General features: G+C 47.5%; 12 protein-coding genes and 2 pseudogenes across 31 annotated transcripts in view; 9 read left to right on the forward strand and 5 right to left on the reverse strand.

Annotated features, from left to right (window-relative positions):
• Positions 1-24950: 24950 nt before the first annotated feature.
• On the forward strand, positions 24951-419460 carry gbe1b (glucan (1,4-alpha-), branching enzyme 1b). Of its 4 annotated transcripts, none has more exons than XM_052014127.1 (17): positions 24951-25068; positions 83510-83679; positions 149335-149450; positions 226209-226334; positions 266279-266414; positions 281483-281573; positions 291134-291343; positions 309075-309190; positions 309339-309466; positions 312632-312730; positions 336915-337025; positions 338753-338924; positions 371429-371613; positions 390480-390610; positions 399977-400094; positions 415333-415383; positions 419290-419460. In XM_052014127.1, the coding sequence occupies exons 1-17, from the start codon at positions 24974-24976 to the stop codon at positions 419344-419346; spliced, it is 2112 nt and encodes a 703-aa protein (XP_051870087.1). In that variant the 5' UTR covers positions 24951-24973; the 3' UTR covers positions 419347-419460. The 4 variants fall into 4 exon arrangements, with proteins under 4 accessions (XP_051870087.1, XP_051870088.1, XP_051870085.1 ...); XM_052014128.1 differs by lacking the exon at positions 419290-419460 and adding an exon at positions 417296-417325; XM_052014125.1 differs by lacking the exon at positions 419290-419460 and adding an exon at positions 416500-416634.
• LOC127570094 (uncharacterized) lies at positions 418530-418702 on the forward strand (annotated as a pseudogene).
• A 14506-nt stretch (positions 419461-433966) lies between the features above and the next one.
• On the forward strand, positions 433967-465589 carry LOC127569700 (ubiquitin-associated and SH3 domain-containing protein A-like). The gene is made up of 14 exons (XM_052014501.1): positions 433967-434079; positions 438192-438245; positions 444515-444701; positions 446868-447066; positions 449798-449967; positions 452670-452878; positions 453931-454051; positions 454825-454933; positions 456144-456266; positions 457238-457330; positions 459541-459685; positions 461179-461285; positions 462509-462619; positions 465443-465589. Exons 1-14 carry the CDS (start codon positions 433967-433969, stop codon positions 465469-465471), a joined length of 1770 nt encoding a protein of 589 aa, XP_051870461.1. The 3' UTR covers positions 465472-465589.
• Positions 465590-468682: 3093 nt separating this feature from the next.
• LOC127570007 (basic proline-rich protein-like) lies at positions 468683-470623 on the forward strand (annotated as a pseudogene).
• A 53-nt stretch (positions 470624-470676) lies between these two features.
• On the forward strand, positions 470677-538625 carry hsf2bp (heat shock transcription factor 2 binding protein). The gene is made up of 9 exons (XM_052014502.1): positions 470677-470721; positions 473027-473189; positions 477696-477704; positions 487015-487109; positions 494168-494317; positions 501799-501940; positions 510244-510361; positions 515600-515703; positions 538423-538625. The coding sequence occupies exons 1-9, from the start codon at positions 470677-470679 to the stop codon at positions 538623-538625; spliced, it is 1029 nt and encodes a 342-aa protein (XP_051870462.1).
• An 18813-nt stretch (positions 538626-557438) lies between these two features.
• sik1 (salt-inducible kinase 1) lies at positions 557439-570270 on the forward strand. Of its 6 annotated transcripts, none has more exons than XM_052014674.1 (15): positions 557442-557625; positions 557683-557874; positions 558173-558289; positions 561358-561421; positions 562107-562268; positions 562645-562769; positions 562845-562968; positions 563089-563306; positions 563491-563643; positions 563770-563868; positions 566435-566654; positions 567112-567336; positions 568527-568669; positions 569465-569550; positions 569869-570270. In XM_052014674.1, the coding sequence occupies exons 1-15, from the start codon at positions 557557-557559 to the stop codon at positions 570170-570172; spliced, it is 2301 nt and encodes a 766-aa protein (XP_051870634.1). In that variant the 5' UTR covers positions 557442-557556; the 3' UTR covers positions 570173-570270. The 6 variants fall into 6 exon arrangements, with proteins under 6 accessions (XP_051870637.1, XP_051870634.1, XP_051870632.1 ...); XM_052014676.1 differs by having other exon boundaries at positions 557445-557574; XM_052014675.1 differs by having other exon boundaries at positions 557499-557541; positions 557644-557874.
• Positions 570271-571158: 888 nt separating this feature from the next.
• Positions 571159-582484, reverse strand: cryaa (crystallin, alpha A). The gene is made up of 3 exons (XM_052014368.1): positions 581745-582484; positions 580488-580610; positions 571159-572336 (listed from the first exon to the last, which is right to left on the reverse strand). Exons 1-3 carry the CDS (start codon positions 581931-581933, stop codon positions 572118-572120), a joined length of 531 nt encoding a protein of 176 aa, XP_051870328.1. The 5' UTR covers positions 581934-582484; the 3' UTR covers positions 571159-572117.
• A 44908-nt stretch (positions 582485-627392) lies between these two features.
• u2af1 (U2 small nuclear RNA auxiliary factor 1) lies at positions 627393-722488 on the forward strand. Its single transcript, XM_052013877.1, is given in 9 exon segments — positions 627393-627520; positions 646932-647019; positions 667196-667262; positions 692981-693030; positions 702912-703010; positions 706319-706452; positions 713501-713593; positions 722162-722223; positions 722226-722488. Coding segments are annotated over 9 exon segments (705 nt in total). The 5' UTR covers positions 627393-627476; the 3' UTR covers positions 722294-722488.
• A 31607-nt stretch (positions 722489-754095) lies between these two features.
• On the forward strand, positions 754096-789176 carry cbsb (cystathionine beta-synthase b). Of its 3 annotated transcripts, XR_007956177.1 has the most exons (17): positions 754096-754188; positions 755662-755785; positions 756034-756140; positions 760705-760839; positions 761516-761595; positions 761927-762061; positions 766945-767014; positions 767642-767733; positions 778240-778365; positions 778760-778844; positions 779062-779167; positions 779254-779331; positions 779460-779594; positions 782165-782273; positions 782967-783027; positions 787304-787382; positions 788665-789176. XR_007956177.1 is itself a non-coding variant. In XM_052013863.1 (16 exons), the coding sequence occupies exons 2-16, from the start codon at positions 755664-755666 to the stop codon at positions 788769-788771; spliced, it is 1566 nt and encodes a 521-aa protein (XP_051869823.1). In that variant the 5' UTR covers positions 754097-754188; positions 755662-755663; the 3' UTR covers positions 788772-789176. The 3 variants fall into 3 exon arrangements, 2 of the variants coding, with proteins under 2 accessions (XP_051869823.1, XP_051869824.1); XM_052013863.1 differs by lacking the exon at positions 782967-783027 and having other exon boundaries at positions 754097-754188; XM_052013864.1 differs by lacking the exons at positions 756034-756140; positions 782967-783027 and having other exon boundaries at positions 754179-754188.
• On the reverse strand, positions 754166-755665 carry LOC127569703 (basic proline-rich protein-like). Its single transcript, XM_052014503.1, has one exon. The coding sequence runs from the start codon at positions 755663-755665 to the stop codon at positions 754166-754168; it is 1500 nt and encodes a 499-aa protein (XP_051870463.1).
• Positions 789177-825331: 36155 nt separating the features above from the next.
• On the reverse strand, positions 825332-963050 carry LOC127569332 (homeobox protein PKNOX1-like). Of its 8 annotated transcripts, none has more exons than XM_052013872.1 (11): positions 962980-963050; positions 935299-935404; positions 922907-923040; positions 894280-894451; positions 884529-884699; positions 864604-864736; positions 863769-863860; positions 860796-860927; positions 854952-855028; positions 841601-841776; positions 825332-827219 (listed from the first exon to the last, which is right to left on the reverse strand). In XM_052013872.1, exons 2-11 carry the CDS (start codon positions 935347-935349, stop codon positions 827008-827010), a joined length of 1350 nt encoding a protein of 449 aa, XP_051869832.1. In that variant the 5' UTR covers positions 935350-935404; positions 962980-963050; the 3' UTR covers positions 825332-827007. The 8 variants fall into 8 exon arrangements, with proteins under 8 accessions (XP_051869832.1, XP_051869826.1, XP_051869831.1 ...); XM_052013866.1 differs by having other exon boundaries at positions 825348-827219; positions 864604-864739; XM_052013871.1 differs by lacking the exon at positions 962980-963050 and adding an exon at positions 962830-962850 and having other exon boundaries at positions 825348-827219; positions 864604-864739.
• Positions 963051-974155: 11105 nt separating this feature from the next.
• On the reverse strand, positions 974156-1019636 carry ndufv3 (NADH:ubiquinone oxidoreductase subunit V3). The gene is made up of 5 exons (XM_052014504.1): positions 1019361-1019636; positions 986640-986846; positions 984321-984402; positions 979315-980070; positions 974156-974388 (listed from the first exon to the last, which is right to left on the reverse strand). Exons 1-5 carry the CDS (start codon positions 1019634-1019636, stop codon positions 974228-974230), a joined length of 1482 nt encoding a protein of 493 aa, XP_051870464.1. The 3' UTR covers positions 974156-974227.
• Positions 986766-1027614, forward strand: wdr4 (WD repeat domain 4). 3 transcript variants are annotated; one of them, XR_007956178.1, is made up of 12 exons: positions 986766-986860; positions 988474-988509; positions 988937-989071; positions 989186-989342; positions 989652-989764; positions 992617-992677; positions 993508-993597; positions 993730-993797; positions 1000637-1000811; positions 1002413-1002482; positions 1023229-1023516; positions 1024157-1027614. XR_007956178.1 is itself a non-coding variant. In XM_052013874.1 (11 exons), exons 1-11 carry the CDS (start codon positions 986766-986768, stop codon positions 1023387-1023389), a joined length of 1161 nt encoding a protein of 386 aa, XP_051869834.1. In that variant the 3' UTR covers positions 1023390-1024124. The 3 variants fall into 3 exon arrangements, 2 of the variants coding, with proteins under 2 accessions (XP_051869834.1, XP_051869836.1); XM_052013874.1 differs by lacking the exon at positions 1024157-1027614 and having other exon boundaries at positions 1023229-1024124; XM_052013876.1 differs by lacking the exons at positions 988474-988509; positions 1024157-1027614 and having other exon boundaries at positions 1023229-1024124.
• Positions 1027615-1047408: 19794 nt separating this feature from the next.
• pde9aa (phosphodiesterase 9aa) overlaps positions 1047409-1153433 on the reverse strand; it is a 170378-nt gene continuing 64353 nt past the window's right edge. The window contains exons 2-19 of the mRNA XM_052014506.1: positions 1142357-1142427; positions 1133324-1133401; positions 1133102-1133145; positions 1126259-1126313; positions 1126100-1126170; positions 1113075-1113159; positions 1111133-1111138; positions 1110058-1110112; positions 1085081-1085155; positions 1084320-1084406; positions 1081552-1081656; positions 1081127-1081209; positions 1078235-1078391; positions 1077909-1078022; positions 1057148-1057252; positions 1055470-1055598; positions 1054656-1054751; positions 1047409-1047459 (exon numbers count right to left, since the gene is read on the reverse strand). Of these exons, the coding sequence (XP_051870466.1) occupies positions 1047409-1047459; positions 1054656-1054751; positions 1055470-1055598; positions 1057148-1057252; positions 1077909-1078022; positions 1078235-1078391; positions 1081127-1081209; positions 1081552-1081656; positions 1084320-1084406; positions 1085081-1085155; positions 1110058-1110112; positions 1111133-1111138; positions 1113075-1113159; positions 1126100-1126170; positions 1126259-1126313; positions 1133102-1133145; positions 1133324-1133401; positions 1142357-1142427 (1467 nt within the window). The remainder of the gene's footprint in view (positions 1047460-1054655; positions 1054752-1055469; positions 1055599-1057147; positions 1057253-1077908; positions 1078023-1078234; positions 1078392-1081126; positions 1081210-1081551; positions 1081657-1084319; positions 1084407-1085080; positions 1085156-1110057; positions 1110113-1111132; positions 1111139-1113074; positions 1113160-1126099; positions 1126171-1126258; positions 1126314-1133101; positions 1133146-1133323; positions 1133402-1142356; positions 1142428-1153433) is intronic.

Genomic DNA, 1153433 nt, shown 5'->3' on the forward strand with positions numbered 1-1153433 from the left:
CAAAGTACAGCGGCACGCCGTCCAGGCGCACGGTGAGGTGGAGCAGGCGGCTGGGAACAACATCCTGAACTGTCACAATTTCTGGCTGGAAACCAGGGGCTAACAAGTCACTGCCCCATGAGAGGTGGAGTTGAAGTGACTCATGTAGACCCCTCCCTGCCACTCCAGGAGACAGGTGGACTCATCTCCAGGGATGGTGTGGGTTTCCTGCAGGAGACTCACTGCATATCTCCCTCCCCTAAGAGAGTATTGAACCTGAGGAGAGAACCCCCGCTACTGCTCACATTAAGGCTAGCTATGGTGAATCTCATGTCACAATGACACTAGACCTCAGCACCCTTATCCTTCCCGGTGAGAGCGGAGCCGCTCTTTACCTTGCAACCACCAGAAAGATTGCGACCGCTCTTTGTCCTGCAGGCTCGAGAGGTGCCAGATCCACCTGATGAACCCCTACCCTCCGAAGGAGTGAGGCCACTACTTGCCCTGATGTCCCTCACCAGGTCATCCAGGAAGCTCTTAAGCTGGCGCCTATTGTTCTCAGTCACAGCCTTCCCTTCCCCCCTCCGTCCGAGGACGGCACACAGTGACCTTACCAGCCTAGGTATGCTATCCCAGCGTAGGGAGGCTAATCTAGGCCGATGCTTTGCACCTTCAGAGGTCAGAATGAACTCCTGTATCTCCTCTATAGATATTAACGGGGACCTATCAGGAGAGGTGAGGATATCCACTGTCTCACTATCAAAATAATCCCCTTCCAACCCCTCACTGCAGGCAGAGTCCTCAGTGTCCTCCCTGCGTGAACCAGCAAACACCAGCTCACCTGTCCCACACTGTGCAGCGGGAACCTCAGCCCCACCTGCCGACTCTACCTCTGCCTCAGTCTTATTGCTAGGAACAGCTGCAGAGGGGCTGTTCCCCCAAAACATCCGGGAAACCACCGTGCAATAATGCCGGCACGATGGGGACATCCCTCGCCTCAGGAGCCGGGCTCGAGGAGGACCCCGATGACTTGAGTTCTAGGGGTCCGCCCGGAGCCAGATCCTGAGAGAGGGAGGGGCTGGTCTCTGCCGCACCACTCTCTCCATTTATTCCCACCCCTCAGGAGGCGCGAACTACCAAGTCCTGGGTGGGTGGTTCCAGGGCTGTCTCAGCTGCCATGCTCGGGGCAACACCACCACCGGCAGTGGAGACGTCCTCCCACACGATATCACTGGGGCTGTCCCCTTCCCCACTCACCACGGGGGGATCACCAGGGCACGAGGCCGCAGCTGGGGATTCAGGCTGGGAGCTAACCTCCACAGTGCGTCCCACCCCTCTGACTCCCGCACATCTGCGCCCTCCACCCTATCAGGAGAAAGATTCCTCCTTCTCTTCAGGCCGGAGGAACACACAGACGTAGGGACCACCAGTTCTCCAGCAGCCCTGATTTCCATCACCCCGTCCACCCACACACTCCCCACAGACTCTGCTGATCTTCAGGGCAAGTGGGATCCCCGGTATGAGGTGCAGGAGCAGGTGTGAACTCTGCATCCCCGGGCGTTCGCTTCCTGAGGTGCTTCCTCTCCTTCCACACCTTCCTGTCCTGCGTCAGCTCCTCCCCGTCCCTCCCCGCACTACGTGCGGCCTCAGATTCTCCCACCTGATCCTCGGAGAGGGGACTGTGGTGCCAGAGGTGGAAACCTCGGGCCAGGAGTTGGGACAGTCCCTCCGAAAGTGCCCCACTTCCCCGCACGCATGGCATCATGGGCGCTCAGAGCTCCAGTACACCTGGTAGTTTCCCCCTTCGTACCGCACAGTAAATCGACCCTCAACATCCTCCTCCCGGGCCAACTGCATAAACAGCTGGCGCCGGAAAAAGATAACGTTGCAGAGGGTGCGACACTTGAATTTGTGCCGGATGGCAGTGATCTCGGACCTTACTTGTCTGAAGAGGGCAAGATGGGGAAGGAGAACATCATTGGGAATGAAGGGCTTGACGTGTCTGAGGACAATCCGCTGTGTGGGAGCGGTCACTAGCTCCAGCTGCAGGAAAGTCTTGTCCACCGTGAGCCTCCTACTGAGGCCCTGATGCACCAGGTTGTTGGTCCTCAGTAAAACACCACCTTTCTGAACTTCTTTTCAGAGGCCAACATGTCACTTCCACCAACCAAGTCCTTCATGGCCTCCAAACACGTTTCTAGGGTTAGTCCAGGGGGGCAAAATACATTGCACCCTGCTTTTAATCTCCACTGTCCGAAACAGGGTGCTATCCGAGGGTGTAGAGGCAGCTACCAGGGGAAAGCCACAGCAGTCAGGTCTTGGACACTGAGTCTGGCTCTGTGGCTCAGAAGGGAAGAGGGGAGAAGAGGCAAGTGGTAGTGATAGGGGCTTCATTGGTTAGGGGAACAGACAGAGGAGATTCTGTGGGTGAGAACGGGACTCCCGTATGGTATGTTGCCTCCCCGGTGCCAGGGTCAGGGACGTCTCAGATCGGGTCCACAGCATTCTTAAGGGGGAGGGTGAGCAGCCAGAGGATGTGGCATGTCGGTACCAATGACATAAGCAGGAAGGGTGACGAGGTCCTGCAGTGAATTCAGGGAATTAGGTGCTAGGTTAAAAGACAGGACCTTCAGTGTATCCTCGTACCTGGACACTATCCTGTCTCCCAGTCCAATCCCTTCCCACCTATGTCCGTGACACATCACATGCTCTCCAACCCTTCCATAGCTTTAAGTTCTCCGGCACGCACAACCTCATCTTCACCATGGGCGTCCAGTCCCTCTGTACCTCCATTCCCCATCATGGTGGCCTCATCGCCCTCCGTTTCTTTCTTGACCAGACACAGAACCAGTCCCCTTCCACTAACACTCTCCTCCGCCTGGCTGAACTTGTCCTCACCCTTAACAACTTCACTTTCGATTCCTCTCACTTTCCACAGACCAAGGACGTTGCTATGGGCACTCGCATGGGTCTCAGCTATGCCTGCCTCTTCGTTGGCTACGTTGAACAGTCCCTGTTCCTTTCGCAGAAGCTGCTCTCTCCGTCTCCCTAGTTCACTCTTCCTCCTCCCCCCTTCCCCATCCTCTACAAACCCACTGATGCCCACGGCTACCTCGATTACAGCTCCTCCCACCCTGTCACTTGCAAGGATGTGATCCCTTCTTCTCAATTTCTCCGCCTCCGCTGCATCTGCTCCCATGCTGAGGCTTTCCACTCCAGGGCATCTAAGATGTCCAACTTCCTCTCTAACTGGGGCTTCCTCTCAACTGCGGTCGAGAGAGCTCGCACCAGTGTCTCTGCCATTTCCCGCACCTCTGCTCTAACCCCGACCCCTCCCAGACCCCAGGGATAGGGTCCCCTTGTCCTCACATTTCATCCCACCAGCTTATGTATCCAACACATCATTCTCCGCCACTTCCGCCATCTCCAACGGGACCCCACCACCAAGCATATCTTCCCCTCCCCACCCCTTTCTGCCTTTCACAGGGACCGCTCTCTCCGCGACTCCCTAGTTCACTCCTCCCACCCCCCACCCATTCCGCTCCCACCCCAGGAACTTTCCACTGCCCCCGCCACAGCTGCAACACCTGCCCCTACACCACCTCCATCACCTCCATCCAGGGACCCAAACAGTCCTTTCAGGTGAGACAGAGATTCACCTGCACCTCCCTTACTATCATCTACTGCAGTCGGTGCTCCAAGTGTGGCCTCCTCTACATTGGTGAGACCAAACGCAGACTAGGTGACCATTTCGCAGAACACCTGCGCTCTGTCCGTAACCACGATCTGCATCTCCCTGTTGCCAGTCACTTCAACTCCCCCTCCCACACTATCACTGATATGTCAGTCCTCGGCCTCCACTGCCAGGAGAATTCCAAGCGCAAACTGGAGGAACAGCTCCTCACTTTCCATCTTGGAACCTCGCAGCCTAACGGCCTGAACATTGAATCCTCCCACTTTAGGTAGTTCCCACCCCCCTTCCCCACAACCCCCACACCCCCCACCACCCCCCCAACCCCACCACCACCCCCCCCACCCCCCCACCCTGCTTCTTCTCTTCTTCCCTTTCCCAGCCTATCTCTCATTTTCTATCCCCACTTTTTTCCCCTCTCTCTCCTTACCTTTGGCCCAACCCCCAGTGGATCTGCTCTCCCCTCCTCCCCCACACCTGCCCATCACTATCCCTTACCTGCGTCTACCTATCACCACCCTGTGCCCACCCCACCTCCCCTCTTTTGTCCACCCATCACTGCTCTGCTTTTCCCTCCTATATATCGGGCTTCCCCTTTTCCTATCTTCAGTCCTGAAGAAGGGTCCTGACCCGAAACGTTGACCGCCTGCTATCCTCCATGGATGCTGCCTGGCCTGCTGAGTTCCTCCAGCATCATCGTGTTTTTCATCAGGACCTCCAGGGTGATGATCTCAGGATTGCTACCTGTGCCACATGCTAGTGCAGCAAGAAATAGGAAGATAGTGCAGTTTAACACGTGGCTAAGGAGATGGTGTAGTGGGGTGGGCTTCAGATTTCTGGATCATTGGGCTCTCTTCCAGGAACCTGTACAAATGGGATGACACCTGAACTGGAGGGGGACCAATATACTTGCAGGAAGGTTTGCCAGTGCTGCTCAGGGGGGGTTTAAACCAGAGTGGCAGGGGGTGGGAACCAGAGTGGCAGGGCAGCAAGTGGCGAGGATGTGGGGAAAGTAGATGTTAAGACTACAAGCAAAGATGGAAACCAAAAGGTTGAACATGGTGAGACTAATGTTCTGAGTTGCATCTATTCCAATGCAAGTGTTGTAGGTAATGCCGATGAACCTAGAGCATGGATCTGTACATGGAATTACGATGTTGTAGCCATTAGTGAGACCTGGTTGCAGGAGGGGCAGGGCTGGCAGTTCAATGTTCCAGGGTTCCATTGTTTTAGACATGATAGAGGGGGAGGTATTAAAGGGGGAGGGGTGGCATTACTCATCAGGGAAAATGTCACAGCAGTGCTTCAGAAGGTCAGAGGCCAAGGGATCCAAGGAAGCTTGGCTGTGTGGATTAGGAATTGGCTTGCCTGTAGAAAGCAGAGGGTTGTGGTGGAAGGAGTGCCCTCGGATTGGAGGGCAGTGACTAGTGATGTCCCACAGGGATCGGTTCTGGGACCTCTACTTTTTGTCATATTTATAGATGACTTAGATGAGGGGGTGGAGGGCTGGGTTAGTAAGTTTGCGGACGACACTAAGATCGGTGGTGTTGTGGATAGTGTGGAGGGCTGTTGGAACTTACAGAGGGATATTGATAGGATGCAGAGCTGGGCTGACAAGTGGCAGATGGAGTTCAATCCGGAGAAGTGTGAGGTGGTACACTTTGGAAGGACAAACTCCAGGGCAGAGTACAGGGTAAATGGCAAGGTACTTGGCAGTGTAGAGGAGCAGAGGGATCTGGGGATTCATATTCACAGTTCATTGAAAGTTGCCTCACAGGTGGAAAGAGCAGTTAAGGAGGCCAATGGGATGTTGGCTTTCATAAATCGTGGGATTGAGTTTAAGAGCCGCGAGGTGATGATGCAGCTTTACAAAACTCTAGTTAGGCCACACTTAGAGTACTGTGTTCAGTTCTGGTTGCCTCATTACAGGAAGGATGTGGAGGCATTGGAGAGGGTGCAGAGGAGATTTACCAGGATGCTGCCTGGATTGGAGAGTATTGAATATGAGGAGAGGCTTAAGGTGCTAGGGCTTTATTCACTGGAAAGGAGGAGGATGAGGGGAGACATGATAGAGGTATATAAAATATTGAGAGGAATAGATACAGTCAGCACCTCCTTCCCAGGGCACCAATACTCAAGACGAGAGGTCATGGCTTTAAGGTTATGGGTGGGAGGTTCAGGGGAGATGTCAGGGGGAGGTTTTTCACCCAGAGAGTGGTTGGTGCATGGAATGCACTGCCTGGGGTGGTGGTGGAGGCAGATACATTGAACAGGTTCAAGAGCTTGTTGGATAAGCATATGGAGGAACGTGAGATAGAGGGATATGAGGGAGGAAGGGGTTAGGTAGTGTGAGGGTGGTCTGATGGACGGCACGACACGGTGGGCCGAAGGGCCTGTTTTGTGCTGTATGGTTCTATGGTTCTATGGTTCTAGGACATACTGGAGGGCTCGACTACCGAGGCAATTTGCGTGGAACTGAGGTATAAGAAAGGGATGACCACATTAATGGGACTATATTATAGAGCTCCCTATAGTCAGCGGGATTTAGAGGAACAAATTTGTAGAGAGATAGCAGACAGTTGCAGGAAATATAAAGTTCTGATACTAGGTGATTTTTAACTTTCCACATTAACTGGGACCCCCATACTGTAAAGGGACTGGATGGGATTGAGTTTGTCAAATGTGTTCAGGAAAGTTTCCTTAGTCAATATGTAGAGGACCCAAACAGAGAGAGCACAAAACTGGATCTCCTCTTAGGGAATGAGACAGGGCAGGTGACAGATGTGAGTGTTGGGGAACACTTTGGATCTAGAGACAAGATAATTATGGAGAAAGATAGGACTGGTCCTCGGGTTGAGATTCTAAACTTGGGTTGAGAAAGGCCAATTCTGAGGGCATCAGAAGGGATCTGGCAGGTGTGGATTGGAATAGGTTGTCTTCCGGCAAAGAGATGCTTGGTAAGTGGGAGACCTTCAAAAGTGAAAGTCAAAACTGAGAGTACTGAATCTGTATGTTCCTGTTAGAATAAAAGGCAAGGCTAACAGGATTAGGGACCCTTGGTTATCGAGGGATATTGAGGCCCTGGTAAAGAAAAAGGAGGTGTATATCAGGTATCAGCAGTTAGGATCAAATGAGGCACTTGAGGAGTATAAGAAATGCAAGAGAACACTTAAGAGAGGAATCAGGAGGGCTAAAGGAGGACATGAGGTTGCTCTGGCAGACAGGGTGAAAGAGAATCCCAAGGGTTTTTATAGCTATATTAAGAGCAAAAGAATAGCAAGAGACAAAATTGGTCCTCTTGCAGATCAGTGTGGTCATCTACGCATGGAGCTGAAAGAGATGGGGGAGATTTTAAATTGATTTTTTGCATCTATGTTTACTCGGGAGAAAGACACAGAGTCTGTTGAACTGAGGAAAAAAAGTAGTGAGATCATGAACTGTATCTGGATTACAGAATAGGAGGTGCTGGTTGCCTTGAGGCGAATTAAGTTGGATAAATCCCCAGAACTTGACAAGGTGTCCCCTTGGTCCTCGTGAGAGGCTACTACAGAAATTGCAGGGGCCCTGGCAGAGATATTTAAAACGTCCTTAGCACGGGTGAGGTGCCGGAGGACTGGAGGATAGCTAATGTTCTGTTGTTTAAGAAAGGCTCTAAGAATAAGCCGGGAAATTATAGGCCAGTGAGCCTGATGTCAGTTGTGGGTAAATTATTGGAAGGTATTCTAAGGGACAGGATATATCAGTATTTGGATAGACAGGGTCTGATTAGGGATGGTCAACATGGCTTTGTGCATGGTTGGTCATGTCTAACCAATCTTAGAGTTCTTCGAGGAGGTTACCAGGAAAGTTGATGAAGGAAAGGCGGTGAATGTCGTCTATGTGGATTTTAGCAAGGCCTTTGACAAAGTCCTGCATGGGACGCCGCTCCAGAAGGTTAAGTCGCTTGGTATTCAGGACGAAGGAGTCAATTGGATTCAACATTGGCTTAGCGGGAGAAGCCAGAGAGTGGTAGTAGATGGTTGTCTCTTTGATTGGAGGCCTGTGACTAGTGGTGTGTCGCAGGGATCGGTGCTGGGTCCGTTGTTGTTTATCATCTATGTTAATGATTTGGATGATAATGTGGTAAACTGGATCAGCAAATCTGCGGATGACACCAAGACTGGGGGCGTAGTGGACAGCGAGGAAGGCTATCAAAGCTTGCAGCGTGATCTTGACCAGCTGGGAAAATCAGCTGAAAATTGGCAGATGGAATTTAATGCAGACAAGTGTGAGGTGATGCACTTTGGGAGGACAAACCAGGGTAAGACTCACACAGTGAATGGTAGGGCACTGAGGTGCGCAGTAGAACAAAGGGACCTGGGAATACAGATCCATAATTCTGTGAAAGTGGCGTCACAGGTAGATAGGGTCGTAAAAAGAACTTTTGGCACTTTGGCCTTCATAACTCAGGGCACTGAGTACAGGAGTTGGGACGTTATGTTGAAGTTGTACAAGACATTGGTGAGGCTGAGTTTGGAGTACTGTGTGCAGTTCTGGTCACCTACCTACAGGAAAGATATGAATAAGCTTGAAAGAGTGCAGAGAAAATTTACACAGATGTTGCCGGGACTTGAGGACCTGGGTTATAGGGAAAGGTTGAATAGGTTAGGACTTTATTCCCTGGATCACAGGAGAATGAGGGGAGATCTTATAGAGGTCTACAAAATTATGAGGGGTATAGATAGCCCCAACCTGAGGGCTTTTTCCCCTCAGGTTGGCTGAGACTGAAAGGTGAAATATATAATGAGAATCCGAGGGGGAACTACTTCACTCAGAGGGTGGTGTGAGTGTGGAACGAGCTGCCAGCGGAAGCGGTAGATGTGGGTTCAATTGTAACATTTAAAAGTTTTGGATAGGTACATGGATGGGAGGGGATTGGAGGGATATGGTCCGGCTGCAGGTAGATGGGACTAGGCAGAAGATCAGGTCGGTGTGGACTAGATGGGCCAAAGGGCCTGTCTCTGTGCTGTAGTGCTCTGTGACTCTGAATCCGTGACACCCGATCTGGCCTGGTGGCACTACAGTCTGAAACGGAACGAAAGTAGTGGAATAAACACTGCTAAAGTCTGGGTAGCAGTGTCTGCTGATGAAGTCACAGAGCAAGTGAGGTTCCTGGATGGAACAGTTTGGAACTTCTCACTGTCCCCTTCGTCCTACTGCGTCAGCAGATCCCGTTGGTCCGGCTGCCTTGGTCGTGGGGCCCCACAGAAAGCTGGAAAACATCGCTGACAGCCCCGGATTAGCCTTTACTAACTGGACAGCGAGATGGAAAGGAATCTTTCATTGTTGTGGCAGTAGGAACCACCCCACACTTGACGGCCCTTTCTTGGCAAGATGCCAGCTACTTCCAACACCAGGAAGGATTCCGCTGGTCCCAAAAAATTCCAAGGCCGCAAAAGATGGAGACGTCTAAAGAATACTCCTACACCCACACCAGGGAGACACGACGAGGCAGGAGGGAAGGGAGTTTCCTCCAATGTCGGTGGGAAATAAACGATGATTCCCTCCCTTCCGCAAGAGTAAAACAGCTTCCTGGCAAACTGCCAGTCACTGCGGCGAGAGAACTGCGCAGTAAGCAGCCGCCAACAAACACAGTCCAAACAGTGAAAAAACTTCAAACATAAGTGAAAAACTTCAAAAGAAACCCCCGTACTGGGACAACAACTCACTCAGGTCATCAGGAATCCTGATGCACCTCCTCCAATGGTTCAGGACAACTTTATCTAATGGCTTTCTTTCGGTTTCTCCCAGCTCGATCAGAACAGCTCCACTCTGTGTCTGACCTATGCTGTCCCTGCCCAGGGAGTGAGTGATGGGACGGTGCGGAGGGAGCTTCACTCTGTGTCTGACCCCGGGAGTGTGTGATGGGACGGTGTCAAGGGAGCTTCACTCTGTATCTGACCCCGGGAGTGTGTGATGGGACGGTGCGGAGGGAGCTTCACTCTGTGTCTGACCCCGGGAGTGTGGGATGGGACGGTGCGGAGGGAACTTCACTCTGTGTCTGACCCCGGGAGTGTGTGATGGGACGGTGCGGAGGGAGCTTCACTCTGTCCCTGCCCAGGGAGTGTGTGACGGGACGGTGCGGAGGGAGCTTCACTCTGTGTCAGACCCCGGGAGTGTGTGACGGGACGGTGCGGGGGGATCTTCACTCTGTGTCTGACCCCGGGAGTGTGTGACGGGACGGTGCGGAGGGAGCTTCACTCTGTGTCTGACCCCGGGAGTGTGTGACGGGACGGTGCGGAGGGAGCTTCACTCTGTGTCTGACCCCGGGAGTGTGTGATGGGACGGTGCGGAGGGAACTTCACTCTGTCCCTGCCCAGGGAGTGTGTGATGGGACGGTGTGGGGGGAGCTTCACTCTGTGTCTGACCCCGGGAGTGTGTGACGGGACGGTGCGGAGGGAGCTTCACTCTGTGTCTGACCCCGGGAGTGTGTGACGGGACGGTGCGGGGGGAGCTTCACTCTGTGTCAGACCCCGGGAGTGTGTGATGGGACGGTGCAGAGGGAGCTTCACTCTGTCCCTGCCCAGGGAGTGTGTGATGGGACGGTGCGGGGGGAGCTTCACTCTGTGTCAGACCCTGTGCTGTCCCTGTTCTGGGAGAGTGCTGTGAGTGCTGGGTATCTGAACTGGAGAGACATCCATTCTGCAGCACCAACATCCCTCATTTTGACAAGTACAAGACTTGCTGAAAAAAGTAATTGAAGGTGATTTATAAGCCTGTCCCTGTGGCATCGTAGTTGAGAGTGTCAGTGAAGATTGTAGATGAGCAGAGAGACCTTGGTGTCCACACTCACAAACCTTAAAGGTGGCAGTGCACACTGATGAGAGCTTCAGGAAGCTGAGAGTGGCTTGGTCTGTAAACCGGGGAGCAGATTGAAGGTAAACTCGCCCAGGCTGAACTTCACAAATCATTGGTGGGGCACAGCTGGCAGGTCACATCCTATTCTGGGGCACATCTGGTGCACCATCCTGTCTGGGCACACACTTCAGGAAGGACGTAAACACCTCCATGTGGGTATCCCTGGGTTTCGGCAGGGCTGGGAGATATCCCTGGAAAAGCTCAAACTGTTGGGGATTGGATGAGGGAGGTGTTCCACAGGGGACTGATCCTCTCTTGGTCCGAGAATGAGAAATGATCCCGCTGAGGTACCAAGGTTCTGAGAGGGCTTGACTGTATGGGTGGAGCAGGCTGGAGACCCCCTCCCCACCTCCGGAGGCCAGTGCTGGGGCTCGAGGTCTCAGGATAATGGGTCAGCCATTCAGGATGGAGACGAGGCAGAATCTCTTCAGAGTCCCCCTGAGATGTGGAGAACCTTCGACCACTGGGTATGTCCAAGGTTGAAGGTGTTGACTGACATGCTCCAAACCCAGAGTGACTTGGTCAAACCTCACCTTCTGCTCCCTCGTCTCAGCCAAGACCCCAGTCCCTGTGAACAAGACCCCAGTGAACTCGTGGCCTGGTCGTGTGGAATGGATGCTGTGTCAGGGTGAGTGCAGTGTACAATCTGTCAGTGCACGTGCCTTGTGAGTTTCAATTAGATCCCCTTCCATTCTCCTAAACTCCAGTAAATACGATGCTACTCCACACAGTGTCTCCTCTACAGCAGTCCAGCTATTCCAGGAGTCAGTCTCTCCTCCACTCCCTCTGTGGCAGGTTTATCCTTTCTTCGGTAAGGAAACTAAAACTGCACACAGTACTCCAGGTGTGGTCTTGTCCTGCCCCTGAATAAACGTAGCAAGACACCTGTACTCAAAACCTCTTGCAATGAAGGCCAAGTTTTCCCAAACCGGAAGCCCTGGATGAACCAGTTGATTCGCAGTCTGCCGAGGCCTCGAACTGTGGCATTCATGATCTGCGATCCAGAATCCTACAAGAGGTCCAGGTACAACCTACGCAAGGCCATTGTGAGAGCGAAAAGACAATTCCGTGTGAAGTTAGAGACACAATCGGACACACAACAGCTGTGGCAGGGTTTGTATGCCATTATTTCAAAGAAGGCAAAACCTAACAACATAAATTGCAGTGATGCTTCACTCCCCAATGAACTCAACACCTTTTATGTACACTTTGAAAGGGAGGACAACACGACACTACACCCCACAGCATCCGGCAACACTGTGATCTCTGTCTCGGAGCCTGATGTCAGAATATCCTTCAAGAAGGTGAATCCTCACAAGGTGTCAGGCCCCGAGGGTACTGATGGTACCGAACCTGGCCGGGTACTGAAAACTTGTGTTGACCAACTGGCTGGAGTGTTCAAGGACATCTTCAACCTCTCACTGCTGTGGTCTGAGGTTCCCATCTGCTTCTAAAGGGTATCAATCATACCTGTGCCCAAGAAGAGCAGGGTGAGCTGCCTCAATGACTATCACCCGGTAGCACTCACATCCACTGTGATGACGTGCTTCGAGAGGTTGGTCATGACTAGAATTAACTCCTGCCTGAGCAAGGACCTGGACCCATTGCAATTCACCTGCTGCCACAACAGGTCTACAGCAGACGCAATCTCAATGGTTCTCCACTCTGCTTTGGAGCACCTGGACAACAGCAAGACATATGTCAAGCTGCTGTTTATCGATTACAGCTCAGTGTTCAACACCATCACCCCCTCAGTACTAATCAACAAGCCTCAAAACCTGGACCTCCGTACCTCTCTCTGCAACTGGATCCTCGATTTCTTTATTTGGAGACCACAGTCAGTACAGATCGGTGGTAACGTCTCCTCCTCGCTGACAATCAACACAGGCACATCTCAAGGGTGTGTGCTTAGCTAACTGCTCTACTCTCTCTACACTCATGGCTGTGTGGCTAAACACAGCTCAAACACAATCTATAACTTCACAGATGACACCACTGTTGGCAGAATCTCAGATGGCGATGAGACGGTGTACAGGAGTGAGGTAGATCAGCTGTTGAGTGGTGTCACAACAACAACCTCGCACTCAACGTCAGCAAGACCAAGGAATTGAATGTGGACTTCAGGAAGGGGAAGTCGGGAGAACACACACCAGTCCTCATTGAGGGGTCAGCAGTGGAAAGGATGAGCAGCTTCAAGTTCGTGGGTGTCAACATCTCAGAGGATCTGTCCTGGGCCCAACACATTGATGCAATCATGAAGAAGGCACACCAGCAGCTCTTTCATTAGGAGTTTGAGAAGATTTGGTGTGTCACCAAAGACTTGCAAATTTCTGCAGATGTACGGTGGAGAGCATTCTGACTGGTTGCATCACTGCCTGGTACAGAGGCTCCAATGTGCAGGATTGAAAGAGGCTGCAGTGGGTTGTAGACTCAGCCAGCTCCATCATGGGCACAACCCTCCTCGCCATTGAAGACATCTTCAAGAGGCGGTGCCTCAAGAAGGCGGCATCCATCACTGAGGACCCTCACCACCCAGGACATGCCCTCTTCACGTTACTACCATCGGGGAGGAGGTACAGGAGCCTAAAGACCCACACTCAACGATTCAGGAACAGCTTCTTCCCCTCCGCCATCAGATTTCTGAATGGTCCATGAACCCATGAACAACCACCTTGTTATTCCGTCACGTTTTACAGCACCAGTGGCCTGGGTTCAATTCCGGCTGCTGTCTGTAAAGAGTTTGTACATTCTCCCAGTATCCGCGTGGGTTTCCTCCGGGTGCTCCGGTTTCTTCCCACATTCCAAAGACGTACGGGTTAGGAAGTTGTGGGCGTGCTATGTTGGTGCAGGAAGCGTGGCGACATTTGCAGGCTGTCCCCCCAGAACACACTATGCAAAAGGTGTATTTCACTGTGTGTTTCGACGTACGTGTGACTAATAAAGATCTTATTTATTTTTGTGACTTTTAGTAATTTTTATGTCTTCATGTTTTGCACTGCACGGCTGCCGCAGAACAACACATCTCACGGCATCTGTCAGTGATAATAAACCTGATTCTGACCTTCTGCTTGCTGCACCTTCACCTAATCTTTTGCTTTTCAGTGACTGGTGTACATGGACACCCCGATCCCTTTGTACAGCAACACTTCCTTGTCCATCACCATTTATCTAAAACTGTGCCTTTGTTTTCTCCTGTTGAAGTAGATGATTCACATCCATGTTACACTGCATCTGCCGTGCTTTTGTCTGTTGACACAGAACACAGAACAGTACAGCACAGGAACAGGCCCTTCGGCCCACTGTGTCTGCGTTGACCGTGATGCCAATTTAAACTAACCCCATCTGCCTGCACACGGTCCGTATCCCTCCGTCCCTGCCTGTTCGTGTGCCTGTCTAAATGCCTCTTAAACATTGCCGTTGTATCTGCCTCCACCACCTCCCCTGGCAGCCCATTCCAGGCACCCAACACTCTCTGTGTTTCAGAAAAGTCTTTGTAAATTTCCTTTAAACTTTCCCCCTCTCACCTTAAACCTCTGCCTTCTGGTATTTGACGTTTCCGCCCTGGGGAACAGACTCGGATTACCTACCCTATCGATGCCTCTCATTATTTTATATAGTTCTACCTGCTGCTTCAATCTGTCGAAATCACCTCGAGGCCTCCTCATCACTCAAAATCCCACCCAGTTTAATGCCACAACAAGGTTCAAAATGTTATATTCTGTCTCCTCATCCAAATCACTGATGCAGTCACATTGAGGGCCCAGTGCTGATCCCTGTGGTAGCTCACTCGTCACTGCCTGGCCCCTGCTACTCACTTCCCCTGTGTGTCAACCATTCTCCAGTTGATGCCGACATATTAGCCCCAATACTGTTCGCTTTAATTGTACACATTAATCTGTTATGTTAGACTTTACTAAAGGCTTTCTGAAAATCCAAATAGACCACATCTACTCTCCCACTACACCCTCAGAAAACTCCCGGTGGTTTTTAAAACACAATCTCCCTTCCAGAAATCCATGCTGTTTAATCCTGTTGATATTTTCGAAGTGTCCTGTAATTTCATATTTTTAAAGCCTCCAGCATTCCCTGTTGTTGATGTTCAGCTCTCCGGTCTGTGGCCGACCTTTGTTTAAATCACTGTGTGACACTTGTTACCCTTCAGCCTGCAGGAAGTGCTCCATATCCTACACAATTTTGGAAAATGACAACTGTTGAATCCAGTATTTCCCTGTGTTACTTTCTCCAGTACTGTGTCTGATGCGCACGAATCCTTTTGTTCTTTCAATGGATTTCCCCGTCCCTAATGTTTTGGGAAGCTACTGGTGTCTTCCATGAGATTAGAACTGTGGGATTTGTTTCAATACTCTGTCCATCCCTCTTCCCTTTCATGAATTCTCCCATTTCTGACCTGGGGGTGGGGGCACCGGGGAGGGAACCTACATTTTACTTCATGAACCTTTTTTTATTATATATTTCTAATAGCTTTCGCAGCCCATGTTCACGTCTCCTGCAGGTTTATTGTTGGGCTCATTGGAACAATGATAAGATATCTTCATTAGTCACATGTACATCGAAACACACATCGAAATGCATCTTTTGCATAGCGTGTTCTGGGAGCAGCCCGCAAGTGTCGCCACGCTTCCAGCACCAACATAGCACGCCCACAACTTCCTAACCCATACGTCTTTGGAATGTGGGAGGAAACTGGAGCACCCGGGGGAAACCCACGCAGACATGGGGAGAACGTACAAACTCCTTGCAGACAGTGGCTGGAATTGAACCCAGGTCGCTGGCACTATAATAGCGTTAAGCTAACCACTGCACTATCGTGCTGTGCAATGCAGGAGGCCACAGAGATAGGTCAGAGTGGGAGTGGGGTGAAGAATTAAAGTGACAACCAACTGGAATCTCAGGGTCACCCTTGTGAGCTGAATGCAGGTGCTCTGCAGAGCAGCCACCCCATCTGGGTTGGCTTCTCCAATGCAGAGAACTGATTGTGAGCACTACATTAATTGGAAGAAGTATAAGTAATCTGCAGTTTGACCTGGAAATGTTGTCTGGTTCCCCGAATGGTGGGAAGGGACGAGGTGAAGGGAAGGTGTCTCTAGAAGGATAGAGGTCGGTGGAAATGGACCGGGGGTCATGGAGGGAATGTGCTGGTGACGAGACAGAGTCATAGTGTCATACGACACAGAAACAGGCCCCTCGGCTCGACTCTTCCGTGCTGACTAAGACACATCTCTACACTAATCCCATTTTCCTGCATTTGGCCCATATCCCTCGATTCATTTCCTATCCATGTACCTGTCCAAATGCTTTTTAAATGTTGTAGCTGTACCCCCTTCTCCCACCTTCTCCGGCAGCTCATTCCACATACCCAGCATGATCCGTGTGGAAAACCTGCCCCTCAAATCTTCTTTAAATATTTCCTCACTTACCTTAAACCTGTCATCTAGTTACTGGACAAGATAAGATATCTTTATAAGATATCTTTATTAGTCACATGTACATCGAAACACACAGTGAAATGCATCTTTTGCATAGAGTGTTCTGGGGGCAGCCGGCAAGTGCCGCCACGCTTCCAGCACCAACATAGCATGCCCACAACTTCCTAACCCGTACGCCTTTGGAATGTGGGAGGAAACTGGAGCACCTGGAGGAAACCCACGCAGACACGGGGAGAACATACAGCGGCAGGAATTGAACCCGGGTCGCTGTTGCTGTAATAGTGTTACGCTAACCGCTACGCTACCATGCCTACCCTGTACACTATCGTTATTCTGCTACCCTTGGAAAAAGATTATGACTATCTGCCCTATCTATGACTCTCATAATTTTATAAACCTCTATCAGGTGTCCTCTCAGTGTCTCCAGAAAAAACAACACAAGTTTGTCCACCCTCTCCTTATAGCTAATTCTCTAATTCAGGCAGCATCCCGATGAACCTCTTCTGCACCCTCTCCAAAGCCTCCACATCCTTCCTGTAATAGGGCGACCAAAACCGCGCACAATACTCCAAATGTGGCCCAACCAAAGTTTTATACAGCTGCAACATGACTTCCTGACTCTTGTACTCACTGCCCCAACCAGTGAAGGCAAGTATGCCACACACCTTCTTTACCAGCATATCGATTAATGTGGCCACTTTCAGGGAGCTGTGGACTTGCACCCTAAGATCCCTCTGTACATCGAGACTCTTAAGGGTCCTGCCATTAACTGTACACTTTCTCCTTTCATTTGGCCTCCCAAAGAACAACACCTCACACTTGCCCGATTAAACTCCATCTGCCGTTTCTCCCCCCATATCTGCAGCTGATCTTAATCCTGCTGTATCCTTGGACAAACTTCTTCACTGTCCACAGCTCCACCAACTTTTGTCATACGCAAGCTTACTAATCAGCCCAGCTACATTTTTATCCGTCATTTATAGATAAAACGCAAAATTGGCCTGGTGGAAGGAGGCAGAGGGTGGTGTTGGAGGGTAGTTTTTCAGACTGGAGGCCTGTGACCAGTGGTGTGTCGCAGGGATCGGTGCTGGGTCCACTGTTGTTCGTCATCGATATTAACGATTTGGATGAGGATGTAGATGGCATGCTTCTAACTTTGGAGAGGACACCAAAATTGGTAGTGTGGTGAACAGTGAAGAAGGTTGTCTCAGGTTACAACAGCTGAGAAAGTGGGCAAGGGAGTGGCAGATGGAATTTAACTCAGACAAGTGGAAAGTGATGCATTTTGGTAAGTTAAACCAGGGCAGGACTTACACAGTGGGCGACAGGGCTCTGCGGCATGTTGTAGAACAGAGAGACCAAGGAATTCAGGTCCATAGTTCCCTGAAGGTGGTGACACAGGTAGACAGGGTGGTGAAGAAGGCGTGTGGCACGCTGGCCTTCATCGGTCGGGGCACTGAGTACAGGAGTTGGGACGTCATGTCACAGCTGCAGATGTTGGTGAGACCACACCTGGAATACTGTGTGCAGTTCTGGTCACCACACTACAGGAAGGATGTGACTAAGCTGGAGGGGTGCAGAAAATATTCACAAGGATGTTTCCAGGACCAAAGGGCTTGAGTTTTAGGGAGAGACTGGACAGGCTGGGATTATTTTCCTTGAAAGTAAGGAGGCTGAGGGGTGACATTTACAAAATCATGAGGGGCGTATATAAGGTGGATAATCACAGTTCTTTTCTTAGGGTAGGAGGGGCTAAAACCAGAGGGCCCATGTTTATGGTGAAAGGGACAAGTTTTTGGGCAGCTCGGTAGCATAGCGGTTAGCATAATGCTATTACAGCACCAGCGATTGGGGTTCAATTCCTGCCTCTGTATGTAAGGAGTTTGTACGTTCTCCCCGTGACTGCGTGGGTTTCCTCCCTGTGCTCCGGTTTCCTCCCACATTCCAAAGACATACGGGTTAGTAGATTAACATGGGTGTAATTGGGCAGCATGGGATCATTGGGCCAGAAGGGCCTGTTACCGTGTTGGATAAATAAAGTTAAAGTTTTTTCACAAAGTGGGTGGTGGGTGTATGGAACGAGCTGCTAGAGGCAGTGGTAGAGGTGGGCACAATTACAACATTTAAAAGACATTTGGACAGGTACACGGATAGGAAAGGTTTAGAGGGAAATGGGCTGAACACATAGATGGGCATCCTGGTCAACAAGGACGAGTTGGGCTGAGTCGGGGTAGGAAGTCACTGGTGGGTGCAGTACATGGGCCCCTTACACTAGCTATCCTGCAGGACATGGTGTAAATCAGGAAATAATGAGGGCTTGTCAGAAAGGGACTGCAGTAGTCAGGGGCAATTTTAATCATTACATAGATTGGACTAATCAAATTTGTGATGGTAACCTTCAGGATGAGTTAATAGAGTGTATTAGGAATGTTTTTTTTAAAGCAATACATTGAAGAATCAACCAGGGAGCAGGCTATTTTAAATCCGGTTCTTTGTGTTGAGACAGGATTAATTAATGACCTCAGAGTAAAGGATCCCTTTGGAAAAAGTGATCATAGCATGGTAGAATTTCAAGTTCAGTTTGAGGGTGAGAAACTTGGGTCTGAAACCAGTGTCCTAAATTTAAAATATACACTCTGTTCTAGGGGATTGAACCTGGTCGTTTTAAGAGCTGTTCATAATCCAACCTTGAAACCCTGCCATATCTGTGCAACGCCTGAGGGCAATATCCCCTTTCTAAAGTCCAAACATAGCACACAGCTGGTAGAGTGGTGCAGTTAGTGGAGCCGCTAGATAGAGTAGACAGCCAGCGCCTCCTCCCCAGGGCACCAATGCTCAGGACGAGGGGGCATGGCTTTAAGGTTATGGGTGGGAGGTTCAGGGGAGATGTCAGGGGGAGGTTTTTCACCCAGAGAGTGGTTGGCGCATGGAATGCACTGCCTGGGGTGGTGGTGGAGGCAGATACATTGGACAGGTTCAAGAGTTTGTCGGATGGGCACATGGAGGAATGTGAGATAGAGGGATATGCAGGAGGAAAGGGTTATATAGTGTGAGGGTGGTTTGATGGACGGCACAACATGGTGGGCCAAAGGGCCTGTTTTGTGCTGTATGGTTCTATGGTTCACAGCTCCTGTGACCTGGGTTAATCTTGGCCTTGGGTGCTGTCTGTGTGGAGTTTGCACGTTCTCCCTGTCACTGCACCTGGATTCTCTACTTTCCTCCCGCATCTCAAAGACATGCCCCTAGTGTGTGGCTGAGTGGCAAGAATCCATGGGGAGATGACGAAAATGTGGGGAGAATACAACGGGTTAGGGTAGCATTGATGGTTGGCACGGACTTGGTGGGCTGAAGGGCCTGTTTCCATGCTGTATCTCTCTGTGATTCAGTGATCTAACCAAAGCTCTCTGCTCATCTAAGCAGCACCATGGGATCTTTTGCATTCATCTGAGAGGCTAGCCAGGGTCTGAAAGGTGGCACATCCCTGTGCTGCAGGTCCTCAGGAACAGAGACCAAGCTGCCGCAAACAGCGGGGGTTCAGTCATTGTACGCAGATCCCTGGGGCAGACTGCAGAGCCCAACCTTCGAACTCAGTGGGCTATCCTGCGATCAGCGCAGACAGCACCGGTTCCTCTTTCAGGCATGTTCAAGATGGCACAGAGCTGTTGTTGGGGGGAATGTCTTCCCTCAGTGACCAGTATCCGTAGAAAGAAATGAAATGTGACCTTGTTGATTTTTTTTACTTATTCATGTATCAGCACCTGGGTGTTGCCAGCAAGGTGAACATTTGGTGACCATCCTTAATCATCCTTGAGTGGGCCTGAAGTAATGGTGGATGAGAGATACTCTGGGCCACGGGTTTACAGATCCTGCACTCTGTTATTGACTTCCTTTTGTACTACCTTGATGTACTTATGTGTGGGATGATCTACCTGGAAGGCATGGAAACAAAATCTTTTCACTGTATCTCGATACACATGACAATAATAAACTAATGACCAGATTGGAGTGGTGGGCATCTCTGCTGCTGTTGATGGCCCAGTTGTAGGCTGCTGGCTCCATTCACATTTAGCATGACTGTAGAGCCACACATAGTCGAGTGTATCCTTGGTGTGAAGACAGGACCTTGTCTCCACAAGGACTGCAGAGGTTACTTCTACAAACACTCTCACGGGCAGTGCATCACCACAGGCAGGTCGGTAAGGAAGTGGTTATTGTTTATCCCTGGTGCTGGTTCATTCACGACCTGCTGCCAACCCAGTCTGGTTGCTGGGACTTCAGGACTTGGCTAGCTCAGTCTGTGGTGCTGCCATCAGGCCACTCCTGGTGATGGACAGCCAAGTCCCAACCCAGAGGACAATCTCTGCCCTCACCACTCTATGCTGCCCAGAGTGTTCAACATGGAGGAGCACAGAGTCATCAGCTGAGGGAGGGCAGGAGGTGGGGATCAGGAGGAGGTTTCCTTGTCTGGGGTCTGGATTCAATGTTGAGGACCACGAGGGCTAATCCCCCCTATCTGTTGCTGCCCCCTGTGGAGGGTCTGTCCTGCAGGTGGGACTGGTCGTGCCCCGGGACGGGGAGTCTGGCACATTGTCTGTGAGGTGAGTACAGCTGTGTCAGCCTGGTTTCTGACCAGTCTGTGGGACAGCTCTGTGGATCTAGCCACCAGTCCCCTGATAGTTGTGGGGAAGACTGAGCTGGGAGTGACTCTGCCGTGCTCCAGTTAGTGCCCCGGTTAGTGCCGGGGTCTGTCTTGTTTCCCCCTTTCGCTGTTTCAGCTCAGCACTACCAGTAGTACTGAGGGGTTTCAGAGTCAGCCATGTGGGGTGGGTGTGGTGATACACACAGGCCAGATCCGGTAGGGATGGCAGATTTCCTTCCCTGGAGAATGTCAGTGAACCAGATGGCTTCTTGTGACAATCCAAAGTCTCTGTGGTCATTGCCAAGACATCTTTTTCTCCTAATTTCAGAGTATTAACCAAATTTACATATCTCAGCTGCCATGTTGAGGCTTGAACTTGTGTCTTGGGGTTGTTGCTACAGGTCACTGGTTAAGAGTCCAGTGATTTACTGGTGAGCCATCACCATACCCAGCATTGTGTTGTTGTCTGTTGTCACATTTAATTTTATTCCAGCTCCTGTGAAGTAACTTGGAGGCTTCATCATGTTAATGCAGACAGTGTATCACACATACGTTACAAGGACATGCAGTGTGAGTGTGTGAGGGCAGGAGTTCATGGAGAAGGTGACGCCACAAGGCTATCTGTCAGCAGAGCCTGTCGAAGCTGGGACATGGACTGCTGGGGGGGGGGTTGCAGTTCTGGTCTTGCCTTGTGAGTGAAGGGAAGCTCTCTCAATGTGAACACGGCAGCAGTGACCTTGACCTTTGGATCCTATTTTCAGACTGTGTGAAATTCTAAACAAGTGGTGGGTAATTATGTTTTCCCAGAGATGTCTGGTGACTGTCAGACACCTCCTGACCTCTCCAAGGGCACACCCGAGGGCTAGCTTCCTTCACCTGCACTCTCCTGCCTCTCCCCACCTCCGCCATTCCCAGTTCAGTCCTTCCTTTGGCTCCAGTGACCAACCTTGCCCATCCCACGCCGAGCCCTGCTCTCCCAGCTCTCCCCCCTTTGCTGCTTTCCCAACACCAGCCCCATCCCTCCCGTCTCTCCCCATCCCCCTGTCCCTCCCCATCCCTCCCGTCTCTCCCCATCCCCCTGTCCCTCCCTGTCCCTCCCCATCCCCCTGTCCCTCCCTGTCCCTCCCCATCCCTCCCCTGCCCCTCCCCATCCCCCTGTCCCTCCCTGTCCCTCCCCTGCCCCTCCCCATCCCCGTCCCTCCCTGTCCCTCCCCATCCCTCCCCTGCCCCTCCCCATCCCCCTGTCCCTCCCTGTCCCTCCCCATCCCTCCCCTGCCCCTCCCCATCCCCCTGTCCCTCCCTGTCCATCCCCATCCCTCCCCTGCCCCTCCCCATCCCCGTCCCTCCCTGTCCCTCCCCTGCCCCTCCCCATCCCCCTGTCCCTCCCTGTCCCTCCCCATCCCTCCCCTGCCCCTCCCCATCCCCCTGTCCCTCCCTGTCCCTCCCCATCCCTCCCCTGCCCCTCCCCATCCCCCTGTCCCTCCCTGTCCCTCCCCATCCCTCCCCTGCCCCTCCCCATCCCCCTGCCCCCCCTGTCCCTCCCCATCCCTCCCCTGCCCCTCCCCATCCCCCTGCCCCCCCTGGTCCCTCCCCATCCCTCCCCCAAGACCCCCACCCCCACCGGCCTGGATTATTTGCAGGATTCAGGCAGCTACTCGTCCACCGCCAGATGCTCCTAGAAACATAGAAAAACATAGAAAAACTACAGCACAATTCGGGCCCTTCGGCCCACAAAGCTGTGCCGAACATGTCCCTACCCTAGAAATTACGAGGCTTACCCATAGCCCTCTGTTTTACTCAGCTCCATGTACCAATCTAACAGTCTCTTGAAAGACCCTATTGTATCCGCTTCCACCACCGTTGCCGGCAGCACATTCCATGCACTCACCACTCTCTGAGTAAAAAACTTACCCCTGACATCTCCTCTACATCTACTCCCCAGCAGCTTAAACCTATGTCCTCTTGTGGCCACCATTTCAGCCCTGGGGAAAAGCCTCTGACTATCTAACCGATCAATGCCTCTCATCATCTTATATGCCACTATCAGGTCCCCCCTCATCCTCCGTCGCTCCAAGGAGAAAAGGCCGAGTTCCCTCAACCTGCTTTCATAAGGCATGCTCCGCATTCCAGGCAACATCCTTGTAAATCTCCTCTGCACCCTCTCTATGGCTTCCACATCCTTCCTGCAGTGTGGTGACCAGAACTGAACACATTACTCCAAGTGGGGTCTGACCAGGGTCCTATATAGCTGCAACAATACCTCTCGGCTCCTAAATTCAATTCCACGATTAATGAAGGACAATACACCATGTGCCTTCTTAACCATGGAGTCAACCTGTGCGGCCACTTTGAGCGTCCTATGGACTCGGACCCTAAGATCCCTCTGATCCTCCACACTGCCAAGAGTCCTACCATTAATACTATATTCTACCATCATATTTGACCTACCAAAATGAACCACTTCACACTTATCTGGGTTGAACTGCTTCTGCCACTTCTCACCCCAACTCTGCGTCCTATCTATGTCCCCCTGTAACCTCTGACAGCCCTCCAAACTATCCACAACACCCCCAACCTTCGTGTCATCCGCAAACTTACTAACCCACCCCTCCACTTCCTCATCCAGGTCGTTTATAAAAATCACAAAGACCAAGGGTCCCAGAACAAATCCCTGAGGTACACCACTGGTCACTGACCTCCACGCAGAATACGACCCTTCAACAACCACTCTTTGCCTTCTGTGGGCCAGCCAGTTCTGGATCCACATTGCAATGTCCCCTTGGATCCCATGGCTCCTTACTTTCTCAATAAGCCTTGCATGGGGTACCTTATCAAACACCTTGCTGAAATCCATATACACTACATCTACTGCTCTCCCTTCATCGATGTGTTTAGTCACATCCTCAAAAAATTCAATCAGTCTCGTAAGGCAGGACCTGCCCTTGACAAAGCCATGCTGACTATTCCTAATCATATTATACCTCTCCAAATGTTCATAAATCCTGCCCCTCAGGAGCTTCTCCATCAGCTTACCAACCACTGAGGTGAGACTCACTGGTCTATCATTCCCTGGGCTATCTCTACTCCCTTTCTTGAATAAGGGAACAACATCCGCAACCCTCCAATCTTCTGGAACCTCTCCCGTCTCCATCGATGATGCAAAGATCATCGTCAGAGGCTCCACAATCTCCTCCCTCGCCTCCCACAGCAGCCTAGAGTACATCCCATTTAGTCCCGGCGACTTATTCAACTTGACGCTTTCCTGACCTGCTCCTCCGAGCCGACCGCACTGGGGTGTCCCAGACAAATCTGGGCCAGGAGGCCTGGGGCAGCTGCTTCCTTCAGTAAATCAAGGAGGTTTTCAACAACAAATTGGTGGTTCTGGTAACCAGTACTGACTCCAGACTTTTATTCCTAATTAGTTAATACCCTCAGACCCTCCTCCACCACACCACCAAGCCCTCCCCCACCACCCCCTCCTCTACCTTCCCTCCTCCAACCCCATCCCCATGAGCCCTCCACCAAACCCTCCCCCACTGCCCCCTCCTTCAACCCCTGCCCCACCAATCCCCTCCAACCTCCCACCAACTCCCTCCAACCCCACCCCATCACCCCTCTCCCAACCCATCCACTACCACCCCTCCCCAAACCCTCCCCAGCACACCACCAACACTTCCCCACCACCACCCGCTCTAACACCTCCCCAACCCCTCCCTCACCAACCCCCCTCCAACCCCTCACCCACCAACCCCACCACCCCTCCTCCAAGCCCTCCCTCTCCTCCATCACGTCCTCAACCCCTCCCTCACCAACTCCCCTCCTACACCTCACCCACCAACCCCACCACCCCTCCTCCAAGCCCTCCCCCTCCAACCCCACCCCCTCTACCCCGCCTCCTCCAACTCTGCCCTCAGCCCCCGCACCCATCACTTCTTCTGTGGCCCCGCCCCGTCTGTCCCCGAGGCCCCGCCCCGTCATCCCCGAGGCCCCGCCCCTGTCTGTCCCCGAGGCCCCGCCCCTGTCATCCCCGAGGCCCCGCCCCTGTCATCCCCGAGGCCCCGCCCTGTCTGTCCCCGAGGCCCCGCCCCTGTCATCCCCGAGGCCCCGCCCCTGTCATCCCCGAGGCCCCGCCCTGTCTGTCCCCGAGGCCCCGCCCCTGTCTGTCCCCGAGGCCCCGCCCCCGTCATCCCCGAGGCCCCGCCCCTGTCTGTCCCCGAGGCCCCGCCCCTGTCTGTCCCCGAGGCCCCGCCCCTGTCATCCCCGAGGCCCCGCCCCTGTCATCCCCGAGGCCCCGCCCCCGCCGCACGCCCGGCTGCCAAGATGGCGGAGGTGGAACTGCCGAGTGAGGCCCGGGTGGCCGAGCTGCTGCGGACCGACCCGTACCTGGAGCCGCACGTCGGGGAGCTGCGGAGGAGGTAGGGGAGGCCGCCCCGGCGTTGCCCCGTCCGGCCGGCCCGGCTCGGCCCGCCATCCCCTCCCACCGGGCCGGGCGCCGGACCTTCACTGCGGCCCTGCTACCCGACCGGTTCCCCTGGCAACCCATGGTGGGCGGGCGGGCGGGAAGTGGGGCACCCAGGGGTGGGGGGATCCCGGGGCACCCAGGGGTGGTGGATAGATCGGGGCACCCAGAAGTGGGGGGATCCCGGGGCACCCAGGGGTGGTGGATAGATCGGGGCACCCAGGGGTGGTGGATAGATTGGGGGCACCCAGGGGTGGAGGATTCCGGGCACCCAGGGGTGGGGGGGATCCTGGGGCACCCAGGGGTGGTGGATAGATCAGGGCACCCAGGAGTGGGGGGATCCTGGGGCACCCGGGGGGGGGGGAGTTAAACTGCTGCAGCACATTGAGTGGATGAGGGGCTGCCCCTGGGTGTAAGCTGTACTGCTGCTGCTCACTGCATCTGACAGGAGATGACTGTCAGTCCCGCAGAGGTAACTGCTGGGAACACAAGAATGTGAAAAGTTGTCAGTGTGCAAGGGAACTTGATGCAGTGGGTGAGGGCAGTGCGGCTCAGATCGTTTATTGGGCTTTCAAATTGTGGCACAGGCTTGTTTGTAGCAGGTGAGATGGACGGCAGTCTGGGGGGTGGTGAAGCTACGGTCGATGAAACTCATTTAACTGATACACTTGACATAAGGCGTGAGGAGACACCCCATGCAGAGAGGAGCTGGTCTTTGAGCAAGTATTTAAATGTGTCAGGAGGAGTTAACAAAGTAGTTAAAGTAGGGGTGGAGTAAAATGGTCAGGAAGTTAAACTCTTCCTGGGATGCAGTTGTCTTGCATGGAAGGATTGAGTGGATTGGGCCAGTGTTGTTTGGAGTTCAGAATGAGAATTGTTCTTATTGAAGGGAGTGAGATTGTGCGAGCCTTGTTCGGAGATTGTGGAAGGTTCTTTCCCTGTCAAACTAGATTGGACAGTGTGTCCCTTTTTCTGAGCATCACTGCATTTAAACTCTAATTTCTGTGACCCTCAAAACCAAGCAGGTAACTTGGGTGGCATTTCATGAACACACAATACCTGTCAGGTGCCTTAGAACATAGAACAGTACAGCACGTGGACAGGCCCTTCGGCCCACCATATTTGTGCAGACCATGATGCCATTTCAAACTAATCCCATCTACCCGCACATGGTTTATATTCCTCCATTCTCTGACTGTTCATGTGCCTGTCTAAATTATATCTGCTTCCACCACTTCCCCTGGCAGTGTTTTCCAAGCACCTACTGCTCTCTGTATTTAAAAAAAAGACTTGGAAATGTCCTTTAAACTTACCCCCTTTCACATTAAAGCGATGTCCTCTAGTAATTGACATTACCACCCTGGGAAAAAGACCAACTATCTACCTTGCCTATGCTGTTCATAATTTTATAATTTTATGAATTTCTATGAGGTCTCCCCTCAGCCTTTGACACTCCAGAGAAAGCAACCCAAGTTTGTCTAACCTCTCTTTATACCAAATACCCTCTAATCCAGGCAACATCCTGGTAAATCTCCTCTGCACCCTCTCCAAGGTCTTCAAATCCTTCCTGTAATGGGGCGACCAGAACTGGACACGATACTCCAAATGTGGCCTGACCAAAGTTTTCATACAGCTGCAATATGACTTCCCCACTTTTATACCCAACACTTGTTTATTTTTACCTTTGTGTCTCAGATTCCATTCAGGCCCCAAGGTTGGGAACTGCTGGGATAAGCTATAGCCCACTTTGTACTGAGATGAATGTTTTGAACGTCTTGCTGCTGCTGCGTCATTAAGTATGTAGAAGACTGAGATAGACATTTGGACTATGGGGAGTTGAGAGTCATGGGAACTGGACAAGAAAGTGGAGTTGATGACAATGATCAGATCAGCCATGAGCTTTGTGAGTGACAGAGCAGCTTGGGAGGTCAGCTCAAACACTTTTCTGTGTTCAGATCTATATGTCAAGTACAGATTTGCCAAGTGCAGTTTTGTGTCTGAGTCAGACTTTTGAGAGGAGGTGAAGGTCTTGGAGGGTGTGCATAGGATTTAATACAGGAGCTGCAGGGATGAGGGATTGCAGTTATACGGCTAGACTGTGGAAGCTGAGACATCTCCCATTAGTGTGGATGAGGAGCAGACGTGAGAGGGGTGTTTAAAAGGAAGGAGAATGGTATCCAGTGGGCACAGATTTGAGGTAAAAGGATCAGAGGCAAGATAAGGAACAAGTCGTGTGAAGAATGGTTAGGACTTTAAATGTTCTGATTGGGTGATGGATACAATAGTTGCTTTCAAAAGCGATTTGAAGAAACTGGTGTTTTGACAGGGTGAAAGTGTATGGAGTGGAACTAACTGAATTTTTAATGAGCCAACATAATGTTGCTGGGATAAATGGCCTCTTGACTGGATTGGACTGAATTTGTATTCACTGAAGCTCGGCCTCATGTTGGAGGTGGGGAAAGGGGCAACCGACAACCAACTAGCAGGGGTAAATGCAATCAATACCAGTCATAGTCATAGATTCATACAGCATGGAAACAGGCCCTTTGGCCCAACTCATTCATGCTGACCAAGTTGCCTACCTCAGCTAGATGCATTGCCTGCATTTGGCCCCTATCCCATTAATCCTTCCTTATCCACATACCTGTCCAAATGTCTATTAAACACTGTAATTGTACCCACCTCTACCACTTCCTCTGGCAGCTCGTTCCACATGCCCACCACCCTCTGTGTGAAATATTTGCCCCTCAGGTCTCCTTTAAGTCTTTCCCCTCTCACCTTAAACCTATGTCGCCTAGGTTTAGACTCCCCCACCCTGGGAAAATGACCATTCACCTTATCTATAACCCTCATGATTTTGTATATTTTTACAAAGTCACCACTCAGCTTCCTCTGCTCCAGGGAAAAAAAGCCACAGCCTCTCTCTATATCTCAAGCTCTCCAGTCCTGGTAACATCCCTGTGAATCCTTTCTGCACCCTTTCCAGCTCAGTGACATCCTTCCTATAGTTGGGTGACCAGAACTGCACACAACACTCCAAGTGTGGTCTCTCCAACGTCTTGTACAGCTGTAATGTGACATCCCGACTCTTGTACTAAATGACCTGACCAATGAAGGCAAGCATTTCAAATGTATTCTTCACTACCTGTCTACCTGCGTGGTCACTTTCAGGGAACTATGTACATGTATCCCTTGGTCTCTCTGTTCTATAACATCACCCAGGGCCCTACAATTTACTGTGCAGGTCTTGCCTTGGTTTAACTTCCCAAAGTGGAAGACCTTGCACTTGCCCAAGTTATATTCTATCTGTCATTCTTTGGCCTACTTCCCCAATTGATCTAGATCCCATTGTAATCTTAGATAACCCTCTTCATTGTCCACTATACCACCAATTTTGGTGTCATCCGTAAATTTACTAACCATGCCAACTATGTTCTAATCCCAATCGTTGATGTCGATGACAAATAACAGTGGACCTGGCACCAACCCCTGTGGCACACCAGTGGTCACAGGCCTCCAATCTGAGAAACAACCCTCCACAGCCACCCTCTGACTCCTTCCACCAAGCTAATTTTGTATCCAATTGGCGAGCTCACCCTGGATCCAAAGAGGGCAGAAGAGATCCATGTCCCTGAGTGAAGCATAAAAATCTAGTGCAGTACTGAGGGAGTGCTGCACTATCTGAAAATAATATTAAACCAAGGTGCTGCCTGCTCCTTGAGGTGAATGGAAAACATCCCATGGCGTTTTCAAAGGAGAGCAGTAGAGTAGTGTCTAATATGCCAACTCAACATTCATTATCTGGTCATTGTCCCTGCTGCTGTGTGCAGTTTGTCTGTCGCATGTCTTACAATGGGGAGTACCCTTCCGTATTTCATTGGCATTGTTTCTTTTGTAAGATGGGCCTTAAAACTAGCTCCTTGACCAAGCTTTTTGGTCACCTGTCCTTTGTGTCAAATTTTGCAATTCCCTTCCACTGAAGCACCTTGAGACTGTTAGTGTGCAAGTACTGGTTGTTGATGTTGATGGGGAGAAGCTCTCTGGGTGTTTGGAATAACAAGGCAAGGTGTTGAAGCTGGAGGCAACCATTCAGGGATGGTGCCAGCAATGGTCATGGAAGTGGCGCTCAGAAAGCTGCTGAGGCTGGAATGGATCAATAACAATTTCAAAAAGGAGACAGTTTGTTTTGGTTAAGGTGTTAAAGGTTCTGAAACAGAGTGCATGGATGGTTTAGATTAAGTTTAATTGAATGATTACATGATCTAATAGGGTGGCAGAAGGCTTGAAGGAGTGAACAGCTTAATATTGATGGTGACCTTGTGAAGGTCTCTCCCTGGGCATTTGAATGCCCGGCAGCACAGTTATATAGATTTGACCTTTTGAATTTGAGTAGTGTTTGGAGTTGGCACTTTGAGTTATACAGTGGAATGGTAAAGGGCTGGTGGTTAAGGGTCTGTCGCTGGTGATAGAACCAATTTGAGGTGATGAATGGTTGAATTAAGAACTCTCATAAATTGAAGTATCTCAGCAAAAAAAAGGTTTCACACAACATTAAATTATACTGGCTTAATTCTTAAGAGATAGTCATAAAGGTTTCCTGGTAAGTAATTATTGCTTAAGACATTAAGCAGGTTTTATGCCACCCATTACTAAATTTTTATAAAAGGAGAATTGGAGATTCGAGTTGGAGAGCATATGCAAGTTAAAAGAAGCCTTTAATCACCGTGTAGTTGGCTTACTGGCAATAAGGACAAAATCAACGGGTTAATTGAATTGTCAGCTTCCTTCACTGTGCTGCCACTGGTGGGCACAGTTCAGGCTGTCTCGTGGACTGAAGCCAACTGGATTATCAATTATCCTGACCTTGGGCCATGGAGATGCCAGTGGTAGATGTACTGTAATAACTCTTCATGGCCTTGTTATTGCTGGAGTTTGCGAAAGGAGCTGCTTTGGTCAAATGAAGGGTGTATATTCAAAAAGTACACTTCCTGTTACACAGAATTTAAGCAGAGAAATGAGTCACTTGGTTTCCCAAGTATTTCTGCAGTATGCAAGCCTCTTCCCATCTTCTTTTCGTCATACCCTTCTGCCTCTTTCTCTTATGTGCTCTTCGAGTCTCCCTGTAAACACATTAAAGACAAGTTTTTCACTGTACCTCGGTACGAGTGACAATAATAAACCAATACCAATACTAATACTGTTGGTGGCCTCATCTATTGTGCGTGGGTCAAATTCCCCATTTCACCACTCTTCTCCCTTCATTATTTGATTCATTAGTGACTGTTACTTCTAGCCCTGAGGTCAGAGGGGATGTTTTCTCTGTGTCCACTATCCGTTCTGTTAGCAGGCATGGTAGTATTGGCTTATTGGGAGTATAGTGAGAGCAGAATTGTCAGTCAGGTAGACTCCGAGGGCTGTGGTGTAGATGTAACTTTAAAGGCCTTTTTACACAACATAGCCTCAGTTTTCTTCTGTCCTGAGAGCTCACTTTTCCCAACAGTTCTGTTATCTATTTGGTGTCTGAACAATGTGCGTGGTCTGCTACCAATGTGATTTCGAGTTGTACAGCGTAGAGACAGGCCCTTCGGTCCATCACATCTATGCCCATCTATACTAACCCCAGTTGCCTGCATTAATTCCTTTCCCTCTGTGCTCTGCTTGTTCAAGTACCTATTGAGATGCCTCTTAAATGTTATTCCTGTCCCTGCCTGCACCACCCCCTTCGGCAGCTCATTCCAGATACCAGCTACTCTATGTGGAAACATTTACCCCTCAGATCCCCTTTAAACTTCCTCCCTCTCACCTTAAACCTATGCCCTCTAGTTTTAGACACCCCTTCCATGGGAAATGGACACTGGCTCTGTCCCTATCTATGCCTCTCATAACTTTATACACCTTTATAAGGATGCCCCTCAGTCTCCTTCGCTCCAGGAGAAACAGTCCCAGTCTATTCAATCTCTCCTTGTAACTCGATCTTTTCCCCACCCCCTCTCACTTGATCGCATCCTTCCTGTAGTGTGGTGACCAGAACTACACAAAATGCTCCAAGTGTGGCCTAACCAACATTATATACAACTGTAACATGTCATCCCAACTCTTATACTCAGTGGCTTGGCTGATGAAGGCAGGCATACCATATGCCTTCCTCACTACCCGTCTACCTGTGTTCCCATTTTCAGGGAAGCATGTTCTATGTCAAACACTAGAGGGCAAAGATTAGAGGAGATATGCAGGGTAAGTTGTTTGTGCAAAGAGTGGTAGGTGCCTAGAACACACTGCTAGGGGTGGTGGTGGAAGCAGATACCATGGTGGTGTGTAAGAGGCATTTAGACAGACGTGAATAGGAAGGGAGTGGAGGGATGTGGATCAGATGCAAGCAGTTGGGATTGGTTTTAATTTGGCATCATGGTTGTACAGACATCGTGGGCCAAAGGGCCTGTTCCCGTGCTGTACTGTTCTATGTTCTCTGTTCATCAACACTCCCCAATGTCCTGCCCTGGTTTAGCTTCCCAAAATTTTATTAAATTTAAATTTTAAGCACATTTTATTTGTTTGAGTTTAATTCCATCTGCCATTCCTTTGCCCACTTTCCCAGTTGACTAGATCCTGTTGTAAGACCATAACATATAGCAGCAGAATTAGGCCATTCAGTGCATCAAGTCTGCTCCACCATTCAATAATGGCTGATTTTTTTCAACCCTATTCTCCCGCCTTCTCCCTGTAACCCTTAACCCCTTTACTAATCCATCAATCTCTGCCTTAAATACACCCTCCGCATCCATCTGTGGCAACAAATTCCACACATTCACCACCCTCTGGCTGAAGAAATTCCTCCTTATCTCAGTTTTAAAGGGATGTCCCTTTATTCTGAGGTTGTGCCCTCATATCCTAGACTCCCACTGATGGAAACATCCTCTCCACATCCGCTCTATCCAGGCCTTTCAGTAGCCAGTAGGTTTCAGTGAGATCTCCCCTCATCCTGAACGCCATTGAGTACAGGTCCAGGGCCATCAAACGCTCTTGTAAACTGTAGACAACCTTTCTCACTGTCCACTACACCACCAGTTTTTGGTCTTTGGGGATGATTATTGAGTTTAATATCATTTGAAACTGGATTGTGATTGGTTAAGCTCATTGCACCTATTACATTCTTGGCAGTATGATAGTTGCTACATCAAGTAAGACAAAGCGTCTTTGATTTTGTCTTCCACCATTCTGGTCCTCGTGATCCAACGATATGGGTGCTATTAAATCACAGCAATCAATTAATCCAGAACAGGCCCTGCAAGAGGTGAGGAACCTTTCGCTGAACATTTTTGGGATCCAAAGTCACCTGTTCATCTGCACTTGTGACACCTCTCATTGCTCATAGCCTGTCTCCCAATGCAGGGGTTTCTGAAGAGAGCTGTGAATGTTCAATTGAGAGTGAATTCAATATGTTGAACACTAAGGATCATAATGAAAGAATGGAAAAGTGGAGTTGTACGGCAGACGTAGGTCAAAGGCTTAATGGTCTGTTCTTGTCATTAGTCTTGTGTCTTTGCTCCTTAATTCATCTTTTGCAAGAGCTTTCTTCATAGATTGACAACTTGTATACTGAAAGTAGCATTTTCATGGATAAATTCAAACATAGGCTGTGTCCTCAGATTCTGGGCAAAATGAGTAATCTCTCATGGTTTCCTTTAAACCAGTCACTTCAAATTCGAATCCAGGTCTTGCTGTTGAAACCCGTTTTGTTACCCGGTGCACCTTCAGCACTGAAAGGATCTGCAGAGTAAGTTTGTCTCTTGCCTGCATGTTTTTGGCAGTTTCAAGCAACAGCATCCGCTCTTTGGCAGCTGCCTGACATAGAGGATAAAATGCCAGTGCTGGTCTGTTACCCCAGATGCACAGCAATATATTTAGTATCTCGCTGGTGTTAATGCTAATGTGGCAGTGTGTGCAGCCGTGGTGGAAAAAGGTTGGAATGTGGTGGTTCATCTGTTCAGGGGGATTTCAGATGTGTCATGGTCTAATGTTCTGTTTGTATCTGAGTTTGAAATATAATCTGGGATTGGTATAAAATTGTGAATTAGTGTCAATCATTGCACAGTTGTGGCCTTTGTAAGGAATGTGTCTTGCATATCTAGATGTCAAAGTCCTGGCTGTGGACCAACTCGTACCCTGTGAGATAGTCCAGGCAGTCTGTCCTAAACTGCTGATATTTAGAGAGGGCTTGAAAGTCATTCAGTTCAATGGAACTGGTTGGATTTTCCTCTTTCTTTTCAATTACTTTTTTTTCTCTACTTTTAGCACAGATTTAAAGTGCATGTATCTTGGAAAATCTCCCCCCAGAGGACTCAATAAAAATAGAATGAGTGAACATAGAACAGTACAGCACAGGAAAGGCCCTTCGCCCACAATGTTGTGCCGAACTAATTAAACCAATGGCTCCTGTTTAATCTAATCCTTCTTCCCCACACATTGATCATATCCCTCCCTTCTCTGCACATTCATGTGCCTTTCCAAGAGTCTCTTAATTGCTCCTGTGCTATCTGCCTCTACCACCACCCCTGGCAGTGCATTCCAGGCCCCCACCACGTTCTGTGTAAAATAAAACTTGCCTCACGCATCTCCTTTGTACTTTCCCCCTCTCACCTTAAATACATGTCCTCTAGTACTAGATGTTTCAATCCTGGGAAAAAGATACTGGCTGTCTACTCTATCTATGCCTCATATAATTTTATAAATTACTGTCAAATCTCCCCTCAGTCTCCACTGCTCTAGAGAAAACAGCCACAGCTTGTCAAACCTCTGCACGTAGCACATGTCCTCCAAACCAGGCAGCATCCTGGTAAATCTCCTCTGCACTCTCTCAAAGCCTCCACATCCTTCCTATGAGGCAATCAGAATTGAATGCAATACTCTAACTGTTGCTTAACCAGAGTTTTATAAAGCTTTAGCATAACTTCCTGGCTTTTAAACTCAGTGCCTTGACTAATGAAGGCAAGCATGCCATATGCCTTCTTTACCAACCCCCCCCCCCCACCCCCCACCCCCCACCCCCCATCAACCTGTGCGGCCACTTTTAGGGTGCCATGTACCTGGAGCACAAGATCCCTCTGTTCATCAACGCTGTTAAGGACCCTGCCATTAATTGTGTACTCTCCCTTTATGTTGGATATCCCAAAGTGCAGCACCTCACACTTGCCTGGATTAAACTCCATCTGCCACTTCTCCATCATATATGCCATTGATCCCACTGTATCCATTTGCCAATCTTTCATGCAATCTACAATGCCACCAGTCTTTGTGTCATCTGCAAAGTTACTCACCCACCCTACCACATTTTCATCCAAATCAATTATAAAAATGACAAACAACAGAGGTCTCAGTACAGGTCCCTGAGGAACGCCACTAGTATCACGAACCAGCAACAAAAGAAACACACTGAGCATAATTCAGTGTTAAAAACTATTTTATTAATCACTACTTATGATAATACGTAAAATAAAAGTAAAAATGTTAGTATGTTAGAATTCAAAAATGTTAAACCTCGAACGTTAACCCCAAAACGAAACTCTTCGTGTGTGTGTGGGTGTGGCAAAGTCCAAAACTCCCAGTTCCGGAATGGTTCTTAAAGTTCAGTTCCACAAGCCATAAGGTGAAACATGAGCAAGGGCTTCTTCAACAACCACCGTTGTCTGAAGATAAGACGTAGATGTAGAGAAACAGAGAGAGAGTACATACGAAATCCAAATGTTCCACGATGGAACCCAAACGACACTTCAGTGTTTACTCGGTAGTGACTTCCTCACCCCGAAAAGCATCCGAACCGTGGTCGTCCACACATAAATACCTGTTTCCTTCTACAGGTCAGCAACAAAGTGAACTCCACCGGATTACTTCCAACTTCCATACATGGATTTCTATGGCAAACACAGTTATTGTTTCTTATCCATCGATAGAGAAAACAAGCAGGCTGGTGTCTCTCTCCCTTCTCTCTCTCTCTCCTTCTTCTTCTTCTTCTGACTTCTTCAATGTCATTACGTCCTTTATCTTCTATTGACGTAAGCACGCCCCACACACACATACACACACACTCTCTATCTTAAAGGGACTTTCACTGAGTCCGTAACACCTCCCACCTAAAAAAAAATTTTCCCAAGAAAATTTTAACCGCGCATACAGTTAGTAATGTTAATAATTATCATGCTACACAACTACAGACTATCAGATTAGTACAGATACATGTTTCCCATTTAACATTGGGAAAGACAATCAGCAATCACATTATCTTTGCCTTTAATGTGAGTTATCATGAGATCAAACTCTTGCAAAATTAAACTCCAGTTTAACAGCCTTCTGTTCTTGTTTTTGACTCAGCTCAGAAACACCAATGGGTTATGATCTGTATACACAGTCAATGGTTTCTGAGCGGTGCAAACATATACACTGAAATATTGCAAGGCTAAAACAAGCGACAGTAATTCTTTCTCTATGGTGGAATAATTCTTTTGATGCTCATTAAATTTCTTTGAAAAGTAAGCTACAGGATGGTCAATATCATCAAGGTCACCCTTCTGCAACAACACAGCTCCTGCAGCTTCATCACTGGCATCTACTGCTAATGAAAATGGCTTTTCAAAGTCAGGTGTTTTGAGCACAGGATGGTAGCATAAAATGGCTTTCAGCTTCTCAAATGCTTCTTGACAAGAATCTGTCCAAACAAACTTTACTCCCTTCTTCAGAAGATTAGTTAGGGGAAGAGCAATATCAGCAAAATTTTTACAAAATTTTCGGTAATATCCAACCATTCCCAAAAATCTTCTAACAGTCCTCGTACCTGTGGGAATAGGGAACTCAGATATTGCTTGAACTTTTGCCTGAACAGGAGCTTGCTTGCCTTGACCTACAACATAACCAAGATATGTCACAGTGGCATGGCCAAATTCACTTTTAGCCAAGTTAACTGTAAGGTTAGCCTCAGAAAGTCTTTCAAACAACCTTTCTAACGCGGAGATGTGATCTTCCCAAGTATCATTCCCAGTCACTAAGTCGTCAATGTAGGCATCTGTATGTTTTAACCCATGAATCACTGAATTAATCATTCTTTGAAATGTTGCCGGAGCATTTTTCATTCCAAATGGCAAAACATTGTATTCATACAATCCAGAAGGGGTTACAAAGGCTGAAATCTCCCTTCCTCTATCTGTTAATGGAACACACCAGTACCCTTTTAATAGGTCAATCTTTGTAAGAAATTTTGCCTTTCCCACTCTATCTATGCAATCATCCACCCTAGGAATAGGGTAAGCATCTGACTTTGTTACAGCATTCACTTTCCTGTAATCTGTGCAAAATCTAACAGTTCCATCAGGTTTAGGTACAATAACACAGGGCGAACTCCAATTTGAAGTAGAATGTCTAATAATATCATTTTCCAACATGTATTTGATTTCCTGATCAACAAGTTTACTTTTTTCCACATTCATTCGATATGGGTGTTGTTTGATTGGTTTTGCATCCCCAACATCAACATCATGGGTAATTATCGATGTTCTGTTTGGAACATCTGGGAACAGATTTTTAAATTTTAAAATTAATTCTCTCATCTGTTGTTTTTGTGAAACTTGTAAATGGTCCAACTTTGTTTCAAGGTTCTCCAGGATATTTTGGTTTTTTAGTTTCGATGGAACAATATTTGGTCTAAATTGGCCTTCCTCAACATCAACATCAGGCATTCTAGAAACAACCTTTACATCATCTACCAAGGCCACAATTGAATCCCTCTCATAATAAGGTTTTAGCATGTTTACATGACAGAGTTGTGTTTTCTTGCATCTATCTGGTGTTTTGATTATATATGTTAAATCAGTCACTTGAGATTCAATAACATAGGGTCCAGAAAAACGAGATTGCAATGGATTATTTTGGCTAGGGAAAAATACCAACACCTTTTGCCCCACTGCAAATGTCCTAGGCCGAGCACGTCTATCAAAATATGTCTTCATTCTTATCTGGCTGGTTTTCAAATTCTCTCTCGCTAGCTGGCAGACTCTCCAACCGAGTTTTAAATTTTTGGACATAGTCCAACAGACTCAAGTGCACTTCCTCATTAACCCATTGCTCTCTCAACAACTCCAAAGGTCCTCTCACCCTATGTCCAAATACAAACTCAAACGGACTAAATCCTATTGACTCCTGGATTGATTCTCTAACGGCAAACAAAAGTAAATGGATACCTTTGTCCCAATCCTTGGTGTTTTCAAAGCAATAAGTCTTCAGCATATTTTTGAGAGTAGAATGAAATCTCTCCAGAGCTCCTTGAGATTCTGGGTGATATGCAGATGATACAATCTGCTTTGCTCCCAGCTCATAGACTATTTGTTGAAAAAAATTTGACATAAAATTACTACCTTGATCAGATTGGATTTCTTTTGGCAAACCAAACAAGGTAAAAAATTTTAAAAGAGCCTTTGACACCGTCTTGGCCTTAATATTTCTAAGGGGTATTGCCTCTGGAAATCTAGAAGTGGCACACATGATGGTTAACAAATACTGATTTCCAGTCTTAGACTTTGGTAATGGGCCAACACAGTCCACAATCACCTTCGAAAAGGGCTCACCAAAAGCAGGAATTGGTTTCAATGGATCCACAGGGGGTTTTTGATTTGGTTTACCTACCATCTGACATGTGTGGCAGGTTCGACAAAACATCACCACATCTTTTCTCAAACCAGGCCAATAGAATTGTTTCAAGATCTTCCCTACAGTTTTATTCACACCAAAATGACCACCCAAAGGCATACTATGGGCCAGGTTTAAAATTTCATTCCTATAAACTTTTGGAACAACAACCTGATGAATAACTTCCCATTCCTCATTAACAGGGACATGAGGAGGTCTCCATTTCCTCATTAACACTCCATTTTTGACATAGTATCCAATTGGCACTTTTTCAATCTCCTCACATGAGAGAGCTTTTTCTTTCAATTCTGTCAACTCAGGGTCCTTTGTCTGTTCCACCATAAAATCCTTCCTCGACAAAGACAAATCTTTAAATTCAGGCTCACTATAAGGATGTTGATCCTCCAATGAAGACAGAAAAGTCTCAGATAAGGCATCATAATTTTCTTCCTGTATAGGACTGTCACAAGGAACTACATCAGACTGCATCGGACTGTCTGTCTTGGCTAATTCTTTAGCTCTAGCTCGAGTCACTGCACATGATGGGTAAACATCTGGATCATTCTCAGACTCATCAATCCTTGGTTTGGTTGTTAACCGTACCACAAGAACAATTTCTCCACCTGCAAGGTCATTTCCCAATAACAAAGAAACTCCTTCCACTGGCAACCTAGGTCTTATCCCTATCTCGACTGGTCCTTCTACGAACTTTGACTTTAAAATCACCCTGTGTAAAGGGACAGACATGCTGTCATCTGTAACGCCTCGTACTAGATTTACTTCACCAGTGTCACTTTCTTCACCAAAATTTAAAACACTGTCCAGCAAGAGAGATTGACTAGCCCCAGTATCTCTAAGAATTTTCACTGGCACCTGGGGTGACTCATCATTCAGTGAAACAAAACCCTCTGATACATACGAACGGAATTCCTTTCTCACCTCCTCCAACTTTTCCGCTTTTCCCTCTTGCAAGGACTGATCTTTAACAGCATCTCCTAAACCTTTTTGATTTTTAATTGCCTGAAAGCAAGCATTGGGCACAGCTTCCTTCCTTTTCTTCAAAAGGGCACAATTAGATATCACATGGCCAGGTTTCTTACAGTAATAACAAGTACGCTCAACAGGTTTCTCCAGCCCTGGCTTCTTTTCATCTTTTCCTTTTTGATTACCTCCCAATTTAATCTCCGGTTTACCTGGATTGTCCTTGTAACTCTTTGAAAGGTTTTAGGTTGTCCCCATTTGGATTTATGGGTTAAAGCATAATCATCTGCCAACCTAGCAGTTTCTTGTAAAGTTTCCACTGCCTTTTCATTTAAATATGTTGTTAATTCAGCTGGAACACATCTTTTAAAGTCCTCCACCAGTATCAATTCTTTCAATTTATCAAAATCCCCATCTACATTTTTAGCCATGTACCATCGTTCAAAACATATTCTCTTTCCATTGGCAAATTCCATATAAGTCTGATCTGCAGATTTCCTCAAGTCTCTAAATTTTTGTCTATAAGCTTCAGGTACCAATTCATAGGCCTTCAATATAGCTTGTTTTACCTTGGTATAATCAGCTGCATCCTCAGCAGACAAAGCAGAATAAGCTTTTTGAGCTTTACTTTTAATCACACTCTGTACCATAAGAGCCCATCCTTTCCTTGGCCAGTTTGAACTCACAGCAACCTTTTCAAAATGTTGGAAATACTGATCAACCTGATCTTCTTCAAAAGGAGGGACTAATCGAACCTCCCTGCTGGCTGAAAAACCATCATCAGAATCAGATTCCAAACTCCTATGCTTCATTTGTAACTCATGCTGCCTCTTTTTCTCCTCGTTATCCAGCTCCATCCTCCTCAATTCCATCTGCTTCATTGCTAGATCAGCCTCTATCTTCATCCGAGTTAGCTCTCGTTCCCGTTCAGCGTCTAACTTCATCTGAGTTATCTTTTGTTCGGCCTCTAACTTCAACTGGGTTTGCTCTCGTTCAGCCTCTAATCTCTTTTGCCCCAACTCCACCTTCAGTCGTGTTTGTTCTAACTCCATCTTTGCTATCTGCACCTGTCTAACAGGTCTCTCTGACTCACCCCCAGAAAACTCTTCTAACTGTTCTAATTCTTCCTCCTCCAGATCCTCCAACTCCACTGGTTGAAAAGTCGCATCAGAAATCACTGGTTTACTCTCAGGAAACTCAACTACCTCACTCAACTCAAACACTTGCTTCTCCAAATAATAGTCAACTATCATTCTATGAATAACTGCTTTTGTCATAGACTGCTTTACTTCTGTAAGGTTTAGCTTTGTAGCAATCTTTATCAAATCATCCTTTTTCGCCATCTCCAATCCCTGTAGGGTTGGTGACTCCAAAAATGCCTTAATATCCATTGCTGCTGGTTTCCACACACACAAGCCAATTAAAAAGAATTTATCAGACCTCCCTCAAAAATCTTTGGATTGAATCCCGAACAAATCTTGTCAATCTGGGGAACTATCCCGGACGAGCCCCCAATTTTGTCACGAACCAGCAACAAAAGAAACACACTGAGCATAATTCAGTGTTAAAAACTATTTTATTAATCACTACTTATGATAATACGTAAAATAAAAGTAAAAATGTTAGTATGTTAGAATTCAAAAATGTTAAACCTCGAACGTTAACCCCAAAACTAAACTCTTCGTGTGTGTGTGGGTGTGGCAAAGTCCAAAACTCCCAGTTCCGGAATGGTTCTTAAAGTTCAGTTCCACAAGCCATAAGGTGAAACATGAGCAAGGGCTTCTTCAACAACCACCGTTGTCTGAAGATAAGACGTAGATATAGAGAAACAGAGAGAGAGTACATACGAAATCCAAATGTTCCACGATGGAACCCAAACGACACTTCAGTGTTTACTCGGTAGTGACTTCCTCACCCCGAAAAGCATCCGAACCGTGGTCGTCCACACATAAATACCTGTTTCCTTCTACAGGTCAGCAACAAAGTGAACTCCACCGGATTACTTCCAACTTCCATACATGGATTTCTATGGCAAACACAGTTATTGTTTCTTATCCATCGATAGAGAAAACAAGCAGACTGGTGTCTCTCTCCCTTCTCTCTCTCTCTCCTTCTTCTTCTTCTTCTGACTTCTTCAACGTCATTACGTCTTTTATCTTCTATTGACGTAAGCACGCCCCACACACACATACACACACACTCTCTATCTTAAAGGGACTTTCACTGAGTCCGTAACACTAGTCACAGAGCTCCATCCATCACTACCCTCTGTCTTCTGTGGGCAAACCAATTCTGAAACCAAATGGCCAAGTCACTGTGGATCCTGTGCATTCCAATTTTCTGGATGAGCCTCCCATGAGTGACCTTGTAGAATGGGAAAGCTCACCAGCGCCTCTACTTCCTCAGGAGGCTAAAGAAATTTGGTTTGTCCCCTTTGATACTCACCAACTTATATCAATGCACCATAGAGAGCATCCTATCTGGATGCATCATAGCTTGGTACAGCAACTGCTCTGCCCATGACCGCAAGAAACTGCAGAGAGTTGTAGACACAGCCCAACGCGTCACGGACACCAGCCTCCGCCCCCCCCCCCCCCCTTCTCCTTTACCTCTCGCTGTCTTGGTGTAGCAGCCAGCATAATCAAAGACCCCACCCACCCGGGTCATTCTCTCTTCTCTCCTCTTCCGTCAGGTAGAAGATACAGGAGCCTGAGGGCACGTACCACCAGGCTCAAGGACAGCTTCTACCCTGCTGTGATAAGACTATTGAACAGTTCCCTTATACAATGAGATGGACTATGACCTCACAAACTACCTTGTTGTGACCTTGCTCTGCCCGAGACCGCAAGAAACTGCAGACGGAGAGCTGTGGACACAGCCCAGCACATCACGGAAATCAGCCTCCCCACCATGGACTCTGTCTATACTTCTCACTGCCTCAGTAAAGCAGCCAACATAATCAAAGACCTCACCCACAACCTGGACATTCTCTCTTCCCCCTCCCATCAGGCAGAAGATACAAAAGCCTGAAAGCACGTACCACCAGGCTCACGGACAGCTTCTACCCCACTGTTATAAGACTATTGAACAGTCCCTTAGTACAACAAGATGGACTCTTGACCTCACAATCTACCTCATTATGACCTTGCACCTTATTGTCTGCCTGCCTGCACTTTCTCTGTAACTGTAACACTTTATTCTGCATTCTGTTGTTGTTTTCCCTTGTACTACCTCAATGCACTGATGTGATGAAATAATCTGTATGGATTGCATGCAAAAACTAAGTTTTTCACTGTACCTCAGTACATATAACAATAATAAAACAATTTACCAATTTACCTCTTTATATTGGCTGTCTTCCCTAAGTCCTGATGCTGGGTCTCAACCCGAAATGGCAGCAACACCTCCGGCACGATTATTCTCAACTCTGATGCCCCACAAGGCTGCATCCTTTAGTCCTCTACTCTACTCCCTATATACTTATGACTGTGTGGCCAGATTCTGCTCTAACTACATCTACAAGTTTGCAGATGATGCCACCATAGTGGGCCGTATCTCAAATAATGATGAGTCGGAGTACAGGAAGGAGATAGAGAGCTTAGTGGAATGGTGTCATGACAACAACCTTTCCCTCAATGTCAGAAAAACAAAAGAGTTGGCCATTGACTTCAGGAAAGGGGGCGGTGTACATGCACCTTTCTACATCAACTATGCTGAGGTCGAGAGGGTGGAAACCTCAAGTTCCTAGGAGTGAACATCAACAATAGCTTGTCCTGGTCTTTGTTTTATTGTTACATGTACTGAGGTACAGTGAAAAACTTAGTTTTTGCATGCCACATACCACCAGGCTCAAGGACAGCTTCTATCCTGCTGTGATAAGACTATTGAACGGTTCCCTTATATGATGAGGTGGACTCTTGACCTCACAATCTACCTTGTTTGACCTTGCACCTTATCGTCTACCTGCAGTGTACTTCCCTACAGCTGTGACACTTTACTCTGTATTCTGTTATTGTTTTTACCGTGTACTACCTCAATGCACTGTGTACTGAATTGACCTGTATGAATGGTATGCAAGACAAGATTTTCACTGCGTCTTGGTACAAGTGACAATAATAAACCAATACCAAAATGTCGACAGTCCCTTTTCCTCCCCAGATGCTGCTCAACCTGCTGAGTTCCAACAGATTGTTTGTTACTCTGTGAAAAGATCCTCTGGCACAATGTTGAAGAAGAGTAGGGGAGTTTCCACCAGGTCCTGGCCACTATCATCTCAATTATCACGAAAAGTCATCTGTCCAACATCAATTTGTTCCTTGTGGAACTTTGCATGTGAGTTTGTTGCTGTGATTCCCTTCCTCTCAACAGCAACTCTACCTCACGTACTTTGTAGGTTGTAAAGGACTTGTGGCCGAGCTGGGGTCATGAAAGGAGCAGGCTAAATACAAAGTACTTCCTTCCACATGAACGATTGAGGATAGAGTGATTTTTGTTTTCTCCCATTGTAGCAGGAAAAGCTGATTCCCTACAGGAATTCCCCAGGACAGTGGCATGACTTAACTATCCTCAGCTGTTTCATCAATGACTTCCATCTTGAGGTCAGAATTGAGATATTGGAGATTGCACAATGTTGATTTCTATTCATAACCTCAGCAGGTGAAGCAGTGCATATTTGCGGCAAGACCTGGACAGCATTTGTACATGGCATCAGGTAGCAAGTAATATTTGCACCATATGTGTCGGGTAATGACCTCCTCCAACGAGAGAGAGATACTATCTGCTGTTGGCATTCAGAGACATTACTATCGCTGAGTTCCCCACCATCAACATCCTGTTGTCACCATCCTCCAGAAACTCAGTGGACCAACTGTGTAAATAGTGTGGCTGTGGGAAGGGGCTGGGTATCCTCCTGACACTCTAAAACCTTTCCACCATCCGCAAGGCACAGATCGGGAGTGTGATGGCATACTGTCTACTTGCCTGAATGAGTGTGATTAGAAGGTATTGGTTAGTAATCAGGTATGCAATAGCCACATCTGGATTCCCAGTTCTCTGCAGGTGGTAATGGCAGCTGTGTAAAGCTGTCTGTTTCCAGCTCATGGTTCCATGATTGCCTGCTACCAGAGAGCAAGAGCCGGGGAAGTACTCGCTTTCTGTTAGCTGATCATCTGCAGTGTGCTCAAGGGATATCAAGAGATTTAACCAGCAGTGGTTTCCAAAGCAATAGGGATTTTGTGCTTAAAATGCTTTTTCGGTAGATTTTGCATTTTGAAGGGAGAGAAAATGTCAATGTGGAAATGCTGTTCTTCTGAAAAGACTTTTAACTGGAATGTACAATTGCAAAAATCCTCCTGAACTTAATGAAACAAATCACTTCAGAAAGCTGGCTATTAAACTGAAGACCCTTGAGTCTGCTTTGGAGAGTTTTGATCAATTTCCATGTGCCCAATGCTGACGATATTGTGGCTGATCTGTTATCTGCTTGTTTTGTTTCTGCATCACAAAATATCTTTGCCTGGCAAAAATATAGAAAGTTCAGACTTAAGTTGCTAATTGAACTCTCAGCCTGCTGAATTCTGAAAGCTTTGCACTTGTATGTTGTGTGTAGGTTTGCTCACCTCTCCTGAGTGGCCTTGCTCAGATTTCTAATCCCTTGTCCTATTTCCCACCTTTCTTCCATTTAAAAATAAGCTCGACCCAGTCCTTCAGTGCACAAAATGGATGACCTTACATCGTTCGCACTGAAATACACTTGTTGCCTTTTTTTGCCCCGGTGGCATTCTATTGATTTGTCATTCCTTTAGATCCAGTGACACGACTTCAGTGTGGAGCCAGCGTTTTCAGATTCTGTCGGTTGTTGATATTTTATGCCTTCAAGAGTATGGTTGATAGTTTTAGTGTGGTAATGATTTTGAGGGATATAGATACACGGGTAGACAGGGTTGTAAAGAAGGTTTTTGGCATCCTGGCATTCATAAATCAAAGTAATGAGTACAGGAATTGGGATGTTATGGTGAGGTTGTATAAGACATTGGTGAGGCCAAATTTGGAGTATTGTGTGCAGTTCTGGTCACCTAACTGTAGGAAGGATATTTGTAAGATTGAAAGAGTGCAGAGGAGATTTACTAGAATGTTGCCGGGTTTTCAGGAGTTGAGTTACAGGGAGAGATTGAACAGGTTAGGACTTTATTCTTTGGAGCATAGAAGAATGAGGAGAGATTTAATAGACGTTTACAAAATTATGAGGGGTATAGACAGAGTTAATGCGAGCAGGCTCTTTCCACCTAGATTAGGTGAGATAAGTACAAGAGGACATGGCTTTAGGGTGAAAGGGGAAAAGTTTAGGGGGAACATTAGGAGGAACTTCTTCACTCAAAGAGTGGTGGGAGTATGGAACGGGCTGCCATCTGATGCAGTAAATGAGGGCTCACTCTTGAGTTTTAAGAATAAATTGGATAGATACATGGACGGGAGAGGTCTGGAGGGTTATGGACTGGGTGCAGGTAAATGGGACTAGTGGAATACCGTTTTGGCACAGACTAGAAGGGCCGAATGGCCTGTTTTCTGTGCTGTAGTGTTCTGTGGTTCTATGGTTCAATGGATAGAGGAGGTACAACTCAGCCAAAGTGGATTGGAATGGCTGAGTGAACTTGAGAGAGGAGCTTACTCCTGTTCCTGTGCTACACTGGTGCCATTGAAAAGTTTGGGTTCTGAGTAAAAGAAAACAAAATCTATCCATTGTGGGCACCTTAGATTGTGATCTTCTAGGCTCCTACCCCCACGAACAAGTTCAGAATCTTCCAAGTGATGACAGAAAGGCAAAATGCTGGTGATGGGAAAATAACGCTGAGATCAGGCTGCATCAGTCGCCTCCGATACATCGAGGTGAATCATCAACTAGAGTTGTATCGCATGCAAACAGGCCCCTTGGCCCAACTCATCCATGACAACCAAGATGTCTATATGAGCTAATCCCATTTGACTGTGTTTGGCCCATTTTCCTCTGAACCATTTCTCTCTGTGGACCTGTCCAAGTGTCTTTTAAAAGTTGTTAATGTTCCTGCTTCAATCACTTTCTCTGGCAGCTCGTTCCATGTATTGGCCACGAACATAGCATGAGCATGAATGTAACACACTAAATCCACAGCAGCACCTTTAAGATGGAGAATGATACAGCATGGCCTTCGGCTCCCTGAGTCCTTCCTGGAGTAGGTGAGGGGAGAATCTGGGGGTGGTTGATGGGACTGTGGGGAGAATAAAACTGGATTTGTGTATGATTAGTGTAAATGGTGCTTGATGGTTGGTGCAGACTTGCTGGGCTGAAGGGCTGTTTCCATGATAGATGACTCTGTGACCTCTGATGTTGTTCCAACAGAGCCCAATGTAAGCTCAAAGGACAGCGCCCAGTCTGCTCCCTTGGGCATGTTGAAGCCCTCGGAACTTGATGTTGGATTGAACAATTTCGGGTAACCACTTTCTTCTCTCTCCACAGTTGTGGCTGTGCCTTGTGTTTTAGTTTATTTCTCTATCCCCAACTGCTGTGTTTTACGGTAATTATTACCTTAACAACTTTGGTCTGCACCTGATTGCAGGCATTCTATCGGTTCTCTCCACCTTTCTCTCTCTGCTACTTAAACACTTGTTTACCTTCTCAGTTCTAGTGAAGAGTCCTTGACCTAAATGTCAACTCTGTTTCTCTCTCCTGTGGTGCTGCTTGGCCTGCTGAGTGCTTCCTGTGTTCTCTGATTTTGTTCAGTTCAAGGTAGTGATGGAATGAAGAAAAGAGTGTTTAACCAATAAAAGGGATAATGGTACAAGGCAAAGGGAATGGCAAAGAAACAAGATAGAACCAGAGATGCTGCAAATGTCTATAGCAGAAATATCACCAGCTTTTGCTGTCTGAGGAACTGGGAGCAATGGTTGTGATATAAAGCTGTTAGACTGAGTGCTGAGTCTGGAAGGCTGGCGTGTGCTCGGGTGAAAAGTGAGGAGCTGTGCATTTTACTCACTAAGGTCAGTGTTGAAGCCCAAGGATAGAGGTTTGAATGGGAATGACAACTAAAGTGTTTTGTTCTATCATGTTAATAACCAGATATGATATTTTTAGATTTGTATATAAATATGTGAGAGTTTATTCCCAGCTATCAAGGAAACGAGAAAGTAAGAATGATTTCTTATTTGTAGTATGGGGAATTTTGACAGAGTGGTTTGATAGTTTAATTCGCTGCAAATGATTTCACAGGCCCTAACAGTCCTGTGCATTCCATAATAGGCATGGCCCCGGGATTTTGCTATCATTTGATTACAGTCTATTGTGAGTATTCAATCTGTGCCAGAGTGATTCTCCTTGCTGCAGGTCTCCTCGTGGCCCAGGCCCTGATGTACCTCATGATGAGCAGCATAAACATAAGATGTGAATCAGGAGCAGAAAGCCACTGAGATCCTGCTTCACTATTTAATGAGATCATGGATCTGACCTCAACATCAACCTGCAGCAAACTTTCACCCTTGGATTTACTAAATATCTATCTACCTCTGCCTTAAAAATATTCAAAGACTCGGCTTCCATTGCCCATTGACAGACTCCCAAGAACTCTCAACCCTCTAAAAATAAAAAAAATCACCTCATCAGCCTTGAATGAGGGACCCCTTATTTGTAAACAATGACCTTCCAGTTTTAGATTATTCTATAAGAAGAATCATCTTCTCCACATCCACCCTGTCAAAACTTCTCAGGATCTCTCTTATTTGTTTCTTTCAAGTTGACCCTCTTAAGCAGATACAAGACTAGCGTGTCCAACCTTTCTTGTCCAGTTATTAGTGAAGTAAGCCTTCTCTGCATTGCTTCTAATGCATTACCATCTTCAGATGAGACCTAGGTCTCCAGATACGGTCTCACCTGTTCCCTTTATAACGGAAGCATAACTCCCTACCTTTGTATTTATTCTGTTAGCTTTCCTAATTAGTTGCTGTAAATTACTAATTTCCAAATTAATTACTTTAGCTTTAATGCAAATCATGCACTAGGACACCCAGATCCCTCCATACCTCAAGCTCTGCAGTCTCTCATCATTTAGATAAGCTGCTTCTTCCTTTGATAATTGTTGCTTCTTTGAGAGCCATTTGGCTGAGAGTCATGTCCAGAAACCATCACCTGCACTGTCCCATCACTCACCAAACCCCACTCCACGGGCTTCTGAGAAAGGATTGCCAGCAAATGCACTGTTATTGCTCGTTCAACATTAATGTATTTATATTTTGCACAACAAATAATGACTTTAGTGTTGTCTGCCTCCAGCACCTTAAGCTAGGTAGCAGCATCATGCTGGGTGAATAATGATTGTCATGGAAATAATTCATTGTACACATGAGGTGTGAGCTTTCCCAGGTGGAGTGAACCAGGGGTATGCGGGGGCTGTGACTCTGCCTTTGATAGATCCTGTTAGTTTGCCGATGACGTGAGAATAGGTGGGAGGGTGTTGCAATGAGGATATTGGGCTCTGCAGCAGGATGTAGATGAGCAAAAACCTGGTAAATGGGGTTGAACGTGGTGGGGAAATTGCAGTGTGGATCCAGAACTGGCTGGCCCACAGAAGGCAAAGAGTGTTGTTGAAGGGTTGTATTCTGCATGGAGGTCAGTGACCAGTGGTGTACCTCAGGGATCTGTACTGGGACCCTTGCTCTTTGTGATTTTTATAAACGACCTGGATGAGGAAGTGGAGGGGTGGGTTAGTAAGTTTGCGGATGACACAAAGGTTGGGGGTGTTGTGGATAGCTTGGAGGGCTGTCAGAGGTTACAGAGGGACATAGATAGGATGCAGAATTGGGCTGAGAAGTAGCAGATGCAGTTCAACCCAGATAAGTGTGAAGTGATTCATTTTGGTAGGTCAAATATGATGGCAGAGTGTAGTATTAATGGTAGGACCCTTGGCAGTGTAGAGGATCAGAGGGATCTTGGGGTCCGAGCTCAAAGTGGCTGCACAGGTTGACTCCATGGTTAAGAAGGCAAATGGTGTATTGTCCTTCATTAATTGTGGAATTGAATTTAGGAGCCGAGAGGTAATGTTGCAGCTATATTAGGACCCTGGTCAGACCCCACCTGGAGTATTGTGTTCAGTTCTGGTCGCCTCACTGCAGGAAGGATATGGAAGCCATAGAGAGGGTGCAGAGGAGATTTACAAGGATGCTGCCTGGAATGCGGAGCATGCCTTATGAAAGCAGGTTGAGGGAACTCGGCCTTTTCTCCTTGGAGAGACGGAGGACGAGGGGGGACCTGATAGAGGTATACAAGATGATGAGAGGTATCGATCGGGTAGATAGTCAGAGGCTTTTCCCCAGGGCTGAAATGGTGGCCACAAGACGACATAGCTTTAAGCTGCTGGGGAGTAGGTATAGAGGAGATGTCAGGGGTAAGTTTTTTACTCAGAGAGTGGTGAGTGCATGGAATGGGCTGCCGGCAACATTGGTAGAGGCGGATACGATAGGGTCTTTTAAGAGACTTTTGGATAGGTACATGGAGCTGAGAAAAATAGAGGGCTATGGGTAAGCCTCGTAATTTCTAGGGTAGGGACATGTTCGGCACAGCTTTGTGGGCTGAAGGGTCTGAATTGTGCTGTAGTTTTTCTATGTTCTCTATGAAATGTGAGGTCTTGCACTTCAGTGAGAGGAATGTAAAAGTCGAATGTTAACTCAATGGAAAAAGATTGCAGATGAGCAATGTACAGAGGGACTGAGGTGTTCTTGGGCACAAATCGCCAAAAGCTCTCAGGCAGCTGTAGCAAGTGGTTAGGAAGGTAAATGGCATCTTGGCATTTATTGCAAGGGGGTTGGATTTAAAAATAGGGAAGTTTTATTACAATTGTGTGGGGTACTGGTGAGGCCACAGCTGGAGTACTGTGCAGTTTTGTTTCCCTTATTTAAGGAAGGATATACTGGCATTAGAGGCAGTCCAAAATGAATTCAATCAGCTAATTCCTGGGATGAGAGGGTTGACCTGTCAAGAGCAACTAAAGAAATTAGATCCATATTCTATTTTACATGGTTAAATAAAATCACTGTTTTCTACAATGGGTGATCTTATTGAAAGATGTAAGGGCCGGAGGGTGCACGGCAGTGCAGATGTTGAGGTGCTTCTACTCGTGGGAGAATCTCAAACGAGGGACATAGCTACCAGATAAGGGGATGATCATTTAAACTAAGGTGGTGAATCTCTGGAATTCTCCACCCTGGAGGGTTGATACGTCATTGGGATATGTAAAAATTAGACGGGTAAATTTTTCAAAGATCAAGGAATTGAGGGCTGTGGGGACCCTAGCACAGAAGAGATGAGGCCTGGTACAGGTCAGCTACAATCGTAGTGAATGTTGGGCCAGGTTTGAGGGGCTGAGTGGCCTACTCCTATTTTCCTATGTTGTTGAATTCTGTTAGCTGTGCTTGACTTGTGGGTGGGGTTGTTTTGTTGTACTGTGTTAAGTTTTAATATGTTGGCGATTTGAGTCTGAGTGGATGTTGCTGTGATTGAACGTTGCACTCGAGATTGTGCAGAGGGGATTCCCCAGGACGTTGCCTGGGACGGCGCGTTGCAGCTGAAGGAGACCCTGTGTAGGCTGGGTTTGTTTTCCTTGGAACCGAAGAAGCTGGAGGGGGGGGGGGGAATCTGTTGAGGGGTGCAGATAGTGAGAAACCATCTCCCATTGCACGTGTGTCTGTAATGAGAGGGCATAGTTTAAGGTAAGGGGGAGGAGGTTCAGGGGGATCTTTGGAAGAATTCTTTTCACCTAGAGGGTGGCTGATATCTAGAACACACTGCCTGAGGGGGTAGTTTTTAGCTGAGCAAATTAAATGCCACAGCATAGAAGGCTATGGCCTGAGTGCTAAAAATTAGGATTGGTGCAGTTACATACTGTGGGAGCTGACACAGATCTGGAGGGCTGAAGGGCCTGTTTGTGTGCTGTATGATTCTGTGACTCTATTCTAGTGTGTCCTGATGTAGGATTTGTGAACTTTTGTGAACGATTGAAAGTCAGTCATACCCGAAGCTCCTGGTGGAGGCTGGAGAAAGAATTCCAATGGACTGGTTGTTGAGTGCCACATACTCCTGGCTTGTCTTAAGGCTTTGGTGACAGGAGAGTCACTCACAGAGGTCATCCAAAATCTGATCTGCACTTGTTGAGCTGTACAAATCAAACCTACCATCAGGGGAAGACTTCATTAAAATTAGAAACCTTTGTTTGCAGGTCACTTGTGAAAGTCACAGAACACAATAAATAGGGTGGGAAAGGCAGCAAACAGCATTCTTGCCTTCATTGGTCAAAACATGGAGTACAAACGTTGGTAACATTGGTTTAGGCCACATTTGGAGTACTGTGTGCAGTTCTGGGCACCCCATTACGTGAAGGGTGTGGAGGCTTTGGAGAGGGTGCATAGGAGAACAGAACACAGAACAGTACAGCACAGGAACAGGCCCTTCGGCCCACCATGTCTCTGCCAACCATGATGCCAAGTTAAACTAATCCCATCTGCCTGCACAAGGTCCATATTCCTCCATTCCCTGCCTGTTCATTTTCTTGCCTTGATGCCTCTTAAATGTCACGATCGTATCTGCTTCCACCACCTCCCCTGGCAGCGGGTTCCGGGCACCCACCGCTCTCTGTGTGTAAAAAAAAAACAACTTGCCTCCCTAGTCTCCTTTAAACTTCCCCCTCTCACCATAAAGCTCTGTCCTCTGTTATTTGACATTTCCACCCTGGGGAAAAAGACTTTGACTATCTATATTATCTATGCCTCTCATAATTTTATAGTCCTACCATAGAACCATACGGAATAATACAGGCCCTTTGGCCCACCATGTTGTGCTGCCCTTCAAACCACACCTATAACTATCTAACCCCTTCCTCCCCCATATCCCTCTAACTTAACTTCCTCCATATGCTTATCTAACAATCTCTTGAACTTGACCAACGTATCAGCCTCCACCACCACCCCAGGCAGTGCATTCCATGGACCGACCACTCTCTGGGTGAAAAACCTCCCCCTGACATCACCCTTGAACTTCCCACCCATTACCTTAAAGCCATGTCCTCTTGTATTGAGCATTGGCGCCCTGGGAAAGAGGCGCTGGCTGTCCACTCTATCTATTCCTCTCAATATCTTGTATACCTCTATCATGTCTCCCCTCATGCTCCTTCTCTCCAATGAGTAAAGCCCTAGCTCCCTTAGTCTCTCCTCATAATCCATACTCTCCAATCCAGGCAGCATCCTGGTAAATCTCCTCTGTACCCTTTCCAACGCTTCCACATCCCTCCTATAATGAGGTGACCAGAAATGGACACAGTACTCTAAGTGTGGCCTAACCAGAGTTTTGTAAAGCTGCATCATCACTTCGCAGCTCTTAAACTTGATCCCCCGACTTATGAAAGCTAACATCCCATAAGCTTTCTTAACTACCCTATCCACCTGCAAGGCAACTTTCAGTGATCTGTGGATATGAACCCCCAGATCCCTCTGCTCCTCTACACTGCCCAGAATCCTGCCATTTACCTTGTACTCCTCCTTGGTGTTCATCCTTCCAAAGTGTACCACCTCACACTTCTCTGGACTGAACTCCATCTGTCACTTGTCAGCCCAGCTCTGCATCCTATTAGTATCCCTCTGCAAGCTTCTACAGCCCTCCACACTATCCACAACACCACCAATCTTTGTGTCGTCTGCAAACTTGCTAACCCACCCTTCCACCCCCCTCATCTTAGTCATTAATATCACAAAAAGCAGAGGTCCCAGAACCGATCCCTGCGGGACACCACTAGTCACAGCCCTCCAATCTAAATGCACTCCCTCCACCACAACCCTCTGCTTTCTACAGGCTAGCCAATTTTGAATCCACACTGCCAAGCTTCCCTGGATCCCTTGGCCTCTGACCTTCTGAAGAAGCCTGCCATGTGGAACCTTATCAAACGCCTTACTAAAATCCATGTAGACCACATCCACTGCACTACCCTCATCAATCTTCCTGGTCACCTCCTCAAAGAACCCTATCAGGCTTGTGAGGCAAGATCTTCCCTTCACAAAACCATGCTGGCTGTCCCTAATCAGTTCATGATTCTCCAAGTGCTTATAGATCCTATCTCTTAGAATTCTTTCCAACAGCTTACCCACCACAGACGTAAGGCTCACCGGTCTGTAATTCCCTGGACCATCCCTACTACCTTTTTTGAATAAGGGGACAACATTTGCCACCCTCCAATCCTCCGGTACGATCCCCGTTGACAACGAGGACTCAAAGATCCTTACCAACGGTTCAGCAATCTCCTCCCTCGCCTCACGAAGCAGCCTGGGGAATATTCTGTCAGGGCCCGGGGACTTATCCATCCTAATATTTTCTAATAACTCCATCACGTCCTCTCTCTTAATATCTACATACTCCAGAACATTACCCTCTCCAACACTGTCCTCAGCATCATCAAGACCCCTCTCCTTGGTGAATACTGAAGAGAAGTATTCATTGAGAACCTCACCCACTTCCACAGCTTCCAGGCACATCCTCCCTCCTTTGTCTTTAATCGGACCTACCTTTAGTCTAGCCACCCTTCTGCTCTTTATGTACAAGAAATAAGCCTTGGGATTCTCCTTAACCCTGTTTGCCAAAGCCTTTTCATGTCCCCTTCTCACTCTCCTCAGCCCTTTCTTAAGCTCCTTCCTTGCTACTCTATATTCCTCACGAGCCCTGTCACATCCTTTCTGCTTACACCTTATGTATGCTGCCCTCTTCTTCCTAACTAGTTGTTCCACCTCTCTCGTCACCCACGGTTCCTTCACCCTGCCATTCCTTCTCTGTCTCACCGGGACAAATTTATCCCTAACATCCTGCAAAAGATCCCTGAACATCGACCACATCTCCATAGTACATTTCCCTTCAAAAATGTCATCCCAATTTACCCTCCCAAGTTCTCACCTTATAGCCTCATAATTCGCCATCACCCAATTAAATGTCTTCCCGTCCTCTTTGCTCCTATCCCTGTCCATGACAATTCTAAAGGTTATGGAGCAATGGTCACTGCCCCCCAAATGCTCACCCACCGATAGATCTGTCACCTGACCCGGTTCATTACCTAAAAACTAGGTCTAAAATGGCATTCCCTCTAGTCGGCCTGTCAACATACTACGTCAGGAATCCATCCTGGACACAATTAACAAACTGCGCCCTGTCTAAACCCTTGGCACTAAGTAGGTGCCAATCAATATTTGGATAGTTGAAGTCTTCCATTATAATAACCCTGGTATTTTCGCATCTCTCCAAAAACTGCCTCCCAATCTGCTCCTCAGTATCCCTACTGCTATGGGGGAGGGGGGCCTATAGAATACTCCCAGGAGGGTAACTGCCCCTTTCTTATTCCTAACTTCCACCCATATTGACTCTGGAGAGGATCCTTCTACATTATCTACCCTTTCTGCAGCTGTAACTGTGTCCCTGACCAGTATCGCCACCCTTCCTCCTCTTCTTCCCACCTCCTTATCCCTTTTAAAACACTGAAAACCAGGAATATTCAATATCCATTCCTGCCCTGATGTCAGCCTTGTCTCTGTAATAGCCACAATATCATAGTCCCATGTACTTATCCAAGCTCTCAGTTCATCTCCCTTATTCCTGATGCTTCTCGCATTCAAGTAAATGCACTTTAGCCCATCCACCTTACTACTTTTGTAGCCTGGACTCTGCTTCTCCTTCCTCAAAGCCTCTCTACCTGTCAGATCTGACTTTTCCCCATCCTCTTCTTCCTCTGACCTACTCCTCCGGTTCCCTTCCCCCTCGCAATCTAGTTTAAACCCTCCTGAACCACCCTTGCAAACCTGGCTGCAAGGATATTGGCCCCCCTCAGGTTCGGGTGTAACCCATCCTCTCTGTACAGGTCCCACCTTCCCCAGAAGAGATCCCAATGATCCAAAAATCGAAAACCCTCCCTCCTGCACCAACTTCTCAGCCACGCATTTATCTGCCATCTCCTCCTATTCCTGCCTTCACTATCGTGTGGCACTGGCAGCAATCCCAAGATCGCTACCCTCGAGGTCCTGTCCTTCAGCCTTCTGCCTAGCTTGCTAAACTCCCTTTTCAGGACCTCATCCCTCTTCCCACCTATGTCATTGGTACCAACATGTACCACGACTTCTGGCTGTTCTCCCTCCCGCTCTAGAACCCTGTAGACCCAATCAGTGACATTCTGGACCCTGGCACCTGGGAGGCACATACCATCTGTGATTCATGCTCACTGCCACAGAACCTCCTATCTGTTTCCCTGACTATCGAGTCCCCTATCACTACCACCTTCCTCTTCTCCCTTCCCTTCTGAGCAGCAGGACTGGTCCCAGTGCCGCAGAGCTGGCTACTGCTGCTAGGCCCCGCCAGGTCATCTCCCTCAACAATCTCCAAAGCGGAAAACCTGTTATTGAGGGGAACAGCCTCCGGGGTCCTGTGCTCTATCTGCCTGTACATTTTCTTTTTCCTTTTCCCTCCCCTGACAGTCACCATTCTATCTACTTCCTGGACTCCAGAAGTGCCTGCTCTAAGAGGGGTGACTGTCCCCTGATGAACAGAATCTACAAAACTCTCCCCCTCCCTGATGCTGCACAGTGTTTGAAGCTGCAACTCCAGCTCATCGATTGTGAGCCGAAGTTCCTCCAGCCTCAAGCACTTACTGCAGATGTGGCCATCGTGGACCACAGCAAGGTCCACGAGTTCCCACATCAAGCAGCTGCAGCACACCACCATGTCCTCCATCTGAATTAACACCTTGTTTTTTTCCTAGTTTTTCTACTTAAATATTTATCACAGATAAATAACCTTACCTTTGCCAACCTACCAGCTACTCACCTGTCTTACCCCTTTACGCCGAAGCCCCTTGAGCCAAAGCCCAGAACACTCTGCTCCCACTCACTCCGCTGCCCGCTCCGATCCTGCCCGCTGTATAGGCGGTTTGCTTTTTAAACTGCCCGTGCCGCGCCTGCGCATTCCAGCCCCCACTCGACCACTAAAAACTTTTAGAACACTTATAATAGTCCTCTATTAGGTCTGCCCTCAGCCTCTGACACTCCAGGTAAAACAATCCAAATTTGTCCAACCTCTGCTTATAAGCAATTACCCTCTCATCCAGCCAACCTTCTGGTGAACCTCCTCTGTACCCTCTCCAAAGCTTCCACACCCTTTACGTAATGGGGTGCCCAGAACTGCACACAGTACTCCAAATGTGGCCTAAACCAATGTTACCAACGTTTATACTCCATGTTTTGACCAATGAAGGCAAGAATGCTGTTTGCTGCCTTTCCCACCGAATTTACTTACGTTGTCATGTTCAGGGAGCTGTGGACTTGCACCCCAAGATCTCTCTGTGCCTGTAATTTGCTAGATTATTCCCATTACCCTTAAACGAAGGAAGTTTCCAATCCTCAGGGAACTTGCCTGTGGCTAGAGAGGATGCAAAGATCTTTGTCAGCACCCCAGCAATCTCCTCTCTTGCGTCTATCAGTAACCTGGGATAGATCCCAACAGGCCCTGGGGAATTATCCACCTTAATGTTGTTGAAGAGACCCAATACCACCACCTCTTTGATATTAACATACCCTAGAATGTTAGCAGACCCTTCCCTGATCTCACTATCATTTATGTTCTAACAAATCCATTAAACAAATACATGTGCATGAACCACAAAAGGTTGGTTTGCAGGTGCAACAGGTTATCAAGAAGGCAAATGGAATGTTGGCCTTCATTGCTGGAGGGATTGAATTTAAGAGCAGGGAGGTTATGCTGCAACTGTACAGGGTACGGGTAAGGCCGCACCTGGAGTACTGCATGCAGTTCTGGTCTCCTTACTTGAGTAAAGATGTACTGGCTTTGGAGGCTGTGCAGAGGAGGTTCACCAGGTTGATTCCAGAGATGAGGGGGTTAGCCTATTAGGAGAGAGAGTCCTAGGTGACTCAACTCCCTGGAGTTCAGAAGAATGAGAGAGCATCTTATTGAAACATATAAAATTATGAAAGGGATAGATACAATAGAGGCAGGAAGGTTGTTTCCACTGTAGGTGAGACTAGAATTAGGGGACATAGCCTCAAGATTCTGGGGAGTAGATTGAGGATGAAGATGAGGAGAAACTGCTTTTCCCAGAGAGCAGTGAATCTGTGGGATTCTCTGCTCAGGGAAGCAGAAGAGGCGACCTCATTAAATATATTTAAGACACAGTTAGGTAGATTTTTGCACAGTAGGGGAATTAGGGGTTATGGGGAAAAGGCAGGTAGGTGGATCTGAGTCCACTGCCAGATCAGCCATGATCTTATTGAATGGCAGAGCAGGCTCGATGGGCCAGATGGCTGACTCTTGCTCCTATTTCTTATGTTCTTATGTAAATGTAACTAATAGTGATTTTTTAAAAAATCCCGAGTATTAACAGAACTTAAATTCCACATACATGATTGGAGTTCAGATTTGCAGATTGTCAATACAGACCTGTGGTTAATAACTGGAGTAAAAACTGCAGGTACTGGGAAGAGAACGCTGGAAGTGTTCATCTGGTCATGCAGCATCAGTGGGGCCAGAGCTAAGTGTTGGGTCAGTGACCCTTCATCTGAGGTGAAAGTGTTTTCTCTCTCCTAGCACTTTTTGTATTTGTTCAAGCCACTGAGTAATAGAATGAAAATTTAACCACTGTAACTCCACTCCCACACTCCTGTCTTAACTTAGTTAGCTTCTTAACTAGCATATGCCTCAGAGTGTGCAAGGTTCATGTCAAGGTTCACCATCCACAGATACTTTGCAAGTTCCAATTGTCCCTGGCAGAAGATGTGTGGTGATTTTTTTTTATCCCCTTGCTCCCAATACCTGCAGTCCATTGTGGGCAAAGCGTAGCCCTCTAAAAGAAAGGGGTTTTGTTTGTACAGCACCCTTCAATGCCTTGACCCTTCTCTGCACAGCACCCTCAGTGCCCCGGCTGAGGAAACACTTTCAAGTGTGGTCACTGTAGTAGTGTCGAGAGGGTCACCAGCTGCAAAACAACTACTGGGCAAAAGAAATCAATGCACTGGTGGGACAAGTCCATTTGGGGATAGCAGCTGAAACCAGTTGACGTGTGGTTTACTGGAGCCTTTCCCTTGAAATGCAGACAAACCGAGTTGGTTCACTTGCAATTTTAAAATCTTTAGTTGCAAAACTCTTTCTAGGTTTTGATCACCACTGTTAAATGGTGTTGTGTTGTAGTTTTATCAATGGAATGCCAGGGAAGCAGACTGTGGGGATGTCATGATGCTGCCGCATTCACTCAGTGGAGGCAGTCTGATGCCCCTTTTGCAATACTAAAACCTGGCTTCCTGCACAGCACACTCAGGAAGGGAAGCGACCCATTTAAAGCCAATGTAAATAAGGTGAGATTATATTAAATGGCTTACTGCTGTGATTGTGGGTTGAAATGGAGGGTTTGATGAGGACGAGCACCGATAGAAGTAAGTGTGTCTGGTGTGCAATGCAAATCCTGCTTGCTTTGTTTATACTGCTGTAGGCATGGCTTCAAATCATCCATCATTTACACAGTGGGTGTAATCATATTTGCTGCTGAAACAACAGGCCTTCAGTAGATGCATTATGGCTTCAAAACAAAACAACACGTGAACTTTCTTTTGTTGTCACGGGCTGCAGGGATGTAGTAACATATGTATATATACTGAATCCACTTAGACTGTGCAAAGGGCCAGAATGTAATTAGAAATTCTCTTCTGTCAATCTTAGACTGTAGTTGGTGAGAATACTTTGAGCTGAATGATGTTAATAGTCATTTACATTTATATAGTGCCTCTAAGCAGTAAATCCATCTAAGACACTTCATAGGAGCTTTTGTTGAACAGAACTTTGCACTGAACATACATTAGCAGGTTTTAACAGTGACAAGCCAGATCAGAGTGAGATATTAAGGTGAATCAGAAGGAAATTGAGGTTTAGGGAAGGAATTCCAGGCATTTCACGCCAGTGGTTTTTCATTAGAACTGGCAAAAGCTGAAATAAAATGCATGTGAAATGTAATCCTTGTACTAAGTATGTCATTGTTAGTAAGTGTTCAATCCCTGGATAGTTCCATTTTGCTCTTGCTCCAGATGGTCTGATGGTCCACCTTCCTCCGTGAATGGTGGCCACGCCCCCTATGTCCACTAGCCACTGCCTCCACCCTCCACACCAGACCCCCCTCCTGCACACCACCCCCCCCCCCCCCCCCAACCACCTGTTCAGCTTCCTCTCACAATGGGCAGTTTCTCCTTTGGCTCCACTCACTCACCCCAAGCTACAAGAGCCCTGTGGATCAAAACTATGGCTTTTCCCTGTATATGTAAAAATTCTTTGCTTCCTTTCCACTGTGTCCTCTCCCTCACCTTGGTGTTAGATTGGTGATTCCATTATTTCCTGTTCTGCCCCCATTGACCCTGCTGTTTATTGCCATCCATTTGCTTTCCTCAGTCTTGGCCTCCTGAACCACTCCCCCGGCTGCCTGAGCTATACTTCCTCCCACCCTGCCTTCTGTCAGGGCTTTCTTCCATTCTCCTGGTTTCTCCAACTCTCAACTGCTCCGACAATATCACCTGCACCAGTGCTTTCATCTGTCGTCACTTTTCCTCGTGTACTTTCCTTAACCGGAGTTGGCAGACATCCTGTTTCCATCACTCCTGCTCTCATTCCTTTTCTTTGCTCCCTGAATCAGGATCGAGAAACCCTTGTCCTCACCTTATCCCCAATCCCACCAACCTCCACATTGAGCAGATTGTCTCCACGATTTCCCACACCTCCCACAGGATGCCACCATGATTTACCTCCTTACCCCTTTCAGCATTCTGAAGGGACTGTTCCTCTGGCACTCTCTGGTTTACTCTTTCCCTTCTCTTGGCACCGTCCTGTGCAGGATTCCAGCACATTTTCCGAGTGAAACAGTGATGCCCACCCATTAGGACTATATTTGTTGTCCTTTGAGAAATACAGACTTTATGACACCTTCACAGAATGCTTCAGCTTTGTCTGCAGATGTGACCCTGAGCTTCCAGTCACCTGCCCCTGAACTCTCCTCTCCACTGCTCTGATCTTTGTCCTTAACCTCCTGAAAGTAGCAGCTCATCCTTTGGCTGGGCACATCCTGTGGACGAGTTCAGATGGTACCATTACTACTTCCATTCACAGCTCCTTTACCTGTTCCATCATTGCCTCTCTTTTGTCATTCCATCTATCCTGCTTTTCATCTTGGTCTACCATCTTAGACCATCCCTGTTCTTTCCTCTCCTGCACCTCAGCCCCAGCCAACTCCTTCGCCTGGCTGCTTCAGAATCGAGTTCGGCCTGCTTCCACTCAGCTCTGTGCATTCTGAAGCATCTGTGAGATCTGTATGGGATCCACAGACGGTACTTGATGGGATGGGCAGGTGGGTTGTTTGGGAAGTGATGCGCTCCTTCCACAGTTAGTGAGGTGCTCAGAACCCCAGCAGATGTCCTCCATTTTGAGTGCTCGACGTTCAGTGCTTCAGTTTTTAAGCAGACTTTTAGAACGCACTTGAATTATTTTCACTTTCCTGCTGGAAATCTCTTGCCATGAAAGGCCAGCTGTTTCTGCACAGATGTTGCCTGACCTGAGTATTTCAAGCTTTCCTGTTTCTCTTGCCAGCTTGTGTTAGGCTGGCCAGTCCTTGGATAGCTCGCTGCCAGAAGGTTGAAGAGTGAGGGCCGGGGAAATTACCCATTGCCTGTAAGCCAGTCACGTAGTCACATGGCATATCACTTTTAAATAAGATTTTAAATAAGAGGATTTGAGGAAAGTCATATGAGCAAATGTCTTGTGTGTTTCCAGATTTAAAGATTTGGATAAACCAGCAGTGGCATCAAAAGTAAATGGGATTTTTGGCTAAAAATGCTTTTCCTGTAGACTTTCTGTAGTGAAGGGAAAGAAAAGGACAGTGTGGAAATGTCACTGTCTTGACAAGAGTTTAACGTAGTGTAGAATTCTGAAAGCATGTTGGAACTGAATCGAAACTAATCATTTCAGAAAGCTGGCTGTTAAAAGAAAGACCTTGAAGCTATTGTAGACAGTTCATGAATCTATTTTCTGCCATTTATGATATCATATCTGAACTGTATTGAAACTCCAGCAAACAATAGACTGCTAGAAGAACTCAGTGGGTCAAGCAGCATCTATGGAGGCAAAAGGGATGTGTCAGTTTTGGGTCAAAACCTTCTAGATTTTTTTTGCTTCAGATTCCAGCATCTGGTTTCTCTTTATTGAAGCTCCACCTGCCCATCTATTGCTTCGGGCAGATGGTCCCAGAATGGTTAAATTGGAGAGCTGCTCAACTATATCGTTAGAGCTTGACCCAAGTCAGAGGACCAGTAAAGTTTTGTTAATGTATCCAATCCAAAACTGACAAACAAAGTCAAGTTTCATAGGGCTCAGTAGGTAATAGGTTAAATTACTGGACTAGTAATCTAGAAGGCTAATGATCCGATGACAATTCTGACATGGACACTGAGGAATCTGAATATAATTAATTAAACATGTCTGGATGGAGATGCTGGTCTCAGTAATGGGACCGTGAAACCTCCAGTTAGTAAAAACCTGCTAGTTCACTAATCCCCTTCAGAAAGTAAAGTCTCTGTCCTTAACCCACTCGGGGTATCTGTGGTGCCTAATATCCTCTGTCTGAAAAAATCCAGCAAGCAGCGGAAATAACTGTGGTAATACCAGAAAAAGTGCTGGAGGAAGTCAGCAGGTCAGGCAGCATCCCTGGAGGGAAATAAATAGTCGACGTTTCGGGCCGAGACCCTTCATCAGGATGCAGAATTTCTTGTGTCTCCAAAATAACCATGGTCTTGGTGACTACATCACTCCCTCTGGGGGTGGGGCAGGGGTGGGGTGTGGGAAGAAGTGGAAATCTGTGGAGACAAGACACTGCTTGACCTGTTGAGTTCTTCCAGCTTTCTGTTTTTTTATTATTAATTCCAGGTTCTAGCATCTGCAGTCTCTTCTGCCCTCAAAAATCAAGCCATTTCTGTTTTAAAGTAATTATTCACCTTACTGCTTGAGAATTCAGTGATAACTAGTTGGGTGGGAAGGGACGAGGCCATGGACTGATTTGAAAAAGCAGAGAATTTTGCAGTTGAGCTATTTCAGGACTGGGCGGTGACGTAGGTCAACGAGCAGGGTGACGAGGAAACCTATGAAGTGGGACCATGGCATAACTGCGAGGTTGTACAGTTTGATGGGAGGGAAGAGGGTGGGGGGTAGTGTGGAAGGTGAGATCCTGGATAGCAGAGAGGAGCAGGGGGATTTCAGAGAATAAATACACCAATCATCAACAGCTGCTCTGAAATAAAATGCTGGGAGCACTCAGCAGGTCAGGCAGTTAATATTTTAAGGTTGAAGATCCTTCATCAAAATTGAAGAACAGTTCTGATAAATGCCTTTAACCTGAAGCTGCCCGACCTGCTGAGTGTTTCAAGCATTTTCCAGCATTTATTTCAGATTTCCAGCAGTTTGGTTTTCATTTACCAAAAGTTACATCACAGGTTAGTGAGGATATAAAGAAAGTATGCCAAGCACCAGAGTTTATTTCTAGAGGGATAGAACTTGAATAACAGGGCATTATGCTCATCCTCTGAACTTTGGTTGGCCTACATTTAAAACATTGTCCACAGTTCTGGGTACCGTGTTACATAAAGGGTTTAACGGGACTGGAGAGCGTGCGGAAATGATTTACCAGGATGAGAGCGGAAATGTGAAGGTGTACATATCAGGAAAGGATGAACTGACTGGGTCTTGGGCCTGTTGACAAGAGGTGCCTGAGGGGTGACCTGTTGGGGGTCTCTACAGTGATGCAGGGTTTGATCGTGAGGATGGAGAGAGAATGTTCTCACAGTGGGGAAGAGAATAACCAGAGGCCGTCAATATCAGATCTTCACCCAGAAATCCAACGGGGAACTCGGAACAACGTTTATTTTCCCAAGGACGGTGAGAATGTGGAAGTGGGTGAGGAGGGTAGTACAGATGCACTTAAAGGCAGCCTGGACCAGCATTGGAAGGGGAAGGGAATAGGGAGCTGCACTGACAGAGTTAGAGACGTTTGAGTGGAATGTAAATACCAGCATGGACTGGCGGGCCAAATTACCTGTTTCTGTGCAGTATACCCTATGTAATGTAGACCCTCGAGCCTGCCCTGCCATTGATTTTGATTATGGAAGATCTGATCATTGCCCTTGTCTACTTTCCTGCCTGATCCCCACATCCTTGATTCTTCTATACTCCAACCAGCTTTCTCATCCATCCTTGAATGTTCTTAATGCCTCCGTATCCACAACTCCCCAGGCTAGCAAATTCCAAAGATTCACAGTCCACTGAGAGAAGAAATTCCTCCGCACTTTATGCCCTTTTCTTGAGGTTCTGCCCCTTAGTTCTGGACTCCACCATGAAGAGAAACACCCTCTCCCCTTCCACCTCTGAAGTTCTCTCAAAACTTCCATGTTTCAATATGATCACCTATCATTCTTTTAAACAGCAGAGTGCATAGGACCATTGTACTTAAAGTTTACTTAACTCAACTCCTTCATCCTTGGAATCAATGTAGTGAATTTTTTCTGCACTGTTTTCAAAGCAATTATAACCTTTCTTGTACAATGGGACCAATCTATGAGTGGTACTCATGCCTGGATCATCAAAGCTCCGTGCAGTTGTTGCTAGCTTTCCCTATTTTGTATACTCTATTCCTATTGCAACAGAGGCCAACATTCCATTTGCCTTTCAATGACTTGTATTTGCTTGTTGGCTTGCAGTATTTCTTGCGTGGGATCTTGCTCTCGTCTCTAGATATGCAAGCGTTCATTAGTGTCTCACCATGTAAATAATGTTCTGCTATTTTATTCTTCCCGCCAAAGTGATAACCTCACATTAGACCACACTATATTCTACCTCCCATTTTTATCCACTTAATTTGACCCATTTAAATCCTTTTGCACATTCTGTATCCTCCTCACAACTTGCTACCATCAGGACATTTGGCTAAATCATGTGGTCATTTCGTCCATTGCTTGTATTTATGATCATAATTGGGACCCCAGAACCGATGCCTGTGGCACCCCAGTAATTGCAGCTCAGTAACTCAGAAATAACCCACTTGCCCTGATTCTGTATTCGGTCAGTTAGCAGATTCTCTCTCCACAGGGTAATATGTTACCCTGAATACTCTGAACCGTTCTGGATGAGCTGATGTTTCTGGAGGGTGGGTGGGTGGTGGACCAGGTGAGAGAACACTGGAATAAACAGCTCCAGAGGTATGGATTGGGGTGGGGGTGGGTTTGGAAGCAGGGCAGCGTTTGGGAAGTGGAACTGGACTGTCTGGGTCGAGGAGAAGTGCCCTGGATGGAAGCATGGCGGCAAGGTCACTGGGATGCTCTGGCTGAGGCAGCAGTGGGTCACCTCAGCAATACTAGATTGAATTGTATCATATAAGGAACACATACAATGTTCACAACCCAGATGAAACTACTTTGCCTGTTTTCCATGGGCTAGCACAAAGCAGATTTTAATTGTTTGAATAATCAATGGTTAGAGCGTAAACCTCATAAACACCAGAATCATTGTGCAGAGGAGCAGAGGGAATAAACTGGAAGATGCAGGTAAAGCTCGGTGCTGTGTTTGGACCATTTGCCCTCGTGTGTTGCATTTAAATGATTTGAAATTACATCCCACAGAATTATATCTTGAGATAATATAATGCTTGCAGTATTTTACAATGCTTATAAAGCAATAAATCCTGCTACAAAAGCTTTTAAAATCACTTGTTGTACCTCTCTGAACTGCTACATCACCCACTTCCTTCAGAGATCCATTTATAAAATGCAGAGGAGAATGCATCAAGGTCTTGCACAGATGACATCTCAGTATCTTTGGAGAAGCAGTGGCATAAGTCAGGCAAGGCCCGAAATCAGGCTTTGGACAAGTTGAGAATCCAGATTGGTTTTTATAAAAATAGTGGTCCCAATTTGGTTAACCAAGAGTTTCACACAGGGTGTGCACCACCGGAATGAAATGGTGCAGATTAACTCCTTTGTCAATTGGAATTTGACTTGAAGCATTCTGAGACTCTATTTGTGACTTGAGCGGCTGTGCGGGATGCATGAGTAAGTGTGCTCAGTCGCTCTTGGAGGCATCAAGTTATGAGTTCAAGTCGCTAGGATTTGAGGGTGGTGCGTCTATGGAACGAGCTGCCAGAGAAAGTTGGTTGAGGCAGGTATAGTAACATTTAAAAGGCATTTGGACAGGTACATGGATAGGAAAGGTTTGGGAAATTAGCACTAGCTTAGATGGGCATCTTGGTCACCATGGACAAGTTGGGCTGAAGGGCCTGTTTCCATGCTGTGCGACTCTATGACATTATTCAAGAGTTTTGTCATACATTCCAGGCCAATGTGCCCAGTGCAGTATTGTTGGAGATTCTGTGTTTCAACTGAGGCCCCTTCTGCCCTACAATTGGAAATAAAGGTGGTCTCTGTGATTGGCTTGATGTTGGATCAGAAGCTACTGTTGAAGTGCACCATTGATGTCTGTTTTATTGAGATATGAAATGTTTGCTTTGCTTTGCCTGAGCAACAGTGAGAAAATTCAGTCATTCCTCATGTTGTTTTCATTTTTTGGTGGTTTAGACACTGTATGGATTGGATTAAAATACTTTGGTGGCCCAGTGAATGTTGATGAGTCTGAGAAACAGCTTAGCACCTAACAGCTACGAATCATAGAAACATGGAAACATAGGAAAAACTACAGCACAGTTCAGACCCTTCGGCCCACAAAGCTGTGCTGAAAATGCCCCTACCTTTAGAAATTATTAGGCTTACCCATAGCCCTCCATTTTTCTCAGCTCCATGTACCTATCCAAAAGTCTCTTAAAAGACCCTATCGTATCCGTCTCCACCACCGTTGCTGTCAGCCCATTCCACGCACTCACCACTCTCTGAGTAAAAAAACTTACCCCTGACATCTCCTCTATACCTACTCCCCAGCACCTTAGACCTATGTCCTCTTGTGGCAACCATTTCAGCCCTGGGAAAAAGCCTCTGACTGTTTACCCAATCAATGCCTCTCATCATCTTATACACCTCTATCAGGCTCCCCCTCATCCTCCGTTGCTCCAAAGAGAAAAGGCCTAGTTCCCTCAACCTGCTTTCGTGAGGCATGCTCTCCAATCCAGGCAGCATCCTTGTAAATCTCCTCTGCACCCTTTCTATGGCTTCCACATCCTTCCTGTAGTGAGGTGACGAGAACTGAGCACAGTACTCCAAGTGGGGTCTGACCAGGGTGCTATATAGCTGCAACATTACCTCTCGGCTCCTAAATTCAATTTCCCGATTGATGAAGAACAATACACCATATGCCTTCTTCACTACAGAGTCAACCTGTGCAGCCGCTTTGAGCGTCCTATGGACTCGGACCCCAAGATCCCTCTGATCCTCCACATGGCCAAGAGTCCTACCATTAAGACTATACTCTGCCATCATATTTGACCTATCAATCAAAAAGCAAAATCTTCAGTTGCTGGAAATAAGGAATGAAAAGAAGAAATGTTGGAAATACTCAGGTGGACAGAGGAACAGAGTTGATCTTTCAGGTTGATTAGCTTTCATTAGTTTTCAGAACATGATGAAAGGTGATTAACCAGAAATGTTAATTTTTCTCTCCCCAGAAGCTGCCTGATCTGCTGAGTATTTCCAGCATTTCCTGCTTTTATCACCAACAGCTGTTACCAATGCTGATAGCTAATGTGTTCAAGTATTCCCAGGAAGTTTAATCCAATGAAATCAATTGAGATTGGCCTAGTTTCCCACCACCTCACCTTTTCACTCCTACGTACCTTCCCCGTCCACATCGTACCACCGACATTTTGTCAAATGCTAATTGATGTAACTGACACACAATGCAAGCGATGTGATTTAGATTTCTGTTTTATGGTTGTTTGATGAATGTATGTTTTCAGTACATGGATCAGAATTTAGTTGTTGAACGTGCTGTTTTACCTTTCCCTTATTGGTCTTGTCAAGAAGCAGATCATTGTACCTACTTTTCAGCAAGAGGTCCAGTGGCATGTGATGGCTTAGCAGATGCTGATAGCCACATCACAAGTCAATGTGCCGTGTTCTTGCTGCACTCTCTGCTTATTAGTCGTCAGGCTACTTCTGTAACAGAGAATGACCTTTGATGTTATTTTCTCTCGAGTAATGGTGCTATGTGCACTGTAGGTCATAGGACGCGTCAGGTGGATTTCTGATGGGGTTTGAAGAGGTATACAATGTTCCTTTCTCCAATTTTTCGAATAGATTTGATCAGTCAGTAATTCAGATTTTAATTGAGGTAGACCTGGTCTTTACTAATCTGTCTGGGTTTAAAAATGATTATTAATAATATTGTAAGTTTCCAATCATTGCCAGCAAATCCTCTTTGAACAATTCTGTTGAAATTTTCATTTAGGCATCCTGTAAATCCATACTCCTTTTGATGTCTGCTTGTTGGAAGAATGTATCAATAATACAAAGTGTTTTGGCCTATTCAATGTCTCATAGACAATGTAGGTTTGAAAGGTTGAAGCAACTAGTATTAGTGTTGGTTTTAAAGTTCCCTTGGGTTACAAAACTCTCCTTGTGGTTCTGTGGCTGACAGTATTGTTTCTTGGTTGGCTTTGGGGAGGGTGGGGTGGGGAAAGTGGGTGGTTTAGGGAGGAGGGTCAGGGAGGGGGTCGTGGGTGGTTTGGGGAGGAGGGTGGGGAGTGCTGCCTTATCAGTGATAGGTTTGGGGATTTTTTATTCTCTTTATTTATACCAGAGACCAAGGGGACGTTGTGTGGATGACCCTGCTGTTTCAGTCAAGAGCCTCGGGTGTTCCAGTGTGAGATTATTATCAACGTCCAGTTCACAACTTGCCCTGAAATTTCTCAATGTCATGGCTTCAATTTGGATTAATGCCCAGTTTTAAAAAAAAGTCATTCAAAGATAACATTTCTGGAATTGATGTATGTTTGAGGGAAGGAAAACAAATTGCCTGAAACTCCTTAGTAGAAAGTTAAAATATTTGCAAATGCTTTCTTAATGTGCTGCTGAAATGTCCTCGGCTAAAGAGCTTCAAATGACATTTGGAAGAACTTTGCTTAAGGTAAATTTTCAGGAGGCCATTGTGTTCCCCTGAAAACTCTGAGCTGAACATTCCACACTGAGGTCCCTCACAACTCCTGCATGAACAAAATCTTCGAGGACACTTTCCCAGTTTCCATTTTGTAATTAGTTCACCACACCCATTGGGACAGCTTCATTAATCTACAGTGGGGCTTGAGGTCAGCTGAGTTGTACAAATTCTGACACACTGACTTGACTGTAGAGAATGAAGGAGAAAGCTCCACGTATTGCAGCTCCGTCATCTTAATGACCCAAAGAGCTTTACATGGAATTGACAAGGACAAGGATGTTGGTCTAACTGCTCCATTCTAGCACTTCTGCTGCACACACTATTCAAGTGACCGTACAAAGCAATTTTACTTTTGAAGTGTGGACATCTTTGAAATGTAGGAAATATAGCAGCTAGTTCTGCAAGGCAAGGTCCCATCTCTGGCAGTGTGATATTGACCCTATGAGTAGTTGTAGTGTTGTTGGGTGAGGAATCATTATTACCCAGTGCACTGGGGCAAACACCCCTACAACCCTTTGAGATTGTGCTTTGGGACCTTTAACATCCATCTGAGAAAACAGATGGAGCCTTGTTCAACATCTCTGCTGAGAAATAGCACCTCTGATGCTGCAGAATTCCCTTAATATTTCAGTGGTACATTGGCCATATTCTTGTGCTCAGGAATGTGCCTCAAGACTTGCAGCCTTCTGACCTGGGTAGGAGTGGTATCTGCTGAAACAGAAGCCAGTGCTGAGAAAAGACCTTTGTTGGGATGGTCTCCCCTCTGACCTGGGGTGGTAGTTTGCGACCTGATCTCTGTCACATACCAGCAAAAGCAGAATGATGAGTTTGGCAGTTGTCAGTTTATCTTGCTGCACCCCGTCTACTGATTTGTCTTCCTGGCAGAGTGTGGGGAATTAGTACTGAGGTTATGACCTTCACTATATGGTGCGGTGCAGAGACACACGAACAACAACAACTTTCATTTATATAGGGCTGTTAGCAGAATAAATCCTCCCAATGTACCTCTCAGGAGTGTTAATGAATAAATCACACTACACTTCAGTATTCCCTTGATACTGTGCATTATTTTAAATGGTGTTTCAAAACTGGTCAGCATTGCCTTTATTTTTGTTTCTAAGTTTAATTTAAAAAATTATGCAGGTTCCTTTGATCCCTGTTTTGGTTAAATTGCTAAGGGCCTCATTAATCTAAAGTGCTGCAATTTTCTCTGTTTTGAGAAAGAATTACTGGTTCTTTGTTCATTTGTGAATTCATTTTGTCTGGTACCTTGTTAATTTAGGTGTACCTCTGCACACATAAACGAAAGAATGTTTGCATCTGTCAGGTACACATTTGTGTTCTTGCTGATCAGATCATGAGAGATGTGGCACTCCTTGAGTTAGAATGACCATTAATAATTGTCCTTCTAGATGTGGTCCACTTTCAGAATGTTTGCTTTAAAGAATTAAAAGATTAAAGGCCCTGAATTCAGTAGTGTCCTCCTGAGATCTGATAAGCAGTGAATGACTCTGTGATGCAGGGTTAACCTTTGTACGCCACGCATCAGCAATGAGCAAGTCACTAACGCTGAACGCGGAGAGCAACAAAACACTCCCTCTTGCTGGTCAACAGGAGTTTGTTTTTCCAAGGGAAAAGTCTAGTTTGTGATTTTTTTCATGATTGGTTAACCTATTTTAAAATGTTTTCCATTGATACTGGTGGGTATTTACCAGCCTTGTGCCAGTTGTGCTCACTTAGTTGTACTCCTGCTTCTGAAGTAGTGGTCAAAAGTACACATTGTACGCCAGAGACTTGAGAGTGGAGCTGACACTCCGAAGGAGTACTGAGGGTGTGCTGCACTGTTAGGCGGTTATTTGTTTATTCATTTCACAGGATATGGGTGTTGCTGGCAGCAACCATCACCCCATCTGCAGGCTCACTCATGGCACTGAACTGAGCCATGGGGAAGTAAATGTTTAGTGTGAGCATGCAGAGCCTCAGTTGGAGGATTAAGAAATGCACTCACCTTTCCATGGCTCAGCTTGGACTTGGGATCCCTGCTGTTCACTGACAAGGGCTAAAACCCTGGATTGTCACTTGCCTCATACTGAGTGATTGTCTTTCTTTGGGGGCAGGATGGTGTTTGAAGATTATTCCAAGATACTGATAGTCACGGTCTTCTTCCTCAGGTAGGGGAGTCTAAAACTAAAGGGCACAGGCTTAAAGTAGAGGGGAAAGATTTAAAGGGGTCATGAGGGGCAAGTTTTCCATACAGACGGTGGTGGGCATGTGGAATGAGCTGCCAGAGGAACTGGTACAGGTGGGTACAACTACATGGTCCAAAATGTACATGGATAGGAAAGGTTTAGAAGGATATGGACCAAGTGGAGGCAAAGGAACTAGCCCAGGTAGGCACCTTGGTTGGCATGCACCAGATGGGCTGAAGGGCCTGTCTCCGTGCTGTACAGTTCCATGACTCCATGAATTGATGATGAAAATTCAGAATAAAGCAAGTTTTTGGTGTTTGACTTAGCAATCCAATAGCTGAGCCAGGAACATTTCCAATACTGCAATGCACAGTTGAACATTACCCAGCCATTCGGGCTCAGTGGAATGTGTAGACTTATCAGTCAGAGCTGGAAGCCGACTCATTTGCTGCTTTGTGTTTTCAGTTGTGTGCAGTTTCCTCTGCCAAGGAATTAAAGGATCTGGTAGAATCTCCATTACCAGAACATCTCTAATACAGGCCCTCCAAGTACTATCAGTCCTACCCTTCCATGAAATACCAAACACCTTTACCTGCCCGTCCACCTAGAACCCCAATAACCAATCCCTCCCCAACCATTGAACTGACCCTTCATGTGACACCTTGAAACTATCTGCCCTTACTGCACCTGCCATGGAATCTCTCCCACACCCTCTCATAAGAGCCTCATTCAACCCAGCCCACCTAACCTGGTGTAACCCTTCTGTTCCCATGTAAATCTATGGCTTCCAATCTTTGTCCTTCCAAACCAAGTTTGCTGCAATCTTTGCACCATTCAGGTGGACCACCACCCCCCCACCCTGACTGCTCCCCTTAGGACCCCTCCAATCTGTTCTCAGACCCTTTAAATTTCTCCCTTCCTGAATTCTTCTTTCTTCTTCCTGCACTTCCCCAGGATCCCTTCTCTCCCTCAGCCCCATACCTTATTTCTTTGTATCTGTTCCCTTCATTAAAAAAAGCCTTTATTCTTCTGGCTATTTTCTGAACTACGAATATAGCCTGGTCCCTGCTCCTATGTTGCCTTCATCTATGAAGTGCCTGCAGTGTTTATTGCTTTCAAATGCTATATAAATCCAAGTTGTTAAATGTGATTTTCATTTTCTGTATAATGTGTTGGTACTAGTGATTTAAATTGCGCGTTAACAGTACTGTTGTCTCCTCCATGCATTACCATAAGCCAATGCCATTGTGTCACTCATTAAACCTTTTAAAATTCTTACCATCCAGGTCTAATGTATTTTGTGTATCTGCTCCAAGGACAGTGTTACAGAGTTGATCTTTATTTGAATTTAAACAGCCTTCCAAAAAAAAATTCTGGCATTTAAGTAAGCATCCTAAAGATTGATCAACAGTGGCTTGTCCTTGAAAATAGGTTCTTTCCAGTTATAGTCCTACACTAGCTTTCACATCATTGTAAAGATTTTTGTAGCTACAAATCCTACTACTGCTGCAAAATATTTTCACCTGGTTCTGAATATAGCTTCAAATTTTAGGGATGTTCACTACAGTAAGCAGGAAACATCCACAAAGCTGCGGAAGACTATAATGCCCTGCTTTTTCTGTGGTTTTCACGGACACCTGACAATTATGAATCTGAGATGGAGCTGATAGCACCAAATTGATGTTTCAGTATCTCGCCCTTTGTATCAGTGTTCTGGAACTTGAAGCAAATCCAGAAGTCTGCTGCCCGAATCTTAATGTGGCAACACCAGTAGTTAGAGTGGTAAAGGTGGTGTCTGGCATGTTTGCCTTCATGGGGTGTTGAGTATAAACGTTTGAAAGTACACATTGCAGCTGTACAAAGCTTTGGTCAGGCCACATTTGGAGTACTGTGTGCAATTCTAGTTGCTACATTACAAGAAGAATGTGGAGGCTGTAGAGAGAATGCCGAAAAGGTCACCAGGATGTTGACTGAATTGGAGAGTATTAGCTATAAGGAGAAGTTTGACATGCTTGAGTTGTTTTCTCTGGAGTGTCAAAGGCTGAGGGGAGACCTGTAGTTTATAAAATTATGAGAGGCAGAGATAGGGTAGATATTCAGAGTCTTTGTCCCCAGGGTGAAAATGCCAATTCCCAGACGACAGAGCTTCAAAGTGCGAGGGGAAAAGTTTAAAGGAGATTTACAAGACAAGTTTTATTACACAGAGAGTATTGGGTGCTTGGAACAGGCTGCCAGGGGTGGTGGTGGAAGCAGATACAACAGCAACATTTAAGAGGCATTTAGATAGGCACATGAACAGGCAGGGATTAGTTTAACGTGAGAGGAAGGGATGTGCAGACAGATAGGATTAGTTTAAATTGGCATGATGGTTGACACCGACATGGTGGGCCGAAGGGCCTGTTCCTGTGCTGTACTGTTGTATGTAACGCACACAATGTTCTGTTCAACCACTCTCGAAGATCTCTTTGGCTTCTGTAATAAAAATGGAAAATACTGGAAGCATTCAACAGATCAGGCAGCATCAGTGGAAGGAGAAACAGAGTTAATGTCTGAGGTCAAAGACCCTTCATCAGAACTGGGAAACAGAAGTATGTTTTAACTTGGTGGGGGGCTGGGGGGGGTGATGGGGTGGTAAGACCGGCCCACCACGTCCACACCAACCTTTTTGTCCATCTACACTAATCCCACTTGCCCGCGTTAGGACCATATCCTCCTTCGCCTTGCCTATTTAATCTGTCTAAATGCCTCTTAAACTTTGTATTTGTATCTGATACCATCACCTCCTCTGTGAGCACGTTACATATATCAACCAGTCTCTGTGTTTAGAAAAAAACTTGCCCCTCAGATCTCCTTTAAAATCCCTTCCTCTCACCTTAAACCTTTGTCATCTTTGACATCCCTACCATAGGGTAGATATACAGAATCTCTTTCCTATCTATGCACCTCAGTGCCTCTCATAATCTTATATACTTTATCACGTTGCTCCTCAGCCTCCTTCACTGCAGGGAAAACAAGCCCACCCTCTCCAATCTCTCCCTATAAAAAATGTCCTCCAATCCAGGCAACATCCTGGTGAATCTCCTCTGCGCTGTCTCCAGTGCAACCACATTCTTCCTGTAGTGTGGTGAGCAGGACTGCACATAGTGCTCCAAGTGTGGTCTAACGGCTGTTTTGTAAAGTAACATCCCAACTCTTCTATGCCCCAAATTATGAAGGCAGGCATGCCTTGCATCTTCTTCATCACCCTGTCGGCCTGTGTTGCCACTTTTGGGGACATGGACCCCTAGGTCTCTGTTTAACGACATTCGTTAGTGCCCTACCATTTATTGTATATGTCCCACTTCCCAAAGTGCATCATCTTCCACTTGTCCTAATAAATTTCACCTGCTATTTCTCCATCCAGATTTCCAACTGGTCTGTATCCCACTGTATCCTTTGACAACCTCTCTCACTATCCACAGCTGCACCAGTTTTCACGATGAAGAACTTGCTAATCAGTCCACCTTCATTTTCATCCAAATCTGTATGACGGTAAAACAAAGAACGCCACTGGTCACAGACCTCCAGTCAGAGAAACACCCCTCCACTAGTAAATTCTGTCTTCTATGGCCAAGCCAATTTACCAACTCACTGTAGATCCCATGTGTCTTAATCTTCTAGACCAGATGACCATGAGGGATCTTGTCAAATGCTTTACCATAGTCTGTGTAGCTAACATCCACTATCTAGCCTCATCAATCATTTTTGTCACCTCAAAAAAAATAAATTAAGTTTGCGATCCAGGACCTGCCCCCAACAAAGCCATGCTGACTATCCCTAATAAGCCAATGATTTTCTAAATGCAAGTAAATCCTATCCCAGAGGATCTTCTTCAATAATTTCAAAGCCACTGATGTAAAATTCACCAGCCTATAATTTCGTAGATTATCCCTGTTGCCCTTCTTAAAGAAAGGAACAACATTGGCCAGTCTTCTGAGACCTTGCCCATGGCTAACGAGGATACTAAGATCTGTCAAGGCCCCAGCAATCTCCTCGCTTGCTTCCCTCAGTTTCCTGGGATAGATCCCACCAGGCCCTGGAGTCTTAGCCACCTTGATGTTTTTTCAAGAGATTCAGCACCTCTTCCTTCTGAATAACAACATGCCCCAGAATATCAACACACTCCTCCATGATTTCACCATCATCTTGGTAAATACTAGTGCAAGGTACTCATTAAGGACCTTTCCCACTTCCTTGGCTCCATGCACAGATCCTTTGTCCATGAGTGGACCTACCCTTTCCTAGCTACCCTTTTGCTCCTAATGTAAATATAAAATGCTTTGAGATTCTCCTTAATCTTACTTGCCAAGTACACTTCATGGCCCCTTTTAGCCCTCCTAATTCCATGTTTAAATTCTTACCTGTTTCCTTTATATTCCTCAATGCTATGTTGGTGCGGAAGTGTGGTGACACTTGCGGGCTGCCCCCAGAACGCTACGCAAAAAAATATATTTCACTGTGTGTTTTGATGTATATGTGACTAATAAAGGTCTTATCTTATCAATGGTCCTTTCTGATTTCAGCTGCCTACACTTTAGATATTCTTCCTTTTTTTTGACTAAACTTTCAATATCTCGTCATCCAATGTTCCCAAACCTTGCCATCTTATCCTTTATTCTCACTGAAATATAATGGTCCTGAACTTCAGTCAACTGGCCTCCTACATGTCAGATGTAGATTTACCTCCAAACAGCTGCTTCCAATATACTTTCCCCAGTTCCTACCTAATAATGTTGTAATTAGCTTTTCCTCAATTTAGCACTTTCCCCCAAGAGTCTATCTTATCCTTTTCTATAACTACCTTAAAACTTATGAGATTATGTTTATTGCTCACTTATAGGAAGGATTTGATTATATTGGAAAGAGTGCAAAGAAGATTTACAAGGATGTTGCAAGGACTCGAGGGACTGAGTTATGGAGAGATGTTAGACAGTTCTTTGCCCCTTCTACCTATCACCTCTCAGCTTATTACACCTTCCCCGCCCCCCCCCCACCCACCTACCATCCCCCTCTGAACTCACCTATCCCCTGCCTGCCTGTGTTGTTCCTGCTCTCCCCATCTTCTTATTCTGGCTTCTGTCCTCTTCCTTTCCAGTCCTGATGAAGGGTCTCAACCCAAAACGTCGACTCTTTATTTCCCTCCATAGATGCTGCCTGACCTGCTGAGTTCCTCCAGCACTTTTTGTGAATTGCTCCAGATACCAGCATCTGCAGAATTTCTTGTTGTCTTCATTAGCTTGAATATGCATCTAGGTGGGCATGGACACGTATGGGCTGAAGGGCCTTTTTCTGTGATGTACAACTCTGACTCCATGTTCCCGGTGCTCCCTCACTGAAAGTTCAATCACCTGGCCAGGCTCATTCCTCAGTACAAGATCTAGTTAGGTTTCACCCTGCTTGGACTACCTACATATTGTTTCCAGAAACCCTCCTTCATCAATCTCCTTTGTTACCTCCTCAAAAAATAACAATTAGTGAGTCAGGATTTGCCCCTCAGACAGCCATGCTGATCACCCCTAATCAGTCCCTGCCTTTTTAAATATACGGAAATCTCGTCCCTTAGAATTTTTTCTGCAGTAATTTCTTTACCACTGATAGAAGGCTCACCAGCCTGTGGTTACCTGGCTCACGAGTGGAGGAACTGGTGAAAGAAATGGAGTCTTTGAAGGAAGCAAGGTGGGCAGAAGTGTAGTTGAGATATCTGAGGAAAAATATAGGCTGAAGCTCCCAGCATCTGCAGTTGCCTAGATTTTCAATTATATTGGCTCCCAGTTCAGCAACACCTCCAATTATAAATTTACCATCTTTATTGTCATCAAACCTGCCAAGGCCTCCGTTCCCTCCTCATCTACGCAGCCTAAAGCTCCCTGATCCCGTGCAGCACCCCCCTGCCGCGATTGGCCTTTGGTACAGCCCATTTCCATTAGCCCATCGCTGGAAGCCATGCAGAATCTGTGTGCAGGAATTCCCTGCCCAAACCTCTCAGCTATGAGCTCCTTTAAGATCCATCGCATTGCCAAGCTTTTGCTTGCATGTGCCGATTCTGGGGCGCTATTTATTTTCTTCGTCTTTCGCCTCCTGCAGGTACTTGGGATATCTTTCTCTGCCATTTGCTATATAAATGAAGGGTATCAAAGCAGGTTTTCTACTGGGAGTTCTTGTGATTGTGAATTTCTCTGACCTGATAATGGCTTTGATTATGGAGGAAAATGAATGAAGAATCTTGCTTTGCTGTAATTTGGATTTATTTATTTTTAAATTGGTGTCATTTTAATTCAAATGTGCTTAATTCAAGTGATTAGATTCCTTATTTAGTACTACTTCTGCTATTTATGTTGACAAATTCAAATTACAGGACAATTTATCTTTCAAAGTCAAAGAAGTGCTTTGAATTATCAGCAGTAGACAGCACGCTGCACTTGGAATGAAGGCTGCAGTTGTTCAGCCAGATCAGTGGAGGAGCAACGTAGCTCAGCATCCTGTGAGCTGCAGTCCGGTTACCTACCAGTGGCTGTATGGAAATGTTAGCTAATCGGTCCCGTTCCTGTGTGTTTTTGCACCATAGCCTTTCAGCTTTCTTGTTTCTTGTGTATTTTACCATCAGGGTATTGCTGTAGTCTTAGGCTTTTGACTCCGAAGAAGTAAAGAGTGATACTTCCCAGGAGGAGGCCATTCAGCCCATTGGTCAGCATGGTTGTGCTGTACTTCCAGCAGATCTGTCTGTCTGTGGAGATAGTGAATCAGAGGACATACTGTTTTTTTTAAATTGTTAATTACAGGTGCTGTCAAGGTGTACTCCATTTTATCCATCTAATAATTCTTTTAATTAATGTTGACATGGTAGCCAATAATTCAGGAATGAAATTAGTAAGCAATTCTTTCCACAAAGGAAAATAGAAATTGAATGTTCTCTGCCCTACAGAGTGTGGCTGCTGAGGGTTGGTTGACCTTTTGAGCACAGATTGGGCGAAGGTATCCAGGGATGAAGCAAAGGAATGTAAATGGCGCTGAGGTGCAAATCAACCACGATTGAATTAAATACCAGAACAGGTCTAAGGGGCTTAGTGGCCTATACCTGCTCCCATTGTTCCAATGAAATGGTATTCAAATTTTAGATCTTGATCCATTATTCCTTGAACCCTGCCCTTTTTTTTATTAAGATCTATTCTGTATAGTTTCTCAAGCAAGGAAAAACATTAAGATGTGAGAGACAAGCGAGGTGCAGTTTGATATTTTGCAGTACAGAAAGCAAGCGAGTTTTAATTCTACAGAAGGTGATCCTGAGCTTTCATAGAAGTGATTATGGTCTGCTGGCTCTGGATTTTTCTTTCTCTGCGTAAAGTTGTCACCTGTTGTCTTGAGGAGGTGGTTGATTTGCTGCAGACTTGGCTGAAGGTTCTCCTGCAGTCAGGAGTTCCATGATGTAGGTGGTAGAGTCCCCATGCTCCTGCTGCCCTTATCCAGTTGGCAACTATCGTAGACTTGCAAGGGGCTGCTGAAGAAGGCTGGGTAAGCCTGCAGTGCATCCTGTGGATGGTACATGGTGCAATCATGATCTGCCATTGGTGGAGAGAATAAATGCTTCAATCAGCAGGGTGTGTGAGGTGGAAAGAGACCAGGATATAGCGGTGCTGTTGGTTTACCTTTGTCCCTCTATGTGCTGGAGGTTGTTGGGTTTGGGTGGGCCACACACCTGACACTGGGACGTTTTACAATACTGAAAGTACTTCCATCTTGATGTATGGCCAATCTTATGGGTTTTGACACCAACCAACTTTCTCAAGGGACGCATTGTGGGACAATGCTTGTTTGAATCAACGACACTTTAGCACTGATAGCAGAGCAAAAATGCATGCCCTTTTGAAGCAACAAGGTTTGTTGTTAACTTTGATTACGAAATAAGATGCGAGTTCTTGTACAAGTTGAAGAAGAATAAAAGGGCCACAAAATGACAATGAAATTCTATGCACTGAAAGTTTGAAATTGCATTGTGTGAAGATTTATTCAAGCAGAGCAGCAGGTATAAGCCAGGTAATTATAGGCTAGTGAGTCTGTCGTCAGTGGAAGGTCTGAGGAACAGGATTAATCTATACTTGAAGAGGCAGGGATTGTTAGTATGGCTTTGTTTCTGCGAGATCCTGCCTGACCAATTGAACTTTTCTATAGTTGTCACCAAAGTATGCGAATGAAGGCAGTGTGGTTGATGCAGTCCATGTGGACTTCAGTGAGGCCTGTGACAAGGTTCCACGTGGGGAATTGGTCCAAAAGGTTAGACCCCATGGGATCCAGGGCAAATTAGTCGAGGGTTGCTTTGAGACTGAAATCTTTGCGCCGTGGTGTACCTCGGGGACTGGAACCTATGCTGTTTGTTAGATATAGTAATGATCTGGATGTGAGTATAGGAGGTATGATTTATAAGTTCATTGATGCTACAAAGATTGGTAGTGCTCTTGATAGTGAGGAGGGCAGTTGTTGGTAATAGAGAGAAATTGATCAGTTGGTAAGATGGCAGATCAGAGCAATGGCAGATAAAGTTTAATCCTGCTGTGTGAGGTGATGCATTTTGGGAGGATTAATAAGGCTAGAGTATACACAGTGAATGATAGTACCCTAGGAAGTATCAAAGAGCAGAGGGACCTTGGTGGACATGTCCAAGGATCCCTGAATGTGTCCATAAGACCATTAGACAAAGGAGCAGAATTAGGCCATTCGGCCCATCAAGTCTGGTCTGCCATTCAATCATGGATGATTTATTTTCCCCTCTCAACCCCATTCTCCTGCCTTCTCCCTGTAACCTTTGATGCCCTTACTAATCAAGAACCTATCAACCTCCACTTTAAATATACTCGATGACTTGGCAATGAATTCCACAGATTCACGAGCCTCTGGCTAAAGAAATTCCTCCTCATCTCAGTTCTAAAGGGACGTCCTTCTATTCTGAGGCTGTGCCCTCTGGTCCTAGACTCTCCCACTACTGGAAACATCCTCTCCACGTCCACTCTATCCAGGCCTTTCAATATTCAGTAGGTTTCAATGAGATCCCCCCTCATTCTTCTAAACTCCAGCAAGTACAGGCCCAGAGCCATCAAACACTCCTCATCCATCCTCCACTCCTCTTCCATTGGGTAGAAGATACAGGAGCCTGAGGGCATGTAACTCCAGACTTAAGGACAGCTTCTACCCCACTGTGATAAGACTATTAAGCGGTTCCCTTATACGATAAGATGGACTCTGACCTCACAATCTACCTTGTTGAGACCTTGCACCTTATTGCACTGCACTTTCTCTGTAGCTGTAACACTTTACTCTGTACTGTTATTGTTTTTACCTGTACTACATCAATGCACTCTGTACGAACCCAATGTAACTGCACTGTGTATTGAATTGATCTGTATGATCGGTATAGAACCATAGAACAATACAGCACAATACAGGCCTTCGGCCCACCATGTTGTGCCAACCTTCAAACCACTCCTAAGACTATCTAACCCCTTCCTCCCACATATCCCTCTATCTTAAATTCCTCCATATGCTTATCTAACAATCTCTTGAAGTTGACCAACGTATCAGCCTCCACCACCACCCCAGTGCAGTGCACCACTGTCTGGGTGAAAAATCTGCCTCTGACGTCTCCCTTGAACTTCCCCCCCCATTACCTTAAAACCATGCCCTCTTGTATTGAGCATTGGTGCCCTGGAAAAGAGGCGCTGGCTGTCCACTCTATCTATTCCTCTTAATATTTTGTGTACCTCTATCATGTCTCCCCTCATCCTCTTTCTCTCCAATGAGTAAAGCCCTAGCTCCTTTAGTCTCTCCTCATAATCCATACTGTCTAATCCAGGCAGCATCCTGGTAAATCTCCTCTGCACCCTTTCCAATGCCTCCACATCCTTCATATAATGAGGTGACCAGAACTGGACACAGTATTCTAAGTGTGGCCTAACCAGAGTTCTGTAAAGCTGCATCATTACTTTGCGGCTCTTAAACTCGATCCCCCAACTTATGAAAGCTAACATCCCATAAGCTTTCTTAACTGCTCTATCCACCTGTGAGGCAACTTTCAGTGATCTGTGGATATGAACCCCCAGATCCCTCTGCTCCTCTACACTGCCCAGAATCCTGCCATTTACCTTTTATTCTGCCTTGGAGTTTGTCCTCCCAAAGTGTACCACTTCACACTTCTCTGGATTGAACTCCATCTACCACTTGTCAGATATGCAAGACAAGTTTTTCCACTGTACCTCGGTACAAGTGACAATAATAAACCAATATCAATACGTTAACCCTTTCATTCCTGGGATCATTCTTGTAAACCTCCTCTGGACCCTTTCCAATGCCAACACATCCTTGCTTAGATATGGAGCCCAAAACTGCTCTCAATACTCCAAATGTGGTCTGACCAACACCTTATAAAGCCACAGCATTACATCCTGCTTTTATATTATAGTCCTCTTGAAATGAATGCTAGCATTGCATTTGCCTTCATTACTATCGACTCATCCTGCAAGTTAACCAAGTCATTGTGGGTAGATATGGTGACCTATGGGACATTTGCCTTCATCAGCCAGGGCATAGAATGTAGGAGCAGGGAGGTCACGGTACAACTTTAGAAAACACCGGTTAGGTCACGGAGTACTGCATGCAGTTCTGGTCACCACACCATAGGAAGATTGGTTGTGCAGGAGAGGGTGGAGGGAGGGATTCACCAGGATGCTGCCTAAGATGTAACATTTCAGTTTTGTAGAGAGACTCCAAGGACAGGCCAGGAACCACAGGCCAGTGAGCTGATATCAGTGGTGGGAAAGTTACTGGAGGGGATTTTGAGGGACAAGATCACCAGCATTTGGAAAGGCAAGGACTGATTACGGACAGTCAGCATGGCTTTGTGCATGGGAAATCATGTCTTACGTATTTGATTGAGTTTTTGAGAGGGCAGCCAAGAGGATTGATGAGGGCAGGGCAGTAGACATTGTTGACATGAATCTTAGCAAGGCTTTGACAAGGTCCTGCATGGTAGGCTGGTGCAGAAGGTGAGATCACATGGGAGGCAGGGTGAGCTAGCCAATTTAGATTGGATACCTGTGTCCAGTGGTGTGCCGCAGGGATCGGTGCTGGGCCCACTGTTGCTTGTCATATATGTTAATGATTTGGATGAGAATATAGTTAGCATGGTTAGTAAGTTTGCAGATGACTCCAAAATTGGTGGTATTGTGGACAGTGCAGAAAGTTATCTAACATTACAACAGGATCTTTGTCCATTAGGAAAATGGGCCAAGGAATGGCAGGTAGAACTTAATTTTGACAAATGCACAGTTTTGCATTTTGGGAAGTTAAACCAGGATAGGACTAGCCCAGTAAATGGCAGGGCCCTGGAGAGTGTTGTAGAACAGAGAAACCAAGCGGTACAGGCACATGGTTCCCTGAAAGTGGCATCACAGGTAGACAGGGTGGTGAAGAAGGTGTTTGGCACACTAGCCTTCATCAGTCAGGGCATTGAGTACAGAGATTGGGGCATCATGTTGGTGAGACTGCACTTGGAGTATTGTGTGCTTTTCTGGTCACCTAGCTAAAGGAAGGATGTCATTAACCTGGAAATGGTGCCGAAAAGGTTTGTGAGGATGTTACTGGGACTGGAGGGCTTGAGTTATAAGGAGAGGCTGGGACTGTTTTCCCTGGAGCGTAGGGGGCTCAGGATGGTCACAGTCTTTTTCCAGAGTAGAGGAGTCTAAAACTAAGGGGCATAGATTTAAGGTAAGAGGGAAGAAATTTTAAGGGGAACTGAGATGCAACTTTTTTCCACACAGAGGATGGTGGGTGTGTGGAATGGGCTGCCAGAGGAAGTGGTAGAGGCGGGTACAATGTTTAAAAGGCATTTGGACAGGTGGGTGGATAGGAATGGCTTAGAAGGATTTGAGCCAAACACAGGCAAATGGGACTAACATAGGTGGGCAACTTAGTTGACACAGACATTTGGGCCAAAGGGTCTGTTTCCATGCTCTGAAATTGTATGACTGGATAGGCTGGGCTTGATCTCATTGGAGTAGGGTAGGCTAAAGGGGGGCCTGATAGAGTTGTACGTAGTTGTGAGGGGCATAGACAGGCTGGATGGTGAGAAATATTTTCCCTTAGCAAACATGTCTGTGACTGGAGCCCATAAGTTTACGGTGAGGAGTAAGAGATTTGGAGGGGGATTTGAGAGGATGGTTAAACCCTGGAACTCTGTGGCTGTGGGGTTGTTGGAGGCAGCTGCTCTCTCAACATTTTTTTTAGATGAGCCCCTAAAATGCTTGATGCAGAGAGCTGGGTGCTGGGAAATGGGATTAGTTATAGATAGATAATGGTCAGTATGGACATGATGGGCCAAAGGACCTGTTTCTATACTCTGTCTGAAAGTGACTTGCCTGTGTCATCTTGGGATATTCCAAAGCAATGAGGAATGGTCATTGTATCAGAAAGATCTCACACAGTCAGCACCTGGTGGGAGTGCAGCACTCCTTCAGTGCTGATCAGCATTGCTGGAGTCTGTAGTGGGCCGCAAACCTGACCTGAAGATGGGAGAGTGGAACCCACTGAGATGTTGCTGAATCAAGTGTGAAATCTGGCAAGCATGTTGTGCGAAGCCATTTCACTGCCATAAGCTGTTGCTGCTCCTGGTGTGAGTTGGCACCCCAGCATTCTTTTTGCCATTGCTGCCATCAATCTATTTCAATGCTGGTTAACCTGTTGCTTATAGAAAGCCTGTTGTACTGGTGGCTGGTTGCAACCAAAAGTGGCATGAAATGTGCTTTTTGCCAGGGATCCTGAGAAACCAGACTAAATCTGAGCACGTCAAACAGTGCTGTCAGTTCAAAACAACAACAGGAACTGTATAATGTCGGTCGTTTCACAGCAGCATGGGTACTGAGTCTAAGCATGATTGGTGGCCTTCACTCAGAACGAGCTGCCTCTTGTCCAATGAGTTGTGAGTGCCCTTTGCTAAGGTGTTACCTGTTGGGAAACTTGGAGATGTTCCCTGAATCAGTGGGAAGTGTGCTGGAAGTTGTGCAGGTCTGCCTATATGTTGTTTAAGGCTTTCTCCCCTTTTAAATGAGAGATCCGTCTGGTGTTGACTTCCCAGGCTCCAGATCTGACCCTCTCTGTGCCAACCCACTCTGCATTTTTCAGACCAAGCCCTGATATCCATAGAGTAAAAACACTCCCATCTCCTCCTTTTAATTTTCCTTTGCTATTCTACCTGTGCTTTTGTTGACATATGTCGGAGATAACAAGTAATTTACCCTTTTTTTCCTTCTGTAAAGGTACAATAATTTCAACAGTTTGGTCAAAAGTATCGTTGCAAATGAAGGAAGTCTTGATAAGTTTTCTCGTGGCTACGAATCTTTTGGTGTCAACCAACAGGCTAATGGTGGAATTTATTGCAAGGAATGGGCCCCAGGAGCAAAGTCTATATCTCTTGTTGGAGAATTCAGTGAGTATTCATCTTCTATGTAAATGTGATATTGCTTGATCAGCAGAATAAATATTCCTACAAGTGGTGAGTACCTTGAATGTTGGAGATCTGAAATGTAATCCAAAAAATGCTGCTAATTCTCAGCTTTTCTCCATGTTAATGTAAAGCTTTTTTGATGAAGAAGGTTTCTAGGCCCAGAAATTTTTACGCACAATTGATATTTGTTGTGAATAAGAGGCATTGTGTGATGCAGCTATATTTCAATCAAAGTAGGTGAATGGATCACCAGCAATCTAATAGAATACAGGAGTAGATCAAGGGCTGAATGGCTTGTTTATGGTTTAAAAAAAGTGAGTAATTATAGGTTGACTAGAAGTAGACTTACTGCTGTGATTTAGGTCACAGGATGTTATGAGGCAAGGTATTGGGCCATAGACAAAGTATTGAGGCTTTGGAGAAGAAAAATGGTCAGGCATAACGAGACCATCAAACTTCAGAGTGTTATGATGTATAGTAATTCTGTATTTAATCATAAAACCGTTCATGATAGATTGGAGGTATTTCGTTCTTTGAGCAGTAGATTATTAATGTTTCCAGCAAAACTGTTTACTTGATACCTTTCATCCAGTGTTATAAGTATGGGGACGACGTTCGGATGTTAGCTTATTCATTTGTATATGATGTAGCATTGAGAGGGAATACTTAATGTTCTCCTCTCCTAACCTTCGTAAACAAAACCTTGCAAACCTGCTGCTCCCATCTGAACTTGCTTCAGGTCCTGTTCACTTTTCACCCTTGTGTTCTCAAACTATAACAGCTCCTGCCCCAAATGATGGTGTTGGTCGAGATTATAGGGGGCTTGCCATTGACTTTCTTGGCAATCTCCTTTGGTACCACAACCATTCGAAAGACCCATTTTCCTCCAATTCTATATTTTTTCTCATCACTGATTTTACACACTTCAGTTGTCAAGGTTCTCAGCATTAGACTTCTCCCCTAAACCTCTGTGCCTTTTGACCTTGCTCTCAAAAACGTCTTTAGTCATCTGCCCTGATATTTGACAATGCCCTTCTGAAATGCCTTGAGATGTGTCACTGTGTTAAAGGTGCTATATAAATGTTTATAGAGGTCTATAGGCTGTGTGATCCACTGCCAGGCATAGTACTTGAGACAGATTAGATTTGAAAAGCAGAAAGCTGCAGATGCTGGAAATCTGAAATAAGAATGAGAAATGTTGGAAATGCTCAGCAGGTCAGGCAGTATCTGTGGAGAGAGTTCTGAACTGTGATACCAGTGGTGCCTGCATCCTGAAAAGTCAATTGTTGAGGCAGGTAGATTGCTTTGGTAGATGAAGTGAAAGGATAAAGAGTGATGTGAACTCTTGCTCAGGTAGAAATACTGTACATCTCGATCAGTGACTCCTGCTGCTTGCAGAGTACTCAGTCACTCTGCAGCCCTACCCCCTCAAAAAAATACATTTGCTGAGATTATTCCAATTCTTAGCTCGATGAATGGGTTTGATACGGCTGACCAGTGCTAGTGGCGGTAATTATATTCATTGCTGGAGCTAAGGTGCATGCATTCGTCTGATATTGTAAATCTGTGTGCTTTTTTTTAATTTGACTTGAATTGTATTGATCTTAGCCTGTTTAAGAATAGATCTGTATTTGACTAATAGTGGAAATGAGTGCAATATCTCATTCCATTGAATACTGGTTACGGTAGTTGAATTATTTAACCTCCTTCCTCTCATTTCCAAACACTCTAATGTTCCTCAGAAACAGTCGTTGGCCAGCTTCATCCTCCTTCCTCCAGCTCTCACCTTCCTGTATCTTGGGCAGTCAAACTTGCTCATCTGCTGAAATAAGTTACAGCCATACATGGTCAAGTTCTGCCAGTCGAGCATACAAATTCTAGATACAGAAAACGCCCCATTTTCATCAATATCTATACTTGGCGCATTCTCATTGTAATAGTGTCTCTGTACTGGTCAGTTCCTTCTGCTTCCATTGAGGTAGATCCCAGAGCAGATACTTAGGGCATTTATAGGACTCATAAAACAATCAAGTGCTTCACGATTGCCTCACAGCCAGCCACTGGAAGGGTGTTAGTGTGAGCGTGCAGGCAGATGTTTTTAGGGCAGGGAGTGAGATGCAAGGGCTTCCTGGAAGATTTAAGGGAAGGGTGGGCAGAAGGTGCTAATTTGGAGGGTGGGGGTGGATGAAACAGAATTAGATGTGGGCAAGCAAGGGCAGGGGATTGGTCAAAGTTACATGAAGCAAGATTGCAATGTCTTGAGTCTCCACTGCTGGAAGGAAAAAAAGGTGAAATATTGCAGCAATGGAGACAGGTGGTGGAGAATCTGCAAAGGAGAGCAACAAGGATAACACTACAACTGTGAGAACAGGTCAAACAGGCTAGGGGTCTGAAGAAATAGAGGTAGGGAGATGTGAGGCTGGCCTGTTGAGGTTGGGTAGGCACTGAAGTGACCTGATAGTTCTTGAAGATGATGCAAAGTGTTGATAAGGTAATGTGGAGAAAATGTTTCTATGAGAAAATGTTTTCATTTAGGAGGATTGCCAGAACTAGAAGCAATAAATAGAGTTGCTCATAAACCCGCGACCTCCTCACCACCAAGGACGAGAGCAGCAGGTAGTAGGGGAACACCACCTGCAGGTTCTCCTCCAAGTCACACACCATCCTGATTTGAAAATGTGTCACTGTTTCTTCATGGTTGCTGGTCTATATCCTTGACACTGTCCGCAACAATATTAGGGGAGCACCTTCACCAGAATCACCACCACCTTCTCAGGACCAGTAAGGGAGGGGCAATGAATTCTGGCCAGACGAACAATGCCTCCATCCTAAAAAATCAACAGAAGTCAGCAGAGAATTCAAAAGAAGAGAAACTTCTTTCCAGAGACTGATTGTAGAGATGTGCTGTAATGAATGTGAAGACGTTACATGGAGATCATGAATCTTGCACGCACACATGGAGTGCTTGGGCTGATTAGCATTGATACATTTAAGATGAAGCAGGATAGACAAAGTGAGGAAAAAAAGAGTAAAACATTAAGATAGAGGGGTGGAGAAGGCTTGTGCCGACCATAAACAGCGTCGTTCTGTGGGCTCAGTGCCTGTCTCCCTGCTGTAGTTTCTGTGTAACTGATTGCAGTGGAGTATTTCAGAATGGGTGGTGATGGCTTAGAGATGGGAGATGCCCATATAGAGAAAATTCGCAGTGCCCATAGAATAGGAAAGGAAGCTGAGTGGCTCAGAATCAGGTTTATTACCACTGACATATGTCGTGAAATTTGTTGTTTTCTGGCAGCAGTACAGTGCAAGACATAAAGACATAAAAATTACTATGTTACAAGAATAAATAAATAGTGCAGAAGAGGAATGATGTGGTGGATTTTGTGGATGAAATGAGCCCAAAAGAGCTGGGAAGAGAGACTGAGGTGGTACTCACTCCACCCCTGATCAATATTATATCCTGATCGGGGTGGAGTGAGAAAACTGTCAGTGAGCACTCTCTCTTAGTTTCACAATTCTAAAACATCCCAGTAGTTCCAATAGGTGTGCTGCCAAGATGACCAGGCTAGTTGAGAAGACTGTTCAGAGAAAGCAAACAGAATTCAAGGGTCTCTAAATGAGTAGATATTGGCTGCTCTAAAACTAATGACATTGTGATCGCTGTTTTGTAAATCATGTCTCACTGAGACACACTCATCTCACTTCATTTTCTACTCTCGATCAAGTCCTCTCTCCTTCCTCGGACTGGAAGTACAATTGATCAAGAAAGTCTTAAGTGCATTTCTTCTTCTTCGATTTACAATATTTCTTCCAGTCAATTTTAGCATTACTGAAGTTCCACATTATCACCACTATAAAGTCCTTGCATCTTTTTCTCATTTTCTGCAAATTTCTTTCAATCTTCTCCCAAGTATTTAGTGGCCTGGACCCAGAAGGGTGACCACTCCTCCACTGCTCCTTAATTCTGATCAGGTAGGTTCTGCCTTTAAATTGCTCTATTCCCTTCATCAGTGCTGTGAGCCTACCTCTTTATATTCAGGAAAGATACTATGCTCATTCCTTCATTTAAGTGAAATCTGTTTTTGCCATAATATCAGAATCCCGTGGTGATTAGTGCTTGCCTCTCATCAACCTTATTTTCCAGACACTTGACATTTTACACACATGTACACCAAGCCTGTCTTGATCTACCACAGATTTTGCTGCCCACCACAACCTCACCTTGGATCCTACCCTTCAACTGAGTGCTGTTTGTCTTCATGTAGTTCTCTGCGTACCTTGTATTTCGGCCATCATGCTTCATACTGGTGCCTCTCTGACAGACTAACCCGATGTTAAAAACATTTTCCTATTCATTATGTCCTCCACTCACCAACTTTACTGAATGATAAAAATTTTCCTGATTCCCTTGTATATGGGAACATGTACTTCTGCTCTGAAGGAATGAGTTCCATGGTCTCAACTACAGCTTCTTGTGTCGGGTGCCATCTTAGAAAAGTGCCTCCTGTGACCCCTTGTATGAATGGAGAACTTCCTGTCACCTACTTGGATGTGTTTGAACCCAAGCCTCTGTCCTTATGAGCTCTGATCCTGTTGAAAGCAACATAATCTCCAATAAAACACCTTTGCTTTTACACCAAATCCCTGATGTCCTGATTGAATTGAGCTGAATTTGCATGTTCAATCTGCTGATTCTCCTGATCTAAGCAGCAGTTGAAACCCTCCTGAGGGATTTTTTTCAGATAAGATCGCTGACCATGTCAAAAATAAAACACCCTGGGAATTGGAGTACTTCATTAGTTGGTATTCATTATCTTTCACTTTTGTGTTGCTTTTCATTCACTTCTTTTGGAAACGAGCCAGATTCTTGGTGCCTTTTTAATTTGCGAGTATTGTTTGTATAGTTTAAGTCACATTGGTTCTCCCTGGTTATGCAGATTTTGCACGTAACAAGGTACCTACTTATTGTTTTACTGAGTTTGCAAATAGATTTTCCTCTCTCCTTGCCACTGTTTTGTGGCCTGTTTGAAAGGGACTGTATTATCTGAATCTGACCCAAAACTGGTGCCGTGTTCGGCTCTGGACGCCATATCTGTGTCATCCCAGAGACCCCCTCCGTCACATTGTCCACTTCGTGCCAGGGACCCCCTCTGTCACATTGTCCACTCCGTGCCAGGGACCCCCTCCGTCACATTGTCCACTCCGTGCCAGAGACCCCCTCCGTCACATTGTCCACTCCGTGCCAGGGCTCCTCTGCTGAAGCCCTCCTCCATGCATTTGTTACCTTTAGGCTTGACAATTCCAACACACTTCTGACCCATCTCCCTCATTCAAGTCTCTGTGGCCTTTTCCTAACCAAGTCCCATTCATCTACCATAAGCAGTAGGCCATTCAACCCCTGTGCTTCATCATTCAGTAGTTCATGGCTTATCTGTTCGCTCACCCCTGTGCATTGTGTCCAATAATGACTCACAGTTACACAATGCCTAATTTTTTAAAATTCTCAACCTTTTTCAATCCACCACAACCTTGCTTTGCATTATTTCTACATTGACTTCGAGCCTTGTGAATCCATCGAGATATCTGCACTGCTAATTCTGAACTCTTGACCATTTCTAACTGCAGTCTCTTCATCTACACTGGCTGTGTATTCAGCTGCTGACGTTCTCAACTGCAGAATTCATAGAACCATAGAACAATACAGCACAATACAGGTCCTTCCGCCCACCATGTTGTGCCGACCTTTAAACCTCGCTTAAGACTATCTAACCTTTTCCTCCCACATATCCCCCTATTTTAAATTCCTCCATATGCTTATCTAACAATCTCTTGAACTTGACCAACGTATCAGCCTCCACCACCACCCCAGGCAGCACATTCCATGCACCAACCACTCTCTGGGTGAAAAACCTCCCTCTGATATCTCCCTTGAACCTCCCACCCACTACTTTAAAGCCATGCCCTCTTGTATTGAGCATTGGTGCCCTGGGAAAGAGGCGCTGGATGTCCACTCTATCTATTCCTCTTAATATCTTGTACACCTCTATCATGTCTCCCCTCATCCTCCTCCTCTCCAATGAGAACAGCCCTAGCTCCTTTAGTCTCTCCTCATAATGCATACTCTCCAAACCAGGCAACATCCTGGTAAATCTCCTCTGCACCCTTTCCAACGCTTCCACATCCTTCCTATAATGAGGCGACCAGAACTGGACACAGAGAGTACTGTGGTCTAACCAGACTTTTGTAGAGCTGCATCATTACCTTGCGGCTCTTAAACTCGATCCCCTGACTTATGAAAGCTAACATCCCATAAGCTTTCTTAACTACCCTATCCACCTGCGAGGCAACTTTCAATGATCTGTGGATATGAACCTCCACACTACCCAGAATCCTGCCATTAACCTTGTACTCCACCTTGGAGTTTGTCATTCCAAAGTGTACCACCTCTCACTTCTCCAGACTGAACTCCATCTGCCACTTCTCAGCCCAGCTCTGCATCCCATCAATATTCCTCTGCAATCTCCTACAGTCCTCCACACTATCCACAACACCTTTGACCTTTGTGTTGTCTGCAAACTTGCTAACCCACCCTTCTACCCCCTCATCCAAGTCATTAATAAATATCACGAAAAGTAGAGGTCCCAGAACCGACCCTTGTGGGACACCACTAGTCACAGCCCTCCAATCTGAATGCATCCCCTCCACCACAACCCTTTGCTTTCTACAGGCAAGCCAATTCTGAATCCACTCACCCAAGTGTCCCTGGATCCCATGCCCTCTGACCTTCTGAAGAAGCCTACCATGTGAAACCTTGTCAAACGCCTTACTAACATCCATGTAGACCACATCTACTGCACTACCCTCATCAATCTTCCTGGTCACCTCCTCAAAGAATCCTATCAGGCTTGTGAGACATGATCTTTCCTTCACAAATCCATGCTGGCTGTCCCTAATCAGTCCATGATTCTCTAAATGCTCATAGATCCTATCTCTAAGATTTGCCACCCTCCAATGCTCCGGTACCATCCCCATGGACAACGAGGACTCAAAGATCTGAGCCAACGGTTCAGCAATCTCCTCCCTCACCTCGCGGAGCAGCCTGGGGAATATCCTGTCGGGCTCTGGGGACTTATCTGTCCTAATATTTTCTAACAATTACAACACATCCCCTCCATAGAACCATAGAACCATACAGCACAAAACAGGCCCTTTGGCCCACCATGTTGTGCTGTCCATCAAACCACCCTCACACTATCTAACCCTTTCCTCCTGCATATCCCTCTATCTCACATTCCTCCATGTGCCTATCCAACAAACTCTTGAACCTGTCCAATGTATCTGCCTCCACCACCACCCCAGGCAGTGCATTCCATGCGCCAACCACGCTCTGGGTGAAAAACCTCCCTCTGACATCTCCCCTGAACCTCCCACCCATAACCTCTCGTCTTGAGCATTTGTGCCCTGGGAAGGAGGCGCTGGCTGTCTACTCTATCTATTCCTCTCAATATTTTATATACCTCTATCATGTCTCCTCTCATCCTCCTCCTTCCCAGTGAATAAAGCCCTAGCACCTTAAGCCTCTCCTCATATTCTATACGCTCTAATCCAGGCAGCATCCTGGTAAATCTCCTCTGCACCCTCTCCAATGCCTGCACATCCTTCCTATAATGAGGCGACCAGAACTGAACACAGTACTCTAAGTGTGGTCTAACTAGAGTTTTGTAAAGCTGCATCATCACTTCGCGGCTCAAACTCAATCCCACGATTTATGAAAGCTAACATCCCATAGGCCTTCTTAACTGCTCTATCCACCTGTGAGGCAACTTTCAGTGAACTGTGAATATGAACCCCCAGATCCCTCTGCTCCTCTACACTGCCAAGTACCTTGCCATTTACCCTGTACTCTGCCCTGTACTCTCTCTTGATATCTACATGCTCTAGAACATTAACCTTACCAACACTGTCCTCTGCGTCATCAAGGACCCTCTCCTTGGTGAATACTGAAGAGAAGTATTCATTGAGAACCTCACCCACTTCCACAGCTTCCAGGCACATCCTCCCACCTTTGTCTCTAATTGGTCCTACCTCTGCTCTCGTCATCCTTTTGCTCTTCACGTACGTGAAAAAAGCCTTGGGATTCTCCTTAACCCTACTCACCAAGGCCTTTTCATGTCCCCTTCTTGCTCTCCTCAGCCCTTTCTTAAGCTCCTTCCTTGCTGCCCTATATTGCTCCTGAGCCCTTTCTGATCCTTGCTGCCTAGACCTTATGTATGCTGCCTTCTTCCTCCTAACTAGTTGTTCCACCTCTCTTGTCACCCATGGTTACTTCACCCTGCCATTCTTTATCTGCCTCACCGGGACAAATTTATCCCTAATTCAACTCCTAAACTTCACTGTTTTTGTACTTCTCTTTCAGTAGGTTCCTTAAAACCTTGCCCTTTGATTAAACTTTGGATCACCTGACCTTGTATCTCTATCCCTTTCCCTGGCAGCTACTTTGGACATGCACAGTTGGCATTTGTTGAGCTTCCGGCAAGTATCCACTCCCAAGACTGCCTTGTCCTATTGTTACATTGCCTGACCTCTTCCTTGGTTTAAATTATCTGCTGAAGTATTCATCCATACCCTTGTTATTCACAAACTTGACTATTCCAATATGCCTGTCAACTTAAGCTCACTAAAAACTTTGCTTCTGACATCTTGACTCACATTCAATTCCATTCAGCCATCACTGATGTTCTCGCTGGCCTTTCCAAATCCCTCATGCTCAAATCCCTCCATGGCTTTGCCTCTTATCTTTGTAATCTCCTAAAGCGAGATCCCAGAACTTCAGTTTTTGGTCTCTTGCATTTCCTGACTCTGAGACTATGCATTTTGGGATGTCAGATACTAACAGGACGTGCAGGTCCTCCCAGGATATCACAGCAAACCCAGTTCACAAATCAGAAATGCGGCCATAAATAGAGTTTCCACATGGCAGGAGATGCCTCTAGCCCTGCTGCAGCCGGCAAAAGCATCCCGCCGGTTTCCCAAACGCTCATTCGTATCTAGGGGCTGGCCATTAGTAGGGTGTTGGTAACCTGGGGAGGTCCTGTGTATAGTAAATGGCAGGGACCTCAGGCTGTTGGTGTACAGAGGAACCTTGGGGTTCAGGTTTGTAGCTCCCTGTAAATGGCAACACAGGCGGATAGTGTAGTGAAGGCATCGGCAGGCTTGCCTTCACAAGCTGAAGCACTGAGCTGGGATGTCGTGTTGCAGCTGTACAGAACCGGTGGCCGGGTCACACTTGGACAATTGTGGATAGTTGTATCAGCACACTTCAGGAAGGATGTGGTGGCATCAGGAAGAGCACAGAAAAGGTTCACCAGGATGTTGCCTGAACTGGAGGGCTTTAGTTACAAGGAGAGATTAGATAGGCTGCGATTGTTGTCACTGGAACACAGGAGACTGAAGGGTTGCCTTAGTGAGGTTTATAAAATTGAGGGACATAGATAGGGTAGATAGAGTACTTTTTCGAGGGTTAGGCAGTTTTAAACCAGCGGCACAGGTTTAAGGTGAGAGGGAGGAATTTAAAGGAGATCTGAGGGGTACGTTTTTCACACAGAGAGTGGTGGGTGTGTGGAATGAGCTGCCAGAGGAAGTGGTAGATGTGGGTACAATTACACCACGTAAGAGGTATTTAGACAGGGTACTTTGATAGGAAAGGCGCAAAAGAATGTGGGCAAATGAGATTAGCATAGATAGACATCATGGCCGGCATGGATGAGTCAGGCCAAAGAGCCTGTTTCTGTGCCAGACACTTAATGAACTGCTCAACCATTTGTGACTTCAGCCCTGGAATTTCCTCCTTAATCCCCTCATTAAGAAACTGGATAAAATCTCTTTGACTAAGAAACTGGACACATTCACCTATCTCATAGCTCAGTATAAAATATAATTTCGTGTGCTTCAGTGAAGCACCTTGGGCTCTTTGTAGCTGAGTTCAGAATGCCCACAAGTGAATTGAGGAAACTGAGGGTGGGTAACTGTCTCCCTCTCTCTGTACACTTGTGCTTTAGTGGTGGGAGATGGAGAGGGTGGGGAGGCATGGATTACATTGACTATTCTGAGTTTTAATAATATTGTAGATAACTTTGTAAATTTTGTTGTTATCTTTGGATATAACAGGATCAATATTAATTGAATGGTTTAGTTAATGAATAATCATTGTGAAATAGCAGAATAAGCAAGGCCAAACATCTGTTGCAACAAATATTCCACAGGCCAAGTTGTTCAACGTTAACTCAACAAATTTGGCTTTAGCAGTTTGGATCAGCATCTTGGAATTCATTCACTTGTCTGTCTTTTTGTAAGTTTTTTGGTGATGAGCATTTTGTGCCAAATTTTTCATGGAAGAGAATGGAATGAGTCATTTCCTCTACAGTGCTGCTGAGCATGAGCACCTTGTCTTAAGTTAGAAGGTCATGAATTCAAGTCTCTGTTTGGAGATGATGAAGTAATGTGGACTACCATTCTAGAGCAGAACTTGTTGAGTGCTGCATCCTCAGATGTGATTTTAAACTGAGGTTCCTCTACCCTCTCAGATCGTCGTCAAACATTCCCTGGCCCCACGTTAATCTCTTATCTAACGTGGCACAATAAACAAACTTTGTGGTCATTATCACGTTGCTATTTATGAAGTTCGCTGATGAAAATTGATTGTCATGTTTCCTACATAATAGCATGACTACACTTCAGAAAGATTTTTGAGGCTCAGGGAATGAAACAGTGACCAGCAGCATGGACAGGAGATTGGCTTAAAGGTAAAGAGGGGAGGACAATGGTAGGTGGGGGCTGGTAGACATTGGGGCTCCCAGGGCTCATTGCTGGGACATATTACTGACATAGACATGAGTGTGTGAGGTAACTTTTCTCAACTTGTGGAAGACACAAAGTTCGGAACAGTGGTAAATGTTGAGAAGAATTGTCATAGACTGCAGGAGGACATTGATTGGCTGGCTGAATGAGCAGACAAGTGGCAGAAGAAATTCAGTACAAGGAAGTGTGAAGGACTGCACCTTGGCAGAAAGGCTGAGAGACAAAACAGACTAAATGGTACAATTCTCAGTGGAAGGACAGGGCATTTGACAACCCTACAACTGGTGTGTATTTAGGGGGAATGGACTCTTGCACAGTAAATTCTCCCATCTTCTGAAGTAGGCCATACGCTATGAATGATGACAGTTCTGCACTAATTTCAAGCTTGGCTTGGCAGTGGATTGTGCTTGTTATCATGCCCACTCTTCGTATCATAACTACGTGGAATGTACAGCACAGAAACGGTTCTTTGCCCACAGGAGCATCTTCCCACCTCACCATCTCACCCTTGTTCTTGCTCTGTTTTCGTGTTGCTTTAGTTACTTCCCTTCAAATTCCAGACTACTTAATTACTGAATTTTTATTTGGTTAGTTCTCTGGATTGTTAGTCAAGGTCTCTGGATTACTAGTACGGTAATTTCAGTAATACCCCATCACTGTTCCCCAGATTTTAGAGGCCAGATCTGATACATCTGCCCAGCTGATGGTGTTAGTTGTGAAGGCAGCTCCAGTTTAACGGTGGCACCAGTGACCTATTGGCCCGAATGACCTCAAACGCCCAGTCAGCCTTCCGTCGAATTTCCCCTTTATAACCAAATTGTGCTTGCAGATTAAGTTACAGGTTGAATTTCTGCTCAAACTAATAATTATAATCACAGATGTAAAATCCTCTGTGAACCAGTGCAATCAGGCAGCGTAATAGAACATAATTGAATTTTTTTCAATTAAAAAGTATTCCTCAATGTATTTAAGAACAGAGATTTCATGGAGGTTTGTTAATAGAACTGAAAGTGGGTTCATTGGGAAAGATAAGCATACTTAAGTGGGGTGTCCATGAGGCCACCTGTGAGCAACATTGTTTAAAATTATTGGGATAAAACTAAACTGAGTCACTTAGTCATTTCATTGATGTACACTGCTCAGATTTATAGCAGAGGACATCTATTTTACTGACTTACCTTTTAAAATATGCCACATGACAACCGCGCACTGCAGGAAATGAGTGCAAATTGGTCCTGTGTTGTCAGCAGAATCCTACAGCTTCACCCGGGGATGAGGTTTGAATCAGTGCTGAACCGTGTGCTGGGGTACAGATGGCAGAAAACGTGAACATAAGTGATGGTATGTGTGGCGAATTTCCACTGGTTTGTCTGTGTCTGTGCTGATTTCCCTCATGGGTCCTCTGCCTTCACACTACTGATCAGCCCACCCACACTGAGTCCTGTGTTGTTGTGCGATCAATGATGTCTATGGCCGACCCTGTGTTAGTTTCCTTGCACTTTGCATCAATGTCATCTGGGCAATGTAGTAACTGAGTTCCAGTGGCTGTTGGTCAGGAGAGAGGCTTGGTAAAGGTACACGTCTGTGACCCATCAGCAGTGCTTTAGGGATTAGTCCAGACACTCCAAGTAAAGGTACACATCTGTGACCCATCAGCAGTGCCTTAGGGATCAGTCCGGACACTCCAGGAATCAAAACTGCTGGAGAGAAATTAGACAAATCAATAAGAACACATTTGATTGAATGTGAACGTGACTGTGAATGAGGAGGCACAGGCGGCGGTGTTTGCGTCACAATTAACTCATCGTGGTGCACAGTCTCGGTCCTGCTCCCCTGACCTGGAACATCTGGCAGTCAAGTGTTATCCGTTCTATCTGCCGAGGGAGTTCTCTGCCATCATCCTGGTAGCGGTGTACATTCCATCCCTGGCAGATGTCAAGCAGCACTGGGAGAGCTGAGCACTGTGATCGGCAGACACGAGACAGCGCACCCTGATGCCTTCCCAATCATCGCAGGGGACTTCAACCAGGCCAGCTTGAAGAAGTCTCTGACCAACTGCCACCAACATGTCACCTGCGGAACCAGAGGAGCCAACACACTCGATCACTGTTACACCACCATCAAGAACGCTTGCTGTGCCTGGCTGTACTACTCCTGACATATAGGCAGACACTGAGGACCGCAGCACCAGTGGTGAGGACCATGAAGGTCTGGTCAAGGGAGGCCGAGGAGCATTTACAAGACTGCTTTGAATCAGTGGACTGGTCCCTATTCAGGGATTCATCTTCAGATCTGAATGAATATGCCACAGCCATCACCATCTTAATCAAGATCTACGTGGATGGGTGTATGCCTTCGAGAACATACAGTGTTTTCCCAAACCAGAAGCCCTGGATGAACCAGGAGATGCACGATGTGCTGAGGGCTAGATCTGTTGTAGCAAAGACCGGCGATCGAGAATCCTACAAGAAGTCCAGGTATGACCTACGGAAGGCCATCGTGAGAGAGAAAAGGCAATTCCGTGTGACGTTAGAGACACAAATGGACGCATGGCAGCTGTGGCAGGGTTTGCATGCCATTACTTCCTATAAGGTGAAACCTAACAGCACAAATAGCAGTGATGCCTCACTCCTGATGAGCTCAACACCTTTTATGTATGCTTTGAAAGGGAGAATAACACTACATCTGTGTGAATGCCCACATTATCTGGCGACCCTGTGATCTCTGACTCGGAGGCCGACGTCAGAACATCCTTCTATGTTGGCATTCATTTCGAGAGGTATAGTGTATAAAAGTAAGGAAGTGTTGATGAGGCTGTACGGGGCACTAGTGAGGCCTCATTTGGAATACTGTGCACAGTTTTGGGCCCCATATCTTAGGAAGGATGTGCTGATGTTGGAGAGGGTTCAGAGGAGATTTACGAGGATGATTCCTGGAATGAAAGGGCTTACATATGATGAGCGTTTGTTGGCTCTTGGACTGTACTCACTGGAGCACAGAAGAGTGAGAGGGGACCTCATAGAAACATTTAAAATGTTGAAAGGACTGGACAGAGTAGATGTGGCCAAGCTGTTTCCCTTGGTGGGTGAGTCCAGGACCAGAGGGCACAATCTTAGAATTAGAGGATACAGGTTTAAAACAGAGATAAGGAGAAGTTTCTTTAGCCAGAGGGTGGTGAATTTGTGGAATTCCTTGCCACGTACAGTAGTGGAGGCCAGATCATTGGAGGTGTTTAAAGAAGAGATAGATAGATATCTAATTAGTCGGGGTATCAAAGGATATGGGGATAAGGCCGGAAATTGGGGTTAGAATAGTTTTGTTTTGCCCCCCCCCCCCAATTTCTCATTTTTTTTTCTTTTTTTCCTTTTATTGGAGCAGACTCAATGGGCTGAATGGCCTACTTCTGCTCCCTGGTCTTATGATCTTGTGTTCTAGAGGGTGAACCCTTGCAAGGCGTCAGGCCCCGATGGTGTACCTGGCAGGGTATCAGGGTACTGAAAACCTGTGGTGACCAACTGGCTGGCATGTTCAAGGACATCTTCAACCTCTCACTGCTACAGTCAGAGGTTCCCATCTGCTTCAAAAGGGCATCAATCATCATACTAGTGCCCAAGAAGAGCAGGGTGAGCTGCCTCATCGACTACTACCTTTGAGAGGTTGGTCATGGCTAGAATTGACTCCTGCCTGAGCAAGGACCTGGACCCGCTGCAATTCACCCACCGCCACGCAGGTCTACATTGGACGCAATCTCACTGGCTCTCCACTTGGCTCAGCGTTCAAAACTATCATCCCCTCAGTACTAATCAACAAGCTTAAAAACCAGGACCTCTGTACCTTCCTCTGCAATTGGATCCTCAACTTCCTATCAGGAGACCACGGTCAGTGCAGATCAGTAGTAACATCTCCTCTTTGCTGACAATCCAACAGAGGCGACCTCAAGGATGTGTGCTTAGCCCACTGCTCTACTCTCTCTACACTCCTGACTGTGTGGCTGGGCACAGCTCAAATGTCATCTATAAATGTCATCTCAGATGGCAACGAGGAGGTGTACAGGAGTGAGATAGTTTGGCTGGTTGAGTGGTGTCACAACAACAACCTCACACTCAACGTCAGCAAGACCAAGGAACTGATTGTGGACTTCAGGAAGGGGAAGTCGGGAGAACACACACCAGTCCTCATTGAGGGGTCAGCGGTGGAAAGAATGAGCAGCTTCAAGTTCCTGGATGTCAACACCTCAGAGGATCTATCGGGCCCAACACATTGATGCAATCACAAAGAAGGCATGCCAACGGCTCTACTTCATTAGGAGATTGAGGGGATTTGGTGTGTCATCAAAGACTCTTGCAAATTTCTATTGATGTACAGTGGAGAGCATTCTGACTGGTTTTAGCACAGCCTAGTATGGAGGCTCCAATGCACAGGATCTAAAGAGACTGTAGAGGGTTGCAGACTCAGCCAGCTCCATCACGGGCACAACCCTCCCCGTCATCGAGCACATCTCAAAGGGGGTGCCTCAAGAAGGCAGTACCCATCATTAAGGACCCTCACCATCCAGGACATGCCTTCTTTTCGTTCAATACCCGGGTTCAACTCCCGCTGCTGTCTGTAAGGAGTATGTACGTTCTCCCCGTGTCTGTGTCAGTTTCCTCCGGGTGCTTCAGTTTCCTCCCACGTTCCAAAGACATACGGGTTAGGAAGTTGTGAGCATGCTATGTTGGCGCCGGAAGCGTGGTGACACTTGTGGGCTGCCCCCAGAATACTCTGCGCAAAGATGTGTTTCGATGTACATGTGACTATTAAATAAATATGTATCTATCTATCTATATCTATCAATACCACCATTGGGCAGGAGGTACAGGAGCCTGAACACCTGCATTCAACATTTCAGAAACAGCTTTTTTCCCTCCACCATCAAATTTCTGAACGGTCCATGAACACCAGCTCATTATTCCTCTTTTTCACTAATTATTTATTTTGTAACTTACAGGTTTTTATGTCTTTGTACTGTACTGCTGCCACGAAACAACAAATTTCACGACATATGTAGGTGACACTAAACCTGATTCTGAATATCTCGATGCAACGTGTTCACTGACCAGTTTGCTTGGGCTGACTTATACTGCTCACTTAATGAATATAAAATAAAGAGCAGGGCTTGTTGTCCTTTGAGCAGAGAGGATTGATAATTGCTGCCGTAGAGGTGTTTAATGTTATGAAGGGGTTACATTGATGAAATAAAAAGCTGCTGCTTCTGGAGACTGAAAAGTCAGTGCCCAGAAGACACAGAATTAAAGTGATTGGCAACAGACCCAAAGGTAACAGGAAAATGTTTTTATGCAATGGGATGGAGAGAATTGGAATGCACTGGCTAATAAGGAGGCAAATACACATGTCCTTCAGAAAGAAATTTAATATTTCCCTAAAGGAGGCAAAATTACAGGGATATGGAGAAAGAGTGGGTCAAAACAGATTCACAAGAGACTGCAGATGCCGGAATCTGGAGCAACAAACAATCTGCTGAAGGAACTCAGTGGGTTGAGCGTCATCTGTAGGAGGAAAGGAAATGTCGATGTTTCGGGTTGGAACCCTGCATCAGATCAAATTGGATTGTTTGTTGAAAGCAGACAGACTAGTGCTGTGCAGTTAAATGATTCTGTTTCTGAGATGTTCAAGGCGTTTGACAAAATGAGGTGGTCTCTTTATTCCTCCAACTTAAGATAAGATCCTTATTAGTCATATGTACATCGAAACACACAGTGAAGCACATCTTTTGTGTAGTGATTTTGGGGGGCAGCCCGCAAGTGTCGCCACACTTCCAGCGCCAACATAGCATGCCCACAACTTCCTAACCCGTACGTCTTTGGAATGTGGGAGGAAACCGGAGCACCTGGAGGAAACCCACACAGACACGGGGAGAACGTACAAACTCCTTACAGACAGTGGCCGGATTTGAAAGGGACGATGGGGCAGGACACACAGTGATCAGCGGGTGGGGAGGGACGATGGGGCAGGACGCGCAGTGATCAGCGGGTGGGGAGGGACGATGGGGCAGGACGCGCAGTGATCAGTTGATTTACTCATCACACAGATTCAATTGCAAGAATCCCTGCAAACAGGGAAACAAAACTTATCATGGAAACTAAAGCAAATCTCCCAGTAAATGTAGGATTATTTCACCTGCAAAATGCAGTCAGTGGAGGGAAGTTGCAGAATGTGAATTGAGTGTGCATAATCAATTGTATTGGAGCAGCATTGAACGAAGGTTTGATTAAGCTGTCATCTTCATTCTGGTTGGAGGTAGTGATGCATGCAGCCATTTTTTAAAAAAAGGTAACAATATCTGGAGTGTGATTATTTATATTTCCTCTGTTCATCCATACACCTTTAAGTTATCCGAGCAATTAGAACATAGAACAGTACAGCAGAGTACGGGTCCTTCGGCCCACGATGTTGTGCCGACCTATATAAACCTACTACACAATCAATCTAAACCTTCCCTCCTGCACGGCCCATAACCCCCCATTTTTCTTACATCCATGTGCCTATCTAAGAGCCTTTTAAATGTCCCTATTGTATTAGCCTCTACCACCACTCCCGGCAGTGCGTTCTAGGCACCCACCACTCTCTGCGTGAAGAATCTACTTCTGACATCTCCCCGGAATATTCCTCCTCTGACCTTAAATGAATGTCCTCTGATGTTGGCTATTGCCACACTGGGGAGAAGGTGCTGGCTGTCCACTCTATCCATGCCCCTCATAATCTTATACACCTTTATCAAATCGCCTCTCATCCTCCGTTGCTCCAAAGAGAAAAGTCCTAGCTTGCTCAACCTTTCCTCATAAGACATGCTCTCCAATCCAGGCAGCATCCTGGTAAATCTCCTCTCTCAAGCTTCCGCATCCATCCTATAATGAGGCGACCAGAACCGAACACAATACTCCAAGTGTGGTCTGACCAGGGTTTTATAGAGCTGCAACATCACCTCGCTGCACTTGAACTCAATACCCTGACTAATGAAGGCCAACACTCCATACGCCTTCTTAACAACCCTATCAACTTGCGTGGCAACCTTGAGAGATCGATGGACTTGGACCTCAAGATCCCTCTGTTCCCCAATTCTCCAACTGTGGTCAGTTTTCTCACCATTGCCCATCCTAGAGAAGCTGGATGAAAAAGCAAAAGAAACAAAAGTAAGCATGATTTTCGTGGTTGTAACTACAAACAATTGGACATGGATTAAAATGTACAATATAAGTAATATCGACTCTCAGTTCAGCTCATTGGATGTACCGAAGGCCAACGAGGCATTGAGCTAGAAAAAAAAATAGTGCAAAAGAGAAATAATAAGGTAGTGTTCATGGACCGTTCAGAAATCTGATGGCAGAGGTGAAGAAGCTGTTCCTGAAATGTTGAGTATGGGTCTTCAGGCTCCTGTACCTCCTCCCCGATGGTTGTAATGAGAAGAGGGCATGTCCCAGGTGGTGAGGGTCCTTAATGATGGATGCTGCCTTCTTGAGGTACCGTCTCTTGAAGATGTCCTCGATGTGGTGGAGGGTTGTGCCTGTAATGAAGCTGGCTGAGTCTACAACCCTCTTCAGCCCCTTTAGATCCTGTGCATTGGAGCCTCCGTACCAGGCAGTGACGCAACCAGTCAGGATGCTCTCCACCGTACATCTGTAGAAATTTGTAAGAGTCTTTGGTGACAGACCAAATCTCCTCAAACTCCGAATAAGGTAGAGCCGCTGGCGTGCCTCCTTTGTGATTGCATCAATGTGTTGATTCTTCAGTTTTATGATACTCTGTTTTTACTTTTATATAGGAATTTATCAAGTACTTCCTGAAAATTCATGTATACACCATCTACTGCACTGCCCTCATCAGCATTCTGTTACCTTATTTTGACAAAAGATTCAATTTAAAGCAGTTGTCAAGGTCTGTCATGGTAGGCTGGTCCAGAGGAGTAAGTTGCATGGGATCCATGGTGACATAGTAAACTAGTTACAGAATTGACTTTATCATAAATGATAGAGGGTAGTGGTGGGTGGGGGTTTGTCTGACTGGAAGTCTGTGACCACTGATGTTCTGTAGGGATCAGTGCCGGGACCTCTGTTTGTAATATACATAAATGATTTGGACTGATTAGTAAATCTGCACATGACGTGAAAATTGATGGAGTTGCGGATAGAGAAGAAGATTGCCGAAGGATATAGTGGGATATAGATCAAATTAAATTTGGGTGGAGCAACGGCAGATGGAGTTTAATTCAGGTATGTATGAAGTGATGTATTTTGGGAGATCAAGTACAAGAGGGAAATGTGCAGTAAGTGGCAGGACCCTTCGGAGCAGTGATGTTGAAAAGGATCTTGGGGTACGAGTACACAGCTCCCTGAAAGTTGAAAAACAAGAGGATAGGGTGGTAAAGAAGACGTATCTCATGCTTGCCTTCATTGGTCGAGGCATTGAGTCTAAAAGTCATGTTGCACCTCTATAAAACTTCGGTTAGGCCACATTTATGGTACTGTGTGCAGTTCTGGTTGCCACACTATAGGCAGGATGTGAAGGCTTTGGAGAAGGTACAGAAGAGTTCACCTGAATGTTGCCTGGATTAGAATGTGTATTAGCTATGAGGAGAAGTTGGACAAACTTGGATTGTATTTTCTAGTGCGTCGGAGGCTGTGGGGTAACCTGATAGAAGTGTATAAAATTATGAGAGGCATAGATTGGGTAGATAGGTTGGAAATGTCAAATACCAGAGGGCATAGTTTAAGGTGAGAGGGAGCAAATTTAAAGGAGATTTGTGAGACAAGTTTTTTTATACAGAGTGGTGGGTGCCTGGAACATGCTGTGAAGGGAGGTGGTAGAAGTGAATATGACAGCAACGTTTAAGAGGCACTTAGACAGACACACGGACAGGCAGGGAATGGAGGGATGTGGACCACGTGCAGGCTGATGGGGTTAATTAGATTAGCATCATGGTTGGGACAGACATGGTGGGTGGAAGTGCCTGTTCCTGTGCTGTATGGTTCTGTGTTTATGTTCATAGTCTTTGCCACCTCAAAATAAAACTCAGTCAAATTTGTAGGACAGGACTTCCCCCACACAAAGCCATGCTGCCTATCCCTAGTAAGTCCATGCTTTTCCTTATGTGAGTAATCTTGTCCCTAAGTTATTAGAAAAGATCTCCCTACCATTGATGTAAGTTTCGCTGGCCTGTAATTTCCTGGATTATCCCTGTGACCATTAAACAAGTGAACGACATTGGCTATTTTCCATTCTTTTGGGACCTTGCCTATGGCTGAGGAGGAGACAAAGATCTCTGTGAAGACCCCATGTGAAAGGTTCCATGGTACTATTTAGCTCTGAGAAGTTGGACAAACTTGGATTGTTTTTTCCAGTGTGTCAGAGACTGTGGGGTAACCTGATAATCAGGTATGGTAGTGTAGCAGTTAGCGTAACACTATTACAGCAGCCACTGTTTGTAAGGAGTTTGTACATTCTCCCTGTATCTGTGTGGGTTTCCTCCGGGTGCTCCGGTTTCCTCCCACATTCCAAAGACGTACGGGTTAGGAAGTTGTGGGCATGCTATGTTGGCACCGGAAGCATGGTGACACTTGCAGGCTGCCGCCAGAACACTCTATGCAAAAGATGCATTTCACTGTGTGTTTCGATGTACACGTCACTAATAAAGATATCTTATAAGACCTGGGGTGATCTCCTTGGTAGCCTGGCCCATACTTGCCCTGCAATCAACGTAACTAAAATATGCTATCTGTTCATGACTGAATTGCTATTCTGGGATCTTTCTGCGCTCAGGTAACATAGGAAATTTGCTAGCTCATTTCTTATGTTACACTAATTTTCACTGCTTATAAAGCACATGGAAACATTCTGAGATTGTGTAAGGTTCTTCTTCAATGAACAGTCAGGACTTCAGCTTCAGGTCTGCAAACTTGTAGCTGGAGAGGTGGGCTTGAGGGAAGAGAGCAGCACAGTGCACATCTTTTAAATTCCCATTATGTTTGACCAGCTGGATATGCTCAATGCATTAACAATTGTGGTGACTTATAAACCTGCAGCCTAACGGTTAATTATTTGGCTGGGGCTGAAAGTTTTTATTTCCTCGATTTCCATTTTAACTCCTTACTTGTGACCTTAACAGCAAATCTGTTACCAGGAACAAAAATCTTTATAAATCGACAGCAGACTATACAGCGCCTTAAGTAGAATGGATGCATTAATATTTCTGGTGCTGTGGTTTATGTGAGAGCACTTAGTGCTGGGGAAGGAGAGGTGGATAGCATTTCCAATTGCAAACTGGAATCTGCACCCACACTGTCATGGATTGAAAGAATTGTACAGCACAGGAGGAGGCCACTTGGCCCAAAGTACCTGTACCAGCTTCAAGAAAGACCAAGCCATTCCCCCGGTTCTTCCTCATAACAGTGCATGATGCTGAGCATGGTTAAATCTCACAGTCTTTGTTCTTAAACTACTGCTCCCACCTTTTTTCGTAACAGATCCCCAGTCTCGTTCCAGTAAATCTCTTTCCCTCTCTGAGGCTGTGACATTCTTCCTAGTGTCTGATGTCAGGGCACAATTGGCTAATGTTCAAGGTGGGTTTGTGAGGATTTGCTATAACTTGTGTTCTGTAATCTCTGTGGATACAACAGTCATCCACAGGTGCTTCCTTTAACTACTCTGCTTTTGTTCTCGCCCAGTGTGCATTGGTCTGAACTGGGAGTAACTCTGGGTGCTAGGCAAGTTTTTAGTTACCTGTCTTAATCTTAACTAACTTTACAAGAGCCTTTATCAAGCAAAAACTGACATTGAATCATGGCACTATTTAGAATAAGACCGGGGGAGATTTCCTCAGTATCCTGGCCAGTTCTTGGCTCACAATCAACATAACTGAAATACGTGATCTGGTCATGACCAAATTGCTTTTTCTGGGAGGGAGGTGAGCGGAGGGATCTGCTGACGGCTGAGGGGAGGGGAGGGAGGTGAGCAGAGAGATCTGCTGAGGGGAGGGGAGGGAGGTGAGCGGAGAGATCTGCTGACGGCTGAGGCGAGGGGAGGGAGGTGAGCGGAGAGATCTGCTGACGGCTGAGGGGAGGGGAGGGAGGTGAGCGGAAAGATCTGCTGAGGGGAGGGGAGGGAGGTGAGCGGAGAGATCTGCTGACGGCTGAGGCAAGGGGAGGGAGGTGAGCGGAGGGATCTGCTGACGGCTGAGGGGAGGGGAGGATGCTCCTGTGGTAGGGAGGGGGGTGAGAGAACTGCCCACCATTTGTTGAAGTTTTCCTGTGAGACACCAATGAAATGTCGTGATGTTTGTGCTTATTTGGACTTTCCTTTTGGAAACAAGATGAGTAATTTGCACTCTGCAGTCGCTTGTTCTTGAATTTTTTGTTGGTTAATGTGATCTAATATCACTACAAATTAATCCTCAAGGTGACTAGTTAATTTAAGATTTGTTGTAATCCTCTCCAGTAAGTCCTTAGCTTCACTTGGATAATTAGAGTTTGGTAACATTATTTATTGAATTAAATTAAACTGCACCTGGACAGTATGAGGTTTTTGTTCATGTTATGGATTCAAGGTCTGAATATTGGAAATGGCTTATTGTGCTCAGCCTGGCATTGTCTAATTTGGATTCTTCATAAACTCAGAAGCATGTCTTTGGAAATCACTGCATTTTCCTGATTGTTCTCTGTTGCTCTGTAGAATAGTTCTTCCAAATGTTGGCCAGCATCAAGACTGGCAGCTGCTTGTAGCACGTTCAGGCAGCCAGTTTCAGAGGACCTGGTTCACTGAAAGTTTGCAGAGGCTATTTTATGCTGAGATTAATTTATGAGATGGCTCTTCAAAGTTACACATTTATTAATTTAACTTGGAATAATATGATCTTTTTTAATAAGCCACCAATGCAATATTAAAGGTCTGATGAGCAATCACTACACAGTATTTCAGAGAGGGTAGGTTATAGATTTGTGATCTCTACAGGGGTTCTGGGGTTCCACAGACCCCCCCAATTGCAGTAGAAACACTGAGGAACAGATCGGGAGGCAGATTTTGGAGAGGCGCAAAAATAATAGGGTTGTTGTTTTGGGTGATTTCAACTTCCCTGATATTGATTGGCACCTCCTTAGTGTAAAGGGGATAGATGGGGCAGAGTTTGTTAGGTGTGTCCAGGAAGGATTCCTGACACAGTATGTGGACAGGCCGACTAGAGGAGAGGCCGTATTGGACCTGATACTAGGCAATAAGCCTGATCAGGTTTCAGATCTCTTGGTGGGAGAGCATTTTGGAGATGGTGACCATAACTCCTTGACCTTTACCACAGCCTTGGAGAGGGGTAGGAGCAAACGATATGGGAAAGTATTTAACTGGGGGAGGGGGAATTATGATGCTATTAGGCAGGACCTTGGGAGTGTAAGTTGGGAACAGATGTTCTTGGGGAAGTGCACGATGGAAATGTGGAGATTGTTTAGGGAGTACTTGCAGGGGTTCTGGATAGGTTTGTCCCATTGAGGCAGGGGAAGGATGGTAGAGTGAAGGAACCATGGATGACGAGAGACATCGAATATCTTGTCAAGAGGAAGAAAAAAGCGTACCTGTTTCGAAAGCAAGGATTAGACAGGGCTCTGGAGAGTTACAAGGTAGCCAGGAGGGAGCTTAAGAATGGACTTAGGAGAACTAGAAGGGGGCATGAGATGTCCTTGGTGAGTAGGATTAAGGAAAACCCCAAGGCGTTCTACATGTATGTGAAGAATAGGATGACTAGAGTGAGGGTAGGACCGATCCGGGATAAAAGAGGAAATGTGCCTGGAGTTGGAAGAAGTAGGGGAGGTGCTTAATGAATACTTTGCTTCAGTATTCACCAGAGAGAGAGAGAGAAAGACCTTGACATTTGTGAGGATGGCATACAACAGGCTGATATACTAGGGCATGTTGACGTGAAGAGGATGTACTGGAACTTTTGAAAAACATTCGGATAGATAAGTCACTGAGGCCAGAGGGGATATATCCAAGATTATTACGGGAAGCGAAGGAAGAGATTGCTGCGCCTTTGGCGATGATCCTTGCATCCTCACTGACAACAAGAGTAATGCCAGATGATTGGAGGGTGGCAAATATTGTTCCTTTGTTCAAGAAAGGGAGTAGGGATAACCCTGGGAATTACAGACCAGTGAATCTTACTTCAGTGGTGGGCAAATTACTGGAGAAGATTCTTAGAGGCAGGATTTATGGACATTTGGGGAAGCATAGGCTGATTAGGGACAGTCAGCATGGCTTTGTGAGGGGCAGGTTGTGCCTCATGAACCTGATTGAGTACTTTGAGGATGTGAAAAAGCACATTGATGAAGATAGAGCAGTGGATATGGTGTACATGGATTTTAGTGAGGCGTTTGATAAGGTTCCTCGTGGAAGGCTCATTCAGAAAGGTAGGAGGCATGGGATCCGGGGAAACTTGGCTGTGTTGATTCAGAACTGGCTTGCCCATGGAAGACAGAAGGTGGTTTTAGATGGAGCATATTCTGCCTGGAGGTCAGTGACCAGTGGTGTTCTGCAGGGATCTGTTCTGGGACCCCTGCGCTTTGTGATTTTTATAAATGACTTGGATGAGGACGTAGTAGGGTGCATTAGTAAGTTTGCAGATGACACAAAGGTTGGTGGTGTTGTGGACAGTGTAGAAGGTTGCTGTAGACTACAACAGGACATTGATAGGATGCAGCGCTGGGCTGAGAAGTGGCAGATGGAGTTCAACCTAGAAAAGTGTGAAGTGATTCAGTTCGGGAGATCGAATTTGAAGGCAGAATACAAGGTTAATGGCAGGACTCTTAGCAGTGTGGAGGAACAGAGAGATCTTGGGGTTCACATCCCTCAAAGTTGCCACACAGGTCAATAGGGTTGTAAAGAAGGTGTATGGAATGTTGGCCTTCATTAGTCAGGGTATTGAGTTCAAGAGCCACAAGGTGATGTTGCTCCTCTATAAAACTCTGGTTAGACCACACTTAGAGCATTGTGTTCATTTCTGGTCGCCTCAATATTGGAAGGATGTGGAAGCTTTAGAGAGGGTGCAGAGGAGATTTACCAGGATGTTGCCTGGATTGGAGAGCATGTCTTATGAGGATAGTCTGAGTGAGCTAGCGCTTTTCTCTTTGGAGTGGAGCAGGATGAGAGGTGACAATAGAGGTGTACAAGATGATAAGAGGCATTGATCTAGTGGGCATTCAGAGACTTTTTCCCAGGATGACAATGGCTAACACGAGGAGGCATAATTTTAAGGTGATTGGAGAGAGGTATAGGGGGGATGTCAGGGGTAAGTTTTTTACACAGTGGTGGGTGTGTGGAACACACTGCCTGCAGAGGGGAGGCAAACACATTAGGGACATTTAAGAGACTCTCAGACACATGAATGATAGAGAACTGGAGGGCTATGTGGGAGGAAAGGGTTAGATAGATATTAGAGCAAGATAAAATGTCAGCTCAACATCATGGGCAGAAGGGCCTGTACTGTGCTGCAATGTTCTTTGTTCTATGTTCTTAGTCGGATACTACTCACTGCAAGAAATCCATGACAAAAACACAAGTGGCATTAAAAGCGTGTGTTTTTTAAAAAAAGCCTGCAATACTTCTATTTACTTGTTGTGAAATCTCAGTCATGTGGAGAAAAAGCCTGTATGATTGCTTAGGCTCATCTGACCAGCCAAGTCTTCCCCCTCTCTGGTTTTGGGAAGGAGGGGCAGTGTGACGATGAACGTGTGTGGAAGCCCTCGGCAGGAGTGCTGGGACAGGCCAGTGATGGGCAATCATATACTCAGCAGTCTCTCAGGATCAAGGATGATCACTCCAGTGTTGTAGGGGTTCTGGGGTGGCTAGTGAAGCCAATGTGGGAACTGCAGACTTATTCACAGATGCAGCCGATGGTGGTCAACTGGGCGGGCATGTGGGTAGTTTGTAAAGTGCTGTACTGTTTCTGCTGCTTACGCAGGGCTTCTGTGTATCTCTAATGCTTTGGCATGAGCTTCTAATAGTCATGGACCAGAGCTTATGAGTCCTACACTTTATATAGTTATGCCGAAAAGTAAATAATTCAAAGAGAAACTAGTTCTGATATTGGTCATTGACCTAAAATGTTAATTCTTTTCCTCTCAGGAGGTGTAACAACAATAATACAATAACCTTAGGAGACTTCCGTCTTGGAGGTTGGACAACCCAAATGAGCAGTCATACTACGGGGGATGAAATGATTTTCTAGTGGGTTAACAACGGTCGGTGGTGTTGTGGATAGTGTGGAGGGCTGTCGAAGATTGCAGAGGGATATTGATAGGATGCAGAGCTGGGCTGACAAGTGGCAGATGGAGTTCAATCCAGAGAAGTGTAAGGTAGTACACTTTGGGAGGACAAACTCCAAGGCTGAATACAAGGTAAATGGCAGGATTCTGGGCAGAGTAGAGGAGCAGAGGGATCTGGGGGTTCATATCCACAGATCACTGAAAGTTGCCACACAGGTGGATAGGGTAGTTAAGAAAGCTTATGGGATGTTAGCTTTCATAAATCATGGGATTGAGTCTAAGAGCCGCGAAGTAATGATGCTGCTTTACAAAACTCTGGTTAGACCACACTTAGAGTACTGTGTCCAGTTCTGGTCGCCCCATTATAGGAAGGATGTGGAGGCGTTGGAGAGCGTGCAGAGAGATTTACCAGGATGCTGCCTGGATTAGAGAGTATGGATTATGAGGAGAGACTAAGGGAGCTAGGGCTTTAAGAGAGTGGACAGCCCGTGCCTCATTCCCAGGGCACCAGTGCTCAATACAAGAGGGCATGGCTTTAAGGTAATGGGGAGGAAGTTCAAAGGAGACGTCAGAGGGAGGTTTTTCACCCAGAGAGTGGTTGGTGCATGGAATGCGCTGCCTGGGGTGGTGGTGGAAGCTGATACATTGGGTAAGTTCAAGAGATTGTTAGATAAGCATATGGAGGAACTTAAGATAGAGGGATATGTGGGAGGAAGGGGTTAGATAGTCTTAGGAGTGGTTTGAAGGTTGGCACAACATGGTGGGCCGAAGATTGTATGTTGGAGAGCCTATTAGTCTGACATCGGTGATGGGAAAGATATTGGAATCTATCTTCAAGGATGAGGTATGGAATACCTAGAGGTGCAAGGCAAGATAGGTCCAAGCCAGCATGGTTTCATGAAGGGAAGATCCTGCCTGACCAACCTATTGGAGTTTTTTGAGGAAATCTCAGGTAGGGTGGATAAGGGAGAGGTTGTAGATGCTGTGTATTTAGACTTTCAAAAGGCCTTCGACAAGGTGCCGCACAAGAGGCTAATTAATAAGATGAGAGGTCATGGAATTACAGGTAGGATAGTAGAATGGGTGGAGCATTGGCTGATAGGCAGAAAGCAAAGGGTGGGAATAAAAGGATCCTGTTCTGGTTGGCTACCGGTTACTAGTGGTGTTCTGCAGGGGTCGGTGTTGGGGCCACTTCTTTTTACTTTGTACATTAACGATTTGGATGATGGAGTAAATGGTTTTGTGGCTAAGTTTGCAGACGACACCAAGATAGGTGGAGGAGTAGGGAGTATTGAAGAAACAGGAAGGTTGCGGAGAGACTTAGATAGTTTAGGAGAATGGGCAAAGAAATGGCAGATGAGATTCAATGTTGAGAAATGTGCCGTTGTACACTTTGGAAACAGAAATAAACGGGCAGATTATTATCTAGAAGGGGAGAAAATTGAAAGTACAGAAGTACAAAGGGACTTGGAGGCACTCATGCAGGATACCATAAAGGTTAACCACCAGGTCGGATCGGCGATAAAGAAAGCAAATGCTATGTTGGCATTCATTTCGAGAGGTATAGTGTATAAAAGTAAGGAAGTGTTGATGGGGCACTGGTGAGGCCTCATTTGGAATACTGTGTGCAGTTTTGGGTCCCATATCTTAGGAAGGATGTACTGATGTTGGAGAGGGTTCAGAGGAGATTTACGAGGATGATTCCTGGAATGAAAGGGCTTATGTACGATGAGCGTTTGTCGGCTCTTGGACTGTACTCACTGGAGTACAGAAGAATGAGAGGGGACCTCATAGAAACATTTAGAATGTTGAAAGGACTGGACAGAGTAGATGTGGCCAAGCTGTTTTCCTTGGTGGGTGAGTCCAGGACCAGAGGGCACTATCTTAGAATTGGAGGGTACAGGTTTAAAACAGAGATGAGCAATTTCTTTAGCCAGAAGGTAGTGAAATTATGGAATTCTTTGCAACGTACAGCTGTGGAGGCCCAATCATTGGAGGCGTTTAAGGGGGAGATAGATAGATATCTAATTAGTCAAGGTATCAAGGGATATGGGGATAAGGCTGGAAATTGGGCCTAGATAGGAATAGTATTAGTTTAGCTCATGGAGCAGACTCGATGGGCCGAATGGCCTACTTCTGCTCCCTTGTCTTGTGATCTTGTGAACAAGTGAACAGGTTACTTTAGGCCTGGTATTAGTCATGGAGTCATACAGCACAGAAACAGGCCCTTTGTCCCAACTGGTCCATGCCAACCAAGGCTCCCAGCTAAGCGAGTCCCATTTGCCCACATTTGACACATATCCATCTGAACTTTTCCTATCCTTGTACTTGTCCAAGTACTTTTTAAATGTTGTTAATGTACCTGCCTCAACCACTACCTCTGGCAGCTTGTTCCATATACTGACCCCTCTCTGGGTGAAAAAGTTGCCCCTTAGGTTCCAGCCAAATCTCTCCCCTCTCACCTTAAACCTATGCCCTCTGGTTCTTGATTCCCCAAAGCTGGGAAAAAGACTGTGCACATTCACCCTTTCATGATTTTATAGACCTCTATAGGATCAGCCCTCATTCTCCCACACTCCAATGAAAAAAGTCCCAACCTGTTCAACCTCCCTCCAGGCCTCAGTCCCTTGAGTCCCGGTAACATCCTCATAAATCTCTTCTGCGCTCGTTCCAAGCTCATCTACTATTGTGTAGTGAGAAAACATTAATTTGATCTTGTAGTTCAGGTAGTTTTTAGTAGTTTTAGAGAAGAGTGATAATAATATAGCAGGATTTTACATAAACATTGAAAATAATTTGGTTTATTCTGGATCCAGAGACTTGAATCTTAGCAAAGCAAGCAGTGAAGGTACGAGATGTAAGTCGATTTTGATAGATTGGGAAACTGCATCAAAACATGTGACAACCAGCAAAGGCTAACTTTTAAAGGGTTAGACAAAGTTTATATGTAACAAATGCACTTCTGAGGCACTAAAACCCAGTAGGAAAGTGGTCCAGAATATCAGATCAAAGGGAAGGCTGATAACGTGGTGAAAGCCGTGAGCCTGAGGACTGAAGAAACATTCAAAATTCAGCAAAGAAAAACCAAGCTATTGATAGGGAATGGAAAATGGAATTTCAGAGTAGGATAGTGAGAAATATAAAGCAGACTGCAGGGATTTCTATTGGTATCTGAAAAAGAAAAAAAATAGCAAAGCTTACAAGTCGTCCCTGGGTAATAAATGGGTTCCTTTTTTATAGACATCCATAAGTTGATTTTGCAAAGAACAGTACAACACAGGAACAGGCCCTTCAGCCCACGATATTGTGCCGAACTAATTAAACCAGTAATTAAACCTAACTAAGCTAATCCCTTCTGCCTGCACAATGTCGATATCCCTCCATTCTCTGCACATTCATGGGCCTATCTAAGAGTCTCTTAAATGCCTCTATCGTACTTGCCTGCACCACCACCCCTGGCAGTACATTCCAGGCACCCACCACTCTTTAAAACACAGAGCTATATTAAAAACTTGCTCCCCACATCCCCTTTGAACTTTCCCCCTCTCACCTTAAATGCATGTCTTCTAGTATTAGACATTTCGACCCTGGGAAAAAGATACTAGCTGTCTATCTATGCCTCTTGTAATTTTATAAACTTCTATCAGGTCTCCCCTCAGCCTCCGTCACTCCAGAGAAAACAACCCAAGTCTGTCCAACAACTCCTTGTGGCACATGCCCTGTAATTCAGGCAGCATCCTGGTAAACCTCTCCTGCGCCCTCTCCAAAGCTTCCACATCCTTCCTATAATGGGGTGACCAGAACTGAATGCAATACTCCAGATGCTGCCTAAAGCTGCAACATTTTGTCCATTAGTCAGAAAATACACAAAAATCACTCGATATGGTAACCACACCTCCACAGTGTTGTCATGAATGGCATCAAAAACACAAGATTTGAAAGAATAATTACTAAATGTAGAGAGGAAGCTAGTCCTGCTGTTGGTAGAAATGAATGCATATACGTACATTGAATTTTTGAATGTTCTAATTATGGGTTCTCATTTGTATGTATGGGTATCCATAAGTCAGGTGTTCTTAACCTGGGTATGGCCTGTACTGTGGGTTGTCATGTTACAGCTGTACAAGACATTGGTGAGACCACAGCTGGACTACTGTGTGCAGCTCTGGTCGCCCAGCTATAGGACGGATGTGATTAAGCAAGGAAGGGTGCAGAGAAGATTCACAAACATGTTGCCGGGACTGGAGGATTGAGTTATCAGGAGAGACTGGATGGGCTGGGACAGTTTTCCCCGGAGCGTAGGAGACTGAGGGCCAGGGTAGAGGAATCCAAAACTAGAGGGCATGGATTTAAGGTGAGAGGGGTAAGATTTAAAGGGAATCTGATGGGAGGTTTCTCACACTGTGGGTCTATGGAACGAGCTGCCAGAGGAAGTGGTGGAGGTGGATACAATGACAACGTTTAAAGAAAACATTTGGACTGGTGCATGGATAGGAAGGGTTTTGAGGGATATGGGCCAAACACAGACAAATGGGATTACTTGGAAATGCACCTTGGCCAGCATGGTCAAGTTGGGCTTAAGGGCCTGTATCCACTCTGTATAACTCTGTGGGCCCCTAAAAACTTGAAACAGGAAAAATGATATCAGGGAATAAGGAAATGGCAAAAAATATAATCATAGTTTGTCTGTCTTCACAGATGAAGATACAGAAGACCTGCTGTAAATAGTAGACAACAGGTTGAGTGTGAACGAGGAGCTCAGACAGTATTGGAGAAATTGAAGGGATTGAAAGCTGATTACTCCCCAGTATCTGTTGACCTGTTTCCAAAGGTTTGAAGGAGCTGGCATTGGAGACACTGGATACACTGCATGTTATCCCAAAATTCCACAGATTGCAGGATGGTTCCCACAGATTGGAGGACAGCAAATGTAATCTATCTTCCAATCTGTGGGTAGCAAGTGGAGGGAGAGAGGAAACTAAAGGAAACTGCAGACCAGTTAGCCTGACATCAGTTGGAAAAATGCTGGAATCTATTATTATGCTAACAGGATATATACTAGAATTATGGAAGGGAAATCAAGTTTGACAAATCCTTTGAAATTTTTTGAGATTGCAAGTAGCAGACAATGGCTCATTCATGCCATGAATTTGGACTTTAACTGGGTCTTCTATAAAGTGCCAATCCCGTGATTATTCAAGAAATTTGGAGTGCATAGTATTGGGGTAGATATTGGTGTGGTTTGAGGATTGGTTAACAGACAGAAAACAGTAGGAATAAACCGGTCCCCTTTCTGTTTGATGGCCTGTGACCAGTTGGGTGCTGCAGGATGTGGTGCTGGGGTCCGATCTTTAAAATCTACATCATTGAATAAAGCATGCTGGTAATAGAAAGCTAGGGACAGCTGGTCTATGAGGAGCATTCAGAGGACTTTGGGAGACATAGACAGGCTAAGTGTCTGGGCAGGGAGACTATTATGAACATGATGAGAGATCATCCACTTTGGTGGAAAAAAAACAGGCAGAGAAAGGAGAGTAGGCAGACTCAGAAGTAAATCAGAATCAGGTTTATTATCACCAACATACGTCGCGAAATGTGTTGTTTTGCGGAAGCATTAGAGTGCAGTGCAAAGGCATAAAAAAAAGTCCCCTTCTTGCTCTCCTCAGCCCCTTCTTAAGTTCCTTCTTTGCTACCCTATATTCCTCATGAGCCCTGTCTGATCCTTGCTGCCTACACCTTATGTATGCTGCCTTCTTCCTCCTAACTAGATGTTCCACCTCTCTTGTCACCCATGGTTCCTTCACCCTGCCATTCCTTCTCTGCCTCACCGGGACAAATTTATCCCTAACCTGCAAGAGATCCCTGATGAATGGAAAGTGCTGCCTGGGGTGGTGGTGGAGGCAGGTACATTGGTCAAGTTCAAGAGATTGCTAGATAAGCATATGGAGGAATTTAAAATAGAGGGATATGGGGGAGGTAGAGGTTAGATAGTCTTAGGCGAGGTTTATAGGTTGGCACAACATTGTGGGCTGAAGGGCCTGTATTGTGCTGTATTGTTCTATGATTCTAAGAAAAATTACTATAAGTTACAAAAATAAGTAAATAGTGCAAAAGAGGAATAACGAGGTAGTGTTCATAGATTCATGGACCGTTCAGAATTATGATGGTGGAGGGGAAGAAGCTGTTCCTGAATCATTGATTGTGGGTCTTCAGGCTCCTGTACCTCCTCCCCGATGGTAGTAATGTTAAGAGGGCATGTCCCTTCTTGAGGCACCGACTCTTGAAGATGCCCTGAATGGCGGGGAGGGTTGAGTCCCTGATGTCCCTCTGGTACTGCAGTCTTGCTCTGAGGTCTTCAACTTTATTTTCCAGAGACTGTGCATTAGCCAGGAGGATAATAGGAATGGGGGCCTTAGGGCCCTGTGTTTCAGTTTTACCTGCAGCCCTGCCCTGCAGTCTCCTTTTCTGAGACAAAGGAGACCTTCCCTGAGCTTCCAGCTACTGCACTCACTTCCTGGGTGGTCTGGGGTCCTAAGTCTGTCAGGTCTGAAGATCGCTAGTGTTTTTAAATGACTTGAAACAATGCTGCTTACTGCAGTCTCTGTGGCAAACAGAAACAAATGGAAACCTTTAGGCAGTGACTGTGGAGAGTGAAACAGAGGTAACATTTCAGCTTGAAGATCTTCATCAGAACCATTAATTTCAGCTTTCAGGCCACTGCAGTTTTTGTTTTACATTGGCCTGTGCTCTCGTGTTTAGAAGGGTGAGAAATGATTTCACTGCAATGTAAAAATTCCTCCAGGGTTTGACAAGGCAGATACATGGTTGATATCTCCCAAAGTCCTTCTGCATGCTCCTCACAGCCCAACTGTCCCCGAGATTTGGCTGGGTTGTTTAGAACTGGGCACCGCAGGGATCAACTATTGGGAACAGAGGTGAGAGGGAATTGCGTCACCCAGTGGGAGGTGGATCTCTGGAACAGGGCTGTGGAGGCTCACTCACTAATTACATTCAGGGGGAGAGGGATAGATGTTTTGATATTGAGGAATTAACAGATATTGATTAGTGCAGGAAAGTGGTGCTGAGGTAGAAGATGAACTGATTGTACTGAATGGCTGAGCAGGACTGAGGGGCCGAATGGCCTACTCCTCCTATTGCTTTTGTTTCTGTTCTCATCACACTTGCTGCCTGACTTGCTGAGTATCTCCAGCACTCTGTTGTATTACAAAGTGAAAGTAATAAGTAAGGCTATCTATAGTGCAGTTAACGAGCTGCTGCAGGTGAATGAATAGGTGTGGATTTATCTTCAGCTCAGATCAGTACAATTCTTTATTCCTGCTACCTTATCACACAGCATTTGTCCCTGCACTAAGTGACTGTCCAACCATGTGATGAACTTACTCCAGCTGCTAACACTTCCAAGTTCCTTCTGTGCTCTCCGGTGTTAAATCTACCTCTTGCTGCATTTATTCTTTTGTCCAAACTACCTCAGACATTCCCCCCCACAACTTAATGCTCTCTCTTCCACACCCCCCCACCATCCAGCAGCCTGAGCATCCAAACAAAATCTCCTCGTCTTCAAAAAGCTAAATAAACTGTGGATATCAGCAATCTGATAGAATTTACAGTAGTGCAGTAGTGCAGCAGTTAGCATAACGCTTTACAGTGTCAGTGACCTGGGTTAATTCCGGCCACTGTCTGTAAGGAGTTTGTACGTTCTCCCCGTGTCTGCATGGTTTTCCTCTGGGTGCTCCGGTTTCCTCCCACATTCCAAAGTATCAGTAAGACCCTGCTCATTGGCTGACCACGGATAGTGCTCTTCCGATCCAAGGGGCTTCACGAGGAAGTGAGGGCAGTCACCCACTGTGTCCCTTACTGCTAGATGGATCCCTTCCAGTGAGACCCTGAAGCTCTCTGGCAGAATTAAAATTTAGGAAGATAATTTATTGACTCATGCTGCATTTGCAACAGTTTCTTTGTGGGATGTGAATCTTGTGGTCAAAGCCAACATTTATTGCCTGTCAAAGTTTGTGAAGATTTGTATTGAATTAATGATTCCAAAAGGCTGAAGTTTCTTATCCCTTAATTCACAGGAAATGAATTTAAATCAGAGACTCCATTATTCCCAACAAAAGAATCAAGTAGCTTGGATTTTTCTCTCACTCTGCCCTGTTGGATTCTTCAGCACCTTTCTATACCTCGGGTAGAATTAAGGGTTGTCATCTGGAGCCCGAAGATGGGACTCAGCCTCTGGGAAATGTAGCTTGGAGCTGATCTCTCCATACTTACCCATGCAGTGACCTCATTTGTTCTTTATCTTTGAGATTATTGCCTGTTCTCTGAACTTGAAAATTTGCTTACTTAAGGTGTACCTTCTTCTGAAGCGTATTATGAAGCCCAGCTTCTGTATTGAAGCTAAAGCAACAGAATTCTTTGTGAAATCAGTCCCTTCATCATTGGTCCAATTGGTCAGAAATAGTGTTTCAATTTCTTTGCCCACCACAGCCCAGGGCATCCATAACTCAGGGCCCTTAAAGGCCTTTCTGGAAGGAGGCATTGCCTTGTTATTACTAACATGTGCTACGTTGGAAATTTAGGGGGACTTGTTAGTCAGTTCTCCACCAACTGCAGTGCGTTAACATTAGGGTTCTACCTTTTCTGCCATTGGAATGGAATTTGTATGAATTTGGTGGAAATGGATCTTTCAGCTCGTCCTGTGCATCACCTGTTCGAATTGGAAATGTCCATTTCTCACACTGTTACTGGTGGATTTATTTTCTCTGCACCATTGAGAAAACTATGCTGAGAAATAGCTTTTCTAATGTGTATGTATGTGTGAAGCAAATTAATGACAAGCGCATTTATAACCAGAAGTAAGATTCTGAGGGACTGGGAAAAGTGCAGAAATCAGTCCTTCCAGCGATGGTACTTGGACTGAGATATTATGTCTGGCAGGAGAGGTTGGACAGAGAGTCTGTGTTCTAGGAAGGAGCAAAAGAGAGATGACTTTCTGGAGCAAAAAACATGCATTTGTAGGAACTCAGTGCATTGAATAGATTTTGTGGAAGCAAAGGAGTGGTCGACGTCTTGGGTCATGACCCTGCATCAGGACTCAGATTGTAGAGGGAAGGTAGCCAGTATATAGAAGTGAGTGGGAGCAGTGAGACAGGCTGGAAGGTGATAGGTGGACCAGGTGAGGTGCTGGATGCTGAGCAGATGGAGCCAGGTGGGGGAAGGGATGGGGAGGCTAGGGGCCAAGGCTGGTAGGTGATAGGTGGACCAGGTATTCAATTCAAATGATATGCAACCAGAAAGTCAAGATGGCTTTAGTGGACAGAGTGCAGGTGCTCCACAAAGGGTCACTGAGTCTGTGCTTGGTCTCGCGGATGTAGAGGAGGCCACTTCAGGAGCACTGAATGCAGTAGATGAGGTTGGAGGAGGTGGAGGTGAATCTCTGCCTCACCTGGAAGGGCTGTTTATGTCCCTGGATGGTGGTGAGGGAGGAGGTGTAGGGATAGGTGTTACATCTATGGTGTAGGGGAGAGTGCCTGGAGTCAGGGAGGGTTGGGTGGTGAGGGATGAGCAGACCAGGAAGTCATGGAGAGAGTGGTCCCTGTGAAAAGCAGAAAGGGGGTGGGCGGGGAGAGAGAGGAAGATGTGACTGGTGGTGGGATCCCCTTGCAGCTGGTAGTAGTGACAACGGATGAGGCTAGTGGGTGAAAGGTGAGGACCAAGGGAACTCCAGAGCAACACACAAAGTGCTGGCGGAACACAGCAGGTCAGGCAGCATCTGTGGAGGGAAATGAATAGTTGATGTTTCAGGCTGACACCCTTAATCAGGACCCTTCATGAAGGGTCTTGGCTCGAGATGTTGACTGTTCGTTTCCCTCCATAGATGCTGCCTGACCTGCTGTGTTCCACCAGCACTTTGTGTGTGTTGCTCTAGAATTCCAGCATCTTGTGTCTCTAAGAGAACATCTCTGTTCTGTCTGGGGGGAGAGTGGAGGGTGAGAGCTGATATCCTGGAAATGGGGGAGAAGCAAGTGAGAGATCCATCAACTACAGCAGAGGGGAAGCCACGATTCCGAATAAAATGAAGACATTTCAGTAGTCCTGGAATGAAAAGCTTGATTTGGAGAACAGATGCAGTGTAGGTGGACAAACTGAGAGAAAGGGATGACATCCTTACAGGAAATGGGGTAAGAGGATTTCTGTCACGCTCTTGTAATCTCAGCTCATTGCAGAATGCTTTGAGTGCAATGAAACTAGACAGTGTTGGAACATCAAATTTTGGTGATCACTTTGTGCACAGTTAGCAGAGCTGCTACCTCACAGCACCAGTGGCCTGGGTTTAATCCTGACTCCAACGCTGTCTGTGTGGAGTTTTCACGTTTTCCCTGTGACTGCATGGGTTTCCCCCGGGTGCTCCAGTTTCCTCCCACATCCCAAAGACGTGCAGGTTGATGGGTTAATTGGCCCTTGTGTGTAGGTGAGAGGTAGAATCTGGGGGAGAGTTGGTGAGAAGTTGGGAGAATAATTTGGGATTACTGCAAATGGGCGATCGATGGTCGGTGTGGACTCGGTTGTTCAATAGCCCTGTTTCTGTGCAATATCTTCTTCCACAAGCAACAACTTGATCATGACAAGATGATCAGTTATTAGATGTTGGTAGGGATAGGTATTGTCCAGGACACTGGGGAGAAATGTCCTGCTGTACTTCGGAATAGTGCCTTTGGCTATTTCATATCCAGCTGAGAGGGCAGCTGGGGTCTTGGTTTAATGTCTCATCCCAAAGGTATAGTTCCCACAGTGCAGATCTCTCTCAGTACTGCAATGGTAGTATCAAACGTGCTTTTACTGCGCACAGTACACCAAGTGTGGTCTCACCAACGACTTGTACAGTTGCAAAATAACATCCGAACTCCTGTACTCAGTGCCCTGACTGATGAAGGCAACAATGCCAACTTTCAGGCAACTATGTGCCTGTACCCCTCCCTTGGCTTCCATCAGTTGCGCAGAGGTCCCAGTGATCCTGAATTTGTTTCCAGCCCCTGTAACTCCTGTACCTTCCCCATCACAACTTGAGGTCTGTGGCAGGACACACAGAGAAGATTCAGCCAGCAAGCTCAATAAAACTGCTCTTTAATGGTCCTTGAGCAGTGATGGATTCTTTGCATTTTCAATTATGTAGAGTGCTAATCTTTGCAGGAGTGATGTGGATGGTGTAAATGTCATTTTAAATCCTGAATTAGTAGACAGATTGTTGAACTTTGTATGTGATCTTGATGTAGCAGCGCTCTGCAGAATTAGCCCAATCTGCACTTTTCACTGCTGCCAGCTGGAATCGTAAAGTTGCAGCCAATTTCCTAACTGTTGGCCTTTTCACTTTTCCTTTCCTGTCATCATCTCCCACACTCCTCTTCCCCTCCTGTCACCCGGTCTACTTTCTCGTCATCCCCCCAACCCCAGGCTCCCGTTCATCCCCACTGGTTCCCCTCCCAGCCTCTCTTTCTCCTCCCTTCCCCCCTCCCACCACCCTCACTCTACCACCCCCGGCCACCCTTTCTCTTCCATCCCTTCTCCCTCTCTCTCCCGCTCTGCCATTCCCCTTCCCCCACATCCCTTATCAAGTACCTTCCCCAGCTTGCACTCCCTCATCTAAACATTTTAAAAAAAACATGTGCCATTTGGAGTTTGTGCTGAGATTACGGAATTAAATACCCTCATCAGCTTGAGCTTTTCACAACTTGCTGTGTCATTTTTATTCTTAAACAAGTCAGAATACGGACTAATTGATGCAAACAGAATGGACCATTGACTGAAATAAGGTAGATTTTGGGATCATTGTTGATTAGGAAGGCAATGCATTACGCACACATTGGTTCAATGGAGGTAGTGATCTGTGGTAGTTGCTTTCATCAGTAAAGCACGAAAGGTGTGACCCTTCCACCTTCACCCTATGTCCTCAGTGGCCTGGCTAATCCATGCTGTCCTAGCTGCTCCCTTCCTCATCTTGAAGGTCGCCGTGCATTCCACCCCCTGCCCTCCTGCCAGTATTCCGACAGTTAATCAAATCGTTTCTGAATGGTCAGCAAAACAAAAGAGCTGGTCATTGACCTCAGGAAGCGGGGAGGAGTAAATTTTGTATTAATGTTTGTATTAATGGTACTGAGGCAGAGATGGTTGAGCATTCTTAAGTGTAAAAATCACCAATAGCTTGCCTTGTCCAACATGTAGCTGCTATGGCCAAGAAAGCTCACCAGGGCCTCTATTCCCTCAGAAGGCCAGGGAAATTTGGCATGTCCCCGTTGATCCTCACCAATTTTTATAGAGTCAGCATAGAAAGCATCCCATCCAGATGCATCACAGCTTAGTACGGCAACTGTTCTGCCCAAGACCACAAGAAATTGCAGAGTTGTGAATATAGTCTAATCTATCACAAAAGCCAGCCACCCCTCCATTGACACTGTCTACTCTTCCTGCTGCCTCGGGAAAGTAGCCAACACAATCAAAGACCCCTCCCACCCCAGTCATCTCTCTCCTACCCCTTCCATTGGGCAGAAGATACAAAAATTTGAGAACATGTACCAACAGGCTCAAGGACAGCTTCTATTCGCTGTTATAAGACTCTTGAACAGACTTCTTATACACTGAAGATCAACTCTTGATCTTTCAGTCTACCTGGTCATGGCCCTTGCACTTTGATGTCCACCTGCACTGCACTTTCTCTATTACTAACACTATATTCTGCATTCTGTTATTGCTTTTCCTTGGTACTATCTCGATGTTTGGAATGATCTGTCTAGATGTTATGCGAAACAAATTTTTCACCTTATCTCGGTGCACGTGACAATGATAAACCAATTACCAATCTAAAGTCCAGCTCTGGCTATACTCACATGCACATTACTGTGTATGACACTGGGCGGCGGATGTACTGGCCTTGGAAGGAGCGCAGTACAGTGTCACTGGAAGTTTATCAGGGTTCACGGTTGAATTGCGACATGAGGTTACATTTCAACTTGCATTTCCAGAAATATCATAATAGATAAGTAACCTGGGCCGGACGGGATATATCCAAGGTTATTAAGGGAAGTGAGGGAAGAGATTGTTGCACCTTTGGTGATGATCTTTGCGTCCTCACTGGCCACGGGAGTAGTGCCAGATGATTGGAGGGTGGCAAATGTTGTTCCTTTGTTCAAGAAAGGGAGTAGGGATAACCCTGGGAATTACAGACCAGAGAGTCAGAGGGTGGTGGTAGATGGAGTGTGTTCTGCCTGGAGGTCAGTGACCAGTGGTGTTCTGCAGGGATCTGTTCTGGGACCCCTGCTCTTTGTGACTTTTATAAATGACTTGGATGAGGATGTGGAAGGGTGAGTTAGTAAGTTTGCTGATGATACAAAGGTTGGTGGTGTTGTGGATAGTGTATAAGGTTGCTGTACATTACAGGACATTGATAGGATGCAAACCTGGGCTGAGAAGTGGCAGATGGATTTCAACCCAGAAAAGTGTGAAGTGATACACTTTGGAAGATTAAATTTGAAGGCAGAATACAAGGTTAATAGCAGGACTCTTGGCAATGTGGAGGAACAGAAGGATGTTGGGGTCCATGTCCATAGGTCCCTCAAGGTTGCCGCACAGGTTGATCGGGTTGTTAAGAAGGTGTATGGTGTGTTGGCCTTCATTAGTCGGAGTATTGGGTTGAAGAGCTGTGAGGTCAAGTTGCAGCTCTATAAAACTCTGGTCAGACCACACTTGGAGTATTATGTTTAGTTCTAGTCACCTCATTATAGAAAGGACGTGGAAGCTTTAGAGAGGGTGCAGAGGAGATTTACCAGGATGTTGCCTGGATTGGAGAGCATGTCTTATGAGGATAGGTTGAGTGAGATAGGGCTTTTCTCTTTGGAGAGGAGGATGAGAGGTGACAATAGAGGTGTACAAGATGATAAGAGACATAGATCGAGTGGACAGTCAGAGACTTTTTCCCAGGGCAACAATGGCTAACACGAGGGGACGTAATTTTAAGGTGCTGGAGAAAGGTATAGGGGGGATGTCAGAGGTTAAGTTTTTTACACAGAGAGTGGTGGGTGCATGGAACACACTGCCAGCAGAGGCTGTGGAGGCTGATGCATTAGGGACATTTAAGAGACGCTTAGATAGACACATGAATGATAGAAAAATGGAGGGCTATGTGGGAGGTGAGTGTTAGATAGATCTTAGAGCAGGATAAAATGTTGGCATAATATTGTCAGCCGAAGGGCCTGTACCGTGCTGTAATGTTCTATGTACTATGTTTATCCTGCATGCTTCAATTTTCCCAACAAATTCCCCATGGAATACTTTATCAAACACTTGAAACCATGTACATTTGTCAACCACGTACTCAGCAGTTTACAGTAAGAATTGTTTAAGAATGGCAACGTGGACTATTAGAATAAGTTGGAGGTGGAGTACAAGGTTATTGGCAGGATTCTGAGCAGTGTGGAGGAACAGAGAGATCTTTGGGTCCACATCCACGGATCCCTCAAGGTTGCCACACAATTTGATAGGGTGGTTAAGAAAGCGTATGGTGTGTTGGCCTTCATTTGTTGGGGGATTGAGTTCAAGAGCCACGAGGTAATGTTGCAGCTCTATAGAACTCTGGTTAGAGCACACCTGGAGTAATGTGTTCAGTTCTGGTCGCATCATTATAGGAAGGATGTGGAAGCTTTAGAGAGGGTGCAGAGGAGATTTACCAGGATGCTGCCTGGATTGGAGAGCATGTCTTATGAGGATAGTTTGAGTGAGCTCGGGCCTTTCTCTTTGGAGAGAAGGAGAATGTGAGGTGACTTGTCAGAGGTATATAAGATTATGATGGGCATAGATAGAGTGGACAGCCAGCACCTTTCCCCAGGGCGGCAATGGCCAATACCAGAGGACATCCGTTTAAGGTCAGAGGAGGAATGTTCAGGGGAGATGTCAGAGGTAGGTTTTTTACACAGAGGGTGGTGGGTGCCTGGAATGCACTGCCGGGGGTGGTGGTAGAGGCTGATACAATAGGGACATTTAAAAGACTCTTAGATAGGGTCATGGGTGTAAGAAAAATGGAGGGTTACCGGCGGTGCAGGAGAGAAAGGTTAGATTGATCTTGGAGTAGGTGTTCATATAGGTCGGCACAACATCGTGGGCTGAAGGGCCTATACTGTGCTGTGCTGTTCTATGTTCTAATAATCTGGAAAGAAACAAAAATGGGCTGCAAAAGCTTCTATAATTACGTAAAAAGAAAAAGATAAGTGAGGGCACATGTGGTTCCTTTACAGAGACAGGCGAATTTGTAATGGGGAATAAGGAAATGGCAGAGGAATTAAACAACTACTGAAAAAGTCAGAAAAAACTTGCCAGAAGTAAGTATTAGTGAAATAAATAGTACTGGAGCTGCTGCTGAGACTAAGAGGTGATAAATCCTGATGGTCTACATCCCAGAATTTTGAGAGAGGCGAGTATAGAGGTAATGAACACTGAGGTTATCATCATCCCAGAAGTCTATAGATACGGGAACTGTTCCTGTGAGTTGGAGCAGAGAAATGCAACACCATTTTGGGAAATCAGACCACCAGGCTGTGCTCCTTCTCCCTGCATATAAACAGAAACTGAAACGGGAGGATCCGGTACGGAGGGTCGTGCAGTGCTGGTCTGAGGAAGCAGATGAGCTCCTACGCGACTGCTTTGAGACAGTGGACTGGTCCATGTTCAAAGACTCAGCTGCCAGCCTTGATGAGTATGCCACCACCATCACAGACTTTATCAGCAAGTGTGTGGAGGACTGTGTACCAAAGAGGACAATACAGGTGTTCCCAAACAGGAAACCATGGATGAACCCAGGAGATCCACTCCCTACTGAAGGTGAGGACTGCTGCACACAAATCTGGTGATACTGATCTGTGCAAGATATCAAGGTACGACCTTCGGAAGGCTATCTGGGATGCCAAGAGGCAATACTGACTCAAAATAGAGTCCCTGTCCAGCCGTCAGTTATGGCAGGGCTTACATGCCATAACAGGCTACAAGACGAAGTCGGGCTGCATAGTTAACAACAGCACATCCCTTCCTGATGAGTTTAACGCATTCTATGCACGTTTTGAACAGAAGGGAAGTGGATTGTCACCACCCACCCTGACAGCCACTAATGCAGCTGAACCTGTGATCACAGTGGAGGACGTAAGGTCAGTCTTCTGAAGAGTGAACACGAGGAAAACACCTGGCCCAGATGGTGTCCCTGGCCGTGTGCTCAAATCTTGTGCTAATCAGCTGGCAGAAGTATTTGCAGACATATTCAACCTCTCCCTGCTTCGATCTCAGGTTCCCACCTGTTTTAAGAAGACCACTATCATCCCGGTACCAAAGAAAAGCAAGGTAACATGCCTCAATGACTACCGACCAGTGGCTCTAACATCCACCGTCATGAAGTGCTTTGAGAGGTTGGTCATGGCACGCATCAACTCCAGCCTACCAGACAACCTGGACCCAATGCAATTCGCCTATCACCGAAACAGGTCTACAGCAGATGCCATCTCCCTGGCCCTACACTCAGCTCTGGAGCATCTGGATAGTAAAGACACCTACGTTAGACTATTGTTTATTGACTACAGCTCCGCCTTCAATACAATAATCCCAAGCAAGCTTGTCACCAAACTCCGAGACCTAGGACTCAACACCTCCCTCTGTAACTGGATCCTTGACTTTCTAACAAACAGACCGCAATCAGTGAGGATAGGCAGCAATACCTCCGGCATGATTATTCTCGACACTGGTGCCCCACAAGGCTGCGTCCTCAGCCCTCTACTCTACTGCCTATACACTCACGACTGTGTGGCCAGATTCTGCTCTAACTCCATCTACAAGTTTGCAGGTGATACCACCGTTGTAGGCCGTATCTCAAACAGCGATGAGTCGGAGTACAGGAAGGAGATAGAGAGCTTAGTGGAATGGTGTCATGACAACAACCTTTCCCTCAATGTCAACTAAACAAAAGAGCTGGTCATTGACTTCAGGAAAGGGGGCGGTGTACATGCACCTGTCTACATCAATGGTGCTGAGGTTGAGAGGGTTAAGAGCTTCAAGTTCCTGGGAGTGAACATCACCAACAGCCTGTCCTGGTCAAATCAGGTCGATGCCACAGCCAGGAAAGCTCACCAGTGTCTCTACTTCCTCAGAAGGCTAAAGAAGTTCGGTTTGTCCCCTTTGACTCTCACCAACTTTTACCGATGCACCATAGAAAGCATCCTATCTGGATGTATCACGGCTTGGTATGGCAACTGCTCTGCCCAGGACCACAAGAAACTGCAGAGAGTTGTGGACACAGCCCAGAGCATCACGGACACCAGCCTCCCCTCCTTGGACTCTGTCTTTACCTCTTTCTGTCATGGTGTAGCAGCCAGCATAATCAAAGACCCCACCCACCCGGGTCATTCTCTCTTCCATCAGGCCGAAGATACAGGAGCCTGAGGGCACGTACCATGAGACTTAAGGACAGCTTCTACCCCACTGTGATAATACTATTGAACGGTTCCCTTATACAATGAGATGGACTATGACCTCATGATCTACATTGTGACCTTGCAACTTATTGCACTGCACTTTCTCTGTAGCTGTGACACTTTACTCTGTAATGTTACTGTTTTTACCTGTACTACATCAATGCACTCTGTACTAACTTAATGTAACTGCACTGTGTAAAGAATTGACCTGTACGATCGGTGTGCAAGACAAGCTTTTCAATGTACCTCGGTACAAGTGACAATAATAAACCAATACCAATACCCACTGTTTAAGAGGGAGTTAGAGAACCTGAGCAGCCTACTTGATAGTGACATCAGTGGCAGGAGATATGCTGGAATCCATAATGAGGAATGTAATAACACAACAGCTTGAAAAGAATAATGGGATCGAGAAGAGTCAGTATGGACGTATGAAAGGAAGAGCATGCTTGATTAATCTGCAGGAATTGTTAGAGGATTTGACCAGTGGAATGGATAAGGGGAACCAGTGGATGTGGTGTATTTGGATTTTCAGAAGACTTCCCATCGGGTCCACACAGGAGGTTGTCCAGCAAGTTAAGAGCACGTGGGGGTAATGTACTGGCAGGGTTTGAGAGTTGGGTGTTGCACAGAAGGCAGAGTGTGGGCATGAACACTCCTCAGGGTGGCAGTCTGTTACTCGTGGAGCACTGGGGATTGAGCCTGCTCTCACAATTGGAGCAATGATTTGGCTGAAGGGGCGGAATGTCATCCTTGCAAGTTTGCTGCTGATACAAAACTCAGTTGGTCAGATTGTGAGTATGAAGAAGGGTATAAAGAGGATTCGAAAGTTTATCGACAAACTGAGTAGTGGGAAAGGATAGGGTCGATGGAATACAACGTGGAAAAATGTGAAGTCATCCACTTCGGTGCACAAAGCAGAAGAGCGGAGTATTTTTTAATTGGTGAATGGGTGATGTTCACGTTCAAAGGGACCCAGATGTGTTTAGACAGAAGTGATTAGAAAGGCAAATGGTAATTTACTAGTAACTACATGAGGACTTGAGTACATGAGTAATGTCTCTTTAATGCAGTTATATAGGACCTTGATAACACTGATCCTGGAGTTTTGTGCTCCTTGCTTAAGAGCATTTGATTGTCAGCTGACTGTCCCGAATATGCCCATGCATTTCCAAATGTGAGGTAATCAGACACTAGATCTCTCTGCCTGTACCAGTTGTCCACCTGATATGTTGGCTCAACCTGTTTGTTTCTCTCCTCTTTTACCTCTGGGAGTGGAGATCATGCAGAGCCTAACCTGCCGGGCATGTCTTCCTGCTCTGCATTTTGTGTTCCCATGTTCTGCGTTCTACGTTCTCACTCTCTCACTGACCAGATAACCCTGTTTACACCATGGTTACCCTGGTTTTACCCCATCAGAATCATCCCCCTTCCCCACTCTCCCTGCAGCTGTACGAGTTTCTTTTGTCTCCTTTCCAGTTCTGACAAAGGGTCTCTGACCAGAAACATTGACTCCGTTCTCTTTCCACAGATGCGGCCTGACCTGCCGAGTATTTCCAGTGTTTCCTGTTTTTATCATGAGTAGTGACCTTTGGCAGGCAACTGATGTGGGCTATTCATTTTAAATTGATGTACAGGTCAAACCCAATATTTATTATCCATGCCCAGTTAATCTTGGACAGGGAGCAGTGAGCCACCATCTTGTGTGGCTGCAGTACGTGTGGTGAAGGTACTTCTACAGCTTTGTAGAATGAGATATTGCCCAAGTGATGATTTCATCTCTACATCGGGGTGGTTTGTGACTTGATGAGGGAGTGGTGTTCCCGTCTCGGTGGTAAACTTGAGAGATTGTGAGTTTGGGAAATGCTGTTGAAGAAACCTTGGCACATTACTGCTGTGCATCTGGTGAATTATCCTTCAGTAGTGGAAGGGTGGATATTTAATGTGGCAGGTTTGTTGCCAATCAAGTGGCTGTTTTGTCTTGGATGATACTGAGATACTTGAGTGCCATTGTTGTACCTGTGCAGACCAGTCCACAGTATTCCATCGTGTTCCTGAAGTGTGGTTGCAGATGGTGGAAAGGATTTGGGAAGTCAGTGGGTGGGTTTCACCACAGGATACTCGTTCTTGCTCTTCTATCCACACTATTTATTGGTGGTTAAGTTTCCCTAGGATACCAATGGGAAGTTCAGAGGTGGTAAGCTGTTGAATATTAAGGTCAGATGGTCAGACTTGTATTTGCCTGCACAATTGTTACTTGTCATTTATTGGCCAATGCCTGAATGTTGTCTAATCTTGCACGCAGACAGGAACTGCATCATTATCTGAGGAGTTGTAAATGGAGTTGATGAGGGTACAGTCATTAGGGGACATCTCACTTCTGACCTGGTGATGAAGCAGCTGTCGATGATCGAGCAGAGGAACCACCCAGAGGAACTCCTGCAGTGATGTTCTGACATTGTAATAACACCTTCAGCACTTTGACGATTGAGAGGGGAGTGGATGATTGTTCGTTACACTGCCCACCCTTATCCTCCTTTTCATGGGCAGGAAATCTGGGCAACTTTCCACATTGTTGAATAGATGCCAGTGTTGTAACTATTCTGAAAGAGTTTTGTCAAGTTTCGGAGCACCACTTCAGTACTCAGCTGGGTTGTTGTCTGGAGCCATAGCCTTTGCTGTTTCCAGTGTTCTGAGCCTTTTCTTTCATGAATCAATTTGCCTGAAGACTAGTTTCTGTAATGGTGGGGATTTATGGAAGAGGCCTGGATGGACCATCTATTTGTTCTTCTGGCAGATACTTCATGTTGTCTTTCTGGGCTCTGCCTTCATTAAGGATGAGGCTGGTTTTGGGAGCCACCTATTCCTGTCCACCTCAATTCATGGAGTCAAACCAGTGTAGGGGTTATACTATGAATGGTAGGGCACTGGGAAGTGTAATGGAACAGAGGGACCCAGGAGGACAAGTGCATAGTTCATTGAAAGCTGCATCACAGGTAGACAGGGTGGTGAAAAAGGCATTCAGCACTCTGGCCTTCATTAGTCAGGGCATTGAGTATAGAAGTTGGGACATCATGTTGCAGTTGTATAAGTCGTTGGTGAGGCCGCACTTGGAGCACTGTGTACAGATTTGGTCACCCTGTTATAGGAAAGCTGTGGTTAAACTGGGAAAAGTGCAGAAAAAATTTACGAGGATGTTGCCAGCACTAGAGGGCCTGAATTATAGGGAGAGGTTCGCCAGGCTGGGTCTTTATTCCTTGAAACGTAGGAGAATAAGGGGTGACCTTTTAGAAGGGTTTAAAATTATGAGAGGCATAGATAAGGTGGACAGGAACAGTCTTTTCCCCAGGGTAGGGGAGTCCAAAACTAGGGGGCATAGATTTAGAGTGAGAGTGGAAGGATTTAAAAGGGACCTGAGGGGCAACTTTTTCAGCCAGAGGGTGATGAGTGTATGGAACGAGCTGCCAAAGGAAGTGGGTGAGGCAGGTACAACAGTGTCATTTAAGAAGCACTTGGATAGGTACATGGAGGGGCGGGGCTTGGAGGGATATGGGCCGAATGCAGGAAATTGGGACTAGCTGGGTGGACAACATGTAGGCATGGAGTGGTTGGGCAGAAGGTCCTGTATCTGTGCTGTATTTCTCTGTGACTCTGAGTCATACAGCATGGAAACAGGCCATTCAGCCCACAAGGTCCATGCCGATCAGTGGGCACCCACTCATATTAATCCCATCTTCCAGCACTTGACCCACAGCCCTCTATGTGCTCGTCTGGACTCTCCTTAAATGTTGTCAGTGACTCTGCTTCTACCACTGTCCGGCAGTGTATTCCAGGTACTTGCTGCAGGTAAAGGTTCCCCTCAGATCCCCTCTCAATCTCTTCCCCTTTACTCTGAATCTGTGTCCTCTAGTTTGTCTGCCTCACATGGCGGCAAAGCTCCCTGCAGTCTATCCTATCTAAATACTTTAGACAATACAAAAACTGATGGAGTTGTGAACAGTAAGGAAGTTAGTCAAAAGATATTGCAAGATGTCGTCCAGTTGGAAATGTGGGCAGAGAAACGGCAGATGCAGTTTAATCTGGACAAGTGTGAAGTGTTGCACTTTGGGAGGTCAAATGTAAGGGGTGCAAGTCCATAGCTCACTGAAAGTGGCAACACAAGTAGGTAGAGCAGTAAAGAAAATATACAGCATACTTGCCTTCATCAGTTGGGGTTTTGAATATAAAAGCCAAGAAGTCATGTTACAGCTATGTAAAGCTTTGTTAAGCTGCATTTGGAGTATTGTGCACAGTTCTGGTCACCCCATTATGGAAGGATGTGGAGGCTTTGGAGAAGGTGCAGAAGAGGTTCACCAGGATGATGCCTGGGTTGGAGAGTATTAGCTATAAAAAGATTGGGCAATCTTGGTTTGTTTTCTCTGGAGTGTCAGAGGCTGAGGGGCAACTTGATGGAAGTTTATAAGATTACAAGAGGCATAGATCGGGTGACAGTCTTTTTTCCCGAGGGTGAAACTTTCAAATACTCGAGGGCATAGCTTTAAGGTGAGAGGAGGAAAGTTTGAAGGAGTTGTGCATGCCAAGATTTTTACACAGCGGGTGGTGGGTGCCTGGAACGCACTGCCAGGGGAGGTGGTGGAAGCAGATATGATAGTGACATTCAAGGGGCATTTAAACAGGCGCATGAACAGACAGGGAATGGAGGGATACAGATCACGTGCAGGCAGGTCACTGTGGTCAGCACAGATATTGTGGGCTGAAGGGCCTGTTCCTGTGCTGTACTGTTCAATATGCTATGTTCATTCATGTCTCCCTTAACCTCCTCTTCTCCAGGGAGACCAGATCTACCTCTCCAGTCTCTCCTCATACCTGAAATGCTCCGTATCTAGCAACATTCTGGTGAATCTCCTCTGCACCATCTCCAGCACTATCTCATCTTTCCAGAACAGCACACAGTACTCCAGCTGAGGTCTGACCAATGTTTTATAAGGTTGGAGTGTAACCTCCCTGCTCTTGTACTCTTAATGCCCTGACTAATGAAGGCCAGCATCCTATATGCCTTCTTAACCACGTTAGCTATCTGAGCTGTGAAGTTCTCATCTTTGGGCTTGTACGCTAAGTACCCTCTGTTCCTCAGTACTCCCTGATACCTTACCATTCCTGGTGTATCTCCTAGCCTCATTAATACGTCCAAAACATATCACTTCAATTTTATCTGGATTAAACTCCATCTGCCATTTCTCAGCCCATTTCACCCACACATCGATATCCTGTAGCTTTGGACTACCCTTCTCACTATCAACAACTCCAACGATCTTTGTGTCATCTGCAAACTTATGGATTGTGCATTCAACATCCACATCCAAATCATTCATGAATATTACAAATAACCCAGCACCAATCCCTGTGGGACACCTCCAGCTGCAGGCATCCAATCACAAAAACAATCCTCTGTCTTCTACTACCCTGCCAATTTTGTACCAATTTACTAACTTGTCCTGGACCCCATGGGCCCTAATGTTTTGGACTAGTTTTCCAGGTGGGTTCTTGTCAAAGGTCTTACTGAAGTCCATGCAAAGTGCATCTACTGCACTGCGTTCATCAATACACTTTGTTACCTCTTCAAGAAATTCAATCAGATCAGTCAGACAGGATCTGCCCTTGACAAAGCCCTGACTGGATTTGATATACCCGCAGATCTAAAATCAGGGCACAGTTCTGTTCAAGGGTCTTTAGTCTGAAATATTAACTGTTTCTCTCCTCATAGACGCTGTCCGACTTGTTGAGTGCTTCCAGTTTTTATATTGGATTTCTTACATCTGCAGTTTTTAATTTTTTTTACTACAGAATTGAAAGCTGTTTTTGGGTTTGCAGTGCTCTCTCTCTCTTTCTTGCTACAGCTACTGTTACATATGTTATTGCTTCACCAGGCGGACATCTCGTTTTTAACTATATCTGGTACTGCCCTTGTACATCAGTGTTATGTTAGAGTAGGAAGAGGAAGCCAGCACCAGCACCAGCACTTTGGGCTGAATGGCTATCTTTGCTTTCTTCTTATATTTTCTCTCCTCACCATTCCTCCTCCCCTGAAGATACCTCATGGCATCTGTAGCATTCCTTGCAATTGTATCAGCAAAGGGAGCCAGCTTCAGAGAGAGGTATCAAGCTTGGATACTTACCCTTGCATCCATCTTGAGGAGAGGTGGGCCATCCGCCAGTGGCAGGAGATACCCCTATCTGATTACAAACGGCAAGCTTTCATGCTTTTTTTCAAAAAGAAAACTCTTCAGTCACAAGTGTCTGAAAAATCATGTCACACATGTCCCTGGAGATTTGAAGTGCTGTCTCCTTCAAGACCAATGTACTCATTCCACACTGGCTGTGTTTATATCGATTTAATGTAAGTAACATTCTTTTCTTCAGTACTGATGAGTGCTATGTTTTTTTATGAATCCATCTTCATCCTGGGAACATTTTCTGCTGCACAATTGCTGTAATTTTGGAAAGTTGCTGCAGCAGCTTAAATTGCGGTCAGAGCTGGTGGTACTTTTTTTGGGAGTTAGCACAGCTGGGACTGACTGGGTTTCTGAGTTGAGCTCTCATTACAGTGATCTTCCCTCAGTGGACAGAGCTGGTTATTGCATTGGAAATGGTTGTTATATTCCTAGTTGCACAAGAAGGTAGACTTGCTGTACTGTAAGTAGTGGTATAAAGCATATGGTACAGAGCAGGGCTGTTCCAGTGTCTGTGACTCCCTACCTGATCGATGTATACAATACTCATTCAGATGAGGCAATTGATTTACAGCAAAGGATGAGATTGGAGTTGATAGTTAGCCAAATGTGTTAAATACTGTGCTGTTACAGGAGTACAATGTGAACTTGATTCCCCTCCCCTCTGTGGTTCTATGTATGGTGTTAACGTTGGTTTTCAGAGGCACTCCGCATCATTTCTGTGGAGACAAAAGGGTTAAGCTATCCTTCTCCCCGAGGGCCACAGATCCATGTAGCTTGAGGCTATTTGGCCTTTTGCAGGAGCTGACCAATCAATGCTATCCTTTGCTCTTATCCAATAACCCGATAACTTTCCTCTTGAAGTATTCATCACATTGACAACTGACTGCTTCAAAGTTTGTTTCCTTATGCTGGCTTTTGTTCTTTTGCCAGTTATCTTTAACTGTGTCCACTTTTGCCACAGGAAAGCTTCTCCCTTTTACTTCATCAAAACCTTTTTTGATTTTTATGCCTCTGTTTAATCTGCTTCTGACCTTAAGGGCTCAGAGGGATGAGGTTGCCAACACATTACGAAATTTCAAAAGGGATTGACAGATTAATGGCCAACAACAGGGCAATTCAGGATCTTTATCTGGGGTTACATGAGTCAGACTGGGTAAGGACAATGGATTTCTCTCCCTAAAGACCATGAGTGAACCGGGTGGATTGGTGAAAAAGCCAGTGTTACTGAGGATGCTCTTCAGTCAGATTTGCTTTTCCAAATGAAATGATGTTCTCCATTTACTGCAGTGGGACTTGAGACTTGTTCATTTGCTGATCTCTGTTCATTTATGACTGATTCAGTAATAACCATTGCTTCCTAATGACAATAAACTTACATAGATGCAGGTCGGAGGAGACTGCTTCACTCTTCATTAAGACTGGGGCTGATCCTCTACCCCAACACTATTTCCTTGTGTTATCACCATATCCCCTGGTTCCCTCGATGTCCAGAACTCCATCGTCTCTATTTTAAATGAAGACCATGACTGACCCTAGAAGACCCTCCAGGGGCAAAAGTGATAACCCTCTGTCTCGGCTCTCATTTCAGTCCTAAGTGCCTACCCCTCATTCTGAAACTGCACTCCCTGGGTCTGGACACCTCAGTCAAGGGAAGTATCCAGCTTTACGAATTGTGGATGCTTCCATGAGGTTTCCTCTGATTTTTCTTACTCTGGAGAATTCAATCCCAGACTGCTCAACCTCGTTCCATACTCACCATCTCTGGTGCCAGTCTCTCTGTGGCTAGTACTCTCTGTTAGATAAGGAGACCAAAACTATACACAATCTTCCCATTGTGGTCTCACCAATGCCCTATATGATTCCTTACTGTTGTATTCAAATCCGCCCATCGTAAAGAATAAAATGCTGGTTGCCCTCTGAACCACTTGCTGTGCCTGCATGTTAGTCTTCAATGAGGTGTACATGTGCCCCAAGATCCCTACAAACATCAGCACTACCCAATGTCTCATTGTTTAACAAATACTCTGCTTTCATGATATGTATATTAAGTTGGATAACATTACATTTTTCCACATGATATTCCACCTACCATGTTCTAACCCACTCACTCAGCTTGTCCACATCCACCATGAGCCCTCTTCATATCCTCCTCTGTACTCACACACCCACCTAGTTCAGAGACACAAGTGACTATCGATGCAGGGTTTTGACCTGAAATGTTGATAATTCCTTTCCTCCCACAGATGCTGCTCAGCCCACTGAGTTCCTTCAGCAGATTGTCTGTTGCTCTCGCCAAATTTAGTGTCATCAGCAAACTTGGAAATATGACAATTGGTCGCCTCAACCAGATTGTTGGCTGGGGCCCAAGCACTGAGTGTGGTACCCCACTAGTCATAGCCTGCCGGTCTGAGATGGATCCATTGATTTCTACGTTTGGCTTTCTGTCTGATGATCAATTCTCATTCCATGTCATATATTACTTTCAATTCCATGTGCTCTAACCTTGTTGAACATATTCTGAAAATCTAAATGCACAATGTCCACTGGTTCCCCTTTATCTATTCTACTGGTCACTTGCTCAAAGAACACCAGCTAATTAGCCAAACTTGGCAGACTGAAGGGCCAGTCACTGTGCTGTACGACTCCATGACTTTTCCTTTGTATCTCCATGCTGACTCTGCTCCATCCTGTTATTCCAAATCTGAATCAGGTTTATTATCACTAATTGATGACATGAAATTTGTTGTTTTGCAGCAACAGTACAAAAGACACAAAAATCTATAAATTACAAAGGTAGTGTTCATGGATTCCTTTTTTCGTGGAGATATAGATTCCTGCTATTCCTTCGTTATAGATTCCTGCTGTTTCCTTAATTTTTTTGGTTGACACTTGGCAACCACTGGATCAATGCAGGACACAAAACAGTGAGTGTGTGCAGCGTTGGTGTGAGACAGAGTTCAGCAAGAAGAGAAAGAACATGGCAGATAGAACATAATTGGGGGAAATGTTATTTACTCGCTTGAGAAAAGAATTTTTTTAGGTGATCAGTGCTGGTATCATTGTGATTTGTGCACCATGAAATTCCCTGGGGACCATGTCTTTTTATTAACACTTGTTAACAGCGTGTACAGTACATCATTCTCAGACATAATTTCAAAGGCTGCACATGACACAAATCTTGGGCAGTAACCCATTTCAGGACATAGGGTGTGAAGCAAACCAGATGAACTTAAAACCCTATCAAGGTCATGGAGCGTGTTCAGGAGAGATTATAAAGGCCAGGATGAAAGAGACGAGATCCTGGTGGTCAGGGCTGAGAGATTAAGGGGAAATTTGGTAGTGGTGCTGAGAGTTTTGAAGAATCGATGTAGGAAGACTGTTTCCAGGAGCCGAAGTGTTCGCACCCAGAGGACTTAAGGCGATGGGAAGTTGACCAGGGATGCCGTATTTACTCTGCCTTGTTGTGGTTTGGCATGCAATGCCTAAAAAGCTGTTGGAGACAGATTCAGCATTAACTTTTAAAAGAAGATTACTTGAAGGACTGAAGTTTGCAGGGATCTGGGGCAACATGCTACTTGGATCCTTCCTTCAACCATCTTCTTAAACTAGGAGTGGAGAGAAGAGTTACGGGGATGTTGCCTGGACTTGGGGGCCTGAGATACAAGGAGAGGTTGCGTAGATGAGGACTTTATTCCCTGGAATGGATGAGATTGAGGGGTGACCTGATAGAGATGCACAAGATCATGAGGGGCATAGACTGGGTGAAAGCACATAGTCTTTTTCCCAGGGAGGGGGTGCTAAAAACAAGAGGGCAGAGGTTTAAGATCAGAGGTGAGAGATTTAAAAGGAACATCAGGGCAGCTTCTTCATGCAAATAATCAGGATCAGATTTGTCACTGGACATATGATGTAAAATTTGTTGTTTTGTGGCAGCAGTACAGTGCAAAGACATGAAAATCTATAAATTACAGAAATAAATAAATAGTGCAAAAAAAAGACATAAAGTAGTGTTCATGGGTTCATGGACTGTTCAGGAATCTGATGGCGGAGGGGAAGAAGCTGTTCCTAAAATGTTGAGTGTGGGTTGAGCAGGGCACCAATGCTCAAGACGAGAGGGCATGGCTTTAAGGTTATGGGTGGGACGTTCAGGGGAGATGACAGGGGGAGGTTTTTCACCCAGAGAGTGGTTGGGCATGGAATGCACTACCTGGGGTGGTGGTGGAGGCAGATACATTGGACAGGTTCAAGAGTTTGTTGGATAGGCACATGGAGGAATGTGAGATAAAGGGATATACGGGAGGAAAGGGTTAGATAGTGTGAGGGTGGTTTGATGGACAGCACAACATGGTGGGTCGAAGGGCCTGTTTTATGCTGTATGGTTCTATGGTCTTCAGGCTCCTGTACCTCCTCCCCGATGGTAGTAACAAGAAGAGGGCATGTCCCGGATGGTGAGGGTCCTTAATGATGGATGCTGCCTTCTTGAGGCACTGCCTTGTGAAGATGTCCTCGACGGCGGGGAGGATTGTGCCCGTGTGGAGCTGGCTGAGTCTACAATCCTCTGTAGCTTCTCGCTTCTTGCAATCCTGTGCATTAAGAGGCTCCGTACCAGGCTGTGATGCAACCAGTCAGAATGCTCTCCACTGTACATCTTTGTAAGAGTCTTTGGTGACATACTGAGTCTCCTCAAACTCCTAATGAAGTAGAGCCGCTGCCATGCCTTCTTCGTGATTGCATCAATGTGCTGGGCCCAGGATAGATCCTCTGAGATGTTGACGCCCAGGAACTTGAAGCTGCTCATCCTTTCCAGCACTGACCCCTCAATGTGGACTGGTGTGTGTTCTCCCGACTTCCCCTTCCTGAAGTCCACGTTGAGTAGTGTATATTTGGAATGAGCTGCCAGAAATAGAGAATGAGGCGGGCACATTAGCAGCATTTTAAAGCCATCTAGGTAAGTACATTGGATGGGAGAGGTTTAGAGGGCTATGGGCCAAACGCGGGCAGATGGGACTAGCTCGCTGGCAACACAGTCGGCATGGACTGGTTGGGCCAAAGGGCCTGTTTCCATGCTGTATGACTCTATGACTCCAAAGGTCCAGTCCTGGTGTGATGGGCCACAAGGCGCTCTGTAATTCAGTGTTAGTTTGGTGATCAGTTTCCACAAGAGCCAGCGCTATTAAGGAAAGAACGAACCAATTTGTAAAGATCTGGGGTAAGAAGGGGAGGGAAAAGTATCAGACAAGGCAGTAATTGGGCAGCTCAGCTTTGGAGCCCTGGCTGCCAAACCCTCAGGAGCTTGACACTCACTTGAGCTTCCCAACAATCCTTGCCGGTGTGAATAATAACCCATCATTTGTTAGACGCCTTCAAGAAATTACAAATACCCTCTGTTCCAGAGAATCCAGATAAGAGCAATAAAGACCATTGCTGTCCTGATGTCACCATCTGGCAGTGGGGAGGGGAGTGGGAAACAGGTAAATATGCCTTTGTCGTTAGAACTACAACTGCAGGGGGGCAGGGGTGAGGATGGAGGGGAAATGCAAGCTTCAGGAGCTAAAATCATTGTTGTGCTTTAGTTACTTGTCCGAGCTCCTCTGACAGCACTTCCCAAACCTATGGGACGAGGGCAGCAGGCACATGGGAACACTTCCACTGGCAGGTTCCCCTCAAAGTCGCAAACCCTCCTGACTTGAAATATATCACCATTCCTTCACTGTCACTGGGTCTAAACCCTGGAACTCCCTCCCCAACAGCACTGTGGGAGCACATTCACCAGAAGGACTGCAGTGGTTCAAGAAGCTGTCTCAGCACCAGCTCATCATGGACAAAATGTGTAACGGTTAGCGTAACGCCATTACAGCGCCAGAGACCTGGGTTCAATTCCGGCCGCTGTCTGTAAGGAGTTTGTACGTTCTCCCCGTGTCTGCGTGGGTTTCCTCCGGGTGCTCTGGTTTCCTCCCACATTCCAAAGATGTACGGGTTAGGAAGTTGTGGGCATGCTGTGTTGGCGCCGGAAGTGTGGCAACACTTGCGGGCTGCCCCCAGAACACTCTACGCAAAAGATGTATTTCACTATGTGTTTCGATGTACGTGTGGCTAATAAAGATCTTATCTTATGCCTAGGTCCTGAAACATGAATAAATAATAAACAAGCAGTTTTTCCAGCACAGGTGGTGGTTATTGGCCCTTTGGTGTTGGTGTTGGTGTTGGCTTTGTCCCCCCTGTGTCAGTAATGTCCTTATGGCTGAGTGGGTAGCAGTTTGTCACCACAACAGCCAGAAGCTCATGGTTCAGACTCTCCTGTATGGTACTGAGGGAGTGCCATCTCTCAGGGGATGGAAAACACGATGATGCTGGAGGAACTCAGCAGGCCAGGCAGCCTCCGTGGGAAAAAGCAGGCGGTCAATGTTGCGGGTCAGGACCCTTCTTCAGGACTGAAGATAGGAAAAGGAGAAGCCCAATATATAGGAGGGAAAAGCAGAGCAGTGATAGGTGGACAAAAGAGGGGAGGCAGGGTGGGCACAAGGTAGATGCAGGTAAGAGATAGTGATAGGCAGGTGCGGGGAAGTAGGGAGAGCAGATCCACCGGGGGATGGGTCACAGGTAAGGAGAGACAGAAAAGGGGGGGGGGGGTAGAAAAAAGAGATAGAGGCTAGGCAAGGGAAGAAAAGAGGCATGGTTGTGGGGAGGGGGGAAGGGGGGGTTACTTAAAGTGGGAGTATTCAATGTTCAGGCCATTAGGCTGCAAGGTTCCAAGACGGAAAATAAGGTGCTGTTCCTCCAGTTTGCGCTTGGAATTCTCCTGGCAGTGGAGGCCGAGGACTGACATATCAGTGATAGTGTGGGAGGGGGACTTGAAGTGAATGGCAACAGGGAGATGCAATCACAGTTACGGACAGAGCGCAGGTGTTCTGTGAAACGGTCACCTAGTCTGCGTTTGGTCTCACCAATGTAGAGGAGGCCACACTTGGAGCATCGAATGCAGTCGATGATATTAAGGGAGGTGCAGGTGACTCTCTGTCTCACCTGAAAGGACTGTTTGGGTCCCTGGATGGAGGTGATGGAGGTGGTGTAGGGGCAGGTGTTGCACCGATGGCGGGGGCAGTGGAAAGTTCCCAGGATGGGAGCAGGATGGGTGGTGGGAGGAGTGAACTCGGGAGTTGCGGAGAGAGTGGTCCCTGCGAAAGGCAGAAAGGGGTGGGGAGGGGAAGATATGCTTGGTGGTGGGGTCCTGTTGGAGATGGTGGAAGTGGCGGAGAAGTGTGTTGGATATGTAGGCGGGTGGGATGAAATGTGAGGACAAGGGGGACCCTATCCCTGTTGGGTCTGGGAGGGGTGGGGGTGAGAGCAGAGGTGCAGGAAATGGCAGAGACACTGATGCGAGCTCTCTCGACCACATTTGGAGGGAAGCCCCAGTTAGAGAGGAAGTTGGACATCTCAGATGTCCTGGAGCGGAAAGCCTCACCATGGGAGCAGATGCGGCAGAGACAGAGAAATTGAGAAGGGATAGCATCCTTGCAAGAGACGGGGTGGGAGGAGCTGTAATCGAGGTAGCTGTGGGCATCAGTGGGTTTGTAGAAGATGTCAGTGGATAACGAATCTCCTGAGATGGAGATGGAAAGACTGAGGAAGGAGAGAGAAGTGTCAGAGATAGTCCATGAATTGGAGAGCAGGGTGAGACCAAACGCAGACTAGGTGACTGTTTCGCAGAACACCTGTGCTCTGTCCGTAACCGTGATCTGCATCTCCCTGTTGCCCGTCACTTCAACTCCCCCTCCCACACTATCACTGATATGTCAGTCCTCGGCCGCCTCCACTGCCAGGAGAATTCCGACCGCAAACTGGAGGAACAGCACCTCATTTTCCGTCTTGGAACCTTGAAGCCTAACGGCACAAACAATGAATTCTCCCACTGTGAGTAATCCCCTCAACCCACAACCCCCCCTTACCCCCATCCATGCCTCTTCTTCCCTTTCCTAGCCTCTTTTTTTTTCTATCCCCCTTTTTCCCTCTCTCTCCTTACCTTTGACCCATCCCCCGGTGGATCTGCTCTCCCCCCCTCCCCCACACCTGCCTATCACTATCCCTTACCGGCATCTACCTATCACCACCCTGTGCCCACCCCACCTCCCCTCTCTTGTCCACCTATCACTGCTCTGCTTTTCCCTCCTATATATTGGGCTTCCCCTTTTCCTATCTTCAGTTCTGAAGAAGGGTCCTGACCCGAAACGTTGACCGCCTGCTTTTCTCCACGGATGCTGCCTGGCCTGCTGAGTTCCTCCAGTATCATAGTGTTTTTCATCTAGATTCCAGCATCTGCAATCCTTTGTTTCTCTCGGGTGGATGCAACTGATCGCAGTTGCCTGAAGCCCTGGCTAATATTATGTTTTAATCCATGTCACTGAGATATATTATCTATTATTAATTAATTGGTATCTGTGTGAGCTTGCAGTGAGTTGGCTTCTGTGTTTCCCAAAGCCTCAGTAGTGTTTCACTGGCTGTAAGCTGCTTTGCAACATCCTGAAGAGGGTGTGAAGGGTGTGAACACAAATAACTTATCCCATCTGTCCAGTCCTGTGATCCCTACACTCCCTCACCTTTAGCAAGTGCCTTTCCCTCCAGGAAGTGCATGGAGTTGGTCATTGGGTTGGTGCCAAGGGTTGAAACTGCTGGATGTCCCCACCTACTGACTCCACTCCCACCTGGTATCTGTCTCAAACTGAGCCAGTCTATTTGCCATCTTAGTGCTGCTTCATCCAAAGAGCTTCTGACCACATATCTGCATCGCCACAAGTACTGTCGGTTTCACTGTCACCTCGCCTGCCGCAGAAGTCCCCATCCCTGCCATTGTCCCCTGCAGTTGGTTCCACACAATCCTGGCCAGCCCTTCTTCTCATACTCTCCATCTCGGTGGGACCTCATAATTTTTTAGTGGCAGGCATGGTAGTGTAACGGTTAGCGTAACACTATTACAGTGCCAGCGACCCGGGTTCAATTCCCACCGCTGTCTGTAAGGAGTTTGTACCTTCTCCCCATGTCTGCGTGGATTTCCTCCGGGTGCTCCGGTTTCCTCCCACATTCCAAAGACGTACGGGTTAGGAAGCTGTGGGCATGCTATGTTGGTGCCGGAAGCGTGGTGACACTTGCGGGCTGCCCCCAGAACACTCTACGTAAAGATGTATTTCACTGTGTGTTTCGATGTACATGTGACCAATAGAGAAATCTTATTTTGTAAAGCCGAGGTTATTTAATCTCTGTTGCCCAGGTCCTATTCACCATCGGCCCTGCCCTCTTCCTTTCCCGTCCTGATGAAAGGTCTCGACCCGAAACGTCGACTGTTTATTTCTCTCCATAGATGCTGCCTGACCTGCTGAGTTCCTCCAGCAGTTTGTGTGTGTTGAAAAAACACTTACACTTACATCCAGATTGGAGAGACCAGAGACTGCAGATGTTGGAATCTGAAGCAAGAAGCAATCTGCTGGAGGAACTCAGTGGGTCGAGCAGCATCTGTGGGGGGTGGTGGTGGGGGGGGGGGGGGGGGTGGTGGTGAAGGAATTGTTGACGTTTTGGGTTGAAATCCTGCATCGGGACCTGTGATGCAGCCCTGATGCAGGGACTCAACAATTCCTTTCCCCCACAGATGCTGCTCGACCTGTTGAGTTCCTCCAGCAGACTGTGTGTTGCATTTATATCCAGATTCTTGGTTTAAATCTAGAACATAGAACAGTACAGCACAGTACAGGCCCTTCAGCCCATGATGTTGTGCCAACCTATTATAAACACCTACTCCCTGACTAATCTAACCCATAACCCTCCATTTTTCTTACGCCCATGTGCCTATCTCAGAGCCTTTTAAATGTCCCTATTGTATCAGCCTCTACCACCACCCCCGGCAGTGCGTTCCAGGCACCCACCACTCTGTGTAAAAAAAAAACCTACCTCTGACATCTCCCCTGAACTTTACTCCTTTGACGATGTCCTCTGGTACTGGCCATTGCCGCCCTGGGGAAAAGGTGCTGGCTGTCCACTCTGTCTATGCCTCTCATAATCTTATGCACCTCTATCAAGTTGCCTGTCATCCTGTGTCACTCCAAAGAGAAAAGCCCTAGCTTGCTCAACCTTTCCTCATAAGACATACTCTCCAATACAGGCAGCATCCTGGTGAATCTCTTCTGCACCCTCTCTAAAGCTTCCACATCCTTCTTATAATGAGGTGACCAGAACTGAACACAATACTCTAAGTGTGGTCTAACCAGAGTTCTGTAGAGCTGCAACATCACCCTGTGGCTCTTGAACTCAATCCCCCGACTAATGAAGGCCAACACACCATTACACCTTCTTAATAACCCTGTCGACTTGTTTGGCAACTTTGAGGGATCTATGGACTTGGACCCCAAAACCCCTCTGTTCCTGCACACTCTAAGAATCTGGTGAAGATGTATGGAAACGCTGTCTGTCTCCACAGATCTTGTGTGAAATTGTAATTGGGTCTAAATCCTGATCATTTTAGCCACATACTGTGGGAGCTCACTGGCAGGACCAGCGTGGTTGAAGAGGAGATTCACTATTCCCTTCTCAAGGGACAGTTGGGGATGGGCAATAAACCCTGACCTTGCTGGTGCTGTTGGCATGGGTTAACCCAGTGTGGCAGGCGTGGGGGCCTGAGGGTAGAAGCTGAGAGAAGCTGAGCTGAAACAGGTGGGGGTTCAGGTGAGGGGTAATCAGGAGGGAAGAGGCAACAGTGCAGGGTGATGGCGGCCTGAGTGTGTCAGGAAAGGGCGAGAGTACGGGTGTGAGTGCTGCAGCAAACAGAATGTAGAGCCTTACACCACAGGAACAGGCCCTTCGGCCCATCATGTCTGTGCTGACCATGAGCCAATCTAAACCAATGCTATCTGCCTGCACGTGGTCCATATCCCTCCATTCCCTACCTGTTCATGGGTCTGTCTAAATGCCTTTTAAATGCCACTGTGATATCTGCTTCCACCACCTCCCAGACAGCATGTCCCAGGCTCCTTAAGCTCACTCGAGGAAGAGTCAGGAAAAATAAGAAGCTAAAATTAAAGGGTCGAGTTTGAGCAGGGGAGCACTTTGGCAGAGTGATCATAACATCACAAGATTTAAGCTCGCTGAGGGGAAGGAGAAGTACAAAGCGAAAACAACCCATTGGAGGAGGATGGGTTTCACATGGGATAGGAGTGGATCAGAACCAGAATTTGATGGGTAAAACTGCAGCATAGCTGTGCACTGCCTTTAGGAAGAGATGGTTCAGGTACGGCTCAGCCACGTTCCCATCAGCAACAAAGGACAAACAGACAAAGCCGGAGCTCGCCGGTCATGACGGGAGGTAGGGCAAAGAAAAAGGCTGCTCATGATTTGTCAGGTTGTAAATACCAACAAAGTGAAAATCAGTTGGAAGAAAGCCAACACAATTACCACCTGAACGCTCCCCTACTGAAACCTTGTGCACTTGACCCACTTCATTCCCCAGAACAGATCCAGCAATGCCTCCTTCCTCACAGGACACAATTTAGAAACTTCACTCTCTCAGCGAGAATCAGGCTGATTACAAAAGAATCAGAGGGGAAGTGAAAATTAAAATAAAGAGAAGCAAAGTGTATGAGGAAAGATTAGCTGCCAAAATAAATGGGAGTCCAAAAGTGTTCCATTGGCATTTGTACAGTAAGAGGGAAGTACATGGAGGTGTAGAGCCCACTGAGGACAAGAAGCGCAGCCTTGCAGAGGACAGTGTTCAGGCACTTGGTGAGTTCTTGGTCCCTGCCTTCACCAGGGAAGAGGGTGCTCCCACAGTGATGGTGAAGGAAGAGGTAGCTGAGAGACTGGATCTGCATAATACTGGCAGCACATTGGAAAAGTTGCCTGAACATCGGTAAAGCCATCAGGGCTGGATGTGATGCATCCTATGAATCTGAGGGAAGTTTGGGAGGAAATTGTGGGGACACAGACCGTCACCTTTGGATACAGGGGTGGTGTCGGGGGAGTGGAGAGTGGTGAATGTTACTCCCTTGTTCAAAAGGGGAGTAAGGATAAACTCTGCAACTGCAGGCTGGGCCAGTGGTGGGAAAGATTTAAAAGGTACTTGGATAGGAAATGTATCGATGGGTATGGGCCAAACATGGCCAAAGGGGACTAGCTTGGTGGGCATCTTGGTTGGCATGGTCGAGATGGGCAGGAGGACCTGCTTCTGTGCTGCATTACTCTACGGCTCGATGACTTGGGGGTGCACGCTACATTTTCCAGATTTACAGATGATAAAAAACTTATCAGTATTGTCAACTGCAAAGAGGCTGGTGATAAATTGAAGCAGGATACAGACAGGCTGGTGGAATGGGCAGATGTTTGGCAGATGAAGTTTAATGTGGTGATTTATTTAATGCGAGGTGATGCATTTTGATAGGAAGAATAGGAGAAGTGGTCTAGAATAACAAGGTTCTAAAAGAGCTGCAGGAGGCGAGAAATGTGGGGGTATGGGTGCATAGGTCATTGGAAGTAGCAGGGCAGGTTGAGAGAATGGTTATTTGGTCACACAGAGTTCTGGGCTTTATCAGTGGAGGAACAGAGAATTAAAGCAGGGAACTCACGCTGAACCTGATTAAAACACTGCTCTGGCCTGGTGGAGTTTGTGTTCAATTCTGGTCACCTCATTACAGGGAGGATCTGAGAGCATTGGAGAAAATCCACAAAAAATGAGGCAAATGGCTCTTGAAATGAAGGAATACAATTACAAGGACAGAGAGGGGAAGCTGGGGCTGATTTTTTGAGAAGTCTGAGGGGAGATCTGACAGAAGTATATGAAATGATGAGGGTCTGGATAGAGTGGATGGTGGTTGTCTGTTCCCGTTGGTGGGGGAGGTTGAGGACATGATTTAAAGGGGAAGAGAGCTAAAAGTGACATGAGGAAACAAATTTTTATGCAGCAGGAGGTTGGAATCTGGAGTGCACTGTCTCTAGATGTGGTGTGGGCACAATCCACTATGCCTTCAAGAGGGAATTGATAAATATATGGTGGACACAAATTTGCAAGGCAATGGAGAAGGGGCCATGGTGGAATCAGTGAGTTTTTCTTGCAGAGGGCTTGCACAGACATGATGGGCCAAATGGTATCTTGTGTTGGACCCAATATATGGTTCTGGGAGTAAATAGAAATGATTTTGTGACCATTTTCACAGACGACTTAGGCCTCGTGTAAATGCCCACACAATATTGGATTAGTCATTATGCGCTTGCTCAAACTGAAGTCACAGAGAATGTTGAAATAAGGTAGCACCTTTTACATTCAGAAATTTTCTGTTGAGGTTGTGGTTAATATGTATGACAATGTAGAGGTTTCTTTGTGTGGTCTCTATCTGAAGAGACGGTTCTAAATTTTTGTTACTTTGCAACGATTGCAAACTGCCACTTGCATGATTTCTGCCTCCATCTTCAGCTTGAGTCCTAAGTGTGAGCTGCTCGTGAGGTTGTTTGTGCAAATAGTCTGGTTTCACCTCAACCTCTTCTCCTGCTTTGGCCTTCCCAAGACCTCCCACCTTACCTTCCATTGTGCATTTCCTCTTCCATGTCAGCCACATGTTCCCTGAACTGCTTTTAACCCAGCTCTTGAATGTTCACTCCATCCTCGCCCCACACCATCTCTGTTCTTTTATCAATCCACTTTTGTTCTTTCATCGCACTGAGCATTGATTTCCCAAACCCAGCAGCTGCTGGCCGCAGTACTTTACCTCCCTCCGTTCCTGCTTGCTCCCTTCCAAGCACACCTGCTTCACAGAGCACATGGGCATTCGGTCTTTCCTAGGTAGATCCAGACCTCCTCCTGATCTTCAAGTTCCAGTGTCAGTCGATCCATAAGTGAATCTCTTCTATCCCCAATCCCCACTCTGTTCCTTGTTTCTTCCATTCTGCCCTGCTCTCTGTTGCCCATGTTCATCTTCAAGAGCTTCCATATAAACTCAAACATGGTTCCTGTCTCCTCCTCCTCCCCAGACGTTCTGTTGGAGAGCTGCCACCTGCGTTTGGCCACTATCTCTGTGTGCGACACAGCGGTGCAGCAGGTAGTGCTGCTGCCTCACAGCTCCAGGGACCCGGCTTCAATCCTCACCTCGGTTGCTGCCTGTGTGGAGCTGCACATTGTCCCTGTGACCGCGTGGGTTTCCTCCCATGGCCCTGTGATGTGTTGGCTGATGGGTTAGTTGCCCCTTGTGTAGTGGGTGGTCGGAGAATGGCAGGGTTGGGGTTTGATGGTCAGCATGGAGCAGTGGGCCAAAGGGCCTCTTGTGTGCTGTATGAGTCTGTATAATTGGAAAAGTGTTCAATCATTGAACGTTTGGCATCTTGGTCAGTTCTGGTATGGATGTTGTTTTATCTCTACCCTTCTGGCATTGGACTTTAACTCACTGCCATCTGACAGGACAAAGAGCTCCTCTCAAAATGAGGTTGGGGAAAATCAGCTGCAATTCTCAGTGGTAGATTTATATATGGTGTGATTATTCCATTCCTTTTTAAGTGATTTTAATTTGATAGCACCAAATGTGTTAGTTGACTTAACCTACAGCTGTGACAAGTAATATTCTTCATTGTACAAACTTCAATGTGAAAATAATGTTTTAAAATGCAATGTCAGAATCTTTCTTTGAGTATTTGTGAAATCCGACAGCACTGAAGGAGGCCAGTCTGCCCATCCCTTCAGCTGCTAACTCCTGGAGAGAGCCCTCTGCTCATTCCCTGTACTCCAACATTCTCCCACCTTCGGTAGATTACAACAGATCCTGTTTCTGTCACAAAGAAACACAAGTGTTTCCTCGATTGTCCCGGCCAGCTGAGCTGGGCTCTGTGTCCTTCGGGCAAGCCCTTGCTGATGGTGTTTGGGCTGAGTGGGCAGCCCTGGGGTGGGCTGCCCTGGGGTGGGCTTCCCTTGGGTGGGCTGCCCTGAGGTGAGCTTCCCTGGGGTGGGCTGCCCTGGGGTGGGCAGCACTGGGGTGGGCTGCACAGGTAAGAACCAGCTGGGGGGAAAGGGGAGGGGGGGGCAGGTGGAGGAAAATCAGACCAGCAGAGGCAGGGTACAATAATAGAAGGCAGTTAACAGAAGGGGGAAACAAAGGATTGGTAAGCAAGTAACAGAAGGAGAGGTGGGGCCAGTTAGGGATAAAGAAGGTGAAATGTGCATGGAAGCAGAAGGTACAGCTGGAATACTGAACAAGGACTTCATCAAGGAAGTGGATGCTGCCAAATTCTCAGCAGAGGGCGAAGTGATAGAGAATAATTGATGGGGTGAAAGGTGATGAGGTACTGGAAAGTCTGCTGTGATTGGAATGGAAATGGGATCCATGCCAGGTTACTGAGGAAGGTGAGGTGGTGGTTGCAAAGATGAAGCATCTTCATCCTGAGATGAAGAGGCTGTGCTCGAGGACTTGTTCACAGAGCGTTCAAGGACAGGCTTGGCAGCTTCAGGTCCTTCAGTTTAACCTTGGCTTTGGGCAAGCCTCGATCTTTTCATGCTTAAATTTCTACAGTGGGTCTTGAAGCAAAGTACAGTCTTTGAGCCATGGGTTACAAGCAAGGTCCTGGCATTTCACAGTCACAGTTATTGTCACCCTCCCTGCCACATCACCTCAACCCCTTTGCCCCCCCCCCCCCCCCCCCCTCACTTGATTGCAGTTGCACTGTGGATTTGGGCCAGTTTAAGTTGGGTGAGATTGTACTAATGCTGTCTTTTTCCTCCAGATGACTGGAATGTTTCTTCCCATCATTACAAATCATTGCCATTTGGAAAATGGGAGCTGTACATTCCCCCCAAAGCTGATGGTTCATCCCCTATACCGCACGGATCCAAGCTTAAGGTGAGCTTCTCACATTATTTTTGCATTTGTGACGATTCATGGCAAAGGGTCTGGTGACTTCAGGACTTTGGTTGTTTTACTGATTAGAACATTACAGCACAGTACAGGCCCTTCGGCCCACGATGTTGTGCCGAACTTTTAGCCGACTCTAAGATCAATCTAACCCTTCCCTCCCGAATAGCCCCCCATTTTTCTATCATTCATGTGCCCATCTAAGAGTCTCTTAAATGTCCCTAATGTCCCTCTGCCAGCACCCCTGGCAGTGCATTCCATGCACCCACCTCTCTCTATGTAAAAAAAACTTACCTCTGGCATCCCCCTTATACCTTCCTCCAATCACCTTAAAATTGTGTCCCCTTGTGTTAGCCATTGTCGCCCTGGGAAGAAGTCTCTGACTGTCCATTTGATCTATGCCTCTTATCATCTTGTACACATCTATCAGGTCACCTCTCATCCTCCTTCGCTCCAAAGAGAAAAGCCCTAGCTCACTCAACCTATCCTCATAAGTCATGCTCTCCAATCCAGGCAGCATCCTGGTAAATCTCCTCTGCACCCTCCCTAAAGCTTCCACGTCCTTCCTATAATGAGGTGACCAGAACGGAACACAATACTCCAAGTGTGGTCTAACCAGAGTTCTATAGAGCTGCAACATTACCTGGTGGCTCTTGAACTCAATACCCCGACTAATGAAGGCCAACACACCATACGCCTTCCTAACAACCCTATCGACCTGCGGAGCAACCCAGAGTCCCCAAGATCCCTCTGTTCCTCCACATTGCTAAGAGTCCTGCCATAAACCTTGTATTCTGCTTTCAAAATTCGACCTTTCAAAGTGAATCGCTTCACAATTATCCAGGTTGAACTCCATCTGCCACTTCTCAGCCCAGCTCTGCATCCTATCAATGTCTCGTGGTAACCCTCAATAACTGTCTACACTATCCACAACACCACCAACCTTTGTGTCATCTACAAACTTACTAACCCACCCTTCCACATCATCATCCAAGTCATTTATGAAAATCACAAAGAGCAGGGGTTCCAGAACAGATCCCTGCAGAACACCACTGGTTACCGACCTCCAGGCAGAATATGCTCCATCTATAACCACCCTCTGCCTTCTATTGGCAAGCCAATTCCAAACCCACACAGCCAAGTTTCCCTGGATCCCATTCCTCTCGACCTTCTAAATGACCCTATCATGCGATAACTTATCAAACGCCTTACTAAAGTCCATATACACCACATCCACTGCTCTACCTTCATCAATGTGCTTTGTCACATCCTCAAAGAATTCAGTCAGGCTCATGAGGCATGACCTGCCCCTCACAAAGCCATGCTGACTGTCCCTAATCAGACTATACTTCTCCAAATGCTCATAAATCCTGTCGTAAGAATCTTTTCCAATAATTTGCCCACCACTGAAGTAAGAGTCACTGGTCTATATTTCCCAGGGTTATCTCTACTCCCTTTCTTGAACAAAGGAATAACATTTGCCACCCTCCAATCATCTGGCACTACTCATGTGGCCAGTGAGGATGCAAATATCATTGCCAAGGGCTCAGAAATCTCTTCCCTCGCTTCCCCTAGTATCCTGGGATATAGCCTGTCTGGCCTGGGGGACTTATCTATCCTAATGTTTTTCAAAAGTTCCAGCACATCCTCCTCCTTAACACTGACATATTCTAGCTCATCAGCCTGTTTTACGCTGTCCTCACAAATATCAAGGTGTCTCTCACAGGTGAATACTGAAGCAAAGTATTCTTAAGGACCTCCCCTACCTTGTCTAACTCCAGGCAGATGTTTCCTCCTCTATCCCGAATCAGTCCTACCCTCCTGTTCTTCACATATGAGAAGAACATCTTAGGGTTTTCCTTAATCCTACTCACCAAGGCCTTCTCATGGCCCCTTCTCACTCTCCTAAGTCCATTCTAAAGCTCCTTCCTGGCTACCCTGTAATTCTCTAGAGCCCTGTCTGATCCTTGCTTCCTAAACCTTAAGTAAGCTTGTTTCTTCCTCCTCACTAGGTATTCCACATCTCTTATCAACTATGGTTCCTTCACTCTACCATCCTCTTCCTGCCGCAATGGGACAAACCTATCCAGAACCCCTGCAAGTGATCTCTGAACAACCTCCACATTTCCATTGTGCATTTCCCTGAGTACATCTGCTCCCAGTTTACACTCCCAAGTTCCTGCCTAATAGCATCACAATTCCCGCTCCCCTAGTTAAATACTTTCCCATATCGTCTGCTCCTATCCCTCTCCAAGGCTATGGTAAAGGTCAAAGAGTTATGGTCACTGTCTCCAAAATGCTCTCCCACCGAGAGATCTGAAACCTGATCAGGTTCATTGCCTAGCACCAGGTCCAGTATGGCCTCTCTTCTAGTCGGCCTGTCCACATACTGTGTCAGGAATCCTTCCTGGACACACCTAACAAATTCCGCCCCATCCAAACCTTTTGCACTAAAGGAGGTGCCAATCATTATCAGGGAAGTTGAAATCACCCATGACAACAACCCTGTTATTTTTGCACCTTACCAAAATCTGCCTCCTGATCTGCTCCTCGGTGTCTCTGTTACTATTAGACCAACCTTTCCTGAAAAAAGTGCCGTTGTCTTTTTCCTGCCAATTGCTTGGGCAGCAAGCTCAGTAAAATGACAGGTGTATAATCAATTTCATTTTTTGGAAGAAGTCTGTGATCAATTCTGTGTTTGATTTACGTATAAAAGTCAAGAAGTCATGCAGCAGTTGGTTGAAACTTTGCTAAGGCCACATTTGGAGTACTGTGTGCAGCTCTGATCACTGCATTACAGGAAGGATGCAGAAGAGGTTCCCTGGATTAGAGAGTATTGCTATAAAGAGAGGTGGACTTCAGAGTATTGGAGGCTGAGGGGCAACCTGATATATAAAATAATGAGAGGCACTGTCCCTTCCTGACAGACACTGGTTAACATTACCCTGCTTCATCTCGACCTTTCTCTTTACATTTCTAAAATTTCCTTCATTGGACCCGCGCCATGCATCACATCCTCCTATACCTCACTATATTTTGAAGCCTTATCTGTTTTAGTTGTTGATTTACTAAGACTTTGGGTCCTTGCTTGATTCAATAGAAGCTTATCCCAAGAACAGCAGGCTCTATCTCTACTAATGCCTGAGCCCCATGAATTGAGACCCATTTTTCTCGCAATAGTCTCTGAGCTATGAATTCAGCACCGTGATCTTATTGAAGCAAAGTCAGTTTGTGGTTCTGACTCTTAAATTGGGCTGCAATGCTTACACTCCTTCAGCAGGACCTCCTTTGCGCGATCTACATGGTTGGTTCCCATATTGGATCAGGACAGTTGGGTATTTCACTTTCCCGTCACAAGGAGATGTCGATAACCCTGGCAGTTGGCTGGCAGGACAGCGTCTGGGGCTTGGACTCAGCCACAGAGAACGTTCTCCTCACCTTCCCAGTTTCCTAACTTCACTGCTCGTCTTCAGCCTCACTGCGTAGGAAGTGATCACTGCCACAAACTGGCCTGATGCTTCCCTGAAGGGATTCAAAGGTTCAGCCTCCGCCTCACGATCTCACAGCTTGATCCATTGTTCCCTGGGAGAAGACTCAGCTGCTGACAGCTTTACCACTGCTAGGCTACAGTCATTCATAAACTCTGGTCTCCTCTGACCCACTTAATTGAAACAAACCAGAACGCAATCTATTCCCTTCGCTAAGTTGAAGCGAAAGAAATTTGGTTTGTCCCTTTGACTCTCACCAACTTTTATTGATGCCCCATAGAAAGCATCCTATCTGGATTTATCACGGCTTGGTATGGCAACTGCTCTGCCCAGGGCTGCAAGAAGCTGCAGAGAGTTGTGGACACAGCCCAGCGCATCACGGACACCAGCCTCCCCTCCTTGGACTCTGTCTTTACCTCTCGTTGTCTTGGTGTAGCAGCCAGCATAATCAAAGACCCCACCCACCCGGGACATTCTCTCTTCTCTCCTTTTCCATTGGGTAGAAGATACAGGAGGCTGAGGGCACGTACCACCAGACTTAAGGACAGCTTCTACCCCACTGTGATAAGACTATTGAACGGTTCCCTTATACACTGAGATGGACTATGACCTCACGATCTACCTTGTTGTGACCTTGCACCTTATTGCACTGCACTTTCTCTGTAGCTGTGACACTTTACTCTGTACTGTTATTGTTTTTACCTGTACTACATCAATGCACTCTGTACTAACCCAATGTAACTGCACTGTGTAATGAATTGACCTGTATGATCGGTTTGTAAGACAAGCTTTTCACTGTACCTCGGTACAAGTGACAATAATAATAAACCAATACCAAAACCAAGTTGCCAACCCCATCCGATCATCCCAAGGTCTCAGCTGCTCAGAAGTGCAGAGTCCACACTGTCCCGTGAGTGCAGCCCTGCACTCCATTCACTCTACTGATTGCTTACGGTTCTCCTTGTGAACCTTTTGAGTTCCGAGCACCAGAATTCTCACCTTCAATACTTTTCCTTGAAGAGTGTATGCATGCTGAATATTTGATTGCTACAGCAAAACACTTTTCCAACTTATCACCTGTCAATCATGAACCAAATACTCTCATACTAAAATCTGCCCAAAAACAGTCAAGCAACATTCACAATGCCAACATAGAACATAGAACACTACAGCATAGTACAGGCCCGTCGGCCCACAATGTTGTGCTGACATTTTATCCTGCTCTAAGATCTATCTAACCCTTCCCTCCCACATAGCCCCCTATTTTTCTATCATTCATGTGTCTATCTAAGGGTCTCTTAAATGTCCCTAATGTATCTGCCCCCACAACCTCTGCAGGCAGTGCGTTCCACGCACCCTCCACTCTCTGTGTAAAAGAACTTGCCCCTGATATCCCCCTTACACAGGATCTTCCTCCAATCACCTCAAAATTATGTTCCCTCGTGTTAGCCATTGTCACCCTGGGAAAAAGTCTCTGACTGTCTACTCGATCTATGCCTCTTATCATCTTGTACACCTCTATCAAGTCACCTCTCATCCTCCTTCTCTCCAAAGAGAAAAGCCCCAGCTTACTCAACCTATCCTCATAAGACATACACATGTTGCGGCCATAACATTAAATAATTTATAAAACAAAAGCTTCGTGGCCCCTGCACGGATCTCCATACTTCACTGCCAGCAGCTACTCTCCAAACAGAATGGAATCCATCTTGCTCTCCTTTCTGCCTTTGTCTCCCTTCATCCTCTATCCAGTCCAAGATCTGACCATCTAAAATCAGAGGTTTAACTGGAGTGAAATCTATCGCGCTACATGTAATCAAAGCATTCTGGGAGTTTTATTCCTCCGTGACTGTGGGCTGTCCCTCAGCCAGTCTCTCAGTGGCTTCAAAATCCGATCAGATTTGTAAGATGTGACTTTGTGGTGAAGGATGACACGTGAAACGGAGCAGGAATAAACCGTTTGGCCTCTCGAACTGTTCTGCCACTGACCATTTAGCTCAGCACTATTTTCCTGCACACTCCTCATTTTCCTAATGACCCAGAAATCAATCAACCGCTCTTTGAATGAACACAACGCCGGAGCCTCCGCAGCCCTGTGGGGTAGAGAAGCCCAAAGATTCGCCATCTTGTAGCTGAAGCAATCTCTCATCTCAATTCTAAATTTTCTGTGCCTTGCTCTGAGACTTGACCCTGGTTCTTGGGTCCTCTACCAGGGGAAGTATCTTCTCTGCATCCACCCTGCTGAGCCCTTAGGTTTCAATGAGATCTCCTCTCATTCTTCTAAACCCCAGAGAATACAGTCCTGGTCTACTCAACCACTCATGGCCAACCCACCATCCCAGGACTCAGTCCAGTGAACCTTTGCTGCACTCCCTCTATAGCGTGAACATCCCCTTTTAGAAGAGGCTGACTCTGTACTCCTGGTAAAGTCTCCTATAAAATTTACTGCCGCTGGTATATTTTTATGGACAATGCAGCAAATATCTTGCCAAATGAAGCCCCATGATGGCCTGACTCTTTAATTTTGGTGTTGTAACTTGACTTGGTGAGCCTGTTGCTCTGCTGATTTTGCCAGCTCATAGTTTTCCCCGCCTCGAGCTCTGCACAGCAAAACAAACAAACTAAAAGGCAGCATATGTTTTGCTTCAGCTGGTGAAATTGTTCTGTGTTTGTGTAGCACCCACCTCATCATCTCCACACCCCTGCTCCCCTCCACACCAAATCCCCTGTGCCGTCAGTTGTCTGCTCCTCCTCTTCAGATTCTGCTTTGAGCATCATTGGGTGATTGTTATTAAATGTGACTGGACAGAAGCAATTTGTTGAGTTGCTCCAGGTGAGATTTGAAATCCCTGCCAATTTCAGATTGAAAAGTAACTGAACGCTCATTCTGTTTTGATGCCCACATTCAGACTTGACACTTGCCCCACACTTTCAGTGGAACAAGAATGGTAAATTTTCCTTCAGTTAACCATTGTTTGACCTTTGCAGAGATCTGTGCAGAACTGAGGTCTCCATGAACCTTGTTCAGAGCACTGCAAGGGCATTGTACATTTCTGATCTTCTGTAATGTGAAGGACTGGATCTGGAGGCATTGGGAAAGGTGCAAATGTAAATTCATTGCAGTGATTCCAGAGCACATTCCACAGGAGATCTAGTTTCCTCAGAACATAAGAAATAGAAGCAGTAGTAGGTGGTTTGACCCAAACTGCTTGCTTTGCCTAGCAGTTAATTCATGGCTGATCTCTCACCTCACTACTGCTTTCTGTACCAATCCTAGATCTCTTGATTTCGTTAATACCCAAAAATCTATTGACCTCTGTCCAGAAAATCTGTTATTGAGCATCTAAAGCTTTCTTGGTAGAGATTTCCGAAGATTCCCCATCCTCTGAGTGATTAAATTTCTCCTCATCTCTTCCGGAATGTCCACCTTTTGAGACTCTGCTGCCTGGTTCTAGACTCTTAGCCAGAGGCAACATCACCCCTGTGTCTACCCTGTCAATCCCTGAAGAATTTTGTATGTTTCAATCAGATCACCCCCCAATCTTCCAAACTGACAGGAGTATCGTGGAGACACGTTCCCTAAATCTTCACCTTTCACCCTGTGAGCCTCGACATCCAACATATCATCCTTCATCATTTTCGCCAGCTGCAACAAGATCCTACCACCAGCCACATCTACTCTTCCCCACCCCTTTCCGCCTTCTGCAGGGACCACTCCCTCCGTGACTCTCTGGTCCGCTCAACCCTCCCCATTCCTGTCTCCCTCACCCCTGGCACTTGCTCCTGCAGCTGTAGGAGGTGTACAACCTGTCCCTACACCACCTCCCTCACCACCATCCAGGGACCTGAACAGCCCCTCCAGGTGAGGCAAAGGTCCACGTGCACCTCCTCCACCCTCGTCTCCTGCATCCGCTGCTCCCGATGTGGCCTCATCTACATCGGCGAGACCAAGCGCAGACTGGGTGACGGTTTTGCAGAGCACCTTTGCTTGGTCTGCAATGGCCAGCCTGAGCCTCCAGATACATGCCATTTCAATTCCCCTTCGTGTTCCACACTGACCTGTCCATCCTTGGCCTTCTCTACTGCCAGGGTGAGGCCTAACACAAACTGGAGGACCAACCCCTCATGTTCCAGCTAGGTACAACCCAATGGCATATACATTGAGTTTTCCGATTTTAGGTACCCCTCCCCTTCAGTGGTTCTTTCCCTCCTTCCCTCCCCCCTCCAATCCTCGTCCTACCATTTCAGTCCCCTTTCCTTCAACCCCTCCCTCCCCTCTCTGCCCCCCCCCCCCCCATTACCCATCTTCATCCCCCTCCCCTCCTTGTTCCATCCACCTACTATACACACAGTTAACCCACAGGTTCCCTGCCACCTCCCCACCCCCCCGACCTCCCCCCCCATTTGGTTCTGGTTCCACCTGCCATACACCTCTCCCCTAATGGTTCCCGTTCTCAACTCCTTCTGACCAGGGTCCAGCACTGGCAGCCCCTTGTGTTCCTGCTGATCCCCCACCAGCAGCTGCCTCCAACTTTCACACACCCCTCCTGCCACTGTCTCTCAACTGTACCCCCGCTCCCCTCCCCTCCCCTACCTGGTTCTACCTGCCCATCATCTTACACCCCTCCTCAGTCCACCACCCACCTGTCTCACCCCTCCCCCTCTCCTCTTTAAACTGGCCACCTCCCCTCTCCACTCTCAGCCCTGATTGCAGGGTTTCAACCCGAAATGTCGACAATTCCTTTCCTCCCACAGATGATGCCTCATCCACTGAGTTCCTCCGGCAGATCGTTTGTTGCTGACCAGTGTATAGTTCCATTCTGCTTAATCTCTCCTCATAGGACAAGTTCCTATCCCAGGAATTAAAGTAATTGAACTTTTTCCATCACAAGTATAACACTGATCAGGTAGAAAGACTGGGATAAACTCAGTATTCCAGGTACAGTCTCTCTGGGGCTCTGTATGCTGCATTAAGGTGACTATTCTTACACTCAGACCTTCTTGCCATAAAGGTCAATGTACTGTTTGCCTTGCTAATTGCCTGTTACACCAGCATGTTCCCTTATGCTGGTTCATCTACAAAGATGCCCTGGTCCCTCTGAACACCGAAACCTTTCATCTCTCACCATTTAACAATTACTCTGTCATTTTAAGTTTTTCTATCAGTAGATGATCTCACTTTTCACATTATTCCATCTGCTTTATTTTTGCTCGTTCACCACCCCCCCCCCCCCCCCCCCCCACCCTTCCGTCTCCATCCCTTGGAACCTCCCCTGCATCCTCCTCACAACCCACACTTCCTTCCAGCTTGGTACCATGCCCAAATTGGGTACATGGCAGTTAGTGGCCACATCTGAGTCACTGATCTATATTGTGAACAGCTGGAGCCCAGTGTGGATCCCCATGGCACGCCATCTGAAAACTTTCTGTAACCAATCCTCAGTCCCCACCAGTACATTCCCCCAACTCTCTGCTCTGATTTTTATTTAATAAAATCCAGTGCAGTACCTTATCAAACTTAAAATGCACCATGCCTGCTGCTTCTCCATACCTATTCTGAGTTACAACCTTAACTCTTAACCGATTTTCTCTCTCACAAATCCATGTTAACTCTACCCAATCCTATTACAAGTTCCTACTTCCAGCATTTTCCCTCCTGTTGGTGTCAGGCTGTTTGGTCTGTAGTTCACTGCTTTCTCCACCCTTTCTTGAATGGTTGCTACCTTCCAATCTGTGGGAACTATCCTAGACTCTGGAATTTTGGGAGATGACATCCACTGTCTCCACAGCCGCCGCCTCCAAAACTTTGGGATACAGGTCGTCAGGTCCTGGAGACTTATCCACTCTTAGTCCTGTTTGTTTCTTAGTTATGTTTTTTTGATCGATGCTAAATGCATCCAGCGTTTTACTTGCTCTGGAGTTGTGCTTCACCATTTCTACGTTTTCTGCGTCTCCCGTGACGATAGGTGCCGAGTATTTGTTTACTTTCTCTGCCATTTCCTTATTCCCCAGTATAACTTCACTTGCCTTTATTATTCTCTTTAACCTTCTTGGGAAATGCTCCCCAATGACTTAGTTTAATCCTTGTCCCCTGCCCTGGTTATCCAGTTATGCCAGTACATTAGGTCCCAGCCTGATTCAGGTGCAGCCTCTCCCATCGGAACAGCTCACTTTTTCCCCCGTCATGAGCCCAAGTTTTTGGAGTTGCAGAGACGACAAATGTGGTCACAACGGATCCCAGTGGTTTCCATTCGCTCCCATGTACTACAGCTGAAGCACATCACCTGCCCTGCCATGCCTGCCTTAATTAAATGAATGCAGTTGATTTAAATTTGGTTATGGAGCACATTGTTTTAACCTTACTCACCCAAGTCTACAGTGCCTACATACTGCATTCAGTCAGCCCTGAACACTGCTAAAACTGAGACAGGTGACAATATGCAACTTGCAGCCTCAGGGTTTACGATGCAGCAAGCAGCATCAATGTATGGGGGGGGGGGGGAATGCACTTAAGGGCACACTGCTTGGGTAAAAAGATGTGTGAGAAATGCAGGCACAAATCTGTGGCTGAATGGACTGTCATGTGTTAATCACGTGTGCTGCTAATCACTTTCCACAGTAGTTCACAAGGACACTGAAAGCCGACTGTTAAAGCTGTGAATATTTAAGGAGACATTCACTGAGCTGTGACTGCTGAAATAGTTGAAAACGTATATTAACAGTGAAAATGCTAACTCAGGGAAATGTCAACTGGCAAGGGGAGCACCTGCACCGGTTGGGGGTGTCTGCTCATCAGTGAGGACTTCTCGTTGACAGAGATGAGGCTCTGTCAGTTGCTGGCTCCATTGCCCTTCATGTGCTGGCTCAGTTTCAGCAGAGGACCTATGGGGTTGGCTCTTCAGGAAATACCCAAATTGTAGCTTTCTGCATTCTCTTAATGTGAAGTGATTGTAATTTCTTATCTGTGCTGTCTCTGTAACTCCAGCAGTGCACATCCCTGGAGTGTGGTAACCTAGTAACTAAGTCACTGGAGGAGTAGTGAGGGTTCTGGGCTTTGGAGTTTGATTTCTTCTGTGGCAGCTGGGGAATTTAAATTCAAGGAATGAAATAAGTTTGAAATTAAATTTCATCAGTTACAGCTCCCATCTCTTGGGTGGTTGTTAAGAAGCAAGGAGTGGTACCAATGGGAGAAGTGATGGCAGAAGGTGTAGAGTTCAGAAAGGAGCTGGATAAACGTGTGAAGGGAAGGAAGTTGCGGGTCTCTGGGGGGAGGGCAAGGGGCTGGAATAAGCTGGATTGCTCTTCCACAGAGCCTGTACTGACTCAATGGACAGAATGGCCTCATTCCGTGCTGTCACCATTCTGTGAATCATTTTACCACTGGAGCCTCCAGCTGCCAAACCTCAGCAGCTCCCTCCCTGAACCTCCCATGCCTGCACCTGGCCTTTGACAGAGGCACACTGGCCCCGCTGGTAGAGCTGCTGCCTCACAGCTCCAGTCACCAGGTCCGCTCCTGGCCTCCAGCGCTGTCTGTGTGGAGTTTGCACGTTCTCCCTGTGACCAGTGTGTTTCCCTGGTGCTCCTGTTTCCGCCCACATGCCAAGCTGTGTGTGTTGGTGGGTGGATCAGCTGCGATGGATTGCTCCAACCCCATTACCCTTGGGGCATTGGGGGGAGGGAGGGTTGGTGGCATGTGAAAGGGAGTAGGTTACTGAGAAATGGGGCTCTTGGGATTGCTCTCAGAGCTGGCATTGACTTGATGAGCCAAATGGCCTCCGTCTTTGTCACAGGGAAATATGGCACTGAAATGCAGGGCTAGCTTTTCCTGTAGGAGCTGGGCAGCAATCCTCAGGACAGCTCCAAAGGAGCAGCAGAGACCTTATCCCAGTCCATCTGAAGCCCTTTGCCGTGTGGTGACGGTGAGGAGTGTGGGGGCTGCCACTGAAGTCCAGCACTGAGAACCCATTCCCCCCTTGATGTCCATCCAGTTCCGGGGCCTGGGGCCTGGACACTGGGCTCCATCCTTGGCCTGGGCTGGTCTCACACGGACACCACCGGTAACATCGTTTAAGGAGCTAGCACTGGCTGAATGGGAACTAGGGGTCTTTGAATGACCGTCCCTCCCCTGGAATCCCCGAGTGACCATCCCTTCCCTGGACTCCCTGAGTGACCGTCCCTCCCTAGGACTCTTCACAGTATCCATGGTGACAGGAGATAGTTGAGTCTTGCTGTTCTTGGGGTCTTGCAATACAATGTTGGCACCCATGTCCCAACTTGAAACAGCTTTGGACTCTGTAAATTGCAGATATTGAAAATCTGAACTAACAACCGAAAATGCTGGGAGCATTCACCTGGTCAGGCAGCATCTGTGGAGAGAGATGAATCAATGCCGCTCCACATTGGACAACACTGGGAAGCACTGAGGACACAGAATGTCCGTCACCTTGGTGGCAGCTCCACAGACTGAGCTGGCTAAGTCCCGAAGGACAAAGCTGCCAAACTGAGTCTGTGGCAGGTTGTGTGTGAACCAGCATCAGGGATAAACCTGTGGCCCAAACTCGTTTGTCCAGGAGAGTGTTGGTAGAAATAATCTCCTCACAGTCCTCGTGCAGGCAAAGTCCATCTTCACACTGAGGACATTTGTGGAGGCAGATATGATAGAGGTGTTTAAGAGGCTCTTAGATAGGCGCATGAATGTGCAGAGAATGGAGGGATATGGACATTGTGCAGGCAGACGGGATTAGTGTAGTTGGGGGTTTAGTTAGTTTGGCACAACATGGTGGGCCGAAGGGCCAGTTCCTGTACTGTTCTACGTTCTGTCACGTTGTGTGGCACTCCAGTGTGGAACACACGACCTGAGGGGGTGGCAGAAGCAGAGGCCATCGCAGCTTTCAATCATCAAGGCACAGAAGGCTAGGTACCAAATGCCAGCGAATGAGACTAGTGTCGATAGGTACTTGCTGGTCGGCATGGTCACGGTGGGCCAAAGAGCTTGTTTATGATCCTACAATAATTAAGAACAGACTTGGCAGTTCAAACTGGGATCCCTTCAGCAGCGGAAATGTGCACCGGCACAGTGTATAACCTTGTACACCTCAGCTAGGTCTGTTCTCCTTGGAGTGCAGGAGGTCAAGAGGGGACGTGCTTGAGGTTTATGAAATTGAAGGGTACAGCTAGGGTAGACTGCAGGAAACGTTTCTCCATATCAGAGGTAGGTTAAGCTGGAGGACATAGGATTAGGGGAAGGGATCTGAGAGGGACCTTCTTCACCCAGAGAGTGGTGAGTACCTGGAACATACTGCCCGAGAGATTGGTTGAAGCTGGATTAGAACATAGAACAGTCCAGCACTGAACAGGCCATTCGGCCCTTGATATTGTGCCGATCTTGATGCCAATTTATACTAAACGCCCTCCTCCTGTGTATCATCCACATCCCTCCATTCCCTTCGTATTCATGTGTCTATCTAATCGCCTCTTAAACTCCACCAAACTGCCTGCTTCCACCACTAGCCCTAGTACCCCATTCCAGGCACCTACCACTCTCTGTGTGAAAAAAACATTGCCCCCACCCCCAATGTAGCCTTTAAACATTCCCCCTCTATCCTTAAAAGCATGTCCTCTGGAGGTTGACATTTCTACCTTTTTGTTTACGGCGTGGTAACAGGCCCTTCCGGCCCAACGAGTCCGCGCCGCCCATTTTAAACCCATATTAACCTACCCGTACGTCTTTAGAATGTGGGAGGGAACCGGAGCATCCGGAGGAAACCCACGCAGACACGGGAGAACGTACAAACTCCTTACAGACAGCGACGGGAATTGAACCCCGATCGCTGGCGCCGTAATAGCATCGCGCTAACTGCTACGCTACCATGCCGCCCATGGAATTGTGATCTTTCCATTCTCCATCACAAGTGGCTTGATAGAATCCTGCCTGTCAACCTGTGACCCAGTATTAATGGGAACTTGTCAAAGCACTTTAGGAATACTTGATGAGTTTGTTGGCATTTGAAGAAAGAAAAGGTAACAGTGGGATTTGGGAAAGAGGTTTGTCTTGGACTCCAGATTTCCATCATTTGCTCTTCTATCACCTTGAATTTCTACCCTGGGGAACAGGTTCTGACTGTCTACCCTGTCTATGCCTCTCATAATTTTAAAAACTCTACCAGGTCTCCCCTCAGCCTCCAATGCTCCAGGGAGAACAACGCAAGTTTGTCCAACCTCTCCTTATAGCTCATACCCTCTAATCCAGGCAGCATCCTGGTAAACCTCTTCTGCACCCTTTCCACGGTCTCCATGTCCTTCCTATAATGGGCCGACCAGAACTGCACGCAATACTTCAAGTGTGGTCTGACTAAAATTTTATATAGCTGCAGCATGACTTCCTTACTCTTCTACTCAAACCCCCTACCAATGAAGGCAAGCATGCCATACACTGTCTTTACCACCTTATCCACTTGTGTAGCCACTTTCAGTCAACTATGGATCTGAACCCAAGATCCCTCTGTACCTCAATGCTACTAAGGGGTCTACCTTTAACTGTATAGTTTCACCTTTCATTTGACTTCCCAAAGTACAACACCTCACACTCGCCCAGAGTAAATGCCATCTGCCACTTCTCTGCCCATATCTGTAGCTGATCTATATTCCACTGCATTCTTTGTTAGTCCTTTACACTGTCTGCAACTCCACCAATCTTGGTGTCACCTGAAATGTTGCTAATCCACCGATCCACATTTTCACCCAGATCATTGATATACAGTATGTCACAAACAACAGAGGTCCAAGCACCGATCCTTGCGGAACACCACTGGTCACGGACCTCCAGCCAGAATAACAGCCTTCCACCCTTCTCTCTGTCGCCTATGGGCAAGCCAGTTCTGAATCCAAACTTGCAATTCACCCTGGATCAAATGCCTTACTAAACTCCATGTAGATAAGATCCACTGCCTTACCCTCATAAAGCTCCTTTATCACCTCCTCAAAAATCCCAATCAAGTTTCTAAAGCATGGCCTGCCCCGCACAAAGCCATGCTGACTGTCCAAATGGGCATAAATCCTATCCCTCAGTATTCTCTCCAATAGCTTTGCTACCACTGAGGCTCACTGGCCTATAGTTACCTGGATTATCCCTATTTCCCTTCTTGAACAAAGGCACAACATTTGCTACTCTCCAGTCCTCTGGGACCTCACTAACAACATTTAAGAAGTGTTCAGATGAGCACTTGAATCAACCTAGTATAGAGGGCTCTGGACCAAGCACTGAGCGATGAGGTTACTATGGGAGGGTGCCTACTGATTGGACTGAATGGCCTGTTTCATGCAATATGATTCTGAACCTTGGGTAGGCCACAGCTGCAGTACTATCTGCATTTCTGGTTGCACATATGATGTGATGGTGCTGGAGAGGGGGCACAGGAGATTCACCAGAACAAGCCTTGAAGTGGAGAGGTGGAGGAGGGATCTGATAGCAGTGTACAAAATGATGAGGGGGGATCAATAGGGCAGATAGTCAGAAACTTTTCCCTGAGCAGAAGTGTAGAGGGTATAGAGTTAAGGTAAGAGGTTCAGAGGGGTTTAGGGAAGAATTTTTTCCCCTGATGGTATTGAAAACCCTGAATGTACTGTCACTTCACTTTCACACTTTGACAGGTACGTGGATAGGAAATGTTTAGAGGGATATGGGCCAAAGGCAGGCAAATGGGTCTAGCTTAGATGGGCATCTTGGTTGGTATGGACGAGTTGGGCCGAAGGGCCTGTTTCTATGACTCTAGTGGATAGTGGGTGCCTTTGCTGCTTTCCAGGTTTGGGTATCTTCAGGACATTTTGAAAACACAAATTTATATTCTCTGCAAACCTGCTTCAGAAAAGGCAGACTTCAACCAACAGCTGGCAACCTTCATCCGAACCGGAGCGCTGGGAATGTGTGCCATCCAGCTCTGTGTCCGGCCACTTACTCATCCACGGCCCACTGGATACCTTGGCATTGCTCTTGGCTTCAGTTTAGTGGCAACACCTCTAGAATGTTGGAGTGAAGGTCAAGATGAGTGTGAACCTCATGGAGACAAGCAGGATCCACTTGCAGCTCCAGAGCCAACGTTCTGTGTGCTGCTTGTCCCTGCCAGCCCAACAACAGAGCCCTGCTGCTCCATCTAGCTCAGACTATTGTAGCTGTCCATCTCCGGGAAGATGGGCTTCATCCTTGGAGCCCTCACACCAGTGTAGTTGGAGTGGCTTTCTGCACCAGCCCACAGAGAACACCTCCTCCTTAACAAAGCCCACCAGCTGCCAACCTATGAAGCACACCCATAAATTAGTTCCTTAAATGCCTCCATACACCAGTGTGAAACCCTGCAGTCCCTACCAGAGCACGCTCTAAGCCCTGGGAAACTAATGACAACCCCAGCTATCCATAGTATACCAGTTGGTTGCCTGCAGACTTCACCAGCAGCAACCTGGCAACTGATCCCAACGTTGAGCTTTAACCTCGGGGAAGATGTGGCCACCTCTCCCGGGAGAAACATGAGGAATGGCCCAGATTGGTCACTCACACCAGACCATCACTCAGTCCTGAACTGCTGCTCTGGGAGATCCATTTCTGGTGGTACCACAACTGTTCACACTGCCCTGCCTCGAACCCTTGAGTGAGTTGCTCACCTTGAAATCGAAGCGTGACTGTTTGCCCATCGTTCAGAGGTGAACCCCACTCTACCTCCCATCTCTGTAACATCCCTGCAGGTTTGACCCTGGATCTCTCTTCAGCATTTGGGCTAATGTGTGCAGTTCTGGTCACCACACTGCAGGAACAGTGTGATAAAGCTCGAGAGGGTACAGAAAAGATTCACAAGGATATTGCCAAGGGCAAAGGGCTTGAGTTACAAGCAGAACTTGGACAGGCTGGGTCTGTTTTCCTGGAGCGAAGGAGGCTGAGAGGTGATATGACAGAGGTAGATAACATAATGAGCGGCATAGATAGGGTAAATAGCCAGAGTCTGTTTCCCATGGTAGGGATGTCTAAAACTGGAGGGCATAGGATTAAGGTGAGAGAGAGGAGGTTTAAAGGGGATCTGAGGGGTAAATGTTTCACACACAGAGTAGCTGGTATCTGGAACGAGCTGCCAGAGGGGGTGGTGGAGGTAGGGACAGGAACAACATTTAAGAGGCATCTGAACCGGTAGTTGAACAAGCAGAGCACAGAGGGACATGCAATTAATGCAGGCAAGTGGGGTTAGTGTAGATAGGCATGGTGGTTGGCATGGACACGGTGGGCCGAAGGGCCTGTTTCATGCTGTACAACTCTATCTCTAATAATCAGTACCACCACCTCACCACTGCAGCTGGGGAATTTAAGTTCTCATAATTAGATGAAGAAAATTCAAGAATGAAAAGCTGCTTTCCGCTATTGTGATCATTAAGCTCCTGATTTTTATAGAAACCTATGTGGTTCACTAATGCTCTCCATGGGCAGAATTCCTGTCCCATTCTGGACTGGTCTCGAGCTGAGACCCAAGAAGCCCTCAGTCCATGAGCCAAGCAGGTGCAGGTGCTGCCCTTGCTACTGACACCACATCCAGTCAAAGAATCATTACCAATATCTTTCTGTGCATCTTGTATGTCAGGCAGCCTCCTGGCTGGGTTTGTGCTGAGCCAACGGTTGGTAGTGGAGTGGTCTGGAATGGAAACAGCCCATGTCTTGGAGGGATAATTCACATTCCTTGGTCTGCCAGTTGCTGAGTAGTGATTGCCGTTGGAAAAACCGCTCCCAGGCACTCTGGTGAGCTCAGGATTGGCTTCAGCCATGTTAGGCACCTTGTGAGTTCTCGCATTGAGTGGCCAGTAAGGTGTGGTGCCAGCTGGTGACCAGTGCCAGCCAAGCAGTCTCCCAGTTATTGCCAGTTTTAGATGGGGTGAGAAACAGAGAAAAATTCCAGCAGAAAGTCGTGCTTGCTCTCTCACTGCCTCCTTCTCCCAAGCCTAATTAACCTTTGGGTAAACTTACATAAATTAACACAGCAGCTGAAGATTGTACTGTCTCGTCCTGGGGATGCAGTCTAATTGTATTCGGGGTTCACTGACGCAGATTTGCGTGTGTGCTGGTCTGATTGTGTTTGCTTCCAGTCTCACACTGGGAGGCTGAGAGCAGAGCTCCCACTTATTATCAAACCACCCACGTCAGTGCACCCAGTGTTGTGGCGATGACCCTACATCTATGAAGCCTGCTCTCTACCAGTTAACGTTACATTTTTAATCTATTAATTGCAATGCCATTGTGTAGGAAACAAAGAGGTGAAGCATGTGCTCTGTGTGTCGCTTTTGTTTTTAAAGTATATGTCTCAGCCGCACAATCAGGCAGTGGTTTGATGCTAAGAGTTCAGCTTAAGGAGTGTCTAACAGACTGTGAAAACCCCGTTGTGTTTATGAACTATCCCAACCATTTTTGAGAAGCTTCTGGTCTCATTAACTTCTCACAGGTGCTCGTGATGCATTGCCCAGTGAACAAGGAGCCTGCAGTTCATGGAGGGCTCGCCCTGCGTTGTCTTGATTGGCGTCCTACAAATACTTCAAATGTGGTGCATTTTCGTTTTGTTGGCAAAACTGACAGCAGGAAGCTGAGTGACTTGCTAATCTGTTAAGAAGATGCCTTCTAAAATCAGGCAATAGCTAGAACAAACTTTTTAGTCATTTGGGTATCAGTCTGTGAAATGGTAATGATGCCTCCAGTTTTAGGGTGCTTGGGGGGATTGTGATTGTAAATACCAAGCAACGCAGCTTCATTCTCGGTGCTTGGAGACCAAGTGTTTAACTGGCTTTAGAGAAGGAAAGGTAGTGAACATCCTGGTGTCCTGCTGGTGACTGCAGGAGAAGTCAATGGTTTAGGAGCATCACCACAGAAATATATTGGCATTGGTGCTTGGCTCATCGGTAACCAATTTGCCGAAACACCCTGCTGATGTTGTTGAATATTTTGGATTGAAAAGTTGTCCAGAAAGTCTTGCTTGAGAGTGTCTAGTTGTAACAAGTAGTGGGTCACTTCAGCCACACAGCACAGGAGGAGGCCCTTCAGCCCATCAGGCCCATGCCACCTATTGTACCTATCTACATAAGCAGAGGTGAAAGAGTGAACATGCAGCTGATCATGATTGAATGGGCTTTGGATTAGATGAAACCATGAGTGAGCACACAGTAATCCAACAAAATCAATGCCTTCGATAAAATTTCCATATTTATGAGAGAATCTTTCTGAATCATTGCAAGCATCTCTGAAACCCAGCGGCTTGGCGAGCACCTGTAACTCTGCCAATGTTCCCAATAAAGGTGAGTGTGCAGGAAGGACAGGGTGCTGAAGCAGCACCTCCCCCACATGCTGTGGTCCAGATCACTGCACCTCAAACAGGACACTCCTCACAGCCGTTATAAAACCAAATATCTCAGACCTCCATGCATGCTATGATTCAAACCCTTGAATATTAAATATTAAAATATTAAATATTAAAATATTAAATATTTAGATCCTTTACACATTTAAAATCAGACCCCTAACACTAAGAATTCAGACCCCTACCTATTAAAATTCCTGTCCCTGTACATGAAAATGCAGACTGCTAACTCACCAAGAAGACAACCTTCTTGTCTCTGATTCAGCTTGCTGGCGTTTGGAACTGACAGCTGGTGCTCCTGTAACTGCAGCTCTCTGCTGCCACCATGCCTCTTCTGCTGCTCCCAACGTTGCTGGCTTTGGACGCTTCTCTGCCATCTGCTCTGTAAAAAGTGTCGAGCTCTGAACTTTGGTGGCTTGGAGGGATCCTATGCATACACCGACTATATAAGTATAGTAGTTAGTAACAAAAAGTATGAAGGGCATGGTGGTGCAGTGGTTAGGGCTGCTGCCTCAGAGCTCCAGTTTGCACATTCTCTGTGACCGATTGGGTTTCCTCCCACCTCCCAAAGATGTGCTGGTAGGTAATTTGGCCACTGTAAACTACCCCTTGGTGTAGGTGAGTGGCAAAGGGCATGGGCATGTGAAAGGTCGGCACAACATTGTGGGCCGAAGGGCCTGTATTGTGCTGTACTGTTCTGTGTTCTAAAGAGAATATGTTACTAGACTATAGGAAAATAAGAGAGTGGATGGGACTAATGAGCCTGGTCTGCTGGGAGCTGGCATCAACCTAATGGACCAAATGGCAGCCTCCTGTATTGTAATGTCAGGAAGGAGGCTTTGCTACAGTTTAGCAAATTGCAGGTGAAATTGTTCCTAGAATGCACCGTGTAGCATGGAGCACTGTGGGCTAGGAAAGGTAATTATCCTTGGAAAGAATGCTGCATACATTCCTGAAATATTAGCGGGGCTGGAATATGTGGAGACATTATATAAGTGTGCATGTATTCCTGTGATTTGCCTACATATTTGCCCTATCTCCTGCTGACTGTTGGGAGGCCTGTAGTACAATCCCCCTCAGCCAAGTGATTCACCCTCTTTTAAATTCAAGAAACTGCAGATGCTGGAAATCTGAAACGGAAACAGAAAATGCTAGACGTACACAGCAGGCCAGGCAGCATCTGTGGAGAGAGTAATTGTTAACGTTTCAGGTTTAAGACCCTCAGAACCCTTCATCAGGTCCTTTCTTTTTCTTTCTCAGCCCCTAATATTTCTATGCACCTCAATTAAGTTTCCACTGAGCCTCATCTGTTCCAGGGAAGGAATCTTTCCTCACTGCCTCTCCCGGCAAATCCTCATAAATCACTGACCTGCAGAAAGTGGGAAAACAAGGAGATGACAGGTGGAATATGCAGGTATTTTGCATCAGTCTTCACTTGAAAGGCTACAGGTACATCCCAGAAGTAGCTGTAAATCAGGAATTGAAAGGTAGGAAGGAACTTGGGGAAAGTAACAGTCACCAGGTCAGTGGTACTGAGCTGCAGGCTGACAAGTGTCCCGGTCCTGATGGACTTTATCGTGGAATCTTAAAAGAAGTGGCTGGTGGGAGAATTGAAAATTGCTGGAAGGTTTGGTTGGATTAAAAAATAGCATTTTTTTCAAGCTGGAGGAGACCAAAAGCAGGAAACTGTAGGTCAGTCAGCTTAATATTTATCCTCGGGAAAAATGTTCAAAGCTATTCTTAAAGATGTTGTAACAAGACACTTAAATAAAATTTAAGGTAATCTGGTGAAGTCAACATGATTTTGTGAAATGTTTGACCAGTTGAAGATGTAACGTGAGCTGCAGGTGCAGGGATCCAGTGGATGTACTGAGATCTGCGGAAGGCATTTGCTAAGGAGCTGCATCAAAGGTAATTGTGGAAACTAAAAGTTACTGTTGAAGGAGGTAATATGACAGGAGGGTAGAAGGTTGGCTGGCAGGAAGCAGAGAGTAGGCACAAAAGGGTCTTTTTCTGGTTGGCAAGATTTACTGTGTGGTGTGCCAATGTTTCAGTGAGTGGGCAAAGCTGGCAAGAGGATTCTGATGTGGGATAGTGTGAAATTGTCTGTTTTGGCAGGAAGAGTGAAAAGGTTTTATCAAAAGGGCAAGAGATAACAGAGCTCCGAGATTGAAGAGGGGTCTCGGGTCCCCAGTGTGTGATTCACAAAAGGCTAGTGCATGTACACCAGCTAATTCAGAAAGCTAATAGAATCTAATTGTTTATTCCAAGAGGAACTGAATACCAAGGTAGGGAGGTGATTCTTCAGTTATATAAGGTAAGATATCTTTATTGGTCATATGTACATCGAAACACACAGTGAAAAGCACTGGTGAGACCATATCTGGAGCACCGTGTACAGCATTGGTCACCCTCGAAGCTGGGTGATTACCTGGGATGGGTGGTGTGTCTTGAGGAAAGGTTGTAAGGTTGTACAGGCAAGGTCAAAGGGTATTACAACACAGAAACAAGCCCTTCATGTTTAGGGTTTACACAGCCATAGTACCTTATCCCTCCTGCCACATGCTCACTCGATCAGAGACATCTTCTTGGTTTCACCCACATTTTCTGTTTACCTAGACTAACTTACTTCTCTTTCTTTCGATGGGCCGAATGGCCTACTTCTGCTTCTTTGTCTTGTGATCTTTCTCAGTTCATATGATGTTGGCTCAGTTTTTCTTATCCTGCGCACGCTCACACGCACACACCCCCCCCCCCCACACACACACCCCCCCACACACACCCCCCCCACACACACACACGCACACCCCCCCCCACACACACACCCCCACACACCCCCCCCACACACACACCCCCACACACACACACACACCCCCACACACACACACACCCCCACACACACCCCCCCCCCCCACACACACACACACCCCCCACACACACCCCCCCCCCCACACACACACACACCCCCACACTCCCACACACACACACTCTCTGATGGGCAGGTCCCTTCACCTGAGCATTAACAACTCATTACACAGATCGGGAAGCTTCACGAGCTGATAACTGTCTCCGTGAAGCCATTGTGACTCATCCTATTGCAGACACTTTGCACTGCCGCGATCAGGTTTCCCATGAACCCAAGAACACTGCCACATCATTCCTCTTATTTATTTATTTTTGTAACTTATAACTAATTTTTTATGTCTTTATGTCTTTCACTGTACTGCTGTAGCAAAGCCACAAGTTTCACAACATATGTCATAGAGTCATAGAACACTACAGCACAGATACAGGGGTTTCGGCCCATCTAGTCCATGCCAGCGTGGTTTTCTGCCTAGTTCCATCTACCTGCACCTGGACCATGTCCCTCCAAACCCCTCCCATCCATGTACCTACCCAAACTTCTCTTAAATGTTACAATTGAACCTGCATCCTCACTTCCGCTGGCAGCTCGTCCCACACTCGCACCACCCTCTGACTGAAGTAGTTAATCATAGAATCATAGAACAGTACACCCCAATACAGGCCTTCGGCCCACCATGTTGTGCCAACCTTTAAACCTCACCTAAGACTATCTAACCCCTTCCTCCCACATATCCCTCTATCTTAAATTCCTCCATATGCTTATCTAGCAATCTCTTGAATTTGACCAATGTACCTGCCTCCACCACCACCCCAGGCAGTGCATTCTATGCCCTAACCACTCTCTGGGTAAAAAACCTTCCTCTGATATCTCCCTTGAACTTCCCACCCATTACTTTAAAGCCATGCCCTCTTGTATTGAGCATTGGTGCCCTGGGAAAGAGGTGCTGGCTGTCTACTCTATCTATTCCTCTTAATATTTTGTATACCTCTATCATGTCTCCCCTCATCCTCCTCCTCTCCAAAGAGTAAAGCCCTAGCTCCCTTAGTCTCTTCTCATAATCCATACTCTCCAAACCAGGCAGCATCCTGGTAAATCTCCTCTGCACCCTTTCCAACGCTTCCACATCCTCCTTATAATGAGGGAACCAGAAATGGACACAGTACTCTAAGTGTGGTCTAACCAGAGTTTTGTAGAGCTGCATCATTACCTCGTGGCTCTTAAACTCGATCCCACGACTTATGAAAGCTAACGTCCCATAAGCTTTCTTAACTACCCTATCCACCTGTGAGGCAACTTCCCCCTCAGATTCCCCTTAAATATTTCACCTTTCACCCTAAACCTATGACCTCTAGTTCCAGTCTCACCCAACCTGAGAGGAAAAGCCTGTATGCATTCACCCTATCTATATCCCTTATAATTTTCTATACCTCTATAAGATCTCCCCTCATTCTCCTGCACTCCAGGGAATAAAGTTCTAGCATATTCAGTCTTTCCCTATAACTCAGGTCCTCAAGTCCCAGCAAAATCCTTGTAAATTTTCACTGTACTTGTTGAAGCTTATTGATGTCTTTCCTGTAGGTAGGTGACCAGAACTGCACACAGTACTCCAAATTCAGCCTCACCAACGTCTTGTACAACTTCAACATAACATCCCAATTCCTGTATTCAGTACCCTGATTTATGAAGGCCAATGTGCCAAAAGCTCCCTTTACAACCCTATCTACCTATGATGCCACTTTCACGGAATTATGGATCTGTATTCCTTGGGTCCCTTTGTTCTACTGCACACCTCAGTGCCCAACCATTCATGTGTAAGTCTTACCCTGGTTTGCCCTCCCAAGGTGCATCACCTCACACTTGTCTGCATTAAGTTCCATCTGCCATTTTTCAGCCCATTTCATAGCTGGTCCAGATCACTTTGCAAGCTTTGATAGCCTTCCTCGCTGTCCAGTCTTGGTGTCATCTGCAAATATGCTGATCCAGTTTGCCACATTATCATCTAGATCATTAATATAGATGATAAACAACAACGGACCCAGCACCAATCCCTGCGGCACACCACTAGTCACAGGCCTCTGGTCAGAGAGACAGCCATCTACTACCACTCCCTGGCTTCTCCCGCTAAGCCAATATTGAATCCAATTGACTACTTCATCCTGAATGCCAAGTGACGTAACCTTCTGGAGCAGCGTCCCATGCGGGACCTTGTCAAAGGCCTTGCTAAAGTCCATGCAGACAATGTCCACTGCCTTCCCTTGATCAACCTTTCTGGTAACCTCCTCAAGGAACTCTTTGATTGGTTAGACATGATCAACCACGCACAAAGCCATGTTGACTATCCCTGATCAGGCCCTGTCTATCCAAATACTTATATATCCTGTCCCTTGGAATGCCTTTCAGTAATTTATCCATGACTGACGTCGGGCTCACCAGCCTATAATTTCCCGGCTTATTCTTAGAGCCTTTCTTAAACAATGGATCATTGTTAGCTATCCTCCAGTCCTCTGGCACCTCACCCCTGGCTAAGGACATTCTAAGAATCTCTGCCAGGGCCCCTGCAATTTCTGGACTAGCCTCCCATAGGGTCTGATGGGACACCTTGTCAGGCTCTGGGGATTTATCCACCTGAATTCGCCTCAAGACAGCCAGCACCTCCTCTTCCGTAATCCAGATAAGGTCTATGACCTCACTACACTTTTGCCTCTGTTCTATAGACTCTGTGTCTGTCTCTCGAGTAAATACAGATGCAAAAACTTCACTTAAGACCTCCTCTATCCCTTTCGGCTCCATGCGTAGATGACCGTGCTGAGGACCAGTTTTGTCTCTTGCTATCCTTTTGTTCTTAATATAGCTGTAGAAACCCTTGGGATCCTCCTTCACCTTGTCTGCCAGAGCAACTTCATGTCCTCCTTTAGCCCTCCTGATTTCTCTCTTAAGTGTTCTCTTACATTTCTTATACTCCTCAAGCACCTCATTTGATCCCATCTGCCTATACCTGATATGCGCCCCCTTTTTCTTTGCCAGATCCTCAATATCCCTCAATAACCAAGGGTCCCTAAACCTGTTAGCCTTGCCTTTTATTCTAACAGGAACATACAGATTCAGTACTCTCAGTTTTGACTTTCACTTTTGAAGGTCTCCCACTTACCAAGCATCTCTTTGCCGGAAGACAACCTATTCCAATCCACACCTGCCAGATCCCTTCTGATGCCCTCAAAATTGGCCTTTCTCAACCCAAGTTTAGAATCTCAACCCGAGGACCAGTCCTATTTTTCTCCATAATTATCTTGTCACTAGATCCAAAGTGTTCCCCGACACTCACATCTGTCACCTGCCCTGTCTCGTTCCCTAGTTGGGACCTCTACATATTGATTAAGGAAACTTTCCTGAACACATCTGACAAACTCGATCCCATCCAGTCCCTTTACAGTATGGGGGTCCCAGTCAATGTGGAAAGTTAAAAATCACCTAGTATGAGAAACTTCATATTTCCTGCAACTGTCTGCTATCTCTCTACAAATTTGTTCCTCTAAATCCCGCTGACTATATGGAGCTCTATAATATAGTCCCATTAATGTGGTCATCCCTTTCTTATTCCTCAGTTCCACTCAAATTGCCTCGGTAGTCAAGTCCTCCAGTTTGTCCTCTCTGATCACTGCCGTGACGTTTTCCCTGATGAGTAATGCCACCTCTCCCCCTTTAATACCCCCCACTCTATTCATGTCTAAAACATCGGACCCCAGAACATTGAGTTGCCAGTCCTGCCCCTCCTGCAACCAAGTCTCACTAATGGCTACAGCATCATAATTCCACGTGCTGATCCATGCTCTTAAGTTTACCTGCCTTACCTACAATATTTGCATTGAAATAGACGCAACTCAGAACATTAGTCCCACCACGCTCATCAACCTGTCGATTTCCATCTTTGCTTGTAGACTTACCACCTACTCTCCCCACAGTCTCTCCACTTGCTGCCCTGCCACTGGTTCCCCCCCCCCGCAACTCCAGTTTAAACTCTCACCAACCCCCCCCACCCCTCCCACCGCCACCGAGCTGCACTAGCAAACCTTACCCCAGTATCAGTGATAATAAATACGATTCTGATTCAGAAGTGTTCTTTTTAATCAAGTTAATCAACAGAACCTAGCTTTAACAGGTTTATGTTGACTGACTCAGATTAATCCATGTCTTTCCAAATCGAGCTTTTCATGGTTGCTCAGGACTGACTCTAATACCTTGCCCACTGCCAAAGTACTTAGGTATCCTGTAATAACGTGGTTTGACCCTTGTCCTTTTTTAAACACGCTACAACATTACCAGCTCTCTGATCCTCTGGCATCACTTCTGTCATCGGGGTGACTGAAAAATGATGGTCAAAATCCTCTGCAATTACCTTCCTTGTGTACTGGTATATACTTCACCCAGACCTGGCAATTGATCAGTTTTCAAAGAACACTTCCTCTCTTGCCATGTTTCTCCCATTCAATATTTCACTCACTTCTTCTATAACTACGACACCAGCACTGTTTCCTCCAGCTACAGAGTGTAACCACATCCTTCACCTCCACTGTGAATGAAAATTGAAAAAAACACAGATATGAGAAACGTGAAATAAAATAGAAAGTGTTGGAAACACTCAGCAGGTCAGGCAGCATCTGTGGAGAGAGGAAAATGGTTAATGCTTCATTCCACAGACCCTTTCCCATAACTGGGATTACAGATGACCTGAAATGTTAACTCCTGTTTCTCTGTTCACAGATTTACTGCCTGACCTGATGAGTGTTTCCAGTACTTTCTGTTTTTACTGCATCTCCAAATATGCATCAGTTTTTTTGGTTCTCACTCAACTGTGTGGTTTCCTTGGTTATCCTCTTGTTGTTTATCTATTTATCAACTATCTTTGCTCATGCCTTCATCAGAGTGCAAGAGCCGTGAGGTGATGTTGCAGCTGTAGCGAACTCTGGTCAGACCACACTTGGAGTATTGTGTTCAGTTCCGGTTGCCTCATTATAGGAAGGATGTGGAAGCTTTAGAGATGGTGCAGAAAAGATTTACCAGGATGTTGCCTGGATTGGAGAGCATGTCTTATGAGGATAGGTTGAGTGAGCTGGGGCTTTTCTCTTTGGAGAGGAGGATGAGAGGTGACTTGATCGAGGTGTACAAGATGATAAGAGGCATAGATCAAGTGGACAGTCAGAGACTTTTTGCCAGGGCGACAATGGTTAACATGAGGGGGCATAATTTTAAGGCGATTGGAGGAAGGTATGAGGGGGATGTCAGAGGTAAGTTTTTTTACACAGAGAGTGGTGGGTGCGTGGAACGCACTGCCGGCAGAGGCTGTGGGGGCAGATACATTAGAGACATTTAAGAGACTCTTAGGTAGACACATGAATGATAGAGGAATGGAGGGCTATGTGGGAGGGAAGGGTTAGATAGATTTTAGAGCAGGATAAAATGTTGGCACAACATTGTGGGCTGAAGGGTCTGTACTGTGCTGTAGTGTTCTATGTTCTCTTTGCTTTTCTGTACACAGCATTGTGACTGGTTCAGATAAGGTATTTAGAAGGAAAACAGCCTCTTAGCATCCACCCTGTCAACTCGCCTCTGAATCTTTATTGTCAGAACATAGAACTCTATCTGCACTTCTCGCTGCCTCAGTACAGCAGCCAATCTAATGAAAGATCCCACCCACCCCGGACATTCTCTCTTCTCCCCCCTCCCATTGGGCAGAAAATACAAAAGCCTGAAAGCACATGTCAAGGTCAGTCTCAAGGACAGCCTCTATCCCGCTGTGAAAAGACTATTGAACAATCCCCTAGTATGATAAGATGGACTCTTGACCTCACGATCTACCTTATGACCTTGTACCTTATTGTCTGCCTGCACTGCACTTTCTCTGTAGCTGTAACATGTTATTCTGCATTCTGTTATTGTTTTACCTTGTACTACCTCAATGTACTGTGTAATGAGTTGATCTGTATGGATGGCATGCAAAACAAAGTTTTTCACTGGACCTGTACAATTTACCAATTTACACAGAACAGTACAGCACAGGACTTTCAGCCCACCATGTCTCATACCACTCCAATCTTACCCCATCTGCCTTCATGTGGTCCGTATCCCTCCATCCCTGCCTGATCATGTGCTTGTCTAAAATGCCTCTTAAACATTGCTGTTGTATCTGTTCCTTCCACCAGCACCCCAGGAACCCACCGCTCTCTGTAGATCGAAAAAAAGTGCCTCATAAATCTCCTTTAAACTTTCCCCCTCTCATAGAGAACCATCGCACAGAAACAGGCCCTTCGGCCCACCTAGTTCCTGCTGACCTGATCATCTGTCTAGTCCCATCTACCTGCACCCAAACCATATCCCTCCAATCCCCTCCCATCCATGTACCTATCCAAATTTCTCATAAATGTCACAATAGAACCCACACTTACAACTTCCGCTGGCAGCTCGTTCCACACTCACACCACCCTCTGAATGAAGAAGTTTCCCCTCAGATTACCCTTATATATTTCACCTTTCACCCTAAACTTATGACCTCTAGTTCTAGTCTCACCCAACCCGAGGGGAAAAAGCCTTCATGCATTCACCCTATCTATACCCCTCATAATTTCCCCTCATTTTCCTGCGGTCCAGGGAATTAAAGTCCCAACCTTTCCCCATAACTCAGGTCCTCAAGTCCCAGTAACATCCTTGTAAATTTTCTCTGCACTCCTTCAATCTTATTGATGTCTTTTCTGTAGGTAGGTGACCAGAACTACACACAATACTCTAAACTCAGCCTCACCAACGTCTTGTACAACTTCAACATAACATCCCAACTCCTGTACTTAATCCCCTGATTTATGAAGGCCAATGTGCCAAAAGCTCCCTTTATGACCCTATCTACCTGTGACACCACTTCCAAGGTCCCTGTCTTCTACCTCACACCTCAGTGCCCTACCATTCACTGTGTAAGTCTTACCCTGGTTTGTCCTCCCAAAGTGCATCACCTCACACTTGTCTGCATTAAGTTCCATCTGCCATTTTTCAGCCCATTTCATAGCTGGTCCAGATCACTTTGCAAGCTTTGATAGCCTTCCTCGCTGTCCAGTCTTGGTGTCATCTGCAAATATGCTGATCCAGTTTACCACATTATCATCTAAATCATTAATATAGATGATAAACAACAATGGGCCCAGCACCAATCCCTGCGGCACATCACTAGTCACAGGCCTCCAGTCAGTCAGACAACCATCCACTACCACTCTCTGACTTTTCCCGCTAAGCCAATATTGAATCGAATTGACTACTTTATCCTGAATACCAAACGACTTAAGCTTCTGGACCAGCTTCCCATGCAGGACTTTGTCAAAGGCCTTGCTAAAGTCCACGTAGACATCTACCACCTTCCCTTCATCAACCTTCCTGGTAACCTCCTTGAAAATCTCTATAAGATTGGTTAGACATGACCTGCCACGCACAAAGCCATGTTGACTATCCCTGTCTATCCAAATACTTATATATCCTGTCCCTCAGAATAAGATATCCTTATTAGCCACAGGTACATCGAAACACACAGTGAAATGCATCTTTTGCCACACAAGTGTCGCCACGCTTCCAGCGCCAGCATAGCATGCCCACAACTTCCTAACCCGTACATCTTTGGAACGTGGGAGGAAACCGGAGCACCCAGAGGAAACCCACGCAGACACGGGGAGAACATATAAACTCCTTACAGACAGCGGCTGGAATTGAACCCGGGTCACTGGTGCTGTAATAGTGTTGCGCTAATACCTTCCAATGATTTGCCCACGACTGACCTCAGGCTTACTGGCCTATAATTTCCTGGCTTATTCTTTCTTGAGAATAACTAACAGCCTTTCTTAAATAACGGAACAACATGAGCTATCCTCCAGTCCTCTGGCACCTCACCCGTGGGTAAGGACATTCTAAATATCTCTCTCAGGGAAACTGCAATTTCTGCCCTAGCCTCCCACAAGGTCCGAGGGGACACCTTGTCTGTCCCTGAGAATTTATCCACCTTAATTCGCCTCAAGACAGCTAGCACCTCCTCTTCCATGATCCGGGTGCGGTCCATGACCTCACTACTCTTTTGCATCAGTTCTGTAGACTCTGTGTCTGTCTCTAGGGTAAATACAGATGCGAAAAAATCATTTAAGATACCCCCTATCTCTTTTGGCTTCATGCATAGATGACCACGCTGATCTTCAAGAGGACCAATTTTGTCCCTTGCTATCCTTTTGCTCTTAATATAGCTATAGAAACCCTTGGGATTCTCTTTCACCCTGTTTGCCAGAGCAACCTCGTCCTCTTTTAGCCCTCCTGATTTCTCCCTTAAGTGTTCTCTTGCATTTCTTATACTCAAGTGCCTCATTTGGTCCCATCTGCCTATACCTGATATGCGCCACTTTCTTTCTCTCTACCAGGGCCTCGACATCCCTCGATAACCAAGGTTCCCTAAACCTGTCAGCCTTGCCTTTTATCCTAACAGGAACATACAGATTCTATACTTTCACTATTTCACCTTTGAAAGCCTCCCACTTATGAAGCATCTCATTGCTGGAAAATAGCCTATCCCAATCCACCCCTGCCAGATCCCTTCTGATGCCATCAAAATTGGCCTTCCTCCAATTTAGAATCTCAACCCGAGGACCAGTCCTATCCTTCTCCATAATTATCTTGTCACTAGATCCAAAGTGTTCCCCTACACACACTTCTGTCATCTGCCCTGTCTCATTCCTTAAGAGGAGATCCAGTTTCGCACTCTGTCTGGTTGGGACATCTACATATTGATTGAGGAAACTTTCCTGAACACATTTGACAAACTCGATCCCATCCAATCCCTTTACAGTATGGGAGTCGCAGTCAATAATGTGGAAAGTTAAAATTGCCTACTATGACAATCTTATATTTCTTGCAACTGTCTGCTATCTCTCTACAAACTTGGTCCTCTAAATCCCGCTGACTATTGGGAGCTTTATAATATAGTCCCATGAACATGGTCATCCCTTTTTTATTCCTCAATTCCAGCCATATTGCCTCTGTAGACGAGCCCTCCAGTTTGTCCTCTCCGAGCACTGCCGTGACATTTTCCCTGATGAGTAATGCCACCCCTCCCCCTTTAATACCTCTCTCTCTATCATGTCTAAAACATCGGACCACCAGAACATTGAGCTGTCAGTCCTGCCTCTCCTGCAACCAAATTTCACTAATGGCTACAGCATCATAATTCCATGTGTTGATCTATGCTCTAAGTTTACCTGCCTTACCTACAATACTCCTCGCATTGAAATAGACACATCTCAGAACATTAGTCCCACCACGCTCATCAACCTGTCGATTTCTGTCTTTGCCTGTAGGTTTAACATCTACTTGCCCCACAGCCCCTCCACTTGCTGCCCTGCCACTCTGGTTCCCCCCCTCCCCCCCCCAAGCAGCACAAGCAAACCTTCCTGCAAGGATATTAGTCCCCCTCCAATTCTGGTGCAAACTGTCCTGTTTTTACAGGTCCCATCTGCCCTGGAAGAGAGTCTAGTGATCCAAAAATCTGAAGTCCTCCCCCTTAAACCATCTTAAAGCTCTGTCCTCTGGTATTTGACACTTCCACCCTGGGAATAAGACACTGACTACCTACCCCATCTATGCCTCTCATCATTTTACATGTTTCTATCAGGTCCCCCCCCCCCCCCCCCCCCAGCCGCTGACATTCCAGAGAAAACAATCCAAATTTGTACAAACTGTTTATAATGAATACTCTCTTGTCCAGACAACATCCTGGTGAACCTTTTCTGTGCCCTTTCCAGAGCCTCCACTTGTTCCTGTAATGCAGCAACCAGAATTGCACATGTGTGGCCTAACCAAAGTTTTATTCAGCTGAAGCATGACTTACTGAATTTTCTGTTCAATACCCCGAATGATGAAGGCAAGCATGCCGAGCACCTTCTTTACCACCCAGTCTACTGTGCTACTACTTCTAGAGAACTGTGGACTTGCAGCCCAAGATCCCTCTGAACATCAGTGCTCCTAAGGGCCCTGCCAGTTACTGTATACTTTCCTCTTACATTTGACCTCCCACTTGCCCAGATTCCATCTGCCATATCTTTGCCCATATTTTCAACTGACCTACGTCCTGCTGTATCCTTTGACAACCTTTCTCACTATCCACAACTCTGCCATGTCTTGTGTCATCTGCAAACTTAAAACAGGATTTTAATAAGATCATCTCTCAATCTTCTGAACCCCAAAGAGTGATGGCCCAACCTACTGAACCTTTTGTTATGGGATAAAACCCCTTCATCTCACAACCAATCTTTCGAACCTCTACCTGCCTACAGTGCAAGTGTTATTGCTGACAGTGTTCCAGGTGTGATCTCACCAATGCTCTGTGGAGCTGTAGGAAGTATTCCCAACATTTATACTCCATCCCTTCTGCAGTTCCTTCCTGATTACTCTCAGTACCTGCATGCTAACTTTGTTTCTTGTAGAAGGACCCCTGATCCCCTATCCCAGCTGCATCTGGTATCTCTCTCCATTTAAACATTGGTAATTGGTTTATTATTGTCACATGTACCGAGACATAGTGAAAAGCTTTTGTTTGCATGCATGCCCGCCAGACAGATCATTCCACACGAGTACATCAAGGAAGCACAGGAGGATAAACAATAACACAATACACATGCTTCTGCTTTTCCATTCTTCCAACCAAAATGTTTAGTTATGCATTGTGTCCTCATAACTTGCTTCCCCATCATAGTATTGTCATCAAATTTGGCTAAATCCTTGATATGAATTGGAAATAGTTGAAGTCCTGCACTGACCCTTGTGGCACCTTGCTGGTCACAGCTTGCCAGTCTGAAAATGGTGTCCTAACCCAACTGTGTTTCCTGCTAGTTAGCCTCTATTCATGCTTCCGTATGATCTCCAGAACCACAGACTCTTCCGTGGGCTGTAAACATTTATCTGGCACCTTATTGAATGTGTGCTGCAAATCCAAACCGCACATCTCCCAGTATCCACCCTGCTCATTACATACTCTGAGCTCTAATGAATGAGAGAAATGATGATAGAAAAATGGGGAGCTATGTGGGAGGGAAGGGTTAGGTAGATCTTTGAGCAGGATAAAATGTCGGCACAACATTGTGGGCCGAAGGGCCTGTACTGTGCTGTAGTGTTCTATGTTCTATTTTCCAAAAGCCATGCTGACTCTTTGATTGTACGATGATTTTCTAAATGTTCTGACATTCCTTCCTTTGTAATGGATTCCAGCATTTTCCCAGTGATGGATGTCAGGCTAACTGGCCCATGGGCCCCTGCTGTCTGACTCCCGCTTTTCTTCTATGGGCTCATGCTGTGGTTTTCTCATCTGCTGGGCAATCAGGTCCACAGGATCTGTTGGCTTTTACCCCAGCAGCTTTTCTCTGGTGTTTTCCTGGTTTCAGATTTCACATTCCCTTTTCTCCCTGCATTTCCCACTGTTAGCATAGAACAGTACAGCACAGGAACAGGCCTTCAGCCCACCATGTTGTGCCAAACTAATTAAACGAGTAATTAAATGCCTAACTAAACTAATCCCAGCTGCCTGCACAATGTCGATATCCCTCCATTCTCTGCACATCCATGTGCCTATCTAAGAGCCTCTTAAATGACTCTGTCGTATCTGCCTCCACCACCACCCCTGGCAGCGCATTCCAGGCACCCACAACTCTGTGTAAAAAAAACCTTGCTCCCCACATCTCCTTTAAACTTACCCCCTCTCACTTTAAATACATGCCCTCTAGTATTAGAAATTTCGGCCCTGGGAAAAAGATACCGGCTGTCTACTCCATCTATGCCTCTCAGAATCTTGTAAACTTATATCAGGTCTCCCCTCACCATCCGCCGCTCCAGACAAAATAACCCAAATTTATCGAACCTCTCCTTATAGCATATGCCCTCTAATCCAGGCAGCATCCTGGTAAACCTCTTCTGCACCCTCTCCAAAGCCTCCACATCCTTCCCATAGAGGTGACCAGAATTAAATGCAATACTCCAGATACAGTCTAACTAGGGTTTTATAAAGCTGCAACATAACTTCCCGACTCTTGAACTCAGTGCCTCAACTAATAAAGGCAAGCATGCCGTACACCTTCTTTACCACCCTATCAACCTGTGTTGCCACTTCAGGGAGCTATGGACTTGGATCCCAAGATCCCTCCGTACATCAATACTGTTAAGGGTTTTCACATTAATAATGTACTGTCCCTTTATATTTGATCTCCCAAAGAGCAACAGCTTACATTGGCCAGATTAACCTCCATCTGCCATTTCTCTGCCCATACAATATCTGCAACTGATCTATATCCCGCTGTACCCTTTGGCAATCTTCTACATGATCCACAACACCACCAATCTTCGTATCGTCTGCGAACTTACTAACCCACTCATCCACATTTTCATCCAGGTCATTTATGTATATCACACACAGCAGAGGTCTCAGTACAGATCCCTGTGGGACACCATTAGTCACGTCACAGACCTCCAGCCAGAATAAGTCCCATTGACCACTACCTTCTGTTTTCTATGGGCAAGCCAGTTCTGAATCCAAATGGCCAACTCACCGTGGATCCCATGCATCTTAATCTTCTGGATGAGCCTCCCATGAAAGACTTTATCCAACACCTTACTAAAATCCATGTAGGCAACATCCACTGCCCTACCTTCGTCAATCACCTTCATCACCTCCTTATAAAACTCAATCTTTAAGTTAGTAAGGCATGACTTGCCCTGCACAAAACCATGCTGACTGTCCCTAATTAGGCCATGGTTTTCCAAATGCTCATAAATCTTATTCCTGAGAATCCTCTCCAGTAGTTTCCCCATCACTGACTCACCAGTCTATAGTTTCCAGGATTATCCCTATTTCCTTTCTTGAATAATGGAACAACATTAGCTACCTGCCAGTCCTCTGGGACCTCACCTGTGGCCAGAGAGGGCACGAAGATATTGGTCAAGGCCCCAGCAATGTCATCTCTTGCATCTCTCAATAACCTGGGGTATGTCCCATCAGGCCCTGGGCACTTCCATGTTAATGCTCTTTAAGAGACCCACCACTACCTCTTTCTTTATGTCAAAATGCCCTAGCATGTTAGCACACTCCACACTGATCTCCCTCTCCTCCACATCCTCTCCTTGGTAAATACCGATGCAAAGTTCTCATTTAGGACCTCGTCCACATCCTCCACCTCCAAGCACATGTTCCCTCCTTTATCCTTGAGTAGTCCTACCCTCACCCTAGTTATCCTCTTGCTCTTGATGTCTGTATAGAATGCCTTGGGATTCTCTTTAATCCTACTTGCCAAGGAGTTTTCATGGCCCCTGGTTCCACTCTCAATTTTCTAGCTTCTTTATAATTCTCAAGGGCTCCATTTGATTTTAGCTTCCTAAACCTTGCGTACACTTCCTTTTTCTTCTTGACTAAATTCACCGCCTCTCTTGACATCCAAGGTTCCCTTCCCCTGCCGTCCTTGTCCTTCCTTCTTACTGGAACATCCCTGTCCTGTACTCTGTGCAGTTGGTCTTTAAACACCCTCCACATGTCAGATGTGGACTTGCCCAAAAACAGCTGTTCCCAATTAACTCTCCCTAGTTCCTGCTGAATGCTGCAGTAATTTGCCCTGCTCCAATTTAATACTCTCCCACAAGGTCCATACTTATCCTTATCTATGTCTATCTTAAAACCGAAGGAATTATAGTCACTGTTTCCTATCTATTCTCCTACTGAAATGTTATTATTGAGATGCTTTTGAGGTTTCTACAAGGAAGAAAGATATTTACACAAATTTTCTGCAATTCCATTATTTCCCATTATGAATTCCTAATCTCACCTACTGAGGGACCAGTGTTTACCTTGGCTACAGTCTTTTTATCTGTCAAACCGCTTGCTGTTTTTGTATTTCTTACTTGCTTACTTTATAATCTTTTTGTTTCCTCTTTTTATTTAGTTGTCCTTTGCTGGTTTATAAAATTTTTCCAATCTTTTATCTCAGTAATAATCTTCACAACATTGCATGCCTTTTAATTCAATTTGGGGGTCTCACCTGTAACTTCCTTAGTTTGTCACAAATTGTTCATTCTTCTTGTAAAATCTTTATTTTTGTAAGTAATTGGTATTTATTGAGGTTTGTGAAATATCTCACAAACCTCAATAAATACCAATTACTTACAAATGATTGCTACCACTTTACTGTATTGGTTTGATTTGAATTTTCTTCGAGTTATAGAAAGATACAGCACAGAAACGGCCCTTCAGCCCACTGAGTCTATCCCAACCCTCAACCACCATTTGTACTAAATTTACATTAATCCCATTTTTTTTATTTTCCCACATTCTCATCAACTCCACCCGCCCCCCCCCCCCCCCCCCATATTCTACCACTCACCTGCACACTAGGGGCAATTTATAGTGGCCAATTAATCTACTGACCTGCATGTCTTTGGGATGTGGGAGGAAACCAGAGCATTTGCAGGAAACCCATGCAGTTTTAGGGAGAATGTGCAAACTCCACACAGACAGAACCCAAGATCAGGATTGAACCTGTGTCTCTGGTGCTGTGAGGCAGCGGCTTTGCCCACTGTGCTACCCTAGTCCATTTCAGCCAACTCTGTTCTCATACCTCTGCAGTTGCCTTTACTTAGGCTTAGGACTCTAATTTCCCCCCAAAGTTTCTCGCTCTGAAAGTGTATGTGATATTCTACCTTCTTAAGATCACTCTTCCTCAAAGGTTCCTTTTCTGTGAAGTCAGTAATCATTCCTTCTCCTTCCACCTGAACAGACTTAAAATAGTTTGTTCCTTGGTTGGTTCCCCAATGTATTATTCTCAGAAACTGTCCTCATTAGTCCCAATGGGCTTATCCTCAAGGCTACCTTGGCCAATTTGATTTGTTCAATCCATAGAAAAATCACCTGTGGTTATTGCAGTATCTTCTGCAGGCCACCAGTGTTTCTCGACTTATACTCTCTCCTTTAGTCGAGTTATTGTCAGGGGACCTCTAGGCTACACTTGGCAATGACTTTCCTCTGCTCTTTGTTAGCTCCACCCAAATTGATTCTACATCCTGATGCTTTAAACTAAGATCATTTCTCACTTTGTAATTTAATGTTTTCAATCTGCACTGCCTACAGTGCTACCTGTCTTTGTGTCTTTGGCAAACTTGGGTACTTGGCTTTCTATTCCAGCACCCTAATCATTTGTAAATGTTGGCTGCATTGAACGGCCCATGATGGATAAAGGCTGCTGACTGAGTTCAATAAGCTGCTGTCAGTGGATGAAACTTGAGCCTGTGGATCAGTACAGATTCACCCTGGGTTTTGAGGGCCAGATGATGGGATCCTCACAGGATGTGCCTCGTGCCTTGCACCTCTCTATCAGTGGTGTCTCATGGGTCAGGGACAGTATGAGCATATCACTGGGTAATTCAGCACTGGACTGAGTCCCCTCGATATTTGCCCTTGGTGGTGTTACTTCTGAAGAACCCAGCAATCTTGTCAGAGAGCTGTACTGCACAGAAACAGGTCGTACTGCCCAACCCAACCATGCTGACCAAGTTGCCTAACTTTGCCTGCGTTAGGCCCACATAAACCATCCAACCAAGTATTATAAACTCAGGTTGGAGCAGCACTCAGCATTGAATCACCTGCCACAGCTTCATTACAGAGTTTGGAGATTAGAAGTAACTTAGACAGGTTTGTAGATGGGAAAGGTTTCGAGGGATATGGGCCAAATGCAGGCAAATGGGACTATCTCAAGTGGGTAACTTGGTCGGCATGGACGAGTTGGGCCGAAGGGCCTGTTGCCCTGCTGCATAACTCTATGACCCCGTGTCCTCCGGGTGCTCCGGTTTCCTCCTGCATTCCAGAGACGTACGGGTTAGGAAGTTGTGGGCATGCTATGTTGGCGCCGGAAGAAAGGTGACACTTGCGGGCTGCCCCCAGAACACTCTACGCAAAAGATGCATTTCACTGTGTGTTTCGATGTACATGTGACTAATAAAGAAATCTTGTCTTGTCTTGTTCATGTCCATGAAGGTAAACGTTGTGATCAGTGGACGTACAATGTGTTGTACCCCCAGTTGCAGTCAGTGGATGTACAATGTGTTGTATCCCAGTTGCGGTCAGTGGATGTACAATGTGCTGTACCCCAGTTGTGGTCAGTGGATGTACAATGTGTTGTACCCCAGTTGCGGTCAGTAGATGTACAATGTATTGTACTCCAGTTGTGGTCAGTGGATGTACAATGTGTTGTACCCCAGTTGTGGTCAGTAGATGTACAATGTGCTGTACCCCAGTTGTGGTCAGTGGATGTACAATGTACTGTACCCCCAGTTGTGGTCAGTAGATGTACAATGTGCTGTACCCCAGTTGTGGTCAGTGGATGTACAATGTACTGTACCCCCAGTTGTGGTCAGTGGATGTACAATGTACTGTACCCCCAGTTGTGGTCAGTGGATGTACAATGTACTGTACCCCCAGTTGTGGTCAGTGGATGTACAATGTACTGTACCCCCAGTTGCGGTCACTGGATGTACGATGTATTGGACGATGCTTTGCATATATTTCATAATATCCTTGTGACACAGGGAGAGGCCATTCAGCCCATTGAGTCTGTGTCATCTCTCAGAGCAATCCAATCCCCACTTTATTCCTTGTGACCTATTCTCTATCTCATGGCCGTTAACACCACACACACTCCACCTACACCCATGTACACTAGGGGCAAGTACCAACACACCTGTCTTCATTCCCTCGCCATCCATTTCATTTCCTTTCAGCTCTGTCACCAACATTGTGCATCATCCACACCTTTACCTCCAAGCTGTTTAATGCTGTCCAATGTTGTCCTCAGCACCTCCCACCCTCCAGAAACAAACTCTGCTGCCAGTTCAATTCATCCTTCATCTCAGTGCCCCTGACCTGCCTTGGGGCCCATTTTAAAATTCCCTTCCTCCTTAGTGCTCGCTTCCTGATGTCTCTGTCTCTTCTCAGTCTGAGAATCAGCTGCCATCTGATTGAACAGACGTTGGTGAGTGGGGATTGGAGAAGGCTGCCTTGTGAATTGGATTGGACCTGGCAGAATAGAACAAAGATAGCTGGTCAGGATTGGATTCTCACTGCTCTCTGCATTCAGCTTAAAGGGAGGTACAGATCGGGGCACGCGTTCAGTTTGATGATGCAGTCAGACTGGGCTCTTCCAGCAGACAGCATGGAGTGTACTCCAGCATCCAGTATGTAGGGTGGATCAGACCAGTGTGCAGAGCTCTTGTTTATTTCACCTGCTTATGTTCCTCCTCTTGCCTCATTCTTTTGTTGACATCAAAGTAGAGGCTCATACAATTAAATCGTTAGTATTAATTTTCCATTGCTAGTCTTTCACTACTTGAGTATTCACAAATCCGTCATGATTTATAAAACATTAAAAGATTCCTTAAAATTCACAATTTGTCACTTGAATGGTTCTGTGAAGATTTTGAAAATTCAAGTTTATCTTTGAATAATTGATTCCTCTGACATTGTCATTGTTTTATATCAATTCGGTGCACGTATCGAATTGGTGCAACAAAGCTTCTGGCCGGGAAAGGCGGCATGGTAAGACAAGATAAGATCTTTATTAGTCACATGTACATCGAAACACACAGTGAAATACATCTTTTGCGTAGTGATTTTTGGGGGGTAGCCCGCAAGTGTCACCACGCTTCCGGCGCCAGCATAGCATGCCCACAATTTCCTGATCTGTACGTCTTTGGAATGTGGGAGGAAACCGGAGCACCCGGAGGAAACCCACACAGACACGGGGAGAACGTACAAACTCCTTACAGACAGCGGCCGGAATTGAACCCAGGTCACTGGCGCTGAAAGTCATTATGCTAACCACTATGCTACCGTGCCTGGTTCCACAGAACTGCCTCTGAAATAGCTCCCTTCTTCCTGAGCTGTGGCTTCTCCACTGTCATGGCTGATGCAGCCCTTGACCTCTTCTTGTCCATCTCCTACTGTTCTGCTCTCACCCCTCTGCTCCTGGTCAGGGTAGAGTTTTCCTGGCTCTCACCTTTGATCGCCAGATCATCCTTCATTTCCTCCCAGCTTCAGCAAGGTTCCACCGCCAGGAACATCTTCCCTCTCCCTTCCTCTTTCAGGATTTTGCAGGGATCACTCCCTTCCCAACTGGCTGGCCTGCTCCTCTGATCCCAGCAACCATTCCCCTTCTTGTGGCACTTTCCCATGCAACACATCCTTTCAGCTCTGGTTGCAAATGCTTCAGCCTTATCTTTAGCTGGGCTCTGTTGCTGAGGATGGGGGTGTTCTAGGATCCTCGTCCCATTAGCTGTTTCGTTGTCTGCCACCATTCACGACGAGATGTGGTACACCAGCAGAGCTTCTGTCCACTGGGTATGAGCTCACTTGCTCTGCCCATTGCAAGCTGTTTAGCACACCTGTAGTTTTTGTTGCAGATTCACCAGGCTGCCACCTGGTCATTGGTGCTGCTCCCAGTTTCCCCGTCCACACTGCTCCTTGAGGCAGTTTTGACAGTATGGGTGTGTGAGGGAGATGCTGGGATGTGAGGTTACAGTTGGGTGTGTACCTCTCTGCTGCAGCTCATGGTCCACAGGGCCTCGGGGATGTCCAGCTTTGAGCTGTGAGATCTGTCCTCAGTCACTTCCTTCTGGCAGGAGTGTTCTTCCACACAACTCGATGGAGGGCGTCCTTGGTGTGAAGGTGGGACTTGTATCTCCACAAGGACTATGCAGTCTTCAATCTACCAGTGCTCTCGTGGACAGAAACGTCTGCCACAGGTACATTGGTGAAGTTTCGAGGGGTTTATCCCTGGTACTGGTTCAGTCACGACCTGCCGCCAACCCAGTCTGGTCGCTGGGACTTCAGGACTTGGCCAGCTCAGTCTGTGGTGCTGCTATCGGGCCACTCGTGGTGATGGACAGCCAAGTCCCGACCCAGAGGACATTCTCTGCCCTCACCACTCTGTGCTGCTTCGAGAATCATTCTCAGTTGAATAATTCACCTGACCTGTTTCTGTTTTGTCTTGTTCTGTAACTGCCTCGTTACACAAGGAGTCCTGGCACTGGTTTCCTTCTTCTCCCTTGTGGTGATGTTTCTTGTCTGTGTTTGAAATATCTGCTCCATTTAAAAAAAAATCTCCCACTGTTCTGTTTGTTGTTGCTGTTAACCTTTGCCTCCATTGTTACTGTGGTTGGTTTGTTCTGTACAGCTCAGCACCAGGCCGTTGAGCCCCACCGGTTGATGCCGGTGTTTGTGTGTCACTTGAGCTCCGTCCTGCCTTTCCTTATCTGAAGGAGCCCCCTTCCAGTTTCAGGTTGTTCCTGCCCCTTCTTCACTACTAGTCAAAGCAGGGTGATTGCTCTTCCCCTTTGGTACCTGCTCCACTTGTCCACCTCATTCCTCAGCACCAGATCAGGCCATGCTTCCTTCCTGTTGGGCTGAGAACATACTGGTCAAGGAATCTGTCCTGAACAGGAATTCCTCCCCTGCACATCCTTTTAAAGTTATCCCAATCTTTAGATAGGTAATCACCACTATCACCACTGTTTATTTCCGTATGTGTAATTTCTCAGGATTTGCTCCTCTATCTCTCATTATTTTGAGGTCTGTAGAGCACCCCCAGTAGTGTCGTCATATCCTTGTTGTTTCGCAGCTCTAAATGGCTTCTCTCCTTGCCAACTCATGGACACCCCAACACTGTGGTCTTCCCTTATCAACAGGGAATTGAATAAATATATGGTGAGAAAAAAATCACAAGGTTACAGAGCAAGGGCTGGGGGCAGAAGTAGAGAATACTTCAGGTAGAGAAGCAACACAGACACGATGGGCCTGCTCCGGTGCTGTAACCATTCTATGATGCTCTGCTGGTGGTGTTGGCTAAAATTAGCAGGCCTGATATAGAGACAGTTGGTGAACAATCAGATAGGAACCCAGGAGATAAGGTGAGCAGGGAGGTAAGGAGTTTGTTCACACAGGGCATGGTTGAGTGGGTAGACTCGAGGCATGTGTGAAGCAGAAGCACAAGGGGAAAGGGAAGGGTTGTCCTGTTCTCTAACTCCCTCGTTACACAAGGGGTCCTGGCATTGCAAGAGTTAGCAATTCGATTGCAGCTCTCATTCTGAATGATTGCCGTTCTGAGAGCCCCTGAATCTCGCAGCAAGAAGTGAAGGAATGCTGGTGTGTGTTGAAGGTCCATATCCACTGTGGTCACTGATGTAATGTAGGGAGTGTGGCAGCCAATTTGTGCACAGAGAATCCCAAGGCAGGCACGGTAGTGTAGTGGTTAGCGCAATGCTTTACAGCGCCAGCGACCCGGGTTCAATTCCGGCCACTGTCTGTAAGGAGTCTGTACATTCTCCCAGTGTCTGCGTGGGTTTCCTCCGGGTGCTTCCGGTTTGCTCCCACATTCCAAAGACGTACAGGTTAGGAAGTTGTGGGCGTGCTATGTTGGCGCCGGAAGTGTGGCGACACTTGCGGGCTGCCCCCAGAACACTCTATGCAAAAGCTACATTTCACTGTGTGTTTTGATGTACATGTGACTAATAAAGATATCTTATCTTATAAAGCAAGATGGACCAGAGGGCCTACTCCTGCTCCTCTTTCTTATGTAAGAGGGTATCTAGGGAGAGGGTAGGAGCACTTAAGGAGAAAGGATGGAATTTATGCCAGGAGTGAGAGGATGTGGATGAGGTGTTCCCCAAGGAGAAGGACATGGAGGATAGTGAGATTACGAAGGAATATACTGATATTCTAGGGCATGTTGATATCAAGAAGGTGGAGCTGTTGGGTCTCTTGAAGAGCATTAAGGTAGATAAGTCCCCAGAGCCTGATTGGATCGATCCCAGGTTATCGAGAGAGGCAAGAGAGGAGATTACTGGGGCCTTGACAGATCTTTAGCCATAGGTGAGATTCCAGAGGACTAGTGAGTAATTAACATTGTTCCTCATTTTAATAAGGGCAGTAGGGATAATCCAGGAAATTATAGGCTGGTGAACCTTGCATCACTAATAGGGGAATTACTGGAGAACATTTTTAGGGGTAGGATTTAGACATCTGGAAAAGCATAGACCTATTAACGACAGTCAGCATGGCTTTGTGGAGGGTAGGTCATGTCCTACAAACTTGAATGAGTTTTTTGAGGAGGTGACAAACATGATTGATGAGGGTAGGGCAGTGGATGTTGTCTACACGGACTTTAGTAAAGCATTTGACAAGGTCCCTCATGGCAAACTAATCCAGAAGATGTAAGGAGACTTGGTAGATTATATTCAAAATTAACTTGGCCATAGAAGACAGAGTAGTGGTGGAGGGGTATTATTATTTTTTTTAAAACCAGTCCAGACGCAAATAAGGCCAGGTCTGCATTGGGTTGCCATGTCCCCAACGTTATCACGACTGCCGGCCAAGACTAACACAAGCTTCGTGTTATTCTGACTGGAGGTTTGTGGCCAGTGGTGTTCTACAAGGGTCAGTGCTGGGACCTCAGTTGTTTGTGATTATGTATAAATGATTCAGACAAAAATGTAGGTGGGATGATTAATAAGTTTGCAGATGACACAAATATTGGCAGAGTTGTAGACAGTGAGGAAGGTTGTCAAAGGATGCGTCAGGATGTAGATCAGTTGGAAGTGTCGGTAGAAAAATGGCAGATGGAGTTTTATCTGCAGAAGTGTGAGATGTTGTATTTTGGGAGGTCTAATGCAAGAGGAAAGTACACAGTAAATGGCAGGGCCCTGAGGAGCATTGATGTGCAAGTCCATAGTTCCCTGAAAGTGCCAAAATTGGGTGGTAAAAGAAGCATACGGCATACTTGCCTTCATTGGTTGGGGCATTGAGTATAAAAGTTGGGAAGTCACATTGCATCTGTATAAAATTTTGGTTCAGCCACATTTGGAGTACTGTGTGCAGTTCTGGTCGCTGCATTACAAGGAAGGATGGGGAGGCTTCAGAGAGGGTGCAGAAGAGTTCACCAGGATGCTGCCTGGATTAGAGAGTATTCACTTTAAGGAGAGGTTGGACAAACTTGTGTTGTTTTCTCAGGGGTTTTGGAGGCTGACGAACAACCTGATAGAAGTTTATAAAATTATGCGAGATGTAGGTTTACTGCTAGAGCCTTCGACAACTTTCTTCACTATCCACAGCACCGCAAATGTTCAAGTCATCCACAAAGTTATTAATCACACCTCCTAATTCACATCCATGTCAGTGATGTATATCACAAACAATCAGGGTCCCAGCACCAACCCCTGCAGTACATGACTGGTGACAGACTGTCAATCAGAAAAGTATCCTTCCTCCACTACCCGTGGTCTCCCTATTATTAAATAATTTTGGATCCCGTTAGCCAGCTTGCCTTGGATCCCACGTGCCTTCACCTTACCATAGAACAATACAGGCCCTTCGGCCCACCATGTTGTGCCGACCTTCAAACCACTCTCAAGACTATCTAACCCCTTCCTCCCACATATCCCTCGACCTTAAATTCCTCCGTATGCTTATCTAACAATCTCTTGAACTTCACCAACGTATCAGCCTCCACCACCACCCCAGGCAGCGCATTTCATGCACCAACCACTCTCTGGGTGAAAAACCTCTCTCTAACGTCTCCCTTGAACTTCCCACCCATTACCTTAAAGCCATGCCCTCTTGTATTGAGCATTGGTGCCCTGGGAAAGAGGCGCTGGCTGTCCACTCTATCTATTCCTCTTAATATTTTGTACAGCTTTATCATGTCTTCCCTCATCCTCCTTCTCTCCCAAGAGTAAAGCCCTAGCTCCCTTAGTCTCTCCTCATAATCCAAACCTTCTGGACAAACCTACCATGTGTGTCCTTGTCTAATGCCTTAACGCTTATAACGACAACTTCTACCGCCCTGCTTTTATCGATCTTCTTAGTTACTTCCCTCAACTAAGTTAGTGAAGCAGAATTTCCCCTGCACAAGGCCATGCTGATTATCCCCTCTTTTCCAAATGTTTATAAATTTGTGTCAATTTTCACTGCTGCAGGACATAGGAGTAATGAAAATAGATGCAATTCTTGAGGGGTGGGATTTTGTTGAATTATTGAGCTTTTACTTGAGATTTATGACTTGCAAACTTGTGAATCATCAGCTTGATCCTTGGTTCACACGGCACAGGCAGCAGTAAACGTGGTGGAGCAGAGTTCTGGTTGGAAGCTTACCTCTGCCTAAGAAGATGAACTGCCTCCTTGCACCTCCATTCTATTTCCTGCCTTCAGCCCATCGGCCTGAGGGACTTGCCTTGCACTGATGTTGTCTCTGCCTGTGTCTCCTCCAGTCCCAGCTCTCCTGGTGCTCCATCCCCATTACAAACCTACTCACTGAGCGTCTGTATGCTCTCGCACTGCAGTTCATGCTCCCTCTTCATCTCTGTGTTGTTTAAGGGTCTTCAGCTTTGCTCAGGACTCCAAGCCTTGGTTACTTCTACTGGTGCTATTTGCGATCTACAGTGTGAGACATTCTTTTTTTGCTCTGGTGTTTGTACCCTTTAAGTTTTTATCAGCAGACTCCTTAACCTTTATTTCTTAGCATGTGGTGTGTTATTACTGCTCCTTTGATTCTTTTTGCATTTTTACTGACGGGTTTCTTGATAAAAGTGTGGTGTGGATGAGAGCCAGTCTGTTAACGACTGGTTGAGCAGAGCCAGGCCCGAGCTGGTTGTGGAGATGCAGTTTGTCAATAACACCTTGTGACAGCTCATCTGATGATTTGGATATCTGTGCCTTTCCTTATTTGTTTCAGCTGATTTCTGTATTTCCTTGCATACAGAAATCTATGGTTTGTTGCACTCTGTTTTAAAGAGACAGAACAGCTCAGAAAGGTAGAAAGATGTTATCAAATCATAGAAATACATGGTACACATAGAAGACCTTCAGCACAGTTCCAGATTCATGATTTCCTCCAGGGCAAACAGATCTCTGCTGGTGCTTTTGATTTTTTTCAGCAGAGTACTCTTGACATTTTGGGCTTTACACTGGGGTATTCTCATCTTGGGGAGCCTGATGTAGTTGGAGGTCTTCCACCTTTCCCTGTGGCCACTGCAACAATCAGCATCAGCTTTACAGAATCATCAACAAAAGCCTAACAGCACACACCACCAGGCTCAAGGACAGCTTTTATCCTGTTATAGGACTATTGAACAGTTCTCTACTATGGTAAGAGGGACTCTTGACCTCAATCTACCTTGTTATGGCCTTGTACCTTATTGTCTGACTGTACTTTCTCTAACTGTAACAGTATTCTGTATTCTCTTACTGTTTTCTCTTGTACTACCTCAAAGCACTGTGTAATGAATTGACCTGTATGATCGGTATGCAAGACAAGTTTTTCCACTGTACCTCAGTAAATGTGACAATAATAAACCAATTTACCAGATTTCAATACCATGTCTAAACATTGTGCTCTGTAAAATAGAAAATGGTGGAACTATTCAGCAGAAAATGCCACATCTGTGGGAAGTGAAACAGCGTCAGTGTTTTAGGTCAAACACAAGAACATAAAATAGGAGCAGGAATAGACCACTCAGCCCCTCAGGTCTGTGCCAGCATTCAATATCAACATGGGTGATCTATGCTGACCTCTGCCATTTGTCCATACCCCTCTATTCCTCAATAGAGGAACAGAACACTACAGCACAGAAAACAGGCCATTTGGCCTTTCTAGTCTGTGCTGAAACTTTATTCCACTCGTCCCATTTACCTGCACCCAATCCATAACTCTCTAGACCTCTCCCGTCCATGTATCTATCCAACTTATTCTTAAAACTCAAGAGTGAGCCCACATTTACCATGTCAGATGGCAGTTCATTCCACACTCCCACCACTGAGTGAAGTTCCCCCTAAACCTTTTCCCCTTCCACCATAAAGCCATGTCCTCTCGTACTTATCTCTCCTAATATAGGTGGAAAGCCTACTCACATTAACTGTCTATACCACTCAATTTTATAAACCTCTATCAAATCTCCCCTCATTCTTCTACACTGAGGAATAAAGTCTTCACCTGTTCAATCTTTCCCTGTAACTCAACTCCTGAAGACCCGGCAACATTCTAGTAAATCTCCTCTGCACTCTTTCAATCTTACAAATATCCTTCCTACAGTTAGGTGACCAGAACTGCACACAATACTCCAAATTTGGCCTCACCAATGTCTTATACAACCTCACCATAACATCCCAACTCTTATACTCAATACTTTGATTTAAGAATGCCAGGATGCCAAAAGCCTTCTTTACAACCCTGTCTACCTGCAACATCACTTTCAGGGAATTATGTATCTGAACTGCCAGATCCCTTTGTTCCTCTGCACTCTTCAGTGCCCTACCATTTACTGTGTATGTCCTACCTTGATTTGTCCTTCCAAAATGCAACACCTCACTTGTCTGCATTAAATTCCATCTGCCATTTTCTGGCCCATTTTTTTTTCCAGATCCCCCTGCAAGCTTTGAAAGCCTTCCTCACTGTCCACTATGCCTCCAATCTTAGGATCATCAAGAAACTTGCTGATCCAATTTACCACATCATCTAGATCATTGATATAGACCAACAACCAACAATGGTCCCAGCACAGATCCCTGAGGCACACTACTAGTCATAGGCCTCCAGTCTGAGAAACAATCATCCACTACCACCGTCTTCTCCCACACAGCCAATTTCAAATCCAGTTTACAACCTTACCATGGATACCTAGTATCTGAACCTTCTGAACTAACCTCCCATATGGAACCTTGTCAAAGGCCTTACTAAAGTCCATGTAGACAACATCCACAGCCTTCCCTTCCATCTACTTTTTTGGTAACCTCATGTTTAATGAATCTTGTAGAGTTTTTCCTGATCTACCACATACAAAGCTATGCTGACTATCCTTAATCAGCCCTTGGCTGTCCAAATACTTGTACATCCAATCTCTCAGAACACCTTCCAATAATTTACCCACTACTGATGTCAGGCTCACTGGCCTGTAATTAACTAGTTTACTTTTAGCCTTTAATAAAGGATGGATCAACATGAGCTACCCTCCAGTCCTCTGGCACCACACCCATGGCTAAGGACATTTTAAAATATATCTGCCAGGGCCCCTGCAATTTCTGTACTAGTCTCTCAAGGTCCGAGGAAATACCATGTCAGGCCCAGTGATTTATCTACTTTTATTCACTGTAAGGCAGTAAACACCTCCTCCTCTTTAACCTCTATATGTTCCATGACACTATTGCTTGTTTCCCTTCCTTCCGTATCCAATATGCCAGTTTCTTGAGTAAATACTGATGCAAAACACTGTTTAAGATCTCCCCCGTCTCCCGAGGCTCCACACAGACAACCACTCCGATCTTCTAGGGGACCAATTTTGTCCCTTACTATCCTTTTATTCTTCATATACTTGTAGAAACCCTTCGGGTTTACCTTCACATTATCTGCCAAAGCAACCTCATGTCTCCTTTTTACCTTCCTGATTTCCTTTTTTAGTATTTTCTTATTTTTTCTATACTCTTCAAGTACCTCGTTTGTTCCTAGTTGCCTATACCTGCTATACACCTCTTTCTTAACCAGATCGCCAATATCCCTTGAAAACTAAGGTTCCCTATGCTTGTTAACTTTACCTTTAATCCTGGCAGGAACATGCAAACTCTGCATTCTCAAAATTTTGCCTTTGAAGGCCTTCCACTTACTGAGGACATCCTTGCCAGAAAACAACTTATCCCAATCCACTCTTCCTAGATCCTTTCTCATTTCCACAAAATTGGCCTTTCTCCCATTTAGAACCTCAACTTGAGGATCAGACCTGTCCTCATCCATAATTAACTTGAAACTAATGACATTATGGTCACTGGACCCAAAATGCTCACCTACACATACTTCTGTCACCTGACCTGCCTGGTTCCCTAATAGGAGATCAAGTATTGCATTCTCTCTTGTTGGTACCTCCATATATTGATTTAGAAAACTTCCCTGAACACATTTGACAAATTCCAAGCCATCCAGCCCTTTCAGTGTGGGAGTCCCAGTCAATATGTGGAAAGTTAAAATCCCCTACTATTACAGCTTTCTGTTTCTTACATCAGTCTGCTATTTTTCTACAGATTTGCTCCTCCAATTCTCTGACTATTGGGTAGTCTATAATACAACCCTATTAGTGTGGTCACACCTTTTCTGTTCCTCAGCTCCACCCATATGGAGTCTGTAGACGAGCCCTCCGGGCTGTCTTGTCTACACACAGCTGTATTTTTCCCTGACTAGTAATGCCACTCCTCCCCCTTTCATCCCTCCCCCCCATCACATCTGAAACAGAACCCCAGAACATTAAGGTGCCAGTCCTGCCCCTCCTACAACCAAGTCTCACACATAGCAATAACGTCATAATCCCATGTGCCAATCCACACCCTAAACTCATCTGCCTTACCTACAATACTTCTTGCATTGAAATAGATGCACCTGAGAACATTTCTATCATATGCAAACCTTTGATTTCTGTCTATACCTGCAGTCCTTGCATAACATTTTCCCTCCTCCACTATCTGCTCTAACACTGGTTTGCCTCCCCCCGCAAATCTAGTTTAAACCCCCTGGAGCAGCACAAGCAAACCTACCCGCAAGTAGGTTAGTCCCCCTCCAGTTCAGGTGCAAACCGTCCCATCAGAACAGGTCCCACCTTCCCTAGAAGGAAGCCCGGTTGTCTAGAAACATGAAGCCCTCCCTCCTGCACCATCTCCTTAGCTACGTATTTAGCTGCTTTATCTTACTATTTCTAGCCTCACTAGCTCGTGGCACCAGTAGCAATCCTGAAATTGCAACCTTGGAGGTCCTGTCCTTCAACTTCATACCTAACTCTAAACTCTTTGTAGGACCTCCTCATCCCTATCCACATCATTGGTCCCCACACAGACCACAACATCTGGCTGTTCACCCACCTTCCTGAGAATACTGTGAACTCGATCTGAGATATCACAGACCCTGGCACCAGGGAGGCAACAGACCATCCGGGATTCTTAATCTCTCCCACAGAACCTCTTATCTGTCCCCCTATCAAATCCCCTATCACTACTGCTCTCCTCTTTTCCCTCCTTCCTTTCTGAGCTCTTTCTGAGCTGAGGGTCCCATTTCAGTGCCAGAGACGCAACCACTACAACTTGTCCCTGGTAAGTTGTCCCCACCAATAGTATACTTTTTGTTGATGGGAACAGCCACAGAGGTGCTCTGCTCTTTCTGTCTCTACCCCTTCCCTCTCCTGACAGTCACCTAGCTACCTACCTACCTCATGACTTTTGGGGGTGACTATCTCCCTGAAACTCCTGTCTATTTCTGCCTCTGCTTCAAATGATCTAAAGTTTATCCAGCTTCCTCACTTGGTTTATCAAGAGCTGCAGCGGGATGCACCTTTTACAGGTGTAGTCATCAGGGACAGGTGTGCTGTCCCTGACTTCCCACATACTGCATACAGAGCACACGACTACCCTAACTGCTGCCTTAATTACCTCTGCCTCTCACACACTGGCTGCTCCTTTTCAGTTACCCCTCCTTATATTTGTCCCTGCCAATTATCTCAAGTACTTTCTCCCTCTAATCAACCAATCAACACTATGTTTAACCCTTCAGTTGCCCTCCACACTCCTGTTAAAGCACGCTCACCTCAGCTGCTTCCCAGCAATCAGCGCACTCCCGAGCCCCTCGCTCCTCCTCCTGCTGCGATGGTCCCTGTCTATCAAATATTTATCCACCTCCACTTTAAGTACTCTAATGATCCATCTTCCACCACCCTCCGGGCAGAGAATTCCAGAGATTCACCACTCTCTATGAGAAGAAATCTATAGCTCAGTTTCAATTGACCGGCCCCCTTACCTTGCAGTTATGCTGCCTTCTTCGAGAGTCTCCCACTGGTAAAAACAACCCAACATCTGCCCCTGAGCATATTATATGTTTGAATGTCATCCTTCATTCTTCTAAACTCCAAGGAATGCAGACCCATACTGTCTCACCTCCCTTGAAAGGACAACCCTCTCATCCCAGGAAGTGGCCTGACCAACTCCTTGTGTAAGGGGACCACAACTGGCTGCGGTATCCCAGCCCTCACCAATCCCCTCTACGATTGCAACAAAACCTCTGCTTCTAAACCCCTTTGCAAAAAAAGAAGGCTACACTGCCATTTGCCTTCCTAACTGCTTGTTGGAGCTGCCTGCTAACTTTTTGTGCTTTACGCACTGGAACACTAGAGCCCTCAGGACTTCAATCATTTGCAGTTTGTCTCCGCTGAGATAACCTACCTTTTGGTTTCTTTTACCGAAGTACATGACCTTGCACTAAATTCCATTAGCCAGGTTTATCAAGTCATACAGCATGGAAACAGGCCATTTGGCCCATCATGTCCACACTAATCAGTGGGCACCTATCCATATTAATCCCATTTTCCAACACTTGGGGCAATTCTTAAATGGTGTCAGAGACGCCACTTCTACCACTATCTCGAGTAGTGCGTTCCAGGTACACACCATTCTCTGGGTAAAAAAGGTACATCTCAAATTCCCTCTTACCTCTGTCTTACCCCTTACACTAAATCTATGTCCTCTAGTTTTAGTCATCTCTGATATGGGGAAAAGTTTCCTGCAGTCTACCCTATCTACACCCCCCAAAACTCTATGTATCTCAGTCATGTCTCGTCTTAACCTCTTCCACTCCAGGAGAAACAGACCCTGCCTCTCCTCAGAATTGAACCACCCCATCCCAGGCAACATCCTGGTGAATCTCCTCTGCACCCTCTCCAGTGCAGGCACATCCTTCCTATAGTGTGGTGACCAGAACTGCACACAGGGCTCCAACTGAGATCTGACCCATGTTTTATAAAGTTGGAACATAACCTCCCCGCTCTTGTACTCACTGCCCTGACTAACAAAGGCCAGCATCACATTTGCCGTATCCTAGGACATTGTGGGAGCGAAGGAAGAAACTGCTGGTTCTGTGGCAGAGATATTTGTATCACTGTCAGCCACAGGTGAGGAACTGAAAGACTGGAAGGTTAACGTTGCAAGGGCTGCAAGGACAAGCCAGAGAACTACAGGCCGGTGAGCCTAATGTCAGTGGTGGGAAAGTTACTGGAGGGGATTCTGAGGGACAGGATCTACTTGCATTTGGAAAGGCAAGATTGTATTTACCTGTGCTGCCACTTTCAAGGACCTTTAGACTTGCACGCCACAGTCCCTCTGTTCCTCAATGCTCCCTAAGATCATACCTTTCACATTATATGTACCAGTCTCAATCCTCCACCCCCTCCCGACTCCATCTGTCCATCAACCCCTCCCCATCTGGCTCCACCAATCACCTCATGGCCTCTATCCCACCCCCTATGTACTGTTATACACTGGCAATCTCTCACGTTCCCTCTCTCTCCCGATGCAGGCTTACATCTGTTACCTCCACAGATGCTGCCTGACCCACTGAGTTCTTGCAGCATCTGCAATCTCTTTTGTCTCTGAGGAATGAGGAGCTGTTCCCTGAGCTTGCACTGGGTTTCATTGTAACAGTGGAAGGCCTCAGACAGAGAGGTCAGAGTGGGAGTGGCTGGTGAATTAGAGGGAGCGGTGGAAACAGTCACCGACGGCATTTGAGAAGCTTGGACACAGCGAGCTGGTTCCTGCACTGTGCAGCTCCCTAAGTGTCTCAACAGGCAGTCAAATTGCCTCATTGTTGAAGGCCACAGCCAAATGCTGGAAGCTGGGATAAATACAGATGGGTGCCCACTGGTGTGATGGGCAGAACGGCCTGTTTCCCTACAGTATGAGGCAAACACTGGAATCTCAGGGTCACTCCTGAGGACTGAGCACAGGTGCTCCGCCAAGCAGTCACCCAGCCTGCATTTTGTTTGTCCAATACAGAGGAGCCCACATTGTGAACTGATGTCATTGAGCCCTGGCTTTGGCAACAGGATTTGGGGTGTTGCAGACTTCAGCTGCCCGGAAGGACTGAGGAAAGGCTTCCTGGCATCACTTTGAACAGCCTGCTCAAATGTTGAGGATCTGCTTCAGTGTTTCCTGTTACCTCCTTTTATCAGTTTCACCTCAATGTGACAATCACTGCCCACCCACCCCTCACCAAATACGAGCCGCTGCCCTTGAGCATCAGCATCTCTGCCTCCATCGCACTGGTGACAGGCCAGAGTCTTCATTTTCAATTGCAGGGAGCCTGAAGCCATCTGCCTTCCCCTCTCACCCCTCAGCAGCGAGCTGTCGGATTTTTCACTGACCCTTTATTGCAGTGCAGGAGAGTTCACCAGTCCTTCAGATTGGAAGGACACTGGCTGGGCTGTGGCACCTCAGAAAGTAGCAGCTCAGCCTTGAAGGTTGTGATTCATCAGAATGACAGGGGAGTTAACAGGGTTAAATGATGAGCTGTTGCACAGAGTGGTCTGTTTACTCACTCACTCCCTTAGCCTGTTGTACGGAGCGCACTGTATCCCTGGATTCTGCCTTTCAGAGTCACGTCACTGTGCCCGGTACTGAAATGGGCAAATAACTTGGACACTGAATGTCACTGGGCTTGTAAGGAAGTGCCATTCCTTGTCACAGTGAAAGTGCAGCATCTGGTGATGGCGTTCAGCACAAGGTTGAAGCACTGGCCAGGAACAGTTTGAGCTGTAACACGGTGTTTGTACTGGCTCTGTGTGAAATGCATTAACTGAATGGTATGCCCAACTGTGTGCTGCCAGTCATCTGCCGATGAATAGAGGAGTAAAATGCAGCATTGTGAAGAAGCTGATGATGGCAGTTTGAGTGTGTGTCCAAGCCCTGCCTGAGCTCACACCAGACATTGGAAGGGATTACACGGTCACCGTCAGCACTTATTATAAATTAAGCCATGCTAATAACAATGATTAAACCTTTCCTTTGTTCGGTTTAAATTTGTTTGAACATTGTGTGCTGGTGGCCTTTGTTTGTACAATGGAACTGGAGTTGTTGAGCAGAATGTTGTGACAAAGCTGGAGTAAAGTCTCAGGAGGGCTGTGGCAGTGCTGTCAAGTGGAAACACGTGGCCACAAGAAGTCTACGTTCTTGAATTCAGAAGTGGCACAATATCTGTGTTGGTTCCCCACTATCCGTTTGCTCCATTGGTTTCGGAAGTGTGGGCACCATTGACAAGGCCACGATCATTGCCCATCCCTGACCACCCTGAGCATCCTCCCCTCTCCCCTCCCCAGACATGTTGGCCTGCTTTGTGTTTGTCGCCTGATGATCTAATGTGCGCTTCCCACGCCGCCTCTTTTCTCTCAGTAGACACGGCCCTTGCAAGTCAAACCATTCAGAGTTTTGGAGACGTGAGACTGCAGGTGTTGGAATCTGAAGCAGCAATGCAAAATGCTGCAGGAGCTCAGCGGGTCAGGCAGCATCTGTGTCCAGATGAAAGGTCTCAACCCAAAATGTTGACCGTCCATTTTTCTCCATAGATGCTGCCTGACCCGCTGGGTTCCTCCAGCATTTTGTGTGTTATGTTCAGTCGTATTGACCTCTTCATTGTTTTGGAGTCATTGATTGCTGATGTTCAAACCTGGGTTACGTTTGGAGTGAATTGGCGCTCTGATTGAAGATCCAACCTCGGTGACTGCTTGCTGAAAGTTGGTTCCTACAGTCACCCAAGACTAAAGAAGGATGCCTGCATGCTCGATCACATAGAGTAGTGTCGGGCAGCCTGTTCTAAACTCTGAAGTAAGGTCTGTTATCAACACTCAAGGCCACTTTGAAGCTGCACAGAGGCTACATTATCCTGCACTAACCTCAGAGGATCTTCCTTCCAACTTCTGTTGAAACCTTTGCCCAGACTGCATTCCTCTGATTACCTGGCTGGCTTCCCACTTCATACCCGAAGAATCACAAAAGCAACAGCGCACAGGAGATTGTCCAGTGCGGTTGCACCAATTCCATCGCCCTGCCTCCTGTCGCTCTGATCTACATTGTAAGGGCAGGCACGGTAGTGTAGCAGTTAGCGTAACACTTTTAGAATGCCAGTGACCCGGGTTCAATTCTGGCCGCTATCTGTAAGGAGTTTGTATGTTCTCCCCTTGTCTGCATGGGTTTCCTCCGGGTGCTCCGGTTTCCTCCCACATTCCAAAGCTGTACAGGTTAGGAAGTTGTGGGCATGCTGTGTTGCCGCCGGAAGCGTGGCGACACTTGCGGGCTGTCCCCAGAACACTCTACGCAAAAGATGCATTTCACTGTATGTTTCGATGTACATGTGACTAATAAAGAAATCTATCTATCTACATTGGCTTCCCACTCCAGCAGCAACTTGATTTTTAACTATCCTCATTTTCAAATCTGTCCTTAGCTGTCTTTGTTCTGAATCCCTGAGATATCTTTATACTCTGGTGCTGGCCCGTTGGAAATTCCTGACTGTGATCACTTCACCATTAGTCAACCCAAATCCTGGAATTCTCAATTAGAAGTTCCTGCCTAACTTTTCTTTTGAGATGCTCGTTTACACCAGTCTGTCTTATTATCCCTTCAGGTGGCTGGCTGTGAAATGTTCATTGATGATTGCCTCAGAGCACTTTAAATGCAAATTACTACGGAACAGTGATGCTTCTGTATCTCATTGGAGCCATCGGTAGGCTGTGCAATGGGCAGACAGGTGGCAGATGAAGTTTAATGCTAAGAACAGCTCAATGTCCTAATCCATGCTCTAATTTTGCCCAGGACCGCTCTCCTCAGTACCGCACTGTCCCAGGACTGCATTCCTCAGTACCGTTCAGTTACAGGACTACATTCCTCAGTACCGCACCGTCCTGGGACTGTGTTCCTCAGTACCGCACCATCCTGGGATGCGTTCCTCAGTACCGCACCTTCCCGGGACCACATTCCTCCATACCCCATAGTAACAGGACTGTGTTCCTCAGTACCGCACAGTCCCGGTACACATTCCTCTGTACCCCATAGTCACAGGTCTGCGTTCCTCAGTACCACGCTCTCCCAGGAACGCATTCCTCAGTACCGCAATTTACCGGGACTGCATTCGTCAGTATCGCACTGTCCTGGGACCACACTCCTCAGTACCGCACTCTCCCGGGACTGCATTCCTCAGTACCGCACTCTCCCGGGACTGCATTCCTCAGTACCGCACTGTCCCGGGACTGTGCTCCCTCAGTACTGCACTGTCCCGGGACTGCGGTCTTCAGTACTGGGCTCCTCCAGGATCAGTTTCTCTCAGTACAGCTCCCTTCTGTGGACTGGCTCCGGTAATGCTGTGGTGTGACAGGGAGATACAGCACACTACTGATTCTGCACCAACCCTCGACCACTCAGTAACACTAATCCTGTCCTCTGATGTATATTTTATTCTCCCCACATTCCCATCAACCCCGCCAGATTCTACCCCTCACTCACATGCTGGGGACAATTTACTGCAGCCAGTTAACCCACTGACCTGCACGTCTTTGGGATGTGGGAGGAAAACGGAGCACCCAGAGGAAACCCGCCTGGTCACAGAGAGAACGTGCAAACCCCACACAGACGGTGCCCGGGGTCAGGATTGATGCCGCGTCCCTGGAGCTGTGAGGCAGTGGCTCCACTTCCTGTACTACTGTGCTGCCCCTGAGCTGTGTGCCTGCCTACTTACTGCGTTAAGCTGAAATATCAGCCAAAGCTGTTCCTCAGTCGGTCGGATGACTTGTCTGGTAATGTGAACTAATTGCCAATCCACACAAAGCCAGGGAGAGTGCCGGGCTTGTGGTTACTGCGCCTCACATGCCTGCGAGCTCATGGGCAAGGCCATCCACGGAGCTGGGAGCTGAGTAATAAACCCCTGGCTGCTGAGAGAGTTGATGCATTCGTTCTAACTTTCCACAATTCCCAAAGTTTGAGAATGTTCTGTTAGATTGGAAAGTATCAAATCTGGCCCCTTTATCCACGAGGAGGTGGCGGAGGGGGGGAGACAGATAGCAGAGTGTTACAAGTCAGCTGGCTTAACGTCTGTCGTTTCAAAGCTGTTATGAAAGATTTTCTACCAGGTCGTTGAGAAAAATTGAAGGTAATCAGGCAGTCAACATGGTTTTGTTAAAAGGAAAACATTTTAGTCTAATTTATTGGAGTTAGAACATAGAACATAGAACAGTACAGCACAATACAGGTCCTTCGGCCCACAATGTTGTGCCGACCTTTAAACCTCACCTAAGACTATCTAACCCCTTCCTCCCACATATCCCTCTATTTTAAATTCTTCCATATGCTTATCTAATAATCTCTTGAATTTGGCCAATGTACCTGCCTCCACCACCGCCCCAGGCAGCGCATTCCATGCCCACTCTCTGGGTAAAAAACCTTCCTCTGATATCTCCCTTGAACTTCCCACCCATTACTTTAAAGCCATGCCCTCTTGTATTGAGCATTGGTGCCCTGGGAAAGAAGTGCTGGCTGTCTACTCTATCTATTCCTCTTAATATTTTATACACCTCTATCATGTCTCCCCTCATCCTCCTTCTCTCTAAAGGAGCTAGGGCTTTACTCTATGGTCTCTGCTCATAATCCATACTCTCTAAACCAGGCAGCATCCTGGTAAATCTCCTCTGCACCCTTTCCAACGCTTCCACATCCTTCCTATAATAAGGCAACCAGAACTGGACATAGTACTCTTAAGTTCTTTGAAGAAGTAAAATGTTCTGTATCTAATGATGAACTGGTGGACCATCTGTACTTAGATTTTGAGAAGACATCAAAAATTGCCGAGAAATTAAAAGCTCTTGGTGTAGACGGTAATGTTGGCATGGATGGCGATTGGCTGCCTGACAGGAGGAAGAAATGCTCAGTGCTGAGTGTTTCCAGTATCTGCAGATTTTTGCTTTTCCCCATCTCTGTGACACTGCAGGATTTTCCGATGGCTTTATTACTACAAATCCTTTCTCAATGTAACCGTGTAGTAATATCAGGAAACACAGCAAGTGATTTACACACAAGATCTCACAAACTGTACTGTGACAAGCATGGGAGGATCTGTGTCAATGATGGTTAAATAATAAATATTGCCAGGACTCCAGCAAGAACGTTCCTGCTACTGTTCAATATATTGCCCTGTGATTGTAAGTTCTTGTGAGGGAGCAGCAGTTTAATGTCTCGTCTGAAAGGTGGCACCTCGCTGGAGCCCGAATTGTTGCTCTAGATGCGGTGCTGAAGCCACTGGCAAGGGACTTGAACCCAGGACAGTCTGACTGGGACAAGAGTGCGACACACTGAGCCACAGCTGACTCCTAGCCCAGCATGAAAAGGGCCTCTCTTGTTTTAGTCTGCTGATCTGCTTACAGTAATCAGCACACTTTAATTATGTATAATTGCCTGAAACTATCTGCTCAAGATGAGTAATGCTTTGACGCTTCAGTTCCTCAAGCTTACCTTAATTTTAAGTCATAAAATTAGCTTTCTCCATTATTGCATTACTTTGCTGTAATTGATTTCTGTATGAAGGATGAGAAAGTTTTAGATAACAATATTTGCTGTGGCGTGTCTTAGTATTTGAATGTAATTCATCTTCCCGGCTGCTCCACTGAGACCCAGAGTCTTTGAAGCTCTTACAGATATACTTGCTTTGCTGTGTCAGTTTCTCCTCTCCTGCACTGTCCCTGAGAGTAGGTTTTACCATCAGTGGTGAGCGTGACTGTGGCAGCCTTGATGGTCATTTCTCGCTCTTTTAACATACTCTTCAGTGACTCTGAGGAAGAAATTCGGAACGAGAGCCTTGGGAGTCAGTTAACGCTGTAGCAAACTGTTGCTTTAGAGTTAGGTGGTCTTGGACTCGAGACTTGTTCCTGAGATTGGAACACAGTCCTTGCTGGTGCCTCTGTGGTGCTGCAGGAGTACTGCACTATCAGCAATGTTGTCCTGTGGACGAGATATTAAAGCAAAGCCTCACAGCCTTCTCAGGTGGATGGGACATTTCCCTGCCATTTTTCCAAATAAGAGTGTTAGTGCCCTGCTCGACCTCCACCTTTCAATCAACATCATAAAAGTGAAGGTAACTGCCCTTCCCTCAAGGGGCATCAACATCTACTATCCATTCCACCTGCTATGGAGAAGATGGTGCTGGGTTGTCTTCTAGAACTTCTGCAGTCCGTGTGATTAAAATCCTCCCAGTGGATAGGGTTCAAAGCCAACAGCAATGAAGGAACATTTGATCAAGTAATGCATCAAGAAACCCTGGCAACTGGAGTCAGTGGGAATCAAGGGGACACCTTCTGCTGGTTGGAGTCATTCCAAGCACAAAGGAAGATGGTTGTGGTGGTTGGAGGTCAATCATCGCAGCCCAGGACATCCCTGCTGGGGTTTCTCAGGGTAGTGTCCTGGGCCCAGTCATCTTCAGCTGCTTCACCAATTACCTTCCCTCAGTCAGAAGGTCAGAAGTAGGAATGTTCACTGACTGCACAATGTTCAGCACCATTCACGACTCCTCAGATAATGAAGCAGTCCACAATGGATGCTGCAGGACTTGGACAAATATCCAGGCCTGGGCTGATTGGTGACATTCACATCACACAAGTGCCAGGGAATGACAATATCCAACAGGAGAAAATCCAGCAATCCTGACCTTCAATGACATTACCATCACTGAATCCCTCACTGTCAATGTCCTGGGGGTTCCCACTGACCAGAAACTGACCTGGGGTAACCATATACACAATGTGGCCACAAGGGCAGGTCAGAGGCTGGGAACCCTGTGGTGAGTAACTCACCTCCTAACTCCCCACGGCCTGTCTATAAGGCTCAGGTCAGGAGTGTGAGGGAACACTCTCCACTGGCCTGACTGAGTGCAGTTTCAACACTCAGGAAGCTTGACACCACACAGGACACAGCAGCCCCCTTGATAGGCTCCCCATCCACACCCACTCACTTAATCCACCACCCACACACAGAGCAGCAGTGTGGACCATCTACAGGATGCACTGCAGCAACTCACCAAGACTTCTCAGATAGCACCTTCCAAACCCACCCCCCTACCAGCTAGAAGGACAAGGGCAGTAAAAGCACGGGGAACACCCCCTGGAAGTTGCCCTCCAAACCACACCCCATCCTGACCTGGAAATATATCGCCGTTCCTTCACCGTCACTGGGTCAGAATCCTGGAACTCCCTCCCTAATAACATTGTGGCTACACCCACACCTCAAGAACCGAAGCAGTTCAAGGCGGCAGCTCACCACCACCTTCTCAGGGGCAGCTAGGGACGGGCAATTAAATGCTGGCTCAGGCTGTGAAGTCCACATTCAAGGAATTGAAAAGATTATTTCATAACATTTATGGGATCTTTCTGCAGTCACACTGGCTGTTCTGTTCTCCTGCCTTATAATATCAAGTACAGTTCAAATAGAGGAACTTCCATTATAAAGAGCTTTCTATGTAGTGAAAATATCCCAGTATGTTTCACAGGAGCACAGACGGTTATAAAGCACTTTGGATTATTCGAGTAGTGCTTGGTACTATGTCAATGTAAGCTTGTTCTTTATTGATGCCCATGACAGGCCACTGAGGTGGTGTGGTTTCTGCAGGAGGTAGGACTTGAAGTTCATGCTCTTCTTGGTTCTGAGCTATGAATGAACAAGCAGTCCCCAGATTACAACAGGGTTGCGTTTCTGAGAACTGTTCATAACTTGGGAGGAGCTATATACAAGCTCTCTGTCCCTGGCTGTAAGATGATGTGCCTGCCAATGAGAAGGTGGAGATGAGTAGGCTGACTGCATCACATCCATGAGCTGGGCAGGACTGTGCTACTCCAGAGTACTGCTGAGACTGACTGGCTCACCCTTCAGACCCAAGGTTCGGGCTTCAGAGAATGCCTCAGACCTCTGGGTACCATGGTCCCAGTGAGAAAACAACAGGCACTTTCCCAGGCACTCTGTACTTGTAGGCAGTGGATTTCAATCCCTTTCTCAAACCCTTCATGGCCACTCTTGTAATATCTATCTCAGCCTCCCCCTCCCCCATTTCTTGATCACCGAGCTGTGTCCTTGCAGGCATGAACTGGGCACCAGACCTGGTGAAGAGCAGCAGGTTTGCACAAGGTCTGTTTAAGCAGAGTGATGAGTTTCTGCAAAGGCCAGACATCTGGTTGACCAGAGCCTCTCTCGCTGCCTCGACCTGGAACTATGTCACGTCCTTTCATTGCTGTTGGCTCGACATCAATTCCAGAGGACAACTCAACACCACCTTCTCAGGGGCAGGTGGAATGGACAGTAAATGTTGACACTGCAAGAGGGAATTAAATGATGCCCCATGCTTTTAACTTCATTTGGTGCTTCCTCATTCTTTAACTGCTTTTAAGAAGTGAAGACTGTCCATGTTGCAGCAAACAGCCCCTCCTGCCTTGGGAATACAGTGGCTGAGGAAGAGGGAGGTGTTGGCCCTGTGACCGACTGGTGACAGGTTTCACATCATTTGCAGCATGAACGGTCCATTTAGCCCAGCTGGTGTTAATGCTGAATAACGCCTCCCTTCACTGCAGCCGATCCACGTCGTATTTCACAGCCGGTCCCTGGGCCCTGCCCTGATCATCTGCTCTTTCACTGACGCAGGCCTGGTTTAGTGTGTGGCAGGTAGACTGGTGGAAGACGTTCCTTAGATTCCTGATCCTCTGCATCCAGTTCATCCCTCCTTCTATCAGAAAACAAACTTTGATCCGGTGCACACACCCCGGTTTCTCCACCCTCCCTGAAGGAGAACAGATTGAACTCGTTTGCCTGACGTCTATCTTCTCAGCTCACTGATCTAAGACCTAGATCTGTCTTCATTGTTCATCAAATCCTTCCCACTGCCCCGTCTCTTTGGAAAGCTTCCCCTTGACTGACTGCACCGTTCTCAGCATCATTAGTTTTCACAATTACTGTACATTCACATGGAAAGTGAAAAAGTCCCTCCCTACTGCAGTATCTTTAATGTTATCTAATAGCTTCTTTACAAAGACAGACGTTCTGGAAACTTCCCCCAAGTGTGGGATTCAAGCAGGGACAACTGTGCCTTCCTTCACAGAGCACCCCACAGGAGCATTATCCCATGGAATTTGTCACCAGTCCCCGTGTGTAGTTGTGTGGGGCAGGCAATCAAAAGCTGTCCCAAGAAGGAAGGTTGCAAGGTGTGGGACTATTAGAGGACAAGAAAAGTTTGGGAAGCTGAGGACGCAGCCACCTGTGCTGGAGCAGTTAAAGTGGAGTTTGCAGAAGAGACCAGAATTGAAGGAGTGGAGATCTCAGAGGTTGTTGAGTTGGTTAAGGCACGATGCCCATAATATCGGGTTTACTCGCACTACACATTAACACCGTCTTTTGAGTTCAGTTACTGTTGAAATGTTATGTTCAGTAGAAATTATGTAATATAAAAGAATTGTGGAAGGTCTCCATTCAGCCGCCGACCTGCTGGTCTCAACTGTCCAGTGAAGCTCAACATAAACTCATTCCCCAGCACTTCGTCAAACCTGACACATTGTGCACTTCCAGATTTAATGCTGAATTGGATCATTTCAGGGAATGAGCCTTTCCAGCATTTTCCGTGTTTGTTTCAGATTTCATATGTCCTGGGGTGCAGAACTGTAGGAGGAGAGATACATTAGAACACAGAACAGTACAGCACAGGACAGGCCCTTCAGCCCACCATGTTGTGTCGAACTACTTAAACCAATGACTCCTAATCAAATTGATGACTCCCAATTAACTTAATCCCTCCTCCCCGCACATTGACCATATCCTCCCTTCTCTGCACATTCATGTGCCTATCTAAGAGTCTCTTAAACACTCCACTGCTGTCTGCCTCCACCACCACCCCTAGCAGTGCACCCACTGCCTTGTGTAAAAAAAAACTTGCCTCGCACATCTCCTTAGTACTATTCCCCCTCTCACATTAATCCCTCTAGTACTGGACATTTAAATCCTAGGGAGAAGATACCGGCTGTCTACTCTATCTGCCTCTCATAATTTGATAAACCTCCATCGGATCTCCCCTGAGTCTCTGCCCATATCTGGAATTAATCCATATCCTGCTGTATCCTTTGGCAATCTTCTATGCTATCCACAACACCAATCTTTGTGTTGTCTGCAAACTTACTTCATTTCAGATTTCTAGCACCTGCAGTTTCTTCCTCTTGGCTTTCCAGATGGAGTCTCCCAGATCTGTGTTCACCAGAGTTAAGAATAAGAAGCCATCTCATTGAAACATAAAATCTTGACAGAGCTGAACAGGCAGGGTACGGGAGGGTGATTCTCCTGGCTGTGGGGTGTAGAACCAGGTGCCACAGAATACACCATCAGGAGTTTAGCACTGAGGTGAGGAGAAGTTCCTTCCCTCAGGGGGTGAGGAAGCAGTGGAGGCAAGGTTGCTGAATGTATTTCAGGAGGTAGATTTCTGGGCACAAGGTGTCAAGTGAGATGGGAAAGCCGGGGAAGTGATTCTGAGATGGATGATTGGCCATGGTCGTATCCAATGGGAAGCAGGTCAAGGGGCTGAGCTGCTGATCCTGCTGTTTTTGAATGTCTCCATATGGTAAATACAGCGTGATTCTCCGTTCACACTGACCAGTGTCCCATTACCACCTCGTTCACCTCACACCATTGTCCCTTGTGTCATTAATCTCTCTCCCCTCCCCTTTGGTTCTCCTCCTCCCCTCTCACTTTCTCTGCATCTTAAGGACTTTTTATTTCTAATCTTTCCATTCCTGATGAATTAATTGAAACATTAACTCTGTTTCCCTCTCCATACATGCGTCTGACCTGCTGAGGACTTCCAGCATTTCCTGATCTTACTTCAGATTTCCAGCACCTGTAGTTTCTTCCTCCTGGCTCTGCAGATCAGAGCAGGGTTACACTGTTCTGTTGTGGGCAGCCGGTCAATTAATGTCTCAGCTGCAGCCTCCTTTACACAGCACCCCACTGCCCCCTCCCGCCAACGCCCCCTCCCTCCATCACCCCTCTGCCCCTACCGCCCCCTCCCTCCAACGTCTCTCTCCTTCTGCCACCCCTCTCCTTCCACCGCACCCTCCTTCCACCATCCCCTCCTTCCACTGCCCCCTCCCTCCACCGCCCCTCTCCCTCCCTCCACTCCCCCCTCGACCCTCCCTCCACTCCCTCTGACCCATCCCTACACTGCCCCTGACCCTCCCTACAGTGACTCCCTCGACCCTCCCTACACTCCCCCCGACCCTCCCTACACTCCCCTCGACCCTCTCCACACTGGCCCCTCCGACCCCACAATGTCCCTCTCAGCGCCTCCCTATACTGCCCCTTTCCCCACCAGTCCTCCCTACCCATCCCCCTCTCTCTGCTAATTTGTGACAGGTTGCTTGAGGTACTTTCTAATTCCTTAACGAAGAGTTCAAGCTGTTTCCCTGCCTGTTCCTGGCTGTCCTCCTGCCCCAGGTAGCGGCTCTGCCGTCCTTGGGACAGTGCCTGTTCTTTAACAGCAAGGCCCTGGTGTCAGTGACAGCTCCTCATGAGGTGGAGCAGGCCACTGTCCTCCTGAAGGCTGCTGGAAAATCCAAGTGTGGTTCATCTGTGACAGTCGTATAGACAACAAAGGGAGGATTTAAGACATTTCTGCATTGACAGCTCTTTGATTTTACATTCCACATTCTTTTTTGTTGACCTCTAATGTAGCACCAAGCAGCAGAATGTGTGTGGCCACGATATGGCACTTAGTCATTGTTTCCCTTCATCTCCTTGTTACTCTGGCTTCATGCTGCGTGTGAAATGGCCAATAAGTACAGTGAACCTTGCAAATGTGCTGCTGCCTCACCACATGTGTTCAGCTGCCTCATAAGTGGCTGTTTTTGTGCTGTAACTTGTATCTGGAGGGAGGAGAGACGAAAGCAAATGGGTGCTGCTCCACCCGAGCGCTAAAGAGAATACCTGTGGAGAAGGGGCACCGTTTCAGAACACTCCCGGCGTGTGTCGACCAGCATCGACCGTCTCTGCGCTGAGCTTCAACTGACTGATTTGAGTGACAACCAAGAACGGCAAATGCCACTGAGCTCAGTCAGCGGAGCTGTGTGGTGATTGAATCCATCCCTCAAACCAGCCAAGTGCTCTGCCTACCCTTTGTCTCCATGTGTCTGTTGGGATGTAATTTACAGTGTCATACAGCACAGAAACAGGACCTTCAGCCCATCACTTCCATGCTGACCTTGTTGCCCGTCTACACTAATCCCACATGAGGTCTGCATCCTTCGATACCTTTTCTATTCAAGTACCTGTCTAAATGTCTCTTCAACATAATAATTGTGTCTGATTCCACCACCTCCTCTGGCGGTGAGTTCCAGACATCACCCACGCTCTGTGTACAAACAAAAAAATTCTCTTCAAATCCACCTTTAAATTCCTTCCTCTCATCTTAAACATATGCCCTCTTGTTTTGATAACCCCACCATGGGAAAAATATTCTGACTATCTACTCTATCTATGCATCTTATAATTCCATAAACCCTCAGTCTCCCTCTGATGAAATCCTGTTGAAGGGTCTTGGTCCAAAATGTTTCCTGTTCATTCCCCTCCATGGATGCTGCCTGACCTGCTGTTCCTTCAGCACTTTGTGTATTGCTCCAGGTTCCAGCGTCTGCAGAATTTCTTCTCTCTCCACTGGGAGATCTTGAGTGTTGAAGTAGAGTCTCTCTATCCAATGTGAAGAAGTTCTACCGTTGGAGACTGGGTCCTGTACAGACAGTAGACAACAATGTTTGTTGCGGTTACAACACAAGATTAGACAGTATTGGGGGATGTCTGTTAGCATGGATTGAAGATTGGTTATCACATCGAAGAAATTTGGGAAGTATCACCAACACAGAGAAGGCCACGGACCAAGTGCTGGTAAATAGGACAAATCCAGATAGGCACTTGATGGTCAACATGGACAGGGTGGGACAAATTACTCTATTACTCTGAGACGACAGAATAAACGGAAGCATGTAACTGTGCCCCAATGATCAGTTCTTGGCCTCAATTGTTAGCCATCTGTAGGAATGACCTGGAGCACGGGGCAGAATGTTTGGTATCCAACTTTGCTGATGACGTGAAAATAGGTGGAGGGATTTTGCGATGAGGATACTTGGATTCTGGAACAGGACGTATGCAAGTTGAGTGAGTGGAAGCAGATAATGGAATTGACTGTGGGGAAAGGCGTAAGGTCGTTCACCATTTAAATGCAGAGACTACAGCTGAAGGAAGTACAGAGGGATCGAGGTGTCCTGGTGCATGAATCAGGCAGTTGTAGCACCGAGCTGGAAAGGCAAATGCATGCTGGCCTTTAGTGCAAGGTTTGGATTTAGAAACAGGGAAGTATTGTTGCAGTTGTACGGGGTAGTGGTGAGGCCACACCTGCAGTTTTGGACCCCTCACAAAGGACATGCGATCCAAAAGAGAGCCATTAGGCCAAGTCCTGGGGCGAGAGGGTTGTCTTACCACAAGGATCTGTATTCTGTGGAGTTTGGAAGGAAGTGTGATCTTCTTGAAGCATATACTACCCAAGGGCACATGAATGAGTGGACGTTGAGAGGCTTCCAATAGTGGGAGAACGTAAGCATTATCAGAAGATCAGAGCAGGAGGTCCCTCAGCCCCTCCCTGCCATTCAGTGTCATCATGGCTAGGGTTCATCTCATCTTCCACACCAGTTCCCCAGTTCCCCAATCTCTCAAGTTAATTTTCCTCTTTGAATACCTCCAATGATCTAATTTCCATAGTGTTCCAGGGCAGAGAATTCCAGAGATTCACCACCTTCTGTGAGAAGGAATTCCTGCACACCTCCAGTTTAAATGACCACTTCCCTAATCTTGTAATAAAGTCTCCTCTTTGGAGACTCTTCCACTAGAGGAAACATCTCCCCTGTCCTGCTGCCTCAGGACCTTGTATCTTTCAATATGATCACCCCTCTTCTCCTAACTCCCACAATAAAGGTCTAATTTCTTTAGCAGCTCGTGATGGCCTCAAATGAGGAGATAGTTACAGGGTAAGGGGCAGTTATTTCAAACTTAGGTCTGTGGGAGTTACTCAGTAAGGGGGGTGAATCTCAGTAATATCTTCTCAGAGGGCTGTGGGGGCCAGGTCAGTGGATGTGTGTAAAGAGGAGGCTGATCAATTTTTGATAATTTGCAATGGGGAACTGGCGCAGGAGAGGAGAGGAGCCGGAAGCAGGTCAGCTGTGGTCAGGTTGAATGACGGAACCATTTGAGAGGCCAGGTGACCCACTCCCGCTCCCGCTCCCGCTCCCACTCCCGCTCCTGCTCCTGGTTCCACTCCCGCTCCCGCTCCTGCTCCTGGTTCCACTCCCACTCCCGCTCCCGGTTCCACTCCCGCTCCCGCTCCCGGTTCCACTCCCGCTCCTGCTCCTGGTTCCACTCCCACTCCCGCTCCCGGTTCCACTCCCGCTCCTGCTCCTGGTTCCACTCCCACTCCCGCTCCCGGTTCCACTCCCGCTCCCGCTCCCGCTCCCGGTTCCACTCCTGCTCCTGCTCCTGGTTCCACTCCCGCTCCTGGTTCCACTCCTGCTCCTGCTCCCACTCCCGCTCCCGCTCCCGGTTCCACTCCCACTCCTGCTCCTGGTTCCACTCCCACTCCCACTCCCGCTCCTGCTCCCGCTCCCGGTTCCACTCCCTCTCCTGCTCCCGGTTCCACTCCTGCTCCTGGTCCCACTCCCGCTCCCACTCCTGCTCCCGCTCCCAGTTCCACTCCCGCTCCCGGTTCCACTCCCACTCCCGCTCCCGGTTCCACTCCCTCTCCCGCTCCCGGTTCCACTCCCTCTCCCGCTCCCGGTTCCACTCCCGCTCCCGGTCCCACTCCCACTCCCGCTCCCGGTTCCACTCCCACTCCTGCTCCTGGTTCCACTCCCACTCCCGCTCCCGGTTCCACTCCCTCTCCCGCTCCCGGTTCCACTCCCGCTCCCGGTTCCACTCCCACTCCCACTCCTGCTCCTGGTTCCACTCCCCCTCCCACTCCCAGTTCCACTCCCCCTCTGACTCCCACTTTCTTGTCCACAGGGATCCTATTTCTAGAGTGTATAGCTCCCACGGTATCCCCAGGAATTGCAGCAAGCTCGTATGCTAAACAGATCAGGCGGTTGTGCGTTCCTGTGGTCTGATGAACGGGACGGTACAGAAGGAGGTGAATGGAGATGATGATAGCAAAGTCTCTTGATCAGAGCGGTGTTTGTTCAGATTGCTGCAGCACGTGGGTGAGTTAGGTATCACGAATGGCGTGCATAAACTCAGCTGTACTCCTCAACCCACATCCTCTACCAACTCACAGGCAAACAGGAACCACCAGCTGCAGGTTCCCCTCCTGGATGTACACCCCCACGGACTTGGGAATATATCACTGCAGGGTCTCAATCCTGGCACTTGCTACCCAGCAGTTCTTGGAGCACCTTCACCTGAAGGACACACCGGTTCAACGAGCTGACACTCCTCCACCACTGGCAGTCATTAGTAATGGCCAATAGAGATGGGATATGGAGTTAGGGAAGTCTTGCTGCAACTGTACGGGGCATTGGTCAAACGGCACCTGGAGTCATGCGTCCAGTGTGGTCATTTTATTCAAGGGAGACGTTTGTCAGAGAGCCCCTTTCTGTGCTGCTGGAACTCTTTGGCCCATCCAGTCTATGCCGCTCACCCTCTTCTCCATGGACTCCAGTCTACATTTCTCGCTGCCTTGGTAAAGCAGCCAGCATAATCAAAGACCTCACCCACCTGGGATATTCCCTCTTCTCCCCTCTCCCATTGGGCAGAAGATACAAAAGCCTGAAAGCACGTACCACCAGGCTCAAGGAAAGCTTCTACCCCGCTGTTATAAGACTATTGTACGGTTCCCTAGTACGGTAAGATGGAATCTTGACCTCACAATCTACCTTGTTACAGCCTTGCACCTTATTGTCTACCCGCACTGCACTTTCTCTGTAGCTATGACACTTTACTCTGCATTCTGTTATTTTACTTTGTACTACCTCAATGCACTGTGTAATGAATTGATCTGTGTGAACAGTATGCAAGACACGTTTTTCCCTGTACCTCGGTACACGTGACAATAATATTCCGATTCCAATTCCACCTTTTTACCCATCTACATGAATCCTACTTGCCCATATTAGGTGTGTATCCTTCCCTGCCTTGCCTGTTCAAGTACCTGTCTAAATGTATGTTAAACTAGTGAACTGACTCCACCACCTCCTCTGGCAGCACGTTCCAGGTATCAACCACTCTCTGGGTAAAACAAAACATACCCCTCAGATTCCCTTCAGCACTCCTCCCCCTCACCTTAAACCTGTGCCTTCTTGGTTTTGATATCCCTACCATGGGAACAAGATTTTGACTATCTGCCCTGTCTATGCCTCTCAATCTTGTACACCTCTCTCTGGTCACCCCTCAGCCACCTTCGTTCCAGGGGATACAAGCCCAGCCTGTCCAGTCCCTCCCCATAACTAAAGTCCTCCAATCCTGGTGAACCTCCTCTGCACTCTGTCCAGCAGTTCACAGAAGGTTCACTGGGATGAGAGGGTTGTCTGATGAGGAATAACTGAATGTTTGAGTCTACACTGGAGTTTGGAAGAATAAGAGGTGATCTCACTGAAACCTGTAGAATTCTGGACGGATTTGATGAGGTATTTGCTGAGAGAACAATTCCCCTTGAGGTGGATTCTTGGATGAAAGGGCAAAGCTCTGAAGTAAAGGTGAGGAAGAATTTCTTCTCCGAGAGCTGTGCAAGCAGTAACATCAGATATATTCATTGCTGAGATAGGTCTTTGGTCTCTGGGAGAGTTATAGGAACAGACAGGAAAGTGGAGCTGAGGCCAAAGGCAGGAGAGATCTCTAATCATTACTGCTAATTGTCAACGACTGAACAAACCCCAGAACAGCACAGTCTCTCAGGCCAGTTGGCGTTCTGGGGCATTTGGGAACAGGGAATCGTTGTCTCCCTGGCTGCTGGGAGCTGCAGTGTTGGGACTTGCAGGGATGTGGCTCCCTCTCTTGGAAGCAGGGGGACTCCCATGTTATCGACTCTGCAGCTGTGCTCACACTAACCTGCCTGTACTGTGGTACCAGGTACTCAGTGTTCGAATGTCCGCTTCCTCCTGCACCCCACAACAAACACACAAACCCAGAGCCTGGCCCAGGCTCGTGAGGCAGACAGCTGGGGACGGATAGCAGTAAACATTGTCACAGGAGACGGGGGGGGGGGGGGGGGGGTGAGGGGAAGGGGGAGGGAGGGTAGGGGAGGGAGAGAGGGGGAGGGGGAGAGGGGAAGGGGAGAGATGGGGAAGAAGGAGGGAGGGGAAGGGAGGGAGGGGAAGAGGGGGGCAGGTGGGTGGAGAGGGAAGGAAGGAGGGGGGAGTGTGGTAGAAGGGGACAGGGGAAAGAGGGGGGAGGGACAGGAGGGGGAGTGAGAGGAGGGACGGGGAGATGAGAGAGGGGGACGGAGGGAGGTGAGAGGGGGATGGGGAGGTGAGAGGGGGACGGGGGAGGTGAGAGATGGGGACGGAGGGAGGTGAGAGGGGGACGGGGAGGTGAGAGGGGGACGGGGAGGTGAGAGAGGGGGACAGTGGGGAGGGTAGAAGGAGAGATAGGGATAATACAGAGAGGGAAGTGGGTGCGGGTGAGAGGGGGATACTGAGCCTCCATTCTGACTGGAAGGTGAATGGCAGCTGATCTGCTCCTCAATCCCATCCACCCGCCTTGGTTCGACAGCTCTCAGGTTGTTAGTGGGCAGCCATCTCACCCCGAGTGCTCTCATTCCAAGCCCTGTGCTGTCAGGTGGAGGTGTGTGTAGATCTGCACGCGCCTCACTGTGAGGAATGCTTCTGACATCAGCCCTCGGGCATGGCTTTGAGGTTCTGCTCCTTATTCTGAACTCCCTCCAGAGGAAATCTCTTCCCTCTATCCTCTCAAGTCCTTAAATCACTTGACGCAGCAGAGTACTGCTCTTCACGTATGTGTATGAACTTCGGACAGGCGTGTTGTGTACGGCCCTTCATGCCTCTCCATCAGAACCATTGCTGACTGATGTATCCTCACCTCTGCACCAGCCCATCGCTTATAGAGAACTGTAGCCGCTGCCTGAACAATATTCACACTCTGCTTCTACCGTCCTCCGAGGAAGAGTTCCAAAGACTCGAGGCCCTCTGAGAAAAAAATTCAGATTTCTTTATGACATAGAAGGCCATTCAGCCCCTCAATCTATGTTGACTCTTGGACTAAAGCCACCAGTCCCACTCCCCAGAAGTCTATTCCCTCTGATGTGCCATCAACTGCACCTCCTGCACACCAGGAGTAATCCACAGCAGCCAACCAACCGGCACATCTTTGGGACATGGGATGAAACCAGAGAATGGGGGTGGGTGAGGTAGCCCACACCCACACCCACACCCCACACCCACACCCACACCCACACCCCACACCTACACCCACACCCACACCATCACAGGGGAACGTTCAAACTGCACACAGACCATCTTGATTATATTTCCGAGGTAGAACAAGGAAGGTCAATAAGGGATTCCGGTTGGGCAGTCTACACGGATTTCAGCTGGGGTTCTGAGGTCCCATCTGGTAGGCTGGTCGCTAAGGTAGAGGCACATGGGATCCCAGGGAGAAGGGCAGGGAGGGTGGAAGCAGAGGGGAGTGATGGAGCACTGTGACTGGGAGGCTGTTAGCTGTGGGATTCCACAAGGTGCACAGCGTCCCTGCTTGTTTTCCAGACCGTTGGTGCTTTGGATTTACATCTGTGGGAACGAGAAAGGAATTTGCAATAAGGGGCTGTGGGGAAAGGTGGAAGAGTGACACAGCAGGAGCCCTGACCACTCCCCTCTCCGATACAGGAGGTCCTGTACAACACTGGACTGCTGACAATCCTACTGTGGGGCAGGCGACCAGAAACTTGTCAGCAGGATAGGTTTTTGTAGATTATCAAGTCATACAGCCCTTCGGCCCACTGAGTCCATGCTGACCATCAAACTCCCATCGATTTCACCCCCTCCTGATCTCACCACTCACCCACACACTGGGGGCAATTCTCCACTGTGCTGCCCCTCTGGCAGGGTGAGAGGTAGAGGCTGTTCCCACTCCCCCCTCACCCAGATCCACCCATCTCTGCCAGCTCTTGCTCTCCCCCTTCCCCTACTTCTCCGTACCGACTGTCTCCTTCCATCCCTCAGCCCCGATGGAGGGTCTCGACCCGATACATTGACCGTCCACTTCTCTCCACAGAAGCTGCCCAACCCACTGTTCCTCCAGTGCTCTGTGTTTTCACCCCTAGATCCAGAATCTCCCAGAAGAGACGTTCCCCAGCCCCACCCTGCCCCCCGACGTCCCCCCTCCCCCTACTCCGCCCCCCAACGTCCCCCCTCCCCGACCCCCCCCACTAACTCCCCCCCACCGACGTCCCCCCCACCGACGTCCACCCGCCGACGTCCCCCCCACCGACGTCCACCCGCCGACATCCACCCCCTCCGAATTCCCCCCCCTTCCCCCCACCGCTGTCCTCCTTCCCCCCCACCTCCTGCCAACACCCCCCGGATCTTGGTTGTTTCAATTGGTTGTGTGGATCCTGTCCCTTGAAGTCCAACCCTGGACCGTACGGTGCCCATCAGTTCATTCATCACAGTTCGGAACCGGTTCCCCACCCTCCAAACCCTCCACATCTTTGCTGAGGGGCTGTGACCAGAAATGCAGATGGTGATCTCTGTGGAGAAACCGTCCTCATTGTGGGGGGGGTGGTAGTAACCAGCCCAGGTCCCTGAGTGTGAAGGTGATTGGCAAAAGAAGCAAAGGTGAAGTGAACAAACGGTTCAGACGTCGAGTGGTTGGTCTGCGAGATGGAGTCATGGAAGCAGACACTTGTGGTGTTCAGCAGGGAGTTGGACGCAGGTGGGGAGAGGATGGTGGGTGGCAGTAGCTGGATTGCCCTGCCCTAGAGTTGGCATGGTCCCCATCCATCACCATCCTGTGATTTGTGGGCCCAACCAGAGCCCTGGATTAAAGGAATGCAACTTTCAACCCTTTTGTGTTTCTGTCTCCTGAGATAAATGTACAGATGTCTAACACATTCATGTGAAATTTGCTGTCAGCTAGTTTAGCAGGCTGTCAACATGGTTATTTCAAGCTGGCGGAAGAGGGATTTGATACACGTTGTGCTGGCATTTATACAACAATATTGCACTGTGAATTATTGGCTCTAATTCCTTCAGTATTGAATTTTCCACATCGCTGACACTCGTCACCAAACGGAAGCTGCTGAAGGTCAGGTGGCAGTGTCTCAACCTGCTGCCATTTCACCGAGCTTCAACATTCTCCTCCTGCCTTTCCCCTCAGCAAACTTCCCAACAACCGGACTGTTGAGACATGATAGGGAGGAAGTAAAAGAGGGGGCATTGCAGTATTGTTTAAGGAGACCGTCCCTGCTGTAACGGGGGAGGATGTCCAAGAAGGCTTTTCAAATGAGGCCAACTGGGTACAAACAAAAGGGGACGATCACTGTGCTGGGATTGAATCACAGGCCTCACAGCCGTCAGCAGGAGACAGAGGAACAGACAGAGGTGAGAAGAGGTCTGTAGTAGTAGGGGATTCCAATTTCCCAATATTACCTCAGATCGCCTTGGAGGGCAAGCCAAGAGGGGACGAAATGTTGAATCCAGGGGATGTAGATAATCCTACTGGAGAAGGGGCAGTACTGGACCTAATGTTAGGGAATGTCACCTGGAGTTGGCTCCCAAAGTCTGTAGGAGAGCATTTTGGAGACAGTGACCACAGTTCTATCAGGTAATTATGGAAAGAGATAAGGGTAGTCTGGAAGCTAATCTGCAGACTTCAATACCTGGCAAACGTGGGCCAAGAGCAGCTACTTCCGGGTACGTCTCCATCCAACAAGTGGGAATCTTCTAAAAGTGAAATAGTGAGAGTTCAGGGCTGGCATATTGCTGTAAGTTTGGAAGGTGGGGAAGGAAATCTGGGAGGACAGTGGATCTCAAGGGTTTGAAGAAGATAAAAAAGGAAGCATGTGGCAGGTAAAGAGAAGTGAGAATAGGGCAGCCCTTCAGGGGTACAGAATGTGTCAGCGGCATTTAACACAAATTAGGAGGGCAGAGAGGGGCCACAAAATATAATTGGCAAGATAAGATTAAAGAAAATTCCAAGGTAGCTTATAAACAAACTAAGAGCAAGAAGGTGACCAGGGAAAGTGTAGAACCCATTAGAGAATAAAGGGGCGACCTGTGTGTGGAGCCGGAGGATGCGGGTCACATCTGCACTCAGTAAGGGAGAAAGACAGAAGCTGGAGATTTCAGAGAGGGGCGTGGGGATATTCTAGAGCATGTGAACATTTCTGACATACCTTAGAGGGCATAAAGGTGGTTGTCCTTGGTCCTGACGAGGTATCCCTGGCCCTGACGAGGTATCCCTGGCCCTGATGAGGTGTCCCTGGTCCTGACGGTTTAAGCCTCATCTCGCCATTAGTCAATGTTTCAGCTTGAGTGTACTGGTTAGCATAATGCTTTACAGCACCAGCAACCCGGGTTCAATTCCAGCCACTGTCTGTAAGGAGTTTGTACGTTCTCCCTGTGTCTGCGTGGGTTTCCTCCGGGTGCTCCGGTTTCCTACCACATTCCAAAGGCATACAGGTTAGGAAGTTGTGGGCATGCTATGTTGGCACCAGAAGCGTGGTGACACTTGCGGGCTGCACTCAGAACATTCTCAGTAATGCAAAAAGACCCATTTCGCTGTGTGTTTTGATGTGCACATGACTTATAAATAAATATCTTAAATCTTAATCTTAAATCTTCATCAGAATAGACTTTTGTTTCAGATTTGTTTTACATTATTCACCACTAAGCTTTTCTCTCCATCACATAATTTTCTGCAAGGATACTGTCCCTTTTAATTCCATTAGCTTTAGCTTTTCCAGCAGATGTGTGCTCTCACCTCAGGTCTGTGTCCTTTCACTCACTCTCAATCGTGTCCTCTGTCTCCATAGTTGAAGTCCTCTTATCCTGGCAAATCTCCTCTGCGCTCTCTCCAGCACACCACACCCTTCCTGGAGTATGGTGACTAACACAACACAATACACCAGCTGTGGTCTTACCAGTGTTTTGTCAAGTTGCCACATAATATCACAACCTGTATCTCCTGTGCCCCAGTCTATGAAGACAGGAGTGTCATCTGCCCTCTTCTCCACCCTGTCTACTTATGTTGCCACTTTCAAGGACTTGAGCCACGAGGTCCCTCTGTACATCAACGATCCTTGGTGCCCCACCATTTACTGTGTATGTCCTATCCCTATTTGACTTCCCAAAATGCATTACCTCACACTATCTCCTCACACCATTCCTGATGCAGGTTTTCAACCCAAAACATCAACAATTCCTTTCCCCCACAGATGCTGCTCGACCCGCTGAGTTCCTCCAGCAGATTGTGTGTTGCGCCAGATTCCAGCATCTGCCATTTCTGGTGTCACCTCACACTATCTTCCATCCCCTCAGAGTTGTGTACATGTCAGGTCACTGCTTGTGTGAGTGGTAGAACCCCCGGGGAGTTAATGGGAATGTGGGGATGGTGAAATGGAATTAACGTAGGATGATTGCAGATAATTGTTGATGGTTGCTGCAGACTTCATGGATGTTTTTGTGCTGTGGGACTCTATGCTAGTGCGGTGTTATATTTGAACTTCAGGCTTGTATTCTTCTGATTAGTTAGGTACACATGATACCAATATCAACCCTTGGTGGGCTGTAATCTCGCCTCTCCCGTCAATGGTTCCACTCCAGAGATTATGTAAAACCCAGGCACACTGTCCCAATGCAGTACCGTGTAGGTGTTGCTCAGATGAAACATTAAATTATCCACAGACAATGGGTCCTTAATATTCCAGAGCAGAGCAGGAAGCTTCTCCCCCACGTACTTAACCCTGATCCAAAATCAGTACCGCCTCGTACGGTTGCTGTTGGTATCTTGTGCTGAAATCAGCTGCTGTGTTTGCACAAATCTTTATGATGCTTTGCCTCAAATACGTCAACAGCTACTTCTGTGTGACGACTTTTTAAATGCTGAGAAATTGAAATTTAACAGACTTTATTAAGGGAAGATTTACAGGCAGAAGATAATGTAGGCCATTTGGCCCTTTGCCCCTGCTTGCCACCCAGTTGATCATGGCTGTTCCCCTCCCTCTTGGTATTGGTATTGGTTTAGTATTGTCACTTGTACTGAGGTACAGTGAAAAGCTTGTCTTACAAACCAATCGTACAGGTCAATTCATTACACAGTGCAGTTAAATTGAGTTAGTATAGAGTGCATTGATGTAGTACAGGTAAAAACAGTAACAGTACAGAATAAAGTGTCACAGCTACAGAGAAAGTGCAGTGCAATAAGGTGCAAGGTCACAACAAGGTAGATCATGAGGTCATAGTCCATCTCGTTGTATAAGGGAACCATTCAATAGTCTTATTACAGTGGGGTAGAAGCTGTCCTTAAGTCTACTCTCCCCATACCTCTTAATGTCTGTTGTGTCTAGGAATCTCAGAATCAGAATCAGGTTTATTATCACTAACTTACATGATGTTAAATTTGTTGTTTTGGGGCAGTGGTACAGTGCAAAGACATAAAATTAATATTAATTACAAAATAAATAAATAGTGCAAGAAACAGGAATAACGAGGTAGTGTTCATGGGTTCATGGACCGTTCAGAAATCTGATGGCAGAGGGGAAGACGCTGTTCCTGAAACATTGAGTGTGGGTCTGTACCTCCTCCCCGATGGTAGTAACGAGAAGAGGGCGTGTCCCGGATGGTGAGGGTCCTTAGTGATGGATGCCGCCTTCTTGAGGCACCGCCTCTTGAAGATGTCCTCGATGGTGGTGAAGCGCCAGTGTCAGCCAGTGAGCTTCAGGTGTTACTTGGATTTAATATTCACTGCTTAACTTATTGGGATACATCGATGAATTCAGTTGTGCCAACTCAGCTGAAAGCAAACAACTGTTTTGTTCCGAAGGTGGTGATTGGGGATGATACTGGAAGGCAGCTATACCGCATCTCCCCGTGGGCACGGTACGTCACCCGGCAGGTGGCTGCCCAGACCTATGACTGGCTGCACTGGGATCCACCCCACCGATACCTGGTAAGCAGTTTGTTTGTATTCATTCTTTATTGATACCTTTGAAGGAAACACTGTCATGGGCGGTACTTTTAAGCAGTTGTTCTCAGTTTTCATCTTCTGACTGAAGTACTTTGACCTACATTTTGACACATCAGTGTTCTAAAACTTTCCACAAAGCAAAACAAAATGTCAGGATGAATTTTGCTTTGGAATTTTGGAGATCCGAGAGGCAAGTTTTTCACACGGAGGGTGGTGGGTGTGTGGAACGAGCTGCCAGAGGGAATGGTAGAGGTGGGTACAGTTACAGCGTTTAAAAGACGTTTGGACAGGTCCATGGATGGAAAAGGTTTAAGGAGATATGGGCCAAAGGCGGGCAAATGGGCCTGGAAACGCATCAGGAGCGGCGAGGACGATGTGGGCTGGAAGGGCCCGTTTCTGTGCTGTATGATTCTATGATTCCATGAAATAAAGTAAGGCTCGCAGCATTTGAAGTTATTTTTGTACAAATCAGACAGCCACTTACTACACGACTGATTATGGAGCTTGGTGCCTGAGGCGACCAGCCCCTGTGGGAACAGCAACACCAGAGATACACTGGTTCTGCTTCACTCATGGAATCAAACTGATTCAAAGCCAGAGCTTGTCCATTCCAATCCAGCAGCCACTGTCAGACATTGCTACAGCAATGCACATTAACTATTGTTGTTGGCGACCTTTGACAGCAGGGACAGAGGAAGTCAGAGGGCAGGTGTGGCATTTCCTGTGGATGTTGACCCGTCTCACCCAGCCTGAACCCAGCAAGGTGTTCCCCACCCTGGGGCTGGTCACAAACCTGGCCCACCTCCCCACCCACACACACCTATCCCACTCACCCACCTCCCCACCCACACACACCTACCCCACTCACCCACCTCCCCCCTCCACACCCCCACATTCCCCACCCACACACACCTACCCACCCCCCTCCCACACCCCCCACATTCCCCACCCTCACAACCTACCCACACACCCACCCAATCTACCCCATCTGCACCCAACCCCCACCCACACTCCCCACATTCTCCATCCATGCACCTACCCCATTCCCCACCCCCACACACACCTGGCCCACGTACCCAATCCCCACCCACACACCTGGCCCACATACCTGATCCCCATCCCCACACACACCTGGCCCACGTACCCAATCCCCACCCTCCCACACACACCTGGCCCACGTACCCAATCCCCACCCTCCCCCACACACCTGGCCCACGTACCTGATCCCACCCTCCCCCACACACCTGGCCCACGTACCTGATCCCCATCCACCCTCACACACCTGGCCCACGTACCTGATCTCCATCCACCCTCACACACCTGGCCCACGTACCTGATCTCCACCCACCCTCACACATGGCCCATGTACCTGATCCCCACCCTTCCCCACGCACCTGATCCCCACCCATACACCTGGCCCACGTACCTGATCCCCACCCACCTCGCTACATGCTGACCCACCATCTCCAGCCATATATACATCAGGAGGGACTGTGGAATACCGTAAATCCGGCTGACGTGACCAATGACGTGCACACCCTGATGCTCCGTTTTGTCCAGTGATACCAGTCTCAGTGAAATCAGTGTCAAGCAAGGCTGCATCATCACCCAGCACCTTCTCAGTCTATGTTACCGCAGTGTTGCACCTTTTCTCCAACAAACCACCCATGGGAGCAGAGCTCCAGAATAAAGTTCGGGCAGGCACTGTAGTGTAACGGTTAGCGTAACACTATTACAGCACCAGTGACCTGGGTTGAATTCCCACAGCTGTCTGTAAAGAGTTTGTATGTTCTCCCCATTTCCTCCCAGTGCTCCAGTTTCCTCCCACATTCCAAAGGTGTACAGGTTCCAGTTCTGGTCGCCTCATTATAGGAAGGATGTGGAGGCGTTGGAAAGGGTGCAGAGGAGATGTACCAGGATGTTGCCTGGATTGGAGAGTATGGGTTATGAGGAGAGACTAAGGGAGCTGGGGCTTTACTCATTGAAGAGAAGGAAGATGAGGGGAGACATGAGAGAGGTATACAAAATATTAAGAGGAATAGATAGAGTGGACAGCCAGCACCTCTTTCCCAGGGCACCAGTGCTCAATACAAGAGGACATGGCTTTAAGGTAATGGGTGGGAAGTTCAAGGGAGACGTCAGAGGAAGGTTTTTCACCCAGAGAGTGTTTGGTGCATGGAATGCGCTGCCTGGGGTGGTGGTGGAGGCTGATATGTTGGTCAAGTTCAAGAGATTGTTAGATAAGCATATGGAGGAATTTAAGATAGAGGGATATGTGGGAGGAAGGGGTTAGATAGTCTTAGGTGTGTTTTAAAGGTCAGCACAACATGGTGGGCCGAAGGGCCTGTGTTGTGCTGTGTTGTTCTATGGTTCTATGGTTCTGTGAGTTAGGAAGTTGTGGGTGTGCTATGTCAGCGCCAGAAGCGTGGCAACACTTGCGGGCTGCCCCCAGAACATTCTGCGCAAAAGGTGCATTTCACTGTGTGTTGCGATGTACGTGACTCATAAAGAGATCTTACAAGTTCTCCTGAACTTCAGTGGCAGGGGTCCAGTGTGTAGGTGACGTGGGTCGCTTGCCCCAAGGACGATCTGCAAGCGACTGTCATCCCATTGAGGAGGCGCGGAGTCAGAGGAGGCTTGCTGAGACTGCTGGTCTTCTACATCGTTCCCCAGCACTGTCCCCACATTCCTCCGTTCCCTGAACATCTGGAGATCTTTGGACTTCTGTTGTGAATGTACTCGGTGAGCTTCGGGGTGAAGAACCCTTTCCTCACCTCAGTCCCAGGCAGCCGACTCTGGTCCCACACTCCTCAGTTAAGGAAAACATTCTGTACAAGAGACAGAAAGCTGCGAAGCCAGTGCTGATTATGGGATTTGTTTAGATAGCTACTTGTGGTTGGAATTTTTCGAAGCTGTTATCCTGTGACTCTATCCTCTCTACATTTAGCCTGTCAAGTCCTTAAACAATTTTGTAAGTATCAGTGAGATCTCTTCTCATTATTCTATTCAACATCTCTTCCTACGGATCCTGTGGATTCAAAGTCATCAAAACCAAAGTGGAAGCAAAATTATCCTCGATCATGAGGGAGTGTCAAACAAGGAGAAGGGTAGGATATTGGTGGAGGTGGGAAATGAACCAGAACATGGAGTCATAGAGCAGTACAGCACAGATACAGGCCCTTCGGCCCAACCAGTCCATGCTGACCAACTTGTCCATCGAGCTAGTCCCAATTTCCTGCGTTCAGCCCATATCCCTCCAAGCTCCTCCCCTCCATGTTCCTATGCCCCATCCCTGGAACCAATGAAGTTCATCTTCATCACACTCTCTCTATGGCAAGTACATACTGAGATAAGGGAACCAAGACTTACTGCAGTTACCGTTTCACCAAGGCCCAAGGACAACTGCAATCAGGTTTGCTTACTCCTGTAATCGAACCCTCTCATCATAAAGGCAAACATACTACTTGCCCTCCTAGTTGCTTGCTGAAACCCATGCATTGGCCTTAAGTGATGTGTACAAGCAGATCCTTTTGAACATGGACACTATCTAATCTCTCACCATTTAACAAATCTTCTGTTTTTCCTGTTTATCTGCACAAAGTGGATGGCCCGACAATTTCACATCATAATCCATCTGCAACTTTCTGACCAGCTCGCACAGTTTGTCTGTATCCCCAAAGCCTCTTCACATCCTCCTTCGTTCTCATGATCCTGCTGAGTTTGGTATAATCTGAAAACTTGGAAATATGACATTCCATCCTGTTAGATATGGATTGTGAACAGCTAGATCCCAAGCACCAATTCCTGTGGTGTCCACCATTCACAGCCTACCACACTTTGCTTTCCATCCGATCACCAATTCTCAGTCTCTGTCAGTACATTACCCCCAACGCTATATGCTCCGATCTTGTTGATCAACCTGGAGACAGGAGACTGCAGATGCTGGAACATGGAGCAACAATCTGCTGGAGGAACTCAGCGGGTTGAGCAGTGTCTGTGGGGGGGAAAGGAATTGTCAATGTTTCAGTTTGAAACCCTGCACCATTCCTTCCCCCCCCACAGATGCTGCTTCCTCCAGCTGATAGTTTGTTGTTGATCAACCTGGTGGGTCAGATGACAGTTAATGTCTTCTGAAAGTCCAAATGCAACTCATCCACTGATTTCCCCATCATCTATTCTACACGTCACGTCCTTAAAGAGCTCCAGCAGTTTCCTGTTTTTCTCTCCCTCCTTAAATGGTGGGATCACGTTTGCTACCCTCCAATCCACAGGAACAATTCCAGAATCTCCAGAACCTTACCAAATGACAACCAGAGCATCCACCATTGTAAAGCCACCTCCTTCAGAACTTGGGGATGAGATCATCAGGTCTTTAGGTATTTATCAGCTTTGACACTTAACTTCTTTGACTAACAGTCATTTCCTTCATTTCCTCCTTCTTGCGAGACCCATGATTCTCGAACATATCTGGCAGGTTTTGGATTTCTTCTTTGTGAAGACGATCCCCCATTATAAATCCTCCAGCCTCTGTCTGCAAGGGCCCTCGTTTGCCCTTGTTGGTATTTTCCCTCTGGCACACCTATGAAAGTTGTCCAGTTGGCTGGCATGTACTGTGATGAATTTCTTTATGAATTTCTTGGTTGTTCTATGCTAAGGTGTAAAATGCTCCCAATCCTCAAGTCTTACTGCTATTTCTGGCAACTTTATAAGCCTTTTCATTGGATTGAATACCAGTTTTAATTTCTTCTGTCAGCCATGGATGAACCATTTCTCTTGTTGGGTTTTTGTGCCTGAAAGGATTATATTTCTTTTGCAACATGTGTTATTTTGTTATATGCTAACCATAGCCTGTCCACCCTCTTATCCTTCTCCCAAACAACCACAGGCAATTCTCCCAGACCCCAGGTTTTCATTGAACTATATCACTTTTAGACTCAGTTTAAGATTCTGTCGTCACTCTTGTCCAAAGGCCACAAGATCATCGATCAACCCTGACTCATCACACAAAATGAGATGCAAATAATCGTTGCTCCAGCTCTAACTCCTGGGACTCAAAGTGAAGGAGCATCACTTGAGAATGTGCTGAGAACCAGGAGTCCATGCATCGGGAGTACATGGAAGCCCTGTGTAGGGACACAGCACCTCACAGTCTGGCCCACGGCCCTCCGTCTCCCACACCTGCCCCACCTGTGGACGAGTATGTGGCCCCCACATTGATCTCATCAGCCACCTCAGAACCCACAAAACCAGAGTGGAAGCAAAGTCATCCTTGATCCTGAGGGAGTGTCCAACAAGGAGGATAGGATAGGATATTGGTGGACATGGGAAATGAACCAGAACATGGAGTCATAGGTACAGATACAGGCCCTTCGGCCCAATCCACAAGAAGGACAGTCCCGGCAGACCTATTGTCACCACATGCTCTTGCACGACAGAGCTCGTATCCTCGTGCCTAGACACCATTCTGTTCCCCCGCTCCAGTCCCTTCCCACCTACGTCTGTGACACATCATACGCTCTCTGACTCTTCTATAGCTTTGAGTTCTCCGGCACGCACAACCTCATCTTCACCATGGACGTCCAGTCCCCCTGTACCTCCATTCCCCATCATGACAGCCTCACCACCCTCCGTTTCTTTCTTGACCAGACACAGAACCAGTCCCCTTCCACTAACCCTCTCCTCCGCCTGGCTGAACTTGTCCTTACCCTTAACAACTTCACTTTCGATTCCTCTCACTTTCTACAGACCAAGGACGTTGCTATAGGCACTCGCATGGGTCTCAGCTATGCCTGCCTCTTCTTTGGCTACGTTGAACAGTCTCTGTTCCAAGCTTACTCCGGACCCATTCCTCAAGTCTTTCTCCGCTATATCGATGACTGAATTGGTGCCACCTCTTGTACCCATGCGGAACTCAACAGTTTCATAAATTTCACCACTAATTTTCACCCTGCTCTCCAATTCACTTGGACTATCTCTGACACCTCTCCACCCTTCCTCGATCTTTCCATCTCCATCTCAGGAGATTCCTCATCCACCGACATCTACAAACCCACTGACGCCCACAGCTACCTCGATTACAGCTCCTCCCACCCTGTCACTTGCAAGGATGCTATCCCTTCTCAATTTCTCTGCCTCCGCTGCATCTGCTCCCATGGTGAGGCTTTCCACTCCAGGGCATCCGAGGTGTCCAACTTCTTTACTAACTGGGGCTTCCCTCCTACTGTGGTCGAGAGAGCTCACACCCGTATCTCTGCCATTTCCCGCACCTCCGCTCTCTCCTCCACCCCTCCCAGACCCAACAGGGATAGGGTCCCCCTTATCCTCACATTTCATCCCACCAGCCCACGTATACAACACATCATTCTCCGCCACTTCCGCCATCTCCAACGGGACCCCACCACCAAGCATATCTTCCCCTCCCCACCCCTTTCTGCCTTTCTCAGGGACCGCTCTTTCTGTGACTCCCTGGTTCACTCCTGCCCCCCACCCATCCCGCTCCCACCCCGGGAACTTTCCACTGCCCCCGCCACAGCTGCAACACCTGCCCCTACACCACCTCCATCACCTCCATCCAGGGACCCAAACCATCCTTTCAGGTGAGACAGAGAGTCACCTGCACCTCCCTTAATATCATCGACTGCATTCGATGCTCCAAGTGTGGCCTCCTCCACACTGGTGAGACCAAACGCAGACTAGGCGACCGTTTCACAGAACACCTGCGCTCTGTCCGTAACCGCGATCTGCATCTCCCCGTCGCCAGTCACTTCCAACTCTCCCTCCCACACTATCACTGATATGTCAGTCCTCGGCCTCCTCCACTGCCAGGAGAATTGCAAGCGCAAACTGGAGGAACAGCTCCTCATCTTCCGTCTTGGAACCTTGCAGCCTAACGGCCTGAACATTGAATTCTCCTACTAAGTAACACCCCCCCACCACCAGGCTTCTTCTCTTCTTCCCTTTCCCAGCCTCTCTCTTTTTTCTCCCCCTTTTTCTCTCTCTCTCCTTACCTTAGACCCATCCGCTGGTGGATCTGCTCTCCCCTCCTCCCCCGCACCTGCCCATCACTATCCCTTACCTGCATCTCCCTATCACCACCCTGTGCCCACCCCACCTCCCCTCTTTTATCGACCTATCACTGCTCTGCTTTTCCCTCCTATATATCGGGCTTCCCCTTTTCCTATCTTCAGTTCTGAAGAAGGGTCCTGACCCGAAACATTGACTGCCTGCTTTTCCCCACGGATGCTGCCTGGCCTGCTGAGTTCCTCCAGCATCATCGTGATTTTCGTCTTGATTCCAGCATCTGCGGTCCTTTGTTTTTCTATCTGTATTGAAATCTTTTAGTTCCTCTTCAAAAAAAACACTCAAAAAGGTTTGTCAAGCACACAAAGCCATGCTGACTCCTCCTGATCAGACCCTAAACATCCAGCAGGAAGAATGCCTTTGCGATGCTGAGAAGGGAGAGGGAGTGAAGGCATCGCTTGTAGTGCTGTCACCTGGCAAGTGTGTGAAATTGTGGAAGATGATGTGTGGAATGTAAAGGCTGGCAGGATGGAAGGTGGTGTGGTTCTGTGGGAGGTGTGGGGAATGAAGCGGGCAGGTCGGAGGACCTGTCGACACTGTTGGAGGAGATGCTGGAGTGAGGAGAAGGGGGTCTTGTTGCAAGCACTGGCGTGGAAGTTGGAGTCATTGGGACAGAGGCTGTGCTCTCTGGTTTCCTCTTTCACTGAGTTCCAGGGTTTAAGATTCTGCAGGAGCCCACTGCCCAGTGTTCCTGTGCCAGCTATCTGAGGGGCTCTCCAATCAGCCCCACTCCTCGTTTTTTCCTGTATTTATCCTTTTCATCCCATTCCCTATTGGAGGGTCCAGTCAGGCGATACAGATCCCAGTAAATCACTGCATATCCCTACAGCTTCCTTTGCCAGTAACCTTCATCTGTGCCCTCTGCTCACTGACCCTTTGCCACTGGAAACAGTCCTTCACTCACTGCAGGATTTCTTCGTACAGGAATGTCTCATATGGATTTACAGTTTAATCATTTGTTAAATGCAGCGGCTGTTGTTATTTAGGCAATTAAATCAAGAATTGTACATCACCAGCATCTCACAAACTGTGTCTGGCACCAATCTGTTGCTGGAACAACTGCACTGAGCCCAATCCATTTGTGGTTGTGCCAATTGGATTCATAATTCATTGTCAAGGACTGGTCCCAGTGCCACTGTCCCCATCAGTCTTGCACTCTCCAGTCACAGTGCATGACCTACTGTCAGCTGTGTGGGGTTTGTTCTCAATGCCCCAGCAAGCAGTTACACAGCACCCATCACCATTCACTGCAGTTCCAGTGACGACTCAATGCCCCAAACAGCTCTAGACTAACACTGCGATGACCACCCTCCCTCCCTGTCTGTGCCAATGTATGCAATACACACAGAGTGCTGGAGGAACTCAGCAGGTCAGGCAGCATCTATGGAGAGGAATGAACAGTTGACGTTTCAAGTCAAGACCCTTCATTAGATGCTAATGTATGTTCTTGCTGACTGATCCCAGGTTTGGTTGGACGAGGCCAAGAGAGCATCACCTGCTTAAACAAGTGATTCTTTTGTGTGATTGCAACATACGAGGAGGGCGTTTGGCCCATTAAGTACATACCAGTTCTAAATACGAGCTGGAGAAACAAAGTCTGACCCGATACGTTGACCGCCTGCTTTTCTCCACGGATGCTGCCTGGCCTGCCGAGTTCCTCCAGCATCGTGTTTTTCATCTACATACAAGGTGCACCCACTCCCCTGCCTACTCTCCATTGCCCTGGATACTCATCCAGCTCCCCATTGAACACTGCAGCTGGAACTGCCTCCACTTCTCCTGGCCGTGCATGGCAGGCATGGACCCCTTGCTGCATGTGGGTGGGTGGGAGAATTTTGGATCCTTTTACACATGAAATATTTTCACCAATCTAATTGCTGCTGTCTCTGTGGAGTCATCAAGGCTGGGTATATTGAACGTGGAATGTGTGTGGATTGACTTGCTATTGAACCCAGAGCAAGTGATCAGGTGCCTTGCCTTAGCTTTGCACTTGGCAAAGGAAGGATTTTTAATTGAAGTGGCTTCAGTGTCATGTTTTTCCTTAACACAGAAGAATGGAAGTCTTATTATCAAATGCTCTCTTGCTGCCCAAGTCATTGGGTAACCATGGCAATTGAATATTTCTCGATATTTAAACTCAGGCAATTTTTTGTCACTTCTCACTTGGCAAATGATTATCTCAACAAACTGAATTGTGCTGGCTCAATGTAACATGTAATTTGTTCGTGCCTCGTTATTAGGGATCAATGTGCATTCTTCTTGATTTCAGACAGCTTGGAAGATTGGGAACCGTGGGATTACTGACAACAGAAACTTCCACTACCTAGATAAGGAATCTCAGGAAATTCCTAATCTACTGACATCTTCTACTAACCCACCAACGTCCACAGCTACCTCGATTACAGCTACTTCCACCCTGTCTCTTGCAAGGACATGTTCCCTTTTTCTCAATTTCTCCGCCTCTGCTCCCATGATGAGGCTTTCCACTCCAGGACATCTGAGATGTCCAACTTCTTTTCTAACCGGGGCTTCCCCCCTACTGCGGTCGAGAGAGATCGCACCTATATCTCTGCCATTTCCCGCACCTCTGCTCTCATCTCCACCCCTCCCAGACCCCTCCCCCTTGTCCTCACATTTCATCCCACCAGCCCACGTATACAACACATCATTCTCCGCCACTTCCACCATCTCCAACGGGACCCCACCACCAAGCATATCTTCCCCTCCCCACCCCTTTCTGCCTTTTGCAGGGACCGCTCTCTCTGTGACTCCCTAGTTCACTCCTGCCCCCCCACCCATCCCACTCCCACCCTGGGAACTTTCCACTGCCCCCGCCATAGGTGCAACACCTGCCCCTACACCACCCCCATCACCTCCATCCAGGGACCCAAACAGTCCTTTCAGGTGAGACAGAGATTCACCTGCACCTCCCTTAATATCATCTACTGCATTCGGCGTGACCGCCTGCTTTTCTCCACGGATGCTGCCTGGGCTGAGTTCCTCCAGCATTGTCGTGTTCTTCATCAAGATTCCAGCATCTGCAGTCCTTTGTTTACTAGAACATAGAACATTACAGCACAGTACAGGCCCTTTGGACCATGATGTTGTGCCAACATTTTATCCTGTTCTAAGATCTATCTAACCCTTCCCTCCCACATAACTCCCCATTTTTCTCTCATTCATGTGCTAACTAAGAGTTTCTTATATGTCCCCAATGTATCTGCCCCCAAAACCTCAGCCGGCAGTGCGTTCCACACACCCACCACTCTGTGTATAAAGCTTACCTCTGACATTCCCCCTTCTCCCTTCCCTTCAATCACCTTAAGATTATGTCTCCTCATGTTAGCCATTGTCGCCCCGGGAAAAAGTCTGATTGTCCACTCGATCAATTTCTCTTTTCATCTTGTACACCTCTATCAAGTCACCTCTCATCCTCCTTCTCTCCAAAGAGAAAAGCCCTAGCTCACGCAACCTATCCTCATAAGACATGCTCTCCAATCCAGGAAACATCCTGGTAAATCTCCTCTGCACCCTCTCTAAAGCTTCCACATCCTTTCTATAAAGAGGCAACCAGAACTGAACACAATACTCCAAGCGTGGAGTAACCAGAGTTCTATAGAGCTGCAACATTACCTTGCGGCTCTTGAACTCAATACCTCGACTAATGAAGGCCAACACACCATACGTCTTCTTAACAACCCAATCAACCTGTGCGGCAACCTTGAGGGATCTATGGATGTGGACCCCAAAATCCCTCTGTTCCTCCACACTGCTGTCAATCAACCTGTGCAGCAACCTTGAGGGATCTATGGATGTGGACCCCAAAATCCCTCTGTTCCTCCACACTGCTAAGAGTCCTATCATTAACCTTGTATTCTGCCTTCAAATTTGATCTCCCAAAGTGTATCACTTCACACTTGTCCGGGTTGAACTCCATCTGCCACTTCTTAACCCAGGTCTGCATCCTATCAATATCCTGTTGTAACCTACAACAACTTTTGTGTCATCTGCAAACTTACAAACCCACCCTTCCACATCCTCATCCAAGTCATTTATAAAAATCACAAAGAGCAGGGGTCCCAGAACAGATCCCTGTGGAACATCACTGGTCACCGACCTCCAGGCAGAATAAGCTCCATCCACCACCACCCTCTGTCTTCTATGGGTGAGCCAATTCTGAATCCACACAGCCAAGTTTCCCCGGATCCCATGCCTCCTGACTTTCTGAATGAGCCTTCCATGAGGAACCTTATCAAACATCTTACTAAAATCCATGTACACCACATCCACTGCTCTACCTTCATCAATGTGCTTTGTCACATCTTCAAAAAATTCATTCAGGCTTGTGAGGCACGACCTGCCCCTCACAAAGCCATGCTGACTGTCCCTAATCAGCCTATACTTCTCCAAATGCCCATAAATCCTGTCTCTAAGAATCTTCTCCAATAATTTGCCCACCACTGAAGTAAGACTCACTGGTCTGTAATTCCCAGGGTTATCCCTATTCCCTTTCTTAAACACAGGAAAAACATTTGCCACCCTCCAATCATCTGGCACCACTCCTGTGGCCAGTGAGGATGCAAAGATCATCGCCAAAGGCGCAGCAATCTCTTCCCTCGCTTTCCATAATAACCTTGGATGTATCCCGTTCGGCCCCAGTGACTTATCTGTTGTAATGTTTTTCAAAAGTTCCAGCACATCCTCTTTCCTCACGTCGACATGCCCCAGCATATCAGCCTGTTGTACGCCATCCTCAAAAATGTCAAGGTCTCTCTCACTGGTGAATACTGAAGCAAAGTATTCATTAAGGACCTCCCCTACCTCTTCCGACTCCAGGCACAGGTTTCCTCTTTTATCCCTGATCGGTCCTACCCTCACTCTAGTCATCGTTCTATTCTTCACATACGTGTAGAACACCCTGGGGTTTTCTCTAATCCTACTTGCCAAGGCCTTTGCATGCCCCCTTCTAGCTCTCCTAAGTCCATTCTTAAGTTCCCTCCTGGTTACCTTGTAACTCTCCAGAGGCCTGTCTGATCCATGCTTTCTAAACCTCAGGTATGATTCTTTCTTCCTCTTGAGAGGATATTCCTTACTGTCAAGGCCATCCTTACCCTGCCTCAATGGGACAAACCTATCCAGAGCCCCATGCAACTGTTCCTTAAACAACCTCCACATTTCCACTGTGCACTTCCCCAAGGACATCTGTTTCCAATTTACACTGTCAAGTTCCTGCCTAATAGCATCTTAATTCCCCCTCCCCCAATTAAATACTTTCCCATATCGTCTGCTCCTATCCCTCTCCAAGGCTACGGTAAAGGTCAAGGAGTTATGGTCACTGTCTCCAAAATGCTCTCCCACCCAGAGATCTGAAACCTGATCAGGCTCATTGTCTAGTACCAGGATGGCCTCTCCTCTAGTCGGCCTGTCCACACACTGTGTCAGGAATCCTTCCTGGACACACCTGACAAACTCTGCCCCATCTATCCCCTTTACACTAAGGAGGTGCCAATCAATATTAGGCAAGTTGAAATCACCCATGGCAACAACCCTGTTATTTTTGCACCTCTCCAAAATCTGCCTCCGGATCAGCTCCTCGGTGTCTCTGCAGTTGGGGGGTCTGTAGAATACTCCCAATAGAGTGATCACTCCCTTCCTGTTTCTGACTTCCACCCACACTGACTCAGTAGACGATCCCTCCAGGACATCCTCCCTTTCTGCAGCTGTGACACTGTCCCTGATCAGCAAAGCCACTCCCTAACCTCTTTTACCTCCGTCCCTGTCCCTTTTGAAACATCTAAACCCCAGAATATCCAGCACCCATTCCTGCCCTTGTGACAGCCAAGTCTCTGTAATGGCCACCATGTCATAGTTCCACGTACTTACCCACACTCTAAGTTCACTACCCTTTTTCCTGATGCTTCTCGCATTAGAGCAGACACACGTCAGCCCATCCAACTGCCTGCAATTTTGCCCTTTCAACTGCCTGTCCTTCCTCACAGTCTTTCCACACTCTGCATCTACTTGGACACTAAATGCACCAACCTCTGACCTATCACTTGGGTTTCCATCTCACTGCCAAACTAGTTTAAACCTTCCCCAACAGTTCCAGCAAACCTGCCCAGAAGAATATTGGTCCCCTTCAGTTCAGGTGTAACCCTTCCCTTTTGTACAGGTCATACCTTCCCCAGAAGAGATCCCAATGATCAACAAATCTGAAACCCTGCCCCCTGCACCAATTTCTCAGCCACGCATTCATCTGCCAAATTATTCTATTCTTACCCTCACTGACATGTGGCACGGCAGCAATCCAGAGATTACTACCCTTGAGGTCCTGCTTTTCAGCTTCCTACCTAGCTCCCTATATTCCCTCTTCAGGACCTCATCTCTTTTCCTGCACATGTCGTTGGTACCAATATGTACCGCGACCTCTGGTTGTTCACCCTCCCCCTTCAGAATGCTGTGGACCTGATCCGAGATGTCCCTGACCCTGGCACCCTGGAGGCAATGTACCATCCAGGAGTCTCTTTCACACCCACAGAATCTCCTGTCTGCCCCCCTTACTATGGAATCCCCTGTCACTACCACCCTCCTCTTCCCCACCCCCACCCCCACCCCCACCCCCCTTCCCTTCTGCACCACACAACCAGGCGCAGTGCCAGAGACCTGGTCACTGCAGCTTTCCCCTGGCAGGTTCCCCCCCAACAGTATCCAGAGCGGTGTACCTATTATTGAGGGGAACAGCCACAGGGGTGCTCTGCACTACCTGCCTATTCTCCGTCCTTCTCCTGACAGTCACCCAGCTACCTGCCTCCTGCAGCTTCGGAGTGACTGCCTCCCTGTTGCTCTTGTCTATGAACCCTTCGTTCTCCTGTAGGAGCCGAAGGTCATCCAGCTGCACCTCCAGTTCCCTAACCCAGTCTGTAAGGAGCTGCAGCTGGATGCACCTTGTGCAGATGTAGTTATCAGGGAGCATGGATGTCTCCCAGAACTCCCACATTTCACAAGCTGAACACACCACTGACCCTGGAGCCAGTCTCACTACTCTGCCTGGCACTAAAGGACACGCCAAAGCGAAAAAGAAGGAAGGAAGGAAGGAAACTTACCTTCGCCTCATCTCATTGAAGCCTCTTGGGCCAAAGCCTCAGTCCCCCACTCTAACACCAGCCCACTCACACAACGGTCACTCCACTTATACCTACCTTCCCATTATTTGCTGCTGTTAATCAGCCAATCAACTGGTAACAATTTGCACATGTGCCTCGTTTAGACTCTTGCAAGGTGAAACTCACAAGCACACGCATGGAGACTTGCCTCTTTTCAAAGGTCCTGCTCCAAATCTGGCTCCAACTCCTGACTCTAGATATTAGGGCAGGTGGCCAAAGCTTAGGCAAAGGAGTGGGATTTAAAGGTGAGGCAGGTTTTCAGAGGGAGTTTGAAAGCTTGGGTCCTGGTCATACAAGACGTGGCGATGGTGGAGTGATTAAAACCAGGGAGGGCACGAGGCCAGACCTGGAGATGAAGAATCAGAGGAGCTTTAGACGTTGGAGGGATTTGAAATGAGGACTGATCTTAGTGAAGGGAGTGATGCACAAGCCTGTGTCTTAGCTTGTAACCCAGTCACCTGCACCTCCAGTTTGGTTGTGCGGGTGTCCATGGGCTCTTGCTTCCAATGGCATGCAGCTGCCGATCCTCTCGTTGCCTTGCTGGGTGCAGCCTTTAACTTCCAGGTGCCAGATGGCTGTGTTCAGCTCTCTTCTCCCACTGTCAGTGTCAGATCCATTTCTGTCAACTCTCCTTCCTGAGAAAAGAGATTGTGCTGTCTTCTTCAGTCTGTTGGGTTTGAGACTTATGTAACACCTGCACATACTTCCATGTCCTTCAGGGATTGTGGCATATGCCAAAATCAGCTTTGAATCGTTGCATGCTGTTTGCTCACATTGCTGGTTCTGTGCCAGGGAGCTGAGGTGGGGCGGGGGATGTGTAGCACAGGAAGAGGATAGGGTGCGATGTGATGATAATTGTAGTTCCCTTCAAACAGGCCCAAGATAGGTCCCCATTTATGCTCTGCCGTCTCATGAGGCACAATCCTAGGGCCTGTAGACAATTACCTCTCACATCATCTTTCCACTGCTATTCCTGATTTCAATCCAAATAAATTCTACGTCACTATCCCACTGCCTCTATATCGTGACTATAGTATATCTGTACCACAATAACAACATTCAAACCACATTTGGATAAGTACATGGATGGGAGGGGTTTGGGGAGATCTGGGCCAAACACAGGATTAACTTGCTGGGCACCAAGGTCGGCATGGACCAGTTGGGCTGAAAGGCCTGTTTCCGTGCTCTGTTACTCAATGGCTCTGTGACTCAACACTGCTCCAACACCTTCCTTGATTAGCAATGCTACCCCGCCTCCTTCCCCTTTTGGCTGTTCATTTGGAACATCGTATAACCTGGAATATTGAACACCCAGTTCTGGTCACCCTGCAACCACATCTCTGTAGTAGCTCATAGATCATATTCATGTTGCTGTCTGTGCTGTCAACTCATCTATCTTACTGCAAATGCTATGTGCATTCAAATAAAGGACATTGAGCTTAGATTGCTTTTTACAGTTTTACTACCTCCGGATTTTCATTGTGCTGCATGCAGTGGCTTCCATTTTCTGTCCCAGCCACGCACGCACACAGGCGCGCACACGCACACACATGGGTACACACATGCACACACATGGGTACGCACACGGGCATGCACACGTACAGACACCGCTACCACTTGCTTCACTCAGTCTCTCAGAATCTGGTGCATTTTTGTCCATCAACCCTTTCAACTTGTGGGAAATGTCAATAAAGGAGACAGACGGAGAGAGAGAGGAGAAAACCAGTGCTGGAACTGAGGAGGGCAAAAACTTACAAATACTGGAAATCTGAAATAAAACCAAATACTGAAATATCAGGTCAGCAGACGGTCACCGTCAATGTTTCAGGTCGACAGCATTTCAATTCGAGTGCAGACTGGGAAGTCTGGTTATGTGAGGTTGATGTTAACTCCGAAAAGCTGTTGCGGACCGGATCAGGTGATGAGGTGCTGAGCCGGAGTTTGCACTGGTTTTTGGGAACAGCATGAGAGAACTGAGTGAGATGCAGACAACTGGAAGCTCGGGGTTACTCTTGCAGACTAAATGAGTGCAGTGTGTAGAGCGGTCACCCAATCTGTGTTTGGTTTCTGCAGTGTAGAGACCACATTGTGAGCACAGAATGCAGCGCAGTCAATTGGCAGAATTGCAAGTGAATCACTGCTTCACCTGGAAAGACTGGATGGTAGGAAGGGATGAGGTGAAAGGGAGGTGCAACATCTGGGGTTGCAGGAACTGGTGCTGTGAGATGGAAGTGGATGTTGGGAGAGATGGAAGAGTGGACCAGGATATTGCAGAAGGGACAGTTCTTTTGGAATGTAGAAAGAGAAGAGGTGTATCTGATGGTGGCATTGTGTTGAAGGTGGTGTACCTTACAGATGAGGCAGGTGGGGAAAGGGGAAACCTCTCTGTGTTCTGAGTGGGAGAGGAGGAGATTAGAGTCCGGTGTGGAAAAGGGAATAGATGTAGTGGAGAGCTCTGTCAACAATGGTGGAGGGGGATGTCTGGTTGAGTAACAAAGAAGCGTGGAGTTGGCAGGTATCATCATCAGAACTGATCAGAAAGTGGCATTGAATCCTTAAAGGAAGCAGATGGGGAGGAGGTGTGATCCAGACAGCTGTAGAAAATGATGGGCTTGTCATGGACACTGGTCACAAACCCATTCCCTAAGATGGAGATAATGAAATTGAGAAAGAGACGGGAAGAATCAGATAAAGCCGATGTGACATTGAAAGCAGAGATTTTAACTCCTACATGTCACACCCTCAGCCTTCACATAACTGAGGAGAAAAAAGACCCAGCCTGCACCTCTCTCATCTGCAATCTCCTCGGAAATCTTTTTAACCCTCTTCCCCATCTCAGTCCTTTGTGTATGACAAGAGCTGTGCACGGAGCTCCATCCAAGGTTTGATATATGAGGTATGTATAATCCATCCCTCGCAAAATAAAGCCCAGTGTATTGTTTGCTTTTCGTCACTACTTTTGGTGCATTTTGTTCCAGCCTTTCACATCCCTTGACTCCTTGCCCCACTTCAATCTTGACTTTCAAAGCAATTGGTAACCTCCTTATTTTTCTTGCCGAAGTGTAATTTCCCTCACAGATAAGACAAGATATTTATTTATTAGTCACATGTACATCATAATACACAGTGAAATGGGTCTTTTTGCGTTACTGAGAATATGCTGGGGGCAGCCCACAAGTGTCGCCACGCTTCCGGCGCCAACATAGCACGCCCACAACTTCCTAACCCGTACGTCTTTGGAATGTGGGAGGAAACCGGAGCACCCGGAGGAAACCCACGCAGACATGGGGAGAACATACAAACTCATTACAGACAGCGGTGTTGCAACTCATTTTCCTATCCTGCAAGTTAATTAGCTTATTTGCTGTTTGCAATATAAAGTCACAGTTTGCATTCTCAGAGCGACTTTGCAGACTCCTGCGGTGCCCAGTGTTGTGGATTGTCTGAATTCATGCTCTGGGCTGCCCCACGTGCAACGTGCAACTGATTGTCCTAATGGTGTTGATGGTAATTCAGTGTTTCTGCCAGAGGAGAGTCTGGGAGAGGGGAGGGCCAGATCTGTGATCACACTGTAGTTCAGTTCATCTCAAACCACTGCCCACTCCATTCTCTCCTGAAGGTTCACAGCATTCATTCATTATCCCCACCCCCAATGTAATCATCTTGGAGTATTGTGTTCAGTTCTGGTCACCCTGCCATTGGGGTATTGTGTTCCATTCTGGTCACCCTGCTATTGGAATATTGTGTTCAGTTCTGGTTGCCCTGCTGTGGGAGTATTGTGTTCAGTTCTGGTCACCCTGCTGTAGGAGTATTGTGTCCAGTTCTGGTCGTCCTGCTGTAGGAGTATTGTGTTCAGGTTGAGTGAACTTGGCCTTTCCTCCTTGGAGCGACAGAGGATGAGAGGTGAACTGATAGAGGTGTATAAGATGATGAGAGGCATTGATCATGTGGATAGCCAGAAGCTTTTTCCACCAGGGCTGAAATGGTTGCCACAAGAGGACACAGGTTTAAGGTGCTGGGGAGTAGGTATAGAGGAGATGTCAGGGGTAAGTTTTTTACTCAGAGTGCATGGAATGGGCTGCCGGCAACGGTGGTGGAGGCGGATACAATAGGGTCTTTTCAGAGACCTTTGGATAGGTACATGGAGCTGAGAAAAATAGAGGGCTACGGGTAAGCCTAGTAATTTCTAAGGTAGGGACATGTTCAGCATAACTTTGTGGGCCGAAGGGCCTGTATGTGCTGTAGGTTTTCTATGTTTCTATGTTATGGACCAAACACTGGCAAATGGGACTAGCTTGGATGGGAATCTTAGTCAGCATGGACCAGTTGGGCCGAAGGGCCTGTTTCCGTGCTGTATGACTCTATGACTCTGATCTACGAACATTTAAAGCATCTACAATCTTCACTTTTAGAAACCGTGTTTGGATTCCCAAGCCTGACCCATTACTGTAAATTGTGAACCCAATAACCAGAGCAGAGTTTGTGGGATCCCACCTCCACAGCCTGACACTGTTTACCCTTCACCCCTTCTCTCTGCATTCCATCTGCTGCCTCTGACCATCCATGGTCCTCCTACACCATGTGCTCTGGCCTCATTTATTGGTCTGTTAGATGCTGCCTTTTGGAAATCTAGGTTTATTACATATTCTGCATTATCTTCACTACTGTCACTGTAATCCCTTCAAAGGACTCATTGAAGTTGATCAAGCCAGACTTTCCCTTTTGAAATCCCTGCTGACTGTTATTATATTTTTGTTCTTGAATAGTTTTCTGCTTTCTCTTTTTTTGGAAGGAACTTTACTCTGAGTATTAAGGTAGTTGGTGTGTTGTTTCCTGCACAAGCTCTTTCTTCTTCCATAACCTTAGGACACTCAGTAGTTCACTGAAGCCTGTGCAGAAAGCACTGTGTCCACCCCACCCTCACTCGATCGATTGCTGAGACGAAGGGTTTGTCTCATACAAAAGGTTGGGTAGGTTGGGCTGATGTTCTCCAGAGTTGTCAGGTGAGCATACTGAAAGGTAACGTTCTCAGAGTGGTACAGGATGATTCCCCTGGAGGGGCTCCTTCACCTAGGGTGCAGTCTCAGCTTAACTTAATGCCCATTGGCCCAAGGGTTTTATCCTTCAGTATGATTGGTTTCTTTAAGTTTTATTTTTCTTTTGACTATGTGATATCATTTCTGATCTCATCACATCTGCCTGATTTGTCTCCCTGGTAATGAAAGTATAATGTAATTCTTTAATATTTCTGAATTATGATAGCACTAGAGTTGATTTTATCTGCTCAGTCCTCCCTGATCCATTCCCATTTCCACCTTGTGTGCTTTGCTTCACTGTTGCCTGCCAATTTAATTTCCTAGTTCTTCTCTGCTGTCCTAATAGTAGATGGGAGCTCTCTCCGGCTTCTGCACTCGCACTGTCAGACTTCCCCAGTGTACAACCTTTCCTTGCCTCTGGATTTCCCTTTTTTTTTTAACTCATTTGTACTTGTTTTTTAATCATTAGCCATGCTGACCAACAGTTTCCATTTTGTTTTCCCTCTGTTATATTCACAGTTTCCCAGAACCCCACTTCTCTCCAGTCTTTCAACCTGTTCTTTATCTGATGTCCTGCTCAGTTATCTGACACTGTGTTGTATTCAAGTTGTTTTGGCCTGGAGTTATTAATCTTCGTTCCAATGTGCTGTTGGTTGGCCTCCCATGGACCAGCCTGTGTATACGTGAGGTCAGCCAGACATCAGCAGATTCTGTTCACCCACAACCGCTGCTCTGTACCCACTTCCGGACGAGCTCTGCCTCAACCGTAAAACTCTGTCTTATTCTCAAATCTCCCCATGGGCTCTGTGAACTCCTCACAACTCTCCAAATATCTACGCTCTTTAAATTCTGGCCTTTGTATAATGCCTGTATTAATCTCGCTGCTATTGGCAGCTGTACCTAGTCTGCCAAGACTCTAAGACGAACTAACTAGTGAATCTATCTCCCTCTTTCTTCTTCTAGGAACCTCCTGTCAATCCACCCCTTTTGGGCACCTCTCCTTGTTTCTTCAGGTTGCCCAATGTCAATTTTGCCATCATCAAAGAATCAAACATGGTGACCAAATGGAAGATGGCCATTTGGCCCATCAAGCCCATGCTGACTTTCTGCGGAGGAATCTGCTCAGTGTTATTTCCCCGCTCTTGCCCTGTTGCCCCGTGTTATTGTCCCTCAATACCCATAGTATTTTTTCGATAATTCTTCTGTGAGGTGCCCTGTGTTGTTTCACAATGTTAGAATTACTTTGTGAATGTGAATGGCGGCTGCTGCTGCTGTTGGTAATCATGGCCTTAAGATCGCTTGCGAGCAAGTTTGTTGGTTACTTCCCGAGAGGAACTGAAGAGGGCAGCTTGCAGGGCTGTGGGGGGAGGTAAGGGGGGTAAACGGATTGGGTTGTCTCAGCAAGAGGCAGAGCTGGTTCCGTGGCCAATGGCATCTGCGATGGTAGGTGGTAGACTTGGTATGTAGTGTTTATACAACGCCTTTGTTAGATGAGGTGCAGAATGTAAGAGCAGGGAAGTTCTGGTACAGCTTCACAAAATGTTGGCTGGGCCACAGATGGACTTCTGTGTGCAGTTCTGGTCACCACACTATGGGAAGGTTGTGGTTACAATGGAGAGGTGCAGAAGGTGTTTCCTGACCACAACCCCACACCCTCCACTCCCCCTGGGTCACTGAGACCATCCCCTGCACTCCCCCCACACCCAGGTCACTGAGACCACCCTGAACCCCACCCCATTACTGCCCCAAATAATAGGCCAGTGAGCTTTATACCAGTGGTGGGGTTATGGGAGAAGATTCCAGGGACAGGATTTACTTTAATCTGCAAACGCATGGACAAGTGCGAGGTGTTGCATTTTGGAAAGTCAAACCAGGGTCGGACTTTCACAGTGAATGGTCAGGCCCTGGGGAGTGATGTGGAACAGAGGGACCTAGGAGTACAAGTACATGGTTCCCTGAAAATGGCATCACGTAGATGGTGGTGAAGAAGGCTTTTGGCAAGCTGGCCTTCATCAGTCAACGCACTGAGTATAGAAGCTGGGACATTATGTTGCAGTTGTACAGGACGTTGGTGAGGCCACACTTGGAGTGTTGTGTTCAGTTTTGTTCACCCTGTTATAGGAAGGATGTCATAAAGCTGGAAAGGATGCAGAGGAGATTTACGAAATTCAAGGACCTGAGTTATTGGGAGAGGTTGACCAGGCTAGGACTTTATTCCGTGGAGTGTAGGAGACTGAGAGGTGACCTTATAGAGGGGTATAAAATCATGTGGGGCCTAGATTGGATGAAAGCACACAGTCTTTATCCCAGAGAAAGGGAACCAAAAACTAAAGGGCTTAGGTTTGTGAGAGGGGAAGGATTTAAGAGGGACCTGAGGGACAACTTCTTCACGTAAATGGTGGTCACTATATGGAATGAGCTGCCAGAGTAAGTGGTTGAGGCAAGAACAATAACAACATTTAAAAGACACTTGGACAGGTACATGGATAGGAAAGGTTTAGAGGGATACAGGCCAAACACAGGCAAACAGGACTAGCTTAGATGAGCGCTTTGGTCAGCATGGACAAGTTGGGCCGAAGGGTCTGTTTACTTGCTGTAATACTCTATGACTCTATGACTTGTTAGGGACAGTCAGCATGGTTTTGTGCAGGTAAGTTCATGTCTTACAAACTTGATTGAGTTTTTTGAGGAGGTGACAGGTGATTGATGAGGGAGGGCAGTGGATGTTGACAATGTGGACTTTAGTAAAGCATTTGACATGGTCGCTCAGGGTAGGTTGATCAGGTAGATTGAGATGCCTGGCATCCATGGTGAGTTGACAAATTGGATACAGAATTGACCTCCCAGAGAAGACAAGGGTAGTGGTGGAGGTGTGTTATTCTGATTGGAGGTCTGTGACCAGTGGTGTTCTTTAAGGATGTATTTAAATGAGTTGGATGAAAGTGTAGGTGGTCTGATTAGTAAGTTTGCAGATGACATAAAAATGAATAGTGAGGAAGGTTGTCAAAGGATACAGCAGGGTACAGACCAGTTGGAAATGTGGGCAGAGAAATGGCAGATGGAGTTCAATCCAGGCAAGTGTAAGCTGTTGCACTTTGGGAGGTCAAATGGAAGGGGAAAGTCTACAGTAAATGGCAGGACCCTTAGGAGTATTGATGTAGAGGGGACCAAGTCCATAGCTCCCTGAAAGTGGCAACACAAGTGGTGAAGAAGGCGTACGGCACGCTTGCCTTTATCAGTCGGGGCATTGGATATAAAAGTCAGCAAGTCATGTTGCAGCTGTATAAAACTTTGGTTAGGCCACATTTGCAGTTCTGTTTGCCGTGTTACAGGAAGGATGTGGAGGCCTTGGAGAGGGTTCAGGAGAGGTTCACAGGATGCTGCCTGGATTAGAGGGCATGAGCTATAAGGAGAGGTTGGACAAACTTGGGTTGTTTTCTCTGGCGTGACAGAGGCTGAGGGAAGATCTGATAGAGGTTTGTAAAATGATGAGAGGTGTAAGTAGTCAGTATGCGATTGTCAAGTACTAGAGGGCATGGCTTTAAGGTGAGGGGCAGAAAATTTGATGGAGTTTTGCGGGTCAAGTTTTTTGAACAGAGGGAGGTAGGTACCTGGAACGGGCTGCCAGGGGAGGTGGTGGAAGCAGGTACAACAACAAAGTATAAGAGGCATTTAGACAGACACGTGAACAGGCAGGGGACGGAGGGAGATGGACAATGTGCAGACAGATGGGGTTAGTTTAGATTGAGCCAAGGGCCTGTTCCTGTGCTGCACTGTTCTGTGTTCACTAGGGTAGGTTTTAAGGAGAAGTGTAAATTGAGAGAAGGAAGCAGAGAGGTTTTGGGAGGAACTGCAGCGTTTGGGACCCAAGCTGCAGAGGTACAGCAGCATGTGAGGGAGCAGCACCGCAGCAGGACGGCACAGCAAAGGTTGAAGCAGCGATTTGTTTTCCTTCATTCACAGGATATGTGGGTAGCCACATACAGCTGGCGTTTGTCGGTCACACCCAGGAGCCTTGAGCCCATCCTGGTGAGTGACTTCCTCACACCTGCAGTCCTTGTGGTGCAGGTCCTTCCACCTTCCTGTTACAGAGCGATACAGCATGGAAGCAGGTCCTTTGCATCTTCCCGTAACAATGAAGCAGGAGTGATGTGCTTCTGTGAGGATGGTGTATGACTTGGAACAGATGCTCTTGGACCTGCTATCCTGTGTCGGTGAATTCGGTGTCCTGATAGTCAGAGAACTGCCCATTTTGCTGCTGCCTTTGCTGCATGACCCTGCAGAGCCCTCGCTGGTTACAGCAGTGACAGGTTGGGAGTCCTCGCTGGTTACAGCAATGACTGCAGGTTGGGGATACCTCATGGTGCAGAGCCCTCGCTGGTTACAGCAGTGACTGTAGGTTGGGGATACCTCATGGTGCAGAGCCCTCGCTGGTTACAGCAGTGACAGGTTGGGGAATACCTCATGGTGCAGAGCCCTCACTGGTTACAACAGTGATTGCAGCTTGGGGATACCTCATGGTGCAGAGTCCCCGCTGGTTACAGCAGTGACTGCAGGTTGGGGATACCTCATGGTGCAGAGCCCTCGCTGGTCACAGCAGTGACAGGTTGGGGATACCTCATGGTGCAGAGCCCTCGCTGGTTACAGCAGTGACAGCTTGGGGATACCTCATGGTGCAGAGCCCTCGCTGGTTACAGCAGTGACAGGTTGGGGATACCTCATGGTGCAGAGCCCTCACTGGTTACAGCAGTGACAGGTTGGGCATACGTCATGGTGCATAGCCCTGACTTTACAAGGTGTTTTTGAAATGCAGCTTATTAGCTGCAACCTTTTGGGGGAAGAGTTTTTCAGCACACTGTGTTGTGTTTCATGGTGTAAAGCTCTAGGTTCTCACGGGCTGCAGTTCACATCTGTCGGAAGGTTGTGGGAAAACTCGGATTTCACTGACAGTTTGACTCTTCGTGCTCTGTCAGTCATTCAAAATCAGGAACAAAGCCAGTAATGTGATTCACCTCACAGCGTTTGTGTCCCAGTGACTTGTCTGCTCTGACTTTGTAAGTAATCTGCATAATTTTCAAACCCTGAATGTGGCTTGTGTCCCCACAGAGTGACTGATACCATTTTGAAAATTGGTTCGGAAAAACAGTTTCTGGTTAATCATGGCTGTTTCAAATATAGAAATCATTTGATTTCAGGATACAGCCTGTGATTCTTTCTGTGTACCCAGTGGTGGCTCATCTGTCCCTCAACAACAAGGCCTGGAGTGAGGTTCAACTGCATCGTCCTGGCCACACTGGTAACACACTGCCAACTCTCCACCTGAAAATCTGGAGATGCCTTTTAAATTATTGCTCAGAGATGGGAAGACCAGATTGAGGTGGTCAGCACCTTATTCTGTGTTCAAGGGCAGGTACCAATGCAAATCATGGCTGTTGTTACAAAGAGAGGTGGCACCTTTTTCAGTTTGACGCCAGGACCATTGTTACTGAGCACAGCGACAAGGCGAAGCTTCTTTAATGCTGTTTTACAATGTTTGTTAACCTGAGCATCAGAAACGCAAGCCCTACTGAATCACTGTGACGTTTCCATTTCCAACATCAATTGTCCTTGTGTCCTATTTGAACAAGACTGCCAACTAGTGCTGAATTATGAGCAGCATTGTGCTGTTGATCGAGGTGCAAACAAATCAGAGCTTAGACTTCCCGACTCATCTCATTAATGCTGCTGCAGTAGATCAATGCCGGGCTCTGATCTGTCAGTCTGTACTCCGAGAGGAGACCAGGAACCTGTTGTACCACATGTCCCCCAAGTCCCTTCAGTACAGCAAATATTTTGGGCTGAGAAGCATTTCTTGAAGGCAGTCATAGCCCATCATTTGATATTTCAATATCACCTTTCTTGTCTGAAGTACGTTTCAAAGGGCACCTTTATATTTGCTTATCGAACTCCTATTAATCCACTCCTTGGAGATCTCTTGTGTTGGCTTAATGTCATGAGCCTTTGCCAGACTAAAATGTAAACTGATATGTCATCCAGCAAAGAAACCCACTACAACATCACATCTTGGATACACTGCTATGTTCAAAACGCAGAGATGGGAGTGCGATGTTTCAGTTGTACTGGCTGGCTCAGGCCCGCTCTGAGCAGTGAGAAGACTGATTCAATTCCATCCAGAACTAGCAATTGGAGCTGCACCTTAAAGGGGGAGCCTGAAGTCCTAGTAGAAGCTCTTCAATTAGTCTAATTAGTCTAATTCTAACTTAACCTAAAGGTCATTCGTCTAGGGGAAGGGGTAAGAGGTTTGGAGGGGATCTGGGGAAGAATTTTTTCATCCAGAGAGCGGTTGGAATCTGGAACTCGAGGCCTGAGTGGCTGGTGGAGACTGGTACACTCTCAATAGTTTAACAAGTATTTGGAGGTTGCCAAGGCACAGAAGGGTATGGGCCAAGTGCTGGTAGGTGGGATCAGTATAGACAGCATATACATGGTGGGCTGAAGGCCAGAAGCGTGGCAACACTTGTGGGCTGCCCCCAGAACACACTACACAAAAGATGCATTTCACTGTGTTTTGATGTACATGTGACTATTAAAGAAATCTTATCTAGTTATGCCTTTACCCCCTAGCCTTCAATCTTTGCTCTGGAACTATTTATTCAAATTCCTTTAATTAGGTTCCACATCCTTGCCAGCAATTTGAGGATTGCTGAGAATTGGTAAATGGTGTTCAATTCAGATAAGTGCAAAGTATCACATTCTGGGTAGTTAAACCAGGGTAGGACTTGTACAGTGAACAGCAGGGCCCTGGGGAGTGTTGTGGAACAGAGGGACCTTGGAGTACGAGTACATAGTTCGCTGAAAGTGGCATCACAGGTAGACAGGTGGTGAAGGTGGCTTTTGGTACGCTGGCCTTCCATTAATCAGGACATTGAGTACAGAAGTTGGGACATTATGTTGCAGTTGTACATGACGGTGAGACTGCAATTGGAGTAGTGTGTTCAGTTCTGGCCACCCTGTTATAAGAAAGACTACATTAAACTGGAGATCTATGTTGCCAGGACTCGAGGGCCTGAGATAGGGAGAGATTGGGGAGACTAGGACTTTATTCCTTGGAACGTAGGAAATTGAGGGGTGACCTTATACGGGTGTATGAAATCGTGAGGGGTGTATTGGTATTAGTATAGATAGGGTGAATGCACAGTCTTTTTCCCAGGGAAGGGGAACTAAAAAACTAGAGGGGATTGCTTTAAGGTGAGAGGTGAAAGATTGAAAAGGAACCTGAGGGGCAACTTCTTCACCGAGGGTAGTTGGCATATGGAATGAGCTGCCAGAGGAAGTGGTTGAGGCAGGTTCAATAACAACATTCAACAGACATTTAGATAAGTAAATGGTAGGAGGGGTTCGGAGGGGCATGGGCCAAACATGGGCTAATGGGACTAGCTGGGTGGGCACCATGGTTGGCATAGACAGGTTGGGCCGAAGTGTCTGTTTCCATGCTGTATTACTCTGAGTCTATGACAGTACATTCCAGATCACAGCTTCTGGCATCCAAAATGTTGCCTTTACAGTCAGAGTTACTTCTGATGTAGTTGTAGTTTTATTGCAGCAAATCTGAACTCGGCGAAGTCCCAAAAGCAACAACAGGCAAATGCTATTTAGTGCTAAGCTTGCAGTGGCTGAGCCTGCAGTGGCTGAGCCAGCGGTGGCTGAGCCAGCAGAAGTATCGAGCACTGGAGGGGGTGGTTTTCAGAAGCAGCGGGTCGCTCAGCATTCTGTTGGAGAGGCAGGGCACTGACTGGAGTTGCAGCATGCAGTTGCTTGTAGGACAGAGGTTGGGTCGCTCATAGGACTGGTATCTAAAGGTCAGACACAGCAGCAACTTTCCCAATAAAGACAGGTTACTTTCTCCAGGTGAATGCGGTGTGGAGGGCAGTTACCGATCCCAGCACATTTATAAACAATGGGCTGAGCCATGTTGCAGTGTCTTTTACCGATCCCGGTCCTTTATCAAAAGTGAATGTCGTCTCTGGGGCCTCGACAAGAAGACCTTTGGCATTTCCTGCTGTGTTTGCGCCACTCACCAGGTGACACTTTTGCCACTCAAGAGTACAAGGGAAGGAATGGTTCAGGCCCAGGATCTGAGCTCCCCTGAGGCTGAGACTTCAGATTCATTCACTGGGTTTTGTCTCAGCTCCTCCACTTCCCGACCAACTATTGTCTTCTTTAATTAAGCTGCTTCTGTACAATGATTCACCTTGACTCTTATTTTGTGAGGGTGAAGTAGTGGCTTGTATCAAAGTATCCCCACTGGACCTTATGACTTCTGTAACACTTTTTGTCATAAATGAATTAAATCTGTAAAGGTGCACAAAATGATTTTGTTTTGACTGTCAGGTCAGGGAAAGAATGATAAATGCTGGAGCAACAAGATCTTCTGTAAAGTGGCAGGGGGTGAAAAGAATTAAACATACATTGCAAGGAATTGCACATGCTGTCTTGTCGCTGTGGGAACTGGAATCCTTTGTAGAGTGAGGAATCAGTGGTTTTGTGCCTGATGCGGTACTGGTTTCTGGTGTGAAATATCTGGTGTATCACAGTCCAGCTAGTGACACGTAACTGCCCTGAGTGTGAAAAGCCAGAGAAGGATTTCAGTTGCCACACAAGTTCATACATATGTCCACTGCTGGTCCACTGGGGTTGCTTTGACTGCCCCTCCCAAATGATACAGGGTTGGGTGCCGCACTGGGCAATTCTGGGAGCCTTCCACATCCTTCTGCCTGGATCCACACACCAGCCATTCGAGTAGGAATGGCAGATTTCCTTCCTTGCACGGTACAAGGGAAAGAGCTGGGTTTACCACAGACCTGTAGTTTTTACAGTGAGTAACAGAAACTACAGAGGCAGGAGAGATGAGCTGGCCAGAGGTGATTGGAAAGGGGCCTGAGCAGGGAAGACAGTGGAGCAGCAGCAGCTTCTGGGAGTAGTTCAGGACACAGCAGAATTCCATCCCAAGGAAGAAGAATCACACTAAGGGGAGGACAAGGCAACCATGGCTGACAAGGGAATCAGGGACTGCATAACAGCAGAAGAGAAGGCATACAATGTGGCAAAGATTAGTGGGAAGCCAGAGGATTGGGAAGCCTTTGAAAGCCAACAGGTGACAACTATAAAAGTGTAAGGGAGGAGAAGATGAAATACAGGGGTAAGCTAGTCAATAATATAAAAGAAAATTCCAAAAGTTTTTTTTAAAGATACCTAAAGGGTACAGGGGGTTAGAGTGAACATTAGACTGCTGGAAAATGACACTGAACAAGTAGTGGTGGGGAACAAGGAAATGGCAGAGGAGCTAGCAAAGTATTTTGCATCAATCTTCACAGTGGGAGACGCCAGTAATATGCTGCAAATTCAAGAGAGTCAGGGGGCAGTGGTGAGTGCAGTGGCCTTTACTGAGAAGGTGCTGGGGAAGCTGAAAGGTCTGAAGGTGGATAAGTCACCTGGACCAGATGGACTACACTCCAGGATTCTGAAGGAGGCAGCTGAAGAGATTGTGGGGACATTAGTAGTGATCTTTCAATAATTACTGGAGTCAGGGAGGGTCCCCAAGGACTGGAAAGTTGCAAATGTGACACTGCTGTTTAAGGGAGGGAGGCAAAAGACAGGAAATTATAGGTCAGTTCACCTGACCTCAGTGGTTGGTAAGGTTTTAGAGTCCATTATTAAGGATGAAGCTTCAGAGTACCTGGAAGTACATGATAAAATAGAGCAAAGTCAGTATGGTTTTGTTAATGGGAGATCTTGCCTGACAAATCTGTTTAGAATTCTTTGAGGTGGTATCAAGCAGGTTAGACAAAAGACGTCAGTGGATGTTATTTACTTGGATTTTCAGAAGGCCTTTGACAAGGTGCAGCACATCAGGCTGCTAAACAAGACGAGACCACAGTGTTAGAGGCAAGGTACCTTTGCCCACTTTCCCAGTTGATCATGATCCTGTTGTAACCTTAGACAGGATTCTTCACTGTACCACCAATTCTGGCATCATCTGCAAATTTATTAACCATGCCACCTTCATTCTCATCCAAATCATTAATGTAAATAACAAACAGAGGACCCAGCACCGATCCCTGCAGCACACCACTGGTCACAGGCCTCCAGTCTGAAAAACTACCCTCTACCACCTTCTGCCTCCTGAGCCAATTTTATATCCAATTGGCTGTCTCACCCTGGATCCCATGTGATCTAACCTTCTAGACCAGCTGACCATACAGGACCTTGTCAAAGGCCTTGCAAAAGTCCACGTGGACAACATCTACCACCCTGCCCTCATCATCCTCTTGGTCACCTCTTCAAATAACCCAATCAAATTTGAGGGACACGATTTTCCACACAAAGCCATGCTGACTGTCCCTAATCAGTCCATGCCTTCCCAAATGCTGGTAGATCCCATCTCAGAATCCCCTCCAGTAACTTTCCCACCACTGATGTCAGGCTCACCAGCCTGTAGTTCCCTGCATGGTCATTGTTGCCTTCCTTAAGGATCACCATTAGTCACTCTCACGATGCAGCACGAGGCCATTCAGCTCATTGTTTCACTGCCAGTTGGAAGAGTTTTCTGGTTCATCACTACCCTGTGCATTCACCAAATACTCACCATAACATCCCAACTCTGTACTCAATACTTTGATTTATAAATGCCATTTTTAGAACCCTGTCTACCTATGGCACCACTTTCAGGGAATTATGTATCTGAACTCCCAGATCCCTTTGTTCCTCTGCACTCCTCAGTGCCCTACCATTTACTGTGTATGTCCTCCCTTGATTTGTCCTTCCAAAATGCAATACCTCACATCTGTATTAAATTCCATCTGTCATTTTCTGGCCCATTCTTCCAGTTGGTTCAGATCTCTCTGCAAGCTTTGAAAGCCTTCCTCACTGTCCACAACACCTCCAATCTTAGTGTCATCAGCAAACTTGCTGATCCAATTTACCACATCTAGATCATTGATATAGACAACAAACAACAATGGTCCCAGCACAGATCCCTGAGGCACACCACTAGTCACAGGCCTCCAGTCTGAGAAACAATCATCCACTACCACTGTCTTCTCCCACACAGCCAATTGCGAATCCAGTTTACAACTTTTCCATGGATACCTAGTGTCTGAACCTTCTGAGCTAACCTCCCATGTGGGACCTTGTCAGGGCCTTAAAGTCCATGTAGATAACATCCACTGCCTTTCCTTCATCTACTTTCTTGGTAACTTCCTTGAAAAACTCTACAAGATTCATTAAACATGATCTACCATGCACAAAGCCATGCTGACTATCCTTAATCAGCCCTTGGCTGTCCAAATACCTGATCTCTCAGAACACCTTCCAATAATTTACCTACTACTGATGTCAGGCTCATCAGCCTGTAATTACCTGGTTTACTTTTAGATCCTTTAATAAAGCATGGAACAACGAGCTACCTTCCAGTCCTCCAGCACTGCACCTGTGGCTAAGGACATTTTAAATATAGAAAAATACAGGCCCTTCAGCCCACCATGTTGTGCCACCCTTCAAACCACTCAAGACTATCTAACCTCTTCTACCAACATATCCCTCTATCTTAAATTCCTCCATATGCTTATCTAACAATCTCTTGAACTTGTCCAAGATATCAGCCTCTACCACCACCCCAGGCAGCGCATTCCATGCACCAACCACTCTAGGTGAAAAACCTCCCTCTGATATCTCCCTTGAACTTCCCACCCATTACCTTAAAGCCATGTCCTCTTGTATTGAGCATTGGTGCCCTGGGAAAGAATTGCTGGCTGTCCACTATCTATTCCTCTTAATATTTTGTATACCTCTATCATGTCTCCCCTCATCCTCCTCTCCAATGAGAACAGCCCTAGCTCCTTTAGTCTCTCCTCATAATCCATTACTCTAATTCAGGCAGCATTCTGGTAAATGTCCTCTGCACCCTTTCCAACACCTCCATATCCTTCCTATATGGAGGCGACCAGAACTGGACACAGTACTCCAAGTGTGGCCTAACCAGAGTTGTGTAAAGCTGCATCATCACTTCGCAGCTCTTAAACTCAATCCCCCGCCTTATGAAAGCTAACATCCCATAAGCTTTAACTATCCTATCTACCTGCGAGATGACTTTCAGTGATCTGTGGATATGAACCCCCAGATCCCTTTGCTCCTCTACACTGTCCAGAATCATGCCATTTACCTTGTACTCCACCTTGGAGTTCATCCTTCCAAAGTGTACCACCTCACACTTCTCTGGATTGAACTCCATCTGCCACTTGTCAGCCTAGCTCTGCATCCTATCAATATCCCTCTGCAAGCTTCAACAGCCCTCCACACTACCCACAACACCACCGATCTTTATGTCATCTGCAAACTTGCTAACCCAGCCTTCCACCCCCTCATCTAGGTCATTAATAAATATCACAAAAAGTAGAAGTCCTAGAACTGATCCCTGTGGGACATCACTAGTCACAGCCCTCCAATCCAAATGCACTCCCTCCACCACAACCCTCTGCTTTCTACAGGCAAGCCAATTCTGAATCCACACGGCCAAGCCTCCTTGGATCCCTTGCCTTCTGAAGAAGCCTACCATGTGGAACTTTATCAAAGGCCTTAAGAAAATCCATGTAGACCACATCCACTGCTCTACCCTCAATCTTCCTGGTCACCACCTCAAAGATCTGCCAGGGCCCCTGCAATTTCTACACTAGTCTCTCTCAAGGTCTGAGGAAATATCATGTCAGGCCCTGGGGATTTATCTACCTTTATTTACTAAGGCAGCAAGCACCTCCTCCTCTTTAATCTCTATATGTTCCATGACACTATTGCTTGTTACCCTTCCTTCCATATCCACGATGCCAGTTTCCTGAGTAAATACTGATGCAAAAAAGCTGTTTAAGATCTTCCCCATCTCCTGAGGCTCCACACATATGACCACTCTGACCTTCTAGGGGAAGAATTTTGTCCTTTACCATCCTTTTACTCTTAATATACTTGTAGAAATCCTTGGGTTTACCCTCACATTGTCTGCCAGAGCAACCTCATGTCTTCTTTTTGCTTTCCTGATTTCCTTTTTTAGTATTTTCCTCATTTTTTTCTACTCTTCAAGTACCTCATTTGTTCCTAGTTGCCTATACCTGCTATACACCTCTCTTCCTTAACCAGATCACCAATATCCCTTGAAAACCAAGGTTCCCTATGCTTGTTAGCTTTGCCTTTAATCCTGGCAGGAACATGCAAACTGCACTCTCAAAATTTCACCTTTGAAGGCCTTCTACTTACTGAGCACATCCTTGCCAGAAAACAACTTATCCCAATCCACTCTTCCTAGATCCTCATTTCCACAAAATTGGCCTTTCTCCAATTTAGAACCTCAACTCAAGGACCAGACCTGTCCTTATCCATAAGGAACATGAAACTAATGACATTATGGTCACTGGACCCAAAATGCTCACCTATACATACTTCTGTCACCTGACCTGCCTGGTTCCCCAATAGGAGATCAAGTATTGCATTCTCTCATTGGTACCTCTATATATTGATTTAGAAAACTTTCCTGAACACATGACAAATTCCAAGCCATCCAGCCCTTTCACAGTGTGGGAGTCCCAGTCAATATGTGGAAAGTTAAGACCCCCTACTATTACAACTTTGTTTCTCACATCGGTCTATCTCACTACAGATTTGCTCCTCCAATTCTGACTATTGGGCAGTCTATAATACAACCCTATTAGTGTGGCCACACCTTTCCCGTTCCTCAGCTCCACCCATATGGCCTCAGTAGACGAGCCCTCCGGGCTGTCCTGTCTATGCACAGCTGTGATATTTTCCCTGACCAGTAATGCCACTCCTCCCCCTTTCATCCCTCCCCCTCTATCACGTCTGAAACAACAGAACCCCAGAACATTAAGCTGCCAGTCCTGTCCCTCCTGCATCAAAGTCTCACTCATAGCAATAATGTCATAATCCCACGTGCCAATCCACACCCTAAGCTCATCTGCCTTACCTACAACACTTCGTGCATTGAAATAGATGCACCTGAGAACATTTCTATCATGTACAAACCTTTGATTTCTGTCTATACCTGCAGTCCTCACATGACCTTTTTCATCCTCTACCTCACTATCTGCTCTAACACTCTGGTTCCCCTCCCCCTGTAGATCTAGTTTAAACCCCCCCGGAGCAGCACTAGCAAACTTACCCACAAGAATGTTAGTCTCCCTCCAGTTCAGGTGCAAACCATCCCATTGGAACAGGTCCCACCTTCCCTGGAAGGAAACCCAATTGTCTAGAAACATGAAGCCCTCCCTCCTGCACCATCTCCTTAGCCACATATTTAGCTGCATTATCTTACTATTTTGAGCATCACTAGCACATGGAACAGTAGCAATCCTGAGATTACAACCTTGGAGGTCCTGTCCTTCAACTTTGTACCTAACTCTGTACTCTTTGCAGGACCTCCTCCTCCTTATCCACATCATTGGTCCCTACATGAACCATGACATCTGGCTGCTCACTCTCCCTCCTGAGAATATCAGGAACTCAACCTGAGATATCACAGACCCTGGCACCAGGGAGGCAACAGACCATCCGGGGTTCTCAATCTCTCCCACAGAACCTCCTGTCTGTCCCCCTAACTATCAAATCCCCTATCACTACTGTTTTTCTCTTTCCTTTCTGAGCTGAGGGTCTAGTCTCAGTGTCAGAGACACAACCACTACAACTTGTCCCTAGTAGGTCATCCCCACCAGCAGTATCCAAAACAGTATACTTATTGTTGGCAGGAACAGCCACAGGGGTGGTCTGCTCTTTCAGTCTATACCTCTTCCCTCTCTTGATACTGACCCAGCTACTTACCTCATGACTTTTAGGGGTGACCATCTCCCTGATACTCCTGTCTATTTCTGCCTCACAAATGCTCCAAAGTTCATCCTACTCCAGTTCTCTAACTCAGTTTGTCAGGAACTGCAATTGGATGCACCTTTTACAGGTGGTGTCATCAGGAACAAGTGTTCTGTCCCTGACTTCCCACATACAGAGCACTCAACTGTCCTAACTGCTGCCTTCAGTACCTCTTCCTATGTGAATTCCAGCCCCCAGCCACTCACACACTGACCACTCTGCTTCAGTTATCCCTCCTTATATTTGTCCTTGCCAATTACCTCAGGTACACACTCCCTCTGATCAACCACTCAACACTCTGTTTAACCCTTCAGTTGCCCTCCACATTAAACTTTTTAAGGCTTAGTTTTTAATAGCGTTGTAAGTTATTAGGGTTAGTGTTTTTATAAGGTACTTTTATAAGGGTTGTAAAAGTTTTAAGTGGTAGAGTGGGGGCTGGACTGCGCAGGCGCAGCACGGGCAGTTTAAAAAGCCAACAACCATATCCAGCGGGCAGCGTCGGAGCGGGCAGTGGAGTGAGTGGGAGCAGAGTGTTCTGGGCTTTGGCTCAAGGGGCTTCGGCGTAAAGGAGCAAGGAAAGGTAGGTGACTTGAGTTAAGGAAGGGGTATGAATGCGGTTTCCTGTACTCAGTGTCAGATGTGGGAGTTCCTGGAGTCTCCCTGCCTCCGGGAGGGCTACATCTGCATCCGGTGTGTCGAGCTGCAGCTCCTGACGGACCGTGTTAGGGAACTGGAGAGGCAGCTCGATGACCTTCGTCCGGTCAGGGAGAGTGAGGAGGTGATAGAGAGGAGTTATAGGCAGGTGGTCACACCGGGGCCATCGGAATCACGCAATTGGGTCACAGTCAGGAGGGGGAAGGGGAAGAGTCAGGTACTAGAGAGTACCCCTGTGGCTGTACCCCTTGACAATAAGTACTCCTGCTTGAGTACTGTTGGGAGAGACAGCCTACCTGGGGGAAGCAACAGTGGCAGTGTCTCTGGCACAGAGCCCGGCCCTGTGGCTCAGATGGGTAGGGAAGGAGAGAGGAGGGCACTAGTGATAGAGGAGTCTATAGTTAGCCAGGCAGACAAGCGATTCTGTGGATGCAGGAAAGAAACTCGGAAGGTAGTTTGCCTCCCAGGTGCCAGGGTCCGGGATGTTTCTGATCACGTCCAAGATATCCTGAAGGGGGAGGGAGAGCAGCCAGAGGTCGTGGTACATATTGGTACCACCAACGTAGATAGGGAAAGGAATGAGGTCCTGAAAAGAGACTATAGAGAATTAGGAAGGAAGTTGAGAAGCAGGATCTCAAAGGTAGTAATTTCCAGATTACTGCCTGTGCTAAGCGACAGTGGGTATAGGAACAGAATGAGGAGGAGGTTAAATGCGTGGTTGAGGGATTAGAGTAAGGAGCAGGGATTCAGTTTTCTGGATCATTGGGGCCTTTTTTGGGGCAGGTATGACCGGTTCAAAGAGGACAGGTTGCACTTGAATCCCAGGGGGACCAATATCCTGGCGGGGAGGTTTGCTAAGGCTACTGGGGAGAGTTTAAACTAGAATTGTTGGGGGGTGGGATCCATACTGGAGAGACTGGGGAAGTGGTGTCTGGCTCTCAAATAGAGGAGGCTAGGAGTAAGTACCATAGGCAGGTGATAGAGAAGGGACGTGTTCAGACAGGCTTGAGATGTGTCTATTTTAATGCAAGGAGTGTTGTGAACAAGGCGGATGAGCTTAGAGCTTGGATTGATACTTGGAGCTATGATGTGGTGGCCATTACGGAGACTTGGATGATTCTGGGGCTGGAATGGTTGATTCGAGTGCCGGGTTTTAGATGTTTCAGGAAGGACAGGGAGGGAGGCAAGAGAGGTGGGGGAGTGGCACTGTTGATCAGAGATAGTGTCACAGCTGCGGAAAAGGTGGACGTCGTGGAGGGATTGTCTACGGAGTCTCTGTGGGTGGAGGTTAGGAACAGGAAGGGGTCGATAACTTCGCTGGGTGTTTTTTATAGGCCGCCTAATAGTGACAGGGTTATTGAGGAGCAGATAGGGAAGGAGATCCTAGAAAGGTGTGAGAATAACAGAGTTGTTGTGATGGGGGATTTTAATTTCCCAAACATCGATTGGCATCTCCAGACAGTGAGAGGTATAGATAGGGTGGAGTTTGTTAGGTGTGTTCAGGAAGGGTTCTTGACACAGTATGTAGATAGACCTACAAGAGGAGAGGCTGTTCCTTGATTTGATATTGGGAAATGAACCTGGTCAGGTGTCAGATCTCTCGGTGGGCGAACATTTTGGTGATAGTGATCATAATTCTATCTCCTTTACGTTAGCACTGGAGAGGGTTAGGAACAGACAGGCTAGAAAGGTGTTTACTTGGAGTAAAGGGAATTATGAGGCTCTCAGGCAGGAAATTGGAAGATTAAATTGGGAACAGATGTTCTGTGGGAAAAGTACGGAAGATATGTGGCAAATATTCAGGGGGTATTTGTGTGGAGCTCTGCATAGACATGTTCCGATGAGACAGGGGAATCATGATAGGATACAGGAACCGTGGTGTACGAAGGCCATAATAAATCTAGTCGAAAGGAAAAGAAAAGCATTCGAAAGGTACAGAGAGCTACGTAATGTTAGAGATCTGGAGGAGTACAAGGCTAAAAGGAAGGAACTTAAGAAAGAGATTAGGAGAGCCAGAAGGGGACATGAGAAGGCCCTGGCGGGCAGGATTAAGGAAAACCCCAAGGCATCCTACAAGTATGTGAAGAGTAAGAGGATGAGATGCGAAAGGATAGGGCCTATCAAGTGCAGCAGTGGGAAAGTGTGTATGGATCCGGAAGAAATAGCGGAGGTACTTAATGAATACTTTACGTCAGTATTCACCACAAAAAAAGATCTGGGGGATTGTAGTGGGGACTTGCAGCGGCCTGAAAAGCTTGAGCATGTAGATATTAGAAAAGAGGTGGTGCTGAAACTTTTGGAAAGGATCAAGTTAGATAAGTCGCCAGGACCGGATGAGATGTACCCCAGGTTGCTGTGGGAGGTGAGGGAGGAGATTGCAGAGCCTCTGACAATGATTTTGTGTCGTCGATGGAGACAGGAGATGTTCCGGAAGATTGGAGTGTTGCGGATGTTGTTCCCTTATTCAAGAAGAGGAGTAGGGATATCCCAGGAAATTATAGGCCAGTGAGTCTTACCTCAGTGGTTGGTAAGCTGATGGAGAACATCCTGAGAGGCAAGATTTATTTGGAGAGGTATAATATGATTAGGAATAGTCAGCATGGCTTTGTCAAGGGCAGGTCCTGTCTTACGAGCCTGATTGAATTTTTTGAGGATGTGACTAAGCAAGGCGTTTGATAAGGTACCCCATGCAAGGCTTATGGAGAAGGTGAGGAGACATGGGATCCAAGGGGACATTGCAGTGTGGATCCAGAACTGGCTGGCCCACAGAAGGCAAAGAGTGGTTGTTGAAGGGTCGTATTCTGAGTGGAGGTCGGTGACCAGTGGTGGACCTCAGGGATCTGTACTGGGACCCTTACTCTTTGTGATTTTTATAAATGACCTGGATGAGGAAGTGGAGGGGTGGGTGAGTAAGTTTGCAGATGACACGAAGGTTGGGGGTGTTGTGGATAGTTTGGAGGGCTGTCAGAGGTTACAGAGGGACATAGATAGGATGCAGAGTTGGGGTGAGAAGTGGCAGATGCAGTTCAACCCAGGTAAGTGTGAAGTGGTTCATTTTGGTAGGTCAAATATGTTGGCGGAATATAGTCTTAATGGTAGGACTCTTGGCAGTGTGGAGGATCAGAGGGATCTTGGGGTCTGAGTCCATAGGACACTCAAAGTGGCTGCGCAGGTTGACTCCGTGGTTGAGAAGGCATATGGTGTATTGTCCTTCATCAATCAGGGAATTGAATTTAGGAGCCGGGAGGTATTGTTGCAGCTATATAGGACCCTGGTCAGACCCCACTTGGAGTATTGTGCTCAGTTCTGGTCGCCTCACTACTGGAAAGATGTGGAAGCCCTAGAAAGGGTGCAGAGGAGATTTACAAGGATGCTGCCTGGAATGCGGAGCATGCCTTATGAAAGTAGGTTGAGGGAACTCGGCCTTTTCTCCTTAGAGAGATGGAGGATGAGGGGGGACCTGATAGAGGTGTATAAGATGATGAGAGGTATTGATAGGGTAGATAGTCAGAGGCTTTTCCCCAGGGCTGAATTGGTGGCCACAAGAGGACATAGATTTATGGTGCTGGGGAGTAGGTATAGAGGAGATGTCAGGACAATGTTATTTACTCAGAGAGTGGTGAGTGCATGGAATGGGCTACCGGAAACGGTGGTGGAGGCGGATACAATAGGGTCTTTCAAGAGACTGTTAGATAGGTACATGGAGCTGAGTAAAATAGAGGGCTATGGGTAAGCCCAGTAATTTCTAGGGTAGGGACATGTTCGGCACAGCTTTGTGGGCCAAAGGGCCTGAATTGTGCTGTAGTTTTTCTATGTTTCTATGTTTCTAAATACACTCACCGTACCTGAAAGGGAACTGTTGCTCCTACGGCTCCCAGGCTGCTTCTGTTAAAAATAAACCCTTACCCTAAACCTTTGTGTTCTCCATCAAAACCTGTTCTTGTGTGTGAAAACCTCCATCAAATCTCCTCCGCCTCTGTTACAGGAGAGTGAGCCTCAGCTTGTTGTACCTGCCCATACCCTCATCCCTCAGACCCTTTCTCTGCAGCCTCTGCAGCATCTTCCTGAAACACAGTGTCAGAGGTGAACACATCCCAGCTCAGGTTTAACGTGTTTGGGAAGGGTTTGCTGTAACCTTTCGTGCTGTGTATGAAGCCAGATGTATCACTCACCAAATGTTATCACTCACCAACTTTTATTGATGCACCATAGAAAGCATCCTATCTGGATGTATCACGGCTTGGTACGGCAACTGCTCTGCCCAGGACCACAAGAAACTGCAGAGAGTTGTGGACACAGCCCAGCGCATCACAGACACCAGCCTCCCTTCCTTGGACTCTGTCTTTACCTCTCGCTGCCTTGGTGTAGCAGCCAGCATAATCAAAGACCCCACCCACCCAGGTCATTCTCTCTTCTCTCCTCTCCCATCAGGTAGAAAATACAGGTGCCTGAGGGCACGTACCACCAGACTGAAGGACAGCTTCTACCCCACTGTGATAAGACTATTGAATGGTTCCTTTGTACGATGAGATGGACTCTGACCTCACGATCTACCCTGTTGTGACCTCGCACCTTATTGCACTGCACTTTCCCTGTAGCTGTGACACTTTGTGCTGTTATTGTTTTTACCTGTACTACATCAATGCACTCTGTACTAACTCAATGTAACTGCACTGTGTAATGAATTGACCTGTACGATCGGTATGCAAGACAAGTTTGTCAGCTCGGTACAAGTGACAATAATAAAGCAATACCAATACCAATGTTGCATCTGCTTTCTAAGCAGTCTCAGCACTTGTCCTGCACTTTGAGGGGTTTGTACATGTGAGACCTTCACCACCGCTCATCCTGCACTCTGGTCCTGAGTCCTGGTTTAAAACTGTTCTATTTGGCTTATATCACCTCTTCTAATTCTTCCTTCGAAAATGCATGACTTCACACTTCAGGGTATACACTGTTGGGATGTCAGTGCGGAGGCAGGGGATGTGGTTAAAATCCTCTCTGCCTGAGCAATTTACAAGTCTCAGTGTCGATGTGTTGCTGACAAAGGAACTGCTGTTATTTGTTGCAGCGCAGGCATCCTCATCCCCCGAGACCAAAGAGTGTAAGGATCTACGAAGCTCATGTCGGGATAGCTTCTCCTGAAGGAACTATCGCCACATACAAGAACTTCACACACAACGTGCTGGCCCGCATCAAGAATCTGGGTAAGATGCAGCAGAGAGCTGAGCCATTTCCCTGTCGCTCCATCGGTTTCAGCTTGGAATAGGACAGATGTCCACGTGGACTGGACGGATGAGGGAGAGACTGTCCAGTGAGGAAGCAGAGGTGGATGATAACAAGGGTAGAGTGCGTGGTTTGAAGTGTGGGAAGAAATTGAACGCAGGTTGGAGGCAGAGGGAGGTGTCTGATCAGTCCTAGGGCTCCACATCTCTGCAGAAGTAATGACGCCTGGTCCAATACCCTCCTGTCACAAGGGAATCAGAGCCTTGGCCCACCAGCAGCTGGAAACAATCCAGCTGAGAAGCATCACGTACCTGAGGGATGAAGCTTGGGAATTGCCAGCCAAGGAAAGGCTGTGCCCAGGGGTTTCAGGTGTAGCGACTTGGGTGTGAATGTAGGAGGGATGATCAGTAAGTTTAAGGATGACTTGAAAGTTCTACAGTAAATGGCAGGACCCTTAAGAGCATTGATGTACAGAGATATCTTGGGCTCCAAGTCCATGGCTCCCTGAAAGTGGCTGCACAAGTAGATAAGGTGGTGAAGAAGGCGTACAGCACGCTTTCCTTCATTGGTTGAGGCATTGAGTATAAAAGTTGGGAAATCACGTTGCACTTTGGTTAGGCCACATTTGGAACATTGTGTGCAATTCTGGTTGCCCCATTACAGGAAGGATGTGGAGGCTTTTGAGAGGGTGCCGAAGAGGTTCACCAGGATATTGCCCAGTTTAGAAAGTATTAGCAGTACGGAGAGGTTGGACAAACTTGGGTTGCTTTCTCTGGAGAGTTGGAGGCTGAGGAGAGAGCTGATAGAAGTGTACAAAATATGAGAGGCATCGATAGAGTAGGTGGTGAGAGTCTGTTTCCCAGGGTGGAAATGTGAAATACTGGAGTGTGTAGGTTCAAGCTGTGAGGGGGAAAGTCTGAAGGAGATTTGTGAGACAAGTTTTTTACACAGAGAGCAGTGGGTGCCCAGAACACACTGCCGGGGAGGTGGTAAAACAGCTACAACAGCAACATCAAGAGGCATTTAGACAGACACATGAACAGGCCGGGACTGGAGGGATACGGACCGTGTGCAGGCAGATAGGGTTAGTTTAATGTGACATCACGGTCAACACAGACATGGTGGGCCGAAGGGCCTGTTCCTGTGCTGTACTGTCCCATTTCTTGGTGGTGTTGTGGATAGCGAGGAAGGTTGTCTAAGGCTACAGCAGGACATAGATCAGATGAAAAGTTGGGCGGAGTGTTGTCTGATGGAACTTAATCACGACAAATGTGAGGTGATGCATTTTAGGAATTCAAACAGGGGTCAGACATATACAGTAAACGGTAGGGCGCTGAGGAATGTTGGGGAACAGAGAGACCTTAGGGTTCGAGTCCATTGTTTCCTGAAAGAGGCAACAAAGCGGATAGGGTGGTGAAGAAGGCATGTGGCACACTTGCCTTATAGGTCAGGGCATGGAATATAAAAGTTAGGATGTTAAGCTGCATACAAAACACTGGTTAGGCTGCACAGTGCACTGTGTGCTGTTCTGGTTGTCCTACTACAGGAAGGATGTAGATACACTGTGGGGAGTGAAGAGGAGGTTCTCCAGGACGGTGCCTGGATTGAAAAACTTTAGTTATGGGGAGAGATTGGACAGGCTGGGCTTGTCTTCCCTGGAGTGAAGGAGGCTGAGGGGTGACCTGAAAGAGGTGTCTAAAGTTATAAAGGGCACAGATGGGGTGGGGTGTCAGAGTCTTTTCCTCATTGTAGGAGCATCAGAAACAAGAGGGCACAGGTTTAAGGTGAGTGGAGATTCAAAGGGGATTTAAGAGGAAATTTATTTTTACACAGAATGGTTGATATCTGGAACACGCTGACAGATGCTCAGATAGGCAAGGCACAGAAGGATACGGACAGAGTGTAGATGGGTAAAGGGTCAACATGGCGTGACAGGCTGAAGGGCCCGTTTCTGTGGCCGAGGGTGAGGAAGCATTTCCTGATGCAGTTGTTATCACTGGAAGTCTCCACTTTGGAGAATCCTTTGTGTGGAGACGTGTGATGCTGCGACACAGCACGGTAGGTGAGTGCTGTTGGGGTGCTCACTGGGTGCAGGTGACACATCAGACGCAGTTGTTAAAGTTCAGTCCATCAGTCCCACGGCTCGGGGCCTTGTATACTAACGTCTGTGCATCCCAGACAAGCTTGGCATGTATTCCCATCCCTAACTGCTCCTGGGAAGGTGGTGGTGAGCCCCAGCACTGTGCACCAGGGAGGAACCTGCACGTGCTGGTGTTCCCAGGAGTGGCAAATGGATTCTAATACCCCCCCCCCACCCCCACCACCACCATCACCACCCACACCACCCCCACTACCCCCAACCCCACCCCACACCCCAACCCCAACCACCACCCCCACCCCCCCATCACCCCCATCACCCCCACCCATCACAGCCACCCCCCACCCCCAACCACACCCCCACCACCGCTGCAGTTTGGGACGCGAGCTGTTGAGGACCACAGTGGAACAGAGGTGTGACAGCTGGGAGATGAGCAGGTTGAAGGGACTGAGCGGTGTGTTGGTTTGATAAAGTAGAATAATGCCTCATGCAAGTTTCATGAGCAACAACCAAAGTGGCTGAGGAGTTAAGCACTGTTTACGTCCTTTAACTTCCGCTTGTTTGGAACTGCGGTGGATTCCTTGTGGTTTAATTCTTGTGCATCTGGACAATTGCAGTATTTTATTTGAAGTTAGTGCTTCAGCATATGGTTCAGCATAATGAAGTTGCTCATTATTCAGACAATCACGCTCATCTTCGTACCTTCCCAGAGACAATATCATGCTGATAGATTGCTTGGCAACTGCATAAAAGATTTTTATGAATAGATTTGTTGGCTTGGAGTAAAAAAAATCCTGTAGTTTGCAGAGCAATTACTGTAGTTTTAAAATCACGCTAAAGTCTGTTTTGATCAAAGCAAAATGCATTATATTTGTTTAAAATTCATAGAGCTGTTGGATCAAGGAAATATTTTTGTCTTAATTGCTATTTGAGACGATTGCTATTGTTTTCTCTTTTATTATGTAAATACTGAATGCAGCCAGATTCCCCGAGGTGCTCCTTGGTATTGCAGCTCCGTACTGCCAGTCCTGCGAGACCTGTGTCCCAGGGATCAGAACCCTCACACCCACACTTCCCCAGCCAAGCAGTTAGCTTTCATAACTTTGCAGTTCCTCCACGGGCTCATGCACACACGTGTGTGACCAGGGCTTCAGAGCCTTTCATGATAAAACAACAAAAGTGCCAGAAACACTCAGTGGGTCAGACATCATCTGTGGAGACACAGAGTTAACATTTCAGGCCAAAGAACATCCAGAACTGGGGAAGGGAGTCAATTGATCCGGGCGGAGAGGTGACACCTGACTCTGTGGAATGATCTGGGGTGGGGTGGGTGGGTGGAAATCGACTGTAAAGCTCCGAGTCTTCAGGAGTGGTTTATCCCAGGGGGAATAATTTTTGCAGTTTATTTTGAGAGGTACCACACCTATTGCACCAGTTTTGCTCACCTCAGTGAATGGTTATGGTAACATGGAGGCATTTCAGGCAAGGTTCACCAGGTGCCTCCTGGGATGGAGGGGTGGACAGATGTAGAAAGTTTGAAGAACAAGAGGTCATCTTATTGAAGTGTGTAACAGCCTGAAGGGTTGACAGCATGGATGGTGAGAGGTAGGGCTATCTAGAACCGGGGAGCGTAGTTTCACAGTAAGTGGTTGCCCATCTAAGGAGCGGGAGTCGTGAACCGTATGAATTCCCTGCCTGAGAGGACTGCAGAGCAGAGTCGGTGTGGACACTCTGCTCCTTGGTCTGCAGGAGATCTGAGACTTGTGGGAAAATGCATGACGACAGCTTCAGATCTGCCATGTTCTGCTGGCCAGCAGGAGATGACATCTGTAGGTGGGAGCAAACGGCTGTCGTCTACAGGTGGGGGCGCACGGCTGTTGTCTGTAGGTGGGGGCGCACGGCTGTCGTCTGTAGGTGGGGGCGCACGGCTGTCATCTGTAGGTGGGTGCACACGGCTGTCGTTTGTAGGTGGGAGCGCACGGCTGTCGTCTACAGGTGGGGGCGCACGGCTGTCGTCTGTAGGTGGGGGCGCACGGCTGTCGTCTGTAGGTGGGAGCACGCGGCTGTCGTCTACAGGTGGGGGCGCACGGCTGTCATCTGTAGGTGGGGGCGCACGGCTGTCGTCTGTAGGTGGGAGCGCGCGGCTGTCGTCTACAGGTGGGGGCGCACGGCTGTCGTCTGTAGGTGGGGGCACACGGCTGTCGTCTGTAGGTGGGGGCGCACGGCTGTCGTCTGTAGGTGTGGGCGCACAGCTGACGTCTGTAGATGGGTGCACACGGCTGTCGTCTGTAGGTGGGGGCGCACGGCTGTCGTCTGTAGGTGGGAGCACACGGCTGTCGTCTGTAGGTGGGAGCACACGGCTGACGTCTGTAGGTGGGGGCGCACGGCTGTCGTCTGTAGGTGGGAGCACGCAGCTGTCGTCTACAGGTGGGGGCGCACGGCTGTCGTCTGTAGGTGGGGGCGCACGGCTGTCGTCTGTAGGTGGGAGCGCGTGGCTGTCGTCTACAGGTGGGGGCGCGCGGCTGTCGTCTGTAGGTGGGGGCACGCGGCTGTCGTCTGTAGGTGGGGGCGCACGGCTGCCGTCTGTAGATGGGGGCACACGGCTGTCGTCTGTAGGTGTGGGCGCACGGCTGACGTCTGTAGATGGGTGCGCACGGCTGTTGTCTGTAGGTGGGGGCGCACGGCTGTTGTCTGTAGGTGGGGGTGCACGGCTGTTGTCTGTAGGTGGGGACGCACGACTTGTCTGTAGGTGGGTGCACACGGCTGACGTCTGTAGATGGGTGCACACGGCTGTCGTCTGTAGATGGGGGCGCACGGCTGTCGTCTTTAGGTGGGGACGCACGGCTGTTGTCTGTAGGTGGGTGCACACGGCTGACGTCTGTAGATGGGTGCACACGGCTGTCGTCTGTAGGTGTGGGCGTGCGGCTGACGTCTGTAGGTGGGAGAGTGTCAGAGTTCTGGTGTACAGCCACGGCCTGTATCCTTCCGTCTGCGACACTAAAACCCAGGAACCTGACCAATGAAAATCACAACCACTGGTGCTGCAAATCTGAAATAAAAGCAGGAAATGCTGGAACACTCAGTGGGTCAGGCAGCGTCTGTGGAAAATAAATCTAATGTGTGAAGGCAAAGATCTTTCATCAGAACTGGCAAAGGGAAAGTAAGTTTGCTTTAAGCTGCCGAGTAGCTGGGGGAGTGGTGGGTAGGGCAAAGGGGATACCTGTGATGGGGTGAGGTCAGGGTTACCACTGGGATAAGTAGTGGAGTCGCCTGATTAATGGAGATGGTCTCAGAGAGAGAAAGTGAAGTAAAAATCTATAGAACGAGGGCAGTTTGAGAGTGAGGACACAAAGGAGTGTAAAGCAGGGCTGTAGGACATGGTGAGCAGGGAAGGCTGGCCAATGGAGAGAGACCGTCTGAGCCAGGATCACAGGTGGATGACCCACAGCAGAAGAGTTTCCTGAAGTTGGGATCAGCCCCTCAATACCGACTCAATGTCTCTGAATGTTCCAGGGGAGAGGTTGAAGTCCTCTCAGGTTACAGTCAGATCAGCCATGAACCTATCACCTGGCAGAGCGCTGGAGGAGCTGGAGGTTTCACATCAGTGACAGTCGGTGGTGTTGCTGCAAGTTCCAGTGCCATCGTCACGCGTTTCAGTGCGAAGTCACGGCTGCACCAGTGAGTAGAGGTTAGCTGTAGGTGGAGGGTGAGGTTCCCTTCACTCAGCCCCAGACCCAGCACCACGACGATGGCTGCCCTCTCACTTCCCCAGCCGTGGATTTGGTCCCAGTTTGTGAACCGTTCCTGAAGATTTCATTCCACGTCAGGGTGCAGTAGGAGCACGGAAAGGATTGTTTTAAATGATGAACCGGCATTTATCCATGCCCTTCAACTGAGAACATCCAAAAGTTCAGTTACCGCTGTAATGGTGGAAGCAAGGCTGATAATTCATACACAGCAAGATCCCACAACTGATAATGACCAGTAATCTGTTCTTAATCAGATTGGTTGAGGGGTAAACATTGGCCAGTGTTCCAGGAAAAATTCCCCTGTTATTAAATAATCCCTGGGAACGATTGGGGAACTGCAGGGATGGCTGGGACATCCAAATTAACAACAGGAAGTGCTGGCAACACTCAGTGGGTCAGGCCGTGTCTGTGGGAGGAGAAACGGGGGAAAGGTTCAGGTTGGAGAGCCCTCACCAGAACTGGGAGAGAAGCAAAGCTGCAGGGAGGGTAGGGCGGGTGTGTCTCTGATGGGGTAAAACCGGGTGACCATGGGGATAGATGTAGACATGGTGATCTGGTCAGTGAGTGAATGGGAACAGTCAGAGCGGGAGAACATGGACAAGAGAATGTGGCAGTTGTGAAGTGCAGAGCAGGAGGATGTGTCCGGCAGCTCAAGTCTTGGGTGTGTCCTCCACTCCAGGGAGAGAAACCATCCAGCTGAGCCAATGTCACAGATGGACCAACATGCAGTGTTCTGGAGGAACTCAGTGGATTGAGCAGCATCTGTGGGGGGGAAGGAATTGTCAACGTTTCGGTCAAAGCCCTGCATCAGGACATCGTAACAGTGCAGGAGCCACAGACCAATTGGTCAGAGTGGGATTGGGAATTGCAGCAACGGGAAGCTCGGAGTCACCCCTGCAGACCCAACGCCAGTGCTCTGTAGAACGGTCACTGTCTGGTCACCCCAGTGTAGAGGAGACCGCAGTGTGAACACTGCAGTTCACGAGAGTGGGAGAGGTGCCCGTGAATCTCTGCTTCACCTGGACAGACTGGGTCCCTGGATAGTGGCCACTGTCTGCTGTTATTTCGGATTCCCAGCATCCAGCTTTGACTGACGGCTGGTGGAGGAAGGAAACCTGCCACATACCCAATTGTTTGTTCCAATTGTCTACTCAATAGCGGCACCAGACTTGCTGTTGAAGGCTAAGAACTGCACGTCACTCCTCCAGGCAGCTTTACAGCAGCACTCTCCACTCCAACCTCATCTGCAACAAACAGAAAAGGCTTCTTCCCTGCCACTTTACTCCTCACTATCCTTCCACTAGCTGGTGACCTATGGAATACTTGCGGTAGTGTAATGACACCAATGTTGTGTGGGATTACAGCACTGCCACCCACCCTCCTTTCTTCCCCTCTTTCCAGGAATGTTTGGTACCCAATCCTGTACTTTGTGGAAGCACTGAGCAGGTCTGTGGGCAGACAGAGTTAATGGTTCAGGTGGGAGACCCTTCGTCAGAACCGGGGGGAGAGAAGAGAAGCTGCAGGGAGGGTGTGGGGAAGGGGTTCTGACAGGTGAGACAGACTTAACTCTGCTGAGTACAGGTTTATTAACACTGACGTATGTTGTAAAATGTGTTGTTCTGTGGCAGCAGTACAGTGCAAGACATAAAGACATAAAAATTACTGTAAGTTACAAAAATAAATAAATAATGCCAAAGTGGAACAACAAGGTAGTGTTTATAGGTTCATGGACCGTTCAGAAATCTGATGGAACATTGACTTTGTTTCTCCTTCTGCAGCTGCTGCCTGACCTGCTGAGTTATTTCTCACAGAAGGTGTCTGCTTCCTCTCTACGTTACTGCCTCTCTATATTCATCTCCTCCCTTTTTCACCTCGCACTCTGGTTGTCTTTGGAACGTATCACACATCACTTGTTCCATCATCTTCCCTGCCTCCTTCATCATTCAGGGAGCCCACACGTTGGTTCTCTTGCCTTCCCTCTTGTGACAATGTACCTGAAATATCTGTTCTTCAGAGATCTTCCATTGCTGTGAGAGTCCCTTCCCAATATTCAGGTCCTCTTTCCCCAGCAGAGTCCCTTCTCATCCTCTTGAAGTCCAGCCTCCAGTCAGATTGTACTTCAAATCTCTCCATCTCCCGCTCCATTGTTGTGATCCAAGGTCCCCCATCCACAGGGGTTGTGCTTCTCACTCGGTCCCCAGAACCAGATCTAGCACTGCCTCTTTGGATCGGAAGCATTCAGGTCAAGGAAGTTCTCAGAGCACGTTCCAGAAAGTCCTCTCCTTTCTTCGCTCTGACATGAATCCAGTCAATATTGGGGTGATTGGAACCCTCCCAATATCACCACCCAGCAGCTGGTGGATCTACCTACCCGAGAAGTGTGAGTACTCCTTACTCATATTGCCGTATGACACGAAGGAGGCCTTTTGGTCCATCAGGCCAATACTGGCTCTCAGAGCAATCCCATCACTCCCACTCCCACTTATTTCCCTGTGACCTATTCTCCCACACGACCCCTCAGTCCCCTCTCAGCCACCTACACCAGAGGTGATGTACAGTCGCCAATCAACCAGCATATCTTTGGGATGTGGAAGGAAACTGGAGAGCTGTTCCCCTCCAGCATGTTTTCTTCCTTTATCGGCACTGCCTCTCCACCTCCGTTCAACACCTTGTATCCGGGAAGGTTCAGCATCCAGCTCCTGCCCTTTATGAGCCACTCCACCATGATCCCATGCAACTGTTTATACTCACAAATCCACCTTGCCACCCCATAGTGTGCTCCAAAGCTGCCTCTGTCACTTCATCTCTCTCTGAGACAGCCCTTCCGAAAGGCTGTTCGACTCCTGACTCTGACTACCTTCTACGGTGCACCTTAGTGTCCTTTTCTTTTGCAATGCTGGTGTCCACCTCCCTGCCAGCTACGTTTGTGAAGCCCCTGCCAGGAACATGGTCCCAGCCTTGCTATGGTGCAACCATCCATCCATTGCTGGTCCTCTCCCTGCCCCAGAAGCATTCCCGATGACCCAGCCCTTCCTCCTGCACCCTGTCCTGAGCTCCACGTTAATCTGCCGATGTTCCTGTTTCTGTTCTCACCAGCGTGTGGCACTGGGAGCATCCAGAGACTGGTAATTGCAGGGTTCAGCTGTTTGAAGCTCCTGGCACTGAGTGGAGGATGTCTGTTTCTGCCCCCTGTATTGGTGCCAACATGTGCACAAGCCCTGGCTCTCTCCCTTCGCCTGCAGCATATTCTGCATCATCCATTAGCCTGACCCCAGGGAGTACAGACCATGCAAGACATGCACTGACTGGGGGAATGCCTGCTTGCTCCTCTACAATTGAACAATGGCTTCACTTTAACAGCATGGCGCTGTTCAGTTCCGAGTGGTGTCTGAAAATTATACTGATGGGAAAAATGCAAAGTATAACTGCCTGGAGAGGATTTATTGATTAAATAAAAAGCAAGAGGGGAGAGTTCATTTCACATTTAACAGCCTACTTCATCTTGATGCTTCTGAATGGTTACAAATTGCGACCCTGCCTCAGAAGACTCTCAAGCAAGCTCTTGTTTTAACCACTTTCTCCAAGGCACTGTGCTGGCACTGTCGAGGGGTGAACCTGGTGTGGCAGTGCTCTGTGGAGATGCTTGCGTTTACTCTAGTTACCAGTAGACCATCCAGCTCAGTCCATTCAGCAAATACGTAAATTTGTAAAACTTCAGGAGTGCAGCTCCAGGGGAATCTGCTCACCGTGAGTACATAAAGAGCACGTCTGAACTTGCTGAATACTAAAGGCACACTTCAGCCAGCATAAATTACAGCAGAGTGCTGTAAATGGGCTCCCAGGATATCTTACACTTCGGAGCTCCCGATCATGGAACTTACGCCACATTTAATATTTATTCTTCTCTCACTGGTTCATCTTAGAAGGTAAGGTCTCAGAACATTACTGCACACTGTGGGCCATTCAGGTCTGTGCCTGCTCCTTGAGCAGGCTCTCCGGTCAGTGCCAGTCCTTGCTGTTTCCTAGACCTCAGCAAATTTTTCTGCTCCAGTGTTTGGAAGGATCTGGGTGCCCAAGGGCACGATTCAGACTAGAGTGCAAGCAGTCAGGAATGTGGAAATCTCAATGTTACTGCGAGAAATGCTCAGCAGGTCAGGCCCAAGGAAGGGTCGCCCCAAAACATCAGCCGTGTTTCACTTCCCACAGGTGAGGCCTGATCCAGTGAGCGTTTCCAGAATTTTCTGTTGTCATTTCAGATTTCCAGCTTCTGTAGTTCTTTCTGTCTTTCACTGTTTTTGTCATCTGTATTGACGACTTAGATCAGAATGCAGTTGGCATGGTTAGTAAGTCTGTGGATAACACCAAAGTCAGTGGATAGTGGACAGTGAGGAAGGTTGTCTAAGCTTCAGTCTGGCCTGTTGAATGTGACGTTGCTTTGCGCTATTTAACACTTCACTGTGCTGGTACCTCATCATATTTGGGTATTCCTGGTGCTGATCCCAGCACTTCCCAACTTTCATACTCAACGCCCCAGCTGATGAAGGCAAGGATGCCGTACGCTACCTCTACCACCCTTTGCTTTTCTGATTGAAGGTCTGTGACCAGTGGTTACCACAGAGATCGGTCCTGGGACCCTTGTTTGTTATGTACCTTAAAGACTTGGATATGAAGGTGGGTGCACTGAGGGCAGTGAAAAAGGTTGTCAAAGGATACAGCAGGACACAGATCAGTTACAGACATGGGCGGAGAAGTGGCAGATGGAGTTTAATCCAGACAAGTGTGAGGTGTTGCACTTTGGGAGGAGAAATGCAAGAGAAAAATACACAGTAAATGGCAGGACCCTCAGGAGCACCCCAGATGGATCTTGGGGTGCAAAAGCCCATAGATCCCTGAAAGTGGCAACACAAGTAGCTAGGGTGGTGAAGAAGGTATGCGGCACACTTGCCTTCAGCATTGAGTGTAAAGGTTGGGAAGTCACATTACAGCTGCTTAAAGCTTTGGTCTGGCCACATTTGGAGTATTGTGTGCAGTTCTGGTCTCCACATCACAGGAAGGATGTGGAGGCCTTGGAGAGGGTGCAGAAGAGGTTCACCAGGATGCTGCTTGGATTGGAGAGTATTTGCGGTAAGAAGAGGTTGGACAAACTTGTGTTGTTTTCTCTGGAGAGTTGGAGGCTGAGGAGAGAGCTGATAGGAGTGTACAAAATTATGAGAGGCATCGATAGGATAGGTGGTCAGAGTCTGTTTCCCAGGGAGGAAATGTCAGATACTGGAGTGCACGGGTTCAAGGTGTGAGGGGGAAAGTCTGAAGGAGATTTGTGAGACAAGTTTTTTACACAGAGGGTGGTGGGTGCCTGAAACACACTGCCGGGGAGATGATGGAAGCAGCTACAACAGCAACATTTAAAAGACATTTAGACAGGCACATGAACAGGGAGTGGATGGAGGGATACGGACTGTGTGCAGGCAGATGGGGTTAGTTGATCAGCATCGTGGTCAGTGCAGAACGAAAGGGCCTGCTCCTGTGCTGTACTGTTCCATGTAATGGTTATGCCTGATGCTCCTTATTACCTGATCTGTCTTTATCTGTGTCCATAGAGACCTCTGTCTCACTCACTGCTCCCCCCAGCTCTCATTAGAAAACTGACACCCCTTCGCTCACTGCCCAGTTCTGAGGCAGGGTTACTGACCCTCAACGTTAACTGGTTTCTCCTGCTCGACTGGCTGAGTTCTTCCAGCATTTCTGATTTTGTTTACTTGCCACATAGTTTGTCAACGTTGGAAGCAGTCTGAAAGGGCTAAATCTGCAGGACGTTTCCACCATGGTTCCAGCCACTGAAAACGGAAACCAATGGGGCCTTTTAAGGTGAATTATAATTTCTGTTGCGACCTGTCCTTCTGCATAACACGGACTGTGCTTACACACAACATGCTTGGTCTCTGCAAGGCTGAACAGTAAATGCTGTTGGATGGTAATATCCATCATAAACTCACCCCCTCAGCCATTGACACTGTCAGTCCCACCGAGGGATCGGTGGCTCAGCAGCATGCGATTGTGCTGGAGAGAGTGCTGAGGAAACTCATCAGGGTGTTCCCTGGGATGGAGGTCTTTAGTTATGGGGAGAGATGGATAGACTGGGTTGTTTTCCCTGGAGCATCGGAGGCTGAGGGCCAAACTGATGTATAACATCAGACATGGATGGGGTAACCTCTTAACCTCCCCCTGCTCCAGGGAAGACACAACCAGCCTCTCCAGTATCTCCTCAGAACTGCAGAGGAGGGTAAGAGGGACATGATTGACGTGTATAAGTTGATGAGGGTAGACTGCAGAGGGAGAAAACCGGAGGACGTAGGGTTAGGGTAAGGTGGGAGAGATTGAGAGGGGATGTGAGGAGGACCTTTCTCACCCAGAGAGAGGTGAGTAACTGGAGGACACCGTCCGAGAGAGAGGTGGAAGCAGTGGGGTCACTGACAGCATTTAAGAAACGTCTGGGTGAGCACTTGAACCGCCCAGGTATAGAAGGCAAAGGGCCGGGTGCTGGAAGATGAATCAGAATCAGGTTTATTACCACAGACATATGGTGTGAAGTTTGTTGTTCTCCGGCAGCGGTACAGTGCAGAGACATACAATTACAATAAATTACAAAATAGTGCAAAATAAAAGCAATAACGAGGTAGTGTTCATGGACCTTTCAGGAATCTGATGGCGGAGGGGAAGAAGCTGTTCCTGAAACATTGAGTGTGGGTCTTCAGGCTCCTGTACCTCCTCCCCGACGGTAGTCACGTGAAGAGGGCATGTCTTGGGTGGTGAGGGTCCTCAGTGATGGCTACCACCACCTTGAGGCAACGCCTCTTGAAGATATCCTTGATGGTGGGGAGGTTTGTGCCTGTGATGGAGCTGGCTGCGTCTACAACCCTCTGCAGCCTCTTCCGATCCTGCACATTGGAGCCTCCATAGCAGGTGGTGATGCAACCAGTCAGAATGTTCTCCACTGTACATCTGCAGTAAGAAGTGCTAATTTTCTGATGAGATGAAACCAATGCCCTCCTGGGGACACAAAGGGCAAGTGTTTTGGCCAGTGGTTGACCCTTGCCTCGTTTCACTGGGTCAGTGTCATTTTGCTGTTGTGGGATCTTGCTGTGCACACATGGGCTGTTACATTACAATGGTGCCGGTATTTCAAAGTGATTGTGGAGTGCTTTGGGACTGCATGAGGTGGCAGCAGGTATGGTAGAGATGGTGTTTGTAGTATGCTGAGAAGGTTGCAGGGCTGGACGTTGGCTCTGGGAGGGCAGGGTTGTACGTCAGGCATGGTGTCTCCATCAGGGATGGTGAAAGCACAGACAGGGACCAAAGGCTGGGAGGGGAGAGATGAAAGGCGAGTCAGACAGGCTGAATCCCATCATGCAGATACAGTTAATTGGTTTAATAAAGTGGAGATTTTTTTTATTAAAAAGCTGCAAATTTGTAGAACACTGCAGGCTCATTATCAAAGCCTTGGGGACAACAGTACAGTCAAACAGAGTGCAAGTGTCTGCAAATAAAGAACCATTGACTCAATGCTCCTCCGACACAGGCCATTCAGCTCACTGGATCCACACCAAATATGCTTGAGGCACACACAGCCCATCGCAGGTTACTGCAGCTTCCCATGCAGGCCCATTGCAGGTTACTGCAGCTTCCCATGCACGGCCGATCGCAGGTTACTGCAGCTTCCCGTGCATGGACCCATCGCAGGTTAGTGCAGCTTCCCGTGCACACCCATCGCAGGTTACTGCAGCTTCCCGTGCAGACCCATAGCAGGTTACTGCAGCTCCCCGTGCACGGACCCATCTCAGGTTACTGCAGCTTCCCGTGCAGACCCATCGCAGGTTACTGCAGCTTCCCATGCATGGCCCATCGCAGGTTACTGCAGCTCCCTGTGCACGGACCCATCGCAGGTTACTGCAGCTCCCCGTGCAGACGGGCTCAGCCTGCAGTTTTCCCTTGTATTGTTTGGTTTAGAATCTGACACAGTTCGGCACCTCTGTGGGGCAATGATCCTGGGGTTTTCTGACAACTGAATTCGAGGGCGAGAAGGAGCAGGGTCCAGGTGGTGAGGAGGTGGGCCACACTGGTGACAACAGACACAGTCTCATCGTGGGAGTACAGGGCAGGGCATTGTCGGAGCAGTGGGTGGGGGTTGTGGGATACCTGGGGTGGTGGGATACCAGGGGTGATGGTGGACGGAACGGAGAGCGCGGGGCAGTGGGGGAGCGTGGTGAATGCAGTGGGGGGGGGGGGGAATACCTCGGCCCAGCTGGTGGGTGGGCGGAGGAGGAGGAACTTGGTCGGGATGTCTGTGTGCACACGTCAACCTATCCCAGTCCCAGGGCCACACACCCTCACAGTGGGAGGGGGCGTCCTCCAGATCCACTCTGGCAGCCTTGCTGTGATTTGTGGGGGGGGGGGTGGGGTTTGGAGGGTGCTTCTCTAGGTTCAGGACTTCTCTTCCTCTGCCTGGGGTTGGGGGTGGGGTGGGGGGTCCCTGCCAGAATTCTGCAGTATAATGCATTCTCACTCCCCCCTCCCCCACTCCCCCTCCCCACCCCTCCTCTGCCTTACCCCTCCCCCACTCCCCCTCCCCACCCCTCCTCTGCCTTACCCCTTCCCCACTCCCCCACTCCCCCAGCCCCACCTCACCCCTACCCCGTCCCCCATTCCTCCTACCACACCTGCTCCCCCTCCCCCCACTCCCCATTTCCCCACTCCCCTCCCCACCCCCCATGCCCCCCTCCCCCACTCCCCCCTCCTCCCCTCCCACCACGGTCCCTCCACGTTGCTCCACTCCGCTGGTTGTGAGGATTGCCACTGCCATGCCCTTCACTTCCTGCTGCCAGAATTGGTGCTCCCCTCCATTCACCTGGAATCCCGAAGGAATATGTTCCATGTGTGGGATCCCTTCTCTTTGGATCAAGGTACGAGAGGTTTTGGGGACCTTGGCTCTTTATAGTGTGATATTGTTGGGTCCCTGAGCAGGGCTGCCTAGGGTTGGTGGGATCGTCCATCAAGCCAGCATGAGATGGTTGGGCCGAATGGTGGGTCTCTGAGGGCAGAGTGCAGCGTGAGAGGGACATCTAATGACGAGCGGTGATCTGAGGGGAGCTGTACAAGGAGCAGGCTGGTGTACCATGTGCCACGTTATCTCTCTGCTTCTCTGCAGGTTACAACTGCATCCAGCTGATGGCCATCATGGAACATGCCTACTATGCCAGCTTTGGCTATCAAGTGACCAGCTTCTTTGCTGCATCGAGGTATGACCAATGCACAGAGTCTTTCCTTGAAATTTTCTACTGCGCTGTTTGGTTCAGATTCTTACACAGTTGGCCAACACGTTCCAGCTGAAGCGAAGGGCAAGGCTGGCAGGGTCAGGGAACCCCGGCTGATGAGGGATAACGAGGCTCTGGTCAGGAAGAAGGAGGCAGTATATGTCAGGTACAGGCAGCTGGGATCAAGCGAGTCCCTTGAGGACGATAGACGGTGCAGGAGAGAACTTAAAGAAATTAGGAGGGCAAAGAGGGGTCATGAAATGTCATTGCGGGTGAGATTAAGGAGAATCCCAAGACATTCCCTATCAGGAGCAAGAAGGTAGCTAGGAAAAGAGTGGGAAAGAAATTTCTCATCTGTATTCAGCAAGGAGAAGGGAATGGGAGACAGTGAGTTCAGGAAGGGGTACGTGGATAGTCTGGAGCAGGTTGGTATTGGGAGGGGGGTTTAGATGTCATGGAACACATAAGGGGTTGAAAGTCCCCACAGCAGGTGGGACCTGTCTCAGAATGCCATCGGAAGCAAGGGAGGAGACAGCTGGGTCCCTGATAGAGATTTTTGCGTCTTCGTTACCCATGGGTGAGGTTCCAGAGGACTGGAGGACAGCTGATGTCATTCCTTCACCTAAGAAGGGCAGCAGGGATAAGCCAGGTAACTACAGGCAGGCGAGCCTTGCGTCAGTGGGAGGGAAATTACCGGAGAAAATTCTAAAAGCTAAGATTTCTGTACCTTTGGAAAGACGGGCTGATCAGGAATAGTCAGCATGGCTTTGTGCAGGGGAAATCCTGTCTCACTAATCTGATTGAGTTTTTTGAGGCGGTGACTGAGACAATTGATGAAGACTGGGTTGTAGGTATTGTCTCCACGTCTTTCGTGAGACATTTGACAAAGTCCCGCATAGTCGGGAGACCTGTACAGTAAATAACAGGGTGCTGAGGCACATTGGTGAACGGAGAGACCTTGGTGTTCAAGTCCCTAAGGCTTTGATAAGGTGAATAGGAGGTATGATTAGTAAGTTTAAGGATGACCCGAAAGTTATACATTAAATGGCAGGAGCCTTCGGAGCATTGATGTACAGAAACAATTCTGGGCAGCACACTGCAGCACGTGGTTGTGCTGGAGATCAGCAGAGGAGATCTCCAGGATGTTGTCTGGACTGGAGGACTTCAGTTATGGGGAGGGATCAGACAGGCTGGGCTTTTATTCCCTGGAGCGAACGAGGCTGAGGGGTGACCTGATAGGAGTGTATAAAATTATAAGAGATACAGATAGGGCAGATTGAATCTCTTTCCCATAATGGGGGTACCAAAAACAAGGGGGCACAGGTTTACAATGACAGGAAGGAGATTTAAAAGGGTTCTGAGGGGATAGTTTTTACACAGAGTGGGTGATATCTGAACGCGCTGCCAGAGGAGGTGGAGGGATCAGATACACGCACTGCATTTCAGAGGCATTGGTGCAGGCACTTCAGTAGGCAAGGTGTAGATGGATACGGTCCACATGTGGGCAAGTGGATTGGTGTAGATGGCAGAAAGGGTCAGCATGGATGTGTTGGGCTGAAGGGCCTGTCTCTGTGCTGTACCACTCTGTGACTAACTGGCATCAACAGTGGTTTAATAGGAACATTTATCTTCAGTGAGATTTTCAACGCCACTGGTCTGAAAAATGACAGTTTTCACAGAACGACCACTTTTTACTAACGCAATTTCCCCCAATCTGTGCTATTCAAAGTGCTCAAAAGACATTTTTGTCCTCATTGAGATCTGTTACCTCTTGCGATCTCGGTTACAGGCTGACATGTGTCTTGATTGCTTAGTCCATGGAGGTTAGGGTCTTGTCACTCACAGGTACCGAGCCTCAGGACCATTCCTAGCTGCTGCCGCACCGCACCGTCTGCTGCTCCCTTCATTAGGGAGGTCTCCCGGGCTCCAGACTCCATCAGCTTTGACTTCAGCCCACAGAAGTGGGTGGAGTGGGAATGGACATTTGCCTCCACCAAGGCTTCCCTAGAGGCAGACGTTCGTACCGCCACACAGGACAGGAACAGGCGCTTCAGCCCTACATGTCCAGGCTGACCATCTGTATCAATGGTGTTAACCAGCACTTGGTCTGCAGTGTTGTCTGCCCAATGATTCAAGTGTTTGTCCTGATGCTTATATGTGTGAGAGTATCTGTCTCTGCCACCCAGTCAGGCAGTCCGCTCCAGATTCCAACCACCCTCAGGAGAAAAAGTTCTTCCTCAATTCCCCTCTACATTGAGTCACAGAGTCATAGAGCAGTACAGCACGGATCCAGGCCCTTCAGCCCAACCAGTCCATGCTGACCACAGTGCCCACCCAGCTAGTCCCAATTTCCTGTGTTCGGCCCATATCCCTCCAAGCCCCGCCCCTCCATGTACCTATCCAAGTGCTTCTTAAATGATACTATTGCACCTGCCTCACCCACTTCCTCTGGCAGCTCGTTCCACACACTCACCACCCTCTGCGTGCAAAAGTTGCCCCTCAGGTCCCTTTTAAATCTTTCCCCTCTCACCCTAAACCTATGCCCCTAGTTTTGGACTCCCCTACCCTGGGGAAAAGACTGTTACTGTCCACCTTATCTATGCCTCTTCTATAAGGTTGCTCCTCATTCTTCTACATTCCAAGGAATAAAGACCCAGCCTGGCCAACATCTCCCTGTAGCTCAGGCCCTCTAGTCCTGGCAACATCCTCGTAAATCTTCTCTGTACTCTTTCCCATTTAACCACAACTTTCCAATAACAAGGTGACCAAACCTGTCCTCAGTACACTTCTTACTCCTTACCTTGAACCTGAGGGGCTGACTCCCGAAGGGCCTGTTTCCGTGCTGTGTAGCTCGATGACTATGTTCTCCGTCAGTTTGTCCAGCTTCAAGTGAGAAACTTAAAAACAGAGCTTGAATGCTTCTGTAGACATGTACAAAGAAAAACATTAACTGGGGCCCTTACACACAGACAGGTGAAATTATATTGGTGGGCAAGGAAGTGGCAGAGAAATTAAAGAAATATTTAGTGTCGGTCTCCTTGTGAGTTGATGATAAATCAAAAACTGCAGATGATAGAAATCTGAAGTACAAACAAGTGCTGGGGGAGAGCTGGAGTGAACAAAGGGAATATCTGTGATAGGGTGAGACCAGGATGGCCAGGGATCAACTGTTCGTGGGGACACGCGGATGAAAGATTAATGACCGGCAGTAGAGAGGGAGAAAACAGGCCCTTGTAAAAACTGTGGAATGCAGCTCAGAGCTGCAGGAAGTGGACTGCAGAAGAGGCAATGCCAGTGGGGAGCAAAAGTAAGTTAATATCACAGATGGATAATATGAAGCAGAACCAGCCAATTATGATAGAAATAAGAAAAATGAGTTATCTGAAATTGTCAAATTCGATACCAATTCCAGAGGGCTGCAGCCTGCCCTGAAGCTGTTCCTCAACTTCCAATGTTAGAAACATATGTTAGACTATTGGTTATTGACTACAGCTCTGCCTTCAATACAATAATTCCAAGCAAGCTTGTCACCAGACTCCGAGACCCAGGACTCAACACCTCCCTCTGTAACTGGATCCTTGACTTTCTAACAAACAGACTGCAATCAGTGAGGATAGGCAGCAATACCTCTGGCATGATTATTCTCAACACTGGTGCCCCACAATGCTGCGTCCTCAGCCCTCTACTCTACTCCCTATACACTCACGACTGTGTGGCCAGATTCTGCTCTAACTCTATCTACAAGTTTGCAGATAATACCACCATTGTAGGCCGTATCTCAAACAGCGATGAGTCAGAGCGATGACTCTCACCAACTTTTATTGATGCACCATAGAAAGCATCCTATCTTGATGTATCACAGCTTGGTATGGCAACTGCTCTGCCCAGGACCGCAAGAAGCTGCAGAGAGTTGTGGACACATCCCAGCGCATCACAGACACCAGCCTCCCCTCCTTGGACTCTGTCTTTACCTCTCGTTGTCTTGGTGAAGTAGCCAACATAATCAAAGACCCCACCCACCTGGGTCATTCCCTCTTCTCTCCTCTTCCATCGGGTAGAAGATACAGGAGCCTGAGGGCACGTACCACCAGACTTAAGGACAGCTTCTACCCCACTGTGATAAGACTATTGAACGGTTCCCTTATACAATGAGATGGACTATGACCTCACATCACTTGTTGTGACCTTGCACCTTATTGCACTGCACTTTCTCTGTAGCTGTGACACTTTACTCTGTACTGTTATTGTTTTTACCTGTACTACATCAATGCACTCTGTACTGACTCAATGTAACTGCACTGTGTAATGAATTGACCTGTACGATCGGTATGCAAGACAAGTTTTTCACTGTACCTCGGTACAAGTGACAATAATGAACCAATACCAATACCAATGATGTCTCCTCCACACTGAGGAACCTACGTGCAGATTGGGTGACCATTTTGTGCAGGAGCTACATGGTGACCCCAAACTTCCAGTCATCTGTCAGCTTGGATTCTTCATCCCTCTCCCACTCCGACCTCTCTGTCTGTTCCTCCCGCACTGTTGTATCGAGACCCAACAGAACCATGCAGAAACATTGGAGAACAACAGAGCGAGGTGCTAAAAGGAATTAGCATTATTGGTAGGAAGTACAAAAAAAGTCCTGCTAGGTGATAGATTCTGCGGACCTGGTACCTGCACCCTGGGGGGGGGGGGGGTTGGGGGGGGGCACGGTTGAAGGAGCTGACGCATTGGTTGTCATCTATTGTGCTGTATGGTTCTATGGTTGGTTCTATTAAGATTCCATGGACCCCAGAACAGATCCCACAGATCGGAAGGCAGCAGACGAAAGGCACTGTTGAAGAGTGTCAGGGATGGAGGCAGCCCACCTCTGTAAACATCACTGGACAGTAACTGCCCTTCCAACCTGCTCCTAGTCAGAGCATTAGAGAGAGCGCGGATCAGTGGGAGAGGACACAGCCGGTGCGGGGACAACAGGGACAGTGGTGGAGGAGAGCACCGATGTGCCCGGGACACTGGCACACAGCAAAGCACTGACGCTGATGCTGGGGTGGTCAGTCTATCATTATTGTCACATGTACCAAGGTACAATGAAAACTAACTGTCCCTCATATATTCTCATCCAAATCGTGTCCAAATTGACAAATAACAATGGACCCAGCACCAACCCCGGGGCACACCACTGGTCACGGGCCTCCGGTCTGAGAAAATCCTTCCACCATCCCCTCTGTTTCCTACCATCCAGTCAATTCTGTATCCAGTTTGCTCGCTCTCCTTGGATACCATGCAATCTAACCTTCCAGAGCAGCCTACCATGTGGAACCTTATCAAAAACCCTACTGAAATCCATATATATAGAGTCTACCACCCTCCCCTTGTCAACCTTTCTCATCACTTCATCAAAAAACTCTATCAAATTCGTAAGACACGATCTCCCACGCACGAAGCCATGCTGACTACCCTTAATCCATCCCTGTCTTTCCAAATGTGAGTACATCGTATCCCTCAGAACACTTTCCAGCATCTTACCTACCACAGATGTTAGGCTAACGGGTCTATTCTTACAGCCCTTCTTAAATAAAGGCACAACATTTCTTAACTTCCATTCTTCCGGCACCTTGCCAGAGGATAGCGATGTTGCAAATATCTCAGCGAGAGCTCCCACAACTTCTTCTCTAGCTTCCCATAGTGTTCTTGGATATACCTCATCTGGACCTGGAGATTTGTTTACCTTCATACATCTGAACACATGCAAAATCTCTTCTGCTGCGATATGGACTGCTCCTAAAAACACCTCCATTAACTTTGCCAGGTTCCCAGGTCTTCACATCTTTCTCCCTGGTAAAAGCAGGAGAAATAATCACTGAGAACTCTGCCCACCTGCAGTGGCTCCACACATAGGTTTCCGTCTTGGTCTTTAAGGGTCCTATCTTCTCCCTAGTCCTTCTCTCAGATTTAAGGAGAATCTCTTAGGATTCTCCTTAAATTTTCTCTGTCAAAGCCATCTTACGCCCCCTCTTGGCCCACCTAATTTCCTACTTGAGTGTATTCCAGCATCCTCTGTATATCTCCAGTGATTCACTTGATCCCAGTTGCCTGTATCTGACCCAAGCCGTTCTCCCTTCTCGTGATCAGGGTTACTATATCCCTTGATAGCCAGGGTTCCCAACTCCCAGCAGTTTTGCCTTTTACTTTAACAGGAACATGTACTCCTTGAACTTTTGCTATCTCAATTTTAAAAACTTCCCACTTACCAGAGTTCCCTTTGCATTCAGACAACCTAGCCTAATCAACCTTTACAAGCTCCTGTCTAATACCATCAAATTAGCCTTGCCCAATTTAGAACTTGAACCTGCGGACCAGTTTCTTTCCCTTTCCAACCTATTTTAATGGAACTATGGTCACTGGTCCCAAAGTGCTCCCCTACCGTGACCTCAGTCAATTGCCCTTCCTTATTTCCCAGGGGTAGATCAAGCTTTGCCCTCTCCCTGGTAGGGCCCTTTATATATTGCCTGAGGAAACTTTCCTGAACATACTGATGAGGTGACAAGAAAGCTGATGAGGACAGGGCAGTAGACATGGTTTTATGGACTTCATTGAGGCCTTTGATAAGGTTCCACATGGTAGGCTGCTCTGGATGGTTAGGTAGCATGGGATCCAAGGAGAGCTGGCTAATTGGATGCACAATTGGCTTGATGCGGTAGAAGCAGAGGCTGATGGTGGAAGGTTGTTTCTCAGACCGGAGGCCCGTGACCAGTGGTGTGTCTCAGGGGTCGGTGCTGGACCCATTGTTGTTTGTCATCCATATCAACGATTTGGATGAGATTGTGCAAGGTGTGGTCAGTAAGTTTGCAGATGGCACTAAAGTAGGTGATATAGTGGGCAATGAAGAAGGTTATCAACAGGGGGATGTTGATCAGCTAAAGTAAGTGCAATTTAATCGAACCAACTTCCTTCGCTCTTCGCCATGCTCCTTCCTGTGCTGCCTGGTTCAATTCGCTGCCTTCTCTGCCACTATCTAGTCACCCAATTGCCTCATGAGATTCCCCCCCCCCCCCCACCCCTGGCGAATCTAGTTTAAATCCTCCCTAGTCGCACTAACCTGCCCTCTGGATATTGCTCCCCTTCCAGTTCTGGGGCAACCTGACCCTCTTGGACAGGTCGCCCCTGCCCCAGAAGAGATCCCAATGATCCAAAATTCAGAATCCCTGCCCCCTGCACCAACTCCTCAGCCACACATTCATCTGCCATCTTCCTCCTGTCCCTGCCCTCACTATCACGTGGCACTGGGAGTGATCCAGATATTACTACCCTGGAGGTCCTGCTTCTTAATTTCTTCCCTAACTCCCTCTGTTCACGCTGCAGGACCTCATCCCTTTCTCTACCCATGTCAGTTGTGCCAAACGTGCACACTTCTGGCTGCTCACCCTGCCCTTTGAGAATGTTCTGCAGCCGCTCTGAGACATCCCCAACCCTGGCACCAGGAGGCAACACACCATCCTGGAGTCTCACTCGCGGCCACAGAACCTCCTGTCTGCCCTGCTGACTATTGAGAACCCGATCACTGAAGTCCTGTCTGCCTTCATCCTTCCCTGCTGTGTCGCAGGGCCAGTCATGGTGACTACTGCTGCTTTCTCCTGAAAGGACATCTGCCCCAACAACCCTATCGAAAATGGTACGCTTGTTTTTGAGGGGAAAGGCCACAGGAGTTGCTGCACTCTCTGCCTACTCCCCTTGCTCTTCCTGGTGGTCACCCAACTACCCACAGCCTGCACCTGCACTGTGACCACCTCACTAATGCTCTTGTCTATGATGCTCTTGGCACCCTGGATGGTCCTAAGTACATCCAGCTCCAGCTCCTTTCTTGACCCTGTCCTCCCTGGCTCACCTCCCACAGGTGTAGACCTCAGGGACACTGCAAGTCTCTCTGATCTCCACATCCTGCAGGAGGAGCGTGTCACTGCCCCGACCACCATCCTGCCTGCTTCAAAGTACAAAAAGTTAAAAGTAATGGACCTTGCCTGTTCTTACCTGTCACTCTTCTCACTGAGCCAAAGCCACAAATACTGGCCACTCCATCAATGGGTGCTCCACTTTACCTTGCCTCCTTTTTATTAGAGTCACAGAGCACTACTGCACAGAAACAGGCCCTTCAGCCCATCTGGTCCATGCCGACCCGTCTACCTGCTCAAGGACCATATCCCTCCAATCCCCCCCAATCCATGGACCTATCCAAACTTCTCTCAAATGTTACAATTGGCTGCCATGTGTCTCAATCAGCCAATCAGGACTGCCTCTCTACTGGCTCCTCCCATCACTCACTCACCTCGGTAATGGACTTTTCACATCATGGACACCTGTATTGTGTTCATTTCCTGGCCCTCCCCCTCAACCTACGCCCCCTCACCCTACCCCCTCGCCCTCCCCCTCGCTCTACCCGCCTCACCCTAACCCCTTCCCCCTCGCCCTTCCCCCTCACCCTACCCCCCTCGCCCTACCCCATCGCACTCCCTCCTTGCCCCAACCCCTCACCCTACCCCCTCGCCCTTCCCCCTCACCCTACCCCCTTGCCCTCCCCTCCCCCTCGCCCTACCCCACTCGCCCTACCCCCCGCCCTCACCCTTCCCCCTCACCCACCCCATCACACTCCCCCTTGCCCCACCCCCTCACCCTCACCCTACCCCCTTCGCCCTCACCCTCGCCCTCACCCTACCCTTTTGCCCTCCCCCTCACCCTACCCCACCTCACCCTCCCCCTTGCCCTATCCCCCTCACCCTACCCCCTTGCCCTATCCCCTCACCCCTCCCCCTCGCCCTACCCACCTCACCCTACCCCCCTCGCCCTTCCCCTCGCCCTCCCCCTCACCCTACTCCACCTCGTCCTACCCCACCTCCCCTTACCCCACCCTCACACTACCCCCTCACCCTAACCCCTCACTATCCCCCTCGCCCTACTTCCCCTTGCTCTACCCCCCTCAGCCCTCACCCTACCCCTCCACCTCTTGCTCCGCTCCACCTGCCCTCTTCCCCCAAGCCCTCCCTTTCCTCTATGCCCTTCTCTCCCTTCCTGTCTCTGATTTTCTCCTTCTCTCTCTCCCTTCACCTTTCCCCCTCTCTCCCTCTATCTATCGATCTCTCTCTCTGACACACAATCTCTCTCTCTCTCTCTATCTCTCTCTCTCCCTCCATTCAGCCTCGCCACCGTCTTGTTATTCTGTATTGATTTTCCTCAACAACAAAAATAAAAGATGACAGCCTGTTTGTGAGGAAGTTTATGTAAAGACCCAGAGAGCAGCACAGATCATCAGCTTTAAAGAGCAAAACAAAAGATGACAAGAAAAAGCTAACGGTTGCTCTGTGTGTGTGTGTGTGTGTGTGTGTGTGTGTGTGTGTGTGTGTGTGTGTGTCTGTCTGTCTGTCTGTCTGTGTCTCTGTGTGTGTGTGTGTGTGTGTGTGTGTCTCTGTCTGTGTGTGTGTGTGTGTGTGTGTGTGTGTGTGTGTGTGTGTGTGTGTGTGTGTGTGTGTGTGTGTGTGTGTTCACAGCCGCTATGGGACCCCGGATGAGCTGAAGGAACTGGTTGACACGGCCCACTCGATGGGATTGCTGGTGCTCCTTGATGTTGTCCACAGTCACGCATCGAAAAACACGGAAGACGGGCTGAATCTCTTTGACGGCACTGATTCCTGCTTCTTCCACTCAGGCAGCCGTGGCACACACAGCCTGTGGGACAGCAGGATCTTCAACTATTCAAAGTAAGTGCTTTCCCTACATGTCCTTCTCCGCCTATTAGTGCCGCCGTTTCATTCCTTCCACTCCCCCTCCCTTCTGCCCATTTATATGTCCCAAGGTAACAGGGGACTGTTAAGATTTTCTTTCAGACAGCATCCTGCTGTTGAAGCTGAACAAATTCTTTGTAACTCTCTCTAATTAATTCTCCAAGGGCTCTTTCAGATGGATATTTTAGAAAGTTTTGCCAGAAGGCTCTGAAATCAGAATTGCTTTGTTTGAATTATAATCTCTTTTTTTATTCCTTTTTTTTACTCAGACGTTGATGATCAGTTCTTGCTGTACATGGTTCATGCCTGAATGAGTTGTGTGCAGGGGGGAAGCTGGGGAGAAGGAGGGTTGCTCAGTGAGGCCACCAGGTAGGAATGTTGGGCACAAATGGTCACATCGGTCTGCCCAGCAGTCAGCTCCTGGTTCTGAAGGCTCCAGCCCAAGGAGTCTTCCTCAGGCTGCTCAGGCCTCTCTGTCTGTGTATCTCCCTCCTGATGCCCTCCTCTCCCACCGTCCCCCTGACTCTAGCCTCTGCCCAGTGGGAGGTGACGCTGCAGAGGTAGGTTGTCTGGAGTTGAAAGGAACCATTGGCTGAAGCATGTAGAATTCACAAGGCAGATGGACACCTGTGGCCTAGGCTGGACAGTCTAGACTTGGAGGTATCACGTCAGGATAGGGGATCGGCCACAGCGGACTGAGGAGGAGGTTCTTCTCTGAGACAGATGTTGAATCATTGGAATGATCTGCCCCAAGGCTGCATTCTGAGGGTCATTGAATGCACTGGATACAGGGGGCAGAGAGTGTTCTAGACAGGAGCTTCAGCGAGATGGTGACACCAAAGGTGGGTGACCACCAGGAGGAACAGGTGTTGCAGGAGTCTCCTGCGGCTGTTCCCCTCTCTCACAGCTGTACTGTATTGGACACTGCTGGGGGGGTGGGGTGGTAATGATCATGGGGGAAAGTGTACAGCAGCATAGGTCAAGGACTAGGTGGGCAATAGTGATAGGGGACTCTTTAGTCAGAGGCAGAGCCAGGTATTTCTGTGGCCGCGAGTGAGACCCCAGGACGGTGCGTTTCCTCCCTGGTGCCAGGGTTGAGCGGCTGCAGAACATTCCCAAGGGGAAGGTGAGCAGCCAGAAGTTACTATGCACATTTGCACAAACAACATGGGTAGAAAAGGGATGGGGTCCTGCGGTGTCAATATAGGGAGATAGGCACGAGATTGAAAATCAGGACCTCAGGGGTAGCGATCTCTGGATTACTCCCAGTGTCATGTGCTAGTAAGGGTAAGAATAGGAGGACAGTGCAGATGAATGCATGGCTGAGGAGCTGATGCAAGAGGGAGGGATTCAGGTTCTTGGACCATTGGGATCTCTTCTGGGGCAGGGATGAAATGTACTGGAGGAAGGGGTTGCACCTGAACTAGAGGGGAACCAATAGCCTGGTAGGGAGATTTGCTAGAGCTACTCAGAAGGGTTTATACTAGTCTAGCAGGGGATTGGACCTAAAGCAGTAGTGTGGCAGATGAGAAAGTTGAGGCAAATGTGGAAGTTAAAGTGAGCAGATTCAGTAGGCAGGACAGGCAGGAGCAAGACAGGCAGTGAGGAAGGTCTGGTCAACAGAAATGCATTTATTTTAATGCAAGAAGCCTAACTCCTGACATGGACAGCTACATGGGGCCTGGATATGGGGCCTGCAGAAACATAGTTGAGGGATGGGCAGGACTGGCAGCTCAATGTTCTGGGTTACGGATGCTTCAGATGTGATGGAGGTGGGGTAAGGAAGGAGGGGCAGTTGTGCTTTTAATTGGGGAGAACACCGTGGCTGTAGTCCGAGATGAAGTGACTGAGGTTGAATTACTGAAGTCCAGTGAGGCTTTATGGGTGGAGCTGAGAAATAAGAAGGGGATGGTCACCTTGATGGGTTTGTACAACAGGCCCCCCAATAATGAGTGGGAATTAGAGGGACCAATATGTCGGGAGATCGTAGACAGCTGTCGGAATAATAAGGTTGTAATAACAGGGTTTTTTAACTTCCTTCATGTTGGCTGGCACTGACATGGTGCTGAGATATTAGATTGGGCAGAATGTGTCGTGAGTGCAGGAAAGTTTTCCAAGCAATGTGTAGATGGTCCTGACAGAGAGGGGCAACACTGGACCTCCAAAGTCAAAAAAAGTTAAAGTTGAGTTTATGAATGTACAGCTGCATTGAAAAACTTACTAGCAGGAGTATCACAGGCACACAGCATTAAATACACAACATTCACAAGCAAAACATAAACTAAACATAAATTTCCACAGTCTTTACAAGTATTAGGAAATGAGGCAGGGCAAGTGACTGAGGTGTCAGTGGGGGAGCACTCTGGGACCAGTGATCATAATTTTGTTAGTTTTAAAATAGTTATGGAACAGGCTGGGACTGGTCCACAAGTTAAAGTCCTACATTGGGGCAGGGCTAATTTTAAAGGCATTTGACAGCAAAGGTTGATTGGGAGAGGCTGTTTGCAGCTGAAAGGATGTCTGGCAAGTGGGATGTTTTTAAAAGTGAGATCAGGAGAATTCAATGCCTTACCAAAATCCATGTAGACAACATCCACTGCTCTACCTTCATTGATCAACTTCGTCACATGCTCAAAAAACTCAGTCAAGTTTGTAACTCTTCAGCCCTGCCCCAGGTAGGGAGAATTCAAGGTCAGCATGTTCCTGTTGGAAAGGCAAGGCTGGCAGGGGTAGGTTATGAGGAATATTGAGGGTCTGGTCAGGAAAAACAGGAAAAACAAGGCATATGTCAGGTATAGACAGCTGGGATCAAGAGAATCCCTTGAGGAGTATAATGGATGTAGGAGTACACAAGAAGAAAATCAGGAGGTCAAAAAGGGGACACGAGATATCCTTGGCAGATAATTAAAGGAGAACCCTGAGAGATTCTACAAGTATATTAAGAGCAAAGGGGTAACTAGGGAGAGAATAAGTCCCCTGAAGAATCAATGTGGTCGTCTGTGTGGAGCCACAGGAGATGGGCGCTCATAAATGAATATTTATTTTCTGTGTTTACCGTGGACAAGGTTGTGGAAGCTAGGGAGTTCAGGGAAGGGAACAGTGATGTCTTAAAGCTATCCACATTACAACAGGAGAGTGCTGGCTGTCTTGGGATAAATCCCTGGGGCCTGACCAAGTGTATCCTAGGACTTTGCGGGGAGTCAGGAAAGAACCTGCTGGGGCCCCGGCAGAGATATTGGTATCATGTTTAGCCACAGGTGAGGCACTGGAGGACCGGAGGGTGGGGAATGGTGTGCAATGGGAAATGGACAGGTGACATGTTGGCTCGAGTTCCTTCATCCTGAATGCAGGAGAACTCGCAGAGTGGGAACAGGGAGAGACGGTTTCGACCCCAAACCTCGACTGGCCATTTCCCTCCGCAGATGCTGCCTGACCCACTGTTCCTCCAGCACCTTTTTGGTTCAGATTTTTTAAATCAAAAATAAACTTTATTCATAATAAAATATATTTCCAGAAAGAGACAATCTGCAGTCTCTTGTGTCTGAGGTTTAGAGGAATACGGTCCAAATGCAGGCAATTGGGACTGGCTCAGTTAAGTATCTTGGTCAGCATGGACGCACTGGGCCAAAGGGCCCGTCTCCTTTTGTAGAATTCTCCGACACCAAGTGTTTATGTGAGTTTATGCAGCAGGACCCACTGTTGTGGCAGGTTTCCTGAGCCCTCACTGGAGCCCAGAGCAGCTGTTTAATGCTGCAAGCCATTCGTACTGCGGTGTGTCACTGGCACACCCCGCTCTGTGTGTCACTGGCACACCGTGCTCTGTGTGTCACTGACACACCCCGCTCTGTGTGTCACTGGCACACCGTGCTCTGCGTGTCACTGGCACATCCTGCTCTGTGTGTCACTGGCACACCCAGCTCTCTGTGTCACTGGCACACCCTGCTCTCTGTGCCACTGGCACATCCCACTCTGTGTGTCACTGGCACAACCCGCTCTGTGTGTCATTGGCACACCTTGCTCTGTGTGTCACTGACACACCCCACTCTGTGTGCTGAGTTAATGGTCTCTGCTGCAATGGGCCATAACCTCGGGATGTTAACACACCGGTGCCCCTCCCAGTGGGACAACACACCTGTGGGGCTGCGATGTTGGGGACAAAAAGAATTCATCACTCCCACCCCCCACACACGTAACTGGTGGGTGAAGCTTGTCTTCACAGCAGCCTGTGACGGTGATGGATGTGTGTATAGGCACAGCCCCACCCCCGATTGGTGGTGGAATTGCAACTATTTCACATATCCATGAAGAAGTTTCACTGAAAATGGGGAAAAGGCCTCGTCTGCCACCCTGAAGGAGAAATCCCACCAAACCTGGTGCAGGGCTGAAGAGTTACTGACTTGATTATTTTGAGGAGGTGACAAGGGTGGTGATGGAGGAAGGCAGAGCTGTGGATGTTGTCTACATGGGTTTTAGTAAGGCATTCAACATGGTTCCTCATGGGAGGCTCATCCAGAAGATGCACAAGATCCACAGAGACTTGGCTGTTTGGATTCAGAATTGGCTTGCCCGTAGAAGACAGAGGGTAGTGGTGGAGGGGTATTATTCTGGCTGTAGGTCTGTGACCAGTGGTGTTCTGCAGGGCTCTGTACTGGGACCTCTGTTTGTGATATGTAGATGAGGGGGTAGTAAGTTTGCAGATGACACAAAGATTGATGATATTGTGGACAGTGTAGAAGGTTGCCAAAGGACGCAGCGGGATATCGATCTGCTGCAGCTATACGAGGGAGAAATGGCAGATGGGGTCTAATCCGGGCCAGTGTGAGCTGTTGCACTTTGGGAGGTCAAATGTAAGGGGAAAGTTTACAGTTAATGGCAGGACTCTTAACAGCACTGATGTACAGAGGGACCTTGGGGTCCAAGTCCATAGCTCCCTAACAGTGGCCATGCAAGTAGATAGGGTGGTAAAGAAGACGTCTGGCACGCTTGCCTTCATTGGTTGGGGCGTTGAGTATGGGAGTCTGAAGTCATGTTGCAGCTGTGTAAAACTTTGGTTAGTTGGAGCAGTGTGTGCAGATCTGGTCGCCCCATTACAGGAAGGGTGTGGAGACTGTGGAGAGGGTGCAGAAGAGGTTTATCAGGACGCTGCCTGGATCAGAGGGCATGAGCTATAAGGAGAGTTTGGACACACTTGGGTTGTTCTCCCTGGAGTGTCAGAGGCTGAGGGGAGACCTGGTAGGAAGTTTATAAATGATGAGAGGCGTGGATAGAGCAGACAGTCAGTGTTCCCAGGGTAGAAACATCCAAATACTAGAGGACCTGCATTTAAGGTGAGAGAGGGAAAGTTTAAAGGAGCTGTGCGGGGCAGGTTTTTACACAGAGAGCGGTGGGTGCCTGGAATGCGCTGCCGGGGGTGGGGGTGGGGGTGGAGGCAGATACGATAGAGGGGTTTAAGAGACTTTAAGCAGGCCCGTGAATGTGCAGGGAATGGAGGGGAATGGTCCATGTACAGGAAGAAGAGATGTAGTTTGATTTGGCCTCATGGTCGGCACAGACATGGTGGGCCGAAGGGCCTGTTCCTGTGCTGCACTGTTGTATGGGAGTGGTAGGAGGCTGACGGGTGATCTTACAGAGTTTTATAAAATCCTGAAGGGTATAGATAGGGTGAAAGGTCACTCGTTTCCCTAGGGTGGGAGAGTCTAACACGAGAGGGCACAGGTTTAGGGTGAGAGGGGAAAGGTTTAAAGGGGAGCTGAGGGTCAGGTTTTCCCCACAGTGGGCGGTAGGTGTGTGGAACAAGCTGCAGGAGGATGTGGTCGAAGCAGGTACAGTTTACAAGGCTTTAAGGACATTTGACCAGCACCTGGACGGGAAAGGTTCAGAGGGAGAGGGGCCAAACACGGGCAAATGGGACCAGCTCAGGTAAGCACTTGGTCAGCATGGACGAGTGGGCCGAAGGGCCTGCTTCTGTGCTGTGTAACTCTGTGACACTGTCTCAGCACACAATCCATTCCACACTCCCACTGCCCTGTGTGTGGGGAGAGGGGAACAGACCCAGCCTGTCCGGAGGGGAGGGGAGGGGAGGGGAGAGTCCCCCACCTGTGGGGGAAGCAGGAGGGAATATCCCAGGCCTGGCCCCCCCTTCCCCATCCTGCAGTCTCCACAGCCCTCTCTGGCCCTGCCCCGCGCTGTCCTGCGTTGTGACGTTCTCCCGGCCCGCGCTGTCCTGAGTTGTGACAGTGTTCTCTTGGCCCGCGCTGTCCTGCGGCTTGTGACAATGTTCTCTCAGCCCGTGCTGTCCTGCATGTGACATTGTTCTCCCAGCCCACGCTTGCCCTGCGTGTGACAGTGTTCTCTCAGCCCGCGCTGTCCTGCGTGTGACATTGTTCTCCCGCCCGCGCTGTCCTGCGTTGTGACGTTCTCCCAGCCCGCGCTGTCCTGCGTGTGACAGTGTTCTCTTGGCCCGTGCTGTCCTGCGTGTGACAGTGTTCTCTCAGCCCGCGCTGTCCTGCGTGTGGACATTCTCCCAGCCCGCGCTGTTCTGCGTGTGGACATTGTTCTCCCGGTCCGCGCTGTTCTGCGTGTGACATTGTTCTCCCGGTCCGCGCTGTCCTGCGTGTGACAGTGTTCTCCTGGCCCCGCGCTGTCCTGCGTTGTGACATTGTTCTCCCGTCCCACGCTGTCCTGCGTGTGGACATTCTCCCAGCCCGCGCTGTCCTGCGTGTGACATTCTCCCAGCCCGCGCTGTCCTGCATGTGACGTTCTCCCGGCCCGCGCTGTCCTGCGTGTGACCAGTGTTCTCCCGGTCTGCAGTTATAAGGAGAGGTTGAATAGCTGAGTTTGTTCTCACTGGAGTGTAGGAGACTGAGGGGTGGCCTTTCAGAGGTTTATAAAGTTATGAGGGGCATCGATAGGGTAGACAGTCAGAGTGTTTCCACAGGGCAGAACCAGAGGGCACAGGTTAACATGAGGGGGAGAGATTTACAGGAGATGGAGGTGTAGTGAACAGCGAGGAAGGCTTTCAAAGCTTGCAGAAGGATCTGGACCAGATGGAAAAATGGGCCAGAAAATGGCTGATGGAATTTAATGCAGACAAGTGTGAGGTGTTGCATTTTTGGAAGGACAAATCAAGTTAGGACACACACAGTAAATGGTAGGGCACTGGGGAGTGCGGAGGAACAAAGGGATCTGGGAGTTCAGATACATAATTCCCTGAAAGTTGGCGTCACAGGTAGACAAGGGTTGTAAAGAAGGCTTTTGGCATCCTGGCATTCATAATCAAAGTATTGAGTATAGGAGTTGGGATGTTTTGGTGAAGTTGTATAAGTCATTGGTGAGACCAAATTTAGGAATATTGTGTGCAGTTCTGGTCGCCGAACTACAGGAAGGATATCAGTAAGATTGAAAGACTGCAGAGGAGATTTACAAGAATGTTGTCGGGTCTTCAGGAGTTGAGTTACAGGAAAGATTGAGCATGTTAGGACTTTATTCCTTGGAGCGGAGAAGATTGAGGGGAGATATGATAGAGTTTTACAAAATGATGAGGGGCATAGACAGAGTTAATGCAGGTACGGTCTTTCCACCTAGATTAGGAGAGATAAGTATGAGAGGACATGGCTTTAGGGTGAAAGGGGAAAGGTTTAGGGGGAACATTAGAGGGAACTCTTCACTCAAAGAGTGGTGGGAATGTGGAATGGGCTGCCATCTGATGTGGTAAATGCGGGCTTGCTTTTAACTTTTAAGAGTAATTGGATAGATACATGGACGGGAGAGGTCTGGAGGGGTATGTGCTGGGGGCAGGTAAATGGGACTAGCAGAATAATGTTTCGGCACAGACTAGAAGAGCCAAATGGCCTGGTTTTCTGTGCTGTAGTTTTCTTTGGTTCTATGAGGATCTGAGGAGCAGGTTTTTTCAAGCGGAGGGTGGTGAATACCTTGAGAAGGCATGTACTCTCACCACATTTTTAAACGGCACTTGGACAGGTGCGTAGGAATGGTGTGGAGGGAGACAGAGCTACTGTAGCCAATGGGACTCGCATCGATGGCATCACGTTCAGCGGGTGGATGGGTGAAGGGCCTGTTCCTGTGCTGTATAATTCTATCATCAAAGAGTAGCTGTTCCTCACAACACATTGAACAGAAGAGCATTACATTTCAGTGTGTAGGGTAATAATTTTCCCTTACTTGTGATGTCGGTTTCAAGGCTTGACTTTCTGGTTCAGCCAGGGAAACACTTCTCCTGTTTCTACAAAACTGCACTTTTTTTGCTTACCTCTCCAACATTTTGAACAGTGTTGGTGCTGTGAACTAATTGGTCTCCTTCCTGCTCAACAATGACAGGCACTGCTAAATTATGAAAAAGGAACCTTTTTAAAAGTCACCAGAGATTGGAAAAGTGCAGTGTTTGTGACTATCCTGAAATAATGAAATGAATATCTAACAGAACACGTACTGCTCACTGAGTGTATCAGCACTGTCCGAGCCGTGAGTTGCCCAACCCAGCGTCTAGTGTGGGAGCACATCCTCCCTCGGCTGGCCCAACCCAGAGAGCCTCGATTCAAATCCCCAGCCTCCCACAGACGGCTCATCGAAGCCGGACCCTGACGTCAGAAGAGGCGGTTTCCTGGAATTCTGACTCCGAATCCTTGCCCACCTCCTGCCGGTGACACTAGCTGTGGCTCGGGAGGGACTGACCCTGAGTGCTGTAGGTGAGATGTGATCCACAAGTCTCATCTGCTTCACACTGAAGACCCTCTGCCACAGTCCTGAGAAAAGCAGTGTCCTGGCCAATATTTGTCCCCAAACAGTGACATAAATGGATCGCCTCATTTTCCCAATGTTGCTGGTGGGAGCTGGCGACACAACTTGGCTGCCAAGTGTTTGGATGTTTAAAGAAGACCTGGTATTTATCTATTGCATTCCACAACCTCAGGACAACCCAAGTGCTTTCTGGCCAGTGAGATATCTTCTGAAGGGCGGTCACCGTTGTGTTGCAGGAAACTTGGCAGCTGATTTGTGTATTGCAAGCAGAAAGCTGATTGGTAAGAATAGAGGGAGGGTTGAGGAAAATGGTTTTCACCCCACGTTGGGGTGGGGTGTGGAACTCACTGAGAGGGTGCTGCAGGCAGAGAGCCCCAGCACATGTACACAGGTTCTGGGCAAGCAGGGACCAACTCCTCTGGGCAGACAGTTTATGATCCCTGCAACAGCCAGCTTGGTGTTTGTCAGGAGGGAGAAGGCAGGCAAACATGTCAGTAGGTCTCTGAGGACAAAAACAATAGGGTGATAATAGTCAGAGATCTAACCGGGACAGGAGCAGAGGAAGAGGTGAGACCTGCGTTTGGTGCACGGAGAGGCTGGTGCTTGGTTCACAGGCAGCTCCTGAGAGTGCTGCGTTCGTGCTCTTTGTTTTCCCTTTGTGCTGCGTCCTGCAGCCAGGCCGGGATCAGCAGGCTGCCAGGTGACTCGACGTCTCAGGGAGGAGGGGCTCGGAGCAGAGTCCTGCAGCCTGGCGCCGCACAGGTCGAGGACTGCCCTCTGCAGTGTGAGACAGACGTTGCCTCTCACAGTAAACAGTGCCACAAATGGCTTTATAACTCAGTGAATTTGAAACAAGTCAGTGTAACAAAGGACGTGTTCCTAATGCCTTTCATTGCTAGAAATATTCAGAAAATCTTATAGAAATGCAATGGGTTTTTTTTTGTGGACTTACTGAAGATTAAGAGATTGTTATTGATTTGAATTTTTCTTTAAACAGCAGTCGACGCAATCCTCTGCTCTTTGTGGTTCTGTCACAAACCCAATACATCTGTGCAGATGTAAAAGCTGATTGAGAGCACTGCCATTTATTTCAGTGATGCTTTTCCAGGCTGTAGCCTTGTGCAAGTGCAAAGGATTACAGTACTGCGGGCACAGGATTATCCCTGACACTTCTGTGTTCCGATCAAAGAAATCTCCCCTATTATTCAGCTCTTTAGTGATATAAATTTGACAGAAAGTGGAGGGCAGGAGATATTTAAATGACTAGATGTGATAATGGCACAAGACAAAATGAAGAAGTAATGAAAGGAATTAGAGAACCCAAAGATATGCATCAGCCCCAGCGGCTGTGCAGTTCAAAGAGCAGAGGAGGGAAGTGTGTGGAACCCTGGCAAAGTCACAAAGCAGGCAATGTGTGCTGGAGGGAGGCAGCGAGGCCAAGGGCTGTAGACTGGGGCCATCTCCAACCCCAGTGTTGGATGCCTGTACCCACGGAACGGGTTCATGAGGCTATAACTGACAAACTGTGAATCTTAAACAGCTGTCCACAGTCAGAGAGTCGCACAGCACAGAAACGGGCCCTTCAGCCCAACTCGTCCATTCTGCCCAAGGTGTCTACCTGAGCCACTCCCATTGCCCATGTTTGGCCCACATCCCTCTCAACCTTTCCCGTCCACGTACCTGTCCAAGTGTCTTTTAAGTGTTGTTGTACCTGCCTCAACACTTCATCACGGGCACCCGCCCACCCCCCACCCGCCATTGAAGACATCTTCAAGAGGCAATGCCTCAAGAAGGCAGCATCCATCACTAAGGACCCTCAGCACCCGGGACATGCCCTCTTCTCGTTACTACCACCAGGGAGGAGGTACAGGAGCCTGAAGACCCACACTCAATGTTTCAGGAATAGCTTCTTCCCCTCCACCATCAGATTTATGAACGGTTCATGAACCCATGAACACTGCCTCGTTATTCCTCTTTTGCATTATTTATTTATTTTTGTAACTTGCAGTAATTTTTATGTCTTGCACTGTACAGCTTCCGCAAAACAACACATTTCACGACATCTGTCAGTGATAATAAACCTGGTTCTGATTCCTCTGGCAGCTCATTCCATTTACATCCCACCCTCTGCGGGAAGAAGTTGCCCCTCAGGTCCCTCTCACCTTAAACTTATGCCCTTAGTTTTTAGTTCCCCTACCCTGGGAAAGTCACTATGTGAGTTCACCCTATCTATACCCCTCAAGAGTTTATACACTTTTATAAGGTCGCCCCCTCAGTCTCCTACATTCCCTGCCCAACCTTTTCCTATTACTCAGGCCCCCAGTCCTGGCAGCATCCTTGTAAATCGAGATACATCAGCCTTGCTCAGGTGTGTGGACCTTACTGAGGACCTATCAGGGTGGCTCCTCCACCAGCTCTCGAAGGAAGCAGTGGCTCTATCTCCCTTTCTAATGAAGTAAGAGCATGAAATGTCTTCCTCTTGTTCCTCTTGTCCTGTAGACGTAGCATTGTGCAGAGTTTGCCTGAGCAGGTCGTGTTCACACCAGGCAGGGCTGGGGGCTCCGTGCCCTTTGTACCCTACTGCAACCTCCCATTGTTATGTTCCTCAACCATCGCCATAGCAACTCAAAATCTTCCTTACTGCTGTGCGGGAAACATTGCGCTGTCTCCCCCGATCTGGTGGTGGAAGAGTTGATGCTCTGTCCTCTCCCTGGCCTGTGGCTTGGGACTGGCGTTCTCGTCTCACTGCACAGGTCATGGGTTCAAGTCCCAGGCCAGAGCCTGGATAAGTGATGCAGGGTCAGTGGGACAGCGCTGCCCCTGACCGTCGTCGGTGCAGACTCAAGCGAATGTGCTGCCCCCTCAACCCCTTGGGTGGATGACAGCGCGTACCACCAGGCTCAAGGACAGCTTCTACCCCGCTGTTATAAGACTATTGAACTACAATCTACCTCGTTATGACCTTGCACCTTATTGTCTACCTGCACTGCACTTCCTCTGTAGCTGTGACACTTTACTCTGCACTCTGTATTGTTTTACCCTGTACTACCTCAATGCACTGTGTAATGAATTGATCTGTATGGACGGTATGCAAGACCTCGGTACATGTGACAATAATATTCCAATTCCAAAGTACCATGTCCGCCTTCACAGAGGAGCAATGGGGGAGGGAGGGGTTCTCCTCATCTCCAACCAAGTGATGCCCTGAACCCAAGCAACAAACCTTGTCTGCTGCTTGGAAATCTGCTTCCTCAGCCCCAGCAGCACCTGTGTCTGTCAAAGCATTTCCTTGGCTGTTGGATGTCCTGAGGTTTTGAAAAGTCCTCCCTTTATGAATGTAAGGGAACTTCAGTCTCATTCCTTATCAGGTAATGATTCAGCTCCTTAGTTTGTGTAAGAATTAAATCAATGCAGCACAAATTGCTTTTCCTGGCAATCTGATCTACATGCTGACGAGCACGAAGCAAGTGCATTCTAATTCCAGTTTCAAGGATGGGGGTTAGTTAGTCTGGTTACATAATGGCACAGAGACAACTTAACTTTGTTCCACAACTTTCTCTCTCCTGAGGCACTTCACAGGAACATTATCAAACGGATTTGATATCGAGCCACATATAAAGAGACGATGCAGCCCCTGTGATGCAGGAACACCATGCTGAGTTTACTGGACTGGTATCCAGAGGCATGAGTTGGAATCTCATTGTGGGGAATTTAAATTCAGCTCATTAAATACATCTCAAATAAAAGCAAACAGGTGAACCATGAAGCTTGATGTTCTGGTTCACTGATGTCCTTCAGACAAACATGTCTACCTCCATTTGCCAGTCTGGCCCAAGTGTGACTGTCGACCCACTACAATGTCATGAACTCTCAACCGGCCTCTGAGGTGGCTCGCTGACCATTCAGGGCAAGGGTAGGTTGGGCTGGGTTGTAAACGCTGGCATTTCAGACACTCCCACCTGTTGTGAATGGATAAGGTGGAAAACCAGAGCAGGTGGTCTACAGCTTGATGGATGGTTAGTTTTTGGGGTGAGTTGCTCCGCTGCCAAGGGTGGAGGAATTACATGTAGGGTGCACAAGCGGCCAGAATGTTAGGAGTGCATTGGGTGCTCGGCTTGAGGCTGTGGAAGGATCAGAGAACCTGGAGACCGACTCTACAGCTCAATGTGGCCTCTCGGGTTTGCCTGCTGTTGTCTGAACTTGCAAGGTTGGGTTGTAAATATTCCTGATAACACAAGACTTCATCTGTCCTAACACAGAGGAAACAGTCTTCTGTTTCAGGAAGGTCACTTCTGTCCCCAACCTGTTCCATGCTCCTTCATACATTAACCCCTTCTCCCAGGAACCGAGGCATTGAACTACCTCTGCGCTGCCTTCAATGAAAGCACATCCTTTAGAGTCTTAGAGCAACACAGCACAGACACAGGCCCTTTGGCCCAACCAGTCCATGCCAACCATGGTGCCCACCCAGCTAGTCCCAATTTCCTGCATTCGGCCCATATCCCTCCAAACCCCGCCCCTCCGTGTACCGATCCAAGTGCTTCTTAAATGATCCTGTTGTACCTGCCTCCCCCACTTCCTCTGGCAGCTCGTTCCACACACTCACCACCCTCTGCGTGAAAAAGTTGGCCCTCGGGTCCCCTTTAAATCTTTCCCCTCTTGCCCTAAACCCATGCCCCCTAGTTTTGGACTCCCCTACCCTGGGGAAAAGACTGTTACCGTCCACCTTATCTATGCCTCTCATAATTTTAAACCCTTCTATAAGGTCACCCCTCATTCACCTGCCCTCCAAGGAACAAAGACCTCGCCTGGCCAACCTCTCCCTGTAATTTCCTTAAATATGGAAATCAGAACTGTACACCATTGGTGCTGTCACCAGTGCCCTGTGCAGCTGCTTCAGATGTTCACAAGATCACAAGACAAGGGAGCAGAAGCAGGCCATTCGGCCCATCGAGTCTTCCCTCCTCTTGTTCCCTCCTCTCGTACGACAGCCCTTGCAATCAATGCCAGCGTTCCATGCGTCTTCCTGATTCTCTGCTGTAGCTGTGTGCCAAGCTTGGGTGTTCCTCACACCACGACCCCAGATCCCTTTGGACCACGTTTCATTAGTTTGCTCCATTCAAACAATAACTGGCTCTTTCATTCTTCCTTCCAATGTGGGATAACAACAAGGTCAGGGACAAAGGGGTGAATTTTTGATGGTATGTTTTCAGCCCAGTGAGGCCATTTGTTGGGCTTGGTCCTGAGGAATGTGGGGTGGGGGGGGGGGGGGGGGGAGGGGAGTGTGTATCGGGGGGGCACAACAGCTGTCCTGGGATGTAAGGTTTGGGATCCAGCTCACTCCAGGGATGGAGAGGGGCACTTTCAGTGGGAAGGGAACAGATGGGTGAATTGGCAGGTGACGCTGTAACTCAACAACAGGAGAGGGAAGGGCACAGAACTTAAAGCTGAGGAGGCAACGTGATGGTTAAATGGAGCAAGAAAAAGTGTCCAACAGGAGCCGGATCAATAACGCGTGAGAACCAGGCCGATTACGGAGGGTCGGAGGGGAAGTGAGAAAGCAAGTAAGGGAGAGTGGGAGGAAAGGGTGGCAGCAAGCACTACTCCCACCTCTACAGGAAATGGGTTGGCTGCAAGAAGAGGGCATGCAATCACAGACCAAAAGGGACCAAAAGTGTACTTGTGGAGGCAGGGGCATGTTGAGAACACCAGTCGTCTCAGCTCAGTGGAGGGAAACTGCCAGAAATGTTAATCAGGTACAGAAGTAGCCATGACTGGGACAGGAATGGATTGAATAGATAAAGCCATTATGGATTTGTTAACTGAAATCAAAACTAACTGCAGTCACTGGTCATGTGAGGTGGCTGATCAGGCAGCATCTGTGGAGAGAAGTTAACGTTTCCTGTCCCAGATCCTTTGTCAGAAGTAGGAAAGGGAGAGAGTTAGTTTCCAGGTACAGAGGGGGTGGGTAGAGCAGGAATATCTGATGAGGGGGACCAGATGACAATGTGGTAGAACACCATTGTGCTGCTCTATCAGTGTAATGTTGCTGACAGTGAGGCTGTGGGGCATGCCCAGGGGAGAGATTGTACCACTGGAGACAGGACTGAGCCAAAGTAATGTCAGACAGAAGTGGCCGGTTCTGTACCCACAGAACGAAAGAGCGAGTTACCTAAAGTTGTAGGGTTGGGTATTGAACCTGAAGGCTGCACCGTGCCCAGACACAAGGTGAGGTGTGGTCATCAAGTCACTGTAACAGTACAGGAGGTCACAGACAGAGTGTGGGAGGGTGAATTAAGGAGGCAGGGTGCTCAGGGTCACCCCTGTGACTGAACACGGGTGCTCTACAAAGTGGTCACCCAATCTACTGCGTTCAGTGTTCACAATGGGATCTCCCGTATAGAGGGGACCACAGTGTGAACATGGGGTGCACAAGATAGGAAGAGGTAAAAGAGTCGATGGTGGGAAGGGAGCAAGTGGTAGGTGTTGTGTCTCCTGGACGTGTGGGAAAGTCCATGAGATGGAGAAGTGACAGAGGGGTGGCTACAGACAAGCACTCGATGTGGCAAAATTTGGATTTGAGGAAGACATTTGTGAAGGTGTCACAGAATAGTTCTCATTAAAAGTGAAGCTGATGGAATAAGTGAGACTGTAGCAGCATGGCTAGCAACAGGAGACCAGGGGTGAAGGGTTGTTCCTCAGACCAAGGGTTGCTGCTGGGTCGATCTGAGGACCACTGCATGTTCGTCACTGATGGATCTGGGGCCACGTGACGCGGTTTCCAACTTTACAGAGGACACATGAGGCTGGTGGAATGGCAGATACTGGCAGAGAAAATGTGACACAAGAACACATAATGTTACATTTCAGGATGGAGGAGGAGAAGATGCGATATGGAAAGGAGGGCACACTTCTAAAAGGCACAAAGACAGAGGTCTGAGGGTGCATGTATAGAGTTTAGTGAAAGTACTTCAGAAGCAGGCAGCATTATAAAAGCAGAGAGTACAGAGCAATGGACTTTATAAACACCATTTCGCCCTTGAGAAACCGATTATACAGCTGTTATGCAGTGGTGTCTGTTCAGATTTGTTGTGTGTAAATCGGCGTCTGTGCCACCAGACCCTTCATTTCATCAGCTGAAAGCACTTGGGACATCTCGAAGAGTTGAAAGGCCCCAGTGTTCCTCCCTTCCAGATGCACAGAAATGCAAACCACTGCTGAATGCAGTTGCAAGTCTGGGCCTAATTGTGTGCACAGAGTTAGCAGGGAATCTGTAGCTTTCTGTAATTGGGTTGAGACTATCACAGCTCATTTTGTGTCTGAAAATTTTCTCACCTGGGGCTGCGATTATTTTTATTCGGATCTGGTTGATGAATGGGAGACCATTGATTAAACTCCTGCTTTATGTCTTGGCAACGGGATAAGGAGGAAGTTACCACACATTAACAAGTTTCAAAGAATGCCAGTAAAATAGATGGCATCAAATTGTTTATGTTGGCAGATATTTCACTTTAAAAACATTGAAAGTACAGTGCAGGTTATTTGCTGTCTGACATAATGTTCACAGGATGAGGCAACAATTCTTGGAGAACCAGTGAGCACAGAGCTTGCAGAGATAAATTTGACTTTGGTTAACAACTCTGTGTAACTGTCTGTGTGTGGGATTGGTCATTGGGTGTACTCTGTGTAACTGTGTGTGTAGGGATTGGTCACTGGGTGTACTCTGTGTAACTGTGTGTGGGGGGATTGGTCACTGGGTGTACTCTGTGTAACTGTGTGTGTAGGGATTGGTCACTGGGTGTACTCTGTGTAACTGTGTGTGTGGGGGATTGGTCACTGGGTGTACTCTGTGTAACTGGGTATGGGGGAGATTGGTCACTGGAAATACTCTGTGTAAACGTGTGTGGGGGCTTGGCCACTGTGTGTACTCTGTGTAACTCTGTGTGTGTGTGTGTGTGTGGGGATTGGACACTTGGTATACTCTGTGTAACTGTGTGGGGGGATTGGTCACTGGGTGTACTTTGTGTAACTGTGTGGGAGGGGATTGGTCAGTGGGTGTACTCTGTGTAACTGTGTGTGTGTGGGGATTCATCACTGCGTGTACTCTGTGTAACTGTGTGTGGGGGGATTGGTCACTGGGTTTACTCTGTGTAACTGTGTGGGGGATTAGTCACTGGCTGTACTCCGTGTAACTGGGTGTACTCTGTGTAACTGTATGTGGGGGGATTGGTAACTGGGTGTTCCTGGAAATCTCAACCAAGAACAGAAAATGCTGGAAACTCTCAGCAGGTCAGGCAGCGTCTGTGGGAAGAAAACCGGAGTTATAGTCCGGCCGCAGTCTGTGTTGAAGGAAGGTTGGGAGACCATGGCTTCACTTTCCTCAGCATCTCAATATTTCCCATCGGATACCGGTCCCACATCCCGGACCCCCCACTCCCTGTCCCTGCCCTGGACCACCCGGTCCCGGTCCCTGCCCCGGACCACCCAGTCCCTGCCCTGGACTCCCCGGTCCCTGTCCCCGTCCCTGCCCCGGACCCACTGGTCCCACGTCCCAGACCACCCGGTCCCTGCCCCGGACCACCCGGTCCCTGTCCTGGACCGCCCAGTCCCTGCCCCGGACCACCCGGTCCCTGCCCCGGACCCCCCGGTCCCTGCCCCGGACCACCCAGTCCCTATCCCTGCCCCGGACCACCCGGTCCCGGTCTCTGCCCCAGACCACCCGGTCCCTGCCCCAGACCACCCGGTCCCTGCCCCAGACCCCCCAGTCCCTGTCCCTGCCCCAGACCACCCGGTCCCTGCCCCGGACCCCCCCCCGGTCCCTGTCCCAGGTGCAGGGTTGAGACAACCATTGGAGCAGGACTGTAGCCTGTCCCTGCTGGGATATGTGCTTCTGTGCACTGGACATCTTGTTACCTCAGCTGTTGTGAACTTTAAGTTGCTTCCTTCTCAGCTGGGAAGTCATACGGTTCCTGCTGTCCAATCTCCGGTGGTGGGTCGAGGAGTATTACTTCGATGGCTTTCGCTTTGACGGGGTGACGTCCATGTTATACCATCACCACGGCATCGGTAAGCACCAGTCTTGCTGTGGTTTGTGGAAGCTCTACGTCCACTGTTGACAAGTTACAGTGTCAGCCTGCCGTCTGTTCATAGGACCCTGTGTGTCACCACCTCGGCACTTGGTTACACCCACCTTTTTGTTCACATCTGTCTGCAGCTGTCAGTTTCTCTGGTGACTACAATGAATATTTCGGTCTTCAAGTTGACGAGGAATCCTTGGCCTACCTAGCCCTGTCAAACTACATGCTGCACACCTTCTACCCAAACTTCATCAGCATCGCAGAGGTAATGGCCTTTCCTGCATTCCTTTGTGGTTACACAGTTAAGCACATTTGAGATGTTTCTTGAATATAATGACCAGATTTCTGAAGTGCTTTCTTCAATGGGGAAAATGTGTGGATTGGGGAATGAATCCATTGATATTCCAAGCAGCTGGTTTTAAGTAAAAAACAGAATGAAGTGTCCTGTCACACACTCCCAAGGCACAGGTTAGACACAGAGTGAAGCTCCCTCCGCACCATCCCATCACACATTCCTGGGGTCAGACACAGAGTGAAGCTCCCTCCGCACCGTCCCATCACACACTCCCGGGGTCAGACACAGAGTGAAGTTCTCTACACTGTACACTCTACACCCGATCCCTCACCCTTGATCCCCCAACCCCCATTTCCATAGAACCATAGAACAATACAGCACAATACAGGCCCTTTGGCCCACCATGTTGTGCCAACCTTCAAACCACTCCTAAGACTATCTAACCCCTTCCTCCCATATATCCCTCTATCTTAAATTCCTCCATATGCTTATCTAACAATCTCTTGAACTTGACCAACATATCAGCCTCCACCACCACCCCAGGCAGCGCATTCCATGCACCAAACACTCTCTGGGTGAAAAATCTCCCTCTGACATCTCCCATGAACTTCCCACCCATTACCTTAAAGCCATGCCCTCTTGTATTGAGCATTGGTGCCCTGGGAAAGAGGCGCTGGCTGTCCACTCTATTCCTCAATATTTTGTACACCTCTATCATGTCTCCCCTCATCCTCCTTCTCTCCAATGAGAACAGCCCTGGCTCCTTTAGTCTCTCCTCATAATCCATACTCTCCAATCCAGGCAGCATCCTGGTAAATCTCCTCTGCACCCTTTCCAACGCCTCCACATCCTTCCTATAATGAGGCGACCAGAACTGGACACGGTACTCTAAGTGTGGTCTAAACAGGGTTTTGTAAAGCAGCATCATTACTTTGCGGCTCTTAAACTCGATCCCACGACTTATGAAAGCTAACATCCCATAAGCTTTCTTAACTACACTATCTACCTGTGTGGCAACTTTCAGTGACCTGTGGATATGAACCCACTTCCACAGCTTCCAGGCACCACCCATGTCCCTCCCCGATTCCCTCACACCCGAACCCCCACATTCCCCATCCCCGATCCCCCACATCCCCCCCAGTGTGTCACAGGGTGTGGGGCAGGGTGTGTCAGGCTGTGGAACTGTTTCACAAAGAGGGTGGTGAGTATATGGAACAAGCTGCCAGAGGGAGTGGTAGAACACAGAACAGTACAGCACAGTACAGGCCCTTCAGCCCACCATGTTGTGCCGACCTATATAAACCTACTCCATGATCAATCTAACCCTTCTCTCCTACACAGCCCATAACCCTCCATTTTTCTTACTTCCATGTGCCTATCCAAGAGCTTTTAAATGTCCCTAATGTATCAGCATCTACCACCACCCCCAACAGTGCGTTCCAGGCACCCACCACTCTCTGTGTAAAAAACCTTCCTCTGACATCTCCCCTAAACTTTCCTCCACTCAGCTTAAACAGATGTCCTCTGGTAATGGCTATTACTGCCCTGGGGAAAGGTGCTGGCTGTCCACTCTATCTATGCCCCTCATAATCTTATACACCTCTGTCAAGTCGCCTCTCATCCTACGTCACTCCAAAGAGAAAAGCCCTAGCTCACTCAACCCATCCTCATAAGACATGCTCTCCAATCCAGGCAACATCCTGGTAAATCTCCTCTGCACCCTCTCTAAAGCTTCCACATCCTTTCTATAATGAGGCAACCAGAACTGAATACTCCAAGTGTGGTCTGACCAGAGTTTTATAGAGCTGGAACATCACTTCGCAGCTCTTGAACTCAATACCCTGACTAATGAAGGCCAGCACACCATACGCCTTCTTAACAACCCTATCAACTTGCGCAGCAACTTTGAGGGATCTGTGGACTGAACCCCAAGATCCCTCTGTTCCTCCACACTGCTAAGAGTCCTACCATTAACCTTGTACTCCGCCTTCAAGTTCATTCTTCCAAAGTGAATCACTTCACACTTTTCTGCATTGAACTCCATCTGCCACTTCTCAGCCCACCTCTGCATCCTGTCTATATCCTGTTGTAACCTACGACAACCTTCCACACTGGTAGAGGCGGGTACAATTACAACATTAACAGACATTTGGACAGGTTCATGGATAGGAAAGGTTTAGAGGGATATGGGCCAAATGCAGGCAAATGGGAGTAGCAGATAGGCATGTTGGTCGGCATGGACGTGTTGGGCTGAAGGGCCTATTTCCGTGCTGTATAACTCTATGACTCTGTGACTCGGTTTGCATGTGGCCTCAGGATAGCAGTGGGAAGGCCAAGGACAGACAGGCTGTGTGGGAATGGGAAGGAGAGGTACAGTGACATTCGTACGTCAGGTCCTCCACCAGACCATCGCCCGGTCCACAAGTGGTCTCGCCGGTGTAAGGGAGGCCACATCAGGAGCACCGAATGCAGTAGGTTGGAGGAAGTGCAGTGAACCTCTCCCTCACCTGGAAGGGCAGTTTAAGGCCCTGGAGGTGAAGGATGGGTACACTGCCCACGGTTGTAGGGGACAGTGCCTGGGGAGGGGGAGGGATGGGCCGACTAGGGGCAGCAAACTTTTCCCCGTGGCTAAGGCATCCGAAAACCAAGCGCAGGGGTTTTTGAGGAGTGAGAGGTTTGGAGCGGATCTGAGGAAGAATGTTTTCACCCAGAGGATGGTGGGAATCTGAACCTCGCTGCCTGAGCAGATGGTTCAGTCAGAGACTCGCAACCTTTGAACAGATACCTGGACGAGCACGTGAATCGCTCGGGTGTGGAAAGCTGCTGTGCAAGGGCTGGTGTGTGGGGCTAGTATAGATTGGCTGTCAGTGGTCAGCATGGACATGATGGGCCAAAGGGCCTGTGTCTCTGCTCGGTCAGTTGTTGGTTCACAGAGATACGAAGGGTGAGAGGAGTCCCTGTAGACCACTGACAGATCCAGCACAGAGCTGGACCCCGGACACTGCAGACACTTCCCCATTCCACTGTTGTAGCACACCTTCGGGCAGGGAAAGGCACCATGTAAATGCAGGTGGAGCCTGGGAGAGTGCTGTGGGATCGGTGGAAATTACTGAGTGAGGTGACCATGTTTTCCAGGATGTGTCAGGAATGCCCACACTCTGCCGACCAGTGACGGAGGGAGGCGGAGGATTCGACTTCCGACTGGCCATGGCGATTCCCGACAAGTGGATCCAGGTGAGCTCCAGGTGTTCCTGTTGGGTCAGGTGCCTCACGGGGCACTCGGTGTGGGTCAGGGCTCGCTGTGGGTCAGGGGAACGGATCAGTGTGGGTCAGGGGTCAGTGTCAGGACGGTGTGGGTCAGGGGTCGGGATCAGGTCGGGTCGGTGCCCAGTGTCGGGGGTCAGGAAAGGGACAGTGCAGGACACTACCTGGGGATGGAGGAGGAGATCCAGCCAGCCCACACACCAGTGTACCCTGTCACCTCTCTCCCCTCTCAGCGGTGGAAGAGCTGGTGCGGGAGAGCAGTGCGAGAGGCGGCGGGGCAGGTTTCTGCAGTGGGTGCCCATCTGTGGAAGAGTTGGTGCGGGAGAGCAGTGCGAGAGGCGGCGGGGCAGGTTCTGCAGTGGGTGCCCATCTGTGTGGCATTATCCTGTGGTCGTGTCTGGTGAGTGCTTGTTGTTGAGTGCCACACCGACACTCTCAGCCTTTGCCTCCATATCATGAATATTCAGGTAATTGGGATGCCTTCCTGTTCATTAGGGGAATATCAGATTTTGTATGCACAACACTCTCGCAGGCTGAAAATAGACAAGCAATTCACACTGTTGCAAATTGAGCATTATTAGAACAGGTTGTGAGCCTTGAAGAAATTGTTCACCCCTTTATAACCGAGGCAATCATCTATTTATAAACTGCATCGGCAAATTAAAGTTCCTCTGCAGCTCCTGGAGGAGACAGTTGAACCCTATCACTCCACATGGAACAGTACAGCACGGGAACAGGCCCTTCGGCCCACAATGTCTGTGCCGACCATGGTACCAAACTAAACTAAATCCCTTCTGCCTGCACATGATCCAGATCCCTCAATTCCCTGCACATTCATATGCTAAAAGTTTCTTAAATGCCAGTATCATACCTGCCTCCACCACCACCCCAGGCAGTGCATTCCAGGCACCCACCACTCTCTGTGTAAAAAAATAACCCCACATGTCTCCTTTAAACTTTCTCCCTCTCACCTTAAATGTATATCCTCCAGAGCTTGACGATTCTACCCTGGGAAAAAGATTCTGACTGTCCATCCTGTCTCTGCCTTTCATGAGTAAGACATGACCTGCCCTGCACAAAGCCATGCTGACTGTCCCTAATAAAGCCATGGTTTTCCAAATGCTCATAAATCCTATCCCCAAGAATCCGCTCCAATACTCTCCCTACCACTGACATGAGACGACAGTCTATAATTTCCAGGATAATCCCTATTTTCCTTCTGGAATATTGGAACAACATTAGCTACTTGCCAGTCCTCCGGGACCTCACCTGTGGCCAGACAGGACACAGAGATCTTGGTCAAGGCCTCAGCAATCTCATCTTGCCTCTCTCTATAACTTGGGGTATATCCCATCTGACCCTAGGTATTTATCCACCTTAACATTCTTTAAGAGACAACAATACCTCTTTCTTGTACAGCACAGAAAAAGGCCCATTGGCCCACACATGTCCCTGCCAACCAAGATGTATATTCAAGCTAATCCCATTTCCCAGCATTTGGCCCAAATCCCTCTAAACCCTTGTCATCCCTACACCTGTCCATGTATCTAATGTACCTGCCTCACCCACTTCCTCTGGCAGCTGGTTCCATATATCTACCACCCGCTGTGTAAACAGCTGCCCCTCAGGCTGTTATTAAACCTTTCACCTCAACCTTAAAACTACATCCTCTAGTTTTCAATTCCCTAACCCTGGAAGAAGCACCACTCACCCTATCTATGCCTCCCATGATTTTATATACCTCTGTGAGATCACCCCTCAGTCTCCTATGCTCCAAAGAATAAGGGCCCACCCTGTCTAACCTCTCCCTGTAACTCTGTCCCTCAAGTCCTGGCAACATCCTTGTAAATTTTTTTTGTGGTCTTTCCAGTTTAGTCACATCCTTCCTATAACAGGGTGACCAGAACTAAACACAATACTCCAAGTGTGGCCTCACCAACATTTTGTTCGATCGCAACATAATCTCCCAGCCTCTATATTCAGAGCCCTGACTGACGAAGGCCAGTGTGCCAAAAGCTTCCTTCACTGCCCTGTCTACCTGGGACTCCACTACATGGGAACTATGTACCTGTTTCTCCAAGGTCCCATTGTTCTACAACAGTACCCAGGGCCCTTCCGTTCAATGTAATAGATGGAGGGGAACCTGTAAATAGGATGTATTTGGACCACCAAGGGCATTTGACAAGGTGCTGGGGCACGTGACGAGATCGTGGTACTGGAGGGAGTATGTTAGGTAGATACAAAACTGGCTGTCACATAGAAAACGGAGGGTTGGAACTAATGTGTCTTTCTCAGGCTGGAGAGATGTGATGGCTGGAGTACCCCACGGATTGCTTCTTGCTCTGCACTTATTTACAATTTTCATAAAGGCCCAGAGGAGGGAACAAAATGTAAAGTTTCCAAGTTTTCCAGTCAGTTGAAACTAAGTGGAAGGGCCTGTTGTGATGAGGACATTGTGACTGCAGCAGATACAGAGATTGGGTGAGTGGGAAAAACCTGGCAAATGCAGTTTAATGTGGAAAAGCGTGAGGCCGTGCACTTTGGCAAGGGGAATCAAAAGGTGGATTCGTATCAAAATGGAGAGACTGCAAATGAGTGAAGTTTAGCAGGATCTTGGTGTTCTTCTGCACAAATCTCAAAGTTACCAGGCAGAAGTGAGAAGACAACTGGCATGTTGGCTTTTATTGAGAAGGGGTTGGAGTTCAGAAATAGGAAGATGCTAGCAAGATGGTGCCTGGAATGGAGGGGCTGCAGTTATGGGGAGAGATTGGACAGGCTGGGTTTGTTCTCACCGGAATGTAGGAGGCTGAGGGGTGACCTGATCGAGGTTTATACAATTAAGGGGGGCACAGATAGGACAGATAGCCTTTTCCCCAGGGCAGGGGAGTCTCAAACTACAGGGCACAGGTTTAAGGTGAGAGGGGAGGAATTTAGAGGAGATGTGAGGGGTAAGTTTCTCACAGCGAGGGTGGTGGGTGTGTGGGGCGAGGTGGTAGAGGCGGGTGTGATTACAGTGTTTAGATGGGAAGGGTATCAACAGGAGGGGCCTAATGCTGCCATGGGATTTGTGCAGGTAGGCATCAGGGTCAGCATGGATGAGGAGGGCCGAAGGGCCTGTTTCTGTGCTGTGTAGCTCAGTGACTCCATGAAACCATGTCACATGCCCAATAACCACACACTGATCTCTCCCACTACCTTGAAGGATCTGTGGACACACACTCCAAGGTCCCTCTGTTCCTAACCTGAGATATTTAACAGCAACGTGAAACAGTACCGCACCTGAAGGAGCTGTTAGGGCAGACGGCCCAAAGCTCAGTCAGCTCAGCTGGGCTCTGGAGACTGATGGTGGGGCCACCGACAGTGGAGGAATTAAACTCTGGGCTGCTCCAGAGACCAGGATTCAGAGAGTCTGCACATCTGGGAGTCCAGAGGCTGATGGAGGTCACAGAAGTGGCGATGAGCAAGAGCAGGCAAGCACGTGAACATTTGAAACAGGGTCGGTAATTAGCGGTGAGCCTGTGAATGTCAGCAAGCACTGGAGTGGTGGGGGGTGTTTTGAATGACCATGTTTATTGGGAATAATGTCAAGGGTAGTTCAGATAGACTGTGCTCACCAGCTGACTGCTCTTTGTGTCTGTATGTGGAGGGGTGTGTGTGTGGGTGTGTGCGTGCGCGTGCGTGCGCGTGTGTGCACCTGTGTGTGTGTGCGCGTGTGTGTGCACCTGCATACGTGTGTGTGTGCGTGTGTGCTTGCATGTGTTTGTGTGTGTGTGTGTGTGTGCGCGTGCGTGTGTGTGTGCGCGCACCTGCGTGCGTGTGTGTGTGTGCATGCGTGTGTGCGTGCATGTGTTTGTGTGTGTGTGTGTGTGTGTGTGTGCGCGCGTGCGAGAGACAATATCCTGTAATCCTTTGTTGAAGCTGACGTCATTTTGTTCTCATTCAGCACTCTGTCCCATTATTGAATCTGCTTGCATTGCTTTCTCTTCTCTTCTATTTTAAAGCGCTCTCCCTGTGACTGTCCTTCCTCCCAAACACCCTCCCCATCACACAGTCCTTTCTGTGCTGTAAATCAGCTCATCTCCGGCAGATCGTTCTTGTCCTTTGAGGCTCAACATAGAACATTACAGCACAGTACAGGCCCTTTGGCCCACAATGTTGTGCCAACATTTTCTCCTGCTCTAAGATCTATCTAACCCTTCCGTCCCACATAGCCCCCTATTTTTCTATCATTCATGTGTCTATCTAAGAGTCTCTTAAATGTCCCTAATGTATCTGCCCACACAACCTCTGCAGGCAGTGCGTTCCACGCACCCACCACTCTCTGTGTAAAAAACTTAACTCTGACATCCCCCTTATACCTTCCTCCAATCACCTTAAAATTATGTCCCCTCGTGTTAGCCATTGTCCCCTGGGAAAAAGTCTCTGACTGTCCACTCGATCTATGCCTCTTATCATCTTGTACACCTCTATCAAATCACCTCTCATCCTCCTTCTCTCCAAAGAGAAAAGCCCTAGCTCACTCAACCTATCCTCATAAGACATGCTCTCCAATCCAGGCAGCATCCTGGTAAATCTCCTCTGCGCCCTTTCTAAAGCTTCCACATCCTTCCTATAATGAGGCGACCAGAACTGAACACAATACTCTAAGTGTGGTCTGACCAGAGTTCTATAGAGCTGCAACATCACCTCGCAGCTCTTGAACCCAATACCCCAATTAATGAAGGCCAACACTCCATACGCCTTCTTAACAACCCTATCGACCTGTGTGGCAACCTTGACGGATCTCTGAATGTGGACCCCAAGATCCCTCTGTTCCTCCACACTGCTCAGAGTCCTGCCTTTAACCTTGTATTTTGCCTTCAAATTCGATCTCCTGAAGTGTATCACTTCACACCTTTCCAGGTTGAACTCCATCTGCCACTTCTCAACCCTGCTCTGCATTCTATCAATGTCCCGTGTAACCTACAGCAACCTTCTACACTCCCCACAACATCACCAACCTTGTCTGAGATGTCTCTCTGAAGCTGAGTTGACCATCATTGTGCAGGATGTTCTGCACATTCCAGAAGTGAATCAGAGCTCAGAGACGCCCCTCCACTTCCTGAGCAGAAAGGCCCAGGAGGAGCCTCTGTAGCGGGACTCACGAGCAGCCTCTCTCCCTCCTGCACCATCTCCCAGCAGTCTGAGCCAGAACCTTTGCCCCAGCTCCTTCAGAGGGTTAGATGGGGCAGAACTTGTTCGGTGAATCCAGGAGGGTTGCTTGACACAGTGTAGATAGTCCAACCAGGGAAGGGGCCATTCTGGACCTTGTATTGGGAAATGAGCGTGGCCAGGTGAACAGAGTTTCAGTGCAGAGCATTGTGGGAACAGTAATCATAACTCCCCAATAAGTTTTCAGATAGTTTTGGGAAAGGTTAAGGCTGGACCTTGGAGGAAGGTGCTGAATTTGAGAAAGTCTAGTTACAACAGTATTAGGCAGGAGCTGGGGAGAATGGATTGGGAGTGGCTGTTACTGGGTAAGTCCACATCTGACATGTGGGAGCCATTAAGGCCCAGCTGGTCAGAATATGGGACCAATGTGTTCCGGTGAGGAAGAGACAAGAATGGCAAAGTTCGGGAAAGTTGTCTACCCGACCTACTCCTATTTAGCCCATATCTCACTCAACCTTTCCTGTCCCTGTACCTGTCCAAATGCCTTTTAAACATTGTAACTGTACCCACCTCAAACACTTCCTCTGGCAGCTTGTTCCACACACACACCACCCTCTGTGTGAAAAGGTTGCCCCTCAGGTCTCCTATAAATCTTTCCCCTCTCACCTTAAGTCTAAACATTCCAGATTTAGACTCCTCTACCCTGGGAAAAGGACTGTGATCATCCACCCTATCTATACCCCTCATTATTTCTGTAAACCTCTGCAAGGTCACCCCTCAGTCTCCATCACTCCAGAGGTAAAAGTCCCAGCCTATCCAGACTCTCCTTATAACTCAAGCCCTCCAGTCCCAGTAACATCCTTGTGAATCTTTTCCACACCCTTTCCAGCTCAATGACATCCTCTGTACACCCCGGTGACCAGAACTACACACAACATTCCAAGTGTGGTCTCACTGACAACTTGTACAGTTGTAACATTACACCCCAACTCCTGTACTCTGTGCCCTGACTGATGAAGGCAAGCATACCAAACACCCTTTTCACCACCCTGACTACCTGTGTCACCACTTTCAGGGAATTATGTACCTGTACCCCTAATTGTGTCTGTCCTACAACAATCTCCAGAGCCCTGCCATTTACTGCCCTGGTTTACTTGTAGATAGGGTGGTAAAGAAGGTATATGGCATAGTTGCCTTCTTCGGTCAGGGGACCACCAGGATGTCACCTGGATTGGAGAGTATTAGCTTTGTTGGACAAACTTGGGTTGTTTTCTCTAGAGCATTGGAGGCTGAGGGGAGACCTGATAGAGGTGTACAAAATTATGAGAGGCATCGATAGGGTAGGTAATCAGAGTCTTGTTCCCAGTGTGGAAATATGGAATACTGGAGGGCATGTATTTCAGGTGAAAGTTTAAAGGAGATGTACCTGGCAAGTGTTTTACACACAGAGAGTGGTGGGTGCATGGAACTGGGTGCTGGGAGATGTGGAAGCAGATACATTTAAGAGGCATTTAGACAGACACATGAACAGGCAGGGATGGAGGGGTATGCACCATGTGCAGGCAGATGTGCAGTTTAAATTGTCACCTTGTTCGGCACAGACACGGTGGGCTGAAGAGCCTGTTCCTGTGCTGTACTGTTGTACATCCGGCCTTCAGTCGGATTGATTGCTGTAACTCTGAACTCGGGGTGGGTGGAGATATTCATCAATAAACCTTGTTCGCCTGAATTTTGATGTGGAAGTTGAGCCACAGACATCAGACAATCTCCATCTCCCATATCTAACACCTCCCCTCGGTCCGTGGAGGTGCCAAAGATTACAGAACGGACAGGAAAGTGGAACTGAGGACAAGACCAGATCAGCCTTGGTGTCACTGAGTCATGGAACAGGCCCAAGTGGACATGGCCTCATCCATTGCCATGTTTCTCTCTCTCGACCCTCTCAGGTCCCAGCACCATCTCAAACCCACCCATCCCTTGATCCTTTCACCCTCCTCCTCCCTCTTTGTGCAACTCCCACCATAACAGTCCTTTCAGCACCATTGGGGGTCTGGGTGAATCCATGGATGTTCATCTCTGGAGTGGGAAGGTCAGGCCTTCTGCCTCAAGAGGGCAGTGAGTGGACTGAAGGTGTGGTAACTACGGCCCAGTTCAGTGTCCGCAGTGAGGGATGTTGCCAGTATTGGAAAGGCAGGTTCACAAGCAGCAGTCAACACGGCCTCCTGGTTCCTCACTGAACTCCTGGAGCTCTGAAGTGATAACCGAGAGAGTGTGGGAGGTTGATGTAGTTTACTTTAACTTTTCGGGGGAGTTTGACATCGTTGCTTATGCAAAACTGTTAGGAATGGCTATATATCATGTGACAGGTGACACACACTAAATGGGGAATGTTCTACCACAGAAAATATAACTCGTGCTGTTCCTCAGGGGCTTATACCAGATGCGTGCTATTTAAAATATCTGTGAGTGAAGAACAAACTGTCTCCAGTGTGGAATTAATACATTTTCTGCTGCTTGGAAGACGTGTGGGCCAGCAATGTACCGAAATTTGAATAATTATTTTCACTGAGGCCTGGTCCAGTTCGGTATCTGGTTCCCTCTCTCACCTACCAGCCTCTGTTTCAGCACTTACTCTCACATCCACCTACCGGCTACCCTCCCTCTGCACTCTCAGTCCTAATGCAGGGTCCCGACGCAAAACCTTGACCATCCCCTTCCCCTCCCCCAGCAGATGCTGCTTGAACCCTGAGTTCTTCCAGTCCCGATGCAGGGTCCCGACGCAAAACCTTGACCATCCCCTTCCCCTCCCCCAGCAGATGCTGCTTGAACCCTGAGTTCTTCCAGCAGTTTGTTATTGATGCAGATTCCAGCACCTGCAGTCTCTGTGGTCAGTGCCAGGCTGAGGTGAGTGATGCTGAGGGGCAGTGTGAAGATACACGTTAACAGGAGCCGGTGCTTTCTGTAGGAGGGGCAGCGGTGGGAACGGGGAGACCAGTACTGAGAGCCACAGTTAAAGGAACCGCTCACTCTCTGATAACGAGAAAACTGAGCACTGAGGGAAACCCTGGGGTGTGGAGAGTTCCTGGTTTGTGGAAGAATACAACAGCAAGGCCATGGGGACGGGCAGGGTAAACCAGTTCTCGGGTATCCAGCACAGAAACGGGCCCAGTTCGGTCCCACATCCCTGCCGCCTGTTGTACCTGCCAGCACCAATCCTTTCTGTACCTTGGCAATTCACGCACTTGTCACACAGCATGGAAACAGGTCAGCTCTTACCTGAAACCAGTGCCCTCTGGTTACACACACCAAACACAGGCAAGTGGGACTGGCTCAAGTGGACAACTTGGTCAGCATGGACGAGTTGGGCCGAAGGGCCTGTTTTCATGCTTTATAACTTTATGACTCTGTGACCTCTGCAAAGAAGAAAGGTTCCAGAGTTCAGATGTTTCAACAGGGATAGGGAAGGGGATAGAAGGGATGGGGAGTGGCATTGATAATCAGGGATAATATCACAGCTGTAGGAAGGGAGGACATCATGGAGGGATCGTCTACTGACTCAGTGTGGGTGGAAGTCAGAAACAGGAAGGGAGCGATCACTCTATTGGGAGTATTCGAGTATTCTATAGAACTCCCCCGCCCCCCCCCCCCATCCCCCAAATAGCCACCAGGACACCGAGGAGCAGATCAGCAGGCAGATTCTGGAGAGGTGCAAAAATAACAGGGTTGTTGTCATGGGAGACTTCAACTTCCCTAATATTGATTGACACCTCCTTAGTGCAAAAGGTTTAGATGGGGCAGAACTTGTTAGGAGTGTCCAGGAAGGATTCCTGACACAGTTTGTGGACAGGCCAACTAGAAGAGAGGCCATACTGGATCTGGTACTAGGCAATGAACCTGGTCAGGCAACAGACCTCTCAGTGGGTGAGCATTTCAGGGATAGTGACCACAACTCCCTGACCTTTAGCATAGCCATGGACAGGGATAGGAGCAGACATTATGGCAAAGTATTTAATTGGAGGAGGGCAAATTACATGGTATCAGGCAGGAACTTGAGAGCGTAAACTGGGAATGGATGCTCTCTGGTGAATGCATTGCAGAAATGTGGAGGTTGTTTAGGGACCACTTGCATGTGGTTCTGGATAAGTTTGTCCCACTGAGACAAGGAAAGGATGGTAGGGTGAAGGAACCGTGGTTAACAAGAGAGGTGGAAGGTTCAGTCAAAAGGAAGAAGGAAGCATATTTAATGTTTAGGAAGCAAAAATCAGACAGGGCTCTAGAGAGTTGTAAGGTAGCCAGGAAGGAGCTTAAGAAGGGATTTGGGAGAGCTAGAAGGGGACATGAGAAGGCCTTGACGAGTAGGATTAAGAAAAACCCTAAGGCATTCTACACATATGTGAGGAACAAGAGGATGACTAGAGCGAGGGTAGGACCGCTCAGGGATAAGGGGGCAAAATGTGTCTGGAGGCGGAGGAGGTAGGGGAGGTCCTGAATGAATATTTTGCTTCAGTGTTCACCAGGGAGAGGGACTTAGACGAATGTGAGGTAGCGTAGAACAGGCAAATGTGTTGGAGCATGTCAAGGTTAAGAAAGAAGCAGTGTTGCAGCTATCAAAAAGCATTCGGATAGATGTCCCCGGGACCGGACAGGATATACCCCAGGTTACTATGGGAAGCGAGGGAAGAGATTGCTGGAGCATTAACATTGATCTTTGAGTCCTCCCTGGCCACAGGAGAGGTAGCAGAGGATTGGAGGATGGCAAACATTGCTCATTGTTCAAGAAAGGTAAAAAGGGATAATCCTGGGAATTACAGACCAGTGAGTCTTACATCAGTGGTGGGCAAACTGTTGGAGAGGATTCTTAGGGACAGATTTATGAGCATTTGGAGAAGCATAGTCTCATTAGGGATAGTCAACAAGGCTTTGTAAAGAGCAGGTCGTGCCTCACAAGCTTAATTGAGTTTTTTTGAGGAAGTGACAAGACAAATTGATGAAGATAGTGCAGTGGATGTGGTATATATGGACTTTAGTAAGGCATTTGACATGGTTCCCCATGGTAAACTCATGCAGAAAGTCATGAAGTATGGGATCCATGGAAAATTGGTTGTGTTGATTTGAAATTGGCTTCCCCACAGAAGGTTGGAGAAGGAGAGTACTCGACCTGGAGGTCGGTGACCAGTGGTGGTCTGCAAGGATCTGTTCTGGGACCCCTGCTCTTTGTGATTTTCATAAATTATTTGGATGAAATGGAAGGGTGGGTTGGTAAGTTTGCAGATGACATGAAGTTTGATGGTAGACAGTGCAGAGGGTTGTCATAGGTTGCAACAGGATTTAGACAGGATGCAGAGCTGGGCGGAGAAGTGGCAGATGGAGTTCACTCTGGAGAAGTGTGAAGTGATACACTTTGGAAGAATGAACTTGAAAGCAGAATACAAGGTTAATGGCAGGATTCTGAGCATTGTGGAGGAACAGAGTGATCTTGGGGTCCAAGTCCATAGATCCCTCAAAGTTGCCTCACAAGTGGATAGGGCAGTTGAGAAGGCGTATGGAGTGTTGGCCTTCATTAGTCGGGGGATTGAGTTCAAGAGCCGAGAGGTAATGTTACAGCTCTATAAAACTCTGGTTAGACCACACTTGGAGTATTGTGTTCAGTTCTGGTCGCCTCATTATAGGAAGGATGTGGAAGCTTTAGAGAGGGTGCAGAGGAGATTTACCAGGATGTTGCCTGGTTTGGCGAGCATGCCTTATGAGGATAGGTTGAGTGAGTGAGGGCTTTCCTTTTTGGAGCGATGGAGGATAAGAAGAGACTTGATAGAGGTGTATAAGATTATGAGAGGCATAGACAGAATGGACAGCCTGGGTGGCACTGGCCAATACTAGAGGTCACCCGTTTAAGGAGCATGGAGGAAAGTTCAGGGGAGATGTCAGAGGTAGGTTTTTTTTTCACACAGAGAGTGGTGGGTGCCTGGAACGCACTGCCGGGGGTGGTGGTAGGGCCGATACAATAGGGACATTTAAGAGACTATTAGATAGGCACATGGACGAAAGAAAAATAGAGGGTTACGGGAGGTGAAGTACAGAGAGGGATAGATTGAATGGGGATAAAGTTTATATAGGTCGGCTCAACATGGTGGGCCTGTACTGTGCTATACTGTTCTCTGTTCTCACTGGCCCCCCAATCTATATCCCTGAGAACATCATTCTGGTTCCCTCTCAGCCTCCTCCGCTCCAAGGAAAACAAAGCAGCCTCTCCGGTCTCTCCTCATTACTGAAGTGGTCCATCCCTGGTCAATCCCCTCTGCCGGATCTCCAGTTTTGGTCGCCTCATTACAGGAAAGATATGGAGGCTTTGGAGAGGGTGCAGAAGAGGTTTACCAGGATGCTGCCTGGAGTAGAGGGCATGAGCTCTAAGGAGAGGTTGGACAAACTTGGGTTGTTTTCTCTGGAGCAGTGGATGCTGAGGGGAGACCTGATAGGGGTTTATAAAATTATGAGAGGCATAGATAGAGTAGACAGCCGGTATCTTTTTCCCAGGGCCAAACTGTCTAATATCAGAGGGCGTGCATTTTAGGTGAGAGGGGATAAGTTCAAAGGAGATGTGCGGGGCAAGATGTTTTACACAGAAAGTGGTGGGTGCCAGGAATGTGCTGCCTGGGGTGGTGGTGGAGACAGGTAGCAAAGGGGTGCTTAAGAGGCTCTTAGATAGGCACATGGATGTGCAGAGAATGGAGGGGTATGGACATTGTGCAGGCAGAAGGGATTAGGTGTCATTAGCTTAATTAGTTCAGCACAACATTGTGGGCCGAAGGGCCTGTTCCTGTGCTGTATCTGTCTACGATGCTGTGAGTGACTCACATCCTATCACCCCAATTCCTTCCCTCAGTTACAGCGCCATTGGTGAGACGCTCTTTATTGTCGGTTTATCTACAGTCGAGGATTTACATCCCCTGTTGCCTTGGCTTGGTGGACACGTCTCTGGGTGACTGCTTCCAGTTTCCTGATCTTAGTCACTATACCTCTGTACCTCATTGATAAACCTTTACAAATCTTTTGTCATTTTTCTAATCATTAATTGTATCTATAATTTTGGCATCACTTGTAAATGTCGACACCACTGATGGTGGGTCTTATTCCAAATTATTGATGAACACAATGAACAGACCAGACCTAGAACAGACCCATCGGATTCCTGGACCCACTGCTTCCCAAGGTGAGAAATCGGCCCTCATACCTCCTCTGTTCCTCCTGTCTTAATACTGTCCACTGTCCCTCTGCCACATTCTCAGCCTGTAACCTCCCCTGAGACTCTGAGGTGTTAGTGCGCTGAAAGGTTTCCGAATATCTGTGCAAGCTGCCTCTCCACTTGTCCTCGAGTCACCGAGGGAGTGTGGTTCCCCCTTTACAGCTCAGCCTATCCTCCTGCGATCTGTTCTGTCAGCACCACGTTCAGCCGTTATCTGTGCTTCCCCACGTCGCTCAGCACCCGCACCACGTTTACTCAAAAGCCTCAAGCAGTCACTTCCCCTCGACCGTCCCTCCACCGAGGTATGAGGAAACTTCATCGAATCAGAGCAACAGAAGGAACAGGCAGCTGCTCTGTCCATCGCTGACTAAAGATGGAGTGTGGGAAGAAATGAGAAAGGATGTGTGTAAAATGGTGTTTGACGTCAGAGCAGCCTTGGTGAGCTGAGGGTGTTTCTGTGCAGTGTGACCCTGTGACTATGGATGGCTCGAGTAGGGGAGGATGCAACAGAAGAACGTAATAAGACAGGGGCAGGAGCAATGGCAAGCACTGCTACGGATTATGGTGAGGTGACCTTGTGTAACAAATGAGGCATAGGTTTAAGGTGAGATGTTTGGAGGGGGATTTACATTTTACAAGTATCGAGACAAGCCAAGGCAGAGAATGCTGCTGTGGGTAAATGGGAGTGTAGGTGGTGCAGTGGAGTGTGGATGTGGGCCGAAGGGCCCGTTCCTGTTCCGTACTACTCCGTGACTTTATGTCCAAGGTCAGTGCCACAGAGGGTGGGTGCAGGGGGATATAGGTGGCTGAGTGAATGAGCAAGAACAGGACATGTGGAGCAGAACGTGTAAAGGAATGAGCTCATCCATTTTGGTCCAGAAAATAGAAAGATAGAGAATAAATAGTGTACGAGATGATGAGGCACAGATCGAGTGGACAGTCAGAGACTTTTTCCCAGGGTGACAATGGCTAACACGAGGGGACATAATTTTAAGGTGATTGGAGAAAGGTATAAGGGGGATGTCAGGGGTAAGTTTTTTACACAGAGAGTGGTGGGTGCGTGGAACGCACTGCCGGCAGAGGTTGTGGGGGCAGATACATTAGGGGCATTTAAGAGACTCTTAGATAGACACATGAAGAGAGGGAAGGGTTACATAGTTCTTAGAGCAGGATAAAATGTCGGCACAACATTGTGGGCCGAAGGGCCTGTACTGTGCTGTAGTGTTCGATGTTCCATGTAAATAGTGAGAGACTGAAAGGTGTTGACGTTCACAGCAACCTGGATGTCCCTGTGCCCGAATCAGTGAACGTTAACATCCAGGTTCAGCAAGTGATCAGGAAGGCAAACAGCACGTTGGCTTTTACTGCAAGAGTGTTTGCATCCACAGAACCGTACAGCACAGGGACAGGCCCTTTGGCCCACCATATCTCTGCTGACCGTGATGCCAATCTAACTAACCCCATCTGCCTGCACGTGGTCCATATTTCTCCATCCCTGTCTGTTCATGTGTCAGTCCAAATGCCCCTTAAACATTGCTGTCGTATCTGCCTCCACCCCTTCCCCTAGCAGCCAGTTCAGGCACCCACCTCTCTGTGTAAAAAACTTGCCAGAAAAAAATCTCCTTGAACCTTTCCCCCTCTCATGCTAAAGCTGTGCCTTCTAGTATTTGATGTTTTCACCTTGGGGGAGAAGGACTGCCTACTCTATCTATGCCTCTTGTCATTTTATAAGCTTCTATCAGGTCTCCCCTCAGTCTCCAACACTCCTGAGTAAACAATCCAAGTTTGTCCAATCTCCTTATGGCCAATACTCTCTAATCCAGACAACATCCTGGTGAACCTCTTCCGCACCCTTTCCAAGGCCTCCACGTCCTTCCTGTAATGGGGTGACCAGAACTCCACATGGTGCTCCAGATGTGGCCGAAGTTGACTTCCCCATGTATACTCAGTGTCCCAACCGATGAAGTCAAGTGTGCCGTATGCCTTCTTTACCACCCTTTCTCCTTGTGTTGCCACTTTCAGGGGGTTATGGACTTGCACCCAAGTACCCTCTGTACATCAATGCTCCCAACGGTCCTGCCATATACTGTGTACTTTTACATTTGACCTCCCAAAGTGCAATACTCACACTTAGACTCATAGAGCAATACAGCACAGATACAGGCCCTTCAGCCCAACCAGTCCATGCTGACCACGGTGCCCACCCAGCGAGTCCCAATTTCCTGCATTCGGCCCATATCCCTCCAAGCCCCACCCCTCCATGTACCTATCCAAGTGCTTCTTAAATGACACTGTTGTACCTGCCTCACCCACTTCCTCTGGCAGCTCGTTCCATACACTCACCACCCTCTGCATGCAAAAGTTGTCCCTCAGGTCCCTTTTAAATCTTTCCCCTCTCACCCTAAACCTATGCCCCTAGTTTTGGACTCCCCTACCCTGGGGAAAGGACTGTTACCGTCCACCTTATCTATGCCTCTCATGATTTTATCAACTTCTATAAAATGTCCATATTATAACTTGTCCAGATTAAACTCCATCTGCCATTTCTCTTCCCACATTACCAACTGATCTATACCCGCCGAATCATAGACCCATAGAACACTACAGCACAGAAAACAGGCCATTCGGCCCTTCTGGTCTGTGCCAAAATCCTTTGACAACCTTCCTCATTATCCACAATTCTGCCAATTTTCATGTTGTCTACAACCTTACTGATCAGCCCACCTACGTTTATGTACATCACAAACAACTGAGGTCCCATCACTGATCCTTGCAGAACACCACTGGTCACAGACCTCCAGTCAGAATAACATCCCTCCACCACTCTTCTGACCTCTATGGCCAAGCCAGTTTTGAATCTAATCTACCAGGTCTCCATGGATCCCATGCACCTTAAATCTGCATCAGCCTACATGAGGGACCTTGATGAAAGTTTTACTAAGGTCCATGTAGACAACATCCACTGCCCTACCCTCATCAATCATCTTCGTCACCTCCTCAAAAATCTCAATCAAGTTTGTAAGACATGACCTCTCCCACACAAAGCCATGCCGACTGTCCAGAATAAGTCTATGTTTTTCCAGATGTGAGTGGATCGTATCCCTAAGAATTTTCTCCAGTAATTTCCCCACCACTGACGCAAGGCTCGCCAGTCTACAATTTCCTGGTTTGTCGGTACAGAGATGTTTTGCTCCAATTGTATGGAGCCCTGGTGAAATTCCATTGAGAATATTGTGTACAGCCCATACATATGACAAGCATTTGGGAGACTAGTGGGATCGATGTGCCGGCTGCTGCCATCTTCTTCCCCCGGGAACTCACCTGGGATGCCAAGAAGATGTTTCCCTTGGCTGGGATGTTTGGAGATAGAGGTCACAGTCTCAAAATAAGGCTTGTCCATTCTGGGCAGGACCTTAGGAGAAGTCCTTTCAGCTGAGGTTGGCAAGACTTCAAATGGGGGCTCGAGGAAATTCAGGGCACAGTTCAGTGGAACATTGGATACTAAGGAATGGAGAGATGTGGCATTGGAGCAGGAGGGTGACACTGAGGTTAAAGGTCAGCCATGATAGTATTGCATGGTGTAGACAGCAGAGGGTTGAATGGCCTCTTCCTGCCTGGTTTGTGCTCTGATGACCACCAACCCTGCGGGCAGGGGTGTTTAGAATGGGTAACCTTAGTTTTAACAACTATGCAGTACCCCAGCAGACTAATTACGTCTGGACAAAAGACACTGAAAGGTTGGAAGCACAAGAGACTGCAGACACTGCAATCTGGAGCGACAAACAATCTGCTGGAGGAACTCAGTGGGTCGAGCAGCGTCTGTGGGGGGAGAGGAACTGTCGACGTCTCGGGTCGAACCCCTGCGTCAGACTGAGGGTGGAGAGGAGTGATGGTCGTATATAGAAGTGAGGGGAAGGGGTGAGAGTTCGACAGGTGGAACCAGGTAAGGAGGGTGGGGAAATGGTGGACAGATGGACTCGGGGTGGGGGAGGGCAACATGTCTTGGTAACGAGGTGGGTGGGGGCGGAGGATGGAAAAGGCGAACAATGGGAGAGAGATCCTGGGTGGACCGGTGGGAGTGGGAAAGGAACACAGGGAGGGGGTTACCTGCAACGGGAAAGTTCACTGGTCATACTGCTGGGCTGTAGACTGCCCAAGGGGGGTCTGAGCTGGCGTTCTTCTGGTCGCATTTGGCCTCCGCCTGGCAGTGGAGGAGGCAGAGGACAGACGGGTCAGTGTGGGAATGGGAAGGGAAGTTGAACCGACGTGTAACTGGGAGCTCGGGTTGGACAGAGCACAGGTGCTCCACAAACCAGTTGCCGAGTCTACACTTGGTGAGCCTACACGATGTACAGGAGACTGCATCAGGAGCACTGAATGCAGTAGACGAGGGTGGAGGAGGTGCACGTGAACCTCTGCCTCACCTGGAGGGGCTGTTCAGGTCCCTGGATGGTGGTGAGGGAGGAGGTGTAGGGGCAGGTGGTACACCTCCTACAGCTGCAGGGGAAAGTGCCTGGGGAGGGGGAGGGATGGATGTGACGATTTATTGGTTTATTATTGTCACTTGTACTGAGGTACAGTGAAAAGCTTGTCTTACAAACTGATTGTACAGGTCAATTCATTACACAGTGCAGTTACATTGAGTTAGTACAGAGTGTATTGATGTAGTACAGGTAAAAACAGTAACAATACAGAGTAAAGTGTCACAGCTACAGAGAAAGTGCAGTGCAATAAGGTGCAAGGTCACAACAAGGTAGATCGTGAGGTCATAGTCCATCTCATTGTATAAGGGAACCATTCAATAGTCTTATCACAGTGGGGTAGAAGCTGTCCTTAAGTCTGGTGGTACGTGCCTTCAGGCTCCTGTATCTTCTACCCGATAGAAGAGGAGAGAAGAGAGAATGTCCCTGATGGGTGGGGTCTTTGATTATGTTGGCTGCTTCACCAAGACAACGAGAGGTAAAGACAGAGTCCAAGGAGGGGAGGCTGGTGTCCGTGATGCGCTGGGCTGTGTCCACAACTCTCTGCAGCTTCTTGCAGCCCTGGGCAGAGCAGTTGCCGTACCAAGCCGTGATACATCCAGATAGGATGTTTTCTATGGTGCATCAGTAAAAGGTGGTGAGAGTCAAAGGGGACAAACCAAATTTCTTTAGCCTCCTGAGGAAGTGGAGGTGCTGGTGAGCTTTCATGGCTGTGGCATCTATGTGATTTGACCAGGACAGGCTGACGGTGATGTTCACTCCCAGGAACTTGAAGCTCTCAACCCTCTTGACCTCAGCACCATTGACGTTGACAGGTGCATGTACACTGCCCCCTTTCCTGAAGTCAATGACCAGCTCTTATGTTGACATTGAGGGAAAGGTTGTTGTCATGACACCATTCCACTAAGCTCTCTATCTCCTTCCTGTACTCCGACTCATCGCTGTTTGAGATACGGCCTACAACGGTGGTATCATCTGCAAACTTGTAGATGGAGTTAGAGCAGAATCTGGCCACACAGTCATGAGTGTATAGAGAGTAGAGGGCTGAGGAGGCAGCCTTGTGGGGCACCAGTGTTGAGAATAATTGTGCCGGAGGTATTGCTGCCTATCCTCACTGATTGCGGTCTGTTTGTTAGAAAGTCAAGGATCCAGTTACAGAGGGAGGTATTGAGTCCTAGGTCTCGGAGTTTGGTGACAAGCTTGCTTGGAATTATTGTATTGAAGGCAGAGCTGTAGTCAATAAACAATAGTCTAACGTAGGTGCCTTTACTGTCCAGATGCTCCAGAGCTGAGTGAAGGGCCAGGGAGATGGCATCTGCTGTAGACCTGTTTCGGTGATAGGCGAATTGCATTGGGTCAAGATTGTCTGGTAGGCTGGAGTTGATGCGTGCCATGACCAACCCCTCAAAGCACTTCATGATGGTGGATGTCAGAGCCACTGGTCGGTAGTCATTGAGGCATGTTACCTTGCTTTTCTTCGGTACCGAGATGATAGTGGTCTTCTTAAAACAGGTGGGAACCTGAGATTGAAGCAGGGAGAGGTTGAATATGTCCGCAAGTACTTCTGCCGGCTGATCAGCACAAGATCTGAGCATGTGGCCCGGGACACCATCTGGGCCAAGTGCTTTCCTCGTGTTCAGTCTTCGGAAGACTGATCTTACGTCCTCCACTGTGATCACAGGTTCAGCTGCGTTGGTGGCTGTCAGGGTGGATGGTGACAATCCACTTCCCTTCTGTTCAAAGCATGCATAGAATGCGTTAAGTTTATCAGGAAGGGAGGCACTGTTGTTAGCTATGCAGCCTGACTTCGTCTTGTAGCCTGTTATGGCATGTAAGCCCTGCCGTAACTGACAGCTGGTCTGGGACTCAATTTTAAGTTGGTATTGCCTCTTGGCATCCCTGAGAGCTTTCCGAAGGTCATATCTGGATTTCTTGTACAGATCAGGATCACCAGATTTATGTGCAGCAGTCCTCTCCTTCAGTAGGGAGTGGATCTCCTGGTTCATCCATGGTTTCCTGTTTGGGAACACCCGTATTGTCCTCTCTGGTACACAGTCCTCCACACACTTGCTGATAAAGTCTGTGATGGTGGTGGCATACTCATCAAGGCTGGCAGCTGAGTCTTTGAACATGGTCCAGTCCACTGTCTCAAAGCAGTTGCGTAGGAGCTCATCTGCTTCCTCAGACCAGCACTGCACGACTCTCTGTACCGGATCCTCCCGTTTCAGTTTCTGTTTGTATGCAGGGAGAGGGAGCACAGCCTGGTGGTCTGATTTCCCAAAGTGAGGACGAGGGGTGGCTCAGAAGGCATCTTTGATGGTTGTATAGCAGTGGTCAAGGGTGTTGGCGCCCCTGGTGGAGCAGGAGATGTGCTGGTAGTGTTTTGGTAACACACTCCTGAGGTTGGCCTGATTGAAATCACCTGCGATGATGAAGAGGGCCTCCGGGTATCCTGTGGATGAGCGAACCAGGGAGTCACAAAGAGGGTGGTCCCTGTGGAAAGCAGAAGGGGAGGGAGAGGGGAAGATGTGGCTGCTGGTGGGATCTCGGAGCTGCAGAAATGGTGGAGGATGATCTGGATGCAGAGGCTGGTAGGGTCAGAGGTGAGGACCAAGGGAACTCTGTCTCTCCTGTCTGGGAAGAGGTGGGGGTGAGAGCAGATTTGCAGGATATGGAGGAAATATGTGGGCTCCATCAATTACGGTCGAGGGGAAGCCACAATTCCTGAGGAAGGAGGACATTTCAGAAGCCCAAGAGTGGGAAACCTCATCTTGAGAACGGATGTGGTGGAGATGGAGAAATTGAGACAAAGGCATGTGCCCTTACTGGAGACCAGGTGGGAGGAGGTGTAGTCGAGGTAGCTGTGGGAGGCAATAGGTTTAAGCTGGATATCCATGGCTAGTCTGTCTCCTGAGATTGAGACCGAGAAATGCATTGCTCCATAACCTTTAAAATTGTCATGGACAGGGACAGGTGCAGAGAGGACAAGAGGTTTTTCAATTGGGGAAGGGCTAACTACGAGGCTATAAGGAGAGAACTTGGGAGTGTAAATTGGGATGTCCTTTTTGAAGGAAAATGTACCATGGAGATGTGGTCGATATTCAGGGATCTTATGCAGGATGTTAGGGATAAATATGTCCCGGTGAGGCAGAGAAGGAATGGCAGGGTGAAGGAACTGTGGGTGACGAGAGAGGTGGAACGACTTGTTAGGGAGAAGAAGGTAGCATACGTGAGGTATAAGCAGCAAGGTTCAGACAGGGCCCGTGAGGAATATAGGGTAGCGAGGAAGCAACTTAAGAAAGGGCTGAGGAGAGCTAGAAGGGGACATGAAAAGGCTTTGGCTAGTAGGGTTAAGGAAAATCCCAAGGCCTTTTTCAAGTACGTGAAGGGTAGGAGGATGGCTAGGGTGAAGGTAGGTCCGATTAAGGACAAAGGTGGGAGAATTTGCCTGGAGGCGGCGGAAGTGGGAGAAGTTCTCAATGAGTACTTCTCTTCGGTATTCACCAGGGAGAGGGGTCTTGATGATGCGGAAGGGAGTGCTGGTAGGGGTAATGTTCTCGAGGTTGTTGATATCAAGAGAGAGGATGTGTTGAAGTTGTTAAATAATATTAAGACAGATAAATCTCTGGGGCCTGATGGGATTTTCCCCAGGCTGCTTCGAGAGGTGAGGGAGGAGATTGCTGAACCGCTGGTAAGGATCTTTGAGTCCTCGTTGTCTACGGGGATGGTGCCGGAGGATTTGAGGGCTGCGAATGTGGTCCCCTTGTTCAAAAAAGGTAATAGGGATAGGCCAGGGAATTATAGACTGGTGAGTCTCACGTCTGTGGTGGGTAAGCTGTTAGAAAGGATTCTGAGGGATAGGATTTATGAACACCTTGAGAATCATGGACTGATTAGGGACAGCCAGCATGGCTTTGTGAAGGGAAGATCTTGCCTCACAAGCCTGATAGAGTTCTTTGAGGAGGTGACCAGGAAGATTGATGAGGGCAGTGTGGTGGATGTGGTTTACATGGATTTTAGTAAGGCGTTTGATAAGGTACCTCATGGTAGGCTTCTTCAGAAGGTCAGAGGCCAAGGGATCCAAGGAAGCTTGGCTGTGTGGATTAGGAATTGGCTTGCATGTAGAAAGCAGAGGGTTGTAGTGGAAGGAGTGCCCTTGGATTGGAAGGCAGTGACTAGTGGTGTCCCGCAGGGATCGGTTCTGGGACCTCTACTTTTTGTGATATTTATAGATGACTTAGATGAGGGGGTGGAGGGCTGGGTTAGTAAGTTTGCGGACGACACTAAGATAGGCAGTGTTGTGGATAGTGTGGAGGGCTGTCGGAGTTTACAGAGGGATACTGATAGGATGCAGAGCTGGGCTGACAAGTGGCAGATGGAGTTCAATCCGGAGAAGTGTGAGGTGGTACACTTTGGAAGGACAAACTCCAGGGCAGAGTACAGGGTAAACGGCAAGGTACTTGGCAGTGTGGAGGAGCAGAGGGATCTGGGGGTTCATATTCACAGTTCATTGAAAGTTGCCTCACAGGTGGAAAGAGCAGTTAAGAAGGCCAATGGGATGTTGGCTTTCATAAGTCGCGGGATTGAGTTTAAGAGCCGCGAGGTTATGATGCAGCTTTACAAAACTCTAGTTAGGCCACACTTAGAGTACTGTGTTCAGTTCTGGTCGCCTCATTATAGGAAGGATGTGGAGGCGTTGGAGAGGGTGCAGAGGAGATTTACCAGGATGCTGCCTGGATTGGAGAGTATTGAATATGAGGAGAGGCTTAAGGTGCTAGGGCTTTATTCACTGGAAAGGAGGAGGATGAGAGGAGACATGATAGAGGTATATAAAATATTGAGAGGAATAGATAGAGTAGACAGTCAGCGCCTCCTTCCCAGGGCAGCAATGCTCAGGACGAGGGGGCATGGCTTTAAGGTTATGGGTGGGAGGTTCAGGGGAGATGTCAGAGGGAGGTTTTTCACCCAGAGAGTGGTTGGTGCATGGAATGCACTGCCTGGGGTGGTGGTGGAGGCAGATACATTGAACAGGTTCAAGAGCTTGTTGGATAAGCATATGGAGGAACGTGAGATAGAGGGATATGCGGGAGGAAGGGGTTAGGTAGTGTGAGGGTGGTCTGATGGACGGGACGGCACGACACGGTGGGCCGAAGGACCTGTTTTGTGCTGTATGGTTCTATGGTTCTATGGAAGGCGTACGGCATGCTTGCCTTCATTAGTCAAGGCACTGAGTTCAAGAGTCAGGAAGTTATGTTGCAGCTTTATCAAACTCCAGTTAGTCCTCATCTGGAGTATTGCATTCAATTCTGGTCGCCCCATAATAGGAAGGATGTGGAGAGGGTGCAGAAGAGTTTCTCCAGGATGCTGCCTGGATTAGAGTGTGTGTGCTGTAAGGAGAGGTTGGACAAACTTGGGTTGTTTTCCCTGGAGCAACAGAGGCTGAGGGGAGACCTGATAGAGGTTTATAAGATTATGTGAGGCATAGATAGAGTAGACAGCTGGCATCTTTTCCCCAGTGTCGAAATGTCTAATACCAGAGGACATGCGTTTAAGGTGAGAGGGGGTAAGAGATGTACGGGGCAAGTTTTTTTACACAAAGAGTGGTGGGCGCCTGGAATGCGCTGTCAGGAGTGGTGGTGGAGGCAGATACGATAGAGGTGTTTAAGAGGCTCATAGATAGGCACATGGACGTGCAGAGAATGGAGGGATATCGACATTGTGCAGGCAGAAGGGATTAGTGTAGTTGGGCATTTAATTACTAGTTTAATTAGTTCGGCACAACATGGTGGGCTGAAGGGCCCTTTCCTGTGCTGTACTGTTCCATGTTCTATAGAAGTGTCAGCGAGTCCAGGTGATTTTGAGAGAAGGTGGAGGCTAAAAGGCTGTTTGGTGGTTCAGAAGTGATTCTACATCCAGTGATGTTGAGGTTTGTTTAAAGCCTCTCCTCTAAACTGTCAACATTCATTGCTGGAGAAGTGGAAATTTCCTTCGACTGGGCACTGGGAAGATAAAAGTCTCTGTCACAAACCCTACAGTCAAGTGTGGGGATTACTCGGATGCAGCAAGAGGCAGTGATGTATGTCCGGCACCATGTTCCTCAGGGACAGTTTGTCCTTTGTGGGTTTTCAGTGCCTATCAGTCCCCTGCTACAACTGCCACCAGAGGGAATTGTTGGAATCTCATGAGGCTTTGTTAAAGTTGTTAGGTTCTGCGGTAGTCTCTGGGAGCCAGGCTTTAGTTCAGGAGGTCAGGAGTGGGCTCATCAAGGGATGTGTAATCAGAGTGGGGACACAGGACACTGCAGATGGGGGAATCTGAGTAACACATGATCTGCTGGAGGAACTCAGCAGGTCAAGCAGCATCTGTGGGGGGAAAGGAATTGTCGACGTTTCGGGTCAAAACTTGCATAAATGCCAACACTTCCTTTCCCCCACAGATGCTGCTTGACCTGCTGAGTTTGTCTAGCAGATCGTCTGTTGTAATGAGAAAGAGAATGGATGGAGTGGCTGAAAAAAAGTTCATCGTCTGGGTGAGGGTGGTTCAGGAAGGGGGAACTGACTGTTCAGTTGGAGCCAGACCATCAGGAGTGCTTTGTTAGTGAGTGCTGGGAACAAGGAGGGCTGGAGATTTTGGGTCTCTGTTGGATCGTTTGCTGTAGGGGATAGGGGTGGATTTACTGCCCCTGGTGCACTGCTGTAGGGGGTGGGGGGTGGATTTACTGCCCTGGAGGGCACCTTTAGGGGGTGGGGGTGGATTTAACAAGAGCTTTCAAGTGGAAAGACCAGGTCCAAGTGTAGCAGGGCAGTGGGGAGAGAGAGGGACCGGTGGGGGGGCCCCACTGGGATGGGGCATTGCCACGGCTGTCAGTGATGCGGGAGGGCAGTTATTGATGCTGCTCGGGACCCTCACATCAGAGAACGTGGTGTGTCTGGGCAGGTTCTGCTGCAGCGTGGGGGTCCCAGACAGTGAGCCCACCTCACCATGTCACACGTACCAGGGGCACTGGATCACATGTGGAGCTGAACTGAAACCTTGAACTCCAGTAGCTGCTGAAGGTAAGTCGTTGTCCTGGGGCCGTTGTGTAAACATGTCTCTGAACTGTTTGTAACCTGTGAATTGTTTCTCTGCTGGCCACGGTCTACAGGGCTGTGGGGCCTGCCTGTGGAGGAGGCGCGACGCTGAGTGGTGTGGAGGCCCCCTCCGTTGTTGTTGCTGTGAGGTGATGTTCCTCAGCCACAGGTTGTGAGAACATTGAGTAACTGTGCCTGCTCCATGCCCACAGATCTTGAAGGAGCTGAAGGATGAGGATTGGGACATGGGCAACATTGTGCACACACTTACCAACCGGCGGTATGGAGAGAAGACCATCGCCTACGCTGAGAGCCACGACCAGGTAACGCACTTCATCCCCTCCGGCACTGGCCGCAATGATGCACTCGTGAGCTTGCCCTCCCCCCGCCCCCCAACTCCCCCTCTTCCCCCTCCACCCGCCCCTCCCCCACCCACTCCCCCCACTCCTAATCGCCCCTCCCCTCCACCCCAACCCACCTCTTCCCCTCCCCCACCCATTCCCACTCCCCCCCACCCGCCCCTCCACCTCCTCCCTCCCCCTCGCCCACTCCGCTCCCCGCCCCTCCCCTCCCCCTGCAGATCACACGTTCCCGGATCACGCCAAAATGCAACATTAATATTGAGCCGACAAACAGGCCCTTTGGCCCACTGTGCCTGTGATAACCCTCACACCCCATTTACCCACATTATGTCCAAAGCCTTCTACACTTTGGCAATTCAGCTGCATGTCCAGGTGCTCTGTGCTGTGGGAGTCTCTGCTCCCCCCACCCCCCCCCAGGCAGTGCGTTCCAAACCCCAACCACCTCTGTGTGGAAAATAATTCCCCCTCGGATCCTCAACTCTCCCCTTAAACCTCTTGTCTTAAGGGAAGAAAATTCTGACGACCCACCTTATCTGTCCCCTTTGTGATGGTGTACACCTCCATCAGGTCTCCCTCAGCCTCGTCTGCTCCAGGGAAAGCTCACCCGGCCTCTCCAAACCCTCCTTATAACTGAAATACTTCACCGCAGGCAACACCCTGGGGAATTCCCTCAGCACCCTCTCCAGTGCAGTCACCTCCTTCCCACGGTGCAGTGACCAGAACTGGACACCATGCTCCAGGTGCAGCCCAACCAGGGTTTAATTTGAATCCATTTCTCCCACTTATCGTCCCTCTGCCAGTTGGGACCATGGAACAGTACAGGGCAGGAAGAGGCCCTTCCACCCATCACATCTCTGCCGACCTTGATGCCATTCTAAAAGCATCCCATCTCCATGCACACGGTCCATCTCCCTGCATTCCCTACCTGTTCATGTGTCTGTCTAAATACCTCTATTGTATTGCCTCCTTATCTGGCAGCTCATTCCAGGCACCCACCACTTTCTGTGTAAAAGATCTTGCCCCACATATCTCCTTCAAACTTCATCTTACCCTAAACCCCAATAATAAAGAACATTCACATGATGAGGAAGAGGAACAGAGAAGCAGAATATTGTTTCTTTGGAGTGACACTACAGAATGTTGGTGTAGAGAGGTACCGGGGGTCCCTGGGTATGACACAGGAAGCTGGCAGTTGGCCTGTATTGTACAGGGGAGGGTTGTAAGCATCTGCAGCACTGCTACTGCTTTGGTGCCCCTGTTTAAGGGTGGAAATTCGTGCATTGCAGGCATTCAGAGGTGGCTGATGCCTGGGTTGAGGGTTTGTCTTGTGAGGAACAGTTGTGCCTGCACTCATTGAGTCCAGAAGACTGAGAGGTGGTCGTCTGGAAATACTCAAGGTTCTGACAGGGACAGGGATGGGAAGGTGCCAAGAAAACATTCCCCTTCAAAGAGAAATCTCAGACATTGGAGGCATGGAGTTCTCTGGCCCGGAGAGCTGTGGAGCCACCGTTATCGTCTTTCCCACCGTCACTTCCGTTCAGATGTTTGAGCTACCGGGCAGTCAGGGGTGATGGGGAATGGGCAGGCGTGGAGGTCGGACCACTACCCTGTGGTGAACCCAGCGTGGGGTCTCAGCTTTACCCAGTGTGTGACTTTCATCCCTGACTCTCCCTGGGTTTGATCTACAGGCTCTTGTTGGGGACAAGACCTTGGCATTCTGGCTGATGGATGCGGAGATGTATACCAACATGAGTGTGCTGACGCCCCTGACACCAGTGATAAACCGTGGAATCCAGTTACACAAGATGATCCGGCTGATCACACACACTCTGGGAGGCGAGGGGTACCTGAACTTTATTGGTAAGTCTGCACTGGGGCCTCCGGAACAGCAACCAGTTCCTGTGTACTGTCTCCTCCAAAGGTGGAGCTGGCATTGTGCCCTCTCTGCGGTTGTATTTCTTGTCCCTCGCTGGGTGACACTCACCTCAGGGTCAGAATGTCCGAGTTCAAGAGTCCAGGGTCCTGAACCCACCATCAACTGATACACCATCAACAACGTACAGAGGGAGCGTCACACCGTAATTGTAAAAATCCAGAATTGCAGTTGTAGAGAATGCTGGGTGGTGGGGAGTGAGTTTCATCTGGAGCGGTGGGCTGCAGCTCATTTTTGAACGTTAGTGGAACTAGGTTTATTCTAAATATATTTTTAAAGATACTTATTAGTCACGTACATCGAAACACACAGTGAAATGCATCTTATTGCATTGCTGAGAATATACTGGGGGCAGCCCGCAAGTGTCGCCACGCTTCTCGCACCAACATAGCACGCCCACAACTCCCTAACCCGTACGTCTTTGGAATGTGGGAGGAAACCGGAGCACCCGGAGGAAACCCACGCAGACACGGGGAGAACGTACAAACTCCTTACAGACAGTGGCCGGAATGGAACCTGGGTCAGTGGCACTGTAATAGTGTTACGCTAATCGCTACACTACCGTGCTGCCCTATAAGAAATCTTTATTAGTCACATGTACATCAAAACACTCAGTGAAATGCAGCTGGTCAGTAACATAAATCGGCTCCCTCCCACCCGTCACTGTGGGTGGGAAATGCCCATGTGTCGTGGATGGTGTTGACGATATTCTGATCTGAAGCAGTATGTTTGCAGTAGTTTCTCTGATGTCATTCTTCCATATATTCATAAAAAAGGGCGGTGCTGCATGCACTCCCCCAGCGAACTGATGTTGTGATTGTAAAGATCCAGAAGTGCAGTTGTGGAGAAAGTTGGGGAGTGTGGGTTTCATCTGGAGCAGTGGGCTGGAGCAGTTTTCTTCTCAGAAGGACTGTGTGTTGCCAGGTGTTGGAATCTGTGTTCTGAGCGCCGTGGGAGCAGCGGTGGCTGGTGGGTTGTCAGGGTTCGTTTTTGAATGTTTGTGGGAGCTGGGACTGGGTTCGTTCTGGTCAGTAGCATCGATCGGCTCCCTCCCACTTGAGGACTTGGCCCGGGGCGACTGGGTGAAGGTTTTCTTGGTGGCTCCTTGGACTTTTGTGCGGCCGGAGGGACATCGGACTGGCCCAGTGACAGACGTTTCACTGCGGTGCTGGAGGGACGGCGCTGGAGTTTCATCACATGGACTGTCTGCTGATGTGGAGGAGACTCCCACTTCTCCTTTCTCTGCACTGCTCCTTTACGGGACTGATTACTGGTATGCCCTGCTGGTTGTGTCGTCGTTTATTGCACCAGCAGTGTTTTGTGATTACTGACTGCGTAGTACCTTGTCATGGTGGCTGTAGAGGCTCTAAGATGGCGGGGCCTCAGTCCTACGCAGCAGTTGCAGCTCCTAGTGGTGTGGCTCCTGTGAAGTCGTCACGTTTCAGTCTGTTGACTTTGTAAAATGCTGTGCACAGTTCTGTGCCTCCATCAGTCAGTCTGGATGGTGGTTTCCGGGCCATGTCCGAGACTGTGGGGGGCAAGGCGGGTGTTGTGGCAGTTACAAGGTGTTCAGTAGACTTGTGTTCATTTTGCGGTCTGAGAAGGAGATGTCCTTGGCCTTAAGTAGGGAGCTGACGTCAGGGGAGGTCTTCATGCCAGTGGGGGCTCCCGTGCAGTAGATTGTCCTTTCTGACATCTTTCCCCATATCCCTGACGAGGTCCTCCTCCCTCACTTGCAGTCTCTGGGCGAGGTGCGGTCAGGCATCACTCCGATGTTGCTCAAGCCGGCCATACCTGGCTTCGAGAACGTGTACTTCTTCGAGCATTCGCTGTTCATGCAGTAGGCGCGGGGTGGGGATGTTGAGGGGCAGTTTCAGGTCGAGTATGAGGGGCAGCACCACGTGTTCTGGGCCACCGGCCGTCCACAGTGCCATGTCTGCGAGGCATTTGGGCACGTCCATTGGCATTGCCCCAGCCACCAGGCTGCTGGCTCCGCCTCAGCGGCACAGAGGGGATACCGCTGACACTCCTACTGTGTCCCTCCCCCACTGTTCCTCCCCACACTGCCCCTTTTGTGGGGGTGAAGGTCAGGGATGATGGCAGTGTGGATGGTGGGGAGGGGGTGGACTCCTGTTGTGGAGAGGAAGGTGCGGCGGAAGAGGCACCTCCAGGCCTCACCCCTGGAGGGGCAGGAGCCGACGGCTTCCTCTGGTCCTGACCTGGGGGTCCCTGTGGTCTCTGAGGTTCGGTGGGTGCCAGGGGAGGTGGAGGGAAGGGTTGGGGTGCCGGGGGCCAAGGTTTCCCCCAAGATGGAGGTCATCGTGCCTCCACACCCCAGCGGGATGAAGCGGCGTCGGAACATGTCCAAGGGGTTGGAAGGACCATAGTCACCGGGGGTGGGGTGGGGTGGGGTGGGAGAGGGCGTGATATACCCCCAGTGAAGGCTAGCGCTCAGGGAGCAACCCCCCCCAGGGCTGGAGGGTGGCGCTGAGGGGAATGACTCTGCTTCTGTTGGGGGTCGCGCCCCGAGTCGGTGGGCGATCCTGCGGTGCGGGGTCCAGAGGGGGGAGGACCCACCCTCAGTCAAGGCTGCGCACTTGGAGTGCACGCCCACCGGGGAGGGAACCGGCCCCGCTGAGGGCCCCACGGATCTGGGGTTGCCTGAGAGAGGCGAGTTGGCCGGAGTAGTGGTCTGCCAGATCGTGGCTGCCTTCGAGGCCAGGAGTCCCGTGAGGGTGCGTTTGGCCCTAGTGGTAGGGGACGATGACAGTGTGCAGGAGTCCGGTCCTGCCCCACCTCGAGACCAGGGTCCGGGTGGGGTCCTGGGCCCGAGGGTGGCGTGGTCTCCTCCAGTTACTGATCCTGGGGGTGGGGTCGTCCCTGGAGCAGGACTGTCTGAAGGGACCGCTGCCCGGATTGGGGTGGGCATGTTGCCCGGTGGTGGTGACTGCCCAGAGGATGACGAGAGCTTGGAGTGTGGTGGGGGGTAGTGGTGAGGGAGACTGCTTCGATGCAGAGCTGGAGGACTATCTCATCCCCAGCGCTGTGTCGCAGCCCATCACTGTGAGGGAGATCCAGGAGTTCCCGGTGGACACCCGGAGCAGGAAGAGTAAGGCCCAGCTGGCTTCCTCCCGCTGGGCGGATCTGCCGGGGGTCGTGCGGTCCATCCACGACATCCTGGAGCAGGAGAGGGGGTCGGAACTGGAGAAGATTCGGGGCAAGAAGGCTGCAGTGGAATCGGCCGAGGATTTCCAGAGAGAAGCTAAGTTTTTTTTAAAACAACTCAGGAAGAGGCAAGACTGTGCAGGTGCATGACATCAGCCAGTACAGCACGAAAGGTTTAAAAAGACCGCCGTATCCAGCGGGCAGCGTGCAGAGCAGGCAGTGAGAGGTAGCAGAGTGATTGGGCTTTGGCTCAACAGGCTGAGACAATAACAATGCGAGGTGAGATGGGTTTACCTGTGCTAATTGCAGAAAAGACATGGTATGAGTGTGAGGCCGGTTTTTAGTCAGGTACTAGAGAGTACCCCTATGGCTGTACCACTTGACAATAAGTACTCCTGCTTGAGTACTGTTGGGGGAGACAGCCTACCTGGGGGTAGCAACAGTGGCAGTGTCTCTGGCACAGAGCCCGGCCCTGTGGCTCAAAAGGGTAGGGAAGGAGAGAGTAGGGAAGGAGAGAGGAGGGCAGTAGTGATAGGGGACTCTATAGTTAGGGGGGCAGACAGGCGATTCTGTGGATGTAGGAAGGAAACTCTGATGGTAGTTTGCCTCCCAGGTGCCAGGGTCCGGGATGTTTCAGATCACGTCCAAGGTATCCTGCAGAGGGACTGAGAACAGCCAGAGGTCGTGGTACATATTGGTACCAATGACATAGGTAGGAAAAGGGATGAAATCCTGAAAAAAAATACTACAGGGAGTTAGGAAGGAAGTTGAGAAGCAGGACCACAAATGTAGTAATTTCAGGATTACTGCCTGTGCCACACGATAGTGAGTATAGGAATAGAATGAGGTGGAGGTTAAATGCATGGCTGAGGGATTGGAGTGAGGGGCAGGGATTCAGATTTCTGGATCATTGGGGCCTCTTTTGGGGCAGGTATGACCTGTACAAAAAGGACAGGTTGCACTTGAATCCCAGGGGGACCAATATCCTGGTGGGGAGGTTCGCTAAGGCTACTGGGGAGAGTTTAAACTAGAACTGTTGGGGGGTGGGAACCGAACTGGAGAGACTGGGGAAGAGGTGTTTGGCTCTCAGATAGAGAAAGCTTGTAGTCGGTACGAGAGGAAGGATAGGCAGGTGATAGAGAAGGGATGTGCTCAGACAGACGGTTTGAGATGTGTCTATTTTAACGCAAGGAGTATAGTGAACAAGGCAGATGAGCTTAGAGCTTGGAATAAATACTTGGAGCTACGATGTGGTGGCCATACAGAGACTTGGATGGCTCAGGGACAGGAATGGTTACTTGAAGTGCCAGGATTTAGATGTTTCAGAAAGGACAGGGAGGGAGGTAAGAGGTGGGGAGTGGCACTGTTGATCAGAGATAGTGTCACAGCTGCAGAAAAGGTGGATGTCATGGAGGGATTGTCTACGGAATCTCAGTGGGTGGAGGTTAGGAACAGGAAGGGGCCAATAACTTTACTGGGTGTTTTTTATAGGCCGCCCAATAGTAACAGGGATATCGAGGAGCAGATAGGGAAACAGATCCTGGAAAGGTGGGATAATAACAGAGTTATCATGATGGGAGATTTTAATTTCCCAAATATCGATTAGCATCTCCCTAGAGCAAGGGTTTTAGAAGTGGTGCAGTTTGTTAAGTGTGTTGAGGAGGGATTCTTGACACAATATGTAGATAAGCCTACAAGAGGAGAGGCTGTGCTTGATTTGATATTGGGAAATGAACCTGGTCAGGTGTCAGATCTCTCAGTGGCAGAGCATTTGAGATAGTGATCATAATTCTATCTCCTTTACAATAGCATTGGAGAGAGATAGGGACAGACAGACTAGAAAAGCATTTAATTGGAGTAAAGGGAATTATGTGGCTCTCAGGCAGGAAATTTGAAGCTTAAATTGGGAACAGATGTACTTAGGGAAAAGTATGGAAGAAATGTGGCAAAGGTGGAGTTCTGCATAGGTATGTTCCAATGAGACAGGGAAGTTACGATAGGATACAAGAACCGTAGTGTACAAAGGCTATAATAAATCTAGTCGAAAAGAAAAGTTTACAAAAGGTACAGAGAGCTAGGTAATGTTAAAGATCTGGAGAGTATAAGGCTAACAGGAAGGAGCTTAAGAAGGAAATTAGGAGAGCCAGAAGGGGCCATGAGAAGGCCTTGGTGGGCAGGATTAAGGAAAACCCCCTAGGCGTTCTACAAGTATGTGAAGAGTAAGAGGATAAGACGTGAAAGAATAGGGCCTATCAAGTGTAACAGTGGGAAAGTGTGTGTGGATCTGGAGGAAATAGCGGAGGTACTTCAGTATTCACTATGGAAAAGGATCTTGGTGATTGTAGTGGGGACTTGCAGCAGACTGAAAAGCTTGAGCACGTAGGTATTAAGAAAGAGGATGTGCTGGAGCTTTTGGAAAGCATCAAGTTGCATTTCGCTGCCCGCATCCGGCTGCTCTACACCACCGCGGAGAGCCTCATCAAGGTCAATGGGTCCTTGGCAGCACCCTTTTGCTTCGGGAGGGGGGATGCGTCAGGGGTGCCCCATGTCGGGGCAGTTGTACTCAGTCTGCATGGAACCATTCCTATGCCTTCTTCGGAAGCATCTGACGGGTCTGATCCTGCGTGAGCCGGCGATGGAGGTCATCCTCTCGGCTTACGCCAACGATGTCCTCCTCGCGGTCACCAACCCAGCAGACCTGCAGAGGATGCGTGAGTGCTAGCGGGTCTACTCGGCTGCGTCCTCTGCCAGGGTCAACTGGGCAAAGTGTTCAGGTCTGCTGGTGGGTCTGTGGCAGGTGGACCCCCGCTGGAGGAGTTCTGACCCTCTGAGTGGAGCACCACGCACCTGCTCTACCTGGGGGTCTACCTGTCTCCAGCTGAGGGGTCCTGGCTGGCGAACTCGCAGGAGTTGTGGGATAAAGTCTCCAGCCAGCTGGGGTGCTGGTCGGGTCTGCTCTGGGCGATCTCATACTGGGGCAGGGCGCTGGTCATCAACCAGCTGGTGGCCTCCATGCTGTGGTACTGGCTGGCCACGCTGGTGCCGCCCAACATCTTTGTCGCCACCACCCAGAGGAGGTTGACGGACTTCTTCTGGGGCAGCTGGAGGCACTGGGTCTCTGCGGCGGTCCTGAGTCTGCCGTCGGCGGAGGGGGGGGTCAGTCACTGGTGTGCATGCGTACCCAGCTGGTGGCCCTCCACCTCTGGGCACTGCAGAGATACCAGTATACTGAGCACCCCCCACAGTGGCACGCACTGGCCACCTATTTCCTCCGCCGGGGACACTGCCTCCGGGAGGGGGCGCGTCTCCCAGTGGCGGCTATGCTGCTCTGAGGGAGCTGCCCAAGTTCTACAGAGATCTGATGCGGGTGTGGGGTGTGGTGTTGTGCGGCTAGTGCATGGCCGCTCCCCCTCCTATCGTAGCGGGCACAGGGGGGGATCCAGCCGCACCGGCCCCCACCCTGCCGGAGTTGCTGGTCAGGCCCGGCGTCTCTCACGGGAAGCGGCGCAGCACAACCTGAGCCACCTGGAGGACACGCCAAAGGTGCCGTTCCGAGAGGTACCGAGGTGGTTCTTGTACGGGCTGCTCCTGCACACCTTTCACTTCCTCACCCTGGTCTGCCGGCCGGACACGCCGTGGCAGTCCATCTTGCCAGCGGTGGGGGGGGGGGGGGTGGGGGTGGAGATCCCTGTGGAGGTCTCTCTACGCAGGAGTCCTCCCGCTGTACATCGGGGACCTGGGGTGGAGGGTGTTGCACCGGGCAGTGCCGTGCAACTGTCTCCTGAGCTGGTTCACCGACACCCTGGCCGCCTGTCACTTCTGCGGCCAGGAGGAGACGGTGTACCACGCGTACGCAGAGTGCGAGAGATTGCAGCCCCTCTTTGCGTACCTGAGGGGGCTGCTGCTTAAGTTCTGGCTGCACTTCAGCCCAGCGCTGTTAGTTTACAGGCACCCAGAGGATCTCCTGGTGGGTCTTCTGCTGGGCCTGGCCAAGCTGGCCATCCACAGGACGCGGCGGCAGGCGGCCGAGGTTTCTGGCCTGCCCGTCTTCCATGTGTGCGTCATTGGAAAGGGAGCACGCGGTCTCTGCGGGCACCCTGGCCAAGTTCTGCGCTTGGTGGGCCCCTCAGGGGATTGCGTGCAGCATGGACGGTTCCAATGCAATTTTGATCTGAAGTGTGTGTTGCGGTAGCAGGTGTAATGTTGCGTGTTTCCTGGGTATTAGATTGCATAGTTGTTTCTTTCTGTATTAGATGTATTGTATTGGTTGGTTTGTGTAGTGCTTTTAGCAAATAAATGTTTTTAAAAAAAAGTGGTAGTTCTGAGTGTACTCTCCGTTAGCCTGATGATTTATTGGTAAAGATCTAAAAGAGCAGTGTCAGAGTACTTTGAAAGGTGAAGGCGTGTGTGTTATCATCTGGAGCAGTGGCTGAGACAGCCTTTCTTCGAGAGACTGCTGTTTTTCCCTGGCATTGGGAGCTGATTTCCAAGCACTGTGGGAGCAGCAGTGGCTGGTGATTTGCCAGGGTTTGGATTGAACTTTGTGGGAGCTAGGACGGGATTTCTTCTGGTTCGTGATATCAACTGGCTTCTTCCCACTGGAGAACTTGGCCCAGGGTGCCTGGGTGGAGTTTCTTGGCGACTCCTTGGATTTCGTGCGGCCAGAGGGATGTTGGACTCGGCTGCTGGTGGACGTTTCACTGCATGTGGGAGGGACGGCGCTGGAGATGCAGCTCAGACTGTATATCAAGAGACGTCTCCCACCTTTCTTTCTCTGTACTGCTCTTTGTGGACTAGTTGCTGCTTATCGGACAGGCAGTGTGTTTTGAATTTCTAACTGTGTGAGGATTTATCATGGCTGCCTGTGCCTGGGACATAAATGGAGCCTTGTTCCTACGCAGCTGTTGCTGCTCCTGGAGGCGTGGCTACTGAGAAGACATCACCCTTCAGACTGTTGACTGAAAAATGCTGTGCGCTGCACTGTGCCTCCATTGGTCAGACTGGGCAGTGGCTTACGAGCCACGTCTGAGACGGTGGGGGGCAGGGCTGGTGTTGTAGCAGTAACTAAGATGTTTGGTAGGATGGTTTTTGTACTGCGGTCTGAGAAGGAGGTGTCCTTGGCCGTGAGTGGGGGTCTGACATCGGGGTAGGTCTTCATGCCGGTGGAGGCCCCACACGCAGTGGGTTGTCCTTTCCTATGTCTTTCCCCACATCCCAGACGAGGTCCTCCTCCCTCACTTGGGGTCTCTGGGTGAGGTGCAGTTGGACATCACTCTGATGTTGCTCAAGCCGGCTGTTTCTGGCTTGGAGAACGTGTACTCCTTCAAGTACTCGCTGTTCATGCAGTTGGTGCGGGCTGGGGATGTCGAGGGACAGCACTACCAAGTGTTCTGGGCCACCGGCCTTCCACGGTGCCAAGTATGCAAGGCGTTTGGGCATGTCTGTTGGCATTGCCCCAGCCGCCAAGCTGCTGGCTCCCCCTCAATGGCACGGGGGGATACTGCTAACACTCCTACCATGAGCCCCTCTCCCTGCTGCCCGTGTCAGTGGGAGTGGGGATGAGCGCGGTGCAGACGATGGGGAGGGGTGGACTCCTGTTGTGGGAGGGAAGGCACAGCAGAAGAGACCTCCAGGCCTCACCACTGGAAGGGCAGGAGACGGTGGCCTCTGCTGGTCCAGACCTGGGGGTCCCTGTGGTTCAGTAGGTGCCAGGGAGGTTGCAGTGCCAGGGGCCAAGGTTTCCTCTGAGAGGGAAGTCACCGCGCCTCTGCACCCCAGCGGGATGAAGCAGCACCGGCATGTGTCCGAGGGGTCAGAGGGACCGGGGTCGCCTGAGAGGGGGGATTTACCCCCAGTGAAGGCAGTGTGCTCGGAGGGAAAAACCACCCCGGAGCAGGAGGGTGACACTGAGGGGGATGACTCTGCTTTGGTCGGGGTCGCCCCCCCCCCAAGTCAGTGGGCGATCCTGTGGTGCAGGAGTAGTCGGAAGGAGAGAACCCACCCTTGGTTGAGGCTGTGCGCTCGGAGTGCGCGCCCTCCGGGGAGGGAGACAGCCTCACTGAGGGCCCCACGGATCCAGGGTTGCCTGAGGGTGGGGGGTCAGCTGGAGTGGTGGTCTCCCAGATCGTGGCCGCCACTGAGGCCAGGAGTCCTGAGGGTGTGTTCGGCCCGTGTCGGGGGGTGGGTGGCAGGGTGCCCTGGGTCGCCAGCCCACTTGGTGGCGCAGTGAGGGTGCCACTGAGTGGGGAGGGTGGGGACCCTCCCAGTGCTGGTGGGGCAGGGGGGTAGGAGACTAGGGTGTGGCAGTGGGTGTGGCCCCGTCAACTCACATCCTCCACGAGGGCCTGCGAGCCACCTGCCCTGGGAGGTGGTGATGGTGTGCAGTGTCCAGTCCTGCCCTGCCCTGCCTCAGGGCTGGGGTCCAGGTGGGCTCCTGGGCCTGGGGTCTACTCTGGACACTGGTTCTGGGGGGCAGGGTCACCCCTGGGGCAGGACTGTCCAAGGGTGCTCCAGCCCAGCTTGGGGTGGGCATGTCACCCATTGGTGGTGACTGCCCAGAGGATGTTGAGGGCTTGGGGTGCATGGGGGCAGCGTGGGGGACTCCTTCAATGCAGAGCTGGAGGACAACCTCGTCCGTGGCGCCACGTTGCAGCCCATCACTGTGGAGGACATCCGGGAGTTCTGGCAGAAACCTGGGGACAGCAGCACAGGGACGAGTTGGCTGCCTCCCGCTAGGCAGATCTGCCAGGCGTCGTGCAGTCCATCCACGACATCCTTGGGCGGGGGGCAGGTGGGAAAGAGAAGCGCCGGTGCAGCGACCTGCTGAAGGTTCTGGTGGCTAAGTGTAGGGTGCGGGAGAGCTCAGTGGGGAGCCCCGCTCCTTCCACCTGTAGTGTGGGTGAGGGGAGTGTACAGCAGCCGACATGAGGGTCACTGTCGGCAGCCTGAATATCAATGGCGGCGGGGGTCTCTCCGCAGGTTCCATCACCTCTTGGTCCTGCGGGACGGGAGGTACACAGTGAGCTTCCTGCAGGAGACCCGCACCGTTCTGGGAGACGAGTCCGCCTGCCTCCTGGAGTGGTAGAGGGGGGTCTACATGACTCACCTCAGCTCCACTTCGAGCAGGGTGGCGATCTTGTTGGCCCCGACCTTCCAACCCAAGATATTGAAGGTTCAGGAACTGGTGCCAGGCCATTTGCTTCATCTCACCATGTGCCTGGATGGCATGCTATTGTACTTCGTCAACGTGTATGCCCCCGAGGTCGGCCCGATGCAAGTGCACCTGTTTCGGGAGGTGTCTGCCCTGGTGGGCTCTTTCGATTGAGGCGAGTGTGTCATCCTTGGGGGGTGACTTCAACTGTACCCTTGGGGAGAGGGATCGCTCCGAGCCCCACTTTAGCCGCACATCTGTGCAGCTGTCGCAGGATCTGGTCAGATCCTTTGACCTGGTCGACATCTGGCGGAACTTTCATCCAGACTCCCGCGCCTTCTCGCAGAGGTCCAGGGGAGGTTTGCAGATCGATCAGCCTTATGTATCCAAGGTGCATGTCTCCTGCGTGTCAGCAGCTCCATGCTCGGACCACCACCTAGTGTGGGTGGCGCTTGGTCTGCTGCCCATGAGGGCAGAGCCTGCATACTTGTATTCCAACAACCAGCTGCTGGATGACTGGCGATTCCAGGATTCGTTCTGCCTGTTCTGGGTGACTTGGGAGGAACTGAAGGGTTTCTCCTCCCTCATGCTCTCGTGGGACGTGGAAAAGGCTCATATCCGTCTTTTCTGCCAGGAGTATTGGGGGGGGGGGGGGGGGGGGGGGGGCGTGGTTTGCGGTGACCAAGGGCAGGTGTCCAAGATAGAGCAGTTTGAGGGGGAGCTGCTTGACTTAGATTCTTGGCTGGGACCGACCGCCGAAGACTTGCCCCTTTGGCGCAGGTACCAGGAGGTGGAGGCGCTGAGGGACCTGCAGCTTGAGAGGTCCTGAGGCATGTACGCGAGGTCATGGGTCCAGATGCTGCAGAATCCGGACCACGCATCACCCTTCTTCTGTTCTCTGGAGCGCTGGCAGGATGTCTGCAGGCAGCTCATGAAACTGCTGGCAGAGGACAGATCCTCAGTCACAGATCAGGCAGGAATCATCCAGGAGGTCCGTGCCTTTTACACGGCTCTTTTCTCACCGGATCTGTCCAGCAAGGACGCATGCATGACTCTGTGGGAGGGTCTGCCGCGAGCAGATGGAGGCTCCTGAGTCTGGAGGAGCTGACCAGTGCCCTAGACCAGCTGCGGTGGGGCTAGGCTCCGGGGCTGGACAGGCTGACAGTGGAGTTCCTCGGGGCTTTCTTGGATGTCCTGGGGGTGGACTATACAAGGGTGCTGGGGGAAGAGCCTGGCAACAGGTGCTATGCCCCTCTCTTGGCACAGGGTGGTCCTGCTGCTGAAGGGGGATCTCTGCAGTCTGCGGAACTGACGCCCGGGGTCTCTCCTCTGCACCGAGTACAAGGTGTTTACCCGGGTAATGTGCTCCATGCTGGCCCAGGTGATCCACCCCAACCAGTCATACACGGTCCCAGGCTGGTACATCCAGGACAATGTCCACCTCATCTGGGACCTGATGTACAGTGGCATGCAAAAGTTTGGGAACCCCTGGTCAAAATTTCTGTTACGGTGAATAGTTGAGTAGAAGATGTCCAAAAGTCAAAGTTAAAGATGAAACATTTTTTTCAATATTTTAAGCAAGATTAGTGTATTATTTTTGTTTTGTACAACTTGAGTGAAAAAAGGAAAGGAGCACCACGCAACAGTTTGGGCACCCCAAGAGATTTGAACTCTCAACTTTTACCAAGGTCTCAGTCCTTCATGGGCTTGTTAGGGCTATGGCTTGTTCACAGTCATTGTTAGGAAAGGCTAGGTGATGCAAATTTCAAAGCTATATAAACACCCTGACTCCTCAAACCTTGTCCCAACAATCAGCAGCCATGGGGTCCTCTAAGGAGCTGCCCAGCACTCTGAAAATTAAAATATATGATGCCCACAAAGCAGAAGGCGGCTATAAGAAGATAGTGAAGCATTTTCAGGTAGCCGTTTCTTCAGTTCGTAATGTAATTAAGAAATGGCAGTTAACAGGAACGGTGGAGGTCAAGTTGAGGTCTGGAAGTCCAAGAAAACTTTCCAAGAACTGCTCGTAGGATTGCTAGAAAGGCAAATCAAAATCCCCGTTTGACTGCAAAAGACCCTCAGGAAGATTTAGCAGACTCATGAGTTGGGGGTGCACTGTTCTACTGTGCAGCGACACCAGCACAAATATGACCTTCATGGAACAGTCATCAGAAGAAAACCTTTCCTGCATCCTCACCACAAAATTCAGCGTCAGAAGTTTGCAAAGGAACATCTAAGCAAGCCTGATGCATTTTGGAAACAAGTCCTGTGGACTGATGAAGTTAAAATAGAACTTTTTGGCTGCAATGAGCAAAGGTATGTTTGGAGAAAAAAGGGTGCAGAATTTCATGAAAAGAACACCTCTCCAACTGTTAAGCATGGGGGTGGATCGATCATGCTTTGGGCTTCTGCTGCAGCTAGTGGCACGGGGAACATTTCACTGGTAGAGGGAAGAACGAATTCAATTAAATACCAGCAAATTCTGGAAGCAAACATCACACCTTCTGTAAAAAAAAATGCTTAAGATGAAAAGGGGATGCCTTCTACAACAGGATAACGATCCTAAACACAACCTCAAGATCCACAATGGACTACCTCAAGAGGCACAAGCTGAAGGTTTTGCCATGGCCCTCACAGTCCCCTGACCTAAACATCATCAAAAAGCTGTGGATAGACCTCAAAAGAGCAGTGCATGCAAGACGGCCCAAGAATCTCACAGCACTAGAAGACTTTTGCAAGGAAGAATGGGCGAAAATCCCCTAAACAAGAATTGAAAGACTCTTAGCTGGCTACAGAAAGCGTTTACAAGCTGTGATACTTGCCAAAGGGGGTGTTACTAAGTACTGACCATGCAGGGTGCCCAAACTTTTGCTTTGGGCCCTTTTCCTTTGTTATTTTGAAACTGTAAAAGATGGAAATAAAAAAGTAATCTTGCTTAAAATATTAAAGAAATGTGTCATCTTTAACTTTATGCCTTTTGGAAATCAGTTCATCTTTTACTCGCTTAGCTATTCACAGTAACAGAAATTTTGACCAGGAGTGCCCAAACTTTTGCATGCTGCTGTACCTGTGTCATGAGGCCAGTGTGTTGGCTGCCTTTCTCTCCCTTGACCAGGAGAAGGCTTTTGACAGGGTGGATCAGTTACCTGTTCAGGACTCTGCGCGGGTTTGGATCGCATCCGGCTGCTGTATGCCGCCATGGAGAGGCTCGTCAGGGTCAACGGTTCCTTGACAGCACCCTTGCACTTCAGGAGGGGTGCCCCACATCAGAAGGGGTGCCCCACATCAGAAGCTGCAGAGGTACTTGTACACTGAGCACCCCCCACGCTGGCACATGCTGGCCACCTATTTCTTCTGCTGGGGACACTGCCTCCGGGAGGGGGTATGCTGCTCTGAGGGAGCTGCCCAGGGCACGGTGTCATGTGGCGAGTGCGGGGCTGCTCCCCTCCCATTGCAGTGGGCATTGGGGGATGCCTGACCATGCCAGCTCCCACCCTGCCAGAGTTGATGGTCAGGCCCAAGGCCCAGCATCTCTCAGGAGACAGTGCAGCACAAACCAAGCCAGCTGGCTGACATGCCAGCAGTGCCATTCCACGAGGCAGAGAGGCATTTCTTGTACAGGTTGCTCCTGCACACCTTTTATTTCCTTTTCCCAGTCTGCTGGCCAGATACACCACGGCAGTCCGTCTTGCAGCAAGGGGGGTCCCCGATGGAGGTCTCTCTACACTGGAGTGCTCCCCCTTTACATCGGGGACCTGGGGTGGAGGGTGCTGCACCAGGCAGTGCCATGCAATCATTTCCTGAGTTGGTTCACTGACATGCCAGCTGTCGGTCACTTCTGTGACGTGGACTGGTGTACCACGTGTACGTGGAGTGCGAGAGGTTGCAGCCCGTGTATCTGAAGGGGCTGCTGCTCAACTTCTGGCTGCACTTCAGCACGATGCTGCTGATCCACAGTCACCTGGTGCAGCAGGGGGTGAGGGAGTGTTGTGCGGAGGATCTCCTGGTGGGTCCAGCCAAGCTGGACGTCCACAGGTCCCATTGGCCAAGAATTGTGGCAGGTTGGCCTGCCTGCCCATCTTCCGGGCTTACGTCTGCACACGGGTGTCCTTGGAGAGGGAGCACGCAGTCTCCGCAGGCATCCCGGGTGAGTTCCACGCTGAGTGGGCCGCTCAGGGATCACATGCATCGTGGACAGTGTGAACAGGATTCTCATCTGAAATAATGTGGGTGCGTTTAGCAGTTACTTGTTGTAGTTTGCATAGTTTTTCTTCTAATACCTTGTAGTAGTTTTCACACTGGCTGTCCTTTTGTCGTGCTTTTAGCAAAAAAAAGTCTGTAAAAATTTCAAAACAAAAAGGTGTGGCTGATGCAGGATCTGGTCAGACCCTGGACTCGGTCGACGTCTGGCAGAACCTCCATCTGGACTCTGCACCTTGGGGGAGGTGGAGGTTTGCGGATCGATCAGCTATATGTGCCCAAGGTGCACATCTCCAGTGTGTTGGCAGCCTCCATGTGGTCGGTGGTGTGCTCGGACCACCGCCTGGTGTGGGTGACACTCAGTCTGCAGCCCACGAGGGTGGGGTCCACGTACTGGCATTTCAACAACTGGCTGCTGGACAACTGGCGATTCTGGGATTCATTCCACCTGTTCTGGGTGACAGGTAGGGGAGGAAATCAGAAGGGTTCCTCCTCTCAGGCATTGGTGGGACATAGACAATGCTCACGTCCGGCTTCTCTGCCAGGTGTATGTGTGGTGGGGGGGCCACCAAAGGGTGGGTGTCTGAGATCGAGTGGCTCGAGAGGGAGCTGCTCGACAGAGTCTTGGCTGGGACCGACCACTGAGGACTTGCCCGTTTGGCGCAGGTATCAGGAGATAAGGGAGGTGCTGAGGGACCTGCAGCTCAAGAGGTCCAGAGACTCTCACGTGAGGTGGCAGGTGGACTCCCTGCAGGAGGAGTTGCAGCCCTTCGAGTGAGCACCACACCCCACCCAGGGGTCTACCTGTCTCGTGAGGGGTCTTGGCCGGCAAACTGGCAGGACTTGGGGGCGAAGGTCTCTGCCCAGCCGGGGTGCTGGTCAGGTCTGCTCCAGGAGATCTTGTACCGGAGCAGGGTGCTGGTCGTCAACCAGCTGGCCACTCTGGTGTTGCTCAACATCTTCATCACCCCCACCCAGACTAGGTTGGTGGAATTCTTCTGGGGCAGCTGGAGGCACTGGGTCTCTGCAGCATCCATCTGCAGCTTACATCCACAGGTGGGTGTCCTTGGAGAGGGAGCACACAGTATTCATGGACACTCTGGGTGAATTCTGTGATCAGTGGTTCCCCCAGGGGATCACGTCTGTCATGGATGATGTGAACGAGATTCTTATCTGAAGTAGTGCGTTTTGTGGTAGTTTAGTTGGTATTGTCATTCTGTGTCTGCCCAGTTTTTTTTTAATGAGTTACTGTAGTTTTGATATTGTCATTTCATCATGCTTTTAGAGAATAAACCTGTATATTCATAAAAATGTGGGTTTCATCTGGAGCAGTGGGCTGGAGCTGTTTTCTTCTTAGAAGGACTGTGTATTGCCAGGTGTTGGAATCTGTGTTCCAAGCACTGTGGGAATGGTGGTGGCTGGCAAATTGTCACAGTTCATTTTTGAACATTTGTGGGAGCTGGGACTGGGTTCATTCTGGTCAGTAACATCAATTGGCTCCCTGCCACCCGAGGACTTGGCCCGGGGTGACAGGGTGAAGGTTTTCTCAGCAGCTCCTCGGACATTCATATGGCCAGAGGGACATCGGACTGGCCCAGTGACGGATGTTTCACTGTGGTGCTGGAGGGACGGCGCTGGAGTTTCATCACACGGACTGTCTGCGTATCTGGAGAAGACTCCCACCTCTCCTTTCTCTGCACTGCTCCTTTACAAGACTGATTACCGGTGTGCCCTGCTGGTTGTGTCATTGTTTATTGCACCAACAGTGTTTTGTGATTATTGACTGCTTAGTGCCTTGTCATGGCAGCTGTAAAGGCTCTAAGATGGCAGTGCCTCAGTCCTACACAGCAGTTGCAGCTCCTGGTGGCATGGCTCCTGTGAAGACATCACCTTTGAGTCTGTTGACTTCATAAAATACTGAGTGCAGCACTGTGCCTCTGTCAGTTGGTCTGGACAGTGATTTCCAGGCCATGTCCAAGACTTTGGGGTGTGAGGCGGGTGTTGTTGCAGTTGCCAAGATGCTCAGTAGAATTGTTCTTTCTGCAGTCTGAGAAGGAGATGTCTTTGGCCTTGAGTAGGGGGCTGATGTCAGGGGAGGTCTTCATGCTGGTAGAGCCAGTGGGGGCCCCATGCAGCAGGTTGTCCTTTCCGATGTCTTTCTCCATGTTCCTGACAAGGTCCTCCTCCCTCACCTGCAGTCTCTGGGCGAGGTGCGGTCAGGCATCACTCTGATGTTGCTCAAGCCGGCCATACCTGGCTTGGAGAATGTGTACTCCTTCAAACGCTCGCTGTTTATGCATTTGGCACAGGGTGGGGATGCTGAGGGGCAGTTCCAGATCATATATGAGGGGCAGCACTAGAGTGTTCTGGGCCACTGGCTGTATGCAGTGCCACGTGTGCAAGGTGTTTGGGCATGTCCATTGGCATTGTCCCAGCCTCCAGGCTGCTGGCTCCGCCTCGACAGCATGGGGGATACTGTTGACACTCCCACCGTGGCCCCTCCCCCCACTGTCCCTCCTCTGCCAGTGGGGGTGGGGATGAGCGCAGTGCAGACAGTGGGGAGGGATGGACTCCTGTTGTGGAGCAGAAGGCACAGCAGAAGCAGCAGCAGCCAAGCAGCTTCCTCTGGTCCTGACCCTGGGGTCCCTGTGGTGTGAGGTTCAGTGGGTGCCAGGGGAAGTCGAGGGAAGGGTTGGGGTGCCAGGGGCTGAGGTTTCCTCTGAGATGGAGGTCACCATTCCTCTGCACCCCAGTGGACTGAAGCAGCACCAGAGAGTGTCCGAGGGGTCAGAGGGACCGGGGTCACCTGCGAGGGGGGGATTTGCCCCCCAGTGAAGGCCGTGTGCTCAGAGGGCAAGTCCCCAGAGCAGGAGGGTGGTGCTGAAAGGGATGACTCAGCTTCTGTCGGGGTAGCGCCCCGAGTCAGTGGGCGATCCCACAGTGCAGGGGCTGTCGGAGGGAGAGGACCCACCCTCAGTCAAGGCTGCACGAGAGAGGGGAGTCGGCCAGAGGGGTGGTCTCCCAGCTTGTGGCCACCAGAGGCCAGGAGTCCTGCAAGGGTGCGTTCAGCCCGTGACTGAGAAGGGTGGGGTCAGGTCGGGGTGCCCCTGGGTCACCAGCCCACTTGGTGGCGCAGTGTGCAGGTGACCCTGTGAGTGGGGAGGGTGGGGACCCTCCCAGTGCTGCTGGCAGTGGGTGACCAGATTGGGGCAGTGGGTGTGGCCTGTTGACTCGCATCCTCCATTCAAGCTCTGCAAGGGCCTGTGAGCTGCCCACCTGGGGGGGGGGGGGGGGGGGGGGGGGGGCGGGTTGCAGTGAGTGCGCAGGGGTCTGTTCCTGCCCACCTCAGGGCCAGGGTCTACTCTGGACACTGGTCCTGGGGGTGGGTTGCCCCTGGGGTGGGACCATCTGAGGGGGCTCCAGCCTGGATTGGGGTGGGCACGTTGCCCAGTGGTGGCAACTGCTGGGAGGATGAGAGCTTGAAGTGTAGTAGGGGCAGGGGGGGGGGTGGGGGGTGCATGGGGGAACTCCTTCGATGCAGAGCTGGAGGACGACCTCATCCCCAGCACTGCGTTGCAGCCTGTCACTGTGGGGGGAGATCTGGGGTCGGCAGCACAGGGACGAGCTGGCCACCTCCGCTGGGCGGATCTGCTGGGGGTCATGCGGTCCATCCACGACATCCTTGGGCAGTGGAAGGGGGTCAGAAATGGACAAGGAGGTGCCAGTTCAAGGAGCTGAAGGTTCTGGCAGCTGGGTGCAGGGGTGCTTGGTGGGGAGCCCTGCTCCTTCTACCTGTAGCACTAGTGAGGGCAGGGTAGCATAATCATGAAGATCACTGTCACCAGTCTGAACATCAGTGGTGGCAGGGGGTCTCTGCAGGTTCCACCACCCCTTGGTCCTGCGGGACGGGAGGTACACGGTGAGCTTCCTGCAGGAGACCCGCACCATTCCAGGAGACAAGTCTGCCTGGCTCCTAGAGTGGTGCGGTGGGGTCTACATGAGTCACCTCAGCTCCAGTGCGAGCAGGGTGGTGATCTTGTTGGCCCCAACCTTGCAGCCTGAGATATTGAAGGTTCAGGAACTGGAGCCAGGCTGCCTGCTTTATCTCACTGTGCCATTGCACCTTGTCAACGTGTATGCCCCGAGCTTGGCCTGATGCAAGCGCACCTGTTTTGGGAGGTGTCTACCCTGGTGGGCTCTTTCGACTGTGGCGAGTGCATCATCCTTGGGGGTGACTTCAACTGTACCCGAGAGGGAATCGCTCTGGGCCCCAGTGTAGCCATGCAGCTGTTGCATGACCTGGTCGGATCCTTGGACTTGGTTGATGTCTGGCAGAACCTTCATCCAGACTCCTGTGCCTTCTTGTGGAGGTGGAGGTTCGCAGATCGCTAGGCTGTGTCCAAGGTGCACATCTCCTGCATGTCAGCAGCCTCCATGCAGCCGGTGGTGTGCTCCGACCACTGCCTGGTGTGTGTGGCGCTCAGTCCACTGCCTACAATAGTGGGGTCTGCATTCTGGTATTTCAACAACCAGCTGCTGGATGACTGGCGATTGAGATTCATTCTGCCTGTTTTGGGTGACTTGGAGGGAGCTGAAGGGTTTCTCCTCCGAGGCTCTGGTGGGAGGTGGGCAAGGCTCACATCCAGCTTTCCTGCCAGGAATACATGCGGGGGTGGGGGGGGTGGGCAACCAAAGTACAGGTGTCTAAGATCGAACGGCTTGAGAGGGAGCTGCTCGACTTGGAGCCTCAGCTGGGACTGACCACTGAGGACTTGCCTGCATCAGTTGCTGGTATGCATACCCAGCTGGCGACCCTCTGCCTCTGTAGATGTATCGGTACACCAAGCCTGCCTGCCCCTCTTCTGGGCTTACGTCCGCACCTTCAAGGGAGCGCATGGTACCCACAGGCACCCTGGATAAATTCTGATCAGTGGGTCCCTCAGGGGATGTCATGGACGGTGACAATGAGATCCTTATCTGAAGTAGTGCGTCTTACAGTAGTTTAGTTGGCCTTCTCTGATGTCATTCTGTGTCTGCCCAGTTCTTTCTCCTACAAGTTGCTGTAGGTTTGACACTGTCATTTTGTAGTGCTTCCAGTGAAGAAACCTGTATATTCATTAAAAAGGGACAGTACTGAGTGTGCTCTCATCTAACTGATGTTATTGTAAAGATCCAGAAGTGCAGTTGTGGAGAACATTGGGGAGTGTGGGTTTCATCTGGAGCCGTTTTCTTCTCAGAAGAACTGAGAGTTGCCAGGTGTTGCCGTCTGTTCAAGTGCTGTGGGAGTGGCAGGTGGGTTGTCACAGTTCATTTTTGAACATTTATGGGAGCTGGGCCTGGGTTTATTCTGGTCAGTAATGTTGATTGGCTCCCTCCCACCCAAGGACTTGGCCCAGGGTGACTGGGTGAAGGTTTTCCTCGGTGGCTCCTTGGACTTTTGTGCAACCGGAGGGACGTCAGACTGGCCCAGTGACAGACATTTCACTGCGGTGCTGGAGGAACAGCATTGGAGTTTCATCACACGGACTATCTGCGTATCTGGAGAAGACTCCCACCTCTCCTTTCTCTGCACTGCTCCTTTGCAGGACTGATTACTGGTGTGCCCTGCTGGTTGTGTCACTGTTTATCACACCAGCAGTGTTTTGATTACTGACTGCATAGTGCCTTGTTATGGCAGCCTGTGGCTCTAAGATGGCATGACCTTGGTCCTACACAGCAGTTGCAGCTCCTGGAGGCATGGCTCCTGTGAAGTAATCACGTTTCAGTCTGTCAACTTTGTTAACTGTTGTATGCAGCACTGTGCCTCTGTACAGGGATACAGCCACAGGGGTACTCCAGTACCTGACTCTTCCCCTTCCCCTCCTGTGACCCCAGTGTGACCACCTGCCTATAACTCCTTTATCACCTCATTCTCTGACCATACAAAAGTCAGAGAGCTGTATCTCCAGTTCCCCAACAGTCCCTGAGGAGCTCTAGCTTGACACACTGGGTGCAGATGTGGTCATCCTGGAGGCTGGGAGACTTCAGGACCTCCCACATCTGACACCAAGCACAGAAAACCACACTCATTCTACCTCCTTTCCTCAAATCCCCCACCTTGCCTCACCCCTTTACGCCCAAGCCCCTTGAGCCAAAGCCCAACCACTGCTCCCTCTCACTCCACTGCCAGCTCCGATGCTGTCTGCTGGATATGGTGGTTTGCTTTTTAAACTGCCCATGCGCTAACTGCCTACATCACATGCCTGCACAGTCTTGCCCTGCTATTCCCAATTAGAGAAAAAAAACTTAGTTTTCCAAAGTCTGCCAAACAACCTGAAAAAACTGGAGCAGCGGAGGCTGAGGGGTGATCTGTTGGAAGTGTATAAAATTATCAGGGGCATAGATAAGGTGGACAAGCAATATCTTTTTCCTCCATTGAGTGATCCAATACCAGAGGGCATGCATTTAAGGTGAGGGGGAGGTTCAGAACAGATGCGAGGTTTTTTTTTATATAAACAGAGTGGTGGATGCCTGGAATGCATTGCCTGATAGGGTGGTGGAGGCAAATTCATTGGGGGCTTTTAAGAGGGGTTTGGATGGGCACATGAATGAGGGGAAATGGAGGGATACGGGCGTTCTGTAGGTAGGAGGGATTAGCTATGTCAGCACAACATTGTGGGCTGAAGGACCTGTTCTGTGCTGTACTGTACTGCTCTATATTCCATCTCCAGAAAACAGGAGCAGGAGTAGACCACCTGCCCCCCTCCCCCAATAGGTGGGACCAGGGCAGCAGGAACATTGAAATCCTGCAACTCTCTCCCAACAGCATCTTCACAAGGATTACAAACTGGGGTAGGACTTTCAGTGAACAGCAGGGCCCTGGGGGGTGTTGTACTCCTAGGTCCCTGTTCTACGTTTCACTGAAAGTGGAGTCACAGGTAGAGGAATGGTAAAGTGGCATTTGGCATACTGGCCTCCAGTCAGGGCATTGAGTATAGAAGTTGTACAAGATGTTGGTGAGGCTGCACTTGAAGCGTTGTGTTCAGTTTTGGTACCCTGCTATAGGAAAGAGTGCAGAGAGAGTCAGAGCAATACAGCACAGATACTAGCCCTTCAGCCCAACTAGTCTGTGCCAACCAGTAAGTCCTAATTTCCTACATTCAGTCTATATCCCTCCAAGCCCCTCCCCTCCATAGAACAGTACAGCACAGGCCCTTCAGCCCACAATGTTGTGCCAAGCCAATTACATTGGTAATAAAATGCCCAACCAAACTCATCCCTTCTGCCCACACAATGTCCATATCCTACTATTTCCCCTCACATACATGTGCCTGTTCAAGAGCTTCCTGAACACCCCTATCGTATTTGCCTCCACCACCAGCAGTGTATTCCATTCAACCACCACTAAGAAAACTTGCCTCAGCCTTTTCCCCAGATCTCCTCTCAGCCTCTGCTGCTCCAGAGAGAACAACCCAAGTTTGTCCAACCTGTGTAACACATGCCCTCTAATCCAGGCAGCATCCAAAGCCTCAACATCCCTTCCTATAATGGGGTGACCAGAATTGAATGCAATATTCCAGATGTGGCCAAACCAAAGGTTTATAAAGTTGCAACATAGCTTCCTGACTCTCGAACTCAGTGCCTCAACAAGCAAAGGCAAGCATGCCATAGGCTTTCTTTACCACCCTATCAACTTGTGCAGCCACTTTCAGGGAGCTATGAGCTTGGACCCCAAGATTCCTCTGCTCATCAACACTTAAGGGTCCTGCCGTTAACAGTGTACTGTCCCTTTACATTTCATCTCCCAAGGGACATCACTTCACATTTGGCCAGATTAAACTCCATTTCTCTACCCATATCTGCAGCTGATCTATATCCCGCTGTATCTTTTGCCAGTCTTCTACACGATCCACATCACCACCAATCTTCGTATCATCTGCAAACTTACTAACCCACCCATGAACATTTTCATCCAGGTCATTTATGTATATCACAAGCAGCAGAGGTCCTTGAGGAACACCATTAGTCAGACCTCCAGCTAGAATAAGTCCCATTGACTACTACCCTCCATCTTCTAACAGCAAGCCAGTTCTGAATCCAAACAACCAGTTCAGTGGATCCCATGCATCTTAATCTTCATCTTCTGGATAAGCCTCCCATGGGGGACCTTGTCAAATGCCTCACTAAAATCCATGTAAACCACATCCACAGCTCTACCTTCATCAATCACCCTTGTCAAAAACTCAAATTAGTAAATCATGACTTGCTCTACACAAAGCTATGCTGACTGTCCCTAATTAGGCCATAGTTTTCCAAATGCTCAAATCTTATCCCAAGAATCCTCTCCAGAAACTTCACTACCGCTGATGAGAGACTCACCTGTCTATAGTTTCCAGGATGATCCCATTTCCCTCCTTGAATAATGCTATGACATTAGCTACTTGCCAGTCCTCCAGGACCTCACCTGTGGCTAGAGAGGACATGAAGATATTGTTCAAGGCCCTAGCAATCTCATATCTGCCTCAATAACCTGGGGTATATCTCATCAGGCCCTGGGGACTTATCCACCTTAATACTCAAAGAGACCCAACACTACCTCCTCCATCTTGAAATGCCCCAGCATGTTAGCACACCCCACACTGATCTCCCTCTTTTCCACATCCTTCTCCTTGGTAACTACTGACGAAGTGCTCATTAAGGACCTCACCTATATCCTCCACTTCCAAGCACAAGATCCCTCCTTTATCCTTAAGTGGTCCTACCCTCTCCCCAGTTATCCTCTTGCTCTTGATGTACAGTACGTGCAGAGTGCTTTGGGATTCTTTCATCCTACTTGCTAATGACTGTCCGTGGCCCCTCCTGGCCCTTCCAATTTTATTCTCAAGTTTGTTTTTATAAAAGCTTCTTTATAATCCTGAAGGGCTCCATTTGATTTGAGCTGCCTAAGCTTTACATAGTTTTACTTTTTCTTGACTAAATTCACCACCTTTCTCAATATGCAAGGTTCCCTTCCCCTGCCGTCCTTGTCCTTCCTTCTTGCTGGAACATCCCTGTCCTGTACTCTGTGCAGTTGGTCTTTAAACACCCTCCACATGTTGGATGTGGACTCTCCCAAAAACAGCTGTTCCCAATTAACTCTCCCTAGTTCCTGCCCAAAACTCCTGTAATCTGCCCTGCTCCAATTTAATACTTTCCTGCAAGGTCATACTTATCCTTACTTTTGGCTATCTTAAAACTAGAGTTGAGGTCACTATTCCCAAACAGTTTTCCCACTGAAAGGTCAGTCACCTGGCCAGGCTCATTACCCAACACCAGGTGCAGTACAGCCCCTCCTCTCATTGGACTATCTACATATTGATTTAAGAAACCCTTCTAGATGCACCTAATAAATTCTGCCCCATCTAAACCTCTTACACTAACAAGGTCCCAGTTTATATTAGGGAAGTTGAAGTCCCCTATGACAACAACCCTATCAGTTTTACAGCTTTCCCTAATCTGCTTGCATATCTGTTCCTCAATGTCCCAGTGGCTATTGCTGGAGGTGGGGGGGGAAGAAGAGGGGGGTCAGTCTGTAGTATAATCCCAGAGTGATTGCACCCTTTTTTATTTGAGTTCTACCCATACAGACTCAGTGGACAAGCCCTCCATTATGTCCCCTTTGAGTGCAGCTGTGATATCATCCCAGATTAGTAGTGCAACTCTTCTTCCCTGATAGGTCATTTCCACCACCTCCCTATAGTATCTAAAGGGGTGTACCTGTTGCTGAGGGGAAATGGCCACAGGAGAACCCTACACTAACTGCTTACTCCACTCACTTCTTAGTGATCACCCATCTATCTGCAGCCTGTACCCTGGGTGTGACCACCTCAGTAAAAGCCTCATCCAAGGTTTTCAGCTTCCCAGATGGTCCTGAGTACATCCAGCTCCATTTCCTTGACCTGGTCAGCTAGGAGCTGCAGCTGGGTGCAGTTCCTGCAGATGTAGTCAACTAAGGAGACTGAGGTTCCCTGACATCCCACATCTTACAGGAGGAGCATTCCACTACCCTGACTTCCATCCTGCCTACACTGAATCAAGGACAAAGGATTTACAGACAACAAAATAAAGACCTTACCTGTACCTTCTCACTGGAGCCTTTTTCTCCCCCCAAGAGCTGCTCACACTCCCCACACCTGGATCACTTACTCAGCCTCAATCCCCTAACACTGAACCACTTCACTTGACCCTACCTTCTTTTTATTGGCTGCTGTTAATTAGCCAATCAACTATTAACAATTTGCAAATGTGCCTCTTTTGGACTCCTGTAAGGTGAAACTCACAAGCACAGAGACTTACCTCTTTTCAAAGCTCCCACTCCAGATCTCACTCCAAATCCTGACTGCAAGGTGAAATTCATGTACCTGTCCAAGTGCTTCTTAAGTGATACTATTGTACCTGCCTCAACCACTTCCTCTGGCAGCTTGTTCCAAACACTCACTGCGTGAAAAAGTTGCCCCTCAGGTCCCTTTGAAATCCTTCCCCTCTCACCCTAAATCTATGCCCCCCAGTTTTGGACTCCCCTACCCTGGGGAAAATGCTGTTACCATCCACCTTATCTATGCCTCTCAGGATTTTAAACACTTCTATAAGGTTGCCCCTGGTTGAGCAGGTTGGGACTTTATTCATTGGAGCGTGGGAGAGTGAGGGGTGACCTTATAGAGGTGTATAAAATCATGGGGGGTGTAGACAGGGTGAATGCACACAGTCTTTTTCCCAGGGTTGGGGAATCAAGAACTAGAGGGCATAGGTTTAAGGTGAGAGGGGAGAGATTTAATAGGAACCTGAGGGGCAACTTTTTCACCCAGAGGGTGGTCAGTAATGGACCAATCTGCCAGAGGAAGTGGTTGAGGCAGGTACATTAACAACGTTTAAAAGGCACTTGGACAGGTACATGGATAGGTTTAGAGTCACACATTTGTGTTGTCCAAGCTGGTGCATTGCCAAGGCAACAGCTGCTGATGGGACTGGGGTAGAGGACCAACAACAGGGGATCCTCCCCACTGACTGCAGCCTGTTGTAGGAACCCCTAGCATCGAGAGAAGGCTTCCCAAAATGACAGGGCCTTGGTCGAGGTGATATGGACCAAACGCGGGCAAATGGGACGAGCTCAGATGGGAATCTTCGTGGGCATGGACCAGTTGGGCCGAAGGGCCTGTTTCCGTGTTGTATGATGCTATGACTCTGTCTATCTCTATGACTCTAACATTGTTGTCTCAATCACAGGATACCTTGAGATTTGAAATACTGCTCTACAAAGCGGTTGTTTAAGTGAGCAGCGTATCCTACTGGAGTAAAGCCTGTGTGTTTGCAAATGTTGGCTCCATTGGCGAATGTACTGTCGTGGGTTACTGTACTTCATGCACAAGCGGTGGGGTGGTTTCTGTGGGACAGCTGGGTCCTGAACCCTGAAAGCCTCTCACTTAGTGACACTCAGCATTTGCAGCCAAGAGGATTTTCAGAGCCTGGTCTCTGAACAGCAAGGTGACCTGTTTAGATTCATCTGCAGTGGTTTTGGGAATGGGGGAACCCTGGACTCATAAAGCATGTCGAGTCAAATAAAAGGGAAACTGAGATGGAAATGTCTGAAACGTATCCAGCTGCTAATTCAACCTGGGCCGGATGTTCTAAAGTGGAAACAGCATCAAATGTAATGTGCTAGAAATCCTGCAATATTTTTTCCTGATACTAAAACATGAGGTGATCTTCTGAATGTGGTTACTTAATCCAACATGGTCCTCGCAATCGGAGAGCAGATTGTTTGGGTAGCTGACAGCACTGATGCAGGAGTGTACTGGTAGATTGCCTCATAATTCAATTGCTGTTAGACAGCCTGCACATTAAGGCACTGAGTGGGTGGAGAGACACACAGAGCAGTAAGATGCATGGCGGAGAAGGAGCTAAAAAAGCAGCTATGAAATTCCAGGCCCTGCGGGGTGATACTGTCTGTAGAGCCACAGAGCTCGAGAGTGAGATTAAAAGCACAAGATAAAGTTGTTATCACTTCCCTCATTAACGGGTAATTGGAGTTTGTCTGCATTTAGCAGGGAAGGAAACATTTGTGTTGTACAAGCTGGTGCATTGCCAAGGCAATAGCTGTTGATGGGACTGGCGTAGAGGAGCCGACCACACGGGGTCCTCTCCACTGACTGCAGCCTGCTGTGGGAACCCCTGGCATCGAGAGAAGGCTTCCCGAAATGGCAGGGCCTTAGTCTGGGTGCAGAGGACCAGTGTTGCAGAACGGGTCGCCCTCCTCTCCCTGTTTGCCACACCCAGTCGAGCTGCTGCATTGTGTGCGCTGTGAGAATGCGGAGGGGGAGTTCTACACGCCAGAGGACGCACCGGTGGACACGTCCGATCCATCTGGAGCAGTGATTTCCAGCACTTGGTCATTTGATCTACGTCGACCCTGTCAAGCCTGCTTCAACCTGGAGTCATGGAGTCGTACAGCATGGAAACAGGCCCTTCGGCCCAACTCATCCATGCCGACCGAGGTGTCTATTTACACTAGTCCCATTTTCCTGCATTTGGCCCATATCCCTCCATTCCTCTCCTGCCCCTGCCCCTGTCCCTGTCCCTGCCCCTGCCCCTGCCCCTGTCCCTGTCCCTGTCCCTGCCCCTGCCCCTGCCCCTGCCCCTGTCCCTGCCCCTGCCCCTGTCCCTGCCCCTCCCCCTGTCCCTGCCCCTGCCCCGTCCCTGTCCCTGCCCCTGCCCCTGTCCCTGCCCCTGCCCCTGCCCCTCCCCCTCCCCCTGCCCCTGCCCCTCCCCTGTCCCTGCCCCTCCCCCTGCACCTGCCCCTGTCCCTGCCCCTCCCCCTGCCCCTGTCCCTGCCCCTGTCCCTGCCCCTGCCCCTGCCCCTGCCCCTGTCCCTGCCCCTGTCCCTGTCCCTGTCCCTGCCCCTGCCCCTGCCCCTGTCCCTGTCCCTGCCCCTGCCCCTGTCCCTGCCCCTGCCCCTGTCCCTGCCCCTGCCCCTGTCCCTGTCCCTCCCCCTGTCCCTGCCCCTGCCCCTCCCCCTGTCCCTGCCCCTGCCCCGTCCCTGTCCCTGCCCCTGCCCCTGCCCCTGTCCCTGTCCCTGTGCCTGCCCCTCCCCCTGCCCCTCCCCCTCCCCCTGCCCCTCCCCTGTCCCTGCCCCTCCCCCTGCCCCTGCACCTGCCCCTGTCCCTGCCCCTCCCCCTGCCCCTGTCCCTGCCCCTCCCCCTGCCCCTGTCCCTGCCCCTGTCCCTGCCCCTGTCCCTGCCCCTGCACCTGCCCCTGTCCCTGCCCCTCCCCCTGCCCCTGTCCCTGTCCCTCCCCCTGCCCCTGCCCCTGCACCTGCCCCTGTCCCTGTCCCTCCCCCTGCCCCTGCCCCTGTCCCTGCCCCTGTCCCTGCCCCTGTGCCTGCCCCTGTCCCTGCCCCTGCCCCTCCCCCTGTCCCTGCCCCTCCCCTGCCCCTGCCCCTCCCCCTGTCCCTGCCCCTGCCCCTGCCCCTGTCCCTGCCCCTGGCCCTGCACCTGCCCCTCCCCCTGCCCCTGTCCCTGCCCCTGTCCCTGCACCTGCCCCTCCCCCTGCCCCTGTCCCTGCCCCTCCCCCTGCCCCTGTCCCTGTCCTTGTGCCTGCCCCTGCCCTGCCCCTACCCCTGCCCCTGTGCCTGCCCCTGCACCTGCCCCTGTGCCTGCCCCTGCCTCTGCCCCTGTCCCTGCCCCTACCCCTGCCCCTGTGCCTGTCCCTGTGCCTGCCCCTGCCTCTGTCCCTGTCCTTGTGCCTGCCCCTGCCCCTGCCCCTGCCCCTGCCCTGCCCCTGTGCCTGCCCCTGTGCCTGCCCCTGTCCCTGTCCCTGTCCCTGCCCCTGTCCCTGTCCTTGTGCCTGCCCCTGCCCTGCCCCTGCCCCTCCCCCTGTCCCTGCCCCTGTCCCTGCCCCTGCACCTGCCCCTGCCCCTGCACCTGCCCCTGTCCCTGCCCCTGTCCCTGTGCCTGCCCCTGCCCCTGACCCTGCCCCTGTCCCTGCCCCTGCCCTGTGCAAATGCTTTTTAAACACGATTGTTACCTGCCTCTACAACTTCCTCTGGCAGCTCGTTCTATGTACCCACCACCCTCTGTGTAAAAAATATTTCCCTTCTCACTTAAAATTATGTCCTCTAGTTTGAGACTCACCTACCCTTTGAAGAAGATCTGACTAGCTACCTACCCCATTTACGCCCCTCATGATTTTATAAACCTCCATCAGGCCTCCTGTACTCCAGTGAGAACAATCCCAACCTCTCCAATCTCTCCTTGTAACCACAGACCTCCAATCCAGGCACCTTCCTGGTGAATCTCATCTGCACCCTCTCTAATGCTGCCACATCCTTTCTGCAGTGCAGTGACCAGAACTGCACACAATATTCCAAGTGTGGCCTAACCTGTGCCTTGTACAGATGCAACATGAAGTCTCAGCTCTTGTACTTAATACCCCTGCTTCTGAAGGCAAACAAGCTGAAGCTTTCTTTACTTCCCTATCCACCCTTGTCACCATTTTCAGGGAGCTACGAACTTGGACCCCAAGGTCCCTCGGTACTTTAAGGTCCTTGCTGTTTACTGGATGTGTCCGGCCAGCATTAGACAGCCCAAAGTGCATCACCTCACCCTTGTCTGGATTAAATTCCATTTTCCGTCGGTCTGCCTGACTTTCGAGCTGATCTGTCCCTCCGTATCCTTAGGGACCAGCCTCACTACCCCTAACCCAACCAGCCTTTGTGTCATCAGAAAGCTGATCAGAGCACATTTAAGGACATTGGTTGAGTCACCCCGCAACCTCCTCTGGTACAGTCTGTGTGGTTTCCCAGCGTTGCTTCCGTCATTGTCAATGTACCTTCCTCAGCATTCCTCATCACAGTAACACATCGGTATCTTACTCACTGAATTCCAGGTTACATTAACGTGGAGCACATTAAAGCATTCTCACTCCTGCCACCAGTGCTGTCTGAGTAGCAACCCCCTCCTTCCCTCCACTCCAGTCTCATTAACCTGCACTGAACCCTCTTCAAGGCTGTGACACTCCATATTGTCTGGATCCAATAACTCAGCTGCAGCCCAACCAACCCATTTTAAAATTTAGAATTTTGTTTTAATGGAATGAGATCTCTGTTGTTTGGGCCTTAGAAGAATGAGGGTGAACGTACTGAAACATAAAATCCTTCTGAGTTGCGCTTGGTGCTCATAACCACCGCACCGTCCCCATAACCTCCGCTTCCTGAATCTGAGTCTGTTCTGAGGACTGAGCCTCCACTGTCCTCTGGGTCAGAGGGTTCCAAACATTCACCACCTGCTTCATGAAGGGATTTCTCCTCCTCTCACTCCTGAATCACCTCTGCCCTATTCTGAGACTGTGCCCTCTGGTTCAGGACTCCTTGGGAAAACAGAACGGTTAGAACTAAAGGAATTGAGGGGGTTACGGGGAGAGGGTGGGACAGTGGGTGATGAGCCAAGACTGGATCAGGCATGATCTTACTGAATGACAGAGTCGGCTCAAGTGCATATTTCACTGAAAGTGGTGTCTCAGGTAGACAGGGTAGTGAAGAAGGCGTCTGGCACGCTGGCCTTCATCAGTCAGGTTATTGAGTTGGGAAGTCATGATGCAATTATATAAGATGTTGGTGAGGCCACACTTGGAGTATTGTGTACAGTTTAGGTCACCCTGTTATAGGAAAGATGCTATTAAACAGAGTGCAGAAAAGATTTACCAGGATGTTGCCCAGACTTGGGGGCCTGAGTTACAAGGAGAGGTTGCCTGGACTAGGACTTTATTCTCTGGAACACAGGAGATTGAGGGGTGACCTGATAGAGGTGTATAAGATCATGAGGGGCATAGACAGGGTGAAAGCACACCATCTTTTTCCTAGGGAGGGGGTGAACGGTAGTGTAGTGGTTAGCATAATGCTATTACAGCGCCAGCAACCAGGTTCAATTCCGGCCGCTGTCTGTAAAGAGCTTGTACGTTCTCCCCACGACTACGTGGGTTTCCTCCGGGTGCTCCGGTTTCCTCCCATATTCCAAAGACGTACGAGTTAGGAAGTTGTGGGCATGCTGTGTTGGCGCCGGAAGCGTGGCGACACTTGCGGGCTGCCCCCAGAACACTACGCAAAAAGACCCATTTCACTGTGTGTTTCAATGTACATGTGACCGATAAAGATATCTTACCTCATGAAAACAAGAGGGCATAGGTTTAAGATCAGAGGCGAGAAATTTAAAAGGGACATCGGGGGCAGCTTCTTCACACAAAGGGTGGTGTGTATTGGGAACAAGCTGCCAGAAATCGTGGTTGAGGTGAGCACATCAGCAACGTTTAAAAGCCATCTGGATAAGTCCATGGATAGAAGAGGTTTAGAGGGCTGTGGGCCAAATGCGGGCAGATGGGACTAGCTCGCTGGGCAACACAGTCGGCATGGAGGCGTTGGGCCGAAGGGCCTGTTTCCGTGCTGTAAGACTCAATGACTCTATGTGCTGATTGGCTACTCTTTATTCCCTTCACCATCACTGGGTCTAAACCCTGGAACTCGCTCCCCAACAGCTCCACCTTCACCAGAAGGACTGCAGTGGTTCAGGGGGCAGCTCACCCCCACCTCCTCAAGGGCAGTTAGGGAGGGGTATAAATGCTGGCTTTGGCAGTGATCCCCAGATCCCAAAAAATGAGTTTAAAACAAAAAGAAAGCCAAACGGCGAGGTGCAGCTGCCTGCTACTGTCTTTATTTACTGTGTGAAGTGCTCCCCCAGCAGGAGGTTATTACTGCCAGTCGTCAGGCTGAGCTGTGTTCAGCAAAACCCAGTCAGCACCATAGGCACCGTCTGCAGAACCGTGAAAGTGGATCAATGAAAATCGTCAGCACTCCCTACCTTTGTGCTCAGATTTGAGTTGTGAGTAGGGTCAGACCGACTAAACTTGCTGGCAGGCAGGTGTTTATCTACAAAGCAACAGCTTGCATTAAACAGCAGCTCAGGATGTCCTGGTGAAGGGTGCTCTGTGAATGCAGTAATACAGTTCCCTCCATCATACTTTCATCGCTCATCCTTTATCCCTCCCTTTATCCCTGCATTTCTCCTTTTTTATCTCACTTTCTTTTCTGATTGTTAGTCACAAAACCATGGAGCAACCTTGTTTGCTAACTGGCTGGTGTGCACACTTACCACCCCAAACACAGCACTTGGTCTGGATCAAGCACCATGGTGCACTCACACTGTGTTCCCCTGAGGTCCCAGGACTGACAACTGGCGGTGTGGTGGAGAGTGAAGAAGGATGTTAAAGGTTGCAACGGGATCTGGATCAACTGGGAATGTGGGCATGGGAGTGGCAGATGGAATTTAACTCAGACAAGTGTGGAGCTATGTATTTTGGGAAGTTAAAGCGGGGCAGAACTTACACCGTAAGTGACAGGACCCTGGGGAGTGTTGTTTGGAGACCGGGGTACAGATACATGCTCCCTGAAAGTGGCAACACAGGTAGACAGGATGGTGATGAAGGCGTATGGCACGCTGGCCTTCATCGGTCGGGGCACTGAGTACAGAAGTTCAGACGTCATGTCACAGCTGCACAAAACGTTGGTGAGACCGCACTTGGAGCACTGAGTGCAGTTCCGGTCACTGGTCACCGCACTGTAGGATGTGATTAAACTGGAGATTGCAAAAAGGATTCACAGGAATATTGCCTGGACGGGAGCACTTGAGTTATCTGGAGGATTCTTTTCCCTGGAGCGAAGGAGGCTGAGGGGTGACCTGATAGAGGTTTATAAAATGTGGAGGGGCATAGATAGAGTGGATGGTCACAGTGCTTTTCCCAGGGTAGGGGAGTGAGGACTAATCTCTGCCGTACTGGGTGAGGCGATTATTGACTGGATGGGTCACTCTGGTAATGGTCTGTCCTGCATCAGGATGTCCTTTGCTCCTCTTGCAGGCAATGAGTTTGGCCACCCTGAATGGCTGGACTTTCCCCGGAAAGGAAACAATGAAAGTTACCATTACGCCAGGCGCCAGTTTAACCTCCCGGACAGCCACCTGCTGCGCTACAGCCTCCTCAACACGTTTGACAGGGACATGAACAACTTGGAAGAGAGATGCGGTTGGCTGGCAGCACCGCCGGTGAGTGGGTTTTGTCCTGAGCTGGGCAGCAGCCATTCTCCTCACTCCTCCTCTCCATGGAACCATGGAGCCGTACGGCTCAATACAGGCCCTTCGGCCCACCGTGCTGTGCTGCCCTTCAAACCTCACCTATAACTATCTGACCCCTTCCTCCCACATATCCCTCCATCTTAAATTCCTCCATATGCTTATCTAACAATCTCTTGAACTTACCCAATGTATCAGCCTCCACCACCACCCCAGACAGCGCATTCCATGCACCAACCACTCTCTGGGTGAAAAACCTCCCTCTGACGTCTCCCTTGAACTTCCCACCCATTACCTTAAAGCTATGTCCTCTCGTTTTGAGCATTGGTGCCCTGGGAAAGAGGCGCTGGCTGTCTACTCTATCTATTCCTCTTAATATCTTGTATACCTCTATCATGTCTCCCCTCATCCTCCCCCTCTCCAATGAGAACAGCCCTAGCTCCTTTAGTCTCTCCTCATAATCCATACTCTCTAGTCCAGGCAGCATCCTGGTAAATCTCCTCTGCACCCTTTCCAACGCTTCCACATCCTTCCTATAATGAGGCGACCAGAACTGGACACAGTACTCCAAGTGTGGCCTAACCAGAGTTTTGTAAAGCTGCATCATTACTTCACGGCTCTTAAACTCGATTCCCCGACTTATGAAAGCTAACATCCCATAAGTTTTCTTAACTACCCTATCCACCTGTGAGGCGACTTTCAGTGATCTGTGGATATGAACCCCCAGATCCCTCTGCTCCTCCACACTGCCCAGAATCCTGCCATTAACCTTGTACTCCGCCTTGGAGTTTGTCTTTCCAAAGTGTACCACCTCACACTTCTCTGGATTGAACTGCATCTGCCACTTCTCAGCCCAGCTCTGCATCCTATCAATATCCCTCTGCAAGCTTCGACAGCCCTCCACACTATCCACAACACCACCAATCTTAGTGTCGTCTGCAAACTTGCTAACCCACCCTTCCACCCCCTCATCTAAGTCATCTATAAATATCACAAAAAGTAGAGGTCCCAGAACCGATCCCTGTGGGACACCACTAGTCACTGCCCTCCAATCTGAATGCACTCCCTCCACCACAACCCTCTGCTTTCTACAGGCAAGCCAATTCTAAATCCACACGGCCAAGCTTCCCTGGATCCCTTGGCCTCTGACCTTCTGAAGAAGCCTACCATGCGGAACCTTGTCAAACGCCTTACTAAAATCCATGTAGACCACATCCACTGCACTACCCTCATCAATCTTCCCGGTCACCTCCTCAAAGATCCCTATCAGGCTTGTGAGGCAAGATCTTCCCTTCACAAAGCCATGCTGGCTGTCCCTAATCAGTCCATGATTCTCCAGGGGTTCATAGATCCTATCCCTTAGAATCCTTTCTAACAGCTTACCCACCACAGACGTACAGCTCACCGACCTGTAATTCCCTGGACCATCCCTACTACCTTCTATCCCTACTACTATCTCCTCACTCCTCTCCTCCTCTCCTCACTCCTCCCCTCCTCACTCCTCCCCTCCTCAGTCCTCTCCTCCTCCCCTCACTCTTCCCCACTCCTCCCTCTTCACTCCTCCCATCCTCACCCCTCTCCTCACTCCCCCTCGCTCTCCTCACCCCTCCCCTCACTCCCCCTCGCTCTCCTCACCCCTCCCCTCACTCCCCCTCACTCTCCTCACCCCTCTCAGTCCCCCTCCATCCCATTCTATTCTCACTCTTTCACCATTGCTCCCACTTGGGTTCTCTGAGGTTTGGAGTGGTGGAGGGAAGAGGCAGTGGAGTGTTGAGGAGGTGCTCCGGTGGGTTGGATGAAGCAGAGTGTGGAGTGTCCCCAGGACTGGGGGTCCACAGAGAGTTGGTGCTGTAGACGGAAGCTGATGGTCTCCGTGTTCCCACCATCTCTCACGTTCAGCAGCCGCTCCGGGCGACAAGTTCGGCAATTTCATGAGGCGTTTGGAAAATCAGGGTCGTTGATGCTGGTCCCTGATTGCACGTCATTAGCTGTGGTGAGGCTGAGATCCCAGACACAGAGAGGACACGGTCACTGTGCAGTCAGACCTGACGTGTGGCGCTGCAGCCTGTGTCTACGTTTAATTACTGCCCACATCCAGCTTCTGACGCTGGGTCTGACCGTCTCCAGGGGGAACTGAGTGCACTGGAGAGCAGGCCTGGCCTGCAGAAGGAAGAGAGTAACTTCACCATGTAGTTCTTGTGCACTTCTAACATGGAAAATTTTACAGGAGCCTTTATAGACAAAACCTAACAGCAAGGCATTGGAGATTAACACAGAATCAGAATCGGGTTATCGCTGGCATTTGACATGAAACTTGTTCTGCAGCAGCAGTACAGTGCAAAGACACAAAATTACTAGAAATCACAAAAATAAATAAATAATGCGAAAAAGGAGTAACGAGGTAGTGTTCATGGACCGTTCAGTAATCTGATGGCGGAGGGGAAGACGCTGTTCCTGAATCGTTGAGTGTGGGTCTTCAGGCTCCTGTACCTCCTCCCTGATGGTAGTAATGAGAAGAGGGCATGTCCCGGGCGGTGAGGGTCCTCAGTAATGGATGCCGCCTTCTTGAGGCAGAACGTTTGATGAAGTGATATAAAAGGGGAGAGGTGTAGGGGTTTCAGAAGAGGATTGCTGAGCTTGGGGACCTAGGCAGCTGAAGGGCTCTGTTTCTTGTCAGGATCTGAGGAAGCCAGACACAGAGCTCGTCATAGTTCAGCACAAGTAGCCCCATGTGTGGGGCAGCGTTGCTGTGGTGTAACATGGAACACGCAGGAGGTTTTCCCCGTGGGGTCAGACGGCGGGGACTTTCTGTCCATACAGATAAAGTGTACTTTGTAAATGGGGAAGGGATGGGGGCAGGCTTGGAGCGGGGGCCAGGAGTTGGGGAGAAGCAGTCAGACTGAAGCCAGGGATGGTGAGGTGGTTGTGGTGCAGAGTCCCAGTATCATGTTACCTCTGTCCTGCATGAAGCTAGTGAGGGAGAACTTGTGGAAGTGACCAAAGTCGATGGTCTGAGGAGGATCTAACCATACAGCCTGCGACCTGGAAGACTCACAGAGGGAGTGGACGCTGGATTGTGAATTGATCTGTCTTTCTGCACTGTGAGTTGAGCAGATTAAGGAAAGATCAAGACCTGTGGCTGCCGGGATTAATTCCAGGATGAGGGGTTTTCCAGCCATGACTGGCCTGCTCTCGAGTTTAAAGGAACGAGAGGTGAATTCATTGAGACATTCATAAGATCGTAAGACAGTGAGAGAGACTGAGACTGACAGGACGATTCCTCTGGCTGGAGAGGGTAAACTTGGGAGCACAAGCCTCGGCCTGCCATTCTTTTTTAAAGCATTTTTCAGGATCTGAGCATTTATTGAAAAACACAATGGTGCTGGAGGAACTCAGATCCATCGAGATTCCAGCACCGGCAGTGCTTTGTTTCTCTGAGCATTTATTGCTGGTCCTGACCTCAGTGAGAAGGTGCTGCTGAGCTGCCTGGAACTGAGTGGCTTGTTGGGCAAATACAGAGAGTGACTGACAGCCAAGCACGTGGATTGTGTCAGGCCTGGGTCAGGAGAGCAGGGTCACTGGGTCACTGACAGCATCAGTGACAAGGTCATATTTTGACAATCCAGTAGTTTTTCTGGTCATTGTTACTAAGACCAGCTGCTTCTGTTGGTTCCAATAATTAACTGCACTAAGTTCCACAGAGGCCTGAGTGGGGTCCGTAGATTGTCAGACCAGGCCTCTGGGTTAGTCTGAGAATTTGACAGCTGAGTTGCCTCTGGATTCAGAACTAAGATAAGGAGGGGCTGTGGATGCTCAGTCACTACTTTCACTTGAGGCTGAGGTGAGCGGATTTTGGGGAGTGAGAGAAGGAAAGTGTCCCTGAGGACTGCGTCCACTGCGATCTCATTGAGTGTGGAGCAGCTTCCAGGGCCTGCATCATGTCAGGAGGTTGCTCGGTCTTGGCAGATCCTTTACCTCGTCACCACTTCGAGCTCAAACCCCTCACTCCCTCACTCGCCAAAAGTCCATCAATCCCCATCCTGAATATACTCAAAACCTGAGGCTCCACAGCCTCTTAGCTGGAGAAATCAGAAATGCTGGAAGAACTCAGCCAGTCAGGCATCATCTGTGGAGAGAGAAACAGTGAACATTTCGAGTTAAAAACGCCTCAGAACTGAGGAAGAGACAAAGCAAGTTAGTCTGGGTAACAGAAGCTGTGGGGAGGGAGCGGGTGGAACAAGGGGGACGTCTGTAGTGGGGTGAAGCAACGGACAGTCATTGAATGGACTGTTGAGCTCCTTTGTCTGTGTAACATGTGGCTACTGTTGGTCAGTCTGGTCCCTGGCATCGAAAAGCACATGGGACTGCAGGTGAGGTGCTGGTAGGGACAGAGAACTGGTTGGCCAACAGAAAACTGAGAATAAGGAGAAACAGATGGTTTTCTGCAAGGTAGGCAGTGAATACTGGGGTCTCATCGATCAGTGCTGGACCCCAGGTATTCATCATGTGTATTCATGGTTTAGGTGGGGGATTTAAATGTAATGTCACCAAATTTACAGAGGACACAAAGCTGGATGGGAGGGTGAGCTGTGAGGAGGGTGCAGAGAGGCTCCAGGATAACTTGGTATTGGTATTGGTTTATTATTGTCACTTGTACTGAGGTACAGTGAAAAACTTGTCTTACAAACCGATCATACAGGTCAATTCATCACACAGTGCAGTTACATTGAGTCAGTACAGAGTGCATTGAGGTAGTACAGGTAAACACAATAACAGTACAGAGTAAAGTGTATAGATGTTGTGTAATGTGGGTAAACGTGAGGTGATCCACGTCGGTGGGAATAACCAGAAGGCAGCTGATCTGAATGGTGACAGACTGGGGAAGGGGGAGGTGCAGAGGGACCTGGGTGTCCTGTGTACCCGACACTGAAGGTAAACATGCAGGGACGGCAGGTGGGTAAGTAGAGACTGCACCTTGAGTATTGTCCACAGCTCCATCATTGAGTTATAGAGAGATGCAGCACAGAGACAGGCCCTTCGGCCCACCCAGTCCGTGCCGACCACCAACCACCCACTTACACCCATCCTCTGCCAATCCCATTTTATTCTCCCCACATTCCCATCAGCTGCCCCCAGACTCCACACCCAGCTGCACCCAGCAGCCAGTTAGCTCACCATTCTACGTGTCTGTGGGCTCTGAGAGGAAACCCAGGTGGTCACAGGGAGAACATGCAAACTTCACACAGCACCAGAGGCCGGGATCGAACCTGCATCTCTGGTGCCGTGAGGCCATGGGTCTCCTTATATGAGGAAGGATGGAGGAAGTTCAGGGAGGATTCCTGGGGCGATAGGGCTGACGTGGAGAGATTGGGCCAGTTAGGCTCAGGCTCACTGGAGTTCAGAGCAATGAGAAGGAGTCTCACCTACCGTTCCGACAGGGATGGACAGACTGGACACAGGAGGGACGTCTCCAATGGTGAGGGAGTCCAGGACCGAGGATAAGGGGTCGACCATACAAGACTGAGATGAGGAGAAATTTTTCTTCGGAGAGAGGTGAACCTGTGGAATTCCCCAGCACAGAATCAAATCATTTAATACATTCAAGGAGTTGGATATTATACTTGGGTCTAGGGGAACCGAGGAGGAAGCTGGAACACGGCACTGAATTTGGATGATCAGACGTGATTATACCGAATGGTGGAACAGGCTGGAAGGGCTGAATGGACTCCTCCTAGTCTCTGTGCTTCTACAATGTTAGAAGTTAATTCTCCAGCTGTCAACGTACTCCACAGCATCCAGAGGTCGATCTTGGTTCTTGAAACGTTCAGCAGCTCAAGCAGTGTCTGTGGGCAGAGAATCTGAGGGCACGTTTCAGATCAGGGACCATTCTGATTGACCTGAGATGTTAACTCCACAGATGCTGCCTGACCTGCTGAGTGTTTGTAGCAGTGTCTGACTTATTTCAGATTTGCAGCATCTTGCTTTTGGTTAGAAGTTTCGTAAGATCGAGATGATCAGCCTCAAGGCAGGAAGCTGCTGACAGTCCTGCTCCCTGCCGTCATTTGTCACTCTGCAGAAGGTGTGTCGTTAGTTAATGGTTTCATCAGTCCCAATCAGACACCGGCACGCACCACAGGGAGAAATACACTTTATTAAAAACAATTTGGCATTGATTAAGAAGCCCAGTTCTGTTAATAGAAGAACAGATGCAGGATATTTGCTTATGTAAATTAGTTTTATAGTTAATTATGTTCTAATTTAAAAATGCCCGACGTTACTCTCAATCAGGTAGAACAGGGTCAGTGGAGGACGACACACTCTCTGCTGTCCACAGACCTTCGCTGATGCGCGGTGTGGGATCCTGGTCTCCCCACAGCACCAGTCGTCAGGTCCAGGGGATCCCATCAAACCGCCTGAGCAGCCAATCACATTGAAGAATCCTCACAGGCAACAAACTAGGAAGGAAAAGGCACAATCATAAAACAAAGAACAGTACAGCACAGAACATCGGGAACAAACATTGTAAAATATATTTACAAAATGCAAAAAAAGTGATTGGAACATATACATAAAATTAAGGTGTTAGTCAAAATACATAAATTTAAATCATAGAATTTTACCTGGAATGATGTTATGTTGAACTAATTATCTGAGAAATTCTTTGGGCCTGACACATGGCCTTGAACCACAGCGGTACCTCAGCACGCAGCCGTCACACTCCCAGGCCGTGAGCCAGTCTGCAGCGGAGGTCTCACCCGTCTCTGCATTGGTGCAGGTTCCACCCGGGAATGCTGTGGGTCAGCAATCCGGTGGAGAAGTGGGGAACCCCTGGATCTAATGGCAGGAGCTGTGGGCAGGTCCTGTGGAGACCAGTGACCTCTCTGTCAGCTCCACTGTGTCCGAGCATCTCAGCAGCTCCATAGTCCGTCTCTCAGAGCAGGAGATGATCAGTAGTTCAGACCAGCCACAAAGGCACTCATACTGGAAACAACTTCCAGAGACAACTGGTGTCCTTTGTGCAAACAGCCACCTTCTGCCACTTTCTGTGCCTCGAGTTTCTGCAGCATCAGTGAGAAGCCCAACGTGAAACCACCTTTGAAGGGGTGAAATCAGCGAGGGACAGTTATTGTCTGTGATCTGACGTCACATGTGACATGTATGTTACTTTCCTTCACTCATTGGTACAGCACAGAAACAGGCCCTTCGGCCCACTATGTCGATGCCGACCCTTTGGCCCACCTACCCACGTTATGACGGTACCTACCTCATCTATTGGAGTGTCTCTGAAATGTAGTGATGGTACTGACTGCACCAGCTCCTCTGGCACTGGGTACCACCCCCCTCTGTGGAGAGTGACCATTCACCTTACATCCCCTTCACACTCCATCGTCTCGCTGGAAACTTGTGCCCTAATGACAGACGACCAAATACCTGTCCATTGTTGACCTGCTTTGTAGGGAGTTCACAATGCTCCAGTCGACCCATGTGCATCCTGCACCTGGTCCGAGCTGTGGCCATTCTCCCGGGATGTGTGCGGGCTGTGTTCCCAGACCTCTGGGATGTCTGCAGTTCCACCCACCCGGTGCCCATGGGGGCTGCTGAGGGGCTGCCCGTTCCCCCCCACCCCCACTGTGGGACGTTCCCCATGGGATGTCTCCCCCCCCCCGTGGGATGTTCCCCTCCCCGTGGGACGTCCCAGCGTGGGATGTCCCCCCACCGTGGGATGTCGCCCCTGTGGGATGATCCCCCCCATGGAATGTCCCCCACCCATGGGATTCCCCCCCCCCCGTGGGATGTCCCCCGTGGGATGACCCCCCCCCCCCCATGGGATATCCCCCCCCACCGTGGGATGCTCCCCCCCGTGGGATGTCCCCCCCTCCCGTGGGACGACCCTTCACTGGCCTCCTGTCAGGTGTTGCTTTAATGTGGGCTCCCCCTCCCCACTTCCCCAGCTCTCCCCCCCCATCCACAGTTCTACCCCTCCCCCACCCCCAGCTCTCCCTCTCCCCTGCCTCCAGCTCTCCCCCTCCCCCAGCTCTCCCCCTCCCCCGCCCCCAGCTCTCCCCCTCCCCCATCCACAGCTCTCCCCCTCCCCCACCTCCAGCTCTCCCCCTCCCCTCCCTCCCTCTCTCTCTCCCTCCCTCTCTCTCCTGGGGCACCCATCACTCCAGAGTGAATGTATCGGATCACATTGTACCTTCATTGCTTGGAGACGATTACATTCTCAGCTGTGAAGACAGCCTGGAATGCCATGTCTGGCTCCCACAGAGACAGCCTGAACTGGGAACAGGTTGAACCTCAGGCCGAGTCTCTCCCTCACTGCCTGCTCACTTGTGGAGTCTGCACCATCTTATATTGTCCAGAGCTGCCCAACCTCACCAAAGACTGAGAGACGGGAATGTGACTCACTACTGTCTTAGCCTCAGTACCATCCACATCTCGTGTCCTTGAGGTTGGCTCATCTCGGCCTGTTGGTGACAGACAGGTCTTGGCCGAGAATTACTGAGCCCCCCCCCCCCCCCCCCACCCCGGTGCACCCCTGTGTTCTCTGCAGTCTCTGTGTGTTCCGTCCAGGGCTGACCAGCAGTGAACTGAGCAGCTGCAGCGCTGGGAATCTCAGGACAGCCTCAGTGCCTGACCGCTTTGTGCAGTTCTCAGGTCCTTTAGTTTTAGAAACTTTTCACAGCGTGGCTGTGGGATATCACAGCTCAAAGAATGGCTGCTGTACACCACACCTGCCTTCTGGTTCCTCTGCCATGTTTTGGTTACATTTCTCCCTCCGCTTCTCCGACATTTGTCAGGTTTGAGGAGCAGACTGGGCTGAGCTCCCGGCTGCAGTGATTCACAATGACGTACAGCACAGCTCGAAGAATAAGGAGCCGCCTCAGTGTCTGGGCCAACAACTCTCAGAACATGACTACCTGCTGACTCACCCACCGCCGTCTACAGAAAGTCTTCCACATTTGTCTGCCTAATAAACGTCACTCACTTCAAGGAGAAGCGTTGGGATGAACAAGGTTATGTGCAGGCAAGTCCAAATGGCCTGCTTTAGCTGGCTGCCTGTTCACCACCGACATGAGAGAGAAGCTCCTGGAATCCTTTATTTTGCTGGAGCCTACATCGTTTTGTTCTCACTCAACACTCAGTCCCAGTTACTAAACTTCTCTTCCCTCCTATTTTAAAGACTCTCCCTGTGACTCTCCTTCCTCCCACACTCAGCCACACCGCAGCCCAGGACATCCCTGCTGGGGTTTCTCAGGGTAGTGTCCTGGGCCCAGTCACCTTCAGCTGCTTCACCAATTACCTTCCCTCAGTCAGAAGGTCAGAAGTAGGAATGTTCACTGACTGCACAATGTTCAGCACCATTCACGACTCCTCAGATAATGAAGCAGTCCACAATGGATGCTGCAGGACTTGGACAATATCCAGGCCTGGGCTGATTGGTGACATTCACATCACACAAGTGCCAGGGAATGACAATATCCAACAGGAGAAAATCCAGCAATCCTGACCTTCAATGACATTACCATCACTGAATCCCTCACTGTCAATGTCCTGGGGGTTCCCACTGACCAGAAACTGACCTGGGGTAACCATATACACAATGTGGCCACAAGGGCAGGTCAGAGGCTGGGAACCCTGTGGTGAGTAACTCACCTCCTAACTCCCCACGGCCTGTCTATAAGGCTCAGGTCAGGAGTGTGAGGGAACACTCTCCACTGGCCTGACTGAGTGCAGTTTCAACACTCAGGAAGCTTGGCCCCACACAGGACACAGCAGCCCCCTTGATAGGCTCCCCATCCACACCCACTCACTCCACCACCCACACACAGAGCAGCAGTGTGGACCATCTACAGGATGCACTGCAGCAACTCACCAAGGCTCCTCAAACAGCACCTTCCAAACCCACCCCCCTACCAGCTAGGACAAGGGCAGTAAAAGCACGGGGAACACCCCCTGGAAGTTGCCCTCTGAGCCGCACCCCATCCTGACCTGGAAATATATCGATGTTCCTTCACCGTCACTGGGTCAAAACCCCAGAACTTTCTCCCTAACAGCGTTGTGGCTACACCCACACCTCAGGGACTGCAGCAGTTCAAGGCAGCAGCTCACCACCACCTTCTCAGGGGCAACTAGGGACAGGCATTTAAATGCTGGCTCAGCCTGTGAAGCCCACACCCCCACAACTCTCCCATCACAAACTCCTTTCTGTGCTGAAAACCAGCTCATCTCTGGCAGATCGTTCTTGTCGTTTGAGGCTGGTCTGAGAAGTTGATGTCTCTCTGAAGCTGAGTTGACTATCACTGTGCAGGATGTTCTCAGTGTGGCCTGTCTCAATTCCACAGAACACAAGGAAACAGGAGCAGGAGGAGGCCACTCGGCCCTTCAAACCTGTCCAGCCATTCAATGTTCCCCATAACCCTCAATTCCTCGATCTTTCAGCCATTTATCTATCTCCACCTAAAGTACATCCAATGACCCGGCCTCCACCACCCTCGGGGGGGAGGTTCACGCCCCTCTGAGAGAAGACATTTCTACACACCTCAGTGTTTAAACGACTGGCCTCTTATCATGTAGCTGTGTTCCCTTGTCCCTCTCCCACTGGTGGAAACATTAGGGACATTTAAGACACTCTTAGATAGACACATGATTGATAGAGAAATGGAGGGCTGTGTGGGAGGGAAGGTTTAGATAGATCTTAGAACAGGATAAAATGTCGCACAACATTGTGGGCCGAAGGGCCTGTACTGTGCTGTAGTGTTCTATGTTCTAAAATCTTGTTGGAACAAGATTTCCAAGAATGTTGTCGGGTCTCAAGGGCCAAGGTTACAGGGAGAGGTTGGGCAGGTGGGGACTTTATTCCTTAGAGTGTAGGAGGAGTGACTTTATGGAGGTGTATAAAACCATGTGGGGCATCGGTAGGGCGAATGCATTCAGTTTTTTTCCCAGGGTTGGGGAATTAAGAACCAGAGGGCATAGATTTAAGGTGAGAGGGGAGAGATTTAAGGGGAACCTGAGGGGTGGCTTCTTCACCCAGAGGGTGATCCATATATGGAACGAGCTGCCAGAGGAAGTCGTTGAGGCAGGTGGAATAACAAATTTAAAAGACACTTGGACAGGTACATGGATAGAAGTGGAAATGAGAGCGATATGGGCCAAATGTCGGAATGTGGGACCAGCTTGAATGGGCACCTTGGTTGGCATGAACGAGTTGGGCTGAAGGGCCTGTTTCTGTGCTGTGTGACTCTGTGACTTGATCTCAACATCTACCCTGTCAAGCCCCTGAGAATCGTGTATTTTTGAATGTCACCTGTCATTTTTCTCAGCTCCAAGGAGTACAGACGCAACCAGTCAGGTCTCTCTTGATGGGACATCCTGGGAATTACCCCGGTGGACCTCCCTTGGACTGGCTCCAATGTTACTGTGTCCTTTTTTAGGTAAGGGACCAAAACTGTGCCCAGTACCCCAGGTGTGGCCTCACCAACTCCCTGTACACCTGGAACAACACTCCAAGCCTTTGCAGTAAAGACGACTCTGAGCTCAGAGACATTCTTCACTTCCTGAGCAGGAAAGCCCAGGAGGAGCCTCTGTAGCGGGAGTCCTGAGCAGCCTCTCTCCCTCCTGCACCATCTCCTGGCAGTCTGAGCCAGAACCTTCACTGCAGCTCCCTCAGCCTTGTCATGCCCCTGCTCTGTGGGATGTGTGTTGTAGGAACTGGTACCAACCTTGGAGAGCTTCATCGCACCCTCTCCATGCCTCTCTTTGCACTGTACTGCTGCTGCAAAACAACTCATTTCACTTAGATATCTTTATCAGTCACATGTACATTGAAACACACAGTGAAATGCATCTTTTGCGTGGAGTGTTCTGGGGGCAGCCCGCAAGTGTCGCCACGCCTCCAGCGCCAACATAGCATGCCCACAACTTCCTAACCCGTACGTCTTTGGAATGTGGGAGGAAACCCATGCAGACGTGGGGAGAACGTACAAACTCCTTACAGAGAGCGGCCGGAATTGAACCCAGGCGCTGTAATAGCGTTATGCTAACCGCTACACTACCGTGCCGCTTCATACGTCAGTGATAATAAATCGGATTCTAAGGCAGACTGAACTGTGCGTGGAGTTTGGGATTTGGGATTTGGGGCGAGAGCAGGAGAATTGAAAAGGAGGTGAATCTCGTTAGTTTCACTTGCAGGAATTTAAGGGCTAAGTCAGTTAATTGTTAGTTAATAGGTGATTGGCTAATTATCAGCAACTAATAAAAAGAAGATAAGGTCAAATGGAGTGGCCATTTTGAGAGAGGCTGCTGTTTGTCTAAGTGTGGGCTTCAGTGAAGAGGGGAGCATCACTAAAGTGAGGGTAGGTTTTTTCTGTCTCTTTACTTTCCCCCAAGGCTCTCTGCTCATGGCAGGTGAGCTCAGACCTATGTCATTCTTCTCCTGTGCAATGCAGAAACTCAGAGGCTGCCAGTGTCCCTAATGACTATGTGTGCAGGAAGTGTCCTACTGCAACTCCTGATGGACTGCATGATGGCACTGGAGCTGTACATGAATTAACTTTAGTGCATCTATGATGCTGAGAATGTTGTGGATGACATGTCTAATGAGTTGGTTACATTACTGTTTAAAGGTCCAGGGAAGTATAGGGAATGAGTGACCCACAGGCAGAGTAGTATCAGGAAGGTAGTGCAGGAGTCCCATATGGTCATCTCTCTCCAGAACAGATATACTGTTGGGGGAGATGGCTCATCAGGGGAAGGTAGCAGTACCAGGATCATGGAACTGTGGGTGGCTTTGCTGCCCAGGGGGGCAGGAAAGAGTGGCAGCGCCCTTGTGGTAGGGGATTCCATGGTAAGGGGACTAGACAGGCGCTTCTGTGGCTGCAAATAGGACTCCTGGTTGTGTGTTGCCTCCTGGGTGCAAGGGTCAGGGATGTCTCAGAGCAATTACAGGGCATTCTGGAAGGGGAGAATGAACAGCCAGTTGTCGTGGTGCATGTAGGTACCAGTGATATAGGAAAAAAGTGGGAAGAGGTCCTACAAGCTGAATTTAGGGAGCTAGAAGATAGATTAAAAAGTGGGACCTCAAAGGTGGTAATCTCAGGATTACTACCTGTACCATGTGCTGGCCAGAGTAGGAATAGCAGCATAGTTAGGATGAACATGTGGCTTGAGCAGTGGGGCAGGAGGGAGAGTTTCAGATTCCTGGGGTATTGGAACCAGTTCTGGGGGAGGTGGCACCAGTACAGACCGGACGGTCTACATCTGGGTAGGACTGGGATCAATGTCCTCAGGGGGATTGTTTGCTGGTGCTGTTGGGGAGGGTTTAAACTAATATGGCAGTGGGTTGGGAATCCATGCAGAGGGAAGCAAAGCAGAGACCAGAGCAGAAGTTAGAAAAGAGAAAAGTAAGAGTGGAGAACAGAAAGTCAAATGCAAAGGACACAAAGGCTACTCGATTCTAAAATGAGTGTAAGGGCACTTCATTTGAATGCCTGTAGTATTTGAAACGAGGTCAGTGAACTTGTGGCATAAATCAGTATGAAGAGGTATGATTTAGTGGTCATTACAAAAACGTGGTTGCAGGGTGGAGATGATTGGGAATTAAATATCCAAGGGTATCAGGTAATACGGAAGGATAGGCAGGAAGGTAAGGGAGGTGGGGTAGCACTCCTAATTAAGAATGAGATCAGGGTGCTAGTGAGAGACGATATAAGATCTAAGGAGCAGAATGTTGAGTCCATCTGGGTAGAGATTAGGAACAGTAAAGGGAGAAAGTCACTGGTGGGAGTTGTCTATAGGCCACCGAATAATAACATTACAGTGGCACAGGCTATAAACCAGGAAATATTTGATGCATGTAAGAATGGAACGACAGTTGTCATGGGGGACTTTAACTTCCACATAGATTGGACGAATCAAGTTGGTCAAGACAGTCTTGAGGAGGACTTCATCGAATGCATCCGTGATAGCTTTCTTGAACAGCACGTTAGTGAACCTACAAGGGAAAACGATCTTGTAGTTAGGGATCCTGTTGGAAAGAGTGATCCTAGTATTATTGAATTTCTCATACAAATGGAGGGTGCAATAGTTTGACCTAAAACCAGTGCATGATGCCTAAACAAGGGAAACTACAACGGCCAGCATAGACTGGGAACACAGTCTTGGACAGTTGAGGAACAGTGGAAGACTTTCAAAGAGATTTTTCACGATGCTCAACAAAAGTATATTCCAGTTAAAAGCAAGGACAGTAAGGGTGGGGAGAGCCAGGCTTGGATAACTAAGGAAATAAAAGAAGGCATCAAGCTAAAAACTCACGCATACAAAGTCACCAAGAGTAGTGAGAAACTGAAAGATTGGGAAAACTTTAGAAAAAGCAACAAAGAACCACTAAGCAAGCAATAAGGGAAGTTAGATTATGAAAATAAATTAGCACAAAATGTAAAAACATATTAAAAGTTTTTATAATTATATAAAGAGGAAAAGGGTGGCTAAAGTGAACGGAGGTCCCTTGGAGGATGAGAAGGGGGAATTAATATTGGGTAATGTGGAAATGGCTGAAGCCTTGAACGTGTGTTGGCCAAAGCCTTGAACATTGTATTTTGTGTCAGTCTTCACAGTGGAGGACACGTCTAACATGCCAAAGAGATGTTATGGATGTGCTGGGAGGTGAGGACCTCGATACAATTGCTGTCACCAAAGAGGTAGTGATGAGCAAACTAGTGGGCCTAAAGGTAGACAAGTTCCCTGGTCCTGATGGGAAGCATCCCAGGGGACTGAAAGAGAAAGCAGAAGTTATAGTAGATGCACTTGTGATAATTTACTAAAATCCTCTGGACTCTGGGCAGGTCCTGGCACGTTGGAAGACAGCGAATGTCATACCACTGTTTAAAAAAAAAGGATGTAGGCAAAAGGCAGGTAACTATAGGCCGGTTAGCTTAACATCTGTAGTCGTGGAATATGCTTGAAGCTATCATTAAGGAAGAAATAGTGAGACATCTGGAAAGAAGTGGTTCCATCAGGCAGATGCAGCATGGATTCAGGAAGGGCAGGCCCTGTTTGACAAACTTACTGGAGTTCTTTGAAGATGTAATGAGCAGAGTGGATAGAGGGGAACAGGTGGATGTTGTATACTTGGATTTCCTGAAGGCGTTCAATAAGGTACTGCTTATAAGATTTATCCATAAGATAAGGATGCATGGAGTTGGGGATAATGTATTAGCATGGATAGAGGATTGATTAACCAATAGAAGGCAGAGATTGGGATAAATGAGTGTTCCTCTGGCAATCAGTAGTGAGTGGGGTGCCGCGGGGGTCAGTGCTGGGCCCACAACTGTTCAGGAGATACATTAACGATTTGGAAGAGGGGACTGAGTGTAGCATATCTATGTTTGATGACACTAAATTGAGTAGAAAAGCAAATTGTACAGAGGATGCAGAGAATCTGCAGAGAGATACTGTAGGTAGGTTAAGTGAGTGGGCAAGGGTCTGGCAGATGGAGTATGATGTTGGTAAATGTGAGGTTATCCACTGTGGAAGGAAAAATAGAAGATTAGATTATTATTTAAATGGTGAAAGATTGCAGCATGCTGTTGTGCAGAGGGACTTGGGAGTGCTTGTGCATAAACCGCAAAAGGTTGGTTTGCAGGTGCAACAGGTTATGAAGAAGACAAATGGAACGTTGGCCTTCATTGCTGGAGGGATTGAATTTAAGAGCAGGGAGGTTATGCTGCAACTGTACAGGGTACTGGTGAGGCCGCACCTGGAGTACTGCGTGCAGTTCTGGTCTCCTTACCTGAGGAAAGATACTGGCTTTGGAGGCGGTGCAGAGGAGGTTCACCAGGTTTGATTCCAGAGATGAGGGGGTTAGCCTATGAGGAGAGATTGAGTCACCTGGGACTATACTCACTGGAATTCGGAAGAATGAGTGGGGATCTTATAGAAACACAATATTATGAAAGGGATAGATAAGATAGAGGCAGGAAGGTAGTTTCCACTGGTAGGTGAGACTAGAACTAGGGGACATAGCCTCAAGATTCAGGGGAGTAGATTTAAGATGGAGATGAGGAGAAACTGCTTTTCTCAGAGTAGTGAATCTGTGGAATTCTCTGCCCAGGGAAGCAGTAAAGGCGACATCATTAAATATATTTGAGACAGTGAGAGATTTTTGCACAGTAGGGAAATTCAGGGTTATGGGGAAAAGGCAGGTAGGTGGATCTGAGTCCACGGCCAGATCAGCCATAATCTTATTGAATGACAGAGCAGGCTCAATGGACCAGATGGCCAACTCCTGCTCCTATTTCTTATGTTCTTATGAGTTCCAAGTGTTAATAAAGCTTGCTGTCCAGTTCAGTCACTGATGGTGTTGCAAGTGATGTATAAATTACTGTTCCCCTGCTGTGCACCAGCCCGGTTTGTCTAACGGTCAACATCTGTGGCTGCAGAATTGCTTGAACTTGGCTAATTCAGGCATCAGATGTGAAACGCTGGACAGGAGCAGTAAGTTCCAGTCCTCCTCCCCAGCAGATGGATGTGTCAAGCAAAGAGTTCAAGCGATGGTTATCTGATATCTGTCAATTAATGCTGGTTAGAAGCCACACTTTATAATGCTGAAGTTGTGTTCAAAGTCTGAGACTTGGTGTGGAGACAACAGACCAGAGAGATCAGCATCAAAGATACTTACACAGCACCAAGCAAGGCACAAGCCATTCCATCTAGGACACAGGCTACGGGAAGACATCAGTGGGCTGGTTGGTGGGCTCGGAAGTTGGTGGTAAATGGAATCTGAGGCAGTGAATTTGGGGAGGACAAACTTCAAGGGAACATGGTGAACAGGGGATACTGAGAACTTTGGGAACCCAGAAAATAGGAGCAGGAGGGCATGGAGATAGTGAAGTCAGTGCAGGGTGTGCTGATCTGTGAGGGCATTTTGAGATCAGGAAGAGGTGATGCTGGGTCTTTTGGAGAACATCAAGGAGGATAAGTCCCCAGGTCCTGATGGGACATACCCCAGGTTATTGAGAGAGGCAAGAGATGAGATCGCTGGGGCCTTGACCAAGATCTGTGTCTTCTCCAGCTACAGGCAAGGTCCCAGAGGACTGGAGAGTAGTGAATGTTCCTTTCTTTCAAGAAAGGAAATAGGGATAATCCTGGAATTAGACTGGTGAGTTTCACATCAGTGGTAGGGAAGCAATTGGAGAAGATTCTTGGGGATAGGATTTTAGTGCTTTTGGAAAAGCATGGCCTAACTATGCACAGTCAGCATGGTTTTGTGAGGGGCAGGTCATGTCTTATTAATTTGATTGAGTTTTTAAGGAGATGAGAGGTGATTGGTGAAGGCAGGGCAGTGGATGTTGTCTGCATGAATTTTAGGAAGGTATTTTATAAAGTCCCTCATGGGAGGCTCATCCAGAAGATTAAGATGCATGGGATCCACGTTGAATTGGCCGTTTGGATTCAGAACTGGTTTGCCCGTAGAAGACAGGGTAGTGGTCGATGGGACTTACTCTGGCTGGAGGTCTGTAACTAGTGGTGTTCCACAGGGATCTGTACTGGGACCTCTGCTGTTTGTGATATTCATAAATGACCTGGATGAAAATGTGGATGGGTGGGTTAGTAAGTTTGCAGATGATACCGAAGATTGGTGGTGCTTTGGATAGTTTAGAAGGCTGATGAAGGATACAGAGGGATATAGATCAGCTGCAAATATGGGCAGAGAAATAGCAGATGGAGTTTAATCTGACCAAGTGTGAGGTGTTGCACTTTAGGAAATTGAATATAAAGGGACAGTACACCGTTAATGGCAGGACTCTTAACAGCATTAATGTACAGAGGGATCTTGAGGTCCAAGTCCATAGCTCCCTGAAAGTGGCCATGCAGGTTGGTAGGGTGGTAAAGAAGGCATACTGCACACTTGCCTTCATTGGTCGGGACTTTGCGTATGAGAGTCAGGAAGTCATATTACAGCTGTAAAATTTTGGTTAGGCCGCACTTGGAGTACTGTATGCCGTTCTGGTTGCCCCATTACGGGAAGGATGTGGAGGCTTTGGATGGGCTGCAGAAGAGGTTCACCAGGATGCTGCCTGGATTAGAGCGCATGTGCTATGGGGAGAGGTTGGACAAACTTGGGTTGTTTTCTCTAGAACATCAGAGGCTGAGGGGAGACCTGATAGAAGTTTATAAAATTATGAGAGGCATAGACAGGGTAGACAGTCAGTCTTTTTCTCAGGGTGGAAATGTCAAATACTAGAGGATGTGTATCTAAGGTGAGGGGGGGAAAGTTTAAAGGAGATGAGCAGGGCAGGTTTTTTTACACAGTGGTGGGTGCCTGGAATGGGCTGCTGGGAGAGGTGGCGGAAGCAGATACAGTAGTGTTGTCTAACAGGCTCTTGGGCACGAATGGAGGGATATGGATTATGTGCAGGCAGATGAGATTTTGTTTAATTCGGCATGGTGTTTGGCACAACGTGGTGGGCTGAAGGGCCTGTTCCTGTGCTCTTCTGTTCTGTGTTCCATGAGTAGGCCATTCAGCCCTTCAGTCCTGCTCTGCCAGTCCATATGATCATGGCTGATCATCCAAATTCAGAATGAAGTTTGCACATTCTCCCTGTGACCGTGAGGGCTTGCCCCAGATGCTCAGGTTTCCTCCCACAACCAATGACCTGGGTTAGCAGGTTATTTGGTGCTGGAAGTTGCCCCTGCAGTGTCAGGGACAGCAGTCCCTTAGTGTCACCCAGAGACATGTGTCCACTGTGAATGTTGGGGACATCAGTCCCTCAGTGTCACCCAGACATGTGTTCCTACTTCAGTAACAGGCTTGCTTTGATATTTCCCCTCCCTAGGCATACGTGAGTGAAAAGCACGAAGAAAACAAGGTCATCGCCTTCGAGCGCGCAAATCTTCTCTTCATCTTCAACTTCAACCATGAGAAGAGTTTCCCTGACTACAGGGTAGGAATAGACTTGCCTGGGAAGTATCCTTTACCTGTGTCTGTGTGCAGGTGTGGTTCTCCCCGGTGGCGCACCTCCCCGGGGCACATCTCCACAGGGGGCACCTCCCCGGCGCCTGACCTTGTGTAAAACTGCTGAGTAGCCATGTGTGTTTGAGTTGCGTGGACTTCCTACAGATTCATGAGCAGACGGTGCACGATCCAGCATGGATTACCACGCACTGTGACCACACCGATACCCTCCCCTCAGTCTAACTCTCTCCCTCACCCCACTGTACCCTGCACCCTGACTCTCACATTCTCTCCCCCCCCCCCCCTTCTCTGGCAAATGAATCTCCTCCCTGTTGGGCTGGAGCGACTCCCTCACTGTGAACCCTGCACTGGTACGATCCTCTCTCCACTGATGTATCAGTGTCAGTGAGAACCAGTATCCTGAGATCTCCTTACGCCACCACCACCCCCCCCCGCCCGCCTGCCCGTGGGGGTGTTGTTCTGCAGCCCTGGCCACTCTGGGCCTGTGTCTGACTCACTCGGGTTCCTTCAGTGAGGGGGTGTGGGGACCCCAGCACTGTGAGCCCTCCCCTGGTCTGTCCTGAAGAGTACATGGTGAATTGGTTTATTGGTATATACCATTCAGAGATTGAGGAGAGGTTGAGTTGCCTGGGATTATACTCACTGGAATTCAGAGAATTAGAGGGGATCTTATAGAAACACAAAATTATGAAAGGGATAGATAAGATAGAGCCAGGAAGGTAGTTTCCACTGGAAGGTGAGTCTAGAACCAGGGGACATGGCCTCAAGATTCAGGGGAGTAGATTTAGAACTGATGAGGAGAAACTGCTTTTCCCAGAGAGCAGTGAATCTGTGGAATTCTCCGTCCAGGAAAGCAGTAGACTACCTCATTAAATATATTTAAGGCACAGTTAGGTTTTTGAACAGTAGGGAAATTAAGGGTTATGGGGAAAAGGCAGGTAGGTGGATCTAAGTCCATGGCCAGATCAGCCATGATCTTACTGAATGGCAGAGCAGGCTCAACAGGCCAGATGGCCGACTCCTGCTCCTATTTCTTATGTTCCCAGCAGGATACTGTCCCGGGAATGTTGCTCCCAGTGGGATACTACCCTGATAACGTTGTTCCCAGTGGGGTAATGTCCTGGGAATGTTAGCTGCTGCTGCTCTCCATGACCACCACACCAGCATCATGTTCAGTGACCCTTGTAGGTGATGTTAATTCAAACATAAGAACTGGCCGGAGTTCCAGAGAAAACTCTCTTCTCCAAGGTAAAGTCACGGGGTCTTTTACATCCACCAGAGAACAGGGCAGGAGGTTAAACACTGCGGGTGAAAGACAAAGGCTCTGACAACACAATAACTCAGCACCACCCCCCCCCCCCCCCCCCCCCCCCCAACATCCCTCCCTCCCTCCCTCTCTGTTCACTGGCTGAATCAGCCCACATTTTGCGCGGATCTCTGGGGCAGCGCTGTACCTGACGAGGGAGATGAGATTGTTTAATCCTCCCTCCATTAGCCTCCCCAGTGCTGTACTGTGGCCATCAAGGTGTGAACACTGCTCTCTGCAGCTGGTTACGATGCCTTGCTCTTGGGTGAGAGGAAACCAGGCAGGATTGATTTTGAAGTATGCTTGGCTTCCTCGCATGACATGTAGATTCAGGCCCTTCAGGGATGCTGTTCAAACACGACACTCCCCACTCTGCACCTTTAAGCCCCACATACGTCAACATTTGATGAAAGTCCTTTCATGTCCTTTGCTATGTTGTGGTGTTTAAGGATTTTCTTCACAGATATCCCTACCACTGATGTATGGCTCACCAGCCTGTAGTTCCTCGGCTTATCCCAGGAACAACATTGGCTCTCCTCCTGTCTTCTGGTACCTCACCTGTGGCCAATGAAGATCCATCAGGACCCTAGCTATCTACCCCCTTGCTTCCCACAGCATTCTGGGATGGATCTCACGTGGCCCTCGGGATTTATCAACCCTTTTGTGTCCTGTGACATCTAACACCTCCCCCCACCGCGCGCACCCCCCCACCCCCCAAATACTGATCTGCTCCATGTACATTGTCCACGTACCCCCTCCCTGAATGCCTGCCCTCCATGCCCTTCTCCTTCTCCTTGGTGACTGCGAATGAGAAGTATTCGGTCATAACCTTGCCCACACACAAATTACCCTTTGGTCCCTAATGGGACCCACTCTTTCCCTGGAAACCCTCTTGTTCCTGATGTACTGATAGAATTTCTTAATCTTACTCGCCAATGATATTTGATGGCCTCCTGTTGCCCTTGTAATTTCTTTTTTCTCCTCCACACTCCATATTCCTCAGGGGTCTTGATCAAACCTTCAATAACCTTTGCCATCCAAGATTCCCTAATCCTGCCATCTTTCCATCTCACCCTCACTGGAACATGCCAGCCTCAAACTCTTACTGACTCCCACTTGTCAGCTGCCATGTTACCAACAAGAATTGCTCCCAATCTACTTTCACCAGGTCCTCTCTTCAGCCCTCTCCCAATTTAGGTCCCAACTTGAGGACCAACCTTATCCCTTTCCATAACTCCCTGAAACTTAGAGTTATGGTCACTGTTCCCAAAGTGTTTCCCACTGACACTTTCACAACCTGCCCAGTTACATTTCCCGAGATTATACTGCCCTGCCTACAGCTGGATGAACTACATGTTGTCTCAGAAAACTCTTGGAAGCACTTTACAAATCCCACCTTATCTAAGCCCCTTGACCGATGAAACTCCCAGTCAATATTAGGAAAGCTGAAATCCCCCATCACTATAATCCTATCGCTCTTGGACCCTTCTGCAATTTGCTAATACATCTGTTCCCTTAATTCTTGCTGACTGTTCGGAGACCTACAATATAAGCCCAGCAGAGTGATCACCTCTCCCTTATTCCTAGGTTCCAGAGTAGCCTCTCTAAGTACAACCGTGACATTCTCCCTAATCAGTAGTGTGATTCTCCTTCTCTTTTTCAACCTGCCCCCCCCCCCCCCTTAGCTGAGACTTCTTTACCCCAGCACATGGAGCAGCCAGTCCTGCCCCTTCCCTCAACCACGATTCCTTGGTTGCAATAATGATTCCAAGTGCAGATCTGTGCTCGAGGCTCACCTGATGTACCATGAGGCTCCTTGCATCAAAGTCAATGTAGCTGATTCTGCCAGCACTCCCACGATCTCTGCTCTGCCCACTGCACCAGCTTTAACCTCTACATTTTTCTCCCCACTGCTACTGAGCTTCCCAACCCCCTGCTAAATTAGTTTAAACCCTCCCAAGTGGAGCGAGGAAACCTTCCTGTGAGGAGTTGGTCCTGTTCCAATTCAAGTGCAACCCTTCCTCCTTGTACAGGTCTTGCCAATCCCAAAGTGATCCTGGGAGCTTCCCCTCCTACACCAGCTCTGTAACCACACAACTCTGAGGACAGTATGTGTAGTGAATCCAAATTGTGCTTGCAGTTCCTCACCCTGACCCCCACTTACCACTATGGTCTCTTGTCCCAGCTTTCTGACCACCAGGCCAACAAATGGTTAGACACAGCTTTGTGAACTACCTCCCTGGCTCAGCTTGACAGCTCATTTCCTCATTGTTTCCATTTAGCTACTGAGACCATGCATGTCTCTGGTGCCTGATCAGAAATGTCCCTCTTCCCTGTTGCCTAAATCAGTGAGTGAAGTCACTAATTCCAGGTCAGCTTGAGTCTGTATTGTTCAGCAGCAGAACCTTGTTCTGAACTCTCATCAGAAAGATAATGGTTCCCTTGCTGATGGTTTGTTGGAGGATTATCTGTTGTCCATAGAACCATACAGCACAAAACAGGCCCTTCGGCCCACCATGTTGTGCCGTCCATCAAACCACCCTCACACTATCTAACCCCTTCCTCCTGCATATCCCTCTATCTCACATTCCTCCATGTGCCCATCCAACAAACTCTTGAACCTGTCCAATGTATCTGCCTCCACCACCACACCATTCCATACACAACCACTCTGGTTGAAAAACCTCCCCCTGACATCTCCCCTGAACCTCCCACCCATAACCTTAAAGCCATGCCCTCTCGTCTTGAGCATTGGTGCCCTGGGAAGGAGGTGCTGGCTGTCTACTCTATCTATTCCTCTCAATATTTTATATACCTCTATCATGTCTCCTCTCATCCTCCTCCTTTCCAGTGAATAAAGCCCTAGCACCTTAAGCCTCTCCTCATATTCCATACGCTCTAATCCAGGCAGCATCCTGGTAAATGTCCTTTGCACCCTCTCCAACGCCTCCACATCCTTCCTATAATGCGGCGACCAAAACTGAACACAGTACTCTAAGTGTGGCCTAACTAGAGTTTTGTAAAGCTGCATTATCACTTCGCAGCTCTTAAACTCAATCCCACGATTTATGAAAGCCAACATCCCATAGGCTTTCTTAACTGCTCTATCCACCTGTGAGGCAACTTTCAGTGAACTGTGAATATGAATCCCCAGATCCCTCTGCTCCTCTACACTGCCAAGTACCTTGCCATTTACCCTGTACTCTGCCCTGGAGTTTGTCCTTCCAAAGTGTACCACCTCACACTTCTCGAGATTGAACTCCATCTGCCACTTGTCAGCCCAGCTCTGCATCCTATCAATATCCCTCTGTAAGTTCCGACAGCCCTCCACACTATCCACAACACTGCCGATCTTAGTGTCGTCTGCAAACTTACTAACCCAGCCCTCCACCCCCTCATCTAAGTCATCTATAAATATCACAAAAAGTAGAGGTCCCAGAACTGATCCCTGTGGGACACCACTAGTCACTGCCCTCCAATCTGAGGGCACTCCTTCCACCACAACCCTCTGCTTTCTACAGGCAAGCCAATTCCTAATGCACACAGTCAAGCTTCCCTGGATCCCTTGGCCTCTGACCTTCTGAAGAAGGCTACCATGAGGTACCTTATCAAATGCCTTACTAAAATCCATATAGACCACATTCACCACACTACCCTCATCAATCTTCCTCGTCACCTCCTCAAAGAACTCTTATCAGGCTTGTGAAGCAAGATCTTCCCTTCACAAAGCCATGCTGGCTGTCCCTAATCAATCCATGATTCTCCAGGTGTTCATAAATCCCATCCCTTAGAATCCTTTCTAACAGCTTACCCACCACAGATGTAAGGCTCACCGGTCTGTAATTCCCTGGACTATCCCTACTACCTTTTTTGAACAAGGGGACAACATTCGCCACCCTCCAATCCTCCGGCACCATCCCCGTAGACAACGAGGACTCAAAGATCCTTACCAGCAGTTCAACAATCTCCTCCCTCACCTCTCGAAGCAGCCTGGGGAAAATCACATCAGGCCCCGGAGATTTATCCGTCTTAATATTATTTAACGACTTCAACACATCCTCTCTTGATATCTACAACCTTGAGAACATTACCCTTACCAGCACTCCCTTCCGCGTCATCAAGACCCCTCTCCTCAGTGAATACCGAAGAGAAGTATTCATTGAGAACTTCTCCCACTTCCGCCACCTCCGGGCACATTCTCCCACCTTTATCTCTAATCGGACCTACCTTTACCCTAGCCATCCTCCTACCCTTCACGTACGTGAAAAAGGCCTTGGGATTTTCCTTAACCCTACTAGCCAAAGCCTTTTCATGTCCCCTTCTAGCTCTCCTCAGCCCTTTCTTAAGTTCCTTCCTCGCTACTCTATATTCCTCAAGGGCCCTGTCTGAACCTTGCTGCTTATACCTTATGTATGCTACCTTCTTCTCCCTAACAAGTCGTTCCACCTCTCTCGTCACCCACGGTTCCTTCACCCTGCCATTCCTTCTCTGCCTCACCGGGACATATTTATCCCTAACATCCTGCATAAGATCCCTGAACATCGACCACATCTCCATGGTACATTTCCCTTCAAAAAGGACATCCCACTTTACACTCCCAAGTTCTCTCCTTGTAGCCTCATAGTTCGCCCTTCCCCAATTAAATATCTTCTTGTCCTCTCTGCACCTGTCCCTGTCCATGACAATTTTAAAGGTTATGGAGCAATGGTCACTGTCCCCCAAATGCTCACCCACCAATAGATCCTTCACCTGTCCCAGTTCATTTCCTAAAACTAGATCTAGCATGGCATTCCCTCTAGTCGGCCTGTCAACATACTGCGTCAGGAATCCCTCCTGGACACATTTAACAAATTCCGTCCCATCTAAACCTTTGGCACTAAGCAGGTTCCAGTCTATATTTGGGAAGTTGAAATCTCCCATTATAACAACCCTGTTATTTTTGCTTCTCTCCAAACACTGCCTGCCAGTCTGCTCCTCTACATCTCTACTGCTACAGGGGGGCCTATAGAGTACTCCCAGTAGAGTAACTGCTCCTTTCTTGTTCCTTGCTTCTGCCCATACGGACTCTAGAGATGATCCTTCTACAACATCCATCCTTTCCACAGCCGTAACAGTGTCCCTGACCAGTGTCGCCACCCCTCCTCCTCTTCTCCCCCCTTCCCTATCCCTCTTCAAACACCGAAAACCAGGAATATTCAATATCCACTCCTGCCCTGATGTCAGCCACGTCTCAGTAATAGCCACGATATCATAGTCCCCCATACTTATCCAAGCCCTCAGTTCATAACCCTTATTCCTGACACTTCTTGCATTTAAGTAAACACACTTCAGTCCATCTACCTTACTACTTTTATAGCCTGTATTCTGCTTCTCCTTCCCCAAAGCCTCTCTACCTGTTTGATCTAACTTTTCCCCATCCCCTTCTTCCTCTGACCTACTCCTCCGGTTCCCTTCCCCCTCACAAACTAGTTTAAACCCTCCCGAACCACCCTAGCAAACCTAGCCGCAAGGATATTGGCCCCCTTCTGGTTCGGGTGTAACCCATCCTCTCCGTACAGGTTCCACCTTCCCCAGAAGAGATCCCAATGATCCAGAAATCTAAAACTCTCCCTCCTGCACCAACTTCTCAGCCACGCATTTATCTGCCACCTCCTCCTGTTCCTGCCTTCACTATCGTGTGGCACCGGCAGCAATCCCGAGATTGCTACCCTTGAGGTCCTGTTCCTCAGTCTTCTGCCTAGCTCCCTGAACTCGCTCTTCAGGACCTCATCCCCCTTCCTACCTATGTCATTGGTGCCAACATGGACCACAACTTCTGGCTGCTCTCCTTCCTGCTCAAGAATCCTGTGGACCCGATCAGTGACATCCCGGACCCTGGCACCTGGGAGGCAACATACCATCCTGGATTCATGCTCACTGCCACAGAACCTCCTGTCTGTTTCCCTGACTATCGAGTCCCCTATCACTACCACATGTCTCTTTCCCACCCTTCCCTTCTGAGCAGCAGTACCAGTCCCAGTGCCAGAGGCCTGGTCTCTGTGAGCATACGAGTGCTGAGTTCCTTCAGACCTGCTCCAACTAACATCCTGTTGAGCAGGTGATTACTTTGCATGAACTATCTGGTGCTGGTGGTGTCACTCCCAGAGATCAGTGGATGCCATGTTACAGCTGCTATACATGGCGATTTCAGGGTCACTCGTCCTGCTTAACAAGCAGCAGTTAAAGGTCAATGATACTAATATCAAATTCTCCAAATCCATCAACTGCTGGGTACAGGACAGTTGGCCCCCACCTCAAGGCAGTGCCATCTTATCCACACCTTGGTCCTTTAACCTGAACACCCTTTGTCTAACTAGAACCTGTCAGTCTCAGTGTTAAATGTTGTAACTGCCCCCGCTCCCACCAACCACCAATGGTCAATGACTTTAGGCAGAGAGCTCCAGACCCTTGCTGGACACTGTTCCCCCTGGCACCAGCTTCGCTCTAATGTTAAGGCAACTTCCCCTGTCATCTGCTTCCCACCAGAGGAAATGGACCCTCTCATCTACTTTATCAAATCCCTTCATCTTCCCCTCTGCCTCAGGATCCTACCAGCCGCACCCAGTCCCAGTGACCAGCCGCACCCAGTCCCAGGGTCCAGCCTCTGCACTTTAACTCCTTCAGCCCTGGTATCCATTTGAAGCTGCTCCAGGGCCAGTGTTGTTCTGTCGGTGTGCTGCCCAGTTACTCCCCATGGGATTGGACCTGTCACCTGCAGCTTGTGACGTGGCTCCCAGACTCAGGCCACTTTGTCTCGGATTCTCTCTCTGTAAGTACTACCTGACTGCTGAGTGATTTCTGGGTTACCCCTGGAATTGACAGTATTTTGTGTCTTTAAACCTTTAACAGTTTTGTCACGTTGTCTGCTGGACCACTGACCATTGGTGACTTCAGTGTCAGCACCCTGGACCTGTCTGCTCTTCCCCTACTCAGGGCTCTGTCCTGTTCAGGAATCCATCCTGTCAATTCCTGAAATATCTGAATCCTCACTACTGGAGGAGCAACAGCCTGTTCCACACCACCTGCCCTTCCACCCCACCACCCTAGGTCCCTGGGACTGTTTCGGAGCAGAGCGGTGCTGAATCACCTTGTTCAGCCACAGCTGTGGACTGGACCATCACTGTCCCTCTGACCCCATGTTGTCTTTGTGTATTCCTCTGGGAGCTGGCCAGCATTTCCCACCCTTCCCTAACTGCCTGTGGGAGGGTGGGGGAGGCTGCCCCCCCCCCCCCCAAATGAAGCTGCCTCCCCTGGTGAACTGCCCCCCCCACTGTGCTGTTCCTGGATGTAGACCCAGTGACGGTGAAGGAATGGTGATATTTCTGATGTGTCTTGAACCTGCGGGCGGTGGTGTTCCCGTGCACCCCCGGCGCTCGTCCTCGGTGGAGGTCACGGGTTCGGGAGGTGCTGTTGGAGCAGCCCGGTGAGTGACTGCTGTGCAGTGTGTAGACGGTGCACACTGCAGCCACTGTGGGCCGGTGGTGGAGGGAGGGGGTGTTTAGGGAGGTGGGTGGGTGGGGAGCCAATCGAACAGCTGCACCTCTTTGGTGAGTGTAGACAGTGGCCACAGTGGAACCTCTGGTACCTCTTTCCCAGGGTGAGTATTTTTCCATGTTCCCACTTAGTCTGGGGTCCTGACCAACGGGAATGGTCATTGTGCTACACACTGGACTTTCTCATCATAAGTGATTAAAAGGGAAGGCTGAGGGGGTGACCTGAGAGTTCCAGCAAATTCCACTGGCGAATTCAACACGAGGACTGGTAAACCAGGGATAGGAGCCAATACCTGCCACGGAATGCAGGTGGCATATCCGAGCCCGGAGTGCAGAGTGGGGAACTCGGGCCATGATGTACAAGCAGGAGAGGAGAGAGGAGTCTGTGTACAGCCTATGTACTCTGGGTCTACAGCTGGATGTGTCCAGTGCCCGGGCCGTGATTTCCATGTCACCGAGCCATGTGAACATTGAGAAGTTTGGAAAACCTGGCTGTTTGTTCCTTAATCCACACTGCAGGTATAAGATAGTGCTGGACAGTGATGCAGCAGAGTACGGCGGCCACAGTAGGTTGGACCACAACACCGAGTTCTTCACAGAGCCCCGACCTCAGAACAATCGCCTCAACTCTCTGCTGGTGAGTGTTTCCTGTGTTGTGAGCAGGGCTCCACCTGCTCCACCACGTCTGGACAGTGCTCCCTGACGTCTGCCCCCAGTACCTGGGCTGCAGTGACTGGTGCTCCCACCACAGGTTGGTAATCTCCTGAGAGAAGCAAGGAAACGAGAAGGGAGGTAAATGTGGGAACAGTTCCTCTGCTGCCCCTTCAAGCGATGCCACTTATCACCCAGCCGCTGTCTATTTATCCACTCCCTCCCATCTACTATTCAATCGTACTGTGCAGTACTGTGTCTGTCTGCACTGAGGGAACGGCAGCAGGTCTGGGCAGAGACTGACCCTGCTGACTGTGTCTGGGGTGAGTCTGTGTAATGGAGACCTGGTGATGCTGGATACACATTGGTCTCTGGTTGGTAACATCAACATCAGAAAATAACAGTTATGTGACATACATTTCCTTAACATGTATTAGACTTTTGAAAAGAGACTTTATTGCTACACCTTGTTCTCCTTGGAGTGTATTTGTCTCATCATTCACGTGTACGAGACAGAGACCGACAGGTTTCCATCTCTGAGGTCCTGTTCCTTTATCTCTGTCCTAGCTCTTTAAAGTCCACCCTCTCCTTCCCATGATGTTGTTACCAGTATGGGTCGCTACCTCTTGCTGTCCACCCTTCCCACCCCCCGGAAGTTCCTGCAGCCCCCAGCGCTGGAACATCCTGGAATCCCCTGAATCCATCACTGATCTTCCTCCTGCCTCTCGGCACCATTGTGCCTGTCATGGTGTTCCAGTCTTGGCTCTGACAGCACCTCTTCCCCATCAGTACTAGGGATGAACCCTGGTGAGATAGTGTTGGGGGTCCTGGGTGAATCTGGAACCCACCAGCCACTCTCTGCCTACACTGTCTGGAGCTGTGGGTTACCACCCCTGAAATTCACTGTCCACAGCCGCCCAGTGGAAGCAGTGGGTCGGCTGCTGCTGGGCCGCCCAGTGGAAGCAGTGGGTCAGCTGCTGCTGGGCCGCCCAGTGGAAGCAGTGGGTCGGCTGCTGCTCAGGATCCAAGGCCCAGAGCTCGATCTCCAGCTGATACTGCTTCCTGTACCTGTGACCTGCAGTTCCCACAGAACCCACCATGTGCGTTCCCTGGATCTGAGGTGCCCTGTCACTGGTTAGTCCAACTAGCAGCAAAGCAATGTATTTAAAACACACACTTTACATACACACAGGGGCTCCCCAACTTACGAACAACCTAAGTTATGGAAATCTGACTTTATGCAAATTCTCCTTTACATTTTTCAAGCATTTTTCCAGCTAGTAACAATAATAATGCTTCCTGGTATTCATTGGATCCAGAATGTACTTTGTTAGTTTAACTATGGGTGGTGTGAGGGTGATTATTGAATGAACAAAGAACGATAGTGTGTATGTGGAGTGATGTGGGTTCCTGCAGAGAACGGATGTTTCTGACTCGTGGAGAGTTCTCAGGAACACAAGTTCTCGGGTGTGACCCCAGGATTGCCTGTACTGTTAAGTTACCTGCTGTGTTGCTGACCCTGAATGAACCTTTGTAATTCCCTGGTCCTTTGTCTGAAGGAAATGCTTGTTTCAGCTGCCTGGGCCCTGATTCCTCTCCCTCACCGGAGCCTGGTTTTCAGTGCAGGGGGTACATGTACCGGGTGATTTGGGCTGTGCTGGTGACCATGTGGGGTTGCGATGGTGTGGCAGCAACAACAGGCCAAGGAAGGGCAGCAACGAGCTCTGAATACAAGTGTTGGACCAGTGGATATGGCAGTGTCAGTTATGGAGAATGTAATGATGCTGGAGGGACAGCATCTCCTGGAGTACTGGAGACAGGAGTAGGCCACTTGGCCCCTCAAACCTGGCCACCATGCAATGTGGACATGGCTGATCTGCCCCAGGCCTCATCTGCTCTCCTGTGCCAGCTCCCCACATCCCTCAATTCCCTGATTATAACAATGATCTATCTTCCTCCTCTTTAAGTACCTCCAACAATTTGGCCTCCACAACCCTCTGGGATGCAGAGTTCCAGAGACTTGTTACCTTCTGTGGGAAGAACTTTCTACACACCTCCATCTTAAGTGATCGCCCCCAACCATGTGACCATGTCCCTTCATTCAAGACTCTCTCACTCATAGAAACATCTCAGCGTCCACCCTGTCATGTCCCCCTCAGGATCTGAGACAGTTCAGTAAGATCACCCCCATTCTTCTAACTTCCAAAGAGTACAGATCTGCTTCCTTCATCCACTGTTGACAAGCTGACCCCCTCACCCTGGGAATCAGCTGTACATTGGCAGCAACACTTCCCTATTTTTAAATCCAACCCTCTTGCAATAAATGCCAAGATGCCATTTACCTTCCTAACCACTTGCTACAGCTGCCTGAGAGCTTTTGGCGATTTGTGCCCAAGAACACCTCAGTCCCTCTGTACATTGCTCATCTGCAATCTTTTTCCATTGAGTTAACATTCGACTTTTACATTCCTCTCACTGAAGTGCAAGACCTCACTTCCCCACCACGTTCAACCCCATTTACCAGGTTTTCGCTCATCTACATTCTGCTGCAGAGCCCAATATCCTCATTGCAACACCCTCCCACCTACTGTCACGTCATCAGCAAACTAAAAACACCCTCCCACCTACTTCTGTGTCATTGACAATTTGCATCCTCCTCCATCCTCCGGGCCATTGAGGACCAAGAGCAGATAACAAAAGTGGGCAAAGAGGGGGAGGACTTTCTGAAGTGTGGTCAGGAAAACCTTCCTGATCAGTATGTTTGTGGCCCAGTGAGGAGGTGGCATTTCTCTGGGGAGAGAGCCAGACCAAGTGGAGTTAATATCAATGGGGACATCTTGCAAACAGTGATCATACTATAAGGTTCAGAGCAGCTGTGGATAAGGAAACAAACCACTCCAAGATAAAAGCTGCCAGCTGGAGATGGACCACTTCAATGGGATGAGAACAGATGTATCCAGGTAAACTGGAATCACAACGTAGCAGACATAACCATAATTGTACAATGGCTGGTATTAAAGGTCTGAGATGTTGACCTCCAGTCCAGGTACATTCCAATGAGGCAAAGGAGAGAAGATAATGCCAGGGCTCTCTGGATAGAGAGCCAAGTAAAACAGGGAAAAAAATACGTGACAAATCTCAGGTCACCAATGCAAGTGAGAACCAAGCTGATTCTAGAATGTTCAGAGGGGAAGTACAAAAGGGCAAAGGAAGAGGGCAAGAGAGGAACAGCAGCAGCCGTGAAAGGGACACAAGTGTCCTGAACTCGTGTGAAGGGAAATGGGTTTCTCAAGATGAAAGATGGAGCCAATCAGAGACCAAGCAGAAGTTGGGTTGGTCTTCACCAAGGAGGGAGATGCTACTGGAGCCTCAGTGAAGGTCCAGACGGTGATAGCCCATGGGATCCCAGGTGTTGGCAACCTGAATCCAAACTTAGCTTGGCAATAGGGGAGAGGGTAATGGTGAAGGGTTGCCTTTGTGACTGGAAGCCTGTGTCCAGCAACGTACCACAGCGATCGGTGCCAGAAACCTTGCTCTATTATCTACATTGAGATGTGAATGCAGGAGGTACAATTAGTAAATCTGCAGATGAGATGATAATTGGTGTTGATGGGGGTGGATTAGGCTACAGAACAGTAGCGAGCAGCTGGGAAGTTGGGTAGACCAATGGGATTCAATCCTAGTAAGTGCAAGGTGATGCGTGTTAGGGAGCCAGATAAGGGGAGGACATATACAGTAAGGGATAGGGCACTGGGGAACAGAGTAGGTCCAAAGATCCCTTAAGGTGGCAGCACAAGTAGACAAGGTGGTGATGAGGGCATACAGAATGCCTGCCTTCATCAGCCAGGGTAAGAGCAGGGAGGTTACGGTACAACGTTATAAAACACTGGTGAGGCTGTGGCTGGAGCACTGCGTGCAGTTCTGGTCACCACACTGCAGGAAGGAGGTGACTGCATTGGTGAGGGTGCAGAGGGGATCCCCAGGGTGTTGCCTGTGGTGGAGGGTTTCAGTAATGAGCAGAGGCTGGGTTTGTCTCCATGGAGCAGAGGTTGTTCACAGAATTATGAGGCATTGATAGAGAGAGTAAGGAGCTTTCCCCTGTGGCAGGGATGTCTAAGAACAAAGCATAGGTTTGAGGTGAGGAGTAAGGTTTAGAGGGGACCTGAGGAAGAATGTTCATGTAGAGGGTGGTTAAGCAGGAGCTGCCTGAAGGGGGTGGTGGAGGGACAGATACAATATTCGAGAACCATTTCAGACTCTGTAGTTAGGGGGACAGACAGGAGATTCTGGTGCCACAAAAGACATCAGGAAGGTGTGTTGTTTCCCAGGTGCTGGGGTCAAGGACATCTCAGAGTGACTGCAGGACATTCTCCTGGGGGGGGGGGGGGGGGTGAGCAGCCAGAGGCCATGGTGCATGTTGGCACCAATGACACAGGTAGAAAGGGGGAAGAGGTCCTGCATCCTGCACAGTGAGTATAGAGAGTTAGGAAAGAGGCTGAAGAGCAGGGCCTCCAAGGTAGTAATCTCCAGATTACTAGTCAGGGCAGGAATAGGATGATAGAACAGATGAATGAGTGGCTGAGGAACTGGTGCAGGGGGCAGGGTTTCAGGTTCTTGCATCATTGGAACCTCTTCTGAGGCAGGGGTGACCTGTACAAGAGGACGGGTTGCACTTCAACTGGAGGGGAACCAATATCCTGGCCGGGAGGTTCACTAGTGCTACTCCGGAGGGTTTAAACAAGTTTAGCAGGGGGGTGGGAACCAGAGCACCAGGTCAGACAGTGGAGGGATTGAGATGAAGGGAGGTGTCAGGGCCAGTAAGTCTGTAAGGAAGGACAGGTAGGAGCACAGTAATAGACACGATAGAGCATGGATCAGTATACGGAACGATGCTGTTGTGACCATTACAGAGACTTGGTTGAGAGAGGGACAGGAATGGGTGCTCAATGTTCCAGGGTTTCGATCTTTTAGAAAAGACAGAAGGAGGTAACGGGGGGAGGGGGGGGGGTGGAGTTGCACTGCTAATCGGGGACAATATCACAGCTGCACTCAGAGGGGAAATAATGGAGGCTCGTCCACTGAGTCTGTATGGGGAGAACTCAAAAATAAAAAAGGTGCCATCACACCACCAGGACATTGAGGAGCAGATATGTAGGCAGATTAGGGAAAGGTGTGAAAACAGGATTATTGTCATGGGGAACTTCTACTTCCCCAGTATAGACTGGGACCTCCTCAGTACAAGAGATTTAGACAGGGCAGAATTTGTTCAGTGCATCCAAGAGGATTTCTTTAATTGGTATGTAGATAGTTCAACGAGAGGAGGGGCCGTACTGGACCTGGTGTTGGGTAATGAGCCTGGCCAGGTGACCGACCTTTTAGTGGGAGAATATTGAGAAAATATGATCACAATTCCTTAAGTTTTAAGATCCCTATGGATAGGGATAAGTATTGGATCTTGCAGGAGAGTGTTAAATTGGAGCAGGGCAAATTACAGGAGCATCTGGCAGGAACTACGGAGAGTTAATTGGGAACAGCTGTTTTTGGGCAAGTCCACATCTGCCGTGGAGGGTGTTTAAAGACCAACTGCACAGAGCACAGGACAGGGATGTTCCAGTGAGAAGGAAGGACGGGGATGGCAGGGTGAGGGAACCTTGGATGTCGAGAGGTGGTGAATTTAGTCAAGAAGAAAAAGGAAGCGCATGTAAATTCTTTATAAGTGGATTATAAAGAAGCCAGAAAAGAACTCGAAGGGAATTAGGAAAGCCAGGAGGGGCCATGAAAAGCCCTTGTCAAGTAGGATTAAAGAGAATCCCAGTGCATTCTACACGTACATTGAGCAAGAGGGTAGCTGGGGAGAGGGTAGGACCACTCAAGGATAAATGAGGGAACATGTGCTTGGAGGCAGAGGATGTGGGTGAGGTCCATAATTAGTACTTTGTGTCAATATTTACCAAGGAGATGGACATGGGGGATAGTGAGATCAGTGTAGGGTATGGAAGGGCATTTTTAAATAAAAAGCTCATGTTGGGTCTCTTGAAGAATGTTAACATAGAAACATAGAAACCTAGAAAACCTACAGCATAATTCAGGCCCTTCAGCCCACAAAGCTGTGCCAAACATGTCCCTACCTTAGAAATTACTAGGCTTACCCATAGCCCTCTATTTTTCTCAGCTCCATGTACCTATCCAACAGTTCCTTAAACAACCCTATTGTATCTGCCTCCACCAGCGTTGCCGGCAGCCCATTCCATGCACTCACCTCTGAGTAAAAAAACTTACCCCTGACTTACCTCGCTATTGAGAGAGGCAAGAGATGAGATTGCTGAGGCCTTGACCAAGATCTTTGTGTCCTTTCTAGTCACAGGTGAGGTCTAGTGAGTAGCTAATGTTGTTCAAGAGGGGAAATGGGAATAATCCTGGTAACTATAGACCGATGAATCTCACCTCAGTGGTAGGGAAGCTACTGGAGAGGATTCTCGGGAATAGGATTTATGAGCATTTGGAAAACCATGGCCTAATTAGGGACAGTCAGCATGGCTTTGTGCGGGGCAAGTCGTGCCTTACTAACTTGATTGAGTTTTTCGAGGAGGTGACAAAGGTGATTGAAGTTAGAGCTGTGGTTGTTGCCTACATGGATTTCAGTAAGGCGTTTGACGAGGTCCCTCATTGGAGGCTCATCCAGAAGATTAAGATGCATGGGATCCACGATGAATTGGCCATTTGGATTCAGAACTGGCTTGCCCGTAGAAAACAGAAGGTAGTGGTCAATGGGACTTATTCTGGCTGGAGGTCTGTGACATGACTAATGGTGTCCCGCAGGGATCTGTACTGGGACCTCTGCTGTTTGTTACATAAGTGACCTGGATGTAAACATGGATGAGTGGGTTAGTAAGTTTGCAGACGATACGAAGATTGGTGGTGGTGTGGATAGTGTACAAGATTGCCAAAGGATACAGCAGGATATAGATTAGTTGCAATTGTGGGCAGAGAAATGGCAGATGGAGTTTAATCTGCCCAATTGTGAGGTGTTGCACTTTGGGAGATCAAATATAAAGGGACAGTACACAGTTAATGGCAGGACCCTTAACAATGTTAACATACAGGGGGATCTTGGGGTCCAAGTCCATAGCTCCTGAAAATGGCTACACAGGTTGATAGAGCAGTAAAGCAAGCATATGGCATGCTTGCCTTTATTAGTCAAGGCACTGAGTTCAAGAGTCAGGAAGTTATGTTGCAGCTTCATAAAACTCTGGTTAGACTGCATCTGGAGTATTGCATTCAGTTCTGGTTGCCCCATTACAGGAATAATGATGAGGCTTTGGATAGGGTGAAGAAGAGGTTCACCAGGATGCTGCCTGGATTAGAGGGCATGTGCTATAAGAGGTTGGATAAATTTGGTTGTTTTCTCTGGAGCAGTGGTGGCTGAAGGGAGACCTGATAGAAGTTTATAAGATTATGAGAGGCATCTTTTTCCCAGGGTTGAAATGTCTAATACTAGAGGGCATGCATTTAAGGTGATAGTGGGCAAGTCAAAGGAGCTGTGCGGGGTATTTTACACAGTGGTGGGTGCCTGGAACGCACTGCCTGGGGTGGTGGTGGAGGTAGGTATGATAGAGGCATTTAGGAGGCTCTTAGGCACATGGATGTGTGGAAAATGGGGGGGATATGGACCATGTGCAGGCAGAAGGGATTAGGTGTCATTAGCTTAATTAGTTCGGCACAACATTGTGGGCTGTAGGGGCTGTCCCTATTCTGTACTGTTCCATGTTCTATGTTCTAAGCATCTGCACGAGCACCTGAATCACCAAGGCAGAGTAGGCTACAGACCAAATGCGGGTAAATGGGATTAGTATCAATGGGTCAGCATGGACATGGTGGACCGAAGGTCCTGCCTCTGTGCTCTATGACTCTGATTCTAAAGGACGATGTAGGTGAGATACTAGATGCTCTGGTTGACAGAGCAAGTACAACAGTGGCCGTCTGCACTTAGCGTAGATAAATCACCTGGTCCTGGTACATTGGTTTATTATTGTCACTTGTACTGAGGTACAGTGAAAACTTATCTTGCATACCGATCGTACAGATCAATTCATTACACAGTACATTGAAGCTGTACAAGGTAAAACAATACAGAATGCAGAGTAAAGTGTAACAGCTACAGAGAGTGCAGGCAGACAATAAGGTGCAAGGTGATAACAAGGTAGATTGAGAGGTCAAAAGTCCATTTTATCGTATTCGGGGACCATTCAATTGTCTTATAACAGTGGGATAGTTTCTTGCGGTCACTGGCAGAGCAGTTGCTGTACCATGCTGTGATGCATCCAGATAGGATGCTTTCTATGGTGCATCGATTTAAAAATCGGTGAGAGTCAAAGGGGACATGCCAAATTTTTTTAGCCTCCTGAGGAAGTAGAGGCACTGGTGAGCTTTCTTGGCCATGGCATCTACGTGATTTGACCAGGACAGGCTGTTGGTGATGTTCACTCCTAGGAATTTGAAGCTCTCAACCCTCTCGACCTCAGCACTATTGATGTAGACAGGTGCATGTACACCGTCCCCTTTCCTGAAGTCAATGACCAGCTCTTTTGTTTTGTTGACATTGAGGGAAAGGTTGTTGTCATGACACCATTCCACTAAGCTCTCTATCTCCTTCCTGTAGTCCGACTCATCGTTGTTTGAGATACGGCCTACAACGGTGGTATCATCTGCAAACTTGTAGATGGAGTTAGAGCAGAATCTGGCCACACAGTCGTGGGTGTGTAAGCAGCCTTGATGGATTCATCCTTGGTTGCTGAGTAGGGATGATACAGTAGAGGGCTTAGCCATAATTTCCCAGCTCAGGGTGGTGCCTGTGGCCTGGAATGTTGCAAATGTCACAAGCTTGTTCCAAATAGGCTGTGGAGAGAGCCACTAACTACAGACCAGTCAATTTAACCTCTTTGGGAAAGTTCAACATCTGTAACCACAGGCAGATTTAGAAATCACCAAGGCAAGTGTGGATTGATCAGAAAAGACCAACATGGATTTTGGGGCAAACCTTGTCTAACTAGTTTGATGCTATGCTTTGACAAGGGAAGAAAGGGTGGATGAGGAACACAGCTGATGTGGTGATGTATGGAAGGTGTTTACTGCACAATAATCTCCACCAAAACTAGTTTGCCGGGGGAAGGGAACTGGAGGAGCAGGTCAGAGGAAGAAGGGGATGGGGAAAAGTCAGATCTGACAGGTAGAGAGGCTTTGAGGAAGGAGAAGCAGAGTTCAGGCTACAAAAGTAGTAAGGTGGATGGGCTAAAGTGCATTTACTTGAATGCGAGAAGCATCAGGAATAAGGGAGATGAACTGAGAGCTTGGATAAGTACATGGGACTATGATATTGTGGCTATTACAGAGACATGGCTGACATCAGGGCAGGAATGGATATTGAATATTCCTGGTTTTCAGTGTTTTAAATGGGATAGGGAGGGGGGGGGGGGCGATACTGGTCAGGGACACAGTTACAGCTGCAGAAAGGGTGGATAATGTAGAAGGATCCTCTCTAGAGTCAATATGGGTGGAAGTTAGGAATAAGAAAGGGGCAGTTACCCTCCTGGGAGTATTCTATAGGCCCCCCCGGTAGCAGTAGGGATTCTGAGGAGCAGATTGGGAGGCAGTTTTTGGAAAGATGCAAAAATAAGTGTTATTATAATGGGAGACTTCAACTTTCCAAATATTGATTGGCACCTACTTAGTGCCAAGGGTTTAGACAGGGCGCAGTTTGTTAAATGTGTCCAGGATGGATTCCTGACACAGTCTGTTAACAGGCCGACTAGAGGGAATGCCATATTAGATCTAGATTTAGGTAATGAACCGGGACAGGTGATGGATCTATCAGTGGGTGAGCATTTGGGGGGACAATGACCATTGCTCCATAAACTTTAGAATTGTCATGGACAGGGATAGGAGCAAAGAGGATGGGAAGATATTTAATTGGGGAAAGGTGAATTATGAGGCTTTAAGGCGAGAACTTGGGAGTGTAAATTGGGGTGACATTTTTGAAGGGAAATGTACTATAGAGATGTGGTCAATGTTCAGGGATCTCTTGCAGGATGTTAGGGATAAATTTGTCCCAGTGAGGCAGAGAAGGAATGGCAGGGTGAAGGAACCATGGGTGACGAGAGGGGAACAACTAGTTAGGAAGAAGAAGGCAGCATACATAAGATGGAAGCAGCAAGGATCAGACAGGGCTCGTGAGGAATATAGAGTAGCAAGGAAGGAGCGAGCTTAAAGGGCTGAAGAAAGCGAGAAGGGGACATGAAAAGGCTTTGGCGAGTAGGGTTAAGGAGAATCCCAAGGCTTTTTTCTCGTGCTAGGGTAAAGGTAGGTCCGATTAAAGACAAAGGTGGGAGGATGTGCCTGGAAGCTGTGGAAGTGGGTGAGGTTCTCAATGAATACTTCTCTTCAGCATTCACCAAGGAGAGGGGTCTTGATGATGCTGAGAACAGTGTTGGTGAGGGTAATATTCTAGAGTATGTACATATCAAGAGAGGATGTGTTGGAGTTGTTAGAAAATATTAGGACAGAAGTCCCCGGGGCCTGACGGAATATTCCCCAGGCTGCTTCGTGAGGTGAGGGAGGAGATTGCTGAACCGTTGGTTAGGATCTGTGAGTCCTCGTTGTCCACGGGGATGGTACCGGAGGATTGGAGGGTGGCGAATGTTGTCCCCTTATTCAAAAAAGGTAGTAGGGATAGTCCAGGGAATTACAGGCCGGTGAGCCTTACGTCTGTGGTGAGCAAGCTGTTAGAAAGGATTCTAAGAGAGAATCTGAGCAGTTAGAGAATCATGGACTGATTAAGGACAGCCAGCATGGCTTTGTGAAGGGAAGATCTTGCCTCACAAGTCTGATAGGGTTCTTTGAGGTGGTGACCGGGAAGATTGATGAGAGTAGTGTAGTAGATGTGGTCTACGTGGATTTTAGTAAGGCGTTTGACAAGGTTCCGCATGTAGGCTTCTTCAGAAGGTCAGAGGCCAAGGGATCCAGGGAGGTTTGGCCGTGTGGATTCAGAATTGGCTTGCCTGTAGAAAGCAGAGGGTTGTGGTGGAGGGACTGCATTCAGATTGGAGGGCTGTGACTAGTGGTGTCCCACAGGGATCGGTTCTGGGACCTCTACCTTTTGTGGTTTTTTTTAATGATTTAGATGAGGGGGTGGAAGGGTGGGTTAGCAAGTTTGCAGATGACACAAAGATCGGTGGTGTTGTGGATAGTGTGGAGGGCTGTAGAAGCTTACAGAAGGATATTGATAGGATGCAGGGCTGGGCTGAGAAGTGGCAGATGGAGTTTGATCTAGAGAAGTGAGGTGGTACACTTTGGAAGGACAAACTCCAACGCAGAGTACAAGGTAAATGGCAGGATTCTGGGCAGTGTAGAGGAGCAGGGGGATCTGGGGGTTCATATCCGCAGATCACTGAAAGTCACCTCACAGGTGGATAGGGTAGTTAAGAAAGCTTATGGGATGTTAGCTTTCATAAGTCGTGGGATCAAGTTTCAGAGCTGTGAAGTAATGATGCAGCTTTACAAAACTGTTTGGACCACACTTGGAGTACTGTGTCCAGTTCTGGTCGCCTCATCGTAGGAAGGATGTGGAAGCGTTGGAAAGGATGCAGAGGAGATTTACCAGGATGCTGCCTGGATTAGAGAGTATGCATTATGAGGAGAGACTAAGGGAGCTAGGGCTTTACTCATTGGAGAGAAGGAGGATGAGGGAGACATGATAGAGGTATACAAGATATTGAGAGGAATAAATAGTGGACAGCCAGCAATTCTTTCCCAGGGCACCAATGCTCAATACAAGAGGACATGGCTTTAAGGTAATGGGTGGGAAGTTCAAGGGAGATGTCAGGGGGAGGTTTTTCACCCAGAGAGTGGTTGGTGCATGGAATGTGCTGCCTTGGGTGGTGGTGGAGGCTGATACATTGGACAAGTTCAAGAGATTGTTAGATAAGCATATGGAGGAAGTTAAGATAGAGGGATATGTGGGAGGAAGGGGTTAGATAGTCTTGGGTGTGGTTTGAAGGGCAGCAGAACATGGGCCAAAGGGCCTGTATTATGCTGTATTGTTCATGGTTAAAACCATCAAATGAAAAGCAGTGCAGCAGCTTGGGTCAAAAAACAGGCAGTGAGTGAAGGAAGTTCTCCAGTGGCTGGGATCAGGACCACTGCCTCCAGCTAAACACAGTCTGGACAGGGGCAGAGAACAATTTCCAAATTTGTGCTGACACAAAACTTTGAAGCAGAGTGAACTGTGAAGAGAATAGTAAACATTGTGAAGGTGAATGGATTGGGGAGTGGGGTGGCAGAGGTAGCTCACTCCTGAGACATCTCTACATTTCCTTGTGACACAAGATCAGGAACTCTCAACAGTCTCAGAAACGCCAGTAACAGTGGGAGGGAGGCATCATTCTTGGGCTGTGGGTTGCTGAAATACTATCAACAGATCAGTAACCGTGTTCACTTCCAGATTCCCTGCACTGCTGTGTGACCTGTCTGTGTTTCACTAGCATTAGTTTGAGACATTTTCCATACAACTGACTAAAAGAGGAAAAAATAACTCTTCTCACTCTAACAGCAGATCACTAAGTGTTAGGAAAAAAAGGAATTGTGCTATATCAAGAGAACTGAGGCCTGGAACTAACTCAACAACAGAGGCCTAATGTGCCAAGTGGCCTCCTTTGCTGAGTTCTTGTATGATTCTGTGGTATTTAAAGTGACTGAGACTTGTGGAGATGTTGGTGGGCCAAGTATCCAGGGCCTTTGTACAATTCTGGACCATCAACCCATCTGTGACTGCAAGTTAGCTTCATATCGTTGCTGTGGATTCTGAGCTAATCGCTCGATTGCTCAGCACCTCTGAGTGAAGGGAGTATCTAAATATAAACTTTGCTGCTTTTTGTGGTGAATGCAGCTCATTGCTCACTCACCACACAGACAGGTGCTCAGAGCCACTGCTGTCTGTTGTCTTTCAACATGTTCAGCAGCCAAACAGAATCGGCCAAAGGTAACTTCAAAAGAAGAGACATCAGCCTGGCACAGCTGTCGTTTGCCTTGGGTTCAGGCACTGTTTCAGGATTAGCTGTGGTACCGGGGCCAGGCTGTGGAACTCAGTGGGTTGATGTTCTGACCCAGTGACAGAGCATGACTTCGAAAGGAGCCATGTTGGCCGTAGGCTCACTTGTATACAGATGGCCAGTGGTAACTGAGGTCAACTGAAAACATTCTTCCAGGTGGCTCTGTTGCCTTTTGCTGCTCCTGGTTTGTGACTTCACACGGTGAAGACAGCTGCGGTTCTCTGATATCAACGAAACTGAAACTGCAAATGCCTTTGACAGACACTTTATACATCTGAGCACACCAGAGATGGCAGATGTGGAATCTGGAACAACAAACAATCTGCTGGAGGGTCGAGCAGCATCCCCGAGGGGCAGGTGTAGGGGGTGACACCCCCCAAGGGGCAGGTGTAGGGGTGGCCCTTCCAAGGGGCAGATGTGACCTGATCCTATTTTGCAATCACCTGCCACTGGGCTGCTGGTGAGCTCCTGGATCGACTCGCTGCTCTCCCACCCCCCCCCCCCCCCCCTGCAGCTCACCAGCTCCCTACACCCTGCATGGCTGTGCTCTCGGATCTGCAGGCAGTGAGGCAGGATGTGTGGGGTTGTACGGATAATCCGTGCTCCCTGCTGGAGCCTGTGGCCATCATGTTACATGGAAGGGATGTTCAGACCAACGGCTCTGCCTGGCTCTGTTTAACCTCCTGTTACAGACTCCTGCTTCGATGGAGAGCAACATTGGATGGTTTGTGAATAGCGGGGATATTATCGAGGCCCCGACACCTCCATTGCAGACACAACTCTACTGTATGCACGCACAGGCACGGAGTTGTACAGCACGGAACAGGCCCTTCAGCCCAACACATACTGGCTGACCATCTGTATAAGGTGTTACAGCTGCATCTAGGGGCATGCAACATTCGCACAAACATGCACACACGGCACACAACATGGAGAAGCACACACGACACGTAGGGAGCAGCACATATGATGCACACTGATTTGAACACACACAACACTCACTCAGACACTGAACCATCCACATTACATGTCCACTCACACAGTTCCTTCCTCATACACCCTCTCCTCACACACCACACTCCGATTTGGACCATTCTCCTCATCGCTTCATCCAGTCCCTGATTGTCAGTCATACCATTAACAATTCTTGGCTGCATTTGCTAATATAAAGCTCATTCCTCGTCACTTCTGACTGTCTGATTCTCTAGTTCCCAGCCAAGTGTTGTCACCAGGATTGCAGTAACAGAGGTGTCAGGCACCAGAAATTCTTACAATCTGTCAAACCCATCTAAATTAAGGTTATGACTGGGCAGAGTATTTCGGGCAGAGTAGCACCGGGGTACGGTACCGGTGGGGACGGGTCCGTCACTGTATAACACCGGGGTACAGGGTTTGTTGGTCTGACACTCTAACACTGATGTACAACGTCAAATACTGACCTGTCTTCCTGCAAATGAAAGTAAAAAAAATATCTGCAGATCCTGGAAATCTGAAACAAAAGCAGAAACTGCTGGCAACTCTGCAGCTCCTGTGGGGGGCACTGAGTTAAGATCCTCACACACACTAACTCTGCTTCTCTCCCCACAGGTGCTGCCTGACCTGCTGAGTGTTTCCAGCAGTTTCTGTCACTTTCAGATTTCCAACATCTGCAGAGTTTGTCCTGGACGTGTGGACGGTGTGTTGACAATGGCCTCCTATCTGCAGCCTGCGAACAATGTTAGCAATGGGCCAGCCACGTCTCACGGAACATACTTCTGCGGCCCCTGTCCATCAGACACACGACCGTGAGGGTCGTAGTGAATGGGGAGAGCGCAGAGAGTGGTGCTGAGGCCAAGGTTGGATGGTCGTGTTCTGATGGAACGGACCAGCCCGAGGGGACAGATGGCCGGCTCCTGCCCTGTGCAGTGTGTTGTGTGTCCGGGGAGAGCACGGCAGTGTTGTATCAGTCAGGGCCAGTCTGGGGCCACCTCAGCCCAGTGCATTCAGTGAGCCTGGTGACAACACTCCTCCAAACCCCTTCACTTTAATCATTCATTAACCGTCTCCTCATTGCTCTCTGCCTCGTCCTGCTTGTCCTTTCCTGTCCCTTCATTTTCCTCCTTTTCTGTCTTCCTTCCTCAGTTGTCCCATGTTGACCCCGACCATGTTCAGCGGAAGACTCATGCCTCGGAGGTAAGCGTCATTTGTCCCCACCGTTAGAGATGGGTGTGTGGGAGCGAGGGGGTGGAGGGGGGGAGCTGGGTGTGAGGGGTGTAGGGAGGAGCGAGGGGGCTGGAGGGGGGGGAGCTGGGTGTGCGGGGGGTAGGGAGGAGCGAGGGGGCTGGAGGGGGGGAGCTGGGTGTGCGGGGGGTAGGGAGGAGCGAGGGGGCTGGAGGGGGGGAGGTGGGTGTGCGGGGGGGTAGGGAGGAGCGAGGGGGCTGGAGGGGGGGGAGCTGGGTGTGCGGAGGAGCGAGGGGGCTGGAGGGGGGGGACGAGGGGTGTGAGGGGGGAGCTGGGGGCTGGAGGGGGGGACGAGGGGTGGTGGGAGGGTGACTGCATCGGTACTGGGTGATTGGGACCAGGAACAGAGAGAGAAACAGTGTTTGAAAATAGAGCATCCGGGCAGAGGAAAGGAAGCCTACCCACCCCCTGACCCCCAACACCACACCCTCCTCTTCCCACCCCCCTTCCCCCACCTCTGGACAAATCTTCAAGGAACTGAATGAGTGTTTGAAAATGTTCATGTAAAGTTACCCCCCAGCAGGAGAGGGGAGAGAGCGGTTTGTGTTGATACGTGAGATCAATCTGTTGGTCAATCCAACAGAGCCTTTGCTTGCCGCTTGCCCTCGGAGGGTAGGAGGCTGAACTGGTGGGGAGATGGGAGTGCGAGGTCAGAAATGCCACGGCTGGAGTTGGTGACCCAGGAGGAGCTGGTGGGCAAACCTGCATCTGAGTGGTGCCTCCAGCACCGTGTTCCTTTGCCCTGGTGGTCCTGCCACTTGCAGTGCTTCACACCGGGAGCATTAATTCACCTTGCCGAGTCTCCACTTCATTACCAGTGGTATCTCTCAAGTTAAGTTTCTGATTGTCCCAGTATATCTCATTTAAAATCCACAGCTCCGTGCCCTGCCCCAGTATCTACAGAAGTTTCCTGTTGTGTTTGTTTCACCCTGTGTATGACGTACACCATCTTCTGCAAACCCGTCTCTACACCTTTATATTAATCATTAACAGCTTTCCCCCCCCCCACTCCACTCCACTCCTGCCTCTCCCTTCCATTCCATGACCTCCTGCCTTTTCCTTCTCCAGCTTGTAAAATCAGGGACTCTGCACAGCTGCAAAAATTGTCTGAAGGTGAGTGAGTGTGATGCTGCTTCAGATACCAACGTTCCCAGCGGTCCGCGATGCTGGGGTGAGGAAGAGCTGTAGCCTTCCACACTCACTCCTCTGCACGCTTCAGTGAGTGAGTGATGTTTAATGGGAGATGCCGGTCTCCGTGGCAGCATGGTGCGATCTCGCGTGTCTGGCAATGGCTTCATTTGTTAATCACAAACTGTGCACAGCTGTCCACGGAATGAGGCTGTGCACACAGTGTGGCAGACAGGCTGAGCTGTGCTGGGAATGAAATAACATAAAGATGTGTGGGCTTTATTAAAGAAATACAAGTAAGAGTACCAATTAGTCCTTGGTGCAGAGGCTGGAGTTAATCTTCCTGAGACTGAGGTTCGAGGGGTTTTGACCATTACAAAACGGGAGGCAGGAGGGTGTTAACCAGATGTGTGGGTAGTTGACAAACGAGAGATCTGGAATGAACTGCCTCAAACACCTGTGGGAGCTGAGATATGAAGCTAATGAGGACACAAGAAAGGCTCTGGAACTCGCTGCTCCAACTGTAGACCATGCCTGAGCCCCCACTTCCCTCCCTGTGCCAAACACCATCAATGTCAATGACTGAGCATCCACGGTTCCAGAGGGAGTGATCCTTCGCTTAACCTTCTCCTCATCTTTGCCTTCCCTGGATGTCCCTCTACCATGAGCCTATGCCTCGCGTCTCCTCTGTTCCAAACCCTGTGTACATTCATCAAGCTTCCTCTCTCCATCTCAGGGACCAACTTGGTGAACTTTGGCTGCACTGACTCCAAGGCCAGAGTGCTGTCCTTCCGGTCCAGAGACCAAAAGTGGGTCTGCTGTGGAGTCTTTGGATTATTGGCCATCAGATCATTTCTCCAGTCTTTACTCATGAGTGACATCAGTTAACTACAGCCCCTTGCTATTGTTGAACCTTTGCCTCACTGCTCTCTCTGCTACATTTGCAGTGGTCAGAAACAAAATACGTTAATATCATTAATGAATCTATGTCCGAGACCACAGCCTTTTGTCAAGTGTTTATGTGAGTTTATGCAACAGGACCCACTGTTGTGGCAGGTTTCCTGAGCCCTCACTTGAGCCCAGATTAGCTGTTTAATGCTGCAAGCCATTTGCACTGCGGTGTGTCACTGGCACACCCCGCTCTGTGTGCTGAATTAATGGTCTCTGCTGCAGTGGGCCGTAACCTCGGGATGTTAACACACCAGTGCCCCTCCCAGTGGGACAACACACCTGTGGGGCTGCGACGTTGGGGACAAAAAGAATTCATCACTCCCACCCCCCACACATGTAACTGGTGGGTGAAGCTTATCTTCACAGCAGCCTGTGACGGTGATGGATGTGTGTATAGGTGGAATTCCAACTATTTCACATTTCCATGAAGAAGTTTAAACATAGAACACTACAGCACAGTACAGGCCCTTTGGCCCACGATGTTGTGCTGACATTTTAACCTACTCTAAGGTCAATTCATTTCCTCGCTCATAGCCCTCCATTTTTCTATCATTCATGTGTCATGAGTCTCTTAAATGTCCTTGATGTATCTGCCTCCAGGCACCCACCACTCTCTGTGTAAAAAAAACTTACCCCTGACATCCCCCTTATACCTTCCTCCAATCACCTTAAAATTATGTTCCCTCGTGTTAGCCCTTGTCACCCTGGGAAAAAGTCTCTGACTGTCCACTCGATCTATGCCTCTTATCATCTTGTACACCTCTATCAAGTCACCTCTCATCATCCTCCTCTCCAAAGAGAAGTTGAGTGTGAGAGAAGTGAGCCCTAGCTCACTCAAACTACCCTCATAAGACATCCAAATTTCATTGAAAAGGGGGAAAAGGCCTCGTCTGTCAACCTGAAGGAGAAATCCCACCAAACCTGGGGATTTGGGGTGGGGATGGGTCTCTGCAGGCAGGTGGCCTGACTTAAAACAGGGAGGGTAAGGAGGATCCCAGAGGGTCCGTGGTGTTGTAGGTATCGCTCTGGGCCTTCTGGCTCAGATGAAGGATAGTGTCTGTTCTTATCAGTGGAATACTTGGTACATCCTCAACTGGGGAGCACATGTTGAGTTGGTGGTTGGATGGGGAGCTGGAGGGCTTGCTGCACCACTGACCTGGAACTGCAGTGCCCCTCCCTCGGGAGATATGTAAAGTTGTAGTTTCATCTCTGTCCATGCTGTAACTACTGTTGGGAGTGCCTCACTCAACAGGGACTGCACCAACCTCCGATGGACTGTACCACAAGCCACTGTTTGGTGTATGCTGTAGGGCAGCAGAGCTGCATGTACATTGTGCTCCCACAGTGACCTTTCTGAAGTAATAACGAACGGTCCACGGGCCACTGACCAACCTGGGCTCACAGGCTCTTCAGACACTAGTTACCTTCCTGAATTTCTGTGTCACTGCCTCTGTGACAGCAAGGGAGGCCACTCGGCCCCACCATTCTGTGACAGCCCGCCCAGTCTGAATATCCCTGGATGACCTCAACTGCCCTGTATGTGGGGAGGGGAACAGACTCAGCCTGGCCAGAGGAGAGGGGAGGGGAGAGTAGAGTCTCCCACCTGTGGGGCGGGGGGAGGGAATATCCAGGCCTGGCCCCCCCATCCCCATCCCCATCCTGCAGTCTCCACAGCCCTCTCTGGCCCTGGCCTGTGCTCTGTGTTGGCTGTGCTGCCCTGTATTGTCCTGCGCTGCCCGTGCTGTCCTGCGTTGACTCTGCCTATGGTCTGTGTTCCAGGTCTACATCCCCAGCCGGACGGCCATCATCCTCGCTCGCGTGGACCCCTCCCAGTGACCGGGAGCTTGGCACCGAGGACAGGGCATGTTAACCCACCACCCCCCCGCTCCGTGCTCTGACACAGGGCCCCACCCTGCTCAAGTTTTCACATTAAATGTCTGTAAACAAACACATTCCAGTGAGGGTCTGTGTGTGTGCCTGTCCCAGCAGCCTCTGCTCATGGGGGGGGGGGGGGGGTGGGGGTACAGGGCGGGCGCAGAGCGCGGGGGAAAATCGCCCCATCAGGACCTCACCACCCTCCCACAGGGGGTGACCTCCCCACACCCCCCCCACCACCACCACCACCACCACCACCACCACCACCAGGGCTGATCCACAGTCCATGGGAACCCCACCTGGGGTCTGCAAACCTCATTCCCACCCCCACCAGAGACCCACCCCACGGGGCCGTTGCTGCCTCCTTGGTCTGTCCCTCCGGACAGGCTGGGGCACGTGCACATAGTCACAATGGCAATGCTGCTCTCCCCCAGTGGGACACACACCTCACCACTACCCACTGGCCCTGCCACTTCTCAGCCCAGCTCTGCATTCCATCAGCAACCTTCTACACTATCCACAACACCAATCAGCAAACTTACTAACCCACCCTTCCACATCCTCATCCAAGTCATTTATAAAAATCACAAAGAGCAGGGGTCCCAGAACAGATCCCTGCGAACACCACTGGTCACCAACCTACAGGCAGAATACGCTCCATCTACCACCACCCTCTGTCTTCTATGGGTGAGCCAATTCTGAATCCACACAGCCAAGTTTCCCTGGATCCCATACCTCCTGACTTTCTGAATGAGCCTTCCATGAGGAATCTTATCAAACGCCTGACGAAAATCCATATACACCACATCCACTGCTCTACCTTCATCAATGTATTGGTATTGGTTTATTATTGTCACTTGTACCGAGGTACAGTGAAAAACTTGTCTTACATACCGATCGTACAGATCAATTCATTCCACAGTGCATTGAGGCAGTACAGGGTAAAAACTATAATAGAATACAGAGTAAAGTGTCACAGTTACAGGGAAGTGCATTGCAGGTAGACTATAAGGTGCAAGGTCAAACAAGGTAAATTGTGAGGTCAAGAGTCCATCTCATCGTGTAAGGGAACCGTTCGATAGTCTTATCACCATGGGATAGAAACTACCCTTGAGCCTGGTGGTATGTGCCCTCAGGCTCCTGTGTCTTCTGCCTAATGGAAGAGGAGAGAAGAGAGAATGACCCGGGTGGGTGGGGTCTTTGATTATGCTGGCTGCTTCACCAAGGCAGCGAGAGGTATAGACAGAGTCCATGGAGGGGAGGCTGGTTTCTGTGATGCACTGGGCTGTGTCCACAACTCTCTGCAGTTTCTTGCGGTCCTGGGCAGAGCAGTTGCTGTACCAAGCCGTGATACATCCAGATAGGATGCTTTCTATGGTGCATTGGAAGCTGGTGGGAGTCAAAGGGGACACGCACTTCGTCACCCTCAAAAATTTAATCAGGCACGACCTGCCCCTCACAAAGCCATGCTGACTGTCTCTAATCAGCCTATGCTTCTCTAAATGCTCATAAATCCTGTCTCTAAGAATCTTCTCCAGTAATTTGCCCACCACTGAAGTAAGACTCACTGGTCTGTGATTCCCAGGGTTATCCCTATTTCCTTTCTTAAACAAAGGAACAACATTTCCCACCCTCCAATCATCTGGCACTACTCCTGAGGCCAGTGAGGACACAAAGATCATCATCAAAGGCGCAGCAATCTCTTCCCTCGCTTCCCAAAATAACCTTGGATCTATCCCATCCACCCCTGGTGACTTATCTATCCTAATGTTTTTCAAAAGTTCCAACACATCCTCTTTCCCCACATCGACGTGCCCTAGCACATCAGCCTGTCGTACGCCATCCTCACAAACATCAGGGTCTCTCTCTCTGGTGAATACTGAAGCAAAGTATTCATGAAGGACCTCCCCTACCTCTTCCTACTCCAGGCACACGATTCCTCTTTTATCCCTGATCGGTCCTACCCTCACTCTAGTCATCCTTCTATTCTTCACATACGTGTAGAACGCCTTGGGGTTTTCCTTGATCCTACTCACCAAGGACCTCTCATGCCCCCTTCTAGCTCTCCTAAGTCCATTCTTAAGCTCCCTTCTGGCTACATTGTAACTCTCCAGAGCCCTGTCTGATCCATGCTTTCTAAACCTCAGGTATGATTCTTTCTTCCTCTTAACAAGATATTCTACATCTTGTGTCACCCATGGTTCCTTCACTCGACCTCCTTACCCTACCTCAATGGGACAAACCTATGCAGAGCCCCATGCAAGTGTTCCTCAAGCAACCTCCACATTTCCGCTGTGCACTTCCCCAACAACATCTGTTCCCAATTTATGCTCCCAAGTTCCTGCCCAATAGCATCATAATTCCCCCTCCCCCAGTTAAATACTTTCCCATATCGTCTGCTCCTATCCCTCTCCAAGGCTACGGTAAAGGTCAAAGAGTTATGGTCACCATCTCCAAAATGCTCTCCCACCGAGAGGTCTGAAACCTGATCCGGCTCATTGCCTAGTACCAGGTCCAGTACGGCCTCTCCTCTAGTCGGCCTGTCCACATACTGTGTCAGGAATCCTTCCTGGACACACCTAACAAACTCCACCCCATCTATCCCCTTTACACTAAGGAGGTGCCAATCAATATTAGGCAAGTTGAAATCACGCATGATAACAACCCTGTTACTTCTGCACCTCTCCAAAATCTGCCTCCTGATTTGTTCTTCAGCATCTCTGCTGTATTGGGGGGGGGGGGGGGGGGGGGGGGGGGGGTGTCTGTAGAATACTCCCAATAGAGTGATTGCTTCCTTCCTGTTTCTGACCTCCACCCACACTGACTCAGTGGACGATTCCTCCAGGACATCCTCCCTTTCTGCAGCTGTGACACTGTCCCTGATCAGCAAAGCCACTCCCCAACCTCTTTTACCTCCGTCCCTGTCCCTTTTGAAACATCTAAACCCCGGAATATCCAGTACCCACTCCTGCCCTTGTGACAGCCAAGTCTCAGTAATGGCCACCATGTCATAGTTCCACATACTTACCCACACTCTAAGTTCACCACCCTTGCTCCTGATGCTTCTCACATTAGAGCAGACAAACTTCAGCCCATCCAACTGACTGCAGTTTTGCCCTTTCAACTGCCTGTCCTTCCTCACAGTCTTTCTACACTCTGCATCTACTTGGACACTAAATGAACCAAGCTCTGACCTATCACTCTGGTTCCCATCCCCCTACCAAACTAGTTTAATCCCTCCCCAACAGTTCTAGCAAACCTGCCCAGAAGAATATTGGTCCCCCTCCAGTTCAGGTGTAACCCGTCCCTTTTGTACAGGTCGTACCTTCCCCAGAAGAGATCCCAATGATCAACAAACCTGAAATCCAGCCCCCTGCACCAATTTCTCAGCCACACATTCATCTGCCAAATCATCCTATTCTTACCCTCACTCACATGTGGCACAGGCAGCAATCCAGAGAATACTACCCCTGAGGTCCTGCTTTTCAGCTTCCTACCTAGCTCCCTATATTCCCTCTTCAGGACCTCATCTCTTTTTCTGCACATGTCGTTGGTACCAATATGTACCACGACCTCTGGCGTCCCTGACCCTGGCACCAGGGAGGCAACGTACCATCCGGGAGTCTCTTTCATATCCACATAATCTGCTGTCTGCCCCCTTACTATTGAATCCCCTGTCACTACCACCCTCCTCTTCCCCCCCCCCCCCCCCCTTCCCTTCTGCACCACACAACCAGGCGCAGTGCCAGAGACCTGGTCACTGCAGCTTTCCCCTGGTAGGTCGTCCCCCCCCCCCAACAGTATCCAGAGCGGTGTACCTATTATTGAGGGGAACAGCCACAGGGATACTCTGCACTACCTGCCTATTCTCCGTCCTTCTCCTGACAGTCACCCAGCTACCTGCCTCCTGCAGCTTCGGGGTGACTGCCTCCCTGTTGCTCTTATCTATGAACCCTTCGTTCTCCTGTAGGAGCCGAAGGTCATCCAGCTGCACCTCCAGTTCCCTAACCCAGTCTGTAAGGAGCTGCAGCTGGATGCACCTCGTGCAGATGTAGTTATCAGGGAGCATGGATGTCTCCCAGAACTCCCACATTTCACAAGCTGAACACACCACTGACCCTGGAGCCAGTCTCACTACTCTGCCTGGCACTAAAGGACACGCCAAAGCGAGAAAGAAACCTACCTTCGCCTCCTCTCGTTGAAGCCTCTTGAGCCAAAGCCTCTAACACCAGCCCACTCACACAACGGTCACTCTACTTATACCTACCCTCCCGTTATTTGCTGCTGTTAATCAGCCAATCAACTGGTAACAATTTGCACATGTGCCTCGTTTAGACTCTTGCAAGGTGAAACTCACAAGCACACGCACAGAGACTCACCTCTTTTCAAAGGTCCCACTCCGCATCTGGCTCGAACTCCCGACTCTGCAAGGTGAAACTCAGGTCTTGCTACTGGTGGAAGGGCAGAACTGGGGATTGTAGCCAGGCAAGTGGAGACACCGGAGACGGCAGATGTTGGAATCTGGAGCAACACACAAAGCGCTGGAGAAACTCAGCGGGTCGGGCAGCATCCGTGGAGGGAAATGGACAGTCGACGTTTCGGGTCGAGACCCTTCATCTGGACTGAAAGAGTAGAGGGGAGATGGCTGGTATAAAAGGTGGGGGGAAGGGGAGGGGCAAGAGCTGGCAGGTGATGGGTGGATCCAGGTGAGGGGGCTGATGGGCAGACGGAGGATGCGAGAGTGGAAGTAGTGACAGAGGCTGGGAGGTGAGAGGTGGAGGTGACAGGAGAGGAAGGTGGAGCCTGGAACCCAAGGGAGGGGGTGGGGAGGGGACCCAGGGGGAGGAGTGTGTGGGTGAGGGGTGAGGGGTGGGCGAAGGATGATGGGGGCTGGGTAGATCAGGAGGAGAGAGAAAAGGGACGGAGGGGGAGCAGTTAACTGGAAGTTGGAGAATTCAATGTTCATACCACCAGGTTGTAGACCACTCAGGCAGACTATAATGCGCTGTTCCTCGAGTTTGTGCTTAGCCTCGTCTTGGCAGTGGAGGAGGCCGAGGTCAGTGTGAGAATGGGAGGGGAATTAAAATGGCTGCAACCGGGAGATCCAGACGGCCACGGCAGACGGAGCAAAGGTGCTCAGCGGTCACCTGGTCTGTGTCCAGATTCACCGATACAGAGGAGGCCACGTCGGGAGCACTGGATGCAATCGATAACACTGGAGGATACGCAGGTGAATCTCTGCCTCACCTGGAGGGGAAGTTCAGGGCCCTGGATGGTGGTGAGGGAGGAGGGGTAGGGACAGGTGGTACACTGATTCACCTATCAGTGGGTGAGCAATTGGGGAACAGTGACCACAGCTCATTAACTTTCAGGATAGCTATAGATAACGATGGGTATGGGGCTAGCAGGAGGGTTTTAAATTAGAGCAGGGCAAATTATGAAGGCATAAGGCAGGAACCAGGTAGAGTAAACTGGGAACACCGTTTTACTGGCAAGTCCATGTCAAACATGTGGAAAGTGTTCAAGGATCAAATACAGAGGGTACAGGATAGGTATATCCCGATTAGAAGGAAGGACATGAATGGGAAAATAAGGGAACCTTGGATATCCAGAGAAGTGATGAACTTAGTCAAGGAGAAATAGGACAAGTATGTAGAGCTTCAGAAGTTAGGATCAGATAGAGCACCTGAGGACTAGAAAGAAGCTAGAAATGAACTCATGAAAAGAATTAGGAAAGCCAGGAGGACCCATGAAAAGTCCTTAGCAAGTAGGATTAAGGAGAATCCAAAGGCATTCTATACCTATGTAAGGAATAGGAGGACAACGAGGGACAGGGTAGGACCACTTAAGGATAAAGAAGGGAATCTACATTTGGATGCAGAGGATGTGGGTGAGGTTCTGAATATTTCCCTTCAGTATTGACCCAGGAAAGGGACGTGCAGGATGCAGAAATTGGAACTGAGGGTGGAAACATAGGGCATTTAGAGGTCAAGGAGGAGGTAGTGTTAGGTCTCCTAAACAGTATTAAGGTGGATAAGTCCCCGGGGCCCGATGGGATATACCCCAGGTTACTGAGGGAGGCAAGAGAGGAAATTGCTGGGACCTTGACCAGTATCTTTGTGTCACCTTTGACCACGGGTGAGGTCCCGGAGGACTGGCGAGTGGCTGGTGTCGTTCCTCTGTTTAAGAAAGGAACAAGGGAAAATCCGGGGAACTATAGACCGGTGAGTCTCACGTCAGTTGTGGGGAAATTGCTGGAGAACATTCTTAGAGATGGGGTATACAAGCATCTGGAAGCCAATGGCTCGATTAGGGAAAGCCAGTATGGCTTTGTGCGGGGCAAGTCGTGTCCTACCAACCTGGTTGAGTTTTCTGACAAGGTGATGAGAGAGATTGATGAAGGTAGAGCTGTGGATGTCATCTATATGGACTTCAGTAAGGCATTTGACAAGGTCCCACATCATCGGTTAATCAAGAAAGTTTGGATGCATGGGGTCAGTGGAGAATTAGCTGTGTGGATCCAGAACTGGCTTGCCTGTAGAAGACAGAGGGTGGTGGTTGAAGGGACTTATTCGGGCTGGAGGCCTGTGTGTAGTGGTGTTCTGCAGGGATCTGTACTGGGATCTCTGCTGTTTGCAATGTACATAAATGACCTGGATGAGTGTGTTGATGGATGGGTTGGTAAGTTTGCAGATACCAAGGTTGGTGGAGTTGTGAATAGTGTAGAGGACTGGCAACAGATACAGCGTGATATAGATCAGTTGCAGATGTGGGCAGAGAAATGGCAGATGGAGTTTAACCCGGATAAATGTGAGGGGTTGCACCTTGGTAGGGCTAATGTCAAGAGGCAGTACACTCTGAAGGGCAAGACCCTTAACAGTGTTGAAGAGCAGAGAGACCTTGGGGTGCAAGTTCATGACTCATTGAAAGTGGCTACACAGGTAGGTAGGGTGGTTAAGAAGGCTTATGGGATGCTTGCATTTATTAATCAAGGTATTGAGTATAGGAGTCAGGAAGTTATGATGCATCTCTATAGAACTCTGGTTAGGCCACATTTAGAGTATTGCGTGCAATTCTGGTCACCTCACTATGTCGAGGCTTTAGAGAGGGTGCAGAGGAGGTTTACCAGGATGCTGCCTGGATTAGAGGGCATGTGCTATCAGGAGAGGCACAGACAGGGTGGACAAGCAATATATTTTTCCCATTATTGAGCGGTCCAACACCAGAGGGCATGCATTTAAGGTGAGAGGGGATAGGTTCAGAATAGACGTGAGGGGTACGTTTTTTACTGAGAGAGTGGTGGATGCCTGGAATGCGTTGCCTGAAAGAGTGATGGAGGCAAATTCATTGGGGGCTTTTAAGAGGGGCTTGGATGGGCACATGGATGAGAGGAGAATGGAGGAATATGGGCATTCTGTAGGTAGGAGGGATTAGCTATGTTGGCACAACATTGTGGGCCGAAGGGCCTGTCCTGTGCTGTACTGCTCTATGTTCTATGTACACCTCTTGTGGTTACAGGGGAGAGAGTGGGTTGGAGGGAAAGGAGGAACAGACCAGGGAGTCACGGAGAGAAAGCCAAAAGGGACAAAGAGGGGAAGATGTGGCTGGTGGAAGTTGCAAAGGATGATGTGCTGAATGCACAGGCTGCTGATGAGATGGGTGAGCACCAGGGAAACTCTATCCCTGTTCTGCCTCAGGGTGGGCAGGGTAAGGGCAGACGTGCGGAAGTAGAGGAGATGTGGGGGCTCCATCAATAACAGTGGGAAGGAAACCCCACTTTCTGAAAGTGGAGGACGTCTCGGATTCCCCCTCACATTGCTGGAGCCTCACCCACTTCTCCTTCCTGCAGGAGATGTGCTTACATTGCCTGGGAGGGTTTAAACTGTACAGCAGCGGGGAGAGGGGTGAAACGTCGAGGGTGGCAGACAAGTCCAGGGGCAGGGCTGGCAGAGGCGGGTTAGAGAGTGTGGGAGGGCTCAACAGCATTGACTTTAATGCAAGGATCCTCACAGTGATATGAGCTTCAAGCGTGGATTGGAACTTGGAATTCTGGTCACTGCAATCACAGAATTGTGGTTGAGGGAAGAAAGGACCGGCAGCTGATGTTTCAGATGTAACAGAGGGGCTGAGAAAGAGGAGGGGGAAAGGGAGGACGTGAGAGAGGATATCCTGGAGGAATCTCCAGGGCCATATGGGAATTTGAGGAACGGATCAGTAAGTAAATCACTGTCTCTCTCTGATCTGTGTCTCCATGGTTATCAGATACAGAACCTGTGGCACATCTAAAGCAGGCTGTGAGATGATGGGAATGAGTCCCTTTCACTTGTTGGAGATGGACCCTAACCCTAACCCACAGTTAATGAAGCACATTCCTCGGGCATCACCTCCCAGCTCACCCTACAACCGTCTCCAAAACACCTCCAATCCTAAATCAACCTTTACCCCCAAACCCCTGGCCCCAAAGCAACCCATAACCCCTTGCTCTGGTCCCACACACCCTCCATCCTTCCCCTGGATGTCAGCTGGAACCCACCGACATCCCAGTGACACGTTAAACTGAGCACAAAGCAGTCTAGTCACAAGGAGCAACCTCCCTGTTCCTACAATCTGGTGTCCCATGACAGGAGTCCAGACTGTGGTCCTCCCCACACCTCAGCATTGGCTGCACCCAGCTTCAGTGCGTCCCTCAGCACGGACTCCTGCAGCCGGGAATGTGCCAGCCGGCAGCGTTCCCCTACGGACATCTCGCTGAGCTGGGAGACCCACAGGTTTCGCGCAGACCAAAGGGCGTCCTTCACCGAGTTGATGATCTTCCAGCCACACCTGATGTCTGTCTCGGTGTGTCCCCAGGAACAGCCCGGAGATCAGAGAGTCCTCTGTCACGCAGCTGCTGGGAATGAACCGGGATATGGACCCATGCATCCGTCTCCACGCCCTCTTCACAAATCCACCGTCTGCAACGATCTGGACAATTGTCTCAAGCCCACTGCAGCCGTCCTAAAGGCAGAGTGTGCTGGGAGTGAGTCTCTGACTGTACAGGAAGGGTCCGACTGGGAGGGCCGCTCTCACCGCCAGCCAAGCGCGGTCTTGGTGCCTTTTGGTGAGTTCTGGCGATGATGGATTCTGCCAGATGGTTTGGACCATTTGCTCAGGGAACCTCCCCACAGTATCCGTAAGTCCTTGTCCTGCAGTGTCTGCAGGACGTTCCACATTGACCACTGCCCAATGGACTTGTGGTCTAAGGTGTTTGCCTGGAAGAAGTCTCCCACAGAGGACAGGTAGTGTGGCAACGTCCAGCTGACTGGCGCATTGAGCAGTAATGAGGCCAGACCCATCCTTTGCAACACGGGGGACAGGTGGGACCTCAGCACGCAGTGACACTTGGTGTTTCTACACACAGCCTGATGCAGCCTCACACGAAGGTGGTCATCAGGACGAGGGTGATGTTGGGCACACGTTCCTGTTCTCTGGAGATGTCCATCGTGACCCATCAATCAGGCTGCAAATTGCTGCCCACAGGATGGATGCCACTGGTCGGGCCCTCAGGAAGCAGCAAGCTGCTGACATTTGCCATCGTCCTACCCATGTTTACCAGCTGGTGAAACCCCAGACACATTGCTTTCGTCAGGAACTTGCCACAGCACAGCGCTTTGAACAAATAAATGGCCCACTGAGGTAAAGCTGTGGTGCCCAGTTGTCTGGCTGGTGATGGGGACGTCAAGGGCTTTGACACTGAGAAAACTTGCTCTTAAACTCATCGGCTGTCAAACTTATCACGGGCCAGAATGTCACCAAATGTCTGAAAGTCACAGACATTGAATACTTAAACATTCTACAATAAAATGCATTTTAAAAGGATTAAAGATCAAAACATAGTTCCCTGAAAGTGGCAACACAGGTAGACAGGGTGGTGAAGAAGGCGTGTGGCACACTGGCCTTCATCGGTCAGGGTACTGAGTACAGGAGTTGGGACGTCATGTTACAACTGTACAAGTCATTGATGAGACCACACTTGGGTTACTGTGTGCAGTTCTGGTCGCCCAGCTATAGGAAGGGTGTCCTTTAGCTGGAGAGGGGGCAGAAAAGGTTCACGAGGACGTTACTGGGACTGGAGGGCTGGAGTTATAAGGAGAGGCTGGACAGGCTGGGCCTGTTTTCCCTGGAGCGAAGGAGGCTGAGGGGTCACCTTATAGAGGGTTATAAAATCATGAGGGGCACAGATAAGGTGGACAGTCACAGTGTTTTCCCCAGGGTAGGGGAGTCTAAAACTAGAGGGCACAGTTTTAAGGTGAGGGGAAAGATTTAAAGGGGATCTGAGGGGCAAATATTTCACACACAGGGGGGTGGGCGTGTGCAACGAGCTGCCAGAGGAAGCGATAGAGGCGGGCACAATTACAGTGTTGAAAAGACATTTAGACAGGGGGTACATGGAGGTCTAGAGGGATTGGGCCAAACGCAGGCAAATGGGACCAGCTTAGGTAGGCACCTTGGTCAGCATGGACCAGTTGGGCCGAAGGGCCTGTTTCTGTGCTGTGTGATGTAAACAAATGCTTGAATTACGTGTAACCAGCCTGTCTCCTCACCACTGAAATGAATCCAGCCTTGACCTGTGCCCAGATTTCCCAACACAACTCAAGGACTTGGTGCTTTGCCGCTGGGCTCTGAGAGGAACCCATCCTTGGATCAAGAAGGGAAGGTGTCAGGAAATTCCCAACTTCTGGCTTTGTCCTCAGAGGATGCAGGCTGTGACCACCAGAGGGTGCTGCAGGTCCACGGGACAACAGGAGTCGGAGCATGGAGAGACACGGAGAGACACGGGAGAGACACGGAGAGACACGGAGAGACACGGGAGAGACACGGAGAGACACGGGAGAGACACGCACACGGAGAGACACGGGAGAGACACACGGAGAGACACAGAGAGACACGGAGAGACACACACACGGAGAGACACGCACACGGAGAGACACGGGAGAGACACACGGAGAGACACAGAGAGACACGGAGAGACACAGGGGAGACACGGAGAGACACGGCAGAGACACACGGAGAGACACGGGAGACACGGAGAGACACACACAGAGAGACACACACGGAGAGACACAGAGAGACACGGAGAGACACAGACACACACGGAGAGACACAGAGACACGGAGAGACACGGAGAGACACACACGGAGAGACACACACGGAGAGACACAGAGAGACACGGAGAGACACAGACACACACGGAGAGACACGGGAGACACGGAGAGACACACACGGAGAGACACACACGGAGAGACACAGAGAGACACGGAGAGACACAGACACACACGGAGAGACACACACGGAGAGACACACACGGAGAGACACAGGGGAGACACGGAGAGACACACACGGAGAGACAGAGGACTGTAGATGCTGAAACCTGGAGCAACACAAAGATGCTGGACAGACTCAGTGGGTCAGGCAGCATCTGTGGAAGGAAGTGGGCAGTTGACGTTTCAGGTCAAATCCCTTTATCTGGACTGGAAAGAAAGAGGGGAGGTAGCCGGTATAAAGAGGTGGGGGGAAGGGGCAGAGCAAGAGCTGGCAGGTGATTGGTGGATCCAGGTGAGGGGGTGATAAGCAGGTGAGGCAGAGGGAGGGTGTGAATGATGTCAGAAGCTGGGAGGTGATAGGTGGAAGTGAGCAAGGGCTGAAGATGATGGAATCTGATAGGACAGGACAGTGGAGTATGGAATAGAGGTGGGGAAGGAGAGGGTAGGGGAGGGGAAGGAGGTATGGTGATGGGTCCAGGTGGATCAGGAGGAGAGAGAAGAGAAACAAAGGGGAAAGGGGACAGAGGGAGAGCGGTTACCGGAAGATTGAGAATTCAATGTTCATGCCGTCAGGTTGGAGACTGCCCAGGCGGAACGTGAGGTGCTGTTCCCTCGACCTGACGGCGGAGGAGGCCGTGGACAGACGTGTCAGTATGGGAGTGGGAAGTGGAATTAAAATGACCGACCACCGGGAGATCCCGGCTGGCACGGTAGGAGCAGGAGTCGGCCACTCGGAGCCTCCAGCCTGTCCGGCCCTACGATGTGATCCTGGCTGATCTGCCCCAAGCCTCAGCTCAGTTACATTGCTTTCTAAAAACGTTCCCAGGACCATCTTTTTAATTGATTGTTGTTGGTGCCATAACCTCAAGACCCGACGTACAGCTTCCCAGCTCTGTCCCAACTCCAGTCTCCAGCCCCATTTCCTGTATGTTACCCATTATCCTCAACTCTCCAACAGACCAATGATCTGTCGAACCCAGCTGTGAACATACCCTGAGCCCACATCCACACCCTGCAAAGAGAATTCCAGAGATTCCTCCTCATTCCCAGCTGAAATGGTGACCGCCTCATCCTGAAACAGGCCTCAAGTAGAGGAATCGTCCCCTCAGGACCCACCTATGACCCCTCAGAATCTGATACGTGTCGATGAGATCACCTCTTCTCCTAAACACCAGTGTGTGGGGGCCCAATCTGTTCAACACCTCCTCTGAGACACACCATTCATTCTGGAAACTTCCCAAACTGAAGTCAAAACACTGCAGATTCTGGAAATCTGAAACAAAACTGAACACATGGGGCAGGTCAGCAGCCACATCCAGGTTTACCCCTTGTATTGTGGAGGGTCGTGGCTGTCATGTGACAGCACTGCCCCCTACCTGGTCGGAAGACACACCACTGCCAATCAGGGTTTGGCCCCGCCCCACCCATCAGCACACACTTGACCATTGGCCTTTGTAAATTACCTGGGCTGGACCCCCCCCCCCCCCCAGCCCTCCAGCACTATGAAGAGTGCCACATGTGCTTGGCTGTCCCTCCCTGTCTGCTCCAACGGATGAACCTGCTTCATTCCAGGCCGAGTACCGTGGACTGGCGCTGGAGAAATCGTTGGTGAGGTGTACACTCTTAAAGGGTTGGGTTAGTTAGTGTCCCTACTGGCACAGAGCTGTGCCTGCACTGAGTCAAGGGGTGGTGGGTATCGTATTGTTTTTCCTTGATTGTCTGTACCCAGTTCGTTGTGTGTGTGTTATCCACATTACCATTTTCCCATGTTTGTCTTTTGTAAGTAAATCATTTATCTCGAAGACTGTGTTCAGAGTCCTTGCCTTCTGAGATCCCGAATCTGTTTCACAACACTCCTTGGGGTTTCACCCCAGCCCGAGCACCAACCCAATTTAAACACAGAGCCCAATTCTGGTTCTGATCTAATTCTGACCTAATCCTGAGTGTGTTAATGTGATTCGCACCATTCCAGGTGTGAATCACATCAACACACTCACCTCAATCCAACATTACAGTCCAAGCCCAGCAATTCACCCAACCCCAACTCTAACCCAGGCACCCTCTTGTGATCCGAACACACTGAATCCCTCCCTCTCAGCTGAATAAACTAACCCCTAACCATCAGTCCCTCACAGTCCTGCCCAAAACCAGACAATGTCCAAGCCCCCACCACTAAAAGCAAACTTTCCTAACTCTGCTTCCCCCTCCCCCAGGGACAACCCGCCGTCCCACATCACCCCTTCCCCCTCCCCCAGGGACAACCCACCGTCCCACATCACCCCTTCCCCCTCCCCCTCCCCCAGGGACAACCCGCCGTCCCACATCACCCCTTCCCCCTCCCCCAGGGACAACCCACCGTCCCACATCACCCCTTCCCCCTCCCCCTCCCCCAGGGACAACCCGCCGTCCCACATCACCCCTTCCCCCTCCCCCAGGGACAACCCACCGTCCCACATCCCCCCGTCCCCCTCCCCCTCCCCCAGGGACAACCCGCCGTCCCACATCACCCCTTCCCCCTCCCCCAGGGACAACCCACCGTCCCACATCACCCCTTCCCCCTCCCCCTCCCCCAGCGACAACCCGCCGTCCCACATCACCCCTTCCCCCTCCCCCAGGGACAACCCACCGTCCCACATCACCCCTTCCCCCTCCCCCAGGGACAACCCACCGTCCCACATCACCCCCTCCCCCAGGGACAACCCGCCGTCCCACATCACCCCTTCCCCCTCCCCCAGGGACAACCCGCCGTCCCACATCACCCCTTCCCCCTCCCCCTCCCCCAGGGACAACCCGCCGTCCCACATCACCCCCTCCCCCTCCCCCAGGGACAACCCGCCGTCCCACATCACCCCTTCCCCCTCCCCCAGGGACAACCCGCCGTCCCACATCACCCCCTCCCCCTCCCCCAGGGACAACCCGCCGTCCCACATCACCCCCTCCCCCTCCCCCAGGGACAGGCACAGGGACAGGGCCCCAATCCTGACCCACATCAGAACTTTAGCCTGAACCCCCGCCCTTCCTTGTACACAATCACCGACACTCCGATACTCCTTGACCCTGCTTCAGATACAAACGACAAACGTTTCACAAAGGCCAGTTGTTGAACTTTCACAGACGGGGCGCGGTAGACAGCAGAGCCCATGAGCTGTGGAACAACGTCTGGCTCTTTCACCACTGCTTGTCATCAGCAAAGAACAAAGTGTCAGTAGCAGGAAGTTGCCTGTGGGTGAGGTTACTCGGTTCCAGAGGGTTGGGTGCAGTGCTGGGGAGTGAATGAGATGGCGGAGTGTGCAGGCAGGCCAACTTCTCAGTGTCCTGCTCAGCTCCAGAGCAGAAGCACTCCCTCCCTGCTGGAACCTCTTCTTGCCCAGGGTTTCCCGGAGCACCTCGTGTAAGTGGCTGGAGATTCCATCTCCAAACCCTGTTGTCTTTTGACTTTGGCCCGTTTGAGGTGGTCTTTGTGTGGAAGATGTCTGTGAACAATTTCAGTCGCTGTTGTTCAGTGTGATTGGAGCCTGATGTGGTCGGAGGAGAGGTGAGAATGATTTCACAGTCGGGACCGCTGAACAGGTCCTGCAGGAACGTTGGACAGGGGATGGAGGCAGGAATCGGCAGTGTTGTGGGAGTGGGACTGAGAGTGGAGCCAGCAGAGGATGATGGGCAGAGTGGTCATCCTGCCTAAAATCGTTCTGAGACTGAGGCAGCACAATGCAGAACCTGTCACACCACCACTCCCTGCTAAAGATGTTTCTGGAAAGAGTTTTTGCGTCTTTCAGCTTCAGGATCCTCAAGGTCGGAACCGACTCTGGGGCCTGTTCATGGGGATGCTTGTGCAGCTCGATAGGTGCTGACTGTTTTACCAGGAGTTAGTTGACGTAACCGACAATAATTCTGTCAGTGCTGGATTCTTGACTGGGAATGTGGGTCAGAGGTTTCTGAAATAATGAAGTGGATCTGAAAGTTCTCCGCACTGCTGCTGGGTGGGTTGTGTTAGGGCCCAGAGCCCAGCGCTGGTGTATAGGGAGATCCCACACTCCCAGATCGGTCCTGGAGCCTCACGGTTCGCCAAAACCTTTCCAGGACAGGAGCTGGTCTGCTCACCACCTCCAGCTATGGGATGTGAACAGCTCCACTTCAGGGCAATTTGGGGCAGTTTAGTGAACAAAGTCGAGATCTGAAGAATGAATTAACACGTGTATGGAAATGTGTGTGTGTGTAGTGTGTGTGTGTGGGGCATACACCACACCCCCGGGTTGCGTGTGTGTGTATAATGTGTGACCGAGTGTATGTGATGTGTGACTGTGTGGGATACACTACACCCCTGGACTCGGTGTGTGTGGAGGGGTGGGGGAATACACCACACCCCTGGTCTGTCCCTCTCTCCATGTGTAATTGTTGGCTGTCAGGGTCTGACCTCAGAACCAGGACCAGAGGTCCTTGAAACATGTGGGTGTCCACTGTTAACAGTGAATGGAGCATGAGAGGCTCAGCAACGACAGTGTGATGTTGGGGTGGTGGAGGGAGACAACCACAGTGACCCCCTCGCCCACAGTGACCCCACAAACTCACATGGCGTCTAACCGTCAGGAGTAGACAGAGACACAGAACAGTCCGGCATAGGGACAGGACCTTCGGCCCACAATGTCGCTGGCAAACACGCTGCTGAATTTAACTAACTCTCTTCAGCCTGCACACGATCCATATCCCTCCATTGCCTGCGCATCCATGTGTCTGGCTATAAGTCTCTTAAACTCCTCTATTGTATCTGCCTCCACCCCCACCCCGGCAGCTCGTTCCAGGCACCCACCGCTCTGTGTGGGGGAAAAAAAACTTGCCCCACACATCTCCTTTGAACTTCCCCCTCTCACCTTAAATGCATGTCCTCCAGTATTAGACATTTCATCCCTGGGAGAAAGACTCTGATTGCCTTCTCTATCTGTGTCTCTCATAATCTCATAAACTTCCATCAGGTCTCCCCTCAGTCTCCGACACTCCAGAGAAAACAACCCAAGTCTGTCCAACCTCTCCTCGTAGCTCATACCCTCTAATCCAGGCAGCATCCTGGTGAACCTCTTCTGCGCCCTCTCCACAGTCTCCACATCCTTCCTGTAATGGGGCGACCAGAACTGCACACAACACTCCAAGTGCAACCTAATCAAAAGTTTTACACAGCTGCAACATGACTTCCTGATTCTTATACTGAATGCCCCGACCAATAAAGGCAAGTGTGCCGTACACCTGCTTTACATCCTATCTACCTGTGGCCACTTTCAGTGCGCTGTGGACTTGGACCCCACGATCCCTCTGTCCATTAGTGCTGTTAAGGGTACTACCATTAACTGTACACTTTCTCCTTTCATTTGACCTCCCAAAGTGCAACACCTCACACCTGCCCAGATTAAACTCCATCTGCCATTTCTCCACCCATATCGGCAACTGATCTATATCCCGCTGTACCCTTTGGCAATCTTCTACATGATCCACAACACCACCAATCTTTGCATCGTCTGCGAACTTACTAACCCACTCATCCACGTTTTCATCCAGGTCATTTATGTATATCACACACAGCAGAGGTCCCAGTACGGATCCCTGCAGGACACCACTAGTCATTGACCTCCGGCCAGAATAAGTCCCATCGACCACTACCCTCTGTCTTCTATGGGTAAGCCAGTTCTGAATCCAAATGGCCAAATCACCATGGATTCCATGCATCTTAATCTTCTGGATGAGCCTCCCATGAGGCACCTTGTCAAACACCTTACTAAAATCCATGTAGACAACATCCACAGCTCTAACTTCATCAATCATCCTCATCGCCTCCTTGAAAAACTCAAATTAGTAAGGCATGATTTGCCCTGCACAAAGCCATGGTGACTGTCCCTAATTAGGCCATGGTTTTCCAAATGCTCATAAATCATCTCCCTGAGAACCCTCTCCAATAATTTCCCCACCACTGACTCACCAGGATTATCCCCGTTTCCCTTCTTGAACAACATTGGCTACTCACCAGACCTCCAGGACCTCACCTGCGGCTAGAGAGGACACAACTATCTTGGTCATAGCCCCAGCATTCTCCCCTCTTGCCTCAATAACCTGGGGTATATTCCATCAGCCCTGGGGTTTAACCATGTTAACATTCTTCAGGCTCAGAAACAAAAACCCACCAGAGCAGGAGATGGAAACATCTCTGAAACGATGGGCAGTAAGTGGTGGAGGACTGTCCCAGGACTCCACAGGCTGGGCCATGGGGTGCTCTGGGCTGCGCTCTGTGTCTCAGTTCCCTGTGGACAATGACACCCTCATGTGCACCATTCTCACACATGGTCATCCTATCACCCTGTCCACAGCGAGCCCCGCCCACCCTCAGCAAGCCCTGTCCATCTTCAGTAAGCCCCGCCCACCCCCCCAGCTTCAACCAGTTTCCCGGGCAGTCAGCATAGCCCCAGACGTAACCCTGGGCTGGGGCTTTGAGGGGGTGAGGGGGAGATGATCATTGGATTGGTCGCTGCTGCCTGGACCCCACAACATTTTAACCGCCCAGCCTCACACACAGAGCCCCTCATCCAAACCGGTGGTCACAGTGGGAATAGCCCCAGTACTGAGCCGCGCTGAACCCGGGCGATACTGACGCACCCATCCACCGGTGTCCCGGCTTCCTGCCACCGAGCCAGTCCTGGGTCACCCCCTGGGGTTCTCCAGTGTTGACCAGCCTGCCACCTGTGACTTGCCAAAGTCTCGCTCAAGTCTGAGGTTTTTATTGACTGCCTCATTATTTCCTCAAAAACATTTGTTAGTCCAACACGACCCTCCTGCACCAAATCCACACTGACTGAGCAGCGAGTCCCCAAGAGCCAGGTTAAGCAGCCCTCAGACTTTGTTCCAGCGATGTGACAGACTGTCACTCAGTCTGCCTTCCCTCCCCTACACACCTGCAGCCTCCAGTCCTCTGGCTTCACCCTGCACACAAAGCGCACTGGAACACCACTGGAGCCTTCAGTAGGAACGTCCCTGCCCAGTGACGTTCACATCCAGACCCCTCACATCCTCTCTGCGACTTCATCATTCCCGACAGGTTCAGCACAACACTGTGGGCCGAAGGGCCTATCCCTGTGCTGTCCAGTTCTATAACACTTCCCATTCGTCCTCCTCCATCTCAATCCCTGCCAAGCACTCGCACAGAAAGCTTCGTGTGTGTCTGATCCCCGGAACTTTCACAGGGACCTGAGAGGAGAGTTTAACACACAGAGAGTGGTTGAACCCTGGAACACTGCCAGAGGACATGAGTCAGATACAGTCTCCGTGTCAGGGAGACGTTTAGATGGGCACTGGGATAGGTAAGGCATAGCAGATCCTAATGCAGGAATATGGGCAAGAGGCTGGCACAGATATGGTGGGCCGAAGGGCCTGTTTCTCTGTACATGTTGTAACTTTATTACCTGTACCAGGTACAGTCAGAGCTGGAGTCACACTGAAGGGTTTGATCGATTTTCGTCTCCACAGGCAGAAGGCTTTGGCTGCAACAGGAAGGGCGGGTCCTCAGGAAGCGTCTGATTGGTGAGTGTCGTCACCGATGGGTGTCTGTCTCATGGCACGTCATGCTGGGACCTCATGGGGTAGATTACAGGCTCACTCCTGGTGACGGGTCACAGCCACACACCCGGTGACGGGTCACCAGCTCACTGCTGGTGATGGTGCCAGCCAATTTGCAGAAATTCTACTGCTTTTATGACACTAACAGAGGCAGAATGTGGGGACTGAGTGAGTCACAGGTACAAATACTCACAAGTGAATAAGCCTGACACGATTGGTAATAGGAGCAGAACCCATCAGTCAGCCCCACGCTGATCTCCCTGATCTTGGAGAGAAGGAGGATGAGAGGTGATTTGATAGAGATGCACAAGATGATAAGAGGCATAGATCGAGTGGACAGTCAGAGACGTTTTCCCAGGGTGACAATGGATAACATGAGGGGACATAATTTTAAGGTGATTGGAGGAAGGTATAAGGGGGATGTCAGGGGTAAGTTTTTTTACACAGAGAGTGGTGGGTGCGTGGAACGCACTGCCTGCAGAGGTTGTGGGGGCAGATACATTAGGGACATTTAAGAGATTCTAAGATAGACGCATGAATGATAGAAAAATGGGGGGCTATGTGGGAGGGAAGGGTTAGATAGATCTTAGAGCAGGATAAAATGTCGGCACAACGTTGTGGGCCGAAGGGCCTGTACTATGCTGTAGTGTTCCACGTTCTACCTCGGGCCTCTTTCCTGCACTATCCCCACATCCTCTGGTGGGTGGGAGGGCGTGAAGTGTGTGAGGGGGAACACAGACAGTTCCATATGGGGCACAAAACAGAGAAGAGTGTTTGTGAAGTGATGGGTGGGTAATGTTGGTGATGAAGCGGGCCCGGGTGTGTTTGTGCTGCCGTTACTGAAGCCAGCGTGGGTCCAGCAGAGAGCCAGTGACCCACACGGGTGCTGGGCTCACCGTGTCACTGCAAGTACGGAGGGGGAGGGGTGGGGGAGGGAGGGAGGGGGGGGGGGAGGGGTGGGGGGTAGAGGGTAGGGATGGAGGGAGGGAGGGAGGGAGGGGGATGTCAGGGACCGGGCTGAGTTCTGACAGACACATTGTTTAGCAGCCACTGGTTCACCTGTCACCTCTCCTGCAGACTGCTGGCTGTAGGGCTGGTTTCCTGTCAGTAAACAACAGACAGATGTGTGTGCCTCGTGCCCCGGTGCGGTGGTGGTGGTTTTGCTGCCTGTCTCTGACGATATCCCCCACGCTCTCCGCCTGTTATCACACCTGCACCAATTCCCTACTGCTGATCATTTCTGGCCCACACTCAGGGTTCACCAGCCTACACTCCCCCCACCAAACAGTCCCAAACAACCACCTACCCCCCCCCCCCACCCAACCCCTCCCAAAGACCCTCCCAGAGTCCATAGAACCATAGAACCATACAGCAAAAACAGGCCCTTCAGCCCACCATGTTGTGCCGTGCATCAAACCACCCTCACACTATCTAACCCTTTCCTCCTGCATATCCCTCTATCTCACATTCCTCCATGCGCCTATCCAACAAACTCTTGAACCTGTCTAATGTATCCACCTCCACCACCACCCCAGGGAGTGCATTCCATGCACCAACCACTCTCTGGGTGAAAAACCTCCCCCTGACATCTCCCCTGAACCTCCCACCCATAACCTTAAAGCCATGCCCTCTCGTCTTGAGCATTGGTGCCCTGGGAAGGAGGCGCTGACTGTCTACTCTATCTATTCCTCTCAATATTTTATATACCTCTATCATGTCTCCTCTCAACCTCCTCCTTTCCAGTGAATAAAGCCCTAGCACCTTAAGCCTCTTCTCATATTCCATACGCTCTAATCCAGGCAGCATCCTGGTAAATCTCCTCTGCACCCTCTCCAACGCCTCCACATCCTTCCTATGATGAGGCGACCAGAACTGAACACGGTACTCTAAGTGTGGCCTAACTAGAGTTTTGTAAAGCTGCATCATCACCTCTCGGCTCTTAAACTCAATCCCGCGACTTATGAAAGCCAACATCCCACAGGCCTTCTTAACTGCTTTATCCACCTGTGAGGCAACTTTCAATGAACTGTGAATATGAACCCCCAGATCCCTCTGCTCCTCTACACTGCCAAGTAACTTGCCATTTACCCAGTACTCTGTCCTGGAGTTTGTCCTTCCAAAGTGTACCACCTCACACTTCTCCGGATTGAACTCCATCTGCCACTTGTCAGCCCAGCTCTGCATCCTATCAATATCCCTCTGTAAGCTCCGACAGCCCTCCACACTACCCACAACACCACCGATCTTAGTGTCGTCCGCAAACTTACTAACCCAGCCCTCCACCCCCTCATCTAAGTCATCTATAAATAGCACAAAAAGTAGAGGTCCCAGAACCGATCCCTGCGGGACACCACTAGTCACTGCCCTCCAATCCGAGGGCACTCCTTCCACCACAACCCTCTGCTTTCTACAGGCAAGCCAATTCCTAATCCACACAGCCAAGCTTCCTTGGATCCCTTGGCCTCTGACCTTCTGAAGCCTAGAATGAGGACCCTTATCAAACGCCTTACTAAAATCCATGTAAACCACATCCACCGCACTACCCTCATCAATCTTCCTCGTCACCTCCTCAAAGAACTCTATCAGGCTTGTGAGGCAAGATCTTCCCTTCACAAAGCCATGCTGGCTGTCCCTAATCAGTCCATGATTCTCCAGGTGTTCATAAATCCTATCCCTTAGAATCCTTTCTAACAGCTTACCCACCATAGACGTAAGGCTCACCGGTCTGTAATTCCCTGGACTATCCCTATTACCTTTTTTGAATAAGGGGACCACATTCGCAACCCTCCAATCCTCCGGCACCATCCCCGTGGACAACGAGGACTCAAAGATCCTTACCAGCGGTTCAACAATCTCCTCCCTAGCCTCTTGAAGCAGCCTGGGGAAAATCCCGTCAGGACCCGGAGATTTATCTGTCTTGATATTATTTAACAACTTCAACACATCCTCTCTCTTGATATCTACAACCTCGAGAACATTACCCCTACCAGCACTCCCTTCCGCATCATCAAGACCCCTCTCCCTGGTGAATACCGAAGAGAAGTACTCATTGAGAACTTCTCCCACTTCCGCCACCTCCAGGCAAATTCTTCCACCTTTGTCCTTAATCGGACCTACCTTTACCCTAGCCATCTTCCTACCCTTCACGTACTTGAAAAAGGCCTTGGGGTTTTCCTTAACCCTACTAGCCAATGCCTTTTCATGTCCCCTTCTAGCTCTCCTCAGCCCTTTCTTAAGTTCCTTCCTCGCTACTCTATATTCCTCACGGGCCCTGTCTGAACCTTGCTGCTTATACCTCATGTACACTACCTTCTTCTCTCTAACAAGTCATTCCACCTCTCTCGTCACCCACGGTTCCTTCACTCTGCCATTCCTTCTCTGCCTCACCGGGACATATTTATCCCTAACATCCTGCATACGACCCCTGAACATCGACCACATCTCCATGGTACATTTTCCTTCAAAAAGGACATCCCAATTTACACTCCCAAGTTCTCTCCTTATAGCCTCATAGTTCGCCCTTCCCCAATTAAAAATCCTCTTGTCCTCTATGCACCTGTCCCTGTCCATGACAATTTTAAAGGTTATGGAGCAATGGTCACTGTCCCCCAAATGCTCACCCACCAATAGATCCTTCACCTGTCCCGGTTCATTTCCTAAAACTAGATCTAGCATGGCATTCCCTCTAGTCGGCCTGTCAACATACTGCGTCAGGAATCCCTCCTGGACACATTTAACAAATTCCGTCCCATCTAAACCTTTGGCACTAAGCAGGTTCCAGTCTATATTCGGGAAGTTGAAGTCTCCCATTATAACAACCCTGTTATTTTTGCTTCTCTCCAAACACTGCCTGCCAATCTGCTCCTCTATATCTCTACTGCTACCGGGAGGCCTATAGAATACTCCTAGTAGAGTAACTGCTCCTTTCTTCTTACTTAACTCCACCCATACGGACTCTAGAGATGATCCTTCTACAACATCCATCTTTTCCACAGCCGTAACAGTGTCCCTGACCAGTATCGCCACCCCTCCTCCTCTTCTCCCCCCCCATCCCTCTTAAAACACCGAAAACCAGGAATATTCAATATCCACTCCTCTCCTGACGTCAGCCATGTCTCAGTAATAGCCACAATATCATAGTCCCCCATACTTATCCAAGCCCTCAGTTCATCCCCCTTATTCCTGACACTTCTTGCATTTAAGTAAACACACTTCAGTCCATCTACCTTACTACTTTTATAGCCTGTATTCTGCTTCTCCTTCTCCAAAGCCTCTCTACCTGTTTGATCTAACTTTTCCCCATCCCCTTCTTCCTCTGACCTACTCCTCCGGTTCCCTTCCCCCTCACAAACTAGTTTAAACCCTCCCGAACCACCCTAGCAAATCTCGCCACAAGGATATTGGCCCCCTTCTGGTTCGGGTGTAACCCGTCCTCTCTGTACAGGTCCCACCTTCCCGAGAAGAGATCCCAATGATCCAGAAATCTAAAACCCTCCCTCCTGCACCAGCTTCTCAGCCACGCATTTATCTGCCACCTCATCCTGTTCCTGCCTTCACTATCGTGTGGCACTGGCAGCAATCCCGAGATTGCTACCCTTGAGGTCCTGTTCTTCAGTCTTCTGCCTAGCTCCCTGAACTCACTCTTCAAGACCTCATCCCCCTTCCTACCTATGTCGTTGGTGCCAACATGGACCACAACTTCTGGCTGCTCTCCCTCCCGCTCAAGAATCCTGTGGACCCAATCAGTGACATCCCGGTCCCTGGCACCTGGGAGGCAACATACCATCCGGGATTCATGCTCACTGCCACAGAACCTCCTGTCTGTTTCCCTGACTATCGAGTCCCCTATCACTACCGCATGTCTCTTTCCCACCCTTCCCTTCTGAGCAGCAGTACCAGTCCCAGTGCCAGAGGCCTGGTAACTGCAGCTAGGCCCCTGCAGGTCATCCCCCTCAACAGCCTCCAAGGCAGAAAACCTGTTACTGAGGGGAACAGCCTCCGGGGTTCCCTGCTCTGTCTGCCTGCCTGACTTCTTCCTCTTCCCTCCCCTGACAGTCACCATTCTATCTGCATCCTGAACCTCAGATGTACCTGCTCTAAGGGGGGTGACTGCCTCCTGATGGACCGTGTCTACATAACTCTCTCCCTCCCTTATGCTGCGCAGTGTTTGTAGCTGCGACTCCAGCTCATCGACTCTGAGCCGAAGTTCCTCCAGCCTCAAGCACTTACTGCAGATGTGGCCATCGTGGACCGCAGCAAGGTCCACGAGTTCCCACATCAAACAGCTGCAGTCCCCGCTGAACTGTCCCACAGTCTCCCCCAAAACCACCCCGGAGCCCCCTGAAAGTCCCAAACAATCCCCCCGAACCATCCCAAACATCCCCCCCCCCCCCGAACCAGCCCAGAGCCCCCTGAAACCACCCGAGCCCCCCCCCCTCCAGAAACCATCCCAGAGCCCCCCAGAACCTCATCAAACACCCCCGGGTGCCCCCAGAGTCCCTCTACAATCCTGGTACAGAGGCAGCTGGAACCTCCTCACCGTTCCCCAGAAGGAGGCCATTCAGCCTGCTGTGCTCATGCTATCCAACATGGTGTGTGGGTTATTCCTGTTTCCCAGCCGTCCTGGGGCTGATGGAGATACTGAGGGTCTCTGCAAACACTGGGGACCTCTCACCTCGACCTGTGACCCGGGCACTGACCTAACCTTCTGCAGCCGGTCTCCGCACCCACACGGCCGCGACCTCTCCTGGTTTTATCCCTGTCAGCTGCACCTCCCTCTGTATCCACAGTTCCCAGGACTCGGCCCCAGCTACCTGGGTCTCTCCCCCTGTCGGTGACCCCCCTGTCAGTGACCACCCTGGACCCACCCTGCCTGGCAGACACAGGCAGACCCACTGCTCTCTGTGATCAGGGGCAGCATGGTCTCCACCATGGTGGAGCTGTTCTGTGCCTCAGCAACTGAAGACAGGTGCACAAGGTCAGGACAACAGCAAGGGCAGGCCATTCAGCCCATCGTCTGGTGTGCCATTCATCAGGACCACGATCCTAACATCAACACAACATTCTTGCACTCCCCCCAAACCCCTCTCCCAGACTGACTCCCACCTCCCACCACACCTTCCTGTCCTTCCCCAGTTGCCACGGCTATTCAGCCCATCGTACGAGTTACTATGGTTCTTTGGCCCACCGAAGTTTTGCCTGGTGTAGACTAACGACAACCATTTCTCCGACAGGATACGGGCCCATGGGAATGACCCGACGCGCGATGATCCCATTCCACAGGAGTACGTGCTGTATCTATGTCCGTCAGCCCCGCTCTGGGACCAGCTGCTGGTGTTCTGGGCTGAGAGCCAGAAGCAGTGTGGCAGGAACCGTGCCCACGAGCTCTTCCCACACATCAGTCTCTGCCACTTCTTCACAGTAAGGCCCATCTGAACAGGGAACCTGAGTCTCTTGTCCTTGTAGAACCTGTGGGTCAGGGATAGAGTGAGGAGCTTGGGTGGGCACCTCCTCCACTGTTGTAGTGTCATAGTTATACAGCACAAAACAGGCCCTTCGGCCCAACTCGTCCATGCTGACCAAGTTGTCTACCTGAGCTAGTCCCATTTGCCTGCATCTGGCCCATATCCCTCTAAACCTTTCCTAGCCACGTACCTGTCCAAATGTCTTTTAAATGTAATTGTACCCACCTCTACCACTTCCTCTGGCAGCTCGTTTCATATACCCACCACCCTCTGTGTGAAGAACTTGCATCTTTAAATTTATCAACTCTCACCTTAAACCTGTGCCCTCTAGTTCTAGACTCACCCACCCTTGGAAAGAGACTGTGACAACCTACCCTATCTATGTCCCTCATAACATTACAACCCTTTATAAGGTGCTGCCTGGATTGGAGAGCTTGTCTTATGAGGATGGGTTGAGTGAGCTGGGGCTTTTCTCTTTGGAGAGAAGGAGGATGAGAGGGGACTTGATAGAGGTGTACAAGATGATAAGAGGCATAGATCGAGTGGACAGTCAGAGACTTTTTCCCAGGGCAACAATGGCTAACACGAGGGGACATAATTTTAAGGTGACTGGAGGAAGGTATAAGGGGGATGTCAGGGGTAAGTCTTTTTACACAGAGAGTGGTGGGTGTGTGGAACGCACTGCCTGCAGAGGTTGTGGGGGCTGATACATTAGGGACATTTGGGTGACTCTTAGATAGACACATGAATGATAGAGAAATGGTGGGGGGCGGTGTGGGAGGGAAGAGTTAGATCATAGAGCAGGATAAAATGTTGGTATAACACTGTGCTGTAGTGTTCTATGTTCTAAGGTCACCCCTCAGCCTCTGACACCCCAGTGAGAACAAACAGCCTGTCCAACCTCTCCTCACAACCACATCCTTCCAGCCCAGGTAATGTCCTGATGAAGACACGGATGCTGGAATCTGGAGCAACACACAATCTGCTGGAGAAACTCAGCGGGTGGAGTGGAATTGTCGACGTTTCGGGTTGAAACCCTGCATCAGGGCTGTCATGCTGCTCAACCCGCTGAGTTCCTCCAGCAGATTACTTGTAACATCCTGGTGAATGTCTCTGCGCTCCGTGTAACACTACCACATCCTTCCTGTAGCGTGGTGACCACAATTGTTCACAGTACTCCAAGTGTGGGCGAACCAATGTTTGGTACAACTGCACCGTGCTCTACATTCAGTCCTTGGCCTCTGAGACTGAGCACGCTGAATGCCTCCTTCACTGCCCTGTCCACCTGTGTCACCGCTTCCTAGGGGCTGTAGACTTGCACCCCCCCGTCCCCCGTCCCTCGTACGTCACCATGTCTGAGGTCCCTCCATTCACTCTCTCTGTCCTGCAGTGTCTGACCTCCCAAAATGCATCACCTCACACTTGTCTGCATTGAACTCCATCTGCCACTGCTCTGCCCACTTTCCACCGACTTCTGTCCCTCTGCGTCCTTAGACAAGCTTCCTCTCCATAACTCCAACAGTGCATCTGCAAACTTAACAATCCCACCAGCCACATTTATATATTTCTCAAACAGCACCAACCCCTGGTCGCAGAATTCCAGTCTGGGTTTGAGACAACTGTTGCAGCAGTGCAGGGGCTGAGAACCAGAGGCCAAATCAAAACAAATGCCGTGCTGTAAAAATGTAAGTTCAGCGGGTGAGGGGCAGGTGCAGCCGTGCAGTGGGTGAGGGGCAGGTGCAGCCGTGCAGCGGGTGAGGTGGTGAGGGGGACATGCAGCTGTGCAGTGGGTGAGGGGCAGGTGGAGCCGTGCAGCGGGTGAGGGGAACGAGAGACCAGGCTAACCTTGGAGCTGAAGGTCCGTGGTCAGAACCTGGATGAAGCTGATGGGCAGAATATGAGAACATCTGGAACCGTTGGCCAGGAGTGGGAGTTGGGGCAGAGTCAGTGTTCGACAGCGAGCTGGACAAGTGTCTGAAGGGAGAAGGTTTGGAGTCTAGGGAAGGAGAGAGTGGGATTGGTTCAATCGCTCTTCCCTGGACTTAGGAGGCACCTGACGGGCTGAATGGCCCCCGGTGGTATTACCGCTTTGTGCGCCAGTGACTGGTGTCTCTCACTGCAGTGTGAAGACAGTAAATTGGAGAGGTTGTACGAAGCTCTGAAGAAGACCGGAGACAGGTTTGTGGATGGATTCCCCTCCTGCCTCTCCCTGACACTTCACACAAGCTCCCGCTACATTGGGTTCTTCCTGGACGACGCAAGTGCCGACGTCATCAAGCAGTTTGCCCTGGCGTTCCGTGAGGCAGCAGCCAAACTGGCAGGTATGGGTCCCTCACACCCTCCCTGGTCACACACTGTGTACGCCACAATCACTGGGCATCAGCTGAGTGACTTGGGCAGGCAGCCAGTGGTTCCAGGTCCAGGGAATGTTTCACTGCCGTGTGATTCCACAGCTCCAGCTCCTCCCCACCACCTCTGTGCTCACCCCGATACTCCTGATGTTGTGGGAGTCTGTGTACTAAGGCAGTGTGTTCTAGGTTCCAGCCAGCCTCCCCGTGATGATCCCTCCTCTGATCTCCTCTAAACCTCTTACCCTGGTCTTAGGGAAAGGTTTCCCACTTTCTAACCTGTCTGTACCCTTCCTAATTTTATATTCCTCTTTTGGATCCCTCCCCTCTTACTTCTCTCTCTGTGTCTTAGAACATAGAACATTACAGCACAGTACAGGACTTTCGGCCCACAATGTTGTGCTGACATTTTATCCTGCTGTAAGATCTATCTAACCCTTCCCTCCCACATAACCCTCCATTTTTCTATCATTCATGTGGCTATCTAAGAGTCTTTTAAATGTCCCTAATGGATCTACCCCACAACCTCTGCCGGCAGTGCGTTCCACACACCCACCACTCTGTGTAAAAAAAAAACTTACCCCTGACATCCCCCCTCTACCTTCCTCCAGTCACCTTAAAATTATGCCCCCTCGTGTTAGCCATAAACGTCTCACCTGAAAAGTCTACTCCCTGGGACACTGAGTTCCCAGTCCCGCCCGTCCTTCCACCATGTCTCAGTGACAACAACGGTATCATAGATCCTCCTGTTCATTAAACCTCTGAATTCATCTACTTTAAAAATAGATGCCATTTAGCTTTGTCTTCCCCTGACGTGCATTTACCCACCTGCTCTGCCTGCTGGACTTACGAACTTTTTCTCCTCAAGGTGACTGGACCTTGCCATCTGAAGGTCCATTTTAAGCCCCAGTCCCCTGCCAACTCAGCTTAAACCTTCCCCAACAGCACCAGCAAACCTCCCCACAGGGAATGTGGTCCCTCTCTGGTTAAGGTGCAACCTGTCCCTCTTGTACAGGTCCCACCTTCCCCAGAAACAGTCCCAGTGATCCAGGAACCTAAAGCCCATCCCCTGCACCATCCCTTCAGCCACACCTTCACCTGACCCATCCTCTGTTCCTACACTCACCAGCCCGTGGCACCAGCAGCAATCCAGAGATTACAACCTTTGAGGTCCTGCTCTTCATATGGTGACCTAGCTCCCTAAACTCTAGTTGCAGGACCTCATCCCTTCTCCTACTGCTGTCACTGGTACCTACAAGTACCACAACCTCTAGCTGCTTGCCCTCCCCTTTCAGAATGTTCTGCAGCCACTCTGAGACGTCCTTGACGCCAGCATCAGAGAGGAACACACCATCCCAGAGTCTGTGTTGTGGCCACAGAAAAGTCCACCAGACCACACCCCCCCCCAATCCACCCACCCCACAATAGAATTCACAACCACTATCACTCTTTCACTCTCCCAGTCCTGTTCCCCACCTGTACAGCTTCCAAATCCCAGTCATTAGTGTATGGAACAGTAGAGGTTCCCACACCAATCCCTGCACTACACTACAGGTCACAGACTTCCAATCATAAAAAACCCTTCACCATCATGCTCCCTCCTATCACTGAGCCAATGTTGGATCCAGTTTGCCACCTTGCCTTGGATCGCATGGAGGCAGGAGGAGGAATCCATCCACATTTTGGACCAGTCTCCCTGTGGGACCTTGTCAAAGGCCTTACTGAAGTGTCTGTAAACCACACCTACTGCAGGCCCTTATCAATACACTTTGTTATCCCTTCGAGAAATTCAACCAGTCAGCCAGGATCCTCCCCTGTACAAAATAGCGCTGAGTATCTTTGATCAATCCCTACCTGTGGATTAATCTTGTCTCTCAGAACAGAGATCAGACTCACTGGCGTGTAATTACCAGTTGTTCCTGCTGCCCTTGAACTAAAGTTCCACAGTCATCCCCTAGTCACCTGGTACCTCACCTGTGGCCTGCAAAGGTTTACATTTCTGTTAGGGCCCCAGCAATCTCCAACCTTGTCTCCCATAGCAGCCTGGGATAAATCTCATCAGACCTGAGCGATTTATCCACCTTTAAGCCCTCTTTAATCATAACTTGATCCAGAATTCGGAGACACGAGAGACGGCAGATGCCAGAATCTGCTGGAGGAACTCAGCCAGTGGAGCAGCATTTGTGGAGGAAGGTCCTTTAAAGCTCCTGTCCTGAAGCAGAGTCTGGACCCGAGATGTCAGCCATTTCTTTGCCTCCACAGATGCTGCTCTGAGTGCCTCCAGTGGTTTGTGTTTTGATGGAGAGTTTCACCGCCCTGCTCTGTGAGCTCTTCAATGTCCTTCTCAGCGAGGCCAGATGTGAACTTGCCCACCTTCTCCATTCTGGTTCCCAATGGCCCCCTCTTTCCCAGGTTACACCTCTGCCCTTAACAGTCAAAGTAGTGGGATCTTCCTTACTCCTACCCACCAGGGATTGACGATATTTTGTGCCCCCTCTTTGCCCCCAAACTTTCTCTCCTGCCTGTTAACCATCGACCTCCAGACGTGCCCCCAGTAAACACGTCCTGATAGATCCTCGGCCGACAACCCCAGGTACCCATCCCTGACGGAATTACTGGGACCGATGGTTCTCCCTCTTTGTGCTGATCTCTGTCCGACCTGCCGCGTCCCATCACTGACCACACTCTCCCTCTCTCCACACAGACTGCCAGGTGGAGGTCAGCAGCAACCCCCTGCACCTCACCCTCTCCCACCGCTTCCTCCCTGAGCACCAGCGGGAGCTGGAGGCCAGAGCTCGGGCCATCGGTCTGGGGGTCAGCTGCCAGTGGACAGTCGGCCTGTACTCCCGGGACATGCGCTTCGTGCACTACCAGGTACCTCCCTGGGGGTGGGGGGGATGTCCTGGGGTGGGGGCTGGGAGTGGGGACAGGTCCTGGGGTGGGGGCTGGGGGTGGGGACAGGTCCCGGGGTGTTGGGGGGGGGGGTTGTGGGGGACAGGTAAACAGGTCTGTGGGGGGGGGGGGTGGGGACAGACTGTGGCCCCCTGCTGACGGTGCAATGACCAGTCCCGGGACGAAGGAGGCTGTCAGCGGGATCACCAGCCTCTCCCAGACCTGCTCTCCTCCCCCAACAGTCTCACCCCTGTGCCCAGTCCCCACCCCTCACCCCCTGGTCCCACCCCCTCCTGCCCCTCATCTGAACCAACCAACCCGTCCTGACCACCACCCCCCCCCCCACCACAACTGTTGGCTCTGCCCCTTGTCCTCCCCCCACTGAAGGGAACACGTTCCCCCGCTCCACCCATCCGGTCTCCTGCACTTGGCCTGGGTCCAGACCCCGGCTGTCCCGGTCCAACCCCGGCTGTCCCGGTCCGACCCCGGCTGTACCGGTGTGGGCCCATGATACGGTAGGACACTGAACCCTGGGGTGAGGAGGAACATTGGAAGGACCACCAGCCACACTCCTGCTCCGTGTCTCCCTCCCTCCCCTCCTCCGCTTCCCACTTGCTGTCTGATCATCCGGACACATGGACTGTTTCGGAAGTGGCTGAAGTCACGAATAGAGGAATGTCGATGTTATTTTTTGGACACCAGAGACATTTGACAAACTCCCTCATCAGAAACTTTACTTGTGTTGGAAGTTTGCGGGATTGGAGGGAATTGTTGACCTGGTTTGGTGATTGCCCTGTGGCAGAAAACAGGAAGTAGGGATAAGGGGCAGGATTAACAGTGTCCTGTGAGAGTTTGTGTTCGGACCACAGCCTTTCACTGAGGACAAGATCGAAAATACTAAATGCAAGTTTGCTGATGGCAGCATTGTTAGCAGTCTAGGTAGAAACATCAACTTACAAAACGAGGCAAAACAGTGGTGAATGGATTTCAGTGGATGAAGATCTGAGGTCAACAACCTCATACGTAGGAAGGATAGAATACGTTATCGATGTATCAAGGTCAGCACAACATGGTGGGCTGAATGGCCTGTCCAGTGCTGTACTGTTCTATGTTCTATCACCTCCTAAGTGAGAAAGGCAAGAAATGTTGGAGAAATAGAAGGCCTCAAAATATGATTAAACTAACAAAAATGTCATGGCAGATATAAAAAGTAAAAGTGGCTGTCAGAATGCTTGCCTCTTTATCAGGAAGACTGAAGCCCAAAGGTGCAGAAGTTATGCCCCACCGACACACAGTTGTGGTGAGACCAGAGCTGCCCTACAGTCAGTGGTTCTACTCCTGAGGAAAGATGAATTGGCCATGGAGGTAATATGGGTCAGATTTACCAGAGGCATACCCAGACTGCAATGGATAAATTATGAGGAGAGATTACATAAATCTAGGCTGTATTTCTTTGAGCTTGTGGATGGGGATGAGTTGATTGAAGAGCTCGAGATGTTAAGGGAATTGATGGGCAGGTGGAGAGAACCTGTTACTGTACAATAAAAACAGAAAATACAGAAAGACTCAGCAGGTCAGGCAGCATCTGTGGAAAGAGAAGCAGAGATAGTGTCTTGGGTCAATGCTCCTTCACCACCACACAGGGAAATACAGATCAGTGACCTAAATGCTGTGATTTCTCTCTCTGCAGCTGCTGCCTGACCTGATGAATGTTTCTGCAGCTTTGTTTTGTTTCAGATTTCCAGCACCTCCAGTTTTTGTTCTGCTGCTCGGGAGGTTTAGGATAGGAATCTGGTCCCAAAATCAGGACTGATGTCTGGAGAGATGCAGACAGGTCTGTGGAAGTTGCTGGGTCAGTTGTTAGCTTTAACCCTGAGGTTACAGATTTCTGTTGAACAAAGTTATGAGAGAAGGATAACTTCCGAACCATTCTTCCTTGATCGAGCTCCAAGGATAATTTAGAGAGAAGAATATCTCCCTAACTATAGGAAGGATATCAGTAAGATTGAAAGAGTGCAGAGGAGATTTACTAGAATGTTGCCGGGTGTCAGGAGTTGAATTACAGGGAAAGATTGAACAGGTTAGGACTTTATTCCTTGGAGCGCAGAAAAATGAGGGGAGATTTGATAGAGGTTTACAAAATTATGAGGGGAATAGACAGTAAATGCGAGTAGGCTCTTTCCACCTAGATTAGGTGAGATAAATACGAGAGGACATGGCTTTAGAGTGAAAGGGGAAAGGTTTAGGGGGAACATAAGGGGGAACTTCTTCACTCAGAGTGGTGGGAGTATGGAACGGGTTGCCATCTGATGTGGTAAATGCGGGCTCACTCTTGAGTTTTAAAAATAAATTGGATAGATACATGGATGGGAGAGGTCTGGAGGGTTATGAACTGGGTGCAGGTAAATGGGACTAGCAGAATAAAGTTTCGGCACAGACTAGAAGGGCTGAATGGCCTGTTTTCTATGCTGTAATGTTCTATGGTTCTAGAACCAGCGAGGGGGGAGGGTATGGAACAATTTCACGTGAGTGAGGGTCTCCCTGAAGGAAGAACATGCCAGAAGGATTGACATCTTCTCTTGCCCCTCCCTCCCCCATCATTCAGATGACTTTCTTACGGGTTTGAAGGTTAACTGTAACATCTAATGCCAGGCACTAACCGGATGTAACCATGTCATTCGCAGGTTCTACAAGCACTTTACCCATACAGCCCCCAGAATGAGGATGAGTTGAAGCTTGATTCTGGCGACTACATCTTCCTGCATCCCACCGAGCAGGCTGGTGTGAGTCAGGGCTGGGTCTTTGGCACCTCACACCGCACAGGGTGCAGGGGGCTTCTGCCTGAAAACTACACAGAGACGGCATCCGAGTCCAACACCTGGGTCAGTCACAGGTGGGTTCACAGGTCAGGCACCTGGGTCAGTCACAGGTGGGTTCTCAGGTCAGGCACCTGGGTCAGTCACAGGTGGGTTCAAAGGTCAGACACATGGGTCAGTCATGGGTGGGTTCAAAGGTCGACACCTGTGTCAGTCACAGGTGGGTTCTAAGGTCACACACCTGGGTCAGTCATAGGTGGTTCAAAGATCAGATACCTGAGTCAGGCAAAGTTAGGTTCAAAGGTCATACACCAAGGTCATTCACAGGTGGGGCCAAAGGTTATATCGTTGGGCTGGGTGTTGCTGCCCCCGCCCCCCCCACCCCGTGGTGTCTGTGGACAGGGTGGATTAACATTTCCCACACTGTATGATGGGTCAGTATGGACGAGTTGGGCAGAAAGGCTGTCTCTGTGCTGCACAGCTCTGTGACTGTGTGATGGTGTCACCGCCACCTCTGGGTTTGTCAGAACTACCTCCACACATTGCATTCATTCTGTTGGAGCCTCACCTCAGGAGGGTGCCCCAGCTCCCCGCCCCTGCCCCCGCCCCAGCTCCCTGGTCCCACCCTCCCCGACCCCAACCCCCTGCCCTACCCCCACCCCCCCGCCCCTGCCTGTCCCAGCTCCACCCCCCCACCCCCCTGCCCCAGCTCCCCGGTCCCACCCTCCCCCACCCTCCCCCCAACCCCCGCCCCACCTCCCCCCCATCCTAGCCCCACCCCCTCTCCCCCCCCCCCCCCCGTCCCTTGGGGAGTAACGAGACTAAGGGGCTGGGACCGGTCCCCTCTGCAGCTGGCAGGGACATGTGTTCAACCGGTGTTCTCACCGACTGTCCTGGGCCCAGAAACACTGCTGGGTACAGACGGGGTCACAGTCTGTCTCACCCTCTGGGTACCCCATCACCCTGGGTCACCCCTGGGTCACCCGTCACTCACTAACACCGGTCTGGGTCACCGGGTCACACAGAGGATGATCCTGCAGACTCCCCCGTCCATCTCACTGGTGCCCAGGGACCCTGGTGTCTCTCCATCACCAAGCACAGGTCCCCACTCACTGCTCTTTCTCCTCAGGTCCTACACCTTTGGACTGACTCATGTGGAAGCCAGCGGGGTGAACGGCAACTGTTCGCCCGGCCCCGACACAGACTCCAACCCAATGCCCAACAGCATCCACAGGCTCCTGGAGGCACAGGTAATGAAGGGAGGGTGGGGAGGGAAGGGGGATGGTGGGATGTAGGAGGTGGAGAGGAGGAGGAGGAGGAGGAGGGGAGGGAAGAAAGGAAGGAAGGAGATGGAGGAGGGGAGAGGAAGGTGAGGGAAGGGATGGAGAAGAGGGAGGAGGGGAGGGAGGAGGATGGAAGCTGTGGACAGAGTGGATGGAGAGGGGCTGGTGGAGTGGTGGTTGGGGTAAAGGGATGTGGGAGCAGAGGGAGGGGGAGGGGGAGAGGGAGCACTGTGAGGGGTGTGTGGGCAGTAGGGGAGCTTTGCAGCTGTAAAACTTCTGTCTGTCTGGAGCTGATGTTCGACTGTCTGGGGTGTTGGTCCCTCTGGGGCTGACGTTCGACTGTCTGGGGTGTTGGTCCCTCTGGGGCTGACGTTCGACTGTCTGGGGTGTTGGTCCCTCTGGGGCTGACGTTCGACTGTCTGGGGTGTTGGTCCCTCTGGGGCTGACGTTCGACTGTCTGGGGTGTTGGTCCCTCTGGGGCTGACGTTCGACTCTCTGGGGTGTTGGTCCCTCTGGGGCTGACGTTCGACTCTCTGGGGTGTTGGTCCCTCTGGGGCTGACGTTCGACTCTCTGGGGTGTTGGTCTCTCTGGGGCTGACGTTCGACTGTCTGGGGTGTTGGTCCCTCTGAGGCTGACGTTCGACTCTCTGGGGTGATGGTCCCTCTGGGGCTGACGTTCGACTCTCTGGGGTGATGGTTCCTTCTGGGATTGATGTTCGTCTGTCTTGTCCCCGATCCAGCTCCTGGCGACTGCCTCCTCCCGGCGATGGCTGCTGTTCCTGCGACATGGTGAGAGAGTCGACCTCGTGTTTGGCAAGGCCTGGATGGAGCAGTGTTTCAGTGGGGAAGGTGGGTTTCAACTCCTCTCTAATGCTTCTCAGTCTGCATATGTAACATCGACTGACCACCCTCATCGATCCTCTACTTCATCTATCAGCAGGATGTCAGACCCCGGTCTAGGGCGTTAGTTGTGGGTGTCAGTGAAAGACTTTCCTATCTCCCCACTGCTTTTGTTTTACCCTCACACTGACTCAGCTGTGGTGGGAGGGCACTGCAGGGCGTGGGGGTGGGGCACTGCAGGGCGTGGTGGTGGGGCGCTGCAGGGCGTGGTGGTGGGGCGCTGCAGGGCGTGGTGGTGGGGCGCTGCAGGGCGTGGTGGTGGTCACTGCAGGGCGTGGTGGTGGTCACTGCAGGGCGTGGTGGTGGGGCACTGCAGGGCGTGGTGGTGGGGCGCTGCAGTGCGTGGTGGTGGGGCGCTGCAGGGCGTGGTGGTGGTGACTGCAGGGCGTGGTGGTGGGGCACTGCAGGGCGTGGTGGTGGGGCACTGCAGGGCGTGGTGGTGGGGCACTGCAGGGCGTGGTGGTGGGGCGCTGCAGGGCGTGGTGGTGGTGACTGCAGGGCGTGGTGGTGGGGCGCTGGAGGGCGTGGTGGTGGGGCGCTGGAGGGCGTGGTGGTGGGGCGCTGGAGGGCGTGGTGGTGGGGCGCTGCAGGGCGTGGTGGTGGGGCGCTGCAGGGCGTGGTGGTGGGGCGCTGCAGGGTGTGGTGGTGGGGCGCTGCAGGGTGTGGTGGTGGGGTGCTGGAGGGCGTGGTGGTGGGGCGCTGCAGGGCGTGGTGGTGGGGCACTGCAGGGTGTGGTGGTGGGGCACTGGAGGGTGTGGTGGTGGGGTGCTGGAGAGGGGTGGCTCCGTTTCTTAAGTTTCCTCAGACTGACAAAACTTTAAACTTTTCTCTACAATTCGGAGTTTTCTTTCCTTCCATTTTCCGGAATCACTTGCCCTGAACACCAAGGACTTCTTTAACCACAGACCCTGGCAGTTCCCAACCTCGTGTCTACTCCACACTGAACCCTTCCCCTGCCTCTCCACCCCTCAAGATCTGGCAACAGGTCACGAAGCTTAAATGTCAACTCAGTTACTCCCTCCACAGAAGCTGCCTGACCCGCCGCGTGTTTCCTGCAGCTGTATAACAGTTTGCACTGTGACCACAGAGACCAGCAGCTCCAGAATAGCTGAACCAGGTCCTCAGGGAGGGTCTGATCCAACTGTTTCCATCTTCACAGGCAGATACATCAGGACAGATTTAAACTTTCCTCACAGTGTACCACAGAGGGCAGGTGGCACCAGGGACTATGAACACGATGCTCCCCTATCTTCCTGCGGCATCTTCCAGTCTCGGCTGATGGGTAAGTTAACAGGTTGGGTCCAGGGACAATATTCTTGTCAGTAAGAACTGAACTGTGAGAATGACCCACTGCTCAGTCTGCAGCCTACCAGGGGAAACTTGACTGGAGCAGCTCAGCCTGAGCCCTTACTTCTTGCAGTGTGTACCAGTGATTCACAGCGACACAGGGCCAGAGGACTTCCACTGGTGTGAATCTTGTGGTTGGTGGTGAGGAAGAAGGTTCCAGCTACAGGAGGACATCAGTGGGTGGGTGACAGGTGGAACCCAGTCTGGAGAGGTGTGAGGTGGTGGACCTGGGAGGCGGCGAGGCTGAGGGACTACACGGCGAGTGGTGAGGGGTGGAGGGAGGTAGGAGTGTGTCCACAGATCCCTGAGGGAGCAGGGCAAGCTGGGCTGGTGAGGAAGGCAGGTGGGTACTTGCCATCACTGGCTGAGGTGCAGAGCTGTGGGAGTGGGCAGACACAGCTGCAGTGCTGAGCGAGGACCTGTCTGCAGCTGGCTCCACCACCACAGGACGTGGAGTGAAGGGGGGAGCAGGCACTTGGTGTCACCTTGTGAGTGTGGAAGCAGGTCGGGCTCAAAGGTTGGTGAAATAACTGGGGGGGGGGACACAGAGCTGAGGGGGCTGGGGGAGTAGTGAGTGTGAGGGGGTAATGGGTGGGGGGGTATTGAGTGTGTCTGAGTGTTGGGTGTGTGAGGGATTGGGTGTGGGTAATAGGTGTGGGGGGGTATTGGGTGTGGGGGGCTGTCATGTTTGGGGTGGGGGTGAATTCTTCCTCAGTGTGGGGTTGGGGTGTTCCTGTCACACACTCAGGGAGGGTGACTCTGGTCAGTTGTGTAACAGTGACACCGGTGTGGGAGGGTGACTCTGGGTGACACCGGTGTGGGAGGGTGACACCGGTGGGTTGTGTAACTGTGACACTGAGAATGTTCCCACTTGGTGAGAACTTGCTCTTTCATTCTGTGAACCAGGAGAGGCGATGACAGACAGGGAGGTCCCAATCCGCTGTGTGTACAGCTCACCCGCCCTGCGCTGTGTTCAGACTGCTCATCACCTGCTGCAAGGTAAACGGCCCAACAACTGTGTGCATGGGGGAGGGAGAAGGTGGGATAGCCCCCCGCCCACCCCAGGGGGGAGACACTCCGTTCCTGCAGACCAGGCAGCACCCTCTCCAATTGACTGCAGCACAGAGCTCCCGGGATCTACAGGTCCTGGAGCAAGAACATCTCCACAGACCAGCAGACAGGCCGTGTCCTAGAGTAGGAACATCCCCACAAACCAGCAGACAGGCTGCATCCTAGAGCAGGAACATTCCCACAGACCAGCAGACAGGCTGCATCCTAGAGTAGGAACATCCCCACAGACCAGCAGACAGGCCGTGTCCTAGAGTAGGAACATCCCCACAGACCAGCAGAAAGGCAGTGTCCTAGAGTAGGAACATCCCCACAGACCAGCAGACAGGCCGTGTCCTAGAGTAGGAACATCCCCACAGACCAGCAGAAAGGCCGTGTCCTAGAGTAGGAACATCCCCACAGACCAGCAGGACTGGCCCTGCCCACACAGATCAGTGGCAGCCATGACTGGGCCCACGTGGACTAAAGATAGAACACAGAAAAGTACAGCACAGGAACAGGCCCTTCAGCCCATGATGTTCTGTTAAACTAATTAAGCTAATGACACTTAACCCCTTCTGCCTGCACATGGTCCAGATCCCCCCATTCTCTGCACATTCATGTGCCTATCGAAGAGCTTCTTGAACACCCCTGTTGTATCTGCCTCCACCACCACCCCAGGCAGCACGTTCCAGGCACCCACCACTCTGTGTAAAATACTTGCCCCGCACATCTCCTTTAACTTACCCCCTATCACCTTAAATGCATGCCCTCTAGTATTAGACATTTCAACCCTGGGAAAAAGATACTGGCTGTCTACTCTACCTATACCTCTCATAATCTTATAAACTTCTATCAGGTCTCCCCTCAGCCTCCGTCACTCCAGAGAGAACAACCCATTTATCCAACCTCTCCCCATAGCACATGCTCTCCAATCCAGGCAGCATCCTGGTGAACCTCTTCTGCACCCTCTCCAAAGCCTCCACATCCTTCCTATAATGGTGCCACCAGAACTGAACACAATGCTCCAGATACAGCCTAACCAGAGTTTTATAAAGCTACAACATAACCTCCGGACTCTTGAGCTCAATGCCTCAACTAATAAAACCAAACATGCCGTACACCTTTACCACCCTATCAACCTGCGCAGCCACTTTCAGGGAACTATGGACTTGGACCCCAAGATCCCTCTACAACAACACTGTTAAGGGTCCTGCCATTAACAGTGTACTGTCTCTTTACATTTGATCTCCCAAAATGCAACACCTCACATTTGGCCGGATTAAACTCCATCTGACATTTCTCTGCCCATATCTGATCTATATCCTGCTGTTCTGGTCACCACAATATAGGAAGGATGTGGAGGCTTTAGAGAGGGTGCAGAGGAGATTTACCAGGATCCTGCCTGCATTGGAGAGCATGTCTTATGAGGATAGGTTGAGTGAGCTGGGGCTTTTCTCTTTGGAGAGAAGGAGAATGAGAGGTGACTTGATCGAGGTGTACAAGATGATAAGAGGCATTGATCGAGTGGACAGTCAGAGACTTTTTCCCAGGGTGAAAATGGCTAACATGAAGGAACATAACTTTAAGGTGATTGGAGGAAGGTATAAGGGGGATGTCAGGGGTAAGCTTTTTTACACAGAGAGTGGTGGGTGTGTGGAACGCACTGCCGACAGAGGTTGTGGGGGCAGATACATTAGGGACATTTAAGAGACTCTTAGCTAGACACATGAATGATAGAAAAATGGGGGGGCTATGTGGGAGGGAAGGGTTAGGTAGATCTTAGAGCAGGATAAAATGTTGGCACAACATTGTGGGCTGAAGGCCCTGTACTGTGCTGTAGTGTTCCATATTCTGTGTATCCTTTGGCAATCTTCTACAGTGACCAGAACACCACCAATCTTTGTATCATCTGCAAAACTACCTTCTTACTAACAAGGGATCTTGTTGGGCTACTTACCTACTTACGAGGGGTTTGTGTTGCTGAGTGTGGAGGGGGTGGAGACACTCGAGTTGTTTGTGTATCGCTCGGTGCTGACGGACCCAACCCTGGTTTCCCATGGATCTCAGTCCCAGTCAGAACAGAACTGGATATCGCAGAGTTAGGAAGAGTTTCATCGTACGGACAGCCTGCTCCACTAATGACTGTGTCCCTGCTCCAGGTCTGAAGCCCAGTCCCCAGCTGGGTATTTGTGTGGAGCCCGGACTCTTCGAATGGACCAAGTGGGAGGCGGCAAAATCGATCCCAAACTTCATGTCTGTCGCAGAGCTCAAGGCAGCTGGTTACTCAGTGGACGGGAGTTACAGGTGGGGGCCACAGCTCTGGTACAGTGTGTCACCGTCACCAGGGTCACCAGCAGGGGACGGGGAGATAGAGGGGAGGGGGAGGAGGGTATAGTGAGACGGGGAGGGAGTGTGACAGGGGGAAGGAGGGGTAGGGGAGAGGGAGGGGATGGGAAGGGGGGGTGTGATGGAAAGGGAGGAGTGGGAGACAGGGAGGGGAGTGTGACAGGGAGAGGAACGGTGGGAGAGAGAGGGGGAGGGGGTGTGATGGGGAGAGGAAGGGTGGGAGAGAGAGGGCGAGCGGGAGTGTGATGGGGAGAGGAACGGTGGGAGAGAGTGAGGGGGAGTGTGACAGGGAGAGGAAGGGTGGGAGAGAGAGGGGGAGGGGGAGTGTGATGGGGAGAGGAAGGGTGGGAGAGAGAGGGGGAGGGGGAGTGTGATGGGGAGAGGAACGGTGGGAGAGAGGGAGGGGGAGTGTGACAGGGAGAGGAACGGTGGGAGAGAGAGGGGGAGGGGGAGTGTGATGGGGAGAGGAAGGGTGGGAGAGAGGGAGGGGGAGTGGGAGGAGAGGGGTGAGGGAGGAGAGAGGGAGGTCCCTCTGTTCCACAACACTCCCAGGACCCTACCGTTCACTGTACAAGTCCTGCCCTAGTTTGACTTCCCAAAATACATCACCTCACACATCTGGATGGAGAGCCATTTGCCAATCCTCAGCCCACTGACCCAGCTGATCGAGATCCCCCTGTAGTTTTTGATAACCTTGTTCACCTATTTTGGAGGCAGAGAGAGGACCCAATAGAGTATTCAAAATTATCAGAATAGATTGGGTAGATAGTAGGAAACTTCATAGCAGAGATCTCTAAAACTAGAGAGCATAGGTTTAGGATAAGGGACAAGAGGTTTAGAGGGATCTGAGGAAGAACATGGAACAGTGCAGGCCCTTCAACCCACAATGTTGTGCTGAACTAATTAAACTAGTAACTAGGTGAGCCATAGGGTGATTGGAATCAGGAACATACTTCCTGCAGTGTGTTGCAAGTGGGTACTCTCACAACATTTAATATGTAGAAGAGCTCTTAAATCACCAAGGCAGGGAACATCTTTCTCTGGACTGCCCAGACCAAGGGCAAGGCTTCCAGATCATGGAATCATACAGCACAGGAATGGGCCCTTCATCCCACCTTGTCCATGCTGACCCTGATGCCTATCTACACCAATCCCACTGGCCCACATTAAGCCCATATCCCTCTACGACTTTCCTATACAAGTACCTGTCCGAACATCTTTTAATCATCATACCCACCTCTACCGCTTCCTCTGGCAGCTTGTTCCACACACCCACCTCCCTCTGTGTGGAAAACCTACCCCTCAAATCTCCTTTAACTTTCTCCCCTCTGACCTTACACATGTGCCCTCTAGTTCTGGACTCCCCTGCCCTGGTACTGTCTACCCTACCTGTGCCCCACTGATACATGTGTTCTGGTACATCAGTAAGTGTGTGTGTGCTTTGTCCACAGGGCACATGTTCCTATCACCGGTCTGATTCCATCGGAAACGTATGAAGACTACGTTAGTCGTTGCTCTACAGTGATAAGGACCATAGTGAACAGCTGCCCAGAAGGAGGTATCGGTAGCAGTCAGCAGATCCCAGCCACATGTCTGAATGACTTGGTGGGACTCTTCGCAGCTCAAACGCGGGACATTGTCCCAACCTACAAAGTACCACAGCTTTGATTCAAGAGTTTCACCTTCCTGCTGCACACACCCCTCCCGTCACACCCAGTGCACGCGTGCACCCCAGTGCGCGCGCACACCCCTCCCGTCACACCCAGTGCGCACACACCCCTCCCGTCACACCCAGTGCGCGCGCACACCTCCTGTCACACCCAGTGCACACGTGCACCCCAATGCGCGCGCACACCCCTCCCGTCACACCCAGTGTGCACACACCCCTCCCATCACACCCAGTGTGCACACACCCCTACCGTCACACCCAGTGCGCGCGCACCCCTCCCGTCACACCCAGTGCACACGTGCACCCCAGTGCGCGCGCACACCCCTCCCGTCACACCCAGTGCGCACACACCCCTCCCGTCACACCCAGTGCATGTGCGCTCCCCCGTCACACCCAGTGTGCACACACACCTCCATGCACACTGTGCCATGGAGGGAGGGAACTACAATGTCCCCACCCTGCTGATTGCCCCACTCCGCTCTGTGCTGAGGTAGTGGGGCATGTTGAGGGAGGAGGGAGCTGAGAGTGGGAGTGTGGGCAGCAGGGTCCAGAGCAGGACCTGAGGTCTGGCCCCAGAACCAGCCAGGGTGTAGGTCTGTCCCAGGTCCAGCACCGGGGGTGGTGAGTTAGGCCGGAGTCTTCACCACCCTCAGTACCCACACCCTACCCCACATGCCGGCCTTCCCACTGCCCTCACCAACCCCTCGGTGGAAGGGATGAATGGGAGGACCGTGGAGCTCAGTGAGTGCGGATGGCCCATTGGCCCATTCCCTCCACTGGAGTTGCCACCACTACTGGGTGGGCAGTTGATCTGCTGGAGGGCTCACTTCCTCAGCCCCCCCCCCCACTGGATCCAGTGCCCCACTGGCACCTCCCCTCACTGGATCCAGTTAGCCCACCAGGACCTTCCTCCTCACTGGATCCAGTGCCCCCAACACGCGTGCACACACACAATCTAGTAACCCACTGGCACCTCCCCCACTGGATCCAGAACCCCCAGTGCTCAGTCTCTGGACAGCCAGTACCTGCAGTGTGACTGAGCCTGGTCCACTTGCCTGGGCCCACACCTTGAGATCCAGACCTGTCTAACGGTGTGTAACGTTGTTCTTCAGGAGGGAACATCCTGTTGGTGGGTCATGCCTCCACCTTGGACTGCTGCTCACGGCCCATTACTGGAACTGCCACCCAAGGATGCCAAGAAATTTGTACAAATGATCAGAAAGGTGAATGTAAACCACCCTCCACAGTGGTCGCAATCCCTGGGCTCAGCCCAATCCCGAACCCTGCCTGGGGTCACCCCAATTCCACACCCTGGGCTCAGCCCAATCCCACACCCTGCCTGGGGTCACCTCAATCCCAAATCCTGGGGTCACCCCAATCCTGAACCCTGCCTGGGGTCACCCCAATCCCAAACTCTATTTTGTGTTCCCACTTGTTCCCCTCCAATTACTCTGTCACCCCCTCCCCACCCATCCTACACTTCTGAAAGGCCCACCTCCCCCCCCACCCCACCCCCATCAGTCTCTATCCCTGCCATTCACCACCTTTTCCCTTTACCCAGCCCTCTCATCTCTGGACATCCAGGCTCCCTTGGACTTGTTGACCCTCCCTTTCACCTTTATGGGAACAGCCTGACCTTCAGCTCATTATTTTGCTTGTGAACAACCCCCAGGTGTCAGCCGTAACCCAACCCACAGGTAGCTGCTCCCTGTCTACAGCTGCTGGTCCTGTCTGATGATGTTGAAATTGACCTTCCCACAGTTCAGGACATTAATTTCCATTCATCCTTTTCCACAACTGCCTTGCAACTCGCAGTGACTTATAGTCACTCTCTCTCCTCTCCCACTGGCACTCCCTTCCACTTTCACAGCCACATTCCCTGAGATTAGGTCCAATACTGTCCCTTCTCTGGTGGAACTATCTATATCCTGGCTCAGAGCTCTTCCAGACATTTCATAACCCCCACCCCACCCATGCTTTTCACACCAAAGCCCCAGTTAATATTAGGGAAGTTGAAACCCCCTACAAACTATTATTACACCTCCCTGATTTGTCCATGTATCTGCTTGTCCATCTCCTGCTGACTTAAGGGGTCTGTAATATACTCCCAGCAAAGTGATTGCCCACCTTTTTGTTTTCACACAACCTGTATTGAAAAGTCCTTTCACTCCTATATTAGTGATTCATATTACAATGCCACCTCCTCTTTTATGCCTCTTCCCAACTCCTGAAGATTCCATACCCCAGCACGTTCAGTTGAGTCCTGCCCTCCTTTCAACCATGTCTTTGTAATAGCAACAACTTCATGTTCCCATGGGCTGATGAACACTCTATTGTACCAGTCAGGCAGCAGCTGGTAAAGTGGATGCAATCCCACCTTGTGCTCCTCCCACGAGCCTTGTCAGGTCAACGTCTGTGCTTCAGAGTGGACTGACTTAGTTCCTTCTATATTTGGCAATAACATCCCCACCCTACACCCCCCCCCACCCCCCCCACCTCTCCACTTCTGCACTCCCACTCTGTGTTCCATTCCCCTACCAAATCAGTTAAACTGGGAGGCCACTTGCTAGATTGTATTTAAAATTGTCTTGGCCACAGAGGACAGAGAGTAGTGGGGGGAGAGATATTATTCTGACTGGAGGTCTGTGACCACTGGTGTTCCACAGGGATCAGTGCTGGGACCTCTGTTTGTGGATTATATAAATAACTTGGACGAAAATGCAGATGGGCTGATTAGCAAGTTTGCAGATGACTCAGAAATTGGTAGAGTTATGGACAGTGAGGAAGGTCATCAAAGGATTCAGCAGGATATGGACCAGGTGGAAATATGGGCAGAGAAATGGCAGATGGAGTTTAACTCAGACAAGATTAAAGACTAAGATAAGATCTTTATTAGTCACATGTACATCGAAACACACAGTGAAATGCATCCTTTGCATAGAGTGTTCTGGGGGGCAGCCCGCAAGTGTCACCACGCTTCCTGTGCCAACATAACATGCCCACAACTTCCTAACCTGTACGTCATTGAAATGTGGGAGGAAACCGGAGCACCCGGAGGAAACCCACGCAGACACGGGGAGAACGTACAAACTCCTTACAGACAGTGGCCAGAATTGAACCCGGGTCACTGATGCGATAACAGCATTATGCTAACCACTACACTACCATGCCTTCCCTTAGTGTGACATATTGCACTTTGGGAGGTCAAATGTAAGGGGAAAGTAAATGGCAGGACCCTTAGAGCACTGGTGTACAGGGGGATCTTGGGATGCAAGTTCATGGCTCCCTGAAAGTACCTTCACAAGTAGGTAGGGTGATGAAGAAGGTGTATGGCATACTTACCTTCATCAGTTGGGGTGGTGAGTATAAAAGTCAGGAAGTCATGTCACAGCTGTATGAAAACTTTGGCCAGGCCACATTTGGAGTACTGTGTGCAGTTCTGGTTGCTGCATTACAGGAAGGATGTGGAGGCTTTGGAGAGCCTGCAGAAGAGGTTCACCAGGATGCTGCCTGGTTTAGAGGGTATGAGCTATAAGGAGAGGTTGGGCAAACTTGTGTTGTTTTCTCTGGAGCATCAGAGGCTGAGGGGAGATCTGATAGAAGTTTATAAAATTATGAGAGGCATAGATAGGGTAGAAAGTGTCTTTCTCTCAGGGTAGAAATGTTAAGTACAGGGCATAGATTTAAAATGAGAGGGGGAAAGTTTAAAGGAGATATGCAAGACGTTTTTTTTTACAGAGGGAGTGGTGGGTGCCCAAAACTAGTTGCCAGGGGAGGTGGTGAAAGCTGATACAACGGCAACATTTTGGAGGCATTGAGACAGATACATGAACAGGCAGGAAATGAGGGACAGACCATGTGCAGGCAGATGGGATTAGTTTGGATTTGCATTACGGTTGATAAAGACATCGTGGGCCAAAGGGTCTGTTTCTGTGCTGTACTCCTCCATGTTAATAAAGTTTCCTCTTACTGTAGTCTATTCCCCCTGTAACCCGCTCCCCCTGTAACCCACTGCTAACATTGGGCAAAATTTGCCTTTGCTGCAGATTCCTGCTCTCGGGTTGTGCTGCTGTGAAAAAGTTCGAGAATCAGAGAAGTGGAGAATGATCGAGCCTCCAGTCAAGAGTCTGACTCATGGACCCAACCCAGCATTCAACTGGAGAGACACACTTCTGCTGAATTAAAGATATTGTTTTGGATACAGACATTCTTTATTACAAATAAATCTTAACAAACGGTGGGCTAAATAACTGAGATATAATCTGGCCGTAACTCTATTTGTCTCTAATCATGGAACACAGAATATTCTGGACAACTGACTGCAGCAATAAGAATCCTGACTCCAGCCTGGATTGACCTGAAGATGGGTTTTCATTGAAGCAATGTAAAACAAATAAAACTGCAGAGGCTGGAATCTGAAGCAACAGAAATGACAGAAGAAGTTTAAAGGTCACTGTGGGCCGAAGGGCCTGTATTGTGCTGTACTGTTCTATGTTCTAAACTCAGCTGATCAAACAGCATCTGTGAAAAGAGAAACCAGTCAACGTATTGAAATGAAGACCATTCATCAGAACTGAGGAAGAGAGAAGGCAAGTTAGTCTGGGTAACAGAGACCATGAGGAGGGAGCGGGTGGAACAAGGGGGATGTCTGTAGTGGGGTGAAATGACCCACAGTCATTGAATGGACTGTTGAGCTCCTTTGTCTGTATAACGTGTGGCTACTGTTGTTCAGCCTGGTCTCTGGGATGTGCCTGACGTGCCAGGATAGCAAATGAAAGGAAAAAGGAAGGGAGGGACGGTGAGCATAAATGGCCGGTCCTGATGCGGAGAGAACGAACGAGCAAGTTATCTGAAGTTGGAGAATTCAGTACTGAGTCCTGCAGCTACATGGTGCCCAGACAGAAGATGAGGCACTGTGCCTTGAGCTCGCGTACGGCCTCGTTGTTACAGTGCAAGAGGCCACAGACAGAGGTCAGCATGGGGGTGGGATGAGCAAGCTGCAGGCAACAGGAAACTTGGGGTCACTCCTGTGGACTGAATGCAGGTGTTCCACAAAGGGGTCACCCAATCTGCATCGGGTCTCTCCACTGTCGAGGAGACCACAGTGTGAACACCAAATGCAGTGAACTGGATTGGAAGAAGTGCAGGTGGTTCACTGCTTCACCTGGAAAGGCTGGGTGGTGGGAAGGTAAAAGGACAGGAGTTGCACCTCCTGGGGTTGCGAGGAGGTGTCACGCAATGGGAAGTGGTGGGTGGGGACCAGGGAGTCATGAGGGTCGATTTCCCTGCAAAATGCAGAAAGGGGAGGGGAGGGGAAAATGTGTCTGGTGGTGGGAACATGTTGGAGTTGGCAAAAATTGTGAAGGATAATATGTTGGATGCAAAGGCTGGAGGAAGGGAAGGTGCATCCTGGGGGACTCTCTCCCTCTCTCTCCATTCTGTCCCCAGGGACAGTCCACCCACTCCCTCCCCACAGTCTCCATCGTTTCACCCCGCTACAGACACCCCCCTTGTTCTACCCACTCCCTCCCCACAGCCTCTGTTACCCAGACTAATGTGCCTTCTCTCTTCCTCAGTTCTGACGAAGGGTTTTCGACCCGAAACTATAACCGGTTTCTCTTTGCACAGATGCTACTTGACTGGCTGAGTTCTTCCAGCATTGCTGTTGTTTTATTGAAGCAAGCCTGAACGTTATGGCAACAGGTGCATTACAGGAGCTGGGGCATGGACAGAACTCTTCCCGTTTTCCAGCTGCCTTCACTATTTCTCCATTGATTTTTTGAGCTGTGAATTTACCGACAATATCCAGACAGCAAATTAGAAAATGCTGTTAGATTAACTCTTGCTTCCAAAGTGATGTGAAGCTGGAAGGTAGTGAGTTCAGGGAGGGGTGGGTGGATAATCTGGCGCAGATCAGTATTAAGAGGGAGGTGGGGTTAGATGTCAGGGACAGAGAAGGGTTGGGTGAGAACTAACCCAGGTTGCTATGGACAGATAGTGTCAATCTTCATCCCTTGGCAGGGCATCGGTTTACAAGGAAGGACTTTTCATGGGAATCATAGAACAGTACAGCATAATACAGGCCCTTCAGCCCACAATGTTGTGCCGACCTTTAAACCTTGCCTAAGACTATCTAACTCCTTACTCCCACATATCCCTCTGTTTTAAATTCCTCCACATGCTTATCTAGTAATCTCTTGACTTGACCAATGTACCTGCCTCCACCACCGCCCCAGGCAGCGTATTCCATGCCCCAACCACTCTCTGGGTAAAAAACCTCCCTCTGATATCTCCCTTGAACCTCCCACCCACTACTTTAAAGCCATGCCCTCTTGTATTGAGCACTGGTGCCCTGGGAAAGAGGCGCTGGCTGTCCACTCTATCTATTCCTCTCAATATTTTGTACACCTCTATCATGTCTCCCCTCATCCTCCTCCTCTCCAATGAGAACAGCCCTAGCTCCTTTAGTCTCTCCTCATAATCCATACTCTCCAATCCAGGCAGCATCCTGGTAAATCTCCTCTGCACCCTTTCCAATGCTTCACATCCTTCCTATAATGAGGCGACCAGAACTGGACACAGTGCTCCAAATGTGGTCCAACCAGAGTTTTGTAGAGCTGCATCATTACTTCACGGCTCTTAAACTCGATCCCACGACTTATGAAAGCTGACATCCCATACTGTGAGGGGAAAGATTTTAACATAGTGGGTTGATATCTGGAATTGTAACAACACCAGAAGGGGAGGTGGAGGAGTCAGATATGATATGGTTTAAGAGACATTTAAATAAACACTTAAATAGACAAGGCGTAGAAGGATATGGACCTAATGCAGGCAAATGGAATCAGTGTAGATGGGCAAGAAGGTCAGCATGGATGTGGTGGGCCGAATGGCCTGTTTCTGTACTGTACCACTGTGTGAATTTTATAAAGGTTGAAAGTGAATTCTTCAATTCAAACACAGGATTCACCCAGGACCCACCTGTCTGTCCTGTCAGACTTCTGCCCGTCTGTGTCCCCCACATCACCTCAGAAACCACACGTCCTCCTCAATCCCCAGTGTGTGCCTTGCACAAAGTGTTTCTGTAAATTGGTTGGAGAAGACCGCAAGTGTCAGTTCGAACCAAACCAACAGAACTTAAAATACAACAATATTAAACTCTGAACCCTGACAGGAGGCTCCTCTGGTGTTTTATTGGATGGAACGTATAACATACAGCAGCTTCAGCTGGTGGTTAGAATCAATACCCTCCCCCACTGCCCCCATGGCCTCTCCTCTCTCCTCCTCCTCCCCACCCTCCCTCCCTCCCTCCTCCTCCCCCACCCCTCCCTCCCTCCTCCTCCCCACCCCTCCTCCTCCTCCCCCACCCCTCCCTCCCTCCTCCTCCCCCCCCACCCCTCCCTCCCTCCTCCTCCCCACACCCTCCTCCTCCTCCTCCCCCACCCCTCCCTCCTCCTCCTCCTCCCCCACCCCTCCTCCTCCTCCCCACCCCTCCTCCTCCTCCCCCACCCCTCCCTCCCTCCTCCTCCTCCTCCCCCACCCCTCCCTCCCTCCCTCCTCCCCCCCTCCTCCCCCACCCCTCCCTCCCTCCTCCCCCACCCCTCCCTCCCTCCTCCTCCTCCTCCCCCACCCCTCCCTCCCTCCTCCCCCCACCCCTCCCTCCCTCCGCTCCTCCCCCACCCCTCCCTCCCTCCCTCCTCCCCCACCCATCCCTCCCTCCCTCCTCCCCCACCCCTCCCTCCCTCCTCCTCCCCACCCCTCCCTCCCTCCTCCTCCTCCCCCACCCCTCCCTCCCTCCTCCTCCCCCCCACCCCTCCCTCCTCCTCCCCCCCCCCCCTCCCTCCTCCTCCCCCACCCCTCCCTCCCTCCTCCTCCTCCTCCTCCTCCCCCCCCCTCCCTCCCTCCCCCCTCCCCCCTCCCCCTCCCTCCCCCCCCTCCCCCTCCCTCCCCCCTCCCCCCCCCTCCCCCTCTCCCCCCCCTCCCCCTCTCCCCCCCCTCCCCCCTCCCCCCCCTCCCTCCCTCCCGCTCCCTCCTCCCTCCCCCTCCCCCTCCCCCCCCCTCCCTCCCCTCCCCCCCTCCCTCCCTCCCTCCCCCTCCCCCCTCCCCCTCCCCCTCCCCCCCTCTCCCCCCCCCTCCCCCCCCTCTCCCCCCCCTCCCTCCCCCTCTCCCCCCCTCCCTCCCCCCCCCTTCTCCCCCCCCTCCCCCCCTCTCCCCCCCCTCTCCCCCCCCTCCCCCCTCTCCCCCCCCTCCCCCCCCCCTCCCTCCCCCCCCTCCCCCCCTCTCCCCCCCCTCCCTCCCCCCCCCCTCTCCCCCCCCCTCTCCCCCCCTCCCCCCCTCTCCCCCCCCTCCCTCCCCCCCCTCCCCCCCCTCCTCCCCCCCTCTCCCCCCCCTCCCCCCCTCCCTCCCCCCCTCTCCCCCCCTCCCTCCCCCCTCTCCCCCCTCCCTCCCCCCCTCTCCCTCTCCTCCCCCCTCCCCCCCCTCCCTCCCTCCCCCCTCCCTCTCCCCCCTCCCTCTCCCCCCCCCTCCCTCCCCCTCCCCCCCCTCCCTCCCCCCCTCTCCCCCTCTCCCCCCCTCCCCCCCCTCCCCCCCCCCTCCCTCCCCCCCTCTCCCCCCCTCCCTCTCCCCCCCCCTCCCTCCCCCTCTCCCCCCCTCTCCTCCCCCCCTCCCCCCCCCCTCCCCCCCCTCCCTCCCCTCTCCCCCCCCTCCCTCCCCCTCTCCCCCCCCTCCCTCCCCCCCTCTCCCCCCCCTCCCTCCCCCTCTCCCCCCCTCTCCCCCCCCCTCCCCCCCTCCCCCCTCCTCCCCCCTCCCTCTCCCCCCCTCCCTCCCCCCCTCTCCCCCCCCTCCCCCCCCTCCCTCCCCCCCTCTCCCTCCCCCCCTCTCCCCCCCCCTCCCCCCCCCCTCCCTCCCCCCTCCCTCCCCCCTCCCTCTCCCCCCCCTCCCTCCCCCCTCCCTCTCCCCCCCCTCCCTCCCCCCTCCCTCTCCCCCCCCTCCCTCCCCCCTCCCTCTCCCCCCCCTCCCTCCCCCCTCCCTCCCCCCCCCCTCCCTCTCCCCCCCTCCCTCCCCCCCCCTCCCCCTCTCCCCCCCTCCCGCCCCCCCCCCTCCCCCCCCTCCCCCCCCCTCTCCCCCCTCCCCCCCCCCTCTCCCCCCCTCCCCCCCCCCCCTCCCCCCCCCCTCTCCCCCCCTCTCCCCCCCCTCCCCCCCTCCCCCCCTCTCCCCCCCCTCTCCCCCCCGCTCCCCGTTGGCGGGAACTCACTGCGCATGCGCTTCCCAGTGGCGCGCGATGGCGGACCCGCAACTGTCGAGGGCGAGAGGCGGCGGGAGCTCGGTAACTGACCCCTGACCCCCGACCCCTCACCGGGAGCTCAGTGAGGTGGGGTCAGGGTCAGTGGGGAGGGGTCAGGGTCAGTCGGGAGGGGTCAGTGAGGTGGTGTCTGGGTCAGTGAGGAGGGGTCAGGGTCAGTGGGGAAGGGTCAGTGGGGAGGGGTCAGGGTCAGTGAGGAAGGGTCAGGGTCAGTGAGGAAGGGTCAGGGTCAGTGGGGAAGGGTCAGTGGGGAGGGGTCAGGGTCAGTGAGGAAGGGTCAGGGTCAGTCGGGAGGGGTCAGTGAGGTGGGGTCAGGGTCAGTCAGGAGGTGTCTGGGTCAGTGAGGAGGGGTCAGTGGGGAAGGGTCAGGGTCAGTGAGGAAGGGTCAGGGTCAGTGGGGAAGGGTCAGTGGGGAGGGGTCAGGGTCAGTGGGGAAGAGTCAGGGTCAGTGAGGAAGGGTCAGGGTCAGTGGGGAGGGGTCAGGGTCAGTGGGGAAGGGTCAGGGTCAGTGGGGAAGGGTCAGGGTCAGTGAGGAGGGGTCAGGGTCAGTGGGGAAGGGTCAGGGTCAGTGAGGAAGGGTCAGGGTCAGTGGGGAAGGGTCAGGGTCAGTGAGGAGGGGTCAGGGTCAGTGAGGAGGGGTCAGGGTCAGTGGGGAGGGGTCAGGGTCAGTGGGGAAGGGTCAGGGTCAGTGGGGAAGGGTCAGGGTCAGTGGGGAAGGGTCAGGGTCAGTCGGGAGGGGTCAGTGAGGTGGGGTCAGGGTCAGTCAGGAGGTGTCTGGGTCAGTGAGGAGGGGTCAGTGGGGAAAGGTCAGTGGGGAGGGGTCAGGGTCAGTGGGGAAGGGTCAGGGTCAGTGAGGAAGGGTCAGGGTCAGTGGGGAAGGGTCAGGGTCAGTGAGGAGGGGTCAGGGTCAGTGGGGAAGGGTCAGGGTCAGTGGGGAAGGGTCAGGGTCAGTGAGGAGGGGTCAGGGTCAGTGGGGAGGGGTCAGGGTCAGTGGGGAAGGGTCAGGGTCAGTGGGGAAGGGTCAGGGTCAGTGGGGAGGGGTCAGGGTCAGTGAGGAAGGGTCAGGGTCAGTGGGGAAGGGTCAGTGGGGAAGGGTCAGTGGGGAAGGGATGCCAAAGTGTTCGCGGGCAGGGTTGGTTTGAGGGGCAGAAAGTGGAAGTAGGTAGGAGGCAGTGTCAGTAAGTTTGGGGATATGGTCAATAGGAGTGTGCTGGGTCAGTCAGGGTCAGAGGCTGGTAATGTGGCAGGAGTCAGAGTTGTGGGAGGGAGATGGAGCTTGGAGTTGGGCAGGTCATTAGGAGGTGGCAGGGTTAGTTGGGACTGAGTGTGGATGGGGAGGCAGGGATTGTAGGATGCAGAAGGCTGGTGGGAATTGGAAGTGCATCAGAGCCTGAGTCCAAGGGTGAGGGGTAGGAACTCTGGGAGGGGGTGGTCAGTGAGATCCGGATGGTGGCAGAGTCAGTGGGTAGGGGGTATGGCCAATGGCAGGGTACTGGGCCAGTGGGTGTCATAGAACACAGAACAGCATGGAACAGGGAGAGGCCCTTCAACCCACAGTGTCTGTGCCAACCATGATGCCAATCCAAACTGATCCCATGTGCCTTCACGGGGTCTGTATGCCTCTAGTCCCTCCCTAATCATGTGTCTGTCTAAAACCCTCTTGCACGTCACTGTTGTATCAGCTTCCACCACCTCCCCTGGCAGCCCGTTCCAGGCACCCACCACTATCTGCATAAAAAAACTGGCTTCGCAAATCTTTAAATTTTCCCCCTCTCATTTTAAACCTGTGCCTTCTAGTAGTTGACACTTTTACCCCAATGGTAGTAACGAGAAGAGGGCATATCCCGGGTGGTGAGGGTCCTTAATGATGGATGCCGCCGCCTTGAGGCAACGCCTCTTGCAGATGTCCTCAATGGAAGGGAGGGCTGTGCCTGTGATGGAGCTGGCCAATTCTACAACCCTCTGCAGCCTCTTTCGATCCTGTGCATTGGAGCCTCCATACCAGGCGGTGATGCAACCAGTCAGAATGCTCTCCACCATACGTCTGTAGAAATTTACAAGAGTCTCTGGTGACAGGTTTTCAGGGACACTTTGAACGCCCTTGAACCTTTTCCCCTGTCCACCTGGTAATTTCTTATACAGACGGAGCCTGCAGTAGTGTGCCTGTCACTGCAAGGTGTGGGAATGCGTTATCAGCTTGAGCCCTGGGAAGATGGGAGGAATTAGGCTCCTCCATTTATTCCAGTTCCTTTAACCTGTTGTGGTTTATAATTAAATATTTTCATAGACCTGCATTATTGGACATAATACTTAGCTTTTTACCCCTAAGGATGTGTTTCAGAAGCCTTTGGGCAAAGATGAGTTTGTTAAAGTTCGAAAGAGAGACCTGGAGAGGCTAACGACTGAGACAATGCAAATCAAGGACTTCCTTCCCAAGATACTGAACGGAGAGTTCTTGGAGAGCTTTCATCAGCTGGAAATTGTTGAAACAGGTGAATGTTTATGTGGCATCATATTACTGTTGTAAAACAAATCATTTCTGAGTTAACTACCATGGAGGTTTTTCACATGTTTATGTTGAACACCAGCATTTTAAAATTGCATTTTTTTTGAAGTTCAGAAGATCATGTTTTTTAGAACAGTTGTTAATTTTATTTAAAGTGTGGTTCAGGCTTGGTGCGTGGTGTGAGTGATGAGATCGGTTTAGAGCGCGGCGTAATGGATATGGTACTGGTTTAGGGAGTGTACAGGATAGAGAACGTGTTTATAGCACAGTGTAAAAGGTATGGTGCAGATTCAGAGAATGGTGTAAAGGATAATGGTATAAGTTATGGTACACGGTGTGCAGGATCTGGGGCAGGGTGTGCAGGATCTGGGGCAGGGTGAGGGCACAGGTAAATTATATGATGCAGTCAAATAATAATTTCAAACTTACAAGTGAATTTTCTGGGGGTATGAGGTTACATACAGACCAGCAGCAGACAGCCATCCAGTGCTCCTGTCTGTTCCACTGTTCAGTGAGCGCACCAATGATCCAGTATCTCATCCTCCTGGGCACCCACAGCCCTCAGAGATAAAGACATCAAAAATACAGAACTTTCTGAGTGAAAGAAGTTCCAGATTTTAAATGGTGTCTCCTTTTCCAATCTCTGCCCCAGAGGTCCGGACACTCTAGTCTGAGGAAACTGCCTCTTAGCATCCATTCTCTAAATCCCTCTTAATCTCTGTGTTTTGAACGATAATCCCTCTCATGCTTCTCATCTCCAGTGTGTGTCAGCCAGTCTTCCTCAAACTCTCCTGTCGGGCAACTGATTTGCCTTCTCCCATTTTCTTTGAAATAAAGGCTAACATTTTGTTGGCAGACACACAAAAATCTGGAGGAACTCATTGGTCAGGCAGCGTCGGTGGAGGGAAGTGGACAGTTGACGTCTTGGGTCAAGACTCTTCATCTAAAATAGAGAGAGGAGATAGCCAGTAGAGTCGTGGCTAGCCCTCGAGGTTGAGGATGATGGTCTTTATTCCGTTGGGAACTCAGGTGGCTTATGAGTCCAACCTTGGAAGTAGCCCACAGAGTGAAGACGCCTGTGCGTGTATTTGTTTAACGTGTACTTGATGTTGCACTACAAAAAGCACACGCTACTTCACAAATCAACCAACTGATTCCAATGGCACGGAAACCACAACAATTGGAGCTGATGGATTTGTTGCAGCCTTCACCCGCCTTCACAGCTGTTGAGTTCGAAGCAACTTCGTCCGCCTGTTCCACCATTGAGGTCTTGGTTGGATTGTTCTTTGTCAGGGACCTCACCATTGACCTCACCGCCATGGGTGACCCTACCAGGAGCATAGCTCCAGACAGCATCGCTCTCGGGATCTCAGGGCCACACAAGCTTCTCTACCACGACAAGGTGACAAATCCACAGAGAAAATAGCCAGTATAAAAAGGTGGGGGAAGGGGTGGAGCAAGAGCTGGCAGGTGATAGGTGGATCCAGGTGAGGGAGGGGGGAGAGTGCGAACAATATCAGAAGCTGGGAGGTGATAGGTGGAAGTGACAGGGTTGAAGATGGAATCTGATGGGAGAGGAAGGTGAAATGTGGAATGGGGGGGAGGGGAACCAGTGGGAGGAGTGTGTGGGTAGATGGAAAGGGCAGTGGGGGCCAGTAGGATAAGGAGAAGAGAGAAATGAAAGAAAGGGGAAAGGGACAGACTGGGAGCAGTTACTGGAAGTCTGAGAATGTGATGTTCATGCTTTTTTGTCTCATTTGTTGGCAGATGCCATTTTGTTTTCTGCTGGGGTCGTGATGGACAGTCCTGTGGTGGACAGTCCTGTGGTGGACAGGCCTGTGGTGGACAGTCCTGTGGTGGACAGTCCTGTGATGGACAGTCCTGTGGTGGACAGTCCTGTGGTGGGTCAACCTATGCTGGGTCAGGTGGCAGCCAATAAAATTGCCAGAAGGATAAAAATTTCTTCCTTTGATCAGATATAACATTGGCAGGTGGTGTGTTGTAGCTGCATGATGTGGGAGCTGGTGGACCCCATTGTGGTTCCTGGTGACCACATCTGCAGTAAGTGTTGGTTGCTTGAGGAACTCAGGCTCAGAGTTGATGACCTGGAATCTGAGCCTCATAAGCAATGCATCAGCGAGGGGGAGAGTTGCCTGGACGCTGTATCTCAGGAGGCAGTCACACCCATTAGATTAACTACTTCAAATTCGGGCTGTGGTCAGGGGCAACAGGGTGTGACTGCGAGTGAGGCAGGTAGGGGGATCCAAGAGGTAGTGCTGGAGGAGCCTCAGCCCTTGAGCTTGTCCAACAGGTCTGAGATTCTTGCTCCCTGGGCGGAGGAGACTGCAGGCTGTAGGAAGGATGAGCAACTGAACTGTGGCACCGTGGTTCGGGGAGCGAGAGAAAAGTAGTTATAATTGGGGATAGTGTAGCCAGGGGAATAGACACAATTCTCTGTTGCAAGGATAGAGACGCCTGAAGGCCGTGCTGCCTGTCTGGTGCCTGGGTTCGGGACACCTCGCCTGACCTGCAGAGGAATTTGGAATGAAAGTGGAAAGATCCAGTTGTCTTGGTCCATGTAGGTACCAACAACGTAGGCAGAACGAGGAAAGAGGTTCTGCTGAGGGAATTTGAACAGCTAGGAACTAAATTAAAAAGCAGAACCAAAAAGGTAATAATCTCTGGATTGCTGCCTGAGCCACGTGCAAATTGGCACAGGGTCAGTAAGATCAGAGAGTTAAATGTGTGAGATTGGTGTGGGAGAAGTGGGTTTGAATTCGTGGGACATCGGCTCCAGTACTGGGGAAGGAGGGAGCTGTTCCGATGGGACGGGCTCCACCTGAACCACGCTGGGACCAGGGTCCTGGTGAATCACATAACTAGGGTTGTCGTTAGGGCTTTAAACTAAATAGTAAGGGGGTGGGTTCAACATTTGGAAAAGTATGGATAAAGTTAAAGGGAAGGAGAGTGCGAGAGAGGTTACTGACGTCTCCAGAATAAAGAATCAGCCAGAAAGTTCAGAAAGGGATCAGAATTTAACTTCAGGCAGCATGGAGACAAATTTGAGAAGGGTGGTGAATACAGGACTGAAGGTGTTATATTTGAATGCACGCAGTATACGATACAAGGTAGATGAGCTCATAGCGCAGTTAGACATTGGCAGGTACGACGTTGTGGGCATCACAGAGTCATGGTTGAAAGAAGATCACAGATGGGAGCTAACCATCCAAGGATACACATCCTATGGAAAAGACAGGCAGGTGGGCAGAGGGGGTGGGGTGGCTCTGTTGGTAAAACATGAAATCGAATCCTCAGCCAGAAGTGACATAGGATCAGAAGATGTAGGATCCTTGTGGGTAGAGTTGAGAAACTGCAAGGGTAAAAACACCCTGATGGGAGTTATATACAGGCCTCCGAATAGTAGCCAGGACGTGGGGTACAAATTACAACAGGAGATAGAAAAGGCGTAAAAAGGGCAATGTTACAGTGGTCATGGTGAATTTCAATATGCAGGTAGACTTGGAAAATCAGGTTGGCACTGGATCCCAAGAGAAGGAATTTGTAGAATGCCTACAAGATGGCTCTTTAGAGCAGCTTGTGGTCAAGCCCCCTAGGGAAAAGGCAATTCTGGATTTGGTGCTGTGCAATGAACCAGATTTGATTAGGGAGCTTAAGGTAAAGAAACCCTTGGGAGGCCAGTGATCATAATATGATAGAATTCACCCTGCAGTTTGAGAGGGAGAACCTTAATTCCAATATATTGGTGTTACAGTTGAGTAAAGGCATGAGAGAGGAGCTGGCCAAAGTTGATTGGAAGGGGACCCCAGCAGGGATGATGGTAGAGCAGCAATGGCAGGAGTTTCTGGGAGTAATTTAAAAGATGCAGGATCATTTCATCCCAAAGAAAAAGAAGCATTCTAAAGGGAGGATGAGGCAACCGTGGCTGACAAGGGAAGTCAAAGACAGCATAAAAGCAAATTGGAAGACATACGATATTGCAAAAATTAGCGGAAACTAGAGGACTGGGAAGCTTTTAGAAACCAACAGAAGGCAACTAAAAAAGCAATAAGGGGAGAAAAGATGAAATATGAAGGTAAACTAGTCAATAATATAAAAGAGGATACCAAAGGTTTATTTTTAGCTGTATAAAAAGAGAAGCAAGAGTGGACATCAGACCACTGGAACGTGATGCTGGAGAGGTAGTAACGGGGAACAAAGAAATGGCGGATGAACTGAATAATTATTTTGAATCAGCCTTCACTGTGGAAGACACCAGCAACATGCCAGAAATTCGAGAGAGTCAGGGGGCAGAAGTGAGTGCAGTCACTATTACTAAGGAGAAGGTGCTGGGAAGCTGAAAGGTCTGAAGGTGGATAAGTCACCTGGACCGGATGGACTACACTCCAGGGTTCCGAAAGAGGTAGCTGAAGAGATTGTGGAAGCATTAGTAGTGAGCTTTAAAGAATAATTTGATTCAGGAATGGTTCCAGAGGACTGGAAAGTCACAACTGTCACTCCTTCCCTTCTTAAAAGAGGCAAAAGACAGGAAATTATAGATATTAAGATTAAGATATTTACTTATTATTCACATGTACATCGAAACACACGCATCTTTTTGCATTACTGAGAATGTTCTGGGGGCAGCCCGCAAGTGTCGCCACTCTTCCGGTGCCAGCATAGCATGCACACAGCTCCTAAACTGTACGTCTTTGGAGAAAACCCACGCAGACACAGGAGAACGCACAAACTCCTTACAGACAGCGGTGGAATTGAATCCGGGTCGCTAGCGCGGTAATGGCATTACACTAACCGCTACACTACCGCGCCACCCAGGCCAGTTAGCTTGACTTCAGTGGTTGGTGGGATGTTAGAATCCATTATTGAGGATAATGTTTCAGGGTACTTGGAAGCACGTGATAAAACAGGCCGAAGTCAGCATGGTTTCGTTAAGGGGAGATCTTGCCTGACAAATCTGTTGGAATTCTTGGAGGAAGTACATAGAACATAGAATACTACAGCACAGTACAGGCCCTTCGGCCCACAATGTTGTGCCGACATCTTATCCTGCTCTAAGATCTATCTAACCCTTCCCTCCCACTTAGCCCCCTATTTTTCTGTCATTCATGTGTCTATCTAAGAATCTCTTAAATGTCCCTAATGTATCTGCCCCCATAACCTCTGCCGGCAGTGCGTTCCACGCACCCACCACTCTCTGTGTAAAAAAACTTACCCTTGACATCCCCCTCACATCTTCCTCCACTCACCTTAAAATTATGTCCCCTCATGCTAGCCATTGTCGCACTGGGAAAAAGTCTCTGACTGTCCACTCGATCTATGCCTCTTACCATCTTGTACACCTCTATCAAGTCACCTCTCATCCTCCTTCTCTCCAAAGAGAAAAGCCCCAGCTCACTCAACCTATCCTCATAAGACATGCTCTCCAATTCAGGCAACGTCCTGGTAAATCTCCTCTGCATCCTCTCTAAAGCTTCCACATCCTTCCTATAATGAGGCGACCAGAACTGAACACAATACTCCAAGTATGGTCTGACCAGAGTTCTATATCACCTTGCAACATCACCTCGCAGCTCTTGAACTCAGTACCCCGACCAATGAAGGCCAACACTCCATACATCTTCTTAACAACCCTATCGACCTGCATGGAACCTTGAGGGATCTATGGACGTGGGCCCCAAGATCCCTCTTCCTCCACACTGCTAAGAGTTCTGCCATTAACCTTGTATTCTGCCTTCGAATTCGATTTCCCGAAGTGTATCACTTCACACAAGTAACAGGCAGGATAGACAAAGGAGAGTCAGTGGATGTTGTTTACTTGGATTTTCAGAAGGCATTTGACAAGATGCCACACATGAGGCTGCTGAACAAGATAGGAGCCCATGGTATTACAGGATATGATGGCATTGGAGAGGATCCAGAGGAGGTTTACAAGAATGATCCTGAGAATGAAAGGGTTAACGTATGAGGAGCGTTTGTTGGCTCTGGGACTGTACTCACTGGAGTTTAGAAGGCTGAGGGGGGGATCTCATTTAAACCTACCGAATATTGAAAGGCCTGGATAGAGTGGACTTAAAGTGGATGTTTCCAGTAGTGGGAGAGTCTAGGACCAAGAGGGAACAGGACATCCCTTTGGAATAGAGATGAGGAGGAATTTCTTTAGCCAGGGGTTGGTGAATCTGGAATTCATTGCCACAGACGGCTGTGGAGGCCAAGTCATTGGGTATATTTAAAGCGGAGGTTGATAGGTTCTTGATTAGTAAGGACGTCAAAGGTTACAGGGAGAAGGCAGGAGAATGGGGTTGAGAGGGTAAAATAAATCAGCTATGATTGAATGGCAGAGCAGACTTGATGGGCCAAATGGCCTAATTCTGCTCCTATGTCTTATGCTCTTATGGCAGTGAGGAAATGGTTCATAAAGTAGGGTGACAGGTAGGAGTTGAGAACTTTTTTTTGAAAGCAAAATAAAACCCCGGGTAGTGGGTAGAGAATAAAGTCTAACAACAATTTGCATAGGCAATTGGAAAAAGTAAGAAAAGAAAAATTGTGGCAGATAAAGGCTTGGTTGCAGCATTTGATTCTTGGACCCAGGTTTGGGAGGAATGTTGTAAAACACTATTACAGGCAACCCCACGTTACAGACGTTCGGGATACGCAAATCCACCCTTGCAGAATTCACAAATCACTACGCAAAAATTTGAGATGCGGAATAAAGTTCTCTGTTGTGGAATTTACATTAAATAAATCAACAGAATTTTTTTTCATCTGGCATTTCTTGATGGTTCACGTGACGGAAAATTGCAATAAAGGACATTTTCCTCCATTACGTGGAGATTGCCTGTATATAGTTGCAAACAATGTCAGTGATTAAAGCAAGCAGGTCTATCTTAATCAGTGTTATTGAGGCCCCCATGTATAGTATAATGAGAAACCTGCTGAGCGCAGAAAAACACATTAATGAAATTCAGGAATTAGTGGATTTGTTGAAGAATTGCTTTATCTTAAAGAAAAGAGAGATTGTGCAAAGATTTAATTTTGCTTCACATCTAAGAAGACCAAACAAAACAGTGGCTGAGTGTGTAGCCAAACTAACAAAGTTATCACAAGACTGTAATTATAGCAACACCTAGAGATGGCTCAGGACTAGGCCACCATTTTGCGGAGCACCTGTACTCTGCAATGGCCCTCCTCAGCTCCCAGTTACATGTCTGTTCCAACACCAACCTATCTGTCCTCGGCCTTCTCCACTGCCACAGTGAGGTCAAACGCAAACTAGAAGAGCGCCTCATATTGCTCTTGGGTGGATTACAACCTATTGGCATGAACATTGGATTTTCTAATTCCAGGTAACCCACTCCCACCAGTCCACCCAGGTTCTCCCTCCCTTTGTTCACCTTTTCCATCCTCCCCCACCTCATTACCAAGACTCAGAGCTCTCCCCCGCCTGGTTCCGTCTGCCCATCATCCCTTCCTCGTCCGGTGACCACTCTGATCACTTTGCACTACAATGGACTTTGTTTTATTTTGTTCTAATTGTGTCCTTTCTGGTAAAAATTGTATATAATTTATGATTAATTTATCTTTTTCTTGTGAATGCTGCATATCTGATGCTATGTGCCTGTGATGCTGCTGCAAGTAAGTTTTTCATTGCACTTGTGCATATGACAATAAACTTGACTTTGACTTTGGTACCACCTATCACCTATCAGCCTTCATCTCACCCCTCTCCCTCCCCTCTCTATACTGGCTATCTTCCCTCTACACACTCAGTCCTGATGTAAGGTCTTGATCCAAAACATCGACCATCCTTCTCCCTCCACAGATGCTGTCGGCCTGCTTTCTTGCTGCGCTTTACTTATTGCTTCAGATTCCAGGATCTGCAGTCTCTTGTGTCTCTGAGTTTGGGAGTAGCCTCAGTGAGTTTCGGCATATTTGGGTCAAGGTTTTCCTATTTAAGGCTGAGAGCAGGACTAATTCTCTGGGGGTTGTGAATCTTTGGAATTACTACCCCAGGGAGTTGAGGAGGCTGAGTATATTCAAGGGTGAGATAGGTAGATTTTTGAATGACAGAAAAATCAAGGAATCTGGAGAAGCAGTGAGACCAACAATTAAATCAGTCGTGCTCTTATTGATTGGCAGAGCAGGCTAGAGAGCTGGTTATTTGAGGAAGTGACAAAGATGACTGATGGGGGTAGGGCAGTGGATACTGTCTACATGGACTTTAGTAAAGCTTTCAACAAAGTCCCTCATGGTAGGCTGATCCAGCAGGATCCACGGTGAGAAACAAAGGACTGCAGATGCTGGAATCGAGGTGAAAAACACGATGATCCTGGAGGAATTCAGCAGGCCAGGCAGCATCTGTGGATAAAAGCAGGTGGTCAATGTTTTGGGTCAGGACCCTTCTTCAGGACTGACGATAGGAAAAGGGGAAGCCCAATATATAGGAGGGAAAAGCAGAGCAGCGATAGGTGGACAAAAGAGGGGAGGTGGGGTGGGCACAGGGTGGTGATAGGTAGATGCAGTTAAGAGATAGTGATAGGCAGGTGTGGGGAGCGGGGGGGGAGAGCAGATCCACCGGTGGATAGTCAAAGTTCAGGGAAAAAAAGTTAAAAAGGGGGATAGAAAAAAGAGAGAGAGGCTAGGAAAGGGAAGAAAAGAAGAGGCATGGTTGGAGTGGGTGAAGGGGGTGTTGTGGGGATTACTTAAAGTGGGAGAATTCGATGTTCATGCTGTTAGGCTGCAAGGTGACTTGGCAGATTGCATTCAATACTGGCTTGGCCATGGAATACAGAGAGAAGTGGTGGAGGGGTGTTTCCTGGGACCTGGAACTCAACACCTCCCATTGCAACTGACCAATAGACCGCAATTAGTGAGGATAGGCAGCAACACCTCTGGCATGACTATTCTCAACACTGGTGCCCCACAAGGCTGTGTCCTCAGCCCTCTACTCCCTATACATTCATGACTGAGTGGCCAGATGCTGCTTTAACTCCATCTACAAGTTTGCAGATGATACCACCATAGTGGGCCTTATCTCAAATAATGATGAGTCGGAGTACAGGAAGGAGATAGAGAGCTTAGGGACATGGTGTCATGACAACAACATTTCCCTCAATGTCACCAAAACAAAAGAGCTGGTCATTGACTTCAAGAATGTGGGGCAGTGTACATGCACCTGTCTATATCAATGGTGCTGAGGTTGAGAGGGTTGAGAGCTTCAAGTTCCTGGGAGTGAACATCACCAACAGCCTGTCCTGGTCCAACCACATAGATACCACGGCCAAGAAAGCTCACCAGCGCCTCTACTTCCTTAGGAGGCTATGTCCACATCGGCCCTCACCAATTTTTATCGATGCACCATAGAAAGCATCCTATCCCAATGCATCATGTGGCAACTGCTCTGCCTGTGACCGTTAAAAACTGCAGAGAGTTGTGGATACAGCTCAACACATCACGGAAACCAGCCTCCCCTCCATGGACTCTGTCTTTACCTCTTGCTGCCTCGGTAAATCAGCCAGCATAATCAAAGACCCCTCCCACCCCGGACATACTCTCCTCCCCTCTCCTATCAGGCAGAAGATACAAAAGCCTGAAAGCATGTACCACCAGGTTCAAGGATAGCTTCTATCCCGCTGTTATCAGACTATTGAATGGTTCCCTAGTACGATAAGATGGACTCTTGATCTCACAATCTACCTCATTATGACCTTGCACCTTACTGTCTACCTGCACTGCACTTTCTCTGTAACTGTGACACTTTACTCTGCATTCTGTATTTTATCTTGTACTACCTTGATGCACTGTGTAATGAATTGATCCATATGAATGGTATGCAAGACAAGTTTTCATTGTACCTCAGTACAAGTGACAATAATAAACCAATTTCAATTCTCTGACTGGAGTCTGTGACCAGTGGTGTTCCACAAGGATTGGCGCTTGTGATATAAATTATGTGGATGAAGAGTTAGGTCGGCGGATTCGTAAGTTTGCAGACAACACAAAAATTGGCGGATTGTGGATAGTGATGAAGGTTGTCAAAGTATACAGTAGGATATAGATCAGTTGGGAATATGGGCAGAAAAATGACAGACGAAGTTTAATGTAAGTGTGAGGTGTTGCTCTTTGGGAGGTCAAATGTAGTAGGAAAGTGTACTGTAAACAGATGAACCCTTAGGAGCATTGATGTGTGGAGGGTTCTTGGAGTGCACATCGACATCTTGGAAACAAAAGTACATAGGGTGGTAAAGAAGATGTACAGCATGCTTGCCTTCATCGGTTGAGGTGTTGAATATAAGTGTCAGGAGGTAATAATGCAGCAATATAAAACTGGTTAGATCACATTTGGAGTATTGTGTGCAGTTCTGGTCAATGCTTTACAGGAAGGATATGGAGGCTTTGGAGAGGGTGCAGAAGAGATTCACCAGGATGAGAGAATATTAGCTATAAGGAGAGATTGGACACACTTGGATTGTTCTCCCTGAAGATTCAGAGGCTGAGGGGAGACTTGATAGGCATAGAGTCTTTTCCCCAGGGTGGAAGTGTCAAATACTAGAGGGCACAGCTTTAAGATGTGATGGGGAAAGTTTAAAGGAGATTTATAAGGCACGGAGTGGTAGGTGCCTGGAACGCTGCCAGGGGCAGTAGTGGAAGCAGATACAATAGTGATGTTTAAGAGGCATTTAGAAAGTCATGTGAACAGGCAGGGAATGGAGGGATATAGACCATGTGTAGGCAGATAGGATTAGTTTGGATTGGCATCATGGTCTGCACAGACATGGTGGGCTGAAGGGCCTGTACCTGTGCTGTACCATTCTATGTTCTAAGCTCCTGTTTTTAATGTTCCTATTTACCTTCCTGTTTCCAATGTACTTTAGTTAAATCTCATCACCTTGGTCAAATTTACATTCTCTCAATTGATTATATTGCATCTTTGCTCTTTTCCAGAATCATGCTTAATCTAACTAAGTTATGACCACTGTCACCAGATAATGCACTCACACTGATACTCCTTCTACACGCCTAGATCCAACATAAAAATGTTATTATAGAGTCACAGAGCAGTACAGCACAGATACAGGCCCTTCGGCCCAACAATTCCATGTTGACCACGGTGCCCACCCAGCTAGTCCCAATTTCCTGCATTCATCCCATATCCCTCCAAGCCCCGGCCCTCCGTGTACCTATCCAAGTGCTTCTTAAATGACACTACTGTACCTGCCTCAGCAGCTCGTTCCGTACACTCACCACCCTCTGCGTGAAGAAGTTGCCCCTCAGGTCCCTTCTAAATCTTTCCACTCTCACCCTAACTCTGTGTCCCCTAGTTTTAGACTCCCCCACCTAGGTCAAAAGACTATTACTGTCCACCTCATCTATGCCTCTCATAATTTTAAACATTTCTATAAAGTCGCCGTTCATTCTCCTACATTATTGAAATGCTTGATTTCTTGATGAGTTTTTATTTATTGATGAACAAAGGTGCATGTCAAGAACTCTGTGCCTTCTGTTCATTTTCTCACAATATTACCATCTGTAGGTTCTCCCTCAATCTGGACATCATTCTGACATGGAAATATACTCTAGTCCATTGTCACTGGGTCTAAATCCTGGAACTCCCTACATCTTATCTGAAGGACTGGTTCAAGAAGGTGGCTCACCGCCACCTTTTCAAGGGCAACCAATGCTGGCCTTGCCGATGAAACCCTCCGGTGTCAGAAAATGAGTAAATTATTAAAAATATTAGTGTTGTTAAAATCCCTATATTTTGCTGCCATATTTTTATTCTCATCAGATATTTGTGATCCAGTAACAGAAAATCTTGAAGAGAATAGTAGAATTAGGCAGTAACATGGATTCAACAGAGATTGGGTAACGTTGATATTCAAAGGGACCCAGATGGTCTTGTGTACAATTCCCAACACTGAAAACTAATATGCACCTCCCATGCTCCACCTTCCTCTCCCATCAAATTCCATCATCTTCAGCCCTTCGTCACTCCCACCTATCACCTCCCAGATTCCTGCACCATTCCCACTCTCCTCTCCCCCATTTGCTATCACCCCACAGGATCTACCTATCACTTTTCAGCTCTTATTCCAGCCCTTCCGTCTATCTTTTCATACTGGCTTCTATCTTTCAGTCTAGATGAAGGGTCTCAACCCAAAATGTAAACTGTCCATTTTCCTCCATTGAGTCAGAATCAGGTTTATTATCACTGACTTATATGATGAGAAACTTGTTTTGTGGTAGCAGTACAGTGCAAAGACATAAAATTACTATAAATTACAAAAATAAATAAATAGTGCAAAAAAGGAATTAAAAAGTAGTGTTTATGAGTTCATGGATCGTTCAGAAATCTGATGGCGGAGGGGAAGAAGCTGTTCCTGAATCGTTCAGTGTGGATCTTCATGCTCCTGTATCTCCTCCCTGATGGTAGTTACGAGAAGAGGGCATGTCCCGGATAGTGAGGGTCCTTAGTGATGGATGCCACCCTCTTGAGGCATTGCCTCTTGAAGATGTCCTGGATGGCGGGGAGGGTTGTGCCTGTGATGGAGCTGGCTGAGTCTACAACCCTCTGCAGCCTCTTGTGACCCTGTGCATCTGCAGTCTCTCGTGTCTCCAACTTACTAATCATCCCTCATATATTCATATCCAAATCATTAATATTTATAACAAACAGCAAGGGTACAAGAACCAATCTTCCAATCACCAACTCTCTTCTGCCTCTCATCACCAAACCAATTTTGGACCTAGTTTCCCACCTCGTTTCTTGACAAAGGCCTTACTGCCCATGTAGACTGTATCAATCACACTGCTCTCCTCGATATATTTTGTTAACTTGAAAAATGCAATCAAATGGGTCAGACAGGATCTCCCCCCATTAAATCCATGCTGACCATCTTTGATTAATCCAAGTATAGATTAATCCTGTCCATCAGAATTTTTTCCAATAACTTCCAAACCACTGACATTGGCCTCAGAGGCATGTAATACCTGACTCTGCACTCCTCGAATAAAGGTAATGCATTTGCTAGTGAAGATTTAAAAATCTCTCGGAGTCACAGAACCATACAGCATGGAAACAAGACATTTGGGCTACTGCATCCACGCCAGCCGGTGGATAGCTCTCTGAATTAATCCCATCTTCCAGCACTTGGCCTGTAGTCTTCCATGCCTAGGCAACTTAGATGCTCATCTGTCTCTTCTTAAATGCTAACAGAAGAGATGGCAGATGCTGGAATCTGGAGCAACACACAATCTGCTGGAGGAACTCAGCAGGTCGAGCAGCATCTGGAAGGCGAAAGGAATTGTTGATGTTTTGGGTTGAAAACCTTGCACCAGTTCAGATTGTTTGTTGCTTCTTAAATGCTGTCAGTGTCTCTGCTTCAACCACTCTCTCAGGCAGTGCCCCAGCCACCTCCCTGTTGAAGCTTGGATACATCTCAGCCTGCCTTGGGACTAGACAGGATCTAGGTTTAATTTCTAATCTGAAAGGCAACGATAAAGGCAAGGAGGTGGGGCCAAGAGGGGTGATGGGGATAACAGAGAACAGAGTTTGAGGCTGATGTGCCTCAAGGAACTAATTAAAAAAAAACAGTTTGACAGTGTCCCTTTGAGTATCAGTGACATAAGGTCCTGACACTACCCTGATTTTGGCAAAGCCCCTGTTAGGGACAATCCCGTCGTTTACAGCCTGTCTGGTCATCCTGTACTACATCCAGCTTTGGTGCATCTTTAAGCGGTGTTGGAATTGGGATTGCTCTTTACACGTACTCTGTTTCTGCATTACAGCTCTGGAGAAAGAGAACAGGAGAGTGAACAGCTGCGACTGGACTGCAATCATTTTAAGGCAAGGCTGAAAAATGCTCAGGAAGACTGTCAAAAGGAACGAGAGGTAAGACATTAAGCAAGAGCTCTCCCGCCTCTCCCCTTACCTGGGATGTGAATTCCCCCTGTCCCCTTATCTGGAGTGTGGATATTTAGCTATCATGTGCCTGAGTTTGATGGTGCCACATTGCTTCATGGTTGGAAGCAGAGGTGCCATATTGCTTCATGGTTGGAAGCAGGTGCCTGAGCCTCTCTGTGGCAGGTGGAGCACGCACTCTCACTGGGACTGATGGAGTGTTACCACCATACTTGTGAAGCCAGAGGAAGAAGTGCCATGAAATATGCCTCAGACAGACCACAGGGGTTTGTATAGGAAAGGGCAGGTCAGTGGAACCTTCTACGACCACAGGTTGTCCGAGCCCTTTGCAGCTTGAAATACCCCCTCCCTTACCTGGAGTGTGAATTCCCCCTTTGCTGCTTGCAGATGAAGGAATTTATGGTCACTGTTGAACACAAAGAAAGCAGCAGCCAACTTGCATCAGCAAAGTAATAATGACCATTTTGTCTATTCATGTTGGTTGAGGCATAAATAGTGGCCTGGACCCTGGGAAGGAGACCCCTACTTCTCAGACAGGGATGTGGATTTTATGTTAAACTAGGGGGATCTCTGTTTAACATCCAATTTGAGCGATGCTCTGCTGACAGTGCAGCACTCCCTGTGTACGCTCCCTCCAAAAGTACCAGTTATGGTTGAGTGGTGGTAATGCGATAGGACTTGTAATCCAAGAGGCTTCGATCAGTAATCTGGATGCCTGTTAAATTTCTACCAGAACAATTTGTGAGTTTGGATTCAGCTAATTAAATAAATCTGGAATAAAACAGCAGTGTTTGCAATAGAGATGGAACATACTGTAGAACATTACAGCACAGTACAAGCCCTTCGGTCCACAATGTTGTGCCGACATTTTACCCTGCTCTAAGATCTACCTAACCCTTCCCTCCCACATAGCTCCCTATTTCTCTATCATTCATGTGGCTATCTAAGAGTCTCTTAAATGTCCCTAATGTATCTGGCCCCACAACCTCTGCTGGCAGTGTGTTCCACGCACCCACCACTCTCTGTAAAAAACCTACCCCTGACATCCCCCTGATATCTTTCTCCAATCACCTTAAAAGTATGACCCCTCATGTTATCCATTGTTGCCCTGGGAAAAAGTCTCTGACTGTCCACTTGATCTATGCCTCTTATCATCTTGTGCATCTCTATCAAGTCTCCTCTCATCCTCCTTCTCTCCAAAGAGAAAAGCCCTAGCTCACACAACCCATCCTCGTAAGACATGCTTTCCAATCCAGGCAGCATCCTGGTAACTCTCCTCTGCACCCTCTCTAAAGCTTCCAGATCCTTCCTATGATGAGGTGACCAGAACTGAACACAATACTCCAAGTATGGTCTGACCAGAGTTCTATAGAGCTGCAACATCACCTGGTGGCTCTTGAACTCAGTACCCTGACTAATGAAGGCCAACAGACCATACGCCTTCTTAACAATCCTATCAACCTGCACGGCGACCTTGAGGGATTTATGGATGTGGACCCCAAGATCCCTCTGTTCCTCCACACTGCTGAGAGAGTCCTGTTGAAACTAGTGGGATTATAGGAAAAATCCAAGTCCTTGCTTTATGTCCTTGAGGGAAATAAACCCATCACCTTCCCCAAGCAGTGTGGTTGACTCTTAGTTCACTCTGAAGTGGCCCAACAAGACACTCCATCTAAATAAAGTCACTGGGACAGATTTATTGATAATAAAAATCAAACTGGTCATTGGATTTAGCCATGATGAAGGCACACCCAGCCCAGGCTAACTTATAGAACATAGAAAAACTACAGCACAATTCAGGTCCTTCGGCCCACAAAGCTGTGCCGAACATGTCCCTACCCTAGAAATTACTAGGCTTACCCAGAGCCCTCTATTTTATTCAGCTCCATATACCTATCTAACAGTCTCTTGAAAGACCCTATCGTATCCGCCTCCACCACCGTTTCTGGCAGCCCATTCCACGCACCCATCACTCTCTGAGTAAAAAACTTACCCCTGACATCTCCTCTATATCTACTCCCCTGCACCTTAAACCTATGTCCTCTTGTGGCCACCAATGCAGCCCTGGGGAAAAGCCTCTGACTATCTACCCTATCAATATCTCTCATCATCTTATACACCTCTATCAGGTCCCCCCTCATTCTTCGTCTCTCCAAGGAGAAAAGGCCGAGTTCCCTCAACCTGCTTTCATGAGGCATGCTCTGCATTCCAGGCAGGGTTTTTGTAAATCTCCTCTGCACCCTCTCTATGGCTTCCACATCTTTCCTGTAGTGAGGCGACCAGAACTGAGCACAATACTCCAAGTGGGGTCTGACCAGGGACCTATATAGCTGCAACAATACCTCTCGGCTCCTAAATTCAATTCTTCGATTGATGAAGGACAATACACCATATGCCTTCTTAACCACAGAGTCCACCTGCACAGCCGCTTTGAGCGTCCTATGGACTCGGACCCCAAGATCCCTCTGATCCTCCACACTGCCAAGAGTCCTACCATTAATACTACATTCCGCCAGCATATTTGACCTACCAAATGAACCACTTCACCCTTATCTGGGTTGAACTGCATCTGCCACTTCTCAGCCCCAACTCTGCATCCTATCTATGTCCCCTGTAACCTCTGACAGCCCTCCAAACTATCCACAACACCCCCAACCTTTGTGTCATCCGCAAACTTACTAACCCACCCCTCCACTTCCTCATCCAGGTCATTTATAAAAATCACAAATAGTAAGGGTCCCAGTACAGATCCCTGAGGTACACCACTGGTCACCGACCTCCACTCAGAATACAACCCTTCAACAACCACTCTTTGCCTTCTGTGGGCCAGCCAGTTCTGGATCCACACTCCAATGTCCCCTTGGATCCTATGTCTCCTCACCTTCTCCATAAGCCTCGCATGGGGTACCTTAGAGATTTGGGAGAAATCTTAGACCTTAGAGAGAAACCGAGATTTCTTCCCAGTAACATCGGGGAATTGGGCAAAAATTGCAGAGGAGTCCCTTTGACATGAAGAATCAACAGTTATGGCACACAAAGAACGGGCTGACAATCCCACCTTCCAGCTCCTGTCTGCTTCCTGCACGTTACAGAAAGTGAAGATGTAAAGCTGTTGGGTTAATCGGCCACTGTAAGCTGGCCTGGTGTGTCGGTGAGTGATAGAATCTGAGTGTGGTGGGGCAGGGTATTGATGGGAATGGGAGAGAATAGGTAACTGGGAGAATCGGGGGGGGATAGGATTGCTCTGTGAGTCAGCATAGAGCTGATGGGCCAGAATGCCCCCTCCCAAAATAATAGAGCAGCTCACGGACTCTGGAGCTAGTGTTGCTGCCTCAGAGACTTTGGGTGCTGCCTATGTGGAGTTTGTATGTTCTCCTTGTGACCACATGGGTTTCCCCCCCTTGTGCCAAACACATGCTGGTTGATAGGTTAATTCCTAATGTGGATGAGTGGTGGAGAATCGGGGGATTAATGAGAAGTAAGAAGGAACAATGGTATTAGAGTAGGATTAGGTAAATGGGTCAGTGTGGATGCACAGGATCTGTTTCTGTGCTGTATAATTTGGACTAACTTTTTTTATGCAGTGAGAATTTCTAGATCTAAATCCTTTCAGAGGCAACCATCATCTCTGTGAGAAAATATCTCTTCTCTCTCTTCCAATGAATAATTTAAATTGATTCAGCTTTGTTATTAATGTACAACATAGAACAGCACAGGAACAGGCCCTTCAGCCCACAATGTTTGTGCAGACCATGATGCTAATTTAAACTAATCCTATCTGCCTGCACATGGTCCATACCCCCCCACTCCCTGCCTATTGATGTGTCTGTCTAAATGCTTCTTGAATGGTGCTATCATATCTGCTTCCACCACCTCCCCTGGCAGCATTCCAGGCACCCACCGCTCTCTATGTAAAAAAAACCTGCCTTGTAAATCCCCTTTAAACTTTCCCCCACTCACCTTAAAGCTATACCCTCTAGTATTTGACATTTCCACCCTGGGAAAAAGACACTGTGGCTGTCCTGATTTTATATATTTCCATCAAGTCACCTCTCGGTCTCCGATGCTTCAGAGAAAACAATCCAAGTTTGTCCAACCTCTCTATAACTAATACTCTCTAATCCAGGCAACATCCTGGTTAACCTCTTTTGTACTCTCTCCAAAGCCTCCACATCCTTCCTGTAATGGGGCGACCAGAACTGCACACAGTATGTGGCTGAATCAAAGCTGCAACATGACTTACCAGCTTTTACACAGGTCACCCCTGCGTTACAGGGGGTGGGTACACAGGCCACCCCTGCATTACAGGGGGCGGGTTGCATTCCTAGAAAACTATCTTGATTTTCTGTAATACGAAGCCGCATCGAGAAATGCAAGTGATAAAATATTAATTTTGTGTTTATTCCTCATTGTTTAATAGAAATATATTATAAAGAAATATTTCATGTGTGGGATGTGGACTTTGTTGGCCAGCATTTATTTCCCATCCCTATTGCTCTTAAGAATTAAGTGGTGAGCCAGTTTCTTGAATCTTTGCAGTCCTACTGGTAATGGTAGTGTCATGGTGCTATTGCATTGGGAGTTCTTGGATGTCCTGTGACAATGAAGGAACAGAGGTGTATTTACATGTCAGGAGGTTTGTGAAGAGGGTAGGGTGTGGTACTCCCATATGCCTGCAACCCTTGGTGGTAGAGATTGTGTGTTTGGAAGAGCTTTTGGAGTTGTCTTGGTGAGTAAGTGCAGTACAACTGCAGCCACAGCACGCTGATGATAGGAGTCAAGGTTTAGGGTGGTGGATGGCATGCCCTGTTGTTGAGAACTTTATTAGGCCCATTTCTGAATCAGTAAGGAATCATCTTTCAGTCTGCAGTTACATTCTGGCCACACTGGGAAAAGGCAGCAGATTTCCTTCCCTGATGGAGATTTATTAACCACCATACCCTAAACTGCACATTGGAGGTAGGTGCTGTTTGATTGCACAGTCAGTGATGCCTTCCATCATTCTGCCGAATCCTCAACTAAGTTAATGATTAAAGTTTTCCCTTAACAAAAATCTACCTGTAATTATCTGAGCATGAAAATGGCTTTCTGGATGATGTAAATCAGTGCCCTTGTTAGCACCCACCGAATATTCCTCAATGCTTATTCCAATGCAAAGGATATTACACTGCAATTCACCTACCACCGAAACAGGTCAACCACCATCTCCCTGGCCCTCCACTCATCTCTGGAGCATCTGGACAGTAAAGGCACCAACATTAGACTATTGTTTATTGATTCCAGCTCCACCTTCAGTACCATAATTCCAAGCAAACTCATCACCAAACTCCGGGACCTGGGATTCAACACCTCCCTCTGTAACTGGTTCCTTGACTTCCTGACCAACAGCCCGCAATCAGTGAGGATAGGCAGCAACACCTCTGCCATGATTATCCTCAACACTGGTGCCCCACAAGGCTGCGTCCTCAGCTCCCTACTGTACTTCCTATACACCCACGACTACATGGCCAGATTCTGATTTAACTCCATCTATAAGTTTGCAGTGTAGTGGGCCAAATCTCAAATAATGAGTGGGAGAACAGGAGGGAGATAAAGAGCTTAGTGACATGGTGTCATGACAACAACTTTTCCCTCAATGTCAGCAAAACAAAAGAGTTGGTCATTGACTTCAGGAACGGGGGTGGTACACATGCTTCTATCAACCTCAAAGGTGCTGAGGTCAAGAGGATTGAGAGCTTCAAGTTCCTAGGAGTGAACATCACCAATAGCCTGTCCTGGTTCAACCGCGTAGACGTCACAGCCAAGAAAGCTCACCAGCGTCTCTACTTCCTCAGCAGGCTAAAGAAATTTGGCATGTCCCAGTTGACCCTCACCAATTTTTATTGATGCACCATAGAAACATCCTATCTGGATGCATCACAGCTTGGTATGGCAATTGCTCTGCCCGTGACTGCAAGAAGCTGCAGAGAGTTGAGGACACAGATCAGCACATCACGGAAACCAGCCTCTCCTCCATGGACTCTGTCTATAATTCTCACTGCCTCGGTGAAGCAGTCAGCATAATCAGAGACCCCACCCACCCAGACATTCTCTCTTCTCCCCTCTCCCATCAGGCAGAAGATACAAAAGCCTGAAAGCACGTACCACCAGGCTCAAGGACAGCTTCTATCCACTGTTATAAGATGATTGAAAGGTCCCTAGTACAATAAGATGGACTCTTGACCTCACAATATACCTTGTTACGGCCTTGCACCTTATTGTCTACCTGTACTGCACTTGAACAGGTTAGGACTTTATTCCTTGGAGCGTAGAAGAATGAGGGGAGATTTGATAGAGGTTTACAAAATTATGAAGGGCATAGACAGAGTAAATGCGAGCAGGCTCTTTCCACCTAGATTAGGAGAAATAAGTACGAGAGGACATGGCTTTAGGGTGAAAGGGGAAAGGTTTAGGGGAAACATCAGGGACAACTTCCTCCCTCAGAGATTGGTGGGAATATGGAACGAGCTGCCGTCTGATGCAGTAAATACTGGCTCACTCTTAAGTTTTGAGAATAAATTGGACAGATACATGGACGGGAGAGGTCTGGAGGGTAATGGACTGGGTGCAGGTAAATGTCAAGTGGAATAAAATTTTGGCACAGACTAGAAGGTCGAATGGCCTGTTTCTGTGCTTTAGTGTTCTATGGTTCCCTTTAACTATAACACTTTACTCTGCATTCTGTTGTTTTCCCTTGTACTACCTCAATGCACTGATGAAATGATTTGTGTGGATGTCATGCAAAACTAAGTTTGTCACTGTACCTCGGTACAAGTGATGATAATGAACCAATATTGTTTGGTTGACTGTTACGTGTTTTGCAGCACCACAGGTCAGTTATCCGTCTGTAGGTAACTTGGTGATTATAAATCAAGGGTCACTGGTGGAGCGGAAAATAACCAGCAACAGATGGAGTAGCCAAAGCCTGTATATCTCTTCCAGTTTGTTATTTCCCACTGAAACAGCTTTCCATATTTTTGCTTCTGAAGGAAAAATTGGCATTGAGGGTCCAGTTGAACGAAGCAAGGCAGCAACTGCTGCAGCAAGCAGAGTACTGCACTGAAATGGGTGCTGCAGTCTGCACACTGCTCTGGAGCGTGTCCAGCAACGAGGAGTCGGTTCAATTTATCCTTGGAGGCGTAAGTTGCATTGAACTTTATACTCACTCCCTGTGGCTGAGGGTCACCTGGTGTTTGAGTGACATTTGCTATTTTTAATGACGTGATTAAATCGGGTCCTCGTTTTAAATCTAGGGTTGAGGTGCATCCTAACCTTTGGCCAAACTTGGCTACATAGGGTTTAGAAAGATGCAGTCATAAGAGACTGCAGATGCTAGAATCTGGCGCAACACACAGAAAGCTGGAGGAACTCAATGGATCAGGCATCATCTGTGTAGGGAAATGGACAGTCGATGTTTCAGGTCGAATCCCTTCAATCTGGACCTGATGCAGGGTCTCCACCTGAAACATCAACAGTTCCTCTTACCCAGGCATGCTGCTTGACTCACTGAGTTCCTCGAGCAGAGTCTTTGTTGATAGGTGTAGACACCTCTTCAGCTGCTTTAGATGCGGGTTTCGTATTATATTTTTCTCTGCCTCTATATCTGGAATTGCCTTCTGAGATCCATGTGAAGTGGGAATAGGAACGGACTACTCAGCCTCTCGAGCCTGCGCCAGCATTCAGTGGGATCTTGGCTAATGTTAGAAATTCACCCCTGTGTGTGAGAAATTTACCTCCCCGTGTGTGAGAAATTCACCCCCCCGTTGTGTGAGAAATTCACCCCCCCGTGTGTGAGAAATTCACCCCCCCCCGTGTGTGAGAAATTCACCTCCCCGTGTGTGAGAAATTCACTTCCCCATGTGTGAGAAATTCACCCCGTGTGTGAGAAATTCACCTCCCCGTGTGTGAGAAATTCAGCCCCCATGTGTGAGAAATTCACCCCCGTGTGAGAAATTCAGCCCCCATGTGTGGGAAGTTCACCCCCCCTTGTGTGAGAAATTCACCTCCCAGTGTGTGAGAAAATCCCCTGTGTGTGAGAAGTTCACCTCCTGTGTGTGAGAAACTCACCTCCTGTGTGTGAGAAATTCACCCCCGTGTGTGAGAAATTCACTTCCTGTGTGTAAGAAATTCACCTCCGTGTGTGAGAAATTCTCCCCGTGTGTGAGAAATTCACCTCCCCATGTACGAGAAATTCACTCTCCCATGTCGTGAGCAATCTATCTCCTCCTGTGTGAAAGTTCACCCCCTTCCGTGTATGAGAAATTCACCTTCCTGTGTGAGAAATTCCACACACATACCTCCAAATTTTGTTACACTGTCAATAGAGAAGAGTTTTTCTCATTATTTAGCACAGATGATTGTATTAAACTGGCACTGAGTATTGTTAACAAGACTGAGTAACTGTGGCCAGCAGGCTTTGTATCTTCAAACTACTTAATGTATTCCCCTGATGTGCCTGGTAGTGAGATGTTCTTTCATGACAGAACTGTGCTAATTAGACAGCATTTTTTTGGATTTTTGATTTTAACCATTAACCTGGGCCTTGCCTAAGTTTTCCACAATATTAACACCATTCACCTGAAATAACAGAAAATCAAGGAATTCTTAGCAGGCCAGGCAGCATCTGCATAGAGAGAAGCAGCTTTCACATTTCAAAGTGATGACCTTTCATTAGAACCCATCAACTTCTTTGCAGCAGCAATGTCTGGCCTGATATTTTGTTGGTAAGTGAAGGAAAGAAAGGATTTGAAAACAAGCAAAACTCAAGACCTTTCATCTGGGCACCCCTCTAAGTGCCTTCTGGTCCAGATGGAGAATCTCAACTGGAAATGTTGACTGTGTGGCGACTCACCCTTTAGTCGGTCGAACCGTCTCGGCAGTCGGGTCGAGCGGCGTCGGAGCGACGAGGCCCAAGATGGCGGCGGGCCTCGTCTTTCCCGAGCGATGGGGAGAACCCGCGCGCGGGAAAGTCTTGATGACGTAGTGCTTACGTCATTGCCAGTTGGATTGGGTGGGAACAGTCTCCCTTAAAGGGCCCGCGCAAGGCGGGAAAATAAACCAGTTCTTGTTCGACAATCCTCCGACTAGCGTCTTGTTTTATTTCGCGGTAGCAACCGCTACATTGGTGACCCCGACGGTCCAAATGGATTTTGGACCCGCGCAATGGCCGGCAGCGCAGCAGCCAACGCAGTGGCCCTCAAGCTGCCCACCTTTTGGACACTTCGGCCCAGCGTCTGGTTTGACCAGGCCGAAGCGCAATTCCACCTTCGGCAGATCACCTCCGACTCCACGAAGTACTACCATGTGGTTAGCTCTCTGGACCAAGAGACAGCTGCCCAGGTTGGAGACTTCATCCAGTCGCCTCCGGAGGAAGATAAGTACCCTGCTTTCAAAGACCTTTTGATTCGGACCTTCGGCCTCTCCCGTTGTGAGCGTGCCGCCCGCCTGCTTCATCTGGACGGCCTGGGAGACAGATCCCCATCCGCCCTAATGAATGAGATGCTGGCATTGGCCGAGGGACACAAGCCATGCCTGATGTTCGAACAGGCCTTCCTCGAACAGCTCCCCGATGATATCCACCTGTTGTTAGCTGACACCGACTTCAGCAACCCCCGTGAGGTGGCCGCCCGGGCAGATGTCCTGTGGAGGGCCAAGCGCGAGCGGTTCGTCCGTCAGTCAAATCACCAGGCCGCGAGCCCAACACCTGCCTCGCCCAGTCCCAGCAACTGAGCAACCACACCCCAGGAATGCAAACGACAACACGGGTGACCAGCTGTGCTTCTACCATCAGAGGTGGGGTGCGGAGGCCCGTCGATGCCGCCCACCCTGCAAGTTTCAGGGAAACGCCAGGGCCAGCCGCCGCTGATGGCTACGGTGGCTGGCCACCGACAGAGCCTCCTATTCGTTCAGGACAAGAAATCTGGACGGCGTTTCCTCGTTGATACTGGAGCGGAGGTCAGTATTTTGCCCCCGACCGCCGCGACACTCGTAACAGGCCACCCGGTCCTCTACTCAATGCCGCCAACGGTACAACGATACGGTCTTTCGGCACCCGTACACTTCAATTACAATTCAGCAGCAGCCGTTTTACCTGGACTTTTACTCTTGCCACTGTCACCCGACCACTCCTAGGAGCCGATTTCCTTTGGGCCCACAACCTGTTAGTCGACCTGCGAGGGAAGCGGTTAGTCCACTCTAGCACCTTCCAGACCTATCCCCTGGGAGAAATCAGCACACCAGCCCCGCGCCTGGACTCCATTTCCCTTTCTGGCGACGATTTCACCAAGCTCCTAGCCGAATTCCCATCAATTTTGGCACCTTCGTTTACGAATTCTAGGCCCAAACACGGGGTACGACACCACATCATTACTACAGGGCCACCCCTTCATGCCCAAGCACGACGATTACCTCCAGACAAGCTCTGCCTGGCAAAGGAAGAGTTCCGTCACATGGAGGAGCTGGGGATTGTTCGCAGGTCAGACAGCCCCTAGGCCTCCCCTCTGCACATGGTCCCCAAAGCCACGGAGGGTGGAGGCCCTGCGGCGACTACCGCAGGCTGAATGACGCCACCACCCCGGACCGCTATCCCATCCCTCACATCCAGGACTTCGCAGCGAACTTACACGGGGCCCGCATCTTTTCCAAAGTGGACCTCATTCGGGGATACCACCAAATCCCGGTCCATCCAGATGACGTCCCCAAGACTGCGATTATCACCCCATTCGGCCTGTTCGAATTCCTTCGGATGCCTTAAGAACGCCGAGCAGACCTTCCAGCAGCTGATGGACGCAGTAGGCCGAGACCTGGACTTCGTGTTCATTTACTTAGACGACATACTGATCGCCAGCCGTAACCGCCAGGAACACCTTTCCCACCTCCGCCAGCTGTATTCCCGCCTCCGCGATTTCGGCCTCACAATCAACCCGTCCAAGTGCCAATTCGGACTTGACTCTATCGATTTCCTCGGCCACAAAATCACAGCGACGGGGCAACGCCCTTACCCGCCAAGGTGGACGCTATCCGCCATTTTGCCCGCCCCGACACAGTCAAAGGCCTACAGGAATTCCTTGGGATGGTCAACTTTACCATCGGTTCATCCCTGCAGCAGCCCGTATCATGCGCCCTCTGTTCTCGCTGCTGGCTGGTAAGGGCAAGGACATCACCTGGACTGACGAGGCTGCGGCTGCCGTCGTTAAGGCCAAAGACGCCCTGGCAGACACCACGATGCTTGTACACCCTAGGACTGATGTCCCAACCGCCCTCACGGTAGACGCGTCCAACACCGCGGTGGGTGGGGTACTGGAACAGCTACTCGAAGGCCGCTGGCAACCCTTGGCATTTTTCAGCAAGCACCTTAGACCGCCCGAACTGAAATATAGCGCTTTTGATCGGGAACTTCTAGCACTGTATCTGGCGGTCCGGCATTTCTGATACTTTCTAGAAGGCAGGCCTTTCACCGCTTTCACCGATCATAAGCCTTTGTCCTTTGCCTTCTCCAAAGTCTCCGATCCCTGGTCAGCTCGACAGCAGAGACATTTATCCTACCTTTCCGAATTCACAACTGACATCCAACATGTCTCCGGAAAGGATAATGTCGTTGCTGATGCACTTTCCAGACTGACCATCCACAACCTATCCGTTGGGTGTCGACTACACGGCCCTAGCTGACGCACAGCAGGCCGACGACGAGCTGCCCAGCTACAGAACCGCAGTCTCGGGCCTGCAGCTCCGAGATTTCTTGGTTGGTCCAGGTCAGCGTACCCTACTTTGCGACGTTGCGACTGGTCAGCCCTGCCCTATAGTCCCTGCAGCCTGGCGGAGACGTGTTTTTGACTCGGTACATGGGTTGGCGCACCCGTCCATCAGGATCAACTGTTCGACTGGTCGCCAGCAAGTTTGTCTGGCATGGCCTGCGCAAACAGGTCAGTGAGTGGGCCGGACTTGTCCGCACTGCCAGACGTCAAAAATCCAGCGACACACCAAGGTCCCGCCACAGCAGTTCGAGCCTACCCGTAGGAGGGTTCGACCACATACACGTCGACCTCGTGGGCCCTCTGCAGTTTCAAGAGGAGCCCGGTACCTCCTTACCATCGTAGATCGGTTCACGAGGTGGCCTGAGGCAACCCCCCTGACTGACATCACAACTGATTCCTGCGCCTGGGCGCTGCTCACAACTTGGGTCTCACGTTTTGGTGTTCCGGCCCACGTCACTTCAGACAGAGGCACCCAATTCACTTCCAGTCTCTGGACTGCATTAGCGAACCTGCTAGGGACGCAGCTGCGCACCACCACGGCCTACCATCCTCAATCAAACGGGTTGGTGGAACATTTTCACCGCCACCTGAAATCAGCCTTGATGGCCCGCCTGAAGGGTCCTAACTGGGTTGACGAGCTGCCTTGGGTCCTGCTCGGCATACGCACTGCCCCCAAAGAAGACCTCCGCACTTCGTCAGCTGAGCTTGTGTACGGGGCGCCCCTAGTTGTCCCCGGGGATTTCATACCTGCCCTTCGGGACCAAGGGGAACAACCCCCAGCAGTCCTAAAAAGACTGTGCAAGAAGCTTGGCAACTTGGCCCCGATTCCCACCTCACGGCACGGTCAAGCCCCATCCTGCCAGCCCAAGGATCTATGGGACTGTAAGTTTGTTTTTGTTTGCAGGGGCACACCTCAGGCGCCGTTGCAACAACCATATGAGGGACCGTTCGGAGTCATAAGGAATAATGGATCCACCTTTATTTTGGACATTGGAGGCAGGGAACAGGTTTTCACGGCGGACCGCCTCAAACCGGCCCATTTGGATCTGCAGCAACCTGTCGAGGTTGCAACGCCGCGACGCAGAGGCCGGCCCCCTAAGCGGCAGCTGGCACAGCCCTTGGACCTTGGGGACTGTATCGCCGGTTCTGGGGGGGTTGTGTGGCGACTCACTGTTTAGTCGGTCGAACCGGCTCGGCAGTCGGGTCGAGAGGCATCGGAGCGACAAGGCCCAAGATGGCGGCGGGCCTCGTCTTTCCCGAGCGACGGGGAGAACCCGCGCGCGGGAAAGTCTTGCTGATGTAGTGCTTACATCATTGCCGGTTGGATTGGGCGGGAACAGTCTCCCTTAAAGGGCCCTCTTGTTCGACAATCCTCCGACTAGCGTCTTGTTTTATTTCGTGGTAGCAACCGCTACAACTGTCAATTTCTTTCCACAGATGCTGCTTGACCAGCTGAGTTAAGATAAGATCTTTATTAGTCATATATACATCGAAACACACAATGAAATGCATCTTTTAGTAGTGTTCTATGGTTTCGCGCAGAGTGTTCTGGGGCAGCCCGCAAGTGTCGCCACGCTTCCGGCGCCAACATAGCATGACCGCAACTTCCTAACCCGTACGTCTTTGGGATGTGGGAGGAAACCGGAGCACCCAGAGGAAACCCACGCAGACACAGGGAGAACGTTATAAACTCCTTACCGACGGCAGCCGGAATTGAACCCGGGTCGCTGGCACTGTAATAGTATTGCGCTAACTGCTCCTTTTCGGCTCCAGATTTCAGCACCTGTAGTCTCTTGTGTCTCCAATTTGGAAACAAGATTGTTCTGTAAATTCTTGGACATGTGAGGCACTGTTATGGCAGGGGGGACCTTTCCTTGTCTGTTCCTAGGCCTTGGGGAAACTCTTGCTCAAATTTGGAGTACATCATTGCAAGTGGCAGGTTGGGAGAGTGGATAGGACGTGCACAGTACTATGGTTGGTCAGTGGAGACACCGGGTATAAAAGCAGGGAAACTGACAAAGTGTCTGGACAGGGTGGATGGTGGGAAGCATTGAAGGGAAGCCTAGAGGGATATGGGCCAAACCCAGGCAAAGGGGACTAGCTCAGATGGACATCTTGGTCAGCATGGATGGATTGGGCCGAAGGGCCTGTTTCTGTGCGTTTAACTCTATGACCGTAGGTGACAGGTATGTGATGGGGAAGATAATTACGAGCATCATGAGGTAAAACTTTCTTACGTAGCGTGTGGTTGGAACCTGGAGTGTGCTGCCTGCAGATGAGGTGCAGGCAGTATCCACCATGCCCTTTAAGAGGGAATTGGGTAAATATATGGTAAGGAATAATCTTCAAGACTACATAGATAGAATAGGTAGTCAGAATCTTTATCTCAGGGCAGGGGAGTCTAGAACTAGAGGTCATAAGTTTGAGGAGAGAGGTTCAAAGAAGATCTGAGCGGTAAGTTTTTCCACACAGCGGGCAGTGGGTATATGGAGCGAGCAGCCGGAGGAGGTGGTGGAGGGAGTACAATTACAGTGTTTAAAAGGTTCTTGGATGGGTGCAGAGTGATATGAACCTAGTGTGTGCAGATGGGATTAATGTAGATAGGCCAAATGAGGTGGGTTAAAAGGGACCATTTCTGTGCTGTACAATTCTATAAGATCCATTTACCTAATAACTTCTCAGTAATTGATTGTACTGCGTAAAGCAAGAATCAAGGAAAGTATCACAGAAATTCAATTCTGTACCTATGACACCTTCTTCAAACTAACTATAGAACTTTATGAAATATTTCTAAATTTTCAGGCAATGGTCTAATGTCTGATCTACATGTTAATTTTTGTAGTTGTGAAAATTATTTTTTTGAATAGAATAAAGCGGAGAAGTTTTTCAGTATTGTGGGACAGACGATAGAAAGTTTTGTGAAATCTCTGGATGGAAATGTCAAGGAAGAGCATGATCTGGATTCAGATGAAAATCAATTTGTTCTAGCATTGGCAGGAATTGTAACAAGTAAGTCTTAAATTCTTGGTTAAAGTGAACGTTTGTGCTCTATAAAACATTTTAATTTCATTTGCCAATTTCTTAATTTTCCTCTCAGCAAATCCTGAGATTCCTGGAGCAGAATGCTACAGATGCTGGTGATCTGAAATAAAACAGAAAACACTGGATGAATTAAACAGGTCAGGCAGTATCCATGAAGAGTTTGTGGAAGGTCATCAGTCTGAATCATGAGTTCTATTTTTCTCTTCATATCTGCTGCCTGACCTGCTGATTATTTCCAGTGATATCTGTTTTATTTTTGAAATTCCCAGCCAGTTTGACACAGAAATATCTGTAATATTAGTGGTCACTGCCCTATCAAAGGTCAGCTCTTCTTGCAAGCCCTTTCCATGGTTCCATTATCCCAGCTTTGAGTAGTCCAGTTGCTGGACTTCCCTTTACCACTTTTTGTGAAATTGAGCTCATCTCTAACTCTGCTGCACTTGTTGGAAACCTGGTCTCTGCAGCCAGACCACCACATTTGGACATGACAAAGCACACCCAGCCTAGCTGACCCCTGCCAAATCCTCCTTATTACCAGCCAGGCCTTAGAAGCCAAAATCAGGAGAGCTGTCCCACAGGTTATCAAACACCACCTGACAGAGATATATTTGCAGAATTATACCCAACAGCCGATATTCCAGACTTTGACAGAACCATCCTAGGTTGAACATGGCCAAGGAAGTCTGCTGATTCCCATCTGCTGCCCTCTGCTGAGGAGTCTATTGCCGTTCTTGCTGAACACCTTGTAGGAGGAGCAGTAAGGGCAGCAAAAGCATGGAATAGACTGGGGAGGTGGGTCGGGGGAGGAGATGTCATCGGGTGGTTTGAAGATGTTGCCACTGAACAAGCTACCTGAGCTCATTTGTGGCCGGGTTCAAAAGAGGCAACATGAGGGAAAGCCCTGTTTTTATCCTTTCCCGTGATGTGGACATGACCAGGAGTTGGAAGAACAACACTTATTCCTCTTTCCTCATTACCCTTCACTGGAGTGTTTGGTAGCCATTTGGTTAGCAGTTGCTGCTGGTCTGGAGTCACGTATAGAGTTATACAGCACAAAAATAGGCCCTTGGGTCCACAGCGACTAAGAAGTCTAGCCAAGCTAGTCATTTGCCCACATTTGGTCCATAAACCTCTGAACCTTTCCTATCCATGTACCTGTCCAGATGTATTTTAAAAATTGTACCCACCTCTACAGCTTCCTCTGGCAGCTCATTCCACATATCCACCACCCTGTGTGAATTACCACTGTTGTCTAGGTGCTTTGGAGCACCTAGACAACAGCAAGACATATATCAGGCTGCTGTTTATCGATTACAGCTCAGTGTTCAACACCATCATCCCCTCAGTACTAATCAACAAGCTTCAAAACCTGGGCCTCTGTACCTCCCTCTGCAACTGGACACTCAACTTCCTTGTCGGGAGACCACAGTCAGTGCGGATTTTCTCCTCGTTGACAATCAACAGGGACGCATCTCAAGGATGCGTGCTTAGCCCACTGCTCTACACTCATGACTGTATGGCTATGTACAGCTCAAACGCTGTCTATAAATTCGCCGATGACATCACTGTTGTTGGCAGAATCTCAGATGGCGATGAGGAGGCGTACAGGAGTGAGGTAGATCGGCTGGCTGAGTGGTGTCACAACAACAACCTCACACTCAACATCAGCAAGACCAAGGAACTGATAGTGGACTTCAGAAAGGAGAATTTGGGAGAACACTCACCAGTCCTCGTTGTGGGGTCTGCAGTGGAAAGGGTAAACAGCTTCAAGTTTTGGGCATCAACATCTCAGAGGATCTGTCCTGGGCCCAACACATTGATGCAATCATGAAGAAGGCATGCCAGCGGCTCTACTTCATTAGGAGTTTGAGGAGATTTGGTATGTCACCAAAGACTCTCGCAAATTTCCACAGCTGTACAGTGGAGAACATTCTAACTGGTTGCATCACGGCCTGGTAGACTCAGCCAGCTCTATCACAGGTACAGACACTCCAATGCACAGGATTGAAAGAGGCTGCAGAAGGTCGTAGACTCAGTGAGCTCTATCACAGGCACAACCCTCCCCACTATCGAGGACATCTTCAAGAGGCGGTGCCTCAAGAAGGCGGCATCCATCATTAAGGACCCTCACCATCCGGACATGCTCTCATCGCGTTATGACCATTGGGGAGGAGATACAGGAGCCTGAAGACCCACACTCACCGTTTCAGGAACACCTTCTTCCCCTCTGCCGTCAGGTAACCCTGTGGCTGTTCCCCACAATAACAAGTATTCAGGCTTCTGCTCTCTTCCTTTCCAGTCCTGATGAAGGGTCTCGACCCAAAGCATCGACTGTTTATTTCTCTCTGTAGATGCTGCCTGACCTGCTGAGTTCCTCCAGCATTTTGTGTGTGTTGATACAGCTTTGAGTACTGTTGGGGGAGATGAGCTACCAGGGGAAAGCCACAGCAACCGGGTCTCTGGCATCTGAGTATATCTCTGTGGCTCAGGAGGGAAGGGGGGGGAGAAGAAGGGCGGCACAACATGCTGGGCCGAAGGGCCTGTATTGTGCTGTATTGTTCTATGGAGTGATAGTGATCAGGGCTTCATTGGTTAGAGGAACAGACAGGAGATTCTGTGGGTGAGAACGAGACTCCTGGATGGCATGTGACCTCCCAGGTGACAGGGTCAGAGACATCTCAGATCAAGTCTACAGCATTCTTGGGGAGGGTGAGCAGCCAGAAGTTGTGGTACACATCGGTACTAACAACATAGCTAGGATAACGGATGAGGTCCTGAAGAGTGAAAATAGGGAGTTAGGAAGGAAGCTAAAAAGCAGGACCTCAAGAGTAGTAATCTCTGGATTGCTGCCTGTGCCAAGTGTCAGTGTGTTAGGAATAGGAAGATATGGCAGACAAATGCATGGCTGAAGAGTTGATGCTGGGGGGTGTGTCGGGTTTCAGATTTGTGGATCATTGGGATCTCTCCTAAGGGAAGGTATGATCTATAGAAAAGGGATGGGTTACACCTGAACTCAAGAGGGGACCAATCTCCTGTGGGCAGGTTTGTTGGAGCTGTTTGGGAGGGTTTAAACTAGGTTGCAGGGGGATGGGAACCAGAGTGTTGGGTCAGATGGTGGAGCAGTTGGTGTAAAGGTAGATGTATTGTGCAGAGAGACCATGAGGAAGGATAGGCAGTGGATCGGTCATAAATACAGACAGTTGGATGGGTTGAAATGTGTTTACTTTAATGTGAGAAGTATTAAGAGTAAGGGTGATGAATCAGTACATGGAATTACAATGCTGCAAGGGCAGGATTGGCTGTTTGTGTTTCAGGTGTAGATGTTTCAAAAGGGATTGGCGGGCAGGGGAGTGGCATTGCTAATCACAGCTGCAGAAAGGGAGGACGTCGGGGAGGGATCATCTACTGAGTCAGTGTGGGTGGAGGTCAGAAACAGGAAGGGAGCAATCACTCTATTGGGAGTATTCTATAGGCCCCCCCCAATAGCCACCAGGACACTGAGGAGCAGATAAGTAGGCAGATTTTAGAAAGGTGCAAAAATAACAGGGTTGTTGTCATGGGTGACTTCAACTTCCCTAATATTGATTGGCACCTCCTTAGAGCAAAAGTTTTAGATGGGGCAGAATTTGTTAGGTGTGTCCAGGAAGGATTCCTGACACAGTATGTGGACAGGCCGACTAGAGGAGAGGCCACACTGAATCCAGTCCTAGGCAATGAACCTGGTTAGGTGACAGACCTGTCGGTGGGCAAGCATTTCGAAGATATTGACCACAACTCCCTGACCTTCTGCGTAGCCATGGACAGGGATAGAAGCAGACGATGCAGGAAAGTTTTTAATTGGGAGAGGGCTAATTACGATGGTATTAGGCAGGAACTTGGGAGTGTAAAATGGAAACAGATGTCCTCAGAGAAATGCACAGCAGAAATCTGGAGGCTGTTTAGGGAACACTTACATGGAGTTCTGGATAGATTTGTCCCACTGAGACAGGGAAAGGAAGGCAGGGTAAAGGAACCGTGGTTGAAGAGAGAGGTGGAACATTTAGTCAAGAGGAAGAAGGAAGCATAGTTAAGGTTTAGGAAGCAAACATCAGACAGGGCAGTTATAAGGTAGCCAGGAAGGAGAGCTAGAGGGCCTTGGTGAGTAGGATTAAGGCAAAACCCTTAATCCTACTCATATATGTGAAGAACAGGAGGATGACTACAGTGAGGGTAGGACTGCTCAGGGATAATGGGGGAAACATGTGCCTGGAGGTGGAGGAGGTAGGGGAGGTCCTCAATGAATACTTTGCTTCAGTGCTTACCAGGAAGAGGGACTTAAATGAATGTGAGGTCAGTGTAGAACAGGCTAATGAGCAGGTTGAAGTTAAGAAAGAGGTAGTGTTGGAGCTTCTGAAAAACGTTAGGATAGATAAGTCCCTGGGGACAGACTGTATATACCCCAGGTTACTATGGGAAGCAAGGGAAGAGACGAGGACGTGATTGCTGGACCATTAACAATGATCTTTGCGTCCTCCCTGGCTACGGTAGTGGTACCAGAGGATTGAAGGATGGCAAATGTTCCCTTGTTCCAGCAAAGTAATAGAGATAATCCTGGGAATTATAGACCAGTGAGTCTTACATCAGTGGTGGGCAAGCTATTGGAGAGGATTCTTAGGGACAGGGTTTACGAACATATGGAGAAACATAGTCTTATCAGGGATAGTCAGCATGGCTTTGTGAGGGGCAGGTCGTGCCTCACGATCTTAAATGTTTTTCGAGAAGGTGACAAAACAAATAGACGAAGGTAAAACAGTGGATGTTGTGTATATGGACTTTAGTAAGGCATTTGACAAGGTTCCCCATGGAACGCTCATCCAGAGAGTCATGAGGCATGGGATCCATGGAGACTTGGCTGCGTGGATTCGGAATTGGCTTGCCTACAGATGGCAGATGGTGGTGGTAGATGGAGAATATTCTACCTGGAGGTCAGTGACTAGTGGTGTTCTGCAGGGATCTGTTCTGGGACCCCTGCTCTTTGTGATTTTTATAAATGCTTTGGATGAGGAAGTGGAAGGGTGGGTTAGTAAGTTTACAGATGATACGAAGGTTGGAGGTGTTGTGGATAGTGTAGAAGGTTGTCATAGGCTACAACAGGGTATAGACAGGATGCAGAGTTGGGCGGAGAAGTGGCAGATGGAGTTCAATCCGGAAAAGTGTGAAGTGATACACTTTGGAATAATGAACTTGAAGGTGGAGTACAAGGTTAATGGCAGCACTCTTAGCAGTGTGGAGGAACAGAGGGGTCTTAGGATCCAAGTCTATAGATCTCTCAAAGTTGCCGCGCAAGTTGATAAGGTGGTTAAGAAGGCGTATGGAGTGTTGGCCTTCATTAGTCGGGGGATTGAGTTCAAGATCCGTCAAGTAATGTTGCAGCTCTATAAAACTCGTAGACCACACCTAGAGTATTGTGTTCAGTTCTGGTCGCCTCATTATAGGAAGGATGTGGGAGCTTTAGAGAGGGTGCAGAGGAGATTTACCGGGATGCTGCCTGGATTAGAGAGCATGTCTTGTGAGGAAGGATTGAATGAGCTAGGGCTTTTCTGTTTGGAGAGACGCAGGATGAGCCAGCATCTTTCCCCAGGGCAGCAATAGCCAATACCAGAGGACATCCATTGAAAGTGAGAGGAGGAAAGTTCAGGGGAGATGTCAGAGGTAGGTTTTTTAGAGTGGTGGGTGCCTGGAACGCACTGCCGGGGGTGGTGGAAGAGGCTGATACAATAGGGACATTTAAAAGATTTCTTAGATAGGCACGTGGATGTAAGTAAAATGGCGAGTTATGGGCTGTGTAGGAGGAAGGGTTAGATTAATCATGGAGTAGATTTATATAGGTTGGCACAATACCATGGGCCAAAGGACCTGTACTGTGTTGTTCTCTGTTCTAAATCTTTCCCCTCTCACCTTAAACCTATGCCCTCCAGTTCTTGATTCCCCAACTGTTGGGGGGAAATAAGTTATTTGGAAATGTGTTGTCATTCATTCATTATTGCTGCATCTAAATCCTGAAACACCTATCCCAACATCTCTGTGGGTGCATTCCCACCAGGTGACTGCTACGGTTTAAGAAGGTGGATCACAACCATATTCTCAAGGACTAACTGGGATGGGCAATTAACACTGGCCTTGCTGGTAAATCTACAGCTTGAGAATGACAAAGTAAAGGACACTTCTGACTTCAGCCTTGTAGGTGATGAAGCCAGGAGAACAGGTCATCATCAGCTGAGGAGGTGAGGTGGCTCATTGCAGAGAACTCACTCTCTGCCGCTCTCATGGTTATGGTTGGTTCTGTTCAGCTTCTTGTCAATGAAACGCAAAATAACTGCAAATTCTGGAAACCTCAATAAAAGCAGGAAATGTTGGAAATAAGCAGCAAGTTAGGCAGCACCTGTGGAGAGAGAAGTAGAATTAATACTTCAGGATAATGACTTCTTCAGAACCAAGTTCTCTTTTTATCTCATCACTGGTGACACACCAGACATTGAGGATGGTCAGACTGGGCTTCACGTCATTGGAGACTGGCAAGTGGCACAGAGATACTGGGTTCTCATCAGCTCAAGGCTGAATGTTCTTTTCTGCTTTGAGCCAATGTGGCTGCTACATTTCCAGAGGAATTGTGAATGGAGATGAACACTGAGACCATCAGATAATAATCCTGCTCTGAAGTTTCTTCTGCCCCTAATGTATCTGAAAATAATTATGACATCTGATGACTCTGAGTCTGACTGGTTTACAGTTCATCCCTTTTGTTTATGTGGACATTTTACAAGGTCTCTGGAATACTGAGCAGGTCACTCTTTAAACATAGGGAGTTACCTCTGCTTAGGACAGACAAGGTGATTTATTTACTCTTAGGGGATCTTTTGAACTCTCTTCCACAAAGGGCAGTGGAAGTAGAGTCTTTGAATATTTTTAATACAAAGGTAGTGATTCTTGATCAGCAAGGAGGTGAAAGGTTAACATGGGTGAACAGGAATGGCGAGTTGAGGTTACAGTAAGATCAACCATGATCTTATTTAATGGTGCAGCAGGTTTGAGGGGCCAAGTGGCCTACTCCTATCTGGATGAATCACAGCTTGGTATGGCAACTGCTCTGCTCAGGACTGCAAGAAACTGCAGAGAATTGTGGACACAGCCCAGCACATCACAGAAACCAGCCTCCCCTCCATGGACTCTGAATTACCTCTTGATGAAGCTGCCAGCATAATCAAAGGCCCCACCCACCCGGGTCATTCTCTCTCCTCTCCCATCAGGCAAAAGATACAGGAGCCTGAGGGCACGTACCACCAGTCTCAAGGACAGCTATCCCACGGTGATAAGACTATTGAACAGTTGATGAGGTGGATTCTTGACCTCACAATCTACCTTGTTTGACCTTGCACCTTATTGTCTACCTGCGCTGCACTTCCCTGTAGCTGTGACACTTTACTCTGTATTCTGTTATTGTTTTTACCCTGTACTACCTCAATGCACTGTGTAATGAATTGATCTGTACGAACGGTATGCAAGACAAGTTTTTCACTGTACCTCGGTACAAGTGACAATAATAAACCAATACCAATACTCCTGCTCCGAACTTGTACATATATTTTTACATACTGTATTTGTCTTTTCTCTGCATTTCTTGCCCAGCTTTCATCTCCATATGGCTTTTCCATTTTGATTTTTATCAACCTTGTTTGGTACCTTGCTTCTTTGGTTAACACTGTGTGGTTGGTAACCAAACTTTGCCTGAAAAGCTTGATGCAAATGTTACAAAGGATGATGCTTCCTGCCATGGTCACTGCCCTTCATTAAGGCTACATCTTGTATCTTTACCCTTGATGCCAAATATGTGATCCTTTGCCTGATTTTTGACAACACATCAACACAGGGGCCTCTAGCTTTGGAGATTCTTTGCCATCATGAGCTAACTTCAGGCACCATCACTCTGCTATCACTGTTGTGATTCAGCATTCATACAGTGATTCCCCTGTCTTACAGCTGCTGCAGGTATATTATAGCCTCCTCCCACCCATTTAAAAATCCTACCACTGTAGGATTTCTTCCCCCACCTTTCTCCCACTGACCCCAAACCCAACAATGTGATTGGTGGTGAGAGTTAGGGATGGATCACTGACCTGTGAGTGCAAGTACATTTTCAACTAATGTAACTCTGACAGTGAAGGAACAGGCAGCTGTTTACTTTCTGTGTGCTTATCTATTTATGCTGTATATGAGTTTTTTTTTAATTGCAGATGTGGCTGCTGTGGCCCGTGGCCGGGAGTTCTTGGTTAATTCTGCTCAGATTCTACTGGAGACACTGTTGCAGCTCCTGGCGGAGATGAAGGCTGGTCTCTGCACAAAGCTCAAAGTGTGAGTCTCGGAGAAAAGCAAAGATTTGGTTTTCATGAATTAAATTCCTAAGTAGAAAAGGAAACCCATCCACCTTGGCTCCTTTACTCTGACTGTTATAGAGTCAGATGGCACAGAAATGGGCCCCTTTGGCCCATCTGGTCTATGCTGACCAAGATTCCCATCTAAGCTAGTCCCATTTAGTCCTCTGAACCTTTCCTATCCATATACCTGTCCAAGCGCCTTTTAAATGTTGTTAATGTACCTGCCTCAACCACTTCCTCTGGCAGCTAGTTCCATCGACTGAACACTCTTTGGGTGAACAAGTTGCCCCTCAGGTTCCCATTAAATCTCTCCCCCCTCACCTTAAACCTATGCACGTTGACCCTATCTGTGCCCCTCATGAATGTATACACCTTTATCAGATAACGTTGCTTCAATGAAAAATGTCCCAACCTGCATAACTCAGTCCCTCAAGTCCCGGCAACATCCTCATAAATCTCTTCTGCACTCTTTCCAGCTCGATGGTGTCTTTCCTATTGCAGGATGACCAAAACTGAACACAGTATTCCAAATGCAGCTCACTAAAGTCTTGTACAACTGTGACATAAAATCCCAACTCTTATACTCAGTGCCCTGACTGATGAAGGCCAACATGCTAAATGCCTTCTTCACCACCCTGTCTACCTGCGACTCCACTTTCAGGGGACCATGTACTCCAAGGTCCCTCTGCTCTACAACACTCCCCAGGGCTCTACTGTTGACTGTGAATGTCCTACCCTGATTTATCTTCCCAAAGGTGTTTCATTCTAGAGGAGCTGATTCCTAATCAACCAGAAGCTACAGAATGTTTTTGAAGGCATGGTAGCTGGGTGACACCAAGTCACAATGGCCTTGAATGTCCAGCCACCATTCACCATGTTCTTACTCTTCAGGAATAGCTGCAACTTATGGCTTTTCCCAGAGCCTCACTGATGCTGTCAGAACCCCCCCCCCCCCCCCCCCCCCCCCCCCCCCACAGAGGTTAGTGTTCTGTCAGCCAGTGAATTCTGCACTGTGCTGGTCTCATTGGTGCATGGAGGGGCTCACGTTACCAACTTTTCCATGCCTTGCCCACATCAGCATTAAAGCTACATCACTTCCCCGGTTTAAATTGTTAGTTTAGTTTCCTGAGTGAGGATAACAATGGAGATAGTGGCTTAACAACAGTCTGCTGGAGGAACTCAATGGGCCGAGCAGCATCTCTGAGGGCATTGGTTTATTATTGTCACATGCACTGAGATACAGTGAAAAGCTTTTGTTTGCGTGTCATCCAGACAGATCATGCCATACATAAGTATGCCAAGGTAGTAAAAAGGAAAACAGAATGCAGGACTCAGCAGGCCAGGCAGCATCCGTGGAGAAAAGCAGGCGGTCAACATTTCGGGTCAGGACCCTTCTTCAGGACTGAAGATAGAAAAAGGGGAAGCCCGATATATGGGGGGGAAAAGCAGAGCAGTGATAGGTGGACAAAAGAGCAGAGGCGGGGTGGGCACAGGGTGGTGATAGGTAGACGCAGGTAAGAGACAGTGATAGGCAGGTGCGGGGGGAGGGGAGAGCAGATCCACCGGGGGATGGGTCAAAGGTAAGGAGAGAGAGGGAAAAAAGGTAGAAACAAATGCGAGGAAAGGGAAGAAGAGAAGCAGCGGGGTGGGGTGTGGGGGTGGGGTGGGGAGGTGGGGGGGGGGTGGGGGGGGGTTGTGGGGTGGGGGGGTGTGGGGGAAGGGGGATGGGGATTACCTAAAGTGGGAGAATTCAATGTTCATGCTGTTAGGCTGCAAGGTTCCAAGATGGAAAATGAGGTGCTGGATAGTGTCCAGGTACGAGGATACGAGCTTCTCCTCTACATTGGTGAAACCAAACGCAGACTAGGTGACCGTTTCACAGAACACCTGCACTCTGTCCGTAACCACGATCTGCATCTCCCCGTTGCCAGTCACTTCCAACTCCCCCTCCCACACTATCACTGATATGTCAGTCCTCGGCCTCCTCCACTGCCAGGAGAATTCCAAGTGCAAACCGGAGGAACAGCACCTCATTTTCCCTCTTGGAACCTTGCAGCCTAATGGCATGAACATTGAATTCTCCCACTTTAGGTAGTTCCCACCCCCCTTCCCCACAAATCCCACCCCCCCCCCCCACCCCACCATGCTTCTTCTCTTCTCCTAGCCTTTTTTTCTACCTTTTTTTTCTCTCTCTCCTTACCTTTGACCCATCCCCCAGTGGATCTGCTCTCCCCTCCTCTCCCCCACCTGCCTATCACTACCTCTTACCTGCAACAGGTGTCCCTACACCACCTCCATCCAGGGACTCAAACAGTGGATCCATCGAGGGACCCCCGTGGATCTGCTCCCCCATCCTTCCCCGCATCTCCCTATCACCACCTGTGCCCACCCCGCCTCTCCTCTTTTGTCCACTTATCACTGCTCTGCTTTTCCTTCCTATATATTGGGCTTCCCCTTTTCCTATCTTCAGTCCTGAAGAAGGGTCCTGACCTGAAACGTTGACCGCCTGCTGTTCTCCACGGATGCTGCCTGGCCTGCTGAGTTCCTTCAGCATCATCATGTTTTTCGTCTAGATTCCAGCATCTGCGGTCTTTTATTACTCAAGGTATATTGGGAGATCAGAGTTCAAATGTGTATGAGAGGTCCGTTCAAGAGTGACAACAGGAGGATAGGAATTGTCAATGTTTCCGATCAAAAACCCTGCATCAGGACTCCTTTAGATGATAGTTTCAATAAATCACAGAAAATCCCCTGAAAGATGAGGATAAATAGATGTTTGGTTCTTTGGTTCCCAAAAGTTTTCATCATCCCATGTTCTCTTTGCCTCATGTCTATTGCTGTGTTATGGGTGACAAAGGGTAGTAGGAGGTCTAATAGATGAATCCTGGTTTGTTCCTCCTGTTGGCTGCAGGGATCCCAAGTCTTGACAAACTTGGGATGCTGCTGGAGGGCTGACACAAGAACAGAATAGGAACAGGAGTAGACCACTCAGCCCCTCATGCCTGCCCTGCTAGTCAATAAGATCATGGCTATCTATGCTGGCCTCTACTCCCCTTCTGTACCAGTTCCCCATAACCTTCAATTCCTCAATGTTTCAAATGTATGTCTGTCTCCACCTTAAATATATCTAATGATCTGGCCTCTTATCACAGTGAGGAGCAGAGAGTCACTACCCTCAGAAGAAACTTATATGTTCCTCAGTTTTAAATAACTGGCCCATTGTAGCTACGTCCCTTTGTTCATGACTCTCACACTAATGAAAACATCCCGACATCTACCTTGTCCAGCATTAGGATCTTATATATTTGAGTAATGTCACCCCTTATTTGTCCAAACTCCGAGAAATACAGATGCACACTGTCTGTCTTCTCTTGAAAGGACAACCCTCTCATCCCAGGAACCAGCCTGGTAAATCTCTGGACTACCTCCAGTGCTATTTTATCCTTTTTTGGGAGGTGGACCAGAACTGTGCTCAGTATCCAGGTGAGGCCTCACCAACACCCTGTACAACTGGAACACAACCTCCCTATTTCTGAACTCCAACTCCTTTGCAGTGAAGACCAAAATGCCACTTGCCTCCTTAACTACTTGTTGGACCTGCTAATTTTTTGTGATTCATTCACTGGAACACCTAGATCCCTCTGAACCTCACTCATTGACAGTCTCTCTCCATTTAGTTAATCTACCTTTTCCTCTTGCAATGTTCAGATTGTTCATTAATTGTGACATCAAATAAGCATTTTCCTGTGGATGTTGTAGATGATTCAAGATTAATGGAAGGACTCTTAGCAGTGTGGAGGAACAGAGGGACCTTGGGGTCCACGTCCATAGATCCCTCAAGGTTGCCATGCAGGTTGATAGGGCTGTTAAGAAGCCGTATGGAGTGTTGGCCTTCATTAGTCGGGGTATTAAGTTCAAGAGCTGCGAGGTGATGTTGCAGCTCTACAGAACTCTGGTTAGACCACACTTGGAGTATTGTGTTCAGTTCTGGTCGCCTCATTAAATTTAAGTTAAATTTTTTTTAATTTTTAAATTTTATTTACAGTGTGGTAACAGGCCTTTCTGGCCCAACGAGTCCGTGACGCCCATTTTAAACCCAAATTAACCTACCTGTACGTCTTTAAAATGTGGGAGGAAACCGGAGCACCCGGAGGAAACCCACGCAGACACAGGAGAACGTACAAACTCCTTACAGACAGCGATGGGAATCAAACCCCAATGGGAAGGATGTGGAAGCTTTGGAGAAGGTGCAGAGGAGATTTACCAGGATGTTGCCTGGATTGGAGAGCATGTCTTATGAGGATAGGTTGAACGAGCTAGGGCTTTTCTCTTTAGAGAGAAGGAGAATGAGAGGTGACTTGGTTAGATGTGTACAAAATGATGAGGCATAGATCAAGTGGACAGTCAGAGACTTTTTCCCAGGGTGACAATGGCTAACACGAGGGGACATAATTTTAAGGTGATTGTAGGAAGGTATAACGGGGATGTCAGGGGTAAGTTTTTTTACACAGAGAGTGGTGGTTGCGTGGAAGAGGCTGCAGAGGTTCTGGTGGCAGATACATTAGGGACATTTAAGAGAATCTTAGATAGACACATGAATGATAGAAAAATGGAGGGCTATGTGGGAGGGAAGGGTTAGATAGGTCTTAGAGCAGGATAAAATGTTGGCACAGCATAGTGGACCAAAGGGCCTGTACTGTGCTGTAGTGTTCTATGTTCTATGATTCAGCAGACACAAGCTACAGCCAACAACGACCACATTACCTTGAAAACATTACTGAGAATTTCTACATATCTCTGATGGAGACACAGTCCTGATGCAGGGGCTGCTCGACCCGCTGAGTTCCTCCAGCAGATTGTTTATTGCTACATATATGTGATGTTCCTTGAGGGAAATTTTCAGGTGATTCCTCATAATTTATTGGAACAATAAAGGTATGGGCAGGAGTCTAATCCGTTGACTCCACTAGTAATATGAACGTCCTCATCCTTGGGTTTGCCAGCCATGTCACCCTCCTTCAAGTAGCAGGTCACTCCCCTCCCAGAAATTATATCCTCCTGTAAATAGCTGGCATGGGTTCAGTGACTCTGGCATACTTTTGGAACTGTAATTTCTTTCATTACCTACGAAAGGAGCAGTTAAAGAAACTACGAAAGGTTTTATTGATTAAATCTGCAGATAAGGGTTTAATCGGGAAATTGTATTCTCTTCCAGACTAATGTTGATGTGCCTGTACAATGTAAGCATTAACCTGAAAGGCTTGCAGTACATCAGCGAGAGTCCAGGGTTCATCCCTTTGTTGGCCTGGCTTCTAGAAGGTACGTTTTAGACTTAGCAGTAACAACACCACTTGCTTCACATTGCAGCTTGAGCTTAATATAAATAACCAATGTGGTAGTCTTGATCTTGTGTTGAGGTTATGGTTGGAAGGTAGTGGAGATATCTGATAAGTTGCCAGTGAGGCTACAGAAAACCTAGTGCTAAAAATGTGTTGCCCACAATCAACACTTCAGATGCAGAAAAGTTAGCGTCCTATCATTATACAGCACAGAAGCAGGCCCTTTGGCCCAACTCATCTGACCAAGGTGCCTACCTGAGCCAGTCCCATTTGCCTGCATTTGACCCATATCCTTGTAAACCTTTCCTATCCATGTACCTATCCAAATGTCTTTTAATCACTTACCTACCTTCACCACTTCCTCTGACAGCTTGTTCCACACACCCACCACTCTGTGTGTGTGTGTGTGTGTGTGTGTGTGTGGGGGGGGGGGGAGTAAAAGGGGGATCACCTTTAAATCTTTCCCCTCTCGCCTTAAACCTCTGCCCTCTAGTTTTAGACTCCCAGAAAAGACTGTGACCATTCACCATATCTACACCCCTCATGATTTTATAAACCTTGATAAGGTCACCCCTCAGCCTCCTACACTCCGGGGAGAACAGTCCTAGCCTATGCAGTCTCTCCTTATAAATCGCCCTCCAGTCCCTGCAATATCTTGTGAATCTATTCTGCACCCTCCCTAACTTAATCGCATCGTTCCTATAGCACAGCAACCAGAACTGTGCGGTCCCACATGTCTGCCCTCCCCCATCTCCTCACCACCCACCCCCCCCCCCCCCCCCCAAGCATACAGGCATAAAGTTCAGCTTGTCCTTGCCTGCCACCCTACGAGCCTCCACATCCAACACATCATTCTCGGCAATTTCTGCCATCTCCAATGGGATCCCACCACCAGGCACATCTCCCCTCCCCTCCACCCCCCCTCCCCACTTTCTGTACGGATCGGTCCCTCCGCGACTCACTTGTCTCCTTGTCCCTCCCCACCGATAACCCTCCAGACACTTCTCCCTGCAACCGTGCAAAGTGTCACAGCTGCCCCTACACCTCCTCCCTCGCCACTATTTCAGGGTCCCAGACAGCCCTTCCAGGTGAGGCAGCGCTTCACATGTGAATCCATCGGGGGTCATTTGTTGTATCCGGTGCTCCCAGTGCGGCCTCCTCTAATATCGGTGAGACCCAATGCAGATTAGGGGACCGCATCATCGAGTACCTTCGCTCCGTCCGCCACAACAGCCAGGGTCTCCCAGTGTCCAGCCATTTTAATTCTACTTCCCATTCTCATACTGACATGTTTGTCCACAGCCTCTTCTACTGCCCTGTTGAGGCCGGATGCAGGTTGGAGGAGCAACACCTCATTCTGTCTTGGCAGTCTCCAACCTGACTGCATCAACATTAATTTCTCCAACTTCTGGTAACCACTCCCCTCTGTTTTCCTTCCCACTCCCCCCAACTTTGTTTTCCTTCATTCCTGTGGCCCCTTCACCCCTTCTCTTTCCCCTACCCCACCCTCATGACCTGCCCACCTCCTTTATTCCATGGCCTACTTCTTCCAAATGCAGGTAGTTCCTGTGTCTCAGAATCTCCTCCAGTAACTTGCCCACCACTGATGTTGGGCTCACTGGCCTGTAGTTCCCTGGTTTATCCTTGTAGCCCTTCTTAAATAAAGGCACAACATTAGCCACCCTCTCAGTCTCCTTGTACCTCACCCACAGCTGAGGAAGATACAAAAATCTCTGCCAGGGCCTCTGCGATTTCTTCCCTACCTTCCCACAATGCCCTCGGACACACTTGGTCAGGCCCCGGGGATTTATCCTCTATGCACCTCAACGCTGCCAGAACCACCTCTTTCATAATGTTGATGCGTTTCAGGACATCACTGTTTCCCGAATTCCCTAGCTTCCATGACCTTCTCCATGGTAAATACAGACACACATAGAACAGTACAGCACAGGAACAGGTCCTTTGAGCATGATACCAATTCAAAGATTTGCCTAGGGATAAAAAGACTGATTATCTACCCTGTCTACATCTCTCATAATTTTATATACTTGTCTCTCAGCCTCTGATGCTCCAGAGAAAAAATGAGAAGTATTTAAGACCTCACTCATCTCCTGTGGCTCCACACAAACGACCACATTGATCCATAAGGGGACCTATTCTCTCCCTAGTTACACTTTTGTAGCAGTTAGCATAATTCTATTACAGCGCCAGCGACTCAGGTTCAATTCCGGCCACTGTCTGTCAGGAGTTTGTACATTCTTCCCATGTCTGTGTGGGTTTCCTCCGGGTGCTCCGGTTTGCTCCCACATTCCAAAGACATACAGGTTAGGAAGTTGTGGGCATGCTATGTTGGACCGGAAGCGTGGCGACACTTGCGGGCTGCCCCCAGAACACTACGCAAAAGATGTATTTCACTGTGTGTTTCGATGTACATGTGGGAAGCCAACGTAGGTAGATAGATTTCTTTATGTACATGTCACACAAGTCACATGTACATCGAAACACACAGTGAAATGCATCTTTTGTGCAGAGTGTTCTGGGGCAACCTGCAGATGTCGCCTCTATCTGATCTACTAGTTAACTTCAGAACACAGGACAGTGCAGCACAGACAGTTGGAGGTAGAGGGTCCAGATTTCTCAGCTGTGAACAGTTCCTTTCTCAAGCACTGGAGGGGAACCTATTGGAGGAGTATATAATTTCATGGATGCAAGAAACTCGATTCACAACCTTGGTAGGCCAGTGTGCTCTCCTGCCAAGGAATAGTGAGTACTAAAGCTTTGCGGAAAGGTTAGGTACCTCAGTGTTATTCCAGAAACTATATCTGTTTTCCTCTCTTAATTTTATATCCTCTTAGATTCAAGAGGCATAGAGAGAGGTTTGAATGCTAGCAGTGATCCAACACTCAGGCTTGTTCTTGGAGCATCCGGGGTGGGCTGGTGTTGTGAATAATTGTGAAAATGTATTTTGACTGAATTAATGCTTTGGTATTGAGGTATTGGAAACCAAATTAAAATTTATAGTAAAACAAAGCAACATTCTGAATTAAAGATCCTGTTGCAGTAAGTGACAGTAAATGTACCATACGTAATCAGGATTTAATGAGAGCCTGGAGCAAGAATATTAATATTAGTTAAAAAAAAGGGAAAAATGAAGATTAAAGTCAAACATTTCCCTTGGCCTACATCCTTGTGTCCAACAGACCTAGTTGCAGAGGCATTGGTTTGATCTTCCAGAGGCTGCAAGATTATGAAAATGCCTTAACAGATTGGAAGATAACAAATGTAACACCACTATTCAAAAATAACAATGCTTTAGCATTGGGCAGTGTGTGGACTACTTGCTAGATCTCGTATATGCTCTGAAAAACACCGTCAACACTTTACATTTAAATTAGATCTCAACCTTTCACACTCAAGGAATTGCGTTTAATTTTTTTTTACACTCTGCCCTCAGTTCAACCTTTAAATTTGGAGATTATGGATTGTTACTGAAAGGTTACCAAAGCTTCTTGGTTATGTATTGGACTATTGAACCAGAGACATGAGTTCAAATTTCACCACGTCTGGTGGGAAATTTAACTTGCTAATTAAACAATCTGAATAAAGAACTAATGTCACATGAAATTGCTGAATTGATACAGGACCCTTTCTGGTATCATTCTGGATTCATTAGGGTAGGAGAGCAGATGGTCTGGCCCCTTTGTAATTTTTGACCTACACCCTTCCATCTGAAGTGCTCTGGCAAGCTTTACTAAGAAGTCAACCGTGTGGACTAATTACCTGATCTAGCCAGCAAATATTCACAAAGACACACCCAGCCCAGCCAACCTTACAATAACTGGCACATTAATATTTTGCGTCTAGTATTAAACTTAGTAGAACTGTCCCTTGGATAATGCACATAACTTGACATGGAAAATTATTCTGTGATGATAATCAACCAGTGTCACGGACTTCACCATCAAGATTGCTAGTGTAGACACATTGGGGTGTTTAGCAGCATTAGAAGTACTCTATAAATGGATGTTATTGCTGCACTCTCAGGCATTGGTGCCTTGGTTGGGACGTTAAAATAAAGATTTATGCATGCTCTCAGGTGTTTGTCAAAAAATCCTTGTTCAAAGAAAAGCTGTAGTTATTTTGGTGCCTCCAAAGGTTTATTCTTTGATTCTTGTAATCATCTTTCCTGTGGCAGGGCAACTCCTCAGTAATTACGCATTCAGACATCTCTTCTTGAAGATAGTCATGACTATGAAGTCTCTGAGATCCCCTGTCATGCAAGCTTCTTTTCCTCCCAGATGAGGAAGACAATGTCGTGAATTGATGCAGGTCTCCATCATCTGTTAATACTTATGCAGGGATTTCATCTGTTCCAGAGGCGTTGTTGTTTCTCAACTCATTGCACTTTCAATCTCTTGTTAGGCTGCAGTAGTACTGAGGTTGTGGCAGATATTATGTTGTAGAATTGAGTTGAAGACACTTTGTGTCAAAGACACTTTGTGTCAAAGATGAAAGCTTGATTGAAGAGATCTTTGAGGTGCACGGACGGCCTTTGTTGTGGTTGTGAGCTTGTTACTGGATCTCCTGCACTCTTTACACCCATTATTTGATCTTTGGTCGCAGGTCCTACGTTGGACCTCAGCCTTCAGATGCTCGCAGAGCTGCTTTTGCCCCCTTAATGTTCCAAGTCCACAAAAGCCTTGATTATGATTTTTTGCTTCTGAATTTCCTCATTCTGATCAAACTGGTCTTGAGAACATAAGAGTCTCTTCACAGGTACTAATTGTGATGAACTTGGGGATACCAAGTGAGTGAGTCTCCTCCTGACCCAAATCAGGAGTGTGATGGAACAATTCCCATCCCTGGTGTTGGAGACCATGCAGGAGCAACAGACACAACTTGGACAGGAAGTGCCAGACTGGCAAAACTACAGCCCAGAACTGCATGTGCTCTAAGCAGCAGCAGAATTTAATTATGATGTCCATGTAGATTTGCCAAGCATTCCCATCAGTGACCAGGTGGAGCTCCAGGATGCCACCATGTATTTAATCAGTGAGCACTCCTCAATGAATCACACTGCAATCACAGACCCAAAGGCACTGGTTGGCTGCACAGAGGCTGTGCTCCTGAATCACTAGCGGTTGACCCACTGATAGACAATAGGAGCAGAAGTAGACCATTCGGCCCTTCGAGTCTGCACCGCCATTTTGAGATCATGGCTGATCCTCAACAATCAATATCCTGTTCCTGCCTTGTCCCCATATCCCTTGATTCCCCTATCTATAAGAAACCTATCTAGCTCCTTCTTGAAAGTGCCCATAGAATTGGCCTCCACTGCCCTCTGAGGCAGTGCATTCCACAAATTCACAACCCTCTAGGAGAAGAAGTTTTTCCTCACCTCTGTCCTAAATGGCCTAGCCCTTATTCTTAAATCATGCCCCCGGTCCTGGACTTCCCCAACATCTGGAACATATTTCCTGTCTCTATCTTGTCCAATCCCTTAATAATCCTGTATGTTTCAATCAGATCCCCTCTCAATTCCAGCGTGTACAATCCCAGTCTCTCCAACCTCTCAGCATAAGACAGTCCCGACATCCCCGGAATTAACCTCGTAAACCTGCGCTGCACGCCCTCTATAGCCAGGATATCCTTCCTTAACCCTGGAGACCAAAACTGTACACAATACTCCAGGAGTGGTCTCACCAGGGCCCTGTACAAATGCAAAAGAATCTCTTTGCTTTTGTACTCAATTCCCCTTGTAATACAGGCCAACATTCCATTAGCCTTCATCACTGCCTGCTGCACTTGCTCATTCACTTTCAGTGACTGATGAACAAGGACTCCTAGATCCCTTTGTATTTCCCCCTTACCTAACTCCACACCATTCAGATAATAATCCGCCTTCCTGTTCCTGCTCCCAAAGTGGATAACCTCACACTTATCCACATTAAACTTCATCTGCCAAGTATCTGCCCACTTACCCAACCTATCCAAATCACCTTGAATTCTCCTAACTTCCTCTACACATGTCGCACTGCCACCCAACTTTGTATCATCAGCAAACTTGCTAATGTTATTCACAATGCCTTCATCTAAATCATCAACATAGATCGTAAACAGCTGCCGTCCCAGCACCGAGCCCTGTGGCACCCCACTAGTCACGGCCTGCCATTCTGAGAAACATCCATTCACCCCTACCCTTTGTTTCCTATCCGCCAACCAGTTTTCTATCCATGTGAGTACCCGCCCCCCAATTCCATGAGCCCTAATTTTACCCACCAGTCTCCTGTGCGGCACTTTATCAAATGCCTTCTGAAAGTCGAGGTATACAACATCCACTGAATCTCCCTCGTCTATTTTCCTGGTTACATCCTCAAAAAACTCCAGTAGATTAGTCAAGCATGATTTGCCCTTGGTAAATCCATGTTGACTCGACCCAATCCTATCATTGCTATCCAAATATGCTGCTATTTCATCCTTAATAATGGACTCTAGCATCTTCCCCACCACAGATGTTAGGCTAACCGGACGATAGTTCCCCATTTTCTCCCTCCCTCCTTTCTTAAAAAGTGGGATAACATTAGCCATTCTCCAATCCTCAGGAACTGACCCTGAATCTAAGGAACATCGGAAAATGATCACCAATGCATCCACAATTTCTAGAGCCACCTCCTTGAGTACCCTGAGATGCAGACCATCTGGACCTGGGGATTTGTCGGTCTTCAGCCCCATTAGTCTACCCATCACCATTTCTTTCCTAATGTCAATCCACTTCAGTTCCTCTGTCATCCTCTGCCTTTTGTCCATCCTCACTTCTGGGAGATTTCTTCCGTCTTCCCCCGTGAAGACAGATCCAAAGTACTTATTAAATTCGACTGCCATCTCCCTGTTTCCCATAATAATTTCACCCGATTCGGTCTTCAAGGGCCCAACATTGTTCCTAACTAACTTCTTTCCCTTCACATACCTAAAAAAGCTTTTGCTATCCTCCTTAATATTCCTGGCTAGCTTGCCTTCGTACCTCATTTTTTCTTCCCGAATTACCTTTTTAGTTAAATTCTGCTGCACCTTAAAAATTTCCCAATCTTCTATCTTCCCACTCAGCTTGGCTCTGCCATACTTCTTCCTTTTTAACACAATGCTATCTCTGACTTCCTTTGTCAGCCACGGTGGCCCCTTCCCCCTCTTTGAGTCTTTCCTTCTCTGGGGAATAAACTGATCCTGCACCTTGTGCATTATTCCCAAGAATACCTGTCATTACTGTTCCACTGACAATTCCGCTAGGATGCCCGCCCAGTCAACTTTAGCCAGCTCCTCCCTCATGGCTCCATAGTCTCCTTTGTTCAACTGCAAAATTGACCCTTCTGATTTGCCCTTTTCCCTCTCCAATTGCAGATAAAAACTTATCATGTTATGGTCACTACCTCCCAATGGCTCCTTCACTTCGAGTTCTCTTATCAAATCCTGCTTATTACACAGCACTAAATCCAGAATAGCCCTCTCCCTGGTCGGCTCTCGTACCAGCTGCTCCAAGAATGCATCCCGGAGGCACTCTATAAACTCCCTTTCCTGAACTGGGAAGTCAAAGTATTGTGGTCCAGCAGTGAGGTTTGTAACAAGGAGCTGGTTGTGATAGGCACAGAATGCCACAGCTTCTCTCGCATTGAGGCCCTAATTACACTCAGTCAGGTTCTTTGGGCAGGTCACATCATTCACACACCTGACATCAACCTCCTGAAACAAATAGTAGGAATAAATGGATGTGGTGCCACAGAGGTCAGTGTTGTAGTTGTACAAAACTTTGGTTAGACTGCACTTGGAGTATTGTGTACAGTTCTGGTCACCACACTACAGGAAGGATGTGGTAGCAATAGAGAGAGAGTGCAGAAGAGATTCAACAGGATGTTGCCTGGAACAAAGGGCTGTAGTTATAAGGATTGTACTGTAGATCTCCCAATAGTGAGTGGGAATTAGAGGAGCAAGTACATAGGGAGATCACAGATAGCTGTAAGAATAATAGGGTTGTAATAGTAGGTCGTTTTAACTTCCCTCATATTGACTGGGACTGCCATAATGCTAAGAATTTAAGTGTCCAAGAAAATCTTATGCAACATGTAGATGGCACTACTAGAGACGGGGCAACACTGGACCTCCTATTGGGAAATGAGACAGGACAAGTGGCTGAACTGTCAGTGGGGGAGCATTTTGGGACCAGTGTCTATAATTCTATTAGTTTTAAAATAGTTATGGAACAACATAGACTGGTCCACAAGTTAAAGACCTAAATTGGGGCAAGGCATTCGAGAGGAACTTGCAAAGTTTGATTGGGAGATTGGCCCTTTGTAGGTAAAGGGACGTCTAGTAAGTGGGAGGCTTTTAAAAGTGGGATAGGGAGAGTTGGTGGGTATATGGAATGAGCTGCTAGAGGCAGGTACAATTACAAGCCATTTAGACAGGATAGGAAAGGTTTAAAGGGATATGGGCCAGCTCAGGGAGGCAAGTTGGTCGGCATGAATGAGTTGGGCTGAAGGGCCTGTTTCCGTGCCGTATACTCAGTGACTCTATATTCATCAAAGTATAACAGAATGAGAAGGGGTCTCATGGAACCCATAAAAATCTAACAGGATTGGACAGACTGAGCACGGAGGATGTTCCTGATAGCTGAAGAGTCCAGTACCAGGGTCACAGCCTCAGGATACAGGATATGTAACTTCAACCCAAGGTCAGGAGAAATGTCCTCAGGGTGATGAAGCTGTGAAAGTCTCTGCCACAGTGAGCAGCAGAGCCCAAGTCACAAAACATATTCAAAGAGGTAGATATACTTCTGAATGCCAAAGAGTTTGAGGGATAAGGAGATCTGGGGAACAAAGCACTGAAGTGGATGATCAGCCATGATGTTGAATGGTACAGCAGCATGAAGGGCTGAATGGTCTCCTATTTTCTAATTTCATTTTTGAGCTCCGTCGCAGCACAGGATTAGCAGATGGACAGACGTAATGATTCATAGGTGTTCTGAACTGTATTTGAAAATGTTTAGGTCTCCAACGACAGGCAGGAATGCCTGGTGTAGGTACTGGTATTGGTTTATTGTTGTCACTTGTACCGAGGTACAGTGAAAAACTTGTCTTGCAAACTGATCTTACAGGTTAATTCATTACACAGTGCAGTTACATTGAGTCAGTACAGAGTGCATTGAGGTAGTACAGGTAAAAACAGTACAGAGTAAAGTGTTACAGCTACAGAGGAAGTGCAGTGCAGGTAGACAATAAGGTGCAAGATCAAAACAAGGTAGATCGTGAGGTGAAGAGTCCATCTCATCGTATAAGGGAACCGTTCAATAGTCTTCTCACAGTGGGGTAGAAGCTGCCCTTGAGCCTGGTGGGACGTGCCCTCAGGCTTCTGTATCTTCTGCCTGACGGGAGAGGAGAGAAGAGAGAATGACCCGGGTGGGTGGGGTCTTTGATTATGCTGGCTGCTTCATCAAGGCAGCGAGAGGTAAAGACAGAGTCCACGGAGGGGAGGCTGGTGTCCGTGACGCGCTGGGCTGTGTCCACAACTCTCTGCAGTTTGTTGCAGTCCTGGGCAGAGCAGTTGCCATACCAAGCCGTGATGCAGCTGTGGCGTCGCAGGTAGACAGGGTTGTAAAGAAGGTATTTGGCATCCTGGCATTCATAAATCAAAGTATTGAGTATAGGAGTTGGGATGTTATGGTGAGGTTGTATAAGACATTGGTGAGGCCAAATTTGGAGTATTGTGTGCAGTTCTGGTCACCTAAGTATAGGAAGGATATCAGTAAGATTGAAAGAATGCAGAGGAGATTTACTAATATGTTGCCGGGTCTTCAGGAGTTGAATTACAGGGAAAGATTGAACAGATTAGGACTTTATTCCTTGGAGCGCAGAAGAATGAGGGGAGATTTGATAGAGGTTTACAAAATTATGAGGGGTATAGACAGAGTAAATGTGAGTAGGCTCTTTCCACCTAGATTAAGAGAGATAAGTACGAGAGGACATAGCTTTAGGGTGAAAGGGGAAAGGTTTAGGGGGAACATTAGGGGGAACTTCTTCACTCAAAGAGTGGTGGGAGTATGGAACGGGCTGCCATCGATGTGGTAAATGTGGACTCACTCTTGAGTTTTAAGAATAAATTGGATAGATACATAGACGGGAGAGGTCTGGAGGGTTGTGGACTGGGTGCAGGTAAATGGGACTAGCGGAATATTGTTTCGGCACAGACTAGAAGGGCCGAATGGCCTGTTTTCTGTGCTGTAGTGTTCTATGGTTCTATAGGATGCTTTCTATGGTGCATCGATAAAAGTTGGTGAGTGTCAGAGGGGACATACTGAATTTCTTCAGCCTCCTGAGGAAGTAGAGGTGCTGGTGAGCTTTCTTGGCTGTGGCATCTATGTGATTGCACCAGGACAGGCTGTTGGTGATGTTCACTCCAAGGAACTTGAAGTTCTCAGCCCTCTCGACCTCAGCACCATTGATGTAGACAGGTCATGGTACACCGTCCTTTTTCCTGAAGTCAATGACCAGCTGTTTTGTTGACATTGAGGGAAAAGTTGCTGTCATGACACCATGTCACTAAGCTCTCTATCTCCTTCCTGTAGTCATCATTATTTGAGATACGGCCCACTACAATGGTATCATCTGCGAACTTGTAGATGGAGTTAGAGCAGAATCTGGTCACGCAGTCATGAGTGTATAGGGAGTAGAGTAGAGGGCTGAGGATGCAGCCTTGTCAGGCACCAATGTTGAGAATAATCGTGCTGAGGGTATTGCTGCCTATCCTCATTGATTGTGGTCTGTTGGTCTCCACCAACGGGCAGGAATTCCTGGTGTTGGTCTCCACCAAAGGGCAGGAATTCCTGGCTCATGACTATTCAAAATGCTGAAAGAGCATCAGAGACAGTACTGAGAACCTCGGGCCATTTGTGAGGAGCACACAGAGGTGCAGTGTAAGTGGCAGAAAGAGTCCATCACCTTGTGAACTACCCATGTCTCAAACACCTCCTGCCCCACGTGAGTCTGTGGGCCTCATCAACCAATCAGAAGTTGCAGAACTGGAGTAGCAGCAAGTCATTCCCAATCCTAGGGGACTGTGCAAGAAGAAGAGGAGTTTATTCCCATTTGTCCCATGAGAGCTCCTTTAGCAGCCAGGCATCGGAGGTCTTTTTCACCGGTGAGTTACTTATTGGCGCTCTTCTGACTGGGTGGTTGTGGTCTTGAGGAGCTTCTGTTTCATCGCATGGTGATGCTAGACATGCCACAGCTGCCCACGGTCACACAACTACTCCACCTAGGGCAGGGTTTGCTTTGCCACCAGCACTGTTGGGACTTTGTTTCAATGCTCAGAGTGAGGTACGATCTGAGATCTTAACATCTTTTCAGCAGAGTATTACTGAATGCAGGAAGAGAGCTACCAGATGGTGTGTGAATATTATATACATGCGTAAATAGAAATCTGTCACCCTGGAAGTCCACTGCTGATAATCCTTGAAGTGCTAATTGTAGGATGATTAACAAGCCTTTCTGGGACTTGGAAAGGCTGAGCGGTGACGAAGACTGGCTGATATAATCCTCTCGCCACAGCTCTGTTTGTGATGACGTCAAGCGCTGTGTTCTGCAGCACAATCCACAGTAAAGCAGCGAAGAAGTTCAGCAGGTGACTCAACACATTTTCCAGAGTTTTGTGGCTCTTTTTATTTTCTTAAACAGTAATAGGATGATGTCTCCCCTACACTCCCTGTTATATTCCTTTAAGTCAGGAGTCCATGTCCATAAATAAAAAAGAATCAGGCAGCTTTCCTCCATTTTGTGCCCTGTTTATTCCTATTTTCATTGCGATAATTCTTTGCCATTGTGCAAGGAATTATTTCCAATGTCCAACGACTGCACTGTATAAGTCAGGAGTGAGGTGGAATACTTTCCACTTGCCTGGATGAGTGCAACTCCAGCAGTAATATAGCCCAATACCATCCAAGATAAAACAGCCCACTTGATTGACACCCCTTGCACCACCCTATAGTTTGCTCCCTTCACTACCAGTGTACTGTGACTGGAGCATGAATCTTACACAAACTATGTTGCAGGTATTTACCTAGGCTACTCTGACAGCACCTCCCAAACCCACGACCTCTACCACCAAGGAAGGCAAGAGCAACAGCAACATGGAAACACCACCACCTATAGGTTCCCCTTTAAGTCTCACATCATCTGAACTTGGAAATGTATCATCCTTCCTTCGTCATCAGTGGGTCTAAATCCTTGAACCTTTTCCCAACAGCACTCTCACTAAAGAGACTGCAGCAGTTCAGGAAGGATCTCAACCCCTCTCTGGGGGGAAAATTCTTCCTCAGACATCCCCCAAACCTCTTATTCTAAATCTAGGCCCTCTGGTTTTGCACCCCTCTGCTATGGAGAAAAGTTTCTCAGTATTTATGCATCCTTCTCATAATTTTATATACCTTTATCAGATCCCACCTCAGCTTCAAGGGGAATAGAACACGTCTCTCCAGTCTCTCCTTGTTACTGACACCCTCCGTCCCTGGTGAATCTCCTCTGCACTCTCCAGCACTGTCGCATCCTTCCTGTAGTGTGGTGACCAGAACTGAACACAGCTGTGGCCTAACCATTGTTTTATGAAGTTGTATAATAACATCCCTTTCTTGTGTTCTGTGCCCTGGCTAATGAAATGAAGTGCTCTGTATCCCTTCTTCACCACCTTACTTCTCTGTGCAGTTGCCTTCAAGGATCCTTGGACTTGTACACCAAGGTCTCTCTGTTCCTCAGTACTTCCTGTGGTCTGACCATTCATGGTGATGTCCTACCCATAGTAGACCTCCCAAAATGCATTTATTAGGATTAAATTGCATCTACCACAAATAATTAGGAAGAAAAGTAGGATGTTGGCCTCACTGGAAGTAAAAAAATAGGGAAGTCTTGCTCCAACTAATGTGAACACACCAGGAGTTCTGCATAGTTTTGGTCTCATTATTTAAAGGGGGATATATTTGAACTGGAATCAGTCCAGAGGAAGTTCACAATTGATTCTTAGGATGAAGGAGTTGTCAGACAGGGAATGATTGAGGATGGTGGCCCTAGGATAGTAGAATGGGTGGAGCATTGGCTGATAGGCAGAAAGCAAAGGGTGGGAATAGAGGGATCCTGTTCTGGTTGGCTACCGGTTACTAGTGGTGTTCTGCAGGGGTCGGTGTTGGGACCGCTTCTTTTTACTTTGTACATTAATGATTTGGATGATGGAGTAAATGGTTTTGTGGCTGTTTGCAGATGACACCAAGATAGGTGGAGGAGTAGGGAGTATTGAGGAGACAGAAAGGTTGCAGAGAGACTTAGATAGTTTAGGAGAATGGGCAAGGAAATGTCAGGTGAGATTCAATGTTGAGAAATGTGCAGTTGTACACTTTGGAAACGGAAATAAACAGGCAGATTATTATCTAGAAGGAGAGAAAATTCAAAGTACAGAAGTACAAAGGGACTTGGGGGTACTCGTGCAGGATACCCTAAAGGTTAACCACCAGGTCGGACCGGCAGTAAGGAAAGCGAATGCTATGTTGGCATTCATTTCGAGAGGTATAGTGTATAAAGTAAAGAAGCATTGATGAGGCTGTACGGGGCACTGGTGAGGCCTCATTTGGAATACTATGTGCAGTTTTGGGCCCCATATCTTAGGAAGGATGTACTGATGTTGGAGAGGGTTCAGAGGAGATTTACGAGGATGATTCCGGGAATGAAAGGGCTTACATAGAACCATAGAACACTACAGCACAGAAAAAACAGGCCATTCGGCCCTTCTAGTCTGTGCCGAAACGTTATCCCACTAATTCCATTTACCTGCACCCAGTCCATAACCCTCCAGACCACTCCCGTCCATGTATCTATCCAATTTATTCTTAAAACTCAAGATTGAGCCCGCATTTACTACATCAGATGGCAGCCCGTTCCACACTCCCACCACTCTTTGAGTGAAGAAGTTCCCCCTAATGTTCCCCCTAAACCTTTCACCTTTCACCCTAAAGCCATGTCCTCTTGTACTTATCTCTCCTAATCTAGGTGGAAAGAGCCTATTTGCATTAACTCTGTCTATACCCCTCATAATTTTGTAAACTATCAAATCTCATTCTTCTGCGCTCCAAGGAATAAAGTCCTAACCTGTTCAATCTTTCCCTGTAACTCAACTCCTGAAGACCTGGCAACATGCTAGTAAATCTCCTCTGCACTCTTCCAATCTTACTGATATCCTTCCTGTAGTTAGGTGACCAGAACTGCACACAATACTCCAAATTTGGCCTCACCAATATCTTATACAACCTCACCATAACATCCCAACTCCTATACTCAATACTTTGATTTATGAATGCCAGGATGCCAAAAGCCTTCTTTACAACCCTGTCTACCTGCGACGCCACTTTCAGGGAATTATGTATCTGAACTCTCAGATCCCTTTGTTCCTCTCTGCACTCCTCAGTGCCCTACCATTTACTGTGTATGTCTTACCTTGATTTGTCCTTCCAAAATGCAACACCTCACACTTGTCAGCATTAAATTCCACCTGCCATTTTCTGGCCCATTCTTCCAGTTGGTTCAGATCCCTCTGCAAGCTTTGAAAACCTTCCTTGTTGTCCACAACGCCTCCAATCTTAGTGTCATCAGCAAACTTGCTGATCCAATTTACTACATTATCATCTAGATCATTGATATAGACAACAAACAACAATGGCCCCAGCACAGATCCCTGAGGCACACCACTAGCAACAGGCCTCCAGTCTGAGAAATCATCGTCCACTACCACTCTCTGTCTTCTCCCACACAGCCAATTTCGAATCCAGTTTACAACCTCTCCATGGATACCTAGCGACTGAACCTTCTGAACTAACCTCCCATGTGGGACCTTGTCAAAGGCCTTACTAAAGTCCATGTAAGGCCTTACTAAAGTCCTTACTAAACATCCACAGCCTTTCCTTCATCTACTTTCTTGGTAACCTCCTCGAAAAACTCTACAAGATTCGTTAAACACGATCTACCACGCACAAAGCCATGCTGACTATTCTTAATCAGCCTTTGGTTGTCCAAATACTTGTATGTCCAATCTCTCAGAACACCTTCCAATAATTTATTCACTACTGATGTCAGGCTCACTGGCCTGTAGTTACCTGGCTTACTTTTAGATCCTTTTTTAAACAACGGAACAACATGAGCTTCCCTCCAGTCCTCCGGCACCACACCACATATGTTGAGCGTTTGTCGGCTCTTGGACTGTACATAGACACATTTATAATGTTGAAAGGACTGGACAGAGTAGATGTGGCCAAGCTGTTTCCCTTGGAGAGTGAGTCCAGGACCAGAGGGCACAATCTTAGAATTAGAGGATACCGGTTTAAAACAGAAATGAGGGAAAATTTCTTTAGTCAGAGGGTAGTGAAATTATGGAATTCTTTGCCACGTACAGCTGTGGAGGCCCGATCATTGGAGGCGTTTAAGGAGGAGATAGATAGGTATCTAATTAGTCAAGGTTTCAAGGGATATGGGGATAAGGCCTGAAATTGGGGCTAGATAGGAATATAGTTTTTTTTCTCATGGAGCAGACTCGATGGGCCAAATGGCCTACTTCTGCTCCCTTATCTTGTGATCTTCATTCCTTAGAATTTAGAAGAAAGAGAGGTGTCCTCACTGAAGTTCATGAGTTTCTGAGGGGGCTTGACGGGGCAGAAGCTGAAAAAATAATTCCCTTTATGGGGGCATCTTGAACTAGGGGCAGTTTCAGAGTGGGGAGATGAGGAGACACAAGAGACTGCAGATGCTGGGATCTGCAGCAAAAAACAGGCTGCTGGAGGGATTCGGCAAGTCAGGCAGCATCTATGGGGGGAAGAGATAGTCAACGTTTCAGGTCAAGACCCTTCATTGGGACTGAGTTGTAAAGGTGAGATGAGGTAGCCTGTATAAAGCAGTGAGGGGGAATGGTGAGCCAGAGCTGGCAAGCAGTAGGTGGATCTGGGTGAGGAGGGGTAAATGGCAGATGGAGCCAGGTGGGGGAGGGAGTGACAGAGGCTGGGGGATGATAGGTGGAGACAACAAAGGGCTGCTGCTGATGGATTCTGATAAGAACAGAAGGTGATGAGTGGAACCAAGAATTTCTTCTCTCAGAGGGTTGTGAATCTTTAGAATTCTCCACCCAGAGAGCCATGGAGGTGGAGTTATTGATGACTGAGGGAGATTTTTGGACCTATAAATAGATCATGGAATCAGGCAATAACTGAAAACTGAAGCCAAGTGATCAACAATGATGTAGTTGAATGATGGAGCAGGCACAAGGAGCTGTATGACCTACTCCCGCTCCCATTCCTTTGTGTTCTTAGTCAAAATGAATGAAAGGTTTCGCAGAGCACACTGGGCTGCTGAAGGGTCTGGTGAAGGAAGGCAAATGCAAGACAGAAGGTGTTGAGGGTGGTCTCCATAATATTCGAGTGCCATCTATAAATATTGCAGTGTGGGAAAATGTTTGCTATTGAAGGAAAGTGGATGAAGTCTTCTCTCCTGGAGTTTTGAGTTTGGGCGACCTCCGTGATGAGCAGTGAACAGCAAGCTGTGAGGTGCAGCAGGAATGATCTGAGGCTCGATAGCTGAGAGTGACTGTGATCCTGACTCCAAAGGCAGAGCAGCCCAGGCACATAGCGAGTGGATCTCACAGATCTTAGTGAAGAAAAGGAATGCACTTTGAATGTTGACCCTTTAAACAGTCCATTCTCAGGGAATGAGTGAGTAAAATAATCCATGTGAGTAACCTTAGATTGCTTAACTATAAGGAGAGGTTGGACAAACTCGGATTGTTTTCTCTGAAGTGTCGGAGACTGAAAGGCAACGAGAGGCATAGATAGGGTAGATGGTCAGAATCTTTCCCAGGGTGGAAATGTCAAATATGAGAAGGCATGACTTTAAGGTGAGAGGAGGAAAGTTTAAAGGAGATGTACACAGAGAGTGGTGGGTGCCTGGAATACACTGTCAGGGGAGATGGTGGAAGCAGATACAATAGCAACGTTTAAGAGGGAATTAGACAGAATGTGCAGGGAATGAAGGGGTATGGACCATGTGCAAGCAGATGGGATTAGTTAGATTGGCCAATAATGGTGGACCAAAGAGCCTGTCTTGTGCTGTACTGTTTTGTGATCAGTGTGTGTACAAAATAAGAACAGTTGTTTTTCTGACCTCTGAGGTTGAAAAGGAGATTGGTGTTTTATGTTAGAGTATTGTTGACATCAGTGGGGAGTATGGAAAAATTATGGGTTTCCTGGCAGGTGCTAAAATGCCCAGAAATAGAGGCAGAGAGTACAGCACAGAAACAGGCCCTTCAGCCCACCGTGTCCATGCTGTATGTTTTACCCATCTGTACTAATCCCATTTATCCACATTAAGTCATAGCCTTCTATGCCTTGGCAATTCTTGTCCAGGTACTCCTGAAATGTGAGAATCTCTGCCTCCACCACCTCCTCAGATAGTGCAATTCAGACCCCAACTATGTGAAAAGATTCCCCCTCAGATCATCACAATTGCTCTTGAGCTTACCAAGGCCCATTTTGTTGAATTCTGGAGGTGAGCTGAGAGACTGCCCTTGACAGCAAGGCAGTATTTGACAGAAATCCTTTATTGCTGGAACCATTCTGGTAAGCCGTTCTGCACCTTCTCTGGGACCTTCACATCCTTCCAAGTGGCACACTGTCTTGACTTGGAGATATATTGCTGGGCCTAAGTATGAAACGCCATGAAAGCGCTGTGGGAATACCTTCACCAAAGGGTTGCAACAGTTCAAGAAGGTAGCTCGCCACAGCCTTTTCAGGAACATTTACAGAAGGGCAATGTGCTGGTCTTAAATGAATAAAGAAATAAAAGTCTTATTGATTCTGTCCCTCTGCTGTCACTGAAATTCTGCAATTAGTTTTTATTTGAGGCCAATCTAATTCTCTATTTAATGTCTTAATACCAATCTTAAAGACACTTATGCTTGGCTCATAACCACTCTCTGGATAGAAAGATTATTGGCACATCCTTTGCGTCTTTTGCCTATCATCCTAGACATGTTTTCCCTGGATCTTGAACCATTGACCAGTGGGAGTAGCTTCTCGGCATTCACCCTATTCAAACTTGCTATGATCTTGTATATATCTTTGAAATCTCCCCTTAACTCTTACTTGTTCCAAGGATAACAACCTGGTTCTCCAGTCTAACTCTGAAGCTAAAATATCTCATTGCTGGAAGCATTCTGATAAATCTTTTCTGCACCCTCTCTAGGACCTTCAAATCCTTCCTAAAGTGAACAAAATTGGATGCAATACTCCAGTTATGGTTCAACCAATGTGTGTTCAATGTGTGTGCAGTTATACCCTCTGCCAATGTTTTGAAACCTGGGATCTCATCTCCTTGACTATACACACTCTCAACATGTCTTCCTGCCCCGGGCACGCTTTAGGCCTGTGTTGTTTGGTCTGTAAAATCTCTCCTTATTCGCACTGGAGTAACTTCCCTCGTAGCCATAACGCTAAGGGATTAGAACATAGAACACTACAGCGCAGTACAGGCCCTTTGGCCCACAATGTTGTGCCGACATTTTTGCCTGCTCTAAGATCTATCCAACCCTTCCCTCCCACATAGCCCTCCATTTCTCTATCATTCATGTGGCTATCTAAGAGTCGCTTAAATGTCCCTAATGTATCTGCCCCCACAACCTCTGCAGGCAGTGCGTTCCACGCACCCACCAGTCTGTGTAAAAAACTTACCTCTGAAATCCCCCTTATACTTTCCTCCAATCACCTTAAAATTATGCCCCCTCGTGTTAGCCATTGTTGTCCTGGGAAAAAGTCTCTGACTGTCCACTCGATCTATGCCTTTTATCATCTTGTACACATCTATCAAGTCATCTCTCATCCTCCTTTGCCCCAAAGAGAAAAGCCCTAGCTTACTCAACCTATCCTCATAAGACATACTCTCCAATCCAGGCAGCATCCTGGTAAATCTCCTCTGCACCCTCTCTAAAGCTTCCACATCCTTCCTATAATGAGGTGACCAAAACTGAACACAATACTCCAAGTGTGGTCTAACCAGAGTTCCATAGAGCTGCAACATTACCTCGTGGCTCTTGAACTCAGTACCCCAACTAATGAAGGCCGACACACCATACGCCTTCCTAACAACCCTATCGACCTGTGCGGCAACTTTGAGGGATTTATGCGTGTGGATCCCCAGATCCCTCTGTTCCTCCACACTGCTAAGAGTCCTGCCATTAACCTTGTATTCTGCCTTCAAATTCAATCTTACAAAGTGTATCACTTCACACTTTTCTGGGTAACTCCATCTGCTACTTCTCAGCTCAGCTCTGCATTAGATGGGGCAGAATTTATTAAGTGTGTCCAGGAAGGAATATGTAGTTGGGTCTACTAGAGAAGAGGCAACACTCAACCTCCTATTAGGAAATGAGGCTTGGCAAGTGACTGATGAGTCAGTGGGGTGTCACTGTAGGACCAGTGATCATAATTCCATTAGTTTTAAAAATAGTCATGGAAAAGGATAGAACTGGTCCTCATTAAAGTCCTAAATTGGGAGAAGGCTAATTTCAGTGGCATCAGACGGGAACTTACAAAAGTTGATTGGGAGTGCCTGTTAGCAGGTAAACGGGTGCCTAGCAAGTGGGAGGCTTTTAAAAGTGAGATAGGGAGAGAACAGTGACGCCGTGGAGCATATCAGTATTATGAAGGAGGAGGTGTTGGAGGTCGTGAGATGCATGAAGGTGGATAAATCCCTGGCGTATGACCAAGTGTATCTTAGGGTGTTATAGGATGCAAGGGAAGAAATTACTAGGGCCCTGGCAGAGATTTTTGTATCTTCCTTAGCCACAGATGAAGTACTGGAAGACAGGAGGATAGCTAATGTTTGCCTCTAAGAAGGGCAACAGGGAAAAGCTAGGGAACTACATACCAGTGAGCCAGACATCAGTGGTGGGAAGATTACTGGAGAGGATTCTGAGAGACAGAATTTATTTGCATTTGGAAAGGCAAGGACTGATGAGGGATAGTCAGCATGGTTTTGTGCACAAGAAATCATGTCTCACGAATTTGATTGAGATTTTTGAAGAAGTTGTCTACATAGCAAGGCCTTTGACAAGGTCCCATATGGTAGGCTTGTCAGGAAGTTAAGGCCTCCTCCTTCATAATGCTGATATGCTCCAGGATATCACTGTTCTCCCCCATCTCACTTTCAAAAGCCTCCCGCTTCCCAGACACTACTTTACCTGCAAACAGGCACTCCCAATCAACCTTTGGGATCCAGGGTGAGCTTGCTAATTGGATACAAAATTGGCTTGGTGGAAGGAGTCAGAGGGTGGTTGTGGAGGGTGTTTTTCAGATTGGAGGCCTGTCTGGGTCCTCTGTTATTAGTCTTATATATTAATGATGGATGAGAATGTAGGTGGCATGGTTAGTAGGTTTGCAGATGACACCAACATTGGTGGTATAGTGGACAGTGAAGAAGGTTGTCTAAGGTTACAGTAGGATCTGGATCAACTGGGGAAGTGGGCAAAGGAATGACATGGAATTTAACTCTGACAAGTGTGAAGTGATGCATTTTGGAAAGTCAGACTAGGGCAGGACACACACAATGAGTGACAGATACAAGTACTGAAAGTGTCAAAACAAATAGAGAGGGTGGTGAAGAAAGAGTGTCGCACACTTGTCTTCATTGGCAAGGCACTGCCTAGAAGAGTTGGGACGTCACGTTACAGTCGTACAACATGTTGGTTAGGCTGCAGATGGAGTATTGTGTGCAGTTCTGGTCACCACACGACAGGAAGGATGTGATTAAGCTGGAGAGGGTGCAGCAAAGATTTACAGGAATGTTGCCTGGATTGGAGGGCTTGAGTTATAAGGGAGAGATTGGACAGGCTGGGACTGTTATCCCTGAAGTGAAGGCGACTGAGAGGTGACATGATAGAGGTTTATAAACTTAAGGGAGGCATAGATAGGGCTGGTTGCCAGTGCATGTTTTCAATGCTAGGAGTGTCTGAAACTAGAGGGCATGGGTTTAAGGTGAGAGGGAGAAAGTTTAAAGGGGATCTGAGGGGTAATTTTTTTTACACAAAGGGTCACTGTTATCTGGAATGAGCTGCCAGAGGAGGTGGTGGAGGTAGGAACAGTAACTTATCCTGTGTCCTTTCACTCCTGGCCTCATTTACATCCCAACCCTAACTCTTGTCCTCACTTGCTGACCTTCTGCTGTGTAGTCTTGTGCTGCAGCCACACCAGGGGGTCAACATCTCAGTTCAGGTATACCCGATGATGCTGCTGAACCTTCCTCGTTGAGCCAGGGTTGATTCTCTGATGGATGGTAATGGAATGAGGAATATACCAGGCCAGTTTGGGAAGTAGAGTTCTGCTTGTAGCCTCACCTAGTGAATTAGTGAATCTACCCTGTTCAGCACTGACAGTGCCCTCAGTGTGAAGACATAGAACACTACAGCACAGTACAGGCCCTTCGGCCCACAGTGTTGTGCCGACATTTTATTCTGCTCTAAGATCTATCTAACCCTTCCCTCCCACATAGCCCTCCAGTTCTCTATCATTCATGTGTCTATCTAAGAGACTCTTAAATGGCCATACTGTATCTGCCCTCACACCCTCAGCCGGCAGTGCGTTCCACGCACCAATACGGAGTTTCCACAGATGTGGTGCACTGGTCGCATCAGCAGGTGGAGCATTGTGGAGATTAAGGTCAAATATATTCATTCCTTGCAAAAAAAAAACTGCTGGAGGAACTCAGCAGGTCAGGCAGCATCTGTGGAGTGAAATGGACAGTCGGTGTTTCGAGACCCTCCATCAGAGAGGGGAGAGGAAAGATGGCCACTATAAAGAGGAGAGGGGGAGGGGTGAGGCAGGGGCTGGTAGGTGATAGCTGGATGAGGAGGGGTGAGAGATGATGGGCAGATGGAGCCAGATGAGGGAGGGTGTAGGAACCCTGTGGGAAAGGTGTGTGGGTGATGGGTGGATGGAACCAGGTGGGGGAGGACAAAATTGGGTGATGGGGGGCTGGCGGGAGATATGGAAAGTAGAGGGTGGGAAGACCAGATGTGGAGGGAGACACAGGGTCTGGATTACCTGAAATTGGACATTTCACTGTTCACACCATTGGGTTGTAGACCCCAGGGGAATATCAGGTGCTGTTCTCATTTGTGCTTTTCATTCCTTCCATTGGTCCTTCCTCCATCTGCCACAGACCTGTTTTCCCCACAAACCCAAACCGACAGCTGTAGTTTCAGCAGCCAGTCAGTGATGCTGTTAACCATCATTCCTTGCGTTGGCAGGTTTCCCACCCTGTGAACACTCAGTACCTTTGCTACTTTCCCTTCTCGTTTCAAGTAATTTTCTAGGTGCTGGACTTTCTTGCTTGTTTCAGAGGGCAGTTGACAATCTGGCACATTGTCAGGGTCTGGAGTCACACGTAAATTATACCAGGTAATTTCCCCTGATTTCCCCACCGAACATTGGTGTTCATGGGTTTCTGTAACACTGATTAGTTGTGTGTTCAGTGTTACTGATACTGGTTTTACTTGGTTGCTTTAACATTCTTCAGTGTCTGATGTAATGTCACTTTAGTGCAGTACGTGATGTAATGAGCTGACCACCACCACTGTTTATTAGATCCAGATGCAGAGGTTTGCCTTCATGTTCTGCGCCTCATTCAGTCTCTGATCCTTGAGCCAGAGGTTTTCTCCAGAGTGAAAGCCCAGATCCATCAATCACTGCCTGAGCAGCGCATTCGAGAACTTACCAATAACCGTAATCCAGATCTCCGCAGTGTAGCAAGTGAGCTTCTGGAGGACATGAAGATGCTTAATTTTTAAGTAGGGATTGTCTTACTTCTGTGAGTGGATTTTGTTGCAGAATTTATCCATGTTTGAAAATGTTTATTTGTGTACAAGTAAAAATGAGAGTGCATCTGAGTTTCATTTTACAGGATGCAAAGTCTGGTCATGATGTAATGGGTAAATGTCAGATTGCCTAGCTTAAATAATAATTCTCCAGTCATACCCTGTAGTCTTGGATTGCAAGGGTGGTTCCTTTAAGTTCCTGTCAGTACCTCTCCTAAATCCCATGTTAAATAGTCACTTGATCAGAGGTTTCTACCCTTTAAAAGCATTTCTGTGGCACAGAGATATGTAACCCATAAGGAATAGTTCCATTGTCTGTGATGATAAGAGGCAGTCACAAATGAATAAACTGAACTGTGATCGTATTCATTTGTGCTATAATAAAAAAGAAATTTCCACCCCAGTGAATGACGTACTCCAACAGTACAACTGTGCATTTGAACTGTAGTAACACCCATTGCAGTTTTTGGTCTTCAGCTTTCTGCTTGTCTGTGATGAGTTGAAGTTTTCTGCCAGCAGGGATGTGTATGACGCTCTGAGCCCTTCTGAGTGCATCTTTCATTATGGGTGTAGCTGGGTGACGTGTAGAGGCTGATTAACTTTCAGCACACATTAGGCTTGTGGCTCTCATTTCAGTACTAAAAGCGGTAGCATTTGTATAGTGCCTACTGAAATAATTAAAGATGCATGGTTTGTGTTTGTTTAATAAAAGTTTGGAATTGGTTTTAAATTTGATCTGAATCTCCAGTTTATGTTTGAGTACTGGCTGTGGATAAAAGTCTGATATTTGAGAAAAATGTTGGCCCAATAATTGACAAAACTTCAGATGATTTTGTGACGTTGGAGACTTGCTTCTGAGAAACTGGGGTCAGAATCTGTGGTTCCAGAGTTGTGCATTGTTTGACCTAATGCTGGGTGGTTGTACCATCCAGTCATTAGCCTGCTGGGATAACTTTCCCCACCAGCTATTGCCCTCAGTCTGATATTCCTCCCAGCAGCTTACAGAGTGTTTCAGAATGCCTTTATTTATTGGTTCATAAATTTACCCATCAGGAAGATATGCTTCCTAGAAGTGTCACCAAATCTGAAGCCACGTTTATTAGCTCTGCACCTTCCTTTCTACAGTAGTGCCCATAGCACCGATAGAGTGCAGACTATGTGACTCAGGGACCCCAAATGTTTCACACAGTCACTGACAGCAGTGGAGTGGGATCTCCGGGAGCACCACTGCCACAATCCGCTGTCTCTGAACCTTCCCCAGTACACTTCAGGCTGTAGGCTGACAACTCCATGGCAGCTTATCTCATTTTGTTCTGCAGTATAAACAGCTTAGAGCTTGGTTACCACCCAGTCTTCATTCACTCAGATGGTGCAGGCTGAGTTCATTCAAGCTAAGGTAAATGTCTTCTCAGATTTTGGTACGTCACAGAAGAAAATGCAATTAACTAGATTTAAACATACAGAGGGTAATATTGAGAAAACTATGATAATTAAAAGATAAACTGGAGCAGGCAAATTCTACAATTAAAAATGTGGAGATAAATATTATTGGGTCAACTGATAAATGGTCAGTGGGAAGCCTTAAGAGGCGATGGTCAAAGTGCAAACTTTTCCCAAAGTTAGAGCACCCTGGACGGACAAAGACAGATTCAAATGAATGAGTAAAGGGGATTCAAAATACAAAAGGAATCAAGAAAAGTGTAAAATGGAACAGAAAATGGAAATAAGAGGACAAAGAGTAAGTATGATGTTGTAATGTGAATATAAATGATTAAAGCAGAAAGTGTAAAAGAATAGTCAAAGGGTGGAGGCAGTGAGGGGCCAGAGGGTGTTCCTCTAGAATCCTCAGTAGAGCTGTGCTACCAAATATCACTGGGTTCTATATAATTGGGGAAATATATTTCTTCTACTCAAATCCTCTTACAATAAAGGCCATCATACCATTCACCTCCCTAACTGTTTGCTGAACTTGCATGTTAACTTTTGGTGAGTTTTGTACAAGGACACCCAGGCCACCCCGAACACCAACACCTTTCAATCTCTCACCACATACCAAAAAATACTCTGCCTTTCTATATTTTCCACCAGTGTGGATGACCTGACATTTTTCCACATGATGTTCCATTTGCCATGTCCTTGCCCATTCACTCAGCCAGTCTCCATCCTCCTGAAGCCTCTCTATTGCCTCTCACACCGTACACTGCCACCCAGGTTTATATCATCACAGTGTTGGGGCCGCTGCTTTCATTGCTCTCTATTAATGAGCTCGGGGCGCAAGCCACAATGTCAGAGTATTCAGATCACTCAACGATCACTCAGTCACTGTGAACTGAGGACAGCGATGGATCGCAGCAGGACATAAACAGCCTAGTGGAATGAGCAGACCCAGGGCAGTGGATTGTAAGTGCAGGCATTGTCAGCAACATCCACATCCAGCAACTGAATAAAGGACTTACTGGAATATATTACACCTGAGCTCCTTATACAACATACTGATGGATATAGAATGGCAACACCTGGGGCCCACCAGTTACCCCGCTGCAGACCCTGGGACACAACCTCTTGACTCAAAAAATCACCCACTTACTCTTGTTTTCTGTCCCTCAGTTCACACCAGTGCATTCCCCAATAACATGTTATAACTTGGTTTGATAATCTTTTATGTGGCAGCTTAGCACAGGCCTTCTCCAGTACACCATGTTATAGAACACACAACGGTACAGCACAGGAACAGGCCCTGTCGCCCACCATGTCTATGTCGACCATGATGCCAGATTAAACCAATCCCATCTTCCTGTACGTGGTCCATATCCCTCCATTCCCTGCCTGTTCATGTGCCTCTCTAAATGCCTCTTAAATTTTGCTGTCGTATCTGCTTCCACCATCTCCCCTGGGAGTGCATTCCAGGCACCCACCACTCTCTGTGTAAAAAAACTTGTCCTGCACATCTCCTTTAGACTTTACCCCTCTCACCTTAAAGCTATGCCCTCTAGTATTTGACAATTCCACCCTGGGAAAAGGATTCTATCTATGCCTCTCATAATTTTATAAACCTCTGTCAGGTCTCCTCTCAGCCTCTGACACTTTAGGTAAAATAATCCAAGTTTGTACAACTTCTCCTCCTAACTAATACTCTCTAATCCAGGCAGCATCCTAATGAACCTCTTCTGCACCCTCTCCAAGGCCTCCACATCCTTCCTGTAATGGGGCGACCAGAACAGCACGCAGTACTCCAAATGTGGCCTGACCAAAGTTTTACGCAGCTGCAACATGACTTCCCAACTCAACACCTGACTGATGAAGGCAAGTATGCCATTCGCCTTCTTTACTACCCTATCTACTGTGTTACCACTTTCAGAGAGCTATGGAGTGGCACCCCGAGATCCCTTTGTACATCAATGCTCTTAAGGGTCCTACTATTTACTGTGTACTTTCCTCTTGCATTTGACCCCCCAAAATACAACCAAATGTGCAGCAGAGAAAATGGGGGGAAGTGGTTCTGAGACACCATCTTCACTTTGGACCCAATGAGAAGCACCAGCATCTTCTTTCAGCTGATGGGAGGGTCACTGGGAGAGGCAGTACTGAGGGAGGGTCACACTGTGGGACGGGTGGTACTGAGGGAGGGTCACTGTGGGAGGGGCAGTACTGAGGGAGTGTCACACTGTGGGGGGGGCAGCACTGAGGGAGGGTCACACTGTGGGAGGGGTAGTACTGAGTGAGGGTCACACTGTGGGACGGGTGGTACTGAGGGAGTGTCACACTGTGGGGGGGGCAGCACTGAGGGAGGGTCACACTGTGGGGGGGGGCAGCACTGAGGGAGGGTCACACTGTGGGAGGGGTGGTACTGAGGGAGTGTCACACTGTGGGAGGGGCAGTACTGAGTGAGGGGCACACTGTGGGAGGGGTAGTACTGAGGGAGGGACACACTGGGAGGGGCAGTACTGAGGGAGGGTCACACTGGGAGGGGCAGTACTGAAGGAGGGTCACACTACGGGGGGGCGGTACTGAGGGAGGGTCACACTGAGGGCGGGGTGGTACTGAGGGCGGGGTGGTACTGTGGGAGCGGCAGTACTGAGGGAATGTCACACTGGGAGGGGCAGTACTGTGGTAGTGTCGCACTGGGTGGGGCAGTACTGAAGGAGGGTCCCACTGTGGGAGGGGTAGTACTGAGAGAGGGTCACACTGTGGGAGGGGCAGTACTGAGGGAGGGTCACACTGTGGGAGGGGCAGTATTGAGGGGGCGTGGCATCATGGGAGGGACAGTACTGAGGGTGTGAGGCATCATCGAGGAGTTGTCCTGAGGGAGTGCCATGATGTCTGAGCTGTTATTTAGATGAGGGAGTCAGGTATGTGTGTTTTAAATGAGGTGTATCGCATTGATTACAGAAACAGTATTCAGCAATAATATTCAAGCAAGCCGCTGATAGTGTTGATGGAATGCCCTTTGTTCTAGGCCATAGAGCTCCATACAGGAAGAGCAATATTCTGAAAGGTAACTGCTCATGATGTACCCAGTCAGAAATATTTGTGACGATACTATCAGCATAATTACTTAAATCACACCAGGCCCAGGTTCATACAGGTTGCAAACCACACAGCAGAGCTCAGATATTATGTTTATTCAGGCAGGTTTTCCCACCGTTTATACTAAAAGGTCAAATGGAAGGGAGAGAGAACGCATCATAATCAGTCAGCTGGAATCAGCCGTCAGCAAATTCAAACCCTGAGACCACTCAGGCAAAAAAAAGATGTTTCGCACAGGCTGGTGCATTTACGTCAAGTGTATGCACAAGCTCTGAGCCACCAGATGTACCATACGTCACTTGTCCTCCAGAGTACTGTTGTGAGAAATCTATCAGGTATGTGATTATTTTAGAAAGCTATAAAGGGAAGATTATAGGGAAGATGGGGAAGATTACTGTTCAGTAAAGTCTCTGACACTCAAAAAGTATTCAAAACTACTAGAAAATAACCATACTGTTAAAAAAATTACAGAAGAATTAAACATTTTTAAAAATATTATAGGTTTTTAAGAAAGGACATTTTGGAGAGGCTGTAGAACGTTCGGAGGGAGATGGACTAGAGCCAGCAGTCACACTGCATTTTGTGAGGTTGGGGATTACGTCGTGCTGTCTAGGGAAGAGAAAATCAACAGTGAGAAGGTGGAAGGTATTAAATTGGAGCCCTGGCAGAGTCTTGCACTGAAGAGAGTAACAGAAGGAGGATCTGGCAGATTAATATATGACAGGAGAGGTTGGGCAAGAGGAAGCAACAGATTCCTGGGGTATTGCAACCAGATCTGAAGCAAGAGGAACGCAGAGGAATGGGCGGGCTGCAACTGGGCAGAACTGAGACCAGTGTCCTTACAGCTTCTTGTCTGTTTCCAGGGAAAGGATTTAAAAAACCAATGCCAAACCTTTGTGCTTGGAGGACAATTTCACACTGAAGCAAGAGGCCATAGGCCAAACTTGTTCCTATGAAAGATCATCAACATTAGCTCTGTTTTCCTCTATCACAGATGCTGCCTGACCTGCAGCGTATGAGAACATTTTCTGTTTTTATTTCAGATTTCCAGCATTTCTAAAGCACTTGGGCACGTTAGTGCCATTGAATGTCAAAGTTGGTTGGTTACGCTTGTCGTTGCCTGGAGCTTGTAAAGTGCGAATATTTCTTGGCAAATATTTCAGAGGCAAAATCAGGAAAAAGAAGGAAGTATATGTCAGCAATAGGAAATTGGTATCAGATGGATCATTTGAAGTTTATAGGGGATACAGGAGAGAACATAAGGTAGAAGTTTGGAGCCTTGGTAAGCAGGATTAAGGAGATTTCCAAAACCTTTTGTAATTACATTAGAAGCAAAAGGGTAGCTCAGGAAAGAGTAGGTCCCCTTAGGGACCAACGGGGAAATGTATGTGTGGAGCCAGGGGATATAAGTGAGGTCCTGAATGAATACTTCTCATTGGTATCTACCAGGGTATTCACCAGGAGAACGGAGAGTTAGCGGAGAGGTACACTGAACTTCTGGAACATGGCTATGTTACGAAAGAGGAAGTGTTGGAGACATTGACACACATCAAGGTAGATAAATCCACAGGGCCTGACGGGATCTATCCCAGGACACTATGGGAAAGGAGGGAAGAGACAGCTGAGGCTCTGACAGGGATTTTTGTATCTGCATTACCCTCAGGTGAGGTACCAGAAGACTGGAGGAGAGTTAATTTGTTCAATAAGGGCAGTGGGGATGTCTGAAAACTGTAGGTGGAGGAGCCTTACATCGGTGGTAGGAAAATTGTTGGAAAACATTCTAAGGGAAAAGGATTTCTATTCACTTGGAAAGACGGGCTGATTAGGAGTCAGCATGGCTTTGTGCAGGGGCAGTTCTGCCTCACAAATCTGATTGTGTTGTTTGAGGGCAAAGTGGTAGACTCTACACAGATTTTAACAAGGCTTTTGACAAGGTCCCACATGGTAGGCTGCTCCATAAGATTAAAGCACGTGGGACCCAAGGCATGTTGGCAAACTGGATCCAAAATTAGCTTGGTGATAGGAGGCAGAGGGGAGTGATGGAGTGGTGTTTTTCTAATCAGCAATGTACCACAGGGATTGGTGCTGGGACCTTCGTTGTTTAGCATATACACAAATGACTTGGATGAGAACGTAGATTAACGTAAGTTTTCAGACGACACGAAAATTAGTGGAGTCATAGAGAAGAAGGTTGTCTAAGGCTACAGAGGGACAGAGATCAGCTGGAAAGTGGGGAAGAGCAGTGGCAGATGGAATTTAATCCAGGTAGGGCACTTTGGGAAATCAAATACTGGTAGGACATGCAGAGTGAATGGCAGGGACTTTAGGAGTGTTGATGTACAGGGGGACCCTGGGGTGCAAGTACATTATTCACTGAAAATGGGGTCACTGGTGGATAGGGTAGTGAAGAAGGCATTCAGTGTGCTCACTTGCATAGGCTGAGGCATTGAGTATAAGAGTTGGGATGTCACGGTGCAGCTGTACCAACGCACCATAGAAAGCATCCTATCTGGATGTATCACGGCTTGGTACGGCAACTGCTCTGCCCATGACCGCAAGAAACTGCAGAGAGTTGTGGACACAGCCCAGCACATCACGGACACCAGCCTCCCCTCCTTGGACTCTGTCTTTACCTCTCATTGTCTTGGTGTAGCAGCCAACATAATCAAAGACCCCACCCACCCAGAACATTCTCTCTTCTCTCCTCTTCCATCGGGTAGAAGATACAGGAGCCTGAGGGCACGTACCACCAGACTTAAGGACAGCTTCTACCCCACTGTGTTAAGACTATTGAACAGTTCCCTTATACAATGAGATGGACTCTGACCTCACAATCTACCTTGTGACCTTGCATCTTATTGCACTGCACTTTCTCTGTAGCTGTGACACTTTACTCTGTGCTGTTACTGTTTTTACCTGTACTACATTAATGCACTCTGTACTGACTCAATGTAACTGTACTGTGTAATGAATTGACCTGTACGATCGGTTTGTAAGACAAGCTTTTCACTGTACCTCAGTACAAGTGACAATAATAAACCAATACCAATACCATTGATCAGCCCGCACTGTATTGTGAACAGTTCTGGTCGCCACACTGCAGGGAAGGTGTGGGAGTAATAGAAAGAGTGCAGAAAAATTCACCAGGATGTTGCCTGGAATGGAGGGCTGCATTTATAAGGAGAGGTTGGATAGGCTGAGTTTGTTCTCACTGGAGTGTAGGAGGCTGAGGGGTGATCTTACAGAGGTTTATAAGGTTATGAGGGGCATTGATAGGGTAGACAGTCAGATTCTTTCCCAGGGCAGGGGAGTCTAAAACTAGAGAACACAGGTTTAAGGTGAGGGGAAAAACTTAAAGAAGATCTGAGGGGTAAGTTTTTCACACAGAGGGTGGTGGGTGTGTGGAACGAGCTGCCAGAGGAAGCAGTAGAGGCGGGTACAATTACATTGTTTAAAAGACATTTGAACAGTACTTGGATAGGAATTGGTATTGGTTTATTATTGTCACATGTACTGAGATACAGTGAAAAGCTTATGTTTGCGTGTCATCCAGGCAGATCAAGGCATATCTTAGTACACTGAGGGAGTAAAAAGAAAACAGAATGCAGAACATAGTGTGACAGTTACCGAGAAAGTGCAGTGCAAAGTAAACTGCAAGGGACACAACGAGGTAGATTGAAAAATCAAGAGTTCATCTTTAGCATACCAAGGTCTGTTCAAGAGTCTGATAATAACAGAAAAGAAGCTATCCTTGATCCTGGTGGTACATGCTTTGGTTAGGAAAGGTTTAGAGAGGTATGGACTAATGCAGGCAAATGAGAATAGTGTAGGTAGGCATCAAGGTCGGCACGGAGGAGGTGGGTCGTAGGGGCCCTTTTCTGTGCTCTACAACTCTCTGATTACACAGAACACAGACGAGTACAGCACGGGGCAGGACCCTCAGCCCATCGTGTCTGTGCCAAACTGTTGTTGATAGAATCTCAGATGGCGATGAGGAGACTTACAGGAGTGAGATAGGTCAGCTGGTTGAGTGGTGTCGCAACAACAACCTCACACTCAACATCAGTAAGACCAAGGAATTGATTGTGCACTTCAGGAAGGGGAGGTCGGGAGAACTTCATTAGTCCTCATTGAGGAGATAGTGGTGGAAAGAGTGAGCAGCTTCAAGTCCTGGGCAACATCTCAGAGGATCTATCCTGGGCACAACACATTGATGCAATCACAAAGAAGGCATGTCTGCGGCTCTACTTTAGAGAAACAAAGGACTGCAGATGCTGGAATCTAGATGAAAAACACGATGACGCTGGAGGAACTCAGCAGGCCAGGCAGCATCCGTGGAGAAAAGCGGGTGTTCAACGTTTTGGGTCAGGACCCTTCTTCAGGACTGAAGATAGGAAAAGGAGAAGCCCAGTACATAGGAAGGAAAAGCAGAGCAGTGATAGGTGGACAAAAGAGGGGAGGCAGGGTGGGTACAAGGTGGTGATAGGTAGGTTAGGTAGATGAGACGTAGTGATAGGCAGGTGCGGGGGAGGAGGGGAGAGCAGATCCACCGGGGATGGGTCAAAGGTAAGGAGAGAGAGGAAAGAAAAAGGTAGTGAAAAGAGAGATAGGCTGGGAAAGAGAAGAAGAAGCAGGGTAAGGGAGGAGGGGGTGTGGGGGGGGGGGGGTTACTTACAGTGGGAGAATTCAATGTTCAGGCCGTTAGGCTGCAAGGTTCCAAGACGGAAAGTGAGGTGCTGTTCCTCCAGTTTGCGCTTGGAATTCTCCTGGCAGTGGAGGAGGCCGAGGACTGACGTATCAGTGATAGTGTGGGAGGGGGAGTTGGAAGTGACTGGCGACGGGGAGATGCAGATCGCGGTTACGGACAGAGCGCAGGTGTTCTGTGAAACGGTCACCTAGTCTGCGTTTGGTCTCACCAGTGTGGAGGAGGCCACACTTGGAGCATCGAATGCAGTCGATGATATTAAAGGAGGTGCAGGTGACTCTCTGTCTCACCTGAAAGGACTGTTTGGGTCCCTGGATGGAGGTGATGGAGGTGGTGTAGGGGCAGGTGTTGCACCTATGGCGGGGGCAGTGGAAAGTTTCCGGGTGGGAGCGCGATGGGTGGGCAGGGAAGGAGTGAACTAGGGAGTCGCGGAGAGAGCGGTCCCTGCGAAAGGCAGAAAGGGGTGGGGAGGGGAAGATATGCTTGGTGGTGGGGTCCCGTTGGAGATGGCGGAAGAGGCGGAGAATGATGTGTTGGATTCGTAGGCTGGTGGGATGAAATGTGAGGACAAGGCGGACCCTATCCCTGTTGGGTCTGGGAGGGGTGGGGGTGAAAGCGGAGGTGCGGGAAATGGCAGAGATCTCTCGACCACAATCGGGGGGAAGCTTCAGTCAGAAAAGAGGTTAGACATTTCAGATGTCCTGGAGTGAAAAACCTCATGGGAGCAGATGCAGCGGAGGCGGAGAAATTGAGGGAAAGGGATCGCATCCTTGCAAGAAACAGGGTGGGAGGAGCTGTAATCGAGGTAGCTGTGGGCATCAGTGGGTTTGTAGAAGATGTCAGTGGATAAAGATTCTCCTGAGATGGAGATGGAAAGATCGAGGAAGGAGAGAGAGGTGTCAGAGATAGTCCAAGTGAATTGGAAAGCAGGGTGAAAATTAGTGGCAAAATTTATGAAACTGTCGAGTTCCGCATGGGTACAAGAGGTGGCACCAATTCAGTCATCAATATAGTGGAGAAAGAGTTGAGGAATGGAGCCGGAGTAAGCTTGGAACAGAGACTGTTCAACGTAGCCAACGAAGAGGAAAGCATAGCTGGGGCCCATGTGAGTGCCCGTAGCTATGCCCTTGGTCTGTAGAAAGTGAAAGGAATCAAAAGTGAAGTTGTTAAGGGTGAGGACAAGTTCAGCCAGGCGGAGGAGAGTGTTAGTGGAAGGGGACTGGTTCTGTCTCTGGTCAAGAAAGAAACGGAGGGCGATGAGGCCACCATGATGGGGAATGGAGGTACAGAGGGACTGGACGCCCATGGTGAAGATGAGGTTGTGCATGCCAGAGAACTTAAAGCTAAAGAAGAGTTTGAGAGCATGTGATGCGTCATGGACTTGGTGGGAAGGGATTGGAGCGGGGGGACAGGATAGTGTCCAGGTACGTGGATACGAGCTCCGTGGGGCAAGAGCATGCAGAGACAATAGGTCTGCCGGGACAATCCTTCTTGTGGATTTTGGGGAGGAGATAGAAGTAGGCAGTCTTTGGTTGTGGGACCATCATGTTGGTACTGTGGGGAGGAGATCTCCTGAGGTGATGAGGTCAGTAATGGTGCAGGAGATAATGTCCTGGTGGTCCTCGGTGGGGTCATGGTTCAGGGGTAGGTAGGAGGAAGTGTGCGAGAGTTGGTGTCTGGCCTCTGAAAGGTAGAGGTCAGTACACCAGACTACCACGGCACCACCTTTGTCGGCTGGTTTGATGACAATGTCAGGGTTGGTGCGGAGGGAGTGGGGGGGCAGAGCGTTTAGAAGGGGTGAGGTTGGAGTAGGTGAGGGGGGCAGAAAAGTCAAGACAGCTGATGTCGCGCCAACAGTTGGCTATGAAAGTTGACAATGCGACTTTACTTTGTTAGGAGTTTGAGGAGATTTGGTCTGTCACCAGACTCTTACAAATTTCCCTGGATGTACGGTGGAGAATATCCTGACTGGTTGTACCACCGCCTGGTATGGTGGCTCCAATGTGCAGGATCACAAGAGGCTGCAACCCTCCCTACCATCGAGGACATCTTCAAGGGGTGGTGCCTCAAGAGGGTGGCATCCGTCATTAAGGACCCTCACCACTCGAGACATGCCTGAAGACCCACGGTCAACAAATCAGGAACAGCTTCTTCCACTCCGCCATCAGATTTCTGAACGGTCCATGAACCCATGAACACTACCCCATTATTCCTTTTATTTGCACTGTTTATTTATTTTTGTAATTTATAGATTTTTATGTCTTGCACTGTACTGCTACCACAAACCAACACATTTCACTTCATATGTCAGTGATGGCTGATTCTGATTCTGACACAATGCCAGATTAAACTAATCGCTTCTGCCTACACATGACCCATATCCCTCCAATCCCTTCATATTCATGTGCCTATCTGAAATCCTCTTGAATGCCACTTATTAGAGTCATACAGCACGGAAACAGGCCCTTCGGTTCAACTGGTCCATGCCGACCAAGATTCTCAGCTGAGCTGGTCCCATTTGCCTGCGTTTGACTTGATTCTTTGACTTTGAATGGATCAGGCTGATAGAATTGTGGAGCAGACTCGATGGGCTGAATGGCTAACTTCTACTCCTTTGTCTTATGGACAACCTTCAACACTATCCACAACACCTCCAATCTTTGTGTCATCTGCAAACTATCCCTCCACTTACTCATCCAAGTCATTTATAAAAATCACAAAGAGTAAGGGTCCCAGAACAGATCCCTGCGGAACACCACTGGTCACCGACCTCCAGGCAGAATATTCTCCATTTACTGCCACCCTCTGCCTTCTGTGGGCAAGCCAATTCTAAATCCACACAGCCAACTCTCCATGGATCCCATGCCTCATGACTTTCTGGATGAGCCTACCATGCGGAACCTTGTCAAACGCTTTAGTAAAGCCCATATACACCACATCCACCACTCTACCTTCATCTATTTGTTTTGTCATCTCCTCGAAAAATTCAGTTAGGCTCGTGAGGCACGACCTGCCCCTCACAAAGCCATGCTTACTATCCCTAATAAGACTATGCTTCTCCAAATGCTCGTAAATCTTGTCCCAAAGAATCCTCTCCAATAGCTTTCCTAGATGAATGTGTGGCTGAGGAATTGGTGCAGGGGGCAGGGTTTCAGATTTGTTGATCATTGGGATCTCTTCTGGGGAAGGTACGACCTGTATAAAAGGGACGGGTTACACCTGAACTGGAGGGGGACCAATATTCTTCCGGGCAGGTTTGCTAGAACTGTTGGGGAGGGTTTAATCTAGTTTGGCAGGGTCAGAGCTTGATGCATTTCATGTACTAGTAGATGCAGAGTATAGAAACACTACGAGGAAGGATAGGCATTTGAAAGGGCAAAATTGCAGTCAGTTGGATGGACTGAAGTGTGTCTAATGCGAGAAGTATCAGGAACAAGGCTGATGAACTTAAGAGCGTGGGTAAGTACATGGAACTATGACGTGGTGGCCATTACAGAGACTTGGCTGTCGCAAGGGCAGGAATGGCTGCTGGAATTTCCAGGTTTTAGATGTTTCAAAGGGACAGGGACGGAGGTAAAAGAGGTGGGGAAGTGGCTTTGCTGATCAGGGACAGTGCCACAGCTGTAGAAAGGGAGGATGTCCTGGAGGGATCGTCCACTGAGTCAGTGTGGGTGGAAGTCAGAAACAGGAAGGGAGCGATCACTCTATTGGGAGTATTCTACAGATCCCCCACTAGCAGCAGAGACGCTGAGGAGCAGATCGGGAGGCAGATTTTGGAGAGGTGCAAAAATAACAGGGTTGTTGTCATGTGTGATTTCAACTTGCCTAATATTGATTGGCACCTCCTTAGTGTAGAGGGGATAGATGGGGTGGAGTTTGTTAGGTGTGTCCAGGAAGGATTCCTGACACAGTATGTGGACAGGCAGACTAGAGGAGAAGCCGTACTGGACCTGGTACTAGGCAATGAGCCTGATCAGGTTTCAGATCTCTCGGTGGGAGAGCATTTTGGAGACAGTGACCATAACTCTTTGACCTTTACCATAGCCTTGGAGAGGGATAGGAGCAGACGATATGGGAAAGTATTTAACTGGGGGAGGGGGAATTATGATGCTATTGGGCAGGAACTTGGGAGCATAAATTGGGAACAGATGTTCTTGGGGAAGTGCACAGCAGAAATGTGGAGGTTGTTCAGGGAAAACTTGCATGGGGCTCTGCATAGGTTTGTCCCATTGAGGCAGGGTAAGGATGGTAGAGTGAAGGAACCGTGGTTGACACAAGATGTGGAATATCTTGTCAAGAGGAAGAAGGAAGCTTACCTGAGGTTTAGAAAGCAAGGATCAGACAGGGCTCTGGAGAGTTACAAGGTAGCCAGGAACGAGCTTAAGAATGGACTTAGGAGAGCTAGAAGGGGGCATGAGAAGTCCTTGGCGAGTAGGATCAAGGAAAACCCCAAGGCATTCTACACCTATGTGAAGAATAAGAGGATGACGAGAGTGAGGGTAGGACCAATCAGGGATAAAAGAGGAAACGTGCCTGGAGTCAGAAGAGGTAGGGGAGGTCCTTCATGAATACTTTGCTTCAGTATTCACCAGAGAGAGACATGGACGTTTGTGAGGATGGTGTACGACAGACTGATACGCTAGGGCATGTCGATGTGAGGAAAGAGGATGTGATGGACCTTTGGAAAAACATTAGGATAGATAAGTCACTGGGCCCGGATGGGATGTACCCAAGGTTATTACGGGAAGCAATGGAAGAGATTGCTGCACCTTTGGCGATGATCTTTGTGTCCTCACTGGCCACAGTAGTGCCAGATGATTGGAGGGTGGCAAATGTTGTTTCTTTGTTCAAGAAAGGGAGTAGGGACAATGCTGGGAATTACAGGCCAGTGAGTCTTACTTCAGTGGTGGGCAAATTACTGGAGAAGATTCTTAGAGACAGGATTTATGGGAATTTGGAGAAGCATAGGCTGATTAGGGACAGTCAGCATGGCTTTGTGAGGGGCAGGTCGTGCCTCAGGAGCCTGATTGAATTCTTTGAGGATGTGACAAGGCACATTGATGAAGGTAGAGCAGTGGATGTGGTGTACATGGATTTTAGTAAGGCGTTTGATAAGGTTCCTCATGGAAGGCTCATTCAGAAAGTCAGGAGGCATGGGATCCAGGGAAACATGGCTGTGTGGATTCAGAATTGGCTCACCCATAGAAGACAGAGGGTGGTGGGAGATGGAGCGTATTCTGCCTGGAGGTTGGTGACCAGTGGTGTTCCGCAGGGATCTGTTCTGGGACCCCTGCTCTTTATGATTTTTATGAATGACTTGGATGAGGATGTGAAACAGTTGGTTAGTAAGTTTGCTGATGACACAAAAGTTGGTGGTGTTGTGGATAGTGTAGAAGATTGCTTTAGAAGGCAGAATACAAGGTTAATTGCAGGACTCTTAGCAGTGTGGAGGAACAGAGGGATCTTGGGGTCCATGTCCATAGATCCCTCAAGGTTGCCGCACATGTTGATAGGGTTGTTAAGGTGTATGGAGTGTTGGCCTTCATTAGTCGGGGTATTGAGGTCAGAGCTGCAAAGCAATGTTGCAGCTCTACAGAGCTCTGGTTAGACCACACTTGGAGTATTATGTTCAGTTCTGGTCGCCTCATTATAGGAAGGATATGGAAGCTTTAGAGAGGGTGCAGAGGAGATTTACCAGGATGTTGCCTGGATTGGAGAGCATGACTATTGAGGGTGGGATGAGTGAGCTCGGGCTTTTCTCTTTGGAGAGGAGGATGAGAGGTGACTTGATCGAGGTGTACAAGATGATAAGAGGCATAGATCGAGTGGATAGTCAGAGACTTTTTCCCAGGGCAACAAGATAAAAGATAAGATATCTTTATTACCCACATGCACATCGAAACACACAGTGAAATGCACCTTTGCACAGAGTGTTCTGGGGGCAGCCCGCAAGTGTCACCACGCTTCCAGCGCCAACACAGCATGACCACAACTTCCTAACCCATACGTCCTAGTTCCTTCCCCTGTCCCTCCCCTACCCCTTACCCCTCTCCCCCTCCTCCTCCCCACCCTACCCGCTTCCCTCCTCCCCCTCCCCCTCTCCTCTTCCCCCCTCCTCCCCCTCTCCTCTTCCCCCCTCCTCCCCCTCTCCTCTTCCCCCTTCCCCCTCCTCCCCTTCCCCTCTACCCCCTTCCGTCCCCTCTCCCTCCCTCCTCCCCCTCCCCCTTCCCTCCTCTGCTCCTCCCTCCCTCCCTCCCCCCTCTCTCTCTCTGCCTCCCTCTCTCTCTCTCTGCGCCTCCCTCCCTCCTCCCTCTCCCTCCCGCCCCCCTCCCCTCCCCCCCCCCTCTCCCTCCCTCCCCCTCCCTCCTCCCTCTCCCTTGCTCCCCCTCCCCTCCCCTCCCTCCCCTCCTCCCTCCTCTCCTCCCTCCCTCTCCCTCCCTCCCTCCCTCTCCCTCCCTCCTCCCTCCCTCCTCCCTCCTTCCTCCCCCTCCTCCCTCTCCCTCCATCCCTCTCCCTCCTTCCCTCCCTCCCCCTCCTCCCCCCTCCTCCCTCCCTCTCCCTCCTCGCTCCCTCCCTCTCCCTCCTCCCTCCCTCTCTCTCCCTCCCTCTCCCTCCTCCCTCCCTCCCTCTCCCTCCTCCCTCCCTCTCCCTCCCTCCCTCTCCCTCACTCCCTCTCCCTCCCTCTCCCTCCTCCCTCCCTCCCCCTCCCTCCTCCCTCCCTCTCCCTCCCTCTCCTCCTCTCCCTCCCTCTCCCTCCCTCTCTCTCCCTCCCTCCCTCTCCCTCCCTCCCCCTCCCTCCCTCTCCCTCCTCCCTCCCTCCCTCTCCCTCCTCCCTCCCTCTCCTCCTCCCTCCCTCTCCCTCCTCCCTCCCTCCCTCTCCCTCTCTCCCTCCCTCTCCCTCCCCTCCTCCCTCTCCCTCCCTCCCCCTCCTCCCTCTCCCTCCCTCCCCCTCCTCCCTCTCCCTCCCTCCCCCTCCTCCCTCCCTCCCCCTCTCCCTCCTCCCTCCCCTCTCCCTCTCCCTCCTCCCTCTCCCTCCCTCCCTCTCCCTCCTCCCTCCCCCTCCCTCTCCCTCCCTCCCTCTCCCTCCCTCCCTCTCCCTCCCTCCCTCTCCCTCCCTCCCTCTCCCTCCCCCTCCCTCCCTCTCCCTCCCCCTCCCTCCCTCTCCCTCCCCTCCCTCCCTCTCCCTCCTCCCTCCTCCCTCCTCCCTCCCTCCCTCTCCCTCCCTCCTCCCTCCCTCCTCCCCCCTCCCTCCCTCTCCCTCCTCCCCCCTCCCTCCCTCTCCCTCCTCCCTCCCTCTCCCTCCTCGCTCCCTCCCTCTTCCCCCCTCCTCCCCCTCCCTCCCCCTCCCTCCTCCCTCCCTCCCTCCTCCTCCCTCCTCCCTCCTCCTCCCCCTCCCTCCCTCTCTCTCCCTCCCCCTCCTCCCTCCCTCCCCCTCCTCCCTCCCCCTCCCCCTCCTCCCTCTCCTCCCTCCCTCCCCTCCCTCCCCCTCCCTCCCTCCTCCCTCCCTCTCCCTCCCTCCCTCCTCCTCCCTCCCTCCCTCCTCCCTCTCCTCCTCCCTCCCTCTCCCCTCCCTCCATCCCTCTCCCTCCCTCCCTCCCTCCCTCTCCCTCCCTCCCTCCCTCTCCCTCCCTCTCCCTCCCTCCCTCCCTCTCCCTCCCTCCCTCTCCCTCCCCCTCCCTCCCTCCCTCTCCCTCCCCCTCCCTCCCTCCCTCTCCCTCCCCCTCCCTCCCTCCCTCTCCCTCCCTCCCTCCCTCCCCCTCCCTCCCTCCTCCCTCCCCCTCCCTCCCTCCCTCTCCCTCCCTCCCTCCCTCCCTCTCCCTCCCTCCCTCCCTCCCTCTCCCTCCCTCTCCCTCCCTCTCCCTCCCTCCCTCCCTCTCCCTCCCTCCCTCTCCTCCCTCCCTCCCTCTCCCTCCCTCCCTCCCTCCCTCTCCCTCCCTCCCTCCCTCTCCTCCCTCTCCCTCCCTCCCTCCCTCCCTCCCTCTCCCCCCCTCCCTCCCTCCCTCCCTCCCCTCCCTCCCCCTCCCTCCCCCTCCCTCCCTCTCTCTCCCTCCCTCTCCCTCCCTCCCTCCCCTCCCTCTCCCTCTCCCTCCCTCCCTCCCCTCCCTCCTCCTCCCTCACTCCCCCTCCCTCCCTCACTCCCTCCCCCTCCATCCCTCCCTCCCCCTCCTCCCTCCCTCCCTCTCCCTCCTCCCTCCCTCCCTCCCTCTCCCTCCCTCCCTCCCTCTCCCTCCCTCTCCCTCCCTCCCTCCTCTCTCTGCCTCCCTCTCCCTCCCTCCCTCTCCCCTCTCCCTCCTCCCCTCCCTCCTCCCTCTCCCTCCTCCCTCCCTCTCCCTCCCTCCCTCCCTCCCTCTCCTCCCTCCCTCCCTCTCCTCCCTCCCTCTCCCTCCCTCTCCCTCCCTCTCCCTCCCTCCCCCTCCCTCCCCCTCCCTCCCCCTCCCTCCCTCTCCCTCCCTCCCTCTCCCTCCCTCCCCTCCCTCCCTCTCCCTCCCTCCCTCTCCCTCCCTCCCTCCCCCTCCCTCCCTCCTCCCTCCCTCCCTCTCCCTCCCTCCCTCCCTCTCCCTCCCTCCCTCTCCCTCCCTCTCCCTCCCCCTCCTCCCCCTCCCTCCCCCTCCCTCCCCCTCCCTCCCTCTCCCTCCCTCCCTCTCCCTCCCTCCCTCCCTCCCTCTCCCTCCTCCCTCCTCCCTCCCTCCCTCTCCTCCCTCTCCCTCCCTCCTCCCTCCCTCCCCCTCCTCCCTCTCCCTCCCTCCCTCCCTCCCTCTCCTCCCTCCCTCCCCTCCCTCTCCTCCCTCCCTCTCCCTCCCTCTCCCTCCCTCCCTCCCTCCCTCTCCCTCCCTCTCCTCCCTCCCTCTCCCTCCCTCCCTCCCTCCCCCCTCCCTCCCTCTCCCTCCCTCCCTCCCTCCCCCTCCTCCCTCCCTCTCCCTCCTCCCTCCCTCTCCTCCCTCCCTCCCTCCCTCTCCCTCCCTCCCTCTCCCTCCTCCCCCTCCTCTCCCCCTCCCTCCCCTCCCTCCCCCTCCCTCCCTCTCCCTCCCTCCCCCTCCTCCCTCTCCCTCCCTCCCTCTCCCTCCCTCCCTCTCCCTCCCTCCTCCCTCTCCCTCCCTCCTCTCCCTCCTCTCCTCCCTCCCCCTCCCTCCCCCTCCCTCCCCCCCTCTCCCCCCCCTCCCTCCCTCCCCCTCCCCCTCCCTCCCCCCCTCCCCCTCCCCCCTCCCCTCCCCTCCCCTCCCCTCCCCTCCCCCTCCCCCCCCCCCTCCCCCTCCCCCCCCCTCCCCCCCCCCTCCCCCCCCCTCCCCCCCCCTCCCCCTCCCCCCCCCTCCCCCTCCCCCCCCCTCCCCCTCCCCTCCCCCTCCCTCCCCCTCCCTCCCCCTCCCTCTCCCTCCCTCCCCCTCCCCCTCCCTCTCCCTCCCTCTCCCTCCTTTACCGCAGTGTCTCCGAGCCCCAGTAGGCGGCGCCCTGCCCAGCCAGCGTCCGATTGGACAAGCGGCATTGACGTCGGGCCCCAATTCGTCATGGCAACCCTGGCTGTTGGGACGTCAGGGACGTTACCATGGTGACCGTGTCTGTCATTCTCCGGCTGTTTGCGCGCAGCGCTGGTCCTTTTGACGTCAGTATGACGTCAATGGTAGGGGGGCTCCCGCTGGCGTGGGGATTCCGACTCAGTCCGAGCGGGGCCCGGGGATGGTGCTGGCCGAGCCCGACCGGGACCGGGACCAGGAGCGGGGCCCGGGGATGGTGCTGGCCGAGCCCGACCGGGACCGGGACCAGGAGCGGGGCCCGGGGATGGTGCTGGCCGAGCCCGACCGGGACCGGGACCAGGAGCGGGGCCCGGGGATGGTGCTGGCCGAGCCCGACCGGGACCAGGAGCGGGGCTCGACCCCGGCCCCCGCCCCCGGCCGCCGTGCACTCAGGGTCGGCTTCTACGACATCGAGCGCACGTTGGGCAAAGGCAACTTCGCGGTGGTGAAGCTGGCGCGGCACCGGGTGACCAGGAGCCGGGTGAGCAGCCGGGGACGGGGGGTTCAGGGTGTGGGAGGGGGTACAGGGAGAGGTGGGTGGGGAGGGGCGTAGATGAGTAGGACCGGCGAGGTAGACGGGTGCAGGAGGGGTGGGGAGGGGGAGGTAGTGGGCTGGAGGGGAGTGAGGGGGAGGGGCAGGGGAGGGGGTAGATGGGCTGGTGGGGGGGTGGGGTGAGGGTTGTTGGTGAGGTGGGGGTCTTGGCCGGATGTCTAGGGGGGCAGGGCTGTGGTGGGGACCTTTCCTTGCACCCTGTATGATTCCTGCCCTGTCCCTGCAGGTGGCCATCAAGATAATTGACAAGAGCCGTCTAGATCGGCGGGAGCTGCAGAGAGTTCAGCGGGAGGTGCAGATCATGAAGCTGCTCAACCACCCACACATCATCAAACTGTACCAGGTACGGCCTGGGGCGCCCAGGGAAGCCAAAGCACTGCAGCTGCTGGAAACACTCGACATCTGTGGGGAGGGAGGCAGAGCAAATGTTCCCCAACACAGTCTGGCAAAGACAGCTGGTCCCAGCTCTGGTGAACATTACCTCTCCCCTCCCCACAGATGCTGCCTGACCTGCAGAGTTTCTGGCGTTCTGTTGTAGTTTTACCTGTTGAGGCTGTTTAGCAGCAGAAAGGGAGGGAATTTCACTGGGACTGTCGGAATCCGTAACTGCAGGGCTGCAGCTGCTCACTGAAGGCGGAGATTGATAGATTTTTAGATTTGTGGAGTTTGGATTGAGGAATTGGAAAGTGCGGGATCAGTCATGACATTGAACAGCTGGGCCTTGAAAGTGGCAACTCAAGTAGACGGGGTGGTGAAGAACATGTACGGAATGCTGGCCTTCATCTGTTGGGGCACGGAGTATAAAAGTCAGGAAGTCACGTTGTGGCTGCATAAAACTTTGGCCAGGCCACATTTGGAGACTGTGTGCAGTTCTGGTTGCTGCATTACAGGAAGGATGTGGAGGCCTTGGAGAGCCTGCAGAAGAGGATCCCCAGAATGTTCATGCACCCTATTAGAGTATTAACTGTCAGGAGGGATTGGACAAACTTGGATTGATTCCTCTAGTGTGTTAGGGCAAGATGAAAATGTCAAATACTGGAGGGCATGCCTCTAAGGTAACAGAGGGAAAGTTTAAAGGAGGTGTGCAGGACAAGATTTTTACACAGAGAGTGGTGGGTGCCTGGAGTGTGCTGTCAGGAGAGGGGGACTGATGCTTGGCCATTGGTAGAGAGATTGGTAGAGAGCAGGACAGTGGAAATAGTGTGGGATTGACACAGCTGTGAGGAGAGTATGGGGCAGTGTGATCAGTGTGGGACTGACACGGCTGTGGGGAGAGAGGGGGGCAGTGTGATCAGTGTGGGGACTGACACGGCTGTGGGGAGAGAGGGGGCAGTGGGATCAGTGTGGGGACTGACACGGCTGTGGGGAGAGAGGGGGGCAGTGTGATCAGTGTGGGGACTGACACGGCTGTGGGGAGAGAGGGGGGCAGTGGGATCAATGTGGGGACTGACACGGCTGTGGGGAGAGAGGGGGGCAGTGGGATCAGTGTGGGGACTGACACGGCTGTGGGGAGAGAGGGGGCAGTGGGATTAGTGTGGGATTGACAGGGCTGTGGGGAGAGAACAGGGCTGTGGGGGGAGAGCGGGGCAGTGGGATCGGTATGGGATTGACACGGGGCTGTGGGGAGAGTACGGAGCAGTGAGATCAGTATGGGACTGACACGGGGCTGTGGGGGGAGAGCGGGGCAGTGGGATTAGTGTGGGATTGACACGGGGCTGTGGGGAGAGAACAGGGCTGTGGGGAGGGAGCGGGGCAGTGGGATCAGTGTGGGATTGACACGGGGCTGTGGGGAGAGTACGGAGCAGTGAGATCAGTATGGGACTGACACGGGGCTGTGGGGGGAGAGCGGGGCAGTGGGATTAGTGTGGGATTGACACGGGGCTGTGGGGAGGGAGCGGGGCAGTGGGATCAGTGTGGGATTGACACGGGGCTGTGGGGGGAGAGCGGGGCAGTGGATTAGTTTTGCTTATTTCTCAAATATAAGGACAATGTGGCTAATGACCCAGTCAATCCTAATGAACAAATACAAAGTACTCCCTGATGGGATAGCGTCCCCCTGAATTTGAGGAGCTCTGCCGATGTATCACTCTGCTGCCCCACCCAGTGCTAACAGCTTCTGTTACCAGTTTGCAGCCTGTCATTTCCTGCGCTCCGTGTTTTCTCAGAACTTCATATTTCAGTCACGTCGCTTCACTTCCTGTTGAGATTCTCTGGAAATCCTCTGGTGAAGAAGCTGTGTATTTAGGGAGACGGGAACAGTAGACACTGTTCCTGCCGACATTTCCTCTGGCCTCAACATGTCATGGGACTGAGAGGATTGTGTAATACTCCTCCTCCAGGGTTGAGATCTTTCCTGTAAATCCAGCAACGTTCCTGGGAACAGAGATGTCACAGTCTGAATGTCCTCTCTGGAGCTGCACGTCTCCTTCAGCTCCTCAGTATTTGCTTTCCTTTTCTGTGTTGTTGGACAGTCAGAGCACCAGCTGCTGTCATTCAGCTTCCTGTGTGTCGGTCATGTGGCAGAGCACTGGGGAACATAAGTCATTCACTTAACCAGTTGAAACGACTTGTCCTGCGGTCACTGAAAATCACGTTTGTCTAGTTATTTCAAGTTTCCTTCTTTGTATGCCCAACCCTTCCACAAGTGTGATCTAGTCTGTAGTTTTTCTTTTTATATATAGATTTATAAATTTATAGTTTCCATTTACACTCCCAGAGCAGGGGCGGTACAGGTCAGACACAGAGTGAAGCTCCCTCCACAACGTCCCGTCACACACTCCGGGGGTCAGACACAGGGTGAAGCTCCCTCCACACCGTCCCATCACACACTCCCGGGGCAGGAACAGCGTGGGTCATACACAGAATATTGTGAAAGGAAAGGATGGGTAGGAAAGATGGGTTGATGAAGGGGTTGTGTAGGAAAGCATGGTAGTGGTATTGGGGCACGTAACAAATACAGGCTGGAGCTGAGCACCTAAACCCAGTGAGGTGGTGTGTGTGTGTGCGTGTGTGAACAGTGAGGTGATGCGGTGTGTGTGAACAGTGAGGTGATGCGGTGTGTGCGTGTGTGAACAGTGAGGTGATGCGGTGTGTGCGTGTGTGAACAGTGAGGTGATGCGGTGTGTGCGTGTGTGAACAGTGAGGTGATGCGGTGTGTGCGTGTGTGAACAGTGAGGTGATGCGGTGTGTGTGAACAGTGAGGTGATGCGGTGTGTGTGTGTGTGAACAGTGAGGTGATGCGGTGTGTGTGTGTGTGTGTGAACAGTGAGGTGATGCGGTGTGTGCGTGTGTGAACAGTGAGGTGATGCGGTGTGCGTGAACAGTGAGGTGCACAGTGAACAGTGAGGTGCACAGTGAACAGTGTGTAACCATGACCGTGGTTTAAGTCGGGCGATGATGCTGTTGTTGCAGGTGATGGAATCGCGGGACATGTTGTACATCGTGACCGAGTTTGCACAGAACGGTGAAATGTTTGGTGAGTGCCTCCTCTCTCGCTCTACATGGGGAGTCGAGAACAGACCCACACAATGGGGTGGGGGGGGGAGCGTCTATCGGCGAGGAGGGGGTGTCGGTGGGGGGACGTCTATCAGCAAGGGGGGGTGTCGGTGAGGGGGACGTCTATCAGCGAGGAGGGGGTGTCGGTGAGGGGGACGTCTATCAGCGAGGGGGGGTGTCGGTGAGGGGGACGTCTATCAGCGAGGAGGGGGTGTCGGTGAGGGGGACGTCTATCAGCGAGGAGGGGGTGTCGGTGAGGGGGACGTCTATCAGCGAGGAGGGGTGTCGGTGAGGGGGACGTCTATCAGCGAGGGGGGGTGTCGGTGAGGGGGACGTCTATCAGCGAGGAGGAGGTGTCAGTGGGGGGACGTCTATCAGCGAGGAGGGGGTGTCGGTGAGGGGGACGTCTATCAGCGAGGAGGGGTGTCGGTGAGGGGGACGTCTATCAGCGAGGGGGGGGTGTCGGTGAGGGGGACGTCGATCAGCGAGGGGGGGTGTCGGTGGGGGGGACGTCGATCAGCGAGGAGGAGGTGTCAGTGGGGGGGACGTCGATCAGCGAGGGGGGGTGTCGGTGGGGGGGACGTCGATCAGCGAGGAGAGGGTGTCGGTGGGGGGGGGGGGGGTGTCTCTCGGTGGGGGCAGCAGTAACAGTCTGTCTCCCACAGACTACCTGTCGGTCAGGGGGCCACTGAGCGAGCGAGAGGCCCGGCACAAGTTTGGGCAGATCCTGTCAGCGGTGGAGCACTGTCACCGGCTCCGTGTTGTTCACCGTGACCTGAAGACCGAGAACCTGCTGCTCGACGCCAACATGGACATCAAACTCGCAGGTTTGTCCGGCCGACTGTCTGCGTTCGGCCCGTCGTCCGGGCCTGGGGAGTCACGGTGACGGCCGACTGTCATGAACCGTCTGACCAACACCGGGGGTCACCTGTGATGCTGAAAACTGACTGCACCGGCCGGGGATTGGTCGACTGTCCGTCTCCCCCCATGGGTGTCCTGACCCACTGAGTCCTGCAGTCTGTGTGTGGGGCCAACTCCGCGAGGGGGGAGGCGGGGTCCAGGCTCCGCAAGGGGGGAGAGGGCTGTGTTCCGCGCACTCTACATTGTGTGAGCCTTCCTCCCGCGAAGCTGCTGTGTGTCCCGCGCCCCTCGGGCTCAACACAACCTTGGACTCTGGTTAAGACATCACCTCTCTGTTGACAGACTTCGGTTTCGGAAACTTCTACAAACAGGGCGAGCTGTTGTCCACCTGGTGTGGAAGTCCCCCATACGCTGCGCCTGAGGTCTTCGAGGGCAAGGACTACGAAGGCCCCCACCTCGATATCTGGGTACGTAGAGTGACAGCAGCTTGGTTACACACGTTGGCAGCAGCCAAGGTTCTAATGAGCCTTCTGTCCTGACAGAGTCTGGGAGTTGTGCTGTACGTTCTCGTCTGTGGGTCCCTGCCATTCGATGGACCAACACTGCCGCTTCTGAGACAGCGGGTGATCGAGGGCCGCTTCCGAATCCCCTTCTTCCTATCTGAAGGTACGTCTCTCTGCACCCCTTGTTCCTGCCCACCCTGCCTCTGTGTCAATGTGACTAGGAGCAGGTCTTTATTTACAGTTTTGAGTTGAATCCACAGTAACTGGTTAATTTCTCCAACAGACTGTGAAAGTTTAATTCGACGGATGTTGGTGGTGGATCCTGCAAAGCGAATCACAATCCCACAGATCAAACTACACCGGTGGATGTTGGGGCAGGAGTTCCTGCACAAACCACTGGTTTATTCCTTCCAAGACTACAACTTGAACCTGGGCAATTATAACCAGCAAGTCCTCAGCCTGATGCAAACCCTTGGCATAGACCGACAGAAGACCATTGAGGTAATCAGCAGGTGATGAGTGGGAGGCGGTCAGCAAGCAAATATGCAAAGTGTAGAACGTTTCCCTAAACAATATCAGTGTTCTGATATTTAATGTGAATTATATCTGGTGTTAGATATTGCAGATATTAGAAGCTGGGTTTGGGTGATTGTCGGTGTTCTGACGATGGAACTTCTATCCACAGTCCTTGCAGAAGAGCAGTTACAACCACTTTGCTGCCATCTACTACCTCCTACTAGAGCGGATTAAGGAGCACAGACAGACACAGGCAGTGAACTGGCCATCTTCAGCTCAGTGTCAAAGCTCCAGGACAAGTGACAGTCATTCCCAGACCGTGGTGAGTTGTGTTTCTAAGGTGTGAAGTAGCCTGAGGTTTGACTGGGAGACAATTGCTTGGCAGTAACGGGTCAGAGCCTTGCAGCAGACCCTGCAGTGATGATCTGAATTTGTCCCTGTTTTTCAGGTTGGTGTGGAGCTAATGACCCCCTGCTTGCCCGTGGGACTATTCTCCCTGCCTGTGCCACGACCTGACGCAGAGTGTGAACTGGTCTGTGCTCTCCAGGTGAGTCTGAGCAGCAGGTGTGGGCAAGGGATGGTTGATGTTGGGAGTATCCAAGAGGGTTGCTTGACGTAGTGTGGAGATAGTCCAACCACAGAAGGGGCTGTTCTAGACCTTGGACTGGGAATGAGTCTGGCCAGGTGATCAGAGCTTTGGTGGGAGAGCATTTTAGGAACAGGCGTATGGCGTACTTGCCTTCATTGGTCAGGGCATTGAGTATAAGAGTCAGGAAGTCATGTTGCAGCTGTATAAAATTTTGGTTAGGCGGCATTTGGAGTAGAGTCATAGAGCCATACAGCAGGGAAACAGGCCCTTCGGCCCAACCAGTCCATGCCGACTGTGTTGCCCAGCGAGCTGGTTCTATCTGCCCGCCTTTGGCCCAGAGCCCTATAAACCTCTCCTATCCATGGACTTATCTAGATGTCTTTTAAATGTTGCTAATGTGCCCGCCTCAACCACTGTTTCTGGCAGCTCATTCCAAATACGCAGCACCCTTTGCATGAAGAAGCTGCTCCTAATGTCCCTTTGAAACTACTTGTGATTTTTATAAACGACCTGTTGAGGAAGTGGAGGGGTGGGTTAGTAAGTTTGCAGATGACACAAAGGTTGGGGGTGCTGTGGATAGTTTGGAGGGCTGTCAGAGGTTACAGAGGAACATAGATAAGATGCTGAGTTGGGCTGAGAAGTGGCAGATGCAGTTCAACCCAGATAAGTGTGAAGTGGTTCATTTTGGTAGGTCAAATATGCTGGCAGAATATAGTATTAATGGTAGGACTCTTGGCAGTGTGGAGGATCAGAGGGATCTTGGGGTCCGAGTCCATAGGACACTCAAAGCAGCTGCACAGGTTGACTCTGTGGTTAAGAAGGCATATGGTGTATTGTCCTTCATCAATCGGGGAATTGAATTTAGAAGCCGAGAGGTAATGTTGCAGCTATATAGGACCCTGGTCAGACCCCACTTGGAGTACTGTGCTCAGCTCTGGTCACCTCACTACAGGAAAGATGTGGAAGCCATAGAGAGGGTGCAGAGGAGATTTACAAGGATGCTGCCTGGAATGCGGAGCATGCCATATGAAAGCAGGTTGAGGGAACTCGGCCTTTTCTCCTTGGAGAGACGGAGGATGAGGGGGGACCTGATAGAGGTGTATAAGATGATGAGAGGTATTGATAGGGTAGATAGTCAGAGGCTTTTCCCCAGGGCTGAATTGGTGGCCACAAGAGGACATAGGTTTAAGGTGCTGGGGAGTAGAAATAGAGGAGATGTCAGGGGTAAGTTTTTTACTCAGAGAGTGGTGAGTGCGTGGAATGGGCTGCCAGCAACGGTGGTGGAGGCGGATACGATAGGGTCTTTCAAGAGACTGTTAGATAGGTATATAGAGTGAGTAAAATAGAGGGCTATGGGTAAGCCTAGTAATTTCTAGGGTAGGGGCATGTTCGGCACAGCTTTGTGGGCCGAAGGGCCTGAATTGTGCTGTAATTGTTCTATGTTCTATGAAATCTCTCACCTCCGATCTTAAACCTACGACCTCTTGTTTTTAGCACCCCCCCCCCACAGGGGAAGAGACTATATACTTTCACCCTGTCTATGCCCCTCATGGTCTTATAAACCTCTATCAGGTCACCACTCAATCTCCTATTTACCAGGGAATAAAGTCCTGGTCTACGCAACCTCTCCTTGTAACTCAGGCCCCCAAGTCCGGGCAACATCCTGGTAAATCTTTTCTGCACTCTTTCTAGTTTAGTAACATCTTTCCCATAACAGGGCGACCAAACCTGAACACAGTGCTCCAAGTGCAGCCTCACCAACGACTTGTACATCTGCAACATAACTTCCCAACTTCTCTACTCAATACTCTGATTGAGGTCAGTGTGCCAGATGCCTTCTTCACTGGTGACACCGCGTTCAGCGATCTGTGTACTTGCACTCCTGGGTCCCTCTGATCCGCAACACTCCCCAGGACCCTGCCTGCCATTCACTGTATAAGTCCTACGCCGGTTTGATCTCCCTGCGCAGTACTGTGTGCAGTTCTAGTCACCCTGTTACAGGAAGCGTGTGGAGGCTTTGGAGAGGGTGCAGAAGAGGTTCACCAGGATGTTTCCTGGATTAGAGGACGTGAGCTATAAGGAGAGGTTGGACAAACTTGGGTTGTTCTCTCTGGAACATCAGAGGCTGAGGGAAGACCTGACAGAAGTGTATAAAATTATGAGAGGTGTAGATAGGGTAGACAGGGGTTTTTTCCCATGGTGAAAATGTCAAATACTAGAGGGCTCCGGTTTAAGGTGAGTGGAGGATTTATGAGGCAAGTGTTTTACTCTGAGGAGTGGGTGCCTGGAACATACTGCCAGGGGCGGTGGTACAACAGCAATGTTGAAGAGGCAAGTAGACGCACTTCAACAGGCAGGGGGTGGACGGGTACAGACCACGTACGGGCAGGCGGGATTAATTCTTGCCTGGTGCTCAGCACAGACCTGATGGGCTGAAGGGCAGTGGAGACAGCGACAGGCCATGTGTTGTGTGCGGTGATGGGTTTGGCTGGGTGAGGATCTGACCTCTGCTTTCCCTTTCAAGCAGCCAGTCCTTCGCCCAGCGGAACCGTCAGTCACAACCAGGAAGCGATCCATGTCTCCTATCGGTTTGGTGGGAGTTTCCATCAGTGGGGAGGAGGGGCCGGAGCCAGATGAGGAAGTGATGGGGTTGGTGCTGAGCCCCTTCCAACCTCGGGCTGGGGGCAGTCGGCGGCACACCGTGGCTGAGGTGTCGGCCATCTTCAGTCACCACACCGCTCCCGGTAAGTGTCTGCCCGATCCTCGGGGGTCGGGGTGGGGAGGGAACATGGGAGGGGTTGGGGTGGGGAGGGAACATGGGAGGGGTTGGGGTGGGGAGGGGTTGGGGTGGGGAGGGGTCGGGAGTGGGGAGGGAACGTGGGGGAGTAGGGAGGTGTCAGAGGTTAGGGAGGTGTCGAGGGGAGTACAGGGAAGTTATCAGTGTCAGACTGTACTTACCAGTCCAACTGTTGGGGATGGTTGACCACGGGGTGGCAGTGATTGTACCCCTAACTGGGTGAGGTCAAGGGTCTCACCCTTGGGTGGGGTCAGGGGTCCGTGGTGGAGTCAGGGTTTGGGGTTTCTTGCCCCAGTGGGGTCAGGCGTGAGTGGTGGGGTCAGAGGACGGGGTCGCCCCGCCGGGGTCGGGGTCAGTGTGACCAGGTGTGAGCACAGACACGTTGATCTCTCCCTCTCCCACAGACCGGGGTCACCAGCCTGCGGTGCCCGAGGCTGCCTGTTCTGACAGCTGTCTGATGTCCTCGTCTGGCACCGCTCCGTCCGTCAGCACCGCCCTGTCCTGGATCCAGCCCCTCACATTCCACAGTTCGGCTCCGGCCCCACCGCCTCCTGCCCACCAAGACACCCACTCCCCTCTTGGCACCTTCCAGGAGGGCAGGAGGGCATCTGACACCACCCTGACCACAGGTGAGTCCAGAGGGGTGAGGGGACATCGATGGGGGGAGTCCAGGGGAGGAGGGAGGCGATGTGTCCGGGAGGGAGGGGGGGGCGTCCGAGAGGGAGGGGGTCTGAGGTTCGTGTTTTTCCTGTGTCACTGCAGACACAAACGCGGTCAGTGACCCAGCTTCACCCACTCCCCAACCCTGTGTCCCAGGTACTCACCGCTGTCTGGGTGAGGAAGGCCCCCCTCACCCTAAATGTGTCCTCCAAAGTCAGGGAGTTGTGCAGCACAGAAAGAGCCCCTTGGCCCCAGCTCATCCTCCGACCGTCGACCTGAACTAATCCCATTGGCCTGCATTTGACCCATGTCTCTCCAAAACTTTCCTATCCATTTACCTGTCCAAATGTTGTTAATGTACCTGCCTCAACCACTTCCTCTGGCAGCTCACCCTGTGTCCTCTAGTTTAAGTCTCCCCTACTCTGGGGAAAAGACTGTGATCACCCACCTTATCTCTGCCCCTCATGATTTTATAAACCTCTATCAGGTCACCCCTCGACCTCCTTCGCTCCGGGGAAAACAGACTCAGCCAGTCCAGTCTCTCCTTATAGCTCCAGCCCTCCAGTCCCGGGAACATCCACACGAACCTCCTCTGCACCCTTCCCACCTTAATGACACCCTTCCTACAGCTGGGTGACCACAACCACACACAGTGCTTCAAGTGTGGTCTCACCAATGACTTGTATAGTTGCAACACGACGTCCCAACTCCTGTACTCAGTGCCCCGACCAATGAAGGTCCACGGGTCAAATGCCTCCTTCACTGCGGAGACGCGGGACGGCAGGTGCTGGAATCTGGAATAACACACAAAACACTGGAGGAATAGCAGGTCGGACAGCGTCCATGGAGGGAAATGGACAGTCGACACTTTGGGTCAGGAACAGAGGACGGGTCTTGACCTGAAACATTGACCGTCCATTTCCCTCCACAGATGCTGCCCGACCCGCTGTTCCTCCAGTGTTTTGTGTTGTCCCTTCACCCTGTGTCCGCATACAGGGAAGGGAGTGGCACTGTGTCGGGGTGGGAGGGGTTGTCTGGTGGGAGAGAGGGTTTCTGTGTGTGTGTATGGGGGTGGGGTGGGGGGGTGTTCTCTGTATCAGGGGGTCTCTCAGTCTTTCCCTCTCACAGCCTCTGTCTCTGCCTCCCCACGCACCCCCAGGACTGAAGCCTCCGCGTTTTGTGCGCCGAAGCGCCCGGGCAAGAGGGAGCCCCTGGCTTTACCGGAGTGGGGGGCTGTCTCGGCACCACTGGCCCCCTCCCCACAGCCTCTCTCCGTGGGATCGGCCTGTACACCTGCTGCCCGTAAGTCTCGTCGTCTGCAGCCGTTCACTGTCATCCCCCTGCTGTTGGTGCCCAGTCCCCCCGGCCCCCGGACCAGTTCCCCCCACCCCCCCGCCCGCGCCCCCGGACCAGTCCCACCCCCCCGCCCGCGCCCCCGGACCAGTCCCACCCCCCCGCCCGCACCCCCGGACCAGTCCCCCCCGGCCCCCAGACCAGTCCCCGGCCCCCCGGACCAGTCCCCCCCGGACCAGTCCCCTGCCCGCCCGCGCCCCCGGACCAGTCCCACCCCCCCGCCCGCGCCCCCGGACCAGTCCCACCCCCCCGCCCGCGCCCCCGGACCAGTCCCACCCCCCCGCCCGCGCCCCCCGGACCAGTCCCACCCCCCCGCCCGCGCCCCCGGACCAGTCCCACCCCCCCGCCCGCGCCCCCGGACCAGTCCCCCCCCCCCCGCCCGCGCCCCCGGACCAGTCCCACCCCCCCGCCCGCGCCCCCGGACCAGTCCCCCACCCCCGCCCGCGCCCCCGGACCAGTCCCCCACCCCCGCCCGCGCCCCCGGACCAGTCCCCCACCCCCGCCCGCGCCCCCGGACCAGTCCCCCCCCCACCCCCCGCCCGCGCCCCCGGACCAGTCCCCCCCCCCACCCCCCCGCCCGCGCCCCCGGACCAGTCCCACCCTCCTGCCCACGCCCCCGGACCAGTCTTCCCCCCGCCCCCGGACCAGTCCCACCCCTCGGCCCCCAGACCAGTCCACCCGCCCGCCCCACCCCCTCATGTCCCCCCCCACCCCCACCCACTCTCACTGTGCTCTCTGATTCAGGAGGGGAGTGCCGCCCGGACCCCCATCACTACCCCAGGACCCACCGAAGGAGCCTCCCTGTCCCACCAACTCCTGCACCAGCACCGGTGAGTCTGGGGGTCTGGGGGGCGGGGGTGGTCACGGTGCTGTGGGTGGGATGTGTAAGTCGGGGTAGGGATAGGTGTTGGGGGGTCAGTGAGACGGCGTGGTCGGTGCGGGTGGAGGGAGTCGGTGGGATGGGGGAGGCAGTGCGGACAGGGGGTGGGAGGCCAGGGACAGGGATGTGGAGTGGGTTGGGGGGAGGATGGGGGGCGGTGGGAAGGGGGTGGATGGGGAGGAGGTGAGGAGGGACGGGGAGTGGGTTGGGGGGAGGCTGGCAAGGGGGTGGTGTTCAGAAACGTCTAATTCATCTCTTCTCTCTGCAGAGAGCTGCAGCTGAAATACCTCAGTGTCCCGGAGGCTGCCCTCCTCCCCCCACCCAGTGCAGTCCAGGGTCCTGTGTTCCAGAGCCCAGTGCGGGCCGTTCTGCAGCCGACCACACTCAACCTTCCCTCAGACGACCCACAGACGGGCTGCACCGTCCCGTCACCGCTCAGCTGCTCTCTGGCTGCCTTCCACTTCCCTCCTGTGTTCTCCGAGTACCTCCAGCAGAGCCAGGGGCTGCAGGCAGACTGTGAAATGGAGGACCTCCCAGCAGCACGACTCAGCAAGGTTGTGTTGGTGAACTAGGCAGTTTCAGATCCATGAACTCTGCATCCAACAACCTCAAGCAATAAAACCCTGGGGCTGAGAATCTGTTGGAACTCAGTCCTATAACTCTCCCAGTGTGTGGTGTCTGTGGAACATCAGTAACCAAAGAATGCTGTTTCAACACTGTGGATTGAAGCATAAGGCACTTTAACTACCGATTGACCGAGGCATCTGGCAGCCACTTGAAGCTTCTTGCGTTGAAATCTGTGGGGTCAGCAGGCGATGAGGTGGAGGTCAGACCCTTCCCCCACACAGAACGTCCACCATTGCCACTGTGGAACAAAGTTACTGTTTCTGGACAAATTGAGCCGGACTTCCTGTATGATTCCAGGGTGTTTCGGAGCAAGGTCATCGCTTTCTGCAAAGTGCTTCAGGAGAACCCAGGATTTGTTTGGCCTTGGGTCTGAAATTCCTGGAATTACAGTCGATGGCTCGGGATGTGGGTGGAATCCTCGGGAAGCGGAGAACCTGCTGCTTGTGTGAACGTTTGTAACATTTGGGTCCAATCAATGATTGATCCACTGAGGGTCGTGCAATCATCTCTTCCAATTTGTATCCAATATAAAGTAGGAATGATCAATTTTTAAACACCTTATTTAAATGTCTGTGAAGTTCTCAGATGTCAGAGCACTGTATTTGTATAAAGTGATCCCTGTATTTTTTACAGTTTCCGTTCCGAGTTCTTCTCTGCACTGCAGCAGGGGTGGGTTGAGAGGGGGGAGGAGTTGGAGAAGTGAGGACATTGTGGTGTTGGGGGTGGGGGAGCAGGACTGATGGGTGGAGGGGAGCAGTGGAAGGGTTGGTGGGGGAGGGGTGCCTGGTGCAGAGTAGTGCTGGCACTCCTGAACAGTGTCCGGATCTGGGGTCTGGTCTATGTCAACCCCTCCCACCCATCACTCAATGGTTGGCCTCACTCCCACCCTGTCGGACAGTCTGCCCCGTGTAGTACCTGCTACAAACAGTAACACAGGCTCCTGGGATACTAAAGGCAGCTGCAGGCATCAACAATCTGGAATTTATGACGGAATACGGTCAGCATAGAGGAGTTTGGCCAAAGGGCCTGTTTCCCTGCTGTATGACCCTGTAACGGCGACCCTGACTGACACCGGCGACCCTGACTGTCACCGGTGACATGAAACTATCAGTTTTTGTAAAGCCCTGTGAGGGGAAATGTGCCATCCTCACAGCAGGTCTGTGGGACCTCGGCGGGCCCTCACCAGTAGTATATCCCCAACAAAGTGATTGCCCCTTGCGTTTTGAAGTTCCTTGCGCCTTTATTCTGAGCTTTCTAGGATATCCTGCCTCAGGACTGCCATAGTGGGCTCCTTAACATCCCTGTTATGTCTGAAGATTCCATACCCCGGAATGTTCAGCTGACATTCCTGTCCTTCAGTCGTGTCTGTGATGACATGCAGAAATGTGATATTGTTCCCAGTTCATCTGCCTTATCAGTCAGACTCCCTGTATAAAATAGATGCAATCTAACCTTGTGTTCTGCCAGTATTAAGTCTGTATCTGCTCTATCTATTGGACTGACCCTAGACTGACTGCTCACCACCAACCACTGCCCCCCCCCCGACTGTACTCCTCGCCTGTCTCCCACTCCCTTGCATACTCCTCAGGTTAACCACCTCACTCCTGGCTCATTCCCACTCTGCTGGATCCCCTTCAATTTGTTGAATTGATCTGTGACTATTGAGCCCTTCTTTACATTTTGTACAGAATCTACAGCCATGGTGCACAAGTCTAAATGTTTATTGAGGGTTTTTATGCATACTATTGATAAAATTAAAGACATTTGGTCATAGGTGGTAAGAGGCGGCTCAGTGGGGAGTGATGTTAACGTGCCTGGGCTGATGGTCCCCTTCTGTTCCTGAGATCACCAGGGTCCCCACCACCGCCTGCACATCACCATCTCTCCAGCTCATGGCTCAGCTCTGCTCTCGGGCTCTGTGCACTGCTTCTCCTCCCGAGTCACGGGGATGGGGCGCTCTTCTTGCTTTGGATCATCTGTGTGGAGCCTGGGGCAGCAGAGGGTCAGTAACCCTTCATTGGACAGTGTGCAGCTGAATGCTGCCAGGTCCAGGTTTCTGGGGAGCCGGTAACTGCGGTGAAACTCGCGGGAAACCCACCCGTGTTCTTCCTGAAGAAAAAGAATCATTGTTCATAATCCATGCAAGAACAAAGCCAAACTTCCCCCACGTTCCTCACCTTGTGTCCATGACAGCTGAGGGAGTCATGTCCTCTGACCGGACACTCTGGACCCTGAGCACTCTGTGTGTAAAGATGTTTTCCTCGGGTCACTTTAACTCCTTCACCAATACCTGCATTAGGTGACTCCTGGTTCTTGACCTTTCACCAGGGAACAGTCTCTACCTTCAGCCTTCATGACTTTAAACCTTTTATCAGATCCACTCCCAACTTCCTCTGATCCAAGGAAAATAACACCCAGGTTTTCCTGTCCACCCATGAACTGGATCACTTCAGTGTCTCTTCTGCACCCTCTCCAGAGCTGTCACATCTCTCCTACAGAACTAGACGTGATCCTGCAACTATGGCAGAGTATTGTAAAGTTCCCTCAGGACTTGAACTCTCCGCCTCTGTTGATAAACCCCAGGATCCTGTACGATGTTTTGAGCACTTTCTCAACCTGTCACCTTTGATAAACCACACACATAAATCTCCGTCTCTTCGTTGTTGTACCTTTCAGAATTGTGCCTCTCCTCACTATACTTGGAGTACTGTGCACAGCTCTGCAGAGGGTGCCGAAGTGGTTGACAAGGTTGTTGCCTGGATTAGAGAATTATACACTTACAGTGCACGGAAACAGCCCGTTCAGCCCAACTCACCAACCAAGTCTGACCGGCCCATTTGCCTGTATTTGGCCCATATCCCCTTTGCTATCCATAGCCCTGTCTAAATGCTTTTTTAAGTACTGGCTACCGGGAGAGATTGTGCAAACTTGATTGTTTTCTCTGGAGCGTCGGATGCTGAGGGATGCCTTGAGAGACGTTTATCAATTAATGAGAGGCATCAATAGAGCAGATAGAGTCTTCTTCCCAGGGCAGAAAAACTAGCGGGCATAGGTTTAAGGTGAGAGCGGGAATATTTAAAGGAGATATGTGAGGCAAGATTTTTTTTACACACAGAGTGGTGGGTGCCTGGAACAGGCTGCCAGGGGAGATGGTGGAAGCAGATATGATCATGACGTTTAAAAGGCACATGAACAGGCAGGGAATGGAGGGATATGGACCATATGCGGACAGAGGGGATTAGTTTAACTTGGCATCATGGTTGGCACAGACATGGTGGGCCGAAGGGCCTGTTCCTGTGCTGAACCATTCTGTGTTCTGTCTGTTAGAACGACTTTCATTCCATGGGCTCCAGTCTTGATACAAACCTGTTAATGGTCTTGGTTTATTATTGTCACTTGTACCAAGGTACAGTGAAAAACTTGTCTTGCATACCGATCGTACAGGTCAATTCATTACACAGTGCATTGAGGTAGTACAGCGTAAAAAAAATAACAGAATACAGAGTGAAGTGCAGGTAGACAGTAAGGTGCAAGGTCATAACAAGGTAGATTGTGAGGTCAAGAGTCCATCTCATCGTATCAGGGAACAATTCAATAGTCTTATCACTGTGGGATAGAAGCTGTCCTTGAACCTGGTGGTTGGACCAGGACAGGCTATTGGTGATATTCGTTCTAGGAACTTAAAGCTCTCAACCCTCTTGACCTCAACACCGTTGGTGTAAACAGGAGCATGTACACCGCCCCCTTTCCTGAAGTCAATGACCAGCTCTTTTGTTCTGCTGACATTGAGGGAAAGGTTGTTGTCATGACACCATTCCACTAAGCTCTCTATCTCCTTCCTGTACTCCCACTCATCGTTATTTGAGATAAGGCCCACTATGGTGGTATCATCTGCAAACATGTAGATGGAGTTAGAGCAGAATCTGGCCATACAGTCATGTGTATAGGGAGTAGAGTAGAGGGCTGAGGATGCAGCCTTGTGGGGCTGCTTCTATTAGGTGGTAGTATTGTTATTGTTATCATCATTGGTATTGGTTTATTATTGTCACTTGTACCAAGGTACATTGAAAAACTTGTCTTACAAACTGATCATACAGGTCAATTCATTACACAGTGCAGTTACATTGAGTTAGTACAGAGTGCATTGATGTAGAACATAGAAAAACTACAGCACAATTCAGGCCCTTCGGCCCACAGAGCTGTGCCAAACATGTCCCTACCCTAGAAATTACTAGGCTTACCCACAGCCCTCTATTTTACTCAGCTCCATGTACCTATCTAACAGTCTCTTGAAAGACCCTATTGTATCCGCCTCCACCACCGCTTCCAGCAGCCCATTCCATGCACTCACCACTCTCTGAGTAAAAAACTTACCCCTGACATCTCCTCTATACCTACTCCCCAGCATCTTAAACCTATGTCCTCTTGTGGCCACAATTTCAGCCCTGGGGAAAAGCTTCTGACTATCCACCCGATCAATACCTCTCATCATCTTATACACCTCTATTAGGTCCCCCCTCATCCTCCGTCTCTCCAAGGAGAAAAGGCCGAGTTCCCTCAACCTGCTTTCATAAGGCATGCTCTGCATCCCAGGCAGCATCCTTGTAAATCTCCTCTGCACCCTCTCTATGGCTTCCACATCTTTCCTGTAGTGAGGTGACCAGAACTGAGCACAATACTCCAAGTGGGGTCTGACCAGGGACCTATATAACTGCAACATTACCTCTCGGCTCCTAAATTCAATTTTACGATTGATGAAGGACAATACACCATATGCCTTCTTAACCACAGAGTCAACCTGCACAGCCGCTTTGAGCGTCCTGTGGACTCGGACCCCAAGATCCCTCTGATCCTCCACACTGCCAAGAGCCCTACCATTAATACTATATTCCGCCAACATATCTGACCTACCAAAATGAACCACTTGACACTTATCTGGGTTGAACTGCATCTGCCACTTCTCAGCCCAACTCTGCATCCTATCTATGTCCCTCTGTAACCTCTGACAGCCCTCCAAACTATCCACAACACCCCCAACCTTCGTGTCATCCGCAAACTTACTAACCCACCCCTCCACTTCCTCATCCAGGTCATTTATAAAAATCACAAAGAGTAAGGGTCCCAGTACAGATCCCTGAGATACACCACTGGTCACCGACCTCCACTCAGAATACGACCCTTCAACAACCACTCTTTGCCTTCTGTGGGCCAGCCAGTTCTGGATCCACACTGCAATGTCCAATGTCCCCTTGGATCCCATGTCTCCTCACCTTCTCCATAAGCCTCGCATGGGGTACCTTATCAAATGCCTTGCTGAAATCCATATACACTACATCTACTGCTCTCCCTTCATTGATGTGCTTAGTCACATCCTCAAAAAATTCAATCAGGCTCGTAAGACAGGACCTGCCCTTAACAAAGCCATGCTGACTATTCCTAATCATATTATACCTCTCCAAATGTTCATAAATCCTGCCTCTCAATCAGCTTACCAACCACTGAGGTGAGACTCACCGGTCTATAATTTCCTGGGCTATCCCTACTCCCTTTCTTGAATAAGGGAACAACATCCGCAACCCTCCAATCTTCCGGAACCTCTCCCATCTCCATCAACGGCACAAAGATCATCATCAGAGACTCTGCAATCTCCTCCCTCGTCTCCCACAGCAACCTGGGGCACATCTCATCCGGTCCCGGTGACTTATCTAACTTGATGCTTTCCAAAAGTTTCAGCACCACCTCTTTTCTAATATCTACATGCTCAAGCTTTTCAGGCTGCTGCAAGTCCCCACTACAATCCCCCAGATCTTTTTACCGTGGTGAATACTGACGTAAAGTATTCATTAAGTACCTTGCTATTTCTTCCGGATCCATACACACTTTCCCACTGCTGCACTTGATAGGCCCAATCCTTTCGCATCTCATCCTCTTACTCTTCACATACTTGTGAAGAGTACTTCACGTCTTGGGGTTTTCTTTAATCCTGCCCGCCAAGGCCTTCTCATGTCCCCTTCGGGTTCTCCTAATCTCTTTCTTAAGTTCCTTCCTTTTGGCCTTGTACTCGTCCAGATCTCTAACATTACGTAGCTCTCTGTACCTTTTGTATGCTTTTCATTTCGACTAGATTTATTATAGCCTTCGTACACCACAGTTCCTGTATCCTATCATGACTCCCCTGTCTAATCGGAACATGTCTATGCAGAGCTCCACACAAATACCCCCTGAATATTTGTCACATATCTTCCATACTTTTCCCAGAGAACATCTGTTCCCAATTTAATCTTCCAATTTCCTGCCTGAGAGCCTCATAATTCCCTTTACTCCAAGTAAACACCTTTCTAGCCTGTCTGTTCCTATCCCTCTCCAGTGCTAGCGTAAAGGAGATAGAATTATGATCACTATCACCAAAATGTTCACCCACTGAGAGATCTGACACCTGACCAGGTTCATTTCCCAATATCAAATCAAGCACAGCCTCTCCCCTTGTAGGTCTATCTACATACTGTGTCAAGAACCCTTCCTGAACACACCTAACAAACTCCACCCCATCTATACCCCTCACTGTCTGGAGATGCCAATCAATGTTTGGGAAATTAAAATCCCCCATCACAACAACTCTGTTATTCTCACACCTTTCTAGGATCTGCTTCCCTATCTGCTCCTCAATAACCCTGTCACTATTGGGCGGCCCATAAAAAACACCCAGCAAAGTTATTGACCCCTTCCTGTTCCTAACCTCCACCCACAGAGACTCTGTAGACAATCCCTCCACAACGTCCACCTTTTCTGCAGCCGTGACACTATCTCTGATCAACAGTGCCACTCCCCCACCTCTCTTGCCTCCCTCCCTGTCCTTCCTGAAACATCTAAGACCCGGCACTTGAATCAACCATTCCAGCCCCAGAGCCATCCAAGTCTCCGTAATGGCCACCACATCATAGCTCCAAGTATCGATCCAAGTTCTAAGCTCATCCGCCTTGTTCACAACACTCCTTGCGTTAAAATAGACACATCTCAAGCCTGTCTGAACACGGCCCTTCTCTATCACCTGCCTATGGTACTTACTCCTAGCCTCCTCTATTTGAGAGCCAAACACCTCTTCCCCAGTCTCTCCAGTACGGATCCCACCCCCCAACAACTCTAGTTTAAGCTCTCCCCAGTAGCCTTAGTACAGGTAAAAACAATAACAGTACAGAGTAAAGTGTCACAGGCCCTTCATTATCATTGCCAATCATTAGGTGGCACTATGATTAGCTACACACAATTTGTCTTTAAAAGATGCACATTTGTGCAAGTAAATGCTAGTTGTGTCCCTGATTATTATTTCTGGAACTTTCCCCACACTGAGGTCAACCTGACCAGTATGTAGTTGCATCTTGGTGTTGCATTTTGGAAAGTCAAATCCAGGTAGGACTTTCACAGTGAACGGCAGGGCCCTGGGGAGCATTGTAGAACAGAGGGGCCTTGGAATTCACTGAAAGTGGAGTAACAGGTAGACAGGGTGGTGAAGAAGGCTTTGGCACGCTGGCCATCAGTCAGGGCACTGAGTATAAAAATTGGGAGGTTATGGTGTGGTTGTACAGGACGTTGTTGAGGCCGCACTTGCAGTATTGCGTCTGGTTCTGGTTGCCCTGCTGTACGAAAGATATTATTAAACTGCAGAGAGTGCAGAAATGATTTACAAGGATGTTGCCAGGACTTGAGGGCCTGAGTTATAGGGAGAGGTTGGACAGGCTGGGTCTTTATTCCTTGGAGCATAGGAGACTGAGAGGTGATCTTATAGAGGTGTATAAAATCATGAGGGGCAGAGATATGGTGAATGCACTCAGTCTTTTTCGCAGGGATAGGGAATCAAGAAGTAGAGGACACAGGTTTCAGGTTGAGAGGGAGAGATTTAATAGGAACTTGAGGGGCAACTTTGTTATGCAAAAGGTGGTATCTATGTCAGAGGACGTGGTTGAGGCAGGTAACAACTTTTAAAAGACAGTTGGACCGGTACATGGATTGGAAAGGTTTAGAAGGTTATGGGCCAAATGCTGGCAAATGGGACTAACTTGGATGGAGTATCTTGGTCGGCTTGGACCAGTTGGGCCGAAGGGCCTGTTTCTGTGCTGTGTGACTCTACATCCCTCATGATTTTATAAACCTCAGTAAGGTCACCCTTCAGCCTCCTTCGCTCCAGGAAAAAAAATCCCAGCCTATCCTGTCTCTCCTTGTAACTCAAGCCCTCCAAGCCTGGTAACATGCTTTTGAATCTTTTCTGCATCCTTTCCAGCTTAATAACATCCTTCCTGTAGCTGGGTGGCCAGCACTGCACACAATAGTTCAACTTGTACAGTTACAACATGATGTCCCAACTCAATGCCCTGACTGATGAAGGCCAGTGTGTCAAACACCACCTTCACCACCCAGTCTATCTGTGTCACCACTTTCAGAGAACAATGTACCTGTACCGCTAGGTCTCTCTGTTCTACAACACTCCCCAGGGCCCTGCCATTTCCTGCGCAAGTCCTGCCCTGGGTTAACTTCCCAAAATGCAACAGTGGGATAAAACGGTAACGGCAGGCTGGGCTAATGTAACTTTGTTAGTGGGTGAGTTATCTGGTCCAAGGACAGTATAAACCTTCATTTAGAAAGGTACAGATTAAACAAGGACAGTCAACGTAGAGTTGTTAAGGGAAGGTTAAGTCTGCTAAATTTGATAGAATTTTTTTGAGGATGTAGAACGTGGAGGGTTGATGAGGATGGTACAGCTGATGTGGTCTTCACAGATCTCACTCAGGCTTTTGACAAGGTCCTATACGGTAGGCTGGACAACCTAGTAAAAGCCCATGGGATCCAAGGGAGTGTGGCAAATCCAGTTCAAAAGCCAGGAAGCAAAAGGTTACTGGGTAAATAAAAATAAATATTTGCAGATTCTGGAAATCTGGAATAAAAACAGAAAATGCTAGAAACTCTCAGCAGGTCAGGCAGTGTCTGTGGAGAGAGAAAAGCATGAACACTTCAGGTTGAAGACTCGTCATCAGTCAATCCCTGACCTGCAGGGTGTTTACAAAGGTTAACGGGTGTTTGTGTGGCTGCAGTGGTGTTAACAGTGGAGTTCCACAAGGCTCGATACTCAGTCCCTCAATTTTTGTAATGTACACTTCCCATGTTAAACTCTATTTGCCAGTCACTTGCTCACCCACTCCCTCTTTCTCTACCCTACTGCAGAATCACAGTTTCCTTATTTTAGATCCTTCCATCTATTTTTGTATCATCAGCAAATTTAGAAACCTTGCACACTGTTCCTTACTCCAGGTCATTGATGTGAACAGTGAACAATTGTGGGCCAAGAACTGATCCCTGAGGTACTCCACTAGTTGCCTCCTTCTGGTCTGAAAAAGACCCATTTATTTCAGCTCTGTTTTCCATGAGACAGCCAGTTCCAACACACTTCCTCCAATCCCTTGGGCTTTTAATTTATGCACCAACCTCCTATGTGGCATTTTGTCAAATGCCTTTTAGATATCTAAATACGCTACATCTACAGGTTCCCCTCTATCAACACTCCCTGTCACATCCTCAAAGAATTTGAGCAAGTTTGTCAAGCAGGATTTACCTTTCACAAAAGATGTGGTGGAGACTAGCTCATTAGAAGTATTTTAAGTGGTAGATAGATTGAGGGACTGACTGATGGGGAGCTGGCACAGAAGAGGAGTTGGAGCCAGTATAGATCAGCCATGGTCATATTGAATGGTGGAGCAGGCTCGAGGGGCTGAGTGGCTTGGACCCTGTGGTGGAAGGTGGGATTAGGCTCATTACAGGCCACAATGGGCTGTGGCCTCTCTGTGTGGCAAATATTCCACAATTCTACCTTTTCCCTGGTGTTGTGACCAGAACTGTACCCAGTGCTTAACTAATGTTTAACCAGATGCCCTGCTCTAGTCCTCTCTCCTCGACTAATCAATGACTAGGGTGCTGTCTGCTTCCTTAGCACCTAGTTCGGTTGTTCTGTCGCCTCCAGGAATCTGTGGACATGCACTCCAAGGCCCCTCACCACTTGCCGTGTAGTCCCTCAGCCTCACCGGCTCCCAGGTCCACCACCTCACACCTCTCCAGTCTGGGTTCTACCTGCCACCCACCCCACTGATGTCTTCCTGTAGCTGGAACCTTCTTCCTCACCACCAACCACAAGATTCACACCAGTGGAAAACTCCTTAATCAAGGCTGCTATAATGTCTAAGTCATTATCAGGTAGCAAGTCTTGTCAAGTCTCACCTGTCGTTCTGGATGCTTCCCGTGAATCTCCACAAAGTCATCGACAATCTTCACACTCAGATCCTCGGGGCCGAAGTGCTTGACGTTCAGGTTAATCGTAAATCGATCCTTGTCAGAGCGAACCTGCAACACAGGGTGGCCAGGAGGGTCAGAGTGCACTCAGTCTGATCCCTAGGGCACAGGGTCAGAGTGCACACACAGTCTGACCCCCCCAGGGACAGGAGGATCACCTCTGCAATGTGTGGGACTCTCCTGTGCGTCACATGAGGAACTGGACTGGGTGCCTCGCGGCTCCACAGACCCACTGTCAGCGTCAACAGGGAAACCCACACCAGCCCAGCAGGTCCACACTGGAACTGGTGCCTCAGAGAAAGGTTACTGAAAGTTTGCAAAGTTAGAACAATGCAAGAATATGCTGAAGGGAGGGCATAAAATGTAGTGAGTGGCAGCGTTAAGTGTGACATGGTAGAATGGAGTAGAGAAAGTGGGCTTCCACTGAAGTTCTTGGGTGGAGGAACTTCACACCAGGGTGAATGGATGAACCAATTCTTCGATCTTCACTGGAACCGGAAGCAGGAGAAGGCACTCAGGCCCAGTGCCTGTCTGTTGCCGGAGAAACCCTGGCTGGTCCTGGATCCAAATCCGTGTGTGTCCAAACCTCCACCCACAGAGCTTCGTGTTTCCTCAGTGACGGAGCCTCCAGGGTTTCCGGTGCAGGGGTTAGTGGGTGTGTGAGGGGTCGAGGGGGTCAGGGTGAGGGAGTTGGGGGTCGGGGGTGAGGAAGCTTGCATTGACCTTGAAGGATGGTGTGGAAGTTGGGAGGGGCAACACTCGGGAAGCTGGAGAATCCTGGCCCTGCTCAGGGACACGTTGATCCTCGGGCCTGGGAACCGTGCCCAGTCGCCACGGTTATCTACACCCCACCTCTCCCTGCTGTTGGATCCCTCGCCCCTCCCTATGGAGCTGCCCCTCACCCTCACCCTCATCCACACCCCCTCACCTACCCCTCACCTCCTCACTCACCCCCAACCCCCTCCCCACCACCTCTCACCCCCTCACCAACCCTCACCTCTCACCCCTGACCCACCCCCTAACCCTTCACCCCCTCTTCAGATCAAACCTGGATTCTGAGCTGCAGTAAAGCCAAACTCCAAGCAACAAGGGAAGTGAACCTTGGAGAGATATCAGAGGTCCCACGGCAACAGCAGAGACCTGGTCATGGACAGAAGCAGTAATCTCATCAGACACAAAGTTTACCTCAGAAATACCCGAGTCCAACAAACTGCGGAAGAGTGGCGGTCTATAGAAGGGGTTAATGGTGGAAGAGAAGAGAGGGAGGAGGTCATAGTCAAAGGGCCCCTCTCCAAACAGCTGCTCTAACAGGCGGCTGGGGTAGAAGCTCGGCAGGGAACGCCTGAACCATGGATACTGAATTGCAAGCTCCATAGTGCCAGGAACTTCTGATCTCCCTCCACACCGACTGCAGCACTGACGAGCCCAGCAGTCCTCCTGCTTATATACTTGTGCCACTGAATAGAACGGCAATCGGGATGATTCTGGAACAGTAAGATCATGATTGAGTGGAAAATGTGCTGTCTGTCAGCAGATAATGGAAGGGTGAGTGAATAGCACACAGACAGAGAGAACTGACTCAGGCCAAACAGCTCACAATCCAAACAAAAGGCCGTCTGTCAGGCAAAGGAGGGGAGAGCACACCCTGCTCTGTCACAGAGGAGCCACCGTGCACACACAGCTTACAACCCCCAGGTACACTTGCTGGCTGCATTACACAGGGGAACACAAACTTCCAACTGTGTTGCACAGCTAACACAAATCTTAGAGTGACAGAGTTATACAAAAGTTATACGAGAGCATGGAAACGGGTCTTTTGTGTAAAAAGTTACCCCTCAGGTTCCTATTTAATCTTTCCCCCCTCATCTTAAACCTGTGCCCTCTAGTTCTTGATTTCCCCAACTCTGGGAAAAAGACTGAATGCATTCACCCGATCTATGCCCCTCATGATTTTATACACCTCTATAAGGTCACCTCTCAGTCTCCTATGCTCCAAGGAATAAAGTCCTCGCCTGTCCAACCTCTCCCTATAACTCCATCCCTCAAGGGGATGTCCCATTAAGGGGGTGTCAGAGGTAAGGTTGTTACACAGAGTGTGGTGGGTGTGTGGAACGCACTGCCGGCAGAGGTTGTGGGGGCAGATACATTACGGACATTTAAGAGACTCTTAGATAGACACATGAATGATAGAGAAATGGAGGGCTATGTGGGAGGGAAGGGTTAGATAGATCTTTGAGCAGGATAAAAGGTTGGCACAACACTGTGGGCCGAAGGGCCTGTACTGTGCTGTAGTGTTCTATGTTCAAGTTCTGGCAACATACTTGTAAATCTTTTCTGCACTCTTTCCAGTTTAATAACATCTTTCCTATAGCAGGGCAACAAAAACTGAACACAATACTCCAAGTGCAGCCTCACCAGCGTCCTGTACAACCACACCATGACCTCCCAACTTCTATACTCAATGCCCTGACTGCTGAAGGCCCGTGTGCCAAAAGCCTTCCTCACCACCCTGTCTACCTGTGACTCCACTTTCAGGGAACTATGCACCTGTACTCCAAGGTCCCTCTGTTCTACAACACTCCCCAGGGCCCTGGTGTTCACTGTGAAAGCCCTACCTGGACTTGACTTTTCAAAATGCAACACCTCGTACATCTGAATTAAACTCCAATTGCCATTCCTCGGCCCACTTATTCAGCCGATCAAGATCCCCCTAGAATTTTTGATAATCTTCTTCATTGTCCACTATACCACCTTACTTTAATGTCAATATTGGAGCTCTGTTACAGAGGATAACACATTAACAAGACTATGAAAAAAGACTCTGTTATATGGCACCACACATCACCTGGACTAAGGTTTCCAGGGTACAACAGAGCTGGAACTACATTATACAGGACAACACAGAGCCGAGACTAAGCTAGACGTCACAACAAAGATAAGGTAAGCTATCTTGTACACCGAAACACACCTTTTGCTGAGTGTGTTCTGGGGGCAGCCCGCAAGTGTTGCCATGCTTCCGACACTAACATAGCATGCCCACAACTTTCTGGCCCCTACATCTTTGGAATGTGGGAGGAAACCGGAGCACCCGGAGGAAACCCACGCAGACACATAGGGAGAACGTACAAACTCCTTACAGACAGTGGCCAGAATTGAACCCGGGTCGCTGGTGCTATAATAGCGTTATGCTACCCGTGCCTGCCCAGAGCTAGGGAATACTCCCACAAGTCACTAGCAGGAACACTAACACACACATTCCAGCGTAGCTACAAAACTGGCATCTAGCTGATCATGTGGACCACTGCCCAGGAATGAATATTCACACAAAGCAGGACAAATCTCCAGCAGTGAAACTCAGTGACTCAGAACTGTTCATTTCCCACCCACAGATACTGCCTGGCCCGCTGAGTTCCTCCAGTGTTTTGTATGTTGCTCTGGATTCCAATATCTGCAGTCTCTCTTGTGTCTCCAGGGTAGAGGAGTTCAGTCACAGGGTCAGACAACTTACATAGAACATAGAATACTACAGCACAGTACAGGCCCTTCAGCCCACAATGTTGTGCTGACATTTTATCCTGCCCTAAGATCTATCTAACCCTTCCTCCCATATAGCCCCCTATTTTTCTATCATTCATTTGTCTAAGAGTCTCTTAAATGTCCCTGCCCAACAACCTCTGCCGGCAGTGTGTTCCACGCACCCACCTGATGTCAGACTGACCAGCCTCTCTCTCCCTCCCTGTTTAACCAGTAGTACCACATCACAGCCTTCGCCAGAAGGGTCATTGTGCTGAAACATCAACTCTGTCTCTCTCCACAGATGCTGCTCCACCAGCCAACTGTTTGCAGGCAGTGTTTGCTTACACAGACTACACTCTCTCCTCTGGACGTGAACATATGAACATTCTAATCAGGAACAGGCGACGTCTCTCATTATAAGAACATGAGAAACAGGGGCACTAGCAGGCCGTACCTGATTCACCATTCATTAAGACTGCGGCTGATCTTCTACCCCACTGCCATTGCCCTGTGCTGTCCCTCTATCTCCTGGTTCCCTTCACGTCAAAAATCTATCAGTCTCATTGACTGACTCTCCACAACCCTCCAAGGAAGAGAATTCCAAAGGTTCATCATCCTCTGTGTGAAAAAATGTCACCCCGGTCCTAGACTCCTCCACCAGGGGAAACATCATCCCAACATACGCCCTTGAGCTCTGTAGTAATTCTTTATATTTCGATGAGTTCACCTCTCATTCTTTTAAACCTTAGAGAATACAGGCCTCAATTCTTCAATCTACCCTCACAAACCAAACTTGCCAAACCAGGAATCAGTGCAGTGAATCTTCGATCACTCCCTCGATAGTGGTTACATATCTTCTTCACTGAGGAGACCAAAACGATCCACAATACTCCAGGGGTGGGCTCACCGAGACTGTTCAACCATTTATATTATGGCTGATTTGGTTGCAAAAAGGAAATAAACTTTTATAAACCACCAACTATTAATGCATATAAATATTTATAATAGGTTAAATAGGCCTGTGTTTACAGTTATCAACAACTAATTATTTTCAACCTACTTGCTGGTCTATTGAACCTCTGAGATCTCCTCAGGTACACTTGTCATTCCTGAAGTGTCTGGTTCAGGCATCTGGAGGATTACCTCCTCGTCACCTCTGGTTTCCTGTCCCTCCTTATCCATGTATATTGAGTATAGAAGTTGGGATGTTATGTGGCAATTGTACAAGACATTGGTGAGGCTGCACTTGGAGTATTGTCTTCAGTTTTGGTCACCCTGCTATAGGAAAGATGCCATCATGCTGGAAAGAGTGCAGAGGAGATTTGCGAGGACAGTACCAGGACTTGAGGAACTGGGTTATAGGGAGAAGTTGGGCAGGCTAGGACTTTATTCATTGGAGTGTAGGAAACTAAGGGGTGACCCTTAGAGGTTTAGAAGGGTATTGATAGGGTGAATGAACAGTTTTTTTTCCAGGGTGGGGGCATCAAGAACTAGAGGGCACAGGTTTAAGGTGAGAGGGGAAAGATTTAATAGGAACCTGAGGGGCAACTCTTTCACCCAGAGGGTGGTCCGTATATGGAATGAGCTGCCAGAGGAAGTGGTGAGGCAGGTACATTCACAACATTTAAAAGGTAGTTGAACAGGTCCATGGATAGGACAGAGGGATATGGATCAAACAGGGACAAATGGGACTAGCTTAGATGGGACCTTGGTCGGCATGGACCAGTTGGACTGAAGGGCCTGTTTCTGTGCTGTATTGTACTGTGTAGTGCCAGGGGATGGCTGCATCATAGGGTCATCCTGGAACTCGAAGCCATTCTCACCCTGCACCTCACTTTCTCAATCCCCAGCTCCAGCAGTATCATGACCTCAGTTACCCACCTTCATCATGTAGTCACTCACACTTGGTGCTTCCACAGTCTCCCCCAGCTCCACCTCAACAACCCACCCGTGACCCTCCACTCTCCCACGTGAAACCACCCCTCCTCCCCTTGTGACTCCTGCCTCCCCTCCAGCCAGCATAATCAAAGACCCCACCCACCCGGGACATTCTCTCTTCTCTCCTCTTCCATCAGGCAGAAGATACAGGAGCCTGAGGGCACGGACCACCAGACTTAAGGACAGCTTCTACCCCACTGTGATAAGACTATTGAATGGTTCCCTTATACAATGAGATGGACTCTGACCTCACGATCTACCTTGTTGTGACCTTGCACCTTATTGCACTGCACTTTCTCTGTAGCTGTGACACTTTACTCTGTACTGTTATTGTTTTTACCTGTACTACATCAATGCACTCTGTACTAACTCAATGTAACTGCACTGTGTAATGAATTGACCTGTACGATCGGTTTATGATCAGTTTGTAAGACAAGCTTTTCACTGGACCTCGGTACGAGTGACAATAATAAACCAACACCAATAGGCTGTACTTGGTGGTGCCTGCACTCATACCCCTCAATCCCAGCCGGGCAGTGAACTGTGGGGATGGAAGGTGGTCCTGAATATTAAGCAGAAATAATGGCAGCCAATCACTGGTGGACTGCTCATTCATTGCTCAGTTACCACCACCTCATTGCTTCCCTCACCATGGCCTAATCGTTCAGTCTCCACCTCTGAGAGATATAGGATGAGAGGCACTGGGGAAGTAAGCAGGCTTCTGCTGGACCAGAGGAGTGGACAAACAGTGCTGGCCTGAAATGCAGACTGGCAGAGTTCCCCACAGAGACCGTGCATTGCATAAACTGACCTCAGAACCTGTGTGCTACACCTCCAGAGGAACACGACCCAAACAGGGACACTTCCCACCACTTCAAGCAGGTGTCATCCATGGGGAGAGCACATGTGTCTATGCTGGAAGCCACCTCATGTTTGCAGCTGTGGGCAGCTATGCACAGATGTAGCCTGCAGTCCTCCCCAGAGTAGGCCCTCCCTAGATCCACCTTCGTGCTGGGCGTGGATATCCTTCAGCAGCACTTGGATATCTTCAGTCTGGTCCTGCGCCCACTGCAGCCAACCTTGACTCACTGGCAGCTCCAGCTGTGATAGCTGGACCCACTGCAGCGACCACTCATTCCACACCAACAAGGTTTCAACAGAACTTGTTTGTTCAGGGAGTATGAACAACACTGGCAATGTGGAACTGAGGAGGCAGCTGAGGTGGTGAGTCAGTGGTGGGTCACATGCAGGCAGATTGAGTAAGGACAGCAGATTTCTACCCTTGAAGGTATCAGTGCACCAGATGGGTTTTGACAATAGCTTGGTGGTTTCATGGTTACTGAGACCACACTTTCTTCTAAATTCCAGACATTTAATTACTTGACTGTAAATCTCCTGCTGCCAGGGTGGGATTCAAATTCATCACTGGTCAGTGAACCAGTCATCTGTCCACAAGCAACCACTGCACTACTACACCAGCCTCAAAGGAATATCTTATGGGGTGCTCAAGCTGACACAGAGAAATCATCATCGACCAATAAAAAAACAAGCAATCACTTTGCTGGAAGTATAACACAGTTAGCGGGAGGTAGAGGAGCAGATATGTCGGCAAATCACAGAGAGGTGCAAAGAGGAATAGGGTTGTGGTCGTAGGAATTTCAACTTCCCCAATTCGGAGGGAAGGATTAGATGGGGTGGAACTTTTGAAGTCCATTCAAGAGAGCTTCTTGTGCCAGTGTGTTAATTGTCATACTAGAGATGGGGAAATGCTAGATCGAATCCCAGGGAGTGAAGCCAGGCATCTTCTTGAAGTGTCATAGAACATAGAACATTACAGCACAGTACAGGCCCTTCAGCCCATGATGTTGTGCTGACATTTTATCCTGCTCTAATATCAATCTAACCCTTCCCTCCCACATAGCCCCTGATTTTTCTATCATTCATGTGTCTATCTAAGAGTCTCTTAAATGTCCCTAATGTATCTGCCCCCACAACCTCTGCCGGCAGTGCGTTCCACACACCCACCACTCTCTGTGTAAGAAACTTACCCCTGACATCCCCCTTATACCTTCCTCCAATTGCCTTAAAATTATGTCCCCTCGTGTTAGCCATTGTCGTCCTGGGAAAAAGTCTCTGACTGTCCACTCGATCTTTGCCTCTTATCATCTTGTACACCTCTATCAAATCACCTCTCATCCTCCTTCTCTCCAAAGAGAAAAGCCTGAGCTCACTCAACCTGTCCTCATAAGACATGCTCTCCAATCTAGGCGGGATCCTGGTAAATTTCCTCTGCACCCTCTCTAAAGCTTCCACATCCTTCCTACTGTATAATGAGGTGACCAGAACTGAACACAACACTCCAGGTGTGGTCTAACCAGAGTTTTATAGAGCTGCATCATTACCTGGCAGCTCTTGAACTCAATATCCTGACTAATGAAGGCCAACACACCATACGCCTTCTCAACAACCCTATCGACCTGCGTGGCAACCTTGAGGGATCTATGGACGTGGACCCCAAGATCCCTTTGTTCCTCCACACTGCTAAGAGTCCTGCAATTAACATTGTATTCTGCCTTCAAATTTGATCTTCCAAAGTGGATCACTTCACACTTATCCGGGTCGAACGCCATCTGCCACTTCTCAGCCCAGCTCTGCATTCTATCAATGTCTTCTTGTAACCTACAGCAACCTTCTACACTATCCACAACACCACCAACCTTTGTATCATCAGCAAACTTAGTAAACCACCCTTCCACATTCTCATCCAAGCCATTTGTAAAAATGTCAGTGGGAGAGCATTTATTAATTTCAAGGTAATTATGGGAAGAGATAAGAGTGGTCCAGAAATTAATGTTCTGAAATGGGGGAAGCCTGACTTCAACATCATTAGACTGCACCTGGCAGAACTAGACCAGGAGCAGCTACTTGTGGGTAAATCTACATCATGGAAGTGGGAGTTCAGGGCCAGCAAGTCCCCATAAGGGTGAAAGGCAGAAACAGCAAGTCCAGGGAATCCTAGATGTCATGGAAGCGCAAGGGTTCGACTGAGGAAAAAAAGGAAGTGTATTGTGGGTATAGAGTTCTGAAAACAATATTGGACCTTCAGGAGTATAGGGAGTGAAGGGGCTGCTTAAAAAAGGAATGAGGAGGCCAGACAGGTGCCAAGGAAAATCTCAAGGCATCTTATCAGAATATTAAGGGAAAGAGGGTGGCCAGGGAAAGAGCAGAGCCCATTCAAAGCCCCAGTCTGTGTGAAGCCACAGGAAGGTAGCGATGTCTTAAATGAGTACTTCTCTTCTGTATTCGGTAAGCATTGTAGCTGGAGATTTCAGCAACCGCGATGGTGATATTCTGGAGCATATTATCATGAAAAAGGAGGAGGTACTAGATGTCCTAGAAGACATAAAGGTGGACAATCGCCAGGGCCTGACGAGATGTATACCAGGATGCTAGGGGAGACAAAAGTGGACATAGCTGAGGCCCTGGCAGAGAGTTTTAAATTTTCATTGGCCAACAGTGCAGCTGCCATAAAACTGGAGGTCAGCAAATGTGGAACCTTTACTCAGCAGGGGTAAGCCAGGAGACAGAGTTGACGTTGGAGGGTTGTTTTTGCGATTGGAACCTGTGACCAGCGGCGTGCCATAGGGATCATTACTGGGGCCTTTACTGTTAGTTATTACATTAATGACTTAGATATTAACGTAGGAGGTATGATTAGTAAGTTTGCAGATGATACAAAAATTGGTGGTATTGTGGACCATGAGGAGGACAGTCTTGGGTTACAGAATGATATTGATCAGCTGGTAAACTGGGCAGATCAACGGCAGATGGAATTTAATCCTGGTAAGTCTGAAGTGTTGCATTTTTGGAGGTTAAGTAAAAGTAGGACATACACGTAAATGGTAGGGCAGGGCTGTAGGAGTATTGAGGAACAACGGGACATTAGTCAACAAAGATCCATGAATGTGGTGCACAGTAAATAAGTTGGTAAAGAGGCATGTGGGGTGCTTCCCTTCATTAGTTGGGGCATGGAATATGAGAGCAAGGAGGTTGTGGTACAGCTTTATAAAACATTGGTGAGGCCACATCTGGAATATGGTGTGCTGTTTTGGTCATTGCACTATAGGAAGGGTGTGCCTGCTCTGGAAAGGGCCAGAGGGGATTCAGCAGGACAGAGCCATAGAATCGTACAGTACAGAACCAGGTCTTCAGCAAACCATCTCCATGCTGACTTTCATGCCTGTCTACACTAATCCCACTAGTCCACATTAGGGCTGTGACCTTCTATGCCTTAGCAATTCAAATACTTATCATACAGTCATAGAGTTGTACAGCATAGAAACAGGCCCTTTGGCCCACTGTGTCTATGCTGACCACCATGCCTATCTATACAAACCCCACTTCCCTGCATTAACTCCATATCCCTCTATGCCCTGCTCATTCAAGCACCTGTCCAGATGTCTCTTAAATGTTGTTACCACTCCTGCCTCCTCCACCTCCCCAGCAGCTCATTCCCAATACCATCTACTCTGAAAAATTTATGCCTCAGATCCCCTTTAAACCTCCTCCCTCTCACCTTAAACCCATGCCCTCCAGTTTTAGACAACCCCTCCCCTTCTATCTACCCTATCTATGCCTCTCATTATTTCATAAACCTCTGTCACGTCACCTCTCAGCCTCCTTCGCTCCAGGGGATACAGTCCCAGCCTGTCCAGTCTCTCCTGATAACTTAAACCCTCCAATCCAGTGTCACAAGCCAGCAACAAAAGAAACACACTGAGCATGATTCAGTGTTAAAAACTATTTTATTAATCACTACTTATGATAATACGTAAAATAAAAGTAAAAATGTTAGTATGTTAGAATTCAAAAATGTTAAACCTCGAACGTTAACCCCAAAACTAAACTCGTCGTGTGTGTGTGTGACAAAGTCCAAAACTCCCAGTTCCTGAATGGTTCTTAAAGTTCAGTCCCGCAAGCCATAAGGTGAAACATGAGCAAGGGCTTCTTCAACAACCACCGTTGTCTGAAGATAAGACGTAGATGTAGAGAAACATAGAGAGAGTACATACGAAATCCAAATGTTCCACGATGGAACCCAAGCGACACTTCAGTGTTTACTCGGTAGTGACTTCCTCACCCCGAAAAGCATCCGAACCGTGGTCGTCCACACACAAGTACCTGTTTCCTTCTACAGGTCAGCAACAAAGTGAACTCCACCGGATTACTTCCAACTTCCATACATGGATTTCAGTGGCAAACACAGTTATTGTTTCTCATCCATCGATAGAGAAAACAAGCAGGCTGGTGTCTCTCTCCCTTCTCTCTCTCTCTTTCTTCTTCTTCTTCTAACCTCTTCAACAACGTCATTACGTCCTTTATCTTCTATTGACGTAAGCACGCCCCACACACACATACACACACACTCTCTATCTTAAAGGGACTTTCACTGAGTCCGTAACACCAGGCACCATCCTTGTGAATCTTTGCTGCATCCTCTCCAGCTTAATCACACCTTCCTGTCGTGTGGTGACCAGAACTGCACACAATACTCCATCTGCAGCCTAACCAATGTTATGTACAACTCTAACACAACGTCCCAACTCTTATACTTAGTGCCTTGACCAAAGAAGGCAAGCGTGCCTTACGTTTTCTTCACAACCTATCTACCTGTGTTGTCACTTTCAGGGAACTATGTACCTGTACTCCAATGTCTCTCTGCCATTCACTGGGTATGACCTGGCTTGTTTTAACTTCCCAAAATGCATCACTTTGCACCAGCCTAAGATACGTTCCATCTGTCATTCCTTTGCCCATCACCCAGATCATTGATATACGTCACAAACAACAGAGGTCCCACCACTGATCCTTGTGAAACGCCACTGGTCACAGACCTCCTGTCAGAATAACACCCCTCCACCACTACCCTATGACCAAGCCAATTTTGAATCTGATTTACCTACTCACTGTGGATCCCATGTGACTTAATCTTGGATCACCCTGCCATGAGAGACCTTGTCAAAGTTAAAGTCCACATAAACAACATCTACTGCCCTACCCTCATCACTTATCTTCGTCACCTCCTGAAAAAAACTCGGTCAAATTTGTGAGACAGGACCTCCCCCACATGAATCCATGCTGACTGTCCCTAATAAGTCTGTTTCTCCAGATGCAAATGGATCTTATCCATTAGAATCATCTCCAATAATTTCCTTACCACTGACATAAGGCTCACCAGCCTATAATATCCTAGTTAGTCCCTGTTGGCCTGAAGTCTCCAGTTTTCTGGCACCTCTCCCATGGCTAAAGAGAATACAAAGATCTCCATCAAACCCCAGCAATCTCTTTCCTTTCTACCCTCAGTATCCCAGGATAGATCCCACCAGGCCCTGGGAACTTATCCACCCTAAAATTTTTCAAGACACCCAACACCTCCTCCTTCTTAATATTGACATGCCTTAGAATAGCAACATACCCTTCTATGACCTTCTCCTTGGTGAATACTGATATACAGTACTCATTTGTCACCACCTGTGACTAGTGGTGTGCCGCAGGAATCGGTGCTGGGTCTGTTGTTGTTTATCATCTATATTAATGATTTAGATGATAATGTGGTAAACTGGATCAGCAAAATTTGTGGATGACACCAAGATTGTGAGTGTAGTGGACAGCGAGGAAGACTATCAAAGCTTGCAAAGTGATCTTGACGAGCTGGGAAAATGGGCTGAAAAATGGCAGATGGAACTTAATGCAGAGAAATGTGAGGTGATGCACTCTCGGGAGGACAAACCAGGGTAAGACTCACACAGTGGATGGTAGGGCACTGAGGTGTGCAGTAGAACAGAAGGACCTGGGAATACAGATCCATAATTCTGTGAAAGTGGCATTAAAGGTAGATAGGGTCATAGTGGGAGCTTTTGGCACACTGGCCTTCATAAATCAGGGCACTGAGTACAGGAGTTGGGATGTTATGTTGAAGTTGTATAAGATGTTGGTGAGGCCAAACTTAGAGTATTGTGTGCCGTCCTGTTCACCCACCAACATGAAAGATATCAATAAGCTTGAAAGTGTGCAGAGAAAATTTACACGGATGTTGCTGGGACTTGAGTTATAGGGAAAGGTTGAATAGGTGAGGACTTTATTCCCTGGAACGCAAGAGAATGAGGGGAGATCTTTCAGAGTTATACAAAATTATGAGGGGTATAGGTTCCCTTTTGATGAGAGCCTTTGTTGAAAGGCTCTGGATTTCTTTCTCGATAACAGACCCAACCAGTTCCCCTCCTCCACCACCCTCCTCCATCTGGCAGGATTGGTACTCACCCTTAACTTTTCTTTCGGCTCCTCCCACTTTCTCCAAGCAGAAGGTGTAGCCATGGGCACTCACATGGGCCCCAGCTATGCCTGCCTCTTTGTCGGCTACGTTGAACAGTCCATGTTCCAAGCCTACACTGGTAACACCCCACAACTCTTTCTCTGCCTAATTGATGACTGCATTGGGGCTGCTTCCTGCACCCCTGCTGAGCTCGTCAATTTCATCAACCTTACCTCCAACTTCCACCCTGCCCTCAGATTCACTTGGTCCATCTCCGACACCTCTCTCCCCTTTCTGCATCTCTGTCTCCATCACCGGAGACAGATTAATCACGGAAATCTTCTACAAACCCACTGACTCCCACAGTTACCTCTTCCCACCCGTCACTTGTAAGGACGCCATCCCCTTCTCCCAGTTTTTCCGCCTCCACCACATCTGTTCCTATGATGAGGCTTTTCATTCTAGGACAGAGATGTCCTTTTTCAGTAACCATCAATGCTGCCCTTACCCGTATCTCTTCCACTTCCGACACGTCTACCCTCACCCCCTCCCCCTGCTGACATAACAGGGACAGGGTTCCCCTCTGGCACTTATGCCTGCAACCACACTAAGTGCTACACCTGTCCCTACACCTCCTCCCTCACCACCATTCAGGGTCTCAGACAATCCTTCCAGGTGAGGCAGCGCTTCACCTGTGAGTCCGAGGGTGTCATTTATTGCATCCGGTGCTCCTGGTGTGGCCTCCTGTGAGACCTAACGCAGATTGGGTGACCACTTCGTCGAGCACCTTCACTCTGTTCGCCACAACAGCCAGGACCTCCTGGTGGCCGCCCACTTCAACTCCACATCCCACTCCCACATTGACATGTCTGTCCACGGCCTCCTCTACTGCCACGTTGAGGCCAGGCGCAGGTTGGAGGAACATTACCTCATATTCCGCCTTGGGAGTCTCCAACCTGATGGCTTCAACATTGATTTCTCTAACTTCCAGTAGCCCCTCCCCTCTTCCCCCCACCCAACTCCTTTGTCTTCCCTTATTCCTGTGACTCCCTTCCCCCGCCTTGATGACCTACCCATCTCCTCTCCTCCCCTCCCCCATCCTTTATTCCATGGTCCACTGCCCTCTCCTACCGGATTCCTTCTTCTTCAGCCCTTGGCCTCTTCTACCTATCACCTCTCAGCTTATAACATCTTCTCCCCCTCCCCCCATCACCTTCCCCCTCTCACCTGAACTCACCTATCACCTGAACTCACCTATCCCCTGCCTGCGTGTGCTCCTCCCCCTCCCCCCACCTTCTTATTCTGGTTTCTGCCCTCTTCCTTTCCCGTCCTGATGAAGGGTCTCGGCCCGAAACATCGACTGTTTATTTCCCTCCATAGACGCTGCCTGACCTGCTGAGTTCCTCCAGCACTTTTTGTGAATTGCTCCAGATTCCAGCATCTGCAGAATCTCTTGTGTCTCCTGTCTGCTTTCTAAACCTTATATATGTTTTCTTTTTCTTTTTGACTAATTGATTAGTAAGTTTATGGCTGACACAGAAATTGGTGATGGTGTGGATAGCAAGGAAGATACATCTTGGCCCAAAACATCACTATCCCTTTGCTTCAACAGATGCTGCCTGACCTGCTGAGATCTTCCAGCTCCAGATTCCAGCATCTGCAATCTCCTGTGTTTCCCCAGCTGCATGGAGATCAGTTGGAAAGTGGGGCAGAGCATTGGCAGATGGAATTTATCCCAAAAAGTGCAATCCCATGCATCTTGGGAATTCAAATAGGGGTAGGACATATAAATGGTAGGGCAATAAGGAACGTTGATGAACAGAGAGACCTTGGGGTCCAAGTCCAAGTGGCAACACAGGTGGTAGGACGATGAAGGAGGAGTATGGAATGCTTGCCTTCATAGGTTGGGGTATAGAATACAAGAGTTGGGTCATTATATTGGAACTTTACAAAATACTGGTTAGGCAGTACTTGGACCACTATGTGTATTCCCACACTGTAGGAAGGATGTGATTGTGCTGGAGAGAGTGCAGAGGAGATTCACCAGGATGTTGCCTGGACTGGGGATTTTTAGCTATGGGGAGAGATTGGATAGACTGAGCTTGTTTTTCCTGGAACAAAGGGGCTGAGGAGTGACCTGATAGAGGTGTACAACTTTATGAGGAGCATGGATAGGGTAGATAGTCAGAATCTTTTTCCCGTGGTAGGAGTATCAAAAACAAGAGGGCACAGGTTTGAAATGAGAGGGAGGAGATTTAATGGGGATCTTAGGGGTAAATTTTTTACACAGAAAGTAGATGATATCTGGAATGTACTGCCAGAAATCAGGTGGAATCAGATACAGTCACCAAGTTTAAAAGGCATTTAGGCAGGCACTTGAATTGACAAGGCATAGAGGATATGAACCTAATGCAGGCAAATGGGGTTAACGTAGATTGGCGAATAGCTCAGCATGGACATGGTGGGCCAAAGGGCCTGTTCCTGTGCTGTACCACTCTGTGACTCTATGCGATCTCCTCTCGTTTTTCTAAACTCTACGGAATAGGGAACCAGCCTACTTTCTCTCTCCAAAGACAATTCTGGATTCACTGAATATCTCCAGTTATTCAGTGCTTTTATTTTACCTCCAACTAGCTGCTTCCAATCCACACTTAACTTTATTTTCACCTGGTAATATTGGACCAAACCAGTTTCGTTGTTACCCCTGCTGTAAGTTTGCCCTTTTCCGTCACAATACTAAAACCAGCTGAACTATAATCTGCTGCCATAATGCTCTTCCTCAATACACAATTTCTCCATTGCTGGCCTGGCTATCTACATAATGGTTCAGAAAGTTCTGAATGCATTTTATGAACTCTGCACCCTCCATATCACACAGACTATAGTTGGTGGTGGCTGTCGGGTCACCTCCAGTAAGCGTGAGCTGGTGACGGTGAAATCCTTACATTCATTGGAGACGCGAGCATGGTTCACAGAGATGTGGTAACACATGGTGGGGTAGGGGACAGAGCAGCATGCACTGGGCACCTGCTGGAGTTGGGGGGGGAAGGTCAGGTCATTAAGGTCTGGGAGCTGAGAGATGCTGTTGGTCTCAGCAAGGAGGAGGGAGCTGGTTTCAGGGATCTGCTGACTCTCTCGGGTGGGGTTGTTGTCATTTCTGTATAACTGGTTGCACAATCCTCACAGACTGATTTCCTGATGAGCGTTTAATGAACTCAGCAGCGGATTTGTTTTCCAGGTCAGAGCCACAGAACAAGTAGGCAGCAAATCCCCATTGTGAACACTGCATTGTGTAGCAGCAAGGAATGCTCACACTAAAGTTTTGGCCAGAACTCAAGACGAGATCAGCAACTTCAGCGGAACAGAGACTGTTGGAATGAAGACAGACACAGCTTGGATCCCACTGGGCTGCAGAGATCTCAGACAGACACTGGTGTTGATCACATTCTGGACTTTCCACCTCAAGCAGATAAACACAGACTGGGAAACTTCTCATGGGCTCATTCAGTGACAATATTGCAATGCCCCCCGCCCCCTTTTTACAAACTCTCCTGCCATGCCTGAAGATTCGATACTCTGGAATAGTGAGTTGCCAGTCCTGCCCTTCCCACCATGTCTCTGTGATAAAAACAATATAAAAATATAAAAAAACAATAAAAATAATGCCAAGAGACAATACCAGTCCAAAATCGAGTCCCAATCCAACCATCAGTTGCAGCAGGGCTTACATGCTATTACTGGCTACAAAACAAAGTCGGGCAGCATCACCACAACAGCGCATCCGTTCCTGATGAGCTTAACGCATTCTATGGACATTTTGAACAGAGGGGATTGGAAAGTCACCACCCTCCAATGCACCTGAACCCACAGTCACCGTTGAAGACGTAAGATCAGTCTTCTGGAGAGTGAACCCACAGAAAGTATCTGGCCCGGATGGTGTCCCTGGCTGTGTCCTTAGATCCTGCACAGATCAGATGGTGGGGGTATTTGCAGACATTTTTAACCTTTCCCTGTTTCAATCTGTGGTTCCTATCTGCTTTAAGAAGACCACTATCATCCTAAGAAAAGCAAGGTAACATGCTTCAATGACTACTGCCCAGTGGCTCTGACATCCACCATCATGAAGTGCTTTGAGAAGCTGGTCATGGCACCCATCAACTCCAGCCTCCCAGACAGCATCAACCCACTGCAGTTCACCTATCACCGAAACAGGTCTAGGCAGACACCATCTCCCTGGCCCTACACTCACCTCTGGAATGTCTGGACAGTAAAGATACCTACGTTAGACTATTGTTTATTGACTACAGTTCCACGTTCAATACTATAATTCCAACAAAACTCATCACCAAGCTTGGAGACCTGGCACTCAACACCTCGCTCTGCAACTAGATCCTTGACTTCCTGTTCAACAGCCCGCAGTCAGTGAGGATAGGCAGCAATACCTCTGACATGATTATTCTCAACACTGGTGCCCCACAAGGCTGCGTCCTCAGCCCCCTACACTATCCCCTATACACTCACGACTGCGTGGCCAGATTCTGCTCTAACTCCATCTACAAGTTTGATACCACCATATTGGGCCGTATCTCAAATAACGATGAGTGGGAGTACAGGAAGGAGATAGAGAGCTTAGTGACATGGTGTCATGACAACAACCTTTCCCTCAATGTCAGCTAAGCAAAAGAGCTGGTCATTGACTTCAGGAAGGGAGGCGGTACATCAACGGTGCTGAGGTCAAGAGAGTTGAGAGCTTCAAGTTCCTTGGAGTGAACATCACCAATAGCCTGTCCTGGTCCAACCACATAGACACCATGGCCAAGCAACCTCACCAGCGCCTCTACTTCCTCAGGACGCTAAAGAAATTTGGCAAGTCCCCTTTGACACTCATCAATTTTTATCGATGCACCATAGAAAGCATCCTATCTGGATGCATCACGGCTTGGTATTGCAACTGCTTTGCCCGGGACTGCAAGAAACTGCAGAGCGTTGTGGACACAGCTCAGCACATCACGGAAACAGGGCTCCCCTCCATGGACTCTGACTATACCTCTTGCTGCCTTGGTGAAGCAGCCAGCATAATCAAAGACCCCACCCACCCGGGTCATTCTCTCTTCTCTCCTCTCCCATCAGGCAGAAGATATAAAAGCCTGAAAGCACATACCACCAGGCTCAAGGACAGCTTCTATCCTGCTGTTATAAGACTATTGTGGCACAGGGTGCCAAAGTAGTGTAGAGGAGTGTGACAGTAGTGTAGCCGTTAGCGTAACACTATTACAGTGCCAGTGACCAGGTTCAATTCCTGCTGCTGTCTGTAAGGAGTTTGTACGTTCTCCCCGTGTCTGCGTGGGTTTCCTCCGGGTGCTCCGGTTTCCTCCCACATTCCAAAGACATACAGTTAGGAAGTTGTGGGCATGCTATGTTGGCATTGGAAGTGTGGTGACACTTGCGGGCTGCCCCCAGAACACTACACAAAAAAATGTATTTCACTGTGTGTTTCAATGTACACGTGACTAATAAATAAATATCTTATCTTTTTGAACAGTTCCCAATATGATAAGATAGACTCTTGACCTCACAATGTACCTCATTATGACCTTGCACCTTATTGTCTGCCTGCCTGCACTTTCTCTGTAACTGTAACACTTCATTCTGCATTCTGTTATTGTTTTACCTTGTACTACCTCAACACACTGTGTAATGAATTGATCTGTATGATCGGTATGCAAGACAAGATTTTTACTGTACCTCGGTACAAGTGACAACAATAAACCAATTCCAGTTTCAATTCCAATATCATATTCCCATATTGTATAGTGTCTCCATATCATATTCCTGTGAGCTGATGAACACTCTGTCAGGCTCATTACATTAAAATAGATGTAGTTTAGCTTTGCATGCCTCCATGTCCTTATCATGCCCATGTCTGCTCTGTCCACTCGACTGACTTAGTTTTCCTTCTATATTTGACTGCATCTCTACCCTACAACTGTACATCTACTTTGTTCCCATTCCCCTGAAAAATCAGTTTAAACCCTCCCCAAATGCACGAGTAAACCTCCACAGAATGACATTGGACCTACTTGGGTTCGAGCAAAACCTGTCCAGCTTGTAGAAGTCCCACCTTCCCCAGAAACAGTCTCAGTGATCCAGAAATCTAAAACCCTCCCTCTTACACAACTCTTTTAGCCACACATAGCACATGGTAGCAGAAGTAATCCAGAAAGTACAACCATGGAGGTCCTGCTCTTTAATCTGCCATTAGGTCCCTAAATTCATGTTGCAGAACCTCATCCCTCTTTTACCAATTTCTTGCCCTTGGACTCTTGCTCCTCCCTCCCTTGTGCAGCTGAGCCACCCACAGTGCTGTGATCTTGGCTCCAGCTGAACTCCCCAGAGTTTCCACCCCACCATTCCCAACATGGAGAAACGGATTTGGAGTGGGATGCACTCTGAGGTTTCACTGACCACCTGCCAGCCTCCCTTCCTTCCTCTGCCTGGTGGTCACCCACTCCTTCTCTGTCTTTCCTTAGGCTGTGGGGTGACCATCTCTAAAACATCTTGTCCACAAAACTTTCAGCCTCACGGATGCGTGGTAGCACCCCCAGTCTGTGCTCAACTCCGAAACCCGGCACTCATGCCGGCCAATCCGGAGGCAGCTCCTGCAGATGTAGTCATCCAGGCCGCGAGGAGTGTCTCAGAATTCCCAGATGCCATAAGCCCAACAACACTCGGGACTGGAGTCACCTGTTGTGATTTAGAAAGGGCCCCATAAAATGTAATCTAATCTGTTCCCACACTGTATGTGAACTATAAAAAAGTGAAAGTACTCACCAACCTGGCTGGCACCATTGTCACACTGTTCAACCAAAGGCCAATGTTGAGAAGATCCCACAGACCCTCCCACTGAAGCTCCCTCACTCACCAAAGGCCACACTCTGAGACTGGTGCACTCTGGGATTTTCTGTGAAAAATGTTAGCCCGGAATATTAATCACCAATCCTGCCCCGAGCCATTACTGCCACTTCACCACCTAATCGTGCTGGCTTCTCACCAACACTCTCCGTCATCTACAGGAACGCCACCAGTTTGTCACCCCCATCTCCTCACCATGAACCCACCCTTCAACTCCTCAGTCAAAGTCCAGTTTATTGTCATCTGCACAAGTACATGTGTGCACAGGTGCAATGACAAATTTACTTCCAGCAGGCACATATCATCATTTAAGCAGCATTCACAAGAAAAACATAAATTAAACACAATTTTTACAAGAAAGGACACAATTAGAACAAAAAAAACAAAGTCCATTTTAGTGCAAAGTGATCAAAGTGTTGCTAAACTGTAGTGATTAGGGTTTTACCAGTTGGTTCAAGAACCGAATGGTTGAAGGGAAGTATGGGTCGTCTGGGACTTCAGGCTTCTGTACCTCCTGCCCGATGGGAGCTGCAAGAAGATGGCACGGCCCGGATGGTGGGGATCTTTGATGATGGATGTTGCCTTCTTGAAGCAGCGCCTCCTGTAGATAGTCCCGATGGTGGGGAGGGATGCGCCCATGATGTATTGGGCTGAGTTCACTATTCTCTGTAGCTTCTTACGTTCCTGCACATTTGATTTGTCGTCCCAGACCATGATGCAACCAGTCAGGACACTTTCAACAGTATATCTATAGGAGTGTTCAGTGACATGCTGAACCTCCTTAACCTCCCACCGCCAGCAACTTCTCACTGTCAGCTCCTCATCACCAACTCCTCGCTGCCAATTCCTCACCATCTATTTGATGCTATGTGCCTGTGCTGCTGCTGCAAGTAAGTTTTTCATTGCACCTGTGCACACGTGGACTTGTGCAGATGGCAATAAACTTGACTTTGACAACTCCTCACTGCCAACTCATCACTGCCAGTTTATCACCAGCTGATCATCAGCAGATCATTATCACCAACTGATTGCTGCTTTCCTATCACTGGACTGTCAGATCTTTCATTTTGAACTGCTCTTGACTTAGGTGTTGGTTTAAAGGATATGGGTCAAATGCAGTGAAATTGGACTAAATCAAGTAGACAACTTGGTCGGCATGGACAAGTTGGGCCAAAGGGCCTGTTCTCATTCTGTATAACTCTATGACTGTGGCTCATGGGCACCACACAGCTCCCATCCCCACCTCCCCTCCTCAGTCTGAAGGTACAAGTCCCACTCCAGGGACAAGAACAATAATCTGCACTGCTGCCATTGCAGAACACTGAGGGAGTGTTGCACCATCAGGATATAGTTGTTAGTTATAAGGGAAGCTGACAGGTGTTTCTGCAGCTACAAACAAGACTCCTGGATGGTCTTGTTGCCTCCTGCTGCCATAGTCAAGAACGTCTCAGAGCAGCTGCAGGAGATTCTAGAGGAGGACGGTCAACCACCAGTTGTTAGGGTGCACGTAACAATACTGGTAAAAAAAGAGGTCCAACAAGCTGAGTTAGGAAGTTGATTAAAAAATAGGACTCAGAGGTAGTGATCTCAAGATGATTACCAGTAAAAAGTGCTGGTCAGAGTAGAAATGCAAGGGTAAATCAGGTGAATCTGAGGCTAGAGAAATGGTGTAAAAGGGAGGGATTTAAATTCCTAGGACTTTTGATACTGGAAGAAGTGGGATCAATACTAGTTGCACAGGCTGCATGGATGGACCTTGCAAACAAGTCCAAGGATCCCTGAAGATGACAGCACAGGTATATCGTGTAGTGAAGGCATACAGGATGTTTACCTTCATTAGTCGTGTTTGGAATGTAAGAGCAGGGTATGATACAACGTTATAAAACATTGGTTAGGCCACAGCAGTTCTGGTCACCACACTGTGTGAAGGAAGTGACTGCGTAGGGAAATTGGTTTATTATTGTCACATGTACCGAGGTGTAGTGAAAAACTTTGTTTTGCGTGCCATGCACACAAATCAATTCATTACACAGTGCATTGAGGTAGTACAAGGTAAAACAATAACAGAACTGTAACAGTTGCAGAGAAAGTGCAGTGCAGGTAGACAGTAAGGTGCAAGGTCACAACGAGGTATATTGTGAGGTCAAGAGTCCATCTTATTGTACTAGGGGACCATTCAATAGTCCTATAACAGTGGGATAGAAGCTGTCCTTGAGCCTGGTGGTACGTGCTTTCAGGCTTTTGTATCTTCTGCCCGATGGGAGAGGGGAGAAGAGAGAATGTCCAGGGTGGTTCAGTGATAGAGGGTGTAGAAGAGATTCTCCAGGATTCTGCCAACGATTGAGCAGTTGAATTATGAAGGCATAGAAGGCGACAGATCTGTCCTGGTAAATGGAATTAGTACAGATTAGTACTTAATGGTCGGCATGGATGGGCTGGGCTGAAGGGACTCTTCATGTGCCATATATGAACAATCCCGTTGTGTGATGCCAGGTATATCGTGTAGTGAAGGCATACAGGATGTTTACCTTCATTAGTCGTGTTTGGAATGTAAGAGCAGGGTATGATACAACGTTATAAAACATTGGTTAGGCCACAGCAGTTCTGGTCACCACACTGTGTGAAGGAAGTGACTGCGTAGGGAAATTGGTTTATTATTGTCACATGTACCGAGGTGTAGTGAAAAACTTTGTTTTGCGTGCCATGCACACAAATCAATTCATTACACAGTGCATTGAGGTAGTACAAGGTAAAACAATAACAGAACTGTAACAGTTGCAGAGAAAGTGCAGTGCAGGTAGACAGTAAGGTGCAAGGTCACAACGAGGTATATTGTGAGGTCAAGAGTCCATCTTATTGTACTAGGGGACCATTCAATAGTCCTATAACAGTGGGATAGAAGCTGTCCTTGAGCCTGGTGGTACGTGCTTTCAGGCTTTTGTATCTTCTGCCCGATGGGAGAGGGGAGAAGAGAGAATGTCCAGGGTGGTTCAGTGATAGAGGGTGTAGAAGAGATTCTCCAGGATTCTGCCAACGATTGAGCAGTTGAATTATGAAGGCATAGAAGGCGACAGATCTGTCCTGGTAAATGGAATTAGTACAGATTAGTACTTAATGGTCGGCATGGATGGGCTGGGCTGAAGGGACTCTTCATGTGCCATATATGAACAATCCCGTTGTGTGATGCCTTTTGGGGGGAGTGACCCTAATGTTATAGAATTCTCACTAAGGTGGAGAGTGATGTAGTTCTTTCTGAGACTAGGGCCATGAATCCAAAGAAAGGAAAGAATGACGGTACAAGACAAGAGTTGTCCAAGGTAGATTCGGGAAAGTAACTTGTGGGGTCGAGTTGGATTGGTAATGGCAAATATTTAAGCACACGGATGGACTGCAACAATTGCTTATTCTTATCTGGCACAAAAATAGAACAGGAAGGACTGCTTAACCATAGCTAACAAGAGAAATTAGAGATAGTGTTAGATACAGGAAGGAGATGCATAATCAGGCCTGAAAGAGCAGCAAACCTCAAGGACTAATTAAAAGGAGAAAGATAGAGTACGAACAAGCTTGAAGAGAACATAATAACTGACCGTCAGAGCTTCTGTACATGTGTGAAGAAGAAAGATTATTGAAGGCAAATGTTGGCCCCCAGTAGTCAGAAACAGAGGAGTTGATAGCAGGCAACAGAGAAACGACAGAATGATTAAACACAGACTTTGCTTCTGTCTTCACAAAGAGAAACACACTAACCGCCAGAAAGGTTGGGAACACAGGGTCTAGTGAGAGGCTGGAATTGAAGGAAATCAGTATTAGTAGGGAAATGGTGTTAGGGAAACAATGGGATTAAAGAGGGCCTACAATCTGTACTCAGAGCACTGAAGGAAGTGGCTCGAGAAATAGGACATGCATTAGTGGTCATCTTCCACTCAGTTCCTATGGATTAGAGAGCTTGGACAACAGAGACAGGATTGGTCAAAATCAACATGGGTTTACAAAAGGGAGATCATGCCTAACAAAGTTATAGCAAGTTTTTGAGGGTGTAACTGATAAAGTGGATGATGGAGAACCAGTGGACTTTCAACAAGATCGAGTCTAAGAGATTAGTGTGCAAAATTAATGGGCATGTGATTGGGGATAATATACTGACATGGATAGAGAATTGGTTGGCCCAACAGGAAACAAAAAATAGGAATAAATGGGTCTTTTTTTGAGTGGCAGGCAGTGACTGGTGAGGTGCCACGTGGTTCAGTGCCTGTACCCCAGATATTCATGCTAAGTATTCATAATTTAGATGAGGGAAACCAATGTTACATCAGCAAGTTTGCAGACAACACAAAAATTGCAGAGTTGTGGACAGTGAAGAAAGTTGTCAAAGGATACGGCAGGAGACAGATCAGTTGCAGGTGTGGGCAGAGAAATGACAGATGGAGTTTAATCTGGGCAAGTGTGAGGGGCTACGCTTTGGGAGGTCAAATATAAGGGGAAAGTACACAGGTAATGGCAGGACCCTTAAGAGAATTAATGTGCAAAGAGATTTTGGGATCCAAGTTCACAGCTCACTGAAAGTGGCAACATAAGTAGATAGGGTGGTAAAGAAGGCATCTGGCATGCTTGCCTTCATCAGAGTCAGGAAGTCACGTTGCAGTTGTATAAAACTTTGGTTATTGCGTGCATTTCTGGTCACCCCATTACCAAGAAGGATGTGTAGACTTTGGAGAGGGTGCAGAGGAGGTTCGCCAGGATATTGCCTGGGTTAGACAGTATTAGCTATAAGGAGAGGTTAGACAAACGTGGGTTTTTTTTTCTGGTATGTCAGAGGCTGAGGGTGATTGGTGAACTGAGGAGAGGTGAAAGATTGAGCCAGGGAGGGGAGAGGGAAGGGTGGAGTTAGGAGATGGAGGCAAGTGGATGATAGATGGAGGCTGACTAAAAAAGGAGAGGCGGATGGAACTCGATGGGTGGAGGGGATGGTGAAGGTGGAGACCGCTGGGGTGATAAGCAAGAACACAAAGGCTACCAATGCTGGGACCTGATAAGTAAGGAAGCTGATAGCGGTAGCCATCAGCGAAGATGTGAAGGGCAGACAGAACCAGAACTAGATGGGGGAGGGGGAGAGCCGGTGGGTAAAATGTGTGGGCAGCTGGTGGATAGAACCAGGAAGTGAGGGGGGAGGGGTATGGCCGAAAATAGGTGATGGAGGAATTGTAGAGAGAGATATGGGAAAGGAGAGAAACAGGGGGCTGGAGGTCGATCGGGGGGGGGGGGGGGGGGGGGGGGAGGGGGGGAAACACTGGTGGTAAGGGTTATCTGAAAATTTCAATGTTCATACCCTTGGGTTACGGACTACCCAGGCAGAATACGAGGTGTTTTTCTCAAGTCTATGTTGGGCCTCACCTTGGGAGTGGAGACGGGCAAGGTCAGGCAGGTCAGTGTGGGAATGGGAAGGGGAATTGAAATGGCATGCATTCACAAGCTCGAAATGGCTGTGTGGCCAGAGTGCAGGTGCTCTGTGAATCAGTCAGCCAGTCAGCACTTGGTCTCCCTGATGTAGAGGAGGCCACGTCAGGAGCTCCGAGTGCAGTAGGCAAGGTTCTACTACTGGCAAGAGAGCCATCTACTGGTCAGAAATGCTACAAATAAGATATCTTTATTGGTCACATGTACATCGAAACAGTGACATGCATCTTTTTGTGTTACTAAGAATGTTCTGGGGGCAGCCCGCAAGTGTCGCCACGCTTCCGGCGCCAACATAGCATGCCCACAACTTCCTAACCCGTACGTCTTTGGAATGTGGGAGGAAACCGGAGCACCCAGAGGAAACCCACGCAGACACGGGGAGAACGTACAAACTCCCTACAGACAGTGGCTGGATTTGAACCCAGGTCGCTGGCACTGTAATAGCGTTACGCTAACCGCTACACTAAATAAATATTTTTATGGAAATTTCCCAAACATTGAAGTATATTGTGTGATAAAGAAAAATTCAAGCTTGGCTTGAATAATCTCTTGTACAAATTACTGGTATCATTTAACTTATTCAATATAAAATTGGGCTCCATTTCAAATTGTGCAATAGAACACAAAATTGACAGTAAGGCCAGTGGGTTTTGAATCAAAATCTATGTGATCTAAAGGAACATAGTTTTCAGTACCCGGTCAGGTACAATGTCAGGGCCTGATGTCTTGCGAGGATAAACCCTCTTGAAGGATGTTTGGACATTGACCTCCAAGACAGAGATCAGAGGGTCATCGGATGCTGTGGGAATTCACACAGGTGTAGTGTTGTCCTCCTTTTCATAGCATGCATAAAAAGCATTGTGCTCCTTGGGGAGTGGAGCATCACTGCCATTTATGCTGTTAGGTTTCGCCTTATATAAAGTAATCGCATGCAAACCCTGCCACAGCTGTTGTGCATCCGATTATGTCCTTCACACACTGGGTATGGTGAGGGTGTTATCACAGACTAGGGTGGCTGTCTAACTCAATGCCTCAACTAACGAAGGCAAGCACGCCATACACCTTTTTTAGCCCCCATCAACTTGTGCGGCCACTTTGAGGGACCCTTGTACCTGGACTCCAAGATCCCTCTGTTCATCAACGCTGTTAAGGATCCTGCCATTAATTGTGTACTCTCCCTTTATGTTGGATGTCCCAAAGTACAGCCCCTCATACTTGCCCAGATTAAACTCCATCTGCCATTTCTCCACCTATATCTGCAAGTGATATCTATCCTGCTGTATCAGTTGCCAATCTTCTATGCAATTCTCACCACCAATCTTTGTGTCATCTACAAAGTTACTCACCCACCAGACCACATTTTCATCCAAATCATTTATAAAAATGACAAACAACAGAGGTCTCACTACAGGTCCCTGAGGAACACCGCTAGTCACAGAGATCCATCCAGAATAACAGCCATCCATCACTACCCTCTGTCTTCTGTGGGCAAGCCAATTTTGGATCCAATCAGCCAAGTCACTGTGGATCCCGTGCATCCTAATTTTCTGGATGAGCCTCCCATGAGGGGCCTTGTAGAATGCCTTACTAAAATCCATGTAGGCAACATCCTCAGATCTACATTCATCAATCACCTTCGTCACCTCCTCGAAACACTCAATCAGATTAGTCAGACATGACCTGTCCCACCCCACACAAAGCCATGCTGACTGTCCCTAATTAGACCAGCCTTCTCCAAATATCATAAATCCTTTCCCAAAGAATCCTTTCCATTAGCTTCCCTACCACTGACGTGAGACTCACCGGTCTATACTTACCAGGATTATCCTGATTTCACCTTCTTGAACAAAGGAACAACATTACCTACCCAACAGTCCTCCAGCACCACACCTGTGGCTAGCGAAGATACAAAGATCTTCGTCAAGGGCTCCAGCAATCTCATCTCTCAACTCCCTCAATAACCTGGGGTATATCCCAGCAGCCCCTGGGGACTTATCCACCTTAATGTTTTTCAAGAGACCCAACACTACCTGTTTCCTTATTTCAAAATCCCCGAGCATCTGAGCATGCTCCATTCTGATCTCACTGTCCTCTACATCCTTCTCCTCAGTAAATACTGACGCAAAGTACTCATTTGAGACCTCCGCCTCTAGGCACATCCTCCACCTCTAAGCACGTTCCCTCCTTTATCCTTGAGTGGTCCTACCCACTCCCTAGTTATCCTCTTGATGTATGTGTAGAATGCCTTGGGATTCTATTTAATCCTACTCAACAGGGACTTTTCATGATCCCTAAGTCTCCTCAGTCCCTTCTTGAGTTCCCTTCTGGCCCCTTTATTGTCCTCAAGCGCCCTGTTTGATTCCAGCTTCTTAAGCCTCACATATGCTTCCTTCTTCTTCATGACTAAATTAACTACCTCTCATCATCCAAGGATCCCTTACCCTGCCATCCTTTTGCTTCCCTCTTATTGGAACAAACCAGTCCTAAACTCTGCAGCTGGTGTTTAAACACCCTCCACATGTCAGAAGTGGATTTGCCCAAAAACTTTTCCCAATTAACTCTTCCTAGTTCCTCTCTGATGTCCTCATAATTTGCCCTCCACAATTTAATACGTTCCTGCAAGGTCCACTCTTATCCTTAATCATAGCTATCTTGAAGCTTGAGTTGTGATCACTGTTTCACAAGTGTTTACCCACTGAAAGGTCAGTCTTGTGGCATGGCTCATTTCCCAGTGCGAGATTGTTCTAGTTGGACAATCCACATACTGCCTAAGGCAATCCTCTTGGACACACATAACAAATTCTGCCCCATCTCAACTTTCTGCTCTCAGGAGTTGCCAGTCTATGTTTGGGAAGTTGAAGTCACCCACAATAATAACCCTGTTGTTTTTGCTCAGTGATTCCATCATTCTATTTCATTCCTCAGTGAATAACTTCTGCCACCTTTAATGCGTAACTTTTTAAAAATGGTACCGTACATTCTATGGTTCAGTGATGTGGATGACCTTGCACAAGCAGCTCATTCACAAGTCATTGTCTAGATGTCAAAATAGTGGGATGGAGTACAGGACAAACTTGTCCCATTGTAAACCCTACTTAGTGCCAAGGGTTTAGAAGGGGCGCAGTTTGTTAGGTGTGTCCAGGACGGATTCCTGACACAGTATGTTGACAGGCCAACAAGCGGGCATGCCATATTAGATTTAGTTTTCGGTAATGAACCAGGACAGGTGACAGATCTATTGGTGGGTGAGCATTTGGGGGACAGTGACCATTGCTCCATAACCTTTAGAATTGTCATGGACAGGGACAGGTGCAGAGAGGACAAGAGGTTTTTCAATTGGGGAAGGGCTAATTACGAGGCTATAAGGAGAGAACTTGGGAGTATAAATTGGGATGTCCTTTTTGAACGAAAATGTACCATGGGGATGTGGTCAATATTCAGGGATCTTATGCAGGATGTTAGGGATAAATATGTCCCGGTGAGGCAGAGAAGGAATGGCAGGGTGAAGGAACCGTGGGTGACGAGAGAGGTGGAACGACTTGTTAGGGAGAAGAAGGTAACATACGTGAGGTATAAGCAGCAAGGTTCAGACAGGGCCCGTGAGGAATATAGGGTAGCGAGGAAGCAACTTAAGAAAGGGCTGAGGAGAGCTAGAAGGGGACATGAAAAGGCTTTGGCTAGTAGGGTTAAGGAAAATCCCAAGGCCTTTTTCAAGTACGTGAAGGGTAGGAGGATGGCTAGGGTGAAGGTAGGTCCGATTAAGGACAAAGGTGGGAGAATTTGCCTGGAGGCGGCGGAAGTGGGAGAAGTTCTGAATGAGTACTTCTCTTCGGTATTCACCAAGGAGAGGGGTCTTGATGATGCGGAAGGGAGTGCTGGTAGGGGTAATGTTCTCGAGGTTGTTGATATCAAGAGAGAGGATGTGTTGAAGTTGTTAAATAATATTAAGACAGATAAATCTCCGGGGCCTGATGGGATTTTCCCCAGGCTGCTTCGAGAGGCTAGGGAGGAGATTGCTGAACCGCTGGTAAGGATCTTTGAGTCCTCGTTGTCTACGGGGATGGTGCCGGAGTATTGGAGGATTGCGAATGTGGTCCCCTTGTTCAAAAAAGGTAATAGGGATAGGCCAGGGAATTATAGACCGGTGAGTCTCACGTCTGTGGTGGGTAAGCTGTTAGAAAGGATTCTAAGGGATAGGATTTATGAACACCTTGAGAATCATGGACTGATTAGGGACAGCCAGCATGGCTTTGTGAAGGGAAGATCTTGCCTCACAAGCCTGATAGAGTTCTTTGAGGAGGTGACCAGGAAGATTGATGAGGGCAGTGCGGTGGATGTGGTCTATATGGATTTTAGTAAGGCATTTGATAAGGGTCCTCATGGTAGGCTTCTTCAGAAGGTCAGAGGCCAAGGGATCCAAGGAAGCTTGGCTGTGTGGATTAGGAATTGGCTTGCATGTAGAAAGCAGAGGGTTGTGGTGGAAGGAGTGCCCTCGGATTGGAAGGCAGTGACTAGTGGTGTCCTGCAGGGATCGGTTCTGGGACCTCTACTTTTTGTGATATTTATAGATGACTTAGATGAGGGGGTGGAGGGCTGGGTTAGTAAGTTTGCGGACGACACTAAGATAGGCGGTATTGTGGATAGTGTGGAGGGCTGTCAGAGCTTACAGAGGGATATTGATAGGATGCAGAGCTGGGCTGACAAGTGGCAGATGGAGTTCAATCCGGAGAAGTGTGAGGTGGTACACTTTGGAAGGACAAACTCCAGGGCAGAGTACAGGGTAAATGGCAAGGTACTTGGCAGTGTGGAGGAGCAGAGGGACCTGGGGGTTCATATTCACAGTTCACTGAAAGTTGCCTCACAGGTGGAAAGAGCAGTTAAGGAGGCCAATGGGATGTTGGCTTTCATAAGTCGCGGGATTGAGTTTAAGAGCCGCGAGGTTACGACGCAGCTTTACAAAACTCTAGTTAAACCACATTTAGAGTACTGTGTTCAGTTCTGGTCGCCTCATTATAGGAAGGATGTGGAGGCATTTGAGAGGGTGCAGAGGAGATTTACCAGGATGCTGCCTGGATTGGAGGGTATTGAATATGAGGAGAGGCTTAAGGTGCTAGGGCTTTATTCACTGGAAAGGAGGAGGATGAGAGGAGACATGATAGAGGTATATAAAATATTGAGAGGAATAGATAGACAGTCAGCACCTCCTTCCCAGGGCACCGATACTCAAGACGAGAGGTCATGGCTTTAAGGTTATGGGTGGGAGGTTCAGGGGAGATGTCAGAGGGAGGTTTTTCACCCAAAGAGTGGTTGGTGCATGGAATGCACTGCCTGGGGTGGTGGTGGAGGCAGATACATTGAACAGGTTCAAGAGCTTGTTGGATAGGCATATGGAGGAACGTGAGATAGAGGGATATGCGGGAGGAAGGGGTTAGGTAGTGTGAGGGTGGTCTGATGGACGGCACAACATGGTGGGCCGAAGGGCCTGTTTTGTGCTGTATGGTTCTATGGTTCTAAGATATTTAATTGGGGAAAGCCGAATTATAAGGCTTTAAGGCAAGAACTTGGGAGTGTAAATTGGGGTGACATTTTTGAAGGGAAATGTACTATTGCAGCGGTTGCTACCGCCAAATAAAACAAGACACTAGTCAAACAAGAACTGGTTTATTTTCTCGCCTTGCGCAGGCCTTTTAAGGGAGACTGTTCCCGCCCAACGTAACCGGCAATGACGTAAGTACTACGTCATCAAGTCTTTCCCGCGTGCGGGTTCTCCCCGTCGCTCGGGAAAGACGAGGCCCGCCGCCATCTTGGGCCTTGTCGCTCCGACGCCGCGCAACCCGACTGCCGAGCCGGTTCGCCTGACCGGACGGTGAGTCGCTACACGACCCCCCCCAGAACTGGCGATACAGTCCCCAAGGTCCGCAGGCTGTGCCAGCCGCCGCTTAGGGGGCCAGCCTCTGCGTCGCGGCGTTGAAACCTCGACCGGTTGTTGCAGATCTAAATGGGCCGGTTTGAGGCGGTCCGTCGTGAAAACCTGTTTCCTGCCTCCAACGTCCAAAATAAAGGTGGATCCATTATTCCTTATGACTCGGAACGGTCCCTCATATGGTCGTTGCAACGGCGCCCGAGGTGTGCACCTGCGAACAAAAACAAACTTACAGTCCCGTAGTACTTTGGGCTGGCAGGATGGGGCTTGACCGTGCCGTGAGGTGGGAATCGGGGCCAAGTTGCCAAGCTTCTCACGCAGTCTTTGTAGGACTGCTGGGGGTTGTTCCCCTTGGTCTTGAAGGGCAGGTATGAAATCCCCTGGGACAACTAGGGGCGCCCCGTACACAAGCTCAGCTGACAAAGCGCGGAGGTCTTCTTTGGGGGCAGTGTGTATGCCGAGCAGGACCCAAGGCAGCTCGTCAACCCAGTTAGGACCCTTGAGGCGGGCAATCAAGGCTGATTTCAGATGGCGGTGAAAACATTCCACCAACCCGTTTGATTGAGGATGGTAGGCCGTGGTGGTGTGCAGCTGCGTCCCTAGCAGGTTCGCTAATGCAGCCCAGAGACTGGAAGTGAATTGGGTGCCTCTGTCTGAACTGATGTGGGCCAGAACACCAAAACGTGAGACCCAAGTTGTGAGCAGTGCCCGGGCGCAGGAATCAGTCGTGATGTCAGTCAGGGGGGTTGCCTCAGGCCACCTCGTGAACCGGTTCACAATGGTAAGGAGGTACCGGGCTCCTCTTGAAACTGGCAGAGGGCCCACGAGATCGACGTGCATGTGGTCGAACCTCCTACGGGTAGGCTCGACCTGCTGTGGCGGGATTTTGGTGTGTCGTTGGATTTTCAATGTCTGGCAGTGCGGACAAGTCCTGGCCCACTCACTGACCTGTTTGCGCAGGCCATGCCAGACAAACTTGCTGGCGACCAGTCGGACAGTTGATCTGATGGACGGGTGCGCCAACCCACGTACCGAGTCGAAAACGCGTCTCCGCCAGGCTGCAGGGACTATAGGGCGGGGCTGACCTGTTGCGACGTCGCAAAGTAGGGTCTGTTGACCTGGACCAACCAAGAAATCTCAGAGCTGCAGGCCCGAGACTGCGGTTCTGTAGCTGGGCAGCTTGTCGTCGGCTTGCTGTGCGTCAGCTAGGGCCGCGTAGTTGACACCCAAGGATAGGTTGTGGATGGTCGGTCTGGAAAGTGCATCAGCAACGACATTATCCTTTCCGGAGACATGTTGGATGTCCGTTGTAAATTCAGAAATGTAGGATAAATGCCTCTGCTGACAAGCTGACCAGGGATCGGAGACTTTGGAGAAGGCAAAGGACAAAGGCTTATGATCGGTGAAAGCGGTGAAAGGCCTGCCTTCTAGAAAGTATCAGAAATGCCGGACCGCCAGATACAGCGCTAGAAGTTCCCGATCAAAAGCGCTGTACTTCAGTTTGGGTGGTCTAAGGTGCTTGTTGAAAAATGCCAAGGGTTGCCAGCGGCCTTCGATTAGCTGTTCCAGTACCCCACCCACCGCGGTGTTGGACGTGTCCACCGTGAGGGCGGTTGGGACGTCAGTCCTAGGGTGTACAAGCATCGTGGTGTCTGCCAGGGCGTCTTTGGCCTTAACGACGGCAGCCGCAGCCTCGTCAGTCCAGGTGATGTCCTTGCCCTTACCAGCCATCAGTGAGAACAGAGGGCGCATGATACGGGCTGCTGCAGGGATGAACCGATGGTAAAAGTTGACCATCCCAAGGAATTCCTATAGGCCTTTGACTGTGTCGGAGTGGGCAAAATGGCGGATAGCGTCTACCTTGGCGGGTAGAGGTGCTGGTGATTTTGTGGCCGAGGAAATCGATAGAGTCAAGTCCGAATTGGCACTTGGACGAGTTAATCGTGAGGCCGAAATCGCGGAGACGGGAATACAGCTGGCGGAGGTGGGAAAGGTGTTCTTGGCGGTTACGGTTGGCGATCAGTATGTCATCTAAGTAAATGAACACGAAGTCCAGGTCTCGGCTTACCGTGTCCATCAGCCGCTGGAAGGTCTGTGCGGCGTTCTTAAGGCCGAATGGCATTCGAAGGAATTCGAACAGGCCGAATGGGGTGATAATCGCAGTTTTGGGGACGTCATCTGGATGGACCGGGATTTGGTGGTATCCCCAAACAAGGTCCACTTTGGAAAAGATGCGGGCCCCATGTAAGTTCGCTGCGAAGTCCTGGATGTGAGGGACGGGATAGCGGTCCGGGGTGGTGGCGTCATTCAGCCTGCGGTAGTCGCTGCAGGGCCTCCACCCTCCGGTGGCTTTGGGGACCATGTGCAGGGGGGAGGCCCAGGGGCTGTCTGACCTGCGAACAATCCCCAGCTCCTCCATGTGACGGAACTTTTCCTTTGCCAGGCGGAGCTTGTCTGGAGGTAATCGTCGTGCTCGGGCATGAAGGGGTGGCCCTGTAGTAATGATGTGGTGTCGTACCCCATGTTTGGGCCTAAAATTTGTAAACGAAGGTGCCAAGATTGATGGGAATTCGGCTAGAAGCTTGGTGAACTCGTCGCCAGAAAGGGAAATGGAGTCCAGGCGCGGGGCTGGTAGGCTGATTTCTCCCAGGGGATAGGTCTGGAAAGTGCTAGAGTGGACTAACCGCTTCCCTCGCAGGTCGACTAACAGGTTGTGGCCCGAAGGAAATCGGCTCCTAGGAGTGGTTGGGCGATGGTGGCAAGGGTAAAGGTCCAGGTAAAACGGCTGCCGCCGAATTGTAATTGAAGTGTACGGGTGCCGAAAGACCATATTGTTGTACTGTTGGCGGCATTGAGTACCGGACCTGGTGGCCTGTTACGAGTGTCGCGGCCTGTTGGGGGCAAAATAATGACCTCTGCTCCAGTATCAATGAGGAAACGCCGTCCAGATTTCTTGTCCTGAATGAATAGGAGGCTCTGTCGGCGGCCAGCCGCCGTAGCCATCAGCGGCGGTTGGCCCTGGCGTTTCCCTGAAACCTGCAGGGTGGGTGGCATTGACAGGCCTCCGCACCCCACCTCTGATGGTAGAAACACAGCTGGTCACCCGTGTCGTCGTCTGTGTTCCTGGGGTGTGGCTGCTCGGTTGCTGGGACTGGGCGAGGTGGGCGTTGGGCTCGCAGCCTGGTGATTTGGCCAACAGACGAACCGCTCTTGCATTTGGCCTTCCACAGGACATCTGCCCGGGCGGCTACCTCACAGGGGTTGCTGAAGTTGGCGTCAGCTAGCGACAGGTGGATGTCATCGGGGAGTTGTTCGAGGAAGGCCTGTTCAAACATCAGGCATGGCTTGTGTCCCTCAGCCAATGCCAGCATCTCATTCATGAGGGCGGATGGGGATCTGTCCCCCAGGCCGTCCAGATGAAGCAGGTGGGCGGCATGCTCACGACAGGAGAGGCCGAAGGTCCGAATCAAAAGGTCTTTGAAAGCCAGGTACTTATCTTCCTCCGGAGGCGACTGGATGAAGTCCCCGACTGGGGGGCTGTCTCTTGGTCCAGAGAGCTAACCACATGGTAGTACTTCGTGGACTCGGAGGTGATCTGCCGAAGGTGGAATTGCGCTTCGGCCTGGTCAAACCAGACGCTGGGCCGAAGTGTCCAAAAGGCAGGCAGCTTGAGGGCCACTGCGTTGGCTGCTGCGTGGTCGGCCATTGCGCGGGTCCAAAATCTGTTTGGACCATCGGGGTCACCAATGTAGTGGTTGCTACCGCAAAATTAAACAAGACGCTAGTCGGAGGATTGTCAAACAAGAACCGGTTCATTTTCCAGCCTTGCGCGGGCCTTTTAAGGGAGACTGTTCCCGCCCAATGCAACCGGCAATGATGTAAGCACTACGTCATCAAGTTTTTGCCCCGTGCGGGTTCTCCCCATCGCTCGGGAAAGACGAGACCCGCCGCCATCTTGGGCCTCGTCGCTCCGACGCCGCGCGACCCGACTGCCGAGCCGGTTTGCCTGACCGGACGGTGAGTCGCTACATTATGGAGATGTGGTCGATGTTCAGGGATCTTTTGCAGGATGTTAGGGATAAATTTGTACTGGTGAGACAGAGAAGGAATGGTAGGGTGAAGCAACTGTGGGTGACGAGAGAGGTGGAACAACTAGTTAGGGAGAAGAAGGCAGCATACATAAGGTGTAAGCAGCAAGGATCAGACAGGGCTCCTGAGGAATATAGAGTAGCAAGGAAGGAATTTAAGAAAGGGCTGAGGAAAGCGGAAGGGGACATGAAAAGGCTTCAGCGAGTAGGGTTAAGGAGAATCCCAAGCCTTTTTTCTCGTACGTGAAGAGCAGAAGGATGGCTAGGGTAAAGGTAGATCTGATTAAAAACAAAGATAGGAGGATGTGCCTGGAAGCTGTGGAAGTGGATGAGGTTCTCAATGAATACTTCTCTCCAGTATTCACCAAGGAGAGGGGTCTTGATGATGCTGAGGACAGTGCTGGTGACGGTAATGTTCTAGAGTATGTACATATCAAGAGAGGATGTGTTGGAGTTGTTGGAAAATATTAGGACAGATAAGTCCCCGGGGCCTCATGGAATATTCACCAGGCTGCTTCGTGAGGCGAGGGAGGAGATTGCTGAACTGTTGGTTAGGATCTTTGAGTCCTCGTTGTCCACAGGGATGGTACTGGAGGGTTGGAGGGTGGCGAATGTTGTCCCCTTATTCAAGAAAGGTAGTAAGGATGGTCCAGGGAATTACAGGCCGGTGAGCCTTACGTCTGTGGTGGGTAAGTTGTTAGAAAGGATTCTAAGAGATAGGATCTATGATCATTTAGAGAATCATGGACTGATTAGGGACAGCCAGCATGGCTTTGTGAAGGGAAGATCTTGCCTCACAAGCCTGATAGGGTTCTTTGAGGAGGTGACCAGGAAGATTGATGAGGGTAGTGCAGTGGGTGTGGTCTACATGGATTTTAGCAAGGCATTTGACAAGGTTCCGCATGGTAGGCTTCTTCAGAAGGTCAGAGGCCAAGGGATCCAGGGAAGCTTGGCCGTGTGGATTCAGAATTGGCTTGCCTGTAGAAAGCAGAGGGTTGTGGTGGAGGGAGTGCAATTGGATTGGAGGGCTGTGACTAGTCGTGTCCCACAGGGATCGGTTCTGGGACCTCTACTTTTTGTGATATTTACTAACGACTTAGATGAGGGGGTGGAAGGCTGGGTTAGCAAGTCTGTAGATGACACAAAGATCAGTGGTGTTGTGGATAGTGTGGAGGGCTGTCGAAGCTTGCAGAGGGATATTGATAGGATGTAGAGCTGGGCTGAGAAGTGGCAGATGGAGTTCAATCCAGAGAAGTGTGAGGTGGTACACTTTGGAAGGACAAACTCCAAGGCAGAGTACTAGGTGAATGGCAGGATTCTGGGTAGTGTGGAGGAGCAGAGGGATCTGGGGGTTCATATCCACGGATCACTGAAAGTCGCCTCACAGGTGGATAGGGTAGTTAAGAAAGCTTATGGGATGTTAGCTTTCATAAGTAAGGGGATCGAGTTTAAGAGCCGAGAAGTGATGATGCAGCTTTACAAAACTCTGGTTAGGCCACACTTAGAGTACTGTGTCCAATTCTGGTCGCCTCATTATAGGAAGGATGTGGAAGCGTTGGAAAGGGTGCAGAGGAGATTTACCAGGATGCTGCCTGGATTAGAGAGTATGGATTATGAGGAGAGACTAAAGGAGCTAGGGCTGTTCTCATTGGAGAGAAGGAGGATGAGGGGAGACATGATAGAGGTATACAAAATATTAAGAGGAATAGATAGAGTGGACAGCCAGCGCCTCTTTCCCAGGGCACCAATGCTCAAAACAAGAGAACATGGCTTTAAGGTAATGGGTCAGAAGTTCAGGGGAGATGTCAGAGGGAGGTTTTTCACCCAGAGAGTGGTTGGTGCATGGAATGCGCTGCCTGGGGTGGTGGTGGAGGCTGATACATTGGACAAGTTCAAGAGATTGTTAGATAAGCATATGGAGGAATTTAAAATAGGGGAATATGTGGGAGGAAGGGGTTAGATAGTCTTAGGTGTGGTTTGAAGGGCTGCACAATGTGGTGGGCCGAAGGGCCTGTATTGTGCTGTATTGTTCTATGGTTCTATGGTAAAATTCAGGAAATAATTAGGCATTAGCAATGAACAATCTTAGATCTGCCAATTTAAAATGAGCCCGTATGAGGTCAAGGAATCAAGGTTGACACGAGATGTAGAATACCTTGTCAAGAGGAAGGAAGAAGCTTACCTAAGGTTTAGAAAACATGGATCAGACAGGGCTCTGGAGAGTTACAAGGTAGCCAGAAGGGACCTTAAGAATGGACTTAGGAGAGCTAGAAGAGGGCATGAGAGGTCCTTGGCAAGTAGGATCAAGGAAATCCTCAAGGCGTTCTACACGTAGGTGAAGAATAAGAGGATGACTAGAGTGAGGGTAGGACCGATCAGGGATGAAAGAGGAAACATGTGCCTGGAGTCAGAAGAGGTAGGGGAGGTCCTTAATGAATACTTTGCTTCAGTATTCACCAGAGAGAGACCTTGATGTTTGTGAGGATGGCGTATGACAGATGGATGTGCCAGGGCATGTCAACGTGAGGAAAGAGGATGTGCTGGAACTATTGAAAAACATTAGGATAGATAAGTCACCGGGGCCGGATGGGATATATCCAAGGTTATTATGGGAAGCAAGGGAAGAGATTGCTGCGCCTTTGGCAACGATCTTTGTGTCCTCACTGGCCTCAGGAGTAATGCTAGATGACTGGAGGGTGGGAAATCTTGTTCCTTTATTTAAGAAAGGGAGTAGGGATAACCCTGGGAATTACAGACCAGTGAGTCTTACTTCAGTGGTGGGACAATTACTGGAGAAGATTCTTAGAGACAGGATTTATGGGCACTTAGAGAAGCATAGGCTGATTAGGGATAGTCAGCATGGCTTTGTGAGGGGCAGGTCATGCCTCACGAGCCTGACTGAATTCTTTGAGGATGTGACATTGATGAAGGTAGAGCAGTGGATGTGGTGTACCTGGATTTTAGTAAGGCGTTTGATAAGGTTCCTCATGGAAGGCTTTTTCAGAAAGTCAGGAGGCATGGGATTCAAGGAAACTTGGCTGTGTGGATTCAGAATTGGCTCATTCATAAAAGACAGAGGGTGGTGGTAGATGGAGCGTATTCTGCCTGGAGGTCAGTGACCAGTGGTGTTCTGCTGGGATCTCTTCTGGGACCACTGCTCTTTATGATTTTTATAAATGACTTGGATGAGGATGTGGAAGGGTGGGTTAGTAAGTTTGCTGATGATACAAAGGTTGGTGGTGTTGTGGATAGTGTAGAAGATTGCTGTAGATTACAACAGGACATTGATAGAATGCAGAGCTGGGCTGAGAAGTGGAAGATGGAGTTCAACCTGGATAAGTGTGAAGTGATACACTTCGGGAGATCGAATTCAAAGGCAGAATAAAAGGTAATGGCAGGACTCTCAGCAGTGTGGAGGAACAGAGGGATTTTGGGGTCCACGTCCATAGATCCCTCAAGGTTGCCACACAGATCGATAGGTTGTTAAGAAGGCATATGGAGTGTTGACCTTCATTAGTCGGGGTATTGAGTTCAGGAGCCACGAGGTGATGTTGCAGCTCTATAGAACTCTGGTTAGACCACACTTGGAGTATTGTGTTCAGTTCTGGTTGCTTCATTATAGAAGCATTAGAGAGGGTGCAGAGGAGATTTACCAGGATGTTGCCTGGATTGGAGAGCATGTCTTATGAGTATAGGTTGAGTGGGCTTGGGCTTTTCTCTTTGGAGAGAAGAAGGATGAGAGGTGACTTGATAGGGGTGTACAAGATGATAAGAGGCATAGATCGAGTGGACAGGCAGAGACTTTTTCCCAGGGCGACAAGGGCTAACACGAGGGAACATAATTTTAAGGTGATTGGAGGAAGGTATATGGGGGATGTCGGGGTTAAGTTTTTTTTTACACAGAGTGGTGTGTGTGTGGAACGTACTGCCTGCAGAGGTTGTGGGGGCAGATACGTTAGGGACATTGAAGAGACTAGACACAAGAATAATAGAAAAATAGGGAGCTATGTGAGGGAAGGGTTAGATAGATCTCAGAGCAGGATAAAATGTCCGCACAACATTGTGGGTCAAAGGGCCTGTACTGTGCTGTAGTGTTCTATGTTCTATAAGGTCATACAAGAGATTCTTCAGATGCTGGAATCTGGAGCAACACACACAAAATGCCAGAGAAACTCAGCAGGTCAGGCAGCATAGATGGAAGGAAATAGACAGTTGACGTTTAGACCCTTCATCAGGATCAGAAAGGAAGAGGGCAGAAGCCACATTAAGAAGGTTGGGGAGGGGGAGAAGCACAGGGTGGCAGGTGATAGGTGAGTCCAGGTGAGAAGGGGAAGGTAGTTGGGTGGGGGAAGGGGGAGACGTAAGAAGCTGAGAGGTGATAGGTAGAAGAGACAAACGGCTGAAGAAGGAGGAATCAGGTAGGAGAGGACAGTGGACCGTGGAATAAGGGGGAGGGGGTGGGGAGTGGATGGGCAGGTCATGAGGACAGGGAAGGGTAAAGAGAAGGGATGAGGGGGCCACAGGAATGAGGGAAAACAAAGGGGGAGGAAGGGGAGGGGTTACTGGAAGTTGGAGAAATCAATATTGAGGCTGTCAGGTTGGAGACTCCCAAGGCAGAATATGAGGTGTTGTTCCTCCAACCTGCGTCTGGCCTCAACATGGCAGTAGAGGAGGCCGTGGATAAACATATCAGTGTAGGAGTGGGATGTGGAATGTGATCACCCATTCTGCGTCTCACCGTTGTACAGGAGGCTGCACCGGATGCAATAAATGACACCCTGAAACTCAGGTGAAGCGCTGCCTCATCTGAAAGAACTGTCTTGGGCCCTGAATGGTGGTGAGGGAGGAGGTGCAGGGACAGGTGTAGGGATAAGTGCCGGGGGGGGGGGGGGGGGGGGGTGGGTTCTTCAGTGGAGAGAGATGAGTGGACGAGGGATTCGCGACAGAGTGATCCCTGCAGAAAGCGGGGGGGGGGGGGGGAGTGGGGGAAGAGAGGAAGATGTGCCTGGTGGTGGGATCCCGTTGGAGGTGGCAGAAGTTGCAGAGAATAATGGTTCATGCAGATAAAGCAATAAGGTGAATGTTGTCATGCATCTGTTATTATTGAGGGGTGCAACCTGAACAAGAAGACCTGTGAAATAATTGGGTTACAACTACTTTGAGGGCTGATCATGGTAACTGTTGCAGATTAAGGCTCAAAACCAGGAAGATTGAAATTGCATATTGTAAAACATGTACCAAGATGGAAAAAAACATGTCTTTTCTAATATCTTCCATGTAGTAGAGCAGACCAACTGGCTGGAGTATTTAAAGACATCTTCAACCTCTCACTACTGCAGTCTGAGGTTCTCAACTGCTTCAAAAGGGCATTAATCATACCGGTGCCCAAGAAGAGTAGGGTGAGCTGCCTCAATGACTATCGCCCTGTACCACTCACATCTACTGTGATGACGTGCTTGAAGAGCTTGGTCATGGCTAGAATTAACTCCTGCCTGAGCAAGGACCTGGACCCGTTGCAATTTGTCTCCTGCCATAACAGGCCTACAGCAGATGCAATCTCCCTGGCTCTCCACTCTGCTTTGGAGCAGCTAGACAACTGCGAGACATACATCAGGCTGCTCTTTATCGATTACAGCTCAGTGGTCAACACCATCATTCCCTCAGTACTAATAACTAAGCTTCAAAACCCAGGCCTCTGTACCTCCCTCTGCAACTGGATCCTTGACTTCCTTATTGGGAAACCGCAGTCAGTGCAGATTGGCAATTACATCTGAGGTTTCCAGCTGTTTGAAGAAGACCACTATCATCCCGGTACCTAAGAAAAACAAGGTAACGTGCCTTAATGACTACCGACCAGTGGCTCTGACATCCACCATCATGAAGTGCTTCGCGAGGCTGGTCATGGCACTCATTAACTCCAGCCTCGAAGAAAACCTCGACCTACTGCAATTTGCCTACCACCTTACAGGTCTATGGCGGAAGCCATTTCCCTGGTCCTACACTCATCTCTGGAGCATCTGGACAGTAAAGACACCTACGTTAGACTATTGTTTACTGACCACAGTTCCGCCTTCAATACTATAATTTCAAGCAAACCTGAGCCCTGGGACTCAGCACCTCCCTCTGCAACTGGATCCTTGACTTCCTGACCAACAAACCACAATCAGTAAGGACAGGCAGCAACACCTCTGCACCTCAACCCCCTACTCTACTCCCTATACAGTATACTCAAGTCTGCACAGTCAGATTCTGCTCTAACTCAATCTACAAGTTTGCAGATGATACCACCGTTGTAGGCCATATCTCAAATAACGATGAGTCAGAGTACAGGAAGGAGATAGAGAGTTTAGTGACATGGTGTCATGACTAAACTTTCCCTCAATATCAGCAAAACAAAAGAGCCAGTCATTGACTTCAGGAAGGGGGACAGTGCACATTCTCTTGTCTACTTCAATGGTGCTGAGGTCAAGAGGGTGAGAACTTCAAGTTCCTAGGAGTGAACATCACCAATAGTCTATGCTGGTCAAACCATGTAGACACCACAGACAAGAAAGCTGTCCAGCACCTCTACTTCCCCAGGAAGCTAAAGAAATTTAGCATGTCCCCTTTGACACTCACCGACTTTTATCGATGCACCATAAAAAGCATCCTATCTGGATGCATCACAGCTTGGTGTGGCAACTGCTTTGCCCGGGACTATAAGAAGTTGCAGAGTTGTGGACACAGCTCAGCACATCATGGAAATCAGCCTCCCCTCCATGGACTTTGTCTATACTTCTCGCTACCTTGGGGAAAGAAAAACAAGGTAGTCAGATGGAGGACATGGTCATATGCTGCAGCTGTTTGATGTGGGAACTCGTGGACCTTGCTGCGGTCCACGATGGCCACATCTGCAGTAAGTGCATGAGGCTGGACGAACTTCGGCTCAGAGTCGATGAGCTGGAGTCACAGCTACAAACACTGAGCAGCATAAGGGAGGGAGAGAGTTATGTAGACACAGTCCATCAGGAGGCAGTCACCCCCCCTTAGAGCAGGTACATCTGAGGTTCAGGATGCAGATAGAATGGTGACTGTCAGGGGAGGGAAGAGGAAGAAGAAGTCAGGCAGGCAGAAAGAGTGGAGAACCCCGGAGGCTGTTGCCCTCAGAAACAGGTTTTCTGCCTTGGAGGCTGTTGAGGGGGATGACCTGCAGGGGCCTAGCTGCAGTTACCAGGTCTCTGGCACTGGGACTGGTACTGCTGCTCAGAAAGGAAGGGTGGGAAAGAGACATGCGGTAGTGATAGGGGACTCGATAGTCAGGGAAACAGATAGGAGGTTCTGTGGCAGTGAGCATGAATCCCGGATGGTATGTTGCCTCCCAGGTGCCAGGGACCGGGATGTCACTGATGAGGTCCACAGGATTCTTGAGCGGGAGGGAGAGCAGCCAGAAGTTGTGGTCCATGTTGGCACCAACGACATAGGTAGGAAGGGGGATGAGGTCCTGAAGAGCGAGTTCAGGGAACTAGGCAAAAGACTGAGGAACAGGACCTCAAGAGTAGCAATCTCGGGATTGCTGCCAGTGCCACGCGATAGTGAAGGCAGGAATAGGAGGAGGTGGCAGATAAATGCGTGGCTGAGAAGTTGGTGCAGGAGGGAGGATTTTAGATTTCTGGATCATTGGGATCTCTTCTCGGGAAGGTGGGACCTGTACAGAGAGGACGGGTTACACCCGAACCAGAAGGGGGTCAATATCCTTGCGGCTAGGTTTGCTAGGGTGGTTCAGAAGGGTTTAAACTAGTTTGTGAGGGGGAAGGGAACCGGAGGATTAGGTCAGAGGAAGAAGGGGATGGGGAAAAGTTAGATCAAACAGGTAGAGAGGCTTTGGGGAAGAAGCAGAATACAGGCTATAAAAGTAGTAAGGTAGATGGACTGAAGTGTGTTTACTTAAATGCAAGAAGTGTCAGGAATAAGGGAGATGAACTGAGGGCTTGTTTAAGTATGGGGGACTATGATCTTGTGGCTATTACTGAGATGTGGCTGACGTCAGGGCAGGAGTGGATATTGAATATTCCTGGTTTTTGGTGTTTTAAGAGGGATAGGGAAGAGGGGAGAAGAGGAGGAGGGGTGGCGATACTGGTCAGGGACACAGTTACGGCTGCGGAAAGGATGGATGTTGTAGAAGGATCATGTCTAGAGTCTGTATGGGTGGAAGTAAGGAACAAGAAATGAGCAGTTACTCTACTAGGAGTATTCTATAGGCCCCTCGGTAGCGGTAGAGATATAGAGGAGCAGATTGGCAGGCAGTGTTTGGAGAGAAGCAAAAATAACGGGGTTGTTATAATGGGAGACTTCAACTTCCCAAATATAGACTGGAACCTGCTTAGTGCCAAAGGTTTAGATGGGACGGAATTTGTTAAATGTGTCCAGGAGGGATTCCTGACGCAGTATGTTAACAGGCCAACTAGAGGGAATGCCATGCTAGATCTAGTTTTAGGAAATGGACCGGGACAGGTGAAGGATCTATTGGTGGGTGAGCATTTGGGGGACAGTAACCATTGCTCCATAACCTTTAAAATTGTCATGGACAGGTGCATAGAGGACAAGAAGATATTTAATTGGGGAAGGGCGAACTATGAGGCTATAAGGAGAGAACTTGGGAGTGTAAAGTGGGATGTCCTTTTTGAAGGGAAATGTACTATGGGGATGTGGTCGATATTCAGGGATCTTATGCAGGATGTTAGGGATAAATATGTCCCGGTGAGGCAGAGAAGGAATGGCAGGGTGGAGGAACCGTGGGTGACGAGGTTGAACGACTAATTAGGGAGAAGGTAGCATACATAAGGTATAAGCAGCAAAGTTCAGACAGGGCCCGTGAGGAATATAGAGTAGCGAGGAAGCAACTTAAGAAAGGGCTGAGTTGAGCTAGAAGGGGACATGAAAAGGCCTTAGCTAGTAAGGTTAAGGAAAATCCCAAGCCCTTTTTCACGTACGTGAAGGGTAGGAAGATGGCTAGGGTAAAGGTAGGTCCGATTAAAGACAAAGGTGGGAGAATGTGCCTGGAGGCGGCGGAAGTGGGAGAAGTTCTCAATGAATACTTCTCTTCGGTATTCACCAAGGAGAGGGGTCTTGATGACATGGAAGGGAGTGCTGGTAAGGGTAATGTTCTCGAGGTTGTAGATATCAAGAGAGAGGATGTGTTGAAGTTGTTAAATAATATCAAGACAGATAAATCTCCGGGGCCTGACGGGATTTTCCCCAGGTTGCTTTGAGAGGCGAGGAAGGAGATTGCTGAACCGCTGGTAAGGATCTTTGAGTCCTCGTTGTCCACGGGGATGGTGCCGGAGGATTGGAGGGTGGCGAATGTTGTCCCCTTGTTCAAAAAAGGTAGTAGGGATAGTCCAGGGAATTACAGACCGGTGAGCCTTACGTCTGTGGTGGGTAAGCTGTTAGAAAGGATTCTAAGGGATAGGATCTATGAACACTTGGAAATAATGGACTGATTAGGGACAGCCAGCATGGATATGTGAAGGGAAGATCTTGCCTCACAAGCCTGATAGAGTTCTTTGAGGAGGTGACGAGGAAGATTTATGAGGGTAGTGCGGTGGATGTGGTCTATATGGATTTTAGTAAGGCATTTGATAAGGTACCTCATGGTAGCCTTCTTCAGAAGGTCAGAGGCCAAGGGATCCAGGGAAGCTTGGCTGTGTGGATTAGGAATTGGCTTGCATGTAGAAAGCAGAGGGTTGTGGTGGAAGGAGTACCCTCCGATTGGAGGGCAGTGACTAGTGGTGTCCCGCAGGGATAGGTTCTGGGACATCTACTTTTTGTGATATTTATAGATGACTTAGATGAGGGGGTGGAAGGCTGGGTTAGTAAGTTTGCGGACGACACTAAGATTGGCGGTGTTGTGGATAGTGTGGAGGGCTGTCAGAACTTACAGAGGGATATTGATAGGATGCAGAGCTGGGCTGACAAGTGGCAGATGGAGTTCAATCCGGAGAAGTGTGAGGTGGTACACTTTGGAAGGACAAACTCCAGGGCAGAGTACAGGGTAAGTGGCAAGGTACTTGGCAGTGTAGAGGAGCAGAGGGATCTGGGGGTTCATATTCACAGTTCACTGAAAGTTGCCTCACAGGTGGATAGAGCAGTTAAGAAGGCCTATGGGATGTTAGCTTTCATAAATCGTGGGATTGAGTTTAAGAGCCACGAAGTGATGATGCAGCTTTACAAAACTCTAGTTAGACCACAGTTAGAGTACTGTGTTCAGTTCTGGTCGCTGCATCACAGGAAGGATGTGGAGGCGTTGGAGAGGGTGCAGAGGAGATTTACCAGGATGCTGCCTGGATTAGAGCATATGGAATATGAGGAGAGGCTTAAGGTGCGAGGGCTTTATTCACTGGAAAGGAGGAGGACGAGGGGAGACATGATAGAGGTATATAAAATATTGAGAGGAATAGATAGACAGTCGGCGCCTCCTTCCCAGGGCACCAATGCTCAAGATGAGAGGGCATGGCTTTAATGTTATGGGTGGGAGGTTCAGGGGAGATGTCAGGGGGAGGTTTTTCCACCCAGAGCGTGGTTGGTGCATGGAATGCACTGCCTGGGGTGGTGGTGGAGGCAGATACATTGGACAGGTTCAAGAGTATGTTGGATGGGCACATGGAGGAATCTGAGATAGAGGGATATGCAGGAGGAAAGGGTTAGATAGTGTGAGGGTGGTTTGATGGATGGCACAACATGGTGGGCCGAAGGGCCTGTTTTGTGCTGTATGGTTCTAAAGCAGCTGGCGTAATGAAAGACCCCTCCCACCTGGGTCATTCTCTCTTTTCCCCTCTCCCATCAGGCAGAAGATAAAAAAAAGCCTGAAAGCACGTACCCCCAGGCTCACGGACAGCTTCTACCCCACTGTTATAAGACGATTGAACAGTTCTCTAGTACAATAAGCTGGACTCTTGACCTCACCATCTACTTTGTTATGACCTTGCACCCTATTGTCTACCTGCACTGCACCTTCTCTGCAGCTGTGGCACTTTACTCTGCATTCTGTATTGTCTTACCTCAATGCACTGTTAAAAGTTGATCTGTGTGAATGATATGCAAGACAAGTTTTTCTCTGTACTTCGGCACAAGTGACAATAATAAACCAATTCTAATTCCACCTCCCCCTCGCTGACTATCAACACAGTCCCAGCTCAAGGGTGCTGTGCTTAGCCCACTCCCCGCCATCGAGGCATCCAGCACTGAGGACCCTGGCCGCCCGGGACCACCCTCTCGTTACCCCCATCGGGGAGGTACAGGAGCCTGAAGCCCCACACTCGGTGGTTCAGGAGCAGCGTCCGCCCCTCCGCCACCAGGTTACCGAGCGGTCGGTGAAGCACGGACACCCCGCGGCATCGCCCTACTCATGTGCTGTGTCGCCTAGAGACACTGGGCCGCGCACTGCTGCCGCAGAACAACATGTCACGTCATATATCAGCGATGTCTGATGCTGGAGGCCAGGCCCCAGTCCCTCCGTGAGGGGACTCCCACCGACGCTGACGCGACAGCCCGGGCAGAGCGCGGCGGCCGAGGCCGAGGCCGAGACTAGACCCAGGCCCAACCTGCGCCACGCGGGGACTTGCCTCCCAGCCAATCAGAACCCGGGGGAAGCTCCCAGGTCGGCCGCTATAGGTCGTTGTCTGGCACGTGACAGGTTCCCGCCGTGCAGTCACGGACACGTGATGCGCCTCGGCGCGCATCAGGGCCGGCGCGTCACGTGAGCGGAGGGCGGTGACGTAGGAGCGGCGCTGAAGATGGCGGAGTACCTGGCGTCGATATTCGGTACCGAGAAGGACAAGTGAGTGAGGGGGGGGGAAGCGGCCGGAGAGCGCGGCCCGCACGCCCGACCCCCCCCACCACCGACCCCCCCCCACCACCGACCCCCCCCCACCACCGACCACCCCCCCCCACCACCGACCACCCCCCCCACCACCGACCACCCCCCCCACCACCGACCACCCCCACCCTGCCCCCATTCCGCCCGCCCGACCCCCCCCCCCCAACTCCGACCGACCGCCGTGGAGCCTCAGCGCTCGATCACCACATTTGGGCCTCAGCGCTCGGCCGCAGTGTGGCGGACTAGGCCGTGCGCGTCGCCGTCGGTCCTGGGACTGTGGGTGGCTGGGCCCGGGCCGCAGGGGTGGTGGGGGCCCGGGGCTGTGGATGGCCGGGTCACGGTGGGGTGGGGGTGCACCACACGCACACTGAATGGGAGCCGGCAGCAGCGCGGAGGAAGCTGGCGAGATGTGCAGCTCGCATTGCTCCTTCCCGAGCTAGCGTGGTCTGGGGTGTCCAGGGAGCCTCCATTAGGGCTCTTCCCGTGGTTCTAATTAGCAAAAGTGGAGTTAAGAACGTTTGATCGTAGTTTTCCAAATGTGTAGGTAGCTGGGGGCTAGAAAGTTGAAAATGTTTTAAACTGTTTAACCTCGAGTTGGGAAAGATCTAGAAACAATAAAGGACGACTTGTCGTCACATGGACAGCGTGAATTGATTAAAGAAAGTCAATATGAAGTTGTTAAAGATGAATCATTGCTAACTAGATTTTTTTTTAGAAGTATTAGAGGATGAATTAGACAAATGTAGTTGATGTTGTACATTTGGACTTCTGGGGATATTTGGTGAGGTGTTACATAATGTGAATTTAGGGGGAACATTAGTGAGGATAGGCCAATGTGTGAGTGGCTCAGGGTAGGACTGGAGCTTTGAGGTTTTGGCTCAAGAAGCTTCGGCGAGCAGAGGCTGAGGAGGAGCTTGCACCCAGAGAGGTAAGGCTGGTAAGTTCCTTTAATTTATTTAACTTAGGAGTAGGTAGTGATGGCAGCAGCTAGGGCAGTCGTGTGCTCCATGCAGTATGTGGGAAGTCAGGGACAGCACACTTGTCCCTGATGACTACACCTGCAAAAGGTGCATCCAGCTGTAGCTCCTGACGAACTGTGTTAGGGAGCTGGAGCTGGATGAACTCTGGATCATTTGTGAGGCAGAAATAGAGAGGAGTTTCAGGGAGATAGTCACCCCTAAAAGTCATGAGGTAGGTAGCTGGGTGAGTGTTAGGAAAGGGAAGGGGTATAGACAGAAAGAGCAGAGCACCTCTGTGGTCATTCCCATCAACAATAAGCACACCATTTTGGATACTGCTGGAGGGAACGACCTACCAGGGACAAGTTGTAGTGGTCACGTCTCTGGTACCGAGACGGGACCCTCAGCTCAAAGGAAGGAAGGGAAAGAAAAGAGCAATAGTGATAGGGGATTCGATAGTTAGGGGGGCAGATAGGAGATTCTGTGGGAGAGATCGAGAACCCCGGATGGTCTGTTACCTCCCTGGTGCCAGGGTCTGTGATATCTCAGATCGAGTTCTCGATATTCTTACGGAGGGTGAGCAGCCAGATGTCGTGGTCCACATAGGGACCAACGACGTGGATAGGAAGGAGGAGGAGGTCCTACAAAGAGAATTTAGAGAGTTAGGTACAAAGTTGAAGGACAGGACCTCCAAGGTTGAAATCTCAGGATTGCTACTGGTGTTACAAGCTAGCGAGGCTAGAAATAGGAGGATCATGCAGCTAAATACGTGGCTAAGGAGGTGGTGTAGGAGGGAGGGCTTCATGTTTCTAGACAATTGGGTTTTGTTACAGGGAAGGTGGGACCTGTTCCAATGGGATGGTTTGCACCTGAACTGGAGGGGGACTAACATACTTGCAGGTAGGTTTGCTAGTGCTGCTCTGGGGGGTTTAAACTAGATTTGCAGGGTGGGGGGAACCAGAGTGTTAGAGCAGATAGTGAGGTGGAGGAGGAAAAAGGTCATGTGAGGACTGCAGGTATCATCAGAAATCAAAGGTTTGTACGTGATAGAAATGTTCTCAGGTGCATCTATTTCAATGCAAGAAGTATTGTAGGTAAGGCAGATGAGCTTAGGGTGTGGATTGGCATGTGGGATTACGACATTATTGCTATTCGTGAGACTTGGATGCAGGAGGGGCAGGACTGGCAGCTTAATGTTCCGGGGTTCCGTTGTTTCAGATGTGATAGAGGGGGAGGGATGAAAGGGGGAGGAATGGCATTACTAGTCGGAAAATATCACAGCTGTGCGTAGACGAGAGCCCAACTGGCTCGTCTACAGAGGCCATGTGGGTGGAGCTGAGGAACAGGAAAGGTGTGGCCACACTAATAGGGTTGTATTATAGACTGCCCAATAGTCAGAATTGGAGGAACAAATCTGTAGTGAGATAGACCGATGTGAGAAACAAAAAGTTGTAATAGTAGGGGATTTTAACTTTCCACATATTGACTGGGACTCTCAAACTGTGAAAGGGCTGGATGGCTTGGAATTTGTCAAATGTGTTCAGGAAAGTTTTCTAAATCAATATGTAGAGGTACCAATGAGAGAGAATGCAATACTTGATCTCCTTTTAGGGAACCAGACAGGTCAGGTGACAGAAGTATGTGCAGCTGAACATTTTGGGTCTAGTGACCATAATGTCATTAGTTTCAAGTTAATTATGGATGAGGACAGGTCTGGTCCTCGAGTTGAGGTTCTAAATTGGAGAAAGGCCAATTCTGTGGAAATGAGAAAGGATCGAGGAAGAGTGGATTGGGATAAGTTGTTTTCTGACAAGGATGTGCTCACTAAGTGGAAGGCCTTCAAAGGCAAAATTTTGAGAGTGCAGAATTTGCATGTTCCTGCCAGGATTAAAGGCAAAGTTAACAAGCATAGGGAACCTTGGTTTTTAAGGGATATTGGCGATCTGGTTAAGAAAAAGAGAGAGGTGTATAGCAGGTATAGGCAACTAGGAACAAATGAGGTACTTGAAGAGTATAGAAAAAGTAAGAAAATACTGATGAAGGAAATCAGGAAGGCAAAAAGAAGACGGGTTGCTTTGGCAGATAATGTGAAGGTAAACCTGAAGGGTTTCTACAAGTATATTAAGAGTAAAAGGATAGTAAGGGACAAAATTGGTCCCCTAGAAGATCAGAGTGGTCGTCTATGTGTGGAGCCTCAGGAGATGGGGGAGATCTTAAACAGTTTTTTTTGCATCAGTATTTACTCAGGAAACTGGCATAGTGGATATGGAAGGAAGGGAAACGGCAATAGTGTCATGGAACATATAGAGATTAAAGAGGAGGAGGTGTTTGCTGCCTTACAGTGAATAAAGGTAGATAAATCCCCCGGGCCTGATAAGATATTTCTTCGGACATTGAGAGAGACTAGTGTAGAAATTGCAGGGGCCCTGGCAGATATATTTAAAATGCCCTTAGCCACAGGTGCAGTGCCGGAGGACTGGAGGGTAGCTCATGTTCCGTTATTTAAAAAAGGCTCTAAAAGTAAACTAGGTAATTACAGGCCAGTGAGCCTGACATTAGTAGTGGGTAAATTATTGGAAGGTGTTCTGAGAGATTGGATATACAAGTATTTGGACAACCAAGGGCTGATTAAGGATAGTCAGCATGGCTTGTGTGTGGTAGATCATGTTTGACGAATCTTGTAGAGTTTTTCGAGGAGGTTACCAAGAAAGTAGATGAAGGAAAGGCTGTGGATGTTGTCTAGATGGACTTTTGTTAGGCCTTTGACAAGGTCCCACATGGGAGGTTAGTTCAGAAGGTTCAGACACTAGGTTATCCATGGAAAGGTTGTAAACTGGATTCGAAATTGGCTGAGTGGGAGAAGACAGAGAGTGGTTGTGGATGGTTGTTTCTCAGATTGGAGGCCTGTGACTAGTGGTGTGCCTCAGGGATCTGTGTTGGGTCCATTGTTGTTTGTTGTCTATATCAATGATCTAGATGATAATGTGGTAAATTGGATCAGCAAGTTTGCTGATGATACTAAGATTGGAGGCGTAGTGGACAGCGAGGAAGGCTTTCAAAGCTTGCAGAGGGATCTGAACCAACTGGAAAAATGGGCCAGAAAATGGCAGATGGAATTTAATGCAGACAAGTGTGAAGTGTTGCATTTTGGAAGGACAAATCAAGGTAGGACATACACAGTAAATGGTAGGGCACTGAGGAGTGCAGAGGAACAAAGGGATCTGGGGGTTGTAAAGAAGGCTTTTGGCATCCTAACATACTTAAATCAAAGTATTGAGTATAGGAGTTGGGATGTTATAGTGGGGTTGTATAAGACATTGGTGAGGCCAAATTTGGAGTATTGCGTGCAGTTCTGGTCACCTAACTATAGGAAGGATATCAGTAAGATTGAAAGAGTGCAGAGGAGATTTACTAGAATGTTGCCGGGTCTTCAGGAGTTGAGTTACAGGGAGAGATTGAACAGGTTAGGACTTTATTCCTTGGGGCGCAGAAGAATGAGGGGAGATTTGATAGACGTTTATGAAATTGAGGGGTATAGACAGTTAATGCAAGTAGGCCCTTTCCACCTAGATTAGGAGAGATAAGTACGAGAGGACATGGCTTTAGGGTGAAAGGGGAAAGGTTTAGGGGGGACATTAGGGGGATCTTCAGTCAGAGTGGTGGGAGTGTGGAACAGGCTGCCACCTGATGCAGTAAATGAGGGCTCACTTGAGTTTTAAGAATAAATTGGATAGATAAATGGACGGGAGAGGTCTGGAGGGTTATGAACTGGGTGCAGGTCAATGGGACTAGCGGAATATCATTTTGGCACAGTCCAGAAGGGTCGAATGGCCTGTTTTCTGTGCTGTAGCATTCTATGTTTGATAGCATTATTGAAGGATATAGAATGAATGGATAGAAAATTGACTAAACATGTGGAAGGTAGAAGTGAAAGGTTTTTCGGATTGGAGAGAAGTGTGCAGTGGAGTTTCCCAGGGACCTGTATTAGGACTGCTCTGTAATAACGCAGCGAGTGAATGTTCCTTTATTCAAGAAGGATGGCATGGATAAGCTAGGAAAAGACAGGCCAGTGAGTCTTCAAATCACAAATTTGAATTTTTAAAGGAGGTAACTGAGGTAACTGAGCATATTGAAGAGGACAGTGCAATAGATGTTGTCAACAGTAAGGCCTTTGACTTCCATGGTCGGCAGCTCCATGAGGACCAGGGCAGGCTGGTGAATCCATGGCAGCCTTTGGGATGCAGGGCAGGCTGGTGAATTGGATCCAAAATTGGCTTGGTGATAGGAGGCAGAGGGTGGTGTTGGGTTGCTTTTCTCATTAGAAGTCTGTGATCAGTGGTGAACCTCATGGATTGCCGCTGTGTCTTTTGATGTTTGTGATGTACAAGTGTGGCATGGATGTGAAAGTAGGGGATATAGAACATGGAACACAGCATTACAGCACATTACAGGACCTTTGGTTCATGATGTTGTGCTGACCTTTTAGCCTTCTCTAATCAATCTAACCCTTCCCTCCCACATACCCCTCTGTTTTTCTATCATCCATGTGGCCTAGAGCCTCTTAAGTGTCCCTAATGTATCTGCCTCTACGTACCCACCACTCTGTGTAGTTTAACCCCCACCCCCACCGTACCTTCCTCCAATCACCTTAAAATTATGCCCTCTTGTGTTAGCCATTTCTGCCCTGGGAAAAAGTCTCTGACTGTCCAGTCAATCTATCCCTCCTAGCATCTTGTAGACCTCTATCAAGTTACCTCTCATCCTCCTTTGCTCCAAAGAGAAAAGCCCTAGATCGCTCAACCTATCCTTATTAGACATGCTCTGCAATCCAGGTAGCATCCTGGTAAATCTCGGAACCCTGTCTAAAGCTTTCACATCCTTCCTATAGTGAGGTGACTAGAACTGAACACAATATTCTAAGTGTGATCAAACCAGGGTTTTATAGAACTGCAACATTACCTCGTGGCTCTTGAACTCAGTACCCTGACTAATGAAGGCCAACACGCCATATGTCTTGTTAACAACCATGTCAACTTGCACAGCAAGTTTGGGAGATCTATGAAATTAGACCCCAAGATCTTTCTGTTCTTTCACACTGCTAAGAATCCTGCCATTAACCCTGTATTCTGCCTTCAAATTCGATCTTCCAAAGTGAATGACTTCACACTTTCCTGGGTTGAGCTCCATCTGCCACTTCTCAGCTCAGCTTTTCATCCTATCAATGTCCTGTTGTAACCCTCGACAACCTTCTGCACTATCCACAACGCCATCAACCTTCGTGTCATCTGCAGACTTACTTACCCACCCGGCCACTTCCTCATCCAAGTAACTTATAAAAGCCACAAAGGGTAGGGGTCCCAGAACAGATCCCTGTGGAACACCACTGGTCGCTGACCTCCAGGCAGAATACGCTCCATCTACAACCACTCTCTGCCTTCTATGGGCGAGCCAATTCTGAACCCACACTGCCAAGTTTCCCTGGATCCCACGTCTCCCAACCTTCTGAATGAGCCTATCATGGGGAACCTTCTCAGACGCCTTACTAAAGTCCATATACACCACATCCACCGCTCTACCCTCATCAATGTGTTTTGCATCCTCAAAGAATTTAATCAGGCTCGTGAGGCTGCCCCCCTCAAAGCCATGCTGACCATCCCTGATCAGCCTCTGCTTCTCCAAATGCTTATAAATCCTGTCTGTAAGAATCTTTTCCAATAATTTGGCCACCATTGAAGTAAGATTCACTGGTCTATAATTCCCAGGGTTATTCTTACTCCCTTTCTTGAACAAAGGAATAACATTTGCCACCCTTCAATCATCTGGTATTACTTCTGTGGCCAGTGAGGACGCAAAGATTGTTACCAAGGGCTCAGAAATCTCTTTCCTCGCTTCCTGTAGTATCCTGGGATATATCCTGTCTGGCCCTAAGGACTTATCTATCCTAATGTTTTTCATAATTTCCAGCACATCATCTTCCTTAACATCGATATGATGTAAAAATATGTGATGTTGTAGTTAGCAATGAAGGTTGTCTAAGGCAGAATGTAAATCAGCTGGAAAGTTGGGCGAAGCATTGGCAGATGGACATTCCTGAGAGCGAGTGCTGCATTTTGAGAGAGCAAATGTACACAGTAACTGCTGGGGCCAAGGGAGGGATGCAGAGTGGGACCATGGAGCGGCACGCGTGATGCTGTTACAGCGCCAGCGATCGGGGTTTGATTTCCGCAGCTGTCTGTAAGGAGTTTGTACGTTCTCCTGTGTCTGCGTGGGTTTCCTCCGGGTGCTCCGGTTTCCTCCCACATTGCAAAGGCGTACGGGTAGGTTAATTTGGGTTTAAAATGGGTGGCGCGGACTCGTTGGGCCAGAAGGGCCTGTTACCACGCTGTAAATAAATTTAAATTTTTTTTAAATTTTATGTCACAGCACAGGTGGTGACACAGGTAGATGGGTGAAGAAAGCATATGGCACACTTGCCCTCAGGTCAGGGCATTTACAAGACTTGGGGCATGTTACAGCTGTACATGATGTTGGTGAAACCATGCCTGAAATATTGTGTGCAGTCCTGGTCACCAAGTTGTCTATCTGAGCTGGTCCCATTTGCCTGCATTTGGCCCATATCCCTCTGAACCTTTCCTAACCACATACCTGTCTATATTCCTTTTAAATGTCACAAATTTTTGCCTTTACCACTTCCTCTGGCAGCTCGTTCCACATGCCCACCACACTGAAAAAACTTGCCCCTCACATCCCCCTAAAATCCCCTCTCACTGCAAACCTGACTCCCCTACCCTGGAAAAAAGACTGTTATCCTTCACCCTATCTATGTCTGTCAGCCTCCTATGCCCAGGGGGAATAACCCAGCCTGTCCACTTTCTCCTTATAACACAAACTCTCCAGTCCCAGTAGCATCTTTGTGAATGTTTTCTGCACCCTTTCCAGCTGGGTGACCAGAACTGCACACAATACTCCAAGTGCGGCCTCACCAATGTCTTGTACAGCTGTAACATGATATCTCAACTCTTGTACTAAGTGCCCTGATTTCAAATGCCACCTTCACCACCCTGTCTACTGTGTTGCTGCTTATAGGGAACTGTGTGCTTGTACCCTTAGAGTTTTCTGTTCTACAACACTCTGGGGCCCTGCTGTTTACTGTGCAACTTCCCTGGTTCAACTTGCCAAAATGCAACACTTCACACTTGTCAAGTTAGATTCCATCTGCCATTCCTCGGCTCACTTTCCTAGTTGTTTTAGATCCTGCTGTAATCTTAATTTTGTCATCACCTGCAAATTTACCATGCCACTGACTTCTCATCCAAGTCATTTATATAAGAGCAGTGAGGTGTGGTTTTACTAGTTAGACCACAGCTGGACTACTGTTTGCCTTCCTATGGGAAGGATGTGGTTATCTGGAGAGGGTGTAGAGGAGATTCACCAGGATAATTCCTGGATGAAGTGTTTCATTTATGAAAGACACACCTATACACCAAGGTTCCTCAAAACTCCCCATGACTTGTTCCTACTGTATGTACTACCTTTATTTGCACACCCAAAATGTATCTCTTTTGTATTAAATTCCATTTCAATTTCTGTGACCAATTTACTAATGTATCAATATCATCTGCCTCACCTTCAAAAAGCCACCATTTTACCTTGCCATGGAGAAGGTTGGGTGGGGGGGCATGGTTGATTGAGATATAAATTAAGAGGGGTAAATAGTAAGAAACCTTCCTCAGAGAAGAGGTATATTGAACTAGACGGTGTAAGTTTAAGTTAAGGGGCAGGAGGAGGTTCTGAGGATAAATCTTTTTACCCAGAGGACAATTGGAATCTAGAATGCACTGCCTGAGGAGGAGGGAGGTGGACGCAGATGTTCTCACATGCAGATAGCTAGATGAGCACTTGAATTACCAAACCAAGGAGTCAAATGCTGGTAAATGGGATTAGTATTGACGGGTACTCAATGTTCAGAGGTTCTGTTTTTGTGCTGTATGACTTCATGACTGAATGGAGATGTTCTGCAAAGCAGTCTTTGGTTTTTCCAACATAGAGAAGACCATGTAGTGGGCAGCGAATGGTATTGGTTTATTATTGTCACTTGTACCGAGGTACAGTGAAAAACTTGTCTTACAAACCGATCGTTCAGGTCAATTCATTACACAGTGCAGTTACATTGAGTTAGTACAGATTGCACTGATGTAGTACAGGTAAAAACAATAACAGTACAGAGTAAAGTGTCACAGCTACAGAGAAAGTACAGTGCAATAAGGTGCAAGGTCACAACAGGGTAGATCGTGAGGCCATAGTCCATCTCATTGTATAAGGGAACCATTCAATAGTCTTATCACAGTGGTGTAGAAGCTGTCCTTAAGTCTGGTGGTATATGCCCTCAGGCTCCTGTATCTCCTACCCGATGGAAGAGGAGAGAAGAGAGAATGTCCTGGGTGGGTGGGGTCTTTGATTATGCTGGCTGCTATACCAAGACAACGAGAGGTAAAGGCACAGTCCAAAGAGGGGAGGCTGGTGTCCGTGATGCGCTGGGCTGAGTCCACAACTCTGCAGCTTCTTGCAGTCTTGGGCAGAGCAGTTGCCGTACCAACCCGTGATACATCCAGATAGGATGCTTTCTATGGTGCATCGGTAAAAGTTGGTGAGAGTCAAAGGGGACAAACCAAATTTCTTTAGCCTCCTGAGGAAGTAGAGGTGCTGGTGAGCTTTCTTGGCCGTGGCATCTACGTGATTTGACCAGGACAGGCTGCTGGTGATGTTCACTCCCAGGAACTTGAAGCTGTCAACCCTCTCGACCTCAGCACCATTGATGTAGGCAGGTGCATGTACACCGCCCCCTTTCCTGAAGTCAATGACCAGCTCTTTAGTTTTGTTGACATAGAGGGAAAGGTTGTTGTCATGACACCATTCCACTAAGCTCTCTATCTCCTTCCTGTACTCCGACTCATCACTGTTTGAGATACGGCCTACAATGGTGGTATCATCTACAAACTTGTAGATGGAGTTAGAGCAGAATCTGGCCACACAGTCGTGAGTGTATAGGGAGTAGAGTAGAGGGCTGAGGACGCAGCCTTGTAGGGCACCAGTGTTGAGAATAATCATGCCGGAGGTATTGCTGCCTATCCTCACTGATTGCGGCCTATCCTCACTGATTGCGGTCTGTTAGAAAGTCAAGGATCCAGTTACAGCAGGAGGTGCTGAGTCCTAGGTCTCGGAGTTTGGTGACAAGCTTGCTTGGAATTATTGTATTGAATAAATATTGTATTGAATGTAATATATTGAATGTAATGTACTGAATTACAGTGGCATGCAAAAGTTTGGGCACCCCGGTCAAGATTTCTGTTACTGTGAATAGCTAAGCGAGTAAAAGATGAACTGATTTCCAAAAGGCATAAAGTTAAAGATGACATATTTCTTTAATATTTTAAGCAAAATTACTTTTTTATTTCTATCTTTTACAGTTTCAAAATAACAAAAAAGGAAAAGGACCCGAAGCAAAAGTTTGGGCACCCTGCGTGTTCAGTACTTAGTAACACCCCCTTTGGCAAGTATCACAGCTTGTAAACGCTTTCTGTAGCCAGCTAAGAGTCTTTCGATTCTTGTTTGGGGGATTTTCGCTCATTCTTCCTTGCAAAAGGCTTTTAGTTCTGCGAGATTCTTGGGCCGTCTTGCATGCACTGCTCTTCTGAGGTCTATCCACAGATTTTGGATGATTTTTAGGTCGTGGGTCTGTGAGGGCCATGGCAAAACCTTCAGCTTGTGCCTCTTGAGGTAGTCCATTGTGGATTATGGTGTGTGTTTAGGATCGTTATCCTGTTGCAGAAGCCATCCTCTTTTCATCTTCAGCTTTTTTATAGACGGTGTGATGTTTGCTTCCAGAATTTGCTGGTATTTAATTGAATTCATTCTTCCCTCTACCAGTGAAATGTTCCCCGTGCCACTGGCTGCAACACAAGCCCAAAGCATGATCGATCCACCCCCATGTTTAACAGTTGGAGAGGTGTTCTTTTCATGAAATTCTGCAGCCTTTTTTCTCCAAAGTTTCCTGCGTCCTCACCACAAAATTCAGCGTCAGTTGGCAAAGGAAAGTCTAAACAAGCCTGATGCATTTTGGAAACAAGTCCTGTGGTCTGATGAAGTTAAAATAGAATATTTTGGCCGCAATGAGCAAAGGTATGTTTGGAGAGAAAAGGGTGCAGAATTTCATGAAAAGTACACTTTTCCAACTGTTAAGCATGGGGGTGGATCGATCATGCTTTGGGCTTGTGTTGCAGCCAGTTGCACGGGGAACATTTCACTGGTAGAGGGAAGAATGAATTCAATTAAATACCAGCAAATTCTGGAGGCAAACATCACACCGTCTGTATATTAAAAAAAAAGCTGAAGATGAAAAGAGGATGGCTTCTACAACAGGATAACGATCCTAAACACACCTCAAAATCCACAATGGACTACCTCAGGAGGCACAAGCTGAAGGTTTTGCCATGGCCCTCACAGTCCCCCGACCTAACCATCATTGAAAATCTGTAGATAGACCTCAAAAGAGCAGTGCATGCAAGACAGCCCAAGAATCTCACAGAACTAGAAGCCTTTTGCAAGGAAGAATAGGTGAAAATCCCCCAAACAAGAATTAAAAGACTCTTAGCTGGCTACAGAAAGCATTTATAAGCTGTGATACTTGCCAAAGGGGGTGTTACTAAGTACTGACCATGCAGGGTGCCCAAACTTTTGCTTTGGGTCCTTTTCCTTTTTTGTTATTTTGAAACTGTAAAAGATGGAAATAAAAAGTAATCTTGCTTAAAATATTAAAGAAAGTTTCATCTTTAACTTTATGCGTTTTGGAAATCAGTTCATCTTTTACTTGCTTAGCTATTCACAGTAACAGAAATTTTGACCAGGGGTGCCCAAACTCTTGCATGCCACTGTAGATGTGCACATGGATTGCTGCTTCACTTGGCAGGATTGTTTGTCTCTGGGGAGGGGAGAGTTGAAGGGGGTAGGTGTTGCATGAACGTGGAATGGTACAGCACAACAGCATGCCCTTTGGCCCATCATGTCTGCGCCAAACACCATATGAAATTAAACTAAATTTCTTCTGCCTATACATGATCAATATCCCTTATTCCCTGCATTTTAATGTGTCTAGCTAACATCCTCTTAAACGCCACTATCATATCTGCTTCCATCACTACCCCTTGCAGCACATTCCAGGCACCTACCACGGTGTGTGTGTGTGTGTGTATGGAAAAAAAAACAAAACTTGCCCTGCACATCTCCTGTAAACTTTCTCCCTCTCACCTTAAATGCATGCTCTCTGGTACTTGACATTTCTACCTGGGAAAAAGATTGTCTACCCTGTCTATGCTTCTCATCTTATAAACTTCTATCAGGTATCCCCATAGCTTCCGATGCTCCAGAGAAAACAATTTAAGTTTGTCCAACCTCCTTTTTGCTAATAACCTCTAATCCAGGCAGCATCCTGGTTAAAAAAAAATCTTCGGCACCCTTTCCAAAGCCCCATTCCTTCCTGTAATGGGGCGAGCAGAACTACACACAATACTCCAAATGTGGCCTAAACAAAATTTTATACAGCTGCAACATGACTTCCAACTCTTATACTCACTGTTCCGACCATTGAAGGCAAGCGTGCCTTGGAAAAATATTGTGAGATGGGAAGTGGTTGGTGGAGATGGAATGGAATGGTGAACCATGGAGTTGTAAAAGGGACAGTTCATTTGGAATGTTGGAAGGGAAGAGAATGATGTGTTTGGTGGTAGAGGGTGGCAGAAGTTATGCAGGATGATCAATTGGAAGTGGAGGTCGGTGGGATGGCAAGTGAGGACAAGAGGAAGGAGGGAATGCAAGCTGAATGCAACAAAAAGGGCACTTGCCCCATGTTTGCTGTATCAGCAGTGACGGAGACGCAGCTGTGCTTCAGGGGAAAAAGCACTAATGTAGAAGCTCTTTAAGGTGAAAGGGGAAAGTTTGAAGGAGACGTGCGAGGCAAGTTTTTTTCAACACAGATTAGTAGGTGTTGGAACCTGCTGCTGGGGAGGTGGTGGAAGCAGCTGTGATAGCAATGTTTTGAGAGGTATTTAGACACAAATGAACAGACAGGGAATGGAAGGATATGGATCAAGTACAGGCGATGGGATTAATTTAATTTGGCATCATAGCACGGACATCATGAGCTGAAGTGCCTGTTCCTGTGCTGTAATGTTCTATGTTCTTGTCATCAAAGCAGTTACAGTGGAACATCATAGGAAGCAGGATGCAAGGAAGTGCAGTTGAGATGTCTCTGGGCTTGTAATGGATATTGGTCGCTATCTATCTTGAGATAAATCAAGAAAGAGAGAAAATATTAGATGTGGACCATGAGTAGGTGAGAGCAGGGTGGAAATTGGCAGTAAAGGTTATGAAGTCTAAGTTCTGTACAAATGTAAGAAGCAGCACGAGTACAATTGTCTACTGGAAAAAAAGTGAGGGGGGTGGGGCAGCCTGACTAGGTCTAAAGCAGGGACTGGTCCATATATCCTCCAAGGAGACCGGGATAACTTGGGCCCATGTGAATTCCCAAAGCTTCACCTTTGGGAGTAACAGGGTAGATAAATGGGGACCAGTAGATGTGGTGTCTTTGTAATTTGATAAGGTGCCACATGAAAAAGGGGGGGGGGGTGCGGGCTGCATTGGGACTGTTGCTCCAGATTCCAGCATCTGCATTCTCTTGTGTTACCAGTGTATTTTAGCCAGATTCACCAATGCAAAGGCTGGTGGCACCGACTCACCTACTTTTGCTCACGTTTCTCATGTTTTCTGTGAGGTCGAGATCCTCTCCAAGCCACAACAGCACTGCCTTTAACATGCAGGCTTGATGTAATGTGGGGCTTGGTCCTTAGTGAGCAGAGGGATAGGTTAGACTGACTAAGGATGGTGGAAAAATCGCGATGATCAGTGTCATGTTGGCAGTTTGTGATGAATAAATTTGGAGAGAGTGAAGCGAGAGGGAGGGGTCCAGATGGTTGGGAAATCTGAGACAGGAGAGAGAATCTGCAGTCTGGGTTTGACCTGTATATCCATAATCTAGTCATCACTGTATCAAGCAGTAGTCACAGTTATTATTCCCTGGGGAGCACCACCATCTGCCATCCTCTAGTCTAAAAAACAACCATTTACCAGAGCTCACTGCTGCGTGGCAGAAAACTAACTTCCTATCCATACTGTTGCCGACCCTTCAATTTCATGAGCTTTGCTTTTTTTTTTCTAGCCAGCTTTTTGTGTGGGACTTGGTCAGAATCGGTGTGGTGGACCAAATGGCATCCCGTGCCATTAGTTTCTTTGATTGTATAAATGGATGGTTTTCTGCATTACACAATGTGTTTGTAGCCTTTGTGTCCTGAAGCTCTTTGTAGCCAATTAAGTAGCTTTGGACCATAGTTGGAAAACTTGTAAAAATCTGAAGAATTTGTGGTGCAAGTTGAAGGTCTAATATTTGCTTCTCTTCCATTTGATGTAAAGTTTACTATTTTTAAATGGTAAGGTTTAGAACAATGTAACTGTATATGGAACAGAAGGACCTCATCTTATCTCCTTGCAAAGCAGGTTTCCATATCTAATATTGTAACTGTTCTTCATTATAAGGAACTAAATCCAATTTCTCACTGCTTTTTCCCTCTTTAAACCCAAAGTTGTAGGATTTTTAAACCTTGGGTCGGTGAAGTCCCAGTAGCGAGCCATTCCATTTACTTGCTTCCCTGTAGAAAAGTACTTCCAACCCAGAAAGCCTGTAGTCAGTGACCATGTACTCGGGCATGACAGTAGTTATCTGCCCCTCTGTTGTTGTAAGGTTTTGGGTGGCACAGTCGTGTAGTGGTTAGGGTAACGCTGTTACAGTGCCAGTGACCCAGGTTCAGTTCCCGCCACCGTAAGGAGTTTGTACGTTCTCCGTGTCTGCGTGGGTTTCCTCCAGGTGCTCTGGTTTCCTCCCACATTCCAAAGACAGGTTAGGAGTTGTGGGCATGCTATGTTGGCACCGGAAGAGTGGCAATACTTGTGGGCTGCCCCCAGCATCTTCTCAGTAACGCAAAAGGATGTATTTCACTGTGTTTCAATGTACATGTGACTAATAAATATCTTAAAATATTTCTTTGCCTTGTTCTGATGAAGGGCCTTTGATCTGAAGTGTTAACTGTTTTTCTCTGTCCATAGATGCTGGTGACCTGCTGATGTTTCCACTATTTTCTGTTTTACACTAAAACCTTTCACCCATTTAAAGTTTGTGAATGAGTCACTCCTCTCTCTCATTAGGCGAGTGATCCAGAGTATTTGTTTCCCTGATGTGTATAGCCCCACATTTCTGGTGTCAGCCTTATAAATGTTCTGTGTGCCCTCTATTTTTATAAAATTGCAACATAAACTTTAACTGTGTAGTACTTTAAATGTGGAGACACAAGATGCTGGAATCTGGAGAACAAAATAATCTGCTAGATGAACTCAGTGGGTTGATCTGTGGGGTGGGGGGAGGAATTGTTGATGTTTCACTTTAAATGTGGTTTGGCCAAGGTTCAATGCAGAATTGGCAGCCTTGCCCACTCTTCATTTCTGTCCCTAAGGGAAAAACCCTAATGTTTGGCTTTGTTTCTTTTACAGACAGCTCACCTGTCTACCTCACATAGGCTTGCATGTGTAAATTTTGTTATTCCTAACAAAACATGCTGTCTCATCTGTATGTGTTGAATTTCATTTGCTAATAATTTGCACTTGATATAAATTGTTGCAGTCCCCAGCAATATTGTGTCATCCCTGCTGCCCTCCCAAAAAATTGGTATTATCCATAATTTAGAAATTGTATTTAATGTCAGTCTAAATTATTAATATAAATTGTGACACTTGTGGAACACCTCCACCTATCTTGTCCTGCTGCGAATAGCAGCCCTTCTGTTCTGAAGTCAGCAATCTATACTATTGAGAAACAAACAGCTGCAAATGCTGGAAATATGTCAAACCAAAGTGCAAGAAATAATGGGTTAGGCAGCATCTGTGGAGAGAGAGGAGTTCTCAATAACCCTTCGTCAGAACTAGAAAAGTAAGAAGATAAGTATGGTTTAAGTTACTTAGAGGGGGAGGGGTGGAGAGAACAGGGAATACTAGGGTGGAAACCAAGGTTGGGTGATACAACACTTTCCTTGCCATTTACATGGAAACATAAAAAATAGTAGCAGGAGCAGGCCATTTAACCCTTCATGGCCTGCATTATAATCTTGGTAGATGATCTGAATTCAATAACTTATTCCAGCTTGCTCCCCCACTTCTGTGATCCCTCTAATTCTAAGAAAAATATCCAATTCCTTGAATATATTTAACTATTCTGCTTCATCTGCTCTCTGGGTAGAGAATTCCACAAGTACATCTTCCTCATCTCATTTTTAAATGTCTTGCCCTTATCCTTGTCCTGGACACCTTTGCCATTGGGAGCATCCTTCCTGCGTCTAATCTGTCCATCCCTGTTAGAATTTTGTAGGTTTCCATGAGATCCTCTCATTTTTCCAAACTCTAGTGAAAATAAACTTAATTGACACATTCTCTCTTCATACCATCCCAGGTGTCTGGTGAATCTTCACTGACCTCCCTTCACAGCAAAACATCCTGCCTCAGGTATTCTCAGGAGACTAAAGTGGCAGACTTGAGATGTGTTCTCACCAAGGCTTTGTACAACTTAAGCAAGACATCTCTGCTCCAATACTTGAAAGCCAACATACAGTTTGCCTTACTCTGCTGTACCTGCATTCTTTCAGCAACTGTGCACAAAGACGTCCAGGTTTTGTTAGATGTCTCCTTTCCAATCTATCACCATTCCGATAACGTACTTTCCTGTTATTGCCACCAAAGTGGAAATCCCCTCAATTATCTACATTATACTGTATCTGCCCACTCCCCCTATCTATTCAAACCAACGTGCACCCTCCTCAAGGCACACCCCCCACTGACTTTGTGTCATCTGCAAACAGTGATGTTTCATTTAACTCCCTCATTCAGATTACTAATATATATTAATACCTGGAATCCTACCACTGATCCCTGTGGGACCCCAGTAGTCACTGCCTACCACTCAGAAAACAAACCTGCTAATTATTTTCTGTTTCCTGTTGGCCAACCAGTTCTCTATCCACATCAGCGCCTTGCCCCCCAATCCCATGTGCTTTAATTCCATATGCTAATCTCTTGTGTGGCATTTTATCAAAAGCTTTGTGAAAGGCCAGATTAACCATATCCATTGGTTCACCCTTATCTATTCTGCTAGTTACATCCTCAAGAAATAGCTGTAGATCTGTTGAGCACAATTTTCCTTTCATGAATCCATGTTGACCTTGTCCAGTAGTATCACACTCTTCCAAGTTAGTAGATAAATGAGGGCATTTATAGAGAGAGAACAACAGAAGAACATGCTGGATTTGTGTGATGCAGATCACAGCAATTGCTGAAAATTTGAAGCAAAAAACAATGCTGGAAATACCCAGAAGATTTGAGAGAGAGAAAAACTGGGTTAATATTAAATGTGGATGACCTTGCATTGGAACTGGCTGGTTCTAACGCAAACAGGAAATGCTAGTTATCTGAATTTAATTTTGTCCTGCGGGCTACAATGTACCTGGATGGTAGAAAGATATTGTGGCTAGAGAATTAGATACAAGGAAAGACTGTCTAGGCTGGGCTTGGAATGAAGGAGATTAGAGGTAGAATTAGTTGAGGTGCATAAAGTTATGAGGCCAAGATGTCATGAAAAGAGTATACCAATTTCCCTTGGCATTTGAGGAAAATAACTTGACTGCATATATTTAAAGTAGAAGTATTAGATGGAAGTTGAGAGGAAATGTTTTCACTCAGTAAGTGGTAAGTATTAGGAACTCTGTAGGAAAGGCTGGATGAAGCAGATGTCTTCACATTTGAAAAATTACCTGAAGAGCCATAACCTATCTTAGGAAGCAAAACTCTGAGTGATGGTGGAAGTGTTGGTGGGGGAAAAACTGGGAACAGTGACCATAATTCTGTAAGTTTTAAGGTAGTAATGGAAAGGGGTAAGGTTGGTCCTGAAGTTAAGGTCTTGAATTGAGGGAAGGTTGAGTTCAATAGTGGACCTGGCAAAAGTACATTTGGAGTGGGTGCTTGTGGGTAAATGGACAGCTGACTAGTGGGAGTCTTTAAGAGTTGTTAGCAGGAGTTTAGGGCTAGCATGTTCTGGTAAGGGTGAAATGCAAAGTTGGCAAGATCAGGGAACCTTGGATGACAAAGGATATTAAAAGGTTTGATCAGAGGTTTAAAAAAAAGAAGCATATGGGAAATGCAGACAACGCTTGCATTGCAGGAAAGGTGTTGTTCCAAGTAAACAGTCTGTATTGTGATTTTTTTCCCCATAACGTGAAGCAATGTCATCTGCACGTGCATCAAGAAATGCAAATTGAAAAAATTTTGTTTATTGACTTTTTTTCACATTGATTTTGTGAGCAAATTTTATTCTGTATCTCATTTTTGGATAGTGATTTGTGAATTCTGTATGGGCAAGTTTCTGTTACTCATAACCTGGAGGGTCTCCTCCTATAGGCAACTGGAATAAACGGAACCTCTTGAGGAAAATGGTGCGTGTAGGAGAAAATTTAAATTAGAATAAAAAGGGTCATGAAATATCATTGGCAAGTAAGTTTGAGAATCCCAAGGCATTCTATAAGGATGTCAGGAGCAAGAGAGTAGCCAGGGAAAGAGTGGGTCCCCTTAGGGGCCAAAGGCGGGGATGTGGGCGAGGTCATAAATGAATACTTCTCATCTGTATTCACCGAGGAGAAGGATGTGGATTAGTTAAGGGAGGGAACGTGGATAATCTGGAGCAGATGTATTTAAGAGGAGGAGGTGTTACATATCAATGGAGCACATAAACCTGGATATCTTCGTTAGTCACAGCTGAGGTGTCAAAGACTAGGGGTAGCTAATGTTCCTTTATTTAAGAAGAACAACAGGGATAAGCCAGGTACCTACACTATTTACATCAGTGGTGGGAAGTTATTGGTGAAAATTCTAAAGGGACAGGATTTATATAGATTTGGAAAAGCAGGGGCTGATCAGTCAGTATGGCTTTGTGCAGAGGAAATCCTGCCTCACTAATTTGATCGAGCTTTTTGAGGAGGTAACAAAGGAAACTGATGAAGTGAAAAATGGGATTAGTGTTGGTTTAATGTAAAAGGTGCTTCGTGGTCAGCACAGACTCAGTGGGCTGAAGGGCCTGCTTCAGTTTTCTATATCACACTAAATGGCATGAACTTCAGAACTTGTTCCAAATGAGTCAGAGGGCATTGATGGGGGTTTAAAACTGAACTGCTGCAATTGATTGCTAAATTAATCAACGGTGTCCTCTTCAACAGGGTCAACTGTTCATTCTATTTTAAAATTGGAGCTTGTCGTCATGGAGACAGATGTTCTCGTTTGCACAACAAGCCTACATTCAGTCAGGTGAGCCTGCCATGTCAGTTTGTGATGTAAATCTGTCAGTATTTAACTCTACCAGAACTGCTACACATGCTAGCTGAAGGTGTCCATTGCTTTAAAAGCTATTCACTCAGCTGTTCATAAAAAATACTACACATTGTTAGCACTGTTCATTTTTAAAAAGGCTTTCTTGTCTTTTGTATCTATTCTATTGAAGTAATAGAATCATGGGTTGGTGTTTTACTGGGACCTTGAGTTGTCATTGAGGATGCTGATCTTGTGTGGGAACTGTCATTTTAATTATCTAGCTTGGGGCTCTTGACTATTTGTGGCTAGTTTGCCTTTGTCAATCCAATGGTAGCTTCAAAAGAGCAGCTAGATGCTTCACCTGGTTTTCCACTTCCAAGATGGTGCTGGTGCTGTTCAACCAAGGTAAACCCCTCAACTGGCAGAAATTTGTATCATAAAGCATTGCTGCAGAGGCCCAGAGTTGGCCATGCTTCCCTGCTTTGCCAGCTGAATGCACTTGACACATAGCTCCTGTTTTCTCATGTTTCAGTAGTACCTGATTCCCACTTTAATATTCAGTTGGTCCTGCTTTTTGTTAAATGGGGAGCTGGTTTATGTGGTAAACCTTTGAGTGCAGGTCTTGATCCATTCATTGCTTCCACCTGCTATGCCTTTAATTAACAAACCCATGTGAATCAAGTGCATAGTCACCAAGTTGTTTGAGGTCTGGGCTCAGTTTGTAAGCAGACTTCAGTGACTTCAAGTTCTGTAATTGTTTAAATTCTCAACCTCTCCCTATTAATACACAGGGAGTGTATGATTTCCCTTGATTTCCCTTTTCACATGTTGTTAAACTGGGTGGATTTTTTAACTGAACTGGTGGTATCATCTGCATTTGTTCCCCGAACTATTCCTAGTAAGGGTGATGGACACCCTCAAGTGTTAGAAAGAACATAGAATGTAGAACAAAGAACAGTACAGGAACAAGCCCTTTGGCCCATGATGTTATGCCGAACTAATTAAATTAGTGATCAAATACCCAACTAAACTAATCCCTTCTGCCAACACAATGTCCATATCCCAATATTTCCTGCACATTCATGTGCCTATCTAAGAGCCTCTTGAATGCCACTATCGTATTTGCCTCCACCACCGCCCCGCATATCTCCTTTGAACTTACCCCCTTTCACCTTAAATGCATGCCCTCTGGTATTAGACATTTCAACACTGGGGGAAAAGATACCGGCTGTCTACTCTATGCCTCTCGTAATCCTTATAAACCTCTATCAGATCTCCTCTCAGTTCCGCTGCTCCAGGGAAAACAACTCAAGTTTCTCCACCCTCTCCTTATAGCACACGCCCTCAAATCCAGGCAATATCCCGTTAAACCTCTTCTGCACCCTCTCCAAAGCCCCCACATCCTTCCTGTAATGGGGTGACCAGAATTGAATGCAGTACTCCAGATGCAGCCTAACTAGAAGTTTATAAAGCTGTAACGTAACTTCCTGACTCTTGAACTCAGTTCCTCGACTAATAAAGCCAAGCATGCCATATGCCTACCACCCTATAAACCTGTGTAGCCGCTTCCAGGGAGCTATGGACTTGGACAACGAGATCCCTCTGTACATCAACACTTAAGGGTCTTGCCATTAACATAGAACATTACAGCACAGTACAGGCCCTTTGGCCCACAATGTTGTCCCGACATTTTATCCTGTTCTAAGATCTATCTAACCCTTCCCTCCCACGTAGCCCTCCATTTTTCTACCATTCATGTGTCTGTCTTAGAGTCTCTTAAATGTCCCTAAAGTATCTGCCTCCCCAACCTCTGCTGGCAGTGCGTTCCACACACCAACCACTCTCTGTGTATAAAACTTACCCCTGACATTCCCCCTTGTATCTCCCTCCAGTCACCTTAAAATTATGCCCCCTCGTGTTAGCCATTTTCGTCCTGGGAAAAAGTTTCCAACTGTCCAGTTGATCAATTTCTCTTTTCATCTTGTAGACCTCTGTCAAGTCTCCTCTCATCCTCCTCCTCCTACAAAGAGGAAAGCCCTAGCTCACTCAACCCATCCTCATAAGACATGCTCTCCAATCCAGACAGCATCCTGGTAAATCTCCTCTGCACCCTCTCCAAAGCTTCCACATCCTTCCTATAATGAGGCGACCAGAACTGAACACAATACTCCAACTGTGGTCTAACCAGAGTTCTGTAGAGCTGCAACATCACCTCGAGGCTCTTGAACTCAATACCTCAACTAATGAAGGCCAACATACCATATGCCTTCTTAATAACCCTATTGACCTGCACGGCATCCTTGAGGGATCTATGGATGTGGACCCTAAGATCCCTCTGTTCCTCCACACTGCTGAGAGTCCTGCCATTAACTTTGTATTCTGCCTTCAAATTTGATCTCCCATAGAAAACTACAGCACAGAAAACAGGCCATTCGGCCCTTCTAGTCTGTGCCAAAACATTATTCTGCTAGTCCCATTTACCTGCCCCAGCCCATACCCCTCCAGACCTCTCTCGTCCATGTATCTATCCAATTTACTCTTAAAAGTTGAGAGCGAGCCTGCATTTACCACATCAGATGGCAGCCCATTCCACACTCCCACCACTCTTTGAGTGAAGAAGTTCCCTAAACCTTGTTCCCCCTAAACCTTTCCCCTTTCACCCTAAAGCCATGTCTTTTCGTACTTGTCTCTCCTAATCTAGGTGGAAAGAGCCTACTTGCATTAACTCTGTCTATGCCCCTCATCATTTTGTAAACCTCTATCATATCTCCCCTCATTCTTCTCCGCTCCAAGGAATAAAGTCCTAACGTGCTCAGTCTTTCCCTGTAACTCAACTCCTGAAGACCTGGCAACATTCTTGTAAATCTCCTCTGCACTCTTTCAATCTTACGACATCCTTCCTGTAGTTCGGTGACCAGAACTGCATACAATATTCTAAATTTGGTCTCACCAATGACTTATACAACCTCACCAAAACATTCCAACTCCTATACTCAATACTTTGATTTATAAATGCCAGGATGCCAAAAGCCATTTTTACAACCCTGTCTAACTGTGACTCTACTTTCAAGGAATTATGTATCTGAACTCCCAGATCCCTTTGTTCCTCCGCACTCCTCAGTGCCCTACCATTTACTATGTATGTCCTCCCTTGATTTGTCCTTCCAAAATGCAACACCTCACACTTGTCTGCATTAAATTCCACCTGCCATTTTCTGGACCATTTTTCCATTTGGTCCAGATCCCTCTGCAAGCTTTGAAAGCCTTCCTCGCTGTCCACTACACCTCTAATCTTAGTGTCATCCGCAAATTTACTAATCCAATTTATCACATTATCTTCTAGATCATTGATATATACAACAAACAACAATGGCTCCAACAGATCCCTGAGGCACACCACTAGTCACAGGCCTCCAATCTGAGAAACAACCATCCACAACCACTCTCTGTTTTCTCCCACTCAGCCAATTTCGAATCCAGTTTACAACCTTTCCATGGATACCCATTGACTGAACCTTCTGAACTAATCTCCCATGTGGGACCTTGTCAAAGGCCTTACTAAAGTCCATGTAGACAACATCCACAGCCTTACCTTCATCAGCTTTCTTAATGACCTCCTCAAAAAACTCCACAAGATTCGTTAAACACGATCTACCATGCACAAAACCATGCTGACTATCCTTAATCATCCCTTGGCTGTCCAAATACTTGTATGTCCTATCTCTCAGAGCACCTTCCAGTAACTTACCCACTACTGATGTCAGGCTCACTGGCCTGTAATTACATGGTTTACTCTTCGAGCCTTTCTTAAACAATGGAACAACATGAGCTATCCTCCAGTCCTCTGGCACCGCACCCGTGGCTAAGGACATTTTAAATATATCTGCCAGGGCCCCTGCAATTTCTACACTAGTCTCTCTCAAGGTCCGAGGAAATACCTTGTCAGGCCCGGGGGATTTATCTACCTTTATTCGCTGTAAAGCATCAAGTACCTCCTTTTTAATCTCTTTATGTTCCATGACACTTAGTGCTTGTTTCCCTTCCTTCCATATCCACGCTGCCAGTTTCCTGAGTAAATACTGATGCAAAAAAACTGTTTAAGACCTCCCCCATCACCTGAGGCTCCACATATATATGACCACTCTGATCTTCTTGGGGACCAATTCTGTCTCTTCCTATCCTTTTGCTCTTAATAGACCTGTAGAAACCCTTTGGGTTTACCTTCACATTATCTGCCAAAGCAGCCTCATGTCTTTTTGCCTTCCTGATTTCCTTTTGTAGTATTTTCTTACATTTCCTATACTCTTCAAGTACCTCATCCGTTCCTAGTTGCCTATACCTGCTATACGCCTCTCTCTGTTTCTTAACCAGCTCACCAATATCCCTTGAAAACCAAGGTTCCCTATGCTTGTTACCCTTGCCTTTAATCCTGACAGGAACATACAAACTCTGCACTCTCAAAATTTCATTTTTGAAGGCTTTCCATTTACTGAGCACATCCTTGCCAGAAAATAACTTATCCCAATCCACCCTACCTAGATCCTTTCTCATTTCCACAAAATTGGCCTTTCTCCAATTTAGAACCTCCACTTGAGGACCAGAACCTATCCTTATCCATAATTATCTTGAAACTAATTGCATTGTGGTCACTGGACCCAAAATGCTCCCCTACACATACTTCTGTCACCTGACCTGCCTGGTTCCCTAATAGGAGATCAAGTATTGCATTCTCTCTCGTTGGTACCTCTATATATTGATTAGAAAACTTTCCTGAACACATTTGACAAAGTCCAAGCCATCCAACCCTTTCGCAGTGTGGGATTCCCAGTCAATATGTGGAAAAGTTAAAAATCCCCTACTATTACAACTTTGTTTCTTACATCGGTCTGCTATCTCCCTACAGATTTGTTCCTCCAATTCTCTCTGACTATTGGCGTCTATAATACAACCCTATTAGTGTGGGCCACACCTTTCCTGTTCCTCAGCTCCACCCATATGGCCTCTGTCATCGAGCCCTCTGAGTTGTCCTGTCTACGCACAGCAGTGATCTGTTCCCTGACCAGTAAATGCCACTCCTCCCCCTCTATCACATCCTGAAACAACGGAAGCCGGAACATTAGATGCCAGTTCTGCCTCTCCTTAACCATGTCTCACTAATAGCAATAACATCGTAATCCCATGTGCCAATCCATGCCCTAAGCTCATCCGCTTTACCTACAATACTCCTTGCTTTGAAATAGATGCACCTGAGAACATTACTATCATGTACAAACCTTTGATTTCTGTCCATACCTGCAGACCTCGCATGATCATTTTCCTCCTCACTTTCTTCTCTAACACTTCTGTTCCCCTCCCCCTGCAAATCTCGTTTAAACCCACCGAGCAGCAGTAGCAAACCTACCGCAAGTATGTTAGTCCCCTTCCAGTTCAGGTGTAAACCGTCCCTTCGGAACAGATCCCACCTTCCCTGGAACAAAGCCCAATTATCCAGAAACCTGAGGCCCTGCCTCCTGCACCAACTGCTTAGCCACGTATTTAACTGCATGATCCTCCTATTTCTAGCCTCACAAGCACGTGGGAACTGGTAGCAATCCTGAGATTGCAACCTTGGAGGTCCTGTCCTTTAACTTTGCACCTAATTCCCTAAACTCTCTTTGCAGGAGCTCCTCCTTCTTCCTATCCGCTTCGTTGGTCCCAACATGGACAAAGACATCTGGTTGCTCACCGTCCCTCTTGAGAATATCAAGAACTCGATCTGAGATATCACGGACCCTGGCACCAGGGAGGCAACAGACCATCCGGGATTCTCGATCTCTCCCACAGAAGCTCCTATCTGTCCCCCTAACTATTGAATCCCCTATCACTACTGCTCTCCTCTTTACCCTCCCTCCTATCTGAGATGAGGGTCCCGCCTTGGTGCCAGAGACATGACCACTACAACTTGTCCCTGGTAGGTTGTCCCCACTAGCAGTATCCAGAACAGTATACTTATTGTTGATGGGAATGGCCACAGGGGTGCTCTGCTCCTTCTGTCTAATCCCCTTCCCTTTCCTAACAGTCACCAGCTACCTGCCTTCTGACTTTTAGGTGCAACTATCTCCCTGAAACTCCTATCTATGTCTGCCTCCACCTCCCGAATGATCCGAAGTTCATCCAGCTCCAGTTCCCTAACACAGTTTGCCAGGAGCTGCAGCTGGATTCACATTTTACAGGTGTAGTCATCAGGGACAAGCGTGCTGTCCCTGACTTCCCACATACTGCGTTCGGAGCACACAACTGCCCGAGCTGCTACCTTCATTACCCAATCTGACTTTAATTAACTTAAAGGAACTTACCGGCCTTACCTCTCAGGGTGCTAGCTCTTCCTCAGCTCGCTGAAGCCTCTTGAGCCCAAGCCTCAAGGCTCCACTCCTTACCCTGAGCCACTCACACACTGGCCGCTCCTCTTATTACCCCTCCTGATATTCTACTTAAATATTTATCACAGATAACAGGTAACCTTACCTTGGCCTACCTACCAGCTACTTACCTGCCTTACCCCTTTACGCCGAAGCCCCTTGAGCCAAAGCCCAGAACACTCTGCTCCCACTCACTCTGCTGCCTGCTTCGATGCTGCCCGAAGTGTATCACTTCATATTTTTATGGGTTGAACTCCATCTGCCACTTCTCAGCCCAGCTCTGCATTCTATCAATATTCTGTTGCAATCTACAGCAACTTTCTACACTATCCACAACACCACAACCAACCTTTGTATCATCAGCAAACTTACTAACCCACCCTTCCATGTCCTCATCCAAGTCATTTATAAAACTCACAAAGAGCAGGGGTCCCAGAACAGATCCCTGCAGAACACCACTGGTCATCAACCTACAGGCAGAATATGATCCATCTACCACCACCCTCTGTCTTCTGTGGGTGAGTCAATTCTGAATCCATACAGCCAAGTTTCCCTAGATCCCATGCCTCCTGACTTTCTGAATAAGTCTTCCATGAGGAACCTTATCAAATGCCTTACTAAAGTCCACGTACACCACATCCACTGCTCTACCTTCATCAATGTGCTTTGTCACATCTTCAAAGAATTCAGTCAGGCTCCTGAGGCACGACCTGCCCCTCACAAAGCCATGCTGACTGTCCCTAATCAGCCTATGCTTCTCCAAATGTTCATAAATCCTGTCTCTAAGAATCTTCAGTAATTTGCCCAACACTGAAGTAAGACTTACTGGTCTGTAACTCCCAGGGTTATCCCTACTTCCTTAAACAAAGGAATAACATTTCCACCCTCCAATCATCTGGCACAATTCCTGTGTCCAGTGAGGATGCAAAGATCATTGCCAAAGGCGCAGCAATCCCTTCCCTTGCTTCCAGCACATCCTCTTTCCTCACATCAACGTGCCCTAGCGTATTAGCCTGTCGTATGCCATCCTCACAAACGTCAAGGTCTCTCTCTGGTGAATACTGAAGCAAAGTATTCATTGAGGACCTCCCCTACCTCTTCCTACTCCAGGCACACGTTTCCTCTTTTATCCCTGATCGGTCCTACCCTCACTCTAGTCATCCTCCTCTGGGTTAAATTCCATCTGCCATTTCTCTACCCATATCTTCAACTGATCTATATCCTGCTGTATCCTTTGGCAGCCTTCTATGCTATCCACACAACCAATCTTTGTATTGTCTGCAAACTTACCCACCTATCTCTGTTTTCATCCAGGTCATATATATATATCACAAGCAGCAGAGGTCCCAGTACGGATCCCTGTAGAACACCACTAGTTTCAGACCTCCAGCCAGAAAGAGTGCTACTTTTGATTCTGGACAGGTTTTTCATTGTATATCTTTTGAGAAACCACATTTAATGTTGTCCAGCTTGAGACTGAGAGTTGGTGCATTGATCAACCAGGGCTTCTGTAAGATGGGCTATATTTAGAACTTTGGATGTAATGCATATTTCCTGGACATAGAACACAGAACAGTACACCAGAGCCCACCATGTCTATGCTGACCATGATGCCAAATTAAACTAATTGTCTACGTACACATGGTCCATTTCCCTCCATTCCCTGCCTATTCATGTATCTGTCTAAATGTCTCTTAAAGTTTGCTATTATATCTATTACTAGCAGCTCCCCTGGCATTGTGTTGTAGGCACCTACTGCTCTGTGTAAATCTATGCCTTTCATAATTTTACATTCCTCTCAGGTTATCCCTCAGCCTCTGATGCTCCAGAGAAAACAACCCAAGTTTGTCCAAACTCTCCTTATAGCTAATACATTCTAATCCAGGCAACAAACCAAAGTTTAATACAGCTGCAACATAACTTGCCAACTTTTAAACTCGCTGCCCTGTTGTATTGTTTCTTTACCACTTTATTTACGCTATGGACCTGCACCTTAAGATTCCTCTAAGTTCAGAGGTAAGGTCCTCTATAAGGACCGAGGTAAGTTTTTTTTTTACACAGAGTGGTGGGTGCGTGGTATACACTGTCGGGAGAGGTTGTGGGGGCAGATACATTAGGGACATTTAAGAGACTCGTAGATAGGCACATGAATGATAGAGAAATGGAGGGCTATGTGGGAGGGAAGGGTTAGATAGCTATTAGAGCATGATGAAATGTTGGCACAACATTGTGGGCTGAAGGACCTCTACTGTAATGTTCTATGTTCTAAATCAATACTCCTAAGGGTCTCGCCATTTATTGTATACTTTCCTCTTGTGTTTGACCTCCTAAAAATACAAAGCCTCACACTTGTCAGGATTAAACTCCATCTGTCATGTCTCTGCCCAAATTTCCAACTGTTCTGTATCATGTGGTATCCATTGATAACCTTCTTCACTATTCACAACTCCACCAATTTTCATGTCATCTGCAACTTACTAATCAGACTGCCAATATTTTTATCAAAATCATTAAAATATATTAAACAACAAAGGTCTTGGGGATCCTTGCAGAATATCACTTGTCACAGACTTCCGGTCAGGAAAACACCATTGTACCACTACCCTCTCTTCTATGACCAAGCCAATTTTAGATTCAATTTATCTACTCACTATGGATCCCATGTGATTTAATCTTCTGGACCAGCATACCATGAGGGATCTTGTCAAATGCTTGACTAAAGTCCGTGTAGATTACATCCACTATTGTACCCGCATCAATCATTGTCACCATTTACTCAAAAAAAAACTGAATAAATCCTATCATTAAGAATCTTGAATAGTTTCTCTACCACTAATGTAAGGTTCACTGACCTATAATTTCCTGGTTAGTCCCTGTTGTCCTCAAAAGAACAATGTTGGCTATTTGCCTGTCTTATGGCTACAAAGCATACAAAAATCTCTGTTAAAGCAAACCGCGATAACCTCCCTCCCATCCCTCAGTATCCTGGGATAGATCCAATCGTGCCCTGGGGACTTATCCACCTTAATGTCTTTCAAGACACCTGACACCACCTGAGACTTGGATGCAGGAAGGGCTGGACTGGCAGCTTAATGTTACGGGCTTCCATTGTTTCAGACATGATAGAAGGGGAGGGATGAAAGGGGGAGGAGCGGCATTACTAGTCAGGGAAAATATCACAGCTGTGCGTAGTCAGGACAGCCTGAAGGGCTCGTCTACTGAGGCCATATGGGTGGAGCTGAGGAACAGGAAAGGTGTGGCCACACTAATGGGGTTGTATTATAGACTGCCCAATAGTCAGAGAGAATTGGAGGAACAAATCTACAGTGAGATAGACCGATGTAAGAAACAGAAAGTTGTAATAGGGGATTTTAACCTTCCACATACTGATTGGGACTCCCACACTGCGAAAGGGCTGGATGGCTTGGAATTTGTCAAATGTGTTCAGGAAAGTTTTCTAAATCAATATATAGAGGTACCAACGAGAGAGAATGCAACACTTGATCTCCTATTAGGGAACCAGGCAGGTCAGGTGACAGAAGTATGTGTAGGTGAGCATTTTGGGTCCAGTGACCGTAATGTCATTAGTTTCAAGTTAATTATGGATAAGGACAGGTGGTCCTCGGGTTAAGGTTCTAAATTGGAGAAAGGCCAATTTTGTGGAAATGAGAAAGGATCGAGGAAGAGTGGATTGGGATAAGTTGTTTTCTGGCAAGGATGTGCTCAGTAAGTGGAAAGCCTTCAAAGGCGACATTTTGAGAGTGCAGAGTTTGCATGTTCCTGCCAGGATTAAAGGCAAAGTTAACAAGCATAGGGAACCTTGGTTTTCAAGGGATATTGGCGATCTGGCTAAGAAAAAGAGAGAGGTGTATAGCAGGTATAGGCAATTAGGAACAAATGAGGTACTTGAAGAGTATATAAAAAAAAGTAAGAAAATGCTTAAAAAAAAAGGAAATCAGGAAGGCAAAAAGAAGACATGAGGTTGCTTTGGCAGATAATGTGAAGGTAAACCTGAAGGGTTTCTACAAGTATATTAAGAGTAAAAGGATAGTAAGGGACAAAATTGGTCCCCTAGAAGATCAGGGTGGTCATCTATGTGTGGAGCCTCAGGAGATGGGGGAGATCTTAAACAGTTTTTTTGCATCAGTATTTACTCAGGAAACTGGCATAGTGGATATGGAAGGAAGGGAAACGGCAATAGTGTCATGGAACATATAGAGATTAAAGAGGAGGAGGTGCTTGCTGCTTTACAGCAAATAAAGGTAGATAAATCCCCCGGGCCTGATAAGATATGTCCTTGGACATTGAGAGAGACTAGTGTAGAAATTGCAGGGGCCCTGGCAGATGTATTTAAAATGTCCTTAGCCACAGGTACGGTGCCGGAGGACTGGAGGGTAGCTCGTAGTTCCGTTGTTTAAAAAAGGATCTAAAAGTAAACTAGGTAATTACAGGCCAGTGAGCTTGACATCAGTAGTGGGTAAATTATTGGAAGGTGTTCTGAGAGATCGGATATACAAGTATTTGGACTGCCAAGGGCTAATTAAGGATAGTCAGCATGGCTTTGTGCGTGGTAGATAGTGTTCGAGGAGGTTACCAAGAAAGTAGATGAAGGAAAGGCTGTGGATGTTGTCTAGATGGACTTTAGTAAGGCCTTTGACAAGGTTCCACATGGGACGTTAGTTCAGAATGTTCAGACACTAGGTATCCATGGAAAGGTTGTAAACTGGATTCGAAATTGGCTGAGTGGGAGAAGACAGAGAGTGGTTGTGGATGGTTGTTTCTCAGATTGGAGGCTTGTGACTAGTGGTGTGCCTCAGGGATCTGTGTTGGGTCCATTGTTGTTTGTTGTCTCTATCAATGATCTGGATGATAATGTGGTAAATTGGATCAGCAAGTTTGCTGATGATACTAAGATGGGAGGCGTAGTGGACAGCGAGGAAGGCTTTCAAAGCTTGCAGAGGGATCTGAACCAACTGGAAGAATGGGCCAGAAAATGGCAGATGGAATTTAATGCAGACAAGTGTGAAGTGTTGCATTTTGGAAGGACAAATCAAGGTAGGACATACACAGTAAATGGTAGGGCACTGAGGAGTGTGGAGGAACAAAGGGATCTGGGATACATAATTCCCTGAAAGTGGTGTCGCAGGTAGACAGGGTTGTAAAGAAGGGTTTTGGCATCCTGGCATTCTTAAATCAAAGTATTGAGTATAAGGTTGGGATATTATGGTGGGGTTTTATAAGACATTGGTGAGGCCAAATTTGGAGTATTGCGTGCAGTTCTGGTCACTTAACTGTAGAAAGGATATGTGTAAGATTGAAAGAGTGCAGAGGAAATTTACTAGAATGTTGCTAGGTTTTCAGGAGTTGAGTTACAGGGAAAGATTGAACAGGTTAGGACTTTATTCCTTGGAGCGCAGAAGAATGAGGGGAGAATTGATAGAGGTTTACAAAATTATGAGGTGTATAGACAGAATTAATGCAAGTAGGGCCCTTTCCACCTAGATTAGGAGAGATAAGTATGAGAGGACATGGCTTTAGGGTGAAAGGGGAAAGGTTTAGGGGGAACATTAGGGGGAACTTCTTCACTCAGAGTGGTGGGAGTATGGAACGGGCTGCCATCTGATGTAGTAAATGCGGGCTCACTCTTAAGTTTTAAGAATAAATTGGATAGATACATGGACGGGGAGGTCTGGAGGGTTATGAACTGGGTGCAGGTAAATGGGACTAGCGGAATACCGTTTCGGCACAGACTAGAAGGGCTGAATGGCCTGTTTTCTGTGCTGTAGTGTTCTATGGTTCTAATTGACATGCCCTAGAATATCAGTATACCCCTCCCTAATCTCACCATCATCCATGTCCTTCTCCTTGGTGAATACCAAAGTGAAGTGCTCATTAAAAGAGCAATAGCAGTTCAAGATATAAATCCAGTCACAGTATTGAGAAATTCTTGGGTTTCTCAGGCTTTCCTCTGAAGTTCAAACAACGCTAAGCGCCACAGCTCATATCAACACATTATCATTTCTAAGCTTACAAATCTACACAATCTTATTGAAGTGTTGAATGACTCCAGTTAGTGATCAGTGGAAAGCTTAGTGGTGAAGCCCTCAGCAGCTGCCATTTCTAGCAATGGTTTAGGTTTGCATCCTGCCATCATTAATTACCCTAGTTGAATACTAATAAGTTTTGTGAGACACTGGGTCAGAGGGTGATGGGTGCCTGTGGCTGGCTGTACATGGGCTGAATGGTACAAAATGCATTGAGAAGCATTTAAGGTTCTGCATGGGAAATGGTATTTCTTTGTGAAGTTGTGGAGATGTTATCAATGGAAAACCCATGTCAAGTTTAAACACAGCCTAGCCCTTGTCCCTGTTCACTTCTTTGGCTCCCCATTGAATGCTTTATCTTTTTTCAGGGACTGCTTTCATGTGAAGAATGTTAACTCAATTCATCTTTTTTTCCTTTACTGTTTTCAGTTTTCTTTGCCTTGCCCTTTCTCAAATTTAAAAACACCTGAAAGCTTCGAATTGGAATCACTGGCTGCCATGTCATATCTGGTGTGCATTGGACATATGCCTATTTTGTAACTGCACCATTGGAATGCATGGTCATCCCATTGCAACGACACTGCTTAAACAGCTGGAGTAGAGATTTTGTTTTTGCTTTTTTGTTTAATGCACTGTTACTGAATTAACTATTGACATGCCTTTTTTTTCCAGACTGCAGTTTTAAGAAGAGTACTAATTAATGCATGTTCTCATTCTGGGATGCTGCTGCTTTACAATGACTGTTTGGGTTGAGGGCTGCACCAGGTGGATAAGGGAGTATGGTTAGAGTGGTGCTGTGTTGATTCCCTGCAACATCCATGAGGTTACTCTTGATTGCAGACAAGTCAGCCAGAGTACATTCCAAATTTGTCATGCAAATCAGTGGCATGTCCCTGTATCCACTTTTCTGTACTCATGCCATCTCTCCACAGATTCTGCCGGTGATAATGGAGCATCCTTTTTTGGTCTTCAAACTGTTTTTGCAAATGAGCGTTAGACCATCAGTATGTCTGATTAAATCTGGATAGCTTGTCAAATTGTTGGCTCTGAAATAACTTGAGGCAGTTGCTGATCTGTGTATCAGCGATGACTTTTCTTCAGGGCACCAGTGTACTTTAGTTTTACCCTATTAAGTTGGTCCCAAAAATTTTATCCTGATTATGTGTTTCTAGAACTTTTGCACTTGTGTTTAGGAAGGGTTTTACAGGAATCTACACCTCAGTGCATCCACTAAGAACACTGAGCTATCAACTTGATATCTCACCTTTACAACTCTTGGATCTGTAATGGTTTATTCTATGACTGTGCTTGTTTTATTTCTGCATTATTTGTTCTTTTCAGCAAAGAGGCAGAGGCAGTGCCCCAGTGACAGCTGTGTCCTTTTTACAAGAGGAATCAAATCATGTCCTGAGATTCTTATTGGAGCTTCTGAATGCCAATCAATTTTTCTGCTTTCCAAAAATCCCTGAATTGCCCCTGAACAGAGTGGGTTGCTAGGCTATTGCAGAGGGCAGTTAATTACACTAAATGTGACTCCAGATCCAGAGTAGAGAGACTGGGTAGGGGTAATAGGCTTTCTTTCTGAAGGGCATTGGTGAACCAGATTGAGAATCTGGTCTTTTTGTCATCATCAGTAATGGCCATTAACTGGCACAGTGATTAAGTAACTACATTCGTATCCAGAGGCCTGGATATTCACCTGGGCAAGTGAAGTATGGATGTTGGCTTTCATTATCTGGGACATAGGATATAAAACCAGGGAGCTGATTGTATGGCTTTGTAAAACATAGGTTAGAATACGGATGGAATACTTTGTGCAGTTCTGGTTGCCACTAAAGGAAAGATGTGATTGTACTGCAGAGGGTGCAGAAGAAATTCGTCAGGATGTTGCCTGGGATGGAGTATTTGAGTTATGAGAGAGAGTGGCTCGACTGGGACCTGAGGGGGAACCTGACAGAGGTATACAAAATTATCAGGAACGTAGAGTAGATAGTAGTTCAATTTTCCCCATTGCAGAGGTCTTAAACTAGAGGGCATAGGTTTAGGGTAAGAAGTTTAGAGAAGATCTGAGGAGTTTATTTTACAGGATGGTTGAAATCTGAAACCCACTGCTGGAGGAGGTGGTTGGAGGTAGGTACTATCACAATTAAGAAATATCTAGACTTGAATAGCCAGGCATAGAAGACGATGGACAACGTGTTGGTAAATGGGATTAGTATAGATGGATACTTGATGGTTGGCGTGGACCTGGTGGGCTGAAGGTTGTGTTTCTGTGCTGTATGACTCTATCTCTATGAGGTGAGTTTGAATCCCACCTCAGCATCCTACCTCTATAACAAAACATGGCTGTATCAGTGTGTTAGATGGTTGTAAGGACTCATTGGGTTCACTTTTGTCTTTTAAGGAATCTGTTCTTACCTGATCTGGCCTATGTGACTCTATACCAGTATTGTTCATTCTGGACTTCAAGGGTAGCAATCTCAAGATTGCTGCCAGTACCACATGATAGTGAAGGTAAGAATAGGAGGAGATGGCAGATGAATGCCTGGCTGAGGAGTTGGTGCAGGGGGCAAGGTTTTAGATTTTTGGATCATTGGGATCTCTTCTGGGGAAGGTGGGACCTGTACAGAATGGATCGGTTACACCTAAACTCGAGGGGGACCAATATCCTGGTAGGCAGGTTTGCTAGTGTGGTTCAGGAGGGTTTAAACTAGTTTGTGAGGGGGATGGGAACCAGTGGAAGAAGTGCATGGAGTATAGTTAGATCTAACATATAGAGAGGCTTTGAGGAAGGAGAAGCAGAGTATAGGGTATAAAAGTAGTAGGGTGGATGGGCTGAAGTGCATTTACTTAAATGCAAGAAGTATCAGGAATAAGGGTGATGAACTGAGAGCTTGGATAAATATGTGGAAATATGATATTATGGCTCTTGCAGAGACGTGGCTGTCACCAGGGCAGGAATGGAGACTGAATATTCCTGGATTTCAGTGTTTTAAATGGGATTGGGGGGAGGGGGGGGTGGGAGGGAAGAAGAGGGGGAGGGGTGGCATTACTGGTCACGGATACTATTACAGCTACAGAAGGGGTGGACAATGCAGAAGGATCCTCTCTAGAGTCAGTATGGGTGGAAGTTAGGAACAAGAAAGGAGCAGTTACTCTACTGGGAGTATTCTATAGGCCACCTGGTAGCAGCAGGGATACTGAAGAGAAGATTGGGAGGCAGATTTTGGAAAGGTGCAAGAATTACAGGGTTGTTATCATCGGAGACTTCAACTTCCCAAATATTGATTGGCACCTGCTTCGTACCAAAGGTTTAGACGGGGCAGAGTTTGTTAAGTGTGTCCAGGATGGATTACTGTCACAGTATGTTGACAGACCAACTAGAGGGAATGCCATATTAGATCTAGTATTAGGTAATGAACCGGGTCAGGTGACAGATCTCTCAGTGGGTGAGCATTTGGGGGACAGTGACCACCGCTCCCTAACCTTTAGCATTGTGATGGACAAGGATCGGAGTAAAGAGGGCAGGAAAATATTTAATTGGGGAAGGGCAAATTATGAGGCTATAAGGCTAGAACTTGAGGGTGTAAATTGGGATGACATTTTTGAAGAGAAATGTACTATGGAGATGTGGTCATTGTTCAGGGATCTCTTGCAGGATGTTAGGGATAAATTTGTCCAGGTGAGGCAGAGTGGCTGGGTGAAGGAACCATGGGTGACAAGAGAGGTAGAACAACTAGTTAGGAGGAAGAAGGCAGCATACATAAGGTGTAAGCAGCAAGGATCAGATCGGGCTCATGAGGAATATAGAGTAGCAAGGAAGGAACTTAAGAAGGGGCTGAGGAGAGCAAGAAGGGGACATGAAAAGGCCTTGGCAAGTAGGGTTAAGGAGAATCCCAAGGCTATTTTCACTTATGTGAAGAACAGAAAGATGAAGAGAGTAAAGGTAGGACCCATTAGAGACAAAGGTGGGAAGATGTGCCTGGAAGCTGTGGAAGTGGGTGAGGTTCTCAATGAATACTTCTCTTCAGTTACTCACCAAGGAGAGGGGCCTAGATGACGTTGAGGACCGTGTTGGTAAGGTTAATGTTCTGGAGCATGTAGATATCAAGGGAGAGGATGTGTTGGAGCTGTTAGAAAATATTAGGATGGATAAGTCCCTGGGGCCTGACGGAATATTCTCCAGGCTGCTCTGCAAGGCGAGGGAGGAGATTGCTGAACCGTTGGCTAGGATCTTGAGTCCTCATTGTCCACTGGAATGGTACCGGAGGATTGGAGGGTGGCACATGTTGCCCCCTTGTTCAAAAGAGATAGTAGGGATAGTCCAGGGAATTACAGACCGGTGAGCCTTACGTCTATGGTGGGCAAGCTGTTGCGAAGGATTCTTAGAGATAGGATCTATGGGCATTTAAAGAATCATGGTCTGATCAGGGACAGCCAGCATGGATTTGTGAAGGGCAGCTCATGTCTCACAAGCCTGATAGGGTTATTTGAGGAGGTGACCAGGCAGATTGATGAGGGTAGTGCAGTAGCTGTGGTCTGCATGGATTTTAGTAAGGCATTGGACAAGGTTCCATGTGGTAGGCTTCTTCAGAAGGTCAGAGGGCATGGGATCCAGGGAGGCTTGGCTGTGTGGATTCAGAATTGGCTTGCCTGTAGAAAGCAGAGGGTTGTGGTGGAGGGAGTGCATTCAGATTGGAGGTGTGTGACTGGTGGTGTCCCACAGGGATCGGTTCTGGGACCTCTACTTTTCGTGATTTTTATTAATGACTTGGATGAGGGGGTAGAAGGGTGGATTGGCAAGTTTGCAGACGACACAAAGGATGGTGGTGTTGTGGATAGTGTGGAGGATTGTTGAAGATTGCAGAGAGATATTGATAGGATGCAGAGCTGGGCCGAGAAGTGGCAGATGGAGCTCAATCTGGAGAAGTGTGAGGTTGTACACTTTGGAAGGACAAACTCTAAGGCAGAGTACAAAGTTAATGGCAGGATTCTGGGTAGTGTGGAGGAGCAGAGGGATCTGGGGGTTCATATCCACAGATCCCTGAAAGTTGCCTCGCAGGTGGATAGGGTAGTTAAGAATGCTTATGGGATATTAGCATTCATAAGTCGTGGGATCGCGTTTAAGAGCTGCGAGGTGATGATGCAGCTTTACAAAACTCTGGTTAGACCACACTTGGAGTACCGTGTCCAGTTCTGGTCACCTCATTATAGGAAGGATGTGGAAGCTTTGGAAAGGGTGTAGAGGTGATTTACCAGGATGCTGCCTGGTTTAGAGAGTATGCATTATGAGGAGAGACTAAAGGAGCTAGGGCTTCTCTCTTTGGAGAGGAGGAGGATGAGAGGGAGACATGATAGAGGTATAGAAAATATTAAGAGGAATAGATAGAGTGGACAGCCAGTGCCTCTTTCCCAGGGCACCAGTGCTCAATAGAAGAGGGCATGCCTTTAAAGTATTGGGTGGAAAGTTCAAGGGAGATATCAGAGGGAGGTTTTTTTTTAACCTAGAGAGTGGTTGGGGCATGGAATGCGCTGCCTGGGGCGGTGGTGGAGGCAGGTACATTGGTCAAATTCAAGAGATTACTAGATAAGCATATGGAGGAATTTAAAATAGAGGGATATGTGGGAGGAAGGGGTTAGATAGTCTTAGGTGAAGTTTAACGGTCGGCATAACATTGTAGGCCGAAGGGCCTGTATTGTGCTGTACTGTTCTGATTCTATGATTAACTACCCTCTGAAATGACTCAAAGCCACTCTTGTTTTGGAAGGACAATAAATGCTATTTGTCTGCTATTTCCAAAACCTGTGAACAAGTAATGAAAACAAAATTCCTGTGTTGCCATGCAGAATCTTTGATTCTACACCATGCTGTGCATCTATTTAATAAACTAACAGGAGAGCTGTCTTATTTTGGCATGGGATGTGTGAATTACTGGAAGCCACTTTTGATCCTCTGCCTCTATGCATTTTGTCTGCATTTTCATTTCAATGCTGCTCATGGGGTATTGCTTTTCTAAATGTGTTGCTGTGTGCCCAGGACCTTTGGTAATCGGATGTGGAAATGCTTGATTATTTGAGTCAATGCTTAAAAATACATGTTTTAAATCATGTTTTAGCCAAGTATAAACCTAGTAAGACATGCTTGAACTATTTCAGATGGGATGCACACACATAAATTTCCTGTCAATTCTGCTTGTGGGGAATTTTTTTTTAAATGGCTTATCTCTGTAAATTCAGCAGAAATCCTCCATTCAAATTGCAGTTTCTTTTACTGGGAGAATTAAGAATTTTAATTTTTTGTACTAATTTTTGTCACTGGAAGATTTTGCAAGGGAATCTTCAAAAATCCAATTACCTACAAAGGATATTTCCAGATGTCATCGTTTTTGGCACTGCTAGCCAGAGCCTTTATGGTTGAAGAATATCATAGTTCACAGTTAATGTGGGAGCTCGGTTTAAGATTAATGGTGGAGGTTAACAATGGAGTTGTGCTAGTTCAGGGCAGCCTTCTTTAAAAGTGCCTTAGGAAACTGGTCCATATTAGATGATCTAGTTCTTTGATTCAGTGGTGAGATGGTTACTACTCACTGATGCACGGTGCTAGCCATAGAGACCAGGGTAGGGGATGTTGAGAAGTTGTGGTAGCCTGCACCTGATTATTTTTACCAGATGATGGGACAACGTGATGATTTGCTGTAGTCTTGTGAAAAAAATATTGGCAGGGTTCATGGGTTGTGATCCTTATCCATTGGCCTTTTCAGGAGGTGCACGGACATGGGTTGTATTTACTTTGCCTGACCAGTTATCTCAAGCTGCCGGAAGATTCTGCTGGCGATATGGGCAAGGGTGAAATTGGGTGGTCCTGGACAGCTGTGCTATTTACAGTATGTTGACCATGTGATGCATTCTGTCCCTGGAATATAAGATGTTTCCACTTAAGTTGAACATCATGATTTCCAAATTGAACTCCAGATGAGACAGGACTCCCATGGAATTCCCAATCTGAAATGCAGCAGGCTACAAAGAGGAGCAGTCAGCTTCCCTGTATGGTAAATTGTGTAATTCCTGCAAACCATCTCCTCCTTCATCTCCCTTCCATCCCCCAAAACACACACACACACACACACACACACACACACACACACACACACACACACTCTCTCTCTCACCCTCTCTCTCTCTCTCTCTCTCTCTCTCTCTCTCTCTCTCTCTCTCTCTCTCTCTCTTGAAAAGCTTCTAAGGTTTTGAAAGTGTGATCCTTCGATGGCAGGTTAAGTAGTTCAGGAAGATTGATGTTTATTAGCTGGCAAAGCAACTTTTGCAGTGTGCATTTAGTCACTACCTGTGGTGACTGTTCAACCTGCACATTTTGGGGTTTGGGCTGTAGAAAGACTTGTCATTCCTTCTAGTCCTGCTTTTGTTAAAGACATTTACAGTTGATTTCAATTTAGACTTTATTAATTTTTGTTCCATTGGTTGGACGGGTAGCAAGACATTATCTCTAAGGTCATCCAAGAAATACAATGCTGACGCAAAATCATTGAAAGGGTTCTTACCACCCCACTGACTCTCGCTGCACCTTTACCTCTATGCTGCCCTATTGCATTGAGCTGTGTGCTGGGTAGCCTCATGAATGTAGCGTTGTTTGTGATCATGTCAGAGTTCTCTCCACACCGCAGTCCTCACCATTATGTGCAGCAGCCAATGGGATTTCCTTTTTTTCTTCTGCAGACCATCTTGATTCAAAACATCTACCGTAATCCCCAAAATAGTGCGCAGACGGCAGACGGCTCACACTGTAAGTCCCGCCATCGGAGATCTGGGGTTTGGCCGTTTGTAGAGCAGTAGCTATTGGTCTCACCTGAATTGAGACCAGTTCAAACAAAGGTGAAGAGTAGTCATAAAATTGGCATTGATCCAGGGCTTGATGTTCCATTCCCAACCAGCACTAATATTGAAATCTCCATGTGTGTGTAAGTTGGTACCATTTTTATGGGCACCTGTAAGTCCTGTTCAAGTCTCCAGAGTTGGGAAAGCTGAGCAAGATCAATTTGACATTAATGAAATGTCTCAGAAAACATCAACCCCTGGCTAGTGAGTGCTAAAAAGCAGTGGCATCTAGGCACCAGTGTGGTGCAGGAGATGATTCAGTAATGTGAACACATAAGGTAAGTAGAGACTTTTCAGTATCATGCTTTGCTGAGATATGCCAACAACTCAAGACCAGTATTTTGATTCCGCATAACCTCAATTCTCCTCAAATTTGTGGGGATCTCATGGTATAAAATTACAAGTAGGACAGTTGTTACTGTATTGACTGAACTTGAGGCCCTGTGCCCAGGCAAGAGTCTGCCATGTTAAAGCCGTTGTTAAATTCAGTGGTCCTGTGGCTGCACTTCCTGACCTGTTTAAAATGAAATGCATTAGAAAGGCAAATGGTTTTGTAGATGGTGCACGCTATAATGTGTTTGTGAGCTGTCTCTTTTCAGGCAAATTTACCATTCTGAGATATGAGCTAGTGGTCCTGCTGCTGTTATATCATGATATCTCCATATCTTCACAGCTTTGTCAGACAAGTTCTGATGAAAAGGAAGACTCATCACTGAAGGGATTAACATTTTCTTTTCAGCTCCCCATGCTGTCTACCCTCAAGTCAAAGGGTGTGAAATAGGTTTTAAGTTGAATTTTTTTAGAGATGTGGTGTCAAAACTTGTTACGTTTTGTATTTCAGACCATTGCGCTCTTGAACTTATACCGTAACCCTCAAAACTGTACCCAGACAGCAGACGGTTTCCACTGTAAGTTAACAAACGCCTTTGCAGGTTGTCGAGTTGTATTTACAGTCAGGAGGATGTGTGTTTTGTCATCCTATTCAGTACTTGTAATAATATAGTTTGAGAAAAGTCTAGTATGTGTGAACTTACAACTTTCTCAACCAGCTGGGTGAGAGTGAGGATGATCTGGGGGAGGAGGGTGTGTTTTGTTGGCAAAGACTGGAGCAGGAGACTTAAGACATGGAAGGGCAATTTATGACTAGTTGAAAACCCTTCCAGGTTGTGGGCTCATGTTTTGACTCAACTTGATCCAGGGGCTAGAATGTTGCACCAGATATGTTCGGATTGTGGTGCTGTCTGAGCCTTGGACCAGGGGGTCATAACAGAGCATCCAACGCGGAAGTGGTCCAGTTATTCACCTGAAAGCTTTCTGTACTAGGTTTACTATTGGTAGGGAGCAGGAAGCTTGGTTGCAATGAGTCAGAAATTCTTTATTTGAATTGAAGAAGTTTTGGGGGGAGGGCAATGTAGTAGAGATTGGGTAGGGGCTTCACAACCATAGACCTAAAGAATTAGTAATAAAGATGAGAAGTTCTCATTCTCCTGCTCATTGCAGTCTGAAATACTAATAAAAAGATTTTTTTATAATGTGTACAGTTAAAGGCAGATGGTAGCGACGAGAATCCCTTGAAAGTATATAGTATGTTTTAATCAAACATAATTTCAATTGCATTCTACAATTTAACAGATGTACCACACATCAGCATAGCAGTGCAGATCTGATGTTTTCCCTAAAGTCATAGTTGGTCCTAATGAAAATAGGAAACTGAACAAAAATGTTTCAGATTTTCATGTTAAGTGCAGCTCAGCTGTTTAATATAGGGCTAATATTCTGGGACTTAGGAATACTAAAGGTGAGACCCTCAACAGAGTAGAAAACTCGAAGGTTAAATATCAGGCCTCTTGTGTTTAACTGTTAGTTGTGCTTAATTTCTTCACTTTGGTGTTCCACAGAAATATTGGGAGACTATTGCTCCCTTGAATAATACCACAGTGGAATAACATTCTCTTTTGAATATCAATATTTAATGCAGTGAATCATGCCATCCAATTTTACACCCAGTCCTGCTGAGATGACATTGGCTTCCAGTTTGCCAGATGTTCCTTGTGGGGTTTGTCTTGATGTGGTGATGATGCCAATTTCACAGAGCTGAAGACACATGTCTCTCTTTGTATATGTGGAAGAATGAGGTAATTGTGTATTGCTATTGGGCAAGCTCAAGGATGAGCTAAATTAATTGGACCTTGTGCATACATGCAAATAGTGGTTTGTGATTATGCACTGGTTCACTTGGATTCCGAATTGGTCCTTCTGTAGCTGGGGCAAGGCGTTAACTATAAATGCATCTGGGTGATCCTGGTTCAGTGTTTCTGGTACATACCGATCTCTGAATTGCTATTTTGGGCCACTGGATTAAGGCCCCACTCACAATGTTGTGCTTTAGCTTATCAGCTGCTCTATCTGGACAAATTGGTCACGTAGCAGGTGTTGGTGGGTCTGATGTCAGGGGAAAACCATTCAATCCATATCCTTTTCAGTAGGTGGTTATTCATGGGCTATTTCCCATTGAATTTCTGTTACTTGGGTTTCTCATCAGAGCAGTAGCTGCTATGTGGTACCAATGCCTCTGTGGGTTAAGAATTTGCTTCATGAATTTTCTCCATGGAGCAAGAGATTATTGACCAAAGGGAAACTCAGATTAGGGGTGCCATTACCTATGATTCCCAATAGATTACATGTCTGACGAGGACTGGTACAGGAGACAAATAATAAAACTGGTCTGATCTTAGTTCCTGTCCATGTGGAGTGTGAAATCAAATGATTGCAGGCAGGATGTGATTGATAACCAATTAATACAGAAGCTGCAGTGTCCTCGATTGACCAAGTCCATTTCAGTTTGATGTGACTTGTACTAATTGGGTGGGTGATGTCCCATTGCATCATGAAGATGCATATTATAACACAAACTGGTCTTGTGTGGTAGGCTTTTATTGTGTGTTTCCATTGTCTTTTTGCGACTTTGATGTAAGTTTTTTTTAATTCAGAAACCTTGGTGTGTTTGTGTCATTACCTGCCCCCACACTGACGTTTGCAATAGGAGGCTGGAGAGTCTTGAGCAGTCGTCAACACATACTTATGTGTATGTGGCCATAACTCAGATGTATTGATGTGTTTATTTGGGCAGTAGTTCTCATTTTTATATTTCTTGAGAACAGAAAACAGTGTGTGGCTGTCATCAAACAGCAGGTTGTTACATACCTGTAGTATTGGTTAACGTGGGATCATAGGGATATGGCAATGGAGGAGACCATTCGGCCCATCTAATTCACACCAGCTGAAAAAGTGCAACACAGCCTAATCTCACTTTCCAGCATTTGGTTTGTATACTTGCAGTTGCAGGACTTCAGTTAAATTTATAAATATATTCTTAATGAGTTGAGGGTTTTTATCTCTACCATCTTTTCAGGGATTTCTGGACTCCTGTTCTCTGGATGAAAAAGAAGGTTCCTCAACTTTGGTTTACTTTTTCTGCCATTTGCTCTAAATTCTATTCCCAATGCCCATTGACCTCCTGCTTTTTGTCCATTCCATTAAGGCCAGAGATAATTTTATGTACTCAACTGATGCTTTCAGAAGAATGAGACAACTGACCACATGTTTATCACAGCTAAAGTTCTCAGGTCCTGACAACATCCTTGTAAGCTTCTGTACCCTCTCTGATATGATCTTCTCCTTGCTGTATTTTGGTGACCAAATCAGCAGGCATTATGGTGGGATAATTGATGTTTCATAATTTAGCATAACCTCCCTCTTACACTTTGCTCTCAGCAAATAAAGAAAAGAACATAAAAATGTAACCAACAGTAGACCATTTAGTCCCTTGTGCCTGCTTCACCATTAAATGAGATCACAGCGTATCATTTACCTCAGCACCACTTTTATGCACTAACCCCATATTCCTCAATTCCCTTAATATTCAAAATATACTTGACACAATTGCCTGTGTAGAGAATTCCAAAGATTCAATCCCTGGGTGAAGAAGTTTCTTCTCATCACTGTCCTGAACGTTTGACCCCTTATTTGAGATGTGTGTGTAGAACCAGCAGCCACACAGTCAAGGAAAATATCACGACATCTATCCAGTTGAACCTTGTAAGAATTTTGTATGCTTCAGTGGAATCATCTCTCATTCCCCTAAACTTCATAGAACATTACAGCACAGTACAGGCCCTTCGGCCCACGATGTTGTGCCGACATTTTATCCTACTCGAAGATCTATCTAACCCTTCCCTCCCCACGTGGCCCTCCATTTTTTTTTATCATTCACGTGCCTATCTAACAGTGTCTTAAATGTCCCTAATGTAATCTGCCTCCACCACCTCTGCTGGCAGTGCATTCCACGCACCCACCACTCTCTGTATAAACAAAAAACCTTACCTCTGACATTTCCCTTATACCTGCCTCCAATCATGCTCTCCAATTCAGGTAACATCCTGGTAAATCTCCTCGGCACCCTCACTAAAGCTTCCACATCCTTCCTATAATGAGGCAACCAGACCTGAACACAATACTCCAAGTGTGGTCTGACCAGAGTTCTATAGAGCTGCAACATTACCTCACGGCTCTTGAACTCAATACTAATGAAGGCCAACACACCATATGCCTTCTTAACAACCCTATCAACCTGCGTGGCAACCTTGAGGGATCTATGGACGTGGAGCCCAAGATCCGTCTGTTCCTCCCACGCTGCTAAGAATCCTGCCATGAACCCTGTATTCTGCCTTCAAATTTGATCTTCTAAAGTGTATCACCTCACACTTATCCGGGTTGAACTCCATCTGCCACATCTTAGCCCAGCTCTGCATCCTATCAATATCCTGTTGTAACCTACAGCAACCTTCTACACTATCCAACCTTCGTGTCATCAGCAAACTTACTAACCCACCCTTCCACATCCTCATCCAAGTAATTTATAAAAATCCTAAAGAGCAGGGGTCCTTGCGGAACACCACTGGTCACTGACCTCCAGGCAGAATATGCTCAGTCTACCACCACGCTCTGTCTTCTATGGGTGAGCCAATTCTGAATCCACACAGCCAAATTTCCCTGGATCCCATGCCTCCTGACTTTCTGACTGAACCTTCTCTGAGGAATCTTATGAAATGCCTTACTAAAATCCATGTGCACCACATCCACTGCTCTACCTTCATCAACGTGCTTTGTCACATCCTCAAAGAATTCAATCAGGCTCATGAGGCACGACCTGCCCCTCACAAAGCCGATGCTGACTGTCCCTAATCAGCCTATGCTTCTCTGAATGCCCATAAACCCTGTCTCTAAGAAACTTCTCCAGTAACTTGCCCACCACTGAAGTCAGACTCACTGGTCTGTAATTGCTTGGGTTATCCCTATTCCCTTTCTTAAACACAGGAAAAACATTTGCCACCCTCCAACATCTGGCACTACTGTGGCCAGTGAGGACGCAAAGGTCATCGCCAAAGATGCAGCAATCTCTTCCCTTCCCAAAAAGCCTTGGATGTATCCCGTCTGGCCCCAGTGACTTATCTATCCTAATGTTTTTCAAAACTGCCAGCACATCCTCTTTCTTCATGTTAACATGCTCTAACATATCAGCCTGTTGTATGCCATCTCACAAACATCAAGGTCTCCCTTACAGGTGAATACTGAAGTAAAGTATTCATTAAGGACGTCCTCTACCTCTTCCTACTCCAGGCACATGTTTCCTCTCTTATCGCTGATTGGTCCTACCCTCACTCTAGTCATCCTCTTATTCTTCACATACGTGTAGAACACCTTGGTGTTTTCCTTGATCCTACTCGCCAAGGCCTTCACATGCCCTCTTCTACCTCTCCTAAGTCCATTCTTAAGCTCCCTCCTGGCTACCTTGTAGCTCTCCAGAGCCCTGTCTGATCCTTGCTTTCTAAACCTTAGGCAAGCTTCTTTCTTCCTCTTGACAAGATGTTCTATGTCTCTTGTCAACCATAGTTCCTTCACTCTACCATCCTTGCCTTGCCTCAATGGGACAAACCTATCCAGAACCATGCAAGTACTTCCCTAAACAACCTCCACATTTCCATTGTGTACTTCCACAAGAACATCTGTTCCAAACTTATGCTTCCAAGTTCCTGCCTAATAGCATCATAATTCCCCCTCCCGCAATTAAATACTTCCCCATATCGTCTGCTCCTATCCCTCTCCAAGGCTATGGTAAAGCTCATGGAGTTATGGTCACTGTCTCCAAAATGCTTTCCCACTGAGAGATCTGAAATGTGATCAGCTCATTGCCTAGTACCAGGTCCAGTATGACCTATCCTCTAGTCAGCCTGTCCAGATACTGTAAGGAATCCTTCCCGTACACACTGAACAAACTCTGCCCCATCTATCCCCTTGACACTAAGGAGGTGCCAATCAATATTAGGGAAGTTCAGATCACCCATGACAACAACCCTGTTATTTTTGCACCTTTCCAAAAGTGTCTCTGCTGCTGTTGGGGGTCTGTAGAATACTCCCTATAGAGTGATCACTCCCTTCCTGTTTCTGACTTCCACCCACACTGTCTCAGTAGATGATCCCTCCAGGACATCCTCCCTTTCTACAGCTATGATACTCTTCCTGATCAGCAAAGCCACTCCCCCACCTCTTTTAGCTCCATCCCTGTCCCTTTTGAAACATCTAAACCCTGGAATATCCAGCAGTCTGGTTTCCTCCCAAAGACATACTGGTTAGGAAGTCGTGGACATGCTATGTTGGCGCCGGAAGCATGGCGACACTTGCGGGCTGTCCCCAGAACACCACGCAAAAGGTGCATTTCACTGTGTTTCGATGTACATGTGACCAATAAAGATATATCATGATCATGTAGTTACCCATGCTCTAAGTTCATCACCTGACACATTCAGCCCATTCAACTGACTGTAATTTTGCCCTTTCAACTGCCTATCCTTCCTTGCAGTCTTTCTACACTCTGCATCTATTTGTACACTAAATGCACCAACCTCTAACCTATCACTTGAGTTCCTATCCCCCTGCCAAACTAGTTTAAATCCTCTCCAACAGCTGTAGCAAACCTGCCCACAAGAATATTGGTCCTCTCCAGTTCAGGTGTAACCTGTCCCTTTTGTACAGGTTGTACCTTGCCCAGAAGATCCACAAATCTGAAACCAACTCCTCAGCCACGCATTCATCTGCCAAATCGACCTATTCTTACCTTCAATGGTGCATGGCACAGGCAGCAATCCAGAGATTACTACCCTTGAGGTTGTGCTTTTCAGCTTCCTACCTAGCTCCCTATATTGCTCTTCAGGACCTTATCTCTTTTCCTACCTATGTCATTGTACCTACGTACCACGACTTCTGGCTGTTTGCCCTACCCCTTTAGGATATTGTGGACCAGATCTGAGATGTCCCAGACCCTGGCATCCAGGAAGCAATATACCATCTGGGAGCCTCTTTTATGTCTATAGAATCTCCTGTCTTCTTCAGGTTCAGTTTAGGCCCAGAATTAATTTCTTCAAAGGACACAGCCAACCCAGAATTCAATCTGATAAATATTTATGATACTCCCTCTATCCTTGGATAGAATTCCAGATGAGGTCTGTTTTAGGGCCCTCTATAATTGGATTAGGATATCTTTTGTACAAAAATCCACTTCCAGTAAAGGAGAACATCTCATTTGCCTTAATTGCTTGCTATGTTTACATGCTAACTTGCAGTGATTCATATACAAGGGCACTTGGGTTCCTCTGAATGTGAATGTTTTCAGTTTATACAATGAACAAACACTACTTTTAACCACATTATATCCCAGTGATCATTTCCCCAGCCATTCACCTAACCTGTCTCCTTGAAAACTTCTATTCTCTTCACAACTTTTGGTTTTAAAACTATGATGAGGGTTTCTGCCATGACCATGACCCTTCAAGGCAGTGAGTTCCAGATTCCTGCCACCTTCATCTCCAGCTAATCCTTTTGACCGATTAAATCTATTTCCTCTGATTCTTTTGCAAAGGGAGATGGACCCTTTCTATTCATTTATTCCAGGTTTCTCTAAATTAATACACTTTGGTTAAATCTCCACTCAGCCTTATCGTTTTCAACAAAACAACCCTAGCCTTTCCAATCTCCTCACAGCTACAGTTTGCCAGACCTGGCAACATCTTCATAAATGTCCCTTGAACACTCCTGCGCAATCATATTATTCCTATAATGTGACCAATACACAGATTCTAGTTAAGCTGTGGTCTATCGTTATTGCATAACCTCCCTGTTCTTGTAATGAAAACAAAAATTGCTGGAAATGCTCAGCAGGTCAGGCAGCATCTCTAGAGAGAGAAACAGGGTTAACACTTCAGGTCAAAGACCCCTCTTCAGCATCTGTAGTTTTTCTATTTTAATTTTCTCCTTGCTTTTATATTACATGCCTTAAAGCACTCAGTATGCCTTTTTAATCATGTTATGGACCTGTTCTGCCACCTTTAAGAATCTGCAAATTACACTCCAAGGTGTTCCTCCATTTACCTTTTATTCCTTTGCCTTGAATCACCTGCATGCTTGCACCACCTCACTCTTGTCTGGACTAAATTCCATTTGCTACTTTCCTGTCCAGCTGACCAGCTCGTTCATATCTTCCTGTGGTCCAGAACACAGCCAATTTTTTTATTATCTACAGAGTTCATCATGTCCCCACTTTTCAAGTCAAAGTCATTTATATGTGCTTGTAAAAGCAAAGGGCTAACGCTGAGGCCTGTGACCTCCACTTTTTACGGCCTTTGAGTCACAAAAGCACCTATTGCTTATTATCCTTTGCTTCCTGTCATGATCCAATTTTGGACCCAATTTGCCACTCTTCCTTAGTAAAGGATTTCTTAGTCCTAATGTCAGGCTAACTGGTATGTTGTTCTCTGCTTGCTTTCCTTAAATAGTGGTGTTACATTCCTTAATCAGTAGTGGGAAAGTTACTGGAAGGGATTCTGACAAACAGGATTTAAAACATAGAACATGGAACAGTACAGCACAGGAACAGGTTCCTTTTACCCAATGATCTTTGCGTCTGACCATGATGCCTGTTTGAACTAATCCCATCTACCAGCACGTGGTCAATATCCCTCCATCCCCTGCCTGTTCATGTGTCTGTCTAAATGCCTCTTAAATGTTGCTATTGTATCTGCTTCCACCACCTCTATTGACAGCACATTCCAGGCACTGATCACTCTGTGGGGGGGGGGGGGGGGGAAATTGTCTCGTAAATCTCCTTTAAATTTCCCCCTCTCACATTAAGGCTATGCCTTTTAGTGTTGACAATACCACCCTTTGGAAATGCAGGACTAATTAGGGATAGTCAGCATCTTTCTTTTGTGTGACAGATTGTATCACAAATTTGAGTTTTTTGAGGTGACCAAGGACAGGATGATGGACATTTTTACATGGACTTTAACAAGGCCTTTGACAAGATCCTGCATGATAGGTTGGTCTAGAAGGTTAGATCACTTGGGATGCAGGATGAGGTAGTAAATTGGATACAAAATTGGCTGGTTGGTAGGAGGCAGAGGGTGGTGGTGGAGGGTTGCTTTTCAGATTGGAGACCTGTGACCAGTGTTGTGTTGCAGGGATCAGTGCCAGGTCCGTTATTGTGCATCATATAAATGATTTGGAAGAGAATGAAGGTGGCAATGATTAGCAAGTTTGCAGGTGACTCCAAAATTAGTAACATAGCTGACAGTGAAGTAGGTTGTCTAAGGTTACAACAGATCTAGATCAACTGGGAAAATGGGCCAAGAGAATGGCAGTTGGTACTTAACTCGACAAGTGTGAGGTGATGCATTTTGGGAAGTTAAACCAGGGTGTGAAACACAGTGAATAGCAGGGCCCTGGGGAGTGTTGTTGAACAGTAAGACCTTGGGGTACAGGTACATCCCTGTAAGCGGCAACATAGGTAGACAGATTGGTGAAGGTGGCGTTTGGTATGCTTGCTGTCTTCGGCTGAGGCAATGAGTGGAATTGGGACGTCATGTTACTGTTATATAAATCACTGAATATACTGCATTCGGAGTATCGTGTGTAGTTCTGGTCACTGCGCTTATAGGAAGATGTCACTAAATTTAGGGTGCAGAATAGATTCATAGGAGTGTTGTCTAGACTGAGTCATAAAGAGAGTGAATAGCGTGGGACTGTTTTCCCTGGAGTAAAGGAGGCTGAGGGTTGACTTTAGAGATTTATCAAATGAGTGGCGCAGATGAGGTAGGTAGTCTTTTTTCCAGGCTAGGGTAGTCTCAAGCTGGAGGACATGGGTTTAAGGTGAAAGGAGAAAGATTTAAGGGACCTGAGTGGCAGCTTTTTCCACTGAGATTGGTGGGTATATGGAATAAGCTGCCAGAGGAAGTGGCAGGGGTGGGTAAAGTTACAACTTTCAAAACACATCTGGACAGATACATGGATAGGAAAGAGGGATATGAGCCAAATGCAGGCAACTTGAATTTTTCTAGACCTTTTTCTCTATTGCTTTTTGTGCCTTGTATGAAGGTGGACACAATATTTGTTTAATTTCTCTGCCATTTGTATTTGCAGTATAATGTAATCTGTAATGGGTGTAATGGGCCCACATTAACTTCTGATATTTTGCTTTTTACATATAGATTTTATATATTTTTGATCTGTTTTTATGTTCCCTGCTAGGTTACCCCCGTATTCTATTTCCTGTTTTCTTTGGCCCTCCTTTCAAAATTCTGAAATTTTCCTAACCTTCAGTCTTGTGCTTTTCTTCGTAACACTGAGATTTTACCTTTTGATTGCTATATTTAATTCCTCTTGTTAATTACAGTTGGATCATATTTGCTAAGTTTCTTTTTGTGTCTTACTATCCATTATATCACTTAATCAACCTCCTAATTTTATGGACTTACGAAAATGCATACCAAGGTTCCTTTGTTTCCTAAAAGTTTTAGAATCATTCGGCACAGAAACAGGCACTTGGTCTACCATGTCCATGCCAACCATCAAGTACTTATCTATAGTAACTTTATTTCCCAGCACTTGGCCCAAAGCTTCCTAGCTACTCTATATGTGTTGATCATAATTTGGTACATCTCTTATCACGTCCTGCCTCAGCCTTTTCCACTCCATGAAAAAGAAACTGCCTATCCAGTCTCTTTCATAAATAAAATACTCCATTGATACTCCATAAATGAAATAATCCAAGTGAATTTTCTCTCTACCCACTCCAGCACCATCACATCTTTTCTATAGCGTGAACAGAACAGCACTTGGTACTCCAGCTGTGGTCTTACTAATGTTTTATAAAATTGTACCATGAAACCTCTCTGGTCTTGTATTGCAAATCCTGGCTATTAAAGGCAAATATCCTACAGGTCTTAAGAACCTTAACTACCCTTGTTGTCACCTTCAAGGATCCTCAGACTTGTACACTGAGATTTCTCTGTCCCTCAGTGCTCCCTTGGAGCTTTACCATTCATTGTGTTTATCCTACCTTTATTGGTCCTCCCAAAGTGCATCACCTTGTCAGATTAAATTCCATCTTACTAACTGATTAACGTCATCCTGTAGCCTTAGACTAAGCTCCTCGTAATGAGCATCCACACCAACTTTCATGTCATCCGTAAACTTATCATACCTCCAACATTGATATTCAAATTAATTGATATAGATGACAAACATCAAGGATCCCAGCACCAGTTCACGTAGCTCATCATTGGTCACAAGCGTCCAATAACAAAAACAACCCTCCACCATCTCCCTCTACCTCCTATTACCAAACCAAATTTGGATTCAATTTGCCAACTGCCTTTGATCTTGGATAGTCTCTCGTGTAAGACCTTGTCAAAAGTCCATGTAGATTGCCCTCAACTGCACTGTTCTAATCAGTATATTTTGTTACAGACATATTAAATGCTCCTTTTTAATGATAGCATGTTCCAAAATATCCGTTCCCCTCACTAAATTCTCCAGCTACAATATTCTTCTTAGTTAATACAGTTGAGAAGTGTTCATTCAAGACCCCATTATAAATCTCTATCTTACCAGTTATTGTGTATTGTTTTGTTGCCTTTCCCTCCCAGTTGCAGTAAATTTTGACTAGTTAACATTGATATTTCTGCAGACTACGGCTTCCTCACTATCAAGCAAACCTCCAATTTTTCAGTCATCATAAAACTTCTTCATACCCCTGCATTTGTCCAAATTAACAAAATATATAATGAAAAAGAATTACCCCGGCAGAAGCCCACTGGAAGCACCCTTACAGTTGCTAAAACATCAAATGCAGATGATACCATTTTATGGTATTGATAGTGAGGGTAGTCTTAGACAATAGAATGATATTGACGTTGTGGGCTGAATGGCCTGTTCCTGTGTTGTACTGTTCCATGCTCTATCAATTAGCTGGTAAGTTGGACAATGGCAGATGGAATTATCCTGATATGTGTGAAGTGATGCATTGGGGTGGTGGGGGGGGGGGGGAGGTGGATGGGTAGTCTCATAAGGGTCAGACATTGCATGAATGATAGGGTGGTAGAGCCTAGACTGTATGGAGGAACTAAAGGACCTTGGTGTACATGTCCAGAGGTCCCCAAAGGTGGCAGATAGTGGTGAAGAAATCACGTGGGATGCTTTTCCTTCATTAGTCAGGGCACAGAATATAGAGCAGGGAGGTCTTGGTTCAACTTTATAGAACATTGGTTAGGCCACAGCTGGAACATTGTGTGCAGTTCTGATTGCCATACCATAGGCAGTACATGATTGCAGTGGAGAGGGTACAAAAAAAACTTACCAAGATGGGATAGAATGTTTCAATTAGAGGAGAGAGTTGATAGGCTGGGTTTATTTTTCTTGGAGCAGAGCAGCTGAGGGTGGATCTGATAGAGGTATTTGAGGGCATAGGTTGTAGATAGTAGAGAGTTTTCGCATGGCAGAAGTGTCCTAAGACCAGAGGGCATAGGTTTAATGTGAGTGGTAAGAGACTTGCAAGAGATCTCAGGTAAAATTGTTTCACCCAGAGGGCGGTTGCAGTCTGGAACGCACTGCCTCAGGGTGCATCTGTGTGGCTATTTGAATTGCCATGGCATAGATTACAGATCAAGTGCTGGTAAATGAGATTAGTACACCTGAGTGCTAATGGTTGTATGGACCAAAGGGTCTGTTTCCATGCTGTACAACTCTGTGGACCATTTAGCCATTACCTTTGGTACTTGCTGGTGTATCAACATTAATTCCAAATTGCCACTTTCCCATGAATCCCATAGAACTTTACTTCTTTGAGCAGAATGCCCTGTAGCAAGACCTATAAATATTTAAGGTCTTGGGTATGCCCTCCCTTTTAACTAGACTAATTTTATAAAGTTGTATATGTTATTTCCTTAAAACAATCCTTGCCAGGTGTCATTAAATCATTAGGAAAGGAAGCAGGAGAAGTCTGATGGCCTGTTAAGCCTGTTCTGCTCTTCTATAAAATCTGTATAACCCTGTGGGTTCCTTCATTCTCAAAAGTTAATTGATCTTGGTCTTGAATACTCGGTCTGAGCATTTATAGGTACCTTGGTGATAATGACCAAACTCTAAACCTGAGACTTTGCCCCTTAGTTCCAGATTCCAGCCTGTAGAGTCTTGGCATCTCCCACATCAAGCCCTCTCAGAATCTGAAGGTATCAGTGATGTTCAAACTTAGAGAGTGTAGTTCAATTGTAGTTGTTCTCTGGAATCAGTCCTTCAGTAGCATACCTGTGGCCAGAGGGACCACAAAATGGTGGTTGGAGCTGCCTCCTTTTTCTTTTTCACCTATCAACTTTCAAATAAGCTAAACTTAATATTGCCTCTGGTTCTCGCTAGCCCATCCATTATATCACTGATCCTTTCCAACTACAATGTCTGTATTGCTTCTGTGCAGGTGTACTACTCACTGTCATTCTTTTGCTCATTAACTATTCAAAGAAATACTTGGGGTTTAACTTGTTAACATTTTTCATCTTTGTTTTTCTAATTCTTAACTTCACAGTTTTGCTTTCTATAATCCTGTAGAGTTTCTGTTCTGTTGAGCCCTCTGTGCTGAAAGCAATCTTTTCCTTTCCCTGAATTTGGGAATTCTACCTGTTTCATAGGTTGAGCACACTATTCTGAATGATCAGAATCCCCATCCTGAATGCTGGACTGTTGTCTGATATTGATTCACCTCCAAATTGGTATTTCCAGTCTAGTTGCAATATCATATCTAGGTCTTGTAAAATTGCCTTCTCCAATTGCCCTTTGTCCTTGGTAACCATGCTGAATCCAACTGAATTATCACTACCATAATGCTGTCCTTCTGCTAAATTTCTACTGCCTGATTTCTTTTGTAAAACTGTCAGAACTAACTCTCTCGAATTAGGCTTGTCATGATAAGGTAGATCTTTTTCTACAGAATTAAGTCTTGTCATATTGTTACTCTTTATTGTGGTTGAAATTCCTCATGTTTTATCATCTCAAACTGGTCTACATTCTTCCAGCTCCTCCTTTGGTTTGGGTCTACACTGGACTTCCAGCAGAGATGTTGTCCCTTTTTTTTCGTTCAACCCTTAGAATGTAGAACAGTACAGCACAGGAACAGGCCCTCTGGCCCACGATGTTAGTACTGAGTGTGATGTCAAATTAAACTAATGCTCTCTCCCTGCACATGACCATTCCTGCATATTCATGTGCCAATCTAAAAGCCTCTTGAATGTTACTATCGTATCTGCTTCCACTACCACTCCTGGCAGAGTGTTCCAGGCACCTACCACTGTGTAAAAACAAAAACTTGCCCCGCACATCCCCTTTGAATTTTCCCCCTCTCACCTTAAAGCTGTGTCCTCTTGTATTCGACATTTCTACCCTGGGAGAAAGATTGTTACTGTCTACCCTTTCTTTGTCTCTCACAGCTTTATAGATTTCTATCAGGTCTCCCCTCGGCCTCCGACGCTCCAGAAAAAAAGTCTAAGTTTGTCCAACCTCTCCTTGTAGCTACTACCTTCTAATATAGACAGCATCCTGGTAAACCTCTCCTCTATCCTCTCCAAAGCCTCCACATCCCTCCTGTAATGGGGCAACCAAAACTGCGTGAAATATACCAAGTGCAGCCTAACCAAAGTTTTATACAATTTCAATGTGACTTCCTGACTCTTATACTTTATGCTGGTAGCGATGAAGGCAAGCACATCATAACCTGCCTTTACCACTCTATCTACTTGCATGGCCATTTTCAGGGAGGTATGGACTTCGACTCCAAGATCTCTGTACATCAGTGTTGTTAAGGGTCTTGCCATTAACTGAAATCTTTCCCCTTAGATTTGACTTCTCAAACTGCAGCACCTCACAATGCCCAGATTAAACTCCATCTGCCATTTCTCCGCCCATATCTGGAACTGATCTATATCCTGCTGTATTCTTTGACATACACTGACTGCAACTTCACCAATTTTTGTGTCATCTGCAAACTTGCTACACTTTTGTCCAAGTCACATATGGATATAATATCACTAACAACAGAGGGCCGAGCACTGATCCCTGCAGAACACCACTGGTCACAGACCACCAGCTAGAATAATACCCTTGCACTGCTACCCACTGTCTTCTATGGGCAAGCCAATTCTGAATCCAAACTAACAATTCACTGTGGATCCCATGCATCTTTATCTTCCTGGTCAACCTACCTTGTTCTTTTGCACTATTTATTTATTATTGTAATTTATAGTAATTTTATGTCTTTGCACTGTACTGCTGCCGCGAAACAAATTTCATGTCATCTAAGTTGGTGATGATAAATCTGATTATGATGAGGACTTTGTCAAACCCCTTAAAGTCCATGTTGACAACATTCACTGCCCTACCCTTAATCACCTTGTCAGTTCCTCAAAAAAAAAACTGTCAAGTTTGTTATACATGACCTATCCCATACAACGCCATGGTGACTATCCCTAATTAGCCCATGTTCTTCTGAATGTGAGTAAATCCTATCCCTAAGAATCCGCTTCAATAGCTTTCCTTTTGGAGAGGATTTTTAGGGATAGGCTGTGAGGCTCACCGGCCTATAATTTCCTGGATTATCTCTATTTCACTTGTTTAAAAAAAACAACACTGGCTATTCTCCAGTCTCCAGAACCTCACCTGTGGCTAGAAAGGATACAAAGACCTTTGATGCTCCACAATCTCCTCTTGCCTCTCTCAGTAACCTGGGATAGATCCCATCAGGCCCTGGGGATTTATCCACCTTAGTGTCCTTCAAAAGACCCAACAACATCTCCTCCTTGACCTCAAAATGACTTATATTAGAATACCCCACACTGATCTCACTGTTTTCCACGTCCATCTCCTTGGTGAATGCTGATGCAAAGTACTCATTTCGTACTTCGCCAACATCCTCTTGACTCCAAGGATAAATTCTGTCCTTAAGCATAGAACACTACAGCACAGTACAGGCCCTATGGCCCACAATGTTGTGCTGACATTTTATCCTACTCAAAGATCTATCTAACCCTTCCCTCCCACATAGCCCCCTAGTTTTCTATCATTCATTTGTCTATCTAAGAGTCTCTTAAATGTCCCTAATATATCTGCCCCCATAACCTCTGCAAGCAGTGCATTCCATGCACCCACCACTCTGAGGGGAAAAAACTTACCTCTGACATCCCTCTTATACTGTCCTCCAATCACCTTAAAATTATGTCCCCTTGTGTTAGCCATTGTTGCACTGAAAAGTCTCTGACTGTCCACTGGATCTATGCCTCTTAGCATCTTGTACATCTCTATCAAGTCACCTCTCATCCTCCTCTCCAAAGAGAAAAACCCTAGCTCAATCAACCTATCCTCATAAGACATGCTCTCCAATCCAGGCAACATCCTGGTAAATCTCCTCTGCACCCTCTCTAAAGCTTCCACATCCTTCCTATAATGAGGTGACCAAATTGGAACACAATACTCCAAGTGTGGAGTAACCAGAGTTCTATAAAGCTGCAACATTACCTCGTGGCTCTTGAATTCAATACTCCGACTAATGAAGGCCAACACTCTGTACACCTTCTTAACAACCCTGTTGACCTGTGTGGCAACCTTGGGATCTATAGACGTGGAGCCCAAGATCCCTCTATTCCTCCACACTGCTAAGAGTCCTGCCATTAACCTTGTATTCTACTTTCAAATTCGATCTCCCGAAGTGTATCACTTCACACATCTGGGTTGAACTCCCATCTACCACTTCTCAGCCTAGCTCTGCATTCTATTAATATCCTGTTGTAATCTACAGCAGCCTTCTACACTATCCACAACACCACCAACCTTTGTATCATCAGCAAACTTACTAAGTGACCGTTCCATATCCTCATCCAAGTCATCTATAAAAATTACAAAGAGCAGGGGTCCCAGAACAGATCCCTGCTGAACACCACTGGTCACCAACTTCCAGGCAGAATACGCTCCATCTACCACCACCCTCTGTCTTCTATGAGCGAGACAATTCTGAATCCACACAGCCATGTTTCCCTGGATCCCATGCCTCCTGACTTTCTGAATAAGCCTTCCATGAGGAACCTTATCAAACACCTTACTAAAATCCATGTACACGACATCCACTGCTCTACCTTCATCAATGTGCTTTGTCACATCCTCAAAGAATTCAGTCAGGCTCGTGAGGCACGACCTGCCCCTCACAAAGCCATGCTGACTGTCCTTAATCAGTCTATGCTTCTCTAAACACCCATAAATCCTGTCTCTAAGAATCTTCAGTAATTTGCCCAACACTGAAGTAAGACTCACTGGTCTATAATTTCCAGGGTTATCCCTACTCTCTTTCTTAAACAAAGGACATTTGCCAACCTCCAATCATCTGGCACTACTCCTGTGGCCAGTGAGGATGCAAAGATCATCACCAAAGGCGCAGCAATCTCTTCCCTCGCTTCCCAAAATAACCTTGGATATATCCCATCCACCCCTGGTGACTTATCTATCCTAATGTTTTTCAAAAGTTCCAACACATCCTCTTTCCTCACGTCGACATGCCCTAGCATATCAGCCTGTTGTACGCCACCCTCACAAACATCAGGGTCTCTCTCACTGGTGAATACTGAAGGAAAGTATTCATTAAGGACCTCCCCTACCCCATCCGACTCCAGGCATGTTTCCCCTTTTATCCCTGATCATTCCTACCCTCACTCTAGTCATCCTCTTATTCTTCACATACGTGTAGAACACCTTGGTGTTTTCTTTAATCCTACTTGCCAAGGGCTTTGCATGCTCCCTTCCAGATCTCCTAAGTCCATTCTTAAGGTCCCTCCTGGCTACCTTGTAACTCTTCAGAGCCCTGTCTGATCCATGCTTTCTAAACCTTCGTTAAGCTTCTTTCTTCCTCCTGACAAGATATTCTACATCTCTTGTCAACCGTAGTTCCTTCACTCTACCACCCTTGCCCAACCTCAATGGGACAAACCTATCCAGAACCCCATGCAAGTGTTCCTTAAACAACCTCCACATTTCCACTGTGTACTTCCCCAAGAATATTTCCCAATTTACACTCCCAAATTCCTGCCTAGTAGCATCATAATTCCCTCTCCCCCAGTTAAATACTTTCCCATCTCATCTGCTCCTATCCCTCTCCAAGGCTATGGTAAAGCTCATGGAGTTATGGTCACTGTCTCCAAAATGCTTTCCTACTGAGAGATCTGAAACATGATCAGCTTATTGCCTAGTACCAGGTCCAATACGGCCTCTCCTCTTGTCAGCCTGTCTACATACTGAGTCAGGAATCCTTCCTGCCCCATCTATCCCCTTTACACTAAGGAGGTGCCAATCAATATTAGGCAAGTTGAAATCACCCATGACAACAACCCTGTTATTTTTGCACCTCTCCAAAATCTGCTTCCCAATCTGCTCCTCAGCGTCTCTGCTGCTAATGGGGGGGTGGGGGGGGTGGTTCTGTAGAATACTCCCAATAGAGTGATCGCTCCCTTCTTGTTTCTGACCTCCACCCACTCTGACTCAGTAGGTGATTCCTCCAGGTCATCTTCCTTTTCTACAGCTGTGACACTGTCCCTGATCAGTAAAGCCACTTCCCCACCTCTTTTACCTCTGTCCCTGTCCCTTTTGAAACATCTAAACCCCGGACTATCCAGTACCCACTCCTGCCCTTGTGACAGCCAAGTCTCAGTAATGGCTACCATGTCATAGTTCCACGTACTTACCCACACTCTTAAGTTCACCACCCTTGCTCCTGATGCTTCTCACATTAAAGTAGACACACTTCAGCCCATCCAACTGACTGTAATTTTGCCCTTTCAACTGCCTATCCTTCCTCAGTCTTTCTACACTCTGCATTTACTTGGACACTAAATGAACCAAGCTCTGACCTATCACTCTGGTTCCCATCCCCCTGCCAAACTAGTTTAATCCCTCCCCAACAGTTCTAGCAAACTTGCCCGGAAGAATATTGGTCCCCCTCCAGTTCAGGTGTAACCCGTCCCTTTTGTACAGGTCGTACCTTCCCCAGAAGAGATCCCAATGATCAACAAACCTGAAATCCAGCCCCCTGCACCAATTTCTCAGCCACACATTCATCTGCCAAATCATCCTATTCTTACCCTCACTGACATGTGGCACAGGCAGCAATCCAGAGAATACTACCCCTGAGGTCCTGCTTTTCAGCTTCCTACCTAGCTCCCTATATTCCCTCTTCAGGACCTTATCTCTTTTCCTATCTCTGTCATTGGTACCAATATGTACCACGACCTCTGGCTGTTCACCCTCCCTCTTCAGAATGCTGTGGACCCGATCCGAGACGTCCCTGACCCTGGCACCGGGGAGGCAACGTACCATCCGGGAGTCTCTTTCACATCCACATAATCTGCTGTCTGCCCCCTTACTATTGAATCCCCTATCACTACCGCTCTCCTCTGCTCCCCCCTTCCCTTCTGCAGCACACAACCAGGCTCAGTGCCAGAGACCTGGTCACTGCGCCTTACCCCTGGTAGGTGTTCCCTCCCACCAAACATTATCCAAAGGTATAAAGGAGTATACCTGTCCTACTCTTTCCCTAATTACTCTCTTGTTTCTAATGTACATAAAAAATGCCTTGGGGGTTCTCTTTAATCCTACTTGCCAAGGACATTTCATGTTCCCTTTTGGCCCTCATAATTCCTTGCTGAGTTCTTTCTGGCTTTCTTCATATTCCTCAAAGGCCCTTCCTGATTTTCAACTTCCTAAACCTTTCATATGCTTCCTTTTTCTTTCTAAACTAAATTTACAACCTCCCTCATCATCCAAGGTTCCCTTAACTTGCCATCCTTGTCATTCCTTCTCACTGGAACATATCTGTCCTAATCTCCATGCAGCTGGTCTTTAAATGGCTCCCACATGCCAGATGTAGACTTACCCGATAACAGCTGCTCCCAATTTACTTTCCCAAGTTGCTGCCAAATAATGCTGTAATTTGCCATGCCCCAATTTAATACTTTTCCCCCCTAGGTCCTTATTTATACCTGTCTTTAAACAAGGAGTTGTGATCAGTGTTTCCAGTAAGCTCTCCCACTGAAGCATTAATCACCTGGCCAGGCTCGTTTCCCAATACAAGCTCCAGTATGGCCCCTCTTCTATTTGGACTATCTATATACTGTTTCAAAAGACCCTCTTGGATGCACCTAACAAATTCTGCCCCATCTAAGCCTCTTGCACTGAGGAAGTTCCAGTCAATATTAGGGAAGTTAAAATCACCCACAATAACAACTGTTACTTTTAGACCTGTCCATAATCTCATACTTATGTTCCTCAATCTTCTGCTGTCTATTGGGAGTTGCAGCCAGGGTGATTGCATCTTTCCTATGCCTCAGTGGATGAACCCTGCAGTATGTCCTCTCTTGAGTGTAGCTCTGATACTCTCCCCGATTAGTAATGCAACTCCTCTGCCTCTTTTACCTCCCGCTCTATCTTTTCTTAAAACAATGAAACCCAGGAACATTGAGCTGCTGGCCCCTCTCACAACCGTAATAATCATAACATAATTCCATCTACTTACCCAGACTCAAACTTTATCTGCTTTGCCCATAATACTCCTGCATCAGTCCCACAGTGTTCATTAACCTGTCACTGCCTGTCTATCCTTTCAGATTTGGCATAACATCCATCTTCCCATCAATCCCTCTAGCGTCTGACCTGTTGCTCTGGTTCCCAACCCCCTGCCACTCTAGTTTAAATCCTGAGTAGCACTAGCAAGCCTCCCTGCAAGGATATTGATTCCTTTCCAGTTTAGGTGCAACCCTGTGGACTTAGTAGTTGATTGTTGCTCATTGCACCCTTCCTCACAGCTCTGATTGTTTCTCTAATCAATTTCCCAACTCATCTTTATCTTTGTTTTCTTGCCTGGAAACCCTGTTCCCATTGTGTTGCTGGCCCTTAACTCCTAGTTCACCAAAGTTGTGATCTTACTCCTATGTATCATCTATGACCTCAGTCGCTCTGCACTCTTTGTACTGATGTATAATGCCATTGAGCACTGCAAAACTCCTTTGTTCTTTCCAGCCTTGTCTTCTTTCTGCTTGCCAAACTCTTATTGATTGCCAATTTCACCAATCAGGGTTTCATTTCCCTGCCAAGTTTGCTTAAACCATCAGCACCAGCAGGTGCCTACAACAGCATTGACTCTGATGTGCTTGAGAGAACCCATGTGATTTGCATAGGACCCATCTTCCCCAGGAATCCAGAGTCCTGGGAATCTTAAGGGGATGTTTAAATCATCTTTTCCTTCAGGGATAGAAATCTTCAGCCCTCACCTGAACAAAGGGAGTGCTTCACTACTCATTACACAGCCTACCGGCTTAATGTGCTAATAACTATCCTCATCAAGCCATTTCGACTCATCTAACACAGATATTTCCTTCGTTGTATGCACCCATCCCCGACCTTCCCTCCTGCTGCATACATGTTTGTACCTCTCTCTTTTCCAGTTATGATGAAGGGTTGCAGATCCGTAATATTGACTGTTGACAGATGATGCCTGACTTGAGTTTTTGTAGCATTGTTTTTGTTTTAGATTTCCAGCATGTGCATTTCTTAAATTTTCATTTAAATCATTGTTTTACTTTATTTAAGCCACTTGTATTTTATATACCTCAATTCTCTCCTTCGCTTCCACTGTTCCAAAGTATATGCTCCTAGTTTATCCATAATCTTTCCTCATAGCTAAGCATTATCCCGTCCAAGCAACATCCTCTTAAATCTCTTGTGCCCTCTTCAGTGTAACACATCTTCCTGTAAGTAGAACTCTGCATAATACTCAGTCTGTGTTCTATCTTGTACCTAATCAGTTCTCATAACCTGTTATTCTTTGTCAGCAAATAAAGCAAAGTAGCCCATAGCCCATAGCCCTTATTCATCTATTCTACCTTTGGGAATCTGTCGACATACACTCCAAGGTGTCCCTATTCCTCCACATCACCTAATGTCTTCCCATTTATCCCTTGTCACACCTTCCCAAATGCACCATCTCCCACATCTCTGGATTAAATTCCATTGCCATTTTTCTGACCAACTTATAAGACCATCTGTACCTTTCTGCAGTCTAGAATACTACTCATCATTGTCAACTACGCTACAATTTTTGTATCATCTCTAAACTGCATATTTAGGTCTGTCAGCATTTCAAAAAGCAAGGGACCAAATGCTGAGCCCAGTGGAATGTACCTGATAACAGCCTTCCAGTCATAGAAGCGTGAATCAACAATTGCACTTTTTTTGTAATCATTGAACCAATTTTAGGTCTAAATTGCTACTTTCCCCTGAATCCATAGGGTTTTACTTTCTTGATCAGCTTACAAATTTGGAGCTTGTTATAAGCCTTTTTAAAATTCAAGACCACATCAATGCAAAACTTTTGACTAATCCCTCCCCATGTTACCTCAAAGTTAATTTGGATTATTTGGGAACATCCTTAATAAATCTGGCTGGCTATCCCTGAATCACGTGTGCCTACAGGAACTCCTCCTTAGAATGGACTATCTAAAGTTAAACTGGTTCGTCCCTTTTTAAACAATGAGGCAACATAATCATTTGGCACCACTCCTGCAGCCACTGAGGGTTGACAAGTTAGTCAGGCCCTCTGCATTTTTTCCCTTTTAGCAATCCAAGGTAATTTTCATCTGGGCCCAATGACTTAACAATTTTCAAAAATAAATTCCTTAATTTTTTTTGTTGTATTTATCCATTCCAATATTTTATTCTTGTTTGTCAACTACATCAGCATAATCCCACTATGTTGTGAAGACAAACAATCCTTTAAAAAACGTGCCTACAATTTCTGTCCCTGGATACAGGTTACCTTTTTGGTCCCTACTCTTGCTGTTTATGCACTAAAGAAATTACATTGGATTTTTCAATCTTATTGCTTTCCTGATTTCCCTATTAATTTCACTCCTTCCTATACTTTTCCAGGCATTCGTCTCTACTAATCTCTTGGTTTCTTGAGATCTTTCCATTTTTGCCTCATCCAACCCACAAAGCACATGTGATCTGGAGGTTCTAGACTTGGCAGTTGAACCATCTTTGTGGGAGGATTTTAGAGTCCCTGTAATCACTTTAAATATCTCCCATTGTGCTAACACTTGAAATACCTGTTTCCAGTCCACTTTTGCTAAATCAGCTTTCTAATCAAGTTGACTTAAAATCTGTACTCTTATTCTGTCTTTGTTCTTATCTATGTTAAATCATAGTCATAGAATTATATAGCATGGAAACAGGCCCTTTGGCCCATCCGGTCCATACTGACCAAGATGTCTACCTGAGCTAGTGCCATTTGCCCGCATTTGGCCCATATCCCTCAAAACTTTCCTATTCATGTACCTGTCTAAATGTATTTTAAATGTTGTAATTGTACCCACCTCTACCACTTCCTTTGGCAATTTATTCCATATACCCACCACCCTCTGGGTGGGAAAAAATTTGCCACTCACACCCCTTTTAAATCTTTCCCCTCTTGCCTTAGCCCTAGTCCTCGAGTATTAGACTCCCCTAAACATGGAAAAAAACTGTGACCATCCATCTTGTATACTCCCCTCATGATTTTATATACCTCTTAAGGTCACCCCTCAGCCTCCTTCGCTCCAGGGAAGAAAGTCCTGGCCTACCCAGCCTCTCCTTATAAACTCAAACCCTCCATGAGGCCAGAAGATATAGGAGCATAATTAGGCCATTCAGCCCATCGTATCTGCTCTGTCATTCAATCATGGCTGATTTTTTTTCAACCCCATTCTCCTACTTTCTCCAAGTAACTCTTAACCCCTTTACTAATCAAGAACCTATCAATTTCTGCCTTAAATACACCCCAATGACTTTGCCTGTAAACCCTCTGTGGCAATAAATTCCACATTTATAACACTCTGGCTGAAGAAATTCCCACTTATCACAGTTTTAAAAGGGCATCCCTTTATTCTGAGGCTCAACCCTCAGATCCTGCTACTAATGAAAACATCCTCTTCATCTCCACTCTATCTAGGCCTTTCAGTATCTGGTAGGTTTCAATGAGATCCGTCTCATCCTTCTGAACTTCGAGTACAGCCTAGAGAATTTAAATGCTCATCACACATTAAGCCTTTCAGTCCTGGGGTCATTCTCAGTTCCAGTAACAGTCTTGTGAACCTTTTCTGAACCCTTTCCAGCTTAATGACATCCTTCCTATAGCTGGGTGACCGGAACTGCACACAATACTCCAAGTGTGGTCTCACCGACTTGTGCAGTTGCAACATGATGTCCCAACACCTGTACTCAATGCCCCAACTGATGAAAGCAAGTGTGCCAAACACCTTCATCACCCTGTCTACCTGTGTCACCACTTTCAGGGACCTATGTACCTGTACCCCTAGGTCTGTCGGTTCTAGAACACTCTCCAGGGCTCTGCTATTTATTGTGTATGTGCTGCCCTGGCTTAACTTGCAAAAGTGCAACACCTCGCACTCATCTGAGTTAAATTGCATCTGCCATTCCTTAAATGATCACTTCCACAAAAATTGAGTTTGCATCTGTCTGTACCTTCCTCACACATCCCTCAAAAAACTACTGAATATCATAGCACTGTGTTTTGTGACTTGACTCTATCCTATCCAACCCTGCACATCTGAGTCACTCACAGCTTTTGTATACACACCCTCACTCGATGCCCTTATCTTTCCTCTAAACCTGACTTATGTTTGGCTCTGATTGCAGCAGGTATTGTAACCAAACCGTTGCTGTAACTTGAGACAGCTGGCTGGAGGGAATCCGCCAATGAGAATCCCAAGCTGAATGCGTGCACTTAAGAATTCAATATTGAATGAACATTTTGGAATGTTTGAGTCATATTAATTAATGTGTCTACAACATGGATGATCCCTCTTGGAGTTACAGGCCAGCTAACACTGAGCACCTAAACACAGATGGTGGCTGTCAGGAGTGCTGGAATAACTACAAAGTCAGTTGGAACTTTCATGGACACGGGAAGGGGCTTTAAAACCTTAGTGGAATATGCACACTAGGATGAAGAGGTTCTTGTATTTCAATATTTGAAGTGGAATGGTGTATTTAACAAGTGTATGTATTTTTAAATTTGAGGTCAATCAGATACTGCAGCTTTAAGTCTTGGGTTTGGCATTAAGTACGACTGTCTAAATCTTGTTATTTGTCTCTTGTTAGGTGCTGTTGGTGATGTTGAAATGCAAGAACATTATGATGAGTTCTTTGAGGTAAGCAGCTTATGCTTTCTTGCTTTGAATAGTAGAAGGTGGCAGGTTAGATGGTGTGGAACACATAACCTGTCATTTTCATCCACCAGCTTTGGCCTTTTTCTGTCCAGGTGTATTTGGCTGAATCAGGAGCATAACTCTAACTCTGAGCAAAGATTTTGGTGTATATAAAGTCATGGCCATACATTTACCAGGATGCTGCCTGGTTTAGAGAGTATGCATTAGGAGGAGAGACTAACGGAGCTAGGGCTTTACTCTTCGGAGAGAAGGAGGATGAGAGGGGACATGATAGAGGTATACAAAATATTAAGAGGAACAGATAGAGTGGACAGCTAGCGCCTCTTTCCCAGGGCACCAGTGCTCAATAGAAGAGGGCATGGCTTTAAAGTATTGGGTGGAAAGTTCAAGGGAGATATCAGAGGGAGGTTTTCTTACCCAGAGAGTGGTTGGGGTATGGAATGCGCTGCCTGGGGTGGTGGTGCAGGCATGTACATTGGTCAAATTCAAGAGATTACTAGATAAGCATATGGAGGAATTTAAAATAGAGGGATATGTGGGGGGAAGGGGTTAGATAGTTTTTAGGCGAGGTTTAAAGGTCGGCACAACATTGTGGGCCGAAGGGCCTGTATTGTGCTGTACTGTTCTATGATTCAGTGCAGAACCAAGCCCTTCAGCCCACTGCATTCACACCAACCATTGTACCACTTTTGACAAATTCAGACAAACTGATTAAAATCTTTTATCTATACATAGAAATTCTGGCACAAAAGTGGTCATTCAGTCAAAATACCCCATATGAGTCTCAACACCCCTCTGGCCCCCACAGGCAAATAGTCTGATTGCATTCACCCACCCTCTTCGTGTATCACCTTCACTCCTTTTTCCAGCTACCCATCTAATCCTAAATTCTGTACTTTTATTTGCCTGCGCAGAACACCATCCAATGAATTTGTACTGCCCCAAATACCTCAATATTCTTCCTCCATTTCACAATGATGCCCATTTGAAGTGTAGAATCATGGAATTGTTATGGCCATTTGATCTCAGGAATTTATGCTGGTTTTGTGTTGAACAATCCCAACACTCCTATTCCCTTCTTTTCCTACGGATGTTATTCTCTCTCAAAACTCTTACAAGCAGTGATTCCATATTCTATATACAAAGTGAAAACTTTCTCCTCACTTCTCCCTCAATTCTTTCATGCAAAATTTTATGTTCTCTAATCAGACCACCCACTGCTTTTTTATTTGCCCGTGTGATGTGGTCCTCATTGGCAGTGCCAGCATTTATTATCCATCCTAATTGCTTCTGAATAAGAGGCAGGTAAAAGTCACCATGTTGGTGGATCTGGGGTCATACAAAGTCAAACTCAGTACAGCAAAAATCCTTCCCTGAAAGAGATGAGTGACTGGATAAGTCTTTATCCATTCCAGTAGTTTTGTGTTAAGTCTCATTGAGAGAGGTAGTTTAAATTCCAAATTTATATAATTATTTGAATTTAAATTCTCCAGCTATCATGGCTGGATTAGAACTTATGCAGTAGCCTTGGATCAATAGTTCAGCACCTTGTAGCTTAAATCTCTGGGCTATATTTTCTAAGTCAGTCAAGATTTCGCTCACCATTATCAAATCTCCCCTCAAACAACTTTACTCCAAGAGCAACCTCAGCTTCTCCAATCCAACCGTGTAGCTGAAGTCTTTCGTCTGAAACCATTCTAGGAAATCTTTACTACACCTTCTACGGGACCATCAAATTGTTCCTGAAGTTGTGGTGACTGGAGCTGGATACAATATTCCAGTGGTGGCCCTAACATCGTCATGTTCAGGTTCAACATAATTTGTCTGCTTTTGTATTCTGTACCTCTTTTATCAATCCCAGTATCCTATAACCACTCTCTCAGCATCCCTCTTCTCAAGGATATCTGCATATGTACACACACCACCTTCCGTTCCTGCACAATCTTTAGACCATAGAACAGTATAGCACAGAGACAGGCCCTTTGGCCCACCAAATCCGTGCTGAACACGGTGCAAAGTTAAAATAATCCCTTCTTCCTGTATATGATCCATATCCCTCCATTCCCTGCATATTCATGTGTCAATCTAAAAGCCTCTTAAACACCATTATCCTATCTGCTTCCACCACCTCTCCTGGCAGCATGTTCCAGGCAGCTACCATTCTCTGAGTGAAAAAACTTGCCCCACATATCTCCTTTGAACTTGTCCCCTGTCACCTTAAATGCATAGCCTCTAGTATTTGACATTTCTACCCTGTGAACATGACTCCTGACTGTCTACCCAATCTTTGCCACTTATAAACTTCTGTGAGGTCTTCCTTGAGCTTCCAACGCTCCAGAGAAAACTAAGTTTGTCCAGCTCTCCTTGTAGCTACTAACCTCTTCCAGGCAGCATCCTGCTAACCTTTATGCGCCCACTCCAAAGCCTCCATATCATTTCTGTATTGGGGCAACCAGAACAGCACACAGTACTCCAAATGTGGCCTGCAACATGACTTCCTGACTCTTGTACTCAGTGCCCCGACCAATGAAGGCAAGCGTGTCATACACCTTTACCACTCTTATCTACTTGTGTTGCCACTTTTAAAGGAGCTATGGACTTGGACCCCCAGATCCCACTATACATCAATGCCGTTAAGGGTCCTGCTGTATACTTTTCGCCTGCATTTGACCTCCCAAAGTCTAACACCTCACATTTTGGGCACAGTAGTGTAGTGGTTAGCGTAACGCTATTACAGTGCCAGTGACCTGGGTTCAATTCTAGCCACTGTCTGTAAGGAGTTTGTACATTCGCCGTGTCTGCTGGGTTTCCTCCAGGTGCTCCAGTTTCGTCCCACGTTCCAAAGAATACTGGTTAGGAAGGTGTGGGCATACTGTGTTGGTGCTGGAAGCATGGCGACACTTGCGGGCTGTCCCCAGAACACACTTCGCAAAAGAGGCATTTCACTGTGTGTTTCGATGTACGTGTGACTAACAAAGATATCTTAAACTCCATCTGCCATTCCTTCGCCCATATCTGCATCTTATCTATATCCTGTTGCATCCTTTGACAACCTTCTTCACTATCTGTAAGTCCATCAATTTTCATGTCGTTTGCAAACTTAATCAACCCATCTACATTTTCGTCCAAGTCATTTATATATATCTCAAACAACAGAGGTCCCAGCACTGATCCCTGCAGAACACCACTGGTCACAGACCGCCAGCCAGATTAACACCCCTCCACCACTACCTTCTGTCTCCTATGGGCAAGCCAATTCTAAATCTGATCTATGAATACTCTAAATTCCGTGCATCTTAATCTTCTGGATCAGCCTACTGTATGAGGGACCTTGTCAAATTCCTTACTAAGGTCCATGAAGACGACATCTATTGTTCTACCCTCATCAATCATCTTGATTGGCTCCTCAAAAATCTCAGTCGTTAGTAAAACATGACCTGCTCTGCACAAGGCCATGCAGACTATTCCTAATTAGCCCATGCTTTTCCAAATGCAAGTAAATCCTGTCCCTAGGAATCCTCTCCAATAGCTTCGCTACCACTGATGTGAGGTTCACCAGCCTATAATTCCATGGATCATCTCTATTTCTTAAACAAAGGAACAGTGTTAGCTATTCTTCAGTCTTCAGGGACCTTGCCTGTGACTAGAGAGGATACAAGGATCTTCGTCAAAGACCCAGCAATCTCTCTTGCCTCTCTCAATAACCTGGGAAAGGTCTCATCAAGCATTTACTTTATATTGTCTCCTTATTCTTTCTACCAAAGAGTGTGACACAGTTTGTTTTAAATTTCATTTGCCTCTTGTCTGCCCATTCAGCAATTTATCTGCCTCCTGTACTCTATTACTAGAGAAAATAGGAGAAGGTGCAGGCAATTTGGCCCTCCAAGCCTGTTCCACCATGTAATGGGTCAAGGCTGATCACCTGTCTCTACATTCTTGACCTTTTCCCATACACCTGATGTCTTTTGCATCTAGAGGTTTATCTCCCACTGTAACCTCTGGATCCTACCCCCAACTCTCCAACCAGGGGAGTATCCATCCACATCCAATCTGTCTGTCCCTGTCAGAATTTTGTAATTCGACCCCATCTCATTCTTTGAAACTCCAGTGAACATAAGCCTAGTTGACCTAATCTCCTCATAAGGCAGTTCTGCCATCCCAGGTATTAGTCTGGCGAACCTTCGCTGCACTCTCTATATGGCCAACACATCTTCCATAGGTAAGGAGACTGAAACTGCACACAATGTTCCAAATATGGTCTTGACAAACTCCTGAAAAAAATGATATCCTTATTCTACACTCATCCTCTTGCTATGAAAACCAACATTTGGTTTCTTAACTGCTTGCTGCACCTGTGTCTTTGTTTTCAGTGACTGAGTCATAGAGTTATACAGCATGGAAATGCACCCTTTGGCTCAACTCATCCATGCTGACCAAAATGTCTATGGGCTAGTCCCATTTGCCTGTGTTCGGCCCATAACCCTCTAAACCTTTTCCATCCATATACCTGTCTAAATGTCTTTTAAACATTGTGAATGTACCTGCTTCTACAGCTTCCTCTGGCAGCTTGTTCCAACTACCCACCATCTTCTGTGGAAAAAGTTTCCCCCTGGGTCCCTCTTAATCTTCTTCCTCTTGCCTTAAATCTATGTCCTCTGGTTTTAGACTCCCCTACCCTGGGACCATCCACCTTATCTACGCCCCTCATGATTTTATAAATGTCTATAAGGTCACTGCTCTGCCTCCTGTGCTCCAGGGAAAACAGTCCCAGTCTATCCAGTCTCTCCTTATAACTCAAGCGCTCCAGTCCCAGTAACATCCTCATGAATCTTTTCTGCACCCTTTCCAGCTTAATGATGTCTTTTCTATAGTTGGGTGACCAGAACTGCACACAATACTCCCAAGTGTGGTCTCACATAAGAAGATAAACAGGAGCAGGAGTCGGCCATCTGGCCTGTCGAGCCTGCTCCGCCATTCAATAAGATCTGGCCGTGGACTCAGCTCCACCAACCTGCCTTTTCCTCATAACCTTTAATTCCCCTACCGTGCAAACATTTAAATATATTTAATGAGGTAGCCTCTGCTGCTTCATTGGCCAGAGAATTCCACAGATTTACTCCTCTCGGGGGGGAAGAGCAGTCCCTCCTCATCTCAGTCCTAAACCAACGTCTTGTACGTTGTAACATGACATCCCAACTCTTGTACCTGGATACAACACTGTATCATCCTTCAGTCTTAAATGTTTTTAACTTCCCAAAGCTTTTACTTCTAACTATATTCTCTACCCTGTACTGTACTTGTTTGGTGGGCCTGCAATCTTTGACATTTCAGGGCATTCCTCTCCTTAAGCTCTACCATAATTCCATATCACCTTTTGTCCATTCTTATTGTGGTTAGCAATCCCAAGGTAGCAGGCATTATTTGATGTCTTTCCTAATTTTGTTTCTCAGAATCAGACCCAGCGTGACACTATGATCATAGCTGGTCCATTCTGTTCCTCTACCTGTTGGAGTAAATTAGTTTCTTCATGAAGACGATGGAACAGTACAGCACAGGGGTGTGCCCTTTGGTCCATCATGCCTGTGTCGAGCCGATTGACTTGTGTTGCCACTTTCGGGGCTATGGATTTGCACTAAAAGATCCCTCTGTACATCAGTGCTTCTAAGGATCCTGTCATTTACTCTATACTTTCCTCTTGCATTTGATCTTCCAAAGTGCAACACCTCACATTTGTCTAGATTAAACTCCTCTGCCATTTCTCTGCCCATGTCTTCATATATGATGTACATCCCACTGTACAATCTTCCTCACTCTCCACAACTCTGCCAATATTTGTGTTGTCTACAAACTTAATAATCTGCCCCCCTACATTTTCTTCCAAATCATTTATATCACCATCAGAGCTCTCAGCACTGATCCCTACAGAACACCACTGGTCACAGACCTCCAGTCAGAATAACATCTTTTCACCATAACTCTATCTTCTATGGCCAAGCCAATTTTGAATCCAATTACCAAGGCTCTGCATCTTGTGCCAAATTATTGGCAAATGTCTTAAGAATCAGAAACATAGAAAACCTACAGCACAAAACAGGCCCTTCGGCCCACAAAGGGCTGTGGGTAAGCCTAGTAATTTCTAAGCTCCATGTACCTATTCAAAAGTCTCTTAAAAGACCCTATCGTATCCACCTCCACCACCATTGCCGGCAGCCCATTCCATGCACTCACCACTGAGTAAAAAAAAACTTACCCCTGACATCTCTATACCTAACTTGTGTCCTCTTGTGACAACCATTTCAGCACCGGGAAAAAGCCTCTGACTATCATCATCTTATACACCTTTATCAGGTCACCTCTCATCCTCCGTCGTTCCAAGGGGGAAAGGCCAAGTTCACTCAACCTGTTTTAAAAAGGCATGCTCCCCAATCCAGGCAACATCCTTGTAAATCTGTTCTGCACCCTTTCTATGGCTTCCACATACTTCCTGTAGTGAGGTGACCAGAACTAAGCACAGTACTCCAAGTGGGGTCTGACCAGGGACCTATATAGCTGCAACATTACCTCTCGGCTCCTAAATTCAGTTCCACGATTGATGAAGTACAATACACCATATGCCGCCTTAACCACAGAGTCAACCTGTGCAGCTGCTTTGAGCGTCCTATGGACTCTGACTCCAAGATCCCTCTGATCCTCCACACTGCCAAGAATCTTACCATTAATACTATATTCTGCCATCATATTTGACCTACCAAAATGAACCACGTCACACTTATCTGGGTTGAACTCCATCTGCCACTTCTCAGCCCAGTTTTGCATCCTATCTACGTCCCGCTGTAACCTCTGACAGCCCTCCACACTATCCACAACACCTCCAACCTTTGTGTCATCAGCAAACTTACTAACCTGTCCCTCCACTTTCTCATCCAGGTCATTTATAAAAATCACTAAGAGTAAGGGTCCCAGAACAGATCTCTGAGGCACACCACTGGTCACCAGCCTCCATGCAGAAGACAACCCATCAACAACCGCTCTTTGTCTCTGCGAGCAAGCCAGTTCTGGATCCACAAAGCAATGTCCCCTTGGATCCCATGCCTCCTTACTTTCTCAATAAGCCTTGCATGGGGTACCTTATCAAATGCCTTGCTGAAATCCATATGTACTACATCTACTGCTCTCCCTTCATCAATGTGTTTAGTCTCATCCTCAAAAAATTCAATCAGACTTGTAAGGCAGGACCTGCCATGCTGACTATTCCTAATCGTATTATACCTCTCCAAATGTTCATAGATCCTGCCTCTTAGGATCTTTTCCATCAACTTACCAACCACTGACGTAAGATTTACTGGTCTATAATTCCCTGGGCTATCTCTACGCCCTTTCTTGAATAAAGGAACAACATCCACAACCCTCCAATCCTCTGGAAGCTCTCCCGTCCCCACTGATGATGCAAAGATCATCACCAGAGGCTCAGCAATCTCCCTCGCCTCCCACAGTAGCTTGGGGTACATCTCATCTGGTCCTGGCGACTTGTCCAACTTGATGCTTCTCAAAAGCTCCAGCACATCCTTTTTCTTAATATCTACATGCTCAAGTTTTTCAGTCGTAGAAACGATTCAATCTGGCGCACCTCATCTGTGATGCCTATCTATCTTAATCCTATTTGCCCACATTAGGACCATATTCCTCCCTGCCTTTCCTATCCAAGTACCTATCCAAAAGCCTATCCTAAGGGATACGATTTGTATGGATTTGGAAAGGGCTGATCAGGGATCATCAGCGTGGCTTTGGGCAGGAGAAATGCTGCTCACTAACCTGAATGAGATTTTTGAGGAGGTACTAGGGTAGTTGAATGAAGGCAGAGTGAGAAGACTGTATATGTACTTTAGCTAGGCATTTGGGGTTCTGTGTGGTGGTATAACAAATTCCACCCCACCCCACACGCTTCCCACCCACCCCCCAAAAACAAAATATTGCTTTTAAATAAGCAAGGTCAGAGACATGTCAAGCTAATTGACTGTATTGTTACAAACCTGAGTTACTATGGGATTGCAGACATGGCCCAATCTCGGATCCCTATGGTGTGTACTCGTTGATGTGGATTGAAGCTCTGCTCCTCTGGCCGAGAATTTTTGGCCACTTATACAGTCAAACAACAGGCTGGGGCAAATATACTGCATTTCTCTTCATAACTAGGGTTTTAACATTTAATGTGAATGCCAAGTTAGAAAACACTAACGCACTAAATCTTATACATGTACGTGGACATGCTAAATACTGCTATGTTATCATATTAGGCTGGTGCAGGAGGTTAAGCCACATGGAATCCAAGGAAAGCTGGCTAACTGGATCCAAAATTGCTTTGTGATAGGAGGCAGAGTAGCGGTGGAAGAGTGCTTTTTTGATTAAAGTCCATGAGCAGTGCTGTACCACAGGGATCTTGTTTGTTGTGATGTATGTTATAAAGATTTGGATGTAAATATAGGAGATATGATTAGTAAGTTTGTGGGTGCCACAGAAGTTGGTGGTGTTGTGGATAGCGAAGAAGGTTGTCCAAGGTTACAGCAGTGTGTGGATCAAATCGAAAGTTGGGTGGAGCGTTGGCAGATGGAATTTATCCAAACAAATGAGAGGTGACGCATTTTGGTAAGTCAAATGAGGGTAGGACATATACAGTAATAGTAAAGCACTATGGGATGTTGATGAACGGAGGGACCTTGGGGTTCAGCCACATGGGTAGAAGGCACCTGGCATGCTTGCCTTCATAGGTCGGCATGGAGTGTAAAAGTTAGGACATTATGTTGCAACAGTTCTGGTCACTGCACTCTAGGAAGGATGTGGTTGAACTGGAGAGATTGCAGAGGGGATTCCCCAGAATGTTGCCTGGATTAGAGGACTTCAGTTATGGGGAGAGATTGGATAGGCTGGGCTTGTTTTCCCTGGAGCGAAGGTGGATGACTGACCTGATGGAGGCATAGGGTAGATGGTCAAAATCCTCTTCCCTTGGTAGGGGTATCAGAAACAAGAGGACATAGGTTTAAGGTGACAGGAAGTAGATTTAAAGGGGATTTAAGGGAAAAGTTTTTTTTAACACAGTGGTTGGTTGATATCTGGAACTCTCTGCCAAGGGAGGTGGCGGAATCAGACACAACCACTGTTTAAAAGGCATTTTGACAGGCACTTAAATAGATATCTTTATTAGTCACATGTACATCGAGAAACACAGTGGAAATGCACCTTTTGCGTGGAATGTTCTGGGGGCAGCCCGCAAGTGTCGCCACGCTTCCGGCGCCAACATAGCATGCCCACAATTTACTAATCTGTATGTCTTTGGAATGTGGGAGGAAACCGGAGCACCTGGAGGAAACCCATGCAGACACGGGGAGAACATACAAACTCCTTACAGAGAGCAGCAGGAATTGAACCCGGGTCGCTTCCACTGTAATAGTGTTATGCTAACCACTACACTACTGTGCCTGCCCCGAAAATAGCAGATCATTGAAAGATATGGTCCTAATGTGCGCAAATAGGATCAGTGTAGATGCCCAAAAAGCTAGCATGATGGGCTGAAGGGTCTGTTTCTGTGCTGTACGGCTCCGTGACTGAGCCATTGATGGAGTGTACTGGTTGTTGCATGTACAGACTGTTATCCTTATCATATGGGATGGTTTTTCCATTGGTTAGTTTTGGTATCTCTTAGTACATATTAGGGAAATATGTAGCAGTATTAATGGTCATAAGTCTCTTCCCCTGTCTCCACTTGATGCCCTCAATCAAGTTGATGCACCACCTTCTGTTGTGGGATTAAGTTGCAGCTTTGCCTCAATGCTGAAACGTTTGACAATTGTGCTTTCCTTTATCTGTAGGAGGTCTTCACAGAAATGGAAGAAAAGTATGGTGAAATCGAAGAGATGAATGTCTGTGACAATCTGGGTGATCACCTGGTTGGAAATGTCTATGTAAAGGTGAGAATTTTGACATTTTAAGAATTCCTATTTCTGCTCCAGAATTGAAAATGCATGCACTGAGAGTCCAGTAGTGCTTTAGGCCTATGGTTGGTACTTGGATATCTACTGGCTAGTTCTTGTGGCAGTATGTTTTGAGTAATTTAGGAGATATAAATAGGTGGTTTCAGATAACTAATGAGTTTCGAGATTTCACAAGCTGAATCCAGCTATTCTGGTTTTACATTCTCTGTACATTTGTTACAGATACATGGCCATGGGAGAGACAGGACTGGCAGCTAAATGTTCCAGGGCACAGGTGCTGTAGGTGGGATAGAGGTGGCAGAAGGGAGTTGCATTTCTGATTAAGTAAAATGTCACGGCAGTAGTCCGAGATGAAATTACTTGGGGATCATCCAGTGAGGCTTCGAGTGGAGCTGAGAAGTAAGAAGATGATCACTTTGGGATTATACTATAGGCCCCCCGAACAGTCAGATAAGGAAAGATATCTTTATTAGTCACATGTACATCAAAACACGCAGTGAAATACATCTTTTTGCGTAGTGTTCTGGGGTCAATGGGAATTACAGGAACAAATATGTAGGGAGATTGCAGGAAGTTGCAGGAATAATAGGGTTGTCATAGGGGATTTTAACTTTCCTAATATAGACTGGGACTGCCATAGTGCTGAGGGCTTAGATGGGGTGGAATTTATGAAGTATGTTCAGGAAAGTTTCCTCAGGCAATATATAAAGGGCCCTACTAGAGTGCGGGCAAAGCTTAACCAACACTTGGGAAATGGGGCAAGACACATGACTGAAGTGTCAGTGGGGAGCACTTTGGGACCAGCAACCATGGTTCTATTAGTTTCAAATTAGTTATAGAAAGGGACAGATCTGGTTCACAAGTTAAAGTTTTAAACTGGGGCAAGGGAAAGTTTGACAGTATTAGACAAGAGCTTGCAAAAGTTGATTGGAGTAGGTTGTATGCAGGCAAAGGGACAACTGGCAAGTAGGAGGCTTTTAAAAGTGAGATATCACTAGTTCAAGATCTGCATGTTCCTGTTAGAGTGAAAGGCAAGGTTGGCAGGAGTAGGGGACCTGGATGACGAGCGATATTGAGGCTCTGGTCACAAAAAAGGAGGTATGGGTCAGGTACAGGCAGCTGGGGTCAAGTGAATCCCTGGAGCAGTATAGGGGATGCAAGAGTCTCAAGGGCACAAAAGGAGGCATGAAATAGCTTTGGTAGAGAAGATTAAGGAGAATCCAAAGAGACTTTATATTAAGGGAAAAAGAGTAACCGGAGAGAGAATAGGGCCCCTCAAAGACCAAAGGGGACATCTTTGTGTGGAGCTGCAAGAGATGGGCAAGATCCTCAATGAATATTTCTCCTCTGCTTTTACCATGGGGAAGGACATGAAGACTTTGGAACTTGAGCTAGATAATGGGGAGGTCTTAGGAATAGTGTGCATTACAGCAGAGGAGGTACTGGATGTCTTAAAATGTATGAAGATAGATAAAACTCCAGGGCTTGACCAGCTATATCTAAGAACACTGGGAAGCTAGAGCAGGAATTGCAGGAGCCCTGGTTAAGATGTATGCATCATCATTAGCGATGAGTGAAATGTCAGCAGACTGGAGGGTGGCTGAGATTGTGCCTTTATTTAAGAATGGTGGCAAAGCAAAGTCTGGGAACTATAGACCAGTAGGCCTAACATCTGTGGTAGGAAAATTACTAGAGGGGAGTCTGAGGGACAAGATATACAAGCATTTGGAAAGAATGGTTGATCAGGGATAGTCAGCACAGCTTTGAGCGTGGGAGATTATGTATCGCTAATTTGATCGAGTTTTTTGAAGAAGTAACCAAGAAGATTGATGGGGGTGGGGTGGTGATGTAATCTATATGGACTTCATATAATTTTAAGGTGATTGGAGGAAGGTATAAGGGGGTTGTCGGGTAAGTTTTTTTACACAGTGGTGGGTGCGTGGAATGCACTGCCGGCAGAGGTTGTGGGGACAGATACATGAGGGACATTTAAGAGACTCTTAGACACATGGATGTTAGAGAAATGGAGGGCTATGTGGGAGGGAAAGGTTAGATAGATCTTGGAGCAGGATAAAATGTCGGCACAACATTGTGGACTGAAGGGCCTGTACTGTGCTGTAATGTTCTATGTTCAGTAAGGCCTTTGATAAGGTTCCACATGATAGGCTGCTATGGAAAGTTAGATAGTATGGGATGCAGGGAGAGCTGGCTAATTGGATATAGAATTGGTTTGATGGTAGGAAGCAGAGTGATGGTGGAAGGTTGTTTTTTGGACTGGAGGCCTGTGACTAGTGGTGTTCCCCAGGGTTGGTGGTGGGCCTATTGTTATTTGTCACCTGTATAAATGATTTGAATGATAATGTACAAGGCATGGTTAGTAAGTTTGAGATGACGCTAAAATAGGTGGTGGTGTTGACAGTGAAGATGGTTATCAGAATTTACAGAGGGATCTTGATCAGCTGGGTAAGTGGGCTGAGGAATGACAAATGGAGTTTAATTTGGTTAAGTTCAAGATGTTACATTTTGGGAAGACAAATCAGGGTAGGACTTTCACAGTGAACAGTTGGGCACTGTGGAGTGTTGTAGAACAGTGGGTCCTAGGAGTATAAGTACATGTATGTGCTGTCACAGGTAGACGGCAGTGAAGAAGGCTTTTAGTCTGCTGGCCTTCATCAGTCAGGGCATTATAAAGTTCGGATGTTATGTTGCAATTGTACAAGATGTTGGCAAGGCTGCATTTAGAATATTCTGTTCAGTTTTGATCACCCTGCTGTAGGAAAGATGCCATTCAGCTGGAAAGGGTGCAGAGGAGATTTGTGGGGAAGTTGCTGGAACTTGAGTTACCGAGTTATGCAGAGAAGTTGAGCAGGTTGGGATTTTTTTCATTGGAGCTTAGGAGAACGTATGTGTATAAAATCATGAAGAGCATATATAGGGTCGATGGACAGTCTTTTTCCCAGGGTTGGGAATCTAAATCTAGTGGGGATAGGTTTAAGGTGAGAGGGGAGACATTTAATAGGAACCTGAGGTTTTTCCACTCAGTGGGTGGTCAGTATATTGGAATGAGCTGCCAGAGGAAGTGGTTGAAGCAGGTACATTAACAACATTTAAATGGCACTTGGACAGCTACATAGATAGGAAAGGTTTAGAAAGGTTTAAACATTTAAAGGTTTAAATGTAGGCAGATGGGACTTGCTTAGATGGGATGTTGTTCAGCACAGACCAGTTGGGCTGAAGGGCCTGCTTCCATGCTGTATGGCTCTAATTCTCCCATTCTGTTTTAGTTTCGCCATGAAGAAGATGCAGAAAAGGCTGTGAATGATCTAAACAATCGCTGGTTTAATGGACAGCCTATCCATGCAGAGCTCTCACCCGTGACTGATTTCAGAGAAGCCTGCTGCAGACAATATGAAATGGGGTGAGTATTCGCTTCTAAATTTTGCCTCCAAAAATTGATTCATAAATCAGGAGTCAAATGTTCAGCACAAATAAGTTGAAGTACTGTGAAGTTGATTCAGTAACATACCAGGCAATGACCCTTCCCAGCAAGAGGGGGTCTAACCACTTAGCTGTGACAATCAAAAACACTGAGGTACAGTGAAAAACTGTTTTGTGTGCCATCCATATAGATCATTTCATTGCATCACGTAACCATCAGTGTCCTCACCATCAACATTGTAGGGATCTCCATTGACCAGAAATTCAACTGGACTATAAATGGCAAGGAGCACAAGTCAGAGGCTGGGTATCTTGTGAGTGATTCACCTCCTGATACCTGAACGCTGTTCTATCAGCTACAAAGCATGAGTCAGGAGTGTGATGGACTGTCCTCTGCAGGAAGGAGATAGAGAGCCTAGCAGCATGGTGTCATGACAACAACCTTTCCCTCAATGTCAGCAAAACAAAAGAGCTGGTCATTGACTTCAGGAAGGGGAACATTGCGCATGCTCCTGTTTACATTCGTGGCGCTTAGGCTGAGAGGGTTGAGAGCTTCCAAGTTCCTAGGATTGAACACCACCAATAATGTGTCCTGTCATGCAAAACAAAGTTTTTCCACTGTACCTCGGTACACACGTGACAATAATAAACCAATTTACCAATTTGCCGGGATAAGTGCAGCTCCAAGAATTCTCAAGAAACTTGCCATCTTTCAGTTCAAAGAAACCCATTTGATTGGCTCCTTGATCATCACTCAAAAACATTCAGTCCCTCTTCCATTTGCAGTGGCTACAGTGTACACCATTTGTAAAATGCACTGCAGATACTTGCACCTCACTTCCCAAACTTGTGAACTCTATAACCAAGAACAAGAGCAGCAGATACATCGAAACACCACCACCTCTTGGTTCCATCTGCAGTATATTTGGAAGTATATTGGCCGTTCAGCATCACTGGGTCTAATCCTGGAACTTCCTCTCCAACAACATTGTGGGAGCATCTTCACCAGAGGGACTGTAGTGATACAAGGCAGCAGCTCACTTCCACCTTCTCAAAGGGCAATAAATGCTAGTCTTACTAATGAAGTCCAGGCCCCAGAAAGTGTACAAGAAAAAGTAAAATGCCAGCATAAAAACCCCTTCCTTGTACCTTGCTGGTGGCTAAAATTATCAGAGTAATCCTAGCTTCTTCAATATGTGGTAGTTATAAGAAATTGCAGCAGCATTGTAAAATGGGTAGCAGAACCTGTGACACGCTGCCCTTGTTTAGATAGTCGAGGCAGAGACTTAGAAAACCATACCATCTTGAATGTATCAGTGTCACACCTGCTCTCAGTAAGCTCTGAGTGCAGCAATTCCTGTTCCAAAGTTCTTCCAATTCTGCAGACTAATTGCAACAACATTTTAGGAATCCAGCACTGGTATTAGCAACACATTAATGCACTGCTTGTTACTGAACTATTAATCCAGAGTTAAGAGATAATTGATGTGGAGACGTCAGTTCAGATCCCACAGAACAGCTGCAGAATTTAAATTCTGTCAAATAAAAGAAAGCCAGTGTCGGTACTGGTAAACTGAAACCGCCACATGATTGTAAAATCTAATCTGGTTCACTATTGTCCCTTCAGGAAGGAAATTTGCCTTCATCCATTGTGTTTGTGACTCCAGAATCGCCAGTATTGTTGATTCTTCGAATTTTAGAGTTGGAAAGTGATGTAGCTCAGTCCAAAACCAGGGTTCAAAATGTAAGCAAAGGTAACTGTAAAGGAGTGAGAGGAGATCTGGCTGTGATTGATTCGGAGAGAACATTGAATAGGCAGTGGTTAGCATTAAAAGAAAGAATGCATTATTGGCAAAAAAAATCCCTTAAAGCTCAATGGGAAAAGTGGTCTGTCTGTGGCTGACAGGAGAAGTCAAAGATGGTGTTAAATCCAAGAAGGAGGTGTAAAGTACCAATACCAATAAAGTTGCCAGAAATAGCAATATGCCTGATGATTGGGAGCATTTTGGAACATGGCAAAGGAGGACCAAGAGCTTGATAACACATGGAAAGTTAAAATATGGGAGTAAACTGGCAAGAAATGCAAAAGTGGATTAATAGCACCAATAGGTATTGAGATGGAAAGAAGGCAGGTGGGGAGGGAGGAGAATTTATAATGGAGAAAAAGAAGATGGCAGAGGAATTAAACAACACTTTGTGTCTGCCTTCACATTAGAAAACACAACAAACCTGCTGGAAACACAGAGCCAAGGGTCTAGTGAGAATGAGGAACTAGAGCAAATGGGTATTAGTCAAATTCCAGTAATCAGACCCGCTCGGGACTCTGGTGCTACTCTACCAGATTTTCCAGACTATTGGATATTATTCTCAGGAATACCCCAACACACTTTTAATTCACTAAAATGTTGCACAGTATTACAAATTTTCCAGTGAACCCAATGAGTTTCAAGGGAGCATGGAAAACATCACCTGGTGAGACAGATGCTGAACCATTGGGATTTCTGAATAGTTGGACAGAGGATTATTGGAGTTTTACTATACTGAATAAACAGGTACTAGCATACTTCGGGTAAAAGCTGATCTAGCAAGGATCTGATGATCTGCATCCCAGAGTTTTGAAAGAGGTGGCTTTTGAGATAGTGAACATTACCTTCATTTGAAATTCTGTAGCTGCTGGAATTGTTCTTGAGGATTGGAGGGTAGCACATTTAAAGGAGAGAGAAAATAGGGAGTGGTTGGGAAAATACTGGAATCTGTAATGAAGATTCTTGGGATTGAATAGAGTCAGCTTGGATTTATGAAAGGAAAATCACATTTGACTCACAAGATCACAAGATAAGGGAGCAGAAGCAGGCCATTCGGCCCATCGAGTCTGCTCCAAGGAAAAGGGAAAAAGAAATGGGGTGGGAAAAAAAAAACTATTCTAATCCCATTTGCCAGCCTTATCCCCATATCCCTTGATACCCTGACTATTTAGATATCTGTCTGTCTCCTCCTTGAATACCCCCACTGATCTGGCCTCCACTGTTGTGCGTGGCAAGGAGTTCCACAATTTCACCACCCTCTGGGTAAAGAAACTTCTCCTCATCTCTGTCTTGAAACTGTACCCTCTAATTCTAAGATTGTGCCCTCTGGTCCTGGACACGCCCACCAAGGGAAACAGCCTAGCCACATCTACTCTATCCTTACCTGTCAACATTTTAAATGTCGCTACGAGGTCCCCTCTCATCCTTCTGTACTCCAGCGAGTACAGTCCAAGAGCCGACAAACGCTCATCATACTTAAGCCCTTTCATTCCTGGAATCATTCTCGTAAATCTCCTCTGAACCCTCTCCAACGTCAGCACATCCTTCCTAAGATGTGGGGCCCAAAACTGCGCACAGTATTCCAAATGAGGCCTCACTAGCGCCCCGTAGAGCCTCATCAACCCTTCCTTACTTTTATACACTATACCTCTCGAGATGAATGCCAACATAGCATTCGCTTTCTTAACCACCGATCCAACCTGGTGGTTAACTTTTAAGGTATCTTGTATGAGTACCCCCAAGTCCCTTTGTACTACCGCACTATCAATCTTCTCTACCCGCTTATTTCTACTTCCAAAGTGTACAACTGCACATTTCTCAACATTGAATCTCATCTGCCATTTCCTTGCCCATTCTCCTAAACTGTCTAGGTCCCTCTGCATTCTTTCTATTTCCTCTATGCTCCCTACTCCTCCACTTATCTTGGTGTCATCCGCAAACTTAGCCACACAAACATTTATTCCATCATCCAAATCATTGATGTACAAGGTAAAAAGGAGAGGCACCAACACCGACCCCTGCGGCACACCACTAGTAACCGGTAACCAACCAGAACGAGATCCTTTTATTTCCACCTTTGCTTCCTGCCAACCAGCCAATTCTCCACCCATTTTGCTACCCTGCCCATAATTCCATGACCTCTCATCTTATTAATCAGTCTCTTGTGAGGCACCTTATCGAAGGCCTTTTGAAAGTCTAAATACACAACGTCTACCGCCTCTCCCTTATCCACCTACCTGTGATTTCTTCAAAAAACTCCAATATGGTTGGTCAGACAGGACCTCCCCTTCACAAAACCATGTTGACTAGGTCCTATCTTGCCTTGCGCCTCTAGGTATTCGGTAACCTCCTCCTTGAGGATAGACTCCAATAATTTTCCCACCACTGACGTCAGACTAATAGGTCTGTAATTGCCTTTGTGCTGCCTCCACCTTTCTTATACAACGGAACTACATTCGCTACCCTCCAGTCCTCCGGAACCATGCCAGAATCTATCGATTCCTGAAAAATAATCGCCAATGCCTCCGCTATCTCCACAGCCACCTCCTTCAGAACCCGGGGATGCACCTCATCCGGTCCGGGAGACTTATCAGCCTTAAGCCCCTTTAGTTTTCCAAGCACCTTCTCCCTATTAATCTCAATTGAACTCAGCTCCAATTCGTGAGACTCCTGACTAACGGGCACATTGCTTATGTCCTCCACGGTGAAGACCGATGCAAAATATTCATTCAATTCCCTTGCCATCTCACCTGTTGTAGTTCTTTGAGGATGTGACCAGTAGAATAGATAACGAGGTACCAGTGGTAGAGTATTTGTATTTTCAGAAGGCATTTGTTAAGGTCTTTACATAGGAGGTTGGTGAACAAGGCCAGAGCATGTGGAGTTAACATACTGACATGGATTGAAAACTGGTTATCACACAAAGAGTGGGTATAAATTCTCAGCCTGGCAACCAGTGACTAGTGGAGTGCTGCAGGGATTGGTTCTTGTGCCCCAGGTATTGACAGTCTAAATCAACAACTGGTCAAACAGGCAAAGGTTTGCTGATGTGGGCCAGCGGAGTGAGTGGGCAGTTGTATGGTAAATGCAATGTAGTGGAGGAAATATCAGGTTATCCACTTTAGTGTATGAAATTGAAAGGCATGATACTTTTTAAATAGTGGGAGAGTGGGTAATGTTGGTGTTTGAAAGTCCCTGGGTGCCCTTCTACACCAGTCACTGAAGGGGCTGCAGGTGCAGTAGTGATTCCCGGGGCAAATAAAATGTTCTTTGAGGGGATTTGTGACCAGGAGCTTACTGCACTTACATAGGGCCTTGGTGAGACTGCTCCTAGAGCGTTGTGTACAGTTTTAATCTCTTACCTAAGCAAGGATGTAGAGGCTATAGAGGGAGATGCAGTTTGCCACCTTGGTCACTAATGGGTGGTTCTCTTTCCCTGGTTATCCTCTGAACGTAAGATACTTATAACAAGCTTTTGGATTTCCTTAATCCTGTCAGCTGATGATATTTCATGGCCCCACGTTTCCCTCTTGGTCTGACCCCCACTGATCCGCAACATCACCAACCTTTGTATCATCGGCAAACTTACTAACCCACCCTTCCGCATCCTCATCCAAGTCATTTATAAAAATCAAAAAGAGCAGGGGTCCCAGAACAGATCCCTGCGGAGCACCACTGGTCACCGGCCTCCAGGCAGAATATGCTCCATCTACCACCACCCTCTGTCTTCTGTGGGCGAGCCAATTCTGAATTTAGGATTTAGAACAGTACAGCACAGAACAGGCCCTTCACCCCACAATGTTGTGCCGACATAGGTAATCCCTCCTACCTAACAGAATGTCCATATCCCTCCATTTTCCCCTCATTCATGTGCCCATCCAAGCCCCTCTTAAAAGCCCCCAGTGAATTTGCCTCCACTGCCCTATCAGGCCAACGCATTCCAGGCATTCACCACTCTCTTTAAAGAAAAAACTTACCCTCGCGTCTCTTCTGAACTTACCCCCTCTCACCTTAAGTGCATGCTGTCTGATACTGGATCGCTCAATAATGGGAAAAAGATATTGCTTGTCTGCTGCTCCAGAGAAAAGAGCACAAGTTTGTCCAGCCTCTCCTGATAGCACATGCCCTCTAATCCAGCAGCATCCTATTAAACCTCCTCTGCACCCTCTAAAGCCTTGACATCCTTCCTATAGTGAGGTGACCAGAATTGCACGCAATACTCTAAATTCAGCCTAACCAGAGTTCAATAGAGAATCATCGTAACTTCTTGACTCCTATACTCAATACCTCTACTAATGAAAGCAGGCATTTCCCAAGGCCTCTCTGCTCTTCAGCACTGTTAAGGGTCTTGCCTTTAAGAGTGTACTGCCTCTTGACATTAATCCTACCAAGGTGCAACACCTCACATTTAACTGGGTTAAATTCCATCTGCCATTTCTCTGCCCACATCTGCAACTGATCTATATCACGCTGTATCTGTCGCCAGTCTTCTACACTTTACAGCTCCGCCAATCTTGGTATCATCTGCAAACTTACCAACCCATCCATCAACATGCTCATCCACATCATTTGTGTACATGACAAACAGCAGAGGTCCCAGCACAGATCCCTGTGGAACACCACTACTCACAGGCCTCCAGCCCATATAAGTCCTTTCAACCACCACTCTTCTATAGGTGAGCCAGTTCTGGATCCACACAGCCAATTCTCCACTGACCCCATGCATCTGAACTTTCTTGATTAACCAGTTATGTGGGACCTTGTCAGATGTCTTAGTGAAGTCTTTTTAGATGATATCCACAGCTCTGCCTTCATCAATCTTTCTCATCACCTTGTCAAAAAACTCTTGATACTGAATTTTCTCATTTTAGGTAACTTGATGTTTCATTCTGTATTAAAGCTGGTGTCATTTTCAATATTGGCTCAATATCTCTCTTGGTGCAGCCTGACCTGGGTAATGCCCACAGCCCTACCATTAACAGACAACGTGTCATCACCCTCTAGAGGACCCCATTAAGCCATTCCACCTGGAGAGAGGTGGAAGCAGAGTCACTGACAGCATTTAAGAAGTGTTTAGGTGGGCACTTCAATTGTCTGGGCATAGGAGGCTACAGGCCAAGTGTTGAAAGATGGGATCCACTGATGGCATGTTGAGTTGGGCCAAAGGGCATGTTTCTGTGCTGTATAGCTATGACTCTGACTGTCTTATTTTTTGTTTTCCAGAGAGTGCACCCGGGGAGGCTTTTGCAACTTCATGCATCTGAAGCCAATTTCACGGGAGTTACGCCGTGAGCTTTATGGACGTCGTCGCAAGAGGTCAGTCCTGTGTTTTCTTCGTGGCCATGCGCCCGTGTATAAGACTATTGCCACCATCACTGGGGGCCAATCTTTGTGAAAGCTTCAAGTGCAGTTTTGGCAGTGGGTGCATGTGTGACGGATCAAGTCTTTGATTGAATAAGGCTGGTGCATTCACACGCAGACACGCTCAGACTAGAGGCCGTGCAGTCTGCAGGTGAGCACACACGAGGATGCCACCACGTAGGGGTGCGTACACACCAAGCCCCCTTCCCCCACCACACAGGTTCTCAAGCATGCAGCTACCTACGCAGATGGATAACAGAATTAGTGTAAATGTGTGGAACTGTGTCTCTGATCTGAATAAACTCAGAGGTAGGAATTGCAGCGTGGGAACAATCCAGTCTGCCAGCTAGTGCCAGTGTTTAACTTATTAACCAGATAACTTATTAACCACTTTCCTGCATTACTTTGGCCACCTGTCCAACTACAGACTCTTCGAGACTCCTTGCCTCTCAGCTTTAAAAATTGTGCAGCTCTCCTGCATTTAAACTTGCCTCTACCTTCATTCTAAACCCCTCAAGCATATTTGCTAACAAGCTTCTTGCGCTTTTTCAGAATTGTTAGTACTTTGTCATGTTGCCCCATAATCTGCATCCTAATGAAAGGAGCCTCTATCTTTCTATACTTTATGCATCCCAGACAACATCACAGCCAGTCCATACCCTCTGAACCTCTAACATTATGATAAGAGTGGAATCCAATACTGCAGTCAGTATTTGATGCCTGTGGAGTTATATTAAGGTGTCCCTCACCTCAGTATTAGTTTGTCCTCGTACTTACTAAATCTACATTCATATCAGTTGGATGAGCGGCCCTTAAAAAAATATAGCTATGGTCACACTCTTTAGGCAGCATCTGGTCAAAGGTGGCCTTCCATTGGAACAGGAAAATCCTTGAAGTTAAATGTTTTAAGTAAGGGTACAGAATGAGGGTGGCATGGTGGATGACTGGATAGTGTGGTGGGTTGTAAAACAGGAAGGATTGAATATAAATAGGGATGGTATAATTGGATAAAAGGAACAAGAATGAATTTAGGAGTGTAAATAGGACTAATATCTGACATTATTAAATGGTTCGGTCAAGCTTGTGTTGAGTTTTATCACAGATTGGGGAGTGCAGAGTGGGTGGAGTTTTAGTGACGGGCAGCTGGAAGCTTGGTCCTGCTTGTACACTAAACACGTTCTGCAGACTGGTTACCAAATCCACATTTGGTCTCCGTGATGTAGAAAATACCACATTGTAAGCAGTCAATAGAGCATGTTAACTTGGAAGTACAAACAAATCACTGAAAAAAAAAGGGGTTGGCTGTTAGAGCCCTGTGATTGATTCTGGATGTGCTGTGGATGTTGGGGCAATTGAGTAGACCAGGGTATTGTGGAGGCATCTATCCCTACAGAATGCACAGAGAAGAGGGGAAGGTGTGTCTGGTGGTAGAGCAGATTGGAAATTATAGTAGTGGCAGAAGGTGATACATTGAAAGTGAAGGCTGGTGGATGGGAAATGAGGATGGGGGGGGACCCATTTATGTTTCACTGAGGGAGGGACAGCAGTGGGACCATACGTTGAAAGTGAGACAGATGTGGTCAGCTATGGTGAAGAAAGATAGACCTTAAAGCCTCTGGAGGAGAAAATAGCTTCAAGAAAGCACATGCTACAGAGAATGGACTGGAATCCTTGTGTTGCAGGGTTTGGCTGTGAGAGGAGTTATTTTAATGAATGTTCCCAGAAATGGAGAGAGAGGAGAGAGACCAAGTGAAGATTAGGGGAGGGAAGAAGTTGTCAGTAAAGTTGAAACATTTCTAGTTCTGATCAGATGAAGAAAGCAGCACTAAAGACGTCAGTGCTTTGGATAAAGACATGGCCTGAGTAAGACTGGAGCCCAATATTTCACCATCTCACAGGGCATTGCTGGGACCCATGTGGACTCAAAGTGGAGTGAAGGAAGTTTACTGTGAGGCAGGCTGAGGATGATGATAGTAGAGGATCAGGGTTGGTTTGGCCTCAGTTCGAGGAAGAAGCAGAGACCCTCAGACCATCCTGGTGAGAGGGCAAGTTGTAGAAGGTTTGGGTGTCCATGGTGAAATAAGACTCTTAGATTGGGAAACCAATAAGTCTTTAAGACACTGTGAACCTGTGCCCTGGTCCCTTTGCTCTCCCACTCACCGAGGCTGCCTCCATTCCGAGTATAATTACTGATGTTATTTTCTTACCAAAAATGCATCACCGTTTCCCATGTATTTCAGCCAGCAGCAGGGTAGCCGTGTGACCTCGTCTGGGGACAAACGGCTGCTAACCATCACCCCAAAGCACTTAATGGCTGCCATCAGGTGAGTAAGATCCTTCTTCAGTCTGAATGGCAATGATGTGCATCAGACGAATTCCATTCTAGTTAAGTGGTTGGGAGGAAGGGAGGTGAGTGCCCCTAAAGTGGGTTGGAGGTGGCTTGGGCATCAAATCATGAAGAAGAGGGCAGTTACCTTGGCTAGAACATCACTCACATTCAGGGTGGAGATGCCTTTATAACACCTTGTACCCAATCTTGTCATTATTTCAGTGATTCTTCCCAAACCTATGGTCTGTGTCGGCAAGCATGGCACCGGTCTGTCACCGGACCGGTGTTGTGTTGTGCTGAGTCACATCCTGACTGTAGTCCCTTGCTCCACTCTGGTTAGAATGTAATGCTCCTTTTGTAGGCCTGCAATTGAAGGGTAGGTGGTGAGTGTGGGTTTTATAGAAGCCTATCTCTATTCTGCACAGTCTGGCCATTTGATATGTCAGTGCAGCATGTGAGAATTCTGTGCAGGGTGTGAGGTCTGCTGTCGGGTGACTCTGATCCCCATGACTTGAGCGTAAATTAGGACCAAGCAATGATCTACTTCCTTGCCTGCTCATAAGGCTGAGACTCTTGTATCTCAATTATGCATGTTTGCATTGAGCAGTGGGTAAGCAACTGGTTGACCTTGTGACAATGTAATCTTGTCTATTCACTAACATGATTGGGGGTCTTGAGTGGGTTTCTGGGCTCCCTGCAGGCACTGAATATAAAATGTTTCTGCAGCTCTCCAAGACTTCAGTGCTGGGTGCTGCTGGGAGAGGCAGGGAAGTGGTGTGATCTGGGAACGTGCCTGGGAGTCAGGGCAGGGAGGTCTTTGGGTGCTCTGGTGAGGCAGTGTGTTTCCCTGCATGCACTTCAGAAACGTTTTGGGAAGTGTGTGCTGCTCCATTGCTCAACTATGTGGAATTTTAATCTCACCCATCCCTCTTATCAAAAGGGCATTTCAGCTGTAAAAGATGTATAGTGTAGGTTTACCAAGGTGCTACCAGCAGCGCAAAGCTGAGAGGTGAAAAGAGGCTTGAAGTAGAGGTTATACCAACTGGAGAAGAGATTGAATGGATTCTGGCAATTTGATGCAATACTAGAGATGAGGACGATATGGGAAAGTATTTAACTGGGGGAGGGGGGATTGTGCCATTAGGCAGGAATTTGGGAACAGATGTTTCTGGGGAAGTGCACAGTGGAAATGTGGAGGTTATTTAAGGACTACTCGCATGGGGCTTTGGATAGGTTTGTTCCATTGAGGCAGGGTAAGGATGGTAGAGTGAAGGAATCGTGGTTAACATGAGATGTAGAATATCTTGTCAAGAGGAAGAAAGAAGCTTACCTAAGGTTTAGAAAGCATGGATCAGACAGGGCTCTGGAGAGTTACAACGTAGCCAGGAGGGAGATTAAGAATGGACTTAAGAGAGCTAGAAGGGGGCATGAGAAGTCCTTGGCGAGTAGGATCAAGGAAAACCCCAAGGCGTTCTACACGTATGTGAAGAATAGAAGGATGACTAGAGTGAGGGTAGGACCGATCAGGGATAAAAGAGGAAACGTGCCTGGAGTCGGAAGAGGTAGGGGAGGTGCTTAATGAATACTTTGCTTCAGTATTCACCAGTGAGAGACATTGACGTTTGTGAGGATGGCGTCCGACAGACTGATACGCTAGGGCATGTCGACGTGAGGAAAGAGGATGTACTGGAACTATGGGAAAACATTAGGATAGATAAGTCACCGGGGCCGGATGGGATATATCCAAGGTTATTACGGGAAGCGAGGGAAGAGATTGCTGCGCCTTTGGCGACAATCTTTGTGTCCTCACTGGCCACAGAGTAGTGCCAGATGATTGGAGGGTGGCAAATGTTCTCCCTTTGTTTAAGAAAGGGAGTAGGGATAACCCTGGGAATTACAGACTACTGAGTCTTCAGTGGTGGGCAAATTACTGGAGAAGATTCTTAGAGACAGGATTTATGGGCATATAGAGAAGCATAGGCTGATTAGGGACAGTCAGCATGGCTTTGTGAGGGGCAGGTTGTGCCTCACAAGCCTGATTTGAATTCTTTGAGTATGTGACAAAGCGCATTGATAAAGGTAGAGCAGTGGATGTGGTGTACATGGATTTTAGTAAGGCATTTGATAAGGTTCATCTTGGAAGGCTTATTCAGAAAGTTAGGAGGATGGGAGCCAGGGAAACTTGGCTGTGTGGATTCAGAATTAGCTCACCCATAGAAGACACGGGGGTGGTAAATGGAGCGTATTCTGCCTGGAGGTCGGTGACCAGTGGTGTTCCGCGGTGATCTGTTCTGGGACCCCTGCTCTTTGTGATTTTTATAAATGACTTGGATGTGAAAGGGTGGGTTGGTAAGTTTGCTGATGATACAAAGGTTGGTGGTGTTGTGGGTAGTGTAGAAGGTTGCTGTAGATTACAACAGGATATTGATAGAATGCAGAGCTGGGCTGAGAAGTGGCAGATGGAGTTCAACCCGGAAAAGTGTGAAGTGATACACTTCGGGAGATCGAATTCGAAGGCAGAATACAAGGTTAAAGGCAGGACTCTTAGCAGTGTGGAGGAACAGAGGGATCTTGGGGTCCAGGTCCATAGATCCCTCAAGGTTGCCATTGCTGGTCAATAGGGTTGTTAAAAAGGTGTATGGGGTGTCGGCCTTCATTAGTCGGGGTATTGAGTTCAAGAGCCGCAAGGTGATGTTGCAGCTCTGTAGAACTCTGGTCAGACCACACTTGGAGTATTGTGTTCAGTTCTGGTAACCTCATTATAGGAAGGATGTGGAAGCTTTAGAGAGGGTGCAGAGGAGATTTACCAGGATGTTGCCTGGATTGGAGAACATGTCTTATGAGGATAGGTTGAGTGAGCTAGGGCTTTTCTAGAAAAAAAAACATAGAAAACATAGAAAAATTACAGCATAATTCAGGCCCTTCAGCCCACAAAGCTGTGCCGAACATGTCCCTACCCTAGAAATTACGAGGCTTACCCATCGCCCTCTACTTTTCTCAGCTCCATGTACCTATCCAACAGTATAGAAAACATAGAAAAACTACTCTTTGGATAGGAGGAGGATGAGAGGTGACTTGATAGATGTGTACAAGATGATAAAAGGCATAGATCGAGTGGACAGTCAGAGACTTTTTCCCAGGGCGACAATGGCTTACACGAGGGGGCATAATTTTAAGGTGATTGGAGGAAGGTATAAGAGGGATGTCAGAGGTAAGTTTTTTTACACAGAGTGGTGGGTGCGTGGAACACACTGCCTGCAGAGGTTGTGGGGGCAGATACATTAGGGACATTTAAGAGACTTTAGGTAGACACATGAATGATAGAGGAATGGAGGGCTTTATGGGAGGGAAGGGTTAGACAGATCTTACAGCAGGATAAGATGTCAGCACAACATTATGGGCCAAAGGGCCTGTACTGTGCTGTAGTGTTCTCTGAGGTACTTCTGCTATAGGAAACAGGACTTTGTCTTTTAAATTATGTTAGAAATATTCTTGGACAGAGGTGTTGGAACATTAAAGCTGCTGATTTGATGAGTGTACTTTTCAGGGGAGAGAGAACAAGTGTTTGAAGTAGAGGAATATACAGGGGAGAATGTGGTCTTGTGGTAATTGTACACAGGTGCATGGCAGTGGGATTGGTTTGGGCTGAGATGGAAATATTGGAGAGCAGGACAGTGGATTTAATTCAGAGGTTTACCAGGATGCTGCCTGGATTAGAGAGTATTAGCCATAAGAGAGGTTGAACAAACTTGGTTTTTCTCTGGAGCTTCAAAGGCTGAGGGGAGACCTGATGAAATTTATGAGAGGCGTAGATAGGGCAGCCAGAGTCTTTTTCCAAGGGTAGAAATGTCATCTGCTGGAGGCTATGGAATAAAGATGAGAAGGGAGGAGTTTAAAGGAGATGTGTAAGGGAAGTTTTTTCATACAGAGAACGGTGGGTGCCTTGAACGTGCTGTCGGGGAGGTGGTGGATGCGATAGTAGAGTTTTAATAGCCATTCAGACGGATGTGCATATGCAGGGACTGGAGGGATATGGATCATGTGCGGGCGGATAGGTTTATTGGTATTGGTTTATTATTGTCACTTGTACTGAGGTACAGTGAAAAGCTTGTCTTACAAACCGATCGTACAGGTCAATTCATTACACAGTGCAGTTACATTGAGTCAGTACAGAGTGCATTGATGTAGTACAGGTAAAAACAGTAAGTACAGAGTGTAAAGTGTCACAGCTACAGAGAGTGCAGTGCATAAGGTGCAAGGTCACAGTTTAATTTAATTTGGCATCGTGGTTCCATGTTAACGTAGGATTATGGGAAAATGTAGGTTAATGGGGTTAATTAAGTATTGAGACGGGATAAGGTCAGTGTGTGGGCCTGTGGCATTTTACGTGGCTATGGGAAGAGAATGGGAGAGTGAAATTGGTTTGGGATTGATGTAGTCCATGGGGAGAGAAAGGCAGTGGAATTAGTTTGGAATTACATAGTAGATGGCTACTTGACTCAGTGTCTGTGCTGTCTCCTAAACCATCTAATCAGTCACATTGTCCTGCTGTACCTCCATTGGGTAATTTCACTGCCAGAAGTTCACCCGCTTTCCTTTTGTAAAGTTTCTATTGAATCCATTTCCACCTTTTGAGAGCACATTCTAGATCACAATAACTCCAAGTTTGTCTTTTTTAAAACCTTGAGGCCATTAATAGTTCTGATAAATCTGTGCCCTCTGGCTACCTGCCACTAGACATTTCTCCTCATTTCCTGTATCCAGTGCCCTAATTTTAAAACCAATCAAATCTTTTTGCTCTAACCCAATTTCTGAAGTATCTACACAAACCTGATCTCCCATATCCCTGGTACCATCCTGGTAAATCTCTGCGTCCTCCAAGACCTTAACATCCACTCTGAAGTCTGACATCCAGATGTGGTAGAGGGGAAATGTTTTAGGATTAATGCAGGACTGAAGGAAGAAAACATGTTGGCTGCTGTTTTCTGGGAATTTCAGGCTTGGATTTGTTGGTGTGCTGCAGTACTGTATGTCTCCTCAGTGGCATTGTGGATGGGGTGTTGGCAGAATGTGCCTGTGCTACAGACTGTCAGCTGGGTGGGGTGGTGGAAGAAGATGCCTAAAGTGCTGACCCACCTCCAGTGGAATATGTCTGCAGAAGTAAGGTGCTATCCAACCAGGAAATGGAACAGAAAATGGTGGAAGCGCTCAGAAGCTCAGACAGAACCTAGAGGTGGGCCCTTGGGTGTGCCCCTCCAGTCGTGGTGTTAGTGAATGATCTTTTACTTCACCACTGCTTCCCTGCACCAACCCCATATCCCTTCATTCCCTAAGTAACCAAAAATGTATCCCTCATAGAGTATACCACATCATGTTGACCATCAATTACCCATCTCCTGGTCCATTTACAAGTGGTCCATTCTCTTCTATACCTTGGCAATCCAAGTGCTTGTTTAGATGCTTTGCAAATGTTGTGAGAGTTTCTGCCTCCACCCCCCCAGGCAAATATGTTCCAGATTCCAGCCACCCATTGGGTAAAAAATACTCTTCCTCAGCTCCCCATTGAACACCTTACACCAATGCTATGCCCTCTCAAGTGGGAACATTTCCTACATCTACTCTATTCAAGCCCATCCTAATTCTATATACCTCTATCTGGTTCCCCCTCAGCTCCACTCCAAGGATAACAAAACCAACCTATCAGTCCCCCCTCCTGACTGAAATTTTCCATATAAAGCAACATCAATCTTCTCTGCACCCTCTCCAATGCAATCACACCCTTCCTACAGTGTGTGGTAACCAGAACTGTCCTCGTTTTGTTGTTTTATAAAGTTGTGCCATAATCTCCCTGTTACTTTCCTTCATTATCTGGGGTACAGAATGTATCCCGTATGCCTTCAACACCTTATCTATCTTAGCCATCTTCAGAGATCCTTGGGCTTGTGCACCAAGGTCTGTTCCTCAGCGCTCCCTAGGGCCCTGCCCATCACTGTGTATGTCCTACCCTTACCATTCCTACTAGAGTGCATCATCTCACACTCAACAGAATTAAATTCTATCTGCCATTGCTCTGTCCACTGGAGCAAGGACGGTTAATGTTTCAGGTCAGTGACTTTTCAGCATAGTGACCTGAGTAGTTTCAACATTTTCTGTTTGTTTTGAGTTATTTTTAATGGCTCTGTGCTTTGTAATAGACACAGGTCAAGATCGAGATCTCGTGAGCGCAAGCGTTCCAGGTCACGGGAAGCGTGGAGGGCCGTGGTGGGCGGGATCGAGACCGTGATCGTAGGCGCTCCAAGGATCGTGAACGATCTGGAAGGTTCTGAGGATCTGACATCAGTCTGCATGACAGCTCATATAGAAGGACCACAAACCAAGATGTGATTGGAATTTAATACTTTTTATGTTCAAGTTTAAAATAAACCTCGGTTCGTTTCTTTTTGATGTCCAGTAAACCTTTTTAAAATAAAAATGGAGCTGATGCTAGCTGACTTGCAATGCCAGTTCCAGTTTTTAGCTAACCGTCTGGTCTTGTGTCTGAGTGGATCCTACCTCACCGTTCCTTTCCTTGCCCCCGCCCCCCCCTTCCTCGCTGTACCTCCTTCACTCCCCCATTCCTCGCCACCCCTCCCATCCCCCTCACCATGACTGTCTCTCTATGATACATTTAGAAAACAGTTACAGGACAAGTTTTCCAGTTTTGATGACCTTGACAGTATGGTCTGTCTGCCAATGCTGGAACCTGCTTATGGAAGGTGTGCAACTGTGCTCCATCCTGATACCAATCCTCTAGTTTTGATACCAGTGACAAAATGTACCTATACTCAAAGACATTGTTGAAGCAGTATGTCAGGAATTGGTGCTTGAAGCCCAATGCAGCTAGGACCTTGGGCTCCACATTCTTGCCCCTGAGGTCACTACATTCCCTCTGTGAGATTCTGTGGTAATCATGTGCACAATGGCAAGCCAGAGTATCTTGGAGTCACACTGACTGGCAATCATTTCTCACTATCATCTCAAAAATGCAAAAAGTCCTAGGAGAACATGATGCAGAAATTAGCAGGAACAACATATCTCCATCCATTGACTTGTGCTGGGCTTGTCAGCAATGGATCACTGTTCACCAGTCTGGCAGTGAGAATCAGCATTTCAGTTGCTACCAGTTCTCTCCAACATTTCATCACTGACTATCAGGTGAGGTGCCGCGGTTCCTTGAGAGTACTAAAAGATCCTAGTCAACTCCATACACCAGGACACCAAATGTTTGAAGTCCTGCAAACCTTTCCGGGAAGTGTAAAGAGGCTCTTCTGGTCCATGATAACAGCAAACGGTGGTGTGAAGGTTGGGTGACCACTAATATGGAACCAGGCATCCTCCACAGGAGCTGTGTGGCTTCAACTTTGATGCAATCCTATGGGTTGTGTTTAGTCACTTTGAACAAAACTCTGGATCTGGTGCTCTGATTCACAACTGACAATGAGAGTCACTCCACTATGAATGTGTCATCAGTTAATCTGAACTGACAACCACCTGCCATATGCTTAAGTGGGAAATCTGGTTATCAGCTTTTATGGACTGCAAGTTGTCACATCTTGTTCTTTGGGGGCTGATGGAGGGAGGTTATTGGTGGGCAGTTCTTTGTCACAGTATTGTAGAGCAGATTAGACTGTAGCATCAGTCACAGTTTACTTGTGAATCAACATAGTCTCAAGTGTTACCTTCAACCAGTTGAATGCTTTGCCTGTGTTTGGCCCATATCCCTCTAAACTTTTCCTATCTATGTACCTGTCCAAATGTCTTAAATATAATTGTATGGAACAAGCTGCCACTTCCTCTGGCAGCTCATTTCACACACCCACCCACCTTCCTCTGTGTGGAAAAGTTGCCCCTCAGGTCCCTTTTAAATCTTTCCCCTCTCACCTTAAACCAATACCCTCTAGTTTTGTACTCCCCTATCCCAGGAAAAATTGACCATCCAGCTTATCTGTACCTCTTGTGATTTTATATACCTCTACAAGATCACCCCTCAACCTCTTGTGGTCCAAGGAAAAAGCCCATTTATCCAGCCTCTCCTAACCCAAGCCCTCCAGTCACAGTAACATCCACACACATACTCTTTGCGCTCTCTCCAGTTTAATGATGCCCTTCCTATAGCAGGCTGACCAGAACTGTACACAGTACTCCAAATGTGGCCTCACCAACATCTTGTACAGCAGTAACATGATGTCCTCAACTCCTGTACTAAATGTTCTGACTGAACAAGCATTCCAAACAACTTCTTCATAGAACAGTACAGAACAACTAATGACTCCTAATTAATCTAATCCCTCTTCCCCGCACATTGACTATATCCCTCCTGTCTCTGCATATTCATGTGCCTATCTAAGAGTCTCTTAAACGCTCCTATACTATCTGCCTCCTCCACCACCCCTGGCAGTGCATTTCAGGCCCCCACCACTCTATGTGTTAAAAAATGTCTTGCACAATCTCCTTTACACTTCCCTCCCTCCCCCTACCTTAAATACGTGCTCCGTAGTATTGCCCTGGGAAAAAGATACAGGCTGTCTGTTTATGCCTTTCATGATATTCAACACTTCTATCAAATCTCCCCTCAACCTCTGCCACTCCAGAGAAAACAGCCCCAGCTCATCAAACTTCTCAATGCACATGTCCTCCAAACCAGGCAGCATCCTTCAGCTGGACTCACCTATCACCTATCACCTGCCAGCTCGTGCTCCTCCCCCTACCCTTTTATTCTGGCTTCTGCTCTCTTCCTTTCCAGTCCTGATGAAGGGTCTCAGCCCGAAACATTGTTCATTTCCTTCCATAGATGCTGCCTGACCTGCTGAGTTCCTTCAGCAGTTTGTGTGTGTATCCTGGTAAATCTCTGCACCTTCTCCAAAGCCTCCACGTCCATACTATAATAAGGTGACCAGAAGTGAATATAATACTCTAAATGTGGCCTAACCAGAGTTTTATAAAGCTGTAACATAACTTCCTGGCTCTTGAACTCAATGCCTTGACTAATGAAGGCAAGCATGCCATATGCCTTCTTTAGCCTCCGCACTTCCCTTCCCCCCCCCCCCCCATCAACCTGTGTGGCCACTTTTAGGGTGCCATGTACCTGGACCCCAAGATCCCTCTGTCCATCAACGCTGTTAAGGATCCTGCCATTAATTGTGTACTCTCCCTTTATGTTGGATGTCCCAAAGTGCAGCACCTCACACTTGCCTGGATTAAACTCCACCTGCCACTTCTCTGCCATATATGCCATTGATCCCGCTGTATCCATTTGCCAATCTTCCATCAATCTACAACGCCACCAGTCTTTGTGTTGTCTGCAAAGTTACTCACCCACCCGACCACATTTACAAATCATTTATGAAGATGACAAACAACAGAGGTCTCAGTACAGGTCCCTGAGGAACACCGCTAGTCACAGAGCTCCATCCAGAATGAGCCTCCCATGTGGGACATTGTTGAATACCTTACTAAAATCCCTGTAGACAACATTGTGGAGTGGCCATCGTGTGAGTGGACGGCTTTAGAGTGGGGAATTGAGGCTTTGCTAAAGATGCTTTGGCGGAAAGAGGCAGAGTAGGTGAGCGGAGGCTTCTGGTAGGTTTTCTTTGTTATTTTCTTTTGGCAAGTCAGGGGGACCTCCAGTGTCCCTGAGGACTACACCTGCAGGAAGTGCATCCAGCTGCAGCTTCTTACAGACCGCGTTAGGGAGCTGGAGCTGCAGCTGGATGACTCCGGATCATTTGGGAAGCTGAGGAGATGATAGATGGGAGTTACCAGGAGGCAGTTACAGCTGGGGTGCGGGATGGAGGTAGTTGGGTGATCGTTAGGGGAGGGAAAAGGAATCGGCAGTCGGTACAGGATACCCTGGTGAGCGCTTCCCTTGATAACAAGTATATAGTTTTGGATGCTGTTGGGGGGATAAGCCACAGCAGCTGGGTCTCTGGCACGGAGTTTGGCTCTGTGGCTCAGAAAGGAAGGGGGGGGAAGAGGAGTGTGATTGGGGATTCGTTCGTTAGGTGGACAGGAGATTCTGTGGACAACAACAAGACTCCTGGATGGTACATTGCCTCTCAGATGTCAGGGTCAGGGACATCTTGGATCGAGTGCACAGCATTCTTAAGGGGGAGGGTGAGCAGCCAGTAGTCGTGCACATTGCACCAACAACATGGGTAGAAAAAGGGATGAAGTCCTGAAGAGCAAGGATTGGGAGTTAGGAAGGAAGTTAAAAGCAGGACCTCAAGGGCAGTAATCTCTGGATTGCTGCCTGTGCCACGCGCCAGGGAGGGAAAGAATTGGAGGATATGGCAGATAAATGAGTGGCTGAAGAGTTGGTGCAGGGCTCAGGGATTTAGATTTGTGGATCACTGGGATCTCTTCTGGGGTAGATATGACCTGTACAAAACAGATGGGTTACACTTGAACTCGAAAGGGACCAATGTCCTTGCGGCAGGCCGACTAGAGGAGCGGCCATACTGGATCCCGTGCTAGGCAATGAACCTGGTCAGGTGACAGACCTCTGGGTGGGTGAGCATTTCGGGGATAGTGACCACAACCCCCTGACCTTTAGCATGGTATTGAAGTGGGACAGGATCAGATGATATGGGAAAGTATTAATTGGGGGAGGGCAAAATGTGATATTACTCAGCAGGAACTTGGGAATGTAATTTGGGAACTGATGCTCTCCAGTAAATGCACTGCAGAAATGTGGAGATTGTTTAGAGACCACTTTCATGGGGTTCTAGATAGGTTTGTCCCACTGAGACGAGGAAAGGATGGTAGGGTGAAGGAACCATGGTTAACAAGAGAGGTGGAAGGTTTAGTCTAGAGGAAGAAGGAAGCGTATTTAAGGCTTAGGAAGCAGAAATTGGTCAGGGTTCTTGACAGTTAGGTAGCTAGCAAGGAGCTTAAGAGAGGAGAGCTAGAAGGGGGTATGAGAAGGCCTTGGCAAGAAGGGTTAAGGAAAACCCTAAGACATTCTACACATATGTGAGGAACAAGGGGATGACTAGAGCGAGGGTAGGACCGCTCAGGGATAAGGGGGGAAAATGTGTCTGGAGGCGGAGGAGGTAGAGGAGGTCCTAAATGAATATTTTGCTTCAGTGTTCACCAGGGAGAGGGACTTAGATGAATGTGAGGTAGCGTAGAACAGGCAAATGTGTTGGAGGATGTCAAGGTTGAGAAAGAAGCAGTGTTGCAGCTACTAAAAAGCATTAGGTTAGATAAATCCCCAGGTTACTATGGGAAGCGAGGGAAGAGATTGCTGGAGCATTAACATTGATCTTTGAATCCTCCCTGGCCACAGGAGAGGTCCTGGAGGATTGGAGGATGGCAAACATTGAAAAAGGATAATCCTGGAAATTATAGACCTGTTAGTATTACATCAGTGGTAGGCAAACTATTGGAGAGGGTACTTAGGGACAAGATTTATGAGCATTTGGAGATGCATAGTCTTATAAGGGATAGTCAACATGGCTTTGTGAAGGGCAGGTTGTGCCCCACGAGCCTAATAGAGTTTTTTGAGGAAGTGACAAGACAGATTGATGAAGGTATAGCAGTGGATGTAGTATATATGGATTTTAGCAAGGCATTTGACAAGGTTCCCCATGGTAGGCTCATCCAGAAGGTCATGAGGTATGGGATCCATGGAAATTAGCTGAGTGGATTCAGAATTGGTTTGCCCACAGAAGGCAGAGAGTGGTTGTAGAAGGAGAGTATTCAACCTGGAGTTTGGTGACCAGTGGTGTTCCACAGGGATCTGTTCTGGGACCCCTGCTCTTCGTGATTTTTATAAATGACTTGGATGAAGTGGAAGGATGGGTCGGTAAGTTTGCAGATGACACGAAGGTTGGTGGTGTAGTAGTGCAGAAGGTTGTCGTAGGTTGCAGTGGGATATTGACAAGATGCAGAGCTGGGCAGAGAAGTAGCAGATGGAGTTCAATCTGGAAAAGTGTGAATTGATACACTTTGGAAGACCTAACTTGAAGGTAGGGTACATGGTTAATGACAGGACTCTTAGCAGTGTGGAGGAACAGAGAGATCTTGAGGTTCTAGTACATAGATCCCTCAAAGTTGCTGTGCAAGTTGATAGGGTTGTTAAAAAGGCGTACCTTGTGCTGCCCTTCATTAGCTGGGGAACTGAGTTCAAGAGCAGAGAGGAAATGTTGCAGCTCTGTTGGTATTGGTATTGGTATTAGTTTATTATTGTCACTTGTACTGAGGTACAGTGAAAAACTTGTCTTGCATACTGATCGTACAGGTCAATTCATTACACAGTGCAGTTACATTGAGTTAGTACAGATTGCATTGATGTAGTACAGGTAAAAACAACAACAGTACAGAGTAAAGTGTCACAGCTGCAGAGAAAGTGCAGTGCAATAAGGTGCAAGGTCACAACAAGGTAGATCGTGAGATCATAGCCCATCTTATTGTATAAGGGAACCATTCATAGTCTTATCACAGTGGGGCAGAAGCTGTCCTTAAGTCTGATGGTACGTGCCCTCAGGCTTCTGTATCTTCTACCTGCTGGAACAGGAGAGAAGAGAGGGTGGATGGGGTCTATAAGACCCTGGTTAGACCACATCAGGAATATTGTGTTCAGTTCTGGTCACCACATTATAGGAAGGATGTGGAAGCTTTGGAGAGGGTGCAGAGGAGATTTACAAGATTTGCTGCCGGAATTGAAGAACACGTCTTATGAGGAGAGGCTGATCAAGTTAGGGCTTTTCTCCTTGGAGAGACAGAGGATGAGAGGTGACTTGATAGAGGTGTATAAGATTATGAGAGGCACAGACAGAGTGAACAGTCAGCACCTTTTCCCCAGGGCGGCAATGGCCAATACTAGAGGTCACCTGTTTAAGGAGCTTGGAGGAAAGTTCAGCAGGGAGGTAGGTTTTTTCACACAGAGAGTGGTGGGGGCCTGGAATGCACTGCCGGGTTTGGATGGTAGGGGCTTATATGATAGGGTCATTTAAGAGACTCTTAGATAGGCACATGGATAAAAGAAAAATAGAGGGTTATGGGAGGTAAAGTAGAGAAGGGGACAGATTGAATGTGGATAAGGTTTATATAGGTCGGCACAACATTGTGAGCTGAAGGGCCTGTACTGTGCTGTACTGATCTATGTTCTATATTCACAGCTATACCTTCATCAATCCCAAATGTCATAAATCCTTTCCCAAAGAATCCTTTCCATTAGTTTCCCTACTGCTGAAGAGAGACTCACCGGTCTATACTTTCCAGGATTATCCCTATTTCACCTTCTTGAACAAAGGAACAACATTATCTACCTGACAGTCCTCCGGCACCACACCTGTGGCTAGCAAAGATGCAAATATCTTGGTCAAGGGCTCCAGCAATCTCATCTCTCAACTCCCTCAATAATCTGGGGTATATCCCATCAGCCCCTGGGGACTTATCCACCTTAATGTTTTTCAAGAGGCCTAACACTACCTCCTTCCTAATCTCAAAATCCCCGAGCATCTTAGCATACTCCATTCTGTTCTCACTGTCCTCTGCATCCTTCTCCTCGGTAAATACCGAGGCCAGATGGGATATATCCAAGGTTATCATGAGAAGTGAGGGAAGACATTGCTGTGCCTTTGGCAATGATCTTTGCGTCCTCACTGGCCACAGGACTAGTGCCACATGATTGGAGGGTGGATAATGTTGGAGGATCCCTTATTTTCCCATTCATGTCCTTCCTTCTAATTGTGACAAACCCATCCTGTACCCTGTGTATTTGATCCTTAAACACTTTCCACATGCTCAATGTGGACCTGCCAGCAATAAGGTGTTCCCAGTTTACTCTACCTGGTTCCTGCCTTATGCCTTCATAATTAGCCCTGCTCCAATTTAAAACCCTCCCGCTAGCCCCATACCCATCCTTATCTTTAGCTATCCTGAAAGTTAATGAGCTGTGGTCACTGTTCTCCAATTGCTCACCCACTGATAGGTGAGTCACCTGGCCAGGCTCATTACCCAACACCAGGTCCAGAATAGCCTCTCCCCTTGTTGGACTGTCAACATATTGACTTAGGAACCCCTCCTGGATACACCTAACAAATTCTGGCCCATCTAATCCCCTTGCACTAAAACGGTCCCAATTTATAACAGGGAAGTTGAAGTCTCCCTTGACCACAACCCTGTATTTTTTACATATTTCCCTAATCTGTTTGCATATCCGTTCCTCAATGTCCCGGTGGCTATTGGGAGGTCTATAGTACACCGCCAAGAGAGTGATTGCACCCTTCCTATTCCTGAGCCTACAGCTTTGTGTTTAAACAGTATAAAAACATTGTGGAAGGAGAGTGAGATTCTTTTAGACTCTCTTTCCAAAAGATCTGCTGTGTGAATAAAGACTTCTATATCTCCCAGTTACAGCTTCAGTGTGGCTTAGTTGAGTCAGTCACAACACATACAACATATTATCTTATGTAGGCCCATAACAATTAACTTGAACGGTGAGGCACTGGCTTCACCAGCCACGACAACCCTTCCCTCCCTGCACAACCCCCCAAACCCCCCAACCATCTCACACAGGAGATGGGTGAGATTTTTAATGAACACTTCTCATCAGTTTTTACTCTGGGGAGGATCCTGAAAGCTAAGGAATTGAAGCAAATGAATTGTGACGTCTTGGACCATGTATGAATTACCAAAGAGGATGTATTGATGTATTGGTGATCATAAAGCACAATGAATTGGATAAATCCCCAGGGCCTGACCAAGTGCATCCTTGAACCTTGTGGGAAGCAAGGGAAGAAATTGTGGAGGCCCTTGCAGAGATTTTTGCTTCATCTTTAGCCACAGGTTAAGTTCCAGAAGACTGGAGTGTGGCTAATGTTGTAGCTTTGTTTAAGAAGGGCAGCAAAGAGAAGCCAGGGAACCACAGGCCAGTGAGTCTGACATCAATGGTGGTAAGTTACCTGAGAGGATTATGAGGGACAGGATGTACCAGCATGTGGTTCGACAAGGACAGATGAGGGATCATCAGCACAGCTTTGTGCCTGGGAAATCATGCCCGACAAATCACTTCAGAGTTTTTTGTTTAAAAAGAGGGAACTGAAAGGATTGATGAGGATAAGGTGGTGGATGTTGTCTATATGGACTTTATCAACGCCTTTGACAAGGTCCCACATGGTTGCTGGTGCTACAAGGGTGATGGTGGAAGGTTCTCGTTATTGAGTGATCCAATATCAGAGGGCACACATTTAGGGTGAGGGGGGTAGATTCAGAACAAACGTGAGGGGGACATTTTTTACTCAGAGGGAGGTGGATGCCTGGAATTTGTTGCCAGATAGGGTGGTGGAAGCAAATTTTGAGAGGGTCTTGGATGGGCACATGAATGAGAGGAAAATGGAGGGATATGGACATTCTGTAGGTAGGAGGGATTAGCTATGTCAGCACAACATTCTGGACCAAAGGGCCTGTTCCGTGCTGTACTATGGTAGGATAGTCTGGAAGGTTAGAATGCATGGGATCCAGGGAGAGCTAGATAAATGGAAACATAATTGGTTTGATGGTAGGAAGAAGAGGTGATGGTGGAAGGTAGTTTTTCAGACCGGAGGCCTGTGACTGATGGTGTTCCCCAGGGAGTGGCGCTCGCCCATTGTTGTTCATTATTTATATAAACAATTTGGATGTGAATGTACAAGGCACGGTTAGTGAGTGTGCAGATGACACTAAACTAGATTGTAGCAGTGAAGAAGGTTATCAAAAATTACAGGGGGATCTTGTTCAGCTGGGTCAGTGGGCTGAGGATTGGCAAATAGTGTTCAATTCAGATAAGTGCAAGGTGTTGCATTTTGGGAAGACAAATGAGGGTCGGATTTTCACAGTGAATGGCAGGGCCCTGGGAAGTGTTGTAGAACAGGGGGACTCTTGGAGTACAAGTACATGGTTCCCTGAAAGTGGCGTTGCAGGTAGACAGGGTGGTGAAGGAAGCATTTGGCACACTGGCCTTCATCAGTCAGGGCACTGAGTATAGGAGTCGGGAGATTATGCTGCAGTTGTACAGGACATTGGTGAGTCCATACTATTAGAAACTTAAAAAACCTACAGCACAATTCAGGCCCTTTGGCCCACAAAGTTCTGCCAAACATGTCCCTACCTTAGAAATTACCAGGCTTACTCATAGCCCTCTATTTTTCTCAGCTCCATGTACCGATCCAAAAGTCTCTTAAAAGACCCTATTGTATCAGCCTCCACCACCGTTGCCGGCAGCCCATTCCACACACTCACCACTCTCTGAGTAAAAAACTTACCCCTGACATCTCCTCTATACCTACTCCCCAGCACCTTAAACCTATGTCCTCTTGTGGCACAGTTTTACTGTACAATTGTGTACAGATTTAGTTATCCTATTACATGAAAGATGTCACCAAACTGAAAAGAGTATAATAAAGATTTACAAAAATTAACTTGAAGGTTGAGTTATAGAGAGAGCAACACACAAAATGCTGGAGGAACTCAGCAGGTCAGGCAGCATCTATGGAGGGAAATCGACATTTCCAGTTGAGACCCTTCATCAGGACGGGAAAGGAAGAGGACAGAAGCCAGAATAAGAAGGTGGGTGGAGGGGGAGGAGCACACGCAGGCAGGTGATAGGGGAGTTCAGGTGGGGGGGGGGAAGGTACGTGGGTGGGTGGGGGAGTGGGAGATGTAAGAAGCTGAGAGGTGACAGGTAGAAGAGGTAAAGGGCTGAAGAAGAAGGAATCTAGTAGGACAGGGCAGTGGACCATGGAATAAAGGGAAGGAGGTGGGGAATAGATGGGCAGGTTATGAGGGCAGGGGAAGGGAAAAGAGAAGGGGGGAGGGGGCCACAGGAATGAGGGAAGACAAAGGGGGGAGGGAATAAGTAAAGGGTGGGGGGGGAGAGGGGAGGAGTTACCAGAAGTTGGAGAAATCAATGTTGAGGCTGTCAGGTTGGAGACTATCAAGGTGGAATATGATGTGTTGTTCCTCCAACCTGCGTCTGGCCTCAACATGGCAGCAGAGAAAGCCATGGATAGACATGTCAGTATGGGAGTGGGATGGAGGATTGAGGTGGGCGGCCACTGGGAGATCCTTGCTTTTGCGGCGGACGGAGCGAAGGTGCTCGATGAAGCGGTCACACAACCTGCATCGGGTCTCACTGATGTCGAGGAGGCTGCACCGGGAGCACCGGATGCAATAAATGACACCCTCAGATTCACAGGTGAAGTTCTGCCTTACCTGGAAGGATTGTCTAGGGCCCTGAACGGGGGTGAGGGAGGAGGTGTAGGGACATATAGAACATAGAACACTACAGCACAGTACAGGCCCTTCGGCCCACAATGTTGTGCCGACATTTTATCCTGCTCTAAGATCTATCTAACCCTTCCCTCCCACATAGCCCCTATTTCTCTATCATTCATGTGTCCATCTAAGAGTCTCTTAAATGTCCCTAATGTATCTGCCCCCACAGCCTCTGCCGGCAGTGCGTTCCACACACCCACCACTCTCTGTGTAAAAAACTTACCCCTGACATCCCCCTTATGCCTTCCTCCAATCACCTTAAAATTATGTCCCCTCATGTTAGCTATTTTTGCCCTGCAAAAGAGTCTCTGACAGTCCACTCGATCTATGCCTCTTATCATCTTGTACACCTCTATCAAGTCACCTCTCATTCTCCTTCTCTCCAAAGAGAAAAGCCCTAGCTCACTCAACCTATCCTCATAAGACATGCTCTCCAATCCAGGCAGCATGCTGGTAAATCTCCTCTGCACCCTCTCTAAAGTTTCCACATCCTTCCTATAATGAGGTGACCAGAACTGAACACAATACTCCAAGTGTGATCTAACCAGAGTTCTATAGAGCTGCAACATCACCTTGTGGCTCTTGAACCCAATACCCTGACTAATGAAGGCCAACACACCATACTCCTTCATAACAACCCTATCGACCTGTGCAGCAACCTTGAGGGATCTATGGATGTGGACCCCAAGATCCCTCTGTTCCTCCACACTGCTCAGAGTCCTGCCATTAACCTTGTATTCTACCTTCAAATTTGATCTCCCGAAGTGTATCACTTCACACTTTTCCAGGTTGAACTCCATCTGCCATTTATCAGCCCAGCTCTGCGTCCTATCAATGTCCTGTTGCAACCTACAGCAACCTTCTACACTATCCACAACACCGCCAACCTTCTTGTCATCTTCAAATTTACTAACCCACCCTTCCACATCCTCATCCAAGTCATTTATAAAAATCACAAAGAGCAGGGGTCCCAGAACAGATCCCTGCGGAACACCTCTGGTCACCAACCTCCAGGCAGAATACGCTCTCTACCACCACCCTCTGTCTTCTATGAGCGAGCCAATTCTGAATTCACGCAGCCAAGTTTCCCTGGATCCCATGCCTCCCGACTTTCTGAATAAGCCTTCCATGATGAACCTTATACAACACTGTACTAAAATCCACGTACACCACATCCACTGCTCTACCTTCATCAATGTGCTTTGTCACATCCTCAAAGAATTCAGTCAGGCTCGTGAAGCACAATCTGCTCCTCACAAAGCCACGCTGACTATCCCTAATCAGCCTATGCTTCTCTAAATGCCCATAAATTCTGTCTCTAAGAAACTTCTTCAGTAATTTGCCCACCACTGAAGTAAGACTCACTGGTCTGTAATTCCCAGGATTATCCCCAATCCCTTTCTTAAACAAAGGAACAACATTTTTGGTATTGGTACTGGTATTGGTTTATTATTGTCACTTGTACCAAGGTACCGTGAAAAGCTTGTCTTACAAATCGATTGTACAGGTCAATTCATTACACAGTGAAGTTACACTGAGTTAGTACAAAGTGCATTGATGTAGTACAAAGTAAAAACAGTAACAGTACAACGTGTCACAGCTACAGAGAAAGTGCAGTGCAATAAGGTGCAAGGTCACACAAGGTAGGTCGTGAGGTCAGAGTCCATCTCATTGTATAAAGGAACCATTCAATAGTCTTACCACAGTGGGGTAGAAGCTGTCCTTAAGTCTGGTGGTACGTGCCCTCAGGCTCCTGTATCTTCTACCCGATGGAAGAGGAGAGAAGAGAGAATGTCCCGGGTGGGTGGGGTCTTTGATTATGCTGGCTGCTACACCAAGACAACGAGAGGTAAAGACAGAGTCCAAGGAGGGGGAGGCTGGTGTCTGTGATTCACTGGGCTGTGTCCACAACTCTCTGCAGCTTCTTGTGGTCCTGGGCAGAGCAGTTGCCGTACCAAGCCATGATACATCCAGATAGGATGCTTTCTATGGTGCAATGGTAAAAATTGGTGAGAGTCAAAGGGGACAAACCAAAATTTCTTTAGCCTCCTGAGGAAGTAGAGGTGCTGGTGAGCTTTCTTAGAACCATAGAAAAACTACAGCACAGAAAACAGGCCATTCGGCCCTTCTAGTCTGTGCCGAAACATTATTCAGCTAGTCCCATTTACCTGCCCCCAGCCAATACCCCTCCAGCCCTCTCTCGTCCATGTATCTATCCAATTTACTCTTAAAAGTTAAGAGCGAGCCCGCACTTACCACATCAGATGGCAGCCCATTCCACACTCCCACCACTCTTTGAGTGAAGAAGTTGCCTCTAATGAACCCCCTAAACCTTTCCCCTTTCACCCTAAAGCCATGTTCTCTCATACTTATCTCTCCTAATCTAGGTGGAAAGAGCCTACCTGCATTAACTCTGTCCATGCCCCTCATCATTTTATAAACCTCTATCATATCTCCTCTCATTCTTCTCCGCTCCAAGGAATAAAGTCCTAACGTGCTCAGTCTTTCCTTATAACTCAACTCCTGAAGACCCGGCAACATTCTTGTAAATCTCCTCTGCACTCTTTCAATCTTACTGACATCCTTCCTGTAGTTCGGCGACCAGAACTGCACACAATATTCTAAATTTGGTCTCACCAATGACTTATACAACCTCACCAAAACATTCCAACTCCTATACTCCATACTTTGATTTATAAATGCCAGGATGCCAAAAACCTTTTTTACAACCCTGTCTACCTGTGACTCTACTTTCAAGGAATTATGTCCCTGAACTCCCAGATCCCTTTGTTCCTCTGCACTCCTCAGTGCCCTACCATTTACTGTGTATGTCCTCCCTTGATTTGTCCTTCCAAAATGCAACACCTCACACTTGTCTGCATTAAATTCCACCTGCCATTTTCTGGACCATTTTCCCATTTGGTCCAGATCCCTCTGCAAGCTTTGAAAGCCTTCCTCGCTGTTCACTACACCTCCAATCTTAGTGTCATCTGCAAACTTACTAATCCAATTTATCACATTATCTTCTAGATCATTGATATATACAACAAACAATGGACCCAACACAGATCCCTGAGGCACACCACTAGCCACAGGCCTCCAATCTGAGAAACAACCATCCACAACCACTCTCTGTCTTCTCCCACTCAGCCAATTTCGAATCCAGTTTACAACCTTTCCATGGATACCCATTGACTGAACCTTCTGAACTAATCTCCCATGTGGGACCTTGTCAAAGGCCTTACTAAAGTCCATGTAGACAACATCTACAGCCTTACCTTCATCAGCTTTCTTAGTGACCTCCTCAAAAAACTCCACAAGATTCGTTAAACACGATCTACCATGCACAAAACCATGCTGACTATCCTTAATCATCCCTTGGCTGTCCAAATACTTGTATATCCGATCTCTCAGAACACCTTCCAATAATTTGCCCACTGCTGATGTCAGGCTCACTGGCCTGTAATTACCTGATTTACTTTTAGATCCTTTTTTAAACAACGGAACATGAGCTACCCTCCAGTCCTCCGGCACCGCACCCGTGGCCAAGGACATTTTAAATATATCTGCCAGGGCCCCTGCAATTTCTACACTAGTCTCTCTCAAGCTCCGAGGAAATATCTGGAAATATCTTGTCAGGCCCTGGGGATTTATCTACCTTTATTCACTGTAAGGCAGCAAGCACCTCCTCCTCTTTAATCTCTATATGTTCTATGACACTATTGCCTGTTTCCCTTCTTTCCATATCCACTATGCCAGTTTCCTGAGTAAATACTGATGCAAAAAAACTGTTTAAGACCTCCCCCATCACCTGAGGCTCCACACATATACAACCGCTCTGATCTTCTAGGGGACCAATTCTGTCTCTTCCTATCCTTTTGATCTTAATATACCTGTAGAAACCCTTTGGGTTTACCTTCACATTATCTGCCAAAGCAACCTCATGTCTTTTTGCCTTTCTGATTTCCTTTTTTAGTATTTTCTTATATTTCCTATACTCTTCAAGTACCTCATCCGTTCCTAGTTGGCTATACCTGCTATACACCTCTCTCTTTTTCTTAACCAGCTCACCAATATCCCTTGAAAACCAAGGTTCCCTATGCTTGTTACCCTTGCCTTTAATCCTGACAGGAACATACAAACTCTGCACTCTCAAAATTTCATTTTTGAAGGCTTTCCATTTACTGAGCACATCCTTGCCAGAAAATAACTTATCCCAATCCACCCTACCTAGATCCTTTCTCATTTCCACAAAATTGGCCTTTCTCCAATTTAGAACCTCCACTCGAGGACCAGACCTATCCTTATCCATAATTATCTTGAAACTAATTGCATTATGGTCACTGGACCCAAAATGCTCACCTACACATACTTCTGTCACCTGACCTGCCTGGTTCCCTAATAGGAGATCAAGTATTGCATTCTCTCTCGTTGGTACCTCTATATATTGATTTAGAAAACTTTCCTGAACACATTTGACAAATTCCAAGCCATCCAACCCTTTCACAGTGTGGGATTCCCAGTCAATATGTGGAAAGTTAAAATCCCCTACTAGTACAACTTTGTTTCTTACATCGGTCTGCTATCTCACTACAGATTTGTTCCTCCAATTCTCTCTGACTATTGGGCAGTCTATAATACAACCCTATTAGTGTGGCCACACCTTTCCTGTTCCTCAGCTCCACCCATATGGCTTCTGTAGACGAGCCCTCCGGGCTGTCCTGTCTACGCACAGCTGTGATATTTTCCCTGACTAGTAATGCCGCTCCTCCCCCTTTCATCCCTCCCCCTCTATCACATCCGAAACAACGGAACCCCGGAACATTAAGCTGCCAGTCCTGCCCCTCCTGCAACCATGTCTCACTAATAGCAATAACATCATAATCCCACGTGCCAATCCACACCCTAAACTCATCCGCCTTACCTACGATACTCCTTGCATTGAAATAGATGCACCTGAGAACATTACTATCATGTACAAACCTTTGATTTCTGTCCATACCTGCAGACCTCGCATGATCATTTTCCTCCTCACTTTCTTCTCTGACACTCTGGTTCCCCTCCCCCTGAAAATCTAGCCATGGCATCTACGTAATTTGACCAGGACAGGCTGTTGGTGATGTTCACTCCCAGGAACTTGAAGCTGTCAACCCTCTCGACCTCAGCACCATTGATGTAGACAGGTACATGTACACCGCCCCCTTCCTGAAGTCAATGACCAGCTCTTTTGTTATGTTGACATTGAGGGAAAGGTTGTTATCATGACACCATTCCACTAAGCTCTCTATCTCCTTCCTGTACTCCGACTCATCACTGTTTGAGATACGGCCTACAACGGTGGTATCATCTGCAAACTTGTAGATGGAGTTAGAGCAGAATCTGGTCACACAGTCATGAGTGTATAGGGAGTAGAGTAGAGGGCTGAGGACGCAGCCTTGTGGGGCACCAGTGTTGAGAATAATCGTGCCGGAGGTATTGCTGCCTATCCTCACTGATTGCTGTCTGTTTGTAGAAAGTCAAGGATCCAGTTACAGAAGGAGGTGTTGAGTCCTAGGTCTCAGAGTTTGGTGACAAGCTTGCATCCGCTGTAGACCTGTTTCGCCGATAGGTAAATTGCAATGGGTCCAGGTTGTCTGGTAGGCTGGAGTTGATGCGAGCCATGACCAACCTCTCAAAGCACTTCATGATGGTGATTTGCCACCCTCCAATCATCTGGCACTGCTCCTGTGGCCAGTGAGGACACAAAGCTCATTGCCAAAGGTGTAGCAATCTCTTCCCTTGCTTCCTGTACTAACCTTGGATATACGCCATCCGGCCTAGTGACTTATCTATCCTGCTCTATGATTCCAAGGGTCTTCCAGAACTTTTAGTACTCAAGGCGCGCCTCCCCCATCTTTAGTCCCTGTACCTGCAATGTTCTTCCTTTTTTCTCCTTATCCATCCCTTGATATCCCTGTAGTTGTTAGCCCTGACTTTCACCCTTACCTGAACTCTCGTTATTTCTCCTTTGAATGCTTCCCACTGTGCTGACGTAGACTTACCTGTAAGTAATTGTTCCCAGTTAGCTCTGCCAGGTCCTGTATAATTTTAATGAAATTTGCCTTCCCTTTAAAAAGATAGGGTTGGACCGGCAATAAATTACCATTTCTTTTTGTGTAACCTCTTTGAACTCCCTCCATCTGATTGGTTACATTTGCCAAGATAAGGTCCAGTGATGCTCCTTGCCTTGTTCATCTGTCCACATACTGTGTCAAAAAGCTCTCCTGCACTCATGTTCTTAATTTCTGCCCCCTCTGAACCTTTTACACCAAGGCAATCCCAATTAATATTTGGGAAATTGACATCTGCTGATATTGTAAACCTATTTTTGCTGGAACACCTTTTTGCTGGTAAGTCCATGTTGAACATGTGGAAAGTGTTCAAGGATCAAATACAGAGGGTACAGGATAGGTATATCCCGATTAGAGGAAAGGACATGAATGGGAAAATAAGGGAACCTTGGATATCCAGAGAAGTGATGAACTTAGTCAAGAAGAAAAAGGACAAGTATGTAGAGCTTCAGAAGTTAGGATCAGACAGAGCTCGTGAGGACTATAGAGAAGCTAGAAATGAACTCAAGAAAGGAATTAAGAAAGCCAGGAGGGGCCATGAAAAGCCCTTAGCAAGTAGGATTAAGGAGAATCCAAAGGCATTCTATACCTACGTAAGCAGTAAGAGGACAACGAGGGACAGGGTAGGACCACTTAAGGATAAAGAAGGAAATCTATGTTTGGATGCAGAGGATGTGGGTGAGGTTCTGAATGAGTATTTCTCTTCAGTATTTACCCAGGAAAGGGACATGCAGGAGGCAGAAATTGGCAGAAACACGATAGGGCGTTTAGAGATCAAGGAGGAGGTAGTGTTAGGTCTCCGAAACAGTATTAAGGTGGATAAGTCCCCAGGGCCCAATGGGATATACCCCAAGTTACTGAGGGAGGCGAGAGAGGAAATTGCTGGGGCCTTGACCAGTATGTTTGTGTCCTCTTTGACCACGGGCGAGGTCCCGGAGGACTGGTGAGTGGCTAATGTTGTTCCTCTATTTAAGAAAGGAACAAGGGAAAATCCGGGGAACTATAGACCGGTGAGACTCACGTCAGTTGCAGGGAAATCGCTGGAGAAAATTCTTAGAGATGGGATATACGAGCATTTGGAATCCAATGGCTTGATTAGGGAAAGCCAGCATGGCTTTGTGTGGGGTAAGTTGTGTTTTACTAACCTGGTTGAGTTTTCTGACAAGGTGACGAGAGAGATTGATGAAGGTAGAGCTGTGGATGTCGTCTATATGGACTTCAGTAAGGTATTTGACAAGGTCCCACATAATCGGTTAATCAAGGAAGTTCAGATGCATGGGGTCAGTGGAGAATTGGCTGCGTGGATCCAGAACTGGCTTGTCTGGAGAAGACCAAGGGTGGTGGTTGAAGGGACTTATTCGGGCTGGAGGCCTGTGAGTAGTGGTGTTCTGCAGGGATCTGTGCTGGGATCTCTGCTGTTTGTGATGTACATAAATGGCCTGGACGAGTATGTTGATGGGTGGGTTAGTAAGTTTGCAGATACCAAGATTGGTGGAGCTGTGAATAGTGTAGAAGACTGGCGATGGATACAGCGTGATATAGATCAGTTGCAGATGTGGGCAGAGGATGGCAGATGGGAGTTTAACCTGAATAAATATGAGGTGTTGCACCTTGGTAGGACTAATGTCAAGAGGCAGTACACTCTTAAGGGCAAGACTCTTAACAGTGTTGAAGAGCAGAGAGACCTTGGGGTGCAAGTCCATGACTCATTGAAAGTGGCTACACAGGTAGGTAGGGTGGTTAAGAAGGCTTATGGAATGCTTGCATTTATTAATCGAGGTATTGAGTATAGGAGTCAAGCAGTTATGATGCATCTCTATAGAACTCTGGTTAGGCTGCATTTAGAGTATTGCGTGCAATTCTGGTCACCTCACTGTAGGAAGGATGTCGAGGCTTTAGAGAGGGTGCAGAGGAGGTTTACCAGGATGCTGCCTGGATTAGAGGGCATGTGCTATCAGGAGAGACTGGACAAGCTTGGGGTCTTTTCTCTGGAGCGGTGGAGGCTGAGGGGTGATCTGTTGGAAGTGTATAAAATTATGAGGGGCTTAGATGGGTGGACAAGCAATATATTTTTCCCATTATTGAGCGATCCAACACTAGAGGGCACGCATTTAAGGTGAGAGGGGGTAGGTTCAGAAGAGACGTGAGGGGTAAGTTTTTTACTCAGAGAGTGGTGGATGCCTGGAATGCGTTGCCTGATAGGGTGGTGGAGGCAAATTCACTGGAGGCTATTAAGAGGAGCTTGGATGGGCACATGGATGAGAGGAAAATGGAGGGATATGGACATTCTGTAGGTAGGAGGGAATAGCTATGTTGGCACGACATTGTGGGCCGAAGGGCCTGTTCTGTGCTGTACTGTTCTATGTTCCTGTGTGTGGCTCCACACACAGATGGCTGTGCTGATCTTTAAGGGGACCTATTCTCTCCCTGGCCACCATTTTACTAATATTCCTGTGGAATCTCTTGGGATTTTCCTTAACCTTGCCTGCCAGATCCATCTCATGCCCTCTTTTTGCCCCTTAAGTATACCCCTACTCCTCTTGTACTTGTTCCCGATTTCTTAAACCTGATTTATGTCTCCGTTTTCCTAACCGGAACCTCAATATCTCTCATCAATCAGGGTTTCCTAAACGTTCCAGCCTCATCCTCCAAATAGGAACATGCTGTCCCTGAACTATTTATATCACACTTTTAAAAGCCTCCCACTTGCCAGACGCACTTTTACCTGCAAACAGTCTCTGTTTACCTGCAAGTGACCTCTGCAAGTTCCCACCTAATGCCTCCAAAATTGTCCCTGCTCCAATTTAGGGCCTCAACTTGTGGATTTAAAAAGGAAATTAGGAAGGCAAAGAGGGGTCACAAAATATCACTGGAAGACAGGATTACAGACAATCTGAAGGCATTCTATAAGTATATTAAGGGCAAAAGAATAACCAGGGAATGTGTCGGGCCCATTGGGGGACAAAAGGCTCTCTGTGCATGGAGCCCAAGGGTACAGGTGAGGTCCTAAAGGAAAGACCATTGGTTTAAACTTCATTTATTTCAATGGAAGAGGCTTGACAGGTAAGGCGGATGAACTCAGGGCGTGGATTGGCTCTGGGGACTGGGATATCATAGTCATAACAGTTGGGGAGTTAGGAAGTTATGGTGCAGTTATTTAAGACATTGGTGAGGCCATACCTGGAGTATTGTGTATAGTTATCAACACCCTATAATAGGAAACATATTATTAAACTAGAGAAACTGCAGAAAAGATTTACGTGGATGTTGCCTGGGCTTGGGGGCCTGAGGTTGTGTAGACTAGGATTTATTCCCTGGAATGACAGAGGTGTATAAGATCATGAGGGGCATAGACAGGGTGAAAACACGCAGTCTTTTCCCCAGGGAGGGGGTACTAAAAACAAGAGGGCATAAATTTAAGTTCAGAGGTGAGAGATTTAAAAGGGACATCAGGGGCAGCTTCTTCACATGGGCACATGAATGAGGGGAAATGGAGGGATATGGACATTCTGTAGGTAGGAGGGAATAGCTATGTCGGCACGACATTGTGGGCCGAAGGGCCTGTTCTGTGCTGTACTGTTCTATGTTCCTGTGTGTGGCTCCACACACAGATGGCTGTGCTGATCTTTAAGGGGACCTATTCTCTCCCTGGCCACCATTTTACTAATATTCCTGTGGAATCTCTTGGGATTTTCCTTAACCTTGCCTGCCAGATCCATCTCATGCCCTCTTTTTGCCCCTTAAGTATACCCCTACTCCTCTTGTACAAAAGGTGGTGCATATTTGGAATGAGCTGCCAGAAATAGTGGTTGAGGTGGGCACATTAGCAACATTTAAAAGCCATCTAGATAAGTACATGGATGGGAGAGGTTTCGAGGGCTCTGGGCCAAACGTGGGCAGATGGGACGAGCTCGCTGGGCAGCACAGTCGGCATGGACGAGTTGGGCCAAAGGGTCTGTTTCTGTGCTGTATGACTCTACTTTTCATCGGTATTCACAAAGGAAACAGAATTTGTAGTGTCAGGATTCAGTGAAGGTGAAATTCTAGTGCAGGTCTCCATCAATAAAGAGGAGGTACTTGATGCCTTGGCAGGCATAAGGGTGGTTAAATCCTCAGGACTGCATGAGCTTTATCCCAGGCTGCTATGGCAGGTGAGTGAAGAGATTGCTGGAGCTCTGGCTGAGATTTTTAAATCTTCACTGGACACACGAGGTACCAGAGAACCGGAGGAAGCAAATGTTATTCCCCCTTTCAAGAAGGGCAACAGGGAAAAGCTTGGTGACTACAGACCTGTGAGCCCCACATTAGTGGCAGGGAAGTTATTGGAAAAATTCTAATGGACAGGATTAATGATCACTTGGAAAGGCAGGAACTAGTCAGACAGCCAGCATGGCTTTGTCAAGGGCAGATTCTGTCTGACCAATCTGACCAAATTTTGCAGATAGATAGCAAAGTGCATTGACAATATAGAAGGCCCTACCAGGGAGAGGGCAAAGCTTGACCTACTCTTGAGAAGTGGGCAGGACAAGCGCCAACGTGTCAGTGGCGGAGCACTTTGGGACCAGTGACCATAGTTCTATTAACTTTAAATTAGTTGACGGCAACAATATTGTAGTCCCATGTGTTCATTAAAGCTTTGAGTTCATCTGTTACACGTTAGAATCCTTGTGTTAATAGATGCTGTTTAGCTTTGTATTCCCCTGACGTGCATTTACCCACCTGCTCTGCCTACTGGACTTATGAACTTTTTCTCCTCAAGGTGACTGGACCTTCCCATCTGAAGATCCATTCTAAGCCCCAGTCCCCGGCCAACTCAGCTTAAACCTTCCCCAACAGCACCAGCAAACCTCCCCACAAGGAATGTGGTCCCTCTCTGGTTAAGGTGCAACCTGTCCCTCTTGTACAGGTTCCACCTTCCCCAGAAACAGTGCCAATGATCCAGGAACCTAAAGCCCATCCCCTGCACCATCCCATCAGCCACACCTTCACTTGACCCATCCTCTGTTCCTACACTCACCAGCCCGTGGCACTGGAAACAATCCAGAGATTACAACCTTTGAGGTCCTGCTCTTTAAACAGTTACCCAGCTTCCTAAACTCCTGTTGCTTCACCTCATCCCTTCTCCTACTGATGTCATTGGGACCAACATGTAATTGGTAATTGGTTTACTATTGTCACCTGTGATGGGTTTATACTATAGATCCCCAAATAGCTATAGGGACACTGAGGAGCAGATATGCAGGCAGATTGTGGAAGGAGCGAAAACAACATGGTTATCATTGTGGGTGACTTCAACTTCAACTGGGAACTCCTTAGTGCAAAAAGTTTAAATGGGGCCAGTTTGTTAGGTGTGTCCAAGAGGGTTTCTTGAAGCAGTATGTAGATAGTCCAACTAGAGGGAAGGCTACACTGGATCTTAGAACCATAGAACAGTACAGGCCCTTTGGTCCACCATGTTGTGCCGACTTTTAAACCACGCCCAAGTCTATCTAACCCCTTCCTCCCACATATCCCCCTATTTTAAATTCCTCCATATACTTATCTACCAATCTCTTGAATTTGACCAACATATCAGCCTCCACCACCACCCCAGGCAGCACATTCCATGCACCAACCACTCTCTGGGTGAAAAACCTCCCTCTGATGTCTCCCTTGAACTTCCCACCCATTACCTTAAAGCCATGCCCTCTTGTATTGAGCAATGGTGCCCTGGGAAAGAGGTGCTGGCTGTCTACTCTATCTATTCCTCTTAATATTTTCTATACCTCTATCATGTCTCTCCTCATCCTCCTCCTCTCCAATGAGTAAAGCCCTAGCTCCCTTAGTCTCTCCTCATAATCCATATTCTCTAATCCAGGCAGCATCCTGGTAAAGCTCCTCTGCACCCTTTCCAACACCTCCACATCCTTCCGAGAATGAGGCGACCAGAACTGGACACAGTACTCTAAGTGTGGTCTAACCAGAGTTTTGAAAAGCTGCATCATTACTTCGTGGCTCTTAAACTCGATCCCACGTATTATGAAAGCTAACATCCCATAAGCTTTCTTAACTACCCTATCCACCTGTGAGGCAACTTTCAGTGATCTGTGGATATGAACCCCCAGATCCCTCTGATCCTCTACACTGCCCAGAATCCTACCATTTACCTTGTATTCCGCCTTGGAGTTTGTCCTTCCAAAGTGTACCACCTCACACTTCTCAGGATTGAACTCCATCTGCCACTTCTTAGCACAGCTCTGCATCCTATCAATAACCCTCTGTAAGCTACGACAGCCCGCCACACTATCCACAGCACCGATCTTTGTGTCATCTGCAAACTAGCTAACCCACCCTTCCACCCCCTCATCTAAGTCATTAATAAATATCACAAAAAGTAGAGGTTCCAGAACCGATCCCTGTGGGACACCACTAGTCACAGCCCTCCAATCCGAATGCACTCCCTCCACTAGAACCCTCTGCTTTCTACAGGCAAGCCAATTCTGAATCCACATGGCCAAGCTTCCCTGGATCCCTTGGCCTCTGACCTTCTGAAGAAGCCTACCATGCGGAACCTTGTCAAACGCTTTACTAAAATCCATGTAGACCATATCTACTACACTACCCTCATCAATCTTCCTGGTCACCTCCTCAAAGAACCCTATCAGGCTTGTGAGGCAAGATCTTCCCTTCACAAAGCCATGCTGGCTGTCCCTAATCAGTCCATGATTCTCTAAATGCTCATAGATCCCATTTCTTATAATCCTTTCTAGCAGCTTACCCGCCACAGACGTAAGGCTCACTGGTCTGTAATTCCCTGGACTATCCCTACTACCTTTTTTGAATAAGGGGATAACATTTGCCACCCTCCAATCCTCCGGTACCATCCCCGTGGACAACAAAGAGTCAAAGATCCTAGCCAATGATTCAGCAAACTCCTCCCTAGCATCACGAAGCAGCCTAGGGAATATTATGTCAGGCCCCGAGGACTTATCTGTCCCAATGTTTTCTAACAGCTCCAACACATCCTCTCTCTTGATATCTACATTCCCTAGAACATTACCCCTACCAACACTGTCCCCAGCATCATCAAGACCCCTCTCCTTGGTGAATACTGAAGAGAAGTATTCAATGAGAACCTCACCCACTTCCACAGCTTCTAGGCACATCTTCCCACCTTTGTCTTTAATTGGACCTACCTTTACCCTAGCCATCCTTCTGCTCTTCACGTACGAGAAAAAAGCCTTGGGATTCTCCTTAACCCTACTTGCCAAAGCCTTTTCATGTCCCCTTCTCACTCTCCTCAGCCCCTTCTTAAGTCCCCTCCTTGCTACTCACGAGCCGTCTGATCCTTGCTGCTTACACCTTATGTATGCTGCCTTCTTCTTCCTAACTAGTTGTTCCACCTCTCTCGTCACCCACGGTTCCTTCACCCTGCCATTCCTTCTCTGCCTCACCGGGACAAATTTATCCCTAATATCCTGCAAGTGATCCCTGAACATCGACCACATCTCCATAGTACATTTCCCTTCAAAAATGTCACCCCAATTCACACTCTCAAGTTCTCGCCTTATAGCCTCATAATTTGCCTTTCCCCAATTAAATATCTTCCCGTCCTCTTTGCTCCCTTCCCTGTCCATGACAATTCTAAAGGTTATGGAGCAATGGTCACTGTCCCCCCAAATGCTCACCCACCGATAGATCTGTCACCTGACCCGGTTCATTACCTAAAACTAGATCTAATATGGCATCCCCTCCAGTCGGCCTGTCAACATACTGTGACAGGAATCCGTCCTGTACACACTTAACAAACTCTGTCCCCTCTAAACCTTTGGCACTAAGCAGGTGCCAATCAATATTTGGGAAGTTGAAGTCTCCCATTATAATAACCCTGGTATTTTCGCATCTTTCCAAAATCTGCCTCCCAATCAGCTCCTCAGTATCCCTACTGCTACCGGGGGGCCTATAGAATACTCCCAGGAGGGTAACTGCCCCTTTCTTGTTCCTAACTTCCACCCATATTGACTCTGGAGAGGATCCTTCCACATTATCTACCCTTTCTGCAGCTGTAACTGTGTCCCTGACCAGTATCGCCACCCCTCCTCCTCTTCTCCCCCCCTCCCTATCCCTTTTAAAACACTGAAAACCAGGGATATTCAATATCCATTCCTGCCCTGATGTCAGCCATGTCTCTGTGATAGCCACAATATCGTAGTCCCATGTACTTATCCAAGCTCTCAGTTCATCACCCTTATTCCTGATGCTTCTTGCATTTAAGTAAATGCACTTTAGCCCATCCACCTTACTACTTTTGTGGCCTGGAATCTGCTTCTCCTTCCTCAAAGCTTCTCTACCTGTCAGATCTGACTTTTCCCCATCCCCTTCTTCCTCTGACCTACTCCTCCGGTTCCCTTCCCCCTCACAATCTAGTTTAAACCCTCCTGAACCACCCTAGCAAACCTGGCCACAAGGATATTGGCCCCCCTCAGGTTCAGGTGTAACCTGTCCTCTCTGTACAGGTCCCACCTTCCCCAGGAGAGATCCCAATGATCCAAAAATCTAAAACCCTCCCTCCTGCACCAACTTCTCAGCCACACATTTATTTGCCATCTCCTCCTATTCCTACCTTCACTATCGTGTGGCACTGGCAGCAATCCTGAGATTGCTACCCTTGTGGTCCTGTTCTTCAGCCTTCTGCCTAGCTCCCTAAACTCACTTTTCAGGACCTCATCCCTCTTCCTACCTATGTCATTGGTACCAACATGAACGACGACTTCTGGCTGTTCTCCCTCCCGCTCTAGAATCCTGTGGACCCGATCAGAGATGTCCCGGACCCTGGCACCTAGGAGGCAACATAACATCCAGGATTCATGCTCACTGCCACAGAACCTCCTATCTGTTTCCCTATCGAGTCCCCTATCACTACTGCCTTCCTCTTCTCCTCCCTTCCCTTCTGAGAAGCAGGACCAGTCCCAGTGCTAGAGATCTGGTTACTGCTGCTGGGCCCCAGCAGGTCATCTCCCTCAACAGCTTCCAAAGCGGAAAACCTGTTACTGAGGGGAACAACCTCCGGGGTCCTCTGCTCTATCTGCCTGTACATTTTCTTTTTCCTTTTCCCTCCCCTGACAGTCACCCTTCTATCTACTTCCTGGACTCCAGAAGTACCTGGTCTAAGGGGGGTGACCGTCTCCTGATGTACAGTAGCTACATAACTACCTGACGCTCCGCAGTGTTTGAAGCTGCAACTCCAGCTCATCAATTCTCAGCCGAAGTTCCTCCAGCCTCAAGCACTTACTGCAGACGTGGCCATTGTGGACCAAGGTAAGGTCCATGAGCTCCCACATTAAGCAGCCGCAGCACACCACCATGTCCTCCATCTGAACTAATTCTACCACCACCATCCTACCTAGTTTTTTCCTACTCAAAAATTTCTAACAGATAACAGGTAAACCTTACCTTTACTTACCAGCTACTCACCTGCCTCACCCCTTTAAGCCGAAGCCCCTTGAGCCAAAGCCCAAATCACTCTGCTCCCTCTCACTCCGCTGCCTGCTCTGATGCTGCCCGCTGGATATGGCGGTCTTCTTTTTAAACTGTGCACACGCTAACGACTGACGTCACGCGCCTGCGCACTTACTCCCCGCTATCTCTGAAACCGTTAGAAGAAAGAGAAAAAAAACTTATCTCCTCGGAACTCCTCGGCTGCTTCCGTGCGCTGGCCTCTCGCTCCTGCTAGTCTGTATTCCTCACGAGCCCTGTCTGATCCTTGCTGCTTACACCTTATGTATGCTGCCTTCTTCTTCCTAACTAGTTGTTCCACCTCTCTTGTCACCCATGGTTCCTTCACCCTGCCATTCCTTCTCTGCCTCACCGGGACAAATTTATCCCTAACATCCTGCAAGAGATCCCTGAACATCGACCACATCTCCATAGTACATTTCCCTTCAAAAATGTCATCCCAATTCATACTCGCAAGTTCTCGCCTTATAGCCTCATAATTCGCCTTTCCCCATCTTTGCTCCTTCCTGTCCTCTTTGCTCCTATCCCTGTCCATGACAATGCTGAAGGTTAGGGAGCGGAGGTCACTGACCCCCAAATGCTCACTCACCGATAGATCTGTCACCTGACCCGGTTCATGACCTAATACTAGATCTAATATGGCATTCCCTCTAGTCGGCCTGTCAACATAGTGTGACAGGAATCCGTCCTGGAGTCTTGTACTGGGAAATGAGCTTGGCCAGGTGACTCACCTTTCAGTGGGTGAACACTTGCGAAACAGTGATCACAACTCCTTAAGCTTTAAGATAGCTATGAATAAGAACAGAGTGGACCTTGCAGGAAAGTATTAAATTAGGGGAGGGCAAATTATGAGGGCATCTGACAGAAGCTAGGGGAGAGTTAATTGGGAAGAGTTATTTTCGGGCTTTAAATAACCTCCACATCTGACATGTGGAGGTTATTTAAGGACCAGCTGCACAGAGTTCAGGACCAGTTTGTTCCAGTAAGAGGGAAGGATGAGGATGGCAAGGTACGAGAACCTTGGATGATGAGAAAGGTAGTTAATTTAGTCAGGAAGAAGGAAGCATATGTAAGGCTTAGCAAGCTGGAATTGAACAGGGTGCTTGAGGACCATAAAGGAGCCAGAAGGGAACTCAAAGGGACTTGGAGAGCAAGAAGGGGTCATGGAAAGTCCTTGGTGAATAGGATTAAAGAGAATCCCAGGGCATTCTACACATACTGTACATTGAGCAAGAGGATAACTAGGGAGAGGGTAGGACCACTCAAGGATAAAGGAGGGAACTTGTGCTTATAGTCGGAGGATGTGGGTGAGATCCTTAATGAGTCCTTTAGAACATAGAACACTACAGCGCAGTACAGGCCCTTTGGCCCACAATATTGTGCTGACATCTTATCCTGCTCTAAGATCTATCTAACCCTTCCCTCCCACATAGCCCTCCATTCCTCTATCATTCATGTATCTATTTAAGACTCTCTTAAATGTCCCTAATGTATCTGCCCCCACAACCTCTGCCGGCAGTGCGTTCCACGCACCCACCACTCTCTGTGTAAAAAAACATACCCCTGACATCTTCCTCCAATCACCTCAAAATTATTTAAGAGGGGCTTGGATGGGCACATGAGTGAGTGAAAATAGAGGGATATGGGCATTCTGCAGGTAGGAGGGAAGAGCTATGTCAGCACAACATTGTGGGCTGAAGGGCCTGTTCTGTGCTGTACTGTTCTATGTTCTAGGTTCTGTTCCTACAGAACTCTGGTTAGGCTGCATTTACAGTATTGCGTGCAATTCTGGTCACTTCACTATAGGAAGGATGTCAAGGCTTTAGAGAGGGTGCAGAGGAGGTTTACCAGGATGCTGCCTGGATTAGAGGGCATGCGCTATCAGCAGAGGCTGGACAAACTTGACTATTTTCTCTGGAGCGGTGGAGGCTGAGGGGTGATCTGTTGGAAGTGTATAAAATTATGAGGAGCTTAGATAGGGTGGACAAACAATATCTTTTACCCATTATTGAGCGATCCAACACCAGAGGGCATGCACTTAAGGTGAGAGGGGGTAGGTTCGGAAGAGATGTGAGGGGTAAGTTTTTTACTCAGAGAGTGGTGGATGCCTGGAATGCGTTGCCTGATAGGGTGGTGGAGGCAAATTCACTGGAGGCTATTAAGAGGAGCTTGGATGGGCACATGAATGAGAGGAAAATGGAGGGATATGGGCAATCTGTAGGTAGGAGCGATTAGCTATGTTGGCACAACATTGTGGGCCAAAGGGCCTGTTCTGTGCTGTATTGTTCTATGTTCTATGAGTGAACATCACCTCTCCTCTATCTCCTGTTGTCTGTAATACACCCCCAGCAAAGTGATGATTACCGTTTTAGTTCCTAATCTCTACCTGTAAGGCCTTGTTTGAAGAGCCTCCCTCAACACTGAAGCAGTGCATTCTTTGACTAACAGTACAATACCTCCTCCACTTTTAAATTGGTTTATGATTGTCACACAAGACCGAGGTACAGTGAAAAACTCATCTTGCATACCGTCCATACAGATCAATTCATTACATCAGTGCATTGAGGTAGTACAGGGTAAAAAATTAACTGAATACAGAGTAAAGTGTAACAGCTACAGAGAAAGTGCAGTGCAGGCAGACAATAACGTGCAAGGTCATAAGGTACACTGTGAGGTTAAGAGTCCATCTTATCGTACTAACCGACTGTTCAATAGTCTTATAACAGCAGGATAGCAGATGCCCTTGAGCCTGGTGGTGCGTGCTTTCAGGCTTTTGTATCTTCTGCCTGACTGGGGTGGGGAGGGGGTGGGTTGGAGGGAAAAGAGAGAATGTCCGGAGTAGGTGGGATCTTTGATTATGCTGGCTGCTTTACTGAGGCAGCGAGAGATATAGACAGTATCTGTGGAGAGGAGGCTGGTTTCCATGATGTGCTGAGCTGAGCTGCATCCACAACTCTCTGCAGTTTCTTGCAGTCCCGGGCAGGGCAGTTGCCGTACCAAGTCGTGATGCATCCGGATAGGATGCTTTCTATGATGCATTGATAAAAGCTGGTGAGTGTCAAAGGGGACACACCGAATTTCTTTAGCCTCTTGAGGAAGTAGAAGCACTGGTGAGCTTTCTTGGCCATGGCGCTTACATGGTTGGACCAGGACAGGCTATTGGTGGTGTTCATTCCTAGGAATTTGAAATTCTCAGCCCTCTCGATCTCAGCACCGTTGATGTAGACAGGTGCATGTGCATCACCCCCCTTCCTGAAGTCAATGACCAGCTCCTTTGTTCTGTTGACATCGAGGGAAAGGTTGTTATCATGATACCATGTCACTAAGCTCTCCATCTCCTTCCTGTACTCCCACTCATCGTTATTTGATATATGGCTCTCTATGGTGGTATCACCTGCAAACTTTTAGATGGAGTTAGAGCAGAATCTGGCCACGCAGTCGTAAATGTATAGGGAGTAGAGTAGGGGGCTGAGGACGCAGCCTTGTGGGGCACCAGTGTTGAGAATAATCGTGCCAGAGGTATTGCTGCCTATCCTCACTGACTGCGGTTTGTTGGTCAGGAAGTCAAGGATCCAGTTGCAAAGGGAGATGTTGAGTCCCAGGTCTTGGAGTTTGAAGATGAATTTGCTCAGAATTTTGGTATTGAAGGCAGAGCTGTAGTCAATAAGCAATTGTCTAACATGGGTGTCTTTACTGTCCAGATGCTCCAGAGATGAGTGTAGGGCCGGGGAGATGGTGTCCACCGTAGACCTGTTTCAGTGGTCGGCAAATTGCGGTGGGTTGAGGTTTTCTGGGAGTCTGGAGTTGATGCGTGCCATGACCAGCTTCTCGAAGCACTTCATGATGGTGGATGTCAGAGCCACTGGGCAGTAGTCATTAAGGCACATTACCTTGTTTTTCTTAGGTACCAAGATGAGAGTGGTCTTCTTAAAGCAGGTGGGAATCTCAGACTGAAGTGGAGGTTAAAAATGTGTGCAGATACCCCCACCAGTTGATCTGCACAGGATCTTCTGGAGAGTCAACCCACGGAAAGCATCCATGGGGTTCAGGTACATTGGAGGCCCTCAGGGGTGGTGGTGACATACCAATCCCCCTCCCCCGTTCAAAAAGTACGTAGAAAGCGTTAAGCTCATGGGGAAGGGATGCACTTCTGTTGGCAATGCTGCCTGACTTTGTTTTGTAGCCCGTTATAGCATGTAAGTCCTACCACAACTGACGGCTGGTCTAGAACTCGATGTTGGACTGGTTTTGTCTCTTGGCATCTCTGATAGCTTTACGGAGGTCATATCTTGATTTCTTGTAAGGGTCAGGGTCACCTGATTGGAATGCTGCAGTACTAGACTTCAGTAGGGAGTGGATCTCCCAGTTCATCCATGGTGTCTGGTTTGGGAACATATGGATTGTCCTCTTTGGTACAGACCCCTAAACACACTTGCTGATAAAGTCCATGATGGTGGTGACGTACCCATCTAGGTTGGCAGCTGAGTCTTTGAACTGGGCCTTTTACACCCCCCCTCCCACCCTCTATCTCACCTGGAAGGTCTACACCCTGGGACACGGAGTTCCCAGTCCTGCCTGCCCTTCAGCCATGTCTCAGTGAGCACAACGATATCACTAGTTCATTAAAGCCTTGAGTTCATCTGTTAGTCGTTAGCTTCCTTGTGTAAAAATAGATGCTGACGTGTATTCACCCACCTGTACCGGGGGGGAGGGGAAACACTCCCACCGTACGTACCCCGGGGGGGGGGAGCACTCCCACCGTACGTACCCCGGGGGGGGGGAGCACTCCCACCGTACGTACCCCGGGGGGGGGGGGGGGGGAAGCACTCCCACCGTACGTACCCCGGGGGGGAGGGGGGGGAATACCCCCACCGTACGTAACCCGGGGGGGAGGGGGGGGAATACCCCCACCGTACGTACCCCGGGGGGGGGAAATACCCCCACCGTACGTACCCCGGGGGGGGGGGAAATACCCCCACCGTACGTACCCCGGGGGGGGGGAATACCCCCACCGTACGTACCCCGGGGGGGGGGGAACACTCCCACCGTACGTACCCCGGGGGGGGGGGAACACTCCCACCGTACGTACCCCGGGGGGGGGAAAGCACTCCCACCGTACGTACCCCGGGGCCCGCCAGATGTGGTCCAACAGCCCTTTCCGCCAGTTGTTTTCTTGGCCGGGGATTGGAGGAGGTTCGCCGCCGCCCCCGGACCTGGCCAATCAGAGAGCTTCCTGTCAGCGGTGGGGGCGGGACTTCTGGTTCGCTTAAAGTGACCAACAAATCGGAAAGAGAATCAGAACCGGACCCGGGCGGCGAGTGAGCGGGGCGGGGGCGCGCACCGGCACCGGGAGGCGGCGGGGGCGCGCACCGGGCGGGAAGAAGAGCCGGGGGGGGGGGCTGGAGAAACCCGGGACCGCGGGGGGGGGGGGTAAAGAGCCCGGGGGGAGGGGAACAAAGGGAAACGGGGGCCGGGGGAGCGGGTGAAGGGGGAAGTGTGGCTGCGGGGGGGGACTCGGGTTGCCGGGGGGTGACGGGGGGTGACGGGTTGCCGGGGGGGGGGGGTGACGGGTTGCCCAGGGTTCGGGTTGCCGGGGGGGGGTGACGGGTTGCTCGGGGTGACGGGGGCTCGGGTTGCCGGGGGGTGACGGGTTGCCCGGGGGGGGTGACGGGTTGCCCGGGGCTCGGGTTGCCGGGGGGGGGGGGTGACGGGGGCTCGGGTTGCCGGGGGGTGACGGGTTGCCCGGGGGGGTGACGGGTTGCCCGGGGTTCGGGGTGACGGGGGGGGGTGTGACGGGTTGCCCGGGGTTCGGGTTGCCGGGGGGGGGGGGGTGACGGGGGCTCGGGTTGCCGGGGGGTGACGGGTTGCCCGGGGGGGGTGACGGGTTGCCCGGGGCTCGGGTTGCCGGGGGGGGGGGTGACGGGGGCTCGGGTTGCCGGGGGGTGACGGGTTGCCCGGGGGGGTGACGGGTTGCCCGGGGTTCGGGGTGACGGGGGGGGGTGTGACGGGTTGCCCGGGGTTCGGGTTGCCGGGGGGGGGGGGTGACGGGGGCTCGGGTTGCCGGGGGGTGACGGGTTGCCCGGGGGGGTGACGGGTTGCCCGGGGTTCGGGGTGACGGGGGGGGGTGTGACGGGTTGCCCGGGGTTCGGGTTGCCGGGGGGGGGGGTGACGGGGGCTCGGGTTGCCGGGGGGGGGGGGTGACGGGGGCTCGGGTTGCCGGGGGGGGGGGGTGACGGGTTGCCCGGGGCTCGGGTTGCCGGGGGGGGGGGTGACGGGTTGCCCGGGGTTCGGGTTGCCGGGGGGGGGTGACGGGGGCTCGGGTTGCCGGGGGGGGGGTGACGGGTTGCCCGGGGTTCGGGTTGCCGGGGGGGGGGGGGTGACGGGGCTCGGGGCTCGGGTGGCCGGGGGTGACGGGTTGCCCGGGGCTCGGGTTGCCGGGTTGCTTGGGGTGACGGGGGGTGGGGTGGCAGGTTGCCCGGGGTTCGGGTTGCCGGGGGGGGGGGTGATGGGGGCTCGGGTTGCCGGGTTGCTCGGGGGTGACGGGGGCCCGGGGCTCGGGTTGCCGGGGGGGGGGTGACGGGGGCTCGGGTTGCCGGGTTGCTCGGGGTGACGGGGGGTGGGGTGACGGGGGCTCGGGTTGCCGGGTTGCTCGGGGTGACGGGGGGTGGGGCTCGGGTTGCTCGGGGTGACGGGGGGTGGGGTGACGGGTTGCCCGGGGTTCGGGTTGCCGGGGGGGGGGTGACGGGGGCTCGGGGTGACGGGGGGGTGACGGGTTGTCCTTCTGCCCGCAGCCATGGAGCCGGCGGTGAACGGGACGGAGCGGCGCTGGATCCGGCCCGACCTGCCGAGCCGCTGCACCTGGAGCCTGGGGAGCCCCGCGGGGGCGAGCCCGAGCCCGCACCCCCACCGGAGCGCGTGAGTGGCGCGGGGGCACGCGGTTATGTTGGCGGCGCCGGAGACGCCAGAACATCGGTGAACTCTGATTGGCTCGTTGCTCCCCTACCCCGCACCGCCCATCGCTGTGATTGGGGAATGTGTGGTCTGCCTTTTCTATGATTGGTGGAGGTTGGGCCCGCCCTCTGTCATTGGTGGGCCCTCCCCGCCCACTGACTGATGAGGGACTAGTATGGGTGAGCTGACTGAATGGCCTCTTCCTTCCACAGGTCTCCGCCCCCGAACATCCTGCCCAGTGTCCTCAGTAAGGTGGGCAACACTCCAATGGTGCGTCTCAACAAGATCCCCCGAGCGCACGGACTGCAGTGTGAGCTGTGTGAGTGGCAGCAGCTGTCGGTGCCCCGAGACCACTCTGCCCGTCCCCTCTGCCCCTCTGTCCCCTCATCCCCACCACCCCTCCCACCCCTCCCTCACTGTCGCTGTGTAACACCGGGGTACGGTACCGGCGGGGACGGGTCCGTCGCTGTGTAACACCGGGGTACGGTACCGGCGGGGACGGGTCCGTCGCTGTGTAACACCGGGGTACGGTACCGGCGGGGACGGGTCCGTCGCTGTGTAACACCGGGGTATGGTACCGGTACAGTATCCATTCAAACCAATGTCATACAGTGACAGAATTGACCCCACTGTAGAACATAGAACAGTACAGCACAGGAACAGGGCCTTTTGCCCACGATGTTGTGTTAAACTAATTCGGCTAATGACATCTAATCCCTCCTGTCTGTACATGGTCCACATCCCTCCATTCTCTGCGCATTCATGTGTGTACCTAAGATCGTCTCAAACGCCTCTATAGTATCTGCCTCCACCACCACCCCTGGCAGGACATTCCAGGCACCCGTCATTCTCTGTGTAAACAAAAACGCCCTGCATATCTCCTTTTGAAATTGTCCTTATCACTTTAAATGCATACCCTTTAGTATTAGACATTTCAAAACTGGAAGCAAGACAGTGGCAGTCGATTCTATCTATGGCTCGCATAAGATAAGATCTCTTTATTGGTCACATGTACATCGAAACACACAGTGAAATACACCTTTTGCATAGAGTGTTCTGGGGGCAGCCCGCAAGTGTCGCCATGCTTCCGGCACCAACATAGCATGCCCACAACTTCCTAACCTATACGTCTTTGGAATGTGGGAGGAAACCGGAGCACCCGCAGGAAACCCACGCAGTCATGGGGAGAACATACAAACTCATTACAGACAGTGGCCGGAATTGAACCCAGGTGCTGGCACTGTAAAGCGTTACACTGACCGCTATATTACCGTGCCTGCCCTTACCGTGCATAATCTTACAAACCTCTATCAGATCTCCCTTCAGCCTCTGCTGCTCCAGAGAGAACAACCCAAGTTTTTCCAACTCAAACCAGCCAGCATCTTGGTGAACCTCTTCTGCACCCTCTTCAAAGCCTCCACATCCTTCCTATAATGGAGCAACCAGAACTGAATGCAATACTCCAGATGCGGCCTAACCAAAGTTTTATAAAGCTGCAGCATAACTTCCTGACTCTTGAATTCAGTGCCTTGACTAATAAAGGCAAGCGTGCCATACGCTTTGTTTGCCACCCTATCAACCTGTGCAGCTACTTTCATGGAGCTATGGACTTGGACCTGTATGTCCATACTGTTAAGGGTCCTGCCATTAACTGTGTACTGTCCCTTTACATTTGATCTCCCAAAGTGCAACACCTCGCACTTGGCCAGATTAAACCAATCTTAGTATTGTCTGTGAACTTACTAACCCACCTATCTACATTTTCATCTAGGTCATCTATATATGTCACAAACAGCAGAGGTTCCAGTATGGATCCATGCAGAACACCACTAGTCACAGATTTCTAGCCAGAATAAGACCCATTGACCACTGCCCTCTGTCTTTCATGGGCAATCCAATTCTGAATCCAACACCCAAGTCACTGTGGATCTCATGCATTTGTTACCTCCTCGAAAAACTCAATCAAGTTAGTAAGACACAACCTGCCCTGCACAAAGCCATAATGACTGTGCCTAATTATTCCATGGTTTTCCAAATGCTCACAAATCCTATACATACAAATCCTCTCCAATAGCTTCCCTATCACTGACTTGAGACTCACTGGTGTATAATTTCAGAATTATCCCTATTTCCTTTCTTGAATAATAGAACAACATTAGCTACTCATCAGTCCTCCTGGACCTCACCTGTGGCTAGGGAGGACACAAAAATCTTGATGAAGGCCCCAGGAATCTCATCTCTTGCCCCTCTCAATAAGCTGGGGTATATCCCATCAGGACCTGGGGACTTATCCACCTTAATGTTCTTAAAGAGACCCAACACTACCTCCTCCTTTATCTCTAACTTTGGCCCAACCAGTCCATGCCAACCGCGGTGCCCACCCAGCTAGTCCCAATTTCCTGCATCCGGCCCATATCCCTCCAAGCCCCACCCCTCCATGTACCTATCCGAGTGCTTCTTAAATGATACTATTGTACCTGCCTCACCCACTTCCTCTGGCAGCTCGTTCCATACACTCACCACCCTTTGTGTGAAAAAGTTGCCCCTCAGGTCCCTTTTAAACCTTTCCCCTCTCACCCTAAATCTATGCCCCCTAGTTTTGGACTCCTCTACCCTGGGGAAAAGACTGATACCTTCCACCTTATCTATGCCCCTCATGATTTTATCAACTTCTATAAGATCACTCCTTATGCTTCTACGCTCCAAGGAATAAAGACCTAGCCTGGCCAACCTCTCCTTGTAACTCAGGGCCTCTAGTCCTGGCAATATCCTCGTGATTTCACTATCCTCCACATCCTTTTTCTTGTTAAATACTGAGGCAAAGTACTCATTTAGGACTTTGCCACATCTTCTGCCTTCAAGTGCATGTTCCCACCCTCTCCCTAGTTATCCTCTTGCTCTTGATATCTGTATAGAATACCTTGGGATTCTCTTTAGTCCTGCTACAGACTTTTCATGGCCCCTCCTGGTTCTCCTAATTCCCATCTTGAGTTCTTTTCTGGCCTCTTTATCATCCTCAAGGGCTCCATTTGATTTTAGCTTCCTACAGGGGCATTTACAAGGGACTTAGACAGGCACATGAATGTGGAGGGAAGGGTCAATGAATAAGGTCAATGTGGGGGGAAGAGGGACTAGATTAATTAGGAAATAACTGGTGTAGAAGGTTATGAAAAATTATACAGGGGGGTCTTGATCAGCAGAGGATTGGCAAATGGCTTTCAATCCAGATAAGTATGGGTTATTGCTTTTTGGGAGTCAAAGCAGGGTAGGACTGTATAGTAGGGCCCTGGGGAGTGTTGTGGATCAGAGGGACCCAGGAGTGCAAATGCATAGATCGCTGAAAGTGGTGTCACAGGTGGACAGGGTGGTGAAGAAGGTGTTTGGCGCGTTGGCCTTCAGTCAGGGCATTGAGTAGAGGAGTTGGGAAGTTATGTTGCAGTTATATAAGATGTTGGTGAGGCTGCACTTTTAGTATTGTGTACAGTTTTGGTCGCCCTGCTATAGGAAAGATGTTATTAAACTGGAAAGAGTGCAGAAAAGATTTACCAGGATGTTGCCTGGACTTGGGGGCCTGAGTTACAAGGAGAGGTTGCGTAGACCAGGACTTTATTCTCTGGAATGTAGGAGATTGAGGGGTGACCTGATAGAGGTATATAAGATCATGAGAGGCATAGACAGGGTGAAAGTCTTTTCCCAGGGACGGGCTTCTAAAAACAAAGGGCACAGGTATAAGATCAGAGGCAAGGGATTTAAAAGGGACGTCAGGGGCAGCTTCTTCACACAAAGGGTGCTGCGTATTTGGAAGGAGCTGCCAGAAATAGTGGTTGAGGCGGGCACATTAGCAACATTTAAAAGCCATCAAGATAAGTCCATGGATAGGAGAGGTTTAGAGGGCTATGGGCCAAATGCAGGCAGATGGGACTAGCTCGCAGGGCAACACAATCGGCATGGATGAGTTGGGCCGAAGGGCCTATCTCCATGCTCTGTGACTCTGACTGTGTCATTGGTTTAATTAGTTCGGTACAACATGGTGGGCCAAAGGGCCTGACCTGTGCTATACTATGTTCCCCATTCAAATCGGTGGGCTCAGCAGTCCAACACTGGGCAAAGCTGTTTGCTCAATCCAAGCTGATAAATGCTGGGTGTCCAATACCTACCAAGGTCAAAGCTGAGTTTATTGTCATATGCACAGGTATGTGTATGCACAGGTGTAATGAAAAACTCACAGGTACATAGCATCCTATAAGCAGCAGTACACAACTTTAACATATGTTTTTCTAGTCATAATTTATGTTTTATAAGAAAGAAAATTAGAACACAAAGTCCATTTTAGTGCAAAGTGATCAAAGTGGTCAGTGTTGCTAAACTAGTGATTAGGGTTGTGCCGGTTGGTTCAAGAACCAAATGGTTGAATGGAAGTAGCTGTTCCTGAAGCTGGTGGTGTGGGACTTCAGTCTTCGGTATATCCTGCCTGATGGTAGCTGCGAGAAGATGGCACGGCCCGGATAGTGGGGATCTTTGATGATGGATGTTGCCTTCCTGAGGCAGCGCCTCCTGTACATACTCCCGATGGTGGGGAGGGATGTGCCCGTGATGCATTGGGCTGAGTCCACTGCTCTCTGCAGCTTCACTCTTTACACTCTCTCAAGGGTACTCCCCAATGTGGTGGGGTCAAGCACTGTCCCCACTACGGAGCTCTGGGCAGTGGGGGATCTTGCTACCTGCAACGGAGCTCTGTGGTTGGGTGACTGTCCCCACTACGGAGCTTTGAGCAGTGGGGGAGCTCGCTACATGTGACGGAGCTCCATAGTTGGGCAGGGGTTTCTATCTGTGATCTAGACAGTCCAGAGTGCTTTGAGCAACTGCTTGCTTACTTTTGTCAGTGGCCAAGTGTGAATACTTCAATGCTGGTGGCAGCGTGAAGGATCGAATCGCTGTGCGAATGGTGGAGGATGCAGAGAGAGCAGGGACACTCAAACCGGGGGACACAATCATCGAACCCACCTCAGGAAATACAGGTAAAACGGGCACACAGCAGGGCATTATGCTTATCCTCTGAACTTTGGTTGGCCTACATTTAAAACATTGTCCACAGTTCTGGGTACCGTGTTACATAAAGGGTTTAACGGGACTGGAGAGCGTGCAGAAATGATTTACCAGGATGAGAGCGGAAATGTGAAGGTGTACATATCAGGAAAGGATGAACTGACTGGGTCTTGGGCCTGTTGACAAGAGGTGCCTGAGGGGTGACCTGTTGGGGGTCTCTACAGTGATGCAGGGTTTGATCGTGAGGATGGAGAGAGAATGTTCTCACAGTGGGGAAGAGAATAACCAGAGGCTGTCAATATCAGATCTTCACCCAGAAATCCAACGGGGAACTCGGAACAATGTTTATTTTCCCAAGGACGGTGAGAATGTGGAAGTGGGTGAGGAGGGTAGTACAGATGCACTTAAAGGCAGCCTGGACCAGCATTGGAAGGGGAAGGGAATAGGGAGCTGCACTGACAGAGTTAGAGACGTTTGAGTGGAATGTAAATACCAGCATGGATTGGCGGGCCAAATGGCCTGTTTCTGTGAAGTGTTGCCCAGATAAAATAACTGATGGGGGATCACAATCAGCTCTCCCAGGGTAGGCAGCAAGTGTCAGGCCGTGTGATAGCCCAAGAACGCTGACAGTGTCCACGTTGTTTGCAGGGATCGGGCTGGCTCTGGCTGCTGCAGTGAAAGGATATCGCTGCATCATCGTGCTGCCAGAGAAGATGAGCATGGAGAAGGTAAAACCCCAGTGCAGTTCATTGACTGCTGAAATGTACCCTGGGCTCGCGTGTGGGAGCCACGTGTCCTGGTGGCTCAGGGTGGGTGGAGCTCGGCAGGGAGATGTGTGAAAAGGGTTGGGGGTTTGCAATCAAGTGGGAGCTCCATTTGGTTTGGTAGGAGTCGAGCTGTTGCTGTATATGATCCACTGATTGGGGGTCAGGCCCCCTGTTCTAGTGTGAATAGAGTTGGGGTACAGACCATCTCTTGTTCCCTGATGTGTGTTCCCCATCGGTAAGTTTGCCTTTATTCTGCCCGTTGGAATCACTAACCCACATTCCTTCTCTGCAGGTGGATGTGCTGCGTGCACTTGGTGCAGAGATTGTCCGAACGCCCACCCAAGCAAGCTTCGATTCACCAGAGTCCCATGTTGGTGTTGCTTGGAGGTTGAAGAATGAAATCCCCAATTCGTGCATCCTGGACCAGGTGGGTATTGAGCTGATGTCTGGCCTTTGCTTCCACTGGCCCAAGGTTGACTCTGCACACCTACATGTGAATCTTCCTGCCACTATTCACAAGCCAGCTGCTCTGTGGGAGCTAGTTTGAACCATTAGAGTCTTACGGCAGGGAGGCATTCAAAGGCTCATCCAGGCACTGGTTAAATGTTGTGAGACTCTCTGTCTCCACCACTTTGGGCAGTGCATTGTAGGTTCCAACCACCACCTGGGTGGAAAATATCTTCTCTCAGGTCCCCTCTAAGTATCCTGCCCCCTACCTTAATCCAATGCTATCTTTTTTAAGACATGTCTGCTATGGACAAAGTTTCTTACTACCCACCATATCTTTATCCTTCATCATTTTGTATGTCTTCGTTAGGTACCCTCATCCTCTGTTTCAAGAAAAACAAACTCTCCCTGTCCAGTCTGTCCTCATAACTGAAGTACTCCATCTCGGGCAACATCCTGGTGAATCTCCTCTGCACTCTCTCCAGTGCACTCACATCCTTCCTGTGGCTCTGACCAGAACTGCACACAGGGCTCCAAATTCAGCCTAAACAATGTTTTATAAAGTTGTAGCAGGACTTCCCTCTCTTGTATTCTGTGCCAGGCTAGTAAAAGTCAGTCACCCATATGATTTCTTCATCACCTTATCTACCTCTTCCTCTTGCTTTTGGGATCTTTGGCACGAGCACCAAGGTCCCCTTGTTCTCGATACTGCCGGGGCCTGTCATTCATGGTGTATGTCCTGCCCTCCCAAACTGCATTACCTCAGCCAATCCTCTGCTCAACTCACAAGTATCATCCAGTACTCGCCTCCATATCAACACCACTTTCTGTGACATCTGCAAACATATTAATCCTGCTTCTATATCCAAATTGTTAATGTATATAACGGTAGGGGTCCCTGTGGTGCACTACTGCCACAGACTTCCCATTACAAAAGCAACTGTCCTACCCTTTGTCTCCTATACCAAGCCGGTTTTGGATCCAATGTGCCCTGGATCCCATGGACCAGTCTCTTAGGTAGGACCTTTGCCAAAGCCCGTGATGAAATCCATGTATGTTACATCCTGCACTGCCCTCATCAGTACATCTTGTTACCTCTTCGAAAAATTGAACCAAATTGGTGAGACATGACCTCCCCCTAAACAATACCATGCTGACTATCTTTGATTAATCTTTGCCTTTCCAAGTGTAGGTTCCAAGGATTTCTCCAGGGAGTGATGGGGAGGAGTCAGTATAATTTCGTGCAGAAGAAATCCTGTCTCTCAAATCTGAGTCTTTTGAAGAGGTAACCAAGAAAATTGAAGGCAGAGTGGTAGATGTGGTTTACGTGGACCTTCGTAAGGCTTTTGACGAGGTCCTGCACAGTAGGTTGGTCCAGAAGGCACAAGGAATGCTCTAACGGGTCGATATGGTGGTGAAGAACGATTGCTGCAGCATTGAATGTAAGAGTTTGGATGGATGTTGTGTTGCAATTAGGCAGCACTTGGAGCACTGTGTGCAGTTCTGCTCACCAGACTACAGGAAGGATGTGGCTGCATTGGAGAGGGTGCAGAGGAGATTCCCCAGGATGTTGCCTGGATTAGAGGACTGTAGTTATGGGGAAAGGCTGGATAGGCTGGGCTTGGTTTCCCTGGAGTGAAGGAGGCTGAGGGATGACCTGATAAGAGGTAAACAAAATTACTAGCGGCATAGATAAGGTAGATAGATATTCAGAATCATTTTCTCTTGTATCGAAAACAAGAGGACAGAAGATTAAGAGAGGAAGGATTTCTAAAAGGAATCCAAGAGTTGATATCTTGAACGCGCTGCCAGAGGAGGTGGTGAAATCAGACACAGTCACTATTTTTAAGAGGCATTTAGACAGACACTTATATTGGCAAGGCATAGACGGATACAGACCTAGTGTGGGCAAATAGATTTGGTATAGCTGGGCCAAAAGGTCAGCATGGACAGTGGGCTGAAGGGCCTGTTTTGGTGCAGTATGACTCTGATTCTCATAACCATCTTGGAGACTTAGTTGATGGATGGGGAGGGCGTAGGATCTTCAGATGTGATGGGGTGGTGGATCGTAGAAATGTAAGCACTGAATTGGTCCCTTTTGGCCCACCTTGTCCGTGCCGACTGTGATAGGTGGAACCAGATGGGGTGGGAAAATGATGGGCAGATTGAGCTGAGGCAGGGGAAATGGAAAAGGCAAACAAAGGGAGAGAGAATCTGGGTGTACTGATAGAAGTGGGAAAGGAGTTGGTTCCATAATTGGCTTGGTAACAGGAGACAGAATGGTGGACTGGAAGCCTGTGATCAGTGTTGGGACCCTTACTGTTCTATACATCAATGACTTGGACATTATTGAAGGAGGTATAAATAGTAATTTTGAAGATGGTGGTGACACAGGAGACTGCTGATGCTGGGATCTGGAGCAACAAACAATCTGCTGGACTCTAAAAATGGTGTTGATTGTGAGGAGGGATGAGGTCCTGCAACAGAAATTTGGGGGGCCTGGTTGCAGATTAAAGAGTAGGACCCCCAACGTTCAACTCTCTGGATTACTTCTGTCTCAGGCTACAGAAAAATATTGATCAGATGGTTAATTCGGCAGAGCAATGGCAGTTGAATTTAATCCTGATGAGTACAAAGCTTTGCATTTTGGGAGGTCATATAAGAGTAGGACATGCACAATGAATGGCAGGGCTCTAGGGAGTGTTGAGGAACAGAGGGAACTTTGTGTACAAGTCTAAGGCTTCCAGCAGGTGGAGCATGGGTAGAACACAGAACAGCACAGAACAGGCCCTTCGGCCCACGATGTTGTGCTGACCTGTATAAACACCTACGCCCTGATCAATCTAACCCTTCCCTCCCACACAGCCCATAACCCTACATTTTACTAAATGGTAGATAGGGTGTGAAGAGGGCATCAGCATGCTGCCTTCATCAGCCAGGGCACAGAATATAACAGCAGAGAACTTATGGTACAACTTTATAATGCATTAGTTAGACTGCAGCTGGAGTTCTGTGTACAGTTCTGGTCACCACACTACAGGAAGGATATGGTTGCACTGGAGACAGTGCAGAGGAGATTCACCAGGACGTTACCTGGGATGCAATGTTTCAGTTATGAGGAGAGACTGGATAGGCTGGGTTTGTTTTCCCTGGAGCAGGGGAGGCCGAGGGGGGACCTAATTGATGGCCATAGATAGGGCAGACAGTAAGAAACACATCCCCATAGCAGAACGTCTAAAACCAGAGGGATAGTTCAAGGTAAGGGGTAGGATGTTTAGGGGGATCTGAGGAAGTTCCCTTCTCAGCATCTACCTTTTACCTTGTGACCGTGTGGCTTTCCCCCAGATGTTCCAGTTTCCTCCCACATCCCAAAGGCATGTGTACTGATGGGGTGTTTGGCCACTTTAGTGTGTAGGTGAGTGGTAGAATCTGCAGGAAGGTGATGAGAATAAAATGAGATTAGTGTATTGTTGGTGTAAATGGTGCCTGATGTTCAGGGAAGGACCTGTTTCTGTGCCGTGTGAGTCTGTTTGTCCAACCCGGTTTCCTTGGACTTTGCCTGTCACCAACATGGGAGCGTGTATGCCCTGAACTCTTACTTTCTTGGATGTAGATTTAATTACAAGTAGCTGCTCCCAATCTACTTTTGCCAGGTCCTGTCTAATGATATTAAAATCATCTTTTCCTGTAGTTCACCACCTCAATTTCCAGTCCATTCTTTCTCCCAAATACTCTGGCACTGGTGCTCCCTCCATTTGCCTCGTTCATTCCTGATGATTAGCTCCAGTACCAACCCTCTAACGGGGCGATCTACCTATTGGATCGAGAAGCTTCCCTGGGCAACCCCAGCTCAGCCTTTCACCTGTTTAATGTTGGGAATGTTGAAATGCCCTCTGATTATCACAGTATAGTGCTTGTTGAAGTAATGGACTCCATAATCAGTACTGCAGTGCCCCCTCCCCTTACACCCTTCCCATCACACCTGAAGTTTCCATACTCTGAAATGTTGAATTGATAGTTCTGCCCACATCTGTGACAGCAACCATATCATAATATCATATTCCCATGTTCTGATCAACACTAAATTCATCTGTCCTACTAGTGATATTCCTGCCAAGTGCTTGATCATGCCCATGTCTACTTGGCTACTGAACTGACATTTCCATCTAAATTTCCAGCTTCAGCTGTACACCTACTTTGTTCCCATTCACCTGGCAAATCAGTTTAAACCCTCCCCATCAGCACAAGTAAACCTCCCCATAAGTGTGTTGGACACATTCCGGTTTTAGCAAAACCTTTCTAGCTTGTACAAGTCCCACCTTCCCTAGAAACGGTCCCAGTGATCCAGAAATCTAGAACCCTCCCTCCTACACAACCCTTCTAGCCACACATAGCACATGGCAGCAGAAGTAATCCAGAAGGATTTAAAAGGGATATGAGGGGCAAAAGACAGTGTTTAAAAGACATTTGGGCAGGTACATGGATAGGAAAGGTTTAGAGGGATATGGGCCAAATGCAGACAAATGGAACTAGGTGAGGTAGACAACTTGGTTGGCATGGATGAGTAGGGCTGAAGGGCCTGTTTCCGTGCTGTACAAGTCTGGACCCTGCTGGCCATGCCACAGCTAACCCACTATACTAGCTCTGTGTCCCAGGTCTGTACCTTGGGCAGGGTGAGTGAGAGAGCCCTCCTGTAGCCTGTCTGCACTGGCGAGGCTGGATTGTCAGTCATTGGGTCTAAGGGCAAAGTTCAGGCACTGGGCAGTGGCTTCAGCTGTGATTGTGCTGGCAATAGGTTGTACTTGAGCAAGCTGTGTGATTGGTGTGCATCTTTCACTGGATTAACCCTTTCCTCTCTTGCAGTATCGGAATCCCAGTAACCCGTTGGTCCATTATGATCAAACTGCAGAAGAGATCCTCTGGCAGTGTGATGGTAGGAAACTGACCTCTCGCTCTGCTCTGCACACTGTGCCTCGCGTGCTGCTGCTCTCCAGAAACCCCTCTCTCCCACTCCTTGGTTTCTGCATCACGGCTTCACTGGCTGATGAAGTTCAGCCTCAGTATCACTGTGAGGCTGGTGCCTGTTCTGACTACACCTGGGATTGTAACGAGGGGTGGCTGAGTTGTGGATAGGCATCTGGGCATGGGGGGGGGGGTGGGGGCCGCGGGGAGGGCTGTGGGGGGTGGGCCACGTTGCAGCAGGGTCTGGGAGGTGGGGTCAGGGTCGGGTCTTGGGTCAGTGGGGTGAGGGTTTGGTGGTGGGGGGCTGTGGGGCTGGGATGGGGGGGTGTGAGCACGGGTGGCGTTGAGGAACATGACATTAAATGGTGGGAGATGTAGAACCAGTGAACGAACAAAAGATCTGAAGAATTCCCTAGAAGCCCCCAGGCCCCGGTGGATGCTGGGCAGAGACTGTCTGAATGAGGAGCAGAAGAAACCCCAGACCAGTGGTAGAGGCTTCATCCAGCAGCAGGGAACAGAGCGATCCTGTGGGTGGGTGATGGGGAGGGTGAGGGGTGGAAAGTACAAACTAATTATTCCTTTGTGCTCCCATTGGCAGGGAAGGTGGACATGGTTGTTGCTGGAGCGGGAACTGGAGGAACCATCACTGGAATTGCTCGAAAGCTGAAGGAGAAATGTCCAAACTGCCAGGTAGTGGGGTTGGTGGGGTCACTGGTGGGTCGGCAGGACCTGTGATGGAGATGGGTTTCCCTGTTTTATTCCATTTTGTGGGATCTGTGTGTCAACAGCGGGACCAGCATTTGTGGCCCATCCCCAAATGCCTTTGAGGTGGTTGGGGCTTTGCCTTGAACCAATGCAGTCGTTCTAGTGACGGTGCTCCCACTGTGTGTTGGGGAGAGACAACCATGATTTAGACCCAGGTTTAATGAGGGAATGGTGATACGGTTCCAAGTGGAGATGGGGTGTGACTGGGAGAACGTGCAGGTGGTGGTGTTCCATGCACCTGCTGCCCTTGTCTGTTATGGTGGGGGGGGGGGAAGGTCACAGGTTTGTGAGGTGCTGTCAGAGTAGCCTTGGTGAGTACCTTTGGTGTATTTTGCAGCCACTGCGCTGGTGGTGGATGTAGGAGGTGTGTAGGGTATTGGGTGGGGTGTCAGTCAAGTGGCTGCTTTCTTCTAGTTGGTGCAACAAAATGCTGAAGGAACTCAGTGGGTCATGTAAAATCTGTGGAGGAACATGGACAGGCAGTGTTTTGGGTCAAAACGCTGTGAGCTTCTTCAAAGAGCATTTACCCAGGATGTGGATGATTGTGGACTCTGCAATAGTAATGCCATTTAGTCAAGGGTTGGACTCTTTAATGAAAGATGATCATTAGAAGGGTACAGTACTTGAGCAGGAGTATGCTGATATTCCAGGGAATGTTGATGTCAAGGAGGTAGTGTTGAGGCTCTTTAAGAGCATTAAGGTGGCTAAGTCCCCAGGCCCCAATGGGATCTATCCCAGGTTATTGATAGAGGCAAAAAAGGAGATTGCTAGGGCCTTGACAGAGATTTGTGTCCTCTTTAGCCACAGGCAAAGTCCTAGAGGTCTAGAGAATAGCCAGTGTTCTTTTAAGGGCAATAGAGATAAAACAGGAAATAGTAGACCGGTGAGCATTGCATGAGTACTAGGAAAATTATTGGAGAAGATTCCTAGGGATAGGATATACCTGCATTCAGAAGAACATAGAGTTATTAGGGATGATCAGCTTGGCTTTGAGTGGGGGAGGTCACATCTTACAAATTTGATTGAGTTTTTTGAAGAGGTGACGAAGATGATTGATGAGGGTAGGGCAGTGGATGTTGTCTACATGGACTTTAGTAAAGCTTTTGACACGGTTCCTCATGGTAAACTGATCCAGAAGATTAAGGCACACAGGATCTATGGGGACTTGGTAGACTGGGTTCAAAATTGGCTTGGCCATAGAGAAGGTAGTGGTGGAGGGGTGTTATTCTGACTGGAGGTCTGTAACCAGTGGTGTTCCATAGGGATCAGTGCTGGGACACTTTACTCTGTACTGTTATTGTTTTTACCTGTACTACATCAATGCACTCTCTACTAACCCAATCTAACTGCACTGTGTAATGAATTGACCTGTATGATTGGTATGTAAGACAAGCTTTTCACTGTACCTCTGTACAAGTGACAATAATAAACCAATACCAATATATATAATTGATTGCTGCCTGTGCCAGTGAGGGTTTGGCAGATGAATGTGTGGCTGAGGAGTTGGTGCAGGGGGCAGGGTTTCAGATTTGTTGATCATTGGGATCTTTTCTGGGGAAGGTACGACCTGTACAAAAGGGACGGGTTACACCTGAACTGGAGGGGGACCAATATTCTTCTGGGCAGGTTTGCTAGAACTGTTGGGGAGGATTAAACTAGTTTGGCAGGGGGATGGGAACCAGAGTCGTAGGTCAGAGCTTAGTTCATTTAGTGTATAAGCAGATGCAGAGTGTAGAAAGACGTGTGAGGAAGGATAGCAGTTAAAGGGCAAAATTGCAGTCAGTTGGATGGGCTGAAGTGTGTCTACTTAATGTGAAGAAGCATCAGGAACAAGGGTGATGAACTTAGAGCGTAGGTAAGTACTGGAACTATGACCATGGTGGCCATTACTGAGACTTGGCTGTCACAAGGGCAGGAATGGGTGCTGGATATCCGGGGTTTAGATGTTTCAAAAGGGACAGGGACGGAGGTAAAGGAGGTGGGGGAGTGGCTTTGCTGATCAGGGACAGTGTCACAGCTGTAGAGAGGGAGGATGTCCTGGAGGGATCGTCCACTGAGTTAGTGTGGGTGGAGGTCAGAAACAGGAAGGGAGTGATCACTCTATTGGGAGTATTCCACAGACCCCCCAACAGCAGAGATGCTGAGGAGCAGATTGGGAGGCAGATTTTAGAGAGGTGCAAAAATAACAGGGTTGTTGTCATGGGTGATTTCAACTTCCCTAATATTGATTGGCACCTCCTTAGTGTAAAGGGGATAGATGGGGTGGAGTTTGTTAGGTGTGTACAGGAAGGATTCGTAACACAGTATGTGGACAGGCCGACTAGAGGAGAGGCCATTCTGGACCTGGTACTAGGCAATGAGCCTAATCGGGTTTCAGATCTCTTGGTGGGAGAGCATTTTGGAGACAGTGACCATAACTCCTTGACCTTTACCATAGCCTTGGAGAGGGATAGGAGCAGACGATATGGGAAAGTATTTAACTGGGGGAGGGGGAATTATGATGCTATTTGGTAGGAACTTGGGAGCATAAATTGGGAACAGATGTCCTTGAGGAAGTGCACAGTGGAAATGTGGAGGTTGTTTAAGGAACACTTGCATGGGGTTCTGGATAGGTTTGTCCCATTGAGGCAGGGTAAGGATGGTAGAGTGAAGGAACCGTGGTTGACAAGAGACATAGAATACCTTGTCAGGAGGAAGAAAGAAGCTTACTTGAGGTTTAGAAATCATGGGTCAGACAGGGCTCTGGAGAGTTACCAGATAGCCAGGAGGGAGCTTAAGAATGGACTTAGGAGAGCTAGAAGGGAGCACAAGAGGTCCTTGGAGAGTAGGATCAAGGAAAACTTAGAGACAGGATTTATGGGCATTTGGAGAAGCATAGGCTGATTAGGGACAGTTAGCATGGCTTTGTGAGGGGCATGTTGTGCCTCACAAGCCTGATTGAATTCTTTGAGGATGTGACAAAGCACATTGATGAAAGTAGAGCAGTGGATGTGGTGTATTGGTATTGGTGTTTGATAAAATTCTTAATGGAAGGCTGATTCAGAAAGTCAGGAGGCATGGGATCCAGGGAAACTTGGCTGTGTGGATTCAGAATTGGCTCGCTCATAGAAGACAGAGGGTGGTGGTAGATGGAGCATATTCTGCCTGGAGGTCGGTGACCAGTGGTGCTCCGCAGGGATCTGTTCTGGGACCCCTGCTCTTTGTGAGTTTTATAAATGACCTGAATGAGGATGTGGAAGGGTGGTTTAGTAAGTTTGCTGATGATACAAAGGTTGGTGGTGTTGTGAATAGTGTAGAAGGTTGCTGTAGATTACAACAGGATATAGACAGGATGCAGAGCTGGGCTGAGAAGTGGCAGATGGAGTTCAACCTGGATGAGTGTGAAGTGATACACTTCGGGAGATCGAATTTGAAGGTTTTGTTTTTCAGGTTGTTTTGGCGGACTTTGGAGAAGCTAAGTTTTTTTTCTCTCTAATCGGGAATAGCGGGGCAGGACTGCGCAGGCGTGTGACGTAAGCGGTTAGCGCGTGGGCAGTTTAAAAAGCAAACCACCATATCAAGTGGGCAGCGTTCGGAGCGGGCAGCTGAGTGAGAGGGAGCAGAGTGGTTGGGCTTTGGTGGTAAAGGGGCGAGGCAGGTGAGTAGCTAGTAGGTAAAGGTAAGGTTTACTTGTTACTGTTTTAAATCTTTAAGTAGGATAAAACTAGGTAGGGAAAGAATTAGTTCAGATGGAGGACATGGTGGTGTGCAGCAGCTGCATAATGTGGGAGCTCGTGGACCTTGCTGTGGTGCATGGTGACCACATCTGCAGTAAATGCTTGAGGCTGGAGGAACTTCGGCTCAGAATTGATGAGCTGGAGTTGCAGCTTCAAACACTGCGAAGTATCAGGGAGGGGGAGAGTTATGTAGATGCTGTGCATCGGGAGACAGTCACCCCCCTTAGAGCAGGTAATTCTGGAGTCCAGGAAGTAGATAGAAGGGTGACTGTCAGGGGAGGGAAAAGGAAAAAGAAAATGTACAGGCAGATAGAGCACAGGACCCCGGAGGTTGTTCCCCTCAGTAACAGGTTTTCAGCTTTGGAGGCTGTTGAGGGGGATGATCTGCAGGGATCAAGCAGCAGTGGCCATGGCTCTGGCACTGGGACTGGTCCTGCTGCTCAGAAGGGAAGGGAGGAGAAGAGGAACACAGTAGTGATAGGGGACTCGATAGTCAGGAGAAGTGAGCATGAATCCTGGAAGTGCCAGGGTCCGGGATGTCTCTGATCAGGTCCACAGTATTCTTGAGTGGGAGGGAATGCAGCCAGACGTCGTGGTACATGTTGGTACCAATGACATAGGTAGAAAGAAGCATGAAGTCCTGAAAAGTGAGTTTAGCGAGCTAGGCAGAAGGCTGAAGAACAGGACCTCAAGGGTAGTAATTTCAGTATTGCTGCCAGTGCCATGTGATAGTGAAGGCAGGAAAAGGAGGAGATGGCAGATGAATGCGTGGCTGAGGAATTGGTGCAGGAGGGAAGGTTTTAGATTTTTGGATCATTGGGATCTCTTCTGGGGAAGGTGGGACCTGTCCAGAGAGGACAGGTTACACCTGAACCCGAGGGGGGCCAATATCCTTGCAGGCAGGTTTGCTATGGTGGTTTGGGAGGGTTTAAACTAGTTTTTCGAGGGGGATGGGAACCAGAGGGGGGTAGGTCAGAGGAAGAAGTGGATGGCGAAAAGTCAGATCTAACATGTGGAGAGGCTTTGAGGAAGGAGAAGCAGAGTACAAGGTATAAAAGTAGTAAGGTGGATGGGCTAAAGTGCATTTACTTAAATGCAAGAAGTATCAGGAATAAGGGTGATGAACTGAGAGCTTGGATAAGTACATGGGATTATGATATTGTGGCTCTTGCAGAGACGTGGCTGTCACCAGGGCAGGAATGGGTATTGAATATTCCTGGATTTCAGTGTTTTAAAAGGGATAGGGAGGGGAGAAGAGGAGGAGGGGTGGTGTTACTGGTCAGGGATAGTATTACAGCTGAGAAAGGGTGGATAATGTAGAAGGATCCTCTCTAGAGTCAGTATGGGTGGAAGTTAGGAACAAGAAAGGGGCAGTTACTCTACTGGGAGTATTCTATAGGCCCCCCTGTAGCAGCAGGGATACTGAGGAGCAGATTGGGAGGCAGGTTTTGGAAAGGTGCAAGAATAACAGGGTGGTTATCATGGGAGACTTCAACTTTCCAAATATTGATTGGCACCTGCTTAGTGCCAAAGTTTTACATGGGTTAGAGTTTGTCAACTGTGTCCAGGACAGATTCCGCTCACAGTATGTGGTCAGGCCAACTAGAGGGAATGCCATATTAGATATAGTATTAGTTAATGAAACGGGTCAGGTGACAGATGTCTCGGTGGGTGAGCATTTGGGGGACAGTGACCACCACTCCCTAACCTTTAGCATTGTCATGGACAAAGATAGGAGCAGAGAGGATGGGAAGATATTTAATTGGGGAAAGGCGAATTATGAGGCTATAAGGCTAGGGATTGGACAAGATAGAGACAGGAAATATGTTCCAGATGTTGGGGAAGTCCAGGACCAGGGGGCATGATTTAAGAATAAGGGCTAGGCCATTTAGGACAGAGGTGAGGAAAAACTTCTTCTCCCAGAGGGTTGTGAATTTGTGGAATGCACTGCCTCAGAGGGCAGTGGAGGCCAATTCTCTGGGCACTTTCAAGAAGGAGCTAGATAGGTTTCTTATAGATAGGGGAATCAAGGGATATGGGGACAAGGCAGGAACAGGATATTGATTGTTGAGGATCAGCCATGATCTCAAAATGGCGGTGCAGACTCGAAGGGCCGAATGGTCTACTTCTGCTCCTATTGTCTATATCTATTGAACTTGAGAGTGTAAATTGGGATGAGATTTTTGAAGGGAAATGTACTATGCAGATGTGGTCGTTGTTCAGGGATCTCTTGCAGGAGGTTAGGGATAAATTTGTCCCTGTGAGGCAGAGAAGGAATGGCAGGGTGGAGGAACCATGGGCGACAAGAGAGGTGGAACAACTAGTTAGGAAGAAGAAGGCAGCATACATAAGGTGTAGGCAGCATGGATCAGACAGGGCTCATGAGGAATATAGGGTAGCAAGGAGGGAACTTAAGAAGGGGCTGAGGAGAGCAAGAATGGGACATAAAAAGGCTTTGGCGAGTAGGGTTAAGGAGAATCCCAAGGCTTTTTTCACGTACGTGAAGAGCAGAAGGATGAAGAGAGTAAAGGTAGGTCTGATTAGAGACAAAGGTGGGAAGATGTGCCTGGAAGCTGTGGAAGTGGGTAAGGTTCTCAATGAATACTTCAGTATTCACCAAGGAGAGGGGCCTTGATGACGCTGAGGACAGTGTTGGTAAGGTTAATGTTCTGGAGCATGTAGATATCAAGAGAGAGGATGTGTTGGAGCTGTTAGAAAATATTAGGACAGATAAGTTCCCGGGACCTGACAGAATAATCCCCAGGCTGCTCCGCGAGGCGAGGGAGGAAATCGCTGAGCCGTTGGCTAGGATCTTTGAGTCCTCGTTGTCCACGGGAATGGTACCGGAGGATTGGAGGGTGGCAAATGTTGTCCCCTTATTCGAAAAAAGTAGTAGGGGTAGTCGAGGGAATTACAGACCAGTGAGCCTTACGTCTGTGGTGGGTAAGCTGTTGGAAAGGTTTCTAAGAGATAGGATCTATGAGCATTTAGAGAATCATGGACTGATTAGGGACAGCCAGCATGGCTTTGTGAAGGGAAGATTATGTCTCACAAGCCTGATAGGGTTCTTTGAGGAGGTGACCAGGAAGATTGATGAGGGTAGTGCAGTAGATGTGGTCTACATGGATTTTAGTAAGGCATTTGACAAGGTTCCACATGGTAGGCTTCTTTAGAAGGTCAGATGGCATGGGATCCAGGGGAGCTTGGCCGTGTGTATTCAGAATTGGCTTGCCTGTAGAAAGCAGAGGGTTGTGGTGGAGGGAGTGCTGTGTCTACTGGTTTCCCACAAGGATCGGTTCTGGGACCTCTACTTTTTGTGATATTTATTAATGACTTGGATGAGGGGGTAGAAGGGTGGGCTAGCAAGTTTGCAGATGACACAAAGGTCGGTGGTGTTGTGGATAGTGTGGAGGACTGTCGAAGCTTACAGAGGGATATTGATAGAATGCAGAGCTGGGCTGAGAAGTGGCAGATGGGGTTCAATCTGGAGAGTGTGAGGTGGTACACTTTGGAAGGACAAACTCTAAGGCGGAGTACAAGGTTAATGGCAGGATACTGGGTAGTGTGGAGGACCAGAGGGATCTGGGGGTTCATATCCACATATCCCTGAAAGTTGCCTCACAGGTGGATAGGGTAGTTAAGAAAGCTTATGGGATGTTGGCTTTCCTAAGTCGTGGGATCGAGTTTAAGAGCCGCGAGGTAATGATGCAGCTCTACAAAGCTCCAGTTAGACCACACTTGGAGTACTGTGTCCATTTCTGGTCGCCTCATTATTGGAAGGATGTAGAAACATTGGAAAGGGTGCAGAAGAGAGTTACCAGGATGCTGCCTGGTTTGGAGAGAATGGATTATGAGGAGAGACTAAGGGAGCTAGGGCTTTACTCTTTGAAGAGAAGCAGGGTGAGAGGAGACTTGATAGAGGTATACAAAATATTAAGAGGAATAGATAGAGTGGACAGCCAGCGCCTCTTTCCCAGGGCACCAATGCTCAATACAAGAGGGCATGGCTTTAAAGTAATAGGTGGGAAGTTCAAGGGAGACGTCAGAGGGAGGTTTTTCACCCAGAGAGTGGTTGGTGCATGGAATATGCTGCCTGGCGTGGTGGTGGAGGCAGATACATTGATCAAGTTCAAGAGATTGTTAGATAAGCATATGGAGGAATTTAAAATAGGGGAATATGTGGGAGGAAGGGGTTAGATAGTCTTAGGCGTGTTTTAAAGGTTGGCAGAACATGGTGGGCCCAAGGTCCTGTATTGTGCTGTATTTTTCTATGGTTCTATGGTTAATGGCAGGACTCTTAGCAGTGTGGAGGAACAGAGGGATCTTGGGGTCCACATCCATAGATCTCTCAAGGTTGCCGTGCAGGTCGATAGGAAGAAGGCGTATGGTGTGTTGGCGTTTATTAGTTGGGGTATTGAATTCAAGAACTGCGAGGTAATGTTGCAACTCTTTAGAACTCTGGTTAGACCACACTTGGAATATTGTGTTCAGGTCTAGTCACTTCATTGTAGGAAGGATGTGGAAGCTTCAGAGAGGGTGCAGAGTTGATTTACCAGGATGTTTGCTGGATTGGAGAGCATGTTTTATGACGATAGGTTGAGTGAGCTAGGGCTTTTCTCTTTGGAGAGAAGGAGGATGAGAGGTAACTGGATAGATGTGTACAAGATGATAAGAGGCATAGATCGAGTGGTCAGTCAGAGAATTTTTCCCAGGGTGACAATGGCTAACACGAGGGGACATAATTTTAAGATGATTAGACCTAGGTATAAGGGGGATGTCAGGGGTAAGTTTTTTACACAGAGAGTGGTGGGTGCGTGGAACGCACTGCCGGCAGAGGTTGTGGGGCAGATCCATTAGGGACATTTAAGAGACTCTTAGATATACACATGAATGATAGAGAAATGGAGGGCTATGTGGGAGGGAAGGGTTAGATAGATCTTAGAGCAGGATAAAATGTCGGCACAACATTGTGGGCCGAAGGGCCTTTACTGTGCTGTAGTGTTCTATGATTTAGATTAAACAAAACAGTTGGGCTGACTAATAAATTTGCAGATGACAAAAATTAGTGGATTGTGGATAGTGAGGAAGGTTATCAAAGGACACAGCAGGATATCGATCAGTTGGAAATGTGGGCTGAGAAATGGAAGATGGCGTTTAATCTGGTCAAGGGTGAGAAGTTGTCCTTTGGGAGGTGAAATGTAAGAGGAAAGTGCACAGTAAATGGCAGGACCCTGAGGAGCATTGATGTACAGAGGGATCCTGGGGTTCAAGTTCACAGCTCCCTGAAAGTGGCCACACAAGTAGCTGGGGTGGCAAAGAAGGTGTACGGCATGCTTGCCTTCATCGATCTTGGTACTAAATATGATGTTGGGGATTCATGTTGCAGCTGTATAAAACTTGGGTCAGACCACATTTGGAGTACTGTCATGGAGTCACAGAGCAAGGAAACAGGCCTTTGGGCTCAGCTGATCCATGCCAGCCAAGATTCCCATCTAAGCCAGTCCCATTTGCTGGTGTTTGGCCCATATCCCTCTAAACCTTTCCTATCCATGTACCCTGATTCATCTTAACACAGTGCAACACCTCACACTTGTCTGAATTAAACTTCATTTGCCTTTTCTCGGCCCACTTACCCAGCTGATGAAAATCCTGCTGTAATTCTCGATACCCATATTCACTGTCTACGACACCACTTATTTTAGTGTCATCTGCAAACTTACTAACTACGTCTTGTACATTCTCATCCAAATGATTGACATAGATGACAAACAACAATGGGTCCAGCACCAACCTCTGAGGCACACCACTAGTTACGAGCCTCCAGTCCGAAAAACAGCCTTCCACTATTACCCTCTGCTTCTTTCCATCAAACCAATTCTGTATCCAGTTGGCCGGCTCTCCCTGGATCCTATTTGATCTAACCTTTCATAGCAGCCTACCGTGTGGAACCTTATCAAAGGCCTTACTGAAGTCCATGTAGACTCCGTCTTCTGAACTGCTCTCATCGACCTTGATTACTTTTTCAAAAAATACGATCAAATTCGTGCGACATGATCTCCCACGCACAAAGCCGTGCTGACTATGCCTTTCTCAACCAGGGCTCCTGCAATTTCTACTGCAGCTTCCCGCAGTGTCCTTGGATATACCTGATCAGGCCCCAGAGATTTATCTACCTTCATACATTTTAAGACATCCAGCACCTCCTCTGCTGTAATGCAGACTATCCCCAGACCTCCCCATTAACTACCTCAAGTTCTGAAATCTTCATGTCATTCTCCACGGTATTGTGTGCAGTCCTGCTGGCTACATTAAAAGGAAGGATGTGGAGAGGGTGCAGAAGAGGTTCACAAGGATGCTGCCTGGATCAGACAATATTAGCTATAAAAAGAGAACTTGGGTTGTTTTCCCTTATTGTCCCCTACCCTCATCGATCATCTTTGTCACATCGTCAGGATAACTCATTCAAGGTTATAAGACATGACATCCCCCAAACAAAGCCATGCTGACTATCCCTAATCAGTCTGTTTTTTTCCAGATGTGAGTAGATCCTTTCCAATAAGTGACTGGCACTTTTGTGGGTGGATATCAACCACACCCGAATGTGGTCTGGGCCATGTGTGGGCTGCTTCATTTGCCGAGATGTTGTGGTGACAGCTGGCTGTTCTTACCTTGCTGTTACTGGGTGTCTCCCAATGTTTACTCTGTTTTTCTTCAGATTATTGGAGTGGATCCAGAGGGTTCCATCCTAGCAGAACCTGAACATCTGAACCAAACAGACATCAGCACGTATGAAGTGGAAGGAATAGGCTACGATTTCATTCCTACAGTTCTTGACCGATCGGTGAGTGGCTCCAGGGTACTGATCCGCTGGTCCCGGGGGAGGGGGTGGACTGTTCCAGAGCTAGTCAGCCCATTGGTTGGTCCAGACAGGGCTCTAAACAGGAGCAAAGACTGGACTTTGTTTCCACTGCGTGATTCACATGAACTGCTGATCCTCCGCTGTGGTGAAGTCTGTATGGCTGCTCTTTGGCGCTCCCAGACAGCATTTTGGTGCCTTTGGGGTTTGGCTTTGGATGGGTAAAATCAGTTAGTGTTCTGGCCAGTGAGCCCTGGGTTGGAGTGGGGGGGAGGGAGAATCAGCCAGGTTTCCAGCTCCCAAAGTTATGGTTGTGGCCCCTTGTTTTGGGGGTTTGATATGTGGGTTTAGGGTGTCTAACCAGTGTCGATCTCTGCAGGTTGTGGATAAATGGTACAAAAGCAACGATGAAAGCTCATTTCAAATGGCACGCCAGCTGATCAGGGAAGAGGGACTGCTGTGTGGTGAGAAACCGGTTATAGTGTGGTTGTGGAGTAGAGGGAGGGTGAGGTGTAGGCTAGCAGTGAGCTGCCTCCGATCCTTTGATTTAAAGGCTGGTGTGTTTGTGTTTGTATGTGTGTGGGGTTGGGGGGGGGGTTCTGTGTGTGTCTATGTTGGGGAATACTCTTTGGCTGGTCTGGCACCTTGTTTGTCTTCACTAACGTCTGGCATTGCCTTCAGGTGGGAGTTCAGGGAGTGCCGTTTGTGCTGCTGTTCAGGCAGCCCGAAGCCTGAAGCAAGGTCAGCGATGTGTGGTCATCCTCCCTGACTCCATCCGCAACTACATGTAAGCCCTAGGGCCTGGGGGGGCTGGCAGTGGTGGGGTGGGAGAAGGTGGAGTGCTCTACACTGACCTGCTTCTGTCCTCTCCAGGTCCAAGTTCCTCAGTGACAAATGGATGGTACAGAAGGGATTCCAACAGAAACTTCCAGAACTTGGCCAGAAGCCCTGGTAAGCAACTTGACTATGTATTGGGAGATAGCTGCCCTGCTGGTGGACACCCTTGGGTTGGGAGAAAGGGTGGGTCCCCCATTCAGAGACCCTCTGGGGGCACTCATCATGTTTCTGCCCTTTCTTAGGTGGTGGAAGGTTCATGTTGAGCAGCTGAAGATTGCACCTCCTCTGACTGTGCTGCCATCTCTGTCCTGTCGGAAGACCATGGAGATTCTGCGTGAGAAAGGATATGATCAGGCTCCTGTGGTCACTGAAGCAGGGTGAGTGAATCCATTCTCCTGTTCAGAAGGCTGCAACATGTCCCGACAGAAGATGAGGTGCTGTTCCTCAAGCTGGCATTGTGCTTCGTAACAGTGCAGGAGATTGGTCAGAGGGAGTGGGGTGGGAATTCGTGGCAGGTAACTGGTATCTCTGGGTCACCCTGCAGACTAAATGCAGGCCCTCCCCAGATCAGTCATTCATAGAACATACAACATTACAGCACAGTACAGGCCTTTTGGCCCTCGATGTTGTGCCGACATTTTATCCTGCTCTAAGATCTATCTACCCCTTCCCTCCCACAAACCACACCGTTTTTCTATCATTCATGTGTCTATCTAAGAGTTTCTTAAATGTCCCTAATGTATCTGCCCCCACAACCTCTGCCGGCAGTGCGTTCCATGCACCCACTCTCTTTGTTTAAAAAAAAACACCCCTGACATCCCCCTTATACCATCCTTCAATTACCTTAAAATTATGTCCCCTTGTGTTAGCCATTGTCGCCCTGGGGAAAATGTCTCTGACTGTCCACTCGATCAATGTCTCTTATCATCTTATCATAGGGCAGTCATGGTAGCGTAGCGGTTAGCATAACGCTATTACAGCACTAGCGACCTGGGTTCAATTCCCGCCACTATCTGTAAGGAGTTTGTACGTTCTCCCCGTGTCTGTGTGGGTTTCCTCCGGGTGCTCCAGTTTCCTCCCACATTCCAAAGATGTACAGGTTAGGAAGTTGTGGGCATGCTATGTTGGCACCGGAAGCGCGGTGACACTTGTGGGCTGCCCCCAGAACACTCTACGCAAAAGATGCATTTCACTGTGTGTTTTGATGTACATGTGATTAATAAAGAAATCTTATCTTATATTGTAGACCTCTATCAAGTCACCTCTCATCCTCCTCGCCAAAGAGAAAAGCCCTAGCTCACTCAACCTGTCCTCATAAGACATGCGTTCCAATCCAGGCAACATCCTGGTAAATCTCCTCTGCACCCTCTCTAAAGCTTCCACATCCTTCCTATAATGAGGCAACCAGAACTGAACACAATACTCTGAGCGTGGTCCAACCAAAGTTCTATAGAGCTGCAACATTACCTGGTGGCTCTTGAACTATTGAAGGCCAATACACCATACGCCTTCATAACAACCCTATTGACCTGCGTGGAATCCTTGAGGGATCTATGGACGTGGACCCCAAGATCCCTCTGTTCCTCCACATTGCTAAGAGTCCTACCATTAACCTTGTATTCTGCCTTCAAATTCAATCTTCCAAAGTGTATCACTTCACACTTTTCCGGGTTGAACTCCATCTGCCACTTCTCACTCAGCTCTGCATCCTATCAATGTCCTTTGTAATCTACAGCAACCTTCTACACTATCCACAACACCACCAACCTTTGTGTCATCAGCAAACTTACTAACCCACCCTTCCACATCCTCATCCAAGTCATTTATAAAAATCACAAAGAGCAGGGGTCCCAGAACAGATCCGTGTGGAACACCACTGGTCACCGACCTCCAGGCAGAATATGCTCCATCTACCACCACCCTCTGTCTTCTATGAGCGAGCCAATTCTGAATCCACACAGCCAAGTTTCCCTGGATCCCATGCCTCCTGATATTTCTGAATGAGCCTTCCACGAGGAACTTTATCAAACGCCTTACTAAAATCCATGTACATCACATCCACTGCTCTACCTTCATCAATGTGCTTTGTCTCATCCTCAAAGAATTCAATCAGGCTCCTGAGGCATGACCTGCCCCTCACAAAGCCATGCTGACTGTCCCTAATCAGCCTATGCTTCTCCAAATACCCATAAATCCTGTCTCTGAGAATCTTCTCCAGTAATTTGCCCACCACTGAAGTAAGACTCACTGGTCTGTAATTCCCAGGGTTATCCCTACTCCCTTTCTTAAACAAAGGAACAATCTGTTCTTTAAATCTGTGCTTGGTTTCTTCAACAGAGAGAGAGCACATTGTGTGCATTGAATGCAGTTCACTAGGTCGTCACTTCACTAGAAAAAGTTCGCTCTCTGGATGGTGGGAAGGGAAGAGGTGAGAGGACAGGCTTTGGACCCCCTGCACTCAGGAAATACCAGTAGAAGGGAAATGGTTGATGGGAATGGAAGAATGGAATAGTCCCTTCAGAGAGCTGGAAGGAGAGGGGAAGATGTGTGGTGATGGAATCTCATTGAAGGTGGCAGAAACTATGAATAATGATTAATTGAATGAGGAGACTGGTGGGGTTGAAAGTGAGGGACTCGGGAGTTGTATCCTTCACCAGCAGGTGAAGTGGTGGGAGCAGAGGTGCCGGCAATAAGATGAGAAGTGATCAAGGGCTCTGCCTGCAGTGGTCGAGGGGAAGCCACAGTTCAGGGAGAAGGAAAACAATTCAGTGGGACATGTGAAAAGTCTCATCAAAGCAAATACCATGGAGACGGAGGGACTGCATTGTCCTGCATTCTTCTCTCTGATCAGAGAGGTTGGCCTGGGTGCTGGGATGATTGTGTTCCCTGTGAGTGGGTTACAGTAGATGCTGTGAGCTGAGCTATTCTTGTATGTTGGTGTTTTCAGGCAGGTCCTGGGAGTGGTGACTCTCCATCACATGCTCAGCTCCATTCTGACCGCAAAGATTCAACATGATGATCCAGTCATTCAAGCTCTTATCAAGCAGTTTCCGCAGGTACTGATCCTCATTGTGTATGTCGGGCTTGGGATCTGTTGAGGTTAGAGCATGAAACTCTGCAGGAGGTTATTTGGCCCATCTTGCCAGTAGCAGCTCTTTGAAAGAGCTCTCCATTTAGTTCAGTTTCCCTACTCTCTTTGCAAAGCCTTCGGGCAGTGCATCCAGATCCGTGTTTATAAAAGGGTTGCTGCTTGTTATCTCTGTTCACTAACCCTCCTCCTTTTACTCTATTAAAACCCTTCAGGATTTTTAGTGCCTCTATTTTCTAACCATCTCTGTAACAATCCCAGTCCGGAGTCCCTCATCCCTGGGACTGTTGTGATACCTTCTGACCCTCCCTGGTGTTGGATGTAGTAATCCAACTGAGGCTAAATGAGGTTTCAAAGTTTTATTAGACTTCAATGCTTTTCATTCCAGTCCCAATTAAAGCTGAGATTCCCATCAGCAGCCTCTCAGCTTGCCCTGCCCCTTGGTGAAAGCGTCCCACACTTGTTCATCCTATACCAAAGGAAGTGATCTTCAATCATGATCATTAAAATACCTGCAATGCTTCTTGAAGTAATTGCTGCTAATTCTCTATCAGTACCTGCTGCTTCTGTATTCTGTCCCTGACCCCTATCCTCTTTCTAAGCTCCTCACAGTTTATTTCCAAGTTTCGTGTCATCATTATGGGTGGTTCTTTGTTATCAGGTGTCAACCTTGCGAGATCTGGTGCTGGACATGCTGAACAGTCAGACAGCTCTTCCCATCGGTAGGAATGATGCACAGAGTGGGGACGGGCATTGTTTGTTGGGAAGAGTGAAAGATTACCATCTATATATCGTCTTCACATCCCATTCAGAATGTCTCAGAGTGCTTTGCAATCTTTGAAGCATGGTTACTGTAGAACCATAGAACCATACAGCACAAAACAGGCCCTTCGGCCCACTGTGTCGTGCCGTCCATCAGACCACCCTCACACTACCTAACCCCATCCTCCCGCATATCCCTCTATCTCACGTTCCTCCATATGCCTATCCAACAAGCTCTTGAACCTGTTCAATGTATCTGCCTCCACCACCACCCCAGGCATGTGGGACATGCACTAGCCAATTCACAGAAGATCCCACAAGCAGCAATGTGATGATAACTAGAAAACTTGTTTTGGAAAGGCAGATTGAAGTCAGAACTCCAGCCTGACACCTTCTACTTCCTCACATTCAGGGTGTGACTGCAGGGCCCTGTGTGTTCACTTGAGACACCAGAGACGGCAGTTCTCAGTGTAGCACTTTTGGCACCGCACTGGAGTGCTTGCATCACTGGACTGAGTGAAGGCTCTGATTTTGGGATGAGGGATGGTGAAAGAGTGCTGTCACGTATTCCCAAGCGTAACAGAGGAGCAGAGGATGGGTCAGGGCCGCCTAAGGCACAGTTAAGCTTCCCCCTACACTTATCCCATGTTCACTCACAGGGCAGGTACAGCACTGGCTGATTGATCGGGACTACCTGTGTCTGATCAGTGTGTCAGCTGCTCCAGTGGAGTGTGTTGGAGGCTGGAGTTGCAGAGAGGCAGACTCAATTTCAACAATTGCTGGTGAGAAGAAGAGGAAGTGCAAAGGCGTTTTTCAAGTAGTAGCAGACTTTTTAAGGTGACACTCAGCAAAAACGTATGGCAGGGAGGGAGACATGGACCACCTAGTCATCCACAAAAGTTCCGGAGATATGAAAGAGAAAACTACAGAGGCAAAGGTTAGAAGTGGACATGAAGATGGGGCTAAATTCCGAATCCAGCAAAGGAGGGAGAAACATGAGAGAAAATAAACCATGAGGGCAAACTAATGAGGAATACAAGTGTGGGTAATGAGAGCTTAGGTATATAAAGAGGGAAAGAAAAGTCCAGGTAACCTTTGGCCCTTTGAGAATGAGGATGAGGATGGAAAAATAGTTGTGGGATTAGTGCCAAGGAGTCAAACAGTTGATCAGTCTGCACTGGAAAATATTTCAAGCATTCCATTAATGAGGATAATGCTGGGGATGAATTAAATACTGTCACTATCATGAGAGAATTGGTATTAGGTAAACTAATGGGGTTAAAGGTTGATCAGTCCCCTGACCCAAGTGGTTTGATCCTATAATCATAAAGGAAGTTGCAACTGAGATGGTTGATCCATTATTTATAATATTCTAATAATCCTTGGATTCTGGAGAAGTTCCAGAGGATTGGAAACTGTTCATGTGACACCATCTTCAAAAAGTGAGGGAGGCAAAAGAAGGGTAACTGTCAGCCGACTAGTCTAACATCTATTGTTGGATAAATGTTAGAATCAAGTGAGCTTCGTAGTAAGAGCTTAGTAGAAGTAAGAGCAGTAGTAGTGCATTTAGAAAATGGTAATCTGATCAAGCAGAACCAGCATGGTTTCGTAAAGTGGGAGGCCTTGTCTAACAAATATATTGGAGTTTATTGAGGAAGTGTCATTCAGAGTGGATAGAGCAGAACCAATAGAAATGTAAATGTTTGACAAGGTGCTTCATACAACGTTAAGTCTTAAGTTAAGAGCCCATGGTGTTGGAGTAACATTGGCATGGATAGAGGATTTGTTAACAAGCAGAAAGCAACGATTAGAGATAGAGTTCATTTTCAGGTGTGACCAGTGGGTTACTGTAATGGTCAGTGCTGGGATCTCAACAGTGTACATTATACATCAGTGACTTGGAGGAAGGAAGCAAATGTACAGTAGCTGGATATGCAGATGACACGAAATATGTAAGGCAAATGCTAAGAGATTCTGGTCACTGCAATACAGGAAGAATATGAAGGCTTTGGAGACAGTGCAGAAGAGGTCCACCAGGTTGTTGTCTGGATTAGAAAGTATTAGCCATAGGGAGAGGTTGGACAAACTTGAATTGTCAGAGGCTGAGGGGAGACCTGATAGAGGTTTATAAAATTGTGAGAGGCATAGATAGGGTAGATAATTGGTCTTTTTCCCAGGGTGGAAATGTCAAGTACTAGAGGGCATAGGTTTAAGGTGAGAGGGAGAAAGTTTAAAGGAGATTTATGAGGCAAGTATTTTAAAGTGGTAGGTGAATGGAAGGTGCTGCCAGGAGAAGTGGTGGAAACTGATACAATAGCAATGTTTAAAAGACATGTAGACACGTGAATGGGCAGGGAATGGAGGGATATGGACTATGTGCAGATTGGCATCATGGTTGGCAGGGACATGGTGGGCTGAATGGCCTGTTCCTGTGCTCTACTGTTCTGTTCTAAGCAAGAAAGATATTGATAGGTTGGGTGTGTGGGCAAAGTTGGCAAATGGAGTATAATGTGGGAAAATGTGAAGTTCTTCATTTTGGAAGGAAGAACAAATGAACAGAGTATGGACAAAAGCTGCAGAGAAGGATTTGGGGGGCTCTGTGCACAAAGCACAGAAAGCTGGCACACTTGCAGCAGGTAATGGGGAATGTTGGCCCTTACTTCAAGGGGTAGAAGTATGAAAGTAGGAAAGTCTCACTGCAGTGGAACAAGGCACGAGGGAGATCACACTCTGAGTACAGTGAACAGTTTTGGCCCTTGTATTTGAGGAAAGTTAGGAAAGGAGGTGGTTCAGAGAAGGTTCACTGGAATGATCCTGGGTATAGGGGAATTGGCCTAGACAAATAGGTTAAACAGATTGCAACTCTACTCCTTGGAGTTTAGGGAGTTTAGAAGAACAAGAAGCAATATTATTGAAGCCTTTAAGATTTTTAAGGGATTTTAAGGATGTGTTTCCTGTCACAGGAGAGTCCGGAACCATAAAGGGCCATGGTCTCAGAATGTGGTGGAACCCATTTATTTCTGAGAGAATTTCTTCTCTGAGGGTTGTGAGCCTTTGGAAATTACACCCTCCCCCCCCCCCCCCCACACACACCTCATCTCACCACGTGCCCCCCTTGCTGCATGCTCCCTGTCTCTTGGTCTGTTGCAGGATCCATCCATTCTCAACTTCCTGTTCCTTCCCTGGGGTTACAGTCATACCCGGGTGTCCCTGGAGAAGGAGCACGAGGTTTCTGCTGGGTGACTGCAGCCTCTGGTACTGGTGGGAACAACTTGGCTTCCTGGGCAAGGATGGCAACACTTGAAGTTTTTTTTTGTTTAACAACAAGTCACTTATCACAAGCCCAACACCAGTCTCCAGAGACAGGCACTCTCTGAGCTCTGTTGTGGAAACAGATCACAAAGTGAACAGAGGAAAGGATTTGAGCACTTTGCTCTGAAGAAAGACTGACTCCTGGGAATCTCCATGGCTGCTCAAGGTGCAGAAGGAATGTTCCTGAAGGCCGTGAGAACCTTGAGCTCCGGCATTAGGAGCACACACAGCCCACAGTGCACTACCTCACCACTAGCCACTTGCCCTGTCAGCTATCTCTGCCCCACCTATGGACGAGTCTGCTTCCCACATTCACCTCATCGGCCACCTCAGAGCCCACGAAACTGGAAGAACCAAGTTCCCTCGATCTTGTGGGGTGGATGATGAAGAATAGTGGTAGATGTAAGAGCCCCTCTTCTGTTCTGCCATTCATCAGATCGTGGCTGATCTTCAGCCTCATTCCTGCTGTGTCCCCATATCTCCCAATTTCTTCAGTGGGCAGAATCTGTCAATTGGTGTTTAGAATGAACTCAGTGACTGAGCCTCTACAGTGCACTAGGGTTAAAATCAAAGTTAATTTGTGCAGAAGAAATGGGTTAGATACGCTACAGGGTAAAACTCTCTCAGGACAGGGACAGAATGGGTTAAACAGAGTCAAGCTTCCTCAGCAGGCTGAACTGTGAGTGGGTTATTGGGATCGGAAATGTGATGATTTCATTGGGAATGGGCTGTATCACAGGCTGGTGCCCTGGGCTGTGCTGATTGTGGCCAGTGAGGACAGTTCCTACAGCAGGGTGAAGGAGTCAGCAGACCATGGCGCCTGATGCCTCTGACGCAAGCTGTCTGCCCCCTTCCTCCCTCAGTGCCAGTGGTCTCTCATCAGAGGATGATTCTCCAGTTCAACTCCTGTTGTTTTGTGTTTAGGTTGTGGGCAGTGATGAGCTGGGAGCACTCTCCGTCAAACTGGACAGCAACCCCTTTGTTCTCGTCATGGATCATCAGGGTGAGTGTTACCTGTCATTGCCTGTCCTGGCACCCCGCCCGTTCCCATACACCCCTCCCCCGCTGACTCTGGTGGGCACCCCTCCCCCCCAACCCCACAGACTGATACATCCTTGAAATTATAGATGTTGGCCTCACAGAAGAGGTAGGGAAGCTATGGGAGAGGATTCTTAGGGACAGGATTTATGAGCATTTGGAAAAGTGTGGCCTAATTAGGGACAGTCAGCATGGCTTTGTGCAGAGCAGGTCATGTCTTACTAACCTGACTGAGTTTTTTGAGGAGGCGACGAAGGTGATTGATGAAGGTAGAGCTGTGGATGTTGTCTACATGGATTTTAGTAAGGCATTTAATAAAGTCCCTCATGGGAGGCTCATCCAGAAGATTAAGATGCATGGGATCCATGGTGAGTTGGCCGTTTGGCTTGCCCATAGAAGACAGAGGGTAGTGGTCAATGGGAATTAATCTGGCTGGAGGTCCGAGACCAGTAGTGTTCAGCAGGGATCCATACTGGGACCTCTGTTGTTTGTGATGTATATAAATGACTGAGATGAAAACGTGGGTGGGTGGGTTAGTGAGTTTACAGATGATACAAAGATTGGTGGTGTTGTGGATAGAGTAGAAGATTGCCAAAGGATACTGCTAGATATAGGCTTTGGAGAGGGTGCAGAAGAGGTTTACCAGGATGCTGCCTGGATTAGAGGGCATGTGCTATAAAGAGAGGTTGGACAAACTTGGGTTGTTCTCTCTGGAGCAGTGGAGGCTGATGGGAGACCTGATAGAAGTTTATGAAATTATGATAGGCATATACATAGGGTAGACAGCTGATACCTTTCTCCCAGGGTCGAAATGTCTAGTACTAGAGGGCATGCATTTAAGGTGAGAGGGGGTAAGTTCAAAGGAGATGTACGGGCAAATTATTTTACACAGAGAGTGGTGGGTGTCTGGAAATCACTGCCAGGGGTGGTGGTGGAGGCAAATATGATAGAAGCATTTAAGAGGCTCTTAGATAGGCCCATGGATGTGCAGAGAATGGAGGGATATCGACATTGTGTAGGCAGAAGGGATGAGTTTAGTGAGGTGTTTAATTACTCGTTCAATTAGTTCGGCACAGCATGGTGGGCCAAAGGGCCTGTTCTGTGCTGTACTGTTCTTTGTACCGCCCATTGCACCAGTCCAATACAGCCATCCCCTCCCCCTCTGACCCACCTCCCCTCTGACACTGCCCTCCTCCTTGCCCACTGTGTCCGTGCCCCCTTGACACTTGACCCTGCTCTGTCTCCAGCTGTGGCGGATGGCTGCTGCCCAACCCAGCCCACAGTCACCGGCATCGTCACGGCCATCGACCTGTTGGACTTCGTCACCCAGGAGGGGGCTGTCCGCTCCGAGTGAAATGGTGGGGGTCCTCGGCACCTGCACCTGGCTGCCACACACAGATGATCTGTCGGAGTGGGGTCCCACTCCTCTCACCGCTGGCTCTTGCTGGAACTCTCTGGAATGTTCTTGAAGTGTGGGGCTCTCATGTTGGAATTCCAATGTCTAAACCTGGACTCGGAGGTGATCCACGCTGCTCTCTGTCCTCCCCTCTCCCCCTCTCCTTTCACCCCCACAGTCCTGTCTCCTTGAGTTTTATCTGTTCTGTCATTTGTGGGCCTTTGGTATAGCCCCAGAATTCACCAAACAACACCAACTTCTGTGCAACTATAATGAGATGCTAATTAATGGTGATTTCTGTAAGTCTAATCAATGACAAGCTCTGATGTAACACACACGGATTTAATAAAGTAACAGAGACACAAGAAATTCTGCAGATGCTGGAATCTGGAGCAATACACAAAAAGTGCTGGAGGAGCTCAGCAGGTCAGGCAGCACCTATAGAGGGAAATAAACAGTCGATGTTTCGGGTCGAGACCCTTCATCAGGACGGGAAAGGAAGAGGGCAGAAGCCAGAATAAGAAGGTGGGGAAGGGGGAGGAGCACACGCAGGCAGGGGATGGGTGAGTCTGGGTGAGGGGGGATGGTAGTGGGTGGGGGAGGGGGAGGAGGACGCAGGCAGGGTGAGGTGAGGTGAGTCTGGGTGAGGGGGGATGGTAGTGGGAGGGGGAGGAGCACACGCAGGCAGGGGATGGGTGAGTCTGGGTGAGGGGGGATGGTAGTGGGTGGGGGAGGGGGAGGAGGATGTAGTAAGCTGAGAGGTGATTGGTAGGAGAGGCAAAGGGCTGAAGAAAGGGCAGAGAGGGCAGTGGGTGGGGGAGGGGAGGGGAGGGGAGGAGATGGGCAGGTCATCAAGGCGGGGGGAAGGGAGCCATAAAAATAAGGGAAGACAAAGGAATGGTTGGGGGGGGAGTTGAAAAAGAAGGGGTGGGGTTACTGGAAGTTAGAGAAATCGATGTTGAGGTCATCAGGTTGGAGACTCCCAAGGTGGAATGTGAGGTGTAACTCACCTCAATCTGATTCCTCACTGCAGCTGCAGACACACCCAACAGTGCCCTCTCTCTGCTGCAGGTGGAGGTGAGGCAATGTTGACGGCTTATTGTGTCCAGTTAAACTGTGGCTAGTTTGGGCAGCAGATCCACAATCATCCCCTTGACATGTTCACAAGCAGCCATTCCTGTGTCAGAAGTGGCCACTTGCCCTGAGGTCATCCTCTCATCTCTTCTCAGCCACACCAGCTGTTCTCCCAGTTCAACACCTGCCCCACCCCAGACATTCTCTCCACACCTCCAGCTCTTGGCAAACTTAAACTCTGTTTATTTTCTCACTTTCCTGGTTCTGATGACGGGTCATTGTCCGGAGATATTAACCATTCTTCTCTGCCGAGATGCTGCCTGTCCAGCCAATATGTCTGATACTTAGCACAGCGTGGGGTCCTTGCACACTGTAAGTGTTGTCTGAGCCCTCACTCCCACTCCCTCCTCCACTCTCCCCAACAGTGCATTCCCCACTTCCTCCCCACCCCCTCTCCCCTCCCCTTCCCTCCCCACCCCCTCTCCCCTTCCCTCCACACCCCCTCCCCCCCCTTCCCCATCAGTGCATTCCCCAACTCCCTCTCCCCTTCCCTCCCCAGCAGCGCATTCGTCCCCACCACAACCCTGGATCGAGTCTTTGATCCACTTTTGATACTTTTTCCAACCACCTTCATTTTTGGCTGCTCTGCCAAGGGGAACAATCCACTTCTGCTTTTGAGATTTTAATACCTCTCAGATCTCCCCACAACCTCTGATACAAATGGACACACTCAGCAGATTGTGCAGTATCTATAGGAAGAGGATTTTTTTCCAGGTTAAAAACCCTTTGTCAGACTAGGAAGGAGAAAATGAGATCAACCATCTCTGCCTCCTCCTGTGGTCCCCAGCATGACAGACGCCAGTCTTCAGCCAATTCGGTCCACTCCTCATGATTGTGATTAAAGGCATCGGATACAGCAAAGGCTCTGGCTCCTTACAACATTCGGGCAATAGTATTGAAGACTTCTCCTCCAGGAACACACCTTAGCCAAGCTGTTCTGGTGCATCTACTGCACTAGCATCTACCCAACAGTGTGGAAAATTGCCCAGACACGTCCTGTCACAAGAGGCAGAACAAATCCAACCTGGCTACTTACTGCCTCATCGGTCTACTCTCGATCATCACTGGTTAGCATGACGCTATTACAGCGCCAGTGACCCAGTTCAATTCAGGCCGCTGTCTGTAAGCAGTTTGTACGTTCTTCCCGTGTCTGTGTGGGTTTCCTCCGGGTGCTCTGATTTCCTCCCACATTCCAAAGACGTACGGTTTAGGAAGTTGTGGGCATGTTATGTTGGCGCCAGAAGCATGGTGACACTTGTGGGCTGCCCCGAGAACACTCTACGCAAAAGATGCATTTCACTCTGTTTCAATGTACCTGTGACTGATAAAGAAACCTTATCTTTAACGTGACAGAGGAGATACTCAATGGTGCTACCAAGTGGCTCTTGCTTATCAACAACCTGCTCACAGCAGCTCAGTTTGGATTCCACACCAAAGTCACTCAGCTCCTCACCAAATTACAGCCTTGGTCCAAACATGGACAAAGGAGCTGATCTCCAGAGGTAGTGAGAGTAACTGCCCTTGACGTCAAGGCAGCATTTGATAGAGTACGGCATCAAGGAGCCCTGGCTAAACCTGAGTCAATGGGAATCGGGAAAACCTTCTGCTGGTTGGAATCATTCCGAGCACAAAGGAAGATGGTTGTGGTGACTGGAGGCCAATCACCTCAGCCCAGGACATCCCTGCTGGGGTTCCTCAGGGTAGTGTCCTGGGCCCAGTCACCTTCAGCTGCTTCACCAATGACCTTCCCTTAGAAGATAAGAATTAGGAATGTTCACTGACTGCACAATGTTCAGCACCATTCACAACTCCTCAGATAATGAAGCAGTCTGCAATGGAATGCTGCAGGACTTAGACAATATCCAGGCCCCTACTGATAGGTGGCAAGTGAGATTTATACCACAGATGTGCTAAGCAATAGAACAGTACAGCACAGGAACAGGTTCTTCGGTCCATGATATTATGCCAAACTAATTAAACACCTAACTAAGCTTACACAATGTCTATATCCCTCTATTCTCTGCACATACATGTGCCTATGTAAGACCCTTTGAAATGCCTCTATCCTATTTGCCTCCACTACCACCCCTGGCAGTGCATTCCAAGCACCCACCACTCTCTGTGTATTTTTTAAAAAAACTTGCCCTGCACATCTCCTTTGAACTTACCCCTCTCACCTCTCCAATGCTGATAACCAACGAGAGAAAATCCGGCTATCACCTGCTGATATTCAAAGGCATTGCCATCAGCAGCCTGATTGATTGGCCCCCCATCCACAACCATTCACTCACTCCACCACTGATGCACAGTAGCAGCGGTTTGTACTATCTGCAGGATGCACTGCAGCAACTCACCCCCAAACAGCGTCATGGGTGTACCCAGACCTTAGGGACTGCAGTGGTTCAAGAAGGCAGCTCCCCACCACTTTCTCAAGGGCAACTAGGGATGGACAATTAAATATTGGCTCAGTCTGTGAAACTCACATCCCTTGAGTGAATAAAAATGAACGTGGACATGGTTTAATGTTTGACACATTTTCTTAAGTTCTGAGTTTGTTTTGAGTATAAGGGAGAACTGTGAATTAGGGAGGAGAGTATATACAGTAGGAGAGATACATTTTTGAAAGATTGGAAAATTGAGGGATATAGTCAGAAAAGATGAGGGCTGGAGCAGATCAACTATCATGTTGCAAACCTATGTCCTCTATTTAGTGATTTCCCCTAACCTGTCTATGCCCCTCATGATTTTATACACCTCTGTAATATCACCCCTCATTCTCATATGCTTCAAAAAAAAAGTCCTAGCCTGCTCAACGTCTCTCCATAACCCAGTCCCTGAAGTCCTGGCAACACCCTTGTAAATCTCCTCCGCACTCTTTCCAGCATAATGGCAGCTTTCCTATAGCAGGGCGACCAAAATTGAACACAATGCTCCAAATGTGGCCTCACCAGCGTCCTGTACAACCGCACCGTGACATCCCAAATTTTATACTCGATGCCCTGCCAGATGAAGGCCAACTTGCCAAAAGCCGCCTTCACCACCCTGTCTACCTGTGACTCCACTTTCAGATAAACATGTCCTGGTACTCCTAGGTCCCTCTGTTCTACAACACTCCCCAGGGCCCTATCGTTCACTGTGAAAGTCCTGACCTAATTTGTCTTCCTTCAATGCAACACCTCACACTTATCTGAATTAAATTTTATTTGCCATTCCTCAGCCCACTTACCCAGCTGATCAAGATCCCTCTGTGAATCTGAGTTATGGAGAAACCTGACGGGAGGGGAGATGAATCTGAAAGCTATTTGGTACTTTGTGGGAATGAGTTTCAGGGAATGCTCAGAGTTGCAAAGAAGTTTGGTGTGTAACGGGGAGGGATACAAAAGGGGAGGAGGTGTTGCACTCCTGATCTGGGAGAACAACACAGCAGTACTCAGAGGATGTCCTGGAGGGATCAGCCAATAGTCTGTATGGGTAGAACTCAGGAGTAAGAAAGGGGTGATCAATTTGACGGGCTTATACTATAGGTCTCCTAATAGTCAGGGGGAATTAGAAGGATGTCTGCAGATCACAGAAAAGTGCAAAAGCAGTAGGGTTGTAGTAGTGGGGGATTTTCACTTCCCCAATATTGACTAGGATTGCCTCAGCGTGAGGAGCTTAGATGGGGTGGAATTAATAAAATACAGGGGTCCCAACCTCTGTACTCAATGCCCTGACCGATGAAGGTGTGTGTACCAAACAGCTGTCTACCTGTTCTTCCACTTTCAGGGAACTATGTACCTGTACCTCTAGGTCTCTCTGTTCTGCAACATTCCCCTGGGCCCTACCGTTTACTGTACAAGTCCTGCCCTGGTTTAACTTAGAACCATAGAACAATACAGCACAATACAGGCCCTTCAGCCCACCATGTTGTGCTGGCCTTCAAACCACTCCTATGACTATCTAACCCCTTCCTCCCACATATCCCTCTATCTTAAATTCCTCCATATGCTTATCTAACAATCTCTTGAATTTGCCCAACGTATCAGCCTCCACCACCACCCCAGGCAGCGCATTCCATGCACCAACCACTCTCTGGGTGAAAAACCTCCCTCTGACATCTCCCTTGAATTTCCCACCCATTACCTTAAAGCCAAAGTGGAACACCTCACATTTGTCCTAGTTAAATCCCTTGTTCCACAGTTGATCTAGATCCTGTTGTAATCTTAAATAATCCTCATCACTGTCCTCCACTGTACCACCAATTGTGGTGTCATCTGCGAACTTGCCATGCCAGCTGCATTCTCACTGAAATCATTAGTACAGATGACAGACAGTGGACCCAGTGCCAATTCCTGCAGCACACCACTGGTCACAGGTCTCCAATCTGAAAAAAAAACAACCTTCTACAACCACCCTTTGCCTCTTACCACCAAGCCAATTTTGTATCAAATTGGCTAACTCACCTTGGATCCCATGTTTTATAACCTGGGCCAGCCTATCATGTGTGGCCTTGACAGAGGCCTTGCTAAAGTCCACGTAGACAACGTCCACCACCCTGCCCACATCAATCCTTTTTGTCACCTCCTCAAAAAACTCAAATTCGTGAGACACGATTTCCCCCACACAAAGCCATGCTGATTGTCCCTAATCAGTCCTTGCCTTTTTTAAGTGCTGGTAGATCCTGTCCCTCAGAACCCCCTCCAGTAACTTTCCCATCACTGATGTCAGGCTCACCAGCTTGTAGTTCCCTGGCTTGTCCTTGCAGCCCTTCTTGAACAAAGGCACGACATTCGCCACCCTGCAGTCTTCCATGTCTAAAGATGATATAAATATTTCTGTCAGGGCCCCAGCAATTTCTTCCCACAACATCCTAGGATACATTTGGTTAGGCCCTGGGATTAATCCACCTTTATGGGCTTTAAGACTTCCAGCACCTCCTCTATTGCAATGTGGATACGTTCCAAGACATTACTGTTCATTTTTCTTAATTCCTTAGCTTGCATGACCTTCTCCACTTAAGATTTATTTATGAGTCACATGTACATCGAAACACTGAGTGAAATGTCTCTTTTTATATTACTGAGAATGTGCTGGGGGGAAGCCCACAAGTGTCCCAACTCTTCCAGCACCAATATAGCATGCCCACAGCTCCTAACCGGTAGGTCTTTGGAATGTGGGAGGAAACTGGAGCACCCGGAGGAAACCCACGCAGACGTGGGGAGAACGTACAAACTCCTTCCAACAACGGCGGAATCCTTTCTCTTGACCATTGCCTCAATATCCCTCGTCAACCGAACTTCCCTACAACTGCCAGCATACTGTCCCAGAACTCTCTTTATCTCACCCTTAAAAGCCTCCCAAATGCCAGACATCCCTTTACCTGATAACAGCATCTTCCCAATCAACCTTTGCAAGTTCCTGTCTAATGCCATCAAAATTAGCCTTGCCCCAGTTTAGGACTTTAACTTGTGGACCAGTTCTGTTTCCACAACTATTTTAAAATGAATAGAATTATGGTCACTGGTCCCAAAGTGGTCCCCACTGACACTTCAGCCATTTGTCCAGCCTCATTTCCCAATAGGAGGACCAATATTGCTCCCTCTCTAGTAGGGTTATCTACATACTGTTTGAGAAAACTTTCCTGGACACATTGAACAAATTCTACCCTATCCAAGCCCTTAGCACTATGGTAGTCCTGGTCAATATGAGGGAAGTTGAAATCACCTACTCTTACAAACCTACTATTCTTATAGCTACCTGTGATCTCCATACATAGTTGTTCCTCTAATTCCTGTGGCCCCTCCTCTCTTACCTCCACCTCTATCATTTTGGAAGACAAATCAGGGTTAGGGTTAGGGTTGTTAGCTGTTAGACAGTTAGCTACTGTCACAATGAACGGTAAGGCCTTGTGGTGTTGTAGAACAAAGGGACCTAGGAGTACACATACATGGTTTCCTGAAAGTGGCATCACAGGTAGTCAGAGTGGTGAAGGAGGCTTTTGGTATGCTGGCTTCATCAGTCAGGGCACTGAGTATAGAAGTTGGGATGTTATATTGCAGTTGTACAAGACCTTGATGAGGCTGCATTTGGAATATCGTGTTCAGTTTTGGCCACCGTGCTACTGGGTTGTTCTTCCTAGAATGTCAGAGGCTGAAGGGAGGTTTTTAAAATGATGAGAGGCATAGATAGGGTAGACAGTCAGAATCTGTTCCCCTGGGTAGAAATGTCAAACTCCAGAGGACATGCTTTTCAGGTTAGAGGAGGGAAGTTTAAAGGTGATGTGAGGAGCAAGTTTTTTTAGGTACCTGGAGTGGGTCACCAGGGGTAGTGGTAGAAGCAGGCAGTTTGGTGGCGTTTAGATGGACACATGAATATGAAGGGAATGGAGGGATATGGATGATACACAGGAGGAGGACATTTAGTTCACAAGACCACAAGACATGGGAACAGAATTAGGCCATTTGGCCCTTCAAGTCTGCTGCACCATTTGATCATGGCTGATTTATCTTTCCCTCTCAATCCCATTCTCCTGCCTTCACCCCATAACATTTGACGCGTTGACTAATCAAGAACCTATCAACCTCCGCTTTAAATATACCCAATGACTTGGCCTCCACAGTTGTCTGTGGCAATGAATTCCAGATTCACCACCCTCTGGCTAAAGAAATTCGTCTTCATAGAACATAGAACATTACAGCATAGTACAGGCCCTTTGGCCCATGATGTTGTGCTGATGTTTTATCCTGCTCTAAGATCTATCTAACCCTTCCCTCCCACATAGCCATCCTCGTCTCTGTTCTAAAGGGATATCATTCTATTTCTGAGGCTGTGCCCTCTGGTCCTAGACTCTCCCACTACTGGAAACATCCTCTCCACGTCCACTCTATCCAGGCCTTTCAATATTCGGTAGGTTTCAATGAGATTCCCCCCTCATCTTTCTAAACTCCAGTGAGTACAGGCCCAGAGCCATCAAATGCTCCTCATATGTTAACCCTTTCATTCTTGGGATCATTCTCGTAAACCTCCTCTGGACCCTCTCCAATGCCAGCACATCCTTCCTTAGATATGGGGCCCAAAACTGCTCACAATGCTCCAAATGTGATCTGACCAATGCCTCATAAAGCCTCAGCATTACATCCTTGCTTTTATATTCTAGTCCTCTTGAAACGAATGCTAACATTGCATTTGCCTTCCTTACTACTGGCTCAACCTGCAAGTCCCTTTGCACCTCCGATTTCTGAATTCACTCCCCATTTAGAAAATAGTCTACACCTTTATTCCTTCTACCAAAGTGCATGACCGCACACTTCCCTGCGCTGTATTCTATCTGCCACTTCTTTGCCCATTCTCCCAACCTGTCCAAGTCCTTCTGCAGACTCCCTGCTTCCTCAACACTACCTACCCCTCCACGTATCTTTGTATCATCCACAAACTTGGCCACAAAGCCATCAATTCCGTCATCCAGATCATTAACATATAACATGAAAAGTAGCAGACCCAACACTGACCCCTACGGAACACTACTAGTCACCGGCAGCCAACCAGAAAAGGCCCCCTTTATTCCCACTCTGCCTTCTGCCAGTCAGCCAATCTTCTATCCATGCTAGTACCTTTCATGTGATACCATGGGCTCCTAACTTGTTTAACAGCCTCATGTGCGCACCTTGTCAAAGGCCTTCTGAAAATCCAAGTAAACAACAGCCACTGACTCGCCTTTGTCTATCCTGCCTGTTACTTCATCAAAGAATTCCAACAGATTTGTCAGGCAAGATTTCCCCTTCAGAAAACATGCTGACTTCGGCCTATTTTATTATGTGCTTCCAAGTATCTCAAAACCTCATCCTTCATAATGGACTCTAACATCTTACCAACTACTGAAGTCAGGCTAACTGGCCTATAATTTCTTTTGCCTCCCTTGCTTCTTAAAGAGTGGAGTGACATTTGTGATTTTCCAGTCCTCCAGAACCATTCCTGACTCTAGTGATTCTTGAAAGATCACTACTAACGCCTCCACAATCTCTTCAGCCATTCTCTTCAATATCATTTAGTATAAATTGGCATCAAGATCGGCACATCGTGGGCCGAATGGCCTGTCCAATGCTGGATTGTTCTATGCTTGAAAAGATTTATGAGGATATTGTCAGGACCTGAGAGACTGAGTGACAGAGAGTGGTTGAGCAGATTGGGACCTCATTCATTGGAGCACAGGAGAATGAGGGGTAATCTTAGAGGTGTATAAAATCATGAGGGGCACATCACAGTGAATGTACACAGTCTTTTTTGCAGGGTTGGGGAATCAAGAATCAGAGTATATAGGTTTAAGATGAGAGGAGAAAAATTTAATAGGAATCTGAAGGGCAACATTTTCACAGAGGAATGTGCTGCCAGAGAAAGTGGTCTGTTTCCATGCTGTATGACTCTATGTAAAACAAACTGGCCTTGTAAATCTCTCACCTTAAAGCCTCTAGTATTTGACATTTCCATCTTGGGGAAAAAGACTATGACCGTCTACCCTATCGGTCCCTCTCAAAATCTTTTCTACATCTATCAGGTCTCCCCTCAGCCTCTAACAAGGCAAGTATGCCTCACGCCTTCTTTACCATCCTCTCTACCTGTGGTGCCACTTTTAGGGAGCTCTGTACTTGCATCCTAATCAATACAATCTATACATCAATGCACCTAAGGGTCCTGCCATTAACTGTATACTGTCCCCTTACACTTGACCTCCAAAATTACAACACACTTGTCTGGATTAAGCTCCATTTGCCATTTCTTGGCCTATTTCTCCAACTGATCTATGTCCTGCTGTATCCTTTGACAAACTTCTTCATTATCCACAATTCATAGAGTTCTTCTATGAGTTAAGTCTTTGGCCCAACCAGTCCATGCCGACCATGGTGCCCACCCAGCTAGTCCCAAATTCCTGCGTTCGGTCCACATCCCTCCAAGCCCCACCCCTCCATGTACCTATCCAAGTGCTTCTTAAATGATACTGTTGTACCTGCCTCACCCACTTCCTCTGGCAGCTCGTTCCATACACTCACCACCCTCTGCGTGAAAACGTTTCCCCTCAAGTCCCTTTTAAGTCTTTCCCCTCTCACCCTAAACCTATGCGCCCTAGATTTGGACTCCCCTACCCCGGGAAAAAGACTGTTACCGTCCACCTTATCTATGCCTCTCATGATTTTAAACACTTCTATAAGGTCGCTCCTCATTCTCCTACCTTCCAAGGAATAAAGACCTAGCCTGGCCAACCTCTCCCTATAGCTCAGGACCTCTAGTCCTGGCAACATCCTTGTAAATCTTCTCTGCATTCTTTCCAGTTTAACCACATCTTTCCAATAACAGGGTGATCAAAACTGCACACAGTACTCCTAGTGTGGCCTCACCAATGATTTATACAACTGCAACATTATGTCCTAACTCATATACTCAGTGCCCTGACCGATGAAGGACAGTGTGGTAAACACATTTTTCAACACCCTGTCTACCTGTGACACAACTTTCAATAAGCTATGCACTTGTACTGCTAGGTCCTTCTGTTCCATTACACTCCCTCATGCCCTACCATTCACAGTACAAATCCTAAGCTGGTTTGACTTTCCAAAATGCATGATCTCACACTTATCTGTATTGGAATCCATTTGCCAGTCCTCGACCCACTTCCCTAACTGATCAAGATCCCCCTGTACTCTACGACAACCTTCTTCACTATCAACAACACCTCCTAATTTACAAGAACTCTGTTGATTTTCATGTCATCTGCAAACTTACCAATCAGTCCATCTACATCTTTGTCCAAATAATTTGTATATATTATAAACAACTGAGGTCCCAGTACTGATCCCTGTGAAACACCACAGATTACCTCCAGTCAGAATAACAGCCTTCCACCACTACCCTCTGTCTTCTATGGCCAAGCCAATTTTGAATCCAATCTACCAAGTCTTTGTGGATCTCATGCATCTTAATCTTCTGGATCAGCCTACATGAGGGACCTTCTTGAATGCTTTACTAAACTCCATGCACACATCATCCACTGCTCTACCCTCATCAATCATCTTTGTTACCTCCTCAAAAAACTCAAGTTCGTAAGACATGACCTCCCCTACACAAAGCCATTCTGACTATGCCTAATAAGTCTATGCTTTTCCAGATGAAATAGGTTCTATCTCTAAAACCCTTCTCCCATAGCTTCCCTATCACTGAAATCAGGCTTACTGCCCTATGATTTACTAGATTATCCCTATTAACCATTTTAAATAGAGGAACAACGTTGGGTACTCTCCAGTCCTCTGGGACCTCACCTCTGGTTAAAGAGAATACAAAGATCTTTGTCAAGGTCCTAGCAATCTCCTCTCTTGCCTCTTTCAATAACCTGGCATAGATCCCTGGGTATATCCACTTTAATGTTCTTCAAGAGACCAAACAGCACTTCCTTCTTGATAGCAACATGCCTTAGAATATCAGCAGACCTCTCCCTGATCTGGCTATCCTTGGAGATTGGAGGAAGGTTTAAGGGGGATGTCAGAGGTAAGTTTTTTTTACACAGAGTGGTGGGTGCGTGGAACGCACTGCCGGCAGAGGTTGTGGGGGCAGATACATTAGGGACATTTAAGAGACTCTTAGGTAGACACATGAATGATAGAGAAATGGGGGGCTATGTGGGAGGGAAGGGTTAGATAGATATTAGAGCAAGGTAAAATGTCGGCACAACATTGTGGGCTGAAGGGCCTGCACTGTGCTGTAATGTTCTATGTTCTAATATCTTATATCACTGTGCCACAACCTGCATGCTCTTACATTTTATGCCCTGGCCAAGGAAAGCTGGTATCCTGTATGCCTGGAAAATCAGATACTGGAGATCTGAAAATACTGGAAACACTCAGCAGGTCAGGCTGTATCTGTGGACAGAGAAACAGATCATGTTTCAGGCCTAGGAACCTTCATCTGTTTTTATCTCAGACCTTTTTCACTACCTGAGCTCCTGTGCTGCCACTGACAGGGTTCAAATAGCAGATTTAGCTTATTGTCATATCCACAGGATGCCATGAAATTCCTTGCCAGTGTGAAGTTCTCAGAGTAACCAGTATACACAGTAATACTAAATACAACACATACAGCAATGAGTGCAGAACAACGAATGGTGCAGAGTCCCCTGGTGCACAGTGAGGAGGTGCAACAACAAATGCTAAAGTGACAATAACAGAAGAGGTAGAATTAAGGGCCGAGACGGTGGTAGCCCCACCGGGAAGGGGGTGTGAGAGAGGTGGTGGGTCAGGAGTCTGACAGCAGTGGGGAAGAAGCTGTTCCTGAGTCTGGACCTCCAGACTTTTGAATTCCTGCATCTTCTCCCAGAAGATAGAAGAGAGAAAAGGGAATGGCCAGGGGGCAGGTGTCCCTGACGATACTGTCAGCCTTCCTGAGGCAACACACCGTCAGGATGGACCGGATAGAAGGAAGTGACCATCCTGTGACAGACGGGGCAGTGTTTACCACTCTCTGCAGGTTCTGTCAGCCTAGAGCAGAGCAGTCACTGTACCAGGCTGTAGAGATAACCCATCAGGATAATTTCTGTAGCAAATCAGTAGAAGTTCAAGCGAATCCTCGTGGACAAGCTGAATCTTTCCAGACACCTGAGGAAGTACCTCCGCTGTTGTGCTTTCACCACATTAGTGTGGAAGGACCAGGAGACAGTGCTGGTGATATGAATGCCTGGGAACTTGAAGCTGTCAACCATCTTTACAGCAGCTCCATTGAAGAGGACAGGGTTATATTCACCATCCCCTCCACCCCTCTTCTCACTTTCTTAAGTCAACAACCAGCTCTTTCATCTTGCTGATGTTAAGGGTTAAGTTGTTGTTCTGGATCCTTGGACTTGTACACTAAGGACCCTCTGTTCCTCAGTTCTTCCTTTGGACTGACCACTTTCTTGTTGATGTCCTAGCCTTATTGTTCTCTGCTGAATGGATTCCTCAAACTTATTACGCCCATTTTATCAACTCATTAATATTGCTCTGTAGACAGTTACTCTCTCCACCTTCAACACCACCATCTGCTACTTATATACCCCCTACTTCACATCCAGATCATTAATGTCTATGACAAACAGCAAGGGTCCTAGCACCAATCCCTGTGGTGATGGTAGAGGGTTGGTTTTGTCTCGGGAAGCCTGTCTCCTACTGCCAAGCCAATTTTGGATCCAGTTTGCCAACTTGCCCAGGGCACCATGTGGGACCTTGTCAAAGGCCTAATTAAAGTCCACATAGACCACATTGACTGCACTGCTCTCATTGACAGACTTAGGCACCTTTTCCAATTTTATTCCTTTTCTGAACATCGCGGTGATGGTACAGCTGATGACTTTGTGGGGCCTCCAGTGGGCATTCAAGAGCCAACTACGAGTCATGATGAAGTCACAGATAACCCAGGCTGGATATGGATGTCAGATTTCACACACTGAGGAAATTAGTGAACAGGTGAGTTTCTATGACAATTTTCATGGTCATCATTATGAAGGCTAGTTGGTGTTCATTTCCTTGCTAAATCTAGATTTTTAACTGAACTTAAATTCCACAGTTGTGGTGGGATTTGAACTCATGCCTCTAGGTAATCCAAACCACTCCCATAACCAACCTTTTGTGCACAATTCACAAAATAAAGAAAAAGGCAGAAATGTGCCCAGTTTCTAGGCTTCTTTGCCTCCTGAGTTTCCCTGCATTAGTACAGAACACTTTATCATCCCTGGCGCTGTTTAAATTGTGACATTTTATGTCAACAACACTTACCCCAAGGGCAGGAAAGTAAAACAAACATTGGGAAATTTGAAACTTTTTGCAATATTTAAGCATGTCATTGCTGAGATTTCAGAGGTAGCCTCAAATGACGACCCTGTACGTTGGACCAAGCTGCTGTTGAAAGAGGAAAAATTATTTTTGGGCACGGGTGTTGCTCAGACATCCCATCTGCTTGGTCACTGAGTGCCCCGACCATTAGGCAAGGGGACCGTAAAGGTTCAACAGTGATCTGTAACCATAGAATCATAGAAAATACAGCACAATACAGGCCCTTCGGCCCACAATGTTGTGCCAGCCTTTAAACCTCGCCTAAGACTATCTAACCCCTTCCCCCCACATATCCCTCTATTTTAAATTCCTCCATATGCTTATGTAGCAATCTCTTGAATTTGACCAATGTACCTGCCTCCACCACCGCCCCAGGCAGCGCATTCCATGCCCCAACCACTCTCTGGGTAAAAAAACCTTCCTCTGATATCTCCCTTGAACTTCCAACCCAGTACTTTAAAGCCACGCCCTCTTGTATTGAGCATTGGCGCCCTGGGAAAGAGGTGTTGGCTGTCCACTCTATCTATTCCTCTTAATATTTTGTATACCTCTATCATGTCTCCCCTCATCCTCCTTCTCTCCGAAGAGTAAAGCCCTAGCTCCCTTAGTCTCTCCTCCTAATGCATACTCTCTAAACCAGGCAGCATCCTGGTAAATGTATGGCCATGACTTTATATACACCAAAATCTTTGCTCAGATTTAGAGTTATGCTCCTGATTCAGCCAAATACACCTGGACAGAAAAAGGCCAAAGCTGGTGGATGAAAATGACAGGTTATGTGTTCCACACCATCTAACCTGCCACCTTCTACTATTCAAAGCAAGAAAGCATAAGCTGCTTACCTCAAAGAACTCATCGTAATGTTCTTGCATTTCAACATCACCAACAGCACCTAACAAGAGACAAATAACGAGATTTAGACAGTCGTACTTAATGCCAAATCCAAGACTTAAAGCTGCAGTATCTGATTGACCTCAAATTTAAAAATACATACACTTGTTAAATACACCATTCCACTTCAAATATTGAAATACAAGAACCTCTTCATCCTAGTGTGCATATTCCACTAAGGTTTTAAAGCCCCTTCCCATGTCTATGAAAGTTCCAACTGACTTTGTATACCACTATCACATCTCCTTTCATCCTCCTCCTCTCCAAAGAGTTAAGCCCTAGCTCCCTTAGCCTCTCCTCATAATCCATACTCTCTAAACCAGGCAGCATCCTGGTAAATCTCCTCTGCACCCTTTCCAACGCCTCCACATCCTTCCCATAATGAGGCAACCAGAACTCGACACAGTACTCCAAGTGTGGTCTAACCAGAGTTTTGTAGAGCTGCTTCATTACTTCGCGCCTCTTAAACTCGATCCCACAACTTATGAATGTGAACATCCCATAAGATTTCTTAACTACCCTATCCACCTGTGAGGCAACTTTCAGTAATCTGTGGATATGAACCCCCAGATCCCTCTGCTCCTCCACACTCCCCAGAATCCTGCCATTAACCTTGTACTCTGCCTTGGAGTTTGTCCTTCCAAAGTGTACCACCTCACACTTCTCCAGATTGAACTCCATCTGCCACTTCTCAGCCCAGCTCTGCATCCTATCAATATCCTTCTGTAAGCTTCGACAGCCCTCCACACTATCCACACCACCACCTACCTTTGTGTCGTCTGCAAACTTGCTAACCCACCCTTCCACCCCCTCATCCAAGTCATTGATAAATAGCATGAAAAGTAGAGGTCCCGGAACTGATCCTTGTGGGACACCACTAGTCACTGCCCTCCAATTTGAACGCACTCCCTCCACCACAACCCTCTGCTTTATACAGGCAAGCCAATTCTGAATCCACACAGCCAAGCCTATCTGGATCCCTTGTCTTCTGGCCTTCTGAAGAAGCCTACCATGTGGAAACTTGTTTACATTAACCTATCGTCCTGGGTCCAAGAAAGAGAAGCCCAATGCTCTCTCCAGCAATACACTACCGTGGAGGACCATCCTAACCCCGAACATAGAACGTAGAACAATTACAGCACAATTCAGGCCCTTCGGCCCACAAAGCTGTGCCAAACATGTCCCTACCCTAGAAATTACTAGGCTTACCCAAAGCCCTCTATTTTACTCAGCTCCATATACCGATCTAACAGTCTCTTGAAAGACCCTAACGTATCAGCCTCCACCACAATTTCCGGCAGCACATTCCACGCACTCACCACTCTCTGAGTAAAAATCTTACCCCTGACATCTCCTCTATATCTACTCCCCAGCACCTTAAACCTATGTCCTCTTGTGGCCATCAATTCAGCCCTGGGGAAAAGCCTCTATCTACTCTATCAATACCTCTCATCATCTTATACACCTCTATCAGGTTCCCCCCTCATCCTCTGTCTCTCCAAGAAGAAAAGGCCGAGTTCCCTCGACCTGCTTTCATAAGGCATGCTCCACATCCCAGGCAGCATCCTTGTAAATCTCCACTGCACCCTCTCTATGGCTTCCACATCTTTCCTGTAGTGAGGCGACCAGAACTGAGCACAGTACTCCAAGTGGGGTCTGACCAGGGACCTATACAGCTGCAATAATACCTCACAGCTCCTAAATTCAATTCCCCAATTGATGAAGGACAATACACCATATGCCTCCTTAACCACAGGGTCAACCTGTGCAGCTGCTTTGAGTGTCCTATGGACTCGGACCCCAAGATCCCTCTGATCCTCCACACTGCCAAGAGTCCTACCATTAAGACTATATTCCGCCAACATATTTGACCTACATAATGAACCACTTCACACTTATCTGGGTTGAACTGCATCTGCCACTTCTCAGCCCAACTCTGCATCCTATCTGTGTCCCTCTGTAACCTCTCACAGCCCTCCAAACTATCCACAACACCCCCAACCTTTGTGTCATCTGCAAACTAACTAACCCATCCCTCCACTTCCTCATCCAGGTCATTTATAAAAATCACAAAGAGTCACCGACCCCTACTCAGAATACGACCCCTCAGCAACCATTCTTTGCCTTCTGTGGGCCAGCCAGTTCTGGATCCACACTGCAACGTCCCCTTGGATCCCATGTCTCCTCACCTTCTCCATAAGCCTCGCATGGGGTACCTTATCAAACGCCTTGCTGAAATCCATATACACCACATCTACTGCTCTTCCTTTATCGATGTGTTTAGTCACATCCTCAAAAAATTCAATCAGGCTTGTAAGGCAGGACCTGCCCTTAACAAAGTCATGCTGACTATTCCTAATCATATTATACCTCTCCAAATGTTCATAAATCCTGCCTCTCAGGATCTTCTCCGTCAGCTTACCGAGGTAAGACTCACCAGTCTATAATTTCCTGGGCTATCCCTACTCCCCTTCTTGAATAAGGGAACAACATCTGCAACCCTCCAATCTTCCGGAACCTCTCCCCCTCCATGGACGACACAAAGATCATCATCAGAGGTTCCGCAATCTCCTCCCTTGCCTCCCACAGCAACGTGGGGTACATCTCATCTGGTCCTGGCGACTTATCTAACTTGATGCTTTCCAAAAGTTTCAGCACCACCTCTTTTCTAATATCTACATGCTCAAGCTTTTCAGGCTGCTGCAAGTCCCCACTACAATCCCCCAGATCTTTTTACTGTGGTGAATACTGACGTAAAGTATTCATTAAGTACCTCTGCTATTTCTTCCGGATCCATACACACTTTCCCACTGCTGCACTTGATAGGCCCTATCCTTTTGCATTTCATCCTCTTATTCTTCACATACTTGTAGAACGCTTTGGGGTTTTCCTTAATCCTGCCCGCCAAGGCCTTCTCATGTCCCCTTCTGGCTCTCCTAATCTCTTTCTTAAGTTCCTTCCTTTTAGCCTTGTAGTCCTCCAGATCTCTAACATTACCTAGCTCTCTGTACCTTTTGTATGCTTTTTTTCCCTGGTCGTGTGTGGTAGTGGCCCTTTCTTGGGAAATCGAGGCCGTAGTCAAGTGAGCCCAACAGACCCAACCTGACCCAGGTAACAGACCACCCAACTGCCTTTTTGTACCCGAGTCTGTGCGATCTCAGATTCTTCAGTGGGGACATTCTTCTCATTTTGCCTGCCATCTGGGGATTGATAGGACAGTTTTCCTTTTGAAGAAACACTTCTGGTGGCCCTCCCTGGACGCTGATACCCGTTCCTTTGTTTCTGCCTGTTCTGTCTGTGCCCGTGGAAAAGCCTCCCACTGACCATCTGCTGGACTGCTTCATCCCTTACCTTTACCTAGCTGTCAGTGGTCCCATATCGCCCTGGATTTTGTCAGGGGACTGCCCCCTTTTCACGGGAACACTGATGTTCTCACCATAGTGGACCGATTCTCCAAAGCAGTGCATCTTGTGGCCCTTCCCAAACTCCCTACAGCTTGGGAGACAGCCGACCTGTTCGTCCAACATGTCTTCCGCCTCCACAGAATCCCTGCAGACATTATTTCCAACCGGGGTCCCCAGTTCGTCTCTGCAGTATGGAGGTCTTTTTGTCAGGCCCTCAGAACATCTGTAAGCCTATTGTCCGGTTTCCATTCACAGACAAATGGCCAAACGGAACGGGCAAATCAAGATTTGGAAGCAGCACTATGCTGCATAACGGCAAACAACCCATCGACATGGAGCACCCACCTCGATTGGGTTGAGTACGCCCACAACTCTCTGGTCTGCACTGCCACCGGAAGATCCCCCCTTCGAATGCTTACTCGGTTACCAACCCCCTCTGTTCTCCATCCATGAAGAGGATATCGCCGTGCCCTCAGTTCAGGACCATTTCCGCTGTTGCTGCAAGGTCTGGAAGGACACACGCGCGGCCCTGCTCCGTTCCGCTGACTGCAACTGGGGAATTGCTGATTGCCGTCCCGTTCCTGCACTGGAATACCAGCCTGGGCAGGTTTGGCTCTCGGCTAGGGACATCCATCTCAAAGACAAGCCCAAGAAACTCGCCCCTCGCTTCTTGGGACCTTTTGAGATTGAGCGGATTGTCAATCCCACGGCAGTCCGGCTCAAATTGCCTACAGCTCTGAGGATACATCCCACTTTCCATGTGTCCCAGGTGGAGCCAGTGGTTAGCAGTCCATTGTGCCCTCTGGCCAAGCCCCCTCCACCCCCCTGGATCATTGATGACCATCCAGTGTACACTGCCTGGCGTTTACTGGATGTGCGCTGCCGGGGCAGGGGTCTGTAATACTTGGTCGACTAGGAGGGATACGATCTGGAGGAATGTTCCTGGGTTCCTCGCTCCTTCATTTTGGACCCTTCCCTCATTCATGAATTCCATCAGAGCCATCCGGACAGGCCTGGTGGGTCTCCTGGAAGCTCCTGTTTTTGGGGGTAGGGGGGGTGCTACTGTCATGGTTCTGAGTGCTGGTTCTCGATTCTGCCCCTTATCTCCATTGGGGCCTTGTTGTGCAGCACATGGTTTCCATGCACTACTATTTGCCTAATGACACACACCTGAGTTCCATCAGGAGAGTAGTATAAGAACCCTGGTTTCACAAACACTGGTTGACAGATTATTGGTCTATCTCTGGGTATACTTTGTCTCCTGCTGCTTAGAGCTGTTATCTCTAGAGCAGTCCTGGTTTCACTGTTTCTGTGTCGGGACTCTGTGTCTCAGAGTCCCAAGGCAAGATTACTTCTGTTCACCGTTCTGTGTTTGGTACTGAGGAAGCATCCTGACTCCAGTCTCGTTCCGGTGTTCTGCATTTGGGTTCTCCGTGATCTCACTCTTTGTGTGACATTGTGACACCCTGACCAGTAATGCCACCCCTCCTCCTCCTCTTCTTTCCCACCCCCTCCCCACCCCCCTCCCTATCCCTTTTAAAACACTGAAACCCAGGAATATTCAGTATCCATTCCTGTCCTGGTGACAGCCAAGTCTCTGCAAAAGCCACAATTTCATAGTCCCATGTACTTATCCAGGCTCTTAGTTCATCACCCTTATTCCTGATACTACTTGCATTTAAGTAAATGCACTTCAGCCCATCCACCTTTCTACTTTTCTACCCTATACTCTGCTTCTCCTTCCTCAAAGCCTCTCTATGTTAGATCTGACTTTACTCCATGCACTTCTTCCACTGACCTATCCCTCTGGTTCCCAGCCCCCCCGCCCCATCTACTCCAACATCAATCCCACTTCTTCCCTTCATTCCACCCCATCATCCCATCCCACTCCTGCCCATTAATGTCCCGGTAATGAGTATCAGTGAGTTTATGGGCATCAAACCAGAGTCAGGCTGACACAGCTCCCACCCAGCCCCAGAAAACCACCAACTCTCTAACACAAGCTATAAGGAGAGGTTGGACAAACTTTGAATTGTCTCACTGGAGCTTCGGAGGCTGAGGGGAGAGCTGATGGAAATTTATAAAATTATGAGAGGCAGAGATAGAGTAGGCAAAGTCTTTTTTCCCAGGGTGGAAATGTCAAGTACTGGAGGATGTAGCTTTAAGGTGAGAGGGGAAAGTTTAAAGGAGATTTGAGGCAAGTTTTTTTACACAGGTGGTGGGTGCCTGAACGGGCTGCCAGGGGAGGTGGTGAAGGCAGCTACAACAGCAATTTTAAGAGGCATTTAGACAGACACATGAACAGGCAGGGATGGAGGGATATAGACCATGTGCAGGCAGTTGGGGTTCATTGTAAACTAGCATCATAGTCAGCAGAGCATTATGGGCCAAAGGGCCTGTTCTTATGTCATACTGTGTTCCATGTACTAGGACAGCTTGGTTCGACCTTGACTGTGGTCCCAACAATCTGCCCAAGACTGGTCTGCTCCTGCACATGGTGTAGGTGACTACCTCCCATCTCCCTTGTTACCTCCCTACCTTTCTACCTCCCTCTGTGCTATCTCCCTCTGAACCCTTTACTTTTTTCCCTTATGCAATCCATCCTCTCTTATCTAACAGCAGCACCTGGCTGAACCAGCCTGTGACTGACCACCTCAGCCCAATGAAGGGGAGGGGCAGGTCATTCTTGAGTTAGGGTCAGGCTGAATGGTCTTGGAGGAAGGAGGAGGTCCTTAGACTCCCTAAGACACAGGTTAAGGCTTGTACACTGTGGCTCTTGAACTTCGTAAACAGCAAACAGATGTGGAAGATTATCATTGAACTGAGTTGTTGACAAGGTTGGCAACTTGGTCGGCATGGACAAGTTGGGCCAAAGGGCCTGTTTCTGTGCTCTGTCTCTATGACTATTTTTAAGGAAACAGCTATGTTCCAGCTCAGCACAAGATGGATGAGTTCAGGACAACATTTGTGCCACAGAAGTGTCAGCAGTGAGCATCTCCAACAAGGGAGAATCTGACCACCTACATTGATATTCAATGGTGCTACCATCTCCATCACCATTAATATCCTGGGGTTTACCATTGACCAGAAATACAACTGAATCAGTCACATGGGAACACCACCAGCTGCAAATTCCCCTCCAGGTCCCACCCCACCCTGAATTCACTCGTACTTCATCCCACACCCTCCCCAAGAGCACGGTGGGGGGCAGCTTCACTAGAAGGTGGGATCACTGGAGATATATAGAGGATGCTGGAGTATACTCAAGAACAGATTTGGTACATCACCAAAGACTCTTGCAAATTTCTACAGATGTACAGCGGAGAGCATTCTGACTGGTTGCGTCACCGCCTGGTATGGAGGCTAAAATGCGCAGGATCGCAAGAGGCTGCAGAGGGTTGTAGACTCAGCCAGCTCCATCACAGGCACAACCCTCTCTGCCATCGAGGACATCCTCGAGACAATGCCTCAAGAAGGCAACATCCATCATTAAGGACCCTCACCACCCAGGACATGCCCTCTTCACTTTACTACCATAGGCTGATTAGGGACAGTCAGCATGGCTTTGCGAGGGGCAGATCGTGCCTCATGATCCTGATTGAATTCTTTGAGGATGTGACAAAGCACATTGATGAAGGTAGAGCAGTGGATGTGGTGTACATGGATTTTAGTAAGGTGTTTGATAAGGTTCCTCATGGAAGACTCATTCAGAAAAATCAGGAGGCATGGGATCCAGGGAAACTTGGCTGTGTGGATTCAGAATTGGCTCGCCCATAGAAGATAGGGTGGTGGTAGATGGAGCATATTCTGCCTGGAGGTCAGTGACCAGCAGTGTTCCACAGGGATTCTGGGACCCCTGCTCTTTGTGATTTTTATAAATGACTTGGATGAGGATGTGGAAGGGTGGGTTAGTAAGTTTGCTGATGATACAAAGGTTGGTGGTGTTGTGGATAGTGTAGAAGGTTGCTGTAGATTACAACAGGATACTGATAGAATGCAGAGCTGGGCTGAGAAGTTGTAGATGGAGTTCAACCCGGATAAGTGTGAAGTGATAAACTTTGGGAGATCGAATTTGAAGGCCGAATACCAGGTTAATGGCAGGACTCTTAGCAGTGTGGAGGAACAGAGGGATCTTGGGGTCCACGTCCATAGATCCCTCAAGGTTGCTGTGCAGGTTGATAGGGTTGTTAAGAAGGCATATGGTGTGTTGGCCTTCATTAGCCAGGGTATTCAGTTCAAGAGCCTCGAGGTGATGTTGCAGCTCTATAGAACTCTGGTTAGACCACACTTGGAATATTGTATTCAGTTCTGGTTGCCTCATTATCGGAAACTTTAGATAGGGTGCAGAGGAGATTTACCAGGATGCTGCCTGATTGGAGAGCATGTCTTATGAGAATAGGTTGAGTGAGCTGGGGCTTTTCTCTTTGGAGAGAAGGAGGATGAGAGGTGACTTGATAGAGGTGTACAAGATAAGAGGCATAGATCGAGTGGACAGTTGGACTTTTTCCCAGGGTGATAATGGCTAACATGAGGGGACATAACTTTAGGGTGATTGGAGGAAGGTATAAGGGGGATGTCAGGGGTAAGTTTTTTTAGTGGTGGGTGCATGGAATGCACTGCCTACAGAGGTTGTGGGGGCACATATATTCGGGACATTTAAGAGACTCTTAGATAGACACATGATTGATAGAAAAACAGGGCTATGTGGGAGGACTGGTTATATAGATTTTAGAGCAGGATAAAATGTCGGCACAACATTGTAGGTCGAAGGGCCTGTTCTATGTAAGTGATGAGGAAGGTGGATGAAGAGAGGGTAGTAGACGTAGTATATGTGGATTTCAGAAAGGCTTTTGATAGGGTTCCATGTAGTAGGCTGCTCTGGAAGGTTAGATTGCATGGTATCCAAGGAAAGTTTGCAAACTGGATACAAAATTGGCTGGATGGTAGGAAATGGGGTGATGATGGAAGGATGTTTCTCAATAACCTTTCCCTCGGTCAGCCAAACAAAAGAGCTGGTCATTGCCTTCAGGAAGGGGGCTGGTGCACATGCTCCTGTCTACATCAATGGTGTTGAGGTCGAGAGGGTTGAGAGCTTCAAATTCCAAGGAGTGATTCACCAGTAGCCTGTCCTGGTCCAACCATGTAGACACCACAGCCAAGAAAACTCACCAGCGCCTCCACTTCCTCATGAGGCTAAAGAAATGTGGCATGTCACTGTCGACCCTCACCAATTTCTATTGATGCACAATAGAAAGCATCCTATCTGGATACATCATGGCTTGGTATGACAACTGATCTGCCCAGGACCGCATGAAACTGCAGAGAGTTGTAGACACAGCTCAGCACATTACGGAAACCAGCCTCCCCTCCATGAACTCTGTCTACACTTCTCGCTGCCTCTGTAAAGCAGCCAGCATAATCAAAGACCCCACCCACCTTGGACATTCTCTCTTCTCCCCCCTCTCATTGGGCAGAAGATATAACAGCTTGAGAGCATGTTCCACCAGGCTCAAGGATAGTTTCTATCCTGCTGTTACAAGACTATTGAACAGTTCCCTAGTATGGTAAGATGGACTCTTGACCTCAAAATCTAATTTATGACCTTGCACCTTATTGTCTACCTGCACTGCACTTTCTCTGTAGCTGTGGCACTTTATTCTGCATTCTGTATTGTTTTACTGTGTACTACCTCAATGCACTGTGTAATGAATTGATCTGTATGAATGGTACGCAAGACAAGTTTTTCACTGTACTGCTGTACATGTGACAGTAATAAACAAATTCCAAATTCAGATTAGAGGTCTGTGACTACTGGTGTGCCCCAGGGGTTGCTGCTGGGCCCATTGTTATTTGTCATCCATATTAACGATTTGGATGAGAATATACAAGGAACAGTTAGTGAGTTCGCAGATGACACTAAAATAGGTGTCGTTGTAGCCAGTGAAGCAGAGCATCAAGAATTGCAGTGGGATCTTGATCAGCTGGGTAGGTGGACTGAGGAAAGGCAAATGGAATTCAGATCAGTGCAAAGTGTTCCATTTTGGAAGGACAAACCAAGGTAGGATTTTTACATTGAACGGAATGGCCCTGGGTACTGTTGTGGAACAGAGGGACCTTGGAGTGAGGTACATAGTTCCCATGAAGTGGAGTCACAGGTGGACAGAGCAGTGAAGAAGGCTTTTGGCACGCTGGCTATCAGTCAGGGCATTGAATATAGAAATTGGGAGGTTATCCTGCAATTGTACAAGGCGTTGGTGAGGCCACACTTGGAGTATTGTGTTCAGGAAGGTTATAGGAAGGATGTGATTAAACAAGAGTGCAGAAAAGATTTACAAGGATGTTGCTAGGGCTTGAGGGACTGAGTTACAGGGAGAGGTTAGACTGGATGGGCCCTTACTCTTTGGATCATAGGGGACTGAGGGGTGATCTTACAGAGGTATATAAAATCATGAGAGGCATACATAGGGTGAGAGGTCTTTTCCCAGGGTTAGGGAATCAAAAACTAGAGGAGGTAGTTTTAAGGTTACAGATGAAAGGTTTAATAGGAATCTTGAGGGTCAACTTTTTTACACAGCGGGTGGTAGATATATGGAACCAGCTGCCAGAGGAAGTGGGTGAGGCAGGTACATTAGATACATTTAAGAAGTATGTGGACAGGAGTATGGATGAACAAGAGTTTAGAGGGATTTGGGCAAATGCTGGGAAACCGGGATTAGCTTGAATATACATCTTGGTCGGCATGGACACGTGTGGGCCAACGGGCCTTTTTCTGTGCTGTACAGCTCTGTGACTCTAGAAGAAGGACTGTAGCAGTTCAAGAAAGCCACCTAAAGGGCAATTAGGGATGGGAAATAAATGGGTAGTTGATGGTCGGCACGGACTCGATGGGCTGTTTCTGCGCTGTATGTGCCCGTCTCTATGACCATCCTTGCCAGAAATGTTTCTATTCTTAAATGAATAAATGACCCCTTCCCCCAACATCCACAGCCACATTACCTTGATGTTTCTTCCAGGACCGAGCCCGCCCAGGGCTAACCAGTGACTCTGTCCAAGTCTGGCCATTGCCTGCTAACAATCTGCCAGAATCAGACGCCACAATTAGCAATTTCAACAATCACTGAGCCCCTGTGAGATGTCCGCTCAGTTGAAACCATTAAAAAAAGCACCTTAAATGCTAGCATGAATACACAGACTCTTAAAGCCGTTTTAAAAAGCTGCTTCAATTATTTTCATGTCAGGAAGGGCAAGAGGGGAAGCCAGAAGTGAGCAAAGATTTGACCTACAGATGGCTCTGCCAGTCCTGGTGGGAGGAATCTGATCCATGAGAAAATATTTGTGAAGTTTGTTAAAGTTATAAATTGGAACTAATTTTGAGTGACTACAGGACACAGACATGATGTAATTTCGAGCTCTCACATCTCCACTCTCCTTGCTGAATACAACCAGGGTACCTTAGTAGATTAATAAAGGATCACTCACCCTGATCACTAAACCTCAGCCCATGAACCGTCACATAGCAACACTCACTCCTCTCCCTCCGGAACAAGCCACAACACCAAATAGAGTACTTAAAACTACAAATGCTGCAAATTCAAAGTAAGAATAGAAAATTCTAGAAATGCAGTTTGGATGGAAGTTCATTGATCTGAAAGGTTTTCTTCTTGTAGATGCTGTCTGACCTGCTGAGTTTTTGCAGCATTTTCTGTTCCACATCACTGTATGTATTTGATTGAGGGATTTACCAAGCTTCATGAGCACCTTTCACTCTGTGGGTAGATCCTCTTCTAGTCCTGATCAATCATTTACAGAGATGTAGAAACAGAATTAACAAGCTTCAAAAGCTGGTGCAGACAGGTCAGTGACTGAACGTCCCTTCCAAAAAGTGGCAGCTCTTGTCAACAGTGGTTAAACACACACTAGAATCCTGGCATACATCCGGCACGGAATCCTTCCACCCCCCCCAGGACACCTCCAGCAGTGTGCTGCAGGGATCGGTGCTGGGCCAACTATTATTTGTCATCTATGTTGACAACTTGGATGAGAATGTGGTTGGCAGGATTAGTAAGTTTGCGAACGACAACAAAGTTGGGGGTATGGTGGACAGCGACAAAGATTGTCTAAGAATACAACAGGATCTAGATCAGCTGGAAAAGTCAGCCAAGGAATGGAAGATGGAATTTAAGTCAGACAAGTGTGAAGTGTTGCATTTTGGGAAGTTAAACCAGGGCAGGACTTGCACAGTAATTGGTAGGGCCCTGGAGAGTGTTGTAGAACAGAGAGACTTAGGGGTACAAGTACATAGTTCCCTAAGAGTGGCGACACAGGGTGGTGAAAAAGGCGTTTGGCACGCTGGCCTTCATTGGTCAGGGCACTGAGTACCAGAGTTGGGATGTCATGTTATAACCATATAAAAAGTTGGTGAGACTGCACTTGGAGTGTTGTGTGCAGTTCTGGTCACCTAGATATAGGAAGGATGTCATTAAGCTGGAAAGGGTGCTGAAAAGAGTCAAAGGGATGTTACTGGGACTGGAGGGCTTGAGTTATTAGGATGGACTGGATAGAATGGGACTGTTTTCCCTGGAGCGTAGGAGTTGGAGATATGATCTTGTAGAGGTATAGAAAATCATAAGATGAACAGTCTTTTGCCCAGGGTAAGGGAGTCTCAAACTAAAGGGCACAGGTTTAAGGTGAGAGGGAAAGATTTAAAAGCGACTTGAAGGGCAAGTTTTCACACAGAGGGTGGTGGCTATATGGAACAAGCTGCCAGATGAAGTGGTAGGGGTGGGTACAATTGCAACATTTGGACAGGTACATGGATAGAAAAAGTTCAGAGGGATATGGGCCAAATGCAGGCAAATGGGACTAGCTCTGTTAGGCAACTTGGTTGGCATAGACAAGTTGGGCCAAAGGACCTGTTTCCATGCTCTATGACCAAATACACTCTGTTGTTTGCATTCTAATGAGCTCCACATAAAGCAGCAGAAAAGGCTGGTCTGTAAAGGGCCTATGGCAGAACACCAAAATGACAAAAGATTTTCATGGCCTTGTCTATCTGAAGCCCATATGGAACAATTTCACAATTTCCTGGTTAATAGGTTGGTAAAGAAGGCGGGTGGCATGCTTGACACAAGAAATTCTGCAGATACTGCAATCTGGATCAATACACAAAACATGCTGGAGGACTCAGCAGGTTCAGGCAGCATCTATGGAGGGAAATAAACAGTCAATGTTTCAGGCTGAGACCCTTCATCAGGACAGGAAAGGAAGAGGGCAGAAACCAGAATAAGAAGGTGGGGGGAGGGGGAAGAGTACACACAGGCAGGGGATAGGTGAGTCCAGGTGATAGGTGAGAGGGGGAAGGTGATGGGGGGAGGGGGAGAAGATGTAATAAGCTGAGAGGTGATAGGTAGAAGAGGCCAAGGGCTGAAGAAAAAGGAATCCGGTAGGAGAGGGCAGTGGACCATGGAATAAAGGATGGGGGAGGGGAGGAGAGGAGATGGGCAGGTCCTTGGCCTCTTCCACCTATCACCTGACCTGCCCATCTCCTCCTCCCTTCCCCCATCCTTTATTCCATGGTCCACTGCCCTGTCCTACCAGATTCCTCCTTCAGCCCTTGGCCTCTTCTATCTATCACCTCTCAGTTTATTACATCTTCTCCCCTCCCCCACCCACTACCTTCCCCCTCTCACCTGGACTCACCTATCACCTGAACTCACCTATCCCTTGCCTACACGTACTCCTCCCCCCACCTTCTTATTCTGGTGTCTGCCCTCTTCCTTTCCAGTCCTAATGAAGGGTCTTGGACCGAAACATCAACTGTTTATTTCCCTCCATAGATGCTGCCTGACCTGCTGAGTTCCTCCAGCACTTTTTGTGTATTGCTGCATATGGCATTTTCATCAGTCAAGGCACTGAGTTCAAGAGTCAGGAAGTTATGTTGCAGCTTTAAGGAACGCTCGTCAGGCCGCATCTGGAGTATTGCATTCAGTTCTGTGGTCGCCCCAATATAGGAAGGATGCAGAGGCTTTGGAGAGGATGCAGAAGAGGTTTACCAGGATGCTTCCTGGATTAGAGGGATGTGCTACAAGGAGAGTTTGGACAAACTTGGGTTGTTTTCTCTGGAGTAGCGAAGGCTAATGGGAAAGGTCAAAATGTCTAATACTAGAGGGGATGCATTTAAGATGAGGGGGAAAGTTCAAAGATGTGTGGGGCAAGTTCTTTATACAAAGAGTGCTGTATGTCTGGAATGCACTGCTGTGGGTGGGTGGTGGAAGCAAATATGATAGAGGCATTTAAGAGGCTCTTAGACTCGAGGTCCTGTCTTACAGAGTCACAGAGATAGACCCTTCAGCCCAACTCATCTATGCTGACCAAGATTCCCATCTAAGCTGGTCCCATTTGTCTGCTTTTGGCCCATATCCCTCTAAACCTTTCCTATTCATGTACCTGTCCAAGTATCTTATAAATGTCTTTTAAATTTAAATACCTGCTTCAACCACTTCCTCGGGCAGCTTGTTCCATACACGCACCATCCTCTGCATGAAGTTGCCCCTCAACTCCTTTTAAAATCTTGCCCCTCTCATCTTAAACCTATGCCCTCCAGTTTTTGATTCCCTTTCCCTGGGAAAAAGACTGCGTTCATTCACCATATCTATGCCCCTCATGATTTAATACACCTCTATAAGGTCACCCTCGATCTCCCACACTCCAATAAATAAAGTCCTAGCCTAACCAACCTCTCTGTATAACTCAGGCCCTCCAGTCCTTGCAACACTCTTATAAATCTTCTTTGCACTCTTTCCAGCTTAATGCATCTGTCCTATAACATGGTATAACAGGGTCTTATGCTACTGAAATCAGCCTTCCCTAAAGCTGGGATCTCAACTTAAGGACCACCCTTATCTCTTTTCATAACTATCTTGAAACTTATAGAATTATGGTTACTGTTACTTGTTCAGCTTCATTTCCCAAGATAAGGTCAGATACAGCCCTGTCTCTGCTATCTACATATTGGCTCAAAAACATCTTCTGGATGTACTTTACACATTACGCCCCTTGCTAGAAGGCACTCCCTTTCAATATTGGGAAAGTTAAAATCTCCCACATCTATAAACTTATTGCTCTTACACGTCTCTGTGATTTGACAACGTATCTTCTCCCCCATCTCCTGCTGACAACTGGATGGTCTATGGTATAATTCTACCATAGTGATTACCTCTTTCTTAGTTCTAAGTTCTACCTATATGCCCTCTTTGGATGATCCCTCCAAGATGTCCTCTCTGAGTACTGCTGTGTTCTCCCTAATTGATGCAGTTCTCTTCCTCTTTTACACCCTTCTGTCAGGCCTGAAACTTTGATACCCTGGATCATTGAGCTGCCAGTCCTGCCCTTCCCCAACCACATTTTTGTAACTGCAATAATGTCATAATACCCTGTGCTGATCCACGCTCCAATTTCATCAGTCTTACAGGTGAGGCTCCTTACCAGTCCTCTCTGCTCTCTTATCATGCTTCTGAACCATGGCCAGTGGGGAGTTGCTGCCTGACCCTCCTGCACTGTCTCCATGGACAGCTCTTCCTTAGGTCACAGGTTTTCTGCGGGAGTTCTGCTTTCAGGTGCCTGTGTAACTGCTGCTCTTACCTTGAGGAATGATGGAGTGTCCAACGCAAGGGTGCCTTACACTTGCAGTGAATACACACATGGCTCACAGACATACACGGCTCATTAGAAGAGTGAACACACACACACAGCTCACTAGAACAGTGAATACACACACATTGCTCACTAGAATAGTGAATACACACACACAGCTCACTGGAACAGTGGAAGAACACAGAGCTTGGAGGCATAGTGGACAGCGAGGAAGGCTTTCAAAGCTTGCAGAGGAATCTGAACCAACTGGAAAAATGGGCCAGAAAATGGCAGATGGAATTTAATGTAGACAAGTGTGAGGTGTTGCATTTTGGAAGGACAAATCAAGGCAGGACATACACAGTAAATGGTAGGGCACTGAGGAGTGCAGAGGAACAAAGGGATCTGGGAGTTCAGATACATAATTCCCTGAAAGTGGCGTCACAGGTAGGGTTGTAAAAAAGGCTTTTGGCATCTTGGCATTCATAAATCAAAGTATTGAGTATAGGAGTTGGGATGTTATGGTGAGGTTGTATAAGACATTGGTGAGGTCAAATTTGGAGTATTGTGTGCAGTTCTGGTCACCTAACTATAGGTAGGATATCAGTAAGATTGAAAGACTGCAGAGGAGATTTACTAAAATGTTGCCAGGTCTTCAGGAGTTGAGTTACAGGGAAAGATTGAACAGGTTAGGACTTTATTCCTTGGAGCATAGAAGAATGAGGGGAGAGTTGATAGAAGTTTGCAAAATTATGAGGGGCATAGACAGAGTTAATGTGAGTAGGCTCTTTCCACCTAGATTAGGAGAGATAAGTACGAGAGGACATGGCTTTAGGGTGAAAGGGGAAAGGTTTAGGGGGAACTTCTTCACTCAGAGAGTGGTGGGAGTGTGGAATGGGCTGCCATCTGATGTAGTAAATGCGGGCTCACTCTTAAGTTTTAAGAATAAATTGGATACATGGACGGGAGAGGTCTGGAGGGTTATGGACTGGGTGCAGGTAAATGGGACAAGCGGAATAACGTTTCTGCACAGACTAGAAGGGCGGAATGGCCTGTTTTCTGTACTGTAGTGTTCTATGGTTCTAGCTCACTAGAACAGTGAACACACATGGCTCACTAAAACAGTGAACACACATGGCTCAGAACAGTGAACATACACACAGTTCACTAGAACAGTGCACACACACACACACACACACACACACACACACACACACAGCTCACTAGAACAGGGAGAGGGCAAAGCTTGAGCTACTTGTGGGAAACAGAGCAGGACAAGTGACTGAGGTGTCAGTCTAGGAGCACTTTGGGACTAGTGACCATAGATCTACTAGTTTTAACTTAGTTATAGAAAGGGACGGAACTGGTCCACAGGTTCAAGTTCTAAATGTGGGCAAGGCGAATTTTGATGGTATTAATACAGGAACTTGCAAAAATTGATTGGAGGAGGTTGTTTGCAGGCAAAAGGATGTTTGGCAAGTGGGAGTCTTTTAAAAGTGAGATATCGAGAAGTCAAGATCTGCAGGTTCCTGTTAGAGCGAAGGGCAAGGCTGGCAGGCGTAGAGAACCTGGATGACAAGGGATATTGATGTTCTGATCAGGTAAAAGGAGGTATGGGTCAGGTACAAGTGGCTGGGATCAAGTGAATCCTGGAAGGAGAATAGTGGATGAAGTATACTCAAGAAGGATATCAGGAGGGCAAAAAGGGGGCATGAGATAACTTTGGCAGAGAATCCAAAGAGATTTTACAAGTATATTAAGGGAAAACGAGTAACTGAAGAGAGAATAGGGCCTCTCAAAGACCAAAGTGGACATCATTGTGTGGAGCCACAGGAGATGGACAATGTCCTCAATGAATATTTCTCCTCTGTTTTTACCATGGAGAGGACATGAAGACTTTGGACCTTGAGATAGTTAATGGCGAGGTCTTGAACATAGTCTGTATTACAGTAAAGATATAGTGGATGTCTTAAAACATATGAAGGTATATCTCCTGATCAGGTATATCCAAGAACACTGTGGGAAGCTACAGAAGAAATTGCGGCAGCCCTGGCTGAGACATATGCGTCATTGTTAGCCAGCACAGCTTTGTGCATGGAAGATCACGTCTAACAAATTTGATTGAGTTTTTTGAAGAAGTAATCAAGAAGGTTGATGAGGGCAGTGTGGTAGACATGGTCTATATGGACTTCAGTAAAGCCTTTGATAAGGTTCCACATGGTAGGCTGCTATGGAAAGTTAGATCACATAGGATCCAGGGAGAGCTGGCTAATTGGATACACAACTGGCTTGATAGTAGGAAGCAGAGGCTGATGATGGAAGGATGGTTTTCAGACTGGAGACCCGTGACTAGTGGTGCTCCCCAGGGCTCAGTGCTGGGCCCATTGCTATTTGTTATCTATATCAATGATTTGGATGAGAATATACAAGTCATGATTAGTAAGTTTGCAGATGAAATAGGTTGTGTTGTTGACAGTGAAGATGATTGTTAGGATTTAAAGAAGGATCTTGATCAGCTGGGTAAATGGGCCGAGGAATGGCAAATGGCGTTTAATTTGGATAAGTGCAAGGTGTTGCATCTTGGGAAGACTTTCGCAATGAACAGTAGGGCCCTGGGGAATGTTGTAGAACAGAGGAATCTAGGAGTACAAGTACATGGTTCCCTGAAAGTGACGTCACAGGTAGACAGGATGGTGAAGGAAGCTTTTGGCACATTGGCCATCGGTCAGAACATTGAGTATAGAAATTGGGATGTTATGTTGCAGTTGTACAAGGTGTGGGTGAGTTCGCATTTGGAATATTGTGTTTAGTTTTGGTCATCCTGCTATAGGAAGGGTGCCATTAAGCTGGAAAGAGTGCAAAAGAGATTTATGAGAATATTGCCGGGACTCGAGGGAATGAGTTATGGAGATAGGTTGAGCAGGTTTGGACTTTTTTCATAGGAGCGGAGGAGAATGAGGGGTGATCTTATAGAGGTGCATAAAATCATGAGGTGAATAGATGGGTGAATGCACACAGTCTTTTTCCCAGAGTTGGGGAATCAAGAATTAGAGGACATAGGTTGAGAGGAGAGATTTAATAGGAACCTGAATGAACAACATTTTGACCCAGAAAGTGGTCAGAATACGGAATGAGCTGCCAGAGGAAGTGGTTGAGGCAGGTACATTAACAACATTTAAAAGGTACTTGGAGAGGTACATGGATCGGAAAGGTTTAGCAGGATATGGGCCAAATGCAGGCAAATGGGAAGAGCTTAGATGAACATTTTGGTCTGCATGGACTAGTTGGGCTTAAAGGCCTGTTTCTGTGCTGTATGACTCTATAACAGTGAACCCACACATGGCCTATTACAACAGTGAACCCACACACAGCTTATAAGACAGTGAACACACATATACGGCTCATTAGAGCAGTGAACAAGCACTCAATATTGGGAAAGTTAAAATCTCTGTGAAACAGTAAGTTAAAACAACTTACTAAAAGATACTTAAAGTTAAATAATAATAGTTTTTTGTGTGTTGCTCCATATTCCAGCATCTGCAGTTTCTTGTGTCTCCAAGCACTCAATTCCTTTGCATTTGAAAAGGCAAGGAATGATTAGGGATAGTCAGCATGGCTTTCTTCGTGGGAGATCATGTCTAACAAATTAGATTGAGTTTTTGAAGAGATGACCAAGAGGATTCACAAGGGCAAGGTGGTTGATGTTGTTTACATGGACTCAAGCAAGCCCTGCATGGTGGGCTGGCCCGGAAGGTTAAAAACTTGGGATCCAGGGTGAGATAGGAAATTGGATACAAAATTGGCTGGGTGGTAGGAGGTAGAGGGTGGTAGTGGAGGTGTGTTTGCAGATTGGAGACCTGTGACCAGTGGTGAGCCACAGGGATTGGTGCTGGAGATTTGGGCGGTATGGTGGTGTAGCTGTTAGTGTAACGCTGCATGACCGTGCTTGTAACGCTGTAAGGAGTTTGTATGTTCTCCCCGTGACTGTGTGGGTTTCCTCCGGGTGCTCTGGTTTCCTCCCACATTCCAAAGACGTAAGTGTTAGGAAGTCGTGGGCATGCTATATTGGCGCCAGAAGTGTGGCGACACTTGCGGGCTGCCCCCAGAACACTCTAAACACTGTGTGTTTCGATGTACATGTAATTAATAAAGATATCTTATCTTTTTTATTGTTCAGAAAAAAAAAATATATATTTATGTATTTGAAAGAGAATATAGGTGGTATATTCTCTTTCTATTCTATATGAATATAAGTAAGTTGTTTTTGCTGAAGCTTCAGAGGCTGACAGGTGACTGGATAGAGATTTATAAAATTATGAGAGGCATAGATAGGGTAGTTACAGTCTTTTCCTCAAAGTGGAAATGTTAAATATAGAGGGCATGTATTTCAGGTGAGAAGGAGAAAGTACAAAGAAGATCTGTGAGGCAAGTTTTCTCACACAGAGTGGTAGGTGCCTCAAATGTTCTGTCATGGGATGTGGTAGAAGCAGATATGATAGTGACATCTAAGATGCATTTAGACTTACACAGAAACAGGCAGGGAATAGAGGGAAGATGGAAGAACAGTCAATTTTTCTCCTTTGTTCAATAAGGACAACAGGGAAACATGGTAGGCTGAATCCAGAAGATGAAGTCACATGGGATCCATGGTGAGTTGGCACAATGGATCCAAAACTGGCTTAGAGTCATAGTGATATAGCATGGAAACAGACCCTTTGGCCCAACTGGTCCATGCCAACCAAGATTCCCATCCAAGCTAGTCCCATTTGTCCGTGTTTGGCCCATATCCCCCTAATGTTTTCTATCCATGTACCTGTCCAAGTGCCTTAGCACCATGGCAGTCCCAGTCTATATTAGGAATCCCCTATGACAACCCTATTATTCTTGCAACTTTCTGCAATCTCTCTGCGTATCTGTTCTATATGCTTGGTCATAGAAGACAAAGAAGTGGTAGAGGAGTGTTTTTCTGATTGGAGGTCTGTGACTAGTGGTGTTCTGCAAGGATTGGTGCTGGGACATCTGTTGTTGTAACTTGTATTAACGATTTGAATGAAAATGTAGGTTGTCTGATTAGTAAGTTTGCAGATGACACAACAAATAGTCAAGTTATGGATAGTGAGGAAGGATGTCAAAGGATACAGCAGGATATAGATCAGGTGGAAATTTAGGTGGAGAAATGACAGATGGCGTTTAATCCGGGCAAGCATGAGGCGTTGCACTTTTGGAGAGCAAATGCAAGAGGAAAGTATACAGATAATGGCAGGACACTCAGGAGCATTGATGTACAGAGGGATCTTGGGGTAAATGTCCACATCTCCCTGAAAGTGGCATCACAAGTGGATAGGGTGGTAAAAATGTATGGCATGCCTAACCTCAATGGTTGGGGCATTGAGTATAAAAGTTGGTAAGTCATATCGCAGCTATATAAAACTTTGGTTCAGATAGATTTGGAGTATTGTGCATAGTTCTGGCTGGCCCATTACAGGAAGGACGTGGAGACTTTGGAGAGAGTGCAGAAGAAGTTTACCAGGATGCTGCTTAGATTGGAGAATGTTAGCTACAAGGAGAGGTTGGACAAACTTGGACTGTTTTCACTGGAGCATTGGAGGCTGAGGGGAGACCTGATAGAACTTTATAAAAGTTTGAGAGGTATGGATAGGGTAGGTAGTCAGAGTCTGTTTCCCAGGGTGGAAATGTCAGTTACTGGACAGCACAGGTTTAAGGTGAGAGGGGGAAAGTGTGAAGGAGATGTGAAGCAAGTTTTTTACACAGAGTGGTAGGTGCTTGGAATGCAGTGCCAGGGGAAGTGGTGGAAACAGATGTGATTGCAACATTTAAGAGGCATTTAGACAGACACTTGAACAGGCAGGGAATGGAGGGATAATTTGGCATCATGGTCAGTGCAGGAGGGCCTGTTCCTGTGCTGTACTGTTCTATGTTCTATGAGTCTGTGCTGAGCATCATGCATCCATTTACACTAATCCTCTTTTATTCTTTGTGCATTCCCATCAGCTCCCCTGGATTCTGTCATTCAACTACACACAAGGGGCAATTTTCAATGGCCATTTACCCTACCATCTCACACATTTTTGGGATATTGGAGATAACTGAGTACCCAGGGGAAACCCACATGGTCATGGGGAGAATGGGCAAACTCTACACGCACCACACCTGAGGTTAGGTCTGAACCAGCTCACTGGAGCCATGAGGTAGCATCTCCACTGCTTGTGCAACCCTTGTGTACACAATCAGACCTGGCCTGTTAAAGTAGTAAACGTTCGTACCTGGCCATGTGCGTGCGCATCTGCGCACGCGTGCGCGCACACACACATACATGCACACACACACACACTTGGCCTGTTGGAGCACTTAGGTCTTATGGGGAAGGACAGAAGCTTGGACCATTTCTGTGATGGACAAATAAGCCCAGGCCCACGATGTGAACACCTCTCTGAATTGGGTCTTGCAAGCACTTACTTTCTGGGGCTACTGTGGTTGGGAAAATAAGTGCTGGCCAAGACAACAATGCCTCTATCCTTTGAATGAATGAAATACAAAGCACATCTGTTCTGGTGGAGCAATGAACACAAACATTTGGCCCGTTTTTGATCAATGAACACAGTAGACTGCTTATAGCATTGTAACAAGAATATAATTTAAATCTAGTATGATGCTTCTCTTCAGTTTAATAAATGACACAAATAATAATGAAGTAAAATATGCTCCTCATAACTCAGTGGGTGAGTGTGGTGATGTGGAATACTCACACTCTCTATCTCAATCTGTGACGTTAGCTGGCTCTGACAGGGTTGGAGTGAGAGTTGCTGCCCTGGTCTGATCCTAAGCTCAATCCAGCTCTGAGGATCCAAGCTGCCTCATAGCCTCAGCTGTCTTGGCTCATAGGAAGAATGACCAGTGCCAGGAAGTCGCAGACTGAGGCGAGATGGGAAGGAGTGTATGAACAATTACCTAAGGAGCAAGAAACTGATTAGCACCCATATTCACTGCAGTGCTACGGCACTTATTTTTAAGATACTTAAAATATATAAAGCTTACATTATTTGTATTAATGGCACAAAGAATCTCAGTAAAGTTGGTCAAATAAAAGCACTGAAACTCAAGTGAGCAGAATAAAGTGAACAGACCATAGTTGAGAGGCTGATCTCTCACACTGGTCTTGCTGGCGATGATGCACAGTATATGTGCAACAGGTGATACCCTTGGAAACCATAACCTTGTAATCTTCCTGCACACAAGACTGGTTCAGCCATCCGGGACACTATTCCCTCTGTTGTGCCACAGTATAAGGTGTTTAATTGATATCGTAGTTCCCACCATCAACACAGAGCCTGCTTTTCCTTCCCCTCCACCGGCCTTAGCTGTGGAGATGGTAGAGGTTCCAGCAATAAAAGTAAAGAGGGGAAAAAGACACGTGGTGGTTATGGGTTTTCACTTCACACGAGGAATGACAACAGACTTAAATCCAGTGACTGTTCGATCCAGTCCTGTACTTAGCAAGGACACTGGGAGAAATTGCCCATCATAATTGTACAATGTGAGCATAGAGAAACAAAAGGACTGCAGATGCTGGAATCTAGATGAAAAAACAACAAGATGCTGGAGGAACTCAGCAGGCTAGACAGCATCTGTGGAAAAAAACAGACGGTCAACGTTTCGGGTCAGGACCCTTCTTCAGGACACATGTGAGCATACCTCACAGCTGCTCAGCACCAGTTTCTGGTCAATGGTGCACCTCCCCAACGCTCCTCTCACCCGTACCTTCAAATACCACTCTGCCTCACACAAGTAGTTCCCATGTTTGGTGCTCACCTGAAGTAGGGCTCCACTCTGTCCTGAAACCCATGCCTTCCAAAGTTAGTAAAAAGTATGTGGGGCACTGGCTGCAAAATGTTTTTAACAATAAAGTACATCAACTATAAACAAAAGCAGGATTTGATCCAATAATTTGTTTTTGTTTGTTGAGCAGTTATGGCGAGTTTCTGCAAATCACCTGTCAATTATGGCCAGTTATTTCTGAGTGAATGAAACAGACCAACGGATACAAAGTTGGAACCTTCAGCCCGAGTCTGTACATCGATTGGTAAATGTTTCCGTCTGCTCACATTAAAGCAGCTAGTTCAATGTGAGAATATTCAAACCCCCATTCATTCAATACAAGGTGAGATAGAAAAGTGTGCTCTCCTACCAATGTATAAAATAGATCAGAAATAAAATGCACTGTGCGTGCAAAGAATAAAAATGCCTGGTCAGAGTGCTTCCCATGTCTTTCACGTCCTTTCCCAGTTGTGCCTATTGCAGTGAGTCACTGTTGTCTAAGGCCAGGACAGTTATGTTTGTTGTAGAGAGATCGCTGTCATCTTCTTCAACACTGTTACCAGAATCCTCTCCGCTCTGTCCAGCCATCATGACCTGCTGTACAGCCAGTGTTGCTCCATCAGATGACAAAGACTGCAGACTGTCCACATTCACGTTCACTGGACTCGATAGTGAGACCATTGCACCTGCGGGAGGATAAAGGAACATTCAGTCCCTCAGCAGTAAAGAGCAAGGCAGGGGCCTCGAGTGGGATTGTGGAGTTGTCAGGACTCGGGGAGCACTGGGCCATGACCAAAGGTCCTAGGCCTGATCCTGTTCAGCAGGTAACCAGTTTAGCTGGGGCACAAAATCTAGCTTCAGTCCCTCTGATCATCAGGGTGGAAAGGAAAAGCCGGTCCAGCACCCTCCTCCCTGCCTCCAAGTGCTGCAGTCCCTCTCTAACCTTTCCTGCCCCTCCCACTGACCAACTTTCTCAACAGACTGAGGTCCAGCTCCTCCCACTGACCTCCTATTGACCTGTCTAACTCCTCTCACTGATCCACATCTAGTCTCTCAAATGCACCTGAGTCCAAGTCCTCCCATTGACCAGTCTCCCATAAACACTCAAGACCAGCCCCTCTCCTGACCCATGTTCAATCTCAAATGCACCCAAGTCCAGTCTCTTCCACTGAACTGTGTCCAGACACGCACACAGACCTGAGTCCAGTCTCTTCCACTGAACTGGGTCCAGACACGCACACAGACCTGAGTCCAGTCTCTTCCACTGAACTGTGTCCAGACACGCACACGGACCTGAGTCCAGTCTCTTCCACTGAAATGTGTTCAGACATGCACACAGACCTGAGTCCAGTCTCTTCCACTGAACTGGGTCCAGACACGCACATAGACCTGAGTCCAGTCTCTTCCACTGAACTGGGTCCAGACACGCACACAGACCTGAGTCCAGTCTCTTCCACTGAAATGTGTTCAGACATGCACACGGACCTGAGTCCAGTCTCTTCCACTGACACATCCTGTCACTTCTAGACCCATTCAGCCCCTCCTGCATCTGTCCTGTCCCTGTTGTATGTGCCCAGTCTCTCACAGGGATCTAAGTTAGCATCCCTCCTTGCTCTTCTCTATAGCCCCCTAAGGCTCCTCCTACGTTGGGCATTAAACATTGGGTGCCAGAACTGTGTGTGCATCATGAACAAATATAAACAATTATATAATGGGATGAGAGGGGATCGGAACAACTGCAAAAGTAGAATGGGTAATTTTTCAGATGAAGGTGTTTCAGTTGTGGGCTGGGTACATTCCCACATGAGAGTAAATAATGGGAACCAAAGTGAGGGCTCTCTGACGGTTGAGGGATTAGAGAATGGGATGAATTAAAAAAAAGTGGTTTAATGCATATCAGGTGACTCTTTCAATTGAGAATGAGGTTAAGTACAGTAAGTTGGGAAGGGAAGTGAAGAAGAAAATAAGGAAGGCAAAGAACAAATAAAACAGAATTGCAGTTAAGACAAAAGTAAACCCCAAACCTTTTTACTGCCATGTAAAATGTAAGCAGGAGGTAAGAGGTAGAGTAGGGCCAATTAGGGACAAAGCCATAGGGCAAGGCTGAAGTACTTTGTATCAGCACCTATTCAGGAAGAACACCTGGCACAGTATCAGTAGCAGCAGAGATGGTGGAGGTAATGGAGTGAAAATTGATTGGAAGTATGTACTGTTCTGGGCGGCTGGGATTCGAGTGGATAAGTTACCAGGTACAGGTGGCATGCATCCAGTGTGATGCATATGGGGTGCAGAGAGCGGTAGGGCTTACCATTATCTTCTGATCTCCCCTACATACAATGTAGGATTGAAAAGTCATCACAGAGTCATAGGCATAAAGTCAGAGTTATACAGCACGGAATCAGGCCCTTTGGCCCAACTTGTCCATGCTAACCCAGTTGCCTACATGAGCTAGTGCCACTTGCTTTAAATCTTTTCTCCCTCACCTTAAACCTCTTGCCTCAAGTTTTAGACTCACCCACCCTGGGAAAAAGACTGACCATTTACCTTATCTATGCCCCTCATGATTTTATAAACCTCTACAAGGTCAGCCCTTAGCCTCCTAAGCTCCAGGGAAAAAAGCCCCAGCCTATCCAGTCTCTCCAGCCCCAGTCCCAGTAACATCCTTGTGAATATTTTCTGCACCCTTTCCAGCTTCATGACATCCTTCCTACAGATGGGTGACCAGAACCACACACAATATTCCATGTGTGGTCTCACCAACGTCTTGTACAGCTGTAACATGACGTCCCAACTCTTGTACTCAGTGCCCTGACCTATAAAAGCAAGCATGCCATATGCCTTCTTCTGTCTACTTGTGTTGCCACTTTCAGGAAACTATCTACTTGTACCCCTAGCTCTCTCTTTTCTAGAATACTCTCCAGGGCCCTGCCATTTACTGTGTAAATCCTGCCCTAGTTTAACTTCACAAAATGCAACACTTTGTACTTGTCCAATTTAAATTCCATCTTCCACTTCTTGGCTCACTTTCCCAGATGACCTAAATCCTGTTACAATCTTAGATAACCCTCTTCACTCTCCATTCTAACACCAATTTTGGAATCATCCACAAACCCTTACTAACCATGGCAACTACATTCTCATCCAAGTTGTTAATATAGATGAAAAGCAACACTGGACTGATCCTGCAGCACACTGTAAAACAAACCCTCACTACCACCTTCTGACTCCTTCCACCAAGCCAAATTTGCATCCATTTAGCTAGCTCACCCTGGATCCCATATGATACAACCTTCTGGACCAGCCAACCATGTGGGACCTCCACAGTAAATACTGATGAGAAATATTCACTTAACACCTTGCCCGTCTCCTGTGGCTCCACACAGGGATGACCATATTGATCCTTAAGGGGATCTATTCTCTCCCTTAATACCCTTTCGCACTTAATATACTTATAGAGTCTCATAGGATTCTCCTTTACTTAATCTGCCAAAGCTATTTCATGTCCTCTTTTTGACCTCCTGATTTCCTCCACTCCATGGACTCCAGTCTACACTTCTCGCTGCCTCGGTAAAGCAGCCAACATAATTAAAGACCCCACCCACCCTGGATATTCTCTCTTCTCCCCGCTCCCATTGGGCAGAAGATACAAAAGCACATACCACCAGGCTCAAGGACAGCTTCTATCTCACTGTTATAAGACTACTGAGCAGACCTCTTGTATGATAAGGTGGACTCTTGACCTCACAATCTGCCTCGTCATGGCCTTGCACTTTATTGTCTGCCTGCACTGCACTTTCTCTGTAACTGGAACACTTTACTCTGAATCCTGTTATTGCTTTTTCCTTGAATGAACACGATGTACTGATGTGATGAAATGATCTGTATGGATGGCATGCAAAACAAAGTTTTTCACTGTACATGTGGCAAAAATAAAACAATTTACCAAATCTTCTCCTAGATCCTTTATAGTATTGAAGGGATTCACTTGATCTCAACTACCTATGCCTGACATTTGCCTCTTTCCTTTTCCTGACCAGTGCCTTAGTATCCCTCGTCAACCAGGATTCCCAAATCCTGCCAATCTTGCCCTTCACCCTGACAGGAACATGCTGTCCCTGTACTCTCTCTATCTCACTGTTAAAGCCTCTCACTTGCCAGACATCCATTTACCTGATAACATAGAACATAGAAAAACTACAGCACAATTCAGGCCCTTCGGCCTACAAAGCTGTGCCGAGCATGTCCCTACCCTAGAAATTACTGGGCTTACCCATAGCCCTTTATTTTTCTCAGCTCCATGTACCTATCTAACAGTCTCTTAAAAGACCCTATTGTGTCCACCTCCACTACTGTTGCCGGCAGCCCATTCCATGCACTCACCACTCTCTGAGTAAAAAACTTACCCCTGACATCTCCTCTACATCTACTCCCCAGCACATTAAACCTATGTCCTCTTGTGGCCACCATTTCAGCCCTGGGGAAAAGCCTCTGACTATCTACCCGATCAATACCTCTCATCATCTTATACACCTCTATCAGGTCCCCCCTCATCCTCCATCGCTCCAAGGAGAAAAGGCCGAGTTCCCTCAACCTGCTTTCATAAGGCATGCTCCGCATTCCAGGCAGCATCCTAGTAAATCTCCTCTGCACCCTTTCTATGGCTTCCACATCCTTCCTGTAGTGAGGCGACCAGAACTGAGCACAGTACTCCAAGTGGGGTCTGACCAGGGTCCTATATAGCTGCAACAATACCTCTCGGCCCCTAAATTCAATTCCCCGATTGATGAAGGACAATACACCATATGCCTTCTTAACCACAGAGTCAACCTGCGCAGCCGCTTTGAGCGTCCTATGGACTCGGACCCTCCACACTGCCAAGAGTCCTACCATTAAGACTATATTCTGCCATCATTTTGACCTACCAAAATGAACCACTTCACACTTATCTGGGTTGAATTGCATCTGCCACTTCTCAGCCCAACTTTGCATCCTATCTGTGTCCCTCTGTAACCTCTGACAGCCCTCCAAACTATCCACAACACCCCCAACCTTCGTGTCATCCGCAAACTTACTAACCCACCCCTCCACTTCCTCATCCAGGTCGTTTATAAAAATCACAAAGAGCAAGGGTCCCAGTACAGATCCCTGAGTTACACCACTGGTCACCGACCTCCACTCAGAATACGACCCTTCAATAACCACTCTTTGCCTTCTGTAGGCCAGCCAGTTCTGGATCCACACTCCAATGTCCCCTTGGATCCCATGTCTCGTCACCTTCTCCATAACCCTTGCACGGGGTACCTTATCAAACGCCTTGCTGAAATCCATATACATCACATCTACTGCTCTCCTTTCATCGACGTGCTTAGTCACATACTCAAAAAATTCAATCAGGCTCGTAAGGCAGGACCTGCCCTTGACAAAGCCATGCTGACTATTCCTAATCATATTATACCTCTCCAAACGTTCATAAATCCTGCCTCTCAGGATCTTTTCCATTAGCTTACCAACCACTGAGGTGAGACTCACTGGTCTATAATTCCCTGGGCTAACCCTACTCACCTTCTTGAATAAGGAAACAACATCCGCAACCCTCCAACCTTCTGGAACCTCTCCCGTCTCCATCGATGATGCAAAGATCTTCGTCAGAGGCTCCGCAATCTCTTCCCTCACCTCCCACAGCAGCCTGGGGTACATCTCATCCGGTCCCGGCGACTTATCCAACTTGATGCTTTCCAAAAGTTTCAGCGCCTCCTCTTTCCTAATATCTATATGCTCAAGCTTTACAGCCAGCTGCAAGTCCCCACTACAATCCCCCAGATCTTTTTCCATAGTGAATACTGATGTAAAGTATTCATTAAGTACTTCCGCCATTTCTTCCAGATCCATACACACTTTCCCACTGCTGCACTTGATAGGCCCTATTCTTTCGCATCTTATCCTCTTGCTCTTCACATACCTGTAGAATGCCTTGGGGTTTTCCTTAATTGTGCCCGCCAAGGCCTTCTCATGCCCCCTTTTGGCTCTCCTAATCTCATTCTTAAACTCCTTCCTATTAGCCTTATACTCTTCCAGATCTCTAACATTACCTAGCTCTCTGTACCTTTTGTAAGCTTTTTCTTTTGACTAGACTTATTATAGCCTTTGTACACCATGGTTCCTGTATCCTCTCGCGACTCCCCTGTCTCATTGGAACATGCCTATGCAGAACTCCACACAAATATCCCCTGAATATTTGCCACATTTTTTCCGTACTCTTCCCTGAGAACATCTGTTCCCAATCTAATCTTCCAATTTCCTGCCTGAGAGCCTCATAATTCCCTTTACTTCAAGTAAACGCCTTTCTAGTCTGTTCCTATCTTTCTCCAGTGCTAATGTAAAGGAGATAGAATTATGATCACTATCACCAATATGTTCACCTACTGAGAGATCTGACACCTGACCAGGTTCATTTCCCAATAACAGCATCTCCCAATCAACCTTTGCAAGTTCCTGTCTAATGCCTTAAAAATTAGCCTTGCCCCGATTTAGGACTTTAACTTGTGGACCAGTTCTATCTGTTCCTACAACTATTTTACAACGAATAGAATTATGGTCCCCACTGACACTTCAGCCACTTGTCCAGCCTCATTTTCCAATAGGAGGACCAATATTGCTCCCTCTCTAGTAGGGTTATCTACATACTGTTTGAGAAAACTTTCCTGGACACATTGAACAAATTCCACACTATCCAAGCCCTTAGTACTATGGTAGTCTGGGCCAATATGAGGGAAGTTGAAATCACCTACTCTTACAAACCTATTATTCTTATAGCTACCTGTGATCTCCATACATAGTTGTTCCTCTAATTCCTGTGGCCCCTCCTTTCTTACCTCCACCTCTATCATTTTGGAATACAAATCAGGGCAGGATTTTCACAGTGAATGGTAGGGCCCTGGGGAATGTTGTAGAACAGAGGGACCTAGTACATGGTTCCCTGAAAGTGGCATCACAGGTAGTCAGAGTGGTGAAGAAGGCTTTTGGCATGCTGGCTTCATCAGTCAGGACACTGAGTATAGAAGTTGGGATGTTTGGAATATTGTGTTTGGCTTTGGTTACCCTGCTATAGGAAAGATGCTGTTAAGCTGGAAATAATGTAGCTTCTGTGCTGTACTGTTCCATGTTCTAAAAGATTTACGAGGATGTTGTCAGGACTTGAGGGACTGAGTTATAGGGTGACATTCAGCAGGCAAAGGCTTTATTCAATGGTGTGTAGGAGAATGACAGGTGATCTTAGAGGTGTGTAAAATCATGAGGAGCATAAATAGGGTGAATGTGCATGGTCTTTTTCCCATGGTTGAGGAATCAAGAACCAGAGGGCATGGGTTTAAGGTGAGAGGGGAAAAAAGAGGGTCCCAAAGTGCTCCCCCACTGACAGATCAGCCACTCGCACTACCTTATTTCTCAGGAGGTCCAGTGTTGCCCCCTCTCTAGCAGGAGCATCCATATATTGCATGAGAAAGCTTTCCTGGACACATGTAAACATTCCACCCCATCTCAGACCATTAGCATTGTGGGAGTCCCAGTCAATATTAGGGGAATTAAAATCACCTACTATTACAACCCTCTCATTCATATGTGACGTATTTCTGCGATGTGTAAGGATAAGAAAGAGTGAATGGACATTCCAAGTATCTACAGATCAGTCAGTTTAACATCTGTGGTGGATAAAGCAGTGAAGAAATTAACAGACACTTGGAAAAGTTTGAGTTAATTAATGTGAACCAGCATGGATTTGGTCAAGTCAGATCATGTTTGACTAACTTAATTGTATTTTTCATGAAGTAACAGGGAAGATAAATAAAAAAAAATACAGTGGATGCTATCTGTATGGGGACCTGATAGAGGTGTATAAAATGATGAGAGGCATTGATCATGTGGGTAGTCAGAGGCTTTTCGCCAGGGCTGAAATGGTTGCCACAAGAGGACACAGGTTTAAGGTGCTGGGGAGTAGTTATAGAGGAGATGTCAGGGGTACCTGTTTTACTCAGAGAGTGGTGAGTGCATGGAATGGGCTGCTGGCAACGGTGGTGGAGGCGGATACGATAGGGTCTTTTAAGAGACTTTTGGATAGGTACATGGAGCTTAGAAAAATAGAGGGTTATGGGTAAGCCTAATAATTCCTAAGGTAGGGACAAATTTGGCACAACTTTTTGGGCCGAAGGGCCTGAATTGTGCTGTAGGTTTTCTATGTTTCTAAATTATTGATATCCTTCCTGTAGGTAGGTGACCAGAACTACACACGATACTTTAAATTTGGCCACACCAATGTCTTATTTAACTTCAAGATAACATCCCAGCTCCTGTACTCAATGTCCTGATTTATGAAGGCCAATGTGCCAAAAGCTCTCTTTATGACCCTATCTACCTGTGATGCCACTTTCAAGGAATTATGGATCTGTATTCCCAGGTCCCTTTGTTCTACCGCACACCTAAGTGCCCTACCATTCACTGTGTAAGTCTTACCCTGCTTTGTCCTCCAAAAGTGCAACACCTCATACTTATCTGCATTAAGTTCCATCTGCCATTTTTCAGCCCATTTTTCCAGCTGGTCCAGATCACATTGCAAGCTTTGAAAGCCTTCCTCACTGTCTACTATGCCCTCAAACTTGGTGTCATCCATAAATCTGCTGATCCAGTTTACCACATTATCATCTAAATCATTAATATAGATGATAAACAACAACGGACCCACTGATCCCTGTGGCACACCACTAGTCACAGGCCTCCAATCAGAGAGATACCATCTGCTACCACTCTCTAGCTTCTCCCGCTAAGCTAACATTGAAACCAGTTGACTACTTCATCCTGAATGCCAAGTGACTTAACCTTCCGGAGCAGTTTCCCATGCAGACCTTGTCAAAGGCCTTGCTAAAGTCCATGCAGACAATGTCCACCGCCTTCCCTTGATCAACCTTCCTGGTAACCTCCTCAAAAAACTCTATTAGATTGGTTAGACATCATCTGCCACACACAAAGCCATGTTGACTATCCCTAATCAGGCCTTGTCTATCCAAATACTTATATACCCTGTCCCTCAGAATACCTTCCAATAATTTACCCACGACTGACGTCAGGCTCACCGGCTCATAATTTCCCGGCTTATTCTTAAGCCTTTATTGAACAATGGAACAACATTAGCTGTCATCTAGTCCTCCAGCACCTCACCCGTGGCTAAGGATGTGTTAAATATCTCTTGCCAGGACCCCTGCAATTTCTGCATTAGACTCCCACTAGGTCCAAGGGAACACCTCATCAGGCCCTGGGGATTTATCCACCTAATTCGCCTCAAGATGGCAAGCACCTCCTCTTCCGTAATCCAGATACGGTCCATGACCTTGTCATGCACGGTAGGCTTGGTAGTGTGGAGGGCAGGCAGGATAGTGTAGCAGTTAGCGTAACACTATTACAGACCCAGTGACCCGGGTTCAATTCTGGCTGCTGTCTGTAAGGAGCTTGTACGTTCTCCCTGTGTCTGCATGGGTTTCCTCTGGGTGTTCCAGTTTCCTCCCACATTCCAAAGACGTATAGGTTAGGAAGCTGTGGGCATGCTATGTTGGTGCCGGAAGCGTGGCGACACTTGCGGGCTACCCCCAGCACATTGTCAGTAACGCAAAAAGATGCATTTCACTGTGTGTTTCGATGTACATGTGACTAATAAAGATATCTCTCTCTCCAGGACCAATATCCTTGTGGGCAGATCTGCTAGAGCTGTTGCAGAGGGTTTAAACTGGTTTGGCAGGGGGATGGGAACCCGAGTGATAGGTCAAAGGATGGGGACAATTGGGGTACAGGTTGATGCAGCGTGTAGAGAGACTCTGAGGAAGGATAGGCATTTGATTGGGCAAAATTGCAGCCAGTTGGATGGGTTGAAGTCTGTCTATTTTAATGCCAGAAGTATCAGGAACAAGGGTGATGAACTTAGAGCATGGGTCAGTACATGGAACTTTGATGTTGTGGCCATTTCAGAGACTTGGCTGTACAAGGGCAGGAAAGGCTGCTGGATGTTCCGGGGTTTAGATGTTTCAAAAGGGATGGCATTGCTAATCAGGGATAGTATCATAGCTGCAGAAAGGGAAAACATGCTGAAGGGATCATCTACTGAGTCAGTGTGGGTGGAGGTCAGAAACAGGAAGGGAACAATCACTCTATTGGGAGTATTCTATAGGCCCCCCAATAGCAACAAGAGACACTGAGGAACAGATTGGGAGGTAGATTTTGGAAAGGTGCAAAAATAACAGGGTTGTTGTCATGGGTGATTTCAACTTTCCTAATATTGATTGGCACCTCCTTCATGCAAAAGGTTTGGATGGGGTGGAATTTGTTAGGTGTGTCCAGGAAGGATTCCTGACACAGTATGTGGACAGGCTGACTAGAGGAGAGGCCATTCTGATTCTGGTCCTGGGCAATGAACCTGATCAGGCGTCATTTCTCTCGGTGGGTGAGCAATTTGAAGACAGTGACCACAACTCCCTGACCTTTACCCTTGCCTTGGAGAGGGTTAGGAGCAGATGGTATGGGAAAGTATTTAATTGTGGGAGAGGGAATTATGATGCTATTACGCAGGAACTTGGGAGTGTAAATTGGGAGCAGATGTACTCAGGGAAATGCACAATGGAAATGTGGAGGTTGTTTAGAAATCACTTCCAGGGGGTTCTGGATAGGTATGTCCCATTAAGGCAGGAAAAGGATGGTAGGGTGAAGGAACCATGGCGGACAAGAGATGTGGAATATCGAGTGAAGAGGAAGAAAGAAGCTTGGAACATAGGACACCACAGCACAGAACAGGCTCTTCGGCCCACAATGTTGTGCCGACATTTTATCCTGCTCTAAGATCTATCTAACCCTTTCCTCCCACATAGCCTCACATTTCTCTATCATTCATGTGTCTATCTAAGAGTCTCTTAAATGTCCCTAATATATCTGCCCCCGCAATCTCTGCAGGTAGTGCATTCCACGCACCCACCACTCCAAGTATGGTCTAACCAGAGTACTATAGAGCTGCAACATCACCTCATGGCTCTTGAACTCAATACCCTGACTAATGAAGGCCAACACTCCATATGCTTTCTTAACAACCCTATCAACCTGCACAGCAACCTTGAGGGATCTATGGATGTGGACCCCAAGACCCCTCTGTTCCTCCACACTCTAAGAGTCCTGCCATTAACCTTGTATTCTGCCTTCAAATTCGATCTCCCGAAGTGTATCACTTCACACTTTTCCAGGTTGAACTCCATCTGCCCAGCTCTGCATTTTATCAATGTCCTGTTGTAATCTACAGTAACCTTCCACACTATCCACAACACCACCAACCTTTGTGTCATCAGCAAACTTACTAACCCACCCTTCCACATCCTCATCCAAGTCATTTATAAAAATCACAAAGAGCAGGGGTCCCAGAACAGATCCCTGCAGAACACCACTGGTCACCAACCTCCAGGCAGAATACGTTCCATCTACCACCACCCTCTGTCTTCTTTGGGCAAGCCTTCCTTATTTAAGGTTCAGGAAGCAAGGATCAGACAAGGTTCTGGTGAGTTACAAGGTATTCAGAAGGAACTTAGGAGAGCTAGAAGGGGGCATGAGAAGGCCTTGGCGAGTAGGATTAAAGAAAACCCCAAGGCATTCTACTCATGTGAAGAACAGGAGGATGATTTACCAGGATGCTGCCTGGATTGGAGAGCATGAGGATAGGTTGAGCGAGCTAGGGCTTTTCCCTTTGGAGAAAAGGAGGATGAGAGGTGACTTGATAGAGGTGTACAAGATGATAAGAGGCATAGATCAAATGGACGGTCAGAGACTTTTTCCCAGGGCGGAAATGGCTAACATGAGGGGGCATAATTTTAAAGTGATTGGAGGAAACTACAGGGAGGATATCAGAGGTAAGTTTTTTACACAGAGAGTGGTGCATGCTGGGTGTGTGGAATGTGCTGCCAGGGGTGCTGGTAGAGACAGGTACATTAGGGACATTTAAGAGACTCTGATGGACTGATGGGCACATGGATGATAGAAAAATGGAGGGGTATGTGAGAAGGAATTGTTAGATTGATCTCAGAGCAGGCTAAAAGGTCAGCACAACATCGTGGACCGAATGGCCTGTATTGTGCTGTAATGTTCTATGTACTCTTTTTTCCTCAGTTCTATAGACACTGTGTCTATCTCCCAAGTAAACACAGATGCAAGAAATCCATTTAAAATCTCCCCCATCTCTTTTGACTCCACGCATAGATGACCACACTGATCTTCAAGAGGACCAATTTTGTCCCTTGTTATCCTTTTGCTCTTAATATAGCTGTAGAAACCCTTTGGATTCTTTCACCTTGTCTGCCAGAGCAACCTCATGACCTCTTTTAGCCATCCTGATTTCTCCCTTAAGTGTTCTCTCACATTTCTTATTCTCCTCAAGTTCCTCATTTGATCCTATCTGCCTATACCTGATATGCACCTCCTCCTTTTTCTTTACCAGGGCCTCAATATCCCTCGATAACCAAGGTTTCCTAAAGCTGTTAGCCTTGCCTTTCATCCTAATAGGAATGAACAGATTCTGTACTCTCAATATTTCACTCTTGAAGGCCTCCCATTTACCAAGCATCTCTTTGCTGGAAAACAGCCTATCCCAATCCACACCTGCCAGATCCCTTCTGATGCCCGCAAAATTGGTCTTCCTCCAATTTAGAACCTAACCCCCAGGACCAGTCCCATTCTTTTCCATAATTATCTTGAAACTAATGGAATTATGATCACCAGATCCAAAGTGTTCCCCTGCACTCATTTCTGTCACCTGCCCTGTCTCATTCCCTAAGAGGAGATCCAGTTTTGCACTCTCTCTTGTTGGGGCCTCTACATATTGATTAAGGAAACTTTCCTGAACACATTTGACAAACTCGATCCCATCCAGTCCTTTTACAGTATGGGACTCCCAGTCAATGTGGAAAGTTAATATCACCTACTATCACAACTTTATATTTCCTGTAACTGTCTGCTATCTCTCTACAAATTCGCTCATTTAATTCCTGCTGACTATTGGGAGGTCTATAATATAGTCCTATTAATGTGGTCATCCATTTTTATTCCTCAGTTCCACCTAAATTGCCTTGGTAGTCGAGCCCTCCAGTATGTCCTCTGAGCATTGCCGTGACATTTTCGCGGATGACTAATGCCACCCCTCCCCCTTTAATATCTCCCCCTCTATCATGTCTAAAACAACGGAACCCTGGAACATTGAGCTGCCAGCCCTGCCCCTCCTGCAACAAAGTCTCACTAATGGCTACAACATCGTAATTCCACGTACAGATCCATGCTCTAAGTTCATCTGCCTTACCTACAATATTTGCATTGAAATAGAAGCAACTCAGAACATTAGTCTCACCACGTTCAACCTTTTGGTTTCCATCTTTGCTTGTAGTCTTAACACCTACTCTCCCCACAGCTTCTCCACTTGCTGCCCTGCCACTGGTTCCCACCCCCTGCAACCACCGCCTCCCCCCCACTGAGCAGCACTAGCAAACCTTCCCGCAAGGATATTGCTCCCCCTCTAGTTCAGGTGCAAACATCCTATTTGTACAGGTCCCACCTGCCCTGAAAGAGAGCCCAATGATCTAAAAATCTGAAGCCCTCCCTCCTGCACCATCTGGTTAGCCATGGGTTAAACTGCACTATCTTCTTATTTATTGCCTCACTAGCACGTGGCATGGGTAGCAATCCTGAGATCACCACCCTGGAGGTCCTGTCTGTTAACTTAGCACCTAACTCCCTGAATTCACTGCAGCACCTCATCACCCCTCTTGCCTACGTCATTGGTACCAATGTGTACCACGTCCTCTGGCTGCTCCCCCTCCCCCTTAAGAATGCTATGGACTTGATCTGAGACATCTCTGACCCTAGCACCTGGGAGCCAACATATCATCTGAGAGTCTCGGTCTTGTCCACAGAACCTCCTGTCTGCTCCCCTAACCAATGAATCCTCTATCACTAGCGCTTGCCTCTTCTCCCCACTTCCTTTCTAAGCCAAAGAGCCAGACTCAATGCCCGAGACCTGATGGCTGGTAGGTCATTCCCCCCAACAGTGTCTAAAATGATGCACTTGTTATTGATGGGAATGGCCACAGGGGTACCCTGAACTGACTGCCTATTCCCTTTCTCTCTCCTGCCGGTCACCCAGCTACCTGCCTCCTGCAACTTCTGTCTATCAACCCCTCAGTCTCCTGAATGATCCGAAGGTGAGAAGTGACCTGATGGAGGTATACAAAATTATGAGGGGCAGATATTTGGAAAATATTTGCCATAGCAATGTTGTCTACTGTGAGAGGGCACAGGCTTAGGGGATTTGGCTTAGAGGGGATCTGAGGAAGAATTTTTTCACCCAGAGTGTGGTGGCAATCTGGAATGTACTGTCTGAGGGGTTAGTGGAGGCAGGAACATTTGTGAAGTACCTTGAAACTCTGATGCATAGAAGGCTACAGACTAAGCAGTGGGAAATGGGATTAATATAGGTAGGTATTTGATGGTGGGCATGGACATGGTGGGCTGAAGGGCCTGTTTCTGTGCTGTACGACTCTATGACTTCTGTAAAGATCCATTCACTGCACTCATCAGTTGCACTAATTCTTCACACCTGTGGGATTACAGAGGAGGAGAAGGTTATAGGGCAGAGGTAGTGTGGGGACTGTGGAAGAGACTGTGGTTCCCACCCTGGCAACAGGGTGGGTCACCGGTCAACCTTGGGAGTGGGAGACCAGCAGCACTAAAAGTCAGGGGACAGTATGCATGAAACCATCACAAGTGACTTCATTACAGCAGGGAGAACAATCTTCTGAATTATAAACTGAGCATCGAGACAAAGTGTCTGCAGAAACAGCAGCAGGCTGAGTTAAGACCAACCTACTCTCGGCCACTCATCACACTGACAATATCAGTAGGCCTATCAGGCATGGCTCCACTCTGCAGTAACTTGAGCTGTTAACCTCTGTCATCTTTTGCATTGTTTTCCATTCCAGAGAATCTCTTCATCTTGTCACTGACTTACTGTCTGACACGGTAATACTGGCTACGTGCTGCTGAGCCACTCCTGCTGCAATGGAATCGGGCCAGAATCGCTGCACCGGCCGACTTTGTGTCTTGATCTTCTTGGCCTTGGGTGGAGTGTCTGGATTGCTGGCATCAAGCATGGGCTGTAATATCCGCCTTCGAGCATTGATGAACCTGTAGTCAAACATGGGACAGTTCAGTAGAGAAAAGGGTGTTTGAAGATCAAGCCCTCAGATCTGGCATAAAACTCATTCTTTATTGGGTAGCAGTGACCCTTGCCTCCTCTTTGTTTCTGAGACCTGGATTACCATGAGCAGGCCTCAAGGCTATCAAAACCCACCAATGCCTTCCCTGCCAAATCCTCCACATTCACTGGAAGGATAAGCAAACCAACAACAGTATGCTCTCCTAGGCCAACATCCCCAGCATCAAGGCCTACTTACTCTCAGTCAGCTGTGCTGGCTTGGCCACATTGTTCACATGCCTGACTCCATTCCCCTGAAACTAACACTCTCTTCCTAGCTCTGTCATGGGAGATTACCAAGCAGACAGAGAATAACACTCAAGAATATGCTCAAAGCTTCCTTGAAGAAGAGCAACGTATGTAATGACACCCGAGAACCTCTAGCCCATGACCACTCAAAATGGAGGAGCATTTGGGATGGTGTTGAGAACTTTGAGGCCATTCATTAAACCCTGCATAAGCAGCAGAAGTGAACCACCTCACAACCTACCACTCCACCCATCCTGACAGCTCCTTCCTGCCCCACTCTGGAACAGTCTGTGGTCCCCATATTGGCCATCTCAGAACGCACAAAACTGAGTGGAAGCAAGTATTCCTGTATCCTGTGGGACTGCCTAAGAAGAAGAAATTTAGGGGCAACACAAGAAAAACAGGGGCAACAACACTGTAATTTTTAACATAGAACTCAGTGCAATCCAATCCTGATGAAACTGTGTCAGTCCCCACCGTCCAATTACTGCAATGTTGTCCTGGCTGGCATTCTATTCAACACTCCATCTGTTCAGTCCACCGTTGTCCACATCCCACCCTTGCTGATCGACACCATCTCCAAACTGCACAACATTTAACAAGTTTATCTTTGTATTTGCATAGATTGCACAGTGCAGGAACAGGTCACCTAGACTATGCCTCTTCACAGTTTCATCACATTTCCTGTTCCTTTCTCCTTTATGTGCACATCTTTCTTTTCCTCAAGGCATCTCCACTGTCTGTATCAATTACTCCACCTGACAGTGATTTCCAATTCTCACCACTCATTTGGTATATTCTCCTGAATACCCTGCTGCATATCAATGCCTGTTTTACATTTATGACCCATAGTTCTGGTCTTCCCACAAAGAAAAACATCTTCCCTTCATTTACTCTATCAAGCCGTTTCAAGCCTGACAACTTGTTAAAACATACCCACAATTTTATCTTTTCAACAAAAAAGCATCAGCCTCCAAAGGTTTCCTGATAACCTCATTAGCCTTTCTCTGCCCCATCTACATTATTTCCCAGTCACAATTCACACCCCTCCACCACAATGTCACTTCAGTGACAACTACAAATAATTACAGCTTTTACAATACCCCATAGTTTCAGAGATTAATTTCCTAAAGTCCTTTGGTATTGAGGGAGGATATCCTAGAAGGTACCTCAAATGAGGCATGAGTATAGAGATTAGGAACAAAAAGGGTGTTGTCACTTTGCTGAAGGTGTATTACAGACCTTCCAATAGTCAACAGGATATAGAGGAAAAGATATGAAGGCCAATGGCAGAGAGATGTAACAAATATGTGGTTATATAAGAGTCATAGAGCACTACAGCACAGGAACAGGACCTTCGGTCCATCTAGTCCATGCCGGCCTGGTTTTCTGCCTGGTCCCATCTACCTGCAACCAGACCATGGTCACCATACCTCTCTCATCCATGCACCTATCCAAACTTCTTGTAAATGTTACAATTGAACCCGCATCCACCACTTCCGCTGGCAGCTCGTTCCACACTCACACCACCCTCTGTGTGAAGTAGTTCCCCCTCAGATTCCCCTTAAATATTTCATCTTTCACCCTAAACCTATGACCTTTTGTTCTAGTCTCACCCAACCTGAGGGGAAAATGCCTGCATGCATTCACCCTATCTATACTCCTCATAATTTTGTATAGGATTTCAGCAAGGTGTTTGATAAGGTACCCCATGCGAGGCTTATGGAGAAGGTGAGGAGACATGGGATCCAAGGGGACATTGCAGTGTGGATCCAGAACTGGCTGGTCCACAGAAGGCAAAGAGTGTTGCTGAAGGGTTGTATTCTGAGTGGAGGTCGGTGACCAGTGGTTTACCTCAGGGATCTGTACTGGGACCCTTACTCTTTGTGATTTTTATAAATGACCTGGATGAGGAAGTGGAGGGGTGGGTTAGTAAGTCTGTGGATGACACGAAGGTTGGGGGTGTTGTGGATAGTTTGGAGGGCTGTCAGAGGTTACAGAGGGACATAGATAGGATGCAGAGTTGGGCTGAGAAGTGGCAGATGCAGTTCAACCCAGATAAGCGTGAAGTGGTTCATTTTGGTAGGTCAAATATGTTGGTGGAATATAGTCTTAATGATAGGACACTTGGCAGTGTGGAGGATCAGAGGGATCTTGGGGTCCGAGTCCATAGGACGCTCAAAGCGGCTGTGCAGGTGGACTCTGTGGTTAAGAAGGCATATGGTGTATTGTCCTACATCAATCGGGGAATTGAATTTAGGAGCTGAGAGGTATTGTTGCAGCTATATAGGTCCCTGGTCAGACCCCACTTGGAGTATTGTGCTCAGTTCTGGTCGCCTCACTACAGGAAAGATGTGGAAGCCATAGAGAGGGTGCAGAGGAGATTTACAAGGATGCTGCCTGGAATGCGGAGCATGCCTTATGAAAGCAGGTTGAGGGAACTCGGCCTTTTCTCCTTGGAGAGACGGAGGATGAGGGGGGACCTCATAGAGGTGTATAAGATGATGAGAGGTATTGATCGGGTAGATAGTCAGAGGCTTTTCCCCAGGGCTGAATTGGTGGCCACAAGAGGACATAGGTTTAAGGTGCTGGGGAGTAGATATGGAGGAGATGTCAGGGGTAAGTTTTTTAATTAGAGAGTGGTGAGTGCGTGGAATGGTCTGCCGGCAACGGTGGTGGAGGCGGATACGATAGGGTCTTTCCAGAGACTGTTAGATAGGTACATGGAGCTGAGTAAAATAGAGGGCTATGGGTAAGCCTAGTAATTTCTAGGGTAGGGACATGTTCAGCACAGCTTTGTAGACCGAAGGGCCTGAATTGCGCTGTAGTTTTTCTATGTTTCTATGTTCCTAAGATCTCCCCTCATTCTCCTGCCCTTATATGTGTTAGGGGATTTCAATTGCCCAAATATTAACTGGGGTGGCTTTACCATAAAAGGCTCAGAGGGGGTGGAATTTTTGAGGTGAGTACAGGAGGGCTTTTTGACACAGTATGTAGATAGAGCAATGAGGGAAGGAGCATTACTGAATCTTGTCTTGGGCAATGTAGCTGGTCACTTGGAGGAATTGTCAGTAAGGGAGCATTATTGAGATAGCATATGGTTGAATCAGCTATAAAGGACTTACATTGAGGGAAGGCAAATTTTCATTAAAACAGGATCAAGCAAAGGTAGACTGGGAGCATCTGTTTGCACAGTGGGAAGCATGCAAAGGAAAATAGCAAGAGGTCAGAGCCAACATGTTCCTGTAAAGGTGAAAGCAAAGGGTATTAAATTCAGGGAAAACTGGATGTCAAGGGATATCGAGGAATGGATGAAAAGGGAAAAGGAAGTATATGGAGGTAAAGGGAAACATACTATAGAGATGTGGTTGATGTTCAGGGATCTCTTGCAGGATGTTAGGGATAAATTTGTCCCGGTGAGGCAGAGAAGGAATGGCAGGGTGAAGGAACCGTGGGTGACAAGAGAGGTGGAAAAACTAGTTAGGAAGAAGAAGGCAGAATACATAAAGTGTAAGCAGCAAGGATCAGACAGGGCTCGTGAGGAATATAGAGTAGCAAGGAGGGAACTTAAGAAGGGGCTGAGGAGAGTGAGAAGGGGACATGAGAAGGCTTTAGCGAGTAGGGTTAAGGAGAATCCCAAGGTTTTTTACTTGTACGTGAAGAGCAGAAGGATGGCTAGAGTAAAGGTAGGTCCGAGTAAAGACAAAGGTGGAAAGCTGTGCCTGGAAGCTGTGGAAGTGGGTGAGGTTCTCAATGAATACTTTTCTTCAGAATTCACCAAGGAGAGGGGTCTTGATGACGCTGAGGACAGTGTTGGTGAGGGTAATGTTCTAGAGCATGTAGATATCAAGAGAGAGAATGTGTTGGAGCTGTTAGAAAATATTAGGAGAGATAAGTCCCCGGGTTCTGACAGAATATTCCCCAGGCTGCTTCGTGAGGCTAGGGAGGAGATGGCTGAACCATTGGCTAGGATCTTTGAGTCCTCGTTGTCCACGGGGATGGTGCTGGAGGATTGGAGGGTGGCGAATGTTGTCCCCTTATTCAAAAAAGGTAGTAGGGATAGTCCAGGGAATTACAGACCAGTGAGCCTTACGTCTGTGGAGGGTAAGCTGCTAGAAAGGATTCCAAGAGATAGGATCTATGATCATTTAGAGAATCATGGACTGATTAGGGATAGCCAGCATTGATTTGTGAAGGGAAGATCTTGCCTCACAAGCCTGATAGGGATCTTTGAGGAGGTGACCAGGAAGATTGATGAGGGTAGTGTAGTAGATGTGGTCTACATGGATTTTAGTAAGGCATTTGACAAGGTTCCGCATGGTAGGCTTCTTCAGAAGGTCAGAGGCCAAGGGATCCAGGGAGGCTTGGCCGTGTGGATTCAGAATTGGCTTGCCTGTAGAAAGCACAGGGTTGTGGTGGAGGGAGTGCATTCGGATTGGAGGGCTGTGACCAGTGGTGTCCCACAAGGATCGGTTCTGGGACCTCTACTTTTTGTGATATTTATTAATGACTTAGATGAGGGGATGGAAGGGTGGGTTAGCAAGTTTGCAGATGACACAAAGAGCGGTGGTGTTGTGGATAGTGTGGAGGGCTGTCGAAGCTTACAGAAGGATATTGATAGGATGCAGAGCTGGGCTGACAAGTGGCAGATGGAGTTCAATCTGGAGAAGTGTGAAGTGGTACACTTTGGAAGACAAACTCCAAGGTGGAATAAAAGGTAAATGGCAGGATTCTGGGCAGTGTAGAGGAGCAGAGGGATCTGGGTGTTCATATCCACAGATCACTGAAAGTTGCCACACAGGTGGATAGGATAGATAAGAAAGCTTATGGGGTGTTAGCTTTCATAAGTCGTGGGATCGAGTTTAAGAGCCGCGAAGTAATGATGCAGCTTTACAAAACTGTGGTTAGACCACATTTAGAGTACTGTGTCCAGTTCTGGTTGCCTCATTATAGGAAGGATGTGGAGGCGTTGGAAAGGGTGCAGAGGAGATTTACCAGGATGCTGCCTGGATTGGAGAGTATGCATTATGAGGAGAGACTAAAGGAGCTAGGGCTTTACTCATTGGAGAGAAGGAGGATGAGGGGAGACATGATAGAGGTGTACAAAATATTAAGAGGAACAGATAGAGTGGACAGCCAGCGCCTCTTTCCCAGGGCACCGATGCTCAATACAAGAGGGCATGGCTGTAAGGTAATGGGGGGGGGGGGGGGGGGGTGGCGGAGAGTTCAAGGGAGACGTCAGAGGGAGGTTTTTCACCCAGAGAGTGGTTGGTGCATGGAATGCGCTGCCTGGGGTGGTGGTGGAGGCTGATACATTGGTCAAGTTCAAGAGATTGTTAGACAAGCATATGGAGGAATTTAAGATGGAGGGATATGTGGGAGGAAGGAGTTAGATGGTCTTAGGTATGGTTTGAAGGTCGGCACAACATGGTGGGCCGAAGGGCCTGTACTGTGCTGTATTGTTCTATGGTTCTATGGAAATACAGACAGGCGTAGCCCATCAAGAATATAAACAGTTCAGGAGCAACAAACTATCTGCTGGATGAACTCAGTGGGTCAAACTGCATCTGTGGGGGGGAAAAGAGTTGTTGATATTTCAGGTCAAAATCCTGCAGCAGGACTGACAGTGGAGAGGAGATATAGCCAGTATAAAGCCATCCAGCAGATTGTTTGTTGCTTCAGATTCCAGCATCTGCAGTCTCTTGTGTCTCCATAAAAAGTATAGGCAGGTGCTTAAAAGAAAATTAGGAAGTAGAAAGGGGTCACAAACTGTCACTGGTGTACGATTAAGGTAAATCTGGAGATATTCTATAAGTATATTAAGGATAAAAGAATAACCAGGGAAAGAGTAGGCCCTATTAGGGACAACAGGGACAATCTGTGTGTGGAGCCAGAAGGTACAGGTGAGGTCCTAAATGAATACTTTTCAGTGGTATTCACAACGGAAACAGAACATAGAATATTACAGCACAGTACAGGCCCTTCGGTCCATGATGTTTGTGCCGACATTTTGTCCTGCTTTGAGATCTATGTAACCCTTCCCTCTCACATAGCCCTCCATTTTTCTATCATTCATGTGGCTATCTAAGAGTCTGTTAAATGTCCCTCATGTATTTGCCCCCACAACCTCTGCCGGCAGTGCGTTCCATGCACCCACCACTCTCTGTGCAAAAAACTTCCCTCTGACATCCCCCTTATACCTTCCTCTAATCACCTTAAAATTATGCCCCCTCCTGTTAGCCACTTTCACCCTGGGAAAAAGCCTCTGACTGTCCACTCGATCTACGCCTCTTATTGTCTTGTACACCTTTATCAAGTCATCTCATCCTCCTGCTCTCCAAAGAGAAAAGCCCTAGCTCACTCAACCTATCCTCATAAGATATGCTCTCCAATCCAGGCAACATTCTGGTAAAATTTCTCTGCACCCTCTCTAAAGCTTCTACATCCTTCCTATAATGAAGCGACCAGAACTGAACAGAATACTCTAAGTTGGGTCTAACCGGAGTTTTATAGAGCTGCAACATTACCTCATGGCTCTTGAACTCAGTACCCCAACTAATGAAGGCCAACACACCATACACCTTCTTAACAACCCTATCAACCTGCGCAGCAATCTTGAGGGATCTATGGACATGGACCCCAAGATCCCTTTGTTCCTCAACGCTGCTAAGAGTCCTGCCATTAACCTCGTATTCTGCCTTCAAATTTGATCTTCCAAAGTGTATCACTTCACACTTTTCCAGGTTGAACTCCATCTGCCATTTCTCAGCCCAGCTCTGCGTCCTATCAATGTCCTGTTGTAACCTACAGCAACCTTCTACACTATCCGCAACACCACCAACCTTTGTGTCATCTGCAAACTTACTAATCCACCCTTCCACATCCTCATCCAAGTCACTTATAAAAATCACAAAGTGCAGGGATCCCAGAACAGATTCCTGCGGAACACCACTGGTCACTGTCCTCCAGGCAGAATACACTCTATCTACCACCACCCTCTGTCTTCTATGGGCAAGCCAATTCTGAATCCACACATCCAAGTTTCCCTGGATACCATGCCTCCTGAATTTGTAGTTGAAGGATTCAGCCAAGAGGAAGGAGGTATTCTAGTGTAGGTGTTCATAAATAGAGGTATTTAATGTTTGAGTGAGCTTAAAGATGGATAAATCTCCAGGAACGGATGAGATTTATCTCCGGCTGCTACGGGAGATGAGTGAAGAGATTGCAGAGGCTCTGACTGAGATTTTTAAATCTCCTCTGGACACAAGTGAGGTACTGGATGACTGGCAAATGTGGTCCCCTTTTAACATTAGATATATCATACCACGTACAATGTCAAATTAAACTAATCCCTTCTGTCCGCACATGATCATATCCCTTCATTCCTTGCATATTCATGTGTCTATCTAAAAATCTCTTGAATGCTACTATCGTATCTGCTTCCACTACCTCCCCTGGCAGCCCATTCCAGGCACCCACTGCGCTCTGTGTAAAAAGCTTGCCCTTTAAACTTTCCCCCTCTCATCTTAAAGCTATGTCCTCTAGTATTTGACATTTCTACTCTGGGAACAAGATTCTGGCTGTCAACCCTATCTATGGCTCTCATAATTTTATAAACCTCTATCAGGGTCTCCCAGCACTGTGAGATGTCCGTAGGGGAAAGCTGCCGACTGGCACATTCCAGGCTGCAGGAGTACGTGCTGAGGGACGCACTGAAGCTGGGTGCAGCCAACGCAAGGGCTCGGTGGGGAAGGACGACAGTTTAGGGTTCTTCTGCCACAGGAGAGGGAGGGGCAGAGTCAGGTGAGGAAGTCCCTTAAAGATTGTAAATATGGGATTGGGGTATTACCCCAGGGAGCCACATGAGTGGCATCGGTACTGTGGTTTGTATAAATAGTAACACTAATAATTGATCTGTACATGAATGTAAAGGTTTGCACTGTTTTATTATAGTATATAGTTTTTCTTTTATTATGAATAAAGTCAATTTTCGTGTAAAAAAAAACCTCTATCAGCCTCTTACCCTCCAGAGAAAACAATCCTTTTCAAGAAAGGCAGCAGGGAAAAGCCTGGTAATTACAGATAGAACTTACAACAGTACAGCACAGTACGGGCCCTTGTGGCGACCTATATAAACCTACTCCATGATCAATCTAATGCTTGCCTCCTACACAGTGCATAACCCTCCATTTTTCATATATCCATGTGACTATCTAAGAGCCTTTTAAATGTCCCTGTTGTATCAGCCTCTACCACCACCCCTGGCAGTGTATTCCAGGCATCCACCACTCTCTGTGTAAAAAAACCTACCTCTGACATCTCCCCTAAACTTTCCTCCTCTCAGCTTAAACAGATGTCCTCTGGTAATGGCTATTGCCGCCCCAGGGAAAAGTGCTGGCTGTCCACTCTATCTATGCCCCTCATAATCTTATACTCATCTATCAAGTCACCTCTCATCCTCCTATGTCCCAAAGAGAAAAGCCCTAGCTTGCTCAACCTATCCTCTTAAGACATACTCTCTAATCCAGGCAGCATTCTGGTAAATCTCCTCTGCACCCTCTCTAAGGCTTCCACATCCTTCCTATAATGAGGTGACCAGAACTGAACACAATACTCCAAGTGTGGTCTAACCAGAGTTTTACAGAGATGCAACATTACCTCACAGCTCTTGAACTCAAACCCCTGACTAATGAAGGCCAGCATACCATACGCCTTCTTAACTACCCTATCAACTTGCACGGCAACTTTGAGGGATCTATGGACGTGGGCCCCAAGATCCCTCTGTTCATTAACACTGCTGAGAATCCTGCCATTAACCTTGTACTCTGCCTTTAAGTTCGATCGTCCAAAATGTATCACTTCACACTTTTCCAGATTGAACGCTCAACTCTGCATCCTGTCTATATCCTGTTGTAACCTACAACAACTTTCTGCACTATCCACAACACCACCCAGCTTCATGTCATCTGGAAGCCTAACATCAGTGGCAGGGAAGTTATTGGAAACATTTCAAAGGGACAGGATTAATGATCACTTGGAAATGCAGGGATTAATCAGAGATAGGCAGCATGGCCTCGTCAAGGGTGGATCCTGTCTGACCCGATTGAATTTTTTGAAGAGGTAACAAAAGTGTATTGATTAGGATGGTGTAGTAGATGTGGCTTACATAGTCTTCAGTAAGGCCTTTGACAAGGTCCCACAGGGAGACTGGTCCAAAAGATGAGGGCCCATGGGATCCTGGGGAAGTTGGTAAATTTAATACTAAATTGGTTTGGCAATCATAGACTGGTATTGGTATTGGTTTATTATTGTCACTTGTACCTAGGTACAGTGAAAAAGTTGTCTTGCATACTGTTCATACAGGTCAATTCATTACACAGTGCATTGAGGTAGTACAGAGTGCATTGAGGCAGTACAGGGTAAAAACAATAACAGAATACAGAGTAAAGTGTCACAACAAGAAAGTGCACTGCAGGTAGACAATAAGGTGCAAGGTCATAACGAGGTCAATTGTGAGGTCAAGAGTCCATCTCATCGTATAGGGGAACTGTTCAATAGTCTTATCATTGTGGGATAGAGTCGGTCCTTGAGTCTGGTGGTATGTGCCCTCAGGCTCTTGTATCTTCTGCCTGATGGGAGAGAGGAGAAGTGAGAATGACCCAGGTGGGTGGGGTCTTTGATTATGCTGGCTGCTTTATCGAGGCAGCAGGAACAGTAGACAGAGCTCATGGAGGGGAGGCTGGTTTCCATGATGTGCTGGGCTGTGTCCACAACTCTCTGCAGTTTCTTGCGGTCCCAGGCAAGGCAGTTGCCATACCAAGCTGTGATGCATCCAGATAGGAAGGATGAGGGTGAAGATTGGGGGTTGTTTTTGAGATTAAATACCTGTGACTAGTGGTGTTGCACAGGAATTGGTGCTTTTTATAATAAATGTGAATGATTTGGATGTGGCTGTAGGAGGCATGATCAATAAGCTCGCAAATGATGTGAAAATTGGTGGAGTTGTTGGGGTACACAGGCTACAAGGTGATATTGTTGGTTTGAAGAAATGGGCTGCAGAATGCAGGTGGATCTTAATCCAGGTAAATGTGAGGTGATGCATTTTGGGAGCACCAGTGAGGCTAGGACATACACCATGAATGGCAGCATCTTAAGGAGTATTGAGGAACAGAGGAACTTCAATACACCCGAAGTCCAAAGACCCTTGAAGGTGGCAACACATGTAAATAACGTGGTTAAGAATGCAAATGAGATATTGGCCTTCATTAGTTGGGACACTGAATACAGAAATAGGGAGGTCAACCTCAACTTTATAAAACATTAGTCAGACCTGAGCTGCAGTACTGCATATAGGTCTGGTCTTCACACTATAGGAAAGATGTGTTGCATTTTGGGAAGTCAAACCATGGTAGGACTTTCACAGTGAACAGTAGGGCCCTGGGGAGTGTTGTGGAACAGAAAGACCCAGGAGTGCAAGTACATTGTTCACTGAAAGTGGTGTCACAGGTAGACAGGTGAAGATGGCATTTGGCATGCTGGCCTTCAGTCAGGGCACTGAATATAGGAGTTGGGATGGCATGGTAGTGTAGCGGTTAGCGTAATGCTTTACAGCACCAGAGACCCAGGTTCAATTCTGGCCACTGTCTGTAAGGAGCTTGTACATTTTCCCCGTGTCTGGGTGGATTTTCTCTGGGTGGTCTGGTTTCCTCCCACATTCCAAAGAAGTACGGGTTAGGAAGTTGTGGGCATGCTATGTTGGTGCCAGAAGCGTGGCGACACTTGTGGGCTATCCCCAGAACACTCTACGCAAAAGATGCATTTCACTGTGTGTTTCGACGTACATGTGACTAATAAAGGTATATATCTTATCTATCTATCATATGTCGCAGTTGTACAAGATGCTGGTGAAACAGCATCTGGAGTATTGTGTACAGTTTTGGTTACCCTGTTATAGGAAAGATGTCATTAAACTGAAAAGAGTGCAAAGAAGATTTACAAGAATATTGCCAGGACTCAAGGGCCTAAGTTATAGGGAGAGGTTGGTCAGGCTAGGACTTTATTCCTTGGAGCATTAGAGACTGAGCAGTGACCTTATAAAGCACTGACAGGTGTATAAAATCATGAGGAGCACAGGCAGGGTGAATGCACACAGTTTTTTTTCCAGGGAAAGGGAATCAAAGATTAGAGGTCATATTTTTAAGGTGAGAGGGGAAAGATTTAAAAGAAACCTGATGGGCAACTTCTTTATACAGAGGGTGGTGCATATATGGAATGAGTTGCCAGAGGTAGTGGTTGAGACAGATACAATAACATTTAAAAGTCTTTTGGACACATACATGGATAGGAAAGGTTTAGAGAGATATGGGCCGAATAGGGCAAAAGGGATTAGCTTAGACTAGCATCTTGGTTGGCATGGACCAGTTGAGCTGAAGGTTCTGTTTCTATCCTGTATTACTCTATGACTCTATGTTATAACATTGGAGACGGTGCAGAGGAAATTCATCACAATGGAGACACAAAAGTCTGTGGATGCTGTAATCTGATGCAAAAAATGGGCTAATGGAGGAACTCAGCGAGTTGGGCAGCATCTGTGGACAGAAATGGAGAGTTGGTGTTTCGGGTCAAGACCCTTCATCTGGACTGAGGGCAGGGTGGAAGTTAGTGGCAAAGTTTATGAAATTGATGAGTTCCACATGGGTGCAGGAGACAGCACCAATGCAGTTGTCGATGTAGTGGAGAAAGAGTTGGGGGGTGGTGCCAGAGTAGGTTTAGAAGAAAGAATGCTCCATATAGCCAATGAGACAGCAGGCGTAGCTAGGGCCCGTGTGAGTGCCTATGGTTATATCTATGATTCCAGATGTAGGGACTCAACCTGAAATGTTGACTGTCCATTTCCCTACACAGATACTGCCTGATTTGCTGAGCTCCTTCAGATTCATTTGGATGTTGCCTAGGATGGAGTGTTTCAGTTATGAGGAGAGACTAGAAAGGCTGGGTCTATTTTCCCTGGAGCCGAGGAGGTTAAGAGGGGACATGAATGAGATATATAAAATTATGAAGTGTTTAGATACAGTGGACTGTAGGAAACTTTTCCCCTAATCAGAGGTGAATTAAACAAGAGTACACAGATTTAGGGCAAGGGGTAAGAGGTTTGTAGAGGGTCTATCACCTAGGCATAGAAGGGTATGGCCAAGTATTGGGTCAATATGGATGGCTGTCAACTGGTCAGCATAGATGTGGGCCAAATGGCCTGTTTCCATGCTGTATGACTCTGTGACATCAAATACTTTCTAAATTTCTTCAGCTGCTCTCCATTTTGGTGATGTCAATAAAGTGAGACCCTCCAGATAGCAATTCCATTCCCACAAATCACTTTTGGCTACTTTCAAACCATTTGAAAGCATTAATATTTCAATTCCATCTTCATTTTACCTTCTTTGCACTAATGCAAAAAAAAATTCATGTTACTTTTTTAATGAGCCTCTTTCCCTTACCATACAACACTTCATTCCAATGTCAAATACCAACACATTGGCTCCTTGAACCACATTCCCTGGCACCAGCTCATGCCTCCTGCACTGACCCTTTTCAACTCCATGCTCCCACCTCCCACACCATCCCCCAAAGTTGGTCCTTGAATAGATCTGTACTTCCAGAGTGTTACTCCTTGGATCCTGGATTCTATGAAAACTGGTAAAACTCTTGTTCCCAAGCATAACTCCCATGACCCAGGAATAACATGAATATAGAGTTGTTTAGTTATTGGGTGCAATGGCTTTAATAAGGAGAGCAGGTTTAATAAAACACCAGGCACTCTATTTGATTAAGTCTAACAAAGTTGAAACAATTCACTCACCAATTGTTGACCTGGAGTAGCGTGAGGCTAGTCTGGCTTGCGATTTGCCTCTTCTCGTCTTCTGTAGGATAAGGATGCTGGATGACAGGAAAAAGACATTGAACTACTGGCAGTTCAGTTGCAGATCTCAAATATAACAGATGGCTTTTAGCAACATTTGGAGATTTGTACACTAGAGTATGAATTTCAATTTGGACTTCAATGTCTCTATAAAACTAACAAACATGACAACCTTCGCTCCTATACTTCCATTTGTTGCATGAAATATTTTCCTGCATGAATAATAAAATGAACACCTTGCAAGGAAATAAATACAACTGCCTGCACTTTGTAGCATCTTTAATGATATAAATCATTCCAACTCATCAGCACAATAGTCCAGTGAGAAAGGGGACGTGGGCGGCACAGTCGTGTAGCAGTTAGCGTAACGCTATTACAGCACCAGTGACCTGGGTTCAATTCCCACTGCTGGCTATAAGAAGTTTGTACGTTCTCCCCGTGTGTCTGTGTGGGTTTCCTGCAGGTGCTCCAGTTTCCCCCCACATTCCAAAGATGTACAGGTTAGGAGCTGTGGACATGCTATGTTGGTGCCGGAAGAGTGGTGACACTTGCAGGCTGCCCCCAGCACATTCGCAGTAACGCAAAAAGACGCATTTCACTGTGTTTCGATGTATATGTGACTAATAAATAATTATCTTATCTTATTATCTGATCTGCAAAATGAAAGATACATCGTGGGATGTTTGTACAAGTATCACCTTAGGAAGGAAACCATTAAAATGCTGGGATCTCTCTGCCATGCACCCTTATCCTTATTTTTAAAATTATTATCCTTAATTTTTAAATCCCTCCATGAGCTCATCTCTGGAATCTGATACGGTCCAAATTGGTCAACCTTGCCTTCAGATGCCAAGGCCCAGTCTCTGAAATTTTCTCCTAATTCTCCAGGGGGCATAATTTTAAGGTGATTGAAGGAAAGTACAGGGGGGAATATCAGAGTTAAGTTTTTTTACATAGCAAGTGGTGGGTGTGTGGAATGCGCTGCCAGGGGTGCTGGTAGAGGTAGATACATTAGGGACATTTAAGAGAGAGAGGCACATGGATGATAGATAAATAGAGGGGTATGTGGGAGGGAATGGTTAGATTTATCTTAGATTGATCTCAGAGTAGGTTAAAAGGTTGGCACAACATCGTGGGCTGAAAGGTCTGTACTGTGCTGTAATGTTCTGTTTTAATCACCTTCGTCACCTCCTCGAAAAACTCAATCAAGTTAGTAAGACATAACTTGCCCCTCACAAAGCCATGCTGACTGTCCCTAATTAGGCCATGGTTTTTCAAATGCTCATAAATCCTATCCCTAAGAATCCTCTCCAGTAACTTCCCTACCACTGATGTGAGAGTCACTGGTCTATAGTTTCCAGGATTATTCCTATTTCCCTTCTTGAATAAAGCAACAACATTAAGGTATCTTTATTAGTCACATGTACATCGAAATACACAGTGAAATGCTTCTTTTGCGTAGAGTGTTCTGGCGGCAGCCTGCAAGCGTCACCACGCTTACGGCACCAACATAGCATGCCCACAGCTTCCTAACCCGTACGTCTTTGGAATGTGGGAGGAAACCGGAGCACCTGGAGGAAAACCATAGAACCATACAGCACAAAACAGGCCCTTCGGCCCACCATGTTGTGCTGTCCATCAAACCACCCTCACACTACCTAACCCCTTCCTCCCGCATATGCCCCCATCCCACACTCCTCCATATGCCTATCCAACAAGCTCTTGAACCTGTTCAATGTATCTGCCTCCACCACCACCCCAGGCAGTGCATTCCATGCACCAACCACTCTCTGGGTGAAAAACCTCCCCCTGACATCTCCCCTGAACCTCCCACCCATAACCTTAAAGCCATGCCCTCTCGTCTTGAGCATTGGTGCCCTGGGAAGGAGGCGCTGACTGTCTACTCTATCTATTCCTCTCAGTATTTTATATACCTCTATCATGTCTCCTCTCATTCTCCTCCTTTCCAGTGAATAAAGCCCTAGCACCTTAAGCCTCTCCTCATATTCAATACTCTCCAATCCAGGCAGCATCCTGGTAAATCTCCTTTGCACCCTCTCCAACGCCTCCACATCCTTCCCATAATGAGGCGTCCAGAACTGAACACAGTACTCTAAGTGTGGCCTAACTAGAGTTTTGTAAAGCTGCATCATCACCTCGCGGCTCTTGAACTCAATCCCGCGACTTATGAAAGCCAACATCCAATTGGCCTCCTTAACTGCTCTTTCCACCTGTGAGGCAACTTTCAATGAACTGTGAATATGAACCCCCAGATCCCTCTGCTCCTCCACACTGCCAAGTACCTTGCCATTCACCCAGTACTCTGCCCTGGAGTTTGTCCTTCCAAAGTGTACCACCTCACACTTCTCCGGATTGAACTCCATCTGCCACTTGTCAGCCCAGCTCTGCATCCTATCAATATCCCTCTGTAAGCTCCGACAGCCCTCCACACTATCCACAACACCGCCTATCTTAGTGTCGTCCGCAAACTTACTAACCCAGCCCTCCACCCCCTCATCTAAGTCATCTATAAATATCACAAAAAGTAGAGGTCCCAGAACCGATCCCTGCGGGACACCACTAGTCACTGCCTTCCAATCTGAGGGCACTCCTTCCACCACAACCCTCTGCTTTCTACATGCAAGCCAATTCCTAATCCATACAGCCACGCTTCCTTGGATCCCTTGGCCTCTGACCTTCTGAAGAAGCCTACCATGAGGACCCTTATCAAACGCCTTACTAAAATCCATATAGACCACATCCACCGCACTGCCCTCATCAATCTTCCTGGTCACCTCCTCAAAGAACTCTATCAGGCTTGTGAGGCAAGATCTTCCCTTCACAAAGCCATGCTGGCTGTCCCTAATCAGTCCATGATTCTCTAGGTGTTCAAAAATCCTATCCCTTAGAATCCTTTCTAACAGCTTACCCACCACAGACGTGAGACTCACTGGTCTATAATTCCCTGGCCTATCCCTATTACCTTTTTTGAACAAGGGGACAACATTCGCAACCCTCAAATCCTCTGGCATCATCCCCGTGGACAACGAGGACTCAAAGATCCTTACCAGCGGTTCAACAATCTCCTCCCTCGCCTCTCAAAGCAGCCTGGGGAAAATCCCGTCAAGCCCCGGAGATTTATCTGTCTTAATATTATTTAACAACTTCAACACATCCTCTCTCTTGATATCTACAACTTCGAGAACATTACCCCTACCAGCACTCCCTTCCGCATCATCAAGACCCCTCTCCCTGGTGAATACTGAAGAGAAGTACTCATTGAGAACTTCTCCCACTTCCGCCGCCTCCAGGCAAATTCTCCCACCTTTGTCCTTAATCAGACCTACCTTTACCCTAGCCATCCTCCTACCCTTCACGTTCTTGAAAAAGGCCTTGGGATTTTCCTTAACCCTACTAGCCAAAGCCTTTTCATGTCCCCTTCTAGCTCTCTTCAGCCCTTTCTTAAGTTCCTTCCTCGCTACCCTATATTCCTCACGGGCCCTGTCTGAACCTTGCTGCTTATACCTCACATACGCTACCTTCTTCTCCCTAACAAGTCGTTCCACCTCTCTCGTCACCCACGGTTCCTTCACCCTGCCATTCCTTCTCTGCCTCACCAGGACATATTTATCCCTAACATCCTGCATAAGATCCCTGAACATCGACCACATCTCCATGGTACATTTTCCTTCAAAAAGGACATCCCAATTTACATTCCCAAGTTCTCTCCTTATAGCCTCATAGTTCGCCCTTCCCCAATTGAAAAACCTCTTGTCCTCTCTGCACCTGTCCCTGTCCATGACAATTTTAAAGGTTATGGAGCAATGGTCACTGTCCCCCAAATGCTCACCGACCAATAGATCCTTCACCTGTCCTGGTTCATTTCCTAAAACTAGATCTAACATGGCATTCCCTCTAGTAGGCCTGTCAACATACTGCGTCAGGAATCCCTCCTGGACACATTTAACAAATTCCGTCCCATCTAAACCTTTGGCACTAAGCAGGTTCCAGTCTATATTTGGGAAGTTGAAGTCTCCCATTATAACAACCCTGTTATTTTTGCTTCTCTCCAAACACTGCCTGCCAATCTGCTCCTCTACATCTCTACTGCTACCGGGGGGCCTATAGAATACTCCTAGTAGAGTAACTGCTCCTTTCTTGTTCCTTAATTCCACCCATACGGACTCTAGAGATGATCCTTCTACAACATCCATCTTTTCCACAGCCGTAACAGTGTCCCTGATCAGTATCGCCACCCCTCCTCCTCTTCTCCCCTCTTCCCTATCCCTCTTAAAACACCGAAACCAGGAATATTCAATATCCACTCCTCTCCTGACGTCAGCCATGTCTCAGTAATAGCCACGATATCATAGTCCCCCATACTTATCCAAGCCCTCAGTTCATCCCCCTTATTCCTGACACTTCTTGCATTTAAGTAAACACACTTCAGTCCATCTACCTTACTACTTTTATAGCCTGTATTCTGCTTCTCCTTCCCCAAAGCCTCTCTACCTGTTTGATCTAACTTTTCCCCATCCCCTTCTTCCTCTGACCTACTCCTCCGGTTCCCTTCCCCCTCACAAACTAGTTTAAACCCTCCCGAACCACCCTAGCAAATCTCGCCACAAGGATATTGGCCCCCTTCTGGTTCGGGTGTAACCTGTCCTCTCTGTACAGGTCCCACCTTCCCGAGAAGAGATCCCAATGATCCAGAAATCTAAAACCCTCCCTCCTGCACCAGCTTCTCAGCCACGCATTTATCTGCCACCTCCTCCTATTCCTGCCTTCACTATCACGTGGCACTGGCAGCAATCCCGAGATTGCTACCCTTGAGGTCCTGTTCCTCAATTTTCTGCCTAGCTCCCTGAACTCACTCTTCAGGACCTCATCCCCCTTCCTACCTATGTCGTTGGTGCCAACATGGACCGCAACTTCTGGCTACTCTCCCTCCCACTCAAGAATCCTGTGGACCCGATCAGTGACATCCCGGACCCTGGCACCTGGGAGGCAACGTACCATCCGGTGTGGTGGAGACAGGAACAGTAACAACATTTAAGAGGCATCTGGACAGGTACTGTAGTGTGCAAGGCACAGAGGGATATTTAATTAGTGTAGGCATGATGGTCGGTATAGACAAGATGGGCCCAAGGGGCAACACACATAAAGTGCTGGAGGAACTCAGCAGGTAGGCAGCATTATGGAGGGAAATAAACAGTTGACGTTTTGGATCGAAACCCTTCATCAGGACTGGAAAGGAAGAGGGCAGAAGCCAGAATAAGAAGGTCAGGGGAGCCAAGGTCCTGTTTCTATGCTGTATATCTCTATGATGTTACACATTATGTTCACAATTTGGGTAAATGTAATTATGCTAATTTGGGTAAATCTTCCCCAGAAATTTTGTCAATAAGATGGTTGTGCACAGGATCAACAAGGAGCTGCATAATGTAAAATCTTGGAATTCGTTTGTGCTAAATTGCTTTGAGTAGTCCAGTACACTGTGGAAGAGGGACCACTCTCATTGCCAAATGTCAGGTTCAATGCAAAATCCCAACACAGCAGCAAAACAGGCAATCAAGCAGTTGAGCATGTGATGCTGACAATGATTGGACATGCAGCTGAAAATGTTCATCATATGAGCTGCTCTCTGACATTAGATGAGCTGCTCTCAGCCAATAATGAAACCAATTCAACACAGAAAATAAACGAGTATGACGAATTGGAAACAGCCATCTGATTAATGTGCTCCTACCAGCTGTCACCAACAGCACACCATGTGATACTCACCGCAATGTGTTGGAACAACCAGGACCTCATGATATTTGTAGCTTGCTTTGGCAACACTCCACGCTTACTTTTTGGAGAATTCTCACTGTCTTGATGCAAGACATTCACATCTTGATTTAGTTGCAGCTGAAGCTGTAAAAAGAAGCATTTTGTGCCAAAAAACCTTCAATACATAAACAAACCTGCCCATTTAAAAGTCAGACTTGAAGGGGTTCTTACGTGACATACTGCGAGGACAAACGTGAGATAACGATTTGGGGCATACATTTAAAGCAACCCACACAGCTTTGAACAAACCTTGGTGGAAAGAAGGTTTTATTGCAATGTGGTCATTCTAATCCAGCCGCATACGGATACCAAAAAAGTATATGATCCTGCTCATCTACAGTGCAATTTAGTTTACAATCTTTATGCATTTACTCCCACCTTCCTCACAGATCCAGATCTATCCAAGAGGAAGCATGCAGAGGCATCAGAATTTGGTCAATGGCAATTGCCTGGTCTAGCCAGAGAATCAAATGACAACATCAAACAGTCATCAGCACGAATTCCATACAAATGAAACTGGTAAGTACTCCCACTGTGCAACTCGACATTTTGAATGTTGTGACACTATTACAGGACAATAAGAAAAGGAAGGCAATTAGATTAGGGGTTAGGACTGGCTTGTTCCAGTAAGGAGGAAGGACTAGGATGGCAAGGTAAGGGAACCTTGGATGACGAGAGAGGTTGTGAAGTTACTCAAAAAGAAAAAGGAAGCATATGTAAGGTTCAGGAAGCTAAGATCAGACAAGGATCTTGAGGAGTATAAAGAAAGGAGGAAAAAACTCAAGCAGGGGATTAGGAGGGCCAAAAGGGGCCATGAAATGTCCTTGGCAAGTAAAGAGAATACCAAAGCATTTTATACTTACATCAAAAATAAAAGAGGATAACTAGGGAGAGGGCAGGACCACTCAAGAATAAAGGAGGGAATTTATGCTTGGAGTTAGAGGATGTGGGTGAGGTACTGAATGAGTACTTTACTTCGGTATTCACCAAGGAGGGCATGAAGTATAGTTAGAGCAGTGTGGGGCATGTTAATGTGCTAGGGCATTTTGAGAGCAAAATGGAGGTGGTGCTGGGTCTCTTGAAAAGCATTACAGTGGATGTTCCCAGGGCCAGATGGTATATATCCCAGGTTACTGAAGAAGGCAAGAGAGGAGATAGCTGGAGTCGTAACAGAGATCTTTGTATACTCTTTAGCCACAGGCGAGGTTCCCAGAGGACTGGAGAAGAGCCAATGTTGTTTCTCTGTTTAAGGGCAATAGAGAAAACATTGGAAATCATAGGCCAGTGAGCTTCACATCAGTGGTAGGGAAATCATTGGAGAAGATTCTTAGGGACAGGATTTACTCACATCTGGAAAAACATTAGGGACAGTCAGCATGGCTTTGTGCAGGGGAGGTCATGTCTTACAAAGTTGATTTTTTTGAGGAGGTAGGGCAGTGGATCTTGTTTACATGGATTTTAGTAAGGCATTTAACTAGGTCCCTCATGGTAGGCTGATCCAGAAGATTAAGATGCATGGGATCCACGGTGACTTCGTAGATTAGATTCAACATTAGCTTGCCCATAGAAAACAGAGGGTAGTGATGGAAGGGCGTTATTCTGGCTGGAGGTCCTTGACCAGTGGCGTTCCACAGGGATCTGTGCTGGGACCGCTATTGTTTCTGATATAGATAAATTACTTGGATGAAAATGTTGATGGGTGGGTTAGTAAGTTTGCAGGTGACACAAAGATAGGTGGAGTTGTGAACAGTGAAGAAGGTTGTCAAAGGATACAGATCAGTTGCAGGTGTGGGCAGAGAAATGGCAGATTAAGTTTAATCTAGGTGAGTGTGACGTGTTGCACTTTGGGAGGTCAAATGCAAGGGGAAAGCACAAAGTTAATTGCAGAACTCTTAAAATCATTGTGATAAAGCAGGATCTTGAGTGTCCAAGTCCATAGCTCACTGAAAGTGGCCGTGCAATTAGATAGGGTGGTAAAGAAGGTGTATGTCATGTTTGCCTTCATTGGTCAAGACATTGAGTATATGAGTCAGGAAGTCATGTTGCAGCTGTATAAAATTTTGGTTAGGCCACACTTGGAGTATTGTGTGCAGTTCTGGTCACTCCATTACACAGAACAGTACAGCACAGGAACAGGCCCTCTGGCCCACAATGTTGTGCCAGACTAATTACAGGAAGAATGTGTAAACTTTGGAAAGGGTACAGAAGAGGTTCACAAGGATGCTGCCTGGATTAGAGGGTATGAGCTATAAGGAGAGGTTGGACAAACTTGGGTTGTTTTCTATGGAGCGTTGGAGGATGAGGGGAGACCTGATAGAAGTTTATATAATTATGAAAAGCATAGATAGGGTAGACAGTCAGAATCTTTTTCCCAGGGTAGAAATATCAAGTACTGGAGGGTATGCATTTAAGATGAGAGGGAAAGTTTAGGGGAGATGTGAGGGGCAAGTTTTTTACCCAGAGAGTGGTGGGTTCCTGGAATGAGTTGTCAGGGGCAGTGATGGAGGTGGATAGGATAGTGGCATTTTGAAAAACACTGAATATGCAGGGATTGGAGGGATATGGATCCTGCGCAGGCAGAAGAGATTTAGTTTAATTTGGCATTGTGTTCAGTACAGACATGTGGGACGTAGGGCCTGTCCCTGTGTTGTAATGTTCTATGTCTAGTCCCTTGGACTTATTCCGTCATTAACCTGTCCTTTGAATCCATTCACCCGCCCTTGCTGCTTATTCCATGATCACCTTATCCAACAAATAATATAGCAAATTTAGTTTTCCTGAGCTAGTCTTCTAAGTAATTAATAATCCTACAAACAGATGGTTACAGAGTTTTTTAATGATCATTCCTTAATCTCTGCATTTTTCTTAATGACTTATGACCCATTCCCTCACAGTATTCACAAAGCAGATGAAGATGTAACGCACCTGTGCATTCTGGATTCGGATTGTACCATGTGTTTGTGTTACTACTTGACCTTGAGGTGTAACCACAGTAACAGGCTGATAAACTGCCCCACCTATTAAATAAAGAAAGCAAATTAGTAAGTCAAAATACCTGCCAGGTGTTCAAAATTCAGGCGCTATGTCAATAAGTAGAATGAGAAACTGAGTTCAGTGTAGATAAAGAGCAGAGGAATAAGGGACTGCTCTTTTTTAGTTAATGTGTTTAAAAGAAACTGCAGACACAAGAGAATGCAGATGCTGGAATCTGGAGCAACATGAAAAGTGCTGGAGGAACTCAGTGGGTCAGGCAGCATCTATGGAGGGAAATGGACTCGACATTTCAGGTCAAGACCCTTCATCTGGACTAGCTAATTATGTTGAATGTTTATAATGTAGATAAAATAAAGTTGCAGTTGGCAGTGGAAAGGATGAAAAGTCAGATCTATAGCACAGGAGAAAGGGGCAGGAGATCAGCTTCAGCAGGGCAGGAGATGAGATATAAAAGAGCTTGCCTCTGGCCTCCGTATCTTCTTCCTCCTGCCCTCTACTCTTTGCCTACAGCTTAGTGCCCTTGTCTCCCTCTGTCTGTCTGTCTGATCATTTTCACATTTTCACCAGATCCTGCTGATTTACTGTGATTTCCGTCCTAAGAATGGTGGCCCTCTACTTCATAGTCTTCAGGGTCAGATCATGAACAAAGGTTTGATCTTCCCTTTCCTGGAGGAAATTCTGTTGATTCAAATGTCAGATAGGCAGATTGTGTTACAGTGGGATCTAAACTCTGCCTGCTGGTTACCTGTCTTTAATGACCACATACCTGATACAACTTGTGTGGGGTTGACTGTAGTCACTGTGACATTTCCCTGCTGCAGTGCTGAAGCTGGAACCACAATTCCCTGCGGACTGATTGTGCCAGGTAGGGTGGTGATTGTTGTATTCTGCACAGGAAGCTGCTGGAGAACATATTTTTCAAAAAGATGCATGAAAAAGGGCTAATCATGTAATTTTTAAAATCACATTGATAAATAACAATGTATTTTAACTATGCCATTTATTAATGCAATATGGCACTGTAATGCTTAAGTTATAGAGTCATGGAGTACTACAGCACAGAAATAGGTCCTTCAGCCCACCTAGTCCATGCGAACCTGATCTTCTGCCTAGTCCCATCTACCTGCACCTGGACCATATCCCTCCAAACCCCTCCCATCCATGTATCTATCCAAACCTCTCTTAAGTGTTACAATTGAACCTGCATCTACCACTTCCACTGGCAGCTCGTTCCACACTTGCACCACCCTCTGAGTGAAGTAGTTACCCCTCAGATTCCCCTTATATATTTCACCTTTCATCCTCAACCTATGACCTCTAGTTCCAGTCTCACCTAACCTTCGGGGGAAAAGCCTGCATGCATTCACCCTATCTATACCCCTCATAATTTTGTATCCCTATATAAGATCTCCCCTCATTCTCCTGTGCTCAAGGGAATAAAGTCCTAACCCATTTACACCCTTTCGCCGTAACTCAGGTCCTCAAGTCTTGGCAATATTCTTATCAATTTTCTCTGCACTTTTTCAAGCTTATTCATATCTTTCCTGCAGGTAGGTGACCAGAACTGCACACAGTACTCCAAATTCGGCCTCACTGTCTTGTACAACTTCAACATAATATCTCAACTCCTGTACTCAGTGCCCCGATTTATGAAGGCCAAAGTGCCAAAAGCTCTCTTTATGATCCTATCTACCTGTGATGCCACTTTCAAGGAACTATGGATCTGTATTCCCCATTCTACTGCACATCTCAGAGCCCTACCATTCACTGTGTGAGTCTTACCCTGGTTTGTCCTCCCAAAGTGCAACATCTCACACTTATCTGTATTAAATTCCATCTGCCATTTTTCAGTCCATTTTCCCAGCTGGTCAAGGTCATGCTGCAAGCTTTGATAGCCTTCCTCGCTGCCTACTTACATTCCTGATCTTGGTGTCATTCACAAATTTGCTGATCCAATTTACCACATTATCATGTAAATCATTAATATAGTTGATAAACAACAATGGACCCAGCACTGATCCCTTTGGCACACCACTAGTCACAGGCCTCCAGTCAGAGAGACAACCAGCTACTACCACCCTCTGGCTTCTCCTGCTAAGCCAATGTTGAATCCAATTGGCTACTTAATTCTGAATGCCAAGTGACTTAACCTTCTGGAGCAGCCTCCCATGCGGGACTTTGTCAAAGGCCTTGCTAAAGTCCATGTAGACAATGTCCACCACCTTTCCTCAAAGAACGCTATAAGATTGGTTAGACATGACCAACCACACACAAAGCCATGTTGACTATCCCTAATCAGGCCCTGTCTATCCAAACACTTGTATATCCTGTCCCTTAGAATACCTACAAATAATTTACCCACGACTGACGTCAGGCTCACCGGCCTATAATTTACTGGCTTAATCTTAGAGCCGTTCTTGAATTACTGAGCATTCAATTTTAATCATTATTCAGTTTAATTTAGCACGATCATAGAAAAGCATAACAATAAAATAAGATTATAGGCTCTCCAGTGGTCTAGTCCAATCTTGCTAGACTGAGAAGTGATTTAGCAAAATTGGCATGGAAACAGTTACCTGTAATCGGTCACAGGGCAGAGAGAGGCATATGGGAAATCAATTCAAAGAGTTTAGGGTTAATAATATTAACACAAAAAAAGGGTGGGAGTGCTTTGTCATTCAAGGTGCATTTAGTGTAAAGTAGGGCGAAGCTTGTTAGACACAAAGAGCTTAAAGATAGTCAAATAATTTTGTTGGGGAGATCTATCTGACCAATTTGATTGAATTTTTTGAAGCTGTAACAAAATGTATTGGTGAAAAAATGCAGTTGATACAGTCTATATGGACTTCAGTACAGCTGAATCTATACGGATTCACAAGGGACCACAGGCGAAATTGGTCCAAAGGGTTAGAACCCATGGGATTCAGAGGAGGGTGGCAAACTGGATCCAGAGTTAATTTGGTAATAGGAAGCAGAGGGTAATAGTGGAATAACACATACAAAATGCCGGAGAAACTCAGCAGGTCAGGCAGCATCTATGGAGGGATATAAACAGTTGACATTTGTGGCCGAGACCCTTCATCAGGACCCACAATGTAATAGTGGAATATTGTTTGCGTGACTGGAAGTCTGTGACCAGTGCTGCCCCACATGGATCAGTGGTAGGACCATTACTGTTTGAATATCAATGTAAGAGGTAGAACCACCAAGTCTGAAGACGATACAAAAATTGTTATTGTTGTTGACAGTGAGGAAGATAGTTGTAGGTCACAGGATGATATTGATCAGCTTGCAAAATGAGCAGAGCATTGGCAGATGTAATTTAATCCTGATAACTGTGAGTTGATGCACTTTGGGAGGACTAATAAGGATAGGATATACACAATAAATGTTTAGCCCTTGGGAATATTAAGGAACAAAGGGACCTAGGCTATGGAAGTTTTGCATTTTGGGAGGTCAAATGTAAGAGGAAAGTATACAGTAAACAGCAGGATCCTTAGCAGCATTGATGTACAGCAGTATCTTGGGGTGCAAGTCCATTGCTCCCTGAAAGTGGCAACACAAGTGGAATATAAAGAAGGTATATGGCATGCTTGCCTTCATCAGTTGGGACATTGATTATAAAAGTTGGAAAGTCATGTTGAAGCTGTATAAAACTTTGGGTAGAATACATTTGGAGCATTGTTGTGAAGTTCTGGCCGCCACACTATTGTAAGGGTGTGGAGGCTTTGGAGAGGGTGCAGAAGTGGTTTACAGCATGTTAAGGTCTACCTGCAGATACAATACTGGCGTTCAAGAGGCTTTTAGATAGGCACATGAATATACAGGGAATGGAGGCATATGGATCATATCCAGGCAGAAGGGTTTAGTTTAATTTGGCATCATGCTTGGCACAGACATTGTGAGCCGAACACCGTATTCCTGTGCTGGACTGTTCTATGTTCAATGTTGCCTGGATTGGAGTGTATTAGCTATAAGGAGTGGTTGGACAAACTTGAGTTGTTTTCTCTGGAGCGGGGGAGGCTGAAGAGAGATCTGATAGGTTTATAAAATTATGAGAGAGGTTTATAAAATTAATGACTTGGATGAGGGGGTAGAAGGGTGGGTTAGCAAGTTTGCAGACGACACAAAGGTTGGTGGTGTTGTGGATAGTGTGGAGGACTGTCGAAGATTGCAGAGGGATATTGATAGGATGCAGAGCTGGGCTGACAAGTGGCAGATGGAGTTCAATCCAGAGAAGTGTGAGGTGGTACACTTTGGAAGGACAAACTCCAAGGCAGAGTACAAGGTAAATGGCAGGATTCTGGGCAGTGTGGAGGAGCAGAGGGATCTGCGGGTTCATATCCACAGATTACTGAAAGTCGCCTCACAGGTGGGTAGGGTAGTTAAGAAAGCTTATGGGATGTTAATGGGATCGAGTTTAGAGTCGCGAGGTAATGATGCAGCTCTACAAAACTCTGGTTAGACCACACTTAGAGTACTGTGTCCAGTTCTGGTCGCCTCATTATAGGAAGGATGTGGAAGCGTTGGAAAGGGTGCAGAGGAGATTTACTAGGATGCTGCCTGGTTTGGAGAGTATGGATTATGAGGAGAGACTAAGGGAGTTAGGGTTTTACTCTTTGGAGAGAAGGAGGATGAGGGGAGACATGACAGAGGTATACAAAATATTAAGAAGAATAGATAGAGTAGACAGCCAGCGCCTCTTTCCCAGGGCACCAATGCTCAATACAAGAGGGCATGGCTTTAAAGTAATAGGTGGGAAGTTCAAGGGAGATATCAGAGGGAGGTTTTTTACCCAGAGAGTGGTTGGTGCATGGAATGCGCTGCCTGGGGTAGTGGTGGAGGCAGGTATGTTGGTCAAATTCAAGAGATTGTTAGATAAGCATATGGAGGAATTTAAAATAGGGGGATATGTGGGAGGAAGGCGTTAGATAGTCTTAGGCGTGGTTTAAAGGTTGGCACAACATGGTGGGCCGAAGGGCTTGTATTGCGCTGTACTGTTCTATGGTTCTGTGAGGGGCAAAGATAGAATAGTCAGTCTTTTTCTTAGGATAGAAATATCAAATACTACAGGGCATAGATTTAAAGTGAGAGGGGGCTAGTTTAAAGGAGATGTATGAGGCAGGTTTTAGTTTTACACAGACAGTGGTAAATGCCTTGTATGTGCTGTCATGGAATGTGGTGGAAGCAGATATGATGCATTTACAGTGATACATGGATAGGCAGGGAACAAAGGGGTATGGACCATGTGCAGATAGATGGGATTAGTTTGGATTGGCATCATGGTTGGCACAGATATCGTCAGCTGAAGAGCCTATTTCTGTGCTGTATGACTCTATGATGCTAACTGAAATGTTCCCAGGTACAGTTGCACTACTTATTAGTAATCAGAAATTCTGCACCTGAATGAAGTAAGGAGGGAGAGGGAGAGGGAGAGGGAGAGGGAGAGGGAGAGGGAGAGGGAGAGAGAGAGAGAGAGAGAGAGAGAGAGAAGCTAGGGAGAAGTCCATTGAATCATATGGAGCCCATTTGGCCCATCATGTTCATTTCAATCAAAAAAGAGCTCCCTAATGAAATACCATGTGTGATTAGCCTGGATACTCCTTCTCAACCAGCACAGACATGATGGGCTAAATGTCTTTCTTTTGCAATGTAAATCTTCTATAATTACAAACCCGAACCAGTGATCCAAAGATAAGTTTGAATCTCACAACAGCACCTAAAATAAAAAGCTTGAATAAGGAACGTTGACCATGAAACTATCAGATTGTTGTAAAAACCCTTGTGGTTCACAAATATCATTATCTCTGGCTTACACGTGAATCCAAACTCATCATGCTGATGCACTCTTAAACTGTCTCCTCAGTTCAGGCATTGGCAACAATGTCTACATCATGTGAATGAAAAGAAATCTTAACTCCCAAGGGTTAAGTTTACAGTGAGTTAAGAATACATAGGGAGATGCAGACTAAGTTGTTGCATTCCTCACTGAATCAGCAAATGCTGATATGACCCAAATGCAGGCAGAAAGATACTTTGGTCAGGATGGATGAGTTGGGCTGAAGGGCCTGTTTCTATGCTGTTTAACTCTATGACTCTATGACCAAAGAATTTTGAAGAGGTAAACATGAGGATTGACGAGGGCAGGGTGGTAGATATTGTCCACATGGACTTTCGCAAGGCTTTGACAAGGTCCTGCATGGTAGGCTGGTCTAGAAGCTTTGATCACATGGGATCCAGTATTACAAGCCAGGTTGCTATTTGGTGAATGTCCCTTTAAGGCACCTGGATGGTAGAGTAGTGGTGTGTGTGTGGTGTCATCACGACAGCAAGATTACAACGTGCTGGCTGTTTTTTGCTCAGTGAGTCGAAGTGAGTTAGAGGAGAGAGAGAGAGAGAGAGAGAGAGAGAGACTGATGGTCTCTGTATCGATGGATGAAGAACAATAGCTGTGTCTGTCACTACAATCCATGTAGTATGGATTTTTGGAGCAAACAAGTGGAGTCCACTTTGTAGTTAACCTGTAGTGGGAAACAGGTATTTATGAAGGTGGCCACGTACTGAATGCCCTTGGGGTGGCAGATACTTCGGAACAAAGCAAAGGAGATCATCAGTGATTGAGGTGTCCATTGTGGAACATGTGGATTTCGTAATTTCTCTCTACATTCTCTCTACATTTTCTCTTCAGTCAACGGTGGTTTTGCAAAAGCCTTTGCTCATGTTTCACCTGATGACTTGCTGAACTAAACTTTGAGAACTATTCCTAGACTTGAGGTTTGGGAATTTGCCACACACACACTTTGAGTTTAGTTTTGGGGATAATGTTTGATATCTGACCCTTTTACTTTTCTTATTATTACAAGTAGTTATCAATAAAATAGTTTCTAACACTTGTACATGACTCGGTGTGTTTCTATTGTTGCTGGTACGTAGCACCAGGGTGAGCTAGTCAAATGGGTACAAAATTGGTTTGGTGCTAGGAGGCAGAGGATGGTAGTGGGGGTTGTTTTTCAGATTGGATGCCTGCAAACAGCAGTGTGCCACAGGGATCGGTGCTGGGTCCACCATTGTTACGATTTGGATGAGAATGTAGTTGGCATGGTTTGTACGTTTACACACAATACATAAATTGGTGGCAGAATGGACATGAAGAAGGTTATTTAAGATTACAAGAGGATATAGATCAACTGGGAAAGTGCACCAAGGAATGGCAGTGGAATTTAACTCAGACAAGTATGAGGTGTTGCATTTTGGTAAGTTAAACCAGGGCAGGACTTGCATAGTAAATAGCTGGGCCTTGGAGAGTGTTGTAGAACATAGAGTCCTAGGGGTACAAGTAGATAGTTCCCTGAAAGTGGCGACACAGGGTGGTGAAGAAGGTGTTTGGCACACTTGCCTTCATCGGTCAGGTCATTGAGAACAAGAGTTGGGACGTCATGTTATAGCTGTATAAGACGTTGGTGAGACCACACTGAGTATTGTGTGCAGTTCTGGTCACCGAGGTATAGGAAGAATGTCATTAGGTTTGAAAGCCTGCAGAAAAGATTCACAAGGATGTACCGGGACTGGAGGGCTTAAATTATAAGGAGAGACTGGATAGGTTGTGGTTTTTTTCCCTGGAATGTAGGAGGCTGAGGGATGACCTAGTAGAAGGATATAAAATCATGAGGGGCATAGATAAGTTGAATGGTCACAATCTTTTTTCCAAGATAGGAGAGTTGAAAACTAGAGGGCACAAGTTTAAGGTGAGAGGGAAAAGATTTAAAGTGAATCTAAGGGGCAACTTTTTCACACAGAGTGTGGTGGTTACAGAGAATGAGCTGCCAGAGGAAGTGGTAGAGGTGGGTACAATGACAGCGTTGGTGAGACTACGTTTGGAGTAATGTGTGCAGCTCTGGTAGCTGAGCTGTAGGAAGGATGTCATTAAGCCATAAAGGATGCAGAAAAGAATCACAAGATTGTTACCAGGACTGGAGGGCTGGAGTTATAGATTGGATAGGCTGGGGCTTTTTTTCCCTGGAGTGTAGGAGACTAAGGGATGACCTTAGGGAGGTGTATAAAATCACGAAGGGCATAGATATTGCCCCTCATGAGTTAATATACTTCTATAAGGCTAGAGGGCATAGATTTAAGGTGAGATGGGAATATTTAAAGGGGACATGAGGGGCAACGTTTTAACACAGAGGGTGGTGGGTATGTGGAACGAGCTCCAGAGGAAGTGGTAAAGGCTGGTACAATAACAACATTTGAAAGGAATTTAGACAGGCACTTTCATAGGAAAGTTTTAGAGGATACGGGTCAAACACAGGAAAATGGGACTAGCTCGGATAACTAACATGGTTGGCATAAACATATTGGGCTAAAGGGCCTCTGTCTATGCTGTATAACTCTATGACTCTGAAAACCTACCCTATCTATGCCTCTCATAATTTTACCATACGCCTTCTTTACCACCCTGACTACCTGTGTTGACACTTTCAGGGAAATATGGACTTGCACACCAAGATCACTCTGAACATCAATTCTCCTCAGGATCCTGCCATTTATTGTGTGCTTTCCCCTCACATTTGACCTCCCAAGGTGCAACACCTCACACTTGTCTGGATTAAACTCCATCTGCCATTTCTCTGCCCACATTTCCAACTGATCTCTACCCTGCTGAATCATGTATCAGTGGGAGATTTTAATTTCCCCAGTATTGACTAGACCACTTAGAGTGTTAAGGGCCTGGACGGGGTAGAATTTGTGAAATGTGTCCAGGCAAGTTTCCTGAGTCAATATATAGAGGGCAGGAGGGTGCGATACTGGACCTTCTCTTGGGGAATGAGGCAGGGCAGGTAACTGAAGTGGCAGTCAGGGAGCACTTTGGTTCTAGAGACCATAATTCTATCAGTTTTAAGATAGTGATGGAAAAGGATAGGATAGGTCCACAGGTTAGGGTCCTAAAATGGAGCAGGGCTAATTTTGGGGGAATGAGGCAGGACCTAGCAGAGGTCAATTGGGTGAGCCTATTTGAAGGAAAGGAATGAATGGCAAGTGGGAGGCTTTTAAGAATGTGATATCAAGAGCCTAGGGCCAGCATGTTCCTGTTAGGGTGAAGAGTAACCCTGGCAAATTTAAGGAACCCTGGCTGATGAGAGATTGAGGCTCTGATCAGGAAAAAGAAGGAAGCATACACTGTGTTTAGGCGGTCGGGGATGAGTGAATCACTTGATGACTATAAAAAGATTAAGAATATTCTTAAGAGGGAAATTAGGAGGGCAAAGAGAGGGTATGAGATGTATCTGGGAGGTCAGGTTAAGGAAAATCCTAAGAGGTTCGATAGCTATACTTAGAGTAAAAGGGTGGCTTCAGAGAGAGTAGGTGCCCTGAGAGATCAGCAGGATTGCCTGGGTCTCGAGCCACAGGAGATGGGTGGGATTTTTAATGAATATTTCTCCTTGGTGTTTACTGAGGAGAAAATCATGGTTCTCAAGAGATAAAGGTAACAAGCGGAGATGTTTTGGAGAACATTCATATTACCAGGGAGGAGGTATTTGCAGCCTTACAGCTCATTAAGGTGGTTAAATCCCCAGAGCCTGACCGAGTGCATCCTTGGACTTTGTGGGAAGCTAGAGAAGAAATTGCTGAGGCCGTTCTGGAGATATTTGCTTCATTGTTAGCCACTGGTGAAATTCTCGAAGACTGGAAGGTGGCTAATGTCGTTCTATTGCTTGGTAGCAAGAACAAGCCAGGGAACTACAGGCCGGTCAGCCTGACATCAGTGGTGGGGAAGTTACTAGAGGGAATTAGAAACATAGAAAAACTACAGCACAATTCAAGCCCTTCAGCCCACAAAGCTGTGCCGAACATGTCCCTACCTTAGAAATTACTAGGCTTACCCATAGCCCTCTATTTTACTCAGCCCCATGTACCTATCTAACAGTCTCTTGAAAGACCCTAACGTTTCAGCCTCCACCACCGTTTCCGGCAGCCCATTCCATGCACTCACCACTCTCTGAATAAAAAACTTACCCCTGACATCTCCTCTATATCTACTCCCCAGCACCTTAAACCTTTGTCCTCTTGTGGCCACCAATTCAGCCCTGGGGAAAAGCCTCTGACTATCTACCCGATCAATACCTCTCATCATCTTATACACCTCTATCAGGTCCCCCCTCATCCTCCGTCTCTCCAAGGAGAAAAGGCCGAGTTCCCTCAACCTGCTTTCATAAGGCATGCTCTGCATTCCAGGCAGCATCCTTGTAAATCTCCTCTGCACCCTCTCTATGGTTTCCACATCCTTCCTGTAGTAAGGCGACCAGAACTGAGCACAATACTCCAAGTGGGGTCTGACCAGGGACCTATATAGCTGCAACAATACCTCACGGCTCCTAAATTCAATTCGCTGATTGATGAAGGACAATACAGCATATGCCTTCTTAACCACAGAGTCCACCTGCGCAGCCGCTTTGAGCGTCCTATGGACTCAGACCCCAAGATCCCTCTGATCCTCCACACTGCCAAGAGTCCTACCATTAATACTTCAAAGTCTAGCAAGGAGGAGATACTTACCATCCAGTTCAGGGGAATCCACTCCAGGTCTTACAGGTCTGACCCTAAACAATAACTTACCCGGTGGCTCCACTTCAGGACCGAAGAGTCGCCGCCGCGTATCTTGGAAACGTGGCAAGAGGGCTGGGCGGCAGGCGAGGCTGAAACAACGTGATTACAAGACCCCCCTCCCCACCTTACTTCTAGCTAATGTCCAGTCTATTGAGAACAAAGTTGATGAACTAAGGGCAAGCCTGACCTACCAAAGAGAACTGAGGGACTGTTGTGTACTATGTCTCACTGAAACGTGGCTCACACCTGCCTCACCTGACTCTGCTATTCAACCTGACGGCTTCTCGATTCATTGAATGGACCGTACAGAGTCCTCAGGCAAAGTTAAAGGTGGAGGGGTCTGCTTCTTAATCAATAACCTGTGGTGCTCGGACGTGACAATCCTGGCGAGCTCCTGCTCACTCAGCCTGGAATATCTAACGGTGAAGTGTCAACCATTTTATCTGCCAAGGGAGTTCACTTCAGCTATCCTGATGGCAGTCTACATCCCACCACAGATGGACATGAAGCTATACTCCGTGGTCAACAATCCTGAGACAGGATACCCTGAGGCCCTCTTCATCATCGCAGGGGATTTCAATCAGGCCAACCTCAGGAGTGTGTTACCAAAATACTATCAGCACATCTCCTGCTCCACCAGGGGCGCCAACACCCTTGACCACTGCTATACAACCATCAAAGATGCCTTCCGAGCCACCCCTCATCCTCACTTTGGGAAATCAGACCACCAGGCTGTGCTCCTTCTCCCTGCATACAAACAGAAACTGAAATGGGAGGATCCGGTACAGAGAGTCGTGCAGTGCTGGTCTGAGGAAGCAGATGAGCTTCTACGTGACTGCTTTGAGACAGTGGACTGGTCCATGTTCAAAGACTCAGCTGCCAGCCTTGATGAGTATACCACCACCATCACAGACTTTATCAGCAAGTGTGTGGAGGACTGTGTACCAAAGAGGACAATACAGGTGTTCCCAAACAGGAAGCCATGGATGAACCGGGAGATCCACTCCCTACTGAAGGAGAGGACTGCTGCACACAAATCTGGTAATCCTGATCTGTACAAGAAAGCGAGGTATGATCTTCGTAAAGCTATAAAGGATGCCAAGAGGCAATACCAACTCAAAATAGAGTCCCTGACCAGCCGCCAGTTATGGCAGGGCTTACATGCCATAACAGGCTACAAGACGAAGTCAGGCTGCAGAGCTAACAACAGCGCATCCCTTCCTGATGAACTTAATGCATTCTATGCACGTTTTGAACAAAAAGGAAGTGGATTGTCACCATCCACTCTGACAGCCCCCAACGCAGCTGAACCTGTGATCACAGTGGAGGACATAAGATCAGTCTTCCGAAGAGTGAACACGAGGAAAGCACCTGGCCCAGATGGTGTCCTGGGCCGAGTGCTCAGATCTTGTGCTGATCAGCTGGCAGAAGTATTTGCAGACATATTCAACCTCTCCCTGCTTCAATCTCAGTTTCCCACCTGTTTTAAGAAGACCACTATCATCCCGGTACCAAAGAAAAGCAAGGTAACATGCCTCAGTGACTACCGACCAGTGGCTCTGACATCCACCATCATGAAGTGCTTTGAGAGGTTGGTCATGGCACACATCAACTCCAGCCTACCAGACAACCTGGACCCATTGCAATTCGCCTATCGCCGAAACAGGTCTACAGCGGATGCCATCTCCCTGGCCCTACACTCAGCTCTGGAGCATCTGGACAGTAAAGACACTTACGTTAGACTATTGTTTATTGACTACAGCCCTGCCTTCAATACAATAATACCAAGCAAGCCTGTCACCAAACTCCGAGACCTAGGACTCAACATCTCCCTCTGTAACTGGATCCTTGACTTTCTAACAAACAGACTGCAATCAGTGAGGATAGGCAGCAATTCCTCCGGCATGATTATTCTCAACACTGGTGCACCTCAAGGCTGCGTCCTCAGCCCTCTACTCTACTCCCTATACACTCATGACTGTGTGGCCAGATTCTGCTCTAACTCCATCTACAAGTTTGCAGATGATACTACTGTTGTAGGCTGTATCTCAAACAGTGATGAGTCGGAGTACAGGAAGGAGATAGAGAGCTTAGTGGAATGGTGTCATGACAACAATGTCAACAAAACAAAAGAGCTGGTCATTGACTTCAGGAAAGGGGGCGGTATACATGCATCTGTCTACATCAATGGTGCTGAGGTCGAGAGGGTTGACAGCTTCAAGTTCCTGGGAGTGAGCATCACCAACAACCTGTCCTGGACAACCCACGTGGATGCCATGGCCAAGAAAGCTCACCAGTGCCTCTACTTCCTCAGGAGGCTAAAGAAATTTGGTTTGTCCCCTTTGACTTTCACCAACTTTTACCGATGCACCATAGAAGGCATCCTATCAGGATGTATCACGGCTTGGTATGGCAACTGCTCTGCCCAAGACCGCAAGAAGCTGCAGAGAGTTGTGGACACAGCCCAGTGCATTACGGACACCAGTCTCCCCTCCTTGGACTCTGTCTTTACCTCTCATTGTCTTGGTGTAGCAGCCAGCATAGTCAAAGACCCCACCCACCCGGGACATTCCCTCTTCTCTCCTCTTCCATCGGGTAGGAGATACAGGAGCCTGAGGGCACGTACCACCAGACTTAAGGACAGCTTCTACCCCACAGTGATAAGACTATTGAACAGTTCCCTTATACAATGAGATGGACTATGACCTATGACCTCATGACCTCACGATCTACCTTGTGACCTTGCACCTTATTGCACTGCACTTTCTCTGTAGCTGTGACCCTGTACTCTGCACTGTTATTGTTTTTTTACCTGTACTACATCAATGCACTCTGTACTAACTTAATGTAACTGCACTGTGTAATGAATTGACATCTAAGATCGGTTTGTAAGACAAGTTTTTCACTGTACCTCGGTGCAAGTGACAATAATAAACCAATACCAATATATTCCGCCAATATATTTGACCTACCAAAATGAACCACTTCTTACTTATCTAGGTTGAACTGCATCTGCCACTTCTCAGCCCAACTTTGCATCCTATCTGTGTCCCTCTATAACCTCTGACAGCCCTCCAAACTATCCACAACACACCCAACCTTCGTGTCATCCGCAAACTTACTAACCCACCCCTACACTTCCTCATCCAGGTTGTTTATAAAACTCACAAAGAGCAAGGGTCCCAGTACAGGTCCCTGAGGTACACCACTGGTCACCGACCTCCACTCAGAATACGACCCTTCAACAACCACTCTTTGCCTTCTGTGGGCCAGCCAGTTCTGGATCCACACTGAAATGTCCCCTTGGATCCCATGTCTCCTCACCTTCTCCATAAGCCTCGCATGGGGTACCTTATCAAATGCCTTGCTGAAATCCATATACACTACATCTACTGCTCTCCCTTCATCAATGTGCTTAGTCACATCCTCAAAAAATTCAATCAGGCTCATAAGGCAGGACCTGCCCTTGACAAAGCCATGCTGACTATTCCTAATCATATTATACCTCTCCAAATGTTCATAAATCCTGCCTCTCAGGATCTTCTCCATCAGCTTACCAACCACTGAGGTGAGACTCACTGGTCTATAATTCCCTCGGCTATCCCTACTCCCCTTCTTGAATAAGGGAACAACATCCGCAACCCTCCAATCTTCTGGAACCTCTCCCATCTCCATCGACGATGCAAAGATCATCGTCAGAGGCTCCACAATCTCCTCCCTCGCCTCCCACAGCAACCTGGGGTACATCTCATTCGGTCCCGGTGACTTATCTAACTTTATGCTTTCCAAAAGTTTCAGCACCACCTCTTTTCTAATATCTACATGCTCAAGCTTTTCAGGCCGCTGCAAGTCCCTACTACAATCCCCCAGATCTTTTCCGTGGTGAATACTGACGTAAAGTATTCATTAAGTACCTTGCTATTTCTTCCGGATCCATACACACTTTCCCACTGCTGCACTTGATAGGTCCTATCCTTTCGCATCTCATCCTCTTACTCTTCATATACTTGTAGAACGCCTTGGGGTTTTCCTTAATCCTGCCCGCCAAGGCCTTCTCATGTCCCCTTCTGGCTCTCCTAATCTCTTTCTTAAGTTCCTTCCTTTTAGCCTTGTACTCCTCTAGATCTCTAACATTACCTAGCTCTCTGTACCTTTTGTATGCTTTTCTTTTCCTTTTGACTAGATTTATTATAGCCTTCGTACATCATGGTTCCTGTATCCTATCATGACTCCTCCACACAAATATCCCCTGAATATTTGCCACATGTCGTCCGTACTTTTCCCAGAGAACATCTGTTCCCAATTTAATCTTCCAATTTCCTGCCTGAGAGCCTCGTAATTCCCTTTACTCCAAGTAAACACCTTTCTAGCCTGTCTGTTCCTACCCCTCTCCAGCGCTAACGTAACGGAGATAGAATTATGATCACTATCACCAAAATGTTCACCCAGTGAGAGATCTGACACCTGACCAAGTTCATTTCCCAATATCAAATCAAGCACAGCCTCTCCCCTTGTAGGCCTATCTACATACTGTGTCAAGAACCCTTCCTGAACACACCTAACAAACTCCACCCCATCTAAACCCCTCACTGTGTGAAGATGCCAGTCGATGTTTGGGAAATTAAATCCCCCATCACAACAACTCTGTTATTCTCACACCTTTCTAGGATCTCCTTCCCTATCTGCTCCTCAATAACCCTGTCACTATTGGGTGGCCTATAAAAGACACCCAGCACAGTTATCGACCCCTTCCTGTTCCTAACCTCCACCCACAGAGACTCTGTAGACAATCCCTCCACAACGTCCACCTTTTCCACAGCTGTGACACTATCTCTGATCAACAGTCCCACTCCCCCACCTCTCTTGCCTCCCTCCCTGTCCTTCCTGAAACACCTAAAACCCGGCACTCGAATCAACCATTCCAGCCCCAGAGCCATCCAAGTCTCCGTAATGGCCACCACATCATAGCTCCAAGTATCGATCCAAGCTCTAAGCTCATCCGTCTTGTTCACAACACTCCTTGCGTTAAAATAGACACATCTCAAGCCTGTCTGAACACGTCCCCAGTCTCTCCAGTACGGATCCCACCCACCAACAATTCTAGTTTAAACTCTTTCCAGTAGCCTTAGCAAACCTTCCCGCCAGTATGTTGGTCCTCCTGGGATTCAAGTGCAACTCGTCCTCTTTGAACAGGTCATACCTGCCCCAAAAGAGGCCCCAATGATCCAGAAAACTGAATCCCTGCTCCTTACTCCAATCCCTCAACCACGCACTTAACCTCCTCCTCATTCTGTTCCTATACCCACTGTCGCTTAGCACAGGCAATAATCTGGAAATTACGACCTTTGAGGTCCTGCTTCTCAACTTCCTTCCTAATTCTCTATAGTCTCTTTTCAGGACCTCATTCCTTTCCCTACTATGTCGTTGGTACCAATATGTACCACGACCTCTGGCTGTTCTCCCTCCCCCTTCAGGATATCTTGGACGCGATCCAAAACACCCCGGACCCTGGCACCTGGGAGGCAAATTACCTTCCGAGTTTCTTTCCTGCATCCACAGAATCGCTTGTCTGCTCACCTAACTATAGAGTCCCCCATCACTAGTGCCCTCCTCACTCCTTCCCTACCCATCTGAGCCACAGGGCCGGGCTCTGTGCCAGAGACACTGCCACTGTTGCATCCCCCAGGTAGGCTGTCTCCCCCAACAGTACTCAAGCAGGAGTACTTATTGTCAAGGGGTACAGCCACAGGGGTACTCTCTAGTACCTGACTCCTCCCCTTCCCCTTTCCCTTCCCCCTCCTGACTGTGACCCAATTGCCTGATTCCGATGGTCCCGGTGTGACCACCTGCCTATAACTCCTCTCTATCACCTCCTCACTTTCCCTGACCAGACGAAGGTCATCGAGCTGCATCTCCAGTTCCCTAACATGGTCCCTCAGGAGCTGCAGCTCGACACACCGGGCGCAGACATAGCCCTCCCGGAGGTAGGGAGACTCCGGGAGCTCCCACATCTGACACTGAGTACAGAAAACCGCACTCATACTCCTTCCTCAACTCAAGTCACCTACCTTTCCTCGCCCCTTTATGCCGAAGCCCCTTGAGCCAAAGCCCAGAACACTCTGCCCAGAACATTCTGAGGCACAGGAACCACCAGCATTTGATAAGATATCTTTATTAGTCACATGTACAATGAAACACGCATTGAAATGCATCTTTTGTGTAGTGTTCTGGGGGCAGCCGCAAGTGTTGCCACTCTTCCAGTGCCAACATAGCATGCCCACAACTTCCTAATCTGTACGTCTTTGGAATGTGGGAGGAAACCCGAGCACCCGGAGGAAACCCACGCAGTCATGGGGAGAACATACAAACTCCTTACAGACAGCGGCTGGAATTGAACTCAAGTCACTGGCACTGTAATAGCGTTACGCTAACCACTACGAGACAAACACACACACAGAGTTCCCTACTAAGCCCTGCCCGAACCCACCTCCCCCATTACCCAGTTTTGTTCCCCTATCTGCCCATCACTCACACACTTCACCTACTGGGTGTCCCCCCTCCCCTCTGTTTCCACCTGTCCATCATCCCTCCTTTTATTTATTGGAATGTACGAGAATGAGGGTCGACCTTATAGAAATGTTTAAAATTATGAGAGGCATAGTAAGGTGGATGGTAACAGTCTTTTACCCAGAGTAGGGAGTCCAAAACTAGGGGGCATAGGTTTAGGGTGAGAGGGGAAAGAATTAAAAGGGTCCTGAAGGGCAACCTTTTCACACAGTGAATATATGGAACGAGCTGCAAGAGGAAGTGGTTGAGGCAGGTACAATAGTATCATTTAAGAAGCAATTGGATAGGTACATGGAGGGGCGGGACTTGGAGGGATATGGGCCAAAAGCAGGTAATTAGGACTAGCTGGGTGGGCACCATAGTTGGCATAGACTGGTTGGGCTGAAGAGCCTATAATTGTAATGTATGGCTCTATGACTCTATGAGTCCTTTGATGACCTTCTTCACTATCCACAACTCTGCCAACTTTTGTGTCATCTGCAAACTTACCAATCAGCCCATCTGCATTTTAGTCCAAATCATTTATATACATCACAAACAACGGTTGTCCCAGCACTGATCCTTGTGGAAACACCACTGGTCACTGATCTCCAGTCAGAATAACAATCCTCCATTACTACCCTCTGTCTCCTATGGCCAAGCCAATTTTGAATCCAATCTACCAAGTCTCCATGAATCTCTTTTGCCTTAATCTTCTGGATAAGCCTCCCATGAGGGAACTTGTCGAAAGCTTTACTCCATGTATACAACATCCACTGCCCTACCTTATCAATCATCTTTACCACCTCCTCAAAAATAATCAAGTTTGTAAGACATGACCTTCTCTGCACAAAGCTATGTTCACTACCTCTATTGTCTATGCTTTTCCAGATGCATGTAAATCCTATCCCTACGCAGCTTCTCCAATAATGTTCCTACCACTGATGTAAGGCCTATAATTTCCCTACTGCCCTTTTTAAACAGAGGAACAATATTGGCTATTCTCCAGTCCCCTGGGACCTCACCTATGGCCAAAAAGGACACAAAGATCTCTGTCAAGGCCCCAGTAATCTCCTCTCCTTTCTCTCTCAATAACCTGGGATTGATCCTACCAAGCCCTGTGACTTATCTATCTTGATGTTCTTCAAGAGACCCAACACCATCCTCCTTGATATCAACATGCCCTAGAATATCAGCATAATCCTCCCTGATCTCAGCCATCCTCCCTGTCCTTCTCCTTGGGAATACCAATGCAAAGTACTCATTTAATATCTCCGCCATTTCCTCTGGCTTCAAGCATAAATTCCTACCTTTGTCCTTGAGTGGTCCTACCCGCTCCCTAATTACACTCTTGTTTCACATTATTTATTTATTTTGTAACTTACAGTAATTTTTATGCCTTTATGTCTTGCACTGCATTGCTGCCACAGAACAACAAATTTCATGACATATATCAGATAACAAACCTGATTCTGGGTTTTTAACGTAAGTGTAACATTTCTTAGGATTCTCTTTAATCCTATCACCAAGGACATTTCATGGCCCCTTTTAGTTCTCCTATTTCTCTGTTTAATAATTTGAAACTCAGCATCTGAGGTCTTGCTATGTATGCCTGCTTGACACAGGCTGGGATTGTCAGCAAGATGAGCCCTCTGCATCTTGCCCGGGTAAGCATGGGCAGCTGGAATTTGTGGATGACAATTTTGGGCATAGCCCTTTTCAGCACAATCTGGATCAGTTTCTCTTTCACACCAATACTGGTGAGGTTATTGACAATGTGGAGGGTAGTCTTAGGCTACAGAGTAAAATCAATGTATTGGTGAAATGGGCTGAGAAATGGCAGATGGAGTTTAATCCTAATATGAGGTGATGAATGTTGGGTGTGCTCCTGAAGCCAGAATATACACCATGAATAGTATGGTGCAAGGGAGTATTCAGGAACAGAGTAACATTGGCGTTAAAGTCCAAAGATCCTTGAAGGTGGCAGTACTGGGAGGTCTTAGTCATAAGGCAGATGGGATACTGACTTTCATTTGTTGGGGCGCTAAATACAAGAACAAGGAGGTTTCGCTCCAACTTTATAAAACATCGGTCATACCACAGCTGGAGTGTTGTGCAGAATTCTGGTTGCCACACTCTAGGAAAGATTGAAAAGGGTGCAGAAGAGACTCACCAGGATGTTGCATGGAATGGAGCAGTTTAGTTGTGAGGAGAGACTAGAGAAGCGAGGTCTCCCTGAGACTAAGAGGGGACATGATTGGAGTATATAAAATTATGAGTGGTAGATTAGAGAAGACTGCAGGAAACTTTTCTCCACATCAGAGGAGAATAAAACTAGAGGATATTGATTTAGGGTAAGGGGGAAGAGATTCAGAGCAGATGCATGGAGGGCCATCTTTACCCAGAGAGTGGTGAATATCTGGAATACACTGCTGGAGACAGTGATGGAAGCAGAATCACTGATAGGACTTAAGAAGTGTCTAGATGAGTACTTGGATCACCCCTAGTCATAAAAGGCTACGGGCCAAGTGGAGGAAGGTGGGATTAATACGGGATGGGTGCCCACTGGTCAGTGTTGACATGGTGGGTCAAATAATCTATTTCATGCTGTATTACTCTATGACTAATCTGTCCTGCCCCATCAATATTTTGAACACCTCTAATACATCACCTCTCAATCAACTCTGCTATGAAGAGGATAAACCGAGCTTCTCATGTCTTTTCCCATAATGTATTCCTGTACACCTTTTCCACACTCTCATCCAAGCCATTAGATCCTTCTTTTCAGTGACCTGATTGGATCCTAAACTTTAGTTGTGACTGATCTAGTGTTTTATAAAGATTCATCACAATCTCCCTACCATTATACTCAGCTCCTCTGTTGATGAAACCCAGGACCCCATATGCTTTTATAACGTGTTTTGCCATCTCCAGAAATTTGTGTTCGTATAGATTTTTCTGTGACAAGCCCCGTAAAACTGTATTTTTATATTATATTGATTTCACTATGTATTCCACAAGCCTATGTATGTCCTTTAGGACTACTGCTATCTGATTCACTCTTCATTATAATTCCAAGTTTTCTGTAGTCTGAAAATTGTGTTCTGAAAATTTTGAAGTTATTACCTGTGCTTCCAAATCCAAGTTATTAATAAATATTCAGAAAAACACGGTCCCAGGAAACAACACTACCTTCCTGCAGTCCAAAATCACCTGTCCTCAAGTTGATAATACAAGTTAACAGCTCTGTCTGTAATGGGAGAGAGGTCTAAAGCAAATATTAATTAGTCCAATGATCAAATCATAATTTGGGGTCCAATTAGAAAAAATTTAGAAACACATAACTCTCCAATATAAAACCATTGCCAGCTTCTTGTTAATTATTCAAGTTCTTAGAGTTTAATAAGATACTCAGCACTTAAAGAACCTGCATCACACTTGTCACTTTCTCATAGTCATTAATAAGACCTTTGTATAATATGGCCATGGTGGATTTAATTGGGGAATCAGGCAATTTCTAGAGAGCACAGCATTTCTTACCTGAGTTTGAACAGATGCATAAGGTCCACCAGGGTCAGAGCTTAGTAGATTTTCACTGTTCATTTTGGTTTTCAGACAAGCAATGTAACGGTTACAGAAATCTTTGCACAAATCGTTAACTTTCTCCAGTTCCAACAGATGAATACGGAGCACTTGGATTGCTTTCACCATCTTCAAAGCATTAAAAGGAAAGACGAAATAAGCAGAGTAGGCACAAAGAAACTAAACTAACTGATTTGATGAGAACACTACGTAACAGCTGAAGTCAATTAACAGCATGAACAACAATCGCAGGAATTTCTGGAGACTTTATATTAACATAGACCGACAGAATACACTTCCACACTGATTAAATTAAACATTAAATTCCTTGGGAGGAAAGATACAAAGCTGATTCACAAGAATAAATCTGAATTCACAAAGTTGTGCACTGTAGGCTGGTCTAGAAGGTTAAGGCACAAAGGATCCAAGGTATGCTGGCAAACTGGATTCAAAATTGGCTTGGTGACAGCAGACAGAAGGGAGAGGTTGAGAGGTGCTTTTCTAACTGGGCCACAGGTATCAGTGCTAGAACCGGGAGTGTTTAAACTAGTGTGACAGTGGAGTGAGAACCGGAGCAGTGGGTCATTAGGTGGGGTGATTGAGAAAGTAGAGGTTAAATCAGGTTGGTCTAATAGCAAAAAGATGCGGGGCCAGGATAATGAACATGGCAGGAATGACGGTCTGAAGTGTATTTTATTTTAATGCAAGGAGTATAACAGGTGAGACAGATGAGCTATGAACCAGGATTAGTTCATGGAACTATGATATTGCAGCCATTACAGAAACACAGAAACATGATTGAGAGAAGGGCAGGATTGGCAGCTCAATGTTCCAGGGTACAGAGATTTTAGCTGGGACAGAGTGGAGTGTAAAGGAGCTGGGGGAGTTGCACTACTGATTAGGGAGAATGTCACGGCTGCCCTAAGAGAGGACATTTGGATGGTAGAGACCAGGAATAAGAAAAGTGAAATCACTATGATAAGGTTGTACTACAGGCATTCCAATAGCCAATGGAAGCTGGCGGAACAGATATGCAGGAAGATCATGGAAAGACATAAAAACAACAGGGTGATTGTAATGGGTAATTTTAACTTCCCAATATTGACTGGGATTACTTTAGTGCCAGGGGCTCAGATGGAGCAGAAATTATTAGATGTGTCCAGCGGGCTTTAGAACACAGACAGTGCAGCAGAAGAACGGGCCCTTCAGCCACAAAGTCAGCGCCGAACATGATGCCGAATTAAACTAATTCTCTTCCACCTGTATATGATCCATATTCCTCCATTCCCTGCATATTCACGTGTCTATCTAACAGCATCTTAAACACCACTATCGTATCTGCTTCCACCACTCCCTCTGGCAGCTCATGCCAGGCACCCACCACACCCCTAAAAAACTTGCTCTACATATCCCCTTTAAACTTCCCTCCTCACCTGAAATGCATGTCCTCTAATACTTGACATTTCTACCTCAGGAAAAGGATTCTATCTACCCTATCTATGCCTCTCATAATCTTATAATCCTAGTTTCTTGGAATAATATGCATAAAGGCCAACTAGGGATGGGGTAGTACTCGACCTTAAATTAGGGAATGAACCTGGTCAGGTGATCGAAGTTTCAATGGGGGAGCATTTTAGGAACAGTGATTATAACTCTTAAAGTTTTAAGACAGGATAAGACTGGCCCTTGAGTGAAAATGCTGAATTGGGGGAAGGCTAATTACAACATTATTAGGCAAGTACTGCAGAAAGTAGTTTTGGGAGTAGCTGTTTGAGGGTAGATGCACATCTGACATGTGCGAATCTTTTAAAGGCCAGTTGATTAGAGATAGGATTATCGAGGATGAAAGATAAACTTGCTAATGTGTTAAAAAAAACTTGCCTTGCACATCTCCTTTAAACTTTTCCCCTCTCACCTTAAACCTACATCCTCTAGTATTTGGTATTTCCACCCTGTGAAAAAGACTCTGACTATCTATCCTATCTATGCCTCTCAAAATTTTATAAACTTCTATCAAAACAAGTTTGTAGACGATACCACCATCATAGGCCATATCTCAAATAACAATGAGTTGGAGTACAGGAAGGAGATAGAGAGCCTGTTGACATGGTGTCATGACAACAACTTTTCCCTCAATACCAGCAAAACAAAAGAGCTGGTCATTGACTTCAGGAAGGGGGGTGGTGCACATGCTCTTGTTTACATCAACGGTACTGAGGTTGAGAGGGTTGAGAGCTTCAAGTTCCTAGGAGTGAACATCATCAGTAGTCTGTCCTGGTCCAATCACGTTGATGCCACAGTCAAGAAAGCTCAGCAGCACCTCTACTTCCTCAGGAGACTAAAGAAATTTGGCATATCCCCATTGACCCTCACCAATTTTTATCGATGCACCATGGAAAGCATCCTATCCGGATGCATCACGGCTTGGTATGGCAACTGCTCTGCCAGTGACTGTAAAAAAACTGCAGAGTGGTGGACACAGCTCAGTACATCACGGAAACCAGCCTCCTCTCCATGGATTCTGTCTACGCTTCTCGCTGCCTTGATTAGGCAGCCAGCATAATGAAAGACCCCACCCACCCTGGACATTCTCTCTTCTCTCTCCTCCTATTGGACATAAGATACACCAGCCTGAAAGCACATACCACCAGGCTTAAGGACTGGTTCTATCCTGCTGTTATAAGACTATTGAACCGATCCCTAGTACAATAAAATGGACTCTTGACCTCACAATCTACCTCATTATGACCTTGCACCTTATTGTCTACCTGCATTGCACTTTCTCTGTAACTATAACACTTTATTCTGCACTCTGTTATTGTTTTACCTTGTATCACCTCAATTCTCTGTAGTAATTGATCTGTATGAATGGTATGCAAGACAAGTTTTTCACTGAACCTCAGTACATGTAACAATAATAAACCAATTGATCACGTCTCCCTCAGCCTCCAACACCCCAGAAAAAACAATCCAAGTTTGTCCAACCTCTCCTTATAGCTAATATTCTCTAATCCAGGCAACATCCCAGTGAACCTCTTCAAAGCCTCCACATCCTTCCTGTAATGGCGTGATCAGAACTGCACACAATACTCCCAATGTAGCTTAAACAAAGCTTTATACAGCTGCAACATGACTTCCTGACTTTTATACTCAATGCCCTGACCGATGAAGGAAAGCATGACGTACACCTTCTTTACCACCCTATCTACTTGCATTGCCACTTTCAGGGACCTATGGACTTGCACTGCAAGTCTGCGTCAATGCTTCTAAGGCTCCTGCCATTTATTGTACACTTTCCCCTTACATTTAACCTCCCAAAGTGTGACACCTCACACTTGTTCAGATTAAACTCCATCTGCCATTTCTCTGCACACATCTATATCCTGCTGTATCCTTTGACAACTTTTTTCACTATCCATAGCTCCACCAATTTTTGTACTGTCTGCAAACTTACTAATCAGTTCATCTACATTTTCATTCAAATCATTTATAGATATCACAAACAACGAGGTCCCAGCACTGATCCCTACGGAACACTACTGGTCACAGACCTCCAGTCAGAGAAACAACCCTCCACCACTACTCTGTGTCTCCTATGACCAAGCTAATTTTGAATCACATTTAATGAATCACCAAGGATCCTCTGCATCTTAATCTTCCGGATTAGCCTACCATGAGGGACCTTGTCAAAGGCCTTACTAAGGTCCATGTAGACAACATCCACTGCCCTATTCTCATCAATATTCATTGTTCTGTCCTCAAAAATTTCAGTCAAGTTCATGAGATATGACATGCTCTGTGCTAAACCATGCTGGCTGTCCCTAATAAACCCATGCTTTTCCAAATGTGAGTAAATCCAATTCCTAAAAATCCTCTCCAATAGCCTCCCTACAATTGTTGTGAGGCTCACCGGCCAATAATTTGCTGGATTATTCCTATTGCCCTTCCTAAACAAAGATGTGTAGAACAAAAGGGATGTCTGGGATAGGTTGAGTTGAAATGGCTTAATGGCAGAAGTTATCAGTACATTGAGCTTCAATGTCTGAGTAATGATTTGTTTAAGGTAAGGTGGTGGACCCGCCCTACAGGCTAGATTTATGTGAGTAACAAAAAGGGAAAAGGATATAAAAACAGAAAGGGAAAATGCTCGGAAATTTAAGCAGAACAGGCAGTTTCTGTGGAAAAAGAAACAGTTAATGTTCCAGATAACTTGGTTGAGTTTTAAGGGTACTGGATTGGTATTGGTTTATTATTGTCACTTGTACCGAGGTACAGTGAAAAGCTTGTCTTACAAACCGATCATACAGGTCAATTCATTACACAGTGCAGTTACATTGAGTTAGTACAGAGTGCATTGATGTAGTACAGGTAAAGTGTACATAGCTACAGAGAAAGTGCAGTGCAATAAGGTGCAAGGTCACAACAAAGTAGATCGTGAGGTCATAATCCATCTCATTGCGTAAGGGAACTGTTCAATAGTCTTATCACAGTAGGGTAGAAGCTGTCCTTAAGTCTGGTGGTACGTGCCTTCAGGCTCCTGTACCTTCTACCCAATGGTGAGGCCTCACCTGGAGTACTGCATGCAGTTCTGGTCTCCTTACTTGAGAAAAGATATACTGGCTTTGGAGGCGGTGCAGGGGAGGTTCACGAGGCTGATTCTGGAGATGAGAGGGTTAGCCTATAAAGAGAGATTGAGTCGCCTGGGACTATACTCGCTGGAATTCGGAAGAATGAGAGGGGATCTTATGGAAACATATAAAATTATGAAAGGGATAGATAAGGGAGGCAGGAAGGTTGTTTCCACTGGTAATTGAGACTAGAACTAGGGGACATAGCCTCAAGATTCAGGGGTGTAGACTTAGGACGGAGATGAGGAGAAACTGCTTTTCCCAGAGAGTAGTGAATCTGTGGAATTCTCTGCCCAGGGAAGCAGTGGAGGGTACCTCATTAAATACATTTAAGACACAGTTAGATAGATTTTTGCACAGTAGGGGAATTAAGGGTTATGGGGGAAAGTCAGGTCGGTGGATCTGAGTCCACAGCCAGATCAGCCATGATCTTATCGAATTGCGGACTCGATGGGCCAGACGGCCTCCTCCTACTCCTATGTTCTTATGTTATGTAAGTTCAGGACTGCGGCTTTCAAATCAGGTAACCCTGACCTATACAAGAAATTGGGTTCGACATTTGTAAAGCTATCAGGGATAACAAGGGACAATATCAAGTCCAAAATCAAGTCCCAGACCAGCTGTCTGTTGTGGCAGGGCTTAAATGCTATAATGGGATACAAAACAAAGTCAGGCAGCATCACCGACAACAGTGCATCCCTTCCCAATGAGCTTAACACATTCTATGCACAATTTGATCAGAAGGGTAATGGAATATCACCACCCCTCCCAACAGCCTTCAACGCCCCTGTACCCACAGTCACCATTGCAGACACAAGATCAGTGTCCTGGAGAGTGAACCTGGGAAAGCATCTGGCCCAGATGGAGTCCCCAGCCATGTCCTCAGATCCTGCGCAGAACAGCTGGTGGGGGTATTTGCAGACATTTTTAATCTCTCCCTACTTCAATCTGAGGTTCCCACCTGCTTTAAGAAGACCACCATCATCCTGGTAACTAAGAAAAATAAGGTAATGTGCCTTAATGATTACTGACTACAAGCACCTGACCCAGATGGTGTCCCTGGCTGTGTGCTCAGATCTTGTGCTGATCAGCTGGCAGAAGTATTCGCGGACATATTTAACCTCTCCCTGTTTTAAGAAGACCACTATCATCCCGGTACCGAAGAAAAGCAAGGTAACATGCCTCAATGACCACCGACCAGTGGCTCTGACATCCACCATCATGAAGTACTTTGAGGGGTTGGTCATGGCACGCATCAACTCTAGCCTCCCAGACAACCTGGACCCATTGCAATTCGCCTATCGCCGAAACAGGTCTACAGCGGATGACATCTCCCTGGCCCTACACTCAGCTCTGGAGCATCTGGACAGTAAAGACACTTACGTTAGACTATTGTTTATTGACTACAGTTCTGCCTTCAATACAATAATCCCAAGTAAACTTGTCACCAAACTCCGTGACCTAGGACTCAACACCTCCCTCTGTAACTGGATCCTTGACTTTCTAACCAACAGACAGCAATCAGTGAGGATAGGCAGCAATACCTCCAGCACGATTATTCTCAACACTGGTGCCCCACAAGGCTGTGTCCCCAGCCCTCTACTCTACTCCCTATACACTCATGACTGTGTGGCCAGATTCTGCTCTAACTCCATCTACAAGTTTGAAGATGATACCACCATTGTAGGCCGTATCTCAAACAGCGATGAGTCGGAGTACAGGAAGGAGATAGAGAGCTTAGTGGAATGGTGTCATGACAACAACCTTTCCCTCAATGTCAACAAAACAAAAGAGCTGGTCATTGACTTCAGGAAAGGGGGCAGTGTACATGCACCTGTCTACATCAATGGTGCTGAGGTCGAGAGGGTTGAGAGCTTCAAGTTCTTGGGAGTGAACATCACCAACAGTCTGTCCTGGTCAAATCATGTAGAAGCCACGGCCAAGAAAGCTCACCAGCGCCTCTACTTCCTCAGGAGGCTAAAGAAATTTGGTTTGTCTCCTTTGACTCTCACCAACTTTTACAGATGCACCATAGAAAGCATCCTATCAGGATGTATCACGGCTTGGTATGGCAACTGCTCTGCCCAAGACCGCAAGAAGCTGCAGGGGGTTGTGGACACAGCCCAGCGCATTATGGACACCAGCCTCCCCTCCTTGGACTTTGTCTTTACCTCTCGTTGTCTTGGTGAAGCAGCCAGCATAATCAAAGACCCCACCCACCCAGGACATTCTCTCTTCTCTCCTCTTCTATCAGGTAGAAGATACAGGAGCCTGAAGGCACGTACCACCAGACTTAAGAACAGCTTCTACCCCACTGTGATAAGACTATTGAACAGTTCCCTTATACAATGAGATGGACTATGACCTCACAATCTACCTTGTTGTGACCTTGCACCCTATTGCACTGCACTTTCTCTGTAGCTGTGACACTTTACTCTGTACTGTTACTGTTTTTACCTGTACCACATCAATGCACTCTGTACTGACTCAATGTAACTGCACTGTGTAATGAATTGACCTGTATGATCGGTTTGTAAGACAAGCTTTTCACTGTACCTCGGTGCAAGTGACAATAATAAACCAATACCAATACCAATACCAAGTTGATGTGTGCCATGACCAACCTCTCAAAGCACTTCATGATGGTGGATGTCAGAGCCACTGGTCGGTAGTCATTGAGGCATGTTACCTTGCTTTTCTTTGGTACGAGGATGATAGTGGTCTTCTTAAAACAGGAGAGAACCTGAGATTGAAGCAGGGAGAGGTTGAATATGTCCGCAAATACTTCTGCCAGCTGATCAGCACAAGATCTGAGCACGTGGCCCGGGATACCATCTGGGCGAGATGCTTTCCTCGTGTTCACTCTCTGGAAGACTGATCTTACGTCCTCCATTGTGATCACAGGTTCAGCTGCATTGGTGGCTGTCGGGGTGGATGGTGACAATCCACTTCCCTTTTGTTCAAAACGCACATAGAATGCATTAAGTTCATCAGGAAGGGATGCGCTGTTGTTAGCTATGCAGCCTGACTTTGTCTTGTAGCCTGTTATGGCATGTCAGCCCTGCCATAACCGGTGGCTGGTCAGGGACTCTATTTTGAGTTGGTATTGCCTCTTGGCATCCCTGATAGCTTTTCGAAGGTCATACCTCGCTTTCTTGTACAGATCAGGATCACCAGATTTGTGTGCAGCAGTCCTCTCCTTCAGTAGGGAGTGTATCTCCCGGTTCATGCATGGTTTCCTGTTTGGGAACACCCGTATTGTCCTCTTTGGTACACGTATTGGCTTAGTTGTGTCCTCTTTGACCATGGGTGAGGTCCCAGAGGACTGCCGAGTGGCTAATGTTGTTCCTCTATTTAAGAACCGAACAAGGCAAAATCCGGGGAACAAAAGACCAGTGAGTCTCATGTCAGTTGTAGGGAAACTGCAGAAGAAACTTCTTAGAGAAAGGATATACGAGCATCTGGACTCCAATGGCATGACTAGGGAAAGCCAACATTGCTTAGTGCAGGGCAAGTCGTGCCTTACTAACCTGGTTGAGTTTTTTGACAAGGTGGTGAGAGAGATTGGTGAAGGTAGAGCTGTGGACATCATCTATATGCACTTCAGTAAGGCATTTGACAAGGTCCCACATAATAGGTTGATCAAGAAAGTTCAGATGATGCATGGGGTCAGTGGAGAATCGGCTGTGTGGTTCCAGAACTGGCTCACCCGTAGAAGACAGAGGGTGGTGGTTGAAGGGACTTATTCGGGCTGGAGGCCTGTGAGTAGTGATGTTCCGCAGGGATCTGTACTGGGATCTCTGCTGTTTGCAATGTACATAAATGACCTGGATGAGTGTGTTGATGGATGGGTTGGTAAGTTTGCAGATGATACCAAGATTGGTGGAGTTGTGAATAGTGTAGAAGACTGGCGACAGATACAGCGTGATATAGATCAGTTGCAGATGTGGGCAGAGAAATGGCAGATGGGAGTTTAACCCGGATAAATGTGAAGTGTTGCACCTTGGTAGGACTAATGTCAAGAGGCAGTACACTCTTAAGGGCAAGACCTTTAACAGTGTTGAAGAGCAGAGAGACCTTAGGGTGCAAGTCCATGACTCATTGAAAGTGGCTACACAGGTAGGTAGGGTGGTTAAGAAGGCTTATGGAATGCTTGCATTTATTAATCGAGGTATTGAGTATAGGAGTCAAGCAGTTATGATGCATCTCTATTGAACTCTGGTTAGGCTGTATTTAAATTATTGCATGCAATTCTGGTCACCTCACTACAGGAAGGATGTCGAGGCTTTAGGGAGGGTGCAGAGAAAGTTTACCAGGATGCTGCCTGGACTAGAGGGCATGTGCTATCAGGAGAAGCTGGACAAACTTGTGCTCTTTTCTCTGGAGCGGCGGAGGTTGAGGGGTTATCTGTTGGAAGTGTATAAAATTATGAGGGGCATAGATAGGGTGGACAAGCAATATCTTTTCCCCATTATTGAGCGATTCAATACCAGAGGGCATGCATTTAAGGTGAGAGGGGGTAGGTTCAGAACAGACATCAGGGGTATGTTTTTTACGCAGAGAGTGGTGGATGCCTGGAATGCGTTGTCTGATAGGGTGGTGGAGGCAAATTCACTGGAGGCTATTAAGAGGGGATTGGATGGGCACATGAATGAGAGGAAAATAGAGGGAATTGGGCATTCTGTAGGTAGGAGAGATTGTCGGCACAACATTGTGGGCTGAAGGGCCTATTCTGTGCTGTACTGTTCTATGTTCTATGAGTGAACATCACCTATAGCCTATCCTGGTCAACCACATAAATGACATGGCCAAGAAAGCTCACCAGCACCTGTGCTTCCTCAGGAGACTAAAGAAATTTGGCATGTCCCTACTGACCATTTTTACCCCATCAAAATTGTGAATAAAGTATCTCTATATCTAGCAGAAACTTAATACCATGAACACCAGTTAGCCTCTTCCTCTTGGGCAAGCACCACTCAACTGTTTACAAGTGAACCTTTTGGAATGCTTTCTGAAAAGTACAGTGAAGGTAATGTCAGAAGCAGCCAATTACAGGCAGATGCTATTACGCCACATCTTACCAGATTATCAATCTCTGGGTCTTCACTGAAAAACGGCTTCCCTTCCTTTTCCTGTTTGCGAACAAAGTTTTCGATGTCCACATCAAAGCTTGCTGAGGTGATACATTCAGAACCTTGGGTCGACTGCTCGCATTTTTCAAACAGAAGAGCCAAGAGTGGGAACAGAGGATGTCTGCAAAGAAATACAGGATAGAATAAAACTTAATTAACTTAGGAGCAGGTACTGATGGCAGCAGTTAGGGCAGTCGTGTGCTCCGTATGCAGTATGTGGGAAGTCAGGACTGCACACTTGTCCCTGATGAGTACACCTGTAAAAGATGCATCCAGCTGCAGCTCCTGACAAACCGAGTTAGTGAACTGGAGCTGGAGCTGGATGAACTCCGGATCATTCATGAGGCAGAGGCAGACATAGACAAGAATTTCAGGGAGATAGTTACCCCTAAAAGTGAGGAGGCAGGTAGCTGGGTTACTGTCAGGAAAGGGAAGGTCAGGGGTATAGACAGAAAGAGGAGAGCACCCCTTTGGCCATTCCCATCAACAATAAATATACCGTTTTGGATACTACTGGTGGGGACGGCCTACCAGGGACAAGTTGCAGTGGTCGCATTTCTGGCACCGAGACAGGACCCTCGGCTCAGAAAGGAAGGAGGGAAAAGAAAAGAGCAATAATGATGGGGATTCGATAGTTGGGGGGCAGATAGGAGGTTCTGTGGGAGAGATCGAGAACCCCGGATGGTCTGTTGCCTCCCTGGTGCCAGGGTCTGTGATATCTCAGGTCGAGTTCCTGATATTCTCAGGAGGGAGGGTGAGCAGCCAGATGTTGTGGTCCATGTTGGGACCAATGATGTGGATAGGAAGAAGGAGGAGGTCCTGCAAAAAGAGTTTAGAGAATTAGGTGCAAAGTTGAAGGACAGGACCTCCAAGGTTGCAATCTCAGGATTGCTACCCGTGCCACAAGCTAGTGAGGCTACAAATAGGAGTATCATGCAGCTAAAAGTGTGGCTAAGGAGATGGTGCAGGAGGGAGGGCTTCATGTTTCTAGACAATTGGGCTTTGTTCCAGGGAAGGTGGGACCTGTTCCGATGGGACAGTTTGCACCTGAACTGGAGGGGGACTAACATTCTTGCGGGTAGGTTTGCTAGTGCTGCTCTGGGGGGTTTAAACTAGATTTGCAGGGGGAGGGGAACCAGAGTGTTAGAGCAGATAGTGAGGTGGAGGAGGAAAAAGGTCATGCAAGGACTGCAGGTATAGACAGAAGTCAAAGGTTTGAACTTGATAGAAATGTTCTCAGGTGCATCTATTTCAATGCAAGAAGTATTGTAGGTAAGGCAGATGAGCTTAGGGCGTGGATTGGCACGTGGGATTACGACATTATTGCTATTCGTGAGACTTGCATGCAGGAGGGGCAGGACTGGCAGCTTAATGTTCCGGGGTTCCGTTGTTTCGGATGTGATAGAGGGGGAGGGATGAAAGGGGGAGGAGTGGCATTACTAGTCAGGGAAAATATCACAGCTGTGCGTAGACAGGACAGCCCGGAGGGCTCGTCTACAGAAGCCATATGGGTGGAGCTGAGGAACAGGAAAGGTGTGGCCACACTAATAGGGTTGTATTATAGACTGCCCAATAGTCAGAGAGAATTGGAGGAACAAATCTGTAGTGTAGTAGCAGACCAATGTAAGAAACAGAAAGTTGTAATAGTAGGGGATCTTAACTTTCCACATATTGATTGGGACTCCCACACCGTGAAAGGGCTGGATGGCTTGGAATTTGTCAAATGTGTTCAGGAAAGTTTTCTAAATCAATATATAGAGGTACCAACGAGGGAGAATGTAATACTTGATCTCCTATTAGGGAACCAGGCAGGTCAGGTGACAGAAGTATGTGTAGGGGAGCATTTTGGGTCCAGTGACCATAATGTCATTAGTTTCAAGTTAATTATGGATAAGGATAGGTCTGGTCCTCGGGTTGAGGTTCTAAATTGGAGAAAGGCCAATTTTGTGGATATGAGAAAAGATCTAGGAAGAGTGGATTGGGATAAGTTGTTTTCTGGCAAGGATGTGCTCACTAAGTGGAAGGCCTTCAAAGGCAAAATTCTGAGAGTGCAGAATTTGCATGTTCCTGCCAGGATTAAAGGCAAAGTTAACAAGCATAGGGAACCTTGGTTTTTAAGGGATATTGGCGATCTGGTTAAGAAAAAGAGAGAGGTGTATAGCAGGTTTAGGCAACTAGGAACAAATGATGTACTTGAAGAGTACAGAAAAAGTAAGAAAATACTGAAAAAGGAAATCAGGAAGGCAAAATGAAGACATGAGGTTGCTTTGGCAGATTATGTGAAGGTAAACCCAAAGGGTTTCTACAAGTATATTAAGAGTAAAAGGATAGTAAGGGACAAAATTCGTCCACTAGGAGATCAGAGTGGTCGTCTATGTGTGGAGCCTCAGGAGATGGGGGAGACCTTAAACAGTTTTTTTGCATCAGTATTTACTCAGGAAACTGGCACAGTGGATATGGAAGGAAGGGAAACAAGCAGTAGTGTCATGGAACATATAGAGATTAAAGAGGAGGAGGTGCTTGCTGCTTTACAGCGAATAAAGGAAGATAAATCCCCCGGGCCTGATAAGATATTTCCTCGGACATTGAGAGAGACTAGTGTAGAAATTGCAGGGGCCCTGGCAGATATATTTAAAATGTCCTTAGCCACGGGTGCGGTGCCGGAGGACTGGAGGGTAGCTCATGTTCCGTTGTTTAAAAAAGGATCTAAAAGTAAACCAGGTAATTACAGGCCAGTGAGCCTGACATCAGTAGTGGGTAAATTATTGGAAGGTGTTCTGAGAGATCGGATATACAAGTACTTGGACAGCCAAGGGCTGATTAAGGATAGTCAGCATGGCTTTGTGCGTGGTAGATCGTGTTTAACGAATCTTGTAGAGTTTTTTGAGGAGGTTACCAAGAAAGTAGATGAAGGAAAGGCTGTGGATGTTGTCTACATGGACTTTAGTAAGGCCTTTGACAAGGTCCCACATGAGAGGTTAGTTCAGGAGGTTCAGACACTAGGTATCCTTGGAAAGGTTGTAAACTGGATTCGAAATTGGCTGTGTGGGAGAAGACAGAGAGTGGTAGTGGATGATTGTTTCTCAGACTGGAGGCCTGTGACTAGTTGTGTGCCTCAGAGATCTGTGCTGGGGCCATTGTTGTTTGTTGTCTATATCAATGATCTAGATGATAACGTGGTAAATTGGATCAGCAAGATTGCTGATGATACTAAGATTGGAGGCATAGTGGACAGTGAGGAAGGCTTTCCAAGCTTGCAGAGGGATCTGCACCAACTGGAAGAATGGGCCAGAAAATGGTATATGGAATTTAATGCAGACAAGTGCGAGGTGTTGCATTTTGGAAAGACAAATCAAGGCAGGACATACACAGTAAATGGTAGGGCACTGAGGAGTGCAGAGGAACAAAGGGATCTGGGAATTCAGATACATAATTCCCTGAAAGTGGCGTTGCAGGTAGACAGGGTTGTAAAGAAGGCTTTTGGCATCCTGGCATTCATAAATCAAAGTATTGAGTATAGGAGTTGGGATGTTATGGTGAGGTTGTATAAGACATTGGTGAGGCCAAATTTGGAGTATTGTGTGCAGTTCTGGTCACCTAACTATAGGAAGGATATTTGTAAGATTGAAAGAGTGAAAGAGATTTACTAGAATGTTGCCAGGTCTTCAGGAGTTGAGTTGAGTTACAGGGAAAGATTGAACAGGTTAGGACTTTATTCCTTGGAGCGCAGAAGAATGAGGGGAGATTTGATAGAGGTCTATAAAATTATGAGGGGTGTAGACAGAGTTAATGCGAATAGGCTGTTTCCACCTAGATTAGGAGAGATCAGTACGAGAGGACATGGCTTTAGGGCAAAAGGGGAAAGGTTTAGGGGGAAAATTAGGGGGAACTTCTTCAGTCAAAGACTGGTGGGAGTATGGAACGGGCTGCCATCTGATGTAGTAAATGTGGGCTCACTCTTGAGTTTTAAGAATAAATTGGATAGATACATAGATGGGAGAGGTCTGAAGAGTTATGGACTGGGTGCAGGTAAATGGGACTAGCGGAATAATGTTTCGGCACAGACTAGAAGGGCCGAATGGCCTGTTTTCTACGCTGTAGTGTTCTATGGTTCTAATAAGCACCAACTACTGTAGCCGACCAGATATATTGGAGAATTAAGGGTCTGGAGAGAATAAGGAACTAAGTGTTAATCAAAAACTAGTACTAGAGAAACTGGAGAGCTTGAAGGCTGATAAATCACAAGGAGCTAATGGTCTACATCCCAGAATTCTCAAAGAAGTGGCTTTAAGGATGGTGGGTGCTCTGGTTATCAAGGATCTGTAGATTGTGGATTCATTCCCAGGGATTGAAGGGTAGCAAATGTGATGCCACTATTTAAGAAACAAGGAAGAGAGAAAACAGGAATCACTGACTTGTTAGCCTATGGAAAATGCTGGATTCGGACTGAGCAGGGTCAACATGGATTTATTAAAGGAAAATCATGTTTGGCTAATCTGTTCAGTGTCTTTGAGGATGTAACTGGTATAATAAATAACGGGGAATCAATGGATGCTGTTGGATTTTCAGGGTTGGCAAGATTTTCTGTTTGGCAAGATGGAATGACTGCAGTGGCACAAGGGTAGATGGAGTGACCTCAACTTTTTCCAATTTATACACATGACTTGAATGTGAATGTGCGAGGCATGATCGGTAAGTTCGCTGATATCACAAAGGTTGGCAAAGTTGTTGACAGTGTGGAAGGTAGTCTCAGGCTGCAGAGAAATATTGATATATTGGTGAAATGGGCTGAAAAATGGCAGATGGAGTTTAATGTAGACAAATGGGAGGTCATGCATTTTGGGAGCACTAATGGTAGGGTCCCAGGGAGTACAGAGGAACTGAGGGATCTTGGTGTACAAAGTCCTTAGATCCTTGAAGGTGGCTACACTGGTAGATAACATGGTTTGGAAGGCACACGGGATACTGGTCTTCATGAGTGAAGACACTGAATACAGAAACCCTGGCTCCCCTCTTTTGTCTACCTATTACTGCTCTGCTTTTCCGTCCTATATATTGGGCTTCTCCTTTTCCTATCTTCAGCCCTGAAGAAGGGTTCTGACATGAAACGTTGACCACCTGCTCTTCTCCATGGATACTGCCTGGCCTGCTGAGTTCCTCCAGCATCATAGTGTTTTTCATCACAGAAATAGGGAGGATGCCCCCAGCAGAAGCCAGTGCGCAGGCGCGGGAAGCGGCAGCAGCGGGAAGAGAGTGGAGAGTCACCTGACCCGGTGAGTTTTGTTTCTCTTCTTGCTTGGGGTCTTTAACCATAAAAGAGAGATAAGGTCTAGCGGTGTGGCCATCGTTGCAGGGGCTATTGTTGGAGTGGGCTAGAGTCAGAGTGGGATATTGGAGGCTATGACTCAAGAGGCTTCGACAAGAAGAGGCCGAGGTAAAAGAACAGGTAAGAAGGGTAAGTTTGTCCTTTTATTATTGCTGCTTTGATCTGAGATTTCCTTAGTACAGTGTAGGCAGGATGGCAGATACGGCAATGGAATTCTCCTCCTGTAGGATGTGGGAATTCAAGGAACTTGATGGTCTCCCTGATGACTACACCTGCAGGAAGTGTAGCCAACTTCAACTCCTGAAAGACCGGATAAAGGAGCTGGAGTTGGATGAACTAAGGATCATCTGGATGCTGAGAGAATCATAGACAGGACTATTGAGCAGGTGGTTACACCCAGAGGGCAGGATTCAGGTGGTGAATGGGTGAGCACCGAGAGAGGTAGGGGGAAAAAGAAGTCAGTGCAGAGTCCCCCTGCGACCATTCCTCTCAGCAACAGGTATATCCCTTTGGATACTGCTGAGGGGGATGACCTATCTGGGCAAGGCTGCAGCAGCCAGGCCAGTAGCACTTTGGTCAGCTCTGAGGCTCAGAAGGGAAGGGAGAAGTCAGGCAGAGCGACAGTCATAGGGGACTTGATAGTTAGGGGGACAGACAGGAGATTCTGCGGATGCCAAAAAGATGCCAGGATGGTGTGTTGCCTCCCGGGTGCTAGGGTCCTAGATATCTCGGAGTGGTTGCAGAATATTCTTAAGGGGAAGGGTGAGCAGACAGAGGTCGTGGTGCATATTGGTACCAATGACACAGGCAAGAGAGGGGTAGAGGTCCTGCACAATGAGTATAGGGAGTTAGGAAGGAGGCTGAAGAGCAGGACCTCTAAAGTAGTAATCTCTGATTACTTCTGGTGCCACAAGCTGGTGAAGGAAAGAATACGATAATAGCACAGACAAATGAGAGGCTGGGACGATGGTGCAGGGGGCAGGGTTTCAAGTTCTTGGATCATTCCCGTTGTCCACGGGAATGGTACCGGAGGATTGGAGGGTGGCAAATGCTGTCCCCTTATTCAAAAAAGGTAGTAGGGATGGTCCAGGGAATTACAGACCAGTGAGCCTTACGTCCGTGGTGGGCAAGCTGTTGGAAAGGATTCTAAAAGATAGGATCTATGAGCATTTAGAGAATCATGGACTGATTAGGGACAGCCAGCATGGCTTTGTGAAGGGCAGATCATGTCTCACAAGCCTGATAGTGTTCTTTGAGGAGGTGACCAGACAGAATGATGAGGGTAGTGTAGTAGATGTGGTCTACATGGATTTTAGTAAGGTGTTTGACAAGGTTCCACATGGTAGGCTTCTTCAGAAGGTCAGAGGGCATGGGATCCAGGGAGGCTTGGCCGTGTGGATTCAGAATTGGCTTGCCTGTAGAAAGCAGAGGGTTGTGGTGGAGGGAGTGAATTCAGATTGGAGGGCTGTGACTAGTGGTGTTTATTAATGACATGCATGAGGGGGTAGAAGGGTGGGTTAGCAAGGTTGCAGATGACACAAAGGTTGGTGGTGTTGTGGATAGTGTGGAGGACTGTTGAAGATTGCAGAGGGATATTGACAGGATGCAGAGCTGGGCTGAGAAGTGGCAAATGGAGTTCAATCTGGAGAAGTGTGAGGTGGTACACTTTGAAAGGACAAACTCCAAGGCAGAGTACAAGGTTAATGGCAGGATTCTGGGTAGTGTGGAGGAGCAGAGGGATCTGGGGGTTCATATCCACAGATCACTGAAAGTTGCCTCACAGGTGGATAGGGTAGTTAAGAAAGCTTATAAGATGTTAACTTTCATAAGTTTTGGTTTTGAGTTTAAGAGCCGCGAGGTAATGATGCAGCTCTACAAAACTCTGGTTAGACCACACTTGGAGTACTGTGTCCACCTCTGGTTGTCTCATTATAGGAAGGATATGGAAGCGTTGGAAAGGGTGCAGAGGAGCTTTACCAGGATGCTGCTTGGATTGGAGAGCATGGATTATGAGGAGAGACTAAGGGAGCTAGGGCTTTACTCTTCGGAGAGAAGGAGGATGAGGGGAGACATGATAGAGGTATACAAAATATTAAGAGGAATAGATAGAGTGGACAGCCAGCACCTCTTTCCCAGGACACCAATGCTCAATACAAGAGGGCATGGCTTTAAAGTAATGGGTGGGAAGTTCAGGGGAGATGTCAGAGGGAGGTTTTTCACCCAGAGAGTGGTTGGTGCATGGAATGCGCTGCCTGGGGTAGTGGTGGAGGCTGATACGTTGGTCAAGTTCAAGAGACTGTTAGATAAGCATATGGAGGAATTTAAAATAGGGGGATATGTGGGAGGAAGGGGTTAGATAGTCTTAGGTGTGGTTTAAAGGTCGGCACAACATGGTGGGCCAAAGGGCCTGTATTGTGCTGTACTGTTCTGTGGTTCTATGGTTCTACTGGAACCTTTTCTGGGAAAGGGATAACCTGTACAGGAGGGACGGGTTGCACCTGAACTGGAGGGGAACCAACATCCTGGCAGGGGGGTTTGTTAATGCTACTGGGGAAGATCTAAACTTGCTTCGCAGGGGAATGGGACCCGGAAAAACAGGTCAGTCAGTGAGGGAACGGGCAGGAGGGCTGATGTCAGGGAATGTAGTATTAGGCAGATTCCTAATAACAGATGTGATGGGACGAATGGTTTGAAGTGTTTGGACTTTAATGCTCTGAGTATTATGGGCAAGAGTGATGAACTTAGAGCATGGATCAGTACATGGAACTAGGATGTTGTAGCCATTACAGAGACTTGGTTGAGGGAGGGACAGGAATGGGTGATCAATGTACTAGGGTTTCGAAGTTTTAGGAGAATAGAGAGGGGGGGTAAAAGAAGGGGAGGAGTTGCAATACTAATTAGAGGTAATATATCAGCTGCACTCCAAGGAGACATAATCGAAGGCTCGGATACAGAGTCTATATGGGTAGAACTCAGAAACAGGAAGGGTGCAATCACTCTCTTGGGGGTATAGTACAGACCTCCCAATAGCCACCGGGACATTGAGGAATGGAAATGCAGACAGATTAGGGAAATATGTAAAAAATACAGGGTTGTGGTCATGGGATACTTCAACTTCCCTGATATAAATTGGGACCGTTTTAGTGCAAGGGGGTTAGATGGGGCAGAATTTGTTAGGTGTATCCAGGAGGGGTTCCTAAATCAATATGTTGACAGTCCAACAAAGGGAGAGGCTATTCTGGACCTGGTGTTGGGTAATGAGCCTGGCCACGTTACTCACCAATCAGTGGTTGAGCAATTGGGGAGCAGTAACCACAGCTCATTAACTTTCAGGATAGCTATAGGTAAGGATAGGTATGGGGCTAGCGGGAAGATTTTAAGTTGGAGCAGGGCTAATTATTAAGGCATAAGGCAGGAACTAGGTAGAGTAAACTGGGAACACCTTTTTGCTGGCAAGTCCACGTCAAGCATGTTGAAAATGTTTAAGGATCAAATACACAGAGTACAGGATGGGTATGTCACGATTAGAAGGAAGGACATGAATGGGAAAATATGAGAACCCTGGATGTCCAGAGAATTAATGAACTTTGTCAAGAAGAAAAAGGACAAGCATGTAGAGCTTCGGAAGTTAGGTTCAGACAGAGCGTGTGAAGACTACAGAGAAGCTAGAAATGAACTCAAGAAAGGAATTAGGAAAGCCAGGAGGGGCCATGAAAAGTCCTTAGCAAGTAGGATTAAGGAGAATTCTATACCTACATCAGGAATAAGAGGATAACGAGGAAAAGGGTAGGAACACTTAAGGATAAAGAAAGGAATTTATGTTTGGATGCAGAGGATGTGGGTGAGGTTCTGAATGAGTATTTATCTTTAGTATTTACCCAGGAAAGGGACGTGCAGGACGCAGAAATTGGAACTGAGGGCGGAAACATGTTAGGGCATTTAGAGGTCAAGGAGGAGGTAGTGTCAGGTCTACTAAACAGTTTAAAGGTGGATATGTCCCTGGGCCCAATGGTTACTGAGGGAGGTGAGAAAGGAAATTGCTGGGGCCTTGATCAGTATACTTCTGTCCTCTTTGACCATGGTTGAGGTCCAGGATGACTGGTGAGTAGCTAATGTTGTTCCTCTATTTAAGAAAGGAACAAGGGAAAATCCAGGGAACTATAGACTGGTGAGTCTCATGTCAGTTGTAGGGAAATTGCTGGAGAAAATTCTTAGAAATAGAAATATACAAGCATCTGCAAGCCAATGGCTCGATTAGGGAAAGCCAGTATGGCTTTGTGCGGGGCAAGTCGTGTCTTACTAACCTGGTTGAGTTTTCTGACAAGGTGATGAGAGAGACTGATGAAGGTAGAACTGTGGATGTCATCTATATGGACTTCAGTAAGGCATTTGACAAGGTCCCACATAATAGGTTAATCAAGAAAGTTTGGATGCATGGGGTCAGTGGAGAATTGGCTGCGTGGATCCAGAACTGGCTTGCCTGTAGAAGACAAAGGGTGGAGGTTGAAGGGACTTATTCGGGCTGGAGGCCTGTGAGTAGTGGTGTTCTGCAGGGATCTGTGCTGGGACCTCTGCTGTTTGTGATGTACATAAATGACCTGGATGAGTATGTTGATGGATGGGCTATTAAGGTTGCAGACCAGGATTGGTGGAGTTGTGAATAGTGTGGAAGACTGGCGACGGATACAGTGTGATATAGATCAGTTGCAGATGTGGGCAGAGGATGGCAGATGGGAGTTTAACCTGGATAAATGTGAGGTGTTGCACCTTGGTAGGACTAATGTCAAGAGGAAGTACACTCCTAAGGACAAGACCTTTAATGATGTTGAAGGGCAGAGAGACCTTGGGGTGCAAGTCCATGACTCATTGAAAGTGGCTACACATGTAGACAAGGTGGTTAAAAAGGTTTATGGAATGCTTGCATTTATTGATTGGGGTATTGAGTATAGGAGTCAAGGAGTTATGATGCATCACTATAGTACTCTGGTTAGGCTACATTTAGATTATTGAGTGCAATTCTGGTCACCTCACTATAGGAAGGATGTCGAGGCTTTAGGGAGGGTGCAGAGAAAGTTGACTAAGATGCTGTCAGGATTAGAGGGCGTGTGCTACCAGGAGAGGCTGGAGAAACTTGGCTCTTTTCTCTGGAGCAGCGGAGGCTGAGGGGTGATCTGTTGGAAGTGTATAAAGTTATGAGAAGCATAGATAGGGTGGACAAGCAATATTTTTTTCCCATTAGAGTGATCCAAGATACTAGAGGGCATGCATTTAAGGTGAGAGGAGGTAGGTTCAGAACAGACGTGAGGGGTACGTTTTTTTACTGACAAAGTGGTGGATGCCTGGAATGCATTGCCTGATGGGGTGGTGGAGGCAAATCCATTGGGGGCTTTTAAGAGAGGCTTGGATGGACACATGAATGAGAGGAAAATAGAGGGATATGGGCATTCTGTCGGTAAGAGGGATTAGCTATGTCGGCACAAATTTGTGGCCTGTTCTGTGCTGTACTGTTCTATGTTCTAGATCAATGATCTGCCGGAATGGGCGAACTGTGATATTTCAGGACTGAAGGTGTTATATTCGAATGCATGCAGTATACGAAATAAGGTAGGTGAGCTCATAGTGCAGTTAGAAATTGGCAGATATGACATTGTGGGCATCACAGAGTTGTGGTTGAAAGAAGATCACAGATGGGAGCTAAACATTCCAAGGCCACACATCCTATGGAAAAGACAGGCAGGTGGCCAGAGGGGGTGGGGTGGCTCTGTTGGTAAAACATGAAATCAAATCCTTAGCAAGAAACTACACAGGATCAGAAGATGTAGAACCCTTGTGGGTAGAGTTAAGAAACTGCAAGGGTAAAAGGACCCTGGTGGGAATTATATACAGGCCTCCGAATAGTAGCCAGGATGTGAGGTATAAATTACAACAAGGCAATGTTATGGTGGTCGTGGGGGATTTCAATATGCAGGTAGATTTGGAAAATCAGGAAGGTACTGGATCCCAAGAGAAGGAATTGGTAGAATGCCTACAAGATGGCTATTTAGAGCAGCTTGTGGTTGAGCCCACTAGGGAAAAGGAATTCTGGATTTGGTGCTGTGCAATGAACCAGATTTGATTAGGGAGCTTAAGATAAAGGAAACCTGCAGAGGCAGTGATTATAATTTGATAGAATTCACCCTGCAGTTTGAGAAGGAGAAGCTAAAATCAGATGTATCGGTGTTACAGATGAGTAAAGGTAACTGCAGAGGCATGAGAGAGGAACTGGCCAAAGTTGATTGGAAGGGGACCCTAGCAGGGATGACGGTTGAGCAGCAATGGCAGGGGTTTGAAAGAAGGCATTTGGTCGCCACACTACAGGAAAGATGTGGTAGCATTAGAGAGAGTGCAGAAGAGATTCACCAAGATGTTACCTGGAATGGAGGGCTGTAGCTATGAGATATTGGATAGGCTGGGATTATTCTCAATAGAATGTAGGAGGCTGAGGGGTGACCTAACAGAGGTTTATAAAATTAGGAAGGGCATAGACAGGGTAGGTGGTCAGTCTTGTTTTCCAGGGTAGGGAAGCGCAAAACTAGAAACCACAGGTTTACAGTGAGAGGGGAGAAATTTAAAGGAGACGTGAGGGATCAGTTTTTCCACACAGAAGGTGGTGGTTATCTGGAATGAGCTGCCAGAGAAGGTGGTGGAGGCAGATACAATTACAACATTTAAAAGGCATTTGGACAGGTAGTTTAGATTAAAAAAAAGGAACAGAGGGAGACAGGCCTAATGTAGGCAACTGGTATTATGGTAGATAGGCACCATGATTGCAGAGGAGGTGGGCTGAGAGGCCCTGTTTCTGCGCTGTACAGTTGTATGATAAAGTTATAGCACACAATACTGGGGATGCAGGTGACCCCCAAGCTATGGCCATTCGGGTAACAGAAATTTGCCCTTGCAGAATTCACAAATCATTACCCTAAAATTTGAACCACAGAATAAAATTCGCTTCATGGAATTTATGTGGGGAAAACGTAAATAAAAACATTAAATTTTTTTTCAACTTGCGTTTTTTGACACATGCGCAGATGATGCGGCTTTGCAATGCAGGCCATTTTCTAGGAATGTAACCCCCCCCCCCAATAACAAAGTGGGTCACCTGTAGTACATTGGGGTTGGATTGGTTAACAGGCAAAAATAGTGTAGGAATAAATGGGGCTATTTGCAGGTTGGAAGGCTGTGACCAATGGAGTTCCAAAGGGATTAGTTCTTTTCACAATCTATATCTATGATTTAAATAAGGGTGAGTTCTCTCAAAACAAATAACTGCATATGCTGGAATCTTAAACAAAATCACGTTCTTATGTTCTAATCAGATATGCTGAAAGAGTTTAGCCAGTCAAGCACCATTTGTGGAAAGATAAACCAGTTAACATTTCGAGTCAAAGACCCTTCATTAGAACTGACGTCCAGTGTAAGTTCATCTCAGTTCTTGGTACTGGTGGAGTGGCACTTCAGGCCATATATGGTCGTAACACTGTTGGAGAATCCCCAAGTCATGGTTGTCAGGTTGAACCTGTACTCTTACCATGAACTATTTTTTTTGTGTTCCAGTTTTCAGTTGTACTTTGATCTTTAGGTACCTCAGAGCTGTTTCTTTTCCTCTGAGGTGCAGTGGAACTTCTGATCCAAGAACCTTTTGCATTTGCTATTAATGAGCTCTTGGTTGTGCTCATCAAACTAGTCCTGTTGTTTTTCTGGGAAAGACGTCCAGAAGTCATTTGACCCTCTCCATACAGCTGAACTCCGATCCTCTGCATTGCTGCTCCCCATCTCCAATCCCACTCCACATTGCAGCCTCTCAATCCCTCTCCATACCGTGCTGATCCCTCTTGAAGCTGCTAGTCTCCAGCCCCTTCTAGAGTGCCGATCCCCGATCTCCTTCCAAATATCCAGGCCCTGGTCACCATGCATCTTCTGATGCAAAGTTCTCCCCCTGACTGGAGCTTTCCTGTCCCATTCCCTACCCTCTTCTGAACAGCTGGATCACATCACCTTCCAAAAAACTGCATCTGTGTCCACTTCCAAACATCAATCCTTTTCAGAATAGCTGAACCTCATCCCTCTATGAAATGCCTGTCCCCTCCTTTTCTTGAAATTCTCAATAATTAATCCCTCTCCATTTATCCAAACTATGACCCCAAAACCATATCTGATCTCCTGGCCTCTGACCACTCCTGAACAGCCAGTTCCTTTGGAACAGCCAGATAAAGTTCTAGTACTCAATCCTCTTCCAATTTCTGGTCCATGATGCCTCCCTCCAATTTCTGGTCCCTAAACCCTTTCACTTCCAGCTGCTGATCTCTGATCCACCAATCTATCTTCTGATACCTAACCTCCCTCCAAATGTTGGTTCTATACCCTGACCACCACCAAATGCTGATCCCTGACCACCACCCATTCCCCCTATAGCCCTTGGTACCTGACCTCCCCAACTGCTATTCCTTTGCATCTCTCTAACATTAATGATTTGGATATGAGTGTAGGAGGTGGAGGTGTGATTGCTAAGTTTACAGATGACACAAAAGTTGGTGGTGTGGTTGAAAGTGAGCTGGATATCTTTAAATGGACAGAGCATTGGCAGTTGGAATTTAATCCTGATATGTGCAAGTGCACTTTTGGAGGACAAATAATGGTACGGCATTCTGAATGAATGGTGGGATCCTTGGGAATACTGAGGAACAATGGTATGTTGATGTATAAGTTGAAAGATCCTGAAAAATGCAGCACAGGTAGATAGGGTAGTGAAGATGGCGTACAGGATACTCGTCTTCATTAGCTGGGTATAGATTGTAAGAGCATGAAGATTATGATACAACTTTGGGAAACATTGGTGCAGTTTTGGTTGTCATACTAGTTGAGTTGATTGTCATATGTACAAGTATGGTGAGGTACAGGACAATGAAAAACTTGCTTGCAGAAGCATCACTGGCATGTAGCTACAGAAACACACAGAATATAAACTATACATAAAATTGTACCATACAGTGGGGAAAAAGTCAATGCAAAAGCAAGACCTTAGTGCAAATAAAATGCAAAGACAAGTCCATGGTAGTGAAAGAGGTGGTCTGTGGTGTTCTGTTGCAGATGTAGGGTTAGGGTTATGCAGGTTGGTTCAAGAACCTGATGGTTGTAGGAAAGTAGCTCTTCCTAAACCTGGTGGTGTGGGATTTTCAGGCTTCTGTACCTCCTGCCCGACGGTAGCAACGAGAAGAGGGCATGACCCGGATGGTGGGGATCCTTGATGATAGGTGCTGCCTTCTTGAGGCAGCACCTCTTATAGATGCCGTCAATGGAGAGGGCAGTGCCCATGTTGGATTGGACTGTGTCCACGACTCTCTGCAACCTTTTGCATTCCTGTTCGTTGGAATTGCCACACCAGGCCATAATGTAATCAGTCAATATACTTTCAACAGTGCATCTGTAGAAGTTAGAGTATTTGGTGACGTGCCATATCTCCTTAAGCTTCTAAAAACGTAGAGGTGCTGGCATGCCTTCTTTATGATTACATTTGTGCTGGGCCCAGATGTCACCTGAGATGTTAACGCCCAGGAATTTGAAGCTGCTTACACTCTCCACCTCTGACCCACCAATTTCACAAGATCACAAGACAAAGGAGCAGAAGTAGGCCATTTGGCCCATCGAATCTGCTCCATGAGCTAAACTAATACTATTCCTATCTAGCCCCAATTTCCAGCCTTATCCCCATATCCCTTGATACCTTGACTAATTAGATACCTATCTATCTCCTCCTTAAATGCCCCCAATGATTGGGCCTCCACAGCTGTATGTGGCAAAGAATTCCATAATTTCACTACCCTCTGGCTAAAGAAATTTCTCCTCATTTCTGTTTTAAACCGGTACCCTCTAATTCTAAGATTGTGCCCTCTAGTCCTGGACTCATCCACCAGGGGAAACAGCTTAACCACATCTACTCTGTCCAGTCCTTTCAACATTCTAAATGTTTCTATGAGGTCCCCTCTCATTCTTCTGTACTCCAATAAGTACAGTCCAAGAGCTGACAAACGCTCATCATAAGTAAGCCTTTTCATTCCGGGAATCATCCTCATAAATCTTTTCTGAACCCTCTCCAACATCAGTACATCCTTCCTAAGATAAGGGGCCCAAAACAAATAGTACTCCAAATGAGGCCTCACCAGTGCCCATTAGAGCCTCATCAACACTTCCTTACTTTTATGCTTTATACCTCTCGAAACGAATGCTAACATAGCATTTGCTTTCTTAACCGCTGATCCGACCTGGTGGTTAACCTTTAGGGTATCCTGCACGAATACCCCCAAGTCCCTTTGTACTTCTGTACTTTGATTTTTCTCCCCATCGAGATAATAATCTGCCCATTTATTTCTTTTTCTAAACTGTAAAACGGCACATTTCTCAACATTGAATCTCATCTGCCATTTCTTTGCCCATTCTCCTAAACTATCTAAGTCTTTCTGCAACCTTTCTATTTCTTCAATACTCCCTACTCCTCCAACTATCTTGAACTGGTACATGGTCTCCCAACTTCCACTTTCTGAAGTCAATGATTAGCTCCTTGGTTTTGTTGATGTTAAGTGTGAGGTTGTGACTGTGGCAACACTCAACCAGCTGTTTTCCTGAATGCTGACTCATTACTACCTGTGATTTGATCAACAACAGTGGTGTTGTCTGCTAATTTATAGATGGTATTGGAGTTGTGCTTAGCCATACAGTTGTGGGTGTAAAGAGAATAAAGCAGGGAACTAAGCAGTCAGTCTTGAGGTGCATTTATGTTGATGATCAATGATGATGAGTTGTTGTTATCGATCTGTACTGATTGAGGTCTGCTGATGAGGCCAAGGTCCAGTTGCAAAGGGAGATACAGAGAGCCAGGTCTTGGAGCTTGGTGATAAGTTTGTAGGGGATGATAGTGTTGAATGCTGAGCTATAGTCAATAAACAGCAGCCTGATGTGTGTGTTATTGTTGTCCAGATGATCCAGAGCTGAGTGAACATCCCATGAAATTGCATCTGCTGTTGATCTGTTGTGGTAATAGGCAAATTGAAGGGGATCTGGGTCATTTCTTGAGGCTGGAGTTGATTTGCACCACAACCAACCTCTCGAAATACCAATATAGCAGATGTAACTACTACTGGATGGTAGTCATCAAGGCAGGTCACCGTGCTATTCTTGAGTTCCAGTACTATGGATGTCCTCCTGAAGCAGGTGGGAACCTCAGACCACAGAAGCGAGAGGTTGAAAATGTCCTTGAATACACCAGTCAGTTGGTCTGCACAGTTCTTCAGCACTGGACCAGGTATACCGTCTGGGCCAGACGCTTTGCGTGGATTCACGCTCTTGAAGGATGCTCTGACATCGCCCTCGGAGACTGGGATTATAGGGTTAGAGTTGAGCGGTGGGGGCTCATATGGGAGTGTTATTATTCTCCCTTTCAAAGCATACATAAAAGGCATTGAGCTCATCTATCATTGCCACTTATGCTATCTGTTTTTGCCTTGTAGGAACTGATAGCATGCAAGCCCTGCCACAGTGGCTGAACGTCCTTCTCTGACTCCAGTTTAGTCCAGAATTGTCTCCATAAGACCATAAGACATAGGAGCAGAACTAGCCCATTTGACCTATTGAGTCTGCTCCACCATTTTGGTGTTCGTTTACTATTGCCACTTGTACTGAGGTACAGTGAAAAACTTGTCTTGCATACCGATCGTACAGATCAATTCATTACACAGTGCAGTTACATTGGGTTAGTACAGAGTGCATTGAGGTCGTACAGGTAAAAACAATAACGGTACAGAGTAAAGTGTCACAGCTACAGAGAAAGTGCAGTGCAATAAGGTGCAAGGTCACAACAAAGTAGATCGTGAGGTGAGAGTTCATCTCATTGTATAAGGGAACCGTTTAATAGTCTTATCACAGTGGGGTAGAAGCTGTCCTTCAGTCTGGTGGTACGTGCCCTCAGGCTCTTGTATCTTCTACCCGATGGAAGAGGAGAGAAGAGAGAATGTTCCGGGTGGGTGGGGTCTTTGATTATGCTGGCTGCTTCACCAAGACAGTGAGAGGTAAAGACAAAGTCCAAGGAGGGGAGGCTGGTGTCCGTGATGCACTGGGCTGTGTCCACAACTCTCTGCAGTTTCTTGTGGTCCTGGGCAGAGCAGTTGCTGTACCAAGCCGTGATACATCCAGATAGGATGCTTTCTATGGTGCCTCGGTAAAAGTTGGCGAGAGTCAAAGGGGATAAACTGAATTTCTTTAGCCTCCTGAGGAAGTAAAGGCGCTGGTGAACTTTCTTGGCTGTGGCATCTGCATGATTTGACCAGGACAGGCTGTTGGTGATGTTCACTCCCAGGAACTTAAGGCTCTCAACCCTCTCAACCTCAGCACCACTGATGTAGACAGGTGCATGTACACTGCCCCCTTTCCTGAAGTCAATGACCAGATCTTTAGTTTTGCTGACATTGAGGGAAAGGTTGTTGTCATGACACCATTCCACTAAGCTCTCTATCTCCTTCCTGTACTCTGACTCATCGCTGTTTGAGATACGGCCTACAACGGTGGTATCATCTGCAAACCTGTAGATGGAGTTAGAGCAGAATCTGGCCACACAGGCATGAGTGTATCGGGAGTAGAGTAGAGGGCTGAGGACACAGCCTTGTGGGGCACCATTGTTGAGAATAATCGTGCCAGAGGTATTGCTGCCTATCCTCACTGATTGCGGTCTGTTGGTTAGAAAGTCAAGGATTCAGTTACAGAGGGAGGTGTTGAGTCCTAGGTCTCGGAGTTTGGTGACAAGTTTGCTTGGGACTATTGTATTGAAGGCAGAGCTGTAGTCAATAAACAATAGTCTAATGTAGGTGTCTTTACTGTCCAGATGCTCCAGAGCTGAGTGTGGGGCCAGGGAGATGGCATCTGCTGTAGACCTGTTTCGGCGATAGGAGAATTCCAGTGGGTCAAGATTGTCTGGGAGGCTGGAGTTGATGCGTGCTATGACCAACCTCTCAAAGCACTTCATGATGGTGGATGTCAGAGCCACTGGTCGGTAGTCATTGAGGCATGTTACCTTGCTTTTCTTCGGTACCAGGATGATAGTGGTCTTCTTAAAACAGGTGGGAACCTGAGATTGAAGCAGGGGGAGGTTAAATATGTCCACAAATACTTCTGCCAGTTGATCAGCACAAGATCTGAGCACACGGCCAGGGACACCATCTGGGCCAGATGCTTTCCTTGTGTTCACTCTCTGGAAGACTGATCTTATGTCCTCAACGGTGATCACAGGTTCAGTTGCATTGAAGTCTATCAGGGTGGGTGGTGACAATTCACTTCCCTTCTGTTCAAAACACGCAACCTGGGCCAGATGCTTTCCTTGTGTTCACTCTCTGGAAGACTGATCTTATGTCCTCAACGGTGATCACAGGTTCAGTTGCATTGAAGTCTATCAGGGTGGGTGGTGACAATTCACTTCCCTTCTGTTCAAAACACGCATAGAATGCATTAAGTTCATCAGGAAGGGATGTGCTGTTGTTAACTCTGCAGCCCGTCTTCATCTTGTAGCCTGTTATGGCATTTAAGCCCTGCCATAGCTGATGGCCGGTCTGGGACTCTATTTTGAGTCGGTATTGCCTCTTGGCTGATAGCTTTCCAAAGGTCATATCTGGATTTCGTGTACAGATCAGTATCACCAGATTTGTGTGCAGCAGTCCTCTCCTTCAGTAGGGAGTGGATCTCCTGGGTTCATCTATGGTTTCCTGTTTGGGAACACCCGTATTGTCCTCTTTGGTACACAGTCCTCCACATACTTGCTGATAAAGTCTGTGATGGTGGTGGCATACTCATCAAGGCTGGCAGCTGAGTCTTTGAACATGGAACAGTCCACTGTCTCAAAGCAGTCGTGTAGGAGCTCATCTGCTTCCTCAGACCAGCACTGCACGACTCTCTGACAGATCCTCCTGTGTCAGTTTCTGTTTGTGTGCAGGGAGAAGGAGCACAGCCTGGTGGTCTGATTTCCCAAAGTGGGGATGAGGGGTGGCTCGGAAGGCACCTTTGATGGTTGTATAGCAGTGGTCAAGGGTGTTGGCGCCCCTGGTGGGGCCTGAGATGTACTAGTAGTATTTTGGTAACACTTGATCATTGCTGATTTATTTTTCCTTCTCAACTCCATTCTCCTGCCTTAGAACATATAGAACATAGAACAGTACAGCACAATACAGGTCCTTCGGCCCACAATGTTGTGCCAAACTTGATCAATGTACCTGCCTCCACCAACTGGCCCAGACAGCGCATTCCGTGCCCCAACCACTCTCTGGGTAAAAAACCTTCCTCTGATATCTCCCTTGAACTTCCCACCCATTACTTTAAAGCTATGCCCTCATGTATTGAGCATTGGTGCCTTGGGAAAGAGGCGCTGGCTGTCCACTCTATCTATTCTTCCTAATATTTCGTATACCTCTATCATATCTCCCCTCATCCTCCTTTTCTCCAAAGAGTAAAGCCCTAGCTCCCTTAGTCTCTCCTCATAATCTATACTCTCCAAACCAGGCAGCATCCTGGTAAATCTCCTCTGCACCCTTTCCAACGCTTCCACATCCTTCCTATAATGAGGCGACCAGAACTGGACACAGTACTCTAAGTGTGGTCTAACCAGAGTTTTGTAAAGCTGCATCATTACTTCGCGGCTCTTAAACTCGATCCCATGACTTATGAAAGCTAACATCCTATAAGCTTTCTTAACTACCCTATCCACCTGTGAGGTGACTTTCAGTGATCTGTGGATATGAAACCCCAGATCACTTTGCTCCTCTACACTGCCCAGAATCCTGCCATTTACCTTGTACTCTGCCTTGGAGTTTGTCCTTCCAAAGTGTACCACCTCACACTTCTCCAGTTTGAACTCTATCTGCCACTTCTCAGCCCAGCTCTGCATCCTATCAATGTCCCTCTGCAATCTTCGACAATCCTCTACACTATCCACAACACCACCAACCTTTGTGTCTTCTGCAAACTTGCCAACCCACCCTTCTACCCCCTCATCCAAGTCATTGATAAAAGTTACAAAAAGCAGAGGTCCCAGAACTGATCCTTGTGGGACACCACTAGTCACAGCCCTCCAATCTGAATGCACTCCCTCCACCACAACCCTCTGCTTTCTACAGGCAAGCCAATTCTGAATCCACATGGCCAAGCTTCCCTGGATCCCATGCCCTCTGACCTTCTGAAGAAGCCTACCATGTGGAACCTTGTCAAATGCCTTACTAATATCCATGTAGACCTCATCTACTGCACTACCTTCATCAATCTGTCTGGTCACCTCGTCACAGAACACTATCAGGCTTGTGAGACATGATCTGCCCTTCACAAAGCCATGCTGGCTGTCCCTGATCAGACCATGATCCTCTAAATGCCCATAGATCCCATCTCTAAGAATCCTTTCCAATAACTTGCCCACCATTGACGTAAGGGTCACTAGTCTGTAATTCCCTGGACTATCCCTTCTTCCTTATTTGAATAAGGGGACAACATTTGCCACCCTCCAATCTTCTGGTACCATTCCTCTCGACAATGAGGACTCAGAGATCCTAGCCAAAGGCTCAACAATCTCCTCCCTCGCCTCACAGAGCAGCCTGGGGAATATTTCATCAGGCCCTGGGGACTTATCTGTCCTAATATTTTCTAACAGCTCCAACATATCCTCTCTTTTGATATCAACATGCTCTGGAACATTAACCTTACCAACACTGTCCTCAGCGTCATCAAGGCCCATTTCCTTGGTGAATACTGAAGAGAAGTATTCATTGAGGACCTCACCCACTTCCAGAACTTCGCACCTTTATCCTGTTCTTCAGCCTTCTTCCTAGCTCCCTAAATTCACTTTTCAGGACCTCATCCCTCTTCCTACCTGTGTCGTTGGTACCAACATGTACCACGACTTCTGACTGTTTTCCCTCCCACACAAGAATGCTGTGGACCTAATCAGAGACATCCTGGACCCTGGTACCTGGAAGGCAACATACCATCCGGGATTCTCGCTCATGTCCACAGAACCTCCTGTCTGTTCCCCTGACTACTGAGTCCCCTATCACTATTGCCCTCCTCTTCTCCTCCCTTCCTTTCTGAGCAGCAGGACCAGTCCCAGTGCCAGGACGTGGCTACTGCCGCTTGATCCCTGTAGGTCATCCCCCTCAACAGCATTCATCTCTTCTCCCCGTAACCTTTGATGTCCTTACTAATCAAGAACCTATCTACCTCTGCTTTAAATATACCCAATGACTTGGCCTCTACAGCTATCTGTGGCAATGAATTCCAGATTCACCACCCTCTGGCTAAAGATATTCCTCCTCATCTCTTTCTGAAGCGATATCCTTCTATTCTGAGGCTCTGGTCGTAGACTCTCCCACTACTGGAAACATCGTCTCCACGTCCACTCTATCCAGGTCTTTCAATATTTGGTAGGTTTCAGTGAGATCCCCCTCATCCTTCTAAACTCCAGCGAGTACAGGATCAGAGCCATTAAATGCTCCTCATACGTTAACCCTTTCACCCTGGGATCATTTTCATAAACCTCCTCTGGACCCTCTCCAATGTCAACACATCCTTTCTTAGATATGGGGCCAAAACTGCACACAATACTCCAAATGTGGTCTGACCAACACCTTATAAAGCCTCAGCATTACATCCTTGCTTTTATATTCTTGTCCTCTCGCAATCTTTGTGCTCACAATGGCCTTCCAGAGTCATACTTGACTTCTTGTATGACCCATTCCTAAATGCCACAGATCTAGCCTTCAACAGATTACGAATCTCCTGGTTCTTTCAGGGCTTCAGGTTGGGGAAGACTCTGAATATTTTTGTAGGTACACACTCGTCCACACAGTTCATTCTGCAGTTGGTGACGACTGTGGCATATTCATTCAGGTCTACTGATGACTTGAACATGGCCCAGTCCACTGATTCGAAGCAGTCTCGTATTCACTCCTCTGCCTCTCTTGACCAGCTCTTCATAGTCATCACCTCCAGTGCCACACTCTCTTCCCGTGAGCAGGAAGAAGCAGCACAGCCAGATGGTTGAATTTAGCAAAGTGCGGGCAAGGGATGGAGCCGTAGGCATTCCTGATGGTGGTATAGCAGTGGTCGAGTGTGTTTGGTCCTCTGGTGTTGAAGGTAACGTGTTGATGGCAGTTAGGAAGAGATTTCTTTCACCTTGCCTGGTTGACGTCCCCAGTGATAATGAGGAGGGCATCACAGTACACAGTTTCATGTTTGTTAATCATGGCACTCAATTCCCCAAGTGCTAGCTTGACACCCGCCTGAGGCAGGATGTAGACTGCAGTCAGGATGACAGCAGAGAATTCCCTTGATAGGTAGAACAGTCGGCACTTAATGACCAGATGTTCTGGGTCAGGGGAGCAGGAATGGGACAAGACCGTCAGGTCCAAGCACCACCACAAGTGTATAATGAAGCAGACACTGCCACTTCTTCTTTTTCCTGATGCTGCTTTCTAGTTCATATGATGGATGGAGAAACCATCAGGCTGGAGCACCATGTCCGGAGAGTTGGAGGTGAGCCATGTCTCTGTGAAACAGAGTACACAACAGTCCCTCGTATCCCCCGATACAGCAGTCTTGCCCTTAGGTCCTCTATCTTGTACGTTGGCTATAAAGATGCAAGGGAGGTTGGGTTTCATGCCCCGATGCTTCAGTCTTGTCTGAAGACCTTCCCGGTGTCCACATTTTCTTGTACAATGGAGGCATACTGGACCCTTCCAGGGGGATGTACTTATGTTCTGGAAGGTCGGGTCTGCCGAGTCTGTCAGGTGATCATAGGATCACTCATGCTTTTAAATGGCTTAAAGGCCTGTTTGTTACCGCAGTATTCCTGACTGCAGATTTGAAGTTTAGAAGTTCAGAACATGAATAGGTGTTTTACATCCTGCTGCCTGGATAATGCCATATCTCTCCAGAGCCATTTTTATCCACCCTCTGAGGATAAAAATAGGAAAGACGTTATTGCACTAGAGAGGGTGTAGAGGGGATTCACCAGGATGTTGCCTGGGATGGATTGTTTTGGTGTGCAGGAAAATGGATAGGCTGTGTTTGTTTTCCTTGGAGCGGGGGGGGGGGGGGGGGGGGTTGGGGGATGGTGTCTGATGGAGATGTACAAAGCTATTATGGGCATAGAGGTGGTAGATTGTGAGAAATTTTATTCCAAAACAAAGGTGCCAAAAACTAAAGGACATAGGTTTCGAATGAGAGGGAGAGGTTTAGAGGGGATCTTAGGAATTTTTTCACTCAGAGAGCATTTGGAATCTGGAAACTATATATAAGGTGGGTGGTGGAAATATCCCAATATTTAAGAGATATCTAGATGAGCATTTAAATTGCCAAAGCATAGAAGGCTATGGACCAAGTGCTGGTAACTAGGATTGATATAATGGGTAATCGGTGGTTAGTATGGACATATTAGGCCTAGGGGATTGTTTCTGGTGCTGTATGTCTCACTCTAACTACTGGTGACTGATCTCCCTCCAACCACTGTACCTGTGTGCTAACTCTTTGTTTCATGTACACAGACACCCAGATATCTCCAAGGAAAATTTAGTAATCTTATCCTATTTAAATAGCACTTCATTTCTTTATACTTCCTACAAAAGATGATATTCTCAACTTTCCCCACAGGGACTTTCTGTTTGACCATCACTTAACTTGTCCGTCTGTTTGCAAACATAGAACAGTGCAGCACAGGAACAGGACCTTCGGCGTATGGTGTTGTGCCAGACTAATTAAACTCGTAATTAAAAGCCTAACTAAATGAGTCCCTTCTGCCTACACAAGTCCACATCCCTCCATTCTTTATATATTCATGTGCCTATCCAAGAGTCTCTTAAATGCCTCTATCGTATTTGCCTCCACTACCACCCCTGGCAGTGGATTCCAGGCACCCACCACTCTCTGTGTAAGTAACTTGCCCTGTATATCTCCTTTAAACTTACCCCCTCTCACCTTAAATGCATGCCCTCTACTATTAGACATTTTGACCCTGGGAGAAAGATCCCAGCTGTGTACTCTATCTATGCCACTTATAAACTTCTATCAGGTCTTCCTTCAGCCTCTGCCACGCCGGAGAAAACAACCCAAGTTTGTCCAACCTCTCCCATAGCACCTGCCCTCTAATCCAGGCAGTATCCTGGTAAACCACCTCTGCACCCTCTCCAAAGCCCCCACATCCTTGCTGTAATGGAGTGACCAGAGTTGAATGCAATATTCCAGATGCAGCCTAATCAGAGTTTTATAAAGCTGTAACATAACTTCCTGACTCTTGAACTCAAAGCCTTGATTAGTAAAGGCAAGCATGCCATAAACCTTCTTTACTATCCTACCAACGTGCAGCCACTTTCAGGGGGCCACGGACTTAGACCTCAAGATCCCTCTGTACATCAACACTAAGGGTCCTGCCACTGTGTACTGTTCCTTTACATGTGATCTCCCAAAGTGCAGCACCTCCCACTTCCCAGATTAAACTCTAACTGTCATTTATCTGCCCATACCTGCAACTGATCCATATCCTGCTACATCCTTTGGGAATCTTCTACACCATCCACAATGCCACTAATCTTCATCATCTGCAAAGGCCCTGGGGACTTGTCCACCTTAATGTTCTTCAAGAGACCCAACACTACCTCTTCCTTAATCTCAACATGTCCCAGCATATCAGCCCCACACTGATCTCACTGTCCTCCATGTCCTTCTCCTTGGTAACTATCAATCCAAAGTACTCATTTAGGACCCAGCCCACATCCTCTGCCTCCAAGCACATGTTCCCTCCTTTATCCTTGAGTGGTCCTACCCTCTCCCCAGTTATCCTCTTGCTCTTAATGTAGATGTAGAATGACTTGGGATTCTCTTTAATCCTGCGTGGCCCCTCCTGGTTCTCCTAATTCCCTTGAGTTCTTATCTAGTTTCTTTATAATCCTCAATGGCCCTGTTTGATTTTTGGCTTCCTAAACCTTGCATGCTCTTCCTTTTTCTTCTTGACTAAATTCACCACCTCTCCTGCAATCCAAGGATCCCTTCCCTTGCTATCCTTGTCCTTTCTTCTTACTGGAAGAAATCCCATCTTCATGGGATCCAGGGAAACTTGGCTGTGTGGATTCAGAATTGGATCGCCCATAGAAGACAGAGGGTGGTGGTAGATGGAGCATATTCTGCCTGGAGGTTGGTGACCAGTGGTGTTCCACAGCGATCTGTTCTGGGACCCCTGCTCTTGGTGATTTTTATAAATGACTTGGATGAGGATGTGGAAGGGTGGGTTAGTAAGTTTGCTGATGATACAAAGGTTGGTGGTGTAGTGGACAGTGTAGAAGGTTGCTGTAGATTACAACAGTATATTGATAGAATGCAGAGCTGGGCTAAGAAGTGGTAGATGGAGTTCAACCCTGATCAGTGTGAAGTGATACACTTCGGGAGATCGAATTTGAAAGCAGAGTATAAGGTTGATAGCAGGACTCTTAGCAGTGTGGAGGAACAGAGGGATCTTGGGGTTCACGTCCATAGATCCCTCAAGGCTACCATGCAGGTCAATAGGGTTTTAAGAAGGCATGTGGAGTGTTGGCCTTCATTAGTCGGGGTATTGAGTTCAGGAGCCGTGAGGTGATGTTGCAGCTCTGTAGAACTCTGGTCAGACCACACTTGGAGTATTGTGTTCAGTTCTGGTCGCCTCATTATAGAAAGGATGTGGAAGCTTTAGAGAGGGTGCAGAGGAGATTTACCAGGATGTTGCCTGGATTGGAGAGCATGTCTTATGAAGATAGGTTGAGCGAGCTAGGGCTCTTTGGAGAGAAGGAGGATAAGAGGTGACTTGATAGAGGTGTACAAGATAAGAGGCATAGATCGAGTGGACAGTCAGAGACTTTTTCCCAGGGCGACAATGGCTGACACGAGAGGAGATAATTTTAAGGTGATTGGAGGAAGGTATAAGGGGGACGTCAGAGGTTAAGTTTTTTACACAGAGAGTGGTGGGTGCATGGAACGCACTGCCAGCAGAGGTTGTGTGGGCAGATATATTAGGGACATTTAAGAGACTCTTAGATAGACACATGAATGATAGAAAAATAGGGGGCTATGTGGAAGGGAAGGGTTAGATAGATCTTAGAGCGGGATGGAATGTCGGCACAACATTGTGGTCCGAAGGGCCTGTACTGTGCTGTAGTGTTCTATGTTTTATGGAATATACCTGTGCTGTGTACAGTTGGTCTTTGAGCACCCTCCACATGTCAGATGTGAACTCGCCCAAACACTATTTATCTTCTTGACAATGTACTCTCCTACTTGTTTTTGTATCATCAAACTCTCTCACCAATACCAAGAGAAGGTAGAGAATGACGAGTGACCAAGATCAGCCTATACAGCATTGTCCTTCATTGCTCCCTTCCTGACTCCTCACTCCTCTCCCCTTGCAGTAGTTCATTCAAATAAATAACTATTCTTACATACAGTCATACAATATACAAATTGGGAGCAAAAGGCGGCCATTTGACCTTTTGAACTTGCTCCACCATTAAATATAATCATATCTGATGAACTGTAACTTCAACTTCACATTCCTGTCATCCTTCAGGAAACTTTTACCCACTTACAGATCAAAAAACTAGATTGATTCTTGTCTTAAAAATATTCAGATTCTACTTCCACAGCTTTGAGGGCCATGATTTCATAGAATCATGGCCCTCAAAGAGAAAACATTCACCTTGCCTCTCTTTTATATTGGCGACCTCTTATTTTTAAACAGTGACCCTGAATTCTAGATTTTTCCACAAGGAAACATCCTCTCCGCAGTCTATTAAGACCCTTCATAATCTTGTATGTTTCTGTCAATGTACCTTCATCAGCTAGGTAAGTGGGCCAAGGAACAGCAAATGCCGTTCAATTCAGTGAGTTATTGCATTTTGGGTAGTTGAACCAGTGTAGGACTTTAACAGTGAATGGTAGGACCCTGGGGAGTGTTGAAGAACAGAGGGATCTAGGAGTACAAGTACATAGTTCACTGAAAGTGGCACCACAGGTAGACAGCGCAGTGAAGAAGGTGTTTGGCATGCTAGCCTTCAGTTAGGGCATTGAGTATAGGAATTGGGATGTTATATTACAGTTGTACAAGACATTGGTGATGACACACCAGGAATATTGTTTATATTTTTGGTCACACTGATATTGGAAAGACATCATCAAGCTGAAAAGAGTGCAAAGAAGATTTACAAGAATGTTGCCAGGACTCGAGGGCCTGTTAAAAGGAGAAACTGGACAGGCTAGTACCTTGGAGCATATGAGACAGAGAGGTGACCTTTTCGAGATGTATAAAATCATGAGGGGCATAGATAGGGTGAATGTGCACAGTCTTTTTCCCAGGAAAAGGGAATCAAAAACTTGAGGGCATGGGTTTAAGGTGCAAGGGGAAAGATTTAAATGAAATCTGAGTGACAACTTCACACAGAGGGCATACGAGCTGCTAGAGGAAGTAGTTGAGGCAGGAACAATAACAGCATTTAAAAGACAGTTGGACAGGTGAGTGGATAGGAAAGATTTAGAGGGATATGGGCCAAATGCAGGCAAAGGGGACTAGCTTAGATGGGCACCTTGGTTGGTATGGACTTTGGGTTGATGGGCTCGTTTGTCCTGTATGACTATGACTGTACAACTAAGTCACCTTCCAGTCTTCCAAACTCCAGCAGATATGTGATAATTTTTTGGTATATATTGTTATTCTATTATTCTCTTACAATGCAAATAAAAGCTCTTTTTAAAAATTGCATGATTAACCACGTTTAATTTTTCCTTTGAATTATATACAGCTCCCAATAAATTGCCTTATTCAATTTGCTATTACCATGGGCTCTCTCAGTGAAATTCATAATGTGACTCGTATCATAAGGGTCACTTGCATCAACTTAATGCTCAATTTGAGGCACACATGATGAACTGATCCAGAAATCGGAGTGACTGGCAACCACATCATGAAAGATATCCCATTAAAATAACATAAAATGCTGGGAATGTACATGGTTCACAGAGAAAGTGGCGCAATGGTTCAGCCTCTACACGGACTGCAACAGTGGCAACTCCTTACCTGATAAGATTTGATTCCAATTTCAATCTATATTTATCTCCCCAAGATTTACTGAGTTTTCAGCATTTACAATTGTTTACATTTGAAAGCTACTGTTTCTCTACCTGTAAATGGCTCCTTTATCAGCTTCCATAGATGTCTGAGACTCTGCAGGCACAGGACTTGAGGCATCGGGGTCCGATTTGGTGCAGCTGGACCCTGGCTCAGTGTTGCTAGTCATCTGTGGCACGACTGGCATCTGGAAACAGATCAAATGCAGCAAAGCGTCCGACTCGTACAAAACTTTAACAACCACTGCAGATGCCCATCATTTTAGCTTATCACACCAGCAAAACTCCTGCTCTGGAGATATTAGACTGTTTACAAGCCCAAGTTCCCTGGTCATGGTGTTTCCCAGTCCCAGAATTCTCTACCTCAATGTCCACTGTCAGAGCAGTAGTGCGGCCAGTAGAACCGCTGCCTCAAAGCACCAACGACCCAGGTTCAATCCTGACCTGGGGCGCTGTCTGTGTTGAGTTTGCAAATTCTCCCTGTATGCGTGTTGGATTCCTCTGGGGGTTCTAGTTTTGTCCTACATCCTAAAGATGTACTAGTAAGTAGGTCACCTGGCCACTGTAAATTGCCCTGGTGTAGGTGGGTGGTAGTATTGTTGGGAATTTGGAGCAAATAGGTACAGAGAAAATATATGGGAAAAAGAGATTACTCTGTGTACCAGTTTTGGCTCAATGGCCTGATAGTATTTTTCCCAGGGTAGAAATGTCAAATACTAGAGGGCAGAGGTTTAAGATAAAAGGGGGCAGATAGGGTGGTGAAGAAGGCATGTGGCACACTTGCCTTATAGGTCAGGGCATGGAATATAAAAGTTAGGGTGTTAAGCTGCATACAAAACACTGGTTAGGCCGCACAGTGCACTGTGTGCTGTTCTGGTTGTCCTACTACAGGAAGGATGTGGATACACTGTGGGGAGTGAAAAGGAGGTTCTCCAGGATGATGCCTGGATTGAAGAACTTTAGTTATGGGGAGAGATTGGACAGGCTGGGCTTGTCTTCCCTGGAGTGAAGGAGGCTGAGGGGTGACCTGAAAGAGGTGTCTAAAGTTATAAGGGCACAGATGGGGTGGGTGGCTGGGCATTTTGTTGCAGTTGTATAAGTCGTTGGTGAGGCCGCACTAGGAGTACTGTGTACAGTTTTGATCACCCTGTTATTGGAAAGACGTGGTTAAACTGGAATGAGTGCAGAGAAGATTTACAAGGATGTTGCCAGGGCTGGAGGACCTGAGTTATAGGGAGAGGTTGGCCAGGCTAGGTCTTTATTCCTTGGAATGTAGGAGAATGAGGGGCAACCTTAAAGAAAAGTTTAAAATTATGAGAGCATAGATAAGGTGGATGATAACAGTCTTTTCCCCAGGGTAGGGGAGTACAAAACTAGGGGGCATGGGTTTAGGGTGAGAGGGGAATGATTTAAGGGGGACCTGAGGGGCAACTTTTTCATACAGAGGGTGGTGGTATATGGAACAAGCTGCCAGAGGAAGTGGGTGAGGCAGGTACAACAGTATCATGTAAAGAAGCACTTGGATAGGTACATGGAGGGGCGGGGCTTGGAAGGATATGGGCTGAAAGCAGGAAATTGGGACTAGCTGGACGGGCACTGTGGTCGGCATGAACTGGTTGGGCCGAAGGGCCTGTGTCTGTGTTGTATTGCTCTGTGGCTCTATGAGATTTATGAGGCACTGTTCCCCAGTCCTGGGTTTCCCTTTCACATTGCTCTCCAATTCTAGGTGTGCCTGCCCTTGAGTTCCCTAGCCCAGAATACTTCTGTCCTATGTTTTCCACCTTGGTATCCTACAACCCTGGGATTCTCTGCCCCATTGTCCTCCATCTCAGAAATCCTGCAACAATTCCCATTCTCAGCCCTGTTATTCCCCAGTTGTGGATAGCCCTACCCCAGTGTTTCTATGTCACAAACTTGCCTGCCACAGTACACTCCAGTATTGGGGTCACAGTTATGGGTTTACTTGCCTAATTATTCTTCCAGTCTCTGGCTTCCCTGCCCCAGTATTCCCAGTCCAGTGCTTTCCTTCCAAATGTTCTGGGTTCCCTGCTTGATGTACCATAGTCCTAGGTTCTGTGCTGTAGTACTCTATGACTCTAGTATGCCTTGCCTCAGTGTTCCCTGGTCCCAGGATTCTCTGGCCCAGCACATACCAATGCTGGGATTCTCTGTCCAATTGTTCACCAGTTCCAGGATTCCCTGTTTCATTGTTTCCCAGTCTGGGGATTATTTGCTTTAGCGTACCCCAGGCCTGGGACTTTTTCCCAAGTGCTCTCCAATCATTGATCCCCTGCCCCAATGTTCTCTGTCCCATGATTCCCTGTACCAGTGTTCCCCAGTCACAAGATTCCTTGCTTCAGCATTGCCCAATCATGGGATCCCCCTGTCAAGTGCTTCTGTCCCAGGATTCCCTATTCTTGTGTTCCCAGCTGTGGGATCCCCTGCTCCAGCATTACCCAGTCATGGGAACCACAGCGCCATGTTCCTCAATCCAGCATTTAATATTCCATTATTTACTAGTCACAGATGGCATTAAGCTGGAAAAGGTGCAGAAAAGATTCACTAGAATATTACCAGGACTGGAGGAGTTGAGTTATAAGGAGAGACTGGATAGACTGGGACTGATTTTCCAGGAGAGTAGGAGCCTGAGGGGTGACTTTATAGAGGTTTATAAAGTCATGAGGATCACTGCCTTTTCCCCAGGGTAGGGGAATCTAAAGCCAGGTGCATAAATTTAAGATGAGGCAAAAAATTTAAAGGGGACCTGAGGGGCAGGTTTTACACACAGAGGCTGGTGGGTATATGGAACGAACTGGCAGAGGAAGCTGTAGAGGCAGGTACAATTACAAGATCTAAAAGAGATTTGGACAGATAAACAGATAGGAAATATTTAGAGGGATATATGGTAGGGAAGCTATTGGAAAGGATTCTTCAGGACAGGATTTATGGGCATTTGGAAAACCATGGCCTAATTAGGGATAGTCAGCATGGCTTTGTGCAGGGCAGGTCATGTCTTACTAACTTGATTGGGTTTTTCAAGGAGGTTACAAAGGTACAGCTGTGGATGTTGTCTACATGGATTTTAGAACGGTGTTTGACAAGATCCATCATGGTAGGCTCATCCAGATTAAGATGCATGGGATCCACAGGGATTTCACCATTTGGATTCAGAATTGGATTGTCCATAAAAGACAGAAGATAGTGATCAATGGGACTTATTCTGGCTGGAGGTCCTTGACTAGTGGTGTTGCACAGGGATCCGTACTGGGACCTCTGCTGTGTGTGATGTACATAAATGATTTGGATGAAAATGTGGATTGGTGGGTTAGTAAGTTTACAGATGATACAAAGATTGGTGGCATTGTGGATCATGTAGAAGGTTGCCAAAGGAAACAGCAGGATATCAGTTGCTGGTATGAGCAGAGAAATGGCAGATGCAGTTTAATCTGGTCAAGTGTGAGGTGTTGCCTCATTGTTACATTGGGAGATCAAATGTAAAATGACAGTACACAGTTAATGGCAGGACCCTTTAGTGTTGATGTACAGAGGGTCCTGGGGTCCAAGTCCATAGCCCCCTGAAAATGGTTGAACAGAATGGTTGAACTTACCTTTATTAGTTGAGGAATTGAGTTCAAGAATCAGGAAGTTATGTTGCAGCTTTATGAAACTTTGGTTAGGCCACATCTGGAGTATTGCATTCAATTCTGGTTGCCCCATTATAAGAAGCATGTGGAGGCTTTGGAGAGGGTGCAGAAGTGGTTTACCAGGACGCTGCCTGGATTAGAGGGCAGGTGCTATGGGGAGAGGTTTGACAGATGTAATCTCTTAGATTAGCACATACATGTGCAGTCATAGCCATACAACATGGAAATAGGCCCTTCGGCCCAACTCATCCATGCTGACTATTTTGCCCAACGAGATAGTCCCATCTGCCTGTGTTTTACCCATAGCCTTCTAAACCTCTCCTGTCCATGTACTTAATTAGATGGCTTTTTAATGTTGCTAATGTGCCTGCCTCATCCATTATTTCTGGCAGCTCATTCCTAATATGCACCACCCTTTGCATGAAGAAGCTGCCCCTGATGACCCTTTTAAATCCCCCTTGCCTCTGATCTTAAACCTATGCCCTTTGTTTTTAGCACCCTCTCCCTGGGAAAAAGACTATGCTTTCATCCTGTCTATGTCCCTCATGATCTCACATACTTCAGTCAGGTCATCCCTCAATCTAAAATTGGTAAATTGGTTTATTATCGTCACATGTACAGTGGAAAAAATTGTCTTGCACACTGTCCAGACAGATCAATTTATTACAATGGTGCATTGAGGTAGTACAAGGTAAAACAACAGCAGAGTGCAGAATAAGGTGTTACAGTACAAGAAAGTGCAGTGCAGGCTCCAAAATTTGCTCTGCCCCAGTTCAGGGCCTTAACCTGTGAACTGGTCATATCCTTCTCAATAACTATTTTAAAACTATAGAATTATGATCACTGGACACAAAGTGCTCACTGACAGATACTTCTGCCACTTGCCCTACCTCATTCCTCAGGAGGAGGTCCAGTGTTGCACCCTCTCTGGTAATTCCCTATATATATTGATAAAGGAAGCTTTCTTGGACACATTTCACAATTTCCACTGTGTCCAAGCCTTTTACACCATGGTTGGCCCAGTAATATTAGGAAAGTTAAAATCTCTCACTAATACTACCCTATTATGAATGGAGGGATATGGACATTGTGCTGGCAGAAGGGATTAGTTTAGTTAAGCATTTAGTGACTATTTTAATTAGTTCTGCACAACATCGTGGGCCAAAGGGCCTACTCCTATGCTGTACTGTTCTATGTTCCATGTTATACGTGAAAAATGCTGAAGATATGCAAGTTTTTTTTCTATTTAAATCTTGATAGAAATCTTTCCTTTATACCCATTTGAATTCACAAATTTCATTTGGCCCTGGGGATTTATCCACCTTTTAAGCCCACTAATGAATTGGGTACCTCTTACATAGAACATAGAATATCTTTATTTATGTAGACATGCTAGAATTTCACCTCTTTGCTGAATCCACCAACCACAAAGTTCATCTCTTTTGTGAATACCAATGAAAAGTGTCCATTTAGGACCTCACCTGTGCCTTCTGGCTCCATTCACAGATTACCTCCATTGTCCTTCATGGGCCCTACTCTTTCCCTGGTTATTCTTTTGCCTTTAATATAACTTATAAGATGCCTTCAGATTTACCTTAATCCTGTCTGCTAGTGATATTTCGTGACCCCTCATTGCCTTCTTAACTTCCTTTTTAAGTATGTCCCTCCACTTTTAGTACCCTTTCTTCCCCAATCTTTAGTTGAGATTTGGTGTATCCCAGTCTGCTGGGTAGGCAAGGGAGGTTATTACTGGGGCCCTGACAGAATTTTAAATGTTTGCTGGCCACATGTCTGTTGCCAAATGACTGGAAGACAGCAAATGTACTACCTTTATTCAATAAACTCAGCAGGAATAAGCCAAGTAATTACAGGCCTGTAAGCCTAACATCAATGATAGAGAAGTTATTGGGAAAAAATTCTGAGGGACAAGATTAGTCTCCACTTGGAATGTCAAGGATTAATCAAAGATAGTTAGTATGGTGACTCTGACCAATTTGACTGAATTTTTCAAAGCTGGAACAAAATGTAGTTGGAGTTTATTTGGACTTCAGTAACGCTTTTGACACAATCCCACATGGGAAACTGTTCCACAAGGTTAAAGCCCAAGGTAAATTAGGAAATTGTTTCCAAAACTGGCTTGGTAACAGGAGGCAGAGGGTGATGGTGGAGGGATGATTTTGTGATTGGAATACTTTGGCCAGCAGTGTACCACAGGGATCGGTAATGAAAATTGATGGTGTTGTGAATAAGGGAGGAGTGTAGTCTTCAGTTAGAGTGATATTGAGCAGTTGGAAAGATTGGCAGAGAAATGGCAGATGGAACTTAAGCACAACAAACACAAGGTGTTACATTTTGTTATGACTAATAAGACTGGGATAAACATGATAAATGGTTGAACCCTGGGAAGTAATGAGGAACTGAGGGACCTTGGTCTACATGTGCAAGGATCCCTAAAAGCTGCAGCACAAGTTGGTTAAGAAGGCATACAGGATACTTGGCATCAGTAGTCAGGGCATAGAAAATATGAGAAGACGTTTATTATACAACCTTATAAAACATTGATTATCCCACAGCTGGAGCACTGTGGGCAGTTCTGGTCAGCGAACCATAAAGAGGATATGATTACAATGGAGAGAGTGCAGAACAGATTCAACACCATGTTGCGTTGGATGGAGCATTTCAGTTACAAGGAGAGACTGGATAGATTGGGTTTGTTTTCCTTGGAGTGGAGAAAGCAGAAGGGGGACCTGATTGAGGTGTACAAAATTACAAGGAACATAGGGTAGACTGTAAGAAACTTTCACCCAGAAGGGTGGTTGGAATCAGGACCACACTGCCTGAGGGTGTGGTAGAGAAAGGTTCTCACAATATGTAAGTAATACCGAGGTGAGTGCATGAATTGCTAAACCATACAAAGCTGTGGGACAAGTGTTCGAAAATGGGGTAGATAGATAAACAATCAGCATGGATCTGGTAACATGGATGCTGTTTCACTCTACGATTATGTGTAACAAATGCATCAAGTTTTCTGAAATGCTGGATCCCAGGCAACATCCTGATGATTCTCCTCAGTATAAATGTGTCTTTTCTAGTGTTGTGACCAGGACTGCACACAGAACTCCAGCTGTGGCCTAACCAATGTTTTATGAAGTTGAACTATCACCTCCTTACTCTCACATTGAATGCCCTAGCTAACGAAGGCAAATATCCTAAGATGCCTTTTTCAACAGCTTATCTATCTGTGCAATCAGCTTTAGTGATTTTTGGACTTATTCATCTGTCCCTAATACTCCCTAAAGCAATATTATTCATGGTAAATATCCAAGCCTTATTAGTTCCCCCAAACTGCACCACCTTGCACTCATCAAGATGAAATTATAAGATAAGATCGTTATTAGTCACATGTACATCGAAACACACAGTGAAATACATCTTTTGCGTAGTGATTTTTGGGGGGCAGCCCACAAGTGTCGTCACGCTTCTGGCGCCAACATAGCATGCCCATAACTTCCTAACTTGTACGTATTTGGAATGTGGGAGCAAACCGGAGCACCCGGAGGAAACCCACACAGACATGGGGAGAACGTACAAACTCCTTACAGACAGTGGCCGGATTTGAACCCAGGTCTCTGGCACTGTAAAGCATTATGCTAATCACTATGCTACCGTGCCATATTCCATCTGCCATTGCACTGCCCAACTTACCAGCTGATAAATATCAACCTAAGACTATAATAATACCACCAATTTTCATGTCATCTGCAAACTTACTAATAATAAATCTTATCTTCACATAAAATTGTTAAAATATATAACAAACAGTAAGGGTCCAAGCACCAGTTCCTATAGTACATCACCGGATTTGAATCACATCAAGAGAATATTAGGCAACTAATTGCCATACACATAGTAGAAGGAAGGCATACAGCCACTGTGTGCTGTCAATGGAGGAAATGAATATTTATGGTGGGTAATGCGGCACTTTATCCTGCTGAGGAGCTTCTTGAGTGTTCATTCAGACAAGTAGAGGACATTTCATTATACTCCTGACCCGTGTTTGTAGATGATTATCTACAACTGATGAAGATAAACTTGGGTTGTTTTCTCTGGAGCAGCAGAGGCTGAGGGGAGACCTGACAGAGGTTTATAAGAATATGAGAGGCAAAGATAGAGTAGACAGCTGGTATCTTTCTCCCAGGGTCAAAAAGTCTAATACTAGGGGGGGTATGATTTAAGATGAGAGGGGGAAAGTTCAAAGGGGATGTGTGAGGTAAGTTATTTACAAATACCATACCAAAGTCCATAGAGACAACATCCACCACCTTGCCTTCATCAAACTTTTTGGTTACCTTCTGTGGGAAGCCAAGGGTAATGGATGAGGTCTTAAATTGATAGCTCTCGTCTGTATTTACCACAGAGAATGTCATGGAAGCTCGGGAAATCAGGGATGAGAACAGTGATGTATTGAAATATTGAAACATATCCACATTATGAAAGATGAGGTGTTGGCGATCTTGATGCTCATGAAGGTAGATAAAACCCAGGGCTTGACCAAGTGTATCCTAGGAAGTAAGGGAAGAAATTGCAGGGGCTCTGGGAAACATTTTTGTATCTTCCTTAGCCACAGGTGAGGTACCAGAAGTCTGAAATTGGGCTAATGTTGTGCCTTTATTTAAGAAGGGCTGCAAGGACAATCTATTGAACTACTGGCCTGTGAGCCAAACATCACTGGTGGGAAAGTTACTGGAGGGGATTCTGCAAGACAGGATCTACCTGCATTGGGAAAGGCAAAGACTGATGAGGGATAGTCGGCACAGCTTTGTGCGTGGCAAATCATGTTTCACAAACTTAAGTTTTTTTAAGAGGTGACCAAGAGGATTGAAAGGCGGGGAGGTAGACTGTACCTATATGGATTTTAGCAAGGTCTTTGATAAGGTCCCGCATGGTAGGCTGGTCTGGAAGGTTAGATCACATTGGATCCAGAGTGGACTAGCAAATTGGATAGAAAATTGGCTTGGTGGAAGGATCAGAGGGTGGTAGTGGAGAGTTGTTTTTCAGATTGGAGGTCTATGACCAGCGATGTGCTGCAGGGATCATTGCTGGGTCCACTGTTTGTCACGTATATTAATGATTGGGATGAGAATGTTGGTGGCTTGATTAGTAAGTTTGCAGATTACAGCAAAATTGGTGGCATGGTGGATAGTGAAGAAGGTTGTCTAAGGTTACAACAGGATCTAGGTCAACTGGGAAAGTGAACAAGGGAATGGCAGTTGGAATTTAACTCCGACAAGTGCAAAGTGATGCATTTTTGGAAGTTAAATCAGGCAGGACACACACAGTGAATGACAGGGCCCTTGGAAATGTTGTAGAACAGAGACCCAGGGGTACAAGTACATAGTTTCCTGAAAACAGCGGCACAAGGTAGGCAAGGTGGTGAAGAAGGTGTACGGCACATTTCTCTCATCGGACAGGGTTTTAAGTACAAGATTTCGGACATCATGTCACAGCTGTACTAGACCTTGGTTAGACTACACCTGGAGTATTGTGTTCTAGTTGCCTTACCTTAGGGACGATGTGATTAAGCTAGAGAGGGTGCAAAAAAAGATTCACAAGGATGTTGCTGGAACTGGAGGGCTCGAAGATGGTACTGGAAAGGGTGGGACTATTTTCCCTGGAGTGGAGGCTTATAAAATCATGAAGGGCATTAATAAGGTGGATGGATTTGTCGACCCTTATGAGTTTCATAACATCTAATACCTCCACCTTGTTAATACTGGCATGTTCTAGAGTACCAATGTATGCCTTCTTGACTCACTCCTTTGAAGATAATGAAGGGGATTTCAGGTGTGGTGAGGTGGGATAGCATGGGCACAGGAACTCCCAAACATCAGCAAGAGTCATGTAAAAAACATGTATAAAATGTGATATTATGGTCACGCATTGAAAAACTGAAATGGGGTAGGGTTAGGCTTATATGCTGGCAGAGAGCAGTTGGACCAACTGGCCTTATCATGTGTTATAAATTCAACACAACACCATCCCCCACTTATACCACTTCGATTCCCCCTAATCTTGTGCTGTTAAAACGAAGTAGTTCCAAGGTGGCCTGTAAACAAACTATAATGTAGTAAATGTGGCCGGTGCACATTAAGAGTGCACAGTCCAACAGAACTGCTATTAGAAGTCTGTTCCCAGAATCATTATATGGAGGATGGAGCACATTTCTGGCAGACGGAGTAAATCTGATGGGAACTGACAAGCTCTCATCATTGATTCCCAATTCTGTCTGCAGATGTTGGAAATCTAAAATAAAACAGAAAATGTTGGGAATGCTCAGCAGGTCAGGCTGCATCTGTGGCAAGAGAAACAGAGCTAATGTTTCAGGATGAAGACCCTTTATCAATACCAATACCAATCAGAATTTTGTTAGCTCTGTTTCTCGGCAGAATATTTCCAGCATTTTCTGTTTATATTTTAGCTGCACATAGATTTCACAATATTAATGCAAAATTGCCGGATATTTAGATTTCAAAAGCAAACATGATTTTAATTAATTTCTTTAGTTGAAGATGGAGTAATAAAATATTTAAATTATCATAGATTTTATTTTACTACTTCAAAAATTACAATTATTATTAGCAAATGCTAAGGAAAGTTGAGAAATTACTCACTACTCTAAATGAAACTGAACACATCAAAAATATTTGTTTCTAAAAATACAGAAAAGTTTAAGAATATGCTCACCAACCAGTTTTAAAACTTTATCCAACCAGATGCTCTAATGTAACCACTAAAGGCTCTAGCCTTTACTGTTCAGGTAAATACCATGTTGATAACACCAACCTCTGAAAGGAGTCTGTTCCCAGTTTTGCCCTTCTCTCTAGAGTAGTGCACTGTCTACTTGGGAGTACAGGACAATGCTATCTTTGAGGTAACATTCCATTGGAGTAGCTGACAGCTGGCTGCAGAACAAGCTGACATGGGTTTGCTTCTCTCACAGGGATGAACAATCAATGGCCGTATTAATCCACATTTACAACTTGCTAATGACTCTTTGAAACGTACACATTTATACCCTGTGGCAAAATACTGTTGCCATGGGTATCTTCTGTAATTACAGTAAGTGACTAAAGTTGTTCAAGAGATGTCCATTCTAAGCAGGATTGAGGGGCAGAGGGAAACAGATGCCAGTATTTCTGTCCCAGGACTCCATTCACAGGTGGGATCTAAAACAACTTCTCGGGTTTTCAACCCCTAACTGCAGACCTTCCTTTTTTCGCTGTACTGTTTCAAAACAGCCCTCACACCTTTTTTTACACTTGCAATGTTCATTAGACGGTAACCACAAAAAACTTTGCAATCCTGCTTTAAAATGGCATGCATGTTTAGCAGCTCCTGACCCGAAACATTGACAGCCTGCTTTCCTCCAAAAATGCTGCCTGACCTGCTGAGTTCCTCCAGCACCACTGTGTTTTTCATCTAGATTCCAGCACCTGCAGTCCGTTGTTTCCCAAGAACATTAATAAACGGACCATGTGGGCACATCCCTCTCCACCATCGGTAGTATCTAAATGAGGCGCTGCCTCAAGAAGGCAACATCCGTCATCAAAGATCCTCACCATCTGCACCATGCCTAGCTATCTATCCATCCATCCAGCAGGAGTCATCCCTCACCTCGTTCACTGCAGGAAAAACAAGACCAGCCTGTCCAATCTCTCCCAGCAGCTAAAGTCCTTCAATCCAGGCAATTCCTTGCTATCCACAACACCATCATCTTCAGGTCATCAACAAACATGATGGAGAATTTTGTACCCTCATTAGCCATGGGTATCACTTCACAGTCATCCGGGTTGAACTCCATCTGCCACTTCTCAGCCCAGCTCTACATTCTATCAATATCCTGTTGTAATCTACAGCAACCTTCTGAACTTTCCACAACACCAACCTTTGTATCATCACCAAATGTGGACTTTAGGAAGGCTTTTGACAATGTCTCACATGGTAGGCTGGTCCAGAAGCACAAGTGAACACTTTTGGGGATGACAACAAGGCAAAGGAGATATGATAAATGATAGGATATTATGAAGTGCAGAGGAACAGAGAGATCCTAGCATGTACATTCACAATTCCTGAAGGTAGGGGTCAAGGAGGTTATGAAGGAGTATAGAGAACATGCCTTTATCAGTTAGGCATATAATATAAAAGCAGAGAGATCATGTATAAAACACAAACTTTTCCAGCTCTGCAGTGTTGGTCACCATGCTACTGGAAAGGTGTGATGTGATAAGGATAGAGAAGGAGAAGAGGAGATTTACAAGGCTGTTGCTGGGGTTGGACAATTACGTACATTTGTAAGGAAAACCTTCTGGGCAGGGTTACTTAAGAATAAGAGAGACGAAGAGCTTATGCTATTGAGGTGTACAAAATTACATGAGGCCTAGACAGGCTGTGTAGGTTAGCAACTTAAAGGCATAGATTTAAATGCATTAAATGATGGTGAGCATGTTTTTTCTACCCAAGTGCGGGTCTAGAACCCACTATCTAAAAGGGTAGTGGAGGCGGAAACCCACAGCACATTTAATGATACGGAGTACCTTGAAGAGCTGTAGCCTAGAAGGCTATGGCCAAAAGCTGGGAAGTATGCGTGATACAAATAGCTCCACTTTTGGCTGGCAGTAACTCCATGGGATGAAAGACCTGTTGTATTGTCAATTTCTATGATGCCACTCCCCAAATCATTCCTGTGTGCATTCAGTTAATACCTTATCATGAGTGCAATACTTTATTGCAAAACAATCTTACCGACTGCTCGTCCTGATAGGAATCAAGAGGAATCGGCTGTGTTGCCATCATGGTTTCAGGAAAAGCTGTTTCAACATTTGCATCGTGAGGGAGGAAGTCAATGATCCTAGAACATGAGCAGATGGAAGATTAATGATGGAGTGATTTGAGACAGTTAGTATAATGTTCTTTTCCCATTTACTAGAAATACTGATGAATATTCATTGAATGGACATCTTTACTATGTGGAAAATTCAGGGTGCTTCACACATAGTGGCGAAAGGCACATTCAGGAATGCAATCAACTGCACAGAATACAGGACAGGTATGTTCCAGTACGAAGGAAGGACCAGAATGGCAAGGTAAGGGAACCATAGATTATGAAAGAGGTGGTGAATTTAGTCAAGAAGTAAAAAGAAGCAAATCTAAGGTTTTGAAGCTAAAATCAAATAGGGCCCTTGTCATTATAAAGAAGGTAGAAAAGAACTCAAGAAGGAAATTAGGAGAGCCAGGAGGTGCCATGAAAAGTCCTTGGCAAGGAGAATTAAAGAGAATCCCAAGGTATTCCATATGTACTTTAAGAACAAGAGGATAACTAGGGAGAGGATAGGACATCTTAAGGAGGGAACATGAGTTTGGAGGGAGAGGACATGGGTGAGGTCCTAAGTGAGCACTTTACGTCAGTATTTACCAAGAAAGATGTGACGGATAGTGAGATCAGTGTGCAGCGTGCTAACATGCTCGGGCATTTTGCGATTAAGGTAGTGTTGGGTCTTGAAGAACATTAAGGTGGATAATTCCCAGGATCTGATGGGATACACCCCAGGTTATTGAGAGAGGCAAGAGATGAGATTGCTAGGGCCTTGACCAAGGGGTCAATAACTTTACTGGGTGTTTTTTATAGACCGCCCAATAATAACAGGGATATTGAGGAGCAGATAGGGAAACAAATCCTGGAAAGGTGTGATAATAACAGAGTTCTCCTGATGGGAGATTTTAATTTTCCAAATATTGATTGGCATCTCCCTAGAGCAAGAGGTTTAGATGGGGTGGAATTTGTTAGGTGTGTTCAGGAAGGTTTCTTGACACAATATGCAGATAAGCCTACAAGAGGAGAGACTGTACTTGATTTGGTATTGGCAAATGAACCTGGTCAGGTGTCAGATCTCTCAGTGGGAGAGCATTTTGGAGATAGTGATCATAATTCTATCTCCTTTACAAAAGCATTGGAGAGAGATAGGAACAGACAAGTTCGAAAAGCATTTAATTGGAGTAAGGGGAATTGAGGCTCTCAGGCAGGAAATTGGAGCTTAACTTGGGAACAGATGCTCGCAGGGAAAAGTATGGAAGAAATGTGGCAAATGTTCAGGGAATATTTGTGTGGAGTTCTGCATAGGTACGTTCCAATGAGACAGAGAAGCTATGATAGGGTACAGGAACCGTGGTGTACAAAGGCTATAATAAATCTAGTCAAGAAGAAAAGAAAAGCTTACAAAAGGTTCAGATAGTTAGGTAATGTTAGAGATCTGGAAGATTACAAGGCTAACAGGAAGGAGTTTAAGAAGGAAATTAGGAGAGCCAGAAGGGGCCATGAGAAGGCCTTGGTGGACAGGATTAAGGAAAACCCCAAGGCATTCTACAAGTATGTAGAGAGCAAGAGGATAAGACGTGAAAGAATAGGACCTATCAAGTGTAACAGTGGGAAAGTGTGTATGGATCCAGAGGAAATAGCAGAGGTAGTTAATGAATACTTCAGTATTCACTATGGGAAAGGATCTTGGTCATTGTAGTGATGACTTGCAGCAGACTGAAAAGCTTGAGCATGTAGATATTAAGAAAGAGGATGTGCTGGAGCTTTTGGAAAGTATCAAGTTGGATAAGTCTCCAGGACTGGATGAGATGTACCCCAGGCTGCTGTGGGAAGTGAGGGAGGAGAGTGCTGAGCCACTGGCGATGATCTTTGCATCATCAATGGGGATGGGAGAGGTTCCAGAGGATTGGAAGGTTGCGGATGTTGTCCCTTTATTTAATAAAGGGAGTAGATATAGCCCAGCAAATTATAGACCAGTGAGTCTTACCTCAGTGGTTGGTAAGTTGATGGAGAAGATCCTGAGAGGCAGGATTTATGAACATTTGGAGAGGTATAATATGATTAGAAATAGTCAGCATGGCTTTGTCAAGGGCAGGTCCTGCCTTACGAGCCTGATTGAATTTTTTGAGGATGTGACTAAACACATTGATGAAGGAAGAGCAGTAGATGTAGTGCATATGGATTTCAACAAGGCATTTGATAAGGTATCCCATGCAAGGCTTATTAAGAAAGTAAGGAGGCATGGGATCCAAGGGGACACTGCTTTTTGGATCCAGAACTGGCTTGCCCACAAAAGGCAAAGAGTGGTTGTTGACAGGTCATTTTCCACATGGAGGTCAGTGACCAGTGGTGTGCCTCAGGGATCTATTCTGGGACCCTTACTCTTCATGATTTTTTATAAATGACCTGGATGAGGAAGTGGAGGGATGGGTTAGTAAGTTTGCTGGTAACACAAAGGTTGGAGGTGTTGTGGATAGTGTGGAGGGCTGTCAGAGGCTACAGCGGGACATAGATAGGATGCAAAACTGGTCTGAGAAGTGGCAGATGGAGTTCAACCCAGATAAGTGTGAAGTGGTTCATTTTGGTAGGTCAAAGATGATGGCAGAATATAGTATTAATGGTAAGACCCTTGGCAGTGTGGAGGATCAGAGGGATCTTGGGTTCCGAGTCCATAGAATGCTCAAAGCGGCTGCACAGGTTGACTCTGTGGTTAAGAAGGCATATGGTGTATTGTCCTTCATCAATCGTGGAATTGAATTTAGGAGCCGATGGTTGCTACAAGAGGACACAGGTTTAAGGTGCTGGGGAGTAGGTACAGAGGAGATGTCAGGGGTAAGTTTTTTACTCAGAGTGGTGAGTGCGTGGAATGGGCTGCCGGCAATGGTGGTGGAGGTGGATACGATAGGGTCTTTTAAGAGACTTTTGGATAGGTACCTGGAGCTTAGGAAAATAGAGGGCTATGGGTAAGCCTAGTAATTTCTAAGGTAGGGACATGTTCCGCACAACTTTGTGGGCTGAAGGGCCTGTATTGTGTTGTAGGTTTTCTATGTTTCTATGTTCTAAGATCTATACGTCCTCTCTAGCCAGAGGCGAGGTCCCAGAGGACTGGAGAAGAGCTAATGTCATTCTGTTGTTCAAGAAGGGAAATAGGGATAATCCTGGTAACTATACACCGGTGAATCTCACGTAAGTGGTAGGGAAGCTATTGGAGAGGATTCTTGGGGATAGGATTTATGAACATTTGGAGAATCATAGTAAGGCAAATCATGTCTTACTAACTTGATTGAGTTTTTTGATGAGGTGACAAAGTGATTGGGGGAGAGCTGTGGATGTTGTCTGCATGGATTTTAGTAAGACGTTTGACAAGGTCCGACATGGTAGGCTCATCAAGAAGATTGAGATACATGGGATGTACGGTGACTTGGTTGTTTGGATTCGAAATTGTCTTGCCAATAGAAGAGGGTTGAGATCGATGGGACTAATTCTGGCTGGAAGTCCGTGATTATTGGTGTTCCACAGGGATTCAGACTTGGACCCCTGTTGTTTGTGGATGCGTGGGTTAGTAAATTTAGAGATGATACAAAGATTGGTGTTATGGATAGTGGAGAAGATTGCCAAAGGATACAGTGGGATATAGGTCAGTTGTAGACGAAGTTTAATCTGGCCAAGTGTGAGGTGTTGCATTTTGGGAGATCAAATCTGAAGGGACAGTACACTGCTAATGGCAGGACCCTTAACAGCTTTGATGTACAGGGGATCTTGGGGTCCAAGTCCATAACTCCCTGAAAGGGTCTGCACAGGTTGATAGGGTGGTAAAGAAGGCAGATGGCATGCTTGCCTTTAATTAGTCAAGACACTGAGTTCAAGAGTCAGGAAGTTATGTTGCAGCTTTATAAAACTCTGGTTAGGCTGCATCTGGAGTATTGCATTCAATTCTGGTTGCCCCATTACAGGAAGGTTGTGAAAGCTTTGGAGAGTGTGCAGAAGAGGTTTACCAGGATGTTGCCTTGATTAGGGGGCATGTGCTATGAGGAGATGTTGGACAAACTTCGGTTGTTTTCTCTGGAGCAGCTGAGGCGAGACCTGATGTAAGTTTATAAGATTATGAGAGGCATAGATAGACAGCCAATATCTTTTTCCCAGGGTTGAAATGTCTAATACTAGAGGGCACGCATTTAAGGTGAGAGGAGGTAAGTTCAAAGGACATGTGTGGGCCAAGATTTTACTACACAGTGGTGGGCACCTGGAATGCACTGCCAGAGTTGGCAGTGGAGGCAAATACGATCAAGGCATTTAAGAGGCTCTTAGATAGACACATGATTATGCAGAGAATGGAGGGATAAGAACCTTGTGCAGGCAGGTTTGTTCGATGTTTACTTACTAGCTTAATTAGTTCAGCACAACATTAGAACATAGAACATTACAGCACAGTACAGGCCCTTCAGCCCACGATGTTGTGCCGACATTTTATCCTGCTCTAATAGCTATCTCACCCTTTCCTCCCACAAAGCCCTCCATTTTTCTGTCATGCATGTGACAACATTGTGGGGCAAAGGGCCTGTTGCTGTGCTCTGCTGTTCCATATTCTATGATGAACTCTTGACCTCGCAATCTACCTCATTATGTCCCTTGCACCTTATTGTCTACCTGCACTGCACTTTCTCGGTAACTGTAACACTATATTCTGCATTCTGTTATTGCTCTTCCCTTTGTACTACCTTGATGTATTTGTTTTAGAGTGATTTATATCAATGGCATGCAAAACAAATTTTTATCAACGAATCTCCGTACATGGGACAATAATAAACCAATTACCATGATGCCCATCTTAGCCAGTCCCATTTGCCCACATTCAACCCATATCCCTCGAGACCTTTCCTATCTATGTACCTGTCCAAATGCCTTTTTAAGTGTTATTAATGTACCCGCCTCAACCACTTCTTCTGGCAGCTCGTTCTATGTACATAGCACCCTCTGTCTGAAAGGTTGCCCCTCAGGTCTTTATTATATCTTCCCCTCTTACCTTAAATCTATGCCCTCGTTTTCTTGATTCCCTTTATCTGGGAAAAAGACTGCATTCACTCATGATTTTATACACCTCAAGTCACCCTCAATGTCTTATGCTCCAAGGAATAAACTCCTAGCTTGTCCAATCTCTCCTGATAACTCAGGCCCTCAAATCCTGGCTACATCCTTGTAAATCTTTTCTGCACTCTTTCCAGCTTAGTGGTATCTTTCCCACAGCAGGGTGAGCAAAACGGAACACAATCAGAATCCTAACAGATTCCATTATTTTCAGCCTTTGCCTCCACCAATCACCTCCCAGATTCTGCTGCTATTTCCACTCTTCCCTCCATCTCTCTAACACCCCTTCTCACCCGGGCCTACTTATCACTTGCCAGCTCTTGCTCTACCTCTTCCCCTCACCTTTTAATACTGGCTATATCCCATCTCCCTTTTCAGTCTCGATCTGAAATGTCGACTGTCCATTTCCACCCACAGATGCTACCTGACCTGCTGAGTTCCTCCAGCAGTTTGTTTTTTGCATCAGATCAGCCAATGATCTTACTAAATGGCAGAGAAGGCTTTAAGGGCCTACTTGTGCTCTTAATTCTTTTAAAAAAAGCAGGATCTCAAAATGTTGTAATTTCTGGTTTACTACTGGTGCTGTACATGCTGGCATGTACAGAAATAGGAGGAAAGTGCAACCGAGCATGTGGCTGAAGAGATATTGCAGGAGGGGGCGCAGGCAGTGGGATCAGTTGTCGGGGCGGATGGATTTGTCCAAGCCCGATGGGATGCATCTCAACAGGACTGAGACAACATTCTTGCTGGAGAGAAGGGGTTGCTTGTGGTGTTGTGTAAAGTTTAAACTGCGATGGCAATGGGATACAAACCTGAGAGATGCAATTTGATGCAGTTGATGAGCAAACAGCACTCTAGAGCAAGGAAACAAATGCTGGGAAAAAGAAAACAAAGTCTGGGATCGCTTGATTGTGTACACTTTAATGCAGGAAAATTGGAATTAAAGACACTGAACTCGTAGAATCATACAAACTTGTAGCACAGAAATGGACCCTTTCTGCCCACCTCATCCATGCCGACAATGGTGTCTATCCACACTAAACCCATTTGCCCATATTAGACCTGCATCCCTCAATACATTTCCTAACAGAATACCTGTTCAAACGCCATTTAAACAATGTGACTGTATCTGCATGCACCACCACCTCTGTCAGCTCGTTCCAGATATTCACTACCCTCTCAATGAAAAGCATGCCCCTCAGATCTCCTTTAAATTTCTCCCCTCTCACGTTAAACCTGTGCCCTCTAGTTCGAGACTCCCTTGCCCTGGGGAAAAGACTCTGACTATTTTTCCCTATCTATGCTCCTCATAATTTTATAAACTTCTATTAGGTCACTTCTCAGCTTCTTACGTTCCACTGAGAATAACCCCAGTCTATCCAATCTCTCCTTATAAATACAGCCCTCCATTCCAGGCAATGTCCAAGGAATCTCTTCTGTATTCTCTCTATTGCTCCCACCTCATTCCTGTAGTGAAACTGTACACAATGCTTCAAGTGTGCAAGGATAATAGGATTGCAATAGTAGGTGATTGTAACTTCCTTAATATTAACTGGGACTGCCGTAGTAAAAAGGGATTAGATGGGGCACAATTTGTTAAGTGTGCCCAGGCAAGCTTTCTAAAGCAATATGTAGATGGTCCTACTAGAAAGGTCCTTGAGCTTTACCATAGCCTTGGAGAGGGATAGGAGCAGAGTATATGGGAAAGTATTAAACTGGGAGAGGTTTGCTAGGGTGGTTTGGGAGGGTTTAAATTAGTTTGCGAGGGGGATGGGAAGCAGAGGGGTAGGTCAGAGGAAGAAGTGGATGTGGAAAAGTCATATCTAACATGTAGAGAGGCTTTGAGGAAGGAGAAGCAGAGTACAGGATTTAAAAGTAGAAAGGTGGATGGGCTAAAGTGCATTTACTTAACTGCAAGAAGTATCAGGAATAAGGGTGATGAACTGAGATCTTGGATAAGTACATGGGACTATGATATTGTGGCTATCACAGAGACTTGGCTGTCACCAGGGCAGGAATAGATATTGAATATTCCTGGATTTCAGTGTTTTAAAAGGGATGGGGGGGGGGGAGAAGAGGAGGAGGGGTGGTGTTAGGGTTAGGGTCAGGGATACTATTACAGCTGCAGAAAGGGTGGATAATGTAGGAGGATCCTCTCTGGAGTCAGTATGGGTGGAAGTTAGGAATAAGAAAGAAGCAGTTACTCTACTGGGAGTATTCTATAGGCCCCCCGGTAGATTGGGAGGCAAATTTTGGAAAGGTGCAAGAATAACAGGGTTGTTATCATGGGAGACTTCAACTTGGCAAATATTGATTGGCACCTGCTTAGTACCAAAGATTTAGATGGGGCAGAGTTTGTTAGGTGTGTTCAGGACGGATTCCTGTCACAGTATGTTGACAGGCCGACTAGAGGGAATGCCATATTAGATCTAGTATTAGGTAATGAACTGGGTTAGGTGACAGATCTCTCAGTAGGTGAGCATTTGGGGGACAGTGACCACCGCTCCCTAACCTTCAGCATTGTCATGGACAAGGATAGGAGCAAAGAGGACAGGAAGATATTTAATTGGGGAAGGGTAAGTTATGAGGTTATAAGGCTAGAACTTGAGAGTGTAAATTGGGATGACATTTTTGAAGGGAAATGTACTATAGAGATGTGGTCATTGTTCAGGGATCTCTCGCAGGATGTTAGGGATAAATTTGTCCTGGTGAGGCAGAGAAGGAATGACAGGGTGAAGGAATCATGGGTGACAAGAGAGGTGGAACAACTAGTTAGGAGGAAGAAGGCAGCATACGTAAGGTGTAGGCAGCAAGGATCAGATAGGGCTCATGAGGAATACAGGGTAGCAAGGAAGGAACTTAAGAAGGGGCCGAGGGGAGCAAGAAGGGGACATGAAAAGGCCTTGGCAAGTAGGGTTAAGGAGAATCCCAAGGCTTTTTTCACGTACGTGAAGAGCAGAAGGATGACGAGGGTAAAGGTAGGACCAATTAGAGACAAAGGTGGGAAGATGTGCCTGGAAGCTGTGGAAGTGGGTGAAATTCTCAATGAATACTTCTCTTTAATATTCACCAAAGAGAGGGGCCTTGATGACACTGAGGCAGTGTTGGTAAGGATAATGTTCTAGAGCATGTAGATATCAAGAGAGAGGATGTGGTGGAGCTGTTAGAAAATATTAGGACAGATAAGTCCCCGGGGCCTGATGGAATATCCCCCAGGCTGCTCCGCGAGACAAGGGAGGAGACTGCTGAACCATTGGCTAGGATCTTTGAGTCATCGTTGTCCACGGGAATGGTAGCAGAGGATTGGAGGGTGGCAAATGTCCCCCTATTCAAAAAAGGTAGTAGGGTAGACGACAAAAAGGTCAGTGGTGTTGTGGATAGTGTGGAGGACCGTCGAAGATTGCAGAGGGATATCGATAGGATGCAGAGCTGGGCTGACAAGTGGCAGATGGAGTTCAATCCAGAGAAGTGTGTGGTGGTACACTTTGGAAGGACAAACTCCAAGGCGGAGTACAAGGTTAATGGCAGGATTCTGGGTAGTGTGGAAGAGCAGAGGGATCTGGGAGATCACTGAAAGTTGCCTCACAGGTGGATAGGGTAGTCAAGAAAGCTTATGGGATGTCAGCTTTCATAAGTTGTGGGATCGAGTTTAAGAGCCGTGAGATAATGATGCAGCTCTACAAAACTCTGGTTGGACCACACTTGGAGTACCATAGAACCATAGAACAATACGGCACAATACAGGCCCTTTGGCCCACCATGTTGTGCCGACCTACAAACCACTCCTAAGACTATCTAACCCCTTCCTCCCACATATCCCTCTATCTTAAATTCCTCCATATGCTTATCTAACTACCTCTTGAACTTGACCAACGTTTCAGCCTCCACCACCACTCCAGGCAGCGCATTCCATGCACCAACCACTCTCTGGGTGAAAAACCTCCCTCTGACGTCTCCCTTGAACATCACCCCCATTACCTTAAAGCCATGCCCTCTTGTACTGAGCATCAGTGCCCTGGGAAAGAGGCGCTGGCTGTCTACTCTATCTATTCCTCTTAATATTTTGTATACCTCTATCATGTCTCCCCTCATCCTCCTTCTCTCCAATGAGTAAAGCCCTAGCTCCTTTAGTCATTCCTCATAATCCACTCTCTAATCCAGGCAGCATCCTGGTAAATCTCCTCTGCACCCTCTCCAATGCCTCCACATCCTTCCTATAATGAGGGGACCAGAACTGGACACAGTACTCTTAGTGTGGTCTAACCAGAGTTTCGTAAATCTGCATCATTACTTCGCGGCTCTTAAACTCAATCCCACTACTTATCAAAGCTAACACCCCATAAGCTTTCTTATCTACCCTATCCACCTGTGTGGCAACTTTCAGGGATCTGTGGATATGAACACCCAGATCCATCTGCTCCTCTACACTGCCCAGAATCCTGCCATTTACCTTGTATTCCGCCTTGGAGTTTGTTCTTCCAAAGTGTACCACCTCACACTTCTCCGGATTGAACTCCATCTGCCACTTGTCAGCCCAGCTCTGCATCCTATCAATATCCCTCTGTAAGCTTTGACAGCCCTCCACACTATCCACAACACCACCGATATTTGTGTCATCTGCAAGCTTGCTAATCCACCCTTCCACCCCCTCATCTAAGTCATTAATAAATATCACAAAAGGTAGAGGTCCCAGAACCAATCCTTGTGGGACACGACTAGTCACAGCCCTCCAATCCGAATGCACTCCCTCCACCACAACCCTGTGCTTTCTACAGGCAAGCCAATTCTGAATCCACACGGCCAAGCCTCCCTGGATCCCTTGGCCTCTGACCTTCTGAAGAAGCCTACCATGCGGAACCTTGACAAACGCCTTACTAAAATCCATGTAGACCACATCTACTGCACTACCCTCATCAATCTTCCTAAGAACCCTATCAGGCTTGAGAGGCAAGATCTTCCCTTCACAAATCCATGCTGGCTGTCCCTAATCAGTCCATGACTCTCTAAATGATCACAGATCCTATCTCTTAGAATCCTTTCTCACAGCTTACCCACCACAGACGTAAGGCTCACTGGTCTATAATTCCCTGGACTATCCCTACTACCGTTTTTGAATAAGGGGACAACATTTGCCACCCTCCAATCCTCCGGTACCATCCCCGTGGACAACGAGGACCCAAAGATCCTAGCCAATGATTCAGCAATCTCCTCCCTAGCCTCACGAAGCAGCCTGGGGAATATCCATGTCCAGTTTTGGTCGCCTCATTATAGGAAGGATGTGGAAGCGTTGGAAAGGGTGCAGAGGAGATTTACCAGGATGTTGCCTGGTTTGGAGAGTATGGATTATGAAGAGAGACTAAAGGAGCTAGGGCTTTCCTCATTGGAGAGAAGGAGGATGAGGGGAGACATGATAGAGGTATACAAAATATTAAGAGGAGTAGATAGAGTAGACAGCCAGTACCTCTTTCCCAGGGCAACAATGCTCAATTCAAGAGGGTATGGCTTTAAAGTAATGGGTGGGAAGTTCAAGGGAGATATCAGAGGGAGGGTTTTCACCCAGACAGTGGTTGGTGCATGGAATGCGCTGCCTGGGGTAGTGGTGGAGGCAGTTACGTTGGCTGAGTTCAAGAGCTTGTTGGATAAGCATATGGAGGAATTTAAAATAGGGGGATATGTGGGAGGAAAGGGTTAGATAGTATTAGGTGTGGTTTAATGGTTGGCACAACATGGTGGGCCGAAGGGCCTGTATTGTGCTGTATTGTTCTACGGTTCTATGATGCTATTAGGCAGGAACTTGGTAGAGTAAATTGGGAACAGATGTTCTTGGGGAAGGACGCAGCGTAAATGTGGAGGTTGTTTAAGGAATACTTGCATGGGGCTCTGGATAGGATTGTCCCATTGAGACAGGGTAAGGATGGTAAAGGGAAGGAACTGTGGTTGACAGGAGATGTAGAATATTTTGTCAAGAGGAAGAAAGAATCTTTCCTGAGGCTTAGAAAGCATAGATCAGACAGGGCTCTGGAGAGTTACTAGCCAGGAGGGAGCTTAAGAATGGACTTAGGAGAGCTGGAAGGGGGCATGAGAATTCCTTGACGAGTAAAGGAAAACCCCAAAGCGTTCTACACATATGTGAAAAATAAGAGGATGACTAGAGTGAGGGTAGGACCAATCAGGGATAAAAGAGGGAACGTACCTGGAGTCAGAAGAGGTAGGGGAGGTCCTTAATGAATGCTTTGCTTCAGTATTCACCAGAGAGAGACACATTGATGTTTGTGAGGATGGTGTACGATTGGCTGATATACTAGGGCACGTCAACGTGAGGAAAAAGAATGTGCTGGAACTTTTGAAAAACATTAGGACAGAGAAGTCACCGGGGCCAGATGGGATATATCCAAGGTTATTACAGGAAGCGAAGGAGGAGATTGCTGCGCCTTTGGCGATGATCTTTGCATCCTCACTGGACACAGGAGTAGTGCCAGATGATTGGAGGGTGGCAAATGTTGTTCCTTTGTTTAAGAAAGGAAATAGGGATAACTCTGGGAATCACAGACCAGTGAGTCTTACTTCAGTGGTGGGCAAATTACTGGAGAAGATTCTTAGAGACAGGATTTATGGGCATTTAGAGAAGCATAGGCTGATTAGAGACAGTCAGCATGGCTTTGTGAGGGGCAGGTCGTGCCTCACGAGCCTGATTGAATTATTTGAGGATGTGACAAAGCACATTGATGAAGGTAGAGCAGTGGATGTGCTGTACATGGATTTTCATAGAGCATTTGATAAGGTTCCTCATGGAAGCCTGATTCAGAAAGTCAGGAGGTATGGGATCCAGCGAAACATGGCTGTGTGGATTCAGAATTGGCTTGCCCATAGAAGACAGAGGATGGTGGTAGATGGACCGTATTCTGCCTGGAGGTAGGTGACTAGTGATGTTCTGCAGGGATCTGTTCCGGGACCCCTGCTCTTTGTGATTTTTATAAATGACTTGGATGAGGATGTGGAAGGGTGGGTAAGTAAGTTTGCTGATGATACAAAGGTTGGTGGTGTAGTGGATAGTGTAGAAGGTTGCTGTAGATTACAACAGAATATTGATAGAATGCAGATCTGGGCTGAGAAGTGGCAGATGGAGTTCAACCCTGATAAGTGTGAAGTGATACACTTCAGGAGATCGAATTTGAAGGCAGAATACAAGGTTAATGGCAGGACTCTTAGCAGTGTGCAGGAACAGAGGGATCTTGGGGTCCACGTCCATAGATTCCTCAAGGTTGCCACGCAGGTTGATAGGGTTGTTAAGAAGGCGTATGGAGTACTGGCCTTCATTACTCAGGGCATTGAGTTCAAGAGCCGCAAGGTGACGTTGCAGCTCTACAGAACTCTGGTTAGACTACACTTGGAGTATTGTGTTCAGTTCTGGTTGCATCATTATAGAATGGATGTGGAAGCGTTAGAGATGGTGCAGAGGAGATTTACCAGGATGTTGCCTAGATTGGAGAGCATGTCTTATGAGGATAGGTTGAGTGAGCTAGGGCTTTTCTCTTTGGAGATAAGGGGGATGGGAGGTGACTTGATAGAGGTGTACAAGAGGCATAGATCAAGTGGACAATCAGAGACTTTTTCCCAGGGCGAAAATGGCTAACATGAGAGGACATAATTTTAAGGTGATTGGAGTAAGGTATAAGAGGGATGTCAGGGGTAATTTTTTTTTTTACAGAGTGGTGGGTGTGTGCAACGCACTGCCTGCAGAGGTTGTAAGGGCAGATACATTAGGGACATTTAAGAGACTCTTAGATAGACACATGAATGATAGAGAAATGGGGGCTATGTGGGAGGGAAGAGTTAGATAGATATTAGAGCAGGATAAAATGTCGGCACAACATTGTGGGCTGAAGGGCCTGTACTGTGCCGTAACGTTCTATGTTCTAAAAGGGGCTACACTTTACCTCCTCTTAGGAAATTTGGCTGAGCAAGTGGCTGATGTGTCAGTGGGGGAGCATTAAGGGACCAGTGATCATAATTCTATTAGATTTAAAATAATTATTTAAAAGAATAGGACTGGTACACAAGTTAGAGTCCTAAATTGGGGCAAGGCTTATTTTGATGACAGTAGACAAGAACTTGCAAAGGTTGAATGAGAAAAGCTGTTAGTAGGTAATGAGATGTCTGGCAATTGGGAGGCTTTTAAAAGTAAGATGGGGAGAGTTCAGTGCCAGCATGTTCCTGTTAGAGTTAGGGGCAAGGCTGGAAGGATATTGAGAGACCGGGTCAGGAAAAAGGAGGCACATGTCAGGTACAGGCAGCTGGGATAAAGCAAATCCCTATGATGTTGTCCCTCTGTGGTGCTGCCACAAAGTTTTTTGTTGTAGCTGCACCTCACCGTACTTGTGCTCATGACAATAAACTTGATTTGACTTGATTAGTTAACCTGAAAATGGTACAATGTATTCTAAAGGAAGTTGGTAACAGGGCACTCGCAAAATAATAATAGGATTGGACAGAGTCAGCTTGGATTCATGAAAGTCAAATCAGTTTCCCAAATCTGTTAGTTTTTTAAGGTTATAACGAGCAAAATAGATAATTATGTCATGCTGCAGTTGTACAAAACAATGGTTAGACTGCACTTGGACTATAGAGCATCATTCTGGTTGCCACACTACAGGAAGGAAATGGTAGCAACAGAGAGAGTGTTGAAGAGATTCACCAGGATGTTGCCTGGTATGAAGAGCTGTTGTTATAAGGAGAAATTGGATGTGCTGGGTTTATTCTCACTGGAACATAGGATGCTGAGAGGTGACCTTAGAGGTTTATAAAATTGAGGGGCATAGATTGTAAAGATAGACAGACAGAATCTTTTTCTCAGGGCCATAGAACTAGAGGGAACATTATTAAAGTGTCCTTACATACAAGTCACTGAAAAGTATAAAATGTGATTAGGAAGGCAAATGGTAATGATAGCCTTTGCTACAAGCAGATTTGAGTACATCAGTGAAAATGTCTTACTGCAGTTGTATGGGGTCTTGGTGAGACCACATCTGCAGTATTGTACACAGTGCAGCTAAGATTCACTGGACTGGTTCCAGAGATGGCAGGTTTTCTGTGTGAGGTGATACTGAGTACACAAGGATTATCTACAGTTTAGAAGAATGAGAGAGCTCACTGAAATACATATTTCTTGTAGGGCTCTACATGCTGAATGCAAGAAGGATGTTTCCCCTGGCTGGTGGGTTCAATGGCCTGTTCCCATGCTGTACATCTCTGACTCTTTGTATATAGAACCACAGCGTCAGAATATTTAGGACTGAAATAAAGAAATTTCTTCGCTCAGGGGGTGGTGAACCTTTGGAACTTGCTACACAAGACTGTTAAAGAGTCATTGAGTTCATTTAAACTGAAGTATATTTCTGGATATTAAGGAATCAAGGAATATGGGAACAATGCAAGAGGATGACCTTGAGGTAGGAGATCAGCCATGATCTTGATGAACAATGAAGTAGACTTGAAAGGCTGAATAGCCTGCTGTTATGTTCTCACCCCTTTTAATGCAGTTCCCTAACCTAACATGTATCATGCCTTCAGAGACAGTTTAGATTTAACCTTTCCCACTGTAAAATAAAAGCAGAAAATGCTGGGAACACTCAGCAGGTCAGGCAGCATCTGTGGAAAGAGAAACAATTAACTTTCAGGTCCAGGATTCCATCAGAACTTGGAATGAGAAGAAAAAAGTTAGTCTTCAGTTGTAAGGCCATGGTATAACTTTCCTGCCACTGAGGGCCCAGGCTGTGCTGGTGAGGGAGGGAAGTGGAAAAACCTGTCAGTAGTTCCATTCCCCTCACTCGAATCTACCTTACCTCCCCTTCCCCCACCCCACCCCCTCGAACGAGCAGCACTCTGCCCACTAAGATCCAGACATAATCATCAAAGCTGCTGACAAAGGTGGAACTGTTGTAGCCTGGTGATCTGAAGTCGAACTTGCAGAAGCCAAACGTCAGCTCATAGATACATCCTCATACCTCCTTATGCAACAGGACTCCATTATTGAATATCAGGCCATTACCTCCCACACACTCACAGATCCCATTTCCCTGGGAGATTTTCCCTCCACTGCAAAGAAATTACTAACTTTTCCTTTTTTATTAATCACTAGAATAGAGGACAAAGGTGGCTAAAAATGTACAAACATAGTAAGGTTCCAACTCTTGTACTCAATGCCCCATTTGTTGAAGGCAAGCATGCTATTTACCTTCTTCACCACCTCGCCAACTTGTGTCACCACTTTCAGGGAACTATGTACTTGGACCCCTGGCCTCTCTGTTCTACAACGCTCCACAGGGCCCTACCTGTGCAAGTCCTGCCCTGGTTTAACTTCCCAAAATGCATCACTTTGTAGTTGTCCAAGTTAGATTGTACAATTTTGTATAATTTATGTATAATCCATGTTTTTCCTGTGAATGTTGTGTCTGTAATACTATGTGCCTGTGATGCTGCTGCAAGTAAATTTTTTGGTTGTACCTGTGCATACATGTACTTGTGCATATGACAATAAACTTGACTTTTAAATTCTATCCGCCATTCTTTGGCACATTTTCCCAGTTGATTAGATCCTGTTGTAACCTTAGTCAACCTCCTTTACTGTCCACGAGGCCACCATTTTTGGTGAAATCTACAAACTTACTAATCATGCCAAGTACATTTTCATCCAAATCGTCATATGACAAAAAAACAGGGGACCCACTAGTCACACCACTAGTCACAGGCCTCCAATCTGAAAAACAACCATCCACTACCACCCTCCGTCTCCTTCGACCAAGCCAATTTTATATCCAGTTGGCCAGCTCACCATGGATCCCATGTCATCTAACATGTTCTAACCTTCTGGATCAGCCTACCATGTGGGACCTTGTCAAAAGTCTTGCTAAGGTCCATGTAGACAATGTCTACCACCCTGCTCTCAGCAATCCTCTTGGTCACCTGAAAAAGCTCAACCAAATTCGTGAGACATGATTTCCCATGCACTGAGCTATGATGGCTATCCCTAATCAGTCCTTGCCTTTCCAAATGCAGATGGATTCTGTCTCTCAGAATCCCTTCCAGTAACTTTCCCATCACAGATGTTAGGCTCACTGGCCTGTAATTCCCTGCTTGCCCTTGCAGCCCTCCATAAATAATGGCGTAACATTAGTCACCCTCCAGTCTTCAGGTACCTTACTCATGGCTAAGAAAGAATCAAAAATCTCTGCCAGGGCCCCTGCAATTTCTTCCCTTGCTTCCCAAAAGATCCCAGGATATACTTGGACAGCTGACCTTTATCCACTTTTAGGTACCTCATGACCTCCAACACCTCCTCTTTTGTAATGTCAATGTGTTTCAGGACATCACTGTTCTCTTCCCTGAAGTCCCTAGCTTCCAAGACCACCTTCATGGTAAACACAGACAAAAAGTATTGACTTTGCCCATCTCCCTTGGCTCCACACATATATGACCACACTCATCATTAAGGGGACCTAATCTCTCCCTACACACAAAGCTGGAGGAACTCAGCGGGTCAGGCAGTATTTATGGAGGGAACTGGACAGTCAATGTTTCGGGTTGAGACTCTTCAACTGGATTGAAAGGTAGACAGGAGATAGCTAGTATAAAAAGGTAGAGTTCAATTCATTCTATAAGAATAAAGAACGTAGAACAGACAACATCCCAGCACAGTTACAAAACTGGTATCTATCCACAGTGTGGATGAATGTATGGGTATGACCTGTCTGCAAGACACAAAACAAATCTAAAATGATGAATTATCTCCTAATCAATCTAATGTCAATCACCAACAAAGCAATGGGGCATAACATCAACAGTGCTATCAAATGGCACTTGCCAATAACCTCTCCAATAATGCTCTATTTGGGTTTCATCAGGATCATTCAACTCCAGACCTCAGTATAGCCCTGGTCCAAATATGGAGCAAAGAACTGAATTCCAGAAATGTGGTGAGTTACTGTCAGTGACCCCAAGGCAACATTTGGCAGAGTGTGGCATCAAACTGTCCTAGTAAAACAAAACTAATGGGTATCACTGAAAAATACTCCAAAGGTTAGAGTCATACTTCACATAAAGGGAGATGATTGTGTTATTGGAGGTCAATTATCCCAGCTCCTGCTCAGAACTTTCTCAAAGTACTGTTCAGTTGCTTCATCAATGACCTTCCTTCTAACATTAAGTCAGACGTGGGGATATTCGCCAATAATTATACAACATTTAATCCCATATACAACGCCTCAGCAAAGAAGCTAATGCCTGCAAGTAGCAAGACTCAAACCATGCATGGGCAAATAATATTCACACCACAAAAATGTCAGGCAATGACCATCTCCAACAAGAGAATGTTCACATCCTGAGATTATCAGTGACCTGAAACTCAAGTGGACCAGCCGCATAAACACTGTAGCTACAAAAATAGGTATCCTGCAGTGAGTGACTCGCCTCCTGAAAGTCTCAAGCCTTTCCATCATCCACAGGCACAAGTCAGCAATGTAATCAAATACTCTTGCTTAGATGAGTGCAGCAGCAATGATTCTCAAGAAACTTAACACCATCCAGGACAAAGCAGTGTCATTAACACCCCATGAACCATCATAAACTTCAATCCCCCCAGCACCGTGGTACTTACATGCTTAGGGTGCTCCAACAGCACCTCCCAAACCCACAACCTCTATCAACCAAGAAAGACAAAGTCAGCCAATGCATGGAGACACCACTAACTGTATATTCCCCTCCAAGTCACATACAATCCTGATTTAGAAATATATCACTGATCCTAAATCCTGGAGCTCCTTACCCAATAGCACTGTAGGAGTACCTTCACCAGAAGTACAGCAGTGGTTCAAGGTGGCTCACCACCACCTTCTCAAGGGCAATTAAGGATGGGTAATAAATGCTGACCTTGTCATAAATGCCCAAATCCTGAAAAATGGAAAGAAAAACATTGGCGCAATATATATTGTCGACAAAATGTACTGCAATTACTCCTCAGCTACTCCAACAGCTCTCCACCTTTAAGGAACAGCAGACACATTGCCAACAATCCTGTTTTATTTGGGACATCTTGTATCTGAGAAGAAAGATGTTTTCCCTGTATGATGTTGTTACAGAATGCCAATTTTCCCACAAAACCAACCAAAGTAATAGTGGTATAATTTATGTATAATTTAGATTTTCATTATCCTGTACCTCACCATACTTGTGCATACAGTGGCATGCAAAAGTTTGCGCATCCCTGGTCAAAATTTCTGTTACCGTGAACAGTTAAGTGAGTCGAAGATGAACTGATCTCCAAAAGTCATAAAGTTAAAGATGAAACATTCTTTTCAACATTTTAAGCAAGATTAGTGTATTATTTTTGTTTTGTACAATTTTAGAGTGAAAAAAAGGAAAGGAGCACCAGGCAACAGTTTGGGCATCCCCAGAGATTTGAACTCTCAGATAACTTTTACCAAGGTCTCAGACCTTCATTGGCTTGTTAGGGCTATGGCTTGTTCACAGTCATCATTAGGAAAGGCCAGGTCATGCAAATTTCAAAGCTTTATAAACACCCTGACTCCTCAAACCTTGTCCCAACAATCAGCAGCCATTGGCTCCTCTAAGGAGCTGCCCAGCACTCTGAAAATTAAAATAAGTGATGCCCACAAAGCAAGAGAAGGCTATAAGAAGATAGCGAAGCATTTTCAGGTAGCCGTTTCCTCAGTTTGTAATGTAATTAAAAAATGGCAGTTAACAGGAACGGTGGAGGTCAAGTTGAGGTCTGGAAGACCAAGAAAACTTTCCAAGAACTGCTCGTAGGATTGCTAGAAAGGCAAATCAAAACCCCCGTTTGACTGCAAATGACCTTCAGGAAGATTTAGCAGACTCATGAGTAGGGGTGCACTGTTCTACTGTGCAGCAACACCAGCACAAATATGACCTTCATGGAACAGTCATCAAAAGAAAACCTTTCCTGCATCCTCACCACAAAATTCAGCGTCAGAAGTTTGCAAAGGAACATCTAAACAAGCCTGATGCATTTTGGAAACAAGTCCTGTGGACTGATAAAGTTAAAATAGAACTTTTTGGCTGCAATGAGCAAAGGTATGTTTGGAGAAAAAAGGGTGCAGAATTTCATGAAAAGAACACCTCTCCAACTGTTAAGCATGGGGGTGGATTGATCATGCTTTGGGCTTCTGTTGCAGCCAGTGGCACGGGGAACATTTCACTGGTAGAGGGAAGAATGAATTCAATTAAATACCAGCAAATTCTGGAAGCAAACATCACACCTTCTGTAAAAAAAAATGCTTAAGATGAAAAGGGGATGGCTTCTACAACAGGACAACGATCCTAAGCACACCTCAAAATCCACAATGGACTACCTCAAGAAGCACAAGCTGAAGGTTTTGCCATGGCCCTCACAGTCCCCCAACCTAAACATCATCGAAAAGCTGTGGATAGACCTCAAAAGAGCAGTGCATGCAAGACAGCCCAAGAATCTCACAGAACTAGAAGACTTTTGCAAGGAAGAATGGGCGAAAATCCCCCAAACAAGGATTGAAAGACTCTTAGCTGGCTACAGAAAGTGTTTACAAGCTGTGATACTTTCCAAAGGGGGTGTTACTAAGTACTGACCATGCAGGGTGCCCAAACCTTTGCTTCGTGCCCTTTTCCTTTTCTGTTATTTTGAAACTAAAAGATGGAAATTAAAAAGTAATCTTGCTTAAAATATTAAAGAAATGTGTCAACTTTAACTTTATGCCTTTTGGAAATCAGGTCATCTTTTACTCACTTAGCTATTCACAGTAACAGAAATTTTGACCAGGAGTGCCCAAACTTTTGCATGCCATTGTATGACAATAAACTTGACTTGAATCCCCATGATATCTCCTTAAAAGAAACAATAACAAATCCCACCTGGAATAAATCCCATTGTCAACCTGTCTTGTTGTTAAAGTACAATGTTGGTAACTCCAATAGGAACCAAAATCCCTGCAGGTTCCCCTCCATGTCGCATACTATCTTGACCTAGAAATAATGCAGTCCTGTATGAGTCAATGGATCTAAATTCTGGAACTTTCTACCAAACTGCACTGTGGGAGTACCTTTGGAAGGACTGTATGAGTTCAAGAAATTGGCTCCCCACTGCTGCACCAACTCAAGAGCGTGAGATGGGCAATAATGAGATGGGTAGTCTTAGCAGCAACACTCACATCACTAAATGAGCAAATAAAACAAAATTGCCTGTGGATATTTGCACATGCAGTTCACATTATAATACATAAACACACTTCAAATCTAACTTATGTGTTCCTTTTGTTTTCCACGTAAGAAACAATATGACGGCACAAGAGCAATACCAGGATCTGGCTGCATGAACATATAGGATATAGAACAGCACAGTACAGGAACAGGCCCCTCAGCCCATAATGTTGTGCTGAACAAATTAAGCTAATGACACCTAATCCCTTCTGCATGCACATGGTTCATATCCCTCCATTCTCGGCATATTCATGTGTGTATCTAACAGCCTCTTAAATGTCTATTGTATCTGCCTCCACCATCACACCTGGCAGTGCATTCCAGGCACCCAGCACTCTCTGTTTAAAAAAACTTGCCCCGCACACCTCCTTTGAACTTACTCCCTCTCACTTTAAATGAATGCCTCTAGTATTAGACATTTCAATCCTGGGAAAAAGATACTGGCAGTCTATCTATGCCTCCCATAATCTTATAAACTTCTATCAGATCTCCCCTCAGCCTCTGCCACTCCAGAGAAAACAACACAAGCATGTACAAACTTTCCTTTTCCCACCCAGCCTCTAATCCAGGCAGCATCCTCTTCTGCACCCTCTCCATAGCCTCCACATTCTTCCTATAATGGGGCAATCAGAATTGGAGACAGCTAAAAATTGAAGACTTTCATTATTGCAATTTCCTGGTGCTTTCATTACTTTGGAATTGAGTGAAATTTAACATTTTTTCTTAGTAGGCCTCTCATTTTCTCCCTTCTATTAACTAGGATATTGAATGACTAAGAGAGGGCAGGTCAATAACACATAAGCCAGTTCCATATATGGATACTGTTGGAAAGTGACCCAAGAAGTCTTTCAAGTGGGTCACAAGAAATGTTTAAATCATGCTGTTGGCCTCTGGGAAAATCCAAACGGTTCAGGCTTCACATTCTGGGAAGTTCAACCAGTATTCACAATACAATGGTCTTTTAGAATTAACACATGGTTGCAATTAATAACTTGAGCTCAAAAGTGCTGTTAGCAAAGGTCACCTCGTGACTAAGCAGTGTTGTCTGAAAAGATAAGGAATATGTGAGAGTCTTTCCAGCTGTAACTAAGGCAGTCTTTATATGGTGGATATTCGAACTATCAACGATCTGACCTTTGTGGCCAGGGCAGGTTCCTAATATGTTGGCAGAAATTACCAATAATTAAAAGTAAACCCTTATCACAGAATGATACTGTGCAAAAAAGAGATTACTCGGGCCATCCTGCAAGCACTAGCCCTTTGAAAGTTTTTCCAATCAGCCATACTCCCTTACTCTACCCCACAGCCATTTAAATGTTTCCTCTTCTAATATTTATCCTATTCCCTTTTGAAAGTTACCACTTAATTTGCATTAAGGTTAACCCATAACTCTCCTAGGAGTGCATTCCAGATTATTACTACACAAACAAAAACACATTCCTTTGTCTCCTCTCTGGTTCTTATCTATTACCTTAAATCCACGGCCCCTGCTTACCAATTCTTCCTTCACTGGTAATTTCTTCTTATCTATTCTATTAGAACACTGAGTTCGGATAGCTCACAGTAAATTTTTCTTTAAACTTTTCTGTCCTAGGAAGAACAATCCAGCTAGTCCAGTCACTCTTTAAAACTAAAGTTCCCTGACCCCTGTACCATCTCTTTTGTGTGATATCAATAGCCATCCATTGGTCAGGGTGGTGAATATAAATGTCGGGAAGTCACGTTGCAGCTGCATATAACTTTGGTTAGGCCACATTTGGAGTATTATACAGAACAAAGAACATTACAGTACAGTACAGGCCCTTTCGCCCACAATGTTGTGCCGACATTTTATCCTGCTCTAAGATCTATCTAACCCTTCCCTCCCACATAGCCCCCCATTTCTCAATCATTCATGTGTCTATCTAAGAGTCTCTTAAATGTCCCTAATATATCTGCCCCCACAACCTCTGCCGGCAGTGCGTTCCACGCACCCACCACTCTTTGTGTAAAAGGCTTACCTCTGACATCCCCCTTATATCTTCCTCCAATCACCTTAAAATTATGGCCCCTCGTGTTGGCCATTTTCACCCTGGGAAAAAGTCTCTGACTGTCCACTCGATCTATGCCTCTTATCATCTTGTACACCCCTATCAAGTATATAGATAGATATTTATTTATTAGTCACATGTACATTGAAACGCACAGTGAAATGCGTCTTTTGCGAAGAGTGTTCTGGGGGCAGCCTGCAAGTGTGGCTGCACTTCCGGTGCCAACATAGCATGCCCACAACTTCCTAACCTGTACATCTTTGGAATGTGGGGGGAAACCGGAGCACCCGGAGGAAACCCACATAGACATAGGGAGAACATACAAACTCCTTACAGGCAGCGGCCAGAATTGAACCCGGGTTGCTGGTGCTGTAATAGCGTTACGCTAACTGCTACACTACTGTGCCTACCCACCTCTCCTCCTCCTTCTCTCCAAAGAGAAAAGCCCTAGCTCACTCAACCTATCCTCATAGGACATGCTCTCCAATCCAGGTAGCATCCTGTTAAATCTCCTCTGCACCCTCTCTAAAGCTTCCACATCCTTCCTATAATGAGGTGACCAGAACTGAACACAATACTCCAAGTGTGGTCTAACCAGTTTTATAGAGCTGCAACATTACCTCGTGGCTCTTGAACTCAATACCCCAACTAATGAAGGCCAACACACCATACGTCTTCTTAACAACCCTATCAACCTGCGCGGCAACTTTGAAGGATCTATGGACGTAGACCCCAAGATCCCCTGTTCCTCCACGCTGCTAAAAGTCCTGCCATTAACCTTGTATTCTGTCTTCAAATTCGATCTTCCAAAGTGTTTCACTTCACACTTTTCCGGGTTGCACTCCATCTGCCACTTCTCAGCCCAGCTCTGCATCCTACCAATGTCCTGTTGTAATCTACAGCAACCTTCGTGTCATCAGCAAACTTACAAACCCACTCTTCCACATCCTCATCCAAGTCATTTATAAAAATCACAAAGAGCAAGGATCCCAGAACAGATCCCTGCGGAACATCACTGGTCACCGACCTCCAGGCAGAATTCGCTTCATCAACCACACCCTCTGACTTCTATGGGTGAGACAATTCTGAATCCACACAGCCATATTTCCCTGGATCCCATGCCTCCTGACCTTCTGAATCAGCCTTCCATGAGGAACCTTATCAAATGCCTTACTAAAATCCATGTACACCACATCTAATGCTCTACCTTCATCAATGTGCTTTGTTACACTCTCAAAGAATTCAATCAGATTTGTGAGGCATGACCTGCCCCTCACAAAGCCATGCTGACTGTCTCTAATCAGCCTATGCTTCTCCAAATGCCCATAAGTCCTGTTTCTAAGAAACTTCTCCAGTAATTTGTCCGCCACTGAAGTAAGATTCACTGGTCTGTAATTCCCAGGGTTATCCCTACTCCCTTTCTTAAACAAAGGAACAACATTTGCCACCCTCCAATCATCTGGCACTACTCCTGTGCCAGTGAGGACACAAAGATCATCAATAAAGGCGAAGCAATCTCTTCCCTCGCTTCCTGTAGAACCATGGATATATCCCGTCCGGCCCTGGTGACTTATCTATCCTGACCCGTACAAGAAATTGAGATATGACTCTCGGAGAGCTATCAGGAATGCCAAGAGGCAATACCGACTCAAAATAGAGTCCCAGACCAGCCGTCAGTTATGGCAGGGCTTACATGCCATAACAGGCTACAAGACGAAGATGGGCTGCATAGTTAACAACAGCGCATCCCTTCCTGATGAGCTTAATGAGTGTTTTGAACAGAAGGGGAGTGGATTGTCACCACCCACCCTGTTAGCCTCCAGTGCAACTGAACCCGTGGTCACCGTTGAGGACATAATATCAACTTCCAGAGAGTGAACATGAGGAAAGCATCTGGCCCAGATGATGTTCCTGGTCATGTGCTCAGATCTTGTGCTGATCAGCTGGCAGCAGCATTTGCAGACATATTTAACCTCTCCCTGCTTCAATCTCAGGCTCCCACCTGTTTCAAGAAGACCACTATCATCCCAGTACCAAAGAAGGGCAAGGTCACATGCCTCAATGACTACCAACCAGTGGCTCTGACATCTACCATCATGAAGTGCTTTGAGAGGTTGGTCATGGCACACATCAACTCCAGCCTCCCAGACAATCTTGACCCACTGGAATTCTCCTATCGCCGAAACAGGTCTACAGCAGATGCCATCTCCCTGGCCCCACACTCAGCTCTGGAGCATCTGGACAGTAAAGACACCTACGTTAGACTATTGTTTATTCATTGCAGCTCTGCCTTCAATACTATAATCCCGAGCAAACTTGTCACCAAACTCCGAGACCTAGGACTCAAACCTCCCTCTATAACTGGATCCTTGACTTTCTAACCAACAGACCGCGATCAATAGGCAGCAATACCTCTGGCATGATTATTCTCAACACCGGTGCCCCACAAGGCTGTGTCCTCAGCCCTCTACTCTACTCCCTATAAACTCAAGACTGTGTGGCCAGATTCTGCTCTAACTCCATCTACAAGTTTGCAGATGATACCACCTTGGTAGGCCATATCTCAAACAGTGATGAGCAGGAGTACAGGAAGGAGCTAGAGAGCTTTGTGGCATGGTGTCATGACAACAACCTTTCCCTCAATGTCAACTGGTCAGCTGGTCATTGACTTCAGGAAAGGGGGCGGTGTACATGCACTTGTCTACATCAAGGGTGCTGAGGTCGAGAGGCTTGAGAGCTTTAAGTTCCTGGGAGTGAACATCATCAATAGCCTGTCCTGGTCAATTCACGTAGATGCCACAGCCAAGAAAGCTCACCAGTGCCTCTACTTCCTCAGGAGGCTAAAGAAATTCAGTTTGTCCCCTCTGACACTCACCAACTTTTATCAATGCACCATAGAAAGCATCCTATCTGGATGCAGCATGGTTTGGTACGCCAACTGCTATGCCCAGGACCGCAAGAAACTGCAGAGAGTTGTAGACACAGCCCAGCACATCACGGAAACCAGGCTCCCCTCCTTGGACTCTATGTTTACCTCTCGCTGTCTTGGTGAAGCAGCCAGCATAATCAAAGACCCCACTCACCCGGGTCATTCTCTCTTCTCTCCTCTTCCATCGGGTAGATACAGGAACCTGAGGGCACATACCACCAGGCTTAAGGACAGCTTCTACCCCACTGTAATAAGACGATTGAACGGTTCCCTTATACGATGAGATGGACTCTGACCTCACGATCTACCTTGTTGTGACCTTGCACCTTATTGCACTGCACTTTCTCTGTAGCGGTGACACTTTACTCCATACTGTATTGCTTTTACCTGTACTACCTCAATGCACTCTGTACTAACTCAATGTAACTACACTGTGTAATGAATTGACCTGTACGATCTGTATGTAAGACAAGTTTTTCATGTACCTCGGTACAAGTGACAATAATAAACCAATACCAATGTGACTAATAAAGATATGTTATATCTCATATCTCTGGGATTTGCTTGATCCCAACTGCCTATACCTGACATATGCTACTTTCTTTTTCCTGACCAAAGCCTCAATATCCCTTGTCAGCCAGGTTCCCTAATCCTGCAAGACCTGCCCTTCACTCTGACAGGAACATGTTGGCCCTGAACTCACCCCGTCTCACATCCTTAAAAGCCCCCCACTTGCCAGGCATCCTTTGACCTGCCAATAGCCTCTCCCAATCAACCCTTGCAACCCAGTTACTCCATCAGCATGAAGTGCTCTGAGAGACTGGTCATGGTACACATCAACTCTGGCCTCCTAGACAACCTCGACCTACTGCAATTCGCCTACTGCTGAAACAGGTCCCTAGGAGACAGCATCTCCCTGGCCCTACATTCATCTCTGGAACATCTGGATTACAAAGACACCTATGTCAGACTCCTACTTATTGACTACAGCTTCACCTTCAGTACCATAATTGCAAGCAAACTCATCTTCTGGACCTGGGACTCAGCACCTCCCTCTGCAAATAGATCCTTGAATTATTGATCAATAGACTGCAATCAGTAAGGATAGGTGGCCACATATCCGCCATGATTATCCACACTAGTCATGACGGGCTGAAGGGCCTGTTTCCATGGTTCAAAGCTCTATGGTAATAAAGGCTGACCTTGTCCTTAATGTCCTGATCCCGAAAATTGAATTTAAATAGTGTACCAGACATGCTGAGTATTTCCAGCATTCTGTTTTAAGTACAGATTTCCAGCTACCACAGATTTTTGCCTTTGTACAAATGGATCTTCATTACTGTTCTCTCAATTACCAGAAGTTTAGCAATTGTAAAAACAGGACTATGAACAAACCCAGGAAACGGGACGAAGTGCTACAGCGCCGTCAATCAAAACCGAGATAGGGCCCGGCTGTCATCGAGCTCGACCGCGGGCTCTACTGCCAATCAACATGGGGGTGGGGCCACACCGCTGAACAAACCCGGGGCCAACCTGTGGCAATCAGTGCCGTCAATCAGGCCCAGGCGGGGCGGAGCCGAGCCGTCAATCATGTCTGGGGCGGGGCCGGGCCGTCAATCATGCCCGGGGCGGGGCCGGGCCGAACCGTCAATCATGCCCGGGGCGGGGCCGGGCCGAACCGTCAATCATGTCCGGGGCGGGGCCGGGCCGAACCGTCAATCATGCCCGGGGCGGGGCCGGGCCGAACCGTCAATCATGCCCGGGGCGGGGCCGGGCCGAACCGTCAATCATGCCCGGGGCGGGGCCGGGCCGAACCGTCAATCATGCCCGGGGCGGGTCCATCAGCACCAGGGCGGAGCCGGACTGTCCGTCAGGTTAGGGGCGGAGCGGGGCGGGGCTGTCAATCATAGGCAGGCCCGCTGAAGGCGCCTGTCTTCATCCGTCCCGCGCTTTATGTTGGTGTGCGCCATTTTCCAGCCAACCAACGCCCGGCCGCCCCTCCCCCACTTTTCAAACCCTGCGCGCGATCCCGTTGCCCCCTTCGCAAACCACCAGTGTGCGCGCGCACAACATGCGCGTCCACCATGGCGCGCACCCCGCCCCTCGCCACCATCGCGAGCGACCGAACAAAGAGACCGGGCCCGGCCGCCCACCCGGGGAGCGAGGAGTGAAGAGGCGGCGGCGGCGGCACCGCGCCCGGGCTCGCTCCGCACCGCTGGTGGGCGTGTGTCCGAGGCCAGGGCCGGCGCCGGGCCCGGGCGGCGGGGAGCGGGGCCGGCCGCGGGCGCTGACTGACAGCTTACCTGAATGCCAATCTTCATCAGACTGACAAGCCGCTGCAGCAATCAGCCCCACACAGCGCCCAACGTCATCACGTACACGCCACGCCGCGCACTCACGGTGCAGCGCGCTCGGCGGGGTTCGCACTCGGTGTCCATGATGTCATCCGGGTACCGCCTCCCGCCCCGCCCCCTCGTCCGCGGCCGTTGGAGCTCCGACCTGGTCCCTCACCGCGCCCCGGCCCCTCACCGCGCCCCGGCCCGGCCCCTCACCGCGCCCCGGCCCGGCCCGGCCCCTCACCGCGCCCCGGCCCGGCCCGGCCCCTCACCGCGCCCCGGCCCGGCCCCTCACCGCGCCCCGGCCCGGCCCGGCCCCTCACCGCGCCCCGGCCCGGCCCGGCCCCTCACCGCGCCCCGGCCCGGCCCCTCACCGCGCCCCGGCCCGGCCCCTCACCGCGCCCCGGCCCGGCCCGGCCCGGCCCCTCACCGCGCCCCGGCCCGGCCCCTCACCGCGCCCCGGCCCCTCACCGCGCCCCGGCCCGGCCCGGCCCCTCACCGCGCCCCGGCCCCTCACCGCGCCCCGGCCCGGCCCGGCTCGGCCCCTCACCGCACCCTGACCCTCACTGTACCCCAGCCTGGCCCCTCACTGTACCCCAACCCTCACTGTACCCCGGCCTGGCCCCTCACTGTACACTGGCCCTGGCCCATTCTATCAGCCTGGTTTCCTTCTGTAGGCCTGGGCCAGCCTGCTCACTATCAGGTCAAGTTTACTGTCATGTGCACAAGTCTGTTGAAGTACAGTACAATGAAAAACTTAGTGGCACAGCATCACAGGCATGGAGGTATGGACAACACACAGAATATAAATGCTACAAGACGGTGAAGAGGAAAAACTGCCTCCTGTCTGACGGTAGCAGTGAGAAGAGGGCATAACCTGGGTGGTGAGGATCCTTACTGATAGATGCCACCTTGTTGAGGCAGCAACTCTTGTGGAAGCTGTTGGAGGTGAGGAGGGCAGTGTCTGTGATGGACTGGGCCGTGTCCACTACTCCCTGCAGCTTCTTGCGTTCCTGTGCGTTGGAACTGCCATACCAGGCCATGATGCAACCAGTCAGCGTATGTTCAACAGTGCATCTGTAGATGTCTGTTAGGTTGTTCGGAGACGTGCTGAATCTCCTTAAGCTTCTAAGAAAGTAGAGACACTGGTGCACCTCCTTCATGATTGTGTCAATGTGCTGGGCCATAGCATCTATGCTGTACAGAGCCACAGGCCTGACGGCACAGTGGATAAAGCAGTTGCCTCGCAGCTCCAGTGAATGAAGTTCAGTCCTGACTTAGGGTGCTGTCTGTGTGGAATACTCAAAACACTAGGAGGTTTATATCACCCATGGGTAGATACGAGGCAATGGTGCTCTGTACACAGAATGTGCTCACACTACAAATATATAGAACCAGTAATGTCTGTTGGTACTGAATGTAAAGAAAGCCATGAATGTTTTTTGTACTTATTGTATATATTTTTATGAATAAAGTTTATTTTAGAACATAGAACATTACAGCACAGTACAGGCCTTTCGACCCATGATGTTGTGCCGATATTTTATCCTGCTCTAATATTTATCTAACCCCTCCCTCTCACATAACCTTGCATTTCTCTATCGTTCATAGAAACATAGAAAAACTACAGCACAATTCAGGACCTTTGGCCCACAAAGCTATGCCATGTCCCTACCCTAGAAATTACTAGGCTTACCCACAGCCCTCTATTTTACTCAGCTCCATATACCTATCTAACAGTCTCTTAAAAGGGGAAGAAGGAAGAGAGGAGAGCGGTAGTGATAGGGGATTCTATAGTCAGGGGGATAGATGGGATATTCTGTGGGGATGATCGGGAATTCCGGATGGTCTGTTGCCTCCCTGGTGCCAGGGTCTGGGATATCTCAGATCGGGTTCAGGTTATTCTCAGGAGGGAGGGCGTGAACCCAGATGTTGTGATCCATGTAGGGACTAACCTCATGGGCAGGAAAAGAGAGGAGGTCCTGTGTAAGGAGTTCAGGGAGTTAGGTGCTAAGTTGAGGGGCAGGACATCCAGGGTAACAATCTCAGGATTGCTACCTGTGCCACATGCGAGTGAGGAGAGGAATAGGAAGATTAGGCAGATTAATACGTGGCTGAGGGGATGGTGCGAGAGGGAGGGCTTCAGGTTTATGGATAATTGGGATTTGTTCCAGGGAAGATGGGATCTGTTCCAACGGGACGGTTTACACCTGAACTGGAGGGGTACTGACATTCTTGCAGGAAGGTTTGGTAATGCTGCTCGGGGGGGTTTAAACTAAATTTGCAGGGGGAGGGGATCCAGAATGAGAGAGAGGATAGTGAGATGGAGGGTAGAGGACAGGTAGGAACTACACAATTTCGGAACATTAATACGAACGGAGAGAGGAGAAATGGGTTAAAAATCCTATATCTGAATGCACGGAGTGTCAGGAATAAGGTAGGCGAGCTTGAAGCTCAGATACGAATGGGTAAGTATGATGTTGTTGGGATAACGGAGACATGGCTGCAGGGAGATCAGACCTGGGAAATGAATTTTCAAGGGTATACATGCTATCGTAAGGACAGGAAGGTGGGCAGAGGGGGTGGGTGGCCCTGTTGGTGAGGAATGAGATTCAGTCCCTTGCAAGGGGGGGGGGGCGTTGAATCAGGAGAAGTAGAGTCAGTGTGGATAGAACTGAGGAACAGTAAGGGCAAAAAGACCCTAATGGGTGTTATCTACAGGCCTCCGAACGGTGGCATGGATATTGGGTGCAAGCTGAATAGTGAGTTAATGTTGGCATGTGGCAAGGGTAATGTCACAGTAGTTATGGGGGATTTCAATATGCAAGTGGACTGGGAAAATCAGGCTGGTACTGGACCCCAGGAAAGGGAGTTTATAGAGTGCCTCCGGGATGCATTCTTGGAGCAGCTGGTACGAGAGCCGACCAGGGAGAGGGCTATTCTGGATTTAGTGCTGTGTAATGAGCAGGATTTGATAAGAGAACTCAAAGTAAAGGATCCATTGGGAGGTAGTGACCATAACATGATAAGTTTTTATCTGCAATTGGAGAGGGAAAAGGGCAAATCAGAAGGGTCAATTTTGCAGTTGAATAAAGGAGACTATGGAGCCATGAGGGAGGAGCTGGCTAAAGTTGACTGGGCGGCATCCTAGCGGAATTGTCAGTGGAACAGTAATGGCAGGTATTCTTGGGAATAATGCACAAGGTGCAGGATCAGTTTATTCCCCAGAGAAGGAAAGACTCAAAGAGGGGGAAGGGGCCACCATGGCTGACAAAGGAAGTCAGAGATAGCATTGTGTTAAAAAGGAAGAAGTATGGCAGAGCCAAGCTGAGGGGGAAGATAGAAGATTGGGACATTTTTAAGGTGCAGCAGAATTTAACTAAAAAGGTAATTCGGGAAGAAAAAATGAGGTACGAAGGCAAGCTAGCCAGGAATATTAAGGAGGATAGCAAAAGCTTTTTTAGGTATGTGAAGGGAAAGAAGTTAGTTAGGAACAATGTTGGGCCCTTGAAGACCGAATCGGGTGAAATTATTACGGGAAACAGGGAGATGGCAGTCGAATTTAATAAGTACTTTGGATCTGTCTTCACGGGGGAAGACGTAAGAAATCTCCCAGAAGTAAGGATGGACAAAAGTCAGAGGGTGACAGAGGAACTGAAGTGGATTGACATTAGGAAAGAAATGGTGATGGGTAGACTAATGGAGCTGAAGACTGACAAATCCCCAGGTCCAGATGGTCTGCATCCCAGGGTACTAAAGGAGGTGGCTCTAGAAATTGTGGATGCATTGGTGATCATTTTCCGATGTTCCTTAGATTCAGGGACAGTTCCTGAGGATTGGAGAATGGCTAATGTTATCCCACTTTTTAAGAAAGGAGGGAGGGAGAAAACGGGGAATTATCGTCCAGTTAGCCTAACATCTGTGGTGGGGAAGATGCTAGAGTCCATTATTAAGGATGAAATAGCAGCATATTTGGATAGCAATGATAGGATTGGGTCGAGTCAACATGGATTTACCAAGGGCAGATCATGCTTGACTAATCTACTGGAGTTTTTTGAGGATGTAACCAGGAAAATAGACGAGGGAGATTAAGTGGATGTTGTATACCTCGACTTTCAGAAGGCATTTGATAAAGTGCCGCACAGGAGATTGGTGGGTAAAATTAGGGCTCATGGAATTGGGGGGCGGGTACTCACATGGATAGAAAACTGGTTGGCGGATAGGAAACAAAGGGTAGGGGTGAATGGATGTTTCTCAGAATGGCAGGCCGTGACTAGTGGGGTGCCACAGGGCTTGGTGCTGAGACCGCAGCTGTTTACGATCTATGTTGATGATTTAGATGAAGGCATTGTGAATAACACTAGCAGGTTTGCTGATGATACAAAGTTGGGTGGCAGTACGACATGTATAGAGGAAGTTAGGAGAATTCAAGGTGATTTGGATAGGTTGGGTAAGTGGGCAGATACTTGGCAGATGAAGTTTAATGTGGATAAGTGTGAGGTTATCCACTTTGGGAGCAGGAACAGGAAGGCGGATTATTATCTGAATGGTGTGGAGTTAGGTAAGGGGGAAATACAAAGGGATCTAGGAGTCCTTGTTCATCAGTCACTGAAAGTGAATGAGCAAGTGCAGCAGGCAGTGATGAAGGCTAATGGAATGTTGGCCTGTATTACAAGGGGAATTGAGTACAAAAGCAAAGAGATTCTTTTGCATTTGTACAGGGCCCTGGTGAGACCACTCCTGGAGTATTGTGTACAGTTTTGGTCTCCAGGGTTAAGGAAGGATATCCTGGCTATAGAGGGCGTGCAGCGTAGGTTTACGAGGTTAATTCCGGGGATGTCGGGTCTGTCTTATGCTGAGAGGTTGGAGAGACTGGGATTGTACATGCTCGAATTGAGAAGATTGAGAGGGGATCTGATTGAAACATACAGGATTATTAAGGGATTGGACAAGATAGAGACAGGAAATATGTTCCAGATGTTGGGGAAGTCCAGGACCAGGGGGCATGATTTAAGAATAAGGGCTAGGCCATTTAGGACAGAGGTGAGGAAAAACTTCTTCTCCCAGAGGGTTGTGAATTTGTGGAATGCACTGCCTCAGAGGGCAGTGGAGGCCAATTCTCTGGGCACTTTCAAGAAGGAGCTAGATAGGTTTCTTATAGATAGGGGAATCAAGGGATATGGGGACAAAGCAGGAACAGGATATTGATTGTTGAAGATCAGCCATGATCTCAAAATGGCGGTGCAGACTCGAAGGGCCGAATGGTCTACTTCTGCTCCTATTGTCTATTGTCTAAGACCCTATCGTATCCGCCTCCACCACCATTTCCAGCAGCCCATTCCATGCACTCACCACTCTCTGAGTAAAAAACCTACCCCTGACATCTCTATATTTACTGCCCAGCACCTTAAACCTATGTCCTCTTGTGGCCACCATTTCAGCCCTGGGGAAAAGCCTCTGACTATCTACCCTATCAATACCTCTCATCATCTTATACACCTCTATCAGGTCCCCCCTCATCCTCCATCTCTCCAGGGAGAAAAGGCCGACCTTCCCTCAGCCTGCTTTCATAAGGCATGCTCCGCATTCCAGGCAGCATCCTTGTAAATCTCCTCTGCACCATCTCTATGGCTTCCATGTCTTTCCTGTAGTGAGGTGACCAGAACTGAGCACAATACTCAAGTGGGGTCTGACCAGGGACCTATATAGCTGCAACAATACCTCTTGGTTCCTTAATTCAATTCCCCGATTGATGAAGGACAATACACCATATGCCTTCTTAACCACAGAGTCAACCTGCACAGCCGCTTTGATCGTCCTATGGACTCGGACCCCAAGATCCCTCTGATCCTCCACACTGCCAAGAGTCCTACCATTAATACTATATTCTGCCAACATATTTAACCTACCAAAATGAACCACTTCACGCTTATCTGGGTTGAACTGCATCTGCCACTTCTCAGCCCAACTTTGCAACCTCTGTAACCTCTGACAGCCCTCCAAACTATCCACCAACTTACTAACCCACCCTTCCACTTTCTCATCCAGGTCGATTATAAAAATCACAGTACACACCGCTGAGGTACACCACTGGTCACCGATCTCCACTCAGAATATGACCCTTCAGCAATCACTCTTTGCCTTCTGTGGGCCAGCCAGTTCTGGATCCACACTGCAATATCCCCTTGGATCCCATGTCTCCTCACCTTCTTCATAAGCCTTGCATGGGGTACCTTATCAAATGCCTTGCTGAAATCCATATACACTACATCTACTACTCTCCCTTCATCGATGTGCTTAGTCACATCCTCAAAAAATTCAATCAGGCTCGTAAGACAGGACCTGCCCTTAACAAAGCCATGCTGACTATTCCTAATCATATTATACCTCTCCAAATGTTCATAAATCCTGCCTCTCAGGATCTTCTTCATCAGCTTACCAACCACTGAGGTAAGACTCACTGGTCTATAATTTCCTGGACTATCTCTACTCCCCTTCTTGAATAAGGGAACAACATCCGCAACACTCCAATCTTCTGGAACCTCTCCCGTCTCCATTGACGACGCAAAGATCATCATCAGAGGCTCCGCAATCTCCTCCCTTGCCTCCCACAGCAACCTGGGGTACCTCTCATCTGGTCCCGCCGACTTATCTAACTTGATGCTTTCCAAAAGTTTCAGCACCACCTCTTTTCTAATATCTACATGCTCAAGCTTTTCAGGCTGCTGCATGTCCCCACTACAATTCCCCAGATCCTTTTCCAAAGTCAATACTGACATAAAGTATTCATTGTTCATGTGGCTATCTAAGAGTCTCTTAAATGTCCCTAATGTATCTGCCCCCACAACCTCTGCCGGCAGTGCGTTCCACACACCCACCACTCTCTGTGTAAAAAAAACTTAACTCTGACATCCCCCTTATGCTTTCCTCCAATCACCTTAAAATTATGCCCCCTTGTGTTTGCTATTTTCGTCCTGAAATATTAAAAAATCCTCTATCACAGAGCTCTTTGACAACTTGAGTCTAGACCTAGGAGGAGCTGATAGGCTTCATCTATGCCCTTGAGTGGAATAAAACTCCCGGAAGTGATGGCTTACCGGCTGAGTTGTACTCAGCTCTGTGGGACTGGATGGGCCCAGATGTTATGCTTCTGGTTGGCAGCATGTCAGAATCCATGAGGAAGGGCATCATTAACCTCTTCAACAAGCAGAAGGGGGAGAAGACAGACATCAGGAGTTGGAGATGTATCTCTTTGAATTCAAGGTCCTGTTATGGCCATCATCAATCGGATCGTCTTCTGGGACAGGTGATCCACCTGGGCCAAACCTGTGTTGGACTTTGCAGGAAAATCTCTGACAATCTTGTGCTGCTCAGGGATACTATTGCCTACGTGCAGGACATAGGGGTGGGTACTTGCCTGGTCAGCTTAGACCAGGAGAAGGCCTTCGATGGGATATCACACACGTACATGATGACCGTGCTCTCCAACGTGGTCTTTAAGGTTATTGAGCATGGAAACACTCCCCTTTTCCTATCTTCAGTCTTGAGGAAGGGTCCTGACCCAAAACATTGACGGCCTGCTTTTCTCCACGGGTGCTGCCTGGCCTGCTGAATTCCATAGAACAATACAGCACAATACAGGCCCTTCAGCCCACCATGTTGTGCCATGCAGCATCATCGTGTTTTTCAAATAGATTCCAGCATCTGCAGTCCTTTGATTCTCCAGTAAGTACATGGAACTATGACGTGGTGGCCATTACAGAGACTTGGCTGTCACAAGGGCAGGAATAGTTGCTGGATATTCCAGGGTTTAGATGTTTCAAAAGGGACAGGGGTGGAGGTAAAAGAGGTGGGGAGTGGCTTTGCTGATCAGGGACAGTGTCACAGCTGTAGAAAGGGAGGATATCCTGGAGGGATTGTCCACTGAGTCAGTGTGGGTGTAAGTCAGAAACAGGAAGGGAGCGATCACTCTATTGGGAGTATTCCACAGACACCCCAATAGCAGCAGAGACTCTAAGGAGCAAATCTGGAGGCAGATTTTGGAGAGGTGCAAAAATGACAGGGTTGTTATCGGTGATTTCAACTTCCTTAATATTGATTGGCACCTCCTTAGTGTAAAGGGGATAGATGGGGCAGAGTTGTTAGGAGTGTCCAGGAAGGATTCCTAACACAGTATCTGGACAGGCTGACTAGAGAGGCCATACTGGACCTGGTACAAGGCAATGAGCCTGATCAGGTTTCAGATCTCTTGGTGGGAGAGCATTTTGGAGACAGTGACCATAACTCCTTGACCTTTACCGTAGCCTTGGAGAGGGATAGGAGCAGACAGTATAGGAAAGTATTTAACTGGGGGAGGGGGAATTATGATGCTATTAGGCAGGAACTTGGGAGTGTAAATTGGGAACAGTTGATCTTGGGGAAGTGCATAGTGGAAATGTGGAGGTTGTTTAAGGAATAGTTGCATGCGGTTCTGGAAAGGTTTGTCCCATTGAGGCAGGGTAAGGATGGTAGAGTGAAGGAACTGTGGTTAAGACATAGAATTTCTTGTCAAGAGGAAGAAAGAACCTTACCTAAGGTTTAGAAAGCATGCATCAGACAGGGCTCTGGAGAGTTACAAGGTAGCCAGGAGGAAGCTTAAGAATGGACTTAGGAGAGCTATAAGGGGGCATGAGAAGGACTTGGTGAGTAGGATTAAGGAAAACACCAAGGCGTTCTACATGTATGTGAAGAATGGGAAGATGACTAGAATGAGGGTAGGACCAATCCGGGATAAAAGAGGAAACATGTGCATGGAGTCAGAAGAGGTAGGGGAGGTCCTTAATGAATACTTTGCTTCAATATTCACCAGTAAGAGAGACCTAGACGTTTGTGAGGATGGTGTACAACAGGCTGATATGCTAGGGCACGTCGATGTGAGGAAAGAGAATGTGCTGGAACTTTTGAGAAACATTGGGATAGATAAGTCACCGGGGCCAGATGGGATATATCCAAGGTTTTACGGGAAGCAAGGGAAGAGATTGCTGTGTCTTTGGCGATGACTTCTGCATCCTCACTGGCGACAGAAGTAGTGCCAGATGATTGGGAGGGTGGCAAATGTTGTTCCTTTGTTTAAGAAAGGGAGTAGGGATAACCCTGGGAATTACAGATCAGTGAGTCTTACTTCAGTGGTGGGCAAATTACTGGAGAAGTTTCTTAGAAAAAGGATTTATGGGCATTTGGAGAAGCATAGGCTGATTAGAGATAGCATGGCTTTGTGAGGGGCAGGTCGTGCCTCATGAGCCTGATTGAATTATTTGAGGATGTGACAAAGCACATTGATGAAGGTAGGGCAGTGGATGTGGTGTACATGAATTTTAGTAAGGCGTTTGATAAGGTTCCTCATGGAAGGCATGGGATCCAGGGAAACTTGGCTGTGAGGATTCAGAATTGGCTCGCCTATAGAAGACAGAGGGAGTGTATTCTGCCTGGAGGTTGATGACCAGTGATGTTCTGCAGGGATCTGTTCTGGGACCCCTGCTCTTTGTGATTTTTATAAATGACTTGGATGAGGATGTGGAAGGGTGGGTAAGTTTGCTGATGACACGAAGGTTGGTGTGGATAGTGTAGAAGGTTGCTGTGGATTACAACAGGACATTGATAGGATGCAGAGCTGGGCTGAGAAGTGGCAGATGGAGTTCAAACCGGAAAAGTGTAAAGTGATACTCTTTGAAAGATCGAATTTGAAGGCAGAATACAAAGTTACTGGCAGGACTCTTAGCAGCATGAAGGAACAGAGGGATCTTGGGGTTCATGTCCATAAATCTCTCAAGGTTGCTGCACAGGTCGATAGGGTTGTTAAGAAGGCGTATTGAGTGTTGGCCTTCATTAGTCGGGGTATTGAGTTCAAGAACCACAAGGTAATGTTGCAGCTCTATAGAACTCTGGTTAGACCACACTTGGAGTATTGTGTTCAGTTCTGGTCATCTCATTATAAGAAGAATGTAGAAGCTTTAGAGAGGGTGCAGAGGAGATTTACCAGGATGCTGCCTGGATTGAAGAGCATGTCTCATGAGGATAGGTTGAGTGAGCTTGGGCTTTTCTCTTTGTAGAGGAGGATGAGAGGTGACTTGATAGAGGTCTACAAGATGATGAGGCATAGATCAGAGACTTTTTCCCAGGGTGAAAATGGCTAACACGAGGGGTCATAATTTTAAGGTGATTGGAGGAAGGTATAAGGGGGATGTCAGGGGTAAGTTTTTTTACACAGAGAGTGGTGGGTGTGTGGAACGCACTGCCTGCAGAGGTTGTGGGGGCACATACTTTAGGGACATTTAAGAGACTCTAAGATAGACACATGAATGATAGAGAAATGGAGGGCTCTGTGGGAGGGAAGGGTTAGATAGATCTTAGAGCAGGATAAAATGTCAGCACAACATCGTGGGCTGAAGGGCCTGTACTGTACTGTAATGTTCTATGTTTTATAACTCTGTGAGTCTGTGTCCCTTTTCACATCATGTCCTTTAATAATCAACTCAAAGTTGCAGAGTTCCTGTTTTGATGCAACCTATGCTTAAGATATAACCAATTTAGGCTGTATCATTCTGCACTTACCAAAGGGATAACATTCTTGAACTTATTGTTGAAACCCATTTGGTTCCTGGCCTGTGCCCAGCCACACAGGATGTAGGACTGCTACAGCTTCCCTCAATGCTGGTGCTGCATTCTCCAGCAATCCTTTTCAAAACACGGGTAGCGGAGGTCAGAGATTTTACAATAAAATTTACAGGCTGGCACAGGAATTTTATACCAGCTTCCACCTTCTGAGAGCAGACTCCTGGTGTGGACTCTGAGATTGTGGTGAATTCCCAAGTGTAACTGATGCAATTTGTCCTCCTGGTATGGAGGAGTTTACCACCTGCACCAAGGTCAGGGGTGGCAGTCCAGCCTAATCTAGATTATAGGGTGTCACCTGTCTCTGGGTATACATGACATCCACCAGTGTGGAAGTATGTCCCTGTGTTTCGTTGCTGGGGGTGGGTTGGGGACGGGGGAGCAGCATTTGTTGGTGAATGCAAAGTTGGTATCTTCTGGAGAGCAAGAGCCTGGTTCACCATGCATCAAAGTACTAGAGATAAACTGAGTAAAGGAGGAGCTGGGATACAGATGGGTGAACAAAGCATCTTTATTCAGTTTAACTCAAACACCTGTTCTTGCTGCCTGTAGAAAGAGTGACGAGTCAGTGACGAGGAGTCAACCTTCCTGAGGAGGGCTGAGGTAACCTATACCTTGCCATCTCCATGTCCAGGTCTATAAAGGTCAGCGGGGTATAATTGTGGTGCTGAGTGTTCTTGTAGGTGGAAGGGTCTGACACTTCCTCAACAGGCTCTGCGACTGGTTCTGCACAAAACACAAACAATTAACTGATGATTATCCTTTATTCTGAGTACCCAGCCTCCTGAAACCTCTCAACCTGCAGAACCCCTTGTGGAATCCCTCAGCCTCCTGAAGGATGTCTCAGGAAGGTGACATGCATCATTAATGACCCTGACCATCCAGGCCATGCCCTCTTCTTGTTGCTGCCATCAGGCAGGAGGTACAGGATCCTGAGATCCACACCTCAGGGTTCAACAACAGCTTCTTCCCTATTGCCATCAGGTTCCTGAACTGGCCTGAAAAACCCTAATTTTACCTTGGACTATATTTCCCTCAACTTACACTAATGTTGTTATGTCTATTTTTGTTTATTCTGCCATGCAGGTTATGTACAATTCATGTAAATTGAAGTTTATGTAATTTATGTTTGTCATGTATTGTGCTGCTGCTGCAGAAAGCTAATTTTCATGGCATTTATAATCTGGGTATGTCTGCCCATGACAATAAACTTGAAAAGTTAAAGTCGAATTTATCGTCATATGCACAACTACATGTATGCACAGGTGCAATGGAAAACTTACTTGAAGCAGCATCACGAGCACATAGGTTTTTCATTTCATTTTCATGCGTTTTTGAACTTGAACCATAGAACAATACAGCACAATACAGACCCTTCGGCCCACCATGTTGTGCCGACCTTTAAACCATGCCTAAGACTATCTAACCCCTTCCTCCCACATATCCCCCAATTTTAAATTCCTCCATATGCTTACCTAACAATCTCTTGAACTTGACCAATGTACCTGCCTCCACCACCACCCCAGGCAGTGCATTCCATGCATCAACCACTCTCTGGGTGAAAAATCTCCCTCTGATATCTCCCTTGAACTTCCCACCCATTACCTTGAAGCCATGCCCTCTTGTATTGAGCATTGGTGCCCTGGGAAAGAGGCGCTGGCTGTCCACTCTATCTATTCCTCTTAATATTTTGTATACCTCTATCATGTATCCCCTCATCCTCCTTCTCTCCAATGAGTAAAGTCCTAGCTCCTTTAGTCTCTCCTCATAATCCATACTCTCCAATCCAGGCAGCATCCTGGTAAATCTCCTCTGCACCTTTTCCAACGCTTCCATATCCTTCCTATAATGAGGTGACCACAACTGGACACAGTGGTCTAACTGGAGTTTTGTAGAGCTGCATCATTACCTCACGGCTCTTAAACTCGATCCCACAATTTACGAAAGCCAACATCCCATAAGCTTTCTTAACTACCCTATCCACCTGTGAGGCAACTTTCAGTGATCTGTGGATATGAACCCCCAGATCCCTCTGCTCCTCCACACTCCCCAGAATCCTGCCATTAACCTTGTACTCCGCCTTGGTGTTTGTCCTTCCAAAGTGTACCACCTCACACTTCTCCGGATTTAACTCCATCTGCCACTTCTCAGCCCAGATCTGCATCCTATCAATATCCCTCTGTAAGCTTCGACAGCCCTCCACATTATCCACAACACCACCGACCTTTGTGTCTTCTGCAAACTTGCTAACCCACCCTTCCACCCCCTTATCTAAGTCATTAATAAATAGCATGAAAAGTAGAGGTCCCAGAACCGATCCTTGTGAGACACCACTAGTCACTGCCCTCCAATCTGAATGCACTCCCTCCACCACAACCCTCTGCTTTCTATAGGCAAGCCAATTCTGAATCCACACGGCCAAGTCTCCCTGGATCCCTTGCCCTCTGACCTTCTGAAGTAGCCTACCATGTGGAACCTTGTCAAATGCCTTACTAAAATCCATGTAGACCACATCTACTGCACTACCCTCATCAATCTTCCTGGTCAAATACTCAAAGAACTCTATCAGGCTTGTGAGGCAAGATCTTCCCTTCACAAAGCCATGCTGGCTGTGCCTAATCAGTCCATGATTCTCTAAATGCTCATAGATCCTATCTCTTAGAATCCTTTCCAACAGCTTACCCACCACAGACGTAAGGCTCACTGGTCTGTAATTCCCTGGACTATCCCTACTACTTTTTTTGAAATAAGGGGACAACATTTGCCACCCTCCAATCCTCTGGTACCATCCCCGTGGACAACGAGGACTCAAAGATCCTAGCCAACAGTTCAGCAATCTCCTCCCTCGCCTTGCGAAGCAGCCTGGGGAATATTCTGTCAGGCCCCGGGGACTTACCTGTCCTAATAGTTTCTAACAGCTCCAACACATCTTCTCTCTTGATATCTACATGCTCTGGAACATTAACCTTACCAACACTGTCCTCAGAGTCATCAAGGCCCCTCTCCTTGGTGAATACGGAAGAGAAGTATTCATTGAGAACCTCACCCATTTCCACAGCTTCCAGGCACATCCTCCCACCTTTGTCTCTAATCGGACCTACCTTTACTCTCGTCATCCTCCTGCTCTTTACGTACAAGAAAAAAGCCTTGGGATTCTCCTTAACACTACTCGCCAAAGCCTTTTCATGTCCCCTTCTTTCTCTCCTCAGCCCCTTCTTAAGTTCCCTCCTTGCTACTCTATATTCCTCATGAGCCCTATCTGATCCTTGCTGCTTACACCTTATGTATGCTGCCTTCTTCTTCCTAACTAGTTGTTCCACCTCTCTTGTCACCCATGGTTCCTTCACCCTGCCATTCCTTCTTTGCCTCACCGGGACAAATTTATCCCTAACATCTTGCAAGAGATCCATGAACATTGAACACATCTCCATAGTACATTTCCCTTCAAAAATGTCATCCCAATTTACACTCTCAAAATCTAGCCTTATAGCCTCATAATTGAACCCATTTGGTTTCTGATCTGAGCCAAACCACGCAAGGAGTGAAGGTACAACATTGACCTGATGCCAGAGCTGTTCTCTCCAATGATACTTTTCAAAAGTGGGAGGACATTCAGTGGCTGAGGTCACAGGTTCAATGATAATGCCTTAAAAACTGAATATCATGCTAGCATCTATAGAGTGGCTGCAAATGGTCCCAGCACTCGGGCTTTCTTTATCTCACTTCTGTGTCTGTTCTAGATTTATTGATGCTAGGATGAGTCACAGTTCAATCAAAATAAATAATGGGTACCTGCCCATTACGGGGAACTCAGCAATTAAATTGTTTCTACATCTAACATTAATTTTTTTATAAATATACTGCACACAGCTTCAAATTACTATACACACCAACAGCTAAGGAAAAATACTGGAGACCACTGACATTAAAATATTCAGAGAGCATAGACTTAATTATTTCTAACCTGAGGATAAAATTTTTCCCAGGGTGTTAAAATAGGCAAGGATGGAAATTGTCGAGACAAGACAGTCCACAATGTTTCAATTATTCCTGATTATACAAGTGGTGCCAGAGGACTGAAGAGTGCTGATGCTGTTCTGTTTAACAAGGAAGGAAGGGATAAACCAAGTAACTACAAGAGTCAGTTTAACTGGCAGTGGGGAAATTATTGGAATCTTTTCTAAGTTATGATATAAATCTGCATTTAGAAAGGTACAGAAGATAAAGCTGTACCCAATGAACAGTTGAAATCTTTGAGCAGGTCGCAAGGATGGTTGAGGATGGCAGTGCATCAGGAGTAGGAGTAATCACTCAGCACATCAAGCCTGCCTGCACTTAATAAGATGATCATTGATCTGATTGTAACTTCAATTCTGTATTCCTGTCTTCCCAAGTAACATATACCCTTTGCTTATCAAGAATATATCTACCTCTGTCTTAGAAATATTCAAAGGCTCTGCTTCCACTGCCCTTTGAGGGACAGGGTTTCAAAGACCTACGAGCCTCAGAGAGAAAAAAATTTGTCTTATCTCCTCATTTTTCAGTAATAACTCCTAGTTATGGATTCTTCCTCATGAGCAAATATCCTCTCCACCACCCTGTCATGACCCCTCAGGATCTTACCTCTCCCTCTGATAACACTCCAATGGATAGCCTGTCCAACCTTGTCTCACAAGATAACCAGCCCATTCCAGGTATCAACCAGTAAGCTTTCTCTGAACTGCTTCTAACACATTAATATCTTTCATTAATCAGGAGACCAATACTGTATACAGTACTCCATATGTGGTCTAGCTGATGCATAACTCCCTACATTATAGGTCACCTCATTATAGGAAGGATGTGGAAGCGTTGGAAATGGTGCAGAGGAGATTTACCAGGATGCTGCCTGGATTGGAGAGTATGGATTATGAGGAGAGACTAAGGGAGCTAGAGGAAACATGAGAGAGGTATACAAAATATTAAGAAGAATAGATAGACAGCCAGCGCCTCTTTCCCAGGGCACCAATGCTCAATACAAGGGGGCATGGCTTTAAAGCACGTGCCACCAGGCTCATGGACAGCTTCTATCCCACTGTTGTAAGACTATTGAATGGTCCCCGAGTACAGTAAACGGACTCTCGACCTCCTAATCTACCTCGTCATGGTCCTTGCACCTTATTGTCTGCCTGCACTGCACTTTCTCTATAACTGTAACTCTTTATTCTGTTATTGTTTTCTCTCATACTTCCTCAATGTAGTTGTACCGCAAAACAAAGTTTTTCACTGTACCTCTGTACATGTGACAATAATAAACCAATTAAGATTAAGATTAGATTACGATTTACCAGTGTTCTATCCTCTACATACTTTCTGATCCTTATCTTCCAGGGATCTGGTCCATGTCAATCACTAGATCTCAGTGCTGTCAGATAATCTATTGGGGGTGACCCCACCATCCTTCCTCATTAAGTCCTTCTTCACTATGTCAGCCTAGCCTTGCAGTCTTAGCTGGCTTGGGCTCAGTGTCAGCAGTTTGAGGTCCTTTTCAAGCCCTTTCACACCCAGAGCATTCAGTTCTGCTCTGTCTACCCCCCAACCCACCCCTGACTATGGCGAGTGACCATCAGTACGCCAGCCCTGGCTCACAACATTGATGAAAGCAGATAGTACCCAGTGATGTATCTGCAGCATTGGCTGAAGGTGATGCCCCAAGATCTGCTGTAACCTCCTCCTCTAACTGGTGCTCTTTTAGTGTTTCACTCTGTGCCAGCAGCACGCCTGCCCTTTGTGAGCTGCCAGGTGTGCCTTCCTGGTTCACGGATTTGGTATCTGGAGGTGTTACTGCAGCCTCAGTGTGGTTCCTCTGGCCTCTTGCTTTGGGATGGGCAACTTGTGCCTCTTGCTCTTCACCCCCAGTGCTCTGTTGGATGGGAGATTCTCTCACGGAGCTGCTGGAGACAGGAATTCCCAGCTTTGTCTGGGGCTTGCTGGCCCAAGCTCTTTGCTCCACTTGTTTCCTTTCCTTTGTCCATTCAGCATTCCTGGCTGGGGAATCATGTCTCAGAAACTTAACTGGACTTTTTAAGGCCTCTCCAGTCACAGTTTCTTCATCTGAGTCGGAGCTGGAGTCTGAGCTGGAGTCTGAGCTGGAGTCGGATTCCTCAGCAGCTGCAGCTTTTTCACCCACTGGCACCTCTGCGGCACTCGAGTGACGGGCTGCCACTGTCTGCTCACTGTGTTCAGGAGCTCCAGAGCCGACTATCTCCCTCTGCCAGCTCTTGGCAAGAGGCATCTGTGTTGGGTCAGGACTTTTTCCCGGAAAGTGCAGCAGTGTTTTCTTGGACAGGAGGTTTGCCCGTTCTTTGGCAGTCATGTCTGTAGCTTGAATAACTGAAACTCCATGGGAAAGCTCTTGGGGCCCAGCTCCTGTGCGACAGAGCGCGAGGACAAGGGGTCAGTACACCATATTGCCATTTCATTGCAAAGCAGTCCAACTCCATTCACTGCAGCAGTACCAATTTGATTCACTTGACATCAAGATTAAATATTATAGCTGGCAGCTGGCAAAAGGAGCGATTAATGTTAACTGGTGACCAAGTTAGAAAGAATTTCTTTAAGGAACATAGGCTGGATCCAGGCCCAAAAATTAAGCACGCAGAATGCAATGAGAGCAAAAGGACTTACAGCCTGCACCTCACCAAGTTCAGAGCACAATCAAGATGACTTCAATTGTATCTTTCAACAAAACACACCCAGCAGAGAGAGAGAGAGATAGAGAGAGAGGGGAGAAAGAGAGAGCGACAGAGAGAGAGACTGCACGAGATACAGAAAGCAGGATCTTGCAAAAGAGAGATGTCAGTCACACACAAGAGAAAGATAGCAACCATGTATGAGAGAAAGCAAACGTGCATGACAGACATTGACAGTGTATGAGGAAGACAGACCATCCATGAGACAGCAGCCATGTGTGTGTGTATGTGTGTGTGAGAGAGGGAGAGGGGGAGAGAGGGAGAGGGGGAGAGAGAGAGAGAGAGAGAGAGTGAGAGCGAGAGAGAGAGCGCGAGAGAGAGAGAGAGAGAGAGAGAGAGGGAGGGTCACATGGCCACATGAGAAAGAGAGCGAGAGGGTCACATGAGAGAGAGAGAGAGAGAGAGAGAGAGAGAGAGAGAGAGAGAGAGAGAGAGAGAGAGAGAGAGAGAGAGAGAGAGACAAAATGCATGCAGCCAGGCGAAGGGGAGTGAGCAGTACCGACTGTACACCAGGTAACAACCATGCACACAAGAGAGACTGACTTGAGTAACAGTGACTTTTACATCTTTCTCCTCTCACCTTAAACCTGTGCCCTCTAGTTTTAGACACCCCTACCCTGGGAAAAAGACTGATCATTTACCTTATTTATGCCCCCTCATGATTTTATAAACCTCAATAAGGTCACCCCTCAGCCTTCTATATTCCAGGGAAATCAGCCCCAACCTATCCAGTCTCTCCTTATAACTCAAGGCCTACAGTCCCAGTAACATCCTCATGAATCTTTTCTGCCCCCTTCCTATAACTAGGCGACCAGAATTGCGCACAATACTAGAGAAGGGGCTACACTCGACCTCCTCCTAGGAAGTAGAACATAGAACAGTACAGCACAGGAATAGGCCCTTTGGCCCACCACGTTGTGCCAACTACGATGCCAAATTAAGCTAATCCCATCTCTCTGCTCATGATCCATATTCCTCTATTCCCTACCTGTTCGTGTGTTCTTCTAAAAGCCTCTTAAACATTGCTATCATATCTGCTACCACCACCTCCCCTGGCAGCACGTTCCAGGCACCCACCAGTCTGTGTAAAAACCTTGCCACATAAATCTCCTTTAAACTTTCCCCCCTCACTTTAAATCTATTCCCACTAGTATCTGACATTTCCACCCCGAGAAAAAGGCTCTGACTATCTACCCTATCTACGCCTCTCATCATTTTATAAACTTCTATCAGGTCTCCCCTGAGCCTCTGGCCCTCCAGTGAAAACAATCCAAGTTTGTCCAACCTCTCCTTACAGCTAATACTCTCCAATCCAGGCAACATCCTGGTGAACCTCTTCTGCACCCTCTCCAAAGCCTTCACATCCTTCCCATAGTGTAGCAAACAGAACTGCACACAATACTCTGAATGTATTCTAACCAAAGTTTTACGTAAGTACAACATGACTTCCTAACTTTTATACTCAATATCCCGACCGATGCCACTCACCTTCACTACCACCCTACCTACTCCAGTTGCCACTTTCTTAGAGCTGTGGATCTGAACCCCGAGATCCCTCCGTACATCAATGCACCCAAGGGTCCTGCCATTTACTGTAAACTTTCCTCTTACATTTGACCTCCTAAAGTGCACATCTCACACTTGTCTGGATTATACTCCATCTGCCACTTCTCCGCCCACATTTCCAGCTGGTCCATATCCAGCTGAATCCTTTGACGACCTTCCTCACTATCCACAATTCCAATAATTTTTGTATTGTCTACAAACTTACTAATCAGATCACCTATGTTTTCATCCAAATCACATTGATCCCAACACTGATCCTTGCGGAACACCACTGGTCACAGACCTCCAGTCAGAATAACCTTCACTTCCCCTCCCCCACCTCATTCCATCTGTCTCTAATTTTTTTTCTCATGGTCTGCCTCCATCTATCATTAACCTGCTGTTGTCTCCAGCTCCAGCCCCTCTCCCTCCCCTACCCTACCCTACCCTACCTGGCATAACCTGCCCTCATTTTTCACCCCTCCTCAGTCCACCAATCACCTCGGACTCCTGTCTCACCACTCCCTCTCTCCTCTTTATACTGGCTATCTCCCCTCTCCACTCTCAGCCCTGATGAAGGGTTTCAACTTGACACATTGACAATTTCTTCCCCCCCCCCCCCCCGCCCGATGCTGCTCAACCCACTGAATTCCTCCAGCAGATTATTTGTTGACCCACTGCTGTTGCTCTGTTTAAGAAGGGCAGTTGAGACAAACCAGGAATTTATAGGCTGGTGAGCCTTACATCAATAGTAGGGAAATTATTGGTGAAAATTCTTAGGGATAGGACCCACTCACATCTGGAAAAGATAGACTTATTAGGGTTAGTCAACATGGCTTTGCATGGGAGAGATCATGTCTTTTTTGAGGAGCTAGCAAAGGTGAAAGGCATATTGTCTACGTGGACTTTAGTAATTCGACAAGGTCGCTCATGATAGGCTGATCCAGAAGATTAAAGCACATGGGATCCATGGTGACTTGGTAGATTTGAGTCAAAATTGGCTTGGCTATAGAAAGTGGGGTAGTGGTGGAGGGGTGTTATTCTGACTGGAGATCTGTGACCCAAAATATAAATGATTTAGACAAAAATGTCGGTGAACTGATTAGTAAGTTTAAGAAAAGTGGAGGAGTTGTGGACAGTAAGGAAGGTTGTCAGAGGAAATAGTAGGATATGGGTTGTGCAAGTCCATAGCTCCTGAGCTAGGGTAAATAGTCACAGAGACTTTTCCCAGTGTGGAATTGTCAAATACTTGAGGGCATAGATGGGGAAAGTTTAATGGAGTTTTGCGAGGCAAGTTTTTTTTTACACAGAGAGTGGGTAGGTGCCTGGAACGTGCTGCCAGGGGAAGTGGTGGAAGCAGATATGATAGCAACATTTAAGAGGCATTTAGACAGACACATAAATAGGGAGGGAACGGAGGGATATGAACCACATGGAATTAGTTTAAATTGGCATCGTAATTGGCATTGACAAGGCCTGTTGCTGTGCTGTAGTGTTCTATGTATGTCTAGGCAGCAAGACAGACCTACATGGTGGTTACAGGGGCATATAATTTCTATATTGCCACGACATAAAAAATAAAAGCAGGAAAGTTATATTGGAGCTGTTTATAACATAGGCTATTGCTTCAGTACTGCGTGCTTTTCCAGTCTCATTGCAGGAAAGATGTAATTACATTGGAAAGGGTGCAGAGGAGATTCATCAAAGTGTTGGGAGCTCAGAGATAGGCTGGGTTGTGTTTTTTTAGTGGTGGAGGCTGAAGGAAGATTTAATCGGGTGCATAAAAATTATGAGGAGACTTGAGAGAGTAAATAGAAAGCTCATATTTCCCTTAGCAGTGGGGTCAGAATACAAGCACAGATTTAAAGTAATATGTGGAAAGACTGGTGGAGAAATGAGCTAAATGTTTTTATCCAGAGGATGATATGGGTCTGCAATGTGCTGCCTGAGAGTGTGGTAGAGACAGAAACCCTTGTCACATTCAAACAGTACTTTGATTGGTTCTGAAAGAGTCGTGACCTGCAGGGCTGTGAACCCAATACGTATTTGGCTGAGCAAATGCTTTTCATCAGCAGGATATGATGGGCCAACCAGCCTCTTTCTGTGTGGTACATTTTCTGTGATACTACGATGCTAGGTGTAACCAATAACCTGGTCCAGGACCAGGAGACCCTGGGGCAGTGAGGAGTAGCCCCTAAGCTAGTGACTAGAAACGAGACATGTTTAAATCCTTTGTGTCTGCACCCCGTCAAGTTTCTAAAGTAGGAGTTCACTACCAGTTCACTTGCAATGGATATAGGGTACTTGCTGATTCATGTCCCAATGTGAGGTCTGTAACACAGACCCTGACCCCTAGAGCTGAGCAAAATTTACTTCCCCTACCATTGACTTTCTTCTTCTGTGGCCCAGGTGCATTGGTGGTGAAAGTTGTCACTTGTATTCCCAATCTCTCTGGAAGCAGCATCTGAGAATACAATATAAAAGTATATTACTTTAATTATAAAATCATAGAAAATGTACAACACAAATGACAGCAATTTGGAAAGGACTACACAATCTAATTCCAGATTGGGCCTATTGACCTACAGACCACACCTCATAGAATTGTATAGTATAGAAACTGGAGCAACACACAAAATGCTGCATGAACTCAGCGGGTCAGGCGGCATCTGTGGAGGGAAATGGACAGATGACCAAACCCTCATCTTGACTGAAACACTCCACAGATGCTGCCTGACCCGCTGAGTTCCTCCAGCTTCTTGCTTGTTGCCTTTTAAACATTGTAACTGTATCTGCCTCTACCGCATCCTCTAGCAGCTCCTTCCAGATAACCACCACCCTCTGTGTGAAAAACTTTCCCCTCTAGTTTTAGACTTCTAGGAAATAGATTCCATCTACACTAATTTATGCCCCTCATAATCTTATAAACCTTTATAAGTGAGAAGAAACCTAGCCTATCCAATCTCCTTATAACCACAGCCCTCCTTTAAATTTCTCCTTTAAACTTTTCCCCTCTAACCTTAAACCCATGCCCACTAGTTCTTGACTTCCCTTACCTGTGAAAAAGATTCTGGCTATCTGTTCTATCCATGGCCCTCATAACTTTATAAAACTCTTCTGCACTCTCTCTACTGCTATCATATCCTTCCTGCAGTGTGGTGACCAGACCAGTGCATAATACTCCAAGTGTTCAGGGAAATTATTGATGAAGATTCTTACAGATAGGATCTACTTACATTTGCAAAAGCATGGGCTTATTCGAGACAGTCAGCATTGCTTTGTGCAGGGGACGTCATGCCTTCCAAACTTGGCTGAGTTTATTTTTTAAGGAGGTGACGAAGATGATTGTTGAAGGCAGGGCAGTGGATGTTATATACATGGACTTTTATTAAAGCTTTCAACAAGGTTGACATGGTAGGCTGGTCCAGAAGATTAAGGCTCAGGGGATCCAAGGAGACTTGGTAGGTTGGATGTAAAGTTGGTTTGGCCAAGAAGACAGAGGGTAGTGGTGGCCTGGTGATGAGGGGGAGGGGGGGAGGGCGGAGGGGGAGGGAGGGAAGGGGTGAGAGGTGGGGAGGGACCATAAGACATAGGAGCAGAATTAGACCATTCAGCCCTTTGAATCTGCTCCACCATTCGATCATGGCTGATTTATTTTTCCTCTCAACCCCATTTTCCTGCCTTTTCCTCATAACTTTTGACACCGGACCCCTTCAGCAAGGATCAAGAAAGAATCAGCAAGGACCCTTGAGGGAGGGGGAGGGAGAGAGGGGGAGGGGAGAGAGAGAAAGTGGGAGTAGGGAAAGTGGAATTGGCATTGGTTTATTATTGTCACACGTACAGAGGTACTGTGAAGAACTTGTCTTGCATACCGTTCATACAGATGAATTCATTACTCAGTGCACTGAAGTAATACAGGGTAAAACAAAATAGAATGCAGAATAAAGTGTCACACCTACAGAGAAAGTGCAGTGCAGGAAGACAAAAAGGTGCAAGTTCATAACAAGGTAGATTGTGAGGTCAAGAGTCCATTTTACCGTACTACAGAACTGTTCAATAGTCTTATATCAGCGGGATAGAAGATGTCCTTGAGCCTGGGGATACGTGCTTTTCAGGCTTTTGTATCTTCTGGCCGACAGGAGCATGGAGAAGAAAGAATGTCAGGGTGGGTTGTGGGAGGGGTGGGGGAGAGGGGGGTGGGGTGGAGGGAGGGGTAGTAGGGGTGGGTGGGGTGTTGGTGGGGGGTGAGGTGGGGGTGAGTGGGTGAGGTGGGGGTGGGTGGGGGTGAGGGTTGGGGTGGGTGGGGGGGTGAGGGTTGGGGTGGGTGGGGGGGTGAGGTGGGGGTGACGGTTGAGGTGGGGGTGGGTGGGGGTGAGGGTTGGGGTGGGTGGGGGGGTGAGGTGGGGGTGGGTGGGGGGGTGAGGGTTGAGGTGGGGGTGGGTGGGGGGGTGAGGGGTGTGGGGGTGAGGTGGGGGTGGGTGGGTGAGGTAGGGGGGTTGGGGGGTTAGGGGGGGGGAGGAAGGTGGCGGTACCTGCAGAGAACGAAACAAGGTCTCATGCGATAAGATGAGGCTGAAACCAAGTTTGATGCTTCTGTCCCCGGTCTCCCATTGGCCCAGAGTGAGCCCCTCGACCCTACCCCCGCCCCTCGACCCTACCCCCGCCCCTCGGCCCTTCCCCCACCCCTCACCGCCCACCTACCCGCGGAGTTACGCGAACTCCGAGTCGCAGAAACGACTGCGCCATATTCTCAGAGCGGAACCAAACGTCTGGGGCTCGGCGAACGGGGGAGCGGACGATCGGCGCACAAAGTCGAGCCAACTGCGCATGCGCCTGGGGACCATGTTGTTCGGCCGTTGTGGCGCCGCCGTTTTCCTCGGTCGCGGCGCCCGGGTCCTGGGGCTGGACCTCGGGGGAGGGGGGTGAGGAGGGTGTGGGGAGGGGAAGGAGTTGGTGGGGTGGAGGGGGGTAGGTGGAGGAGGGTGTGGGGAGGGGGGTGAGGAGGGTGTGGGGAGGGGAGGGAGTTGGTGGGGGGGAGGTGGAGGAGGGGGTGGGGAGGGGGGAGGTGGAGGAGGGGGTGGGGAGAGAGGGGGGAGAGGGGGGAGGGGAGAGGAGGGGGAGGGGGGGTGGGGAGAGGAGGGGGAGGGGGGGTGGGGGGAGAGGGAGGGAGGGGAGGGGGGTGGGGGGAGGGGGGGTGGGGGGAGAGGGGGTGGGGGGAGAGGGAGGGGGGTGGGGGGAGAGGGAGGGGGAGGGGGGGGTGGGGGAGAGGGAGGGGGGGAGGGGGAGGGGGGTGGGGGGAGAGGGGAGAGGGGAGAGGGAGGGGGGTGGGGGAGAGGGGGGAGGGGAGAGGGGAGAGGGAGGGGGGTGGGGGGAGAGGGGGGAGGGGGAGGGGAGGGAGGGCAGGGGAGGGGGGGGGGGGGGGGGGGGGGGGGGGGGGGGTGTGGGGGGGGGGTGGGGGGGGGGGGGGGGGGGGGGGGGGGGGGGGGGGGGGGGGGGGGGGGGGGGGGGGGGGGGGGGGGGGGGGGGGGGGGGGGGGGGGGGGGGGGGGGGGGGGGGGGGGGGGGGGGGGGGGGGGGGGGGGGGGGGGGGGGGGGGGGGTGGGGGGGGGGGGGGGGGGGGGGGGGGGGGGGGGGGGGGGGGGGGGGGGGGGGGGGGGGGGGGGGGGGGGGGGGGGGGGGGGGGGGGGGGGGGGGGGGGGGTGGGGGGGGGGGGGGGGGGGGGGGGGGGGGGGGGGGGGGGGGGGGGGGGGGGGGGGGGGGGGGGGGGGGGGGGGGGGGGGGTGGGGGGGGGGGGGGGGGGGGGGGGGGGGGGGGGGGGGGGGGGGGGGGGGGGGGGGGGGGGGGGGGGGGGGGGGGGGGGGGGGGGGGGGGGGGGGGGGGGGGGGGGGGGGGGGAGGGGGAGGGGGGGTGGGGGGGGGGAGGGGGTGGGGGGAGGGGGGGGGGGGGGGGGGGGGTGGGGGGAGGGGGAGGAGGGGGAGGGGGGGTGGGGGGAGGGGAGGGAGGGGGGGGGGGAGGGAGGGGAGGGGGGGGAGAGGGAGGGGAGGGACGGAAGCGGGGAGGGGGCGAGGAAAGTGGGGGTGAGGAGGGGAGAAGGAGGGAGGATGTTGGGCCGGGGGCAGGGGATGGACCTCAGGGCCGGGGGGGTGGGTGAGAGGGGGTTGGGGGTGAAGAGGAGGAGGGGGTGGACCTCTGGGCCAGGGTGGTGAGAGGGGTTTGGTGGGTGTCTGGATGGTGGGGGGTCGACCACGGTGAGAGCCCTAGAACTCGGCGTACTGTCCTCCTCCCTCGGCCCCTCCTGCCGCCCCTCCCCCCACCCCACTGGCCCCTCCGCCTGCCACTCCCCCCCCCCCCCCCCACCGGCCCCCTCTGCCTGCCCCCTCCCCCCCCCCCCCCCCCCCCCCCCCCACCGGCCCCTCCGCCCAGCCCGTCCCCCCTTTCACTTCCCCCCCCTGACTTTCCCCTCCCCAGCCTGGCCACTTTTTCTGTTTTTCTTCTTCAGAATAATTGTTTCTAATTGCTTGCTGTCTTCCTTGTAGGGAGCCTTTTGTTTATGACTGTACAGCTGAACCAAGGTGCGTTTTGATCCTGGCTCACTGAACTCACTTTGAATTCTTATGACGAGAAGTTGTGTAGAATGGGGGGTGGATATACTGGAAACAAGAGAAATCACGGACCACTGAGTATTGAGATTGTGCTCCAGCTTGTGATTCTTTCCATTTTCTTGACTTAAGCAGCTTGAACACTTCGGCCATGCACTGAACAGGTGCAAAAAAATTTGACATGAAATAAAACTTGAGAGCAGTTCCTCATGTTCCCCTTCGCCTAGCTAGGTGTCCTCCAGATGTCTTGATGTGAAGTGGGGCTGAGATCAGAATCAGATCTATCATCACTGACTTGTGATGTGGAATTTGTTGTGATGGGATGAGGATTCCATTTGCTGTGCTGGCCCAAAGGTGTCTTCTTTTACTTCACCCTTGGTTATAGGTCTTTATGTTTCAGGGAGGCTGAAGCTGGGGGCAGTGATGAGGTTGTAGCTTTCGCCTTTTCTCCCTCGGGAACCTATCTTGCTGTGACTGCGGACAACAAGCAGCTGATCCTGTTTAGGACAAGACCCTGGGAGTGTCTTAGTGTGCGGTAAGATGCCAACAGACCCCTCCCTTGCAGCCTTTTTCTTCCCTCGCTCCTTGCTCCCTGTTGTCTCCCAAGTATGCACAATTAAACATACATCTTGCTTCTCTAATACTGTAGAAATGCTGTTCGTCGATCCACCTCGCTTGCAATTACAGTGGCAGAGGACCAAGTCTTACTTGCTGACAAATCCGGGGATGTCTACAGCTTCTCGATTCATGATCCACAGAGACCAGGGCAACTGCAGCTTGGGCATCTCTCCATGCTGTTAGCTGTGGTGAGCATAGGGGTTAGGGATGAATGGAGGAAATGTAGTCAGACGGAGCTGTTGGGATGGCCACCTGGCATATCAGGCAACTGTTGTGCTGTTTAAACATCAGAAAATTTGGTGAATTAGATGGGCCCATCGCTCAGAATAGATGTGCTCACTTTGTATTGGAAACCAATAAAAGAATGCTCGGGCTCATTAATGAATTGGAGCATTTCAAGGCCAAGGATCAGTGTCTTGCACACTTTGCTGACACCTGGGGGGTAATGACTGCCTCTCAGGACTCCTGTTGGTAATTTGCTGTGCTTCTCTCAACAGGCAGTTAGTCCAGATGATCGATTTGTGATTACAGCAGACCGTGATGAGAAGATTCGAGTCACTTTACTGGAACAACCATATACCATTGAGGCCTTTTGTCTGGGACACAGCGAGTATGACCACAGTCAGCTCTTAAATACGTTGTAATTTTATTGCGCGGAGGCTGGGCACCCTGTGCTGGGGTCTCGGGGCACCCTCTCTGGTGCCCTTGGGCTGGCTAGTTTGAGCATGCCCCTTTGCAGTGAACCCTCCTAATTAGGGGCATGCTCTGCAGTGAGTATCTCTCAATCTCAAATTGATGACCTTCAGGCAGGACATCCCAAACACAAGGAACATTGGTTCTTTGTACAGAGTTCAGTTTTAATGTCATCCATTAAATCTTTGCTTGGTCATTCTGCTTCAATAGAAGCCCCAGTATCTTGTGCCTCTTCTGTGGTTTCCATCCTTGGGGTGACCTTGGCAATTCTAGGAATACAAGAAAGCGAGAAGACCATTTGTCCTCTCCATCTATTACATAATCTGTTCTCTGATCTGTGGCTATAGAGTGCTTTTGTGATGTGGCCTAAAACTGTACACACCAGCAGGTAATCAGGAAGACTAATGGAATGTTAGCCTTAGTTGCAAGGACTTTGGGATACAGAAATAGGAAATTTTTGATTTGGCTTTGGAGGGTGCTGGTGAGATGGCACTTGGAATGCAGAAAGTTTTTATCTGCAAGGAACAGGGGCATGGCTTCCCACGTTTAACAAAAGACACAGGTACCACTAAGGCTTCTCCTTTGTACCCAACACACTGCCCAAAGTAAATATAAATATCTTGTATTCTAAAAGCACTAAATGCATTAATACACTCAGTGAATAATAGGGCTTAGTGAGCATTGAAGCACGGAGGAATTTTGGGCTACAAGTCTTAGAGTCATACAGCACGGAAACAGAACCTTCAGCCCAACTGGTCCATGCCAACCAAAATGCCCCATTCCAAGTTAGTTCCATTTGCCAGTGCTTGGCCCATAACCTTCTAAACCCTTCCAATCCATGTACCTGTACAACTGTCTTTTAGAAGTGTGTATTCAAACCCATCCCTCCACTTCCTCATCCAAGTCATTTATAAAAACCACAAAGAGTAGGGGTCTCCAAGAACAGATCCCTGTGGGACACCACTAGTCACCAACCTCCAGGCAAATCTTCTCCATCTACCACCATTCTCTGCCTGCTGTGGGCAAGCCAATTCCAAATCCACACAGCCAAGCCTCCATGGATCCCATGCCTCATGACTTTCTGGATGAGAAAGTTCTTGATTTCCCCAATTCTGGGAAGAAGACTGAGTGCATTCACCCTATCTGTGCCCCTCATGATTTTATACACTTCTATAAGATCACACACCATTCTTCTATGCTTCAAGAAATACCTAGCCTGTTCAACCTCTCCCTATAACTCAGTCCTTCAAGTCCTGGCAATACTCTTGTAGATCTTTCCTGTACTCTTTCCAGTTTAATAATATCTTTCCTTTAGTAGGGTGACCAAAATTGAACCCAGTTCTCCAGTTCCATCTCACCAGGGTCCTGTACAACTACAGCATGATCTCCCAACTTTTATGCTCCATGCCCTAACTGTGGGCCAGTGTGCCAAAAGCCTTCTTCACCACCCTGTCTACCTGTGACTTCACTTTCAGTGAACCCCATACCTGAACTCCAAGGTCCCTCTGTTCTACAACACCTGCCAGGGCACTGCCGTTCACTGTGAGAGTCCTACCTTGATTTGACTTCCAAAAATGCAATTATCCAAATTAAACTTCATTTGCCATTCCTCAGACCACTTACTCAGTTGATCAAGATCCCAATGTAATTTTTGATAATCTTCACTGTCCACTATACTACTTATTTAAGTTCATTTGTAGACTTACTAACCATGACTTGTATATTCTTATACAAATCATTGATATAGATGACAAACATCAATGGACCCAGCACCGACCCCCGAGGCACACCACTAGTCACAGGCCTCCAGTACTAGAAACAACCTTCCACTATCACACTCTGCTTCCATCAAGCTAATTCTGTATCCAGTTAGCCAACTCTCCCTTGATTCCATGCAATCTAACCATCCACAGCAGCCTACCATATGGAACCTTATCAAAGACCTTACTGAACCACATCTACCACCTTGCCGTCATTGACTTTCTTGGTCACGTCATCAAAAAAAACTCAATCGAGGAGTGTTGATGTACTGAGGGACCTTGGGCTGCAGATTCATAGCTTCCTGAAAATAGTGAAAAAGGCATTTGATGTGCTTACTTCCAAAGGCTGAGGCATTGCGTTTAAGAGTTGGGATGTTATTGCAGCTGGAGAAAACATTGGCTCGACCGCAGTATTGTGTACAGTTCTGGTTGACACACTACAGGAATGATGTGGTAGCAATAGAGAGAGTGTACAAAAGAGATTCACTGGGATGTTGTCTGAAATGGAGGGTTGTGGCTAGAAGGAGAGATTGGATAGGCTGCTGCCTGTAAGGAGTTTGTACATTCTCCTCGTGTCTGCGTGGGTTTCCTCCGGGTGCTCCGGTTTCCTCCCACATTCCAAAGACATACAGGTTAGGAACTGTGGGCACACTATGTTGGCGCCAGAAGCGTGGTGACACTTGCAGGCTGCCCCCGGAACATTCTTAGCAACGCAAAAAGACGTATTTCACTGTGTGTTTCGATGTACATGTGACAGATAAATATCTTGTATCTTGTCTATTCTCACTTATAGGAGTTTATAAGATTATGTGGGGCATAGGTAGGGTATTTATCTTTTTTCTTGAGTGGGGGAGTCTGAAACGAGAGGACACAAGTTTAGTGTGAGAGGGAAAAGTTTTTCACACGGTGGGTAGTTGTTATATGGAATGGGTTGCCAAAGGAGATGATTTTGATGTTTTTTTTAAATTATGAAATAGCTAATGTAACAGAAACTCATCTCTTTCCACAGGTTTGTCAGTGAACTATGCATTCCACCAAATCACCCTCAGCTGCTCTTGTCTGGCTCTGGGGTAGGAACATAATTTTACATTGCCTTTTATGTTGTAATGTCATCCTCAACACTATACTGAAGGCTCCTTGGCACTTGAATCCACTGCTACCTGACTTAGAGGCAGTGGGTACTCAGTTGCTGTGAAAAAAGATTTGTTCCAAAAATGAAAGGATGCTATTAAAAGGTCTGTAGTTGCATGGGGATAAATACTCTTTTATATTATAAATGGTTAAGAATTGGATACAAAATATAATGACTGCAAAATACTGTGGGTGTTGAGAACCAGATATAAAAATCAGAAAATGTTGGAAATACTTTGTGGGTCAAGCAGCATCTGTGGAGAGGGAAACCAATCAATGACTTGTCAATAGAGTGAATGTTGTTGATACCAAACCGGAGAAAAGGCAGGCCCAAGCAGCAGAAGAGAGGAACAGGGAAAGAAGGGGAATGGAGGAATTGAACAGATGGAAGGTGAGTTGGTAAATGGTAAAAAATTTCATTAATGAAGGTGGCAGATTGAGGTGATTATCCATGGTCAGCCAATCACCAACATGACTAGCAGAGACTGATTGTTATTACAGGAAAGAGAGGTAAGTATAATAAGAGATGCTTCTCCGTGGATTATTGAAGTGGGAATTTTCTTTGAAGTTTATTGAAGCAGAAACTACAATTTAGATGGGGATTGGATGTGGAGAAGAGTGGGAGTTGAGGTGGATGGCTCCTGTTATCAAGGTGCAGCAGCAATGGGTTGAAGGCTTGTTGAGCAGAATAATCTTAGATGGAGCATTGTACATTGGGAATGTTTTTGATGTGGTGTTGGTTTTAATTGCCCTGTATTCTCATCTCTAGGATGGCACAGTCAGGCTATGGGAATACCAAAGTGGAATGGAGCTAGACTGCTTTAAGATGACTGATTTACAAGCTTCTGGATGTCAGAAGGTGAGGAGTCTCCAGGGTGGTCCTGGGAAGTGTCCATCTGTCTGCTGGGCCATGGCATTCATCGGGGGACTGCAGGAGTGGCAGCAGTATCTGCTGAGCCATAGCCCACTAACCTCTGTCTCTGAATTGCAGGTCAGGTGTGCCGTGGTGCGGATCGTCCATTGCAGATGGGGTGATTACTTCGCTGTTCTTTGTGATGGGTAAGCTGTAGGCCATTCGCCTTTTTGATCCTGCTCTGCCATTGATTCAGATCATGATTAGTCTTCCATCATGGTGCCATTTTCCTGCACAATCTACACATCACTGAGTACCTTGTTGAGAAATCTATCAATCTATGTTTTGAAGGAACTCAAATGACTGAGGCTGGGTGATAGAAGATTCCAAAGATTCACCACCGTGTGTGAAGAAAATTCTCATCTGTCCCAATCATCTCTGTAAAGAGTCCCAGTCTACTCAATAGAGCATAGAATAAAACAGGCCCTTCAGCCCATCATGCCTGCGCCAACAATACCACCTATCTAAATTAATACCATCTGCCTGCACGTGGTCCATATCCCTCTTCCTGACCTGTAAGTGCCTGTTAAACACTGCCATTGTGAGTGCTTCCACCATCTCCCCAGGCAGTGTGTTCCAGGCACCCACCACTCTGTGGATTTAAAAAGAAACTTACCTCGTACATCTCCTTTAAACTTTCCCCCTCATGGCTTAAAGCTATGCCCTCTAGTATTTGATGTTTCCATCCTGGGAAAAGACTCTACCCTGTCTATGATTCTCATAATTACATATACTATCACTGCACCCCAGTGGATGAACTGAGGGTGTGGATTGCCTTCAGGGACTGGGATATTGTGGCCATAACAGAAACGTGGCTGAGAGAAGGGCAGGACTGGGAGCTTAATGTTCCGGGATACTGATAGACAGAGGCATGACAGAGGAACAGGTGAAAGTGGAGGGGGTTTGCCTTTTTGATGAGGGAGGACATAACAGCTGTGCTTAGAGAGGATATTGTTGAGGGATTATCCAATGAGGCCATTTGGGTAAAACTTAGAAATAAGAAGGGGATGGTTATCTTGGTAGGGCTATATTATAGACCCCCCCAATAGTGGGAATTTGAGGCGCAGATGTGTCAAGAAATTGGAGGTAGTTGTGAGAATAGTAGTGTAGTGCTAGTGGGAGATTTCAATTTTCCTGGTATCAGCTGGGCTACCCAGAGTGCAAAGGGCCTGGATGGGGTGCAATTTGTGCGATGCGTTCAAGGTAGTTTCCTCACGCAACGTATAGAGGAACCTACTCAGGAAGGAGCAACATTGGACCTCCTCTTGGGGAACGAGGTGGGCCAGGTAACTGAAGTGGCAGCTGGGGAGCACTTTGGGTCCATAAAACAAAACATTACAGCACAGTACAGGCCCTTTGGCCCACGATGTTCTGCCAACCTCCAGTGACTGCAATTCTATTAATTTTAAAATAGTTATGTAAAAAGATAGAACAGGTCCACAAGTTAAAGTCCTGAACTGGAGTAGGGCCAACTCTGAGGGCGTTAGGCAGGATCTAGCTGGGGTCGACAAAGGAACAGTTGTTAAGTGGTAGGCTTTTAAAAGGGTCATATCAAGAGTCCAGGAGCAGCATAGAAAAATAGGGGGCTATGTGGGAGGGAAGGGTTAGATAGATCTTAGACCAGGATAAAATGTTGGCACAATATGTGGGCCGAAGGGCCTGTACTGTGCTGTAGTGTTCTATGTTCCTGATAGGTTGAAGGGTAGACATACTAAGTTTAGGGAACCCTGGCTGACGAGAGATATCGAATCTCTGGTTAGGAAAAAAGAAACGCACGTCGTGTTTAGGCAGCTGGGTATGAATGAATCCCTCAATGAATATAAAAAGTTTAAGACCAGGCTTGAGGGAAATCAGGTCGTCAAAAAAAGGGTATGAGGTGGATTTGGCAAGCAGTGTTAAAGATAGTCCCAAGAGTTTCTTCAGTTATGTTAACAGTAAAAGGATGACTAGGGAGAGACTAGGTCCTCTTAAAGACCATCAGGAGATGGTTGAGATTTTTAATGTCTGTTTCTCCTTGGTGTTTACTCAGGAGAATATCATGGATGGCAGAGAATGAGGGTCATAAGTAGCAAGGTCTTGGATCATATCAAGGTCTTGGGGTCCGAGTCCATTGGACGCTCAAAGCAGCTGCACAGGTTGACTCTGTGGTGAAGAAGGCATATGGTGTATTGTCCTTCATCAATTGTGGAATTGAATTTAGGAGCCGAGAGGTAAAGTGGCAGCTGTATAGGACCCTGGTCAGACCCCACTTGGAGTACTGTGCTCAGTTCTGGTCGCTTCACTACAGGAAGAATGTGGAAGCCATGGAAAGGATGCAGAGAAGATTTACAAGAATGTTGCCTGGATTGGGGAGCATGCCTTATGAAAACAGGTTGAGTGAACTCGGCCTTTTCTCCTTGGAGTGACGGAGGATGAGGGGTGACCTGATAGAGGTGTATAAGATGATGAGAGGCATTGATTGTGTGGATAGTCAGAGGCTTTTACCCAGGCCTGAAATGGTTGTCACAAGAGGACACAGGTTTAAGGTTCTGGGGAGTAGGTATAGAGGAGATGTCAGGGTTAAGTTTTTTTACTCAGAGTGGTGAGTGCGTGGAATGGGCTGCCGGCAACGGTGGTGGAGACGGATACAATAGGATCTTTTAAGAGACTTTTGAATAGGTACATGGAGCTTAGAAAAATAGAAGGCTATGGGTAAGCCTAGTAATTTCTAGGGTAGGGACATGTTCCACACAACTTTGTGGGCCGAAGGGCCTGAATTGTGCTGTAGGTTTTTTATGTTCTATGTGCTTATTATGAGGAAGGAGGTATTTGCTGCCTTGAAGCACATTAAGGCGGGCAAATCCCTAGGGCCTGACGAAGTGCACCTTCGGACCTTATGGGGGGCCAGGGAAGAAATCATGGAAGCCCTTGTAGAGATATTTGCTTTGTCGTAGCCACTGGCGAAGTTCCAGAAGACTGGAGGATGGTTAATATTGTTCCATTGTTCAAGAAGGGTAGCAAGGACAGGCCAGTATGTATTACTCTGACTTTATGACTCAGCCTCTGATGCTCCAGAGAAAATAAAGTTTGTCCAATGTGTTCTTTTAGCTAATGCACTCTAATCCAACCAACATCCTAATGAACCTCTTCTGTACCCTCTTCAACGCCTCCACATCCTTCCTTTAGTGTGGCAATCAGAACTGCACACAATACTCCAAATGTGGCCTGTACAGTTTTATGCAGCTGCTACATGGCTCTAATTTTCACACCCAGCAACCTGATCAATAAAGGCAAGCATGCTGTATGTATTCTTTACCACCCTACCCACATGTTGCCACTTTCAGGCAGCTGTGGACTTTCACCTCAAGCTCCCTCTGTACGTCATTGCTCCTGAGGGTCCTGCCATTTACTTTGTACTTTCCTCTTGTATTGACCTCCTGAAATGCATCTCTGCCCACATTTCCAAGTGATTTATATCCAGCTGTATACTTTGTCAACCACTTTCTCTGGTAGCTCATTCTGTGTACTGACCACTTTCTGGGTGAAGAAGTTGCCCCTCAGGTTCCTGTTATACATCTTCCCTCTCACCTTAAACCTATGCCTTCTAGTTCTTGATTCCCTAACTTAGGGGGCGGGGAGAGACTGTGCGCAATCACCCTACCTAATTTTATACACCTCTTTAAGATGAACCCTCATTCTCCTATGCTCCAATGAGAAAAATTCCAACATCTCTCCATAATTCAGTCCCTTGAAACCTGGCAACATCCTCGCCACAGCTCTCCAGTCTGAAAATCAACCTTCCAGCATCACCCTTGGCTTCCTGCCATCAAGCCATTTCTGTATCCAATCAGCTTGCTCTCCCTGAATCCCAGGCGATCTGAACTTTCCATAGCAGCGTACCATATGGAACCTCATCAAAGGCCCCACTGAAGTCCATGTAGACCACTGCTGCGCTCTTCATCTGAAAGGCATTTTCACTGACGCACTGCATTGTGGGGAACTGTGGTCAGTTCCTTAAAGTACTCTCAGCCTTTATTCCACCTCCACTAAGTCACCGCACTTTAACCCATTACCCCCAACTGCTCCTACACCACCTTTCTCCGTGAACCTCGAATCCCATTCCTTTTTTGACAGGCCGACTAGAGGGAATGCCATATTAGATCTAGTATTAGGTAATGAACTGGGTCAGGTGACAGATCTCTTAGTGGGGGACCATTTGGGGGACAGTGACCACCGCTCCCTAACCTTTAGCATTGTCATGAACAAGATAGGAGCAAAGAGGACAGGAAGATATTTAATTGGGGAAGGGCAAATTATGAGGCTATAAGGCTAGAACTTGAGAGTGTAAATTGGGATGACATTTTTGAAGGGAAATGTACTATGGAGATGTGGTCGTTGTTCAGGGATATCTTGCAGGATGTTAGGGATAAATTTGTCCCGGTGAGGCAGAGGAGGAGTGGCAGGGTGAAGGAACCATGGGTGATGAGAGGTGGAACAACTAGTTAGGAGGAAGAAGGCAGCATACATAAGGTGTAGGCAGCAAGGATCAGATAGGGCTCATGAGGAATATAGGGTAGCAAGGAAGGAACTTAAGAAGGGGCTGAAGAGAGCAAGAAGGGGACATGAAAAGGCTTGGCGAGTAGGGTTAAGGAAAATCCCAAGGTTTTCTTCACTTATGTGAAGAGCAGAAGGATGACGAGAGTAAAGGTAGGACCAATTAGAGACAATGGTGGGAAAGGTGTGCCTGGAAGGTGTGGAAGTGGGTGAGGTTCTCAATGAATACTTCTCTTCCGTATTCACCAAAGAGAGGGGCCTTGATGACGCTGAGGACAGTGTTGGTAAGGTTAATGTTCTAGAGCATGTAGATATTAAGAGAGAGGATGTATTGGAGCTGTTAGGAAATATTAGGACAGATATGTCCCCAGGGCCTGATGGAATATTCCCCAGGCTGTCCGCGAGGTGAGGGAAGAGATTGCTGAACTGTTGGCTAGGATCTTTTGAGTCCTCGTTGTGCAGGGGAATGGTACCGGAGGATTGGAGGGTGGCAAATGTTGTCCTCTTATTCAAAAAAGGTAGTAGGGATAGTCCAGGGAATTACAGACCAGTGAGCCTTAACGTCTGTGGTGGGCAAGCTGTTGGAAAGGATTCTTAGAGATAGGGTCTATGATCATTTAGAGAATCATGGACTGATTAGGGACAGCCAGCATGGTTTTGTGAAGGGAAGATCATGTTTCACAAGCCTGGTGGGGTTCTTTGAGGAGGTGACCAGGCAGATTGATGAGGGCAGTGCAGTAGATGTGGTCTACGTGGATTTTAGTAAGGCATTTGACAAGGTTCCACATGGTAGGCTTCTTTAGAAGGTCAGAGGGCATGGGATCCAGGGAGACTTAGCCGTGTGGATTCAGTATTGGCTTGCCTGTAGAAAGTGGAGGGAGTGCATTCAGGTTGGAGGGCTGTGACTAGCAGTGTCCCACAAGGGTCAGTTCTGGGACCTCTACTTTTTGTGATATTTATTAATGACTTAGATGAGGGGGTGGAAGGGTGGGTTAGCAAGTTTGCAGACGACACAAAGGTTGGTGGTGTTGTGGATAGTGTGGAGGACTGTTGAAGATTGCAGAGGGATATTGATAGGATGCAGAGCTGGGCTGACAAGTGGCAGATGGAGTTCAATCTGGAGAAGTGTGAGGTGATACACTTTGGAAGGACTAACTCCAAAGCGGAGTACAAGGTTAGTGGCAGGATTCTGGGTCATGTGGAGGAGCAGAGGGATCTGGGGGTTCATATCCACAGATCCCTGAAAGTTGCCTCACAGGTGGATAGGGTAGTTAAGAAAGCTTATGGGATGTTAGCTTTCATAAGTCGTGGGATCAAGTTTAAGAGCTGCGAGATAATGATGCAGCTCTACAAAACTCTGGTTAGACCACACTTGCAGTACTGTGTCCAGTTCTGGTTGCCTCATTATAGCAAGGATGTGGAAGTGTTGGAAAGGGTGCAGAGGAGATTTACCAGGATGCTGCCTGGTTTGGAGAGTATGGATTATGAGGAGAGGCTCAGGGAGCTAGGGCTTTACTCTTTGGAGAGGAGGAGGATGAGGGGAGACATGATAGAGGTATACAAAATATTAAGAGGAATAGATAGAGTGGACAGCCAGCGCCTCTTTCCCAGGGCGCCAATGCTCAATACAAGAGGGCATGGCTTTAAAGTAATGGGTGGGAGGTTCAAGGGAGATATCAGAGGGAGGTTTTTTACCCAGAGAGTGGTTGGGGCATGGAATGCACTGCCTGGGGCGGTGGTGGAGGCAGGTACGTTGGTCAAATTCAAGAGATTGTTAGATAAGCATATAGAGGAATTTAAAATTGTGGGATATGTGGGAGGAAAGGGTTAGATAGGCTTAGGTGAGATTTAAAGGTCGACAAGACATGGTGGGCCAGAGGGCCTGTATGGTTTTCCCTGATATCCTCACTTCCTAACCCTTTCCTAATCCACGAGCCTTATGTGTCAGGGAAAATGCCTCGCAGATGAAGAGTGCGGCAGTGCTTCACTCTGAGGTGTGTGTTCACATGTCCTCGGAGGGCTTGGCTGTCACTGCCAACCCAATTGACGCAGTGATGTCATATCCAGATCTTATTGCCCCAATGGTATTGAGTGACTAAAAAATAAAAATTGATACAACTTTGCATGAGCCTTGTCCTTTCCCTGAGTCTAACGTTGGCCTTTGCTGTTAAATTATGTCATTGGGTCACTTTGTCATTGCTGATAAAATCGCTTAATGTGAGAGAAAGTAATCCTTTCGGATCGCATCTCCACTTACAACATGGGATTCGATGGGAAAAGGGTGCTTGCAATACACAAAAACGTGATATGGATGGTTTTCTGGGAACCTGAGCCCTCTAACGCAGGGGCCGTCTGTATCTGCTGTGGAGTGTTTGAAGAGGTACTGCAAGGGAGCATTACTTCTGCTGTTTGGTGTTGCCATGTTGTCTGTACTTACACCAAGAATTGTCAGTCTCTCCTCAGTCCACATCTTTGAGCTGGATGTTTCAACTCAGAAAATGAATCATCGGCAGACAATCACAGTGAAACAACGAGCCTGGGATATAGCATTTGATGATTCCATGGGTCTCTGGATCTTGGATGGAGAAATGGTTGTTATGTATCAACCACAGGAGGGCCACTGGCAGGTAAGAAGGAGGTGGGAACAGTGGGGAGGGATGTCCTGATTCGCTAGAGGTTGATGATGGAGTGGTGTCAGAGTTCAAAGATCAGTTCAGAGAGGTCTCATGAATCTGAGTGGGTTTTTTGAAGAGGTGACGAAGAGGATTGATGAGGGCTGGGCAGAAAACACAGTTTACATACAAAAGACAAACTGCTGGAGGAACTCAGCAGGTCAGGCAGCATCTGTGGAGGGAAATGGGCAGTCAACGTTTCGGGTTGAGACCCGTCATCGGGATTGAAAGATGGAGGGGAAATAGCCAATATAAAGTGGTGAAGGGTAGGGGTGGAACAAGAGCTTACAAGTGATAGATGGATCCAGCTGAGGAGGGGTGATAGATGGAGGAGGGAAGGGTGGAAGGATACCAAGGCTGAGAGGTTATAGGTAGAGGCAACAAAGGGCTGCATGTGATGGAATCTGAGGGGAGAGGAAGGTGGAGCATGGAACCAAATAAGGGAGGTGGGGTGGGCAGATGGGAGCAGAAGGAGGAGGGACCCAGTGGGAAGTGGTGTGCATGATGGGCAGATGGAGAGGGTGGAGGAAGGGACTTCCAGATGGCCATGGTGGACAGAGCACAAGTGCTTGGTAAGGTTGGTCGCCTGGTCTATGTGGAGTTCATCAAGGCCTTTGACGAGGTCCTGCATGGTAGGATGTCTGGAAGGTTGAAGCACATGGCATCCAAGGTGAGCTAGACTATTGGATAGGAAGCAGAGGGTGCTAGTGGAGGGCTGCTTCTCATATTGTAGGCCTGTGACCAGTGATTAGAATAAGAATGTAGGTGGCATTAAGTTTGCAGGTAACACCAAAATTGGTAGTATGTTGGACAGTGAAAAAGATTGTCTAAGGTTACAGCAGGATATTGATCAACTGGGAGAGGGAATGGCTGATGGAATTTAACTCATAAATGTAAAGTGATGCAGTTTGGGAAGTTAAACCAGTAGGATGTATACAGTGAATGGCAGGGCTCTTGGGAGTGTTATTGAACTCCTAGGTCCCTCTTCTTCAACACTGCCCAGGGCCCTACTGTTCACTATGAACCTCCTACTTGTCTTCCCAAAATGTGACACCTCATGCTTAACTAAATTAAACTCAGTCTCTTCAAGAGGTGGTGAGTATGTGGAATGCTAGAGGCAGTACAGTTACAATTTGGACATGTGCACGTATAGGAAGAGTTTAAAACACATAGGCCAAAAGTAGGCACATAGGACTAGCTTGGTTAGGCAACTTGATCGGCATGGATGAGTTGGGCCGAAGGGCCTGTTTCCATTCTGTATAACTCTATGAATCTAATGATCACTAGGGGGGTGGGGGGCAAATTTGGCCCCTTTTTTTGTTGGTCGCCTGGTCTATGTGGAGTTCATCAAGGCCTTTGACGAGGTCCTGCATGGTAGGATGTCTGGAAGGTTGAAGCACATGGCATCCAAGGTCAGCTAGACCATTGGATAGGAAACAGAGGGTACTAGTGGAGTGAAGCCAGGAGCTCTGCTGCTTTCTGATTGAAGAATTATATCAATGCCACAGCAGCTTTGCAGATCCTTGTAAATACCAACATAATCATCTTTTTAACAGAATATTCCAGAACATCCAGACCAACGGAAAATCGAAGAGGCAATTCGTGCTAAGTGGGAGGAATTGCAGGGTAAGAGATGTCTCTGACCCATCCTGGAGCGGTCAATGCCTGTTTCATACACATTTAGAATACTTGTGACACAAAAGGAGGCCATTCAACTATTTACATCCTTGTCAATATGTAAAGAGCAGCACCCTAATCCTACCTTCCAGCACCAAGTCTGTGGCTCTGCTGGTATGCGTGCAAGTATTTAAATGTGGTGAAGTCTCAGATAGTGAGTTCAAGATCCCTACCATGCTCTTCTTGAAAGACCCATTTCTCATCTTCCCTTAACCTTTAACCAATTACTTTTATTCTGTGCCCTATGACCCCTTTGTTAAGGGAAATGGGTCTCTCCTCATTATTTTTGTGAACCTTCGTAACATTGAAACAAGTCTCCTGTCAGCCTTCTGTTTCAAAGGCAACAACCCCAGCCTGGCCAATTTTGTATTTGTTGCTGCTTAAAATTTTCCAATCCTGCTAACATTCTCCTGAATGGAGGAAAGGTGTGGCTGTAATACTCGGACAGGGCCAGTGCCCTGGACATAGAACCTTCACCCAGGATTTAAGTCAGTACGAAGATAACAAATGCATTGGTGGTGATCTTCCAAATTTTTCCTAGCTCTGGAACTGTATAAATAAGTGATTTATGAACAGAAAGGAAAACCCAAGTAACAATAGACAAGTCAGCTTTGGACATTCCAGAATTCATATTTAATATGTAGTAAAAGGATGCTTCAGAAATTGTAATATTATTAGAATCATCATAGTTTTACACGGGGAAAATTGTTCTTGCCAGTCTTTGAGGATATAACAAATTGTGGCAAGGGGACCAATGACTTTAAACAGGAAATAAAAAGGTTGAGAGAGAACACAAGTGTGAACGTTTACGTAAGAACATAAATAGGAGCAGGAGTCGGCCATCTGGCCCATCGAGCCTGCTCCGCCATTCAATAAGGTCATGGTTGATCTGTCCATGGACTCAGATCCACCTACCTGCCTTTTCCCCATAACCCTTAATTCCCCTACTATGCAAAAATCTATCTAACTGTGTCTTAAGTATATTTAATGAGGTAGCCTTTGCTTCCCTGAGCAGTGAATTCCACAGATTCACTACTCTTTTGGGAAAAGAAGTTTCTCCTCATCTTAGTCCTAAATCTACTCTCCTGAATCTTGAGGCCATGTACCTTAGTTCTAGTCTCACCTACCAGTGGAAGCAACCTTCCTGCCTCTAGCTTATCTATCCCTTTCATAATTTTACGTTTCTATAAGATCCCCTCTCATTCTTCTAAATTCCAGTGAGTATAGTCCCAGGCGACTCAACCTCTCCTCATAGGCTAACCCCCTCATCTCCGGAATCAACCTGGTGAATCTCCTCTGCACAGCCTCCAAAGCCAGTACATCTTTCCTCAAGTAAGGAGACCAGAACTGCACGTAGTGCTCCAGGTGCAGCCTCACCAGTACCCTGTACAGTTGCAGCATAACCTCCCTGCTCTTAAATTCAATCCCTCCAGCAATGAAGGCCAACATTCCATCTGCCTTCTTGATAACCTGTTGCAACTGCAAACCAACCTTTTGCAATTCATGTACAAGCACTCCCGATCTCTCTGCACAGCAGCATGCTGCAATCTTTCACCATTTAAATAACAATATGAGTGGATGACCTCTCATTTACCAACATTGTACTCCATCTGCCAGACCCTTGTCCACTCAATCTATATCTCTCTGCACACACTCTGCCTCATCTGCATAATTTGCTTTTCTAATCAATTTAGTGTCATCAGCAAACTTAGATACTACTACACTTAGTCCCCTCTTCCAAATCATTAATGTACATCGTGAACAGTTGTGGGCCCAGCACTGACCCTTGCGGCACCCTGCTCACTGCCAACCAGAGAAACAGCCATTTATCCCAACTCTCTGCCTTCTATTGGTTAACCAATCCTTTATCCATGCTAATACATTACTCCCAACTCCATGCATCCTTATGGATAAGTCTTTTATGTGGCACCTTATCGAATGCCTTTTGGAAATCCAAGATGAGAGATGACTTGAGAGAGGGGAACAAGATGATAAGAGGCATAGATCAAGTGGCAAGTCAGAGACTTTTTCCATGGCGACAATGGCTAACACAAGAGGGCATAATTTTAAGGTGATTGGAGGAAGATATAAGTGGGATGTCAGGGGTAAGTTTTTTAAACACAGTGATGGGTGCATGGAATGCACTGCCGGCAGAGGTTGTGGGGGCAGATACATTAGGGACATTTAAGAGACTCTTAGGTAGACACATGAATGATAGAGAAATGGAGGGCTCTGTGGGAGGGAAGGGTTAGATAGATCTTAGAGCAGGATAAAATGTCAGCACGACGTTGTGGGCCGAAGGGCCTGTACTGTGCTGTTACGTTCTATACGACATCCACCTTTTCCCCTCTGTCCACTGCGCTTATTATACCCTCAAAGAACTCCAGTAAGTTTGCCAAACAGGATCTGCCCTTCCTGAATCCATGCGGTGTTTGCCTGATGGAACCATTTCTATCCAGATGTCTCGCTATTTCTTTTTTAAAGATAGCTTCAAGCATTTTCCCAACTACAGATGTTAAGCTAACTGGCCTATAGTTACCTGCCTTTTGCCTACATCCTCCACCGTTTCTTTCAGTACCCTGGGATACATCCCATCAGGACCAGGGGACCTGTCTACCTTTAGGCCCACTAGTTTGCTCATCACTACCTCTTTAGTGACAGCGATTGTATCAAGGTCCTCACCTCCCATCACATGCATAACATCCCCCTTTGGCATGTTAGACATGTCCTCCACCATGAAGACCGACACAAAATAAGTAGTTCAAGGCCTCTGCCATTTCCACATTACCCAATATTAGTTCCTCCTCCTCATCTTCCAAGCGACGTACGTTAACTGTAGTCACCTTTAACCAATTTATATAATTATAAAAACAGGTAGTAAAAGTTTTTATATTTTGTGCTAATTTACTTTCATAATCTATCTTCCCTTTCCTTATTGCTTGCTTAACGGTTCTTTGTTGCTTTTTGAAGTTTTCCCAATCTTCCAGTTTCCCACTACTCTTAGCGACACTGTATGCATGAGCTTTTAGCTTGATGCCGCCTTTTATTTCCTTATTAAAAGATGACCTGATTTCCAAAAGGCATAAAGTTAAAGATGACACATTTCTTTAATATTTTAAGCAAGATTACTTTTTTATTTCCATCTTTTACAGTTTCAAAATAACAAAAAAGAAAAAGGGGCCCAAAGCAAAAGTTTGGGCACCCTGCATGGTCAGTACTTAGTAACACCCCTTTTGGCAAGTATCATAGCTTGTAAATGCTTTCTGTAGCCAGCTAAGAGTCTTTCAATTCTTGTTTGGGGGATTTTTGCCCATTCCTCCTTGCAAAAGGCTTCTAGTGCTGTGAGATTCTTGGGCTGTCTTGCATGCACTGCTCTTTTGAGGTCTATCCACAGATTTTCGATGATGTTTAGGTCAGGGGATTGTGAGGGCCATGGCAAAACCTTCAGCTTGTGCCTCCTGAGGTAGTCCATTGTGGATTTTGAGGTGTGTTTAGGATCGTTATCCTGTTGTAGAAGCCATCCTCTTTTCATCTTCAGCTTTTTTACAGGCAGTGTGATGTTTGCTTCCAGAATTTGCTGGTATTTAATTGAATTCATTCTTCCCTCTCCCAGTGAAATGTTCCCCGTGCAACTGGCTGCAACACAAGCCCAAAGTATGATCGATCCACCCCCATGCTTAACAGTTGGAGAGGTGTTCTTTTCATGAAATTTTGCACCCTTTTTTCTCCAAACTTTCCTGTGTCCTCACCACAAAATTCAGCGTCAGAAGTTTGCAAAGGAACATCTAAACAAGCCTGATGCATTTTGGAAACAAGTCCTGTGGACTGATGAAGTTAAAATAGAACTTTTTGGCTGTAATGAGCAAAGGTATGTTTGGAGAAAAAAGGGTGCAGAATTTCATGAAATGAACACCTCTCCAACTGTTAAGCATGGGGGTGGATCAATTCTGCTTTGGGCTTGTGTTGCAGCCAGTGGCACGGGGAACATTTCACTGGTAGAGGGAAGAATGAATTCAATTAAATACCAGCAAATTCTGGAAGCAAACATCACACCGTCTATAAAAAAAAATGCTGAAGAGGATGGCTTCTACAACAGGATAACGATCCTAAACACACCTCAAAATCCACAATGGACTACCTCAAGAGGCACAATCTGAAGGTTTTGCCATGGCCCTCACAGTCCCCGGACCTAAACATCATTGAAAATCTGTGGATAGACCTCAAAAGAGGAGTGCATGCAGGACAGCCCAAGAATCTCACAGCACTAGAAGCCTTTTGCAAGGAAGAATGGGCGAAAATTCCCCAAACAAGAATTGAAAGACTCTTAGCTGGCTACAGAAAGCATTTACAAGCTGTGATATTTGCCAAGGGGGGTGTTACTAATTACTGACCATGCAGGGTGCCCAAACTCTTGCTTTGGGCCCTTTTCCTTTTTCTGTTATTTTGAAACTATAAAAGATGGAAATAACAAAAAGTAATCTTGCTTAAAATATTAAAGAAATGTGTCATCTTTAACTTTATGCCTTTTGGAAATCAGTTCATCTTTTACTCGCTTAGCTATTCACAGTAACAGAAATTTTGACCGGGGTGCCCAAACCTTTGCATGCTGCTGTAATTTTGTTGAGCACTGTGAAAAGTCTCTTTTGAAAGCCTTTCACTGTTCCTCAACTGCACACCATATAGCCTGTGTTTCCAGTCTACACTGGCCAACTCCTCCCTCATCCCGTTGTAGTCTCCCTTGTTTAGGCATAATACACTGGTTTTAGGTTAAACTATCGCACTCCATTTGGATGAGAAATTCAGTCATACTATGGTCACTCTTTCCAAGAGGATCCCTAACTACAAGATCATTAATTTTACCTGCCTCATTGCACAGGACCAGATGTAACATAGCATTTTCCCTGGGAGGTTCACAAACATGCTGTTCAAGAAAGCTATCACAGATGCATTCTATGAAGTCCTCCTCAAGACTGCCTCGATCAACTTGATTTGCCCAATGTGGAAGTTAAAGTCCCCCATGACAACTGCCATTCCAGTCTTACATGCATCAAATATTTCTTGGTTTATTTTCTGTGCCACTGTAATATTATTTTGTGGCCTATAGACAACTCCCACCAGTGACTTTTTCCCTTTACTATTCCTAATCTCTACCCAGATGGACTCAACATTCTGCTCCTTAGATCTTATATCATCCCTCACTATCTCCCTGATCTCATTCTTAATAGCATTTCCCCACCTCCTTTACCTTCCTGCCTATCCTTCCGTATTACCTGATACCCTTGGATATTTAATTCCCACTCATCTCCACCCTGTGAAACGTTTCTGTAATGGGCACTAAATCATACCCCCTTGTACTGATTTGTGCCATAAGTTCACTGACCTTGTTTCGAATACTATGGGCATTCAGATAAAGTGCCCTTACATTCATTGTCCTTTTAGAATCTAGTAGCCTTCATGTCTTTTGTGTTTGATTTTTCTGTACTTTGCTCTTACTTTTCTCTTTTCTAACTTCTGCTGTACTCTCTGCTTTGTTTCCCTCTGTTGTTCGTGCGTGGATTCCCATCCCCCTGCAATATTAGTTTAAACCCTCCCCAACAGCACTAGCAAACAATCCCCCTAGGACATTTGGTTAAAAGGAAAGAGGAAGAAGAATGAATGGGTCATTTGCAGGTTGGTAAAGTGTTATTGGTGGAGTGTGTGGTGATCAGTTCCAGAACCTGAGCTTCTAGTGCGTTATATGGATAAATTAGACTAAAGGACGCCGTATTGTTTATAAAACAAAATATTGTACATCCTGGGAATACAGAAGTGAAAATAGACAATTCAATAGTCAATGCCCTGAAATATCAGCTTTGTGTCTCCCATCATAGATACTGTCTGACCTGCTCACTAAAACAAGATGGGCACTAGAGTTGGCTGTGAGGAAAATACAAAGTGTTATGGACAGAATAACAAGCGTAGAAAATGGTGGTAGATGGTGAATTGTGAGAGGATGTCAGGATATCCACTTTGGTAAGAACAGTAGAAAAACTATTGAAAAGTTACTAAATATAGGATCTTGATCTGGATCCTGCAGGGATCTGGATCTGTTCCTGCACTGTAAGACTCTTCAGCTCACCATGTCCATGCTGACCATCGAGTGCGTATTTACTAATCATGCTTTCCAGCCTAGTCAAGGGACCATCACCCACCTAGAGGGCATCCGAAGAATTTTTTTTCCTGAGGGTGGTTAGAATGTGGAATGCACTGCCTGAGGGGTTGGTGGGGGAAAGATTCTCATGTTTAAGTATCTAAACAAGTACTTGAATCACCAAAGCATAGAAGGCTATGAGCCTAAGGTGTTGCTGGCCTTGGATGCTGTCTGTGTGGACTATACATGTTTTCCCTGTGACGACATTGACTCCAGGTGTTGTTGTTTCCTCCCACATGCCAAAGACGCGCAAATTGGATTAATTAGCCTTTGTAAATTTCCCCTATTCTATAGGTGAGTGGTAGAGTCTGGGGAGTGTTGATGCAGGGGAAATAAAGAAAGTCGGATGAATGTAAGATTAGTACAAATGAGTAGTCGATGGTTAGTGCAGACTGGAATAGATAAAGTACCAGGAGATGTGGTGTGTTTGGTTGTCTGGAAGGCTTTCAATGAAGTCCATACAGGAGGTTGGTTCACAGGGTTAGAATGAATGGCGGTACTGGTGTGAATTGAAAATTGATTATTAGACAGAAAACGGAAGAACATTAATGAATAACATGTAGGTGGATAAGTCCCCAGGGCCTGATGGAATATCTATCTATTTATTTATTAGTCACATGTATATCAAAACACCACAGTGAAATGGGTCTTTTTGCGTTACTGAGAACGTGCTGGGGGCAGCCGCAAGTGTCGCCACTCTTCCGGTGCTAACATAGCATGCGCACAGCTCCTAACCTGTACGTCTTTGGAATGTGGGAGGAAAGGCAAGAGATGAGATTGCTGGGGCCTTGACCAAGATCTTTGTGTCCCCTCTAGCTGGAGGACTGATGAGTAGCTCATCGTCTGTTGTTTAAGAAGAGAAATAGGAATAATCCTGGTAACTATGGGCCAGTGACTCTCATGTCAGTGGTAGGGAAGCTATTAGAGAGGATTCTTGAGGATAGGATTTATGAGTATTTGAGAGCCATGGCTTAATTAGGGGCAGTCAGCATGTGCTGAGCAAGTTGTGCCTTACTAACTGGATTGAGGGTAGAGCGGTGAATGTTGTCTGCATGGATTTATGGTAAGGCATTTGACAAGGTCCCACATGGGAGACTCATCCAGAAGATTGAGATGCATGGAATCCACAGTGACGTCGTTTGGATTCAGAATTGAATTGCCCACAGAAGACAAGGTAGTGGTCGATGGGACTTGCTCTGGCTGGAGGTCTGTGTTCTGCAGGGATCTGTGATGGGACGTCTGCTGTTTGTGATATACATATGACTTGGAGAAAAACATGGGTGGGTTAGTAAGTTTGCAGACGATACAAAGATTGGTGGCGTTGTGGATAGTATAGGAGATTGCCAAAGGATACAGTGGAATATAGATTATTTGCTGAATTGGGCAGAGAAATGGCAGATGGAGCTTAATCCGGGCCAAGTATAAGGTGTTGCACTTTGGGAGCTCAAATGTAACAGGGCAGTATGCAGTTAATGGCGGGACCCTTAACAGTGTTGATGTACATCATGTACATACATTAAAACATATGAAAGTAGGTGAATCTCCAGGGCCTGATCAGATATATCTAAGAACACCGGGAAGCTAGAGCAGAAATTGCCAGAGCCCTGGCTGAGATATATGCATCATCATTAGCGACAGGTGAAATGCCAGAAGACTGGAAGGTGGCTAACGTTATGCCTTTATTTAAGAAGGACTGCAAAGAAAAATGTGGGACCTATAGACCAGTAAGCCTAACATCTGTGGTAGGTAAGTTACTAGAAGGAATTCTGAGGGACTAGATGAACAAGCATTTGGAAAGAAGGGGTTGATTAGGCACAGTCAGTACAGCTTTGTGCCTGGGAGATTGTGTCGTGAATTTGATTGAGTTTTTTTGAAGAAGTAACGAAGAAGGTCAGTGGGGGAGGGGGGGTTGGTAGATGTAATATGTATGGACTTTAGTAAGGCCTTTGATAAAGTTCTGCATGGGAGGCTGCTCTGGAAAGTTAAATCACATGGGATCCAGGGCGAGCTAGCTAACTGGATACACAATTGGCTTGATGGCAGCAAGTGAAAGGTGATGGTGGAAAGTTGTTTCTCAGACTGGAGGCCTGTGACTAGTGATTTCCGTAGGGGTTGTTGCTAGGCCCATTGCTTTCTGTCATCTACAGTATATCAGTGATTTGGATGAGACTGTGCAAGGCGTGGCTAGTAAGTTTGCAGATGACACTATAATGGGTGGTGTCGTAGACAGTGGAGAGGGTTATCAGGATTTATAGAGAGATCTTTGATCAGCTGGGTAAGTAGGCTGAGGGTTGGCAAACAGTGTTACATTTTAGGAGGACAAATGAGGGTTGGACTTCCAGTGAATGGAAGGACCCTGGGGAGTGTTATAGAACAGAGGGACCTAGGAGTACAAGTACATGGTTCACTGAAAATGGCGTTGCAGGTAGACTGGGTGGTGAAGAAGGCTTTTGGCACACTGGACTTCAGTGAGGGCATCGAGTATAGAAGTTGGGATGTGATGTTGCAGTTTTACAGGTCATTGGTGAGGCTGCATTTGGAACATTGTGTTCAGTTTTTGTCAACCTGCTATTGGAAAGATGGCACTAAGCTGGAGAAGGTGCAGAAAGGACTTATGAGAATGTTGCCGGGGCTCTCAGGACTGATTCATGGAGAGAGGTTGAGGTGAATCATAGAACAATACAGGCCCTTCAAACCACTCCTAAGACTATCTAACCCCTTCCTCCCACATATTCCTCGATCTTAAATTCCTAAGTATGCTTATCTCACAATCTCTTGAACTTGACCAACATAGCAGCTCCACCACCACCCCAGGCAGCGCATTCCATGCACCAACCACTCTCTGGGTGAAAAACCTCCCTCTGACGTCTCCCTTGAACTCCCCCCTCCCTCCCCCCTCTTGTATTGAGCATTGGTGCCCTGGGAAAGAGGCGCTGGCTGTCCACTCTATCTATTTCTCTATTCCTCTTAATATCTTGTATAACTCTATCATGTCTCCCCTCATCCTCCTCTCCAATGAGTAAAGCTCGAGCTCCTTTAGCCTCTCCTCATAATCCATACGTTCTAATCCAGGCAGCATCCTGGTAAATCTCCTCTGCACCCTCTCCAACGCCTCCACATCCTTCCTATAATGAGGTGACCAGAACTGGACACACTACTCTTAAGTGTGGTCTAACCAGAGTTTTGTAAAGCTGCATCATTACCTCGCGGCTCTTAAACTTGATCCCACGACTTAGGAAAGCCAACATCCCATAAGCTTTCTTAACTACCCTATCCACCTGTGTGGTAACTTTCAGGGATCTGTGGATATGAAACCCCAGATCTCTCTGCTCCTCCACACTGCCCAGAATCCTGTCATTTACCTTGTATTCCACCTTGGAGTTTGTCCTTCCAAAGTGAACCACCTCGTACTTCTCCGGATTGAACTCCATCTGCCACTTGTCAGCCCAGCTCTGCATCCCATCAATATCCCTCTGTAAACTTCGACAGCCCTCCACACTATCCACAACACCACCGATCTTTGTGTCATCTGCAAACTTGTTAACCCACCCTTCCACCCCCTCATCTAACTCTTTAATAAATATCACAAAAAGTAGAGGTCCCAGAACCAATCCCTGTGGGACACCACTAGTCACAGCCCTCCAATCCGAATGTACTCCCTCCACCACAACCCTGTGCTTTCTACAGACAAGCCAATTCTGAATCCATGTGGCCAAGCCTCCCTGGACCCCTTGACCTCTGACCTTCTGAAAAAGCCTACCATGCGGAACCTTATCAAATGTCTTACTAAAATCCATGTAAACCACATCTACTGCACTACCCTCATCAATCTGTCTGGTCACCTCCTCAAAGAACCCTATCAGGCTTGTGAGGCAAGATCTTCCCTTCACAAAGCCATGCTGGCCGTCCCTAATTAGTCCATGTTTCTCTAAATGTTCATAGAATCCTTTCTAACAGCTTACCCACCACAGATGCAAGGCTCACTGGTCTGTAATTGCCTGGACTATCCCTACTACCTTTTTTGAATAAGGGGACAACATTCGCCACCCTCCAATCCTCCAGTACCATCCCCGTTGACAACGAGGACTCAAAGATCCTAGCCAACGGTTCAGCAATCTCCTCCTTAGCCTCACGAAGCAGCCTGGGGAGTATTCCGTCAGGCCCCGGGGACTTGTCTGTCCTAATATTTTCTAACAGCTCCAACACATCCTCTCTCTTGATATCTACATACTCTAGAACATTACCCCTACCAACACTGACACCAGCGTCGTCAAGACCCCTCTCGTTGGTGAATTCTGAAGAGAAGTATTCATTGAGAACCTCACCCACTTCCACAGCTTCCAGGTACATCTTCCCACCTTTGTCTCTAATGGGACTTACCTTTAGTCTCGTCATCCTTCTCTTCACATACAAGTAAAAAGCCTTGGGATTCTCCTTAACCCTACTCGCCAAAGCCTTTTCATGTTCCCTTCTCGCTCTCCTCAGCCCCTCCTTGCTACTCTATTCCTCATGAGCCCTGTCTGATCCTTGCTGCTTACACGTTATGTATGCTGCCTTCTTCTTCCTAACTAGTTGTTTCACCTCTCTTGTCATCCATGGTTCCTTCACCCTGCCATTTCTGCCTCACCGGGACAAATTTATCCCTAACATCCTGCAAGAGATCCATGAACATTGACCATCTCTATAGTACATTTCCCTTCAAAAATGTCATCCCAATTTACTCTCGCAATTTCTTACCTTATAGCCTCATAATTCGCCTTTCCCCAATTAAATACCTTCCCGTCCTCTTTGCTCCTATCCCTGTCCATACAATTCTAAAGGTTATGGAGCAGTGGTCGCTATCCCCCAGATGCTCACCCACCGATAGATCTGTCACCTGACCCGGTTCATTACCTAAAACTAGACCTCATATGGCATTCCCTCTAGTCAGCCTGTCAACATGCTGTGACAGGAATCCGTCCCGGACACACTTAACAAACTCCGCCCCATCTAAACCTTTGGCACTAAGCAGGTGCCAATCAATATTTGGGAGCCTAATGGGAACCTGAGGGGCAACTTTTTCACCCAGAGGGTGGTCAGTACACAGTGCAGTTACATTGGATTAGTACAGAGTGCATTGATGTAGTACAGGTAGAAACAATAACAGTACAAAGTAAAGTGTCACAGCTACAGAGAAAGTGCAGTGTAATAAGGTGCAAGGTCACAACAAGATAGATCGTGAGGTCAGAGTGCATCTCATTGTATAAGGGAACCGTTCAATAGTCTTAACACAGTGGGGTAGAAGCTGTCCTTCAGTCTGGTGGTCCGTGCCCTCAGGATCCTGTATCTTCTACCCAGTGGAAGAGGAGAGAAGAGAGAATGACCTGGGTGGGTGGGGTCTTTGATTATGTTGGCTGCTACACCAAGACAGCGAGAGGTAAAGACAGAGTCCAAGGAGGGGAGGCTGGTGTCCTCCTTGTTCCTAACTTTCACCCATATTGACTCTAGAGAGGATACTTCTACGTTATCCACCCTTTCTGCAGCTGTAATAATGTCCCTGACCAGTATTTCCCCCCCCTCCTCCTCCTCCTCCTCTCCCCCCCCTCCTCCTCCTCCTCTCCCCCCCCTCCTCCTCCTCTTCCCCCCCTCCTCCTCCTCCTCCTCTTCCCCCCTCCTCCTCTTCCCCCCTCCTCCTCCACCTCTGATCGCCGCGCGATCCTCCTCTTCCCCCCTCCGCCTCCTCCTCTTCCCCCCTCCTCCTCCTCCTCTTCCCCCCTCCTCCTCCTCCTCTTCCCACCTCCTCCTCCTCCTCTTCCCCCCTCCTCCTCCTCTTCCCCCCTCCTCCTCCTCCTCTTCCCCCTCCTCCTCCTCCTCTTCCCCCTCCTCCTCCTCTTCCCCCCTCCTCCTCCTCCTCTTCCCCCATCCTCCTCCTCCTCTCCCCCCCTCCTCCTCCTCCACTTCCCCCCTCCTCCTCCCCCACTTCCCCCCTCCTCCTCCTCCTCTTCCCCCCTCCTCCTCCTCCTCTTCCCCCTCCTCCTCCTCCTCTTCCCCCCTCCTCCTCCTCCTCTTCCCCCCTCCTCCTCCTCCTCTTCCCCCCTCCTCCCCCTCCTCCCCCCCCCGCCCCCTCCTCCTCGCCCCCCCCTCCTCCTCTTCCCCCTCCCCCTCCCCTCCCCCTCCCCTCCTCTTCCCCCCCTCCTCCTCTTCCCCCCCTCCTCCACTTCCCCCCCTCCTCCTCTTCCCCCCTCCTCCTCTTCCCCCCTCCTCCTCCTCTTCCCCCCCTCCTCCTCTTCCCCCCTCCTCCTCTTCCCCCCCTCCTCCTCTTCCCCCCCTCCTCCTCCTCTTCCCCCCCTCCTCCTCCTCCTCCCCCCCCCTCCTCCTCCTCCCCCCCTCCTCCTCCTCCTCCCCCCCTCCTCCTCCTCCTCCCCCCCTCCTCCTCCTCCTCCCCCCCTCCTCCTCCTCCTCCCCCCCTCCTCCTCCTCCTCCCCCCCTCCTCCTCCTCTTCCCCCCCTCCTCCTCCTCTCCCCTCCTCCTCCTCCTCTTCCCTCCTCCTCCCCCTCCTCTTCCCCCTCCTCTTCCCCCTCCTCTTCCCCCTCTTCCCCCTCCTCTTCCCCCTCCTCCTCCTCCTACTCCCCCTCCTCTTCCCCCTCCTCTTCCCCCTCTTCCCCCTCCTCTTCCCCCTCCTCTTCCTCCTCTTCCTCCTCCTCTTCCTCCTCTTCCCCCTCCTCCTCCTCCTCTTCCCCCCTCCTCCTCCTCCTCTTCCCCCATCCTCCTCCTCCTCGTCCCCCCCTCCTCCTCCTCCTCTTCCCCCCCTCCTCCTCCTCTTCCCCCCCTCCTCCTCCTCTTCCCCCCCTCCTCCTCCTCCTCCCCCCCTCCTCCTCCTCCTCCCCCCCTCCTCCTCCTCCTCCCCCCTCCTCCTCCTCCTCCCCCCCTCCTCCTCCTCCTCCTCCTCCTCTTCCCCCCTCCTCCTCCTCCTCCCCTTCTCCCCCCCCCCTCCTCCCCCCCCCCTTCCTATCCCTTTTAGAACACTGAAAACCAGGAATATTCAATATCCATTCCTGCCCTGATGTCAGCCATGTCTCTGTAATAGCCACAATATCATAGTCCCATGTACTTATCCAAGCTCTCAGTTCATCTCCCTTATTCCTGATGCTTCTTGCATTTAAGTAAATGCACTTTAGCCCATCCACCTTACTACTTTTATTGCCTGTACTCAGCTTCTCCTTCCTCAAAGCCTCTCTACCTGTTAGATCTGACTTTTCCCCATCCCCTTCTTCCTCTGACCTACTCTTCCAGTTCTCACCCCCCTTGCAAACTAGCTTAAACCCTCCCGAACCACCCTAGGTGGTTGGGACTTTCTTCATTGGAGCGTAGGAGAGTTAGAGGTGATCTTGTGGAGATGTATGTAATTATGAGGAGCATAGATAAGATGAATGCGCAAAGTTTTTCCCAGGGTTGGGGAATCAAGAACCAGAGGGTATGGGTTTAAGGTGAGAGGGGAGAGATTTAATGGGAACCTGAGGGGCAACTTTTTACCCAGAGGGTGGTCAGTATACGGAATGAGCTTCTAGATGAAGTGGCTGAGGTTAGGTATATTAATACCATTTAAAAGGTACTTGAGCAGGTACATGGATGCAGGCAATGGGACTAGCTCAGATGGGAATCTTGGTTCAGCATGGACCAGTTGGGCCAAAGGGCCTGTTTCTGCGTTGTATGACTCCATGACTTTAGTTATGGAAAAGTAAGGATGGTTTGGGAATTAAAGTCCTTAGGGGAGTTCCAATTTCAATATGGTAGTACAGGAGCTGTCTAGTAGGTTGGGAGTAATTGCTTGCAGGTTGGCATACATCAGACACGTGGGAGTCATTCAAATGTGAAATAACAAAAGTTCAGGGCCACTGAGGTTTATAGGGGATATAGGAGAACATTTAAAGAAATTAGGAGGGCAGAAAGTTGCCATAAAATAACTTGGCAAGTGGGATTAAGAAAAGTTTCAAAACCTTTTATAAGTATATTAGAAACGAGAGGATAGCTACAGAAGGGATAGGCACCCTTCAAAGGGGTGATTTCTGTATGGACCCAGAGGATACGAGCAAGATTGTAAATGAATACTTCTCATCGGTATTCACCACGGAGAGTTATGGGAGGGGTACGCTGATATTCTGGAGGATACCTATCAGGAAAGTGGTCCTGGAAATATTGTATCACATTAGAGTGAGTAAAGAGTAAAGAAATTATTAGATAAGCATATGGAGGAATTTAAAATAGAGGGATATGTGGGGGGAAGGAGTTGGATAGTATTGGTTTATTATTGTCACTTGTGCTGAGGTACAGTGGAAAAACTTGTCTTGCATACCGATCGTACAGGTCAATTCATTACACAGTGCAGTTACATTGGATTAGTACAGAGTGCATTGAGGTAGTACAGAGTGCATTGAGGTAGTACAGGTAGAAACAATAACAGTACAAAGTAAAGTGTCACAGCTACAAAGAAAATGCAGTGCAATAAGATGCAAGGTCACAACAAGGTAGATTGTGAGGTCAGAGTCCATCTCATCGTATAAGGGAACCATTCAATAGTCTTAACACAGTGGGGTAGAAGCTGTCCTTCAGTCTGGTGGTACGTGCCCTCAGGCTCCTGTACCTTCTACCCAATGGAAGAGGAGAGAAGAGAGAATGATCTGGGTGGGTGGGGTCTTTGATTATGCTGGCTGCTTCACCAAGACAGTGAGAGGTAAAGACAGAGTCCAAGGAGGGGAGGCTGGTGTCTGTGATGCTCTGGGCTCTGTCCACAAATCTCTGCAGTTTCTTGCAGTCCTGGGCAGAGCAGTTTCCATACCAAGCCCTGATACATCTAGATAGAATGCTTTCTATGGAACATTGACAAAAGTTGGTCAAAGGGGACACACAGAATTTCTTTAGCCTCCTGAGGAAGTAGAGGTGCTGGTGAGTTTTCTTGGCCATGGCATCTATGTGATTTGACCAGGACAGGCTGTTGGTGATGTTCGCTCCCAGGAACTTGAAGCTGTCAACCGTCTCGACCTCAGCACCATTGATGTAGACAGGTGCATGTACACCGCCCCCTTTCCTGAAGTCAATGACCAGCTCTTTTGTTTTGTTGACATTGAGGGAAAGGTTGTTGTCATGACACCATTCCACTATGCTCTCTATCTCCTTCCTGTACTCTGACTCATCGCTGTTTGAGATACGGCCTACAATGGTGGTATCATCTGCAAACTTGCAGATGCAGTTAGAGCAGAATCTGGCCACACAGTCATGAGTGTATAGGGAGTAGAGTAGAGGGCTGAGGATGCAGCCAACCTACTTCTGCCAGCTGATCAGTACAAGATCTGAGCACGCGTCCAGGGACACCATCTGGGCCAGATGCTTTCCTCGTGTTCACTCTCTGGAAGACTGATCTTACGTCCTCAGTGGTGATCACAGGTTCTGTTGCATTGGAGGCTGTCAGCGTGGGTGGTGACAATCCACTTCCCTTCTGTTCAAAACGTGCATAGAATGAATGCGTTAAGCTCACCAAGAAAGGATGTGCCGTTGTCAACTATGCAGCCTGTCTATAGCCTGTTATGGCATGTAAGCCCTGCCGTAGCTGACGGCTGGTCTGGGACTCAATTTTGAGTTGGTATTGCCTCTTGGCATCCCTGATAGCTTTCCGAAGGTCATATCTGGATCTCCTGTACAGATCAGGATCACCAGATTTGTGTGCAGCAGTCCTCTACTTCAGTAGGGAGTGGATCTCCCGGTTCATCCATGGTTTCCTGTTTGGTAACACCCGTATTGTCCTCTTTGGTACACAGTCCTCCACACACTTGCTGATAAAGTCTGTGATGGTGGTGGCATACTCATCAAGGCTGGCAGCTGAGTCTGAACATGAACCAGTCCATTGTCTCAAAGCAGTCAAGTAGGAACTCATCTGCTTCCTCGGACCAGCACTGCACGACTTTGTACCGGATCCTCCCGTTTCAGTTTCTGTTTGTATGCAGGGAGAAGGAGCACAGCCTGGTGGTCTGATTTCCCAAAGTGAGGACGAGGGGTGGCTCGGAAGGCATCTTTGATGGTTGTATAGCAGTGGTCAAGGGTGTTGGCGCCCCTGGTGGAGCAGGAGATGTGCTGATAGTACTTTGGTAACACACTCTTGAGGTTGGCCTGATTGAAGTCCCCCGCGATGATGAAGAGGGCCTCAGGGTATCCTGTCTCAGGATTGTTGACCACGGAGTATAGCTCATTGAGTGCAGGCTTCATGTCCGTCTGTGGTGGGATGTAGACTGCCATCAGGATAGCTGAAGCGAACTCCCTTGGCAGATAGAATGGCCGACACTTCACCGTTAGATATTCCTGGCTGGGTGAGCAGGAGCTCACCAGGATCATCATGTCCAAGCACCACAGGTTATTAATTAAGAAGCAGACCCCTCCACCTTTAACTTTGCCTGAGGACTCTGTATGGTCCATTCGATGAATCGAGAAGCCGTCAGGTTGAATAGCAGAGGCAGGTGTGAGCCACGTTTCAGTGAGACATAGTACACAACAGTCCCTTAGATCATCAACTTTGTTCTCAATAGACTGGACGTTAGCTAGAAGTAAGCTGGGGAGGGGGGTCTTGTAATCACGTTGTTTCAGCCTCGCCTGCAGACCAGCCCTCTTGCCACGTTTCCAAGATACGCGGTGACGACTCTTCGGTCTTGAACCGGGTAGTCCATAAGGTCTGGCTTCCGATCCGAAGGGGCCCTGCTGTCGTGCCCTGGCTGGTCAGGCCTCGCGTTGAGACAGGCCCCCAACTTCTTCCTCGGGCCTTGGCCTCGGGTCGGGTCTTGGGCCTCGGCGTCAGGTCGGTCCTCAGGAGTTGATCTCGTCGGGTCAATTCTTGGCATTGGATGCTCAGTTGGGGTCCGGGATTCGGGTCTCAGTGATGGGGGCTCCATGGGGACGTCTCCTCGCCCTACGGAGGCTTCCACATGGACGGGCCCGACCTAGGCCGTGCTGGTCGTTTCCCTCTGGGTCCAGGAATCGGATCTGCTTCATAGTCTTAGGAGGGGTTTAAAGGTCGGCACAACATTGTGGGCCGAAGGGCCTGTATTGTGCTGTGCTGTTCTATGTTCTAAAAAGAAATGCAAATGCAGATGGAGTTTTTTTAAAACTCCACAGAGTCTGGCAGGATCTATCCCAGGATGCTAAGGGAAGCAAGGGAAGAGGTTGCTGGGGCTCTCGGACTTTTGCATCTTCATTCGTCACAGATGAGGTATCAGAAGACTAGGGTAGTTGATTTTGTTCGTATAATTGAGAAGGGCAGTAGGGATAAGCCAGGGAACTACAGGCCGGTGAGCCTTGGGTTGGTGGCAGGGAAGTTGTTAAAGATTCTAAGGAACAGGATTTGTGCTTGAACGGGCACGTAGGAAGAATCAGCATGGTTTTTATAATGTCTCTCAAATCTGAGTTTTTTTGAGGAGGTGACTAAGAAAGTTGACTACGGCAGAGTAGTAGTTGTGGTTTACGTGAACTTTAAGGCCTTCGACAGAAGGTTAAGGTCTAAAAGGTTAAGGCACAAGGGAACTGAGGTGTGCTGGCAAACTGGATCCAAAATTGACTGAGTGATAGGAGGAAGAGGGTAGTAGTGGATGAATGTTTTTCCTATAGTGTGGAGATCATCAACCAGTCGATTTCTCTCTTTGCTTGTAGGCTTAATATCTACTTCCACCCACCCCCCCCCCCCCCCCCCCCCCCCCCACAGCCACTTCACTCGCTGTCCTGCCACTCTGGTTTCCACACCCCTGCAACTCTAGTTTAAACCTCTCCCCCTAAGCAGCACTAGCAAACCTTCCAGCAAGGATATTGGTCTCCCTCCAGTTCAGGTGCAAACCATCCCATTTATACAGGTCCCACCTGCCCTGGAAGAGAGCCGTGATCCAAAAATCTGAAGCCCTCCCTCCTGCACCATCTCCTTAGCCAAATGTTAAATTACACTATCTTCCTATTTCTTGCCTCACTAGCATGTGGCATGGATAGCAATCCTGAGATGACCACCCTGGAGGTCCAGTCTTTTAACTTGGCACCTAACTCCCTGAATTCGCTTTGCAAGACCTTATCAGCCTTCCTGCTATGTCATTGGTACCGATGTGGACCACGACTTCTAGCTGCTCCCCCTCCCCCTTAAGAATGCTATGGACTGGATCCGAGACGTCTCTGATCTTGGCACCTGGGAGGCAACGTACTATCTAGGAGTCTTGTTCTTGTCCACAGAATGTCCTGTCTGATCCCCTAATCAATGAATCCCCTATCACTACTGCACTCTTCTTTCTCCCCTTCCCTTCTGAATCACAGAGCCAGACTCAATGCCAGAGATCTGGCTGCTGTGGTTTTCCTCTGATAGGTTGTTCCCTCCCTCCCCATGCCCCCGACAGCATCTAAAACGATATACTTGTTATTGAAGGGAACGGTCATAGTGGTACCCTGCACTGACTGCCTATCCACTTTCCCTCTCCTGACGGTCACCCAGCTACCTGCATCCTGTAACCGGGTGTGACTGCCTCCCTGTAACTCCTGTCTTCAGTTTCCCGAATGATGCAGAGTTCATACAGCTCCAGTTCCCTAACACGGTCTGTAAGGAGCTGCAGCCGGGTGCGCTTCTCACAGGTGTAGTCATCAAGGACACTGGAGGTCTCCCTGATTTCCCAAATCCTACAAGAGGAGCATACCACTGCCCTGACTGCCACTTCACTGCTCTACTGTGGAATAAGAGAAAAGAAAAAACTTTACCTGAGCCTCACTTCAGCCTCAGAATGGATGGATATGGTTATTGCATAGGAAGAAGGGATTAGTTTAGTTAAGCATTTAATTACTAGTTTAGTTCGACACAGCATCTTGAGCTGAAGGGCCCTTTCCTGTGCTGTACTGTTCTATTTTCCCAGGGCAGGGGAGTCTAGAATTAGAGGGCATAGGCAGAAGGTGCAAGGGGAGAAATTTAAAGGAGATCTGAGGGGTATGTTTTCAGCACAGGGTGATGAAAATCTGGAATAAGCTGCCAGAGGAGGTCATAGAGGCAGCACAGGATTAGGCCCTTTAGCCCTAGTCAAGCATGCTGACCAAGATGCCCATCTAAACTAGTCCCATTTGATAGAGTCGTATGGTAATACAACGCAGAATCAGGCCCTTCGTCCCAACTCAGTGGTAGAGGGAGATACAATTGCCATGTTTAAAAGGTACTTGGATAGGGAGTCATAGAGGGATATGGGACTAGTGTAGATTGACATCATGGTCAGCATGGACAAGGTGGGTCGAATGGGCCCGCTTCTGTGCTGTACATTTTGATGATTTTATGTTTGGTGAAGGGTAAAGACAATGAGTCCAAGGAACCAAAAATAAACCTCTGCATGAACTCAACAGGTCAGGCACCATCTGTGGAGAGAAATGGACAGTCAACAGATGAGAGTGAAAGATGGGGAGATGGCAAGTATACAAGTACCCAGGAAGGGCACATGGCTGTAGTAGTGAGTCTGGGTCAGTGTGGTCAGAGGGCAGCAGAAATCAGAGGGGGAGCAGTGAGAGAGAGTTTCACAGAATTCCCATCAAGGAAAACTTCTTCAAAGTGGGCATACCTTGAAGAGACTTCACAGTGGAGTAACAAAGTAGCAACACAAGAGACTGCAGATGCTGCCTGACCTGCTGAGTTCCTCCAGCGTTTTGTGTGTTGCTCCACATTCCAGCATCCTGAGATGGAATTCAATTGTGATAAATGTCAGGTTTGAGAAGATTGATAAAGCTAGGACCTGCACAATGAACGTTCGGGCCCTAAGGAGTTTCAAGAAATGGAGGAATCTTGGTGCACAACTTCAAGGATCCCTGAAGGTGACGACGCAGGTAGATAAGGTGATTAAGAAGGTATATGTGATATTTTCCTCTGTTAGCAATGGCATAGTATGTAAGAGCTGGGAGGTTGTGCTCCAAGTTTATAATATGCTGGTCAGGCTGCAGCTGGAGTACTGCGTGTTATTCTGTTCACCACACTAGGAAGGATGTGATTGCACTGGAGAAGATGCAAAGGAGATTCACTAGGATGTTGTTTTTTTCTCTCTGCCACTTCTGACAGAGTCTCAGACCCGGAATGTTAACTGTCTCTCTCTTCACCAATTCTGTCTGACAAGTCAAGTGTTCCTGGCATTTTCAGTCTTTATTTTGGGTTTCCAGCATCTGCAATTTTCTGGTCTTCATTTACCAGGATGTTGCCTGGGATGGAGTATTTCGGTTATGAGGAGAAGCTGGTTAGATTGTTTTTCATGGAGCAGAGGGGGCTGAAGGTGATCTGACTGAAGTGTGCAAAATTGAGATGGGTACTTGATGGTCGACATGGACATGGTGGGTTGAAGTGTCTGTTTCTGTGCTGTTCAACTGACTCTCATCCACTTGAGACCCACAGCTATAACATTGATTGTTTGCTGCCCTCTGAGATATCCTAGCAATTAGGGATGGCATTTACTGACCTGCTCAATTCTATATTAATTTCCTGTATTTCCTTAACAGACTCTGCTACTGGAAACAGCTACAACGGTTTGTACAAGATGACTGGGGATAATATGGCCCAGTATCAGTCGAAGAAAGAGCTGCGAATTCAGCAGAGACAGAACAAAAGGACATTGGAGACAGGACAGATGAGCGGACGCAGCAAAAGGACAAGGGTGTGAATGCTGACGTGATATGACCTGGTAACTGGAGGCCTTTCATGAATGTAGTCCAAGTCCTCTGCAGTTTGCTAGTGAGGAGCTCATTAGTAGGAGAGAAGCTGGCTGCTGCAGTCCTCTGGCAACACAGGTATAAACTGGCAGGGAAGCTACAGAGTTTGAAGAGGTTAAGGGTGAAGCGTTCCAAACTTGGCAGAATTAACGGACAATTTTACTCCAGTCGTGGTATAGACAGAGCCCTTCGGCCCTCAAACCTGACCTGATCATTCAAAGAGTTTGTGACCGATCTGTGATCTCGATCTACCTAGCTGTACTTTATCCATGTACCTTAATACACCCAGTTAGCACAATATATTGGCCTCTGGTTTTCAAATTAATGATTAAGCTGGCAGTTGTCTGGCCGAAGTTGTGGTGGGGTAAGAATGCTGGCTTGGTGTGTCTAGGCCTGTGCTGGGGGGCATGCTGGTGGAGGGGGTGGTTTGTAGGTCCAGGCTTGGTGGCTCCACCAAAATGATGGGTTTGCACCTGAGCTTCCAAGTCTGTTGATCTCTGTTGGTATTCAGCTATCAGTACTTGTGTGAATTTGGTGTAATTAAAATCCATATAGTTACATTTAAGAAAGCATTGTAAATTGCTATAAAGAATATTCAAGCAAACAACATTATGGTACTTCGTGATGAAGTTGAAATAAAAACAGAAAATTTCAGAAACGCTTGGGCAGCATCTGACTGAACTGATTTTAAAAGCAGTGTTTTCTGTTTTTATTTCAGATTTCCAGCATTTTCAGGTTTTCGTAGTTGTTAATGGACTAACACCAAAGCTCAGAACTGTTGATCCAGAGACACAGGCAGCTGGGGAATATAAGTCTAAAATATTAAATCAACCTGGAATTACAAAAACAAACTGGTTTTAGCAACTGTAATCATGAAACTATTGGATTGTGGTAAAACGCATCTAGTTCATGGTCCTGAAGAAAAGGAACCCTGCTGTGTTTGCCTTAGGGTCCAGACCCCCCCCGGTATGGTTGGCTTCAAACTGCCTCCTCAGTTCAGGGTAATTAGACAATAAAGGCTGGCGTTGACAGCAGCATCACATTCTGTGAAGTAATGAATAAAAACGAAAGCTAATGGTATAGAAGGTAACATTGGCATAGATTGAAGATTGTTGAGCTAACAGGAAACTATAGGCACAAATGGGTCTTTTTCTGGTTGGTACAATGTAAAGAGTGATAGTGTAGGTACTGGTTTTGGGAGCTCAATTTTCTGCACATGGGCTTGGTGGAAGGAGACAGAGGGTGGTAGTGGAGGGTTGTTATTCAGGTCAGGCCCTGTGACCAGTGGTGTGTCACAGGGATCAGTGCTGGATTCTCTGTTTGTCAGCCATATTAACGATTTGGAAGACAAATTTTGTTAATGTGGTTAGTAAGTTTGCGGATGATAAAATCAGTGGCGTAGTGGACAGTGAATGGGGTTATCTAGGTTTACAAGGGGATCGAGACAAACTTGGGAAGTGAGCCAGAGAATGACAAATGGAATTTAACTCGTCCTATGCAGGTTTGTTATTCCATGAAAGTGTTGACAGAGACAGGGTGGTGAAGAAGGAGTTTGAAAAGCTTGCCTTCGTCAGTCAGGACATTGAGTACAGGAGTTGGGATGTCATGTTACAGTTGTACAAGTCATCGATGAGACAGGACTTGGGGTACTTTGTGCAGTTTTGGTCACCTAGGTATAGGAAGGATGTCCTTGAGCTGGAAAGGGTGCAGAAAAGATTCACAAGGATGTTACTGGGACTGGAGACCTTGAGCTCTAAGGAGAGACTGGACAGGCTTGGACAGCATAGGAGGTTGAGGAGTGCCCTTGTAGACATATATAAAATCATGAGGGACAGAGATAAGGTGGATGGTCACAGTCTTTTTCTCAGAGTAGGGCAGTCTAAAACTAGAGGAGAGGGATTTAAAGGGGACCTGAGGGGCAAGTTTTTCCACACAGAGGGTGTGGGTATATGGAACGAGCTGCCAGAGGAAGTGGTAGAAGCAGGTTCAATTATATTTAAGAGACATTTAGACAGGTACATGGATAGGAAAGGTTTAGAGGGATATGGGCCAAATGCGGGGAAAATGGGACGAGCTCAGGTAGGCAACTTGGTTGGCATGGATGAATTGGGCTGAAGGGCCTGTTTTTGTGCTGTACAACTCCGACTCACTATTTAAATATCTAAGTAGTGAGAGATTGGCGAGGTCTAAGATGCCGAGGAATCTAGGTGTTCCAGTGCACGATTCACAAAAAGCCAGTATGCAGATACAGTAAATAATCAGGAAAACTAATGTTATTTATTGCATGGAGAAGAGGATGCAAAGCAAAGGGGTTAGCTTTCGGTTACATAGGGCGTGGGTGAGACTACTTCTGGAACACTTTACAGTGTTGGTCTCCTTATGTAAGGAAGGATGTAAATGTGTTGGTAACGGTTCAGAGGTTTATTCAACTAATGTTTGGAATTGGTGGGTTTTATGAAGAAAGAGGCTCGATTTGTATCTGATGGTGTTTAGGAGAACGAGAATGATAATTGAAACAAGATACTGAGAGTCTTAGCATGGTGAATGTTGAAAGGATATTCCTCCTGTGGGTGAATCTAGAGCCAGGGATTACTTTAAATGGGTGACCTTTTTTATTTTAAGAGGCAGCTCTTTATTTTGAAGGTAGTCATTTTTGGAACTTTCTTCCTCAAAGGGAGTGTCAGCAGAGTCTATGAATATTTTTAAGGCAGTGGTAGATAAGTGAGGGGTGAAAGTTATTTGGGGGTAGATGGGAATGTAGAGTTTAGGCTACTGTCAGATCTTATTAACTGGTGGAGCAGGCTCAAGGTGATGAGTGGTCTACACCTACTTGTCTGTACGTTCCTTGCTGTCAGCTCAGTGATTTTTGTGCAGCGGGTTTCTCCCAATGTGACACCACAAACTCAGAGAAATCTCGTGGATGAAGGGATGTTTGTAAAGGGTACCAGCAGATTGGAAAGCTGCAGACGTGTCTCCATTGTTCAAGAAAAGAGGAAACAAAACGTAGGTAACTCTTGATTTGTTAATTTGACATCTGTTGGCAAGATAAAATGTTGAACAGTACAGCGTAGGAACAGGCCCTTCGGCCCGCAATGTTGTGCTGAACTAATTAAACTAGTAATTAAAAGCCTAACTAAACCCTTCTGCCTGCATAATGTTCATATCTCTCCATTCTCTGCACATTCATGTGCTTATCTGACAGCCTCTTGAACACCTCTATTGTATCCGCCTCCACCACCACCCCTGGCAGCACATTTCAGGCCCTCACCGCTCTGTGCAGTGAAAAATAAACTTCCCCCGGACATCTGCTTTAACCTAGCCCCTATGTTTCTGTGAAGAGACTGGCTCTCAATACAAGAGCTCATGGAAGTGTGTTAGCATGGATTAAACATTGATTTAGGCATAGAAGACTGAGTTGGAATAAACTGTTCTTTCTCTGGCTGGAAAGATGTAACTAGTGAGTGCCCCAAGGATCAGTCCTTTGCTTCATCCTCCAGGTCATTAACAGAGATTGTAAATAATTGAGGGCTGAGTGCAAGGTATCCAAGTTTGCCCATGACATGCAAACTGGAGAAGCTACAGAACAGGACAGACATGAATGCTAAATCACAAGCAATGGAGGGAGCTAAAAGCTCACAATCAGAAGATCAGATCAAAGTCCTGCCACAACCAGTTGTTAAAAGGAGGAGACAGCTGCATCTTCAACATCGTCAGAGTTCAGCACATGAAAGATGGGAACATTGAAGGACCATCTCTGCTTGCTCCATCATCGGCACCAGCCTTCGCAACTGATATCATAAAACCTCTGGGTGAAGAGAGCACCACTATCATCAGCAGATGCACAGGCATCCCAAAAGTTTCTGCCATACTCATCGAACCTCTGTCTGAAACCTGAAGACCCCAAGGCCTGTTTATACGAGTTGATGAGCCATGCTGCATAATCCAATGTTGTGGAGCCACCTACACCAGCTGTCCTGTGGGTGCTCATTTCCAGTCCACAACCTTTGTGATTTCTCCAAGTAAATCAAAGTATCAGCTGCTTTCTTTGTCAATTAGAAATTTGAACCATGTTTATTTTCAGTAATTGTAATTTCTAAAGTTCACACTAATGTTTAAATCAAACATATAAAAATTACATCAGGTAGAACAAATCAACTGGATTTTACTTTTACTACCTCAAATAAAAGCCTTACTTAAATCCAAATGTCCCAAAAGCATGTAAAGCCAAGACTATATAATGGTAATGGCCTTATGCCACTTCATCTTGGATTTCTGATCCCTTCTGGGGAAAGTATTCGTATTGGTTTATTATTGTCACTTGTATCGAGGTACAGTGAAAAACTTGTCTTACAAACTGATCGTCCAGATCAATTCATTACACAGTGCAGTTACATCAAGTTAGTACAGAGTGCATTGATGTAGCACAAGTAAAAACAGTAACAGTACAGAGTAAAGTGTCACAGCTACAGAGAAAGTGCAGTGCAATAAGGTGCAAGGTCACAACAAGGTAGATTGTGAGGTCATAGGTCATAGTCCATTTCATTGTGTAAGGGAACTGTTCAATAGTCTTATCACAGTGGGGTAGAAGCTGTCCTTCAGTCTGGTGGGACGTTCCCTCAGGCTCCTGTATCTTCTACCCGATGGAAGAGGAGGGAAGAGAGAATGACCCGGGTGGGTGGGGTCTTTGATTATGCTGGCTGCTTCACCAAGACAGCGAGAGGTAAAGACAGTCCAAGGAGGGGAGGCTGGTGTCCGTGATGCGCTGGGCTGTGTCCACAACTCTCTGCAGCTTCTTGTGGTCCTGGGCAGAGCAGTTGCCGTACCAAGCCGTGATGCATCCAGATGGGATGTTTTCTATGGTGCATCGGTAAAAGTTGGTGAGAGTCAAAGGGGACAAACCAAAAGTCTTCAGGGTGGGGGTTCCTTTCTGGCAGGTGGGTCTGGGAACTAGGAGTGAGCACTGAAAGGCCGAAGTGGGCTCATATGAGACGTGCAGCTGAGCTCACTCTCATGACATCACTATCAGACAAAAATATTTCAAAGTTGGGCCTGTTGAAAGAAAGCCCCAGCTGGTGGTTCCTGTTTCTTTCCAGATCATCCTGCTGTTTCCCCTTGGGTACCTTCGCACGAGGAGAGCATGCAGCAGGATCATGACTGATCACCAACTAATTCCAACCATCTGCCTTTGCTTCATCTACCTTGAGTTAGCTTTTCCACTAATAATTTTAAAGATGATGCTTTTTGTTGGAGAGTTCCAGACTTCTCTTTGGGCATGAAGTAGTGTTTCCAAACTTAACCTTAAGATCAGATCCTGTCGCTTCTAATGTTATGCCTCATGTCCCACATAACCTGTGGAATATTTCTCTCCACTAGTGAGTGAACAGAAGATCCAGCAGCGACTTGTGTTTTAATGACACTGCCTCCACTGAGAGACATCACATGCCTGCAATTTCCACAAAATTGAGAGGATGTTGAGATCACAGTTGGAAAGCTCCATTCAGCTAAAATACCATGTGTTTACATCTGTCAACACTTTCAAAGACAGAGTTTATTGTCATATGCACAAGTACATGTGTGCACAGATGCAATGAAAAGCTTACTTGCAGCAGCATCACAGGCACATAGCATCAGATAAGTGGTATTCACAAGAAAAGCATAAATTAAACATAAATTATACAGTTTTTAACAAGAAAGAACACAATTAACACAGTAAAAAAAAAGTCCATTTTAGTGCAAAGTGGTCACAGTGTTGCTAAACTGTAGTGATTAGGGTTGTGCTGGTTGGTTCAAGAACTGAATGGTTGAAGGGAAGTATCAAGTTCTTGAACCTGGTGGTGTGGGACTTCAGACTTCTGTACCTCCTGCCCGATGGGAGCTGTGAGAAGACGGCATAGCCTGGATAGTGGGGATCTTTGATGATGGATATTGCTTTCTTGAGGCAGCGCCTCCTGTAGATACTACTGATGGTGGGAAGGGACGTGCCCGTGATGTATTGGGCTAAGTCCACTACTCTCTGCAGCTTGTGTTACTGTGCATTCGAATTGCCGTACCAGACCATGATGCAACCAGTCAGGATACTTTCAACAGTACATCGGTAGATGTTCGTTAGTGTTCGGTGACCTGCTTAACCACCTGAGAAAGTAAAGACGCTGGTGCGCCTTCCTTGTGATTGGATCTGTGTGCTGGGCCCCGGACGGGTCATCAGATATGTTAACACACAGGAATTTAAAGCTGCTGATTCCCTTCACCGATTTCCCCAATGTAGACTGGTGCATGTTCGCCTTTCTTCTTCCTGAAGTCAACAATCAGCTCTTTAGTCTACTGACGTTGAGTGAGGTTCATAGCTGGGATTTCAAATCTCAATCTATTAGTTTATAGAGTATATTAAACTGAAAAAAAGGAGGTACTGCTAATAAAATCAAATGGTGAGTTTGAAAAGAAGAAAGTCTCTAATTATCAACAGCTATTATAATTTTGAGAAGCTGCTGAATGTTCCTAGCAATTTATGTTTTATATCATGGTTTTGTTGACAGAAAATTGCCATTTTTTTTTGTTAATAGGGCAAAGAGCAGCAGCTATCTTTCATCTTAATTTGATTTCCTTCCTGCAATATTAAAGAACCAAGGATTGATGTTACATTGATTTGGGGGTGTGGACGGCACTTGCCTTGCCACCATTTATTGCCCATCACTAATTCCCCCTGACCTGAGCATGTAGAGTCGCTCATGTAGGTGGGTCTGAAATCACACAGGCAATACTAGGTAAGGATATAATGTACCAGATGTATTTTACAACAATCGAGTTGTTCCATGGGTACCATTATTGAGATGAACTATTTTTAACATTTTGTATTTATTTATAACAACTTAAGTTCCCCCACTGCCACAGTGGGATTCAAACTCACTTCTCTGGATCAAGGGTTCAGAACACTGGTAGTTCTGTAACAGCTACTGTAGATCATAATTACCTCCTTTCCAGTATTAGAGTTTTGACAACTTGTATAGTATTTGGAACTGTACATAAGAATGATATTACTGAAAATAATTTTAAATTGAAAAGTAGACTAGATTACGTAATTCCAATCTATACAAAATTTGGTTTGGCATCATTTGAATTTATAAAATATGATTAATGAAGAAACAAACACAAATGTGGATAGGATCAAATACAAACAGCTCTTCTGCAGCTTTTCCTGAAACTAAACAATTTGTGTCAGTGGAAAAAATCCCCAGAAACAGGCCGTGGGCCCGGTTAAATGCCCAGAAACGGGCCTTGTTCTCGGTAAAACATTGAGTTTAGGGAAAAAGTCCGTAATATGGCGAGTCCAAAATGATGTTTCAAAGATATTTGTTAAAAAATAAATGTTTAAACAGTCACCAGAATTATTATAAAATAAATGGTTCAGTGATGAAATATCTAATTGGAAGCTGTGAGCAACTTGGAACCTCAAACAATAAACGAGAATCGATTAATTGGCTCGTTGGCCGTTCATGGCCCTGGGGCCTCCTTATTCAGGCTCTGCATCCAGCATCATCACCAAGGATTCCAGGAGTCATAACCTTGTTCCCACAGTGAAGAAGAAATAGCTGAAATACCAGGAGGTGCCTGCAGGAGAGAATCTGATCTTCCTCCCATTCCTCAGGCTGCAGTAAGGTAGGATCTCACTGCCAGGGAAACATCCGTAACCTCGGTCACACAGATCACTTCCAGAGCAGCAACTTGCAGCTGAGAGACTGTGTTCCATGTGTAACCCTTAATGAAGACAGATCATTAGAGGTGAATTTATTGAACATAATACAGTACAGGAACAGGCCCTTTGGCCCACAATGTTGTGCCAAACCTTAGTAATGCCCAACTGAACTAATCCCTTCTGCCTACACAATGTCCATATCCTACCATTTCCTGCACATTCATGTGCCTATCTAAGAGCTTCTTGAATGCCTCTATCGTATTTGCCTCCACCACCACCCCAGGCAGCACATTTCCAGGCACCCACTACTCTCTGTAAAAAAAAAACTGTCTGCACATCTCCTCTGAATTTACCTGCTATCACCTTAAATACATGCCCTCTGGTATTAGACATTTCAACCCTGGGGAAAAGATACTGGCTGTCTGTCCATGCCTCTCATAATCTTACAAACCTCCACTGCTCCAGAGAGAACAATGCGATTTTGTCCAACCTATCCTCATAGCACATGCCCTCTAATAGAACCATAGAACAATACAGTACAATACAGGCCCTTCAGCCCACCATGTTGTGCCACCCTTCAAACCACACCTAAGACTATCTAACCCCTTCCTCCCACATATCCCTCTATCTTAAATTCCTCCATATGCTTATGGAGGAAGCATAAGCCAGGCAGCATCTTTGTAAATCTCTTCTGCACCCTCTCCAAAGCCTCGACATCCATCCTATATTGAGGTGACCAGAACAGAATACAATACTCCAGATACAGCCTGACTAAAGTTTTATAAAGCTGCAGCATAACTTCCTGACTCTTGAACTCAATGTCTCAACTAATGAAGACAAGCATGCCATACGCCTTCATTACCACCCTATCAACCTGTGTAGTCACTTTCAGGGAGCTATGAACTTGGACCCCAAGATCCCTCTGCTCATCAACACTGTTAAGGGTTCTGCCATTAACAGCGTACTGATTCTTACATTACAGATAATAGGGCAAAGGGGAGGAATTTATTCATTCAGGAAAATGTTTACATTCAGTATTTTTTCAGCTCAGTGAGGAGGCAGGCATTAATGGATTCTGTTCCAGGGAACGAGGTGGGATAAGTGGACCAAGTGTTAATGGGAAAACACTTGGGTACAATGATCATCTTATCCAAAGATTTAGTTTACCAGTGGAGAGGGGCAAGGAACAATCTAAAGTGGAACCTCAGTTTTAGTGGGCTTCGTTCAATGACATTAGAAGGATCTGGTCAGGGTAAAGTAGAACCAAAGACTGGAGGTGGGACCCAAAAGGATAATGCAGCAGGAAGGGAGAGAGAAGTATATGTAGTAAATGGAGCAGGCAAGTCTAGTGGGCATAGCAGCCAGAGATGGATGAAGGGGCATAAGATGGCTGGTAGACTTCAGCATTTAATGCAAGGAGCCTCACAGATGAGTTGGATGAGCTGAGGGTATGGATCAGCACATGGGAATATGATATTGTGCAATCATGGATGTGTGTCTGAGGGAAGGGCAGGACGGGCAACTCTGTTCCCTGGGTTGTAATATTTTCAGGCATGACGGGGGTTCCAAAAGGGGAGGTGGTGTTGCACCCTGCTGATCAGGGAGAGCATTACACCAGTATTTGGGGAGGATAGCGATTAAACAGATGTCCTCTGGTATTGGCTATTGCCACCCTGGGGAAAAAATGCTGGCTGTCCATTCTATCAATGCCCCTCATAATCTTCTACACCTCTATCAAGTCGCCTCTGATCCTCTGTCACTCCAAAGAGAAAAGCCCTAGCTCACTCAACCTTTCCACATAAGACATGTTCTCTAATCCAGGCAGCATCCTGGTAAATCTCTGCACCCACTCTAAAGCTTCCACATCTTTCCTATAATGAGGCAACCAGAATAGAACACAATGGCATAACCAGAGTTCTATAGAGCTGCAACATTACCTCACGGCTCTTGAACTCAATCCCCCTACTAATGAAAGCCAGCACACCATACGCCTTCTTAACCATCTTGTCAACTCACATGGCAACTTTGAGGGATCTATGGACTTGGACCCCAAGATCCCTCTGTTCCTCCACACTAAGAATCCCTACCAGTAACCTTGTACTCCACCTTCATGTTTGTTCTTCCAAAGTTTACCACTTCACACTTTTCTGGATTGAACTCCATCTGCCACTTCTTCGCCCAACTCTGCATCCTGTCTATATCCTGTTATAACCCACATCAACCTTCTACACTATCCAGAACAACTCCAAGCTTTGTGTCATCTGCAAACTTGCCCATTCCCCCACTTCCTCATCCAAGTTGTTTATAAAAATCACAAAGAGCAGAGGTCCCAGAACAGATCTCTGTGGAACATCACTGGTCACCAATCTCCAGGCGTCTACTACTACCACTCTCTGCCTTCTGTGGGCAAGCCAATTCTGAATCCACGCAGCCAAGTCTCCATGGATCCCATGCCTCTCAATTTTCTGGATGAACCTACCATGGGGAACCTTGTCAAACGCTTTACTAAAGTCCATATACATCACATCCACCACTCTACCTCTTCGAAAATTCATGATGTATGACCTGCCCATCACAAAGCCATGCTGACTATCCCTAATAAGACTATACTTTTCCAAATGCTTGTAAATCCTATCCCGAAGAATCCCCTCCAATAGCTTGCCCACCACTGACGTAAGGCTCACTGGTCTATAATTTCCAGGATTATCCCTATTACCTTTCTTGAACAAGGGAACAAGATTTACCATCCTCCAATCCTGTGGTACCACTCCTGTGGCCAGGGAGGATGCAAATATCGTCGTTATCCTCCCAGCAATCTCTTCCCTTGCCTCCCAGAGTAACCTGGGGTATATCCTGTCCAGTTCCAGGGACTTAACTGCCCTAATGTTTTTCAGAAGCTCCAACACTGCCTCTTTCCTAACCTCGACATGCTCCAACATATTAGCCTGTTTTGCACTGACTTCACGTTCGTCAAATTCCCTCTTCCTGGTGAACACTGAAGCAAAGTATTCATTAAGGACCTCCCTACCTCCTCCGCCTCTAGGCACATGTTTCCCCCTTTATCCCTGAGCGGTCCTACCCTCACTCTAGTCATCCTCCTGTTCCTCTCACACATGTAGAATGCCTTGGGGTTTCCTTAATTCTACTCGGTAAGGCCTTCTCATGTCCCCTTCTAGCTCTCCTATGTCCTTAAGCTCCTTCCTGGTTACCTTGTAATTCTCAAGAGTCCTGCCTGATTTTTGCTTCCTAAAGCTTAAGTGTGCTTCCTCCTTCCTCTTGACCAAATATTTCACCTCTCTTGTCAACCATGGTTTATTTACCCGACTATCCTTTCCCTGTCTCAGTGGGACAAACCTATCGAGAACCCCATGCAAGTGTTCCCTAAACAGCCTCCAGATTTCTGCAGTGCATTTCCTTGAGAACATCAGTTCTCAATATACTCTCCCAAGACACTGCCTGATACCGTCGTAATTAGCCCTCCCCCAATTAAAAACTTTCCCAAATCATCTGCTCCTATCCCAGCCCATTGCTATACGAAAAGTCAGGGAGTTGTGGTCACTATCTCTGAAATGCCCTCCAAGAGGACTGTCACCTGACCAGGTTCATTGCCTAGTACTAGATCCAATATGGCCCCTCCTCTTGTTGGCCTGTCCACATATTGTGTCAGGAATCCTTCCTGGACACACCTAACAAATTCTGCCACATCTGAACCTTTTGCACGAAGGAGGTGCCTATCAATATTAAGAAAGTTTGAAGTCTCTCATGATGACAACTGTTATTTCTGCACCTTTCCAAAATATGCCTCCCGATCTGCTCCTCTGTGTCCTGGTGGCTATTGGGCCTATAGAATGCTCCCAATAGAGTGATCACTCCCTTCCTGTTTTCAACTTTCACCCACACTGACTCAGTAGTTGATCCCTCCACGACGTCCTCCCTTTCTGCAGCTGTGATACTATCCTTGATTAGCAATGCCACTCCCCCCTCTTTTACCTCCCTGTCCCTTTTGAAACATCAAAACCCCAAAACATCAAGCAGCAATCCTGCTCTTATGACAGCCAAATCTCTGTAATGGCCACAACATCATAATTCCATGTACTGATCTATGCTCTGAGTTCATCACCCTTATTCTTAACACTTCTCACATTAAAGTAAAGACATTTCAACCCATCCAACTGACTGCACTTGTGCCCTGTCCACTGCCTATCCTTCCTCACAGTCTCTCTGCGCATTGCATCTACTTTTACACCAACTGCTCCACCATCTGACGTAACACTCTGGTTCCCATCCCCCTGCCAACCTATTTTAAATCCTCCCCAACAGCTCTAGCAAACCTGCCCACAAGGACATTGGTCCTTCTCAAGTTCAGATGTAACTCGTCCCTTTTGTACAGGTCACAACTTCCCCAGAACAGATCCCAGTGATACACAAATCTGAAACCCTGTCCCATGCACCAACTCTTCAGCCAAGTATTCGTCTGCCATATTTTCCTATTCTTACCCTCATTGGTGCGTGGCACAGGCAGCAATCCAAAGATTACCACCCTTGAGGTCCTGCTTTTTAGCTTCCTTTCTAACTCCCTAAATTTCCTCTTCAGGATGTCATCCCTTTTCCTATCTATGTCGTTGGTACCAATGTATACCACAACTTCTAGCTGCCCTTAAGAATGCTGCGGACTCAATCCAAGATGTCTCTGACCCTGGCACCTGGAAAGCAACATACCATCTGGGGGTCTCGTTCTCACCCACAGAATCTGCTATCTGTTCCCCGAACCAATGAATCCCCTATCACTACTGCAGTCCTCTTCTCCCCCCTTCCCTTCTGTGCCACAGAGTCAGACTCAGTCTGTTTCCATGCTCTGTAACTCTAAATAGCAGGAGGAAGTAAAACCAATTGGGTTGTAGAAGCGGGTGATTTTTAACATTTCCAATATTGTCTTAATGTAAGGGGCATAGATAGGCTGAAATTTGTTAAATGCATCCAGAGGGCTTTTAAAGCAGAATGTACAGTGTGTGTCTGGGGAGAGTGAGAGACAACCTTAGTTTAGGGAATGAGGGTGTGAAGTGTCTGTGGAGAAACCCTTTGTGAGCAGTGACCACAATTTGGTAAGCTTAAGGTGGTTATGGATAATTGGTGGTATAATGGACAGTGAAGAAGGCTCTAAAAATGATAGGGGTTCTTGATCAGCTGAGTAAACAGGCCGAGGAAGGCAAATGGAGTTTAATTCGGATAAGTGTGATGTGTTGCATTTTGGAAAGTCAGATCCATGTAGGACTTTCACGGTGAATGGTAGGGCCCTGGGGAATGTTGTCGAACAGAGAGACCTTGGTGTACAACTACATGGGTCCCTGAAAATGGAGTCACAGGTAGACAGGGTGGTGAAGAATGAAAAACACAATGATGCTGGAGGAACTCAGCAGGCCAGGCAGCATCCGTGGTGAAACATTGCTGAAGAAGGGTCCTGACCTGAAACTTTGACCGCCTGCTGTTCTCCACGGATGCTGCCTGGCCTTCTGAGTTCCTCCAGCATCATCGTGTTTTTCATCTAGATTCCAGCATCTGCAGTCCTTTGTTTCTCTAGGGTGGTGAAGAAGGCTTTTGGCACACTGGCCTTCATTAGTCAAGACACTGAGTATAAAAGTTGGAAGATCATGGTGCAGTTGTACAGGACACTGGTGAGGCCACACTTGGAGTATTGTATTCAGTTTTGGTCACCCTGCTGTAGCTAAGATATTATTAAACTGGAAACAGTGCAGAAAAGATTTACAAGGATTTTACCAGGACTTGAGGGACTGAGTTATAGGGAGAGGTTGGACAAGCTAGGACTTTACTCCTTGGAGCATAGGAGTCTGAGAGGTGGTCTTATAGAGGTGTATAAAATCATGTGGGGCAGAGATAGGGTGAATGCACACAGTCTTTTCCCCAGAATTGGGGAATCAAAAACTAAAGGGCATAGGTTTAAGGTGAGAAGGGGAAGATTTAATAGGAACTTGAGGGGTAACTTTTTTTAACACAAAGGATGATATCTGTGTGGAATGAACTGCCAGAGGATGTGGTTAAGGCAGATACAATAACAACTTCTAAAAGATAGTTGGACAGGTACATGGATTGGAAAGGTTTAGAAGGTTATGGGCCAAATGCTGGCAAATGCTAATAGCTTGGATGGAGCATCTTCATCAGCATGGATCAATTGGGCTGAAGGGCCTGTTTCAGTACTGTGTGACTCTGTGGAAAGGGATAAGGTTTGACCTAGAATTAAGGTGTTAAACTGGGGGAGGACCAACTTTGAAAGTATAAGACAGGATCTGGCGAAAGTAGATTGGGAGCAGCTGCCAGATAGAGAAACAACATTTGATGTGGGAGGCGTTGAAAAGCAAAATATCAAGAGTTCAGGGTCAGCATGACCCTGTAAGGGTAAGAAGCAAAGTTGGTAGGATTAGGGAACCTTGGTTAACAGGAAGTTGAGTGTTTGATCAGGAAAAAAAGAAAGAAGCACATGTCATGTAGAGGAAATTGTTATCAAGTGAGTCAAAACTGTTGAGACACAGGAGACTGAAGATGCTGGAATCTGGAACAACAGACAACCTGCTGGAGGAACTCAGTGGGTCGAGCAGCATCTGTGGGAAGAAAGAAATTGTTGACGTTTCAGGTCGAAACCCTGCATCAGGATTGAGAGTGGAGAGGCGGGGTGGCTGGTATAAAGAGGAGGGGAGGGTGGTGAGGCAGGAGTCCAAGGTCATTGGTGGACTGAGGAGGGATGTAAGATGACAGGCAGACAGTGCTAGATAGGGGAGAGGAGCAGGGGTGGAGTTGGGAGAGAGTGGCGGGTGAATGATAGATGGAGACAGAGAGAGAGAGGAAAAAGAGGGGAGAAACAGATGGAGTGAGGTGGGGAGAGAGGAGGGTGAAGGTTGGTGATGGTTGCTGGGGGGAGATAGGCAGGAACACAAGGGGCTGCCAGTGCTGTACCCTGATAAGTAAAGGAGGTGAGAATGGGAACCATTAGGGAAGAGGTGAATGGTCATTGGAACCAGATGGGGGAAGTGGGGGGGGGGGGGTGGGAGGAGACGGATGTGAAGTGGGTGGATGGTGGATGGAACCAGGAGGGTGAAGGGGGACTGGGGGGTGTGTGGGAAAGGGAAAAAAATGGGAGGACCAGAGGAGGATCGGGGGGGGGGGGGGTGGGGGGGGGGGGAAGAGGAAAAATGGATTACATAAAATTGGACCACATCAATATTCAGGCCACTGGGTTGTAGACTACCCAGGTGGAATACAAAGTGTTGTTCCTTCAGTTTGCGTTGGGCTTCATCCTGACAGTAGAGAAGACAGAGGATGGACAGAATGGGAAGGAGATTTGAAACAGTCTGTAACTGGGAGTTCGGGAGGCCACCACGGACAGAGTGTAGGTACTCTGTGAAATGATCGCCCAGTCTGCACTTGGTCTCGCCAATGTAAAGAAGGCCACATCGAGAGCAGAGATTCCCCCCACAGACGTTGCTCGACCTGCTGAATTCTTCCAGCAGATTGTTTGTTGTTGAGTCAAAACTGTTAGAGCATTTTGAAGAGGTAAACAAGAGGATAGATGAGGGCAGAGTGGTGGATGCTGTCTATATGAACTTTAGCAAGGCCTTTGACAAGGTCCCGCGTGGAAAGCAAGTCTGGAAGGTGAGATCGCATGGTATCCAAGGAAAGATAGCTAAGTGGATACATAATTGGCTTGGTGGTAGGAAGCAGAGGGTGATGATAGAAGGTTGTTTCTCAGATTGGAGGTTAAGTGGGCCAAGGAATGGCAAATGGCTTTCAATTCAGATAAGTGTGAGGTATTGCATTTTTGGAAGACAAATCAGAGTAGGACATTCATAGTGATTGGAAGGGCCCTGGGGAGTGTTGCAGAACAGAGGGACGTAGGGGTACAAATACATGGTTTACTGAAAGTGGCATCACAGACAGGATGGTGAATAAAGCATTTGACACCCTGGCCTTCATCAGTCAGGGCACTAACTACAGGAGTTAGGATGTTATGTTGCAATTGTGTAAGATGTTGATGAGGAGTATTGTGTGCAGTTTTGGATACCTTGTTATAGGAAAGACGTCATTAATCTGGAAGAAGATGATTTACAAGAATGTTGCTGGACTCAAGGGCCTGAGTTATAGGGAGAGGTTGGATAGGCTAGGACTTTATACCTTGGAGTGTAGGAGACTTAGGGGTGACCTTACAGAGATGTTTAAAATCATGAGGGGCATAGGTAGGGTGAATGCACAGTCTTTTTCCCAGGAAAAGGGAATCAAAAACTAGAGGGCACAGGTTTAAGGTGAGAGGATAAAGATTTAAATGGAAGGGGTAACTTCTTCATGCAGAGGGCGGTCACTATATGGAACGAGCTGCTAGAGGAAGTAGTTGAGCCGGGTGCAATAACAACATTTAATAGGCACTTGGACAGGTACGTAGATAGGAAAGGTCTAGAGGGATATGGGCCAAACGTGGCCAAAGGGACTAACTTAGATTGCTATTTTGGTTGGCATAGGCGAGTTGGGCCGAAGGGCCTGTTTTCATGCTGTATGAGTCTATGATTGAGTCCTTTTTATAGAGGATGCAGGGAAGATCCTAAGAAAGCAGATAACAGGGCAAAAGGAGAACATGAAACGGCCCTGGCCCACAAAATTAAAGCGAATTCCAAAACCTTTTATAAATATATTAGAAGCAAGAGAATCACCAGGGAAAGAATAGGTCCTCTCAGGGACCAAAGGGGAAGCTTTTGTGCGGAGCTGGGGAATACGTGTGGTGTCTTGAATGAATACTTTGGATTGGTATTCACTGAGGAGAAGGATAGAGAGGATGGAGAGTTAGGGAAGGTGTATACTGATAGTCTGCAATGTGTGTATCAGGGAAAGTAAATGTTAGAGATATTGACATACGTTAAGGTGGACAAATCCCCTGGGCCTGATGAAACCTATTCCAGGGTATTGTGGGAAGCAAGGGAAGAGATTGTTGAGGATCTGACAGAGATTTTTGCATCGTCCACCCACGCATTTAGCCACGGGTCAGGTACCAGAAGATTAGAGGGTAGCTGATGTTGTTCCCATAATCAAGAAGGGTAGTAGGGATAACCCAGGAAACTACAGACCGGTGGGCCTTAGCTCAGTAGTAGGGAGACTACTAGAAAAAAATTAGGGTTAGAACTTGATCAGTTGGAAAGGCAGGTTCTGCTTAGAAGGAATCCGCATGGTTTTGTGCATGGGAAATCCTGTCTTACAAATCTGTTTGAGTTTTTTGAGGCACTTACTAAGAAAATTGATGAAGGCAAGTTGATGACATGGTATACATGGACGTTAGCAATGGTTTTGAAAAGGTCCTACAAGGTAGGCTGATCCAGGAAGTTGGGGCATATTGGATCCTGCCATCTTCTAAAAGATTCCACCACCAGACACATCTTCCCTCCGGTTTCCTTTCAGCATCCTGAAGTGACCATTCCATTTGCAACTCCCTGGTCTACACTACCATCTCCACCAATATTCTTGCAGCAGTTTCGTAAGCAACCACTAGTGGGAGAGTCTTGAATGATGGGACATAGTCAAAGATAAGGGAGTGGTAATTGAACACTGAGGTCTATAAGAATTTACATATTACACAATAAACTTCCAACTACCAATGTTGCCCGCCTTCTGCCTTCAGCCAATTTCCATTTCATGCTGCTAGAGGCTTTTTCCCAGAGTAGAAATGTCAACTAGAGGATGTGCTTTTAAGACAGGAGGGGGAAAGTTTAAAGGAGATGCAGAGAAAGTATTTTTACGCAGAGAATGTTCCTGGAATGAGCTGCCAGAGGGAGTGGTGGAAGCAGATATGATAGTAGTGTTTAAGAGGCTGTTAGACACACGAATATTGAAGAGAATGGAGGGATATGGATCATGTACAGGTAGAAGGGAATTAGTTTAATTTGGTATTGTGTTCAGTGCAGATATTGTGGGCCGAAGGGCCTGTTCCAGTGCCATACTGTTCTGTATATGTAGATCATTGAAACATATAGCACAGAAATGAGCCCTCTGGCTCAACTCGTCCATGTCAACTTTGATGCCTATCTGAGCTAATCTCATTTGCCCAGATTAGGCCTGTATCTCTCTGTTCCTTTACTATCCAAGTTCCTGTCCAAATACTTTGTGTTAAAGTTATATTCCAGATACAATTTACCCCTGTGTTAGGGAGTGGTTTCATTCTTAGAAAAGCATCCATATTATGATACTCCATAAGGTGAACCTTTGACAAAATTTACGAAATTTGATGTTTGTTTTGCATTTTGTGTTTATTCAGTTATTTTTTTCTCACATAAATTCTGTAAGAGCCAAATTTTATTTTGTATCTCAGTTCTTCTGGTGGTGATTTGTGAATTCCATTAGGACGAATTTCCATTACCCAAGCTGCTGTGACGCAGGGGGAATATTCTGTTTCACCACCCTCATCCCTCAGATCTCCCCATTCTCCCCATCACCTTAAACCACCCCCCACCCTAGGAAAATGACAGTCTACCATATTTCTGCCACTCATAATTTTATAAACACTAGAATGTTACCCCTCAGCCTCCTAAGTTCCAGTGAGAATAAGCCCAGCACATCCAATTTCTCCTTATAACTACAGCCTTCCATTTCCAATAAACATCCTGTTGAATCTCTTCTGCACTCTCTCTCTATTGCTACCACATCCTTCCTGTAGTGTGGTGACCAGAACTGTTTACAATACTCCAAGTGTGGTCTAACCAATATTTTGTATAGGTGCATGATGACATCCCAATTCTTAAATTCAGTGCCTCAGCTCATGAAGGCAAGCATAGCAAATGTCTTCTTCACCACCCTGTCCACCACACTACAGGATGGACGTAGTAACATTATACAGAGTGCAGAAGAGTACATGGATAGGAAAGGTTTAGAGGGATATGGACCAAATACGGGCAAAAGGGACTAGTCTAGATAATCATCTTGGTCGGCATGGACAAGTGGAGTTGAAGGGCCTGTTCCTGTGCTGTATCACTGTATGATTCACCAGAATGTCGCCTGGAATGGAGGGCTGTAGTTACAAGGACAGATTTCAGAGGCTGGGTTTATTCTCATTGGAATGTAGGAGGCTGAGGGATGATGTTCTAGATATTTATAAGATTAGGAGGGGTGTAGATAGGGTAGATGGCCAGAGCCTTTTTCTCAGTGCAGGGGAGTCTAGAACTTGAGGCACAAGTTCAAGGTGAGAAGGGAGAAATTTAAAGAAGATTTGAGGGGTAAGCTTTTCACACAGAGTATGGTGAGTATCTGGAACAAACTGCCAGAGGAGGTGGTGGAGGCAGAAACGATTACAAAGTTTATAAGGCATTTGGACAGGTACTTAGGAAAGGAGTAGAGGGATATGGACCTAATACAGGGATTAGTGTAGATAGGCATCACTGCATGGATGAGGTGGGCTGAAATGGTCCATTTCTGTGCTGTACAATTCTGTGATACTATGAGATAAGGTGGTGAAGAAGGCATCTGGCACACTTGCCTTCATTAGCCAGGGCATAGAATATGGGAGGGAAGTGATGATACAGCTTTATAAAACATTGTTAGATTGCAATTGCAATCCTGTGTTCAGTTCTGGTCACCACATAAATGGAAGGATGTGGTTGCACTGGAGAGGGTGCAGACGAGATTCTCCAGGATGTTGCCTGGATGGAATGTTTCATTTATGGGGAGAGACTGAAGAGTTTGCATTTGTTTTTGTTGCAATAGAAGAAACTGAGGGGAACCAGAGAGGTGCACAAAATTATGAGGGGCATTGATAGGATAGACAGAAGGTTTGCATAGGTTTAGGGTAGGGGGGAAGAGGTTTAGAGGGAATGGTTGGATTCTGGAATATGCTGCCTGAAGGGGTGGTGGAGGCAGGTACTCCCACAACATTAAAGTAACATCTAGACAAGCACTTAACTTGCCAAGGCAGAGAAGGTTATGGACCAAGTGCTGGTAAATGGGGTGAGTGTAAATGGGAACATCACAAGATCACAAGACAAGGGAGCGGAAGCAGGCCATTCGACCCATCGCGTCTGCTCCAAGGAAAAGGGAAAAAAGAAAAAGGAATGAGAAATTGGGGGGGGGGGGGCAGGCGCAAAAAAACACACTATTCTAACCCCAATTTCCAGCCTTATCCCCATATCCCTTGATACCCCGACTATTTAGATATCTATCTATCTCTTCCTTAAATGCCTCCAATGATCTGGCCTCCACTGCAGTACCTGGCAAGGAATTCCACAAATTCACCACCCTCTGGATAAAGAAATTTCTCCTCATCTCTGTTTTAAACCTGTACCCTCTAATTCTGAGATTGTGCCCTCTGGTCCTGGACCCACCCACCAAGAGAAACAGCCTAGCCACATTTACTCTGTCCAGTCCTTTCAATATTTTAAATATCTCTATGAGGTCCCCTCTCATTCTTCTGTACTCCAGTGAGTACAGTCCAAGAGCCGACAAACGCTCATCATACGTAAGCCCTTTTATTCCGGGAATCATCCTCGTAAATCTCCTCTGAACCCTCTCCAACATCAGCACATCTTTCCTAAGATAAGGGGCCCAAAACTGTGCACAGTATTCCAAATGAGGACTCACTAGTGCCCCGTGGAGCCTCATCAACGCCTCCTTACTTTTATACACTATACCTCTCGAAATGAATGCCAACATAGCATTCGCTTTCTTTACCACCAATCCGACCTGGTGGTTAACCTTTAAGGTATCCTGCATGGGTACCCCCAAGTTCCTTTGTACTTCTGTACTTTGAATTTTCTCTCCTTTTAGATAATAATCTGCCCATTTATTTCTGTTTCCAAAGTGCACAATTGCACATTTCTCAACATTGAACCTCATCTGCCATTTCCTTGCCCATTCTCCTAAACTATCTAGGTCTCTCTGCAACCTTCCTGTCTCCTCAATACTCCCTACTCCTCCACCTATCTTGGTGTCATCCACAAACTTAGTCACAAAACCATTTACTCCATCATCCAGATCGTTAATGTACAAGGTAAAAAGAAGAGGCCCCAACACCGACCCCTGCGGAACACCACTAGTAACCGGTAGCCAACCAGAACAAGATCCTTTTATTCCCACCCTTTGCTTCCTGCCAACCAGCCAATGCTCCACCCATTCTGTTATTCTACCTGTAATTCCATGACCTCTCATCTTATTAATCAGTTTCTTATGCGGCATCTTGTCGAAGGCCTTTTGAAAGTCTAAATACACAACATTTACCGCCTCTCCCTTATCCACCCTACCTGTGATTTCTTCAAAAAAAAACTCCAATAGGTTTGTCAGACAGGATCTTCCCTTCACAAAACCATGTTGGCTAGGACCTATCTTGCCTTGCACCTCTAGGTATTCCATAACCCCATCCTTGAGGATCGATTCCAATAACTTTCCCACCACTGATGTCAGACTAATAGGTCTGTAATTTCCTTTATGCTGCCTCCCACCTTTCTTATACAGCAGAACTACATTTGCGACCCTCCAGAACCATGACGGAGTCCATCGATTCCTGGAAAATTATCACCAATGCCTCCACTATCTCTAAAGCCACCTCCTTCAGAACCCAGGGATGCACCTCATCTGGTCCGGGAGACTGATGTCTTTAGCCCATTTAGTTTTCCCAGCACCTTCTCTCTAGTAACCTTAACTGAACTCAGTTCCATTCCGTGAGACCCCTGACTAACCGGTATATTGCTGATGTCCTCCACAGTGAAGACTGATGCAAAATATTCATTTAGTTCTTCTGCCACCTCTTTATCATCCATTATAATCTCTCCCACACTGTTTTCAATTGGTCCTATATCAACCCGTGTCTGTCTTTTACTCCTTATATATTTAAAAAAAGCTCTTAGTATCCTTTCGAATGTTATCTGCCAACTTCCTTTCGTAATTCATCTTTTCTTTCCTAACGACCTTCTTAGTTTCTTTCTGCAGGTTTTTAAAAGTTTCCCAGTCTTCTGTTTTCCCACTAATTTTTGCTTCCTTGTATGCCCTCCCTTTTGCTTTTATTTTAGCCTTCACCTCTCTCGTTATCCACATTTGTGCCTTTTTTCCATTCAAAACCTTTTTTCTTGGAATATACCTATCCTGCATTTTCCTTATTTCTTGTAGAAATTTCTTCCATTTCTCATCCGCCGTCCCTCCAGCCAGCTTACTCTTCCAATCAATTTGGGCCAACTCCTCTCTCATACCACTGTAATTTCCTTTGTTCCACAGAAATATCGATACACCAATTATCAGCTTCTCCTTCTCAAATTTGAAACTGAACTCAATCATATTGTGATCACTAGTTCCCAGTGGTTCCTTTACCTTTAGTTCCCTAATCACCTCCGGTTCATTACACAGCACCCAATCCAAACCAGCCGATCCCCTGGTGGGCTCATCAACAAGTTGCTCCAAAAAACCGTCCCGTAGACATTCCACAAACTCACTCTCCTGAGTTCTACCGCTTTGCTGGATTTCCCAGTCCACCTTCATGTTAAAATCCCCCATAATTATCTTCACATTGTCACTCCAGCATGCTTTTTCTATTTCAAACTGCAACTTACCATCCACTTCCTGACTGCTATTAGGGGGCCTATATATAACTGCTACTATTGTCCTTTTACCCTTGCTATTTCTTAGCTCCACCCACAAGGATTCCGCCTCTTCTGACCCAACGTCCTTCCTTTCTATTGATTTTATATCACTACTAACCATCATGGCCACACCTCCCTCTCTGCCTACCCGCCTATCCTTCCTATACACTGTGTACCCTTGGACATTCAGTTCCCAATCACATCCGTCATAAAGCCATGACTCGGTGATTGCCACAATGTCGTATTTATTAATCTGTAGTTGTGCCACTAGGTCATCTACTTTATTCCTAATGCTACGCGCATTTAAATATAGTACATTTAGTCCGGTATCTGCTATTGATTTTGTTGTACTTCTATTGTTCAGCAAATTATCCTGCCTTTTCACCTGCCTGTCCTTCTTACCATCCTCACTACACACTACCTTAGACATGTTTCTATATATCTCATCCTCTATCCTAACATCCTGTATCCTAACATCCTGATTTGTTGTACTTCTATTATTTACCAAATTATCCTGACTTCTCACCTGCCTGTCCTTCTTGCCATCCTCACTGCACACTGTCTTGGACTTGTTTCTATAAACTTCCTCCCTTACCCTAACATCTTGTATCCTAACATCCTGGTTTCCATCCCCCTGCCAGATTAGGTTAAACCCTCCCCAACAGCTAAATTAAACATTCCCACCAGGATATTGGACCCTTTGGAGTTTAGGTGCAACTCATCCTTAGCGAATAGGTCTTGCCTCCCCCAAAAAAGGTCCCAATGATCCAGAAATCTGAAGCCCTGCCCCCTGCACCAGTCACTCAGCCACGCATTCATCTGCCAGATCTTTCTATTCTTTCTACCATTGACACGTGGCACAGGTAGTAATCCTGAAATTAGCACCCTTGAGGTCCTACTTCTCAACCTTCTCCCTAATGCCTTGTATTCCTCCTTCAGGACCTCTTCTCTTTTTCTACCTGTGTCATTGGTACCTATATGTACCAAGACTTTTGGCTGCTCACTCTCTCCCCTCAGAATATTCTGGACCCGGTCTGTGACATCCCTTACCCTGGCACCAGGGAGGCAACACACCATCTGAGATTCATTGTCGGTTTCGCAGAATCTGTTATCTGTACCCCTTACTATAGAATCCCCAATCACCACTGCATTTCTCTTTCCCCTCTGGACCACAGTACCAGGCATGGTGCCGAGGTCTTCCTCTGTCAGGTCATCCTCTCCTACGGAATCTAAAATGAGATACCGATTTTCGAGGGGGACCACCACAGAGGTACTGGACAAACTCTTTATAACTCCTGTCTATTTCCTACTCGCTCTCCCTAATCAGCCGAAGGTCATCGAGCTGCTGCTCCAGACTCTCAACCCGTTCCTTGAGGAGCCTCATCTCGGTGCATTCTGTGCAGATGTAGTTATTGGGGAGTTTGGTAGTCTCCCAGGGTCCCCACATCTGGCACTCCAAACATAAGACCAACCCCAGATGCATGATGCTTGCATGGGCATCGTGGGCCGAAGGGTCTGGTCCTGTACTGAACAACTCTTTGACTCCATGACATTCCCCACTGGAAACACCATTACATCAGGACTATCAGATGCTGAGGGGAATTGCTCCTTGTGCTCATGGAAAACCTGGCCCAGGTCCCAGATTCCCACAGTTTCCTACTCACCTCAAGAGCAATTTCACTTCTTTTTATTTCCCAGGGTTAAGGATTCATTCTTCTTCTTTTGCACCTGAAAATTAAACAATTCAGGAAGTGTAAAATCCTGTGGGATTAATCCAGGTTGTGACAATCCTTAACCAACTGTTCAAAAGATGCTGCCACATGATAATTGGAAAGCAAAACCTGCAATGCTGGAAATCTGAAACAAAAACAGAAAATGTTGAAACACTCAGTTGTGGACAAAGGATCTGTGTTAACAGGTCAATGATCTTTCGTCAGAACTGAGAAAAGTTAGAAAACAATGCTTTAAGTCTAACACTAACCCTAACAATGCCTAACCTTGACTGAACCGTAACAATGTCTAACCCTAACAATGCCTAACCCTAATGCTTTAAGCTGCAGCGAAGGGGGAGGGTGGAGAGAACAAAAAGAGAGAGAGAGGAAACTGAGTCACAGTTGAGGAGCAGTTAAGATTGGAATAAATTTCTACACAGATTTCTATAGATGTACAGTGAAGAGCATTCTGACTGGTTGCATCACAGCCTGGTATGGAGCCTGTAGGCACAGGATATTCAAGAGGCTGCAGAGGGTTGCAGACTCAGTCAGCTCTTTTCCGGCACAACCCATGCCACCATTGAGGACATCTTCAAGACGCGGTGCCTCAAGAAGGTGGCATCCATCACTAAGGACCCTCATTATCCGGGACGCTCTCTCTTCTTGTTACCACCATCAGGAACACTACCTTGTTATTCCTTTATTTAGAACATAGAACATTACAACACAGCATAGGGCCTTCGGCCCATGATGTTGTGTTGACTTACATAAACCTATTCCTTAAGCAATCTAACTGTTCCCTCCTACACAGTCCATAACCCTCCATTTTTCTTACATCCATGTCCCTATCTGAGTCTCTTAAATGTCCCTATTATATCAGCCTCTACCACCACCCCCAGCAGTGCATTCCAGGCATCCACCACTCTACGTGTGGGGGAAAAGAAAAGTACCTCTGACATCTCCCCTGAACTATCTTCCTCTGACCTTAAGCGGATATTCTCAGGTATTGGCTATTGCCGCCCTGGGGAAAGGTGCTGGCTGTCCACTCTATCTATGCCTCTCATAATCTTATATACCTCTGTCAAGTCACCTCTCATTCTCTGTCACTCAAAGAGAAAAGCCCTAGCTCGCTCAACCTATCCTCATAAGACATGTTCTCTAATGCAGGCAGCATCCTGGTAAATCTCCTCTGCATCCACTCTAAAGCTTCCACATCCTTCCTATAATGAGGCAACCAGGACACAATACTCTTGGTCTAACCAGAGTTTTACAGAGCTGCAACATTACCTCATGGCTCTTGAATTCAATCCCCTGACTAATGAAGGCCAGCACACCATACACCTTCTTAACCATTCTATCAACTTGCGTGGCAACCTTGAGGGATCTATGGACTTGGACCCCAAGATCCCTCTGTTCCTCCACACTGCTATGAATCCTGCCATTAACCTTGTACTCTGCCTTCAAGTTCGATCTTCCAAAGTGTATCACTTCACACTTTTCCAGATTCCATCCGCCACCTCACCCAATTTTGCATCCTGCCTATATTCTGTTGTAACATATGACAACCTACTACACAATCCACAACACCTCCAACTTTTGTGTCATCTGCAAACTTACTAACCAACCCCTCCACTTGCTCATTGATAGGATGCAGAGCTGGGCTGAGAAATGGCAGATGGAGTTCAATCAGGAGAAGTGTGATGTGGTACACTTTGGAAAGACAAACTCCAAGGCAGAGTACAAAGTTAATGGCAGGATTCTGGGTAGTGTGGAGGAGCAGTGGGATCTGGGGGTCCATATTCACAGATTCCTGAAATTTGCCTCACAGGTGGGTAGGGTAGTTAAGAAAGCTCATGGGATGTTAGCTTTCATAAGTCGTGGGATCGAGTTTAAGAGCCACAAGGTAATGATGCAGCTCTATAAAACTCTGATTAGACCACACTTAGAGTAATGTATCCAGTTCTGGTCACCTTATTACAGGAAGGATGTAGAAGCGTTGGAAAGGGTGCAGAGGAGATTTACCAGGATGCTGCCCGGTTTAGAGAGTATGCATAATGAAGAGAGACTAAGGGAGCTAGGGCTTTACTCTTTGGAGAGAAGGAGGATGAGAGGAGACATGATAGAGGTGTACAAAATATTAAGAGGAATAGATAGAGTAGACAGCCAGCACCTCCTTCCCAGGGCACCAATGCTCAATACAAGAGGGCATGGTTTTAAAGTAATGGGTGGGAAGTTCAAGGGAGATATCAGAGGAAGGTTTTTTTACCCAGAGAGTGGTTGGTGCATGGAATGCGCTGCCTGGGGCGGTGGTGGATGCAGGTACATTGGTCAAATTCAAGAGATTACTAGGTAAGCATATGGAGGAATTTAAAATAGAGGGATATGTAGGAGGAAGGGGTAAGATAGTCTTAGGCGAGGTTTAAAAGTTGGCACAACATTGTGGGCCGAAGGGCCTCTATCGTGCTGTGATGTTCTATGTTCATCCAAATCATTTATAAAAATCACAAAGAGCAGGGGTCCCAGAACAGATCCCCGCAGAACACCACTGGTCGCCGACTTCCAGGCAGAATACTCTCTGTCTACCACCGCTCTCTGCTTTCTGTGGGCAAACCAATTCGAATGCATGCAGCCAAGTCTCCATGGACCCCATGCCTCATGACTTTCTGGATGACTCTACCATGGGGAACCTTGTCAAATGCCTTACTAAAACCCATATACACCACATCCACCACTCTATCTTCACAAATTTGTCTTGTCACCTCCTCGAAAAACTCAATTTGGCTCGTGAGGCATGACCTCTCCCTCACACAGCCATGCCGACTCTCCAACATAAGACTATGCTTCTCCAAATGCTTGTAAATCCTGTCCCTAAGAATCCTTTCCAATAGCTTGCCCACCGCTGAAGTAAGACTCATGGGTCTATAATTCCCGGGATTATCCCTATTACCTTTCTTGTACAAGGGAACAAGATTTGCCATCCTCCAATCCTCTGGTACCACTCCTGTTACTAGGGAGGACACAAAGATCATCGTCAATGCACCAGCAATCTCTTCCCTTGCGCTCCGTGGTAACCTGGGGTATATCCTGTATGGCCCTGGCTACTTATCTATCCTAATATTTTTTAGAAGCTCCAATACTACCTCTTTCTTAACTTCAACATGCTCCAGCACATTAGCCTGTTCTACACTGATCTCACATTCATCTAAGTCCTTCTCCTTACTGAACACTGAAGCAAAGTATTCATTAAGGACCTCCCCTACCTCCTCTGCCTCCAGGCACATGTTTATCCCTGACCAGCCCTACTCTTACTCTAGTCATCCTCCTGTTCTTCATGTATGTGTAGAACACCTTGGGGTTTTTCTTAATCCTACTTGCCAAGGCTTTCTCATGTCCCCTTCTAGCTCTCTCAAGTCCCTTCTTAAGCTCCTTTCCGGCTGCCATATAACTCTCAAGAGCCCTGTCTGATTTTTGCTTCCTAAACCTTAAATATGCTTCCTTCTTCATCTTGATTAAATGTTCCACCTCTCTTGTCAACTGTGGTTCCTTCACCCTACTGTCCTTTCCCTGTCTCAGTGGGAAAACCTTTCTAGAACCTCATGCAAGTGTTCCCTAAACAGCCTCCAGATTTCTGCTGTGCATTTCCCTGAGAACATCTGTTTCCAATTTATGCTCCCAAGTTGCTGCCTAATACCATCATAACTAGCCCTCTCCCAATTATATACTTTCCCATATCATCTGCTCCTATCCTTGTCCATGGCTACGCTAAAGGTCAGGGAGTTGCGGTCACTACCTTTTTATTGCACTATTTATTTATTTTTACGTTTTATAGTAATTTTATGTCTTTGCACTGTACTGCTGCTGCAAACCAACAAATTTCACATCATATAAGTCAGTGATAATAAATCTGAATAATCTAGGCTGTTAGATATATCCCAAGTTTTTCCGTTAGCAAACCTTTACACAGGCTAAAAACTTAATCTGATTTTAACGGCTCCTTAACTGCCCCATTAGGTTGCCTGATCTCACCCCGTCAGAGACATTCCTTCATTCAACCCATCTCGCTGTCTTCTGCTACCAAAAACAAACTTGTTTTTCTCTCTTTCCCAGTTCTGATGAAGGGACTTGTATTTGAAACATTAACCGCCTGACCCGCTGAGTTGTTCTGGCATTTTCTGTTTTTACCTAAAATCTAACAGAATCATGATCACACCACAAAACTGTTCTTCCATACCTTCTCAACTGGGCTTGCTACATACCGGTTTAAAGATTGTTCTGAATGTATTTGAGGAATTCTGTGCCCTTTATATATTTTATGCTGACTGTATCTCTGTAGGTAATTTAAATCCCCTGCTATTAGCATCTAGTGTTTGTATACTCCTCAAATCTTTGCCATCAGATTATTTATTCCCACTCACTCGATCACAACCATCTGCTTCTGAACCATTCAATCCCCTCCAACAATTGCCTTCTCTTTCATCCCTATAGTTGCACTACCCACCGACAACTGTCCTTTTATCTCTTGACTCTGGCTGCATCCTCCATGGGGGACCTCGACCACATCAGAAATCAGAATTGGATGCCATTTAGAGAGTCAGGTGCCCTGAGGGATCTTGGGAAACCGAGCTTCAGCCACACAATTGCTCTGTGTGCACCCTCTCGAGGGGTGGAAGCATGAAATCATGGAAGGAAGGTTTTTACAGGCTACAGGGTAACACCACATTCAGTGGGTTTCTCACAGTGAAGTCTCTCAGTGTTTCTCTCAAAACAGCAGTCTCAGAGAGAGGGTGAGTGTGTAATATTTCAATGTTTATCCTAAATTATTAGTCAAATCTGGTAACTCTCACAGTTAAAATCTTGCTGATTGTTTATTAGCTAAAGCTTGTATTTCAGGTGAGATGGTAAATCAGGTTCCTTGGGTGGGTCCTTGTACTGTAGCTTGTTCAGTTGAGGTCAATTAATTTTGGCTGCCTGGACTAGAGATGTTTGGGTGGATTAAAAGGGATTAGCCCACTGCTCAACTCTCTCTACACTCATGACTGTGTGGCTAGGTACAGCTCAAACACCACCTGTAAATTTGCCGATGACGTCACTGCTATTGGCAGAATCTCAGATGGCGATGAGACGGTGTACAGGAGTGAGATAGATCAACTGGTTGAGTGGGGTCACAACAATAACCTCACACTCAATGTCAGCAAGACCAAGGAACTGATTGTGGACTTCAGGAAGGGGAAGTCAGGAGAACACACACCAGTCCTCATTGAGTGGTCAGAAGTGGAAGGGGTGAGCAGCTTCCTGTTCCTGGGCGTCAACATCTCAGAGGATCTGTCCTGGGCCCAACACATTGATGTAATCATGAAGAAGGCATAGCAGCGGCTCTACTTCATTAGGAGTTTGAGGAGATTTGGTCTGTCACCAAAGACTCTTGCAAATTTCGACAGATGTATAGTGGAGAACATTCTGACTGGTTGCATCACCGCCTGGTATGGAGGCTCCAATGCACAGGATCAAAAAAGGCTGCAGAGGGCTGTAGACTCAGCCAGCTCCATCACGGGCACAACCCTCGCCACCATCGAGGACATCTTCAGAAGGCCTTCAGCTGCCTCAAAAGAAGTGGCATCCATATTTAAGGACCCTTACCACCTGGAACATGCCCTCTTCTTGTTACTACCGTCAGGGAGGAAGTACAGGAACCTGAAGACCCACACTCAATGGTTCAGGAACAGCTTCTTCCCCTCTGCCATCAGATTTCTGAATGGTCCATGAACCCATGAACACTGCCTTGTTATTCCTCTTTTGCACTACTTATTTATTTTTGTAACCTATAGTAATTTTTATGTCTTTATGTCTTGCACTGTACTGCTGCCGCAAAACAACAAATTTCATGACATATGTCAGTGATAATAAACCTGATTCTAATTCTGAAGGGAGGAGGAGGAGGATCCACAGTGTGGGTGAGGTTTGTGGCATCTTCTCAACACTGGCCTTTGGTTAGTGTGACATTGGTGCTAGGTAGGTGGTTGATGAGTATTTTCACTTTTTTATAGTTCATATACAGTGAGGAGATTGGATTGCATTTAGCGGGGCCCTTTCTAAATTACAAGTATAACGGGTGACTCCAGTCCCGAGTGTTATTGGGCTTACGGCATCTGGGAATTCTGAGACACTCCTTGCGGCCTGGATGACTACATCTGCAGGAGCTGCCTCTGGATTGACCGGCATGAGTGCCGGGTTTTGGAGTTGAGCACAGACTGGGGGTGCTACCATGCATCCATGAGGCTGAAAGTTTTGTGGATGGCACGTTTTAGAGGTGGTCACCCCACAGCCTAAGGAAAGGCAGAGGAAGGAAGGGAAGGTGGTCAGGGCTAGTCTGCCCAACATCACCCTGTGACTCAGGCCCTCGAGTCCTGGCAATATTCTTGGAAATCTTCTCTGCACTCTTTCCAGTTTAACCAAGTCTTTCCTATAACAGGGTGACCAAAACCGTACACAGTGCTCCAAGCGTGGCCTCACCAACATCTTGTACAACTGCAATATAACATCTCAACTCCTACACTCAATGCTCTGACTGATGAAGGCCGGCATCCCAGATGCCTTCTTCACCACCATGTGTACCTGTGCCACCACTTTCAGTGAACTGTGTACTTGAACTCCTAGGTCCCTCCGTTCCATAACACTCCCCAGGGCGTTATTCACTGTGTAACTCCTTCCTTGGTTTGACTTCACATTTTGGGAATGCAACACCCCACATTTATCTGGATTGAACCCCATTTACCAATCCTCAGCCCACTTACCAACTTGATCAAGGTGCTCCTGTAGTTCTTGATAACTTGCTTCACTGTCTACAACACCACCTACTTTAGTATGATCTGCAGACTTACTAACCATGCCGTGTACAGGGGTTGAACAAAAGAGGGCAAAGGTTTAAGGATAGAAGGGAAGAAGGGAGAGGTTTGAAAGGGTTCTGAGGAGGTTTTTTTTCACCCAGAAGTTGGTTGGAATGTGGAACTGCGGAACCCTGATGGGGTGGTGGAGGCAAAGATTCCTACAACATTCAAGCAGTAACTAGACAAGTACTGGAATCACTAAGGTACAGAAGGCTCAAGACCAAGACGCCTGTACTAGCTGAGTGTGACAAGATGATGGAGAAAGGTAAAAAGCCAGAGAGTGCATCAGTTGCCTTGAGATGCCAGAGGAAGGTTTCCCATGTGTTACCTCGTTCAATGTGTCATCAATTTGTTTGAGCTCCTCGTAGTGATTCCGCGAATCTCTCAGTGGTTGCACCATGGTATCTTCAATCTGTGGAAAAAGCTGAGCCGAGAAATAGGTTGTCAATAAACTGCTATAAATATTGGGTGAGGTTCAATGAGACTACTGGGCCTTGGGTGAACGACCACAGTCTGCCTCTATCCCCTGCCTGGAGCTGTACCCAGCTGGGGAGGCAGTCTGCATGTTGAACTTTTACAAAGTGTGAGGGCACAAGTAGGGACATTATATGGGTCTCTGGTGAGACAGCACCCGGAATACTGTGTGCAGTCTGTTCCCTTCCCCAGGGAAGGATATCTTTGCTATAGAAGGAGTACAGGTTTGTTGTACAAGCAGATGGGGCCTTTGCTCTCAAGTTGAGAGGAATGTACAGTGATCTCAGTGTAAAGTACAAAGTTCTTACAGGCTTAACAGTGGAGATGAAGGGAGGATACTTCCTCTCACTAGAGTCAGGAGTCACAGACTCAAAATAAAAGATCAACCATTTAGGACTGAGAATGATATGAAACACCTTCACCCAGAGAATGGTGACTTTGGACTTGTCTAAACGAGAGTTGTTGGACCTCTGTCTCTAAGTAGGTTCAGGAACAAGAAAGTGTTGCTGATGTGGAAGGTCAACCATGATCTTGCTGAATGGGGGAGCTGGCATGAGGAACTAAGTGGCCTCCTGCTCTTCCTATGACCCATGCTCTTGTGTGTGGTTGTACATGTGTGTGCACAAAAGGGCATACATGACCTATTGCCTCACCCTCCTTTTACTCACTTTCATCACCGTCTCAAACAACGGGATCAGAACAAAGTTGATGAATCCGATCTGGGCTGTGGCTTTGGTCACCTTGTCCCTGTCCATGAAGGGTGCAACAGGGAGACCCTCTGCCTTCTCCCGATCACTCTGCAAGGGGACAAAGCACCGGGTTACAGTGAAATTGGATTGGGAGGGTCCTGTATGGGGGGTGGGGGGGGGGAGGTGGAATTGGGGTATGGATGATTGGTGGAAGTGGATGGATTGGGGGAAGGAGTTTGATTTGGGGAGAGTAATTGAGTGATATTGATTGGGGAAGAGATTGATTGGACGAAGAATATTGAATCGACCATTAGCTGTGGGGGGGGAGTTGATTGGGGAGGGGGATTGATTGGGGGAATGGGAATTATTAAGGTATCTGATTGGGGATCCTATTGTTGTCTGGGGAGGTGGTCTTGGTATGGGAAAGGATTGATGGGAGGGCGAGTGATTGGAGAAATGGAACAACAAACAGAACACTGGTAGAACTCGGTGGGTCAGACAACATCTGTGGAGGCAAAGGGTGTATGTTGCATTTCGGGTCTGAGAAGGAACTGCCAGTATATGGTGTATGAAGGGGATGGGATAAAGGCTGGTCGGTAATCGTTGGAACCAGAAGGGGAGGGGATGGTGGGCAGGTAGAACCAGGTGGGTGAAGAGGATGGCAGAGATAAACACTCCCTTGCCCCCACCCCCTCCAATGAATCTCCATTTCCCAGTCAATGCCCCTGCTCCAAATCAGTCTACACCCCTGACCAACCCCACTTTCTCAATCAACCCACCTCCCCCCAGTCAATACCCTTTTCTCCAGTGAAGACAAAAGAGACTTGCAGATGCTGGAATCTGGAACAACAAACAGAATGCTGGAAAAACTCAGCAGGTCAGGCAGCATCTGTGGAGGCAAAAGGTGTAAGTCAATATTCCGGGTCTGAGAGGAGCAGGAAAGATAGTATGAAGTGGGCGCAGATAGTTCCCTCTCAGTCCTGATGTAGGGTCTCGAACCAAAATGTCAACTTACACCCTTTGCCCCACAAGTTCCAGCATCTGCAGATCTCTTTTGTCTTCACTGGAGACACAGGCCGCTGCAAATAAGATGCTGGAGGAGATCAGTGTGTCAGGGAGTATCTGTGGAGGGAAATGGATAGTCGATATTTCAGGTTGAGACCCTTCATCTGGACTGGGAAACAGTGGCCTGATGATCATTGGTAAGGTCATGGCCAAGGGATGGTACAGGAGACGGTGGCTTGGGGGGAAGGTGGGTTGATTGAGGAAATGGGGTTGGTCAGGGGTGTGGAACTGATTTGGAGGGAGTGACACTGGAGCAAAGCATTGATTGGGAAATGGGGATTCATTGGGGGAGGTGAGGGAGTAGTGGGAGGGGAATTGTTCAGAGGGAGGGAGATTGATTGGGGGGGCAATTAATTACCAAGAAGGGTATTGATTGGGAAAATGGCATTGATTTGGATTGACTGGTTGGGCATTATTTAAGGGTGAAAAGGATTGGGATGAGTCTGATTTGGGGGAGGTGGATTCTTTACAGCGAGGGAGAAAGATTTTGTCGGGGGTCAAATGGGGGCAGGGAATTGACTGGGAGAGACAAATTGAGAGGGTCAGGATTACTGACTAGGCTGGGGGGAGGGTTGATTGGGGTTTTCCTTACCTGCATGAAGTATTCCTGCAGCAAGCAGTCCACCCAGGGTTCTGCCACCTCAATCGGCCTCACCTCATTTGAGATGTCGCAGCATTTGATCAGTACCATTTGTAGCTGTAGAAGAGAATGGGGAGGGTTTACATGCCCTTCATCCCTCCTCTCCTCTCCCACTTCCCTCCCTCCTCCGCCACCTCCCAACACACCCTCTGTCCCCCACCTCACCTACAACATGAGCAGGCGGTGACCTTATCCCAGTCCATCTGAAGCCCTGTGCTGTGTGGTGACGGTGAGGAGTGTGGGGGCTGCCACTGAAGTCCAGCACTGAGAACCTGTTCCCCCACCTGTTATCCTACCAGTTCTGGGGCCTGGACACTGGGCTCCATCCTTGGCCTGGGAGCTGGTCTCACATGAACACCAACTTTAAACTAGTTTGGCAGGGGGATGGGAACTCGAGTGATAAGTCAGAGCTTGGTTCATTTAGTGTACATGGATACAGAGTGTAGAAAGACTGTGAGGAAGGACAGGCAGTTGAAAGGGAAAAATGGCGGTCAGTTGGATGGACTGAAGTGTGTCTAGTGCAAGAAGAATCAGGAACAAGGGTGGTGAACTTAGACCGTGGGTAAGTATGTGGAACTATGACATGGTGGCCATTACAGAGACTAGGCTGTCACAAGGGCAGGATTGGGTGTTGGATACTCTGGGGTTTAGATGTTTCAAAAGGGACAGGGACGGAGGTAATAGAGGTGGGGGAGTGGATTTGCTGCTCAGGGACAGTATCACAGCTGTAGAAAGGGAGGATGTCCTGGAGGGATCGTGTGGGTGGAAGCCAGAAACAGGAAGGGAGCGATCACTCTATTGAGAGTATTCTACAGACCCCCCAACAGCAGCAGAGACACGGAGGAGCAGATTGAGAGGCAGATTTTGGAAAGGTGCAAAAATAACAGGGGTATTTTCATGGGTGATTTCAACTTCCCTGATATGATTGGCACCTCCTTGGTGGGGCAGAGTTTCTTTGGAGTGTCCAGGAAGGATTCCTGACACAGTATGTGGACAGACCAACTAGAGGAGAGGCCATACTGGACCTGGTACTAGGCAATTAACCTGATCAGATTTCAGATCTCTCGGTGGGAGAGCATTTTGGAGACAGTGACCATATCTTATTGACCTTTACCATAGCCTTGGAGAGGGATAGGAGCAAGCGATATGGGAAAATATTTAATTGTGGGAATTATGATGCTCTTTGGCAGGAACTGTACTTCAGGAGACGGTCACTCCCCTTAGAGCAGGTAATTCTGGAGTCCAGGAAGTAGATAGAAGGGTGACTGTCAGGGGAGGGAAAAGGAAAAAGAAAATGTACAGGCAGATAGAGCACAGGACCCCGGAGGCTGTTCCCCTCAGTAACAGGTTTTCTGCTTTGGAAGTTTTGAGGGAGGTGACCTGGCGGGGCCTAGCAGCAGTAACCAGGTCTATGGCACTAGGACCGGTCCTGCTGCTCAGAAAGGAAAGGAGGAGGCAGTAGTGATAGGGGACTCGATAGTCAGGGAAACAGACAGGAGGTTCTGTGGCAGTGAGCATGAATCCCGGATGGTTTGTTGCCTCCCAGGTGCCAGGGTCCGGGATGTCACTGATCGGGTCCACAGGATTCTAGAGCGGGAGGGAGAACAACCATAAGTCATGGTACATGTTGGTATCAACGACATAGGTAGGAAGAGGGATGAGGTCCTGAAAAGTGAGTTCAGGGAGCTAGGCAGAAGGCTGAAGAACAGGACCTCAAGGGTAGCAATCTCGGGATTGCTGCCAGTGCCACGCGATAGTGAAGGTAGGAATAGGAGGAGATGGCAAATAAATGTGTGGCTGAGAAGTTGGTGCAGGAGGGAAGGTTTTAGATTTTTGGATCATTGGGATCTCTTCTGGGGAAGGTGGGACCTGTCCAGAAAGGATGGGTTACACCTGAACCTGAGGGGGGGGCCAATATCCTTGCAGCCAGGTTTGCTGGGGTGGTTCAGGAGGGTTTAAACTAGATTGTGAGGGGGAAGGGAACCAGAGGAGTAGGTCAGAGGAAGAAGGGGATGGGCAAAAGTTAGATCTGACAGGGAGAGAGGCTTTGAGGAAGGAGAAGCAGAGTACAGGCTACAAAAGTAGCAAGATGGATGGGCTAAAATGCATTTACTTAAATGCAAGAAGCATCAGGAATAAGGGAGATTAACTGAGAGCTTGGATAAGTACATGGGACTATGATATTGTGGCTATCACAGAGACATGGCTGACATCAGGGCAGGAATGGATATTGAATATTCCTGGTTTTCAGTGTTTTAAAAAGGATAGGGGGGGGAGAAGAGGAGGAGGGGTGGCGATACTGGTCAGGGGCACTGTTACAGCTGCAGAAAGGGTAGATAATGTAGAAGAATTCTCTCTAGAGTCAATATGGGTGGAAGTTAGGAACAAGAAAGGGGCAGTTACTCTACTGGGAGTATTCTATAGGCCCCCCGGTAGCAGGAGGGATACTGAGGAGCAGATTGGGAGGCAGTTTTTGGAAAGGTGTGAAAATAACAGGGTTATTATAATGGGAGACTTCAACTTCCCAAATATTGATTGGCACCTGCTTAGTGCCAAAGGTTTAGATGGGGCGGAGTTTGTTAAGTGTGTCCAGGACGGATTCCTGACACGGTATGTTGACAGGCCAACTAGAGGGAATGCCATATTAGATCTAGTTTTAGGTAATGAACCGGGACAGGTGACAGATCTATCGGTGGGTGAGCATTTGGGGGACAGTGACCACTGCTCCATAACCTTTAGAATTGTCATGAACAGGGAAAGGAGCAAAGAGGACAGGAAGATAGTTAATTGGGGAAAGGCGAATTATGAGGCTATAAGGCGAGGACTTGAGAGTGTAAATTGGGATGACATTTTTGAAGGGAAATGTACTATAGAAATGTGGCCAATGTTCAGGGATCTTTTGCAGGATGTTAGGGATAAATTTGTCCTGGTGAGGCAGAGAAGGAATGGCAGGGTGAAGGAACCGTGGGTGACACGAGAGGTGGAACAACTAGTTAGGAAGAAGAAGGCAGTATACATAAGGTGTAAGCAGCAAGGATCAGATAGGGCTTGTGAGGAATATAGAGTAGCAAGGAAGAAACTTAAGAAAGGGCTGAGGAGAACGAGAAGGGGACACGAAAAGGCTTTGGCGAGTAGGGTTAAGGAGAATCCCAAGCCTTTTTTCTCGTACGTAAAGAGCAGAAGGATGGCTAGAGTAAAGGTAGGTCCGATTAAAGACAAAGGTGGGAGGATGTGCCTGGAAGCCGTGGAAGTGGGTGACGTTCTCAATGAATACTTCTCTTCAGTATTCACCAAGGAGAGGGGTCTTGATGAAGCTGAGGACAGTGTTGGTGAGGGTAATGCTCTAGAATATGTAGATATCAAGAGAGAGGATGTGTTGGAGCTGTTAGAAAATATTAGGACAGATAAGTCCCTGGGGCCTGACGGGATATTCCCCAGGCTGCTTCGTGAGGCGAGGGAGGAGATTGCTGAACCATTGGTTAGGATCCTTGAGTCCTCATCCATGGGGATGGTACCAGAGGATTGGAGGGTGGCGAATGTTGTCCCCTTATTCAAAAAAGGTAGTAGGGATAGTCCAGGGAATTACAGACCAGTGAGCCTTACATCTGTGGTGGGTAAGCTGTTAGAAAGGATTCTAAGAGATAGGATCTATGAGCATTTAGAGAATCATGGACTGATTAGGGACAGCCAGCATGGCTCTGTGAAGGGAAGATCTTGCCTCTTTGGCCTAATAGGGTTCTTTGAGGAGGTGACCAGGAAGATTGATGAAGGTAGTGCAGTGGATGTGGTCTACATGGATTTTACTAAGGGGTTTGATAAGGTTCCACATGGTAGGCTTCTTCAGAAGGTCAGAGGCCAAGGGATCCAGGGAGGCTTGGCAGTGTGGATTCAGAATTGCCTTGCCTGTAGAAAGAAGAGGGTTGTGGTGGCCCGAGTGCATTTGGATTGGAGGGCTGTGACTAGTGGTGTCCCACAGGGATCGGTTCTGGGACCTCTACTTTTTGTGATATTTATTAATGACTTAGATGAAGGGGTGGAAGGGTGGGTTAACAAGTTTGCAGATGACACAAATATCGGTGGTGTTGTGGATAGTGTGGAGGGCTGTCGAAGCTTACAGAAGATATTGATAGGATGCAGAACTGGGCTGACAAGTGGCAGATGGAGTTCAATCCAGAGAAGTGTGAAGTAGTACACTTTGGAAGGACAAACTCCAAGGCGGAGTACAAGGTAAATGGCAGGATTCTGGGCAGTGTAGAGGAGCAAAGTGATCTGGGGTTTCATATCCACAGATCACTGAAAGTCACCTCACAGGTGGATAGGGTAGTTAAGAAAGCTTATAGGATGTTAGCTTTCATAAGTCATGGGATCGAGTTTAAGAGCCGCGAAGTAATGATGCAGCTTTACAAAACTCTGGTTAGACCACACTTAGAGTACTATGTCCAGTTCTGGTTGCCTCATTATAGGAAGGATGTGGAGGCATTGGAGAGGGTGCAGAGGAGATTTACCAGGATGCTGCATGGATTAGAGAGTATGGATTATGAGGAGAGACTAAAGGAGATAGGGCTTTACTCATTGGAGAGAAGGAAGATGAGGGGAGACATGATAGAGGTAGATAAGATATTAAGAGGAATAGATAGAGTGGACAACCAGCGCCTCTTTTCCAGGGCACCAATGCATAAAACAAGAGGACATGGCTTTCAGTTAACGGGTGAGAAGTTCAAGGGAGATGTCAGAGTGAGGTTTTTCACCCAGAGAGTGGTTGGTGCATGGAATGCGCTGCTTGGGGTGGTGGTGGAGGCTGATATGTTGGACAAGTTCAAGAGATTGTTAGATAAGCATATGGAGGAATTTAAAATAGAGGGATATGTGGGAGGAAGGGGTTAGATAGTCTTAGGTGTGGTTTGAAGGGTGGCACAACATGGTGGGCCGAAGGGCTTGTATTGTACTGTACTGTTCTACGGTTCTATGTTCTATGGTTCTGACTTGGAAGCGTAAATTGGGAACAAATATTCTTGGGGAAGTGCACAACGGAAATGTGGAGGTTGTTCAGGGAGTACTTGCATGATGTTCTGGATAGGTTTGTCCCATTCAGGCAGGGTAAGGATGGTAGAGTGAAGGAACCATGGTTGACAAGATACGTAGAATATCTTGTCAAGAGGAAGAAAGAAGCTTACTTAAAATTTAGAAAGCGTGGATCAGACAGGGCTCTGGAGAGTTACAAGGTAGTCAGGAGGGAGCTTAAGAATGGACTTAGGAGTGCTAGAAGGGGGCATGAGAAATCTTTGGTGAGTAGAATCAAGGAAAACCCCAAGGCATTCCACACGTATGTGAAGAATAAGAGAATGACTAGACTGAGGGTAAGACTGATCAGAGATAAAAGAGAAAACATGTGCCTGATGTTGGAAGAGATAGGGGAGGTCCTTAATGAATACTTTGCTTCAGTATTCACCAGAGAGCGAGACCTTGACGTTTGTGAGGATGCCGTACGACAGACTGCTAAGGCATGTCGATGTGGGGAAAGAGGATGTGCTGGAACGATTGATAAACATTAGGATAGATAAGTCACTGGGGCCAGATGGGATATATCCAAGGTTATTATGGGACGCTAGGGAAGAGATTGCTGCACCTTTGGCGATGATCTTTGAATCCTCAATAGCTGCAGGAGTAGTGCCAGATTATCAGAGGGTGGCAAATGTTGTTCCTTTGTTTAAGAAAGGGAATAGGGATAACCCTGGGAATTATGGACCAGTGAGTCTTACTTCAGTGGTGGGCAAATTACTGGAGAAGATTGAGACAGGATTTATGGGCATTTGGAAAAGCATAGGCTAATTAGGGACAGTCAGCATGGCTTTGTGAGGGGCAGGTCGTGCCTCACAAGCCAGGTTCAATTCTTTGAGGATGTGACAAAGCACATTGATGAAGGTAGAGCAGTGGATGTAGTGTACATGGATCTTAGTAAGGCATTTGATCAGGTTCCTCATGGAAGGCTCATTCAGAAAGTCAGGAGGCATGGGATCCAGGGAAACTTGGCTGTGTGGATTCAGAATTGACTCGTCCATAGAAGACAGAGGGTGGTGGTAGACTGAGCATATTCTGCCTGGAGGTCAGTGACCAGTGGTGTTCTGCAGGGATCTGTTCTGAGACCCCTGCTCTTTGTGATTTTTCTAAATGACTTGGATGAGGATGTGGCAGGTGGGTTAGTAAGTTTGCAGATGACATGAAGGTTGGTGTTGTTGTGGATAGTGTAGAAGGTTGCTGTACACTACAACAGGACATTTTTGTAGAATGCAGAGCTGGGCTGAGAAGTGGCAGGTGGAATTCAACCCAGAAAAGTGTGTAGTGATACACTTTGGAAGATTGAATTTGAAGGCAGAATACAAGTTTAATGGCAGGACTCTTAGTAGTGCGGAGGAACAGAAGGATCTTGGGGTCCACATCCATAGGTCCCTCAAGGTTGCCACGCAGGTTGATAGGGTTGTTAAGAAGGTGTATGGCGTGTTGGCCTTCATTAGTTGGGCTATTGAGTTCTAGAGCCGCAAGGTAATGTTGCAGTTCTATAGAACTCTGGTTAGACCACACTTTGGAGTACTGTGTTCAGTTCTGGTAACCTCATTATAGGAAGGATGTGGATGCTTTAGAGAGGGTGCAGAGGAGATTTACCAGGGTGCTGCCTGATTGGAGAGTATGTCTTATGAGGATAGGTTGAGTGAGCTAGGGCTTTTCTCATTGGAGAGAAGGAGGATGAGAGGTGACTTGATAGAGGTGTACAAGATGATAAGAGGCATAGATCGAGTGGGCATTTGGAGACTTTTTCCCAGGGCGACAATGGCAAACACAAGGGGGCATAATTCTAAGGTGATTGGAGGAAGGTATAAGGGGGATGTCGGGGTAAGTTTTTTTACACAGAGAGTGGTGGGTGTGTGGAATGCATTGCCGGCAGAGGTTGTGGGGGCAGATACATTAGGGACATTTTAGACACTCTTAGATAGACACATGAATGATAGAGAAATGGGGGGCTATGTGGGAGGGAAGGGTTAGATAGATATTACAGCAGGATGAAATGTCAGCACAACATCATGGGCTGAAGGGTCTGTACTGTGCTGTAATGTTCTATGTTCTATGTAACATTGTTGAAGGAGCTGGCACTGGCTGAATGGGAACTGGGACTCCCTGAGTGACCACCCCTCCCCAGGACTAAGTGACTGCCCCTCCCCAGGAGTCCCTGAGGGACTGTATCTCCCCAGGACTCCCTCCCTAACATTACTGTTGCAGGGACAGGCAGATGTTCATGACCTTCTTAACATAGAACATAGACATAGAACAGCACAGCACAGAACAGGCCCTTGGGCCTGCAATGTTGTGCCGACATAGCTATTCCCTCCTACTTACAGAGTGCCCATGTCCCTCTATTTTCCTCTCATGCATGTGCCTATCCAAGCCCCTCTTAAATGCCCCCAATGAATTTGCCTCCACCGCCCAATCAGGCAGTGCATTCCAGTCTTCTACTCTCCTTCTGCACTAAACCCCCTACACCTACCACTACCCTTCCTCCACAAAACCCTCTCTTCAATCTCTCCTCTCTTCTTCCACTAATCTCTCTCCATCCTTTCACCAACAGCTCCCCCACTAACTCCTCTGCCACTAACCCGGACCCTCCCTACCTCTGTGTTCTCAATTGGATAACCAGCCACGGTTGGTTGCTTGAAGTCAGTTGACTCAAATGCTGTTTCCAGGAAGCTCCATTTGGGCCCATCAGAGAGAAGAGTGTGTTTCTAGCACAGTGTCCTCTGACTACAACTTCAGCAGAGTGTGGACTTTTGTGAATAATGGACTTTGAGATTATGGTGACAGTGACAGAATTAAATAAACATTCTAAGGCAAGCATGGTGGCTGATATAGTATGTGGGAGCTTATGAAAACTATTGGGATCCATGGTGACACACATCTGCAGTTAAAATCTGTGGCTTGAGGAAATTTAGCTCAGAATCGATGAGCTAGCATCTGAGCATTGGAAACTGTAATGGATCAGGGAGGGTGCAAGTTACATACTGTAGGTACTTTGTTTCCAGAGGCCTTCCCCTGTCTGAGATTATGTACTGTAGAAATGGTATAGTACTTAATCTAAGACATGTGAGGGTCTCCCTGAGGCGGGATGGGGATCTAGAATGCAGCCTTCACACTTGTTCAACAGGTACGAGATGTGTTACCCGTGTGGAAGTCGGTGAAATTGGATTGAGATGGTCACTTTGTCATGTCCATTTCTCACCTTCTCTGCAATTTAAAACTAATGTTTTCTCTCTTTCCTAGCTGTGATAAAGGCTATTTTTGACCTGAGACATTCACTCTGTTTCTCTTTCCACAAAATACACTGGGTGGAGGGTTAGGGAATTAGGGTCCAAGTCCAAAGCTCCTTGAAAGTGGCAACATGAGTAGATAAGGTGGTAAAGAAGGCGTAAGACACGCTTGCCTTCATTGGTTGGGGCGTTGAGTATAAGAGTCAGGAAGTCACGTTGTAGCTGTATAAAGCCGTGGTTAGGCTGCATTTGGAGTATTGTGTGCAGCTCTGGTCACCCTATTACCATAAGGCATAGGAGCAGAATTAGGCTCTTTGGCCCATTGAGTCTGCTCCACCATTTGATCATGGCTTATTGTCTACCTGCACTGGACTTCCTCTGTAGCTGGGACACTTCACTCTGTACTGTTGTTGTTTTTACCTGCACTGCATCAATGCACTCTGTACTGACTCAATGCACTCTGTGCTACCTCAATGCACTCTGTACTGCATCAATGCACTCTGTACTAACCCAATGTAACTGCACTGTGTAATAAATTGACCTGTACGATCGGTATGCAAGACAAGTTTTTCACTGCACCTCAATACGAGTGACAATAGTAAACCAATACCAATACCAATAACAATACCTGATTATTTTTCTCTCTCAACCCCATTCTCCTGCCTTCTCCCCATAACCTTTGACGCCCTTACTAATCAAGGACCTATCAACCTCCACTTTAAATATACCCAATGACTTGGCCTCCACAGCCGTCTGTGGCAATGAATTTCATAGGTTTGCCACCCTCTGACTGAAGAAATTTCTCCTCATCTCTGCTCTAAAGGGAGGTCCTTCTATTCTGAGGCCGTGCCCTCTTGTCCTAGACTCTCCCACTACTGGAAACATCCTCGCCACATCCACTCTATCCAGGCCTTTCAATATTCGGTAGGCTTCAATGAGATCCCCCCTCATCCTTCTGAACTCCAGCGAGTACAGGCCCAGAGCCATCAGATGCTCCTCATACATTAACCCTTTTATTCCTGGATCATTCTTGTAAACCTCCTCTGGACCCTCTCCAATGCCAGCACATCCTTCCTTAGATATGGGGCCCAAAACTGCTCACAATACTCCAAATGTGGTCTGACCAATGCCTTACAAAGCCTCAGCATTATGTCCTTGCTTTTATATTCTAGACCTCTTGAAACGAATGCTAACATTGCATTTGCCTTCCTTACTACCGACTCAACCTGCAAGTTAACCTTTAGGGAATCCTGCACTGGGACTCCCAAGTCCCTTTGCACCTCTGATTTCTGAATTTTCTCCCTGTTTAGAAAATAGTCTACAACTTTATTCCTTCTACCAAAGTGCATGACCGCACACTTCCCTGCGCTGTATTCCATCTGCCATTTCTTTGCCCATTTTCCCAAACTGTACAAGTCCTTCTGCAGACTCCCTGCTTCTTCACTACCTGCCCCTCCACCTATTTTTGTATCATCTGCAAACTTAGCCACAAAGCCATCAATTCCATCATCCAGATCATTAACATACAACGTGAAAAGTAGCAGACCCAACACTGACCCCTGCGGAACACCATTAATCACCGGCAGCCAACCAGAAAAGGCCCCCTTTATTCCCACTCTTTGCCTTCTGCCAGTCAGCCAATCTTCTATCCATGCTAGTACCTTTCCTATAATACCATGGGCTCCTATCTTGTTTAGCAGCCTCATGTGCGGCATCTTATCAAAGGCCTTCTGAAAATTCAAAGGCCATCTGAGAATTAAAGAAGAATGTGGAGCTTTTGGAAACGGTGCTGCCTGGATTAGAGAGTATGAGCTATAAGGAGAGATTGGACAAACTTAGATTGATAGTGAAGGTAGGAATAGGAGGAGGTGGCAGATAAATGCATGGCTGAGAAGCTGGTGCAGGAGGGAGAGTTTTAGATTTCTGGATCATTGGGATCTCTTCTCGGGAAGGTGGGACCTGTACAGAGAGGACGGGTTACACCCGAACCAGAAGGGGGCCAATATCCTTGCGGCGAGATTTGCTAGGGTGGTTCAGGAGGGTTTAAACTAGTTTGTGAGGGGGAAGGGAACCAGAGGAGTAGGTCAGAGGAAGAAGGGAATGGGGAAAAGTTAGATCAAACAGGTAGAGAGGCTTTGGGGAAGGAGAAGCAGAATACAGGCTATAAAAGTAGTAAGGTAGATGGACTGAAGTGTGTTTACTTAAATGCAAGAAGTGTCAGGAATAAGGGGGATGAACTGAGGGCTTGGATAAGTATGGGGGACTACGATATCGTGGCTACTACTGAGACGTGGCTGACATCAGGAGAGGAGTGGATATTGAATATTGGTTTTTGGTGTTTTGAGAGGGATAGGGAAGGGGGAAGAAGAGGTGGAGGGGGTGGCGATACTGATCAGGGACACTGTTACGGCTGTGGAAAAGATGGATGTTGTAGAAGGATCATCTCCAGAGTCCGTATGTGTGGAATTAAGGAACAAGAAAGGAGCAGTTACTCTACTAGGAGTATTCTATAGGCCCCCCGGTAGCAGTAGAGATATAGAGGAGCAGATTGGCAGGCAGTGTTTGGAGAGAAGCAGAAATAGCAGGGTTGTTATAATGGGAGACTTCAACTTCCCAAATATAGACTGGAACCTGCTTAGTGCCAAAGGTTTGGATGGGACGGAATTTGTTAAGTGTGTCCAGGAGGTATTCCTGACGCAGTATGTTGACAGGCCGACTAGAGGGAATGCCATGTTAGATCCAGTTTTAGGAAATGAACCGGGACAGGTGAAGGATCTATTGGTGGGTGAGCATTTGGGGGACAGTGACCATTGCTCCATAACCTTTAAAATTGTCATGGACAGGGACAGGTGCAGAGAGGACAAGAGGTTTTTCAATTGGGGAAGGGCTAACTACGAGGCTATAAGGAGAGAACTTGGGAGTGTAAATTGGGATGTCCTTTTTGAAGGAAAATGTACCATGGAGATGTGGTCAATATTCAGGGATCTTATGCAGGATGTTAGGGATAAATATGTCCCGGTGAGGCAGAGAAGGAATGGCAGGGTGAAGGAACCGTGGGTGATGAGAGAGGTGGAACGACTTGTTAGGGAGAAGAAGGTAGCATACGTGAGGTATAAGCAGCAAGGTTCAGACAGGGCCCGTGAGGAATATAGGGTAGCGAGGAAGGAACTTAAGAAAGGGCTGAGGAGAGCTAGAAGGGGACATGAAAAGGCTTTGGCTAGTAGGGTTAAGGAAAATCCCAAGGCCTTTTTCAAGTATGTGAAGGGTAGGAGGATGGCTAGGGTGAAGGTAGGTCCGATTAAGGACAAAGGTGGGAGAATTTGCCTGGAGGCGGCGGAAGTGGGAGAAGTTCTCAATGAGTACTTCTCTTCGGTATTCACCCGGGAGAGGGGTCTTGATGACGTGGAAGGGAGTGCAGGTAGGGGTAATGTTCTCGAGGTTGTTGATATCAAGAGAGAGGATGTGTTGAAATTGTTAAATAATATTAAGACAGATAAATCTCCGGGGCCTGACGGGGTTTACCCCAGGCTGCTTCGAGAGGCTAGGGAGGAGATTGCTGAACCGCTGGTAAGGATCTTTGAGTCCTCATTGTCTACGGGGGTGGTGCCGGAGGATTGGAGGGTTGTGAATGTTGCCCCCTTGTTCAAAAAAGGTAATAGGGATAGGCCAGGGAATTATAGACCAGTGAGTCTCACGTCTGTGGTGGGTAAGCTGTTAGAAAGGATTCTAAGGGATAGGATTTATGAACACCTTGAGAATCATGGACTGATTAGGGACAGCCAGCATGGCTTTGTGAAGGGAAGATCTTGCCTCACAAGCCTGATAGAGTTCTTTGAGGAGGTGACCAGGAAGATTGATGAGGGCAGTGCGGTGGATGTGGTTTACATGGATTTTAGTAAGGCATTTGATAGGGTTCCTCATGGTAGGCTTCTTCAGAAGGTCAGAGGCCAAGGGATCCAAGGAAGCTTGGCTGTGTGGATTAGGAATTGGCTTGCATGTAGAAAGCAGAGGGTTGTGGTGGAAGGAGTGCCCTCGGATTGGAAGGCAGTGACTAGTGGTGTCCCGCAGGGATCAGTTCTGGGACCTCTACTTTTTGTGATATTTATAGATGACTTAGATGAGGGGGTGGAAGGCTGGGTTAGTAAGTTTGCGGACGACACTAAGGTAGGCGGTGTTGTGGATAGTGTGGAGGGCTGTCGAAGCTTACAGAGGGATATTGATGGGATGCAGAGCTGGGCTGACAAGTGGCAGATGGAGTTCAATCCGGAGAAGTGTGAGGTGGTACACTTTGGAAGGACAAACTCCAGGGCAGAGTACTGGGTGAATGGCAAGGTACTTGGCAGTGTGGAGGAGCAGAGGGATCTGGGGGTTCATATTCACAGTTCATTGAAAGTTGCCTCACAGGTGGAAAGAGCAGTTAAGAAGACCAAAGGGATGTTGGTTTTCATAAGTCGCGGGATTGAGTTTAAGAGCTGTGAGGTGATGATGCAGCTTTACAAAACTCTAGTTAGGCCACACTTAGAGTACTGTGTTCAGTTCTGGTCGCCTCATTATGGGAAGGATGTGGAGGTATTGGAGAGGGTGCAGAGGAGATTTACCAGGAATCTGCCTGGATTGGAGAGTATTGAATATGAGGAGAGGCTTAAGGTGCTAGGGCTTTATTCACTGGAAAGGAGGAGGATGAGAGGAGACATGATAGAGGTATATAAAATATTGAGAGGAATAGATAGAGTAGACAGTCAGCGCCTCCTTCCCAGGGCACCAATGCTCAAGATGAGAGGTCATGGCTTTAAGGTTATGGGTGGGAGGTTCAGGGGAGATGTCAGAGGGAGGTTTTTCACCCAAAGAGTGGTTGGTGCATGGAATGCACTGCCTGGGGTGGTGGTGGAGGCAGATACATTGAACAGGTTCATGAGCTTGTTGGATAGGCATATGGAGGAACGTGAGATAGAGGGATATGCGGGAGGAAGGGGTTAGGTAGTGTGAGGGTGGTCTGATGGACGGCACAACATGGTGGGCCGAAGGGCCTGTTTTGTGCTGTATGGCTCTATGGTTCTATGGTTCTATGGTTTTCTCTGGAATGTTGGAGGCTGAGGAGAGACCTGATGGAAGTGTAGAAAATTGTGAGAGACATAGATAAGGTAGATAGTTGATCTTTTTCCCAGGATAGAAATATCAAACACCAGAGGCCATAGGATTAAGGTGAGAGGGGAAGGTTTAAAGGAGATGTGCGGGGTTGGTTTTTTTCACACAGAGAGCAGTGGGTGCTTGGAAAGTGCTGCCAAGGGAAATGATGGAAGTAGATACGATAGTGACATTCAGACATCACGTGAACAGGCAGGGAATGGAGGGAAATGGATCATGTGAAGGCAGAAGAGACATGGCACGGTAGCGTAGTGGTTAGCACAACGCTATTACGGCGCCAGCGATCAGGGTTCAATTCCTGTCACTGTCTGTAAGGAGTTTGTACGTTCTCCCGGTGTCTGCTTGGGTTTCCTCCGGGTGCTCTGGTTTCCTCCCATATTCTAAAAAAGACGTATGGGTTGGTTAATTTGGGGGTTTAAAATGGGCGGCGTGGACTCGTTGGGCCGGAAGGGCCTGTTACCACACTGTAAATAAAAATAAAATTTAAAAAAAAATTTAATTTAAGAAGTAGTTTAATTTATCATTGTTTCTGGCACAGACATGATGGGCCAAAGGGCTGTTCCTGTACTGTACTCGTCTACGTTCTACATTAGAGGCCGGCTGACCTGCTTAGTGTTTCCAGCACTCTTTGTTGTCATTTCAGATTTCCAGCATCTGCAATTTTTTGCAGATTTTCAGGTAAATTTTAGAGTTAGTACATTGTAATGAGAAAAGGTTAATTGATAACTTTGTGGTTAAAGGGGGCCTTAAGGGAAAATGGATTATATGATAAAGTTTTATATAAAGATTGAAAGTGATTTAATTCAATTTAACAGGGGTCTTAAATCTGAACAAAACAAATTATGAAGGCATGATATTGTAGATTGGGAAATTACATTACTGGTTTAGAGTCATTCCTTTTAAATGGTTAACATGTACAGAATTAATACAAAGTTTATAATTAATATATAGAATTTAAAGCAAAGCAAAACAAATAAAATGGTCCTGCCTTGGCTATCAGGAGAGACTAAAGAATGTATTACATTAAATAACATTGTCAAAGAAGCAGTAAACTAGTGGATTAGGGAAAGTTCAGAATTGGCAAAGGAGCCAACTATAGGGCAGTTCAGAAAGCTTATGGGACGTCAGTTTCATAAGTCGTGGGATCGCATTTAAGAGCTGCGAAGTAATGATGCAGCTTTACAAAACTCTGGTTAGACTACACTTAGAGTACTGTGTCCAATTCTGGTCACCTCATTATAGGAAGGATGTGGCGGCGTTGGAAAGGGTGCAGAGGAGATTTACCAGGATGCTGCCTGGACTAGGGAGTATGGATTATGAGGAGAGACTAAAGGAGCTAGGGCTTTACTCATTGGAGAGAAGAAGGATGAGGGGAGACATGATAGAGGTGTACAAAATATTAAGAGGAATAGATAGAGTGGACAGCCAGCGGCTCTTTCCCAGGGCACCGATGCTCAATACAAGAGGGCATGGCTTTAAGGTAATGGGGGGCAAGTTCAAGGGAGATGTCAGAGGGAGGTTTTTCACCCAGAGAGTGGTTGGGGCGTGGAATGCACTGCCTGGGGTGGTGGTGGAGGCTGATACGTTGGTCAAGTTCAAGAGATTGTTAGATAAGCATATAGAGGAATTTAAGATAGAGGGATATGTGGGAGGAAGGGGTTAGATAATCTTAGGAATGGTTTGAAGGTCGGCACAACATGGTGGGCTGAAGGGCCTGTATTGTGCTGTATTGTTCTATGGTTCCATGAGCACCAGAGCATCAACAAGAGAATGTAGAATATAACAACAGCTTGGTGAGAAACTTGAAAATAGATTGTAAGAACTCCTAAAGAGATGGAAATGCAAAAGATTTAGCTAAAATTCAATGAGTGCTTTCCCAAGGCTGAGATGAGAGAAATTATATTGAGGAATAATGAAATGGCAAAGAGAGAAAATATTTTGTGTCTGTCCTAAATATTTTGTGTCTGTTCACCCGCTGTTTAAAAAGGGGGTGAAAAAAACTTCGGAGGTTTCGTTGGTTTCGTTTTGGCAGGCGTCGGGACTTCGGAACAGGTACATTTTTTTAAATAAGTTTTTTTATATATAAGTTTTTTTTAAATAAATTCTCATTGGGAATAGTGGGGGCAGGAATGTGCAGGCGCGTCATGTCAGCAGGTAAAGCGGGCAATTTAAAAAGAAAACCGCCATATCCAGCGGGCAGCGTCGGAGCGGGCAGTGGAGTGAGAGGGAGCAGAGTGGTTGGGCTTTGGCTCAACGGGCTTTGGCGTAAAGGGGCAAGGAAAGATAGGTGACTTGAGTAAAGGAAGGGGTATGAGTGCAGTCTCCTGTACTCGGTGTCAGATGTGGGAGTTCCCGGAGTCTCCCTGCCTCCGGGAGGGCTACATCTGCATCTGCACCCGGTGTGTCGAGCTGCAGCTCCTGAGGGACCGTGTTAGGGAACTGGAGCTGCAGCTCGATGACCTTCGTCTGATCAGGGAGAGTGAGGAGGTGATAGAGAGGAGTTATAGGCAGGTGGTCACACCGGGGTCACGGGAGTGAGGCAAGTGGGTCACCGTCAGGAGGGGGAAGGGGAAGAGTCAGGTACTAGAGAGTGACCCTGTGGCTGTACCCCTTGACAATAAGTACTCCTGCTTGAGTACTGTTGGGGGAGACAGCCTACCTGAGGGAAGCAACAGTGGCCGTGCCTCTGGCACAGAGTCCGGCCCTGTGGCTCAGATGGGTAGGGAAGGAGAGAGGAGGGCAGTAGTGATAGGGGACTCTATAGTTAGGGGGAAGACAGGCGATTCTGTGGATGTAGGAAGGAAACTCCGATGGTAGTTTGCCTCCCAGGTGCCAGGGTCCGGGATGTTTCAGATTGCGTCCAAGATATCCTGCAGTGGGAGGGAGAGCAGCCAGAGGTCGTGGTACATATTGGCACCAACAACATAGGTAAGGAAAGGAATGAGGTCCTGAGAAAAGACTACAGGGAGTTAGGAAGGAAGTTGAGAAGCAGGACCACAAAGGTAGTAATTTCAGGATTACTGCCTGTGCCAAGTGACATTGGGTACAGGAATAGAGTGAGGGGGAGGTTAAATGCATGGCCAAGGGATTGGAGTAAGGAGCAGGGATTCAGATTTCTGGATCATTGGGGCTTCTTTTGGGGCAGGATTGACCTGTACAAAGAGGATGGGTTGCACTTGAATCCCAGGGGGACCAATATCCTGGCGGGGAGATTTTCTAAGGCTCCTGGGGGGAGTTTAAACTAGAATTGTTGGGGGGTGGGATCCGAACTGGAGAGACTGGGGAAGAGGTGTTTGGCTCTCAAATAGAGAAAGCTAGTAGTCGGTACGAGAGGGAGGACAGGCAGGTGATAGAGAAGGGACGCGCTCAGACCGGTTTGAGATGTGTCTATTTTAACGCAAGGAGTATTGTGAACAAGGCGAATGAGCTTAGTGCTTGGATAAATACTTGGAGCTACGATGTGGTGGTCATTACAGAGACTTGGATGGCTCGGGGACTGGAATGGTTGCTTCAAGTGCCGGGTTTTAGATGTTTCAGAAAGGACAGGGAAGGAGGGAGGTAAAAGAGGTGGGGGCATGGCACTGTTGATCAGAGATAGTGTCACGGCTGCGGAAAAGGTGGACGTCATGGAGGGACTGTCTATGGAGTCTCTGTGGGTGGAGGTTAGGAACAAGAAAGGGTCAATAACTTTACTGGGTGTTTTTTATAGGCCGTCCAATAGTAACAGGAATATTGAGGAGCAGATAGGGAAGCAGAGCCTAGAAAGCTGTGAGAATAACAGAGTTGTTGTGATGGGAGATATTAATTTCCCAAACATCGATTTGCATCTCCAGACAGTGAGGGTTTTAGATGGGGTGGAGTTTGTTAAGTGTGTTCAGGAAGGATTCTTGACACAATATTTAGATAGGCCTATAAGAGGAGAGGCTGTGCTTGATTTGGTATTGGGTAATGAACCTGGTCAGGTGTCAGATCTCTCAGTGGGTGAACATTTTGAAGATAGTGATCATAATTCTATCTCCTTTATGATAGCACTGGAGAGAGATAGGAACAGACAGACTAGAAAGGCGTTTACTTGGAGTAAAGGGAATTATGAGGCTCTCAGGCAGGAAATTGGAAGATTAAATTGGGAACAGATGTTCTCAGGGAAAAGTACGGAAGAAATGTGGCAAATATTCAGGGGATATTTGTGTGGAGTTCTGCATAGACATGTTCCAATGAGACAGGGGAGTCACGAGAGGATACAGGAATCGTGGTGTACAAAGGCTATAATAAATCCAGTCAAAAGGAAAAGAAAAGCATACAAAAGGTACAGAGAGCTTGGTAATGTTAGAGATCTGGAAGAGTATAAGGCTAACAGGAAGTAGCTTAAGAAGGAAATTAGGAGAGCCAGGAGGGGACATGAGAAGGCCTTGGCGGGCAGGATTAAGGAAAACCCCAAGGCATTCTACAGGTATGTGAAGAGCAAAAGGATAAGATGTGAGAGAATTGGGCCTATCAAGTGCAGCAGTGGGAAAGTGTGTATGGATCCGGAAGAAATAGCGGAGGTACTTAATGAATACTTTACATCAGTATTCACTATGGAAAAAAGATCTGGGGGATTGTAGTGAGGACTTGCAGCAGGCTGAAAAGCTTGAGCATGTAGATATTAGGAAAGAGGAGGTGCTGAAACTTTTGGAAAGTATCAAGTTGGATAAGTCGCCGGGACCGGATGAGTTGTACCCCAGGCTGCTTGGGAGACGAGGGAAGAGATTGCAGAGCCTCTGATGATGATCTTTGCATCTTCGATGGAGACGGAAGAGGTTCCAGAAGATTGGAGGGTTGCAGATGTTGTTCCCTTATTCAAGAAAGGGAGTAGAGATAGCCCAGGAAATTATAGACCAGTGAGTCTTGCCTCAGTGGTTGGTAAGCTGATGGACAAGATCCTGAGAGGCAGGATTTATTTGGAGAGGTATAATATGATTAGAAATAGTCAGCATGGCTTTGTCAAGGACAGGTTCTGCCTTACGAGCCTGATTGAATTTCTTGCGGATGTGACTAAACACATTGATGACGGGAGAGCAGTAGGTGTAGTGTATGTGGATTTCAGCAAGGCATTTGATAAGGTACCCCGTGCAAGGGTTATGGAGAAGGTGAGGAGACATGGGATCCAAGGGGATATTGCAATGTGGATCCAGAACTGGCTGGCCCACAGAAGGCAAAGAGTGGTTGTTGAAGGGTCGTATTCTGAGTGGAGGTCAGTGACCAGTGGTGTACCTCAGTGGTCTGTACTGGGACCCTTACTCTTTGTGATTTTTATAAACAACCTGGATGAGGAAGCGGAGCAGTGGGTTAGTAAGTTTGTGGATGACACGAAGGTTGGGGGTGTTGTGGATAGTTTGGAGGGCTGTGAGAGGTTACAGAGGGACATAGATAGCATGCAGAGTTGGGCTGAGAAGTGGCAGATGCAGTTCAACCCAGATAAGTGTGAAGTGGTTCATTTTGGTAGGTCAAATATGTTGGTGGAATATAGTCTTAATGGTAGGACACTTGGCAGTGTGGAGGATCAGAGGGATCTTGGGGTCCGAGTCCATAGGACGCTCAAAGCGGCTGTGCAGGTGGACTCTGTGGTTAAGAAGGCATATGGGGTATTGTCCTTCATCAATCGGGGAATTGAATTTAGGAGCCAAGAAGTAATGTTGCAACTATATCGGTCCCTGGTCAGACCCCACTTGGAGTATTGTGCTCAGTTCTGGTCGCCTCACTACAGGAAGGATGTGGAAGCCATAGAAAGGGTGCAGAGGAGATTTACAAGGATGCTGCCTGGAATGCGGAGCATGCCTTATGAAAGCAGGTTGAGAGAACTCGGCCTTTTCTCCTTGGAGCAACGGAGGATGAGAGGGGACCTGATAGAGGTGTATAAGCTGATGAGAGGCATTGATCGGGTGGATAGTCAGAGGCTTTTCCCCAGGGCTGAAATGGTGACCACAAGAGGACATAGGTTTAAGGTGCTGGGGAGTAGGTATAGAGGAGATGTCAGGAGTAAATTTTTTACTCGAGAGTGGTGAGTGCATGGAATGGGCTGCCAGCAACGATGGTGGAGACAGATACGATAGGGTCTTTTAATAGACTGTTGGATAGGTACATGGGGCTGAGAAAAATAGAGGGCTATGGGTAAGCCTAGTAATTTCTAGGGTAGGGATGTGTTCGGCAAAGCTTTGTGGGCCAAAGGGCCTGAATTGTGCTGTTGGTTTTTCTATGTTTCTATGTTTCCTTGCAGAAAAAGACCCAAAACTCTCAGAAATAGTGCAGAACAACAGGTATGGTGTGAAAGAGGAACTCAAGGAAATTGGCATAAATAATAAAAAAATCATTAGAGGAGTGAATGGAGTTGAACGATGTACCTTATGCCCTCCTCAATGATATGGATGAGGGGAGCAAGTGTAATATACCCAAGTTTACTGATAATACAAAAATGGCACTGTGGGCTGTATGGAGGATGCAGAGAAGCTTCAGTGGGAAGTAGAACAGTGAAGTGAATGGGGAGGGTGCAACATATATTGGAAAATCTTAAGGTCATCCAGTTGGTAGAAAAAACTGAAAGTGAAGTATAAGGCGTTGATGTTCAGAGGGACCTGGGTACATGAATCACAAAGGCAACATGTTGGGTCAACAAACAATTAGGAAAACAAACAGTATTGAAGTACAAAAATAGAGATGCTCTCTCCTATTATAAAAGGCCATGGTAAAACCATACAAATCTAATGTCCCTACCTTTGGAACTTGCCATAGAGGGTGTGCAGTGAAGGTTAACCAAAATGATTTCTAGGATGGCCAGTTTGTTATATGAAGAGAGGGTGAGTGTTTTTCTTGTGTTTAGAAGAATGTGAAGTGACCCTCAGTGAAACATAAAACATTCAGGATTGACAGGGTAGACGATGGGTTGATGCTCCGTGTGCCATATGTCTAGAACAGTTCAGCTTCAAAGTAAGGGGTAGGTCACTCAGGACAGATGGGGAGAAACTTCTTCACCCAAAGGATAGTGAATTTTAGAGTTTTCTACCCAAGAACATGACAGAGGGTCTGCAAATGAGTGTATTCACTGAGATTAGTGGGTTTTTGGATATCAAGGGATACCGGGTTAGTGCAGGAAAGCAGCAACATTAAAGGATCTTGTAGAATGGTGGAGCAGGAACATAAGGCCAAATTGGGCTCCTCCTGCTCCTGTACCTTATGCCCTCATCCTCTCTCCATGGCACTGTTTCTTTGGTGCTTTGGCTTCCATCTCTGACACTCACACAAGTCACATCATCCTTGTTGGTGAAATCAAAGGTGTCAATTTTTTGTTTGAATGAATCCAGGATCTCCCCATGCCGAGCCATGTCTGTGGCCAGGATCAGTGTGATGATGCCCTGTAATAGATATAGTACTTGGTCAGTTTGACTCCAGACAATGACACAAATTTGTTCCCACACCTTCTCCTGATGGTGTCGATCCCTCTCTTGGGGACAGGGCCAGATTCCCAGCTCCTGCATCACACCTGACCATTCTTAGTTCCTGGGTTGAGATCAGGTGTGGTATTTGCCTCCTTTCTGCTGGTCTAGCCCTGAGCCCTCACACTCACCTGCCGGATCTGCTTGGCAATCTCTGGGTCCATGTTGCTGAAGATATTGCACTCGGGCTGTGAGAAGATCTGGAAAGCGATGGCGCAGTGATGGTTTTCCAGAGGTGAGATGTCATTGTAGCGGACTGCAAGCTCAGTGCGAGCGTTTATTTGGTAGCTGTTAAAGAGAGGGGCAAGATCCAGTAATGGTAGTCTCAGTATCTGAATTAGCCACCCACCACCAGATTGACCCAGTTTTATCATGGATTAAGCCAGCTTAATGAAATTAGAGAATTGGCAGTAGGAATATGTCATTTTGACTTTCATCAATTGTGACTGATCTTTTCCCTCAGCACTAGTATTGGCTCACACAGCACAGAAACAGGACCTTCGGCCCAACTGGTCCACGCCAACCAAGATGCCCATCTAAGCTAGTCCCATTTGCCCACATTTGGCCCATATCTCTCTAAACCTTTCCTATCCATGTACCTGTGCAAGTGTCTTTTAAATGTTGTTAATGATCCTGCCTCAACCACTTCCTCTGGCAGCTTGGTCCATCCACTGACCATCCTCTGGGTGAAAAAGTTGCTTCTCAGGTTTGTACTAAGTCCCTTCCCTCTCACCTTAAACCCATGCCCTCTAGTTCTTGATTCCCCAAACCAGGGAAAAAGACTGAGTGCACTCACCCTATCTATGCCCCTCATGATTTCATACACCTTGATAAGATCACCCCTTGTTCTCCAACACTGTACCCAAATCCCTTTATTCCCTTAATATCCTGAAATCCATCAATCTCTGTTTCAAATGAACTGACAACGGAACCTCCACAGCCTGTCAGGGTGAAGAATTCCAAAGATTCAACACTCTGTGATTGAAGGACTTTTTCCTTGACTCAGTCCTTAAGTGGCCTCCTCCTCATTCTGAGTATTGTCCCAGCCTGACCCAAGATTTACACTGTGACTTACACTGGAAGAATGTGTAATCTTGCAAGAACAGATATTCTGGGCTGTGTTTGGGTATGCTCCTATAACCTTGTAAATGTAATTCCACAATTTACCAAAGGAGGGAGAGAAGAAATGGGGAACAATGGAATTGTGAGTCTAATACCAGTTGTGGAGAAAATTCTGTCATCTATCATTAAGGAAGTGGTAACAGGTCACTTAGAAACTAATATAGAGTTCGGCAGAGTCCACATGCATTGATACATTGCTGTTCCTCGGTAGTATAGTGGTCAGTATCCCTGCCTGTTGCGCGGGAGACCAGGGTTCAATTCCCTGCCGGGAGATAAGTTTTGGGGGCGGCACAGTAGCATAGCGGTTAGCGTAACACTATTACAGCACCAGTGACCTGGGTTCAATTCCCGCTGCTGCCTGTAAGGAGTTTATATGTTCTCCCCGTGTCTGCGTGGGTTTCCTCTGGGTGCTATGAGAGGCATAGATAAGGTGGATGGTAGCAGTCTTTTCTCCAGAGTGGGGCAGTCCAAAACTAGGGGGCATGGGTTAAGGGTGAGACGAGAAAGACCTGTGGAGCAACTTTTTCACACGGTGGTGAGTATATGGAACGAGCTGCCAGAGGAAGTTCACACCCATATCTCTGCAATTTCCCACACCTCTGCTCTCACCCCCACCCCTCCCAGACCCAACAGGGATAAGGTTCCCCTTAGGCTCACATTTCATCCCACCAGCCTACGTATCCAACACATCATTCTCTGCCACTTCCGCCATCTCCAACAGGACCCCTCTACCAAGCATATCTTCCCCTCCCCACCCCTTTCTGCCTTTCGCAGGGACCGCTCTCTCCACAACTCCCTAGTTCACTCCTACCCCCCACCCATCCTGCTCCCACCCTGGGAACTTTCCACTGCCCCTGCCATAGGTGCAACACCTGCCCCTACACCACCTCCATCCAGAGACCCAAACAGTCCTTTCTGGTGATACAGAGATGCACCTGCACCTCCCTTAATATCTTCTACTGCATTCGGTGCTCCAAGTGTGGCCTCCTCTACACTGGTGAGACCAAACACAGACTAGGCGACCGTTTCGCAGAACACCTGCGCTCTGTCCGTAACCACGATCTGCATCTCCCCGTTGCCAGTCACTTCAATCCCCCTCCCACACTATCACTGATATGTCAGTCCTCGGCCTCCTCCACTGCCAGGAGAATTCCAAGCGCAAATTAGAGGAACGGCACCTAATTTTCCCTCTTGGAACCTTGCAGCCTAACGGCATGAACATTGAATTCTCCCACTTTAAGTAACCCCCACCCCCCTTCGCGACATACCCCAACCCCCACCATTCTTCTTCTCTTCCTCCCTTTCCTAACCTATCTTTCCTTTTCCAACACCCCCTTTTTTCCCTTCTTTTTCCTTTCTCTCCTTACCTTTGACCCATCCCCTGGTGGATCTGCCCTCCCCTCCTCCCCCACACCTGCCCATCACTACCTCTAACCTGCATCTCCCTATCACCACCTTGTGCCCACCCCGCCTCCCCTCTTTTGGCCACCCATCACTGCTCTGCTTTTCTCCCCTATATATTGGCTTTCCCCTATTCCTATCTTCGATCCTGAGGAAGGGTCCTGACCCAAAACGTTGACTGCCTACCTTACTGCTTGGCCTGCTGAGTTTGATTCCTGCTGTCAATCACTGTTCTGTGGATGTGGAAATTTGATTGTTTCATGATCAAATTCCACTGTGTTCCAAATGAATGAATAAAGTGTCTAGGTTCATTCAGAGGTTCTGAAAAGCAGCCAAGAGCTGCGAGCAAACCCGGTGAGAGATGGAAGGGAACAAAATCAGGTTTCTGCAAAATTGGGTGTGGATAAGACAAAAGGCATACGGACAATGGGGAAGGAGAGGAATGGGGTGTGGGGAAGGGTAGAGGGGGTTGGGGTTGGAGGAAAGAGGGTAAAACTTACGTGTTGTTGTAGCCTGGGTGGTCCAGGTCATGGCACACAGCAGCACTCATAAGTATCAGGATATCGAGCTGTGTGAACTTGTCCTGGAACAGATGATGCAGAGCTTGAGGGGAAGGGATGTTGTCGCCACTCCCACCTTCTGCTTCCTGCAACTCCTGACCCTCCCATCCTTTGATTCTGTCTCTGCCCTCCTACTGTCCTCTCCATCCCTGCCCACACTCCTTTCCATTCCACTCCTTCCATTCAACCAGTGCACAATCGTCTTCATTATCATTCTCCCCCCACCTGCTTCTTTAGCCACTTCCCAGCTCCATCCCATCCTCTCGCTACACCTCCTACCATTCCCTCCTTCTCCCTCTCCCCTCCAACCTTCCATCCACTCCCTTCTCCATCCCTCTGCTCCTGTCCCCTCACGCACCACTGACCTGTAGTTGGCATTGCTCGATTATACTGTACATCATCTGCGTAACACAGAAGCAGTGACGGAAATTGTGGAATGGGTTGTTCCGGTAATTCTCATGTACGCACAGCTTAGAAAAAATGAAAGTACATCCCGGTTAAGCCAGACACACCATGAACCCCCACCTCCAACCAAGCCCCTCCCCGTTAATTGCCACCACCCACAATCCACCCTTCCAATGACGCTGATGTCCCATTGGTATTCTGCTCTTGTTTCTCCTCCAGTCTCTCTGCCTCACCATCCCCATTCTGTTGCACCCTCAGTTTCAGACCCTACACTGTTCCATGCACACAATACGCCCAGACCCACTTGGTGCGGGGGGGAGGGGGGAACGTCCTGGTAAACTTGCTCCTGGGGTTAGCTAAGTTAGCTATCCGTGGGTCATGGAGGCAGGCAGCTCAGGGCACTGCCCAGGCTAGCTGCCTGGCAATCTTCTGGGGGTATGTTCGTGCCCGGGTCTCCCTGGAGAAAGAATATGTGGTGTCTATGGGCACCATGGAAGTATTCCAGGGCCATTGAGCATCACAGGGGATAAATTGCATCCTAGATGGGGATGGGAATATTCTAATTTAGTTTTTGTTCATTATTGTTGCAGTTAATATTGTTTTGTTGCGGTGTTGTGGCACATGAAATAAACTTATTTTTATAAAACAAAATATGCCCAGACCCTACACTGTTCCATGCACACAATGTGCTATATTAGTGTTCAATGTATTTGCCTTTCCAGCATCCATTGCCCATTTCTAAGAAACCGCTGCAGTACATGTGGCAGCTGTATAAAGCTTTGGTTAGGCCACATTAGGAATATTCTGTGAATTCTGGTCACCACAATCTAGAAAGGATGTGGAGGTTTTAGAGAGAGTGCAGAAGAGGTTCACCAGGATGTTGCCTGAAATGGAGTGTAGTAACTAGAAGGAAAAGCTGGACAAACTTGAATTATTTTTGCTGGAGAATCAGAGGCTGAGGGTAACCTGATATTTAAAATTCTGAGAGGTGTAGACAGGGTAGATGGAGTCTTTTTCCCAGGATGGAAATGTCAAATACTAGAGGGCATAGGTTTAAGGTGAGAGGGAGAAAGTTTAAAGATGTGCGAGGCAAGTATTTTATTGCACACAGCGTGATGGGTGCCTGGAATGTACTGTCAGGGGAGGTGGTGGTAGCAGGTATAATGGCAACATTTAACAGGCATTTAGACAGACACATGAACAGGCAAGGAGTGGAGGGATATGGACCATGTGCAATCAGATGGGAGTAGTTTAAATTGGCATCATGGTTGGCACAGCCATGGTGGGCTGAAGGGCCTGTTCCTGCGCTGTGCTGTTCCCGGATTTAGACCCCGTGATGATGAAGCACCAGTGATCCGGAGAAGTGTGAGGTGGTACACTTTGGAAGGACAAACTCCAGGGCAGAGTACTGGGTGAATGGCAAGGTACTTGGCAGTGTGGAGGAGCAGAGGGATCTGGGGGTTCATATTCACAGTTCATTGAAAGTTGCCTCACAGGTGGAAGGAGCAGTTAAGAAGGCCAATGGGATGTTGGCTTTCATAAATCGCGGGATTGAGTTTAAGAGCCACGAGGTGATGATGCAGCTTTACAAAACTCTAGTTAGGCCACACTTAGAGTACTGTGTTCAGTTCCGGTCGCCTCATTATAGGAAGGATGTGGAGGCATTGGAGAGGGTGCAGAGGAGATTTACCAGGAATCTGCCTGGATTGGAGAGTATTGAATATGAGGAGAGGCTTAAGGTGCTAGGGCTTTATTCACTGGAAAGGCGGAGGATGAGAGGAGACATGATAGAGGTATATAAAATACTGAGAGGAATAGATAGAGTAGACAGTCAGCGCCTCCTTCCCAGGGCACCAATGCTCAAGATGAGAGGTCATGGCTTTAAGGTTATGGGTGGGAGGTTCAGGGGAGATGTCAGAGTGAGGTTTTTCACCCAGAGAGTGGTTGGTGCATGGAATGCACTGCCTGGGGTGGTGGTGGAGGCAGATACATTGAACAGGTTCAAGAGCTTGTTGGATAGGCATATGGAGGAGTGTGGGATGGGGGGATATGCGGGAGGAAGGGGTTAGGTAGTGTGAGGGTGGTCTGATGGACGGCACAACATGGTGGGCCGAAGGGCCTGTTTTGTGCTGTATGGTTCTATGGTTCTATGGTAATACTGTTCCAAGTCTAGATGGTGTATGACTCGGGGGCTCCTTCACTCAGAGAGTGGTGAGTACCTGGAATACATGGCCAGAGAGAGTGAAGGCAGAATCATAAACGGCATTTAAAAGCTGACTAGATGAGCATTGAATTGCTAGGTGTAAAAGGCTGAGGACCAAGTGCTGGTCAGCATGGACATAATGGGCTGAATGGCCTGTTTCTATGTGTAAGTCTCTATGACTCTATGATGAGGCCTGGGGCAGAGGAGCCATGACCAGATTGGATGCTGGGGCAGGCTTGAAGGTCCATGGCCTACTTCTGCTCCTATTTTGTGACAGTGTGTCACTCCCTCAGTACCGCCCATCCCACAGTGTGACACTCCCTCAGTACCACCCCTCCCCCATGTGACACTCCCTCAGGATTGTCCCCTCCCTCAGTGAGATGCCCCTCGACCAAGCCTTTCTGACAGTGCCCCAGAAAGTCTGCCTCTTGCCTTGCTGATTCACTTTCTGTTTATCGTGACCTCCCTCTCTGCCGCTCTCCCCTGAAGTTGGGGCAGGATTACAGATTTCTGGAGCGTCCTTACCAGCCACCTCTTCAGAGTCATGGGGTTGATGTTGAAGTCTTTGACCAGGCCCAGGCTGTGGTACATGTGCTCCAAACAGCTGAGCATCTGTGGGAGATTGAGATGGGTGGGAGCAGAGAAAGTCTATCAGATCGTGACAGGTTTTGGACACTCACACAAAGCAGCACAATCACAGCATCAGGGTCAGACACCTACTCCTGGGCATGGTGGGGTCAGAGGGTATGTATTGGGGAACATTGTCCATCATTCTCTGCCAGACACAGTCCCCTCTTTTATGAATGATTTTCTCTTTTGTGGATACACCTGATGCAGACATTCTTTTCAAATAACAACTTCTGTTTTAAATTAATTCTCTGCTTGATTTGTTTCTCCAATTAAAATTGAGGTGATGCTGAACCCTGGGATTGAGAAATCAACTCAGTCACCTCCCGAGGGGGGGGAGGAGGAACTTCGGGAAGGGAGTGTAGATGGAGCAGTCAGAGTGTGGAGAGGGATTTTCGGGAAAAGTGGATGGGAAGGGATGTCAATGAGCAGGAGAGAAGGGGATGGGAATTGTAGGATGTGTGGAGAAGGGGAGGAGAGATTATGGGAAGGGTAAAGTGCAAGGAGGAGGGTTTGTAAGGTAAGGAGGGGCAGGAAAATGAGGGTGGGAGAGGGGTGAAAGAGATGAAGAAGTAGAAAATGAGGGGCAGTGAGAGGGTACTTGGGAGGAGGAGGAGACAGGAATGGGTGGAAGAGGTTAAGAAAGGGGTTGAACTCACTTCATTGGCTTCCCAATGCCAGGCATCAAACGTTGGTTTTCTGAGCGTCTGAACGGTCTCTTCAGAGAGCAAGTACTAGAAATGAAACAGGTTACAGTCATTTACAAAGCACCACAGTCTCTATTCAAACTATTTTGCACAGAACCATAGAAGTCATAATATCTGGATTTCTTCTGAACCACACATAAATTGCACAGAGTCAAACAGAGGAGAGAGATGGAAAAAGATTTGGTGAGAGAGAAATTGGTTTCAATTCAAGGCGCAGTGGCAACAGTACTGGAGAAAGAGGGAATTGTTCTGTTGGGAAGGGCATGATTTGAATCGGAAGGAGTTTTAAAGGAGTTTCCTAAGCAAGAAGTGATATAGGATCAGAAGATGTAGAATCCTTGTGGGTAGAGTTAAGAAACTGAAAGGGTAATAAGACCCTGATGGGAATTATATACAGGCCTCCAAATAGCAGCCAGGATGTGGGGTACAAATTACAACAGGAGATAGAAAAGGCATGTAAGAAAGGTAATGTTATGGTGGTCATGGGGGACTTCAATACACAGGTAGACTGGGAAAATCAGGTTAGCACTGGATCCCAAGAGAAGGAATTTGTAGAATGCCTATGAGATGGCTTTTTAGAGCAGCTTGTGTTGAGCCCACTAGGGAAAAAGCAATTCTGGATTTGATGTTGTGCAATGAACCAGATTTGATTAGGGAGCTTAGGGTAAAGGAACCCTTGGGAGCCAGTGATCATAATATGATAGAATTCACCCTGCAGTTTGAGAGGGAGAAGCTAAAACTGGATGTATCAGTGTTACAGTTGAGTAACACCGATACAGTTACTTGATGTGGGAGCTTGTGGACCTTGCTGTGGTCCGCGATGACCACATATGCAGTAAGTGCTTGAGGCTGGAGGAACTTCGGCTCAAAATTGATGAGCTAGAGTTGCGGCTTCAAACACTGCGCAGCATCAGGGAGGGAGAGAGTTATGTAGATACTGTACATCAGGAGACAGTCACCCCCCTTAGAGCAGGTACATCTGGAGTCCAGGAAGTAGATAGAAGGGTGACTGTCAGGGGAGGGAAAAGGAAAAAGAAAGTGAACAGGCAGATAGAGCAGAGGACCCCGGAGGCTGTTCCTCTCAGTAACAGGTTTTCTGCTTTGGAGGCTGTTGAGGGGGATGACCTGCAGGGGCCTAGCAGCAGTAGCCAGGTCTCTGGCACTGGGACCGGTCCTGCTGCTCAGAAGGGAAGGGAGGAGAAGAGGAAGGCGGTAGTGATAGGGGACTCGATAGTCAGGGAAACAGATAGGAGGTTCTGTGGCAGTGAGCATGAATCACAGATGGTATGTTGCCTCCCAGGTGCCAGGGTCCAGGATGTCACTGATTGGGTCCACAGGGTTCTAGAGCGGGAGGGAGAACAACCAGAAGTCGTGGTACATGTTGGTACCAATGACATAGGTAGGAAGAGGGATGAAGTCCTGAAAAGTGAGTTTAGGGAGCTAGGCAGAAGGCTGAAGAACAGGACCACAAGGGTAGCAATCTCGGGATTGCTGCCAGTGCCACGCGATAGTGAAGGCAGGAATAGGAGGAGATGGCAAATAAATGTGTGGCTGAGAAGTTGGTGCAGGAGGGAAGGTTTTAGATTTTTGGATCATTGGGATCTCTTCTGGGGAAGGTGGGACCTGTCCAGAGAGGACGGGTTACACTGGAACCTGAGGGGGGGCCAATATCCTTGCAGCCAGGTTTGCTGGGGTGGTTCAGGAGGGTTTAAACTAGATTGTGAGGGGGAAGGGAACCGGAGGAGTAGGTCAGAGGAAGAAGGGGATGGGGAAAAGTCAGATCTGACAGGTAGAGAGGCTTTGAGGAAGGAGAAGCAGAGTATAGGCTACAAAAGTAGTAAGGTGGATGGGCTAAAGTGCATTTACTTGTGCAAGAAGCATCAGGAATAAGGGAGATGAACTGAGAGCTTGGATAAGTACATGGGACTACGATATTGTGGCTATTACAGGGACATGGCTGACATCAGGGCAGGAATGGATATTGAATATTCCTGGTTTTCAGTGTTTTAAAAGGGATAGGGAGCGGGGGAGAAGAGGAGGAGGGGTGGCGATACTGGTCAGGGACACTATTACAGCTGCAGAAAGGGTGGATAATGTAGAAGGATTCTCTCTAGAGTCAATATGGGTGGAAGTTAGGAACAAGAAAGGAGCAGTTACTCTACTGGGAGTATTCTATAGGCCCCCTGGTAGCAGTAGGGATACTGAGAAGCAGATTGGGAGGCAGAATTTGGAAAGATGCAAAAATAACAGGGTTATTATCGTGGGAGACTTCAACTTCCCAAATATTGATTGGCACCTGCTTAGTGCCAAAGTTTAGACGGGGCAGAGTTCGTTAAGTGTGTCCAGGACAGATTCCTGACAGTATGTTGACAGGCCGACTAGAGGAAATGCCATATTAGATCTAGTTTTAGGTAATGAACTGGGTCAGGTGACAGATCTCTCAGTGGGTGAGCATTTGGGGGACAGTGACCACTGCTCCATAACCTTTAGAATTGTCATGGACAAGGATAGGATCAAAGAGGACGGGAAGATATTTAATTGGGAAAAGGCGAATTATGAGGCTATAAGGCGAGAACTTGAGAGTGTAAATTGGGATGACATTTTTGAAGGGAAATGTACTATAGAGATGTGGTCGTTGTTCAGGGATCTCTTGCAGGATGTTAGGGATAAATTTGTCCTGGTGAGGCAGAGAAGGAATGACAGGGTGAAGGAACCATGGGTGACAAGAGAGGTGGAACGACTAGTTAGGAAGAAGAAGGCAGCATACATAAGGTGTAAGCAGCAAGGATCAGACAAGGCTCATGAGGAATATAGAGTAGCAAGGAGGGAACTTAAGAAGGGGCTGAGGACAGTGAGAAGGGGACATGAAAAGGCTTTGGCAAGTAGGGTTATGGAGAATCCCAAGGCTTTTTACTCGTACGTAAAGAGCAGAAGGACGGCTAGGGTAAAGGTAGGTCCGATTAAAGACAAAGGTGGGAAGATGTGCCTGGAAGCTGTGGAAGTGGTGAGGTTCTCAAAGAATACTTCTCTTCAGTACTCACCAAGGGGAGGGGTCTTGATGACGCTGAGGACAGTGTTGGTAAGGGTAATGTTCTAGAATATGTAGATAACAAGAGAGAGGATGTGTTGGAGCTGTTAGAAAATATTAGGACAGATAAGTCCCCAGGGCCTGATGGAATATTCCCCAGGCTGCTTCGTGAGGCGAGGGAGGAGATTGCTGAACCATTGTCTAGGATCTTTGAGTCCTCATTGTCCACGGGGATGGTACCGGAGGATTGGAGGGTGATGAATGATATCCCCTTATTGAAAAAAGATAGTAGGGATAGTCCAGGGAATTACAAACCAGTGAGCCTTACATCTGTGGTGGGTAAGCTGCTAGAAAGGATTCTAAGAGATAGGATCTTTGATCATCTGGAGAATCATGGACTGATTAGGGACAGCCAGCATGGCTTTGTGAAGGGAAGATCTTGCCTCACAAGCCTGATAGAGTTCTTTGAGAAGTTGACCAGGAAGATTGATGAGGGTAGTGCAGTAGATATGGTCTACATGGATTTTAGTAAGACATTTGATAAGGTTCCACATGGTAGGCTTCTTCAGAAGGTCAGAGGGCAAGGGATCCAGGGAGGCTTGGCCATGTGGATTCAGAATTGGCTTGCCTGTAGAAAGCAGAGGGTTGAGGTGGAGGGAGTGCATTCAGATTGGAGGGCTGTGACTAGTGGTGTCCCACAAGGATCAGTTCTGGGACGTCTACTTTTTGTGCTATTTATTAATGACTTAGATGAGGGGGTGGAAGGGTCGGTTAGCTTGCGGATGACACAAAGATCGGTGGTGTTGCGGATAGTGTGGAGGGCTGTTGAAGCTTACAGAAGGATATTGATAGGATGCAGAGCTGGGCTGACAAGTGGCAGATGGAGTTCAACCTGGAGAAGTGTGAGGTGGTACACTTTGGAAGGACAAACTCCAAGGTGGAGCACAAGGTAAATGGCAGGATTCTGGGCAGTGTAGAGGAGCAGAGTGATCTGGGGTTTCATATCCACAGATCACTGAAAGTCGCCTCACAGGTGGATAGGGTAGTTAAGAAAGCTTATAGGATATTAGCTTTCATAAGTCGTGGGATTGAGTTTAAGAGCCGCGAGGTAATGATGCAGCTCTACAAAACTCTGGTTAGACCACGCTTGGAGTACTATGTCCAGTTCTGGTCGCCTCATTATAGGAAGGATGTGGAGGCATTGGAAAGGGTGCAGAGGAGATTTACCAGGATGCTGCCTGGAGTAGAGAGTATGTATTATGAGGAGAGACTAAAGGAGCTAGGGCTTAACTCATTGGAGAGAAGGAGGATGAGGGGAGACATGATAGAGGTAGATAAGATATTAAGAGGAATAGATAGAGTGGACAGCCAGCGGCTCTTTCCCAGGGCACCAATGCTCAATACAAGAGGGCATGGCTTTAAGGTAATGGGGGCAAGTTCAAGGGAGACGTCAGAGGGAGGTTTTTCACCCAGAGAGTGGTCGGGGCATGGAATGCGCTGCCTGGTGTGGTGGTGGAGGCTGATACGTTGGAGAAGTTCAAGAGATTGTTAGATAAGCATATGGAGGAATTTAAGATAGAGGGATATGTGGGATGAAGGGGTGATTTTTCTTAGGAGTGGTTTGAAGATCGGCACAACATGGTGGGCTGAAGGGCCTGTATTGTGCTGTATGGTTCTATGGTTCTATAGTAAAGATAACTACAGAGGCATGAGAGAGGAGCTGGCCAAAGTTGATTGGAAGAGGACCCTAGCATGGATGATGGTAGAGCAGCAATGGCAGGAGTTTCTGGGATTAATTCAGAAGATGCAGGATCAGTTCATTGCAAAGAAGAAGAAGCATTCCAGAGGAAGGATGAAGCAACCATGGCTGACAAAGACAGTATGCTGTCAAGACAGCATAAAAGCAAAAGAGAGGGCATGCAATATTGCAAAGATTAGCGAAAAGCTAGAGGATTGTGGAGCATTCAAAAACCAACAGAAGGCAACTAAAAAAGCAATAAGGAAAGAAAAGATGAAATATGAATGTAAGCTAGCCAGTAATGTAAAAGAGGAGAGCAAAAGTTTTTTCAGATATATAAAGAGTAAAAGAGAGGCAAGAGTGGATATCGGACTGCTGGAAAATGATGCTGGAGATGTAGTAATGGGGAACGTAGTAATGGGGAACAAAGTAATGGCGGATGAACTGAATAAGAGGATGTGGTGGAATCGGTTACAATTACTATGTTTAACAGACATTTTAGACAGGAACTTAAACATACTAGAAGGATGCAGACTTAATGTGGGCAAATGAGGTTAGTGTAGATGTTTATTGTATTCAATTTTTGTCACCCTGCTAAAGGAAGGATGTGATTAAACTGGAAAGAGTGCAGAAAAGATTTACAAGGATGTTGCCAGGACTTGAGGGACTGAGTTATAGGGAGAGGTTGGACAGGCTAGGACCTTTCTTCCTTAGAGCATAGGAGACTAAGAGGTGATATTATCGAGGTTTATAAAATCTTGAGGAGCATAGAAAGGGTGAATGCACTCAGTATTTTTCCCAGGGCTGGGAATCAAGAACTAGAGGGCATAGGTTTAAGGTGAGAGGGGAAATATTTAATAGGAACTTGAGGGGCAACTTTTTGTTTTACACAAAGGGTAGGACGTATGTGGAATGAGCTACCAGAGGAAATGGTTGAGGCAGGTACAATAACAACTTTTAAAAGACAGTTGGACAGGTACATGGATAGGAAAGGTTTATAAGGTTATAGGCCAAACACAGGCAAATGGGACTAGTTTGGATGGACATCTTGACTGTCATGGACCAGTTGGGCCAAAGGGCCTGTTTCTGTGCTGTAGGACTCTCCAACCCTATGACATTAATTATTGTGAGATGGGTGGTGGGGTGCGTGTTTGGGTACATTCATAATGTTCAGAAGATGAGGCAAGCCAATGGGACATGATAGAATACCCCATGAACGGTGGTAACCAGAGTGTGAGAAGGGGAAGAGCATACAATGGTAGCAGCAAAGAAGGTTGAATAGAGACCAGCGCTTAAAGAGTTGTGGTTAAATACTTTATCTGAAAGCACCAAGTATTTGAACAATATAGATGAATGCATGGCACAAGTAGAAATGTAGCTATAATCTAACCTAACAGAAAAGGCATAATGGTGCAACTAGTAGGAGCTGCTGCCTCACAGCTCCAGCTCCAGGATACTGTCCATGTAGAGTCTGCATGTTCTCCCAGTGATCATATAAGTTTCTTCTGGGTGCTCTGGTTTCCTCCCACAACCCAAAAATATGATGGTTGGTGTGTTAATTTGTAAGTTGTCTCTCGTGTTTAGGCAGGTGGGGATGGGTTTGTGGGCATGTGAGGAGAATAAAATGGGTTGAGATAGGATGAGAGTAAAATGGGTGCTTGCTGGTCAGCATGGACTCAGTGGGCTGAAGGGCTTGTTTCTGTGTCTCTGATTCCTTGACACTTAAGTCTGGGAACTGAATGGCTAGACTGTGCTCAATTTGATCCACCACCTACATCACTTTAATGCTACTGTCATGGCCAGTGTTAACCTTTTGTGACAAACTGCTCCCAACAATCCCAAATGCTTGTCTCTCTGGCCATCCCATGAGCAGACTGGGCACAGAACTAAAATTCTGGGTAAAAGATACAAGCAGATGTATTGTTTCTGCAGTGAGAATCAATGATTTGAAGTCAGACAGAATGTTAATCAAGGAATGGTGGATTGTGACAAAGGTAACATAACAATTATGAAACCATTTAACCTTCACTCAGGCTGGGTGAGTCAAAATGGAAAGACAATCTTGAGGATGAGGACTTGGAGTACATTGAAAATGGTTTTCCAGAATAGTATGCTGTGGACCCAATTAGGGAACTGCCTTATTTAGATCGGGCCATGATTGAGACATGATTAATGAGTAAACTCATAGTTAAGGATCCTCTGAGAAAGAGTGATTAACTAATACTTAGTTTGAAAGTAACAACCTTGAGTCTTAAACTTAAAATCAATTAAGTAGTTGGAGAGCACAGAGACAGAACCTTCAGCCCACCATGACATACAACTTGTACCTTTCTACACGAATCCCATTTACCCCCATTAGGTCCATAGCCTTCTATGTCATAGAGTCAGAGTCATACAGCATGGAAACTGGCCCTTCGGTCCAACTCGTCCATGCTCACTGTGTTGCCCAGTGAGCTAGTTCCATCTGCCAATATTTGGCCCATAGCCCTTTAAAACCTCTCCATGTGCTCATCTAGATGGCTTTTAAATGTTGCTGATGTGCCCACCTCAACCATTATTTCTGGCAGCTCATTCCAAATAGACACCACCCTTTGTGTGAAGAAGCTGTTCCTAATGTCCCTTTTAAATCTCTTGCCTCTGATCTTAAACCTATGACCTCGTGTTTTTAGCACCTCCCTAGGAAAAAGACTATGTGCTTTCACCCTGTATATGCCTCTCATGATCTTATATATCTCTATCAGGTCACCCCTCAATCTGAGAACATAAGAAATAGGAGCAGGAGTAGGTCATCTGGCCCATCGAGCTTGCTCTGCCATTCAGTAAGATCATAGCTGTTCTGGCCATGGACTCAGCTCTACCTACCTGCCTTTTCCCCATAACCCTTAATTCCCCTACTATGCAAAAATCTATCTAACTCTGTCTTAAATATATTTAATGAGGTAGCCTCCACCGCTTCCCTGGGCAGAGAATTCCACAGATTCGCTACTCTGGGAAAAGCAGTTCCTCCTCATCTCCTTCTTAAATCTACTGCCCTGAATCTTGAGACCATGTCCCCTAATTCTAGTCTCACCTACCAGCGAAAACAACGTTCCTGCTTCTATCTTTTCTATCTCTTTCATAATTTTATCTGTTTCTATAAGATCCCCTCTCATTCTTCTGAATTCCAGCAAGTATAGTCCCAGGCAATTCAATCTCTCCTCATAGGCTAACCCCTCAACTCTGGACTCAACCTGGTGAACCTCCTCTGCACCGCCTACAAAGCCAGTACATCTTTCCTCAAGTAAGGAGACCAGAAATGCACGCAGTACTCCCGGTGCAGCCTCACCAGGACCCTGTACAGTTGCAGCATAACCTCCCTACTCTTAAATTCAATCCCTCCAGCAATGAAGGCCAACATTCTCTGGACCCTGGGCAGAATTCTCTGGACTCTGGGCAGGTCCTGGTGGATTGGAAGACAACAAGTGTCACACCACTGTTTATAAAAGGATGTAGGCAAAAGGCAGGTAACAAAAGGCCAGTTAGCTTTACGTCTGTAGTCAGGAAAATGCTTGAAGCTTTCAATAAAGAAGAAGTAGCGATACATCTGGATAGAAATGACTCCATCAGGTAGACGCAGCATGGATTCAAGAAGAGCAGGTCTTGATTGACAAACTTACTGGAATTCTTTGAGGATATAATGAATGCAATGGATAGAGGAGATCAGGTGGATGTTGTATACTTGGATTTCCAGAAGGTGTTCAATAAGGTGCTGCATAAAAGACATCCATAAGATAAGGATGCATAGAGTTGGGGGTAATGTATTAGCATGGATAGAGGATTGGTTAACCAATAGAAGGCAGAGAGTTGGGATAAATGGCTGTTTGGAGTGGGACCTTTGAAAAGAGATGAGTCTCTGTGCTTGAGATTGTGAGTTTCACCTTGCAGAGTCAGGAGTTGGAGCCAGATTTGGAGTGGGCACGGTAGTGTAGCAGTTAGCGTAACACTATTACAGCACCAGCGACCCAAGTTCAATTCTGGCTGCTGTCTGTAAGAAGTTTGTACGTTCTCCCCATGTCTGCGTGGGTTTCCTCCGGGTGCTCCGGTTTCCTCCCACATTCCAAAGGCGTACGGGTTAGGAAGTTGTGGGCATGCTATGTTGGTGCCGGAAGCGTGACGACATTTGCGGGCTGCCCCCAGAACACTCTACGCAAAAGATGCATTTCACCGTGTGTTTCGATGTACATGTGACTAATAAAGAAATCTCTGATCTCTCTCAAAAGAGGTGAGTCTCTGTGCCTGAGCTTATGAGTTTCACCTTGCAAGAGTCTAAACAAGGCACATTTGCAAATTGTTACCAGTTGATTGGCTTATTAACAGCAGCAAATGAAGATAACGCAGGTATAAGTGTAGTGGCCATTGTGTGAAAGATCCAGTGTTAGAGTGAGGAGCTGAGGCTTTGGTGAGAAGAGGTGAAGGTAAGTCTCTGGTAAGTTCCTTTCTTTCTTTGCTGTGGTGTTCCCTTTAGTGCCAGGACAGAGCAGTTAGAATGGCTCCAGGGTCAGTGGTGTGTTCAGTTTGTGAGATGTGGGAGTTCTGGGAGACATCCAGTCTCCCTGATAACTGCATCTGCACAAGGTGCATCCAGCTGCAGCTCCTTACAGACTGTGTTAGGGAACTGCAGCTGGATGACCTTCAGCTCCTATGGGATAATGAGGAGTACATAGACAAGAGCTACAGGGACACAGTTGCTCCAAAGCTGCAGGAGGCAGGTAACTGGGTCTCTGTCAGGAGAAGGACAGAGAATAGGCAGGTAGTGCAGAGTACACCTGTGGCTGTTCCCCTCAATAACAGGTATACTGCTTTGGATACTGCTGGGGAGGGATGCCCTACCAGAGGAAAGCTGCAGTGACCTCGTCTCTGTGTGGTGCAGAAAGGAAAGGGGGAGAAGAGGAGGGTGGTAGTGATAGGGAATTCCATAGTAAGGTAAATAGACAGGAGATTTTGTGGACGTGAAAGAGGTTCATGGATGGTAGGTTGCCTCTCTGGTGCCAGGGTCAGGGATGTCTCTGGGTCCACAGCATTCTGAAGGAGGGGAGATGAACAGCCAGAGGTTGTGGCACATATTGGTACCAATGACGTGGGTAGGAAAAGAGATGAGGTCCTGATGAGGGAAATATATAGAGCTAGGTAGCAAGTTAAAAAGCAGGCCCTCAAGGGTAATGATCTCTGGATTGTTGCCTGTGTCATGTTCCAGTGAGGGTAAGAATAGAATGATTTGGCAGATGAATCTGTGGCTGAGAAATTGGTGCAGGGGGCTGGGTTTCAGATTTGTTGGTCATTGGGATCTCTTCTAGGGAAGGTACGACCTGTACTAAAGGGACGGGTTGCACCTGAATGGGACAGGGACCAATATTCTTGTGGGCAGGTTTGCTAGAACTGTTGGGGAGGGTTTAAACTAGTTTGGCAGGGGGATGGAAACCAGAGTGATAAGTCAGAGGTTGGTTCATGTCGTGTACAAGTAGATGCAGAGTGTAGAAAGACTGTGAGGAAGGATAGGCAGTTGAAAGGGCAAAATTGCAGTCAGTTGGATGGGCTGAAGTGTGTCTACTTTAATGTGAGAAGTATCAGGAACAAGGCTGATGAACTTAGAGCATGAGTAAGTAATGGAACTGTGACATGGTGGCCATTACAGAGACTTGGCTGTCACAAGGGTAGGAATGGCTGCTGGGTATTCTGGGGTTTAGCTGTTTCAAAAGGGACGGAGGTAAGAGGTGAGGGAGTGGCTTTGCTGATTAGGGACAGTATCATGGCTGTAGAAAGGGAGGATGTCCTGGAGGAATTGTCCACTGAGTCAGTGTGGGTGGCAGTCAGAAATAGGAAGGGAGAGATCACTCTGGAAGTATTCTACAGACCCTGCCAATAGCAGCGGAGATGCTGAGGATCTGATCAGGAGGCAGATTTTGGAGAAACGCAAAAATAACAGGATTGTTGTCAGGGGTGATTTCAACTTCCCTAATATTGATTGGCACCTCCTTAGTGTAAAGGGGATAGATGGGACAGTTTGTTGGGCATGTCCAGGGAGGATTCCTGACAGTATTGTGGACAGGCTGACTAGAGGATGCCATACTGGATCTGGAGCAAGACAATGAGCCTGATCAGGTTTCGGATCTCTCGGTGGGATAGCATTTTGGAGACAGTGACCATAACTCCTTGACCTTTACCATAGCCTTGGAGAGGAATAGGAGCAGATGATATGGGAAAGTATTTCTCTGAGGGAGAGGGAATTATGATGCTATTTGGCAGGAACTTGGGAGCGTAAATTGGGAACAGATGTTCTTGGAAGTACACAGCAGAAATGTGGAGGTTGTTTAAGGAATACTTACATGGGGTTCTGGATAGGTTTGTCCCATTGAGGCAAGATAAGAATGGTAGAGTAAAGGAACCGTGGTTGACATGAGATGCAGAATATCTTTTCAAGAGGAAGAAAGAAGCTTACCTGAGGTTTAGAAAGCATGGATCAGACAGGGCTCTGGAGAGTTACAAGGTAGCTTAAGAATGGACTTAGGAGAGCTATAAGGGGGCATATGAAGTCCTTGGCGAGTAGGATCAAAGAAAATCTCAAGGCATTCCACACTTATGTGAAGAATAAGAGGATGACTAGAGTGAGGGTAGGACCGATCAGGGATATAAGAGGAAACATGTGCCTGGAGTTGGAAAAGGTAGAGGAGGTCCTTAATGAATACTTTGCTTCAGTATTCACCAGAGAGAGACCTTGGTAGTGAGGATGGTGTAGGACAGGCTGATATGCTAGGGCATGTCAATGTGGGGCAAGAGGATGTGCTGGAACTTGAGAAACATCAGGATAGAGAAGTCAGAGGACAGGATATATCCAAGGTTATTATGGGAAGCCAGGGAAGAGATTACTGCACCTTTGGTGATCTTTGAATCCTCACTGGCCACAGGAGTAGTGCCCGATGATTGGAGGGTAGCAAATGTTGTTCCTTCCTTTAAGAAAAAGAGTAGGGATAGCCCTAGGAATTACAGAGCAGTGAGTCTTCAGTGGTGGGCAAATTACTGGAGAAGATTCTTAGAGACAGGATTTATGGGCACTTAGAGAAGCATCGGCTGATTAGGGACAGTCAACATGGCTTTGTGAGGGGCAGGTTGTGCCTCATGAGCCTGATTCTGCCTTGTCACATCCTCAAAGAATTCATTGAAGGTAGAGCAGTAGATGTAGTATGCATGGATTTTAGTAAGATGTTTGATAAAGTTCCTCATGGAAGGCTGATTCAGAAAGTCAGGAGGCGTGGGATCCACGGAAAATTGGCTGTGAGGGTTCAGAATTGGCTCACCCATAGCAGACAGGGCTGTAGTAGATGGAGTGTATCCTGCCTGGAGGTCAGTGACCAGTGGTGTTCTGCAGGGATCTGTTCTGGGACTCCTGCTCTTTGTGATTTTTATATATATATAAATGACTTGGATGAGGATATGGAAGGGTGGGTTTGGAAGTTTGCTGATCATAAAGGTTGGTGGTGTTGTGGGTCGTGTGGAAGGTTGCTGCAGATTACAACATGGCATTGGTAGAATGCAGAGCTGGGCTGAGAAGTGGCAGATGGAGTTCAACCTGGATAAGTGAAGTGATACACGTTGGGAGATCAAATTTGAAGGCAGAATACAAGGTTAGTGGTAGGACTCTTAGCAGTGTGGAGGAACAGAGGGATCTTGAGGTCCATGTCCATAGATCCCTCAAGGTTGTCATACAGGTTGATAGGGTTGTGAAGAAGGTGTATGGTGTGTTGGCCTTCATTAGTTGGGGTTTTGAGTTCAAGAGCTACAAGGTGATGTTGCAGCTCTATAGAACTCTGGTTATACCACACTTGGAGTACTGTGTTCTGTTCTGGTCACCACATTATAGGAAGGATGTGAAAGCTTTAGAGAGGGTTCAGAGGAAATTTACCAGGCTGTTGCCTGGATTGGAGAGCATGTCTTATGAGGATTAGTTGAGTGAGCTAGGGATTTTCTCTTGAGAGAGAAGGAGGATAAGAGGTGACTTGATAGAGGTGTACAAGATGATAAGAGGCATAGATTGAGTGGACAGTCAGATACCTTTCCCCAGGGTGACAATGGCTAACATGAGGGGTCATAATTTACGGTGATTGGAGGAAGATATAAGGGGATGTCAGGGATAAATGTTTTGAGTGATGAATGCGTGGAATGCCCTCTGCAGAGGTTGTGGTGGCAGATGAAATAGGGACATTTAAGGGACTCTCAGGTAGATACATGAATGATAGAAAAATAGGGGGCTATGTGGGAGGGAAGGGTTAGATAGATCTTATCAGGATAAAATGTCGGCAGAATATTGTGGGCTGAAGGGCCTGCACTGTGATCTAATGTTCTTTTCTCTGGTTGGCAATTAATGATGAGTGCTGTGCCTGCAACTGTTCACAATATACATTAACGGTTTGGAAGAGGGGGCCAGGTGTAACATGTCTAAGTTTGCTGATGACACTAAATTGAGTAGAGAAGCAAGTTGTGCTGAAGGTGTGGAGATTGTGGCTATTACTGAGACGTGGCTGACGTCAGGGCAGGAGTGGATATTGAATATTCCTGGTTTTCGGTGTTTTAAGAGGGATAGGAAAGGGGGAAGAAGAGGAGGAGGGGTGGCGATACAGGTCAGGGACACTGTTACAGCTGCAGAAAGGATAGATGTTGCAGAAGGATCATCTCTGGAGTCCATATGGGTGGAAGTAAGGAACAAGAAAGGAGCAGTTACTCTACTAAGAGTATTCTATAGGCCCCCTGGTAGCAGTAGAGATATAGAGGAGCAGTTTGGCAGGCAGTGTTTGGAGAGAAGCAAAAATAACAGGGTTGTTATAATGGGAGACTTCAACTTCCCAAATACAGACTGGAACCTGCTTAGTGCCAAAGGTTTAGATGGGACGGAATTTGTTAAATGTGTCCAGGAGGGATTCCTGACGCAGTATGTTGACAGGCCGACTAGAGGGAATGCCATGTTAGATCTAGTTTTAGGAAATGGACCGGGACAGGTGAAGGATCTATTGGTGGGTGAGCATTTGGGGGACAGTGACCATTGCTCCATAACCTTTAAAATTGTCATGGACAGGTGCAGAGAGGACAAGAGGATTTTTAATTGGGGAAGGGCGAACTATGAGGCTATAAGGAGAGAACTTGGGAGTGTAAAGTGGGATGTCCTTTTTGAAGGGAAATGTACCATGGAGATGTGGTCGATGTTCAGGGATCTTATGCAGGATGTTAGGGATAAATATGTCCCGGTGAGGCAGAAGGAATGGCAGGGTGAAGGAACCGTGGGTGATGAGAGAGGTGGAATGACTAGTTAGGGAGAAGAAGGTAGCATACATAAGGTATAAGCAGCAAGGTTCAGACAGGGCCCATGAGGAATATTGAGTAGCGAGGAAGGAACTTAAGAAAGGGCTGAGGAGAGCTAGAAGGGGACATAAAAAGGTGTTGGCTAGTAGGGTTAAGGAGAATCCCAAGGCCTTTTTCACCTCCGTGAAGGGTAGGAGGATGGCTAGGGTAAAGGTAGGTCCTATTAAAGACCAAGGTGGGAGAATGTGCCTGGAGGCGGCGGAAGTGGGAGAAGTTCTCAATGAATACTTCTCTTCAGTATTCACCGAGGAGAGGGGTCTTGATGATGCAGAAGGGAGTGCTGGTAAGGGTAATGTTCTCAAGGTTGTAGATATCAAGAGAGAGGATGTGTTGAAGTTGTTAAATAATATCAAGACAGATAAATCTCCGGGGCCCGACGGGATTTTCCCCAAGTTGCTTCGAGAGGTGAGGGAGGAAATTGTTGAACCGCTGGTAAGGACTTTTGAGTCCTCGTTGTCCACAGGGATGGTGTCGGAGGATTGGAGAGTGGCGAATGTTGTCCTCTTGTTCAAAAAAGGTAGTAGGGATAGTCCAGGGAATTACAGACCGGTGAGCCTTGCGTCTGTGGTGGGTAAGCTGTTAGAAAGGATTCTAAGGGATAGGATCTATGAACACCTGGAGAATTATGGACTGATTAGGAACAGCCAGCATGGCTTTGTGAAGGGAAGATCTTGCCTCACAAGCCTGATAGGATTCTTTGAGGAGGTGACGAGGAAGGTTGATGAGGGTAGTGTGCTGGATGTGGTCTATATGAATTTTAGTAAGGCGTTTGATAAAGTACCGCATGGTAGGCTTCTTCAGAAGGTCAGAGGCCAAGGGATCCAGGGAAGCTTGGCTGTGTGCATTAGGAATTGGCTTGCCTGTAGAAAGCAGAGGGTTGTGGTGGAAGGAGTGCCCTCGGATTGGAGGGCAGTGACTAGTGGTGTCCCGCAGGGATCGGTTCTGGGACCTCTACTTTTTGTGATATTTATAGATGACTTGGATGAGGGGGTGGAAGGCTGGGTTAGTAAGTTTGCGGATGACACTAAGATCGGCGGTGTTGTGGATAGTGTGGAGGGCTGTCGGAGCTTACAGAAGGATATTGATAGGATGCAGAGCTGGGCTGACAAGTGGCAGGTGGAGTTCAATCTGGAGAAGTGTGAGCTGGTACACTTTGGAAGGAGAAACTCCAGGGCAGAGTACTGGGTGAATGGCAAGGTTCTTGGCAGTGTAGAGGAGCAGAGGGATCTGGGGGTTCATATTCACAGTTCGCTGAAAGTTGCCTCACAGGTGGATAGAGCAGTTAAGAAAGCCTATAGGATGTTAGCTTTCATAAGTCGTGGGATTGAGTTTAAGAGCCGCGAAGTGATGATGCAGCTTTACAAAACTCTAGTTAGACCACACTTAGAGGACTGTGTTCAGTTCTGGTCGCCACATTATAGGAAGGATGTGGAGGCATTGGAGAGGGTGCAGAGGAGATTTACCAGGATGCTGCCTGGATTAGAGCGTATGGAATATGAGGAAAGGCTTAAGGTGCTAGGGCTTTATTCACTGGAAAGGAAGAGGATGAGAGGAGACATGATAGAGGTATATAAAATATTGAGAGGAATAGATAGAGTAGACAGCCAGCGCCTCCTTCCCAGGGCACCAATGCTCAAGATGAGAGGGCATGGCTTTAAGGTTATGGGTGGGAGGTTCAGGGGAGATGTCAGGGGGAGGTTTTTCACCCAGAGAGTGGTTGGTGCATGGAATGCACTGCCTGGGGTGGTGGTGGAGGCAGATACATTGGACAGGTTCAAGAGTTTGTTGGATAGGCACATGGAGGAATGTGAGATAGAGGTATATTTGGGAGGAAAGGGTTAGATAGTGTGAGGGTGGTTTGATGGACGGCACAACATGGTGGGCCGAAGGGCCTGTTTTGTGCTCTATGGTTTTATGGTGCAGAGAGATTAAGTGAGTGGGCAATATATGGCAGGTGGAGTACAATGTTGGTAAATGTAAGGTAATCCACTATTATTTAAATGGTGAAAGACTGCAGCATGCTGTTGTGCAAAGGGACTTGGGAGTGCTTGTGCATGAATTGCAAAAGGTTGGTTTGCAGGTGCAACAGGTTATCAAGAAGGCAAATGGAATTCTGGTCTTCATTGCTAGAGTGATTTGAATTTAAGAGCAGGGAGGTTATGCTGCAACTGTACAGGGTACTGGTGAGCCTGCACCTGGAGTACTGCATGCAGTTCTGGTCTGCTTGCTTGAGGAAAGATGTATCTGCTTTGGAGGCAGTGCAGCGGAGGTTCACCAGGTTGACTCCAGAGATGAAGGGTTAGCCTATGAGGAAAGATTGAGTTGCCTGGGACTATATTGACTCGAATTCAGAACAATGAGGGGATAGAATCATAGAACAATACAGGCCCATCGGCCCACCATGCTGTGCTGATCTTTAAACCACACCTAAGACTATCTAACCCCTTCCTCCCACATATCATTCTATTTTAAATTCCTCCATATACTTATCTAACAATCTCTTGAACTTGACCAATGTATTAGCCTCCACTACCACCCCAGGCAGTGCATTCCATGCACCAACCACTCTGGGTGAAAAACCCCCTCTGATATCTCCCTTGAACTTCCCACCCATTTACCTTAAAGCCATGCCCTCTTGTATTGAGCATTAGTGCCCTGGGGAAGAGGCGCTGGCTGTCTACTCTATCTATTCCTCTTAATGTTTTGTATACCTCTATCATGTCTCCCCTCATCCTCCTTCTATCCAAAGAGTAAAGCCCTAGCTCCTTTAGTCTCTCCTCATAATCCATACTCTCTAATCCATGCAGCATCCTGGAAAAGCTCCTCTGCACCCTTTCCTATGCCTCCACATCCTTCCTATAATGAGGTGACCAGAATTGGACACAGTACTCCAAGTGTGGTCTAACCAGAGTTTTGTAGAGCTGCATCATTACCTCGTGGCTCTTAAACTCAATCCCATGATTTACAAAAGTAACATCCCATAAGATTTCTTATCTACCCTATCCACTGGGGTGGCAACTTTCAGGGACCTGTGGATATGAACACCCAGATCCCTCTGGTCCTCTACACTGCCCAGAATCCTGCCATATACCTTGTACTCCACCTTGGGGTTTGTCCTTCCAAAGTGTACCACCTCACACTTCTCTGGATTGAACTCCATCTGCCACTTATCAGCCCAGCTCTGCATCCTATCAATATCCTTCTGTAAGCTTCGACAGCCCTCCACACTATCCACAACATCACCGATCTTTGTGTCATCTGCAAACTTGCTAACGCACCCTTTCACCCCCTCATCTATGTAGTTAATTAATATCACAAGAAGTAGAGGTCCCAGAACCGATCCCTGTGGGACACCACTAGTCATAGCCCTCTAATCCAAATGCACTCAGACCACCACAACCCTCTGCTTTCTACAGGCAAGCCAATTCTGAATCCACATGGCCAAGCCTCCCTGGATCCCTTGGCCTCTGACCTTCTGAAGAAGCCTACCTTGTGGAACCTTATCAAATGCCTTACTAAAATCCATGTAGACCATATCTACTGCACTACCCTCATCAATCTTCCTGGTCACCTCCTCAAAGAACCCTATCAGGTTTGTGAGGCAAGATCTTCCCTTCACAAATCCATGCTGGCTGTCCCTAGTCGGTCCATGATTCTCTTAATGATCATAGATCCTATATCTAAGAATTCTTTCCAACAGCTTTCCCACCACAGATGTAAGGTTCACTGGTCTGTAATTCCCTGGACTATCCCTACTACCTTTTTTGAATAGGGGGACAACATTTGCCACCCTGCAATCCTCCAGGACCATCCCCATTGACAATGAGGACTCAAAGATCCTAGCCAACAGTTCAGCAATCTCCTCCCCCACCTCACGAAGCAGCCTGGGGAATATTCTGTCAGGACCTGGGACTTATCTGTCCTAATATTTTCTAACAGCTCCAACACATCCTCTCTCTTGATATCTATGTACTCTAGAACATTACCCTTACCAACACTGTCCTCAGAATCATCAAGGCCCCTCTCCTTGGTGAATACTGAAGAGAAGTATTCATTGAGAACCTCACCCACTTCCACAGCTTCCTACCTTTGAGTGTGAGGTAGTACACTTTGGAAGGACATACTCCAAGGCGGAGTACGAAGTAAATGGCAGGATTCTGGGCAGTGTAGAGGAACAGAGGGATCTGGGGGCTTCATATCCACAGATCACTGAAAGTTGCCTCACAGGTGGATAGGGTAGTTAAGAGATTGTTAGATAAGCATATGGAGGAATTTAAGATAGAGGGATATGTGAGAGGAAGGGGTTAGATAGACTTAGATGTGGTTTGAAGGATGGCACAACATGGTGGGCTGAAGGGCCTGTATTGCGCCGTATTGTTCTACGGTCTTTAATCAGACCCACCTTTACTCTAGCCATCCTTCTGCTCTTCACACACAAGTAAAAAGCCTTGGGATTCTCCTTAACCCTACTCGCCAAAGCCTTTTCATGTCCCCTTCTCACTGTCCTCAGCCCCTTTTTAAGTTCCCTCCTTGCTACTCTATACTCCTCACAAGCCCTGTCTGATCCTTGCTGCTTACACCTTATGTATGCTGCCGCCTTCTTCCTAACTAGTTGTTCCACCTCCCTTGTCACCCCTAGTTCCTTCACCCTGCCATTCCTTCTCTGCCTCTCCGGGACAAATTTATCCCTATCATCCTGCAAGAGATCCCTGAACATCAACCACATCTCTATAGTACATTTTCCTCAAATGTCACCCCAATTTACACACAAGTTCTCACCTTATAGCCCTATTATTCACCTTTCCCCAATTAAATATCTTCCCATCCTCTTTGCTCCTATCCCTGTCCATGACAATTCTAAAGGTTATGGAGCAGTGGTCACTGTCCCCCAAATGCTCACCCACTGAGAGATCTGTCACCTGACCTGGTTCATTACCTAAAACTAGATCTAATATGGCATTCCCTCTTGTCAGCCTGTCAACATACTGTGACAGGAATCCATCTTGTACACACTTAACAATTTCTGCCCCATCTAAACCTTTGGCACTAAGCAGGTGCCAATCAATATTTGGGAAGTTGAAGTCTCCCACGATAGTAACCCTGTTATTTTCACATCTTTCCAAAATCTGCCTCCCAATCTGCTCCTCAGTATCCCTACTGCTACCAGGGGGCCTATAGAATACTCCCAGTAGAGTAACTGCTCCTTTCTTGTTCCTAACTTCCACCCATATTGACTCTTGAGAGGATCCTCCTACATTATCCACCCATTCTGCAGCTGTAACTGTGTCCCTGACCAGTATCGCCACCCCTCCTCCTCTTCTTCCCACCTCCCTATCCCTTTTAAAACACTGAAAACCAGGAATATTCAATATCCATTCCTGCCCTGATGTCAGCCATGTCCCTGTAATAGCCACAATATTGTAGTCCCATGTACTTATCCAAGTTCTCAGTTCATCTCCCTTATTCCTGATGCTTCTCGCATTTAAGTAAATGCACTTTAGCCCATCCACCTTACGACTTCTATAGCCTGTACTCTGCTTTTCCTTCCTCAAAGCCTCTCTACCTGTTAGATCTGACTTCCCCTTCTTCCTCTGACCTACTCCTCCAGTTTCCCTCCCCCTTGCAAACTAGTTTAAACCCTCCTGAACCTCCTTGGCAAACCTGGCTGCAAGGATATTGGCCCCCCTCAGGTTTGGGTGTAACCTTTTCTCTCTGAACAGGTCCCACCTTCCCCAGAAGAGATCCCAATGATCCAAAAATCTAAAGGCCTCCCTCCTGCACCAACTTCTCAGCCACACATTTATTTGCCATCTCCTCCTATTCCTACCTTCACTATCGCATGGCACTGGCAGCAATCCTGAGATTGCTACCCTTGAGGTCCTGTTCTTCAGCCTTCTGCCTAGCTCCCTGAACTATCTCTTCAGTACCTCCTCCCTTTGTTGTTGGTACCAACATGAACAATGACTTCTGGTTGTTCTCTCTCCTGCTCAAGAATCCTGTGGTCCTGATCAGAGACATCCCTGACCCTGGCACCTGGGAGGCAACATACCATCCAGGATTCATGCTCACTGCCACAGAACCTCCTATCTGTTTCCCTGACTATCGAGTCCCCTATCACTACTGCCTTCCTCTTCTCCCTTTCCTTCTGAGCAGCATCTTCCTGTCCTCTTTGCTCCGATCCTTGTCCATGACAATGCTAAAGGTTATGGAACAGTGGTCGCTGTCGCCCAAATGCTCACCCACTGAGAGATCTGTCACCTGACCTGGTTCATTACTCTATACCTGATCTAATACGGCATTCCCTCTAGTCGGTCTGTCAACATACTGTGACAGGAATCTGCTGGACACTTAACAAACTCTGCCCCATCTAAACCTTTGGCACTAAGCAAGTGCCAATCAAAATTTGGGAAGTTGAGATCTCCCATGATAACAACCCTGTTATTCTCGCATTTTTCAAAAATCTGTTTCCCAATCTGCTCCTCAGTATCCCTGCTGCTACTGAGGGGCCTATAGAATACTCCCAGTAGAGTAACTGCTCCTTCTTGTTCCTAACTTCCACCTATACTGACTCTAGAGAGAATCCTTCTACATTATTTGCCCTTTCTGCAGTTGTAATAGTATCATTGACCAGTATCACCACCCCTCCTCTTCTTCTGCCCTCCCCTTCCCTATCCCTTTTAAAACACTGAAATCCAGGAATATTCAATATCCATTCCTGCCCTGGTGACAGTCTCTGCAAGAGCCACAATATTGTAGTCCCATGTACTTATTCAAGGTCTCAGTTCATCACCCTTATTCCTGATACTTCTTGCATTTAAGTAAATGCACTTTAGCCCATCCACCTTTCTACTTTTATACCCTGTACTCTGCTTCTCCTTCCTCAAAGCCTCTCTGCCTGTTAGATCTGACTTTCTCTCCATCCGCTCCTTCCTCTGACCTACCTGTCTGGTTCCCATCCCCCTTGCAAACTAGTTTAAACACTCCCAAACCACCCTAGCAAACCTGCCTGCAAGGATATTGGCCCCCCTCGGGTTCAGATGTAACCTATCCTCTGTAGAGGTCCCACCTTCCCCAGAAGAGATCCCAATGATCCAAAAATCTAAAACCTTCCCTCCTGCACCAACTTCTCAGCCACGCATTCATTTACTATCTCCTCCTATTCCTACCTTCACTATTGCATGGCACTGGCAGCAATCCTGAGATTGCTACCCTTGAGGTCCTATTCTTCAGCCTTCTGCCTAGCTCCCTAAACTCACTTTTCAGGACCTCATCCCTCTTCCTACCTATGTCGTTGGTACCAACATGAACCATGACTTCTGGCTGTTCTCCCTCCCGCTCTAGAATCCTGTGGACCCGATCAGAGACATCCCGGACCCTGGCACCTGGGAGGCAACATACCATCCAGGATTCATGCTCACTGCCACAAAACCTCCTGTCTGTTTCCCTGACTATCGAGTCCCCTATCACTACTGCCTTCCTCTTCTCCCTTGCCTTCTGAGTAGCAGGACCAGTCCCAGTGCCAGAGACCTGGCTACTGCTTCTTGATCCTTGCAGGTCATCCCCCTCGACAGCTTCCAAAGCAGAAAACCTTTTATTGAGGGGAACAGCATCTGGTGTCTGCACTATCTGCCTGTTTGTTTTTTTTTGCCTTTTCTCTCCTCTGACAGTCACCCTTCTATCTAATTCCTGGACCCCAGAAGTACCTGCTCTTTAATGTTTCTTGTAGAAACAAATTATGAAAGGGATAGGTAAGATAGAGGCAGTAAGCTTTTTTCCACTGGTAGGTGAGACTAGAACTAGGGGACATAGCCTCAAGATTTGGGGAACAGACTTAGGATGGAGATGAGGAGAAACTACTCCCTGGGAAAAGCAGTGAATCTGGAATTTTCTGCCCAGGGAAGCAGTAGAAGCTACTCATTAAATATATTTGAGACAGTTGGATAGATTTTTGCATCGTAGAGGAATGAAGGGTTATGGGGGGGGGGGGCAGGGGAAGGTAAGTTGGTTGAGCCAAATCCAAGGCCAGATCAGCCTTGATTTTATTGAATGGTGGAGCAGGCTTAACAGGGCAGATGGCCAACATCTGCTCCTATTTGTTATGTTCTTATGTCCACACTATCAACAACACCACTCTTAATTAATCACACCTTGTACATTCACATACAAATTATTAATGTATTGAGCAAACAGTAAGGGTTGCATATCAATTTCTTAGTTATGCACAGGTCATAGACTTCCAATCACAAGACAATCTTCCATCACCACCTCCAATATCAAGCTAATTTGGGATCCAACTTGCCTTGGATTCCTTGGGTCTAAGTTTTTGGACCAGTCTTCCATGTGGGACCTTGTCAAAGGGCATGTAACTACATCAGCCCTATTACCTTTTATCAATTCATTTTGTTATCTGTTCAAAAAAATTTCAATCAAATGGTCATAGCGTCTCCCACCTAACAAAGCAAGCTGACTGTCCTTGATTACTCCCTGCCTTTCCAAGTGTAGATCAATCTTGTACCTCCATGTCTTTTCAATAACTTGCTTACCATTGATTTTTTTTAGACTTGCAGGCCTGTAATTAGCTGGGACTCAATCTCCCAACCAATGAAGTGCCTTCTTCACCACCCTGTCTAACAGCGTCACCACTTTCAGGAAACTATGTATTTGTACCTTTAGGTCTCTGTTCTACAATACTCCCCAGGACTCTGCTCTTGTTACAAAGTTACCAGGCAATTTCTCTCCCACAATAGAATCTAACCTCCTACCTTCAATTTCCTTACAATTGCTGAGACCCCACCATCAACATCCTTGACAGAAACTCAACCTGACCAGCCACAGAAGTGTTGTGGCTATAAGCATGGATCAGAAGCTGAGGATCTTTTGGTGAGTAATTCATCACCTGACATCCAAAAGCTAACACCTGGGTCATTCTCTCTGCTCCCATCAGGCAGAAGATACAGGAGCCTGAAGGCACATACCACCAGGCTCAAGGACAGCTTCTATCCCACAGTGATAAGACTACTGAACAGTTCCCTTGTATGATGAGATGGACTCTTAAGCTCACAATTGACCTTGTTATGACCTTGCACCTTATTGTCTACCTGCAATGCACTTCCCTGTAGCTGTGACACTTTACTCTGTATTCTGTTATTGTTTTTACCCTGTACTACCTCAATGCACTGTGTAATGAATTGGTCTGTATGAATGGTATGCAAGACAAGTTTTTCATTGTTTCTTGGTACAAGTGACAATAATAAACCAATATCAATACCAATACCACATCTACAAGGAAAGAGTGTGATGGAACATTCTCCACTCTCCTGGATGAGGGCACCTCCAACAACAGTCAAGAAGGTCAACACCTTTCAGGACTAGTACTCCATCCTCTAGCCTAAACATCCATTACCACAGTGTGTACCACCTATAGAATGCACTGCATTTACTCACCCAGGCTGTCCTGACATCACCTCCTTAAACCCAAGACTTCTACCACCAAGAAGAATGTGGGCAGCTGATGCATGGGCACATCTAAGTTACCTTCTAAGTTACACATCATCCCAATGAGGAAATATTTTTTCTAGTCCTTCATCATTTGGTCTAAATCCTGGATTTTGGAAAATCTTCATCAAAAGAACTGCATTGATTCAAGAAGATGGCTAGGGGCAAATAATACATGGGTTGTCATGTCAATGATTCCCAGATTGTGAAAAAATAAATGGTTGGAACAGTGCATTCAGACTGGAGGGCTGTGACTAGCAGTGTCCCACAAGGATCGATTTTGGGACCTCTGCTTTTCATGATTTTTATAAATGACTTGGACGATGGTGTAGAAGAGTGGATTGGCAAGTTTGCAGATGACACAAAGGTTGGTATTGTGGATAGATTGGCGAAGATTGCAGAGGGATATTGATAGGATGCAAAGCTAGGCTGAGAAGTGGCAGATGGAATGCAATCTGGAGAAGTGTGAGGTAGTACATTTTGGAAGAACAAACTCCAAGGCAGAGTACAAAGTTAATGGCAGGATTCTGGGCAGTATGGAGGAGCAGAGGGATCTAGGGGTCCATATCCACAGATCCCTGAAAGTTGCCTCACAGGTGGATAGGATAGTTAAGAAAGCATATGGGATGCTAGCTTTCATAAATCGTGGGATTGAGTTTAAGAGCCATGAGGTAATGATGCAGCTCTACAAAACTCTGGTTAGACCACACTTGGAGTACTGTGTCCAGTTCTGGTTGCCTCATTATAGGAAGGATGTGGAAGTGTTGGAAAGGGTGCAGAGGAGATTTACCAGGATGCTGCCTGGATTGGAGAGTATAGATTATGAGGAGAGACTAAGGGAGCTAGGGTTTTACTCTTTGGAGAGAAGGAGGATGAGAGGAGACTTGATAGAGGTATACAAAATATTAAGAGGAATAGATAGAGTGGACAGCCAGTGCCTCTTTCCCAGGGCACCAATGCTCAATACAAGAGGGCATGGTTTTAAAGTAATGGGTGGGAAGTTCAAGAGAGATAGAGGAAGGTTTTTTTATCCAGAGAGTGGTTGGGGCATGTAGTCTGCTGCCTGGGGTGGTGGTGGAGGCAGGTGCATTGGTCACATTCAAGCGTAGATAAGCATATGGAAGAATTTAAAATAAAGGGATATGTGGGAGGAAGGGGTAAGATAGTCTTAGGTGAGGTTTAAAGGTTGACACAACATTGTGGGCCAAAGGGCCTGTATTGTGCTGTACTGTTCTATGGAACAGACTAAGGCTGGTCCCCATTGGTCAGGATTCCAGTTACCTTTGAATATGACGGAACATCACGACGTGGGATCAACTTCTTCTGGTCCAATAAGCTGCATTTAGAGCAAGAGTTAGAGCACATCTGCAATGCCAGTCCCAACCCCACTCCCTGAATCCTGAGTCACAACTCTCAGCCCCAACACAAGGCTGCTAAACAAGATAAGAGCTCATGGTGTTAGAGGCAAGATAAAAGCATGGGTGGAAGATTGGTTGACTGACAGAAGTCAGAGAGTGGGAATAAAGGGGTATGTTTCAGGATGACTGCCAGTGACTAGTGGAGTTCCGCAGAGTTCAGTGTTGGGACTGCAACTTTTCATTTTATACATTAATGATCTGGATGAAGGAACTGATGACACTGTGGCCAAGTTTGCAGATGATACCAAGATAGGTGTTGCAGGGAGTTTGCAGAAGGACTTGGACAGGTTGGGAGAGTGGGCAAAGAAATGGCTGATGGAATACAATGTAGGAAAGTATGGGGTTCTGCACTTTGGTAGGAAGAATAAAGCTGTAGACTATTTTCTAAATGGGCAGAAAATTCAGAAATCAGAAGTGTGAAGGGACTTGGAAGTCTTAGTTCCGGATTCTCTCAAGGTTAACTTGCAGGTTGAGTCGGTACTAAAGAAAGCAAATGCGATGTTAGCATTCATCTTGAGAGGACTAGAATATAAAAGCAAGGATGTAATGCTGAGGCTTTATAAGGCATTGGTCAGACAGCATTTAGAATATTATGAGCAATTTTGGGTCCTGTATCTAAGGAAGCATGTACTGGCCCTGGAGAGGAGCCAAAGGAGGTTCACATGAATGATCCTAGGAATGAAAGGCTTGACGTGAGGAGCAATTGATGTCTCTGGGCCTATACTCAATGGAGGTCAGAAGGATGAGGGGAGATCTCATTGAAACCTACTAGATGCTGAAAGGTCTTGATAGAGCGGATGTGGAGAAGATGTTTCCATTAGTAAGAGATCCTAGGATCCAAGGGCACAGCCTCAGAATAAAGGGACGTCCCTTTAAAATTGAGATGAGGTAGAATTTCTTCAGCCAGAGGGTGGTGAATCTGTGGAATTGATTGCCACAGATGGCTGTGGAGGCCTTTGTTGGGTGTATTTAAGGCAGAAACTGAGATTCTTGATTAGTAAGGGGGTTAAGGGTTACGGGGAGAAGGCAGGAGAATGGGGTTGAAAAAAATCAGCCACGATTGAATAGCAGAGCAGACTTGATGGGTCGAATGGCCAAATTATGCTCCTTTATCTTGTGGTCTAACACCAAGTTACAGCCGCAATCATGTTCCTGAGCTCGGTCTCAGACACCAACATGAAGCCTAAACCACACACCCAACCCCAGACCCCATCACCTATTGCCCACTCCTGGCTCACCACCTAACCCACACCCAGTGGGTACCAGCCCCACCTCGAGTCCCAGCACCAGCATCCAACTACAGGCCTCTAGCCTGCATCAACATCGTCCTATCCTGCATTCCAGACACCAACTACAGATGCATGCTTCAGAAATACCCAGACTCAATCACATCCTCAGGCAGCTCATTCCATATACCCACCCTCTGGTTGAAAAAGTTATCCCTCAAGTTCCTATTAAATCTTTCCCCTCTCATTTTAAACCTATACCATCCAGTTCTTGATTCCCCAACCCCAGGAAAAAAAAACTGTGCACATTCACCCTATCTATGCTCCTCATGATTTTATACACCTAATCATGCCACCTATATTCTCATGCAAATTATTAATATATGTATCAAACAAGAGGACCCAGCACCCAATATCTCTACAAAATCACCTGAGTAGCCAAGTCCTGGAAGGGAATAGAGAATGTGCTGATAAATGGGTCAAATATAGATGGTTATCATGGACACAGTCAGTCTGAGGGTCTGTTCTTGTGCTCTCTGTCTCCATGATTTTATGACTCTCTGACAAGGCCACATCACGAGGCCTAAGCCAAGATGCATTCCCAGACCCAAAGCAACCTGGGAGGCAATAACTCCAAGCCCCTTCTCTAGCAAAAAATATTTACAAGGATGTTACTGGAACTGGAGGCCTGAGTTACAAGGAGAAACTGGATAGGCTGGGACAGTTTTCCCTGGAGCAAAGGAGGTTGAGGGAGTGACCTTATAAGCTTATAAAATCATGAGGATGTAGATAAGGGGGATGGTCACTGTTTTATTCCCAGAGTAGGTGAGTCAAAAACTAGAGGGTGTAGCGGTGAGAGGGGAAAGATTTAAAGGGGACCTAAGGGGCAGGTGTTTTCACACAGAGGGGGTGGGTATATGGAACGAGCTGCCAGAGGAAGTAGTAGAGGCAGGTATAATTACAATGTTTAAAAGACACTTGGACAGGTGCCTTGGATAGGAAAGGTTTAGAGGGATATGGGCCAAATGCAGGCAAATAAGATTAACTCAGGAATGGCACCTTGGTCAGTAAGAATGAGTTGGGCTGAGGGGCCTATTTCTGTGCTGTACAACTTTGTATGGAGTCATTGATCTCCACATAAGAACCTGGATCTGAATCGATAACTTCATCCCAGGTCTCAAGTCCAGGATACAATCCCAGATATCATCGCCAACCACAGTTCAGGCCATAGGTTCTAACTGGAGCTCATCTCCAAGCTGCAGGAAGAGATCAAATCTTAGGCCTGACTTCAGACCTCAGGCTCTAGTACAGCTGCAGACCACATCGCAGGTCCCATCCACAAATCCCAACATTGGGCTCCAACCTTGATGCTCAGCTCTAGGCTTCAGTCAAGGGGCAAATGAAAGTCCACAGCCTCAGCCTCCAATCCCAGACCACCATGCCTAGACTCATATCCCCGAACCTATCGCCACCTACAGCCAAGGCCATAGGTCCCTATCCCAAGCCCCAAATTCAGCCCCAAACTAGTCTCGTCCCAAACTTAGACCTCACCTGAGCTTCCAAACCCTGGCCTCAACAGCCCAGGTCCTGTGCTCAGGTTGAGTAGTATATCCAGTCAAACACAATCCCAACAGAACATGTGCCCAACACTTACCTGTCATTTCTTTTTGCTATTTCATCGCGCAGTTTTCGAATGTCATTTCGACACTTCTCAATTTCAACTACCTTCAGCCCCTCCACTGTCAAGAAACAGAGAGCTGAATTAAAAGCATTGATGCAACACATTTTCTGCCAACTCTCCCATTCACACTTCTCAAATATCTTGTAAGTAAGAGACGTGGGTTGGCTCTACCCAATGAAAATCAGAGGTGCTGGAAATCTGAAATCAGAGAAAAACTCAGCAGGTCAAACAGCACCTGTGGAGAGAAAGCAATAGAGTTCAAATCAATAATCCTTCATCAGTGTGTCTGGTGAAGAGTCTTCAATCTAAGATGTTAACTCTGCTGAGAGTCGTAGCATCAACAGCATGGAAACAGGCCCTTCAGCTCACTGGGTCCATGCTGGTCATCAACCATCCATTTACATTAATCCTCCACATTCCCATCAACTTCCCCCAGATTCCACCACTCACCTACAATTTACAGCAGCAAATTAACCTACTGTCCCAATGTCTTTGAGATGTGGGATGAAACTGGAGCACCCAGAAGAAATCTACTGGGTCCTAGAGACAACATGCAGAATTCATACGGACAGCATCCAAGGATTGAAGCCAGGTCTCTGGAGCTGTGAGGCAGCAGCTCTATAGGCTGACCACAATGTGAACTTTCCATCCTTACTGCCTGACTTGTTAAATGTTTCCAGCATTTTCTATTTTGATTTCTGGTTCTATCAAATAGTGACTTGTCATTGAGTCATACAGCATGGAAACAGGCCATTCAGGCCACTACGTCCACGTTGATCAGTGGGATCCATATTAATTCCATATTCCTGCTCTTGGCCTGTAGCTTTTTATACCTGGGCAATTCAAGTGCTCATCCAGACACTTAAATGCTGTCATTGACTCTGCTTCCACCACTCTCTCTGCCAGTGTATTCCAGCTACTCACCACTCTCTGAGTGAAAAGGTTGCCTCTCAATATACTCTCAATCTCTTACCCCTTACGCCAAATTTATGTCCTCTAGTTCTATCTATGTCTCATAAGGAGAAGTATTTCCTGTCTTTTCCACTGATAACTTTATATATGTCTATCATGTCCCCTCTTAATCTCTTCATCTCCAGGGAGAACAGACCCAGCCTCTCCAGTCTCTCCTCATAACTGAAACACTCCATCCCAGGCAACAATCTCCTCTGAACCCACTCCAGTGCTGGTGTTATCTTTGGGTGGACAGGGCGTCATAACATTGAATCACCTTCTCTTCCAGGAAATCCAGACTGGGGTCCAGGTAGAGGCTTGAGATTAGAGTTCAGGATTGGCTGCCACTAGAGCTTAAGACTTGAGCTGGAACAATGGCCAAGATCTGAGACTGGGACTGGAGTTGAAGATTATGGCTGATGTTGGAGCCTAGGGTCTGTGGGCTGCTTTCAGCCCATGACCTAAAGCCTAACTTGGGGCTGATATCTGTGGTCTGAGATTGGAGCTTGGAGCTTCCACATGTTGACTGGGACTCCCACACTGTGGAAGGGCTGGATGGCTTGGAGTTTGTCAAATATGTTCAGGAAAGTTTTCTAAATCAATATATAGAAGTACCAACGAGAGAGAATGCAATACTTGATCTCCTATTAGGGAACCAGACAGGTCAGGTAACAGAAGTACAGTATGTGTAGACGAACATTTTGGGTCCAGTGATCATAATGTCATTAGTTTCAAGTTAATTATGGATAAGGATAGGTCTGGTCCTTGAGCTGAAGTTCTAAATTGGAGAAAGGCCAATTTTGTGGGAATGAGAAAGGATCTAGGAAGAGTGGATTGGGATAAGTTATTTCCTGGCAAGGATGTCTTCAGTAAGTGGAAGGCCTTCAAAGGCAAAATTCTGAGAGTGCAGAGTTTGCATGTTCCTGCCAGGATTAAAGGCAAAGTTAACAGGCAAAGGGAACCTTGGTTTTCAAGGGATATTGGCGATCTGGTTAAGAAAAAGAAAGAGGTGTATAGCAGGTTTAGGCAACTAGGAACAAATGAGGTACTTGAAGAGTATAGAAAATGTAAGAAAATACTAAAGAAGGAAATCAGGAAGGCAAAAAGAAGACATGAGGTTGTTTTCGCAGATAATGTGAAGGTGAACCCAAAGGGTTTCTGCAAGTATTATTTAAGAGTAAAAGGATAGTAAGGGACAAAATTGGTCCCCTAAAAGATCAGAGTGGTCGTCTATGTGTGGAGCCTCGGGAGATGGGGGAGATCTTAAACAGTTTTTTTGCATCAGTATTTACTCAGGAAACTGACATAATGTATATGGAAGGAAGGGAAACAAGCAATAGTGTCATGGAACATATAGAGATTAAAGAGGAGGAGGTGCTTGCTGCCTTACAGTGAATAAAGGTAGATAACTCCCCCAGGCCTGACATGATATTTCCTCGGACATTGAGAGAGACTAGTGTAGAAATTGCAGGGGCCCTGGCAGATATATTTGAAATGTCCTTAGCCATGGGTGCAGTGCCGGATGACTGGAGGGTAGCTCATGTTGTTCTGTTGTTTAAAAAAGACTCTAAAAGTAAACCAGGTAATTACAGGCCAGTGAGCCTGACATCAGTAGTGGGTAAATTATTGGAAGGTATTCTGAGAGATCAGATATACAAGCATTTGGACAGCCAAGGGCTGATTAAGGATAGTCAGCATGGCTTTGTGTGTGGTAGATCGTGTTTAATGAATCTTGTAGAGTTTTTCGAGGATGTTACCAAGAAATTAGATGAAGGAAAAGCTATGGATGTTGTCTACATGGACTTTGACAAAGTCCCACATAGGAGGTTAGTTCAGAAGGTTCAGACACTAGGTATCCATGGAAAGGTTGTAAACTGGATTCGAAATTGGCTGTGTGGGAGAAGACAGAGAGTGGTAGTGGATGATTGTTTCTCAGACTGGAAGCCTATGACTAGTGGTGTGCCTCAGGGATCTGTGCTGGGGCCATTGTTGTTTGTTGTCTATATCAATGATCTAGATGCTAATGTGGTAAATTGGATCAGCAAGTTTGCTGATGATACTAAGATTGGAGGCGCAGTGGACAGCGAGGAAGGCTTTCAAAGCTTGCAGAGGGATCTGAACCAACTGGAAGAATGGGCCAGAAAATGGCAGATGGAATTTAATGCAGACAAGTGTGAAGTGTTGCATTTTGGAAGGACAAATCAAGGTAGGACATACACAGTAAATGGTAGGGCACTGAGGAGTGCGAAGGAACAAAGGGATCTGGGAGTTCAGATACATAATTCCCTGAAAGTGGCGTCACAGGTAGGCAGGGTTGTAAAAGAAGGCTTTTGGCATCCTGGCATTCATAAATCAAAGTATTGAGTACAGAAGTTGGGATGTTATGGTGAGGTTGTGTAAGGCATTGGTGAGGCCAAATTTGCAGTATTGTGTGCAGTTCTGGTCACCTAACTATAGGAAGGATATCAGTAAGATTGAAAGAGTGCAGAGAAGATTTACTAGTATGTTGCTGGGTGTTCAGGAGTTGAGTTACAGGGAAAGATTGAACAGGTTAGGACTTTATTCCCTGGAACATAGAAGAATGAGAGGAGATTTGATAGAGGTTTACAAAATTATGAGGGGTATAGACAGAGTAAATGCCAGTAGGCTCTTTCCACTTTGATTAGGAGAGATAAGTATGAGAGGACATGGCTTTAGTGTGAAAGGGGAAAGGTTTAGGGGGAATATTAGGGGGAACTTCTTCACTCAAAGAATGGTGGGAGTGTGGAACGGGCTGCCATCTGATGCAGTAAATGCGGGCTCACTCTTGAGTTTTAAGAATAAATTGGACAGATACATGGATGGGAGGTCTGGAGGGTTATGGACTGGGTACAGGTCAATGGGACTAGCGGAATAAGGTTTCAGCACAGACTAGAAGGGCTGAATGGCCTGTTTTCTGTGCAATAGTGTTCTATGGTTCTATGGGAACTGTGGCCTAGGACTATAGCCTGATTGGATCTGAGTCAGGTCTGGGATTGGAGTTCAGGACCCGTGGCAGAGTGTTGATATTCTAATTAATTCTCAAACCTAGCAGAAAACTCATGGCCTACCAGGCAGGAGTAATCCCTGTCCATCCGTACATGTCAGAGACACAGGCCCTGGCACTTCAAAGAGCTGGAGATGCCACTGATGCCGACTCTGCAAAGCCATGGAGTCATACAACACAAGACAGGCCCAACTGGTCCATGCCAACCAAGATTCCTGTCTAAGCTGGACCCATTTACCCGCATTTGGCCCATATCCCTCTAAACATTTTCTATCCGTGTACCTGTCCAAGTACCTTTTAAATGTTGTTGATGTACCTGCCTCAACCACTTCCTCTGGCAGCCTGTTCCATATACTGACCACTCTCTGGGTGAAAAAGTTGCCCCTCAGGTTCCTATTAAATCTCTCCCCTCTCACCTTAAACCTGTGCCCTCTAGTTCTTCATTCCCCAGCCCTGGGAAAAAGACTGTGAGCATTCACCCTATCTATGCCCGTCATAATTTTATAAGGTCGGTCCTCAATTTCCCACGCTCAAATGAAAAAAGTCCCAACCTGCTCAATCTCTTTCCATAACTCAGTCCCTCAAATCCTGACAACATCCTTAAAAATCTCCTCTGCACTCTTTCCAGCATAATGGCATCTTTCTGATAGCAAGGTAACCAAAACTGAATGCAATATTCCAAATGCAGCTTCACCAACGTCTTCTATAGCGTAACATTCCAACTTCTATAGTGCCCTGACTGATGAAGGCCAGCTTCACCACCCTGTCTACCTGTGACACTGCTTTCAGGAAACTATGTATTTGTATTCGTAGGTCCTTCTGTTCTACAACACTCCCCAGGGCCCTACCATTCATTATGGAAGACCTACCCTTATTTGTGTTCCCAAAATGCAACACCTTGCACTTACCTGAATTAGACTCCATTTGCTATTCCTCAGCCCACTTACCCAGCTGATCAAGAGGGGTGATCTGACAGAAGTTTATAAAATTATGAGAGGCATAGATTGGGTAGATAGTCAAATACTTTTCCCCCAGAGTAAAAATGTCAAATGCTGGAGATAATTTGACTATAAAAAATTAATCAGGAGGGCAAAGAGCAGGTTTGAGATGGATCTGGCAGGTGAGGTTAAGGAAAATCCCAGGAGGTTCTACAGCTATATTAAGAATAAAAAGGTGGCAGAGAGAGAGTAGGTTCCCCTAGAGATCAGCAGGGCCCCCTATGTCTCAACCCACAGGAGATGGGTGAGAACTCTAACGAATACTTCTCCTCGGTGTTTACTGAGGAGAAAATCATGGATGCTCAAGAGATAAGGGAAACCAGTGGTGATATTTTGGAGGACATTTGTATTACCAGGGAGGATGTTTTGCAGCCTTACAGTGCATTATGGCCGATAAATCCCCAGGACCTGACCGAGTGCATCCTTTGTGGGAGGTGGGAGAAGAAATTGCAGAAGTCCTTGCGGAGATGTTTGCTTCATCGTTAACCACTGGTGAAGTTCTCGAAGACAGGAAGGTGGCTAATGTTGTTCTGTTGTTCAAGAAGGGTAGCAAGGACAAGCCAGGGATCTACAGGCCGGTCAGCCTTACATCAGTGGTGGGGAAGTTACTGCAGGGAATTCTGAGGGACAGGATCTACCAGCATTTGGATAAACAGAGTCCGATTAACAGGAGTCAACATGACTTTGTGTGTGGAAAGTCACGCTAGATGAATCTTTTCGAGTTTTTTGAAGAGGTAACAAGAAAGATAGTAGTGCCGCATGATTGGAGGGTGCCAAATGTTGTTCCTTTGTTTAAGAAAGGGAGTAGGGATAACCCTGGGAATTACAGAGCAGTGAGCCTAACTTCAGTGGTGGGCAAATTACTGGACAAGATTCTTAGAGACAAGATTTATGGGCATTTAGAGAAGCATAGGCTGATTAGGGACAGTCAGCATGGCTTTGTGAGGGGCAGGTTGTACCTCACGAGCCAGATTGAATTCTTTGAGGATGTGACAAAGCACATTGATGAAGGTAGAGCAGTGGATGTGGTGTACATGGATTTTAGTAAGGTGTTTGATAAGGTTCCTCATGGAAGGCTTATTCAGAAAGTCAGGAGGCATGGGATCCAGGGAAACTTGGCTGTGTGGATTCAGAATTGGCTCACCAATGGAAGACAAGAGGGTGGTGGTAAATGGAGCATATTCTACCTGGAGGTCAGTGACCAGTGGTGTCCTGCAAGGATCTGTTCTGGGACCCCTGCTCTTTGTGATTTTTATAAGTGACTTGGATGAGGATGTGGAAGGGTGGGTTAGTAAGTTTGCTGATGATGCAAAGATTGGTGGTGTTGTGGATAGTGTGGAAAGTTGCTGTAGATTACAACAAGATATTGATAGAATGCATAGCTGGGCTGAGGAGTGGCAGATGGAGTTCAACCCCGATAAGTGTGAAGTGATACACTTTGGGAGATCGAATTCAAAGGCAGAATACAAGGTTAACGGCAGGACTCTTTGCAGTGTGGAGGTCCACGTCCATATATCCCTCAAGGTTGCCACCCAGGTCGAATGGGTTGTTAAGAAGGCATATGGAGCATTGGCCTTCATTAGTTGGGGTATTGAGTTCAAGAGCCGCAAGGTGATGTTGAAGCTCTATAGAACTCGGGTTAGACCACACTTGGAGTACTGTGTCCAGTCCTGGTTGCCTCATTATAGAAAGGATGTGGAAGCTTGAGAGAGGGTGCAGAGGAGATTTACCAAGATGTTTCCTGGATTGAAGACCATGTCTTATGAGGATAGTTGAGTGAGCTAGGGCTTTTCTCTTTGGAGAGAAGGAGGATGAGAGATGACTTGATAGAGGTGTACAAGATGATAAGAGGCATAGATCAAGTGGACAGTCAGAGACTTTTTGCCAGGGCGAAAATGGCTAACATGAAGGGACATAATTTTAAGGTGATTGGAGGAAGGTATAAGGAGGATGTCAGGGGTAAGTTTTTTTTACACAGAGTGGTGGGTGCATAGAACAAACTGCTGGCAGAGGTTGTGGGGGCAGATACATTAGGGACATTTAAGAGACTCTTAGATAGAGACATGAATGATAGAAAAATAGGGGGCTATGTAGGAGTGAAGGGTTAGATAGATCTTCGAGCAGGATAAAATGTCGACACAACATTGTGGGCCGAAGGGCCTGTACTGTGCTGTAGTGTTCTATGTTCTAAAGATGAGGGTAGGGCAGTGGATGTTGTCTACTTTGACTTTAGCAAGACCTTTAACAAGGTCCCACATGGTAGGCTAGTCTGGAAACTTAGGTCCCATGGAATCCAGGGAGAACTAGTTCGGTGGATTCAAAAGTGGCTCGGAGGTAGGAAGCAGAGGGTGGTGGTTGAAGGTTGTTTCTTGGAATGGAGGCTGGTGACTAGTGGTGTGCTGCAGGGGTCGGTGTTGGGATCTTTGTTATTCGTTATTTATATGAATGATTTGGATGCAAATGCACAAAGCTTGATCAGTAGGTTTGCGGATGACATGAAATTATGAAGTGTTGTTGATAGTGATGAAGGTTATTGTAGATTTTAGGGGGATCTTGATCAGTTAGGGAAGTGGGCCGAGGAGTGGCAAATGGATTTCAATGCAGATAAGTGTGAGGTGATGCAATTGGAAAGTCAAACCAGCGTAGGGATCATACTATGAATGGTAGGGCACAATGGAACAGAGGAACCTAGGAGTACAAGCATATAGTTCATTGAAAGCTGCATCACAGGTAGACAGGGTGGTGAAAAAGGCATTAAGCATGCTGAGGCATAGATAAGGTGGATGGTAACAGGTTTTTTTAACCAGGGTGGGGGAGTCCAAAACTAGGGGCATAGGTTTAGGGTGAGATGGAAAGATTGAGAAGGGAACTGAGGGGCAACTTTTTCACCCAGAGGGTGTATGGTGAGTCGATGGAATGAGCTGCCAGAGGAAGTGGTTGAGGCAGGTACAATAGTATTATTTAAGAAGCACTTGGATAGGTACTTGGAGGGGCGGGGCTTAGAGGGATATGGGCCGAATGGGGGAAATTAGGACTAATTGGATGGGTACTGTGGTTGGCATGGATTTGTTGGGCTGAAGGGCCTGTATCCATCCCGTATTGCTCTGACCCTATGACTGTGAGGACATGGCTTTAAGGTGAGAGGGGAAGAGTTAAAGGAGATCTTTAAACTTTCTTAAGTTCTTCTTTACACTGAGAGTGGTGGGTGCCTGGAACATGCTGCCAGGGTGGGTGGTGGAAGCAGACATGATTATGGCATTTAGACAGGCACACGGACAGGCAGGAATGGAGAGAAATGGATCATGTTCAGGCAGAAGGGATTAGTTTAATTTGGCATCCTGGTCAGCAAAAGATATCATCGGCCAAAGGGCCTGTTCCTGTGCTGTACTGTTCTATGTTAATGTATCACCTGCAAATTTAGAAATTGTGCCCTACATACACACGTCCAAGTCACATATTAGGAAATTCAGTGGTTCTAGTATCGACCTCTGTGGAATTCCACTGTGCACTTCTTTCCAGTCTGGAAGACAACCTTTCTCTCCTTCTGGAGACACAAAAGACTGGAGATGTTGGAATTGGGAACAAAAAAGATGAGCTGCTGGATGAACTCAGGAGATCAGGAGCTGCTGGATGAACTCAGGAGATCAGGCAGTATCTGTAGAGGGAAATAGACAGTCAATGTTTTGGGTCGAGACCCTTGACCTGGACTGAAGGAGTAGAGGGGAGAAGGGAGGAGGTAGCCAATGTAAAGAATTTGGAGAAGGGTTGGGCAAGAGTTGACAAGCAATAAGTGGTTCCAGGTGAGGTGGGCTGATTGGCGGATGGAGTCAGGTAAGGGAGGGGTGGAGATAGCGACAGAGGCTGGGAAGGGCTGCAGATTATGGAATCTGATAAGAAAGGAAGGTGAAAAATGGATCCATTTAATGGAGGAAAGTGGGCAAATGGGGACTGTGGGGGGAGGGGATAGGGGGCCCAGTGGGAGGAGTATGTGGGTGATGGGCAGATGGGGTAGGTGAGGAAAGAGAAAGAAATGATGATCTGGAGCTGAGAGGGTGGGGGGGTGGTTGGGGGTGGTTGGAAACTGAAGGGTTTGGGAGGACCTGGGTAGATCAGAAGGAGAGAGAAAGGGACAGAGGGGGAGCAGGTTACTGGAAACTGGAGCATGCTACCCAGGTGGAATAGGAGGTGCTGTTTTTACACTCCTTTCTGGTTCCTGTCACTTAGCCAATTTTCTATCCAGCACTTTTATTCCAGAGACTTCAATCTTGATGACAATCCAATTATGAAGCACTTTATTACATTCCTTTTGAAAGTCCAAATAAGTAAGCCATAGTTCTGTCATGTGTCCCCACCACGAGGTTAAACTGACTGATCTATACTTACTGGATTTATTTTCCATTTCCCAGGCATCAACCCTTTGTTCTGTTCCCTAGTCCAAGACTGTTTATCTGGGAGATACTGCTTCTCGGCATCTACTCTGTCAATGACTCATAGAAGCTTTGTCTTTAGAACATAGAACATAAAACAATTACAGCACAATTCAGGGCCTTCGGCCCACAAAGCTGAGCAGAACATGTCCCTACCCTAGAAATTACTAGGCTTACCCATAGCCCTCTATTTTACTCAGCTCCATATTCCTATCTAACAGTCTCTTGAGAGACCCTATCGTATCTGCCTCCACCACCGTTGCCGGCAGACCATTCCACGCACCCACCACTCTCTGAGTAAAAAACTTACCCCTGACATCTCCTCTATATCTACTCCCCAGCACTTTAAACCTATGTCCGCTTGTGGCCACCAACTCAGCCCTGGGGAAAAGCCTCTGACTATCTACCCTATCAACACCTCTCATCATCTTATACACCTCAATCAGGTCCCCCCTCATCCCCCATCTCTCCAAGGAGAAAAGGCCAAGTTCCCTCAACCTGCTTTCATAAGGCATGCTCTGCATTCCAGGCAGCATCCTTGTAAATCTCCTCTGCACCCTCTCTATGGCTTCCACATCTTTCCTGTAGTGAGGCAACCAGAACTGAGCACAATACTCCAAGTGGGGTCTGACCAGGGACCTATATAGCTGCAACAATACCTCACAGCTCCTAAATTCAATTCCCCCATTGATGAAGGACAATACACCATATGCCTTCTTAACCACAGAGTCAACCTGCGCAGACGCTTTGAGCGTCCTATGGACTTGCACCCCAAGATCCCTCTGATCCTCCACACTGCCAAGAGTCCTACCATTAATACTATATTCCACCAACATATTTGACCGACCAAAATGAACCACTTCACACTTATCTGGGTTGAACTGCATCTGCCACTTCTCAACCCAACTCTGCATGCTATCTATATCCCTCTGTAACCTCTGACTGCCCTCCAAACTATCCACAACACCCCCAACCTTCATGTCATCCGCAAACTTACTAATCCACCCCTCCACTTCCTCATCCAGGTCATATATAAAAATCACAGAGAGTAAGGGTCCCAGTACAGATCCCTGAGGTACACCACTGGTCACTGACCTCCACTCAGAATATGACCCTTCAACAACCACTCTTTGCCTTCTGTAGGCCAGCCAGTTCTGGATCCACACTGCAATGTCCCCTTGGATCCCATGTCTCCTCACCTTTTCCATAAGCCTCGCATGGGGTACCTTATCAAATACCTTGCTGAAATCCATATACACTACATCTACTGCTCTCTCTTCATCGATGTGCTTAGTCACATCCTTAAAAAATTCAATCAGGCTCGTAAGGCAGGACCTGCCCTTAACAAAGCCATGCTGACTATTCCTAATCATATTATACCTCTCCAAATGTTTATAAATCCTGCCTCTCAGGATCTTATCCATCAGCTTACCAACCACTGAGGTAAGACTCACTGGTCTATAATTTCCTGGACTATCTCTACTCCCTTTCTTGAATAAGGGAACAACATTCGCAACCCTCCAATCTTCCGGAACCTCTTCCATCTCCACGGACCACACAAAGATCATCGTCAGAGGCTCCGCAATCTCCTCCCTCGCCTCCCACAGCAACCTGGGGCACATCTCATCCGGTCCTGGCGACTTATCTAACTTGATGCTTTCCAAAAGTTTCAGCACCACTTCTTTTCTAATATCTACATGCTCAAGCTTTTCAGGCCACTGCAAGTCCCTACTACAATCCCCCAGATCTTTTCCCGTGGTGAATACTGACGTAAAGTATTCATTAAGTACCTCCGCTATTTCTTCTGGATCCATACACACTTTCCCACTGCTGCACTTGATAGGCCCTATCCTTTCGCATCTCATCCTCTTACTCTGCACATACTTGTAGAACACCTTGGGGTTTTCCTTAATCCTGCCCGCCAAGGCCTTCTCATGTCCCCTTCTGGCTCTCCTAATCTCTTTCTTAAGTTCCTTCCTTTTAGCCTTGTACTCCTCCAGATCTCTAACATTACCTAGCTCTCTGTACCTTTTGTATGCTTTTCTTTTCCTTTTGACTAGATTTATTATAGCCTTCGTACACCACGGTTCCTGTATCCTATCATGACTCCCCTGTCTCATCGGAACATGTCTATGCAGAGCTCCACACAAATACCCCCTGAATATTTGCCACATATCTTCTGTACTTTTCCCAGAGAACATCTGTTCCCAATTTAATCTTCCAATTTCCTGCCTGAGAGCCTCATAATTCCCTTTACTCCAAGTAAACACCTTTCTAGCCTGTCTGTTCCTATCCCTCTCTAGTGCTAACGTAAAGGAGATAGAATTATGATCACTATCACCAAAATGTTCACCCACTGAGAGATCTGACACCTGACCAGGTTCCTTACCCAATATCAAATCAAGCACAGCCTCTCCCCTTGTAGGTCTATCTACATGCTGTATCAAGAACCCTTCCTGAACACACCTAACAAACTCCACCCCATCTAAACCCCTCACTGTCTGGAGATGCCAATCGAAGTTTGGGAAATTAAAATCCCCCATCACAACAATTCTGTTATTCTCACACCTTTCTAGGATCTGCTTCCCTATCTGCTCCTCAATAACCCTGTCACTATTGGGTGGCCTATAAAAAACATCCAGCACAGTTATCGACTCCTTCCTGTTCCTAACCTCCACCCACAGAAACTCCGTAGACAATCCCTCCGCAGCGTCCACCTTTTCCGCAGCCGTGACACTATCTCTGATCAACAGTGCCACTCCCCCACCTGTCTTGCCTCCCTCCCTGTCCTTCTTGAAACATCTAAAACCCGGCACTTGAATCAACCATTCCAGCCCCGGAGCCATCCAAGTCTCCGTAATGGCAACCACATCATAGCTCCAAGCTCTAAACTCATCCGCCTTGTTCACAACACTCCTTGCATTAAAATAGACACATCTCAAGCCTGTGTGAACACGTCCCTTCTCTATCACCTGCCCACGGCACCCACTCCTAGCCTCCTCCACTCGAGAGCCAAACACCTCCTCCCCAATCTCTCCAGTACGGATCCCACCCCCCAACAGTTCTAGTTTAAACTCTCCCCAGTAGCCTTAGCAAACCTCCCCGCCAGTATGTTGGTCCCCCTGGGATCACTTCTCATTCTTCTAAATTCCAGTTAGTGTTGGTAAATCTATGTAAATCTCCTCTGTTGACAATCCTTTCAATGCAGGCGTCAATGTCATCTGTGATGACTCCAGTGCATCTTTCTTTGGATAGCATGACCAATATTGCAGTGTCCCAATAAGGTCACAACAAAATTGTGAACAATTTCAGTAACTGACTGTGTTTCTACTTTCTCTCCTGCTCTTTATGATATCTCCTCTCTCTCAGTCTGTGCGGCTGTCTTCCTGTCACTCTGTCTTTCTTCCTTTTCTCCATCTCTCACTCTCTTTCTCTTTTTATCTGTCCATCTCTCTCTCTCTACCACCCAGACACACACACACACACACACACACACACACACACACACACACACACACATATATTTTCTCTCGCTTTCTGTTCTGTGCTGGGTACTTCATGCAACACCTTCTTCTGTGTTCACTACTGCATACGTACGCTCCACTCTCTTCTCCAAAATGGCCAATCGATTTGTAACTTCAGATTTCAGTTCAGTGATCTTGAAAGCCCTGATTGAGAGAGAAAGTGTTTAATGTCTCAGCCTCATGCGTGAGTTAACAGGAGTGAGATAGAGACCTGTAACAATGTGGGAATTACCTGGAAAATTGTTCTGCAACCTGTGCGAGAACACTCTGGAAAACTTCATCTTTCTCTGAAATCAAATGATTAAATGAAGGATGTTGATTATTCCATCATGGACTATTAAACTGAGTTGCTAAATTGCCACCTCCCAAAAAACCATATCCTTACCCATGACATTCAAAGTATGTGGACTACAGGTTTGACACTCTCCGCTGATTTCTCTCATCTCCTACTCTAATCCAAAACCCAAATCCCCTAATCTCTCTTAATCCCAGTTTTGATCTCCACAATATGCCTTCTCTAATTACCCAAATCTCCTTCCGTGACACTCCCAATCACCATCCCCAATCCACATCCCTATAAAACGCAAACGTGGAGCTCTCTTCACTTTCCTGGATGAATGTAGCTCCAATAACTCTCCAGAAGCTCAACACCATTGAAGACAAAGCAGAATAATTTACAATCATAGAGTTATACAGCACAGAAATGGGCCCTTCAGCCCATTACATCCATGCCGGCCTTTGCCCATCAACACTAGTGCCACTTTTCTGCTTTAGCATTGATCCTTCTATGCCTTGCCTCTCAAAATGCAATAATTGTATCTGATTCCACTACCTCCTCTGGCAGCACATCCCAGTTATCAACCACTGTCTGTGTATAAAACTTACTCCTGAGGTCCCCTTTGATACTCTTTCCTCTCACCTTAAACCTGTGCGCTCTTGTTTTTGATACTCCTACCATGGGGAAAAGATTTTGACCATCTACTCTATCTGTGCCTTTCATAATCCTGTCTACGTCTATCAGGTCACCGCTCATCCTCCTTTGCTCCAGGGAAAACAAGCCTAGCCAATCCAATCTCTTCCCAATACTAAAGTCCTTCAATTCAGAAAACATACAAGTGAATCAGACAGAAGAATCACTCACTTTGAGTAATCCACTGATGCTAGCAAACGATGAGTAATACATGGAGTAAATATGGGCAAATTATTTAAAAGGCTTGTATGTTTTCGTGGGCTTTCTCTTACAGAATCAGCCCGGAGAGACGTTGGAGCAGCGGGTCCCTCACAGGTACGGGCAAACTATTTAAAAGGCTTGTGTGTTTTGTGTGTTTTCGCGAGCTTTTTTGTTCTTGCAGAATTAAGAAGGGCCAATAAAAAGGTTGTCGTGTCAAGCAGAGCGGCCATTGTCGGAGTGGACAGAGTCAGAGTGAGTGGCTTTGGCACAAGAGGCTTCGGCATCAAGAAGTGGAGGCCATCTGCAACAACACTGGTGAGTGGCTGGTAAGTAAAGGTAAGGTTTACTGTTACTGTTATTGTTATAACTTTTAAGTAGACTATAGTTCAGATGGAGGGCAAGGCGATGTGCTGCAGCTGCATGATGTGGGAACTAGTGGACCCTGCTGTGGTGCACGGTGACCACATCTGCAGTAAGTGCTTGAGGCTGGAGGAACTTCAGCTCAGAATTGATGAGGTGGAGTCACAGCTTCAAACACTGTGAAGCATCAGGGAGGGAGAGAGTTATGTAGATGCTGTGCATTGGGAGGCAGTCACCCCCCCTTAAGAGCAAGTGCTTCTAGGGTCCAGGGGTCAGATAGATAGGTGACTGTCAGGGGATAGAAAGAGAAAGGTAACAGGCAGACAGAGCAGAGGACCCTGGAGGCTATTCCCCTCAAAAGCAGGTTTTCTGCTTTGGATGCTGTTGAGGGGGATGACCTACAGGGATCAAGTGGCAGTAGCCAGGTCTCTGGCACTGGGACTGGTCCTGCTGCTCAGAAGGGAAGGGAGGAGAAGAGGAGGGCAATAGTGATAGGGGCCTCGATAGTCAGGGCAACAGACAGGAGGTTCTGTGTACATGAGCGAGAATCCCAGATGCTATGCTGCCTCCCAGGTGCCAGGATCCAGGATGTCTCTGATCAGATCCACAGCATTCTTGTGCGGGAGGGAAAGCAGCCAGAAGTCGTGGTGCATGTTGGTACCAATGACATAGGTAGGAAGAGGGACAAGGTCATGAAAAGTGAGTTTAGGGAGCTAAGTATAAGGCTGAAGAACAGGACCTCAAGGGTAGCAATCTCAGGATTGCTGCCAGTGCCACGTGACAGTGAAGGTAAGGATAGGAGGAGATGGCAGATGAATGTGTGGCTGAGGAGTTGGTGCAGGAGGGAAGGTTTTAGATTTTTGGGATCATTGGGATCTCTTCTGGGGAAGGTGGGACATGTATAGATTAGATGGGTTACACCTGAACTGGAGGGGGAGCAATATCCTTGCAGGCAGGTTTGCTAGTGTGGTTCGGGAAGGTTTAAACTCGTTTTCAAGGGGGATGGGAACCGGAGGGATAGGTCAGTGGAAGAAGTGCATGGAGTAAAGCCAGATCTAACATATAGAGAGGTTTTGAGGAAGGAGAAGCAGAGTATAGGGTATAAAAGTAGTAAGGTGGATGGGCTGAAGTGCATTTACTTAAATGCAAGAACCATCAGGAATAAGGGTGATGAACTGAGAGCTTGAATAAGTACATGGGACTATGATATTGTGGTTCTTGCAGAGACTTGGCTGTCACCAGGACAGGAATGGATACTGAATATTCCTGGATTTCAGTGTTTTAAAAGGGATAGGGAGGCGGTGAGAAGAGGAGGAGAGGTGGCGTTACTGGTCAGAGATACTATTACAGCTGCAGAAAGGGTGGATAATGTAGCAGGATCCTCGCTACAGTCAGTATGGGTGGAAGTTAGGAACAAGAAAGGAGCAGTTACTCTACTGGGAGTATTCTATGGGCCCCCTGGTAGCAGCAAGGATACTGAGGAGCAGATTGGGAGGCAGATTTTGGAAAGGCGCAAAAATAACGGGGTTGTTATCATGGGAGACTTCAACTTCCCAAATATTGATTGGCACCCGCTTAGTACCAAAGCTTTAGATGGGGCAGAGTTTGTTAAGTGTGTCCAGAACGGATTCCTGTCACAGTATGTGGACAGGCCGACTAGAGGGAATGCCATATTAGATCTAGTATTAGGTAATGAACCGGGTCAGGTGACAGATCTCTCAGTGGGTGAGCATTTGGGGGACAGTGACCACCACACCCTAACCTTCAGCATTGTGATGGACAAGGATCAGAGCAAAGAGGACAGGAAAATATTTAATTGGGGAAGGGCAAATTATGAGGCGATAAGGCTAGAACTTGTGAGTGTGAATTGGGATAACATATTTGAAGAGAAATGTACTATGGAGATGTGGTCATTGTTCAGGGATCTCTTGCAGGATGTTAGGGATAAATTTGTCCCAGTGAGGCAGACAAAGAATGGCAGGGTGAAGGAACCATGGTTGACAAGAGAGATGGAACATCTAGTTAGGAAGAAGAAGGCAGCATACATAAAGTTTAGGCAGCAAGGATCAGATAGGTCTCTTGAGGAATATAGGGTAAAAAGGAAGGAACTTAAGAAGGGGATGAGGAGAGCAAGAAGGGGACATGAAAAGTCCTTGGCGAGTAGGGTTAAGGAAAAACCCCAAGGCATTTTTTCACTTATGTGAAGAGTAGAAGGATGGCAGGACTAAAGGGAGGACCGATTAGGGGTAAAGGTGGGAAGATGTGCCTGGAAGCTGTGGAAGTGGGTGAGGTCCTCAATGAATACTTCTCTTCAGTATTCACCAAGGAGAGGGGCCTTGATGATGCTGAGGACAGTGTTGGTAAGGGTAATGTTCTAGAGCATATAGATATCAAGAGGGAGGATGTGTTGGAGCTGTTAGAAAATATTAGGACAGATAAGTCCCCGGGGCCTGACACAATATTCTCCAGGCTGCTCCGCGAGGCAAGGGAGGAGATCGCTGAGCCTTTGGCTAGGATCTTTGAGTCCTCGTTGTCCACAGGAACGGTACTGGAGGATTGGAGGGTGGCAAATGTTGTCCCCTTATTCAAAAAAGGTAGTAGAGATAGTCCAGGGAATTATTGACCAGTGAGCCTTACATCTGTGGTGGGCAAGCTGTTGGAAAGGAATCTTAGAGATAAGATCTATGGGCATTTAGAGAATCATGGTCTGATCAGGGACAGCCAGCATGGCTTTGTGAAAGGCAGATCATGTCTCACAAGCCTGATAGTGTTCTTTGAGGAGGTGACCAGACAGATTGATGAGGGTAGTGTAGTAGATGTGATCTACATGGATTTTAATAAGGAAGTTGACAAGGTTCCACATGGCAGGCTTCTTCAGAAGGTCGGGGGCATGGGATCCAGGAAAGCTTGGCCATGTGGATTCAGAATTGGCTTGTCTGTAGAAAGCAGAGGGTTGTGGTGGAGGGAGTGCATCCATATTGGAGGGCTATGACTAGCGGTGTCCCACAAGGATCGTTTCTGGAACCTCTACTTTTCGTGATTTTTATTAATGACTTGGATGAGGGGATAGAAGGGTGAGTTGGCAAGCTTGCAGATGACACAAAGGTTGGTGGTGTTGTGGATAGTGTAGAGGATTGTTGAAGATTGCAGAGGGACATTGATAGGATGCAGAGCTGGGCTGAGATGTGGCAGATGGAGTCCAATCCGGAGAAGTGTGAGGTGGTACACTCTGGAAGGACAAACTCCAAGGCGGAGTACAAAGTTAATGACAGGATTCTGGGTAGAGTGGAGGAGCAGAGGGATCTGGGGGTCCATATCCACAAATCCCTGAAAGTTTCCTCACAGGTGGATAGGGTAGTTAAGAAAGCTTATAGGATGTTAGCTTTCATAAGTCGAGGGATCAAGTTTAAGAGCCACAGGGTAATGATGCAGCTCTATAAAACTCTGGTTAGACCACACTTGGAGTACTGTGTCCAGTTCTGGTTGCCTCATTATAGGAAGGATGTGGAAACATTGGAAAGGGTGCATAGGAGATTTACCAGGATGCTGCCTGGTTTGGAGAGTATGCATTATGTGGAGAGACTAATGGAGCTAGGGCTTTACTCTTTGGAGAGAAGGAGGATGAGAGGAGACATGATAGAGGTGTACAAAATATTAAGAGGAATAGATAGAGTGGACAGCCAGCACCCTTTTCCCAGGGCACCAATGCTCAATACAAGAGTGCATGGCTTTAAAGTATTGGGTGGGAAGTGCAAGGGAGAAATCAGAGGAAGGTTTTTTACCAAAAGTATGGTTGAGGCATGGAATGTGCTGCCTGGGGCAGTGGTGGAGGCAGATACATTGGTCAAATTCAAGAGATTGCTAGATAATCATATGGAGGAATTTAAAATAGAGGGATATGTGGGGGGAAGGGGTTAGATAGTCTTAGGCAAGGTTTAAAGGTCAGCAAGACATTGTGGGCTGAAGGTCCTGTATTGTGCTGTACTGTTCCAGAACATAGAACATAGAACATAGAAAAACTACAGCACAATTCAGGCCCTTCGGCCCACAAAGCTGTGTCGAACATGTCCCTACCCTAGAAATTACTAGGTTTACCCATAGCCCTCTATTTTACTCAGCTCCATATACCTTTCTAGCAGTCTCTTGGAAGACCCTATCGTATCAGCCTCCACCACCATTTCCGGCAGCCCATTCCACGCACCCACCACTCTCTGAGTAAAAAACTTACCCCTGACATCTCCTCTATATCTACTCCCCAGCACCTTAAACCTATGTCCTCTTGTGGCCATCAATTCAGCCCTGGGGAAAAGCCTCTGACTATCTACCCTATCAATACCTCTCATCATCTTATACACCTCAATCAGGTCCCCCCTCATCCCCCATCTCTCCAAGGAGAAAAGGCCAAGTTCCCTCAACCTGCTTTCATAAGGCATGCTCTGCATTCCAGGCAGCATCCTTGTAAATCTCTTCTTCACCCTCTCTATGGATTCCACATCCTTCCTGTAGTGAGGTGACCAGAACTGAGCACAATACTCCATGTGGGGTCTGACCAGGGACCTATATAGCTGCAACAATACCTCACAGCTCCTAAATTCAATTCCCCCATTGATGAAGGACAATACACCATATGCCTTCTTAACCACAGAGTCAACCTGCGCAGACGCTTTGAGCGTCCTATGGACTCACACCCCAAGATCCCTCTGATCCTCCACACTGCCAAGAGTCCTACCATTAATACTATATTCCACCAACATATTTGACTGACCAAAATGAACCACTTCACACTTATCTGGGTTGAACTGCATCTGCCACTTCTCAACCTAACTCTGCATCCTATCTATGTCCCTCTGTAACCTCTGACAGCCCTCCAAACTATCCACAACACCCCCAACCTTCGTGTCATCTGCAACCTTACTAACCCACCCCTCCACTTCCTCATCCAGGTCATTTATAAAAATCACAAAGAGTAAGGTTACCAGTACAGATCCCTGAGGTACACCACTGGTCACTGACCTCCACTCAGAATACGACCCTTCAACAACCACTCTTTGCCTTCTGTAGGCCAGCCAGTTCTGGATCCACACTGCAATGTCCCCTTGGATCCCATGTCTCCTCACCTTCTCCATAAGCTTTGCATGGTGTACCTTATCAAATGCCTTGCTGAAATCCATATACACTACATCTACTGTTCTCCCTTCATCGATGTGCTTAGTCACATCCTCAAAATATTCAATCAGGCTCGTAAGGCAGGACCTGCCCTTAACAAAGCCATGCTGACTATTCCTAATCATATTATACCTCTCCAAATGTTCATAAATCCTGCCTCTTAGGATCTTCTCCATCAGCTTACCAACCACTGAGGTAAGACTCACCGGTCTATAATTTCCTGGGCTATCCCTACTCCCCTTCTTGAATAAGGGAACAGCATCTGCAACCCTCCAATCTTCCAAAGGAAGATGTTCTGTATTCACATTGAATAACACTCAAAGCTAACAATTAGGAAATGAGTGTAGTTATACACCTGATATGAAAAGAATAGCTTACCTGATAATTGTGCACCAGGCAGAGTGATGACCCTATATGGAGTGCTGGAATTAACAGATGAAAAGAGATGGCTTAAAATGGCTGGTAAGCTGGGACACATTAATGCTGGTCACTGGAAAATGTAAGTAGTATCTTATCATTACTAGAACTGTTTAAATATATTATTGTTCGTTTAATGACCAGTTGCTGAAGAAGGTGTAGTTAGAATGGTAAATTCTGTACCTTTCTGTATTTGAAGGCATGGTGGGATCAATGGAGATTATCGCATTGTCTGGATCCAGCAGAGAAATAGCTGCACTCCTGCAACAAACCTAGAACACTTAGACTAAATCTGTTTGATAAACTTTGGCTATTTTACAAAATAATCCATGGGAACATGCCAAAACTGAAGATAGGGATTATCGTGGGTTGTCTCCACTTCCAATAGGAAACAGCAACCAACTATATTGTGTTGCCTGTTTTGCATCGTCTTTGACTCTTCTGCAGACCAAAATCTGTCTCTATTAGGTTGGAATATATTCAATAGCTCACAGCACAACGGGATAGAGAATTCTAATGCCTCTCAGCTTTGTGAGTAAAAAAATTTCACCTCACTCCCTGATTTTATATACTGTCCCCTTTACAATAAATTATAATATTCTATTTACATTCATACTTGTTGCACCTGCATGCTCACTGTGTTTCATGTACATGGACACATAGATCCCTATGTACAACAGCATTCTGATATTTCTTTTCTATACTTCATAGAACATAGAACACTACAGCACAGTACAGGCCCTTCGGCCCATAATGTTGTGCCAACATTTTAGCCTGCTCAAAGATCTATCTAACCCTTCCCTCCCACATAGCTCCCCATTTCTCTTCCTACCAAAGCAGATAACTTTACCTACAATACACTCTGGTCTGGTGGTGGCATCACATTGGATGTATGGGAAGTTATGGAAGATGACATCCAGGGCATGGTGCGAGGTCCATTGTTGTTTGTCATCTTTCTGAATGACTTGGATGAGAATGTACAAGGCGTGGTTGGTAAGTCTGCAGATGACACTAAAATAGGTGGTATTGTTGACAGTGTAGAAGTTTATCAAAAATTACAGGGGTATCTTGATCAGCTAAGTAAGTGGGCCAAGAAGTGGCAAATGGAGTTTCATTCAGATAAGTGTGAGGTGTTGCATTTTGGGAGGTCAACTCAAGGTAGAACTTTCACAGTGAACGGTAGTGGTCTTGGGAGTGTTGTAGACCAGAGAGACCTAGGACCTCAAGTACATGGTTCCCTGAAAGTGGCACCACAGGTAAATGGTGGTGAAGAAGGCTTTTGGCACGCTGGTCTTCATAAGTTGGGAAGTTATGTTGCAGTTGTACAAGATGCTGGTGAGACTGCACTTGGAATATTGTGTTCAGTTTTGGTCATCCTGTTATAGGAAAGAGCGCAGAAAAGATTAACAAGGATGTTGCCAGGTCTTCAGGAACAGAGTTATAGGGAGAGGTTGAACAGGCTGAGACTATTTTCTTTGGGGTGTAGGAGGTTGAGGGGTGATCTTATAGAGGTGTATAGAGTCATGAGGGGCATAGATAGGGTGAATGCATTGTCTTTTTCCCAGGGTTGGTGAATCAATAACTAGAGGGCATTGGCTTAAGATGAGAGGGGAAAGATTTAATAGGAACCTGAGGGGCAACTTTTTCACCTAGAGTGTGGTCAGTATATGGAATGAGCTGCCGGAGGAAGTGGTTGAGGCAGGTACATTGATAACATTTAAAAGAGTAAAAGAGTCATAGAGCAAGACAGCATGGACCTTCAGCCCAACCATTCCATGCCGACCATGGTGCCTGCCCAGTTAGGCCCAATTTCCTGTATTTGGCCCATATCCCTCTTAAGCCACACCACTCCATATACCCTAACCCTAACCCTAAGTGACTCTTAGATGATACTATTGTACCTGCCTCAACAACTTCCTCTGGGATGAAGAAGAAAAGCACTGTGATGCTGCAGGAACTCAGCAGACCAGGCAACATCCATGGAGAAAAGCAGGCAGTCAACGTTTCAGGTTGGGACCCTTCTTCAGGACTGAAGATAGGAAAAGGGGAAGCCTAATGTATAGGAGGCAAAAGCAGAGCAGTGATAGGTGGACAAAAGAGGAGAGGCAGGGTGGGCAGAAGTGGTGATACAGTAGGTAGATGCAGGTAAGAGGTAGTGATAGGCAGGTGGGAGGAGGGGAGGGCAGATCCACCGGGGGAGGGGTCAAAGGTAAGGAGACATAAAAAAAGTGGGTAGGAAAAAGAGAGAGGGGCTAGGAAAGGGAAGAAAAGAAGAGGCATGGTTGGGGGAGGTTTGGTGGGGGAGAAGTGTGGGGATTACTTAAAGTGGGAGATTTCAATGTTCATGCCATTAGGCTGCAAGATTCCAAAATGGAAAATGAGGTGCTCTTCCTCCAGTTGCGCTTGGAATTCTCCTGGTAGTGGAGGAGGCTGAAGACTGGCATATCAGTGATAGTGTAGGAGGGGGAGTTGAAGTGACTGGCAAAGGGGAGATGCAGATTGCAATTATGGACGGAGTGCAGGTGTTCTGTGAAACAATCACCTAGTCTGCATTTGGTCTCACCAATGTCAAAGAGGCCACACTTGGAGCACTGAATGCAGTAGACGATATTAAGGGAGGTGCAGGTGAATCACTGTATCACCAGAAAGGACTGTTTGGGTCCCTGGATAGAGGTGGTGTAGGGGCAGGTGTTGCACCCATGGTGGGGGCAGTGGAAAGTTCCTGGGGTGAGAGTGGGATGGGTGGTGGGGGAGGAGTGAACTAGGGAGTCGTGGAGAGAGCAGTCCCTGAGAAAGGCAGAAAGGTGGGGGAGGGGAAGATATGCTTGGTAGTGGGGTCCCGTTGGAGATGGCAGAAATGGTGGAGAATGATGTGTTGGATACGTGGGCTGGTGGGATGAAATGTGAGCCTAAGGGGAACCTTATGCCTATTGGGTCTGGGAGGGGTGGGGGTGAGAGCAGAGGTGCAGGAAATTTCAGAGATATGGGTGTGAATTTCCCCTGGCAGCTCGTTCCATATACTCACTACCCTCTGTGTGGAAAAAGATGCCCCAAAGGTCCCTTTTAAGTCTTTCTTGTCTCACCCTTAACCTATGTCCCCTAGTTTTGGACTCCCCCACTCTAGAGAAAAGACTGCTACCATCCACCTTATCTATGCCTCTCATAATTTTAAACACTTCTATAAGGTCATCCCTCATTCTCCTTCGTTCCAAGGAATAAAGAACTAGCCTGGCCAACCTCTCTCTATAACTCAGGCCCTCTAGTCTTAGCAACATCCTTGTAAATCTTTTCTTCACTCTTTCCAGTCTAACCACATCTTTCTTATAACAGGGTGATCAAAACTGTACACAGTACTCCAAGTGCCGCCTTACCAACGACTTATACATCTGCAAGATAATGTCTCAACTCCTGTACTCAGTGCCCTGACTGATGAAGGCCAGCGTGCTAAACACCTTTTTCACCACCCTGTCCACCTGTGGCTGCTTTCAACGAATTATGCATTTGTACTCCTAGGTCCCTCTGTTCCATTGCACTCCCTGGTGCCCTACCATTTATAGTATAACCCCTACGCTGAACCCCTATGCAGGTGTTCCCAAACAGGAAACCATGGATAAACCAGGAGATCCACTCCCTACTGAAGTTGAGGACTGCTGCACACAAATCTGGTGATCCTGATCTGTACAAGAAATTGAGATATGACCTTCGGAAAGCTATCAGGGATGCCAAGAGGCAATACCGACTCAAAATAGAGTCCCAGACCAGCTGTCAGTTATGACAGGGCTTACATGCCATGACAGGCTATAAGACGAAGACGGGCTGCGTAGTTAACAACCTGATGAACTTAACGCATTCTATGTGCGTTTTGAACACAAGGGAAGTGGATTGTCACCACCCACCCTGACAGCCTCCAATACAACTGAACCTGTGGTCACTGTTGAGGATGTAAAATCAGTCTTCCAGAGAGCGAACACAAGGAAAGCATCTGGCCCAGATGGTGTCCGTGGACGCATGCTCAGATCTTGTGCTGATCAACTGGCAGAAGTAGTTGCGGACATATTTAACCTCTCCCTGCTTCAATCTCAGGTTCCCACCTGTTTTAAGAAGACCACTGTCATCCTGGTACTGAAGAAAAACAAGGTAACATGCCTCAATGACTACTGACCAGTGGCTCTGATATCCACCATCATGAAGTGCCTTGAGAGGCTGGTCATGGCACGCATCAACTCTAGCCTACCAGACAATCTTGGTATTGGTATTGGTTTATTACTGTCACTTGTACCGAGGTACAGTGAAAAGCTTGTCTTACAAACCGATCGTACAGATCAATTCATTACACAGCGCAGTTACATTGAGTCAGTACAGAGTGCATGACCCACTGGAATTTGCCCATCGCCAAAACAGGTCTACAGCAGATGCCATCTCCCTGGCTCTACACTCAGCTCTGGAGCATCTGGACAGTAAAGACACCTACGTTAGACTATTGTTTATTGACTACAGCTCTGCCTTCAATACAATAATCCCAAGCAAACTTGTCACCAAACTCCGAGATCTAGGACTCAACACCTCCTTCTTTAACTGGATCCTTGACTTTCTAACCAACAGACCACAATCAGTGAGGATAGGCAGCAATACCTCCAGCACGATTATTCTCAACACTGGTGCCCCACAAGGCTGCATCCTCAGCCCTCTACTTTACTCCCTATACACTCATGACTGTGTGGCCAGATTCTGCTCTAACTCCATCTACAAGTTTGCAGATGATACCACCATTGTAGGCTGTATCTCAAACAGCGATGAGTCGGAGTACAGGAAGGAGATAGAGAGCTTAGTGGAATGGTGTCATGACAACAACCTTTCCCTCAATGTCAACAAAACTAAAGAGCTGGTCATTGACTTCAGGAAAGGGAGTGGTGTATATGCACCTGTCTACATCAACGGTGCTGAGGTTGAGAGGGTTGAGAGTTTCAAGTTCCTGGGAGTGAACATCACCAACAGCCTGTCCTGGTCAAATCACGTAGATGCCAGAGCCAAGAAAGCTCACCAGCGCCTGTACTTCCTCAGGAGGCTAAAGAAATTCTGTTTGTCCCCTTTGACACTCACCAACTTTTATCAATGCAACCATACATAGAAAGCATCCTATCTGGATGCATCACGGCTTGGTACAGCAACTGCTCTGCTCAGGACCTCAAGAAACTGCAGAGGGTTGTGGACAAAGCCCAGCGTATCATGGACACCAGCATCCCCTCCTTGGACTCTGTGTTTACCTCTCGCTGCCTTGGTGTAGCAGCCAGCATAATCAAAGACCCCACCCACCCAGGTCATTCTCTATCCTCACATCAGGTAGAAGATACAGGGGCCTGAGGGCACATACCACCAGACTGAAGGACAGCTTCTACCCCACTGTGATAAGACTATTGAGCAGTTCCTGTTATTGTTTTTACCTGTACTAACTCAATGCGATCTGTACTAACCCAAGGTAACCGCACTGTGTAATGAATTGACTTGTACGATCAGTATGCAAGACAAGCTTTTCACTATACCTTGGTACAAGTGACAATAATAAACCAATACCAATATCAATATCAATTTGACTTTCCAAAATGCATCACCTCACACTTATCTGCATTGAAATCCATTTGCCACTGCTCAGCCCACTGACCTAACTGATCAAGATCCCCCTGTAATCTACAATAACCTTCTTCACTATCGATACCTAATTTTGTGTCCTCAGCAAACTTACTGATCAAGCCTTGTGCCTTTGCATGCAAATCATTTATACCAAATAACAAGGGTCCCAACACCAACCTCTAGGCCCACCACTGGTCACTGGCCTCCATTCTGAGAAACAACCTTCAACCACTACCCTCTGTTTTCTACCTCCAAGCTCATTTTGAATCCAGTAGCTGTTAGCGTAATGCTATTACAGCGCCAACGATCCGAGTTCAATTCCAGCCACTGTCTGTAAGGAGTTTGTATGTTCTCCCTGTGTTTGTGTGGGTTTCCTCCGGGTGCTCCAGTTTCCTCCCACATTCCAAAGACGTACGGGTTAAGAAGTTGTGGGCATACTATGTTGGGGCCAGAAGCGTGGCGACACTTTTGGGCTGCCCCCAGAACACTCTACACAAAAAAGATGCATTTCACTGTGTGTTTCGATGTACATGTGACTAATAAAGAAATCTTATCTTATCTCTCCCTATATTTCATGGGTTCTAACCTTTCAGACCAGCCTACCATGTGGGACCTTGTGGAAGGTCTTGCTAAAGTCCAAAGAGACAATATCCACTGCCCTGCCCTCATCTACCCTTTTGATCAACTTTATAAAATATCATCAAGCACAACCTTCCACTCACAAAGACATGCTGACTCCTCCTAATCAGATTCTGTCGATCCTTGCTATCCTTTTTAAACAACAGAACGACATTAGCCACCTTCCAGTCTTCAGGAACGTCACCTGTGTCTAATGATGAAGCAAATATCTCCACTAGAGACTCCGTAATTTATTTTCTAGCCTTCTACGAAGTCCGAAATATCTCCACTTGTTTCTCTTATCTCTTGAGCAACTATGATTTTCTCCTCAGTAAACACCAAGGTATTCATCCAGGTCATTTGTAATAAATATACATGACCTGGATGAAAATGTAGATGGTGGGTTAGTAAGTTTGCAGACAATATGAAGATTGGTGGTGTTTTGGATAGCAGACTGCCAAAGGGTACAGTGGGATATAGATCAGTTGCAGATATGGGTGGAGAAATAGCAGATGGAGTTTAACCTGGCCAAATGTGAGTGTTGCTTCAGCCCTTGATGTTGTGCCAACCTATATAAACTTACTCCACAATCAATCTAACCCTTCCCTCCGACACAGCCCATAATCCTCCATTTTCTTTTACATCCATGTGCCTATCTCGGCCCAAAACATCAACTGTTCATTTCCCTCCATAGCTGCTGCCTGACCTGCTGAGTTCCTCCAGCATTTTGTGTGTGTTTATCAGAATGCTGACTGGATTAGAGGACATGTGCTATAAGGAGAGGCTGGACAAACTTAGGTTATCTTCTCTGGAATGGTGGAGGCTGAAGGGAGACCTGATAAATGTTTATAAGATTATGAGAGGCACAGATTGATGAGACAGCCGGTATCTTTTTCCCGGGATTGAAATGTCTAATACCAAAGGGCATGCATTTAAGGTGAGAGGGGTAAGTTCAAAGGAGATGTGCAGGGCAAATTTTTTACACAGAGAGTGGTGGGTGCCTGAAATGTGCTGCCAGGGGCGGTGGTGGAGGCAAATATGACAGAAGCGTTCAAGAGGCTCTTAGATAGGCACATGAATGTGCAGGAAATGGATGGACATGAACATTGAGTAGGCAGAAGGGATTAGTCTAGTTGGGCATTTAATTACTAATTTAATTAGTTTGACACAACATCGTGGGCTGAAGGGCCTGTTCCTGTGATGTCCTGTTCTATCTTCTATATTCTATTATTCTTACAACTATGAGCAATTCTCTACACAGTTGCTCCTCAAGTTCCTGCTGAATGTTGGGGGAATCTATAATACAGACCCACTGGAGTGAACCGCCCCTTCTTATTTCTAAGTTCTACCCATGTGGCCTCACTGGACAATCCCCCAAGAATGTCGTCTCTAAGCATTTTCTGTTATATCCTCCCTTTTCAAAAGGGCTACACCCCCTCCTCGTTTACCTGTACCTCTGTCACACCTGTAGCATCTGTATCCCGGAACACTGAGTTTCCAGTCCTGCCCTTCTCTCAGCCATATTTCCATTATGGCTATAACATCCTAGTCCCCAGAGTCAATCTGCACCCTGAGTTCATCCACCTCACATGTTAAAGCCTCGTGCATTGAAATTAATGCAGTTTAACTGAGTATTCCTTTCCCATCCTTTACTGTGCCCCTGGCTATCCTGATTACTAAACTTGTGCTTGTTCGACAGGGACATGGATTGGAAAGGTTTAGAAGGATATAGGCCAAATGCAAGTAAATGGGCATTTTTATTGGCACCAGTGACCCGGGTTCAATTCCGGTCACTGTCTGTAAGGAGTTTGTACGTTCTCCCCGTATTTGTGTGGGTTTCCTCCGGGTGCTCCGGTTTCCTCCCACATTCCAAAGATGTATGGGATAGGAAGTTGTGGGCATGCTATGTTGGCACCAGAAGTGCAGCGACACTTGCGGGCTGCCCTCAGAACACTCTACACAAAGATGCATTTCACTGTGTGTTTCGATGTACATGTGACTTCTAAATAAATATCTTATCTTACCTTATCTTATGCACCAGTTGTGTTGAAGGACTTGTATCCATGCTTTATGACTTTATGAAGAATACTTATATATTGAATATAGTTCAGAGATGGTTTACTGGACTAATGCCTGGAATGGGTAAATTGTCTTCTGAGCAAAGGTTGGACAAAGGTTAGGCTTGTATCTGTTGGAGTTTAGAAGAGAGAAAGGACCAGACTGAAACATATAAGATCCTGAGGGGTTTGGAGTGGTGGATGTGGAGAGGATGATTCCTTCTGGGGGAGAATTTGAAACTACAGTCATTATTCAAAATAAGGGATTAGTCATTTCATTCAAAACAAAACTCTTTCTCTCAGAAGATTCTGGGTCTTTGGAACTTTCTTCCTCAAAGGACAATATAAAAATAAGGCATGCTGGAATAGACTTTTGTTATATAAGGGGTGTAAGGGGTTACTCCAGTTAGACTGGAAAATGGAATTGAGTTTACAATCAGCTCAACAGGCTCCTAATTCATATGTTTATATGTTCTAGAGTGAAGATGAGGAAAAGATTTTTCTCTCAGGGGGTCTGGAAATCACTACCTGAAAGACAGGTGGAGTTAGAAACTCTCATCATGTTTAAAGAGTATTCAGAAGTGCTCAACCAGAATGGAAAAAGGTCCAGTGCTGAAAAGTGGGATTAGGTTGAGCAGCTTTGTCATGTAGGAATGACGGTCTGAATGGCCTCCTTCTATGTTGTAAATTTTCTCTGATTCAATTTCTAATCCATTCTGTCCCTGGCCTGAGAGTGCCTGATGGGTTTGTGTGGAAGGGGATTTACTGAGAATTTAATCCCTGTTGTCCCTGACCTGGAAGTCTTTCGGCCCTAGAAATTGACAGAATTATTTAAAATATTTGAGCATTGTGCCACAGTTTGGTAAGGGCCTGTGGCTCTTGTTTCTGAATACAAGTACATGATAGGTCTCACCGAGCTAGTCCAGCTGTGTTGCATAGCAGCTCCCTGATGTCACTTGGGCTGCAATAGCGGCTGAAAAGCACCTGTTGAAACAGAAGAGAAGGGAAGAAGGCATATGTCAGTATCTGCAGTAGCTAATAATACAGAGTCACAGAATATGTGCACCAATGATGGAGGTCATTTGGCCTATCACTGCAAACTCGGACAAAAAGCTGCTGCTCAATGCAATCATACCTTCCAGTGCTGGGACTCTGCAGGTGTAGGTGACCAGCCCTGCAGGTCATGGGTCCTCAAGGACATACTCAAGTGCTGGGTTTGTTTTCTTGGCATGAAGGAGGTTGAGGGGGAACCTGAATGATGTGTGCAAAATTTTGACAGGCAGAGAAAGATGGTTGTAGATGGAGCATATTCTGACTGGAGGTCGGTGACCAGTGGTGTTCCACAGGAATCTGTTCTGGGACCCCTGCTCTTTGTGATTTTTATAAATGACTTGGATGAGGATGTGGAAGGGTGGGTTAGTAAGTTTGCTGATGACATGAAGGTTGGTGGTGTTGTGGGCAGTGTAGAAAGTTGATGTAGGTTATAACAGGACATTGATAGGATGCAGAGCTGGGCTGAGAAGTGGCAGATGGAGTTCAACCCGGAACAGCGTGAAGTGATACACTTTGGAAGATCGAATTTGAAGGCAGAATAAAAGGTTAATGGCAGGGCTCTTAGCAGTGTGGAGGAACAGATGGAGTTTAGGGTCCACATCCATAGATCCCTTAAGGTTGCCACACCGGTTGAAAGGGTTGTTAAGAAGGTGTATAGTGTGTTGGCCTTCATTAGTTGGGGTATTGAGTTCAAGAGCCATGAGGTAATGTTGCAGCTCTATAGAACTCTGGTCAGACCACACTTGGAGTATTGTGTTCAGTTCTGGACACCTCATTAGACGAAGGATGTGGAAGCTTTAGAGAGGGTGCAGAGGAGATCTACCAGGATGCTACCTGGATTGGAGAGCATGTTTTATGAGGATAGGTTGAGTGAGCTAGGGCTTTTCTCTTTGGAGCAAAGGAGGATGAGAGGTGACTTGATAGAGGTGTACAAGATGATAAGAGGCATAGATCGAGTGGACAGTCAGATATTTTTTCCCAGGACGAAAATGAGGGGCATAATTTTAAGGTGATTGGAGGAAGATATAAGGGAGATGTCAGGGGTAATTTTTTTTTAGACACAGAGAGTGGTGAGAGTGTGGAACGCACTGATGGCAGAGGTTGTGGGGGCAGATACATTAGGGACTTTTAAGAGACTCTTAGATAGACACATGAATGATAGAAAAATAGGGGGCTATGTGGGAGGGAAGGGTTAGATAGATCTTAGAGCAGGATAAAATGTCAGCACAACATTGTGGGCTGAAGGGCCTGTACTGTGCAGTAGTGTCCTATGTTCTATGTTAACACAGAACAGCACAGCACAGGAACAGGCCATTCAGCCCATGATTTCCGTGCTGACCATGATGCCAAAGTAACCTAAACCTATCTGACTGCATATGTTCCCTGCATATTCATGTACCTGTCCAAATATTTCTCAAACACCACTACTGTATCTAATTTCAGCACCTCACATGGCAGCATGTTCCAGGCTTCCACCACCCTCCGTGCATATCTCCTTTAAACTTTTCCCCTCTCACATTAAAGCTAAGTCAAATGTATTTGTATTTGACATATCAAAATTGTATTTGACATTGAAAACCAGGGAAAAAGATTCTATCTACCTGTGTATGCCGCCCAGAACTGCACACAGTGGTCCAAACGTGGCCTAACCAAAGTTTTATCCAGCTGCAACATGACTTCCTGAGCCTTATGCTCAACACCCCGAATGATGAAGGCACGTGTGCCAAAATCCTTCTTTACTACTCTGTCCATTTGTGTTGCCACTTTCAGGGGTCTATGGACTTGGACCCCAAGATCCCTTTATACATCACCGCTCCCAAGGGTCCTGACATTAACTGTGTACTTTCCCCTTACATTTGACCTCCCAAAGTGTGACAGCTCACAGTTGCATGGATTAAACTCCATCTGCCATTTCTCTGCCCAAACTTCTGACTGATATATATCCTTTATATCCTTTGAGAGCCCTCTACATTGTCCACAACTCCACCAATCTTTGTGTTGTCTGCAAGCTTACTAATCAGGCCATCTACATTGTCATCTAAGTTATTTAGTACATCACAAACAACAGAGGTCCCAGCACTGATCCCTGTAGAATACCATTGGTCACAGACGTCTAACACGAATAACATCCCTTGACTACTACCCTCTGTCTTCTACGTCCAAGCCAATTTTGAATCCAGTTTACCAAGTCACTATGGATGACACATGCCTTTTGGCAGAGGGACCTTGTAAAATGCCTTACTAAAATCCATGTAGACAACATTCACTGGCCTCCCCTCATCAATCACCTTGGTCAGCTCCTCAATCAAGTTAGTAAGATACGACCTGCCCCACACAAAGCCATGTTGACTGTCTCTAATCAGGCCATGGTTTTTGAAATACATGTAAATGCTATCCCTAAGAATCGTCTCCAATAGCTTCCCTACCATTGATGTGAGGCTCACCAGCCTATAGTATCCTACTTCTCTTCTTGAACAAAGCAACAATATTGGTTACTCTCCAGTCCTCTGAGACCTCGCCTGAGGACGCAAAGATCTTCGTCAAGGCCCCAGCAATCTCCTCTCTTCCTTCTTTCAATAACCTGGGGTAGATCCCATCAGGCCCTGGGAAATTATCCACCTTGATGTTCTTCAAAAGACCCAACACCACCTCCTTCCTGATCCCAAAATCCCCCAGCGTATTAGCATACCCAACACTGCTCTCACTATCCTCCATATCCATTTAAGATGTACTCAGGTAAACACTTGAATTGCCAAGATATAGAAGGCTATGAACTAAGTGATAGCAAATGGGATTAATTCAAATGGCTACTTGGCGGTCACCATGAACGCAATGGCTGAAAGGCCTGTTTCTGTGCTGTATGACATCATTACTCCAAGAGCATGCCATGGTGCTGAGCTCTTATACTATGAATTAGCCTTACATTAAACTCCCATGTTACTCCCTATAATTTAGAGCACTAATTTTGCACGGACCTTATTCCACTAAACAGTACCTATTAAGCTCAGTAGGCAGGATGGGCAGGGCCAGGACAGGGAGCGAGGAAGGTCTGACATACTAAACTGCATTTATTTTAATCTAAGAAGCCTGACGGGTAAGACAGAGGAACTCAGGGCATGGATTGGTACATGAGACTGGGATATTATAGCTCTGACAGAAACATGGTTGAGGGAAGGGCAGGACAGGCAGATCAATGTTCCAGGATACAGATGCTACAGACGTCATAGAGGTAGATGTAAGCAAGGAGGGGGAGTTGTATTTTTGATTAGGGAGAACATCACAGCAGTAGTTAGAAAGGATATTCCTGGGGGAATCGCCCACTGAGGCTATATGGGTGGAACTCAGAAATGAGAAGGGGATAATCACTGTGATGGGATTGTACTACAGACCCCCCAGTAGTCAACAGAAATTAGAGGAGCAAATATGTAGGGAGATCACAGATGGCTGCAAGTATAATAGAGTTGTAATAGGTGATTTTAACTTCCCTGATGTTGACTGGGACGAACCCCAAGATCCGTCTGTACATCAACACTATTAAGGGTGCTGCCATTATCTGTGTACCTGTGTTCTTTCCCTTTATATTTGATCTCCCAAAGTTCAACACCTCACATTTGCATGGATTAAACTCCATCTGCCATTTCTCTGCTCATATCTGCAACTGATCTATATCCTGTTCTATCCTTTGGAAAGTGGAGGGATTGAGTGGAAGGTAGATGACATGACCAGTAAGTCTGTAAGGAAGGATTACAGACTTACTGTAATCAAGGTAGAAGGCAGAAGCAAGGTAATAGACACAATGGGACAGGTGGATTGAAGTGTGTTTATTTTAATGCTAGGTGTATTAAGGGTAAGGGTGATGAACTTAGAGCATGGATAAGTACATGGAACTATGATGTTGTGGCCATTAACAAGACTTGGTTGAGAGAGGGACAGGACTGGATGTCTAATGTTCCAGGCTTTCAATGTTAAAAGATAGAGAGGGAGGTCAAAGAGGCAGGGTGGGGGGAGGCATAGAGCTGCACTGGTAATCAGGGAGTTGCACTCAGAGGGGATATAATGGAGGGCTAATCCACTGAGTCTGTATGGGTAGAAATCAAAAATAAGAAAGTTGCAATCACACTGATGGGATTATACTACAGACCCCCCACCCTCCAAACAGCCATCAGAACATTGAGAAACAGATATACAGGCAGATTAGGGAAAGGTGTAAAACAATAGGGTTGTTGCTGTGGGTGACTTCAACTTCCCCAGTATAGACTGGGACCTCCTTAGTTCAAGAAGTTTAGATGGGGCAGAATTTGTTAGGTGTATCCAGGACGTTTTCTGAAACCAGTTTTGTAGTGGGAGTAGTGGACAGCAAGAAAGGCTATCAGAGCTTGCAGCATGACTTTGACCAGCTAGGAAAATGGGCTGAAAAATGGCTGATGGAATTTAATGCAGTCAAATGTGAGGTGTTGCACTTTGGGAGGACAAACCAGGGTAGACTGACACAGTGAATGGTAGGGCTCTGAGGTGTGGGGTAGAAGGAGCACAAGCGAATGAGGGGAGATCTTATAGAGATATACAAAATCATGAGGTGTATAGATAGGGTGAATGCATGCAGGCTTTTACCCCTCAGGTTGGGTGAGACTAGAACTAGAGGTCATAGGTTTAGGGTGAAAAGTGAAATAAATGAGGGGAATCTGAAGGGAAACTACTTCACTCAGAAGGTGGTGCAAGTATGGAACGTGCTGCCAGTGGAAATGGTAGATGCGGGTTCAATTGTAACATTTAAGAGACGTTTGGATAGATACATGAATGGGAGGGGTTTGGAGGGATATGCTCCAGGTGCAGGTAGATGGGACTAGGCAGAAGATCAGGTTGTCATGGATTAGATGGGCTGAAGGGCATGTTTCTGTGCTGTAGTACTATATGACGGTATGTAGATAGCCCAACTAGAGGAGGGGCTATACTGGACCTTGTGCTGGGTAATGAGCCTGGCTAGATACCTGACCCTTCTGTGGGAGAACAGTAAGGGAACAGTGATCACAACTTCAGTTTTAAGATAGCTATAGGTAAGGATAAGAATGGACTTTACAGGAGAATATTAAATTGGAGCAGTGTTAATTACCAGAGTATTAGACAGGAACTAGGGAGAGTTAAGTGAGAACACCTGTTTTTGGGCAAGTCCATATTTGACATGTGGAGGGTGTTAAAGACCAACTGCACAGAGTACAGGACAGGGATGTTCCAGTAAGAAGGAAGGATAAAGATGGCAGGGGAAGGGAACCTTGGATGTCGAGAGAGGTGGTAAATTTTGTCAACAAGAAAAAGGAAGTGTATGTAAGGTTTAGGAAGCTATAATCAAATAGAGCCCTTGAAGATTATAAAGAAGCCGGAAAAGAACTCAAGAAGGGAATTAGGAGAGCCAGGAGGGGCCATGAAATGTCTTTGGTAAGTAGGATTAAAGAGAATCCCAAGGCATTCTATACATACATCAAGAGCAAGAGGATAACTGGGTAATTGGATCATTAACTCAGTTCTTTGTTGGAAGCCTGATATTTGCAGGTCTCTGTGGAGCCAATGTCACATGTAGTTAAACCATTACAGAGCCCTGAAACACTGGTTTGCAACAAACAAATGCTACTTGATGTTTCACTCATCCACATTCTTTAAATAATCTGATACAGTTTGTACCTATTTTCAACAATCAGCCACGATTGAATGGTGGAGCAGCCTCGATGGGTGGAATGGCCTAATTCTGCTCCTATATCTTATGGTCTTACAATGGGAACCAATGATCTTCTGATGAAAAACGGAAGGATCCCTAAGGATTAATCCCATCAGCACTGAGTGTACATTCTGACCAGTGACCAGTGTCTCTACCTTTTGTGTACGTCCCTCGATGTCCAGGAAGATGGCTCTGGGTTGGTAAGCAGAGGATGCAGATCCCATTGCACTGACACCGAGCTGGTGGAGAATCGGACTCTCAGACTCCTTTGTAGATCAGTGTTTAATCTCAGGTACACACTCCCCACTGCTCACTCTGCCCTGCTCCTTCCTCACACACAGCTACCCACCCGCCTAATTGTTTTGCATAGTGTACAGCTCTTGTCTCTAGGCACTCAGGATCTCCATAGCAACACAGAGAAGAGACAGAAGCATCTGGTCTTAAATTCTATAATTACCACAATTTGAAAGGTATTTTGAAAGGAATTTATTGGAAGTTAGAGACAATCAGTGGGATTAAGTTGACCCAGTCTTCTCACAGCCCCTGAACTAAAGAGAAAACCATGCTGAGGACGGTCACAGTAGGGTTACTAATTCTAAGAAGCCATGAAGAACCTAAAACTGGAAATATTGACTGCACACATCATACACTCCCAGGATAGATGCAGCATGGGTTAAATGGAGTAAAGCTCTTTCTGCATTGTCACATCTAATGCTCCCAGAGCAGAGATGGTACCAGTGAGATGCAGAGTAAGCTTCCTCCTTCCTGTCCAACCAAACACTCAGAAAACATCTTCCTATGAAACAGAGCCTTTCTCTCCTATGTCACTGTGGGGCTGAGCTGTTCCTTCCAACCCTTCGGACTGAGCCATTCCCTTTATGTCTGGCATGGCCAGCATTTATTTTCCATCCCTGTTTGCCTTGAGAAAGTGAAGGTGAGCTGGAGACCCAGCCTTTGACCTGCTCTCATAGCCACTCTATTTATGTGATCTGTGCTGATAAAGTTGCCAAAGTCGCTGAGTTATTCCCATTTGCCTGCATTTGGCCCATATCCCTCTTAACCTTTCCTATCTATGTACCTCAGGTCCTTTCTAAATCTTTCCCCTCTCACCCTAAGTATATCCCTCCTAGTTTTGGACTTCCCTACCCTGGGGAAAAGACTTTAGCTATCCACCTTATTGAAGTGTGTTTGATGACTCTGGGCCTGTACTTGATGGAATTCAGATGGATGAGGGAGGGATATCATTGAACCCTACCAGATACTGAAAGGCCTAGATAGAGTGGACATGGAGAGGATGTTTCCATCAGTTGGAGTCTAGGATCTGAGGGCACAGCCTCAGAATAAAGGACGTTAATAAAATGTGACGAGGAATTTCTTCAGCCAGAGGGTGGTGAATCTGTGGAAGTCGTTGCTGCAGAGAGCTATGGAGGTCAAGTCATTGGGTGTATTTAAGGCAAAAATTGATAGGTTCCTGATTGGAAAGGGAATTAACGGATATGGGGAAAAGGCGGAAGAATGGAATTGAGACAAAAGAAAAATCAGCTGTGATTGAATGGTGGAGCAGACTCAATGGCCTAATTCTGCTCCTATATCTTATGGTATTACCTATGCTCCTCATGATTTTAGAAACCTCAGCCTCCTACACTCCAGGGAAAGAAAGTCCTAGCCTGTCAAGTCTCTCCTTATAACCCAAGCTCTCCAGTCCTGGTAGCACCCCATAAATCTTTTCTACACCTCTCCAATTTAATGACATCCTTCCTATAGCAGGGCCCCAGAACTATTTGCAGACTAAAGATGTGGCTTTATGAACATCTTGTATGGTTGTAACATGATATCTCAACTCCTGTACTCAGTATTCTGACTGATGAAGGAAAGCATACCGAACAACTTCTTCACCACCCCGTCAACCTCTGTTGCTACTTTCAGAGAACTATGTACCTGCACCTCCAGATCTCTCTGGTCTACAACACTCCCCAGGGCCCTACCATTTGCTGTCTAAGTCCTGCTCTGGTTTGTCTTCCCAAAATGCAATACCTTGCATTTACCTGAATCATACTCTGTTTGCCATTCTTCTGATCAATATCACATTGTAATCTTAGATAACATTCTTCACTATCCACTGTACCACCAATTTTAGTGTCATTGCAAATTTACTAACCACACCCTTACATTCTCATCCAAGTTGTTAATTTAAATAATGAACAACAAGAATTGAAATTGGTTTATTATTGTCGCTTGTACTGAGGTTCAGTGAAAAACTTATCTTGCATACTGTTCATACAGATCAATTCATTACACCGCGCTTTGAAGTAGTACAAGATAAAACAATATAGAATGCAGAGTAAAGTGTCACAGCAACAGAAAAAGTGCAGTGCAGGCAGACAATAAGGTGCAAGGTCATAACGAGGTAGACTGTGAGATTAAGAGTTCATCTTCTCGTACTAGATACGATAAGAAACAATGACAGTCAGCGATCCCTGCAGCACACTGCCACCACTCTCTGTCTCCTACCGTCAAGCCAATTTTGTATCCAATTTGTTAGCTCATCCTGGATGCCATGTGATCTAACCTTCCAGACCAGCCTACCATGCAGTACCGTGTCAAATTCCACACACACAAAGCCATGCTAACTATCTCTAATCAGTCCTTGTCTTTCTAATGCACACTACTGGTCATAGACTTCCAGTCTGAAAGATAATTCTCTACTACCACCCTTATATTTATAGTCCTGCCAGCCTTGCCCTTCACTCTAACAGGCTCAGGCTGTCCCTGAGCTCTCACTATCTCACCTTTGAAAACTTCCCACTAGCCAGATGTCCCTTTACCTACAAACAGACTTTGCCAATCAACCCTTGCAAGTTCCTGTCTAATGTCATCAAAGTCAGCCTGCTCTAACTTAGGACTTCAACTTGTGGACCATAAAACATAGAATAGAATGGCACAGGAACAGGCTCTTCGGCCCAAGATGTTGTGCTGAACTAATAAAACTCATCGCTAAAGACCTAACTAAATTGATTCCTTCTGTCCATACAATGTCCATATCCTTCCATTCTGGAGGCCTTTTAAACCCTCTAACGTATCTGCCTCCACCACCACCCCGGCAGTGCATTCCAGGCACCCACTGCTCTCTGTGTAAAAAAAACTTGCCCTGCACATCTCCTTTGAACTTACCTCCTCTCACCTTAAATACATTCCCTCCAGTATTAAACATTTTGACCTTGGGATAAAGATACTGGCTGTATACCCTCTGTATATGCCATTCATAATCTTATAAACATCTTTCAGGTCTCGCCTCAGCCTCTGCTGCTTCAGAGAAAACAACCCAAGTTTGTCCAACCTGTCCTTATAGCACATGCCCTCTAATCTAAGCAGCATCCTGGTGAACCTCTTCTGCACCTTCTCCAAAGCCTCCACATCCTTTCTATAATAGGGTGACCAGCGTTGAATGCAATATTCCAGATGTGGCCTAACTAGAGTTTTGTAAAGCTGCAACATAACTTCCTGACTCTTGAACTCAATGCCTTGACTAATAAAGGCAAGCATGCCATGTGCCTTCTTTATCACCTTATCAACCATTGCAGCCACCTACCATGAAGGACCTTGTCAAAAGCCTTACTAAAGTCCATGTAGATGACATCCACAGCTCTGCCTTCATCAATCACCTTCATCATCTCCTCAAAAAACTCAATCATGTTAGTAAGACATGACGTGCTCCACACAAAGCCATGCTGACTGTCCCTAATTAGGCCATGGATTTCCAAATGCTCATACATCCAATCCCTAAGATTCCTCTCCAATAGCTTCCTTCACCAGTCTATAGTTTCCAGGATTATCCCTATTTCCCTTCTTGAACAACGTTAGTACTCACAGTCCTACAGAACCTTGCCTGAGGTTAGAGAGGGCACAGAGATCTTGGTCAATCTCATCTCTTGCCTCTCTCAATAACATGGGTATATCCCATCCAGCCCTGGGGACTTATCCACCTTCATGTTCTTCAAGAGACCCATCACTACCTCTTTCTTTATTTCAAAATGCCCTAGCATATTAGAATGCTCCACACTGATCTCTCTATCCTCCACCTCCTTCTCCTTGTCAAATACTGATGTGAAGTACTCATTTAGGACCTCACCCACATCCTCCACTTCCAAGCACATGTTCTCTCCTTTATCCTTGAGCAGTCCTACCCTCTGTCTAGTTATCTTCTTACTCTTGATGCATGAATAAAATCACTGGTGGAAGTTGTCTATAGGCCACTGAATAATAGCATTACAGTGGCACAGGCAATAAACCAAGAAATATTTGATGCATGTAAGAATGGAACACCAGTTGTCATGGGGGACTTTAACTTCCACATAGATTGGTCGAATCAAGTTGGTCAAGGCAGTCTTGAGGAGGACTTCCAGAAGGCATCTGTGATAGCTTTCTTGAACAACATGTTAGTGAACCTACTAGGGAAAATGCAATCTTAGATCTGGTCCTGTGCAATAAGACAAGTAAAATTAATGATCTTGTAGTTAGAGATCCTCTTGGAAGAGTGATCCTAGTATGATTGAATTTCTCATACAAATGGAGGGTGCAATAGTTCGACCTAAAACCAGTGTATTATGCCTAAACAAAGGATACTATAATGGGATGAGGGAGGAGATGGCCAGCATAGACTGGAAACACAGGCTATATGGTGGGACAGTTGAGGAACAGTGGAAGACTTTCAAAGAGATTTTTCACAGTGCTCAACGAAAGTATATTCCGGTTAAAAGCAAGGACAGTAAGGGTAGGGAGAGCCAGCCTTGGATAACTAAGGAAATAAAACGTATCAAGCTAAAAGCTCATGCATACAAAGTCACCAAGAGTAGTGGGAAACTGGAAGATTGGGAAAACTTTAAAAAGCAACAAAGAACCACTGAGCAAGCAGTGAGGAAAGGGCAGATAGATTACGGAAGTAAATTATCACAATATGAAAACAGATGGTAAAAGTTTTAATTATTTAAAGTGGAAAAGGGTGGCTAAAGTGAACGTAGGTCCCTTGGAAGATGAGAAGAGTGAATTAATATTGGATAATGTGGAAATGGCTGAGGCTTAAACAACTATTTTGTGTCAGTTTTCATGGTGGAGGACACATCTAATATGCCAAAGAGAGATGTTATGCATGTGATGGGAGGTGAGGACCTCGATACAATTGCTGTCACTAGAGAGATAGTGATGAGCAAACTAGTGGGCCCAAAGGTAG

This window comes from Pristis pectinata, chromosome 4 (genome assembly GCF_009764475.1).
Source record: "Pristis pectinata isolate sPriPec2 chromosome 4, sPriPec2.1.pri, whole genome shotgun sequence".
Taxonomy (NCBI): domain Eukaryota; kingdom Metazoa; phylum Chordata; class Chondrichthyes; order Rhinopristiformes; family Pristidae; genus Pristis; species Pristis pectinata.

Coding starts and splice junctions, on each gene's coding strand:
- gbe1b (XM_052014125.1), top strand. CDS start 24,974: ATGGCGGAGGTGGAACTGCCGAGTGAGGCCCGGGTGGCCGAGCTGCTG. Junction 291,344..309,074: donor AGGATCTTCAACTATTCAAA/GTAAGTGCTTTC, acceptor CTTCCTTCTCAG/CTGGGAAGTCATACGGTTCC. Junction 400,095..415,332: donor ATCGCCTCAACTCTCTGCTG/GTGAGTGTTTCC, acceptor TTCCTTCCTCAG/TTGTCCCATGTTGACCCCGA.
- LOC127569700 (XM_052014501.1), top strand. CDS start 433,967: ATGGCGGAGTGTGCAGGCAGGCCAACTTCTCAGTGTCCTGCTCAGCTC. Junction 434,080..438,191: donor GGTTTCCCGGAGCACCTCGT/GTAAGTGGCTGG, acceptor TCGTCTCCACAG/GCAGAAGGCTTTGGCTGCAA. Junction 459,686..461,178: donor TCAGTGGACGGGAGTTACAG/GTGGGGGCCACA, acceptor CTTTGTCCACAG/GGCACATGTTCCTATCACCG.
- hsf2bp (XM_052014502.1), top strand. CDS start 470,677: ATGGCGGACCCGCAACTGTCGAGGGCGAGAGGCGGCGGGAGCTCG. Junction 470,722..473,026: donor CGAGAGGCGGCGGGAGCTCG/GTAACTGACCCC, acceptor TTTACCCCTAAG/GATGTGTTTCAGAAGCCTTT. Junction 510,362..515,599: donor CTCTGCACAAAGCTCAAAGT/GTGAGTCTCGGA, acceptor ATTCTCTTCCAG/ACTAATGTTGATGTGCCTGT.
- sik1 (XM_052014672.1), top strand. CDS start 557,557: ATGGTGCTGGCCGAGCCCGACCGGGACCGGGACCAGGAGCGGGGCCCG. Junction 557,875..558,172: donor ACCGGGTGACCAGGAGCCGG/GTGAGCAGCCGG, acceptor CTGTCCCTGCAG/GTGGCCATCAAGATAATTGA. Junction 561,422..562,106: donor ACAGAACGGTGAAATGTTTG/GTGAGTGCCTCC, acceptor TGTCTCCCACAG/ACTACCTGTCGGTCAGGGGG.
- cryaa (XM_052014368.1), bottom strand. CDS start 581,933: ATGGAGCTTGCAATTCAGTATCCATGGTTCAGGCGTTCCCTGCCGAGC. Junction 580,611..581,744: donor TGGACTCGGGTATTTCTGAG/GTAAACTTTGTG, acceptor CCTGTGTTGCAG/GTTCGCTCTGACAAGGATCG. Junction 572,337..580,487: donor GGAAGCATCCAGAACGACAG/GTGAGACTTGAC, acceptor CTTTTTCTTCAG/GAAGAACACGGGTGGGTTTC.
- cbsb (XM_052013863.1), top strand. CDS start 755,664: ATGGAGCCGGCGGTGAACGGGACGGAGCGGCGCTGGATCCGGCCCGAC. Junction 762,062..766,944: donor ATTCGTGCATCCTGGACCAG/GTGGGTATTGAG, acceptor CCTCTCTTGCAG/TATCGGAATCCCAGTAACCC. Junction 778,845..779,061: donor GGAAGAGGGACTGCTGTGTG/GTGAGAAACCGG, acceptor CATTGCCTTCAG/GTGGGAGTTCAGGGAGTGCC.
- LOC127569703 (XM_052014503.1), bottom strand. CDS start 755,665: ATGGCTGCGGGCAGAAGGACAACCCGTCACCCCCCCGTCACCCCGAGC.
- LOC127569332 (XM_052013866.1), bottom strand. CDS start 935,349: ATGATGGCAACACAGCCGATTCCTCTTGATTCCTATCAGGACGAGCAG. Junction 923,041..935,298: donor CCTATCAGGACGAGCAGTCG/GTAAGATTGTTT, acceptor ATCTGTTTCCAG/ATGCCAGTCGTGCCACAGAT. Junction 894,452..922,906: donor GATAAAGGAGCCATTTACAG/GTAGAGAAACAG, acceptor ATTTCTTTGCAG/ACATCCTCTGTTCCCACTCT.
- wdr4 (XM_052013874.1), top strand. CDS start 986,766: ATGCGCCTGGGGACCATGTTGTTCGGCCGTTGTGGCGCCGCCGTTTTC. Junction 986,861..988,473: donor CTGGACCTCGGGGGAGGGGG/GTGAGGAGGGTG, acceptor TCTTCCTTGTAG/GGAGCCTTTTGTTTATGACT. Junction 993,798..1,000,636: donor TTCGCTGTTCTTTGTGATGG/GTAAGCTGTAGG, acceptor AAGAATTGTCAG/TCTCTCCTCAGTCCACATCT.
- ndufv3 (XM_052014504.1), bottom strand. CDS start 1,019,636: ATGGAGCCCCCATCACTGAGACCCGAATCCCGGACCCCAACTGAGCAT. Junction 986,847..1,019,360: donor CCGCGTATCTTGGAAACGTG/GCAAGAGGGCTG, acceptor CCCTCCCCCGAG/GTCCAGCCCCAGGACCCGGG. Junction 974,389..979,314: donor TGCTGCAGATACATCACTGG/GTACTATCTGCT, acceptor TGTTTTGTGCAG/AACCAGTCGCAGAGCCTGTT.